Here is a 1,046,206-nt window from a genome sequence, read left to right as displayed (position 1 = left end):
GTAACTGTAACTGCTCCACATCTCAGTATATCCTGTGTAACTGTAACTGCTCCACATATCAGTATATCCCGTGTAACTGTAACTGCTCCACATCTCAGTATATCCTGTGTAACTGTAACTGCTCCACATCTCAGTATATCCTGTGTAACTGTAACTGCTCCACATCTCAGTATATCCCGTGTAACTGTAACTGCTCCACATCTCAGTATATCCTGTGTAACTGTAACTGCTCCGCATCTCAGTATATCCTGTGTAACTGTAACTGCTCCGCATCTCAGTATATCCTGTGTAACTGTAACTGCTCCACATCTCAGTATATCCTGTGTAACTGTAACTGCTCCACATCTCAGTATATCCTGTGTAACTGTAACTGCTCCGCATATCAGTATATCCTGTGTAACTGTAACTGCTCCACATCTCAGTATATCCTGTGTAACTGTAACTGCTCCGCATATCAGTATATCCTGTGTAACTGTAACTGCTCCACATCTCAGTATATCCTGTGTAACTGTAACTGCTCCACATCTCAGTATACCGCATGTAACTGGAACTGCTCCACATCTCAGTATATCCCGTGTAACTGTTACTGCTCCACATATCAGTATATCCTGTGTAACTGTTACTGCTCCACATATCAGTATATCCTGTGTAACTGTAACTGCTCCACATCTCAGTATATCCCGTGTAACTGTAACTGCTCCGCATCTCAGTATATCCTGTGTAACTGTAACTGCTCCACATCTCAGTATATCCTGTGTAACTGTAACTGCTCCACATCTCAGTATATCCTGTGTAACTGTAACTGCTCCACATCTCAGTATATCCTGTGTAACTGGAACTGCTCCACATCTCAGTATACCGCATGTAACTGGAACTGCTCCACATCTCAGTATATCCCGTGTAACTGTTACTGCTCCACATATCAGTATATCCTGTGTAACTGTTACTGCTCCACATATCAGTATATCCTGTGTAACTGTAACTGCTCCACATCTCAGTATATCCTGTGTAACTGTAACTGCGTCACATATCAGTATATCCCGTGTAACTGTAACTGCTCCACATCTCAGTATATCCTGTGTAACTGTAACTGCTCCACATATCAGTATATCCTGTGTAACTGTAACTGCTCCGCATCTCAGTATATCCTGTGTAACTGTAACTGCTCCACATATCAGTATATCCTGTGTAACTGTAACTGCTCCGCATCTCAGTATATCCTGTGTAACTGTAACTGCTCCACATCTCAGTATATCCTGTGTAACTGTAACTGCTCCGCATCTCAGTATATCCTGTGTAACTGTAACTGCTCCACATCTCAGTATATCCTGTGTAACTGTAACTGCTCCGCATCTCAGTATATCCTGTGTAACTGTAACTGCTCCGCATCTCAGTATATCCTGTGTAACTGTAACTGCTCCGCATCTCAGTATATCCTGTGTAACTGTAACTGCTCCACATCTCAGTATATCCTGTGTAACTGTAACTGCTCCACATCTCAGTATATCCTGTGTAACTGTAACTGCTCCGCATCTCAGTATATCCTGTGTAACTGTAACTGCTCCGCATCTCAGTATATCCTGTGTAACTGTAACTGCTCCACATCTCAGTATATCCTGTGTAACTGTAACTGCTCCACATCTCAGTATATCCCGTGTAACTGTAACTGCTCCACATCTCAGTATATCCTGTGTAACTGTAACTGCTCCACATATCAGTATATCCTGTGTAACTGTAACTGCTCCACATCTCAGTATATCCTGTGTAACTGTAACTGCTCCACATATCAGTATATCCTGTGTAACTGTAACTGCTCCACATCTCAGTATATCCTGTGTAACTGTAACTGCTCCACATATCAGTATATCCCGTGTAACTGTAACTGCTCCGCATCTCAGTATATCCTGTGTAACTGTAACTGCTCCGCATATCAGTATATCCTGTGTAACTGTAACTGCTCCACATCTCAGTATATCCTGTGTAACTGTAACTGCTCCGCATCTCAGTATATCCTGTGTAACTGTAACTGCTCCGCATCTCAGTATATCCTGTGTAACTGTAACTGCTCCACATATCAGTATATCCTGTGTAACTGTAACTGCTCCACATCTCAGTATATCCTGTGTAACTGTAACTGCTCCACATCTCAGTATATCCCGTGTAACTGTAACTGCTCCACATCTCAGTATATCCGTGTAACTGTAACTGCTCCACATCTCAGTATATCCTGTGTAACTGTAACTGCTCCACATCTCAGTATATCCTGTGTAACTGTAACTGCTCCACATCTCAGTATATCCTGTGTAACTGTAACTGCTCCACATCTCAGTATATCCCGTGTAACTGTAACTGCTCCGCATCTCAGTATATCCTGTGTAACTGTAACTGCTCCACATCTCAGTATATCCCGTGTAACTGTAACTGCGTCACATATCAGTATATCCCGTGTAACTGTAACTGCTCCACATATCAGTATATCCTGTGTAACTGTAACTGCTCCACATCTCAGTATATCCTGTGTAACTGTAACTGCTCCACATCTCAGTATATCCTGTGTAACTGTAACTGCTCCGCATCTCAGTATATCCTGTGTAACTGTAACTGCTCCACATATCAGTATATCCCGTGTAACTGTAACTGCTCCACATCTCAGTATATCCTGTGTAACTGTAACTGCTCCACATCTCAGTATATCCTGTGTAACTGTAACTGCTCCACATATCAGTATATCCCGTGTAACTGTAACTGCTCCACATCTCAGTATATCCTGTGTAACTGTAACTGCTCCACATCTCAGTATACCGCATGTAACTGTAACTGCTCCACATATCAGTATATCCTGTGTAACTGTAACTGCTCCACATCTCAGTATACCGCATGTAACTGGAACTGCTCCACATCTCAGTATATCCTGTGTAACTGTAACTGCTCCACATCTCAGTATATCCTGTGTAACTGTAACTGCTCCACATATCAGTATATCCTGTGTAACTGTAACTGCTCCGCATCTCAGTATATCCTGTGTAACTGTAACTGCTCCGCATCTCAGTATATCCTGTGTAACTGTAACTGCTCCGCATCTCAGTATATCCTGTGTTACTGTAACTGCTCCACATCTCAGTATATCCTGTGTAACTGGAACTGCTCCACATCTCAGTATATCCTGTGTAACTGTAACTGCGTCACATATCAGTATATCCTGTGTAACTGGAACTGCTCCACATCTCAGTATATCCTGTGTAACTGGAACTGCTCCACATCTCAGTATATCCTGTGTAACTGTAACTGCTCCACATCTCAGTATATCCTGTGTAACTGTAACTGCTCCGCATCTCAGTATATCCTGTGTAACTGTAACTGCTCCGCATCTCAGTATATCCTGTGTAACTGTAACTGCTCCGCATCTCAGTATATCCTGTGTAACTGTAACTGCTCCACATCTCAGTATATCCTGTGTAACTGTAACTGCTCCACATCTCAGTATATCCTGTGTAACTGTAACTGCTCCACATATCAGTATATCCTGTGTAACTGTAACTGCTCCACATCTCAGTATATCCTGTGTAACTGTAACTGCTCCACATCTCAGTATATCCTGTGTAACTGTAACTGCTCCGCATCTCAGTATATCCTGTGTAACTGTTACTGCTCCACATCTCAGTATATCCTGTGTAACTGTAACTGCGTCACATATCAGTATATCCTGTGTAACTGTAACTGCTCCACATCTCAGTATATCCCGTGTAACTGTAACTGCTCCACATCTCAGTATATCCTGTGTAACTGTAACTGCTCCACATCTCAGTATATCCTGTGTAACTGTAACTGCTCCGCATCTCAGTATATCCTGTGTAACTGTTACTGCTCCACATCTCAGTATATCCTGTGTAACTGTAACTGCTCCACATCTCAGTATATCCTGTGTAACTGTAACTGCTCCACATCTCAGTATATCCTGTGTAACTGTAACTGCTCCACATCTCAGTATATCCTGTGTAACTGTAACTGCTCCGCATCTCAGTATATCCTGTGTAACTGTAACTGCTCCACATCTCAGTATATCCTGTGTAACTGTAACTGCTCCACATCTCAGTATATCCTGTGTAACTGTAACTGCTCCACATCTCAGTATATCCTGTGTAACTGTAACTGCTCCACATCTCAGTATATCCTGTGTAACTGTAACTGCTCCACATCTCAGTATATCCTGTGTAACTGTAACTGCTCCACATCTCAGTATATCCTGTGTAACTGTAACTGCTCCACATCTCAGTATATCCTGTGTAACTGTAACTGCTCCGCATCTCAGTATATCCTGTGTAACTGTAACTGCTCCACATCTCAGTATATCCTGTGTAACTGTAACTGCTCCACATCTCAGTATATCCTGTGTAACTGTAACTGCTCCACATCTCAGTATATCCTGTGTAACTGTAACTGCGTCACATATCAGTATATCCTGTGTAACTGTAACTGCTCCACATCTCAGTATATCCTGTGTAACTGTAACTGCTCCACATCTCAGTATATCCTGTGTAACTGTTACTGCTCCACATATCAGTATATCCTGTGTAACTGTAACTGCTCCACATCTCAGTATATCCTGTGTAACTGTAACTGCTCCGCATCTCAGTATATCCTGTGTAACTGTAACTGCTCCACATCTCAGTATATCCTGTGTAACTGTAACTGCTCCACATCTCAGTATATCCTGTGTAACTGTAACTGCTCCACATCTCAGTATATCCTGTGTAACTGTTACTGCTCCACATATCAGTATATCCTGTGTAACTGTAACTGCTCCACATCTCAGTATATCCTGTGTAACTGTAACTGCTCCGCATCTCAGTATATCCTGTGTAACTGTAACTGCTCCACATCTCAGTATATCCTGTGTAACTGTAACTGCTCCACATCTCAGTATATCCTGTGTAACTGTAACTGCTCCGACATCTCAGTATATCCTGTGTAACTGTAACTGCTCCACATCTCAGTATATCCTGTGTAACTGTAACTGCTCCACATCTCAGTATATCCTGTGTAACTGTAACTGCTCCACATCTCAGTATATCCTGTGTAACTGTAACTGCTCCACATCTCAGTATATCCTGTGTAACTGTAACTGCTCCACATATCAGTATATCCTGTGTAACTGTAACTGCTCCACATCTCAGTATATCCTGTGTAACTGTAACTGCTCCACATCTCAGTATATCCTGTGTAACTGTAACTGCTCCACATCTCAGTATATCCTGTGTAACTGTAACTGCTCCACATCTCAGTATATCCTGTGTAACTGTAACTGCTCCACATCTCAGTATATCCTGTGTAACTGTAACTGCTCCACATCTCAGTATATCCTGTGTAACTGTAACTGCTCCACATCTCAGTATATCCTGTGTAACTGTAACTGCTCCGCATCTCAGTATATCCTGTGTAACTGTAACTGCTCCGCATATCAGTATATCCTGTGTAACTGTAACTGCTCCACATCTCAGTATATCCTGTGTAACTGTAACTGCTCCGCATCTCAGTATATCCTGTGTAACTGTAACTGCTCCACATCTCAGTATATCCTGTGTAACTGTTACTGCTCCACATCTCAGTATATCCTGTGTAACTGTAACTGCTCCACATCTCAGTATATCCTGTGTAACTGTAACTGCTCCACATCTCAGTATATCCTGTGTAACTGTAACTGCTCCGCATCTCAGTATATCCTGTGTAACTGTAACTGCTCCACATATCAGTATATCCCGTGTAACTGTAACTGCTCCACATCTCAGTATATCCTGTGTAACTGTAACTGCTCCACATCTCAGTATATCCGTGTAACTGTAACTGCTCCACATCTCAGTATATCCTGTGTAACTGTTACTGCTCCGCATCTCAGTATATCCTGTGTAACTGTAACTGCTCCACATCTCAGTATATCCTGTGTAACTGGAACTGCTCCGCATCTCAGTATATCCTGTGTAACTGTAACTGCTCCACATCTCAGTATATCCTGTGTAACTGTAACTGCTCCACATCTCAGTATATCCTGTGTAACTGTAACTGCTCCACATATCAGTATATCCTGTGTAACTGTAACTGCTCCACATCTCAGTATATCCTGTGTAACTGTTACTGCTCCGCATCTCAGTATACCGCATGTAACTGTAACTGCTCCACATCTCAGTATATCCTGTGTAACTGTAACTGCTCCGCATCTCAGTATATCCTGTGTAACTGTAACTGCTCCACATCTCAGTATATCCTGTGTAACTGTAACTGCTCCACATCTCAGTATATCCTGTGTAACTGTAACTGCTCCGCATCTCAGTATATCCTGTGTAACTGTAACTGCTCCACATATCAGTATATCCCGTGTAACTGTTACTGCTCCACATCTCAGTATATCCTGTGTAACTGTAACTGCTCCACATCTCAGTATATCCCGTGTAACTGTAACTGCTCCGCATCTCAGTATATCCTGTGTAACTGTAACTGCTCCACATCTCAGTATATCCTGTGTAACTGTAACTGCTCCGCATCTCAGTATATCCTGTGTAACTGTTACTGCTCCACATCTCAGTATATCCTGTGTAACTGTAACTGCTCCGCATCTCAGTATATCCTGTGTAACTGTAACTGCTCCACATCTCAGTATATCCTGTGTAACTGGAACTGCTCCACATCTCAGTATATCCCGTGTAACTGTAACTGCTCCGCATCTCAGTATATCCTGTGTAACTGTAACTGCTCCACATCTCAGTATATCCTGTGTAACTGTAACTGCTCCACATCTCAGTATATCCTGTGTAACTGTAACTGCTCCACATCTCAGTATATCCTGTGTAACTGTAACTGCTCCACATCTCAGTATATCCTGTGTAACTGTAACTGCTCCACATCTCAGTATATCCCGTGTAACTGTAACTGCTCCACATCTCAGTATATCCTGTGTAACTGTAACTGCTCCACATCTCAGTATATCCTGTGTAACTGTAACTGCTCCACATCTCAGTATATCCTGTGTAACTGTAACTGCTCCACATCTCAGTATATCCCGTGTAACTGTAACTGCTCCGCATCTCAGTATATCCTGTGTAACTGTAACTGCTCCACATCTCAGTATATCCCGTGTAACTGTTACTGCTCCACATCTCAGTATATCCTGTGTAACTGTAACTGCTCCGCATCTCAGTATATCCTGTGTAACTGTAACTGCTCCACATCTCAGTATATCCCGTGTAACTGTAACTGCTCCGCATCTCAGTATATCCTGTGTAACTGTAACTGCTCCGCATCTCAGTATATCCTGTGTAACTGTTACTGCTCCACATCTCAGTATATCCTGTGTAACTGTAACTGCTCCGCATCTCAGTATATCCTGTGTAACTGTAACTGCTCCACATCTCAGTATATCCCGTGTAACTGTAACTGCTCCGCATCTCAGTATATCCCGTGTAACTGTAACTGCTCCGCATCTCAGTATATCCTGTGTAACTGTAACTGCTCCACATCTCAGTATATCCCGTGTAACTGTAACTGCTCCGCATCTCAGTATATCCTGTGTAACTGTAACTGCTCCACATCTCAGTATATCCTGTGTAACTGTAACTGCTCCACATCTCAGTATATCCCGTGTAACTGTAACTGCTCCACATCTCAGTATATCCCGTGTAACTGTAACTGCTCCACATCTCAGTATATCCTGTGTAACTGTAACTGCGTCACATATCAGTATATCCTGTGTAACTGGAACTGCTCCACATCTCAGTATATCCTGTGTAACTGGAACTGCTCCACATCTCAGTATATCCTGTGTAACTGTAACTGCTCCACATCTCAGTATATCCCGTGTAACTGTAACTGCTCCACATCTCAGTATATCCTGTGTAACTGTAACTGCTCCGCATCTCAGTATATCCTGTGTAACTGTAACTGCTCCACATCTCAGTATATCCTGTGTAACTGTAACTGCTCCACATATCAGTATATCCTGTGTAACTGTAACTGCTCCACATCTCAGTATATCCTGTGTAACTGTTACTGCTCCGCATCTCAGTATATCCTGTGTAACTGTAACTGCTCCACATCTCAGTATATCCTGTGTAACTGGAACTGCTCCGCATCTCAGTATATCCTGTGTAACTGTAACTGCTCCACATCTCAGTATATCCTGTGTAACTGTAACTGCTCCACATCTCAGTATATCCTGTGTAACTGTAACTGCTCCGCATCTCAGTATATCCTGTGTAACTGTAACTGCTCCACATCTCAGTATATCCTGTGTAACTGTAACTGCTCCACATCTCAGTATATCCTGTGTAACTGTAACTGCTCCACATCTCAGTATATCCTGTGTAACTGTAACTGCTCCACATCTCAGTATATCCTGTGTAACTGTAACTGCTCCACATCTCAGTATATCCTGTGTAACTGTAACTGCTCCGCATCTCAGTATATCCTGTGTAACTGTAACTGCTCCACATCTCAGTATATCCTGTGTAACTGTAACTGCTCCACATCTCAGTATATCCTGTGTAACTGTAACTGCTCCACATCTCAGTATATCCTGTGTAACTGTAACTGCTCCACATCTCAGTATATCCCGTGTAACTGGAACTGCTCCACATCTCAGTATATCCCGTGTAACTGTAACTGCTCCACATCTCAGTATATCCTGTGTAACTGTAACTGCTCCACATCTCAGTATATCCTGTGTAACTGGAACTGCTCCGCATCTCAGTATATCCTGTGTAACTGTAACTGCTCCACATCTCAGTATATCCTGTGTAACTGTAACTGCTCCACATCTCAGTATATCCTGTGTAACTGTAACTGCTCCACATCTCAGTATATCCTGTGTAACTGGAACTGCTCCGCATCTCAGTATATCCTGTGTAACTGTAACTGCTCCACATATCAGTATATCCTGTGTAACTGTAACTGCTCCACATCTCAGTATATCCCGTGTAACTGTAACTGCTCCGCATCTCAGTATATCCTGTGTAACTGTAACTGCTCCACATCTCAGTATATCCTGTGTAACTGTAACTGCTCCACATCTCAGTATATCCTGTGTAACTGTTACTGCTCCACATCTCAGTATATCCTGTGTAACTGTTACTGCTCCACATCTCAGTATATCCTGTGTAACTGTAACTGCTCCACATCTCAGTATATCCCGTGTAACTGTTACTGCTCCACATCTCAGTATATCCTGTGTAACTGTAACTGCTCCGCATCTCAGTATATCCTGTGTAACTGTAACTGCTCCGCATATCAGTATATCCTGTGTAACTGTAACTGCTCCACATCTCAGTATATCCTGTGTAACTGTAACTGCTCCGCATATCAGTATATCCTGTGTAACTGTAACTGCTCCGCATCTCAGTATATCCTGTGTAACTGTAACTGCTCCGCATCTCAGTATATCCTGTGTAACTGTAACTGCTCCGCATATCAGTATATCCTGTGTAACTGTAACTGCTCCGCATCTCAGTATATCCTGTGTAACTGTAACTGCTCCACATCTCAGTATATCCTGTGTAACTGTAACTGCTCCACATCTCAGTATATCCTGTGTAACTGTAACTGCTCCACATCTCAGTATATCCTGTGTAACTGTAACTGCTCCACATCTCAGTATATCCTGTGTAACTGTAACTGCTCCACATCTCAGTATATCCTGTGTAACTGTAACTGCTCCGCATCTCAGTATATCCTGTGTAACTGTAACTGCTCCACATATCAGTATATCCTGTGTAACTGTAACTGCTCCACATCTCAGTATATCCCGTGTAACTGTAACTGCTCCACATATCAGTATATCCTGTGTAACTGTAACTGCTCCACATCTCAGTATATCCTGTGTAACTGTAACTGCTCCACATCTCAGTATATCCTGTGTAACTGTAACTGCTCCACATCTCAGTATATCCTGTGTAACTGTAACTGCTCCACATCTCAGTATATCCTGTGTAACTGTAACTGCTCCACATCTCAGTATATCCTGTGTAACTGTAACTGCTCCACATCTCAGTATATCCTGTGTAACTGTAACTGCTCCACATCTCAGTATATCCTGTGTAACTGTAACTGCTCCACATCTCAGTATATCCTGTGTAACTGTAACTGCTCCGCATCTCAGTATATCCTGTGTAACTGTAACTGCTCCACATCTCAGTATATCCCGTGTAACTGTAACTGCTCCGCATCTCAGTATATCCTGTGTAACTGTAACTGCTCCACATCTCAGTATATCCGTGTAACTGTAACTGCTCCACATCTCAGTATACCGCATGTAACTGGAACTGCTCCACATCTCAGTATATCCTGTGTAACTGTAACTGCTCCACATCTCAGTATATCCTGTGTAACTGGAACTGCTCCACATCTCAGTATATCCTGTGTAACTGTAACTGCTCCACATCTCAGTATATCCTGTGTAACTGTAACTGCTCCACATATCAGTATATCCCGTGTAACTGTAACTGCTCCACATCTCAGTATATCCTGTGTAACTGTAACTGCTCCACATCTCAGTATATCCTGTGTAACTGTAACTGCTCCACATCTCAGTATATCCCGTGTAACTGTAACTGCTCCACATCTCAGTATATCCGCATGTAACTGGAACTGCTCCACATCTCAGTATATCCTGTGTAACTGTAACTGCTCCACATCTCAGTATATCCTGTGTAACTGGAACTGCTCCACATCTCAGTATATCCTGTGTAACTGTAACTGCTCCACATCTCAGTATATCCTGTGTAACTGTAACTGCTCCACATATCAGTATATCCCGTGTAACTGTAACTGCTCCACATCTCAGTATATCCTGTGTAACTGTAACTGCTCCACATCTCAGTATATCCTGTGTAACTGTAACTGCTCCACATCTCAGTATATCCCGTGTAACTGTAACTGCTCCACATCTCAGTATATCCTGTGTAACTGGAACTGCTCCACATCTCAGTATATCCTGTGTAACTGTAACTGCTCCACATCTCAGTATATCCTGTGTAACTGTAACTGCTCCACATCTCAGTATATCCTGTGTAACTGTAACTGCTCCACATCTCAGTATATCCTGTGTAACTGTAACTGCTCCACATATCAGTATATCCGTGTAACTGTAACTGCTCCACATCTCAGTATATCCTGTGTAACTGTAACTGCTCCACATCTCAGTATATCCTGTGTAACTGTAACTGCTCCACATCTCAGTATATCCTGTGTAACTGTAACTGCTCCACATCTCAGTATATCCTGTGTAACTGTAACTGCTCCACATCTCAGTATATCCTGTGTAACTGTAACTGCTCCGCATCTCAGTATATCCTGTGTAACTGTAACTGCTCCACATCTCAGTATATCCCGTGTAACTGTTACTGCTCCACATCTCAGTATATCCTGTGTAACTGTAACTGCTCCGCATCTCAGTATATCCTGTGTAACTGTAACTGCTCCACATCTCAGTATATCCCGTGTAACTGTAACTGCTCCGCATCTCAGTATATCCTGTGTAACTGTAACTGCTCCACATCTCAGTATATCCTGTGTAACTGTAACTGCTCCACATCTCAGTATATCCTGTGTAACTGTAACTGCTCCGCATCTCAGTATATCCTGTGTAACTGTAACTGCTCCACATCTCAGTATATCCCGTGTAACTGTAACTGCTCCACATCTCAGTATATCCGTGTAACTGTAACTGCTCCGCATCTCAGTATATCCTGTGTAACTGTAACTGCTCCGCATCTCAGTATATCCTGTGTAACTGTAACTGCTCCACATCTCAGTATATCCTGTGTAACTGGAACTGCTCCACATCTCAGTATATCCTGTGTAACTGTAACTGCTCCACATCTCAGTATATCCTGTGTAACTGTAACTGCTCCACATCTCAGTATATCCTGTGTAACTGTAACTGCTCCTCATCTCAGTATATCCCGTGTAACTGTAACTGCTCCACATCTCAGTATATCCTGTGTAACTGGAACTGCTCCACATCTCAGTATATCCTGTGTAACTGTAACTGCTCCGCATCTCAGTATATCCTGTGTAACTGTAACTGCTCCGCATCTCAGTATATCCTGTGTAACTGGAACTGCTCCACATCTCAGTATATCCTGTGTAACTGTAACTGCTCCGCATCTCAGTATACCGCATGTAACTGTAACTGCTCCACATCTCAGTATATCCTGTGTAACTGTAACTGCTCCGCATCTCAGTATACCGCATGTAACTGTAACTGCTCCGCATCTCAGTATATCCCGTGTAACTGGAACTGCTCCACATATCAGTATATCCTGTGTAACTGTAACTGCTCCACATCTCAGTATATCCTGTGTAACTGTAACTGCTCCACATCTCAGTATATCCTGTGTAACTGGAACTGCTCCACATCTCAGTATATCCCGTGTAACTGGAACTGCTCCACATCTCAGTATATCCTGTGTAACTGTAACTGCTCCGCATCTCAGTATATCCTGTGTAACTGTAACTGCTCCGCATATCAGTATATCCTGTGTAACTGTAACTGCTCCGCATCTCAGTATATCCTGTGTAACTGTAACTGCTCCACATCTCAGTATATCCTGTGTAACTGTAACTGCTCCACATCTCAGTATATCCTGTGTAACTGTAACTGCTCCACATCTCAGTATATCCTGTGTAACTGTAACTGCTCCACATCTCAGTATATCCTGTGTAACTGTAACTGCTCCACATCTCAGTATATCCTGTGTAACTGTAACTGCTCCACATCTCAGTATACCGCATGTAACTGTAACTGCTCCGCATCTCAGTATATCCTGTGTAACTGTAACTGCTCCACATCTCAGTATATCCCGTGTAACTGTAACTGCTCCACATATCAGTATATCCTGTGTAACTGTAACTGCTCCGCATCTCAGTATACCGCATGTAACTGTAACTGCTCCACATATCAGTATATCCTGTGTAACTGTAACTGCTCCGCATCTCAGTATACCGCATGTAACTGGAACTGCTCCACATATCAGTATATCCTGTGTAACTGTAACTGCTCCGCATCTCAGTATATCCCGTGTAACTGTAACTGCTCCACATATCAGTATATCCTGTGTAACTGTAACTGCTCCACATCTCAGTATACCGCATGTAACTGTAACTGCTCCGCATCTCAGTATATCCTGTGTAACTGTAACTGCTCCACATCTCAGTATATCCCTGTGTAACTGTAACTGCTCCACATATCAGTATATCCTGTGTAACTGTAACTGCTCCGCATCTCAGTATACCGCATGTAACTGTAACTGCTCCACATATCAGTATATCCTGTGTAACTGTAACTGCTCCGCATCTCAGTATACCGCATGTAACTGGAACTGCTCCACATATCAGTATATCCTGTGTAACTGTAACTGCTCCGCATCTCAGTATATCCCGTGTAACTGTAACTGCTCCACATATCAGTATATCCTGTGTAACTGTAACTGCTCCGCATCTCAGTATATCCTGTGTAACTGTAACTGCTCCACATCTCAGTATATCCTGTGTAACTGTAACTGCTCCACATCTCAGTATATCCTGTGTAACTGGAACTGCTCCACATCTCAGTATATCCCGTGTAACTGGAACTGCTCCACATCTCAGTATATCCTGTGTAACTGTAACTGCTCCACATCTCAGTATATCCTGTGTAACTGTAACTGCTCCACATCTCAGTATATCCTGTGTAACTGTAACTGCTCCACATCTCAGTATACCGCATGTAACTGTAACTGCTCCGCATCTCAGTATATCCTGTGTAACTGTAACTGCTCCACATATCAGTATATCCTGTGTAACTGTAACTGCTCCGCATCTCAGTATATCCGTGTAACTGTAACTGCTCCACATCTCAGTATATCCTGTGTAACTGTAACTGCTCCACATCTCAGTATATCCTGTGTAACTGTAACTGCTCCGCATCTCAGTATATCCTGTGTAACTGTAACTGCTCCACATATCAGTATATCCTGTGTAACTGTAACTGCTCCGCATCTCAGTATACCGCATGTAACTGTAACTGCTCCACATATCAGTATATCCTGTGTAACTGTAACTGCTCCGCATCTCAGTATACCGCATGTAACTGGAACTGCTCCACATATCAGTATATCCTGTGTAACTGTAACTGCTCCGCATCTCAGTATATCCCGTGTAACTGTAACTGCTCCACATATCAGTATATCCTGTGTAACTGTAACTGCTCCGCATCTCAGTATATCCTGTGTAACTGTAACTGCTCCACATCTCAGTATATCCTGTGTAACTGTAACTGCTCCACATCTCAGTATATCCTGTGTAACTGTAACTGCTCCACATCTCAGTATATCCCGTGTAACTGGAACTGCTCCACATCTCAGTATATCCTGTGTAACTGTAACTGCTCCACATCTCAGTATATCCTGTGTAACTGTAACTGCTCCACATCTCAGTATATCCTGTGTAACTGTAACTGCTCCACATCTCAGTATACCGCATGTAACTGTAACTGCTCCGCATCTCAGTATATCCTGTGTAACTGTAACTGCTCCACATATCAGTATATCCTGTGTAACTGTAACTGCTCCGCATCTCAGTATATCCCGTGTAACTGTAACTGCTCCACATCTCAGTATATCCCGTGTAACTGTAACTGCTCCACATATCAGTATATCCTGTGTAACTGTAACTGCGTCACATATCAGTATATCCTGTGTAACTGTAACTGCTCCGCATCTCAGTATATCCCGTGTAACTGTAACTGCTCCACATATCAGTATATCCTGTGTAACTGTAACTGCTCCGCATCTCAGTATATCCGCTGTAACTGGAACTGCTCCACATATCAGTATATCCTGTGTAACTGTAACTGCTCCACATCTCAGTATATCCTGTGTAACTGTAACTGCTCCACATCTCAGTATATCCTGTGTAACTGTAACTGCTCCACATCTCAGTATATCCCGTGTAACTGTTACTGCTCCACATCTCAGTATATCCTGTGTAACTGTAACTGCTCCGCATCTCAGTATATCCTGTGTAACTGTAACTGCTCCGCATATCAGTATATCCTGTGTAACTGTAACTGCTCCGCATCTCAGTATATCCTGTGTAACTGTAACTGCTCCACATCTCAGTATATCCTGTGTAACTGTAACTGCTCCACATCTCAGTATATCCTGTGTAACTGTAACTGCTCCACATCTCAGTATATCCTGTGTAACTGTAACTGCTCCACATCTCAGTATATCCTGTGTAACTGTAACTGCTCCACATCTCAGTATATCCTGTGTAACTGTAACTGCTCCGCATCTCAGTATATCCCTGTGTAACTGTAACTGCTCCACATCTCAGTATATCCTGTGTAACTGTAACTGCTCCGCATCTCAGTATATCCCGTGTAACTGTAACTGCTCCACATCTCAGTATATCCTGTGTAACTGTAACTGCTCCACATCTCAGTATATCCTGTGTAACTGTAACTGCTCCACATATCAGTATATCCTGTGTAACTGTAACTGCTCCGCATCTCAGTATATCCTGTGTAACTGTAACTGCTCCGCATCTCAGTATATCCTGTGTAACTGTAACTGCTCCACATCTCAGTATATCCTGTGTAACTGTAACTGCTCCTCATCTCAGTATATCCTGTGTAACTGTAACTGCTCCACATCTCAGTATATCCTGTGTAACTGTAACTGCTCCACATCTCAGTATATCCTGTGTAACTGTAACTGCTCCACATCTCAGTATATCCTGTGTAACTGTAACTGCTCCGCATCTCAGTATATCCTGTGTAACTGTAACTGCTCCACATCTCAGTATATCCTGTGTAACTGTAACTGCTCCACATCTCAGTATATCCTGTGTAACTGTAACTGCTCCACATCTCAGTATATCCTGTGTAACTGTAACTGCTCCACATCTCAGTATATCCCTGTGTAACTGTAACTGCTCCACATCTCAGTATATCCTGTGTAACTGTAACTGCTCCACATCTCAGTATATCCTGTGTAACTGTAACTGCTCCACATCTCAGTATATCCTGTGTAACTGTAACTGCTCCACATCTCAGTATATCCCGTGTAACTGTAACTGCTCCACATCTCAGTATATCCTGTGTAACTGTAACTGCTCCACATCTCAGTATATCCTGTGTAACTGTAACTGCTCCACATCTCAGTATATCCTGTGTAACTGTAACTGCTCCACATCTCAGTATATCCTGTGTAACTGTAACTGCTCCACATCTCAGTATATCCTGTGTAACTGTAACTGCTCCGCATCTCAGTATATCCTGTGTAACTGTAACTGCTCCACATCTCAGTATATCCTGTGTAACTGTAACTGCTCCACATCTCAGTATATCCTGTGTAACTGTAACTGCTCCACATATCAGTATATCCTGTGTAACTGTAACTGCTCCACATCTCAGTATATCCTGTGTAACTGTAACTGCTCCACATCTCAGTATATCCTGTGTAACTGTAACTGCTCCGCATCTCAGTATATCCCGTGTAACTGTAACTGCTCCACATATCAGTATATCCTGTGTAACTGTAACTGCTCCGCATCTCAGTATATCCTGTGTAACTGTAACTGCTCCACATCTCAGTATATCCTGTGTAACTGTAACTGCTCCACATCTCAGTATATCCTGTGTAACTGTAACTGCTCCACATCTCAGTATATCCTGTGTAACTGTAACTGCTCCGCATCTCAGTATATCCCGTGTAACTGTAACTGCTCCACATCTCAGTATATCCTGTGTAACTGTAACTGCTCCACATATCAGTATATCCTGTGTAACTGCCACTGCTCCGACACTTCAGTATTTATCCTGTATAACTGTTACTGCTCCGCATCTCAGTATATCCCGTGTAACTGTTACTGCTCCACATCTCAGTATATCCTGTGTAACTGTAACTGCTCCACATCTCAGTATATCCGTGTAACTGTAACTGCTCCACATCTCAGTATATCCCGTGTAACTGTAACTGCTCCGCATCTCAGTATATCCCGTGTAACTGTAACTGCTCCACATCTCAGTATATCCCGTGTAACTGTAACTGCTCCGCATCTCAGTATATCCTGTGTAACTGTAACTGCTCCACATATCAGTATATCCTGTGTAACTGTAACTGCTCCACATCTCAGTATATCCTGTGTAACTGTAACTGCTCCGCATCTCAGTATATCCTGTGTAACTGTAACTGCTCCGCATCTCAGTATATCCCGTGTAACTGTAACTGCTCCACATCTCAGTATATCCTGTGTAACTGTAACTGCTCCACATCTCAGTATATCCTGTGTAACTGTAACTGCTCCGCATCTCAGTATATCCTGTGTAACTGTAACTGCTCCACATCTCAGTATATCCTGTGTAACTGTAACTGCTCCACATCTCAGTATATCCCGTGTAACTGTTACTGCTCCGCATCTCAGTATATCCTGTGTAACTGTAACTGCTCCACATATCAGTATATCCTGTGTAACTGTAACTGCTCCACATCTCAGTATATCCCGTGTAACTGTTACTGCTCCACATCTCAGTATATCCTGTGTAACTGGAACTGCTCCACATCTCAGTATATCCCGTGTAACTGTTACTGCTCCACATCTCAGTATATCCTGTGTAACTGTAACTGCTCCGCATCTCAGTATATCCTGTGTAACTGTAACTGCTCCGCATCTCAGTATATCCCGTGTAACTGTAACTGCTCCACATCTCAGTATATCCTGTGTAACTGTAACTGCTCCACATCTCAGTATATCCTGTGTAACTGTAACTGCTCCACATCTCAGTATATCCCGTGTAACTGTAACTGCTCCACATCTCAGTATATCCTGTGTAACTGTTACTGCTCCACATCTCAGTATATCCTGTGTAACTGTAACTGCTCCACATCTCAGTATATCCTGTGTAACTGTAACTGCTCCACATCTCAGTATATCCTGTGTAACTGTAACTGCTCCACATCTCAGTATATCCTGTGTAACTGTAACTGCGTCACATATCAGTATACCGCATGTAACTGTAACTGCTCCACATCTCAGTATATCCTGTGTAACTGTAACTGCGTCACATATCAGTATACCGCATGTAACTGTAACTGCTCCACATCTCAGTATATCCTGTATAACTGTTACTGCTCCGCATCTCAGTATATCCCGTGTAACTGTTACTGCTCCACATCTCTGTATATCCTGTGTAACTGTAACTGCTCCACATATCAGTATATCCTGTGTAACTGTAACTGCTCCACATCTCAGTATATCCTGTGTAACTGTAACTGCTCCACATCTCAGTATATCCCGTGTAACTGTAACTGCTCCACATCTCAGTATATCCTGTGTAACTGTAACTGCTCCACATCTCAGTATATCCTGTGTAACTGTAACTGCTCCACATCTCAGTATATCCCGTGTAACTGTAACTGCTCCGCATCTCAGTATATCCTGTGTAACTGTAACTGCTCCACATCTCAGTATATCCTGTGTAACTGTAACTGCTCCGCATCTCAGTATATCCTGTGTAACTGTAACTGCTCCGCATCTCAGTATATCCTGTGTAACTGTAACTGCTCCACATCTCAGTATATCCTGTGTAACTGTAACTGCTCCACATCTCAGTATATCCTGTGTAACTGTAACTGCTCCACATCTCAGTATATCCTGTGTAACTGTAACTGCTCCACATCTCAGTATATCCTGTGTAACTGTAACTGCTCCACATCTCAGTATATCCCGTGTAACTGTAACTGCTCCGCATCTCAGTATATCCTGTGTAACTGTAACTGCGTCACATATCAGTATATCCTGTGTAACTGTAACTGCTCCACATCTCAGTATATCCTGTGTAACTGTAACTGCTCCACATCTCAGTATATCCTGTGTAACTGTAACTGCTCCACATCTCAGTATATCCTGTGTAACTGTAACTGCTCCACATCTCAGTATATCCTGTGTAACTGTAACTGCTCCACATATCAGTATATCCTGTGTAACTGTAACTGCTCCGCATCTCAGTATATCCTGTGTAACTGTAACTGCTCCACATATCAGTATATCCCGTGTAACTGTAACTGCTCCGCATCTCAGTATATCCCGTGTAACTGTAACTGCTCCACATCTCAGTATATCCTGTGTAACTGTAACTGCTCCACATCTCAGTATATCCTGTGTAACTGTAACTGCTCCACATCTCAGTATATCCTGTGTAACTGTAACTGCGTCACATATCAGTATATCCTGTGTAACTGTAACTGCGTCACATATCAGTATATCCTGTGTAACTGTAACTGCTCCACATCTCAGTATATCCTGTGTAACTGTAACTGCTCCACATCTCAGTATATCCTGTGTAACTGTAACTGCTCCGCATCTCAGTATATCCTGTGTAACTGTAACTGCTCCACATCTCAGTATATCCTGTGTAACTGTAACTGCTCCACATATCAGTATATCCTGTGTAACTGTAACTGCTCCACATCTCAGTATATCCTGTGTAACTGTAACTGCTCCACATCTCAGTATATCCTGTGTAACTGTAACTGCTCCACATCTCAGTATATCCTGTGTAACTGTAACTGCTCCACATCTCAGTATATCCTGTGTAACTGTAACTGCTCCACATCTCAGTATATCCTGTGTAACTGTAACTGCTCCACATCTCAGTATATCCTGTGTAACTGTAACTGCTCCACATCTCAGTATATCCTGTGTAACTGTAACTGCTCCGCATCTCAGTATACCGCATGTAACTGGAACTGCTCCACATATCAGTATATCCTGTGTAACTGGAACTGCTCCACATCTCAGTATATCCCGTGTAACTGGAACTGCTCCACATCTCAGTATATCCTGTGTAACTGGAACTGCTCCACATCTCAGTATATCCTGTGTAACTGTAACTGCTCCACATCTCAGTATATCCTGTGTAACTGTAACTGCTCCACATCTCAGTATATCCCGTGTAACTGTAACTGCTCCACATCTCAGTATATCCTGTGTAACTGTAACTGCTCCACATCTCAGTATATCCTGTGTAACTGTAACTGCTCCACATCTCAGTATATCCTGTGTAACTGTAACTGCTCCACATCTCAGTATATCCTGTGTAACTGTAACTGCTCCACATCTCAGTATATCCTGTGTAACTGTAACTGCTCCACATCTCAGTATATCCTGTGTAACTGTAACTGCTCCACATCTCAGTATATCCTGTGTAACTGGAACTGCTCCACATCTCAGTATATCCCGTGTAACTGTAACTGCTCCACATCTCAGTATATCCTGTGTAACTGTAACTGCTCCGCATATCAGTATATCCTGTGTAACTGTAACTGCTCCACATCTCAGTATATCCCGTGTAACTGTTACTGCTCCACATCTCAGTATATCCTGTGTAACTGTAACTGCTCCGCATATCAGTATATCCTGTGTAACTGTAACTGCTCCGCATCTCAGTATATCCTGTGTAACTGTAACTGCTCCACATCTCAGTATATCCTGTGTAACTGTAACTGCTCCGCATCTCAGTATATCCTGTGTAACTGTAACTGCTCCACATCTCAGTATATCCTGTGTAACTGTAACTGCTCCGCATCTCAGTATATCCCGTGTAACTGTAACTGCTCCACATATCAGTATATCCTGTGTAACTGGAACTGCTCCACATCTCAGTATATCCTGTGTAACTGTAACTGCTCCACATCTCAGTATATCCTGTGTAACTGTAACTGCTCCGCATCTCAGTATATCCCGTGTAACTGTAACTGCTCCACATATCAGTATATCCTGTGTAACTGGAACTGCTCCACATCTCAGTATATCCTGTGTAACTGTAACTGCTCCACATCTCAGTATATCCTGTGTAACTGTTACTGCTCCACATCTCAGTATATCCTGTGTAACTGTAACTGCTCCACATCTCAGTATATCCTGTGTAACTGTTACTGCTCCACATATCAGTATATCCTGTGTAACTGGAACTGCTCCACATCTCAGTATATCCTGTGTAACTGTAACTGCTCCACATCTCAGTATATCCTGTGTAACTGTTACTGCTCCACATATCAGTATATCCTGTGTAACTGTAACTGCTCCACATCTCAGTATATCCTGTGTAACTGTAACTGCTCCACATCTCAGTATATCCTGTGTAACTGTAACTGCTCCACATCTCAGTATATCCTGTGTAACTGTAACTGCTCCACATCTCAGTATATCCCGTGTAACTGTAACTGCTCCACATCTCAGTATATCCTGTGTAACTGTAACTGCTCCACATCTCAGTATATCCTGTGTAACTGTAACTGCTCCACATCTCAGTATATCCTGTGTAACTGTAACTGCGTCACATCTCAGTATATCCTGTGTAACTGTAACTGCTCCACATCTCAGTATATCTTGTGTAACTGTAACTGCTCCACATCTCAGTATATCCTGTGTAACTGTAACTGCTCCACATCTCAGTATATCCCGTGTAACTGTAACTGCTCCACATCTCAGTATATCCCGTGTAACTGTAACTGCTCCACATCTCAGTATATCCTGTGTAACTGTTACTGCTCCGCATCTCAGTATATCCTGTGTAACTGTAACTGCTCCACATCTCAGTATATCCTGTGTAACTGTAACTGCTCCACATCTCAGTATATCCTGTGTAACTGTAACTGCGTCACATCTCAGTATATCCTGTGTAACTGTAACTGCTCCACATCTCAGTATATCTTGTGTAACTGTAACTGCTCCACATCTCAGTATATCCTGTGTAACTGTAACTGCTCCACATCTCAGTATATCCCGTGTAACTGTAACTGCTCCACATCTCAGTATATCCCGTGTAACTGTAACTGCTCCACATCTCAGTATATCCCGTGTAACTGTAACTGCTCCACATCTCAGTATATCCTGTGTAACTGTAACTGCTCCACATCTCAGTATATCCCGTGTAACTGTAACTGCTCCACATCTCAGTATATCCCGTGTAACTGTAACTGCTCCACATCTCAGTATATCCTGTGTAACTGTAACTGCTCCACATCTCAGTATATCTTGTGTAACTGTAACTGCTCCACATCTCAGTATATCCTGTGTAACTGTAACTGCTCCACATCTCAGTATATCCCGTGTAACTGTAACTGCTCCACATCTCAGTATATCCCGTGTAACTGTAACTGCTCCACATCTCAGTATATCCTGTGTAACTGTTACTGCTCCGCATCTCAGTATATCCTGTGTAACTGTAACTGCTCCACATCTCAGTATATCCTGTGTAACTGTTACTGCTCCACATATCAGTATATCCTGTGTAACTGGAACTGCTCCACATCTCAGTATATCCTGTGTAACTGTAACTGCTCCACATCTCAGTATATCCTGTGTAACTGTTACTGCTCCACATATCAGTATATCCTGTGTAACTGTAACTGCTCCACATCTCAGTATATCCTGTGTAACTGTAACTGCTCCACATCTCAGTATATCCTGTGTAACTGTAACTGCTCCACATCTCAGTATATCCTGTGTAACTGTAACTGCTCCACATCTCAGTATATCCCGTGTAACTGTAACTGCTCCACATCTCAGTATATCCTGTGTAACTGTAACTGCTCCACATCTCAGTATATCCTGTGTAACTGTAACTGCTCCACATCTCAGTATATCCTGTGTAACTGTAACTGCGTCACATCTCAGTATATCCTGTGTAACTGTAACTGCTCCACATCTCAGTATATCTTGTGTAACTGTAACTGCTCCACATCTCAGTATATCCTGTGTAACTGTAACTGCTCCACATCTCAGTATATCCCGTGTAACTGTAACTGCTCCACATCTCAGTATATCCCGTGTAACTGTAACTGCTCCACATCTCAGTATATCCTGTGTAACTGTTACTGCTCCGCATCTCAGTATATCCTGTGTAACTGTAACTGCTCCACATCTCAGTATATCCTGTGTAACTGTAACTGCTCCACATCTCAGTATATCCTGTGTAACTGTAACTGCGTCACATCTCAGTATATCCTGTGTAACTGTAACTGCTCCGCATCTCAGTATATCCCGTGTAACTGTAACTGCTCCACATCTCAGTATATCCCGTGTAACTGTAACTGCTCCACATCTCAGTATATCCCGTGTAACTGTAACTGCTCCACATCTCAGTATATCCCGTGTAACTGTAACTGCTCCACATCTCAGTATATCCTGTGTAACTGTAACTGCTCCACATCTCAGTATATCCCGTGTAACTGTAACTGCTCCACATATCAGTATATCCTGTGTAACTGTAACTGCTCCGCATCTCAGTATATCCTGTGTAACTGTAACTGCTCCACATATCAGTATATCCTGTGTAACTGTAACTGCTCCACATCTCAGTATATCCTGTGTAACTGTAACTGCTCCACATCTCAGTATATCCTGTGTAACTGTAACTGCTCCACATCTCAGTATATCCTGTGTAACTGTAACTGCGTCACATCTCAGTATATCCTGTGTAACTGTAACTGCTCCACATCTCAGTATATCCTGTGTAACTGTAACTGCTCCACATCTCAGTATATCCTGTGTAACTGTAACTGCTCCACATCTCAGTATATCCTGTGTAACTGTAACTGCTCCGCATCTCAGTATATCCTGTGTAACTGTAACTGCTCCACATCTCAGTATATCCTGTGTAACTGTAACTGCTCCACATCTCAGTATATCCTGTGTAACTGTAACTGCTCCACATCTCAGTATATCCCGTGTAACTGTAACTGCTCCACATCTCAGTATATCCTGTGTAACTGTAACTGCTCCGCATCTCAGTATATCCTGTGTAACTGTAACTGCTCCGCATCTCAGTATATCCTGTGTAACTGTAACTGCTCCGCATCTCAGTATATCCTGTGTAACTGTAACTGCTCCACATCTCAGTATATCCTGTGTAACTGTAACTGCTCCACATCTCAGTATATCCTGTGTAACTGTAACTGCTCCGCATCTCAGTATATCCTGTGTAACTGTAACTGCTCCACATCTCAGTATATCCTGTGTAACTGTAACTGCTCCACATCTCAGTATATCCCGTGTAACTGTAACTGCTCCACATCTCAGTATATCCTGTGTAACTGGAACTGCTCCACATCTCAGTATATCCTGTGTAACTGTAACTGCTCCACATATCAGTATATCCTGTGTAACTGTAACTGCTCCACATCTCAGTATATCCTGTGTAACTGTTACTGCTCCGCATCTCAGTATACCGCATGTAACTGTAACTGCTCCACATCTCAGTATATCCTGTGTAACTGTAACTGCGTCACATATCAGTATATCCTGTGTAACTGGAACTGCTCCACATCTCAGTATATCCTGTGTAACTGGAACTGCTCCACATCTCAGTATATCCTGTGTAACTGTAACTGCGTCACATCTCAGTATATCCTGTGTAACTGTAACTGCTCCACATCTCAGTATATCCTGTGTAACTGTAACTGCTCCACATCTCAGCATATCCTGTGTAACTGTAACTGCTCCACATCTCAGTATATCCTGTGTAACTGTAACTGCTCCACATCTCAGTATATCCTGTGTAACTGTAACTGCTCCACATCTCAGTATATCCTGTGTAACTGGAACTGCTCCACATCTCAGTATATCCTGTGTAACTGTAACTGCTCCGCATCTCAGTATATCCTGTGTAACTGTTACTGCTCCGCATCTCAGTATATCCTGTGTAACTGTAACTGCTCCACATCTCAGTATACCGCATGTAACTGGAACTGCTCCACATCTCAGTATATCCTGTGTAACTGTAACTGCTCCACATCTCAGTATACCGCATGTAACTGGAACTGCTCCACATATCAGTATATCCCGTGTAACTGTAACTGCTCCGCATCTCAGTATATCCTGTGTAACTGTAACTGCTCCGCATATCAGTATATCCCGTGTAACTGTAACTGCTCCGCATCTCAGTATATCCTGTGTAACTGTAACTGCTCCACATCTCAGTATATCCTGTGTAACTGTAACTGCTCCACATCTCAGTATATCCTGTGTAACTGTAACTGCTCCACATCTCAGTATATCCTGTGTAACTGTAACTGCTCCACATCTCAGTATATCCTGTGTAACTGTAACTGCTCCACATCTCAGTATATCCTGTGTAACTGTAACTGCTCCACATCTCAGTATATCCTGTGTAACTGTAACTGCTCCACATCTCAGTATATCCTGTGTAACTGTAACTGCTCCACATATCAGTATATCCTGTGTAACTGTAACTGCTCCACATCTCAGTATATCCTGTGTAACTGTAACTGCTCCACATCTCAGTATATCCCGTGTAACTGTAACTGCTCCACATCTCAGTATATCCTGTGTTACTGTAACTGCTCCGCATATCAGTATATCCCGTGTAACTGTAACTGCTCCACATCTCAGTATATCCTGTGTAACTGTAACTGCTCCACATCTCAGTATACCGCATGTAACTGGAACTGCTCCACATCTCAGTATATCCCGTGTAACTGTAACTGCTCCACATCTCAGTATATCCTGTGTAACTGTAACTGCTCCACATCTCAGTATACCGCATGTAACTGGAACTGCTCTGCACCCCAGTATAACCCGTATAACTGGAACTGTTAAATAATTAATCATGCTTATGGCGTTAAAAAATGCTGGTATGCATCTCGCTTAGTGGCTACATAAACATATATACAGTCTCAGCTTCTTATCTGTGAATGCAAGAAAAATGAGTAGGGTACTACATAGAGTTCGTGTGAAATACCGATGGTCAGGATGCTGGTGGTGACATGACCAACAGCGGCATCCTGACACTAAAGATCCTCAGACGGGGTAAGTATTTTATCCCTCCCCCCTCCCCCTAACCCTCTGAGGGTGATGGCTAGGGCTAACCCTCAGGGGGTGGTGGCCAGTGCCTAACCCTCCCGCCGGGCCCTAACCCGATACTTACCTTCGGGATATCAGCAGTCAGTGTTCCGGCATCAGTCTCTTGATTGGTGTCGGGATTCTGGCATCGGTCACATGACTACTGGCATCTCCACCACTGGGATGACGAGCACATCCCACTACACAATACATCTGTGATGCGATACATCCAGTCACTTACTAGGTACATAATTTCAAAAAATTTCAAAATGACTACATAACTCACCTGACCTGACAGCAATCCTCACAAAGATGACCGGTGCAATGATCTGTTCAAAGAACATGGACAGGAATATTTTTCTTCCTATTCTGTATCTGCTTCGCCCCAAAATCAGCTCACATACTGTAGAACTGTTTTGTAACAACAGGGACCATTTTAGGAGAAAGATATACCACTCTTGGGGGTGCAGATACGCTCTGAAATATACAAGCCTTGTGTGGTTGAACACACATGGCCTATGGCATCATATATGGTCGACCTTGAATAAGAATCACAATGATTTGAAAAGTTTCTGTTTGAACAAAAAGCACAATGGACTCTAACGCATGGACTTAATTTTTACTTTATTAGTAATTATAATATATATATATATATATATATATATATATATATATTATAATTAGAGATGAGCGGATTCAGCTCTCAGAGAACGAAACCGTACCAAACTTCACCATTCGAGTCCGGTTCCGAGCCAGGCTCGGGTTTTCCCGCCTGACTCGGAAACTAGAATGAGGCAAAACGCCACCATCCCGCTGTCGGATTCTCGCAGGGTTTGGACTCCATATAAGGAGCCGTGCGTCCCCGCCATTTTCACTCCGGCATTGGAGAGTCTACAGAGAGGATGTGTCTCTATTCTCTGTGTCCGTGGTGCTGTGTTGTGCTGCATCAGTTCAGTGGTGGTGTGTTGTGCTGCATCAGTCACAGTGGTGGTGTCCTTTGCTGCCATATGTACAGTGCTGCAGTATAATAAGTCCCTTACAGTGTTGCTGTGTTTTCCTGCATCAGACCAGTGGTAGTGTCCTGGCCATCAGTCAGTCCAGTGACCATTCACAGTGGTTGTACTGCATCAGACCAGTGGTAGTGTCCTCACAGTGATTCCAGTGACCAGGCAGTCACAGTGGTAAATGCTGCTGCTATATGTCCACTGCTACAGTATAATAATAATAATAATAATAATAACAACAAGTCCCTCACAGTGTTGCTGTGTTGTGCTGCATCAGACCAGTGGTAGTATCCTGGTCATCAGTCATTCCAGTGACCAGGCAGTCACAGTGGTATACGCTGCTGCTATATGCCCACTACTGCCATATAATAATAATAATAATAACAACAAACAGTCCCTTACAGTGTTGCTGTGTTGTGCTGCATCAGACCAGTGGTAGTGTTCTGGCCATCAGCCATCAGTCATTCCTGTGCCGCATATTGTGTTATATAACTCCAGAAAAATAATGGAGAACAAAAATTTGGAGGATAAAATAGGGAAAGATCAAGAACCACTTCCTCCTAGTGCTGAAGCTGCTGCCACTAGCCATGACATAGACAATGAAATGCCATTGTCTGCCAAGGCCAATGCCCAATGTGATAGTAGAGGGCATGTCAAATCCAAAAAGCCAAAGTTCAGTAAAAAGACCCAAAAAAAGAAATTAAATGGTCTGAGGAGAAATGTAAACTTGCCAATATGCCATTAACGACACGGAGTGGCAAGGAACGGCTAAGGCCCTGGCCTATGTTCGTGACTAGTGGTTCAGCTTCACATGACGATGGAAGCCCTCATAACCGAGGCCTTGACACTTATGTTGGTGTTAGACGTGCATCCGGTATCCGCCATTAGTGCAGTGGGATTTAGACAATTGATGGAGGTATTGTGTCCCCGGTACCAAATCCCATCTAGATTCCACTTCACTAGGCAGGCGATAGAGATTTTGGCATTTAATTCCAGTGATTTGGACGTATAATTATTAATTACAGTGATTTTGCCAATTAATCCCAGTGATTTGTACGTATAATTACAGTGATTTTGCCAATTAATTCCAGTGATTTGGACGTATAATTCCAGTGGGAATTGTTTGTGTCACGTGGCTTAGTCATACAGCTACCTCATTGCACCTCTTCTACATCTTTGCATGAGGTGCTGTTTGGGACCTAGTTTTTGAAAAGTGCCATCCTGTCTGACACTGCAGTGCCACTCCTAGATGGGCCAGGTGTTTGTGCCGCACACTTATGTCGCTTGGCTTAGTCATACAGCAGCCTTGATGCACCTATTTTTCTTCTTTGCATCATGTGAGGTTTGGGGACTAGTTTTTGAATAGTGCAATCTTGTCTGCAACTGCAGTGCCACTCCTAGATGGGCCAGGTATTTGTGCCGTACACCTGTGTCACTTAGCTTGGTCATACAGCCACCTCAGTGCAACTTTTAGGCCTAAAAACAATATTGTGAGGTGTTCAGAATAGACTGGAAATAAGTGGAAATGAATGTTATTGAGGTTAATAATAGGATCAAAATGACCCCCAAATTGTGTGATTTTAGCTGTTTCAATTTCCCCCCCAAAATCATCCAGATCCAAAACTAAAACCAAAACATGAAAGTGTGGTTTTGGCAAAACCAAGCCAAAACCAAAACACAAAATTGGAATTAGAACCAAAACACAAAACATGAAAAGTGCCAGCCGCACATCTCTAATTATATAATACATATATTAGAGATTTGCGGCGGGCTCTTTTCGTGTTTTTTGGTTTTGGTTCCATGCTCGTGTTTTGGATCTGGATTGGTTTTGCCAAAACCACCCTTTCGAGTTTCGGTTTTGGATCTTGATGATTTAAAAAAAAAACCCATAAAAACAGCTAAAATCACATAATTTGGGGGTAATTTTGATCCTATTATTAACCTCAATAACATTCATTTCCTCTCATTTCCAGTCTATTCTGAACACCTCACAATATTGTTTTTAGGCCAAAAGGTTCCACCGAGGTGGCTGGATGACTAAGCTAAGCGACACAAGTGTGCGGTACAAACAGCTGGCTTATCTAGGAATGGCACTGCAGTGGCAGACAGGATGGTAGAAATATATTACATATTATCCAAATTTATTTGGATAATAATATAAGTAATGTATATAATCCTTTTATTTGGAGTAAATAATAACCAGCACAGGACACCACCACTGGACTCAGTGTCAGACTGGGACATGAAGGGCCAGTGATAGGGGCCCATACTTAAGGTTGTGGCCAGCCTACAAAGGGGGTGTGGACAGCTTCCATAGAGGCTTGAAATACAGAATAGTCTAAGGCAGTGTAATGCAACATATCTACCATGTATAATACAAGTGCACAGTCTGGAACCTGATCCCTAGAGGAAGGAGTGGGCACTCAGGCAATGGGGCCTACCGGTGGTTTCCCTGGTACCCCTGTGGGCCAGTCTCACCCTGACTGGACATATGACAGCATAAGACACCACCACTGGACTGATGCAGCACAAGACAGCACCACTGGACTGGACTTACACCGCAGTACCCCTGGACTTATACGGCAGTACCCCTGGAGTTGTATGGCAGTGTCAGATAGGATGGCACTTTAAAAACTAGTCCCCAAACAGCACATGATGCAAAGAAGAAAAAGAGGTGCAAGATGGAATGGTCCTTGGGCCCTCCAACCAACCCCTATGTTGTATAAACAGGACATACACACTTTAACAAACCAATCATTTCAGCGACAGGGTCTGCCACACAACCATGGCTGAAATTACTGGTTTGTTTTGGGCCCCCACCAAAAAAGAAGCAATCAATCTCTCCTTGCACAAACTGGCTCTACAGAGGCAATATGACGACCTCATCCTCATCCTCCGATTCCTTGCCCCTTTCAGTGTGTACATCCGCCTCCTCACAGAGTATTAATTCATCCCCACTGGAATCCACCATCACAGGTCCCTGTGTACTTTCTATAGGCAAATGCTGGTAAAGAAAATTAAACAGTTAAGTAATCAATTAATGGGTGGTGGATCTCAGGGAGACAAATGTACGTGCAATTGAAGATATTGGTAAATTATTTACTAAATGCACAGGATAATAATTTGAGAATAAACATATATATGTGTAAAAACACTTGCTGTATCGTAAACAGTGCAAGATGTCGATCTAAACATTCTAACAGTATAATGTCCTGCACATCCTTTTGAGTAGGAGTGTGAGGAGTCCAGACAAGTGGCTGTACAGAATAATTGAAACAAATGTCCTTTTACTTCATTAATGTAGTGGCATTTTGTGTTACCACTTGTAACTTTATCATCTTTAAAGTTGCAGAGTGCGGCGTCCTGCTGCTCTGTGCAGTACAGATTGGATGGGGATTGCTTAAGGTCGTTGGTTGCGGTGTTACCCTGGGGTGAGGACACTGGTGAAAGTTGGGTGGGTTAGAGTGAAGAGGGGCTCCTTATTGTCTCCTGTCCCTGCTGTGTCAGCTCCCAAATGCTTGTCATGGTACAGACATAGCATAGGGGTCTGACCACTAGTGTGGTGGATTTCGTCTTTGGCGGGGACCTGCCGGGTCAGGCTTGTTGAGCTGGTCAATGCGGGTTCTCTTGCTGGGAACGGAGGGTGCCCTGCTTCCTCCCCCCCTCGACAACATACACACTGTTCCACCGGCTTACCTTCTTTCCTTCTCCTCGTCCGTCTCCACTGCTGCTGTTCACTTCCGGGTAGGGTGTGTCACGTGACCGCTGCTGAGTCCGTGTTGCCAGCGCTTCGTTCTTGCTAACTGCTAGTGTTACTTTATCGTTGTTTTGTGTTTCCAATGCGTTTTGACCCTCGTGGGGTCTTCTTCCAGGGAATCTGTGTAGTAGTTTCAGTATTCCGTAGTTTACTTTATAGGGAAAGCTCCTTGGTGATTGGTTTCCTATTATACAATTTCATTGGTCAGGGAACCTTGGTCCTTCCTTATGTAAAACTGATAGGTTTGATTGATGGCTTGTGTCAAATAGGGAAACTAAGGTTGTTTAGCTGTGTTTCGTATTGATGGTTAATTGTAAATAATGTCTTGTTAATGTGTATATATAATTATATATAAGAAATCGGGTACTGTGTAAGGGAACAATATGGTGATCCATTATTAATTTAAATGTGCATAGGGTGAATAGCTGAAATTGGCTTTCTTTACAAATAGGGATGCTGAATGTCAAAGTGAAAAACTTATTGTCTATATTGATGGATGAGATGAACGTGTGATTCGTTCAACTAATTAACTCGTTACTTGCATAACTTGATGGTATCAATTGGAATAAGCAGGTCCATCTCGATAAGTCTTAGTGGGTAAATCTACTCTCAAGTGATAATGTCTTAGTTTTATTTGTTGCAGATGATCGCTTTAACTTCATTATCTAGGTTTAGCCCATATGGGGCTAGGGTCTTCAGTTCATACATCCATCTTAGTTCAAGCGTATTTATTTGACGTGTAAAGTTACCTCCCCTCCAATTGGCCTTTACCTCCTGTATGCCGATAAACTGCAATTATTTTGGATCACTATTGTGCTTATCTTTAAAATGTGCTGATAGTTTCTTATGTGCTGATCCTCATAACCTCTTTTGATGTTCCTAATATGCTCACTGATGCGTGTTTTTAGTGGTCGCGTTGTTCGGCCAACATATTGGTTGTGACATGCACATTCTAAAAGTTATATCACCTCCTTGCTGTTGCATGTGATTCTGTCTTTCATGTATTATTGTTTGTCTGTAGTGTTGGATTGAAATTGAGTTTTGGGTTTGGTGCTTCGTGAACTGGAGTTGGTGCAGGCTGAGCATGAGCCGCAATAATAGGAGCCTGTCTTGGGACTGGTATTGCCAATGGTGGTTTGTTTCAATGTTTTTGGTGGGATATGATTGTTTCATTTTGTTAGCATCAAGGCTGGTCACCTTTGGGTGCAGCAGCTCGCTAAAGCATTAGCACTCAGTGCGCTGTGTGTTAGCATATATATATATATATATATATATATATATAAATGCTGGTAAAGGTCTTCACGGAGGAATTTAGAATTCATTTTGATGAACATCATCTTCTCCACATTTTGTGGAAGTAACCTTCTACACCGATCACTGACAAGGTTACCTTCTCCACTAAACACTCTTTCAGAGTACACACTGGAGGGGGGACAACTTAGGTAAAATAAAGCCAATTTGTGCAAGGGCATCCAAATTGCCTCTTTTTCCTGCCAGTATACATGCGGACTGTCTGACATGTCTACTTGGATGCTGTCACTCATGTAATCCTCCACCATTCTTTCAATGGCGGCAGAATCATATGCAGTGACCGTAGACATGTCCGTAATCGTTGGCAGGTCCTTCAGTCTGGAGCAGATGACAGCACTCACTCCTGACTGCCCTGCATCACTACCAGTGGGTGGGCTAGGAAATCTTATCCTTCTCCTTGTAGCCCCAGTTGCGGGAGAAAATGAAGGAGGAGCTGTTGACTGGTCACGTTCCGCTTGAGTTGACAATGTTCTCACCAGCAGGTCTTTGAACCTCTGCAGACTTGTATCTATCGGAAAGAGAGATACAATGTAGGCTTTAAACCTAGGATTGAGCACGGTGGACAAAATGTAGTGCTCTGATTTCAAGAGATTGACCACCTTGAATCCTGGCAAAGCGAATGAAAGGCTCCATCCAAAAGTCCCACATACTTTGCGGAATCGCTCCATCTTAGCTCCTCCTTCAATTTCTCCAGCTGCTTCTGCAAAAGCCTGATGAGGGGAATGACCTGACTCAAGCTGGCAGTGTCTGATCTAACTTTATGTGTGGCAAGTTCGAAGGGTTGGAGAACCTTGTACAAGACGGAAATCATTCTCCACTGCGCTTGAGTCAGGTGCATTTCACCTCCTTTGCCTATATCGTAGGTGGATGTATAGGCTTGTATGGCCTTTTGCTGCTCCTCCATCCTCTGAAGCATATAGAGTGTTGAATTCCACCTCATTACCACCTTTTGCTTCAGGTGATGGCAGGTCAGTTTCAGGAGTGTTTGCTGGCGCTCCAGTCTTCGGCACGTGGTGGCTGAATGTTGAAAGTGGCCTGCAATTTTTTGGGCCACCAACAGCATCTCCTGCACGCCCCTGTCATTTTTTAAAATATTCTGCACCACGAAATTCAATATATGTGCAAAACATGGAACATGCTGGAATTTGCCCAGATGTAATGCACGCACAATATTGGTGGCATTGTCCGATATCACAAATCCCCAGGAGAGTCCAACTGGGGTAAGCCATTGTGCGATTATGTCCCTCAGTTATCGTAAGAGGTTGTCAGCTGTGTGCCTCTTATGGAAAGCGGTGATACATAGTGTAACCTGCCTAGGAAGGAGTTGGCATTTGTGAGATGCTGCTACTGTTGCCTCTGATGTTGCTACTGTGGGAGGCAATACATCTACCCAGTGGGCTGTCACAGTCATAAGTTTGCCCTGTTCCACTTGTCCACATGTCCATGGTTAAGTGGACAGTGGGTACAACTGCATTTTTTAGGAAACTGAGGACACTTTTTCTGATGTCTCTGTACATTCTCGGTATCGCCTGCCTAGTGAAGGCGAACACAGATGGGATTTGGTACCGGGGGACACTACCTCCATCAATTCTCTAAGTCCCACTGAACTAATGGCGGATACGCACGTCTGACGCCAACATAGCTGTCAAGGCCTCAGTTATCTGCTTTTCAACAGGATGACTGCTGTCATATTTCATCTTCCTCACAAAGGACTGTTGGACAGTCAATTGCTTAGTAGAAGTAGTACAAGTGGTCTTCCGACTTCCCCTCTGGGATGACGATCGACTCCCAGCAGCAACAACAGCAGCAGTAGGCGTACCACTCAAGGATCCTCCAGAGGAATCCCGGTTAGGAGAGGACCCCTCAATCTTGCCAGTAACATGGCCTGCAGGAGTACTGACGTTCCTGACTGAAGAGGAAGTTGACATTGAGGGAGTTGGTGGTGTGGCTTGCCGGAGCTTGGGTACAAGAAGATGAAGGGATTTAGGTGTCAGTGGACTGCTTACGCTCTTAACTTGACACTGACTTCTGATGAATGCGCAGCAGGTGACGTATAAGGGAGGATGTTCCTAGGTGGTTTACATCCCTACCCCTACTTTTCTCTGACGTCCTAGTGGATGCTGGGGACTCCGTAAGGACCATGGGGAATAGCGGCTCCGCAGGAGACTGGGCACAGCAAAGAAAGATTTAGGACTACCTCGTGTGCACTGGCTCCTCCCACTATGACCCTCCTCCAGACCTCAGTTAGAATCCTGTGCCCGGCTGAGCTGGATGCACACTAGGGGCTCTCCTGAGCTCCTAGAGAGAAAGTATATTTTAGGTTTTTTATTTTACAGTGAGATCTGCTGGCAACAGACTCACTGCAGCGAGGGACTAAGGGGAGAAGAAGCGAACCTACCTAACTGGTGGTAGCTTGGGCTTCTTAGGCTACTGGACACCATTAGCTGCAGAGGGATCGACCGCATGGAACCGGCCATTGATGTTCGGTCCCAGAGCCGCGCCGCCGGCCCCCTTACAGAGCCAGAAGCAAGAAGAGTCCGGAAAATCGGCGGCAGAAGACATCAGTCTTCACCAAGGTAGCACACAGCACTGCAGCTGTGCGCCATTGCTCCTCATACACACTTCACACTCCGGTCACTGAGGGTGCAGGGCGCTGGGGGGGGGGGGGGCGCCCTGAGCAGCAATAAAAACACCTTGGCTGGCAAATATATCACAATATATAGCCCCAGAGGCTATATATGTGATAAATACCCCTGCCAGAATCCATAAAAAAGCGGGAGAAAAGTCAGCCAAAAAAGGGGCGGAGCTATCTCCCTCAGCACACTGGCGCCATTTCTCCCTCACAGCTCCGCTGGAAGGAAGCTCCCTGGCTCTCCCCTGCAGTCTACACTACAGAAAAGGGTAAAAAAGAGAGGGGGGGCACTAAATTTAGGCGCAATATACATATAGCAGCTATAAGGGGATATAATTTAGTTAATCCCTGATTTATATAGCGCTCTGGTGTGTGCTGGCATACTCTCTCTCTGTCTCCCCAAAGGGCTTTGTGGGGTCCTGTATTCTGTCAGAGCATTCCCTGTGTGTGTGCGGTGTGTCGGTACGGCTGTGTCAACATATGTGGAGGAGGAGCAGGTGCCTATAAATGTGTTGTCACCCCCTGCGGGGCAGACACCGGAGTGGATGGACTTGTGGAAGGAATTACGCGAAAGTGTCGACTCCTTACATAAAAAATTTGACGACATGCCAAATGCGGGGCAGCCGGCTTCTCAGCCCGTGCCTGCCCAGACGTCTCAAAAGTCATCAGGGGCTCTAAAACGCCCGCTACCTCAGATGGCAGACACAGATGTCGACACGGATACTGATACCAGTGTCGACGACGAAGAGACTAATGTAATGTCCAATAGGGCCACTCGTTATATGATTGAGGCAATGAAAAATGTTTTACACATTTCTGAGGTGACCCCAGGTACCACAAAAAAGGGTATTATGTTTGGTGAGAAAAAACTACCAGTAGTTTTTCCCCCTTCTGAAGAATTGAATGAAGTGTGTGAACTAGCGTGGGCTTCCCCCGATAAAAAATTGGTAATTTCAAAAAAAAATTACTAATGGCGTTAGAGATGAGCGGGTTCGGTTTCTTTGAATCCGAACCCGCACGAACTCCACTTTTTTTTTCACGGGTCCGAGCGACTCGGATCTTCCCGCCTTGCTCGGTTAACCCGAGCGCGCCCGAACGTCATCATGACGCTGTCGGATTCTCGCGAGGCTCGGATTCTATATAAGGAGCCGCGCGTCGCCGCCATTTTCACACGTGCATTGAGATTGATAGGGAGAGGACGTGGCTGGCGTCCTCTCCATTTAGATTAGATTTAGAAGAGAGAGAGAGAGAGAGATTGCTGTGATACTGTAGATTAGAAGAGAGTGCAGACAGAGTTTAGTGACTGACGACCACAGTGACCAGTGACCACCAGAGACAGTGCAGTTGTTTGTTTTATTTAATATATCCGTTCTCTGCCTGAAAAAAACGATACACAGTCACACAGTGACTCAGTCTGTGTGCACTGCTCAGCCCAGTGTGCTGCACATCAATGTATTGTATATAAAGCTTATAATTGTGGGGGAGACTGGGGAGCACTGCAGGTTGTTATAGCAGGAGCCAGGAGTACATGATAAATAATATTATATTAAAATTAAACAGTGCACACTTTTGCTGCAGGAGTGCCACTGCCAGTGTGACTAGTGGTGACCAGTGCCTGACCACCAGTATATTAGTAGTATTGTATACTATCTCTTTATCAACCAGTCTATATTAGCAGCAGACACAGTACAGTGCGGTAGTTCACGGCTGTGGCTACCTCTGTGTCGGCACTCGGCAGGCAGTCCGTCCATCCATAATTGTATTATAATATATACCACCTAACCGTGGTTTTTTTTTCATTCTTTATACCGTCGTCATACTAGTTGTTACGAGTATACTACTATCTCTTTATCAACCAGTGTACAGTGCGGTAGTTCACGGCTGTGGCTACCTCTGTGTCGGCACTCGGCAGGCAGTCCGTCCAACCATAATTGTATTATATACCACCTAACCGTGGTTTTTTTTTCATTCTTTATACCGTCGTCATACTAGTTGTTACGAGTATACTACTATCTCTTTATCAACCAGTGTACAGTGCGGTAGTTCACGGCTGTGGCTACCTCTGTGTCGGCACTCGGCAGGCAGTCCGTCCATCCATAATTGTATTATAATATATACCACCTAACCGTGGTTTTTTTTTCATTCTTTATACCGTCGTCATACTAGTTGTTACGAGTATACTACTATCTCTTTATCAACCAGTGTACAGTGCGGTAGTTCACGGCTGTGGCTACCTCTGTGTCGGCACTCGGCAGGCAGTCCGTCCAACCATAATTGTATTATAATATATACCACCTAACCGTGTTTTTTTTTTCATTCTTTATACCGTCGTCATACTAGTTGTTACGAGTATACTACTATCTCTTTATCAACCAGTGTACAGTGCGGTAGTTCACGGCTGTGGCTACCTCTGTGTCGGCACTCGGCAGGCAGTCCGTCCAACCATAATTGTATTATATACCACCTAACCGTGGTTTTTTTTTCATTCTTTATACCGTCGTCATACTAGTTGTTACGAGTATACTACTATCTCTTTATCAACCAGTGTACAGTGCGGTAGTTCACGGCTGTGGCTACCTCTGTGTCGGCACTCGGCAGGCAGTCCATCCATAATTGTATTATAATATATACCACCTAACCGTGGTTTTTTTTTCATTCTTTATACCGTCGTCATACTAGTTGTTACGAGTATACTACTATCTCTTTATCAACCAGTGTACAGTGCGGTAGTTCACGGCTGTGGCTACCTCTGTGTCGGCACTCGGCAGGCAGTCCGTCCAACCATAATTGTATTATAATATATACCACCTAACCGTGGTTTTTTTTTCATTCTTTATACCGTTGTCATACTAGTTGTTACGAGTATACTACTATCTCTTTATCAACCAGTGTACAGTGCGGTAGTTCACGGCTGTGGCTACCTCTGTGTCGGCACTCGGCAGGCAGTCCGTCCAACCATAATTGTATTATATACCACCTAACCGTGGTTTTTTTTTCATTCTTTATACCGTCGTCATACTAGTTGTTACGAGTATACTACTATCTCTTTATCAACCAGTGTACAGTGCGGTAGTTCACGGCTGTGGCTACCTCTGTGTCGGCACTCGGCAGGCAGTCCGTCCAACCATAATTGTATTATAATATATACCACCTAACCGTGGTTTTTTTTTCATTCTTTATACCGTCGTCATACTAGTTGTTACGAGTATACTACTATCTCTTTATCAACCAGTGTACAGTGCGGTAGTTCACGGCTGTGGCTACCTCTGTGTCGGCACTCGGCAGGCAGTCCGTCCATCCATAATTGTATTATAATATATACCACCTAACCGTGGTTTTTTTTTCATTCTTTATACCGTCGTCATACTAGTTGTTACGAGTATACTACTATCTCTTTATCAACCAGTGTACAGTGCGGTAGTTCACGGCTGTGGCTACCTCTGTGTCGGCACTCGGCAGGCAGTCCGTCCATCCATAATTGTATTATATACCACCTAACCGTGGTTTTTTTATACCACCTAACCGTGGCAGTCCGTCCATAATTGTATACTAGTATCCAATCCATCCATCTCCATTGTTTACCTGAGGTGCCTTTTAGTTCTGCCTATAAAATATGGAGAACAAAAAAGTTGAGGTTCCAAAATTAGGGAAAGATCAAGATCCACTTCCACCTCGTGCTGAAGCTGCTGCCACTAGTCATGGCCGAGACGATGAAATGCCAGCAATGTCGTCTGCCAAGGCCGATGCCCAATGTCATAGTACAGAGCATGTCAAATCCAAAACACCAAATATCAGAAAAAAAAGGACTCCAAAACCTAAAATAAAATTGTCGGAGGAGAAGCGTAAACTTGCCAATATGCCATTTACCACACGGAGTGGCAAGGAACGGCTGAGGCCCTGGCCTATGTTCATGGCTAGTGGTTCAGCTTCACATGAGGATGGAAGCACTCAGCCTCTCGCTAGAAAACTGAAAAGACTCAAGCTGGCAAAAGCACCGCAAAGAACTGTGCGTTCTTTGAAATCCCAAATCCACAAGGAGAGTCCAATTGTGTCGGTTGCGATGCCTGACCTTCCCAACACTGGACGTGAAGAGCATGCGCCTTCCACCATTTGCACGCCCCCTGCAAGTGCTGGAAGGAGCACCCGCAGTCCAGTTCCTGATAGTCAGATTGAAGATGTCAGTGTTGAAGTACACCAGGATGAGGAGGATATGGGTGTTGCTGGCGCTGGGGAGGAAATTGACCAGGAGGATTCTGATGGTGATGTGGTTTGTTTAAGTCAGGCACCCGGGGAGACACCTGTTGTCCGTGGGAGGAATATGGCCGTTGACATGCCAGGTGAAAATACCAAAAAAATCAGCTCTTCGGTGTGGAGGTATTTCACCAGAAATGCGGACAACAGGTGTCAAGCCGTGTGTTCCCTTTGTCAAGCTGTAATAAGTAGGGGTAAGGACGTTAACCACCTCGGAACATCCTCCCTTATACGTCACCTGCAGCACATTCATAATAAGTCAGTGACAAGTTCAAAAACTTTGGGTGACAGCGGAAGCAGTCCACTGACCAGTAAATCCCTTCCTCTTGTAACCAAGCTCACGCAAACCACCCCACCAACTCCCTCAGTGTCAATTTCCTCCTTCCCCAGGAATGCCAATAGTCCTGCAGGCCATGTCACTGGCAAGTCTGACGAGTCCTCTCCTGCCTGGGATTCCTCCGATGCATCCTTGCGTGTAACGCCTACTGCTGCTGGCGCTGCTGTTGTTGCCGCTGGGAGTCGATGGTCATCCCAGAGGGGAAGTCGTAAGCCCACTTGTACTACTTCCAGTAAGCAATTGACTGTTCAACAGTCCTTTGCGAGGAAGATGAAATATCACAGCAGTCATCCTACTGCAAAGCGGATAACTGAGGCCTTGGCATCCTGGGTGGTGAGAAACGTGGTTCCGGTATCCATCATTACTGCAGAGCCAACTAGAGACTTGTTGGAGGTACTGTGTCCCCGGTACCAAATACCATCTAGGTTCCATTTCTCTAGGCAGGCGATACCGAAAATGTACACAGACCTCAGAAAAAGAGTCACCAGTGTCCTAAAAAATGCAGCTGTACCCAATGTCCACTTAACCACGGACATGTGGACAAGTGGAGCAGGGCAGGGTCAGGACTATATGACTGTGACAGCCCACTGGGTAGATGTATGGACTCCCGCCGCAAGAACAGCAGCGGCGGCACCAGTAGCAGCATCTCGCAAACGCCAACTCTTTCCTAGGCAGGCTACGCTTTGTATCACCGCTTTCCAGAATACGCACACAGCTGAAAACCTCTTACGGCAACTGAGGAAGATCATCGCGGAATGGCTTACCCCAATTGGACTCTCCTGTGGATTTGTGGCATCGGACAACGCCAGCAATATTGTGTGTGCATTAAATCTGGGCCAATTCCAGCACGTCCCATGTTTTGCACATACCTTGAACTTGGTGGTGCAGAATTTTTTAAAAAACGACAGGGGCGTGCAAGAGATGCTGTCGGTGGCCAGAAGAATTGCGGGACACTTTCGGCGTACAGGCACCACGTACAGAAAACTGGAGCACCACCAAAAACTACTGAACCTGCCCTGCCATCATCTGAAGCAAGAAGTGGTAACGAGGTGGAATTCAACCCTCTATATGCTTCAGAGGTTGGAGGAGCAGCAAAAGGCCATTCAAGCCTATACAATTGAGCACGATATAGTAGGTGGAATGCACCTGTCTCAAGTGCAGTGGAGAATGATTTCAACGTTGTGCAAGGTTCTGATGCCCTTTGAACTTGCCACACGTGAAGTCAGTTCAGACACTGCCAGCCTGAGTCAGGTCATTCCCCTCATCAGGCTTTTGCAGAAGAAGCTGGAGGCATTGAAGGAGGAGCTAACACGGAGCGATTCCGCTAGGCATGTGGGACTTGTGGATGCAGCCCTTAATTCGCTTAACAAGGATTCACGGGTGGTCAATCTGTTGAAATCAGAGCACTACATTTTGGCCACCGTGCTCGATCCTAGATTTAAAGCCTACCTTGGATCTCTCTTTCCGGCAGACACAGGTCTGCTGGGGTTGAAAGACCTGCTGGTGACAAAATTGTCAAGTCAAGCGGAACGCGACCTGTCAACATCTCCTCCTTCACATTCTCCCGCAACTGGGGGTGCGAGGAAAAGGCTCAGAATTCCGAGCCCACCCGCTGGCGGTGATGCAGGGCAGTCTGGAGCGACTGCTGATGCTGACATCTGGTCCGGACTGAAGGACCTGACAACGATTACGGACATGTCGTCTACTGTCACTGCATATGATTCTCTCAACATTGATAGAATGGTGGAGGATTATATGAGTGACCGCATCCAAGTAGGCACGTCACACAGTCCGTACTTATACTGGCAGGAAAAAGAGGCAATTTGGAGGCCCTTGCACAAACTGGCTTTATTCTACCTAAGTTGCCCTCCCACAAGTGTGTACTCCGAAAGAGTGTTTAGTGCCGCCGCTCACCTTGTCAGCAATCGGCGTACGAGGTTACATCCAGAAAATGTGGAGAAGATGATGTTCATTAAAATGAATTATAATCAATTCCTCCGCGGAGACATTGACCAGCAGCAATTGCCTCCACAAAGTACACAGGGAGCTGAGATGGTGGATTCCAGTGGGGACGAATTGATAATCTGTGAGGAGGGGGATGTACACGGTGATATATCGGAGGGTGAAGATGAGGTGGACATCTTGCCTCTGTAGAGCCAGTTTGTGCAAGGAGAGATTAATTGCTTCTTTTTTGGGGGGGGTCCAAACCAACCCGTCATATCAGTCACAGTCGTGTGGCAGACCCTGTCACTGAAATGATGGGTTGGTTAAAGTGTGCATGTCCTGTTTTGTTTATACAACATAAGGGTGGGTGGGAGGGCCCAAGGATAATTCCATCTTGCACCTCTTTTTTCTTTTCTTTTTCTTTGCATCATGTGCTGATTGGGGAGGGTTTTTTGGAAGGGACATCCTGCGTGACACTGCAGTGCCACTCCTAGATGGGCCCGGTGTTTGTGTCGGCCACTAGGGTCGCTAATCTTACTCACACAGCTACCTCATTGCGCCTCTTTTTTTCTTTGCGTCATGTGCTGTTTGGGGAGGGTTTTTTGGAAGGGACATCCTGCGTGACACTGCAGTGCCACTCCTAGATGTGCCCGGTGTTTGTGTCGGCCACTAGGGTCGCTAATCTTACTCACACAGCTACCTCATTGCGCCTCTTTTTTTCTTTGCGTCATGTGCTGTTTGGGGAGGGTTTTTTGGAAGGGACATCCTGCGTGACACTGCAGTGCCACTCCTAGATGTGCCCGGTGTTTGTGTCGGCCACTAGGGTCGCTAATCTTACTCACACAGTCAGCTACCTCATTGCGCCTCTTTTTTTCTTTGCGTCATGTGCTGTTTGGGGAGGGTTTTTTGGAAGGGCCATCCTGCGTGACACTGCAGTGCCACTCCTAGATGGGCCCGGTGTTTGTGTCGGCCACTAGGGTCGCTAATCTTACTCACACAGCTACCTCATTGCGCCTCTTTTTTTCTTTGCGTCATGTGCTGTTTGGGGAGGGTTTTTTGGAAGGGACATCCTGCGTGACACTGCAGTGCCACTCCTAGATGGGCCCGGTGTTTGTGTCGGCCACTAGGGTCGCTTATCTTACTCACACAGCGACCTCGGTGCAAATTTTAGGACTAAAAATAATATTGTGAGGTGTGAGGTATTCAGAATAGACTGAAAATGAGTGTAAATTATGGTTTTTGAGGTTAATAATACTTTGGGATCAAAATGACCCCCAAATTCTATGATTTAAGCTGTTTTTTAGTTTTTTTGGAAAAAAACACCCGAATCCAAAACACACCCGAATCCGACAAAAATAATTCGGTGAGGTTTTGCCAAAACGCGTTCGAACCCAAAACACGGCCGCGGAACCGAACCCAAAACCAAAACACAAAACCCGAAAAATTTCAGGCGCTCATCTCTAAATGGCGTACCCTTTCCAGCCAGAGGATAGGTCACGTTGGGAAACACCCCCTAGGGTGGATAAAGCACTTACGCGCTTATCAAAAAAGGTGGCACTACCGTCCCAGGATACGGCCGCCCTAAAGGAACCTGCTGACAGAAAGCAGGAGGCTCTCCAGAAAGCTATATATACACACACTGGTATTATACTGAGACCAGCTATTGCCTCAGCATGGATGTGCAGTGCTGCAGCTGCATGGTCAGACTCCCTGTCAGAAAACATTGACACCCTAGACAGGGACACTATATTGCTAAACGTAGAGCATATTAAAGACGCTGTCTTTTACATAAGAGATGCACAGAGGGATATTTGCCGGCTGGCATCAAAAATAAGTGCACTGTCCATTTGTGCCAGGAGAGGGTTATGGACCCGGCAGTGGACAGGTGATGCAGATTCTAAAAGGCACATGGAAGTTTTGCCTTATAAGGGTGAGGAGTTGTTCGGGGATGGTCTTTCAGACTTAGTGTCCACAGCAACAGCTGGGAAGTCAGCATTTTTGCCACATGTCCCCTCACAACCAAAGAGAGCACCGTATTATCAGGTGCAGTCCTTTCGCCCCCAAAAGAGCAGACGGGGTAGAGGCGCGTCCTTTCTGCCCAGAGGCAGAGGTAGGGGAAAAAAGCTGCAGCATACAGCCACTTCCCAGGAACAAAAGTCCTCCCCCGCTTCTTCTGCTAAGTGGGGCTCAGCAGGCGGAGCCAGGTACGGTGGGGGGCCATCTCAAAAACTTCAGCAATCAGTGGGCTCGCTCACAGGTAGATCCCTGGATCCTTCAAGTGGTATCTCAGGGGTACAGGCTGGAATTCGAGACATCCCCCCCCCCCGCCGTTTCCTCAAATCTGCCTTACCAACGACTCATACAGAAAGGGAGGCTGTGTTAGAGGCAATTCACAAGCTGTATTCCCAGCAGGTGATAGTCAAGGTGCCCCTACTTCAACAAGGACGGGGTTACTATTCCACAATGTTTGTGGTACCAAAACCGGACGGTTCAGTGAGACCCATTTTAAATTTGAAATCCTTGAACACATATTTAAGAAAATTCAAGTTCAAGATGGAATCGCTCAGGGCAGTTATTGCAATCCTGGAAGAGGGAGATTACATGGTATCTCTGGACATCAAGGATGCTTACCTGCATGTCCCCATTTACCATCCTCACCAGGAGTACCTCAGATTTGTGGTACAGGATGGTCATTACCAATTCTAGACGTTGCCGTTCGGCCTGTCCACGGCACTGAGGGTATTTACCAAGGTAATGGCCGAAATGATGATACTCCTTCGGAAAAAAGGAGTTTTATTTATCCCATACTTGGACGATCTCCTGATAAGGGCGAGGTCCAGAGAGCAGTTGTTGGTCGGCGTAGCATTATCTTAGGAGGTGCTACACCAGCACGGTTGGATTCTGAATATTCCAAAGTCTCAGCTGGTTCCGGCGACACGTCTACTGTTCCTGGGCATGATTCTGGACACAGTCCAGAAAAAAGTGTTTCTCTCAGAGGAGAAAGCCAAGGAGCTATCATCTCTAGTGAGAGGCCTCCTGAAACCAAAACAGGTGTCGGTGCATCATTGCACGCGAGTCCTGGGAAAGATGGTAGCTTCCTACGAAGCGATTCCATTCGGCAGGTTCCATGCCAGAACCTTTCAGTGGGACCTGTTGGACCAATGGTCCGGATCGCATCTTCAAATGCATCGGTTGATAACCCTGTCTCCAAGGATCAGGGTGTCTCTGCTGTGGTGGCTGCAGAGTGCGCATCTCAGAGAGGGCCGCAGATTCGGCATACAGGACTGGGTCCTGGTGACCACGGATGCCAGCCTTCGGGGTTGGAGTGCAGTCACACGGGGAAGAAACTTCCAAGGACTTTGGTCAAGTCAGGAGACTTCCCTACACATAAAGACCCTCAGGCGATAGCTGTGGACGCTCTAGTGACACCGTGGGTGTACCGGTCGGTTTATGTGTTCCCTCCTCTTCCTCTCATACCCAAGGTACTGAGGATAATAAAGAAAAGAGGAGTAAGAACTATTCTCATTGTTCCAGATTGGCCAAGAAGGTCTTGGTACCCGGAACTTCAAGAATTAATCTCAGAGGACCCATGGCCTCTGCCGCTCAGACAGGACCTGCTGCTGCAGGGGCCCTGTCTGTTCCAAGACTTACCGCGGCTGCGTTTAACGGCATGGCGGTTGAACACCGGATCCTAAAAGAAAAGGGTATTCCGGAGGAAGTCATTCCTACGCTTATTAAAGCTAGAAAAGATGTAACCGTACAACATTATCACCGCATATGGCGAAAATATGTTGCGTGGTGTGAGGCCAGGAAGGCCCCAACGGAGGAATTCCAGCTAGGTCGATTTCTGCACTTCCTACAGTCAGGGGTGACTATGGGCCTAAAACTGGGTTCCATTAAGGTCCAGATTTCGGCTCTGTCGATTTTCTTCCAAAAAGAACTGGCTTCACTGCCTGAAGTTCAGACATTTGTCAAGGGAGTGCTGCATATTCAGCCTCCTTTTGTGCCTCCAGTGGCACCGTGGGACCTCAACGTGGTGTTGGGTTTCCTAAAGTCACATTGGTTTGAGCCACTCAAAACCGTGGATTTAAAATATCTCACGTGGAAAGTGGTCATGCTTTTGGCCTTGGCTTCGGCAAGGCATGTGTCAGAATTGGCGGCTTTGTCATGTAAAAGCCCCTATTTGATTTTCCATATGGATAGGGCAGAATTGAGGACTCGTCCCCAGTTTCTTCCTAAGGTGGTATCAGCTTTTCACTTGAACCAACCTATCGTGGTGCCTGCGGCTACTAGGGACTTGGAGGACTCCAAGTTACTGGACGTAGTCAGGGCCTTGAAAATTTATGTTTCCAGGACGGCTGGAGTCAGGAAGACTGACTCGCTATTTATCCTGTATGCACCAAACAAGATGGGTGCTCCTGCTTCAAAGCAGACTATTGCTCGCTGGATTTGTAGCACAATTCAGCTTGCGCATTCGGTGGCTGGCCTGCCGCAGCCTAAATCTGTAAAAGCCCATTCCACGAGGAAAGTGGGCTCTTCTTGGGCGGCTGCCCAAGGGGTCTCGGCTTTACAACTTTGCCGAGCTGATACTTGGTCAGGGGCAAACACGTTTGCAAAATTCTACAAATTTGATACCCTGGCTGAGGAGGACCTTGAGTTCTCTCATTCGGTGCTGCAGAGTCATCCGCACTCTTCCGCCCGTTTGGGAGCTTTGGTATAATCCCCATGGTCCTTACGGAGTCCCCAGCATCCACTAGGACGTCAGAGAAAATAAGATTTTACTCACCGGTAAATCTATTTCTCGTAGTCCGTAGTGGATGCTGGGCGCCCGTCCCAAGTGCGGACTGTCTGCAATACTTGTATATAGTTATTGTTAACTACAAGGGTTATTGTTGAGCCATCCTTTGAGAGGCTCTGTTGTGTTCATACTGTTAACTGGGTATATTATCACGAGTTATACGGTGTGATTGGTGTGGCTGGTATGAGTCTTACCCGGGATTCAAAATCCTTCCTTATTGTGTCAGCTCTTCCGGGCACAGTATCCTTACTGAGTTCTGGAGGAGGGTCATAGTGGGAGGCCAGTGCACACCAGGTAGTCCTAAATCTTTCTTAGCTGTGCCCAGTCTCCTGCGGAGCCGCTATTCCCCATGGTCCTTACGGAGTCCCCAGCATCCACTACGGACTACGAGAAATAGATTTACCGGTGAGTAAAATCTTATTATTACAGATTGACAGATGCAACACACGGCTTGACACCTGTTGTCCAGATTTGTGGAGAAATAATTCCACACCGAAGAGGTGGCTTTTTTGGTATTTTGCCCACGAATCACAATGGGCTTATTCATCCCACAGACAACAGGTATCTCCCCCGGTGTCTGATTTAAACAAACCACATCACCATCAGAATCCTCATCCTCAACTTCCTCCTCAGCACCAGCAACACCCATATCCTCATCCTGGTGTACTTCAACAGTGACATCTTCAATTTAAATATCAGAAACTGGACTGTGGGTGCTCCTTACAGCACTTGCAGAGGGCGTGCAAATGGTGGAAGGAGCCACCTCTTCCCATCCAGTGTTGGGAAGGTCAGGCATTGCAACCGCCGACACACTTGGACTCTCCTTGGCGATTTGTGATACCATCTTAGAACGCACAGTTCTTTGCTGTGCTTTTGCCAGCTTAACTCTTATACTATTTTCTAGCAGGAGAATGAAGGCTTCCATCGTCATGTGAAGCTGAATCACTAGTCATGAACATAGGCCAGGACCTTAGCCCTTACTTGCCACTCTGTCGTAAATGGCATATTGGTAAATTTACGTTTCTCCTCAGACCATTTCAGTTTATTTTTTGGGGTCTTTTAACTGAACTTTGGCTGCATGGAGTAAATAATATACAGCACAGAACAGTACCACTGAATTTATATGGTAGCACCACTGGACAGGACTTATACAGCAGGACCACTAGAATTATATGGCTGAATCACTGGGCATATATGGCAGTATCACTGGACTGGATTTATACTCACGTACCACTGGATATATACAGATGGTGGGGAGACAGAGTGGTGTGGATGGGTGGACAGAGCCGTGTGGATGAGGGGGACAGAGCCGCACAGATGGAGAGGGGTGAGAGTAGTACATATGGAAAGAAACAGTGGCACGGATGAGGGGGAAGAGGAGCATGGATGAGGAAAAGACAGTCCCAACATCGGAGGGGTTAAGTATTTTTACCTACCCATGGGGGAGTGGCAGCTAGGTCTAATCTTTGGGGGTGGAAGCTAGGGCTAGCCCCCAGGCCATAACCCTAACAGTGACCCCAATACTTGCCTTCGGGATGTCAGCTACATGAATGGGGTAAGAGTGGTGTGGATAGGTGGAAGATTAAACAGCATGTATGGGAAGGGAGACAGAGTGGTGTGGATGGGGGTCAACGATGCAGATGGGTTGAAAACACTGGCACGGATGAGCAGAAAACTGGTGCAGATGGGAGAGAACACAGTGTGGTATGTATGGGAGGAAGCAGAGTGACATTGAAGAGGGATTCACCGAGCAGCGCAAAGAGAAGGAAACGGTGGTATGGACAAGGCACAGATGGGGAAAGACAGATGGTGCAGATAAGTGAATACAGACTAGCACAGATGGGAGAACACAGCAGTAGGGATTGGGGAAGACAGAGCAGCATGGAGGCATATAGGGAAAGTAAGTGTATATGCATAGACCGTAGATGGGGTATTATAGTTTTAGCAATTAACCAAGATGTTTGAGGCAGCTAAATGTGTATACTAAATATGATGGATGTATGGAGTGAGAAGGATGTTGGAACAAGGTGGGATTATTGTGGTGACCGAATGGGATGGTTGTGGGCACGGAGTGGTATGGGTGCACCACATAACTGCTCAGACATTCATTTGCATAGACTGCATGGGGTTTATTTACTTAGATTTGTGTTTCTGCCGAATCAGTGGGAGTTTGATCTCGAATTTTATCGGACGTATTTTTCTACAACTTTTTGAAATAATTTTCTGGAATTTACTAAGTTGCCGAGTTTTAGTTTTTCGTATTTTCCGATGTCGATGTTATTCGTATTGTCGGGCAGTGTTTTATGGGAGTGATTGGTAAAACACTGCCGGACATAACACAGTGAAGCCCAGCCGGATCAGTGAGATCCATGCATGGCTTCATTGTGTACAGTATGAAAAGAGTTTAAACAGTTAAAAGTGTTAAAAAAATGCATGGGGTCCCCCCTCCTAAGCATAACCAGCCTCAGGCTCTTTGAGATGGCCCTGTTTGTTTAAAGACTGGGGAGAAATTACCTGGGGTCCCCCTGTATTTAGACAACCAGCACAGGGCTCTTGGGCCGGCCCTGGTTCCAAAAATACGGGGGACAGAAAAAATAGGGGTCCCCCATATTTTTAAAACCAGCACCGGGCTCCACTAGCCGAGAAGATACTGCCACAGTCGGGGGACACTTTTATACTGGTCCCTGCAGCCGTGGCATTACCCCCCAACTAGTCACCTCTGGCCAGGGTACCCTGGAGGAGTGGGGACCACTTAAATCAAACATCTCCCCCTCCAGGCACCCAAGGGCCAGGGGTGAAGCCAGAGGCCCCCCCCCCCATCTCTGGGTGGTGGATGGGGGGCTGATAGCCTTTTTGTGTGTAAAAAAAGAATATTGTCTTTTGTTGTAGAACTATAAGTCCCAGCAAGCCTCCCCTGCTTGCTGGTACTTGGAAAACCACAAGTACCAGCATGCGGGAAAATATCGGGCCCTGCTTGTACCTGTAGTTCTACAACAAAAGAAATACCCAAATAAAAATAATACACACACACACCGTGATATTACAAATTTATTAAAACACACTTACACACTCATACATACTTACCTACATCCCACGCCGACCAATCACATCCCCTTCTCCATGTAGAATACAAATGTTTACCAGTAAATCCAAAATTCCAATATACTCACCTATTATCCAGTGATGATCAGTCCTCTTTGATCCAGAAGTAATCCACGGCCTTGTCAAAAAAACAAACCGAAAGCCCGATCCACGCCACTAAAGGGGTTCCATGTTTACACATGGAACCCTTTTCCCCGAATGCCGGAACCACCCATGACTCCTGTCACTGGAGATTCCAGCAGCCAATCAGGGAGTGACAAATCATGGCCCTCTCCTGATTGGCTGTGCGCTACTAGCCTTTCAATCAGGAGTAGCGCACCGGCTAGAAAGGGAGAGTGCGCTCCTCCATTCTGGCCTATGATGGGAACTTTGCGGTCTGCGGTTAACCGTGAAGTTAATTGGGGTCATCCACAAGAGTGACCGCAATTAACCCCGCGGTTAACAACAGACCACAAAGTTCCTATCATAGGCCAGAATAGAGGAGCGCACTCCCCCATTCTAGCCAGTGCGCTACTCCTGATTGACAGGCTAGTAGCACACAGCCAATAAATACGTGTACCCCAGTCAATTTTCTCCCGGTATTTAAACAGCCAGGGCCAGCTCAAAAAGCCTGAGGCTGGTTATACTTAGGAGGGGTTACCACGCGCAATTTATTTTTTATTTTTAACTATTTCAGACCCCTTTCCACAGATAAGCATGCATGGATCTCACTGATCCGTGCATGACTATCTGAACACGCCAGCAAAAAGCAGGTCTATTTGAAAGCTCCTTTTTTTTTTTTAAACAAATTCTATGCTTTCACGGCAGTGTTTGGCTATTGTCGGCGGTGATTGAAAATACGAATTCTTAGTAAATGACTGAGTTGTATAAAAAAACAGCCGTGTTTGATCGATGGTCTATTGATTCGTATTTGTGAAAAACAATACGAATAGACCCAACACTGCCAAGATTTGTGTTTAGTAAATTCCCGTGATCACACTTAGAAGAAAAATCCAAACTCGAATAAAATCGGGCCCTTAGTAAATATACCCCCATGTGTGATTCCAATGAGTACACAAATCTGTGAATTAGCAGCTCCACCATTGTGTGAGTGACAGCAAGCTCACTCTGTGGGGTTTATTTTCTAAGATTCGTTTGTTCAGAATTGGTGGCAGTTTTTAATCAAATTTTATCGGTCGTATTTTTCTGCAACATTTTTTTTATTCATTTTCGGTAATTTACTAAGATGTCAAGTTTAAGTTTTTCGTATTTTTTGATGTTTATGTTATTCGTGTTTTTTACCCACAATTTTTCGGCCGGATTTGTGTTTTTCGGCTGAAGATGTTTTTTTTTTCACGGATTCGTCGTTTTCATTCGCGGCAGTGTTTTAGTATTTTGCAGCCGCGTTGCCACTTGTACTTTTGTTTGTATCACTCGAATGTGAATGGTTGTGTTTCAGATGTAGGAGTGTCTGTACGGCACCATATAAATACGCCCCAAACTGTCCAAACCTCATGAGTTTAGTTATGCTGCTTTCACGTTGCAAAACCTGCTTTTGAAACGGTTCTTTAAACGGTTCTTAAAACGGGTCATCGCATGTTGTAACCAGTATATTACCATTTCATTACCGTTTTGGTACCTTTCACACTGAACCCGTTTCACTCATACAAAACAGTGGTTATCATTTTAAATGTTTATTTCCTGCTTCTGCCTGGTGAGATCACACATGGAGACAGCCTATCACCTTCTGGGGCTTGCAAATACCGTTTCAGATCCTTTCACACTGCACAATTAAACGGGTCTGAAACAGGTAGGACCCTGCTTTTTTACCGTTTCAAAATACCGGTATTTTGTAAACGGTAAATTGAAGGTGACCCTTTCACATCGCAGCACGAACCGTTTAGGAAGCCAGTAAAAACGGCAAATTATCGGGTACAAGCTGCGGTGTGAAAGGGGTATTAGTGGAGAGATGAGAGGTTGTTCTCTGGAGTTGGTGAGTTTGTTTGTGGATTTGGTGAGGTTTTGCGAGTTCTGAGTGCTGTATTGTGTTTGAAAGTAGTCTTGTCATTTTTGTTGTGTAGTTTATTTGGAGTTTGTCTTATTTTTTGTCCTTGTCATTATTTTTTAAAGTCTATTGGTAGTGTTTGTGTGTGTGTGTGTGTGTGTGTGTGTGTGTGTGTGTGGCGTGTAGTGGTAGTGGAGAAGTGTGTTATTTGTGTTTTTTTTCTCAGTGTTAATTGTTGTTTGTCTTTAGTATGTCAGACTCAGAGGTGAGTGAGGTGGAGGGGGTGAGTGAGGTGAAGGGAGTGAGTGGTAGGGGGTGAGTGAGGTGGAGTGAGTGAGGTGGAGAAGATTAGTGATAGGGAGGAGGTTAGTAAGGTGGAGGAGGTGGGTGAGGTTGCTGCTGCAACCTCTATTGACAGTGACAGTGATGCAGCTCCGCAGCCATGCACCACTACTAAGACTGGCCGCAATGCAAAATTTAGTTATGCAGAGAATGTAGCTTTTGTGCATGAGCTGATGAAATATCATAGTCAGCTGTTTGAGCGTAAGTCAGCAAAGGTCACATCACGCAAGAAAAGTGTTTTGTGGGGTAAAGTGGTTGCGGCTGCCAACAGTGAGGGTGTGGTCAAGCGGACAGAGGACACAACCCGCAAAATTTTTTATGATATAAAGCAGCGTCTGAAGGTGAAAATGGCCAAGGAGGCGAAGTCTGCTCGACAAACATGTGGTGGACATTCCTTTATCGCCAAATATCTGGAGTACGAGGAGCCCATGAGGAGCCGAATTCCTACTGAAGTTGTCGAGGCTACCTATGTCCGGGATTCGGATCCGTCCAGGCAGGATGGTGTATTCTTATTTTAAATATATTGTGCCATTTCAAAGTGCGTTTGTAACTTTTAAAAGCATAACATATTGTATTTACTGTGTTTGTGTAAGTGTCTTTATGCATTTCTGTTTAGTAGTAGTGTATTTTTTTTTTTGTTCACACAGATTGGAGTTTGCATATTTAATTTGTGTGTTTAAAATCATAATCACATTACTGCAGGTGCTTGTTTATGTTGATTAGCTATGTTTTTATACTGTATACTTTTTTGTGTGCCTCATGAGGCACAGCCACTTACTCTTTGCATTGTAACTTTGTGGGCAAATGTAAAATGTATGTATAGCATTAAAAAATAGATTGCAGTGTTTATTTGTGAAATGAGTGTTCGTGTTGTTTTTATGTTTTTCATTGTTTAGTGGTGATGTTCACTTTGTTTGGCATGTGTTAAAAGAAGGGATGAGCGGGTACGGTTCTCTGAGAACCGTACCGTACCGGACTTCACCATTCGAGTCCGGATCCGAGTCAGGCTCGGGTTGTCCCGCCTGACTCGGAAACCAGAACGAGGCAAAACGTCATCATTCCGCTGTCATATTCTTGCGGTGTTTGGATTCCATATAAGGAGCCGCACGTCCCCACCATTTTAACTCCAGCATTGGAGAGTGTAGAGAGAGGACGTGTCTCCATTCTCTCAGTATCTGTGTCTTGTGCTGTATTTGTCCAGTCACAGTGGTTGTGTCCTCTTGCTGCCATATGTCTATTGCTGCTGTGTTGTGCTGCATCAGTTCAGTGGTGGTGTATTGTGCTGCATCAGTCCAGTGGTAGTGTCCTGTGCATCAGCCATCAGTCATTCCAGTAATCAGGCAGTCAGTGTTTGTGTCCTCTTGCTGCCATATGTCCATTACATTGCTGCTGTGTTGTGCTGCATCAGTTCAGTGGTGGTGTATTGTGCTGCATCAGTCCAGTGGTAGTGTCCTGTGCATCAGCCATCAGTCATTCCAATGACCAGGCAGTCACAGTGGTATACGCTGCTGCTATATTTCCACTGCTACAGTATAATAATAATATTATTAAGTCCCTTACAGTGTTGCTGTATTGTCCTGCATCAGTCCAGTGGTAGTGTCCTGTGCACCAGCCATCAGCCATTCCAGTGACCAGGCAGTCACAGTGTTATATGCTGCTGCTATATGTCCACTGCTTCAGAATATTAATAATAATAATAATAATAATAATAATAATAATAACAACAACAATAACAAGTCCCTTACAGTGTTGCTGTGTTGTCCTGCATCAGACCAGTGGTAGTGTCCTGTGCACCAGCCATCAGTCATTCCAGTGACCAGGCAGTCACAGTGTTATATGCTGCTGCTATATGTCCACTGCTACAGAATAATAATAATAATAATAATAATAATAATAATAACAACAATAACAAGTCCCTTACAGTGTTGCTGTGTTGTCCTGCATCAGACCAGTGGTAGTGTCCTGTGCATCAGACATCAGCCATTCCAGTGACCAGGCAGTCACAGTGTTATACGCTGCTGCTATATGTCCACTGTTACAGTATAATAATAATAATAATAATAATAATAATAATAATAATAAGTCCCTTACAGTGTTGCTGTGTTGTCCAGCATCAGACCAGTGGTAGTGTCCTGTGCATCAGCTATCAGTCATTCCAGTGACCAGGCAGTCACAGTGTTATAAAAGGTTTGTTCCTGGAAAGACCCAGGGAACCAAGAAGTAAACCTCTTTGTGGCGGCACTCTTAGTTTGGTAATATAAGTATTCTCTTCTAAAACTTAACTTTTATTAAATTAAAAATAAAAGATGTGTACACTATTATTTATTTATTCCCCTATAGGAATTATATCTAAAATTAAACTAAAGAACCTATGGCAGATGTATATGATACCACATGGGAGTTCTTTGTCCTATTAATTTAAGTCTCTATATAGAGACCTACTTAAGGGTGAAAATATGTGAAAAAATAGTAAAGGGGTGGACTTAGAACAATTTTATGACCACTAAACGGCACTTCGAAAATTAATATACGGAGAGGTCAGCATGCAGTATATATCCAGGAAAGAAAAATATCGATGTGTACTATTTCCCACTTTGTACAATAGGGGAATAAGATAATTTCACCATAAATTATAAGGCAATTAACATTCCTAAAATTAAGGAGAGTCAGATTCTCTGTGTGTTTTTTAGTCAGCCACGCTGAAATATCTCTCACCACACAGTGTCTAGAGATCTTATAAAGAAATGAGACATTCAGCACATATTGTTGCAGGCAAGTACTTTCAGCAAGTGCATTAAGAAATTGATTGACGCCACCTGTAAATAAGACATGTTCCTAAAAGATAATAAAACATCTGATATAGATTGTAATAATTTGATCCTTTAGAGAAGTAGATATGCTGTTGTGGTGATTTCAGCCTCCTCTGAAAAAAACACACACATCTTAGGGAGGACTGTACTGAATTGTCTTTCGTAGTTTGAAATTACTATAGAAAATAAAATATTCCACAATAATTGTAGCAATTGACTACTCCCACAGTCATTGTTAATATGCTCTTATGGTGATTTCAGCCTCCTCTGGAAAAAACACAAACATCTTAGGGAGGACAAAACTGAGAAGACTATAGTAATTTAAAGCTCCTGTAAAAGAAGAAACATTCCTCAATAATTGTAGCGATTTGCTATTTCCACAGTAATAGTGGCAAGTAGCTGCTCGCAGCCTCCTATAAATATAAGCATGAACAAGTGGGTTTCCTTTTGTACCGAATGGTATTTCACAAGTCACCTGTAAAAGAATATCCTCACATGTGGTGCTAATATTAACGATGTTGGAGTAATATTCTTGCAGTAATATTCTTATTATATTAGGTGTTTTGTAACATAATAGAGAGGTATATAGAAACCCACACCGTATGTCTGGATAACCTCTGCTGCCTTCCCATGTGTGTGCAGGCACACAGTGAATGGGAGGTGAGAGGGTTAACCAGACGGTGACAGGCAGAAGGAAGAGGAGAGTGTTTCTACTGTCGTCCACTACAGCACCCTGGAGCCCTGTTGACAGTGGTCATTGCAGGGCTGCAGGTCCCGCCACGCTACGATGAGAGAACACTGAAATACCTAGTGGGGGAAGAAGATCCCCATGTGGAGTAACTGCTGCCGGCATCTCCGTCAGTGCCGATGGTCCGGTCCGATCTGTGTGTCTCACGGGATTCCAGAAATTACGTCAAGTGACGTTTCTAACAGACTGGACGTACGTTTCACCCTCAGAAGGGGCTTGTTCACCGTTTGCCTGTCTGGTGTTCCCTAACGTGGAAATATAAACGTCTGTGAACCAATCAATTAGGATTTAGATAGTGAGTGATGGTTATAATAACCAATAAAAAGAATTAAACGGAGTGAAATTTAAATTGGGATCCCCATGGTATAATCCTTATATTTTTAAATAGAGTGGGTGTATAAGAATGAAATTGACTTTTAACCTTATAGGTAAATAAGAGATTTTTTTGAAAAATTGCTCGTGTAAGTGATAAGGTGATTAATAATATACATATGTATACATACATTGGAGCACACAGATGCATATAGTATTGATGACAAGTCTCTTGACCAATAAAATTAAAATTAAAATCAATATTAATTTGATGGTCAGATTTCTAGTAGGATGAACATGGAAAATTACTTACAATAATCCTTGCGGTTTAAAGGGAAAAATGCATGTCTAAATACTAAAATAAGTATGCTGTGAAAGTTATGTGTTCCAAAAAATTGTATACATTATCTGTATATTATAGGAACAGGTAGATGTCTATGGAGGAGTCAGAAAGATTAGGTTTGGAGGTGCTATATAATAGTATATAGTAGATGATGGAAAGGAGAGAATAACTGAGAACGGGGGTGATATCAGGCTGTGAGAGGCACTATAATTGATGTTTTCATTGGGTTCAATATCCCCTATGGGACTCAATCTAAAAATCCAGTGGCTTTTCCTCCTTAATAGCTCTTTCTGCAAATCTCCCCCTCTTATTCCTAGGTTGATTTTTTCAAGTCCAAAGACTCGTAGGCCATCCAAAGAGTTCTGATGCACGGTGTGGAAATGCCTTGCCACTGTTATCAGTGGTTTGAATTTACTGCTGTCCATTTCAGCATTCCTTATTGTTCCGATATGCTCCAGGATACGTTGCTTAAGCATCCTGGAGGTCATTCCAACATAATAAATACCACATGTACACGTAATACAGTAAATTACATTTTTGGCCCTGCAGTTAAAAAACATCTGTAATGGAATGCTCTGTTCCGTATTTGTCCTGTATGGTAATCTGTTGTTGGATATGTTTACAAATTTTGCAGGTACCACACAGAAAGCTACCTCTCTGCTTTGTTTACTGAGGTTCTCTCAGTTTCTTTCCTTGCACACCTCTACTTCTGCCTTGCTCATATATCAGGCCTATTTTTCATTTTCCCCTTTGATTTTGGTTCTGAGTCTTTAAATTTGCCTGTCTGTCCACTCAAGTAATTTCTCTATAATTATGTCAAGTTTTAGTCTGAGAAATGAACTGATTAATAAACGGAGAATGGAAGATTTGGATGGTATCTTCTTGGACTCTACTATATCCTCAGCATCATCCACAGGTTGGAATGAAGATATGCATAAGTTGAAACTTTTGAGACAAAGACAAACAAGGGTCAACTGGGACCTGATAAGCCTTGAGAACTAACTAAAACAAAAAATAGTCCCACGCTACTAAGAATTTGAAATGGGATTGGGAAGCATGCTTATAGGCCCTACACACTGGCCGATTTTTTGAAAGATATGAACGATCTCGTTCATAAATTAACGAGAACTCGTTCATATCTTTCAGCGTGGAGGCTCCAGCGATGAACGATGCGCGGCCCCGCGCTCGTTCATCGCTGGTCCCCCGTCGGCTGTGCATGCAGGCCAATATGGACGATCTCGTCCATATTTGCCTGCAGTTCTATGGAGCTGCGTGACGGGGGGAGTGAAGAAACTTCACTCCCCCGTCACTGCCCCCCCCCGCCGGGTCGCTCGTCGGCCGTATCCGCCGTCGGGCAGCTCGGCGGCGGGTCGGCCAGTGTGTAGGGCCCTTTACTTAAATGTTCAAATGATCTAATACTGATATTAATCAAACACAATAATTTGATCATAGAAGAAGTGGGTAAAGAAATTGATAATATTGGCAAGAAATTGGAGATATTTAAAAACGAGTCTTCTTAGAATAAGAACAAATAATTACAAACTGAAAAAAGTCCAAATTCCTACGTGACAAACAGGACTTTTCGCTGGGCAAACTCTTCAAGTGGAATAGACCACTAAGGAGGGAAAGGCCACAAAATCAACAGGGGTATCCCTCATCATCAGAGATTGACTCATCAGGTACTGACGAGGACCTAGGGGAGAGTCATTCTCACTATAGAGACGAAACTGATAGCTACCAAACGCAACCTTCCTTTTTTAGAAAATCGGAGACCAAAAAGAGGACGCCCCAGAGGAAGCCGAGGAGGGGTGGCAAGAAGAGGAAGAGGGGAGCGAAGATGGGATTCCCCACCACCATCCCACTATCCGATACAAAATCAGAGGAATTACTAGATGGTCAAACAAGCCTAACAATTATTAATCTATCAGAACACATTTTAACGGACGATCACAGAAATGTACTCTCTAAAGGCCTCACATTTGCACCCACGAAGAAGTTTGATTGTTTCCAATGGGAGAAGGATCTAAATCTCTTTGGGAGAAAACTGTTTCTCAATAAGTTCTTTGCTAATAGAAAAACACTGAATCCTCTAATTGTACAAGAACAACAAGAAGTGCACACAAGTCAATTGCAGAGCCCTGAAGCTGATTATACAGCCCAACAAGAATTAATATCAGAGGAGGATCAGAGAGCAATAATTATGCTGGAAGAACTCCAGGATAACCCGGGGGCTGAAGACGATACAAGGACTAACAGACCAATGTGCAAAAAGAGAAGCAATTTTTATCCACAGGACAATATTTGTCCTGAGGTGAAGGTTTTCACACGACTGGTATCTCAAGACCTTGATAAACTTCAATAAAGACACAGAGGACCCATCTACCATAACCTGAATTATAGGGAGAGGAGAGCTATCGGTGATATTGAGTCATGGGAAGATGCTGTAGTCAAGCCATCCGACAAGGGTGTCAACATCATGATTTGGTGTAAGGAACTGTACGTAAAAGAGGCCATGAGGCAACTAAATGAAACAGAATGCTATAAAAAAAGGATGTTTAATCCCACAGAGAACTTTCTGACCTTGTATACTAGGCTAATTGAGAAAGCGTTTAGGGAGGGCTCTATTTCCAAAACTGAACTGGAATATTTAAGGGTAACAAACCCTAAGGTACGACTTTCTATCTTTTACCTAAAACGCATAAAAATCTTACCCATCCACCCGGCAGGCCAAGTGTCTCTGGAATAGGAGGCCTTTTGGAGCAGGCCAGTATTTTTACTAATAATAATAAGTCCCTTACAGTGTTGCTGTGCTGTCTTGCATCAGACCAGTGGTAGTGTCCTGTGCATCAGCCATCAGTCATTCCAGTGACCAGGCAGTTACAGTGTTATACGTTGATGCTATATGTCCACTGCTACAGTACAACAATAATAATAATAACAACAAGTCCCTTACAGTGTTGCTGTGCTGTCTTGCATCAGACCAGTGGTAGTGTCCTGTGCATCAACCATCAGTCATTCCAGTGACCAGGCAGTCAGTGTTATACGTTGCTGCTATATGTCCACTTCTACAGTACAATAATAATAATAACAACAAGTCCCTTACAGTGTTGCTGTGTTTTCCTGCATCAGACCAGTAGTAGTGTCCTGTGCATCAGCCATCAGTCATTCCAGTGACCAGGCAGTCAGTGTTATACGTTGCTGCTATATGTCCACTGCTACTGTACAACAACAACAACAACAACGTCCCTTACAGTGTTGATGTGTTGTTCTGCATCAGACCAGTGGTAGTGTCCTGTGCATCAGCCATCAGTCATTCCAGTGACCAGGCAGTCAGTGTTATATGCTGCTGCTATATGTCCACTGCTACAGAATGGCTGAGGCCCTGGCCTATGTTCGTGACTAGTGGTTCATCTTCACATGGCGATGGAAGCCCTCATCCTCCCGCTAGAAAAATTAAAAAAGGTAAGCTGGAAAAAGCACAGAAAAGAACTGAGCATTCTGAGATGGTATCACAAATCCCCAAGGAGAGTCCAAGTGTGTCGGCGGTTGCGATGCCTGACCTTCCCAACACTGGACAGGAAGAGGTGGCTCCTTCCACCATTTTCACGCTCCCTGCAAGTGCTAGAAGGAGCACCCACAGTCCAGTTTCTGATATTGAAATTGAAGATGTCACTGTTGAAGTACACCAGGATTGTCACGCTTGGCTGAGATTTGCCCAAGGAAGTATTTGCCTGCTGATGAAGAAGACGAGGAGGCTGGATATAGTTTCTTCTCATGGGACACAAGACAGATGGAGAACGTAGGCAGGGCTAGGAGGCAAGTATTCGTAGCTGAACAAAACAGAAGACAAGGGTCTGCGAGCTAGTAGGTGGTGGCTTGAAATGACTAGGCTGAAAGGCACGGCCTTGTGAACTGTGGCTTGAGAGTTGAGGCTGAGAGGCACGGCCTTGTGAACTGTGGCTTGAGAGTCGAGACTGAAAGGCACGGGGACCGTCCGTGCCCAGGGGCCCTTACTGGGTGGGGTTTCCCGGGAGCGCTTCCACAGGCAGCAGTAGGTTAGAAACGACAGGGCTGCGGCAGTAACTAAGTGACGGCAAAAGCAGAGCCAGGGAGTAACCAGGACATGGCAAGAATCCTGGGAGCACAGAGCTATAGCACCTACAACTGGGTTGTAACTTGAAGCACTGGCGCCCCTGTCATAAACCAGCCCCCTTTTATAAGGAGAGATCTCCCTGGATTGGCTGGATACACAGGAAGCCTGCACCATTGCTCCAGAATTGGTCTCCAACATGGCGGTTCCCTGTAAAGCAGACCTTTCTGCTGGCACCCAGACACTCCCCTTTCCTTGGTCTCCTAGCAACCGTCCTGAGAGAGATCCTGCTGCAGCGGCATCCCACCTCCATGAGCGGACCCCCCACCACCGCCTACCTGCCGCAGCAGCCCTCCTCCGCTGCCCACAAGCCACCCGCACAGCAGACCTCGCGGCCCCGGCGTGCCGGTAAGACCCCGGACGCTGACCGTACCCCCCCATTTGAGGGTGGACTCCGGACACCTATATGGTTTGGATGGAAACTTGGCATGAAAAGCCTGAAGTAGTCTTGGAGCATGGACATCTTCTGCTCCCACCCAAGACCTCTCCTCGGGTCCATATCCCTTCCAATCAATAAGGTATTGTAGGCGGGCGTACCGTCTGCGGGAGTCGAGGATCTTATGAATCTCAAATTCGTCTCCTTGTGCCGACTGGATCTTGGGAGACTTAGGCAGTGTAGCTCTGAATCGATTTTAGCACCAACGGTTTTAAAAGAGAAATGTGAAACGCATTAGAGACTCTCAGATGCGGAAGTAACTTCACCTTGTAAGCCACTGGATTTAATACTTTCTTGATTGGATATGGCCCAATAAACCTGGGAGCAAACTTCTTAGTAGGTGCCTTCAGCTCAGGTTACGTGTGGAAACCCACACTCGATCTCCCACTGTTAGGTTCAGCTTTTCACTTTAAATCTGCATAGGTCTTATACCTCTTGGATGTTTAAAGCAAAGCCTTGTGAACTTGTTTCCAAGTTTTGGTGAATTGTCGAAGTACTAAATCTGCGGCAGGAACCTCAAGCGTAGGTAGAAATTGAAAGTCAGGAACTCTTGGATGATAACCGTAGTTTATGTAGAATGGAGAAGATTTTGTAGCAGAATGGTAGAGATTGTTATAGGCATATTCCACAAATGGGAGATAGTCCATCCAGTCGTCCTGAGAAGAAGACATAAATAAACGTAGGAAAGTCTCCAAGTCCTGGTTCACTCTCTCTGTCTGGCCATCTATTTGGGGATGATACCCTGAGAAGTTCAGCTTCACACCAAGGGCAGAACATAGGGACCTCCAAAACTTGGCCACAGACTGAGGACCCCTATCTGATACAATGTCCTGCGGTAGACCATGAAGTCGGAAGATCTCTGCTATAAACAACTTTGCCAACTGGGACGCTGATGGGAGACCAGACAGAGGAACAAAGTGTGTCATCTTAGAGAATCGATCAACTATGACCCACATGGTATTTCGTCCACCAGAAACAGGTAAATCGGTAATAAAATCCATAGAGATATGTGTCCATGGTCTCTGCGGCACAGGTAATGGGTGGAGTAAACCGGATGGAGGACCTTTAGGACTTTTATGTTGGGCACACTTCGGACAAGCAGCTACGAATTCTTGAACATCAGTCCTGAGATGAGGCCACCAGTAGGAATGCTGAATGAACTTTAACGTTTTATGACCACCTGCATGGCCCATAAAGGAGGGGGAGTGAGCCCATGTAAGAAGTCTCTTGCGAAGATACGGGGTGACTAATATTCTTTCGGGAGGAGGAAGTGGAGACATACGAGTTGCTGAGAAAGAGGTGGATTCCAAGATAAACTGTTCCTTTGAATGATCAGTGGGTTCTTCAGAACTTAGGGAACGATATAGTGCGTCTGCTTTTCTATTGAGGGAACCTGGTCGGTAACTGAGTTTAAACTTGAAATGGGTAAAGAAGAGAGCCCATCTTGCTTGGCGTGGGTTCAGACATCGAGCTGATTGTAAATATAGGAGATTCTTGTGATCTGTGGTTACTGAGATTGGATGCTGAGCTCCCTCCAGCAGATACCTCCACTCCTCGAAGGCTAACTTAATTGCCAGTAATTCTTGTTCTCCAATAGCGTAATTCTGTTCAGCGGGAGAGAATATTCGCGAGAAGAACGCACAGGGATGGACTTTCTTGTCTTCGAAGAGCTGGGACAAAACTGCTCCCACTCCTACAGTGGAGGCATCAACCTCAACCAGGAATGGACGACTGAGATCGGGTTGTCGAAGGACAGGAGCGGTCATGAAGGCCTTCTTTAAAGATGAAAAGGCCTCTAAAGCCTTCGGAGCCCACTTGGCAGGATCTGCTCCTTTTCTAGTTAATGCGGTAATGGGAGCTATGACGGACGAGTAGTTCTTAATGAATCTCCGATAGAAATTGGCGAATCCCAGAAAACGTTGAACCCCCTTAAGGGTAGCAGGAAGCGAGCAATACTGGATCGCCTGGACTTTAGCGGGATCCATCTGTAACTTCTGCCCCGATGGAGAGGGGTGAGAGTAGTACATATGGAAAGAAACAGTGGCACGGATGAGGGGGAAGAGGAGCATGGATGAGGAAAAGACAGTCCCAACATCGGAGAGGTTAAGTATTTTTACCTACCCATGGGGGAGTGGCAGCTAGGTCTAATCTTTGGGGGTGGAAGCTAGGGCTAGCCCCCAGGCCATAACCCTAACAGTGACCCCAATACTTGCCTTCGGGATGTCAGCTACATGAATGGGGTAAGAGTGGTGTGGATAGGTGGAAGATTAAACAGCATGTATGGGAAGGGAGACAGAGTGGTGTGGATGGGGGTCAACGATGCAGATGGGTTGAAAACACTGGCACGGATGAGCAGAAAACTGGTGCAGATGGGAGAGAACACAGTGTGGTATGTATGGGAGGAAGCAGAGTGACATTGAAGAGGGATTCACCGAGCAGCGCAAAGAGAAGGAAACGGTGGTATGGACAAGGCACAGATGGGGAAAGACAGATGGTGCAGATAAGTGAATACAGACTAGCACAGATGGGAGAACACAGCAGTAGGGATTGGGGAAGACAGAGCAGCATGGAGGCATATAGGGAAAGTAAGTGTATATGCATAGACCGTAGATGGGGTATTATAGTTTTAGCAATTAACCAAGATGTTTGAGGCAGCTAAATGTGTATACTAAATATGATGGATGTATGGAGTGAGAAGGATGTTGGAACAAGGTGGGATTATTGTGGTGACCGAATGGGATGGTTGTGGGCACGGAGTGGTATGGGTGCACCACATAACTGCTCAGACATTCATTTGCATAGACTGCATGGGGTTTATTTACTTAGATTTGTGTTTCTGCCGAATCAGTGGGAGTTTGATCTCGAATTTTATCGGACGTATTTTTCTACAACTTTTTGAAATAATTTTCAGGAATTTACTAAGTTGCCGAGTTTTAGTTTTTCGTATTTTCCGATGTCGATGTTATTCGTATTGTCGGGCAGTGTTTTATGGGAGTGATTGGTAAAACACTGCCGGACATAACACAGTGAAGCCCAGCCGGATTAGTGAGATCCATGCATGGCTTCATTGTGTACAGTATGAAAAGAGTTTAAACAGTTAAAAGTGTTAAAAAAATGCATGGGGTCCCCCCTCCTAAGCATAACCAGCCTCAGGCTCTTTGAGATGGCCCTGTTTGTTTAAAGACTGGGGAGAAATTACCTGGGGTCCCCCTGTATTTAGACAACCAGCACAGGGCTCTTGGGCCGGCCCTGGTTCCAAAAATACGGGGGACAGAAAAAATAGGGGTCCCCCATATTTTTAAAACCAGCACCGGGCTCCACTAGCCGAGAAGATACTGCCACAGTCGGGGGACACTTTTATACTGGTCCCTGCAGCCGTGGCATTACCCCCCAACTAGTCACCTCTGGCCAGGGTACCCTGGAGGAGTGGGGACCACTTAAATCAAACATCTCCCCCTCCAGGCACCCAAGGGCCAGGGGTGAAGCCAGAGGCTCCCCCCCCCATCTCTGGGTGGTGGATGGGGGGCTGATAGCCTTTTTGTGTGTAAAAAAAGAATATTGTCTTTTGTTGTAGAACTATAAGTCCCAGCAAGCCTCCCCTGCTTGCTGGTACTTGGAAAACCACAAGTACCAGCATGCGGGAAAATATCGGGCCCTGCTTGTACCTGTAGTTCTACAACAAAAGAAATACCCAAATAAAAATAATACACACACACACCGTGATATTACAAATTTATTAAAACACACTTACACACTCATACATACTTACCTACATCCCACGCCGACCAATCACATCCCCTTCTCCATGTAGAATACAAATGTTTACCAGTAAATCCAAAATTCCAATATACTCACCTATTATCCAGTGATGATCAGTCCTCTTTGATCCAGAAGTAATCCACGGCCTTGTCAAAAAAACAAACCGAAAGCCCGATCCACGCCACTAAAGGGGTTCCATGTTTACACATGGAACCCTTTTCCCCGAATGCCGGAACCACCCATGACTCCTGTCACTGGAGATTCCAGCAGCCAATCAGGGAGTGACAAATCATGGCCCTCTCCTGATTGGCTGTGCGCTACTAGCCTTTCAATCAGGAGTAGCGCACCGGCTAGAAAGGGAGAGTGCGCTCCTCCATTCTGGCCTATGATGGGAACTTTGCGGTCTGCGGTTAACCGTGAAGTTAATTGGGGTCATCCACAAGAGTGACCGCAATTAACCCCGCGGTTAACAACAGACCACAAAGTTCCTATCATAGGCCAGAATAGAGGAGCGCACTCCCCCATTCTAGCCAGTGCGCTACTCCTGATTGACAGGCTAGTAGCACACAGCCAATAAATACGTGTACCCCAGTCAATTTTCTCCCGGTATTTAAACAGCCAGGGCCAGCTCAAAAAGCCTGAGGCTGGTTATACTTAGGAGGGGTTACCACGCGCAATTTATTTTTTATTTTTAACTATTTCAGACCCCTTTCCACAGATAAGCATGCATGGATCTCACTGATCCGTGCATGACTATCTGAACACGCCAGCAAAAAGCAGGTCTATTTGAAAGCTCCTTTTTTTTTTTAAACAAATTCTATGCTTTCACGGCAGTGTTTGGCTATTGTCGGCGGTGATTGAAAATACGAATTCTTAGTAAATGACTGAGTTGTATAAAAAAACAGCCGTGTTTGATCGATGGTCTATTGATTCGTATTTGTGAAAAACAATACGAATAGACCCAACACTGCCAAGATTTGTGTTTAGTAAATTCCCGTGATCACACTTAGAAGAAAAATCCAAACTCGAATAAAATCGGGCCCTTAGTAAATATACCCCCATGTGTGATTCCAATGAGTACACAAATCTGTGAATTAGCAGCTCCACCATTGTGTGAGTGACAGCAAGCTCACTCTGTGGGGTTTATTTTCTAAGATTCGTTTGTTCAGAATTGGTGGCAGTTTTTAATCAAATTTTATCGGTCGTATTTTTCTGCAACATTTTTTTTATTCATTTTCGGTAATTTACTAAGATGTCAAGTTTAAGTTTTTCGTATTTTTTGATGTTTATGTTATTCGTGTTTTTTACCCACAATTTTTCGGCCGGATTTGTGTTTTTCGGCTGAAGATGTTTTTTTTTTCACGGATTCGTCGTTTTCATTCGCGGCAGTGTTTTAGTATTTTGCAGCCGCGTTGCCACTTGTACTTTTGTTTGTATCACTCGAATGTGAATGGTTGTGTTTCAGATGTAGGAGTGTCTGTACGGCACCATATAAATACGCCCCAAACTGTCCAAACCTCATGAGTTTAGTTATGCTGCTTTCACGTTGCAAAACCTGCTTTTGAAACGGTTCTTTAAACGGTTCTTAAAACGGGTCATCGCATGTTGTAACCAGTATATTACCATTTCATTACCGTTTTGGTACCTTTCACACTGAACCCGTTTCACTCATACAAAACAGTGGTTATCATTTTAAATGTTTATTTCCTGCTTCTGCCTGGTGAGATCACACATGGAGACAGCCTATCACCTTCTGGGGCTTGCAAATACCGTTTCAGATCCTTTCACACTGCACAATTAAACGGGTCTGAAACAGGTAGGACCCTGCTTTTTTACCGTTTCAAAATACCGGTATTTTGTAAACGGTAAATTGAAGGTGACCCTTTCACATCGCAGCACGAACCGTTTAGGAAGCCAGTAAAAACGGCAAATTATCGGGTACAAGCTGCGGTGTGAAAGGGGTATTAGTGGAGAGATGAGAGGTTGTTCTCTGGAGTTGGTGAGTTTGTTTGTGGATTTGGTGAGGTTTTGCGAGTTCTGAGTGCTGTATTGTGTTTGAAAGTAGTCTTGTCATTTTTGTTGTGTAGTTTATTTGGAGTTTGTCTTATTTTTTGTCCTTGTCATTATTTTTTAAAGTCTATTGGTAGTGTTTGTGTGTGTGTGTGTGTGTGTGTGTGTGTGTGTGTGTGTGTGTGTGTGTGTGTGTGTGGCGTGTAGTGGTAGTGGAGAAGTGTGTTAATTGTGTTTTTTTTCTCAGTGTTAATTGTTGTTTGTCTTTAGTATGTCAGACTCAGAGGTGAGTGAGGTGGAGGGGGTGAGTGAGGTGAAGGGAGTGAGTGGTAGGGGGTGAGTGAGGTGGAGTGAGTGAGGTGGAGAAGATTAGTGATAGGGAGGAGGTTAGTAAGGTGGAGGAGGTGGGTGAGGTTGCTGCTGCAACCTCTATTGACAGTGACAGTGATGCAGCTCCGCAGCCATGCACCACTACTAAGACTGGCCGCAATGCAAAATTTAGTTATGCAGAGAATGTAGCTTTTGTGCATGAGCTGATGAAATATCATAGTCAGCTGTTTGAGCGTAAGTCAGCAAAGGTCACATCACGCAAGAAAAGTGTTTTGTGGGGTAAAGTGGTTGCGGCTGCCAACAGTGAGGGTGTGGTCAAGCGGACAGAGGACACAACCCGCAAAATTTTTTATGATATAAAGCAGCGTCTGAAGGTGAAAATGGCCAAGGAGGCGAAGTCTGCTCGACAAACATGTGGTGGACATTCCTTTATCGCCAAATATCTGGAGTACAAGGAGCCCATGAGGAGCCGAATTCCTACTGAAGTTGTCGAGGCTACCTATGTCCGGGATTCGGATCCGTCCAGGCAGGATGGTGTATTCTTATTTTAAATATATTGTGCCATTTCAAAGTGCGTTTGTAACTTTTAAAAGCATAACATATTGTATTTACTGTGTTTGTGTAAGTGTCTTTATGCATTTCTGTTTAGTAGTAGTGTATTTTTTTTTTTGTTCACACAGATTGGAGTTTGCATATTTAATTTGTGTGTTTAAAATCATAATCACATTACTGCAGGTGCTTGTTTATGTTGATTAGCTATGTTTTTATACTGTATACTTTTTTGTGTGCCTCATGAGGCACAGCCACTTACTCTTTGCATTGTAACTTTGTGGGCAAATGTAAAATGTATGTATAGCATTAAAAAATAGATTGCAGTGTTTATTTGTGAAATGAGTGTTCGTGTTGTTTTTATGTTTTTTATTGTTTAGTGGTGATGTTCACTTTGTTTGGCATGTGTTAAAAGAAGGGATGAGCGGGTACGGTTCTCTGAGAACCGTACCGTACCGGACTTCACCATTCGAGTCCGGATCCGAGTCAGGCTCGGGTTGTCCCGCCTGACTCGGAAACCAGAACGAGGCAAAACGTCATCATTCCGCTGTCATATTCTTGCGGTGTTTGGATTCCATATAAGGAGCCGCACGTCCCCACCATTTTAACTCCAGCATTGGAGAGTGTAGAGAGAGGACGTGTCTCCATTCTCTCAGTATCTGTGTCTTGTGCTGTATTTGTCCAGTCACAGTGGTTGTGTCCTCTTGCTGCCATATGTCTATTGCTGCTGTGTTGTGCTGCATCAGTTCAGTGGTGGTGTATTGTGCTGCATCAGTCCAGTGGTAGTGTCCTGTGCATCAGCCATCAGTCATTCCAGTAATCAGGCAGTCAGTGTTTGTGTCCTCTTGCTGCCATATGTCCATTACATTGCTGCTGTGTTGTGCTGCATCAGTTCAGTGGTGGTGTATTGTGCTGCATCAGTCCAGTGGTAGTGTCCTGTGCATCAGCCATCAGTCATTCCAGTGACCAGGCAGTCACAGTGGTATACGCTGCTGCTATATTTCCACTGCTACAGTATAATAATAATATTATTAAGTCCCTTACAGTGTTGCTGTATTGTCCTGCATCAGTCCAGTGGTAGTGTCCTGTGCACCAGCCATCAGCCATTCCAGTGACCAGGCAGTCACAGTGTTATATGCTGCTGCTATATGTCCACTGCTTCAGAATATTAATAATAATAATAATAATAATAATAATAATAACAACAATAACAAGTCCCTTACAGTGTTGCTGTGTTGTCCTGCATCAGACCAGTGGTAGTGTCCTGTGCACCAGCCATCAGTCATTCCAGTGACCAGGCAGTCACAGTGTTATATGCTGCTGCTATATGTCCACTGCTACAGAATATTAATAATAATAATAATAATAATAATAATAATAATAATAACAACAATAACAAGTCCCTTACAGTGTTGCTGTGTTGTCCTGCATCAGACCAGTGGTAGTGTCCTGTGCATCAGACATCAGCCATTCCAGTGACCAGGCAGTCACAGTGTTATACGCTGCTGCTATATGTCCACTGTTACAGTATAATAATAATAATAATAATAATAATAATAAGTCCCTTACAGTGTTGCTGTGTTGTCCAGCATCAGACCAGTGGTAGTGTCCTGTGCATCAGCTATCAGTCATTCCAGTGACCAGGCAGTCACAGTGTTATAAAAGGTTTGTTCCTGGAAAGACCCAGGGAACCAAGAAGTAAACCTCTTTGTGGCGGCACTCTTAGTTTGGTAATATAAGTATTCTCTTCTAAAACTTAACTTTTATTAAATTAAAAATAAAAGATGTGTACACTATTATTTATTTATTCCCCTATAGGAATTATATCTAAAATTAAACTAAAGAACCTATGGCAGATGTATATGATACCACATGGGAGTTCTTTGTCCTATTAATTTAAGTCTCTTTATAGAGACCTACTTAAGGGTGAAAATATGTGAAAAAATAGTAAAGGGGTGGACTTAGAACAATTTTATGACCACTAAACGGCACTTCGAAAATTAATATACGGAGAGGTCAGCATGCAGTATATATCCAGGAAAGAAAAATATCGATGTGTACTATTTCCCACTTTGTACAATAGGGGAATAAGATAATTTCACCATAAATTATAAGGCAATTAACATTCCTAAAATTAAGGAGAGTCAGATTCTCTGTGTGTTTTTTAGTCAGCCACGCTGAAATATCTCTCACCACACAGTGTCTAGAGATCTTATAAAGAAATGAGACATTCAGCACATATTGTTGCAGGCAAGTACTTTCAGCAAGTGCATTAAGAAATTGATTGACGCCACCTGTAAATAAGACATGTTCCTAAAAGATAATAAAACATCTGATATAGATTGTAATAATTTGATCCTTTAGAGAAGTAGATATGCTGTTGTGGTGATTTCAGCCTCCTCTGAAAAAAACACACACATCTTAGAGAGGACTGTACTGAATTGTCTTTCGTAGTTTGAAATTACTATAGAAAATAAAATATTCCACAATAATTGTAGCAATTGACTACTCCCACAGTCATTGTTAATATGCTCTTATGGTGATTTCAGCCTCCTCTGGAAAAAACACAAACATCTTAGGGAGGACAAAACTGAGAAGACTATAGTAATTTAAAGCTCCTGTAAAAGAAGAAACATTCCTCAATAATTGTAGCGATTTGCTATTTCCACAGTAATAGTGGCAAGTAGCTGCTCGCAGCCTCCTATAAATATAAGCATGAACAAGTGGGTTTCCTTTTGTACCGAATGGTATTTCACAAGTCACCTGTAAAAGAATATCCTCACATGTGGTGCTAATATTAACGATGTTGGAGTAATATTCTTGCAGTAATATTCTTATTATATTAGGTGTTTTGTAACATAATAGAGAGGTATATAGAAACCCACACCGTATGTCTGGATAACCTCTGCTGCCTTCCCATGTGTGTGCAGGCACACAGTGAATGGGAGGTGAGAGGGTTAACCAGACGGTGACAGACAGAAGGAAGAGGAGAGTGTTTCTACTGTCGTCCACTACAGCACCCTGGAGCCCTGTTGACAGTGGTCATTGCAGGGCTGCAGGTCCCGCCACGCTACGATGAGAGAACACTGAAATACCTAGTGGGGGAAGAAGATCCCCATGTGGAGTAACTGCTGCCGGCATCTCCGTCAGTGCCGATGGTCCGGTCCGATCTGTGTGTCTCACGGGATTCCAGAAATTACGTCAAGTGACGTTTCTAACAGACTGGACGTACGTTTCACCCTCAGAAGGGGCTTGTTCACCGTTTGCCTGTCTGGTGTTTCCTAACGTGGAAATATAAACGTCTGTGAACCAATCAATTAGGATTTAGATAGTGAGTGATGGTTATAATAACCAATAAAAAGAATTAAACGGAGTGAAATTTAAATTGGGTTCCCCATGGTATAATCCTTATATTTTTAAATAGAGTGGGTGTATAAGAATGAAATTGACTTTTAACCTTATAGGTAAATAAGAGATTTTTTTGAAAAATTGCTCGTGTAAGTGATAAGGTGATTAATAATATACATATGTATACATACATTGGAGCACACAGATGCATATAGTATTGATGACAAGTCTCTTGACCAATAAAATTAAAATCAATATTAATTTGATGGTCAGATTTCTAGTAGGATGAACATGGAAAATTACTTACAATAATCCTTGCGGTTTAAAGGGAAAAATGCATGTCTAAATACTAAAATAAGTATGCTGTGAAAGTTATGTGTTCCAAAAAATTGTATACATTATCTGTATATTATAGGAACAGGTAGATGTCTATGGAGGAGTCAGAAAGATTAGGTTTGGAGGTGCTATATAATAGTATATAGTAGATGATGGAAAGGAGAGAATAACTGAGAACGGGGGTGATATCAGGCTGTGAGAGGCACTATAATTGATGTTTTCATTGGGTTCAATATCCCCTATGGGACTCAATCTAAAAATCCAGTGGCTTTTCCTCCTTAATAGCTCTTTCTGCAAATCTCCCCCTCTTATTCCTAGGTTGATTTTTTCAAGTCCAAAGACTCGTAGGCCATCCAAAGAGTTCTGATGCACGGTGTGGAAATGCCTTGCCACTGTTATCAGTGGTTTGAATTTACTGCTGTCCATTTCAGCATTCCTTATTGTTCCGATAAGCTCCAGGATACGTTGCTTAAGCATCCTGGAGGTCATTCCAACATAATAAATACCACATGTACACGTAATACAGTAAATTACATTTTTGGCCCTGCAGTTAAAAAACATCTGTAATGGAATGCTCTGTTCCGTATTTGTCCTGTATGGTAATCTGTTGTTGGATATGTTTACAAATTTTGCAGGTACCACACAGAAAGCTACCTCTCTGCTTTGTTTACTGAGGTTCTCTCAGTTTCTTTCCTTGCACACCTCTACTTCTGCCTTGCTCATATATCAGGCCTATTTTTCATTTTCCCCTTTGATTTTGGTTCTGAGTCTTTAAATTTGCCTGTCTGTCCACTCAAGTAATTTCTCTATAATTATGTCAAGTTTTAGTCTGAGAAATGAACTGATTAATAAACGGAGAATGGAAGATTTGGATGGTATCTTCTTGGACTCTACTATATCCTCAGCATCATCCACAGGTTGGAATGAAGATATGCATAAGTTGAAACTTTTGAGACAAAGACAAACAAGGGTCAACTGGGACCTGATAAGCCTTGAGAACTAACTAAAACAAAAAATAGTCCCACGCTACTAAGAATTTGAAATGGGATTGGGAAGCATGCTTATAGGCCCTACACACTGGCCGATTTTTTGAAAGATATGAACGATCTCGTTCATAAATTAACGAGAACTCGTTCATATCTTTCAGCGTGGAGGCTCCAGCGATGAACGATGCGCGGCCCCGCGCTCGTTCATCGCTGGTCCCCCGTCGGCTGTGCATGCAGGCCAATATGGACGATCTCGTCCATATTTGCCTGCAGTTCTATGGAGCCGCGTGACGGGGGGAGTGAAGAAACTTCACTCCCCCGTCACTGCCCCCCCCCCCGCCGGGTCGCTCGTCGGCCGTATCCGCCGTCGGGCAGCTCGGCGGCGGGTCGGCCAGTGTGTAGGGCCCTTTACTTAAATGTTCAAATGATCTAATACTGATATTAATCAAACACAATAATTTGATCATAGAAGAAGTGGGTAAAGAAATTGATAATATTGGCAAGAAATTGGAGATATTTAAAAACGAGATCTCCTTTCAAACTAGATTTGAACAAGACAAGAAAGTCTTCTTAGAATAAGAACAAATAATTACAAACTGAAAAAAGTCCAAATTCCTACGTGACAAACAGGACTTTTCGCTGGGCAAACTCTTCAAGTGGAATAGACCACTAAGGAGGGAAAGGCCACAAAATCAACAGGGGTATCCCTCATCATCAGAGATTGACTCATCAGGTACTGACGAGGACCTAGGGGAGAGTCATTCTCACTATAGAGACGAAACTGATAGCTACCAAACGCAACCTTCCTTTTTTAGAAAATCGGAGACCAAAAAGAGGACGCCCCAGAGGAAGCCGAGGAGGGGTGGCAAGAAGAGGAAGAGGGGAGCGAAGATGGGATTCCCCACCACCATCCCACTATCCGATACAAAATCAGAGGAATTACTAGATGGTCAAACAAGCCTAACAATTATTAATCTATCAGAACACATTTTAACGGACGATCACAGAAATGTACTCTCTAAAGGCCTCACATTTGCACCCACGAAGAAGTTTGATTGTTTCCAATGGGAGAAGGATCTAAATCTCTTTGGGAGAAAACTGTTTCTCAATAAGTTCTTTGCTAATAGAAAAACACTGAATCCTCTAATTGTACAAGAACAACAAGAAGTGCACACAAGTCAATTGCAGAGCCCTGAAGCTGATTATACAGCCCAACAAGAATTAATATCAGAGGAGGATCAGAGAGCAATAATTATGCTGGAAGAACTCCAGGATAACCCGGGGGCTGAAGACGATACAAGGACTAACAGACCAATGTGCAAAAAGAGAAGCAATTTTTATCCACAGGACAATATTTGTCCTGAGGTGAAGGTTTTCACACGACTGGTATCTCAAGACCTTGATAAACTTCAATAAAGACACAGAGGACCCATCTACCATAACCTGAATTATAGGGAGAGGAGAGCTATCGGTGATATTGAGTCATGGGAAGATGCTGTAGTCAAGCCATCCGACAAGGGTGTCAACATCATGATTTGGTGTAAGGAACTGTACGTAAAAGAGGCCATGAGGCAACTAAATGAAACAGAATGCTATAAAAAAAGGATGTTTAATCCCACAGAGAACTTTCTGACCTTGTATACTAGGCTAATTGAGAAAGCGTTTAGGGAGGGCTCTATTTCCAAAACTGAACTGGAATATTTAAGGGTAACAAACCCTAAGGTACGACTTTCTATCTTTTACCTAAAACGCATAAAAATCTTACCCATCCACCCGGCAGGCCAAGTGTCTCTGGAATAGGAGGCCTTTTGGAGCAGGCCAGTATTTTTACTAATAATAATAAGTCCCTTACAGTGTTGCTGTGCTGTCTTGCATCAGACCAGTGGTAGTGTCCTGTGCATCAGCCATCAGTCATTCCAGTGACCAGGCAGTTACAGTGTTATACGTTGATGCTATATGTCCACTGCTACAGTACAACAATAATAATAATAACAACAAGTCCCTTACAGTGTTGCTGTGCTGTCTTGCATCAGACCAGTGGTAGTGTCCTGTGCATCAACCATCAGTCATTCCAGTGACCAGGCAGTCAGTGTTATACGTTGCTGCTATATGTCCACTTCTACAGTACAATAATAATAATAACAACAAGTCCCTTACAGTGTTGCTGTGTTTTCCTGCATCAGACCAGTAGTAGTGTCCTGTGCATCAGCCATCAGTCATTCCAGTGACCAGGCAGTCAGTGTTATACGTTGCTGCTATATGTCCACTGCTACTGTACAACAACAACAACAACAACGTCCCTTACAGTGTTGATGTGTTGTTCTGCATCAGACCAGTGGTAGTGTCCTGTGCATCAGCCATCAGTCATTCCAGTGACCAGGCAGTCAGTGTTATATGCTGCTGCTATATGTCCACTGCTACAGAATGGCTGAGGCCCTGGCCTATGTTCGTGACTAGTGGTTCATCTTCACATGGCGATGGAAGCCCTCATCCTCCCGCTAGAAAAATTAAAAAAGTTAAGCTGGAAAAAGCACAGAAAAGAACTGAGCATTCTGAGATGGTATCACAAATCCCCAAGGAGAGTCCAAGTGTGTCGGCGGTTGCGATGCCTGACCTTCCCAACACTGGACAGGAAGAGGTGGCTCCTTCCACCATTTTCACGCTCCCTGCAAGTGCTAGAAGGAGCACCCACAGTCCAGTTTCTGATATTGAAATTGAAGATGTCACTGTTGAAGTACACCAGGATTGTCACGCTTGGCTGAGATTTGCCCAAGGAAGTATTTGCCTGCTGATGAAGAAGACGAGGAGGCTGGATATAGTTTCTTCTCATGGGACACAAGACAGATGGAGAACGTAGGCAGGGCTAGGAGGCAAGTATTCGTAGCTGAACAAAACAGAAGACAAGGGTCTGCGAGCTAGTAGGTGGTGGCTTGAAATGACTAGGCTGAAAGGCACGGCCTTGTGAACTGTGGCTTGAGAGTTGAGGCTGAGAGGCACGGCCTTGTGAACTGTGGCTTGAGAGTCGAGACTGAAAGGCACGGGGACCGTCCGTGCCCAGGGGCCCTTACTGGGTGGGGTTTCCCGGGAGCGCTTCCACAGGCAGCAGTAGGTTAGAAACGACAGGGCTGCGGCAGTAACTAAGTGACGGCAAAAGCAGAGCCAGGGAGTAACCAGGACATGGCAAGAATCCTGGGAGCACAGAGCTATAGCACCTACAACTGGGTTGTAACTTGAAGCACTGGCGCCCCTGTCATAAACCAGCCCCCTTTTATAAGGAGAGATCTCCCTGGATTGGCTGGATACACAGGAAGCCTGCACCATTGCTCCAGAATTGGTCTCCAACATGGCGGTTCCCTGTAAAGCAGACCTTTCTGCTGGCACCCAGACACTCCCCTTTCCTTGGTCTCCTAGCAACCGTCCTGAGAGAGATCCTGCTGCAGCGGCATCCCACCTCCATGAGCGGACCCCCCACCACCGCCTACCTGCCGCAGCAGCCCTCCTCCGCTGCCCACAAGCCACCCGCACAGCAGACCTCGCGGCCCCGGCGTGCCGGTAAGACCCCGGACGCTGACCGTACCCCCCCATTTGAGGGTGGACTCCGGACACCTATATGGTTTGGATGGAAACTTGGCATGAAAAGCCTGAAGTAGTCTTGGAGCATGGACATCTTCTGCTCCCACCCAAGACCTCTCCTCGGGTCCATATCCCTTCCAATCAATAAGGTATTGTAGGCGGGCGTACCGTCTGCGGGAGTCGAGGATCTTATGAATCTCAAATTCGTCTCCTTGTGCCGACTGGATCTTGGGAGACTTAGGCAGTGTAGCTCTGAATCGATTTTAGCACCAACGGTTTTAAAAGAGAAATGTGAAACGCATTAGAGACTCTCAGATGCGGAAGTAACTTCACCTTGTAAGCCACTGGATTTAATACTTTCTTGATTGGATATGGCCCAATAAACCTGGGAGCAAACTTCTTAGTAGGTGCCTTCAGCTCAGGTTACGTGTGGAAACCCACACTCGATCTCCCACTGTTAGGTTCAGCTTTTCACTTTAAATCTGCATAGGTCTTATACCTCTTGGATGTTTAAAGCAAAGCCTTGTGAACTTGTTTCCAAGTTTTGGTGAATTGTCGAAGTACTAAATCTGCGGCAGGAACCTCAAGCGTAGGTAGAAATTGAAAGTCAGGAACTCTTGGATGATAACCGTAGTTTATGTAGAATGGAGAAGATTTTGTAGCAGAATGGTAGAGATTGTTATAGGCATATTCCACAAATGGGAGATAGTCCATCCAGTCGTCCTGAGAAGAAGACATAAATAAACGTAGGAAAGTCTCCAAGTCCTGGTTCACTCTCTCTGTCTGGCCATCTATTTGGGGATGATACCCTGAGAAGTTCAGCTTCACACCAAGGGCAGAACATAGGGACCTCCAAAACTTGGCCACAGACTGAGGACCCCTATCTGATACAATGTCCTGCGGTAGACCATGAAGTCGGAAGATCTCTGCTATAAACAACTTTGCCAACTGGGACGCTGATGGGAGACCAGACAGAGGAACAAAGTGTGTCATCTTAGAGAATCGATCAACTATGACCCACATGGTATTTCGTCCACCAGAAACAGGTAAATCGGTAATAAAATCCATAGAGATATGTGTCCATGGTCTCTGCGGCACAGGTAATGGGTGGAGTAAACCGGATGGAGGACCTTTAGGACTTTTATGTTGGGCACACTTCGGACAAGCAGCTACGAATTCTTGAACATCAGTCCTGAGATGAGGCCACCAGTAGGAATGCTGAATGAACTTTAACGTTTTATGACCACCTGCATGGCCCATAAAGGAGGGGGAGTGAGCCCATGTAAGAAGTCTCTTGCGAAGATACGGGGTGACTAATATTCTTTCGGGAGGAGGAAGTGGAGACATACGAGTTGCTGAGAAAGAGGTGGATTCCAAGATAAACTGTTCCTTTGAATGATCAGTGGGTTCTTCAGAACTTAGGGAACGATATAGTGCGTCTGCTTTTCTATTGAGGGAACCTGGTCGGTAACTGAGTTTAAACTTGAAATGGGTAAAGAAGAGAGCCCATCTTGCTTGGCGTGGGTTCAGACATCGAGCTGATTGTAAATATAGGAGATTCTTGTGATCTGTGGTTACTGAGATTGGATGCTGAGCTCCCTCCAGCAGATACCTCCACTCCTCGAAGGCTAACTTAATTGCCAGTAATTCTTGTTCTCCAATAGCGTAATTCTGTTCAGCGGGAGAGAATATTCGCGAGAAGAACGCACAGGGATGGACTTTCTTGTCTTCGAAGAGCTGGGACAAAACTGCTCCCACTCCTACAGTGGAGGCATCAACCTCAACCAGGAATGGACGACTGAGATCGGGTTGTCGAAGGACAGGAGCGGTCATGAAGGCCTTCTTTAAAGATGAAAAGGCCTCTAAAGCCTTCGGAGCCCACTTGGCAGGATCTGCTCCTTTTCTAGTTAATGCGGTAATGGGAGCTATGACGGACGAGTAGTTCTTAATGAATCTCCGATAGAAATTGGCGAATCCCAGAAAACGTTGAACCCCCTTAAGGGTAGCAGGAAGCGAGCAATACTGGATCGCCTGGACTTTAGCGGGATCCATCTGTAACTTCTGCCCCGAGAGGATGTAACCGAGGAATGGAATCGTGGATACTTCGAAGGTACACTTCTCTAATTTGCAGAATAAATGATTCCTTCTTAAACAGGTTAGAACCTCTTTAACTTGTTCTCGATGGGTCTTCAGATCCCTAGAAAAGATGAGAATGTCATCCAAATATACCACCAAGCAGTCGTAGAGGATGTCTCTGAAAATTTTGTTGACAAATTCCTGAAAGACAGCTGGGGCATTACACAGGCCGAAGGGCATTACCAGGTATTCGTAATGCCCATCGCGGGTATTAAACGCTGTCTTCCATTCGTCTCCTGGGCGAATACGTATTAGATTATAGGCCCCCCGTAAGTCCAATTTGGAGAATACATTAGCGCCTTTAACTCGGTCGAATAGTTCTGGAATCAGAGGCAACGGATATCTGTTCTTAATTGTTATCTCGTTGAGACCTCTATAGACAATACAATTCCGCAGACCCCCGTCCTTCTTCTTGACAAAAAAAAACCCTGCCCTGGCCGGAGAGGTGGAAGACCGGATCAAACCTTTATCCAAATTCTCCCGGATATACTCCGACATTTCCTGTGTCTCAGGGAGTGAGAGAGGGTAAGTTCGACCCGGGGGGGATTTTTGCCTGGTCCCAGATCAATGGGACAGTCCCAAATTCGATGCGGAGGTAAAGGCCTGGTATTCCACAGGAAGGCTGGAGGGACTGGAAGAACAGAGGGATCTTAATGTGAGCAAGCAATTCTGGAAGCAGCTTTTCCCCCAAGAGAGAACATCCATGGTTTGCCAATCTATGTGAGGATTGTGTCTAATTAACCACGGGAATCCTAGGATCAGTTCGTGAGAGGCTTTAGGAATTACAAGGAAAGAGATGTTTTCCGAATGAAGAACTCTGACCTTCATCTTGAGAAGAATAGTACGAAAGGATATAATCCCCTAAGGAATATGACTTCCATCCACCGCAGTGATAGAAATAGTACGATCCAAATGAACCGTTTGAATTCCAGATCGTTTAACCAGAGCTGAGGTAATGAAGCTTTCGGCGGCTCCGGAATCGAGTAAAGCATGGATGAGATGGGAGGAAGAATGGAGCTCCAGGTGAGTTAACAAAACAGACTTTCTTGGCAAGTAATTCTGGGAATTCTCCTAACTTGACCTCTCCGGCACAAGCTAGGAGCGGGCGTTTCCCGGACGTTGACTGCAGGATTTAACAAAATGATCAGATGCACCGCAATACATGCATAAGTTCCCTTGTCGCTGTCTCTGACATTCTTCGTTGGAGAGAGGGGAGCGATTGATCTGCATGGGTTCTTCGGAAGTTGGGGATGGCGGTCTCGGCAGCAGAATGACTCGAGGCTTGGGACGATCTGACCGCAATCTCTCCAGACAGCGTTCTCTGTATCTCAGGTCTAATTTATTACACAAGGAAATTAGCTTATCCAACTTGTCTGGTACATCCTGAGTTGCTAGGTCGTCTTTGATCTTTTCGGAGAGACCATTCCAGAAAGCTGCAATGAGACCTTCATCATTCCAGTTCAGTTCTGAGGAGAGAGTACGGAACTGGATTACGTATTGACTGACCGTACGCGTGCCCTGACGCAGGCGCAGGATCTCCAATGAGGCGGCAGAGGTCCTGCCTGGCTCATCGAAGATTCTTCGAAAGGTGGCCACGAACTCCGAATAGTTTGAGAGGATGAGATCCGTTCTCTCCCACAATGGTGAAGCCCATTCCAACGCTTGCCCAGAAAGCAGAGAAATTTATGTAGGCTATCTTGGTTCATGCTGATGGAAAGTTGGTGGACTGTAGCTCGAACTGAATTTTGCACTGGTTAGGAAACCCGCGGCATTGTTTTGGATTCCCATCGAACTTACTGGGTGATGGCAAATGCAACCGTGGAAGTGGTACTGGCACAGGAGGAAGTGGAACCAGAGGCGCTATGGTGGGAGCGGCCGTAGATACTTGGCGTGCCGTCATGGCAACACAGAGATAATCGAGGCGTGCAGACATATTGAGATTGTGTGGCCTCCTGCTTACTCAAGCGTGACCAAATATCCGCGGTGGAATCACCTCCTGAGGCTTAATCACCCATCGGATCCATAGGGCAGGTGCTTACTGTCACGCTTGGCTGGGTTTGAGGATCCAGCAACTGAGATTTGCCCAAGGAAGTAATTGCCTGCGGATGAAGAAGACGAGGAGGCTGGATATAGTTCCTTCTCATGGGAGACGAGACAGATGGAGAACGTAGGCAGGGCTAGGAGGCAAGTATTCATAGCTGAACAAAACAGAAGACAAGGGTCTGCGGGGTAGTAGGTGGTGGCTTGAAATGACGAGGCTGAAAGGCACAGCCTTGTGTACTGTGACTTGAGAGATGAGGCTGAAAGGCACGGCCTTGTGAACTGTGGCTTGAGAGACGAGGCTGAAAGGCACGGCCTTGTGAACTGTGGCTTGAGAGACGAGGCTGAAAGGCACAGCCTTGTGAACTGTGGCTTGAGAGTCGAGGCTGAAAGGCACGGCCTTGTGAACTGTGGCTTGAGAGATGAGGCTGAAAGGCACGGGGACCATCCGTGCCCAGAGGCCCTTACTGGGTCGGGGTTCCCGGGAGCGCTTCCACAGGCGGCAGTAGGCTAGAAACGGTAGGGCTGCGGCAGCAACTAAGTGATGGCAAAAGCGGAGCCAGGGAGTAACCAGGACACGGCAAGAATCCTGGGAGCTCAGAGCTATAGCACCTACAACTGGGTTGTAACTTGAAGCACTGGCGCCCCCGTCATAAACCAGCCCCCTTTTATAAGGAGAGATCTCCCTGGATTGGCTGGATACACAGGAAGCCTGCACCATTGCTCCAGAATTGGTCTCCAACATGGCGGCTCCCTGTAAAGCAGACCTTTCTGCTGGCACCCAGACACTCCCCTGTCCTTGGTCTCCTAGCAACCGCCCTGAGAGAGATCCTGCTGCAGCGGCATCCCGCCGCCACGAGCAGATCCCCCACAGCAGGGAGACCCGCCGCAGCAGCCCTCCGCCGCCACTGCCCACAAGCCGCCCGCACAGCATACCTCGCGGCCCCGACGTACCGGTAAGACCCCGGACGTTGACAAGGATGAGGATATGGGTGTTTCTGGCGCTGAGGAGGAAGTTGAGGATGAGGATTCTGATGGTGATGTGGTTTGTTTAAATCAGGCAATGGGGGAGACACCTGTTGTCCATGTTGCTGTGTTGTCCTGCATCAGACCAGTGGCAGTGTCCTGTGCATCAGCCATCAGCCATTCCAGTGACCAGGCAGTCACAGTGTTATATGCTGCTGCTATATGTCCACTGTTACAGTACAATAATAATAATAATAATAATAATAACAACAATAACAAGTCCCTTACGGTGTTGCTGTGTTGTCCTGCATCAGACCAGTGGTAGTGTCCTGTGCATCAGCCATCAGTCATTCCAGTGACCGGGCAGTCACAGTGTTATACGCTGCTGCTATATGTTCACTGCTACAGTACAATAATAATAATAACAAGTCCCTTACAGAGTTGCTGTGTTGTCCTGCATCAGACCAGTAGTAGTGTCCTGTGTATCAGCCATCAGTCATTCCAGTGACCAGGCAGTCACAGTTTTATACGTTGCTGCTATATGTCCACTGCTACTGTATAATAATAATAATAATAATAATAACAACAAAAACAACAACAAGTCCCTTACAGTGTTGCTGTATTGTCCTGCTTCAGACCAGTGGCAGTGTCCTGTGCATCAGCCAAGAGTCATTCCAGTGACCAGGCAGTTACAGTGTTATATGCTGCTGCTATATGTCCACTGCTACAGTATAATAATAATAATTATTATTATAATAACAAGTCCCTTACAGTGTTGCTGTGTTGTCCTGCATAATATGGGTGTTTCTGGCGCTGAGGAGGAAGTTGAGGATGAGGATTCTGATGGTGATATGGTTTGTTTAAGTCAGGCAACGGGGGAGACACCTGTTGTCCGTGTTGCTGTGTTGTCCTGCATCAGTCCAGTGGCAGTGTCCTGTGCATCAGCCATCAGCCATTCCAGTGACCAGGCAGTCACAGTGTTATATGCTGCTGCTATATGTCCACTGCTACAGTATAATAATAATAATGATGTTGTTGTTGTTGATGATAATACTACTACTAATAATAAGTCCCTTACGGTGTTGCTGTGTTGTCCTGCATCAGACCAGTGGTAGTGTCCTGTGCATCAGCCATCAGTCATTCCAGTGACCGGGCAGTCACAGTGTTATACGCTGCTGCTATATGTTCACTGCTACAGTACAATAATAATAATAACAAGTCCCTTACAGTGTTGCTGTGTTGTCCTGCATCAGACCAGTAGTAGTGTCCTGTGCATCAGCCATCAGTCATTCCAGTTACCAAGCAGTCACAGTGTTATATGCTGCCATATGTACAGTGCTGCAGTATAAAAAGTCCCTTACAGTGTTGCTGTGTTGTCTTGCATCAGACCAATGGTAGTGTCCTGGGCATCAGTCAGTCCAGTGACCATTCACAGTGGTTGTGTCCTCTGCTGCCATATGTCCAGTGCTGCTGTATAATAAGTTCCTTACAGTGTTGCTGTGTTGTCCAGCATCAGACCAGTGGTAGTGTCCTGTGCATCAGCCATCAGTTATTCCTGTGCCACATATTGTGTTATGTAACGCCAGAAAAATAATGGAGAACAAAAATTTGGAGGATAAAATAGGGAAAGAACAAGAACCAGTTCCTCCTAGTGCTGAAGCTGCTGCCTCTAGCCATGACATAGACGATGAAATGCCATCAACGTCGTTTGCCAAGGCAGATTACCAATGTGATAGTAGAGGGCATGTAAAATCCAAAAAGCCAAAGTTCAGTAAAGACCCCCAAAAAAGAAATTTAAATAATCTGAGGAGAAACTTAAATTTGCCAATATGCCATTTACGAAACGGAGTGCCAAGGAATGGCTGAGGCCCTGGCCTATGTTCATGACTAGTGGTTCAGCTTCACATGGTGATGGAAGCCCTCATCCTCCCGCTAGAAAAATTAAAAGAGTTAAGCTGGAAAAAGCACAGAAAAGAACTGAGCGTTCTGAGATGGTATCACAAATCCCCAAGGAGAGTCCAAGTGTGTCGGAGGTTGCGATGCCTGACCTTCCCAACACTGGACGGGAAGAGGTGGCTCCTTCCACCATTTTCACGCTCCCTGCAAGTGCTGGAAGGAGCACCCACAGTCCAGTTTCTGATATTGAAATTGAAGATGTCACTGTTGAAGTACACCAGATGAGGATATGGGTGTTTCTGGCGCTGAGGAGGAAGTTGAGGATGAGGATTCTGATGGTGATGTGGTTTGTTTAAATCAGGCACCAGGGAAGACACCTGTTGTCCGTGGGATGAAGAAGCCAATTGTGATGCCTGGGCAAAATAACAAAAAAGCCACCTCTTCGGAGTATAATTAGTTCTCCACAAATCCGGGCATCAGGTGTCAAGCCACCTGTTGCCTCTGTCAATATGTAAAAAGTAGGGGTGAGGATGTTAACCACCTAGGAACATCCTCCCTTATACATCATCTGCAGCGCATTCATCATAAGTCAGTGTCAAATTGTGAAACTTTGGTTAAGAGCGTAAGCAGTCCACTGACACCTAAATCCCTTCTTCCTCTTGTACTCAAGCTCCTGCAAGCCACACCCCCAACTCCCTCAACGTCAACTTCCTACTCAGTCAGGAACGTCAGCAGTCCTGCAGGCCATGTCACTGTGAAGACTGAGGAGTCCTCTCCTAACCGGGATTCCTCCGGAGGATCCTTGAGTGGTATACCTGCTGTTGTTGCCACTGCTGTTGTTGCTGCTAGGAATCGATCGTCATCTCATAGGGGAAGATGGAAGGCCACTTGTATAACTTCAACTAAGCAATTGACTGTCCAACAGTCCTTTGTGAGTAAGATGTAATATGACAGCAGTCATCCTGTTGCACAGTGGATAACTGAAGCCTTGAAACTTATGTTGGTGTTAGACATGCATCCAGTATCTGCCATTAGTGCAGTGGGATTTAGACAATTGATGGAGGTATTGTTTCCCTGGTACCAAATCCCATCTAGGTTCCACTTCACTAGGCAGGCAATACCGAAAATGTACAAAGACGTCAGAAAAAGAGTTACCAGTGTCCTTCAAAATGAGGTTGTATCAAGTGTCCACTTAACCACGGACATGTGGACAAGTGGAACAGGGCAGACTAAGGACTATATGACTATGACAGCCCACTGGGTAGATGTATGGTCTCACGCAGCAGTGGCAACAGTAGCAGCATCTCGCAAACGCCAGCTCGTTCCTAGGCAGGCTACGCTATGTTTCACAGCTTTCCGTAAGAGGTACACAGCTGACAACCTCTTACGGAAACTGAGGGACATCATCGCAGAATGGCTTACCCCAATTAGACTCTCCTGGGGATTTTTGATATCTGACAATGCCACCAATATTGTGTGTGCATTACATCTGGGCAAATTCCAGCATGTCCCATGTTTTGCACATACAATTAATTTGGTGGTGCAGAATTTTATGAAAAATGACAGGGGTGTACAAGAGATGCTGTCGGTGGACCGAAAAATCGTGGGCCACTTTCGACATTCTGCCACTGCGTGCCGAAGACTGGAGTGCCAGCAAACACTCCTGAACCTGCCCTGCCACCAACTGAAGCAAGAGGTGGTAACAAGGTGGAATTCAACACTCTATATGCTTTAGAGGATGGAGGAGCAGCAAAAGGCCATTAAAGTCTATACATCCACCTATGATATAGGCAAAGGAGGGGGAATGCACCTAACTCAAGCACAGCAGAGAATGATTTCTGTCTTGTGCAAGGTTCTCCAACCCTTCGAACTTGCCACACATGAAGTCAGTTCAGACACTGCCAGCTTGAGTCAGGTCATTCCCCTCATCAGGCTTTTGCAGAAGCAGCTGGAGAAATTAAAGGAGGAGCTAAGACGGAGCGATTCCACTAAGTATGTGGAACTTATGGTTGGAGTTCTTCATTCGCTTTGCCAGGATTCAAGGTTGGTCAATCTCTTGAAATCAGAGCACTAGATTTTGTCCACCGTGCTCGATCCTAGGTTTAAAGCCTACGTTGTATCTCTCTTTCCGGCAGACACAAGTCTGCAGAGGTGCAAAGACCTGCTGGTGAGTAAATTGTCAACTCAAGCGGAATGTGACCCGTCAACAGCTCCTCCTTCAATTTCTCCCACCACTGGGGCTGCAAGGAAAAGAATAAGATTTCATGGCCCGCCCACTGTAGGTGATGCAGGGCAGTCAGGAGCAAAATCTGACACCTGGTCCGGATTCAAGGACCTGCCAATGATTACTGAGATGTCTACTTTCACTGTATATGATTCTGTCACAATTGACAGAATGGTTGGAATTATATGAGTGATATATACTAGCAGGAAAAAGAGGCAATTTGGATGCCCTTGCACAAGCTGGCTTTATTTGACCTATATTGCCCCCCTCCAGTGTGTACTCCGAAAGAGTGTTTAGTGCAGCCGGTAACCTTGTCAGTGATCAGCGTAGGAGGTTACTTCCACAAAATGTGGAGAAGATGATGTTCATCAAAATGAATTATAAATTCCTCCGGGAAGACCTTGACCAGCAATTGCCACCAGAAAGTACAGAGGGACCTGTGATGGTGGATTCCAGTGGGGACGGATTAATACTCTGTGAGGATGAGTAGGATGTACACAGTGAAAGGGGTGAGGAATCGGAGGATGAGGATGAGGTCGACATCTTGCTTCTGTAGAGCCAGTTTATGCAAGGAGAGATTGATTGCTTCTTTTTTAGGTGGGGGCCCAAACAAACCAGTCATTTCAGCCACAGTCGTGTGGCAGACCCTGTCGCTGAAATTACTGGTTTGTTAAAGTGTGCATGTCCTGTTTATACAACATAAGGGTGGGTTGGAGGGCCCAAGGACAATTTCATCTTGCACCTTTATTCTTCTTATCATCTTGTGCTGTTTGGGGACTATTTTTTTAAAGTGCCATTGTTTGTGTTGCTTGGCTTAGTCATACAGCTACCTCATTGCACCTCTACGACATCTTTGCATGATGTGCTGTTTGGGGCCTAGTTTTTGAAAAGTGCCATCCTGTCTGACACTGCCGTATGAGTCCAAGGGTACTGCTGTATTAGTCCTGGGGTACTGCCGTATAAGTCCACCAATTGCAGAATTTTTTAAAAATGATAGAGGTGTGCTGGAGATGCTGTCAGTGGACCAAACAATTGCAGCCCACTGTCGACATTCAGCCACTGCGTGACACTACTAGATGGGCCGGGTGGTTGTGTTGCTTAGCTTAGTCATACAGCAACCTCGGTGCACCTTTTTTTCTTTTTTGCATCATGTGCTGTTTGGGGCCTTTTTTTATATCTGCCCTCCTGTCTGCCACTGCAGTGCCACTCTTAGATGGGCCAATTGTTTGTCACTTGGCTTAGTCATACAGCTACCTCATTGCACCTCTTCTACATCTTTGCATGAGGTGCTGTTTGGGGCCTAGTTTTTGAAAAGTGCCACCCTGTCTGACACTGCAGTGCCACTCCTGGATGGGCCAGGTGTTTGTGCCGCACACTTGTGTCGCTTGGCTTAGTCTTACAGCAGCCTTGGTGCACCTCTTTATCTTCTTTGCATCATGTGCTGTTTGGGGCCTTTTTTATATCTGCCCTCCTGTCTGACACTGCAGTGCCACTCCTAGATGGGCCAGGTGTTTGTGCCGCACACTTGTGTCGTTTAGCTTAGTCATACAGCCAACTCGGTGCAACCTTTTGGCCTAAAAACAATATTGTGAGGTGTTCAGAATAGACTGGAAATGAGTGGAAATTAATGTTATTTAGGTTAATAATACCGTAGGATCAAAAGTACCCCGAAATTCTGTGATTGTAGCTTTTTTTTTTTTTTTTTAAATCATCCAGATCCAAAACCAAAAATCGAAAGGGTGGTTTTGGCAAAACCAAGCCAAAACCAAAAGACAAAAGTGGAATTAGAACCAAAACACGAAAAGTGCCCGCCGCACATCTCTAGTCAAAAGTACTCTTTTTGGATTAAGGACATTGTGTTCTACATTTAGTGATACATTTTTAGAATACATATTTTACAATAATTTTTCTGGGATGGTGTAATACTGTTTGTGGACTTAAACCCATCATACTGTTTGACTTCTGCCTACATTCATTCTTTTACACTCCACATTCTTTAAAAACATAATTTTCATTTGTAGTGTTGTGTGCTGATGTACTGTATGTGTTTTTTGTGTGATACCATTAGACTGGCTGGAAATGTGAACTAAGCACATGGCTCAATTATGTTTCTTTTTTTTTTGGTTTGGTGCCCACAATATACACTTTTACAAATGGTGCTGCGTTTTTTATCATAAAAATGTGGATATACAAAAGAAATAAAAAAAAAAGATAATGAGTTATAAATTTACATTACACAGTATTATAAAAACAAACACACTTGTCATATCTTCACAGTGTCCAATAAAACAACAGGCCGGCCTGCCACCATTCAGTCACAAGATGAGGATGATGGTGAAGCAGGTAAGTTACAATTTATGTACATATTATGAGTGCAAATGATTTGGCGCAACATTAATTTTATTTTTATGTATAGGACCATCCACACAATGGCTCAATCCCAGAAGGAGGCGTCCAGAGAATTCAGGCAGGCAAAGACATATGGTCCACAAGAGACACAGGCCGGATATGAACACCAGACAGCACGAGTCACCACCTCAACGACGCATATCAAATGTGTCCTCAAGGCCACCATTCCATATTGGAGAGTCCACCGACGCGGGAACCACAATCCCCCCCTGGTGAGTACAAAAAAACAAACATTAGGACACATATGGGAAGATACAGATTCTCTGATCACTCGGGTAAACAGTTGAGTAAACTGGCAAATGCCCTTTATTGTAAATATACACACACAGTACACAATAACATTAACAATTACAAGCCAGAATGGTATCTTACTTACTAAGTCCCCACAATAGTATGTGATTACAGACGCCTGCTTACTCCTGCTATTACATGCTGGCCGTGGTTCTGTGTCTCCTGGTCTGGGATACCAGCTCACATGATGCCCTTTGCCATGGATTCTCGCCATTGATGGCACAATAATTAGAGATGAGCGGGTTCGGTTTCTTTGAATCCGAACCCGCACGAACTTCACTTTTTTTTTCACGGGTCCGAGCGACTCGGATCTTCCCGCCTTGCTCGGTTAACCCGAGCGCGCCCGAACGTCATCATGACGCTGTCGGATTCTCGCGAGACTCGGATTCTATATAAGGAGCCGCGCGTCGCCGCCATTTTCACACGTGCATTGAGATTGATAGGGAGAGGACGTGGCTGGCGTCCTCTCCATTAGAATAGATTAGAAGAGAGAGAGAGAGAGAGAGAGAGATTGTGCAGACAGAGTTTACCACAGTGACCAGTGCAGTTGTTGTTAAGTTAACTTTTATTTAATATATCCGTTCTCTGCTATATCCGTTCTCTGCCTGAAAAAAACGATACACAGCAGCAGCCAGTCACACAGTGTGACTCAGTCTGTGTGCACTCAGCTCAGCCCAGTGTGCTGCACATCAATGTATAAAAGGCAAAGCTTATAATAATTGTGGGGGAGACTGGGGAGCACTGCAGGTTGTTATAGCAGGAGCCCCCAGGAGTACATAATATTATATTAATTTAAAATTAAACAGTGCACACTTTTGCTGCAGGAGTGCCACTGCCAGTGTGACTAGTGGTGACCAGTGCCTGACCACCAGTATAGTAGTATATTGTTGTATACTATCTCTTTATCAACCAGTCTATATTAGCAGCAGACACAGTACAGTGCGGTAGTTCACGGCTGTGGCTACCTCTGTGTCGGCAGTCGGCACTCGGCAGGCAGTCCGTCCATCCATAATTGTATAATTATATACCACCTAACCGTGGTATTTTTTTTTCTTTCTTTATACCGTCGTCATAGTCATACTAGTTGTTACGAGTATACTACTATCTCTTTATCAACCAGTGTACAGTGCGGTAGTTCACGGCTGTGGCTACCTCTGTGTCGGCAGTCGGCAGGCAGTCCGTCCATCCATAATTGTATTATTATAATATATACCACCTAACCGTGGTTTTTTTTTCATTCTTTATACCGTCATAGTGTCATACTAGTTGTTACGAGTATACTACTATCTCTTTATCAACCAGTGTACAGTGCGGTAGTTCACGGCTGTGGCTACCTCTGTGTCGGCAGTCGGCAGGCAGTCCGTCCATCCATAATTGTATTATAATATATACCACCTAACCGTGGTTTTTTTTTCATTCTTTATACCGTCATAGTGTCATACTAGTTGTTACGAGTATACTACTATCTCTTTATCAACCAGTGTACAGTGCGGTAGTTCACGGCTGTGGCTACCTCTGTGTCGGCAGTCGGCAGGCAGTCCGTCCATCCATAATTGTATTATAATATATACCACCTAACCGTGGTTTTTTTTTCATTCTTTATACCGTCATAGTCAGTCATACTAGTTGTTACGAGTATACTACTATCTCTTTATCAACCAGTGTACAGTGCGGTAGTTCACGGCTGTGGCTACCTCTGTGTCGGCACTCGGCAGGCAGTCCGTCCATCCATAATTGTATTATAATATATACCACCTAACCGTGGTTTTTTTTTCATTCTTTATACCGTCATAGTGTCATACTAGTTGTTACGAGTATACTACTATCTCTTTATCAACCAGTGTACAGTGCGGTAGTTCACGGCTGTGGCTACCTCTGTGTCGGCAGTCGGCAGGCAGTCCGTCCATCCATAATTGTATTATAATATATACCACCTAACCGTGGTTTTTTTTTCATTCTTTATACCGTCATAGTGTCATACTAGTTGTTACGAGTATACTACTATCTCTTTATCAACCAGTGTACAGTGCGGTAGTTCACGGCTGTGGCTACCTCTGTGTCGGCAGTCGGCAGGCAGTCCGTCCATCCATAATTGTATTATAATATATACCACCTAACCGTGGTTTTTTTTTCATTCTTTATACCGTCATAGTCAGTCATACTAGTTGTTACGAGTATACTACTATCTCTTTATCAACCAGTGTACAGTGCGGTAGTTCACGGCTGTGGCTACCTCTGTGTCGGAACTCGGCAGGCAGTCCGTCCATCCATAATTGTATTACAATATATACCACCTAACCGTGGTTTTTTTTTCATTCTTTATACCGTCATAGTCAGTCATACTAGTTGTTACGAGTATACTACTATCTCTTTATCAACCAGTGTACAGTGCGGTAGTTCACGGCTGTGGCTACCTCTGTGTCGGCAGTCGGCAGGCAGTCCGTCCATCCATAATTGTATTACAATATATACCACCTAACCGTGGTTTTTTTTTCATTCTTTATACCGTCATAGTCAGTCATACTAGTTGTTACGAGTATACTACTATCTCTTTATCAACCAGTGTACAGTGCGGTAGTTCACGGCTGTGGCTACCTCTGTGTCGGAACTCGGCAGGCAGTCCGTCCATCCATAATTGTATTACAATATATACCACCTAACCGTGGTTTTTTTTTCATTCTTTATACCGTCATAGTCAGTCATACTAGTTGTTACGAGTATACTACTATCTCTTTATCAACCAGTGTACAGTGCGGTAGTTCACGGCTGTGGCTACCTCTGTGTCGGCACTCGGCAGGCAGTCCGTCCATCCATAATTGTATTACAATATATACCACCTAACCGTGTTTTTTTTATACCACCTAACCGTGGCAGTCCGTCCATAATTGTATACTAGTATCCAATCCATCCATCTCCATTGTTTACCTGAGGTGCCTTTTAGTTCTGCCTATAAAATATGGAGAACAAAAAAGTTGAGGTTCCAAAATTAGGGAAAGATCAAGATCCACTTCCACCTCGTGCTGAAGCTGCTGCCACTAGTCATGGCCGAGACGATGAAATGCCAGCAACGTCGTCTGCCAAGGCCGATGCCCAATGTCATAGTACAGAGCATGTCAAATCCAAAACACCAAATATCAGAAAAAAAAGGACTCCAAAACCTAAAATAAAATTGTCGGAGGAGAAGCGTAAACTTGCCAATATGCCATTTACCACACGGAGTGGCAAGGAACGGCTGAGGCCCTGGCCTATGTTCATGGCTAGTGGTTCAGCTTCACATGAGGATGGAAGCACTCAGCCTCTCGCTAGAAAACTGAAAAGACTCAAGCTGGCAAAAGCACCGCAAAGAACTGTGCGTTCTTTGAAATCCCAAATCCACAAGGAGAGTCCAATTGTGTCGTTTGCGATGCCTGACCTTCCCAACACTGGACGTGAAGAGCATGCGCCTTCCACTATTTGCATGCCCCCTGCAAGTGCTGGAAGGAGCACCCGCAGTCCAGTTCCTGATAGTCAGATTGAAGATGTCAGTGTTGAAGTACACCAGGATGAGGAGGATATGGGTGTTGCTGGCGCTGGGGAGGAAATTGACCAGAAGGATTCTGATGGTGAGGTGGTTTGTTTAAGTCAGGCACCCGGGGAGACACCTGTTGTCCGTGGGAGGAATATGGCCGTTGACATGCCAGGTGAAAATACCAAAAAAATCAGCTCTTCGGTGTGGAGGTATTTCACCAGAAATGCGGACAACAGGTGTCAAGCCGTGTGTTCCCTTTGTCAAGCTGTAATAAGTAGGGGTAAGGACGTTAACCACCTCGGAACATCCTCCCTTATACGTCACCTGCAGCGCATTCATAATAAGTCAGTGACAAGTTCAAAAACTTTGGGTGACAGCGGAAGCAGTCCACTGACCAGTAAATCCCTTCCTCTTGTAACCAAGCTCACGCAAACCACCCCACCAACTCCCTCAGTGTCAATTTCCTCCTTCCCCAGGAATGCCAATAGTCCTGCAGGCCATGTCACTGGCAAGTCTGACGAGTCCTCTCCTGCCTGGGATTCCTCTGATGCATCCTTGCGTGTAACGCCTACTGCTGCTGGCGCTGCTGTTGTTGCCGCTGGGAGTCGATGGTCATCCCAGAGGGGAAGTCGTAAGCCCACTTGTACTACTTCCAGTAAGCAATTGACTGTTCAACAGTCCTTTGCGAGGAAGATGAAATATCACAGCAGTCATCCTACTGCAAAGCGGATAACTGAGTCCTTGACAACTATGTTGGTGTTAGACGTGCGTCCGGTATCCGCCGTTAGTTCACAGGGAACTAGACAATTTATTGAGGCAGTGTGCCCCCGTTACCAAATACCATCTAGGTTCCACTTCTCTAGGCAGGCGATACCGAGAATGTACACGGACGTCAGAAAAAGACTCACCAGTGTCCTAAAAAATGCAGTTGTACCCAATGTCCACTTAACCACGGACATGTGGACAAGTGGAGCAGGGCAGGGTCAGGACTATATGACTGTGACAGCCCACTGGGTAGATGTATGGACTCCCGCCGCAAGAACAGCAGCGGCGGCACCAGTAGCAGCATCTCGCAAACGCCAACTCTTTCCTAGGCAGGCTACGCTTTGTATCACCGCTTTCCAGAATACGCACACAGCTGAAAACCTCTTACGGCAACTGAGGAAGATCATCGCGGAATGGCTTACCCCAATTGGACTCTCCTGTGGATTTGTGGCATCGGACAACGCCAGCAATATTGTGTGTGCATTAAATATGGGCAAATTCCAGCACGTCCCATGTTTTGCACATACCTTGAATTTGGTGGTGCAGAATTTTTAAAAAACGACAGGGGCGTGCAAGAGATGCTGTCGGTGGCCAGAAAAATTGCGGGACACTTTCGGCGTACAGGCACCACGTACAGAAGACTGGAGCACCACCAAAAACTACTGAACCTGCCCTGCCATCATCTGAAGCAAGAAGTGGTAACGAGGTGGAATTCAACCCTCTATATGCTTCAGAGGTTGGAGGAGCAGCAAAAGGCCATTCAAGCCTATACAATTGAGCACGATATAGGAGATGGAATGCACCTGTCTCAAGTGCAGTGGAGAATGATTTCAACGTTGTGCAAGGTTCTGATGCCCTTTGAACTTGCCACACGTGAAGTCAGTTCAGACACTGCCAGCCTGAGTCAGGTCATTCCCCTCATCAGGCTTTTGCAGAAGAAGCTGGAGGCATTGAAGAAGGAGCTAACACGGAGCGATTCCGCTAGGCATGTGGGACTTGTGGATGCAGCCCTTAATTCGCTTAACAAGGATTCACGGGTGGTCAATCTGTTGAAATCAGAGCACTACATTTTGGCCACCGTGCTCGATCCTAGATTTAAAGCCTACCTTGGATCTCTCTTTCCGGCAGACACAGGTCTGCTGGGGTTGAAAGACCTGCTGGTGACAAAATTGTCAAGTCAAGCGGAACGCGACCTGTCAACATCTCCTCCTTCACATTCTCCCGCAACTGGGGGTGCGAGGAAAAGGCTCAGAATTCCGAGCCCACCCGCTGGCGGTGATGCAGGGCAGTCTGGAGCGACTGCTGATGCTGACATCTGGTCCGGACTGAAGGACCTGACAACGATTACGGACATGTCGTCTACTGTCACTGCATATGATTCTCTCAACATTGATAGAATGGTGGAGGATTATATGAGTGACCGCATCCAAGAAGGCACGTCACACAGTCCGTACTTATACTGGCAGGAAAAAGAGGCAATTTGGAGGCCCTTGCACAAACTGGCTTTATTCTACCTAAGTTGCCCTCCCACAAGTGTGTACTCCGAAAGAGTGTTTAGTGCCGCCGCTCACCTTGTCAGCAATCGGCGTACGAGGTTACATCCAGAAAATGTGGAGAAGATGATGTTCATTAAAATGAATTATAATCAATTCCTCCGCGGAGACATTGACCAGCAGCAATTGCCTCCACAAAGTACACAGGGAGCTGAGATGGTGGATTCCAGTGGGGACGAATTGATAATCTGTGAGGAGGGGGATGTACACGGTGATATATCGGAGGGTGAAGATGAGGTGGACATCTTGCCTCTGTAGAGCCAGTTTGTGCAAGGAGAGATTAATTGCTTCTTTTTTGGGGGGGGTCCAAACCAACCCGTCATATCAGTCACAGTCGTGTGGCAGACCCTGTCACTGAAATGATGGGTTGGTTAAAGTGTGCATGTCCTGTTTTGTTTATACAACATAAGGGTGGGTGGGAGGGCCCAAGGATAATTCCATCTTGCACCTCTTTTTTCTTTTCTTTTTCTTTGCATCATGTGCTGATTGGGGAGGGTTTTTTGGAAGGGACATCCTGTGTGACACTGCAGTGCCACTCCTAGATGGGCCCGGTGTTTGTGTCGGCCACTAGGGTCGCTAATCTTACTCACACAGCTACCTCATTGCGCCTCTTTTTTTCTTTGCGTCATGTGCTGTTTGGGGAGGGTTTTTTGGAAGGGACATCCTGCGTGACACTGCAGTGCCACTCCTAGATGTGCCCGGTGTTTGTGTCGGCCACTAGGGTCGCTAATCTTACTCACACAGTCAGCTACCTCATTGCGCCTCTTTTTTTCTTTGCGTCATGTGCTGTTTGGGGAGGGTTTTTTGGAAGGGCCATCCTGCGTGACACTGCAGTGCCACTCCTAGATGGGCCCGGTGTTTGTGTCGGCCACTAGGGTCGCTAATCTTACTCACACAGCTACCTCATTGCGCCTCTTTTTTTCTTTGCGTCATGTGCTGTTTGGGGAGGGTTTTTTGGAAGGGACATCCTGCGTGACACTGCAGTGCCACTCCTAGATGGGCCCGGTGTTTGTGTCGGCCACTAGGGTCGCTTATCTTACTCACACAGCGACCTCGGTGCAAATTTTAGGACTAAAAATAATATTGTGAGGTGTGAGGTATTCAGAATAGACTGAAAATGAGTGTAAATTATGGTTTTTGAGGTTAATAATACTTTGGGATCAAAATGACCCCCAAATTCTATGATTTAAGCTGTTTTTTAGTGTTTTTGGAAAAAAACACCCGAATCCAAAACACACCCGAATCCGACAAAAATAATTCGGTGAGGTTTTGCCAAAACGCGTTCGAACCCAAAACACGGCCGCGGAACCGAACCCAAAACCAAAACACAAAACCCGAAAAATTTCAGGCGCTCATCTCTAACAATAATGCCTAGTCAGTGTCTGCACTTCAGAGGTACATCCACTCTATCTGACCTTCTGTGCAGATCTCTCTCACACCAGTAGAGGTCACTCCTCTTGTTATGCCCTCCCCTGTCTATTCATCACACAAACTGGTCAATCAAGAGGTCACAGAAGAGTGAAGACGAGGTGTCTGGGCTCCTGTACACAATGGGGTGTATAGGATCAGATTACCTGCAGGCTCATACATAACCTGTTTACTACTTAACCTACTCATCCTAATCACATCTGATTGTACAGCTAGGGGATTTACATTACAATGATTTTTTTACCATGATAAATAACACTCTGGCATAGACTTATTCCTGTTAATAATTATACACATTGAACACAGTATAACCAAATAAAATACAAGTTCCAAATATAACAGATGAAATATAACTGTACAATATAATAATAACACAATACAATATTGCCTAGCGTATAACTAAATACATATTGGCAATTAGTCGAGTCCGTGGGTAGGACCAGGGCTAGGAAAGTAACTACGTGGCATCTACCACTGTGCGACATGATGCACTGTGTCATCACAACATGCTTACATAGGGCACTTTAGAAATAATTAGCCTGGTTGGAGAGCACACAATAACCTACAGCACGTACGGCTGAACCCCAACAACAAAATGCCTAACAGATGTTATGGACTTACAGCTCAAAACTAAATATATGTGGGTACACTTCAGCCATAGAGTAGCATACTAAGATGAAGATGCTGCAACAAAAGCAGAAGTGCAAACTTCACAAGGATTACATCATAAAAATAATGGTGTGTGGTGATGTGTTTAGATGTAGTGTGGAGATCTTTCATACCCATCAGATTTTTAGTGTAAACAATCCTAGTTTTACACACATTAAAACAAGACATAAACAGTGTTTGCAAAGTATGTTATGTATTTGTGAGGCGGATTCTGATTAATATTACATTCTAAAACAACACATCTAATATAGTCGAAAGGCATGGCCTTAATGTAAATGGAGTATTTATGTTGTTGTCAACAACACCATTTGGAATCAGCATGATAATGTCTTGCCACCAAAAATAAAAACAAACAAAAATAATATGTCTACAGAAACTAAAATGTTGTTCCATTACAGGCCATACAGATGATGCCAACGTTCCCCCGGACCTCCAGTATGACACACAAATGGAGGAAAGCTTTGTGTTACATCTCCAGCCAATCAACCAATCAATACCTACAACACCACCTGTGAGTATGCCTCCAACAGAAACAACACCTGCACCACAAATCAGTCCACCATCACCACAAGTGACAACACAGGATCAGGGGGCAGATGTATTAACCTGGGAGAAGGCATAAAGAAGTGATAAACCAGTGCAAGGTGATAAAGGCACCAGCCAATCAGATGCTAACTGTAAATTTACATGTTGGAGCTGATTGGCTGGTGCCTTTATCACCTTGCACATATCACTGGTTTATCACTTCCTTATGCATTCTCCAGGTTAATACATCTGCCCCCAGGTTTTTTGGAATACTTGGTCAACCCAGCAGTCCAATAACCTGGATTGTCTGCGTAGTCAGATGCAATTTCTAGCTAGTCTTCCACATCATCTTCCCCGAATCAGTAGAAATAGTTGGCTAAATGTGCAAGTCACTCAAATTGCCAACACAATGGAATTAATGCGTGCCGACAACACACATATGATGAACACATTCCAGAGAGTAATGAATGAACAACACAGACAGCACCAAAACTACCTCAACATTTTGGAAAGCAACCAAATGTTAATACAAAGTATATGCAGAATTATGGAAACTCACACTGCAGCTACCAAGAGAACTCAATGCTACTCTGAGTAACCTGAGCAAAAATCTCAATTCCCAACAAGCCTTACAACCAAGCACCAGCTCAGGATCTACAACTCCTATGATTTCTCCAGTTACCTCCCCACCAAGGCGATCCAGCCGTACATGGACAAACGTCACTCGGAAAGGCACATCAGCCTCCAAAGTGCCACCCAAAAAATAAGCTTCAGGTGTTGGTGTTCATTCTGCTTAGGATGAAAAAAACTGCATCAGTTTAAGTGTATAAAGTACACTGAAATTTACAAATTTACATAATTAATCTCACCCACAATGTGATTTTTTTCAAAGACATAATCACTCTCAGTATTACATGACTATTATTACACTTCTTTCAAATAATACTCAGAATCATTATTCCTTGGTCAGTATCCATATTCTTTACAATAATACTCAGAATCATTATTCCTTGGTCAGTATCCATATTCTTTACAATAACAGTCAGAATCAGTCTTCCTTGGTCAGTATCCATATTCTTTACATTTACAATCAGAATCAGTATGCCTTGGTCAGTATCCATATTCTTTACATTTACAATCAGAATCATTCATACCTGAGCATTATGGGGGTCATTCCGAGTTGATCGCTAGCTGAATTTGTTCGCAGTGCAGCGATCAGGCTAAAAATCGGCAGTTCTGCGCATGCGTATGCTGCACAATGTGCACGCGTGACATACGGGCACAACAAACGATGTCGTTTTGCACAGGGGCTAGTGATGCATTTCAGTCGCACTGCTTGCCGCAGAGTGATTGACATGAAGTGGGCGTTTCTGGGTGGCAACTGACCGTTTTCAGGGAGTGTGTGGAAAAACGCAGGTGTGCCAGGAAAAATGCAGGCGTGGCTGGGCGAGCGCTGGGCGGGTTTGTGACGTCAAATCCGGAACTGAATAGTCTGAAGTGATCGCAAGCGCTGAGTAGGTTTTGAGCTACTCTGAAACTACACAAACATCTTTTGTAGCCGCTCTGCGATACAACCGTTCGCACTTCTGCTAAGCTAAAATACACTCCCAGTGGGCAGCGGCATAGCATTTGCACAACTGCTAAAAACTGCTAGTGAGCGATCAACTCGGAATGACCCTCAATGTCCTGTAATTTGCTTAAAAAAACACACACTGGGGGTCATTCTGAGTTGATCGCTAGCTGAATTTGTTTGTAGCGCAGCGATCAGGCTAAAAATCGTCCTTTCTGCGCACGCGGCACAATGCACACAAGCGACGTACGGGCACAACGAACAAGGTAGTTTTGCACAGGGTCTAGCGATGCATTTCAGTCGCACTGCTTGCCGCAGAGTGATTGACATGAAGTGGGTGTTTCTGGGTGGCAACTGACCGTTTTCAGGAAGTGTGTTGAAAAACGCAGGCATGCCAGAAAAAATGCAGGCGTGGCTGGGCGAACGCTGGGCGGGTTTGTGACATCAAATCCGGAACTGAATAGTCTGAAGTGATCTCGCGTGCTGCTTCTATTAGTTTTAAATCTAGATAATGTCTATTGTGTATTATTTTTGATTGCTGTATTTTATAATATTTTTTATGATAATTGAGATTCAGTAGTATATATATATTATATATTTTAAACGGCTGAATGAAATTGGTCACAAGGAGATAATTGTGTGCATACACACCTAAAACACACCTGCCTCCGATAATGAAAAGAAGCTCTGGATTGGAGGATATCTAGTTTAAATAGAGGTGCTAAAGAAGGGTGATTATCTTCTGATGAAACCGTTAGATTTGTACAACGGAGAAACGCGTTAAGAGTACTCTGCTTTAGTACTCTGAGACAAACCCTTGGATTGTGGGACTACACACAACGCCTTCAGCTTGCCGCATTAAGTCCAGTGACATCCACCCACCGTGTCCGCCTAACAACCACCGTGGAAGCAAGACACACAGCCCCAGCAAGGTACTATCTAGCGGCACGCCGCTGCAGCTGGGAGCTGAGTTCCGCTCCAGAGATCATACACAGGTGGCCTGTGCTACAGCCAAGAGGAGACGGACGGCTGTAACGGGGATAGCGCAACAGCACGGCGCTGCAGCTGGGAGCCGGCTTTTTGGTCTGTGTCATCTTTACCATGAGAAAGGGTTAACAACGCTCCCAGCAGGAGTTTAGTATGGTGGGCTACAAAGTATTCTGGAAACAGAGGAGGTGAGACACAGTTCTTGAATCCACAACAGTTACAAATGTATTATATGCAAATATATGTGACAACGAATCTGAGCATATACTGATACCTGTCTGCATGATTGAATGGTATGAGATTCGGAATTAATCCTACTGCTGCAGGACTCATTACGTTTCTTTGAATAAATATATAAAAATTATCCATCTAAGTGAGTGGCTCTGGATGATGCGGGACAGACAGCTATTATAGCTATTTAAGCTGCCACAAAAATGATTTTGGAATCCAAACTATTACCAAAGTGTAACTACAAGCTGATACAGTAATGTGGACTTTCTAGGTGTGGAAAATTAATAATATTGTTACATCACAATAGAGGGTATTGTTCTCATGGTATTTTTAAAGTATTAATATGTATGTGTTGATTAGCCATTTTTTGTCTTTTTTAAAATATAATTAAATTAATTAAAACTGCATGCGCTCTCTTTCTATATATTTATTGATCGACATGAAGTGGGTGTTTCTGGGTGGCAACTGACCGTTTTCAGGGAGTGTGCGGAAAAACGCAGGCGTGCCAGAAAAAATGCAGGCGTGGCTGGGTGAACGCTGGGCGGGTTTGTGACGTCAAATCCGGAACTGAATAGTCTGAAGTGATCGCAAGCGCTGAGTAAGTTTTGAGCTACTCTGAAACTTCACAAACATTTTTTGTAGCCGCTCTGCGATACAACCGTTTGCACTTCTGCTAAGCTAAAATACACTCCCAGTGGGCGGTGGCATATCATTTACACGGCTGCTAAAAACTGCTAGCGAACTATTAACTCGGAATGACCCCCACTGGACATGTATTTGTATTATGACAATGTCATGACTCATTCTGGAAAATATGCCTTTATTGCAATTTCACACTTTAGTTTTTGTGATTACGCCATGTTTTAACACAATTACAATGGCATGTATCCACATTATGAAGATGTTAATTGTAAACATTATGTGTTTGAACTAAAACATTACGCAGTTTCATAGAAAAACAAACAAAAAAATGTCTTAGTTAATTGCTTGTATTTGTACTCTGTGGTTTGGCCACACAATCAAGTGGCCTTAAACAAGGAAAACAGACCAATACATTTTTTTGCAACAAAACACATGCTTGTCTACCTGAAAAACCCATGAGCACCACACATAATATTACGTTCACACATATACAACAAATAACTTACACATGCATCAATTGTATGTCAGTAATGAAAATTCTGCTTGATTAAATCAGAACTACTCCCTGTGTGGATAAAGTTTTGATTATGTCTCTTGTGTGGAAATTGTAAATATATTTTACATATTTTATACTGTTCTTTAATATTACTGATTCTGACTAAAATTAGTGCCCTCAGAAATTGTGTTCCATATATATATATATACTAGGTGCTTCATCGAGCCCTACGGGCGCTCTTCACACCATCGCAAGGGGCTACACCCCCTTAACCCTTGCATGCCTTTCTGGGGTTCAATATTTGTATTATATGGAGTATTACCTGCATTCCTTTGTTAGCGGTTAAATATTGCACAATGCAGGGCATGATGTACAGAATGTAGCGGGTGCGGGGAGGACTGCGGATGGGGGAGGGTGTCTGTAGATGCTGCGGGTGGAGGGGGCGGAAGCCGGGGGGGCCCCGGATGGGAAGGGTTGGGAGGTGCTGCGGATGGGGGAGGGGCAGAGGAGTGGGAGCTGCAGATGGGGGAGGGGTCCGGAGGCACTGCAGGTGGTGGAGGGGCAGGGGTGCCACGGGTGGGAGAGGGGCAGGTGCGGGCATGTTGCGGATGGGTGAAGGGTTCCAGAGGCGCTGTGGGATGGGTGGTGCGGCGGATGGGGCAGGGGGTCTCGAGTCGCTCCAGGTGGTGGAGGGGCAGGTGTGGGGGTGCCGTGGGTGGGTGAGGGGGGGTACACCATGGATTGAGAAGGGTGTCTGCAGATGCTGCGGGTGAAGGGAGGGCAGGTGTGGGGGAAGACATATATGGGGGTGGATGGTGGAGGGGGCCTGGAGGTGCGGTGGGTGGTGGAGGGGCGGGGGAGTGGGAACCGCGGGTGGTGTAGGGGGTCTGGAGGCACAGCGTGTAGGGGAGGGGAAGGTACGGAGATGTGGTGCATTGGGGAGGGGTCTGAAGGCGCTGCGGGTACTGTACCTGCCAAAAAGGTAGTTGGAGGGTATGCAGTAACAGGGCCAGGATAGGGGTGGCAGGGACAGAACAGGGGTGACAGGGTCAAGGGGTGACGGGGCCAGGACAGGGGTGACGGGGCAAGGACAGGGGCGACGGGGCCAGGACAGGGGCGACGGGGCCAGGACAGGGGCGACTGGGCCAGGACAGGGGCGACTGGGCCAGGACAGGGGCGACTGGGCCAGGACAGGGGCGACGAGCCAGGACAGAAATTATAGGGACAGGATAGGGGTGACATGGCCAGGGTAGGGGCGGCAGGACCAGGACAGGGGTGAAAGGGCCAGGATACAGGTGAAAGGGCCAGGATAAGGGTGACAGGGCAAGGCCAGGGGTAACAGGGCCAGGCCAGGGGTGACAGGGGTGACAGGGCAAGGCCAGGGTTGACAGGGACATGACAGAACAGGGCACGGGAGAGATTGGTATTAAGGACAGAACAGTGGTGACAGACAGATGTGTCTTACCGGAGTCACTGCTGCTGGCTGCTGCTGTTCCACTCCAACCTGTTGGGATCTGCTGCTGGTGTGGAGACTTGGCATGGCTGACTCTCTCAGGCTGGAGTCCTGCTTCCTCTGCCCGTCCGCATCCCTCCCCTCCTCCTCAGTCACACACCGCAGACCTCGCAGCTGCCGGGCACTGTGGAAAGGGGAGACTGGGAGTGATTGGTTAGCTCGCAGGAGACGCTGTGGTTGGAGGGATGAGGGGGTCGGAGCCTGCAAACAGCGCGGACTTCTGCAGCGCTATCTGCCAGCTAAAGTGTGTGAAGGAGCTGGGCGCACCTCACTGCGGGCGGCAGCGCTGCAGCTAGCGGTGGGGTTGCCGGGACTGGAGATAAGAGCCAGTACGGAACCTGCACAGCGGCTGGTGCCCCACAAAACTGCAGCTAAGAAGTGTGGAGTGTGACAGAAAGAGACGCTCCTCCGCGCCAGAGAGCCCCTGCTGAGTTTGCTGATGTGGGGGGTCAAGGACACAGTGAGCCGGTGCCCGTCTGTCTGTATGGCATACCCCCTCACACACTTCCAAACCTCCCCACTGTCCTGATTTTCGCGGGACAGTCCCATTTTTTTGGGTCTGTCCCGCTGTCCTACCCGTGGGCCGCAGTGTCCCCTGGTGGGGGGGGGGGGGCAGTTGGGAAGCTCCTGAACTCGCTGTTCTGCTTAGCAGAGCAGCGGCGAATAGATGCGCACAGCGTCTATTTAGTCGAGACAGGAGGAGAGGGGGCATCAGGGGGTACGGATTAAGGGGGGGTTCCGGCAGCAGAGCCGGATTAAGTGGGGGGGGGCAGGGGGTACGTACCGTGGGCCCCACAGTTTTAGGGGCCTCCCCAGCTGGAGTAGCTCTGTCCCAGCTATGTAGCTCCCCCGCCCTGCCAGCAACAGCAGCAGCATTGTGCTACAGTCAGCACGCTCTTCTGCGTGTTGGCAGGTCTGTGGTGGTGCAGGGAGGCAGCAGGGAAGCCTCCATGCTTTCTTCTGCCTGTGCGGGTGTGTAGGGGGGAGCGACAACCCCCTCTGGATTTACCCCTAGCTGAGGGGCCAAAATCCCATAAAAAAATATATCAGGAATTTGCATAAGGGGGTGTGGCCACGTGGGCACGATTAGGCCACACCCCCAAACCCTCAGCAGGCACAGCAATGAGATAGAACCCCCCGTGTTTCAAGTGCCCTGGGTCCCTCGGACTCATAATCCGCCCCTGGGGGCATGCAAGCAGCTCAAAGAGCACTGGGCATGCCCCATCACTGACGAAAACGGGTGCCCTCCCTTGAAGCCAAGCCCCCTTCTCGTTGGCCATGCCCCATTTAGCCACCTGTGTGTCCCTTCTTCTGCCTGAAGAAAACTGGGAGGTATGCACCTCTGCCTGTGCCATGCCCATACCATCTGCTTCTGCTCCTAGGATTTGCCCAGATCTGTGACTCATTTGACTAACTCCGCCCAGTGTTGTGACTCCGCCCAGCGTTAGCAAATGAGTCACAAAGTCACAGATCTGGGCTATTGTATAGGATATATATATATATATATATATGTCAGCGTCCGGAGTCTTACTGGTACGCTGGGGCCACGGGGCTGGCTTCCTTGGCGATGTGCGGGCAGCGGCGGAGGTGGGCTGCTGCACCGGATCCATGGGCAGCAGTAGCGGCGGTGAGGGGGTCCACTCGTGGCGGCGGGACGCCGCTACAGCGGGTCGCTCTTGCTGAGCCATTGCTAGGAGACCAGGGGCAGTGAGCATTGTGGCTTTGCAAAAAGGTCTGCATTACTGGGCGCCGCCATGTTGGAGAACAAGTTTTAAGCATAGTTCCTGTTTCCTGTTTCTTCCAGCCAATCCAGGGGAAGCTCACCCTATAAAAGGGGGCTGGTTTAGGACAGGGATGCCAGTGCTTCAAGTTACAACCCTGTTGTAGGTGCTTTAGCCTGTGCTCCCAGGATTCCTGCTGTATTCTGGTTCCTCCTGATCCTGTTTGGTCGGTTCTCTGTTGCTGCTGCAGCCTTGCCGTCTCTAGCCTGTTACTGCCTGTGGAAGCGCTCCTGGAAAACCCAGTCCAGTAAGACTCTTTGGCACAGTCGGCCCCGGGTCCGCTGCCTTGTCTTTCAAGCCACACTCCACAGATCTCCTTCACCAGTCACGCCTTTGTACCACCGACCACAGCCTGCAGATTATTATCTTCAGCCTTGTTTAACAAACCACAAGCCACAGTCCTTGTCTCCAGCCACGTCTTCAACCACCATCTACAGTTCCACAGTTCATCATCTACAGTCTCGTATTTTGAATCACAGTCCACAGTTCTTCGCCCCATGCCACGTCTTTAACCATCGTGCTCCAGCCTCGGTCCTCAACTGCAGATATCTGGTCTCGCTTAAATAAGCAGGAGGCCACACAATCTCAAATCGTGCAATTCATGCAGAGTATGTCTGAACGTCTCGATTCTCTCTGTGTTGCCATGATGGCCCCTCAAGTATCTAGAGCTGCTCCCACATTAGCACCTCCGGTCCAGCTTCCTCCTGTACCAGTACCACTTCCACGGTTGCATTTGCCACCTCCCAATAAATTCGATGGGAATCCAAAACAATGCCACGGGTTTCTTAACCAGTGCGAAATCCAGTTCGAACTACAGTCGGCCAATTTCCCATCAGCACGAACCAAAGTAGCCTATATAATTTCTTTACTCACCGGGCAAGCGTTGGAATGGGCTTCACCATTGTGGAAGAGGATGGATCCCATCTTATCTAACTATCCAGAATTCGTGGCCACCTTTCGAAGAATCTTTGACGATACGGGCAGGACTTCTGCCGCCTCATTGGAAATCCTGCGCCTGCGTCAGGGCATGCGTACGGTCAGTCAGTACATGATCCATTTTCGTACCCTTTCCTCAGAACTGAACTGGAACGAGGAGGCTCTCATTGCAGCTTTCTGGAGCGGTCTCTCCGAAAAGATCAAAGATGACCTCGCAACTCAGGAAGTACCTAATAAGTTGGATAAACTAATTTCTTTATGCAATAAGTTAGACCTAAGGTACAGAAAACGCTGTATGGAGAGGTTGCGGTCAGATCGCCCTAAGCCTAGAGTTGTTCTTCCACCAACACCATCTTCACCAACTGTGGAAGAACCCATGCAGATTAATCGCTCCCGCCTCTCCAATGAAGAACGTCAGAGAAGGCGACAAGGGAACCTCTGCCTGTATTGTGGTGCATCTGATCACTTTGTTAAAACTTGCAATCTACGTCCGGGAAATGCCCGCTCCTAGTTTGTGCTGGAGAGGTCAAGCTAGGAGAATTCTCAGAATTACATACCAAGAAAGAGTCTGTCCTGTTAACCCAATTGGAGCTCCCTTCTTCTTCTCATCCCTGTACTATTCGACTCCGGAGCCGCCGAAAGTTTCATTACATCAGCTCTGGTCAAACGATCTGGAATACAAATGGTTCCTTTGGATCGTACCATTTCTGTTACCGCAGTGGATGGAAGTTATATCCCTGAGGGGATTATATCCTTTCGTACTATTCCTCTCAAGATGAAGGTCGGAGTTCTCCATTCAGAAAAAATCTCTTTCCTTGTAATTCCAAAAGCCTCTCATGAACTAATCCTAGGGTTTCCATGGTTAATCAGACACAACCCCCACATAGATTGGCAAACTATGGATGTTCTCTCTTGGGGACAAGACTGCTTCCAGAACTGTTTACCTTCAGTTAGAACTCTCTGTTCTTCCTGCCCCTCCAGCTTTCCTGTGGAGTACCAAGCTTTTCAAGATGTTTTCAGTAAGCATGGGGCGGACACCTTGCCTCCGCATCGTACTTGGGATTGTCCCATTGAGCTAGTACCCGGTAAGACTCCTCCCTGAGGACAAATTTACCCTCTCTCACTTCCCGAGACACAGGCCATATCGGAGTATATCCGGGAGAACTTGGAGAAAGGGTTCATCAGGTCTTCTACATCTCCGGCCGGAGCAGGATATTTCTTCGTCAAAAAGAAGTATGGGGGGTTGCGACCCTGTATTGACTATAGAGGTCTCAATGACATAACAGTTAAGAACAGATATCCGTTACCTCTGATTCCAGAACTGTTCGACTGTGTTAAAGGAGCTACTGTATTTACTAAGTTGGACTTACGGGGGGCCTACAATCTTATACGTATACGCCCAGGGGACGAATGGAAGACGGCATTTAATACCCCCGACGGCCATTACGAATACCTGGTAATGCCTTTTGGCCTATGTAACGCCCCAGCCATCTTTCAAGAGTTCGTTAACAAAATCATCAGAGATCTCCTCTACGACTGCTTGGTAGTGTATCTGGATGACATCCTAATTTTTTCTAGGGATCTGAAGACCCATCAGGAACAAGTCAAAGAAGTGTTAACTCGTTTACGAAGGAAACAGTTATTCTGTAAGTTAGAGAAGTGCACCTTTGAGGTACCCACGATTCCATTCCTCGGTTACATTCTCTCAGGGCAGAGGTTACAGATGGACCCCGCTAAAGTCCAGGCGATTCAGGATTGGGCGCTTCCAGCTACCCTTAAAGGAATTCAATGTTTCCTGGGGTTTGCTAACTTCTACCAAAGATTCATTCAAAATTATTCTTCTATCATAGCTCCTATAACCGCATTAACTAGGTAGGGAGCCGATCCTGCCAAGTGGTCTCCTGAGGCTTTGGAAGCTTTTTCATCTTTGAAGGAGGCCTTCACGACTGCTCCAGTTCTTCGACAACCTGATCTCAGCCGTCCGTTCTTGGTGGAGGATAATGCCTCTACTGTGGGAGTGGGAGCAGTATTATCCCAGCTTTTCAAGGACAAGAAGGTCCATCCTTGTGCGTTCTTCTCGCAAAGATTCTCCCCCACTAAACAGAATTACACTATTGGGGAACAGGAAATACTGGCAATTAAGTTGGCCTTTGAGGAGTGGAGGTATTTGTTGGAGGGAGCTCAGCATCCAATTTCGGTGACCATTGATCACAAGAACCTCCTGTATCTACAGTCAGCCCGATGTCTGAATCCATGGCAAACAAGATGGGCACTCTTCTTTACCCGTTTTAATTTTAAACTCAGTTACCGTCCAGTTTCCCTCAACAAAAAGGCAGATGCATTATCTCGCTCCCTAAGTTCAGAAGAACCCTCTGACCGTTCAAAAGAGCAATTTATCCTGGAATCCACCTCTTTTTCTGCAACTAATACCTCTCCACTTCCTCCTCCAGGAAAGATCTTCACTGCACAAAATCTTCGCAAAAAACTTCTTACATGGGCTCACTCCTCCTCCTTCATGGGCCATGCGGGCGGTCATAAGACACTAAAATTCATTTAGCGCTCCTACTGCTGGCCTCATCTCAGGACTGACGTTCAGGAATTCGTAGCTGCCTGTCCAAAATGTGCCCAGCATAAAAGTCCCAAGGGTCCACCAGCTGGGTTACTCCATCCTTTGCCGGTACCACTAAGACCATGGACGCATATTTCTATGGACTTTATTACAGATTTACCTACATCTGGTGGGCAGAACACCATATGGGTCATAGCTGACCGATTTTCTAAAATGGCACACTTTGTTCCTCTGGCTAATCTTCCATCTGTATCCCAGTTGGCAAAATTGTTTATAGCAGAGATCTTTTGACTCTATGGTCTACCACAGGAAATCGTGTCTGATAGAGGTCCTCAATTTGTGGCCAAGTTTTGGAGATCCCTATGTTCTGCTCTTGGCGTGAAATTAAACTTCTCCTCAGGATATCATCCCCAAATGGATGGTCAAATAGAGAGAGTGAACCAGGATCTGGAGACTTTTCTGCGTTTATTCATGTCCTCCTCACAGGACGACTGGCTGGACTTCCTCCCGTTCGCAGAATTTGCCCATAACAATCTTTATCACTCTGCTACAAAATCTTCTCCATTCTTCATTCATTGTGGTTACCATCCAAGAGTTCCTGACTTCCAACTTCTGCCTACGCTCGAGGTTCCTGACGCAGAGTCAACACTTCGACAATTTACTGAAGCCTGGAAACAAGTTCACAAGACTTTGCTCAAGACATCCAAGAGATATAAGACCTATGCAGATCTGAAATGAAAAGCCGTACCAAGCCTCAAGGTAGGAGATCGGGTTTGGGTTTCCACACGAAACCTAAGATTAAAGGTTCCTACAAAAAAGTATGCTCCCAGATTTATTGGGCCTTACCCAATTGAAAAAGTGTTGAATCCTGTGGCTTACAAAGTGAAATTACCTCCGCAGTTGAGAATTCCTAATGCATTTCATATTTCTCTCTTAAAACCATTGGTACTTAATCGGTTCAGAGCTGCTGTGCCTAAATCACCGAAGATCCAATCAGCACATGGAGATGAATTCGAGATTCACAAGATCCTTGCAGACGTTATGGTCGCATCCAGTACCTTGTTGATTGGAAGGGGTATGGGCCAGAGGAGAGATCTTGGGTAGATCAGAGGATGTCCATGCTCCAAGACTTCTTCGGACATTTCATGTCAAGTTTCTAACTAAACCACATAGGTGTCCGGAGTCCACCCGCAAAGGGTGTGGGGGGGGGGGGGGTACTGTCAGCGTCCGGAGTCTTACCGGTACGCTGGGGCCACGGGGCTGGCTTCCTTGGCGATGTGCGGGCAGCGTTGGAGGTGGGCTGCTGCGCCGGATCCGTGGGCAGTAGTAGCGGCGGTGAGGGGGTCCGCTCGTGGCGGTGGGACGCCGCTACAGCGGGTCGCTCTTGCTGAGCCGTTACTAGGAGACCAGGGGCAGTGAGCATTGTGGCTTTGCAAAAAGGTCTGCATTACTGGGCGCCGCCATGTTGGAGACCAAGTTTTAAGCATAGTTCCTGTTTCCTGTTTCTTCCAGCCAATCCAGGGGAAGCTCTCCCTATAAAAGGGGTCTGGTTTAGGACAGGGATGCCAGTGCTTCAAGTTACAACCCTGTTGTAGGTGCTTTAGCCTGTGCTCCCAGGATTCCTGCTGTATTCTGGTTCCTCCTGATCCTGTTTGGTCGGTTCTCTGTTGCTGCTGCAGCCCTGCTGTCTCTAGCCTGTTACTGCCTGTGGAAGCGCTCCTGGAAAACCCAGTCCAGTAAGACTCTTTGGGCACAGTCGGCCCCGGGTCCGCTGCCTCGTCTTTCAAGCCACACTCCACAGATCTCCTTCACCAGTCACGCCTTTGTACCACCGACCACAGCCTGCAGATTATTATCTTCAGCCATGTTTAACAAACCACAGTCCACAGTCCTTGTCTCCAGCCACGTCTTCAACCACCATCCACAGTTCCACAGTTCATCATCTACAGTCTCGTCTTTCGAAACACAGTCCATAGTTCTTCGCCTCCTGCCACGTCTTTAACCATCGTGCTCCAGCCTCGGCCCTCTACCTCAGCCCTGTACATAATAAATACTTTCCATTGACTCTCAAACCTCGCATATATTCTTCATTACTCCGTGTCCCATGCGAAGGAACTATGGTGGTCATTCCGAGTTGTTCGCTCGTTATTTTTTTTTTGCAACGGAGCAATTAGTCGCTAATGCGCATGCGCAATGTCCGCAGTGCGACTGCGCCAAGTAAATTTGCTATGCAGTTAGGTATTTTACTCACGGCATTACGAGGTTTTTTCTTCATTCTGGTGATCGTAATGTGATTGACAGGAATGGGTGAATCTGGGCGGAAACTGGCCGTTTTATGGGAGTGTTTGAAAAAACGCTACCGTTTCTGGGAAAAACGGGGGAGTGGCTGGAGAAATGGAGGAGTGTCTGGGCGAACGCTGGGTGTGTTTGTGACGTCAAACCAGGAACGACAAGCACTGAACTGATCGCACTGGCAGAGTAAGTCTCGAGCTTCTCAAAAACTGCACAGAGAAGTCTTTGCACAATATTGCGAATCATTCGGACGCAATTTTGATAAGCTAAGATTCACTCCCAGTAGGCGGCGGCTTAGCGTGTGCAAAGCTGCTAAAAGCAGCTTGCGAGCGAACAACTCAGAATGAGGGCCTTTATCCAGCCCCCTCATCTGGTTCATTCACAGCCTGCTACCTCCTCGGGCAAATCTCAGCTGCCGGATCCTCAAACCTTGATAGACGTGACAATATATATATGTATATATATATATATATATATATATATATATATATATAGTGATATATATATATATATATATATATATAGAGAGAGAGAGAGAGAGAGAGATAGAGAGATGCTGCAAGGTCCACACTCACTGTTTCCAAGTCACTCTTGGTGGTGCTCCATAAAGGCTATCAAGCCAAACAATATAGAGAAATGGGTATAGGCACTCACCACAAATAAATTATTTTAGGCTTTTTATTGTCACTCACAAATGCTTCATCATGCAGAAAATATCTTGCAGAGTTGTCGCTGTCCATGTTTCGGTCCCTGTTGGACCTTTGTCAAGACCATCAAAACACGTTTATGCAGTCATCCTGAAGCCGATATCACCAGGAGCTGTACCACATTGCCTTATATACCATCAGATGCCCAATAGACCACACCCACAGGAAATCCCTGTTAATTCAGTTAGATCCATAATAACACCATATCATTATACCAATTTGTTCTCATCAAGACCAGGAAACATGCTAACATAACCAGGTACCTAACCGCTACCTAAATAGATAATAATGTGCGTTGTAAAAATAAGATTTTACTCACCGGTAAATCTATTTCTCGTAGTCCGTAGTGGATGCTGGGGACTCCGTAAGGACCATGGGGAATAGCGGCTCCGCAGGAGACTGGGCACAACTAAAGAAAGCTTTAGGACTACCTGGTGTGCACTGGCTCCTCCCTCTATGACCCTCCTCCAGACCTCAGTTAGAATACTGTGCCTGGAAGAGCTGACACAATAAGGAAGGATTTGGAATCCCGGGTAAAACTCATACCAGCCACACCAATCACACCGTATAACTCGTGATACTATACCCAGTTAACAGTATGAAAAATAACTGAGCCTCTCCACAGATGGCTCAACAATAACCCTTTAGTTATACAATAACTATATACAAGTATTGCAGACAATCCGCACTTGGGATGGGCGCCCAGCATCCACTACGGACTACGAGAAATAGATTTACCGGTGAGTAAAATCTTATTTTCTCTGACGTCCTAAGTGGATGCTGGGGACTCCGTAAGGACCATGGGGATTATACCAAAGCTCCCAAACGGGCGGGAGAGTGCGGATGACTCTGCAGCACCGAATGAGCAAACTCTAGGTCCTCCTCAGCCAGGGTATCAAACTTGTAGAATTTAGCAAATGTGTTTGACCCCGACCAAGTAGCTGCTCAGCAAAGTTGTAACACCGAGACCCCTTGGGCAGCCGCCCAAGAAGAGCCCACCTTCCTCGTGGAATGGGCTTTCACTGATCTAGGATACGGCAGTCCAGCCGCAGAATGTGCAAACTGAATCGTACTACAGATCCAGCGAGCAATAGTCTGCTTTGAAGCAGGAGCACCCAGCTTGTTGGGTGCATACAGGATAAATAGCGAGTCCGTTTTCCTGACACTAGCTGTCCTGGATACATACATTTTCAGGGCCCTGACTACGTCCAGCAACTTGGAATCCTCCAAGTCTTTAGTAGCCGCAGGCACCACAATAGGTTGGTTCAAATGAAAAGCTGATACCACCTTAGGAAGAAACTGGGGACGAGTCCTCAATTCCGCCCTATCCATATGGAAAATCAGATAAGGGCTTTTACATGACAAAGCCGCCAATTCTGACACATGCCTGGCCGAAGCCAAGGCCAACAGCATGACCACTTTCCACGTGAGATATTTTAATTCCACAGTTTTAAGTGGCTCAAACCAATGCGACTTTAGGAAATCCAACACCACGTTGAGATCCCAAGGTGCCACTGGAGGCACAAAAGGGAGCTGAATATGCAGCACTCCCTTAACAAATGTCTGAAGTTCAGGTAGTAAAACCAGTTCTTTCTGGAAGAAAATCGATAGAGCCGAAATCTGGACCTTAATGGAACCCAATTTTAGGCCCATAGTCACCCCTGACTGTAGGAAGTGCAGAAAACGGCCCAGCTGAAATGCCTCCGTTGGGGCCTTCCTGGCCTCACACCACGCAACATATTTTCGCCATATGCGGTGATAATGGTTTGCGGTCACTTCTTTCCTAGCTTTAATCAGCGTAGGGATGACTTCCTCCGGAATGCCTTTTTCCTTCAGGATCCGGCGTTCAACCGCCATGCCGTCAAACGCAGCCGCGGTAAGTCTTGGAACAGACAGGGCCCCTGCTGCAGCAGGTCCTGTCTGAGCGGCAGAGGCCATGGGTCCTCTGAGATCATTTCTTGAAGTTCCGGGTACCAAGCTCTTCTTGGCCAATCCGGAACAATGAGTATAGTTCTTACTCCTCTTCTTCTTATTATCCTCAGTACCTTGGGTATGAGAGGAAGAGGAGGTAACACATAAACCGACTGGTACACCCACGGTGTCACTAGAGCGTCCACAGCTATTGCCTGAGGGTCTCTCGACCTGGCGCAATATCTTTCTAGCTTTTTGTTGAGGCGGGACGCCATCATGTCCACCTGTGGCTGTTCCCAACGGTTTACAATCAGCTGGAAAACTTCTGGATGAAGTCCCCACTCTCCCGGGTGGAGGTCGTGCCTGCTGAGGAAGTCTGCTTCCCAGTTGTCCACTCCCGGAATGAACACTGCTGACAGTGCTAACACGTGATTTTCCGCCCATCGGAGAATCCTTGTGGTTTCTGCCATTGCCATCCTGCTTCTTGTGCCGTCCTGTCGGTTTACATGGGCGACCGCCGTGATGTTGTCTGACTGGATCAGTACCGGCTGGTTCTGAAGCAGGGGTCTTGCTTGACTTAGGGCATTGTAAATGGCCCTCAATTCCAGAATATTTATGTGTAAGGAAGTCTCCTGGCTTGACCATAGCCCTTGGAAGTTTCTTCCCTGTGTGACTGCCCCCCAACCTCGAAGGCTGGCATCCGTGGTCACCAGGATCCAGTCCTGTAAGCCGAATCTGCGGCCCTCTTGAAGATGAGCACTCTGCAGCCACCGCAGCAGAGACACCCTGGTCCTTGGAGACAGGGTTATCAGCCGGTGCATCTGAAGATGCGATCCGGACCACTTGTCCAACAGATCCCACTGAAAAGTCCTCGCATGGAACCTGCCGAATGGAATTGCTTCGTAGGAAGCTACCATCTTTCCCAGGACTCGCGTGCAGTGATGCACCGACACCTGTTTTGGTTTCAGGAGGCCTCTGACTAGAGACGACAGCTCCTTGACTTTCTCCTCCGGGAGAAACACTTTTTTCTGTTCTGTGTCCAGAACCATCCCCAGGAACAGTAGACGTGTCGTAGGAACCAGCTGTGACTTTGGAATATTCAGAATCCAACCGTGCTGTTGTAGCACCTCCCGAGATAGTGCTACCCCGACCAACAACTGTTCCCTGGACCTCGCCTTTATCAGGAGATCGTCCAAGTACGGGATAATTAAAACTCCCTTTTTTCGAAGGAGTATCATCATTTCGGCCATTACCTTGGTAAATACCCTCGGTGCCGTGGACAGACCAAACGGCAACGTCTGGAATTGGTAATGACAATCCTGTACCACGAGTCTGAGGTACTCCTGGTGAGGAGGGTAAATGGGGACATGCAGGTAAGCATTCTTGATGTCCAGTGATACCATGTAATCCCCCTCGTCCAGGCTTGAAATAACCGCCCTGAGCGATTCCATCTTGAACTCGAACCTTTTTATATAAGTGTTCAAGGATTTCAAATTTAAAATGGGTCTCACCGAACCGTCCGGTTTCGGTACCACAAACATTGTGGAATAGTAACCCCGTCCTTGTTGAAGGAGGGGTACCTTGACTATCACCTGCTGAGAATACAGCTTGTGAATTGCCTCTAGCACTGCCTCCCTGTCTGAGGGAGTTGTTGGCAAGGCAGATTTGAGGAAACGGCGAGGGGGAGACGTCTCGAATTCCAGCTTGTACCCCTGAGATACCACTTGAAGAATCCAGGGATCCACCCGTGAGCGAGCCCACCGATTGCTGAAGTTCTTGAGACAGGCCCCCACCGTACCTGGCTCCGCCTGTGGAGCCCCAGCGTCATGCGGTGGACTTAGAGGAAGCGGGGGAGGACTTTTGTTCCTGGGAACTGGCTGAATGTTGCAGCTCTTTCCCTCTACCTCTGCCTCTAGGCAGAAAGGACGCGCCTCTAACCCGCTTTCCTTTTTGAGGCCGAAAGGACTGTACCTGATAATACGGTGCTTTCTTTGGCTGTGATGGAACATGGGGTAGAAATGTTGACTTCCCAGCTGTTGCTGTGGAAACTAGGTCAGAGAGACCATCCCCAAATAACTCCTCACCTTTGTAAGGCAAAACTTCCATGTGCCTTTTAGAATTTGCATCCCCTGTCCACTGCCGAGTCCATAACCCTCTCCTGGCAGAAATGGACATTGCACTTATTTTAGATGCCAGCCGGCAAATATCCCTCTGTGCATCTCTCATGTATAAGACTGCGTCTTTAATATGCTCTATGGTTAGCAATATAGTGTCCCTGTCTAGGGTATCAATATTTTCCGACAGGGAATCTGACCACGCAGCTGCAGCACTGCACATCCATGCTGAAGCAATAGCTGGTCTCAGTATAATACCTGAGTGTGTATATACAGACTTCAGGATAGCCTCCTGCTTCCTATCAGCAGGCTCCTTTAGGGCGGCCGTGTCCGGAGACGGTAGTGCCACCTTCTTTGACAGACGTGTGAGCGCTTTATCCACCCTAGGGGATGTTTCCCAACGTGACCTATCCTCCGGCGGGAAAGGATACGCCATTAGTAACCTTTTAGAGATTACCAGTTTCTTATCGGGGGAAGCCCACGCTTCTTCACACTCTTCATTCAATTCCTCAGATGGGGGAAAAACCACTGGTAGTTTTTTCTCCCCAAACATAATACCTTTTTTGTGGTTCCTGGCGTAATATCAGAAATGTGCAACACATTTTTCATTGCCGTAATCATGTAACGTGTGGCCCTATTGGAATGTACACTAGTCTCATCGTCGTCGACACTGGAGTCAGTATCCGTGTCGACATCTGTGTCTGCCATCTGAGGTAGCGGGCGTTTTAGAGCCCCTGATGGCTTTTGAGACATCTGCAGGCACGAGCTGAGAAGCCGGCTGTCCCACATCTGCTATGTCGTCAAACCTTTTATGTAAGGAGTTGACACTTTCACGTAATTCCTTCCACAAGTCCATCCATTCAGGTGTCGGCCCCGCAGGGGGTGACATCACATTTACCGGCACCTGCTCCGCCTCCACATAAGCCTCCTCATCAAACATGTCGACGCAGCCGTACCGACACACCGCACACACACAGGGAATGCTCTGACTGAGGACAGGACCCCACAAAGCCCTTTGGGGAGACAGAGAGAGAGTATGCCAGCACACACCAGAGCGCTATATAATGTAGGGATTCACACTATACATACAGTGATTTTTCCCTTATAGCTGCTATTAATATACAGATATTGCGCCTAAATTTAGTGCCCCCCCCTCTCTTTTTTACCCTATGAAGTCTGGAAACTGCAGGGGAGAGCCTTGGGAGCGTCCTTCCAGCGGAGCTGTGAGAGGAAATGGCGCCAGTGTGCTGAGGGAGATAGCCCCGCCCCTTTTTCAGCGGGCTTCTCCAACTTTTTTATGGAATATATGGCAGGGGATTTTACACATATATAGTCTTAATGACTATGTTATGTGTTGTTTTGCCAGTAAGGTACTCTTATTGCAGCCCCAGGGCGCCCCCCCCCCCCAGCGCCCTGCACCCATCAGTGACCGGAGTGTGTGGTGTGCATGGGGAGCAATGGCGCACAGCTGCAGTGCTGTGCGCTACCTTAATGAAGACCGAAGTCTTCTGCCGCCGATTTTCAGGAACATCTTCTTGCTTCTGGCTCTGCAAGGGGGATGGCGGCGATGCTCCGGGACCGGACGACCGAGGCTGGGCCTGTGTTCGATCCCTCTGGAGCTAATGGTGTCCAGTAGCCTAAGAAGCCCAAGCGAGCTGCAAGCAGGTAGGTCCGCTTCTCTCCCCTAAGTCCCTCGTAGCAGTGAGTCTGTTGCCAGCAGATCTCACTGAAAATAAAAAACCTAAATATAACTTTCTTTCTAAGAGCTCAGGAGAGCCCCTAGTGTGCATCCAGATCGGCCGGGCACAAAATTCTAACTGAGGTCTGGAGGAGGGTCATAGAGGGAGGAGCCAGTGCACACCAGGTAGTCCTAAAGCTTTCTTTAGTTGTGCCCAGTCTCCTGCGGAGCCGCTATTCCCCATGGTCCTTACGGAGTCCCCAGCATCCACTTAGGACGTCAGAGAAACCATTTAAACTGGTGCTAAGCGCTAACTAGCACCGGACCGGAAGTGTGATGCATTCTACAACCAGTGGAACGCATGCCAGAAGTCAATAACAGGAACCGGAAGGGACATTATTCCACTTCCTTCGTGGTCAGGTGCTCAGTACGTGGAACGCAAGATCCAGCCTACGTTCCACAGCGGTGGAATCAATTTAAATGGAGTGCAGGAAATATGTAGCCTGCAATCCACTGTATTTAAATTTGTTAAAAAAATATACAAATTGCATAAGATTAATTCTAAATAGAGTAGAGTACCCAATAATTAAATACCAATATATGGTCCCCACGGGCATTAGAGGCACACAGGCAATATGGTACATTTACACCAACATAGAAAAACAATATAAACATACATATCAAATACTTAAAAAATTTATAAATTAATAATACATAAAACCGCATCAGAAAATCTGGTGCGGCAAAGTATCAAAATTTATTATAATCAGGCAAAATCAACCTGCTACCAAAATACCTCTGGTCCTCATCCCTAGCAGTCCTATCGCAAAAAAATATTATACGGGTTATATTCATTGAGGCCACGCGGCACTACCGTATCAAGTTTGTAAATCCATTTGGCCTCACGTTGTCTGAGCATCTTTTCCCGGTCGCCTCCACGAATAGGTTTAGGTATATGATCAATGATCATGCATCGCAAGCTTAAAATGGCATGTCCCTCCATGGCAAAATGCTTCGCCACCGGTTTATCTGATGTTTTTGTAGCAAGTGCAGCTCTTATCGATGTATGATGATTCGCCATACGGTCATGAAAATTCCGGGTAGTCATACCAACATAATAGTAACCGCATGGACAAATAATAAAATAAATTACATGGTCCATTCTGCAATGTAACCTATGTCTGATTTTAATCCTTACACCACTATGTGGATGTGTAAAGCTGTCCCCAGCCATCAAGTACCTGCAGGTGGTACAATCAGGGCACCTGTTCTTGGCATCCATCCAGGATTCAGAGAACTTGGAAGGCTATAGGGTCGGTCTCATCAGAAGTTGTCTGAGATTCTTACCCTGACGGTAAGCACACATAGGGGGGCCCTGATCCAGTTTCTTAAAGACTGGGTCAGTTGCAATTATGGGCCAATTCTTTCGCACTATCTGCTGAGAACGTATAGAGAGATAGAGTAATACGCGTTCGCCGTAACCAATTTTTTCCTGTTAAATGCAATCAAGTCTTGTTGGTACGTGTTCACTTGATCTGAAATTTTCTCAATCCATTTATCCGAGGTGTCAACGTGGGTAAATGGATAGAAGAAAACCCAGCCAATTCCTCTCTGACTTGTTTCAACTTGGACCCCACCTCCTCGATCACCAGGAGAATGAGGTCCAAGGAACATTTATTAAGTACTCCACACCATTTGGTGCAGAACCCTAAGTTGTTCCGGCCTATGGTGGGAATGTTACTGATTCAAAAACCCCTGGGTATTCTTTTATTCCTAAAATAGTCAGACAGGAATTGGCCGTGAAGTGTAAGATCAACCTCATGTTTCCTTAATCTAAATATTTTATGGAATAGGTCTAAAGAGGTTTCAGCAGGTAATTTAGAAATTCCGTATGGTCAAAGAGGACCTTCTCTGCATAGTCATCGGTCATAGAAATACATGTATTATGAACAAGTTGAAAGGCTGCATCATCCATAAATTGATTTGGATCAATAGACATAATGATAACACAATAATCATAAATAACAAAACTAAATTAGACATACAAAAGACCAACACAGACGCGGATTCCAACACAGTTGGGCTTCAGAGACCAGAGGAAAAAAACAAATATAAAAACATCTGGATAAATTTGCAAAATATGCTAACTTCTTCCAGTTGGTAAAATACCAATGATCAGAGCTATAAGATGCTTCAATTTATATGTTAAACACAATCCAATGCTGATTAATAGGACGGGTGCTGGACTAAAGAACTGTTCCCAATAATGAGAGCCTTTCCATAACATACGCTGCAATGTCCACACTCACTGTTTCCAAGTCACTCTTGGTGGTGCTCCATAAAGGCAATCAAGCCAAACAATATAGAGAAATGCGTATAGGCCCTCACCACAAATAAATTATTTTAGGCTTTTTATTGTCATTCACAAATGCTTCATCATGCAGAAAATATCTTGCAGAGTTGTCGCTGTCAACATTTCGGTCCCTGTTGGACCTTTGTCAAGACCATCAAAACACGCTTATGCAGTCATCCTGAAGCCCATATCACCAGGAGCTGTACCACATTGCCTTATATACCATCAGACGCCCAATAGACCACACCCACAGGAAATCCCTGTTAATTCAGTTAGATCCATAATAACACCATATCATTATACCAATTTGTTCTTATCAAGACCAGGAAACATGTTAACATAACCAGGTACCTAACCGCTACCTAAATAGATAATAATGTGCATTGTAAAACCATTTAAACTGGTCCTAAGCGCTAACTAGCACCGGAACGGAAGTGTGATGCGTTCCACAGCCGGTGGAACGCACGCCAGAAGTCAATAACAGGAAATGGAAGTGATGTTATTCTACTTCCTTCACGGTCAGGTGCTCAGTACGTGGAACGCAAGCTCCAGCCTGCGTTCCACAGCGGCGGAATCCATTTAAATGGAGATTAGGAAATATGTAGCCTGCAATCCACTGTATTTAAATCTGTTCAAAAAAATATACAAATTGCATAAGATCAATTCTAAATAGAGTAGAGTACCCAATAATTAAATACTAATATATGGTCCCCACGGGCATTAGAGGCACACAGGCAATATGGTAGATTTACACCAACATAGAAAAACAATATAAACATACATATAAAATATTTAAAAAATTAATAAATTAATAATACATAAAACCGCATCAGAAAATCTGGTGCGGCAAGTATCAAAATTTATTATAATCAGGCAAAATCAGCCTGCTACCAAAATACCTCTGGTCCTCATCCCTAGCAGTCCTATCGCAAAAAAATATTATACGGGTTACATTCAATGAGGCCACGCGGCACTACTGTGAAGGGGATTGCCACCTTCCCCTCCACGGAGCGACGGGCGGCGGAGCGACGGGCGGCGACGCGGCGGGCGGTTTCCAGTCTGGAGGGGCTTGCATCCGAAAGGATTCAAGCCCCTCCAATCCCAGCGGCGCATTTCAAACGGCGCGCCAAGCGCGAGCCAATCAGGGCTCGCGCCTTGGCCGCCAATCAGAGCTCGCCGCGGCGAGCCAATCGGGGCTCGCCGCGTCATAGCTCCGCCCGCTCCCGGCGCCATATAAGAGGCGCTGCGGAGCGGGACCACGCAGTCGGACGGCAGCAGAAGAGGAGGAAGAGCTCCAGCGGAGGAAGACGGCGGCCGAGCAGCGGAAGAAGACGTCGGCGGAGCAGAAGACATCGGCAGTGCGGAGGAAGACGTCGGCAGTGCGGAGGAAGACGTCGGCGGAGCCAAGCAGGAAGACAGAAGACGGCGACCGGCGACGGAAGTCCGGCGGAGAGTGCGGCAGCGTGTGGAGAGCAAAAGAGCTAACGAAGCTCCCCGCTGCAGCCTCTCCCTCCGCGACAGGTAGGCGGCCTTGGGCCACCTCCACCTATCTTTAACCCTCCCTAGAGCACCAGGGACAGGCACTAGGCCTGCGGGCAGAGTCAGGCCCTGTCGGCCTGTGCGCACGTTAGGCAGGCCTCCGGCCTGTGCCCTCACTCAGGCCTCCGGCCTGTGCCCTCACTCCAGGCCCCCGGCCTGTGCCCTCACTCCAGGCCCCCGGCCTGAGCCCTCACTCCAGGCCTCCGGCCTGCGCCCTCACTCCAGGCCTCCGGCCTGCGCCCTCACTCCAGGCCTCCGGCCTGCGCCCTCACTCCAGGCCTCCGGCCTGCGCCCTCACTCCAGGCCTCCGGCCTGCGCCCTCACTCCAGGCCTCCGGCCTGCGCCCTCACTCCAGGCCTCCGGCCTGCGCCCTCACTCCAGGCCTCCGGCCTGCGCCCTCACTCAGGCCTCCGGCCTGCGCCCTCACCCCAGGCCTCCGGCCTGCGCCCTCACCCCAGGCCCCGGCCCGCACCCCTCCGGCTGGAAGTGGGCTGTGTAGTAGCTCCTGAGGGATCCACGGCTGGTGTTTGAAGTCGACCGGCCCCACGCGGTGTATAGTCCAGGGTATTGGAAGTGTGGAGTAACGTTCCCGTCCCACACGTCGCCATCCCCCGGCCGCCAGAAGTGGGCCACCGTCTGCGCCAGACCCCCGTCCCTCAGTGTGGGCCGGTGCCCAACACCTGGAAGGTAGGACTGGTAAGTCGGGGTATGCTGTTGGGCCGGGGAATTATTCCACTGACTTGCCGGGTAGTGAACGTGATAAATTAGTCCGATCTCTGTCAGATTGGGGTAGAACCAGTAGCCTCCAGTTGTTTTAGTTTGTTTGTTTAGGCAGGCGTAGTTGGCTGTAGCGTTGTTTGCCGTAGTGTAGCCTGCAAGTAGGGAGGCTGTTCTTGTCCCAACAGGAGCGGAGAATCGCGACAATCAAGGTGACCTGCAAGTTGGAAGTGAGTATCACCCCGTGCCCGTCTGTCTGTCATCCCTTTCCCCGGATACCGGTCGAGAGGGTCGGCTCGCGGACGCGAGGGCCCTCCCCTCTCAACACACAACGTGCGAGAGCGCGAGTGTGTGAGAACTGGGTAGCTGAGGCCTAAGGGCCAGTGATGACCTTCCGCCCAGCCGGTGAAGGTCGCGGCTACCCCTGACGCGCCCCGTACTCTAGACGAAGGTCGGGTGCACGTCCCAACCGGCATATCCTTTTCTTTGCAGACCCCCGTCATCCGCGGTGAGGTGGTGTCCGCCCTGGAGAGTGGTCTCGAGAGTGAAGTCTCCTACGCGTCTGGATATCGTCTGGCGGCATTGCACAGGTGGGTGGAGTGACGACACCTGCACAGCAGCAGGCGGTACATCCTTGTTAGCCGCTCACATTTGGCGTAGTCGGCAGGATGGACGAAGATCAGTCACTACCCACAGCCGGGAAGCCATGGGCAGAGGTGCCGAAACTACCCTCGCGGAGAAGCTCAACTTCCAGCACCACTGACGTGGTGCCGAGGGGAACGGACGACGAGCGACGAAGGTCATCGCGTCGACTTAACGTCGGACCAGCCCTCGCCCACCTACCCCGTTACGACGGTCGCAATATGACCCTAGAGGACTGGTAGACCCGACTAGAGGCGACGTTCCTCATTTATCGGGTGCCCGTTGACCTACAGGTGCCCCTCGCCCTGAATTCCCTGGAAGGCGAGGCTCGTCGGACGATTCTTTTGCGGCCCGACGATGAACGCGATGAGCTGGAGGAGAACTATAATATCCTGGGGGATATTTATGGGGACACCTCCTCGGCGGGGACCCTCCGGCAGCATCTGTTTGGCCGGTTCCAGAGGGAGGATGAGTCCATCCCCCAGTATGCAAACGCGCTCCAGGAGATGATGGGAGAAGTACGTCGGAAGGACCCCAATGGGTTTGGGGCGCTCACCAACACCAGCCAGATATTGCGGGATCAGTTCGCCATGGGACTCCGGAACGTGCCCCTGAGGCTGGTGATGCTGGATAAGATATCCCAGGATGACACCCTGACCTTCCATCAGGTGGAGATCGATGCCGTAGCCAGGGACCGTAATGCCAATTACGGACCACACGCCGTTTTTCCCCAGTGGGTGCAGCCGATCTCCGCGCCCGTGGCTAGCAGGGAGACCAATCCCTTAGAGACCTATGTGCAAGACCTGAAAGAGGCCTTCCTCCGGGTGACCAAGGAAATGAGGGAAGAGGTCTCCCAGCTGAGGGAGGAGGTGTACCGGCGTGACCAGCGGGGCACGGAGTCCCGTGAGCGGGACACCAGGCGGCCCCGTGGACGAGGCACGGAACCGGACGGCCGTCCGGGAGAGGGCCGAGGCCCTCGTTGTTACCGATGCCATCGGTATGGGCATATTGCGCGGACCTGTACCGAAGCAATCCCGGAGGCGCAGTTAAACTGACCTCCCTCGCGGTAACGGGACCACCCGTGGGGGGGAGCGATGAGGAGAGATCAGCCATTAACGAACAGGCTGAATTGGTAGGAGAGTGTCCCGTGGTAGTCTGTCGCCTCGGTGGGAAAGATCAGTCCTGCTTGTTGGATACCGGCTCTCAAGTATCCACCATTTCCGAGGCCTGTTTCCTTGAACATTACGCCCATCTTAAAAGTGAGGTGTCCGAGAGCTTCATTACCCTCACGGCGGCTAATAACCTACCCATTCCCGTGGTGGGGGTGGTGTGGATGGAGATGGTAGTTTGTGGCCGAGAGCTGGGTAGGATGGGGCTGCTGGTAGTCAGCAGCCCGGGGCTGAGCCATGGCCCAGTGATCCTCGGGATGAATGTACTCCGACATCTCGACCAGCTCTTGTTCCAGGAAAATGGGCCACAATATTGGAAGAATCTGGGAGTCCGGCGCCCCGTCCAGCAGGCACTCCAACAAGTGGGACGACGGGGGACCAGGGCCCTAGGGGCAATCGATGAGCACCTGGGTCTTTTGAAGGTCGGTCACCACCAGCGCCTGGAGTTGCCACCTCGCCAAGAAGTCCTGATCCCTCTGGAAGTACGGACTCATCAGAGCCTAAATGGCATGGAGGTGATGGTAGAGCCCACTGATGTGCTGAGGGTAGGGTCTGGAGTGATGGTGGCACGGACCGTGTTGGTGGTGACCGGGGGAAAGGTCTCCGTCCGCTTTTGCAATCTCACCGACCAGCTTTGCCGAGTCCCGGCTGGGACAGTCATCGCTCAGGTGGTGGCGATTCACGAGGATAGCATTCAGGGTATGCGAAAACTCTCCCTACAGCCAGAGGCTTCCGAGGCATGGGCATTATCTGTTCAAGTGGAGGAACAGGAGGGGCCCGGCCCCGAGTGGAACGGCACCATGATCCGTACGCAGATGGACGTGTCGCTGGAAGAGTGCGCGGCCGGGGACGTAGCCAAGCTGGACCAGATGCTCTGGAACCGTCAGAAGGTGTTCTCCCAGCATGAGGAAGATTTCGGGTATACGGAGGACCTGCAGCATGAGATCCGCACCGGAGACGCCCCCCCGGTTCGGGAGCGGTATTGGCCGATACCGCCCCGGTTGTACCAGGAAGTAAAGAGCATGTTGCGTCAGATGCTGGACAACCATGTGATCCAGGAGAGCAAAAGTCCCTGGGCTGCACCCATTGTCTTAGTCCGGAAGAAGGACGGGACTATCCGGTTCTGTGTGGACTACCGGAAGCTGAACAGTTGCACCGTCCGGGACGCTTACCCTCTCCCTAGGATCGAGGAGTCCCTAGCTGCACTGGGCAATGCAAAATTTTTTTCGACTCTGGACCTGGCCAGTGGGTACTGGCAAGTGCCGGTGGCCCCCCAGGATAGGGAGAAGACCGCATTCGTTACTCCCATGGGGTTGTTCGAATTTTGCCGCATGCCGTTTGGGTTAAACAATGCGCCCGCCACATTCCAGCGGATGATGGAGAGGTGCTTGGGAGACTTGAACTTTGAAGCTTTGCTGATTTACTTGGACGACATCATCGTGTTCGCCGCGACCTTGGAGGAACACTTTGCTCGACTCGACCTGGTTCTTCAGCGGTTGGAAGCATACGGCCTGAAGCTCAAGCCCCGGAAGTGCCACCTGTTGAAATCCAGCTTGGAGTACCTCGGGCATGTGGTGTCACGTGATGGGGTGTACCCAACCCCCAGCAAAGTGGCGGCCGTCCAGGAATGGAAGGTGCCCACCACCGTCACGGAATTGCGGGCATTTCTGGGTTTGGTGGGGTACTACCGGCGCTTCATCAAGGATTTCGCCCGGATTGCGGAACCCCTACATGCCTTGCTTCGAGGGATTGCGACCACTAAGAAAGCTGCCCTGGAGACTTGGGGAGAAGCGCAGAACCTGGCCTTTGACCAACTGAAAGGAAGTCTCACGGAAGCTCCGGTGTTGGGATACGCAGACTTTGAGAAGCCCTTCGTCCTATACACGGATGGGAGTCTGCAGGGGTTGGGCGCGGTCTTGGCTCAGGTCCAGGATGGGCAGGAGCGGGTGATTGCTTACGGCAGTCGTAGCCTGCGAGAGACCGAAAGGAACCCAGACAACTACAGTTCCTTCAAGTTGGAACTGCTGGCAGTGGTGTGGGCCGTGACCGAGAAATTTGCGGAGTACTTGACCGCCGCTCACGTGGATATTTTCACGGATAACAACCCCTTGGCGTACCTGGAGACCGCCAAGTTGGGTGCCTTGGAGCAACGGTGGGTGGCCAGGTTGGCCAAGTTCTCCTACAGGATCCGCTATCGACCGGGGAAGAGTAATAACAACGCAGATGCCCTGTCTCGCTTTCCGGTGGAAACCCCCGAACCTGGTGGGGAAGAAGAGGACTGCGGCGAAGAAATGCCGGATCTCACTCGTGTGCGGCAGCCCACGGCCGGAGAGTTGTACCGACAAAACGCCCAGACTGCCTTACTTAGGTACACGGAGATGGACTGGGCACAGGAACAGCAGGCCGATGAGGGTTTGGACCTCGTTCGACAGTGGGTACAGAGGGGTCATATGCCATCCCACCGAGAGCAGGATGGACTGACCGGGTTCTGTAGGAAGGTGGTGCGTCGTTGGGACCAATTGCGGGTCTGCGCTGGTACCCTACGGAGACACTGCTACTTGGAACAGGAAATGCGTACTGTTGAGCAGGTGGTCGTGCCAGAAGCCCGGGTGCAGTCGCTGGTGGAAGAGGCGCACGAGCAGGGGGCCCATTTGGGACCCTATAAAACATACCATTGGTTGAGACGCCAATATTTCGCCCCCCGGCTGCAGGCAGTCGTGGACCAGGTGTGTCGTGAGTGCAGGCGGTGTGCGGTAGTTAAGCCGCCGGAACAGCACGTGCCCATCCAGACGATCCGGACCAGTCGGCCGCTGGAGATGCTGATGATCGACTACGTGTTGATCGGGGAATCTGTAAGTGGGCACCAGTATGCCTTGGTAATGACTGACCACTTTACTAAATTCACGGTAGTGGTTCCCACCCGAAACCAGACCGCGGAGTCGGCAACACGAGCGATCGTCGAACATTTCATTCGGCAGTACGGTTGTCCTGAGCGGATCCATTCGGATCAAGGTGCCTGTTTCCAGGGGCAGCTGATGGAGCGCCTCTGCCAGCTTTATGGCGTTCAAAAGTCCCGCACAACACCTTACCATCCGCAGGGGAATGGCGCCTGCGAGAGATTCAACCGGACTCTGCTGCAGATGCTCCGCGTGTTGGAGCGTGCCGAGAAGCAGCGGTGGCCCGAACGTGTTCAGGAGCTGGTCTGGACTTACAACAACAGAGTTCATCACACCACGGGATTTTCCCCTTTTTTCTTGTTGTTCGGCTGACCCGGACGGGAGGCACACGACTTACAACTGTCCGGGACTGAGGAGGTAACGCCCCTCGCCCCTGCCGAATGGGTCGAGGACCATCGTTTACGTCTGAAGGCGGCACACGAGTTGGCTGGGAGGCTGATCGCAGACCACCAGCATCCACCTGTGAGGTCCCACGAGCCTGGATCGTTGGCCGTGGGCCAGCGAGTGTTGGTGCGAGAGGTTCGCCCAGGGGGGAAATTGTCTGAACGGTGGGAAGTTACCCCATATCTTGTTCGCCGTCGCTTGGACCCAGGTGGACCCGTGTATCAAGTGGAGTCTACCGACGGGACGGGACGCCTGCGCACGTTACATCGGAGTAAACTGCGACCTTGTCCGTTCCCGGATCCGGTGAGGGGGGCTGAGTCCCCTGTAGCAGAGGACGGGTTGGGGGCCCCTATCGGGGAAGCTCTGACCCCTCTGTCAGACGAGGAGTGGTGGTTGCCGGTTGAGGAGAATCAGCCGGAGGAGACATCAGAACCTCAACCCCCAGCCGAAGTAGTGGCCTCCCCCCTGCCAAGACGCTCTCTGCGTTCAAATAGGGGCGTCCCGGGCCCTCGCTACGCGGATCCGAACTTTGTATGGTCGGATTCTTGCTTTGTGGGGACCACAAAGGACAAAGGGGGGGGAAATGTGAAGGGGATTGCCACCTTCCCCTCCACGGAGCGACGGGCGGCGGAGCGACGGGCGGCGACGCGGCGGGCGGTTTCCAGTCTGGAGGGGCTTGCATCCGAAAGGATTCAAGCCCCTCCAATCCCAGCGGCGCATTTAAAACGGTGCGCCAAGCGCGAACCAATCAGGGCTCGCGCCTTGGCCGCCAATCAGAGCTCGCCGCGGCGAGCCAATCGGGGCTCGCCGCGTCATAGCTCCGCCCGCTCCCGGCGCCATATAAGAGGCGCTGCGGAGCGGGACCACGCAGTCGGACGGCGGACGGCAGCAGAAGAGGAGGAAGAGCTCCAGCGGAGGAAGACGGCGGCCGAGCAGCGGAAGAAGACGTCGGCGGAGCAGAAGACATCGGCAGTGCGGAGGAAGACGTCGGCAGTGCGGAGGAAGACGTCGGCGGAGCCAAGCAGGAAGACAGAAGACGGCGACCGGCGACGGAAGTCCGGCGGAGAGTGCTGCAGCGTGTGGAGAGCAAAAGAGCTAACGAAGCTCCCCGCTGCAGCCTCTCCCTCCGCGACAGGTAGGCGGCCTTGGGCCACCTCCACCTATCTTTAACCCTCCCTAGAGCACCAGGGACAGGCACTAGGCCTGCGGGCAGAGTCAGGCCCTGTCGGCCTGTGCGCACGTTAGGCAGGCCTCCGGCCTGTGCCCTCACTCAGGCCTCCGGCCTGTGCCCTCACTCAGGCCTCCGGCCTGTGCCCTCACTCAGGCCTCCGGCCTGTGCCCTCACTCCAGGCCCCTGGCCTGCGCCCTCACTCCAGGCCCCCAGCCTGCGCCCTCACTCCAGGCCCCCGGCCTGCGCCCTCACTCCAGGCCTCTGGCCTGCGCCCTCACTCCAGGCCTCCGGCCTGCGCCCTCACTCCAGGCCTCCGGCCTGCGCCCTCACTCCAGGCCTCCGGCCTGCGCCCTCACTCCAGGCCTCCGGCCTGCGCCCTCACTCCAGGCCTCCAGCCTGCGCCCTCACCCCAGGCCTCCAGCCTGCGCCCTCACCCCAGGCCTCCGGCCTGCGCCCTCACCCCAGGCCCCGGCCCGCACCCCTCCGGCTGGAAGTGGGCTGTGTAGTAGCTCCTGAGGGATCCACGGCTGGTGTTTGAAGTCGACCGGCCCCACGCGGTGTATAGTCCAGGGTATTGGAAGTGTGGAGTAACGTTCCCGTCCCACACGTCGCCATCCCCCGGCCGCCGGAAGTGGGCCACCGTCTGCGCCAGACCCCCGTCCCTCAGTGTGGGCCGGTGCCCAACACCTGGAAGGTAGGACTGGTAAGTCGGGGTATGCTGTTGGGCCGGGGAATTATTCCACTGACTTGCCGGGTAGTGAACGTGATAAATTAGTACGATCTCTGTCAGATTGGGGTAGAACCAGTAGCCTCCAGTTGTTTTAGTTTGTTTGTTTAGGCAGGCGTAGTTGGCTGTAGCGTTGTTTGCCGTAGTGTAGCCTGCAAGTAGGGAGGCTGTTCTTGTCCCAACAGGAGCGGAGAATCGCGACAATCAAGGTGACCTGCAAGTTGGAAGTGAGTATCACCCCGTGCCCGTCTGTCTGTCATCCCTTTCCCCGGATACCGGTCGAGAGGGTCGGCTCGCGGACGCGAGGGCCCTCCCCTCTCAACACACAACGTGCGAGAGCGCGAGTGTGTGAGAACTGGGTAGCTGAGGCCTAAGGGCCAGTGATGACCTTCCGCCCAGCCGGTGAAGGTCGCGGCTACCCCTGACGCGCCCCGTACTCTAGACGAAGGTCGGGTGCACGTCCCAACCGGCATATCCTTTTCTTTGCAGACCCCCGTCATCCGCGGTGAGGTGGTGTCCGCCCTGGAGAGTGGTCTCGAGAGTGAAGTCTCCTACGCGTCTGGATATCGTCTGGCGGCGTTGCACAGGTGGGTGGAGTGACGACACCTGCACAGCAGCAGGCGGTACATCCTTGTTAGCCGCTCACATTACCGTATCAAGTTTGTAAATCCATTTGGCCTCCCGTTGTCTGAGCATCTTTTCCCGGTCGCCTCCATGAATAGGTTTAGGTATATGATCAATGATCATGCATCGCAAGCTTAAAATGGCATGTCCCTCCATGGCAAAATGCTTCGCCATCGGTTTATCTGATGTTTTTGTAGCAAGTGCAGCTCTAATCGATGTATGATGATTCGCCATACGGTCACGAAAATTCTGGGTAGTCATACCAACATAATAGTAACCGCATAGACAAATAATAAAATAAATTACATGATCCATTCTGCAATGTAACCTATGTCTGATTTGAATCCTTACACCACTATGTGGATGTGTAAAGCTGTCCCCAGCCATCAAGTACCTGCAGGTGGTACAATCAGGGCACCTGTAGCACCACGTCCTTGTTCTTGGCATCCAGTATTCAGGGAACTTGGAAGGCTGTATGGTTGGTCTCATCAGAAGTTGTCTGAGATTCTTACCCTGACGGTAAGCACACATAGGGGGGCCCTGATCCAGTTTCTTAAAGATTGGGTCAGTTGCAATTATGGGCCAATTCTTTAGCACTACCTGCTGAGAACGTATGAAGGACACATCATAGGTTGTTGAAAAGATCATGCTATTTAGGTAGCGTTTAGGTACCTGGTTATGTTAGCATGTTTCCTCGTGTTGATAAGAACAAATTGGTATAATGATATGGTGTTATTATGGATCTAAGTGAATTAACAGGGATTTCCTGTGGGTGTGGTCTATTGGGCGTCTGATGGTATATATGGCAATGTGGTACAGCTCCTGGTGATATCGGCTTCAGGATGACTGCATAAACTTGTTTTGATGGTCTTGACAAAGGTCCTACAGGGACCGAAACGTTGACAGCGACTACTCTGCAAGATATTTTCTGCATGATGAAGCATTTGTGAGTGACAATAAAAAGCCTAAAATAATTTATTTGTGGTGAGTGCCTATGCCCATTTCTCTATATTGTTTGGCTTGATAAGTCTTTATGGAGCACCGCCAAGAGTGACTTGGAAATAGTGAGTGTGGACATTGCAGCGTATGTTATGGTGTTAGGATCTCCTGCTCTGTGCTGCCACGTCGCCATGGCAACCGGGAGGCTATTGTTAGTGAAGTAACCTGAGCGCAGCTGATACTCAGGTCCGGGTTTTTACTGTGTAGTGGTTACAGGCTCTGTGCACGGCAGGGAATCCGGCGCTGGTTTTGTGCTCATAGTCTGTGAGGTCTGAGTGGGGCGTGGACAGCACCTGCTATATAAACCATCCTCTCAGGCTAGGCAAATGCTGCTGAATCTTTGTTTGTTAGTCAGTTCCAGAGAGTTAGCTAGTACTGTGTGACTTTGTATTTACTTGTTGCTTACTGCAAATAGGCCTTGGGATTCGGTACTTCATTCTGCCAATCCGGACCTAGCAGTGAGACTGGAGTCAGTTGTTTAACCTGCTGGATTTCTTTTGCTATTCTGTGAACCCAGCAGGTTTGCGGCTGTACTCTCAGACCTGCTTGCTTAATCCTCCCTCACTGTGCAGGGAGTCCAGGTGTCAGCTTAGTGGCAGTAAGCTGAACCTGTGCCTTGCAAGTGGGGGTTAGGATTGTGGATACTCTCCTTGTGTCTATATTTCTATCTCTGACCAAGGAGTTTATTCCCACACTCGTTGGTAACCCTTTGGGGGTTTTTCTGTTGCTCTTAGCAACATCATTTTGGGTGCTCCACATGTTAAATCACTACATCTCGCCTCATTGTCCGCTCTATTCCATCTGAGCATTCCTGACACTAGGGAGACACCCAGTTCCTGAGCCTTTGGTCTTCTCCGTTCACTTTGTGTTTATTAGTTATTCCATCACCTCCTGTGTATGTTATGTTATATTGTCTGTGAGATCGTTTGCTTCGCATCCCTCTCTGTTCATACACCGCTATACTCCTGTTAGCACTGGTGTGCGTAACATATTCAGCAGCCATACTCCTATTGAAATTTTGTGGGAATATGGAGCATACCCCATGCAGGTGGTCGATCAGGTGCAGGTCCTGACTCGACAATTTAATGAGATGTCCATTAAAATGAACACCCCGCAGGCCGCTAGCGGAGCTCCCGCAGCAGCAGCGGCAAGTTCAGGGGTTAAGGAGCCGAAAGTAAATCTCCCGGATCGTTTTTCTGGAGATCGCTCGCAGTTCTTTTGTTTCAAGGAGAGCTGTAAGCTATATTTCAGGCTTAGGCCCCAGTCTTCTGGGTCGGAGATTCAGCGGGTGGGCATGGTGATTTCCTTGCTACAAGGAGACCCACAGGTCTGGGCATATGGGTTGCAGCCTGACTGTCCGTCGCTTAAAAGTGTTGATGCTTTTTTTATGGCACTGGGCATTTTGTATGATGACCCTGACAAGATGGCTTCAGCCGAGGCTCAGATTACGGTCCTTAGGCAAGGGCGACGACCAGCTGAGGTTTATAGTACGGAGTTTTGGAGGTTGGCTAATGATACCCAGTGGAATGACCCAGCCCTGAGAAACCAGTACCGAATGGGCCTTTCTGACCAGATAAAGGACCAACTGGTACAATATTCCTTGCCTGATAGCTTAGATCAGCTCATGCAGTTATCCATCCGGGTGGATAGACGGCTGAGAGAGCGTAGGCTTGAAAGGGAGACCGCAGTTTCCTTTTTTCCCAAGGGAACCTCAGACTCTGAGGAATATTCCGAGGAGCCTATGCAGATTGGGGCTACCCACCTCTCCTCGCGTGAGAAGACGCGGAGGAGACAGCAGGGTTTGTGTTTGTACTGTGGGAATAAAGGTCATGTTGTAGTATCATGCCCAGAAAAGCCGGAAAACTTCAGGGCCTGAGGGTGATGGGAAATATCCTGTCAGGCCAGAAGTCAGAATTTCCCAAAAATACTTTTCTCATTCCGGTGACTTTGGAGATCCTCGGTCAAACTGTCAAGACTGAGGCCTTTATTGACAGTGGGGCCGATGGGGTTTTCATGGACCGTCAATTCGCCCTGGAACACTCTGTTCCCTCAGTACCTTTGGCATCAGAGATTGAGATCTGTGGGTTAAACGGGGAACCATTGCCCCAGGGTAAAATTACCTCCTGCACCAGCCAAATTCCTTTGTTTATTGGAGCCACACACTCTGAAAAATTGTCTTTCTTTGTGACTGTCTGTTCTTTTGCCCCATTGGTTTTGGGGTTACCCTGGTTAAGGGCCCATAACCCTCAATTTGACTGGGTCTCTGGGGAGATTCTTAGTTGGGGTAGTGATTGTTTCAGGAGTTGCTTGAGCCTTCCAGTCAGGCTCTCGCAGCTAAGTTTGCCAGGATTGCCAGGATGTTATGCAGATTTTGCGGATGTGTTCTCCAAAAAAGTTACGGAGGTACTACCTCCCCATCGCCCCTATGACTGTGCCATTGATTTGTTGCCGGATGCTAAGCTTCCCAAGAGCAGGTTGTACTCCCTGTCACGTCCTGAGACTCAGGCTATGGCAGAGTACATTCAGGAGAACTTGGCTACGGGATTTATCAGACCCTCACAGTCCCCAGTTGGGTCGGGGTTCTTCTTCTTGGGTAAAAAGAACGGCTCGTTGCGAGCCTGCATCGACTTCAGGGAATTGAACCGTATCACGATTAAAAACTCGTACCCACTGCCTCTCATTTCGGTTTTGTTTGACCAGCTTCGTACTGCCACCATTTTTTTCTAAGATTGACCTACGCGGTGCTTACAATCTAATCCGAATAAGAGAGGGGGACGAATGGAAGACTGCCTTTAATACCCACTCAGGGCATTATGAATATTTGGTGATGCCTTTTGGGCTCTCTAATGCCCCGGCAGTCTTCCAGGAATTCATGAACGATGTGCTCAGGGAATATTTGGATAGATTCTTAGTTGTTTATCTAGATGACATCCTAATCTTCTCCCATTCCCTGGAGGAACATCGGAAGCATGTACGCTTAGTCCTCCAGAAACTCAGAGACCACCAGCTTGGGGCGAAGCTGGAGAAGTGCGAATTTGAAGTCCAGCAAATTGCATTTCTAGGGTATATTATCTCCTCAGAAGGTTTCCAAATGGAGGGTTCTAAGGTACAGGCAGTCCTGGATTGGGTGCAGCCCACTAGTTTGAAGGCGCTTCAGCGTTTTTTTGGGCTTTGCAAATTTTTATAGACGGTTTATCGCTGGATTTTCGTCTATAGTGGCCCCCTTGGTGGCACTCACTAAGAAAGGGGCAGATGTTGCTCACTGGTCTTGTGAGGCCAAAGCGGCCTTTGCCCGTCTCAAAAGGGCATTTGTCTCGGCCAAGGTGCTGCGACACCCAGATCCAGAGCGTCCTTTTGTGATAGAAGTGAATGCCTCTGAGATAGGTATTGGGGCAGTGCTCTCTCAGATGGGGGTGTCTGATAATCGCCTTCATCCCTGTGCTTACTTTTCCCGTAAATTTTCGTCTGCCGAGATGAATTATGATGTGGGTAACCGGGAATTGTTGGCTATAAAGGATGCACTCGGGGAGTGGAGACACTGGCTTGAGGGGGCTAAGTTTGTGGTCTCAATTCTCACCGACCAAAAGAATCTGGCATATTTAAAGTCAGCGAAGGGGCTCAATGCCAGGCAGGCACGATGGGCATTACCCAGGACCTCTTGTCATTAGTCCTTGGAGCACAGGAGCAGGCTCCTCCAGACCTTCCGGTAGGTCTCTTGTTTGTGCCTCCTAGGTTAAGACAGCGAGTGTTCCTGGAATTCCATGGCAAGAGGTCGGCAGGGTATCCGGGTATTGCCAGAACTCGGGAGTTGCTGTCTAGGGCGGTGTGGTGGCCCTCGGTGGCTAGGGATGTGGATCAGTGGGTTCGGGCATGTGACGTTTGTGCCCGAAATAAAACTCCTAGAGGGGTTCCTGTCGGCCCATTACATCCACTCTCTATTCCATCTAAGCTATGGACCCACATTTCCATAGATTTTGTGGTGGACTTGCCCAAATCCTCGGGGATGACAGCCATTTGGGTTGTCTTTGACAGGTTTTCGAAGATGGCGCATTTCGTTCCACTGGTTGGGTTGCCATCGGCCAGATGCCTGTCTGAGTTATTTATGCAGCATGTTGTGCGCCTCCACGGGTTGCCACTTGATGTGGTCTGTGACCGTGGATCCCAGTTTGTGGCCAAATTCTGGAGGGCATTTTGTTCTGATCTCCAGATTTCTGTGAGCTTGTCGTCAGGCTACCATCCACAGTCTAATGGGCATACTGAGAGGGTGAACCAGTCCTTGGAGCAGTTCCTCAGGAGTTATGTCTCCAAGTGTCATACTGACTGGGTTGCTCATCTGTCCATGGCGGAGTTAGCTAGTACTGTGTGACTTTGTATTTACTTGTTGCTTACTGCAAATAGGCCTTGGGATTCGGTACTTCATTCTGCCAATCCGAACCTAGCAGTAAGACTGGAGTCAGTTGTTTAACCTGCTGGGGTTCTTTTTCTATTCTGTGAACCCAGCAGGTTTGCGGCTGTACTCTCAGACCTGCTTGCTTAATCCTCCCTCACTGTGCAGGGCGTCCAGGTGTCAGCTTAGTGGCAGTAAGCTGAACCTGTGCCCTGCAAGTGGGGGTTAGGATTGTGGATACTCTCCTGGTGTCTATATTTCTATCTCTGACCAAGGAGTTTATTCCCACACCCGTTAGTAACCCTTTGGGGTTTTTTCTGTTGCTCTTAGCAACATCATTTCGGGTGCTCCACTTGTTAAATCACTACATCTCGCCTCATTGTCCGCTCTATTCCATCTGAGCATTCCTGACACTAGGGAGACACCCAGTTCCTGAGCCTTTGGGCTTCTCCATTCACTTTGTGTTTATTAGTTATTCCATCACCTCCTGTGTATGTTATGTTATACTGTCTGTGAGTTCGTTTGCTTCGCATCCCTCTCTGTTCATACACCAGTATACTCCTGTTAGCACTGGTGTGCGTAACATATGGAAATGCTCTTATTATTGGGAACAGTTCTTTAATCCAGCACCCGTCCTATTAATCAGCGTTGATTGTGTTTAACATATGAATTGAAGCATCTTATAGCTCTGATCATTGGTATTTTACCAACTGGAAGAAGTTAGCATATTTTGCAAATTTATCCAGATGTTTTTATATTTGTTTTTTTTCCCTCTGGTCTTTGAAACCCAACTGTATTTGAATCTGCGTCTGTGTTGGTCTTTTGTATGTCTAATTTAGTTTTGTTATTTATGATTATTGTGTTATCATTATGCCTATTGATCCAAATCAATTTATGGATGATGCAGCCTTTCAACTTGTGCATAATACATGTATTTCTATGACTGATGACAATGCAGAGAAGGTCCTCTTTGACCATACGGAATTTCTATGTTACCTGCTGAAACCTCTTTAGACCTATTCCGTAAAATACTCAGATTAAGGAAACATGAGGTTGATCTTACACTTCACGGCCAATTCCTGTCTGACTATTTTAGGAATAAAAGAATACCCAGGGGTTTTCGAAACAGTAACATTCCCACCATAGGCCGGAACAGCTTAGGGTTCTGCACCAAATGGTGTGGAGTACTTAATAAATATTCCTTGGACCTCATTCTCCTGGTGATTAAAGAGGTGGGGTCCGAGTTGAAACAAGTCAGAGAGGAATTGGCTGGGTTTTCTTCTATCCATTTACCCACGTTGACTAGTGACACCTCGGATAAATGGATTGAGAAAATTTCAGATCAAGTGAACACGTACCAACAAGACTTGATTGCATTTAAAAGAAAAAAATTGGTTACGGCGAACGCGGATTATTCTATCAATCAGGTCTATCGTTGGTTAAGAGGTGATATGAGGGGTATATACCCCCGGAGGTATCCAACGTACAATAGAACACGGTTTACCACTCCCCTTGATCGCTCATCCTCACAGTCCAACAACCTTCTGGTTCTTCTTTTTTAGGGAGGGTCACCAGGAATTCTGTCAACCCAAACAGAAACCAAGGGCGAGGTACCCCTCGAGGAGGGGCGGATTCAAAAGGCAGGGGGCGAACAAAGAAAAAGCGTTAACGGCAGTGATTAATTTATCAAGTGTTCAACTTGCTCAGTCTGAAATGGAGTTACTAGCATTAGGACTTTCTTTTGTGCCCACGGTCAGAAACAATAGATTCGGTTGGACGGTGGATCAATACAACTTTGGTAGAAAACTGCGACTGAGGGAATTTTTCTCTAGTCGCAGGGAAGAGCTGGTGACCAGCTCCGTATTATCTAGCCCTAGTAGTTTTGATCCTCCGTCCTCGAATCATAGCATTAAGACTTTTCTTAGGATTACACAGTCACAATTTGAATCCCATGATGACAAGCCACGGTATGATAATCTATCTTCTGCACAAAGGGTTGCCCTTAGGTCTTTGACTGAGAATGAACATATTGTTATACGTCAAGCAGACAAAGGAGGCGCTGTACAAAAAAGGAATAATAGAGGTGGATGGTTACGCTGTAAGGATTTGTGCAGGCCCGGGGGTAGTCTGGGAGTTCCCTACAGACTCCAAACGGTAAAAATGCACTGAAAATGGTAAAGTGACTCCTCCCACTTTGGCGCTAATCCAATGCTACACTTCTTGCAGGAACTTCTATTTTCTCAATAAAATGTAATGTACCGGCTTGATGTGAATAAAATATGAATTTAATACTACACAATGATTAAAAGTGAGACAAAAACAGAACCCAACATGGAAAACAGAGTCCTACCAAGATGATAATCGGAGCCGCAGGTGTTACGAATGAATGGTATTTCCCGGGAACAATACTCTGCATGTGGCTCAGTCAGGCGTGTTCCCCAGTGGTCCCTTTCACAGTCAAGGATGTCCAGAAGCACAGGAAAGTACTAGAAAGCAGGTGCCGATGCGTTTCGGGACATCAAATTCCCTTTTTCAAGGCAGCCGGATTTAGGTGTATGGATGGGAAGGGGGAGACAGGGGACACTATCAGCGCTTAGTGTGAGGACGGAAGGGGGAGAAAGGGTCACCACCGGAGCTCTGTGTTGGGATGGAAGCGAGGGAGAGATGGGGAGGTTCACTGGAGCTCAGTGTGGGAATGGGAGGGAGAGGGGACAGGGTTCACCATCAGAGCTCAATGTTGGGATAGGTGGGGAGACAGGGATCACCATTAAAGCTCAGTGTGGGGATGGGAAGGAGGGGGGACAGTGGTCACCACTGGAGCTCAGTGTGCAGATGAGAGGGAGCTGGGACAGGGATCATCACCGGAGCTCAGTGTGGGGATGGGAGGGGGGACAGAGATTATCACCGGAGCTCAGTGTGGGAATGAGAGGGAGGGGGGAGAGTGGTCACCATCAGGGCTCAGTGTGGGGATGGGTTGGGGGAGACAGGGGTCGTCAACACAGCTTAGTGGGGGTGGAAGGGAGGGGGGTGAGGGGTCACCAACAGAGCTCAGTGTGGGGTCGGGAGGGAGGGGTGACAAAAGTTATCACCAGAGCCCAGTGTGGGGATGGGAGGGAGGGGGGACAGGGGTTGCCACCGTAGCTCAGTGTGGGGATGTGAGGGAGGAGACGTGTCACCACTGGAGCTCAGTGTGGGGATGAGAGGGTTGGGGGACAGGGGTCGGCACAAGAGCTCAGTGTGTGGATGGAAGGGAGGGGAGACAGGGTTCACCATCACAACTCAGTGAAGGGTGGGAGGTAGGGGGAAACAGGGGAGGCCACCAGAGCTCAGGGTGGGGATGGGAGGGTGGGATTGCAGGGGTAACCATCAGAGCTCAATGTGGGGATGAAAGGGAGGGGGGACAGAGGGAACCATCAGAGCTCAATGTGGGGATGGGAGGGAGAAGAGACCGGGGTCACAATCAGAGCTCAGTGTGGGCATGGGAGGGAGGGGGGACAGTGGTATCCATCGTAGCTCAGTGTGGGGATGGGAGGAAAAGGAGACAGGGGTCGCCCCTGGAGCTCAATGTTGGGATAGAAGGGAGGGGGAGACAGGGTACACTATCAGCACTTAGTGTGAGGATGGGAAAGGGGAGACAGGGTCACCACCGGAGCTCAGTGTTGGGATGGAAGGGAGGGGGAGACAGGGGAGGTTCATTGGAGCTCAGTGTGGGAATGGAAGGGAGAGGGGACAGGGTTCACAATCAGAGCTCAATGTTGGGATAGGAGGGGAGACAGGCATTACCATTAGAGCTCAGTGTGGGTATGGGAGGGAGGGAGGGGGGACAGGGGTCACCACTGGAGCTCAGTGTGCGGATGGGAGGGAGGGGGGACAGGGATCATCACTGGAGCTCCATGTGGGTATAGGAGGGTGGGGTGATCAGGGATCATCACCGGAGCCCAGTGTGGGTATGAGAGGGAGGGGGGACAGGGGTCACCATCAGAGCTCAGTGTGCAGATGGGAGGGAGGGGGGACAGGGATCATCACCGGAGCTCAGTGTGGGGATGGGAGGGAGGGGGGACAGGGATCATCACCAGAGCTCAGTGTGGGGATGAGAGGGAGGGGGGAGAGGGGTCACCATCATAGCTGAGTGTGGGGGTAAGAGGGAAGGGGAACAGAGGACACCACTGGATCTCAGTCTGGGGATAGAAGGGAGGGGGGACAGGGGTCACCACAAGAGCTCATTGTTGGGATGGAAGGGAGGGGAGACAGGGTTCACCATCAGAACTCAGTGTGGGGATGACAGGGAGGGGGGGCAGGGGTCACCCCCGGAGCTCAGCGTGGAGATGGGAGGGAGAGGAGACAGGGGTTGCCACCGTAGCTCAGTGTGGGGATGTGAGGGAGGAGACGTGTCACCACTGGAGCTCAGTGTGGGGATGAGAGGGTTGGGGGACAGGGGTCGGCACAAGAGCTCAGTGTGTGGATGGAAGGGAGGGGAGACAGGGTTCACCATCACAACTCAGTGAAGGGTGGGAGGGAGGGAGGGGGAGACAGGGGAGGCCATCAGAGCTCAGGGTGGGGATGGGAGGGTGGGATTGCAGGGGTAACCATCAGAGCTCAATGTGGGGATGAAAGGGAGGGGGGACAGAGGGAACCATCAGAGCTCAATGTGGGGATGGGAGGGAGAAGAGACCGGGGTCACAATCAAAGCTCAGTATGGGGATGGGAGGGAGGGGGGACAGTGGTCTCCATCAGAGCTCAGTGTGGGGATGGGAGGAAAAGGAGACAGGGGTCGCCCCTGGAGCTTAGTGTTGGGATGGAAGGGAGGGGGAGACAGGGTACACTATCAGCGCTTAGTGTGAGGATGGGAAAGCGGAGACAGGGTCACCACTGGTGCTCAGTGTTGGGATGGAAGGGAGGGGGAGACAGGGGAGGTTCACTGGAGATCAGTGTGGGATTGGAAGGGAGAGGGGACAGGGTTCACCATCAGAGCTCAATGTTGGGATAGGAGGGGACACAGGGGTCACCATTAGAGCTCAGTGTGGGTATGGGAGGGAGGGGGTACAGGGGTCAGCATCAGAGCTCAATGTGCAGATGGGAGGGAGGGGGGACAGGGATCATCACCGGAGCTCAGTGTGGGGATGGGAGGGAGGGGGGACAGGGTTCATCACCAGAGCTCAGTGTGGAGATGACAGGGAGGGGGGGCAGGGGTCTCCCCCAGAGCTCAGTGTGGAGATGGGAGGGAGAGGAGACAGGGGTTGCCACTGGAGCTCAGTGTGGGGATGAGAGGGTTGGGGGACAGGCGTCAGCACAAGAGCTCAGTGTGTGGATGGAAGGGAGGGGAGACAGGGTTCACCATCAGAACTCAGTGAAGGGTGGGAGGGAGGGGGAGACAAGGGAGGCCACTAGAGCTCAGGGTGGGGATGGGAGGGTGGGATTGCAGGGGTAACCATCAGAGCTCAATGTGTGGATGAAAGGGAGGGGGGACAGAGGGAACCATCAGAGCTCAATGTGGGGATGGGAGAAAGAAGAGACCGGGGTCACAATCAGAGCTCAGTGTGGGGATGGGAGGGAGGGGGGACAGTGGTCTCTATCGTAGCTCAGTGTGGGGATGGGAGGAAAAGGAGACAGGGGTCGCCCCTAGAGCTCAGTGTTGGGATGAAAGGGAGGGGGAGACAGGGTACACTATCAGCGCTTAGTGTGAGGATGGGAAAGGGGAGACAGGGTCACCACCGGAGCTCAGTGTTGGGATGGAAGGGAGGGGGAGACAGGGGAGGTTCATTGGAGCTCAGTGTGGGAATGGAAGGGAGATGGGACAGGGTTCACAATCAGAGCTCAATGTTGGGATAGTAGGGGAGACAGGGGTCACCATTAGAGCTCAGTGTGGGTATGGGAGGGAGGGGGGACAGGGGTCACCATCAGAGCTCAGTGTGCAGATGGGAGGGAGGGGGGACAGGGATCATCACCAGAGCTCAGTGTGGGGATGAGAGGGAGGGGGGAGAGTGGTCACCGTCAGAGCTCAGTGTGGGGATGGGAGGGATGGGGGACAGGGGTTACCACTGGAGCTCAGTGTGCGGATGGGAGGGAGGGGGGACAGGAATCATCACCAGAGCTCCATTTGGGTATAGGAGGGTGGGGTGATCAGGGATCATCACCGGAGCTCAGTGTGGGTATGAGAGGGAGGGGGGACAGGGGTCACCATCATAGCTGAGTGTGGGGATAAGAGGGAAGGGGAACAGGGGACACCACTGGATCTCAGTGTGGGGATAGAAGGGAGGGGGGACAGGGGTCACCACAAGAGCTTATTGTTGGGATGGAAGGGAGGGGAGACAGGGTTCACCATCAGAACTCAGTGTGGGGATGACAGGGAGGCGGGGCAGGGGTCACCCCCGGAGCTCAGAGTGGAGATGGGAGGGAGAGGAGACAGGGGTTGCCACCATAGCTCAGTGTGGGGATGTGAGGGAGGAGACGTGTCACCACTGGAGCTCAGTGTGGGGATGAGAGGGCTGGGGGACAGGGGTCGGCACAAGAGCTCAGTGTGTGGATGGAAGGGAGGGGAGACAGGGTTCACCATCAGAACTCAGTGAAGGGTGGGAGGGAGGGGGAGACAGGGGAGGCCACCAGAGCTCAGGGTGGGGATGGGAGGGTGGGATTGCAGGGGTAACCATCAGAGCTCAATGTGGGGATGAAAGGGAGGGGGGACAGAGGGAACCATCAGAGCTCAATGTGGGGATGGGAGGGAGAAGAGACCGGGGTCACAATCAGAGCTCAGTGTGGGGATGGGAGGGAGGGGGGACAGTGGTCTCCATCAGAGCTCAGTGTGGGGATGGGAGGAAAAGGAGACAGGGGTCACCCCTGGAGCTCAGTGTTGGGATGGAAGGGAGGGGGAGACAGGGTACACTGTCAGCGCTTAGTGAGAGGATGGGAAGGGGGAGACAGGGTCACCACCGGAGCTCAGTGTGGGGATGGAAGGGAGGGGGAGACAGCGGAGGTTCACTGGAGCTCAGTGTGGGATTGGAAGGGAGAGGGGACAGGGTTCACCATCAGAGCTCAATGTTGGGATAGGAGGGGAGACAGGGGTCCCCATTAGAGCTCAGTGTGGGTATGGGAGGGAGGGGGTACAGGGGTCACCATCAGAGCTCAATGTGCAGATGGGAGGGAGGGGGGACAGGGATCATGACCGGAGCTCAGTGTGGGGATGGGAGGGAGGGGGGACAGGGATCATCACCAGAGCTCAGTGTGGGGATGACAGGGAGGGGGGGCAGGGGTCTCCTCCAGTGCTCAGTGTGGAGATGGGAGGGAGAGGAGACAGGTGTTGCCACCGTAGCTCAGTGTGGGGATGTGAGGGAGGAGACGTGTCACCACTGGAGCTCAGTGTGGGGATGAGAGGGTTGGGGGACAGGGGTCGGCACAAGAGCTCAGTGTGTGGATGGAAGGGAGGGGAGACAGGGTTCACCATCAGAACTCAGTGAAGGGTGGGAGGAAGGGAAGGGGAGACAGGGGAGGCTCAGGGTGGGGATGGGAGGGTGGGATTGCAGGGGTAACCATCAGAGCTCAATGTGGGGATGAAAGGGAGGGGGGACAGAGGGAACCATCAGAGCTCAATGTGGGGATGGGAGGGAGAAGAGACCGGGGTCACAATTAGAGCTCAGTGTGGGGATGGGAGGGAGGGGGGACAGTGGTCTCCATCGTAGCTCAGTGTGGGGATGGGAGGAAAAGGAGACAGGGGTCGCCCCTGGAGCTCAGTGTTGGGATGGAAGGGAGGGGGAGACAGGGTACACTATCAGTGCTTAGTGTGAGGATTGGCAAGGGGAGACAGAGTCACCACCGGAGCTCAGTGTTGTGATGGAAGGGAGGGGGAGACAGGGGAGGTTCATTGGAGCTCAGTGTGGGAATGGAAGGGAGAGGGGACAGGGTTCACAATCAGAGCTCAATGTTGGGATAGGAGGGGAGACAGGCGTTACCATTAGAGCTCAGTGTGGGTATGGGAGGGAGGGGGTACAGGGGTCACCATCAGAGCTCAGTGTGCAGATGGGAGGGAGGGGGGACAGGGATCATCACCGGAGCTCAGTGTGGGGATGGGAGGGAGGGGGGACAGGGATCATCACCAGAGCTCAGTGTGGGGATGAGAGGGAAGGGGGAGAGTGGTCACCATCAGAGCTCAGTGTGGGGATGAGAGGGAAGGGGGAGAGTGGTCACCATCAGAGCTCAGTGTGGGGATGAGAGGGAGGGGGGAGAGTGGTCACCATCAGAGCTCAGTGTGGGGATGGGAGGGATGGGGGACAGGGGTCACCACTGGAGCTCAGTGTGCGGATGGGAGGAAGGGGGGACAGGGATCATCACCGGAGCTCCATGTGGGTATAGGAGGGTGGGGTGATCAGGGATCATCACCGGAGCCCAGTGTGGGTATAAGAAGGAGGGGGGACAGGGGTCACCATCATAGCTGAGTGTGGGGGTAAGAGGGAAGGGGAACAGGGGACACCACTGGATCTCAGTCTGGGGATAGAAGGGAGGGGGGACAGGGGTCACCACAAGAGCTCATTGTTGGGATGGAAGGGAGGGGAGACAGGGTTCACCATCAGAACTCAGTGTGGGGATGACAGGGAGGGGGGGCAGGGGTCACCCCCGGAGCTCAGCGTGGAGATGGGAGGGAGAGGAGACAGGGGTTGCCACCGTAGCTCAGTGTGGGGATGTGAGGGAGGAGACATGTCACCACTGGAGCTCAGTGTGGGGATGAGAGGGTTCATTCCGGTGACTTTGGAGATCCTCGGTCAAACTGTCAAGACTGAGGCCTTTATTGACAGTGGGGCCGATGGGGTTTTCATGGACCGTCAATTCGCCCTGGAACACTCTGTTCCCTCAGTACCTTTGGCATCAGAGATTGAGATCTGTGGGTTAAACGGGGAACCATTGCCCCAGGGTAAAATTACCTCCTGCACCAGTCAAATTCCTTTGTTTATTGGAGCCACACTCTCTGAAAAATTGTCTTTCTTTGTGACTGTCTGTTCTTTTGCCCCATTGGTTTTGGGGTTACCCTGGTTAAGGGCCCATAACCCTCAATTTGACTGGGTCTCTGGGAAGATTCTTAGTTGGGGTAGTGATTGTTTCAGGAGTTGCTTGAGCCTTCCAGTCAGGCTCTCGCAGCTAAGTTTGCCAGGATTGCCAGGATGTTATGCAGATTTTGCGGATGTGTTCTCCAAAAAAGTTACGGAGGTACTACCTCCCCATCGCCCCTATGACTGTGCCATTGATTTGTTGCTGGATGCTAAGCTTCCCAAGAGCAGGTTGTACTCCCTGTCACGTCCTGAGACTCAGGCTATGGCAGAGTACATTCAGGAGAACTTGGCTAAGGGATTTATCAGACCCTCACAGTCCCCAGTTGGGTCGGGGTTCTTCTTCTTGGGTAAAAAGAACGGCTCGTTGCGAGCCTGCATCGACTTCAGGGAATTGAACCGTATCACGATTAAAAACTCGTACCCACTGCCTCTCATTTCGGTTTTGTTTGACCAGCTTCGTACTGCCACCATTTTTTTCTAAGATTGACCTACGCGGTGCTTACAATCTAATCCGAATAAGAGAGGGGGATGAATGGAAGACTGCCTTTAATACCCACTCAGGGCATTATGAATATTTGGTGATGCCTTTTGGGCTCTCTAATGCCCCGGCAGTCTTCCAGGAATTCATGAACGATGTGCTCAGGGAATATTTGGATAGATTCTTAGTTGTTTATCTAGATGACATCCTAATCTTCTCCCATTCCCTGGAGGAACATCGGAAGCATGTACGCTTAGTCCTCCAGAAACTCAGAGACCACCAGCTTGGGGCGAAGCTGGAGAAGTGCGAATTTGAAGTCCAGCAAATTGCATTTCTAGGTTATATTATCTCCTCAGAAGGTTTCCAAATGGAGGGTTCTAAGGTACAGGCAGTCCTGGATTGGGTGCAGCCCACTAGTTTAAAGGCGCTTCAGCGTTTTTTTGGGCTTTGCAAATTTTTATAGACGGTTTATCGCTGGATTTTCGTCTATAGTGGCCCCCTTGGTGGCACTCACTAAGAAAGGGGCGGATGTTGCTCACTGGTCTTGTGAGGCCAAAGCGGCCTTTGCCCGTCTCAAAAGGGCATTTGTCTCGGCCAAGGTGCTGCGACACCCAGATCCAGAGCGTCCTTTTGTGATAGAAGTGGATGCCTCTGAGATAGGTATTGGGGCAGTGCTCTCTCAGATGGGGGTGTCTGATAATCGCCTTCATCCCTGTGCTTACTTTTCCCGTAAATTTTCGTCTGCCGAGATGAATTATGATGTGGGTAACCGGGAATTGTTGGCTATAAAGGATGCACTCGGGGAGTGGAGACACTGGCTTGAGGGGGCTAAGTTTGTGGTCTCAATTCTCACCGACCATAAGAATCTGGCATATTTAAAGTCAGCGAAGCGGCTCAATGCCAGGCAGGCACGATGGGCATTACCCAGGACCTCTTGTCATTAGTCCTTGGAGCACAGGAGCAGGCTCCTCCAGACCTTCCGGTAGGTCTCTTGTTTGTGCCTCCTAGGTTAAGACAGCGAGTGTTCCTAAAATTCCATGCCAAGAGGTCGGCAGGGCATCCGGGTATTGCCAGAACTCGGGAGTTGCTGTCTAGGGCGGTGTGGTGGCCCTCGGTGGCTAGGGATGTGGATCAGTGGGTTCGGGCATGTGACGTTTGTGCCCGAAATAAAACTCCTAGAGGGGTTCCTGTCGGCCCATTACATCCACTCTCTATTCCATCTAAGCTATGGACCCACATTTCCATAGATTTTGTGGTGGACTTGCCCAAATCCTCGGGGATGACAGCCATTTGGTTTGTCGTTGACAGGTTTTCGAAGATGGCGCATTTAGTTCCACTGGTTGGGTTGCCATCGGCCAGATGCCTGTCTGAGTTATTTATGCAGCATGTTGTGCGCCTCCACGGGTTGCCACTTGATGTGGTCTGTGACCGTGGATCCCAGTTTGTGGCCAAATTCTGGAGGGCATTTTGTTCTGATCTCCAGATTTCTGTGAGCTTGTCGTCAGGCTACCATCCACAGTCTAATGGGCATACTGAGAGGGTGAACCAGTCCTTGGAGCAGTTCCTCAGGAGTTATGTCTCCAAGTGTCATACTGACTGGGTTGCTCATCTGTCCATGGCGGAGTTTGCCTATAACAACGCGGCTCACTCTGCTACAGGGATCTCTCCCTTCCTTTGTGTGTATGGGCATCATCCTAAGGCCAATTCTTTTGACCCCCTGGATTCCACGCCTGGTGGTTCCTCTGTGGTTTCGGCCCTTAGGGGTATTTGGAGGAAAGTGAAGAAAGCCCTTGTGTCTGTGTCATTAGTGACCAAAAGGGTTTTTGATGAGCGGAGAAGACCCTGCAGCTTCAAATTAGGAGACTTCGTCTGGTTGTCCACCAAGAATTTGAAGTTGAGACAGCCATCTCATAAGTTAGGCCCCCGGTTCATCGGCCCTTATAAGATCACCAGGGTTATCAATCCGGTGGCATTTCAGTTAGATCTGCCCCGTTCATTGGGTATCAATAAAACATTTCATTGTTCCCTTTTAAAACTGGCGGTTGGTAATCCTTCTTCCAGTGGAAGACCTTCTCCTCTTCTGATACGGGGTCAGAGGGAGTTTGTGGTTGAAAGGGTTCTTGACTCCAAGATGGTTCGGGGTCGGCTGTCATTTTTGGTGCACTGGAAGGGGTATGGCCCGGAGGAGCGGTCGTGGGTGCGCAGTTGTGATCTTCATGCCCCCAGACTGATACGCTCTTTCTTCTCGCAGTTCCCCGATAAACCCGGTGGAAGGGGTTCTTTGACCCCTCGTCAGAGGGGGGGTACTGTTAGGATCTCCTGCTCTGTGCTGCCACGTCGCCATGGCAACCGGGAGGCAAGTGTTAGCGAAGTAACCTGAGCGCAGCTGATACTCCGGTCCGGGTTTTTACTGTGTAGTGGTTACAGGGAATCAGGCGCTGGTTTTGTGCTCAGTCTGTGAGGTCTGAGTGGGGCGTGGACAGCACCTGCTATATAAACCATCCTCTCAGGCTAGGCAAATGCTGCTGAATCTTTGTTTGTTAGTCAGTTCCAGAGAGTTAGCTAGTACTGTGTGACTTTGTATTTACTTGTTGCTTACTGCAAATAGGCCTTGGGATTCGGTACTTCATTCTGCCAATCCGGACCTAGCAGTAAGACTGGAGTCAGTTGTTTAACCTGCTGGGGTTCTTTTTCTATTCTGTGAACCCAGCAGGTTTGCGGCTGTACTCTCAGACCTGCTTGCTTAATCCTCCCTCACTGTGCAGGGCGTCCAGGTGTCAGCTTAGTGGCAGTAAGCTGAACCTGTGCCCTGCAAGTGGGGGTTAGGATTGTGGATACTCTCCTGGTGTCTATATTTCTATCTCTGACCAAGGAGTTTATTCCCACACCCGTTAGTAACCCTTTAGGGTTTTTTCTGTTGCTCTTAGCAACATCATTTCGGGTGCTCCACTTGTTAAATCACTACATCTCGCCTCATTGTCCGCTCTATTCCATCTGAGCATTCCTGACACTAGGGAGACACCCAGTTCCTGAGCCTTTGGGCTTCTCCATTCACTTTGTGTTTATTAGTTATTCCATCACCTCCTGTGTATGTTATGTTATACTGTCTGTGAGTTCGTTTGCTTCGCATCCCTCTCTGTTCATACACCAGTATACTCCTGTTAGCACTGGTGTGCGTAACATATGGAAATGCTCTTATTATTGGGAACAGTTCTTTAATCCAGCACCCGTCCTATTAATCAGCGTTGATTGTGTTTAACATATGAATTGAAGCATCTTATAGCTCTGATCATTGGTATTTTACCAACTGGAAGAAGTTAGCATATTTTGCAAATTTATCCAGATGTTTTTATATTTGTTTTTTTCCCCTCTGGTCTTTGAAACCCAACTGTATTTGAATCTGCGTCTGTGTTGGTCTTTTGTATGTCTAATTTAGTTTTGTTATTTATGATTATTGTGTTATCATTATGCCTATTGATCCAAATCAATTTATGAATGATGCAGCCTTTCAACTTGTGCATAATACATGTATTTCTATGACTGATGACAATGCAGAGAAGGTCCTCTTTGACCATACGGAATTTCTATGTTACCTGCTGAAACCTCTTTAGACCTATTCCATAAAATACTCAGATTAAGGAAACATGAGGTTGATTTTACACTTCACGGCCAATTCCTGTCTGACTATTTTAGGAATAAAAGAATACCCAGGGGTTTTCGAAACAGTAACATTCCCACCATAGGCCGGAACAGCTTAGGGTTCTGCACCAAATGGTGTGGAGTACTTAATAAATATTCCTTGGACCTCATTCTCCTGGTGATCAAAGAGGTGGGGTCCGAGTTGAAACAAGTCAGAGAGGAATTGGCTGGGTTTTCTTCTATCCATTTACCCACGTTGACTAGTGACACCTCGGATAAATGGATTGAGAAAATTTCAGATCAAGTGAACACGTACCAACAAGACTTGATTGCATTTAAAAGAAAAAAATTGGTTACGGCGAACGCGGATTATTCTATCAGTCAGGTCTATTGTTGGTTAAGAGGTGATACGAGGAGTATATACCCCCGGAGGTATCCAACGTACAATAGAACACGGTTTACCACTCCCCTTGATCGCTCATCCTCACAGTCCAACAACCTTCTGGTTCTTCTTTTTTAGGGAGGGTCACCAGGAATTCTGTCAACCCAAACAGAAACCAAGGGCGAGATACCCCTCGAGGAGGGGCGGATTCAAAAGGCAGGGGGCAAACAAAGAAAAAGCGTTAACGGCAGTGATTAATTTATCAAGTGTTTAACTTGCTCAGTCTGAAATGGAGTTACTAGCATTAGGACTTTCTTTTGTGCCCACGGTCAGACACAATAGATTCGGTTGGACGGTGGATCAATACAACTTTGGTAGAAAACTGCGACTGAGGGAATTTTTCTCTAGTCGCAGGGAAAAGCTGGTGACCAGCTCCGTATTATCTAGCCCTAGTAGTTTTGATCCTCCGTCCTCGAATCATAGCATTAAGACTTTTCTTAGGATTACACAGTCACAATTTGAATCCCATGATGACAAGCCACGGTATGATAATCTATCTTCTGCACAAAGGGTTGCCCTTAGGTCTTTGACTGAGAATGAACATATTGTTATACGTCAAGCAGACAAAGGAGGCGCTGTACAAAAAAGGAATAATAGAGGTGGATGGTTACGCTGTAAGGATTTGTGCAGGCCCGGGGGTAGTCTGGGAGTTCCCTACAAACTCCAAACGGTAAAAATGCACTGAAAATGGTAAAGTGACTCCTCCCACTTTGGCGCTAATCCAATGCTACACTTCTTGCAGGAACTTCTATTTTCTCAATAAAATGTAATGTACCGGCTTGATGTGAATAAAATATGAATTTAATACTACACAATGATTAAAAGTGAGACAAAAACAGAACCCAACATGGAAAACAGAGTCCTACCAAGATGATAATCGGAGCCGCAGGTGTTACGAATGAAAGGTATTTCCCGGGAACAATACCCTGCATGTGGCTCAGTCAGGCGTGTTCCCCAGTGGTCCCTTTCACGGTCAAGGATGTCCAGAAGCACAGGAAAGTACTAGAAAGCAGGTGCCGATGCGTTTCGGGACATCAAATTCCCTTTTTCAAGGCAGCCGGATTTAGGTGTATGGATGGGAAGGGGGAGACAGGGGACACTATCAGCGCTTAGTGTGAGGACGGAAGGGGGAGAAAGGGTCACCACCGGAGCTCAGTGTTGGGATGGAAGCGAGGGAGAGATGGGGAGGTTCACTGGAGCTCAGTGTGGGAATGGGAGGGAGAGGGGACAGGGTTCACCATCAGAGCTCAATGTTGGGATAGGTGGGGAGACAGGGATCACCATTAAAGCTCAGTGTGGGGATGGGAAGGAGGGGGGACAGTGGTCACCACTGGAGCTCAGTGTGCAGATGAGAGGGAGCTGGGACAGGGATCATCACCGGAGCTCAGTGTGGGGATGGGAGGGGGGACAGAGATTATTACCGGAGCTCAGTGTGGGGATGGGAGGGGGGACAGAGATTATTACCGGAGCTCAGTGTGGGAATGAGAGGGAGGGGGGAGAGTGGTCACCATCAGGGCTCAGTGTGGGGATGGGTTGGGGGAGACAGAGGTCGTCAACACAGCTTAGTGGGGGTGGAAGGGAGGGGGGTGAGGGGTCACCAACAGAGTTCAGTGTGGGGTCGGGAGGGAGGGGTGACAAAAGTTATCACCAGAGCCCAGTGCGGGGATGGGAGGGAGGGGGGACAGGGGTTGCCACCATAGCTCAGTGTGGGGATGTGAGGGAGGAGACGTGTCACCACTGGAGCTCAGTGTGGGGATGAGAGGGTTGGGGGACAGGGGTCGGCACAAGAGCTCAGTGTGTGGATGGAAGGGAGGGGAGACAGGGTTCACCATCACAACTCAGTGAAGGGTGGGAGGGAGGGGGAGACAGGGGAGGCCACCAGAGCTCAGGGTGGGGATGGGAGGGTGGGATTGCAGGGGTAACCATCAGAGCTCAATGTGGGGATGAAAGGGAGGGGGGACAGAGGGAACCATCAGAGCTCAATGTGGGGATGGGAGGGAGAAGAGACCGGGGTCACAATCAGAGCTCAGTGTGGGGATGGGAGGGAGGGGGGACAGTGGTCTCCATCGTAGCTCAGTGTGGGGATGGGAGGAAAAGGAGACAGGGGTCGCCCCTGGAGCTCAGTGTTGGGATGGAAGGGAGGGGGAGACAGGGTACACTATCAGTGCTTAGTGTGAGGATTGGCAAGGGGAGACAGAGTCACCACCGGAGCTCAGTGTTGGGATGGAAGGGAGGGGGAGACAGGGGAGGTTCATTGGAGCTCAGTGTGGGAATGGAAGGGAGAGGGGACAGGGTTCACAATCAGAGCTCAATGTTGGGATAGGAGGGGAGACAGGCGTTACCATTAGAGCTCAGTGTGGGTATGGGAGGGAGGGGGGACAGGGGTCACCATCAGAGCTCAGTTTGCAGATGGGAGGGAGGGGGGACAGGGATCATCACCGGAGCTCAGTGTGGGGATGGGAGGGAGGGGGGACAGGGATCATCACCAGAGCTCAGTGTGGGGATGAGAGGGAGGGGGGAGAGTGGTCACCATCAGAGCTCAGTGTGGGGATGGGAGGGATGGGGTACAGGGGTCACCACTGGAGCTCAGTGTGCGGATGGGAGGGAGGGGGGACAGGGATCATCACTGGAGCTCCATGTGGGTATAGGAGGGTGGGGTGATCAGGGATCATCACCGGAGCCCAGTGTGGGTATGAGAGGGAGGGGGGACACCATCAGAGCTCAGCGTGCAGATGGGAGGGAGGGGGGACAGGGATCATCACCGGAGCTCAGTGTGGGGATGGGAGGGAGGGGGGACAGGGATCATCACCAGAGCTCAGTGTGGGGATGAGAGGGAGGGGGGAGAGGGGTCACCATCATAGCTGAGTGTGGGGGTAAGAGGGAAGGGGAACAGAGGACACCACTGGATCTCAGTCTGGGGATAGAAGGGAGGGGGGACAGGGGTCACCACAAGAGCTCATTGTTGGGATGGAAGGGAGGGGAGACAGGGTTCACCATCAGAACTCAGTGTGGGGATGACAGGGAGGGGGGGCAGGGGTCACCCCCGGAGCTCAGCGTAGAGATGGGAGGGAGAGGAGACAGGGGTTGCCACCGTAGCTCAGTGTGGGGATGTGAGGGAGGAGACGTGTCACCACTGGAGCTCAGTGTGGGGATGAGAGGGTTGGGGGACAGGGGTCGGCACAAGAGCTCAGTGTGTGGATGGAAGGGAGGGGAGACAGGGTTCACCATCGCAACTCAGTGAAGGGTGGGAGGGAGGGAGGGAGGGGGAGACAGGGGAGGCCATCAGAGCTCAGTGTGGGGATGGGAGGGTGGGATTGCAGGGGTAACCATCAGAGCTCAATGTGGGGATGAAAGGGAGGGGGGACAGAGGGAACCATCAGAGCTCAATGTGGGGATGGGAGGGAGAAGAGACCGGGGTCACAATCAAAGCTCAGTATGGGGATGGGAGGGAGGGGGGACAGTGGTCTCCATCAGAGCTCAGTGTGGGGATGGGAGGAAAAGGAGACAGGGGTGGCCCCTGGAGCTCAGTGTTGGGATGGAAGGGAGGGGGAGACAGGGTACACTATCAGCGCTTAGTGTGAGGATGGGAAAGGGGAGACAGGGTCACCACTGGAGCTCAGTGTTGGGATGGAAGGGAGGGGGAGACAGGGGAGGTTCACTGGAGATCAGTGTGGGATTGGAAGGGAGAGGGGACAGGGTTCACCATCAGAGCTCAATGTTGGGATAGGAGGGGACACAGGGGTCACCATTAGAGCTCAGTGTGGGTATGGGAGGGAGGGGGTACAGGGGTCAGCATCAGAGCTCAATGTGCAGATGGGAGGGAGGGGGGACAGGGATCATCACCGGAGCTCAGTGTGGGGATGGGAGGGAGGGGGGACAGGGATCATCACCAGAGCTCAGTGTGGAGATGACAGGGAGGGGGGGCAGGGGTCTCCCCCAGAGCTCAGTGTGGAGATAGGAGGGAGAGGAGACAGGGGTTGCCACTGGAGCTCAGTGTGGGGATGAGAGGGTTGGGGGACAGGCGTCGGCACAAGAGCTCAGTGTGTGGATGGAAGGAAGGGGAGACAGGGTTCACCATCAGAACTCAGTGAAGGGTGGGAGGGAGGGGGAGACAAGGGAGGCCACTAAAGCTCAGGGTGGGGATGGGAGGGTGGGATTGCAGGGGTAACCATCAGAGCTCAATGTGGGGATGAAAGGGAGGGGGGACAGAGGGAACCATCAGAGCTCAATGTGGGGATGGGAGGGAGAAGAGACCGGGGTCACAATCAGAGCTCAGTGTGGGGATGGGAGGGAGGGGGGACAGTGGTCTCCATCGTAGCTCAGTGTGGGGATGGGAGGAAAAGGAGACAGGGGTCGCCTCTAGAGCTCAGTGTTGGGATGAAAGGGAGGGGGAGACAGGGTACACTATCGGCGCTTAGTGTGAGGATGGGAAAGGGGAGACAGGGTCACCACCGGAGCTCAGTGTTGGGATGGAAGGGAGGGGGAGACAGGGGAGGTTCATTGGAGCTCAGTGTGGGAATGGAAGGGAGAGGGGACAGGGTTCACAATCAGAGCTCAATGTTGGGATAGTAGGTGAGACAGGGGTCACCATTAGAGCTCAGTGTGGGTATGGGAGGGAGGGGGGACAGGGGTCACCATCAGAGCTCAGTGTGCAGATGGGAGGGAGGGGGGACAGGGATCATCACCGGAGCTCAGTGTGGGGATGGGAGGGAGGGGGGACAGGGATCATCACCAGAGCTCAGTGTGGGGATGAGAGGGAGGGGGGAGAGTGGTCACCGTCAGAGCTCAGTGTGGGGATGGGGGACAGGGGTCACCACTGGAGCTCAGTGTGCGGATGGGAGGGAGGGGGGACAGGGATCATCACCAGAGCTCCATGTGGGTATAGGAGGGTGGGGTGATCAGGGATCATCACCGGAGCCCAGTGTGGGTATGAGAGGGAGGGGGGACAGGGGTCACCATCATAGCTGAGTGTGGGGATAAGAGGGAAGGGGAACAGGAGACACCACTGGATCTCAGTGTGGGGATAGAAGGGAGGGGGGACAGGGGTCACCACAAGAGCTTATTGTTGGGATGGAAGGGAGGGGAGACAGGGTTCACCATCAGAACTCAGTGTGGGGATGACAGGGAGGGGGGGCAGGGGTCACCCCCGGAGCTCAGAGTGGAGATGGGAGGGAGAGGAGACAGGGGTTGCCACCATAGCTCAGTGTGGGGATGTGAGGGAGGAGACGTGTCACCACTGGAGCTCAGTGTGGGGATGAGAGGGTTCGGGGACAGGGGTCGGCACAAGAGCTCAGTGTGTGGATGGAAGGGAGGGGAGACAGGGTTCACCATCAGAACTCAGTGAAGGGTGGGAGGGAGGGGGAGACAGGGGAGGCCACCAGAGCTCAGGGTGGGGATGGGAGGGTGGGATTGCAGGGGTAACCATCAGAGCTCAATGTGGGGATGAAAGGGAGGGGGGACAGAGGGAACCATCAGAGCTCAATGTGGGGATGGGAGGGAGAAGAGACCGGGGTCACAATCAGAGCTCAGTGTGGGGATGGGAGGGAGGGGGGACAGTGGTCTCCATCAGAGCTCAGTGTGGGGATGGGAGGAAAAGGAGACAGGGGTCACCCCTGGAGCTCAGTGTTGGGATGGAAGGGAGGGGGAGACAGGGTACACTGTCAGCGCTTAGTGAGAGGATGGAAAGGGGGAGACAGGGTCACCACCGGAGCTCAGTGTGGGGATTGAAGGGAGGGGAGACAGCGGAGGTTCACTGGAGCTCAGTGTGGGATTGGAAGGGAGAGGGGACAGGGTTCACCATCAGAGCTCAATGTTGGGATAGGAGGGGAGACAGGGGTCACCATTAGAGCTCAGTGTGGGTATGGGAGGGAGGGGGTACAGGGGTCACCATCAGAGCTCAATGTGCAGATGGGAGGGAGGGATCATCACCGGAGCTCAGTGTGGAGATGGGAGGGAGGGATCATCACCGGAGCTCAGTGTGGGGATGGGAGGGAGGGGGGACAGGGATCATCACCAGAGCTCAGTGTGGGGATGACAGGGAGGGGGGGCAGGGGTCTCCTCCAGTGCTCAGTGTGGAGATGGGAGGGAGAGGAGACAGGTGTTGCCACCGTAGCTCAGTGTGGGGATGTGAGGGAGGCGACGTGTCACCACTGGAGCTCAGTGTGGGGATGAGAGGGTTGGGGGACAGGGGTCGGCACAAGAGCTCAGTGTGTGGATGGAAGGGAGGGGAGACAGGGTTCACCATCAGAACTCAGTGAAGGGAGGGAGGAAGGGAAGGGGAGACAGGGGAGGCCACCAGAGCTCAGGGTGGGGATGGGAGGGTGGGATTGCAGGGGTAACCATCAGAGCTCAATGTGGGGATGAAAGGGAGGGGGGACAGAGGGAACCATCAGAGCTCAATGTGGGGATGGGAGGGAGAAGAGACCGGGGTCACAATCAGAGCTCAGTGTGGGGATGGGAGGGAGGGGGGACAGTGGTCTCCATCAGAGCTCAGTGTGGGGATGGGAGGAAAAGGAGACAGGGGTCACCCCTGGAGCTCAGTGTTGGGATGGAAGGGAGGGGGAGACAGGGTACACTGTCAGCGCTTAGTGAGAGGATGGAAAGGGGGAGACAGGGTCACCACCGGAGCTCAGTGTGGGGATTGAAGGGAGGGGAGACAGCGGAGGTTCACTGGAGCTCAGTGTGGGATTGGAAGGGAGAGGGGACAGGGTTCACCATCAGAGCTCAATGTTGGTATAGGAGGGGAGACAGGGGTCACCATTAGAGCTCAGTGTGGGTATGGGAGGGAGGGGGTACAGGGGTCACCATCAGAGCTCAATGTGCAGATGGGAGGGAGGGATCATCACCGGAGCTCAGTGTGGAGATGGGAGGGAGGGATCATCACCGGAGCTCAGTGTGGGGATGGGAGGGAGGGGGGACAGGGATCATCACCAGAGCTCAGTGTGGGGATGACAGGGAGGGGGGGCAGGGGTCTCCTCCAGTGCTCAGTGTGGAGATGGGAGGGAGAGGAGACAGGTGTTGCCACCGTAGCTCAGTGTGGGGATGTGAGGGAGGCGACGTGTCACCACTGGAGCTCAGTGTGGGGATGAGAGGGTTGGGGGACAGGGGTCGGCACAAGAGCTCAGTGTGTGGATGGAAGGGAGGGGAGACAGGGTTCACCATCAGAACTCAGTGAAGGGAGGGAGGAAGGGAAGGGGAGACAGGGGAGGCCACCAGAGCTCAGGGTGGGGATGGGAGGGTGGGATTGCAGGGGTAACCATCAGAGCTCAATGTGGGGATGAAAGGGAGGGGGGACAGAGGGAACCATCAGAGCTCAATGTGGGGATGGGAGGGAGAAGAGACCGGGGTCACAATCAGAGCTCAGTGTGGGGATGGGAGGGAGGGGGGACAGTGGTCTCCATCGTAGCTCAGTGTGGGGATGGGAGGAAAAGGAGACAGGGGTCGCCCCTGGAGCTCAGTGTTGGGATGGAAGGGAGGGGGAGACAGGGTACACTGTCAGTGCTTAGTGTGAGGATTGGCAAGGGGAGACAGAGTCACCACCGGAGCTCAGTGTTGGGATGGAAGGGAGGGGGAGACAGGGGAGGTTCATTGGAGCTCAGTGTGGGAATGGAAGGGAGAGGGGACAGGGTTCACAATCAGAGCTCAATGTTGGGATAGGAGGGGAGACAGGCGTTACCATTAGAGCTCAGTGTGGGTATGGGAGGGAGGGGGTACAGGGGTCACCATCAGAGCTCAGTGTGCAGATGGGAGGGAGGGGGGACAGGGATCATCACCGGAGCTCAGTGTGGGGATGGGAGGGAGGGGGGACAGGGATCATCACCAGAGCTCAGTGTGGGGATGAGAGGGAAGGGGGAGAGTGGTCACCATCAGAGCTCAGTGTGGGGATGAGAGGGAGGGGGGAGAGTGGTCACCATCAGAGCTCAGTGTGGGGATGGGAGGGATGGGGGACAGGGGTCACCACTGAAGCTCAGTGTGCGGATGGGAGGGAGGGGGGACAGGGATCATCACCGGAGCTCCATGTGGGTATAGGAGGGTGGGGTGATCAGGGATCATCACCGGAGCCAAGTGTGGGTATGAGAAGGAGGGGGGACAGGGGTCACCATCATAGCTGAGTGTGGGGGTAAGAGGGAAGGGGAACAGGGGACACCACTGGATCTCAGTCTGGGGATAGAAGGGAGGGGGGACAGGGGTCACCACAAGAGCTCATTGTTGGGATGGAAGGGAGGGGAGACAGGGTTCACCATCAGAACTCAGTGTGGGGATGACAGGGAGAGGGGGCAGGGGTCACCCCCGGAGCTCAGCGTGGAGATGGGAGGGAGAGGAGACAGGGGTTGCCACCGTAGCTCAGTGTGGGGATGTGAGGGAGGAGACATGTCACCACTGGAGCTCAGTGTGGGGATGAGAGGGTTGGGGGACAGGGGTCGGCACAAGAGCTCAGTGTGTGGATGGAAGGGAGGGGAGACAGGGTTCACCATCAGAACTCAGTGAAGGGTGGGAGGGAGGGGGAGACAAGGGAGGCCACCAGAGCTCAGGGTGGGGTTGGGAGGGTGGGATTGCAGGGGTAACCATCAGAGCTCAATGTGGGGATGAAAGGGAGGGGGGGACAGAGGGAACCATTAGAGCTCAATGTGGGGATGGGAGGGAGAAGAGACCGGGGTCACAATCAGAGCTCAGTGTGGGGATGGGAGGGAGGGGGGACAGTGGTCTCCATCGTAGCTCAGTGTGGGGATGGGAGGAAAAGGAGACAGGGGTCGCCCCTAGAGCTCAGTGTTGGGATGAAAGGGAGGGGGAGACAGGGTACACTATCAGAGCTCAGTGTGCAGATGGGAGGGAGGGGGGACAGGGATCATCACCGGAGCTCAGTGTGGGGATGGGAGGGAGGGGGGACAGGGATCATCACCAGAGCTCAGTGTGGGGATGAGAGGGAAGGGGGAGAGTGGTCACCATCAGAGCTCAGTGTGGGGATGAGAGGGAGGGGGGAGAGTGGTCACCATCAGAGCTCAGTGTGGGGATGGGAGGGATGGGGGACAGGGGTCACCACTGGAGCTCAGTGTGCGGATGGGAGGGAGGGGGGACAGGGATCATCACCGGAGCTCCGTGTGGGTATAGGAGGGTGGGGTGATCAGGGATCATCACCGGAGCCCAGTGTGGGTATGAGAGGGAGGGGGGACAGGGGTCACCATCATAGCTGAGTGTGGGGGTAAGAGGGAAGGGGAACAGGGGACACCACTGGATCTCAGTCTGGGGATAGAAGGGAGGGGGGACAGGGGTCCCCACAAGAGCTCATTGTTGGGATGGAAGGGAGGGGAGACAGGGTTCACCATCAGAACTCAGTGAAGGGTGGGAGACAGGGGAGGCCACCAGAGCTCAGGGTGGGGATGGGAGGGTGGGATTGCAGGGGTAACCATCAGAGCTCAATGTGGGGATGAAAGGGGGGGGACAGAGGGAACCATCAGAGCTCAATGTGGGGATGGGAGGGAGAAGAGACCGGGGTCACAATCAGAGCTCAGTGTGGGGATGGGAGGAAGGGGGGGACAGTGGTCTCCATCAGAGCTCAGTGTGGGGATGGGAGGAAAAGGAGACAGGGGTCACCCCTGGAGCTCAGTGTTGGGATGGAAGGGAGGGGGAGACAGGGTACACTGTCAGTGCTTAGTGTGAAGATGGGAAGGGGGAGACAGGGTCACCACCAGAGCTCAGTGTTGGGATGGAAGGGAGGGGGAGACAGCGGAGCTTCACTGGAGCTCAGTGTGGGATTGGAAGGGAGAGGGGACAGGGTTCACCATCAGAGCTCACTGTTGGGATAGGAGGGGAGACAGGGGTCACCATTAGAGCTCAGTGTGGGTATGTTAGGGAGGGGGTACAGGGGTCACCATCAGAGCTCAATGTGCAGATGGGAGGGAGGGGGGACAGGGATCATCACCGGAGCTCAGTGTGGGGATGGGAGGGAGTGGGGACAGGGATCATCACCAGAGCTCAGTGTGGGGATGACAGGGAGGGGGGGCAGGGGTCTCCCCCAGAGCTCAGTGTGGAGATAGGAGGGAGAGGAGACAGGTGTTGCCACCGTAGCTCAGTGTGGGGATGTGAGGGAGGAGATGTGTCACCACTGGAGCTCAGTGTGGGGATGAGAGGGTTGGGGGACAGGGGTCGGCACAAGAGCTCACTGTGTGGATGGAAGGGAGGGGAGACAGGGTTCACCATCAGAACTCAGTGAGGGGTGGGAGGGAGGGGGAGACAGGGGAGGCCACCAGAGCTCAGGGTGGGGATGGGAGGGTGGGGGTCAGAGGGAACCATCAGAGCTCAATGTGGGGATGGGAGGGAGAAGAGACCGGGGTCACAATCAGAGCTCAGTGTGGGGATGGGAGGGAGGGGGGACAGTGGTCTCCATCAGAGCTCAGTGTGGGGATGGGAGGAAAAGGAGACAGGGGTCGCCCCTGGAGCTCAGTGTTGGGATGATAGGGAGGGGGAGACAGGGTACACTATCAGCGCTTAGTGTGAGGATGGGAAAGGGGAGACAGGGTCACCACCGGAACTCAGTGTTGGGATGGAAGGGATGGGGAGACAGGGGAGGTTCACTGGAGCTCAGGGCGGGAATGGGAGGGAGAGGGGACAGGGTTCACCATCAGAGCTCAATGTTGGGATAGGAGGGGAGACAGGGGTCACCATTAGAGCTCAGTGTGGGTATGGGAGGGCGGGGGGACAGGGATCACCATCAGAGCTCAGTGTGCAGATGGGAGGGAGGGGGGATAGGTATTATGACCGGAGCTCAGTGTGGGGATGGGATGGAGGGGGGGACAGGGGTCACCACCAGAGCTCAGTGTGGGGTCGGGAGGGAGGGGTGACAAAAGTTATCACCAGAGCCCAGTGTGGGGATGGGAGGGAGTGGGGACAGGTGTCACCACCGGAGCTCAGTGTGGTGATGGGAAGGGGGAGACCGGGAACACCATCAGAGCTTAGTGTGGGGCTGGGATGGGGGAGACAGGGGTTGCCACCGGAGCCCAGTGTGGGTATGAGAGGGAGGGGGTACAGGGGTCACCATCATAGCTGAGTGTGGGGATAAGAGGGAAGGGGAACAGGGGACACCACTGGATCTCAGTGTGGGGATAGAAGGGAGGGGGGACAGGGGTCACCACAAGAGCTTATTGTTGGGATGGAAGGGAGGGGAGACAGGGTTCACCATCAGAACTCAGTGTGGGGATGACAGGGAGGGGGGGCAGGGGTCACCCCCGGAGCTCAGAGTGGAGATGGGAGGGAGAGGAGACAGGGGTTGCCACCATAGCTCAGTGTGGGGATGTGAGGGAGGAGACGTGTCACCGCTGGAGCTCAGTGTGGGGATGAGAGGGCTGGGGGACAGGGGTCGGCACAAGAGCTCAGTGTGTGGATGGAAGGGAGGGGAGACAGGGTTCACCATCCAAACTCAGTGAGGGGTGGGAGGGAGGGGGAGACAGAGGAGGCCACCGGAGCTCAGGGTGGGGATGGGATTACAGGGGTAACCATCAGAGCTCAATATGGGGATGGGAGGGAGAAGAGACCGGGGTCAAAATCAGAGCTCAGTGTGGGAATGGGAGGGAGGGGGGACAGTGGTCTCCATCAGAGCTCAGTGTGGGGATGGGAGGAATAGGAGACAGGGGTCGCCCCTGGAGCTCAGTGTTGGTATGGAAGGGAGGGGGAGACAGGGTACACTATCAGCGCTTAGTGTGAGGATGGGAAAGGGGAGACAGGGTCACCACCGGAGCTCAGTGTTGGGATGGAAGGGAGGGGGAGACGGGAGGTTCACTGGAGCTCAGTGTGGGAATGGGAGGGAGGGGGGACAGGGGTCACCATCAGAGCTCAGTGTGGGGATGAGAGGGAGGGGGGAGAGTGGTCACAATCAGAGCTCAGTGTGGGGATGGGAGGGAGGGGAAACAGGGGTCACCATTGGAGCTCAGTATGAGCATGGGAGGGAGGGTGGACAGGGGTAGCCCCCGGAGGTCAGTGTGGGGATGGGAAGGAGGTGGGACAGGGGTCGCCACCGGAGCTCAGTGTGGAGATGGGAGACGTGTGGCCACCAGAGCTCAATGTGAGGATGGGAGTGAGTGTAGACATGGGTCACCATCAAAGTTCAGGGTGGGGGGATAGGGGAGGCCACCAGAGCTCAGTGTGGGGATGGGATGGTGAGATTACAGGAGTCACCATCAGAGCTCAATGTGGGGATGGGAGGGTGGGTGGGGGGACAGTGGTCACCATCAGAGCTCAATGTGGGGATGTAAGGGAGAGAGGACAGGGGTCACCATCAGAGCTCAGTGTGAGGATGGGATGGAGGGGAGACAGAGGTCTCCATCAGAGCTCAGTGTGGGGATGGAAGGGAAGGAGACAGGGGTCATGCCTGGAGCTCAGTGTGAGTATTGGAGGAATGGGGGACAGGTGTCACCACTGGAACTCAGTGTGGGGATTGGAGGGGGGAGACATGTCACCACCGGAGTGCAGTGTGGGGTTGGGAGGAAGGGAGAACAGGGGTCACCATTGGAGCTCAGTATGAGCATGGGAGGGAGGGTGGACAGGGGTAGCCCCCGGAGGTCAGTGTGGGGATGGGAAGGAGGTGGGACAGGGGTCGCCACCGGAGGTCAGTGTAGGGATGGGAGGGGGGAGACGTGTGGCCACCAGAGCTCAATGTGAGGATGGGAGTGAGTGTAGACAGGGGTCACCATCAAAGTTCAGAGTGGGGATTGGAGGGTGGGGGGATAGGGGAGGCCACCAGAGCTCAGTGTGGGGATGGGAGGGTGGGATTACAGGAGTCACCATCAGAGCTAAATGTGGGGATGGGAGGGTGGGTAGGGGGACAGTTGTCACCATCAGAGCTCAATGTGGGGATGTAAGGGAGAGAGGACAGGGGTCACCATCAGAGCTCAGTGTGGGGATGGGATGGAGGGGAGACAGAGGTCTCCATCAGAGCTCAGTGTGGGGATGGAAGGGAAAGGAGACAGGGATCACGCCTGGAGCTCAGTGTGAGTATTGGAGGAATGGGGGACAGGTGTCACCACTGGAGCTCAGTGTGGGGATTGGAGGGGGAGACATGTCACCACCGGAGTGCAGTGTGGGGTTGGGAGGGATGTGGGACTGGGGTCGCCACCGGATCGCAGTGTGGGGGTGGGAGTGAGCGGAGACAGGATTCGCCACCGGAGCTCAGTGTGGGTATGTGAGAGGGAAATATGGTTAACCACTTGAGCTCAGTGTGGGGATGGGATGGGATGGGGCGAGACAGGGGTCGCCATCACAGCTTAGTAGGAATGGGAGAGGGGACAGTGGTCACCACCAGAGCTCAGTGTAGGGTCGGGAGGGAGGGGTGACAATAGTTATCACCAAAGCCCAGTGTGGGGATGGGAGGGAGGGGGGACAGGTGTCACCACCGGAGCTCAGTTTGGGGATGGGAAGGGGGAGACAGGGAACACCATCATAGCTTAGTGTGGGGTTGGGATTGGGGAGACAGGGGTTGCCACCGAAGCTCAGTGTGGGTATGGGAGGGAGCGGAGACAGGGGTCACCATCATAGCTGAGTGTGGGGATTAGAGGGAAGGGGAACAGGGGACACCACTGGATCTCAGTGTGGGGATAGAAGGGAGGAGGGACAGGGGTCACCACAAGAGCTCAGTGTGGGGATGGAAGGGAGGTGAGACAGGGTTCACCATCAGAACTCAGTGTGGGAATGAGAGGGAGGGGGCCAGGGGTCACCCCCGGAGCTCAGTGTGGAGATGGAAGGGAGAGGAGACAGGAGTTGCCTCCAGAGCTCAGTGTGGGGATGTGAAGGAGGAGATGTGTCACCACTGGACCTCAGTGTGGGAATGAGAGGATTGGGGGACATGGGTCAGCACTGGAGCTCAGTGTTGGGATGGGAGGGGGGAAACAGGAGTCATCACTAGAGCTCAGTGTTGGGATGGGAGGGGAGACATGGGTCGCCACCATAGCTCAGTGTGGGGATGAGAGGGGGGAGGTGCTGTGGTCAACACCGGAGCTCAGTGTGGAGAAGAAAAAGAGAGGGGGCAAGGTTAATCTCCAGGGCTCATGTGGGAATGGGTGGTGGGAGACAGGGGACACCATCAGGCTTAGTGTGTGGATGGGAAGGGGGAGACAGGGTCGCCACCGGAGCTCAGTTTTGGGATGGAAGGGAGGGGGAGACATTGGAGCTCAGTGTGGGAATTGGAGGGAGCGGGTACAGGGTTCAACATCAGAGCTCAATGATGTGACAGGAGGGGAGACAGTGGTCACCATTAAAGCTGTGTGTGGGGATAAGAGGGAAGGGGAACAGGGGTCACCACAAGACCTCAGTGTGTGGATGGAAGGGAGGGGAGACAGGGTTCACCATCAGAACTCAGTGTGGGGATGAGAGGGAGGGGGGACAGGGGTCACCCACGGAGCTCAGTGTGGGGATGGGAGGGAGAGGAGACAGGAGTTGCCACCAGAGCTCAGTGTGGGGATGGGATGGGTGGAGACAAGGGTCGCCATCACAGCTCCGTGGGGATGGGATGGAGGGGAGACAGCTCAGAGCTCAGTGTGGGGATGGGATGGGGGGAGACAAGGGTCGCCATCACAGCTCCGTGTGGATGGGATGGAGGGGGGAGAGGGATCACCACCAGAGCTCAGTGTGGGATCAGGAGGGAGGGCTGACAAAAGTTATCACCAGAGCCCAGTGTGGGGATGGGAGGGAGAGGGACAGGTGTGACCACCGGAGCTCAGTTTGGGGATGGGAAGGGGGAGACAGGGAACTCCATCAAAGCTTAGTGTGGGGTTGTGAGTGAAGAGACAGGGGTTGCCACCGGAGCTCAGTGTGGGTATGGGAGGGAGGACAGGGGTCACCATCATAGCTGAGTGTGGGGATAAGAGGGAAGGGGAACAGGGGACACCACTGGATCTCAGTGTGGGGATGACAGGGAGGGGGGGCAGGGGGTCACCACCGGAGCTCAGTGTGGAGAAGAAAAAGAGGGGGGACAGGGATCATCTCCAGAGCTCAGTGTGGGGATGGGAGGTGGGAGACAGGGGACACCATCAGTCTTAGTGTGAGGATGGGAAGGGGGAGACAGGGTTGCCACCGACGCTCATTGTTGGGATGGAAGGGAGTGGGAGACACTGGAGCTCAATGTGGGAATTGGAGGGAGGGGGCACAGGGTTCACCATCAGAGCTCAGTGATGGGATAGGAGGGGAGACAGGGGTCACCATTAGAGCTGTGTGTGGGGATAAGAGGTAAGGGGAACAGTGGACACCACTGGATCTCAGTGTGGGGATAGAAGGGAGGGGGGACAGGGGTCTCCCCCGGAGCTCAGTGTGGAGATGGGAGGGAGAGGAGACAGGAGTTGCCACCGGAGCTCAGTGTGGGGATGTGAGGGAGGAGACGTGTCACCACTGGAGCTCAGTGTGGGGATGAGAGGGTTGGGGGACAGTGGTCGGTACTGAAGCTCAGTGTGTGGATGGGAGGGAGAGGGGACAGGGTTCACCATCAGAACTCAGTGAGGTGGTAGAAGGGCAAATTGTATACTAATTACCACGACATTTCATCCATGTGTGCACACATTTAAAATAGGAATCCAAATTGGAAATGGGACTTGTGAGTATAGAGAGTTCTATTAAGCTGTCTTAAAGTTGTCCAGTAGATTTAATTAATCTACTGGCCATTAATTAAAGCAGTGGCCATATATATTGGATAAAAGTAAATTTATGCTACGATCGATCAAGTTACCAGTGGACATGTTTTATTAAGTGGAATTAAAAATCCATATTAATTGTGAGCCTCAATGAAACTTAAAATGATGTTGATCATGTGTTGATGTAATGTATTTTATTCATACCTCCCACCATGGCCCTCTCCAGGAGGGACACAATGCTCTGTTCCTGAACTTTTCTCTTAATTTATGATTGCTATCACCTGTTCTGAAACACCTTTCTTATCCATTAACCTGTTCAACACAGGTGCCAGCAATCTTAAATTAAGAGAAAAGTCCAGAAGCAGAGCATTGTGTCCCTCCTGGAGAGGGACATGTTGGGAGGTATGTTTTATTGTATGCTGCAGCATTATATTTTTATGAATAAAATAATTATTATATAAATTTAGAGTATTTAAATTTTGATATTGAGTTGTCTCTTTTGATTGGTATAGGCAGCGCTTCCTTTTTTTACAGGGAGTATTTCCCTGTAATTACTTGTTGTTGTTTTTTTGTTCATCATAAGGAATGCAGTTATCCTTATAATTGGGAGCAGCAGCCTGTACCTTCATTGAACCACTATTTTCTCGGTAGACACTAGCGCCTGATTGCATATCCATGTGCCTATGCACTAATAATTAGTGGAGAGGCACCTGTGTATGCAACATTGTGTTTTTTTGTGATTATGCCACACTTTCTTAAAGCCTAAAAATTTGGCTCTTTTGGAAGTACTATTGAATACAGTAATTTTAACTTAATAGTGAATAGCAAATGCATTATTGAAGTGTTTAAAATGAGCCAACCTCCCAACATGACCCTCTCCAGGAGGGACAGAATGCTTTGCTCCTGGGCTTCCCTCTTAATTTATGATTGCCATCACCTGTGCTGAAACACCTTTCTTATCAATTAACCTGTTCAACACAGGTGATGGTAATAACAAATTTACAGAAAAGTCCAGAAGAAGAGCATTGTGTCCCTCCTGGAGAGGGTCATGTTGGGAGGTATGAAATGAGACACATTCTTAAATATATTACATTAACAGAGGAATACGGTATATCTGTAGCAAACTTAAAAAGACGTCTAACCAAAGTTTAGAGTAACAGTGCGGGTTCCTGTTTGGTTTGTGCATACTTGCCTACCTGACCCTCTCCATGCGGGAGAAAATGCTCTGTTCCTAGTCTTTCCTGGTAATGTATGATTGCCGGTGAGCTAGTTTCTTCCTCACGGAGAGGGGCAGGTAGTCAAGTATGGGTTTGTGTCTTATGTTAACAATACATTTATCAATCAAAAAGTATGAAATTGAGTAATAACAGTTAAACATCGGTTATTAGTATTTATTGGGGCAGATGTATTAAGCCTGGAGAAGTGATAAAGCAGGAATAAGTGGAAGGTGATAACGCACAATCAGCTCCTAACTGTTAATTTACATATTGGAGCTGATTGGTTGGTGCGTTAACTTCTCCAGGCTTAATACATCTGCCCCATTATTTAATACATCTGCCCCATTATTTTAGCACTTGCTAGGTACAGTATAAGTTGACTATACCTAAACCTTGCACTTGTCCTCATTCCTGCCACCCCCAGGTGCAAACACAAGATTTCTATATATGGGTTTCCAAATGCATGATTTTGCAGTGAATGTTGCCAGCCCACAGAATGGATGTAATTAACACTTAAGCTATAGGGCCTAATCAGGGCCGGTGCTAGGGTGTTCGGCGCCCCCTGCAAACTATAAATTTGCACCCTTCCATACTTTACAAAGGGACAGCTCACATAATACCCCATGTAGTAGTGACACTTACATACGTAATGCCCTCTGTACCAGTGACACACACGTAACACCCCCGTACCAATGACGCTTACACACGTAACATCCCCTGTACCAGAGACACTTACACACATAACGCCCCCTGTACCAGTGCCACTTACACACATAACACCCCCTGTACCAGTGCCGCTTAGACACGTAACACCCCCAATACCAGTGCCGCTTACACACGTAACGCCTCCTGTACCAGTGCTGCTTAAACACGTAATGCCCTTTGTACCAGTGACACACACGTAACGCCCCCTGTAGCAGTGACAATTAAACATGTAAAGCCCCCTGTAGCAGTGCTGCTTACACACCTAACGCCCCCTGTACCAGTGATGATTAAACACATAACGCCCCCTGTACCAGTGCCGCTTACACACATAACGCCCCCTGTACCAGTGACGATTAAACATGTAACGCTCCCTGTAGAAGTGACGATTAAACATGCAACGCCCCCTGTACCAGTGCCGCTTACACACGTAATGCCCCCTGTAGGAGTGATGATTAAACATGTAACACACCGTGTACCAGTGACAATTAAACACGTAACTCACTGTGTACCAGTGCCGCTTACACACGTAACGCCCCCTATAGCAATGACGATTAAACACGTAACGGCCCCTCTAGCAGTGACAATTCAACATTAACGTCCCCTGTACCAATGCCGCTTACACAGATTATGCCTCAATCACACATACACACACAGATACACATACAGATACACACACCACATACACATATATATATATACATACTGTACATTACACACATACGTACACAGTCACACATATATACAGTATATACAGTATAAACAGATACTGTATACACATACACACACTCACTCTCTTTCCAAACAATTACCAAAGGAAGTCTGGCTGGCCGGAGTTGTAGCAGCTCATCCTCCTGCTGCAGCCTTGTCCCGTCTAGTTCCGCCTCGTATTCCCATCTAGCTCCACCCCCTTTGGATCCCGCTCAGCTACTGAACTGTCACAAAGGGGAGGGGAGGGGGAGAGGAGGCTTTGTGCTGCCGGCACCGAGGGGGAGAGGATGCATTGTGCTGCCGGCTCAGCCGCATATCATAAAGTGGCACAGCAGCAGCTCAGCACAGGGATGCAGAGCAGGGAGAGCGTCTATACAGTCTGGCACCTACCTTCAGTGCATCCCTTTGCTAAGCAGCTAGTTCCGGGCCTGGTCCTAATATGGACCTGATCATTGCAGCAAATTTGTTAGCAAATAGACAAAACCATGGCCCTCATTCCGAGTTGTTTGCTCGCTAGCTGCTTTCAGCAGCAGTGCACACGCTAAGACTCCACCCTCAGGGAGTGTATCTTAGTTTAGCAGAATAACGAAAGATTAGCAAAACTGCTACTAAATAATTCCCTGCAGTTTCTGAGTAGCTCTAGATCTACTCCAAGACTGCGATCACCCCAGTTCCTGGTTTGAAGTCACAAACACGCCCTGCGTTCGGCCAGCCACTCCTGCGTTTTTAAAGCTAATATTGTCTAGGATATATAAACAATAAAGAGAGCGCTTGAATAATACAATAACAATTTATTATCAGATAAATCACTTAAAATGCATTATTGCTGATCATAAAAAAATGAATGAAACCACACTAATGGAGACCACTGAACTAATCAATTGTTGTGTTCCCAAATCAATAAGGGAAAGGAGGAAACAGTTCTCAATTGAGCTGAGGAATGAAAATGTTCAATGTCCCACCGACTAGGTGATAGATGGTTACAAGAACAATAGAACCATAGCAGGTCCACTTGATCCTCTTAAAAATGTTGCACCATTTGTTGAGATAATGTACGGAATTCAGCTGATTCCTCCCATAGCACATGGGTAGGCTACAACCCCCCACCGCGATCTGACAGTGTAGTAGCTCACCGCTGCAGATGTAAGAAGAGGTCCGCTTCCAGAGCTCCTGGGCAGTGCGGTGTTCACCGGTGCGGCAGACAGGTGCGGAAGACGTCCCAGCAAGGGAGAGGGGAACCACACACCACGGCTGGAAATAGCGACTGGAAATAGCGATCAATGTACTGGATCAGCGCTGCGGCTGTAAAGTGCAGTAGTCAGGGCTCACAGTGATGCAGTTATCCTTAACGCGTTTCTCCGACTTAGGGCAAGACGGTTTCATCAGAAGGTAGTTTTGAAGCTCAAATGTTTCACTATTTAAGGTGATTGGTAGCCAATCAGCATTTACCTCACCATAATTACAATTAGTATAGCAGGTGTTTATCAGGTGTATATAATCATTGCGGTTTCAAACATGCTGTCTTTTCATATACACAAGAAAATCAGAACTGGTTCATTTAAAAAAAACATATAGCAGACTTATCAAAGTCTAAATAAACATATAAAATATTTAATAAAATATAACACAATAATATTCCTTAATGTAATATGGCATCACGGAGAGATCTATAATTCATAGAAAACAAAACATAAATGAGTGTAAAATATACCATCCAGCCAGAGGAAGAACTCTGGGAGGCAACGGAGTCATCTGCCGCCGGGCTCCTGCTCTGAAGAGGGGCACCTCTCCTCCCATTCTGTGACACCATTGAATTAAGTTAATTGATAGCTGTCGCTGTCTTTTCAGTGGCCGACTTCCTCACTGGTCCCTGCACACTACAGATCACACCCTGTTGTATTATACTGTAGATACATATTTTACAAGTATCACACCCAGGATTAGAAACCACAACCTATTACACTGGAAGCAGACACCTTACTGATGAAGCTGTTTGCTCCTGTATAGGAAATAATAAGATTTTACTTACCGATAAATCTATTTCTCGTAGTCCGTAGTGGATGCTGGGGACTCCGTCAGGACCATGGGGAATAGCGGCTCCGCAGGAGACAGGGCACAAAAGTAAAAGCTTTAGGATCAGGTGGTGTGCACTGGCTCCTCCCCCTATGACCCTCCTCCAAGCCTCAGTTAGGATACTGTGCCCGGACGAGCGTACACAATAAGGAAGGATTTTGAATCCCGGGTAAGACTCATACCAGCCACACCAATCACACTGTACAACCTGTGATCTGAACCCAGTTAACAGCATGATAACAGCGGAGCCTCTGAAAAGATGGCTCACAACAATAATAACCCGATTTTTGTAACAATAACTATGTACAAGTATTGCAGACAATCCGCACTTGGGATGGGCGCCCAGCATCCACTACGGACTACGAGAAATAGATTTATCGGTAAGTAAAATCTTATTTTCTCTGACGTCCTAGTGGATGCTGGGGACTCCGTCAGGACCATGGGGATTATACCAAAGCTCCCAAACGGGCGGGAGAGTGCGGATGACTCTGCAGCACCGAATGAGAGAACTCCAGGTCCTCTTTAGCCAGGGTATCAAATTTGTAGAATTTTACAAACGTGTTCTCCCCCGACCACGTAGCTGCTCGGCAGAGTTGTAATGCCGAGACCCCTCGGGCAGCCGCCCAGGATGAGCCCACCTTCCTTGTGGAATGGGCCTTGACAGATTTAGGCTGTGGCAGGCCTGCCACAGAATGTGCAAGTTGAAATGTGCTACAAATCCAACGAGCAATCGTCTGCTTAGAAGCAAGAGCACCCAGTTTGTTGGGTGCATACAGGATAACAGCGAGTCAGTTTTCCTGACTCCAGCCGTCCTGGAAACCTATATTTTCAGGGCCCTGACAACATCTAGCAACTTGGAGTCCTCCAAGTCCCTAGTAGCCGCAGGTACCACAATAAGCTGGTTCAGGTGAAACGCTGACACCACCTTAGGAAGAAACTGGGGACGAGTCCGCAGCTCTGCCCTGTCCGAATGGACAATCAGATATGGCTTTTGTGAGACAAAGCCGCCAATTCTGACACTCGCCTGGCCGAGGCCAGGGCCAACAGCATGGTCACTTTTCATGTGAGATATTTCAAATCCACAGATTTGAGCGGTTTAAAATGTGATTTGAGGAATCCCAGAACTACGTTGAGATCCCACAGTGCCACTGGAGGCACAAAAAGGGGGTTGTATATGCAATACTCCCTTGACAAACTTCTGGACTTCAGGAACTGAAGCCAATTCTTTCTAGAAGAAAATTGACAGGGCCGAAATTTGAACCTTAATGGACCCCAATTTGAGGCCCATAGACACTCCTGTTTGCAGGAAATGCAGGAATCGACCGAGTTGAAATTTCTTCGTGGGGCCTTCCTGGCCTCACACCACGCAACATATTTTCGCCACATGTGGTGATAATGTTTTGCGGTCACCTCCTTCCTGGCTTTGACCAGGGTAGGAATGACCTCTTCCGGAATGCCTTTTTCCCTTAGGATCTGGCGTTCCACCGCCATGCCGTCAAACGCAGCCGCGGTAAGTCTTGGAACAGACCTGGTACTTGCTGAAGCAAGTCCCTTCTTAGCGGCAGAGGCCATGAGTCCTCTGTGAGCATTTCTTGAAGTTCCGGGTGCCACGTTCTTCTTGGCCAATCCGGAGCCACGAGTATAGTTCTTACTCCTCTACGTCTTATAATTCTCAGTACCTTGGTTATGAGAAGCAGAGGAGGGAACACATACACCGACTGGTACACCTACGGTGTTACCAGAACGTCCACAGATATTGCTTGAGGGTCTCTTGACCTGGCGCAATACCTGTCCAGTTTTTTGTTCAGGCGGGACGCCATCATGTCCTCCTTTGGTCTTTCCCAACGGTTCACAATCATGTGGAATACTTCCCGATGAAGTCCCCACTCTCCCGGGTGGAGGTCGTGCCTGCTGAGGAAGTCTGCTTCCCAGTTGCCCACTCCCGGAATGAACACTGCTGACAGTGCTATCACATGATTTTTCGCCCAGCGAAGAATCCTTGCAGTTTCTGCCATTGCCCTCCTGCTCCTTGTGCCGCCCTGTCTGTTTACGTGGGCGACTGCCGTGATGTTGTCCCACTGGATCAATACCGGCTGACCTTGAAGCAGAGGTCTTGCTAAGCTTAGAACATTGTATATTTATGTGGAGAGAAGTCTCCAGACTTGATCACACTCCCTGGAAATTTTTTCCCTGTGTGACTGCTCCCCAGCCTCTAAGGCTGGCATCCGTGGTCACCAGGACCCAGTCCTGAATGCCGAATCTGCGGCCCTTTAGTAGATGAGCACTCTGCAGCCACCGCAGAAGAAACACCCTTGTCCTTGGAGACAGGGTTATCCGCTGATGCATCTGAAGATGCGATCCGGACCATTTTTCCAGCAGATCCCACTGAAAAGTTCTTGCGTGAAATCTACCGAATGGAATCGCTTCGTAAGAAGCCACCATTTTTCCCAGGACCCTTGTGCAATGATGCACTGACACTTTTCCTGGTTTTAGGAGGTTCCTGACTAGCTCGGATAACTCCCTGGCTTTCTTCTCCGGGAGAAACACCTTTTTCTGGACTGTGTCCAGAATCATCCCTAGGAACAGCAGACGTGTCGTCGGAAACAGCTGCGGTTTTGGAATATTTAGAATCCACCCGTGCTGTCGTAGAACTACTTGAGATAGTGCTACTCCGACCTCCAACTGTTCTCTGGACCTTGCCCCTATCAGGAGATCGTCCATTTTCTTTGAAGAAGAATCATCATTTCGGCCATTACCTTGGTAAGGACCCGGGGTGCCGTGGACAATCCAACCGGCAGCGTCTGAAACTGATAGTGACAGTTCTGTACCACGAACCTGAGGTACCCTTGGTGAGAAGGGCAAATTGGGACATGGAGGTAAGCATCCCTGATGTCCCGGGACACCATATAGTCCCCTTCTTCCTGGTTCGCTATCACTGCTCTGAGTGACTCCATCTTGATTTGAACCTTTGTATGTAAGTGTTCAACTATTTCAGATTTAGAATAGGTCTCACCGAGCCGTCTGGCTTCAGTACCACAATATAGTGTGGAATAATACCCCTTTCCTTGTTGTAGGAGGGGTACTTTGATTATCACCTGCTGGGAATACAGCTTGTGAATTGTTTCCACTACTGCCTCCCTGTCGGAGGGAGACGTTGGTAAAGCAGACTTCAGGAACCTGCGAGGGGGAGACGTCTCGAATTTCCAATCTGTACCCCTGGGATACTACTTGTAGGATCCAGGGGTCCACTTGCGAGTGAGCCCACTGCGTGCTGAAACTCTTGAGACGACCCCCCCCACCGCACCTGAGTCCGCTTGTACGGCCCCAGCGTCATGCTGAGGACTTGGCAGAAGCGGTGGAGGGCTTCTGTTTCTGGGAATGGGCTGCCTGCTGCAGTCTTCTTCCCTTTCCTCTATCCCATGGCAGATATGACTGGCCTTTTGCCCGCTTGCCCTTATGGGGACGAAAGGACTGAGGCTGAAAAGACGTTGTCTTTTTCTCCTTTATACGGCAATACTTCCATGTGCCGTTTGGAATCTGCATCACCTGACCACTGTCGTGTCCATAAACAACTTCTGGCAGATATGGACATCGCACTTACTCTTGATGCCAGAGTGCAAATATCCCTCTGTGCATCTCGCATATATAGAAATGCATCCTTTAAATGCTCTATAGTCAATAAAATACTGTCCCTGTCAAGGGTATCAATATTTTCAGTCAGGGAATCCGACCAAGCCACCCCAGCGCTGCACATCCAGGCTGAGGCGATCGCTGGTCGCAGTATAACACCAGTATGTGTGTATATACTTTTTAGGATATTTTTCAGCCTCCTATCAGCTGGCTCCTTGAGGGCGGCCCTATCTGGAGACGGTACCGCCACTTGTTTTGATAAGCGTGTGAGCGCCTTATCCACCCTAAGGGGTGTTTCCCAACGCGCCCTAACTTCTGGCGGGAAAGGGTATACCGCCAATAATTTTCTATCGGGGGAAACCCACGCATCATCACACACTTCATTTAATTTATCTGATTCAGGAAAAACTACAGGTAGTTTTTTCACACTCCACATAATAGCCTTTTTTGTGGTACTTGTAGTATCAGAAATATGTAACACCTCCTTCATTGCCCTTAACAAGTAACGTGTGGCCCTAAAGGAAAATACATTTGTTTCTTCACCGTCGACACTGGAGTCAGTGTCCGTGTCTGTGTCTGTGTCGACCGACTGAGGTAAAAGGACGTTTTAACGCCCCTGACGGTGTTTGAGACGCCTGGACAGGTACTAATTGGTTTGCCGGCCGTCTCATGTCGTCAACCGACCTTGCAGCGTGTTGACATTATCACGTAATTCCTTAAATAAGCCATCCATTCCGGTGTCGACTCCCTAGAGAGTGACATCACCATTACAGGCAATTGCTCCGCCTCCTCACCAACATCGTCCTCATACATGTCGACACACACGTACCGACACACAGCACACACACAGGGAATGCTCTGATAGAGGACAGGACCCCACTAGCCCTTTGGGGAGACAGAGGGAGAGTTTGCCAGCACACACCAAAAACGCTATAATTATACAGGGACAACCTTTATATAAGTGTTTTTCCCTTATAGCATTTTAATATATATAGTCATATCGCCAAATAAGTGCCCCCCCTCTCTGTTTTAACCCTGTTTCTGTAGTGCAGTGCAGGGGAGAGCCTGGGAGCCTTCCCACCAGCATTTCTGTGAGGGAAAATGGCGCTGTGTGCTGAGGAGAATAGGCCCCGCCCCCTTTTCGGCGGGCTTCTTCTCCCGTTTTTCTGAGACCTGGCAGGGGTTAAATACATCCATATAGCCCCCAGGGGCTATATGTGATGTATTTTTAGCCAGAATAAGGTACTATCATTGCTGCCCAGGGCGCCCCCCCCAGCGCCCTGCACCCTCAGTGACCGCTGCTATGAAGTGTGCTGACAACAATGGCGCACAGCTGCAGTGCTGTGCGCTACCTTATGAAGACTGAAAAGTCTTCTGCCGCCGGTTTCTGGACCTCTTCACTTTTCGGCATCTGCAAGGGGGTCGGCGGCGCGGCTCCGGGACGAACCCCAGGGTGAGACCTGTGTTCCGACTCCCTCTGGAGCTAATGGTGTCCAGTAGCCTAAGAAGCCAATCCATCCTGCACGCAGGTGAGTTCACTTCTCTCCCCTAAGTCCCTCGATGCAGTGAGCCTGTTGCCAGCAGGACTCACTGAAAATAAAAAACCTAACAAAACTTTTACTCTAAGCAGCTCTTTAGGAGAGCCACCTAGATTGCACCCTTCTCGACCGGGCACAAAAATCTAACTGAGGCTTGGAGGAGGGTCATAGGGGGAGGAGCCAGTGCACACCACCTGATCCTAAAGCTTTTACTTTTGTGCCCTGTCTCCTGCGGAGCCGCTATTCCCCATGGTCCTGACGGAGTCCCCAGCATCCACTAGGACGTCAGAGAAATGAGGATTTTGAAGTTACTTCTCTGACAATTACACATAACTTTATATAGGCCCTCATTCCAAGTTGTTCACTCGCAAGCTGCTTTTAGCAGGATTGCACACGCTAAGCCGCCGCCTACTCGGAGTGAATCTTAGCTTAGCAGAATTGCGAACGAAAGATTCTCAAAATTGCGAATAGAAATTTCTTAGCAGTTTATAAGTAGCTTGACACTTACTCTGCCACTGCGATCAGTTCAGTCAGTTCCGTTCCTGGTTTGACGTCACAAAAACACCCAGCGTTCACCCAGACACTCCCCCGTTTCTCCAGCCACTCACGCGTTTTTCCCAAAAACGGCAGCGTTTTTTCACACACACCCATAAAACGGTCAGTTTCCGCCCAGAAACACCCACTTCCTGTCAATCACACTCCGATCACCAGAACTAAGAAAAAACTTGTAATGCTGTGAATAAAATACCAAACTTCTTAGCAAATTTACTTGACGCAGCCGCAGTGCGAACATTGCACATGCGCAGTTAGCGGAAAATCGCACCAATGCGAAGAAAAATAACGAGCGAACAACTCGGAATGAGGGCCATAGTTAGAATTCTCATGCTTCATCTACAGGAGCAAATAGCTCCATCAGAAAAAGTGTCTGCTGTCAGTGTAACAGGTCATGGGTTCTAATCCTGGGTATGACTGCTAAGAAATGTGAGATTTAAAATAAAAGACAATTAAATGTATAAATACAGTATAAACATCTTTTTTCACAACACTCCACACACACACACACGCACGCACGCACGCACGCACACATATATATATATATATATATATATATATATATATATCAGACGTTAGGTCCACACTCACGTTTATCGGATTTCTTGCTGGGGTGCCTTCCAAAGCTGGCGATCTTTAAACAGAGTCACCAGCAAATTGCATAGACGTAGAGAAATGGAAGCACTCACCAGTCTCACCAGTCTTCATTATAGCAGTGATTTATTGAAATTCATGCTCTGTCTGACATGAATTTCAATAAATCACTGCTATAATGAAGACTGGTGAGTGCTTCCATTTCTCTACGTCTATATATATATATTTATATATATTTATCTTAATATAGGAAATAGGGGGGCACTAATATTTATCTTGCCTCCGGGCGACTGTGACGAACTTAAGCCACTGCATCCAGCATATTAGCTTTAACATTGATCCGTGAGGCTCACCACGCCAATTCCTAGGACGGAAAACAGTGGAGATCCGGGTTCGAGTCCCACTCAACAACCAATTATTTTACCGTAAATTAATAATAAAAATATTAAATTCAAGACGTATATAATACGTACAAATATCAAATAATATAAATAAAAGAGGAGTTGAAAACCAAAAATACTAATCCAAATTGTAAATAAATAACAATAAGTGGTAAGCATAATGTAAATAATAAGGAAGAGAGTGGCCAAGGGAGGATAGCTTGTTTTAATAATCACCCCAATGTAGTTGATTTATATTAACACATACAGTCATTGAGGCCTCTATTTTCCACTGAATTATTTTTAGAGCACCTTAATTCTAATAATTTTGGTTTACGCTTCAATAGCACGACACATAAATCATGCATTCATTTTTTAGATATTGATATTTCTATTTGTAATCAGCAAGTGGTCACCTCAACATATCGTAAAGAAGTTGATACTAATAATTTTCTGAATTACGGAAGATGCCACTTTCGTCCGTGGCTTAATAATATTCCGAAAAGTCAATAGAATCCGACGCAATTGTTTGCACATTGAACAATTTGAGATACAATCATCTGAACTAACAACAGTGTTAAATGTAGAATTCAATAGAGATACTGGGTCAAGAAAGATGGCAAAATTGAAGGGGTGCTACAAATGTAATAAAAGCAAATGTACTACATGTGAATATATTATGGATAAAGTCACTAAGGTGTATTCATCGACATTTCGGACCTATTTTGATCTATATAGTGTGATTGATTGTCGTACTAGTTATGTTGTTTATGTCATTAGTTGTATGTGTGGTGTACAATACGTGGGGCGTACCACGCGTATGCTACACATACGATTTCTAGAACATAAAAACAACATACACAGGGGTACAAGTCAACATAGTCTTGTGAGGCATGTGTTACAAGAACATGATGGGGATAGTAAATGTATCAAATTACAAGGTATAGGACAGATTAAGCCCACTATCAGAGGAGGGGATAGATTTAATTTATTATGTAAACGGGAGGCATTCTGGATTTACACTTTGGGTACTCTATTTCCCAGAGGCCTCAATGACTGTATAGAGATGAATAATATCTAGAATATATAGGCAGGATTATCTACCAATTTCCTCCTTTGATCTCTACTTTTATGAGCTGTTCGATGGACATTTGGATAGATGGTGCTTTGAATATTCTTGTTGAGACATATTATCCTGGTTATGTTTAGTAATATCAGGTTACTAACCCACTCTAATATGTAGCCTTATTTATTTTATTTTATCTTAGTCTGGATACAATTGGATTCGGTAGAACGCTTATGATCCATGTCTAGGCACCTCATTAACCCATTTAGGTTATACATATATAATATAACTGTTCATCATTATATTTTCTATTCTATATGGGAAGTATTTATGGTACCCTCCGCAAATGTGTTAATATAAATCAACTACATTGAGGTGATTATTAAGAAGCAAGCAAGCTATCCACCCTTGGCCAACCGCTTCCTTATTATTTACATCATGCTTACCACTTATTGTTATTTATTTACAATTTGGATTAGTATTTTTGGCTTCCAACTCCTCTTTTATTTATATTATTTGATATTTGTACGTATTATGGGGGTAATTCTGAGTTGATCGCAGCAGGATTTTTGTTAGCAGTTGGGCAAAACCATGTGCACTGCAGGGGAGGCAGATATAACATGTTGTTATGCACACCAGTGCCTGCAGGAATGTACTGGTGTCTAAACGGAGAGGGATGCAAAACAAATGAACTCACAGACAGACTGGGGAATATGACATTACGTACACAGAAGGTGATAGGGTAACAAAATAAACACAAAGTGAACAGAGAAGCCCAGAGGCTAAGAAACTGGGTGTCTCCCTAGTGATAAAGCTAAATATTTATCTTATTTAAAACCCTTTAAGAGGCCTAAGAACACTGTACGCTATTGACGTATGGAGTACCGTAAGGGTACGCACGTTGCGTAACAATCGCTTAGCCGTGGTCGAGACGCTCAAGCGTCACGTTCGCTCACGGCCAAGAGATCACAGGCAGGCACGCTATTGGCTGCTGACTAACGTAATGGTTCGCTATAGCGTAGCGGACGCTCGGGACCACGAGGAGATCACCAGCGGCGCAGACGCTCACAATGTTAAACCTTTATATCTAAACCATAAACAATGTAATATGCAGTAAAACCTTAGTGTAGAGATAGGGTGTAGATGCAACACAGTGTAACCTTATTAACTTAAAAGCTGTTCGAGCGTCACCGACGCTCTGAGAATACTTAACACTATAATGAGCACACAACTACCGGGCTTAGGGTCTAACGCATTATGAATATGTTATACTTGCAAAAAGAATAATACAGTACAAGTCATACACTACAATATAACATAGACTAACTAACCAGGTAACTACACAGGAAATACAATACAATACTATTACGTTTAAGAGAGTACGAGAGAAAGAGGAGAAGAGAGAGAGAGAGATATGGCCCACAATAACAACAAAGACAATATGGTTGCGGAGAAAAACTTACGCACAAAGGGGAACAATCGCATGCGCCTCTGGACATCCAGCTCCCGATTATCTGCAATGAGAACCGTTGAAGAGTGAGCTGGATGTGATCGGCTTGTCTATTTATGCCCCACACACAATACAACTCAATGGTCCCTACAATCTCATTGTTCATTGGACACAGGAATTCCTCCTTGCATTATAACAAAAGGTCATAGGTTGATTCATACAGGTGGGCTGTGACAATTTCCAACTGCTCAGGTGGGTGGGAAACTGGGTTTCCCGCCGCATGGATAAGTAAGTGCAAATAATAGTAAATGGACATAAACTTCTTATGTCCATAACTATTCGCACGAGCGATTAATCCGTTTCAAACCAACACCGGAATATTGCTAATTAAATATTCTTCCGATGGATACTAAACACCACTGTATTACTCCTGTCTGACCCTTCGTATCAAACAAAGAGGGATTTCTCTGTCCATGAACATCCTACATTAACCAAACTTTCAGATTCTATCAAAGGGACCATAATCTACAAAATACATTATATGGTGAAAATATGTAACGAAAGAGTCGCCCGCTAGACGCATACAATCTCTACCGTAAATGCGCATACCGTGCACCTGCGGGTGCCCGCAACAGCGAGTATGCGCACGCACGGGAGAGCGCACGCACGCGCAGCAGGGACACATGCGAGGTGCAAATATGGCAGTGTGCATCGTGATATTTTTCTGACTTTGACAGTCCACCCTTTGGCAGTCAACAATAACTGCCACTTCCTAAAACATTTCAAAAAGAGAAAAATATATGTCAAGTGTAAATACATTTCCATGGTTGGGTAGGGGAGGAGAGGAGAAGGTAGGAAAAGGGTATGTCCTAGTGAGATAGCAGAAGCATGTATGTATGAATCCGTGTTTGGGGGATCATGTATCATCGTGCCGTACGTGTTTTAAATCAAGCTTCGAGGTATTGCGAAGTATACATTTGAATTCCTTCTTATCCCGTGGTACGGGTCTGTGGATGGGCTGTCAAACTTTACCGAGCTCTTTTCGGCTGTGGTTGTAACAAAATGGGGAGCACATTTTAGTTGATGATACATGAATGGGGGAATATGTGATTGCTGATATCTGTGCTGGTATTCTCTATCGACTATGTGTGTAATTACCTGAAGGTTGTAGAGATGAAGAAAAGACATAATTACGGTAAATGCAGTGGTGTTCTATGTCAGGTTAATGAACATTTGTCGGTTGAAGTCTTGTTCGGTGTCTGTTGAATGCCGTCTTCTTTGTGCTTTTGCCAAAAGGCGTGTGGGCAAAAAGCTTTGTCAATGTCCATAGACTTACAAAAGTGTTGGGCTAGCGTAATTTTAAAATTTCTAGGGAAACTGGGGGTCTATGGCATAGTTCATCAAATATCTGTGTATAAGGTTGTCAAAACTTCTTCTTTAATCCATCAGTTGTCTGTATACAGGATCATCAAATTCCTCGTCAAAAGTGGGTCTTTTTACCTTGGAAAAAACAGAAAAACAGGTGAAAGAAACGGACCGTCGAAATCGAATTTTCATCACATCATTGTTTCTACAGTTGGGTCATAAATCAAATCCATTGGAATTACAATTTCCTCACTCCTTAAACTCATCACCCTGGTACTTCGTTTGCACTTCGTTAAAGCCTGACCGCATCTAAATATCAAGCCAATCGTTATGACAACACCTAAGATACATAGGAGAAACTTCCCTACATCCATTATGACTCCTTGAGCCCATTCTCCTAAACCAGAGAACCAATTTCGCGGGTTCAACCATGACACCCAACTAGTCAGCTCATTACTCACAGCAGCAAGGGTGAGATTGTGTCTCCTGCGAAATTCCCACTTCAATTGGAGAATATCGTCCATCTTTTGGTCTATGACCTCGACCGGGTCCTCGGTACTATTCGTTATATATGTGCAGCATTTCACGCCGTACTGCGTTGCCAGTGTGACACAATATCCACCTGTCACTGCCGTGAGATAATTGAGAATCATTCTATGCTGAACCAGTTCTGTTTTATAAGCTTGAAGTTCTCTTCCAGTATACCTAAACGTGTCATCATACATTTCAGTGATATTGTCTAACAAATTTGCGAGCGCAGATATGTATTTATAATTCAACACTCCTCTGGCGGTGCGAGTGATGTCTAACGCGATTAGAAACTGAATCCCGGTGGATTCATGGATCATGTCAGAGGCCGGATGCTCTGTTCTTTCTATCAGGTGCCGTTTAACTACGTGCTCGTAATGAGTATGAGTATAAGGAGCTTGGGCAACACGGTGAATATCTTTCATTTTGGCATGTGATACAGTCATTACTTCAGGCAGTACTTTTCCAATATAACACAATCCTTCAGAGTTTGGGGCAAGCCACTTATACGCCTTCCTCCCGCATATGAAATATGCATCATCGGGGAGAACATATGGGACGGAGTAGGACATAACCATATTACACATCTTCCATGTGAAATCTCCTAACCCTAATTCTCCCATCTGTCTAGTACACGTATCAGCTTGTACGATATGTGCACAGTATCCTGGTGATGCCTCTCCAACTCTCGTAATCCTACTTCCTAGGGTATACCTATATCGGAAAGATTTTCCTCTACTGGCTATGTGGCGTATAAGTTCTGTATCTGTCGGCATTCTATCTGCTCTATATGAAAAGGTCATGGTTTGGTTACTCTATGACACTTCCCAATTTCCCGGCTTTCGGGGATTGGAAATGTTAAAACATATTAGGGATCTGTCCACATGATATTGGTGGAGCTTCAAACTAGGAGGACTGGAGATATTAAACCTCCTGTCCACCGGCCTCCCACCACTTAGCTCAAGTACCTCCCCTATCGTTAAAGGAAATGGTACTAGTCCTGATTTGCTATGACCTTGAGGTACTTGAGAGCATACCCAACAATCTGTCTGATTTAACACACTACCCACTAAGGAGTGATAGTCACTCAAGGGGTGCCGGTCCATGTGGATATTAAAACTGGATTGGCATTTCTTGATGCACCCATCCTCAACCACATTGTCACAGAGCCTACAGATACAGTTTTCTTCAGCTAACAATCCTTCACAATTCCTTCTATGGTCAATGCTATCGGATCGTTTTCTGATACTCGCCTTTGCTTGTTGATTATGTTGTTCTTGGGAAACTACGCCTCCATCTCTGTCATCAGAACCCATTCCAGAACCTCTCTCGACCTCCATGGTACTCTCGCCGGAACAGACTGCTCTGGTCAACATCATGGTCAACCGGAAAATCCGGATCACAGTCTCTTGAGGCAAGTCCATCTTAGGAGGAAACGAAGAAGAATGAGAAGGGGGAAAAAATAATTTGAGGGAGAGGGGATGGGAAGTGGAGAAAAACAATAAAAGGGAAACGGGGGATCGACAACTGCTTTTGATCTTGTGATTTTCAATGCTCAGGTGCCGCCTCAGTCCTCCTGGAACAGACACTCCAGTGATACAACTTCCTCTACCGTCTGTTCCTTATCACGGGACCTCTCTGGATCAGCAACCTTCTTACAATGGGACGAATGAACCCAAGTCTCTCTCTCGGCAACTTTCAATGCTGTAGTGCTAGTCAATAAGACTTGGTATGGTCCTTCCCATCTGTCAATAAGGCAACCTGAGCGTAGAAAATTCCGTATCATTACATAATCCCCAGGTTCAATGTCATGACAATTACTATCTGGCAAATCAGGAATCACTAACTTCAGATTGTCATTCTGATTCCTTAGCTGTTTACTCATGTTAACCAGGTACTTTACAGTCACTTCATTGTTACACTTCAAATCATCCTGAGGGTTAATCATAACATGCGGTTGTCGACCAAACAAGATTTCAAAGGGAGACAGATTAAGAGGGGACCTGGGAGTGGTTCTGATGCTGTACAGTACAATGGGTAGAGCTTCTGGCCATGTCAATCCTGTCTCTGCCATAACTTTGCTCAGTTTATTTTTAATAGTGCTGTTCACTCTTTCCACCTTCGCACTCGCCTGTGGACGGTATGGAGTGTGCAGCTTGCTATCAATTCCCATCAACTTACACATTCCTTGAAAGACATCACCTGTAAAATGAGTACCCCTATCATTTTCAATTATTCTAGGGATACCATATCTACATACAAATTCCTGCACAATTTTCTTAGCAGTAAACATAGCGGTATTTGTGGCCGCATGAAATGCTTCGACCCAATTTGAGAACACATCTATACAAACAAGTACATATTTCAAATTTCGACAAGGGGGTAATTGAATAAAGTCAATCTGTATTACCTGAAAAGGACCGCCTGTAGGTGGGATATGAGATGGTTCTGTTGGTATTGCCTTTCCGATATTCTTTCTCAAGCATGTAAGGCATGACATTGCTCTCTTACTTGCATGAGATGAAAATCCTGGGGCGCACCAATATGCTCTTACCAACTTGCACATTCCTTCCTTGCCCAGATGAGTCAGCCCGTGAGCTGCCTCAGCTAAACATGGAAGATATGCTCTGGGGGCCACCGGTTTACCTTGTCCATCTGTCCAGAGTCCTGAGGACTCCTGGCCATATCCCTTTGCCTTCCAGACTGCCTTTTCCTGTGTGGAACACAAATTTTGCATCTCACACAGCTTCTGTGTGTTGATGGTATTAAATACCATCAGTTGTGTGGTGTCTGTCTGTCTGGGGGTACCAGCTGCTAACTTAGCTGCTTCGTCTGCTCGGCTGTTACCAAGTGATACTGGGTCCTGGCTATATGTGTGTGCTTTACACTTGATAACAGCCACTCTGTCGGGTTCCTGTATCGCTGTTAGAAGCCTTTTGATGTGAGCTGCATGCGCTACCGGTGTACCAGCTGCCGTCATGAAATTTCTGAGGTGCCATAGGGCTCCGAAATCATGGACTACCCCGAATGCGTATCTAGAGTCGGTGTAGATATTGGCTGATTTGCCCTTAGCCAATTCACATGCTCTGGTTAGGGCGACCAGTTCAGCAACCTGGGCTGAGTGAGGTGGGCCTAGCGGTACTGCTTCTATGGTGCCTTGGTCATCTACGACTGCGTATCCAGTACACAAGTCTCCCGAGTCTGACTGTCTGTGACAACTACCGTCCGTGTAGAAAGTTAGATCTACATCTTCCAGTGGGTTGTCACTGATGTCAGGCCTTGCGGTAAAATTTTGGGTCAAATATTCCATACAATCATGTGTGTCCTCCTTTGTATTAAATTCTCCTTCCCCACCACTCTCATCCTCCACCCTTTGTGCCTGTCCAGGCACACCTGGGAGATATGTTGCAGGATTTAATGCACTGCATCTCCTTATGGTGATGTTTACGGGGGCCATTAGTGCCAATTCCCATCTTGTAAACCGCGCTGATGATACGTGCCTGGTTTGGGCAGAATTTAGCAAGGCTGACACTGCATGTGGCGTATGAATTGTGAGGTTGTGACCTAACACTACATCTTCGCTTTTCATTACTAGCAATGCTATCGCAGCAACGCTTCGCAAGCATGTGGGGAGGGATCGCGCTACCGTATCTAGCTGAGCGCTGTAGTATGCTACTGGCCTGCTGGCATCACCGTGCTTTTGGGTTAAGACGCCTGCCGCGCAACCAGCACTTTCTGTTCCGTACAGCTCAAAGGGTTTCCCATAGTCTGGCATACCTAATGCTGGCGCCTGCGTTAGGCACTGTTTAAGTCTCTTAAATGCCATTTCGGACTCGTCTGTATGCGAAATCCGATCAGGCTTGTTTGAGGAGACCATCTCCTGCAAAGGTAACGCCAGAATGGAAAACCCTGGGATCCAGTTACGGCAATACCCACACATTCCTAAAAATGTTCTGATCTGTTGCTGGGTTTGTGGCAGAGTCATGTCTCTAATTGCTTGAATTCTATCAGCGGTCAGGTGTCTCAGTCCTTGTGTTAGACAGTGTCCCAAGTATTTTACTTTAGTTTGGCATAATTGTAACTTGTCTTTGGAAACCTTGTGTCCTGTGTCTGAAAGATGAAACAGGAGCTGTTTCGTATCCTTCAGGGATGCTTCCAATGAATCAGAACACAGTAGTAGATCATCCACGTACTGTATCAATACTGATCCACTCCCTGGTTGGAAAGACTGTAGACAATCATGCAAAGCCTGGGAAAATATACTTGGACTGTCTATGAAACCTTGTGGTAATCGAGTCCATGTGTATTGGACTCCTCTGTATGTGAATGCAAACAAATATTGGCTGTCAGGGTGCAGAGGTACCGAAAAGAAAGCAGAGCAGAGGTCAATAACAGTGAAAAATTTTGCAGTGGGAGGGATTTGCATAAGGATGACAGCTGGATTTGGCACTACGGGGAACTGACTCTCAACTATTTTGTTAATCCCCCTTAGATCCTGCACTAGCCGGTAACCCCTCCCCCCACTCTTTTTCACAGGGAAGATGGGACTATTGGCAGTGCTGGACGTTCTTACCAGAATGCCCTGTTGTAGCAAGCGCTCTATTACTGGGTAAACTCCTAACTCCACCTCTGGCTTCAGAGGGTACTGTGGGATTTTTGGAGCTATCCTACCATCTTTTACTTGTACAACTACCGGAGCTACGTTTGCCATTAATCCAGTGTCCTGTCCATCTTTAGTCCAAAGTGACTCTGGTATCTGGGATGTCATTTCTTCTACTTGGGATGGAGTCCTATTTGTCATAATGGTATGTGACATTAATTTTGATGGGGAGTCTAACATGTCTCGCACTTCCTGAGCGTGATTCTCAGGTATGTCCAAGAATACACCTTCAGGAGTACAATAAATGACGCACCCCATTTTACACAATAAGTCTCTTCCCAGGAGATTAGTCGGTGCCGATGCAGCCAGCAAAAAGGAATGCTTGGTATGTAAAGGCCCTACTGTAATCTCGGCTGGTTTGCTAACAGGGTAGTACTGGACTACTCCCGTTACTCCCATGGCTGGAATTGTCTTACCAGTGGTTCTCATGCCCACTGTCGAATTTATCACTGATTTGGCCGCCCCCGTATCTACAAGGAAGTTTAATGATTTACCAGCTACATTAATTGCAATTTCGGGTTCACTCCCAAGACTTGCAATCAATTTTACTGGCTGCAGATTACAGGTATGGCCACACCCCTATTGGGTATGGTGACCTCCCTGAATCCCGCTGGCAGCAACTACTTGTGAAGGGGTTAAATGGGAACTACCAGAGGCTTGCCAGTCTCTGTTCGGGGGGTATCTTTTTGTTTCCCCTGCATGTGGCTCATAACTCCGTTTCTGCGGACCCTGCTCCCAATGTCGTATGTCGTGTCGTTGTCTAGGGGGTTGATATGAGTTTTGTGAATGTTTCACTCTACAGTCTCGTGCCATGTGTCCCTGTCTATGACAAGAAAAACAAGTTACCACATTTGACTTACCCACAGGGTTTGGTGATTTATACAAAGACTGCCTTGTGGTCAGGGCCTGTATACTTACGGCCATTAATTTATCACCTTGTTGTTCCCTGTGTCTGGTGATATTCCGGTCGTGGTCAATAGCAGCCTCTCTCAAAGTAGCCACCGACAGACCCCGCCAACATGGTTGCGTGGTCTGTACCCTGGTCTTTAATGTCTCTTTTAAACCATCCATCAGTACAGATACTGCTACTTCTCGATGGTTTATGTTTGTTTTAATGTCCTCTATACCTGTGTATTTTGCCATTTCTAATAATGCCCTGTGAAAATATTCTGCAGCAGTTTCTGACTCTTTTTGTTTAATGGAGAAAATCTTGTTCCATTTAACTACCGCTGGAAAATACTCTTTTAATTGTAAACTTATTCTTTTTACATTATCTTTGTTGTACACATCTGTAAGAGGTACATCCTGATCCAATCCACAGTCAGCTAAAAATTGAGCTGCGTCGACATTGGAGGGTAAACATGCCCTCAGCAATACCTGCCAGTCTTTGTTATTGGGCTCTAAAGTGTTCCCTAGGTCTCTGATGTATTTCTGGCTAGCAACTAGATCTTTCCTAGGATCAGGGAATTCAGACACTATGGTTCTTAATTCCATTCGGGAAAATGGGCTGTACATGGCAATGTTCCTAACAGGAGTGATTCCTGTTGTGTCAGTTTTCCCATTTGGAACTGCTATTACCCTCACAGGATTAAGTCTACTAACATCATTCTGTGTAGGTTCTACAGCCTGTGGTGAAATGGTTTCAGCATAGTGTATGGTGCCGTACTTACCCGTAGATACGACCTCACCTGTCCCTCCGCTAGGGGCCTTTGTTACTAATCTCGGGGGTGGAGCTGTGCCTACTGTTGTCTCTGCTATGGTGGCTGCTAGAGTGAGCGCTGATATTGTTGCCGATTCGTCCTCTTGATCACACTCCTGGGGAAAGTTCAAAACAGGGTACAACTTGCACGGGTTAATACTTGCATTGGTTAATTGGTTAACATTATCTTTAACATTTACACAGTTGCTAAGTGTTTGTTTGTCACACCTTAGTGCGTCATTCTCCGCAACCAATTTCTCTCCTGATATGTATGGTGGCGGCGGGGCCGTGGCTACCAGTTTCCTGATAGGATTAGATCCCGCCGCCAGAGCCAATCCTCTCTGTATTTCACCCTCCTGTTGCCATAACTGCAAATAATCATAATGTTGGATTCGTCTCTTTGTTGATTTAATGAGACATATCCTCCTCTTTAAATTCATTAACACTTCTGGGCTGAAGCTACCTACTCTTGGGAATTTCTCCCCGTCATGCATTGTCATTCTTTCCCATTCATCACATAAAACCTCTGTGTGTGAACCATATTTTTCACACATTACGTACCTTGCCGACCCGACTGGTCGGTTCACAGAATCACCCCGAACCGAGGTTGATCGCCCCCTTCCTGAACAATTGGCCCCCATAACTTGCAGGTGTTGCTTTCACCACCTCTGACCTTAAATCAGGGTCTTCAGCGAACCCTTACAAAAACTAGAGATGAGCGCCTGAAATTTTTCGGGTTTTGTGTTTTGGTTTTGGGTTCGGTTCCGCGGCCGTGTTTTGGGTTCGAACGCGTTTTGGCAAAACCTCACCGAATTTTTTTTGTCGGATTCGGGTGTGTTTTGGATTCGGGTGTTTTTTTCAAAAAACACTAAAAAACAGCTTAAATCATAGAATTTGGGGGTCATTTTGATCCCAAAGTATTATTAACCTCAAAAACCATAATTTACACTCATTTTCAGTCTATTCTGAATACCTCACACCTCACAATATTATTTTTAGTCCTAAAATTTGCACCGAGGTCGCTGTGTGAGTAAGATAAGCGACCCTAGTGGCCGACACAAACACCTGGCCCATCTAGGAGTGGCACTGCAGTGTCACGCAGGATGTCCCTTCCAAAAAACCCTCCCCAAACAGCACATGACGCAAAGAAAAAAAGAGGCGCAATGAGGTAGCTGTGTGAGTAAGATTAGCGACCCTAGTGGCCGACACAAACACCGGGCCCATCTAGGAGTGGCACTGCAGTGTCACGCAGGATGTCCCTTCCAAAAAACCCTCCCCAAACAGCACATGACGCAAAGAAAAAAAGAGGCGCAATGAGGTAGCTGTGTGAGTAAGATTAGCGACCCTAGTGGCCGACACAAACACCGGGCCCATCTAGGAGTGGCACTGCAGTGTCACGCAGGATGTCCCTTCCAAAAAACCCTCCCCAAACAGCACATGACGCAAAGAAAAAAAGAGGCGCAATGAGGTAGCTGTGTGAGTAAGATTAGCGACCCTAGTGGCCGACACAAACACCGGGCCCATCTAGGAGTGGCACTGCAGTGTCACGCAGGATGTCCCTTCCAAAAAACCCTCCCCAAACAGCACATGACGCAAAGAAAAAAAGAGGCGCAATGAGGTAGCTGTGTGAGTAAGATTAGCGACCCTAGTGGCCGACACAAACACCGGGCCCATCTAGGAGTGGCACTGCAGTGTCACGCAGGATGTCCCTTCCAAAAAACCCTCCCCAAACAGCACATGACGCAAAGAAAAAAAGAGGCGCAATGAGGTAGCTGTGTGAGTAAGATTAGCGACCCTAGTGGCCGACACAAACACCGGGCCCATCTAGGAGTGGCACTGCAGTGTCACGCAGGATGTCCCTTCCAAAAAACCCTCCCCAAACAGCACATGACGCAAAGAAAAAAAGAGGCGCAATGAGGTAGCTGACTGTGTGAGTAAGATTAGCGACCCTAGTGGCCGACACAAACACCGGGCCCATCTAGGAGTGGCACTGCAGTGTCACGCAGGATGTCCCTTCCAAAAAACCCTCCCCAATCAGCACATGATGCAAAGAAAAAGAAAAGAAAAAAGAGGTGCAAGATGGAATTGTCCTTGGGCCCTCCCACCCACCCTTATGTTGTATAAACAAAACAGGACATGCACACTTTAACCAACCCATCATTTCAGTGACAGGGTCTGCCACACGACTGTGACTGATATGACGGGTTGGTTTGGACCCCCCCCAAAAAAGAAGCAATTAATCTCTCCTTGCACAAACTGGCTCTACAGAGGCAAGATGTCCACCTCATCTTCACCCTCCGATATATCACCGTGTACATCCCCCTCCTCACAGATTATCAATTCGTCCCCACTGGAATCCACCATCTCAGCTCCCTGTGTACTTTGTGGAGGCAATTGCTGCTGGTCAATGTCTCCGCGGAGGAATTGATTATAATTCATTTTAATGAACATCATCTTCTCCACATTTTCTGGATGTAACCTCGTACGCCGATTGCTGACAAGGTGAGCGGCGGCACTAAACACTCTTTCGGAGTACACACTTGTGGGAGGGCAACTTAGGTAGAATAAAGCCAGTTTGTGCAAGGGCCTCCAAATTGCCTCTTTTTCCTGCCAGTATAAGTACGGACTGTGTGACGTGCCTACTTGGATGCGGTCACTCATATAATCCTCCACCATTCTATCAATGTTGAGAGAATCATATGCAGTGACAGTAGACGACATGTCCGTAATCGTTGTCAGGTCCTTCAGTCCGGACCAGATGTCAGCATCAGCAGTCGCTCCAGACTGCCCTGCATCACCGCCAGCGGGTGGGCTCGGAATTCTGAGCCTTTTCCTCGCACCCCCAGTTGCGGGAGAATGTGAAGGAGGAGATGTTGACAGGTCGCGTTCCGCTTGACTTGACAATTTTGTCACCAGCAGGTCTTTCAACCCCAGCAGACCTGTGTCTGCCGGAAAGAGAGATCCAAGGTAGGCTTTAAATCTAGGATCGAGCACGGTGGCCAAAATGTAGTGCTCTGATTTCAACAGATTGACCACCCGTGAATCCTTGTTAAGCGAATTAAGGGCTGCATCCACAAGTCCCACATGCCTAGCGGAATCGCTCCCTTTTAGCTCCTTCTTCAATGCCTCCAGCTTCTTCTGCAAAAGCCTGATGAGGGGAATGACCTGACTCAGGCTGGCAGTGTCTGAACTGACTTCACGTGTGGCAAGTTCAAAGGGCATCAGAACCTTGCACAACGTTGAAATCATTCTCCACTGCACTTGAGACAGGTGCATTCCACCTACTATATCGTGCTCAATTGTATAGGCTTGAATGGCCTTTTGCTGCTCCTCCAACCTCTGAAGCATATAGAGGGTTGAATTCCACCTCGTTACCACTTCTTGCTTCAGATGATGGCAGGGCAGGTTCAGTAGTTTTTGGTGGTGCTCCAGTCTTCTGTACGTGGTGCCTGTACGCCGAAAGTGTCCCGCAATTTTTCTGGCCACCGACAGCATCTCTTGCACGCCCCTGTCGTTTTTTAAAAAATTCTGCACCACCAAATTCAAGGTATGTGCAAAACATGGGACGTGCTGGAATTTGCCCATATTTAATGCACACACAATATTGCTGGCGTTGTCCGATGCCACAAATCCACAGGAGAGTCCAATTGGGGTAAGCCATTCCGCGATGATCTTCCTCAGTTGCCGTAAGAGGTTTTCAGCTGTGTGCGTATTCTGGAAAGCGGTGATACAAAGCGTAGCCTGCCTAGGAAAGAGTTGGCGTTTGCGAGATGCTGCTACTGGTGCCGCCGCTGCTGTTCTTGCGGCGGGAGTCCATACATCTACCCAGTGGGCTGTCACAGTCATATAGTCCTGACCCTGCCCTGCTCCACTTGTCCACATGTCCGTGGTTAAGTGGACATTGGGTACAACTGCATTTTTTAGGACACTGGTGAGTCTTTTTCTGACGTCCGTGTACATTCTCGGTATCGCCTGCCTAGAGAAGTGGAACCTAGATGGTATTTGGTAACGGGGGCACACTGCCTCAATAAATTGTCTAGTTCCCTGTGAACTAACGGCGGATACCGGACGCACGTCTAACACCAACATAGTTGTCAAGGACTCAGTTATCCGCTTTGCAGTAGGATGACTGCTGTGATATTTCATCTTCCTCGCAAAGGACTGTTGAACAGTCAATTGCTTACTGGAAGTAGTACAAGTGGGCTTACGACTTCCCCTCTGGGATGACCATCGACTCCCAGCGGCAACAACAGCAGCGCCAGCAGCAGTAGGCGTTACACGCAAGGATGCATCGGAGGAATCCCAGGCAGGAGAGGACTCGTCAGAATTGCCAGTGACATGGCCTGCAGGACTATTGGCATTCCTGGGGAAGGAGGAAATTGACACTGAGGGAGTTGGTGGGGTGGTTTGCGTGAGCTTGGTTACAAGAGGAAGGGATTTACTGGTCAGTGGACTGCTTCCGCTGTCACCCAAAGTTTTTGAACTTGTCACTGACTTATTATGAATGCGCTGCAGGTGACGTATAAGGGAGGATGTTCCGAGGTGGTTAACGTCCTTACCCCTACTTATTACAGCTTGACAAAGGGAACACACGGCTTGACACCTGTTGTCCGCATTTCTGGTGAAATACCTCCACACCGAAGAGCTGATTTTTTTGGTATTTTCACCTGGCATGTCAACGGCCATATTCCTCCCACGGACAACAGGTGTCTCCCCGGGTGCCTGACTTAAACAAACCACCTCACCATCAGAATCCTCCTGGTCAATTTCCTCCCCAGCGCCAGCAACACCCATATCCTCCTCATCCTGGTGTACTTCAACACTGACATCTTCAATCTGACTATCAGGAACTGGACTGCGGGTGCTCCTTCCAGCACTTGCAGGGGGCGTGCAAATGGTGGAAGGCGCATGCTCTTCACGTCCAGTGTTGGGAAGGTTAGGCATCGCAATTGGACTCTCCTTGTGGATTTGGGATTTCAAAGAACGCACAGTTCTTTGTGGTGCTTTTGCCAGCTTGAGTCTTTTCAGTTTTCTAGCGAGAGGCTGAGTGCTTCCATCCTCATGTGAAGCTGAACCACTAGCCATGAACATAGGCCAGGGCCTCAGCCGTTCCTTGCCACTCCGTGTGGTAAATGGCATATTGGCAAGTTTACGCTTCTCCTCCGACAATTTTATTTTAGGTTTTGGAGTCCTTTTTTTACTGATATTTGGTGTTTTGGTTTTGACATGCTCTGTACTATGCCATTGGGCATCGGCCTTGGCAGACGACGTTGCTGGCATTTCATCGTCTCGGCCATGACTAGTGGCAGCAGCTTCAGCACGAGGTGGAAGTGGATCTTGATCTTTCCCTAATTTTGGAACCTCAACATTTTTGTTCTCCATATTTTAATAGGCACAACTAAAAGGCACCTCAGGTAAACAATGGAGATGGATGGATTGGATACTAGTATACAATTATGGACGGGCTGCCGAGTGCCGACACAGAGGTAGCCACAGCCGTGAACTACCGCACTGTACTGTGTCTGCTGCTAATATATAGACTGGTTGATAAAGAGATAGTATACTCGTAACTAGTATGTATGTATAAAGAAAGAAAAAAAAACCACGGTTAGGTGGTATATACAATTATGGACGGGCTGCCGAGTGCCGACACAGAGGTAGCCACAGCCGTGAACTACCGCACTGTACTGTGTCTGCTGCTAATATATAGACTGGTTGATAAAGAGATAGTATACTCGTAACTAGTATGTATGTATAAAGAAAGAAAAAAAAACCACGGTTAGGTGGTATATACAATTATGGACGGGCTGCCGAGTGCCGACACAGAGGTAGCCACAGCCGTGAACTACCGCACTGTACTGTGTCTGCTGCTAATATATAGACTGGTTGATAAAGAGATAGTATACTCGTAACTAGTATGTATGTATAAAGAAAGAAAAAAAAACCACGGTTAGGTGGTATATACAATTATGGACGGGCTGCCGAGTGCCGACACAGAGGTAGCCACAGCCGTGAACTACCGCACTGTACTGTGTCTGCTGCTAATATATAGACTGGTTGATAAAGAGATAGTATACTCGTAACTAGTATGTATGTATAAAGAAAGAAAAAAAAACCACGGTTAGGTGGTATATACAATTATGGACGGGCTGCCGAGTGCCGACACAGAGGTAGCCACAGCCGTGAACTACCGCACTGTACTGTGTCTGCTGCTAATATAGACTGGTTGATAAAGAGATAGTATACTCGTAACTAGTATGTATGTATAAAGAAAGAAAAAAAAACCACGGTTAGGTGGTATATACAATTATGGACGGGCTGCCGAGTGCCGACACAGAGGTAGCCACAGCCGTGAACTACCGCACTGTACTGTGTCTGCTGCTAATATAGACTGGTTGATAAAGAGATAGTATACTACTAATATTATATATACTGGTGGTCAGGTCACTGGTCACTAGTCACACTGGCAGTGGCACTCCTGCAGCAAAAGTGTGCACTGTTTTAATATAATATTATGTACTCCTGGCTCCTGCTATAACCTATAACTGGCACTGCAGTAGTGCTCCCCAGTCTCCCCCACAATTATAAGCTGTGTGAGCTGAGCAGTCAGAAAGATATATAATATATATAGATGATGCAGCACACTGGCCTGAGCCTGAGCAGTGCACACAGATATGGTATGTGACTGACTGAGTCACTGTGTGTATCGCTTTTTTCAGGCAGAGAACGGATATATTAAATAAACTGCACTGTGTGTCTGGTGGTCACTCACTATATAATATATTATGTACTCCTGGCTCCTGCTATAACCTATAACTGGCACTGCAGTAGTGCTCCCCAGTCTCCCCCACAATTATAAGCTGTGTGAGCTGAGCAGTCAGACAGATAATCAGATATATATAATATTATATATAGATAATAGATGATGCAGCACACTGGCCTGAGCCTGAGCAGTGCACACAGATATGGTATGTGACTGAGTCACTGTGTGCTGTGTATCGCTTTTTTCAGGCAGAGAACGGATTATAAATAAAACTGGTGGTCACTATCAGCAAAACTCTGCACTGTACTGAGTACTCCTAATGCTCCCCAAAATTAGTAAATCAAGTGTCTCTCTAATCTATTCTAAACGGAGAGGACGCCAGCCACGTCCTCTCCCTATCAATCTCAATGCACGTGTGAAAATGGCGGCGACGCGCGGCTCCTTATATAGAATCCGAGTCTCGCGATAGAATCCGAGCCTCGCGAGAATCCGATAGCGTCATGATGACGTTCGGGCGCGCTCGGGTTAACCGAGCAAGGCGGGAAGATCCGAGTCGCTCGGACCCGTGAAAAAAAACATGAAGTTCGTGCGGGTTCGGATTCAGAGAAACCGAACCCGCTCATCTCTAACAAAAACCAAAATGTTCACGATAGGCTGACGGTGGCGGTTTACCGAGTACCCCACTCACTCGCCCACGCCGACCAATACGACCTACACACTGCCTTAGCGCTGGCGTACTCGACCCAGGGCCCCTAGGAACCTCTATTTACTGGAACATGTGAGTGTGTTCCGCAGAGCATTGACCCTTTCCAGTAACTATTGGTTGTTGGACAATTCCTGAGTGACCAGCGAACTTCCCTTCAGAAAATAAAAAATTACACAAATCACGTCAGAATGTACAAGTAGTGTTTATGACCGGGTTCGTACACAAATGGTACTGGTCAGATTAACTAATGCACACAATTACGTGCGGTACAATCGTTCAGCACATAAGCAACTAATCTTATGTGCTGAGCGACCAGTGGAATCGAAAATTTCGGCTGCGAATTCCTTCAGCCAGAGCTTTATTGGCCTATATGGGTTTTGCACCAACCCCCTGGGTTGTGCCCTTTTCTCTTATTTATAGCGGACTTCTTTGTCTGCTGTACCTGGACCTCCTGGTCTTGTTATGGACCTCCTGGTCTGTGCTACAGTATGACCTCCTGGTCTACTACACTCTACTGCTCAAATTTTATATTTAACAAGGGATGCCTCCCTAGCCACCATGTACGACACTTACATGCATGTACCTCTGCGAGAACTCGACTTCTTGTGGTTCAACCTTGAAAATTGTATAAACTTATATATACAAAACACTCACTCATCACATGTACACTTTTGTTTCTATTTCTATTTCTGCGCAGAAATTTTTCTTTAGACCAGATGTGTTGTAAATTTGGAGAAGGATCTGTTAATTTAAATTTCGGATATTAAAATAGATTTGCGCTATTTATCGCGTTTTGCGCTATTTATCGCCTGTTGCGCTATTTATCGCCTGTTGCGCTATTTATCGCCTGTTGAAAATCAACACTATCGTGTGACTTGAGTTACGTGGGCGTACCCAGACGCTCCGTTGCGTAATATACGCTGCGTGCGTCGGCCTTTGAGTTGCGTACGCGAGTCTCACCCTTTGTTAGAGACACGTGTACGCAAAGCAAATATCCACCGTAACACAATGTACACGTTTATCAATGTAGATGATCCTCGATCATCTACTGAACCCCACACCAATCTCTCCTTGTACCTTTAGGCAGAGCTGCGTGTGTGCTTTTCACTTTATCCCTTAATGCATTACTTTTACACTTTAACTATGAAATAGCGACAAATCTCTCTTAGCACGTTTATCAATTATAAAATGGCAAACAGGAGAGTGATATGAAAATACATGAATGAAAAGAAATGCAGATATGTGCGTGCGTGCGTACGCAAGACAAAAATAAACAGTTTTAAAAGACACTAGCGTGTTGTTCTTACCTCCGGTTCCGGATTCCTTCAGCACCCTAACAAAGCAGAATTCCTTTATGTATTTACAACCCTTTATGAAGTCTAAGAACACTGTACGCTGTTTACTTAAGAAGTACCGTAAGGGTACGCTGGTTGCGTAACGATCGCTCAGCCGTAGGCGAGACGCTCAAGCGTCACGTTCGCTCACGGCCCAGAGATCACAGGACAGAATGATTCGCTATGGCGTAGCGGTTCGCTCGAGACCACGAGGAGATCACCAGCGGCGCAGACGCTCACAACGCTATACCTTTATGTCTAAACCTTATACCAATGAAATACACAGAATACCTTAATGTGAATACAGGGTGTAAGTGCAACCTTGTGTAACCTGACTAACTACAAAGCTGCTTGAGCGTTACCGACGCTCAAGTGAACACTTAACACTATAGGAAATACACAGATGCTGGTTTAGGGTCCAAAGCCTATTAACTGTATTATGTCTAATATACTTGTAAAAAGAGAATAACAGTACAAATGATACACTACAATATAACAGAGACTTCCTAACCAAAATACAATACTATCTAATACAATACAATACTAGTCTAGGGGAGATGTGAGAGAAAAGAGAAAGGAGAGAGAGAGAGAGAGAGAGAGAGAAATTGGCTCACAGTAAGACAATGATTACGGAGAGAAACTTACGCACAAGGGGAAACGATCGCAAGCGCCTCTGGACATCCAGCTTCCTGATTATCAGCAATGAGAACCATTTGAAGAGAAGTGAAGCTGGATGTCACAGACCCGTCTTTTATGCTACTCACACAATGCAATCTAATGGTCCCTACAGTCTCACTGTCCATTGGACGCAGGAACTCGGCTTCGCATTATAACAAAGGTCATAGGTTGATTCATACAGGTAAACTGTATCAGTGGTCTTGGTTATGCAAAACAATGGGTGATAACTAACACATTCCTGTCTTCTGGAGAGCTATTGTTTGGCGAATACAAAACAGAATCCTGTCTGGGTTCTGTTCTATATTCATGATGTCCACTTTCAGTTGAGACAATGACGTCTCAGCCCTTATTTTCCTGTATACAAATCCAGCCCCATTTGTAAACACAGGTGTTGGCCTTCTTCATTGAGTCTCAAAGCTCAGTGTAATTAAAGGCTATTGCACTCCGTCTGCGGGAAAGATACTGATTTGGAGTACAATTGATCTTCAATTACTATTCCTGTGTTTACCTTATGCATGTGTAGATATGAGGCCCTCTTAACATGCAAACTATTGTTTGGGGGATCTCTGAGGTCAAAGAGCCATTTGAGACCCACTGATGCCTGTCTCCAACTGTTCAGATGCATGACTAAGTAAGAACAAATAAAATGGACATAACTTCTTATGTCCATAACTATTCGCACGAGCGATTAATACGCTCCAAACCAACACCGGAATATCGCTAATTAAATACTCTTCCGATGGGTACCAAACACTGCTGTATGATTCCTGTTAGACCCTTTGTACAATACAAAGAGGGATTCCTCTGCTCAGGGACATTCTATATTAACCAAACTTTCAGAATCTATCAAAGGGACCATGATCTACAAACTACATTAATTGTGAAAATATGTAACGAATGAGTCGCACGCTACGACTACATAAACTCTACCGTAAATACGCATACCGTGCGCCCGCGGGTGCACGCTATTGCGGGTATGCGTCTTCACGGGAGAGCGTACGCATGCGCAGCGCGGACCAGTGTGCGGTGCAAATATGGCAACGTGCATAGAGACATTTTTCTGACTTTGACAACCCTTTACTAAGCGAAGCAGACGCTTATCCCGTCAGCACTGTGAAGAATATGATCTCCCGCCCTTTGCTGATGGATAATGTCTGCTGAAATTACCTAGCAGAGATATGTGAAGGACAGGACGAGCCGCCAATTGATAAAGCTAAATATTTATCTTATTTAAAACCCTTTAAGAGGCCTAAGAACACTGTACGCTATTGACGTATGGAGTACCGTAAGGGTACGCACGTTGCGTAACAATCGCTTAGCCGTGGTCGAGACGCTCAAGCGTCACGTTCGCTCACGGCCAAGAGATCACAGGCAGGCACGCTATTGGCTGCTGACTAACGTAATGGTTCACTATAGCGTAGCGGACGCTCGGGACCACGAGGAGATCACCAGCGGCGCAGACGCTCACAATGTTAAACCTTTATATCTAAACCATAAACAATGTAATATGCAGTAAAACCTTAGTGTAGAGATAGGGTGTAGATGCAACACAGTGTAACCTTATTAACTTAAAAGCTGTTCGAGCGTCACAGACGCTCTGAGAATACTTAACACTATAATGAGCACACAACTACCGGGCTTAGGGTCTAACGCCTTATGAATATGTTATACTTGCAAAAAGAATAATACAGTACAAGTCATACACTACAATATAACATAGACTAACTAACCAGGTAACTACACAGGAAATACAATACAATACTATTACGTTTAAGAGAGTACGAGAGAAAGAGGAGAAGAGAGAGAGATATGGCCCACAATAACAACAAAGACAATATGGTTGCAGAGAAAAACTTACGCACAAAGGGGAACGATCGCATGCGCCTCTGGACATCCAGCTCCCGATTATCAGCAATGAGAACCGTTGAAGAGTGAGCTGGATGTGATCGGCTTGTCTATTTATGCCCCACACACAATACAACTCAATGGTCCCTACAATCTCATTGTTCATTGGACACAGGAATTCCTCCTCGCATTATAACAAAAGGTCATAGATTGATTCATACAGGTGGGCTGTGACAATTTCCAACTGCTCAGGTGGGTGGGAAACTGGGTTTCCCGCCGCATGGATAAGTAAGTGCAAATAATAGTAAATGGACATAAACTTCTTATGTCCATAACTATTCGCACGAGCGATTAATCCGTTTCAAACCAACACCGGAATATTGCTAATTAAATATTCTTCCGATGGATACTAAACACCACTGTATTACTCCTGTCTGACCCTTCGTATCAAACAAAGAGGGATTTCTCTGTCCATGAACATCCTACATTAACCAAACTTTCAGATTCTATCAAAGGGACCATAATCTACAAAATACATTATATGGTGAAAATATGTAACGAAAGAGTCGCCCGCTAGACGCATACAATCTCTACCGTAAATGCGCATACCGTGCGCCTGCGGGTGCCCGCAACAGCGAGTATGCGCACGCACGGGAGAGCGCACGCACGCGCAGCAGGGACACATGCGAGGTGCAAATATGGCAGTGTGCATCGTGATATTTTTCTGACTTTGACACTAGTATTAGGAATGCTCAGATGGAAAGAAGCGAGATGTTGTGATTTAATACGTAGAGAACCCGAAATGCTGTTGCTAAGGGCAACAGCAAAACCCTAAAGGGTTACCAACGGGTGTGGCAGTAAACTCCTTGGTCAGAGATGGAATAATAGACACAAGGAGAGTCTCCACAATCCTAGTCCTCACTTGCAGTGCACTGGTTCAGCTTACTGCCACTAAACTGACACCAAAACACCTTGCACAGTGAGAAAGGATTTTGGCAGGCAAGTCTGAGAATACAGCCGCAAACCTGCTAAGTTCACAGAGTAGCAAAAGAACCCCAGCAGGTTAAACGACTGACTCCAGTCTTACTGCTAGGTCTGGATTGGCAGAGTGTAGTACCAAATCCCAAGGCCTATTTGCAGTAAGCAACAAACAAATACAAAGTTACACAGTACTAGCTAACTTTCAGGAACTGACTAACCAACAAAGATTCAGCAGCATCTGCTTAACCTGAGAAGAGGGTTTATATAGCAGGTGCTGTCCACGCCCCACTCAGACCTCACAGACTGTGAGCACAAAAACCAGCACCGGATCCCCTGCCGTGCACAAAGCCTGTAACCACTGCACAGCAAAAGACCCGAACCGGAGTATCAGCTGCGCTCAGGTTACTCCACTAGCACTTGTCTCCCGGTTGCCATGACGACGTGGCAGCACAGGGCAGGAGACCCTAACAGTACCCCCCCTCTGACGAGGGGTCAAAGAACCCCTACCACCGGGTTTATCGGGGAACTGCGAGAAGAAAGAGCGTATCAGTCTGGGGGCATGAAGATCACAACTGCGCACCCACGACCGCTCCTCCGGGCCATACCCCTTCCAGTGCACCAAAAATGACAGCCGACCCCCGAACCACCTTGGAGTCAAGAATCCTTTCAACAACAAACTCCCTCTGGCCACGTATCAGAAGAGGAGAAGGTCTTCCACTGGAAGAAGGATTACTAATCGCCCGTTTTAAAAGGGAACAATGAAATGTTTTATTGATACCCAAAGAACGGGGCAGATCTAACTGAAATGCCACCGGATTGATAACCCTAGTGATCTTATAAGGGCCGATGAACCAGGGGCCTAACTTATGAGATGGCTGTCTCAACTTCAAATTCTTGGTAGACAACCAGACGAAGTCTCCTAATTTGAAGCTGCAGGGTCTTTTCCGCTTATCAAAAACCCTTTTGGTCACTAATGACACAGACACAAGGGCTTTCTTCACTTTCCTCCAAATACCCCTAAGGACCGAAACCACCGAGGAACCACCTGGCGTGGAGTCCAGGGGGTCAAAAGAATTGGCCTTAGGATGATGCCCATACACACAAAGGAAGGTAGAGATCCCTGTAGCAGAGTGAGCCGCGTTGTTATAGGCAAACTCCGCCATGGACAGATGAGCAACCCAGTCAGTCTGACACTTGGAGACATAACACCTGAGGAACTGCTCCAAGGACGGGTTCACCCTTTCAGTCTGCCCATTAGACTGCGGATGGTAGCCTGACGACAAGCTGACAGAAATCTGGAGATCCGAACAAAATGCCCTCCAGAATTTGGCCACAAACTGGGATCCGCGGTCAGAGACCACATCAAGTGGCAACCTGTGGAGGCGCACAACATGCAGCATAATTAATTCAGACAGGCGTCTGGCCGATGGCAGCCCAACCAGTGGAACAAAGTGCGCCATCTTCGAAAACCTGTCAACGACAACCCAGATGGCTGTCATCCCCGAGGATTTGGGCAAGTCCACCACAAAATCCATTGAAATGTGGGTCCATGGCTTAGATGGAATAGAGAGTGGATGTAATGGGCCAACAGGAACCCCTCTAGGAGTCTTATTTCGGGCACAGATGTCACATGCCCGAACCCACTGATCCACATCCTTAGCCACCGGGGGCCACCACACCGCCCTAGATAGCAACTCCCGAGTTCTGGCAATACCCGGGTGACCTGCCGACTTCTTGGCATGGAATTCCAGGAACACTCGCTGTCTTAACCTAGGAGGCACAAACAAAAGACCTACCGGAAGGTCTGGAGGAGCCTGCTCCTGTGCTCTAAGGACTAATGACAAGAGGTCCTGGGTAATGCCCACTTTAATACATGATGGGGACACAATGGGCAATGGCTCCTCGGTGGTCTCCTGGATTGGAGCAAAACTCGCAAGAGCGCATCAGCCTTGATGTTTTTTGACCCAGGGCGATATGTTATCAAAAAATTAAAGCGAGCAAAAAACAAAGCCCATCGTGCCTGCCTGGCATTGAGACGCTTCGCTGACTCTAAATATGCCAAATTCTTATGGTGCGTGATAATTGAGACCACAAACGTAGCCCCCTCAAGCCAGTGTCTCCACTCCTCGAGTGCATCCTTAATAGCCAACAATTCCCGGTTACCCACGTCATAAATCATCTCGGCAAGCGAAAATTTACGGGAAAAGTAAGCACAGGGATGAAGGCGATTATCAGACACTCCCATCTGAGAGAGCACTGCCCCAATACCCATCTCAGAGGCATCCACCTCCACCACAAAAGGACGCTCTGGATCTGGGTGTCGCAGCACCTTGGCCGAGACAAATGCCCTTTTGAAACGGGCAAAAGCCGCTTTTGCCTCACAAGACCAGTGAGCAACATCCGCCCCTTTCTTAGTGAGTGCCACCAAGGGCGCCACTATAGACGAAAATCCAGCGATAAATCGTCTATAAAAATTCGCAAAGCCCAGGAAACGCTGAAGCGCCTTCAAACTAGTGGGTTGCACCCAATCCAGGACTGCCTGTACCTTGGAACCCTCCATTTGGAAACCTTCTGGGGAGATAATATATCCTAGAAATGCGTTTTGCTGAACTTCAAATTCGCACTTCTCCAGCTTCGCCCCAAGCCGGTGGTCTCTGAGTTTCTGGAGGACTAAGCGTACATGCTTCCGATGTTCCTCCAGGGAATGGGAGAAGATTAGGATGTCATCTAAGTATACAACTAAGAATCTATCCAAATATTCCCTGAGCACATCGTTCATGAAATCCTGGAAGACTGCCGGGGCATTACAGAGCCCAAAAGGCATCACCAAATATTCATAATGCCCTGAGTGGGTATTAAAGGCAGTCCTCCATTCATCCCCCTCTCTTATTCGGATTAGATTGTACGCACCGCGTAGGTCAATCTTAGAAAAAATGGTGGCAGTACGAAGCTGGTCAAACAAGACCGAAATGAGAGGCAGTGGGTATGAGTTTTTAATCGTGATACGGTTCAATTCTCTGAAGTCGATGCAGAGTCGCAACGAACCGTCCTTTTTACCCACGAAGAAGAACCCCGACCCAACTGGAGACTGTGAAGGTCTGATAAATCCCTTAGCCAAGTTCTCCTGAATGTACTCTGCCATAGCCTGAGTCTCAGGACGTGACAGGGAGTACAACCTGCTCTTGGGAAGCTTAGCATTCGGCAACAAATCAATGGCACAGTCATAGGGGCGATGGGGAGGTAGTACCTCTGCAACTTTTTTGGAGAACACGTCCGCAAAATCTGCATAACATCCTGGCAATCCTGGCAAACTTAGCTGCGAAAGCATGACTGGAAGGCTCAAGCAACTCCTGAAACAATCAGTACCCCAACTAAGAATCTCCCCAGAGACCCAGTCAAATTGAGGATTGTGGGCCCTTAACCAGGGTAACCCCAACACCAATGGGGCAAAAGTACAGACAGTCACATAAAAGGACAATTTTTCAGAGTGTGTGGCTCCAATAAACAAAGAAATCTGGCTAGTGCAAGAGGTAATTTTACCCTGGGATAATGGTTCCCCGTTTAACCCACAAATCTCAATTTCCGATGCCAAGGGTACTAAGGGAACAGAGTGTTTCAGGGCGAATTGGCGGTCCATAAAAACCCCGTCGGCCCCACTGTCCACAAAGGCCTCAGTCTTGACAGTTTGACCGAGGATCTTCAAGGTCACCGGAATGATAAAAGTCTTTTTGGGAAATTCTGACTTCTGGCCTGACAGGATATTTCCCATCACCCTCAGGCTCTGAAGTTTTCCGGCTTTTCTGGGCATGATACTGCCACATGACCTTTATTCCCACAGTACAAACACAACCCCTGCTGTCTCCTCCGCGTCCTCTCACGCGAGGAGAGGCGGGTAGCCCCAATCTGCATAGGCTCCTCGGAAAATTCCTCAGAGTCTGAGGTTCCCTTGGGAAAGAAGGAAACCTCGGTCTCCCTCTCAATTCTACGCTCTCTCAGCCGTCTATCCACCCGGATGGATAACTGCATGAGCTGATCCAAGCTATCAGACAAGGGATATTGTACCAGTTGGTCTTTTATCTGGTTAGAAAGACCTCTTCGGTACTGGTGTCTCAGGGCTGGGTCATTCCATTGGGTATCATGGGCCAACCTCCGAAACTCCGTACAGTAAACCTCAACTGGCCTTCTTCCTTGCTTAAGGATCGAAATCTGAGCCTCGGCTGAGGCCGTCTTGTCAGGGTCATCATACAACATGCCCAGTGCCGTAAAAAAAGCATCAACACTTTTAAGCGACGGACAGTCAGGCTGCAACCCATATGCCCAGACCTGTGGGTCTCCTTGTAGCAAGGAAATCACTATGCCCACCCGCTGAATCTCCGACCCAGAAGACTGAGGCCTAAGCTGGAAATATAGCTTGCAGCTCTCCTTGAAACAAAAGAACTGCGAGCGATCTCCAGAAAAACGATCCGGGAGATTTACTTTCGGCTCCTTAACCCCTGAAGGTGCTGCTGCTGCGGGAGCTCCGCCAGCGGCCTGGGAGGTGTGCATTTTAATGGACAATTCATTAAATTGTCGAGTCAGGACCTGCACCTGATCCACCACCTGTTGCAAAGTATTTTGAGGGGTATGCTCCATATTCCCACAAAATTTCAACAGGAGTATTGGGCTGCTGAATATGTTATGCACACCAGTGCCAGCAGGAATGTACTGGTGTCTGAACAGAGAAGGATGCAAAACAAATGAACTCACAGACAGACTGGGGAATATGACATTACGTACACAGAAGGTGATAGGGTAACAAAATAAACACAAAGTGAACAGAGAAGCCCAGAGGCTAAGAAACTGGGTGTCTCCCTAGTATTAGGAATGCTCAGATGGAAAGAAGCGAGATGTTGTGATTTAATACGTAGAGAACCCGAAATGCTGTTGCTAAGTGCAACAGCAAAACCCTAAAGGGTTACCAACGGGTGTGGCAGTAAACTCCTTGGTCAGAGATGGAATAATAGACACAAGGAGAGTCTCCACAATCCTAGTCCTCACTTGCAGTGCACTGGTTCAGCTTACTGCCACTAAACTGACACCTGAACACCTTGCACAGTGAGAAAGGATTTTGTCAGGCAAGTCTGAGAATACAGCCGCAAACTGCTAAGTTCACAGAGTAGCAAAAGAACCCCAGCAGGTTAAATGACTGACTCCAGTCTTACTGCTAGGTCTGGATTGGCAGAGTGTAGTACCAAATCCCAAGGCCTATTTGCAGTAAGCAACAAACAAATACAAAGTTACACAGTACTAGCTAACTTTCAGGAACTGACTAACCAACAAAGATTCAGCAGCATCTGCTTAACCTGAGAAGAGGGTTTATATAGCAGGTGCTGTCCACGCCCCACTCAGACCTCACAGACTGTGAGCACAAAAACCAGCACCGGATCCCCTGCCGTGCACAAACCCTGTAACCACTGCACAGCAAAAGACCCGAACCGGAGTATCAGCTGCGCTCAGGTTACTCCGCTAGCACTTGTCTCCCGGTTGCCATGATGACGTGGCAGCACAGGGCAGGAGACCCTAACACATGTGCAGAGAGAGTTAAATTTGGGTGTGGTGTGTTCAATATGCAATCTAAATTGCAGTGTAAAAATAAAGCAGCCAGTATTTACCCTGCACAGAAACAAAATAACCCACCCAAATCTAACTCTCTCTGCACGTTATATCTGCCTCCCCTGCAGCGCACATGGTTTTGCCCAACTGTTCTCAAAAATCCTGCTGCGATCAACTTGGAATTAGCCCCTATATACGTTGTGAATTCCATCCTAGGAATTAGTGTGGTGAGCCACGGATCAATGTTACAGCTAATATGCTGGATGGTATATTTTACACTCATTTATGTTTTGTTTTCTATGAATTATAGATCTCTCCGTGATGCCATATTACATTGAGGAATATTATTGTGTTATATTCTATTAAATATTTTATATGTGTATTTAGACTTTGATAAGTCTGCTATGTTTTTTAAATTAACCAGTTCTGATTTTCTTGTGTATGTGGAAAGACAGCATGTTTGAAACCGCAATGATTATATACACATGATACACACCTGCTATACTAATTGTAATTATGGTGAGGTAAATGCTGATTGGCTTCCAATAACCTTAAATAGTGCAACATTTGAGCTTCAAAACTACCTTCTGATGAAACCGAGTTGCCCTATGTCGTAGAAACACGTTAAGGATAAGGGATGTTATCCGCATCACTGTGAGCCCTGACTACTGCACTTTACAGCTGCAGCGCTGATCCAGTACATTGATCGCTATTTCCAGCCGTGGTGTGTGGTTCCCCCCCTCTCCCTTGCTGGGACGTCTTCTGCATCTGACCGCCGCACCGGTGAACACCGCACTGCCAGGAGCTCTGGAAGCGGACCTCTTCTTACATCGGCAGCGGTGAGCTACTACATTGTCGGATTGCGGTGGGGGGTTGTAGCCTACCCACGTGCTGTGTGAGGAATCAGCTGAATTCCGTACATTATCTCAACAAATGTTGCAACTTTTTTAAGAGGATCAAGTGGACCAGCTATGGTTCTATTGTTCTTGTAACCATCTATCACCTATTCGGTGGGACATTGAACATTTTCATTCCTCAGCTCAATTGAGAACTGTTTCCTCCTTTCCCTTATTTATTTGGGAAAACAATTATTTACAATTGATTAGTTCAGTGGTCTCCATTAGTGCGGTTTCATTCATTTTTTTATGATCAGCAATATTGCATTTTAAGTGATTTATCTGATAATAAATTGTTATTGTATTATTCAAGCGCTCTCTTTATTGGCTGGATAAGATGTTGTTAATAAAATATAAAAATTAGAAAATGATACCCAGAGGACTCAGATTGTTCAAGTCATGCTCCTTTAAAGATGATGAGGAACTAATAAATGGAATGGTTTGTTGGATGATTGCTCATTTGCTTTAATAGATTTATTGATTTCACATCGAGAGGATAAAATAGTATCTACTTCTGTGGAAGTAAGATTCAGAAATTACTTAAACCATTTGATGTTAGGTAAGACTATAGAGATCTGGACTACACAGTTAATTGTAGGATTGAAGAATATGAACAGTCACTAATTGCCATCAAAAATAAAAAATTTCAGTGGGATCAATTTGATTATAAACGAGGTCAGGTTAGAACCTATAATAGATTACAGAGAACCAACCGTTTTACATCTGGAGAGCATTCCAACAGGTCGAGGTCGGGGAATAGATATCAGGAATCTAGAAGACATATATCTTCTACTAGGAGTCCTAGGGGTCCTGAAACTAATAGGAATATTGAAAGAACCATCCCAAATTTTATCAGGCAGTCAGAAATATAACCAATAAGAAGGTATTGGGGGGCTCGTCTTCATCCAATCAGGATAGAAATATATCTCCCACTAATCATCAAGGTGTCAGGCCTAAGATACAACAAAATATCAAACGAACAAATACTGATACTTTTTTAGATCAGGATCTATATCCTATTTGGAAGAACAAGGACAGATACAGAGTGCTACAACAGGATACACCAAAAAGAAAGGAATTAGAGTTAGAGAAAACAGAGGAGGCCGAAGGAAACGCATCCAAGAATGCAAGAAATGCCTAAGACAGAAAGGTCTATTTAATTTGTCATCCCGGATACTCACTGAGAGTGAGATGGCTATAATAGCGAAAGGCATAAAATTTGCCCCATCACAGAGCCCTGATTTATTTGGGCTCTTTATTGAATTAAACAGATTCACCAGGGACTTGTGTAGGAAACAGTATTTCACTCAGAAAAATCTCAAAAAACGACATGAGTCGGGTGTTCCTATTGTCTTGGACTCCACTGATTCAGTGGGTCTCAATACATTATTGGAATTAGAGGAAGAAAGTGGGTTTATGGGCCAATCAATATCTAAAATTTATGATATTAATAGATTTCAAAAGAAGGATACCATGTTTAAAAATAGATCAGAATTCTATCCTACGCAATACATGAGTGGTAATATAGAAGCATTCTATAATCTTACATTGAACGATTTCCAAGCCTTATGTGCTGTATCGAAATCTAAAAATCATAAAAGGGATAATTTACATCCTAGAGAGAGATCCACCCTTAACAGTCTTATGAGAGACAAAAATATTATTATTATAAAGGCAGCTGATAAGGGGGGTGGGACCATAGTACAGGATCGGGTTGACTCTTTGAGGGAAGCATATAGACAATTAACTAATACTTTATACAATACACAGTTAAAAACAGATCCCACTAAGGTTTCCCAGTTAGAATGTAAATCTCTCTTGGATTTGGCGGTTAAAGCTGGTACAATATCTAAAACTGAATATGCTTTATTTAATAAATATCCCATTATCCCCACGTATTATCACCTTCCTAAGATACACAAGTCCCTCCAAGCACCCCCTGGCCGTCCTATTATTTCTGGTATAGGGTCCCTCACTTCTAATTTGTCATCATTTGTTGATTTTTTTTTCTACAGCCGCACATTACTGCACTTAAATCACATATTAGAGACACCACACTTTTTTGAATTTAATTAAAAATGTGGAGTGGAAAAATAACTATATGCTCATGACGTGTGATGTGGAATCTCTTTATAGCAACATACCCCATGATCAAGGGACATTGGCTATTAAATTTATTTAGAACAAGATGAGTCCATTGATGATTCACTCCACATTTTTATCATCGATGTTATTAAATTTATTTTATCTCACAATTATTTCACGTTTGATGATCATTTTTATTTACAGGTCCTAGGTGTGGCGATGGGTGCCAGGTTCGCCCTGAGTTTTGCCAATCTGTACATGGGCCGCCTTGAGGAATCCTTCATTTAGGGTGGCCCGTTCGGGGCGAACCTGGTCCTTTATGCTCGCTACATCGATGACCTGTTCTTCATTTGGGAGGGGGGTCTATTTTCCACTGAATTATTTTTAGAGCACCTTAATTCTAATAATTTTGGTTTACACTTCACTAGCACGACACATAAATCAAGCATTAATTTTTTAGATATTGATATTTCTATTTGTAATCAGCAAGTGGTCACCTCAACATGTCGTAAAGAAGTTGATACTAATAATTTTCTGAATTACGGAAGTTGCCACTTTCATCCGTGGCTTAATAATATTCCGAAAAGTCAATATTATAGAATCCGACGCAATTGTTCGCACATTGAACAATTTGAGATACAAGCATCTGAACTAACTACATTGTTTAAAGATCAAGGCTACCCTGTGAAAATTATTGAGGAAGCATTAGTGGAAGCACGACATAAAGACAGGGACTCCCTATTAGTTCGTAGAGACACAAAGGATTCTTCCTTTAATATACACCAACCTAGGTTTGTTACCAAATTTAACACATGTTCTCGAGAACTTAAAAATATTATTCAAAAAAACTATCCAATTTTAAAAACGGATAGGGTTCTGTCCACTGTATTAGATGATAAACCCTGTGTCATCTTTTAAAAAAGCGTCAAATTTACAAACTTTTTTAGCACCCAGTCACTTTTCTTCAACAGAGTTAAAATGTAGAATTCAATAGAGATACTGGGTCAAGAAAGATGGCAAAATTGAAGGGGTGCTACAAATGTAATAAAAACAAATGTACTACATGTGAATATATTATGGGTAAAGTCACTAAGGTGTATTCATCGACATTTCAGACCTATTTTGATCTATGTAGTGTGATTGATTGTCGTACTAGTTATGTTGTTTATGTCATTAGTTGTATGTGTGGTGTACAATACGTGTGGCGGACCATGCATATGCTACACATACGATTTCTAGAACATAAAAACAACATACACAGTGGTACAAGTCAACATAGTCTTGTGAGGCATGTGTTACAAGAACATGATGGGGATATTAAATGTATCAAATTACAAGGTATAGAACAGATTAAGCCCACTATCAGAGGAGGGGATAGATTTAATTTATTATGTAAATGGGAGGCATTCTGGATTTACACTTTGGGTACTCTATTTCCCAGAGGCCTCAATGACTGTATAGAGATGAATAATATCTGGAATATATAGGCAGGATTATTTACCAATTTCTCAGTTGATCTCTACTTTTCTGAGCTGTTCGATGGACATTTGGACAGATGATGCTTTGAATATTCTTGTTGAGACATATTATCCTGGTTATGTTTAGTAATATCAGGTTACTAACCCACTCTAATATGTAGCCTTATTTATTTTATTTTATCTTATTCTGGATACAATTGGATTCGGTAGAACGCTTATGATCCATGTCTAGGCACCTCATTAACCCATTTAGGTTATAAATATATAATATAACTGTTCATCGTTATATTTTCTAATCTTTTTGAGAAGTATTTATGGTACCCTCTACAAATGTGTTAATATAAATCAACTACATTGGGGTTATTATTAAGAAGCAAGCTATTCTCCCTTGGCCAACCTCTTCTTTATTATTTACATCATGCTTACCACTTATTGCTATTTATTTACAATTTGGATTAGTATTTTGGGTTTTCAACTCCTCTTTTATTTATATTATTTGATATTTGTACGTATTATGGGGGTAATTCTGAGTTGATCGCAGCAGGATTTTTGTTAGCAGTTGGGCAAAACCATGTGCACTGCAGGGGAGGCAGATAAAACATGTGCAGAGAGAGTTAGATTTGGGTGTGGTGTGTTAAATCTGCAATCTAAATTGCAGTGTAAAAATAAAGCAGCCAGTGTTTACCCTGCACAGAAACAAAATAACCCACCCAAATCTAACTCTCTCTGCACATGTTATGTCTGCCTCCCCTGCAGTGCACATGGTTTTGCCCAACTGTTAACAAAAATCCTGCTGCGATCAACTTAGACTTACCCCCTATATACGTCGTGAATTTAATATTTTTATTATTCATTTATGGTAAAATAATTGGTTGTTGAGTGGGAATCGAACCCGGGTCTCCACAATTTTCCATCCTAGGCATTAGTGTGGTGAGCCACACGGATCAATGTTACAGTTAATATGCTGGATGGTATATTTTACACTCATTTATGTTTTGTTTTCTATGAATTATAGATCTCTCCGTGATGCCATATTACATTGAGGAATATTATTGTGTTATATTTTATTAAATATTTTATATGTTTATTTAGACTTTGATAAGTCTGCTATGTTTTTTAAATGAACCAGTTCTGATTTTCTTGTGTATGTAAAAAGACAGCATGTTTGAAACCGCAATGATTATATACACCTGATAAACACCTGCTATATTAATTGTAATTATGGTGAGGTAAATGCTGATTGGCTACCAATCACCTTAAATAGTGCAACATTTGAGCTTCAAAACTACCTTCTGATGAAACAGACTTGCCCTATGTCGTAGAAACGCGTTAAGGATAAGGGACGTTAACCGCATCACTGTGAGCCCTGACTACTGCACTTTACAGCCGCAGCGCTGATCCAGTACATTGATCGCTATTTCCAGCCGTGGTGTGTGGTTCCCCCCCTCTACCTTGCTGGGACGTCTTCTGCATCTGACCGCCGCACTGGTGAACACCGCACTGCCCAGGAGCTCTGGAAGCAGACCTCTTCTTACATCTGCAGCGGTGAGCTACTACACTGTCGGATTTCGGTGGGGGGTTGTAGCCTATCCACGTGGTGTGGGAGGAATCAGCTGAATTTTGTACATTATCTCAACAAATGTTGCAACTTTTTTAAGAGGATCAAGTGGACCTGTTATGATTCTATTGTTCTTGTAACCATCTATCACCTATTCGGTGGGACAGTGAACATTTTCATTCCTCAGCTCAATTGAGAACCGTTTCCTCCTTTCCCTTATTGATTTGGGAACACAATTATTTACAATTGATTAGTTCAGTGGTCTCCATTAGTGCGGTTTCATTCATTTTTTTATGATCAGCAATATTGCATTTTAAGTGATTTATCTGATAATAAATTGTTATTGTATTATTCAAGCGCTCTCTTTATTGGCTGGATAAGATGTTGTTAATAAAATATAAAAATTAGAAAATGATACCCAGAGGGCTCAGATTGTTCAAGTCATGCTCCTTTAAAGATGATGAGGAACTAACTAATAAATGGAATGGTTTGTTGGATGATTGCTCATTTGCTTTAATAGATTTATTGATTTCACATCGAGAGGATAAAATAGTATCTACTTCTGTGGAAGTAAGATTCAGAAATTACTTAAACCATTTGATGTTAGGTAAGACTATAGAGATCTGGACTACACAGTTAATTGTAGGATTGAAGAATATGAACAGTCACTGCCATCAAAAATAAAAAATTTCAGCGGGATCAATTTGATTATAAACGAGGTCAGGTTAGAACCTATAATAGATTACAGAGACCCAACCGTTTTACATCTGGAGAGCATTCCAACAGGTCGAGGTCGGGGAATAGATATCAGGAATCTAGAAGACATATATCTTCTACTAGGAGTCCTAGGGGTCCTGAAACTAATAGGAATATTGAAAGAAACCATCCCAAATTTTATTAGGCAGTCAGAAATATAACCAATAAGAAGGTATTGGGGGGGCTCGTCTTCATACAATCAGGATAGAAATATATCTCCCACTAATCATCAAGGTGCCAGGCCTAAGATACAGCAAAATATCAAACGAACAAACACTGATACTTTTTTAGATCAGGATCTATATCCTATTTGGAAGAACAAGGACAGATACAGAGTGTTACAACAGGATACACCAAAAAGAAAGGAATTAGAGTTAGAGAAAAGAGAGGTGGCCGAAGGAAACGCATCCCAGAATGCAAGAAACGCCTAAGACAGAAAGGTCTATTTAATTTGTCATCCCGGATACTCACGGAGAGTGAGTAGGCTATAATAGCGAAAGGCCTAAAATTTGCCCCATCACAGAGCCCTGATTTATTTGGGCTCTTTATTGAATTAAACAGATTCACCAGGGACTTGTGTAGGAAACAGTATTTCACTCAGAAAAATCTCAAAAAACGACATGAGTCGGGTGTTCCTATTGTCTTGGACTCCACTGATTCAGTGGGTCTCAATACATTATTGGAATTAGAGGAAGAAAGTGGGTTTATGGGCCAATCAATATCTAAAATGTATGATATTAATAGATCTCAAAAGAAGGATACCATGTTTAAAAATAGATCAGAATTCTATCCTACGCAATACATGAGTGGTAATATAGAAGCGTTCTATAATCTTACATTGAACGATTTCCAAGCCTTATGTGCTGTATCGAAATCTAAAAATCATAAAAGGGATAATTTACATCCTAGAGAGAGATCCGCCCTTAACAGTCTTATGAGAGACAAAAATATTATTATTATAAAGGCAGCTGATAAGGGGGGTGGGACCATAGTACAGGATCGGGTTGACTCTTTGAGGGAAGCATATAGACAATTAACCAATACTTTATTCTATACACAGTTAAAAACAGATCCCACTAAGGTTTCCCAGTTAGAATGTAAATCTCTCTTGGAGTTGGCGGTTAAAGCTGGTACAATATCTAAAACTGAATATGCTTTATTTAATAAATATCCCATTATCCCCACGTATTATCACCTTCCTAAGATACACAAGTCACTCCAAGCACCCCCTGGCCGTCCTATTATTTCAGGTATAGGGTCCCTCACTTCTAATTTGTCATCGTTTGTTGATTTTTTTTCTACAGCCGCACGTTACTGCACTTAAATCACATATTAGAGACACCACACTTTTTTGAATTTAATTAAAAATGTGGAGTGGAAAAAGAACTATAGGCTCATGACGTGTGATGTGGAATCTCTTTATAGCAACATACCCCATGATCAAGGGATATTGGCTATTAAATTTATTTAGAACAAGATGAGTCCATTGATGATTCACTCCACATTTTTATCATTGATGTTATTCAATTTATTTTATCTCACAATTATTTCACGTTTGATGATCATTTTTATTTACAGGTCCTAGGTGTGGCGATGGGTGCCAGGTTCGCCCCGAGTTTTGCCAATCTGTACATGTGCCGCCTTGAGGAATCCTTCATTTAGGGTGGCCCGTTCGGGGCGAACCTGGTCCTTTATGCTCGCTACATCGATGACCTGTTCTTCATTTGGGAGGGGGGTCTATTTTCCACTGAATTATTTTTAGAGCACCTTAATTCTAATAATTTTGGTTTACACTTCACTAGCACGACACATAAATCAAGCATTAATTTTTTAGATATTGATATTTCTATTTGTAATCAGCAAGTGGTCACCTCAACATGTCGTAAAGAAGTTGATACTAATAATTTTCTGAATTACGGACGTTGCCACTTTCGTCCGTGGCTTAATAATATTCCGAAAAGTCAATATTATAGAATCCGACGCAATTGTTCGCACATTGAACAATTTGAGATACAAGCATCTGAACTAACTACATCGTTTAAAGATCAAGGCTACCCTGTGAAACTTATTGAGGAAGCAATAGTGGAAGCACGACATAAAGATAGGGACTCCCTATTAGTTCGTAGAGACACAAAGGACTCTTCCTTTAATATACACCTACCTAGGTTTGTTACCAAATTTAACACATGTTCTCGAGAACTTAAAAATATTATTCAAAAAAACTATCCAATTTTAAAAACGGATAGGGTTCTGTCCACTGTATTAGATGATGAACCCTGTGTCATCTTTTAAAAAAGCGTCAAATTTACAAACTTTTTTAGCACCCGTCACTTTTCTTCAACAGAGTTAAAATGTAGAATTCAATAGAGATACTGGGTCAAGAAAGATGGCAAAATTGAAGGGGTGCTACAAATGTAATAAAAACAAATGTACTACATGTGAATATATTATGGGTAAAGTCACTAAGGTGTATTCATAAACATTTCAGACCTATTTTGACCTATGTAGTGTGATTGATTGTCGTACTAGTTATGTTGTTTATGTCATTAGTTGTATGTGTGGTGTACAATATGTGTGGTGTACAATACGTACGGCGGACCACGCGTATGCTACACATACGATTTCTAGAACATAAAAACAACATACACAGTGGTACAAGTCAACATAGTCTTGTGAGGCATGTGTTACAAGAACATGATGAGGATAGTAAATGTATCAAATTACAAGGTATAGAACAGATTAAGCCCACTATCAGAGGAGGGGATAGATTTAATTTATGTAAACGGGAGACATTCTGGATTTACACTTTGGGTACTCTATTTCCCAGAGGCCTCAATGACTGTATAGAGATGAATAATATCTGGAATATATAGGCAGGATTATTTACCAATTTCTCCATTGATCTCTACTTTTCTGAGCTGTTCAATGGACATTTGGACAGATGATGCTTTGAATATTCCTGTTGAGACATATTATCCTGGTTATGTTTAGTAATATCAGGTTACTAACCCACTCTAATATGTAGCCTTATTTATTTTATTTTATCTTATTCTGGATACAATTGGATTCGGTAGAACGCTTATGATCCATGTCTAGGCACCTCATTAACCCATTTAGGTTATAAATATATAATATAACTGTTTATCATTATATTTTCTAATCTATTTGGGAAGTATTTATGTACCCTCCACAAATGTGTTAATATAAATCAACTACATTGGGGTTATTATTAAGAAGAAAGCAAGCTATCCTCCCTTGGCCACCCTCTTTTTTATTATTTACATCATGCTTACCACTTATTGCTATTTATTTACAATTTGGATTAGTATTTTGGGTTTTCAACTCCTCTTTTATTTATATTATTTGATATTTGTATTATGGGGGTAATTCTGAGTTGATCGCAGCAGGATTTTTGTTAGCAGTTGGGCAAAACCATGTGCACTGCAGGGGAGGCAGATAAAACATGTGCAGAGAGATTTAGATTTGGGTGTGGTGTGTTCAATCTGCAATCTAAATTGCAGTGTAAAAATAAAGCAGCCAGTATTTACCCTGCACAGAAACAAAATAACCCACCCAAATCTAACTCTCTCTGCACATGTTATGTCTGCCTCCCCTGCAGTGCACATGGTTTTGCCCAACTGTTAACAAAAATCCTGCTGCGATCAACTTAGACTTACCCCCTATATACGTTGTGAATTTAATATTTTTATTATTCATTTATGGTAAAATAATTGGTTGTTGAGTGGGAATTGAACCCGGGTCTCCACAGTTTTCCATCCTAGGCATTAGTGTGGTGAGCCACACGGATCAATGTTACAGTTAATATGCTGGATGGTATATTTTACACTCATTTATGTTTTGTTTTCTATGAATTATAGATCTCTCCGTGATGCCATATTACATTGAGGAATATTATTGTGTTATATTCTATTAAATATTTTATATGTTTATTTAGATTTTGATAAGTCTGCTATGTTTTTTAAATGAACCAGTTCTGATTTTCTTGTGTATGTAAAAAGACAGCATGTTTGAAACCGCAATGATTATATACACCTGATAAACACCTGCTATACTAATTGTAATTATGGTGAGGTAAATGCTGATTGGCTACCAATCACCTTAAATAGTGCAACATTTGAGCTTCAAAACTACCTTCTGATGAAACAGACTTGCCCTATGTCGTAGAAACGCGTTAAGGATAAGGGACGTTAACCGCATCACTGTGAGCCCTGACTACTGCACTTTACAGCCGCAGCGCTGATCCAGTACATTGATCGCTATTTCCAGCCGTGGTGTGTGGTTCCCCCCGTCTACCTTGCTGGGACGTCTTCTGCATCTGACCGCCGCACCGGTGAACACCGCACTGCCCAGGAGCTCTGGAAGCAGACCTCTTCTTACATCTGCAGCGGTGAGCTACTACACTGTCGGATTGCGGTGGGGGGTTGTAGCCTATCCACGTGCTGTGGGAGGAATCAGCTGAATTTTGTACATTATCTCAACAAATGTTGCAACTTTTTTAAGAGGATCAAGTGGACCTGTGATGATTCTATTGTTCTTGTAACCATCTATCACCTATTCGGTGGGACAGTGAACATTTTCATTCCTCAGCTCAATTGAGAACCGTTTCCTCCTTTCCCTTATTGATTTGGGAACCCAATTATTTACAATTGATTAGTTCAGTGGTCTCCATTAGTGCGGTTTCATTCATTTTTTTATGATCAGCAATATTGCATTTTAAGTGATTTATCTGATAATAAATTGTTATTGTATTATTCAAGCGCTCTCTTTATTGGCTGAATAAGATGTTGTTAATAAAATATAAAAATTAGAAAATGATACCCAGAGGGCTCAGATTGTTCAAGTCATGCTCCTTTAAAGATGATGAGGAACTAACTAATAAATGGAATGGTTTGTTGGATGATTGCTCATTTGCTTTAATAGATTTATTGATTTCACATCGAGAGGATAAAATAGTATCCACTTCTGTGGAAGTGAGTAAGATTCAGAAATTACTTAAACCATTCGATGTTAGGTCAGACTATAGAGATCTGGACTACACAGTTAATTGTAGGATTGAAGAATATGAACAGTCACTAATTGCCATCAAAAATAAAAAATTTCAGCGGGATCAATATGATTATAAATGAGGTCAGGTTAGAACCTATAATAGATTACAGAGACTTAACCATTTTACATCTGGAGAGCATTCCAACAAGGTCGAGGTCGGGGAATAGATATCAGGAATCTAGAAGACATATACCTTTTACTAGGAGTCCTAGGGGTCCTGAAACTAATAGGAATATTGAAAGAAACCATCCCAAATTTTATCAGGCAGTCAGAAATATAACCAATAAGAAGGTATTGGGGGGGCTCGTCTTCATCCAATCAGGATAGAAATATATCTCCCACTAATCATCAAGGTGTCAGGCCTAAGATACAACAAAATATCAAACGAACAAATACTGATACTTTTTTAGATCAGGATCTATATCCTATTTGGAAGAACAAGGACAGATACAGAGTGCTACAACAGGATACACCAAAAAGAAAGGAATTAGAGTTAGAGAAAACAGAGGAGGCCGAAGGAAACGCATCCAAGAATGCAAGAAATGCCTAAGACAGAAAGGTCTATTTAATTTGTCATCCCGGATACTCACTGAGAGTGAGAAGGCTATAATAGCGAAAGGCATAAAATTTGCCCCATCACAGAGCCCTGATTTATTTGGGCTCTTTATTGAATTAAACAGATTCACCAGGGACTTGTGTAGGAAACAGTATTTCACTCAGAAAAATCTCAAAAAACGACATGAGTCGGGTGTTCCTATTGTCTTGGACTCCACTGATTCAGTGGGTCTCAATACATTATTGGAATTAGAGGAAGAAAGTGGGTTTATGGGCCAATCAATATCTAAAATTTATGATATTAATAGATTTCAAAAGAAGGATACCATGTTTAAAAATAGATCAGAATTCTATCCTACGCAATACATGAGTGGTAATATAGAAGCATTCTATAATCTTACATTGAACGATTTCCAAGCCTTATGTGCTGTATCGAAATCTAAAAATCATAAAAGGGATAATTTACATCCTAGAGAGAGATCCACCCTTAACAGTCTTATGAGAGACAAAAATATTATTATTATAAAGGCAGCTGATAAGGGGGGTGGGACCATAGTACAGGATCGGGTTGACTCTTTGAGGGAAGCATATAGACAATTAACTAATACTTTATACAATACACAGTTAAAAACAGATCCCACTAAGGTTTCCCAGTTAGAATGTAAATCTCTCTTGGATTTGGCGGTTAAAGCTGGTACAATATCTAAAACTGAATATGCTTTATTTAATAAATATCCCATTATCCCCACGTATTATCACCTTCCTAAGATACACAAGTCCCTCCAAGCACCCCCTGGCCGTCCTATTATTTCTGGTATAGGGTCCCTCACTTCTAATTTGTCATCATTTGTTGATTTTTTTTTCTACAGCCGCACATTACTGCACTTAAATCACATATTAGAGACACCACACTTTTTTGAATTTAATTAAAAATGTGGAGTGGAAAAAGAACTATATGCTCATGACGTGTGATGTGGAATCTCTTTATAGCAACATACCCCATGATCAAGGGACATTGGCTATTAAATTTATTTAGAACAAGATGAGTCCATTGATGATTCACTCCACATTTTTATCATCGATGTTATTAAATTTATTTTATCTCACAATTATTTCACGTTTGATGATCATTTTTATTTACAGGTCCTCGGTGTGGCGATGGGTGCCAGGTTCGCCCCGAGTTTTGCCAATCTGTACATGGGCCGCCTTGAGGAATCCTTCATTTAGGGTGGCCCGTTCGGGGCGAACCTGGTCCTTTATGCTCGCTACATCGATGACCTGTTCTTCATTTGGGAGGGGGGTCTATTTTCCACTGAATTATTTTTAGAGCACCTTAATTCTAATAATTTTGGTTTACACTTCACTAGCACGACACATAAATCAAGCATTAATTTTTTAGATATTGATATTTCTATTTGTAATCAGCAAGTGGTCACCTCAACATGTCGTAAAGAAGTTGATACTAATAATTTTCTGAATTACGGAAGTTGCCACTTTCATCCGTGGCTTAATAATATTCCGAAAAGTCAATATTATAGAATCCGACGCAATTGTTCGCACATTGAACAATTTGAGATACAAGCATCTGAACTAACTACATTGTTTAAAGATCAAGGCTACCCTGTGAAAATTATTGAGGAAGCATTAGTGGAAGCACGACATAAAGACAGTTCGTAGAGACACAAAGGATTCTTCCTTTAATATACACCAACCTAGGTTTGTTACCAAATTTAACACATGTTCTCGAGAACTTAAAAATATTATTCAAAAAAACTATCCAATTTTAAAAACGGATAGGGTTCTGTCCACTGTATTAGATGATAAACCCTGTGTCATCTTTTAAAAAAGCGTCAAATTTACAAACTTTTTTAGCACCCAGTCACTTTTCTTCAACAAAGTTAAAATGTAGAATTCAATAGAGATACTGGGTCAAGAAAGATGGCAAAATTGAAGGGGTGCTACAAATGTAATAAAAACAAATGTACTACATGTGAATATATTATGGGTAAAGTCACTAAGGTGTATTCATCGACATTTCAGACCTATTTTGATCTATGTAGTGTGATTGATTGTCGTACTAGTTATGTTGTTTATGTCATTAGTTGTATGTGTGGTGTACAATACGTGGGGCGGACCATGCATATGCTACACATACGATTTCTAGAACATAAAAACAACATACACAGTGGTACAAGTCAACATAGTCTTGTGAGGCATGTGTTACAAGAACATGATGGGGATATTAAATGTATCAAATTACAAGGTATAGAACAGATTAAGCCCACTATCAGAGGAGGGGATAGATTTAATTTATTATGTAAATGGGAGGCATTCTGGATTTACACTTTGGGTACTCTATTTCCCAGAGGCCTCAATGACTGTATAGAGATGAATAATATCTGGAATATATAGGCAGGATTATTTACCAATTTCTCAGTTGATCTCTACTTTTCTGAGCTGTTCGATGGACATTTGGACAGATGATGCTTTGAATATTCTTGTTGAGACATATTATCCTGGTTATGTTTAGTAATATCAGGTTACTAACCCACTCTAATATGTAGCCTTATTTATTTTATTTTATCTTATTCTGGATACAATTGGATTCGGTAGAACGCTTATGATCCATGTCTAGGCACCTCATTAACCCATTTAGGTTATAAATATATAATATAACTGTTCATCGTTATATTTTCTAATCTTTTTGAGAAGTATTTATGGTACCCTCTACAAATGTGTTAATATAAATCAACTACATTGGGGTTATTATTAAGAAGCAAGCTATTCTCCCTTGGCCAACCTCTTCTTTATTATTTACATCATGCTTACCACTTATTGCTATTTATTTACAATTTGGATTAGTATTTTGGGTTTTCAACTCCTCTTTTATTTATATTATTTGATATTTGTACGTATTATGGGGGTAATTCTGAGTTGATCGCAGCAGGATTTTTGTTAGCAGTTGGGCAAAACCATGTGCACTGCAGGGGAGGCAGATAAAACATGTGCAGAGAGAGTTAGATTTGGGTGTGGTGTGTTAAATCTGCAATCTAAATTGCAGTGTAAAAATAAAGCAGCCAGTATTTACCCTGCACAGAAACAAAATAACCCACCCAAATCTAACTCTCTCTGCACATGTTATGTCTGCCTCCCCTGCAGTGCACATGGTTTTGCCCAACTGTTAACAAAAATCCTGCTGCGATCAACTTAGACTTACCCCCTATATACGTCGTGAATTTAATATTTTTATTATTCATTTATGGTAAAATAATTGGTTGTTGAGTGGGAATCGAACCCGGGTCTCCACAGTTTTCCATCCTAGGCATTAGTGTGGTGAGCCACACGGATCAATGTTACAGTTAATATGCTGGATGGTATATTTTACACTCATTTATGTTTTGTTTTCTATGAATTATAGATCTCTCTGTGATGCCATATTACATTGAGGAATATTATTGTGTTATATTTTATTAAATATTTTATATGTTTATTTAGACTTTGATAAGTCTGCTATGTTTTTTAAATGAACCAGTTCTGATTTTCTTGTGTATGTAAAAAGACAGCATGTTTGAAACCGCAATGATTATATACACCTGATAAACACCTGCTATATTAATTGTAATTATGGTGAGGTAAATGCTGATTGGCTACCAATCACCTTAAATAGTGCAACATTTGAGCTTCAAAACTACCTTCTGATGAAACAGACTTGCCCTATGTCGTAGAAACGCGTTAAGGATAAGGGACGTTAACCGCATCACTGTGAGCCCTGACTACTGCACTTTACAGCCGCAGCGCTGATCCAGTACATTGATCGCTATTTCCAGCCGTGGTGTGTGGTTCCCCCCGTCTACCTTGCTGGGACGTCTTCTGCATCTGACCGCTGCACTGGTGAACACCGCACTGCCCAGGAGCTCTGGAAGCAGACCTCTTCTTACATCTGCAGCGGTGAGCTACTACACTGTCGGATTTCGGTGGGGGGTTGTAGCCTATCCACGTGGTGTGGGAGGAATCAGCTGAATTTTGTACATTATCTCAACAAATGTTGCAACTTTTTTAAGAGGATCAAGTGGACCTGTTATGATTCTATTGTTCTTGTAACCATCTATCACCTATTCGGTGGGACAGTGAACATTTTCATTCCTCAGCTCAATTGAGAACCGTTTCCTCCTTTCCCTTATTGATTTGGGAACACAATTATTTACAATTGATTAGTTCAGTGGTCTCCATTAGTGCGGTTTCATTCATTTTTTTATGATCAGCAATATTGCATTTTAAGTGATTTATCTGATAATAAATTGTTATTGTATTATTCAAGCGCTCTCTTTATTGGCTGGATAAGATGTTGTTAATAAAATATAAAAATTAGAAAATGATACCCAGAGGGCTCAGATTGTTCAAGTCATGCTCCTTTAAAGATGATGAGGAACTAACTAATAAATGGAATGGTTTGTTGGATGATTGCTCATTTGCTTTAATAGATTTATTGATTTCACATCGAGAGGATAAAATAGTATCCACTTCTGTGGAAGTGAGTAAGATTCAGAAATTACTTAAACCATTTGATGTTAGGTCAGACTATAGAGATCTGGACTACACAGTTAATTGTAGGATTGAAGAATATGAACAGTCACTAATTGCCATCAAAAATAAAAAATTTCAGCGGGATCAATATGATTATAAATGAGGTCAGGTTAGAACCTATAATAGATTACAGAGACCCAACCATTTTACATCTGGAGAGCATTCCAACAAGGTCGAGGTCGGGGAATAGATATCAGGAATCTAGAAGACATATACCTTCTACTAGGAGTCCTAGGGGTCCTGAAACTAATAGGAATATTGAAAGAAACCATCCCAAATTTTATCAGGCAGTCAGAAATATAACCAATAAGAAGGTATTGGGGGGGCTCGTCTTCATCCAATCAGGATAGAAATATATCTCCCACTAATCATCAAGGTGCCAGGCCTAAGATACAGCAAAATATCAAACGAACAAATACTGATACTTTTTTAGATCAGGATCTATATCCTATTTGGAAGAACAAGGACAGATACAGAGTGTTACAACAGGATACACCAAAAAGAAAGGAATTAGAGTTAGAGAAAAGAGAGGTGGCCGAAGGAAACGCATCCCAGAATGCAAGAAACGCCTAAGACAGAAAGGTCTATTTAATTTGTCATCCCGGATACTCACGGAGAGTGAGTAGGCTATAATAGCGAAAGGCCTAAAATTTGCCCCATCACAGAGCCCTGATTTATTTGGGCTCTTTATTGAATTAAACAGATTCACCAGGGACTTGTGTAGGAAACAGTATTTCACTCAGAAAAATCTCAAAAAACGACATGAGTCGGGTGTTCCTATTGTCTTGGACTCCACTGATTCAGTGGGTCTCAATACATTATTGGAATTAGAGGAAGAAAGTGGGTTTATGGGCCAATCAATATCTAAAATTTATGATATTAATAGATCTCAAAAGAAAGATACCATGTTTAAAAATAGATCAGAATTCTATCCTACGCAATACATGAGTGGTAATATAGAAGCGTTCTATAATCTTATATTGAACGATTTCCAAGCCTTATGTGCTGTATCGAAATCTAAAAATCATAAAAGGGATAATTTACATCCTAGAGAGAGATCCGCCCTTAACAGTCTTATGAGAGACAAAAATATTATTATTATAAAGGCAGCTGATAAGGGGGGTGGGACCATAGTACAGGATCGGGTTGACTCTTTGAGGGAAGCATATAGACAATTAACCAATACTTTATTCTATACACAGTTAAAAACAGATCCCACTAAGGTTTCCCAGTTAGAATGTAAATCTCTCTTGGAGTTGGCGGTTAAAGCTGGTACAATATCTAAAACTGAATATGCTTTATTTAATAAATATCCCATTATCCCCACGTATTATCACCTTCCTAAGATACACAAGTCACTCCAAGCACCCCCTGGCCGTCCTATTATTTCAGGTATAGGGTCCCTCACTTCTAATTTGTCATCGTTTGTTGATTTTTTTTCTACAGCCGCACGTTACTGCACTTAAATCACATATTAGAGACACCACACTTTTTTGAATTTAATTAAAAATGTGGAGTGGAAAAAGAACTATAGGCTCACGACGTGTGATGTGGAATCTCTTTATAGCAACATACCCCATGATCAAGGGATATTGGCTATTAAATTTATTTAGAACAAGATGAGTCCATTGATGATTCACTCCACATTTTTATCATTGATGTTATTCAATTTATTTTATCTCACAATTATTTCACGTTTGATGATCATTTTTATTTACAGGTCCTAGGTGTGGCGATGGGTGCCAGGTTCGCCCCGAGCTTTGCCAATCTGTACATGTGCCGTCTTGAGGAATCCTTCATTTAGGGTGGCCCGTTCGGGGCGAACCTGGTCCTTTATGCTCGCTACATCGATGACCTGTTCTTCATTTGGGAGGGGGGTCTATTTTCCACTGAATTATTTTTAGAGCACCTTAATTCTAATAATTTTGGTTTACACTTCACTAGCACGACACATAAATCAAGCATTAATTTTTTAGATATTGATATTTCTATTTGTAATCAGCAAGTGGTCACCTCAACATGTCGTAAAGAAGTTGATACTAATAATTTTCTGAATTACGGACGTTGCCACTTTCGTCCGTGGCTTAATAATATTCCGAAAAGTCAATATTATAGAATCCGACGCAATTGTTCGCACATTGAACAATTTGAGATACAAGCATCTGAACTAACTACATCGTTTAAAGATCAAGGCTACCCTGTGAAAATTATTGAGGAAGCAATAGTGGAAGCACGACATAAAGACAGGGACTCCCTATTAGTTCGTAGAGACACAAAGGACTCTTCCTTTAATATACACCTACCTAGGTTTGTTACCAAATTTAACACATGTTCTCGAGAACTTAAAAATATTATTCAAAAAAACTATCCAATTTTAAAAACGGATAGGGTTCTGTCCACTGTATTAGATGATGAACCCTGTGTCATCTTTTAAAAAAGCGTCAAATTTACAAACTTTTTTAGCACCCGGTCACTTTTCTTCAACAGAGTTAAAATGTAGAATTCAATAGAGATACTGGGTCAAGAAAGATGGCAAAATTGAAGGGGTGCTACAAATGTAATAAAAACAAATGTACTACATGTGAATATATTATGGGTAAAGTCACTAAGGTGTATTCATAAACATTTCAGACCTATTTTGATCTATGTAGTGTGATTGATTGTCGTACTAGTTATGTTGTTTATGTCATTAGTTGTATGTGTGGTGTACAATATGTGTGGTGTAAAATACGTACGGCGGACCACGCGTATGCTACACATACGATTTCTAGAACATAAAAACAACATACACAGTGGTACAAGTCAACATAGTCTTGTGAGGCATGTGTTACAAGAACATGATGAGGATAGTAAATGTATCAAATTACAAGGTATAGAACAGATTAAGCCCACTATCAGAGGAGGGGATAGATTTAATTTATGTAAACGGGAGACATTCTGGATTTACACTTTGGGTACTCTATTTCCCAGAGGCCTCAATGACTGTATAGAGATGAATAATATCTGGAATATATAGGCAGGATTATTTACCAATTTCTCCATTGATCTCTACTTTTCTGAGCTGTTCAATGGACATTTGGACAGATGATGCTTTGAATATTCCTGTTGAGACATATTATCCTGGTTATGTTTAGTAATATCAGGTTACTAACCCACTCTAATATGTAGCCTTATTTATTTTATTTGATCTTATTCTGGATACAATTGGATTCGGTAGAACGCTTATGATCCATGTCTAGGCACCTCATTAACCCATTTAGGTTATAAATATATAATATAACTGTTTATCATTATATTTTCTAATCTATTTGGGAAGTATTTATGTACCCTCCACAAATGTGTTAATATAAATCAACTACATTGGGGTTATTATTAAGAAGAAAGCAAGCTATCCTCCCTTGGCCACCCTCTTTTTTATTATTTACGTCATGCTTACCACTTATTGCTATTTATTTACAATTTGGATTAGTATTTTGGGTTTTCAACTCCTCTTTTATTTATATTATTTGATATTTGTATTATGGGGGTAATTCTGAGTTGATCGCAGCAGGATTTTTGTTAGCAGTTGGGCAAAACCATGTGCACTGCAGGGGAGGCAGATAAAACATGTGCAGAGAGATTTAGATTTGGGTGTGGTGTGTTCAATCTGCAATCTAAATTGCAGTGTAAAAATAAAGCAGCCAGTATTTACCCTGCACAGAAACAAAATAACCCACCCAAATCTAACTCTCTCTGCACATGTTATGTCTGCCTCCCCTGCAGTGCACATGGTTTTGCCCAACTGTTAACAAAAATCCTGCTGCGATCAACTTGGACTTACCCCCTATATACGTTGTGAATTTAATATTTTTATTATTCATTTATGGTAAAATAATTGGTTGTTGAGTGGGAATTGAACCCAGGTCTCCACAGTTTTCCATCCTAGGCATTAGTGTGGTGAGCCACACGGATCAATGTTACAGTTAATATGCTGGATGGTATATTTTACACTCATTTATGTTTTGTTTTCTATGAATTATAGATCTCTCCGTGATGCCATATTACATTGAGGAATATTATTGTGTTATATTCTATTAAATATTTTATATGTTTATTTAGATTTTGATAAGTCTGCTATGTTTTTTAAATGAACCAGTTCTGATTTTCTTGTGTATGTAAAAAGACAGCATGTTTGAAACCGCAATGATTATATACACCTGATAAACACCTGCTATACTAATTGTAATTATGGTGAGGTAAATGCTGATTGGCTACCAATCACCTTAAATAGTGCAACATTTGAGCTTCAAAACTACCTTCTGATGAAACAGACTTGCCCTATGTCGTAGAAACGCGTTAAGGATAAGGGACGTTAACCGCATCACTGTGAGCCCTGACTACTGCACTTTACAGCCGCAGCGCTGATCCAGTACATTGATCGCTATTTCCAGCCGTGGTGTGTGGTTCCCCCCCTCTACCTTGCTGGGACGTCTTCTGCATCTGACCGCCGCACCGGTGAACACCGCACTGCCCAGGAGCTCTGGAAGCAGACCTCTTCTTACATCTGCAGCGGTGAGCTACTACACTGTCGGATTGCGGTGGGGGGTTGTAGCCTATCCACGTGCTGTGGGAGGAATCAGCTGAATTTTGTACATTATCTCAACAAATGTTGCAACTTTTTTAAGAGGATCAAGTGGACCTGTTATGATTCTATTGTTCTTGTAACCATCTATCACCTATTCGGTGGGACAGTGAACATTTTCATTCCTCAGCTCAATTGAGAACCGTTTCCTCCTTTCCCTTATTGATTTGGGAACACAATTATTTACAATTGATTAGTTCAGTGGTCTCCATTAGTGCGGTTTCATAAATTTTTTTATGATCAGCAATATTGCATTTTAAGTGATTTATCTGATAATAAATTGTTATTGTATTATTCAAGCGCTCTCTTTATTGGCTGAATAAGATGTTGTTAATAAAATATAAAAATTAGAAAATGATACCCAGAGGGCTCAGATTGTTCAAGGCATGCTCCTTTAAAGATGATGAGGAACTAACTAATAAATGGAATGGTTTGTTGGATGATTGCTCATTTGCTTTAATAGATTTATTGATTTCACATCGAGAGGATAAAATAGTATCCACTTCTGTGGAAGTGAGTAAGATTCAGAAATTACTTAAACCATTCGATGTTAGGTCAGACTATAGAGATCTGGACTACACAGTTAATTGTAGGATTGAAGAATATGAACAGTCACTAATTGCCATCAAAAATAAAAAATTTCAGCGGGATCAATATGATTATAAATGAGGTCAGGTTAGAACCTATAATAGATTACAGAGACCCAACCATTTTACATCTGGAGAGCATTCCAACAAGGTCGAGGTCGGGGAATAGATATCAGGAATCTAGAAGACATATACCTTCTACTAGGAGTCCTAGGGGTCCTGAAACTAATAGGAATATTGAAAGAAACCATCCCAAATTTTATCAGGCAGTCAGAAATATAACCAATAAGAAGGTATTGGGGGGGCTCGTCTTCATCCAATCAGGATAGAAATATATCTCCCACTAATCATCAAGGTGCCAGGCCTAAGATACAGCAAAATATCAAACGAACAAATACTGATACTTTTTTAGATCAGGATCTATATCCTATTTGGAAGAACAAGGACAGATACAGAGTGTTACAACAGGATACACCAAAAAGAAAGGAATTAGAGTTAGAGAAAAGAGAGGTGGCCGAAGGAAACGCATCCAAGAATGCAAGAAACGCCTAAGACAGAAAGGTCTATTTAATTTGTCATCCGGATACTCACGGAGAGTGAGTAGGCTATAATAGCGAAAGGCCTAAAATTAGCCCCATCACAGAGCCCTGATTTATTTGGGCTCTTTATTGAATTAAACAGATTCACCAGGGACTTGTGTAGGAAACAGTATTTCACTCAGAAAAATCTCAAAAAACGACATGAGTCGGGTGTTCCTATTGTCTTGGACTCCACTGATTCAGTGGGTCTCAATACATTATTGGAATTAGAGGAAGAAAGTGGGTTTATGGGCCAATCAATATCAAAAATTTATGATATTAATAGATCTCAAAAGAAGGATACCATGTTTAAAAATAGATCAGAATTCTATCCTACGCAATACATGAGTGGTAATATAGAAGCGTTCTATAATCTTACATTGAACGATTTCCAAGCCTTATGTGCTGTATCGAAATCTAAAAATCATAAAAGGGATAATTTACATCCTAGAGAGAGATCCGCCCTTAACAGTCTTATGAGAGACAAAAATATTATTATTATAAAGGCAGCTGATAAGGGGGGTGGGACCATAGTACAGGATCGGGTTGACTCTTTGAGGGAAGCATATAGACAATTAACCAATACTTTATTCTATACACAGTTAAAAACAGATCCCACTAAGGTTTCCCAGTTAGAATGTAAATCTCTCTTGGATTTGGCGGTTAAAGCTGGTACAATATCTAAAACTGAATATGCTTTATTTAATAAATATCCCATTATCCCCACGTATTATCACCTTCCTAAGATACACAAGTCACTCCAAGCACCCCCTGGCCGTCCTATTAATTCTGGTATAGGGTCCCTCACTTCTAATTTGTCATCGTTTGTTGATTTTTTTTCTACAGCCGCACGTTACTGCACTTAAATCACATATTAGAGACACCACACTTTTTTGAATTTAATTAAAAATGTGGAGTGGAAAAAGAACTATAGGCTCATGACGTGTGATGTGGAATCTCTTTATAGCAACATACCCCATAATCAAGGGATATTGGCTATTAAATTTATTTAGAACAAGATGAGTCCATTGATGATTCACTCCACATTTTTATCATTGATGTTATTCAATTTATTTTATCTCACAATTATTTCACGTTTGATGATCATTTTTATTTACAGGTCCTAGGTGTGGCGATGGGTGCCAGGTTCGCCCCGAGCTTTGCCAATCTGTACATGTGCCGCCTTGAGGAATCCTTCATTTAGGGTGGCCCGTTCGGGGCGAACCTGGTCCTTTATGCTCGCTACATCGATGACCTGTTCTTCATTTGGGAGGGGGGTCTATTTTCCACTGAATTATTTTTAGAGCACCTTAATTCTAATAATTTTGGTTTACACTTCACTAGCACGACACATAAATCAAGCATTAATTTTTTAGATATTGATATTTCTATTTGTAATCAGCAAGTGGTCACCTCAACATGTCGTAAAGAAGTTGATACTAATAATTTTCTGAATTACGGACGTTGCCACTTTCGTCCGTGGCTTAATAATATTCCGAAAAGTCAATATTATAGAATCCGACGCAATTGTTCGCACATTGAACAATTTGAGATACAAGCATCTGAACTAACTACATCGTTTAAAGATCAAGGCTACCCTGTGAAAATTATTGAGGAAGCAATAGTGGAAGCACGACATAAAGACAGGGACTCCCTATTAGTTCGTAGAGACACAAAGGACTCTTCCTTTAATATACACCTACCTAGGTTTGTTACCAAATTTAACACATGTTCTCGAGAACTTAAAAATATTATTCAAAAAAACTATCCAATTTTAAAAACGGATAGGGTTCTGTCCACTGTATTAGATGATGAACCCTGTGTCATCTTTTAAAAAAGCGTCAAATTTACAAACTTTTTTAGCACCCGGTCACTTTTCTTCAACAGAGTTAAAATGTAGAATTCAATAGAGATACTGGGTCAAGAAAGATGGCAAAATTGAAGGGGTGCTACAAATGTAATAAAAACAAATGTACTACATGTGAATATATTATGGGTAAAGTCACTAAGGTGTATTCATCAACATTTCAGACCTATTTTGATCTATGTAGTGTGATTGATTGTCGTACTAGTTATGTTGTTTATGTCATTAGTTGTATGTGTGGTGTACAATACGTGCGGCGGACCACGCGTATGCTACACATACGATTTCTAGAACATAAAAACAACATACACAGTGGTACAAGTCAACATAGTCTTGTGAGGCATGTGTTACAAGAACATGATGAGGATAGTAAATGTATCAAATTACAAGGTATAGAACAGATTAAGCCCACTATCAGAGGAGGGGATAGATTTAATTTATTATGTAAACGGGAGGCATTCTGGATTTACACTTTGGGTACTCTATTTCCCAGAGGCCTCAATGACTGTATAGAGATGAATAATATCTGGAATATATAGGCAGGATTATTTACCAATTTCTCCATTGATCTCTACTTTTCTGAGCTGTTCAATGGACATTTGGACAGATGATGCTTTGAATATTCCTGTTGAGACATATTATCCTGGTTATGTTTAGTAATATCAGGTTACTAACCCACTCTAATATGTAGCCTTATTTATTTTATTTTATCTTATTCTGGATACAATTGGATTCGGTAGAACGCTTATGATCCATGTCTAGGCACCTCATTAACCCATTTAGGTTATAAATATATAATATAACTGTTTATCATTATATTTTCTAATCTATTTGGGAAGTATTTATGTACCCTCCACAAATGTGTTAATATAAATCAACTACATTGGGGTTATTATTAAGAAGAAAGCAAGCTATCCTCCCTTGGCCACCCTCTTTTTTATTATTTACATCATGCTTACCACTTATTGCTATTTATTTACAATTTGGATTAGTATTTTGGGTTTTCAACTCCTCTTTTATTTATATTATTTGATATTTGTATTATGGGGGTAATTCTGAGTTGATCGCAGCAGGATTTTTGTTAGCAGTTGGGCAAAACCATGTGCACTGCAGGGGAGGCAGATAAAACATGTGCAGAGAGATTTAGATTTGGGTGTGGTGTGTTCAATCTGCAATCTAAATTGCAGTGTAAAAATAAAGCAGCCAGTATTTACCCTGCACAGAAACAAAATAACCCACCCAAATCTAACTCTCTCTGCACATGTTATGTCTGCCTCCCCTGCAGTGCACATGGTTTTGCCCAACTGTTAACAAAAATCCTGCTGCGATCAACTTGGACTTACCCCCTATATACGTTGTGAATTTAATATTTTTATTATTCATTTATGGTAAAATAATTGGTTGTTGAGTGGGAATTGAACCCAGGTCTCCACAGTTTTCCATCCTAGGCATTAGTGTGGTGAGCCACACGGATCAATGTTACAGTTAATATGCTGGATGGTATATTTTACACTCATTTATGTTTTGTTTTCTATGAATTATAGATCTCTCCGTGATGCCATATTACATTGAGGAATATTATTGTGTTATATTCTATTAAATATTTTATATGTTTATTTAGATTTTGATAAGTCTGCTATGTTTTTTAAATGAACCAGTTCTGATTTTCTTGTGTATGTAAAAAGACAGCATGTTTGAAACCGCAATGATTATATACACCTGATAAACACCTGCTATACTAATTGTAATTATGGTGAGGTAAATGCTGATTGGCTACCAATCACCTTAAATAGTGCAACATTTGAGCTTCAAAACTACCTTCTGATGAAACAGACTTGCCCTATGTCGTAGAAACGCGTTAAGGATAAGGGACGTTAACCGCATCACTGTGAGCCCTGACTACTGCACTTTACAGCCGCAGCGCTGATCCAGTACATTGATCGCTATTTCCAGCCGTGGTGTGTGGTTCCCCCCCTCTACCTTGCTGGGACGTCTTCTGCATCTGACCGCCGCACCGGTGAACACCGCACTGCCCAGGAGCTCTGGAAGCAGACCTCTTCTTACATCTGCAGCGGTGAGCTACTACACTGTCGGATTGCGGTGGGGGGTTGTAGCCTATCCACGTGCTGTGGGAGGAATCAGCTGAATTTTGTACATTATCTCAACAAATGTTGCAACTTTTTTAAGAGGATCAAGTGGACCTGTTATGATTCTATTGTTCTTGTAACCATCTATCACCTATTCGGTGGGACAGTGAACATTTTCATTCCTCAGCTCAATTGAGAACCGTTTCCTCCTTTCCCTTATTGATTTGGGAACACAATTATTTACAATTGATTAGTTCAGTGGTCTCCATTAGTGCGGTTTCATAAATTTTTTTATGATCAGCAATATTGCATTTTAAGTGATTTATCTGATAATAAATTGTTATTGTATTATTCAAGCGCTCTCTTTATTGGCTGAATAAGATGTTGTTAATAAAATATAAAAATTAGAAAATGATACCCAGAGGGCTCAGATTGTTCAAGTCATGCTCCTTTAAAGATGATGAGGAACTAACTAATAAATGGAATGGTTTGTTGGATGATTGCTCATTTGCTTTAATAGATTTATTTATTTCACATCGAGAGGATAAAATAGTATCCACTTCTGTGGAAGTGAGTAAGATTCAGAAATTACTTAAACCATTCGATGTTAGGTCAGACTATAGAGATCTGGACTACACAGTTAATTGTAGGATTGAAGAATATGAACAGTCACTAATTGCCATCAAAAATAAAAAATTTCAGCGGGATCAATATGATTATAAATGAGGTCAGGTTAGAACCTATAATAGATTACAGAGACCCAACCATTTTACATCTGGAGAGCATTCCAACAAGGTCGAGGTCGGGGAATAGATATCAGGAATCTAGAAGACATATACCTTCTACTAGGAGTCCTAGGGGTCCTGAAACTAATAGGAATATTGAAAGAAACCATCCCAAATTTTATCAGGCAGTCAGAAATATAACCAATAAGAAGGTATTGGGGGGGCTCGTCTTCATCCAATCAGGATAGAAATATATCTCCCACTAATCATCAAGGTGCCAGGCCTAAGATACAGCAAAATATCAAACGAACAAATACTGATACTTTTTTAGATCAGGATCTATATCCTATTTGGAAGAACAAGGACAGATACAGAGTGTTACAACAGGATACACCAAAAAGAAAGGAATTAGAGTTAGAGAAAAGAGAGGTGGCCGAAGGAAACGCATCCAAGAATGCAAGAAACGCCTAAGACAGAAAGGTCTATTTAATTTGTCATCCGGATACTCACGGAGAGTGAGTAGGCTATAATAGCGAAAGGCCTAAAATTAGCCCCATCACAGAGCCCTGATTTATTTGGGCTCTTTATTGAATTAAACAGATTCACCAGGGACTTGTGTAGGAAACAGTATTTCACTCAGAAAAATCTCAAAAAACGACATGAGTCGGGTGTTCCTATTGTCTTGGACTCCACTGATTCAGTGGGTCTCAATACATTATTGGAATTAGAGGAAGAAAGTGGGTTTATGGGCCAATCAATATCAAAAATTTATGATATTAATAGATCTCAAAAGAAGGATACCATGTTTAAAAATAGATCAGAATTCTATCCTACGCAATACATGAGTGGTAATATAGAAGCGTTCTATAATCTTACATTGAACGATTTCCAAGCCTTATGTGCTGTATCGAAATCTAAAAATCATAAAAGGGATAATTTACATCCTAGAGAGAGATCCGCCCTTAACAGTCTTATGAGAGACAAAAATATTATTATTATAAAGGCAGCTGATAAGGGGGGTGGGACCATAGTACAGGATCGGGTTGACTCTTTGAGGGAAGCATATAGACAATTAACCAATACTTTATTCTATACACAGTTAAAAACAGATCCCACTAAGGTTTCCCAGTTAGAATGTAAATCTCTCTTGGATTTGGCGGTTAAAGCTGGTACAATATCTAAAACTGAATATGCTTTATTTAATAAATATCCCATTATCCCCACGTATTATCACCTTCCTAAGATACACAAGTCACTCCAAGCACCCCCTGGCCGTCCTATTAATTCTGGTATAGGGTCCCTCACTTCTAATTTGTCATCGTTTGTTGATTTTTTTTCTACAGCCGCACGTTACTGCACTTAAATCACATATTAGAGACACCACACTTTTTTGAATTTAATTAAAAATGTGGAGTGGAAAAAGAACTATAGGCTCATGACGTGTGATGTGGAATCTCTTTATAGCAACATACCCCATAATCAAGGGATATTGGCTATTAAATTTATTTAGAACAAGATGAGTCCATTGATGATTCACTCCACATTTTTATCATTGATGTTATTCAATTTATTTTATCTCACAATTATTTCACGTTTGATGATCATTTTTATTTACAGGTCCTAGGTGTGGCGATGGGTGCCAGGTTCGCCCCGAGCTTTGCCAATCTGTACATGTGCCGCCTTGAGGAATCCTTCATTTAGGGTGGCCCGTTCGGGGCGAACCTGGTCCTTTATGCTCGCTACATCGATGACCTGTTCTTCATTTGGGAGGGGGGTCTATTTTCCACTGAATTATTTTTAGAGCACCTTAATTCTAATAATTTTGGTTTACACTTCACTAGCACGACACATAAATCAAGCATTAATTTTTTAGATATTGATATTTCTATTTGTAATCAGCAAGTGGTCACCTCAACATGTCGTAAAGAAGTTGATACTAATAATTTTCTGAATTACGGACGTTGCCACTTTCGTCCGTGGCTTAATAATATTCCGAAAAGTCAATATTATAGAATCCGACGCAATTGTTCGCACATTGAACAATTTGAGATACAAGCATCTGAACTAACTACATCGTTTAAAGATCAAGGCTACCCTGTGAAAATTATTGAGGAAGCAATAGTGGAAGCACGACATAAAGACAGGGACTCCCTATTAGTTCGTAGAGACACAAAGGACTCTTCCTTTAATATACACCTACCTAGGTTTGTTACCAAATTTAACACATGTTCTCGAGAACTTAAAAATATTATTCAAAAAAACTATCCAATTTTAAAAACGGATAGGGTTCTGTCCACTGTATTAGATGATGAACCCTGTGTCATCTTTTAAAAAAGCGTCAAATTTACAAACTTTTTTAGCACCCGGTCACTTTTCTTCAACAGAGTTAAAATGTAGAATTCAATAGAGATACTGGGTCAAGAAAGATGGCAAAATTGAAGGGGTGCTACAAATGTAATAAAAACAAATGTACTACATGTGAATATATTATGGGTAAAGTCACTAAGGTGTATTCATCAACATTTCAGACCTATTTTGATCTATGTAGTGTGATTGATTGTCGTACTAGTTATGTTGTTTATGTCATTAGTTGTATGTGTGGTGTACAATACGTGCGGCGGACCACGCGTATGCTACACATACGATTTCTAGAACATAAAAACAACATACACAGTGGTACAAGTCAACATAGTCTTGTGAGGCATGTGTTACAAGAACATGATGAGGATAGTAAATGTATCAAATTACAAGGTATAGAACAGATTAAGCCCACTATCAGAGGAGGGGATAGATTTAATTTATTATGTAAACGGGAGGCATTCTGGATTTACACTTTGGGTACTCTATTTCCCAGAGGCCTCAATGACTGTATAGAGATGAATAATATCTGGAATATATAGGCAGGATTATTTACCAATTTCTCCATTGATCTCTACTTTTCTGAGCTGTTCAATGGACATTTGGACAGATGATGCTTTGAATATTCCTGTTGAGACATATTATCCTGGTTATGTTTAGTAATATCAGGTTACTAACCCACTCTAATATGTAGCCTTATTTATTTTATTTTATCTTATTCTGGATACAATTGGATTCGGTAGAACGCTTATGATCCATGTCTAGGCACCTCATTAACCCATTTAGGTTATAAATATATAATATAACTGTTTATCATTATATTTTCTAATCTATTTGGGAAGTATTTATGTACCCTCCACAAATGTGTTAATATAAATCAACTACATTGGGGTTATTATTAAGAAGAAAGCAAGCTATCCTCCCTTGGCCACCCTCTTTTTTTATTATTTACATCATGCTTACCACTTATTGCTATTTATTTACAATTTGGATTAGTATTTTGGGTTTTCAACTCCTCTTTTATTTATATTATTTGATATTTGTATTATGGGGGTAATTCTGAGTTGATCGCAGCAGGATTTTTGTTAGCAGTTGGGCAAAACCATGTGCACTGCAGGGGAGGCAGATAAAACATGTGCAGAGAGATTTAGATTTGGGTGTGGTGTGTTCAATCTGCAATCTAAATTGCAGTGTAAAAATAAAGCAGCCAGTATTTACCCTGCACAGAAACAAAATAACCCACCCAAATCTAACTCTCTCTGCACATGTTATGTCTGCCTCCCCTGCAGTGCACATGGTTTTGCCCAACTGTTAACAAAAATCCTGCTGCGATCAACTTGGACTTACCCCCTATATACGTCGTGAATTTAATATTTTTATTATTCATTTATGGTAAAATAATTGGTTGTTGAGTGGGAATCGAACCCGGGTCTCCACAGTTTTCCATCCTAGGCATTAGTGTGGTGAGCCACACGGATCAATGTTACAGTTAATATGCTGGACGGTATATTTTACACTCATTTATGTTTTGTTTTCTATGAATTATAGATCTCTCCGTGATGCCATATTACATTGAGGAATATTATTGTGTTATATTCTATTAAATATTTTATATGTTTATTTAGATTTTGATAAGTCTGCTATGTTTTTTAAATGAACCAGTTCTGATTTTCTTGTGTATGTAAAAAGACAGCATGTTTGAAACCGCAATGATTATATACACATGATACACACCTGCTATACTAATTGTAATTATGGTGAGGTAAATGCTGATTGGCTACCAATCACCTTAAATAGTGCAACATTTGAGCTTCAAAACTACCTTCTGATGAAACAGACTTGCCCTATGTCGTAGAAACGCGTTAAGGATAAGGGACGTTAACCGCATCACTGTGAGCCCTGACTACTGCACTTTACAGCCGCAGCGCTGATCCAGTACATTGATCGCTATTTCCAGCTGTGGTGTGTGGTTCCCCCCCTCTACCTTGCTGGGACGTCTTCTGCATCTGACCACCGCACCGGTGAACACCGCACTGCCCAGGAGCTCTGGAAGCAGACCTCTTCTTACATCTGCAGCGGTGAGCTACTACACTGTCGGATTGCGGTGGGGGGTTGTAGCCTATCCACGTGGTGTGGGAGGAATCAGCTGAATTTTGTACATTATCTCAACAAATGTTGCAACTTTTTTAAGAGGATCAAGTGGACCTGTTATGATTCTATTGTTCTTGTAACCATCTATCACCTATTCGGTGGGACAGTGAACATTTTCATTCCTCAGCTCAATTGAGAACCGTTTCCTCCTTTCCCTTATTGATTTGGGAACACAATTATTTACAATTGATTAGTTCAGTGGTCTCCATTAGTGCGGTTTCATTCATTTTTTTATGATCAGCAATATTGCATTTTAAGTGATTTATCTGATAATAAATTGTTATTGTATTATTCAAGCGCTCTCTTTATTGGCTGAATAAGATGTTGTTAATAAAATATAAAAATTAGAAAATGATACCCAGAGGGCTCAGATTGTTCAAGTCATGCTCCTTTAAAGATGATGAGGAACTAACTAATAAATGGAATGGTTTGTTGGATGATTGCTCATTTGCTTTAATAGATTTATTGATTTCACATCGAGAGGATAAAATAGTATCCACTTCTGTGGAAGTGAGTAAGATTCAGAAATTACTTAAACCATTCGATGTTAGGTCAGACTATAGAGATCTGGACTACACAGTTAATTGTAGGATTGAAGAATATGAACAGTCACTAATTGCCATCAAAAATAAAACATTTCAGCGGGATCAATTTGATTATAAACGAGGTCAGGTTAGAACCTATAATAGATTACAGAGACCCAACCGTTTTACATCTGGAGAGCATTCCAACAGGTCGAGGTCGGGGAATAGATATCAGGAATCTAGAAGACATATATCTTCTACTAGGGGTCCTGAAACTAATAGGAATATTGAAAGAAACCATCCGAAATTGTATCAGGCAGTCAGAAATATAACCAATAAGAAGGTATTGGGGGGCTCGTCTTCATCCAATCAGGATAGAAATATATCTCCCACTAATCATCAAGGTGCCAGGCCTAAGATACAACAAAATATCAAATTAACAAATACTGATACTTTTTTAGATCAGGATCTATATCCTATTTGGAAGAACAAGGACAGATACAGAGTGCTACAACAGGATACACCAAAAAGAAAGGAATTAGAGTTAGAGAAAACAGAGGAGGCCGAAGGAAACGCATCCAAGAATGCAAGAAACGCCTAAGACAGAAAGGTCTATTTAATTTGTCATCCTGGATACTCACTGAGAGTGAGAAGGCTATAATAGCGAAAGGCCTAAAATTTGCCCCATCACAGAGCCCTGATTTATTTGGGCTCTTTATTGAATTAAACAGATTCACCAGGGACTTGTGTAGGAAACAGTATTTCACTCAGAAAAATCTCAAAAAACGACATGAGTCGGGTGTTCCTATTGTCTTGGACTCCACTGATTCAGTGGGTCTCAATACATTATTGGAATTAGAGGAAGAAAGTGGGTTTATGGGCCAATCAATATCTAAAATTTATGATATTAATAGATCTCAAAAGAAGGATACCATGTTTAAAAATTGATCAGAATTCTATCCTACGCAATACATGAGTGGTAATATAGAAGCATTCTATAATCTTACATTGAACGATTTCCAAGCCTTATGTGCTGTATCGAAATCTAAAAATCATAAAAGGGATAATTTACATCCTAGAGAGAAATCCACCCTTAACAGTCTTATGAGAGACAAAAATATTATTATAAAGGCAGCTGATAAGGGGGCTGGGACCATAGTACAGGATCGGGTTGACTCTTTGAAGGAAGCATATAGACAATTAACCAATACTTTATTCTATACACAGTTAAAAACATATCCCACTAAGTGTTAGGCGCCGTGGTCCGCGTAGTCCTTGCGGCCCGGCACCTAGCAAGTAGGGACGCCGAGCTTGCTAGCCACCGGGTCCCTAGCAACGCTGGGACGCCGTGCGCGCTGAGCCGCCAGCTCCCTAGCAACGCTGGGACGCCGTGCGCGCTGAGCCGCCTGGACCCTAGCAACTGGGACGCCACGGGCGGACCGCGCTCCCCGTTGCAGGGTCAATCTAGTTAACCCCACACACACTTGTCTTCTGGTCGTGCAGCAAGGCAGCTGCACGGCATTTATGCTAATCGGGCTCTTAACATCTGATTGGAGGACTCCCTACTAAATACCTTCTCAGTGCTTCACACAGACGCCGGTAATAGCTTCCTGCATGCTGCTAGGTTTGCTGAACGTCTGTTCTAGTCCTGCTGTGTCCTGTCATTCCTGTCCTCAGAGTTCCTGAATCTTGGACTTGTCATCTCATCCCAAGGAGTCTACTGGTCCTCAATTGCCCGCAACAGTCGCCAGAGGATCTCGTGTGGTTTTCGTCAATTGCGGCTCTGCCGCGTGCTGTGGCCTAGACCGCTTTATTTTGTATTCTGTTTCGGAGCATTTGCGGAGGTTTCCGCTTCCACAAGTCCTCTCCGGAACTCGGCGGTGCCGGGTAGGAGAGTGGACAAGTGGTTATTTTGGTTGTCCTTTTTCCTGGCGGTGTTCCGCACATATTCTAGTTTTACGTTAGTTTGTAGCCCCTGGCTTTGTTGTTTAGATAGAGGTCCCCTTGTTATCACCCTGTCTCGGATTTCTCTTTGTCTCCCATTAAGACATGAGGGGGCATCGGAGTTGGGCAGACGTAATCCGCCCTTCAAACGCGGCTGCCATGGGCTCAAGCAACCATAGTCTCGCAAGAGATTTCTGACAGCACGGGTGAGACAACGGAGTTAGGGCGCCAGGGGCTATTCCCGTTCCCGCTCCCTTTCCCAGCATTACATTCCAGAGCTCAGGTCCTTGCTATAAGATCTCCCCAGACCAGAGTGCTGGAATCATAACATTATTACCGGCCATACCAAAACTTAAAATTAAACGGGGTTTAATTTTTTTCTCATTCGGTTTTTGTGAGAGTTTATCGGCCTCATGAATCCGACAGGTTTAGGGCCAAATCCCGGTCAGCTCTTGGTCAACCAGATTCAGGAACTTGCTCAGATGGTTCAGGATCTTTCTCTTCGGGTGAGATTGCAGGAAGATCTTTTGCGAGCCTCCCCGAAGGTAGTCCCTGAACCAAAGATGCATTTACCCAACCGTTTTTCCGGTGACAGAAAATATTTTTTTAATTTTAAAGAAGCCTGTAAGCTTTATTTTCGTTTAAGACCTACATCCTCTGGTACTGAATCTCAGCGGGTTGGGATTATTATTTCTATACTCCAGGGGGATCCTCAGACCTGGGCATTTGGTTTAAAAGCTCAGGATCCTGCGTTGTTATCTGTAGACGCCTTTTTTAAGTTATTAGGGCTCTTGTATGATGACCCAGATAGAGAGGCATCCGCTGAGAGTCATCTGCGCGCTCTCAAACAAGGTAGAAATCCAGCGGAGGTTTATTGTACAGAGTTTCGCCGTTGGTCGAACGACTGTGGCTGGAATGACCCGGCCCTGCGCAGTCAGTTTCGCCTCGGTTTATCTGAATTTATTAAAGACAGTCTCCTCCAGTACCCCGCTCCTGAGACTCTCGATAAACTCATGGAGCTTGCTATAAAGATAGATTGTCGTCTCCGAGAGCGGAGGGCTGAAAGAGGAACAAATGTAAGGTCTAGTCCTTGTGTTTATACCTTCCCAGAGGACGTCGAGGAGCCCATGCAGATGGGTCTCTCCTGGCTGTCTCCTGAGGAAAGAACCAGAAGACAAAAATCCGGTCTTTGCCTGTACTGTGGGGATAAGGGACATTTTGCTCGTAACTGCCCTAACAAGTTGGGAAACGCTTTGACCAGGTGAATTGTGAGGGGGTTCAGTTAGGTCTGCAGCTTATCTCCTCAAACAACTCTCTATTAGTCCCTGTTAAGGTTTCCTTTGGCAGCCTCAGTTCTTTGGTGTCGGCTTTTGTCGACAGTGGAGCTGCAGGAAACTTTATGGATTTAACTTGGGCTAAGGCCTTAGTGATTCCACATTTACCATTAGATAGATGTATCACCATGCACGGCTTAGATGGGGGTCCACTTTCAAATGGGGTAATTACTCACCGTACACCTCCAGTAGTACTTACAGTAGGAGCCTTACATTCTGAAGATATTGAATTCTACCTTACACATTGCCCGGCAGTTCCTGTTGTTTTGGGTCACCCTTGGCTTGCCTTTCATAATCCCACCATTGATTGGCGGTCCGGGGAGATTTCCCAATGGGGTACTTTTTGTGCTAAAGAATGTATTTCGTATCCAGTCAGAGTTGCAGCAGTTGTCTCAGAGCTCATTCCTGTGGATTACCAGGAGTTTGCCGATGTCTTCTTCAAAGGCAATGCGAACATTCTGCCTCCCCATCGGCCCTATGATTGTGCAATTGAGCTAGTTCCAGGTGCCACTTTGCCTAAGGGGAGATTAATGCCTTGTCCGGGCCAGAAACCACGGCCATGAATAATTATATTCAGGAAAGCCTAAAGAAGGGATTTATTAGACCATCAAAATCTCCTTTAAGTGCTGGTTTTTTCTTTGTGGAGAAAAAAAGATGGCTCACTTAGACCATGCATCGATTTTAGGGCTCTGAATAAGATCTCTGTTAAAAATACCTATCCTTTGCCGTTAATTTCTGTGCTTTTTGATCAGTTACGTTCCTCCGTGATTTTTTTCTAAAATTGACCTTAGGGGAGCTTACAACCTCATCCGAATTAAATCTGGGGATGAGTGGAAGACGGCTTTCAGCACTCAGTCGGGTCACTATGAATACCTGGTGATGCCGTTCGGCCTGTCAAATGCTCCGGCAGTTTTTCAAGACCTCATTAACGATGTTCTCTGTGACTTCCTAGGGAAATTTGTGGTCGTTTATTTAGACGACATCTTGATTTATTCTGAATCGATGGAACAACATGTTACCAAGGTGCGTCTGGTTCTTCAAAAGTTACGTGAGAATCATTTATATGCCAAGCTGGAGAAGTGTGATTTTCACATCACAGAAGTATCTTTTTTAGGGTACATAATTTCTCCCCAGGGATTTTCCATGGAACCGAAGAAGCTCCAGGCCATCCTTAATTGGGCGCAACCCACTAATTTAAAAGCGATTCAGCACTTTTTAGGGTTTGCGAATTATTATAGGCGGTTCATTCATTCTTTTTCTGACCTGGTTGCTCCCATAGTAGCTCTGACTAAAAAGGGAGCGGATCCTTCCAATTGGTCGCATGAAGCTGAGTTGTCCTTCCGGGCCTTGAAACAAGCCTTTGTCTCGGCTCCTGTCCTCAGACATCCTAATCCGGAATTGCCCTTTATTGTGGAGGTTGATGCCTCAGAGGTTGGAGTGGGGGCTGTCCTTTCTCAGGAAGATCCGGAGTCTCTGGAGTTACATCCTTGTGCCTTTATGTCCAGGAAATTCTCCTCCGCTGAATCCAACTATGACGTTGGTAATCGGGAGTTACTGGCAGTAAAATGGGCTTTCGAGGAATGGAGGCATTGGCTGGAGGGAGCTAGACATACTATTTCGGTTTTAACTGACCATAAGAACTTGCAATATATTGAATCAGCTAAACGGCTTAATGCTCGGCAGGCACGTTGGGCATTATTTTTTACTCGTTTCAGGTTCATAATCACTTTCAGGCCTGGTTCCAAGAATACGAAAGCTGATGCCCTGTCACGTAGCTTTCTTCCGGTTCACAATAGTAATCCTGTTGTTACCCCCATAGTTCCATCTTCGGTCATCCGGGCAGGCCTCACACAGGATTTATTTACCCAGTTAAACCAGCTTCAACACCAAGCTCCTAGACTTACTCCTGCTGGTCGTCTTTATGTCCCTGAATTTTTGAGAGCCACTGTTTTAACTGAGTTTCATGACAACAAAGTCTCAGGGCATCCGGGTATCACTAAGACCTTGGAGTTAGTCTCTCGCTCAGTGTGGTGGCCTAGTCTTTCTAAAGATGTTAAGGAATTTGTCCATTCCTGTCAGGTTTGTGCACAGCATAAGGTTCCTCGTTTGTTGCCTATCGGGCAACTCATGCCTTTAACTGTTCCTCTCAGGCCATGGTCTCATATTTCCATGGATTTCGTGGTTGACCTTCCCCTTTCAGCCGGGTTCCGAGTCATTTGGGTGGTAGTGGACCGTTTTAGTAAAATGGCTAATTTTATTGCTCTTCCCCGATTGCCTTCTGCTCAAGGGTTGGCAGTTTTGTTCCTCCGCCATGTGTTCAGGCTTCATGGTTTGCCCACTGATATTGTTTCTGATCGGGGTCCACAATTCATCGCACAATTCTGGAAACGTTTTTGTGCCTCATTGAAGATGAAACTGTCTTTAACATCTGGTTACCACCCACAGTCTAACGGGCAAACCGAATGAGTCAACCAGTCTTTAAAACAATATTTACATTTGTATTCAGCCAAACTCCAGAATGATTGGTCCGAGTTTCTCCCTTTGGCTTAATTTGCTTATAATAACTCTTGTCATTCCTCCACCAAAGAGTCTCCATTCTTTTCAGTTTTTGGTTTTCACCCCAGAGCCAATTCTTTTTTTCATCATTCTCCAGTCTCCTCGCATCTCCCATCGCATTAACCTCCCATCTCAGAGCAATTTGGAGAAAAGTGCACCTTGCTCTCAGAAAAGCGGCCTTCCGAGAGAAGAAATTTTCTGACAGGCTCCGACGTCCTTGCACTTTTAAGATGGGAGATAAGGTGTGGTTATCAACTCGCAACATCAAGCTTCGACAATCCTCAGCCAGACTGGGACCCAAATTTATTGGACCATTTCTTATTATTAAGAAGGTCAACCCAGTTGCCTTTCGGCTACGTTTACCAAGATCTCTCAGAATTGGAAATACTTTTCACTGTTCCCTGTTGAAACAATATGTTTCTTCCAGTAGATTTCCTCGGAGGATCTCTCAGGGTAGATCTCCAGTGGATGTGCAGGGACAACAGGAGTTCTTGGTAGAGAAAGTTCTTGATTCTAGAATGTCCCGGGGTTGGCTTTATTTTTTGGTTCACTGGAAAGGCTATGGTCCGGAGGAAAGGTCTTGGGTCCTGGATAAGGATCTTCATGCCCCTAAACTCAAGAGAGCATTTTTTCTGGACTTTCCTCAGAAACCTGGCTTTAGGGGTTCGTTGACCCCTCCTCAAGGGGGGGTACTGTTAGGCGCCGTGGAACGCGATGTCCTCGCTGCCCGGTGCCTAGCAACTAGGGACGCCGAGCGTGCTAGCCGCCGGGTCCCTAGCAACGCTGGGACGCCATGCGCGCTGAGCCGCCGGCTCCCTAGCAACGCTGGGATGCCAGGCGCGCTGAGCCGCCTGGACCCTAGCAACTGGGACGCCACGGGCGGACCGCGCTCCCCGTTGCAGGGTCAATCTAGTTAACCACACACACACTTGTCTTCTGGTCGTGCAGCAAGGCAGCTGCACGGCATTTATGTTAATCAGGCTCTGAACATCTGATTGGAGGACTCCCTGCTAAATACCTTCTCAGTGCTTCACACAGACGCCGGTAATAGCTTCCTGCATGCTGCTAGGTTTGCTGAACCTCTGTTCTAGTCTTGCTGTGTTCGGTCATTCCTGTCCTCAGAGTTCCTGAATCTTGGACTTATCATCTCATCCCAAGGAGTCTTCTGGTCCTCAATTGCCCGCAACAGTCGCCAGAGGATCTCGTGTGGTTTTCGTGAGTTGCGGCTCTGCCGCGTGCTGTGGCCTAGCCCGATTTATTTTGTATTCTGTTTTGGAGCATTTGCGGAGGTTTCCGCTTCCACAAGTCCTCTCCGGAACTCGGCGGTGCCGAGTAGGAGAGTGGACAAGTGGTTATTTTGGTTGTCCTTTTTCCTGGCAGTGTTCCGCACATATTCTAGTTTTACGTTAGTTTGTAGCCCCTGGCATTGTTGTTTAGATAGAGGGCCCCTTGTTATCACCCTGTCTCGAATTTCTCTTTGTCTCCCATTAAGACATGAGGGGGCATCGGAGTTGGGCAGACGTAATCCGCCCTTCAAACGCGGCTGCCATGGGCTCAAGCAACCATAGTCTCGCAAGAGATTTATGACAGCACGGGTGAGACAACGGAGTTAGGGCGCCAGGGGCTATTCCCGTTCCCGCTCCCTTTCCCAGCATTACATTCCAGAGCTCAGGTCCTTGCTATAAGATCTCCCCAGACCAGAGTGCTGGAATCATAACACTAAGGTTTTCCAGTTAGAATGTAAATCTCTCTTGGATTTGGCGGTTAAAGCTGGTACAATATCTAAAACTGAATATGCTTTATTTAATAAATATCCCATTATCCCCACGTATTATCACCTTCCTAAGATACACAAGTCCCTCCAAGCACCCCCTGGCCGTCCTATTATTTCTGGTATAGGGTCCCTCACTTCTAATTTGTCATCGTTTGTTGATTTTTTTTCTACAGCCGCACGTTACTGCACTTAAATCACATATTAGAGACACCACACTTTTTTTAATTTAATTAAAAATGTGGAGTGGAAAAAGAACTATAGGCTCATGACGTGTGATGTGGACTCTCTTTATAGCAACATACCCCATAATCAAGGGATATTGGCTATTAAATTTATTTAGAACAAGATGAGTCCATTGATGATTCACTCCACATTTTTATCATCGATGTTATTCAATTTATTTTATCTCACAATTATTTCACGTTTGATGATCATTTTTATTTACAGGTCCTCAGTGTGGCGATGGGTGCCAGGTTCGCCTCGAGTTTTGCCAATCTGTACATGGGCCGTCTTGAGGAATCCTTCATTTAGGGTGGCCCGTTCGGGGTGAACCTGGTCCTTTATGCTCGCTACATCGATGACCTGTTCTTCATTTGGGAGGGGGGTCTATTTTCCACTGAATTATTTTTAGAGCACCTTAATTCTAATAATTTTGGTTTACACTTCACTAGCACGACACATAAATCAAGCATTAATTTTTTAGATATTGATATTTCCATTTGTAATCAGCAAGTGGTCACCTCAACATGTCGTAAAGAAGTTGATACTAATAATTTTCTGAATTACGGAAGTTGCCACTTTCGTCCGTGGCTTAATAATATTCCGAAAAGTCAATATTATAGAATCCGACGCAATTGTTCGCACATTGTACAATTTGAGATACAAGCATCTGAACTAACTACATCGTTTAAAGATCAAGGCTACCCTGTGAAAATTATTGAGGAAGCATTAGTGGAAGCATGACATAAAGACAGGGACTCCCTATTAGTTCGTAGAGACACAAAGGACTCTTCCTTTAATATACACCTACCTAGGTTTGTTACCAAATTTAACACATGTTCTCGAGAACTTAAAAATATTATTCAAAAAAACTGTCCAATTTTAAAAACGGATAGGGTTCTGTCTACTGTATTAGATGATGATCCCTGTGTCATCTTTTAAAAAAGCGTCAAATTTACAAACTTTTTTAGCACCCAGTCACTTTTCTTCAACAGAGTTAAAATGTAGAATTCAATAGAGATACTGGGTCAAGAAAGATGGCAAAATTGAAGGGGTGCTACAAATGTAATAAAAACAAATGTACTACATGTGAATATATTATGGGTAAAGTCACTAAGGTGTATTCATCGACATTTCAGACCTATTTTGATCTATGTAGTGTGATTGATTGTCATACTAGTTATGTTGTTTATGTCATTAGTTGTATGTGAGGTGTACAATACGTGCGGCGGACCACGCGTATGCTACACATACGATTTCTAGAACATAAAAACAACATACACAGTGGTACAAGTCAACATAGTCTTGTGAGGCATGTGTTACAAGAACATGATGGGGATAGTAAATGTATCAAATTACAAGGTATAGAACAGATTAAGCCCACTATCAGAGGAGGGGATAGATTTAATTTTTTTTTTTTTAAACACATTTTATTGGATGGATCATGAAATAAGTACAATGATAACATAACAGAACACCCGAACATCTTGGGTGCTTAAAGAACAGATATAATTACAGTAAATTGTTACAACAACAAAGTAGATCCTTTTTTGTTTTTGTGTTTTCCCATGTTTAGAGATTCAAGTCTAAGCATAAGAGGTGGGAAACTCTCGGCAACGGAGTGGCCTTCCGTCAGAGAGAGTCAGCAGAGGAAATGAGAGGAAGAGAGTGCTCAGAAAGTGAGCAGAAGGGAACAGGAAAGCATAGGAGGCTGGGCACCTCCGATTGTAGAGAAGAGAAGGAGGAGTAGAGAGAGGGTTGTAGGGTGGGGGGCAGCCTTCGGGGGCAGGAGCTGAATAGGGCCCAGGCATGCCGTGTCAGGTTATAAATGGAGAGGTAGCCTGTTGTAGGTTTAGCCAAGGGGACCATACTTTATCAAATCGCTTCGAAGTGTTACGAATGACAGCGGTCATGTATTCCATTTTGTGGACATACCATATCCGAGAAATTATCACCGGCATTGGGGAGGGGGTCGGGTTCTTCCAGTCTGTGGCGATTTGGCATGTCATTGCCGTAACTATATGTCGGAATAGTTTGTTTTGATGTCTATTGAGGGTGGGAAGAGTCATGGGGAGCAAAAAGTATTGGGGGTCGGGGGGGATGGAGGTGTCAAATTGGCGCGAGAGCAGGGTAATGAGTTTACCCCATATTTTGTAAATTTTGGGGCAAGCCCACCATATGTGTAAGAACGAACCAACATCCGTACAGCCCCTCCAACATCCATCTGGAGTGTCGGGGAACATAGTATGCAGACGGAAGGGACATAGTACCATCGGTAGAGTAATTTATAGATATTTTCTTTAATTCTCACACATATGGAGCTGGCAGCCGCATTGTCCCATATGTCTACCCAGTCCTCATTGTCTATAGTAACTCCCAGTTCCTTTTCCCATGCTGATTCGTGAGGGGCCCGGAATGTTGTGGGGAGGTCGTCCAGGAGGGCGTAGATATCTGATATGAGGCCTTTAGTGTTGGTGCGTTTTCAGCTAATGTATTCGAAAGGGGATAGATGTCTGTGGAGAAGGGTAGTGGTAATGGTGGAGTGGAAATGTCTAATTTGCAGATAGCGAAAGAAGTCCGATGAGGGGATTACTGTTCCTTCACGGATATCTGCGAATTGTGGGAAAGTAGCTGTGGAGGTGATATCATTGATATATAGTATACCACTCGAGCGCCAAGATGTATGCGTGGCTCTATTCATACCTGGCGGAAAGGCTGGGTTGTGAAATAACGGAATTAGCGGGGACGGGTATGGGGCCAGGCTGAACCGTCTATTTGTCAGGTCCCAAATCGCTAGGGAGCGACTTACTACAGGGTGCGATAGGGCCGCGCGGGGACGCCGGTTCCGGTGGAGCCACAATAGGGAGGATAGCGTGGCTAAGCCCGTCTCCTCCGCCTCTATCCCCACCCAGACCTTCCGTGTCCCGCCCTCGTTGCACCATTGTGCACATTGAGCGAGTTGCGCGCCATAAAAGTATTTCTTAAAGTCCGGGATACCCAGGCCGCCGCCTCTGGAGGGGCGTTGGAGCAGTTTAAGTCTGACTCGGGGACGTTTATGATTCCAAATAAAAAGGGAGGATTGGCGTTGTAGGGTCTTGAAGACGTAGGTAGGGACGTAAATCGGGAGGGTCTAAAATAAGTACAGGAGTCGGGGGAGCACGCTCATCTTGACGGAGTTAATTCTGCCTATCCATGATATGAAATAACTGGACCAGTCCACCAGGTCCTCCTTAATTGTCTGTAATAAACGGGGATGATTTGCTTGGAAAAGTTGGTGGTGATGGTGGGTCAGGTACACACCAAGGTATTTAATTTTCTTGGCGTGCCAGTTGCAGGGGAGGGTAGTTTGAAGGCCTTGTTTAAGAGCTGCCGGGATATGAAAGTTGAGGACCTCTGTTTTGTTCACATTTATTTTATAGCCAGAGAGCTGTGAGTATGAGTTAATCTCAGATAGAAGAGCGGGGAGAGATTGGGCTGGGTCAGTGAGGGAAATCAGGACGTCGTCGGCATATAACGCTATCTTGTGTTCGGAAAGGCCTGTGGATATTCCATGGATAGCACTGTTATTACGGATCCTTGCTGCTAGGGGCTCCATGACTAGCGCAAAGATTAAAGGGGAGAGGGGGCATCCCTGCCTGGTACCATTGGTGATTCCAAAACTGGAGGAGGAGACACCGTTAACCATAACCTGGGCCGACGGGGAGCGGTAGAGTGCTTTGATTCCCTCTAGAAAGTTTCCGGAGAATCCCATTTTGTCAAGGACTGCAAAGGCAAAAGACCACGATATGCGGTCGAAGGCCTTCTCCGCGTCGAGCGCCAAAATGAGAGAGGGAAGTTTCCGTTTTTGGATTGAGTATATTAGATCTATTGCCCTTCTGGTATTGTCAGACGCCTGGCGTCCAGGGATGAAGCCGACCCGGTCCGGGTGGACCAGGCCGGGCATCAAGGGACCCAGACGATTAGCTAGTATTTTCGCGTATATCTTCAAGTCAACATTCAGTAATGAGATTGGTCTGTAGTTTAAGCAGCTAGTCGGGTCTTTGTCAGGCTTTGGGATTACCACTATGTCGGCCCGGGTCGTCTCCGGTAGAAAGGAGGCTCCCTCGAGGATACCGTTAAATAGGGAGGCTAGGTGTGGTGCCAGTTCCTTCGCGAAGAGTTTATAATATTGGGCTGTGAAACCGTCTGGCCCCGGAGCAGCCGACGAGCGCATAGATCGTATGGCGGCTATTGTCTCCTCCTCCGAGATTCGGCTATTAAGGGCTTCCAGTTGATTGTCAGATAGGGTTGGGAGGGGGGTATCAGATAGGTATGAGTGCACTCCCCCAGATCCGTCAGGAGACAGCAGGGGCTGGTCAGGTAGGTTATAAAGGGAGCTATAAAACAGGCGAAAATCTTCAGCCATCAGTTCAGGGTCGTATGTATAGGTTCCCCTTTGTGACGAGGAAAAAAAAAAAAAAAGGGGGGGGGTGAAGAAAAGGGAGGGGGGGAGGGGAAATACCACAGGGGTGCAAACAGTCATAACTTGATTATAACATCATTAACCGAGGATAGTTACGATACTGGTATTTGAGCTGAGGTCGAATTCTCCACTGCTCTCACTCATTCCGAGTTGTGGAGGCGTTGCATCGACAGTTCGTGCCCTATACACATCGGGGGGTTTCTCCAGGTCAGGGAGGATCCTTGTCCACACTGCGCTGTCGGGTCACCCGTGTCCAGTCAGGAAGAGGGGGCTGAGGGTGTGGCGGTTTAGATGATGAGGCCGCCATGTCATCTTCAGCTGATGCTGGGAGGAGATCTAGTTTTGCCAGCAATTCCTGTCCTTGGGTTAGGGTCTTGACTGAGTGAACAGAGTTATTAACCGATACGTGTAAGTGGAAGGGGAATCCCCATCTGTATCTGATCTGGTGTTGTCGCAGGATCCGGGTGACCGGCTGGAGGTCTCGCCGTTTTTGGATAGTGGAGGGTGCCAAGTCCTGAAAGATCTGCAGTTGCATGCCTTTAAACAGGATCTCCGATGAATCTCGAAAGGAGGACAAAATTTTCTCCTTCGAGCGGAAGTAATGGAAACGGACAATAACATCCCTGGGTGGTTGGGCGGGAGATGGTTTTGCCCGGAGTGCTCTATGTGCCCTATCGCAGAGGCATTCTTCGACCGTAAGGTCCGGTACCAAGTGTGTGAAGAATTCTCTCAAGAATGTTGGTAGCGATGTGCCGAGGACCGATTCTGGAACGCCGCGTATGCGCAGATTATTTCTACGCGAGCGATTTTCTTGGTCCTCTTGCCGCTCCTTGAGGGTCTCCATTTCCTCGTGCAGTCTAGCGAGTTCACTGTCAATGCGGTGTTGGGAGCGGCAGAGATCGTCTGTCTTTGTTTCCAATGCGTCCGTCCGGTTACCGAGATCTGTAAGGTCCGATTTAAATTCAGCTATAGCGTTCGAGAGTTCCTGCTTGAACGCGGACTGCACTCCCTCCAGTAGGCTCGACATGACCGCCTGTATCTGGGGATCGATACCCGCTTCCGACAAACACGGAGAGGGGGGGGGGAGCTTGCGGTCATGATGGGGTTCTGTGAGCCCTTAGTCTTTGAGCCAAAAAAGTTAGTCGGAGCTTGCGTTGCTTTTTTGTTTTTGGACATAGTGGTATGTATCAAAAAAGGAGGGTAGGGGTGGGGGTAAAAAAGAAAAGGGAAAGAAAAATTATTGATGGGAGGACACAGGCCAAAGTCCGTTTAATGAGTAGGCAATCCGGTCTGGTCCGATCCTCCAACCGCGTTGTTGGGGGTAGGGTGCCAGAGAGTTATATATGGAGTCTGACCATTTAGCTATGGCACATGTAATATATTATTATTTTGCGTTAAATCATCTTGCGAGTCATCTTAAGGATAGGTCTGAGATGCATGGATCCGGGAGTCATAACGCTGAGACCGTGTCTCTTCCAGGCGCCAACTCCGCTATCGGGGCAGGTCGCAGTCCAACCCCCTACTCAGTGGCCCGGGCACTCATGGTTGGTATTAAAGCACTTCCATAGCCGTCGCCAGTGCCGGCGGTGGTGTAAACAGAATCTGGACTCCTGCAGAGGTGAGGAGTGTGTGGTATAGTGCGGCTTTTCTTTACCCTGTCTGGGTGCCAGAAAGTAAAATGGCGACTCTGGGCTCCTGTCGTGGGCTTCTATGGAGCAGGGGTGCAAATAAGAAATAGGTGCTGTGGCGACAGCAGGTACTCACAATGTTCCAGGATGGCTGGGTGCTGAAGGCAATGCAGCCTTTTTTGGCTGTGTTGTAGAGACTTCTAGGGCTGCAGGTGTGCACAGCCTTTTCCAGTTAAAGCTCCAGGATTTCAATATGGCCGCCACAGCATTTACAAAGCTGCTTCTCTCCTCTCTTTCACCCCCTGTGGGGCTGCCTATGGCACAGAGGTTCCTTGGGGATGCTGTGGGGCGTCCAGCCACGCATACAGGGAGGATCCGGGGTCTCAGGGAGCCGTTCGCGGCCGCGCTCGGCTCCCGGAGCTCACGGCCGGGTCGTCCCCGAACTCGAGGCCCCGGCTGTAGGGCGCGTGATAGGCCGTGGCGGCCGGAGGTAGCAGGGGGGCCTCAGACCCGTTTCAGCAGCCGCACAGTGCCGGCCGGAGGGATCCACCGAGGGGGTAAGGCCACCGTAGGCCGTTACCAACGGTCCGGGAGGGGGGAGATGAGTGTCCCGCGGACGGCTCCGGAGCCCGGCCCCGCGACGTGCCAAAATCGAGGCCCCGGCTTCACGGGAGGGGGAAGGCCGCAATCCGCAAGGGCAGCCAAGGCCGCCCTCCGACTCTGCAGCACGTTTCCCCTGGCCAGGTTGATGTAAACAGAGGCAATGGGGTAAGTGCAGGGGACACCAGAGGACCACAAGGGGTATTTTTAGGGTTTATATCGGCCAGTTAGCAGGAGCCCATGGGAAATGCTTCCTCTCCCATTGCCAGCCAGGCCACGCCCCTAGATTTAATTTATTATGTAAACGGGAGGCATTCTGGATTTACACTTTGGGTACTCTATTTCCCAGAGGCGTCAATGACTGTATAGAGATGAATAATATCTAGAATATATAGGCAGGATTATTTACCAGTTTCCTCCTTTGATCTCTACTTTTCTGAGCTGTTCAATGGACATTTGGACAGATGATGCTTTGAATATTCCTGTTGAGACATATTATCCTGGTTATGTTTAGTAATATCAGGTTACTAACCCACTCTAATATGTAGCCTTATTTATTTTATTTTATCTTAGTCTGGATACAATTGGATTCGGTAGAACGCTTATGATCCATGTCTAGGCACCTCATTAACCCATTTAGGTTATACATATATAATATAACTGTTCATCATTATATTTTCTATTCTATATGGGAAGTATTTATGGTACCCTCCACAAATGTGGTAATATAAATCAACTACATTGGGGTGATTATTAAGAAGCAAGCAAGCTATCCACCCTTGGCCACCCTCTTCCTTATTATTTACATCATGCTTACCACTTATTGTTATTTATTTACAATTTGTATTAGTATTTTTGGTTTTCAACTCCTCTTTTATTTATATTATTTGATATTTGTACGTATTATATACGCCGTGAATTTAATATTTTTATTATTAATTTATGGTAAAATAATTGGTTGTGGAGTAGGACTCGAACCTGGGTCTCCACTGTTTTCTGTCCTAGGCATTAGTGTGGTGAGCCACACGGATCAGTGTTACAGCTAATATGCTAGATGGTATATTTTACACTCATTTATGTTTTGTTTTCTATGAATTATAGATCTCTCCGTGATGCCATATTAAATTGAGGAATATTATTGTGTTATATTCTATTAAATATTTTATATGTTTATTTAGACTTTGATAAGTCTGCTATGTTTTTTAAATGAACCAGTTCTGATTTTCTTGTGTATGTGAAAAGACAGCATGTTTGAAACCGCAGGAAAGGAGAAGAGAAAAGAATGTCTCTTTTGCTGGCGCACAAATGATGATTTAAAAATTAACTTTTAATAAGTTTGTTAAAATTGTCTAAACACGAAATAAAGTACCATAAGTTTGTATAATGTAATTACCATATATAATAAATGGGAATACATTTATTAATATCAAGGTTCGCTACCTGTGTCGTGTCTTTATTGATCCAAATTAACTATATCAATTAGTCTGATACTGAATTGCTGGACACTATGTAATATTAATTGAATGTATATTAGTAATTCACTTGACAAATGTCAAAACCTGGCAATAGTTCTACATATCATACACTTGCTGCACTCTTTCCACAATATTTTCCCTTTATTCCAGATCAAATAGTATAATCCCCAACAATAATTATTCCTGTTATAGTATAGTACAGTATGGTTGCTGGGGACGTCTTTAATGAGAAGAAAGGGACCATCTAATGTGTCTCCTTATGGGTAAAGTACTTGCAAGCTAAGTGCTATGAATAGCATCAGCATGTAGATAAATGCTGAGTGTTAGGTGAATAATGCAGATGAATAGGGATATCTAATAATTCACCCACTATTCTATAGTTTTTACACATGTACAAATATCTTCATAATTAATGCAAATTGTGTTATTCATGTATTCCCACTAAAACAATTATATATGCATCTAAGCATGTCCCCATATGTTTTTCAAAGAGACGGGACACTGAAAATCACCCTTATATTTGCTATAGAAAATGCTTTGAGTGGGAAAAGATATGGTTTTCCACAAAGACTGCATTTACTAATAACATGTAGCTACTGATTTATAGTGACTCCTTTAATTATGAGTCAGTTAATATAATATTCCACAGTAGTTGTTATTGTAATAGAATATAATATAGCTGCTAGGGAGAGTTTTTCATAAACAGGAGGAAAGCACCATGTATGTCTGCTTGTACAATATTTGTGAGCAATATTGTTATTAAGTTGCTCTATAGTGCAGCCTGTGAATGCATTTATTCTGCTGGGAGAATCACCTTAAATAAGTGGAAACATATTATGCAACAGTAACTACATTTATTACCATGGATACCATGTAACTATTGTATCACACTAATGTGTGTAATCCTTGTAGTTCAGTGGCTATATGGTGATTATGTTATTCCTATCACTAATTGATACACATGAGAGCACATAAAATTAAAGAAGTATGCAATTCTGATCTCTCATTAATTTTGAAAGAGGTCTAATACAGATTGTATATTATGATTCACATTTACGTTTGCTATAAATAGCACTTAAATGAAGGAGGAGATAGCTCTCCACACTAACTGGCAGCAGTGGCTTCCTTAGCTGCAGGTCAGTTAATATGATCTCCCACAGCAGCTGTCTCTCATATGTAATAAGCTGCTCATGCACATCAATGGTAATGCTGCAGTACCCTAGTTCCCTATTCCTTCTCTGCAGTAACAAACTATGCCATTAAATATTTATGTTACAATTCTAAATACATTCTTTTTATGACCAGGTAGCGGCCATGACGCCGCCGACACGTGTTTTGTGCTATTAAGACTTTTTCAGGGCTGACCCGATTGTTTACCCTGGTTACCCTATATTGGCAACCAGTGTCCAATCGGCTATTCGCTAATGGATCATGTGATCCTCCTGGCCAATCGCGCGTCTCCCATATTAAGTATAGGAGACGCGCCGACGTCTTCCTGCCCACAGTTCCCTCACACTGACGTCACGTACATCACGTGACTTTCTCGGCCAATGACGATCCTCCCATGTTAAACATAGGAGGATCGTCACATGGTCCCTTGCGGCCAATAGTCTGACCCGCATGTTAAAGATAGGGAAAACGATGTCCCACTTGTAAATATGCTTGTATTAAGTAATGACTAGGTACATTGTTTACATGGCTCAATAGAGGAGGGAATTGATGGCAAAAGTTATCTTTTAATCATTGCTACATTGAATATGAATATATTTCTTTTACAAGATACTTGGCAGCTGATAAAATCTTTTCTGTACTAAATAGATAGTAATCCATTACCCTGTACATATGTATATTCATCTACTACTTATATTATGACAAATTAATTCTTGGATATATTCCTCTGCTAATCATATGGTGACAGAACATTCGAATCAGACCAAAAAGGTAAGTATACATGTGGTTAATATTTTGATACACCATTGCCAATCTCTCAGATTCTATTCATTAGTGTCAAAAAAATATTAATAAAAAATAAATAAATAAATAAATGCAATTCGTAATAAGTACAAATAATGATAGATAACATTAAATTGTAGGGATATGCTTAATTGACAGAGTGTGTGAGTTTATAGGCTTAATAGTGGGACTGTGACTGAGTGATGGGATGTATCATCCCTGAATTAAAATTTCTGTGTATACAAATAAATACACAGATATGTGTACAGTGTAGCATAATATTAATGCGAACTGCCTAGTTGTGCATATATCTACAAAATTCAAAAAGGTGTGTGAAGAGGTGACTTGAATAAATATAAAATGTGCCAAACGTGAAGGCATTAATATTATATGAGGAGAATTAATTTCCCCAAGTTGAATAGATATAAAAGATATAATAAAGAAAAAAGAAGAGAAAAATTTGAAATAACGTGAACTGGGTGATTGCCATAATCAGTGGCATATACCCTATTAACTGATTGGATTGGCAATAATTAGTTAATAAATCTATATGAAGAATATATATACTGTATGGATTGTCAATTCATAATGCTTAATCAATTTGCAGTCCATCCAGCTAGCAGTCATAAGCTGTCTAGTGGTCCCAAAGTTCTTAAGCCCTAGTATTTCAATTCATAGCAGATAGATTTATCCGAGTAATCTAAAGTAGGTATAGTCAGTGAGGATAGAGGTCAGGGCATATCAGTATATCAATTATCCATCCACATAGTACAAATTTTTGTGGTTAATTTGAATATTAATCAGTCGGAAATCATTGATAGCAGATAGATTAACCCAAGTAAACCAAAGTAGATATAATTAATAAGGATAAAGATCAGGGTATGTCAATATATCGGTTATCTATCTACATAGTACAGATTTTTGTGATTAATTTGAATATTAATCAGCCGGAAATCATTGACAATGATTAAAGAAACGGGGCATAACTATTCTGCTCATTCAGTCCATTTGGAAACTGAGAGTCCATCAAAAAGATCATTTTTGTCTCGAACTTCAAAAGTTCCTTATCCACATCACATCCTCTTATACCTGGTTTAATTTGTTTCATACCAAATGCAGTTAGCCCTTTAGGGTTGCCACCGTGATGGTACAGGAAGTGACTGGCCACTGGGGATAGTGTTCGAAATCTGAGTTTATCTTGTCCAGCATTCCTTATGCTTCCTACATGTTCAAGGAGCCTAGTTTTAAATGGTCGTACGGTCTTGCCAAAATACATTTTATTGCATGGACAAGTGAGTTGATAGACTATCCCTATTGACTTACAGTCAATGTATCCATCAATGGTCCATTTTCTTCCAAATGTGTCCATGTAGTGCTCTGTAGGTGTCATGAACTGGCAAGCCCTACATTGTCTGCACTGATAAGATCCTTTTCTGAAATGAAGGAGTGGCTTGGAAGATGGTAAATGGCTTTGTACCAAAATGTCCTTTAGGTTTCGTGCTCTTCGCCAGCTCATCTGTACTTTGGATGGAAGAATCTCTCTGAGATCTGCATCAGTTTGTAAGACAGGCCAATGTCTTTGTAGAATAGATTTAATCTCCCAACTTTTGTTGTTAAATGTACCAATAAATCTTCTTTCAAAACTTTCTTCTTCGGAATCAACAGGGAATCTCTTGAGTAATTTTGTGCTTGTTGTTTTGCTGTCCGAATGATTTTATTACTGTAACCCCTTTGTTTAAGGCGGTTACAGAGCTGTTGTTCTCTCTCTTGATATATAATGGTATCTGAACAGTTCCTTTTTGTTCTTAGCATCTCACCCTTAGGGATCCCCTTGATAGTGGATGGAAAATGAGAACTTTGAGCATGTAATATGCTATTAGTAGCTGTCTTTTTCCGGTAAGTATCAGTTGTAATTTGTCCTGATTCGTCAATTTGAATAGTCAGATCCAGAAAGTTCACACTCTGCTGGCTAGATTCACCTGTCAGCTTAAGGTTGGAATCATTGGTATTGAGGATACCGATAAATTCTTCCAGAGTACTTTGATCACTTTCCCACAACAGCAGGATATTGTCAAAGTCAGAAAAATATCACGCTGCACATTGCCATATATGCACCTCATGCGTGTGCCCGCTGCACGTGCATGATCCCTCCCGTGCGTGCGTATACTCGCAGTCGCGTGCACTCGCAGGCGCACGGTATGCGCATTTACGGTAGAGTTTGTGTGCGTCTAGCGTGCGACTCGATCGTTACATATTTTAGTCATATAATGTATTTTGTAGATTATAGTCCCTTTGATAGAATCTGAAAGTTTAGTTAATGTAGTATGTTCAGAGACAAAGAGATCCCTCTTTGTTTGATACGAAGGGTCAGACAGGGGTTACACAGTGGTGTTTAGTATCCATCGGAAGAGTATATAATTAGCAATATTCCGGTGTTGGTTAGAAACGGATTAATCGCTCGTGCGTATAGTTATGACTATAAGAAGTTTATGGACATTTACTATATTTGCAGTTTATTACCCATGCGGCGGGAAACCCGAGTTTCCCTCCCACCTGAGCAGTTTGAAATAGTCACAGCCCACCTGTATGAACCAACCTATGACCTTTTGTTATAATGCGGAGACGGATTCCTGTGTCCAATGAACAATAAGAATGTAGGGACCATTGTACTGTACTGTGTGTAGTGTATATAAAGACAAGCCGACCTGGGCCAGCTCCACTCTACTCTTCTCAACGGTTCTCATCACTGATAATCGGGAGCTGGATATCCAGGAAGGTGCATGCGATTGTTTCCCCTTGTGCGTAAGTTCTCTGCAACCATTTTACCTCCTATTAATGTTGTAAGCCATTCTCTCTCTCTTTCCCCTTAAATGTAATTGTGCCACTATTGTATTTTAACGTGTAATAATTCTGTTAGGTGTTTATGTTAGTTTGGTAGTGTATAAATTGTACTGTGTATTCTTTTGCAATTGAACGTTCAATCTCTCCCTTAAAAGGTGTTAGAACCTTAGACCGGTATTTGAGTGTTTATTATATTGCTAAGTGTTCTCAGAGCGTCACAGACGCTCATACAGCTTTTAAACTAACAAGGTTACACTGCGTTACATTTACACCTTATCACTGCACAAAGGTTTACAGTATAAGTACATTACTTTTGGTATAGTTATTAAGGTTTAATTCTGTGAGCGTCAGCGCCGCTTGTGATCTCCTCGTGGTCTCGAGCGTCCGCTATGCTGGTAGCGTATCATTACGGTAGTCGGCAGCCTATAGCGTGCTTGCCTCTATGCATTAAGCCGTGAGCGAACGTGCCGCTCGTGCGTCTCTACCACGGCTAAGCGTTTGCTACGCTAAGTGCGTACCCTTACGGTATATCATACGCTAATTGCGTACTGTGTTCATTAACCTTTTAGAGTGTTTTAAAATAGGATAAATCAGTAGGCTTTATCAATTGGGGGCTCGGCCGCTCTTCACATATCTGCACTAGGTAACTTTAACAGACATTATCGGTCAGCAAAGGGTGGGAAGGTGGTATCCCTCGCAGTGCTGACCAGATAAGCGTCTGCTTCGCTTAGTAAGGAGTGCTGAGGGAATCCGGAACCGGAAGGTAGGAACAGTACATTATTGTTTTTTTTTTTTTTTTAAACTGTTTAGTTTCTGTTTTGCGTACGTACGCATAAGCACACACACCTGTATTTCTTGCTTAGTAGTATTTGCCCGTATCTCAATCTCCTGATTGCCACATACTAGTGATAAAGTGCTGAGAGATTTGTTGTTATTAATAGTTAAAAGATAAAAAGTAATATTTAAGGGAATAATTGTAAAAGGCACGCACACAGTCTTGCCTAGAAATACAAGGGAGATTTGGGTGGTGTTCAGTGAATGATTACAGTTAAAGATCATTTACATTGATAAACGTGTAGTTGTGTTACTGTGGACGTACTTGGTTTGTGTACACGTGTCCTTACAAGGGTGGGGCATACACGAAGCAAGGGTCGACGCACGGAGCGTATATTACGCAACAGAGCGTACGGATACGCCCACATAATACAAACCGCACGATAGTATTGTTTTTAGTAGGCGATAAGGAAGTAACGCGATAATAACGCAAATCTATCTCAAATCCAAAAGTTAAAGTTAAAAGAAAAACCTTCTCTGTTGTAATTCTTCTGGGTTAGGCTAATACCGAATGAAAGGAATTCTGTACAGAAAATAAGATTTTACTCACCGGTAAATCTATTTCTCGTAGTCCGTAGTGGATGCTGGGGACTCCAGAAGGACCATGGGGAATAGCGGCTCTGCAGGAGACTGGGCACATCTAAGAAAGCTTTAGGACTACCTGGTGTGCACTGGCTCCTCCCCCTATGACCCTCCTCCAGACCTCAGTTAGGATACTGTGCCTGGAAGAGCTGACACAATAGGAAAGGATTTTGAATCCCGGGTAAGACTCATACCAGCCACACCAATCACACCGTATAACTCGTGATATTATACCCGGTTAACAGTATGAACATAACAGAGCCTCTCAACGGATGGCTCAACAATAACCCTTTTAGTTAACAATAACTATATACAAGTAATGCAGACAGTCCGCACTTGGGACGGGCGACCAGCATCCACTACGGACTACGAGAAATAGATTTACCGGTGAGTAAAATCTTATTTTCTCTGACGTCCTAGTGGATGCTGGGGACTCCGTAAGGACCATGGGGATTATACCAAAGCTCCCAAACGGGCGGGAGAGTGCGGATGACTCTGCAGCACCGAATGAGAGAACTCAAGGTCCTCCTCAGCCAGGGTATCAAATTTGTAGAATTTAGCAAACGTGTTTTCCCCTGACCAAGTAGCAGCTCGGCAAAGTTGTAAAGCCGAGACCCCTTGGGCAGCCGCCCAAGAGGAGCCCACCTTCCTTGTGGAATAGGCTTTTACAGATTTAGGCTGCGGTAATCCCACTGCAGAATGCGCCAGCTGAATTGTGCTACAAATCCAGCGAGCAATAGTCTGCTTTGAAGCAGGAGCACCCAACTTGTTGGGTGCATACAGGATAAATAGCGAGTCAGTTTTCCTGACTCCAGCTGTCCTGGAAACATAAATTTTCAGGGCCCTGACTACGTCCAGTAACTTGGAATCTTCCAAGTCCCTAGTAGCCGCAGGCACTACAATAGGTTGGTTCAAGTGAAAAGCTGACACCACCTTAGGGAGAAACTGAGGACGGGTCCTCAATTCTGCCCTATCCATATGGAAAATCAAATAAGGGCTTTTACATGACAAAGCCGCCAACTCTGATACACGCCTGGCCGAAGCCAAGGCCAATAACATGACCACTTTCCACGTGAGATATTTTAGATCCACGGTTTTCAGTGGTTCAAACCAATGTGATTTTAGGAAACTCAACACCACGTTGAGATCCCAGGGTGCCACTGGAGGCACAAAGGGGGGCTGAATATGCAGCACTCCTTTTACAAATGTCTGAACTTCAGGTAGTGAAGCTAGTTCCTTCTGGAAGAAAATCGACAGAGCCGAGATCTGTACCTTAATGGAGCCTAATTTTAGGCCCATAGTCACTCCTGCCTGTAGGAAGTGTAGAAATCGACCCAGTTGAAATTCCTCTGTTGGGGCCTTACTGGCCTCACACCAAGCCACATATTTTCGCCATATGCGGTGATAATGTTTAACAGTTACATCCTTCCTGGCTTTAATCAGCGTAGGGATTACTTCTTCCGGAATGCCCTTTTCCTTTAGGATCCGGCGTTCTACCGCCATGCCGTCAAACGCAGCCGCGGTAAGTCTTGGAACAGACAGGGCCCCTGCTGCAGCAGGTCCTGTCTGAGCGGCAGAGGCCATGGGTCCTCTGAGATTAACTCTTGAAGTTCCGGGTACCAAGACCTTCTTGGCCAATCCGGAACAACGAGTATCGTTCTTACTTCTCTTTTCCTTATTATCCTCAGCACCTTGGGTATGAGAGGAAGAGGAGGGAACACATAAACTGACCGGTATACCCACGTTGTCACTAGAGCGTCTACCGCTATCGCCTGAGGGTCCCTTGACCTGGCGCAATATTTTTCTAGTTTTTTGTTGAGGCGGGACGCCATCATGTCCACCTGTGGTCTTTCCCAATGGTTTACCAGCATTTGGAAGACTTCTGGATGAAGTCCCCACTCTCCCGGGTGGAGGTCGTGCCTGCTGAGGAAGTCTGCTTCCCAGTTGTCCACTCCCGGAATGAACACTGCTGTCAGTGCTAACACGTGATTTTCCGCCCATCGGAGAATCCTTGTGGCTTCTGCCATCGCCGCCCTGCTTCTTGTGCTGCCCTGTCGGTTTACATGGGCGACCGCCGTGATGTTGTCTGACTGGATCAGAACCGGTTGGTTTTGAAGCATGGCCTTTGCCTGACTCAGGGCATTGTAAATGGCCCTAAATTCCAGAACATTTATATGTAGGGAAGTCTCGTGACTTGTCCAAAGTCCTTGGAAGTTTCTTCCCAATGTGACTGCCCCCCAGCCTCGAAGGCTGGCATCCATGGTCACCAGGACCCAGTCCTGTATGCCGAATCTGCGGCCCTCCACGAGATGAGCACTCTGCAGTCACCACAAGAGAGACACCCTGGTCCTTGGAGACAGGGTTATCAGCCGATGCATTTGAAGATGCGATCCGGACCATTTGTCCAAGAGTTCCCACTGAAAAATTCTGGCATGGAACCTGCCGAATGGGATCGCTTCGTAGGAAGCTACCATCTTTCCCAGAACTCGTGTGCAGTGATGTACCGACACCTGTCTTGGTTTTAGGAGGCCTCTGACCAGAGATGACAGCTCCTTGGCTTTTTCCTCTGGGAGAAACACTTTTTTCTGGACTGTGTCCAGAATCTGTCCCAGGAACAGTAGGCGTGTCGCAGGAACCAGCTGTGACTTTGGAATATTCAGAACCCAACCATGCTGGTGTAGCACCTCCTGAGATAGCCCACTAATAACTGCTCTCTGGATCTCGCTTTTATCAGGAGATCGTCCAAGTATGGGATAATTGAAACTCCCTTTTTCCAAAAGGAGTATCATCATTTCGGCCATTACCTTGGTAAATACCCTCGGTGCCGTGGACAGGCCGAACGGCAACGTCTGGAATTGGTAATGGCAATCCTGTACCACAAATCTGAGGTACTCCTGGTGAAGATTGTAAATGGGGACATGTAGGTAAGCATCCTTGATGTCCAAAGATACCATGTAATCCCCCTCTTCCAGGCTTGCAATCACCGCCCTGAGCGATTCCATCTTGAACCTGAATTTTTTTAGATATGTGTTCAAGGATTTTAAATTTAAAATGGGTCTCACCGAACCATCCGGTTTCGGTACCACAAACATTGTGGAGTAGTAACCCCGTCCTTGTTGAAGTAGGGGCACTTTTACTATCACCTGCTGGGAATACAGCTTGTGAATCGCCTCTAACACCGCCTCCCTGTCTGCGGGAGTCATTGGTAAGGCAGATTTGAGGAAACGGCGGGGGGGGGGGTAATGTCTCGAATTCCAGCTTGTACCCCTGAGATACCACTCGAAGGATCCAGGGGTCCACCAGTGAGCGAGCCCACTGATTGCTGAAATATTTGAGACGGGCCCCCACCGTACCTGTCACCGCCTGTTGAGCCCCAGCGTCATGCGGTAGACTTAGCTGATGAAGCGGGGGAGGACTTTTGTTCCTGGGAACTGGCTGAATGCTGCAGCTTTTTCCCTCTACCTCTGCCTCTGGGCAGAAAGGACGCGCCTCTACCTCGCCTGTTCTTTTGGGGACGAAAGGACTGCACCTGATAATACGGTGCTTTCTTTGGTTGTGAGGGGACATGTGGTAAGAAGGCTGACTTCCCAGCCGTTGCTGTGGACACTAGGTCCGAAAGACCATCCCCAAACAACTCCTCACCCTTGTAAGGCAAAACTTCCATGTGCCTTTTAGAATCTGCATCTCCTGTCCACTGCCGGGTCCATAACCCTCTTCTGGCAGAAATGGACAGCGCACTGATTTGAGATGCCAGCCGGCAAATATCCCTCTGTGCATCTCTTATGTAAAAGACCGCGTCTTTAATATGCTCTATGTTAAGCAATATAGTGTCCCTGTTTAGGGTGTCAATGTTTTCTGACAGGGATTCCGACCACGCCACTGCAGCACTGCACATCCAGGCTGAAGCAATAGCTGGTCTCAGTATAACACCAGTGTGTGTATATATAGCCTTCAGGAGAGCCTCCTGCTTTCTATCCGCAGGCTCCTTTAGGGCGGCCGTATCCGGAGACGGTAGTGCCACCTTTTTTGACAAACGTGTGAGCGCTTTATCCACCCTAGGTGGTGTTTCCCAACGTGACCTATCCTCTGGTGGGAAAGGGTACGCCATTAGTAATCTTTTTGGAATCACCAATTTTCTATCGGGGGAAGCCCATGCTACCTCACACACATCATTTAATTCTTCAGAAGGGGGAAAAACTACTGGAAGTTTTTTCTCCCCAAACATAATACCCTTTTTTGTGGTACCTGGGGTTACATCAGAAATGTGTAAAACATTTTTCATAGCCTCAATCATATAACGAGTGGCCCTAGTGGACATTACATTTGCGTCATCGTCGTCGACACTGGTATCAGTATTCGTGTCGACATCTGTGTCTGCCATCTGAGGGAACGGGCGCTTTAAAGCCCCTGATGGCCCTTGAGACGCCTGGGCAAGCACGAGCTGAGAAGCCGTCTGTCCCACATTTGGCATGTCGTCAAATTTCTTATGTAAGGAGTCGACTCTTTCGCGTAATTCCTTCCACAAGTCCATCCACTCAGGTGTCTGCCCCGCAGGGGGTGACAACACATTTATAGGCACCTTCTCCTCCTCCACATCAGCCTCCTCATCAAACATGTCGACTCAGTCGTACCGACACACCGCACACACACAGGGAATGCTCTGATAGAAGACAGGACCCCACGAAGCCCTTTGGGGAGACAGAGGGAGAGTATGCTAGCACACACCAGAGCGCTATATAATACAGGGATTAACTAAATTATATCCCCTTATAGCTGCTATACACTTATATTGCGCCTAAATTTAGTGCCCCCCCCCCTCTCTTTTTTACCCTTTCTGTAGTGTAGTCTGCAGGGGAGAGCCAGGGAGCTTCCTTCCAGCGGAGCTGTGAGGGAAAAATGGCGCCAGTGTGCTGAGGGAGATAGCTCCGCCCCCTTTTCGGCAGACTTTTCTCCCGCTATTTTGTGTATTCTGGCAGGGATAATTATGACATATATAGCCTCTGGGGCTATATATTGTGATATTTTTGCCAGCCAAGGTGTATTTATTGCTGCTCAGGGCGCCCCCCCCCTAGAGCCCTGCACCCTCAGTGACCGCAGTGTGAAGTGTGTAATGAGTAGCAATGGCGCACAGCTGCAGTGCTGTGCGCTACCTTGGAGAAGACTGATGTCTTCAGCCGCCGATTTTCCGGACTCTTCTTGCTTCTGGCTCTGTAAGGGGGCCGGCGGCGCGGCTCCGGGACCGAACATCAATGGACGGTTCCATGCGGTCGATCCCTCTGGAGCTAATGGTGTCCAGTACCCTAAGAAGCCCAAGCTAGCTGCAAGCAGGTAGGTTCGCTTCTTCTCCCCTTAGTCCCTCGGTGCAGTGAGCCTGTTGCCAGCAGGTCTCACTGTAAAATAAAAAACCTAAAATATACTTTCTTTTCTAGGAGCTCAGGAGAGCCCCTAGTGTGCATCCAGCTCGAGCCAGGCACAGGATTCTAACTGAGGTCTGGAGGAGGGTCATAGGGGGAGGAGCCAGTGCACACCAGGTAGTCCTAAAGCTTTCTTAGATGTGCCCAGTCTCCTGCGGAGCCGCTATTCCCCATGGTCCTTACGGAGTCCCCAGCATCCACTAGGACGTCAATGAAATAAGAGTGTTCGAATGTAAGAGTGTGTATATATAAGATTTCTCTCTTTTTACGGGTGTGGGAACCATAGGCAATTAGAAAGAGGTACACCAGCGAGAGGGATAGCGCGGGGTGGCTTGGGAGGCGTCCCTTGTTAGTCTCGACATATTATGAGCAGTAGAGTCTGCTGTACATAACAGACCAGGAGGTCAAGGACCAGGAGGTTCAGGTACAGCAGACTAGAAGTAGAGAGCACAACCGAAGAGGGTTGGTGCGAGACCCATATAGGCCAACAAAGCTCATTGCTGAAGGAATTCGCAGCCGAAATTTTCGATTCCGCTGATCGTTCCGCACATAAGATTAGTTGCTTGTGTGCAGATACGATTGTACCGCATGTGATTGTGTGCATTGGCGTGTCTTGAATATTCATAAGAACGCTACTTGCACATTGTTAACGTGATTTGTGTAATTTTTTTATTTTAAGGGAAGTAGCCTGATCACTCAGGGACATTCCAACGACTGATACTTGCTGGGGAGGATAGCATACTTTCACACGCCCGAGCAAGTAGACGTTCATAGGTGCCCTAGGTTGGGTACGGAACCTCTGGGAACTTTGGTCGCCGTATTGGCCAGCGTGGGCGGGAGTTAAGTGGGCGGACCTCGGTGCAAAACCCCCACCGCAGCCTTACCCCGAGCATCTTGGTTTTTGTAAGGGTTGCCGAAGACCCTGATTTGAAGTCAGAGGTAGTGAAAGCAGCACCTGCAAAGATGGGGGCCAGTTGTTCAGGTAAGGGGCGATCAACCGAGGTTCAGGTTGATTTGGTAAACCGACCAATCGGGTCGGCAAGGTATATCATGTGTGAGAAATATGGTCATCACACAGAAATGTTGTGCAATGAATGGGAAAGGATGACTGTGCATGACGGGGAGAAGTTTCCCCGGGTAGGTACTTTTAACCCAGAAGTATTACAGAATTTAAAGAGAAGAGTTTGCCTGATTAAATCTTCAAAAAGGTGTATTAGACATTATGACTATTTAACATTGTGGCAACAGGAAGGTGAAATACAAAGGGGGTTGGCGCAAGCCGCTGGATCTAACCCTATCAGGAAACTGATAGCCACTGCACCCCCACCACCATACATACCTGGAGAGAAATTGGTTGCAGAGAATGGCACACAAGGTTATGATAAATGTATAGAAGTTAAAGATAATGTAACCAAAGTAATTAATGCTAAGAATAATCCGTGCAAGTTGTACCCTGTTTTGAACTTTCCCCAGGATTGTGACCAAGAGGATGAGCCCACAACAATCTCAGCACTCTCCCTAGCAGCCACCATAGCAGAAACAACCGTGGGCACGACCCAACCCGTAAGATTAGTATCAAAGGCCCCTAGCGGAGGGACAGGTGAGGTTGTATCGACTGGTAAGTACGGCACCATACACTATGCTGAAACCATTTCACCACATGTTGTAGAATCTACTCAGAATGATGTTATTGGCCTTAATCCCGTTAGGGTAATAGCAGTGCCAAATGGGAAAACTGAAGCCTCAGGAGCAACTCCTGTCAGGAACATCGCCATGCACTGCCCCTTTTCCCGAGCAGAATTAAGATCAATGATGTCTGAATTCCCTGATCCTAGGAAAGACTTAGTTGCATGTCAAAAGTATATTAGAGAGCTTGGAAATTCTGCAGAGCCAAATAACAAAGATTGGAAGACAGTTTTGAGGGCATGTTTACCCCCCAATGTTGATTTGTTAAAGTTTATCGCTGATTGCAAGTTAGATGAGGAAGTACCACTAACAGACGAGTATAATCAGGATAATGTAAAGAGAATCAACTTACAGTTAGGAGTATATTTTCCTGCAGTAGTAAAGTGGAATAAAATCTTTACAATAAAACAAAAAGAAGGTGAATCCACACCAGAGTATTTTCACCGGGCTCTGCAGGTTATGGCTAGGTACACTGGTATAGATGACATTAAAACTAATGTACACCACAGGGAAGTAGCTGTCTCTGTATTAATGGACGGTTTAAAAGAGGTTTTAAGGAATAGAATACAAACCACTAGGCCTGATTGGAGAGGTATGTCGGTGGATGCATTGGGAGAGGCTGCTGCTGGGCATGATCGGAATATCATCAGACACAGGGAGTCACAGAGTGATAAGCTAATGGCTGTGAGCATACAGGCCCTTACTACCAGGCCACCTCAGCCCAGAACTGTGACCCCTGTGGGTAAGTCAAGAGGTATAAAATGTTATTGTTGCCACAGAGAGGGACACATGGCACGTGATTGTAAAGCAAAACAAATACAAAATTCATATCAACCCCCTAGACAACGACCTGATTCGAGACATTGGGTTCAAGGACCGCAGAGGCGGAGCTATGATCCACATGCAGGGGAAACAAAAAGGTACCCCCCAAGAAGAGACTGGCAAATCTCTGATAGTTCCCATCTACCCCCACCACAAGTAATTGCTGCCAGCGCGATTCAGGGAGGTCACCATACCCAATAGGGGTGTGGCCACACCTGTAATCTGCAGCCAGTGAAATTAATTGCGAGTCTTGGAAGTGAACCTGAGGTCACAATTGATGTAGCTGGTAAACCATTAAATTTCCTTGTAGATACGGGGGCGGCCAAATCAGTGATAAATTCGACAGTGGGCATGAGAACCACTGGTAAGACAATTCCAGCCATGGGAGTAACGGGAGTAGTACAGCACTACCCTGTTAGCAAACCAGCAGAGATTACAATAGGGCCTTTGCATACCAAGCACTCCTTTTTGCTGGCTGCATTGGCACCGACTAATCTCCTGGGAAGAGATTTATTGTGTAAAATGGGGTGCGTCATATATTGTACTCCTGAAGGTGTATTCCTAGACATACCTGAGAACCACGCTCAGGAAGTACAAGATATGCTAGACTCCCCATCAAAATTAATGTCACATACTGTTATGATAAATAGGAGTCCATCCCAGGTAGAAGAAATGACATCCCAAATACCAGAGTCACTTTGGACTAAAGATGGACAAGACACTGGATTAATGGCAAACGTAGCTCCAATAGTTGTGCAAGTAAAAGATGGTAGGATAGCTCCAAAAATCCCACAATACCCTCTGAGGCCAGAGGTGGAGTTAGGAGTGTACCCCGTAATAGAGCGCTTGCTACAACAGGGCATTCTGGTAAGAACATCCAGCACTGCCAATAGTACCATCTTCCCTGTTAAAAAGAGTGGGGGGAGGGGTTACAGGCTAGTGCAGGATCTAAGGGGGATTAACAAAATAGTTGAGAGTCAGTTCCCCGTAGTGCCAAATCCAGCTGTCATCCTTATGCAAATCCCTCCCACTGCGAAATTTTTCACTGTAATTGACCTCTGCTCCGCTTCTTCTCGGTACCTCTGCACCCTGACAGCCAATATTTGTTTGCGTTCACATACAGAGGAGTTCAATACACCTGGACTCGCTTACCACAAGGTTTCATTGACAGTCCAAGTATTTTCTCACAAGCCTTACATGATTGTTTACAGTCTTTTCAACCTGAGAGTGGATCAATATTAATACAGTATGTAGACGATCTACTTCTGTGTTCTGATTCACTCGAATCATCCCTGAGAGATACGAAACAACTCCTGTTTCATCTCTCAGAAACCGGACACAAGGTTTCAAAAGATAAGTTGCAATTATGCCAGACTAAGGTAAAATATTTGGGACACTGTCTGACACAAGGACTGAGACACCTGACCGCTGATAGAATTCAAGCAATTCGAGACATGACTCTGCCACAAACCCAGCAACAGATCAGAACGTTTTTAGGAATGTGTGGGTATTGCCGTAACTGGATCCCAGGTTTTTCCATACTAGCATTACCTTTGCAGGAGATGGTCTCATCAAACAAACCTGATCGGATTTCGCATACAGACGAATCTGAGATGGCATTTGAGAGACTTAAACAGTGCCTAACGCAGGCGCCAGCATTAGGTATGCCAGACTATGGGAAACCCTTTGAGCTGTACGGAACAGAAAGTGCTGGTTGCGCGGCAGGCGTCCTAACCCAAAAGCACGGTGATGCCAGCAGGCCGGTAGCATACTACAGCGCTCAGCTAGATACGGTAGCGCGATCCCTCCCCACATGCTTGCGAAGTGTTGCTGCGATAGCATTGCTAGTAACAAAAAGCGAAGATGTAGTGCTAGGACACAACCTTACAATCCATACACCGCATGCAGTGTCAGCCTTGCTAAATTCGGCTCAAACCAGACACGTCTCATCAGCGCGGTTTACAAGATGGGAATTGGCATTGATGGCCCCCGTAAACATCACCATAAAGAGATGCAGCGCATTAAATCCTGCAACGTATCTCCCAGGTGTGCCTGGACAGGCACAAAGGGTGGAGGATGAGAGTGATGGTGAAGGAGGATTTAGTAAGGACAATGACACACATGATTGCATGGAATATTTGACCCCAAATTTCACGGCAAGGCCTGACATCAGTGACAACCCACTGGAAGATGTAGATTTTACTTTCTACACTGACGGTAGTTGTCACAGACAGACGGACTCGGGAGACTTGTGTACTGGATACGCAGTTGTAGATGACCAAGGCACCATAGAAGCAGAACTGCTAGGCCCACCTCACTTAGCCCAGGTTGCTGAACTGGTTGCCCTAACCAGAGCATGTGAATTGGCTAAGGGAAAGTCAGCCAATATCTATACCGATTCTAGATACGCCTTCGGGGTAGTCCATGATTTCGGAGCCCTATGGCGCCTCAGAAATTTCATGACGGCAGCTGGTACACCGGTAGCGCATACAGCTCACATCAAAAGGCTTCTAACAGCGATACAGGAACCCGACAGAGTGGCTGTCATCAAGTGTAAAGCACACACATATAGCCAAGACCCGGTATCACTTGGTAACAGCCGACCAGACGAAGCTGCTAAGTTAGCAGCTGGTACCCCCAGACAGACAGACATCACACAACTGATGGTATTCAATACTGTCAACACACAGAAATTGTGTGAAATGCAAAATTTGTGTTCCCCACAAGAAAAGGCTGTTTGGAGATCAAAAGGATATGGCCAGGAGTCCTCAGGACTCTGGACAGATGGACATGGTAAACCAGTGGCACCAAGAGCATAACTTCCAAGTCTAGCGGAAGCAGCACACGGGCTGACTCATCTGGGCAAAGAAGGGATGTGTAAGCTAGTAAGAGCTTATTGGTGCGCCCCAGGATTTTCCTCCCATGCGGGTAAGAGAGCAATGACATGTCTTACCTGCTTGAGGAAGAATATCGGAAAGGCAATACCAACAGAACCATCTCATATCCCTCCAACAGATGGCCCTTTCCAGGTAATACAAATTGATTTCATACAATTACCCCCTTGTCGAAATTTGAAGTATGTACTAGTTTGTATAGATGTGTTTTCAAATTGGGTCGAAGCATTTCCTGCGGCCACAAATACCGCTATGTTTACTGCTAAGAAAATTGTGCAGGAATTTGTGTGTAGATACGGTATCCCTAGAATAATTGAAAGTGATAGGGGTACCCATTTTACAGGTGATGTCTTTCAAGGAATGTGTAAGTTGATGGGAATTAATAGTAAGCTGCACACTCCGTACCGCCCCCAGGCGAGTGCGAAGGTAGAAAGAGTGAACAGCACTATTAAAAATAAATTGAGCAAAGTTATGGCAGAAACAGGATTGACATGGCCAGAAGCTTTACCCATTGTACTATACAGCATCAGAACCACTCCCAGGTCCCCTCTTAATCTGTCCCCTTTTGAAATTCTGTTCGGTCGACAACCGCATGTTATGATTAAACCTCAGGATGATTTGAAGTGTAACAATGAAGTGACTGTAAAATACCTGGTCAAGATGAGTAAACAGCTAAGGAATCAGAATGATAATTTGAAGTTGGTGATTCCTGATCTGCCAGATAGTAATTGTCATAACATTGAACCTGGGGATTATGTAATGATACGGAATTTTCTACGCTCAGGTTGCCTTATTGACAGATGGGAAGGACCATACCAAGTCTTATTGATTAGCACGACAGCATTGAAGGTTGCCGAGATAGAGACTTGGGTTCATTCGTCCCATTGTAAGAAGGTTGCTGATCCGGATTTTCCTGTTGACCATGATGTTGACCAGAGCAGTCTGTTCCGGCGAGAGTACCATGGAGGTCGAGAGAGGTTCTGGAATGGGTTCTGATGACAGAGATGGAGGTGTAGATTTCCAAGAACAACATAATTACCAAGCAAAGGCGAGTATCAGAAAACGATCTGGTAGCATTGACCATAGAAGGAATTGTGAAGGATTGTTAGCTGAAGAAAATTGCATCTGTAGGCATTGTGATAACTTAGTTGAGGATGGGTGCATCAAGAAATGTCAGTCCAGTTTTTACATTAACATGGACCGGCATCCATTGGGTGACTATCACTCATTAGTGGGTAAGGTGTTAAACCAAACAGACTGTTGGGTATGCTCTCAAGTACCTCAAGGTCACAGCAAGTCAGGACTAGTACCATTTCCTTTAACGATAGGGGAGGTACTTGAGTTAAGTGGTGGAAGGCCGGTGGACAAGAGGTTTAATATCTCTAGTCCTCCTAGTTTGAAGCTCCACCAATACCATGTGGATAGGTCCTTAGTGTGCTTTAACATTTTCAATCCCCGAAAGCCGGGAAATTGGGAAGTGTCATGGAGTAATCAGACCATGACTTCTCACATAGAGCCGACAGATTGCCCATAGACACAGAACTTATACGCCAGATAGCCGACCATGGAAGATTCTTTCGGTATAGGTACACTGTAGGAAGTAGGACCATGCGAGTTGGAGAAGTATCACCAGGATACTGTGCACATGTCGTACAAACAGATACGTGTACTAAACAGATGGGAGAATTAGGGTTAGGAGATTTCATATGGAAAATTTGTAATATGGTTATGTCACACTCCGTCCCATATGTTCTCCCCGATGATGCATATTTCATATGCGGGAGGAAGGCGTATAAGTGGCTTGCCCCAAACTCGGAAGGGTTATGTTATATTGGAAAAGTACTGCCTGAGGTAATGACTGTATCCCACACTAAAATGAAAGATATTCACCGTGGTGCCCAAGCTCCTTATACTCACACTCATTACGAGCACATCGTTAAATGGCACCTGATAGAAAGAACAGAGCATCCGGCCTCTGACCTGATCCATGAATCCACCGGGATTCAAGTCCTACTCGCGTTAGATATCACTCGTACCGCCAGAGGAGTGATGAATTATAGATATATATCTGCGCTTGCAAATTTATTAGACAATATCACTGAAATGTATGATGACACATTCAGGTATACTGGGAGAGAGTTACAAGCCTACAAAACAGAACTGGTTCAGCATAGGATGATTCTCAATTATCTCACGGCTGTGACAGGCGGGTATTGTGTTACCCTAGCGACTCAGTATGGAATAAAGTGCTGCACGTATATTACAAACAGCACTGAGGACCCGGTCGAGGTCATAGACCAAAAGATGGATGACATTTTGCAATTAAAGTGGGAGTTCCGAAGGAAACACAATCTCACCCTTACTGCTGTGGGTAATGAGCTGACCGGTTGGGTGTCATGGTTGAACCCACGAAATTGGTTCTCTGGTTTAGGAGAATGGGCTCAAGGAATTATAATGGATGTAGGTAAATTTCTTTTGTGTATTCTGGGTGTCATCATATTGGTCGGTCTGATATTTAGATGCGTTCGGGTTTTAACAAAGTGTAAACGTAGCGCCCGAGTAATGAGTTTAAGAAGTGAAGATACTGTAATAACAACGACTGATTTGATTTATGACCCAACCATTGAGACAATGTTGTGATGAAAATGTGATTCCACGGTCCGTTTCTTTCACCCGTTTCTCTATCGTCCTAGTGGATGCTGGGGTTCCTGAAAGGACCATGGGGAATAGCGGCTCCGCAGGAGACAGGGCACAAAAGTTAAGCTTTAGGATCAGGTGGTGTGCACTGGCTCCTCCCCCTATGACCCTCCTCCAAGCCTCAGTTAGGTTTTTGTGCCCGGCCGAGAAGGGTGCAATCTAGGTGGCTCTCCTAAAGAGCTGCTTAGAAAAGTTTAGTTTTAGGTTTTTTATTTTACAGTGAGTCCTGCTGGCAACAGGATCACTGCATCGAGGGACTTAGGGGAGAAGAAGTGAACTCACCTGCGTGCAGGATGGATTGGCTTCTTAGGCTACTGGACATTAGCTCCAGAGGGACGATCACAGGTACAGCCTGGATGGGTCACCGGAGCCGCGCCGCCGGCCCCCTTGCAGATGCCGAAAAGAGAAGAGGTCCAGAAATCGGCGGCAGAAGACTCTTCAGTCTTCTTAAGGTAGCGCACAGCACTGCAGCTGTGCGCCATTGCTCTCAGCACACTTCACACGGCAGTCACTGAGGGTGCAGGGCGCTGGGGGGGGGGGCGCCCTGGGCAGCAATGGAAACCTGTTATTTGGCAAAAAATACCTCACATATAGCCTCCGGGGGCTATATGGAGATATTTAACCCCTGCCAGAATCCGTTGAAGAGCGGGAGACGAGCCCGCCGAAAAGGGGGCGGGGCCTATCTCCTCAGCACACAGCGCCATTTTCCCTCACAGAAAGGCTGGAGGGAAGGCTCCCAGGCTCTCCCCTGCACTGCACTACAGAAACAGGGTTAAAACAGAGAGGGGGGGCACTAATTTGGCGATAGACATATATATAAAGATGCTATAAGGGAAAACACTTATATAAGGTTGTCCCTATATAATTATAGCGTTTTTGGTGTGTGCTGGCAAACTCTCCCTCTGTCTCTCCAAAGGGCTAGTGGGTCCTGTCCTCTATCAGAGCATTCCCTGTGTGTGTGCTGTGTGTCGGTACGTGTGTGTCGACATGTATGAGGACGATGTTGGTGAGGAGGCGGAGCAATTGCCTGTAATGGTGATGTCACTCTCTAGGGAGTCGACACCGGAATGGATGGCTTATTTAGGGAATTACGTGATAATGTCAACACGCTGCAAGGTCGGTTGACGACATGAGACGGCCGACAAACAATTAGTACCGGTCCAGACGTCTCAAAAACACCGTCAGGGGTTTAAAACGCCCGTTTACCTTAGTCGGTCGACACAGACACAGACACGGACACTGAATCCAGTGTCGACGGTGAATAAACAAACGTATTCCTCATTAGGGCCACACGTTAAGGGCAATGAAGGAGGTGTTACATATTTCTGATACTACAAGTACCACAAAGATGGGTATTATGTGGGAGTGAAAAAACTACCGTAGTTTTTCCTGAGTCAGATAAAATAAAATGAAGTGTGTGATGAGGCGTGGGTTTACCCCGATAGCAAATATTGGCGTTATACCTTTTCCCGCCAGAAGTTAGGGCGCGTTGGGAAACACCCCTTAGGGTGGATAAGGCGCTCACACGCTTATCATGTGGCGTTACCGTCTCCAGATACGGCCGCCCTCAAGGAGCCAGCTGATATGAAGCTGGAGTAATATCCTAAAAAGTATATACACACATACGGTGGTTATACTGCGACCAGCGATCGCCTCAGCCTGGAAATGCAGTGCTGGGTTGGCTTGGTCGGATTCCCTGACTGAAAATATTTTAGTGATATAGAGCATTTAATAGGATGCAGTCTATATATATATATATATATATGCGAGATGCACAGAGGGATATTTGCACTCTGGCATCAAGATAAGTGCGTTGTCCATATCTGCCAGAAGATGTTATGGACACGACAGTGGTCAGGTGATGCAGATCCCATACGGCACATGAAAGTATGGTCGTATAAAGGAGAGTAGGTACTTGGGGTAGGTCCATCGGACCTGGGGGCCACGGCAACAGCTGGGAAATCCAACCTTTTTACCCCAAGTCACATCTCAGCAGAAAAAGACACTGTCTTTTCAGCCTCAATCCTTCCGTTCCCATAAGGGCATGCGGGCAAAAGGCCAGTCATATCTGCCCAGACATAGAGGAAAGGGAAGTAGACTGCAGAAGGCAGCCCCTTTCCAGGAACAGAAGCCCTCCACCGAGTCTGCCAAGTCCTCAGCAGGACGCTGGGGCCGTGCAAGCTGACTCAGGTGAGGTGGGGGGTCGTCTCAAGAGTCTCAGCGTGCAGTGGGATCACTCGCAAGTTGACCCCTAGATCGTACAAAGTATTATCCCAGGGGTACAGTTTGGAGATTCGAGACATCTTTTCCTCGCAGGTTCCTGAAGTCTGCTTTACCAAAGGCTCCCTCTGACAGGGAGGCAGTATTGGGAAAAAAATTCACAAGCTGTATTTCCAGCAGGTGATAATCAAAGTACCCCTCCTACAATCAAGGAAAAGGGTATTAGTCTTCCACACTATATTGTGGTACTGAAGCCAGACGGCTTGGTGAGACATATTCTAAATCTGAAATTTTTGAACACTTACATACAAAGGTTCAAATCAAGATGGAGTCACTCAGAACAGTGATAGCGAACCGGAAAAAAGGGGACTATATGGTGTCCCTGGACATCAAGGATTACCTCCATGTCCAAATTTGCCCTTCTCAACAAGGGTACCTATGGTTCGTGGTACAGAACTGTCAATATCAGTTTCTGACGCTGCCGTTGAATTATCCACGGCACCCCGGGCCTTTACCAAGGTAATGGCCGAAAAGATGATTCTCTTCAAAGAAAAGGGCATCTTAATTATCCCTTACTTGGACGATATCCTGAAAAGGGAAAGGTCCAGAGAACAGTTGGAGGTCGGAATAGCACTATCTAAAGTAGTTCTATGACAGCACGAGTGGATTCTAAATATTCCAAAAATCGCAGCGTTTTTCCGACGATACGTCTGCTGTTCCTAGGAATGATTCTGGGCATAGTCCAGAAAAAGGTGTTTCTCCTGGAGGAGAAAGCCAGGGAGCTATCCGAACTAGTCAGAAACCTCCTAAAACCAGGCCAAGTATCAGTGCATCAATGCACAGGAGTCCTGGGAAAAATGGTGGCTTCTTACGAAGCAATTCCATTCGGCAGATCTCACGCAAAAAATTTTCAGGGGGATTTGCTGGACGAATGGTCCAGATCGCATCTTCAGATGCATCAGCAGATAATCCTGTCTCCAAGGACAAGGGTGTCTCTTCTGTGGGGGCTGCAGAGTGCTCATCTTCTAGAGGACAGCACATTCAGCATTCAGGACTGTGTTCTGGTGACCACGGATGCCAGCCTGAGAGGCTGGGAAGCAGTCACACAGGGAAGAAATTTCCAAGGAATGTGGTCAAGTCTGGAGACTTTTCTCCACATGAATATACTGGAGCTAAGAGCAATTTCCAATGCTCTGAGCCTAGGAAGACCTCTGCTTCAAAGTCAGTCGGTGCTGATCTGGTCGGACATCATCATGGCAGTCGCCCACGTAAACAGACGGGGCGGCGCAAGAAGCAGGAGGGCAATGACAGCAAGAACTTTTCGCTGAGCAAAAAATCATGTGATAACACTGTCAGCAGTGTTCATTCCGGGAGTGGAAAACTGAATTTCCTCAGCAGGAATGAATTCCACTCGGAAAAGTGGGAACTTCATCTGGAAGTTTCCACATGATTGTAAACCGTGGGAAAGACCAAAGGTGGTCATAAGATGGCGTCCCACCTGAAGCGCCAGGTCAAGAGACCCTCAGGCAATAGCTGGGTCGCTCTGGTAACACCGTGGGTGTACCAGTCGGGTATGTGTTCCCTCCTCTGCCTCTCATACCCAGGGTATTGAGAATTATAGGAAGGAGAGGAGTAAGAATTATACTCGTGGCTCCGGTTTGGCCAAGAAGGACTTGGTAACCGGAACTTCAAGAGATAAGAAGGGTCTTGATTCAGCAAGAATCATGTCTGTTCCAAGACTTACCGCAGCTGCGTTGACGCAGGGGCGGGTGAACGCCGGATCCTAAGGGAAAAAGGCATTCCGGAAGAGGTCATCCCTACCCTGGTCAGAGCCAGGAAGGAGGTGACCGCACAACATTATCACAGTTTAGGTGAAAATATGTTCCATGGTGTGAGGCCAGGAAGGCTCCACGGAAGAATTTCAACTAGGTTAATTCCTATATTTCCTGCAAACAGGAGTGTCTATGGGCCTCAAATTGGGGTCCATTAAGGTTCAAATTTCGGCCTGTCGATTTTCTTCCAGAAAGAATTGGCTTCAGTTCCTGAAGTCCAGAAGTTTGTCAAGGGAGTACTGCATATACAACCCCTTTTGATGTCTCCAGTGGCACTGGGGGATCTCAACGTAGTTTTGGGGATTCCAAAAATCACATTGGTTTAAACCACTCAAATCTGTGGATTTGATATATCTCACATGGAAAGTGAACATGCGGTTGGTCCTGGCCTCGGCCAGGCGAGTGTCAAAATTGGCGGCTTTGTCTCACAAAGCCATATCTGATTGTCCATTCGGACAGGGCAGAGCTGCGGACTCGTCCCCAGTTTCTCCCTAAGGTGGTATCAGCGTTTCACCTGAACCAGCTTATTGTGGTACCTGCGGCTACTAGGGACTTGGAGGACTCCAAGTTGCTAGATGTTGTCATGGCCCTGAAAATATAGTTTTCCAGGTCGGCTGGAGTCAGGAAATCTGACTTGCTGTTTTATCCTGTATGCACCCAACAAGCTGGGTGCCCCTGCTTCTAAGCAGACTATTGCTCGTTGGATTTGTTGTACAATTCAGCTTGCACATTCTGTGGCAGGCTTGCCACAGCCAAAAATATGTAAATGCCCATTCCACAAGGAAGGTGGGCTCATCTTGGGCGGCTGCCCGAGGGGTCTCAGCTTTACAACTTTGCCGAGCGGCTACGTGGTCGGGGGAGAACACGTTTGTAAAATCCTACAAATTTGATACCCTGGCTAAGGAGGACCTGGAGTTCTCTCATTCGGTGCTGCAGAGTCATCCGCACTCTCCCGCCCGTTTGGGAGCTTTGGTATAATCCCCATGGTCCTTTCAGGAACCCCAGCATCCACTAGGACGATAGAGAAAATAAGAATTTACTTACCGATAATTCTATTTCTCGGAGTCCGTAGTGGATGCTGGGCGCCCATCCCAAGTGCGGATTATCTGCAATACTTGTACATAGTTATTGTTAACTAAATCGGGTTATTGTTGTAGTGAGCCATCTTTCAGAGGCTCCTCTGTTCTCATACTGTTAACTGGGTTCAGATCACAGGTTGTACAGTGTGATTGGTGTGGCTGGTATGAGTCTTACCCGGGATTCAAAATCCTTCCTTATTATGTACGCTCGTCCGGGCACAGTATCCTAACTGAGGCTTGGAGGAGGGTCATAGGGGGAGGAGCCAGTGCACACCACCTGATCCTAAAGCTTAACTTTTGTGCCCTGTCTCCTGCGGAGCCGCTATTCCCCATGGTCCTTTCAGGAACCCCAGCATCCACTACGGACTCCGAGAAATAGAATTATCGGTAAGTAAATTCTTATTTTCTCCTTTGTTTTCCTCCAAGGTACCCGCTTGGAAGAAGAATTTGAGGACCACATTTATACAAAGATTTTCTTTTATGGACTATGTTGCCAGCCCCAATATCCCTAGTGACTTTAATGAAAACGCTAGCCCAGAACTTTAGTGATTTAAAATTTTATGGACATTGGAATGGCTTTTTGCTCGCATTTTGGCAAAAGCCCAAAGAGACTACAGTCAACATGTACATCAAGACAAGACACCAGACAAGACTTCAATCAACAAATGTATATTAAACTCACATAGTTTATGACTGCATTTACCATAATTGCTTCTTATCTTCATCTCTACAACCTTCAGGTAATGACACACATAGTCGATAGGGAATACAGGCACAGATATCAGCACTCACATATTCCCCCATTCATGTATCATCAACTAAAATGTGCTCCCCCATTTTGTTGCAACCAAAAGCCGAAAAGAGCTCGGTAAAGTTTGACAGCCCATCCACAGACCCTTAATACGGGATAAGAAGGAATTCAAATGTATACTTCGCAATACCTCGAAGCTTGATTTAAAACACGTACGGCACGATGATACATGACCCCCCAAACATGGATTCATACACACATGCTTCTGCTATCTCACTAGGTCATACCCTTTTCCCACCTTCTTCTCTCCTCCCCTACCCAATCATAGAAATGTATTTACATATGACATATATTTTTCTCTTTTTGAACTGTTTTAGGAAGTGGCAGTTATTGGTGACTGCCAAAGGGTGGACTGTCAAAGTCAGAAAAATATCACGCTGCACATTGCCATATATGCACCTCATGCGTGTGCCCGCTGCACGTGCATGAGCCCTCCCGTGCGTGCGTATACTCGCAGTCGCGTGCAGTCGCAGGCGCACGGTAAGCGGATTTACGGTAGAGTTTGTGTGCGTCTAGCGTGCGACTCGATCGTTACATATTTTAGTCATATAATGTATTTTGTAGATTATGGTCCCTTTGATAGAATCTGAAAGTTTAGTTAATGTAGTATGTTCAGAGACAAAGAGATCCCTCTTTGTTTGATACGAAGGGTCAGACAGGGGTTACACAGTGGTGTTTAGTATCCATCGGAAGAGTATATAATTTGCAATATTCCGGTGTTGGTTAGAAACGGATTAATCGCTCGTGTGTATAGTTATGACTATAAGAAGTTTATGGACATTTACTATATTTGCAGTTTATTACCCATGCAGCGGGAAACCTGAGTTTCCCTTCCACCTGAGCAGTTTGAAATAGTCACAGCCCACCTGTATGAACCAACCTATGCCCTTTTGTTATAATGCGGAGACGGATTCCTGTGTCCAATGAACAATAAGAATGTAGGGACCATTGTACTGTACTGTGTGTAGTGTATATAAAGACAAGCCGACCTGGGCCAGCTCCACTCTACTCTTCTCAACGGTTCTCATCACTGATAATCGGGAGCTGGATATCCAGGAAGGCGCATGCGATTGTTTCCCCTTGTGCGTAAGTTCTCTGCAACCATTTTACCTCCTATTAATGTTGTAAGCCATTCTCTCTCTCTTTCCCCTTAAATGTAATTGTGCCACTATTGTATTTTAACGTGTAATAATTCTGTTAGGTGTTTATGTTAATTTGGTAGTGTATAAATTGTACTGTGTATTCTTTTGCAATTGAACGTTCATTCTCTCCCTTAAAAGGTGTTAGAACCTTAGACCGGTATTTGAGTGTTTATTATATTGCTAAGTGTTCTCAGAGCGTCACAGACGCTCATACAGCTTTTAAACTAACAAGGTTACACTGCGTTACATTTACACCTTATCACTGCACAAAGGTTTACAGTATAAGTACATTAGTTATGGTATAGTTATTAAGGTTTCATTCTGTGAGCGTCAGCGCCGCTTGTGATCTCCTCGTGGTCTCAAGCGTCCGCTACGCTGGTAGCGTATCATTACGGTATTCGGCAGCCTATAGCGTGCTTGCCTCTACGCATTAAGCTGTGAGCGAACGTGCCGCTCGTGCGTCTCTACCACGGCTAAGCGTTTGCTACGCTAAGTGCGTACCCTTACGGTATATCATACGCTAATTGCGTACTGTGTTCATTAACCTTTTAGAGTGTTTTAAAATAGGATAAATCAGTAGGCTTTATCAATATCATATATATATCTGAAATAGATGAAGATATGTTCAGTATATTTCTCAAGATGTTCGCTGAACACCACCTCTTTCTCCCACCTCCCCAGGTAGAGGTTAGCGTATGACGGGGCACAAGCTGTACCCATCGCTGTGCCCCTAACCTGGAGAAAGAACTTGCCGTCACATGTAAAGTAATTTTTGGTCAGAATGAAATTCAATAATTTCAAAAGAAAAGCGTTGAATTCTTCATGTTTCCCCATTTCTAGGAAAAATCTCACTGCTTCAAGACCTTTCTGGTGGTCAATACTAGTGTAAAGGCTTTCCACGTCATACGTGGCTAGCCATGTCCCTGGTTTGACACTAAGTCCCTGGATCTTGGTAAGGACATCCATCGTGTCCCTTGTATATGAGGACAACGCTAGTACATGATGGCGAAGAAATTGATCAACGTAGATACTTGCTTTCTCAGACAAGCTACCTACTCCAGACACAATAGGCCTACCAGGCGGTACCTTATCATTTTTGTGTATTTTCGGGAGTAGGTATAACGTTGGAATAATTGGCTTGTCTGTTTTCAAGAAGTCAAAATCTTTTTTAAGGATAATGCCCTCCTCAAGAGCTTGATGTATAATTCTATTGTAAATTTCCAGGAAATCTAACGTTGGGTTAAACGTCAATTGCCGATAACATAATTTATCCTTCAGTTGTTTGTTGATTTCCTCTATATACATTTTTCTTGGCCAAAGGACAACATTGCCCCCCTTGTCAGATGGTTTAATAATCGTGTCATCCCAATGTGAAATTTGTTGAAGCGCCAGTCTTTCTCCTTTAGTTAAGTTATCTTTAAAAAGACCCGATTGTACCTGGTTGGAAAACAGGTTATCTAGATCTTTTGATACTAAATCCAAAAATACTTTAACTGTTGGACAGGTTTGAAAATCTGGATAGAAGGTTGATTTGTTTTTCATTTTTGTGGCATCAAATGGATGCAAATTTTGTTCAACTCCTTCATTTTCTTGTTCAAGTTCTTCCAATAATATCTGATTTCGTATCCTCTGTTGTGTGCAGAAAAATTTCTTTAAAAGGAGTTTTCTCGAGAATAAATGAAGGTCTTTTTCACACTCGAACCTGTCAGGTTTTTGTGTCGGGGAAAAAGAGAGGCCTTTAGATAATAATGAAATTTGCTCAGGAGTGAGGGTTTTATCGGTCAAATTGATAATCCTCAAGTTGTCATCCGTCATTTCTTGTATTTCCTTGGTTCCCGTGGTTCTTCTCGCCATCCACGCTCGTCTCTTTTCCTCCTTTCTCCCCTTCACCCTCCTGATCTTATGTGGTCGAGTCCCATTCCGTCCCTGACCTCCCTGGGAGTTTTGCCCCAAAAATTCCTCCGGTCATTATAGGACGTATGCTGGGGACCTTCTCCTTCTGAGGATTCCATGTCCGAGGTGGTATAATTCATCGTATTCTGACCTCTATTATAAGGTAAACGTGTTTTCCATCGATATACATTATTTTGTGCAAAATCAGTTTTATCTCTATGGAATTTCCTACGTTTTCTCTGTATAATGCTGTCTTCAAACTCCTCAACTTCTTTTTTGAATTTATTATATGTTGTCTGAAATTTTTCCATGGATTCAAATCTTTTTAGTCTGTCACCTAATACATTTATTTCCTGCGCATATTGATTGAGTAGAATTTCGTCATGACGAATCAGGATTTTAATAAGTTCTCTTGAACATTGAGTTAAAGTTTTTTCCCATTCATTCTTTAATTCACATTCGCTAGTTCATATGTTGGGAAAATTTTTGGCCTTAAGCCTCTCGGTGTTATGTTATGGCTTATATAGTTGTCAAAGGTTGTTTTATTCCACCATGTCTTACTCTGGCGCATGAGAGTTTGTTTTAACACATATAAATCTTCCAGCCAATCCTTTTTAGAAAGGTCCCCTGGTTCTGTATCGGTGCCAAACATAAGGTCTAAGCCATTTTTGAGCTTATCACGTCTCTCATCTAAATCTTTGGTCAGATTAAAGGAAGTCATATTAGGACTAAGTAACAATCGGGATATAGAAAAATTCTATTTATACACTTGATAAAAGTAAGTATAAAGTAAAGCTGTGCTAGAAACCGAATGGTTGAGTGTCCAACCAACTAATTTGAAATATGCAGGGAATGGGGGGAAGGGGATGTGTTCTGCACCAGCTATTAAATTCTAAATATTTGTAAGAAGAGGCCCCAATAAATGTCCATCAGTTATATTAAATATTAGTTGTAGGACGTTCGGGGGTGCTACCAGAGACAAGTAATGTTATGCAGGAAAGGAGAAGAGAAAAGAATGTCTCTTTTGCTGGCGCACAAATGATGATTTAAAAATTAACTTTTAATAAGTTTGTTAAAATTGTCTAAACACGAAATAAAGTACCATAAGTTTGTATAATGTAATTACCATATATAATAAATGGGAATAAATTTATTAATATCAAGGTTCGCTACCTGTGTCGTGTCTTTATTGATCCAAATTAACTATATCAATTAGTCTGATACTGAATTGCTGGACACTATGTAATATTAATTGAATGTATATTAGTAATTCACTTGACAAATGTCAAAACCTGGCAATAGTTCTACATATCATACACTTGCTGCACTCTTTCCACAATATTTTCCCTTTATTCCAGATCAAATAGTATAATCCCCCACAATAATTATTCCTGTTATAGTATAGTACAGTATGGTTGCTGGGGACGTCTTTAATGAGAAGAAAGGGACCATCTAATGTGTCTCCTTATGGGTAAAGTACTTGCAAGCTAAGTGCTATGAATAGCATCAGCATGTAGATAAATGCTGAGTGTTAGGTGAATAATGCAGATGAATAGGGATATCTAATAATTCACCCACTATTCTATAGTTTTTACACATGTACATATATCTTCATAATTAATGCAAATTGTGTTATTCATGTATTCCCACTAAAACAATTATATATGCATCTAAGCATGTCCCCATATGTTTTTCAAAGAGACGGGACACTGAAAATCACCCTTATATTTGCTATAGAAAATGCTTTGAGTGGGAAAAGATATGGTTTTCCACAAAGACTGCATTTACTAATAACATGTAGCTACTGATTTATAGTGACTCCTTTAATTATGAGTCAGTTAATATAATATTCCACAGTAGTTGTTATTGTAATAGAATATAATATAGCTGCTAGGGAGAGTTTTTCATAAACAGGAGGAAAGCACCATGTATGTCTGCTTGTACAATATTTGTGAGCAATATTGTTATTAAGTTGCTCTATAGTGCAGCCTGTGAATGCATTTATTCTGCTGGGAGAATCACCTTAAATAAGTGAAAACATATTATGCAACAGTAACTACATTTATTACCATGGATACCATGTAACTATTGTATCACACTAATGTGTGTAATCCTTGTAGTTCAGTGGCTATATGGTAATTATGTTATTCCTATCACTAATTGATACACATGAGAGCGCATAAAATTAAAGAAGTATGCAATTCTGATCTCTCATTAATTTTGAAAGAGGTCTAATACAGATTGTATATTATGATTCACATTTACGTTTGCTATAAATAGCACTTAAATGGAGGAGGAGATAGCTCTCCACACTAACTGGCAGCAGTGGCTTCCTTAGCTGCAGGTCAGTTAATATGATCTCCCACAGCAGCTGTCTCTCATATGTAATAAGCTGCTCATGCACATCAATGGTAATGCTGCAGTACCCTAGTTCCCTATTCCTTCTCTGCAGTAACAAACTATGCCATTAAATATTTATGTTACAATTCTAAATACATTCTTTTTATGACCAGGTAGCGGCCATGACGCCGCCGACACGTGTTTCGTGCTATTAAGACTTGAAAGCCAAAAATACTAATCCAAATTGTAAATAAATAACAATAAGTGGTAAGCATGATGTAAATAATAAGGAAGAGGTTGGCCAAGGGTGGATAGCTTGCTTGCTTCTTAATAATCACCCCAATGTAGTTGATTTATATTAACACATTTGCGGAGGGTACCATAAATACTTCCCATATAGATTAGAAAATATAATGCTGAACAGTTATATTATATATGTATAACCTAAATGGGTTAATGAGGTGCCTAGACATGGATCATAAGCGTTCTACCGAATCCATTTGTATCCAGACTAAGATAAAATAAAATAAATAAGGCTACATATTAGAGTGGGTTAGTAACCTGATATTACTAAACATAACCAGGATAATATGTCTCAACAAGAATATTCAAAGCACCATCTGTCCAAATGTCCATCGAACAGCTCATAAAAGTAGAGATCAAAGGAGGAAATTGGTAGATAATCCTGCCTATATATTCTAGATATTATTCATCTCTATACAGTCATTGAGGCCTCTGGGAAATAGAGTACCCAAAGTGTAAATCCAGAATGCCTCCCGTTTACATAATAAATTAAATCTATCCCCTCCTCTGATAGTGGGCTTTCCTATACCTTGTAATTTGATACATTTACTATCCCCATCATGTTCTTGTATCACATGTTGACTTGTACCCCTGTGTATGTTGTTTTTATGTTCTAGAAATCATATGTGTAGCATACGCGTGGTACGCCCCACGTATTGTACACCACACATACAACTAATGACATAAACAACATAACTAGTACGACAATCAATCACACTATATAGATCAAAATAGGTCCGAAATGTCGATGAATACACCTTAGTGACTTAATCCATAATATATTCACATGTAGTACATTTGCTTTTATTACATTTGTAGCACCCCTTCAATTTTGCCATCTTTCTTGACCCAGTATCTCTATTGAATTCTACATTTAACACTGTAGTTAGTTCAGATGATTGTATCTCAAATTGTTCAATGTGCGAACAATTGCGTCGGATTCTATTGACTTTTCGGAATATTATTAAGCCACGGATGAAAGTGGCATCTTCCGTAATTCAGAAAATTATTAGTATCAACTTCTTTACGATATGTTGAGGTGACCACTTGCTGATTACAAATAGAAATATCAATATCTAAAAAATGAATGCATGATTTATGTGTCGTGCTATTGAAGCGTAAACCAAAATTATTAGAATTAAGGTGCTCTAAAAATAATTCAGTGGAAAATAGAGGCCTCAATGACTGTATGTGTTAATATAAATCAACTACATTGGGGTGATTATTAAGAAGCAAACAAGCTATCCTCCCTTGGCCACTCTCTTCCTTATTATTTACATTATGCTTACCACTTATTGTTATTTATTTACAATTTGGATTAGTATTTTTGGTTTTCAACTCCTCTTTTATTTATATTATTTGATATTTGTACGTATTATATACGTCTTGAATTTAATATTTTTATTATTAATTTACGGTAAAATAATTGGTTGTTGAGTGGGACTCGAACCCGGGTCTCCACTGTTTTCCGTCCTAGGAATTGGTGTGGTGAGCCTCACGGATCAATGTTACAGCTAATATGCTGGATGCAGTGGCTTAAGTTCGTCACAGTCGCCCGGAGGCAAGATAAATATTAGTGCCCCCCTATTTCCTATATTAAGATAAATATATATATATATATATATATATATATGTGTGTGTGTGTGTGTGTGCGTGCGTGCGTGCGTGCGTGTGTGTGCGTGTGGAGTGTTCTGAAAAAAGATGTTTATACTGTATTTATACATTTAATTGTCTTTTATTTTAAATCTCACATTTCTTAGCAGTCATACCCAGGATTAGAACCCATGACCTGTTACACTGACAGCAGACACTTTTTCTGATGGAGCTATTTACTCCTGTAGATGAAGCATGAGAATTCTAACTATGGCCCTCATTCCGAGTTGTTCGCTCGTTATTTTTCTTCGCATCGGTGCGATTTTCCGCTAACTGCGCATGTGCAATGTTCGCACTGCGGCTGCGTCAAGTAAATTTGCTAAGAAGTTTGGTATTTTATTCACGGCATTACAAGGTTTTTTCTTCGTTCTGGTGATCGGAGTGTGATTGACAGGAAGTGGGTGTTTCTGGGCGGAAACTGACCGTTTTATTGGTGTGTGTGAAAAAACGTTGCCGTTTTTGGGAAAAACGCGGGAGTGGCTGGAGAAACGGGGGAGTGTCTGGGTGAACGCTGGGTGTTTTTGTGACGTCAAACCAGGAACGGAACTGACTGAACTGATCGCAGTGGCAGAGTAAGTGTCAAGCTACTTAGAAACTGCTAAGAAATTTCTATTCGCAATTTTGAGAATCTTTCGTTCGCAATTCTGCTAAGCTAAGATTCACTCCGAGTAGGCGGCGGCTTAGCGTGTGCAATGCTGCTAAAAGCAGCTTGCGAGTGAACAACTTGGAATGAGGGCCTATATGAAGTTATGTGTAATTGTCAGAGAAGTAACTTCAAAATCCTCGTATTTCCTATACAGGAGCAAACAGCTTCATCAGTAAGGTGTCTGCTTCCAGTGTAATAGGTTGTGGTTTCTAATCCTGGGTGTGATACTTGTAAAATATGTATCTACAGTATAATAAAACAGGGTGTGATCTGTAGTGTGCACGGACCAGTGAGGAAGTCGGCCACTGAAAAGACAGCGACAGCTATCAATTAACTTAATTCAATGGTGTCACAGAATGGGAGGAGAGGTGCCCCTCTTCAGAGCAGGAGCCCGGCGGCAGATGACTCCGTTGCCTCCCAGAGTTCTGCCTCTGGCTGGATGGTATATTTTACACTCATTTATGTTTTGTTTTCTATGAATTATAGATCTCTGTTATGATTCCAGTACTCCTGACCGGAGGAGATCTCATGGCAATGGTCAGAGTACTGGAAGGGAATGCTGGTTATGGGAGCGGAAATAGAAAATAGCCCCTGGCGCCCTAACTCCGTTGTCTCGCCCGTGCTGTCAGAAATCCCCTGCGAGACTATGGTTGCTTGAGCCCATGGCAGCCGCATTTGAAGGGCGGATTAAGTCTGCCCAACTCCGATGCCCCCTCAGGTCTTAATGGGAGACAAAGGGAAATCCGAGACAGGGTGATAACAAGGGGCCCTCTGACTAAACAACCAGGCCAGGGGCTACAAGCTAACTGACAAAACCTAAAGTATGTGCGGAAACCCGCCAGGGAAAAGGACAACCAAAATCCACTTGTCCAATACTCCTACCCGGCACCGCCGGATACCAGAGTGGACCTGTGGAAGCGGAACCCTCCGCAAAATGCACCAAAACATAAATAATAAATAATAAAGCGGACAAGCCGCAACACACGGCAAGGCCGTGACTCACGAACACCACTGGATGTTATAAGGTGATTAGTCAGGACTCCAGGAATTAGATGACAAACTTCCGAGTTCAGAGCTTCCAATACTGGAATGACCGGATACAGCAAGACTGGAACAGACTCTCAGCAAACAAAGACAGCATGCAGGAAGCTATTACCGGCGTCTGTGAGAAGCCCTGGGAGTGTATTTAACAAGGAGTCCTCCAATCAGCTGCCAAAAGGCTGATTAGAATAAATGCCGTGCAGCTGCCTTGCTGCCCGGCCAGAGAGCAGGAGAAAACATTAACCCTTAAAGCCTAGCAACGGGGAACACGGTCCGCCAGTGGCGTCCCCGTTGCTAGGGTCCGTGCGGCTCAGCGCGCCCGGCGTCCAGCGTTGCCAGGGAGCCGGCGGCTGTTCGCGTACGGCGTCCCTGGTTGCTAGGCGCCGGGCCGCACCGACGAGCGGACCCCGGCGCCTAACAGTACCCCCCCCTTGAGGAGGGGTCAAGGAACCCCTAAAGCCAGGCTTCCAAGGAAACTCCCGAAAAAATGCCCTCTTGAGCCTTGGGGCATGAAGATCCTTATCCAGGACCCAGGACCTTTCCTCTGGACCATAACCTCTCCAGTGAACCAGAAAATAGAGCCGGCCCCTGGACAACTTGGAATCGAGAACCTTCTCCACCAGGAACTCCTGTTGCCCCTGTACATCCACTGGAGATCTTCCCTGAGAGATCTTCCGAGGAAATTTATTGGAAGAAATGTATGGCTTCAACAGGGAGCAATGAAACGTATTACCAATCCGAAGAGATTTTGGTAAACGTAACCGGAAAGCAACTGGGTTAACTTTTTTAATGATATCAAATGGTCCAATAAATTTGGGTCCCAACCTAGCTGAAGATTGTCGAAGTCTAATGTTACGAGTCGACAACCATACCCTATCTCCCACCTTAAAACTGCAAGGACGTCGGAGCCGGTCAGAAAATGTTTTCTCTCGAAAGGCCGCTTTTCTGAGAGCAAGGTGCACTTTTTTCCAAATGGCTCTGAGATGGGAGGTTAAGGTTAGCGAGGAAACTGAGGAATGTTGAAAAAAAAATTAGCTCTGGGGTGAAAACCAAAAACTGAAAAGAATGGAGACACGTTGGTGGAGGAATGACAAGAATTATTGTAAGCAAACTCCGCCAATGGAAGAAACTCGGACCAATCATTCTGGAGTTTAGCTGAATACAAACGCAAATACTGTTTCAATGATTGGTTAACTTGCTCGGTTTGCCCGTTGGACTGTGGGTGGTAACCAGATGTTAATGATAATCTCATCTTTAATGAAGCACAGAAACACTTCCAGAATTGTGCAATGAATTGTGGACCCCGATCAGAAACAATATCAGTGGGCAACCCATGAAGTCTGAAAACATGGCGGAGAAACAACAGTGCCAATCCTTGGGCAGATGGCAGTCGGGGAAGGGCAATGAAATGAGCCATCTTGCTAAAACGGTCTACTACCACCCAAATGACTGCACCCAGCTGAAAGGGGAAGGTCCACCACAAAATCCATGGAAATATGAGACCATGGCCTGAGAGGGACATTTAAGGGCATGAGTTACCCGATAGGCAAGGAACGGGGAACCTTATGCTGTGCACAAACCTGACATGAAGAAACAAACTCCTTAACGTCTTTAGAAAGACCAGGCCACCATACTGAGCGGGAGACTAACTCCAATGTCTTAGAGATCCCCGGATGCCCGGAAACTTTGTTATCATGGAACTCAGTCAAAACAGTTGCTCTCAAGAACTCAGGGACGTAAAGACGACCAGCAGGAGTATTTCCAGGAGCTTGGTGTTGAAGCTGTTTTAACTGGGTAAATAAATCTTGTGTGAGGCCTGCCCAAATGACTGAAGATGGAAGTATGGGAGTAACAGGACTGTTATCATGAACCGGAAGAAAACTGCGTGACAGAGCATCTGCCTTGGTATTCTTGGAACCTGGCCTGAAAGTTATAATAAATTTGAAACGAGTAAAGAACAAAGCCCAACGAGCCTGCCGGGCATTCAGCCGCTTAGCTGATTCGATGTATTGCAGATTCTTATGGTCAGTCAATACTGAAATGGTATGTGTTGCTCCCTCAAGCCAATGTCTCCACTCCTCGAAAGCCCATTTAATAGCCAGTAACTCCCGGTTACCAACATCGTAGTTGGATTCAGCGGATGAGAATTTCCTGGACATAAAGGCACAAGGATGTAGTTCCAGAGTGTCCGGATCCTTCTGAGATAGGATAGCCCCCACTCCAACCTCCGAGGCATCAACCTCAACAATGAAGGGCAATTCTGGGTTGGGATGTCTGAGGACTGGAGCTGAGACAAAAGCTTGTTTCAAGGCCTGAAAGGATAACTCGGCTTCATGTGACCAGTTGGTAGGATCCGCTCCCTTCTTAGTCAGTGCAACAATGGGAGCAACCAGGTCGGAAAAAGAATGAATAAATCTTCTATAATAATTCGCAAACCCTAAAAAGCGCTGAATTGCTTTTAAGTTGGTGGGTTGCGCCCAGCTAAGGATGGCTTGGAGCTTCTTAGGTTCCATGCAGAATCCCCGAGGGGAAATAATGTACCCTAAAAAGTAGAGATGAGCGCCTGAAATTTTTCGGGTTTTGTGTTTTGGTTTTGGGTTCGGTTCCGCGGCCGTGTTTTGGGTTCGAACGCGTTTTGGCAAAACCTCACCGAATTATTTTTGTCGGATTCGGGTGTGTTTTGGATTCGGGTGTTTTTTTCAAAAAACCCTAAAAAACAGCTTAAATCATAGAATTTGGGGGTAATTTTGATCCCAAAGTATTATTAACCTCAAAAAACATAATTTACACTCATTTTCAGCCTATTCTGAACACATCACACCTCACAATATTATTTTTAGTCCTAAAATTTGCACCGAGGTCGCTGTGTGAGTAAGATAAGCGACCCTAGTGGCCGACACAAACACCGGGCCCATCTAGGAGTGGCACTGCAGTGTCACGCAGGATGTCCCTTCCAAAAAACCCTCCCCAAACAGCACATGACGCAAAGAAAAAAAGAGGCTTTTTACTGATATTTGGTGTTTTGGATTTGACATGCTCTGTACTATGACATTGGGCATCGGCCTTGGCAGACGACGTTGCTGGCATTTCATCGTCTCGGCCATGACTAGTGGCAGCAGCTTCAGCACGAGGTGGAAGTGGATCTTGATCTTTCCCTAATTTTGGAACCTCAACTTTTTTGTTCTCCATATTTTATAGGCAGAACTAAAAGGCACCTCAGGTAAACAATGGAGATGGATGGATTGGATACTAGTATTGGATACCTGCCGACTGCCGACACAGAGGTAGCCACAGCCGTGAACTACCGCACTGTACACTGGTTGATAAAGAGATAGTAGTATACTCGTAACAACTAGTATGACACTATGACGACGGTATAAAGAATGAAAAAAAAACCACGGTTAGGTGGTATATATTATAATAATAATACAATTATGGATGGACGGACTGCCTGCCGACTGCCGACACAGAGGTAGCCACAGCCGTGAACTACCGCACTGTACACTGGTTGATAAAGAGATAGTAGTATACTCGTAACAACTAGTATGACACTATGACGACGGTATAAAGAATGAAAAAAAAACCACGGTTAGGTGGTATATATTATAATAATAATACAATTATGGATGGACGGACTGCCTGCCGACTGCCGACACAGAGGTAGCCACAGCCGTGAACTACCGCACTGTACACTGGTTGATAAAGAGATAGTAGTATACTCGTAACAACTAGTATGACACTATGACGACGGTATAAAGAATGAAAAAAAAACCACGGTTAGGTGGTATATATTATAATAATAATACAATTATGGATGGACGGACTGCCTGCCGACTGCCGACACAGAGGTAGCCACAGCCGTGAACTACCGCACTGTACACTGGTTGATAAAGAGATAGTAGTATACTCGTAACAACTAGTATGACACTATGACGGTATAAAGAATGAAAAAAAAACCACGGTTAGGTGGTATATATTATAATAATAATACAATTATGGATGGACGGACTGCCTGCCGACTGCCGACACAGAGGTAGCCACAGCCGTGAACTACCGCACTGTACACTGGTTGATAAAGAGATAGTAGTATACTCGTAACAACTAGTATGACACTATGACGGTATAAAGAATGAAAAAAAAACCACGGTTAGGTGGTATATATTATAATAATAATACAATTATGGATGGACGGACTGCCTGCCGACTGCCGACACAGAGGTAGCCACAGCCGTGAACTACCGCACTGTACACTGGTTGATAAAGAGATAGTAGTATACTCGTAACAACTAGTATGACACTATGACGGTATAAAGAATGAAAAAAAAACCACGGTTAGGTGGTATATATTATAATAATAATACAATTATGGATGGACGGACTGCCTGCCGACTGCCGACACAGAGGTAGCCACAGCCGTGAACTACCGCACTGTACACTGGTTGATAAAGAGATAGTAGTATACTCGTAACAACTAGTATGACACTATGACGACGGTATAAAGAAAGAAAAAAAAATACCACGGTTAGGTGGTATATATTGTAATACAATTATGGATGGACGGACTGCCTGCCGAGTTCCGACTGCCGACACAGAGGTAGCCACAGCCGTGAACTACCGCACTGTACTGTGTCTGCTGCTAATATAGACTGGTTGATAAAGAGATAGTATACAATACATACAACAATATACTACTATACTGGTGGTCAGGCACTGGTCACCACTAGTCACACTGGCAGTGGCACTCCTGCAGCAAAAGTGTGCACTGTTTAATTTTAAATTAATATAATATTATGTACTCCTGGGGGCTCCTGCTATAACAACCTGCAGTGCTCCCCAGTCTCCCCCACAATTATTATAAGCTTTGCCTTTTATACATTGATGTGCAGCACACTGGGCTGAGCTGAGTGCACACAGACTGAGTCACACTGTGTGACTGGCTGCTGCTGTGTATCGTTTTTTTTCAGGCAGAGAACGGATATAGCAGAGAACGGATATATTAAAATAAATAAAAGTTAACTAACAACAACTGCACTGGTCACTGTGGTAAACTCTGTCTGACTCTGCACAATCTCTCTCTCTCTTCTAATCTAATTTCTAATGGAGAGGACGCCAGCCACGTCCTCTCCCTATCAATCTCAATGCACGTGTGAAAATGGCGGCGACGCGCGGCTCCTTATATAGAATCCGAGTCTCGCGAGAATCCGACAGCGTCATGATGACGTTCGGGCGCGCTCGGGTTAACCGAGCAAGGCGGGAGGATCCGAGTCTGCTCGGACCCGTGAAAAAAACATGAAGTTCGTGCGGGTTCGGTTTCAGAGAAACCGAACCCGCTCATCTCTACTAAAAAGGATACCTTCGTGACATGAAACTCGCACTTCTCCAGCTTGGCATATAGATGATTTTCACGTAATTTTTGAAGAACCTGACGCACCTGGGTAACATGTTGTTCAATTGATTCAGAATAGATCAGGATGTCGTCTAAGTAAACGACCACGAATCTTCCTAGAAAATCACGGAGCACATCGTTAATGAGATCCTGGAATACTGCCGGAGCGTTAGACAAGCCGAACGGCATCACCAGATACTCGTAGTGACCCGACTGAGTACTGAAAGCCGTCTTCCACTCATCTCCCGACTTGATTCGGATGAGGTTATACGCTCCCCTCAGGTCAATTTTAGAAAAAATCACAGCCGAACGCAGCTGATCAAAGAGGACAGAAATCAGCGGCAGAGGGTAAGTATTTTTAACTGAGATCTTATTCAGGGCTCTAAAGTCAATGCAAGGTCTGAGTGATCCGTCTTTTTTCTCCACAAAGAAGAAGCCTGCACTTAAAGGGGATTTAGATGGCCTGATAAATCCTTTCCCTAGGCTCTCCTTAACATACTCATTCATGGCCGCAGTTTCTGGCCCGGATAATGCATATAACCTTCCCTTTGGCAATGTGGCACCAGGAATTAGCTCAATAGCACAATCATAAGGCCGATGGGGAGGCAGAATGTCTGCATTGCCCTTGGAAAACACATCAACAAAGTCCTGGTATTCCACGGGAATGAGTTCGGGAATGGCAGCAGCTATTCTGACGGGAAACGTAATACATTCCTTATTACAGATGGTACCCCATTGTGAAATCTCCCCCGACTGCCAATCAATGGTGGGATTATGAAAGGCCAGCCAAGGGTGACCCAGAACCACTGGAACTGCTGGGCAATGGGTAAGGAAAAACTCGATCTTTTCGGAATGAAGAGCTCCTACCGTAAGTAGTACAGGGGGTGTACAGAGGGAAATAACCCCATTGGACAAGGGACTCCCATCTAAACCATGCATGGTGATACACCTACCCAAGGCTAACTGAGGAATACCTAAGGCCTTGGCCCACGTTAAATCCATAAAGTTCCCTGCAGCTCCACTGTCAACAAAAGCCGACACCGAGGAACAGAGGCTGCCAAAGGAAACATTAGCTGGGACTAAAAGGGAGTTCTTCGAGGAGATAAGCTGCAGACCAAAGTGAACCCCCTCACAATTCACTTGGTCGAGGCGTTTTCCTGACTTGATCGGACAATTACGGGCAAAATGTCCCTTACCCCCACAGTACAAACAAAGACCAGAGTTTTGCCTTCTGGCTCTTTCTTCTGGAGACAGCCGGGAGAGACCCATCTGCATGGGCTTCTCTACGTCCTCAGGAATGGAAAATACACATGGAGTAGACCTGACAGGTGCTCCTTTTTCAGCCCTCCGCTCTCTGAGACGACGATCAATCTTAATAGAAAGCTCCATGAGTTTATCGAGAGTCTCAGGAGCGGGATACTGAAGGAGACTGTCTTTTATAGACTCTGATAAGCCGAGGCGAAACTGACTGCGCAGGGCTGGGTCATTCCAGCCACAGTCGTTCGACCAACGGCGAAACTCTGTACAAAAAACTTCTGCAGGATTTCTACCCTGTCTGAGAGTGCGTAACTGACTCTCAGCGGATGCCTCTCTATCAGGGTCATCATACAAAAGCCCTAAAGACCCAAAAAAGGCGTCTACTGATGACAACGCCGGATCCTCTACTTTTAAACCGAATGCCCAGGTCTGAGGATCTCGCTGGAGCAAATAAATAATAATTCCGACCCGCTGAGATTCAGTACCTGAGGAGATCGGTCTTAAACGAAAATAAAGTTTACAGGATTCTTTAAAATTAAAAAACTCCTTCCTATCACCAGAAAAACGGTCAGGCAAGTGCATTTTTGGTTCAGGGACTACCCTCGGGGAAGTTCGTAAAAGATCTTCCTGCGACTTCACCCGAAGGGAAAGATCCTGAAACATCTGAGTAAGTTCTTGAATCTGGCTGACTAGGAGCTGACCAGGATTTGGCCCTAAACCTGTGGGATTCATGAGGCCGATAACTCTTACAAAACTGAATAAGGAAAAAATTAAACCCAGTTTAATTTTAGGTTTTGGTATGGCCGGTAATAATGTTATGATTCCAGTACTCCTGACCGGAGGAGATCTCATGGCAATGGTCAGAGTACTGGAAGGGAATGCTGGTTATGGGAGCGGGAATAGAAAATAGCCCCTGGCGCCCTAACTCCGTTGTCTCGCCCGTGCTGTCAGAAATCCCCTGCGAGACTATGGTTGCTTGAGCCCATGGCAGCCGCGTTTGAAGGGCGGATTAAGTCTGCCCAACTCCGATGCCCCCTCAGGTCTTAATGGGAGACAAAGGGAAATCCGAGACAGGGTGATAACAAGGGGCCCTCTGACTAAACAACCAGGCCAGGGGCTACAAGCTAACTGACAAAACCTAAAGTATGTGCGGAAACCCGCCAGGGAAAAGGACAACCAAAATCCACTTGTCCAATACTCCTACCCGGCACCGCCGGATACCAGAGTGGACCTGTGGAAGCGGAACCCTCCGCAAAATGCACCAAAACATAAATAATAAATAATAAAGCGGACAAGCCGCAACACACGGCAAGGCCGTGACTCACGAACACCACTGGATGTTATAAGGTGATTAGTCAGGACTCCAGGAATTAGATGACAAACTTCCGAGTTCAGAGCTTCCAATACTGGAATGACCGGATACAGCAAGACTGGAACAGACTCTCAGCAAACAAAGACAGCATGCAGGAAGCTATTACCGGCGTCTGTGAGAAGCCCTGGGAGTGTATTTAACAAGGAGTCCTCCAATCAGCTGCCAAAAGGCTGATTAGAATAAATGCCGTGCAGCTGCCTTGCTGCCCGGCCAGAGAGCAGGAGAAAACATTAACCCTTAAAGCCTAGCAACGGGGAACACGGTCCGCCAGTGGCGTCCCCGTTGCTAGGGTCCGTGCGGCTCAGCGCGCCCGGCGTCTAGCGTTGCCAGGGAGCCGGCGGCTGTTCGCGTACGGCGTCCCTGGTTGCTAGGCGCCGGGCCGCACCGACGAGCGGACCCCGGCGCCTAACAATCTCTCCGTGATGCCATATTACATTGAGGAATATTATTGTGTTATATTTTATTAAATATTTTATATGTTTATTTAGACTTTGATAAGTCTGCTATATGTTTTTTTAAATGAACCAGTTCTGATTTTCTTGTGTATATGAAAAGACAGCATGTTTGAAACCGCAATGATTATATACACCTGATACACACCTGCTATACTAATTGTAATTATGGTGAGGTAAATGCTGATTGGCTACCAATCACCTTAAATAGTGCAACATTTGAGCTTCAAAACTACCTTCTGATGAAACAGACTTGCCCTATGTCGGAGAAATGCGTTAAGGATAAGGGACGTTAACCGCATCACTGTGAGCCCTGACTACTGCACTTTACAGCCGCAGCGCTGATCCAGTACATTGATCGCTATTTCCAGCCGTGGTGTGTGGTTCCCCCCCTCTACCTTGCTGGGACGTCTTCTGCATCTGACCACCGCACCGGTGAACACCGCACTGCCCAGGAGCTCTGGAAGCAGACCTCTTCTTACATCTGCAGCGGTGAGCTACTACACTGTCGGATTGTGGTGGGGGGTTGTAGCCTATCCACGTGCTGTGGGAGGAATCAGCTGAATTCCGTACATTATCTCAACAAATGTTGCAACTTTTTTAAGAGGATGTTCTTGTAACCATCTATCACCTATTCGGTGGGACATTGAACATTTTCATTCCTCAGCTCAATTGAGAACTGTTTCCTCCTTTCCCTTATAGATTTGGGAACACAATTAATTACAATTGATTAGTTCAGTGGTCTCCATTAGTGCGGTTTCATTCATTTTTTTATGATCAGCAATATTGCATTTTAAGTGATTTATCTGATAATAAATTGTTATTGTATTATTCAAGCGCTCTCTTTATTGTTTATATATCCTAGACAATATTCGCTTTGTTTTATTAGGTGTTCAGAGCACCTTTTTGAGAGCAGCTACTGTAGATTTATAGGTGTGTGTATATTTATATAATATTACTGCACATTTGGGAGCGCCTGATCTATTCTTCTTTATTGAGGATTTTTTTTTTACTCCTGCGTTTTTACCTGGCACGCCTGCGTTTTTTAGCACACTCCCGGAAAATGCTCAGTTTCCGCCCAGAAACACTCAGTTCCTGTCAATCACAATACGAATACTTCAGCATTGAAAACACGTTGTTCGAGCATGTGTAAAAATACAAAGTTTTGTGTAAAAGTACTTAGCGCATGCGCAGAAATGGCAGTTTTTAGCCTGATTGCAATTCTGCTAAAAACGACAACGAGCGAACAACTAGGAATGACCTCCATATGCCATGCAGGGGGGGAAGATGTAACATGTGCAGAGAGAGTTAGATTTGGGTGGGGGTGTGTTCAAACTGAAATCTAAATTGTAGTGTAAAATTAAAGCATCCAGTATTTACCCTGCACAGAAACAATATAACCCACCCAAATTTAACTCTCTCTGCAGATGTTATATCCCCCCCCCTGCAGTGCACATGGGTGGTCATTCCGAGTTGATCACTAGCTGCATTCGTTCTCTGTGCAGCGATGAGGCTAAAAAATGCACACACTTGACGTACTATTACAACGAACGATGTAGTGTCACACAGTGTCTAGCGATGCTTTTCAGTCGCACTGGCTGCTGCAGAGTGATTGACATGAAGCGGGAATTTCCGGGTGTCAAATGACCATTTTCAGGGAGTGCTCGGAAAAACGCAGGCGTGCCAGGAAAAATGCAGGCGTGGATAGGCGATGCAGGGCGTGTTTGTGATGTCAAAACAGGAACTGAACAGTCTGAAGTGATCGCAAGCGCTGAGTAGGTTTTGAGCTACTCTGAAACTGCACAAAAAAACTTTGTAGACGCTCTGCAACCCATTCGTTCGCACTTCTGCTAAGCTAAAATACACTCCCAGTTGGCGGAGGCATAGCGTTTGCACGGCTGCTAAAAACAGCTAGCGAGCAATAAACTCGGAATGACCCCCATGGTTTTGCCCATTTGCTAACAAATTTGCTGCTGCGATCAGGTCTGAAATATGCCCATAGTTTTCCTCATACACAGTGTTTGTAATACTTCAGACATAAGCCCTCATTCCGAGTTGTTCGCTCGCTAGCTGTTTTTAGCAGCATTGCACACGCTAGGCCGCTGCCCTCTGGGAGTGTATCTTAGCTTAGCAGAATAGTGAACGAAAGATTAGCAGAACTGCTACTAAATAATTTGTTGCCGTTTCTGAGTAGCTCCAGACCTACTCCTACACTGCGCTCACCTCAGTCCGTTTAGTTCCTGGTTTGACGTCACAAACACGTCCTTCGTTCGGCCAGCCACTCCCCCTTTTCTCCAGCCACTCCTGCGTTTTTACCTGGCACGCCTGCGTTTTTTAGCACACTCCCGGAAAACACTCAGTTACCACCCAGAAACACCCACTTCCTGTCAATCACACTACGATCACTCGAGCATTGAAAATACGTTGCTCGAGCTTGTGTAAATCTACTAAGTTTTGTGTAAAAATACTTAGTGCATGCGCAATGCGTACCATGCACATTTTTGCCCTAATCGCTCCATTGCGAAAATCGGCAACGAGTGAACAACTCGGAATGACCACCATAATGTATGCAGGGCCAGTGATCACGGTAGGCAATTTAGATGCTGATGTAAGGACAGTCCATCTGAGCTGAATGTATTTTTCAGGATGCGGGCAGTATTGCACAATTCAAGTTCCCCACTCTGTGGATCATTGGAGCCAGTCTGAGAGCCCTGGATATACACCAGTGGCCAAAATTGTGGAAACCTTCTGGAAAATGTTAATTCCTGAAGTTTAATAGCTTACAGCACTAATATATTTTACTATTATTCCAAAAAGCATTCATCGTTACAAATGCAATTTAATTTAGAACCTAATACAAAATAATACAATTAACGTTTTACATTTTGAAAACAGTTATACATTAACTGTGGGAAAGTAAATTTTTTGGGCCTAATTCAGACCTGCAAAATCTTTCTCTAATGGGCAAGACCATGGGAGTCATTCAGACCTGGTCACATGCAGGCAGTTTTTTACACTGCTGCGACCAAGTAATCGACGCCTACAGTGAAGGGAGTAATCGCTGTGCAGGGGTGCGATCGGCTGTGCAGTGAGCTGCACACCTGCACAGCCCAGGACTTACTCAGCTGCTGCAACGATCTGGGCCGATGCTGACGTCAGGAATCCTCCTCCCGAATGGCTGGGCAAACCTGCGTTTTTCCGGACGCTTCCTGAAAATGATGGGTTGCCGCCCACAAACGCCTGCTTCCTGTCTATCTTCCTGCGATCGCCGGTGCGATCGCTTTCTTTGTTAGTTCTGTCGCTGAGTGGCGATCCCCGTCGCCGGCGACTGACACACCTGCGCATTGCGGCGCATGCGTTGTTCAGACCCGATCGCACGGCTGCAAAAATAGGCAGCGTGTGATCGGGTCTGAATGACCCCCCCATGTGCAGTGCAGGTGGGGCAGATATAACATGTGCAGAGAGAGTTAGATTTGAGTGGGTTATATTGTCCCCGTGCAGGGTAAATACTGGCTGCTTTATTTTTACACTGCAATTTAGATTTCAGTTTGAACAAACCTCACCCAAATCTAACTCCCACCTGCACTGCACATGGGTGGTGCAGGTTCGCTCGCTAGCAGTTTTTAGCAGCCGTGCAAACACTATGCCGCCTCTCACTGGGAGTGTATTTTAGCTTAGCAGAAGTGCGAACGAAAGGATCGCAGAGCGGCAGCAAAAATTTTATCTACTTATTTATTATCTATTATTTATTTTAAAAGGCACTGTTGTATGTTCTTTGTTGTTGTTGTTAATTGTAAAGAAGTTATAGGAGAAGAAGGTTTATGTTCCTTAGACAAGGGAAAGAAAAGGAAAAAAGGTTAGTGGATTTGAGGAACCATAACCATAAAATGTAGACTTATGGTGCGCTAAAAGCTGCCCATAGATTACCCAGTGAGAAAAGGTGTCACCTTACACCACAAACAATATAGAAATATATAATATCACCGAGTTGTCTTCAGGCGCTTGATTACAATTTTTGAGGATGCTCCTGAATAATCCGTTCAACATCAATTCTTGCCCTCAACCAAAGAAATAAGGTACAAAATAGTGTAATACTGTTAACTTTTGAATAAATAGATCTGTGTATATGATAAACTCCGTACCAGATGATGGTGTCTAAATAATAGACAATATGCGTAGTGGAAGAGAGAGGGTAAGAATTTCATCCAGTAATCCCCAATATTTCATCCGCACATCACTCCATTAGAGAGATTTTCATAAATAAGGGAAAAAAGCAAATATAGTGTAATACTGCTTCAATACGATTAAAAAGGCCAAAAGAAATGGCTGGACTCTCACCATAGGATAGAAATCACAAGGCAGATAGAAAATCAAAAACCAGGCGTCCCCAGCACCTCGCAAGTCCTCCCATGGGTCCTTTCCAGACTTCCAGTGACCACCAGCCAACGCGTTTCAATACTTCAAAGTATCTTTTTCAAGGCATGTATAGTTCCCTTCCTAGAGGATATCTTATTTATACCCCCATACTGATGACATCATTTCCTACAAGAAAAGACCTATTTCCAGACATGGATTCACCTGTCCTCTAAACATCCTATGCCTAACAATGTTGCACATCCAATCCCCTTAATCTGTCCGGATATTTGTGTATTCCTTCCCTGGCGCCAAATGTTCTAGCATCCCAGAATCCGATTTTCAAGTTCCCGGTTCTCTGTAATACGTCACATCCGCCGGGTGACCCGCACACGTGTCCTTCCGCTTTTTCCGGAAATGACGTTCTTCCGTATACGTCACTTCCGGCCACGGCGGATTTTGCGTTCCACCGTTAGTTCCGGACTTTCCTTTCCATTGTGCAGCTTTATATATGGCAGGACGTCCTTTAATGCCAGGGTGTTTATTTATCAGGGGAATGATGGCTTTCCTCAAGGGACATGTTCAACATATAAATAGGAGGATAAATACACAATTAGACACATAATATTAAAATAGTTAAAAAGTTATTAAAAGTTATTATAAACTAAAAAAAAAAATGTATCTATAAAATCCATTTCAATTCAAAATCTTTATTAATGCCATTAGGGGCTAAAGTGCTGTAATTATATATTATGGTCATCTCACTTCTGGCTAGTTTGACCGCAATGTCTCCCCCTCTAGCATCAGAAAGGACCTTTTTTAATACATAAAAATTCTTAATGTGTTTGATATCACAGTCATGGGTTTCTTTGAAATGTTTCGAAAGTGCATGAGTGTCTAAACCTTTTCTAATGTTTCTTAAATGTTCCCCCAATCTCACTTTAAAAGCCCGACCCGTCCTACCTATGTAAAATTTCCCACATGAACACTCAATGGCATATATGACGTTAAAAGAATGACATGTTAAAAAATGATTGATTTTAAACTTCTTCTTGTTAATCCCAACCTCAACCACTTTTTTGCCAAAGGTATTAGGTATTTGTTTGCATCCCACACAACTCCCACACCTAAAAAAACCTTTGGTTAACACATTGCCCTGTTTTGGGGAGGGTGGGCATAGGCTCTTTACTAATTTGTTCTTTAGACTGGGGGCTCTTTTAAAAATGCAATTTGGATTTTCCGGTAATTCCTCCCCTATAACCGGATCTTTTTTGAGTATTTTCCAGTGTTTTTTTATAACCCTTTTTACCTGACGGTGTTGAGAGCTATAACTGGTAATGAAGGACCACTTAAAAGCATCATTATTCTTATAATTTTTTCCTCTTTCTACTTTTTTTAAAAGACCCTCCCTATCTAAGGTATCCACTTTTTCAAGGGATTCTGAAATGTCCTGATCTTTATACCCACTATCTCTAAAATTAAGAGACATTTCATTTGCTTGGGACAAGAACACATCTCTATCCGTACAATTTCTTTTTAGTCTCTTAAATTGACTAATCGGTATAGTGTCCAGCCACCTTTTATGGTGGCAACTTTCCATATCAATATATGTGCTGGAGTCCGTGGGTTTCACAAAATTCTTAGTCTTTATTACTCCTTGTTCTATATAAATACTCAAATCTAAAAAATTAACCAGAGATTGGCTTTTTTCAAAAGTTAATACAATATTGGAATCATTATTATTTAAATACGTGCAAAAATTATCCAATTCTTCCATGCTACCACCCCATATAAAAATGATATCATCTATGTATCTCCGCCATGCCACCAGGTTCGCCCCGAATGGGTTATTGTTCCAGACTTTATCATCTTCCCATGCACCCATAAAAATATTAGCATAGCTCGGGGCGAACCTGGTGCCCATGGCGGTCCCTCGTTTTTGGATAAAAAAGTCCCCTTTAAAAGTGAAATAGTTATTATATAGAATAAATTCTATACCCTCTAATAAAAATGCCTGTAGCCCAGGATCTAGGACTGAAAGTGCCAGTGCTCTTTTAGCAGCCTCAATGCCTTGACTGTGATCAATAATAGTGTACAGCGAACTGACGTCCGCTGTCACCATGATGTAATCCTCTTTCCACGTGGTGGTCTCCAAAAATTGGAGGGTTTCTAATGTATCTCTCAAGTGTGATCGATTTTTTGTGACTAGGGGCTGTAGATGAAAATCAATGAACTGGGATAGATTGGCAGACAATGACTCCACCCCCGAGACAATTGGTCTTCCTGGGGGCTTCTCAGGGTTTTTGTGCACCTTAGGGAGGATGTACATCGTGGGAATTTTTGGAACCTCTAAACAAATGAAATCAGACTCCTTGTCTGTTAGTGTACCTTTCTTCTTATAGGACTCCACAGTATTTTTAAGGCTTAGAGTCATTTTCTTAGTTGAATCTCCTCTAGCCTTTCTGTAAGTGTCCTTATCCTCCAACAATGAATGTACTATTGCTTCATAATCGGGTTTATCAAACAAGACAATCCCTCCCCCCTTATCTGCTGGCTTAATTATTAAGTCTTCTTTAGCTGTTAAATTTCTCAAAGCTCTCTTTTCCTTAAAGGTAAGGTTATTCTTAATATTCCCTGTCTCTAATTTTTGTAGGTCTTCCAGGACCAGGGCGCCAAATAATTCTATAAAACATCCTTTTAGATGTGAAGGGAAGAATGTAGATTTGGGTCTAAAGGGGGTGGTGTCTAATTGATCTTGGACTGTTTGTTCCCCTGTCTTTAGGCTGAAGAATTTTTTCAAGGTAAGTTTCCTGAGGAATCTTTGTACGTCCACAAAGATATCAAATTGGTTAATCTTTGTGGAAGGACAGAACCTGAGTCCTTTCTCTAACAGTGACCTTTCTTCCTCCAATAGTACATGTGAACTTAAATTGAAGATTTTGGTACCTTTTTTCTCACTATTAGGTTTTGGATTCATTTGTTTACGTTTTTTTATAGGGTTTCCTCTTTTTTCTTTGTTTGCATCTCGCACCCCCTCTTTTCCCTCTTTTTCTATATTTTATCTCCACCTCAGGTTTCTCCCACCTCTTTCTAAAAAAGGTGTATGTGATTGCTCCCTATCTAATTCAGCATATCTATTTGAGGCCCTAATCGGGGTTCTTGGTCTATATCTTGAATAATTGACCCTCCCCTCAAATTCCAATCGTCTATGGTGATCCCAATCCCTGGTAGAATGCACAAAGTCCCTGGAATGACCTTGACCCCTCGAATCCTTCTCTGGTTTATTCTTGGAGTCAAAATTATTCCATCGTGAACGTCTATGTACAGTATTCCAAATCTCTGGTCTATCTTTTCCCTGTGCTCCCCCATCTCTCTCACTATGAGATTTAAAATTTTTGACTGGAGTCAAGATGGACTCCCCACCTTTCTCTACCAATAATTTGTCCCTTCGGAATTTCTTAATTTTTCGTTCCATAATGACCCGTTCTGCTCTCTCTATTCTATTACTGATGATTTATTCTCGCTCCTTGAAATCTGGTAAGCTATTAAAGGGTTGTAAAGTAACCTTGGATTCATTTATTTCTAAATCCAAGGTTGATAGTTCCTTACGTCTTTCCTCAATAATTAGGGACATTAATTCCAATGAACAATTGGATAAAATTGCTTCCCAACGTTTATTGAAGGAATCTGTAACTGTCAGGAAGCTAACTTTCTTACTAATCTGTAAACCCTTAGGTATTATCTTAGATGCTAAATATCTCTCCAAGGTGGCCACCTCCGACCAAATTCGATTTTCCTTTAGTAAATTCTTTTCTAGTTTGGACATTGATTCTTCCAAACGAATGTCTTGTGTGTTAACATCCTCAGAAGAACTATTAAACAGGGAATCTAACCTTTTGAGTCTATCTTCCCTTGATTTAAACATTATCTTTGTCAGCTGCAACCAATGTGTCTCCAATAGGTGAAAAAACGAGGACTGTAACCATAAAATGTGGACGTATGGTGCGCTAAAAGCTGCCCATAGATTACCCAGTGAGAAAAGGTGTCACCTTACACCACAAACAAATATATTTAAATATATAATATCACCGAGTTGTCTTCAGGCGCTTGATTACAATTTTTGAGGATGCTCCTGAATAATCCGTTCAACATCAATTCTTGCCCTCAACCAAAGAAATAAGGTACAAAATAGTGTAATACTGTTAACTTTTGAATAAATAGATCTGTGTATATGATAAACTCCGTACCAGATGATGGTGTCTAAATAATAGACAATATGCGTAGTGGAAGAGAGAGGGTAAGAATTTCATCCAGTAATCCCCAATATTTGATCCGCACATCACTCCATTAGAGAGATTTTCATAAATAAGGGAAAAAAGCAAATATAGTGTAATACTGCTTCAATACGATTAAAAAGGCCAAAAGAAATGGCTGGACTCTCACCATAGGATAGAAATCACAAGGCAGATAGAAAATCAAAAACCAGGCATCCCCAGCACCTCGCAAGTCCTCCTATGGGTCCTTTCCAGACTTCCAGTGACCACCAGCCAACGCGTTTCAATACTTCAAAGTATCTTTTTCAAGGCATGTATAGTTCCCTTCCTAGAGGATATCTTATTTATACCCCCATAATGATGACATCATTTCCTACAAGAAAAGACCTATTTCCAGACATGGATTCACCTGTCCTCTAAACATCCTATGCCTAACAATGTTGCACATCCAATCCCCTTAATCTGTCCGGATATTTGTGTATTCCTTCCCTGGCGCCAAATGTTCTAGCATCCCAGAATCCGATTTTCAAGTTCCCGGTTCTCTGTAATACGTCACATCCGCCGGGTGACCCGCACACGTGTCCTTCCGTTTTTTCCGGAAATGACGTTCTTCCGTATACGTCACTTCCGGCCACGGCGGATTTTGCGTTCCACCGCTAGTTCCGGACTTTCCTTTCCATTGTGCAGCTTTATATATGGCAGGACGTCCTTTAATGCCAGGGTGTTTATTTATCAGGGGAATGATGGCTTTCCTTAAGGGACATGTTCAACATATAAATAGGAGGATAAATACACAATTAGACACATAATATTAAAATAGTTAAAAAGTTATTAAAAGTTATTATAAACTAAAAAAAAAATAAAAAAATTTTATCTATAAAAACCATTTCAATTCAAAATCTTTATTAATGCCATTAGGGGCTAAAGTGCTGTAATTATATATTATGGTCATCTCACTTCTGGCTAGTTTGACCGCAATGTCTCCCCCTCTAGCATCAGAAAGGACCTTTTTTAATACATAAAAATTCTTAATGTGTTTGATATCACAGTCATGGGTTTCTTTGAAATGTTTCGAAAGTGCATGAGTGTCTAAACCTTTTCTAATGTTTCTTAAATGTTCCCCCAATCTCACTTTAAAAGCCCGACCCGTCCTACCTATGTAAAATTTCCCACATGAACACTCAATGGCATATATGACGTTAAAAGAATGACATGTTAAAAAATGATTGATTTTAAACTTCTTCTTGTTAATCCCAACCTCAACCACTTTTTTGCCAAAGGTATTAGGTATTTGTTTGCATCCCACACAACTCCCACACCTAAAAAAACCTTTGGTTAACACATTGCCCTGTTTTGGGGAGGGTGGGCATAGGCTCTTTACTAATTTGTTCTTTAGACTGGGGGCTCTTTTAAAAATGCAGTTTTTAGCAGCCGTGCAAACACTATGCCGCCTCTCACTGGGAATGTATTTTAGCTTAGCAGAAGTGCGAACGAAAGGATCGCAGAGCGGCAGCAAAAATTTTATCTACTTATTTATTATCTATTATTTATTTTAAAAGGCACTGTTGTATGTTCTTTGTTGTTGTTGTTAATTGTAAAGAAGTTATAGGAGAAGAAGGTTTATGTTCCTTAGACAAGGGAAAGAAAAGGAAAAAAGGTTAGTGGATTTGAGGAACCGCCTTTTGGAACGCATATACAGGAAGTTTTTTCGGCTGTGGAACGCATCGGAACACAGAAATAAAAACTCCCAGGAAATGACACAATGACTGAATGCACAGGGGAGGAAGAAACAAGTCTGTGAGTTAAGTGAGGTCCCTATAAAAAGACGAACAGGTACGGGTCGACTCATCTGCCAATCCTGACGAAGCCTGACTAAGGTGAAACGCGTAGAGCGCAGAGTACATCGATCCCATACAACGCCGCTTAGCGCTAAGAGCGGCGTGTAAGGGCATCCGCCGGCGGACTCCGTATCAGATCCATCTCTGGGATACTGTCAGCACGGACATCATATACTTGAATTGCTGTGGAGAGGCCCTATAAGGTATTGACAGTCGCTACTGTTAAGACTTATGGAATTATCCTTGCGGTCCTAATTGACCTATGACTGTGCACAATTATCAGTCCTTTTGTTCTGGAATCATCAGATATGGGACATTCTTCTAGATAGAAATCCTTGAAGATCACCAGATGTGGAATTCCCAATAAATACTGGGATCAATTTAATATAGGAGAGGAAATAAGTCGCTACAAAGTGCTTTTCTCCCTTTTTCTTTTTGTGGTAGCTACTATATAGAGTGTGTATATCCACTAGAACTGTATCCTGTGGTATCCTGACCACTACTACACACAATATATGTTGCTTGTAGTTTGTCTTTGTCCATGTTTACCGGTAATAGGTTGTTCACATATAGTCTATTTTTAATGCATGATATATGCCAGTACTTTATTTTTATTAAATAAAAAAATTATTGGATAATTAAAGTCTTTTTAGTTTCTATTATCCTTTTTTTGCGCTGGGGACACTCTGTTTTTTATTCCTTGAATTTATATTAGTGGAGTTAGGTAGTGGCTCCACTCCTTTCAGCAGCATTTCTGGATTTACTTGCCTTTCTTTTAGCGCAGTGTCACCACCCTCTTTTTGTTTGTATATTGACCTTTTACTACCTTGACACAGCAGCTTAAGTAAAGACAAGTTATACTAAGGGAAATTGTTTTTGTGTATATATATTTAGTCCTCCTTCTTGTTTGTTCAAAATGACCACTAGAAGAGAAGAGAGGTCAAAACATCTAGAAATTTTTGCCACAAAAGGCAAAAAAATTATTAACGATACTCCCGTATTGGAAGAGACCTTCTGTGAACTATATCTCTCACTTGAGAAATTAGAACTAACTGAGATTAAACAATGGTGGGAAAGTATGACCCTGATAAAATATTTAGAACATAATATGATTCCTAGGGGTCTACGTATAATTAAGAAACCAACCTTTCACTCTGACGATGAGGGTTTTGTAGACAAATGGAACAAAACCTTGGATGAGTGCTCTTATTATTATTATTATTATTAACAGTTTCTTATATAGCGCAGCATATTCCGTAACTTATAAGCTTATGAAGCTCATCATAGAAGATAGGAAGATTTCCTTACAGAAAGTTGAAGCAGAGAGTAGTATTATTAGAAAACGTTTAGAGCCCCTGAAAAACTTAGATGATTTTATCAAGTTAGAGACTCTCACAGAAGACAAATTGAAAAGATTAGAAATGGAGATCATTGATCAAAAGAGAAGGAAGTTCATGCGGGACACAGAAGATTATAGGAGAGACTATAGGAATTGGAAACAAGTGAGAATGCCAAATTACAATACCCATTGGAGAGAAGAACGACATTCAATGAGGGAAGAACACTGTAATAGCCTTACTACACACGCTCATAGGGAGCAGAATTTTAAACCATACAATAGTGGTGATAGAAACTATGGACCACCCTATGGGATTTCCAAGGGGTTTAGTAGAGACCGCCTTAGATCAGGTACATCAAGACAGTATCAGGAAAGGGAAAAAAACAACCATCATATAAGAAGAACGATGATTAACCAACACTGGAAGATGGGAGAAGAAAGAGACCACCACCGACAGGGAGATAGATATCCACCAAATAGAGGGGTAGAGGACCGAAATTACCCGTCTAATAGAGATCTCATCAACAGTTTCAATAAAGGAAGGAAAGATGGAGAGGAAGAATTGAACATCTCCACTAAAGGTCTCATTAGTCGAATTAGTGACAAATTATCTACATTAGTTCAAAAAAATACCCAAAGACAGGTATCAGATTCGGGAGAGAGTGATGAAGAAGAGGCCGATAGATATATGGATGCTTTTTTAGAATTGGCAAACAATGGAAGCCAGCTTTTGGATCAAGGGGCAATACCCAAGAAGAAACAGAACAGCAAGAAGGAGAAGGGAAAAAGGAAAAGAGGAACATACAGTTCAGATACAAGCGAGGAAAACGTGGGGGTCTCAAGGTCCAACAACAAAAACAAAAAAAGGAAAGAACAAAAAGGACAGAACAAAAGAGCATCCTCAACCTGAGTAGCTACACACTCAGTAGGATGGAGGCCAAAGTCCTAGATAAGGGACTTAAATATGCACCTTCCAATACATTAGATAAATTCAGTACCTTTATTGATTTGCATAAATTTATTAGAAAACTGACTCTAAAAAAGTTTTTTAGTAACAATACACAGGTGATGTCAAATGAGAAGGTTCCACAAATAGATCCATTTGTACATACATCACTTCGACCAAAATCGACGTTTTTTCCACAGCACTGTAAGAACGCACAGATCAAAACGTTCCAGAAACTGGTGGAAACCGATATTGAAAGTATTGAAGTCAAGATACCTATGAGAAGAAATAATTTTACTAAGAAGGAAAAGTTGGCACTTGATACATTGAGAAATAATGATGCAATCGTTATTAAACCAGCGGATAAGGGGGGGGGATCGTTATACAAGATAGAGATAAATACGACCAAGAGGCTATTAGACAACTCACGGATGATACAATGTACCAACTCCTCAAGAAAGATCCTACCATCAAGTACATGGAAGAACTAAACACACTTCTCAAGAAAGGTCGTAATATGGGTGTTTTAAATAAACAGGAGTTTGAATTTTTAGATGTAAAAAACCCGAATAAACCCATTTTCTATCACCTCCCAAAGGTCCATAAGGATAGTAATAACCCCCCAGGATACCCAATTGTAGCGGGGGTGGGGTCCCTTACGGCCAATTTGTCCGGTTATGTAGATAAGTTTCTACAACCAATAGTAGTTAAACAAAAAGGTTACATAAAGGACACAACGCAAGTTTTGAATATACTGCAGGAGCTACATTGGAAAAAGGGATTCTTTTTGGTAACCTGTGACATAAAGGCTCTCTACACCTGTATCCAACATGATATTGGATGTCAATACGTTAAAAATAGAATTATGGAAGAAGGTACTCTCAAACAAGAACAAATAGATTTCATTATGGAATCAATCTTGTTTATCCTTAATCACAATTTTTTCCACTTTAATGGTTCATTCTATACTCAACGTACCGGAACAGCGATGGGTACGAAATTCGCACCCTCGTACGCAAATCTCTTTTTAGCTGAATGGGAAACACGGAATATATGGTCAAATGAGAAGTATAAAGATAAATTGCATCTTTGGTCTAGATATATAGACGATATCATTATTGATTGGAAAGGAACAAAAAGTGATTTGGAGGATTTCATACGAGAAATCAATGATAATGAAGTGAATTTAGAATTCACCAGTACAATCAGTGAAGAGTCGATACATTTCCTTGACCTCACCATTTATGTGGAAAATGACAAACTGGAAACGAAAACATATACAAAACCCACAGACAGTAATAGCTATTTAAACGCAAACAGTAATCATCACAGAATGTGGATTAAGAACATTCCGGGAGGCCAAATGAGGCGTATTAGACGTAATTGTTCAAAAAATGTAGTTTTTGACGTACAAGCAGATGATCTTATTCAGAAATTTGAAGATAAACAGAATGACAAACAACAGCTACTAGAAATAAAGGAAGCTAGTAGACATTTAGATCGATCTGAACTTCTTAAATATAAACAAAAAACTTCCAATTCTATGAAAGATGTTCTATTCATCACTACGTTCTCAGCCCAGAACAATAGGATAGAGGAGAGCATTCGAAAACATTGGCACATTTTACGATCTGTTGGAAGCCCTGAAAGAACTACTCCCAGTAAGACCACATATAGTTTACAGGCGAGCACCCACGTTGAAATCAACATTGGTGAAAAGTCACCATAACCCCAAATTGAGACCTACTGAGGGGGGGAAGAAGGGTTTCTCCAGGTGTGGTGTATTTACGGCTTGCAAAAAAACTAGAATGAATTCTACTAGAATTATTGAAACTGTTCGATCTTTTGCAAACGGTACAGACTACAAGATTAGAGACCGAATAAGTTGTAACAGTACAGGGACTGTGTATTTATTATATTGTCCCTGTGGACTTCAATATATAGGTCAAACCAAGCGGAAACTACATATTAGAGTGCAGGAACACCTATGTAACATTAAGAATGGAAAAAGGGATCATAGTGTCCCTGTACATTTCAAAGAGAAACATCAAAGTAACCAGCATATGTTACAATTTGTGGGACTAAAAAAGATCACTGTGCCTTGTCGAGGGGGGAAGTTAGAGGAACAGCTAATTAAAGAAGAGACTAAATTGATCTATCATATGGGCACTCTCACCCCTAAGGGACTAAATGTAGATTTTGATCTTACACCCTTTCTACGTTAGGATGAGGTGAATCATTATCATTACTTTTATTAGTGATTATTTTAATTAGTGGATGTATAGAATATAAAATAGGGGATTTTGATGTTTATGGACCCCTACATTTTTTCCGTGAATATTTATTGTCCACTAGTAAGTTTTTAGGTATATTTATCATCTATTTTTTAGGTATATTATCATCTATTTATTTATCATGTATTATCGATTTATTATCTACTTATTTATTATCTATTATTTATTTTAAAAGGCACTGTTGTATGTTCTTTGTTGTTGTTGTTAATTGTAAAGAAGTTATAGGAGAAGAAGGTTTATGTTCCTTAGACAAGGGAAAGAAAAGGAAAAAAGGTTAGTGGATTTGAGGAACCGCCTTTTGGAACGCATATACAGGAAGTTTTTTCGGCTGTGGAACGCATCGGAACACAGAAATAAAAACTCCCAGGAAATGACACAATGACTGAATGCACAGGGGAGGAAGAAACAAGTCCGTGAGTTAAGTGAGGTCCCTATAAAGAGACGAACGGGTACGGGTCGATTCATCTGCCAATCCTGACGATGCCTGACTAAGGTGAAACGCGTAGAACGCAGAGTACATTGATCCCATACAACGCCGCTTAGCGCTAAGAGCGGCGTGTAAGGGCATCCGCCGGAGGACTCCTTATCAGATCCATCTCTGGGATACCTTCAGCACGGACATCATATACTTGAATTGCTGTGGAGAGGCCCTATAAGGTATTGACAGTCGCTACTGTTAAGACTTATGGAATTATCCTTGCGGTCCTAATTGACCTATGACTGTGCACAATTATCAGTCCTTTTTTTCTGGAATCATCAGATATGGGACATTCTTCTAGATAGAAATCCTTGAAGATCACCAGATGTGGAATTCCCAATAAATACAGGGATCAATTTAATATAGGAGAGGAAATAAGTGCTTTTCTCCCTTTTTCTTTTTGTGGTAGCTACTATATAGAGTGTGTATATCCACTAGAACTGTATCCTGTGGTATCCTGACCACTACTACACACAATATATGTTGCTTGTAGTTTGTCTTTGTCCATGTTTACCGGTAATAGGTTGTTCACATATAGTCTATTTTTAATGCATGATATATGCCAGTACTTTATTTTTATTAAATAAAAAATTATTGGATAATTAAAGTCTTTTTAGTTTCTATTATCCTTTTTTTGCGCTGGGGACACTCTGTTTTTTATTCCTTGAATTTATATTAGTGGAGTTAGGTAGTGGCTCCACTCCTTTCAGCATCATTTCTGGATTTACTTGCCTTTCTTTTAGCGCAGTGTCACCACCCTCTTTTTGTTTGTATATTGACCTTTTACTACCTTGACACAGCAGCTTAAGTAAAGACAAGTTATACTAAGGGAAATTGTTTTTGTGTATATATATTTAGTCCTCCTTCTTGTTTGTTCAAAATGACCACTAGAAGAGAAGAGAGGTCAAAACATCTAGAAATTTTTGCCACAAAAGGCAAAAAAATTATTAACGATACTCCCGTATTGGAAGAGACCTTCTGTGAACTATATCTCTCACTTGAGAAATTAGAACTGAGATTAAACAATGGTGGGAAAGTATGACCCTGATAAAATATTTAGAACATAATATGATTCCTAGGGGTCTACGTATAATTAAGAAACCAATCTTTCACTCTGACGATGAGGGTTTTGTAGACAAATGGAACAAAACCTTGGATGAGTGCTCTTATAAGCTTATGAAGCTCATCATAGAAGATAGGAAGATTTCCTTACAGAAAGTTGAAGCAGAGAGTAGTATTATTAGAAAACGTTTAGAGCTCCTGAAAAACTTAGATGATTTTATCAAGTTAGAGACTCTCACAGAAGACAAATTGAAAAGATTAGAAATGGAGATCATTGATCAAAAGAGAAGGAAGTTCATGCGGGACACAGAAGATTATAGGAGAGACTATAGGAATTGAAAACAAGTGAGAATGCCAAATTACAATATCCATTGGAGAGAAGAACGACATTCAATGAGGGAAGAACACTGTAATAGCCTTACTACACACACTCAGAGGGAGCAGAATTTTAAACCATACAAAAGTGGTGATAGAAACTATGGACCACCCTATGGGAATTCCAAGGGGTTTAGTAGAGACCGCCTTAGATCAGGTACATCAAGACAGCATCAGGAAAGGGAAAAAAACAACCATCATATAAGAAGAACGATGATTAACCAACACTGGAAGATGGGAGAAGAAAGAGACCACCACCGACAGGGAGATAGATATCCACCAAATAGAGGGGTAGAGGACCGAAATTACCCATCTAATAGAGATCTCATCAACAGTTTCAATAAAGGAAGGAAAGATGGAGAGGAAGAATTGAACATTTCCACTAAGGGTCTCATTAGTCGAATTAGTGACAAATTATCTACATTAGTTCAAAAAAATACCCAAAGACAGGTATCAGATTCGGGAGCGAGTGATGAAGAAGAGGCCGATAGATATATGGATGCTTTTTTAGAATTGGCAAACAATGGAAGCCAGCTTTTGGATCAAGGGGCAATACCCAAGAAGAAACAGAACAGCAAGAAGGAGAAGGGAAAAAGGAAAAGAGGAACATACAGTTCAGATGCAAGCGAGGAAAACGTGGGGGTCTCAAGGTCCAACAACAAAAACAAAAAAAGGAAAGAACAAAAAGGACAGAACAAAAGAGCATCCTCAACCTGAGTAGCTACACACTCAGTAGGATGGAGGCCAAAGTCCTAGATAAGGGACTTAAATATGCACCTTCCAATACATTAGATAAATTCAGTACCTTTATTGATTTGCATAAATTTATTAGAAAACTGACTCTAAAAAAGTTTTTTAGTAACAATACACAGGTGATGTCAAATGAGAAGGTTCCACAAATAGATCCATTTGTACATACATCACTTCGACCAAAATCGACGTTTTTTCCACAGCACTGTAAGAACGCACAGATCAAAACGTTCCAGAAACTGGTGGAAACCGATATTGAAAGTATTGAAGTCAAGATACCTATGAGAATAAACAATTTTACTAAGAAGGAAAAGTTGGCACTTGATACATTGAGAAATAATGATGCAATCGTTATTAAACCAGCGGATAAGGGGGGGGGGAATCGTTATACAAGATAGAGATAAATACAACCAAGAGGCTATTAGACAACTCACGGATGATACAACGTACCAACTCCTCAAGAAAGATCCTACTATCAAGTACATGGAAGAACTAAACACACTTCTCAAGAAAGATCGTAATATGGGTGTTTTAAATAAACAGGAGTTTGAATTTTTAGATGTAAAAAACCCGAATAAACCCATTTTCTATCACCTCCCAAAGGTCCATAAGGATAGTAATAACCCCCCAGGACGCCCAATTGTAGCGGGGGTGGGATCCCTTACAGCCAATTTGTCCGGTTATGTAGATAAGTTTCTACAACCAATAGTAGTTAAACAAAAAGGTTACATAAAGGACACAACGCAAGTTTTGAATATACTGCAGGAGCTACATTGGAAAAAGGGATTCTTTTTGGTAACCTGTGACATAAAGGCTCTCTACACCTGTATCCAACATGATATTGGATGTCAATACGTTAAAAATAGAATTATGGAAGAAGGTACTCTCAAACAAGAACAAATAGATTTCATTATGGAATCAATCTTGTTTATCCTTAATCACATTTTTTTCTACTTTAATGGTTCATTCTATACTCAACGTACCGGAACAGCGATGGGTACGAAATTTGCACCCTCGTACGCAAATCTCTTTTTAGCTGAATGGGAAACACGGAATATATGGTCAAATGAGAAGTATAAAGATAAATTGCATCTTTGGTCTAGATATATAGACGATATCATTATTGTTTGGAAAGGAACAAAAAGTGATTTGGAGGATTTCATACGAGAAATCAATGATAATGAAGTGAATTTAGAATTCACCAGTACAATCAGTGAAGAGTCGATACATTTCCTTGACTTCACCATTTATGTGGAAAATGACAAACTGGAAACGAAAACATATACAAAACCCACAGACAGTAATAGCTATTAAAACGCAAACAGTAATCATCACAGAATGTGGATTAAGAACATTCCGGGAGGCCAAATGAGGCGTATTAGACGTAATTGTTCAAAAAAATGTAGTTTTTGACGTACAAGCAGATGATCTTATTCAGAAATTTGAAGATAAACAGTATGACAAACAACAGCTACTAGAAATAAAGGAAGCTACTAGACATTTAGATCGATCTGAACTTCTTAAATATAAACAAAAAACTTCCAATTCTATGAAAGATGTTCTATTCATCACTACGTTCTCAGCCCAGAACAATAGGATAGAGGAGAGCATTCGAAAACATTGGCACATTTTACGATCTGTTGGAAGCCCTGAAAGAACTACTCCCAGTAAGACCACATATAGTTTACAGGCGAGCACCCACGTTGAAATCAACATTGGTGAAAAGTCACCATAACCCCAAATTGAGACCTACTGAGGGGGGAAAGAAGGGTTTTTCCAGGTGTGGTGTATTTACGGCTTGCAAAAAAACTAGAATGAATTCTACTAGAATTATTGAAACTGTTCGATCTTTTGCAAACGGTACAGACTACAAGATTAGAGACCGAATAAGTTGTAACAGTACAGGGACTGTGTATTTATTATATTGTCCCTGTGGACTTCAATATATAGGTCAAACCAAGCGGAAACTACATATTAGAGTGCAGGAACACCTATGTAACATTAAGAATGGAAAAAGGGATCATAGTGTCCCTGTACATTTCAAAGAGAAACATCAAAGTAACCAGCATATGTTACAATTTGTGGGACTAAAAAAGATCACTGTGCCTTGGCGAGGGGGGAAGTTAGAGGAACAGCTAATTAAAGAAGAGACTAAATTGATCTATCATATGGGCACTCTCACCCCTAAGGGACTAAATGTAGATTTTGATCTTACACCCTTTCTACGTTAGGATGAGGTGAATCATTATCATTACTTTTATTAGTGATTATTTTAATTAGTGGATGTATAGAATATAAAATAGGGGATTTTGATGTTTATGGACCCCTACATTTTTTCCGTGAATATTTATTGTCCACTAGTAAGCTTTTAGGTATATTTATCATCTATTTTTTAGGTATATTTATCATCTATTTATTTATCATGTATTATCGATTTATTATCTACTTATTTATTATCTATTATTTATTTTAAAAGGCACTGTTGTATGTTCTTTGTTGTTGTTGTTAATTGTAAAGAAGTTATAGGAGAAGAAGGTTTATGTTCCTTAGACAAGGGAAAGAAAAGGAAAAAAGGTTAGTGGATTTGAGGAACCGCCTTTTGGAACGCATATACAGGAAGTTTTTTCGGCTGTGGAACGCATCGGAACACAGAAATAAAAACTCCCAGGAAATGACACAATGACTGAATGCACAGGGGAGGAAGAAACAAGTCCGTGAGTTAAGTGAGGTCCCTATAAAGAGACGAACGGGTACGGGTCGATTCATCTGCCAATCCTGACGATGCCTGACTAAGGTGAAACGCGTAGAACGCAGAGTACATTGATCCCATACAACGCCGCTTAGCGCTAAGAGCGGCGTGTAAGGGCATCCGCCGGAGGACTCCTTATCAGATCCATCTCTGGGATACCTTCAGCACGGACATCATATACTTGAATTGCTGTGGAGAGGCCCTATAAGGTATTGACAGTCGCTACTGTTAAGACTTATGGAATTATCCTTGCGGTCCTAATTGACCTATGACTGTGCACAATTATCAGTCCTTTTTTTCTGGAATCATCAGATATGGGACATTCTTCTAGATAGAAATCCTTGAAGATCACCAGATGTGGAATTCCCAATAAATACTGGGATCAATTTAATATAGGAGAGGAAATAAGTGCTTTTCTCCCTTTTTCTTTTTGTGGTAGCTACTATATAGAGTGTGTATATCCACTAGAACTGTATCCTGTGGTATCCTGACCACTACTACACACAATATATGTTGCTTGTAGTTTGTCTTTGTCCATGTTTACCGGTAATAGGTTGTTCACATATAGTCTATTTTTAATGCATGATATATGCCAGTACTTTATTTTTATTAAATAAAAAATTATTGGATAATTAAAGTCTTTTTAGTTTCTATTATCCTTTTTTTGCGCTGGGGACACTCTGTTTTTTATTCCTTGAATTTATATTAGTGGAGTTAGGTAGTGGCTCCACTCCTTTCAGCATCATTTCTGGATTTACTTGCCTTTCTTTTAGCGCAGTGTCACCACCCTCTTTTTGTTTGTATATTGACCTTTTACTACCTTGACACAGCAGCTTAAGTAAAGACAAGTTATACTAAGGGAAATTGTTTTTGTGTATATATATTTAGTCCTCCTTCTTGTTTGTTCAAAATGACCACTAGAAGAGAAGAGAGGTCAAAACATCTAGAAATTTTTGCCACAAAAGGCAAAAAAATTATTAACAATACTCCCGTATTGGAAGAGACCTTCTGTGAACTATATCTCTCACTTGAGAAATTAGAACTAACTGAGATTAAACAATGGTGGGAAAGTATGACCCTGATAAAATATTTAGAACATAATATGATTCCTAGGGGTCTACGTATAATTAAGAAACCAACCTTTCACTCTGACGATGAGGGTTTTGTAGACAAATGGAACAAAACCTTGGATGAGTGCTCTTATAAGCTTATGAAGCTCATCATAGAAGATAGGAAGATTTCCTTACAGAAAGTTGAAGCAGAGAGTAGTATTATTAGAAAACGTTTAGAGCCCCTGAAAAACTTAGATGATTTTATCAAGTTAGAGACTCTCACAGAAGACAAATTGAAAAGATTAGAAATGGAGATCATTGATCAAAAGAGAAGGAAGTTCATGCGGGACACAGAAGATTATAGGAGAGACTATAGGAATTGGAAACAAGTGAGAATGCCAAATTACAAAACCCATTGGAGAGAAGAACGACATTCAATGAGGGAAGAACACTGTAATAGCCTTACTACACACGCTCAGAGGGAGCAGAATTTTAAACCATACAATAGTGGTGATAGAAACTATGGACCACCCTATGGGAATTCCAAGGGGTTTAGTAGAGACCGCCTTAGATCAGGTACATCAAGACAGCATCAGGAAAGGGAAAAAAACAATCATCATATAAGAAGAACGATGATTAACCAACACTGGAAGATGGGAGAAGAAAGAGACCACCACCGACAGGGAGATAGATATCCACCAAATAGAGGGGTAGAGGACCGAAATTACCCGTCTAATAGAGATCTCATCAACAGTTTCAATAAAGGAAGGAAAGATGGAGAGGAAGAATTGAACATCTACACTAAGGGTCTCATTAGTCGAATTAGTGACAAATTATCTACATTAGTTCAAAAAAATACCCAAAGACAGGTATCAGATTCGGGAGCGAGTGATGAAGAAGAGGCCGATAGATATATGGATGCTTTTTTAGAATTGGCAAACAATGGAAGCCAGCTTTTGGTTCAAGGGGCAATACCCAAGAAGAAACAGAACAGCAAGAAGGAGAAGGGAAAAAGGAAAAGAGGAACATACAGTTCAGATACAAGCGAGGAAAACGTGGGGGTCTCAAGGTCCAACAACAAAAACAAAAAAAGGAAAGAACAAAAAGGACAGAACAAAAGAGCATCCTCAACCTGAGTAGCTACACACTCAGTAGGATGGAGGCCAAAGTCCTAGATAAGGGACTTAAATATGCACCTTCCAATACATTAGATAAATTCAGTACCTTTATTGATTTGCATAAATTTATTAGAAAACTGACTCTAAAAAAGTTTTTTAGTAACAATACACAGGTGATGTCAAATGAGAAGGTTCCACAAATAGATCCATTTGTACATACATCACTTCGACCAAAATCGACGTTTTTTCCACAGCACTGTAAGAACGCACAGATCAAAACGTTCCAGAAACTGGTGGAAACCGATATTGAAAGTATTGAAGTCAAGATACCTATGAGAATAAATAAACTTTACTAAGAAGGAAAAGTTGGCACTTGATACATTGAGAAATAATGATGCAATCGTTATTAAACCAGCGGATAAGGGGGGGGGGGATCGTTATACAAGATAGAGATAAATACGACCAAGAGGCTATTAGACAACTCACGGATGATACAACGTACCAACTCCTCAAGAAAGATCCTACCATCAAGTACATGGAAGAACTAAACACACTTCTCAAGTAAGGTCATAATATGGGTGTTTTAAATAAACAGGAGTTTGAATTTTTAGATGTAAAAAACCCGAATAAACCCATTTTCTATCACCTCCCAAAGGTCCATAAGGATAGTAATAACCCCCCAGGACGCCCAATTGTAGCGGGGGTGGGATCCCTTACGGCCAATTTGTCCGGTTATGTAGATAAGTTTCTACAACCAATAGTAGTTAAACAAAAAGGTTACATAAAGGACACAACGCAAGTTTTTAATATACTGCAGGAGCTACATTGGAAAAAGGGATTCTTTTTGGTAACCTGTGACATAAAGGCTCTCTACACCTGTATCCAACATGATATTGGATGTCAATACGTTAAAAATAGAATTATGGAAGAAGGTACTCTCAAACAAGAACAAATAGATTTCATTATGGAATCAATCTTGTTTATCCTTAATCACAATTTTTTCTACTTTAATGGTTCATTCTATACTCAACGTACCGGAACAGCGATGGGTACGAAATTTGCACCCTCGTACGCAAATCTCTTTTTAGCTGAATGGGAAACACGGAATATATGGTCAAATGAGAAGTATAAAGATAAATTGCATCTTTGGTCTAGATATATAGACGATATCATTATTGTTTGGAAAGGAACAAAAAGTGATTTGGAGGATTTCATACGAGAAATCAATGATAATGAAGTGAATTTAGAATTCACCAGTACAATCAGTGAAGAGTCGATACATTTCCTTGACTTCACCATTTATGTGGAAAATGACAAACTGGAAACGAAAACATATACAAAACCCACAGACAGTAATAGCTATTTAAACGCAAACAGTAATCATCACAGAATGTGGATTAAGAACATTTCGGGAGGCCAAAGGAGGCGTATTAGACGTAATTGTTCAAAAAAATGTAGTTTTTGACGTACAAGCAGATGATCTTATTCAGAAATTTGAAGATAAACAGTATGACAAACAACAGCTACTAGAAATAAAGGAAGCTACTAGACATTTAGATCGATCTGAACTTCTTAAATATAAACAAAAAACTTCCAATTCTATGAAAGATGTTCTATTCATCACTACGTTCTCAGCCCAGAACAATAGGATAGAGGAGAGCATTCGAAAACATTGGCACATTTTACGATCTGATGAAGTCCTGAAAGAACTACTCCCAGTAAGACCACATATAGTTTACAGGCGAGCACCCACGTTGAAATCAACATTGGTGAAAAGTCACCATAACCCCAAATTGAGACCTACTGAGGGGGGAAAGAAGGGTTTCCCCAGGTGTGGTGTATTTACGGCTTGCAAAAAAACTAGAATGAATTCTACTAGAATTATTGAAACTGTTTGATCTTTTGCAAACGGTACAGACTACAAGATTAGAGACCGAATAAGTTGTAACAGTACAGGGACTGTGTATTTATTATATTGTCCCTGTGGACTTCAATATATAGGTCAAACCAAGCGGAAACTACATATTAGAGTGCAGGAACACCTATGTAACATTAAGAATGGAAAAAGGGATCATAGTTTCCCTGTACATTTCAAAGAGAAACATCAAAGTAACCAGCATATGTTACAATTTGTGGGACTAAAAAAGATCACTGTGCCTTGGCGAGGGGGGAAGTTAGAGGAACAGCTAATTAAAGAAGAGACTAAATTGATCTATCATATGGGCACTCTCACCCCTAAGGGACTAAATGTAGATTTTGATCTTACACCCTTTCTACGTTAGGATGAGGTGAATCATTATCATTACTTTTATTAGTGATTATTTTAATTAGTGGATGTATAGAATATAAAATAGGGGATTTTGATGTTTATGGACCCCTACATTTTTTCCGTGAATATTTATTGTCCACTAGTAAGCTTTTAGGTATATTTATCATCTATTTTTTAGGTATATTTATCATCTATTTATTTATCATGTATTATCGAATTATTATCTACTTATTTATTATCTATTATTTATTTTAAAAGGCACTGTTGTATGTTCTTTGTTGTTGTTGTTAATTGTAAAGAAGTTATAGGAGAAGAAGGTTTATGTTCCTTAGACAAGGGAAAGAAAAGGAAAAAAGGTTAGTGGATTTGAGGAACCGCCTTTTGGAACGCATATACAGGAAGTTTTTTTCGGCTGTGGAACGCATCGGAACACAGAAATAAAAACTCCCAGGAAATGACACAATGACTGAATGCACAGGGGAGGAAGAAACAAGTCCGTGAGTTAAGTGAGGTCCCTATAAAGAGACGAACGGGTACGGGTCGATTCATCTGCCAATCCTGACGATGCCTGACTAAGGTGAAACGCGTAGAGCGCAGAGTACATCGATCCCATACAACGCCGCTTAACGCTAAGAGCGGCGTGTAAGGGCATCCGCCGGAGGACTCCTTATCAGATCCATCTCTGGGATACCTTCAGCACGGACATCATATACTTGAATTGCTGTGGAGAGGCCCTATAAGGTATTGACAGTCGCTACTGTTAAGACTTATGGAATTATCCTTGCGGTCCTAATTGACCTATGACTGTGCACAATTATCAGTCCTTTTTTTCTGGAATCATCAGATATGGGACATTCTTCTAGATAGAAATCCTTGAAGATCACCAGATGTGGAGTTCCCAATAAATACTGGGATCAATTTAATATAGGAGAGGAAATAAGTCGCTACAAAGTGCTTTTCTCCCTTTTTCTTTTTGTGGTAGCTACTATATAGAGTGTGTATATCCACTAGAACTGTATCCTGTGGTATCCTGACCACTACTACACACAATATATGTTGCTTGTAGTTTGTCTTTGTCCATGTTTACCGGTAATAGGTTGTTCACATATAGTCTATTTTTAATGCATGATATATGCCAGTACTTTATTTTTATTAAATAAAACAATTATTGGATAATTAAAGTCTTTTTAGTTTCTATTATCCTTTTTTTGCGCTGGGGACACTCTGTTTTTTATTCCTTGAATTTATATTAGTGGAGTTAGGTAGTGGCTCCACTCGTTTCAGCAGCATTTCTGGATATACTTGCCTTTCTTTTAGCGCAGTGTCACCACCCTCTTTTTGTTTGTACAGCGAACGAAAGGATCGCAGAGCGGCAGCGTAAAATTTTTGTGCAGTTTTAGAGTAGCTCAATGCCTACATTGAGTAGACCCTACATCGTTCGTTGTAACAGTACGTCGCGCGTGCGCATTGTGCCACATACGCATGAGCAGAAGTGCCGTTTTTTTAGCATCATCGCTGCACAGCGAACAAATACAGCTAGCGATCAACTTGGAATGACCACCATGGTGTTGCCCATTAGAGAAAAACTTTGCTGTTGCGATCAGGTCTGAATTAGACCCTTAGTTTTGAACAATGTGGGTTATACAGAGCAGTTAGAAAACAAAAATAAATTAGCAATTGGGCAAAATCATGTTGCACTACAGGTGGGGCAGATATAACATGTGCAGAGCAGAGGCAGAACTCTGGGAGGCAATGGAGTCATCTGCCGCCGAGCTCCTGCTCTGAAGGGGGACACCTCTCCGCCCATTCTGTGACACCAATGAATTAAGTTAATTGATAGCTGCCGCTGTCTTTTCAGTGGCCAACTTCCTCACTGGTCCCGGCATCTTACAAATCACACCCTCTTTATTATACTGAATATACACATTTTACAAGTGTCATACCCAGGATTAGAAACCACAACCTATTACACTGGAAACAGACACCTTACTGATAAAGCGGTTTGCTCCTGTATAGGAAATGTGAGAATTTTAACTATATGAAGTTACTTCTCTTACAATTACACGTAACTTCACATAGTTAGAATTCTCATGCTTCCTCTACAGGAGCAAATAGCTCCATCAGTAAAGTGTCTGCTGTTAGTGTAACAAGTCATGGGTTCTAATCCTGGTTATGACCGCTAAGGAGTGTGTGTTTTAAAATAAAACAATTAAATGTATAAATATAGTACAGGTTGAGTATCCCTTATCCAAAATGCTTGGGACCAGAGGTATTTTGGATATGGGATTTTTCCATATTTTGGAATAATTGCATACCATAATGAGATATCATGGCGATGGTACCTATATCTAAGCACAGAATGCATTTATGTTACATATACACCTTATACACACAGCCTGAAGGTAATTTTAGCCAATATTTTTTATAACTTTGTGCATTAAACAAAGTGTGTGTACATTCACACAATTTATTTATGTTTCATATACACTTTATACACACAGCCTGAAGGTCATTTAATACAATATTTTTAATAACTTTGTGTATTAAACAAAGTTGTGTACATTGAGCCATCAGAAAACAAAAGTTTCACTATCTCACTCTCGCTCGAAAAAGTCCGTATTTCGGAATATTCCGTATTTCGGAATATTTGGATATGGGATACTCAACCTGTATATACATTTTTTTACACACACACACATGGACGCACGCACGCACACACACGCACGCACGCACACACACACACACACACACACACATATTTATCTTGATATAGGAAATAGGGGGGCACCAATATTTATCTTGACTCTGGGCAACTGGGACGAACTTACGCCACTGGTGCAGAGAGAGATTGATTTGAGTGGGGTCTGTTCAAACTGAAATTTAAATTGCAGTATTAAGCATAGGCAAATGCAGGGGGGGTTTCCGGTTGCAAGGAAACCCCCATCCTCTTGGCAAGTGGCTAAAATTATGACAATATCAATGGTATATAATTTGATTACTAGAACTGCTAACATATTATGCAGTTTAATGGACTGAGCACAGCTGCTGCATATGCCCAGTGTGGCAACTTCTTCTACCAAGTTTTCTGTGTGTTTGGATCTGAGAATCAGTGTACTGGACCAGATAGTAGCTACCAGGAATAAGAGACAGGAGCCTTATCATGAGGTGGGAGAATGTGTGCTTAGGGGGTGCAGTACTGGTTCTATTAGGTTTATGTATTTATTTCCTATGGTATGCTTAACCTTTTCCTGACCACTTATCTTATTTATATGTACTCTGTAATTGGGCATTTCGGAACCCTTGTGGTGCCATATAAATAAAGTATAATAATAATAATAATAATAATAATATGATTTAAATATGTTCGATACAGCCAATACTATAGACAATGTATAGTATTTAATATTAATACTGTATTTAACACAGTATGCAGTACATAAAAAGACCATTGTTTACATAAATGTCCAGGGTCATTACTGGATTTTTCTACCACTCCCCCAGACTCCCGCTCTTGCTCCAATGTTCTGCAGAGTGGGAGATTGTGGATTGCATTTGGAAACCCCCCTCTAGAAATTCTGCGTTTGCCACTGTAAGCAGCCAACATTTGCCATGCACAAAAACAATATAACCCACCCAAATCTAAGGTGGTAAAACATACCCAACCCCTCCAAACATCTGTTTTCAGTGTATAAAAGCAGCTTTGATGCTTCAGTCAAATTAAAAATGCACCATTTTTCATCAGGCAACTATATAATGATTAAACAAGTAGCAAAATTTGTAGATAGATTCCTGCACAGTATTATTTGTCTTACATTTACAATACTGTAGATATTATATTACATTGATAATTAACATTGAAATTTTCAATGCTAATCCGAGTGTTTATGTCACTGCAATTCTGTTATTTGAAAACTATATAAAAGTGCATTGTTTGATGAGCTGGGTCTGAATAATACAACGTTAGAACTTTTCTTTTTATCTGGTATGCTTTCAGCAAGACAGTCACCATACATTGTATGAGAAAGGCAGAGAGAAATAGCATTGCCATATTAAATTGATGCATTATTTTCAATAAGTAAGAAAACTGTTACATTATTCTTTTTACAGCGTGATATCATTTGACTGTCCATGTACTGGTCTTGAAGCTTCAATAGAGTTTACATTATAAATAAAACATTGTAAAAAGTTACAAAAATTTAAAAAGAGACATAAAGCTGACCAATTATTCCCTCCATATTAGTTAATTTGGGCTGACTGGATGGATCAATTATTTAAATATTGGATGGTAACCTCATTTCACAGGAGGATAGTGATAATCTTCTGACTGCACAATGATAGAATTGATATTGAGACAACTGACCAATATTGCTGCACTTGTTACACAATTATTTTTTATTTATTACCAGTTATTTATATAGCGCACACATATTCCACAGCGCTTTACAGAGAATATTTGGCCATTGACATCAGTCCCTGCCCCAGTGGAGCTTACAATCTATATTCCCTAGAACATTTATATGCACACACATTCATACTAGAGTTATTTTTTTCAGAAGCAAATTAACATACCAGTATATTTTTGGATTGTGGGATGAAACCAGAGTACCCAGAGGAAACCCACGCAAGTATGGGGAGAACATACAAACTCCACACAGTTAGGGCCATGGTGGGAATCAAACCCATGACGTTAGTGCTGCAAGGCAGTAATGCTAACCATTACACCATCCGTACTGTGTAATGGGCCATCTTAAGTATTTAAAGAACAAACTACTTGCATTGTAACTTGATGATTCATGCTAAATGAGACACATTGGCCTTCATTGATAGTTTTCTTCAAATTATGTATGAGAAAATATAATGCATAATAAGACAAATATTTTGCAGTACCTGTGCAGGATACCTTGAAAAAGAATCAAGACGATCCTACTATCTAATTTATCAATAAAGCACAATATTCAGTATATAACTGTTACGTATCAACTAAACATGGCTGTCATTTGTATAAGTTCCTTTGTTATACATACAGTCTTTTCTAGCTCTGTCCAAACGTATTGACCTGCCTATATAATTAGTCTATATTTATTAAAGTCAGTGGTCAGAACTAATGTCATTTATTGGTTAACCATTGCGGCTGTATAATTAAGTGCTATGCTTCTACGGACTTGCAAGGAGGTTGTCTTCATCCTTTAAATCATTACTTGCTCTTCGTTATCCAATTCAAATGTTGCACTAGGTGTTGGAAGCTCATCTATTATTCTGAGAGCACATTCTCTTGTCTGACCAAAACATGAAGCTATTACATCTACTGCTAGACTGGTTGTTGCTTTCACTTCATTGGAGGTAGCTCCAAGAATTGGGTTAACTTCTACCATATCAAGAGCTGACAACATCCCTGAAAGACAGCAAGAAATATATTTTATAATAAAATACTATATCTTCAAAATGTATCTTCAAAATTTAGATCACAGTAGCTTCTAGATAAACATTCTTCGAATTGTAAGAAAATATTTTGTTTTCAAAAATAGAAATGTAAAACATATTTGCTATCTGAATTTTTTGTATCCTAAATAAACAAAACATTAGGAAAACAGTTTAATACAGTATGCTAAAGATAATGAACTGCACTATGTTGCTCATTTTAATGCAAAAACATATTTGTTTACTCCAAAAATCTGGTATACTGTATGTTGCTCTGTGCTTGCTGCCATTTTATGGGAAATCACATACAAAATAGTCTGTATTACTAAGCTGTTCTGTTAACACCAATCATACAAATGATCCTAATTGTTTGGCACTTCCAGATAAACTTGGAAGCATTCCCATGAAATGCATGTCACATGTTTCTTTGGAATCACTACTAAAGTATTTTACTTATTTTGAATTTAAATAAATGGAAAAATAAATTATCATTGATGGATCAATTTATAGCAATATGTCCAGTGTTTATTCTTGAATGATGATCATGGAAGCTGGAGGAGATCCTTATCTCACCCTGGTTGATAATTTTATTGATGCTTTTAGTCTAAGCATTGTTGAAGTTACTGAGACACGTATATTTTAACCACACCTATGGAGCGAATTGACTATTGACTGGTCTATGTTCCTATTCTACACATCTAAATGGAATCTCAACTATTATTTGTAGAACGTATTCCATTAGTCCTTACTATTTCATCATTGTTGAACTTTAATTCATTTCCCCACATCAAGTGGGATGCACTATTATAATCGTGTAATATTTCCATACCTGACATGAAAAATAAAAGTCCATATACGGTCTACGCTTTCTACCCCTAAAGGAGAAATGAGTAGGGTCTACTTGGTATGCAGTACCCATAAAAGCCAGCATAATTTCATCCATCTAATAAGGCTAATAATTTATACTCCTAAAGATACCATATTAGCAGAGCCGGATTAAGGGAAGGGGGGGGGGCTGGGGGTACGTACACCAGGCCCTCATTTCTAAAAGGGCCCCCGCCATCCGCCACAGATCGGATCTTTCTTACTTATCCGATCTGCAGATCCGCCATCCCGCAGCACTGACAGGCAAACTAGCAGCTGCCAGCCGCCGATGCTGCATAGCAGACACAAGTACAGGGCAGCTGAGCGATGGCTCCGCTGTCCAATAGTGTGTGAAGTAGCAGCCTGCGGATCAGTCATTGGCTGAGCATGCAGGCTGCACAGTGCAGGGAAAAAGGAAGACGTCCTTGGCAGTGTGAAGGCAGAGGCTCTCGCTCACCTGTGCCTCTATTACAGCAGCCTGAGCAAGTAAGGCTGGCTGTACTGTTTTATTCATTTCTGCTGGGTGACTTTAGTAAACAGTAGATGTAGTTTGGCAAATTAACTGCAGCACTCCAGTTTTTCATAAACGTTTTTTAGTGAAAAAATTACATTACATCTAAGTCATGTGGCTGGCATTTAGGAGTCACTATGGCCCCTTTCTCAAAGCTGAAAAAATATGTACTCACAGAGCAAGTAACAAAAAATGTACCTAAATAGGTGAGGGCCATTGCCAGCAGCAGCGGCCATTACCACGCATGTGATGTACATTTTCATCTGTCCGTGTAATTTATATTATGTTGGAAAAACCATTAGGACGGCTTGTGAGCGTATGGCATTACACAGTTCTTCACTCAGTAAAGCTATCTCCAGTGGAACCACCGATCAACCGGTAGCTCGTCACTTCTTAAGGTCTGCACATGCACTATCATCATTAAAACATATGCTGATTGACCATATTCCACCATCATAGCGTGGAGGAGACCACAATGGGAAACTGTTGCGTTGTGAGATTAAATGGATACACTACTTAAACACTGGTCATCCAGTGGGTCTCAATGAACGGCAAAATTGGAATGCCTTCCTATAAGTGACTGCTGGGTCGTTTATGGACTGGAAAATAACTGCATTGTCCTAAGCTCCCTTATTACTAGGCACTGTTGAGGCTAGTAGTTATTTGTTAAAATTACATTGGCTGTAGTTTCGCATGTATGTCATGCCTCTAGGCTATGAGGCACTGTTAGGGCACAGTACATATATATAGAGATTGAGTATCATGTTTATATTGATATCATACTTTAGTAAATATGTCAGTGCTATCTATCAGTCTGTCTCATATTGCATTGTGCTGTTCCCTTGCCTGCAGAGGGGGCGGGGCCAGGGAGACTGTTCAGCGACCTGTGTGCAGTAACCTGGCAACAAATGATGCGTTGCCATGGAGAAACCAGCAACTGTGGGCTAACATAATCGGAAGTGACGCCCATGACCGGAAGTCACGGAAGACGCAATCGGGACCCGGCTCCCACTGCTGGTAATGGTCCTCACCTATTTAGGTAAGTTTTTTGTTACTTGTTTTGTGGATATACAGTATCTTTTGTCAGCTTTGAGAAAGGGGCCTTAGTGGCTCCGAAATGTCAGCCACATGACTTAGATGTAATGTCATTTTCTCACTAAAAAACGTTAATGAAAAATTGGAGTGCCGTAGTTCTTTTTGCCAATATATATATATATATATATATATATATATACACACATACAGTATATTTGTGTGGCTAGGGTGTGATGCGCCGGTGATGCCAGGGAGGCCGGAAGTACCCGGAGACTCTGTTTGTCGTTCAGAGACAGGAGGAGAACGGAGCGGAGAGTGACGGAGATGGCAGATATCCTGCTGTAGTGTGAATAGTGGAGGACAAAGACCCTTTGTGAATTGCTGTCTTACCCCAATCTTCTGGTATGCATATGGGCCCTCATTCCGAGTTGTTCGCTCGGTAATTTTCTTCGCATCGCAGCGATTTTCCGCTAATTGCGCATGCGCAATGTTCGCACTGCGACTGCGCCAAGTACATTTGCTAAGAAGTTTGGTATTTTACTCACGGCATTACGAGATTTTTTCTTCGTTCTTGTGATCCTAGTGTGATTGACAGGAAGTGGGTGTTTCTGGGCGGAAACTGTCCGTTTTATGGGAGTGTGTGAAAAAACGCTACCGTTTCTGGGAAAAACGCGGGAGTGACTGGAGAAACGGGGGAGTGTCTGGGCGAACGCTGGGTGTGTTTGTGACATCAAACCAGGAACGAAACTGACTGAACTGATCGCAGTGGCAGAGTAAGTCTCGAGCTACTCAGAAACTGCTAAGAACTGTCTATTCGCAAATCTGCTAATCTTTCATTCGCAAATCTTCTATGCTAAGATTCACTCCCAGTAGGCGGCGGCTTAGCGTGTGCAAAGCTGCTAAAAGCAGCTTGCGAGCGAACAACTCGGAATGACCACCATTACCTTTAGAGGTGAATAATACCTTTATAACTGACACAACAATACTGCACCATAAGAGGTGTCTTTTATGTTTACTGTCTATAGACCCCTTATGTTGGGAACAACAGATTGAAGACTGAAGCAACAATATCTGATGTGCATAATAAAAAATTCCTCATCCGGTACGCAGATATATATATGTAGCAGCCGGCACTCACTCCAACCAAGCATATATACCCAGGTGCCTCCTGTATTGGTCTCTCAACCGTATGTGTATATATATATATATATATATATATATAGCTATATATATATATATATAGCGTACTTGGACCAACACTCTCCCCAATGACTAATTAGCCTGATTTTTAGGTTTATATATATATATATAGATATATGGTTGTGCAAGATCTATCTGATTATATTGATGAGATTTACAGACAATTGGCTGATCCCGCCACCTATGAAAACTCTCACAAGACCCTACTGTCAACTGCTAGAAAGAACTAGATGGTATCCTCACAAAGGCGAGCAAGGAGGGATTGTTGTCCACCAAATTATATGAGGCTGTGATACAAAAACATCCAGTGGCACCAATTTTATTTACAGTGCCGAAAATACATAAGGATCTTGTGAAGTCCCCAGGTAGGCCCATTATTTCATCCAGAAAATCCCTCTATCGGCCTATCTCCCAGCTGCTCGACACCATCTTACAACCACTGGTGGTAAAGCAGCCAACATTTATCAAGGACACCACCAGTTTTTTGTCACGACTCTTCACTGTGAAAGACATCCCACCAGGCACCATCCTGTGTGTACTGGATGTATGTAATTTATATTTGAGTATCCAACACCAACAGGGATTGGAAGCCATGAGGGAATTCTAATTCTTAGTACAAGAAAAAAATGGAGTCGATGGACCAAGAACTGTTCCTGAGGTTGTTGGAATTAAATTATAATGGAATTATTTCTTATTTAACGGCCAGTTTTATCAGCAGCAATCAGTCTGCGCCATGGGCAGCAACATAGCGCATTCATACGCCAATATATTTATGTACACAGTGGAGAAATCTTTGTTTTTTATTAATGCCACAATTTCCCAGCACATAATGATATACGCTAGGTACATAGACAACCTGTTCGTCCTTTGGACGGGTGGACAGGACTTGTTTCTGCGTATAATGGGAGTGTCACGATCCGGGTATCTGGACGCCATTACTTACTATTCAGATGTCTTCTGGGACTGTCTGAGCGTTCCAGGGCCGGATCTCACCTGTGTTCCTGATGTCCACACGTTAAATCTCCCTCCTGTCACTTTAAAGCGCTGTCACCGCTGCTTCATGTTGAATGTCAGAATGGCGTCTCCGGCCCTCTGCGGCCTCCGCCGCTGTTCCTGTGTTTCCAGCATACCGACTCTTCAGTGTGACGCCTCACGCCTGCCGCGGCTCCCGCTGTCATCCAAGTGGTTCCAGTATGCAAATTGCCAGTGTGGCGTCTCCTGCCCTCCGCGGCCTCCGCCGCCATTACTGCTAAATCTCCACAGGGTTTTTCAAACTAACTTTCCCTCCAGGTGCTAGCATGGGCGCAGCCATGTTGGTTCAATCACATGCCTCAGTTTCCACCAATCCACTGCCTCTGGAATCTGCATAATTGCCCAGCCAATGCCTGCCTTGCTGCAGGTATAAGTATCCTGTGCCTGGGCCAGGAAATCGTCAGTGCTTTGGTTGTCAAACCTTGTTTCCAGTCTCTCTCTCCTGTGGTTGTTTTTCCAGGTTTCCAGCTCCCGTCTCTAGCCTCCACTTAGAGAACCGCACCAGCTTACCATCCTGCGGTGCAGCCTGACTCTGCAGTCCTCTGTGACTACTCCAGTTTCCTATTACAGAATCATCTGCTTCCAGCAGTAGCTTCCAGCAGTGATCAGCATTTCTTAAAGTGCCGGTGCTGCCCAGCAGATTTCCTCAAACCACCGGTACCAGTATTTCTTCGCTCTCAAGCTTCATACTACCATTTGGCTGGTTCCATCCAGCATCCACTCCGTGTTAACACCTGACTGGTTCCAACCAGTATCCACAGCAGCTAATCCAACTACAACGTACCAGCTTACTGCTAACATCAGCTGGCGTGTTCCTTGGCTATTCTCACTACTACGTCCGGGCCTGGTAAGGACTTTCCATCTCAAGGACATTAAGAACTGTACCTATTGCTACCAGAGCCCTGTGGCCATTGCCAACCCGTAGTATCCAGGAACTGTGTTTTACGTTATTGCTTATTGCATTATTCTTTTACCACTGCTGTGATACATGGAGTCATCTTAATAAATCATTATTGACTTTTACTCTGGTTGTCTTGGTCACGCCTTCGGGCGACTTTCTTACGTGTTCCTTACATGTCCAGGGGTCTGATTCAACCTCCCAGGTTCCACTACATCTCAGCCCCTACAACTGAGGCTTCCTCCTGTCAGCTCAGGCCCTCAGTTGTGACAGTAAGCACTGACCAAATGAATCCAGCCGGAGACCAGGATCAAGCGGCCAGGCCGATGCAAGAACTAGCAGCCAGACTCAAACATCAGGAGGCTGCACAAGGCCACATCATCCGCTGTCTCCAGGATCTCTCTACTCGGCTGGATGGGATCCAAACGACCCTCCGTGGATCTGGCGCGTCCGGTGCATCCACCACGGTGACACCAGTTGTAACTCCACCCACCTTACCCACTTCAGCTCCACGTCTTCATCTTCCAACGCCAGCAAAATTTGATGGATCTCCAAGATTCTGCAGGGGATTTCCCAACCAATGTGAAATTCACTTTGAGCTACAACCCGGCAGTTTTCCCAGTGACCGTACTAAAATTGCCTATATTATTTCCCTCCTCAGTGGCTCAGCCCTCGATTGGGCATCACCTTTATGGGAGAAGTCCGACACCCTGCTGTCCTCCTATACTGACTTTGTAACAACATTCAGGCGCATCTTCGACGAGCCAGGCCGAATAACTTCAGCTTCTTCTGAGATTCTCCGTTTTCGCGAAGGAACGCGTACTGTGGGACAGTACCTAATACAGTTCAAGATCCTGGCGTCCGAACTGGCATGGAACGACGAAGCCCTGTATGCTGCATTCTGGCATGGCTTATCAGAACGCATCAAGGATGAATTAGCTACCAGAGACTTGCCCTCTAAGTTTGATGAGCTAATATCTCTATGCACTAAAGTTGATATACGGTTCAGAGAAAGAGCAACTGAGCGGGGAAGGTCATCTATTCCAAAGTCTTCTGCTCCTCCTCCTCGTCAACCGTCTCCATCCAAAGATGAGCCCATGCAAATTGGTCATTCCCGTCTATCTCCTGCTGAGCGTCGAAGACGTCTTTCCAAGTCCCTTTGTCTTTACTGTGCAGCTCCGTCTCATGCAATCAATGCCTGTCCCAAACGTCCGGGAAACTTCAAATCCTAGCTCGCCAAGGAGAGGGCCGGCTAGGAGTAATGATCTCCTCTCTATCTCCTCATGATTGTAATCTCCCAGTCTCGCTTCAAATTGCTCAACGTTATAGGAACGTCATTGCCCTCCTAGATTCCGGAGCAGCTGGGAATTTCATAACTGAAGCATATGTTAAACGGTGGTCCCTACCCACCGAGAGACTTTCCTCGTCCATTTCCTTGACTGCCGTGGATGGCAGTAAGATTTTTGACACAGTTATTTCTCTAAGGACTCTACCAGTTCGTCTGAGAGTAGGAGTTCTTCATTCAGAATTTATTTCTTTTTTAGTGATTCCAAGAGCCACACATCCAGTGGTTTTGGGCCTTCCATGGCTTTGTCTCCACAATCCATCGATTGACTGGACGACTACGCAAATATTAGCATGGGGTTCCTCCTGTGCTGAGACCTGTTTGTCCAAAGTGCTTCCTGTTTGTTCTTCCTCCCCCAGGTCGTCTGATGTTCCACCTCCTCCATATCAAGACTACACGGACGTGTTCAGTAAGGCTTCTGCTGATATCCTTCCTCCTCATAGAGAATGGGACTGTCCAATTGATCTCATCCCAGGGAAGGTTCCACCTCGAGGCCGAACTTATCCGTTGTCCTTACCAGAGACACATTCCATGGAGGAGTACATCAAAGAGAACCTGGCAAAGGGTTTTATTCGACCTTCTTCTTCCCCAGCTGGCGCAGGTTTCTTTTTCGTTAAGAAGAAAGACGGTGGCCTGCGGCCGTGCATCGACTACAGAGGTTTGAACGACATTACCGTCAAGAACCGATATCCTTTACCCTTGATTACAGAGCTCTTCGATAGAGTTAGCGGAGCAACCATCTTTACAAAGTTGGATTTGAGGGGTGCCTACAATATCATCCGGATCCGAGAGGGTGACGAGTGGAAGACCGCCTTTAACACCCGTGATGGACATTATGAGTACCTCGTTATGCCCTTTGGATTGAGCAACGCTCCAGCTGTCTTCCAGCATTTCGTGAATGAGATCTTCAGAGACATCTTATACCGCTATGTCGTGGTTTATCTAGATATCCTTATCTTTGCCAATAATCTAGAGGAACATCGTTTCTGGGTAAAGGAGGTTCTGTCCCGTCTCTGTGTCAATCATCTCTATTGCAAATTAGAGAAATGTGTTTTTGAAGTCAAATCCATTCCGTTTCTAGGTTACATTGTGTCCGGTTCCGGACTAGAGATGGATCCTGAGAAACTAAAAGCAATCCAGAATTGGCCGATACCCTTAACCCTCAAAGGGGACCAGAGGTTTTTAGGATTCGCCAATTACTACAGAAAATTTATACGAGACTTTTCCACCATTGTGGCGCCTATCACTGCGTTGACCAAGAAGGGTGCTAATCCGTCTAAGTGGTCTGAAGAAGCTACTCAAGCCTTTCATCTATTAAAGCAACGGTTCATCTCTGCACCGGTTCTGAAACAGCCCGACATTGACTCTCCTTTCATCCTTGAGGTGGATGCCTCCTCCGTTGGAGTAGGAGCGGTGTTATCCCAGAGGGCTAAAGATGGTCATCTACATCCTTGCAGTTTCTTCTCCCGGAAGCTCTCCCCAGTTGAGCGCAACTATGCCATTGGCGATCAGGAGTTGCTAGCCATCAAGCTCGCTCTAGAGGAGTGGAGATATCTGTTGGAGGGAGCTTCTCATTCAATCACTATACTTACCGACCACAAGAATCTTTTATATCTGAAAGGCGCACAATGTCTTAACCCTCGTCAGGCCAGATGGGCACTTTTCTTTTCCAGGTTCGACTTTAAACTCCAGTTCTGTCCGGGCTCTCAGAATCGCAAGGCCGATGCCCTTTCCCGCTCTTGGGAGCAAGAAAATGAGTCGGAGTCTTCAGACAAGCATCCTATTATTAATCCGTTGGTATTCTCCACGGTAGGGATGGACTCTGCGCCCCCACCAGGGAAAAGTTTTGTGAAGCCGGTGTTAAGGAAGAAGCTCATGCATTGGGCCCATGCTTCCCGTTTTGCCGGACATACAGGCATTCAGAAAACCCTTGAGTTTATCTCTAGGCCTTATAGGTGGCCAACTCTGAAGAAGGACGTCATGGAGTTTATTGCATCTTGCCCAAAGTGTGCCCAACACAAAGTATCTCGCCAGTCGCCTGCGGGGCAACTGGTTCCATTATCTGTTCCCCGTCGACCATGGACCCATTTGTCGATGGACTTTGTTACCGACCTACCTATGTGCAACAAGTTTAATACCATCTGGGTGGTAGTTGACCGGTTCACCAAGATGGCACATTTCATTCCTCTCACCGGTCTTCCGTCAGCTTCCAAGTTGGCTCAAGTATTTGTTCAAGAAATCTTCCGACTCCACGGTCTTCCTGAAGAGATCATCTCTGATAGAGGAGTACAATTTGTAGCCAAATTCTGGCGAAGTTTGTGTCAAGCCCTCCAAGTCAAATTAAAGTTTTCTACAGCTTACCATCCTCAGACCAATGGTCAAACTAAGAGGGTGAATCAGGACTTGGAGGCCTTCCTCCGCATCTATGTGTCTTCCTCTCAAGATGACTGGGTTCAACTCCTTCCCTGGGCCGAGTTCAGCCATAACAACCAATATCATTCCTCATCTTCTTCAACACCATTCTTCATCAACTATGGATTCCACCCTAAGGTTCCAGAATTCCAGCCGCTTCCAGGAACTTCTGTACCAGCAGTGGATATCACCTTACGCCAGTTTTCAAATAATTGGAAAAATGTGCGAGCGGCTCTGCTTAAAGCATCGTTCAGATACAAGAAGTTTGCAGATAAGAAGCGACGGGCAGTCCCTGCTCTCAAGGTGGGTGATTGTGTGTGGTTGTCTACGAAGAATTTAAGGTTAAGAGTTCCCAGCATGAAGTTTGCACCTCGTTACATCGGTCCATTTCAAATTGAACAAGTCATCAATCCTGTTGCTTACAGACTCCAGTTACCCCCATTCTTGAAAATTCCCAGGACATTCCATATTTCCCTTCTGAAACCGCTGATTCTGAATCGGTTTCACTCTGCACTACCTCCGGCTCCTATAGTCCAGACTCAACGGGGAGTTGAGTATGAAGTTGCCAAGATTCTGGATTCACGTTTCCGCTACGGTCAGTTGCAATATCTTATTGACTGGAAGGGTTATGGTCCTGAAGAGCGCTCTTGGACCAATGCTTCAGACGTCCATGCTCCTGCCTTGGTCCAGAATTTCCACTCCAAATTTCCTCAGAAGCCGAAAAAGTGTCCTGGGGCCACTCCTAAAGGGGGGGGGGGGTGCTGTCACGATCTGGGTATCTGGACGCCATTACTTACCATTCAGATGTCTTCTGGGACTGTCTCAGCGTTCCAGGGCCTGATCTCACCTGTGTTCCTGATGTCCACACGTTACATCTCCCTCCTGTCACTTTAAAGCGCTGTCACCGGTCTTTTGAAGGATTGAGCAGCCGTCCATAAGTCTACTTGTGGAATCCGTGTGTATTCGTCGACAGTTTCAAGAAAGATTTATTATCATATACTTTATTGGAGGTGTAGGGAAGCAGCACCCTGACCATTCTCGTTTTCCATATATATATATATATATATATATATATATATGTAGCAGCCGGCACTCACTCCAACCAAGCATATATACCCAGGTGCCTCCTGTATTGGTCTCTCAACCATATGTATGTATAAAAAAACTGTCCGTTTTATGGGAGTGTGTGAAAAAACGCTACAGTTTCTGGGAAAAACGCGGGAGTGACTGGAGAAACGGGGGAGTGTCTGGGCGAACGCTGGGTGTGTTTGTGACATCAAACCAGGAATGAAACTGACTGAACTGATCGCAGTGGCAGAGTAAGTCTCGAGCTACTCAGAAACTGCTAAGAACTGTCTATTCGCAAATCTGCTAATCTTTCATTCGCAAATCTTCTATGCTAAGATTCACTCCCAGTAGGCGGCGGCTTAGCGTGTGCAAAGCTGCTAAAAGCAGCTTGCGAGCGAACAACTCGGAATGACCACCATTACCTTTAGAGGTGAATAATACCTTTATAACTGACACAACAATACTGCACCATAAGAGGTGTCTTTTATGTTTACTGTCTATAGACCCCTTATGTTGGGAACAACAGATTGAAGACTGAAGCAACAATATCTGATGTGCATAATAAAAAATTCCTCATCCGGTACGCAGATATATATATGTAGCAGCCGGCACTCACTCCAACCAAGCATATATACCCAGGTGCCTCCTGTATTGGTCTCTCAACCGTATGTATATATATATATATATATATATATATATATATATATAGCTATATATATATATAGCATACTTGGACAAACACTCTCCCCAATGACTAATTAGCCTGATTTCTAGGTATATATATATATATATATATATAGTTGTGCAAGATCTATCTGATTGTATTGATGAGATTTACAGACAATTGGCTGATCCCGCCACCTGTGAAAAACTCTCACAAGACCCTACTTTCAACTGCTAGAAAGAACTAGATGGTATCCTCACAAAGGCGAGCAAGGAGGGATTGTTGTCCACCAAATTATATGAGGCTGTGATACAAAAACATCCAGTGGCACCAATTTTATTTACAGTGCCGAAAATACATAAGGATCTTGTGAAGTCCCCAGGTAGGCCCATTATTTCATCCAGAAAATCCCTCTATCGGCCTATCTCCCAGCTGCTCGACACCATCTTACAACCACTGGTGGTAAAGCAGCCAACATTTATCAAGGACACCACCAGTTTTTTGTCACGACTCTTCACTGTGAAAGACATCCCACCAGGCACCATCCTGTGTGTACTGGATGTATGTAATTTATATTTGAGTATCCAACACCAACAGGGATTGGAAGCCATGAGGGAATTCTAATTCTTAGTACAAGAAAAAAATGGAGTCGATGGACCAAGAACTGTTCCTGAGGTTGTTGGAATTAAATTATAATGGAATTATTTCTTATTTAACGGCCAGTTTTATCAGCAGCAATCAGTCTGCGCCATGGGCAGCAACATAGCGCATTCATACGCCAATATATTTATGTACACAGTGGAGAAATCTTTGTTTTTTATTAATGCCACAATTTCCCAGCACATAATGATATACGCTAGGTACATAGACAACCTGTTCGTCCTTTGGACGGGTGGACAGGACTTGTTTCTGCGTATAATGGGAGTGTCACGATCCGGGTATCTGGACGCCATTACTTACCATTCAGATGTCTTCTGGGACTGTCTCAGCGTTCCAGGGCCGGATCTCACCTGTGTTCCTGATGTCCACACGTTACATCTCCCTCCTGTCACTTTAAAGCGCTGTCACCGCTGCTTCATGTTGAATGTCAGAATGGCGTCTCCGGCCCTCTGCGGCCTCCGCCGCTGTTCCTGTGTTTCCAGCATACCGACTCTTCAGTGTGACGCCTCACGCCTGCCGCGGCTCCCGCTGTCATCCATGTGGTTCCAGTATGCAAATTGCCAGTGTGGCATCTCCTGCCCTCCGCGGCCTCTGCCGCCATTACTGCTGAATCTCCACTTGGTTTTTAAAACTAACTTTCCCTCCAGGTGCTAGCATGGGCGCAGTCATGTTGGTTCAATCACATGCCTCAGTTTCCACCAATCCACTGCCTCTGGAATCTGCATAGTTGCCCAGCCAATGCCTGCCTTGCTGCAGGTATAAGTATCCTGTGCCTGGGCCAGGAAATCGTCAGTGCTTTGGTTGTCAAACCTTGTTTCCAGTCTCTCTCTCCTGTGGTTGTTTTTCCAGGTTTCCAGCTCCTGTCTCCAGCCTCCACTTAGAGACCCGCACCAGCTTACCATCCTGCGGTGCAGCCTGACTCTGCAGTCCTCCGTGACTACTCCAGTTTCCTATTACAGAATCATCTGCTTCCAGCAGTAGCTTCCAGCAGTGATCAGCATTTCTTAAAGTGCCGGTGCTTCCCAGCAGATTTCCTCAAACCACCGGTACCAGTATTTCTTCGCTCTCAAGCTTCATACTACCTTTTGGCTGGTTCCATCCAGCATCCACTCCGTGTTAACACCTGACTGGTTCCAACCAGTATCCACAGCAGCTAATCCAACTACAACGTACCAGCTTACTGCTAACATCAGCTGGCGTGTTCCTTGGCTATTCTCACTACTACGTCCGGGCCTGGTAAGGACTTTCCATCTCAAGTACATTAAGAACTGTACCTATTGCTACCAGAGCCCTGTGGCCATTGCCAACCCGTAGTATCCAGGAACTGTGTTTTACGTAATTGCTTATTGCATTATTCTTTTACCACTGCTGTCATACATGGAGTCATCTTAATAAATCATTATTGACTTTTACTCTGGTTGTCTTGGTCACGCCTTCGGGCGACTTTCTTTCGTGTTCCTTACTTGTCCAGGGGTCTGATTCAACCTCCCAGGTTCCACTACATCTCAGCCCCTACAACTGAGGCTTCCTCCTGTCAGCTCAGGCCCTCAGTTGTGACAGGGAGATATTAACAAATAAGGATCCCCTATCAAATTTACGCTCCAATGTTATCCAAGTACAAACTACTTGGATGTCACTATTTCTTTAAACAACAACAAATTGACGACCAGTCCATATTCTAAAACAACAGACAGAAATACCTTGTTAAAGGCAGATAGCCACCGTCCAAGATCGCTTATCAAGGGACTTCCAAAGTCACAAATGATAAGGGTGGCAAGAATCAATAGTGACAAAACCCAGTTAGGTAAGGAATTGGACAAAATAACATCGAGGTTCGTTGCACGAGGATACAAATTATCCACATTAAAGGAACAACAAAAACAAGTTGAAACAATAGAGAGGGTACAACTTTTGGAACCTAAAAAGAGAGAGGACAAAAACATCAATCCCTGGAAATGCAGGTTTAGCACTTCAAGCCCCTTTGTACAAAGAGCGACCAGAGCCCTGTGACCCATAGTGGCCACGGATTAAAGTTTACTATGCTTCGATAAAAAAAAAGACCAATGACTTGTTTCACTCGAGCGAGAAACATCAGAGACACAATAGTGCATGCTGGTATTATCAATTTTACAATCTCAGAGCAACCCCAGGATGCTACAAATGCCTGGGGTGCCCGACATGCAAAAATATGATAGCAGGATCTACATTCAAACGTTCTCAAACAGATCGCATTTACCACATCAGACATGTGTTGACATGCACATCCACATTTATCATTTATTTGATCATATGCCCATGTGGACTCCAATATGTGGGAAAGACAACTAGGTCTCCGAGAGAACGCATAGCTATACACTGATCAGCGACCAAATCAGCTTTGGAGGGCAAGACCTCGGATCAACCAGTGGCAAAATATTTCAGGGAAAAGGGTCACAGCCTCATGTCTCTCAAACATCTCGTCATAGACCACATACCAGCTACACTTAGAGAAGGCGATATTGCTAGCCAATTATTAAAGTTGGGAGCTCGCTGGATCTTTATCTTAAATACAATCCAACCCCATGAATTTAATGAAAGGATTTCATGGAACGTTCTGTACTGCTTGCTTAAAACAGGAATTACTTAAAGCAGGACTTGTAGAGATCCAAACATCATATGCTGGACGTATCATCGCTTTAAGTCTATTCAGAATTCTTGCTGACCTATTTATTTGATATAATAATTTTTGCATGTCTTAAGTCTCTCCCTGTGTGAGCTTCTCCTGACTTGCTTATGTGATTTTGTTTCTTACTTCTTATTCTTCTAAATTTTCCAAGCCTTTCCTAAGCTCTTTCTTATTGATTTGAGCAATACACATAGATTATTGTCAACTCTGAACTATCACATTAATACACACATCCAAGTCATTGCATTAATCAAATTTCTTCATTGTTTGAGAGGTTGTGTAAACAAGCTATCAGACATTCTTATCATTTTATTTTCATTAAAGTACATAGTAACCATTTGAGGCACATTCTTCAGTAATAAACACAGATTCATTCCACACCACATTTTGCATTACTCACACACATCTCCACATTTTTACCTCCACAAATAGTTCAGGCACAAGTAGTTTTGTTTTTATTTCACTTTGGTTTTATTATTGCAGTTTCACCACTATTATTAAAGGCACTTAATAAACATACTGATTGACATTAATCAAAACACCCATATTACATTCACATACAGTTTCCATCTTCCGCTCACATACACACACTATAGTCTGGGCTCTTGTAGAATTCTTCATGCATTTTCATTTTTTTTTCAGCACGGACCCCGCACGCTTCCGTCTGGCGTGGAGCGTTGCCATGTCAACCGGCGCACCAGAGGGAGTGACGTCACCCGCTGAGGACTCAGGGAGCGTTTGTGGAAGTCCCACGGAATGGACATTGCAAGGAAAATGCTTATCCACTGGCAGGCTTCTCACCCTTATAGGTAAGCATTTCTCATTTGATTCTTGTTCACATCACGCCTTGACAGAGTAGCTTTGGGCTCCGAAACGTTGGAAACCATTGTGATGATTTAAAATACACTTTTTAAGCACTGAAAGACCCGTGAGTGCTGCCGGTTTTTCTACTGCAGTATATGTATCCTCGAAACGTAGATCTAATAAAGGACTTTTCTTGATATTTTGATACAAGACTGGTGAGTACTGCTTATCTGCCTACATTACAATAGCTTTTTTTAAGCTTAAGAGGGCACCTCACCAAGAAAATATTATACCCCTTGGGGAGTGCCGGACAATTGGATTGGATATTTGGGGCAGATGCCATTTGATATACCTTATTGGCAACTACCCTGTCATGGCACCCGTGGATCATTATATTGGTTTATTTGAACTCACATTTCACGTGGTTTTTTTTGAGGCACAGGACTGTAATTATGAATTTTAAAGTTGGTTAAAATGACTTATGTTGCAATGGCTACTCCAGCTAATGAAAAGGATCAGGTGCCGGACTTTTCATTTATGGATGCATGTGAAACCTTCAGCTTCTCAGATATCGAAGCAGAATCCATCCTGTTTAAGCAACATTTGGATGATGGCAGATAATCATGGCAGAGCTTATATATGAGCAATGGCTCAAAATAAAGCAACATGAATGTGACTATTTATATCATGGCATCACCTTGTCAGATTATTATAAATCCAAACAACTTTCCAGAGGCTTCAGAATCAAATACCCATCATTAGCAGATACAACACATCATTCTGCCGCAGGTGGATCGCAGTACTGAATAAGTGCTCTATGGATTTGCTACTTTTAGTAATCAAGGAAGCAACTAGAGAATTGAAAGTGACAAAACAAAAGTTGGTGGAATTTGAGGCTATCAATAAAAGTATATTAACATCAGATACATATAATACCTGGCTGGAACGATTAAATACGCAAATGACTCAATATAAACAGGATTTTATAGCCTTCAAAAAAGAAAAACTTCATAAAGTACAGCTCGATTATGAACAGCGCAGAGTCTATGCGTGGGTGTCCAATACTAATTCTAATTTTCAGCAATCAAGATCATATAGACAACGCAGACAAAGAATGCGATTCAGAGACACGGATGAGTGAAGCTGAGGTACCGTCAACTACCCCTACTGATAGTACTTACCCTTTAGGGGTTCAAATCAGATCAGCATTGCGCCCCAAAACAGCAAGAGGACGAGACGGATGCGGCAGAACCAGAGAATTTACAAACAAAAGGCCGCCACATCGATAAGCAATCTGGTATTTAATCTGTCTGATACACCCTTGACAGTTGATGAAAATATAGTACTATCTAAGGGATTTACCTTTGTACCCACTACCCATTTGGATGCATTTGATTGGAAAGTGAGCATGTACAAATTGAATAGGACATTGCGTTTAAAGGATCATTTCAGCAAAGAGCCTCCAAAGCCAGTTCTGGACACAAGTGAAACAATACCTTCACAAGTTAAAAAAATTATGCCTAGATCAAAATTCGATCCCACAACGCAAAAAAATCCTTTCATACAAACATTTACTCGACTTTTTGGAGGCATAGGGGAGGAAAGTTATGAATTTACCCAGCCAGGCTAACAATCTCACTAAAGATGAAATGACAGCACTCAAATCATTGTCTGATCGATCTGATATAATCATCCGACTGCCGATAAAGTCGGCGCGGTAGTAGTACAAACTCTAGTAGATTATAGAGTTGAATGTGATCAACAGTTTCTTGATGTGATGACATATGAATTATTACCTAATGATCCTACAAAACGATTCAAAATAGAATTGGATTCATATCTAGCACAAGCTACAATTAGTGGTGTTATATCTGGTGAATTGTGTAGTGCCTTAATATTAGAATTTCCCATGGTACCGCTATTTTATTTAGTTCCCAAAATCCACAAAAATTCACAATCACCCCCGAGTCGCCCCATTATCTCGGGTAGGGGATCGTTATATCAAACTATTTCCATTTATTTAGATTCATTCTTAAATCCTTGTGTCAAACAAATTCCATCCTATTTACAAGACACTACTACGTCTTTTTAAATAAATTACAGGATTTGGGTACAGTATCAGAATCTGTGACTCTGTGCAGTGTGGATGTGACAAGCCTCTACTCCTGCAACCCACATGATACAGTTATGGAGGCAGTCAGATCTTTAATTACTGACAACCCATTTTATGGTGGTCCACCAATAGAATTATTTGTTACATTGTTACGGTTGGTATTAACACATAACTATTTCCTGCACAAAGGATGGTTTTACCTTCAGAAGGCGGGGTGTGTGATGGGGTCCTCAGTGGCCCCATCGTATGCAAATGCCTTTATGTATGCTCTAGAAAAACAGTTGTTTTTGGTGGAAGGGGTATTGAACCCCAACATTAGCCTGTATGTACGGTATATAGATGACCTGTTATTGGTTTGGACGGGCTCTATACCACATACTAAAACATCTGTTAGATAACCATAACAAGTCAAATAGTGCTGCTAAGGTAACTTATTAGATAAATGCAGATACCTGTCAATTTTTAGATGTGAACATTTCTGTGGTGGACCGCAAATTGGATACATCTTTATTTGCCAAATGTTCAGACAGAAATACTGTACTAAGAAATGATAGCTTCCACCCACTTGCATTACGAAATAGTTTACTACATTCCCAGATGCTACGGGCTAGATGTATCACATCGTATCCAACTGCAGTGAGTCCTACCTTAAATACAGAGCTGGGCCCTAACCAATATGATGCCGTAGGCAAGATTTTGGCTGGTGCCCCCTAGCACCACCGCTGGTTCCGCCTCTGACCTTGCACCTCTTTCCCAGCACCATCACCCCTCACCCATAGCAGTCCTTATTTTGGTGTTTGTACCCCCTATATTTTAAATAGAAACAGTTCCCACATTTGGTGCTCAGCCCAAAAAGAGGAGTGCTTTTGCTGGCAAGGGGCATGGTGTCACGAACCTCGGGCAGCGGCGACCGCGCTTGTCCCTGCGGGTGGCCTGGTCTGCCCGGCGCCTCTCTTCCCCTGTCAGTCTCCGGCTTCAGCGGCGGGTCGGCGCTGCTCTCCGGCGGCTTCCCGGAAGCAAGGGCGCCGCCATCACAAGCAAGGGCAAGGAGGCGGAGCAGGTCTGACGTCACCTGCCTGCTCCGCCAATCAGGCTAGGGCGGGGAATTTAAAATCAGATACCAGGCAGAGATCCGATGCCTGAGTATCTTCGTTTCTCCTGTGGAAGCTATGATCCAGAGCTCCCTCGTCCCTGCAAGCATCCTGTGCTTCCAAGCATCCTGTCCCTGCAAGCATCCTGTGCTTCCAAGCATCCTGTCCCTGCAAGCATCCTGTGCTTCCAAGCATCCTGTCCCTGCAAGCATCCTGTGCTTCCAAGCATCCTGTCCCTGCAAGCATCCTGTGCTTCCAAGCATCCTGTGCCTACAAGCAACCTGTGCTTCCAAGCATCCTGTGCCTACAAGCAACCTGTGCTTCCAAGCATCCTGTGCCTACAAGCACCTCCGTGCCTCCAGTTACCTCCGTGTCTCCAAGCACCTCGTGCCTCCAAGCACCTCCGTGCCTCCAAGCACCTCCGTGCCTCCAAGCACCTCGTGCCTCCAAGCACCTCGTGCCTCCAAGCACCTCCGCGCCTCAAGCACCTCCGTGCCTCCAGTTACCTCCGTGCCTCCAGTTACCTCCGTGCCTCCAGTTACCTCCGTGCCTCCAAGCACCTCCGTGCCTCCAAGCACCTCGTGCCTCCAAGCACCCCGTGCCTCCAAGCACCTCCGCGCCTCAAAGCACCTCCGTGCCTCCAGTTACCTCCGTGTCTCCAAGCACCTCGTGCCTCCAAGCACCTCGTCCCTCCAAACACCTCGGTGTCTCCAAACACCTCCGTGCCTCCAAGCACCTCCGTGCCTCCAAACACCTCCGTGCCTCCAAGGGTCTCCCAGCACTCCCTGTACTCCCAGTACCTCAGTGCCTTCAATACCACAGTGTCTCCAATATCTCAGTACCCCAGCCTTCATTATTTCTACAAGTCTTGTCTTACAGGAGACCTACAAGAATTCCTCTGGGCCTCCCGCCTGCCGTCTTAGTTCTGCATGAGGAAGACCTACATCCGGCCATCTCTACTACGACCCAGTGGCGGTTCCTCTTCCCGGTCATCGGAAGAAGCCCCGAGTCCACAACACTCCCAAACCAGGTCAGTGATAGTATACTCAGGCCTCATGGACTCGGGGGATCGGAACACGGACTCTAGTGCCATCCAGAACCTGGCTTCTCGAGTGCAAAGTCAGGAAGCAGCACAAGGTCAGGTGATGCAGTACCTCCAGCAGTTGTCCGGGCGTCTGGATCAGATTCAGGCGTCTCTGGCCTCAGTAATTCCGGCTCCTGTTCCAGCAGTCGCACCAGTTGCCGTTGCCAGCAATGTTCAACCATCGGCCGGTGTCACTCCACGCCTTCAGTTGCCTACTCCGTCCCGCTATAATGGGAATCCCAAAAATTGTCGTGGTTTCTTGAACCAGTGCGAGGTACATTTCGAGCTACTTGCACACAACTTTCCTACAGACCGGTCCAAGGTAGCATATATTATTTCTCTGTTGGAAGGTTCTGCTTTGGATTGGGTGTCTCCATTATGGGAACGATCTGATCCCATGGTTTCCAACTACACCAACTTCATCTCGTCCTTTCGAAGGATTTTCGACGAGCCCGGCAGAATGACCACTGCTTCTTCCGATTTGCTCCGTGTTCGGCAGGGCGCCCGTTCCGTGGGCCAGTACGTGGTTCATTTCCAGACCATTGCTTCCGAACTACGCTGGAATAATGATGCCCTGAGAGCTGCCTTCTGGAACGGTCTTTCCGACCGGCTGAAAGACGAGCTGGTTACTAGAGATCTGCCGGATCCATTAGAAGATTTGATTTCCCTTTGCGTCAAGGTGGATCTTCGGATGCAGGAGCGTGGAAGAGAACGTAACCGTTCGGATCGTTCCAGGTTCCGGAATCCTACTCCTAGGCCGGTGGCCTCACCTAGCTCAGATGAGCCCATGCAAATTAACCGCTCCCGACTGTCTCCGGAAGAACGACAGCGTCGTCGTGAGGGTAAACTCTGCCTTTACTGTGGAGCCGCAGATCATTTTCTTAAATCTTGTAAAGTCCGTCCGGGAAACGGGCAGACCTAGCTTGTTCCGGAGGAGTCAAGCTGGGAGTTACGACAAAAGCTTCTCCAACTTCGGACTGCTTGCTTCCAGTAACTCTAGTCTCCAATTCAGTCTCCAGGTCTTGTGAAGCCCTATTGGATTCCGGAGCTGCAGGGAACTTCGTTTCTTCCTTCTGTGCCCAAAGTTTGGGTTTAAAGTTACGGCCTATCGAGCGGCCAATTTCACTGACGGCTATCAACGGGACTAGAATTTCCAAAGGTCTCATAATGTGGCGCACGGGGCCAGTTAAGCTGCGGGTCGGGGCTCTACATCAGGAAGATTTGGAACTCTTGGTAATCCCAGAAATGCCCCATGATCTGGTTCTTGGAATGCCTTGGCTGAAAAGTCATAACCCCCACATCGATTGGAAGTCGTCACAAATTCTGTCCTGGAGTTCCTTTTGTCACACTAATTGTCTTACTCCTGTTTGTCCGCTCCGTGTTACCTCCAAAACGGATGAAGAGCACATTCCGGAGGCATATCAAGGGTACAAGGACGTATTTTCGGAACAAGCTGCTGACCTGTTACCACCTCACAGGCCTTGGGACTGCCCTATTGACCTTGTCCCAGGGAAGACGCCACCTCGTGGTCGCACATATCCTCTGTCTCTTCCCGAGACTCAAGCCATGTCGGAGTATATTAAGTCCAATATGCTCAAGGGATTCATTCGCCCCTCTTCCTCCCCTGCTGGTGCAGGCTTCTTTTTCGTGAAGAAAAAGGACGGGGGGTTGAGACCATGCATCGACTACCGCGGCCTAAACGACATTACTATTAAGAATAAATACCCCTTGCCACTAATCACAGAGTTATTTGATAGGGTTCGTGGTGCCCGCATTTTTTCAAAACTCGACTTGAGAGGAGCTTATAATCTTATACGCATCCGAGAGGGGGATGAATGGAAGACTGCCTTTAATACCCGAGATGGGCATTACGAATACTTGGTGATGCCGTTTGGTCTTAGTAATGCTCCCGCGGTTTTCCAGGGATTCGTCAACGAAATCTTTCGTGATATGCTGTATCAGAGCGTTGTGGTATATCTGGACGACATACTGATTTTTTCCAAGAATCTTGTCGAACACAGGACTCAAGTCAAAGAGGTGCTACACCGTTTACAAGAGAATCATCTCTACGCCAAGCTTTCCAAATGTACCTTTGAAGTAACATCTATTCCGTTCCTCGGTTATGTCATCTCGGGGACGGAGCTTCGCATGGATCCGGAAAAGTTGTCGGCCATTCGTGATTGGACTCAGCCTCTTTCCCTGAAAGCAATACAAAGGTTCCTGGGCTTTGCGAACTACTACAGGAAATTCATTAAAGGTTTCTCCACCATTGTTGCACCCATTACTGCCCTGACGAGAAAGGGTTCTAATCCTAGTTTGTGGCCTCCGGAAGCCATTGTAGCTTTTTCTCGCTTAAAGTTAGCTTTCACGACGGCTCCAGTTCTCCAACAACCAAATTTCGAGGAACCCTTCTTCTTAGAAGTTGATGCATCTTCAGTCGGGGTGGGGGCTGTCCTCTCCCAGCATTCCTCTGATAAGAAATTACATCCGTGTGGCTTCCACTCTCGTAAATTCTCTCCAGCCGAACGAAATTACTCTATTGGAGACCAGGAACTCTTGGCAATCAAATCTGCCTTGGAAGAATGGAGATATCTTCTAGAAGGGGCTAAACATGTGTTTACCATCTACACGGATCACAAGAATTTACTGTACATCAAATCCGCACAATGTTTGAATCCTCGCCAGGCGAGATGGGCACTTTTCTTTTCCCGATTCTCGTTCATTATCAAGTACCGTGCCGGGACTCTCAATATTAAAGCAGATGCGCTTTCCCGTTCACAGGTTCCCACAGACGAGGATGAACCTCCGGAGCGGGGTTTAATTCTGAATCCAGTTTCTGTCTCTGCTGCTTTAACTACTCCAGCTCCTCCTCCTGGAAGAATGTCCGTACCAGCTAGATTCCGCCCAGGAATACTACGGTGGGTCCATAACTCCAAGTTTTCCGGTCATCCCGGCGCTCAGAAGATGTACAAGTTTCTGCAAAGGTCTTACTGGTGGAACACCATGAGGAAGGATGTACAAGATTGCGTTAATTCATGTCCCCAATGTACACAACATAAATCTCCTCGTCTGCCTCCTGCAGGGTTACTTCGTCCTCTGCCTATCCCTGTGAGACCCTGGACTCACATTTCCATGGACTTCATCACTGACTTGCCCTGTTCCAAGGGTTGCAACACCGTTTGGGTTATCGTTGACCGTTTTTCGAAGATGGCACACTTTGTGCCCTTGACTGGTCTTCCGACAGCACCGAAACTGGCTCTATTGTTTATCCGAGAACATTTTCGTTTGCATGGGTTGCCACAAGAGATTGTTTCTGACCGTGGAGTACAGTTCACCGCCAGGTTTTGGAAAGCCCTTTGTTCAACTCTACACATTAAACTTAAGTTTTCGTCGGCTTATCATCCCCAAACAAATGGACAAACGGAACGAGTCAATCAAGATCTAGAGACTTTTCTTCGGTTGTATCTCTCTCCTTCACAGGACAACTGGGTGGAGTTGTTGCCTTGGGCGGAGTTTGCCCATAACCATTTGTTTCATTCTTCCACTGGGGAATCACCATTTTTCGTCAACTACGGGTTCCATCCCCGTGTTCCGGAATTTCCAAGCCTTCCGATAATAGAGGTTCCTGCTGTAGCGTCCACTCTACGACACTTTGGACAAATTTGGAGAAAGGTTCATGCTAATCTTAAGCAGGTTTCTGTTCGGTACAAGTTCTTTGCAGATAAGAAACGGCAAGCCGCACCTCAATATAAAGTTGGGGACAGGGTATGGCTGTCCACACGGAATCTCCGGTTGAAGGTGCCCACCATGAAATTCGCTCCAAGGTTCATCGGTCCTTACCCTGTGCTACAAGTCTTAAATCCTGTGGTCTGTAAACTGGGTTTGCCTGCCCATCTTCGCATACCTAACGCCTTCCATGTTTCTCTACTCCGTCCCCTCATACTGAATCGATTCCACTCAGCACTCCCAAGGCCAACGTCCGTAGTGGCAGAAGCTGGAGCGGAGTTTGAAATCAAAGCTATTCTGGACTCTCGTTATCTTCATAAAAAATTACAGTACTTGGTGGACTGGAAGGGTTATGGACCTGAGGAGAGAAGTTGGATTGGGGCTACTGAAGTAACGGCTCCTCGTCTGATTCGGATCTTCCACTCCAGACATCCGACTAAGCCCGGGAAGTGTCCAGGGGCCACTCCTGGAGGAGGGGGTACTGTCACGAACCTCGGGCAGCGGCGACCGCGCTTGTCCCTGCGGGTGGCCTGGTCTGCCCGGCGCCTCTCTTCCCCTGTCAGTCTCCGGCTTCAGCGGCGGGTCGGCGCTGCTCTCCGGCGGCTTCCCGGAAGCAAGGGCGCCGCCATCACAAGCAAGGGCAAGGAGGCGGAGCAGGTCTGACGTCACCTGCCTGCTCCGCCAATCAGGCTAGGGCGGGGAATTTAAAATCAGATACCAGGCAGAGATCCGATGCCTGAGTATCTTCGTTTCTCCTGTGGAAGCTATGATCCAGAGCTCCCTCGTCCCTGCAAGCATCCTGTGCTTCCAAGCATCCTGTCCCTGCAAGCATCCTGTGCTTCCAAGCATCCTGTCCCTGCAAGCATCCTGTGCTTCCAAGCATCCTGTCCCTGCAAGCATCCTGTGCTTCCAAGCATCCTGTCCCTGCAAGCATCCTGTGCTTCCAAGCATCCTGTGCCTACAAGCAACCTGTGCTTCCAAGCATCCTGTGCCTACAAGCAACCTGTGCTTCCAAGCATCCTGTGCCTACAAGCACCTCCGTGCCTCCAGTTACCTCCGTGTCTCCAAGCACCTCGTGCCTCCAAGCACCTCCGTGCCTCCAAGCACCTCCGTGCCTCCAAGCACCTCGTGCCTCCAAGCACCTCGTGCCTCCAAGCACCTCCGCGCCTCAAGCACCTCCGTGCCTCCAGTTACCTCCGTGCCTCCAGTTACCTCCGTGCCTCCAGTTACCTCCGTGCCTCCAAGCACCTCCGTGCCTCCAAGCACCTCGTGCCTCCAAGCACCCCGTGCCTCCAAGCACCTCCGCGCCTCAAAGCACCTCCGTGCCTCCAGTTACCTCCGTGTCTCCAAGCACCTCGTGCCTCCAAGCACCTCGTCCCTCCAAACACCTCGGTGTCTCCAAACACCTCCGTGCCTCCAAGCACCTCCGTGCCTCCAAACACCTCCGTGCCTCCAAGGGTCTCCCAGCACTCCCTGTACTCCCAGTACCTCAGTGCCTTCAATACCACAGTGTCTCCAATATCTCAGTACCCCAGCCTTCATTATTTCTACAAGTCTTGTCTTACAGGAGACCTACAAGAATTCCTCTGGGCCTCCCGCCTGCCGTCTTAGTTCTGCATGAGGAAGACCTACATCCGGCCATCTCTACTACGACCCAGTGGCGGTTCCTCTTCCCGGTCATCGGAAGAAGCCCCGAGTCCACAACACTCCCAAACCAGGTCAGTGATACATGGCCACACAATAGTAACCCCAATTCCAATTACGCTACATAGTACTGCAACTTTATTCACATTTGATCATGCGATAGTGTCCATAATTCATATTACATCCCAAAGTAGTATCACTTTACCTTATAAACGTTACTCCCCACAGTAGAGCCCCTTATTCACATTACATCACACTGAATTGCTCCTTATTCACATTACACCACACCCTATTGCTCTTTATTCACATTAGACGACACAGTAGTGCCCTTTCTATATGCAACGCCACATAGTAGAGCACCTTATACACATAATGCGACAGAGTAATGCCCCTTACACATGAGACACATTATTAAACATAATGCGCATTACACATTATGACAACCTTTATTAATGCCTTTTTATACATAATGTCCCTTACACATATGCCGCACATTATTAATGCCCTTATACATATCATGACACACATAGTGCCCCCTACACATTTACTGCACATTATTAATGCCCTTATACACATAGTGACACACATAGTGCCCCTTACACATATGTTGCACATTATTAATGCATTTTTACATGACACACATAATGCTCCTTACACATATTCTGAACACTACTGCACAACCAACCCACTCACATGCACAGAGCACTCACACTGCCACTAACACTGTGACCTCTGTCTCTGCTTGGATACAGATGTGTCCTCATAAATCTTGCCTCAATGCTAACATCGGGCACTTTTTGTAATGAAAATGCACCTTATTTGCATTGCTATGTGGTTAGGATGCACAAGCAGCTTCTCCTGATTAAAATGATATGCAGCATGCCAATATACTGTATGAGACTGTGGCTGTATCTGCATATGAAATGCGTCAGACAGAATATAGGCATGTCGCATATCATTTTAATCAGCAGAAGCTGCTGATGCCCCTAGGCATATCAAATGCCCTAGGCAATTGCCTAGTTTGCCTATGCCTATGGCCGGTTCTGCTTAAATACTACTGTTGAAAAATTTGTGGAGCAGGGGTACAATAAAAAAACATTAGAACAGACCAGAAATAAAGTAATGGGTATTCCTCTGGAAAACACGTTAAAATATTCTGACCATAAAAAAAAAAGAATAGGGCTTCAGATGCTATAACGTGGGTTTACTAGTAAATAAGCAATAAGTTCAGCATTAGCTAAAAAAGCAAAAAAAAATGGTGGCTCATGGTAAATAGTGATGGAGACCTACCACTTCTACAAAATACTAAGTTGTTACCTAGTTATTCCAAGAGGAGGAATTTAAAGGATCGGTTAGATAAACTAGATATAACAGGTTTAGATAAGAGGAAAGCTCAACATTTTAGGAGTAGAAAAAATGGGTGCTATAAATGCCTGGGGTGCGTAACTTGCAGAGCACTTCTGGCTGGTAGCACCTTTGGACACCCCCATACAGGTAAAAGGTTTTCCATCAGGCGTGCAGTGACATGCAGCACAATGTTTGTCGTATATATGCTCACATTCTCATGTGGGTTAACATATATTGAAGAGCGAGTGCAAATAGTGCAAGCGAGAGCAAACTTCTAGGCTGTTAGGACTGCATGGGCTTTGCACAATGAGTAGTTTATCAAACACTTAATAGGCTTGGGGGGGTTGGATTTAATAATAGTGGGAGTGTTAGGGAGGAGCTAGTGGACATTTTAAGGAAACAGGAGCTTCATTCTGTCTCTTTTTCTCAGTATTTTTCCAGAGAAGGTTGTGCCTGTGAGTATCCACTGTGATCTTACTTATTCTTCACTTATCTCTTCTTTTACAATTCTTTGCATTCTTGACTGTATTCTTTTCTTATTCTTCTCTATCCTCTATCATACCTTTGCTTTCTTTGCTATTCCCTATTCTTCCTTTTCTGTCCTCCCCTTTTCTTTCCCCTGCTGAAATGGGCTGCTCGCCCACGCAGAAGGGCGCTCCCCCCTGCTCGCTTCCGAAGTGCTGCAGCGGCTTCAGCGGAGCCTCCCGCTCGGCGCAGCCGTCAGTCCCACAGCCCTCCTGTATTACCTGCTGCCGCTTCTGTGCTCGCTGGTGCTTCCCCCGGCGGTCTCACAGCTACTTCCGCCAGGCGACCAGTGACATGATCGAGTGGGCTCCGGCGGGTACCAGCTGCCGCCAGCGCTGCTCCCACATTGGCCTTGGTCCCCGCCGCCACACATGGTGCGCGGGTTGGGCCGGTGGTGGGAGCGCGTGGGGGATCTCATCGGTGTTTGACCCCTGGAGATACTGCTGTGTCAGCCTCCAGGGGTCTGGCCACACATGTTGAAGGGACCACAAGGGGGAGGCAGGGGCTATCCCCTGCAGGGTTTCAGCGGCGTTTGACCCCTGGAGATGCTGCTGTGTCAGCCTCCAGGGGTCTGGCCGCACATGTTAGAGAAGCCACAATTAAGGCAGGGTCTGTCCCCTGGAGGGCGTGATGTGCCAGCCTCCAGGGTTTCAGTCCCTACTAATGATACTGCAGATGGGTCTTCTCAGGGTAGTCGGGCACCTGCGGGGGCAATGGCAGGTGTGCCCTTCTTGTCACACGACACCCAGGCCCAGGCTAGGCGTGTCGGGAGGTGTGGTGCTGTTGTGCCCAGTCGAGAGGTGTCCCCGGCGTTTAGCGTGGCTCAGTTCCCTGTGGCAGGCTCTCGGGCGCCGGCGGCCATTCCGGTTCGCCATGCTTGGGGTACCCCCGTGAACCCCCTGGATGATATTGGCCTGCCTAGGGCGGTCACTAGGCATAGTACAATACGCTCGGCTCAAGGTCCTGCACATCCAGATGGTGGTGCAGGGCCTTTGGCCGGTGGTGCACCTTCGGCGAGTAGCGTTGAGCTCCCTGTTACACTAAAGGCAGGACCCGGGCCTGTTACTGGGGACACGGCGGCTGTTACCGCACTACTGGTCTCCGTGATAGGGGATTTGACGACTCTATTGACTGCACAGGCATCTGTGAGTGGATCTGCGGGACAATTCAGTCAAGTGCGGTCTTCACTGACCCCACTTGTCACTCAACTAATGTCATTATGCGCCGCTCCCGCTTCTGCTGCGGGACAGCAACCGCAGGTTGCCGATGGGTCCGGTGCGCCGGCATCTGCTCATAACCAATTGCCAGGCATTTCGCTGGCACCTTCTTTTCCCTCTCGTGTTTCAGATCCGGTGGACATGGCGGAGAGTGATTCCGGCGACAGCGACCAGTCTTCCGCATCGGCTGCAGCGAGACGGGACTCGCAAGCCTCCTCGTCAGGTGAGACTGATGGTGATTGCGCAGTAGGGAAGCTGGGTGATGTGGCCGAGGCTGCAAGTGTCAAACGGCATGCAGAGCTTTCCAAAGGTAAACACCAGAGGCATGTGCATTCCTGCAAGCGTAGTAAGCGTTTGCGACACCATAAGCACGGGAGCAGTAGCAGCAGTCCGGAAGAGGGCAGCCCCAGCGACGTCGTGCGTTGCCCATACACCAAGGTTTTGCGGGGTCTCCGCCCATGGATACGGAATCGTATCAATAGTGGGTCTTACATGGATGTCTTTGCATTAACATCCAAGACCCGCAAGGCTTTGGTGGCAGCCAAGAAGAAAAATGAGATAGGTGAGGATCAGCCAAGAAGAAGAGTGAGATAGGGGAGGATGCCTATAGGTCCTATGTTAACTGGCTGAAGGCCTTCTCAGCCTGTTACCTGGAGACTCACCCGGAAGAAGCCTTGAACATCGTGCGCTATCTGCACATGATTCATGGTCTCTTCCTAACAGGCCTCTCGCATGGCTTCGGTATGACACGGAGTTCAGGCGCAAACAACACGGGCTGCGCATCATGGCCTTCGGCGTGAAGGACGCTGAGGTGTGGCTTGAGGTTACAGAGAGCTCCCTCAAGCTTCCGGAAGCCTCTCCGGCCGAGCCTGTTAGGCCATACGATAGGGGTTCCTTTCGGGCCAACACAGGAAGTAAGTCGAACGCCAATTGCGGATCCGGGTCCAAATGTCATTTTCAACACTGCTGCCTGTGCTGCTAAGGAATGTCCCAAGCCTGCCGGTGAGGGATCGGGTGGCAGATCCTCTGGCATTACTAGCGCTAAGCAAAGCCCCCTCCCCCATCAGGCTGGATGCCATGCGCAAATGGCTCAATTGGTACCCACTCCGCCCTCAGGCCCAACTTTTGCTGGAAGGTTTCACCGAGGAATTTCACCTTTCCATTAGCGGCGAGGTCCCTTACTCAGCTCCTCTGAACTTGTGCTTGGCCAGAGATCTTCCCCACATTCTGAAAGAGAAAGTGGCCAGGGAGGTGCAGCTGGGGTGCATGGCCAGCCCCTTTGCTACACCCCCTCTGCCGAATTTGGTATTATCCCCGGTCGGAGTGGTCCCTAAGAAAACTCCTGGCAAATTTAGGCTAATCCAGCACCTGTCTTACCCACATGGCGCATTTGATGACGCTTTCAAATTAGTCAGAGTGGCGGGCCCCCATGCATTATTGGGTAAAGTTGATGTGGAACCTGCATTTCATCTTTTGCCATTGCATCCTGATTAATTTCGTTTCATGGGCTTTTGGCTGGATGACGGCTTTTACATCGACAAATGCCTACCCATGGGTTGCTCGTTCTCCTGTGCTTTTTTCAAAGCTTTTAGTGCATTTCTCCATTGGTGCGTGTGCGCTGGGACGGGCAAACCGGGAGTCGCCCACTACCTGGATGATTTCCTGTGCGTAGGGCCTTCCAACTCAGACAGGTATGCACGGCTGCTATTCTCCTTGGAAGCACTCTTTTCTGAGTTCGGGGTACCGATCACTCCAGACAAATGTGAGGGTCCCTGCACTCACCTCTCGTATCTATGCATTGAAATGGATAATGAGGGGGTCTGTTGCCAACGCTCTTTCTAGGCAGCAGTGGGGTAGGTTTTGCGCTTTGGCTCCTGCTGCAGCACTTACAGGTGACGTTTGCCCTTCTCATTGCTGGCAGGTTATATTGCAGGGATAACTGCTTTGGCTAGCCGGTCAGTCGCTCCAGCCACACTGGTGAAATATCGGGAGGCGTTCTATCGGTGGGAGTCATTTATTGCACACAGGCAGTACAAAGCTGGTTGATGGTTGTCTTACCGTCCGTTTGCGGTTCTCAGTATGAGGTGTTGCTTTTCCGGCTCGCCTTTGCGATGGCTTTTCACGGAGCCTTTCGGATCGGTGAGTTGATGGCGCCCTCCAGGTCAGCGGTTCCCCCTTTCCTTAAGTCACAAGTGTTGCTTGCGGATGCTTTACTCTACAAATTGTGGCGTTCTTAAACGGATCAGTTGGGGCGTGGGCATTGGATTACCTTGCCTGCCTGCCCAAACACCAGCGTCTGTCCTGTAACCTTAGCACACGCGTCTGGCGAGTCTCGGTCACGTAGTAATGGAGCGTGGCTCTTCCACCTCGATGGGTCTCCTTTGGTGGTATTCCAATTCCGGTGGGTACTTAAGCAATGCATCCTTGCGTTGGGATTGTCTCCATCACTGTATGGCACACATTCCTTTCGCCGCTTCATTGGGTTTTTTCTGAGACTGAGATTAAATCGCTTGGTCGATGGAAATCCAATGCCTACCAACGCTATGTCTGGTAATCCACTTTTTTCCTGTTTCAGGCCTGCCTTTTTTCTGGTTTGGCTCAATCTTTTGTTTTCTTTTCAGTTCGCTCGGTGGGCAATGGGAGGGCGGGCCAACGGGTCAGTGTTAGGAAGCCTTCGCTCTGGCCGCTATGTTTTTATGGAGGTGCTCTGCGGGAGTGCCTCGGCTCTGACTTGTTTCCCCGTTTTACATCGACTGGACTCGACCTGTAGCCTTTTTTGGCCACTCATCACCGTTTGAACGGTGGGGGTCCCGTTGGATTTTGCCCTGCTTTTCTCCTGAGAACCCGGGGAGTGCTATTGGCTCGCGCCCTGTGGAAGGTTTTGCGGGTTATCACTTCGGGACAGGTCGTTCCCCTCCCCTGGCCCGTCCTTCCCGATCATTGCCGGTTAGGAATGCATTTTTTGAATTCTTGATAGCTTAGTTTGAGTTAGTTAGCGCTTAGTCTGTTGTGTTGTAGTGATGAGTTAAGAGTATGGTGGTGGCACCGGCTCCTGTCAGGCCGGTGTGTGCCGGGAAAGAATGGCAGTTACAGTGGCTATTGCGCCGCTCTTTTTGGAGGTGCGCTCTTTGCCCAATACATTGTATACTCTGGCCCTCCTTATCCGGTGTCATTGGGCTTGGCTGTCTGGCCGGCCCTATTATGGTGTATTGGGGAGAGAGTTGGAGACTCATCATTTATTGGCATAGCCAATGAGATAAATAAAGTCATGTCGTGGACATGCATAGCGGCAATAAGTCATAATGTCACTGTTGATATGGCCATTCTTTCTTATTGCCACCATACTTAGTTTAAATATAATTAAATAAATAACGGTTGACCAATTTTAATGGCATTTCAGTGGTCTGTGTTGTTATTTCTAGATAAGTTAAGTTAGTTCATATTTATTGGTAAGGTTATTGTGTAATGATGTCATGCAGTCCAACATGGGCCAATAGAAAGTTTATGAAGAGTGAGTGCAAATAGCACAAGCGAGCGTAAACTTCAAGGCTGTTTGGACTGCATGGGCTCTGCACAATGAGTAGGTTATCAAACAGTTAATATGCTTGGGGGGTTGGATTTAATTAGCATAGTGGTTGTGTTAGGGAGGAGCTAGCGGACATTTTGAGGAGACAGGAGCTTCATGGTCTCTTTCTCAGGATTTTCAGCGGCCATTCAAAGAGCGCATCACGCAGCACAGAACTGCTATTAAGCATGCACTGGAATCTGGCCACAGTGACCAACCAGTAGCCAGACACTGTGTTCAGATCAAACATAGTATTGCTAGCATCAGAGCCATGATCATTGATCATGTTCCCTTTAAAATAAGGAGAGGCAATCGAGCAAAGCTATTGCTGCAAAAATAATTTAAGTAGATCCATACTTTGGACACTATTTCCCCTAGAGAATTAAATGAGATGTTGGGTCTACAATGTTTTTTATAATTTGTATTTTTTCATAATCTGTATACTTTTATGAATTGCATGTTTGTAAATTGTATTTTTAGAATGATGTTTTTTGTTTATTAATATGCACTCTAAATGTACCAGTACCTGAGTCCATTACATAGCTGAAGATGTATACGGATATGTTGTGATAATAACTCCGTATTATTATCTATAGCTGATTTGAAAGTGCTGATCGTGCCTCTATGTATTTGTATATTATTGTTGTTTAGTAACGGGAATGATGCTGCTCACGCTGGGGGTGCTAACCAATGACATCACGGGTCCTGCGACACTGGACACAGACGTGAGTTCCGTGAGGCATGCTGGCTGCGTCCTCCAGGTGAGTAAGCAGCGACCCCTAATTAGAGTGTTCAGGTGTAGGTATAAATGTTGTTTATGTGCACTTTGTACTCACTATGCTGTCCATGATAATGGGGTATTGTCCTCGAAATGTAGGATCTAATAAAGCACTTTTATTGATATTTTGATACAAGGCTGGTGAGTTCCGCTTTTCTGCCTACATTACAATAGCTTTTTTTTAAGCTTAAGATGGCACCTCAGCAAGAAAATATTATATCCCTTGAGGAATGCCGTACATACATATATATTAGAGATGAGCGGGTTCGGATCCCTGAGATCCGAACCCTGCTGTACCTCCCGACCTGAGCCGGATCCGAGTCAGGCTCAGGTTTTCCCACCTGACTCGGAAACCAGAATGAAGCAAAAGTCATCATCCCGCTGTCGGATTCTCACGGGATTTGGATTCCATATAAGGAGACGCGTGTCCCCGCCATGTTCACTCCGGCATTGGAGATTGTAGAGAGAGGACGTGTCTCCGTTCTCTCAGTGTCCTCAGTGTCTGTGTCTTGTGCTGCATTTGTCCAGTCACAGTGTCCTCTTGCTGCCATATGTCCAGTGCTGCTGTATAAGACCAGTCCAGTGGTGCAGTGTTGTGCTGCATCACTTCAGTGGTGGTGTATTGTACTGCATCAGTCCAGTGGTAGTGCCCTGTGCATCAGCCATCAGTCATTAAAGTGACCAGGCAGTCACAGTGGTATACTCTGCTGCCATATGTCCAGAGCTGCTGTATAATAATAAGTCCCTTACAGTGTTGCTGTGTTGTCCTGCATCAGGCCTGTGGTAGTGTCCTGTGCATCAGCTATTAGTAATTCCAGTGACCAGGCAGTCACAGTGGTATACTCTGCTACCATATGTCCAGTGCTGCTGTATAATAAGTCCCTTACAGTGTTGCAGTGTTGTCCTGCATCAGACCAGTGGTAGTGTCCTGTGCATCAGCCATCAGTCATTCCAGTGACCAGGCAGCCACAGTGGTATACTCTGCTGCCATATGTCCATTGCTGCTGTATAATAATATCAAGTCCCTTACAGTGTTGCTGTGTTGTCCTGCATCAGACCAGTGGTAGTGTCCTGTGCATCAGCCATCAGTCATTCCAGTGACCAGGTAGTCACAGTGGTATACTCTGCTGCCATATGTCCAGTGCTGCGGTATAATAATAAGTCCCTTAGAGTGTTGATGTGTTGTCCTGCATCAGACCAGTGGTAGTGTCCTGTGCATCAGCCATCATAGTAACATAGTATTTGAGTTTGAATAGAGGCAAATTGCCCATCGTGTTCAACCTGTTTTAAGTTGTGATGATTCTACATACTTGCTAAATAATGTTTTATGACTAGTTAGCTACTATAACTCATGTTACCCCCGGATTAACCACATTGATATTTTAAGTATTATAACCTTGGATAGCTTTTTCATTCAGAAATGTATCCATTCCTTTTTTAAATCCAATTACAGAGTCCGCCATTACCATCTTCCCTGGCAGGGAATTCCACATCCTGATTGCCCTAACAGTGAAGAACCCTTTCCTCCATTGCGTTCGGAACTTTCTCTCCTCCAGTCGCAGCGAGTGCCCACGTGTCCTAAACTGTGTTCTTTTAATAAATAATTCCTCTGATAACTCTTTGTGATGTCCCTTTACATATTTGAAGATATTAATATCTCCTCTTAGGCGCCTCTTTTCTAGTGTATACATATTCAGCCTAGTAAGTCTTTCCTTATAGTCCAGTCCTTCTAGGCCTTTAATCAATTTAGTAGCTCGCCTTTGAACACTTTCGAGTTAACTAATGTCTTTTTTATACAATGGTGCCCAAAACTGAACACAATATTCCAGGTGCGGACGAACCAATGCCTTATACAGCGGCATGATTACACCCGAGTCCCTTGTCTCAATTCCCCTTTTTATGCACGCTAGCACCTTACTTGCCTTCTTTACTGCGTTTTGACATTGTGTACGGTTATTAAGCCTATTATCAATTAATACCCCAAAATCTTTTTCCAACTCTGTTTCCCCTAGGCGTTCCCCATTTAATATGTAGGATGCAAGTTTGTTTTTAGTCCCAAAATGCATAACCTTGCATTTGTCTGTATTGAACCTCATTTTCCATTTAGACGCCCAGAGTTCAAGTTTAGATAGATCATTCTGCAAGGACTCCACATCCAATTCTGAATTAATTACCTTACACAGTTTAGTATCATCTGCAAAGATGGACACTGTGCTTTCCAGGCCTATTTCTAGGTCATTGATAAATATGTTGAACAGTAGTGGTCCGAGTACGGGCCCTTGTGGTATTCCGCTGACTACTGGGGACCAGGTTGAGGACTTCCCATTGACCACTACTCGCTGTACCCTGCTATCCAACCAGCTGCTTATCCATGTGCAAATAGTTTTTCCTAGGCCAATCTCCTTTAATTTTATCATCAGTCTCCTGAGAGGAACTGTATCGAAGGCTTTTGCAAAATCTAGGAAGACCACATCCACTGCTTTTCCTTGATCAAGATTATTGCTCACTTCCTCGTAGAAGCTAATTAAGTTAGTCTGACATGACCTGTCCCTCACAAACCCATGCTGGTTCTTGCTAATAATCCTAGCGGACTTTAGACACTCCTGTATGACGTCTCTTAGAATTCCTTCCAATATTTTCCCCACTATAGATGTTAAACTAACTGGTCTGTAGCTTCCCGGAAAATTTTTTAAACCCTTTTTAAATAATGGCACTACCTCAGCTATACGCCAATCCTTCGGTACCATGCTTGATCTAATTGAACTATTGAAAATCAAGTATAGGGGTCGTGCTAGATGTGAACTAAGCTCCGTAAGAACCCTCGGGTGAAGTCCATCAGGACCAGGTGATTTATTAATCTTAATTTTGCTTAGTCTCTCCCGGACTACTTCTTCGCTTAAGTATCGAACCATGAATCATTACTGTCACAATTGTTATGCTCTACTCCCACCATCAGTTCTTCACTGGTGAATACTGATGAAAAGAATTTGTTCAGTATTTCCGTTTTTATTTCGTCATCATTTATCAATTCTCCTAATTCATCTTTTAATGGACCTATATTCTCCTTTTTTAACCTTTTTCCATTTATGTATTTAAAAAACTTTTTAGGATTGGTTTTACTCTCTAAAGCGATTTGCTTTTCATTTTCCATTTTAGCTGCTCTTATTGTTTATTTGCATTTCTTATTACACTGCTTGTAATACTTGAAAGACTCCTAATTTCCATTGGATTTAAAAGCTTTGAAAGCCCGCTTTTTTATCCATTTCTGCCTTAACCATCTTATTAAGCCACATGGATTTGAGTTTAATACTCCTGCATTTACTGCCCATGGGAATAAAGTTATGAATATTGCTATCCAGCAACCCTTTTAAAACATCCCATATTTCCGAAAAGTTCTTGTTATTAAACAGAATTAGAACAGGTAATGGTAATCTGCGCACTGAGGTGCTAGGAGTCAGTTGGGTCGGGTGTGCAGCAGGTTCAGGGGTTGTCCAATCCCTATTCATGCAATATAAAGAACTGATACACAATGCAAAAACAAAATGTAAGAAGTTGAACTGCGCTCTACCCCATATGTTTAAAGTGTCCACTTGTCTGAATCGTAGCTACCTGTGTTGTTTCTTAAATTAAGATAAATAATAATGCCAGTGGGTGAAAAAAAGTATAACTATAAGGTGTTTTATTAATTGCATAGGGTAAGGTGTTTCCAAGAAAAGCCCAAATGCCGTCCTTCTCTTAAGTGCAAGTCCAGTAATCTCTTTCTATTGAAAGTGTCCTTTTTGGTGCACAGAGGAATGACTTTAAAATTTCCTTATACTAGTGAAAATTTAAATTGAATAAATAGTCTTTGATCCTAAGTCAGGAAAAGAGACCGGCGTCCCTTGTCTCTGTTGTGGTCTAGTGGATATAGGTCCTTACCATTGCGCCCGTGTTCATGAGGAGTCCGGGTGCGGGTCTGCGCCGGGATTCTGGAGGGGCTCTGGACTGGTCAGCTGATGGCGGTCAGCACTAGCTCACTCAGTTTGTCCTTGTACAGACTCACCGTGAGCCAGCTACCTTCCTCGTGCCGATCTTATGTCCGTGGAGAGGATGCGCCGCTGTGGAACCTGTCCGGGAATCCACAGCGAGGCACACCAATACACTTCTCGAGCCGCCCCTGAAGTCTCCCTCCTCGCCGCCCGTCCGCCTGCACTCACTTACCAGTCTTGCTATGCTGCTGCTGCTGCTGCTGCAAGCTCGTCGTCGGTGCTCTGGGGTTCCTCTTGTATCCACTGACCGCTTTGATGTAGTTGTTTCCCTTCGTGTCCTCCAACGCGTTTCATCCGGGTCTGACCTTCCTCTGGGAGTTTGCAATTTAGCATGGATGAAAATATTGAGGTCTAGAAACTCGACTTTCTTTTGACTGTATGCAGTGAATAGAAGATTGCGGTTGTTCTGGTTGAGATGCGTGGCGAAATCAATCAGGGATTCTTTGTTTCCCTGCCAGATGAAAAAAACATCTATGTACCTGGCCCAAAGGATGAGGTTCGCGTCGAGACTACGATCAGACCAGATGACATCATCCTCCCATTTACTCATGAAGAGATTCGCGTAGCTCGGCGCAAACCTCGTCCCCATTGCTGTGCCAGTTACTTGGAGATCATGTTTATTGTCAAACCACACATAGTTATGCGTCAGTATGTACACAATGCCCTTGAGGATGAAGTCACGTTGTTGAAATGTCATCTCAGGATCCTGTTCTAAAAAGTGCCGTGTGCTGTCCAAACCCTGTGTATGGTCAATAATAGAATATAGTGACTTTACATCACTGGTAGCTAGCCAGTAATTGTCATTCCATGCAATGGGTTTGAGTCTTATGAGAATATCTGCGGTGTCTCTTAGGTAGGCCTTTTGTTGTCTGATGTACGGCGGTAAAAAGGTGTCAATATATTGGGATATGTTGGAGGTGATGGGGCCTATACCGGAAATTATAGGTCTACCTGGTGGTTTGGTAGAATCTTTGTGCATTTTTGGTAGATAGAAAAGACTGGTATGATGGGATGTTTGATATTTAGATATGCATATTCCTGAGTTGTGAGTATCCCTGTTTCTTGTCCTACTTTTAGTAGCTGTTGTAATTGCTGCTGGAAGGTGTTGGTGGGGTCTCCTTTTAGTTCCTGATACGTGTTCTTGTCTTGTAAAATGTTATTCGCCTCTTCTAGGTAGTCATCCTTATTGAGGATGACTATCCCCCCCCCCCCTTTATCGGCTGGTTTGATTATGATACTTGTGTTTTTACCAATGCTTTCCTCTCTTTAACTGTCATGTTCTGCGATTTTCCCTTACTATGTGTGGTTTCCAGTTTCATGATATCTTTCTCTATGATTCTGGTAAAGGTGGCTATATGGTTGCCCATCATGTAGCTGGGGTAAAACTGTGATAGAGGTTTTAGATCAGTGTGTACAAATGGATCATTGTCTGGTGGTTTATACTGCGGTAGTGGTGTTTTGTGAAAGTATTTTTTCAGAGTGAGTTTGCGTGTAAATTTCTGTATGTCCATATATGTATCGAATTTGTTCAATGATGTGGTTGGGGCAAATTTCAAGCCTTTGTCTAATGCACTGATTTGATGTTCATCCAAAGTATGACTACTCAGGTTGAATATCCCTTTCCCTTTTTTCTCTCTGTCTTTCACTGAATGTGCCTTGCTTTTTTGTCCTCCCCTACATCCTCGTCTGATTCTGAAAGCTTTCTCTTTAATTGTTGACTTGGTGTTCTGACAGACCCCTCCTGAAAGGCCAGGTCTGTCTTCTGACCTAAAAAAGTGTCTCCACATGTTTGTGTTGTGTTAGTGACATTAGATGTTACGTCACCGCTGTTGTTGTGTCCTGCCTGATCAATATGTTGTATTGATTCAACTGTTGTCTCATTAATGAGTGCTAGTTCTGTGTCCAGCCACCCTTGTTCCAAGGATTGTCTGGCTAAGCTGAGTGTGAAATCTTCCTCTAGGTTATAGACGGAAAAGGAGGTGTCGCAATCAGTACCGTTACGTGAATCAATAGATGTGTCAAATGTACTTGGTGTAGTTTTGTTCCAACTTGTAGGCAATTTTTGAGAGTGAAGTCTTGTCATGTATTGTTGGTAAGTGAGTTTCAATCTTTTGTAGACCGGTGTTCTTACTGGGATGGTTGTACTGGGTTTGTTTCATGTAGTCGCTTTCTTCTGTTTGTTCACAGGTGGTACTGATGGGATGATAGTCTTTTTCAATTTAGTGTTTTTCTGTATGCCACATTTGTTTCTGAGTATCTTGTTTTTCTTGTATAATTTTGTCCTCTCCTTGTTTCACCCTCTTAAGTGTGAGTTCAGTCAATGTGCGGAACTCCTTCTCCTGTTCGTATGGTTGAAGTTCTGTGTTCAATTGCTCTATGGTGGCCCCTAGTCTCACTAATTCCTCTGTGTGTGTATCTATCAGTAGTTGCATCAGCTCATGTGAACACTCGTTAATTATATTGTCCCATTTACTCTGGAATGCTTTGTCTGGATTGTGTAAAGCTGCTGTTTTTTTTAATCTTAAGGCCTTTGGGTATGATTCTATGGTCCTGATAGTATTTAAGGGTCTGTGTGTCCCACCATAATTTGTTCTCTTTCGTAATGCACTTCTCTAATACTGTCAATTTATTGAAGAAATTGACAGTATTTGGGACATAGGGTGTGGTGTCATTGAACTGTGAGAACAGTTGTTGTGCCCTAATTTCCCTGTCTTTCTGATTGTAGTCGATACCCATGCGTGCATGTGTCACCACTTGCAGCAGATTAATGGACAAATTGCATAATTAGAACAGGTAATGGTAATCTGCGCACTGAGGTATTAGGTGTCAGTTGGGTCGGGGTGTGCAGCAGGTTCAGGGGTTGTCCAGTCCCTATTCATGCAATATAAAGAACTGATACACAATGCAAAAACAAAATGTAAGAAGTTGAACTGCGCTCTACCCCTGATGTTTAAAGTCTCCACTTGTCTGAATCAGAGCTACCTGTGTTGTTTCTTAAATTAAGTTAAATAATAATGCCAGTGGGTGAAAAAAAGTATAACTATAAGGTGTTTTATTTTTCAGCTAGTATTATTGTAAAACTATTCTGCTGTTTAATATATATTTACTACTTCACCAATCACTAAGGCAACAGTATCTATATCAAGCCATCAATTATTCAGACTCAAAAGGAATTATTTAGTCTACAACGTGTCATCAGGGAAAATGTGGATATTAAACATCGCATAAATATGGTTACAACAGGAATAACATTTATCCCACTTCTAGGGGACAGACAAAGCAGATCGTCTAGTTAATTGATAATGTAACAGCACGATTACGCTAACAGCAAAAGCCTGATGAGGGGAATGACCTGACTCCGGCTGGCAGTGTCTGAACTGACTTCACGTGTGGCAAGTTCAAAGTGTTGCAGAACCTTGCACAACGTTGAAATCATTCTCCACTGCGCTTGAGTCAGGTGCATTCCCCCTCCTTTGCCTATATCGTTGGCAGATGTATAGGCTTGACTGGCCTTTTGCTGCTCCTCCATCCTCTGAAGCATATAGAGGGTTAGATTCCACCTCGCTACCACCTCTTACTTCAGATGATGGCAGGGCAGGTTCAGGAGTGTTTGGTGGTGCTCCAGTCTTCGGCACGCGGTGGCTGAATGCCGAAAGTGTCCAGCAATTCTTCGGGCCACCGACAGCACCTCTTGCACGACCCCTGTTGTTTTTTAAGTAATTCTGCACCACCAAATTCAATGTATTGCAAACATGGGACGTGCTGGAATTTGCCCAGATGTAATGCACGCACAATATTGCTGGCGTTGTCCGATGTCACAAATCTCCAGGAGAGTCCAATTGGGGTAAGCCATTCTGCGATAATGTTTCTCAGTTTCCGTAAGAGGTTGTCAGCTGTGTGCCTCTTATGAAAAGCGGTGATACAAAGCGTAGCCTGCCTAGGAATGAGGTATTTGCGGTATGCTGCTACTGGTGCCGTCGCTGATGTTCTTGCTGCGGGAGGCAATACATCTACCCAGTGGGCTGTCAGTCATATAGTCCTGAGTCTGCCCTGCTCCACTTGTGCACATGTGCGTGGTTAAGTGGACATTGGGTACAACTGCATTTTTTAGGACACTGGTGACTCTTTTTCTGACGTCTGTGTACATTTTCGGTATCGCCTGCCTAGAGAAATGGAACCTAGATGGTATTTGGTACCGGGGACACAGTACCTCAATCAAGTCTCTAGTTTCCTCTGAATTAACGGTGGATACCGGAACCACGTTTCTCACCACCCAGGCTGACAAGACGTGAGTTATCCGCTTTGCAGCAGGATGACTACTGTGATATTTCATCTTCCTCGCAAAGGACTGTTGGACAGTCAATTGCTTACTGGAAGTAGTACAAGTGGTCTTCCGACTTCCCCTCTGGGATGCCGATCGACTCCCAGCAGCAACAACAGCAGCGCCAGCAGCAGTAGGCGTTACACTCAAGGATGCATCAGAGGAATCCCAGGCAGGAGAGGACTCGTCAGACTTGCCAGTGACATGGCCTGCAGGACTATTGGCTTTCCTGTGTAAGGTGGAAATTGACAGAGGGAGTTGGTGGTGTGGTTTGCAGGAGCTTGGTTACAAGAGGAAGGGATTTAGTGGTCAGTGGACTGCTTCCACTGTCATCCAAAGTTTTTGAACTTGTCACTGACTTATGATGAATGCGCTGCAGGTGACGTATAAGGGAGGATGTTCCGAGGTGGTTAACGTCCTTACCCCTACTTATTACAGCTTGACAAAGGCAACACACGGCTTGACACCTGTTGTCCGCATTTGTGTTGAAATAATTCCACACCGAAGAGGTGATTTCTTTTGTATTTTGACCAGGCATGTCAATGGCCATATTCGTCCCACGGACAACAGGTGTCTCCCCGGGTGCCTGACTTAAACAAACCACCTCACCATCAGAATCCTCCTTGTCGATTTCCTCCCCAGCGCCAGCAACACCCATATCCTCATCCTGGTGTACTTCAACAGTGACATCTTCAATTTGACTATCAGGAACTGGACTGTGGGTGCTCCTTCCAGTACTTGCAGGGTGCGTGCAAATGGGTGGAAGGTGCAAGCTCTTCCGGTCCAGTGTTGGGAAGGTCAGGCATCGCAACCGACACAATTGGACTCTCCTTGGGGATTTGTGATTTAGAAGAACGCACAGATCTTTGCTGTGCTTTTTCCAGCTTAAGTCTTTTCATTTTTCTAGCGAGAGGATGAGTGCTTCCATCCTCATGTGAATCTGAACAACTAGCCATGAACATAGGCCAGGGCCTCAGCCGTTCCTTGCCACTCCGTGTCGTAAATCGCATATTGGCAAGTTTACGCTTCTCATCAGACGCTTTCAATTTAGATTTTTGGGTCATTTTACTGAACTTTTGTTTTTTGGATTTTACATGCTCTCTACTATGACATTGGGCATCGGCCTTGGCAGACGACGTTGATGGCATTTCATCGTCTCGGCCATGACTAGTGGCAGCAGCTTCAGCACGAGGTGGAAGTGGATCTTGATCTTTCCCTATTTTAACCTCCACATTTTTGTTCTCCATTTTTTAATGTGTGGAATTATATGCCAGTATCAATAGCAATGGCCTACTACTATATATACTGCGCACAACTGAAATGCACCACAGGTATGGATGGATAGCATACTTGACGACACAGAGGTAGGTAGAGCAGTGGCCTTCCGTACCGTACTGCTATATATACTGGTGGTCACTGTCAGCAAAACTCTGCACTGTACTCCTCCTATATAATATACTGGTGGTCTCCAGTGCCCACAATAAAGCAGTGTGAGCACAGATATATGCAGCACACTGAGCACAGATATGGAGTGTTTTTCAGGCAGACAACATATACTGGTGGTCACTGGTCAGCAAAACGCTGCACTGTACTCCTTCTATATAATATACTGGTGGTCCCCAGTGCCCACAATTAAGCAGTGTGAGCACAGATATATGCAGCACACTGAGCACAGATATGGAGTGTTTTTCAGGCAGACAACGTATACTGGTGGTCACTGGTCAGCAAAACTCTGCACTGTACTCCTTCTATATAATACAGCTGCTACCCCAGTCCTCACAATTAAGCAGTGTGAGCACAGATATATGCAGCACACTGAGCACAGATATGGAGTGTTTTTCAGGCAGACCACGTATACTGGTCACTGGTCAGCAAAACTCTGCACTATACTCCTCCTATATAATATACTGGTGGTCCCCAGTGCCCACAATTAAGCAGTGTGAGCATAGATATATGCAGCACACTGAGCACAGATATGGAGTGTTTTTCAGGCAGACAACGTATACTGGTGGTCACTGGTCAGCAAAACTCTGAACTGTACTCCTCCTATATAATATACTGGTGGTCCCCAGTGCCCACAATTAAGCAGTGTGAGCACAGATATATGCAGCACACTGAGCACAGATATGGAGTGTTTTTCAGGCAGACAACGTATACTGGTGGTCACTGGTCAGCAAAACTCTGCACTGTACTCCTCCTATATAATATACTGGTGGTCCCCAGTGCCCACAATTAAGCAGTGTGAGCACAGATATATGCAGCACACTGAGCACAGATATGGAGTGTTTTTCAGGCAGACAACGTATACTGGTGGTCACTGGTCAGCAAAACTCTGCACTGTACTCCTCCTATATAATATACAGGTGGTCCCCAGTGCCCACAAATAAGCAGTGTGAGCACAGATATATGCAGCACACTGAGCACAGATATGGAGTGTTTTTCAGGCAGACAACGTATACTGGTGGTCACTGGTCAGCAAAACTCTGCACTGTACTCCTCCTATATAATATACTGGTGGTCCCCAGTGCCCACAATTAAGCAGTGTGAGCACAGATATATGCAGCACACTGAGCACAGATATGGAGTGTTTTTCAGGCAGACAACGTATACTGGTGGTCACTGGTCAGCAAAACTCTGCACTGTACTCCTCCTATATAATATACTGGTGGTCCCCAGTGCCCACAATTAAGCAGTGTGAGCACAGATATATGCAGCACACTGAGCACAGATATGGAGTGTTTTTCAGGCAGACAACGTATACTGGTGGTCACTGGTCAGCAAAACTCTGCACTGTACTCCTCCTTAACTGCACTACACAGCACTATCACCTTTTACATTGATTCAGCATCCAGACATTACCCTCCGCGATGTCACCCACTCTATCTGTTACATTAGTCATCCCGGGGGTTCTGTGTTGCGGAGTCAGGGCCTCTGGGGATCTGGGCGCGGCTGTGGCGGGGAGGCACTTCTGTGACATCACGCTCAGATGAGGCTCCTTGGCTCAGAGAGTATGCAGCACAGGGAGGGCTATGAAAGTCTTCCGCTGCGCCGCTTTCATACACATCCATGCCGGTGGCCACAGCAGCTTTTGTTCCACCTGCGCCGTGGCTAGGGAATGGGGATTGTTAATGTCAGAGGGGGCAGGCAGACTGGCAGCAGGACTTAGGATGCTGCAGTAAAAGGATTTATTTCCCCCTATCTACAGCGCAGAAACTTGCTGCAGATGCAGTGACATATCCTCCAACTGTAACTTTTTGGCAGGTACAGTACCTTTTTTATGGTCTGTACCAATTTGTGGCTCACCAAACTTCCATTGAAAGTATAGGAAAGGGCTTTTTTGAATTTGTACCGATTTTTATGTGTAAATTGTTGGAAGGTATGTTGCTGCAGATTCAGTGGGCCTATTTTGGGGTGTGGGCTTGGAGCTTCAGCTCCATCAGCGCCATCGTTAATCCTGCTCTGGGAACACAAAGCAGCCAAAAGGCAGAGCCTCCCATTGGATGTTTACTTTATGTGAGGGCGGTTCTCGCCCAATCAGCTGTGGACTGGGTGTGATAGACCTGCCGCTAACCCAATGAGAGCTCCTTGCCGTGCCAAGGCGTTATACACACAGTCACAGAGTCACAGATCTGGGCTATTATATAGGAGATATAAAATATATATATATATATATATATATTTGGAAAAGCATGTACAGGTGCACTGGTGACTCTATGATAAGTAGTCCACAGACCAATAGTCCGGGCTTGGAGCACAGGTAAGTTTAATTACCGCAGCACGTTTCTCCTATAATCACTCCGAACTCCAGGAGATAAGTTTTCTAGAAATAAAAGTAAGGAGAAGGTGCGCTCATAGTGCAAATCAATACTTTAATGGATAAAACACCAATATGTACCATCCAGGACAGGTAATTCAAAGACTCGTACCCTGATTACCCACACTGTGGGCTGATTACCACATGATATAAAAGTGTTTCCACAAGGCTGTAGCTGTGATCGCCTACCGCAGTCCGGGACAAAGCACCGTATCCGGCCGTGAATAAGCCAGGACCCGTCAAGCCACCGTGCCGAGGAATCGAGCAGATCATCCAGTACACTTGCAGAAGAGAGACGTCTTACAGACCACGCCCCAACGCGTTTCGTATATCACTTCGTCAGGAGGCTCCTGACGAATTGATATACGAAACATCAGTATATTATATAGGAGAAGTACAGTGCAGAGTTTTGCTGACCAGTGACCACCAGTATACGTTGTCTGCCTGAAAAACACTCCATATCTGTGCTTTTATTTCTAGGAATATATATATATATATATATATATATATATATATATAATTCTTTCCTTGTCTTTTGCTGGATACTTTGTGCCATCGATACGGCTTTAACAATACTCTACATTAGTATTCTGATTTTCACTCTGCATTTCATGGACTCTCATTGGTGATTCAGTAAATACATCTTCATTCCTGTGGTAGTTTTTCAAATGACAGGGTCTCTCTACTGCCTAACACCAGAAGCAGATCCATCTTGTTTATCTTCATCCTTCTATACTACCTAGTCACCTACCTACCCTCTCCCAATTATCTTTTTTCGTGAACTCATAAACGATTCAGGAAAGGCATTAGTACAATCTACTACCAAACCACACTGAATTTGCCCAATCTCGTCTGATGTTGGAAGCTGTTAAGTGTAGGGCTGGGCCAGTACTTGGAGGGAGACCCCCTGGGAATACCCGGTGTAGTATGTTTTGGGTCAACAGAAAATTTCAGTCTAACATTGAAAGCAGATTCACCACTTTTTAACCTTTCTTCTTTAACATCCTGTTCAAATTTTCATGAGCACTTACCATCATTATCTAGGATACCAACTCAGAATTGGATTAGCTCAGAGGCTGGAGATTAATTTGTTAATACAGTAAAAATTAAGAAGTTAACCCTTATTATTGTTTCATTTTTTTGTGGGTATAAATTGAGTAAACTAATTGATCAATATATAGGGCCAAATGTAATAGAGTGAGAGTTTCAAAAAGTGAGAGATTTGGTAAGGTTTTGCAGTTTTCTTTAAAATGGCAATCATTTACACAGCAAGATCAACCTGGTTTTGCAGTGTAAATGATTGCCACTTAAAAAAACCCTGAAAAACCTTACCAAATCTCTCACTTTCTGAAACTCGCTCTATTATATTTGGCCCATGATCCTGTTGAATATAAACAGAACTGTTTATATTCTTGACCACAAGACTGAGCTGCTGTCCAGTCCATAGTAGGACCAAACACATGTTCTTGCTGCAAATTATCCACTATTGGATCGAATTGTGATATACAAGAGTAGGATAAAAAATAAGAACAAAAATAAGTTCTCGTCACTTGTGTGACGCATGATAGGAACAATTTTTTAATCAATTAAACCCCTTTGTTTCTTTTTCTAGCATATAATTGTTGAACATCTTTCAGGGGACTTGTATTTTTAAGTTCAAATAAACGTTATATTTTAATTCCCTCTATCGTATCAATTTTTCCTCAACGAAGGCGCCAGAAAAGGGTTTTTTCTTTCTCCTTATTTGCACATATACTCCCAAGGTTAAAGATGTGACTGCTGTACCCATTCTCATTGTTATTTCTTGGATTACTGCTACCTTTTTGTTGCAAATATATTTTTTAACTATTGTATTTTTATGGATAATAAATTAGAAAATTCTCTATATTCTGATCTTCTAATTGAATGTTTTACTAGATGGACAATTATTCAATTACATAATTCTATGTACGTTATGGTGATTTAGTAATGATTAGAGGCATACCTATTAGCGCCCTCTAAATATTTTTCTGTATATACTGCTTTATATATATATATATATATATATATATATATATATAAAAAATAAGATTTTACTTACCGGTAAAGCTATTTCTCGTAGTCCGTAGAGGATGCTGGGACTCCGCAAGGACCATGGGGAATAGACGGGCTCCGCAGGAGATAGGGCACTTTAAGAAAGCTTTGGACTCTGGGTGTGCACTGGCTCCTCCCTCTATGCCCCTCCTCCAGACCTCAGTTAGGGAAACTGTGCCCAGAGGAGATGGACAGTACGAGGAAGGATTTTTGTAAATCTAAGGGCGAGATCCATACCAGCCACACCAATCACACCGTATAACTTGTGATACACTACCCAGTCAACAGTATGAACAACAACATAGCCTCGGTTCAACCGATAAACTATAACATAACCCTTATGTAAGCAACAACTATATACAACTCTTGAAGAAGAAGTCTGCACTTGGGACGGGCGCCCAGCATCCTCTACGGACTACGAGAAATAGACTTACCGGTAAGTAAAATCTTATTTTATCATGTCCTTGAGGATTCTGGGACTCCACAAGGACCATGGGGATTATACCAAAGCTCCCAAATGGGCGGGAGAGTGCGGATGACTCTTCAGCACCGATTGAGCAAACAGGAGGTCCTCCTCAGCTAGGGTATCAAACTTATAGAACTTTGCAAAGGTGTTAGACCCCGACCAAGTAGCTGCTCGGAACAACTGTAATGCCGAGACCCCTCGGGCAGCCGCCCAAGAAGAGCCCACTTTCCTAGTGGAATGGACCTTAACTGATTTAGGCAATGGCAAACCTGCCGTAGAATGCGCCTGTTGAATCGTATTACAGATCCAGCGAGCAATAGTCTGCTTTGAAGCAGGAGCGCCAACCTTGTTGGGTGCATACAGAACAAACAGAGCTTCAGTCTTCCTGATTCTAGCCTTACTGGTCACATAAATCTTCAAAGCCCTGACCACATCCAGGGACTCTGAATCCTCCAAGTCCCGTGTAGCCACAGGCATGACAATAGGTTGGTTCACATGAAAAGATGAGACCACTTTTGGCAGAAAGTGAGGACGAGTCCTCAACTCTGCCCTATCCACGTGAAAAACCAAGTATGGGCTTTTATGTGATAAAGCCGCCAATTCTGAAACACGTCTTGCCGAAGTCAATGCCAACAACATGATCACTTTCCACGTGAGGTATTTCAACTCCACAGTTTTGAGTGGTTCAAACCAAGGTGACTTGAGGAAACGTAACACCACGTTAAGATCCCAAGGCGCCACCACACAAAGGGAGGCTGAATATGCAGCACACCCTTCACAAAAGTCTGTACTTCAGGAAGAGAGGCTAATTCTCTTTGAAAGAAAATGGATAAGGCCGAAATTTGGACCTTTATGGACCCTAATTTTAGGCCCAGTGAAGTAGACGGCCCAAATGGAACTCCTCCGTAGGAATAGCTCTGGCCTCACACCAAGAAACATATTTTCGCCATATACGGTGATAATGTTTTAACTTCACGTCTTTCCTAGCCTTGATCAGGGTAGGAATGACCTCCTCTGGAATCCCTTTTTCCGCTAGGATCCGGCGTTCAACCGCCATGCAGTCAAACGCAGCCGCGGTAAGTCTTGGAACAGACAGGGCACCTGCCGCAGCAGGTCCTGCCTTAGAGGAAGATGCCACGGATCTTCTGTGAGCAACTCTTGCAGCTTCGGATACCAAGTCCTCCGTGGCCAATCTGGAACAATGAGGATTGTTCTGACCCTGCTTATTCTTATTATTCTCAACACTTTGGGTATGAGAGGAAGAGGAGGAAACACATAGACCGATCTGAACACCCAAGGTGTCACCAGAGCGTCTACCGCTACCGCCTGAGGGTCCCTTGACCTGGCGCAATACCGCTTTAGCTTTTTGTTGAGACAGGATGCCATCATGTCTATTTGAGGCAGTCCCCACCGACCCGTGATCTGTGCGAAGACTTCTTGATGAAGTCCCCACTCTCCCGGATGCAAGTCGTGCCTGCTGAGGAAGTCCGTCTCCCAGTTGTCCACCCCCGGGATGAACACTGCTGATAGCGCGCTTACATGGCCTTCCGCCCAGCGTAGAATCCTGGTCACTTCTGCCATGGCCACTCTGCTCCTTGTTCCGCCTTGGCAGTTTATATGTGCCACTGCCATGACATTGTCTGACTGAATCAGAACCGGTTTTTCCCGAAGCAATTCCTCCGCTTGACGCAGGGCGTTGTATATGGCCCTCAACTCCAGGACGTTGATGTGGAGACAAGTCTCTAGATTTGACCAGAGACCTTGGAAATTTCTTCCCAGTGTGACTGCTCCCCAGCCTCGGAGGCTTGCGTCCGTGGTCACCAGGACCCAGTCCTGAATGCCGAACCTGCGACCCTCTAGTAGGTGAGCACTGTGCAGCCACCACAGGAGAGATACCCTGGTCCTGGGAGACAGGGTGATCCTTCGATGCATTTGTAAATGGGACCCGGACCACTTGTCCAAGAGGTCCCATTGAAAAGTCCTCGCATGGAACCTGCCGAAAGGGATGGCCTCGTATGAAGCCACCATCTTCCCCAGAACCCGCGTGCAATGATGCACTGAAACCTGTTTTGGTTTTAATAGGTTCCTGACCAGGGCTATGAGCTCCTGAACCTTTTCGACCGGAAGAAAAACCTTTTTCTGGTCTGTGTCTAGAATCAGGCCCAAAAAAGTTAGACGTGTTGTAGGGACTAGCTGGGACTTCGGTATATTGAGAATCCAGCCATGTAACTGCAACGTCTTCATGGACAGAGACATGCTGTCCAGCAACTTCTCCCGAGATCTCGCCTTTATGAGGAGATCGTCCAAGTATGGGATAATTGTGACCCCCTGCCTGCGCAGGAGCACCATCATTTCCGCCATTACCTTGGTGAAAATTCTCGGGGCCGTGGAAAGCCCAAACGGCAACGTCTGAAAGTGGTAGTGACAGTCCTGCACTGCAAATCTCAGGAACGCCTGATGAGGGGGGAATACCGGAACATGAAGGTAAGAATCCTTTATGTCCAGGGACACCATCCAATCCCCCCCCTCCAGGCTGGCGATGACCGCCCTGAGTGATTCCATTTTGAACTTGATCCTCATCAAGTACAGGTTAAGGGATTTTAGGTTTAAAATGGGTCTGACCGAACCGTCCGGTTTCGGGACCATAAACAGGTTTGAGTAATATCCCTCTCCTTGCTGGAGATGAGGAACTGTGACAATCACCTGTTGAATATACAATTTTTGCATTGCTGCCAACACTAGCTCCCTCTCTGACAGGGAAGACGGCAGAACCGACTTGAAAAACTGGTGAGGAGGCAAGTCTTCGAATTCCAGCCTGTTTCCTTGAGAAACAATCTCTAATGCCCAGGGATCCACCTGCGAGTGAACCCAGACGTGGCTGAAAAACCGAAGATGAGCCCCCACTAGATCTGCCTGCCCACGGGAAGCCCCAGCGTCATGCGGTGGACTTTGCAGACGCAGGGGAGGACTTCTGCTCTTGGGAACTAGCTGTGTGCAGCTTCTTTCCCCTGCCTTTCCCTCTGGCAACAAAAGACGATCCCCATGCCTTTTTGTTTTTATTGGAACGAAAGGACTGCATTTGATAATGAGATGCCTTTTTTGTATGCTGCGGGGGGACGTAAGGTAAGAAATTCGACTTACCAGCCGTAGCAGTAGAGACAAGGTCCGAGAGGCCGTCTCCAAACAACTCCAACCCTTTGTAAGGCAAGGACTCCATATGCCGCTTTGAATCGGCGTCCCCCATCCACTGTCGGGTCCACAAGAGCCGCCTAGCAGAAATAGACATAGCATTTATTCTGGAGCTTAATAAACAAATGTCTCTCTGAGCATCTCTCATGTACAAGGCAGCATCTCTGATATGCTCTATGGTCATTTGAATGGCATCCCTATCTAAGGTGTCAATCTCCATAGATAAGGAATCTGCCCATGCCACAACCGCACTACAAACCCAGGCCGACGCCATAGCCGGTCTAACAATAGTACCTGAATGAGTGTAAATGTGCTTCATGGTAATTTCCTGCCTGCGATCAGCAGGATCCTTGAGGGAAGCCGTATCTTGAGAAGGCAGTGCCACCTTTTTGGACAAGCGTGTCAGCGCCTTGTCCACTATTGGTGAAGATTCCCAGCGTATCCTATCCGTTTGTGGAAAAGGATACACCATAAGAATCCTTTTGGGAACTTGTGGTCTCCTATCCGGAGATTCCCAAGCCTTTTCGCACAATTCACTCAGTTCAAATGAGGACGGAAAGGTACATGTGTACCCTTGTGTCAGGGACAGGGGGTTCCTCAGTAATATGCAAAACCTCTTTAATGGCAATAATCATGTACCGAAATACCTTTTGCCACCCTCGGCTGTAATTTTGCATCTTCATAGTCGACACTAGAGTCAGTATCCGTGTCGGTATCTGTGTGATCGATCTGGGATATGGGGCGCTTCTGAGACCCCGAAGGGCCTGGCGCCACAGGGACAGGCATGGACTGGCTACCTGACTGATCCCTAGCTTCAGCCTTGTCTAACCTTTTATGCAATAGATTGACATTTGCATTCAATACATTCAGCATATCCACCCATTCCGGTGTCTGTGTTGCCGACGGCAACATGACATTTAAGCACTCCCCCTCCACATTAAGCGAGCCTTCCTCGTCAAACATGTCGACACACGTGTACCGACACACTTCACACACACAGTGAACCTCTTTTCTGAAGACGGTATCCCCTTCAAGGCCCTTTGGAGAGACAGAGAGAGAGTATGCCAGCACACACCCCAGCGCAATGACCCTGGAGACCAACACAAAATGTTTTTCCCCCCAGCCGCGCTGTATAATATGTCATCCGCCAATTATGTGCACCTCCCTCTCTTTTAAACACCCCTTCACCGTGTGTAAGCAGGAGAGAGTCCGGGGAGCTTCCTCTCAGCGGTGCTGTGGAGAGAAAATGGCGCTGGTGAGTGCTGAGGGAGAACGCCCTCCCCCTCGGCGGCGGGCTTCAGTCCTGCTCAAACTTACTAAAATATGGTGGGGGCTCTTTTATATACATGTACAGTGCCCACCAGTACATGTATATTGTCTTTTGCCATAATAGAGGTGTTATATTGCTGCCCAGGGCCCCCCCCCCCTGCGCCCCGCACCCTTACAGTGACCGGAGTATGTGAGGTGTATGGGAGCAATGACGCACAGCTGCAGTGCTGTGCGTTACTTCAGTGAAGCTGAAGGCTTCTGCCGCCTGACGTCTTCTGACTTCGGTTCTTCTGGCTCTGTGAGGAGAACGGCGGCGCGGCTCTGAGGGTGGACGCCCAGGAAGAACCTGTGTTCACCCCCTCTGGAGCTAATGGTGTCCAGTAGCCGAGGAAGCAGAGCCTATCTTAGACAAGAAGGTCTGCCCCTCTCTCCTCAGTCCCTCGATGCAGGGAGCCTGTTGCCAGCAGTGCTCCCTGTTAAAAAGTAGAAAAAAACCCAAACAAAAATGCTTCTAGGCAGAGAACTCAGGAGAGCTCTCTGCAGTGCACCCATCCTGATCTGGGCACAGTGTAAAACTGAGGTCTGGAAGAGGGGCATAGAGGGAGGAGCCAGTGCACACCCAGAGTCCAAAGCTTTCTTAAAGTGCCCTATCTCCTGCGGAGCCCGTCTATTCCCCATGGTCCTTACGGAGTCCCAGCATCCTCAAGGACGTTAGAGAAATATATTTATTGTACATATGAGGCCAGAGCAGGTAGACTAAAGCTTCCCTTCATGTCCATTAGAATGCATCTCATATGAGTCATATTTTCCCACCATCAGTTGTAAGATGGTGGGTCTGGAGGAAACATAGTAAGATATTAAGGTGCATAGTGTGATAAGATTTCTGCATCTAAAGGGCACATCAACAGGTGTACGGTGATAATGGAATGTCATGGAAAATACTTTGGTGCACTGGTTGTGGTGGTTGTGTTTGGCCGGCCAGATCGCTGCTCATCTTCAACATCCATCCTGTCATTATCAAAAGCAGTGCAACAACCCTACACCTGTTTCTGGCAGGATAATGCACTGTGTTTTCAGTCATAAGTGGTCCAGCATTGGTTCGAGGAGCATTCTGGAGAGTTCCCCATGAATGGTATGGCCACCACATTTGTATGACATGAACCCAATTAAGCATTTACAGGATGTGGAGAGTTCCATTTGCACCCAAGATCATGCACCTACAAGTATCAGGGATCTGTGGGAGCTATCCAGTCAGCATGGGTCAAAATCTATACCATGTCAAGTTGCTGCACTGTTCTGGGCAAGGCAATGAAACTAAGGGGGTCATTCAGACCCGATCGCACGCTAGCTTTTTTTTGCAATGGTGCGATCTGGTCTGAATTGCGCATGCATATGCTCTGCAATGTGTAGGCGCGTCGGCCACCGGTGACGGGGATCGCCGGACAGTGACGGATTTAACAAAGAAAGCGATCGCACTAGTGATCGCAAGAAGATTGTCAGGAAGAGGCCATTTGTGGGTGTCAACTGACCGTCTCTAGGGAGTGTCTGAAAAAATGCAGGCGTGCCCAGCCATTTGGAGGGAGGATTCCTGACGTCAGCTCCCGGCCAGATTATCACAGCGGCTGAGAAAGTCCTGAGCTGTGCAGAGACTGCACAAACTTTTGTTTGTGCAGCTCTCTGCACAAGCGATCGCACCCCTGAACAGCGATTTCCCCCTTCCCCAGTAGGCGGCAATTAACCGCCTGCATGCAATCAGGTCTGAAACACCCCCTAGGTACATAGTCTTTGACCTTTGTCACTTCAGTGTGTGTATGTGTATATATATATATATATATATATATATATATACACACACACACACACACAGCTGGAGCCATGTTCACTGAGCGTGGCTGCATTGCAAGTGGGGGCACGCTGCATGTCTAGGTGCGCCAAGCAGACAGAGACGCTCCCATTCACTTTGAATGGAGCACATGCACTTATACAATGTATCCGCGTCCCATTAGTTTCCGGCGGTGTGCCTCGCCAGGCGCACCTAGTTGCAGACGGAGCCACAATTAGCGTGGCTCCATATATGTGTATATGGGTAGTGGTACCCCCTTATCCTAGGGTAGATGGGCAACTCCATGCACACCCCCAAAACCCATATCCGGCTTTTACTAAAAATCAAAACTCTTATCAAGTCTGTTTAGCAAAGCATACATTTCCTGGGGGGTTTAAAATACTTAAACCAGAAACCTAGGACAAACATATCTCCTGTTTATCACTTTGCCAGTGTTTCTATCACATTTCCCCTCCCCTTTGTTACAACCTATGGGGCAGAACAACTGCAGTCCCCAAACAAAATACATGAGACAAAGTGTCAGTTGTTTTTCTGGCCTATGCTCTACTGAAAATTAGATTTTAGTTTTACAATGCCATGAACCACCTTGTTGTTCTCCCATTGCTTATTTTGTTCTAAGACATCCATTTCAATGGAGCATGATCGGTGATCAACCTCAATATTCTACCAAGTAGTAGTACCTGAGAGTTTCTAATCCCACTTTATTGCCAATGCTTCTTTCTCAACAGTGGAATAGTTTCTCTCCTGAACATTTAACTTTCTGCTTAAGTAAATAATAGTATGTTCTTCACCCTGTTTGTTCTGGGACAGGACCACAACTACCCTGCATCTGATGCATCAGTTTGCACCACAAATTCCCTTTGAAAGTCAGGCATCATTAGAACTGGTTGGGTACACTTTGCTACCTTCAACTTCTGAAAATACTTTTCTGCTTCAGGACTCCATTTAACCATCACTTTCTGTTTGCCCTTGGTAAGGTATGGCAGTGGTACTGCAATAGTGGCAAAATTGGGTATAAAGCCTTTATAATACCCTGTGAATCCTAAAAATGCTCTCGCTTGTATTTAGGGCTCATGGCCAATTTTGTATTGCCTAAATATTAATAAGTTGAGGCTTTATCAAATCTCTGCCAGTGGTGTATCCAAGATGCTTTACCTCTTCCATCCCTAGACAACATGTTTTGGGGGTTGGCTGTCAGTCCTACCTTACAGATGGTGTCCAACACAGCTTGTACTCTGGGTAAGTAAGACTGCCAATCAGGACTATAAATGATTACATCATCCAGATAAGCAGCAGCACACTGTTTATGGGGTCTTAGAATTCTATCCACCATCCTCTGAAAGGTAGCAGGCGCCCCATGTAGCCCAAATGGCAACATCTTGTATTGGAAGAACCCCTCTGTTGCAGAAACAGCTGTCTTTTATTTGGCATTCTCGGTTAATGGCACTTGCCAATACCCTTTGGTTAAGTCTAGAGAGGTAAAGTACATTGCTGTTCCTAATTTTTCAATAAGTTCATCCACCCAAGAAATTGGGTAGGCATTGAACTTTGACATTTTAGTCAACTCGTGGATATCATTGCAGAAGTGCAACTTCCCATCTGGCTTTGGAATAAGCACAATGGGACTTGACCACTCACTATATGCCTCTTCAATTACCTCCAACTCCAACATTTCTTCAGACACTGCTTCCCGTTGGGCTTCTGGTATTCTATAGAACTTTAGGTTAACTTTGAACCCGGGTTAGTGATTATGTCATGTTTAATGACTGATGTTTTACCTCGTATGTCTGAGAACAAAACTTTTGAGAAATTCTTTAGCCTCATGCTGTTGAACATTTAAAAGGGTTTTAGTTGTTGTTAATTCAGGTACCAGAGGCAATGGGTTTACTGAAGGGACTGGGATGGCTGACATAGCCGTTCTATCCTTCGAAGGCTTTATAAGAGGTAAATGGTAAATCTGTTTTGGCTTTCTTTTGACAGGCTGGGGCACATTATAATGAACCTCCCTCACTTTTTCTAGGATTTCAAAGGGTCCTTGCAACTTAGTCAAAAATGTACTTTCCACTGTGGGAACCAAAACAAGCTGTCTGTCTCCAGGAACAAAGGTGCATAACTGGGCATTGCGATTGTACACCTACTGATGTGCCTGTTCCAAGTGCTCTCTCACTATTGGAACCACTGCAATAATCCTCTCCTGCATCTGAGACACATTCTCAATAACAGTTTTATATGGACTGGATTGCCCCTCTCATGTCTATTTGGAAATGTACAGTAATCCCCTTGGGTGTCTCACGTATAACAAATCAAAAGGTGAAAACCCTGAGGAGGATTGGGGAACCTCTCATTGCCAGGAATAAATAAGTTAATAAATGAACCCAATCTCTTCCATCTTTATTCACTACGGTCTTTAACATGCGTTTTAAAGTTTTGTTAAATCTCTCCACTAACCCATCAGTCTAGAGATAATACACGGAGGTTCTTAACTGGGTCATTTTAAATAGGCGGCATCATTCTTTCATAATTTTTTACATAAATGTGGTACCGTGATCAGTCAGGATTTCTTTAGGTATTCCCAATCTGCTATAGACATGTACAAGTTCTCTATATAACAAACAAATGTGAAACATCCCAAGGTGCAAATATATGGGATTGTGCTACTTCCTGCACAAAGGCCAACCCAATCCTTTAAAATGACAAATATATATGCAACTACAATTTTAGCGCTCAATCCTGTTCCAATTAAATCCATAGGATTTTTCATACGATGATAAAAATCCTTAATACTTAGTCCATCAATTATAAACATCTTTAGTGCTTAGTGCATCAATCAATTCTGTACTCAGGAGGCTCTTCAAATGTCCAAATTATGTAGAATACCTCAGAAAAAATAAAACATACAAAAACATAGTGTAGTATATTTGTATTCAGGGACACACCCCTCAAAGTGAGGGAAATAAATATTCAGGTGAAGCCAGATAGATATCCCATCTTGATGACTGTGTTGTCCAGGTTGGCAAAGTCAGGGCCGTAACTTGGTGTGGGCCGATGGTGCCTTGCCCACAACGCAAATGCACTGAGGGCACACCATCTGGCATCACACCCGCATGGCTGCAATCTCCATAGTAACATAGTAAGTGAGATTGAATAGAGGCAAAATGCCCATCGTTTTCAACCTGTATTACATAGTTACATAGTTGTTGAGGTTGAAAAAAGACAACATGTCCATCGAGTTCAACCTATTGTAATTACATTATTTTTTTTTATTTTTTTTTCTTTAAATATTAATTAAATGCTGTATCCCTGGATATTTTTTTCAGCTAGAAATTTATCCAATCCACTTTTAAACTTATTGATTGTGTCCACCATTACTACCGTCTCTGGAAGAGAATTCCAAATCCTTACTGCTCTTACTGTGAAGAATCCTTTTCTCCGTTGGGTATGGAATTTTTTCTCCTCTAACCTCAGTGGGTGTCCGCGTGTCCTATGTAGTGTTTTTTGGTAAACAAATCGTTTGATAGATCCTTGTATTAAGTTGTGTTGATTATAATGTACCTGCTGAAGTAATGTTTTAACAACTACAGTATAATCATGTTACACACAGATTAACAATGTCAATATTTCAAATGTTATAACCTTGGATATAATTTTCAATCAGAAATGTATCCAATAATTTTTTTAATGGATTTACAGAGTCCGCCATTACTACCTTCCCTGGCAGTGACTTCCAAATCCTTATTGCCCTAACAGTGAAGAACCCTTTCCTCCGTCGCGTACGGAAATTACCCCTCCAGCCTCAGCGAGTGCCCACGTGTCCTAAACAGTGTTCTTTTAATAAATAATTCCTCTGATAACTCTTTGTAATGCCCCTTTACATATTTGAAGATATTAATAATGTCTCCTCTTAGACGCCTCTTTTCCAGTGTATACATATTCAACCTAGTAAGCCTTTCCTTGTAATCCAGTCCCTCTAGCCCTTTAATCAATTTAGTAGCTCGTCTTTGAACCCTTTTGAGTTCACCAATATCTTTTTTATACAGTGGTGCCCAAAACTGAACACAATATTCCAGGTGTGGACGTACCAAATGATTTACATATCCTCATCCCTTGTCTCAAGTCCCCATTTTAGGCATGCTAGCACCATACTTGCCTTTTTTACTGCGCTTTGACATTGTGTATGGTTATTAAGCATATTATCAATGAGTACTCCCAAATCTTTTTCCAATACTGTTACCCCTAGACTTTCCCGATTTAATATGTAGGATGCAACAAAGAGGAGATTACTCTGCGCTCTGAAACACCTTAGAAAAATAAATGAGTGTGGTCTGTCATGGAGAGTAATTGACTAAGTGGGACTCAATGTAAATAAAAATACATTATTTTATCCACAGTATTTATAAACAATACAGGTAACATGCAATAAGACATACAGTTAGTAACAATTTAGTAACTGTGACGACATGTGATGACACAGCTGGCGCGTCGTGTCGCTCAGTGGTAAAAAACACGTGGTTACTTTCCTAGCCCTGGTCCTACACATGGACTTCACCAATTGCCAATATGTTATTAGTTATATGTTAGGCAATATTGTATTATATTGTATGATATTATTGTTACAAGGGTACAGTTATGTTTTCAATGTATATATATGAATGTATTGGTTATTCTGCTATAGTTTGTAAAATAATGTTTCCCCTATGTGACTGATCAGATAACCTGTGTATTTGCTCTGTCTGGGAAGATACAGCCAGTCTCAGATGTCAGGCCATACACCCCCCTCATTCTTCCCCACACAATGGATTCCAGGCCACACAATCAGATTAAGTAAAGTTAATTTAGTTAACATCTATTGTGGCCTAGGGGACATGCCTGGGCATATGAAAGTAGGTGTGCTCTGAAACTGTTCTGGGGGTGTCGCCTTATTGTAGGAAAGAAAAAGGTTTTGATAATAGCAAACAGGGGAGGTGAGAGAGATCTGGGAGAGAAGGTCAGAGAGTGGCAGGAGACTGACTAAGAAGTAATGTTCTGTCAGGAGTTCCAGGAGGGATTGTCGTGTAGAATTGGATCACAGAAGTGTGCTGAGCTGTTTATAACCCATTCTGTTCAATAAACCACTGTTGGTGTTTCATCTACCACCATGACTGAGTGATTTGGAACCCGGTATCCTCACATTTGGTGGCAAGCAGAGGGATCACTCAGGTTACAAGCATGGATGCAAGATATTACAGCAGATTGGAGGCAGCAGCACAATATTACAAAGACATCAAGAAGGGAGTCCTGCAAGGACTGTGTCATGGAAACAAAATTGTAATCAATACAGTGGATACCAAGGAATCCCTAATTGGAAAACTGGCTCAATTGGACGTTGAGCACCCTTGTGATAAGGAGGAAGAAGAGGATATGGTCCAGGCCTCAGCGGAGGAGACCAGTAATGGAACCAGGGCAGTGAAGCTTGTGGTTGGAAGTTTGTCAGCATATCGGCAGGCTGGGAAGCCGGATCTTTTATTTATAGTTACCAAAATGCAGTACATTTGGGAGTACTGGAATGAAGCTCAGTGGGAAATCAGATCAGCAGGTGGAGAGTATCCAGCATACAGGACAAGTTGTGTCATCTGGGGAATGCGTTCATGCACTGCAGAAGTGAAGCAGCCACATGGAATCTGCTGGGGGAGCCAGAGTTTGAGGAATTCAGGGAGGAAGTGATCGCCACAGTGGCCCAAATGACACAAAGGATACAATATACAGAGATGGAAGGGCAAGTGCAGAGTAAACTGCCTTCCCGGACAGAGCCAGAGGAAGTGGCATTGGATCGGGGGCCCCTGGATAACCCAGCATGGTGAGACCAGTGTTACAAGGTGGATGCGGAAAGGCACCACCTGCAACAGCTTCTCCCATACCCAAGGGAAGAAGTTGCCCAGTGGTCTATACGGAAGGAAGCACACGAAGTGAAGACAGCAGTGAGCACAATCCAGGCACCCCAGGAGGAACTGCACTACAACTTCCCTTTTGCTGAGATGGAGGATGAGGACTTAGTGAGAGAGTGTCAAGAACTGTCTGCCCAGTATGTTACACTGGAAAAGAACGACCTTGACCAGGTGGATGCAAGGAAGCACTGTCTGCAACCCGTTCTCTTCTCCCTGGGGGAATGTCACAGTGAAACACTCAGTGACCGGCCTGAGCTGTGTTACAACTGGCCATTTGCAGGCTTGGAGGATATAGAAACCATCCCAGAGTGCCAGCGAGACATTGAGGAAGAAGTTGTCACTATCACCCGACCACCACTTCAGCAACAGAGCCTCCAAGGGAATCCTTCAGGTGAGCACAAACCAGTCCTGGCTATTGAGCCATTTACAGTGTTGTGTTTGGGGGAGGCTACTGAAAATTAGAAGGAAGTGGGGTCTGTCATCCAAACACCCCAGGAGAAGATGCACTATACCTTCCTATTGGCAGAGGTGGAAGAGGAGATCTCTGCGAGGGCAGCAGTAGGTGGTAATGTCCCAACTATAAGCATGGCTTGTGCAGACAGTATCTCACTTCAGGCTGATCAGCATATTCAGCTGAGGGAGGCCTATTGTGAAGCTATGTTCATGGCTGCCCCAGTTATTTTATCAGAAAAGGATGTTCAGGAAGGGCCCAGTGTATCCCCAGCTTTTGTATCTCTCCCAGAAGATTCTGGAGGTCTGTTCCCATTCAGTGAGCTTGATGGTAAGGAGCTGCAGTCTGAATGCCAGAATCTTCCCTGTGACTCAGAGAAAATCCAGGTATCAGACCTGGTGAAAATAGCATCAGCTCAGGAACTGGAAGGGAACATGTTGCTCTACTCTAGGGCACCTGAATGTGTTTTGGACTGGCATTGTGTGCAAGGTGAAATGACTGACTCTAACCAGGACAATGGTGGTCAGCCAGGACATGTAGCAGTGAATGGAGAAGGTAATGCCACTGTCCCTGTGAACCTACATCCATGTTCCAGTACAACGATGGTCGAGTTGGTGGGTACACACAAGGAAGCTGAGCAGATTGTACTCCAGGCCAAAGCATACAAGACTCAGAGTAGGATCCCACAAGTTACCCAGCCAGCCAGGCTGGAGGAAGCATTTACCCAGGATAGCACAGAAGAAACTTCTGGCATGAAGGAATCCCCATTGTGCCCTGACAATTACCATATCCGTGGTTCATGTTTGGGGGAGGGAAGCCACTGTCCTGATGCACCAGAGGTGATGGAAGTTGGGTTCTCAGGGAATACATTGTTGGGGAGGGAGAGTGAGGGCCCCAGAGATCAGATTTTGTTTCTGGAGGAAAATTGTGACTATCTGAAATGTGAGGTTACCCAGTTGGGTGTAGGGGAATTATTAAGTCTCCAGGTGCAGTTATTGGACTTACTGAATTATACTGTTGCACATGCTGTTACCCCAACCCAGCGGCTGTCTACAAAGGGGACTTTGATTAATGTATTTGGATGGGACACCGGGGGAAATACAAGAACTATGGACTGCTGATCACGTTTCCACTGGACCCTGGTAAGACTGTATTGATTTATGTACTGTGGGCCACGCACCCACCAGACCGGGGAAAAAAATTCCCACACAAGCCTCATGACAATTACCACAGACTTTGGACCTGGGACGCTGGTGGGCTCCATACAAACTGTAAAATGCTATTCACAAAAACCACCAGACCCACAAGAGAAACCAGCCAGTCATTGTTATGATGGGGCACAGACTGTCTGATGTAGAAGAGCATCATTGCGCTCAGCAAGCTTAAGCTACTTAGGACACAGGGCGAGAAAGTAGGGGAAGGTAATGTGACGACATGTGATGACACAGCTGGCGCGTCGTGTCGCTCAGTGGTAAAAGACACGTGGTTACTTTCCTAGCCCTGGTCCTACACATGGACTTCACCAATTGCCAATATGTTATTAGTTATATGTTAGGCAATATTGTATTATATTGTATGATATTATTGTTACAAGGGTACAGTTATGTTTTCAATGTATATATATGAATGTATTGGTTATTCTGCTATAGTTTGTAAAATAATGTTTCCCCCATGTGACTGATCAGATAACCTGTGTATTTGCTCTGTCTGGGAAGATACAGCCAGTCTCAGGTGTCAGGCCATACACACCCCTCATTCTTCCCCACACAATGGATTCCAGGCCACACAATCAGATTAAGTAAAGTTAATTTAGTTAACATCTATTGTGGCCTAGGGGACATGCCTGGGCATGTGAAAGTAGGTTTGCTCTGAAACTGTTCTGGGGGTGTCGCCTTATTGTAGGAAAGACAAAGGTTTTGATAATAGCAAACAGGGGAGGTGAGAGAGATCTGGGAGAGAAGGTCAGAGAGTGGCAGGAGACTGACTAAGAAGTAATGTTCTGTCAGGAGTTCCAGGAGGGATTGTTATGTAGAATTGGATCACAGAAGTGTGCTGAACTGTTTATAACCCATTCTGTTCATTAAACCACTGTTGGTGTTTCATCTACCACCATGACTGAGTGATTTGGAAACCGGTATCCTCACAGTAACTTATGAACATTTGAAATTCATTTTGCAGATGCAAAAAAGCTGTTTAAGTTTGCAACTAAAGCTGATTAGTAATGTTTCCAACAGAAAATATTAGTATGCAAATAATTGCGAAACTGATGTAAAAATTGGTTAAAAAAGGAGCTCTCTCAGAAGGCACATATAGTTAATACACTGGCGTCCCAGTGTGTTGTGAGATCAATGTCCCGCAAATGAGTACACAGTACCAAAAATGCAATGAAGGGGCAAGCAGTAAATGTATAATTACCCACGTGCTGGTTCCTGATTTAGATACAGGGTCCTGTTTGCGGTAGCGCACGTGGAGAAGATGAAATGCTGTAATTGCTGCCTCTGTAGCACTGAGTGTAACAGTCCCGCAGGGAGACTCTGTGTCTCCGATCGTTGGTGCCCACTGGCCGCTGATAAACCGTATAAACCTAGCAACCGGAGACTTCCTCAATACGAATCACTCCCTTCTACTGACTCCAGAATTTATACTTGAGTAATGAATTGAATCTGCTCTGGTGTGTCAATTGCTTAATTAGTAACTTTGTAATCATAGGTATACTATTTCAACCAGAGAAAACACAGTAAAAAACATATATTGCTTTTCTATAAAACATATAATACATTCGAGACGCACTAAGTCAATAATGTAAATGTACAAATATGTGAGTTTCATGAAAATGACAATACTAAACTAATTTAGTTTAATAAGGCAAGAGGAAAATGAACGGAGTTTCGAATAACCCCCTCTTAGTCCTACTTAATATTAGGCACAAAAAGTAAATATATAATGCATAATGACTGTAGAATAAAAACTATGGTGTATACAGGTTGAGTATCCCATATCCAAATATTCCGAAATACGGAATATTCCAAACTACGGAATTTTTTGAGTGAGTGTGAGATAGTGAAATCTTTGTTTTCTGATGGCTCAATGTACACAAACTTTATTTAATACACAAAGTTATTAAAAATATCATATTAAATGACCTTCAGGCTGTGTGTATAAGGTGTATATGAAACATAAATGAATTGTGTGTATGTAGTTGTACACATACTTTGTTTAATGTACAGTTATTAAAAAAATTGGCTAAAATTACCTTCAGGCTGTGTGTGTATATAAGGTATATATGAAACATAAATGCATTCTGTGCTTTGACTTGGGTCCCATTGCCAGGATCTCATTATGGTATGCAATTATTCCAAAATACGGAAAAATCCCATATCCAAAATTCTTCTGGTCCCAAGCATCTCAATAGAAATGGATATAGATATAGACATAAGAGTAAAAATAAAATTAGAAAAATGTATATAAAGAAACCAAAAAGTGACAATAACATGATTATTATAGCTGTTGCAATGTGAAACAGCCTGGAATGAACACGTAAAAGGCAAACAATTAGTGTTGGATTATGGAAAGTATTATATAATCTGTAAAAGTACAATATACATACGTATAAGTAGACATGTTTATACAAAATTGTGCACATGTGTATATATATTTTGCATAAATGAATACCTAAAAAGATGTTTATGACTAAAAATTAATAACTAAAAATTATAATAGATGCATAAATGAAAAATAAAAAGTAAACGCATTAATCTAGGCAGGTGTAGTCTAAAGCTTCATTTAGACCTTTTGGATGTAGAGTGTCTAGCTTGAAAATCCATGAGGATTCTCCTATACACAGTTTTCGAAATCTGTCCCCTCCTCTTTTTGTGCTTGAGAACTGTTCAATGCCCGTAACAGTTAAAGATGACGTGTCACCATTATGTGACCTGGAAAAATGACGGGAGACACTATGAGTTTGAAGTTTTTTTATGATGTTAAGTCTACGTTCTCTGAATCTTGACTTTAGAGACCTAGTGGTTCTCCCAATATATTGAAGAGAGCATGAACATTGTAACAGATAGACATAATATTCTGAGTCACAGTTAATAAACTGTTTAATTTGAAATATATTTCCATTTGTCGTAGAGGTATCCGATGTAGTTCTATTTTTCATGTGTTTACATGTAGACCTGTTTATTACATCTAAAGTAGGCATTCCCTAACGGTTTCTTTGGTAGCTAATTTGGGTTGACAGCCGGCTCAACTGATTTGAGATAGCTGGGAGCTATCATTTCTTTTAGATTTTTGTTTCTTCTAAAGATGATTGAAGGTTTTTCTGCTAAGCATTTGTTCAAAATAGGATCTTGCTTAATTAATTCATAATTAGTTTGAACAATCCTTTTAATGGCCTTGGATTTCTTGTCGAATTTAGAAATAAATTTAACAGTCCTCCATAGGTGCACCACCTTCAGGGGTCCTCTTATTAATGATCTTGCAACCTGGATGTTCGGTAGTGTTTATTCTACCCGAATAGTTGTCTAACAGAGAGTCAGCATACAGCCGCGATTCTTTTAATAGACGATATGGATATCCTCTTTCGTGGAACTGTTTCAGCAAGTCATTAACTTGTGATAAAAATGTTGAATCTATTGAGCAATTCCGTCTCAATCGTATTATTTGGTTTCTGTGAACTAATCCTAGTACCCCCTTTTTATCAGAACTAAAAAACAAATTATTGAAGGCTAAATGTGACAACGTGAAATCAGATGACTAATATTACTTTTTGTTACCCTCACACCCAATCACTCCAATTTTTTATCACTTACCTAAAATTCATAAAGATCAGTCACATCCACCAGGAAGACCTATTATTTCGGGAGTGGAATCACTTTTAAATTCTCCATGTAGGATGCAAGTTTGTTTTTAGTCCCGAAATGCATAACCTTGCATTTTTCTATATCGAACCTCATTCTCCATTTAGACGCCCAGGTTTCAAGTTTAGATTAGTCATTTTGCAGAGACTGCAAATCTATTTCCGAATTCATTACCCTACAGAGTTTAGTATCATCTGCAAAGATTGACACTGTGCTTTCCAGGTCTATTTCTAGGCCATTGATAAATATGTTGAACAGTAGTGGCCCGAGTACGGACACTTGTGGTATTCCGCTGACTACTGGGGTCCAGCTTGAGGACTTCCCGTTGACCACTACTCGCTGTACCCTGTTATCCAGCCAGCTCCTTTAATTTGATGATCAGTCTCCTGTGAGGCACTGTATCGAAGGCTTTTGCAAAATCTAAGTAGACCACATCCATTGCTTTTCCCTGGTCGAGATTATTGCTCACTTCCTCATATAAGCTAATTAAGTTAGTTTGACATTATCTGTCCCTCACAAACCCATGCTGGTTTTTGCTAATAATCATAGCGGTCTGTAGATACTCATGTATGCTATCCCTTAGAATTCCTTACAATATTTTCCCCACTACAGACGTCAAACTAACTGGTCTGTAGTTACCCAGAAGATTTTTGGATCCCTTTTTAAATAATGGCACTACCTCAGCTATACGCCAATCCTTCAGTACCATGCCTGATCTAATTGAACTATTGAAAATCAAGTACAGGGGTCTTTATAGTTCTGACCTAAGCTCCATAAGAACCCTCGGGTGAAGTTCATCAGGACCAGGTGATTTATTAATCTTAATTTTGCTTAGTCTCTCCCGGACTACTTCTTCCCTTAAACAAGTATCTAACCACAAATCATTACTGTCACTATAGTTATGCACTCCTCCCACCATCAGTTCTTCTCTGGTGAAAACTGATGAAAAACATTTGTTTAGTATTTCCACTTTTATTTCATCATCATTTATCAATACTCCAAATTCATCTTTTATTGGACTATGTTCTCCTTTTTTAACCTTTTACTGTTTAAGTATTTAAAAAACTTTTTAGGATTGGTTTTACTCTCTATAGTGATTTGCTTTTTATTTTCCATTTTAGCTGCTCTTTTTGCTTTTTTGCAATTTTTATTGCATTTCTTGTAATACTTGAATGACATTTCTTGTAATACTTTTTATTGCATTTCTTGTAATACTTGAATGACTCCTCCTTTCCATTAGATTTAAATGCTTTGAAAGCATTTATTGACCTTCTTGTTAAGCCACATCAGTTTGAGTTTAGTACTCCTGCATTTACTGCCCATGTGAATAAATTTGCGAATATTGCTATCTAGCAACCCTTTTAAAGCATCCCACATTTCCAAAGTGTTCTTGGAATGAAACAAAACTTCCCACTCAATGTCTTTAAGTGTACATCTCAGCATACTGAAATTAGCCTTCCTAAAGTTAAATGTTTTGGTTAAACCCTTATAGCTATGTTTCCTGAAACTGATGTTGAATGTGATCTCCCCAACTTTAGTGTTCGATATAATGTCCACATTATTAGTAATTACTAGATTTAGAGTACTTTTACCCCTAGTTGGATCCTAGACTAATTGAGACTAGTGATCCTTTAACATATTTAAGAACCTGTTGCCCCTCGCTTTAACACAAGAATCGTTACTCCAATTTATATCAGGATAATTAAAATCCCCAATCACTATGATGTCCCCCAATCCCACAGCCCTTTCGATTTGCTGCAAGAGTTGTTCTTCCATATGAATGCTAACATCTGGCTGTTTGTAGCACGTGCCTATGACTAGTTTTTTTGCATCAACACTTGAGATTTCTACCCACAGTGACTCCACATTATCGCCAGTCCCCTCATAAACAACCTCCTTTAAGTATGGTTTAAGAGATGGTTTAACATAAAGACCTACACCTCCTCCTCTTTTGCTTGCCCTGTCCCTTCTGAAAAGAAAATACCCCTCCAAGTTTGCAACCCAGTCGTGACAGTCGTCCCATCATGTTTCCGTAATACCTATAATGTCATACTCAGCCTTTGATGCTAACAATTCCAATTCCCCCATTTTACCTGCTAGACTTCTTGAGTTTGCAAGCATACATTTTTAGTTTAGTGGGTCCCTTGTCCGTTTGTTTTTTTAAAGCAGTGGCAGCGCACACACAGTACACACATAGCAGTGGCAGCAATAGTGATCTCCCGCTGCCCGCTCCGCTGTATGCAGCTCGGCGCCACTCAGCCCGGCACCGCTTCCTGACTCCCGGCCTCCTCCCGCACTTTCTCATCACTTCCGCTTCGTCAGCATCTCCTCGTCCTCGTCAGCCTCAGCATCTCCTCCTCCTCTCAGCCTTAGTGTCTCCACCATCCAGACCTAGAGTGCTTGTATGTGTGACTATAGCCCAAGAGTCCAGACTCTGTACTGCACACACTCACTGCCACTGATAGAACCACCTGTGTCCCGCTGACAGCACCGCCTGTGACTCGTCACCCACCGCTGCCTGTGACCCGCTGATGGCGTTGCCTGTGTCCCGCTGACGGCGCCGCTTGTGACCCATCACCCACCATCGCCTATGTCCCTCTGACAATGCCGTCTCTCTCCGTTCACCCAGAGTCATCTGAATGCCAGCTCGCCCCCATTCCCTGCAATTCTGGAGGACATGATGATATCAGACATCTCTTCCTGCTTACACAGAGACTCCCACACTGCCCTGCGCCCTGCCCTCTCACTGCATAGTTGAGGGAGATCTATTCTTGTGATAGTTGAGGGAGAAGATCTATTCTTGTGCTGCAGGGCCGTAACTAGGTGTGTGTTGATGGTGCCTTGCCCACAGTGCAAATGCACTGAAGGTGCACCCTCTGGTAGCACCCTCCCATATGGCTGTTCTCACCACTCAGTCACTAGTGAAAGTCCCGCTGCTGGTCTCCGCCTCTGCAAGGGAGAGAAACAAGTGGGAGCTGTGCCGTAGCCGCCATGTAGCAGCACACACCTTCCCCCATCCCACCGCCGCTGTCCTCGAGTCATGCTGTGTCTGTAAGGGACTGGGAGCTCTGCAACAGTCATCCTCCCACTTCATCCGTGAGACTCTCTGGTGCTGCCAGTTGTCTCCTGCTGCTACTGTACAGGCCTGTGGAGCATTGTCGCAGCTGGCAGGTCCCGGAACCAAGTAGAGGCTGTTAGATCCCTGGATGCTGTATTGCGGACCCCCCGCATGCTCCATCCGTGAGACCCACTGGTGCTGCCGGCTGTCTCCTGCTGCTATTGTACAGGCCTGTGGAGCGTCGCCCCAGCTGGCAGGTCCTGGACCTGAGGAGAGGCTGTTATATCCCTGGATGCTGAATCATGCCCCCCCAAGGTCAGACACACAGACAGACAGACACACACACACACACACACACACACACACACACACACATACTTACTTGACTCTGCTGATGTAATGTGAACAAAGGGGACTCTGCATGCTTAATGTGTAAAAAGGGGACTCTGTTACTGTAATGTGTAAAAAAGGGGGACTCTATAGCCATAATGTGTAAAATAGGCAGACTCTGCCTGCCTAATGTGTAAAAAAGGGGGACTCTCCTGATGTAAAGTGTACAAAAAGGTGGACTCTGCTGCCTAATGTGTAAAAAGGAGATTCTGCTACTGTAATGTGTAAAACAGGGGACTCTGCCTGCCTACTGTGTAAAAAAGGGGGACTCTGCTGCCGTAATGTGTGAAAAAGGAGGACGCTGCTGCCGTAATGTGTGAAAAGGGGGACTCTGCTGCCGTAATGTGTAAAAGGGACCTTTGCCTAACATAATGTGTAAAAGGGAGCTCTGGCAATGCCCTTCTCCCTGAAACCACATCCCTATATTTTGGCATGCGCATTGACCCTGTTATGTATATGGGGGAACCCCTGATGCTGTTTCTTGCACACAGCGCTAAAATGTCTAGTTACGGCACTGGGCGCAGTTACGGCCGCCATACTTACGCCAACCTGGAAAATGCGACCGTCAAGCCCATTTTGGCAAAAGGGAGCACTAAAATGGAGCAAAGAAACCGCTATGTGATTTGACCTACATTTTATTGTGTGAGTATGGTACATTCATACTATAGGACGGTATGCATGAAGGTGACTTGCTGTTTTATTCCTATTTACGTAGTGACGATGTAAAGATGAGATGAGTTATATACACCTGGCTTTTGTGTGAGTTCCGGTATGCTATAACTCTACTTTACATCTATATTAAGTATAGATAGGATATCTATCTGGCTTCACCTGAATTTTTCTTGCCTGCACTTTGAGGGGTGTGTCCCTGAATACAAATATACTTCACTATGGGGGTCATTCTCAGTTGATACCTCACTGCCGATTTTCGCAGCGCAGCGATCAGGTAAAAAAAATGTCTAAACTGTGCATGCGTATGCACCGCAATGCACACGCGCATCGTACGGATACAAAGAGCATTGTTGCTGTGCAATGGTGCTAGCGAAGAAACCATTCGCACAGGCGATCACAAGGAGATTGACAGGAAAAGGGCATTTATGGGTGTCAACTGACCGTTTTCTGGGAGTGGTAGGAAAAATGCAGGAGTGACCAGGCGTTTGCAGGGCGGGTATCTGATTGCATATGTATATGTACAAGTTCTCTAGCAATGGTCTTTGTTGCCGAATTGCACAGTGTTATTGCTTCTATATTGATTGCCCCAAGCGGATTTTATTAGAGGACCAACCAAATCCATAGTTATTCTTTCAAACGGAACCTCAATAATGGGTAATGGGACAAGCAGACTTTTAAACTGTGGACTTGGAGCATTGTACTGACATTCAGGACATAATGCACAATGGCCCTCATTCCGAGTTGTTCGCTCGCTAGCGGCTTTTAGCAGCATTGCACACGCTAAGCCGCCGCCTACTGGGAGTGTATCTTAGCATAGCAGAATTGCGAATGAAAGCTTTGCTAATTTTCTCGTAACGATTACCCCGCGGTTTCTGAGTAGCTCCAGACTTACTCAGCCATTGCGACCAGCTCAGTCCTTTTCGTTCCTGGTTTGACGTCACAAACACACCCACAAACTTTGCCCGCTTTCAAAGAGGGACACGTGCACTCCCGAAAAGGGGGTGCAGCCTATGAAAAGGGGGCGTGGCTTCACGGAGGCCCTGTGATCCCGAGCCATGCCCCCGTTTTCGTCACTGAGGGCAGGGCCGGCGCTACCATTAGGCAGCTTTAGGCAGCTGCCTATGAGCGCCGGCCACTAGAGGGCGGCATCCCCCTCCTGAATTAGTTTAAACTAAAAATCATGTTGCGCAGGGCTGGCTAGCGGCGGCCTCAGTGCGGGTCTAGCCAGCCGCAGCCATCACTATCAGTCACCCCCGGCCAGGGTGAACTGTGGCTGCCGCGCCCACTCTGCTGACAGACCCCGGCAACAAGCAGGAGCAGCAGCGCAATGCTGCTGTGTCCTAAATCCGGGCAGGCAGCAGCATCGTCCTCTCCCTCCAACTCCTGCAGCCGTAGGCAGGGAGGTTCGATTGCTGCCCCCAGCCTTCCATGCTCCCTCACCTGACGCCGTTTGCCACAAGCTGCATGCCGCCCTCCTGCTTCTGGGTTGGCTCCCTTGTATTTGCCTGACCGCGGCCGGCTCCACCTCCTGGAACCGCACATATATGACAGTCCCAGCCACAGTCAGCAAAAAATGTATGTGAAATCATGTTTTGTCATCTTACTCTAATACTACATAAGGGTTAAAAGGTATAATTTATCTGGAGGGGGGGGGGGGGGGGGGGGGGGTCGGTACAACGGATGTTAGGGGTGGGGATGATTAACTGAAAACATATAAGGGGGTCCACAAACTTATCTTATGCTATAAATTGAATTTTTATATTTATATATATATATATATATATATATATATGTATATATATATATATATATATGTATATATATTTATATATATATACATGTGTATATATATATATATACATGTATATATATATATATGTATGTGTGTATATATATATATATACAGGGCGTGGTTAGCTGCTGTGGATGATGTGACGTCACCCGCCGGGTCCAGGGAGGGGGGGGGGGGAGAGACGAAGCATAACGGTGACAGTGTCTATGTTCTCTAAACCTAAATGTATGTGGATATTATTCCGTTTTTCTATAAAGTGATTACTTTTAACTTACTAGTGCGCTCTCCTGATTCTTCCTAGTATGTATATATATATATAGCATCCATATGCGGCGAAACTCAGAATAAAACAGACCAGGCAGGTTTAGTTACCAACCTTTCAATGCTCAATGGGTTGTATTTTCGTCAGGGTGCAGAACGTTCTGCACCCTGACGAAAATGTAACCTATTGAGCATTGAGACATTGGTAACTAAACCTGCCTGGTCTGTTTTATTCTGAGTACCGCCGCATATGGAAACTACATTATGCTACACACATTGATGCAGCTCGGATTGGAGGGCACCGGCTATTGACTGCTTTAACTAACTGTTTATGCTTTGAGGGGTGCTGCTTTACAAATATATATATATATATACATATATACACATACACTGTATGTATACATTTACTTTTTTTTACATTTTGTATAAACAGGAAAGGGGATGCAGGACACAAAATCAATAAGTATATATATACACGAAGGGGTGTAACTAGCATTTACAACTGTAATTAAAGAAAGAAACATAATAGACACTCACTTTCCATGAAATGGATATACTGTATTATAAAAAGGTTGGATATATATAATATATTTGCATTTTTGCTCCAGTACAGTCACACATTTGTGTTTTATGTGCCAACTGTTTATAGGTGGTGCACTGAACAGTGCACACAACCATGTGAGAGACAATGACACCATTATTTTGAATCTGGAGCCATCTGCGAGCCGGACCGGCAGCCAATCATAATATGGCATAATGTGTAAGGGGCATTACTATAGTGTGGCATAATGTTATAAGGGGCATTCCTGTGTGTGTCATAATCTGTAAGTGGCACTACTGTGTGGCAAAATGTATAAGGGGCATTACTGTGTGGCATAATGTATAGCGGGCATTACTGTGTGGAATAATGTATAGGGGGCATTACTTTATGGCATATTGTGTTATAAGGGGCACTATTACTGTGTGGCATAATGTGTATAAGGAGTACTACCGTGTGGCAGGATGTGAATTGACTCTACTGTGTGGTTTAACGGAAATGGGTTCTAATGTGATGTAACGTGAATAGGAGGCACTACTGTGTGACGCGACATCAATAAGAGGCACTACTGTAAAAGTAACGTGAATAAGGAGGAGGGGGGGTTGGGTTCAGTTTTGCCTAGGGTGCCGAGAAACCTTGCACCGGCCCTGACTGAGGGGTCATGCCCAGCGCTCTGTGAGCCGCTGGCATGCCCCCTCTCCCCCTGTCTGCACTGAATAGACGCTGTGCGCATGCGCACAGTGTCTATTCACTGCTGCTCTGCTAAGCAGGGCAGTGACAGACAGAGCCTCCCAACTGTCCCCCCAAAAAACGGGACTGTCCCGCAAAAATCGGGACAGTTGGGAGGTATGCTCTAGCTTTTACTAGAGTAGGATCATTCAACTGCTCTAAAGCAAAAATCTCTTTTCTGACATCAATATCAGGCAAACAATCAACTGGTTCAACAACATTTTCTATTTCAGTAAGAGGTACATCATACTGTACACCACTGCTGTTCTCATCATTCTCTGGCTCGCCAATCACATTTCAGACTCAGAAGACACTCCTACTGCCAGTTTATCAGTAACATTCTCAGATGGGTATAGGTTATTTACTTCTGTAACAAATCTGCTTTCCCACAGCTTTCAGAAGTGGACAAAGTCTCTCCACAATATCGCCTAATACATCAAGCCAGGAACCAAACCCTCATAGACTACAACAGAGCCACACTGTGTTTCTATGTTCACCTCTGCAGTAACATTATATCGAGTATCCCCATGTGTGTAAGTCACACCAACAGATTTCCCCTTACGGTTTATGGGGTTTTCCAATTCAGTTTTCATAAGAGTAACCAGGCTACTAGAGTTTAACAAAGCCTCTACCTGGTTGCCTTCTATAGTGACTAAACCCATTTGGTTATTTGACTCAGCCTGTCGGTCTGTAGTGCAGGCTAGCTGAGTAAAGACAGACACTCTGCAATTGACATAAGCAATTATACTGAATAGGGTCAGAGGTATGTAAACAATTAGCAGCAATATGGCCCCGACCACCACAACAAAAACATTGTATCATATTATAATGTCTTTTATGAAGTAGGAACCTTTCTGGAACTGCAGGCTAACTTTCAGGTTCAAAGCCCATGGTCGTAGATTCTTTCCACTGCCCAGCACCCTTCTGCCCTGGAACTGTCTTACCAGTGATCAATACTGGACCCTGGAGGTCAGGCACACACAGCCCAGGAAGAATGCTGAAGACCTGGCACAGTAATTAATATAGTGCAGGGGTCTCATCTCCTATTAGCTTTATATTCCCTCCATAACTGCTTGAATCTTTGTCCAAGTCTCCACCTGTCTTTGACTCTGCTCCCTACCCTCCACTCCACATTCTGCCTCACAGCTCCATGAGGTGTAAGGCACTCCCCATTAGTGCCTTTGTCCACCTCCCCTCCACTTACTGTATGTGCCTAGCTGCATCCCATTCCATACTCCATGTGTACCTCTGTCCCTCCTCCACTTCTCATGTGTGCCTCTGATCTCCACCCCTCCCTGTGAGTGCCTCTGAATCCTTTCCACCTCATGAGAGCCACCTCCCCCCCACTCTACATTAGTGGTGCATCCTGTCTCCCCTCCTCATGATTACTTCTGAATTCCTCCCCTCCATATTTTTGCTTCTGCATCTTTCCCTCACCATGAGTGTCTATGCCTCCCAGTCCACACCCCATGTTATTATTGCCCCACCTTTACTTCACATGAGTGTTATTGCCCCTTTCTACTTCCCATATGTGCCTCTGCACCCTTCTACCCCCTATGTGTGCCTTTGATGATTTTTGAATATGCAAATTAGTGGGTGAGATCCCAGTAATTCCCTTTGACACTATGGGGTGTATTCAATAATTGTCGGAAGCTGCTGTCTTGTCGGATAGACAGCAGCTTCCGACAGGTTTAGGTCAGAAGGGGTTCCGACCTATTCAATGCCGGCAGCTTTTTTCCAACAAGTCGTGAATTCCCATCTTGTCGGAAACCACGTGGATTGTCGGTATCCACGTTGGCTGTTGGAAGCGAGGCCAAACCCGACAGGTTTTAGCCCCATTTCCGACAATGTAAATCCGTCTTTAAAGAAAGTTGGATTGCCATTGTCGGGAACGGGCCAAACCTGTCGGCTCTGAATACTGACCTGTCGGATCATCAGACAGGTATTGAATATACCCCTATGTGTGGCTGATTAATTTTCATTATGTTTTATACATAGGTCCTAATTCAAGGTTGAACACAAATGAAGACGTATTTGCAGTTTCCCATAATCGATACACTGCACATGCAAAATTTGCATGGCACGTATCCACCGCTATATTTGCATACAGAATAAAGTAAAAATCGTCACTGCTAAATTATTCAGCAGACTTGCACCAAAACAACCACTCAACTAGACAATGTTAAAAAGGTGTGGTGTAACAGGGGCGTGTAGTGGGAGTATGTACCTGGGTTCAGAGCAGTGCATACCCATATTTGCAGATAGACAAGATTAAAGTACAGAAAAAGTCAATGCAGATTCTGGGCAGGTATAGAGCTACGCACACTGGGGGTAATTCTGAGTTGATCGCAGCAGCAAGTTTGTTAGCAATTGGGCAAAACCATGTGCACTGCGGGGGGGGGGGGCAGATGTAACATGTGCAGAGAGAGTTAGATTTGGTTGGGTTATTTTGTTTCTGTCCAGGGTAAATACTGGCTGCTTTATTTTTACACTGCAATTTAGATTTCAGTTTGAATACACCCCACCCAAATCTAACTCTCTCTGCACGTGTTATATCAGCCACTCCTGCAGTGCACATGGTTTTACCCAACTGCTAACAAAGTTGCTGCTGCGATCAACTCAGAATTAGGCCCACTGTGCATGTCACTATAATGGCGGCGGTAACATTGATGATTGATGCGATGGCTGCAAAATTAGCGAATAATCCACACAGTTGATGTTATTTAGTAAAATCACACACAGCTTGTGTGCTGCCTCACTATTTTAGCTGCAAGTTTTTTACCCTTATCTATTCTGAATTTCAGTTTTTTTCCTTTGTTTAGCTTATGTTGGTAAGTGCATCATTCAAACTGTTCATGGTTTACAATTAAGGACATTAGTAACATATGCACATTACCCTATATGCCTAATTCAAGGTTGATGGCAAAATAACATTTTTCTCTAATGGGCAAAATCATGTGCACTGCAGGTGGGGCAGATGAAACATGTGCAGAGAGAGTTAGATTTGGGTGGGGTGTGTTCAAACTGAAATCTAAATTGCAGTGTAAAAATAAAGCAGCCAGTATTTACTCTGCACAGAAACAAAATAACCCACCCAAATTTAACTCTCTCTGCACATGTTACATCTGCCCCACTTGCAGTGCACATGGTTATGCCCATTAGAGGAATTATTATTTTGCAATCAACCTTGAATTAGGCTGTTTCAGATCCTCATGTGTTTTTTTTTAGAGGATAAAGTGAGTCAGTCTCTCTGAAAATGCAATGCCAATCTGATTCCACAGATATAGATATAAAAGATTTCTCCGGTATATTACCCAGCAAGTTGTGAAAAGATAGATCAGCTGAAGATGGGAGTGTCCATTTAATCCTGTTGGCTGAGAACTGCTTGTAAACTGCAGATGCATTGATGGTCTCCTTCACACTTCTGATGGTGGTCGATTTCTCAGGTTTAAGCTGGTCCGGTTTTTAAATCAGTCTGTAATAGTGGTCCAATGTTACGTGATGTCCAAATATAAAAGCTCAAGGCATTTCTGTGTAGCATAACCTACACCTTCGTCAGGAGCAGATCATTGTGTGTAGCTCCAGGCTGCCATCTTTATAACTCCTTGATTGTATGAGGCAGCACAGGTGAGTAAACATATGTTCTTTCAAACGCAGTCTAAAACAATTACTAATTCAGTCCAACAGAAGACAGTCATTACACAAGTGAATCACAAAGAATGAGAACACAAAATATTAAGTAAATAAATAACAAAAAGGAATCAATTAATAGTAAATGTGCAGGTGAGAGGCGTGTCACATGATTGAGTCAGTCTGTCAAAGGGAATCTAACTTGATAGGTATGTCTATCATATAGTGTATAAATCAGGCTAAATCATTAATCAATAGCTCATATTTAAGATATAAATAAATAAAATCGTTGCTACAGTAAGACCAATTACAAAAATATATATATTCAGTTTATATGATAAAGAAAATGGTTCTACCTTCTGTTCGGGTGAATTCAGACAGAAGGTCACATGATCGGGACAGATACGTGACACAACTGTCTGTCAAAGTAGTTACGGAGTCACGTGATCGCATCAGCCAATCACAACTTAATGTCATTGCCTAGTTACAGAGGCGGCTGTATACATGATTATGTGCTCAGTTCAGCCTATTGTGACTAGCTATAGTTGCCGGGAAACGGGGAAGCCGAGAGGAGATCATATAATTTGATATAAGGAAGGTTCCATACGCCAATAAAAAATATTTACATATTGGGAGATTCAGAGTTACTAGTATATCTGTTATTAACACACATAGACTGAAGCATTACCTAAATAAATAGATAACTATACACATGTTGAACGGGATAGTCCTAACTTTTGAGTGGTACAGGAGGGATCATATATTTCGATGTTCATATACAGACGATCTGAAAATAAATACTTTAAGTAAAGGTCATAAAGCATATAGCTATTGAACATCCTGCAGTCTTAAAGGAAATTAGAGTAAAACGGTAGCTGGTTTTCTTGCTCCTCATTGATGATCTCGAGGAAACACATAAGACATATAATTGAGTAGACTATATATAAAAACAAGAGTATATTCATATGTGCAATGGAAAATACATACACTGCACACAACAATGAACAATCAAAAGATGAATGGAGATGCATGTTAACAATTGGAGGTGCACAACATCTGAGGCATAGAATAAAGAAAAATGGTGTATAGTACTTATAAAATTATGCTGACATAGGGGATTGGTGACGAGGTACCAATCTCCCCAATTTATGTGAACAGCATCATATAACAGAATTGAGTTCTACTGGTTCATTTAGGCCCTCCAGATGTAGAGAACTAAGTCTGAACATCCAGAAGACCTCACGTTTACAAAGATTTCTGAACCTATCTCCTCCTCTGCTTGTGGGGAGGACATGTTCTAAACAAACGATCCTAAGGCTGGAAGGGTCATTATTATGGTGACTACAGAAATAATTGGGGATACTTTGATTGGTAACCTTATTAATAATATTACGGTGTTGTTCCATGAAACGCATCTTCAGTGGCCGTGTGGTGCGTCCTACATAACGCAGACCGCAACCACATGTTAGTAAGTGAATAATATATGTCGAGTCACAGTTTATAAAGTTGGAAATATCGTGAGTATCTCTATCCGTATTGACCATAATACTTGTGGTTCTTCTTGGAATATGTGTGCACACAGTGCATCTTATTTTCCCACATCTGAAAAAACCCTTGTGGTCTGTTAGGTAACCATGAAGCAGTCTCGAATATCTCTATGACTAGGAGCCAATATGGTTTTGAGTGACCTATTCTTCTTGTAAATAATTTTAGGCTTTGATGGTAATAGTTCCTTGAGGATGTTATTCTGTTTAAGGATATTATAATTCCTATTGATAACATCTCTTATTTGGTGATGTTCTCTATTATATTTACATATGAATGCCACATCTGTGTCAGTTTCTAAATTGTTTCTAGTATTGGTCTTCATCTTGAAAGTCAATAAATCTTGTCTATTCATATTAATTACTTTGGAGAGAGCTTTATCCAATATATGACTTGGATACCCTCTACTGATGAATGAGTCTATCGTTGTTTTTGCCTGTTCCAAAAAAACATCATCCAGAGAGCAATTTCTTTGAAGTTGCATAAGTTGCCCTCTGGGAATGTTGGTCTTACAAAGCCTACTGTGAGCTATTTTATAGTGAAGATATGATTCCTAGAACCCCTGACTTCAAGGGACACATCCAGAAAATCAGTGCATTCAGAATTATAGTGATGAGTGAAGGACAAATTAAATAAATTGTGATTGAGAGAATCAACAAAATTTTGTGCAGAGAGAGAATCCCCTTCGCAAATAATAAATAGATCATCTATGTAACATCCATAGAAGACCAGGGACGCACCCAACCCAGCACCCCACACATGTTGGTCCTCAAACTCCCCCCATGTTTAGGTTAGCATAGCTGGGTGTGAACCTAGTCCCCATGACCATTCCCATGACTTGTAAATAATATGTGTTAGAAAAAAGAAAATAATTGTGAGACAGTATGAAGGATACAGAAGAAACAAAAAAATCCTGTTGTTCCTGACTCAGATTCCCATCTCTAGACAATTTGGTGGATAAATGACCCACACCTAATGAGTGGGGAATATTGGTATAGAGGGATTTAACTTCCATAATTAGGAAGGCATATGTGTCCTTCCAAGTAATGTTATTCATTTGTTGGAGGAAATGTGTGGTGTCTCGGAGATGGGATCTGAGTCGATTAACAAGAGGTTGGAGAAAAGAATCAACATAAAAAGAAAGATTAGAGGTAAGAGAATTAATACCAAAAACAAAATTATAGGGCGCCTGGGGGGTGATGTGAGGGACTTTTGGATCTTGGGCAAATGATAATAAGTAGCTGTGACAGGAAAAGGGATATAAAGAAAATGCCATGTTTCTCTGGATATGACCCCATCTGTCAGCGCTGAATCCAGATTTTTCATCTCGCATAAAAAGGAAGAGGTGGGATCACGATCCAGGATTCGGTAGAATGTCTGATCACTTAGTTGATTGAGGGCTTCTTGAATATAATCTTTCCTATCCTGGACCACCAAACCTCCTCCTTTGTCTGCCTCTTTAATAATGATAGGAGTATCCTGCGTTAGATGTTTGAGCGCCCTTTTCTCCCCTCTAGATAAGTTGCAGTTTTGTTTTTGTTTTGATGAATCCTGTTTGCATATTCTTTTAAAATCATCTAGGGTGATCTTATAGAAGGTTTCTATGTTACTACTTTTTTGCTGAAAAGGGGTAGAATTCAGATTTAGATCTCATGATATTGGTGTTCAAAAGGTCTTTATGGACATCAAAGATGTTTATTAATGAAGGCTGGAGAGCTGTATTATTCTCCTCCCACAATTCCTCCAAGATTGCAATATATGGATCATTAGTTACATCTAATAGAATTGGTATGGAGTCATCCTCCTGTTTCTTGAGGTTTTTATTTGCAAAATATCAATTGCGGCATAATGTGCGCACAAACCTATTCAAGTCTCCAAAAAGCTCAAATAGATTGGGGTTACTTGTTGGAGAATATTTTAATCCTTTACTTAGGAAGGAAAATTGATCAGGACTTAATTCTTTTGAAGAGATATTAAATACATTTGTCGGTTTCAATGATTGAGTCTTATCTAATTTCTTTTTAGGTTTTTTAAATAAATATGAATAGAGAAGATTTTTTGGCTTTCAAGACTAATACCAATACTAGAAAGAATTTATATACCGACATAGATGTGGCATTCATATGTAAGTATATTAGAGGACATCACCAAATAATAGATGTTATCAATAGGAATTATAATATCATCCTCAAAGATCTATTACCATCAAAGCCTAAAATAATTTACAAGAAGAATAGGTCACTCATAACCATATTGGCTCCTAGTCACTTGAAAGTAAATAAAACCAAGTCACCAGACATAGAGATATCCGAGACTGCTTCATGGTTACCTAGCAGACCACAAGGTTTTTCAGATGTGGGAAAACAAGATGCACTTTGTGCACACATATTTCAAGAAGAACCACAAGTATTATGGTCAATACGGATGAGGATACTCACGGTATTTCCAACTTTATAAACTGTGATTCGACATAAATGATTTACTTACTAACATGTGGTTGCAGTCTGCGCTATGTAGGATGCACCACACGGCCACTGAAGAGGCATTTTTATGGAACATCACCGTAATATTATTAATAAGGTCACCAATCATAGTATCCCCAATACTGCAGGAACATTAGCACTTTCCCGCCCGTAATGGGAGCTTTGGTATATCCCCATGGTACTAAAATGGACCCCAGCATCCTCTAGGACGTAAGAGAAAATAGGATTTTAATTACCTGCCGGTAAATCCTTTTCTCGTAGTCCGTAGAGGATGCTGGGCGCCCGCCCAGTGCTCATTTTTCCTGCTGATTACGTATATCTTTTTGCACATTGTTTCATGTGTTCAGTTGTTAACAGCTGTTGCATTATGCATGCTGGTTGGCATGACTTATGTTAAAGGCCATTTTAGCCGACATGTTGTTTATGGATGGTGTGAGCTGGTGTGAATCTCGCCACAAGTTTAATAGTAATTCCTCTCTCGAGAATTTCCGTCTCCTCGGGCACAGTTCCTATACTACGGTCTGGAGGAGGGGCATAGAGGGAGGAGCCAGTTCACACTTGAAAAGTCTTAAAGTGCTGAAGGCTCCTGCGGAACCGTCTATACCCCATGGTACTAAAATGGACCCCAGCATCCTCTACGGACTACGAGAAAAGGATTTACCGGCAGGTAATTAAAATCCTATTATTTATTTAATGCTTCAGTCTATGTGTATTAATAACAGATATACTGGTAACTTTGAATCTCCCAATATCTAATTATTATTTATTGGAGTATGGAACCTTCCCTATATCAAATTATATGATCTCCTCTCGGCGTCCCCGTTTCCCGGCAACTATAACTAGTCACAATAGGCTGAACTGAGCACATGATCATGTATACAGCCGCCTCTGCAGCTAGGCAATGATATTAAGTTGTGATTGGCTGACGCGATCACGTGACTCCGTAACTACTTTGACAGACAGTTACGTCACGTATCTTTCCCGATCATGTGACCTTCTATCTGAATTCACTCGAGCAGAAGGTAGAACCATTTTCTTTCTCAAATAAACTGAATATATATATTTTTATAATTGATCTTAGCAATGATTTTATTTATTTATATCTTAAATATGAGCTATTGATTAATGATTTAGCCTGATTTACACACTGTATGATAGATATATCTATTAAGTTAGATTCCTTATGACAGACTGACTCAATCATGTGACACGCCTCTCACCTGCACATTTACTATTAATTGATTCCTTTTTGTTATTTATTTACTTAATATTTTGTGTTCTCATTCTTTGTGATTCACTTGTGTAATGACTGCCTTCTGGTGGACTGAATTAGTAATTGTTTTAGACGGCATTTGAAAGAACATATGTTTACTCACCTGTGCTGCCTCATACAATCAAGGAGTTATAAAGATGGCAGCCTGGAGCTACACACAATAATCTGCACCTGACGAAGGTGTAGGTTATGCTACACAGAAACGCGTTGAGCTTTTATATTTGGACATCACGTAACATTGGACCACTATTACAGACTGATTTAAAAACCAGACCAGCTTAAACCTGAGAAATCGTCCACCATCAGAAGTGTAAAAAAGACCATCAATCCACCTGCACTTTACAAGCAGTTCTATATATATATATATATATATATATACTTGCAATTCAGTCGGCACTCTATGGATTAAGAAGTCACAACTAGCCTCCGTGCAGCGTTAGACATGTCAGATGCAGTACTCCAAGAAGAAAACGGCACTGGACGCAATGTATAAGAAAATAAGGTGTATTGCAAAAAACGACAGCTGTTTCAGGGCAGCAGCCCTTTCCTCAAGTAGACAGCAACACCACCAACAAATGGACAAGACACACATACAACACTTACCCCACCTAAATACCCGCTGCAGTGCTCCCCACCGCCGTCTCTCCCCGCGTCCTGGCTTCCGGAAGTGAAGCCGCCGGGTCACTTCCGGTCAGCGCGTCACTGGTTACCATGGCGAGCCGATGTTTGCGGCTCACCTCGTCCCTGCTGCGCTTCACAGGGTGCCGGCTCAGCTTCCTCCATGGCCAGGAAGCTTGTGATCGGAGGGGGGAGGCAGGTAATCTAATGCACATACAGTTGAACATAATAAACAACAAAAAACAAATAATGTACATAGAAAACAAGCAATTGTATACAAACAGATCATTAATACAGGAACATTAAAGTCCCTGCTGTGTAACCCAGGAGAATACCCAAGAATGGAAACCAGACTCCTAATAAAAGGGTTCAATAGTGATAGGCAATAAGCCTTAAACCATTGAAACTATATAAATAAATATAGAAGCTGCATGGGTTCTCCATCCCCAATACTTTTATGGAAACGCATATTCAATAATGGGCACGTAATGCCTAACCAAGTGTGTTCCAATTAATCTTGTCGTTCAGGCCCCGAGGCCAAAACGTATCTAATTTTAAAATCCAACGAGTCTCCTTCTCCAGTAGGATCCTAGCTCTGTCCCCTCCCCTCATGGATAATGGAACATGTTCAATACCAAAGTATTTTAAGGAACTAAGAGGGTGGCCTGCGTTTTTAAAATGCCGGGCCACCGGCTGGTCAACAGGTTTACCCTCCAGAGTCAATTTAATGGCAGAACGGTGTGCCGCCATGCGTTCGCTAAATTTACGTGTGGTTTGCCCAATGTAGAATAAACCACATGGGCAAACAATAGCATACACCACAAATGGGGTGCTGCAGGTAATTACCTGTCTGATAGAGAATTTAACACTCCTATGTGGATGCTGAAAATCTTTACAAGGCACCATATAACTACACGTTGTGCACTTAGGGCAACGGTAGCAACCCGGAGCTTTTTTTTGAATATTAATAACCGGTGAGCTACCCATCCCAGTGATGTCTGTTTTTACAATTCTATCACGCAAATTAGCGCCACGCCTGAATGCAGCAATGGGTTTAATATTTTTAAATGATGGTAATTCTGGATCCGATGCCACTATAGGCCACAGGGCTTTTGAAGCCCTGCGGATGATTGGACTAGCCGTTGAGAAGTCAGTGGCCCAAGGGAGGATATTACTGGGATCTTTTTTTATTGGATGTAACAACTGCTCCCTAGACATCTGCAGCACCTGTTGTTTTTGAGACTGCAATACTGAATTGTCATAACCCCTCTGTAAAAATTTAAGGATCATATTGTCTAGAAGGGCCGGGATCTTTTCACTATCACTTGTGATGCGAGCTACCCGCATCATCTGGGACAGGGACACTCCCTTTTTCAACGGCTTGGGATGATGACTGGAGGCCATCAACAATGTGTTCCTGTCGGTGGGTTTGGAGAAGATTTCAGTAGAAATACCACCCTCCTTGAGTACAATTTTCACGTCAAGAAAGTTAGCTTCCCTCTCTTCGCAGACATACGTGAATTTAATAGGGGAAGGGAGAGCATTAATTTCTGACATCAATCCCAGGAAGGCTTCTTTCCCACCCCCCCATAACAGGAAAACATCATCGATATACCTGGTATAAAGGATGATATTCTCAGCTACTGCTGGATTGGTAAAAAACATCTTATGTTCTTGAGCAAACATGTAGATATTAGCATACGAGGGTGCTACCGATGAACCCATCGCGCACCCTCGTAGCTGCAAGTAGAACTCACCATCAAACAAGAAGTAATTTCTGCTTAAGGTGAGCTCTAACAGGGTCAAGAACAAGCTGTGGTTAAATACAGATGGAGACAGGTTATCCTCCAGGAAATCCCGCATCGCACACATCCCCTCCTGATGTGGGATGGATGTATATAGGCTGCAAACATCCAGGCAACACATCAAGGTGCCAGGTGGTACCGTAGCAAGCTCCTGCAATTTCAAAATAAAAGAATTAGTGTCCTTGAGAAATGTTCCTTGTTCCAATAATAGCGGCTGTAAAATACTATCCAATAGTCGGGACACTGGTTGGAATAAAGAGTCTCTGGCGGAGATGATCGGTCTCCCGGGCGGTTTCGTTTGGTGTTTATGAAGCTTCGGGATAGTATACAGTATGGGGCTCTTTGGGAACTGGACACATAACACCTTATGTACTTTATCGGGCAATAAGCCCTGTGTCTTTGCTTCTTCCAATATAGTGAACAGTTCTTGTTGGTATTCTAACGTTGGATTCTTAGAGAGCTTACGGTATACCTCCTGATCAGCTAATTGGCTCAGAGCTTCCTCCCTATAATACTCCAGATCCATGATAACTATGGCCCCGCCCTTATCGGCGGGCCGGATCACAATGTCCTTATAGGACTGTAGATTTTTTAAAGCTTCTCGCTCACTGACGGACATGTTCAATTTGATTTTTGCAGGAGCAGCCACAAATCTGCTGACCGATTCTTCCATGAGCCTGCTGAAGGTTCTAATGGAGGGATTAGAGGAAACTGGATCGAACTTGGATCTGGAGACTTGTTGCAAAAACTTGTCAAATACAGAAGGTGCGACGGTTTGTTGGGGAGAATTCTGAAAAAATTCTTTAAGCCTAAGCTTTCTGGTGAATTGATGTAGGTCTCGCGACCAATTGAATGGATCATGCGCATTGGTCGGTACAAAGCTAAGTCCACGACTTAGGACCTGTGTTTCAGTGGACGTGATGGTTCTGCGGGACAAATTGAATATTAAGTGTAGTTCTTGTTCTGGGCGGCTTTTCTGACCCCTTTTGTTCTGGCCACCCCTGCGGGTGGGAGTGCGTCGGACCTGCCAGAGCCTTCTTTCGTGGCTTGTCCTAAAGGGACACTGCCAGAGGCTTCCTCAGATTCTGAAAAGGCAAAATCACTGTCGCTGCTGGATTTAGCACTCCTGGGGCCTTGTTTCGTCCTCTGCCACGGTCTACGTCTCTGTGTAAATCGCGGTTTGTCCGAACCATCCACGCCCGCTAGCCACCTGTAGACTTTGTTGTCATCATAATCCTGGTCTACCGTCATCTTTTTATTACGCTTAAACTTGAGTAAATCCCGCCTGTATTGGTCACACTGGGTCTCCAGTTTGTGAACCCAATCTTGGGATTTATCAGATTCCAGCACCTTCATATTCTCCCTTTCAAAGGTCGCAATTTTCTGCCGTGTGAGCTGTAATTCCCTATTTGCCTCCTCGATCACCAAGACCATAAGATCGAAGGCACATTTATTGAGGATTCCGATCCACTTTCTGACAAATTCCGGGTTGTGACGCCCAATAGTCGGCACATTGCGGATACGGAATCCTCTGGGTATTTTATGCTCTCTGTAGTATTCGGTGAGGGATATGCCATGTAACAAGAAGTCTATTTCCCTGCGTTTAAATTTCATAAGCTGGAACAGACAATCTTCAGCTTTCATTGCTGTGTCCATAACAGGTAAAATTTCTTTGGACAAGATGTTATCAATCTGTTCCTGGGTAAAACTAAATGTCTCACCAGGGGTCATATTACCCATGATATTACACCCTGGGACGTCCTGGGTCACACTTGCATTTTGCTCCATAATTCTGTGTACAAGCAAACACTTCCGTGCAGTACAGTGTAATAGTGAGTGTCCAAATGGGATTTAAACGAACATCACAAAGTGGTAGGTGCCTTACAACTGGTGCCTGAGGTGGCACAACAAATACTTGCAATTCAGTCGGCACTCTATGGATTAAGAAGTCACAACTAGCCTCCGTGCAGCGTTAGACATGTCAGATGCAGTACTCCAAGAAGAAAACGGCACTGGACGCAATGTATAAGAAAATAAGGTGTATTGCAAAAAACGACAGCTGTTTCAGGGCAGCAGCCCTTTCCTCAAGTAGACAGCAACACCACCAACAAATGGACAAGACACACATACAACACTTACCCCACCTAAATACCCGCTGCAGTGCTCCCCACCGCCGTCTCTCCCCGCGTCCTGGCTTCCGGAAGTGAAGCCGCCGGGTCACTTCCGGTCAGCGCGTCACTGGTTACCATGGCGAGCCGATGTTTGCGGCTCACCTCGTCCCTGCTGCGCTTCACAGGGTGCCGGCTCAGCTTCCTCCATGGCCAGGAAGCTTGTGATCGGAGGGGGGAGGCAGGTAATCTAATGCACATACAGTTGAACATAATAAACAACAAAAAACAAATAATGTACATAGAAAACAAGCAATTGTATACAAACAGATCATTAATACAGGAACATTAAAGTCCCTGCTGTGTAACCCAGGAGAATACCCAAGAATGGAAACCAGACTCCTAATAAAAGGGTTCAATAGTGATAGGCAATAAGCTATAGTTTCAATGGTTTAAGGCTTATTGCCTATCACTATTGAACCCTTTTATTAGGAGTCTGGTTTCCATTCTTGGGTATTCTCCTGGGTTACACAGCAGGGACTTTAATGTTCCTGCATTAATGATCTGTTTGTATACAATTGCTTGTTTTCTATGTACATTATTTGTTTTTTGTTGTTTATTATGTTCAACTGTATGTGCATTAGATTACCTGCCTCCCCCCTCCGATCACAAGCTTCCTGGCCATGGAGGAAGCTGAGCCGGCACCCTGTGAAGCGCAGCAGGGACGAGGTGAGCCGCAAACATCGGCTCGCCATGGTAACCAGTGACGCGCTGACCGGAAGTGACCCGGCGGCTTCACTTCCGGAAGCCAGGACGCGGGGAGAGACGGCGGTGGGGAGCACTGCAGCGGGTATTTAGGTGGGGTAAGTGTTGTATGTGTGTCTTGTCCATTTGTTGGTGGTGTTGCTGTCTACTTGAGGAAAGGGCTGCTGCCCTGAAACAGCTGTCGTTTTTTGCAATACACCTTATTTTCTTATACATTGCGTCCAGTGCCGTTTTCTTCTTGGAGTACTGCATCTGACATGTCTAACGCTGCACGGAGGCTAGTTGTGACTTCTTAATCCATAGAGTGCCGACTGAATTGCAAGTATTTGTTGTGCCACCTCAGGCACCAGTTGTAAGGCACCTACCACTTTGTGATGTTCGTTTAAATCCCATTTGGACACTCACTATTACACTGTACTGCACGGAAGTGTTTGCTTGTACACAGAATTATGGAGCAAAATGCAAGTGTGACCCAGGACGTCCCAGGGTGTAATATCATGGGTAATATGACCCCTGGTGAGACATTTAGTTTTACCCAGGAACAGATTGATAACATCTTGTCCAAAGAAATTTTACCTGTTATGGACACAGCAATGAAAGCTGAAGATTGTCTGTTCCAGCTTATGAAATTTAAACGCAGGGAAATAGACTTCTTGTTACATGGCATATCCCTCACCGAATACTACAGAGAGCATAAAATACCCAGAGGATTCCGTATCCGCAATGTGCCGACTATTGGGCGTCACAACCCGGAATTTGTCAGAAAGTGGATCGGAATCCTCAATAAATGTGCCTTCGATCTTATGGTCTTGGTGATCGAGGAGGCAAATAGGGAATTACAGCTCACACGGCAGAAAATTGCGACCTTTGAAAGGGAGAATATGAAGGTGCTGGAATCTGATAAATCCCAAGATTGGGTTCACAAACTGGAGACCCAGTGTGACCAATACAGGCGGGATTTACTCAAGTTTAAGCGTAATAAAAAGATGACGGTAGACCAGGATTATGATGACAACAAAGTCTACAGGTGGCTAGCGGGCGTGGATGGTTCGGACAAACCGCGATTTACACAGAGACGTAGACCGTGGCAGAGGACGAAACAAGGCCCCAGGAGTGCTAAATCCAGCAGCGACAGTGATTTTGCCTTTTCAGAATCTGAGGAAGCCTCTGGCAGTGTCCCTTTAGGACAAGCCACGAAAGAAGGCTCTGGCAGGTCCGACGCACTCCCACCCGCAGGGGTGGCCAGAACAAAAGGGGTCAGAAAAGCCGCCCAGAACAAGAACTACACTTAATATTCAATTTGTCCCGCAGAACCATCACGTCCACTGAAACACAGGTCCTAAGTCGTGGACTTAGCTTTGTACCGACCAATGCGCATGATCCATTCAATTGGTCGCGAGACCTACATCAATTCACCAGAAAGCTTAGGCTTAAAGAATTTTTTCAGAATTCTCCCCAACAAACCGTCGCACCTTCTGTATTTGACAAGTTTTTGCAACAAGTCTCCAGATCCAAGTTCGATCCAGTTTCCTCTAATCCCTCCATTAGAACCTTCAGCAGGCTCATGGAAGAATCGGTCAGCAGATTTGTGGCTGCTCCTGCAAAAATCAAATTGAACATGTCCGTCAGTGAGCGAGAAGCTTTAAAAAATCTACAGTCCTATAAGGACATTGTGATCCGGCCCGCCGATAAGGGCGGGGCCATAGTTATCATGGATCTGGAGTATTATAGGGAGGAAGCTCTGAGCCAATTAGCTGATCAGGAGGTATACCGTAAGCTCTCTAAGAATCCAACGTTAGAATACCAACAAGAACTGTTCACTATATTGGAAGAAGCAAAGACACAGGGCTTATTGCCCGATAAAGTACATAAGGTGTTATGTGTCCAGTTCCCAAAGAGCCCCATACTGTATACTATCCCGAAGCTTCATAAACACCAAACGAAACCGCCCGGGAGACCGATCATCTCCGCCAGAGACTCTTTATTCCAACCAGTGTCCCGACTATTGGATAGTATTTTACAGCCGCTATTATTGGAACAAGGAACATTTCTCAAGGACACTAATTCTTTTATTTTGAAATTGTAGGTGCTTGCTACGGTACCACCTGGCACCTTGATGTGTTGCCTGGATGTTTGCAGCCTATATACATCCATCCCACATCAGGAGGGGATGTGTGCGATGCGGGATTTCCTGGAGGATAACCTGTCTCCATCTGTACAAGAAAATAAGGGATCCCTTCTGCGCTCATCCAACAACAATAAACAGTACTGCAATAAATGATAGGTTCCCAATGGATAAGTCTATGACTAATTTATAGTCTCTTTTAGTTCTTATGCAAAGTGGTAGTGCTGGATGTAGGGAGACTCAATGCATACCGTAATCACAAGGAGTCGTGGTATGTCCCGCGTGTAGAGGTTTCTTAAGTCGCTTGGTTCTTCTTTACCTTCTCCGAGGTGGAAAGTTCTTATCCTCGTAGTTGGAGAGAAGAAAAAATTGGAAAGAAGAGCAACTGATGGTGTAGTATGTTCGTGCAAGCAGGAGATCACTGGATATAGATAGGTGGTGGGATACGGGGATATCTTCAACGTGACTCTAAGGGTAGTGGTCCGTAATTTTCATCCTTTCTGTACGTGCTGATATAGAAATGGAGGTGGTGGGAGTGACTGGTGATTTAACGCGTACCTTACTCACGTTAAATCAGGGTTGATCTTCCATGTAAAGGTATCTTTGTTTCTTCGTCGTTCGTCCTTCCTGTAATTGTCCTTCCTTCGTCACAGGGATGGTACTGGATCGAAGTTGTTTTCTCGGTGAAAAAGCAGGAGAGAACAGATAATGGTGTAGTATGTACGTAACGGCACGTAATTAAGTGACTGTTTAAAGCAATAAATGGCTTTTGTGCTGGGTTGATGTTCAGGTGCGTACCACAGTCACATCCATACGGGGAAGGAGAAAGCGCATCAAGGTATCTTTTCCCTTGGACTGGAATTGTATCATTCAGTCATTCACACCCGGACTGGATACAGGATAGATGAGAAATGGGCGTACCCGACTCACACTCAAAGGTGTTGAGGTCTGCACATAAGGGTATCTTTAGGATGGTCCTATACGTCGTGGCTCTCCAATTCTCACGTGGATGGCGGTGTATAGGGAGGAGGAGAGTGGAGTGTCAATAAATAATGAATGAGGTATTGACACGTCAAGAAAGATTTATTGAACACAAACAAAAAATGGAAAAAATGGCAACAAACCAGTGGTCAATGCAGAAAAGGTGCCGGCGGGGATGGGTGAAAGATGTTAAAAAAAGGGGTCCGGATTAACCTCACCTTAGCTGGTACCGTCCTGATTGATCACTGGTAGTACTGGCCCTCACACCAACGCGTTTCGACTTGGAAGTCTTTTTCAAGGTGTGTATTGAGGGCACTGGTACAGATATTTATACCCCCTGACAGGAAGTCATGTGATGGGGGTGGGGTTACATCATTGTGCAATGGTATACATAAAGCCAAGTAAAACATACATAAGTAAAACTTAACAAGTGGACATTGCCATAGTAAGGTGACATAGTTAAAACTTAATTGAAATACATCGTTTAAAAGGTTTAAAAAGTTACTTCCTGTCGCGTGGAACGCATATAATACCGGAAGTGACGTCGATGCGTTCCACGCCGGACGGAGGGAATGATTAAAAACATATGATTTAGACGTGGAGTGCTCCCCAAGGATTGAACCCTGATGCGGGCATAGTATAGTTAAACGTAGTGCTGCATTTAGCCGAGAGCGCAAGCAAGCGTAACGGTGACATGCTCGCGCTCCCGGAAGTAGGGTGTGGGCTGTCATACTGTGGAACGCATAGGCAGGAAGTGACATGCCTGCGTTCCACCGGCCCCGAGATCGCGATCCTTCCTGTAGGTGGAGCGCAATGAGGTATTATGCGTTCCACTGAGCGTAGCAAGTCTGTGCAGCATGTGGTGGGTGGGTGGAGCGCAAAGAACGGGTTATGCGTTCCACTGGAAACAACAGGTATCTGCAGCATATATTAAGACAAGGGACCAAAATGAAATATAGTGAGTAAATGGCAAAATACAGGAATAGAAGAATAAAAAGGAAGGTCAGGATTGTGTACACAAAACCGACAAAAATAAAAAGTAGTAAAAATAAAAATAAAAACATGAATAAATATCTGATGAGACCGTTAAGAAATACAAATGACCCTGATTAATATGTGGGTAATATCCGAGGTAAAAAAAGGGGGGGGGGGATTCGAGAAAAGTCCTCAGAAATTTATGAGGGATTAGGATGGGTTAGCTGTTTTTACAGAAACCATTTGGTCTCAAATTCTAGATTAAGACCTTTAGGTTTTAAAGTACCCAAATTAAATATAGTCCTCATCTCGGTCCGAGCGAGTCTTTCCTCAAGGTCGCCTTTTCTCCAATTCCCTTGTACTGCTTGGATGCCGCAGAATAAGGCTAATTCCGATGTTTTGCAGTCATGTTCTTCCTTAAAATGTGCTGAGATCCCATGTGTTATCAGTCCTTTCTTAATATTCCTTAGGTGTTCACCCATTCTTTCTTTGAGTTTTCTCGTGGTTCTCCCCACATACTGTTTGTTGCATTTGCATTGTACAAGATATACAACATTTTTGCTGTCGCACGTTATAAATTCACCAATAGTATACTTCTTTTGGTTGCTTGTGGACATATAACTGGTTATGACTGATGTGCTGCTTTTGCAATTACGGCACATTTGGCAGGTCCCACAGCGATAAAAGCCCTTATTTTTGATGGTCAAAGTTCTTTTTGGGACTTCCAATGCACTTTTGACTAAGTGTTTCCGTAGGTTATCCGCTTTTCGGTAAATGAATCGTGGTTTCTCTGGTATATACTGTCTGAGCACGGGGTCCTGTTGGAGTAATCCCCAATTCTTTCTCACAATATGCTCGAATCCTTTATACTGGCTGTTAAATTTCGTCATGAAGGTAACTTTGTCGCCCTCAGCTCCTTTTCCGCCTTTCTCAGAATTCACTGTAGGTCCTATCATCAATTCTCTGTCCGTTTGTAGGTATTTTTCATAGGGTTCGTCCAATGTTTTGGTCTGATAACCCTTTTTATGAAATTGCTTTTTCATCAGTGTCCCTTGCTCATGATAGTCTCTTAACTTCGAGCAGTTCTTCCTTATTCTGTGGAACTGGCTGCCTGGTACTGAAGATAGCCAGTTGGGATGGTGGTTGCTACTAGAGGGGATGAACGAGTTACAATCAGTCGGCTTAGAGTATGTTTTAGTTTGTATGGTGTCGTCTTCGATAAATATAGACAAATCCAAAAAGTTCACATTGGTGGTGCTCTTCTGAAAGGAGAGTGTGATGTTCCTGTCGTTTGAGTTGAGGTAATTGCAGAAGGCATCCAACGAGGTGACGTCACCCCTCCAGATGAAGAGGATGTCATCTATATAGCGCTTCCATAGCACTAGGTTCACCCCATACTCAGGGTTACCATGGACAGATTTTTCCTCCCAATGGGCCATAAATAAATTCGCGTAACTAGGGGCGAACCTAGTGCCCATGGCTGTCCCATGTAATTGAAGATAAAAGGAACTGTCAAACCAGAAAAAGTTGTTGGTTAAGATAAATTCAATACTTTCCAACACGAAAGATGCTGTGTCACATGGGATGGTTCCTTTTTCCAAAAAGTAAGTGGTGGCTTCTAAGCCGTGATGATGGCTAATGGAAGTATATAGTGACGTGACGTCAGCCGTCACAAGGGTAAATTCAGATGACCAATTGATGTGTTGAAGTTCCTGTAGAACAGCAGTGGAGTCCCTTAAATAAGAGGTGGTGTTCTGTGCCAATGGTTGGAGGATATAATCTATGTATTGGGATAAATTAGCTGTAATTGATTCTGTGCCGGCTACTATTGGTCGTCCTGGCGGATGTAAGTTGTCTTTGTGAATCTTAGGGAGAGTATAAATGACTGGTATGGACGGATGAGAGATGGTGATGAAATCACGTTCCTTCTCTGTAATCACTTTCTTACGTTCATATTTGGTAAGAAGATCTGTTAATCTTTTGGATATCCCTTCCGACGGATTTGCTCTAAGTTTTTTGTAGGTCCTTTCATCATTCAGCTGTCTTACTATCTCTCCCTTGTAGTCCTCTAGGTTCTGGACCACCACAGATCCCCCTTTGTCGGCTGGCTTAATCACAATGGTGGTGTTATCCTGGAGACCTTTCAGGGCGTCCCTTTCTGCTTTAGTCAAGTTGGACTTGGCGGTGTTCTTAAAAGTGGTGTTTTCTAGCTCCTCTTTAACAATTCTCTCGAAGCTTTCTATAAAACAACCCTTCTTAAATGTGGGGAAGAAAATTGACTTAGGTTTGAAGACAGAAGGGGTCGAATCGCTTATGGTCGTGTTGTTTGGTTGATCATGAAAGAATTTCTTTAAGGTCAACTTCCTGATGAATCTTTGTAGATCAATATAGGCGCCAAATTTATCAAGTTTGCTAGATGGTGCATATTTCAGTCCCTTTTTGAGGACACTTTCTTCATCCCTAGTAAGGACATGATTGCTAAGATTATAGATTCTAGTGAATGCAATTTCTTCCTCGGGATTGTGTACTCCGTCATTCGTGATGGAGCTGTTGGGGATGGTAGATGTGTGATTTCTTTTCTTATTATGGTGATAGGATGTCCGATGCTTCTTAGATGAAGCCAGTCCTCGCTTTCCTCTTCTTATGGGTTTCTTTTTTTGAAATGGCTTCTGATGGACCGGCCTTGTCCTAAAAAAACCTCATCGTTATCTTCATGCCCTTTAAGCGGATGGAACCTTCCAGATGTTCTGATGGTAGATTCGGGAGTGGTATGCCTTCTTGTGTATCCTGAATCTGATCTATTTTTTCTTCTTTCTCTGTCATCAAAGGTCCGTCTTGGTCGCCATCTTGGATTCGGTCTGTACCTAGTGAAAGGTTCGTCACGTGGGTTGCTTCTCCTGCTTCTGAACTGTCCTGGTTGCTCCCTGAATGATGGGGTCCTTGGTCTTGATGTCCACTGTTCTCTTTAAGAGTTCCTAAGTGGGCTCCTTCTGTATCTGTTGTCATTCCGATTGTGTCTCCACTCTGGAATTTCCCGATCTCCATTTTCTGCGAATCTTACTCTATTGTTGGTTTCTTTATGTCTGAAGAAATTTTTTCCTTTTTTAGTCTGCTGGTGTTGTACCCCATCCTTAAAATCATTAATGTCTCTTATATACTTCTTTTTCTTCTTTTCCATGAGTTCTTTTTCATTAATAGTGATCTTCTCGACAATTTCTTGTTCCATGTCCTTAAAGTCCGACAAATCCACGAATGGTTCTACGGTGACTCGAAGTGTTTCAATCTCTGTTTCGAGCTCTTTCAATTCTTTAGTCCTTTCCCGGACAATGAGTCTCATGAGGGACATGGAGCATGAATCGATAATCCGAATCCATTCATCTTCAAATGCTGATGATTTATTGGTGAAGGTAGGTAGTTTATCAATTCTTAGTCCTCTGGGTATGATTTCTTCGGATAAATACCTCTCCAATGCTATGACTTCCCACCAGATTTTACCTTCCTTCAACAGTGCCCGTTCTAGTTTTGACATAATATTCTCCAAGTCTTCATCAGCTAATTCTACAGAATCATGTTGTGCTTTAAATAGGTTCTCATATTTGTCCTTTCTCACATTTCTATGGGAAAACATGATTAATGAATGAGGCAGCTGTGGTCTTTCTACACAGAGTGAGTGGACTAATCTAAAAATGGGGGAGGTAGAGGACTGCTGCGCCTCAGAGAGCTGCAGTAGGGATACCAACAGATGATCACTCAATCACCCTGGAACACAATGCACAAGAAAATAAGGGATCCCTTCTGCGCTCATCCAACAACAATAAACAGTACTGCAATAAATGATAGGTTCCCAATGGATAAGTCTATGACTAATTTATAGTCTCTTTTAGTTCTTATGCAAAGTGGTAGTGCTGGATGTAGGGAGACTCAATGCATACCGTACTCACAAGGAGTCGTGGTATGTCCCGCGTGTAGAGGTTTCTTAAGTCGCTTGGTTCTTCTTTACCTTCTCCGAGGTGGAAAGTTCTTATCCTCGTAGTTGGAGAGAAGAAAAAATTGGAAAGAAGAGCAACTGATGGTGTAGTATGTTCGTGCAAGCAGGAGATCACTGGATATAGATAGGTGGTGGGATACGGGGATATCTTCAACGTGACTCTAAGGGTAGTGGTCCGTAATTTTCATCCTTTCTGTACGTGCTGATATAGAAATGGAGGTGGTGGGAGTGACTGGTGATTTAACGCGTACCTTACTCACGTTAAATCAGGGTTGATCTTCCATGTAAAGGTATCTTTGTTTCTTCGTCGTTCGTCCTTCCTGTAATTGTCCTTCCTTCGTCACAGGGATGGTACTGGATCGAAGTTGTTTTCTCGGTGAAAAAGCAGGAGAGAACAGATAATGGTGTAGTATGTACGTAACGGCACGTAATTAAGTGACTGTTTAAAGCAATAAATGGCTTTTGTGCTGGGTTGATGTTCAGGTGCGTACCACACTCACATCCATACGGGGAAGGAGAAAGCGCATCAAGGTATCTTTTCCCTTGGACTGGAATTGTATCATTCAGTCATTCACACCCGGACTGGATACAGGATAGATGAGAAATGGGCGTACCCGACTCACACTCAAAGGTGTTGAGGTCTGCACATAAGGGTATCTTTAGGATGGTCCTATACGTCGTGGCTCTCCAATTCTCACGTGGATGGCGGTGTATAGGGAGGAGGAGAGTGGAGTGTCAATAAATAATGAAATGTGAGAAAGGACAAATATGAGAACCTATTTAAAGCACAACATGATTCTGTAGAATTAGCTGATGAAGACTTGGAGAATATTATGTCAAAACTAGAACGGGCACTGTTGAAGGAAGGTAAAATCTGGTGGGAAGTCATAGCATTGGAGAGGTATTTATCCGAAGAAATCATACCCAGAGGACTAAGAATTGATAAACTACCTACCTTCACCAATAAATCATCAGCATTTGAAGATGAATGGATTCGGATTATCGATTCATGCTCCATGTCCCTCATGAGACTCATTGTCCGGGAAAGGACTAAAGAATTGAAAGAGCTCGAAACAGAGATTGAAACACTTCGAGTCACCGTAGAACCATTCGTGGATTTGTCGGACTTTAAGGACATGGAACAAGAAATTGTCGAGAAGATCACTATTAATGAAAAAGAACTCATGGAAAAGAAGAAAAAGAAGTATATAAGAGACATTAATGATTTTAAGGATGGGGTACAACACCAGCAGACTAAAAAAGGAAAAAATTTCTTCAGACATAAAGAAACCAACAATAGAGTAAGATTCGCAGAAAATGGAGATCGGGAAATTCCAGAGTGGAGACACAATCGGAATGACAACAGATACAGAAGGAGCCCACTTAGGAACTCTTATAGAGAACAGTGGACATCAAGACCAAGGACCCCATCATTCAGGGAGCAACCAGGACAGTTCAGAAGCAGGAGAAGCAACCCACGTGACGAACCTTTCACTAGGTACAGACCGAATCCAAGATGGCGACCAAGACGGACCTTTGATGACAGAGAAAGAAGAAGAAATAGATCAGATTCAGGATACACAAGAAGGCATACCACTCCCGAATCTACCATCAGAACATCTGGAAGGTTCCATCCGCTTAAAGGGCATGAAGATAACGATGAGGTTTTTTTAGGACAAGGCCGGTCCATCAGAAGCCATTTCAAAAAAAGAAACCCATAAGAAGAGGAAAGCGAGGACTGGCTTCATCTAAGAAGCATCGGACATCCTATCACCATAATAAGAAAAGAAATCACACATCTACCATCCCCAACAGCTCCATCACGAATGACGGAGTACACAATCCCGAGGAAGAAATTGCATTCACTAGAATCTATAATCTTAGCAATCATGTCCTTACTAGGGATGAAGAAAGTGTCCTCAAAAAGGGACTGAAATATGCACCATCTAGCAAACTTGATAAATTTGGCGCCTATATTGATCTACAAAGATTCATCAGGAAGTTGACCTTAAAGAAATTCTTTCATGATCAACCAAACAACACGACCATAAGCGATTCGACCCCTTCTGTCTTCAAACCTAAGTCAATTTTCTTCCCCACATTTAAGAAGGGTTGTTTTATAGAAAGCTTCGAGAGAATTGTTAAAGAGGAGCTAGAAAACACCACTTTTAAGAACACCGCCAAGTCCAACTTGACTAAAGCAGAAAGGGACGCCCTGAAAGGTCTCCAGGATAACACCACCATTGTGATTAAGCCAGCCGACAAAGGGGGATCTGTGGTGGTCCAGAACCTAGAGGACTACAAGGGAGAGATAGTAAGACAGCTGAATGATGAAAGGACCTACAAAAAACTTAGAGCAAATCCGTCGGAAGGGATATCCAAAAGATTAACAGATCTTCTTACCAAATATGAACGTAAGAAAGTGATTACAGAGAAGGAACGTGATTTCATCACCATCTCTCATCCGTCCATACCAGTCATTTATACTCTCCCTAAGATTCACAAAGACAACTTACATCCGCCAGGACGACCAATAGTAGCCGGCACAGAATCAATTACAGCTAATTTATCCCAATACATAGATTATATCCTCCAACCATTGGCACAGAACACCACCTCTTATTTAAGGGACTCCACTGCTGTTCTACAGGAACTTCAACACATCAATTGGTCATCTGAATTTACCCTTGTGACGGCTGACGTCACGTCACTATATACTTCCATTAGCCATCATCACGGCTTAGAAGCCACCACTTACTTTTTGGAAAAAGGAACCATCCCATGTGACACAGCATCTTTCGTGTTGGAAAGTATTGAATTTATCTTAACCAACAACTTTTTCTGGTTTGACAGTTCCTTTTATCTTCAATTACATGGGACAGCCATGGGCACTAGGTTCGCCCCTAGTTACGCGAATTTATTTATGGCCCATTGGGAGGAAAAATCTGTCCATGGTAACCCTGAGTATGGGGCGAACCTAGTGCTATGGAAGCGCTATATAGATGACATCCTCTTCATCTGGAGGGGTGACGTCACCTCGTTGGATGCCTTCTGCAATTACCTCAACTCAAACGACAGGAACATCACACTCTCCTTTCAGAAGAGCACCACCAATGTGAACTTTTTGGATTTGTCTATATTTATCGAAGACGACACCATACAAACTAAAACATACTCTAAGCCGACTGATTGTAACTCGTTCATCCCCTCTAGTAGCAACCACCATCCCAACTGGCTATCTTCAGTACCAGGCAGCCAGTTCCACAGAATAAGGAAGAACTGCTCGAAGTTAAGAGACTATCATGAGCAAGGGACACTGATGAAAAAGCAATTTCATAAAAAGGGTTATCAGACCAAAACATTGGACGAACCCTATGAAAAATACCTACAAACGGACAGAGAATTGATGATAGGACCTACAGTGAATTCTGAGAAAGGCGGAAAAGGAGCTGAGGGCGACAAAGTTACCTTCATTACGAAATTTAACAGCCAGTATAAAGGATTCGAGCATATTGTGAGAAAGAATTGGGGATTACTCCAACAGGACCCCGTGCTCAGACAGTATATACCAGATTAACCACGATTCATTTACCGAAAAGCGGATAACCTACGGAAACACTTAGTCAAAAGTGCATTGGAAGTCCCAAAAAGAACTTTGACCATCAAAAATAAGGGCTTTTATCGCTGTGGGACCTGCCAAATGTGCCGTAATTGCAAAAGCAGCACATCAGTCATAACCAGTTATATGTCCACAAGCAACCAAAAGAAGTATACTATTGGTGAATTTATAACGTGCGACAGCAAAAATGTTGTATATCTTGTACAATGCAAATGCAACAAACAGTATGTGGGGAGAACCACGAGAAAACTCAAAGAAAGAATGGGTGAACACCTAAGGAATATTAAGAAAGGACTGATAACACATGGGATCTCAGCACATTTTAAGGAAGAACATGACTGCAAAACATCGGAATTAGCCTTATTCTGCGGCATCCAAGCAGTACAAGGGAATTGGAGAAAAGGCGACCTTGAGGAAAGACTCGCTCGGACCGAGATGAGGACTATATTTAATTTGGGTACTTTAAAACCTAAAGGTCTTAATCTAGAATTTGAGACCAAATGGTTTCTGTAAAAACAGCTAACCCATCCTAATCCCTCATAAATTTCTGAGGACTTTTCTCGAATCCCCCCCCCCTTTTTTTACCTCGGATATTACCCACATATTAATCAGGGTCATTTGTATTTCTTAACGGTCTCATCAGATATTTATTCATGTTTTTATTTTTATTTTTACTACTTTTTATTTTTGTCGGTTTTGTGTACACAATCCTGACCTTCCTTTTTATTCTTCTATTCCTGTATTTTGCCATTTACTCACTATATTTCATTTTGGTCCCTTGTCTTAATATATGCTGCAGATACCTGTTGTTTCCAGTGGAACGCATAACCCGTTCTTTGCGCTCCACCCACCCACCACATGCTGCACAGACTTGCTACGCTCAGTGGAACGCATAATACCTCATTGCGCTCCACCTACAGGAAGGATCGCGATCTCGGGGCCGGTGGAACGCAGGCATGTCACTTCCTGCCTATGCGTTCCACAGTATGACAGCCCACACCCTACTTCCGGGAGCGCGAGCATGTCACCGTTACGCTTGCTTGCGCTCTCGGCTAAATGCAGCACTACGTTTAACTATACTATGCCTGCATCAGGGTTCAATCCTTGGGGAGCACTCCACGTCTAAATCATATGTTTTTAATCATTCCCTCCGTCCGGCGTGGAACGCATCGACGTCACTTCCGGTATTATATGCGTTCCACGCGACAGGAAGTAACTTTTTAAACCTTTTAAACGATGTATTTCAATTAAGTTTTAACTATGTCACCTTACTATGGCAATGTCCACTTGTTAAGTTTTACTTATGTATGTTTTACTTGGCTTTATGTATACCATTGCACAATGATGTAACCCCACCCCCATCACATGACTTCCTGTCAGGGGGTATAAATATCTGTACCAGTGCCCTCAATACACACCTTGAAAAAGACTTCCAAGTCGAAACGCGTTGGTGTGAGGGCCAGTACTACCAGTGATCAATCAGGACGGTACCAGCTAAGGTGAGGTTAATCCGGACCCCTTTTTTTAACATCTTTCACCCATCCCCGCCGGCACCTTTTCTGCATTGACCACTGGTTTGTTGCCATTTTTTCCATTTTTTGTTTGTGTTCAATAAATCTTTCTTGACGTGTCAATACCTCATTCATTATTTATTGACACTCCACTCTCCTCCTCCCTATACACCGCCATCCACGTGAGAATTGGAGAGCCACGACGTATAGGACCATCCTAAAGATACTCTTATGTGCAGACCTCAACACCTTTGAGTGTGAGTCGGGTACGCCCATTTCTCATCTATCCTGTATCCAGTCCGGGTGTGAATGACTGAATGATACAATTCCAGTCCAAGGGAAAAGATACCTTGATGCGCTTTCTCCTTCCCCGTATGGATGTGAGTGTGGTACGCACCTGAACATCAACCCAGCACAAAAGCCATTTATTGCTTTAAACAGTCACTTAATTACGTGCCGTTACGTACATACTACACCATTATCTGTTCTCTCCTGCTTTTTCACCGAGAAAACAACTTCGATCCAGTACCATCCCTGTGACGAAGGAAGGACAATTACAGGAAGGACGAACGACGAAGAAACAAAGATACCTTTACATGGAAGATCAACCCTGATTTAACGTGAGTAAGGTACGCGTTAAATCACCAGTCACTCCCACCACCTCCATTTCTATATCAGCACGTACAGAAAGGATGAAAATTACGGACCACTACCCTTAGAGTCACGTTGAAGATATCCCCGTATCCCACCACCTATCTATATCCAGTGATCTCCTGCTTGCACGAACATACTACACCATCAGTTGCTCTTCTTTCCAATTTTTTCTTCTCTCCAACTACGAGGATAAGAACTTTCCACCTCGGAGAAGGTAAAGAAGAACCAAGCGACTTAAGAAACCTCTACACGCGGGACATACCACGACTCCTTGTGAGTACGGTATGCATTGAGTCTCCCTACATCCAGCACTACCACTTTGCATAAGAACTAAAAGAGACTATAAATTAGTCATAGACTTATCCATTGGGAACCTATCATTTATTGCAGTACTGTTTATTGTTGTTGGATGAGCGCAGAAGGGATCCCTTATTTTCTTGTGCATTGTGTTCCAGGGTGATTGAGTGATCATCTGTTGGTATCCCTACTGCAGCTCTCTGAGGCGCAGCAGTCCTCTACCTCCCCCATTTTTAGATTAGTCCACTCACTCTGTGTAGAAAGACCACAGCTGCCTCATTCATTAATCATGTTTTCCCATAGAAATGTGAGAAAGGACAAATATGAGAACCTATTTAAAGCACAACATGATTCTGTAGAATTAGCTGATGAAGACTTGGAGAATATTATGTCAAAACTAGAACGGGCACTGTTGAAGGAAGGTAAAATCTGGTGGGAAGTCATAGCATTGGAGAGGTATTTATCCGAAGAAATCATACCCAGAGGACTAAGAATTGATAAACTACCTACCTTCACCAATAAATCATCAGCATTTGAAGATGAATGGATTCGGATTATCGATTCATGCTCCATGTCCCTCATGAGACTCATTGTCCGGGAAAGGACTAAAGAATTGAAAGAGCTCGAAACAGAGATTGAAACACTTCGAGTCACCGTAGAACCATTCGTGGATTTGTCGGACTTTAAGGACATGGAACAAGAAATTGTCGAGAAGATCACTATTAATGAAAAAGAACTCATGGAAAAGAAGAAAAAGAAGTATATAAGAGACATTAATGATTTTAAGGATGGGGTACAACACCAGCAGACTAAAAAAGGAAAAAATTTCTTCAGACATAAAGAAACCAACAATAGAGTAAGATTCGCAGAAAATGGAGATCGGGAAATTCCAGAGTGGAGACACAATCGGAATGACAACAGATACAGAAGGAGCCCACTTAGGAACTCTTATAGAGAACAGTGGACATCAAGACCAAGGACCCCATCATTCAGGGAGCAACCAGGACAGTTCAGAAGCAGGAGAAGCAACCCACGTGACGAACCTTTCACTAGGTACAGACCGAATCCAAGATGGCGACCAAGACGGACCTTTGATGACAGAGAAAGAAGAAGAAATAGATCAGATTCAGGATACACAAGAAGGCATACCACTCCCGAATCTACCATCAGAACATCTGGAAGGTTCCATCCGCTTAAAGGGCATGAAGATAACGATGAGGTTTTTTTAGGACAAGGCCGGTCCATCAGAAGCCATTTCAAAAAAAGAAACCCATAAGAAGAGGAAAGCGAGGACTGGCTTCATCTAAGAAGCATCGGACATCCTATCACCATAATAAGAAAAGAAATCACACATCTACCATCCCCAACAGCTCCATCACGAATGACGGAGTACACAATCCCGAGGAAGAAATTGCATTCACTAGAATCTATAATCTTAGCAATCATGTCCTTACTAGGGATGAAGAAAGTGTCCTCAAAAAGGGACTGAAATATGCACCATCTAGCAAACTTGATAAATTTGGCGCCTATATTGATCTACAAAGATTCATCAGGAAGTTGACCTTAAAGAAATTCTTTCATGATCAACCAAACAACACGACCATAAGCGATTCGACCCCTTCTGTCTTCAAACCTAAGTCAATTTTCTTCCCCACATTTAAGAAGGGTTGTTTTATAGAAAGCTTCGAGAGAATTGTTAAAGAGGAGCTAGAAAACACCACTTTTAAGAACACCGCCAAGTCCAACTTGACTAAAGCAGAAAGGGACGCCCTGAAAGGTCTCCAGGATAACACCACCATTGTGATTAAGCCAGCCGACAAAGGGGGATCTGTGGTGGTCCAGAACCTAGAGGACTACAAGGGAGAGATAGTAAGACAGCTGAATGATGAAAGGACCTACAAAAAACTTAGAGCAAATCCGTCGGAAGGGATATCCAAAAGATTAACAGATCTTCTTACCAAATATGAACGTAAGAAAGTGATTACAGAGAAGGAACGTGATTTCATCACCATCTCTCATCCGTCCATACCAGTCATTTATACTCTCCCTAAGATTCACAAAGACAACTTACATCCGCCAGGACGACCAATAGTAGCCGGCACAGAATCAATTACAGCTAATTTATCCCAATACATAGATTATATCCTCCAACCATTGGCACAGAACACCACCTCTTATTTAAGGGACTCCACTGCTGTTCTACAGGAACTTCAACACATCAATTGGTCATCTGAATTTACCCTTGTGACGGCTGACGTCACGTCACTATATACTTCCATTAGCCATCATCACGGCTTAGAAGCCACCACTTACTTTTTGGAAAAAGGAACCATCCCATGTGACACAGCATCTTTCGTGTTGGAAAGTATTGAATTTATCTTAACCAACAACTTTTTCTGGTTTGACAGTTCCTTTTATCTTCAATTACATGGGACAGCCATGGGCACTAGGTTCGCCCCTAGTTACGCGAATTTATTTATGGCCCATTGGGAGGAAAAATCTGTCCATGGTAACCCTGAGTATGGGGCGAACCTAGTGCTATGGAAGCGCTATATAGATGACATCCTCTTCATCTGGAGGGGTGACGTCACCTCGTTGGATGCCTTCTGCAATTACCTCAACTCAAACGACAGGAACATCACACTCTCCTTTCAGAAGAGCACCACCAATGTGAACTTTTTGGATTTGTCTATATTTATCGAAGACGACACCATACAAACTAAAACATACTCTAAGCCGACTGATTGTAACTCGTTCATCCCCTCTAGTAGCAACCACCATCCCAACTGGCTATCTTCAGTACCAGGCAGCCAGTTCCACAGAATAAGGAAGAACTGCTCGAAGTTAAGAGACTATCATGAGCAAGGGACACTGATGAAAAAGCAATTTCATAAAAAGGGTTATCAGACCAAAACATTGGACGAACCCTATGAAAAATACCTACAAACGGACAGAGAATTGATGATAGGACCTACAGTGAATTCTGAGAAAGGCGGAAAAGGAGCTGAGGGCGACAAAGTTACCTTCATTACGAAATTTAACAGCCAGTATAAAGGATTCGAGCATATTGTGAGAAAGAATTGGGGATTACTCCAACAGGACCCCGTGCTCAGACAGTATATACCAGAGAAACCACGATTCATTTACCGAAAAGCGGATAACCTACGGAAACACTTAGTCAAAAGTGCATTGGAAGTCCCAAAAAGAACTTTGACCATCAAAAATAAGGGCTTTTATCGCTGTGGGACCTGCCAAATGTGCCGTAATTGCAAAAGCAGCACATCAGTCATAACCAGTTATATGTCCACAAGCAACCAAAAGAAGTATACTATTGGTGAATTTATAACGTGCGACAGCAAAAATGTTGTATATCTTGTACAATGCAAATGCAACAAACAGTATGTGGGGAGAACCACGAGAAAACTCAAAGAAAGAATGGGTGAACACCTAAGGAATATTAAGAAAGGACTGATAACACATGGGATCTCAGCACATTTTAAGGAAGAACATGACTGCAAAACATCGGAATTAGCCTTATTCTGCGGCATCCAAGCAGTACAAGGGAATTGGAGAAAAGGCGACCTTGAGGAAAGACTCGCTCGGACCGAGATGAGGACTATATTTAATTTGGGTACTTTAAAACCTAAAGGTCTTAATCTAGAATTTGAGACCAAATGGTTTCTGTAAAAACAGCTAACCCATCCTAATCCCTCATAAATTTCTGAGGACTTTTCTCGAATCCCCCCCCCCCCCTTTTTTTACCTCGGATATTACCCACATATTAATCAGGGTCATTTGTATTTCTTAACGGTCTCATCAGATATTTATTCATGTTTTTATTTTTATTTTTACTACTTTTTATTTTTGTCGGTTTTGTGTACACAATCCTGACCTTCCTTTTTATTCTTCTATTCCTGTATTTTGCCATTTACTCACTATATTTCATTTTGGTCCCTTGTCTTAATATATGCTGCAGATACCTGTTGTTTCCAGTGGAACGCATAACCCGTTCTTTGCGCTCCACCCACCCACCACATGCTGCACAGACTTGCTACGCTCAGTGGAACGCATAATACCTCATTGCGCTCCACCTACAGGAAGGATCGCGATCTCGGGGCCGGTGGAACGCAGGCATGTCACTTCCTGCCTATGCGTTCCACAGTACGACGGCCCAAACCCTACTTCCGGGAGCGCGAGCATGTCACCGTTACGCTTGCTTGCGCTCTCGGCTAAATGCAGCACTACGTTTAACTATACTATGCCCGCATCAGGGTTCAATCCTTGGGGAGCACTCCACGTCTAAATCATATGTTTTTAATCATTCCCTCCGTCCGGCGTGGAACGCATCGACGTCACTTCCGGTATTATATGCGTTCCACGCGACAGGAAGTAACTTTTTAAACCTTTTAAACGATGTATTTCAATTAAGTTTTAACTATGTCACCTTACTATGGCAAGGTCCACTTGTTAAGTTTTACTTATGTATGTTTTACTTGGCTTTATGTATACCATTGCACAATGATGTAACCCCACCCCCATCACATGACTTCCTGTCAGGGGGTATAAATATCTGTACCAGTGCCCTCAATACACACCTTGAAAAAGACTTCCAAGTCGAAACGCGTTGGTGTGAGGGCCAGTACTACCAGTGATCAATCAGGACGGTACCAGCTAAGGTGAGGTTAATCCGGACCCCTTTTTTTAACATCTTTCACCCATCCCCGCCGGCACCTTTTCTGCATTGACCACTGGTTTGTTGCCATTTTTTCCATTTTTTGTTTGTGTTCAATAAATCTTTCTTGATGTGTCAATACCTCATTCATTATTTATTGACACTCCACTCTCCTCCTCCCTATACACCGCCATCCACGTGAGAATTGGAGAGCCACGACGTATAGGACCATCCTAAAGATACTCTTATGTGCAGACCTCAACACCTTTGAGTGTGAGTCGGGTACGCCCATTTCTCATCTATCCTGTATCCAGTCCGGGTGTGAATGACTGAATGATACAATTCCAGTCCAAGGGAAAAGATACCTTGATGCGCTTTCTCCTTCCCCGTATGGATGTGAGTGTGGTACGCACCTGAACATCAACCCAGCACAAAAGCCATTTATTGCTTTAAACAGTCACTTAATTACGTGCCGTTACGTACATACTACACCATTATCTGTTCTCTCCTGCTTTTTCACCGAGAAAACAACTTCGATCCAGTACCATCCCTGTGACGAAGGAAGGACAATTACAGGAAGGACGAACGACGAAGAAACAAAGATACCTTTACATGGAAGATCAACCCTGATTTAACGTGAGTAAGGTACGCGTTAAATCACCAGTCACTCCCACCACCTCCATTTCTATATCAGCACGTACAGAAAGGATGAAAATTACGGACCACTACCCTTAGAGTCACGTTGAAGATATCCCCGTATCCCACCACCTATCTATATCCAGTGATCTCCTGCTTGCACGAACATACTACACCATCAGTTGCTCTTCTTTCCAATTTTTTCTTCTCTCCAACTACGAGGATAAGAACTTTCCACCTCGGAGAAGGTAAAGAAGAACCAAGCGACTTAAGAAACCTCTACACGCGGGACATACCACGACTCCTTGTGAGTACGGTATGCATTGAGTCTCCCTACATCCAGCACTACCACTTTGCATAAGAACTAAAAGAGACTATAAATTAGTCATAGACTTATCCATTGGGAACCTATCATTTATTGCAGTACTGTTTATTGTTGTTGGATGAGCGCAGAAGGGATCCCTTATTTTCTTGTGCATTGTGTTCCAGGGTGATTGAGTGATCATCTGTTGGTATCCCTACTGCAGCTCTCTGAGGCGCAGCAGTCCTCTACCTCCCCCATTTTTAGATTAGTCCACTCACTCTGTGTAGAAAGACCACAGCTGCCTCATTCATTAATCATGTTTTCCCATAGAAATGTGAGAAAGGACAAATATGAGAACCTATTTAAAGCACAACATGATTCTGTAGAATTAGCTGATGAAGACTTGGAGAATATTATGTCAAAACTAGAACGGGCACTGTTGAAGGAAGGTAAAATCTGGTGGGAAGTCATAGCATTGGAGAGGTATTTATCCGAAGAAATCATACCCAGAGGACTAAGAATTGATAAACTACCTACCTTCACCAATAAATCATCAGCATTTGAAGATGAATGGATTCGGATTATCGATTCATGCTCCATGTCCCTCATGAGACTCATTGTCCGGGAAAGGACTAAAGAATTGAAAGAGCTCGAAACAGAGATTGAAACACTTCGAGTCACCGTAGAACCATTCGTGGATTTGTCGGACTTTAAGGACATGGAACAAGAAATTGTCGAGAAGATCACTATTAATGAAAAAGAACTCATGGAAAAGAAGAAAAAGAAGTATATAAGAGACATTAATGATTTTAAGGATGGGGTACAACACCAGCAGACTAAAAAAGGAAAAAATTTCTTCAGACATAAAGAAACCAACAATAGAGTAAGATTCGCAGAAAATGGAGATCGGGAAATTCCAGAGTGGAGACACAATCGGAATGACAACAGATACAGAAGGAGCCCACTTAGGAACTCTTATAGAGAACAGTGGACATCAAGACCAAGGACCCCATCATTCAGGGAGCAACCAGGACAGTTCAGAAGCAGGAGAAGCAACCCACGTGACGAACCTTTCACTAGGTACAGACCGAATCCAAGATGGCGACCAAGACGGACCTTTGATGACAGAGAAAGAAGAAGAAATAGATCAGATTCAGGATACACAAGAAGGCATACCACTCCCGAATCTACCATCAGAACATCTGGAAGGTTCCATCCGCTTAAAGGGCATGAAGATAACGATGAGGTTTTTTTAGGACAAGGCCGGTCCATCAGAAGCCATTTCAAAAAAAGAAACCCATAAGAAGAGGAAAGCGAGGACTGGCTTCATCTAAGAAGCATCGGACATCCTATCACCATAATAAGAAAAGAAATCACACATCTACCATCCCCAACAGCTCCATCACGAATGACGGAGTACACAATCCCGAGGAAGAAATTGCATTCACTAGAATCTATAATCTTAGCAATCATGTCCTTACTAGGGATGAAGAAAGTGTCCTCAAAAAGGGACTGAAATATGCACCATCTAGCAAACTTGATAAATTTGGCGCCTATATTGATCTACAAAGATTCATCAGGAAGTTGACCTTAAAGAAATTCTTTCATGATCAACCAAACAACACGACCATAAGCGATTCGACCCCTTCTGTCTTCAAACCTAAGTCAATTTTCTTCCCCACATTTAAGAAGGGTTGTTTTATAGAAAGCTTCGAGAGAATTGTTAAAGAGGAGCTAGAAAACACCACTTTTAAGAACACCGCCAAGTCCAACTTGACTAAAGCAGAAAGGGACGCCCTGAAAGGTCTCCAGGATAACACCACCATTGTGATTAAGCCAGCCGACAAAGGGGGATCTGTGGTGGTCCAGAACCTAGAGGACTACAAGGGAGAGATAGTAAGACAGCTGAATGATGAAAGGACCTACAAAAAACTTAGAGCAAATCCGTCGGAAGGGATATCCAAAAGATTAACAGATCTTCTTACCAAATATGAACGTAAGAAAGTGATTACAGAGAAGGAACGTGATTTCATCACCATCTCTCATCCGTCCATACCAGTCATTTATACTCTCCCTAAGATTCACAAAGACAACTTACATCCGCCAGGACGACCAATAGTAGCCGGCACAGAATCAATTACAGCTAATTTATCCCAATACATAGATTATATCCTCCAACCATTGGCACAGAACACCACCTCTTATTTAAGGGACTCCACTGCTGTTCTACAGGAACTTCAACACATCAATTGGTCATCTGAATTTACCCTTGTGACGGCTGACGTCACGTCACTATATACTTCCATTAGCCATCATCACGGCTTAGAAGCCACCACTTACTTTTTGGAAAAAGGAACCATCCCATGTGACACAGCATCTTTCGTGTTGGAAAGTATTGAATTTATCTTAACCAACAACTTTTTCTGGTTTGACAGTTCCTTTTATCTTCAATTACATGGGACAGCCATGGGCACTAGGTTCGCCCCTAGTTACGCGAATTTATTTATGGCCCATTGGGAGGAAAAATCTGTCCATGGTAACCCTGAGTATGGGGCGAACCTAGTGCTATGGAAGCGCTATATAGATGACATCCTCTTCATCTGGAGGGGTGACGTCACCTCGTTGGATGCCTTCTGCAATTACCTCAACTCAAACGACAGGAACATCACACTCTCCTTTCAGAAGAGCACCACCAATGTGAACTTTTTGGATTTGTCTATATTTATCGAAGACGACACCATACAAACTAAAACATACTCTAAGCCGACTGATTGTAACTCGTTCATCCCCTCTAGTAGCAACCACCATCCCAACTGGCTATCTTCAGTACCAGGCAGCCAGTTCCACAGAATAAGGAAGAACTGCTCGAAGTTAAGAGACTATCATGAGCAAGGGACACTGATGAAAAAGCAATTTCATAAAAAGGGTTATCAGACCAAAACATTGGACGAACCCTATGAAAAATACCTACAAACGGACAGAGAATTGATGATAGGACCTACAGTGAATTCTGAGAAAGGCGGAAAAGGAGCTGAGGGCGACAAAGTTACCTTCATTACGAAATTTAACAGCCAGTATAAAGGATTCGAGCATATTGTGAGAAAGAATTGGGGATTACTCCAACAGGACCCCGTGCTCAGACAGTATATACCAGAGAAACCACGATTCATTTACCGAAAAGCGGATAACCTACGGAAACACTTAGTCAAAAGTGCATTGGAAGTCCCAAAAAGAACTTTGACCATCAAAAATAAGGGCTTTTATCGCTGTGGGACCTGCCAAATGTGCCGTAATTGCAAAAGCAGCACATCAGTCATAACCAGTTATATGTCCACAAGCAACCAAAAGAAGTATACTATTGGTGAATTTATAACGTGCGACAGCAAAAATGTTGTATATCTTGTACAATGCAAATGCAACAAACAGTATGTGGGGAGAACCACGAGAAAACTCAAAGAAAGAATGGGTGAACACCTAAGGAATATTAAGAAAGGACTGATAACACATGGGATCTCAGCACATTTTAAGGAAGAACATGACTGCAAAACATCGGAATTAGCCTTATTCTGCGGCATCCAAGCAGTACAAGGGAATTGGAGAAAAGGCGACCTTGAGGAAAGACTCGCTCGGACCGAGATGAGGACTATATTTAATTTGGGTACTTTAAAACCTAAAGGTCTTAATCTAGAATTTGAGACCAAATGGTTTCTGTAAAAACAGCTAACCCATCCTAATCCCTCATAAATTTCTGAGGACTTTTCTCGAATCCCCCCCCCCCCCTTTTTTTACCTCGGATATTACCCACATATTAATCAGGGTCATTTGTATTTCTTAACGGTCTCATCAGATATTTATTCATGTTTTTATTTTTATTTTTACTACTTTTTATTTTTGTCGGTTTTGTGTACACAATCCTGACCTTCCTTTTTATTCTTCTATTCCTGTATTTTGCCATTTACTCACTATATTTCATTTTGGTCCCTTGTCTTAATATATGCTGCAGATACCTGTTGTTTCCAGTGGAACGCATAACCCGTTCTTTGCGCTCCACCCACCCACCACATGCTGCACAGACTTGCTACGCTCAGTGGAACGCATAATACCTCATTGCGCTCCACCTACAGGAAGGATCGCGATCTCGGGGCCGGTGGAACGCAGGCATGTCACTTCCTGCCTATGCGTTCCACAGTACGACGGCCCAAACCCTACTTCCGGGAGCGCGAGCATGTCACCGTTACGCTTGCTTGCGCTCTCGGCTAAATGCAGCACTACGTTTAACTATACTATGCCCGCATCAGGGTTCAATCCTTGGGGAGCACTCCACGTCTAAATCATATGTTTTTAATCATTCCCTCCGTCCGGCGTGGAACGCATCGACGTCACTTCCGGTATTATATGCGTTCCACGCGACAGGAAGTAACTTTTTAAACCTTTTAAACGATGTATTTCAATTAAGTTTTAACTATGTCACCTTACTATGGCAAGGTCCACTTGTTAAGTTTTACTTATGTATGTTTTACTTGGCTTTATGTATACCATTGCACAATGATGTAACCCCACCCCCATCACATGACTTCCTGTCAGGGGGTATAAATATCTGTACCAGTGCCCTCAATACACACCTTGAAAAAGACTTCCAAGTCGAAACGCGTTGGTGTGAGGGCCAGTACTACCAGTAATCAATCAGGACGGTACCAGCTAAGGTGAGGTTAATCCGGACCCCTTTTTTTAACATCTTTCACCCATCCCCGCCGGCACCTTTTCTGCATTGACCACTGGTTTGTTGCCATTTTTTGTTTGTGTTCAATAAATCTTTCTTGACGTGTCAATACCTCATTCATTATTTATTGACACTCCACTCTCCTCCTCCCTATACACCGCCATCCACGTGAGAATTGGAGAGCCACGACGTATAGGACCATCCTAAAGATACCCTTATGTGCAGACCTCAACACCTTTGAGTGTGAGTCGGGTACGCCCATTTCTCATCTATCCTGTATCCAGTCCGGGTGTGAATGACTGAATGATACAATTCCAGTCCAAGGGAAAAGATACCTTGATGCGCTTTCTCCTTCCCCGTATGGATGTGAGTGTGGTACGCACCTGAACATCAACCCAGCACAAAAGCCATTTATTGCTTTAAACAGTCACTTAATTACGTGCCGTTACGTACATACTACACCATTATCTGTTCTCTCCTGCTTTTTCACCGAGAAAACAACTTCGATCCAGTACCATCCCTGTGACGAAGGAAGGACAATTACAGGAAGGACGAACGACGAAGAAACAAAGATACCTTTACATGGAAGATCAACCCTGATTTAACGTGAGTAAGGTACGCGTTAAATCACCAGTCACTCCCACCACCTCCATTTCTATATCAGCACGTACAGAAAGGATGAAAATTACGGACCACTACCCTTAGAGTCACGTTGAAGATATCCCCGTATCCCACCACCTATCTATATCCAGTGATCTCCTGCTTGCACGAACATACTACACCATCAGTTGCTCTTCTTTCCAATTTTTTCTTCTCTCCAACTACGAGGATAAGAACTTTCCACCTCGGAGAAGGTAAAGAAGAACCAAGCGACTTAAGAAACCTCTACACGCGGGACATACCACGACTCCTTGTGAGTACGGTATGCATTGAGTCTCCCTACATCCAGCACTACCACTTTGCATAAGAACTAAAAGAGACTATAAATTAGTCATAGACTTATCCATTGGGAACCTATCATTTATTGCAGTACTGTTTATTGTTGTTGGATGAGCGCAGAAGGGATCCCTTATTTTCTTGTGCATTGTGTTCCAGGGTGATTGAGTGATCATCTGTTGGTATCCCTACTGCAGCTCTCTGAGGCGCAGCAGTCCTCTACCTCCCCCATTTTTAGATTAGTCCACTCACTCTGTGTAGAAAGACCACAGCTGCCTCATTCATTAATCATGTTTTCCCATAGAAATGTGAGAAAGGACAAATATGAGAACCTATTTAAAGCACAACATGATTCTGTAGAATTAGCTGATGAAGACTTGGAGAATATTATGTCAAAACTAGAACGGGCACTGTTGAAGGAAGGTAAAATCTGGTGGGAAGTCATAGCATTGGAGAGGTATTTATCCGAAGAAATCATACCCAGAGGACTAAGAATTGATAAACTACCTACCTTCACCAATAAATCATCAGCATTTGAAGATGAATGGATTCGGATTATCGATTCATGCTCCATGTCCCTCATGAGACTCATTGTCCGGGAAAGGACTAAAGAATTGAAAGAGCTCGAAACAGAGATTGAAACACTTCGAGTCACCGTAGAACCATTCGTGGATTTGTCGTACTTTAAGGACATGGAACAAGAAATTGTCGAGAAGATCACTATTAATGAAAAAGAACTCATGGAAAAGAAGAAAAAGAAGTATATAAGAGACATTAATGATTTTAAGGATGGGGTACAACACCAGCAGACTAAAAAAGGAAAAAATTTCTTCAGACATAAAGAAACCAACAATAGAGTAAGATTCGCAGAAAATGGAGATCGGGAAATTCCAGAGTGGAGACACAATCGGAATGACAACAGATACAGAAGGAGCCCACTTAGGAACTCTTATAGAGAACAGTGGACATCAAGACCAAGGACCCCATCATTCAGGGAGCAACCAGGACAGTTCAGAAGCAGGAGAAGCAACCCACGTGACGAACCTTTCACTAGGTACAGACCGAATCCAAGATGGCGACCAAGACGGACCTTTGATGACAGAGAAAGAAGAAGAAATAGATCAGATTCAGGATACACAAGAAGGCATACCACTCCCGAATCTACCATCAGAACATCTGGAAGGTTCCATCCGCTTAAAGGGCATGAAGATAACGATGAGGTTTTTTTAGGACAAGGCCGGTCCATCAGAAGCCATTTCAAAAAAAGAAACCCATAAGAAGAGGAAAGCGAGGACTGGCTTCATCTAAGAAGCATCGGACATCCTATCACCATAATAAGAAAAGAAATCACACATCTACCATCCCCAACAGCTCCATCACGAATGACGGAGTACACAATCCCGAGGAAGAAATTGCATTCACTAGAATCTATAATCTTAGCAATCATGTCCTTACTAGGGATGAAGAAAGTGTCCTCAAAAAGGGACTGAAATATGCACCATCTAGCAAACTTGATAAATTTGGCGCCTATATTGATCTACAAAGATTCATCAGGAAGTTGACCTTAAAGAAATTCTTTCATGATCAACCAAACAACACGACCATAAGCGATTCGACCCCTTCTGTCTTCAAACCTAAGTCAATTTTCTTCCCCACATTTAAGAAGGGTTGTTTTATAGAAAGCTTCGAGAGAATTGTTAAAGAGGAGCTAGAAAACACCACTTTTAAGAACACCGCCAAGTCCAACTTGACTAAAGCAGAAAGGGACGCCCTGAAAGGTCTCCAGGATAACACCACCATTGTGATTAAGCCAGCCGACAAAGGGGGATCTGTGGTGGTCCAGAACCTAGAGGACTACAAGGGAGAGATAGTAAGACAGCTGAATGATGAAAGGACCTACAAAAAACTTAGAGCAAATCCGTCGGAAGGGATAGCCAAAAGATTAACAGATCTTCTTACCAAATATGAACGTAAGAAAGTGATTACAGAGAAGGAACGTGATTTCATCACCATCTCTCATCCGTCCATACCAGTCATTTATACTCTCCCTAAGATTCACAAAGACAACTTACATCCGCCAGGACGACCAATAGTAGCCGGCACAGAATCAATTACAGCTAATTTATCCCAATACATAGATTATATCCTCCAACCATTGGCACAGAACACCACCTCTTATTTAAGGGACTCCACTGCTGTTCTACAGGAACTTCAACACATCAATTGGTCATCTGAATTTACCCTTGTGACGGCTGACGTCACGTCACTATATACTTCCATTAGCCATCATCACGGCTTAGAAGCCACCACTTACTTTTTGGAAAAAGGAACCATCCCATGTGACACAGCATCTTTCGTGTTGGAAAGTATTGAATTTATCTTAACCAACAACTTTTTCTGGTTTGACAGTTCCTTTTATCTTCAATTACATGGGACAGCCATGGGCACTAGGTTCGCCCCTAGTTACGCGAATTTATTTATGGCCCATTGGGAGGAAAAATCTGTCCATGGTAACCCTGAGTATGGGGCGAACCTAGTGCTATGGAAGCGCTATATAGATGACATCCTCTTCATCTGGAGGGGTGACGTCACCTCGTTGGATGCCTTCTGCAATTACCTCAACTCAAACGACAGGAACATCACACTCTCCTTTCAGAAGAGCACCACCAATGTGAACTTTTTGGATTTGTCTATATTTATCGAAGACGACACCATACAAACTAAAACATACTCTAAGCCGACTGATTGTAACTCGTTCATCCCCTCTAGTAGCAACCACCATCCCAACTGGCTATCTTCAGTACCAGGCAGCCAGTTCCACAGAATAAGGAAGAACTGCTCGAAGTTAAGAGACTATCATGAGCAAGGGACACTGATGAAAAAGCAATTTCATAAAAAGGGTTATCAGACCAAAACATTGGACGAACCCTATGAAAAATACCTACAAACGGACAGAGAATTGATGATAGGACCTACAGTGAATTCTGAGAAAGGCGGAAAAGGAGCTGAGGGCGACAAAGTTACCTTCATTACGAAATTTAACAGCCAGTATAAAGGATTCGAGCATATTGTGAGAAAGAATTGGGGATTACTCCAACAGGACCCCGTGCTCAGACAGTATATACCAGAGAAACCACGATTCATTTACCGAAAAGCGGATAACCTACGGAAACACTTAGTCAAAAGTGCATTGGAAGTCCCAAAAAGAACTTTGACCATCAAAAATAAGGGCTTTTATCGCTGTGGGACCTGCCAAATGTGCCGTAATTGCAAAAGCAGCACATCAGTCATAACCAGTTATATGTCCACAAGCAACCAAAAGAAGTATACTATTGGTGAATTTATAACGTGCGACAGCAAAAATGTTGTATATCTTGTACAATGCAAATGCAACAAACAGTATGTGGGGAGAACCACGAGAAAACTCAAAGAAAGAATGGGTGAACACCTAAGGAATATTAAGAAAGGACTGATAACACATGGGATCTCAGCACATTTTAAGGAAGAACATGACTGCAAAACATCGGAATTAGCCTTATTCTGCGGCATCCAAGCAGTACAAGGGAATTGGAGAAAAGGCGACCTTGAGGAAAGACTCGCTCGGACCGAGATGAGGACTATATTTAATTTGGGTACTTTAAAACCTAAAGGTCTTAATCTAGAATTTGAGACCAAATGGTTTCTGTAAAAACAGCTAACCCATCCTAATCCCTCATAAATTTCTGAGGACTTTTCTCGAATCCCCCCCCCCCTTTTTTTACCTCGGATATTACCCACATATTAATCAGGGTCATTTGTATTTCTTAACGGTCTCATCAGATATTTATTCATGTTTTTATTTTTATTTTTACTACTTTTTATTTTTGTCGGTTTTGTGTACACAATCCTGACCTTCCTTTTTATTCTTCTATTCCTGTATTTTGCCATTTACTCACTATATTTCATTTTGGTCCCTTGTCTTAATATATGCTGCAGATACCTGTTGTTTCCAGTGGAACGCATAACCCGTTCTTTGCGCTCCACCCACCCACCACATGCTGCACAGACTTGCTACGCTCAGTGGAACGCATAATACCTCATTGCGCTCCACCTACAGGAAGGATCGCGATCTCGGGGCCGGTGGAACGCAGGCATGTCACTTCCTGCCTATGCGTTCCACAGTACGACGGCCCAAACCCTACTTCCGGGAGCGCGAGCATGTCACCGTTACGCTTGCTTGCGCTCTCGGCTAAATGCAGCACTACGTTTAACTATACTATGCCCGCATCAGGGTTCAATCCTTGGGGAGCACTCCACGTCTAAATCATATGTTTTTAATCATTCCCTCCGTCCGGCGTGGAACGCATCGACGTCACTTCCGGTATTATATGCGTTCCACGCGACAGGAAGTAACTTTTTAAACCTTTTAAACGATGTATTTCAATTAAGTTTTAACTATGTCACCTTACTATGGCAAGGTCCACTTGTTAAGTTTTACTTATGTATGTTTTACTTGGCTTTATGTATACCATTGCACAATGATGTAACCCCACCCCCATCACATGACTTCCTGTCAGGGGGTATAAATATCTGTACCAGTGCCCTCAATACACACCTTGAAAAAGACTTCCAAGTCGAAACGCGTTGGTGTGAGGGCCAGTACTACCAGTAATCAATCAGGACGGTACCAGCTAAGGTGAGGTTAATCCGGACCCCTTTTTTTAACATCTTTCACCCATCCCCGCCGGCACCTTTTCTGCATTGACCACTGGTTTGTTGCCATTTTTTGTTTGTGTTCAATAAATCTTTCTTGACGTGTCAATACCTCATTCATTATTTATTGACACTCCACTCTCCTCCTCCCTATACACCGCCATCCACGTGAGAATTGGAGAGCCACGACGTATAGGACCATCCTAAAGATACCCTTATGTGCAGACCTCAACACCTTTGAGTGTGAGTCGGGTACGCCCATTTCTCATCTATCCTGTATCCAGTCCGGGTGTGAATGACTGAATGATACAATTCCAGTCCAAGGGAAAAGATACCTTGATGCGCTTTCTCCTTCCCCGTATGGATGTGAGTGTGGTACGCACCTGAACATCAACCCAGCACAAAAGCCATTTATTGCTTTAAACAGTCACTTAATTACGTGCCGTTACGTACATACTACACCATTATCTGTTCTCTCCTGCTTTTTCACCGAGAAAACAACTTCGATCCAGTACCATCCCTGTGACGAAGGAAGGACAATTACAGGAAGGACGAACGACGAAGAAACAAAGATACCTTTACATGGAAGATCAACCCTGATTTAACGTGAGTAAGGTACGCGTTAAATCACCAGTCACTCCCACCACCTCCATCTCTATATCAGCACGTACAGAAAGGATGAAAATTACGGACCACTACCCTTAGAGTCACGTTGAAGATATCCCCGTATCCCACCACCTATCTATATCCAGTGATCTCCTGCTTGCACGAACATACTACACCATCAGTTGCTCTTCTTTCCAATTTTTTCTTCTCTCCAACTACGAGGATAAGAACTTTCCACCTCGGAGAAGGTAAAGAAGAACCAAGCGACTTAAGAAACCTCTACACGCGGGACATACCACGACTCCTTGTGAGTACGGTATGCATTGAGTCTCCCTACATCCAGCACTACCACTTTGCATAAGAACTAAAAGAGACTATAAATTAGTCATAGACTTATCCATTGGGAACCTATCATTTATTGCAGTACTGTTTATTGTTGTTGGATGAGCGCAGAAGGGATCCCTTATTTTCTTGTGCATTGTGTTCCAGGGTGATTGAGTGATCATCTGTTGGTATCCCTACTGCAGCTCTCTGAGGCGCAGCAGTCCTCTACCTCCCCCATTTTTAGACTGTCTCCATCTGTATTTAACCACAGCTTGTTCTTGACCCTGTTAGAGCTCACCTTAAGCAGAAATTACTTCTTGTTTGATGGTGAGTTCTACTTGCAGCTACGAGGGTGCGCGATGGGTTCATCGGTAGCACCCTCGTATGCTAATATCTACATGTTTGCTCAAGAACATAAGATGTTTTTTACCAATCCAGCAGTAGCTGAGAATATCATCCTTTATACCAGGTATATCGATGATGTTTTCCTGTTATGGGGGGGTGGGAAAGAAGCCTTCCTGGGATTGATGTCAGAAATTAATGCTCTCCCTTCCCCTATTAAATTCACGTATGTCTGCGAAGAGAGGGAAGCTAACTTTCTTGACGTGAAAATTGTACTCAAGGAGGGTGGTATTTCTACTGAAATCTTCTCCAAACCCACCGACAGGAACACATTGTTGATGGCCTCCAGTCATCATCCCAAGTCGTTGAAAAAGGGAGTGTCCCTGTCCCAGATGATGCGGGTAGCTCGCATCACAAGTGATAGTGAAAAGATCCCGGCCCTTCTAGACAATATGATCCTTAAATTTTTACAGAGGGGTTATGACAATTCAGTATTGCAGTCTCAAAAACAACAGGTGCTGCAGATGTCTAGGGAGCAGTTGTTACATCCAATAAAAAAAGATCCCAGTAATATCCTCCCTTGGGCCACTGACTTCTCAACGGCTAGTCCAATCATCCGCAGGGCTTCAAAAGCCCTGTGGCCTATAGTGGCATCGGATCCAGAATTACCATCATTTAAAAATATTAAACCCATTGCTGCATTCAGGCGTGGCGCTAATTTGCGTGATAGAATTGTAAAAACAGACATCACTGGGATGGGTAGCTCACCGGTTATTAATATTCAAAAAAAAGCTCCGGGTTGCTACCGTTGCCCTAAGTGCACAACGTGTAGTTATATGGTGCCTTGTAAAGATTTTCAGCATCCACATAGGAGTGTTAAATTCTCTGTCAGACAGGTAATTACCTGCAGCACCCCATTTGTGGTGTATGCTATTGTTTGCCCATGTGGTTTATTCTACATTGGGAAAACCACACGTAAATTTAGCGAACGCATGGCGGCACACCGTTCTGCCATTAAATTGACTCTGGAGGGTAAACCTGTTGACCAGCCGGTGGCCCGGCATTTTAAAAACGCAGGCCACCCTCTTAGTTCCTTAAAATACTTTGGTATTGAACATGTTCCATTATCCATGAGGGGAGGGGACAGAGCTAGGATCCTACTGGAGAAGGAGACTCGTTGGATTTTAAAATTAGATACGTTTTGGCCTCGGGGCCTGAACGACAAGATTAATTGGAACACACTTGGTTAGGCATTACGTGCCCATTATTGAATATGCGTTTCCATAAAAGTATTGGGGAGGGAGAACCCATGCAGCTTCTATATTTATTTATATAGTTTCAATGGTTTAAGGCTTATTGCCTATCACTATTGAACCCTTTTATTAGGAGTCTGGTTTCCATTCTTGGGTATTCTCCTGGGTTACACAGCAGGGACTTTAATGTTCCTGTATTAATGATCTGTTTGTATACAATTGCTTGTTTTCTATGTACATTATTTGTTTTTTGTTGTTTATTATGTTCAACTGTATGTGCATTAGATTACCTGCCTCCCCCCTCCGATCACAAGCTTCCTGGCCATGGAGGAAGCTGAGCCGGCACCCTGTGAAGCGCAGCAGGGACGAGGTGAGCCGCAAACATTGGCTCGCCATGGTAACCAGTGACGCGCTGACCGGAAGTGACCCGGCGGCTTCACTTCCGGAAGCCAGGACGCGGGGAGAGACGGCGGTGGGGAGCACTGCAGCGGGTATTTAGGTGGGGTAAGTGTTGTATGTGTGTCTTGTCCATTTGTTGGTGGTGTTGCTGTCTACTTGAGGAAAGGGCTGCTGCCCTGAAACAGCTGTCGTTTTTTGCAATACACCTTATTTTCTTATACATTGCGTCCAGTGCCGTTTTCTTCTTGGAGTACTATATATATATATATATATATACATATATATAATTAATTTGTATCAGTCCTTTTAGTACAGGCTCTGACTTTCACTGTATTCAGCTTGTATCAAATGTGTCAGGGATTGTCATGGCTTGAGCTCGAAGTCTACATTGAGGCCCTTTGGGTGTAGAGTGCCCAGGTTGTAAATCAATCTTGCCTCTTCTTTTAGAAGGGAATCTTCTAGGAGGGCTCCCTTCTAAGGCCATGTTATTTTGTTCATACCCACAAATTGTAGTAGGGTATAATCACTTTCATGGTATTTTTTAAAATATGAAAACTTTTGAAATGATGAAATCGGGCTACAGCGATCTAGGGGCAAAATAAGAACTGAGGGCGGAAGTGATATTCAGACTACAAAAGAATAAATTACAGTACAGTGGACTATCAATAATCTCCAGCATCCTGACGAAGCCGCAAGGAGGAACACGTCAATTGGCAAGAACATCGATCACCGCAAATTACGATCCACACTCACTGCAGGGCAGCCGAGAAAATAGGCACCAGTGAAAAGAACGTGAAGTCGTGAGTTACGGTGCTACAGTCTGCTTGCAGACGCCCACAGCTGCAATCACCATCCAGAGGAAGAACCCACTGATACCCCCGGAACAGTGGCAGAACTTCCAGAGTCAATGGAGTCAGTTGCTGCCGGATATCAGCCTTTAAGGGGCACCTCCTCCATTGCTCCGATGTCAGGGATATATTACCTGCAGCATGAGGACTGCAGCATAAGCTCCACAGTACCTGTACTGTACTGCTGTCTGTACAGAAGGAGGAAGCAGGGGGTGGGTTGCTTGTGGAGCCTGAAGCTCATTGAGGTCCGTGTCTCCATACATGGGCCATGGTGTAGGCGGAGTGGCACTCGCTGCTCCTGCCATGCCCACTTTCTGCTGTGTGCTTCATCTGATCTTCCCTGAGGCGGAAGTAAGATCAGCGGCACAGTAAGGAATCTGAGGGAATACCAGTGCTTAGGGGAGCAGTAGATCTGTGTGTTTGAGGGAGGGGAGGAGGGAACTGTTTGTCTAGAGTTGTGTCTGGGGATCTGTGTGAGGGGATCTGAGGGAGGGTGGTACACTGTATATTTGAGGGGATGGGAACTGAGGGAGGGAGAAGAGCTGTGTGTCTGTGAGTGAATGTGAAGTGTGGTGTCTGTGTGAGGAAGCCAGCTATTTGGGGGGTAGGGGAGGGGGTATCTGTGTGAGAAAGGGGAGCTGAGTGTGGGGGAAGAGATGTGTGTGGGGGATATGTGTGAGGAAGGTGGGTGAGCTGTGGGGGGATCTGTGTAAGGGTGGCACTCTGTGTGTGTGTGTGTGTGTGTGTGTGTGTGTGTGTGTGTGTGTGTGTGTGTGTGTTTGTTTGATGGGAGGGTAATTGAATAACAGAGGAGAGCTTTGTTTGTGAGGGGAAAGGGGTCTGTGACAGTAATGGATAGCCATGTGGGGGAAGGGGTCTGTGCAAGGGGGAGAGCTGTGTGTGGGAAGAGGTCTGAGTGAAGGACAGCCATGTGGGGATGGGTGGGCTCGGGTCTGTGTGAGGGGGGATCTCTGAGTCAGGGTGCTGCGCAATATGTGTTTGAGGGGAACTGAGTGAGTGGGGAAAGCTGTGTGTGTAGGGGTCTGTGTGAGAAAGGGATAGCTATGTGAGGGGGATAGCTATGTGTGTGTGTGTGTGTGTGGTGGGTCTGTATGAGGAGGGGAGAGCTATATTAGGGGAGGTCTGTATGAGGATGGGAATCTGAGTTAGGGGTGAGAGCTTTATGTATTTGTATTTATATATACATTAAAATGGTTCCATGAGGCAGTACATTGATTTGGGCCCTGTGGGAGGGGGGGGGGGGCACCAAACTCTAAATAGTCTCCAGGCGACTGGGATGAACTTGCGCAACTGCCCCGTCCGTGATACAAAATATCGGATGGCGGGGGAAACAAAGAGGCAATCTTTTTAATGGAATCCAAGATCTTTTTTTGCCTACAGTTAATATATGCTATAGACAATACAATCAACAAGAGAGGGAGAGAGTAAAACGCCAGCAAGACGTATCAATCCCTGACAAATTTGATACAAGTTGAATACAGTGAAAGTCAGAGCATGTAATACAAATTAACTACCATGCAGAAAACTGTTACATGTGTGTATGCCTGTTACTTCTGATACATTGTATACCGGTATTAGTTTAGCTATATACAGTGTGTATATATATATATATATATATATATATATATATATATATATATATATACATACATCAATCTATCTATCTATCTGTCTATCTACAAGCAATCCAAGAGGGGGCACTCTCCAGAAGGAAATTTTCATATTAATTAAAGCATAATCAGCTTATACATGTAGTTTCACTCTCAAACGTTTTCTGTCCGAACAGGAGCTTCATCAGGAGGCACTTAATTTCATCTTGAAACAAACAGAGACCAGGTCTCCCAGCAACCTTGCTGCTGGACTGCTGGGAGACCTGATCTCTTGTTTGTTTCAAGATGAAATTAAGTGCCACCTGATGAAGGTCCTGTTCAGACTGAAAACATTTGACAGTGAAACTACATGTATAAGCTGAGTATGTTTTAATAAATGTTAAATTTTCCTTTTTTGAAAAGTCTGGAGAGTGCCCCCTCTTGGATTGTTTCTAGATTTTAATACCTTTGGTATTGAGTGGATACCCCAGCTGATGGATGTTCTTTGATGATGTGAGTGCGACCGTTCTGGACATATCTCTATCTATCTATCTATCTATCTATCTATCAGATTAAATGTGCTGGCAACATATAGTTCTAGCACTATGATCATCAGAGTCACCGTTTGTGATACATATTTTTACTGTGGTGGTGTCCAGGATCTTTCCTGAGTTTGAAACCATTAGAGGGTGCATTAAGGTGAATAATTGGCTAACAGACCTGCTTCACCACACTTAGTGGCCACATTGATGGGCGCTGATGTGCTGTGGGAGCTCACTGAGCATGACACCATTGGTTTTGAACAAAGCCAGAACTGTCATGGAGGGTTGTATCTGAGTTAGGTTGCTATGTTTTTAAATGTGTGAAGTAATATGTTTATGTGTAAATTTTTATAGAATCAATGTCACTTACACTTTATTTGCTGTATGAACAGTCATGATGCACATACAGCCTTACGTTTGTTGTTGGTTACAAATGTGCTGTGCACAGCGCTCGATACACGCTACACTTGTATGTTTTGTTTCTGTTTGCAGCGTTGCCATGGACACGCTACCGGATCCCGCAGTACTGTTTCCGCACTCTGGAGTAAGGGCGGTGGTGGTGAGACGGGCGGCAGGGCCACGGACAGCGCGTGCTGTGGGGGGAGTTGCTTTGGGGGTAAGTTGTGTGCTCTCTATATGTACTTCATATTTTGCACTTGCACTTTAGTCCTGAAGACGGGGAGACTGTCCCCGAAACGTTGACCTGTGATTTACAATACACGTTTTTGTTGATTCACTGTCTCTGAGTGCCGCCTCGTTTTGTTGGTCATATGGGGAGCTGGTCTGCTGTGAAGGGCACCAGAGCAAGCAAGGTCCCTGGCTGGATCACTTGAGTGCCGGAACGTGACTGTGTGTGTGTGTGTGTGTGTGTGTGTGTGTGTGTATGTATATATATATATATATATATATATATATATTAGTGATGAGCGGGTTCGGATCCTTGGGATCCGAACCCGCCGGAACTTCACCTTTTTTTGCACGGGTCCGAGCAACTCGCATCCTCCCGCCTTGCTCGGTTAACCCGAGCGCGCCCGAACATCATCATCCCGCGGTCAGATTCTCGCGAGATTCGTATTCTATATAAGGAGCCGCGCGTCGCCGCCATTTTTCACTCGTGCATTGGAGATGATCGTGAGAGGACGTGGCTGGCGTCCTCTCAGTTTCTATGTTCTGTGGGCTGCAAATATCTGTGCTCAGTGTGCTGCAAATATCTGTGCTCAGTGTGCTGCAAGTGCAAATATCTACGTTCTCTGCCTGAAAAACGCTCCATATCTGTGCTCAGTGTGCTGCAAATATCTGTGCTCAGTGTGCTGATTGCTTTATTGTGGGGACTGGGGACCAGCAGTATTATATAGTAGGAGGACAATGCAGACTTTTGCTGACCAGTGACCACCAGTATTATACGTTCTCTGCCTGAAAAATACTCCATATCTGCTGCATTGTACTATATAGTAGGAGGACAGTGCAGAATTTATCTGACCACCAGTATAACTATACATATATAGCAGGACGGTACAGTAGTCCATTGCTCTACCTCTGTGTCGTCAAGTATACTATCCATCCATACCTGTGGTGCATTTCAGTTTTGCACAGTTTGCTGACCACCAGTATATAATATATAGCAGTACGGTACAGTAGGCCACTGCTCTACCTACCTCTGTGTCGTCAAGTATACTATCCATCCATAGCTGTGGTGCATTTCAGTTTTGCACAGTTTGCTTACCACCAGTATATAATATATAGCAGTACAGTACAGTAGGCCACTGCTCTACCTACCTCTGTGTCGTCAAGTATACTATCCATCCATACCTGTGGTGCATTTCAGTTTTGCACAGTTTGCTGACCACCAGTATATAATATATAGCAGGACGGTACAGAAGGCCACTGCTCTACCTACCTCTGTGTCGTCAAGTATACTATCCATCCATACCTGTGGTGCATTTCAGTTTTGCACAGTTTGCTGACCACCAGTATATAATATATAGCAGTACAGTACAGTAGGCCACTGCTCTACCTACCTCTGTGTCGTCAAGTATACTATCCATCCATACCTGTGGTGCATTCCAGTTTTGCACAGTTTGCTGACCACCAGTATATAATATATAGCAGTACGGTACAGTAGGCCACTGCTCTACCTACCTCTGTGTCGTCAAGTATACTATCCATCCATACCTGTGGTGCATTTCAGTTTTGCACAGTTTGCTGACCACCAGTATATAATATATAGCAGTACAGTACAGTAGGCCACTGCTCTACCTACCTCTGTGTCATCAAGTATACTATCCATCCATACCTGTGGTGCATTTCAGTTTTGCACAGTTTGCTGACCACCAGTATATAATATATAGCAGTACAGTACAGTAGGCCACTGCTCTACCTACCTCTGTGCAGTCAAGTATACTATCCATCCATACCTGTGGTGCATTTCAGTTTTGCACAGTTTGCTGACCACCAGTATATAATACATAGCAGTACAGTACAGTAGGCCACTGCTCTACCTACCTCTGTGTCGTCAAGTATACTATCCATCCATACCTGTGGTGCATTTCAGTTGTGCGCAGTATATATAGTAGTAGGCCATTGCTATTGATATATTACTAGCATATAATTCCACACATTAAAAAATGGAGAAAAAAAAATATTGAGGGTAAAATAGGGAAAGATCAAGATCCAATTCCCCATCGTGCTGAAGCTGCTGCCACTAGTCATGGCCGAGACGATGAAATGCCATCAACGTCGTCTGCCAAGGCCGATGCCCAATGTCATAGTAGAAAGCATGTAAAATCCAAAAAATAAAGCTCAGTAAAATGACCCAAAAATCTAAATCAAAATCGTCTGAGGAGAAGCGTAAACTTGCCAATGTGCCATTTACGACACAGAGTGGCAAGGAACGGCTGAGGCCCTGGCCTATGTTCAAGGGTAGTGGTTCAGCTTCACCTGAGGATGGAAGCAGTCATCCTCCTGATAGAAAACTTAAAAGAGTTAAGATGGCAAAAGTACAGCAAAGAACTGTGCGTTCTTCTAAATCACAAATCCCCAAGGAGAGTGCAATTGTGTCGGTTGCGATGCCTGACCTTCCCAACACTGGACGGGAAGAGGTTGCGCCTACCACCATTTGCACGTCCCCTGCAATTGCTGGAAGGAGCACCCGCAGTCCAGTTCCTGATAGTCAAATTGAAGATGTCACTGTTGAAGTACACCAGGATGAGGATATGGGTGTTGCTGGCGCTGAGGAGGAAATCGACAAGGAGGATTCTGATGGTGATGCGGTTTGTTTAAGTCAGGCACCCGGGGAGACACCTGTTGTCCGTGGGATGAATATGGCCATTGACATGCCTGGTCAAATTACAAAAGAAATCACCTCTTCGGTGTGGAATTATTTGAACAGAAATGCGGACAACAGGTGTCAAGTAGTGTGTTGCCTTTGTCAAATTGTAATAAGTAGGGGTAAGGACGTTAACCACCTCGGAACATCCTCCCTTATACGTCACCTGCAGCGCATTCATCATAAGTCAGTGACAAGTTCAAAAACTTTGGATGAGAGCGGAAGCAGTCCACTCACCACTAATCCCATCCTCTTGTAACCAAGCTCCTGCAAACCACACCACCAACTCCCTCAGTGTCAATTTCCACCTTACACAGGAAAGCCAATAGTCCTGCAGGCCATGTCACTGGCAAGTCTGACGAGTCCTCTCCTGCCTGGGATTCCTCCGATGCATCCTTGAGTGTTACGCTTACTGCTGCTGGCGCTGCTGGGAGTCGATCGTCATCCCAGAGGGGAAGACAGAAGACCACTTGTACTACTTCCAGTAAGCAATTGACTGTCCAACAGTCCTTTGGAAGATGAAATATCACAGCAGTCATCCTGCTGCAAAGCGGATAACTCAGGCCTTGGCAGCCAGGGCGGTGTTAACGGGTTTCCGGTATCCACCGTTAATTCACAGGAAACTAGAGATTTGCTTGAGGTACTGTGTCCCTGGTACCAAATACCATCTAGGTTCCATTTCTCTAGGCAGGCGATACCGAGAATGTACACAAACCTCAGAAAAAGAGTCACCAGTGTCCAAAAAAAATGCAGTTGTACCCAATGTCCACTTAACCACGGACATGTGGACAAGTGGAGCAGGGCAGACTAAGGACTGTATGACTGTGACAGCCCACTGGGTAGATGTATTGCCTCCCGCAGCAAGAACAGCAGCGGCGGCACCAGTAGCAGCATCTCGCAAACGCCAACTCATTCCTAGGCAGGCTACGCTTTGTATCACCGCTTTCCAGGAGAGGCACACAGCCGACAACCTCTTACGGAAACTGAGGAACATCATCGCAGAATGGCTTACCACAATTGGACTCTCCTGGGGATTTGTGACATCGGACAACGCCACCAATATTGTGCGTGCATTACATGTGGGCAAATTTCACCACGTCCCATGTTTTGCACATACATTGAATTTTGTGGTGCAGAATTATTTAAAAAACGACAGGGGCGTGCAAGAGATGCTGTCGGTGGCCCAAAGAATTGCGGGCCACTTTCGGCATTCAGCCACCGCATGCCGAAGACTGGAGCACCAGCAAACACTCCTGAACCTGCCCCGCCATCATCTGAAGCAAGAGGTTGTAACGAGATGGAATTCAACCCTCTATATGCTTCAGAGGATGGAGGAACAGCAAAAGGCCATTCAAGCCTATACAGCTACCTACGATATAGGCAAAGGAGGGGGAATGCACCTGACTCAAGCGCAGTGGAGAATGATTTCAACATTGAGCAAGGTTCTGCAACCCTTTGAACTTGCCAAACGTAAAGTCAGTTCAGACACTGCCAGCCTGAGTCAGGTCATTACCCTCATCAGGCTTTTGCAGAAGAAGCTGGAGAGATTGAAGGAGGAGCTAAAACAGAGCGATTCCGCTAGGCATGTGAGCTTGTGGATGGAGCCCTTAATTCACTTAACCAGCATTCACGGGTGGTCAATCTGTTGAAATCAGAGCACTACATTTTGGCCACCGTGCTCGATCCTAGATTTAAAACCTACGTTGGATCTCTCTTTCCGGCAGACACAAGTCTGCAGAGGTTCAAAGACCAGCTGGTGAGAAAATTGCCAAGTCAAGCGGAACGTGACCTGTCAACAGCTCCTCCTTCACATTCTCCCGCAATTGGGGCTGCGAGGAAAAGGCTAAGAATTCCGAGCCCACCCGCTGGCGGTGATGCAGGGCAGTCTGGAGCGAGTGCTGACATTTGATTCGGACTGAAGGACCTGCCAACGATTACTGACATGTCGTCTACTGTCACTGCATATGATTCTGTCACCATTGAAAGAATGGTGGAGGATCATATGAGTGACCGCATCCAAGTAGGCACGTCAGACAGTCCGTACGTATACTGGCAGGGAAAAGAGGCAACTTGGAGGCCCTTGCACAAACTGGCTTTATTTTACCTAAATTGCCCCCCCTCCAGTGTGTACTCCGAAAGAGTGTTTAGTGCAGCCGGTCACCTTGTCAGCAATCGGCGTACGAGGTTACTTCCAGAAAATGTGGAGAAGATGATGTTCATAAAAATGAATTATAATCAATTCCTCCATGGAGACATTCACCCGCAATTGCCTCCAGAAAGTACACAGGGACCTGAGATGGTGGATTCCAGTGGGGACGAATTAATAATCTGTGAGGAGGGGGATGTACACAGTGAAAGGGGTGAGGAATCGGACGATGAGGAGGAGGTAGACATCTTGCCTCTGTAGAGCCAGTTTGTGCAAGGAGATATTGATTGCTTCTTTTTTGGTGGGGGCCCAAACCAACCAGTCATTTCAGTCACAGTCATGTGGCAGACCCTGTCACTGAAATGATGGGTTTGTTAAAGTGTGCAACATAAGGGTGGGTGGGAGGGCCCAAGTGTGCAACATAAGGGTGGGTGGGAGGGCCCAAGGACAATTCCACCTTGCACCTCTTTTTTTCTTTAATTTATCTTTGCATCATGTGCTGCTTGGGGACAATTTTTTAAATCTGCCATCCTGTCTGACACTGCAGTGCCACTCCTAGATGGGCCAGTTGTTTGTGTCGGCCACTTGGGTCGCTTAGCTTAACCATCCAGCGACCTTGGTGCACCTCTTTTTTTCTTTGCATCATGTGCTGTTTGGGGACTATTTTTTAAATCTGCCATCCTGTCTGACACTGCAGTGCCACTCCTAGATGGGCCAGGTGTTTGTGTTGGCCACTTGGGTCGCTTAGCTTAGCCACACAGCTACCTCATTGCACCTCTTTTTTTCTTTGCATCATGTGCTGTTTGGGGACTATTTTTTAAATCTGCCATCCTGTCTGACACTGCAGTGACACTCCTAGATGGGCCAGGTGTTTGTGTCGGCCACTTGGGTCGCTTAGCTTAGTCACACAGCGACCTTGGTGCACCTCTTTTTTTCTTTGCATCATGTGCTGTTTGGGGACTATTTTTTGAAGTGCCATCCTGTCTGGCACCTGGTTTGTGTCGGCCACTTACGTCGCTTAGCTTAGTCATTCAGCGACCTCGGTGCAAATTTTAGGACTAAAAATAATATTGTGAAGTGTGAGGTGTTCAGAATAGACTGGAAATGAGTGGAAATTATGGTTATTGAGGTTAATAATACTATGGGATCAAAATGACCCCCAAATTCTATGATTTAAGCTGTTTTTGAGGTTTTTTGTTAAAAAACACCCAAATCCAAAACACACGCGAATCCGACAAAAAGATTTCAGGGAGGTTTTGCCAAAACGCGTCCGAATCCAAAACACGGCCGCGGAACCGAATCCAAAACCAAAACACAAAACCCGAAAAATGTCCGGTGCACATCACTAATATATATATATATATATATACATCTATATATATATATATATATATATATACATCTATCTATCTATCTATCTATCTATCTAGAAGCTATCCAAGAGGGGGCACTCTCCAGACTTTTCAAATAAGGAAATTTTCACATCTATTAAAACATACTCCAGCTTATACATGTAGTTTCACTCTCTCAAACGTTTTCGGTCTGAACAGGACCTTCATCAGGAGGCACTTAATTTCATCTTGAAACAAACAGAGACCAGGGGGTAAATTTACTAAGATGGGAGTTCTATTTAAGATGGGATGTTGCCCATAGCAACCAATCAGATTCCAGGTATTATCTTCTGGAAGGTGCTAGATAAATGAGAAGTAGCATCTGATTGGTTGCTATGGGCAACATCCCATCTTAAATAGAACTCCCATCTTAGTAAATTTACCCCCAGGTCTCCCAGCAACCTTGCTGCTGGACTGCTGGGAGACCTGATCTCTGTTTGTTTCAAGTTGAAATTAAGTGCCTCCTGATGAAGGTCCTGTTCGGACCGAAAACGTTTGAGAGTGAAACTACATGTATAAGCTGAGTATGTTTTAATAAATGTGAAGTCTGGAGAGTGCCCCCTCTTGGATTGTTTCAAGATTTTAATACCTTTGGTATTGAGTGGACACCACAGCTGAAGGATGTTCTTTGATTATGTGAGTGCGAGCTTTCTGGACATATCTATCTATCTATCTCTATGTACAGTATCTATCTATCTATCTATCTATCTATCAAAGAATTCACTTTTTTATGACAAACCAAATTATATTTATATAGAAAATAAAAATAGTTTTGTAATAATTGGTAAATCCGCACCGTTTGTTCATATATATTCATATTCATAATTTGTTTATTTATATTCATATTATATTCACACAAAAATGCAATGTGTGTACTATGTATAATACATATTGAAAATTAATCAGCAACATCATAGTGTCAAAGGGAAGCGCTGGGATCTCATCCACTAATTTGCATATACATCTATAGAGCACGGAGTAACCCTTTTCTTCCCCGGCTCCCAGTAGCCTGACTACACAACATTTTAATTACAGAAACAAGCACAGCCTAGAAAACCTCTTTTTGCAGATGATTTTTTTTTAAAGGATGTTGTGACAGAATACACTGTCCAAGGTCCATTCTGACTATGTTGTAAGTAGCTATTTTTCCTAAACAGGGCCAGGTGTGATGTGTTATGCTGGGCAGTCACTAGACACCAATAGCAGGAAGCTGGGAGCAGTTGGAGCCCTCTGAGGTCACATACTGTATGCCTATAAAAGGATAAAACAGGGAGTGACTGGCTATCTTCCCTCATCACCAAGGGATTAATTGTGTCAAGATCCCATTGTTCTCCCCTAGGACTGAGTCAGACACTGGGGCATGCGAACAGCAGGGGGGATCTCCTCATGACTCATCTCTTTTACAGACCTTCATGGAGCTCTTCCAATCAGGAGGGACTTTTGGTGGTGGAAATTGGAATGTTGTTTAAAAAGGGAAGGCAAGAGATCACCACCAGGGTGTGTGTGAGTTTGGCTTCTAAAAGCTACTAGTCCTGGAGTCTCAGCCCCTGCTAGTGTGCTGAGGATTTTGCCTGGGAGCATTGTGGTTACTGGATTACCCACTTTTCTCTGGATTTGCAGACTTGTTGGCTCTGCTGTATGAACACTGCTTGAAACTCCTGTGATCCGCCACAATTATACTATATCCGGACAAGAGCATGTGGGAAAGTGCTGGGAAGTCTGACGGTAAACTGCTGTTTATTGGGACCTGTTGTTCTGGGGTTAATTTCAACCGTGTTTATCTTATAGTTGATTTAGAGAGCTTGTACTAAGTAAATACCTAATAAATATATTGTTATTTACCTAATTATATATCTTTATCTGTCTCCTGTCTGCGTGACCTGACCCAGAAGTCCTGGAGTATACTCTGAGTTTATGCTCTAATACTCCTGGTCTTCACAGATGTCAAAAATCATCTGTTAGTAAATGTGTGATTTAGACCCTGAAACACAAAATTTATCAAAAATCAACCAAAATCAACCAAGCATCAATCGAAAATCAGGGATGCCCCTTCTCATTATGGAATGCAAATATTCCAAAATACAGAAAAAAACTAAATTCAAAATACTTCTGGCCCCAAGCATTTCAGATATGGGTGACTCAACTTGTAGGGTTGGGTAAGTGTGACCAGAGGTCAGGAGATGCCGGGATCCCGGTATGGAGATAGCCGGCGAGGGGTGAGAGCGCAAGAAGCCCCTTATGGCCTGGCTGTGCTCACCACGCTGGTGAGCAGGTTCTATTCCCACTCTATGGGTGACGTGGACACCCACAAGTGGGAATAGTCAGTGCTAGTCGGCATGCCGACTGTCGGAATTCTAACAGGGCGGGATGTAGGGGGAGGTATTGTGACCGGCGGTCTCCTGATCGCTGGTCACATAACTACATCCCTGACCTGTATTTATTTTCTTATGTACCAGAACCAAGATGTGATTTTCATTTACTGGTTAATATAACATGCAGAAAACTTCAATAAAATGACAATCTAAAAAACGCTGTTTCTGTTCTTCTGTATTAAAAGAATATGAATCAATGCTACTCACCTGTGTTATGTATTTCCTCTGTAATATACATTCCTTCCCTGTAGGTTAACCCTCCAATGACTGGAGTTCCTGTAGCTGGTGCCAGTACTGGATCAAAAGCATCAATGTCAAAGCTTAGATGAATGGCCCTCTGCCGCCTATTATGAATGTAAGAAGAATTCAACAAATGAATAAGTACATGCTTGTTGTGACTTTAATGCTCTTAAAGCACCTTTATAAAGTTGAATTTATAGTGATAGTTACTGCTCAGATTTAGCCAAAATAGTATTTGTAATAGTAGTACTTAGTAAAACTAAGGCCCTCATTCCGAGTTGATCGCTCGTTATTTTTCATCGCATCGCAGTGAAATTTCGCTTAGTGCGCATGCGCAATAGTCGCACTGCGACTGCGCCAAGTAACTTTGCTATGAAGATAGGATTTTTACTCACGGCTTTTCTTCGCTCCGGCGATCGTAGTGTGATTGACAGGAAATGGGTGTTACTGGGCGGAAACACGGCGTTTTAGGGGCGTGTGGATGAAAACGCTACCGTTTCCGGAAAAAACGCAGGAGTGGCCGGAGAAACGGGGGAGTGTCTGAGCGAACGCTGGGTGTGTTGGTGACGTCAATCCAGGAACGACAAGCACTGAACTGATCGCACAGGCAGAGTAAGTGTGGAGCTACTCTAAAACTGCTAAGTAGTTTTTGATCGCAATAATGCGAATACATCGGTCGCAATTTTAGGATGCTAAGATACACTCCCAGTAGGCGTAGGCTTAGCGTGTGTAACTCTGCTAAATTCGCCTTGCGACCGATCAACTCGGAATGAGGGCCTAAATTTGCTGTATATGTAGTAAATCTCTATTTTTATTAGTATTATATTAGTATTATATTAGGGTGATACATCAACAGCATTTAGTTCTGATAGAAAAGGAGAAGCAACAACTTTCAACTTTCTTTTACATTTTTTTTACTAGACTGGGATTTTTTAAATTGACAAATCTCATCATATTTGTGCTTGTTATCCGGTCAAAATTCTGGCAGTCGAAATAAATATAGACGCTGGGATCCTGAATAGGGTCACCTGCCCGGCGAACAAAAAAATGTGCCGGACTGTGTAGAGGTAAGCTGTGGGGGAAGGGGAAGGGGGGTTTAGGCTGTGGCCTGGGGGGGGGGGGGGGGGGTTAGGTTTAGTTTCTGGGGAGAGGTTTCAGGTTAGGCACCCCTCCCGGGGAGGTTAGGGTTAGGCTGTTTTGGTGGGGGTTAGGTTTAGGCTGCGGGAAGAGAGGGTTAGGTTCAGGCGCCACCACGGAGGGTTAGGATTAGGCTGCGGGTGGGGCGGTTAGGTTTAGGCTGCGGGATGGGGGATTAGGTTCAGGCGCCACCACAGAGGGTTAAGATTAGGTCAGTAACGTATATAGAAATTTTTCTCCCCAAGCCAAAAAATTCTTTGCCTCCTCCCCATAATTGGCACTAGTAAAGTGATGAATCTGTGTGCACTGCAAAAATGGGTGTGGCTTTGTTGAAATTGGTGTGGCTTTGCATAGAGGGGCGTGGCATTGCAGGAAAAGACTACATTATACCTAGAGATGAGCGGGTTTGGTTCGTCGAGCTCCGAACCCCCCCGAACTTCACCTATTTTACACGGGTCCGAGGCAGCCTGGAATCTTCCCGCCTTCCTTGGTTAACACGAACGAGGCCGAACATCATCATCCCGCTGTCGGATTGTCGCGAGATTCGTATTCCATATAAAGAGCCGCGTGTCGCCGCCATTTTCACTGGTGCATTGGAGATTGAACAGTGTGCTGCAAATATCTACGTTCTCTGCCTGAAAAGCTCCATATCTGTGCTCAGTGTGCTGCAAATATCTACGTTCTCTGCTGAAAAGCTCCATATCTGTGTTCAGTGTGCTGCATTGTGGGGACCACCAGTATATAATTATAGTAGTACAGTACAGTAGGCCATTGCTGTATTTTGCAGCTCCATGTCAGACTCAGTTCTAGACAGTATCCTGATCATCAGTGCTCAATATCTGCTGCATTGTTGTGTGACCAGTATATACTATATATATTATATATGGTAGTACAGTGCAGCATTTTGGTGACCATTAGTATAGTAGTACAGTACAGTAGCCCATTTCTGTATCTTGCAGCTCCGTATCACTTCAAGTATCCATATCTGTGCTGCATTGTTGTGAGCAGTATATATAGTAGTACAGTGCAGCATTTTGGTGACCAACAGTATATAGTTGTACAGTACGTTATTCCATTGCTGTATCTTGCAGCTCTGTGTCACTGCAAGTATCCATATCTGTGCTGCATTGTTGTGAGCAGTATATATATAGTAGTACAGTGCAGCATTTTGGTGACCAACAGTATATAGTTGAACAGTACAGTAGTCCATTGCCGTATCTTGCAGCTCCGTATCACTTCAAGTATCCATATCTGTGCTGCATTGTTGTGGGCAGTATATATAGTAGTACAGTGCAGAATTTTGGTGACCAACAGTATATAGTTGTACAGTACAGTACAGTAGTCCATTGCTGTATCTTGCAGCTCCGTATCACTGCAAGTATCCATATCTGTGCTGCATTGTTGTGAGCAGTATATATAGTAGTACAGTGCAGCATTTTGGTGACCAACAGTAAATAGTTGTACAGTACAGTAGTCCATTGCTGTATCTTGCAGCTCCGTGTCACTGCAAGTATCAAAATCTGTGCTGCATTGTTGTGGGCAGTATATATAGTAGTACAGTGCAGCATTTTGGTGACCAACAGTATATAGTTGTACAGTACAGTAGTCCATTGCTGTATCTTGCAGCTCTGTGTCACTGCAAGCATCCATATCAGTACTGCATTGTTGTGAGCAGTATACATAGTAGTACAGTGCAGCATTTTGGTGACCAGCAGTATATAGTTGTATAGTACAGTAGTCCATTGCTGTATCTTGCAGCTCTGTGTCACTTCAAGTATCCATATCTGTGCTGCATTGTTGTGAGCAGTATATATAGTAGTACAGTGAAGCATTTTGGTGACCAACAGTATATAGTTGTACAGTACAGTAGTCCATTGCTGTATCTTGCAGCTCCGTGTCACTGCAAGTATCCATATCTGTGCTGCATTGTTGTGAGCAGTATATATAGTAGTACAGTGCAGCATTTGGTGACCAACAGTATATAGTTGTCCAGTACAGTAGGCCATTGCTATTGATATAATAATGTTACAGGCATATAATTCCACACATTAAAAAATGGAGAACAAAAATGTGGAGGGTAAAATAGGGAAAGATCAAGATCCACTTCAACCTAGTGCTGAAATGCCATCAACGTCGTCTGCCAAGGCAGATGCCCAATGTCATAGTAGAAAGCATGTAAAATCCAAAAAACTAAAGTTTAGTAAAATTACCCAAAAATCTAAATTAAAAGCGTCTGAGGAGAAGCGTAAACCTTGCCAATATGCCATTTACGACACGGAGTGGCAAGGAACGGCTGAGGCCCTGGCCTATGTTCATGGCTAGTGGTTCAGCTTCACATGAGGATGGAAGCACTCATCCTTCCAGTAGAAAAATGAAAAAAGTTAAGCTGGCAAAAGCACAGCAAAGAACTGTGCGTTCTTCTAAATCACAAATCCCCAAGGAGAGTCTAATTGTGTCAGCGGTTGCGATGCCTGACCTTTCCAACACTGGACGGGAAGAGGTGGCTCCTTCCACCATTTGCACGCCCCCTGCAAGTGCTGGAAGGAGCACCCACAGTCCAGTTCCTGATAATCAAATTGAAGATGTCACTGTTGAAGTACACCAGGATCAGGATATGGGTGTTGCTGGCGCTGAGGAGGAAATTGACAAGGAGGATTCTGATGGTGATGTGGTTTGTTTAAGTCAGGCACGCGTGGAGACACCTGTTGTCCGTGGGATGAATATGGGCATTGACATGCCTGGTCAAATTACAAAAAAAATCACCTCTTCGGTGTGGAATTATTTAAACAGAAATGTGGACAACAGGTGTCAAGTAGTGTGTTGCCTTTGTCAAGTTGTAATAAGTAGGGGTAAGGACATTAACCTACTCGGAACATCCTCCCTTACCTGGAGCGCATTCATCAGAAGTCATTGACAAGTTCAAAAACTTTGGGTGACAGCAGAAGCAGTCCACTGACAACTAAATCCCTTCTTCCTCTTGTATCCAAGCTCCTGCAAACCATACCACCAACTCCCTCAGTGTCAATTTCCTCCTTAGACAGGAACGCCAATAGTCCTGCAGGCCATGTCACTGGCAAGTCTGACGAGTCCACTCCTAACTGGGATTCCTCCAATGGATCCTTGAGTGTAACGCCTACTGATGCTGGCGCTGCTGTTGTTGCTGCTGGGAGTCGATCGTCATCCCAGAGGGGAAGTCGGAAGACCACTTGTACTACTTCCAGTAAGCAATTGACTGTCCAACAGTCCATTGCAAGGAAGATGAAATATAACAGCAGTCATCCTGTTGCAAAGCGGATAACTCAGGCCTTGGCAGCTGTGTTGGTGTTAGATGTGTGTCCGGTATTCACCGTTAATTCACAGGGACTTAGAGAATTTCTTGAGGTAGTGTGTCCCCGGTACCAAATGCCATCTAGGTTCCACTTCTCTAGGCAGGCGATACAGAGAATGTACACAGACGTCAGAAAAAGAGTCACCAGTGTCCTAAAAAATGCATTTGTACCCAATGTCCACTTAACCACGGACATGTGGACAAGTGGATCAAGGCAGACTCAGGACTATATGACTGACAGCCCACTGAATAGATGTATTGCCCCCCGCAGCAACAACAGCAGCAGTGGCACCAGTAGCAGTATCTCGCAAACGCCAACTCGTTCCTAGGTAGGCTACGCTTTGTATCACCTGTTACGGAAACTGAGGAACATCATCGCAGATTGGCTTACCCCAATTGGACTCTCCTGGGGATTTGGGACATCGGACAACGCCACCAATATTGTGCGTGCGTTACTTTTGGACAAATTCCAGCACGTCCCATGTTTTGCAAATACAATTAATTTGTTTGTGCAGAATTTTTTATAAAATGACAGGGGCGTGCAAGAGATGCTGTCGGTGGCCCGAAGAATTGCGGGCCACTTTCGGCATTCAGCCACCGTGTGCCGAAGACTGGAGCACCAGCAAACACTCCTGAACCTGCCCCTCCATCAGCTGAAGCAAGAGGTTGTAACGAGGTGTAATTCAACCCTCTATATGCTTCAGAGGATGGAGGAGCAGCAAAAGGCCATTCAAGTCTATACATCTGCCTACGATATAGGCATAGAAGGGGGAATGCACCTAAATCAAGCGCAGTGGAGAATGATTTCAACGTTGTGCAAGGTTCTGTAACCCTTTGAACTTGCCAAACGTGAAGTCAGTTCAGACACTGCCAGCCTGAGTCAGGTCATTCCCCTCATCAAGCTTTTGCAGAAGCAGCTGGAGAGATTGAAGGAGGAGCTAAAACAGAGCGATTCCGCTAGGCATGTGGGACTTGTGGATGGAGCCCTTCATTTGCTTAACCTGGATTCACGGGTGGTCAATCTGTTGAAACCAGAGCACTACATTTTGGCCACCGTGCTCGATCCTAGGTTTAAAGCCTACGTTGTATCTGTTTTTTTGGCAGACACAAGTCTGCAGAGGTTCAAAGACCTGCTGGTGAGAAAATTGTCAAGTCAAGCGGAACGTGACCTGTCAACAGCTCCTCCTTCACATTCTCCCGCAACTGGGGCTGCAAGGAAAAGGATATGAATTCCGAGCCCACCCGCTGGCGGTGATGCAGGGCAGTCTGGAGCGAGTGCTGACCTCTTGGCCGGACTGAAGGACCTGCCAACGATTACTGACATGTCGTCTACTGTCACTGCATATGATTCTGTCACCATTGAAAGAATGGTGGAGGATCATATGAGTGACCGCATCCAAGTAGGCACGTCAGACAGTCCGTACGTATACTGGCAGGAAAAAGAGGCAATTTAGAGGCCCTTGCACAGAATGTCTTTATTTTACCTAAATTGCCCCCCCTCCAGTGTGTACTCCGAAAGAGTGTTTAGTGCAGCCGGTCACCTTGTCAGCGATCGGCATACGAGGTTACTTCGACAAAATGTGAAGAAGATGATGTTCATCAAAATGAATTATAATCAATTCCTCTGTGGAGACATTCACTAGCAATTGCCTCCAGAAAGTACACAGGGACCTGTGATGGTGGATTCCAGTGGGGACGAAATAATAATCTGTGAGGAGGGGGATGTACACAGTGAAAGGGGTGAGGAATCGGAGGATGATGATGAGGTCAACATCTTGCCTCTGTAGAGCAAGTGTGAGCAAGGAGAGATTGCTTCTTTTTTTGGTGGGGGCCCAAACCAACCAGTCATTTCAACCATAGTCATGTGGCAGACCCTGTGGCTGAAATGAATGGTTTGTTAAAGTGTGCATGTCCTGTCTATACAACATAAGGGTGGGTGGGAGGGCCCAAGGACAATTCCATCTTGCACCTCTTTTTTTTTCTTTTTCTTTGCATCATGTGATGTTTGGGGCCAATTTTTTTGTCTGACACTACAGTGCCACTCCTAGATGGGCCAGGTGTTTGTGCCGCCCACTTGTGTCATTTAGCTTAGTCATCCAGCTACCTCATTGCGCCCTTTTTTTTTGCATTGTGTTCTTTGGGGCCTAGTTTTTAAAACTGCCATCCTGTCTGACACTGCAGTGCCACTCCTAGATGGGCCAGGTGTTTGTGCCGGCCACTTGGGTCGCTTAGCTTAGTCATCCATCGACCTTGGTGCAAATTTTAGGACTAAAAATAATATTGTGAGGTGTTCAGAATAGACTGGAAATGGAGGAAAATTATGGTTATTGAGGTTAATAATACTATAGGATCAAAATTACCCGCAAATTCTATGATTTAAGCTGTTTTTGAGTGTTTTTTGAAAAAAAACACCCAAATCCAAAACACACCCGAATCCGACAACATTTTTTAAGGGAGGTTTTGCCAAAACGCGTCCGAATCCAAAACACGGCCGCGGAACCGAATCCAAAACCAATACACAAAACTCGAAAAATTTCCGGTGCACATCTCTACTTATATAGTTTTGCAACATGCATGCACAGACGTTGGCCACCACAGAAGGAAAAATAATCCTGAATCATGCCTCTTACATTATTTGTCATTTTTCCTCCTTATAGTAATGCCCAGTATACATTATGCCACATATTGCAATGGCCCTTAGACATTATGCCACACACAATAATGCACATGACATAATATGCACACACCATAATGCCCTCGACACATTATGCCACACACCGTAATGCTTGTGACACATTATGACTGGAATCGCAATGCCCGTTATACATTATGCTACACACTGCAATGCCCCTGATACATTATAGCACATACAATGTCTGTGACACATTATGACACACACCGCAATGTCTGTGATACATTATGCCACACACTGCAATGTCCGTGATACATTATGCCACACACTGCAATGCCCCTGATACATTATAGCACATACAATGCCTGTGACACATTATGACACACACTAGTACAGTAAATAAACAATCTTGCTGTTTACGCCTATGCACCAGTTTAATTTATTTAACTGACAATAATGTCAAGCAATTGTTGGCCTACAATTGATTTAGCCAGCTAAAACAGGCAATTTATCTCTTAAGCAAAAATATCTGTTTTTGACTCCAGAAAAATGTCTTCTGCTTCCAATAGCAGTCGTAATGAAATGCCTTATGGTAACCCCATTGCTTGACATTATTGCAGAGGGTGCTTTAACCAATATAGGCAACATTCCTTAAAACAAAAAATGACATGCAGCTCTAAGGACCAATAAGAACGGCACCTCCAGGAGGGATTATTAACCGGTCTAATAATTGTGTTAAGATATATTGGTCATTACCCAATATAATTGAGAATATATTTTCACCTAGGCACTGTGAACTTTAACCTCCAGGCACCATAATAAATTAAACTGGTGCATAGGCGTAAACAACAAGATTGTTTATTTACTGTACTATTTTTAAACTAAGTCACATTTATTTTATGTAATAATATTGTAATAAAAGTTAAGTTTTAACGTAGATCATTTTTCATATAAGAGTGCCCCAACACAGAGTCTTTCTTTTTTTCTTTTTCTTTTAATATTCAACTTACTGACTCTGGGTGCACCACCGGCAGAGGGATCTCATTTAGTGTGAATTATTGTTATTGCCGGTACACAGACCAAACCCCGGCAGTGGTATAGTCTGTTATACTTACCTGTTGCGGAACAAAAGCATTTGGTGTACAAATCTAACTCCTATTTCTCCAACGTCCTAGTGGATGCTGGGGACTCCGTAAGGACCATGGGGAATAGACGGGGCTCCGCTGGAGACAGGGCACTTTAAGAAAGAATTAGGAATACTGGTGTGCACTGGCTTCTCCCTCTATGTCCCTCCTCCAGACCTCAGTTTGAATCTGTGCCCGGACGAGCTGGGTGCACCTTAGTGAGCTCTCCTGAGCTTGCTAAATAGAAAGTATTTTGTTAGGATTTTTTATTTTCAGAGAGTTCTGCTGGCAACAGACTCTCTGCTACATGGGACTGAGGGGAGAGAAGCAGCCCTACTAACTGCGGATAGGTCATGCTTCTTAGGCTACTGGACACCATTAGCTCCAGAGGGATCTAACACAGGAACGCACCCTTGGTCGTCCGATCCCGGAGCCGCGCCGCCGTCCCCCTCGCAAAGCCAGAAGCCGGCGTGAGAAGCAAGAAGACGTCAAAAGTGGCGGCAGAAGACTCCAGTCTTCATATGAGGTAGCGCACAGCACTGCAGCTGTGCGCCATTGCTCCCACATTAAACCCACACACTCCGGTCACTGTAGGGCGCAGGGGGGGCGCCCTGGGCAGCAATTGAAAACCTCTTGGCAAAAAGCAGCATATATACAGTTGGGCACTGTATATATGCATGAGCCCCCGCCATTATTTTACACAAAATCGCGGAACAGAAGCCTGCCGCTGAGGGGGCGGGGCTTCTTCCTCAGCACTCACCAGCGCCATTTTCTCTCCACAGCTCCGCTAAGAGGAAGCTCTCCCCTGCAGATTCACAGTAGAAAGAGGGTAAAAAGAGAGGGGGGGGCACATAAATTTAGCGCAAAATCAGTATATACAGCAGCTACTGGGTAAACACTAAGTTACTGTGTAATTCCTGGGTCATATAGCGCTGGGGTGTGTTCTGGCATACTCTCTCTCTGTCTCTCCAAAAGGCCTTGTGGGGGTTCTGTCCTCAAATAGAGCATCCCCTGTGTGTGTGGTGTGTCGATACGCTTGTGTCGACATGTTTGACGAGGAAGGCTATGTGGAAGTAGAGCAGGTACAAATGAATGTGGGATCGCCGCCGACGGCGCCAACACCCGATTAGATGGATATGTGGAAGGTTTTAAATGATAATGTTACTTCCTTGCATAAAAGGTTGGATAAAGCTGAAGCCTTGGGACAGTCAGGGTCTCAACCCATGCCTGATCCTACAGCGCAGAGGCCGTCAGGGTCTCAGAAGCGCCCACTATCCCAAATTGTTGACACAGATATCGACACGGATTCTGACTCCAGTGTCGATGGCGATGATGCAAAGTTGCAGCCTAAAATGGCTAAAGCCATCCGCTACATGATTATAGCAATGAAGGATGTATTGCACATCTCAGAGGAAAACCCAGTCCCTGACAAGAGGGTTTATATGTTTGGGGAAAAAAGGCAGGTGGTGACCTTTCCCCCTTCACATGGGTTAAATGAGTAATGTGAAAAAGCTTGGGAATCTCCAGATAGAAAAATGCAGATTTCCAAACGGTTGCTTATGGCGTATCCTTTCCCGCCAGCGGACAGGTTACGCTGGGAATCCTACCCTAGGGTAGACAAAGCTTTGACACGCTTATCTAAGAAGGCAGCCCTGCCGTCACAGGATACGGCCACCCTAAAAGATCCTGCGGATAGAAAGCAGGAAGATATCCTGAAGTCCATTTATACACATTCTGGTACCATACTAAGGCCGGTAATTGCGTCGGCCTGGATGTGTAGTGTTGTAGCAGCATGGACAGATACTGTATCTGAGGAACTTGATACCTTGGACAAGGATACTATATTACTGACCCTGGAGCATATAAAAGACGCTGTCCTATATATGAGAGATGCCCAGAGAGACATTAGCCTACTGGGCTCTAGAATAAATGCAATGTCGATTTTTGCCAGAAGGGTCCTGTGGACTCGGCAATGGACAGGTGATGCCGACTCAAAAAGGCACATGGAGGTTTTACCTTATAAGGGTGAGGAATTGTTTGGGGACGGTCTCTCGGACCTAGTTTCCACAGCTACGGCTGGGAAGTCAAATTTTTTGCCATATATCCCCTCACAGCCTAAGAAAGCACCATATTACCAAATGCAGTCCTTTCGTTCACAAAGAGGCAAGAAAGTCCGAGGTGCGTCCTTTCTTGCCAGAGGCAGGCGTAGAGGAAAGAAGCTGCACAATACAGATAGTTCCCAGGAACAGAAGTCCTCCCCGGCTTCCACTAAATCCACCGCATGACGCTGGGGCTCCACAGGTGGAGCCAGGATCGGTGGGGGCGCGTCTCCGAAATTTCAGCCACCAGTGGGTTCGCTCACGGGTGGATCCCTGGGCTTTACAGATTGTGTATCAGGGATACAAGCTGGAATTCGAAGTGATGCCCCCTCACCGTTACCTCAAATCGGCCCTGCCAGCTTCCCCCGTAGAGAGGGAAATAGTGTTAGCGGCAATTCACAAATTATATCTCCAGCAGGTGGTGGTAAGGGTTCCCCTCCTTCAACAGGGAAGGGGTTACTATTCCACAATGTTTGTGGTTCCGAAACCGGACGGTTCGGTCAGACCCATATTGAATTTAAAATTCCTGAACATTTACCTGAAAAGGTTCAAGTTCAAGATGGAATCGCTCAGAGCGGTCATTGCAAGACTGGAAGAGGGGGATTTTATGGTGTCTCTGGACATAAAGGATGCTTACCTGCATGTGCCCATTTATCCACCTCATCAGGAGTACCTCAGATTTGTGGTACAGGACTGTCATTACCAATTCCAGACGTTGCCGTTTGGTCTGTCCACGGCACCGAGAATATTTACCAAGGTAATGGCAGAAATGATGGTGCTTCTGCGAAAGCAAGGAGTCACAATTATCCCATACTTGGACGATCTCCTCATAAAGGCGAGGTCCAGAGAGCAGTTGCTGATCAGCGTAGCACACTCTCGGGAAGTGTTGCAACAACACGGCTGGATTCTGAATATTCCAAAGTCGCAGCTGATTCCTACGACGCATCTGCCCTTCCTGGGCATGATTCTGGACACAGACCAGAAGAAGGTTTTTCTCCCGGCGGAGAAGGCTCAGGAGCTCGTGACTCTGGTCAGAGACCTCTTAAAACCAAAACAGGTGTCGGTGCATCAATGCACGCGAGTCCTGGGAAAGATGGTGGCGTCATACGAAGCCATTCCCTTCGGCAGGTTCCATGCGAGGACCTTTCAGTGGGATCTGTTGGACAAGTGGTCCGGATCGCATCTTCAGATGCAGCGGCTGATCACCCTATCCCCCAGGGCCAGGGTGTCTCTTCTGTGGTGGCTGCAGAGTGCTCATCTCCTTGAGGGCCCCAGGTTCGGCATACAGGACTGGGTCCTGGTGACCACGGATGCAAGCCTCCGAGGGTGGGGGGCAGTCACACAGGGAAGAAATTTCCAGGGTCTGTGGTCAAGTCAGGAGACTTGTCTGCACATCAATATCCTGGAACTAAGGGCCATATACAACGCCCTAAGTCAAGCGGAGCCTCTGCTTCGCAACCAACCGGTGCTGATTCAGTCAGACAACATCACCGCAGTGGCTCATGTAAACCGCCAAGGCAGAAGGAGCAGGGTGGCGATGGCGGAAGCCACCAGAATTCTTCGCTGGGCGGAGAATCACGTAAAAGCACTGTCAGCAGTGTTCATTCTGGGAGTGGACAACTGGGAAGCAGACTTCCTCAGAAGGCACGACCTCCACCCGGGAGAGTGGGGACTTCATCAAGAAGTCTTCACACAGATTACAAGTCGTTGGGAACTGCCACAGGTGGACATGATGGCATCCCGCCTCAACAAAAAGCTACAAATGTATTGCGCCAGGTCAAGAGACCCTCAGGCGATAGCTGTGGACGCACTAGTGACACCGTGGGTGTTCCAGTCGTATGTGTTTCCTCCTCTTCCTCTCATACCCAAGGTGCTGAGAATCGTAAGAGAAAGAGGAGTGAGAACAATACTCATTGTTCCGGATTGACCAAGAAGAACTTGGTATCCGGAACTGCAAGAAATTCTCACAGAGGACCCATGGCCTCTGCCTCTCAGACAGGATCTGTTGCAACAGGGGCCTTGTCTGTTCCAAGACTTACAGCGGCTGCGTTTGACGGCATGGCGGTTGAACGCCGGATCCTAGCAGAAAAAGGTATTCCGGATGAGGTTATTCCTACGCTAATAAAGACTAGGAAGGACGTTACGGCTAAACATTATCACCGTATATGGCGAAAATATGTTGCTTGGTGTGAGGCCAGGAATGCCCCTACAGAGGAATTCCAGCTGGGCCGTTTCCTTCACTTCCTACAGTCGGGAGTGACTTTGGGCTTAAAATTGGGGTCCATTAAGGTCCAGATTTCAACCCTATCCATTTTCTTTCAAAAGGAACTGGCTTCTCTACCTGAAGTTCAGACGTTTGTAAAGGGAGTGCTGCATATTCAGCCCCCTTTTGTGCCACCAGTGGCACCTTGGGATCTTAACGTGGTGTTGAGTTTCCTGAAATCACACTGGTTTGAGCCACTTAAAACCGTGGAGTTAAAATATCTCACGTGGAAGGTGGTCATGCTATTGGCCTTAGCTTCGGCTAGGCGTGTGTCAGAATTGGCGGCTTTGTCACATAAAAGCCCCTATCTGGTTTTCCATATGGACAGGGCAGAATTATGGACTCGTCCGCAATTTCTGCCAAAAGTGGTGTCATCTTTTCATTTGAACCAACCTATTGTGGTGCCTGCGGCTACTCGTGACTTGGAGGATGCCAAGTTACTAGATGTAGTCAGGGCTTTGAAGGTTTATCTAGCCAGAACAGCTGGAGTCAGGAAAAATTAGTCGCTGTTTATCCTGTATGCATCCAACAAGCTGGGTGCTCCTGCTTCAAAGCAAACTATTGCTCGCTGGATCTGTAACACGATTCAGCAGGCTCATTCTGCGGCTGGATTGCCGCCTCCAAAATCAGTAAAAGCCCATTCCACAAGGAAGGTGGGCTCTTCTTGGGCGGCTGCCCGAGGGGTCTCGGCATTACAGCTTTGCCGAGCAGCTACTTGGTCGGGTTCAAACACTTTTGCAAAGTTCTACAAGTTTGATACCCTGGCTGAGGAGGACCTTGTGTTTGCTCATTCGGTGCTGCAGAGTCATCCGCACTCTCCCGCCCGTTTGGGAGCTTTGGTATAATCCCCATGGTCCTTACGGAGTCCCCAGCATCCACTAGGACGTTAGAGAAAATAAGATTTTACTTACCGGTAAATCTATTTCTCGTAGTCCGTAGTGGATGTTGGGCACCCGTCCCAAGTGCGGACTTCTTCTGCAATACTTGTATATAGTTATTGCTTAAATAAGGGTTATGTTATGGTTGCATCAGGGTTATCTGATGCTCTGTTGTTGTTCATACTGTTAACTGGGTAAGTTTATCACGAGTTATACGGTGTGATTGGTGTGGCTGGTATGAGTCTTACCCTGGATTCCAAAATCCTTTCCTTGTACTGTCAGCTCTTCCGGGTACAGTTTCCTTAACTGAGGTCTGGAGGAGGGACATAGAGGGAGGAGCCAGTGCACACCAGTATTCCTAATTCTTTCTTAAAGTGCCCTGTCTCCTGCGGAGCCCCGTCTATTCCCCATGGTCCTTACGGAGTCCCCAGCATCCACTACGGACTACGAGAAATAGATTTACCGGTAAGTAAAATCTTATTATAATTGCCCAGATCTGTCACTCTGTGACTGTGTGGCTAACGCTGGGCAGAGTCTCAACGCTGGGCGGAGTCAGACTCATAGAGTCACAGATCTGCCCAAATATATAGGAGATTGACCCCAGTATGTGACCAGTATAGCCAGGTGCTGTGTATCAGTGTCCCCAGTGTGTGACCAGTATACTCGGGTGCTGTCTATTAGTAGTGTCCCCAGTGTGAGTGCATTACAGGTACAGCAACCAGCTTCACTGACCCTGGGAGTACAGCTCATAAACCGACATGCTGATCCATACGGCGGGTTACTGGCTCTGTGCACTCTCCATGGACTAATCTCCCTCCTGAGCTGCCACTGACGACCTTTAGCTCCTGGTCCCAGCAACAGAGTAGCTCCAGTGCCCGCCAGCGGATACTCCACTCCTCACTCCACCTCACGTCGCTCCCTGCTCAGGTATATGGAAGGGGGGAGGAGGAGGCGTAGGGAAGAGTGTGACAGTAGCAGCAGCAGCACTCATACTGTGTGTACCACACACTTAATACTGTATACAGTGTGGCACACACTGCTACTGTACCACATACACAGTACGGCTAGCACATACTACACACTGTATAGCACACACTCCTGTAATTAACAGACACACACATTAGTATATTAGTATATACAGTGCACCAGCCGCACACACACTGCTCCTGTATGATATAGTACAGACTGCCACATACTACACACTCACTGTATAACACTCCTCCAGTGTACCACACACTCACTACTATGTATAGTGTATCAGCCGCACACACTCCTCCTGTATACACAGTGCTATATACACACACACTGCACCATATACACACAATGTACCAGCACACACACTCCTGTACACACACTGCACCACTTACCATATACACACACCGTGTACTAGCCGCACATACACTCCTCCTGTACACACACTGCACTACTTACTACCATATACATACAGTCTACTAGCCATACACACACTCCTCATGTACACACATTGCACCACTTACTGACATATACACAGTCTACTAGCCGCACACACACTCCTCCTGTTCACACACTGCACCACTTACTACCATATACACACAGTGCTGACACTGCCGGCACTGAGGATACCCCTGCGCTGAGGACACTTCAGGCACTCCCACACTGCCAACACTGCCACACCCCTGAACTCCTGCACTGGGGACACCTCCAGCACTCCTGCATTATCGACACTGCCAGCACCCCTGCACTGATGACTCTGCCAGCACTCCTGCACTGAGGACACCTCCGGTACTCCCGCATTGCCAACACTGCCGGCACCCTTGCACTGAGGACACTTCCAGCACTCCCATACTACTGAAACTGCTGGCACCTCTGAACTCCTGCACCGAGGACACTTCCAACACTCCCGCATTGCCGACACTGCCGGCACTCCCAGAACTGAGGATACTTCCGGCACTCCCACATTGCCGACATTACCGGCACCCCTGCACTGAGGACACTTCCGGCACTTCCACACTGCTGACACTGCTGGCACCCCTGAACTCCTGCACTGAGGACACTTCCAGCACTCCCGCCTTGCCGGCACCCCTGCACTAAGGACACTTCCAGCACTCCCACACTGCCAACACTGCCACACCCCTGAACTCCTGCACTAAGGACACCTACAGCACTCCCGCACTGCCAGCACCCCTGCACTGAGGACACTTCCGGCACTCCCACACTGCAGACACTGCCACACCCCCTGAACCCCTGCACTGAGGACACCTCCAGCACTCCCACATTGCCGACACTGCCGCACCCCTGCACTGAGGACTCTGCCAGCACTCCTGCACAGAGGACACGTCCAGTACTCCCGCATTGCCAACACTGCTGGCACCCCTGCACTGAGGACACTGCCAGCACTCCCACGCTGCAGACACTGCCAGCACCATGCACTGGTTACACTGCCTTCACTCCAACACTGCCGACACTGCAGGCACCCCTGCAATAAGGACACTTGCGGCACTCCCACACTGCCAGCACCCCTGAACTCCTGCACTGAGGACATCTCCAACACTCCCGCATTGCCAACACTGTTGGCACACCTGCAGTGAGGACTCTGCTAGCATTCCTGCACTGAGGACAACTCCAGCATTCCCGCATTGCCGACACTGCCGGCACCCCTGTACTGAGGACACTGCCGGCACTCCTGCACTGAGGACACCTCCAGCACTCCCGCAATTGCTGAACTGCAGGCATTCCTGCAGTGCTGACACTGCTGGCACCACCACACTGAAAATACAGCTGACAACCCCGCACTGAGGACCCTCTGTAACAGTAAGTGCACTATTGGTGTATCTAACCTGCACTGTATCTGACCTGCACTGTAACCCATGCTGTATCTGACCAACACTGTATCCGACCCACATTGTATTTGACCTGCACTGAAACTAGAGATGTGCACTGGACATTTTTCGGGTTTTGTATTTTGGTTTTGGATTCGGACGCGTTTTGGCAAAACCTCCCTTAAAAATTTTTGTCGGATTCGGGTGTGTTTTGGATTCGGGTGTTTTTTTTTAAAAACAGCTTAAATCATAGAATTTGGGGGTAATTTTGATCCCATAGTATTATTAACCTCAATAACCATAATTTCCACTCTTTTCCAGTCTATTCTGAACACCTCACAATATTATTTTTAGTCCTAAAATTTGAGCCGAGGTTGCTGGATGACTAAGCTAAGCGACCCAAGTGGCCGGCACAAACACCTGGCCCATCTAGGAGTGGCACTGCAGTGTCAGACAGGATGGCACTTCAAAAAATTGGCACCAAACATCACATGATGCAAAGATAAATAAAAAAAAAGAGGTGCAAGATGGAATAGTCCTTGGGCCCTCCCACCCACCCTTATGTTGTATAAACAGGACATGCACACTTTAACAAACCCATCATTTCAGCCACAGGGTCTGCCACACGACTGTGGCTGAAATGACTGGCTGGTTTGGGCCCCCACCAAAAAAGAAGCAATCAATCTCTCCTAGCACAAACTGGCTCTAGAGAGGCAAGATGTCCACCTCCTCCTCATCGTCCGATTCCTCACCCCTTTCACGGTGTACATCCCCCTCCTCACTGAGTATTAATTTGTCCCCTCTGGAATCCACCATCACAGGTCCCTGTGTACTTTCTGGAGGCAATTGCTGGTAAATGTCTCCACGGAGGAATTGATTATAATTCATTTTGTTGAACATCATCTTCTTCACATTTTGTCGAAGTAACCTCGTACGCCGATCGCTGACAAGGTGACCGGCTGCACTAAACACTCTTTCGGAGAACACACTGGAGGGGGGGCAACTTAGGTAAAATAAAGCCAGTTTGTGCAAGGGCCTCCAAATTGCCTCTTTTTCCTGCCAGTATACGTACAGACTGTCTGACATGCCTACTTGGATGCTGTCACTCATATAATCCTCCACCATTCTTTCATTAGTGACAGAATCATATGCAGTGTCAGTAGACGACATGTCAGTAATCGTTGGCAGGTCCTTCAGTCCAGACGAGATGCCAGCTATCGCTCCTGACTGCCCTGCATCACCGCCAGCGGGTCGTTTTGGAAATTTTATCCTTTTCCTTGCAACTCCAGTGGCGGGAGAAAATGAAGGAGGAGCTGTTGGTAGGTCACATTCCGCTTGGCTTGACAATTATCTCACCAGCAGGTCTTTGAACATCTGCAGACTTGTGTCTGCCGGAAAAAGAGATACAACGTAGGCTTTAAACCTAGGATCAAGCACGGTGGCCAAAATGTAGTGCTCTGATTTCAACAGATTGACCACTCATGAATCCTGGTTATGTGATTGAAGGGCTCCATCCACAAGTCCCACATGCCTAGCGGAATCACTCCGTTTTAGCTCCTCCTTCAATCTCTCCAGCTGCTTCTGCAAAAGCCTGATGATGGGAATGACCTGACTCAGGCTGGCAGTGTCTGAACTGACTTCACGTGTGGCAAGTTCAAAGGGTTGCAGAACCTTGCACAATGTTGAAATCATTCTCCTCTGCGCTTGAGTCAGGTGCATTCCCCTCCTTTGCCTATATCGTAGGCAGATGTATAGGCTTGAATGGCCTTTTGCTGCTCCTCCATCCTCTGAAGCATATAGAGGGTTGAATTCCACCTCGTTACCACTTCTTGCTTCAGCTGATGGCAGGGCATGTTCCAGAGTGTTTGCTTGTGCTCCAGTCTTCGGCATGCGGTGGCTGAATGCCGAAAGTGGCCGGCAATTCTTCGGGCCACCGACAGCATCTCTTGCACGCCCCTGTCGTTTTTTTAAAATTCTGCACCACCAAATTAATTGTATGTGCAAAACATGGGACGTGCTGGAATTTGCCCACATGTAATGCACGCACAATATTGGTGGCATTGTCCGATGTCACAAATCCCCAGGAGAGTCCAATTGGGGTAAGCCAATCTGCGATGATGTTCCTCAGTTTCCGTAAGAGGTTGTCAGCTGTGTGCCTCTTCTGGAAAGCGGTGATACAAAGCGTAGCCTGGCTAGGAACGAGTTGGCGTTTGCGAGATGCTGCTACTAGTGCCGCCGCTGCTGTTGTTTCTGCAGGAGGCAATACATCTACCCAGTGGGCTGTCACAGTCATATAGTCCTGAGTCTGCCCTGCTCCACTTGTCCACATGTCCATGGTTAAGTGGACATTGGGTACAAATGCATTTTTTAGGACACTGGTGACTCTTTTTCTGATGTCTGTGTACATTCTCTGTATCGCCTGCCTAGAGAAGTGGAACCTAGATGGTATATGGTACCGGGGACACACTACCTCAAGCAATTCTCTAAGTCCCTGTGAACTAACGGCAGATACCGGACGCACATCTAACATTAACATAGTTGTCAAGGCGTGGGTTATCCGCTTTGTTACAGGATGACTGCTGTGATATTTTATCTTCCTTGCAAAGGACTGTTGGACAGTCAATTGCTTACTGGAAGTAGTACAAGTGGTCTTCCGACTTCCCCTCTGGGATGACGATCAACTCCCAGCAGCAAAAACAGCAGCGCCAGCATCAGTAGGCGTTACACTCAAGGATCCATCGGAGGAATCCCAGTTAGGAAAGGGCTCGTCAGACTTGTCAGTGACATGGCCTGCAGGACTATTGGCGTTCCTGTCTAAGGAGGAAATTGACACTGAGGGAGTTGGTGGTGTGGTTTGCAGGAGCTTGGGTACAAGAGGAAGAAGGGATTTAGTTGTCACGGTCAGTGGACTGCTTCCGCAGTCACCCAAAGTTTTTGAACTTGTCAATGACTTTTGATGAATCCGCTCCAGGTGACGTATAAGGGAGGATGTTCCTAGGTGGTTAACGTCCTTACCCCTACTTATTACAGCTTGACAAAGCAACACACGGCTTAACACCAGTTGTCCGCATTTCTGTTGAAATAATTCCACACCGAAGAGGTGATTTTTTTGGGTATTTTGACCAGGCATGCCAATGGCCTTATTCATCCCACAGATAACAGGTGTCTCCCCGGGTGCCTGACTTAAACAAACCACCTTTCCATCAGAATCCTCCTGGTCAATTTTCTCCTCAGCGTCAGCAACACCCATATCCTCATCCTGGTGTACTTCAACAGTGACATCTTCAATTTGAATATCAGGAACTGGACTGTGGGTGCTCCTTCCAGCACTTGCAGGGGGCGTGCAAATGGCAGAAGGAGCCACCTCTTCCCGTCCAGTGTTGGGAAGGTCAGGCATCGCAACCGACACAATTGGACTCTCCTTGGGGATTTGTGATTTAGAAGAATGCACAGTTCTTTGCTGTGCTTTTGCCAGCTTAACTCTTAATTTTTCTAGTGGAAGGATGAGTGCTTCCATCCTCATGTGAAGCTGAACCACTAGTCATGAGGAACATAGGAGAGGGCCTTACCCGTTCCTTGCCACTCCATGTCATAAATGGCATATTGGCAAGTTTACGCTTCTCCTCAGATGCTTTTAATTTAGATTTTTGGGTCATTTTACTGAGCGTTATTTTTTTGGATTTTACATGCTCTCTACTATGACATTGGGCATCTGCCTTGGCAGACGACGTTGATGGCATTTCATCGTTTCTGCCATGACTAGTGGCAGCAGCTTCAGCACTAGGTGGAAGTGGTTCTTGATCTTTCCCTATTTTACCCTCCACATTTTTGTTCTCCATTTTTTAATGTGTGGAATTATATGCCAGTAATATATCCAGAATTAGACGGCAGTAATGTCTGGAATTAGATACCACTAGATAGATACCAGATACAACTGTGACTGGAATGATGATGACCTATGCACAGTGACAGGACACTACCACTGCACCCTTCAGCAGCAAGATACAGCACAAGACACTAGACTTTTAGTCACCACAATGCAGCACTGATAATAATGAGCACAGATACACTGTGCACTGTTCAGGATAATAGAACTGAGTGACACTGGGCAGCGAGAACAGAACTGGAATACTGTACTGTACTACCATATACTGGTCAGTGGTCACCACAATGCAGCAATGATAATATAATGAGCACAGATACTCAGCACTATTCAGGATAATAGAACTGACACTGGGCAGCAAAATACAGCACTGGACTACTGTACTGTACTACCATATACTGGTCAGTGGTCACCACAATGCAGCAATGATAATATAATGAGCACAGATACACTGTGCACTGTTCAGGATAATAGAACTGAGTGACACTGGGCAGCGAGAACAGCACTGGACTACTGTACTGTACTACCATATACTGGTCAATGGTCAACAGAATGCAGCAATGATAATAATGAACACAGATACAATGTGCACTGTTCAGGATAATAGAACTGAGTGACACTGGGCAGCTAGAACAGCACTGGACTACTGTACTGTACTACCATATACTGGTCAGTGGTCAACAGAATGCAGCAATGATAATAATGAACACAGATACACTGTGCACTGTTCAGAATAATAGAACTGAGTGACACTGGGCAGCGAGAACAGCACTGGACTACTGTACTATACTACCATATACTGGTCAGCGGTCACCACAATGCAGCAATGATAATATAATGAGCACATATACTGAGCACTATTCAGGATAATAGAACTCACACTGGGCAGCAAAATACAGCACTGGACTATTGTACTGTACTCCCATATACTGGTCAGTGGTCACCACAATGCAGCAATGATAATATAATGAGCACAGATACTGAGCACTATTCAGGATAATAGAACTGATACTGGGCAGCAAAATACAGCACTGAACTACTCTACTGTAATACCATATACTGGTCAGTGGTCATCACAATGCAGCAATGATAATATAATGAGCACAGATACTCAGCACTATTCAGGATAATAGAACTGACACTGGGCAGCAAAATACAGCACTGGACTACTATACTGTAATACCATATACTGGTCTCCCTCCACAATGCAGCACTGATACTGAGTACAGATATTGAGCTGAGATTTGCTGATATTGGACTATTCGGGCAGAGAACGTAGCCACGTCCTCTCTCTATCTCGACAATGCACAAGTGAAAATGGCTGCGACGCGCGGCTCTTTATATGGAATCCAAATCTCGCGAGAATCCGACAGCGGGATGATGATGTTTTCCCCCGTTCAGGTTTTGCATGTAAGGCGGGAAGAACCGAGGCTGCCTCAGACCCGTGTAAACCATGTGAAGTTCGGGGGGGGGGGGTTCGGATATCGACGAACCGAACCCGCTCATATCTAACTGAAACCCATGCTGTATCCAACCTGCACTGTAACCCATGCTGTATCTAAACACTGTATCTGACCCACATTGTATTTGACCTACACTGAAACCCGTGCTGTATCCGACCTACACTGCACCCGACCCGCACTGTATTCAACCTGCACTGTATCCAACCAACACTGTATTCAACCTGCGCTGTATCCAACCCACACTGTATTCAACCTGCGCTGTATCCAACCCACACGGAGTCTGACCTGCGCTGTATCCAACTCACACTGTATTTGATCCGCACTGTAACCTGCCCTTTATCCGGCCCATGCTGTATCTGACCCTCAATATATACAACTCACAATGTATGCGACCCATACTGTATCTGACCTGCACTTTATCTTGCACTGTATCCGCCGCGCACCGTGTCTGACCTTGCACTGTAGCCAACCCTCACTGTATGCAACACACACTGTATCCAACCTGCGCTGTAGCCTACACTGTATCCAACCCAAACACTGTATCCAAGCCACACTCTGACTTGCACTGTATCCGACCTGTACTGTATCTTGCACTGTATCCGACATTGCGCTGTAGCCAACACGCACTATATCCAACCCGCACTGTATCCGACTAGCATTGTGTGTGATCTGCACTATATACAATCTGCAATGAATTCCATCTACACTGTATCCGACCTGCCTTGTATCCACCTGCACTGTATCTGACCCACACTGTAACCTGCATTGTAGCCGACCTGCTTTGTATTCAACCTGAACTGTAACCTGCACTGTGTCTGACCCGCACTGTATCCGACCAGCACTGTAACCTGGTCAATATTTAACTGTGTGTCCCAAAGAATGCCGCACTGTCCTACGCAGGTACAGAATGCTGTTTTTTGTGATTAGGGAGAATTTGGGGAGCTGCTCGACAAAATGGCTGATTGGGGCTTTACATGGGCACAGGGTGCCAGTCATCAGTGACCCAGGCCCCCCAGAAGGGAGTTACAGACTGGTCACTGAGAATAGGCATGTGGTGGGGGCATGTGCACTTGTGTAGGGGGCATCAATGTCCACTTTTGCTATTTTACACGTTTTTTTTTTTTTTCTGTTTGGTAACTACTTCAGAGCAATGATATTGTACACACGATTCTGACGAAATTTCTATGTTGGATTGTTTTCTATTGGTTTGATTGGTTATTGCTAATACAGTACTAATTTGTAAAACATTTTTAAACAGAAATAACTGCCGTGTGTTTGTGCTGCTGCTGTGTTGCTTAGTTTAGCCAGCCAGGCTTTGGCCTATGTTGGTGAATAATATTGTGAGGTGCGAGGTGGTGAAAATTTACTGGAAATGAGTGGAGATTAATGTTATTAAGGTTAATAATACTGTAGGATCAAAATTACTCCCAAATTCTGTGATTTTAGCTGTTCTTATGTTTTTTTCAAAAATCCTCCAGATCCAAAACCAAAACACGAAAGAGTGGTTTTGGCAAAACCAACCCAAAACCAAAACAGGAGCGGGGAATTAGAACCAAAACACAAAACACGAAAAGTGCCCGCCGCACATCTCTAGATTTTAGCTGTTTTTATGTTTTTTTCAAAAATCATCCAGATTCAAAACCAAAACACTAAGAGGTATATGCAATTGCCGGCGAATCGCGGCAGTTTTTCGCCCGTTTTTTAATTCGACACAATTCGACCGTCGAATTTCGGCAAGTGGGTGCCGAAACTCAACATATTCAATAAAAAACGGATTCGACAGTCCCGCTGTCGAAAAACGGCCGATTTGACGGATTTTGATCCGATTTTTAAAAACGGTTAAAAAAAAGAAAAAAATTTGCGTGGGGTCCCCCCTCCAAAGCATAACCAGCCTCGGGCTCTTCGAGCCAGTCCTGGTTCTAAAAATCCGGGGGAAAAACTGACAGGGGATCCCCCGTATTTTTAAAACCAGCACCGGGCTCTGCGCCTGGTGCTGGTGCAAAAAATACGGGGGACAAAAAGAGTAGGGGTCCCCTGTATTTTTTACACCAGCATCGGGCTCCACTAGCTGGACAGATAATGCCACAGCCGGGGGTCACTTTTATACAGCGCCCTGCAGCCGTGGCATTAAATATTAAACTAGTCAATCCTGGCTGGGGTACCCTGGGGGAGTGGGGACCCCTTCAATCAAGGGGTCCCCACCCAGCCACCCAAGGGCCTGGGGTGAAGCCCGAGGCTGTCCCCCCATCCAAGGGCTGCTGATGGGGGGCTGATAGCCTTGAGAAAATTGAAAGAATATTGTTTTTTCCAGTAGTACTACAAGTCCCAGCAAGCCTCCCCCGCAAGCTGGTACTTGGAGAACCACAAGTACCAGCATGCGGGAGAAAAACGGGCCCGCTGGTACCTGTAGTTCTACTGGAAAAAAAATACCCAAATAAAAACAGGACATGCACACCGTGAGAGTAAAACTTTATTTCACACATGTCGACACACACACATACTTACCTATGTTCACACGCCGACCTCTGTAAACTTGTCCAAGTAGAATCCACGTGTACCTGTGAATAAAATTATACTCACCTGATCCAGTGTCCAGATTATAATCCACGTACTTGGCAAAAAAAAAAACAACGAACACCCGCACCAGGCGGACTGAAAGGGGTCCCATGTTTACACATGGGACCCCTTTCCACGAATACAGAGACCTCCCGTGACTCCTGTCACAGAAAGGTCCCTTCAGCCAATCAGGAAGCGCCACTTCGTGGCACTCACCTGACTGGCTCTGTGCATCTAAGCTCAGACGCGCATTGCACAGCTCCCTCCATTACTTTCAATGGTGGGAACTTTGCGGTCAGCGGTGAGGTCACCCGCGGTCAGGCGCTGACCGCGGGTAACCCCACCGCTGACCGCAAAGTTCCCTCCATTGAAACTAATGGAGGGAGCTGTGCGATGCGCTGTCTGAGCTCAGACGCGCATACAGCCAATCAGGAGAGTGCCACAAAGTGGCGCTTCTTGATTGGCTGAAGAGACCTTTCTGTGACAGGAGTCACGGGGGGTTCTCTGTATTTGGGGAAAGGGGTCCCATGTGTAAACATGGGACCCCTTTCAGTCCGCCTGGTCCGGGTGTTCGTTGTTTTTTTTTGCCAAGTACGTGGATTATAATTTGGACACTGGATCAGGTGAGTAAAATTTTATTCACAGGTACACGTGGATTCTACTTGGACAAGTGGACAGAGGTCGCCGTGTGAACATAGGTAAGTATGTGTGTGTGTCGACATGTGTGAAATAAAGTTTTACTCTCACGGTGTGCGTGTCCTGTTTTTATTTGGGTATTTTTTTTCAGTAGAACTACAGGTACCAGCGGGCCTGTTTTTCTCCCGCATGCTGGTACTTGTGGTTCTCCAAGTACCAGCTTGCGGGGGAGGCTTGCTGGGACTTGTAGTACTACTGGAAAAAACAATATTCTTTCAATTTTCTCAAGGCTACCAGCTCCCCATCCGCAGCCCTTGGATGGGGGGGACAGCCTCGGGCTTCACCCCTGGCCTTGGGTGGCTGGGGGGACGACCCCTTGATTGAAGGGGTCCCCACTCCCCCAGGGTACCCCGGCCAGGGGTGACTAGTTGGATATTTAATGCCACGGCCGCACAGCGCTGTATAAAAGTGACCCCCGGCTGTGGCATTATCTGTCCAGCTAGTGGAGCCCGATGCTGGTGTAAAAAAAATGGGGGACCCCTACGCTTTTTGTCCCCCTTACTTTTTGCACCAGCACCAGGCGCAGAGCCCGGTGCTGGTTTTAAAAATACGGGGTATCCCCTGTCAGTTTTCCCCCCAGATTTTTAGAACCAGGACCGGCTCGAAGAGCCCGAGGCTGGTTATGCTTAGGAGGGGGGACCCCACGCAATTTTTTTTCTGATTTTTACCATTCCATTTAAAAAAAAAATATATATATATATTTTAAAAAATATATAAATAATACTTGTGCCTCCAAAATAGACAAACCAAGTACCTAATCCCTTCTAATACAAATAGATATGCTATTACCAATAAAAAAAAAAACACCAAAAAAAACATGTTTTTAAAATTTTTTATTAGATTCCGCCACCAAAGTGTGGCGGATTGAAAATGACGAATTTACTGTCTAAAAGCACTGTTGTCGAATTTCCAAACTTCAATTGAATATACTTTTGTCGAATTGCCGCATTTGTACCATTGCAGAAATGTCGAATTTGACAAATGTCGAATTTCAAAAAGTCGAATTTGGAAAGTCCGTTTTTTTGACGAAAAGTACTGAATTGCATTGTCGAATTTTTTTTTGGGGCGAAAATGTCCCGTTTTTCGACATTTTCGGGAATTCGACCGCAATTGCATATACCCCATTAGGGTGGTTTTGGCAAAACCAAGCCAAAACCAAAACATGAAAGTGGTATTAGAACTAGAGATGAGCGCCTGAAATTTTTCGGGTTTTGTGTTTTGGTTTTGGGTTCGGTTCCGCGGCCGTGTTTTGGGTTCGACCGCGTTTTGGCAAAACCTCACCGAATTTTTTTTGTCGGATTCGGGTGTGTTTTGGATTCGGGTGTTTTTTTCAAAAAACCCTAAAAAACAGCTTAAATCATAGAATTTGGGGGTCATTTTGATCCCATATTATTATTAACCTCAAAAACCATAATTTCCACTCATTTTCAGTCTATTCTGAATACCTCACACCTCACAATATTATTTTTAGTCCTAAAATTTGCACCGAGGTCGCTGGATGACTAAGCTAAGCGACCCTAGTGGCCGACACAAACACCTGGCCCATCTAGGAGTGGCACTGCAGTGTCACGCAGGATGTCCCTTCCAAAAAACCCTCCCCAAACAGCACATGACGCAAAGAAAAAAAGAGGCGCAATGAGGTAGCTGACTGTGTGAGTAAGATAAGCGACCCTAGTGGCCGACACAAACACCGGGCCCATTTAGGAGTGGCACTGCAGTGTCACGCAGGATGTCCCTTCCAAAAAACCCTCCCCAATCAGCACATGACGCAAAGAAAAAAAGAGGCGCAATGAGGTAGCTGTGTGAGTAAGATTAGCGACCCTAGTGGCCGACACAAACACCGGGCCCATTTAGGAGTGGCACTGCAGTGTCACGCAGGATGTCCCTTCCAAAAAACCCTCCCCAATCAGCACATGACGCAAAGAAAAAAAGAGGCGCAATGAGGTAGCTGTGTGAGTAAGATTAGCGACCCTAGTGGCCGACACAAACACCGGGCCCATTTAGGAGTGGCACTGCAGTGTCACGCAGGATGTCCCTTCCAAAAAACCCTCCCCAATCAGCACATGACGCAAAGAAAAAAAGAGGCGCAATGAGGTAGCTGTGTGAGTAAGATTAGCCACCCTAGTGGCCGACACAAACACCTGGCCCATCTAGGAGTGGCACTGCAGTGTCACGCAGGATGGCCCTTCCAAAAAATACTCCCCAAACAGCACATGACGCAAAGAAAAAAAGAGGCGCAAGCTCTTCCCGTCCAGTGTTGGGAAGGTCAGGCATCGCAACCGACACAATTGGACTCTCCTTTGGGATTTGTGATTTCGAAGAACGCACAGTTCTTTGCTGTGCTTTTGCCGCAAGTCTTGTCTTTTTTCTAGCGAGAGGATGAGTGCTTCCATCCTCATGTGAAGCTGAACCACTAGCCATGAACATAGGCCAGGGCCTCAGCCGTTCCTTGCCACTCCGTGTGGTAAATGGCATATTGGCAAGTTTACGCTTCTCCTCCGACAATTTTATTTTAGGTTTTGGAGTCCTTTTTTTACTGATATTTGGTGTTTTGGATTTGACATGCTCTGTACTATGACATTGGGCATCGGCCTTGGTAGACGACGTTGCTGGCATTTCATCGTCTCGGCCATGACTAGTGGCAGCAGCTTCAGCACGAGGTGGAAGTGGATCTTGATCTTTCCCTAATTTTGGAACCTCAACATTTTTGTTCTCCATATTTTAATAGGCACAACTAAAAGGCACCTCAGGTAAACAATGGAGATGGATGGATACTAGTATACAATTATGGACGGACTGCCGAGTGCCGACACAGAGGTAGCCACAGCCGTGAACTACCGTACTGTACTGTGTCTGCTGCTAATATAGACTGGTTGATAAAGAGATGTCGTAGTATGTATGTATAAAGAAGAAAGAAAAAAAAACCACGGTTAGGTGGTATACAATTATGGACGGACTGCCGAGTGCCGACACAGAGGTAGCCACAGCCGTGAACTACCGTACTGTACTGTGTCTGCTGCTAATATAGACTGGTTGATAAAGAGATGTCGTAGTATGTATGTATAAAGAAGAAAGAAAAAAAAACCACGGTTAGGTGGTATACAATTATGGACGGACTGCCGAGTGCCGACACAGAGGTAGCCACAGCCGTGAACTACAGTACTGTACTGTGTCTGCTGCTAATATAGACTGGTTGATAAAGAGATGTCGTAGTATGTATGTATAAAGAAGAAAGAAAAAAAAACCACGGTTAGGTGGTATACAATTATGGACGGACTGCCGAGTGCCGACACAGAGGTAGCCACAGCCGTGAACTACCGTACTGTACTGTGTCTGCTGCTAATATAGACTGGTTGATAAAGAGATGTCGTAGTATGTACGTATAAAGAAGAAAGAAAAAAAAAACCACGGTTAGGTGGTATACAATTATGGACGGACTGCCGAGTGCCGACACAGAGGTAGCTACAGCCGTGAACTACCGTACTGTGTCTGCTGCGACTGGATGATAAATAATGATATAAAAAATATATATATATCACTACTGCAGCCGGACAGGTATATATATTATATAATGACGGACCTGCTGGACACTGTCTGTCAGCAGAATGAGTTTTTTATAGAATAAAAAAAAAAACACCACACAAGTGAAGTCACACGACGAGTGTTTAACTTTTTCAGGCAATCACAATATAGTATACTACTAACTATACTGGTGGTCAGTGTGGTCAGGTCACTGGTCAGTCACACTGGCAGTGGCACTCCTGCAGCAAAAGTGTGCACTGTTTAATTTTAATATAATATGTACTCCTGGCTCCTGCTATAACCTATAACTGGCACTGCAGTGCTCCCCAGTCTCCCCCACAATTATAAGCTGTGTGAGCTGAGCACAGTCAGATATATAATATATACATAGATGATGCAGCACACTGGGCTGAGCAGTGCACACAGATATGGTATGTGACTGTCTTGTACTCCTGGCTCCTGCTATAACCTATAACTGGCACTGCAGTGCTCCCCAGTCTCCCCCACAATTATAAGCTGTGTGAGCTGAGCACAGTCAGATATATAATATATACATAGATGATGCAGCACACTGGGCTGAGCAGTGCACACAGATATGGTATGTGACTGAGTCACTGTGTGTATCGTTTTTTTCAGGCAGAGAACGGATATATTAAATAAAACTGCACTGTCTGGTGGTCACTGTGGTCAGTCACTAGTAAACTCTGCACTCTCTTCTACAGTACTCCTAAGCTCCAGTAAATCAGGTCAATCTCTCTCTCTCTCTCTCTCCTAATCTAAATCACTGTACTCCCTAACAGCTGCTCCCCGTCCCCAATCCTCCCCACAATTATAACTAAGTCACTCAGTCTTTACTCTTTTCTACTATAACGGAGAGGACGCCAGCCACGTCCTCTCCCTATCAATCTCAATGCACGTGTGAAAATGGCGGCGACGCGCGGCTCCTTATATAGAATCCGAGTCTCGCGATAGAATCCGAGCCTCGCGAGAATCCGACAGCGTCATGATGACGTTCGGGCGCGCTCGGGTTAACCGAGCAAGGCGGGAAGATCCGAGTCGCTCGGACCCGTGAAAAAAAACATGAAGTTCGTGCGGGTTCGGATTCAGAGAAACCGAACCCGCTCATCTCTAATTAGAACCAAAACCAAAACACAAAACGTGCCAGCCTCACATCTTTACTTTTTACACATTACGGCAGACAAGATAGATAGATAGATAGATAGATAGATAGATAGATAGATAGATAAACAGACAGACCGAAAGAACAGATGATACTTACTGTCTCCGCTGGCTCAGGAAGTCAGGTTCCTCTGTGCAGCTTCTGGCGTATCCCAGGCAGGGGAGAAGGAGGAGGAGGGAGGGGGACTCGGAAGCCACAGCAGCATTATGTAATTGGTGGAGGCACTGCTGCAGCTGGCCTTCTCCTTCCACATAGGCTGGCCGGCGCCGCTGTGATGAGGGAGCGCATCCCAGCATTCACAGCGGCGGTGGGCAGCCTATGTGGAAGGAGAGGGACAGCTGCAGCGGCGCCTCCACCAATTACATAGCGCTGCTGCGGCTCCCAAGTCCCCCTCCCTCCTCCTCCTTTCGCCGTGACTGCATACCTATGTTCTCCTCCTCACCCCTTCAGCGGCCCGCGGCACACAGTGGCATGTAATGAGTCAGTTTGATAACATGCCGCTGGCTTTGGGCCACTTCACAGCGGCGGGCCCCAGTGCAAGGCACATACAGGGGAGACATACAGGGGAGACATACTGTAGATACATTGCTCATACAGAGACAATTTCAAGTCTGTGAAATACCATCCATGGTCATATACCTTCCTTTGAGGCCTGGATGTTTTATTTGGAGAGTCTCCTGTCCAAAGGAACGTAATTCTATACATTTTTTTATTATTCTTTTTGAGCACCTAGATGAGTCTTTTCACATTTTTATGATACATGTTGTGGTTAGGTGTGTAAGGTGAACATTCAATAGTGGACTTGTGCTAGTTACCCATTTGCGCAGTGTCTGGACACCAGTGCCGTAACTAGGCATTTTAGAGCTGTGTGCAAGAAACGACATTGGCGCCCCCCCCCCCATGTAAGATAGGGGCAGTGCGCGCCGCGGGAGCTCGAAAAATATATAGGGCGTGGCTTCATGGGGAAGGGGCGTGGCAACAAAATAATAGCAATTCGTACTACGGTGCACAGTAGTCTCCATTATTCAAATTACGCTGCACAGTAGCGCCACTACACCAGGTAGAGCCCCTTTTATACATTACAGCAGACAGCGTCCCCCTTTTTACACATTACAGCAGACAGTCCCCCTTTTTACACATTACGGCAGACAGCGTCCCCTTTTTACACATTACGGCAGACAGTCCCCCTTTTTACACATTACGGCAGACAGTCCCCCTTTTTACACATTACGGCAGACAGCGTCCCCTTTTTACACATTACGGCAGACAGCGTCCCCTTTTTTACACATTACGGCAGACACCGTCCCCTTTTTTACACATTACGGCAGACAGCGCCCCCCTTTTTTACACATTACGGCAGACAGCGTCCCCTTTTTACACATTACAGCAGACAGCGTCCCCGTTTTTACACATTATGGCAGACGGTGTCCCCCTTTATACACATTGCAGCAGCCAACGTCCCCCTTTTTACACATTACGGCAGCCAGTCCCCCTTTTTACACATTACAGCAGCCAGTCCCCCTTTTTACACATTGCGGCAGCCAGACCCCCTTTTTACATATTACGGCAGACGGTGTCCCCCTTTTTACACATTGCGGCAGCCAGTCCCCCTTTTTACACATTATGGCAGCCAGTCCCCCTTTTTACACATTGCGGCAGCCAGTACCCCTTTTTACACATTACGGCAGCCAGTCTCCCTTTTTACACATTACGGCAGCCAGTCCCCCTTTTTACACATTGCGGCAGCCAGGCCCCCTTTTTACACATTACGGCAGACGGTGTCCCCCTGAGAGAGAGAGAGAGAGAGAGAGAGAAAGAAAGAGAGAGAGAGAAAGATACTTACCATCTCCCCGCTGACAGGCTTCTCGTGCTGGCAGCTCCCTCGGTGCAGGCATCGGACAAGGAGGAGGAGGGAGGGGGACTGGAGCCGCAGCAGTGCTATTTCATTGTTAGTAAGCGCCGCTGCAGCTGTCCCCTCTCCTTCCGTATTGGCTGCCCGACGCTGCTGTGGATGCTGGGATGAAGGAACCACATCCCAGCATCCACAGCAGCGCTGGGCAGCCAATACGGAAGGAGTGGAGACAGCTGCAGCGGTGCTTACTACCAATGAAATAGCGCTGCTGCGGCTCCTGTCCCCCTCCCTCCTCCTTCTCCGCGGCCCGGCACTGCTCTCTTCTCCCTCCACAGCGTGGCGGCGCACACAGCAGAGGTGGCATGTAATGAGTCAATTTGACTCATTACATGCCGCTGGCCGTGCGCCCTCAGGGCAACTGCGCTGTGTGCCAGGCCCACTTGGCCCACATGTAGTTACGGCACTGCTGGACACTATATTGTGGTATATACCTCTCCATGCTCCCTTCTGTATGTTCATCACATGTGTATACCCTATTGTAACACTCTCTGTCTGGATGTTCATCAGAATACTCCTCACCTGCCTCCTCACCTGACAATGCATGTGCAGATTTGGGTTTGCGATGTATCTCGCAGTGCCCTAAAAAGCTACAGCATGATTGACATGCCGCTGATGTTTGCGGGAGGCTATGGGCATTGGGGGTTATTCCGACCCGATCGCTACAGTTTATTGCAGCGCAGCGATCGGGTCGGAACTGTGCATGTGCCGCAGTGTGCTGGTACATGCCAGATGGCCGAAGGCCATCGTTGCCTAGCGTTAGCCTCTGAGGCAGAGGCGGTCGCTGGGCGGGAGGGGGCTGAACGGTGGCGTTCAGCCGCTGTTTAGGGGGCGCAGTCCGGCCTACGCAGGCGTGGCCGGACCATTGGGGGGGCGGGCCACGGCGGCTGCGTGACATCACATGCAGCCGCTGCGACTTGGGGCAGCAAAGAGGTTTTCCCGGCCAGCCGCAGGAGCTCTGCTGGCCGGGAGTAACTCCTGAGATGCAAAAGCATCGCTGCTGTGCGATGCTTTTGCACTTCTGTGTGTGTGTGTGGGAGGGGGGCGGCACTGACATGCGGGGCGGACTAGTCCTGTGCTGGGCATCCCCCTGCATGTCTGAGTGCCTGATCGTAGCTGTGCTAAATTTAGCACATCTACGATCAACTCGGAATGACCCCCATAGTTTCAGAAAATGGTTGCTGGGGTACAAATGTGACTTTCAATGAGAATGGCTTGTTTTACATTTTATTTTAGTTGAGATTTAAAATTAATTAATTCTGGAATTCTTACCAATGATCAAACCAAAATTCTCTGCCATGTCAAAAATTGTTCTTATTCAATTGCAAGTACAAAAAACATTGACTACAGAAGTAACTATTTAAAATATTGTTTAAAAAAGGAGAGTTATGGTAGACTTACCATTGTTAACTCTCTTTCTGCGAGGTAAACTCGGTTCCACAGGAACACATTGGGGTGTAGAGTGGATCTTGATCCAGAAGCACCAACAGGCTAAAGCTTTAGGCTGTCCCAGGATGCACTGGGGCCTCCTCTGTAACCCTGCCTCCAGTCACTGTGAGCTCAGTTTCGTTAACCAGTCCAATATAGGAGAAGGTAAGAGAGAAGGCAGATGTTAGTCACATAGAACCACATTCTCACGACAGGAGAAGGGACCAGCGGCTAATGCCATATAAACCCATAGAAGCTAGGTGTGTCAGGGTGGGCGCCCTGTGGAACCAAGTGTACCTCACAGAAAGAGAGTTAACAATGGTAAGTCTACCATAACTTTCCTTTTCTGCAGCAAGGTACACTGTGGGTACGTCCTAAAGCAGTTCATCAAGGGAGGGGAGGCGCCTTAGCGGGTATGACAAGTTCAACTGGTGTCCAAAGGAAGCATCCTAAGAGGCAGAAGTATCAAAGGCATAGAACCTAATGAACATGTTCACTGAGGACCATGTAGGAGGGGAGGCGCCTTAGCGGGTATGACAACTGGTGTCCAAAGGAAGCATCCTAAGAGGCAGAAGTATCAAAGGCATAGAACCTAATGAACATGTTCACTGAGGACCATGTAGCCGCTTTGCACAATTGTTTTGCGGATGCGCCACGGCTGGCCGTCCAAGAAGGTCCAATAGACCAAGTAGAATATGCTTTAATAGCAGCAGGAGCTGGGAGTCCAGCCAGCGCATAAGCTTGCGCAATCACCATTCTAATCCATCTGGCCAAGGTTTGCTTATTCACAGGCCAGCCACGTTTGTGGAAATCAGACAGCACAAAAAGGGTATGACCTAGTGATGGAGACAGTCCTCTCCACAAACAGATGGGTCCTCCGTTATCTTGGCTCTTTCTCCGCCTAGACGGAGGTTTAGTCACGCCTAGGCGATAGCTTAGGTTGCTGAGTTTAATCACGGACAGGTGCGTTGAGGCACGACTAGATACTCAGCATGCAATACACATCTCCACCACTGGGTGGCTAATGCTCCACTAATCCAGTACTTTAGTTTGAAAAGCGGCAGATTGATCTACAGTACAAGCTCTGGCAAATGGTCAGTCATGACTGTAATGTTAATATATAGTCCTGTACTGCATACTGTACACACAGATAGTGACCAATGGTCAGACAAAGAGAGAGTAAAAAAAGAAAGTTTATATAGATGCAAACGAACATGTTAAAACACTTGTGTATGCACAGTTGCACACGCAACTAATGTGTGAAAGGAATAATGTAGCTCATTGACTTTAAAGTATGTACAGTGCACTAAATACCGTGTTTTGAAATATGAGTGTCCGAGTCCCCTAACAGCATAAATGAACACCAATGGAAAAGAATCGCTGCTTGCAGTACTTTTACACCTGTGTATCTTTCATGCAGCAATGTAGGCTAGCGGTGAAGGCTCCCACCTCCCACGCTGAGGGTCCCAAAGTGCCAATCTATGTATTTTTGTAACCCATTGTAATACATTCAATGGAAGGGGGCACACAGGTTTCACATAAATCAGGGTACATCTGCATGAATGTCTGATTCCATTATCTAAAATACACAGCGGTAATGAGCACTCGTAGGCATACCAATAAATATAAATGAGTGTATCCTGATGCAAATAACTGTTCAAGCAACACAGTACTGTAGATCATCGGAGATACAGAATTTGTGTTCTTACAGTTTTGTTATGAGAAGGGATCACTGCTACTGTACCATTTACCATTTATCAACGTGACTGCAGTTCTCTATGTGATTTTCATATACAGTATACTGTAGTATTGTGTTGCACATTTATTGTAACCTGACCTTCCTTCCTGTCTATTGTATGAACTGTGTAGGCTGCAAGTGGAGAAGGGGGATGGGGTAGGGGGAGGCAGTAGACAGGGCCGGTGCAAGGTTTTTCGGCACCCTAGGCAAAATTTTATGACTCCCCCCCCCACACACACACGCACACACACTTACCAGTCCCTCAGGTGATAGTATGGACGTGGGTTCTTATAAGTTCTGGACCCACCCACATAACCTTCCATGCCTTCCTATCTAATTACATACTCTCTGCACAAAATAAATTGTGAAAAAGGGTCGCACTAAAGAGCCATCATAAACAACAATGCCAGTGGTTCTATAAAAATAACAATTTATTATATACAATTTATGCTCCTAAAATCCCACTTTAAAGATGCACAATGCTAAATTTGGCAAGCAACGCTTAATAGATACATGAAAAGTAACAATAGGACTAAATTGTAGCAATCAGAAGATATTGGCTCAGTTTATGTTACTATGTTACAGTTCATTTATGAGTGTGTGTATTAAAGACTGCTATAGTCCCAGAATAAATAAATAGTTCAAATTGATGCCAGGTGTAAAAAGATCGGTTCGAGACTGGGGACCAGCAAACATAAGATCGTATTATCAATGAGTGGAAGTCCCGCCTGGACGACTTAATATGTTAATATTAATATGCAGGTAGAATTGTTTGATAACGCCCTTACTCACTCTATCCCGATGTTGGGGACCTATTCCAATGTGAGAGGACATAGTCGCTAACCGGGCGTCCCTGGGTGCAGCGGATTAATGAGGACGACGGCTCATCGTGTGGCTACTCCTGCCTGTCACCAGCGAGCACTAGGGATCCCTCTGAAGTTCTCCCGCTCACATACGGCCCTGATGATCCCATTGGTAGCCACATGAGCCGTCGTCCTCATTAAGCCGCTGCACCCGGAGACGCCTGGATAGTGACTATGGGGTCTATTCATGTATAAAATGAAAACAGAATTGCTACTTATCACTATACATCGCATCGCTTCGATGCAATGTATAGCTGTAATAAGTAGCAATTCATGTATACTCACCCTTCCGATGATGCGCTGCGGTGTCTGGGCCTCCTGAGGTGAGGTCATCTCCAGCGGTCCCTCCCTGCGATGCGCAGAGTCCAGTGGCAGGTCCCTTTGCGCATGCGCAGCTTGGTGACCTCCCGGCAGGCCGCAGTAGTTGTTGGGAGGTCGGGGGCGGAGCCAGCGCGAGGTGCCGAGCAGAGAGCAGGGAAGCATTGAGCTTCCCTGCCGTCTCCGCACCACAGTTCAGGTTACGCCGTCCTGAACTCCATGGAGAAGCGGAAAGCAGAGCTTTCCGCACCTTCATGAATTGCACTCATCATACAAAGGTATGGTGATGCAATTCAGGCACAGAGCAGGGGTACCGTTGGAGGAGTCAGAGACTTCTCCACGGTAACCCACTCTGTGAATTGCAGTAAGCAGAGAAAAGCCCTGTTTAACGCAAAACAGGGCTTTTCACTGAAACATGAATAGACCCCATCTCCTCTCATCTTGGAATAGGTCCCCAACGTCACAGTTTAACTTGACTGTGACAGCGATCAGTTTTCTCAGCAGGGGTGGGGTGTGTTCCTGAAGGATAGAGGGAGATAAAATGCAGGGGCAATCGCTAAAGCTTAAGTATGCAGCTGGTCACTTTGCTCAGCGTGGTGGTGGTCATTAAGGGTAGGAGAGAGGGAGAGAATATGTGGCATACAATTGCAGGGGGGAGAGGCTGAATATAAGAGGAGAATACTATAGTGGTGTGGGAAATGCTGAAGGCTTTCGTGTGTTTGGGGGGAGGGGAGGGGGGCTCGGGGAGGATTGCAGAGGGAGGAGTGCTATTTGTAACTAAAGCCAGCTTACTTTAACTGCGGTAGAGCTGACACACTGACTCACACTGTCAGTGCCGGCTATTAACTGATGGGCGGCCGTGGCATCCCTGCTCACAAGGAAGACAAGGAGCACAGCTAATAATAAAAGAAGCATTCATCTGCAGCATGTGGCGCCGCCCTCCAGTGGATGACGCCCATAGGCAACTGCCTAAAGCTGATAATGGTGGCACCGGCCCTGGCGGTGGAAAATATCGTATTTTGAAATATGAGCGTCCAAGTCCCCTAACGGCATAAACGAACACCAATGGGAAGGAATCACTGCTTGCATTAATTTTACACATTAACTTGTATATCTTCCATGCAGTGACACTGAGAGTCCCGGGATTCGATTTCCAAAGAGCCAATCTATTATTTTTTTTCCCCCTGACATTCACTTTTTTTCTTCTTCTGTGAAATCCATTTTAATACATTCAATGGAAGGGTGCACACAAGTTTCACATAAATCGGGGTGCATCTGCATGAACGACTCATTGCGCTATCTAAAATACTCGTCGGTAATGAGCACCCGTAGGTGTAGGAATACCAATAAATATAAATGAGTGTATCCTGATGCAATTAACTGCTCAAGCAACACAGTACTGTAGATCATTGGCGATAGAGAATCTGTGTTGTACTTTATGAGAAGGGATCACTGCCACTGTACCACCTGCACATCTATCAAAGCGACTGCAGTTCTCTTTCTGATTTTCATAACAGTACAGTATTGTGTTGCACATTTATTGTAACATGACTTCCCTCCCTGTGTACTGTATGAACTGTGTAGGCTCCCAGGGAGGAAGAGGGAAGTGGGATGGGGGTAGGGGGAGGTGGTGGCTTATTACTGTGTTGTGCTTTATGAGCGTCCAAGTCCCTTAACGGCATAAAGGGGAGGGGGAAGGTGGGGATTAACTAGCGGAGTTCAAAAACGCTGTCAAAAATATTAATTGTCTGTCGAGACCCACCCAAAAAAAAACAATAAATCAATAAATAAAAATAATGTGTACATACACAAACAAACGTGTTAAAGCAATGGTCCATTGATGTTCGGTTTATGTGAGCTATTAAATTCAATTCAATTCAATTAAAATGGGCTTAAAGCTTAATATCTCCGGTTCTGAGGGTCCAATCTGCTCAGAATTGGATTGGCATGGAAGGGGCGACGATTAGCTACTGGAAAATACCAACCCCAAGTTTTTGTGACCCACACAAGGCTCATGGCAAGTGTCGGAACCCATCGTGGGTCTGAATTAACGGGCCTATTATAGACTATGGGAAAACGGGTCCACTTTGTGTCCTGATATCTCTGGTTATGGGTATCCCAGAGACTTGGGACTGGTACCATACAAAGTAGGAGACTCTTTGCTTTTGGGGCAGGCAAACCACCAGTTTATGTGACACCTCAAAGGGAAACGGCAAGCAACCATGTGTCGGGTCCCCTCCAGTTGTCTGCCCAGCTTGGACGGGATGCAGGGTTTTTGGCTAGATAGAAAATACTGTACAGAGGTGCTAAGCACTGTGGTTTGGCATCCAGGAATTTAGGGTGTAGCTTTTATCTCTCCCCATTAAACTTAGAAAGATAACACTTGTCGAATTACGTTACAAGCTGATCGTGCTATTTAGTACTCAAATAGAAAATACTGTACAGAGATACTAAGGACGGTGATCTGGCATCCAGGAACTTAGGGAGGAGCTTTTATCTCTCCCCATTATACTTAGACAGATAACACTTGTTGCTGTACGTTACAAGCTGTTCATGCTATTCAGTACTCAAATGCAAAATACTGTACAGAGATTCTAAGCATGGTTATTTGGCATCCAAGTACGAAGTCCCTGAAAGCCCAGTAGTGACTAGTGTAGGGTACTTCATCGCTGGCTCAGGGCGCCCCTGCTGACACTGCACTGATGTACCGCTGAGCCTCCGGAGCGCAGTTAGTACTGCTCTCCTACCCTGTTGCCGCCATCTTCACACCAGCTTCCCACTTGTCGGGGCACCAGTGTCTCACTCGCCACCTGAATCTTCTGGCTCTGTTAGGGGGTGGCGGCATGCTGCGGAAGTGAGCGGTCGCCTGCGGCGGCTAACGATCATCACCCTCAGGAGCTCAGTGTCCTGTCAGCGGAGATAGTGGTCATTAACCTCTCAGGGTTGGACACTACTTCCCCCCTAAGTCCCACGAAGCAGGGAGGCTGTTGCCAGCAGCCTCCCTGTGCCTAACTCTAATAAAACAATAAAACTAGAAAAACTCCTATGGATCTCCCCTAGCTGTGACCGGCTCTTCCGGGCACATTTTCTAAACTGAGTCTGGTAGGAGGGGCATAGAGGGAGGAGCCAGCCCTCACTCTCAAACTCTTAAAGTGCCAATGGCTCCTAGTGGACCCGTCTATACCCCATGGTACTAATGTGGACCCCAGCATCCTCTAGGACGTAAGAGAAATACTGTACAGAGATTCTAAGCATGGTGATTTGGCATCCAGGAACTTAGGGAGGAGCTTTTATCTCGCTCCATTATACTTAGAAAGATAAGACTTGTCGTTGTACGTTCCAAGCTGTTCGTGCTATTCAGTACTCAAATGCAAAATACTGTACAGAGATGCTAAGCACAGTAATTTAGCATCCAGGAACTTAGGGTGGAGCTTTTATCTTTCCCCATTATACTTAGAAAGATAACACTTGTTGCTGTACGTTACAAGCTGTTCATGCTATTCAGTACCCAAATGCAAAAATCGGATTTTAATTACCTACCGGTAAATTATTTTCTCGTAGTTCGTAGATGATGCTGGGGTCCACATTAGTACCATGGGGTATAGACGGGTCCACTAGGAGCCATTGGCACTTTAAGAGTTTGAGAGTGTGGGCTGGCTCTTCCCTCTATGCCCCTCCTACCAGACTCAGTCTAGAAACTGTGCCCGAGGAGACGGACAACTTCGAGAGAAGGATTTTACACAGATAGTGGCGAGATTCACACCAGCTCACACATACAAGGCAAACCAAGCTAACCAGCTTAAAAACTCGGCAACGGCTGAACAAGATTACTTAACCAAGTAATAAAACAGTACTTAACCAAGAACTAAGCAGTACTGAACTAAGTAACCACTGCAGGATCACGAAGCGCTGGGCGGGCGCATAGCATCCTCTATGGCAGGCTTTTTCAACCAGTGTGCCGTGGCACACTAGTGTGCCGCGACCACTTGGAAAGTGTGCCGCGGAGCCAGAGCAGCTTCCTGCACCTACAGAGGGAACTGTTGGCCCGGGCTCTTCTTAGAGGATTAGTCGTGCTCCGGCCGTGACCTACAGTATGCCTTAAATACGCGGCGGTGTGATATCATAGGTCACGGCTGCCGCATCTCACCACACAGCCAGCCCACCCGCCTACATACACATCTTCCAGTTCCTGCCTGCATCCACAGCTTTCCTTGCCCACCCACATCCACACCAGCCCGACCGCCCGCTGCTCAGTATTTGCAGCACTCCACTATGAACAAACCCCGCCACTGAGGGACAGGAAGGTGGACAGCTTACCGGTAGGGGCTAATATTTGTTATTTTATTTCTCCTGTGGGGAACAATAGGATTTATGTGGGGAGAATAAGGATTTATGGAGGGAATAATGTGAATACTTCTTGTGGGGAGCAATAGGATTTATGTGGGGAGAAATGTGATTGATTTACGTGTGGAGCAATAGGATTTATGTATTGAGCAACATGATTTATGTGGGGGCAATGTGATTGTTTTTTCTGTGTAGGCCAATGTATTTTTTTTTTTATACTGTGAGGGCCAATGTGTGTGTTTTGTTTTTTTTCTGTGGGGAACTTATGGTGTGCCTTGATAATTTTCAAATATTGTTCGGTGTGCCGTGAGTAAAAAAAGGTTGAAAATCACTGCTCTATGGACTACAATAAAAGGATTTACCGGTAGGTAATTATAATCCTATTTTCTCTTACGTCCTAGAGGATGCTGGGGTCCACATTAGTACCATGGGGATGTACCAAAGCTCCCAGAATGGGAGGGAGAGCGTGGAGGCTCATGCAGAACTGATTGACCAAACTTCAGGTCCTCAGAGGCCAAAGTATCGAACTTGTAAAACTTAGCAAACATGTTCGACTGAGACCAAGTAGCCGCTCAGCAAAGCTGCAAAGCCGAGACACCCCGGGCAGCTGCCCAGAAAGAACCGACCTTACGAGTAGAGTGGGCCTTAACAGATGTTGGACACGACAATCCTGCTGTAGAATACGCATGCTGGATAGTGAACCTGATCCAGTGAGAGATTGTCTGCTTAGAAGCAGGACACCCATGTCTTTTTGGATCATACAGGACAAACAGAGAGTCCGATTTTATGTGACGAGCAGTCCTCTTCACATAGGCCTTCAAAGCCCTCACAACATCCAAGGACTTTGCTGCAATTGAGGAGTCAGTAGCTACAGGCACAATAGGTTGGTTGATATGGAAAGCCGATGCAACCTTAGGCAGGAACTGTGGACGAGTCCTAAGTTCCACCCTATCTTGATATGAAAAGCCGACACAAACTTTGGAAGGAACTGCTGACGCATCCTGAGCTCAGCTCTATCTTCACGGAAGAATAAGTAGGGGCATTTACAGGACAAAGCCCCCAATTCCGACACCCGTCGAGCAGAAGCTAAGGCCAAAAAAGTGACAGCCTTCCACGTGAGAAACTTGACCTCAGTCACCTGTAGAGGCTCAAACCAATCCGACTGCAGGAAATGCAACACCACGTTAAGATCCCAGGATGCTGCTGGCGCCACAAAGGGAGGTTGAACCCCTTTCAGAAAAGTCTGAACCTCAGGGAGGGTAGCCAATTGTTTCTGGAAGAAAATGGATAAAGCCGAAATCTGGACCTTAATGGATCCCAACAGCAGGCCCATATCCACACCTGTTTGCAGGAAGAGGAGAAACCATTCAAAGTTGAAACTCCACCGTAGGGAACTTCTTGGATTCACACCAAGACACATATTTTTTTCCAAATACGATGATACTGTTTAGACGTTACTCGTTTCCTAGCCTGTATCAGGGTAGGAATAACCTTGCTCGGAATACCCTTCCGGGCTAAGATCTGGCGTTCAAACTCCATGCCGTCAAATGTAGCCGTGGTAAGTCTTGATAGGCGAACGGCCCCTGTTGCAGAATATCCTCGCGAAGAGGAAGGGGCCTTGTATCCTCCATCAGTAAATCCAGAAGATCCGCATACCAAGCTCGCCTTGGCCAGTCCGGAGCAATCTGAATTGCGTGAACCCTTGTTCTCTTTATAAGTTTTAGAATTCTTGGAATAAGTGGAAGTTGAGAGAACACATACACTGATCTCAACACCCACGGAGTTACTAGGGATTCCACAGCCACTGCTTGTGAGTCTCTCAACCTGGAACAGTACCTCTGAAGTTTATTGTTGAGACGTGAGGCCATCATGTCTATTTGAGGCACGCCCCAGCAACTGGTCACATCTGTGAACACCTCCAGCTAGAGGCCCCATTCTCCTGGACGGAGATCGTGCCTGCTGAGGAAGTCCGCTTCCCAACTGTCCACTCCTGGAAGGAATATTGCTGACTGCGTACTTTTCTGCCCAGAGAAGGATTCTTGTTACCTCTGACATAGCAGCTCTGCTCTTTGTCCCTCCCTATCGGTTTATATAGGACACCGTCGTTACATTGTCCGACTGTACTTGAATGGCCTGATGTCGCAGAAGGTGTGCCGCTTGAAGGAGACCATTGTATACGGCTCATAGTTCCAGAATGTTTATTGGAAGAATGGATTCCAGACTTGACCACCTTTCCTTGGAAGGTTTCCCCCTAAGTGACTGCGCCTCAACCCCTGAGGCTTGCATCAGTGGTTAGTAGGATCCAGTCCTGAATCCCGAACCTGCGGCCCTCCAGAAGGTGAGGCATTTGCAGCCACCAGAGGAGTGAAATCCTTTCTTTCGATGACAGACGTATCCTCTGGTGCATGTGTAGGTGAGATCCTGACCACTTGTCTAGGAGATCCAGTTTAAAGGACCATGCATTAAATATTCCGTACTGAAGAGCCTAGTAGGCTGCAACCATCTTCCCCACAAGGCGAATGCACTGGTGAACCGATACCCGGGCTGGCTTCAGGACATCCCAGACCATTGTTTGTATATCACCAACGCTTTCTCCACCGGTAGAAATACCCTCTGCACTTCCGTGTCGAGGATCATTCCAAGGAAAGACAATCTCCTTATTGGTTCCAATTGTGACTTTGGAAGGTTCAGGATCCAACCATGTTCCCTGAGTAGATGAGTCGTGAGAGCAATGGACTGCAACAACTTCTCCCTGGATGATGCCTTTATCAGCAGATCATCCAGATATGGAATTATCTTCACTCCCTGTCTGCAGAAGAGAACCATCATCTCTGCCATCACCTTGGTGAACACCCTCGGTGCCATGGAGAGACCAAATGGCAGTGCCTGGAACTGATAGTGACTGTCTAACAGTGTAAATCTGAGATAAGCCTGATGTGGTGACCAAATTGGAATGTGGAGGTACGCATCCTTGATGTCCAAAGACACCAGAAACTCTCCCTCCTCCAGCCCTGAGATCACTGCTCTCAGAGATTCCATTTTGAATTTGAACTCCCTCAGGTAAGGGTTTAACGATTTCAAGTTCAAAATTGGTCTGACCGAACCATCCGGTTTCGGTACCATGAACAGGTTTGAATAGTAACCCTGGTTTTGCATATAAGGCGGAACTAGGATAATGACCTGTGACTTTTCCAATTTTTGGATGGCTTCCTATAGGATAGCCCTGTCTGTCAGCAATGCTAGCAAGCCTGATTTGAAGAATCGGTGAGGCGGAAGATCTTGAAACTCCAGTCTGTACCCCTGGGACACAATATCTTGTACCCAGGGATCCAGGCCGAACGACACCCAGACGTGGCTGAAACGTCTGAGTCTTGCACCCACCAATCTGTCTTCCAGGCTGTGCAGCCCGTCATGCTGAGGATTTTGTGGTACCAGACACAGGCTTCTGCTCCTGGGAGCCTGCAGGTGCAGGTTTTCTGGATTTTGCACGCCCACCTCTAAAAAGGTGGTAGGGGGCTTGGACTTGTTTTAGCGGTCCGAAAGGACTGCGATGCAGATGAAGAAAAGGGTTTCTTTGTAGAAGGTGTAGTTGAGGGAAGAAAGGGTGACTTACCCATGGCTGCGTTGGAGATCCACGCATCCGCTTCCCCAAGTAGAGCCTGACCTGTGTAGGGTAGGTTCTCCACACTTCTCCTGGATACCGCGTCTGCAGACCATTGGCATAGCCAGTGTCCCCTGCGAGCAGAGACCGACATGGAAGAAATCCGTGCATTCAGCGTACCTAGGATTCGACCATGAACCCCACAGAATCCTGTATGTTACATAAAAGCAGTTCAATGTTACTTCTATCCATTGTATCGAAGTCCTCTAGTATCCACTTTACTATAATATAGAAATCCATGCACAGGCAATAGTAGGCCTTAATGCCACCTCTGAAGCAGTGTATATGGATTTGAGTGTAGTGTCAATTTTACGATCAGCCGGTTCTTTTAACGCGGTAGATCGAGGGACAGGTAAAACCACCTTTTTTGACAGTCTGGAAACAGATGTGTCAACTATGGGTGGGTTTTCCCATTTTTTTCTATCCTCCTCAGGGAAGGGAAAAGCAACCAGAACCTTTTTGGGGATCTAGAATTTTTTCTCTGGGGTTTCCCACGATTTTTCAAATAAAGCGTTTAATTATTTTGACGCAAGGAAGGTTAGCGAGGCTTTCTTACTGTCTGTGAAGAAAGCCTCCTCAACCTGCTCAGGTGGTGTGTCAGCAATGTTTAACACATCTCTCATGGCCTCAATCATGAGCTGCACCCCTTTTGCCAGAGATGTGGCCCCCTCAGCACATCCCCATCACGGTCTGCCGTGTCAGAGTCGGTATCCGTGTCATCTTGCATAATCTGGGCAAGTGCACGTTTCTGTGGGTATATGTAAGAGGATTTAGAAGAAATAGGAGCAGAACCTGACCAAACAGCCATATAACTCTTTAAAACCTGAGTTTAAGTCTCAGTATGAGCTACCCTAGCAGATATCTGAGTGATCATTCCCTTAATAGACGTCAGCCATTCTGGCTCATTAACAGGGATCTGGGACAAGACATTACAATCTTGGGTACATGGAATGGATTCCTCAGGAGAAGAAATGTCCTCCACAGCATAAGACACAGAATCCTTGGACATGGCTATGTGAAAAAACATACACCCACACAGACAGAAAAATGTCAGACACAGTTTCCCCACCAAGTACCTTCAGAGAAACACAGCGCTTGGAGCCAGCACACCCACAGTGCTTCACTTAGGTAATTATAACAGAAATACCTGGCGCTGACTGTGTACATAATCGACTACACAGTAATATACACAGCCTTCCCCCTTTCTACAACCCCCTGGAACCAAACATGGTAGCTGGAGCCGTGTGGAGGGACAGCACTTCCCTGTCAGCGTCTCTGTCACTGGAACTGCATGGAGGAAAATGGCGTGAACGCCGCTGGGTCAGCTCTGAGGAGAGGCTCCGCACCCTTGCTGATGGCGCGTCTCCCCGCACTTTTGAATTTTATACTGGCCGGAGGCTTTGTAGCAATCAGCATTACTGAAGTCCCTGAAAGCCCAGTAGTGACTAGTGTATGGGTATTTCGTCGCTGGCTCAGGGCGCCCCTCCTGACGCTGCACTGATATACCGCTGAGCCTCTGGAGCGCAGTTAGTACTGCACTCCTACCCTGTTGCCGCCATCTTCACACCAGCTCCCCACTCGCCACCTGAATCTTCTGGCTCTGTTAGGGGGTGGCGGCATGCTGCGGGAGTGAGCGGTCGCCTGGGGCAGCTAACGATCATCACCCTCAGAAGCTCAGTGTCCTGTCAGCGGAGATAGTGGCCATTAACCTCTCAGGGTTGGACACTACTCCCCCCCTAAGTCGCACGAAGCAGGGAGGCTGTTGCCAGCAGCCTCCCTGTGCCTAACTCTAATAAAACAATAAAACTAGAAAAACTCCTAGCTGTGACCGGCTCTTCCGGGCACATTTTCTAAACTTAGTCTGGTAGGAGGGGCATAGAGGGAGGAGCCAGCACTCACTCTCAAACTCTTAAAGTGCCAATGGCTCCTAGTGGACCCGTCTATACCCCATGGTACTAATGTGGACCCCAGCATCCTATAGGACGTAAGAGAAATACCGTACAGAGATTCTAAGCACGATGATTTGGCATCCAGGAACTTAGGAAGGAGCTTTTATCTCGCTCCATTATACTTAGAAAGATAACACTTGTCGTTGTGCGTTCCAAGCTGTTCGTGCTATTCAGTACTCAAATGCAAAATACTGTACAGAGATTCTAAGCATGGTGATTTGGCATCCAGGTACGTAGGGAGGAGCATTTATCTCTCCCCATTATACTTAGAAAGATAACACTTGTCGCTGTACGTTACAAGCTGTTTGTGCTATTTAATACTCAAATACAAAATACTCTACAGAGATGCTAAGCACAGTGATTTGTCATCCAGGAACTTAGGGAGGAGCTTTTATCTCTCCCCATTATACTTAATACTACAGGGTTTGGATGCTCACATATCCCTAATATCAATAGAGCATACTGTACCTGTAACACGTTTGTTTGCATCTGTATATGCTGTACTATTTGCGTCTGTACTGTATATACTGTTATATACTGTATGACATACTGTAGCATAATGTAGCTTAATGAGACGTACCAGTTCTTACGCTGTAGTTCAGTATTGCAATTTAATGGAGACCACATGCATGTGCATTGGTGAAGCGACATCTGGTGGATGATCGCAGGTATTACACTCAAAGGTAACGCCAAACGCTCTGTGCGCCTCCCTTAGACTAGGCGCGCCTCCTTGCACCCCGGCACGCTGCGTATGCCCGATCGTAACTGACGCCTCAGTCAACCAAGATAACGGAGGACCCATCTGTATATACAGACAGCCCTTGCCACATCCAAAGACTCCTCTTTAGGGGACAAGTCAGAAGAGATAAAGGCTGGGACCACAATCTCTTGGTTAAGGTGAAAAGATGGCACCACTTTAGGTAAATAACCTGGGTGAGTTCTCAGAACTGCCCAGTCATGATGAAATATTAGAAAGGGTGGACAACAGGACAAAGCGGCATAAGTCCGACACCCTTCTAGCAGAGACAATAGCCAGTAGAAACAGGACCTTGGCTGTGAGCCACCTAAGAGGTTCAAATGGAGACTCTTGCAGGGCATTCAGGACAACAGACAGATCCCATGGAACCACCGGAGGCACATAGCGGGTCATTCCGAGTTGATCGCTCACTAGCTATGTTTAGCAGCCGTGCAAACGCATTGTCGCCGCCCACCGGGGAGTGTATTTTTGCTTTGCAGAAGTGCAAACGCTTGTGCAGCAAAGCGCCTGCAAAATCATTTTGTGCAACACAAGACCAGCCCTGTAGTTACTCTTCGTGTGCGTTGATTCTAACGACGGAGGGATGGCTTTTGACGTCACACACTCTCCCAGCGTTCGCCCAGCCACGCCTGCATTTTTCCCGACATGCCTGCGTCTTTCTATGCACTCCCTGAAAACGGTCGGTTGACACCCAGAAACGCCCACTTCATGTCAATCTTCATGCAAAACCACGAAGCTCTTGTACCCGTATGTCGCGCGTGCGCATTGCGGTGCACACGCATGCGCAGATTAGCCATTTTTTTCACTGATCGCTGCACTGCGATCAACTCAGAATGACCCCCATAGGGAGGCTGAATCCGTAATGCACCCTGAGTGAATGCATGAATGTCAGGTAAAGATGCAATCTTTCTATAAAACCATACAGACAAGGCAAATATGTGAATCCGTAATGCACCCTAAGTGAATGTATGAACATCAGGTAAAGAAGCAATCTTTCTCTGAACCACACCGACAAGGCAGATATGTGAACCTTTAGGTAGGCCAGACGAAGGCCTAAGTCCAGGCCTTGTTGTAGGAAAGCCAGGATTCTGGATGTTTTGAATCCGTACGCATCATAGTTCTTATCAGCACACCAGGTGAAGTAAGAATTCCAGACCCTGTAATAGATCCAGGCAGATGCCGGTTTGCGGGCTTTCAACATAATTTGGATGACTACCTCAGAGAGTCCTTTGGCCCTCAGGAGTTAAGCTTCAAGAGCCACGCCACCAAAGTCAGTCTGGCCAGGTCTGGATAGAGACAAGGGCCCTGTACGAGGAGGACTGCTCCTTGAGGAAGTAGAAGAGGACGCTCTGTCGACAGACCCTGCAGGTCTGAGAACCAATGCCACCTGGGCCACACTGGAGCGACCAGTAGTAGTATTCCTCCTTCTTGCTTGGACTTCTGCAGGACCATGGGCAGGAGTGACACTGGAGGGAACATGTAAGGCAGCCGAAAGTTTCATGGAATGGCTATTGCATCCACAAACGCTGCTTGAGGATCCCTGGTCCTTGATCCGAAGACCGGAACTTTGTGATTGTGTTGAGACGTCATCAGGTCTAAATCTGGTAGGCCCTACATGTCCACTAGGAGTTGAAAGACTTCCGGATGAAGACTCCACTCTCCAGTATGTACGTCCTGATGACTGTAGAAGTCCGCTTCCCAGTTTAGGACACCGAGAACTGCCGATATTTCTGGCAGATGGTGTGTCACCTATTGAGGGATTTTTGACACTTCCAACATTGCCATGCTGCTTCAAGTGCCGCCTTGATGGTTGATGTATGCCACTGCGGTGCCATTGTCTGATTGAACAAGCCTGTTCTGTACCAGAGGAAGGACCACAGTTAATGCACTGAACACCGCCCACAGCTCCAGAATGTTTATCAGGAGGAGAGACTCCTCCTTGGTCCAATGACCCTGGAAAGAGTGTTGCTCCAACACCGCACCCCATCCCCGCAGACTGGCATCCGTTGTCAGCACGACCCAGTCGAGGATCCAGAAGGGACGGACCCTGCTCAATTCCTTGTCCTGTAGCCACCAGGTCAGCGATTGGCGAACTGCCGGAGTCAAAGTAATCATGTGAGATCTGATCCAATGAGGTAGGCCATCCCACTTGGAAAGAATTAACCTCTGCAGAAGGCGGGAATGAAATTGGGCGTACTCCATCATGTCAAATGCCGACACCATCAGGCCAAGTACTTGCATCCTGAGTGTATCGACACTCTGGGGCGACAAAGGAAGCATCTTATCCTGTCCTGAAGCTTCAGGACTTTCTCCGGAGACAGGAACACATGTTGACTCTGTGTGTCCAGGAGTGCCCCCAGATGCACCATGCTGTGAGCTGGGACCAGTGGGGATTTCTTCGTGGGAGTTTGCCAGGATCAGCAAGTTTTCCAGATATGGCAGGATCCTGACTCCCTGGTGACAGAGATGTGCCGTCATTACGGCCATGAGCTTGGTATAGATCCAAGGAGCCGTAGCCAGTCCAAATTGCAGAGGCTGGAACTGATAGTGTAGGTTTCCAATAGCAAACTGCAGATACTGCTCATGTGACTTGGCAATAGGTAAATGCAGGTAAGAATACAAGGGAGGGGTCCTGGGGTGCACACCGGTAATGAGAGGTGCGGCCCTGCGGAGACCTTTCAGTAGTACTGCATACAAAGACAAAGGTTGCAGGTGCATAATTCAAACACTACCAATTTATTAATAATAATCATTGCAATAAATTGCATTTTGAGTGAGGTTTTTTGCATAGTTATGGCAATGCAGGTAAGCATCCTGAATATCCAGGGATAATATTTAGTCTCCGGGTTCCATCACCAGCACAATTGAAAGCAGCGTCTCCATATGGAACTTGGACACTCTCACAAACTTGTTTACTGATTTGAGGTTGAGTATAGACCGTCAAAAGACCCATTGGGATTTGGGACTAGAAACAGGGTCGTTTAGTAACCACTGACCCTTTGGGACAGAGGTACCGGCACTACCACTCCTGTACCCAGGAGAGAACTCACAACCTGCTGCAGAGTTTGCAGAGACTGCATACCCGTGAGAGACAACTTCTCGCACCCATGCGTATGAAGTGGTCTTCAACCAGACCTGGGTGAACTGTAGAAGTTGGCCTCCCAGCCTGGGGTCCCCCAGGGAAAGGGCCACCCCATCATGCGGCAGGCTTGTCTTGTTTAGAAGCAGGCTGATGGGCCGCCCAGTACTGTTTTGTCTTGGGCTTAGTGGTTTTGGAAGCACGAGATTGTATCGGGTATGCCGGACCTTCTGCTTTCCCTTGAGGTCGGAAGGAATGAAAAGTGATACAGTTTGCCTTCTGTGCAGAATGATTAGTATTTGGGAGAAAGGCAGTCTTGGCAGCCGCCAGTTCAGACACAATTTTATTTAGGTCTTCCCCAAACAAGATGTCTCCCTTAAAATAAGAATTTACTTACCGATAATTCTATTTCTCGTAGTCCGTAGTGGATGCTGGGGACTCCGTCAGGACCATGGGGAATAGCGGGCTCCGCAGGAGACAGGGCACATCTAAAAAAGCTTTTAGGTCACATGGTGTGTACTGGCTCCTCCCCCTATGACCCTCCTCCAAGCCTCAGTTAGGTACTGTGCCCGGACGAGCGTACACAATAAGGAAGGATCTTGAATCCCGGGTAAGACTCATACCAGCCACACCAATCACACCGTACCACTTGTGATCTGAACCCAGTTAACAGTATGATAACAAAACGAAGTAGCCTCTGAAAAGATGGCTCACAACAAGAATAACCCGATTTTTGTAACAATAACTATGTACAAGCATTGCAGACAATCCGCACTTGGGATGGGCGCCCAGCATCCACTACGGACTACGAGAAATAGAATTATCGGTAAGTAAATTCTTATTTTCTCTAACGTCCTAGTGGATGCTGGGGACTCCGTCAGGACCATGGGGATTATACCAAAGCTCCCAAACGGGCGGGAGAGTGCGGATGACTCTGCAGCACCGAATGAGAGAACTCCAGGTCCTCCTTAGCCAGAGTATCAAATTTGTAAAATTTTACAAACGTGTTCTCCCCTGACCACGTAGCTGCTCGGCAAAGTTGTAATGCCGAGACCCCTCGGGCAGCCACCCAAGATGCGCCCACTTTCCTAGTGGAGTGGGCCTTTACAGATTTAGGCTGTGGCACGCCTGCCACAGAATGTGCAAGTTGGATTGTGCTACAGATCCAACGTGCAATCGTCTGTTTAGACGCAGGAGCACCCATCTTGTTGGGTGCATACAATATAAACAGCAAGTCAGACTTTCTGACTCCAGCCGTCCTAAACTATACATATATATATATATATTTTTAGGGTCCTGACAACGTCTATTAACCTGGAGTCCTCCAAGTCCCTAGAAGCCGCAGGCACCATAATAGGTTGTTTCAGGTGAAAAACCTGACACCCCCTTAGGAAGAAAACTGGAGACGAGTCCCAGTTCTGCCCTGTCCGAATGGAAAATTAAATATGGGCTTTTGTAAGACAAAGCCGCCCATTCTGACAATCGCCTGGCCGAGGCCAGGACCAACAGCATGGTCACTGTCCATGTGAGATATTGGTCAACAGCATGTTCACTTTCCATGTGATATATTTCAAATCCACAGATTTGAGCGGTTCAAACCAATATGATTTTAAGGAATCCCAACACTATGTTGAGATCCCACGGTGCCACTAGAGGCACAAAAAGGGGTGTATATGCAATACTCCCTTGACAATCTGGACTTCAGGAACTGAAGTCAATTCTTTTCGGAAGAAATTCTACAGGGCCGAAACTTAAAACCTTAAAGAACCCCAATTTTAGGCTCAAAACACTCCTGTTTTCAGGAAGTGTAGAATTCGACCTAGTTGAATTTTCTTCGTGGGGCCTTCCTGGCCTCACCCACGCAACATATTTTCACCACATGTGGTGATGACGTTGTGCGGTCACCTCCTTCCTGGCTTTGACCAGAGTAGGTATGACCTCTTATGGAATGCCTTTTTCCTTCAGGATCCGGCATTCAACCGCCATGCCGTCAAACGCAGCCGCGGTAAGTCTTGGAATAGACATGGTACCTGCTGAAGCAAGTCCCTTCTTAGCTCCCCAGGCCCTTAGTCCTCTGTGAGCATCTCTTGAAGTTCCGGGTACCAAGTCCCTCTTGGCCAATCCGGAGTCACGAGTATAGTTCATACTCCTCTATGTCTTATAATTCTCAATACCTTGGTTATGAGAAGCAGAGGAGGGAACACATACACCGACTGTTACACCCACGGTGTTACCAGGACATCCACAGCTATCGCCTGAAGGTCTCATGACCTGGCGCAATACCTGTCCCGTTTTTTGTTCGGGCGGGACGCCATCATTTCCACCTTTGGTCTTTGCCAATGGCTCACAATCATGCGGAAAAACTTCCCTATGAAGTTCCCACTCTCCCAGGTGGAGGTCATGCCTGCTGAGGAAGTCTGCTTCCCAGTCGTCCACTCCCGGAGAGAACACTGCTGACAGTGCTATCACATGATTTTCCGCCTAGCGAAAAATCCTTGCAGTTTTTTCACTGCCCTCCAGCTTCTTGTGTCGCCCTTTCTGTTTACGTGGGCGACTGCCGTGATGTTATCCCACTGGATCAATACCGGCTGACCTTGAAGCAGAGGTCTTGCTAAGTTTAGAGCCTTATAATTTTGCTCTTAGCTCCATCTATGTGGAGAGAATTCTCCAGACTTGATCACACTTTCCTGGAAATTTTTTCCCTGTGTGACTGCTCCCCAGCCTCTCAGGCTGGCCTCCGTGGTCACCAGCATCCAATCCTGAATGCTGAATCTGTGGCCCTCTAGAAGATGAGCACTCTGTAATCACCACAGGAGAGACACCCTTGTCCTTGGATATAGGGTTATCCGCTGATGCATCTGAAGATGCGATCCGGACCATTTGTCCAGCAGATCCCACTGAAGAGTTCTTGCGTGAAATCTGCCGAATGGAATTGCTTCGTAATAAGCCACCATTTTTACCAGGACTCTTGTGCAATGATGCACTGACACTTTTCCTGGTTTTAGGAGGATCCCGATTAGCTCGGATAACTCCCTGGCTTTCTCCTCTGGGAGAAACACCTTTTTCTGGACTGTGTCCAGAATCATCCCTAGGAACAGTAGACGTGTCCTCGGAAAAGCTACGATTTTGGAATATTTAGAATCCACTCGTGCTGTCGTAGAACTATTAAAGATAGTGCTACTCCGACCTCCAACTGTTCTCTGGACCTTGCCCTTATCAGGAAAGCGTCCAAGTTTCTTTTAAGAAGAATCATCATTTCGGCCATTACCTTGGTAAAGACCCGGGGCGCCGTGGACAATCCAAACGGCAGCGTCTGAACTGATAGTGACAGTTCTGTACCACGAACCTGAAGTACCCTTGGTGAGAAGGGCAAATTTGGACATGTAGGTAAATGTCCCTGATATCCAGTGACACCATCTCGTCCCCTTCTTCCTGGTTCGCTATCACTGCTCTGAGTGACTCCATCTTGATTTGAACGCTTGTATGTAAGTGTTCAAATATTTCAGATCTCACCGAGCCGTTTGGCTTCAGTACCACAATATAGTGTGGAATAATACCCCCTCCCTTGTTGTAGGAGGGGTACTTTGATTATCACCTGCTGGGAATACAGCCTGTGAATTGTTTCCAATACTGCCTCCCTGTCGGAGGTAGACGTTGGTAAAACAGACTTCCGGAACTTGTGAGGAGGAGACGTCTCGAATTTCCAATGTACACCTGGGATACTACATGTAGGATCCAGGAGTCCCCTTGCGAGTGAGCCCACTGCGTGCTGAAACTCTTGAGATGACCCCCTACCGCACCTGAGTCCGCTTGTACTGCCCCAGCGTCATGCTGCGGACTTGGCAGAAGCTGTGAAGGGCTTCTGTTCCTGGGAATGGGCTGCTTGCTGCAGTCTTCTTCCCGTTCCTCTACCCCTGGGCAGATATGACTGGCCTTTGCCCGCCTGCCCGTATGGGGACCAAAGGACTGAGACTGAAAAGACTGTGTCCTTTTCTGCTGAGATGTGACTCGGGGAACAAAAGGTGGATTTTTCAGCTGTTGCCATGGCCACCAGGTCCGATGGACCGCCCCTTTATACGGCAATACTTCCATGTGCCGTCTGGAATCTGCCTCACCTGACCACTGTCGTGTCTTCGTCTGGCAGATATGGACATCACATTTACTCTTGATGCCAGAATGCAAATATCCCTCTGCGCATCACGCATATATAGAAATGCATCCTTAAAATGCTCTATAGACAATAAAATCTTGTCCCTGTCAAGGGTATCAAAATTTTCAGTCAGGAAATCCGACCAAGCCCCCTCAGCGCTGCACATCCAGTCTGAGGCGATTGCTGGTCGTAGTATAACACCAGTATGTGTGTATATACTTCTTAGGCTATTTTTCAGCTTCCTATCAGCTGGCTCCTTGAGGGCGGCCGTATCTGGAGACGGTAACGCCACTCGTTTTTATAAGCGTGTGAGCGCCTTATCCACCCTAAGGTGTGTTTCCCAACTCGCCCTTACTTCTGGCGGGAAAGGGTATACCGCCCATAACTTTCTATCGGAGGAACCCCACGTATCATCACACACTTCATTTAATTTATCTGATTCAGGCAAAACTACAAGTAGTTTATTCACACCCTACAAAATACCCTTATTTGTGGTACTTGTAGTATCAGAAATATGTAACACCTCCTTCATGCCCTTAACATGTAACGTGTGGCCCTAAAGGAAAATACGTTTGTTTCTTCACCGTCGACACTGGAGTCAGTGTCCGTGAGGTAAATGGGCGTTTTTACAAGCCCCTGACGGTGTCTGAGACGCCTGGACAGGTACTAATTTGTTTGCCGGTCGTCTCATGTCGTCAACCGGCTCGCAGCGTGTTGACATGATCACGTAATTCCACAAGTAAGCCATCCATTCCGGTGTCGACTCCCTAGAGAGTGACATCACCATTACAGGCAATTTGCTCCGCCTCCTCACCAACATTTTCCTCATATATGTCGACACACACGTACCGACATACAGCACACACACAGGGAATGCTCTGATAGAGGACAGGACCCACTAGCCCTTTAGGGAGACAGAGGGAGAGTTTGCCAGCACACACCAAAATGCTATAATTATACAGGGACAACCTTTATAAAAGTGTTCCTCCCTTATAGCATTTAATATATATTTATATCGCCAAATCAGTGCCCCCCCTCTCTGTTTTAACCCTGTTTCTGTAGTGCAGTGCAGGGGAGAGCATGGGAGCCTTCCCCTCAGCCTTTCTGTGAGGGAAAATGGCGCTGTGTGCTGAGGAGAATAAGCTCCGCCCCCTTTTCGGCGGGCTTTTTCTCCCGGTTTTTAAGAACTGGCCTGGGTTAAAATACATACATATAGCCTTAATGGCTATATGTGATGTATTTATTTTGCCAATAAGGTACTTATATTGCTGCCCAGGGCGCCCCCAGCAGCGCCCTGCACCCTCCGTGACTAGGTCAGTGAGCCGTGTGACAACAATGGCGCACAGCTGCAGTGCTGTGCGCTACCTTCATGAAGACTGTGAAGTCTTCTGCCGCCTGTTTCCGGACCTCCGTTCTGCCGTCTTCTTCAGCGTCTGTAAGGGGGATCGGCGGCGCGGCTCCGGGACGAACCCCAGGCTGACCTGTGTTCCGACTCCCTCTGGAGCTCAGTGTCCAGTAGCCTAAGATCCCAATCCATCCTGCACGCAGGTGAGTTGGAGATCTCTCCCCTAAGTCCCTCGTTGCAGTGATCCTGTTGCCAGCAGGAATCACTGAATGAAACCTAAAAAAAAACTTTTCTAAACAGCTCTTTAAGAGAGCCACCTAGATTGCACCCTTCTCGGACGGGCACAAAAACCTAACTGAGGCTTGGAGGAGGGTCATAGGGGGAGGAGCCAGTACACACCATGTGACCTAAAAGCTTTTTTAGATGTGCCCTGTCTCCTGCGGAGCCCGCTATTCCCCATGGTCCTGACGGAGTCCCCAGCATCCACTAGGACGTTAGAGAAAAGGGAGTACCTCTAAGGTCTTTTTGGCGTCCAGGTCCACCTTCGAGTACCTCAATTACAGAATACGGGGAGCCAGGACTGACATAGTTGACGCCTTGGCCGCCAGCACACCCGCCTCAGAGGACACCTCTTGAATATAATAAAAGGCGGTGGTGATGTGAGACAGGTATTGTCTGATATATCCTCGGGCAGCTCTTCGTCTAATGCCTGAACCCATGCTTCAATACCTTTAGCAGCTCAGGAGGCAGCAATAGTGGGTCTATGTACAGCACCTGTCAGGGAGTAAATAGATTTCAGGTATCCCTCCACCAACTTATCTGTCGGTTCTTTCAGTAAAGTGACAGTGGTGACAGGCAGAGTGGATGGCATGAGAATCCACCGGCGGTGAATTTTCCCACTTGTTACGTAACTCTGCAGGGAGAGGCTAGCCCGCTAAGGCACATTTAGAGAGAGGGAATTTCTTCCCTGGATTAGACCAGGGTTCCTGCTTGATGTCCACCAAATGGTCAGAATGGGGTAACAGATTTTTAGCCACCTTCTGCTGTTTAAACATATCAGTTTTCTTGGTGACAGTAGTGGGTTCCTTATCATCAGTGATTTGTAGGATTTGCTTAATAGCAACCGCCAGAGCAGGGACGTCAATGCATTTTATAATCCTAGTCAGAAACGCCTGATTCAGTGTACCCACTCCTCTTCAGATGAAACATCTGAGAGATTTGTGGATTGTGAGGAGGAAGCAGCCCGCTTAGATGACCCAGCGACACGGGAATGACCTGGGGTAGATTTTTGTCTGACAAAGGAATGATTCAACTGCTGCAACTGGTTAGACAAGTTTTCCGCCAAAGGAGGATTATCCCTAGGGACTATTTGAGGCTGTAATGATACAGGTGGTCTTATAGGGGGCGTTAGGTGTTCCACAAGAGTACCCAGTAGGCTTGAGAACACAGCCCACGGTGGCTCCTGTTGGGATACAGAAGCTGCGGACTGACTAGAGGGTGCATAGACCATCATACACAGCTTCCCTCTCTGGTAAATCTTTGGTGCATGCTCTGCATGATGCAGGAGCGTTCACATACTTGCTGCCCTTTCTGTTAGACATTGCACAAAAATGCAACACAGAGCGGTTTAGTACGATGAAGCCAGACAGAGTATAATACCTGCAAATAAATCCGATAGTTTGTGACTGAGTACCCAGTACACAACACCTGCGAATAAATCCGGTATTATGTGACTGAGTACACAGTAGAATACACTTAATAGGTAAATACTGTGACGCACTATACAAATGACCCTGACGCACCTTGTCCCTTAGGGTACAGAATATAGTGATAGATCTCTGGGAAACACTGAAAGTGAAACCTCACAGCAGATACAGGCACACACAGTCACATTGGCAATGCAGATAATTATTATTATTATTATGACAATAAAACTGCACTGAACTAATATATGTACATATATATATATATATATATATATATATATAAAACACAACGCGGTCCTAGACCAGAGGTATATACAGTATATAAGAATACTTGTTTAAAATATTCTGTATTTGGTACAGTTTTTCTTAACTAATGCTGTCTGTATAGAGACGTAGAATACTCAAGTGTTTGTAAAGTCATAGCGCTGTAAACAGGGGCTTTACAAGGGAGACCTTGCCCTGCAGTCCCAGTGACCATCCTCAACTATACATGTAAGATGGTTCCCAGCGTCTCAGTCAGGGAGTGAGGGAGAGTGTGAGGAAGCTACAGGGCAGGAAAATCTGCAGTAGATGTCGACCTGGGCCGAGGAGGGGCTACAGGTCAAGCACCGACTCCCCTACGCTGGTCTTCCATCCCAGGTACTAGCGAGCCTTATAAAATGGGGCGTTAGTACACCCGACCTGTGCTCTATTCCCCTGGTGGTCTAGAGGGGTCCCTGCTTGGTGACCGTGTACACGCCAGCATCGTGGTCAATCTCCGTAGACCGTGACAGGAACGCAGTTTAATGGCGGGTCCCCCTGGGAGACCCTCTTACCTCCTCCCCGCAGCAGCCACACAAACCACGAGAGCATCTGCGACCATGTGCATAAAGCCGGAGCGTCTCCGCCGCAAGTACCCGGGAACAACCCGTGGGAGTATGCAACGCCGCTTGGGAGGTGATGGAGATGCAGCGCTGAATGTCACTCTGACATGTAACAACGTCTTCTTAAAAGCTTTCTTCAGGGCTGCCCAGCACAGCCCCCCTGTTAGGTGACCTGCTGCTACAGGCACCAACTCGAAACTGAGCTCACAGTGCCTGGAGGCTGGGTTAAAGAGGAGGCCCCAATGCATCCTGGGCCCGCCTAAAGCTTTAGCCTGTTGGTGCATCTGGATCAAGACCCACTCTACACCCCGATGTTTCCCTGTGGAACACAGTGTACCCTGCTGCAGAAATAATTCGTTTTTGCTGAATAACAGCTGTTAGTCTTTTTGTGCAAGTCGGATCGTTTTTGGGACATCAAGCAGCCGCTTCAAAGCAATAGATGACGGTGGAGCGCCTGTTTACGCAACCTAGCTGAGTACGGCGATGTGACTGCAATTGAATTGCAATCACTTCGTTGGGCGGCACTAAACATGCTGTGGCTTTGCCCTGTTCTGGTCGGCCCCCAATATGCATTTGCAAGCAGTTGCAGTTTTGCAAATTTAGCAAAACTGCAACTGATACTGAATTAGGCCATTAGCACGTGTTGGGTATGGGACGCTGACGGGCGGGATCCTGCCGGGCAACATACCGACGCCGTAATTATGGCCACTTAAATGCTGGCAGGGGTGAACACAATGAAGCCCCTTGCAGGCTTGCTGTGCTCGCCATGCTGTGAGCTCGGTGGCTCGCTGCGGTCACCACAGGTTCTATTACCACTCTATGGGCGTCGTGGACACCCACGAGTGGGAATAGCCCCTGTTAACCCGGGATTCCATCTGGTGGCATTGTCAGTGGTCGGGATTCCAGCATCGGTAACTTGACCGCTGGGATCCCGACTGCCGGCAATGTAACTACTGTACATCCAGTTAGCATATATGTATACTGCGAGTGAGCAGGCTGATCATATAGGAGGGGACATGGAGGAGGCTGTACGGAGGCGTGGAGGAGGTGGTACAGGGCGTGGTGACGTGATTGCATCATAGTAGTCCCGCCCCCCGCATTACAATGCCCACATTACCGCCATTGGAAAGCGGGCTAAAATGACACGATTTAACACGAATCGCGTCACCGCCCCGCCCCCTTCTTTGTTATGGATGCCGCTGTGACCGTGTTATGTGGCGAGCGGTGGAGTGCGGCGGAGGTTAGCACAATGCGGGAGACTTGCCCACTTCCCCGGGTTGACGGGAGTGCCACCCAATTTTTGGGAGCCTCCCGGAATTTAGGCAAGCATGCTACAGTACAATGCAAAATACAGTATCATACTGCACTGCTAGCCAAATAACAATAGCACACCACAATGCCAGCCATATTACAGTGTCACCCTTACACAATATCTCATCTGACGACTAGAGATGTGCACCGGAAATTTTTCGGGTTTTGTGTTTTGGTTTTGGATTCGGTTCCGCGGCCGTGTTTTGGATTCGGATGCGTTTTGGCAAAACCTCCCTGAAAATTTTTTGGCGGATTTTTTGTCGGATTCAGGTGTGTTTTGGATCCGGTGTTTAAAAAAAAAAAAAAAAACCTCAAAAACAGCTTAAATCATAGAATTTGGGGGTCATTTTGATCCCATAGTATTATTAACCTCAATAACCATAATTTCCACTAATTTACAGTCTATTCTGAACACCTCACAATGTTATTTTTAGTCCTAAAATTTGCACCGAGGTCGCTGGATGACTAAGCTAAGCGACCCAAGTGGCCGGCACAAACACCTGGTCCATCTAGGAGTGGCATTGCAGTGGCAGACAGGATGGCACTTAAAAAAAATTGGCCCCAAACATCACATGATGCAAAAATAAATTAAAGAAAAAAGAGGTGCAAGATGGAATTGCCCTTGGGCCCTCCCACCCACCCTTATGTTGTATAAACAGGACATGCACACTTTAACAAACCCATCATTTCAGCGACAGGGTCTGCCACACGACTGTGGCTGAAATGACTGGTTGGTTTGGGCCCCACCAAAAAAGAAGCAATCACTCTCTCCTTGCACAAACTGGCTCTACAGAGGCAAGATATCCACCTCCTCCTCATCATCATCCGATTCCTCACCCCTTTCACGGTGTACATCCCGCTCCTCACAGATTATTATTACACACTGGAGGATGGGGGGGGGGGCAACTTAGGTAAAATAAAGCCAGTTTGTGCAAGGGCCTCCAAATTGCCTCTTTTTCCTGCCAGTATACGTACGGACTGTCTGACGTGCCTACTTGGATGCGGTCACTCATATAATCCTCCATCGTTCTTTCAATGGTGACAGAATCATATGCAGTGACAGTAGACGACATGTCAGTAATCGTTGGTAGGTCCTTCAGTCCGGACCAGATGTCAGCACTCGCTCCAGACTGCCCTGCATCACCGCCAGCGGGTGGGCTTGGAATTCTTAGCCTTTAATTCGCAGCCCCAGTTGTGGGAGAATGTGAAGGAGGAGCTGTTGACGGGTCACATTCCTCTTGACTTGACAATTTTCTCACCAGCAGGTCTTTGAACCTCTGCAGACTTGTGTCTGCCGGAAAGAGAGATACAAAGTAGGTTTTAAATCAACTTTTGCCAGAGCACTTGCCAAAATGTAGTGCTCTGATTTCAACAGATTGACCAACCGTGAATCCTGGTTAAGCGAATTAATTGCTCCATCCACGAGTCCCACATGCCTAGCGGAATAGCTCAGTTTTAGCTCCTCCTTTAATCTCTCCAGCTTCTTCTGCAAAAGCCTGATGAGGGGAATGACCTGACTCAGGCTGGCAGTGTCTGAACTGATTTCACGTGTGGCAAATTCAAAGGGTTGCAGAACCTTGCTCAATGTTGAAATCATTCTCCACTGCGCTTGAGTCAGGTGCATTCCCCCTCCTTTGCCTATATCGTAGGTAGCTGTATAGGCTTGAATAGCCTTTTGCTGCTCCTACTTCCTCTGAAGCATATAGAGGGTTGAATTCCACCTCGTTACAACCTCTTGCTTCAGATGATGGCGGGGCAGGTTCAGGAGTGTTTGCTGGTGCTCCAGTCTTCGGCATGCGGTGGCTGAATGCCGAAAGTGGCCCGCAATTCTTCGGGCCACTGACAGCATCTCTTGCACGCCCCTGACGTTTTTTTTTAAATTCTGCACCACCAAATTCAATGTATGTGCAAAACATGGGACGTGCTGGAATTTGCCCACATGTAATGCACGCCCAATATTGGAGGCGTTGTCCGATGTCACAAATCCCCAGGAGAGTCCAATTGGGGTAAGCCATTCTGCGACGATGTTCCTCAGTTTCCGTGAGAGGTTGTCAGCTGTGTGCCTCTTATGGAAAGCGGTGATACAAAGCGTAGCCTGCCTAGGAACGAGTTGGTGTTTGCGAGATGCTGCTACTGGTGCCGCCACTGCTGTTCTTTCTGCGGGAGGCAATACATCTACCCAGTGGGCTGTCACAGTCATATAGTCCTGAGTCTGACCTGCTCCACTTGTCCACATGTCCGTGGTTAAGTGGACATTGGGTACAACTGCATTTTTTAGGACACTGGTGACTCTTTCTCTGATGTCTGTGTACATTCTTGGTATCGCCTGCCTAGAGAAATGGAACCTAGATGGTATTTGGTACCGGGGACACAGTGCCTCAAGCAATTCTCTAGTTCCCTGTGAATTAACGATGGATACCGGACACACGTTTAACACCACCGAAGCTGCCAAGACGTGAGTTATCCGCTTTGCAGCAGGATGACTGCTGTGATATTTCATCTTCCTCGCAAAGGACTGTTGGACAGTCAATTGCTTACTGTAAGTAGTACAAGTGGGCTTCCGACTTCCCCTCTGGGATGACGATCGACTCCCAGCAGCAAAAACAGCAGCACCAGCAGCAGTAGGCATTACACTCAAGGATGCATCCGAGGAATCCCAGGCAGGAGAGGACTCGTCAGACTTGCCAGTGACATGGCCTGCAGAACGATTGGCTTTCCTGTCTAAGGAGGAAATTGACACTGAGGGAGTTGGTGGTGTGGTTTGAAGGAGCTTGAATACAAGAGGAAGGGATTTAGTTGTCAGTGGACTGCTTCCGCTGTCACCCAAAGTTTTTGAACTTGTCAATGACTTCTGATGAATGCGTTCCAGGTGACGTATAAGGGAGGATGTTCCTAGGTGGTTAACGTCCTTACCCCTACTTATTACAGCTTGACAAAGGCAACACACGGTTTGACACCTGTTGTCCGCATTTCTGTTAAAATAATTCCACACCGAAGAGGTGTTTTTTTTTTGTAATTTGACCAGGCATGTCAATGGCCATATTCATCCTACGGGCAACAGGTGTCTCCCCGGGTGCCTGACTTAAACAAACCACCTCACCATCAGAATCCTCCTTGTCAATTTCCTCTTCAGCGCCAGCAACACCCATATCCTCATCCTGGTGTACTTCAACAGTGACATCTTCAATTTGACTAAAAGGAACTGGACTGCTGGTGCTCCTTCCAGCACTTGCAGGGGGCGTGCAAATGGTGGAAGGTGCCACCTTTTCCCGTCCAGTGTTGGTAAGGTCAGGCATCGCAACCGACACAATTGGACTCTCCTTGGGGATTTGTGATTTAGAAGAACGCACAGTTCTTTGCAGTGCTTTTGCCAGCTTAAGTCTTTTTATTTTTTTAGTGGCGGGATGAGTGCTTCCATCCTCATGTGAAGCTGATCCACTAGTCATGAGGAACATAGGAGAGGGCATATTGGCAGGAGAGGGCACCGTGTCATAAATGGCATATTGGCAAGTTTACGCTTCTCCTCATACGATTTTAATTTTGATTTTTGGGTCATTTTACTGAACTTTAGTTTTTTGGATTTTGCAAGCTCTCTACTATGACATTGGGCATCAGCCTTGGCAGACGACGTTGATAGCATTTCATCGTCTCGGCCATGACTAGTGGCAGCAGCTTCAGCACGAGGTGAAAGTGGATCTTGATCTTTCCCTATTTTACCATCCACATTTTTGTTCTCCATCTTTTAATGTGTGGAATTATATGCCAGTAATATATCAATAGCAATGGCCTACTGTACTGTACTGCTATATATATATATACTTGTGGTCAGCAAAATTCTGCACTGTCCTCCTACTATATACTGCGCACAACTACAATGCAGCACAGATATGGATAGTATACTTGACGACACAGAGGTAGAGCAATGGACTACTGTACCGTACTGCTATATATATATACTGGTGATCAGCAAAATTCTGCACTGTCCTCCTACTATATACTGCGCACAAATACAATGCAGCACAGATATGGATAGTATACTTGACGACACAGAGGTAGAGCAATGGACTACTGTACCTTACTGCTATATATATATACTGGTGGTCAGCAAAATTCTGCACTGTCCTCCTACTATATACTGCGCACAACTACAATGCAGCACAGATATGGATAGTATACTTGACGACACAGAGGTAGAGCAATGGACTACTGTACCATACTGCTATTATATATATATATATATATATATATATATATAGGAGCGGTAAAACAAACAGCGGCACTCTGGGTCTTAAGCATTAAAAGTGTATTGAAATCACTTCATAGATCTATGAAGTGATTTCAATACACTTTTAATGCTTAAGACCCCGAGTGCCGCTGTTTGTTTTACCGCTCCTGTCTTACTTATTGATATCAGAGGGCACCAGGGCATGTTAATTTACCAATAGTGGGAGTGCCGGTCCATGCTAGAACTCTCTCTCTCTCTCTCTCTCTCTCTCTCTCTCTCTCTATATATATATATATATATATATATATACTGGTGGTCAGCAAAATTCTGCACTGTCCTCCTACTATATACTGCGCACAACTACAATGCAGCACAGATAAGGATAGGATTCTTGATGACACAGAGGTAGAGCAATGGACTACTGTACCGTACTGCTATATATATATATATATATATATATACCACTTTGCAACCCGGCACTCAAAGGGACAGCGACACCTCTGGATAACTAGCTGGGGTGCCCTCCATGAGACGATGAATCCCAATATAACCAAAAGAAAGAGGCGGCACTCCCAGCGTTTTTCAATAGTGCAAAAAGTTTATAGTCACGAACGACGTTTCGGGGGATCTCACCCCGTCATCAGGATAACAGTGCAATATACATGAACACACATTTATACTTACATGCTGCCCGTGTCTTTCCTGACGCCGGCTGCAGCCCACGGACGCCCGCACCGACTTCCGGATCCAGGGCCCTGACGTCACCGGAACCCGCGAGGTCACGTGAGCCCACACCAGGCAGTCTGGAGGAAACGAACAGCAGGAGTTTACATGTTACCATAGTGACAAAAACAAAACCAGTGAGCATAAGATGTGAGGTAACAAGCCCCACAATGAAACAGTGTAAAACAACAATCAATTAGGATAAAATTACATAGTGATAACAAACTACATGATGAAGCACAAACTGTGAGCTGTAAAAACAATAAATCTTAAAACTGAATAATAATAGATCCGGAACATACCATAACTGTATGCGTTGTGCGACTATATTCATAACCCATTAAAGAGTAATATCACATGATTAACTACTTGTAATGTGTGCTGACTACTAAGTTATAACAACAATGGGGTACATGAATAAAATGTCAGGCGAGCTGGATAAAAATGATCTTGTGCAAATAAGCAGAAATGCAGAATAAAATCTACACTTAGTTAAAAGGCAATGGACATTATTACGATGGTTAAACTTATTTAAATGAACGCAGACAAACTTAACGATTCATTCAGTCCCCTGGGGTTCACGGTCTCAAGGGTATAAATCCACCAGGCCTCTAATTGTAATAGCTTCTTTCCCCTGTCGCCTCCTCGCAGAGACTTGGGTACCTGTGCAATCATTCTATATCTTAATGCCGCCAGACTGTGTCTAGCCTGCGCGAAGTGCCTGGCCACAGCTTGATCGCTGGTGCCAGACACCAATGCTGCCCTGATGGCAGTTCTGTGTTGGGCAATCCTCTCCTTGAATTGCCTTTCTGTCTTGCCCACGTAGTGCAATCCACACGGGCAAGACAGAAGATACACCACAAACTTCGAGGTACAGGATAAGGCTGGCTTGATAAAGAATACCTTCCCAGAGAATGGGTGATTAAACTTATCACCTACAATCAGTGCACTGCACGTCGTGCACCCTGTGCATCTAAAACACCCTCCTTTCCTAGATAAGAAATGCTGCTGTTTAGGTGGCCCCATCCCCGTTATGTCTGTGCGGACCACACGATCTTTGATGTTGGGACCTCTGGTAAAACTAGGTAGGAGCCGTGAATTATGCAGTGATGGTAATTCAGGCTCCGAGTTAATGATGGGCCAGAGCTGTTTGGCCCTTTTGCAGGTATATTTACTTTTGCTGGTATACCGATTGACCCAAGGGACTGATGACTTGGCTTCTGTGCTTGGTTCTTTTTGTTTCAATAATGTAGGGCGATCCAATGACAGAGCCCTCATTTTGGCCTGTTTAAGCAATTTCTGTGGATATCCTCGTTCAAGGAATTTAGAGGCCATTTTGTCAATTTGAACCTCTCTATCCTTAACATCACTGGAAATCCGACAGGCTCTAATAAATTGGGAAAAAGGTAAACTGTCAATGGTCGCAACAGGATGAAAACTATTGTGTTGTAGGAGGGTGTTGCGGTCTGTGGGTTTTACAAACAGACTGGTACGTAGACGTCCCTCGACAATACTAATGTCTACATCAAGAAAATGTACCCTCTCAGTACTGGGTGCACGACGTGCAGTGCACTGATTGTAGGTGATAAGTTTAATCACCCATTCTCTGGGAAGGTATTCTTTATCAAGCCAGCCTTATCCTGTACCTCGAAGTTTGTGGTGTATCTTCTGTCTTGCCCGTGTGGATTGCACTACGTGGGCAAGACAGAAAGGCAATTCAAGGAGAGGATTGCCCAACACAGAACTGCCATCAGGGCAGCATTGGTGTCTGGCACCAGCGATCAAGCTGTGGCCAGGCACTTCGCGCAGGCTAGACACAGTCTGGCGGCATTAAGATATAGAATGATTGCACAGGTACCCAAGTCTCTGCGAGGAGGCGACAGGGGAAAGAAGCTATTACAATTAGAGGCCTGGTGGATTTATACCCTTGAGACCGTGAACCCCAGGGGACTGAATGAATCGTTAAGTTTGTCTGCGTTCATTTAAATAAGTTTAACCATCGTAATAATGTCCATTGCCTTTTAACTAAGTGTAGATTTTATTCTGCATTTCTGCTTATTTGCACAAGATCATTTTTATCCAGCTCGCCTGACATTTTATTCATGTACCCCATTGTTGTTATAACTTAGTAGTCAGCACACATTACAAGTAGTTAATCATGTGATATTACTCTTTAATGGGTTATGAATATAGTCGCACAACGCATACAGTTATGGTATGTTCCGGATCTATTATTATTCAGTTTTAAGATTTATTGTTTTTACAGCTCACAGTTTGTGCTTCATCATGTAGTTTGTTATCACTATGTAATTTTATCCTAATTGATTGTTGTTTTACACTGTTTCATTGTGGGGCTTGTTACCTCACATCTTATGCTCACTGGTTTTGTTTTTGTCACTATGGTAACATGTAAACTCCTGCTGTTCGTTTCCTCCAGACTGCCTGGTGTGGGCTCACGTGACCTCGCGGGTTCCGGTGACGTCAGGGCCCTGGATCCGGAAGTCGGTGCGGGCGTCCGTGGGCTGCAGCCGGCGTCAGGAAAGACACGGGCAGCATGTAAGTATAAATGTGTGTTCATGTATATTGCACTGTTATCCTGATGACGGGGTGAGATCCCCCGAAACGTCGTTCGTGACTATAAACTTTTTGCACTATTGAAAAACGCTGGGAGTGCCGCCTCTTTCTTTTGGTTATATATATATATATATATATATATATATATATATATACTGGTGGTCAGCAAAATTCTGCACTGTCCTCCTACAATGCAGCACAGATATGGAGCGTTTTCAGGCAGAGAACGTAGATATTTGCCGCACACTAAGCACAGACATTTGTAGCACACTGAGCACAGATATTTGCAGCACACTGAGCACAGATATTTGCAGCACACTGAACACAGAAACTGAGAGAACGCAGCCACGTCCTCTCGCTATCATCTCCAAAGCACGAGTGAAAATGGCGGCGATGCGCGGCTCCTTATATAGAATACGCATCTCGCGAGAATACGACAGCGGATGATGACTTCCGGGCGCGCTCGGGTTTACCGAGCAAGGCGAGAAGATCCGAGGCTGCCTCGGAACCGTGTAAAATAGGTGAAGTTCGGGGGGGTTCAGATCTCGAGGAACCGAACCCGCTCATCTCTACTGACGACACAGCCTGCACCTTATTGTATGTCACACAATGTTAAAAAAACACACAGTAACCTTCTTAGCCCTGGTTCTATCCATGGATTCAACTAATCAGGGGTGGATTGGCATGGAAAATCAGCCCAGGAAATTTTTGGGAGCAACTCTACTGGGGGTGGAGTCTGTGTTGAGGGGAGGTGGATAGTATTTGTGCCAGTGTGAGGGGGGGGGGGGGGGGGTGTATTAGTGTTCATTATAGCACCCTGCACCCAATCAGTGAGGAGGACATATTTTATTTCTTAAGGACAGCATTTTATACGTTATGTATCGCTACAGCCCTTTAGTAATACAATATGCCCTCCTCACTGATTAGGTGTAGGGTGCTAGAATGAACATTAGGTAGGATGGGCAGTACATTCCTGGAGCCAGGGGAGGGGAGTGGGAGGGTGAGTTGTGTATGTCACTGGGCTGGTGGGGTACTGTATGTCTAGGGTGTGTGTGTGTGTGTGTGTGTGTGTGTGTGTGTGGGGGGGGGGGGGGGGGGGTAAGAGATGTCCTGGTTACCAGGGGGTAGGGTGAGTTATGGGTATGTTTCAGAGGTGGAGGTGGTGGTTAGGGTGGGTGCTGTACTGTGAGGATATTGGGTAGTCTAGTGCCTCTCCCCCCCAGAATCAGTGCCAGGAGCAAGAGCTCCACACACGCCACCACCTCTTTAGGCAGGCTAGTAATAATAGCAGTGAGGAGCAGGGGGCAGGATGGGAGTAGTAGTGCAGAGCAGTGGGCAGGGTGGTAGTAGTAGTGGGAAGCAAGAGGCAGAATGGGAGTAGTAGTGGGAAGCAACCTTGGAAAAGTAGTCATCAGGAAGGATGGGTGTAGTAGTAGGAGGGGTAGAGTGATATGTAGGAGGGACAGAGAGAGAGAGAGACAAGGGAGAGTGGGACTGAAAGGGGAGGGGTAAGTGATACAGAGGAATAAAATCTGCTGTAGCTACATTAGATAATAAAATAATATCCATTTTCAGTGTGTGTCACAGGGTCACAACACCTGCCAGCTTGCTCCCTGCACAGCGTGCATGGCCTTCATTGAGTAGGAGCGGGTCCCACAGCATGCTTCCACCACAGTGTAGTGGGGGGAGGTGCCTCTAGTGAGGAAGGTAAAGGCTGTGCGGTTGTGGCCATGCAGGCTGTGCCGCACCACTGCTGCTGTATAGCCCAGTTAACTGAGATCTCCAGTCCTCACATCCACTTCTGTTGTGGCCTCTGCCTTCCAAGATCCGTTCCCTAAGTAGAACACAGTACAGGAACGTGCGGTGAGCTAAATGGCTGAGGAGGCACTGGCTATTACCAGAGCCAGATTTATACACAATATATGAGCCAAAGCATACATCTGGTCATTATACACAGGTGCAGCAGTATAAACTCTTGGAAATTTGGTGAGTTTTGATCAGAGATTGGTGGAAAAGAAAGACTTTTTACTCCACAGTTTTGGCTATAAAAATTATTAGAATAATGCAAAGAAGATATGTCAAACAAATTCTTTGTATTTTTCATATACTTTATACAGTCAAAACTCTGGCACAAATGTTAGTATGACAGGAAAGGCTCTGCCTCATCTGCCTCACCGCACCACATGTCACTGCCACAGTCTGTGACAGCAGGTCCTGGTGCTGTCCCTGTCTGACAGTGGGCTGCGGTGCTGTCCCTGTCTGACAGTGGGCTGCGGTGCTGTCACTGTCTGACAGCGGGCTTCAGTTAGTAATGAGAGAGGGGTCTGGGGCAGTAGCAGTTTGGCCTAACAGGAAGTACACCGGAATCCCACTTAGCCATTCTGCCCCTACAATTAATTGACAATATGTTGTTATTTATATGCTGGGCAATATTGTTTTAGATTGTGTAATTATTATTATATAGTACATTTTATCTTTTATATGTGGAATATGTAGTTTATTTGGTTAATCAGGGATAAATTTAGTAAGGTGGGAGTTTTTTTTAGAACTGGTGATGTTGCTCATAGCAACCAATCAGATTCTACTGTAGATGCATGAGAATTTGAAATCGGCTTTTCAGAAAAAGTTTAAAATGTGATTTCATTGATTTTAAACATGATATTCCATTTACATAGAATTTAGCTTCAAGCATTCCATAAAATAAGTCCATCTCAACCACAATCATTCATTGACAGCAATACCTTCCCAATAGCTGATCAAACGTTTTTTCCATGACTTTCTGTATTCCAAAGCAATCAATCTGTCTCATTGAATGGTATGTGATATCATATTTCTTCAGAATAAACCTGAAATTATACATTTAAAACATACTCAGAACATGTTATTCCAGGCAGATGAAGAATTAATAATCATATATTAAAAAAACCCTGCTGTCTTAATAAATCTGTGTGATTTACAATGAAACAAGCTTAAAATATGATTTTGGTACCTACCGGTAAATCCTTTTCTCGTAGTCTGTAGAGGATGCTGGGGTCCACATTAGTACCATGGGGTATAGACGGGTCCACCAGGAGCCATTGGCACTTTAAGAGTTTGAGAGTGTGGGCTGGCTCCTCCCTCTATGCCCCACCTACCAGACTCAGTGTAGAAACTGTGCCCGAGGAGACAACATACTTCGAGAGAAGGACTTAACAAAGATAGTGGTGAGATTCATACTAGCTCACACATACAAGTCACGTCAAGAAAACTAGCTTGAACAACTCAGCAACAGCTGAACATTACTTGCCAAGTAACAATGCAGTACTCAACTAAACGAAGTTGTACTGAAACAAATAACAATTGCAGGAAAACGAAGCGCTGGGCGGGCGCCCAGCATCCTTTCCGTACTACGAGAAATTTTCCTATTTTCTCTTACATCCTAGAGGATGCTTGGGTCCGCATTAGTACCATGGGGATGTACCAAAGCTCCCAGAACGGGAGGGAGAGCACGGAGGCTCCTGCAGAACTGATTGACTGAACTTCAAATCATCAGAGGCCAAAGTATCGAACTTGCAATACTTTGCAAACGTGTTCGACCCAGACCAAGTTGCAGCTCGGCAAAGTTGCACTGCCGAGACCCCCCGGGCAGCAGCCCAGGAAGATCCCACCTTATGAGTAGAGTGGGCCTTAACAGATTTTGGACACGGCAGTCCTGCCATAGAATAAGCGTGCTGGGATAGTGAACCTAATCCAGCGAGAAATAGTCTGCTTAGAAGCAGGACACCCAATTTTCTTGGGATCATAGAGGACAAACAGAGAGTCCGACTTCCTGTGACGAGAAGTTCTCTTCAGAGCCCTCACGACATCCAAGGACTTTGAAGTAATTGAGGAGTCAGTAGCCACTGGCACCACAATAGGTTGGTTGATATGAAATGCCGACACAACCTTCGGAAGAAACTGCTGACGAGTCCTCTATCTTCGTGGAAGATCAAGTAAGGGCTTTTACAGGATCAAGTAAGGGCTTTTACAGGATAAAGCCCCAAGCTCGGACACACGTCTAGCAGAAGCTAAGGCCAACAAAGTGACCGCCTTCCATGTAAGAAATTTGAGCTCCACCTCCTGTAGAGGCTCAAACAAATCCGACTGGAGGAACTGCAACACCACGTTAAGGTCCCATGGCGCCGTAGGCAGTACAAAGTGAGGTTGGATATGCAGAACTCCCTTCAAAAAGGTCTGAACCTCAGGGAGGGCAGCCAATTGCTTCTGAAAGAAAATGGATAGAGCTGAAATCTGGACCTTCACAGATCCCAACCTCAGACCCATATCCACTCCTGCTTGCAGGAAGAGGAGGAAATGTCCCAGTTGAAAGTCCACCGCAGAAAACTTCTTGGACTCACACCAAGAAATATATTTCTTCCAAATACAATGGTAATGTTTTGACATTATCCCTTTCCTAGCCTGTATGAGGGTAGGAATCACCTTCTTCAGAATGCCCTTCCGACCAAGAATCAGGCGCTCAACTTCCATGCCGTCCAACGTAGCCGCGGTAAGGCTACCTTGATAGGCGAACAGCCCCGCTGCAGCAGGTCCTCCCGAAGAGGACGAGGCCTCAGCTCTTCTAGCAGTAGATTCAGAAGGTCCGCATACCAAGCCCTTCTTGGCCAGTCCGGGGCAATGAGGATCGCTTGAACCCTTGTTCTCCTTATGAGCTTTAGGATTCTTGAGATGAGTGTGAGTGGAGGAAACATGTACACTGACTGGAACACCCACGGAGACACCAGGGCATCCACTGCCACTGCCTGTGGGTCCCTCAACCTGGAACAATAACGCCAAAGCTTCTTGTTGAGACGAGAAGCCATCATGTCTATTTGGGGCAATCCCCAAAGATCTGTTATTTCCTTGAAAACTTCCGGATTGAGTCCTCACTCTCCTGGATGGAGATCGTGTCTGCTGAGGAATTCTGCTTCCCAGTTGTCTACTCCCGGAATGAAGATGGCTGACAGCGCCAACGCGTGCTTTTCTGTTCAGAGGAGTATTCTTGTCACCTCTCACTCTTCGTTCTGCCCTGTCGGTTTATGGCTTACACTGTTGTTACGTTGTCCGACTGCACTTGAATGGCCCGATTTCTAAGAAACGGGGCCACCTGAAGAAGACCGTTTTAGACGGCTCTTAGTTCCAGGATGTTGATGGGCAGGCCGGCTACCAGGCTTGCCCACCGTCTTTGGAAGGTTACTCCCTGACTGACTGCTCCCCAGCCCCGGAGGCTCGCATCCGTTGTTAGCAGGACCCAGTCCTGAATCCCGCATCTGCGCCCTTCTAGGAGGTGAGGCAATTGGAGCCACCAGAGGAGAGAAATCCTTGCCCTTGGCGACAGACGAATTCTCTGATGCATGTGGAGGTGAGATCCCGACCACTTATCCAGGTGATCCAGTTGGAAGGGCCGAGCATGGAACCTCCCATACTGGAGTGCCTCGTAGGAGGTTACCATCTTTCCCAAAAGGCAAATGCATTGATGAACCAACACCCAGGGTGGCTTCAAGACATCCCGGACCACGGATTGGATCACCAACACCTTGTCCCGCGGAAGAAACACCCGTTGTACTTCCGTATCCAGGATCATTCCCAGAAATGACAATCTCTTGGTTGGTTCCAAATGTGACTTTGGAAAATTCAGAATCCTCCCGTGACTCTGGAGCAGTTGCGTTTTGAGAACAATGGACTACAGCAGCTTCTCCTTGGACGATGCCTTTATTAGGAGATCGTCCAGATAAGGGATGATGTTCACACCCTGCTTGTGGAGTAGTATCATCAGTGCTTAAAGTGGTCCTACAGAGGTGGTGGAACTCACCCCCCACCCCACAACGCCCATGTACAAAGGTATTGCGTGCGTCGTAGTCGCGCGCCGCAAAAAAATGGCCGTGGTCTCAAAAAGAAAGGGGCGTGGTCACAGAATAGTAATAATGCCCACAGTAGTAGCACCCCGTAATACAGATAATGCCCACCGCAGTAGCGCTTCTTATACAATGCCCACAGTGGTAGTGCCCCTTATATAGACCCCATAGTAGTGGTGCCCCTTAGGCAATGCCCGCAATAATAGTGCCCCATATGTCCCCAGGAGTGATGCCCCTTATGAAGTGCCCCCTTTACAATGCCCTCACTAGAAGGGCCCCCAGTAGTAAATCCCTTAATGGTAATGCCCCTGTGTAGTATTGCCCCAAGTAGTAATGTTGCCTGTACTAATGCCCCCAGTCATTTAGCCCCCTGTAGTTTAGCCCTAGAAGTTATGCCCCCAGTAGTAATGCCCTTGCAGTTATGACCCCAGTTGTTTACCCCCCCCCCCTTTAGTTTAGTCTCCCAGTGCTAATGCCCCAGTAGTTGGCCTACTTGTAGTTTAGCCGCCAGCAAAAATGCCCACCTGTAGTTTGCCCCCTTGTAGTTTAGCCCCTGCAGTTATGCCCTGCTTGTAGTTTAGCCCCCAGTAGTAAGGCCGCAGTAGTTTAGCCCCTGTAGTTATGCCCAAGTAGTAATGCCCCTGTAGTTACGCTCCCAGTAGTAATGCCCCTGTAGATATGCCCCCAGTAGTAATGCCCTCCTGTAGTTATGCCCCCAGTAGTAATGCCCTCCTGTAGTTATGCCCCCAGTGGTAATGCCCTCCTGTAGTTTACCCCCTGTAGTAATGCCCTTTGTAGTTTGCCCCCAGTAGCTTGCCCCCTTGTAGCTTGCCCCCAGTAGTTTGCCCCTTGTAGTTGGCCCCCAGTAATAATGTCCCCCAGTAGATGCCCCCCAGTAGTAATGCCCTCCTGTAGTTATGCCCCCAGTAGTAATGCCCTCCTGTAGTTTGCCCCCTGTAGTAATGCCCTCTTGTAGTTTGCCCCCAGCAGTTAGCCCCTTTGTAGTTTGCCCCCTTGTAGCTTGCCCCCAGTCTCAGCGGGCGCCCTGCATCTCCCTGCAGCGCTGCACACAGTGGGTTAGGTGAGAAGGAGGAGGCGGAACTGCGTTCCGTCTCCAAGTGGAACTGACGGAACGCAGTTCCGCCCTGTTCTGGCTCACTTTAACCCCTGAGTATCATCATTTCCGCCATCACCTTGGTAAACAGCCTTGGTGCTGTGGAGAGGCCGAATGGCAGGGCCTGGAACTGAAAATGACAGTCTAGGAGTGCAAAGCGGAGATAAGCCTGATGCGGCAGCCAGATCGGAATGTAAAGGTACGCATCCTTGATATCCAGTGATACCAGGAATTCCCCCTCTTCCAGACCTGATATCACCGCCCTGAGAGACTACATCTTGAACTTGAACTCCTTTAGAAAGGGGTTCAATGATTTAAGGTTCAGAATGGGTCTGACCGAACCATCCGGTTTCGGTACCACGAAAATGTTCGAATAGTAACCTTTGGTCAGCATGTGAGGTGGCACCGGCACAATGACATGTGCCTCCACCAGCTTTTGGACAGCGTCTTGAAGCACTGTGCTGTCCTCCAACAGAGTTGGTAAGCCCGACTTAAAAAAACGATGAGGAGAGAGTCTTTGAAATTCAAGCCTGTTTTCCTGAGACAAAATATCCACTACCCAGGGATTCGGGCCGGACGATACCCAAACATGGAAAAACTGTCTGAGTCTCGCGCCCACAGGCCCCACCCCCAGGCCGTGCTGTCCACCGTCATGCGGAGGACTTTGGGGTACCTGAAGCAGGCTTCTGGTCCTGGGAACCTGCAGCGGCAGGTTTCTTGACTTAACCTTACCTCCACTAAAGAAGGTATTGGATGATCTGGCCTTTCTAGGCTTGTTAGGCCAAAAGGACTGCTGCACAGCTGATGAGAAGGATTTCTTCGGAGCAGGTGCTGCTAAGGGAAGAAACGGAGACTTACCCGCTGTAGCGGTGGATATCCACGCGTCTAGAGCTTCCCCAAAGAGAGCCTGACCTGTATAGGGTAGCAACTCCACACTTCTTCTGGATTCCGCGTCGGCCGACCACTGGTGGAGTCACAGTCCCCGACGAGCTGAAACAGACATGGAAGAAATTCCCGAAGCCATGGAACCCAGGTTTTTCATGGATTTTACCATAAAACCTGCAGAATCATGAATGTTGCGTAAATACAATGCAACGTCATCTCTATCCATTATATCCCAGTCCTAAATTAAGGTAGCCGACCACTTCACTATTGCCTTTGCAATCCATGCACTAGCAATAGTGGGATGTAATATGGCCCCTGAAGCAGTGTACATTGATATAAGCGTGTTATCAATTTTCCTATCTGCCATCTCCTTTAAGGCGGTAGATCCCAGAACAGGTAAAACCACCTTTTTTGAGTCTGGATACAGACGCATCAACAATCGGCAGGTTTTCCCACCTTTTCCTATCCTCCTCAGGGAAAGGAAAAGCCACCAGAATCCTCTTAGGGATCTGAAACTTCTTTTCAGGGTTTACCCATGCTTTTTAAAATATAGCATTCAGCTCCTTTGATGCAGGGAAGGTTAGCGAGGCATTTTTATTTTCAGTGAAAAAGCCTCCTCAACCTGCTCAGGTGTGGTATCATTAACATTTAACACATCCCTGATAGCCTCTATCAATAATTGCACCCCCCTTGCAAGAGATGCGGACCCCCGCAACCCATCTCCATCACCATCTGTAGTGTCAGAATCGGTATCCGTGTCGTCTTGTGTGACATGCACAAGGGCACGTTTGTGGGGGTATATAGCGGAGGGTCCTGAGGTGCCAGACACAGGCCATACTGTCATAGAGCTCTGTAATACGTGGGTTGCAGATTCATTACTAGCAACCCTGTCAGAAATCTGAGAAATCCAAGTTTTGATAGAGGAAAACCACTCTGGTTCCCTTGCTTGTATCTGTGCTAAACCAGTGCTAACCTGATTACAAAGAATGGGATCATCCTGAGAGGATAAATCCTCTGCAGCATATGGCACAGTGTCCCTGGACATATCTAAAGGTGACCACCAAACACTCCACACACACACAGGTGGGGAAAGACAGAGTTTCCCCCCCAAGAATGGGAAGAGAGAGACAGAGATTGGAGCCAACCCACACACAGCACTTTGTAGCAAGGAGAAACCCCTTATCAGCGCTGACTGTGCTCCTTAATAGGACACACAGTCTAATTACAGCCTCCCCTCCCTTCTACAATTCCCTGGTACCGTGTACAGTAAGCTGGAGTTGCTGTGGAGGGACCTGAATCTTCCTCTCAGCGCTTGCAGGCAGGAAAATGGCGCTGGAACGCTGCTGGGTCCGCTCTGAGGAGAAGCTCCGCCCCCTTAATGGCGCTGTCTTCTTGCTCTTCAGATGATTATACTGGCCTGAGGAAAGTTGCTGATGGAGATCCCTGGACCCCGACAGGCTTGCTGACCAGTGTGGGGGGTAAGGGCTGGCCCAGGGCGCCCCTCACAGCGCCGCACTATGTGCCTCTGGTACCATCCCAGGAGCACGGTTAATACCGCGCTCCCTCCCCATTGCCCCCATCTTCACACCGGCCCCCCGCTTGCTAGTGGGGTCGGTGACTAACTCACCACTCTCTTCAGCTCTGTAAGGGGTCGGCGCCATGCTGCTGGGGCGAGCGGTTCCCCTGTGGCGGAGACCGATCAGACCCCTCTGGAGCTCAGTGTCCAGTCAGCGGAGTCAGTGGCTCAAACACAGCAGGGTGGACTGCTCCCCCCCTTAGTCCCTCGCCAAAAGCCTCCTGTAAAAAATAAACTCTAAAATAAAACTTTACTAGAAAAGCTCAGGAGAGCTCCCCTAGCTGTGACCGGCTCCTCCAGGCACATTTCTAAACTGAGTCTGGTAGGAGGGGCATAGAGGGAGGAGCCAGCCCACACTCTCAAACTCTTAAAGTGCCAATGGCTCCTGGTGGACCTGTCTATACCCCATGGTACTAATGTGGACCCCAGCATCCTCTAGGACGTAAGAGAAAACAAAGGGATACATTTACTATGAATCATGTTTGGTGTAAGTTTAAACACAACTGACATCACTGGAGCATAGGCCTAATTCAGACCTGATCGCAGCAGCAAATTTGTTCTATAATGGGCAAAACCATGTGCTTAATTCAGATCTGATCGTAGATGTGCTAAATTTTGCACATCTACGATCATTTACTCAGACATGCAGGGGAACATGTGCAGGGTAAATACTGGATGCAGGCCCGGCGCTACCCGCTCAGCAAAGGGATGCAGTGCAGGTAGGCACCAGGAAGGAGAGGTGCTCTGCCTGCCCTGCATCCCTGCTGCTGCGCCGCCTCTCCCAGCTGCTGCTGCTGCTGGCAGCTGTACCTGTCACACTGTGACAGGCAGCGGCGCCGGCAGCCTTCAGCTTCCTCTCCCCCTCCCTGACTGTGTGACAGCACACTGTGGAGGAAGCAGGGCCGCCATCAAGGGGGTGCCCTGTGTACAGTTGTCCCGGGCCCGGCCACTCTGACAGAGTGGAGGGCCCGGGCTGCTCAAACAGCCAGCCGTGGCTATTCCCGGTGGCGGCCGCTGCCAGAGAAACTGAACGCGTCTGCTACCAGTTAACAGCCCTCATATCCCAGGTGCCCGCGGCCATTGAGACTGTCTGTGGCCACCGCCGCTCCCCTTCTGCTAATGCTATTATTGCTTGATTGCGGGCTGCTCCCCTCCGCCGCCCGCCGCGCCACCCCCCCCACTCCGCTCCCCCCCCCCCCCCCCTCCGCCGCTGGCTGCAGTGATCAGGCAGCGTTAACTGACTACTTCCGTGATGTCTCCTCCCCGGGTCTGCCTCCAGCTCTGTCTCCTCTACAAGAACAAGCAGGCACACAGCTGCAGGACTGAAGATAGGTCAGCCGTTGTGCCTATCATTAGGTGGGCTGGACTATTCAAATGAATGCTGACAGGGCTCGGAGCCCTGTGGAGGCGTCAGCTCAGCATGAAATTGGAGCGGAGCCGGCCACGCACACTGACACTGGTGAGTTGCAGCAGTGACAGCAATGTGTTGAGGCTGTTACACTACAATGTGTTAGGAGGCTGTAAATACTAGAGATGAGCGCCTGAAATTTTTCGGGTTTTGTGTTTTGGTTTTGGGTTCGGTTCCGCGGCCGTGTTTTGGGTTCGAACGCGTTTTGGCAAAACCTCACCGAATTTTTTTTGTCGGATTCGGGTGTGTTTTGGATTCGGGTGTTTTTTTTCCAAAAACACTAAAAAACAGCTTAAATCATAGAATTTGGGGGTCATTTTGATCCCAAAGTATTATTAACCTCAAAAACCATAATTTACACTCATTTTCAGTCTATTCTGAATACCTCACACCTCACAATATTATTTTTAGTCCTAAAATTTGCACCGAGGTCGCTGTGTGAGTAAGATAAGCGACCCTAGTGGCCGACACAAACACCGGGCCCATCTAGGAGTGGCACTGCAGTGTCATGCAGGATGGCCCTTCCAAAAAACCCTCCCCAAACAGCACATGACGCAAAGAAAAAAAGAGGCTTTTTACTGATATTTGGTGTTTTGGATTTGACATGCTCTGTACTATGACATTGGGCATCGGCCTTGGCAGACGACGTTGCTGGCATTTCATCGTCTCGGCTATGACTAGTGGCAGCAGCTTCAGCACGAGGTGGAAGTGGATCTTGATCTTTCCCTAATTTTGGAACCTCAACATTTTTGTTCTCCATATTTTAATAGGCACAACTAAAAGGCACCTCAGGTAAACAATGGAGATGGATGGATTGGATACTAGTATACAATTATGGACGGGCTGCCGAGTGCCGACACAGAGGTAGCCACAGCCGTGAACTACCGCACTGTACTGTGTCTGCTGCTAATATAGACTGGTTGATAAAGAGATAGTATACTCGTAACTAGTATGTATGTATAAAGAAAGAAAAAAAAACCACGGTTAGGTGGTATATACAATTATGGACGGGCTGCCGAGTGCCGACACAGAGGTAGCCACAGCCGTGAACTACCGCACTGTACTGTGTCTGCTGCTAATATATAGACTGGTTGATAAAGAGATAGTATACTCGTAACTAGTATGTATGTATAAAGAAAGAAAAAAAAACCACGGTTAGGTGGTATATACAATTATGGACGGGCTGCCGAGTGCCGACACAGAGGTAGCCACAGCCGTGAACTACCGCACTGTACTGTGTCTGCTGCTAATATATAGACTGGTTGATAAAGAGATAGTATACTCGTAACTAGTATGTATGTATAAAGAAAGAAAAAAAAACCACGGTTAGGTGGTATATACAATTATGGACGGGCTGCCGAGTGCCGACACAGAGGTAGCCACAGCCATGAACTACCGCACTGTACTGTGTCTGCTGCTAATATATAGACTGGTTGATAAAGAGATAGTATACTCGTAACTAGTATGTATGTATAAAGAAAGAAAAAAAAACCACGGTTAGGTGGTATATACAATTATGGACGGGCTGCCGAGTGCCGACACAGAGGTAGCCACAGCCGTGAACTACCGCACTGTACTGTGTCTGCTGCTAATATAGACTGGTTGATAAAGAGATAGTATACTCGTAACTAGTATGTATGTATAAAGAATGAAAAAAAAACCACGGTTAGGTGGTATATACAATTATGGACGGGCTGCCGAGTGCCGACACAGAGGTAGCCACAGCCGTGAACTACCGCACTGTACTGTGTCTGCTGCTAATATATAGACTGGTTGATAAAGAGATAGTATACTCGTAACTAGTATGTATGTATAAAGAAAGAAAAAAAAACCACGGTTAGGTGGTATATACAATTATGGACGGGCTGCCGAGTGCCGACACAGAGGTAGCCACAGCCGTGAACTACCGCACTGTACTGTGTCTGCTGCTAATATATAGACTGGTTGATAAAGAGATAGTATACTCGTAACTAGTATGTATGTATAAAGAAAGAAAAAAAAACCACGGTTAGGTGGTATATACAATTATGGACGGGCTGCCGAGTGCCGACACAGAGGTAGCCACAGCCATGAACTACCGCACTGTACTGTGTCTGCTGCTAATATATAGACTGGTTGATAAAGAGATAGTATACTCGTAACTAGTATGTATGTATAAAGAAAGAAAAAAAAACCACGGTTAGGTGGTATATACAATTATGGACGGGCTGCCGAGTGCCGACACAGAGGTAGCCACAGCCGTGAACTACCGCACTGTACTGTGTCTGCTGCTAATATAGACTGGTTGATAAAGAGATAGTATACTCGTAACTAGTATGTATGTATAAAGAATGAAAAAAAAACCACGGTTAGGTGGTATATACAATTATGGACGGGCTGCCGAGTGCCGACACAGAGGTAGCCACAGCCGTGAACTACCGCACTGTACTGTGTCTGCTGCTAATATATAGACTGGTTGATAAAGAGATAGTATACTCGTAACTAGTATGTATGTATAAAGAAAGAAAAAAAAACCACGGTTAGGTGGTATATACAATTATGGACGGGCTGCCGAGTGCCGACACAGAGGTAGCCACAGCCGTGAACTACCGCACTGTACTGTGTCTGCTGCTAATATATAGACTGGTTGATAAAGAGATAGTATACTCGTAACTAGTATGTATGTATAAAGAAAGAAAAAAAAACCACGGTTAGGTGGTATATACAATTATGGACGGGCTGCCGAGTGCCGACACAGAGGTAGCCACAGCCGTGAACTACCGCACTGTACTGTGTCTGCTGCTAATATAGACTGGTTGATAAAGAGATAGTATACTACTAATATTATATACTGGTGGTCAGGTCACTGGTCACTAGTCACACTGGCAGTGGCACTCCTGCAGCAAAAGTGTGCACTGTTTAATTTTAATAGAATATTATGTACTCCTGGCTCCTGCTATAACCTATAACTGGCACTGCAGTAGTGCTCCCCAGTCTCCCCCACAATTATAAGCTGTGTGAGCTGAGCAGTCAGACAGATATATAATATATATAGATGATGCAGCACACTGGCCTGAGCCTGAGCAGTGCACACAGATATGGTATGTGACTGACTGAGTCACTGTGTGTATCGCTTTTTTCAGGCAGAGAACGGATATATTAAATAAACTGCACTGTGTGTCTGGTGGTCACTCACTATATAATATATTATGTACTCCTGGCTCCTGCTATAACCTATAACTGGCACTGCAGTAGTGCTCCCCAGTCTCCCCCACAATTATAAGCTGTGTGAGCTGAGCAGTCAGACAGATATATATAATATTATATATAGATAATAGATGATGCAGCACACTGGCCTGAGCCTGAGCAGTGCACACAGATATGGTATGTGACTGAGTCACTGTGTGCTGTGTATCGCTTTTTTCAGGCAGAGAACGGATTATATTATGTACTCCTGGCTCCTGCTATAACCTATAACTGGCACTGCAGTAGTGCTCCCCAGTCTCCCCCACAATTATAAGCTGTGTGAGCTGAGCAGTCAGACAGATATATATAATATTATATATAGATAATAGATGATGCAGCACACTGGCCTGAGCCTGAGCAGTGCACACAGATATGGTATGTGACTGAGTCACTGTGTGCTGTGTATCGCTTTTTTCAGGCAGAGAACGGATTATAAATAAAAGTGGTGGTCACTGGTCACTATCAGCAAAACTCTGCACTGTACACTACTGAGTACTCCTAATGCTCCCCAAAATTAGTAAATCAAGTGTCTCTCTAATCTATTCTAATTCTAAACGGAGAGGACGCCAGCCACGTCCTCTCCCTATCAATCTCAATGCACGTGTGAAAATGGCGGCGACGCGCGGCTCCTTATATAGAATCCGAGTCTCGCGATAGAATCCGAGCCTCGCGAGAATCCGACAGCGTCATGATGACGTTCGGGCGCGCTCGGGTTAACCGAGCAAGGCGGGAAGATCCGAGTCGCTCGGACCCGTGAAAAAAAACATGAAGTTCTGGCGGGTTCGGATTCAGAGAAACCGAACCCGCTCATCTCTAGTAAATACGTGACACACGCTGGTACTTGGCTGACAGGAACTTTGGTGTGACTGTGTTAGCTCCGTAGTACTCTGAGTCTGTGCGCTGACCCCATAATACAGCTCCGTTTTATGGGCTGTGACCCTGGGCTGATAACCCTGTGTTCTGGCTGCAGAAAGCCTGTAGCCAGAGCCAACTGATGTGCTGTATACAGTATCTTCCCTGTCACACCCAGACGGCAGCGTGTATGCGCTCTGGTGCAGAACTAACCCCTCACTGGCTGTCAGAACATGCTGAAGCTGTATATACATATATTTCACACATACATGTATGTTGCACAGTCACACATACATACTGCACACATGCCCACTGCACTTCTGCCACTGCACACATACATACTGCACACATGTCCACTGCACTCATACATACTGCACACATGTCTACTGCACACATACATACTGCACACATGCACACTGCATACATACATACATACATACTGCACACATCCCCACTGCACACATACATACTGCCCAGATACATACTGCACACATCCCCACTGCACACATACATACTGCACACATACATACTGCACACATGCCCACTGCGCACATACATACTGCACACTACATACTGTATGTGTGTAGTGGGCATACTGCACACACACTGCACACATGCCCACTACTACACATATGCCCACAACATTTACGCCTACTGCACACATGCCCATTGTACACATACATAATACTGCACACATGCCCACTACACACATACATTTTTTATTTAAATTGCTTCATTGTATTTTATTTTTATATTACTCATTTCCTTTTATGCTCTTACTGCAAAGCAGTGTAAATTAGAGTTATTTTGGGGAATGTGTATGTCTGTCATTCAGGCCAGGATGTGCTGCGCTCAGTAAGGCAGGGATGCGCCGTTGTCAGTGAGGCGGGGATACGCCGCTGTCAGTGAGGCGGGGATGCGCCGCTGTCAGTGAGGTGGAGATGCGCCGCTGTCAGTGAGGCGGAGAGGTGCCGCTGTCAGTGAGGCAGTGATGTGCCGCTGTCAGTGAGTCAGTGATGCGCTGTTGTCAGTGAGGCGGGGATGCGCTGCTGTTAGTGAGGCGCAGATGTACTGCTGTCAGTGAGGCTGGGATGTGCTGCTGTCAGTGAGGCTGGGATGTGCTGCTGTCAGTGAGGCAGGGATGTGCTGCTGTCAGTGAGGCAGGGATGCACTGCTGTCAGTGAGGTGGATATGTGCTGCTGTCAGTGAGGTGGAGATGTGCTGCTGTCAGTGAGGCTGGGATGTGCTGCTATCAGTGAGGCAGGTAGGTGCTGCTGTACTGCACTAAAGTTGTATTTGTTTACAGATGGTACTGTGACAGGAATTAGTTAAGGTGTACGGTTATGCTGGAATCTGCGGTCGCTAGGGAAAAATGCACAGTCTTGCTTCTGAGAAGAGAGCATCCTGCCCCTCCCCTAGACCCCGCACCTCAACAGACTCCACTCCCATTAAGGATGCTACCAGAAATTTCCTGGGCTGGTTTTCAAACCCAATACGCCCCTGGTCATGATATCACGCCACGTCAGTGAAGAGGAGCCGCAAAGAGTTAGGGCCAGAAGGCCAGGAGCAGACAGCGTGGGAGAGCGCAGAGAGGACTCTCAGGACGGATTTGGAAAGGTAAGTGTGTTTGTGTGTTTGTGACTAGTCTCTGAGAAGGGGGCCCCGGGCTGGCTCAGTTACACCCCACACAGAAATAAGAAGAATTTAATACAACATTGGGGTGCTCGGAATCCACATGAAAGGTAAACAGATTTAAGTCTGGCAATTGAAATGAGCAATATTTACATTCGTAACCACCTTCTACAGTTTTATTTTGATTGTCTGAATCGTTATTTTCTAGTGCATTGCCATCTTCACTTGATGGGCTCTCAGGCCCGGCGTTCTCCGGTGCGGAGTTCTCTGTGGGTGCTAGGAGTGGGGGGGCTTCCTCAACATCAGAGTTCAATTCTGCATCAGGGTCAGACTCTCTTGCAAGCACCATGCAAGCAGTTTTTGTTTTCCGTTTACTTGCCATATTATTCTAAAAAATCCTCATGAAATTAGGCAAAAACAAAAAAGGCAGCGCAGCGATTGGCAGTCAGTAATGTCCTCTTTGTAGTTCCAAAATGTTTTTTGTATCTTCAGTCTCTTGAGCAATTGATACAGAGCTTCTAGCGTAGTCCTATCCAGTTAGGTTCATGATGGATATCTGATCTCGCCGTGTGCTCAGCTCTCCTCAGCGGTGGCCACCGCCTCCTCCTGCATGGAGGCCATTTTACACACAGTAGCAGCTAATCAAAATAAAACTGTAGAAGGTTGTTACAAATGTAAATATTGCTCATTTCAAACAATAGACTTAAATCTGTTTATCTTCCATGTGGATTCGTAGCAACCCAATGTTGTATTAAATTCTACTTATATATGTGTGGAGTGTAACTTTCTCACTAAACGCTATGATTTCCCGAACGAGCACAACATGAAATATCATCCTGGAGAAGACAACTTTAAGTTAACGATGGTTAAACGCAACAACCAGTCGATTTTCGTACACACTGTTAATGATCTGACTTTTGATGGGAGCTTTGTCCAAGCAGAGAATCAGGAACAGTCCGAGTCAAACTCCTCTGGGATTTTTTGTAAAAGTGTGTGTGTGTGGGGTGTGTGTGTTTGTGTGTGGGTGGGGGGGGGGGGGGCTGCCTATTTTGTCAGCCCTGGGCCCCACAATTTCTGGTGGCAGCCCTGGGAGGAAGACCCGAAAAGGGCCAGACTTCATTTTGGTAAGAAGATGTAAAGAGAATGAGTGAGAAAGTGTATGTGTGTGTTTGTGTGTGTGTGTGTGTGTGTGTGTGTGTGTGTATCTGTGTGTGTGTGTGTGTGTGTGTGTGTGTCTATGTGTGTATCTGTGTGTGTTTGTATGTATGTATGTATGTATGTGTGTGTGTGTGTGTGTATCTATGTGTGTATATATGTGTGTATCTATGTGTGTGTGTATGTGTGTGTGTATGTATGTGTGTGTATGTGTGTGTATATGTGTGGGCAAAATGTGTGTAAGTGGCACCACTACAGGGGGGATTTGTGTAAGCGGCACTACTACAAGGGGGATTTTGTGTAAGCAGCACCACTACAGGGGGCATTTGTGTAAGCAGCACTACTACAGGGGGGATTTGTGTAAGTGGCACTACTACAGGGGGATTTGTGTAAGCAGCACTGCTATAGGGGGGATTTGTGTAAGCGGCACTACTACAGGGGGGATTTGTGTAAGTGGAACTACTACAGGGGGGGATTTGTGTAAGCGGCACAACTACAGGGGGGATTTGTGTAAGCGGCACTACTACAGGGAGGATTTGTGAAAGCGGCACTACTACAGGGGGGAATTGTGTAAGCAACACTACTACAGGGGGATTTGTGTAAGCGGCATTACTACAGCTGGGATTTTGCGTAAGCGGCACTACTACAAGGGGGATTTTGTGTAAGCAGCACCACTACAGGGGGCATTTGTGTAAGCAGCACTACTACAGGGGGGATTTGTGTAAGTGGCACTACTACAGGGGGATTTGTGTAAGCAGCACTGCTACAGGGGGGATTTGTGTAAGCGGCACTACTACAGGGGGGATTTGTGTAAGTGCCACTACTACAGGGGGGATTTGTGTAAGCGGCACTACTACAGGGGGGATTTGTGTAAGTGGAACTACTAAAGGGGGGATTTGTGTAAGCGGCACAACTACAGGGGGGATTTGTGTAAGCGGCACTACTACAGGGAGGATTTGTGAAAGCGGCACTACTACAGGGGGGAATTGTGTAAGCAACACTACTACAGGAGGATTTGTGTAAGCGGCATTACTACAGCGGGGATTTTGTGTAAGCAGCACTACTACAGGGTGGATTTTGTGTGTAAGAAGCACTACTACGTGTGGTGTTATGTGAATAAATACACGTTATGGTAAGAACTTACCGGTGATAATGTAATTTCTCCTATGTCCACAGGTATCCACAGGATAACATTGGGCTATGCCGGAGCGACAGCGGAAATGGCACCAAATAGTCACAAGCTTTCTGGTCTCCCAGGATGCATCGGGCCCGTCCATATAATCCCGCCCACTGACTCAGTCAAATCAGTTGTTTTCACAGCATTTAGGCAGGAGCATCATGTAGAACCCTATTCAGGCGACAAGAACACATATGCACACCCTTCCATACAAGAGGGAAGAGGTTTAGTGATTATAAAGATCCTCAAATCAGGTGCGTCAGGGTGGGATCCCTGTGGATACCTGTGGACATAGGAGAATTTCCGTTATCAACGGTAAATTCTTACCATAACGTATATTTCTCCGGCTGGGTCCACAGGATAACATAGGGATTCCCAAAGCCATTTTTAGTGGTGGGGATGCTCCTGATTAGACAGGAGAACATTTCGCCTGAATTCTGCATCATGAGAGCCAAAAGTATCCAAGGCGTAATGTCTAATGAATGTGTTAATGGAAGACCATGTGGCTGCCTTACAAATCTGTTCTGCTGAAGCACCATGTTGTGCTGCCCATGAAGGACCTACCTTAAGTGTAGAGTGCTTAGCCGGAGCAGGGAGATCAGCACGAGAATATGCTTCTGAAATTATCCTAGCCATCTTGCTAGCGTCTGTTTACTAGCAGGCCATCCTCTTTTGTGAAATCCGTAGAGAATGAAGAGAGAATCTGTCTTTCTGATGGCACTAGTACGATCTACGTAAATTCTTAATGCACGGACTACGTCCAGCGATGCTTCTCCCGCAAAATGTCCCGATACCTGAAAAGCCGGTACTACAATTTCTAAGTTCAAGTGAAACTTTGAGACCACCTTCGGAAGATAACCAGATCTAGTTCTGAGAACTGCTTTATCTGGATAAAAGATCAGAAAAGGAGACTTACATGACAGCGCTTCTAAATCTCACACTCTTCTAGCTGACGCCATCGTCAGTAGAAAGAGAACTTTAGCCGTCAACCATTTAAGATCTGCTCTCTTAAGTGGTTCAAACGGAGCCCCCTGAAGGATTTTAAGAACTAGATTTAAATCCCAGGGTACTGCAGGAGGAATAAACGGTGGTTGAATGTGCAAAATTCTCTGAAAAAAAGTACGCGCATCCTGTAGGTTAGCAATCTTTTTCTGAAACCATACAGTTAATGCTGATACTTGAACTCTCAAGGAAGCCACTTTTAAACCCTTATCCATTCCTGCTTAGAGAAAATCCAAAATCATGGATACTCTAAAAGATTTTGGATCCATACCTCTTTCGCTACACCAATGAATATAGGCCTGCCATATTCGAAGATAAATATGAGCTGAAGAAGGCCTTCTTGCTCTAAGCATGGTTTGGTTAAGACGCTGTTAAGAAAGATCACTCAAAGCATAGTGAGTCTATAAAAAGAAAATAATAAAGCTTAGGGCTGCCTTAACAGCAGCCCTGTGACCATGGTCCGGCTCCTGCCGCACCAAACAAAAAACTGATTTGACTGAGTTGGTGGGCGGGATTATATGGACGAGCCCGATGCAACCTGGGAGGCCAGAAAGCTCGTGACTATTTGGTGCCATTTCTGCTGTCGCTCCGGCATATACCAATGTTATCCTGTGGATAACCTGTGGACCCAGCCGGAGAAAATTGTGCTACCGTGGCGTAATTTGAAATGGGGGTACTATTGTGTGGCCACGCCCCTTCTGTCTAAGACCACACTCCTTTTTCAGTGTGAACTAAAGGTGCAAACTGTCCCTTTGTAAAGTATGTGAGGGCGCAAATTTATAGTTTGCAGGGGGCCGCCGAACACACTAGCCACGGCCCTGACTGGATCCTTTATTTTTACACTGCAATTATAGATTTCAGTTTGAACACACCCCACCCAAATCTAACTCTCTCTGCACCTTCTATCTGCATCCCGCCCCCCCCCCCCCCCCCCCCCCCCGCAGTGCACATGGTTTTGCCCATTAGAGAACAAATTTGCTGCTGTGATCAGGTCTGAATTAAGCCCCATGTGAAATTGTGTTTAATCGTCTTTAATAGTGTGCTAGTTCAGTCATGTTTGTGCCTGAGTTTTACAATACTGCCTGTGAGCAGTGTGTTTGGAAAAGCATGCACAGCTCAGTGAGATCTGTGCAGTGCTTATCTTTGTGTAAAAGTAAATAGTTAAAAATCATATTAAAAAACAACAACTTACCTTTGTTAAAACTCTTTCTGCAAGGTACACTGGGCTCCACAAGGATAGACATAGGGGTATAGAGTAGGATCTTGATCCGAGGCGCCAAAAGGTTCAAAAGCTTTGACTGTTCCCAAGATGCATAGCGCCGCCTCCTCTATAACCCCACCTCCCTGCACAGGAGCTCAGTTTTTAGTTAACCAGCCCAATGCAGTAGCAGGAAAAGAGACAACAACAGTTAGTAGCGACATACACCACACTCTCACGACAGAAGAAGTGTCAACGGCTAATGCCATACCAACCCAAAGTAGCTAAGTGCGTCAGGGTGGGCGCCTTGTGGAGCCCAGTGTACCTCGCAGAAAGAGTTTTAACAAAGGTAAGTTCTTACCATAAAACACGTTTTCTGCTGCGGAGTACACTGGGCTCCACAAGGATAGACATAGGGGATGTCCTAAAGCAGTTCCTTATGGGAGGGGACGCACTGTAGCGGGCACAAGAACCCGGCGTCCAAAGGAAGCATCCTGGGAAGCGGCAGTATCGAAGGCATAGAACCTTATAAATGTGTTCACTGAGGACCACGTAGCCGCCTTGCACAATTGTTCAAGGGTCGCACCACGTTGGGCCACCCAAGAAGGTCCAACAGACCGAGTAGAATGGGCCTTAATGTGATCAGGAGCAGAGAGACCAGCCTTCACATAAGCATGTGCAATCACCATTCTAATCCATCTGGCCAGAGTTTGCTTGTGAGCAGGCCAGCCACGTTTGTGAAACCCAAACACAACAAAGAGAGAATCATATTTCCTAATAGATGCAGTTCTCTTCACATAGATACAGAGAGCCCATACCACATCCAAAGACCGCTCTTTGGGAGACGGATCAGGAGAGACAAAGGCCGGGACCACAATCTCCTGATTAAGGTGGAACGAAGAAACCACCTTAGGCAAATAACCGGGACGAGTCCTAAGAACCGCCCGGTCACGGTGAAATATCAGATATGGGGAACTACAAGACATGGCACCCAAATCTGACACTCTTCTAGCTGAGGCAATAGCCAGCAGAAATACCACCTTAAGGGAAAGCCACTTAAGATCAGCTGAACCAAGAGGTTCAAACGGAGACTCTTGTAACGCCTCCAAATCCACCGACAAGTCCCAAGGAGCCATAGGCAGGACATAGGGAGGTTGGATACGCAACACACCCTGAGTAAAGGTATGCACATCAGGTAAGGTCGCAATCTTTCTCTGAAACTACACCGACAAGGCAGATATTTGAACCTTGAGGGAGGCCAGACACAGGCCTAAGTCCAGGCCCTGCTGAAGATAAGCCAACAACTTGGCTGTACTAAACTTGGAAGCGTCATAATTGTTAGATGCGCACCAAACAAAGTAAGAATGCCAGACCCTATGGTAAATCCGAGCAGAAGCCGGTTTCCGGGACCGCAACATAGTTTGAATGACCACCTCAGAAAACCCTTTAGCCCTCAAGACGGAAGCTTCAAGAGCCACGCCGTCAAAGACAGCCGGGCTAGGTCCTGGTAGACACAGGGGCCCTGAATGGAAGTAGGATTGGACACTCTGACGACAGGCCCTGCAGGTCTGAGAACCAGTGCCGTCTGGGCCACGCTGGAGCTATTCCTCTTTCTTGCTTGAACTTCCGAATTACCCTGGGCAGGAGTGACACTGCAGTAAACTCGTACGAAACCGAAACCTCCACGGCACCGCCAGCGCATCCACAAATGCTGCTTGAGGATCCTTTGTCATTGCTCCGAAGACTGGAACCTTGTGATTGTGTCGAGACGCCATCAGATCTACGTCTGGAAGGCCCCACTTTTACACTAGTCCGTGAGACTTCCTTCATTGCCAAACGGCTTCGAGTGCTACCTTGATGATTTATGTAAGCCACTGTGGTGGCGTTGTCTGACTGTACTTGAACAGGACGGTTTTGAATTAAATGCTGGGCCAGGATCAACGAATTGAAGACCGCCCGCAATTCCAGAATGTTGATCGAGAGGAGAGACTCCTCCTTGGTCCACCGACCCTGAAGGGAGTGTTGCTACAGCACCGCGCCCCAACCCCCTAGACTGGCATCTGTCAACAGGACCCAGTCAGATATCCAGAAGGGACGGCCCCTGCACAATCGTTGGTCCTGGAGCCACCAGTGCAGCAACAGACGGACCTCCGGAGTTAATGAGATCATGTGAGACCTGATCCGGTGAGGCAGGTCGTCGCACTTGGCTAGAATCAGCCTCTGGAGGGGTCGAGAATGGAATTGAGCATACTCCACCATGTCGAATGCTGACACCATGAGGCCCAGCAACTGCATCGCCGAATGTATCAACACTTGCGGACGAGAAAGGAAGCAACGAATCCTGTCCTGAAGCTTCAGGACTTTCTCCTGAGACAAGAACAACCTCTGGTTGTGAGTGTCCAATAGCGCTCCCAGGTGCACCATGCTCTGAGCAGGGACCAGGGAGGATTTCTTCCAGTTGATGAGCCACCCGTGGGCTTGCAGAAACCGGACAGTCATATCCAGATGACGCAGGAAAAGTTCTGGGGAATTTGCCAGGATCAACAAGTTGTCCAGATACAGCAGGATCCTGACCCCTTGACGGCGGAGTACCACCGTCATCACCGCCATAACTTTGGTGAAGACTCGCGGAGCCGTAGTTAAACCAAAAGGTAACGCCCAAAACTGGTAATGGAGGTTGCCAATTGCAAACCTCAGGTATTGCTGATGTGACACTGCTATAGGAATATGCAGGTAAGCATCTTGTATGTCCAGGGAGACCATATAATCCCCAGGTTCCAAGGCCAGAACTATAGAGCGAAGGGTTTCCATACGGAACTTGGAAACTTTCACAAACCTGTTCAATGCATTGAGATTGAGAATGGGCCGAGAGGACCCATTCGGTTTCGGGACTAGAAACAGCGGAGAATAGTACCCCCGGCCCCTCTGAGCAAGAGGCTCCTGTACTACCACTCCTGTATCCAGGAGGGTCTGTACCACCGAGTGTAGAGTTTTTGCCTTTGTCTGGTCCAAAGGGACGTCTGTCTGCCAAAATCGATGAGGGGAACGGTTTTTGAAGGCTATGGCGTAACCTCGAGTGACGACTTCCCGTACCCAGGCATCTGAAGTGGTCTTCAACCATTCCTGGGTATACCCTAGAAGCCGGCCCCCGACCCGCCCCGTCATGCGGCAGGCTTATCTGTCTTGGAAGCTGGCTGACGGGCAGCCCAGGCTCTTTTGGGCTTCGGCTTACCAGGTTTGGAAGTGCGGGCCTGCTTGTGGTAAGCCTGACCTTTTGCTTTACCTGAAGGACGCAAGGGGCGAAAGGAAGTACCTTTAGCCTTCGACACAGAAGGAGCGGTACTTGGCAGACAGCCAGTTTTGGCAGTAGCCAAGTCATCCATTATCTTATTTAAGTTCTCCCCATACAGAATATCTCCCATGAAAGGGAGTACCTCCAGGGTTTTTCTAGAGTCCAGATCCACAGACCAGGATCTCAGCCACAATATCCTGCGAGCCAGGACTGACGTAGTAGAGGCCTTGGCTGCTAGAATACCATCAGAAGCCGCCTCTTTAATATAGTGAGAAGCTGTGACAATATATGACAAGCATTGTCTAGCATGGTCAGAAGAGATTTCAGCTTCCAACTCTAGGGCCCATGCTTCAATAGCCTCTGAAGCCCAAGTTGCTGCAATAGTGGGCCTTTGTGCAGTGAGGGTGTAAATCGCTTTCAGACAACCCTCCACACGTTTATCCGTAGGCTCTTTTAGAGATGTGACGGTAGTGACAGGTAGAGCTGAGGAAACCACCATCCTAGCCACATGCGAGTCTACTGGAGGAGGCGTTTCCCAATTTTTAGACAGCTCTGGCGCGAGGGGATAGTGAGCCAGCATCTTCTTTTGAGGCACAAACTTCTTCCCTGGGTTTTCCCAGGATTCCTGACGTATATCCACTAGGTGGTCAGAATGAGGTAAAACTTGTTTAACCACCTTCTGACGCTTGAACCTATCTGGTTTCTAAGGAGGGACGGATGGCTCGGGATCATCCGTAATCTGTAGAATTAACTTAATAGCCTCCAAAAGATGAGGAACATCCACATGTGAACTACCCTCCCCATCAGCAGTATCTGTGTCAAAATCTGTGGGGTCAGTGTAAGCGCCATCTTCATCAGACGAGGTGTCAGTGACAGCAGTGGATTGTGAGGAGGTAAAAGCTTGCTTAGAGGACCCCATGGTCTTAGGCGAGCGAGGGTCAGACTTTTTAGTAGTCAGGGACTGGTTCAATTTCTTCAATTGAGCAGATAAGTTATCTGCCCACGGCGGGTTAGCCACGGGGACCACATACGGTTGAACCGGCATAGGAGGTCTCACAGGGGGTGTTAGTTTAGTAACTAGCATATTCAGAAGTGTGGAGAAAGTAGCCCACGGTGGGTCATTATGGACCCCCGTTGCCACAGTCCCACTGGGGGCAAGGAGCCCCCAGAACCAGAGCCCGCAGCTGCTATAGTCTCCTCATAGGGATCTGTGGCGTTAGCAACACCGGTAGTGTGTTCAGCCCCAGATCCGTTACCTTCAGAAGCAGACATGATATAACTTGCAGTATCAGGTAACACAGTACAATTGTCAGCAGCACAATACCTCTTGCCCAAACCCCTGCGCAGTGTAGTCAGCACAAGCAGGGATACAGGAGAGATATGGTGACTAAAATCACAGAGAAAAATACAAATTAGAGTATATCTTGTGAATATCCTATATTATTATAAAACCTGACGCACAAAGCCCCCTCAGGTTATAGAATATAGGGATAGCAAGTTGAGTGAGAGACACGAAATGGAAATCACCCAGCAAGCTAATGCACACACATATAGTCACAGTTATACAATGCAGAGGTTATTACCAACTATAATACTGCACTGGACCAGCTTTTATATATATATATATATATATATATATATATATATATATATAGCTCTGTAATCAATAGATATAACACTGCACAGTAAGAACTGGATGTATATCACAGGGTACTTGTACCAGAGAACCCTGACTAAATGCACTCTTTCTTAACTATCACTGTCTAAATGACATGTAGAATACTTAAGTGTCTACTAAAGTTACAGCGCTGACAACCAGGCGGCTTTACAAAGGAGGATTTGCCCAAGCAGTCCCGGAACAGTGTAGCTGAGAGAAATGGCGCCCAAACACTGACAGGGAGTGAGGGAGAGACAGATATGCAGCTCCAATGTGGGAACATTTACTGGAAATGGCACCCTGGGGCTGGGGGAGGGGCTTCAGGTCTAAGCCTTATCCCCTCTGCTGGCAAAACCACCTGGTACTGCGGGCTACACATAAAAAGGTTTTAAGAGAAAACCTGACCTGCACCCATGCCCTGGTAATCTAATGGGATCGCCTGTACTGCCACAGTGTCCACCGCCAGCGTGCGCGGCCCGCCTCCCACCGGCCGCACCGGATCGCGATGCAGCACGGGTCCCGCGAGCGGGACCCACTCACCACCTCCCGAAGCGCGTCCACGCAATCCCGGAGATCCCCAGTCGTGTGTGCCTGACCAGAAGAAAACCGGAGCCTCCTGCTGTAGTTACCCGGCAACTAGGGCGCGGGAGTGTACAGCGCCGCTGGGGAGAGATGGAGCTGCAGCGGTGAATGTCTCCAGACATGTACACACTGCTGCAGCCCTTGAAGTCTACACTTTTCTTCTAAAAAAAGCTCTTCTTAGGGCAGCCTGGAGCAGCCCCTCTGTTATGTGCCTGCTATCTGCGGCACCAACTACAAAACTGAGCTCCTGTGCAGGGAGGCAGGGTTATAGAGGAGGCGGCGCTATGCATCTTGGGAACAGTCAAAGCTTTTGAGCCTGTTGGTGCCTCGGATCAAGATCCTACTCTACACTCCTATGTCTATCCTTGTGGAGCCCAGTGTACCCCGTAGCAGAAATGAATGGTGTCCCCCTGGCCCAAAAGCATAATTAGCCCCATGCTCTTTGAGCCAGCCCTGTTTAGAAAATACAGGGAACAAAACGTGTAGGGGTCCCCCATATTTAATGAATCAGCACTGGGCTGTTGGAGCTGTCCCTGGTTCTAAAAATGCAGGGGGGGGGGCAGAATAATTAGTGTGTGTGGGGGGGGGGGGGGGGTGAAGGGGGGGTAATGCTGTACCACAGCCAGGCGACACACTTCATGGAGTTGCCCAGCCAAAGCATTATTCCCCCCTTACTAGTCATCCCAGGCCAGAGATTCCTGGGGAAGTAGGTGTTTTCCCTCTCCAGTGTACACCAGACCTGGTCTGAAACCCGGGCCTTTCTCCCACACCCCTTTCTGGTGGGTGCGAGTTTGATATTATGGAATTGTTAAATACAGTAATATTGTCTTTTGCAGAAGAACTATACTGTAGGTCCCAGCAAGCCTCTCCTCATGCTAGTATTTGGAGACCACAAGTACCAGTATGCAGGGCATTAAGGACCCACTGGTACCCATAGTTCCCTTGTATAAAATAAATAAATAAATAAATTAACTCCTGATCCAGACAGAAATAGTCACGCTATATGTCAAGTGTACTTACAGCACAGCTTCCACAAGTGATGGAACACACATGAGCTGTGTCATTTGTATCGCTAACAGCCAAGGTGCAGCCGCTACCATGGTAACAGGCTGTTGATTGGCTGTGAGTGGCCAGTTTGAAAGCCAAACAGTGCCCTGACTGTTGATTAGCTGACAGGCCACTCACAGCCAATCAGTGGCCTGTTGCCATGGTAGCGGCCACTAGGGAGGCCAATCCCGGGATCGGCGGGATCCTGTGATTTGGGCCCTAAAACACCGGGATTGTAATCCCGGGATTGCGCCTTCCAATCCCGTTATTTTCGGGATTATACTGTGCATGCACATTTCTCTGACGTCCTAAGTGGATGCTGGGGACTCCGTCAGGACCATGGGGGATTAGCGGCTCCGCAGGAGACAGGGCACAAAACTAAAGCTTTAGGATCAGGTGGTGTGTACTGGCTCCTCCCCCTATGACCCTCCTCCAAGCCTCAGTTAGGTTTTTGTGCCCGTCCGAGCAGGGTGCAATCTAGGTGGCTCTCTTAAGGAGCTGCTTAGAAAAAGTTTTTAGGTTTCTTATTTTCAGTGAGTCCTGCTGGCAACAGGCTCACTGCATCGAGGGACTTAGGGGAGAGAAGTTCAACTCACCTGCGTGCAGGATGGATTGGCTTCTTAGGCTACTGGACACCATTAGCTCCAGAGGGAGTCGGAACACAGGTCTCACCCTGGGGTTCGTCCCGGAGCCGCGCCGCCGACCCCCCTTGCAGATGCTGAAGATTGAAGGTCCAGAAACCGGCGGCAGAAGGCTTTTCAGTCTTCATGAAGGTAGCGCACAGCACTGCAGCTGTGCGCCATTGTTGTCACACACTTCACACCAACGGTCACGGAGGGTGCAGGGCGTTGCTGGGGGCGCCCTGGGCAGCAATGTATAATACCTTATTCTGGCTAAAAATACATCACATATAGCCCCTGGAGGCTATATGGATGTATTTAACCCCTGCCAGGTCTCAGAAAAACGGGAGAAGAAGCCCGCCGAAAAGGGGGCGGGGCCTATTCTCCTCAGCACACAGCGCCATTTTCCCTCACAGAAAGGCTGGTGGGAAGGCTCCCAGGCTCTCCCCTGCACTGCACTACAGAAACAGGGTTAAAACAGAGAGGGGGGGCACTTATTTGGCGATATGTATATATATTGTCAAAGTCAGAAAAATATCCCTATACACGCTGCCATATTTGCACCTCACGCTGGTCCGCGCTGCGCATGCGTGCGCTTTCCCGTGATAGCGCATACCCGCTGATGCGTGCACCCGCTCGCATCGGTATGCGTATTTACGGTAAAGAGTATGTAGTCGTAGCGTGCGACCCAATCGTTACATATTTCCACAATTAACATAGTTTATAGATCATGGTCCCTTTGATAGATTCTGAAAGTTTGGTTAATATAGAATGTCCCTGAACGGAGGAATCCCTCTTTGTATTGTAGGAAGGGTCTAACAGGAGTCATACAGTAGTGTTTGGTACCCATCGGAAGAGTATTTAAATAGCAATATTCCGGTGTTGGTTTGGAGCGTATTAATCGCTCGTGCGAATAGTTATGGACATAAGAAGTTTATGTCCATTACTATTATTTACTCTTACTCAGGTATGCGGTGGGAAACCTAGTTTCCCACCCACCTGAGCTGTTTGAAATCGTCACAGCCCACCTGTATGAATCACCCTATGAACTTTTGTTATAATGCGAAGCCGAATTCCTGCGTCCAATGGACAATGAGGTTGTAGGGACCATTAGATTGCATTGTGTGAGTAGCATAAAAGACGGGCCTGTGGCATCCAGCCTTCACTTCTCATCAAACGGTTCTCATTGCTGATAATCGGGAAGCTGGATGTCCAGAGGCGCATGCGATCGTTTCCCCTTGTGCGTAAGTTTCTCTCCGTAATCATATTGTCTTACTGTGAGCCATTTCTCTCATCTCTACCTCTCTCTCTCTCTCTCTCTACTCTTTCTCTCGTATTTTCCCTTGATTAGATTGTATTGTATTGTATTTATAGTGTAGTTATTTGGTTAGGAAGTCTCTGTTATATTGTAGTGTATCATTTGTACTGTGATTCCTTTTTACAAGTATATTAGTTATAATACATTTAATAGGCTTTGGACCCTAAACAAGTATCTGTGTATTTTCTCATAGTGTTAAGTGTTCACAGAGCGTCGGTGACGCTCAAGCAGCTTTGTAGTTAATCAGGTTACACCAGGTTGCACTTACACACTGTCTCTACATAAAGGTATACTGTGTATCTAATAGTTAAAGGTATAGATATCAAGGTATAGCGTTGTGAGCGTCGGCGCCGCTGGTGATCTCCTCGTGGTCTCGAGCGTCCGCTACGCCATAGCGAATCATTACGTTTGTCTGTAGCCAATAGTGTGCCAGTCTGTGATCTCTGGGCCGTGAGCGAACGCGACGCTTGAGCGTCTCGCCTACGGCTGAGCGATCGTTACGCAAGTAGCGTACCCTTACGGTACTTCTTACGTAGTCAGCGTACAGTGTTCTAAGACCTCATAAAGGGTTATTTATACGATAAAGGAATACAGCTTTATCAATATATATTAAAATGCTATAAGGGAAAAACACTTATATAAAGGTTGTCCCTGTATAATATAGCGTTTTTGGTGTGTGCTGGCAAACTCTCCCTCTGTCTCCCCAAAGGGCTAGTGGGGTCCTGTCCTCTATCAGAGCATTCCCTGTGTGTGTGCTGTGTGTCGGTACTTGTGTGTCGACATGTATGAGGACGATGTTGGTGAGGAGGCGGAGCAATTGCCGGTAATGGTGATGTCACTCTCTAGGGAGTCGACACCGGAATGGATGGCTTATTTAAGGAATTACGTGATAATGTCAACACGCTGCAAGGTCGGTTGACGACATGAGACGGCCGGCAAACCAATTAGTACCTGTCCAGGCGTCTAAAACACCGTCAGGGGCGTTAAAACGTCCTTTTACCTCAGTCGGTCGACACAGACACGGACACTGACTCCAGTGTCGACGGTGAAGAAACAAACGTATTTTCCTTTAGGGCCACACGTTACTTGTTAAGGGCAATGAAGGAGATGTTACATATTTCTGATACTACAAGTACCACAAAAAAGGGTATTATGTGGAGTGTGAAAAAACTACATGTGGTTTTTCCTGAATCAGATAAATTAAATGAAGTGTGTGATGATGCGTGGGTTTCCCCCGATAGAAAATTATTGGCGGTATACCCTTTACCACCAGAAGTTATGGCGCGTTGGGAAACACACCTTAGGGTGGATAAGGCGCTCACACGCTTATAAAAACAAGTGGCGTTACCGTCTCCAGATACGGACGCCCTCAAGGAGCCAACTGATAGGAGGTTGGAAAATATCCTAAAAAGTATATACACACATACTGGTGTTATACTGCGACCAGCGATCGCCTCAGCCTGGATGGGCAGCGCTGGGGTGGCTTGGTCGGATTCCCTGACTGGAAATATTGATACCCTTGACAGGGACAGTATTTTATTGACTATAGAGCATTTAAAAGATGCATTTCTATATATGCGAAACTCTGGCATCAAGAGTAAGTGCGATGTCCATATCTGCCAGACGATGTTTATGGACACGACAGTGGTCAGGTGATGCAGATTCCAAACGGCACATGGAAGTATTGCCGTATAAAGGGGAGGAGTTATTTGGGGTCGGTCCATCGGACCTGGTGGCCACGGCAACAGCTAGAAAATCCACCTTTTTTACCCCAAGTCACATCTCAGCAGAAAAAGACATAGTCTTTTCAGCCTCAGTCCTTTCGTCCCCATAATATCTGCCCAGGGATAGAGGTAAGGGAAGAAGACTGCAGCAGGCAGCCCATTCCCAGGAACAGAAGCCTTCCACCGCTTCTGCCAAGTCCTCAGCATGACGCTGGGGCCGTACAAACAGGTGCGGTGGGGGGTCGTCTCAAGAGTTTCAGCACGCAGTGGGCTCACTCGCAAGTGGACCCCTGGATCCTACAAGTAGTATCCCAGGGGTACAGATTGGAAATTCGAGACGTCTCCCCCTCGCAGGTTCCTGAAGTTTGCTTTACCAACGTCTACCTCCGACAGGGAGGCAGTATTGGAAACAATTCACAAGCTGTATTCCCAGCAGGTGATAATCAAAGTACCCCTCCTACTACAAGTAAAGGGGTATTATTCCACACTATATTGTGGTACTGAAGCCAGACGGCTCGGTGAGACCTATTCTAAATGGAGTCACTCAGAGCAGTGATAGCGAACCAGGAAGAAGGGGACTATATGGTGTCCCTGGACATCAAGGATGCTTACCTCCATGTCCAAATTTGCCCTTCTCACAAAGGGTACCTCAGGTTCGTGGTACAAAACTGTCACTATCAGTTTCAGACGCTGCCGTTTGGATTGTCCACGGCACCCCGGGTCTTTACCAAGGTAATGGCCGAAATGATGATTCTTCTTCAAAGAAAGGGCGTCTTAATTATCCCTTACTTGGACGATCTCCTGATAAGGGCAAGGTCCAGAGAACAGTTGGAGGTCTGAGTAGCACTATCTCAAGTAGTTCTACGACAGCACGGGTGGATTCTAAATATTCCAAAATCGCAGCTGTCTCCGACGACACGTCTGCTGTCCCTAGGGATGATTCTGGACACAGTCCAGAAAAAGGTGTTTCTCCCGGAGGAGAAAGCCAGGGAGTTATCCGAGCTAGTCAGGAACCTCCAAAAACCAGGAAAAGTGTCAGTGCATCATTGCACAAGGGTCCTGGGAAAAATGGTGGCTTCTTACGAAGCGATTCCATTCGGCAGATTTCACGCAAGAACTTTTCAGTGGGATCTGCTGGACAAATGGTCCGGATCGCATCTTCAGATGCATCAGCGGATAACCCTGTCTCCAAGGACAAGGGTGTCTCTTCTGTGGTGGCTGCAGAGTGCTCATCTACTAAAGTGCCACAGTTATGCATTCAGGACTGGGTCCTGGTGACCACGGATTCCAGCTTGAAAGGCTGGGGAGCAGTCACACAGGGAAAAAATTTCCAGGGAGTGTGATCAAGTCTGGGGACTTCTCTCCGCATAAATATACTGGAGCTAAGAGCAATTTACAATGCTCTAAGCTTAGCAAGACCTCTGCTTCAAGGTCAGCCGGTATTGATCCAGTGGGACAACATCACGGCAGTCGCCCACGTAAACAGACAGGGCGGCACAAGAATCAGGAGGACAATGGCAGAAACTGCAAGGATTCTTCGCTGGGCGGAAAATCATGTGATAGCACTGTCAGCAGTTTTCATTCCGGGAGTGGACAACTGGGAAGCAGACTTCCTCAGCACGACCTCCACCCGGGAGAGTGGGGACTTCATCGAGAAGTTGTTTCCACATGATTGTGCACCGTTGGGAAAGACCAAAGGTGGACATGATGGCGTCCCGCCTGAACAAAAAACTGGACAGGTATTGCGCCAGGTCAAGAGACCCTCAGGAAATAGCTGTGGACGTTCTGGTAACACCATGGGTGTACCAGTCGGTGTATGTGTTCCCTCCTCTGCTTCTCATACCAAAGGTACTGAGAATTATAAGACGTAGAGGAGTAAGAACTATACTCGTGGCTCCGGATGGGCCAAGAAGGACTTGGTACCCGGAACTTCATGAGATGCTCACAGAGGACTCAGGGCCTCTGCCGATAAGAAGGGACTTGCTTCAGCAAGTACCATGTCTGTTCCAAGACTTACCGCGGGTGCGTTTGAAGGCATGGCGGTTGAACGCCGGATCCTAAGGGAAAAAAGGCATTCCGGAAGAGGTCATTCCTACCCTGGTCAAAGCCAGGAAGGAGGTGACCGCACAACATTATCACCACATGTGGCGAAAATATGTTGCGTGGTGTGAGGCCAGGAAGGCCCCACGAAGAAATTTCAACTCGGTCGATTCCTGCATTTCCTGCAAACAGGAGTGTCTATGGGCCTCAAATTGGGGTCCATTAAGGTTCAAATTTCGGCCCTGTCGATTTTCTTCCAGAAAGAATTGGCTTCAGTTCCTGAAGTCCAGAAATTTGACAAGGGAGTACTGCATATACAAGCCCCTTTTGTGCCTCCAGTGGCACTGTGGGATCTCAACGTAGTCCTGGGATTCCTCAAATCACGTTGGTTTAAACCGCTCAAATCTGTGGATTTGAAATATCTCACATGGAAAGTGACCATGATGTTGGCCCTGGCCTCGGCCAGGCGAGTGTCAGAATTGGCGGCTTTGTCTCACAAAAGCCCATATCTGATTGTCCATTCGGACAGGGCAGAGCTGCGGACTCGTACCCAGTTTCTCCCTAAGGTGGTGTCAGCGTTTCATCTGAACCAGCTTATTGTGGTACCTGCGGCTACTAGAGACTTGGAGGACTCCAAGTTGCTAGATGTTGTCATGGCCCTGAAAATATAGATTTCCAGGACGGCTGGAGTCAGGAAAACTGACTTGCTGTTATCCTGTATGCACCCAAAAAACTGGGTGCTCTTGCTTCTAAGCAGACGATTGCTAGTTGAATGTGTAGTACAATTCAGCTTGCACATTCTGTGGCAGGACTGCCACAGCCAAAATATATAAATGCCCATTCCACAAGGAAGGTGGGCTCATCTTGGGCGACTGCCCGAGGGGTCTCGGCTTTACAACTTTGCCGAGCTGCTACTTGGTCAGGGGCACACCCTGGCTGAGGAGGACCTGGAGTTCTCTCACTCGGTGCTGCAGAGTCATCCGCACTCTCCCGCCCGTTTGGGAGCTTTGGTATAATCCCCATGGTCCTGACGGAGTCCCCAGTATCCACTTAGGACGTCAGAGAAAATAAGATTTTACTTACCGATAAATCTATTTCTCGTAGTCCGTAGTGGATGCTGGGCGCCCATCCCAAGTGCGGATTGTCTGCAATACTTGTACATAGTTATTGTTACAAAAAAATCGGGTTGTTATTGTTGTGAGCCGTCTGTTCAGAGGCTCCTACGTTTGTCATACTGTTAACTGGGTTTAGATCACAAGTTATACGGTGTGATTGGTGTGGCTGGTATGAGTCTTACCCGGGATTCAATATCCTTCCTTATTGTGTACGCTCGTCCGGGCACAGTATCCTAACTGAGGCTTGGAGGAGGGTCATAGGGGGAGGAGCCAGTACACACCACCTGATCCTAAAGCTTTAGTTTTGTGCCCTGTCTCCTGCGGAGCCGCTAATCCCCCATGGTCCTGACGGAGTCCCCAGCATCCACTACGGACTACGAGAAATAGATTTATCGGTAAGTAAAATCTTATTTTCATTCAGCCCGCTGTGTTGGGCTGTGTGCAGGGCGCCGCGTGCGGCGTGACGTCACAGGTCACGCAGCGTAGACCCCCCGACCCGCCCCTTCAGCCCCGCCCGCCAGCCATTTTAAGTGGAGACTGGAGTGCGGGAGAGCAGGGGACGAGGAGGGCTGCCTGCAGCGCGGACGGTGCTGCTGGCGCACAGACCCCCCTCAGACAGCTGCAGGCGGCAGGACCCTCACCCCCACACACTAGTATGGCGGCCGCGGCACACAGTAAGTAGAAGTTGGGGGACGGGGGTGGAGGAGATCGGCTGGCTGCTTTCTGTCAGTGACACTGACGTAGCTTGGTGTGTGGTGGTGGGTGAAGCGCCCTGGCTGCCTTCACTCACAGCAGTCTCACACTCACTTTTTTTTGTAGCCTGAAGGGAGAAGGAAGGAGCCCTGTCAAGGGAGTAGTAGGGAGCTCTGTCCTGCTGCCAGAGTCCTCCAGAGTCCAGTCCACTGCCCAGGCAAGGCCCAGGGCCCATCCCCCAGTGAAGCAGCGCCCATTTTAAGTGGAGCCTAGAGGAGAGGAGAGGACCAGGAGACACCTGCCCAGAGGGCCCCAACAAACCCACCAATCCCACTCCTGTGGTGACAGCACACAGTAAGTAGCTGCAGTGGGGAATGGGGATGAGAGCTGCCTGTGCCTGTCTGTCACAGCCTGGGTGACTTCTTGCAGCTGCATAACTAGTAGTCACTCAGTAGAGTCAGACAGATATTTTATTCTGGCTTGGGGGAGGGGGCAGCATGTTTCTAATATTAATTTCTGGTGAATTGATGCTGTGCCATGAAGGTGATTATGTATATGTGTTGTTGTTGTTGTTGTGTGTAAATGTATATATCCTTTTTTTTCCTGTAGGCCTGTACTGGGCCATGAATGTTATATATTTTTTTTTATATACCTGTGCTGTAGTGTGGTGTTGGGGCGCGGGCCATGCCTCCGCTGAACCCTATAACACCAAAAGAATAAAATATCATTCATGGCCCAGCACAGGCCCATAGGAATAATATATATTTTTTATTTTTCAGACTGTGGGCCTGTGCTGCTGGGCCATGATAAATGTTATTTTATTCCAGTTGTTGTGTTATTTATGGTCTTGATTGGGCTGGGGCGGGGGACGTCAAAGACTTTTATTTCTTGCATGGTGTTTGTACTTTGTAGTGTGTGTGTGTGTGTGTGTTTATATACATTTTTTTTTCTTCTGCTTTTTAAAATTGTTTATTTATGCTAATAATATTGATAAGATTGGATAGGGAAGAGACTCGGCAGTCGGCGGCACATGCAGTACATCGCGAACGCAAGAAGTTTATGTAGAGTTTTTTTGTTTTTGTTTTTTGTTTAACTAATGCAAATCCAAAATACTTTATTTCAAGTCTTTGTTTTATTTGACCTCATTTTTTTTGTTTGTCACTCAGGAATCAGGATTTGGAACTTTGGATAGTTTTTAGACAATGGATTGCTAAGTACCGGTCTATAACGATCCGTCACCCGGCTTATTGAACGAAGCAGACTCTACCCTGATCTGACACCGCCCCCTGGCCCCTTGGTTCACCAGTCCACCACCACCACCACCTCCTCCTCCTCCTCCTCCTACTGGACTGGACCCTGGCCTGGACGACCTATTAGCCTGACCATCGTTTTCAATGACTGCCTCAAATTCAAAACTACCAGTAGTAGAGTATGTTGTTTATAAGTCTGAAGGAGTGTGGAATTATTTTTTACGTGAGAAAGCCACAGGTAAAGCAGCTCAGTGCAAAGATTGTGGAAAAGTTCTGAAATGTGGTGGCGGCTCTACCAAAGGCCTGCATGTGCACCTCAAGACAATGCACAAAATTTATATACAACAAAAACGGTCAAATGTTGCTACATTGAGCACTCATGCAACAGAGTCAGACTCTGCACTGACTACTGGAACAAAGAAAAAAAGCCCTGATGCTGCAGTTGGGCCTATATTGAAATTTCTTGTAAAAAATATAGAAAATTCACTACAGGCTACTCTTTCCAGAATGGTTGCGTGTGACGGACTGCCATTCCGTATCTTCATTACGTCACCTGATGTTAGAAAAGGTCTTGAGATGCAGGGATTTACACCGCTCCCCAAATCAAAAGAAACAATAAAACAACTTGTCATGGAACATGGAGAGATGACGAGCAAGTCATCTTCCAAAGCTAAAGGCAGATGGAAAACGCTTCAGTCTAACTTTTGATGAGTGGAGATCTACTCGCAACAGACAGTACATGAATATTAATGTTCACGTTGGGCAAGCTCAGTTCTGGAGCCTTGGTATGGTTCGAGTCTTAGGATCAATGCCTGCTGAAAAATGTGTGGACCTTCTTGAAATGAAACTCTCTGTATTTAGACTTTCGCTCTAAGATGATATTGTTGCTATTTGTACTGATGGTGCCAGTGTAATGAAAAAAGTGGGCCAGCTCATATCTGCCAAACAGCAGCTGTGCTATGCTCATGGAATCCATTTAGCTGTTATGGATGTATTGTACAAGTGCCCTGAAAGTCCTTCGGCTTCAATAACCAACATCCAATCTGATGATTCAGATGATGAGGATGAGGAGGATGAATTTAAAGTCACGGACATCAATGTTGACGACATCGCAGAACTCTCAGAAGATTACCAGACCCTGGTCAAGAGGATTAGGATGGTCATTAAAATCTTCAGACGGTCACCAACAAGAAACGATGATGTACTGCAGAAGTACGTAAGAGCTGAAATTGGGAATGAGCTGAACCTAATACTTGACTGCAAGACACGGTGGAATAGCCTTTTTGAAATGTTAAGTAGAGTTATACGTTTGAGGAGCTGTATCCTGAAAGCGATGATTGATGTTAAGTCTCAAATTCACATAACAGATGCTGATTTTGAGAGTGTGCAGGAAATTGTGTCAGCGTTGCAGCCAGTCAAACTCGTTGTAGAAGCTCTGTGTCGTCGAGATATCAACCTCATCACAGCTGATGCTGCAGTTAAATTTGCTCTTCAACAGCTGGAAAAAGTGTTCCGGATTGGCGAAGAACCTTGCAGTTGCTGTTCGTGCCAGGATAAGTGAACGTAGAAATGAATTTGCAGGGATTCTGCAATATTTAAATAATCCACGGGCCACAAATGACAGCACATTCACTGTTGCAAAATCGGCAGAAGTCAAAAGAGCTGTTGTAGCATTGTTGCTACGTCTCCATTCTTTCAATACGTCTACGTCTGGAGGTGGTGGTGGTGGTGTCGTGTCAACTGAATGTAATCAAGTTACTGAATCTTGCAGTTTAATTAATGAGATTGAGAACAACCATTCTGAAGATGAACATTCCTGTGAAGTTGAAATAAGTCTACAAGAACAACTGGAACTGGCAATGAAAGGTTCTTTGAAACAACCTTCTTTCCGACAGAGTCAGTCTGATGAGGAGAAGGATTTGACTAAAGCCATCAAGACTGAGATGGTATTGTTTGAAAGCAATGGAAAGCGTGGGTTATGTCTTCAAAAGGCTTATGAATTTCTGATGACCATTCCGGCTACATCTGTTGAGGCAGAACGTGCTTTTTCAGCAGCTGGCATAATTTGCACCAAAGTACTCACACGCCTGGGAGATGAAACTATTGACACACTCTGTTTCCTACGATCATATTATAAGGACTTGCGCAGTAAATAAGCATATGTTTGTTTTCATGTAAGATTTATAGTCGGTGGTCCTGCTCAAGTCCATTCTTGTATTTTTTTTGCTCTTTAATAATTACAGTCTTTAATAGACATTATTAATAATACTGTTTTTTGTGCTGCTGATACAGTAATGGGCCCAAGGGGGGTGTTTGCCAGTTGGTCATAGTCAGGCTCAGGTCAGGGTCCAGTCTTTTTTTCTCTTTCATTGTTCTTAAAGTCTTTAATAAATATAATACTGTATTTTGTGCTGCTAATACAGTGATGGGCCCAAGGGGGGTGTTTGCCAGTTGGTCATAGTCAGGCTCAGGTCAGGGTCCAGTCTTTTTTCTCTTTCATTGTTCTTAAAGTCTTTAATAAATATTATTAATACTGTATTTTGTGCTGCTTATACAGTGATGGGCCCAGGGGGGTGTTTGCCAGATGGTCATTGTCAGACTCAGGTCAGGGTTCAGTCTTTTTTCTCTTTCATTGTTCTTAAAGTCTTTAATAAATATAATACTGTATTTTGTGCTGCTAATATAGTGATGGGCCCAAGGAGGGTGTTTGCCAGTTGGTCATGGTCAGATTCAGGTCAGGGTCCAGTCTTTTTTCTCTTTCATTGTTCTTAAAGTCTTTAATAATTATTATTAATACTGTATTTTGTGCTGCTTATAATACAGTGATGGGCCCAAGGGGGGTGTTTGCCAGTTGGTCATTGTCAGACTCAGGTCAGGGTCCAGTCTTTTTTCTCTTTCATTGTTCTTAAAGTCTTTAATAAATATTATTAATACTGTATTTTGTGCTGCTGATACAGTGAAGGGCCCAAGGGGGTGTTTGCCAGCTGAAAAATGTGTGGCGTGGACTCGGAGCTTCTTGAAATGACTCTCTGTATTTGGACTTTCGCTCCAAGATGATGATGTTGCTATTTGTACTGATGGTGCCAGTGTAATGAAAAAATTGGTCCGGTTCATATTGGCCAAACAGCAGCTGTGCGAATGATGCTCATGGAATCCATTTAGCTGTTATGGATATATTGAACAAGCGCATTGTATTTTTTCTCTTTAATTGTTCTCAAATTCTTTAATAAAGATTAATACTGTATTTTGTGCTGCTGATGCAGTAATTGGGCCAAGGAGGCTGTTTTCCAGATGGTCATAGTTAGTCAGAATCAGGTCAGAGTAAAGGGTCCAGTCTTGTCTTTTTTTCTCTTTCATTGTTCTGAAAGTCTTTAATAAATATTATTAATACTGTATTTTGTGCTGCTTATAATACAGTGATGGGCCCAAGGGGGGTGTTTGCCACTTGGTCATTGTCAGACTCAGGTCAGGGTCCAGTCTTTTTTCTCTTTCATTGTTCTTAAAAGTCTTTAATAAATATAATACTGTATTTTGTGCTGCTAATACAGTGATGGGCCCAAGGGGGTTGTTTGCCAGTTGGTCATTGTCAGACTCAGGTCAGGGTCCAGTCATTTTTCTCTTTCATTGTTCTTAAAGTCTTTAATAAATATAATACTGTATTTTGTGCTGCTAATACAGTGATGGGCCCAATGGGGGTGTTTGCCAGTTGGTCATTGTCAGACTCAGGTCAGGGTCCAGTCTTTTTTCTCTTTCATTGTTCTTAAAGTCTTTAATAAATATAATACTGTATTTTGTGCTACTGATACAGTGATGGGCCCAAGGGGGGTGTTTGCCAGTTGGTCATAGTCAGGCTCAGGTCAGGGTCCAGTCTTTTTTCTCTTTCATTGTTCTTAAAGTCTTTAATAAATATTATTAATACTGTATTTTGTGCTGCTGCTGATACAGATCAGGGACCATTCACCATTCTGTATACTTGATATACTAGAATAACTTCAATTTAACTTTGAATGTTTTAATACTTGTTGTATTTTGAAAATGTTAATAAAAGCAAGTCATTTTCAGACCTTTATTTGTACTAGTCATTCATTTTTATTTTTGAAAAAGTACAGAATAAATATTAATTTCACTGACCAACTCAATCCCGGGGATCCCGGGAATCCCGGGATTGAGCATTTTTCAATCCCGAATCCCGGGATTGAAAAAATGGCCCGGTATTGGCCTCCCTAGCGGCCACTGATTGGCTCTAGGCCAAACAAGTGACAGAACTCATGTGGGTTATGCCACTTGCGGGAGCCATGCTGTATGCACAGCATGTATATATAATGCAGCTACTGTATGTCTGGCTGGTTTTGGGAGATTCATTTTTTTTATTTTTTTATCCATGGGATGCCTACAGGACAAGAGGACTGACAGGTGCCCTTGGTAAGTTGAAAAAATAAATAAATATATATATATATATATATATATGTTTTATTTATGCAGCGGGATTCTACTTGACAAAGGGACCAACTAATGCCAGGGACAAGGTGATGTGTAAGTGTATGTATTAAACTTTTACTTTTTATGGTGTGTGACTACTGTCTTCATTTTAATATTTCATTTACGTGAGAAATTTAGGTACCAGTGGGCCATTAATGCCCTGCATACTGGTAGTTGTGGGGAAGGCTTGCTGGGACCTGTAGTCCTCCTGAAAAATACAATGTTACTTTATTTCTCTAATGTCCTAGTGGATACTGGGGTGACATTAGTACCATGGGGTATAGACCGGGTCCACTGGAGCCTGGCACTTTAAGAAAACATTAGTGTGTGCTGACTCCTCCCCTCTATGCCCCTCCTAGCAGACTCAGTTTAGAAAAAAGGGCTCAAGGAGCTGGGTGCATTCCTCTGGTGCTCCAGACAGTTTTCTTCAAAATTGTATTTAGTTTGTTATTTTCAGGCAGCACTGGTTGACAACCAGTATGCCTACGTCGTAGGACTTAGGGGGGGGGACCGAACCAACCTTCCTAAGGTTAATGGTTCGTATCCCCGCTGACAGGACACTAAGCTCCCGAGGCACTGTTTCACATACCCCTGGGTGTGCGCACATGCCAGCAGCTTGCCACTACCCCTAACAGATGCTGAAGTAGATGCGGAGTGGTAAATGCTTGGCTGCATTGGGAGAGGAATGAGCAGTAGAAAGAAAGAAGTAATAATGCCACTGCATAGGTCATTGGTACGGCTTCATCAGCGGTTGACCGAAAGTAACCTCACCACTGACCGCAAAGTTCTCACCATTGGATACAATGGAGCGCATAGGCGCTACATTGTATCTCTGCCGTGTGGAGCCTGAAAGACACTACAGGAGCACACAGCCAATCAGGAGAGTGCCACGACGTGGCGCTCCCTGATTGGCTGAAGGGACCCTCTTTGACAGGAGTCAGGGGGGGGTCCTGGCAGTCAGGGAAAGGGGTCCCATGTGTAAACATGGGATTCCTTTCAGTGCGTGGTCGGGTTTCCGTTTTATTTTTTTGCCAAGTATGTGGATTATACAAAGGAAAGAAGATACCCTGGATTATGTGAGTATAATTTTTTAACAGGTACCCCAAGGATTCTACTGGGACAAGAGGACCGTGCTTCGTGGGTACATATGTAAGTATGTATGTATGGTGGTGTGCATGTATGTAATAAACTTATACTTTCACGGTGTGTGTGTCCTGTTTTTTGGGGGGTATTTTTTTAGTAGTAGTAATACAGGTACCAGCGGGCCCGGTTTTCCACCGCATGCTGGTACTTGTGGTTCTCCAAGTACCAGCTTGCGGGGGAGGCTTGCTGGGACTTGTAGTACTGCTACAAAAAACAATATTCTTATTTTTACACTTGGCTATCAGCCCCCCATCCGCCGCCCTTGGATGGGGGGACAGCCTCGGGCTTCACCCCTGGCCCTTGGGTGGCTGGAGGTGGGGGTCACCTTGATTTAAGGGGTCCCCACTCCTCCAGGGTACCCCGGCCGGGGGTGACTATTTTGGTATGTAATGCCAGGCTTGCTGGGACTTGTAGTACTGCTACTAAAAACAATATTCTCATTTGTTCAAAAGGCTATCAGCCCCCCATCCGCCGCCCTTGGATGGGGGGGACAGCCTCGGGCTTCACCCCAGGCCCTTGGGTGGCTGGAGGGGGGGACCACTGGATTTAAAGGGTTCCCACTCCTCCAGGGTACCCTGGCCAGGGGTGACTAGTTGGGTATGTAATGCCAGGGCCGCAGGGACCAATATAAAAGTGTCCCCCGGCTGTGGCATTATGTACCTGACTAGTGGAGCACGGTGCTGGTTTCAAAAATACGGGGGACCCCTACGCTTTTTGTCCCCCGTATTTTTGGAACCAGGACCAGGCGCAGAGCCCGGTGCTGGTTTATGAAATATGGGGGAACCCCGGTCATTTTTTTCCCCATATTTTGTGAACCAGGACCGGCTCAAAGAGCCCGACGCTGGTTTTGTTTAGGAGGGGGGACCCCACGCATTTTTTTTAGGATTTTTAACAATGTTCTTTTTTTTTTACGAAAGGTGCACAATGAAGCCCTGCACGGATCTCACAGATCCGGCCGAGATTCATTGTATTAATGTTGGCAGTGTTTTACAATTCACTCCCGTAAAACACTGGCAAAAAATACGAATGACATCGACATCGGAAAACTCGAAAATGCAGAATACGACAGCTTAGTAAATTAGTCGTAATAAATTCAAAAAGTTGCAATTTTACACTTTCGATGTCATACATGTTTGAACTCATTCGGAAAAATACAAAATTTTGTAAATTTACCCCCAGGAGAGAAACATTCTCCAAATGAAGAGAAGCAATAGGACACGAGGACATGCACTGAGACTGGAGGGGGGGAGGTTCAGGGGAAATTTGCGGAAAAATTACTTCACAGAAAGGGTAGTGTACAAGTGGAATAGCCTCCCATCAGAGGTGGTAGAGGCTAATACAATAGAGCAATTTAAACATGCATGGGGTAGACATAAGGATATCCTTACAAAGAAATAAGGTTAGAGATAAAAATAATGTAAAAAAAAAAGGGGCAGACTAGATGGGCCATGTGGTTCTTATCTGCCGACAAATTCTATGTTTCTAAGTGATCACACCGAGGTCCCGGTTAGCGGGTCCCTGGTGACAAGATGCGGCATTAGGGCGCAGCGGTCACCAGGCTGCGAGCTACGCTGCCTGCTACGGATCCTAGACTGGCACAGATACAAGGGGGATTCTAAACTTCGTTTTACACAAACATGATATGTTTTCAAGCCAGTATAATATGTGAGGGACCGCACACCATTGAAGGGGCGGAACTTCCCGGAGAGCAGGACCAGAGGCTGAAGGTGCCATTTCCTGCTGCTGCTGACCAAAAGATGCATGTTAAAGCTGCTCCTCCACAGACCCCGCTGAACTGCCATTTGTACTGGTACCAGGGAGATTTGTAGAGAGGGGGGAGCATATTCAGCGCTGCTGACACTGCTGTCAGAGCCGGCCATAGGCATAGGTAAACTAGGGCATTTGGTATGCCATGGGGCACAAGCAGCTGTTTAAAATTTTCATTAAAAAAAGGCACCCAACGTTAGGAGAGCTGCCAGCTGACTTACGCCAGCAGTGTCGGACTGGGGCATGTAGGGCCCACCGGGGGAATACAGTGGTAGGGACCCATGTTTAGGGGTGTTGCCAGTCTCTAGAGGGGGTGTGCCCAGCCACCACATTAGTTTGCCTAACCATTTTGCAAGTGTTGGTCCCCTAGATAAATATATACAGAAAATACTGTAGTGAATGCATGATAATGTACTAGATTAGTAACAGCACAGTCTGGAACCTGCTGCCTAGAGGAGGGGATGGGAACCCAGGCAGTATGGCCCACCGGTGGTTTCCCCTGTACCCCTGTGGGCCATTCCAACCCTGTACGCCAGGCACCTCCTGCTGCATGTTGCATTGAGGCAAGATGTATGAGGACACATCTGTATCCAAGCAGAGGCAGGGGTCACAGTGTAAGCAGACTTGTGAGTGCTGTGTACAGGTGGGTTGGTTGTGCAATAGTGTTTGGCTTATGTGTAAGGGGCATTATGTGTGTCATGTGTATAAATGCATTAATAATGTACGGCAAATGTATAAGGAGGACTATGTGTGTTATTAAGTGTACAAGGGCACTAATAATGTGTGGCATATGTGTAAAGCACATTATGTGTGTCATTATGTGTATAAGGGCATTAATAATGTGTGGCATATGTGTAAAGGACATTATGTGTATAAGGGCATTAATAATGTGTGGCATATGTGTAAAGGACATTATGTGTATAAGGGCATTAATAATGTGTGGCATATGTGTAAAGGACATTATGTGTATAAGGGCATTAATAAAGATTGGCATATTGTGTGAGGCGCATTATGTTTATAAGAACATTAATAATGTGTGTCATGTGTGTAAGGGGCATTACTGTGTGGTATTATGTGTATAAAAGCATTACTAATGTGTGGCATTATGTGTATAAGATGCTGTACTGTGTGGCGTTTTGTATAGAAAGGGCACTACTGTGTGATCTAATGTGAATAAAGAACAATATGGTGCGGTTTAATGTGAATAAGGGCACTACTGTGAGGAGTATCGTATATAAGGTAAAGTGGTACTACTGTGTGTTATAACGTGAATTAGGGACATTATCGCATGATAAAATGTGAATAAAGTTGCAGTACTATATGGTGTAATTTGAATTGGTGGTACAATTGTGGGCCATGCCCCTTCCCAGCAAGAGCACACCCCTTTTTGGGCTGTGCGCCGAATGTGCACCCTGTTCCTATTTAAAATATTGGCGGTAGGAGCACCAAAATGAGGACTGCTATGGGTGAGGGGTAAGGGGTGATGGTGCTGAGAAAGGGGTGCAGGGTCAAAGGCGGTACTAGCGGCAGTGCTAGGGTGCCCCAGGCAAAATCTTGCCAAGGGCATCATATTTGTAAGGGCCAGTATATATGAAATAAATACCCAGCGGAGCGCTGCTTTGGCTGAGGTATTGTCTGCTGGTCCCAATCCTCTCTGTGTCACTCCATTCGGGCTGTCTGGGGTTATTGTGCTGTCTCACTATGGGGGTAATTACAAGTTGATGGCAGCAGGAATTTTGTTAGCAGTTGGACAAAACCATGTGCACTGCAGGGGAGGCAGATTTAACATGTGCAGAGAGAGTTAGATTTGGGTGTGGTGTGTTTAATCTGCAATCTAATTTGCAGTGTAAAAATAAAGCAGCCAGTATTTAGCCTGCACAGAAACAAAATGACCCACCCAAAACTAACTCTTTCTGCAAATGTTATATCTGCCTCCCCTGCAGTGCACATGGTTTTGCCCAACAGCTAACAAAATTCCTGCTGCGATCAACTTGGAATTACCCCCAATCTGTGTTGTTACTGCACTGTGTTTTTTCTCATAACTCTGTGTTTTTTCTGCAACAAGAATGTCTGGGAAAAAGACTGTGTGTCCCTCATGTAACACTAAGTTTAATCCTTCCCCAGGGAGATCCCTCCTGTGTGCCCAGTGTTTTCTGCCCTCACAGGGTAGTAGTATGCAGGAACCTCAGTGGTTAGAATCATTCAAATACATGTTTGATAATATTAATACAGAATTAGCCATAGCCAGACAAAAGACAGACCCTTAAACTGGCTGTAGATGATTTCTTGATTAAGGCTGCTGACCACAGACAAGCTCCTCAGACCCCTTTGTTGGTCTCTCATAAACGCACACTCCCACAGGTACTCCAGATAATGAATTACCAGACCTGGATGAGGGAGAGATAGACATGGAGTATGACAATTCTCTGTCCCCGGGTGTTGAGGCCCTGATTTATTCTATTAGAGAAGTCCTCAACATACCGGATAAGGAGACAAAACCGGAAGAGGAATTGTTTTTTATTGTGAAACCAAAATCCTCTGTCACCTTTCCTATATCTAAGAAATTGAACTTCCTGTCTAAGGAGGCATGGGTCAATCCCAACAAGAAATTCAAAACAGCTCGACAGTTACTAAATTCCTTTCCTTTTCCTCCTGAGGATAGGAAAATATGGGAAAAAACCCCCATCAGTGTCCAGGCTGTCACGTAAACTTGTACTGCCTGTACCTGGGGCTATCTCTCTCAAGGACCCAGCTGACCGCAAGATTGAGACTACGCTCAAATCAATTTATACTGCAGTGGGTGTAGCTCAAAGGCCCACGATAGTGTGCGGCTGGATTTCTACTGCCATGGTAAAATGGTCTGACAATATAATAAGGGAGTTTGACTCACTACCTCAGGAGGAGATTATTACACTGCTGCATCCTATCCATGATGCTGCAAATTTTTTGAGTGAGGCTGTTGAAGAATTATGGGGCAGATTTATAAAGCCTGGTGAAGTGATAAAGTGGAAGATGATAACGCACCAGTCAATCAGCTCCTAACTTCCATGTTACAGGCTGGGTTTGAAAAATGACAGTTAGGTGCTGACTGGCTGGTGCGATATTACCTTCCACTTTATCACTTCACCAGGCCTAATAAATCTGCCCCTATGTCTCATCAATGGCCGTACCACAGCTATGGCAGTCTTGGCTTGCAGGGCTCTATGGCTGCGACAATGGTCAGCGGACAGTGGCGGATCCAGGGGGGGGGTACGCGGTCCCGTGCGCCCCCTGTCATGTCTGGAACTTAAAACAAAAAAACAAAACAATCCCTTGAAAAAAGAAGCGGCGGCGCAGACAGTGCGGTTCACTGGCGCCCGCCGCGATGAAGGGTCTAGTGGCGACGGCAGCAGTACTAATGAGTCAGACTGACTCATTACAGTATGCTGCAGCCGCGGCCAGTGTGTTAGTAGCTGGGAGCCAGTGGGAGGCGAGCAGAGCGGACTGGCGATTCCACCATTGAGAGGAGAGAGGCACAGGAGGACGCATCCTTGTCTGGCATATCCAAAACACCCGACATCTTTTAGCCACTGATCATAAAGGCTAAGTCACCATCATGTCAGTGCCGCGGTGGACAGATTTCTGCTGGCTGGAGCTGCCACATGTCTGGCTGTTTTGAACGGGAGCATCAAGAGAGACTGACTGTTGAAGCTGCTTGTGGCTCAGACGGAAGCTTCCCACCAGCGCTAATACATTCAGCCGCACAGATAGAAGCCGCCAGCCGATTCCAGGATACCGTACACAAACTCCTCGTACCTGTAAATAGGTCCCTCACTATAAGCATAAGGGACAGAGTGAGTAAGTTACCTGTGACCGTTTGATTCTGATACACACAGATATTTGGATACTGGTGACTTTTGACTTTTGAATACAATTAGCCAGGTGCATTTAAGCTCAGAGGAATATAGTCTTTATTGAACTCTTGGATCAACTTCTGTCAGTCTGGACATTTTTATAATTAAGCACACATAATGTATGTATGTAACTGTATTAATGTGTGTGTATATATAGCCAGTTGGTGCTTCCCTCCCCTCTGTAGAATAACCCCCCCCCCCTACTATTGGCCTTCCATATGGAGGAGACTCGTCTCACTGCTGCCCTACCCTCCATATCCCCCCTTCCCTCCTCCTACTGCCCTTGTTGTGAGGCCACGCACACCTTCATGGGACCGCATCCCGAAGGTGTGCACAAGGTGCCCCCCCTGTCATTTTTTCCTGGATCCGCCCCTGTCAGCGGATGCTGATTCCAAGAAAGGTGTGGAGAATCTACCTTTTACAGGGGATGCCTTGTTTGGGGAAGAACTGAACAAGTGGATTTCTAAGGCGAGGGCAGGTAAGTCTACTTATCTGCCGTCTGCTGCACCTCCTGCTCAACGTCCCTAACCTGGGCCCTCTTTGCAGTCCTTTTGTGTGGCCAGATTCAGAGGCAGAGCCAGAGGTGCCTCAAATGCTGCTAGAGGAAATCATTGTAAGTCCTGTAAACCAGCGGCTGCTGGATCTCTGGACCAGGCCTCCGGATCCTAATCAACAAAGCCTGCCACGTGACGGTTGGTCCCAGCAGCAGGGCGACATTCAGGTAGGTGCTCGCCTTCAGCACTTCGCCCATTTGTGGGCACTCTCTGGTCGGGATCCTTGGGTGAGGTACCTCATATCCCAAGGATACTGGTTGGAATTTCAAGCACTACCTCCTCTCTGATTTTTCAAGTCAAGCTTACCAACTTCAGCCATAGCAAGAGTTACCTTGCAAGACACCATTCAAAAATGGCTACATACGGGGGTTGTTGTCTCAGTGCCTCCTCCGTTACACAACAGGGTTTTTTTTACTCCAGTCCATTTGTTGTACCAAAACCGGACAGTTTGGTACGACCCATCTTGAACCTAAAAAATCTGAACCCATATTAATGCGTGTTCAAATTCAAGATGGAGTATCTGACGGTGGTGGTCTCGTGTCTGGAGAAACGGGAGTTCCTAGTATCCCTGCATGTAAAGGATGCTTACCTACACATTCCCATATGGCCTCCTCACCAGTCTTACCTCCGGTTTACTATACTGGACCACAACTTCCAGTTTCAGGCCTTACACTTTGGTCTCTCCACAGCTCCAAGGGTATTCACAAAAGTCATGGCGGAGATGATGTTGCAGTTACGCAGGATGGGGTCAAAATAGTCCCCTACTTGGATGATCTCCTAATAAAGGTGGTGTCAAGGGAACGTCTACTACACAGCATTGAATTGATGGCTCGCCTGCTTACGGATCTTGGGTGGATCCTAAATTTCTGGAACCATCACAATGAATTCAGTGCCTGGGAATGATACTGGACACGGTGTCTCAGAAGGTATTCCTTCCAAAGGACATGGCCTTGACTATCCAGGCTATGGTCCAGACGGTGCTCAAGCCCCGCAAAATATCAATTAATCTTTGCATTCACTTACTGGTGCAAGATGATGGTCTCCTACGAGGGGATCCAGTACGGCAGGTTTCGTGCCCATCCATTCAAGCTGTATCTGTTGGACAAGTGGTCAAGGTTTCATCTGCACATGCACCAGAGTGTAACTCTGTCGCCAAAAGCACGGATTTCCCTACTATGGTGGCTATAAGTCTCTCACCTTGTGGAGGTCCGGAGTTTCAGTACCCAGTCATTGATGCCAGCCTCCGAAGTTGGGGTGCTGTGACCCAGGGGGCCCAGTTCCAGGGGAGGTGGTCGAGTCAGGAATCTGCAATATATATATAAATTTACTAGACCTCAGGGCAATTTACAATGCTCTTCTGCAGGCCTCCTATCTTCTACAGAATCAAGTCATCCATATACATTTGGACAATGCCATACATAAACTGACAAGGAGGAACAAGAAGCAGGGCTGCAATGCGAGAGATGTCAAGGATACTCCTCTGGGTGAAGGCCAACGCAAGGGCCATCTCATCCATATTCATTCCAGGCATGGACAGTTGGGAAGTGGACTTCCTCAGCAGGCACGACCTCCATCCGGGGTAGTGGGGCCTTCACCCTCAGGTCTTTCAACAACTGGTTCACAGGTGGGGCTGTCTGCAGATAGACCTGATGGCTTCTCGTCTCAACAAGAAGCTCCATTGTTACTGTTCCAGAATGAGGGATCCGCAGGCTGCAGCAGTAGACGCTCTGACGGCGCCATGGACTTACCAGTTTGTATACCTGTTTCCTCCAATCCCTCTCATTGTAAGAGTTCTAAAAAGACTCAAAAGGGAAAGTGTTCAGGCAATTCTAATTGCTCCGGATTGGCCATTGGTATGCACACCTCCTGACCATGTCTCTGGAAGAACCCTGGCCTCTGCCGCTTCTCACAGACCTTCTTCAACAAGGACCATTCGTCTATCCAGACTTAAAGCGGCTATGTTTGACAGTTTGGAAGTTGAAAGGGAGATTCTAGCCAGAAAATGTCTCCCCTCCAAGGTTATTTCCACTATGGTCCAGGCCTGGAAAGTGGACATGTCAAAACATTACCACTGTATATGGAAGAAATAATAAGATTTTAAACCTACCGGTAAATCTTTTTCTCCTAGTCGGTAGAGGATGCTGGGGACTCCGTAAGGACCATGGGGTATAGACGGGCTCCGCAGGAGACATGGGCACTATAAAGAACTTTTAGTATGGGTGTGCACTGGCTCCTCCCTCTATGCCCCTCCTCCAAACCTCAGTTAGAGAAACTGTGCCCAGTGGAGATGGACAATATGAGGAAAGGATTTTGTTAATCTAAGGGCAAGATTCATACCAGCCCACACCAACCACACCATATAACCTGGAAAATACGCAACCAGTTCACAGTATGAACAAAAACAGTATCCGTCAAAGACCGATCTCAACTGTAACATAACCCTTATGTAAGCAACAACTATATACAAGTCTTGCAGATTTAGTCCGCACTGGGACGGGCGCCCAGCATCCTCTACGAACTAGGAGAAAAAGATTTACCGGTAGGTTTAAAATCTTATTTTCTCTTACATCCTAAAGGATGCTGGGGACTCCGTAAGGACCATGGGGTTTATACCAAAGCTCCAAACCGGGTGGGAGAGTGCGGAGGACTCTGCAGCACCGATTGAGCAAATGCGAGGTCCTCATCAGCCAGGGTATCAAACTTGTAGAATTTGCAAAAGTGTTTGAACCCCGACCAAGTAGCCGCTCGGCAAAGCTGTAATGCCGAGACGCCTCGGGCAGCCGCCCAAGAAGAGCCCACCTTCCTAGTGGAATGGGCCTTTACCGAATTTGGTAACGGCAATCCAGCCATAGAATGAGCCTGCTGAATCGTGTTACAGATCCAGCGAGCAATAGTCTGCTTAGAAGCAGGAGCGCCAACCTTGTTGGCTGCATACAGGATAAACAGAGCCTCTGTTTTCCTAACCCTAGCCGTTCTGGCTACATAAATTTTTAAGGCCCTGACTACATCCAGGGACTTGGAGTCCTCCAAGTCGCCCGTAGCCACAGGCACCACAATAGGTTGGTTCATTTGAAATGAAGAAACCACAGATGCCAAGGCCAATGCCAATAACATGACCACCTTCCAAGTGAGAAATTTAAATTCAACCGTTTGAAGAGGTTCAAACCAGTGAGATTTCAGGAAACTTAATACCACATTAAGGTCCCATGGTGCCACTGGGGGAACAAAAGGAGGCTGGATGTGCAGCACTCCCTTCACAAAAGTCTGGACTTCTGGGAGAGAAGCCAATTCCTTCTGAAAGAATATAGATAGGGCCGAAATCTGTACCTTAATGGAGCCTAACTTCAGGCCCATATCCACTCCTGCCTGTAGAAAGTGGAGAAAACGGCCCACATGAAAATCTTCCGTAGGAGAATTCTTGGCTTCACACCAAGATACATACTTCCTCCAGATACGGTGATAATGTTTCGCCGTCACCTCCTTCCTAGCCTTTATCAGAGTAGGGATGACTTCTTCCGGAATACCTTTTCAAGCTAGGATTCGGCGTTCAACCGCCATGCCGTCAAACGTAACCGCGGTAAGTCTTGGAACACGCAGGGCCCCTGCTGCAACAGGTCCTCCCTGAGAGGAAGAGGCCACGGAACTTCTGTGAGCATTTCCTGAAGATCTGAATACCAGGCCCTTCGAGGCCAATATGGAACAATGAGTATTGTCTGCACTCTTTTTCTTCTTATGATTATCAAAATTTTTTAGATGAGAGGAAGAGGAGGGAACACACAGACCGACTGAAACACCCACGGTGTCACCAGGGCGTCTACCGCTACTGCCTGAGGGTCCCTTGACCTGGCACAATACCTCCGAAGCTTCTTGTTGAGGCATGACGCCATCATGTCTATTTGAGGAAGTCCCCAATTGTCACAACTGAGGGCTGGTGCTGACCAGGGGGAAGCCTCAGTTGTAGGGGCTGAGGTATATGTGTACCTGGGAGGCAGTACAGGGTTCTTGGACATGCAGGGAACCTTTAGAACAAATGCCCGAAGGCGTGACCACGACAACAAGGAAAAGTTCAAAGGTTTTATTAAACACAGTTCAGAGGAATACTGATGACTTGGTACTGGTAATAGGAAACACAGTTCAGATAAATACTTGGGATCGATGACGGAACACCGATGGTGACTTGGAATCGATGACGGAACACCGATGGTTACTTTGGAATCGTTGGTAAGCTTTGAGTGAAGCTGGGGTTCGCAGATAGAAATGCACTATTGTACTTAGAAGCACAGGTGAAGCATGAAGTGATGCTGGGGATCGCTGGAGAAGAAGCTGGAGAATGGCTGCTGGGAAGCCGGAGTTCAGACACAGGTGAATCAGGGTAGACTGTAGAGGGTTAATCACTGGAGTGTCGGGTTACACTGCAGAGTATAATCACCAGGGAGTCAGGCTGTACTGCAGAGAAAGTCCATGGGAGAACTGCACACTGGAATCACTGAAGACAATTGAAGCACTGACAATCTTTCCAGCCCAGGAACAAGATATTTAAACCAGCTGGGAAACAGGGATTGGCTGGCTGATAAAGCAGAGTCTAGAGTGCAGCTGCTGGATAATTAGGTAGAAACCAGAGTGCAGCTGATAGGCTGAAAAGCAACATGTGATGAAAGCAAACATGGCTGCGCCCATGTTTGCTTTTGGAGGGAAAGATTGTTTGTAACTTGCATGTGAGCTTTAACCATGAAGCTGCCAGAATCACAGTAAAGAGATTAGAGACAATGAGATGCTGCGTGCTGCATGCAGACAGTGCAGATGGAATCCAGGCTTTGAACACTGGGACAGTCTCAGGAGGCATTTGGAAGGTAAATACTGATAAGGAATTACCTGGATCGTGACACCAATGACTTGTTATCTCTGCAAAAACTTCTTGATGAAGTCCCCACTCTCCTGGATGGAGATCGTGTTTGCTGAGGAAGTCTGCTTCCCAGTTGTCCACTCCTGGGATGAAGACCGTTGACAGAACGCTTATGTGATTTTCCGCCCAGCGCAGAATCCTGGTGGCTTCCGCCATTGCCGCTCTGCTCCTTGTCCCGCCTTGGCGGTTTACATGAGCCATGGCTGTGACGTTGCCTGATTGAATCAGCACCGGTAGGTCGCGAAGAAGATTCTCCGCTTGTCGTAGGCCGTTGTATATGGCCCTCAATTCCAGCACGTTGATGTGTAGACAAGCCTCCTGGCTTGACCATAGTCCCTGAAAATGTCTTCTTTGTGTGACTGCTCCCCATCCTCGGAGGCTCGCGTCCGTGGTCACCAGAATACAGTCTTGAATGCCGAACCTGTCACCCTCTAGAAAGTGAGCACTTTGCAGCCACCACAGGAGAGACACCCTGGCCTTGGGGGACAGGCTTATCTTTTGATGTATTTGCAGATGGGACCCTGACCACTTGTCCAGAAGGTCCCACTGAAAAGTCCTCGCATGGAACCTGCCGAAGGGGATGGCCTCGTATGCTGATACCATTTTCCCCAGAACTCGTGTGCATTGATGAACCGACACTCTTTTTGGTTTTAGCAGGTCTCTGACCATGTTCTGGAGGTCCTGGGCTTTTTCCATTGGGAGAAAAACCCTCTTGTGTTCCGTGTCCAGAATCATTCCTAGGAATGATAGTAGAGTCATTGGAATCAATTGTGACTTTGGCAGATTGAGAATCCAACTGTGCTGTTGTAGCACTCTCAGGGAGAGCGACATGCTCTTTAGTAATTGCTCTCTCGATCTCGCTTTTATCAGGAGATCGTCCAAGTATGGGATAATTGTGACTCCCTGCCTGCGCAGGAGCACCATCATCTCCGCCATCACCTTGGTGAAAATCCTTGGTGCCGTGGAAAGCCCAAACGGCAACTTCTGAAACTGGTAATGACAGTCCTGTACAGCGAATCTCAGATGCTCCTGATGAGGAGGATATATGGGGACATGAAGGTATGCATCCTTTACGTCCAGTGACACCATAAAATCCCCCCCTTCCAGACTGGATATCACAGCCCGGAGTGATTCCATCTTGAATTTGAACTTTTTCAAGTACAGGTTTAGGGATTTTAGATTTAAAATGGGTCTGACCGAACCATCCGGCTTTGGGACCACGAACAGGGTTGAATAGTACCCTTTCCCCTGTTGGGCCAGGGGAACCTTGATAATCACTTGCTGTTGACACAGCTTTTGAATTGCAGCTAACACTACTTCCCTCACCGGGGGAGAAGCTGGCAATGCCGACTTGAAAAATCAGCGAGGGGGCACCTCTTCGAATTCCAGTTTGTAGCCTTGGGAAACAATTTCCATCGCCCAAGGATCCACGTCTGACAGAACCCAGACCTGGCTGAAGAGTCAAAGACGTGCCCCCACCGGTGCGGACTCCTTCAGTGGAGTCCCAGCGTCATCCGGTGGATTTAGTAGAAGCCGGGGAGGACTTCTGCTCCTGGGAACTAGCCGTAGCAGGCGTTCTTTTTCCTCTACCGTTACCTATGGCAAGGAAGGAAGAGCCCCTACCTCTTCTGGACTTATGCGACCGAAAGGACTGCATCTGATATTGTGGAGTTTTCTTTTGCTGTGGGGGAACATAAGGCAAAAAAGTAGATTTACCCGCAGTAGCTGTGGAAACAAGGTCCTCGAGACCTTCCCCAAATAAAACCTCACCCTTGTAAGGTAAAACTTCCATATGCTTCTTTGAGTCTGCATCACCCGTCCATTGGCGGGTCCACAGAGCCCGCCTAGCTAAGACCGCCATGGCATTGGCCCTTGAACCTAGCAGTCCGACGTCTCTTTGAGCATCTCTCATATATAAGACTGCGTCCTTTATGTGACCCAAGGTCAACAAAATGGTATCCCTATCTAGGGTATCAATATCAGCTGACAAGGTATCTGTCCAAGCTGCTACCGCGCTAAAGACCCAAGCCGATGCTATAGCCGGTCTGAGTAAAGCACCAGTATGTGTATAAATTGATTTCAAAGTTGTTTCCTGTCTGCGATCAGCAGGATCTTTGAGACCTGCCGTGTAAGGGGACGGTAGCGCCACCTTCTTGGATAAGCGCGTCAACGCCTTGTCTACCCTGGGCGAGGATTCCCACCGTACCCTGTCCTGCGCAGGGAAAGGATACGCCATAAGAATTCTCTTCGGAATCTGCAGTTTTTTGTCTGGAGTTTCCCAAGCTTTTTCAAACACAGCGTTCAGCTCATAAGATGGTGGAAATGTTACCTCAGGTTTCTTTTCCTTAAACATGTGTACCCTCGTGTCAGGGACAGAGGGGTCATCAGTGATATACTCTAATACCGGAAACCCAGAAACGATTTCACAAAGAAAAAAAGTTCCTTTGTGGAGCACTCTTTTATGTGTATAATTGGTAAATGATTTTAATAAAACATAACTTTTATTCACTCTTATTCATAAAAGCTTTCTAGACATAATCATACAATACAAATATAATGAAAAAATATATATACGCTCACCAAAATAATATTGGTAGTGGTGGTATTTTAAAGCATCAAATGGTAAAATCCCTATAACACATCAATACACCGATAATTTAACTAAGATTCTAGAGCTTTGAATGCTGTTTCATAATCATCTCCAGCTGATGATACCCTTGAAAATAATCCTGGTGATTTCTCATATATTTCCTTCATATGCTAACTGTTAGTAACTTGCATGAAATTCTGGACATTAAACCGTAGGTACTGCTTTGGAGCATGCTATCATGATTTTGATGTTTAACATGCACCCTACCCAGAAGGTCTACGTTACTGCTTTATAACACTTGTTGTGATAGCATAACCAATTGTCCTCTCTCTGTGCCCTCTCCCTTATTGACTGTCAGGTGCAAATTGTAATGAACACACTTGGGATAGAAAGGAACAGCGTGAAGGTATGCCACCCCTTCTGCTGCCGCCGTCTTCTGTGAGCGGACGGGGGTGAGAGCGGGACCGGCAAACGCTGTTCACGATGGAGAGATGCAGTGATACGCCCTGGCTCCTCCGTTTGCGGTGTTAGATGGTCCTGGTTACACTGGGCATTGCAGGAGCCAAATTCGCCACCGGGAGGAGGGCAGACACCGAAGATAGATAGAACAGATACATAAATCACGTATTTGTTGCTAGACTACTTGATAGGTCTAATATTGGTTATGTCAAATGATTACATTCCTGACCGACCACACTGAAAGTATCTAAAATGTATCCCAGACGTGATATTATATTACTAGGTATCAATATAAATGAATTAACTGTTGTACCTTTGATAAATTAGGAAAATGTATAACACTGTATCCCTAGCATGATTATAATCAAATGTTTAACACATAGATTGAAACTTAGGGACAGCGTGAAAATCTGCAGCCCTTTCTGCTGCCTCCGTCTTCAATGAGCGGAAGGAGGTGAGAGCGGAGCTTGCAGGCACGCTGGCCGGAGAGAAAGATATAGTGTACAACCCTGCTCCCGTATGCGGTGTTAGGTGGCCCTGGTTACTGACTGCATTGCAAGGACCAAAATGCGCCGCCGGGAGAGGAGAAGACACCTGAAAGGACAGGGTACCTGACTCTTTTGGCTGGAGGGTGTAGATGTGTGCAGGCTGTTCCCCCTGCAGCGGGGAATCAGCAAACGGCCAGAACGCGTTTCACCACGGAGGGCTTAATCACCTGTGAGCCTGACCTGAGTCAGGAAATGTGTCAGTATTTAAAGAAGGTAGAACCAATCCTGAAACGGGGACTGATTGCCCAGTAATTGATTGCCTAACTGGCTGAGAGTTTAAACCCGATAATGCGAGCGGAAAAATTCTAGTTGGGACATTGCCCAAATAGACATAAATAAAGAAAAGAAATAAATACATAAATAAAACCACCTGATAATCAGTGGTGCTGTAATAGATAATTTTCCATCATATAGATATTTGTTACAGTATACACTCAATTAAATATACATTAATTATACATTAAAAAGGAAGTAAGAGTTTCAAGTTTATAAAATCATGATGTCAGGATACTTGATTAGATTGTCCATCCGGTGGTAATAATCTATTAACCACTGGGGTGGATATATGAATTCGTACACTTATGATTTATATGCTCAGAAGGAAAAAAGAAAAAAGAAAAGAAAGGGGGCGGGGAGGGGGAGGAAAGAAAGAATGTTTCTCTCTGTATTAGTGTGGGTGAGTTTTGAGTGGTTTGATAGAGATGGGGGAGGGGGGGGGGGAAGGGGGAAAAATATTATATGAATATTTGTAAAGTGAATTAAGAGTGAATTTAAAATGAGGAGGGACCGGAAGATTGGGGGAAGGGAAAGTGACATTGGGAAGTGGCCCCATGTAGTGAACAAAATACTATTTTTAAACCGAAAGTGCCTACCAACTAATATGTGTAAATGTGAACCTATAAAAGGTGATATGCAAAACATCTTTTATTGCAATAATCATATAATGAATACTTTTGGCCACCCTTGGATGTAACCTAGCCTCATCGTAGTCAACACTGGAGTCAGAATCCGTGTCGGTATCAGTGTCTGCTATTTGGGATAGGGGACGCTTTTGAGACCCTGAAGGGCCCTGTTCTCTGGACTCTGCTTTGTCCAATCTCTGATGTAACAAGGTCACATTCGCATTTAAAACATTCCACATGTCCAACCAATCCGGTGTCGGCGTTGCCGACTGAGACCCCCCAATCATCTGCTCCACCTCCTCTCTAGAAGAGCCTTCCATTTCAGACATGCCGACACGCGTACCGACACCACCACACACACAGGAATTGTATATATTAATATGGAGACAATTCCCCCAATAAGGCCCTTTGGAGAGGCAGAGAGAGAGAGAGTATGCCAGCACACACCCAGCGCCAATAACCCTGGAAACCAAATTCCCAGACAAGTAGCGCTTTTATATATTTATATAGATAAATCTATACACTCACTGCGCCTTACAAGTGCCCCCCCCCCTCCCTCTTTTTGACCCTCTGTCACCGTGTTCAGCAGGGGAGAGTCCGGGAAGCCAGCTTCTGCAGTGTGCTGTGGAGAAAATGGCGCTGGTTAGAGCTGTGAGATCAAGCCCCACCCCCTCAGCGGCGGGCTTCGGTCCCGCTCAATTTTCATTATACTGGCTAGGGTTAACATATATACTGCCACTGTAGCCTATATTCGTATTTGCGCCAGTCCTAGAGGTTTATTGCTGCCCAGGGCGCCCCCCCTGCACCCTGCACCCATCAGTGCCTCTGTGTGTGTGTAGTGTGGGAGCAATGGCACGCAGCGTTACCGCTGTGCGTTACCTCATAGAAGATCTGAAGTCTTCTGCCGCCTTTGAAGTCTTCTTTCTTCTTATACTCACCCGGCTTCTATCTTCCGGCTCTGTGAGGAGGACGGCGGCGCGGTTCCGGGACGAACGGCGAGGGTGAGACCTGCGTTGCGACTCCCTCTGGAACTAATGGTGTCCAGTAGCCTAAGAAGCAGAGCCTATCATTTAAGTAGGTCTGCTTCTCTCTCCATCCCACGATGCAGGGAGCCTGCTGCCAGCAGTGCTCCCTGAAAATAAAAAAACTAACAAAATTCTTTATTCAGAGAAACTCAGTAGAGCTCCCCTGTAGTGCACCCACTCTCCTCTGGGCACAGAATCTAACTGAGGTCTGGAGGAGAGGCATAGAGGGAGGAGCCAGTGCACACCCATACTAAAAGTTCTTTATAGTGCCCATGTCTCCTGCGTAGCCCGTCTACACCCCATGGTCCTTACGGAGTCCCCAGCATCCTCTAGGACGTAAGAGAAATGTTTCCTGGTGTGGGGGTAGAAATTATTCTCCTGCAGAGTTTTGACTTGGTCGTTTTCTACTTTTCCTGCAAGCTGGCGTAGATATGGGCCTATGGTTAGGCTCTATTAAAGTCCAGATTTTGGCTCCCTCCGTCTTCTTTCCGAAACAACTTGCAGTATTACTGAAAGTGCAGACTATCCTGAAGGGTGTTCTTTACAGTCAAACACCCTTTGCACCTTAACCACCATCTCAATGTGAACTTGACTTTTCTCCAGTCGGACTGGTTTGAACCGTTGCAAAGGTTGAAATTGAAATATCTAACTTGTAAGACTGTCATGTCGCTGGCGTTAGCCTCTGCAAGATGTTTTTCGGAATTGGGGACATTATCCTGTAAGAGCCCGTATTTGATATTTCATGAGGATAGGGCAGAGTTCAGGACTCGCCCGCAGTTTTTGCCGAAAGTAGTGTTGGCTTTCCACATAAATCAACATTAGTGGTTCCAGTGATAAATGACACATCAATTGCTCCAAAGTCCTTTGACGTGGTGAGGGCTTTGAAAACTTACGTCAAGAGGACTGCTCATCACTGAAAATCTGACTCGCTTTTTGTCCTTTATGACGCTAACAAAATTGGTCGTCCTGCTTCTAAGAAGTCCATTGCTCGTTGGCTCAGGTTGACCATTCAACAAGCCTATTCTTCGGCAGCACTGCCGCTGCCGAGTTCTATCCAGTCCCACTCCACAAGGTCGGTGGGTTCTTCCTAAGCGGCTGCCCGGGGCGTCTCGACCTTACAGCTGTTCCTTGCAGCTACTTGGTCTGGTTTGATCACATTTGTAAAGTTTTACAGGTTCGACATCTTGGCCAGAGATTACCTTCAGTTTGGTCCGGCGGTTTTGCAGTGGTCTTAGCACTCTCCCACCCATGCTGGGAGATTTGGGACTTCCCCGTGGTACCAATGTCACCCCAGTACCCACTAGGATGTTAAAGAAAATAGGAATTTAATACCTACCGGTAATTCCTTTTCTCGTAGTCTGTAGTGGATACTGGGCTTACGTGGTAGTAAGTGTTCTTGGTTGGGTCTGCTGTTGCTGTCCCTGTTCCATGTTTGGTTAGTGTTGCTATCCTTTGTTGTAGTTAGCATTGCTATTCTCTGTTCTGGTTAGCGCTGCTATCCTTTCTTACTGTTGTGTGTTGGAAAGTTACCTCACCGCTATATATGTCTACATCTTTCTCTCAGGGTATGTCCGTCTCCTCAGGCACAGTTTTCCTAGACTGAGTCTGCAGGAGGGGCATAGAGGGGAGGAACCAGCAACACACTAATGTTTTTTTAAAGTGCCAGGCTCCAGTGGACCTGATCTATACTCCAGGGTACTAATGTCACCCCAGTATCCACTATGGACTATGAGAAAAGGAATTACCGGTAGGTATTACATGCCTATTTTTAACAAGTCAACACTATCAACCTTCCACCCACTTGTAAGGGGTATGGGGGACAGCCCCAGGCTTCAGACCAGGCTTGAGGTACCCTAGAGAGGGAGGATCCCGTTATTGGTGTGGTCATCACTTCCCAAGGATTTTCCGGCCTGGGCTGACTACTTAGAGGGGAATAATGCTTTGGCTGGGCGGTACCCCATAATACTGCTTTTAGATCGCAATGCCGGGTTCCACCCGAGAATTGGAAATGGGTCTTTCCCGGGTGGGACCCGGCATTGGACTCTACACACCGCAATCCTGACATGGCAATATGCCGGGTCGGGTTGCCATCTGGTGGCGGGGACCGCTGCGGCATCGGGGGAGGAGGCGGCAATGCTAGATGACATCATCTCCATGCCACCTCTGAGTATACTGCAAACGGGTACTGGGTTGCATCGATTCTGGTAACCCATTCACACTGCGTCTGACCCGGTAATTACACGGGAATAACCTTTCTTATAACCCGGCTTGAATTACCGGGTCCCCTTTACACCGCACAGTGATCTGTGTTGACCTGGCAATAAACTGGGTCGAAACCGGGTTATTTGTGCGTTGTGAAAGAGGATTTGGTGTGTCCTCAGGCTTTGACATTACCCCCCTGCTAGTGAAGCCCAGGGCTTCATCAGACTGCATCAGACTTCTCAGACTGCATCAGATGGCCAGACAAGTATTTGCTTTTTTATTGCTATTGTTATGTTTTTGCAATTCTATACATTAATTATAAATGACAACTACAGTATAAGGCAAAGTAAGGGACTGCGCCCTCCCCCATATTTGTAATGGCAAAGGCTAAAAAAGGCGCATGGCCACACAATAGTACCCCCAATTCAAATTACACCACACAGTAGTGCCCCTTACTCACATTACACTGCACTACATTCCTCTAAGTGTGAAGAAATTATGTATTTTGGAAGGTGAATAGTCAGACGGTATCTATAGCCATTGGGTTGTGTCTATGTTACCTTCATGCTCAGGACCTGGAAGTGACAAAACGAGAGGGCAGGAAAGAACTTCCGCCCTTACAGCACCTAAATGTTTTCTTTGTTCTCCATTCATTTGGGGTAATTTTTTTTCTCTATGCAGCATTGGACCCTCACGGGCTCGCTTCGCTCGCCACGCTTCGGGCTCGGTGTCTTGCTTCGCTCGCCACACTTTACTATTCCAAATAGTTTGTGACATGGACCCAGGGGGTTATGGGAAAGGTCCTCTCCATGATGGTACACTAGACGCTACCATAGCCATTGTAGTAGTTTGTGGCACATGCATAGTCACTGCAGGGGCTATGTAGCCTCCAGTTACGGAATGAGCAAGAAGTCGGTAATGAATAGGTTGATATTCCTAGAATTTAGTATTATTAAGAGCAACAACTCGCAGCCATAATGTCAACTGATTAGGGCTGAAGCTGAGCAGCTCAGGGCCGGCACGAGCAAAAAAACTTTGGTAAGTGAATATATATTTTTGCGGCCTTTAGTGAAATATATTAGGGCATGGCTTCATATGGATGGGGTGTGACCACATAATATTACCGGACCAATATAGTCATGGTATAGAGGGCAGAGTGTGATTCCTGATTAGTAAAAAAAAAAAAAAAGAACACTGAGCAACATCCCCAAACAGGTAATTTCAACTTTAAACTTGTCATTTATGTTGTACGGTCTAGACATGGCTACTAATAACAAATGCACAGACAAAATTCTTAAAGCTATTTGTGCAAATGCTAGGAGCTTAGGAGACAAAATTCTAGAGCTAATTGCGATGATGACAAGGGATAACCTGGATTTTGTGGCAATTACAGAGTCATGGTGCAATGAGAATCATGACTGGGACATAACTATACCAGGATACAATTTATTTAGAAAGGATAGAATAGGAAGAATAGGAGGAGGGGTTGCAATGTATGTGAAAAAAAAGCATAAATGCTACTTTAATACAAAAAATTGAAGACAAAACTGAGGCCCTTTGGGTCACCATAGAAACCAGGGAGAAGGACATTATTCGCATTGGGGTGATCTATAGACCAACAGGCCAGGGGCAGGATTTGGACAGGAACCTTTTGTTGGACATCACTAAAATGGCTTTAAAGGGACAAGTCATGATCATGGGAGACTTTAATTTACCTGATGTAAATTGGGAGGGGTCTTTTGCAAGTTCAGCTACAAGGGGCACATTTCTACATTCCTTACAGGGAGCATCTCTCAAGCAATTGGTGAGGAAGCCCACTCGCAAAGACTCAATATTAGATTTAATTCTCACAAATGGTGATAGGATATCTGACATATATGTGAGTGAGCACCTGGGATCCAGTAATCATCAAGCAGTATGGTTTAGTACAGTGGTTTCCAAACTTTTTTGAATCACGGCGCCCTAGAATATCAGAATTTTTTTCACGGCACCCCTAGGCCAAAAATTTCTTATTGAGAAATTTAGAAAGAAATATTACATTAAGTAGATTGCGTTTATATGTCATCCTTAGGGCCAGTTGTGTGGGACAAGATTTGCTTCTGTTTGGCCACATACTTTATGACTGGCAGCCACCAGCACTGGTTTTGCCTATTATATTGACCATGAATAATTTTAATTGGTCCTGGACCACCAACCCAGGGCACCCCTGCATGTGTCCCGAGGCACCCCAGGGAGCCACGGCACACAGTTTGGGAACCTCTGGTTTAGTATAAAGACAGGATCCAACTCTTGTCACACAAAAACAAAGGTGTTGGATTTTAGAAATGCTGACTTTGAAAAAAATGAGGAGATGTTTAAGTGATTCTTTGGTGGACTGGAGGAACTTGGAAGGAGTGCAGGAGAGGTGGGAAAAACTGAAAAGTGCAATACTGAGTGCAACTGACCTTTGTATCAAAAGGGTTAGGAAATGCACCAGGAAAAGGAAGCCAGTGTGGTTCACAAAAGAAGTATCAATTAGTGTGAAAGCAAAAAAGATGGCTTTTAGGAAACACAAACAGACTCAAAATAATAACGACAAAGAGGTGTATCTTGACAGACGGAAAGATGCTAAGAAAGTGATTAGACGTGCAAAGGCAGAAGCTGAGGAGAAAATGGCCCAGTCAGTAGATAAAGGGGGCAAAACTTTTTTTAAGTATATAAGTGAAAGTAGAAAATCAAATGGAGGAATAATAAGACTTCAGACAGAGAGTGAGCATTTGGTGGAGGGAGACAAGGCAATAGCAGATCACCTAAATAATTATTTTTGCTCAGTATTTACTACAGAAGAAGGGATGGGGCCACAGTTAAGTTGCAAGGACATTCATAAAAAAAAGGAAGATGAAAGTACATTAACAGAGGAGAAGGTCCTAACAGAACTTTCAAAATTAAAAGTGGATAAATCAGTGGGACCAGATGGGATACACCCAGGGACGGATTAACAATGGGGCGGATGGAGCTGCAGCTCTAGGCCCCCCATTGAAAATAGGCCCACAGTATCCCCTGCAGTGCTACCTACTAGTGCTGACAGGAAAAGTTTTTCCTGCCACCACTAGCCCAGCTCACTCCCCTTCCTGACCCCAGCCAGCCAACAAAAGTCCCTCCTCCTATGTCCAGGAGATGGGCCAGCCGCACCATCTCCTGGACCTGTGTGAAGCTCCGCCTCCCGCACCCATCGGATGTTCCACCTCCCGCACCCGTCAGAAGCTCCGCCTTCCGCACCTGTCAGATGCTTCGCCTCCCGCACCCGTCAGTCAGTCTCCGACCAGCACCCGTCAGAAGCCCTGCCTCCCGGACCCTTCCAAACAAAGCCCCACCTCCCGCACCCGTCGGAAGCTCTGCATCCCGCTCCCGTCAGAAGCTCCGCCTCCCGCACCCGTCAGACAGTCAGTTTCCAGCACCCGTCAGAACTAAGTCCTGCCTCCCGGACCCTTCCAAACAAAGCCCCGCCTCCCGCACCCATCAGAAGCTCCGCCTCCCGCACCCGTCAGACAGTCAGTCTCCAGCACCCGTCAGAAAGCCCTGCCTCCCGGACCCTTCTAAACAAAGCCCCGCCTCCCGCACCCGTTAGAAGTTTTGCAGCTCCGCAGGCACAATGTCAGTGTCAGAAGTTCAGAACTTTTGAAGCTAGATCAGCAGTAGGTGAGTAGAGTCCAGTGGGGATGTCTGGGGGGGGTGAGTAATTGACTGTTTAGGACAGAGGTCTACTACTTGGTTTACAGGAATTTCACAATACGGCAGTTATAACAGGGGTCACAGCTCTTCCTGTAAACATGCTCCACCCCCTGACACAATTTTTGCTCCTACCCTGTCATCTGCCCCCTTTCCACCATTATCTATGCCTCCCTCTCCACCTGTATCTCTACCCCCTATCCACCTGCGTCTCTGCCCCCTCTCCACCTGTATGTCTACTCCCTCTCCATCTGCGTCTCTGCCCTCTCTCCACCTGTATGTCTACCCCCCCTCCAACTGCGTCTCTGCCCCCTCTCCACCTGTATGTCTACCCCCTCTCCACCTGCGTCGCATCCCCCTCTCCACCTGTATGTCTACCCCCTCTCCACCTGCGTCTCTGCCGCCTCTCCCCCTGTATGTCTACCCTCTCTCCACCTGCATCTCTGCCCCCTCTCCACCTGTGTCTCTGCCTCCTCTCCACCTGCGTCTCTGCCCTCTCTCCACCTGTATGTCTGCCCCCCCTCCACCTGCGTCTCTGCCCCCTCTCCACCTGTATGTCTGCCCCCTCTCCACCTGCGTCTCTGCCCCCTCTCCACCTGTATGTCTACCCCCCTCTCCACCTGCGTCTCTGCCATTCTCTCCACCTGCGTCTCTGCCTTCCTCTCCACCTGTATGTCTGCTCCCTCTCCACCTGCATCTCTGCCCCCTCTCCACCTGCGTCTCTGCCTCTTCTCCACCTGCGTCTCTGCCTCCTCTCCACCTGCGTCTCTGCCCCCTCTCCACCTACTTCTCTGCCCCCTCTCCACCTGTATCTCTACCCGCATCTCCACCTGTATCTCTACCCCCCTCTTCACCTGTGTCTCTGCCTTCCTCCACATCTGCATCTCTGCCATCCTCTCCACCTGCGTCTCTGCCTTCCTCTCCACCTGCGTCTCTGCCTTCCTCTCCACCTGCGTCTCTGCTCACTCTCCACCTGTATGTCTACCCCCTCTCCACCTGTATGTCTACCCCCACTCCACCTGTATGTCTACCCCCTCTCCACCTGCGTCACTGCCTTCCTCTCCACCTGCGTCATTCTGCTCCCTCTCCATCTGCGTCTCTGCCTTCCTCTCCACCTGCGTCTCTGCTCACTCTCCACCTGCATCTCTGCCTTCCTCTCTACCTGCGTCTCTGCCTTCCTCTCCACCTGTATGTCTACCCCCTCTCCACCTGCATCTCTGCCCCCTCTCCACCTGTATGTCTACCTCCTCTCCACCTGTATGTCTACCCCCTCTCCACCTGCGTCTCTTCCTCCTCTCCACCTGCGTCTCTGCCTTCTCTCTACCTGTGTCTCTGCCCCCTCTCCACCTGTATCTCTACCCCCCTCTCCACCTGCGTCTCTGCCTTCCTCCACGTCTGTGTCTCTGCCTCCCTCTCCACCTGCGTCTCTGCCTTCCTCTCCACCTGCGTACAAATAATAAATAAGCAGGTGCGCGACCAACAGCAGCAGGTAAGAGGAAGGTCAATTCCTCAAAAACTAAACAGTAGAAAAAAATGTATACCAGCGCTGGCTGAACAAAATAATAATATATTAAAATAAAGTAATAAGGATGGTTTGCTCTATGTAAAAAGGTAACAATTTATTAACATATCACATGTAAACAAATCTAAAAGGAAGGAATTCCTGTTGCCACAAGGTGGCGATAAAACTTAATAATGTCTTATCTGGATAAAGTTTCATGGATTTCACATTCTCCTGTATTGAAATTGTCCTGTATTGAAATTGTCCATTCCTAAAGGCTAGGACACCCTCCCCTTGTGCATTCACTGTAATAGGTAAATAATTACCAGATCCCCACGTTGGTAAGCATCAGCGTTGGAACAAGTCCATTTGTAGCTGTAGGGGTAGATTAGACCGGTTTGATGAATAAGTCCAGTGATGGGAGAGAAGTCCAAAATGTGCCGAAGGATGACAAAGGCTTTGCGGGCCGGTTTGGAGAGTGAAGTCCACATAAGTGGAGTAAGCTTATCCTAGCCTTTATGAATGGACAATTTCAATACAGGAGAATGTGAAATCCATGAAACTTTATCCAGATAAGACATTATTAAGTTTTATCGCCACCTTGTGGCAACAGGAATTCCTTCCTTTTAGATTTGTTTACATGTGATTAGTGATGAGCGGGTTCGGTTCCTCGGAATCCGAACCCCCCAGAACTTCAGCCTTTTTACACGGGTCCGAGGCAGACTCGGATCTTCCCGCCTTGCTCGGCTAACCCGAGCGCGCCCGAACGTCATCATCCCGCTGTCGGATTCTCGCGAGGCTCGGATTCTATCGCGAGACTCGGATTCTACATAAGGAGCCGCGCGTCGCCGCCATTTTCACACGTGCATTGAGATTCATAGGGAGAGGACGTGGCTGGCGTCCTCTCCATTTAGATTAGAAGAGAGAGAGTGAGACACTTGATTTACTAGAGCTTAGGAGTACTCAGAGAGTGCAGAGTTTACTAGTGACTGACCAGTGACCACCAGTGCAGTTTTATTATATTATTATTTAATATAATCCGTTCTCTGCCTGAAAAAAAACGATACACAGTGACACAGTAACAGTATACCATATCTGTGCTCAGCCTCAGTGTGCTGCATCATCTATGTATATCTGACTGTGCTGAGTGCTCAGTGCTCACACAGCTTAATTGTGGGGGAGACTGGGGAGCAGTAGCAGGAGTACATATATTTAACAGTGCACACTTTTGCTGCCAGAGTGCCACTGCCAGTGTGACTGACCAGTGACCACCAGTATATTGTGATTGTCTGCCTGAAAAAGTTAAACACTCGTCGTGTGGTGTTTTTATTCTATAAACGCATTCTGCTGACAGTGTCCAGCAGGTCCGTCATTAATTATATAATATATACCTGTCCGGCTGCAGTAGTGATATATATATATATATTTTTTTTTATATCATTATCATCCAGTCTATATTAGCAGCAGACGCAGTACGGTAGTCCACGGCTGTAGCTACCTCTGTGTCGGCAGTCGCTCGTCCATCCATAATTGCATACCACCTACCTGTGGTGTTTTTTTTTTTTCTATCTTCTTGATACTAGTAGCTTACTTTAGGAGTCTGCAGTGCTGACAGTGTCCAGCAGGTCCGTCATTATAATATATACCTGTCCGGCTGCAGTAGTGATATATATATATTTTTTATATCATTATCATCCAGTCTATATTAGCAGCAGACGCAGTACGGTAGTCCACGGCTGTAGCTACCTCTGTGTCGGCAGTCGCTCGTCCATCCATAATTGTATACCACCTACCTGTGGTGTTTTTTTTTTCTTCTATCTTCTTGATACTACTAGTAGCTTACTTTAGGAGTCTGCAGTGCTGCTGACAGTGTCCAGCAGGTCCGTCATTATATAATATATACCTGTCCGGCTGCAGTAGTGATATATATATATTTTTTATATCATTATCATCCAGTCTATATTAGCAGCAGACGCAGTACGGTAGTCCACGGCTGTAGCTACCTCTGTGTCGGCAGTCGCTCGTCCATCCATAATTGTATACCACCTACCTGTGGTGGGTTTTTTTTTTTCTATCTTCTTGATACTACTAGTAGCTTACTTTAGGAGTCTGCAGTGCTGCTGACAGTGTCCAGCAGGTCCGTCATTATATAATATATACCTGTCCGGCTGCAGTAGTGATATATATATATTTTTTATATCATTATCATCCAGTCTATATTAGCAGCAGACGCAGTACGGTAGTCCACGGCTGTAGCTACCTCTGTGTCGGCAGTCGCTCGTCCATCCATAATTGTATACCACCTACCTGTGGTGTTTTTTTTTTTCTATCTTCTTGATACTACTAGTAGCTTACTTTAGGAGTCTGCAGTGCTGCTGACAGTGTCCAGCAGGTCCGTCATTAAATAATATATACCTGTCCGGCTGCAGTAGTGATATATATATATTTTTTATATCATTATCATCCAGTCTATATTAGCAGCAGACGCAGTACGGTAGTCCACGGCTGTAGCTACCTCTGTGTCGGCAGTCGCTCGTCCATCCATAATTGTATACCACCTACCTGTGGTGTGTTTTTTTTTTTCTATCTTCTTGATACTACTAGTAGCTTACTTTAGGAGTCTGCAGTGCTGCTGACAGTGTCCAGCAGGTCCGTCATTATATAATATATACCTGTCCGGCTGCAGTAGTGATATATATATATATTTTATATCATTATCATCCAGTCTATATTAGCAGCAGACGCAGTACGGTAGTCCACGGCTGTAGCTACCTCTGTGTCGGCAGTCGCTCGTCCATCCATAATTGTATACCACCTACCTGTGGTGTTTTTTTTTTTTTCTATCTTCTTGATACTACTAGTAGCTTACTTTAGGAGTCTGCAGTGCTGCTGACAGTGTCCAGCAGGTCCGTCATTATATAATATATACCTGTCCGGCTGCAGTAGTGATATATATATATTTTTTATATCATTATCATCCAGTCTATATTAGCAGCAGACGCAGTACGGTAGTCCACGGCTGTAGCTACCTCTGTGTCGGCAGTCGCTCGTCCATCCATAATTGTATACCACCTACCTGTGGTGTTTTTTTTTCTTTCTATCTTCTTGATACTACTAGTAGCTTACTTTAGGAGTCTGCAGTGCTGCTGACAGTGTCCAGCAGGTCCGTCATTATATAATATATACCTGTCCGGCTGCAGTAGTGATATATATATATATATTTTTTATATCATTATCATCCAGTCTATATTAGCAGCAGACGCAGTAAGGTAGTCCACGGCTGTAGCTACCTCTGTGTCGGCAGTCGCTCGTCCATCCATAAGTATACTAGTATCCATCCATCTCCATTGTTTACCTGAGGTGCCTTTTAGTTGTGCCTATTAAAATATGGAGAACAAAAATGTTGAGGTTCCAAAAATAGGGAAAGATCAAGATCGACTTCCACCTCGTGCTGAAGCTGCTGCCACTAGTCATGGCCGAGACGATGAAATTCCATCAACGTCGTCTACCAAGGCCGATGCCCAATGTCATAGTACAGAGCATGTAAAATCCAAAACACAAAATATCAGTAAAAAAAGGACTCAAAAATCTAAAATAAAATCGTCGGAGGAGAAGCGTAAACTTGCCAATATGCCATTTACCACACGGAGTGGCAAGGAATGGCTGAGGCCCTGGCCTATGTTCATGGCTAGTGGTTCAGCTTCACATGAGGATGGAAGCACTCAGCCTCTCGCTAGAAAAATGAAAAGACTTAAGCTGGCAAAAGCACAGCAAAGAACTGTGCGTTCTTCGAAATCACAAATCCACAAGGAGAGTCCAATTGTGTCGGTTGCGATGCCTGACCTTCCCAACACTGGACGTGAAGAGCATGCGCCTTCCACCATTTGCACGCCCCCTGCAAGTGCTGGAAGGAGCACCCGCAGTCCAGTTCCTGATAGTCAGATTGAAGATGTCAGTGTTGAAGTACACCAGGATGAGGAGGATATGGGTGTTGCTGGCGCTGGGGAGGAAATTGACAAGGAGGATTCTGATGGTGAGGTGGTTTGTTTAAGTCAGGCACCCGGGGAGACACCTGTTGTCCGTGGGAGGAATATGGCCATTGACATGCCTGGTGAAAATACCAAAAAAATCAGCTCTTCGGTGTGGAAGTATTTCAACAGAAATGCGGACAACATTTGTCAAGCCGTGTGTTGCCTTTGTCAAGCTGTAATAAGTAGGGGTAAGGACGTTAACCACCTCGGAACATCCTCCCTTATACATCACCTGCAGCGCATTCATCATAAGTCAGTGACAAGTTCAAAAACTTTGGGCGACAGCGGAAGCAGTCCACTGACCAGTAAATCCCTTCCTCTTGTAACCAAGCTCACGCAAACCACCCCACCAACTCCCTCAGTGTCAATTTCCTCCTTCCCCAGGAATGCCAATAGTCCTGCAGGCCATGTCACTGGCAATTCTGAGGAGTCCTCTCCTGCCTGGGATTCCTCCGATGCATCCTTGCGTGTAACGCCTACTGCTGCTGGCGCTGCTGTTGTTGCTGCTGGGAGTCGATGGTCATCCCAGAGGGGAAGTCGTACTCGTAAGACCACTTTTACTACTTCCAACAAGCAATTGACTGTCCAACAGTCCTTTGCGAGGAAGATGAAATATCACAGCAGTCATCCTGCTGCAAAGCGGATAACTGAGGCCTTGGCATCCTGGGCAGTGAGAAACGTGGTTCCGGTATCCATCATTACTGCAGAGGCAACTAGAGACTTGTTGGAGGTACTGTGTCCCCGGTACCAAATACCATCTAGGTTCCATTTCTCTAGGCAGGCGATACCGAAAATGTATACAGACCTCAGAAAAAGACCCACCAGTGTCCTAAAAAATGCAGTTGTACCCAATGTCCACTTAACCACGGACATGTGGACAAGTGGAGCAGGGCAGGCTCAGGACTATATGACTGTGACAGCCCACTGGGTAGATGTATGGACTCCCGCCGCAAGAACAGCAGCGGCGGCACCAGTAGCAGCATCTCGCAAACGCCAACTCTTTCCTAGGCAGGCTACGCTTTGTATCACCGCTTTCCAGAATACGCACACAGCTAAAAACCTCTTACGGCAACTGAGGAAGATCATCGCAGAATGGCTTACCCCAATTGGACTCTCCTGTGAATTTGTGGCATCGGACAACGCCAGCAATATTGTGTGTGCATTAAATCTGGGCAAATTCCAGCACGTCCCATGTTTTGCACATACCTTGAATTTGGTGGTGCAGAATTATTTAAAAAACGAGAGGGGCGTGCAAGAGATGCTGTCGGTGGCCAGAAGAATTGCAGGACACTTTCGGCGTACAGGCACCACGTACAGAAGACTGGAGCACCACCAAAAACGCCTGAACCTGCCCTGCCATCATCTGAAGCAAGAAGTGGTAACGAGGTAGAATTCAACCCTCTACATGCTTCAGAGGTTGGAGGAGCAGCAAAAGGCCATTCAAGCCTATACAACTGAGCACGATATAGGAGGTGGAATGCACCTGTCTCAAGCGCAGTGGAGAATGATTTCAACGTTGTGCAAGGTTCTGCAACCTTTTGAACTTGCCACACGTGAAGTCAGTTCAGACACTGCCAGCCTGAGTCAGGTCATTCCCCTCATCAGGCTTTTGCAGAAGAAGCTGGAGACATTGAAGGAGGAGCTAACACAGAGCGATTCCGCTAGGAATGTGGGACTTGTGGATGGAGCCCTTAATTCGCTTAACAAGGATTCACGGGTGGTCAAGCTGTTGAAATCAGAGCACTACATTTTGGCCACCGTGCTCGATCCTAGATTTAAAACCTACCTTGGATCTCTCTTTCCGGCAGACACAAGTCTGCTGGGGTTCAAAGAACTGCTGGTGACAAAATTGTCAAGTCAAGCGGAACGCGACCTGTCAACATCTCCTCCTTCACATTCTCCCGCAACTGGGGGTGCGAGGAAAAGGCTCAGAATTCCGAGCCCACCCGCTGGCGGTGATGCAGGGCAGTCTGGAGTGACTGCTGATGCTGACATCTGGTCCGGACTGAAGGACCTGACAACGATTACGGACATGTCGTCTACTGTCACTGCATATGATTCTCTCCCCATTGAAAGAATGGTGGAGGATTATATGAGTGACCGCATCCAAGTAGGCACGTCAGACAGTCCGTACTTATACTGGCAGGAAAAAGAGGCAATTTGGAGGCCCTTGCACAAACTGGCTTTATTCTACCTAAGTTGCCCTCCCACAAGTGTGTACTCCGAAAGAGTGTTTAGTGCCGCCGCTCACCTTGTCAGCAATCGGCGTGCGAGGTTACATCCAGAAAATGTGGAGAAGATGATGTTCATTAAAATGAATTATAATCAATTCCTCCGTGGAGACATTGACCAGCAGCAATTGCCTCCACAAAGTACACAGGGAGCTGAGATGGTGGATTCCAGTGGGGACGAATTGATAATCTGTGAGGAGGGGGATGTACACGGTGATATATCGGAGGATGATGATGAGGTGGACATCTTGCCTCTGTAGAGCCAGTTTGTGCAAGGAGAGATTAATTGCTTCTTTTTGGTGGGGGTCCAAACCAACCCGTCATTTCAGTCACAGTCGTGTGGCAGACCCTGTCACTGAAATGATGGGTTGGTTAAAGTGTGCATGTCCTGTTTATACAACATAAGGGTGGGTGGGAGGGCCCAAGGACAATTCCATCTTGCACCTCTTTTTTCTTTCATTTTTCTTTGCGTCATGTGCTGTTTGGGGGGTGTTTTTTGGAAGGGCCATCCTGCGTGACACTGCAGTGCCACTCCTAGATGGGCCAGGTGTTTGTGTCGGCCACTAGGGTCGCTTAGCTTACTCACACAGCTACCTCATTGCGCCTCTTTTTTTCTTTGCGTCATGTGCTGTTTGGGGAGTGTTTTTTGGAAGGGTCATCCTGCGTGACACTGCAGTGCCACTCCTAGATGGGCCAGGTGTTTGTGTCGGCCACTAGGGTCGCTTAGCTTACTCACACAGCTACCTCATTGCGCCTCTTTTTTTCTTTGCATCATGTGCTGTTTGGGGGGTGTTTTTTGGAAGGGCCATCCTGCGTGACACTGCAGTGCCACTCCTAGATGGGCCAGGTGTTTGTGTCGGCCACTAGGGTCGCTTATCTTAGTCACACAGCTACCTCATTGCGCCTCTTTTTTTTTCTTCTTTGCGTCATGTGCTGTTTGGGGAGTGTTTTTTGGAAAGGCCATCCTGCGTGACACTGCAGTGCCACTCCTAGATGGGCCAGGTGTTTGTGTCGGCCACTAGGGTCGCTTAGCTTACTCACACAGCTACCTCATTGCGCCTCTTTTTTTCTTTGCGTCATGTGCTGTTTGGGGAGTGTTTTTTGGAAGGGCCATCCTGCGTGACACTGCAGTGCCACTCCTAGATGGGCCAGGTGTTTGTGTCGGCCACTAGGGTCGCTTAGCTTACTCACACAGCTACCTCATTGCGCCTCTTTTTTTCTTTGCGTCATGTGCTGTTTGGGGGGTGTTTTTTGAAAGGGCCATCCTGCGTGACACTGCAGTGCCACTCCTAGATGGGCCAGGTGTTTGTGTCGGCCACTAGGGTCGCTTATCTTAGTCACACAGCTACCTCATTGCGCCTCTTTTTTTTCTTCTTTGCGTCATGTGCTGCTGTTTGGGGAGTGTTTTTTGGAAGGGCCATCCTGCGTGACACTGCAGTGCCACTCCTAGATGGGCCAGGTGTTTGTGTCGGCCACTAGGGTCGCTTAGCTTACTCACACAGCTACCTCATTGCGCCTCTTTTTTTCTTTGCGTCATGTGCTGTTTGGGGAGTGTTTTTTGGAAGGGCCATCCTGCGTGACACTGCAGTGCCACTCCTAGATGGGCCAGGTGTTTGTGTCGGCCACTTGGGTCGCTTAGCTTAGCCATACAGCGACCTCGGTGCAAATTTTAGGACTAAAAATAATATTGTGAGGTATGAGGTGTTCAGAATAGACTGAAAATGAGTGGAAATTATGGTTATTGAGGTTAATAATACTTTGGGATCAAAATGACCCCCAAATTCTATGATTTAAGCTGTTTTTTAGGGTTTTTTGAAAAAAACACCCGAATCCAAAACACACCCGAATCCGACAAAAAAAATTCGGTGAGGTTTTGCCAAAACGCGTTCGAACCCAAAACACGGCCGCGGAACCGAACCCAAAACCAAAACACAAAACCCGAAAAATTTCCGGTGCTCATCACTACATGTGATATGTTAATAAATTGTTACCTTTTTACATAGAGCAAACCATCCTTATTACTTTATTTTAATATATTATTATTTTGTTCAGCCAGCGCTGGTATACATTTCTTTCTCTCCATTGCGTCTCTGCTCACTCTCCACCTGCATCTCTGCCTTCCTCTCTACCTGCGTCTCTGCCTTCCTCTCCACCTGTATGTCTATCCCCTCTTCACCTGCGTCTCTGCCCCCTCTCCACCTGCATCTCTACCCCTTTTCCACCTGCGTCTCTCTGCTCACTCTCCACCTGCGTCTCTGCCTTCCTCTCCACCTGCGTCTCTGCCTTCCTCTCCACCTGCGTCTCTGCTCACTCTCCACCTGCGTATCTGCCTTCCTATCCACCTGTATATCTACCCTCTCTCCACCTGCGTCTCTTCCTCCTCTCCACCTGCGTCTCTGCCTCCTCTCCACCTGTATCTCTACCCCCCTCTCCACTTGCGTCTCTGCCTTCCTCCACATCTGCGTCTCTGCCATCCTCTCCACCTACGTCTCTGCCTTCCTCTCCACCTGCGTCTCTGCCCCCTCTCCACCTGCATCTCTACTCCCTTTCCACCTGCGTCTCTCTGCTCCCTCTCCACCTGCGTCTCTGCCTTCCTCTCCACCTGCGTCTCTGCCTTCCTCCACATCTGCTTCTCTGCCATCCTCTCCACCTGCATCACTGCCTTCCTCTCCACCTGCGTCTCTGCCCCCTCCCCGCCTGTATCTCAATCTTCCTCTCCACCTGTGTGCCTGTCTTCGGCCCATCTACTCTACCTCCCTCCACACCAGTGGTACTACTCCCTTCACCACCTGTACATCCGCCCGTCTCACTTGCGATGTATTCAGTCATCTCAGTGCGATTTTGGTCGAATTTATCACATTCCAATCACATCTCAGTTGTGGATTGTGATACATTTGCCCCATAGTGCAATGGGGTGTGTAACACATGTCCAGTGGCCGGGATGCCGGGTCGTGGTGGGCGAGTACATCAAGCCCCTTGCGGGATCAGTGGTGAGCTGTGCTCGCCACAGGTTCTATTCCCAATCTATGCGTGTCGTTGACACCCATGAGTGGGACATGCCAACCGTCGGGATAGTGAGGGGACGGGATGTAGGAGCAGGTATTGTGAACGGCGGTCTCCTGACCGCTGGTCACATAACTACAACCCGTGCAGAGATGTAGTAACATTTTTTGATGAGGTTGAAAAAAGACAAAAAGTCCATTGAGTTCAACCTGTATTCTAAAATTTTTCTGCTAGGAATTTATCTAATCAATTTTTAAACTTATTAATTGAGTCCACCATTACTACCTCCTCTGGCAGAGAATTCCAAATTATTACTGCGGTTACTGTGAAGAACCCTTTTCTCTGTTGAGTATGGAATTTTTTTTCTTCTAACCTCAGGGGATGTCCTTGTGTCCTATGTAATGTTTTTTTGATAAACAAATCGTTTGTTAAATCCTTGTATTGTCCCTTAATGTATTTATAAATATTAATAATGTCCCCTCTGAATTGCATCTTTTCCAGTGTAAACGTATCTAACCTTGTTAGTCTTTCCTCATAATCCAGTGCCTCTAACCCCTTAACCAGCTTGGTGGCTCGCCTCTGAGCTCTTTCCAGTTCCAAGATATCCTTTTTATAGTAAGGTGCCCAGAACTGTACACAATATTCCAGGTGTGGCCGCACCAATAATTTATACAGTGGCAGGATTACACTCTCATCCCTTGTCTCGATTCCCTGGTTTTTGCATGCTAACACCTTATTTGCTTTTGTTGCTGCATTGACATTGCGTACTGCTACTAAGAGGTAAATTTACTTAGATGGGAGTTCTATTTAAGATGGGATGTTGCCCATAGCAACCAATCAGATTCCAGGTATTATATTCTAGAAGGGGCTCGATAAATAAGAATATGATTGGTTGCTATGGGCAACATCCCATCTTAAATAGAACTCCCATTTTAGTAAATTTACCCCAAAGTCTATTATCGATGAGCACCCCCAAATCTTTTTCAACTACTGTTATTCCTACATTTTCCTAATATAATTTATAGGCTGGCCTATTGTTCTTAAGGGGACATTTACTAAGCAGTGATAAGAGCAGAGAAGTGGGCCAGCTGAGAAGTTGCCCCATCAACCAATCAGCAGCTCTGTATCATTTTATAGTATGCAAATTATAGATGTTACTTCAGTGCTGATTGGTTGCCACGGGCAACTTCTCCACTGGCTCACTTCTCCGCTCTTATCACTGCTTAGTAAATGTCCCCCTGAGTCCCAAAGTGCATAACATTACGTTTTTCTATATTGTGATATAGTGAAGAGATGTAGTGTGAGGAGGAAGTGCAATGATGTAGTATGCCACCACACACCCCTGCCTTTACAGGGAGAATTTCTGTGGTGCTAATCACACCTATTGCGCGACGCACAATAGGCCCTTCATAGATTTCAGCTCCAGGCCCATGTGGACCTTAATCTGGCACTGGATACACCCAAGGATACTCAAAGAGCTAAAAGATGTGCTGGTTACACCTTTAACAGAATTATTTAACCAGTCACTAAATACAGGTGCTATTCAGGAGGACTGGAAAAGAGCAAATGTAGTTCTACTGCACAAAAGTAGAAGCAAGGAAGAAGCAAGTAACTACAGACCAGTACGCCTTACATCAGTAGTAGGGAAAGTAATGGAAAAACTATTAAAAGAAAGAGTTGTGGAATATCTTAAATCAAACAATTTACAGGATCCAAAACAACATGGATTTACTGGTGGGAGATCATGCCAAACAAATCTCATTGACTTTTTTGACTCTGTGATGAAATCAATAGATCAAGGGGGAGCTGTAGATGTAGCATATCTAGACTTTAGTAAGGCATTTGACACTGTCCCACTTTGCAGACTGCTAAATAAACTTGAAAGCGTGGGGGTGGATTATAAAACAGTTAAATGGATAAGAACCTGGTTGCAGGATAGGAAACAGACAGTTGTAGTTAATGGAGTGCAATCTATGGAGGGAAATGTTACCAGTGGAGTACCCCAGGGATCTGTACTTGGTCCAGTTCTCTTTAATATCTTTGTTGGTGACATTGCACATGGTATTGAAGGGAAGATATGCCTTTTTGCAGATGATACAAAGATATGCAACAGGGTAGACACACCGGGAGGGGTAAAACAAATGATTGATGACCTAGGTAGGCTTGAGAAATGGTCAAGAATGTGGCAACTACAGTTTAATGCTAAAAAATGCAAAATCATGCACTTGGGTATTAAAAACCCAAAGGCTAAATATAGTATCAAGGGTACTATAATGGAAACTACAGAGGAGGAAAGGGATTTAGCAGTCACTATTTCAAGTGACTTGAAGGCAGGAAAGCAATGCAACAAAGCAATGAGAAAGGCAAGTCAGATGCTTGGTTGCATATGGAGAGGACTCAGTAGCAGGAAAAGAAAAGTAATAATGCCACTGTATAGGTCATTGGTGCGGCCTCATCTGGAATACTGTGTCCAGTTCTGGAGACCATATCTCCAGAAGAATATAAATACATTAGAGAGTGTACAAAGAAGGGTAACTAAAATGGTGCATGGCCTACATCACAAAACTTACCTGGAAAGGCTAAAAGATCTTAACATGTATAGTTTGGAGGAGAGAAGGGAAAGGGGGGACATGATAGAAACTTTCAAATATATCAAGGGTCTTAAAGTTCAGGAGGGAAACATTCTTCAAAGGAAAAGAAGTATTAGAACTCGAGGACATACACTGAGACTGGAGGGGCAGAGGTTCAGAGGAAATTTAAGGAAAAATTACTTCACAGAAAGGGAAGTGGATAAGTGGAATAGCCTCCCATCAGAGGTGGTAGAGGCTAAGACTGTAGAGCAATTTAAACATGCTTGGGATAGGCATACGAATATCCTTACAAAGAATTAAGGTTCAAAAAGGGTTGAGATTGCCTAAAGGATAAAAAAAAGGGGCAGACTAGATGGGCCATGTGGTTCTTATCTGCCATCAAATTCTATGTTTCTATGTTAATGCACACGGAGGGAGGCGGCAACGGCGGGCAGTGAGATGGGACTTGTATATAATTTACTTTTTATGGCACTGTGCAGCAGGCAACCCCCTCCTCTCAGCCAGCAGCTGCCTAATCACCATCAGCAGGCACATGGCACAGAAAATACACAGCAGGCACTCACCTCAGACTGGGAGCAGAAGCAAAGTGCCCCGCAGAGCTCCTATGTTCTTTCCAGCTGTGTGACCCTCCTCCCTAGCTCTGTCCACTCCAGCTCTCTTTGTCACAGGTACATACTTGCAGGCTAGGTGATAGAAGTGTGCGGTCATCCGCGCATTACAGTGCTGACTGCGGTGCTTATTGCGAACATGGATGTTGGGCAGGGACTGTTCTGGCCAGTAGGTCACCGATCCTCATGGACTCTGCCTGCAGGGGTATCCTGCCGCCTCTCCCCACAGAACCCGCCCAGCACGACTCACTCTCTTCCCTGCATCTGCACTCATTCTCCCCCTGCACCTACATGCTCTCCCCAACACCTGTACTCTCATCCTGCACCTACACTCTCTCCCCTGCACTCTCTTCCCTGTACCTACACTCTCTCCCATGCCCCTGCACTCTAACCTTGCACCTACACTTTCTCCCCTGCACTCTCTCCCTTGCACCTACAGTCTTTTTCTTGCGCCTACACTCTCTCCCTTGCACTATCTCCGGGCCAACAGTTGGCATGCTGACTAATAGGGACTATTCTCACTCATGGGTGTCTACGATACCCATATAGTGGAACCCTGCGGCAAGCGCAGTGAGCCACTGGGCCCACTGTGTGGTGAGTGCAGCGAGCTCACAAGGGGCTTTGTTGCGCTCATATTATGCTGCCGGGATCCTGACGTCGGTATGGTGACCGGCGGGATCCCAGCCGGTGGTCACCCATAACCAACCCCTCTCTCCCTTGTACCTACACTGTCTGCCCTGCACCTATAGTCTCTCCCCTGCGCCTGCATTCTCTCCCCTGCACCTAGTATCTCCCCTGCGTCTACACTCCCTTCCCTGCACGTACACTCCCTCCCCTGCGCCTACACTCTCTCCTCTCCCCTGCGCCTACACTCTCTCCCCTGCACCTACACTCTCTCCCCTGCACTCTCTCCCCTGCACCTACACTCTCTCCCCTGCACTCTCTTCCCTGCACCTACACTCTCTCCCCTGCACCTACACTCTCTCCCCTGCACTCTCTCCCCTGCACCTACACTCTCTCCACTGCGCCTGCACTCCCCTTCACCTCATCAGACCTGGCGCTCTATGCAGCAGGGTTCTATGGCTAATGGTAGAACCAGCCTTTGATACTGTATTGCTCTGTGAAAGCAGGGACATAGACATGGCTAATAAAGAATAAGAATATGTAATTGCATAGGAGCAGGTAATACAGAAAGGGACTTGCCTGGGCTGTGCAATGGTCAGTGTATAAACTGTGTAAACCAGGTGTCACAGGCTTGGAACTCCCACTCCACCCATCATTATTATCCCCCCTCTCCAATTCTCTCCAACCTCCACTTGATGCATTTACCATCACCAGCAACAACCTCCTGATTCTGTCCTGACAGAGCACACTGCACCCGCCACCCGTGACCAGATCATGCCCCGGCCAGAACGAGAACAGTTTTTCTGTAACCCCTTCCCTGCAAGGCAGCACAGACTGTGTGCTCGCCTCCAGACTAGTAATAAAGCAGCACAGCATTCACTACACACCCCCTGCTGCTCTCACCATCCATCACTCGTGCCTGTGCTGACATGCTGGCTGTGAGAGGAGGGAAGGAGGGGTAACAGCTGCCAGACGATTAACCCTGCCACTATCCTATTATATTTTTACCACCACCGCTGTACTCACAAGTAACAGGCTCACAGCGGGTCACTCACTCACTGTCCGCAGCACAGCTGCCTTGAACATCCCGCGGCTGCTGACGAATACAGGACACGCCTACTCTGAGTTACAACCAATAGGGATGCAGCTGTGCCAGGCAAGGTGGTTTGTGGGAGTTGCAGTTGGTTTAGTTTCTTCACTTAGTGCCACCACGGATGGCACCGCTGGGTGGCGCCCCTCCTCTGCCAGCACCCCACGCGAGTGCCATCCTGGCCAAAGCGTAGATACGCCCCTGTATATATATATATATATCTACAGTATATGCTCGAATAGTTGCATGATACACCAGAATCATACAATAGTTCAAAAACTTTCCTCTATTATTTGTGGGAAGGCAGACCCACCATCTCAGATGTATGCTACATATGTGATATTTTAGCCTAAAGGTGAACTTCTTTAAACATTTTTCAATGTGTAAAATTCCTACCATATAAATTTGGTGGAGACATACTGTACACATCCAATTGCTCTTTCTTCTAATGACATATGCATTTATTAATTTATGTACATACTGTATAAGGTAATAAAGAAACCAGAAAACATACAAATTGTGTATACAGTATAACTAGAAAATTATTTTTAAACTCACTGTTCAGCTGGATCAAGGTCTCGCAACCCAATGTATACAATATCAGATGTAGAAATACATGGTTTTATCCAAGAAAAACCAGGAATCAAAGGCACCTTCAAAACAAAATGACTTGGTTGGAATGTTCATATAGACTCCCATATAGATAGTTAAAGTAAATTATGATAATGAAAAGGATAAATCACGCTTTTTGCCTATTGCAGATAGGCTATAGGACAAATTGCACATGTAAAAAAACTGATACAGACAAGATTACAACATATACACATAAGAGGGAGAACACAGCAGAGCCAGGAGACTTATGAGGGGATGGGAAGTGTTAGGCTTCAGTTTTAAGTAGAGATGAGCGGATTCGGTTTTACTCGGTTTTACTCGGTTCTCAAAATCGAATCTTATTGGCTCACGGATGTCACGTGTTTTGGATAGCCAATAAGATTCGGTTTTGAGAACCGAGTAAAACCGAGTAAAACCGAATCCGCTCATCTCTAGTTTTAAGGGCACATTTTAAGCCTGGCAAGCTGACAGTCTACCGTAATTCAATGTGAGATATTCCAGAGGTTGGAAGCAGCAAGGGAGGAACCTTAATGGCAAGAGTGGAAAGAGGTGATTAGGGATAAAGTAACAAATAGTACAGGGATGTTGGTGGGAGGCTGTGTGTGCGTAAATGTGGAGGGAAATGGATTAAATATAACCACATTAGGGTGCTCTGTCCGTCCATTTAAGGGCTCTGCCCAAGTATAAAAAAATAAAAGCTACAAATATAATTTAAAAAAACATATACTTTTTTTGTGCTGTACACCGGTGTACCATACTATTATTTTTCATATACAAGTACTGTGACACTGCCGGTCAAACCGCAGTGTAATATTCACAAAAGTATTGTGATGCTGCAGGTCAGACCACAGTGTAATTATATTTATACAAGTATTATGACACTGCAAGTCACACCCTACTGTCATCCAAGTATTGTGACACTGTAGGTGGTACAGCAGTGTAATATTTGTACATGTATTGTGACACTGTAGGTGGTACCGCAGTGTAATATTCATACACTTATTTTGATACTGTAGTTGGTAACCCAATTTCACCCAAGTATTGTGACACTGTAGGTGGTACAACAGTGTAATATTAAAACATGTATTGTGACACTGTAGGTGGTACCCCATTTTCATCCAAGTATTGTGACACTGTAGGTAGTACAGCAGTGTAATATTCGTAGATGTATTGTGACACTGTAGGTGGTACCGCAGTGTAATATTCATGCACTTATTTTGATACTGTAGGTGGTACCCCAATTTCATCCAAGTATTGAGACACTGTAGGTGGTACAACAGTGTAATATTAAAACATGTATTGTGACACTGTACCAATTTCATCCAAGTATTGTGACAATATAGGTGATACCACAGTGTGATATTTATACATGTATTGTGACACTGTAGGTGGTACCCCAATTTCATCCAAGTATTGCGACACTGTACGTGGTACTGCAGTGTAATATTCATACATGTATTGTGACACTGTAGGTGGTACCCCAATTTCATCCAAGTATTGTGACACTGTAGGTGGTACAGCAGTGTAATATTTGAACATGTATTGTGACACTGTAGGTGGTACCGCAGTGTAATATTCATACACTTATTTTGATGCTGTAGTTGGTAACCCAATTTCACCCAAGTATTGTGACACTGTAGGTGGTACAACAGTGTAATATTAAAACATGTATTGTGACACTGTAGGTGGTACCCCAATTTCATCCAAGTATTGTGACACTAGGTGATACCACAGTGTAATATTCATACATGTATTGTGACACTGTAGGTGGTACCCCAATTTCATCCAAGCATTGTGACACTGTACGTGGTACTGCAGTGTAATATCCATACACTTATTTTGACACTGTATGAGGTACCTTAGTGTAATATATTTATACAAGTATTGTGATGCAGCTGTACACCAGTGTACTATACTATTATTTTTTCATTTCCAATACGCAATATCATCCAAGTATTGTGACACTGTAGGTAATACTGCAGTGTAATATACATACATGTATTGTGACACTGTAGGTGGTGCCCCAATTTCATCCAAGTATTGTGACACTGTACATGGTACTGCAGTGTAATATTCATACATGTATTGTGACACTGTAGGTGGTACCCCAATTTAATCTAGGTATTGTGACACTGTAGGTCATACTGCAGTGTAATATTAATACACATATTGTGACACTGTACGACATACTGTAGTGCAGTCACATAAGCAGTGTGACTCTGTAGCTCTGTAGTGAACAAAGTTTAAAAAAATTTTTTTACTACAAACTCTGGTGTGTGCTGTACCCACTTCATTCATGTTTTTTGATATGGAGGACAATTAATTGAGAGAAGTGCAGGGACCAGATACTAGTGTTGCAGCTGCTGCCACCTTTCAAGACGGTACAAGTCTGTCAATGCCGAAGGGCATAGTTGGCTTAAGTTAGGGCATGTAAAACCATAGAAGCAATATAATTTTACACTGGTAAAGAAAAAAAATCAAAAGGAAAGTTAGCTGCAAAGAAACATAAAATTGGCAATATGCCATTCACCACACAAAGTGGCAAGGAAAGGCTACCCACAAGAGTGAGCTCAATTAACTTTGCGGTTAACCGCAGACCTCAAAGTTCCCATCATTGGTTACAATGGAGCCGCGCTAAGCTACATTGTAACCAGTGTGCTCCTCTGATTGACAGTGCAGGCGCGCACAGCCAATCAGGAGAGTGCCATGACGTGGTGCTCCCTGATTCGCTGGTGGGACCTTCATTGACAGTAGACACGGGGGGTCCCCCCAGTCGGGGAAAGGGGTTCCATGTGCAAACATGGGACCCCTTTCAGTGCGTGGACCGGGTTCTTCTGGGTTTTTTTCAACAAGTACGTAGATTACAAACTTAAAGAAGAGGACAGATCTACACAGGATTGTTTGTAAGTATATTTTTTTTATAGGTACCCTGTGGATTCTACTGGAGAAGAGGACCGAGGGGCTCCATGTCAACATAGGTAAGTATGTGTGTGTGTATAAGTGTGCATGTATGTAAATTAAAGTTGTACTGTCATGGTGTGTGTCTTGTGTTTTTTTGGGGGTATTTTTTTTGTACTAGAACTACAGGTACCAGCGGGCCTGTTATTTTCCCGCATGCTGGTACTTGTGGCTCTTCAAGTACCAGCTTGCGGGGGAGGCTTGCTGGGACTTGTAGTTCTTCTACAAAAAACAATATTCTTTATTTTTACACTATGGCTATCAGCCCCCCATCCACCGCCCACAGATGGGGGGACAGCCTCGGGTTTCACCCCTGGGTGGCTGGAGGGGGGTGATTCCTTTATTTAAGGGGTCCCCACTCCTCCAGGGTACCTCGGCCAGGGGTGACTAGTTGGGTGGGTAATGCCACAGCCGCAGGGACCAGTATAAAAGTGTCCCCCGGCTGTGGCATTATCTCTCTGGCTAGTGGAGCCCGGTGCTGGTTTAAAAAATATGGGGGACCCCTATGTGTTTTGTCCCCCGTATTTTTTTAAGCAGGACCGGACGCAGAGCCTGGTGCTGGTTGTTTAAATATGGGGGAACCTTACACAATTTTTTCCCTGTATTTTTACAACAAGGACCAGCTCAAAGAGCCCGAGGCTGGTTATGCATAGAAGGGGGGACCCGGTGCAATTTTTTTGTAACATTTTTAACCTAAACAGACCCATTCCCACAGATAACCATGCACAGGTCTCACTGATCCATGCATGATTATCCAAACACGCCAGGAAAAAGCAGGTCTATTTTTTTGCTGCTTTTTTTAACGAATCGCAAAAAAATACACCCGCAATTGACCATTCAGAGACAAACACCCAAATACGAATGAACAGTAAATACCCGTATTGTATGAACAAACAGCCATGTTTGACCGATGGTCTATTCATTCGTATTTCTGATCTCTGCCATGAAAACCATTACGAATAGCCCCAACACTGCCGAGATTTGTGCTTAGTAAATTCCCGTGTTGCCACTTAGAAAAAATAAATAAAAATTCGGACAAAATCAAAACTTTAGTAAATAAACCCCTAGATTTGGTTGACATTATGGTAGTGGGACCCCAAGCTGTGTGTCTTCCTGCTATAGGGGATGATCCTGTGTTGGACGGATGTCAATGTATGGACACAAATTGTATGTTTTAGCATATAGAGCACTGCAAAGGAGCAAATTAACGCATCTTCAAATATCTCTGTTGTATTACTAGTTAGATGGAATTTGGCCAGATCTGTCATTATATGAAATAGAGATGGAAACTGGGTGGCGACAATGCAATTGCACAGAATTGTTCTATCTTGTGGGAGTGCCATGAGCATGTAGCTTGAGTTCCGTGTTATTGTGAATCATGCGTACAGAAAATGGAAGCCTGATTCTGATGGATCTTTTGCATCTACAATAGCATGGGGTTGGTGCAAGTTCCGATATTAATATTGGTTGGGGTAAAAAACAGTGGGCAGCCAAGCTTTCTACTTGCAGCAGGACTGAAACTCGCATTTGCTGTACAGAATCTTGCATAATCATAAGGTAGGAAGTCAGGGTTCCCCAACTCCCTGCAAATACAGCCACTTTGAATCCAACTCAGAATCAGCCCATAGTGTCAAAAGCCTTGGCTGGTTCAGACTAGTGATGGATAGTGAATAGGAGATCCACACCATTTATTTTACTACAAGCCTAAACTTTAAGAACTAGGGCTGGTTATAATTTTCTTTAAAAAATGTTTTTGCAATTTCTTTCTAAAAACATGCCTATCTGAGGCAGGCCATTTATTTGGGTGGGTTTGGTTATGGTTTTTAAAACCCTGGGTTTCTACAGATGTGTCCTCAAACATCTTTGCTTCAGTAAGACCAAACAGCACCTGTTGGCACGCCGGGTCCCGTGAGACTCTGCTAGCATCGGGCATCTGTTTTTGCATCTTTTTGCCAAAAAATGCATCTTAGACACAATGTGATGCAGCTAGGATGCACCAGGAGATGCAACACTTGTGCAACTGCGTCTCTGAATCTGTATATGAACTTCTCCGATGGAGTGGCTGAGGGTTTTTTCCATAAAAAATTCTGTTGTGATTCATACTGTATACAGACTCAGTCGCACAAGTGTTGCATATCAAATTATTTAGCACATTCTTCCGGTGCGTCAAAGATGACTCAGTGGAGTTGCATGGAACCTGTCAGTTCACTCATCACAGGTGTCTACCACTGAGGTTAGGTGTATGAAGACACATCTGCATACTTGTAATGTTTCAAATATCTGTGGTGAGCCAATGTTCTATCATATTCTAATTATAAGCCTGTCTTCTGTGCGGTTTAATGACTGTTTGGGCTTTAGTACATAAGCTGGTTGCAAAACAGCCAGAAAACTATAAAAAAAACTGCTGACAAGCCAAACCTGCCACTTATGCCCCTTTCAGACATAAGACCCAGGAAATACAGGGGTACGACTTCGGTCTATCACCTGGGAATTTAATGAGTCTGCATCTGAGACCCCCATTCACACTACACCTAAAAAAAAATGGGAAATTCAGATGTGTTCACACTGAACTCGGATCTAGCCTGGAATTTGTTGTGTATTTAAAGGGGATACTTTAATGTATACGATCCAGCCTTTCATACCTGTTAATGGCAAATTTGTAGTTTTATTGTCTATTTAAATACATATTGTTTTACAGTTACTTACAGCACTACTACAGGTCATTATTTTCTTTTTTTCTCTCACTGAGGTGCTCTCACTCACATTCCCCCTCCCACACCTAGCTATCAGCCAGTATTACCATTTTGTTTCAAATCTGCCCTTCTCGTGTGTGAACTTCATGTAAGTATACAGCATTTGCACAGTCTGCTGTGTAATAGTCCTTTGTTAATAATAATGCATAAAAATAGCTGGTAGCATATCTATAATGTGTGCAGTGCACTTGGGCCCCATGTCTAAGGGGGCCCATACCACACACCTTGAACCCAGTCCCCCACCAGTGGCAGCAGCGGCCATTTCCTCAGAATTTTGCGCATGTGCAGTAAGGAAATCTCTGGAAAAATGGGCACAACTCCATTTACACTGAAATTTGCACATGCACAATAGAGTCTAAGCACACCCGTCTAGTGCTCAGACTTTATTGCGCTGCCGGGCGCTGGCTTCAGAGGAAGGGGGCCCGGATGGAGGAAGTTGCACACAAGCCTCCTCCTTTGTTAATACACCCCTGGTGATGTTATAGCCATTAGCTGAACAGCCAATCAGACACTTTTCTTCCAACCCGGGTGTAAAAACTTAGGTTGGATGCGTTCAGACTGGATGCAACTTGGGTCGCTCCCGGGATAAACCCTGTGCAGAGCCGGGACTTCGACCTGGGTTATTTCTATTCACACATAGCAAAAACCTGGGTCAATTCATGGATAAAACCCAGGGTTTTGCTGTGTGTGTGATACCCCTTTCTCGCATACATCTAAAACCTGGGTTTTTGCACGTAAACACACATCAACCTGGGTTTTTGGTATGTGTGAAAAGAAATGTGCCCCAGGTCCCCAACACTGCTCTCTACCAGGGTCAGTCTTAGACCTGGGAATTTGTTTGGTTGATAGACCCCAGTATTTCCTGGGATATACTGTATGTGTGAAAGGGGGATGAACTGTGTGTGTGTAAGGTGGACCCTTCATGCATTAGTCCAAGACTAGACACATCGGTAGATGTTGTAACGTAAGCACCCCTAAAACATCTCCATAAAAGCTCAGGGGTGTGAATAGTAAAGAGAGAAAAGGCAATGTTAGAATACAATGTCATATACTGTATGTTAAAATACATTTGGCAATGTTAGAATACATTTTTTATTTAATATCCTTTTAACCACTGTGCATACAATAGTAAACAAGATGTTACCAATTGAAACACCTCATAGCAAAATGGCCCATGTCAATAAGGGGTATGTACAGTATCAAGTTTTAAAAGTACTGACAAGGTACATTTTTATATCAGCTGATATACTGTAACTGAAAAGCTCAAAGAAAAGTGAGAAGTGGTTGAGACAAATGGGAACACTGGAACATTACAATTTGCCCATATTTTTGTTGTGGTATTGAAACATACTTGCCTACTCTCCCGGAATGGCCGGGAGGCTCCCAAAATTCGGGTGGCGCTCCCGGCCCCTTGGAAGAGTGGACAAGTCTCCCGGCCTAGCGCCACCTGCCCGGATCCCCTAGCAACCTCCCCACGCTGCGTCATCCTGGCCCTGTCCACTGCCTAGCAAAGCAGGTAATATCCGCATTGCATGCGATCATGTGGCCATACCCCCAAAGCCCGCCCCCTCTACATTGTATGCCATCCTCACCACGCCCCCTCTGCTGAATCACACACCCCGACACAAAATAACCACACCCCTCCAATGCATGTAACTGGTTTTGGGGTGGGGTTGATTATTGATCATTAATGGTATGGTTGGTCGACCATCAGACTGGCGCTCAATTGTTAAAATTTGTCATAACAGAATATGTTTCACCTGTATATTAAAAGGGAATAGTTACTGTAGTTTAAAGCAAGTGAATGTATCTATTAAAGGCATTTTGATCCTATTATTTTACGCTGTGCCTTATATGTGTATAGTAGTCATAAATTCATAAATGGTGGTTGCTGGAAAAAACACAGAAATAAAGTATCCTAGTAGATCCAATGATTCTTTTAATGGATCATGTAGCAAAGTACAATAGGCATTCCAAATAAAGCAGATTTTACAAGCAAATGCAAAGCATTTTCACACATTTATGAGCAGTTCCAGTTAATCAAGGATGTGTACCTTTAATCAGGGATGTGTTCCTTTCCTTTCTACGAAAATGTTATTAAAGTTGCTATCAGTGGGGGTAATTCTGAGTTGATCGCAGCAGCACGTTTGTTAGCAGTTAGGCAAAACCATCGGGGTAATTCCAAGTTGATCGCAGCAGGACATTTTTTTGCAGTTGGGCAAAACCATGTGCACTGCAGGGGAGGCAGATATAACATGTGCACAGAGAGATAGATTTGGGTGTGGTGAGTTCAATCTGCAATCTAAATTGCAGTGTAAAAAAAAAGCAGCCAGTATTTACCCTGCACAGAAACAAAATAACCCACCCAAATCTAACTCTCTCTGCAAATGTTATATCTGCCTCCCCTGCAGTGCACATGGTTTTGCCCAACTGCTAAAAAAAACATCCTGCTGCGATCAACTTGGAATTACCCCCCATGTGCACTGCAGGGGGGCGCAGATATAACATTTGCAGAGAGAGTTAGATTTGGGTGGGTCATTTTGTTTCTGTGCAGGGTAAATACTGGCTGCTTTATTTTTACACTGCAAATTGGATTGCAGATTGAACCCAAATCTAACTCTCTCTGCACATGTTAAATCTGCCTCCCCTGCAGTGCACATGGGGGGTAATTCCAAGTTGATCGCAGCAGGACATTTTTTAGCAGTTGGGAAAAACCATGTGCACTGCAGGGGAGGCAGATTTAACATGTGCAGAGAGAGTTAGATTTGGGTGTGGTGTGTTCAATCTGCAATCTAATTTGCAGTGTAACAATAAAGCAGCCAGTATTTACCCTGCACAGAAACATTATAACCCACCCAAATCTAACTCTCTCTGCAAATGTTATATTTGCCCCCCCTGCAGTGCACATGGTTTTGCCCAATTGCTAAAAAATTTCCTGCTGCGATCAACTTGGAATTACCCCCATGGTTTTGCCTAACTGCTAACAAACTTGCTGCTGCGATCAACTCAGAATTAGGCCCAGTGCTCAGCATTCAGTGTAGTCTCATTGTTTTGTTTCATAAACCCCTTGTTCTTCTAAACCCCTCCCGTCACATTCATGTGTGATAATTTTCTAAAAATGCAATAGCTCATGGATAGGCCCAATGTCTAAAATTTGACTGAGAACAGGTAAAAAAGTACTATAGAAAACTCCCTAATTTGCTCATAGTTTGGAACACAACTGCACAAAACTATGGCTAGCACATTTTTTTTAATTATTATTATTTTATTTATTGGAAATTGAGCAACAAAAAGACAAGAAAACAAAATAATACAACAATCATCAAAAATGGATAAATAAAAACACACACACATATCCTTCATCCACTAGGGGACACTGGAGTGCTCTTTACAGTGGGGGATATGAAAGGTTGCAACCGAGAGCTGGCACTTTACATTTCTAGAAGTGTGACTAGCTCCTCCCCTTCTATGTCCCCCCTCCAAGTCTTTTCAATCTCAATGTGCCCGAGTGAGCTGGTCCCTATCTGGGCTTCTTCTCAGGGCTTAATCATTTTTAATATTAGATTCGCAAAGCGTTTGAGGATAGACAGGCAGCATCTGCCCCTGCCTATCTGCCACAATGTAGCTGCCGGGGGTACCCTATCACAGCTGTGTGTGGCTTGAACCAGGGTCCCCGGCTGCAGAGACCACTGTCTCTGGGGAAAACCGGATGCAACTGCGTGCAGCGTGCGTCGGGGTCCCCCATCAGCCATACCACCACCGGCCAGCATGGCAGGTTGTAAGTATAACCCTGACCCCTGGTAAGCTGGTGGCCAGGAAACTTTACTAAAGGGTGGTTTAGGAATATGCAGCACGACAGTCCACTGGTGCTTTTTATAATTGTTTAAAAAAAAGGCTCCATAGGGGGGAACAGAGATTATCTCTGGAGTCTCCTCCTTGCTCTCAGCAGCCTCGGCGCTCCCTGCAGGAGGAGCTACATGCAGGCAGCCATCTTAGAGAGCAAACACACATGTGCTGTCCCTGCTATCTCCCTCAAAATTACTGCTGCTGCGCTGATGAGACAGAGCTGAAACTGTGACACTACCAACCCTAAGCATTTGTGAGTAATACAGTGGGGTTAGTAACATAGTAACATAGTATCTTAGGTTGAAAAAAGACAATTGTCCATCGAGTTCAACCTATTTGTGGTCTCCTATGCATGATGATTTGACTAAAATTTCTGACTGATGCTGATGTCAGCCGTTGCATTTAATCCCTATTTATAGTAACTATAATGCATGACTATGCACCATACCCCTGGATATCCTTATCCATTAGGAATTTATCTAACCCATTCTTAAAGGTGTTGACAGATTCCGCCATTACAACTCCCTCAGGCAGGGAATTCCAAACACGTATTGTCCTTACCGTAAAAAAGCCTTTACGCCGTATTGTGCGGAATCTCCTCTCCTCTAACCTGAGCGAGTGTCCACGAGTCCTCTGTGTTGATCTAACCAAAAACTAGAGATGAGCGGGTTCGGTTTCTCTGAAACCGAACCCGCACGAACTTCATGTTTTTTTTACGGGTCCGAGCAGACTCGGATCCTCCCGCCTTGCTCGGTTAACCCGAGCGCGCCCGAACGTCATCATGACGCTGTCGGATTCTCGCGAGACTCGGATTCTATATAAGGAGCCGCGCGTCGCCGCCATTTTCACACGTGCATTGAGATTGATAGGGAGAGGACGTGGCTGGCGTCCTCTCCATTAGAAATTAGATTAGAAGAGAGAGAGAGATTGTGCAGAGTCAGACAGAGTTTACCACAGTGACCAGTGCAGTTGTTGTTAGTTAACTTTTATTTATTTTAATATAATATATCCGTTCTCTGCTATATCCGTTCTCTGCCTGAAAAAAAACGATACACAGCAGCAGCCAGTCACACAGTGTGACTCAGTCTGTGTGCACTCAGCTCAGCCCAGTGTGCTGCACATCAATGTATAAAAGGCAAAGCTTATAATAATTGTGGGGGAGACTGGGGAGCACTGCAGGTTGTTATAGCAGGAGCCCCCAGGAGTACATAATATTATATTAATTTAAAATTAAACAGTGCACACTTTTGCTGCAGGAGTGCCACTGCCAGTGTGACTAGTGGTGACCAGTGCCTGACCACCAGTATAGTAGTATATTGTTGTATGTATTGTATACTATCTCTTTATCAACCAGTCTATATTAGCAGCAGACACAGTACAGTGCGGTAGTTCACGGCTGTGGCTACCTCTGTGTCGGCAGTCGGAACTCGGCAGGCAGTCCGTCCATCCATAATTGTATTACAATATATACCACCTAACCGTGGTATTTTTTTTTCTTTCTTTATACCGTCGTCATAGTGTCATACTAGTTGTTACGAGTATACTACTATCTCTTTATCAACCAGTGTACAGTGCGGTAGTTCACGGCTGTGGCTACCTCTGTGTCGGCAGTCGGCAGGCAGTCCGTCCATCCATAATTGTATTATTATTATAATATATACCACCTAACCGTGGTTTTTTTTTCATTCTTTATACCGTCATAGTGTCATACTAGTTGTTACGAGTATACTACTATCTCTTTATCAACCAGTGTACAGTGCGGTAGTTCACGGCTGTGGCTACCTCTGTGTCGGCAGTCGGCAGGCAGTCCGTCCATCCATAATTGTATTATTATTATAATATATACCACCTAACCGTGGTTTTTTTTTCATTCTTTATACCGTCGTCATAGTGTCATACTAGTTGTTACGAGTATACTACTATCTCTTTATCAACCAGTGTACAGTGCGGTAGTTCACGGCTGTGGCTACCTCTGTGTCGGCAGTCGGCAGGCAGTCCGTCCATCCATAATTGTATTATTATTATAATATATACCACCTAACCGTGGTTTTTTTTTCATTCTTTATACCGTCGTCATAGTGTCATACTAGTTGTTACGAGTATACTACTATCTCTTTATCAACCAGTGTACAGTGCGGTAGTTCACGGCTGTGGCTACCTCTGTGTCGGCAGTCGGCAGGCAGTCCGTCCATCCATAATTGTATTATTATTATAATATATACCACCTAACTGTGGTATTTTTTTTTCTTTCTTTATACCGTCGTCATAGTGTCATACTAGTTGTTACGAGTATACTACTATCTCTTTATCAACCAGTGTACAGTGCGGTAGTTCACGGCTGTGGCTACCTCTGTGTCGGCAGTCGGCAGGCAGTCCGTCCATCCATAATTGTATTATTATTATAATATATACCACCTAACTGTGGTATTTTTTTTTCTTTCTTTATACCGTCGTCATAGTGTCATACTAGTTGTTACGAGTATACTACTATCTCTTTATCAACCAGTGTACAGTGCGGTAGTTCACGGCTGTGGCTACCTCTGTGTCGGCAGTCGGCAGGCAGTCCGTCCATCCATAATTGTATTATTATTATAATATATACCACCTAACCGTGGTTTTTTTTTCATTCTTTATACCGTCGTCATAGTGTCATACTAGTTGTTACGAGTATACTACTATCTCTTTATCAACCAGTGTACAGTGCGGTAGTTCACGGCTGTGGCTACCTCTGTGTCGGCAGTCGGCAGGCAGTCCGTCCATCCATAATTGTATTATTATTATAATATATACCACCTAACCGTGGTTTTTTTTTCATTCTTTATACCGTCATAGTGTCATACTAGTTGTTACGAGTATACTACTATCTCTTTATCAACCAGTGTACAGTGCGGTAGTTCACGGCTGTGGCTACCTCTGTGTCGGCAGTCGGCAGGCAGTCCGTCTATCCATAATTGTATTATTATTATAATATATACCACCTAACCGTGGTTTTTTTTTCATTCTTTATACCGTCGTCATAGTGTCATACTAGTTGTTACGAGTATACTACTATCTCTTTATCAACCAGTGTACAGTGCGGTAGTTCACGGCTGTGGCTACCTCTGTGTCGGCACTCGGCAGGCAGTCCGTCCATCCATAATTGTATTATTATTATAATATATACCACCTAACCGTGGTTTTTTTTTCATTCTTTATACCGTCGTCATAGTGTCATACTAGTTGTTACGAGTATACTACTATCTCTTTATCAACCAGTGTACAGTGCGGTAGTTCACGGCTGTGGCTACCTCTGTGTCGGCAGTCGGCAGGCAGTCCGTCCATCCATAATTGTATTATTATTATAATATATACCACCTAACTGTGGTATTTTTTTTCTTTCTTTATACCGTCGTCATAGTGTCATACTAGTTGTTACGAGTATACTACTATCTCTTTATCAACCAGTGTACAGTGCGGTAGTTCACGGCTGTGGCTACCTCTGTGTCGGCAGTCGGCAGGCAGTCCGTCCATCCATAATTGTATTATTATTATAATATATACCACCTAACCGTGGTTTTTTTATACCACCTAACCGTGGCAGTCCGTCCATAATTGTATACTAGTATCCAATCCATCCATCTCCATTGTTTACCTGAGGTGCCTTTTAGTTCTGCCTATAAAATATGGAGAACAAAAAAGTTGAGGTTCCAAAATTAGGGAAAGATCAAGATCCACTTCCACCTCGTGCTGAAGCTGCTGCCACTAGTCATGGCCGAGACGATGAAATGCCAGCAACGTCGTCTGCCAAGGCCGATGCCCAATGTCATAGTACAGAGCATGTCAAATCCAAAACACCAAATATCAGAAAAAAAAGGACTCCAAAACCTAAAATAAAATTGTCGGAGGAGAAGCGTAAACTTGCCAATATGCCATTTACCACACGGAGTGGCAAGGAACGGCTGAGGCCCTGGCCTATGTTCATGGCTAGTGGTTCAGCTTCACATGAGGATGGAAGCACTCAGCCTCTCGCTAGAAAACTGAAAAGACTCAAGCTGGCAAAAGCACCGCAAAGAACTGTGCGTTCTTTGAAATCCCAAATCCACAAGGAGAGTCCAATTGTGTCGTTTGCGATGCCTGACCTTCCCAACACTGGACGTGAAGAGCATGCGCCTTCCACTATTTGCATGCCCCCTGCAAGTGCTGGAAGGAGCACCCGCAGTCCAGTTCCTGATAGTCAGATTGAAGATGTCAGTGTTGAAGTACACCAGGATGAGGAGGATATGGGTGTTGCTGGCGCTGGGGAGGAAATTGACCAGGAGGATTCTGATGGTGAGGTGGTTTGTTTAAGTCAGGCACCCGGGGAGACACCTGTTGTCCGTGGGAGGAATATGGCCGTTGACATGCCAGGTGAAAATACCAAAAAAATCAGCTCTTCGGTGTGGAGGTATTTCACCAGAAATGCGGACAACAGGTGTCAAGCCGTGTGTTCCCTTTGTCAAGCTGTAATAAGTAGGGGTAAGGACGTTAACCACCTCGGAACATCCTCCCTTATACGTCACCTGCAGCGCATTCATAATAAGTCAGTGACAAGTTCAAAAACTTTGGGTGACAGCGGAAGCAGTCCACTGACCAGTAAATCCCTTCCTCTTGTAACCAAGCTCACGCAAACCACCCCACCAACTCCCTCAGTGTCAATTTCCTCCTTCCCCAGGAATGCCAATAGTCCTGCAGGCCATGTCACTGGCAAGTCTGACGAGTCCTCTCCTGCCTGTGATTCCTCCGATGCATCCTTGCGTGTAACGCCTACTGCTGCTGGCGCTGCTGTTGTTGCCGCTGGGAGTCGATGGTCATCCCAGAGGGGAAGTCGTAAGCCCACTTGTACTACTTCCAGTAAGCAATTGACTGTTCAACAGTCCTTTGCGAGGAAGATGAAATATCACAGCAGTCATCCTACTGCAAAGCGGATAACTGAGTCCTTGACAACTATGTTGGTGTTAGACGTGCGTCCGGTATCCGCCGTTAGTTCACAGGGAACTAGACAATTTATTGAGGCAGTGTGCCCCCGTTACCAAATACCATCTAGGTTCCACTTCTCTAGGCAGGCGATACCGAGAATGTACACGGACGTCAGAAAAAGACTCACCAGTGTCCTAAAAAATGCAGTTGTACCCAATGTCCACTTAACCACGGACATGTGGACAAGTGGAGCAGGGCAGGGTCAGGACTATATGACTGTGACAGCCCACTGGGTAGATGTATGGACTCCCGCCGCAAGAACAGCAGCGGCGGCACCAGTAGCAGCATCTCGCAAACGCCAACTCTTTCCTAGGCAGGCTACGCTTTGTATCACCGCTTTCCAGAATACGCACACAGCTGAAAACCTCTTACGGCAACTGAGGAAGATCATCGCGGAATGGCTTACCCCAATTGGACTCTCCTGTGGATTTGTGGCATCGGACAACGCCAGCAATATTGTGTGTGCATTAAATATGGGCAAATTCCAGCACGTCCCATGTTTTGCACATACCTTGAATTTGGTGGTGCAGAATTTTTTAAAAAACGACAGGGGCGTGCAAGAGATGCTGTCGGTGGCCAGAAAAATTGCGGGACACTTTCGGCGTACAGGCACCACGTACAGAAGACTGGAGCACCACCAAAAACTACTGAACCTGCCCTGCCATCATCTGAAGCAAGAAGTGGTAACGAGGTGGAATTCAACCCTCTATATGCTTCAGAGGTTGGAGGAGCAGCAAAAGGCCATTCAAGCCTATACAATTGAGCACGATATAGGAGATGGAATGCACCTGTCTCAAGTGCAGTGGAGAATGATTTCAACGTTGTGCAAGGTTCTGATGCCCTTTGAACTTGCCACACGTGAAGTCAGTTCAGACACTGCCAGCCTGAGTCAGGTCATTCCCCTCATCAGGCTTTTGCAGAAGAAGCTGGAGGCATTGAAGAAGGAGCTAACACGGAGCGATTCCGCTAGGCATGTGGGACTTGTGGATGCAGCCCTTAATTCGCTTAACAAGGATTCACGGGTGGTCAATCTGTTGAAATCAGAGCACTACATTTTGGCCACCGTGCTCGATCCTAGATTTAAAGCCTACCTTGGATCTCTCTTTCCGGCAGACACAGGTCTGCTGGGGTTGAAAGACCTGCTGGTGACAAAATTGTCAAGTCAAGCGGAACGCGACCTGTCAACATCTCCTCCTTCACATTCTCCCGCAACTGGGGGTGCGAGGAAAAGGCTCAGAATTCCGAGCCCACCCGCTGGCGGTGATGCAGGGCAGTCTGGAGCGACTGCTGATGCTGACATCTGGTCCGGACTGAAGGACCTGACAACGATTACGGACATGTCGTCTACTGTCACTGCATATGATTCTCTCAACATTGATAGAATGGTGGAGGATTATATGAGTGACCGCATCCAAGTAGGCACGTCACACAGTCCGTACTTATACTGGCAGGAAAAAGAGGCAATTTGGAGGCCCTTGCACAAACTGGCTTTATTCTACCTAAGTTGCCCTCCCACAAGTGTGTACTCCGAAAGAGTGTTTAGTGCCGCCGCTCACCTTGTCAGCAATCGGCGTACGAGGTTACATCCAGAAAATGTGGAGAAGATGATGTTCATTAAAATGAATTATAATCAATTCCTCCGCGGAGACATTGACCAGCAGCAATTGCCTCCACAAAGTACACAGGGAGCTGAGATGGTGGATTCCAGTGGGGACGAATTGATAATCTGTGAGGAGGGGGATGTACACGGTGATATATCGGAGGGTGAAGATGAGGTGGACATCTTGCCTCTGTAGAGCCAGTTTGTGCAAGGAGAGATTAATTGCTTCTTTTTTGGGGGGGGTCCAAACCAACCCGTCATATCAGTCACAGTCGTGTGGCAGACCCTGTCACTGAAATGATGGGTTGGTTAAAGTGTGCATGTCCTGTTTTGTTTATACAACATAAGGGTGGGTGGGAGGGCCCAAGGATAATTCCATCTTGCACCTCTTTTTTCTTTTCTTTTTCTTTGCATCATGTGCTGATTGGGGAGGGTTTTTTGGAAGGGACATCCTGCGTGACACTGCAGTGCCACTCCTAGATGGGCCCGGTGTTTGTGTCGGCCACTAGGGTCGCTTATCTTTCTCACACAGTCAGCTACCTCATTGCGCCTCTTTTTTTCTTTGCGTCATGTGCTGTTTGGGGAGGGTTTTTTGGAAGGGACATCCTGCGTGACACTGCAGTGCCACTCCTAGATGGGCCCGGTGTTTGTGTCGGCCACTAGGGTCGCTTATCTTACTCACACAGCGACCTCGGTGCAAATTTTAGGACTAAAAATAATATTGTGAGGTGTGATGTGTTCAGAATAGGCTGAAAATGAGTGTAAATTATGTTTTTTGAGGTTAATAATACTTTGGGATCAAAATTACCCCCAAATTCTATGATTTAAGCTGTTTTTTAGGGTTTTTTGAAAAAAACACCCGAATCCAAAACACACCCGAATCCGACAAAAAAAATTCGGTGAGGTTTTGCCAAAACGCGGTCGAACCCAAAACACGGCCGCGGAACCGAACCCAAAACCAAAACACAAAACCCGAAAAATTTCAGGCGCTCATCTCTACCAAAAACAGGTCCCGCGCAAGCTCTGTGTATTGTCCCCTTATATATTTGTAGATGTTGATCATATCCCCTCATGTTAGGTTGGTAGGAGGGGATCGACATAGACACCATATAAGTGTACTGCGTCCCCTCGCATGGCGTGCTGCGCTCGCCATGCTTCGAATACGGTGCCTCGCTGCGCTCGGCACACTATTATATTCCCCCTCTGGGTCCACTGGGATGGTAAAGTATGAACAAGTCGGTTTCAATGGAAAACTCATGTCGGCATTTTGATCTGTCGGCATTTTACATGTCGGTATTTTGACATTGTCTGTATTTTTAAATGTCGGTATTTTGTCCATGTCGGGATTTTGACCTTGTCGTGATTTTGACCGTCGGTCAATTGTCGTCTGGATTTCGACTGGTAGGAGACCTTTTGCTGCACAGGTAACCAGTGGCGTAACTAGAAATTTTTCTCCCCAAGCCAAAACATTCTCTGGCGCCCCCCCCCCCTCCCCCCCCCCCCCATAATTGCCACTAGTAAAGTGATGAATTTGCAGCAAAAAGGGGGCGTTACCTTGCTGGGTGGGTGTGGCTTTGCATAAAGGGGTGTGGCATTGCAGGAAAAGTCTACCTTATACCCCAGTTTTGGAAACTGCACGCCCAGACGTTGGCCACTATAGGAAAAAATATAATCCTGATTCATGCCCCTTACATTATTTGTCATTTTTCCTCCTAATAGTAATGCCCAGTATACATTATGCGATATACTGCAATGGCCCTTAGACATTATGCCACACACAATAATGCCCATGACACATTATGACACACACTGCAATGTCCGTGATGCATTATGCCACACACTGCAATATCCGTGATACATTGTCACACACTGCAATGACCCTGAGACATTATACCACATACCACAATGCCCGTGATATACTGTAGTATGCCACACACCGTAATGCCTGTGATACATTATGACACACACCGCAATGTCCGTGATACATTATGCCACACACCGCAATTCCCATTATACATTAAGCCCTACAGTAAGGCTTCTAATTACTTTTAAATTACCTGCTCGTTGCCAGGGGTTTCATGCTCTTGGTTCCATGCACGGTGCCAGGGGTTTTCATGCTCAGGGTGTCATGCTCGTTGCCAGGGGTTTCATGCGGTAGGTGTTATGCTTGCTGCCAGAGGTATCATGTGCTGGGTTTCAAGCTTGTTGCCAGGGGGTAATATTCGTTTCCAGGGGTTTCATGCACTGGGTGTCATGCTCGTTGCTAGGGGGTAATGCTTGTTGCCAGGGATTTCATGAACTGGGTGTTGTGCGTGTAACCAGGGGGTAATGCTAGATGCGAGGGCTGTGCTCCCAGTGCCCAATAAGCCCCCCCCCCCAGTGCCAGCTACACACATACCCCCAGTGCCAAATATGCCCCCACCAGTGCCATCTACACATATACCCCCAGTGCCAAATATGCCCTCAGAGTGCTAGGTACACATACTCCCCCAGTGCCAAATATGCCCCCCCCCCCCCCAGTGCCAGATACACATATACCCCCAGTGCCAAATATGACCCCCAGTGCCAGGTACACATATACCACCAGTGCCAAATATACCCCCCCTCCCATCAGTGCCAGGTACACACCCTCCCCGGGCTCCCCAGGCTCCCCTGCTGCTAAGAGTTTTGGGAAGGAGCCGGAGGGCGCAGAGCTTGCCTCTCCTGTGTATCCATCACGTGTCTCCAGCGGCGTGTCTGTCAAATGAAGTGCCCGTTCGTGAGCCAATCATTTAACAGACATGCCGCTGCCACCGGAGACCCAGGAGGGACAAACAGGAGAGGCGCGTGCTGTGCCCTCCGTCTCCTTCCCAAAACAGCAGCAATTAGTGGCGGCGCCCCCGCAGCCCTGCACCTCAAAGCCACCGCAGTGGCTGCAGGGGCAGTAGTTACGCCACTGCAGGTAACTTACTTTCACTGTTTAAGTTACTGATAAACATGTGCCTAGCACTGTAGCTTTGCTGTAGAGCAGCGATTCCCAACCGGTGGTATGCGCAGGACTGCACAGGGGTACTCCAAGTCAATGCCAGTAATGGCGGCTGTTTTCGCACAGCGGGTGATCAGGTCTGAATTGCGCAATGCGCAGGTGCGATGGTTTGCAGCGCTGGGGAGCGTGGTCAGCGACGGGATGGTGCAAAAAATCCGATCGCACCAGCGAATGCAAGGAGATTGACAGTAAGAGGGCATTTGTGGGTGGCAATGGACCGTTTCTAGGGAGTGTCCGGAAAAACGCAGGAGAGACCCGGCATTTTGTGTGAGGATTCCTCACGTCAACTCCGGCCCCAATTATCGCAGCGGGTAAGTTAAGGGCTGTGCAGAGACTGCACAAACTCCTGTTTGTGCTGCTCTCCAGCACAAGAGTTCACACACCTACACACCTTCACACCCCCTGTAGGCGGTGACTGCCTGATCGCAGGGATGCAAAAACGCACCCTAGAGATCAGGTCTGAATTACCCTCTTAGTGCGGTCCATAGTAAAATTAGTGGAAGAGCTTTCTAAATCCATGGTTTCGTCCCAGATGCCTTCCCTGGTAACCCCACCCCAGGTCTCCAAAAGGAGACCTTTGCACTCAGTATAACAGTCTGTGAGGAAGAAGACATTCCCCCCTAGAGGAGGGTGAGTTTGCTCATGACTCAGGAAAGGAACAGGTTTCAGAGGAGTTACACAGGGAATAGAGGAGTTTATTGCTGCAGTGGTTCTAGTGTTAAAGGTTAAAGGCCCTGCACACCCCTCTTTGGCATTAAACAAAAAGTGGTAGCCTCATTTCCAGTTTCTGTGGAACTGGATTAATACCTGAATGCAGCCTGGGAACACCCAGATAAAACATTTCAGATGTTCCATAGGTTTTTATCATCCTACCCTTTTACTGCAGATAATAGAAAATTATCTGAGACTCCTCCCTCAGTGTTTCGTATGTCAAAAAGTTCCTGGGACCACCTCTTTAATGGAATCGTCAGATAGAAAATTAGAAACTACCCTTAAATCTAGTCTGCGGTGGGTGTTTTACACTGCCCTGTGCAGGTAGGGTGTTGGGTCAACAAAACTATTGGCGCCTGGGCAGAACAACGGTCCACAGGTTTGCGTGGAGTTCTCTCTGCAGAGGAAATGATGCCTCTACCTGAGCACATCTGTGAATCTGCCGCCTATCTGGGGGGAGCATCCAAGGATGTCTGCACTCTCAGCGGTAGGATTTCTGCCTTGGCAATATCTGCCAGAAGAGCTCTTTGGCTACATCAGTGACAAGCGGATAGGAATCCAAAAGGATGGTACAGGCATTGCCCTTTACGGGACAGATCTTGTTCGGTCCAGAGCTGGAAACGTGGTTTTACCAGGCTACTGGAGGTAAGTCCACTTATCTCCCTTAAGCTGCTCCAGCTTCCCTGAGGTTGTACACGGGACCTTCCTTTCAGTCCTTTTGTGCACCTTCTAAGTTCAGAGGCCATTCCAGGGGAGGAGCTGGAGCTCACCGGGGTACCAGAGATTGTGGCAGAGGAGCAGCGCTCTCCACCCACCAGGATAGTAAGTCCACCAACAAGACCAGTGCATGACGGGCATCTCTCTCACCTGGGGACCTCAGGGTGGGAGCTCATCTACGAGATTACAGGGATGTGAGTACAGAATCCTGTCCAGATGCCTGGGTTTGGGACCTCGTCACCTAGGGGTACAAGATAGATTTCCAAATCCAACCACCTCACTGGTACTTTACCACAGGTTTGCCAGCTTTAGATGACAGGTGTGTCGTACTGCAAGAAGCTATTGACAAACTCCTAGCAGCATGTGTCCCAGTCCCCATAGATCAGCAGAAAAATGGCTTTTACTCAAGCTTATTCCTTGTGCCGAAGCCAGACGTATTGGCCAGATCAATTCTGAATTTGAAGGATCTCAATCCTTTCTTGAGAGTACTCAAGATCAAGATGGAGTCCCCTCAGTTGGTTAAAGCGGCACTAGAACAAAATGAGTTTATGGTGTCCTTAGCCATCAAGGACACTTACCTACACATTCCCATTTGGCCTCCGCACCAGGCATTATTCAGAGTCACTATTTGGGACTCTCACTTCCAATTCCAGGCTTTGCCGTTAGGCCTGTCCTCAGCCCCCAGGGTGTTCACGAAGGTCATGGCCATCACGATGGCTTTACTTTGGATACAAGGGGTTACGATTGTCCCTTATCTGGTTGATCTTCTCCTGAAGGTTTATTCCAGGGGCCAGCTGTTTCAGAACATCGAAGTGACTCACAGGATCCTCATTCAACATGGGTGGATCTTAAACTTCCAAAAGTCTCATCTGTGACCAATGCAGAGGCTGCAATTCCTGGAGATAATTATCGACAGTCCTGCGTATTTCTCCCTCCGGAAAAAGTTTCATCCATACAGGAGATGATGAGGTTGGTTCTACACCATCGTCGAGTATCTGTACACCTATGTATACGTGTTCTCTGAGAGATGGCGGCAGCCTTTAAAGCCATTCCTTATGGCCATTTCCATTCAAGGTCTCTTCAGCTGTGTCTGCTAAGTCAGTGGTCCAGATCACATCTGTTTCTCCATCAAAGGGTGACTTTATCACCAATGGCTTGAATCTCGCTTCTCTGGTGGCTGAATTCAACACAGCTGTTGGAAGTCAAGAGGTTTGAAATTTGGGAGTGGACTCTCCTCACCACAGACTCAAGTCTTTGACAATGGGGGCGGTGACCATGGAAAACCAGTTTCAGGGGCGATGGACACCCCAAGAATCTACCCTGCTCATAAACATCCTCAAATTAAGGGCAGTATTTTACACTCTGCAACAGGCAGATCATCTGCTTTCAGGGCAGGCCATCAGAGTGCAGTTGGACAATGCTACGGTGGTGGCGTAATCAACCAACAGGGCGGCACTTGCAGCCAAGCAGCTATGAAAGAGGTAAGCCACATTCTGCTCTGGGAGATTTTCATTCCTGGCGTCAGGTGGCACACCGCCATTTTTTAAATCTGAACAGCTGCGTGTGATGTCACGCAGATACCCCAAAAATGCTCCAGGTACTACAGATAATGCACAATCTTTATTTTGACAGGGATGGGAACTGCTCTTACATTAACTTCCCCATTGTTATTTTGGAAATGTTGTTTCTCAACAACATGAACAGAGGTTATGGCTGGAGACAGCACAATGAAGACAAAATTTCTCCTTAAGTCTGCGTTCACTGCGTTCACATTCTTCTTCAGAGAGACGAGATCTGCCCAACTCCATAGGTTCATCACATGGAGTAAAAACTAATCTGACTGGAGGAAGATAATGAGTTTTAAGATTCTCAGAGCCTTTCTTCTCAAACAGTCTTTCTCTTAAGCGAAGAACCAGTGGGCACAAAGTGAAATAAATTAATCTAAACTGGCATGTAGTTCACAAGAGGCCAGTTCAACTTTTATTTGCTCAATAAACCCTGCCAGATTACTGCTACAAGAGCATCATTGCTTCATGAAAGATCAGAGTCCTAAACTGTACAACATATTGTCCAATGGTCTGGTGTCCCTGTCAAAGATGTAAGATGTCAGCAGCTACTGATGTAGATCTTCTGGGCTCATAAAACACTGCGTAATGCAGACAGGAACTCATCAATATTAACCAGGACTGTGTCTGATTTCTCCCAGAGTGGTTATGCCCATGTCAGGGCTTGTCCTAAAAGATGACAAATAATGTAGGCAGTTTTTGTACAGTGTGGAATGAAGTTGGCAGTCAATAATTTGAACTGGATACAGCATTGGTATATAACCCTCTACTGATTTTTGGATCTCTGTTGTATCTTGCTGGAGTTGGTAAGATTAGACAAGATGGTGTAGATGGGTGGGGAATGCTGGTTCCAGTGGCTTCAATAGAAACTGGAACATATGGCCAGGCCAGAGTGGGCTAGAGAGCCTTCATATAAGCAGTCAGCTCCTGTAGACATATCAAAACTTGTTCTTAATTTGTTATTTGTCTCCCAATCTGTTCAGCTAGGTTTTGGACTGGGTTCACTCTGGGAGTTTGATACCCTACCGGATCCATTTGGTTAGAGCAAACTTTCACAGAATGAGGATATTGTGATCTGTCTCAGGACACTTGGGCTCTGCAACTTTGCAATGCTGAATGACAACCATGCAAATAATCAATACCAAGATATGGACTAGGTTCCCAAAAGGTGTTGGGTAGGCTGCTTGAAAAACTCAGAGTGGCATAGTACTGAACCTGAACTCTGTCTCCTAATACCAATACTGAGGGAGGAATAGGAATTGCAGTCAGTAGCTAAGAGCTATATCATCCTGGGACCTAAACCTATTACACCAGCAGGATACAGAAATGAAATTAGAGACTCAGGGTAGCTAAGAGGCACACAGCTCAGTGATACCCAGCACCACATTTGGGGGAGTCTAAGAACTGGAGACCCCTTCGACCCTTGAATCAGTATCAGAGATGCAGGAACAGCCCTTAGCAAAGATTTGTAGCAGGGTAGTCACGCTAAGCTCTAGCCTGTGGACAAACCAGAGACAGCACAGCAGAGAAATAACAGTACCACATACAATACCCACAGTAGCAGGAATCCTTAATAGATGGTATGCAGGTTCAGCACGGGACTGAACAAAACTCTCTCACACTAGCAATTACACACTCTACTCCTTACAAGTCACCACAAACATCAAAAGACAAAATGGCCCAGCTGGGACTTATATAAGGGCTGTGAGGTACAACACAGGTGGCATTTGGGTGCCAATGGGTGACTTTCTTTAAAACTGTGCAATTCACATTATGAAACTCTCATTCCATTTGGTGAGATTCTTGCATGATTCCCGTGTGAATTCTCATGAGATATCGCATGTGATCCAGAAATCTCACACTTTATTACACTGCGCGAGTTGTGGGACAAATTCACACCTAAACATTGTGCAAGTAGGTGAGAGTTTGATCCCACAAATAAGCTCACTCCCCATTACATATAGCCTACATGGTGGCACAGGCTTGGACTGGCCCACAGACATACAGAGGAAACACCCGGTGGGCCCTACTACCTGGAGGACCTCCCCCTCATCTAAGGATCAGGTTTCAGCCTGTGCACTTGAATTATACATTATACATATGTTAACTTATTCTGCACAGGTGTATATTCTATAATGTATTGCTGTTATATATCTGGTACATTATCATGCATACACTAGCAGTATATACTATTTATACTGAAATGCAGGAACCCAGCTAATTAAAACACTTGAGTATGTGTACAAATTGTACACTGGAAGGCAAGGCTTCCTTCCTCTGGTATTGGCACTCCTCTTATTCACCCTCAGGTGTTTAATTAGCTGGGTTCCTGCATTTCAGATCACACATTGATAAGGCCCTATTTAGAGGTAAGTCCTGAATAAATTTATAGAATGTGATAGTATTAGGAATTGTTAGAGACCCATGTGAAGTCACCTGGCCGCGGTACATTGGACCGCATATTTGCGGAAATGTGTACTAAGAACTTCAATTATACTCCATGTTAATTGTGAGGGTTTATTTAAATTATTTTTACTATCAGTGTTCTTAGTGCTAAGAGTGTGCATCTGCATCTCTCTTCCTCCAGCATAGATGTGGAATAGCAGAGTGTGGAGCCCAGTCCAGTTATTCAGCTTGATCAAGTCCAAGCAACAGCAAGCATGATTGCAGACACCTGTCAGCTTGCTGTTAAAATGGGTTGGGTATGCGAGACTGGCAGGGTGCAATGAAGACCCTTGCAGGCTCGCTGCACTCGCCATGCTGCGGGCTTGGTGGCTTACTGCATGAGCCACAGGTTCTATTCCCACTCCATGGATGTCGTGGACACCGACAAGTGGGAATACTGTAGCCCTCGGCCCCTATCAGCATTCTGTATGTTAGAATCCCAGCGTTGGTATGCTGACCGACTGGATCCCGACCGCCAATCTCGTAACTACATCCTGTGTAAATGGTTTCAGACACAAGAGATAGTGCTCCTGACAGTGAACTAGTTGCTCAGGTGACAGGCCAGGGGGGTGGCTAGTGTTAGGGGCCCTGGATCAATGGTGTCTGGATAATTAACACTCTGTATGCTGTAAACTATTTTGTGACTTGCTGGTAACTGCTAATGTTCAATTGTGAATGGCCTACCTGTGGAAAATCTGTGGAAAATAAAAGTGCATTGTGAAACTTTTACCCGGAGTATGTGATCCTTGTTATATTTCTCGGCCAAACAGAGACCCTTTTGCAGGACATTGTCCTGGATCTATCCACAGCGGCTGCAAAACATGTTGCAGGACATTACCCTCTGTACCGTGACTTGTTGAGACTGAGCTGCATAGACAGGATGCAGTCAAAATGCCGGCTGTCGGGATCTCGGCGTTCAGGATTCTGACGCCAAAATTAATTTAGCCAACAATGCCGCCAGCCAGGAGAGTGGGAATAGACACCCATACAGTGGGAATAGATCCTGTGACTGCTAAGTTTGTTTACAAAGCTGAATCATTGTGTAAAAAGGAGGTTTGGAAGACTTTTGCTGAGATGGTTGCTGGCCAGCAAACATAGATCCAGTTGCTGCATGAGAAGTTGGTGGAGATAAGGAAAGGTGGAGAGGAGCGAGAGGTGCTGCAGAAACTGACACTGTCAGATGATATGGAAACATTTTTGTGCATCTTTGAATGCACTTCGACCAGGCTAAAATGGTCAGAGGAGCAGTGGTCCAAAAGGTTAGATCCCTGTCTCACAGGGAGGCCCTGCCAGAAGCAGACTCCTATCCACACTTGAAAAAATCTATCCTCTCCAGGGTTGGGGTGACAGGGGCAGCAAAGCTCAAAGGTTCCATGACTAGCAACTAAGCCTCTGAGACTTCAAGGGTCTAACTGGCATAACTAGCCAGATTAAGTAGAGCTTGGTTACAGCCTGACAAAAACACCCCACCAAACATAGTAGAGGTTGTTGTATTAGACTATGCAATGCAGGTATTCGATCCTAACAGTGGGCTCTTCAGGCTGACCCCCAAGCATTTCAGGCATTAGCAGTTGTGGATAAATGGTATCTGACCCTTGGGAAAATTAATAAAACAAAAAAAAGGTCAATACCAGTACCTAAGCACAGGTCTGTGGAAAAACTGGTCATTTACGCCGGGACTGCCCGGACCGTGAACAATGGACTGTACTGCAGGTAAAACAGCTCACCTTGTTGTTGACATGTTTGCAGAGAATATTTCCCCAGCAGAAACCACTCCATTACGGGTAACAACCCAGATAGAAAGCCGGGAGTTCTGGATTTCGGTGGACACAGGTAGTGAACTATTATTGCCGCTAATATGGTTCCAAACTGGGCTGGCCAAGTTTTACCCTCAGTCAAGTTGCACAAATGCAGATGTTGTTAAAAGGACGACCCCTTAAGATAGTAGCTGTGGTAGCTCCTAGGTTTCCCTATGTTCTGATTTTGGGACGTGATTTTCTGCTATTACAAGAAGTGATCACTTGGCACAACAGGTAAAAAGACCCATTGGGTAAGGTGTTTAAGGTAACAGGAACCACGATGAGCCAGAGTGCTGTAATGGTAAAACCCTCCTTGACTGGTGAACAGCAAGAAGAGAGTGGTTCAGAGACTAACTGATTATCTATCTGTAAAAATATTTCCTTACAGGACTTTGCTTGTGACCAACAGAATGAGGAAAACCTTATAAGTGCATTTGAGAATGTGGTGATGATAAATGGTAAAATAAAAACTGTCTTGCCACCTGTGTGTCACGCTCGGCGTAAGTTGCGGATCCGACAACCGAGTTCTGGCTGAAGGGACAGCTACCTGTGAGGAGAGTAAACAAGGTGGCTGACTGTAAAGCCTCCTCATGGGGTGGAAGCCAAACTAAGTGTTAACGTTGGACGGAGGGCATAAAGAAAAGGAGGACTTCGTAGGAAGATAACTGTAGTTTTAATGAATAATCAGGCTGTACACGAATATTGGAGCAATTGAAGAAACTGGAAGAATTAGAGTCTATGGTTAAATGACTTGAAGAGTGAAGCTGAAGAACTCCGGTACAGAAGAACTGAAGACTGTGTTTAATGATTAAAAGACGAGGCTGAAGAACTTGGACTTTGAAGAAATGAGGACTGTGGTTTGTGATTGAAAGATGAGGCTGAAGAACTTGGACTTTAAAGAAATTAAGACTGTGGTTTGTGATTGAAAGACAAGGTTAAAGAACTTGGACATTGAAGAAATGAAGACGTCTGTGGGAACCGCCGTTAGCACCTGGAGCTCCTCTACGACCTGGGACCCTGTGAGAGCTTCCACGAGTTGCAATGGCCTTAGACAGCAGGACTGCAGAAGCGTTTAGGTAACCGATGGATGAGAGCAACCAGGACCAGGGAGCCAGAAGTAACCTGGGAGCACAGAGCTGGAGACCCTTTCACAAGGAGGTAACATGAAGCACTGACACTCTCCCTCTGAGCCAGCCCCCTTTTGTAAGGGGAGAACACACAGGATTGGCTGAACACAGATTGGGAACTTCATTGGTAATACTCTGGTCTCCAACATGGCTGCACTGAGCATTCAATGAATAAATGAGAAGATGTAGAATAGAAATAGTGGTGATACTGCTGTTGGCGTGTTCTTCTTACACAGAGAGGAAACAGATTCCTACTCTACAACACCAGGTATTCACAGGCAGTCTCCTTTCCTGGTACTAACCCGGCCCAACGCTGTTTAGCTTCCAAGATCGGACGAGATCGGGCGATGGCAGCGTGGTATGATAGTAGAGGATATTATGATCAGTACGTCAATGAGAGTGTACTTATATAGGAAATTATTAAGTAGGAAATAATAGGAAGAATAGAAAGGAGAAGGGAAATAAAAAAGTGAGCAAAAATAGGTGGATCTGCTTTCCACGTTAGGCACGGTTCAACAGTACCCACGTTCGTGGTTCTGTGCTCCGTGGATCGTGGATGAGAGTCCACGAGACAGATGAAGGAGTGAATTAATCTAGATTAGTATTCTAGGTTGTTAGGATTGTGACCCAAAATTAGAAATGGATTAAATTAATGACAGAGTATCGCTGTAGATAAGGCTTATCTAAAAAAATGATCACCACAGTAAACAGATAAATTGAACAGCCTGCCCACACATGCTGTCGCTAGGATCTTCCTAGGGAATATCAGTTATCACAAAGTATGGTGCTAGGCGGCTGCAATAATATCATCGCAGAACAAAATATAAATAATAAATGAACAAAGGCATGTATGTTACATGCACAATGAATCTTCTAGACAAAGAATACAGTGGTAATGTTTACATGCCATAAAAATCCACGATCAATGCAGCTCAAATGCAAAAAATGAAACAGTATGACACAAATTCATAATCCTGAATAAGAAGAAAAAAGCAGCTTATCTGTGATTTGGAATGAACCTGACGGACGATATCTGTCAGGTACCACAAAGAAATAAATAAATAAACATACAAGTAATAATGTAGGAGATAGTAGTGTGCTGGCCTCTGTTGGAGACTGGAATTATAGCCCGTATCAGAGGACAAGCCTCACATAGAAAAGAAAATAATATGCTCTAATAGGCACTTAATACAGATGCACTAGTTGTGTGCCTGAGTGTGATCTTGCTGTCTGTGTGTCCACAGAGCAGTAAGGGCTTACGACACTCCAATCAGAGGGCAGAAGAACGGATCAGTGCATGGTCAGGTGCAGAGAACTGGTGCCGTGTAGTCACTCCATGTGCAGACCCCTGTGTGGAAGACGCGTTTCACCCATTAGGGCTTGTTCACTTCCGGGTTCGGATGTGTAGACAGGGGGACGGATTTTTAAAAGCAGTTTGCTTGGTGCGTCAGACCAATAGACACAGAGCGAATGCGGCGGGCGGCGGCGCTGCGTCAGCGGTCACGCCCGCCGTCGCTCCGGGGGAGGTTCGGGGATATTGCGCATGTCAGCCTGTAGCTGGCGAGGCCTGAGACGCCATGTTGAGAAAGGGATTGGGTTAATGAAGATGTGGGCATGTTTAAGGACCTCGCGTGAGGCCCTGAACGCCATTGTAACTGGGGGATGAGGTAGTCCCGGATATATTGAAGTGTGGGCAGGCAGAGATACCCAAAAAAGTATCTCCTATATATTAGCCCTGTGACTCTGTGCCTGCATTTCTAACGCTGGGTGGAGTCACAGACCTGGGCGGACTTAGCAGCTCCTGGCCTGTCCCAGTGTCGGCACACCACTAGCAGAAGGGAGCACCAGCCAGAGATTCCACCCACCATTCCCAGTGCACAGATGCCCCACACTGCCAGGTAAGCATGGCCACCTAGCCAGGCGCACCCGACACCACCCTTCCCCTCATCTGCACACACCTTCCCCACCATACCGGGACATACAGCCGCAACCGAGGCCACCGCTAACCCTTCCTACCATCCATCAGACGCATCCGGACGCACACTCACTGCAAAATGCCGTCCACACACCGCCCGCACAGAGCGCTCCCCCCCTCCCCACTACCGCAGCACAAACTATCTCCCTCACTACAACGCCAGCTCCCTCTGTACTTCTACACGCCCATCACCCGCAACTGTCTGGCTGCGGCCGACAGGCCCGCACACGCCGCTTCCCCCCTCCCCACTACCGCTGCACACACTCTCTCAAGCAGCCGGGCGACACTGTACCGCCAGTCTTCCTCACTACAACGCCCGCTCCCCCTGCACTTCCACACACCCTTCACCCGCAACTGTCTGAGTGCGGCCGACAGGGCTCTCGCCACTCCCGCATCCCCCAGCACAAATTTTAAGCAACACCCTCCCCTCCCACCACCATCCACCCGCACCCCCACCCAGCCACCAACTACTAAGCCACACAATAAGATCTGTGGCTTACGAGGCAGCAGCAGCGCCCCCCCCCCCCACCTTGGGAGGAGATCTGTGGCTTACGAGGCAGCAGCAGCGCCCCCCTCCCCCTTCCACCTTGGGAGGATGGCTGATATTGGGGGGAGGGAGAGAGCGGGATGGCTGATATTTTGGGGGAAGGGGGATGGCTTATATTATGGGGGGGATGACTGATATTGGGAGAGGGGGATGGCTGATATTGTGTGGGGGGTGGTGCCCATGTATTATTGTGTGCCTGTTTGTTTGTTGCCTGGGTGGGGGTGTGGGTGGATACTGCTGCGAGGGGAGCCATTTCTTTTTACAGCTGCCGCTGGGGCCAGGTCTTCCAACAGCCCTGTCACCCGCAACTACACATACCTGCCACCTGTCCCCATTTTCGCAGCACAGTCCCCTTATTTTGGGTCTGTCCCACCCGCGGACACCAGTGTCCCGCGTTGGGGGGGCCCTTGGGAGCGACCTGTCAATCACTGCTCTGCCTAACGCAGCAGCGTTGAATCGACGCTGTGCGCAAGTGCACAGCTTCTATTAAATGGAGACAGAGCAGAGGGGGCATATCAGCAGCTCACAGAGCGCTCCACATGCCCCCTCAGTGACGAAAAACGTGGGCCGGGATCAGCAATCTCTGCATCAACACAAAGCCACACCACTTTTGAATACCCCACGCCCCCTTTCAACCACGGCCGCACGTGCTGCACACGCACATAACTAAAGTGTCCCTCTTCACTGCAGTGCAATGTTGGGAGGTGTGCCACAATTACATGCACAAATCACACACACACCCAACACACTTTCTTACAGACACACTCACACCCACCCACACCCCTCTCCTTCACACCCCACACACCGTAAGGCCACCCCACACCCACCATAACCCCATACCTGCCACTCACACACCACAAATACAACACCCATGCAGCTTCTCCCCATCCAAAAAATTAACCTAATGGCCACACCTTCCATGCACACACCCCTACCCCCCAAGAAAAACAAACGCACCACCCTCCACCCATCCATCACATATCAACACACTCCACCCATGCACACCTCCAACTCCATCCACCTAACACCCACAACCACAACTCCATCACACATTGAACGTCCTGTCACCACCCCCATCCCTCACCCCTACACCAATACATATAGAGGCGCCCACCCGCACCATATTCCGCAGGCACCATACATCACTACCCAAAACTTTTTCTTCACCCACACACACAACCACTTACCTCTCCAAAATAACACTCCAGCACCCACATTCCCATCCACACCCTCTACAATCCTGCACAACACCACTCTACCCCTATTACACACCCACCTCCCTCACTAAACAGCCCATGGATTCTGTCAAACCATCCCCACAGCAATTAGCCCACAACTGGACCCTTCTCACAAACAAGCACCCACATGCCAATTCCTACCCCCCCCCCCACACACACACATCCCAACCTCCCATCCACACACCACAATACCCTACACAAAGCACCCTATGCAGAACACCCACAGCCATGCCACCTTCCAACAAACTCACACTACAACACACATATACAACTCCACCAACTACTACACCTACTAACCCCTCAACCACCTCTCACCCCTAGCCCAACTCATACACTGCCCAGACTACATACAACGTCCAACCACACTCAGCCCAGCCCCCCCACACCCCATTTTCTATACAGCACGCACAATCTATGTACCCCTTCCACAATAAACTAAACAACATACATTGTTCCTTCACCTTCATCCACAATCCAGCATGCAATAAATACAACACCTACTACCTACAAACTGTGACCCTCAACAGGGATTATGTCTACCCATCACAACCAATGACAACCAATGACAACACTACCCGTATACCCTACACATGGGCTACACACACACTTAAAACCACACTACACAACATCAACTTAACACGCCCTACCACCACTCCAACAACCACACAGCTATCTTCACCCTGCACAAACCCTACCACAACCCACCACACTCTGAAACTCACAACTACTATGCCCCTACCCCTCATGCACCCACCTTTACACTAGTACAGCACCTATGCACCCCCTTGCCCATGCCCAACAACCCCATGTCAAACCAACCATAGACACACACACACACACACACACACACACACACACACAACCTCCCTTCAGACTCCCACATTGACATTCTCCACACAGGACAACCACCACCACTGACTACCGCTACATATACCTTTTTACACTACACCTCTACAATCACTACCCCATCCACATGTCCCATTCTATAACCACAAAGACAAACACACGCACACCCTTCACCACCATCCCTCACCACAAGCAGTCACAACCTGCATCTCAGTCCCACAGCCACACGTTAACACAACTCCACCTCACTCAACCACACACACACAACAATGCCCCTACCTTTACAACATCCACAGCATGTCATTTACAGCCATATTCTGTACATCCTCCCCTGCAGACACTCTTCACCCACTCACAAGACCCTGCACCCCATTCACCATCACATTCCCTTTTGTCATACTACAACCACCCACGAACAAACCTCCTATTCCACCAATACAAACTATACATCTACTATTCTACACCTTCACTTTTCAGTAGAGATTACAGGGGGTATAGCCCCTTACGACGGTGTGAAGAGCGCCCGTAGGGCGCGATGAATCACCTAGTTAATAATAACAATGAAAAAAACGGGTACCTTGCATATTAGAAAAAAGGATATAAATCACTCTGAGACTCACAGGATATGGAGATATTGATAAGTATAAAACAAGGACTGTGTTAAAATGATGAGACTGAAATGAGTGACTGTGAAAAGAACCTGTTAGGGAAAATGGGAAAAGAGATAAATGTGAAAGTAAATAGGGAATATCCCAAATGGGATAAATGACAGATAAATGGAAAGCATGAAGGGCGTGCGGAAAAATGATGGAATTGGGAGAGATAATTAATGTGATTGCAATATGTGCAAGATGAAGGTGAAATGAAATTAAGGTGAAAGTAATAAAAATACAATTGAAGATGACATACAAGTAGATATAAAAATTAAGAATAACAAAGAATATGTGCTAGGTAGATAAGAATGGACGGTGGAAATTAATTGTTGGCTGGTAATATGGGTTAGCAGTGATGTCGGGTTAACAGGGATTAATTATTAAAGTTGGTGCCGGTTATCTGAAAAGGAGGAATTGGCATGGGACATCTTATTTATAAATGGGCAAGGGGCTGAAAGTGAATGGGGAGGTCTGGTGACTGATAGCATAGTAACTATGGGGGTATAAGGGGGTGTAGGTGTGGGTACGTGGAATGGAATGAGGTGTTGAGAGGAGGGAATTGTGAGGGAGGGTGATGTGATATAGATGGAAAATAACTTGGATTACATTGTTAGGCATACCTGGGTTAAAACACTATAGGATGCAGGGAGACAAATGAATTGAGGGGTGAGGTGAGAGGTGAGGCGAGAGTATGATTTAAGAAAAAAAAAGGGGGGGGTTTAATAAGTTAGGGAGAAGAAGTGCACAGTTTGAGGACAATTGAATATAAAAAGTGCATGGTATGAACAAAAATGTGTTAAGAGTGATCAGAAGGTGATTGAGTGAGTTGGGAAAATGAGAGAGGAGGTGACTGAATGAGATGAATGGTGTATAGTATTAGATGGATGGTTTTTTGGGGGTGGATATGACAAAATGGCTGCGCACTAGTTGGTCTTTTATATTCTTGGATCGGCGCCAACTCATCTGTAATGGAGAGTCCAAGAACGGGGATAAATTTGGATCCAGCTGTAAGATAGGAAGGTGTTTGGTTATAAAAAATGTTTACATTCTCCATTCAGGGCAGAAAGTCCCTATAAATCTTAGGGTGTCATCTGGCTTGGTATCCTCTTTCTTCTTCCCAAAAATTAAGCTCTCCCTCTTGACTGCTGTAGTGTCCGAGTATGCTCGTTTGAGTGAGCGTTTGCTATAACCTCTGGCTAGGAGGCGATGGGTAAGTTCTCCGCTCTTGATTTTAAAGACTTGATCCTCTGAGCAGTTACATCTCAGCCTGAGGTACTCCCCTTTGGGGATATTTTCAATGGTTGGAGGAAAATGTGAGCTGGTTTGAAAAAGGAGACTATTGGTTGCAGTCTCCTTGCGATATAATTATGTTTCCAGGAAGCCTGTATCGGATTTGTAAATATTGAGATCAAGAAAGGGGACCGTCTCTGAGCTGATGGTATGGGTCAATGTGATATTGAGATCATTGGAGTTGAGCAGTTTGATAAAGTCCATAAGGAGACCTCTTTCTCCGTTCCAAATAATGAATATGTTGTCAATATATCTTAGCCACAATGTCACCTGTGTAGTGTATTTCTCATTGATATTATTGAAAACATAGAGGTGCTCCCACCACCCCAAAAAAAGGTTTGCATAAGTGGGTGCGCAAGCAGCACCCATTGCAGTTCCTCTTACTTGCAGAAAAAATTGATCTTGGAAAACAAAATAGTTTTTAGAGAGAACAAAGTGAAGTAATTTTAGAAGAAAATCTGAAAAGTCCTTTTCTCCTCCTTGGTCCAGATAGTATTTGACTGCTGTGAGACCATGATGGTGATTAATACTTGTGTAAAGTGGCTCCACATCTAGAGTCACTAGGATAAAATCATTCTCAAAGTGTATATCATTGATTTTACGTAATAAATCAGATGTGTCCTGCAAGTAGGAGGGTAAATCAAGAACAAATTTGCATAAGTGTAGGTCCAGAAATAGACTGGGTTGCTCCAGAAGCCCACCATTACCTGACATTATTGGTCTGCCAGGTGGCTGATGGGCATTTTTATGGATCTTGGGCAAAAGATAAAAAGTTGGTGTTTTTGGATTCTGGACAGTAAGATATTGTAATTCTTGTTTTGTGATAGTACCTTGGGTTAGCAGCCTCTTGTAATAAGATGTTGTAGGCATTCAGAAATCTGGGGGTGGGATCACTGAGAAGTTTCTTGTAACATGAAAGATTGTATAATTGTCGATGTGCTTCAGTGATGTACATTTCATGGGGCCAGAGTACAATATTACCACCTTTGTCGGATGGTTTTATGATTATATCATGCCAGGTTCCCATTTCTTGCAGGGCTTTTCTTTCATTGAATTTGAGATTTTTAGAAGACTGGTGAAGGCCATTTCTAGTTTGAACATAGATATCATCAAATTCTTTAGACACCCGGTTCAAAAAGACCCTGACCTCTGGACTGGTGTTGTCAGGAGGAAAAAAGGAAGATTTGGGTTTGCATTTCGGTTTGTGGGTGATTGTTCCATCCATATTGGATTCCATTTGAAGTTCTTCTAATTCCTGAATGGCATGGAGATCATCTGTGGTCAGTTCTGAGCTGCACGAACTCTCCGCCTGTCTGTGTTGTTGCCTGGCAAATAATTTTTTGAGAAGAAGCTTCCTCCAAAAGAGCCTCAGATCCTTTTCCCAGGAAAATCTGTTAAAGGATCTGGATGATGAAAAGGAAAGTCCCTTTGCAAGTACTTCCATATGATCAGTGAAGAGAGACCTGTCAGATAAATTGATAACCTGTAGTTTGGAAGGATTATTACGGTCTACCGCACCGTCTTCCTCTGCCGAGCTGGATATCGGGCGGTCCTTTGTGTGTCCCAATCTGGATTGCGTCTGTCGTTTCTTCTTTCCACCTCTCTTGGTTTTCCTTGATTTCTGATACGGCCTCTTGGCCTCGAGCCTTGACCTAAAAAACGTGGGGAAAAGTCTTCAACTTCTGACTGGTTGTATGGGGTATTTTCAAAAGTTTCACTGGCCGAATCTCTACTGTTGGATGACTCAAATTCCGAGAGGGTTGGGTCTTCCCTCTGTTTTCTATTCCTGTTGGGGAGTATGGGATTCCTCCTAAAGATGTAACGTCGTGCGAAGTCACGTTTATCCCTTATGAATTTGTTTAATTTACGATCCACTATTGCTTGTTCATAGTGAACAATTTATTTTTTGTGTTTCTCAAACGCTGTCTGAAAGGATAGATCCCTTTCCCAAGTCTCTAATTTTTGCCAAATTCATCTATTTCTTTATCGACCTGATCTAAAAGTAAAGTGTCATGTTTCACCAGGAGATGTAGTAACTCATGAGAGCACCTGAGAAGTGCTGCCTCCCATTCGGTCTTCAAGTTTTCAGTTGCAAGTGGAAATTAAGGAAATACTTTGGGTCTCAGACCCCGAGGTACAATCTTGTGTTTAATGTAATTTTCTAACGTCGTAACATCCCAAGATAGGCGTGTCCTCCTCTGTAGGCTTTTTTGTAATCTAGAGAAGGTGGTCCCCCAATCTGCATTGGAAGAGGATTGTTCGTAGGTCTCAGAAAAGGGATCCCCAAAATTCTCCAAGTTTTGGCATTTCAATAGCTCCGTCTTAAGAGAGAATGTCGTCATATCAAATGACGAGTTGCACTTGGGTAATGTTTGGGTAGGAGATAACCTGAAATCTGCAAAGAAACTGCTAAAAGGATCTATGGGTAGGAAAAGAAAATAGAGTAGGTAGATGCAAAGAGCGAGTGGGGACCGAGCCAAGCAATCAGAGACTGTCTTTACAACAGTAAGGTTACTTATGGCAGAACTTAGGGCGATCGAGCACAGGTCACAGAATACAATAATGTCTATAAACGAAAAAACCAAAATCGGACAATTGATTACCCTTAGTAACGGGATCGAGAAAATATCTATGATTTTCTCCTATGTATGCTTTCCTCGTTGGTGGTGCGCCCAGAGCCAGAAGGTACATAGACTAACAATGGGAGAAAAAGAAGGCTCTTGTGTGGGCGCACTCTGTACAGGAAAAGAGTTCCTATAATGTATTTGATCTGCATTGATCGTGGATTTGTATGGCATGTAAACATTATCACTGTATTCTTTGTCTAGAAGATTCATTGTGCATGTAACATACTGTACATGCCTTTGTTCATTTATTATTTATATTTTGTTCTGCGATGATATTATTGCCGCCGCCTAGCACCATACTTTGTGATAACTGATATTCCCTAGGAAGATCCTAGCAACAGCATTTGTGGGCAGGCTGTTCAATTAATTTGTTTACTGTGGTGATCATTTTGTTAGATAAGCCTTATCTACAGCTATACTCTGTGTCATTAATTTAATCCATTTCTAATTTTGGGTCACAACCCTAACAACCTAGAATACTAATCCAGATTAATTCACTCCTTCATCTGTCTTGTGGACTCTCATCCACGATCCACGGAGCACAGAACCACGAACGTGGGTTCTGTTGAACCATGCCTAATGTGGAAAGCAGATCCACCTATTTTTGCTCACTCTTTTATTTCCCTTCTCCTTTCTATTCTTCCTATCATTTCCTACTTAATCATTTCCTATATAGGTGCACTCTCATTGGCGTACTGATCATACTATCCTCTACTATCATACCATGCTGCCATCGCCCGATCTCGTCCGATCTTGGAAGCTAAACAGCGTTGGGCCAGGTTAGTACCAGGAAAGGAGACTGCCTGTGAATACCTGGTGTTGTAGATTAGGAATCTGTTTCCTCTCTGTGTGAGAAGAACACGCCAACAGCAGTATCACCACTATTTCTATTCTACATCTTCTCATTTTTTTCAGTGAATACTCAGTGCAGTCCAATATTTTTTCCACTCACAATTGTGGCATTATTCAGGTGCTAAAGTCTGGTGACCATTGATTAGCAACATATCCACTTAACATAAGTGATCATAGTCGGATATTTTCATAATAATGCTTTGACCACTCCTCGGTCCGATTAATACAGAAATCTGCACTGGTCAGGGGAAATGATGGTATGACAATTCCGTGTCCACAACCTTTCCAATCGATCTTTGGAACAAAGAGACCAGAACATTTTAACATTTTTTAATTCTTTATTCTTTCATGGATCATTTAGATGGATAAATCATGTGTATATCATTACCAATAAAAGTTATGTATTAAACATTCCTTGATATACATTATAGGAACTCTTTTCCTGTACAGAGTGCGCCCACACAAGAGCCTTCTTGTTCTCCCATTGTTAGTCTAAGCACACAGCTTTAGCCAGCTTCTGTCTCTGACACACCATACTGTGTCACTACTAGAGGACCTTACCGCAGCGATCCCCGCCGCAGCGCCCGGCTCTCCAGACCCCCGGCCCTTGGCAGCCGCACATCCGTCCAGAAGGACCCACCGCCAGCAGCTCCCTGATACCACAGCCGCGCCAACCAGTGGGATGGTAACCTGCGGGAGCACCCACCGGAGGTAAGGCTCCGGAGCCTGACACTGTGGGCAAACCATATTATATGTTGAAAATTATTTACTATACCGGATTGCTTATTTACAGGAGAACAAGGTTGAACAGTTGCTAGTTCTCAGAAAACACGAGCAGCTGGTTCTGAGGGCAGCTCATATGCAGTTGTGGGGTGGACATTTGGTAAAGGAGAAAAGTATTCAACAACTTTAATTAAGCTTCTTTTGGCCAAGCATTCATTCCACAGTGAAAAAGTATTGCCAGGAATGCCAGTGCGCCAGAAAACATCACCCTGACAAGAGTTTAGAGCACCTCTGGTACCCTTACCTGTTATTTCTGTGCCTTTCGAGCAAACTGGTAAGGATCTAGTGGGTCAAGTGGCAAAATCTGCTCATGGGCATAAGTGTATTTTAGGGTCAGCTGACTACACTACCAGGTTTCCTGAGGTTTTACCACTGCAAAATATTAAGTCTAGCACTATCATCCGGGAACTGGTAATGTATACACATTTGAGAATTCCAAATGAGGTCTTGACAGACGCCCATACACCTAAAGATTTGTTGTCGATCTGGCTGGTTGGAATGCAAATCTGGTAATGTATGGGAGCAAATGACAATTGACCATTTGCTCCCAAACACTGAAAAACAGACGAAAATGATTAATCAGAAAAATTGGTTAAATCCATTTGATTTAACCAATTTGTCTGAAAGACCGTTTTGGTCAGTTTTCTGGCATTTCGGAGCAAATGGTCATTGTCATTTGTTCCCATCCATTACCAGATTTTCATTCCAACCAGCCAGATCAGACAATAAATCTTTAGGTGTATGGGCAGCTTAAGTTAATGAAAGATCTGTAGAATCTGTTGGAGATAGAGAGAATTAACACCTCAGTGTATCATCTGCAAACAGACGGATTAGAGGACGTTTACCCAAACACTTAAGCACATGTTAAGGTGAGTGTTATCCCAGGATAAGAGAGATTGGGACCAGCTCTTGCCTTATGTAATGTTTGAAATTCGAGAGGTACCCCAGTTATCTACAGGGTTTAGTCCCTTTGAGCTACTTTATGGTAGACAGCCTAGAGGAATCCTACAGTAGATCTCTTAAAGGAAGGGTGGGAACAACAACAACAACCCCAAAAGCCTAACGTAGTTCAATTTGTGTCTCAACTGTATTGCTGCTTAAGACAAATTTAGCCACTTGTAAAGGAACATGTGATCTTAGCTCAGCAATGTCAAAAGCGTAATTATTATAGATACAGTGGTGAATCACTTCTTCAAGCCAGCGGTAAGAGGTACAAATTTACCATGTTCATTTATTAAAACCTGCTATCCATGGAAGGAAAGTACCAGCCAACCTTCTCTATTTGTACTAAAAACTCCAGATTGTCAGGTACCTTTTGAAGCCTCATTAAGAGTCAGCCAAAAGCAGGAAGTAATAGACCTGATAACATGGAATCTGGAATATTTTTCAGCTTTCCCTGGGAAAACCCAGATAATATTATTATACCACCTGGGGTGGTGATAAAACAAAAGCCTTATTGTATTCCCGAAACTAAATGGTGTCACGATCATGATTGTAGTTCTCATATTGGGTGACGTACCCCTGCCATCTGTCCTGGATCCTGTGTCTTTTCTGCTCACTGGGATAAACAGCTTGCCATTTCCATGAGTTTCCTGAGTCATGAGTTCTCTGCCTGGAAGGTAAGAGTTAACGAGCTCCACCTGTGGTGATTAATCTTCTGTGTGAGTCTGAATTCAGCAATCTGAAGTTTACGCCTAAATGCCAGCATCCTCTGTTTGTTTGCAGAAGTTCAGGCTGCAGTGTTCTTTCGGCCTGCAAGGTCTCACTCCACATCACAGCCTAGTCTAGAGTACTCACATGACAGTGACTGTTCCTGACCCAGAGCTGTCCAATCCTGTGCCAGCCTGAGACTCTCTGAATCATCCGACACTGCTCACCAATCACCAAGGACCAGGAAGTATAAGTCAGGAGACTGGAGTTGGAAACTCTGCCAGTTCCTCGTGTCACACACAGCTCTGTGTGAGCTTAGAAGCTGAGCTCCCTAAAGGTAACACTTGTACTTCGGTTCCTGTATAACTCTGCTCTTTGCTACCCATTCTGGATTACAGTTGTGTTACCATTGATATCCAGTATTTCTACAGTTTCATCTTAAAGTCACAGTCACAGTATTGTACAGTTTCATCTTAAAGTCACAGTTGCAGTATTCCAGTCTCATCTTTAAAGCCACAGCTGCAGTTTTCTACTGTCTCATCTAAAAAGTCACAGCCGCAGTGTTCTTCAGCCTCGTCTTAAAGTCACAGCCATAGTCATCATTCTACTTTCAGTTGCGTTTCCAGTTATATCTGGTACCAGCCCGGATTACAGTTGCGTCCCAGTCTCACCGGTAACCAGCCTGGTTCTCAGTCTCACCAGTAACCAGTCCGTCTTACTATCTCGCCAGTAACCTCGAATACATAAGCACCTACTCCTGTGACACTATATCCAGTTCAATCTCACCTATACATTCATCAACCTACTATCAAAGTACCTGGTGATCCAGTGGTCAGGATACGGCTTCCTCTGCTGACGCCCGAGTTCGATCCCCGGTCAGGGATTGCATCTTCTTCTCACTGATTCCTACAGACCAGCCTAATATTCACATAGTCATCCAGTCGCCCGCACAGACATCACTAACACCGGGTTCACAAAAACCACAGTCATGACAAATGGGCAGCGGTTAAATGAGAATTAGAGGAGATGCTATGACTAGGGGTTATAAAAGAGTCAATCACTGAGTGGCACAACCTGATGGTGCTGGTACTCAAGCCTTTGGGAGCGCTAAGATTCTGCAATGACTTTAAGAAACTGAATTAGATCTTTCAGTTTGATACCTACCCTTTGCATCACATTGACAAACCGGTAGAGAACCTTGCAAAAAGCTTATACTTACCACTCCTGACTTGACAAAAGGCTACTGGCAGTTACCTGATGCTGCCAAAGCAAAAACAGCCTGCTCTACCCTGAAAGGACTGTTCCAATATACAGTGCTGCCCTTTTGGTTTACATGGAGCCCCTGCAATCTTTCAGAGAGCTACAGTATGAACAAATTGCTTTGGCCTCATCGGGAGTATGCAGCAGCTTACCTTGATGACCTTGTCATCTTTAGCTCGGATTGGAATGCTCACCTTCCTAAGGTAGAAGCAGCTTTACAATCTTTGCGGGCACATGGGTTTACGGCTAACCCCGAAAAGTGTGCTATAGGAACAGTAGAGGTAAAGTACTTGGGGTATGTAGGAAAGAGGCAAATTAAACCCCAACACTGTAAGTTCCAAGCAGTGGTACAATGGCCTAAACTGTAACAGAAGACTCATCTCAGGATGTTTATAGGTCTAGTGGGTTATTATCACAGGTTTACATCTGATTTTGCAACCAGCAGCCCCACTGACTGTTTACATAAAAACTTGCCTGATAAGATAATCTGGTCTTGACAAACTGAAGCGGCCTGGTAAGACTTAAGGCAGACTTTGTGAACCAAAACCTGTTTTGCAGGCACCAGACTTTAGGAAACATTTTTGCCTTCTGATGTCTCTGGAACAGGGTTGGGTACAGTCTTGTACAGAGTGGTAGATGGTGAAGAAAAGCCCATCTTATATTTAAGCCAGGGAGCACAAGTACTCCATGGTAGAACAAGAGTGCTTGGCAATTAAATGGGTACTACTTGTAATGGAGAGAGTTACAGATAGTTACAGATCATGCACCCCTACAGTGGATGCACATGAAAAAAGAGGTGAATGCTTGTGTGACCCACTGTTTTTTGGTTCTACAGCTATTCATATTTGAAGTGCAACATTGCCCTGGGAAGCTCAACCTCAATGTAAATTGCCTCTCTAGGAAATGTTGAACTCCCAATCCTCCAGTCAACCCTATGGTGAAGCTAGGAGAAGGGGAAGAGGATAAAGAGGAGAGAATCTGGAAGGAGGTGGAGAAGAGGTGTCTTCCCAGATGCATATTGGAGATAAAGGTACAGTACAAAGTTGTTGCCTGAAGAATTGACAGCTTCATCAAGTTGGTTGAAGCTTCGGGGGCAGGAGTGTCACAGGGACAGTATAAACATTCCTGATATGGATGAGGAATTGCAGGGTGTGGAATCCAGTCCAGGTATTCAGTTTGATCAAGTCTGAGCAACAGCAAGCATGATTGCAGATACCTGTCAGATTGCTGTTAAAATGGCTTCAGACACAAGAGACAGTCATCCTGATGGTGAACTACTTACCCAGCTGAAAGGCCAGGGGTTGTCTACTGCTAAAGGTCCTGGATCAATGGTTTCTGGAGAATTTACACTTTATATGCTAAGAAATACTAATACTAATGTCAGGCGCTATTAATATTGGTTACATTTGAACAGTTGCGGATGGGTGTCTATATCTGTAATCACACCCACTCCACACAAAAATCTAAACTTGCTCTCGCAACTCATGCAATCTAGATAGCCGCAAGCAGGGTATAATGGCCTGTGGATATGGCCAACACAATCTCACCTGATTGAAACCAGGTGTACCAAAAACAAACTGAATAACCCCTTGCGCTATTTAATTAGAGGCAACATGACATGAATACACTCAGTAGAATAATTATAAGATAATTTTAATATCTATAAAATCAATCATGTATAGGTTACTTAGACATAATCATAAAAAATTGAGTTAATTAGTATGCGCATACAAGTAAAAAAGCTGAATGCTAAACCTACTAATTGAGCATAAGAGGTGGATCATATAGCTACTAGTGACCACATAGGGCTAATTCAATAATCATAAGTTGACAATGTTCTTATTTTTGTTCTCAGAATAGGACAGTCCCATTAGATGTGCTCATAGATATTTCATGATTAAATATCATGTGGTGTGATAAAAATAAATATGGAGCCTTAGTTTAGGTATATACCAATAAATGATTTTAACTAATTGCTCATATATATGAATAGTTCTTTACATGTGGAAAAGCTATCCAGAATACATGGAGGAAATTTGTATATCACCCGGGGCTTGGTGCACAGCAAGCACCTGTAGAAGAAAGCTCCAGTCTTCCACAGTCCGTAAGTGGCGTCCTCCGTCTCCCACTGTGTCTGGCTCTCGTGCACACACCTTTGATCGCTTAGAGAGAGAGAGGTTGGTCCGGCTCCCGGAGCTCTGCGCACCGCAGGCGCTGATCAGTTGATTTTGCTCCCGTCTTCAAGCCGCCGCATATAGCGTCCTCCCGTCTCCCGCTTGTCAATCTCGAGCAGCGCTGCACATCAATGTGGACCTATAAGCAATGTCCACTGGGTGACATAGGGCACCTTCCCTGACGCGTTTCGCTTCTAATTGAAGCTTCCTCATAGAGTAAAAACTCTATGAGGAAGCTTCAATTAGAAGCGAAACGCGTCAGAGAAGGTGCCCTATATGCAGCGCTGCTCGAGATTGACAAGCGGGAGACGGGAGGACGCTATATGCGGCGGCTTGAAGACGGGAGCAAAATCAACTGATCAGCACAGTGGGAGACGGAGGACGCCACTTACGGACTGTGGAAGACGGGAGCTTTCTTCTACAGGTGCTTGCTGTGCACCAAGCCCCGGGTGATATACAAATTTCCTCCATGTATTCTGGATAGCTTTTCCACATGTAAAGAACTATTCATATATATGAGCAATTGGTTAAACTCATTTATTGGTATATACCTAAACAAAGGCTCCATATTTATTTTATCACACCACATGATATTTAATCATTAAATTTCTATGAGCACATCTAATGGGACTGTCCTATTCTGAGAACAAAAATAAGGACATTGTCAACTTATGATTATTGAATTAGCCCTATGTGGTCACTAGTAGCTATATGATCCACCTCTTATGCTCAATTAGTAGGTCTAGCATTCAGCTTTTTTACTTGTATGCGCATACTAATTAACTCAATTTTTTATGATTATGTCTATGTAACCTATACATGATTGATTTTATAGATATTAAAATTATCTTATAATTATTCTACTGAGTGTATTCATGTCATGTTGCCTCTAATTAAATAGCGCAAGGGGTTATTCAGTTTGTATATGCTAAGAAATGCTGTGAACTATTAAGTACCCTGTGACTTGCTGTTAATTGCTACTGTTATATTGTGATTTGCCTACTTGTGGTAAATAAACCTTCAGTGCGGGACTTTTACCTGGTGTATGTGGTCATTGTCACTATATATATATATATATATATATATATATATATATATTGTCTGGCATCCGTTCCAAAAATGACAGACATCCAAATACCAAAAAGACAATATACATTTTTTTTAGCAGAATTTAGATTTTAAATCCAGAACAAAGTTGAAAATGCCATTAAAGTATTAAAAAGGAAAAATCTAAACAAATGATGTCTCTCTGTAGTAGCTTCTTAAGAAAGAACATAAATTATTCGCTGAGGGGACCTAAAAGAACGATCCACAGATAGATATATACATTTCCTAGCTCATTGTGGTTCATCAAATAAATGAGAAGTCCCATTAACAGAAACTTTAAGTTTCATGGGAGACAGCAAAGTAAATTGACACCATTTCTAGAAAATAATTTAGCAGATTTCAAAATGTTATTGTCCTCCAACCATAGATGTGTCACATTTGCTGTAGTTATGCAACACTGATTCCTTATCCCAATCTGTGATCACTTTCAATCAGGGCCGTTTCTAGACAATTTGGCTCCCAGTGCGAGATTTCAAAATGCGCCCCCCCCCCCCCCATTGCTATAAAAAAAATTGCGTGCCCCCCCCCATATAGCCAGAACAAAAGCATGCGCGCGCTCCCGACAAGGCTGTGTGGCCTGATTAAAATGGGCGTGGTCTCATTACAGTGGGCGTGGCCTCGTCTGATATCACACCCACCACAGGGGGAAAAAATAAAAATAAAAAAGTCCCCTTTTTACACATTACACCAGGCAAGTGTCCCCATATTACACAGCGCGGCAGGCAGGTGTCCCCATTTACAAAGTGCGGCAGGCAGGTGTCCCCATTTTACAAAGTGCGGCAGGCAGGTGTCCCCATTTTACACAGTACGGTAGGCAGGTGTCCCCATTTAACAAAGTGCGGCAGGCAGGTGTCCCCATTTTACACAGTACGCAGGCAGATATCTCCATTTTACACAGTACGCAGGCAGGTGTCCCCATTTTACACAGTACGCAGGCAGGTGTCCCCATTTTACACAGTACGCAGGCAGGTGCCCCCATTTTACACAGTGCGGCAGGTATCCCCATTTTACACAGTGCGGTAGGTGTCCCCATTTTACACAGTGCGGCAGGTATCCCCATTTTACACAGTGCGGCAGGTGTCCCCATTTTACACAGTGCGGCAGGTGTCCCCATTTTACACAGTGCGGCAGGTATCCCCATTTTACACAGTGCGGCAGGTGTCAAGTGGGAGGAGAGAGAGAGAGAGAGAGAGAGAGAGAGAGAGAATACTTACAACTTGCCGCTCTTCGGGTCCCGCGCGCCGGCCGCCTCCTCCGTCGATGGTTATCTCCAGTCCTCTCCTCCCTCTCTCTCCCCCCCGAGCGCTCCTGCTCGGGGGGCGGGGCTTCGCGGAATGACGCGTTTGCGTCGTGACGTCACGACGCAAACGTGTCATTCCGCGAAGCCCCGCCCCCCGAGCAGGAGCGCTCGGGGGGGAGAGAGAGGGAGGAGAGGAGTAGTCACAAAGTGCCGCGGCGGGCGCCCCGTGCGGTTGCACGGCTCGCCCGCCGCTAGAAACGGCACTGCTTTCAATTATTATAGAGGAAGTGACATTAGTGATACTAAGGGCCTGAGTCAAGTTTCCTTGGAGATACTCCAGCATAGCCAAATCCCTTACATATTCTGGCATCTCAATAAAGCATAAGTTTCTACGTTGACTGCTGTTTTATAATTCATCAACAATATTAAATAAAAACTTAATAATAGTTTCTTGATCAATGTACAGGCCCTGAATAGCCACTATGGTATCTTCAATATCACTTGTTCTTTGTTCTAAAGCAACAAATCTCTTAGTATTAGACTCTAAGTGAGACACTACTGATGATAAAGTGGTATGAAAATCTTTAAACTGTTGCTCCATAATAGGTTTAAGTCATACTTGCCTACTCTCCCGGAATGGCCGGGAGGCTCCCGAAAATCGGGTGACCCTCCCGGCCCCCCGGAAGAGCAGGCAAGTCTCCCGGAATCAGGGGACCCCCTGCCCGTCCGCCCACTTAGTGTGTAAAGTGGGCGGTCCGGGCAGTTGATGACGCGGTTCTTGCTGAATCGCGTCATCATAGCCACGCCCCCTGCAGTGTGATGCCGGGGATCGCGGCATTACAGAGCGGGGGGCGTGGCTTAAAAGATGTCCCGCCGAAACTTCGCAGCCCCTGCTCCACCCAGTCCCGCATCCGGACCACCTCCTCCCCACGTCACAGCCCTCCCCTGCCCCCTTGCTGAGCCGTCCTGGCTGCTCTCTCCCGTAGAGAGCAGCCAGAATGTCGGCAAGTATGGTTTAAGTACTAACAGCATCTCCTGGGCTGAAACAGTCGCTAAAGAGCTATAATGGAGCTAGAGGGAAGAGGATTGTGAGACATAACTAAAGAGGCAAGGGAGGGAGGAATCAGTACTTCCTGGGGAATTAGAAATTGTGGTTGCTCTGAAATACTGACACTTAGGCCCAAAGGGTTTGTTTTTACCAATTTTCCTAGAAGGGCATTTTCATGAAATCTATGCATAGCCCAGTTGAGTAATGAAAGTAAATTAAATTGATGCAGAGTGTAGAAAGACCATACAGAAAAAAATGTTACATTATAATAATGTTAATAAAGATCAGAATCTCTGGAAGCTATAAAATGGGATGCCCCAGAATAGCTATGATATTTATTGCAGGAAGATAAGAAAAACAGAGCTATGGATGGCCTGCATTAATACCTTAATAATATTAGAGACATCTGCTGCATACAAAGCTTGAATAGGTAGCAAAATGTAAATGAGATAACTGTCCAGAGTCCAAGAACAAAAGTGAACCACTAAGTTAGACAGGCACTGTCACCTCAGTGCACAACAACAATGCACTGTTTTTTTTGTGCAACTTCACATGTGAAAACCATTTTTTTTGTCTAAGTTCCATCAAAAGCCACACCAAAATTGCTCAAACATTACAATCTCAATGCACCACTTCCCAAAAAATAATAATGTGAAAACCATTTTAATTATGACTGACCCAATCAGAATGCTAATAAAAGCCCACCAATTCACTTGCAGCACTCACTTTCAGCTGTTAACCATGGCTGTTTGGCTATGTTCTAGCCAGGAGCCAGGTACTGATTTAATGTGACCTGCACCAGCTGACTGAAAGGTCCCAGGAGCAAGAAGCAGAACAAGGGAACCAGCAGGTAGGGGTGCTGCAGAGCCTACATAGGCCTCTGTTCTTCTGTGGGCAGTTAAACCTCAATGCACTCTCAGATGATGTGATTATACAGATGTTCTGCCTCAATCTCAACAACTTAATACACCTGTATGATCTTGTCAAAGCTCATCTTGAGCCAAACACTGCACAGTCAAGAGCCTTATCAGGCCTACAGAAACTGCTGGCTGTTCTGCACTTCATGGCTACTGGGAGCTTTCAGTCAGTCACGGGGAGGGTGGTAAGGATTTACCAAGCCACTTTCTCAGGCTATCTGGTCCTTGATGTAACCAAGACCCTCCCCAGCACCTATATCTGCTTTCCTAGCCAGTAGTCACAGTGGCATTATGTCAGGTTAGCTTTTTATAGGAACGAACGTATGCCAAATGTCCTGGGTGCTATAGACTGCACTCACATTAAGCTGAGACTAACTAGGGCAAGAGGACATGTGTTGTTACATCGCCGCCACACCTATTTCACCAGTGTGCTAAGTTTAAGGCAGGACTAATGTGAGAGGGATGGTCGATTGGAAAGAACCCATTACTCTGGTTATTTACTCACTACACACCTGCAAATGTTGTCATACAAATCTATTTTTTAGTTAAACATTATAAGGGACTCAGGGCATGGATGTTTCTCCAGACTCCATTGTCGCTTCCTGATAGTCCTGAAGAGCACAAGTATAATGATGCACATACAGTACAGATGGAGCCAGCGTTATCTTTGCTGGCTGAGGCGCAGGTGTTCACTCCTGGCGTAACTAAGCAATCTGTCTGCCTATTCACGCTGGGAGTGCCCGGAGATGCTTCACATTGTAAGTGTGTCTGTATGGGCGCGCACACCCACCCGGACGGGGGAGCTCCCCATTCTACATCAAGGCGCATGTGCCTGTCCAGACGGAGATGCTCACAGTGACTAGGTGTGAAAGAACATACATTTGGTCTATTTATATCTATGTTCCGTTGTTTTGATAGATCTGGAGGGACGATGTTGTAAAGTATTGATAAGATCTGTGACGCTGGGAGTGCACTACTATTATGCAACGCGCAGACAGCAGGTGGGGCTACTGGTTTCAACTGTGAGCACAGAGAGTGGAAGGCAGGTTAGGACTTCAGTGATAGCCAACTACTTCACAGTAAGTACAGTATATTACACATTACTATTTATGATTTCACTAAAAAGGTGTTTTTACCAAACTCTACATATTACCATTCTGCACAATGAACCCATTATAGAAACAGCATACCCTCCAACATGACCCGCCCCACTAGGTACAAAATGCTCTGTTTCTGGACTTCCCTCTTAATTTATTTTTGCCATCACCTGTGAAGAAACAGCTTTCTTATCATTTAACTAGTTCAACACAGGTGATGGAAATCATAAATTAAGAGGGAAGTCCAGAAACAGAGCATTTTGTACCTAGTGGGGCGGGTCATGTTGGAGGGTCTGAAACCGTTCACTGATTTGTGTGTTCCCTTCACTTTAAATGAATGTGTCACCTCACCTGTTGTTAACTACTTATCTTAGCAAAATCAACACAGATGATGGTCCCAACAAATCAAGTTTGTAGCTCAGGTGCATAGCATTTATGCCCTCCTGAAATGTGTGCTACTGACAGTTCTGAAAGAGTGCATAGCATTATACATGACATTTTAACATGAAGTACTGTATGTGACTGTATTTGGCTCATACACGTTCACTAGTATGTTAATGGATTTTCTCATTTGTCCCACTGTCACCACAAAAAAAAAACACTTTACACTTCTTTTAAGGGTATCGGTATACGTGACTGGAGGGCAGGACACCAGCAGTCAAAATACCAATGCTGGCATCCTGATGGGCATAAACTTGAAAGGGGCAAGGTAAGTATTCTAACCCTTACCCCCTAACCCTCACCTCCGCCTTATTGCATATACCTAACCCCCCGTTTTCACAGCCTAGCTCTAACCCTTCCCCCTTAGTGCCTAAACCTAACACCACCAGGGGTGCCTAACACCCCTCCCTGCAACCTAATCCCCGGAGCCTAACCCCATCTGGGTGGTGCCTCAACCTAAGCCCCCCCCCCCCCCCCACTAGAGCTAAACCCTAACCTTCCCAGCTATACTTACCTTCGGGATTCTGGCTGTCGGGATTCCACATCAGGATATTGACCCTGTCAGGATTCCTGCGTTGGTGTTCTGACAGGTGTTGGGATTCCGGCGTCAGGATCTTGAACGTTTTCCCACTTAAGGTATATTATGTTTCCTATTAACTAATTGCATTTGAACAGGTTTTACACTGATAAATAATAAATAAAAATACAGCTTATTTCTGGTTTTAATTTTAACACACCAGCATAACATTTTTGTCCTTTCACATTAAAGTGGTGTTACAGTTTGGAAAATAAGGCGGAAACAGGGCTCAAACAAAACTCACATTAACTGTAACCATAAAAATAATGAACAGGTGATAAAAGCATGTAACAATGTTTTTTTGCAGCATACAAATATACAAGAAATACAAAATCAATTAAAAATATTTTTATTGCGTGCTTTACAAAAATGTTTTAAATGCATAATAATCAGCATAATATTAAGACCAAAGCTTTATAATCAGCATAATATTAACAATACTTTTTTCAGTATCACAAAATGAACAATAGGGTTGTTTTTTAAGAGTTTATAAAAGAAAATAACATTAAGTGCTTTGGTTTTACCATATAAATTAATGTGACTTAAATAAATTTGTGCAAACCAAAGAACCAAAAAATGACTGTTTTGCGCTAAAATACTAAATGGTGCATATATGAATGAAAACTCTTGACTCTTTGAGGAAGCACCCAGGTGCAAAACTAGTTAGAGGGAAAATTTGCTGATTCTACAAATTCCTACAACTGATGGTGATCTGGTCCATAAGCTGGGAACCAAGGACGGCCAAACGTGACTCCTTAAATCAGAAACCGCTGGCTGGGTCTTCTGCAATGAGGATGCGGCCAACCAGCTGACGGGGAGAGTCAGATCTGCACAGCCGTCCATATACAAGCGGCACCAGCTTCCCGTGCTCTGTTGAGCGGACATAGACAGGTGAGAGACAGCACCACACACCGCTGAGTGCAGCGCAAGATCCCGCAAAGCAGCCAGTTGGGCTGCAGTGGTAAGCTGCCATACATGGCACATATGCAGCAATCACATTACGGGACAAGTGCTCTCAGGATCGTTTGCACATAACGTGGGACACCATACATAGTGCCACTGCTTGTATATACAAGGGACTGCACCTTAAAACTGAAAAGCATACGAGTGTGCAAAAGTTTTCATACCATTTTAAGAAACTTATATATTATGGAATAATAAGCTGTGTGCATACAGCATACATAGGTGTGCGCAGGGGGGGTTCCTGGTGCGCACAGGCACTCCCTAATGTCTGGCACCCGGATCTCACATGCCTGATGCAGCAATCACCGAGCAGGCAGATTACTGTCCCCTCTGTGCTGCACCCTGTCAGGACTGCATTACTGACCGGACGCCTGGGTCAATCAAGGGTGCCACTGCCACTGGCTTTCAAACTCCCGGCTCCACCTCCATGTACAAAAACAGTGTGATGTAATGAGATTACGTCATGCTGCTCGCACGCCCACCCGTCACACGCTCACCTCTTTCCTTCTATGCTATGCCAACGCCAGCCACTGAAGAGGAGCAACATGCAGCTTCCTCTTAGGAAGACAAGTTCAATACTGGCAGGCGGTCGGCAGCAACAGTGACACGTCATTCGTTTGTCCAGCAGCGGCAATACTAGTCTGGAACTGTCAGTGAGTGACTGACTTGTAAGTAAGCTGCTGCAGCTTGCAGGGGAAAGAGAGGGGGAGCCAGACCAGGCTGAGGAGGAGCAGTGTAATTGCAGCGATTGCCATCAGGGGTGTTTGTTTGGTGCACATCACAACATCTGACAATGAATCTTTTTTATTAGGATTGGTACAAGGGTGGATATTTTATATGCGTTGACCATCAATAGATGGTGCTAGACACGCCCGAAAGGCGGTGCTAGACACACCCCTCCGACGGTGCACCCCCTAATAAAATGTGCTGCGCACGCCAGTGACAGCATATGAGTGGTAACCACAATTTGGGACAGCAATTTTAAACACAGTTGTTTCTACATGCAAACGTTTTCATACCATTTTAAGAAACATATATATCATGGCACAATAAGCTGTGTGCATACAGCATATGAGTGGTAACCACAATTTGGGACAGCATCTTTAAACACAGTTGTTTCTACAACATCTATATGGATAACATTTTAAAGTTAAATTGCACTTTTTTATGAAAGATGTATACTTAAGATTGGATACTATCTAGAGTGTTCATAAGTATTCATATTACATGTGGTAATATATATCAGGTGTTTTCCATTGTTATAGCAATTAGGAAAAGTATTTGATGACTTGTACACATGAATTCTATATAGTAAAAGCAGAACGTTACCCAATCTTTTTATATATATATTTTTTATTGAATAAATAAATCAGATGGTTATATATTATACCGGAGTTTTCATTCATATATGCACCATTTAGTATTTTAGCGCAAAACAGTCACTTTTTGGTTCTTTGGTTTGCTTTAATTTCTGAGGTGGAGATCTGTGGCTCTTCATCATCACTAATTAAAATAGCTGTGTGCACACAGACACAGCTGGACTGGTTTTTTGCAGCTCATAGTATAAAAACGAATTGAATTTATACAATTTAAAAACATACAGCGCCTGAATTGTGATTTTTGGAGTTCTGTTAAATAAATTTGTAAACAAAACCAATTAACTGTGTATTATATTATATTATATATTATTAACTTAGATCTACTATTTCTATGTGTTTTTTTTCTAGGGGAGGCTGAAGAGCCTCAAGGACCACCTTTCGTGTGGGCCCCGTGCCTGGCTGGTGTTGGTGCAGGTGAGAGGTTGGAACCACTACTGGTAGTACGTGAGGCATCAGGGAGGTGACTAACAATTTGCTGACATGCAACAATGAGCGTTATATCTGTAATACATTTTTTTGAAAGTTGGTTTGTGCCTCTAAAATTCTGTACATGATCCCAAAATTATTTAACACATTTTTGTTGAAAATACAGATATTATCATTCAGAAGTAGTTATATTTTACTTAAAAGCAGGAAATTGGCATTCATTTATGAAAGATTGCTGTTACATTTGAGCAAATTGCATGATATCTGCATCAGATGTTTACTTTGTGTATCAAATAGAACCAAATGCCAGCCATGGAATGTCGCTGAGGGTGTCAGGAAGGAGAGGGCAGCATTAGTAGCTGTTTGTGTTGTAGGCCTCTGTAAGTTCTGGCTGGGAGGGCATGGAGTTTGGGCCTGTGGTGTTGTGGTGTGATGGCATACAAAGTAAATATGTCTTTCTGCAGCAGGGTACATGGGGTCCACAGGGAACATCGGGGATGTAGCTGGTGAATCAGGAATCCGGGTACTGAACAGTTAAAGCTTTCAGCATATCCCAAGATGCACGGCTTCCCTCCTCTATAACCCCCCAGGCAGGGCTAGCAGTGCTGTAAGTCAGAGTGACTTCAGAGCTGCAGCTCAATTAACTTCCAACCAGCGCTGAAACTCTCACTTGCTGAAGCCTCTCAAATGGGTACTTGAGGCAGGGGATGCTCGCTGTTATTAGCACACGCTGTGGTGGCGAAAAAAGGACTGCGTGGCCGTTACTGGGGAGGCAGGTAAGAGGGTACCCTCTGCGGGACCCATGGCTAAATCGTGGTCCACATGATCTGGGGAGATGGACCCCACTATCTCTTTCCTCACAGAGACTGGGCGGCCATCTTACAGCAAGGCAGCAAGCAGGTCGCTGGGATTGCTATGTCTCCCTGTAAAAATGCCAGAACAGGCCAGGATTTTACATCACTTAAATATCTTACCTGCCTTATAATCATGGGTAGTCATAGGCGTTTCTATCATGGGTGCAATGTATATGGTGTACACCTGCCCCTGGGTTCAGGGAGGCAACACAGCATACACTGCACCCATATTTTAGTATTCACCTCTCCGGAGTTCAGCGCTGTTGCGCAAAAAATCACGTCCAAAACTACCGCCGTGCATGCGCAGTATGAATTTTGTCACACTGCCGGAGCCTACAGCACTGTGGAGAGGAAGGGGCCCACCCGGAATTTGCACACGGGCCCCCTCCTCTCTTAAAACACCCCTGGGCTTAGTAGTTAATACTGTAAGTGTTCATTGCAGTTATATTGTATAATTTTCTGTATTGTGTGTGACAGTGTGTGCTGATTCTGCTGTCTGGTTTCACTTTCAGTGTATCTCAGATAACTATCACTGCTATTCTATAGCCTGGGCTAAGGTGCTGTTTGGGTTAGAGCTCACAGAATATATTTATATCAATATCTTTATATCTGTTTTCAGTCACATACTGCTCTGTACTGAATCTCCTGTGTTACTATCATGCAGAGTTTCATCAACAGGTTTATCTGAGGAGGATATGATAAATGATGGTCTCTGTGCTAATTGTTACACACCTCATAGCCAGTCTGCTGCATCTGCCCCCGTGCAGGAGCCTCCATGGGCAGCCTTTTCAACACTGTTCGGTACTTTGGTGGAACACCTGTGACACTACCTCCAAATATGGCATCTATTGTAAATCCACCTTCAATGGAAACTTTGTCTAATCAACTACAACAACTGAATCAGTCCCTGACTAGACATAAGGCTCCAGCAGGACACAGACGTGTCTCTGGTCACTACAAGCAGGCTACCTCATCCTCCCAATCCACTGTTCTCTATAATGTTTCATCTGAAGCGTAGGGGGAGCATACATCTCTTTCTGACACATACTCCTGTGTTGCTGAGGAAGAAGCCCCTACTTTAGTAGATGTCCCTGCTCCTGTAGATGCTATAAAGCAGATTCTACAGCTCACCGCGAGGAGGAACCCACTACGGTGGCTAAGAAAACGGATATGTTTAAAAAGTAGAAATTAATTAAGACTGAATTACCTCATTCTTATCATTTACTGGACATTAGGCCGAAGCCCTGACCCACTCTGGGTAAAAAGTTCCCATTGTTTAAACGGGCTCTAGCTCGTTATCCTCTGCTGGTAGATATCTGCAAAAAATGGGAAAATCCACCTCCGGTGGATTCTCATGTCACCCGCCTCATGGTGTCATCCAATCTGCCTGTTACCACTGTCACCTCCCTGAGGAAAGCAACGGATAAACGTATTGAAAGTTGCCTGAATCTATTTATTCCCTCACAGGGGCTATACATAGACCCACTATGGCTGCTTCTTGGGCCACAAAAGCTATAGAAATATGGGTACAGGCGCTTGAGGAAGTGCTGCCTATGGAGGTTTCTGATGAAGGCAGACTGTATCTGACTCACATTAAAACTGCTACTTATTATATTCAGGAGCATCATCTAAGACTGGAGTGTTGGCCGCCAAGGCGTCTGCTATGTCCATTCTGGGACACTGTATTATGTGGTTAAAACATTGGAAGGTGGACCTACAGTAGATTCCAAGAAAACCTTGTAAATTCTTCCCTTCTTCCATTCTTTTTGGGGAAGAAATGAATAAAATTATGACTTCCTTGGCAGCAGCCAAGACAGCCTTTCTACACACAACTAACCCTTCTCAGAAGGCTAAATGTACCTCCTTTCGCCCACACGGAAAGGCTAGGGGACAATAATTCCTTAGACAATCTCGCCCTTCCAAATCTTCTAAGCCCAAGGCCAAACAATCCTGGGCAACCTGTCAGCCTGCCACAAAAACAAACAAGCCTGCAGCCTGATGGGACAGGTATCCCTCTGGTGGACCCCAGGGTGGGAGGCCAACTTCTGCACTTCGCTCGGGTTTGACACACAACCACTTCAGACACTTGGGGCTAGAAGTTGGCAGAGGCTACTACTCAACCCTGTTTCTGGTTCCAAAGACCTCAAATCCTTAAACAAGTTTGTGAGAGTCTCCAAATTTAGAATGGAAACTTTGCACTCCATAGTTCTGGCCATGGAACCTGGGGACTACATAATTTACCCGGATATACAGGATACGTATCTGCATATTCCTATTGCCACTTTGCATCAGCAGTTCCTTAGGTTTGCTATTGGCAACCTACATTACCAATTCCAGGCTCTGATGTTTGGACTGGCTACAGCCCTTCGCATCTTTACCAAGGTCATAGTCGTTATGATGGCTCATCTCCGTCGCCAGGGTATACGGATTCTTCTGTACTTAGACGACTTGCTGATTCTGGCGAGCTCATGGGAGGTTCTCCTGAGTCGTCTTCAACTGATGGTGGCCTTCCTGCAGGCCCACGGTTGGCTGATAAATTGGAAAAAGTCCTCCCTAGTTCCATCTCAAAGCATGGTACACCTGGGGGCACTCCTAGATACTCACGGTCAAAGACTGTATCAATTGCCAGACAAAGTTCTGAAAATATAGAACAGGATACGTCACTTCCTTCATCGTCCCCAGGTGTCGATACACTCGACAATGCAAATTCTTGGCCTGATGGTGCTGTCTTTCGACATGGTTGAGTATGCTCAGTTTCATTCCTGTCCTCTGAATTGTTTGATCCTTTCCAAGTGGAAAGGCCTGCCTCATTGGATCAGATCTCAAATGATCTCCTTGACTCCGGAGGTTCATCTGGCGCTGATCTGGTGGATCCAGGACCAGCGACTGAGCATGGGCTGTCCTTTCTGGATCCCCGACTGTGGGTCCTTCAAACAAAGGATGCCAGTCTCCGCAGCTGGGGAGCGGTCACAGAGCAGCACTCTTTTCAGGGACATTGGACCAGGGAAGCATCTCACCTTCCAATCAATGTTTTGGAGTAGAGAGCAGTGTTCAATGCATTGACCCTGGCTCGACCTCTTCTACAGAACAGACCAGTTCAAGTCCAGTCGAACAATGCCACAACAGTGACTTATATCAACCCTCAAGGCGGCACTCGCAGCCGCATGGTGATAATAGAAGTGTCCAAGATTCTGCGTTGGGACGAATGTTATCTATCGGCTATATCGGCGGTATTCATCCCGGGTGTACTCAACTGGGAATCAGACTTCCTCAGTCATCAGGATGTTCATACCAGAGAGTGGGCTCTTTATCCCGAGGTCTTTCAACTCCTGGTAGACAGATGGGGTCTTCCAGACATGGATCTCATGGCCTCTTGACACAATCACAAGGTTCAGGTCTTCAGATCTAAAACCAGGGATCCTCAGGCAGCATTAGTGGATGCATTGGCGGTCCTGTGGTCCTTTCGCCTGCCTTACATCTTCCCTCCAGTGTCGCTTCTGCCTTGGGTCCTTCAGAAGTTCAAACAAGAAGTAGGAAAACTAATTTTAGTTGCTCCAGCATGGCCCAGACATCACTGGTTCTCAGATCTCCAGGGCCTCTCTGCAGAGTGACCCCTTCTACTTCCTCAACGACGGGACCTTCTACATTAGGGCTCATGTCTTCATCCGGACCTTGCCCGGCTGCCTTTGATGGCGTGGCTCCTAAGGACCAAAGGATTTTCCGAGGCTATCATTCAGACTATGCTGAAGGCCCGCAAACCAGCCTCTGCCTGTATCTACTATAGAGTGTGGCACACTTACTTCACTAGGTGCACTGCTAAGAATTTGATGCCAAAGTTCTGGACTTCCAGAATTCTGCCATTTCTTCAAAGAGGTTTAGACTTAGGTCTTCGTCTTGCCTCTCTCAAGGTACACATTTCTGCCTTGTCTGTCTGGTTCCAACGCAAGATTGCCTCCATTCCTGATGTACACATATTTCAGCAGGGCATTTTTCTCATTCAACCTACCTATGTCCCTAAGGTGGCTCCATGGGATCTGTCTGCTGTGTTGGAGGCTCTTCAAGAAGCCCTATTCTAACCTCTTGACTCTGTGGACCTTAAATAGCTGACGGCCAAGGTTCTTTTTATACTGGCTATTGTCTCTGCAAGGAGGCTTTCGGACTTAGGTGCATTGTAGTGTTGTCCCCCCTTTTTGATTTTCCACCGTGACAGGGTGGTTCTCCGAACTAGACATGGTTACCTTCCTAAGGTGATTTCCTCTTTTCACCTTTACCAAGAGATTGCTGTCCTGGCCTTTTTGTCTTCAGACTTGTTGGTTAAAAAAGAATGTTCTTTCGATGTGGTTAGGGCTCTACATATCTACGTGGACTGTACTGCCTCTGTTAGATGCTCTGATGCCCTTTTTGGATTTCACAAGCGTGGCTGGCCTGCTAAAAAGCAGATGCTGGCCAGATGGATTAGAATGGTGATTGCACATGATTACGCTCAAGCTGACCTTCCAGTTCCGGCTTTGATTTCTCTCCATTCTACTCGGCCTGTAGGACCTTCTTTGGTGGCACGATGTGGGGCATCCACCGAACAATTGTGCAAAGTGGCTATGTGGCCTTTGGTACACACATTTCCTAGGTTTTATGCCTTTGATACATTTGCCTCCCAGGATGCTTCCTTTTCATGCTGGATTCTCTTATCTGCTCAGGCGCGTCGCCACTCTTGAAATACTGCTTTGGGTCATTCCCGATGTTCCCTGTGGAACCCTATGTACCCTGCTGCAGAAAAGAAGATTTATGGTAGACTTACCTTTGATGACTCTCTTTCTGCAAAGTACATAGGGTCCACAGGGCGTCGAACCTAACGCACCTGGCCTCTCTGGGTTTGTACAGCATTGGCCTCTGGTTCCCTTCTCCTGTCATGAGAATGTGTCTAACATCTTTCTTCTCTCCTTTCTGCTTCCTGAAATGAGTGTGTTAACAAAACTGATGGCCTGTGCCTGGGGGCGGGGTTAAAGAGGAGGGAAGCCGTGCATCTTGTGATATGCTGAAAGCTTTACCTGTTTGGTTCCCAGATTCCTGATCCACCACCTACAACCCCCGATGTTCCCTGTGGACCCTATGTACTTTGCAAAAAGAGAGTTATAAAATGTAAGTCTACCATAACTCTGCTTTTTTCTTGTGTTTCCACAGGTTCCAATCTTGGTGAGCAAGGCACATCATTCTGTGGATCTAAACAGTTTGTAGGTCAGTATGAGTGAAAGGAGGATGTACACTTGTACACACAGCACAATGAGCAATTGTGGTAACTGGGTCAAAAAATACAAAGAAGGCCACCCCCAAGACCCCAACAGTTTACCACTCCAAAGTGCATAGCTTTTTTTTTTTTTTTTTTTAACAAATGGAAAGGATGAAGTATGATGGAGTATTCAGCATTTAAAACAACAAAATTCTGGAGTTTATCATAACAAACATATAGCTTAAAACACACATTTTTCAAGAATACTTTTTTTCCAACATTATTTGCAGATTTTTGGCCTAAACTTCTCTACTCTGGAAGTTTTAAAATTGTTCTATCATTTCAGACATGTCACCAGAAGTTTGTGTACTCAAAGGTGCTTAAAATCAAATTTGACTGAAGGTCAACATGTTAAGACTTTTCATTCTTTTGTGTAGATAGATACTCACCAAATGGCTTCGCACATGAAGGTGCGTGTTGGCCTTCCAGGTGCAGATCCTTCTTACTCTGAAATGATGATGCCTACAGTGGAGGCTGGTATCTGGAAAATGTGCCTTAAAGAAATGAAGCATGTTAATAGTAAAAGAAAATGTTGTTTTGGGAGACTTACCACAACACAATCCAGTACATATGTAGCCACGCTCACCGTGGCTTTGCCTAGGAGTAGGTGTGCCTCATTTGCCATGATGCGCATGCCCGGTGTGCTCATTCATCTTAATTGAACCCATGGCCATTCACTTTACATTGGAGTGGCAATAGTAGCCTGGCATGGCCTATCGCGGCTGCGCCTAGCTGCGGTGGGAGTGCACGTGGACGTTTCCCAGCCATAGTGAGCGTGGCTACATCTGTACTTACCAGGCTGATCGTGCAGCTGCTTTGGGGTGGGCTGCATGCTTACTTCTTCCCTTTCCAACTTCTCCCTGTGATGTGTTATAGAGTTGGGTGGGATGGGGGGGTGGATTAGAAAAAAAAATTGTATCGTTTTTAAAAATGTGTTATGTTGTTAAAGTTTGTTTCTAACAAGCCAAACAATAAAACTTTTGAAAACATCAATGACAGGTGAACAACGTACCATATAATGGGCTAGCCATTACCACAGTAGACATGTAACTTAGGGGGTAATTCAAAGTTGATCGTAGATGTGCTAAATTTAGCACATCTACGATCATTTACTCTGACATGTGGGGGGACGCCCAGCATGGGGCTAGTCCACCCCGCATGTCAGGCCCTACACCCCCCCTTTACAAGAACAACAGCGGCGATGCTTTTGTACTTGACAAGTAGCTCCCTACCTGCGCAGCTCCTGCGCAGCGCACTGGCAGGGAGCTACTTGTCACATACCGGGTCACAGCGACTCCAGCACGGTCCAGGCACACCTACGTTGCCCAGAGTGCACCCTCGAAACAGGGCGGCCGAACGCCGCCGGCCCATCCCTTCCTGCCCAGCTAACGCCTCTGCCTGTCAATCAGACAGAGGCGATCGCTGGGCTGAGATGCCGATAGCATCTCTAGAATGCACATGCGCACTGCAGCACATGCGCAGTTCAGACCTGATTGCCCGCTGTGCGAAAACGCACAGCAGAGATCAGGTCTGAATTAGCCCCTTAGCTATGTATAGGCAGTATGTTCATTATTTTGCAGATGTCACAGAGTTGTAATGCATTTATTGATGGGTAAAACACAAAAAAGGGCCTTTAATGCTGACAGTAATAAAGGTAAAGTTTGATTTTTAAAACAAAACAAATCCAAGATGTCCTCATAAAAAGGTTGCATGGACACATACATATGCTATCATCACTTATTGACATGAACAGCCCAACATAAAGCACAGTTTATACTTTGTAAAGTACAATGCAGATCTGGCATAAAGTACACAGTTGTTTAAAAATTACAAAAACAGCCACACTGATCACATTAAACTAACATGAGAAAGGGTATCAGACTAATACTCACCCTGTTTGGAGGGGCATCTATGTCGTTGACATGGAGCACCTCAACCAACTTTGGGGGAATTATCACATGCAGTGGCTCTTCATACTCAGCCATTCCTGCTAGAAGGGGGGGGGGGGGGGGGGGGTTGTGCCAATCTGCCTATTCAGGCAGGACTCAGTTGCCTTCTATTTCTTGACCTGGCTTTTTATGTCATTAAAACATATCTTGGCCAGGTCCACAGTGGGCCCAAGCACTTCAACTCATTCAAAATTTTGCTCCGCAAAGCAGCCTTCCTGCGGCTACTGGTCCTGGAGTAGCGGCCAAGCAGACTGTCATAATGCAGCATAACTCCCTTAAAACTTAAAATAACACAGGACAAAAATAAACCACACTTTTAAACTGACCAAGACAACAGAAAATTACAACAATTGCAGAAAACAATAGCCAATTTTCTTCTCTAACCTCTGTACAACCACCATAATTACCACTCTACCACAAATGCCACCAATGCTGTTGTTCCCAGCGATTTGGGGGTGTTTTTATAACAACATGGTGATGTCACTGTAGCATGGGCAATTTTTGTGTTTAAGAATCTTGCTGCATTTTGGTGACTTGTTATGCGAATTAAGGTGCGAATTGTGGATCTATTTGATGTGCGACTTGAAGAATGATTTGCTTTGTGTTCACATACAGTACGACTTCTGAGTCATCCTACTTCAAATAATAAGGCATTCAAATGCGACTTCAAAAGCAAATACCCATGTGAAAACGACAAATTTGACCCATATCGCACTTGCCACAATGCGACTAAATACACCATTGAAAGAAAAAGATTCAAGTAAAAACGCTTGTTAGTAAATGTGCCATATTTGTTCCAGCAATTAAGGGCAATAAGGTGTGATTATGGGTAATTTGTAATCTCCCCCCAAAACATTTCTTACTAATTTTCCACCAAGTGTTTAACCAGTTGGTTGTTTATTCATAAGTAATGTGAAGTGTAGAGGCATACTCACGGTTGCTTATACAGGATCCCACGCATGGAGCGGAGCACATAGGTCATAAGCTGGTGAATGTATCAGGCAGGGTGCGCTGATTTAAATCACACAGTTTTTTTTAAATCATTGATTTAAATCACATGATTAAAAAAAAATCAAGGTGTTTAATGTATTGTTAAAATTAACTTTGAAAATTTACATTTTTGACAGTCATGTTTCAATAATTCAGTATATATTACCATTACTAGTCTACATCTAGGTTTTTACTGGTAATTGGCATAGGCATACTGTGCAATATGGACCATAGTCCTTTGACCTTTGGTTAGCTGCTCTACTAATAAAAGGTCTGTATATATAGCTATTGCTTGCTGACCTAATTTAATTATGACCCATGTGATACAAAGAGGCACAGGCAACAAAGGGGGTAATTCTGAGTTGATCGCAGCAGGAAATTTGCTAGCAGTTGGGCAAAACCATGTGCACTGCAGGGGAGGCAGATATAACATGTGCAGAGAGAGTTAGATTTGGGTGGGTTATTTTGTTTCTGTGCAGGCTAAATACTGGCTGCTTTATTTTTACACTGCAATTTAGATTGCAGATTGAACACACCCCACCCAAATCTAATTCTCTCTGCACATGTTAAATCTGCCTCCCCTGCAGTGCACATGGTTTTGCCCAGCTGCTAACAAAGTTCCTGCTGCGATCAACTTAGAATTACCCCCAAAGTTAACAAAGTTATCAACAATGGGCTGAATAGAAATGCAGAACAATTAAAGCCCATCTAAATAGCCATTGACAAGGTTCAAAAAGATAGCTGCGCCATTTCCATAGAATTAGAGGGTAATTTGAAGCAATTAAGGACCCTGTTCAGGTTGGATTGCAGATTCTGCTAAAAAGCTGAATCTGAATTGTTTCTATGTGTGCTGGGAACTGCCCAGTGCAGGGCAAGGCTGCCCAGCGTCTGCGAAGGTAGATACACCGTGGCCATTATTTTAATCAGAGCGGCTGCATGTGACATCACAAAGCTGCCCTGAAAATGATCTGGCCACGTCTGCATTGGCTGAACCACTCCCCCGCAATGTTGAAGCGCCACCCCCCTTCCTGACAGCTACTGTGAGCACACTATGAATGTGAATGCATGCGCTGTGCAGGCACAGCATACGCACAGTGTACCGACAATGACTCGATTGCAGTTTCAGGACCAAGCTGAATGAGGGCCAAAATCTGGACAAAACCATGCATTAATTATATTTTTTTGACAGCTATAATCAAGTATTGGGACCTGCACATTATCTTGCTTACCTGATGGACCCACGCTACAGTGGTTGTTGTTTAACTACTTAACTGACAATTTTTTCCACGAAAAACCGCTCTTAATAAGTGAATTAGGTGAAGAATATGGATTTAACCCTATCCAAAATAGCTTTTGCCCCCAAACATCGAAATATCGATCAGGAACATTGCAACCATCAGAACATAGAAAACATCGCATCCATTGAGGCTTTCATTTTGAAAGCCGGGACAGCCTCCAGATACACGGGGGGCCTTGGGAGGGTTAATTTACACTCACCAGCAGCTGCTATTGTCTGCTGGAGAAAGGGGTCCTGCCGTGATGACCGATCACGCCTATGGTGTGACCATACCAGGCAAGTGTTTAACTGCAGAAGAAAAGTTAGAAGCTCTTAAGTTTGCCAAAGAAAAGAAAATCAACATTCAAATGCCCTTCTACCAACACCAGTCAAGTTCCAAGGAAAAACAACCACATTTAATGACCTCTTGTTTGACCATGATGTTGTGTCAACAGTGGCACTAATAGATTGGTGGAAATTGCACATTGGTTCAGAAGCTGTAGCTGGTAACGAAAATATAATTGTAACAGTAGAGCAATTGCTAACAGCTGCAGCATCATTAGCTTCAGTAGAAAAAATATTTTCAACATTTGGTTTGGTGCAGTCAAAACTGAGAAACCGCTTGGGTACTGACAAAGCTGCAAAACTTGTAACATAATTGCTGTTTCTTTCCTTTTGCAGTTTGTGATTTGTGTGTAGTTTGCTGTGCCATGCCATGATTCATGATGACACTGTCAAGTCATTTAAATTAAATATATTAAAGTTACAGTATTTTAAAAGAACTCTGTATTATTGATTTTACTTGGGTTTTTTGTTTACTTGATCAATTAATTTTTTTTTTTTTAAATATATAAGAAACAGATTTAAATAAAAAAAAGGGAGATTTATGGTAGACTTACCATAGTTTAATCTCTTTCTGCGAGGTACATTGGATTCCACAGGGAATACATTGGGGTGTAGAGTTGGATCTTGATACGAGGCACCAACAGGCTAAAGCTTTGACTGTTCCCAGGATGCACTGCACAGCCTCCTCTATAACCCCGCCTCCAGGCAGGTTTGCTTATTCGCAGGCCAGACACATTTGTGAAAACCAAGAAGTACAAACAGGGTATCTGACCTCCTGATAGAGGCAGTCCTCTCAAAGTAGATACGGAGAGCCCGTACCACATCCAAAGACCGTTATTTGGAAGACAAACCATAAGAGATAAAAGCTGGAACCACAATCTCTTGGTTAAGATGGAAAGAAGATAACACTTTAGATAAATAACCGGGGCGAGTTCGAAGAACTGCTCGGTCACGGTGAAAAATCAAAAAAGGTGGACGACAGGACAAAGCGCCTAAGTCCGACACCTTCCTAGCAGAGGCAATAGCCAGCAGAAGCATGACCTTAAGCGTAAGGCATTTAAGGTCCACAGACTCAAGAGGTTCAAATGGAGACTCTTGTAGGGCATTTAAGACAACAGACAGATCCCATGGAGCCACAGGAGGGACATAGGGAGGCTGAATCCGTAAAACACCCTGAGTGAAAGTATGAACCTCAGGAATAGATGCGATTTTCCTCTGAAACCACACTGACAAGGCAGATATATGAACCTTGAGGGAGGCAAGACGAAGACCTAAATCTAGGCCTTATTGCAGAAAAGCAAAAAGCCTGGAAGTTCTGAACGAATAGGCATCATATATCTTAGAAGCACACCAGGTGAAGTAAGAGTTCCAGACCCTGTAAGAAATCCATGCAGAAGCCGGTTTGCAGGCCTTCAACATAGTTTGAATAACCACCTCGGAGAATCCTTTGGCCCTCAGGAGTGAAGCTTGAAGAGCACACTGTCAAAGATAGGCTGGCCAGGTCCGGATAGACAAAAGGGCTCTGAACGAGGAGGTATGGGCGTTGAAGCAGTAGAAGAGGATGCTCTATCAATAGACCCTGCAGGTCTGAGAACCAATGCTGTCTGGGCCATGCTGGAGCGACTAGAAGTAGTATACCTCTTTCTTGCTTGATCTTCCATAGTACCTTGGGCAGGAGTGACACTGGAGGGAACACGTGTGGCAGCCGAAAGTTCCATGGAATTGCCAGTGCATCAGTGAACACTGCTTAAGGATCCCTTGTTCTTGATCCGAAGACTGCAACCTTGTGATTGTGTCGAAACGCCATCAGGTCCACATCTGGTAGGCCCCACTTGCCCACTAGGAGTTGAAATACTTCCGGATGAAGACTCCACTCTCTGGCGTGACCGTCCTGACGACTGAGGAAATCCGCTTCCCATTTGAGAACTCCAGGAATGAACACTGACGATATTGCTGGCAGATGGCGTTCCGCCCAACGGAGGATTTTTGATACTTCAATCATTGCCATGTGGCTTCGAGTGCCGCCTTGATGATTTATGTACGCCACCATGGTGGCATTGTCTGATTGTACTTGAACAGGCTTGTTCTGTACCAGAGGCAGGGCAAGCGTCAACACATTGAACACTGCTCGTAATTCCAGAATGTTTATCGGGAGGAGAGATTCCTTCCTGGTCCACCGATCCTGGAGAGAGTGTTGCTCCTACACTGCACCCCAACCTCGCAGACTGGTGTCCGTTGTCAGGAGGACCCAGTTGGAGATCCAGAAGGGACCGTTTCTGCTCAACTGTTGGTCCTGTAGCCACCAGCTCAGTGTCAGATGAACCTCCGGAGTAAAGGAGATCATTTGAGACCTGATCTGATGAGGCAGGCCATCCCACTTGGAAAGGATTAACCTCTGCAGAGGGTGGGAATGAAATTGAGCATACTCTACCATGTTGAAAGCTGACACCATAAGGCCTAGTACTAGCATCGCCGAGTGTATCGACACTCTTGGGTGAGAGGGGAAGTATCTGGTCCTGTACTGAAGCTTCAGGACTTTCTCTGAAGACAGGAACAATCTCTGGCTGTGTGTGTTCAGCAGTGCCCCCAGGTGCGCGATGCTCCGAGCAGGGACCAGCAAGTACTTTTTCAGTTGATGAGCCACCTGTGGGCCTGTAGGAATTGGACCGTCAGTCCCAGATGACTGAGCACATCTTGGGAGTTCGCCAGGATCAGCAAGTCGTCCAGATATGGTAGTATCCAGATTCCCTGACGACGGAGAAGGGCCATCATCATGGCCATGACCTTGATGAAGATCCAAAGGGCAGTGGCCAGTCCAAATGGCAGAGCCTGGAATTGATAATGTAAGGTGCAAATAGCAAACCGCAGATATTGCTGATACGATATGGCAATAGGTATATGCAGGTAAGCATCCTGTTTGTCCAGGGATACCATATAGTCTTCGGGTTCCATGGCCAGCACAATAGAGCGCAGAGTTTCCATACGGAATTTGGACACTCTCACAAATTTGTTCAATGATTTGAGGTTGTGTATAGTCCGGAAGGACCCATTTGGTTTCGGGGATAGAAACAGGGTAGAATAGTATCCCCTGCATCTCTGGGACAGAGGTACCGGCACTACCACTCCTGTGTCCAGGAGGGATTGCACAACCAAGTGAAGAGCTTGCGCTTTCAACGGATCTGAAGTGATAACCGTCGAAAAGAACTGGCGAGGGGGACGTCTCTTGAAAGAGATTGTGTACACGTGAGAGGCACCCAGGCGTTCAAAGTGGTCTTTAACCAGGCCTGGGTGAACTGCAGAAGTCGGCCTTCCACCCTGGTTTCCCCCAGGGGTGGCCCGCCCCGTCATGCAGCAAGCTTGTCTTGTTTGGAAGCAGGCTGACGGGCAGCCCAGGATTGTTGAGGTTTGGGCTTAGTGGATTTGGAAGTATGAGCCTGTCTCAGGTACGCATGATCCTTTGATTTTCCTGGGAGTCGAAAGGAACGAAAAGTAGTACTCTTTGCCTTCGGTGCAGAAGGATTAGTACTTAGGAGAAACGCAGTCTTAGCAGTTGCAATTCAGTCACAATCTCATTCAGATCCTCTCCCAAAAGGATGTCTCCCTTAAAAGGGAGCACCTTCAAGGTCTTTTTGGAGTCTAGGTCCACCTTTCAGTACCTTAACCATAGAATTCGGCAAGCTAGTATAGACATAGTCGACACCTTGGCTGTCATTACATCTGCTTCAGAGGCCACCTCCTGAATATAGTGGGAGGCTGTGGTAATATGAGACAGATATTGTCTGGCAGTGTCAGAAATATCCTGTGGCAGCTCATCCTGAATTGGCTGAACCCATGCTTCAATTCCTTTTGCAACCCAGGAGGCTGCTATAGTGGGTCTATGTACAGCACCGGTAAGAGAGTAAATAGACTTCAGGCATCCCTCCACATGCTTATCCGTCGGTTCCTTCAGTGAGGTGACAGTGGTGACAGGCAGAGTAGATAACAACACAAGACGGGCAACATGAGAGTCCACCGGTGGTGCAGTTTCCCACTTGTTACTCAACTCTGCAGGGATAGGATAATGAGCTAGCATTATTTTAGACAGAGAAAATTTATTTCCTGGAGACGACCAGGATTCCTGACTTATGTCAATTATATGGTCAGAATGTGGTAAGACTACTTTAGTAACCTTCTGACATTTGAACTTATCAGGTTTCTTGGACGCAGTAGTGGGATCGATCTCATCACCAATTTGGAGAATCAGCTTAATAGCTTCCACTAGGTCAGGAACATCAACCTGGGTTGTAGAGTCTTCATCAGAAGCGACTGTATCAGTGTCTGACGGATCAGTATATTCCCCATCCTCATCAGAAGAATTATCTGAAATATTAGTGGATTGTGAGGATGGCCAGCTTAGATGACCCCTTAACCCCAGAGGGGCGTGGGGTAGACTTTTGTCTAACCAAAGATTGATTTAATTGTTGTAACTGAGTAGACAGAGTGTCCGCCCAGGGCGGATTAACTACAGGGACAATTTGTGGCTGCAATGGCACAGGAGGTCCCACAGGGGGCATAAGACGTGTCACAAGCGTATTCAGCATACTTGAGAACGCTGCCCAAGGTGGTTCCTGATTGGCCACAGGTGCTGCGGGCTGACTGGGAGATGTATGGCACCCAGTGCCTGAACCATCATCTAAAACTTCCCCCTCAGGTAAATCCGTGGTGTCAGCAGAGCATTCGTGGATTTCCCGCCCTGTGTGGTAGACGGGTCTGGGACTCAGGGTCGACAGCAAAAAGGTCGACACACCTTAGGTCGACGCCAATTGGTTGACACACCTTAGGTCGACATGGACAAAGGTCGACATGGACAAAAGGTCGACAGGAACAAGGTCGACGTGGGAAAATGTCGACATGAGGTTTTTTTGTCGTTTTCTTCGTAGCGTGACCGGGAACCCCAATTAGTGCACCGCTTCGCTCGCCATGCTTCGGGCATGGTGCCTTTGCTCCGCTACCGCTTCGCTCGGCACATATTACCGTTCCAATCGTAGTCCACGTGGATCGTTAAGTATGAAAAGGTTCCAAAAAAGAAAAAGTCGTGAAAAACTCATGTCGACCTTTTTACCATGTCGACCTAAGGTGTGTCGACCAATTGGCGTTGACCTAAGGTGTGTCGACCTTTTTGCTGTCGACCTGGAGTCCGGATACCGTGGCAGACATTATAGGGAATGTAGCCTTAGAGCATAACAGTACAATATAGCCAGACAAACACAATACCTGCGAATAACCCCCTGATTTATGCGACAGTAAATACAGGTCACATACAGAGAATGAAAGCGGTATGAGGTGACTGAAATACACAGTAAAAAATACAAAACAGTATATACTGTGTAGCACTATATATATATATGAGACTCTGATGCACCTAGCCCCCCAGGGTACAGAATATAGTGATAGCAAGAAGTGTGATAAACGAGAAATAAATCCACACAGCAGCTACAGGCACGCTCAGTCACAGGTACAATGCAGAAGTTATTACAGATAAACAATAAAACTGCAATGGACTAGTAAAACTACATATAGATATGCATGTATGTATATAGATATCAGGGCCGGATTAAGCCTTCAGGGGGCCTGGGGTACTTTAGATAGGGGGGCCCTCTTATCAGAACTACCCCCCTGGTTATGTCCATTATGTGTGTGCCTGCTCCTCCCACTACAGCAATTCGCTGTACCCACATCCAGAGCCAGATTTAGACCATCAGTGTAGGTCCCCCCTCCCTCAACTGCATGCAGTTTCACACACACATACTGCCCCCATAGCTGCACACATACATACTGCCCCCATAGCTGCACACACACTGCCTTACTGACATGGACACCTCTTACTGACAGATACCACTTACTGACATGTCACAGACACATCTTACTGATACAAACACTGACACACATACACTTAATGACACAGACACCGCTTACTGACACAAACACACTTACTCACAGACACCCTTACTGACACAGGCAACACTTACTGACAGACACCCTTACTGACACAGACAAACACACCTTACTTACACACAACTTACTGGCATATGCATACTGAGAGCCACCCCTTAGTGATACAGATACAAGTTACTGATACAAACATTTACTGACACCCCTTACTGACACAAACACTTACTGAAACACACACTTATTGACACAGAGTCCACTTACTGACAGATATCCCCTACTGACACTATTTACTGACACATTATCATACATATTTACAGGCACACCTTACTGACACAGAGAAAACTTACTAACACAGATACCCCTTACTGACACACACAACACACTTATTCACACAGATACGACTGACTGACTGACTGACAGTCTGACATAGACACCACTTATTGACTGATACCTCTTACTGACACACAAACCTACTGACATGCACACACTAACACAAACACACTTACTGACACAAATACACACACTGACCCAAACACACTTACTGACATACACACTTCATGGCATACATTCACACAGAAGATGACATAGCCTTCATGATATGTCCCCCCCCCCAGCCCACTGCTGCACAGTGCACACTGAAACACATGCTACTGGTATCACTGTGCGGGATTGTCACTCGCCTTTTCAAAATCCAGATTTCTTTACTTGTTTGACCTTTGCCACTTTTTATCAGCTGCAGTCAGAGGTCTGTTCATTCTCTGCTTCAATCCGCTTGGTCTGTCTCCCTTCAGAGAGACGCTGGGAGGAGGTGTGGTCTGCTACTGGCTGCTACTGCTGTACACTGTACAGTAGCTGCGTAACCCTCCGTGCTGCCACTCAGCGATGCAGCGTGACTTCAGTGTGCAAGACAGCAGGGGGCGGTTGTGTCAGAGGCAGAACAGCTCTAGCTGGGGCAGTGGCAAACGCAGGATTTTCGTTGGGGGGTTTCCGTACATGTATGTACTGTATGCTTATATATATATATATATATATATATATATAGTTACATACATATACAGATGCAGCAGTGCCCGGCACTCTCAGCAATATTCACAATGGCCCATGAGGATTTAATAGCAGACATAGTGGAGGTGGCACTCAACGGACATCATAAGGCAAACAAAAATCACTGTACCAACCAGATGTACAGCACTAACGTTTCGGAACATTAAGCCTTCATCAGTGAACTCTGATGAAGGAATAAAGTTCTGATACGTTAGTATTTGCCTTATGAAGTCCGTTGAGTGCCGCCCCCACTATATGATAGATAGATTTTATTTTTTTTCCCCCTGGTAAAAAAAGGCAGGGGCAATCAGATTTTATTTAAAAAAAAAACTATATACAAGGTCACGGTATACCAATGTGTCGATGCTACGGGCATCTGACTTTTTTTAACCGGATTACAATTAAATACAGAAGCACCTGAGTGTCAGACCACTGTACACACACACACACACACACACACACACACACACACACACACACACATACATACATACATTATCATACTTAAACAAACACACGCAGCACACACAGCATACATACAGACATACACAGAGTATACTTGCACACACAGTAAACATACATACAGGAAGTATACATGCATACACACACACACACACACACACTATACTGTACATGCACACACACACACTATACATGCACACAGCATGATACATACACATAGTACACATGCACACAGCATACATACATACTTATATTACATGCACATAGCATATATACATACTTATATTACATGCACACAGCATATATACACACACACTGTGATGACACACACCATTAAGAGGAAGCATGCTACTCACCACACAAACTGCTGCAGTATATGGGACAGCATGCCACATGGCCTACTGGCCCTTTCTTCACCTGGCTGCTTGCAGAGTCAGTGGAGACTGAGAGACAGCAGCAGCCGCTGCCTGCTCTCACCCGAACGGCTCTGTTTCAAAGAAGACTCAGGAGAACGTGCTGTTCGTGTACTGCCTGTGAGGAGCTCCTCGTTATCGCTGCAGCTCCCCCTGCAGGCAGCCAGCCGCCTTGACAGTGTAGGGAGCTGGAGCAGCCGTGTATTGTATACACGCAACGGAAAAAAAAAAACATCTTTCAGCAGCGCTGATGATCGTCGGTCAGGGGGGCCCCCTAAGATTAGAGGGCCTGGGGTACTGACCCCCTGTGACCCCCCCTTAATCCGGCTCTGATAGATATAACAAATGCACAGTAGATACTGGATGTATATCACAGAATACTTGTACTAAATATTCAGATAGCAGTACACTTGTTCTTAACTAACACTGTCTAAAATGACATGTAGAATACTTAAGTACCTGTAAATGCACAGCGCTGATGAGTCAGGTGCTTTACAGAGGAGACAGTGCCCTGCAGTTCCGGAGATCAGCTCAGCTATGTAAAGATGGCGCCAAAATCTCTGTCAGGGAGTGAGGGAGAGTGAAATGCAGCTCCAGGGCGGGAACACCAGCAGTAGATGGCGCCAGAAGCTGGGGGAGGGGCTACAGGTCAGCGCCTTATTCCTTATGCTGGTCCTCACCACTGGGTACTGTGGAGCCTATGTAAAACGTATTTTAGTAAATCCGACCTGTGCTTCCTGACCTGGTGGATATAGTGGGGTCCCTGTGCAGTACAGTGTCCACGCCAGAGGCGCTGTCCGTCTCCTGGGACCGTGACCGGACCGCGATTTACCAGCAGGTTCCACCTGGGGGACCCTCTTACCTCCTCCCTGATGTGCAGCCACACGATACAGGAGAGCATCAGCGATGGTGTGCCTGAACACCATCCGTTGCATGTACCCGGGAACCCGGCCATGGGAATATGCAGCGCGGCTGGGGAGGTGATGAAGCCACAGCACACAATGTCAGAATGACATAAACAGTGCTGCGGCCCTTGAAGTCTTCCTAAAAAGCTCTTTTCAGGGCGCCTAGAGCAGCCCCACCTGTTTGTGACCTGCTCTGCAGGCACCAACTTACACACTGAGCTCCAGTGCCTGGAAGCCGGGTTGTAGAGGAGGCGGTGCAGTGCATCCTGGGAAAAGTCAAAGCTTTAGCCTGTTGGTTCCTCGGATTAAGATCCAACTCTACACCCCAATGTATTCCCTGTGGAATCAAAGTGTACCCCGCTGCAGAAAAATCTGATTTTACTGATTTCTTTTTCAAAAATAATTTTTTCATATCTTGGTATCTTGGTATCATGGGGGTCATTCCGAGTTGATCGCTAGCTGAAAATGTTCGCTGCGCAGCGATGAAGCGAATAAACGGCACTACTGCGCAGGCGGCGCAATGCACACGCGCGACATACTTTCACAACGGCCGATGCAGTTTTGCACAAGGTCTAGCGAAGCTTTTCAGTCGCACTGGTGGCCGCAGAGTGATTGACATGAAGTGGGCGTTTCTGGGTGTCAACTGACCGTTTTCAGGGAGTGTTCGAAAAAACGCAGGCGTGCCAGGAAAAACGCAGGTGTGGCTGGGAGAACGCAGGGCGTGTTTGTGACGTCAAATCCGGAAATGAACAGTGAAGTGATCGCAAGCTAGGAGTAGGTCTGGAGCTAATCTAAAACTGCACAATTTTTTTTTGTAGTCGCTCTGCTATCCTTTCGTTCGCACTTCTGCTAAGCCAAGATACACTCCCAGAGGGCTGCGGCTTAGCGTTTGTACGACTGCTAAAAACTGCTAGCGAGCGATCAAATCGGAATGCCCCCACCCCACCCCCCCACCCCCACCCTCCATGGTAGCAGTGCAGGATACAGCATGAGCATAGGTCTCCTGGAGCTAAATGGAAGTTGTTCACTGTGGCGCTCTAACACAGTGACAAGATGGCACTGCACATGCAGAGATATATTATCAGTGGCCAGGGTCAGACTGGCCCATTGGGGTACAGGGGAAACCACCAGTGGGCCCCACTGCTTGAGGGCCCACACCTTCCTCTTGTTAGGCGCGGTGGTGCGCCCGCTCTCTGACAGAGCAGCGGTCACAGCCGCCTCTCTTCCTGTTTGTTTCTGCACGGCGCCTAGCAACGCCGGGGCGGCAGGCGCGCGCTTGCCGCCGGCTCCCTGGCAACGCTAGGACGCTGTGAGTTCAGGGCCGCCGGGTCCTTAGCAATGGGGACACCACAGGCGGACCGCGTTCCCCGTTGCACTAATTAAAGCATTCACCTGTTTTCCCCTGCTCGTGCAGCAAGGCAGCTGCACAACATTTGTTTATTAGGCTCTGTGTTCCTATTGGAGGGTTCCCTGTTATATGCCTCCTCAGTGCCTCACACTAACGCCGGTGATAGCTTCCTGCATGCTGTTTATGTTTGGTGAACGTCTGTTCCTGGTTTGCCGTATCCGGTCCGTCCTGCTCCCTGAGTCCTTGTATCTAGGAGTTCTTTAGCCTGTCCCGGGAATCCTTCTGGTCCTCGTGAACCTGTGGCTGTCGGTTGGGATTCCCGCCTGGTTTCGTGAGTGGCGGCCTTGCCGCGTGTTGCGGCCTAGCCTGCTTTAGTATTGTTTTTTTGTACTGGAGCATTTGCGGAGGTTTCCGCTTCCATTGTCCTCCCCGGAACTCGGCGGTCCCGTGTAGGGGAGTGGACAAGTGGAATCTTTTGGTTATTCATTTCCTTGGCGGCAAGCCGCGCATACATTTAGTTTTAGGCTAGTCAGTAGCCCCTGGCCTTGTTGTTTCTTGTTGTTTCAGTTAGAGGGCCCCTTGTTATTACCCTGTCTCAGTTCACACTTTGTCTCTCCTTAAGACCTGAGGGGGCATCGGAGTTGGGCAGACTTAATCCGCCCTTCAAACGCGGCTGCCATGGGCCCAAGAAACCATAGTCCTGCAAGAGTGAATTGACAACACGGGTAAAACAACGGAGGTAGGGTGCCAGGGGCTATTCCCATTCCGTTTCCCTTTCTCAGCATTACGTCCTGCTGCTCTGGACTACTGTATAAGATCTCCCCTGTCCTGAGCATCAGGGTCGTAACATTATCACCGGCCCAAAAAAAAAAAGAAGAAAAAAGGAGGTTTAATTTTTTGTATTGGTGGGTCTAGAAATTCGTCCTCATGAATCCGGCAGGGTTAGGTCCAAATCCCAGTCAGCTTTTGGCCAACCAGAATCAGGAATTAACTCAGATGGTTCAGGACCTTTCTCTTCGGGTGAGATCGCAGGAAGATCTTTTGCGAGCCTCCCCGAGTGTGGTTCCTGAACCAAAGATGCATTTACCTGACCGTTTTTTGGGTAGTCGAAAGGATTTTTTTAATTTTAAGGAAGCTTGTAAGCTTTATTTTCGTTTAAAGCCTCGATCTTCCGGTACGGAGTCCCAGCGGGTCGGGATTGTGATATCCTTACTCCAAGGTGATCCAAAGACCTGGGCTTTTGGGCTAAAATCAGATGATGCTGCCTTGCTATCAGTAGACGCCTTTTTAAAATCCTTAGGCCTTTTGTATGATGACCCTGATAGAGAAGCATCAGCTGAGAGCCATCTGCGTGCACTAAAGCAAGGGAAAGGTCCAGCAGAAGCATATTGTACCGAGTTTCGCCGTTGGTCGAACGACTGTGGCTGGAATGACCCGGCCCTGCGCAGTCAGTTTCGCCTCGGTTTGTCTGAAATTATTAAAGACAGTCTCCTTCAGTACCCCGCTCCTGAGACTCTAGACATACTCATGGAGCTTGCCATTAAAATTGATCGTCGTCTCCGAGAGCGGAGGGCTGAAAGAGGAACAACTTTTAGGCCTAGTCCATGTGTATATACTTTTCCTGAGGACGTTGAGGAGCCCATGCAGATGGGTTTCTCCCGGCTGTCCCCAGAGGAAAGAACCAGAAGGTTAAAATCTGGTCTCTGTTTGAATTGTGGTGGCAAGGGACATATCGCACGTAGTTGCCCGAATAAGTCGGAAAACGCTTTGACCAAGTGAATTGTGAGGGGGTTCACTTGGGTCTGCAGTTAATCTCCTCTAAAGATTCTTTATTAGTTCCTGTAAAGATTTCCTTTGGTAGCCTCAGTTCGTCGGTGTCGGTCTTCGTCGACAGTGGAGCTGCAGGAAATTTCATGGATTTAGGTTGGGCTAAGACTTTAGGCGTACCTCAGGTACCTTTGGATAAACGTATTACCATGCACGGCTTGGATGGTGGTCCACTTTCCAATGGGGTTATTACTCACCGCACACCTCCAGTACTACTGACCATGGGGGCCCTACATTCAGAAAAAATAGAATTTTACCTTACTCATTGTCCGGCAGTTCCAGTAGTTTTGGGCCACCCCTGGCTAGCCCTTCAAAACCCCACCATAGATTGGCGGTCTGGGGAGATTTCCCAGTGGGGTCCCTTTTGTTGTAAGGAGTGTATTTCCCATCCAGTCCGGGTTGTGGCTGTTACCCCAGAATCTATTCCTTTGGAATATCACAATTTTGCCGATGTTTTCTCCAAGGGTAACGCGGACGTTCTGCCTCCCCATCGGTCCTATGATTGTGCTATTGATTTAATTCCAGATGCCACTTTACCTAAGGGGAGATTATATGCCCTGTCTGGGCCGGAAACCACGGCTATGGATAATTACATTCAGGAGAGCCTGAAAAAAGGTTTCATTAGGCTCTCGAAGTCTCCATTGAGTGCAGGGTTCTTTTTTGTTGAGAAAAAAGATGGGTCGCTCAGACCATGTATTGACTTTCGGGCTCTGAATAAAATTTCTGTTAAGAACACCTACCCCTTGCCATTGATTTCAGTACTCTTTGATCAGTTACGCTCTGCCGTCATCTTCTCTAAGATCGATCTTAGAGGAGCTTACAATCTCATCCGAATAAGATCTGGGGATGAGTGGAAGACGGCTTTCAGCACACAGTCGGATCATTATGAATACCTGGTGATGCCATTTGGGCTGTCTAATGCACCTGCGGTGTTTCAAGACCTCATTAATGATGTGCTTCGTGACTTTCTTGGGAAGTTCGTAGTCGTTTATTTAGACGACATTTTGATCTACTCCGAGTCTTTGGAACAACATGTTTCCCATGTGCGTCTGGTTCTTCAAAAGCTACGGGAGAATCATTTATATGCTAAACTTGAGAAATGTGATTTCCACATCACGGAAGTGTCTTTCTTGGGGTATATTATTTCTCCCCAGGGGTTTTATATGGAACCGAAAAAAACTCCAGGCCATCCTTAATTGGGCGCAACCCACGAATTTAAAAGCAATTCAGCGCTTTTTAAGGTTTGCAAATTATTATAGGCGTTTTATTCATGCCTTTTCTGATTTGGTCGCTCCAATTGTAGCATTGACTAAAAAAGGAGTGGACCCTTCCAATTGGTCGCCTGAAGCTGAGTCTGCCTTTCTTGCCTTGAAGCAGGCCTTTGTCTCGGCTCCTGTTCTCAGGCACCCTAACCCGGAGCTCCCCTTTATAGTCGAGGTAGATGCCTCAGAGGTTGGAGTGGGGGCTATCCTTTCTCAGGAAGATCCGGAGTCTCAGGAGTTACACTCTTGTGCCTTCATGTCCAGGAAATTATCCTCCGCAGAATCCAACTATGATGTTGGTAATCGAGAATTGCTGGCAGTTAAATGGGCTTTCGAGGAGTGGAGGCATTGGCTGGAGGGTGCTAGGCATACCATTACAGTGTTTACTGACCATAAGAACCTGCAGTATATTGAGTCAGCTAAACGGCTTAATGCTCGGCAGGCACGTTGGGCATTGTTTTTTACTCGTTTCAGGTTTATTATCACTTTCAGGCCCGGTTCCAAGAATACGAAAGCTGACGCCCTGTCACGTTGTTTTCTTCCAGTTCACAATAACCATCCTGCTACCACCCCCATAGTTCCATCATCTATCATCCGGGCAGGCCTCACACAGGATTTATTTACACAGCTTGTCCAGCAACAGCAGGCTCCCAAAGTTACTCCTGCTGATCGTCTTTTCGTCCCTGAATTTCTGAGAGGCTCTGTTCTAGCTGAGTTTCATGACAACAAAGTGTCTGGTCATCCAGGTATCACTAAGACCTTGGAACTAGTATCTCGTTCGGTGTGGTGGCCTAGTCTCTCTAAAGATGTTAAGGAATTTGTCCGTTCCTGTCAGGTTTGTGCTCAGTTCAAGGTTGCTCGAGCGTTGCCATTCGGGCAACTCATGCCTCTAGCCATTCCTCTCAGGCCATGGTCACATATATCCATGGATTTCGTGGTGGACCTTCCTCTTTCAGCGGGCCTTCGAGTCATTTGGGTGGTGGTAGACCGTTTTAGTAAAATGGCTCATTTCATTGCTCTCCCCCGGTTACCCTCTGCTCAAGGGTTAGCAGTTTTGTTCCTCCGCCATGTGTTCAGGCTCCATGGTTTACCCACGGATATTGTCTCTGATCGGGGTCCGCAATTCATCGCACGATTCTGGAAACGTTTTTGTGCCTCATTAAATATGAAACTTTCTTTAACATCTGGATATCATCCCCAGTCTAACGGACAAACTGAACGTGTAAATCAGTCATTAAAACAGTACTTACGGTTATATTCGGCCAAACTTCAGAATGATTGGTCTGAATTTCTTCCGTTGGCCGAGTTTGCTTATAATAACTCTTGTCATTCCTCCACCAAGGAGTCCCCATTCTTTTCAGTGTTGGGCTTCCATCCTAGAGCGAATTCTTTTTACCCTCATGTTCCAGTCTCTTCGTTGACCTTAACTTCCCGTCTTAGAATTATTTGGAAAAAAGTTCACCTTGCCCTCAAGAAGGCTGCCTTCCGAGAAAATATTTTTTCTGACAGGTTCCGGCGCCCATGCACTTTTAAGGTGGGAGATAAGGTGTGGTTGTCAACCCGCAACATCAGGCTCCGACAGCCCTCGGCTAGATTAGGACCCAAATTTATTGGACCGTTCCTTATCATTAAAAAGGTCAATCCAGTTGCTTTTTGATTACGTTTACCGAGATCACTAAAAATTGGCAATACTTTTCACTGTTCCCTTCTGAAACAGTATTTTTCTTCCAGGAGATTTCTTCGGAGGACTTCCCGGGGTAGACTTCCGGTGGATGTGCAGGGGCAACAAGAGTACTTGGTGGAGAAGGTTTTAGATTCTAAGATGTCTCGGGGCCAACTTTATTTTTTGGTCCACTGGAAAGGCTATGGCCCTGAAGAAAGGTCTTGGGTGTTGGATAAAGATTTACATGCTCCTAGACTTTAGAGGGTATTTTTTCAGGAGTTTCCTCAGAAACCCGGCTCTAGGGGTTCTGTAACCCCTCCTCAAGGGGGGGGGTACTGTTAGGCGCGGCGGTGCGCCCGCTCTCTGACAGAGCAGCGGTCACGGCCACCGCGCCTCTCTTCCTGTGTGTTTATGCACGGCGCCTAGCAACGCTGGGACGCCGGGCGCGCGCTTGCCGCCGGCTCCCTGGCAACGCTAGGACGCCGTGCGTTCAGGGCCGCCGGGTTCTTAGCAACGGGGACGCCACAGGCGGACCGCGTTCCCCGTTGCACTAATTAAAGCATTCACCTGTTTTCCCCTGCTCGTGCAGCAAGGCAGCTGCACAACATTTGTTTATTAGGCTCTGTGTTCCTATTGGAGGGTTCCCTGTTATATGCCTCCTCAGTGCCTCACACTAACGCCGGTGATAGCTTCCTGCATGCTGTTTATGTTTGGTGAACGTCTGTTCCTGGTTTGCCGTATCCGGTCCGTCCTGCTCCCTGAGTCCTTGTATCTAGGAGTTCTTTAGCCTGTCCCGGGAATCCTTCTGGTCCTCGTGAACCTGTGGCTGTCGGTTGGGGTTCCCGCCCGGTTTCGTGAGTGGCGGCCTTGGCGCGTGTTGCGGCCTAGCCCGCTTAAGTATTGTTTTTTTGTACTGGAGCATTTGCGGAGGTTTCCGCTTCCATTGTCCTCCCCGGAACTCGGCGGTGCCGTGTAGGGGAGTGGACAAGTGGAATCTTTTGGTTGTTCTTTTCCTTGGCGGCAAGCCGCGCATACATTTAGTTTTAGGCTAGTCAGTAGCCCCTGGCCTTGTTGTTTCAGTTAGAGGGCCCCTTGTTATTACCCTGTCTCAGTTCACACTTTGTCTCTCCTTAAGACCTGAGGGGGCATCGGAGTTGGGCAGACTTAATCCGCCCTTCAAACGCGGCTGCCATGGGCCCAAGAAACCATAGTCCTGCAAGAGTGAATTGACAACACGGGTAAAACAACGGAGGTAGGGTGCCAGGGGCTATTCCCATTCCGTTTCCCTTTCTCAGCATTACGTCCTGCTGCTCTGGACTACTGTATAAGATCTCCCCTGTCCTGAGCATCAGGGTCGTAACACCTCTAGGTATCAGGTTCCAGACGGGTGGTCTTCAGTATGCCGGCTGTCGTGATCCCGGCGCACATTATACCGGTGCCGGTTCCCGACAACCGGCATACCGACACTTATTCTCCCTCGTTGGGGGTCCACGACCCCCCTGGAGGGAGAATAAAATAGCGTGGTGCGCTACTGTGTCCGCAGCGTGGCGAGCGCAGCGAGCCCGAAAGGGGCTCATTTGCGCTCGCCACACTGTCGGTATGCCGGCAGTCGGGCTCCCGGCGCCGGTATGCTGGTCGCCGGGAGCCCGACCGCCGGCATACCATACTACACCCGTTCCAGACTGTGCACTTGTACGATACATGGTAGATATGTTTAATTACACTGCACAAGACAATTGTGTATTTCAATCCTCTGTGGAGGCTGGCCACACTCCTTTTGTAGGCTGACCACACCCCAAAGTATGGGCCCATATCACTGCATTCCCACGGTGGGTCGTCCATGCTCCAGTCCAACCACTGTCAGTGGCCATCTTGGTTAGGGATTTGAAGCATACCAAACATAGGTAGTCATTCCGAGTTGTTCACTCGCTAGCAGTTTTTAGCAGTGTACGAACGCTATGCTGCCTCCCACTGGAAGTGTATGTTAGTTTAGCAGAAGAGCAAACTAAAGGATCACAGAGCGGCAGCAAAGTTTTTTTGTGCAGTTTTAGAGTAGCTCAATACCTACTCAGAGCTTGTGATGACTTCAGACTGTTCAGTTCCTGTTTTGACGTCACAAACACGCCCTGTGTTCGCCCAGCCACGCCTGCATTTTTCCTGGTACACCTGCGTTTTTTCGAACACTCCCTAAAAATGGTCAGTTGACACCCAGAAACGTCCATTTCATGTCAATCAGTCTGCGGCCAGCAGTGTGACTGAAAAGCTTCGCTAGACCCTTTGTGAAACTACATCGATCGTTGTAATAGTACGTAGCGCGCGCGCATTGCGCCGCATACGCATGCGCAGAAGTGACATTTTTTTTGCCTCATCGCTGCACAGCGAACGATTGCAGCTAGCGATCAACTCGGAATGACCACCATAGAGTATGCACAGTAGGAATCTCTAATTTCAACACTGATAGACACCAGACACCCAGGGAAAAGTTACTAAGAATAATTTTTGGGAGAGTTTACAAATTACCCATAATAAGGGCCGGCGCTACCCACTCAGCAAAGGTATTAAAAGCAGGTAGGCGCCGGCCAGGAGAGGCGCACTCACCAGTAGGCCATCGTTGCTGCCGGCTGCCGCAGCCTGCGCCTGTCATACTGTTTGACAGGCAGCGGCGCTGGCAGCAGGCTCAGGGAAGCGCACCAGCAGCTCAGTGGCGGCAGCGCACTATATAGACCTGAGAGCTGCCTGAGAAGACTACCGCTGCATCCCAGATGCGGCTCCGAATAGCAGCAGCATCACGGAGCTGCTGCCAGTACAGTATACCTGCAGTCAGTCAGCAAGTTGTGGTCCTTATCAGAAGAGCCGGGGGAGCTAGTGGCTGCTGTTACTACTGGTCAGTAGTGACAGAGACAGGAACAGGAAATGGAGGCTGCAGACAGAGATTGGGAGTGGATGAGGAGCTGAGCTGCTGACTCGGAGGAACAAGTGAGGAGAGCGGGTAACTACCAGGGGAGGGGGTAGGCTGCACATTATGGAGAAGGGTGGAATGGGGGAGTCTAGACAAATTGATGCACACACAGACTAGGAGGGGAGGGGGTACACCAATACATGAACAGACTAGGAGGGGAGGGGGGTCTACCAATACATATACAGACTAGGAGGGGAGGGGGGACAACCTAATGAACACACAGACTATGAGGGTGGTTCATCAATACATATACAGACTATGAGGGGGTGGGGGTCCACCAATACATATACAAACTAGGAGGGGAGGGGGGACAACCTAATGCACACACAGACTAGGAGTGGGGGGGTCCACCAATACATATACAGACTAGGAGAAGAGGGGGAGACACTAAAGCACACACAGACTAGAAGGGGGGCACACTAATACATATACAGGTTGAGTATCCCTTATCCAAAATGCTTGGGACCAGAGGTATTTTGGATATCGGATTTTTCCGTATTTTGGAATAATTGCATACCATAATGAGATATCATAGTGATGGAACCTAAATCTAAGCACAGAATGCATTTATGTTTCATATACATCTTATACACACAGACTGGAGGTCATTTTAGCCAATATTTTTTATTACTTTGTACATTAAACAAAGTGTGTCTACATTCACACAATTCATTTATGTTTCACATACACCTTATACACACAGCCTGAAGGTCATTTAATACAATATTTTTAATAACTTTGTGTATTAAACAAAGTTTGTGTACATTGAGTCCTCAAAAAACAAAGGTTTCACTATCTCACTCTCACTCAAAAAAGTCCGTATTTCGGAATATTCCGTATTTCGGAATATTTGGATATGGGATACTCAACCTGTACAAACTAGGAAGAGAGGGGGGGCATACTCATGCATATACAGACTAGGAAAGAATGGGGGGGTACACTAATGCATATACTGACTGGGAGAAAGCACAATGATGCACATGCAGACTAAGCATGACAGAACTGTGTAAGTATTTGGAGACGGAGAGTGGGACCTGCTGCAGTCAGGGTTGAGGCAAGTGAGAGCGGTTGTTTGTGTGTAATGGGCCCACACTAGCATCTCCCTTTCCTCATCCAGCCAGCACCCTCTTCCAGTGTCCTGTGTGCTGTATCCAGCCTGTTACCTTACCACAGAGGGTCTCAAACTCGGTCCTCGGGAGCCCACACAGTGCATGTTTTGCAGGTAACCCAGCAGGTGCACAGGTGTATTAGTTACTCACTGACACATTTTAAAAGGTCCACAGGTGGAGCTAATTATTTCACTTGCGATTCTGTGAGGAGACCTGCAAAACATGCACTGTGTGGGCCCCGAGGACCGAGTTTGAGAACCTCTGCCTTACCATCATTAGTACCGGTCATGGGCCAGCTCTGCCTGCCATGCTTTCCCATTACCCCATCCACCATTCATTGCCTCAGCAGTGATTGGGGTGTAGGTGAGACTCATTATGTGTAAGGGGCACTACTGGGGGAATCATGTGTAAGGGTCACGACAGGGCATCATGAGTAAGGGGCATTACTATGGGCATTGTGTGTAGGCGGCACTACTCTGGGCATGGTGTGTGCATTACTGTGGCATGTGTAAGCGGCTGTGGGCATCATGTGTAAGAGGCACTACTGTGGGCATTTTACATAGCTAGCACTACTCTGGGCACTGTGTATAAGTGGCATTACTGTGGGCATTATGTGTAACCTGCACTAATTTGGTATTATGTTTAAGCGGTATAACTTGGCTTTACATGTAAGTGGCATTACTGTTGGCATTTTGTATAAGGGGCACTCTTCTATGGGTGTCATGATCCAGGTTATTTCACGTAGAAATAGGCCTGTTAAAATTAATGTATATGATATCAATATTCTGATCGATGTATCAAAGTACCAGTATGTGATAACTGTCTTTGCATGTCAAATGGTAGAAGCTTGTTGGATCTGCTGGCATTTCATTGTAGCCACAGAACACAGAGACACACTGGCTGTTTAGGTGTGAAATTCCTCGTGACCAGAACTAGTTTAATTACCCCAGAATTAGAGCTAGGGCCAGAAAGGTGTTAAGCCCTTCCTAACATAGAAACATAGAATTTGATGGCAGATAAGAACCACTTGGCCCATCTAGTCTGCCCTCTTTTTTTTTAACCATATTTTTAGCTCAATCCTTATTTGATCCTTATTTCTTTGTAAGGATATCCTTATGTCTATCCCATGCATGTTTAAATTACTCTACTGTCTTAGCCTCTACCACCTCTGATGGGAGGCTATTCCACTTGTCCATTACCCTTTCTGTGAAGTCATTTTTCCGCAAATTTCCCCTGAACCTCCACCCCTCCAGTCTCAGTGCATGTCCTCGTGTCCTATTGCTTCTCTTCATTTGGAGAATGTTTCCCTCTCCTGGACTTTGTTAAAACCCTTCATATATTTGAACGTTTCTATCATGTCCCCCCTTTCCCTTCTCTGCTCCAAACTATACATATTGAGATTTTTTTAGTCTTTCTGGGTATGTATTGTGATTTAGGCCATGCACCATTTTAGTTGCCTTTCTCTGTACAATCTCTGTTAATATCCTTTTGAAGATATGGCCTCAAGAACTGAACACAGTATTCTAGATGAGGCCGTACCAATGACCTGTACAGTGGCATTACTTCTTTCTTTCTGCTGCGGATTCCTCTCCCAATGCAGCCAAGCATCTGACTAGCATTCCTCATTGCTTTGTTACATTGCTTACCTGCCTTTAAGTCACCTAAAATAGTGACTCCTAGATCCCTTTACTCCTCAGTAGTTTCCAGTATAGTGCCATTAATACTATATTTAGCCATTGGATTTTTGAGACCCAAGTGCATTATTTTGAATTTTTTGGCATCAAACTGTAATTGCCACACTCTTGATCATTCCTCTAGTCTACCTACAGTAGATCCTCAATCATTTGTTTTACCCCACCTGTTGTGTCTATCCTGTTGCATACCTTTGTGTAATCTGCAAAAAGGCATACTTTCCCTTTACAACAGCCAAGTAGGTAACAGTTATGCAAGTGGTGCGGGTGCACGTAAAGTCATACAGATTGGTATACCGTAGGGACACAAGTTAGTTACATGTACGTCTAGTCAGTCAATGTTCAGGAGTTCAGCAGGTGGACCACTTTGGGAAAGAAACTTTTGAAGCTTCTGGTGGACCTGGCAGGAATGGCCCTGTGACGCCTGCCTGAAGGAAGCAAGTTAAACATGCTGTGGCCGGGGTGTAGCTGGTCCTTTACTATCTTCGTTGCCTGCTTTTTAGCTCTGGACAGGTACAGGTCCTGGACTGAGGGAAGGTCGGCCCCGATGATCTTCCCCGCTTTCACCACCTGTGTCCTATCTGTCAGGAAGTCTACTATCCAGGAACAGGTAGCTTCTGGGACCCCTAGGCAAAATAATTTGGAGTGGAGGATGCTGGGGACGATTGTATTGAAGGCCGAGCTAAAATCGACAAACAGGACTCTTGCGTAGGTACCGGGAATGTCTAGGTGCTGTGGAATGTAATGCAGGCCCAGGTTGACTGCATACTCGACACACCAATTCGATCGATAGGCGAACTGTCCAGTTGGGGGCCAGTCACAGTTTTCAGGTGATTCAAAACCAGACGCTCAAACGTTTTCATGACAACAGACGTCAGTGCTATCAACCTGTAGTCATTCAGATTCGTGATAGAGGGTTTCTGGGGGACCGGGACGATAGTAGACCTTCTTAGGCAGGAAGGGACTTTCTGTAGCTCCAGTGATTTATTGAAGATCTTGGTGAATATGGGGGTGAGCTGACCTTTCCTGGGTTTGGACCTTTTGAACAATGCCTCCACCTCTTCTTGGGTGACTTGCAGTGCCTGGAGTTGGCCGTCGGTGTTCAGGGCATCGTAGAGGCGATTGTTTGGGTCGCAGGGGACTTCTTTTGCGAACCTGCAATAAAAGTGGTTCAGCTCGTCTGCTAGGTCTTGGTGCATTGGGGTGGACTTTGATTTCTTTTGTAGTTGGTTATGGATTGCATTCCTTTCCATACAGATACAGGGTCATTGGTGGAGAGATCGTTTCTCAGCTTGTCTGAGAACTGCTTTCTTGCTAGCCTGATTTCTGTAGTCAGAGAGTTCCTAGTTCGGTTGTATAGTGCTCTGTCACCGCTGCTATAGGTCTCCTCTTTGGCCCGACGAAGTTGCTTGAGCTGGGCGTTGAACCAGGGCTTGTTGTTGTTGTAAATGCGGTATGTCTTGGTTGGTACACACATGTCCTCACAGTAGCTGATGTAGGATGTGACAGTGTCTGTCAGGTCGTTCAGGTCGGTTGCCGAGACTTCGAAGACCCCCCCATTCCGTGCAGTCAAAGCAGGCCTGGAGCTTCATCTTAGCCTTGTTGGTCCATTTCTTAACAGTCTTGATGACAGGTTTAACCGCTCTCAGCTTCTGTGTATAGGTAGGGAGTAGGTGGACGAGGCAGTGGTCAGATAGGTCGAGTGCAGCACGCGGGATAGACCGGAAGGCAGACTTGAGGGTAGTGTAGCAGTGATCAAGTGTGCACCCTAGTGGGACATGTGACTTGTTGTTTGTACTTAGGTAGCTCCTTGCTCAGGTTAGTTCTGTTGAAGTCGCCAAGCACTATAAGCAGAGAGTCTGGGTGTTTTTGTTCTATGTCGGATATGCATACGGCCACGTGGTGCAGGGCTTCATTCGTGCAGGCGAGGGGGTGGGGGTGTACACTCCCACAAGGACAATTGAGGCAAATTCCTGGGGGGAATAGAAGGGGTTACAGTTGATACTTAGCAACTCCAGGTGAGGGCTACATGATTTGCCTAGGATCGTGACATTGGTGCACCATCCGTCATTGATGTAGAAGCAGATGCCACCACCCTTCGTTTTTCCTGAGAGAACCTTGGAGCGATCGGCCCTGAAGAGACTGAAGCCCAGCAGAGACATTGGGTTGTCCGCAATATGGTCGTCCAGCCACGTCTCTGTAAAGCAGAGGATGGACGACCCTGTAATGCCTGACCCTGCGCTGCCCAGAAGGAGGGACAGTTCGTCAAACTTGTTAGCCAGTGAGCGCACATTAGAAAGCAGGATCGCTGTAAGTGCAGATCGGTGCTCTTGCCGCCACCACCTCACTAGGGCGCCTGCGCGACAGCCTCTTCTCTGAGGCCAGGTCCTTCTACTAGGGCCAACATGAGAGCCTCCATCATTCTCTTTCCGGGGCCGCCGATCCACCTGCCAGTCGCCGCCCGGGCTGCAGGGGGGGAAGGGGGGGGGGCACGTCCGCTCGATCACCCACTTTGGCGTCCATGAAGTCTGCATCCCTGCCACACAGGGCAACGAGGGCTGCAAGGGCCGCTGATCCACCCACTGACAGGCCCGAACGTGGGGTAAGCACCGTGGGAGTGCACCAAGTTAGGAGGGCTTCCCTGCTGTATTTGGTCACCGGTGGGGTAGACAAGGGCAGGGGAAAACAAGGGAAAACATGTATTTTGACTGAGCTGCGTAGCTCCGAGGCAGCCATCTGCGGAGCCATTTTAGATTGTAATCTAATCTAATCTTAGATTGTAATCTACACTTACAAGAACTGTAAACTGATTTTGTGTACTGTTTATGGGTTACAAATATGTAAATACACTGTCATATCACTGAAAGCGTATGAGGCAAATACAGTCACATACTTGGGGGTCTATTTACTAAGCCTTGGATGGAGTTTAAGTGGACGTGATAAAGTACCATCCAATCAGTTCCTTACTGTCATGACACAGGCTGGGTTTGAAAAATGACAGTAAGCAGCTGGGGGTATATTTACTAAGCTCCCGATTTTGAACGATTTGGTGTTTTTTCTTTAAAGTGTCATCTCGGGAATTTACTAAACCAAAATCTCAGCAGTGATGAGGGCATTCGTATTTTTTTGAAAGTCACAGAAAAAAAATATGACTGAATACACCATCGGTCAAATGTGCCTGTTATTTTATACAACTCGGTAATTTACTAAAAATTGTAATTCACAAACACTGCAGGCAATAGCCAAACACTGCCGTGAAAAAATACAAATTGTATAAAAAAGCAGTTTTAAAACAGACCTGCTTTTTTTTACCGTGTTCTGATAGGCATGCACGGATCCGTGAGATCCGTGCATGTTTATCAGTGGGAAGGGATGTGAAAGGGTTAAAAATCAGAAAAAAAGATTGCGTGGGGTCCCCCCTCCTAAGCATAACCAGCCTCGGGCTCTTTGAGCCGGTCCTGGTTGAAAAAATATGGGGGGAAAATTGACAGGGGTTCCCCCATATTTTAACAACCAGCACCGGGCTCTGCGCCTGGTCCTGGTGCAAAAAATACGGGGGACAAAATGCGTAGGGGTCCCCCGTATTTTTTGAACCAGCACCGGGCTCCACTAGTCAGAGAGATAATGCCACAGCCGGGGGACACTTTTATATAGGTCCCTGCGGCCCTGGCATTAAATCACCAACTAGTCACCCCTGGCCGGGGTACCCTGGAGGAGTGCGGACCCCTTAAATCAAGGGGTCCCCCGTCCAGCCACCCAAGGGCCAGGGGTGAAACCCGAGGCTGTCCCCCCCATCCAAGGGCGGCAGATGGGGGGCTGATTGCCAAGTGTAAAAAATAAGAATTTACTCACCGGTAATTATATTTCTCGTAGTCCGTAGTGGATGCTGGGAACTCCGTAAGGACCATGGGGTATAGACGGGCTCCGCAGGAGACTGGGCACTCTAAAAGAGAGATTAGGTACTATCTGGTGTGCACTGGCTCCTCCCTCTATGCCCCTCCTCCAGACCTCAGTTAGGGAAACTGTGCCCGGAAGAGCTGACACAACAAGGAAAGGATTTGGAATCCAGGGTAAGACTCATACCAGCCACACCAATCACACTGTACAACTTGTGATAACCATACCCAGTTAACAGTATGAACAACAACTGAGCCTCATTTAACGGATGGCTCATAACAATAACCCTTTAGTTAAGCAATAACTATATACATGTATTGCAGAGAGTCCGCACTTGGGACGGGCGCCCAGCATCCACTACGGACTACGAGAAATAGAATTACCGGTGAGTAAATTCTTATTTTCTCTGACGTCCTAGTGGATGCTGGGAACTCCGTAAGGACCATGGGGATTATACCAAAGCTCCCAAACGGGCGGGAGAGTGCGGATGACTCTGCAGCACCGCAAGAGCAAACTCAAGGTCCTCCTCAGCCAGGGTTTCAAACTTGTAGAACTTAGCAAACGTGTTTGACCCCGACCAAGTAGCAGCTCGGCAAAGCTGTAAAGCCGAGACCCCTCGGGCAGCCACCCAAGAAAAGCCCACCTTCCTTGTGGAATGGGCTTTCACTGATTTTTGATGCGGCAATCCAGCCGCAGAGTGAACCAGCTGAATCGTGCTATAGATCCAGCGAACAATAGTCTGCTTCGAAGCAGGAGCTCCAACCTTGTTGGCTGCATACAGAATAAACAGCGAGTCAGACTTTCTGACTCCCGCCGTTCTGGAAACATAAATTTTCAAAGCCCGGACTACGTCCAGCAACTTGGAATCCTCCAAGTCCCTAGTAGCCGCAAGCACCACAATAGGCTGGTTCAATGAAACAATGATACCACCCTAGGAAGAAATTGGGGACGAGTCCTCAATTCTGCCCTGTCCATATGGAAGATCAGATAAGGGTTTTTACATGACAAAACCGCCAATTCTGACACACGCCTAGCCGAAGCTAAGGCCAATAGCATGACCACTTTCCACATGAGATATTTTAGCTCCACGGTCTTAAGTGGCTCAAACCAGTGGGATTTCAGGAAATCCAACACAACGTTAAGATCCCAAGGTGCCACCGGTGGCACAAAAGGAGGCTGAATATGCAGCACCCCCGGAACAACGTCTGAACTTCAGGCAGTGAAGCCAGTTCTTTTTGAGAGAAAATGTATAGGGCTGAAATCTTGACCTTTATGGATCCTAATTTTAGGCCCATACTCACTCCTGACTGTAGGAAGTGCAGGAATCGACCCCGCTGGAATTCCTCTGTAGGGCCTTCCCGGCCTCACACCAAGCAACCTATTTTCGCCATATAAAGTGAAAAAGTCTTGCTGTCACGTCTTTCCTAGCCTTTATCAGCGTAGGAATAACTGCATTCAGAATGCCCTTTTCCGCTAGGATCCGGCGTTCAACCGCCATGCCGTCAAATGCAGCCGCGGTAAGTCTTGGAACAGACAGGGCCCCTGTTGCAACATGTCCTGTCTGAGAGGCAGAAGCAATGGGTCCTCTGAGAGCATTTCTTGCAGCTCCGGGTACTGAGTCCTTCTTGGCCAATTCGAAGCAAAGAATATTGATCTCACTCCTCCTTTTATTACAATTCTCAGCCCTTGGGTATGAGAGGAAGAGGAGGGAATACATAGGCCGACTGTAACACCCACTGTGTTACTAGTGCGACCACAGCTATCACCTGAGGGTCCCTTGACCCGGCGTAAAACCTTTTTTAGCTTTTTATTGAGGTGGGACGCCATCTAGTCCACCTGAGGCAGTTCCCATCAATTTGCAAACTGCGTGAAGACTTCCTGATGAAGTCCCCACTTTCCCGGGTGGAGGTCGTGCCTGCTGAGGAAGTCTGCTTCCCAGATGTCCACTCCCAGAATGAACACTGCTGACAGTGCGCTTACTTGATTCTCCGCCCAGCGAAGAATTCTGGTGGCTTCTACCCTCGCCACCCTGCTCCTTGTGCCGCCTTGGCGGTTTACATGAACCCCTGCGGTCTGACTGGATCAGAACCGGTAGGTCGCGAAGCAGGATCTCCGCTTGACTTAGGGCGTTGTATATGACCCTTAGTTCCAGGATATTGATGTAAAGGCAAGTCTGTTGACTTGACCACAGACCTTGAAAATTTCTTCCCTGTGTAACTGCCCCCCACCCTCGAAGGCTTGCATCCGTGGTCACCAGGATCCAGTCCTGAATGCCGAATCTGCGGCCCTCGAGAAGGTGAGCACTTTTCAGCCACCACAGGAGAGACACCCTGGCCCTGGGGGATAGGGTGATTAACCGATGCATCTGAAGAGGTGATCCGGACCACTTGTCCAGTAAGTCCCATTGGAAGGTCCTCGCATGGAACCTGCCTAAGGGGATGGCCTCGTATGATGCCACCATCCTTCCCAGGACTCGAGTGCAGTGATGCACTGACACCTGTTTTGGTTTTAATAGATTCCTGACCAGTGTCATGAGCTCCTGAGCTCTCTCTATCGGGAGATAAACCCTTTTCTGGTCTGTGTCTAGGATCGTGCCTAGGAGAGGCAGATGAGCTGTAGGAACCAACTGCGACTTTGGAATATATAGAATCCAGCCGTGTTGCCACTACACTTCCAGAGACAGTGATACGCTGTTCAGCAACTGCTCTCTTGATCTCGCTTTTATGAGGAGATCGTCCAAGTACGTGATAATAGTGATACCTTGCTTCCGCAGGAGCACAATCATATCCGCCATTACCTTGGTGAATATTCTCTGGGCCGTGGAGAGACCAAACGGCAACATCTGAAATTGGTAATGACAATCCCGTACCGCAATTCTGAGGTACGCCTAATGAGGTGGATAAATGGGGACATGAAGGTATGCATCCCTTATGTCCCGATTCACGATAAAGTCTCCCCCTTTTTAGGCTTGCACTGCCCGCTCTTAGCGATTCCATCTTGAACTTGAACCTTCTCAGGTATATGTTCAGGGATTTTTAATTCAATATGGGTCTGACCGAACCGTCTGGTTTCGGGATTACAACATGGTCGAATAATAACACCCTCTTGTTGAAGGAGGGGACCCTTGACCACCACCTGTTAAAGATACAATTTGTGAATTGCAGTTAACACTGGCTCCCTCTCTTGGGGGGAAGCCCGCAGGGCCGTCGGTGAGGGGGCATCTTCTCACAATCCAGCTTGTATCCCTGAAACACAATATCTATTGCCCAGGGATCTAACAGGGAGTTAACCCACTTGTGGCTGAACTTACGAAAGCGTGTCCCCACCGGGCCTAGCTCCGCCTGTGGAGCCCCAGCGACATTGGTGGATTTTTGTAAGGGCCGGGGAGGACTTCTGTTCCTGGGAACTAGCTGTGTTGTTCCCGGCTCTGACAAGAAAGGACGCACCTCAGACTTTCTTGTTTCTTTATTCGAAAGGCTGCATTTAATAATGTTGTGCTTTCTTAGGCTGTGCAGGAATATAAGGCAACTAGCAGAATTACCAGCTATAGCTGTGGAGACCAGGCCCGAGAACCCTTCTCCACACAATCCTCAGCCTTCCATATGCCTCTTAAGTCGGCATCATCTGTCCAATGCATATTCTACAGGACACGTCAAGCAGAGATCGACATAGCTTTGACTCTAGGACCCAGTATACTCATGTCTCTTTGGGCATGCTTTATAACTATATATCTATCACTTAAGACAGCATCTTTAATATATTTATATCTATATGCATACTAGAGTCTCAATCTCTGCTGATAAGGTACCTGTCCACGCTGCCACAGCGCTATAAACCCATGCCGACACAATCGCCGGTCTGGGTAGAATACTATAATGTGCACGCTATCTGCAGGATCCCTGAGAATAGCAAGTGCTACCGTCTGTGCAAACAGGACACCCTAGGGGAAGATTCTCAACATATCCTGGCCCTAGTGGGGAAAGGATACAGCCTGAGAATTCTCTTGTGGGAAGCTGCCGTCTCTTGTCTGGAGATTCCCGCTCTCTTTCCTCATGAGAGGAGGGAAATTTACCTCAGCATTCTTCCCCTTAAACATGTGTACCCTTGTGTCAGGGACAAATGAGTCATTAGTGATATGCAAATCATCTTTTATTTCAATAATCATATATTGAATACCTTCTAGCCATCTTGGCTGTAACTTTGCATTATCGTAGTCGACAGTGGAGTTAAACTCCATGTCGATACCAGTGTTTGTTATTTTGGATAGTGAGCATTGAGAGACTCTGAAAGTCTCTGTGACATAGGGACAGACATGGGTAGATTTCCTGTCTGTTCCCTAACCTTTTGTGCAATAAATTCACCTTAGCACTTACACATATCCAAACAGGTGTCGGCGTCGTCGACGGAGACACCCTCTCACACACATATCCACTCTATCACCTCCTTAGAGGAGCCTTTTACCTCAGACATGTCGACACACGCATACCGACACACCACACACACAGGGGATGCTCTATTTGAGGACAGTTCCCCCACAAGGCCCTTTGGAGAGACAGAGAGAGAGTATGCCAGCACACACCCCAGCGCTATATAACCCAGGGATTACACTACAACTCAGTGTTTACCCAGTAGCTGCTGTATATACAATTTTTGCGCCTAAATTTATGTGCCCCCCCCCTCTTTTTTCACCCTTTGTGTACCAGGATACTGCAGGGGAGAGCCTGGGGAGCTTCCTTCCAGCGGAGCTGTGAAGAGAAAATGGCGCTGGTGTGCTGAGGAAGAAGGCCCCGCCCCCTCAGCGGCGGGCTTCTGTCCTGTTTCTGACTAAAAATGGCGGGGGTTTTACACATATACAGTCACAGACTGTATTATGTGTATTTTTATGCCAAAGGTATTTTTATTGCTGCCGGAGTGTGTGGTGTGCTGTGGGAGCAATGGCGCACAGCTGCGGTGCTGTGCGCTACCTTAATGAAGACAGGAGTCTTCTGCCGCCGATTTCATTGCTTCTCTTCTGTCTTCTGGCTCTGCAAGGGGGACGGCGGCGCGGCTCCGGGAACGGACGATCGAGGTCAGGCCCTGTGTTCGAACCCTCTGGAGCTAATGGTGTCCAGTAGCCTAAGAAGCACAAGCTAGCTGCAAGCAGGTAGGTTTGCTTCTCTCCCCTCAGTCCCACATAGCAGTGAGTCTGTTGCCAGCAGATCTCACTGAAAATAAAAAACCTAACAAATACTTTCTTTCTAGCAAGCTCAGGAGAGCCCACTAGGAGCACCCAGCTCTGGCCGGGCACAGATTCTAACTGAGGTCTGGAGGAGGGGCATAGAGGGAGGAGCCAGTGCACACCAGATAGTACCTCTTTTAGAGTGCCCGGTCTCCTGCGGAGCCCGTCTATACCCCATGGTCCTTACGGAGTTCCCAGCATCCACTAGGACGTCAGAGAAATAAGAATATTGTTTTTTGTAGCAGTACTACAAGTCCTAGCAAGCCTCCCCTGCAAGCTGGTACTTGGAGAACCACAAGTACCAGCATGCAGTGGAAAAACGGGCCCCCTGGTACCTGTAGTACTACTACAAAAAAAAATACCCAACAAAAATCAGAACACACACACACCGTGACAGTAAAACTTTATGACATACATGCGCAGTGTTTTACTATTCACTCCCGTAAAACACTGGCCGAAAATACGAATGACATCAACATCGGAAAACTCGAAAATGCAAAATACGACAGCATAGTAAATGAGGCGTAAAAAATTCAAAAAGTAGCAATTTCACACATTCGATGTCATTCGTGTTTGAACTTTAACCTCATTCAGAAAAATACGATTTATAGTAAATATACCCCCTGGTTGGCTAGTACTTTAACTCCGTCCACTTTATCAACACCCAGAGCTTAGTAAATAGACCCCTTAATCTCTAGATGACATGGGTAATATTAAACACTCTTTCAGAACTGGCTGCAGCACACATTTTTCAAAGGGACTATGGGGGTAATTCAGACCTGGTCGCTCCTCTGCAAATTTGCAGAGATTTGCGATCAGATAGCCGCCACCCAGACAGAGTGAAAACCCACCCCGTGCAAGTCTGCATATGCCTTGTGAAAATCCCTGTGAAAATCCGTGTGAATGCCGGACAGCTGCAAATCCGTTCGCAACTCACTCCACATCTAATGATTTTTCCAGTCTGTGCGCATCCCAGAACCGGGTTCACTATGGTATGCCGGCAGACGGGCTCCCGGCGACCAGCATACCGGCGCCAGGAGCCCGACCGCGGGCTTACCGACAGTGTGGCGAGCGCAAATGAGCCCCTTGCGGGCTCGCTGCGCTCGCCATGCTATGGGCACGGTGGCGCGCACGCTATTTTATTCTCCCTCCAGGGTGGTCGTGGAACCCTACGAGGGAGAATAAGTGTCGGTATGCTGGCTGTCGGGATCCCGGCGCCGGTATACTGTGCGCCGGGATCCCGTCAGTCGGCATACTGAAGACCACCCACCAGAACCTACTCCTACAATGCGTCATAATCAGACTGATCGGGGCTGGAGCTGACATCACACACCCTCCCTGAAAACGCTTTGCAACACCTGTGTTTTTCCATGACACTCACAGAAAATGGCCAGTTACCACCACCAAACTCCGGCTTCCTATCAATCAACTTGCGTACGCCTAGAAATAAAAAATGTTACTGTCGTTTTTCGCAGTTTGCCTCGCGCATGCACAGTCGATTGATAATTGTCTGCCTTGCGAATTCGCACAACAGCGATCAGGTCTGAATCGGGCCCTATATGAAGGGCATCACCTGTGTTGATCTTCCTAGGATACATATTTTATCACAGGTTCAGGAAAACATGCATTTAGAGTGAAGGCAACACACACATATATGAACACTTTCTTGGTACATTGGGGGTCATTCTGAGTTGATCGCTCGCTAGTAGTTTTTAGCAACCGTGCAAACGCATAGTCGCCGCCCACGGGGGAGTGTGTTTTCGCTTTGCAGGAGTGTGAACGCACGTGCAGCAAAGCGCCTGCAAACACATTTTGTGCAAAACAAGACCAGCCCTGTAGTTACTTATCCTGTGCGATGATTGCTGTGACGAGTGACATGGTAATGACGTCAGATACCCGCCCAGCAAATTCCCGGCCACGCCTGCGTTTTTCCAAACACTCCCAGAAAACGGCCTCTTCCTGTCAATCTCCTTGCGTTCAGCTGTGCGATTGGAATCGTCGCTAGAACCAGTGCAAAACCACAAAGAGCTTTGTACCCGTACGACGCACGTGCGCATTGCGGTGCATACGCATGCACAGATTAGCCGTTTTTTTCACTGATTGCTACGCAGCGAACAACGGCAGCTAGCGATCAACTCGGAATGACCCCCACTGTGCAGAGTAATTTGACCAATTTTAGAATATACAGATGTGTCCACTTACATCTTTGCTTTTTTACCAATTTGGCTTACATTTTTGGGGGGCAAAAGATAGCAATGTTGTGTAATATACTTACTGTAAAGTAGTTGGCTATCACCAAAGCCATAACCTGCCTCCCACTGTCTGTGCTTACAGAGTCGCCAGATGAAATCAGTAGCCCTGACCAGGATTGGCCTGGCCCACAGTGGTGCAGGGGAAAACCTTGGTGGGCCCCCACTTCCTCCTCTATAGATCAGGTTCCAGACTGTGCACTTGAATTATACATTATACATGTATATTTTCTACAGCGCATTGCTTTTATTAATCTGGCACGGAATGTAGATACAGTATGTGACCAGCAGTCAGGAGACCGCCGGCAGCAACACCTCTCCCTACATCCCGCCACCTGAGTGTCCTGCGGCATGCCGACTAGCAGGGACTATTCCCACTTGTGGATGTCCACGACACCCATAGAGTGGGAATAGAACCTGTGGCAACCACGTCAGCGTGGCGAGTGCAGCGAGCGGGCTTGTTGTGCTCGCACACAACCCCCCGCCATTTACTCCCAGGATACCGGTGGAGATATGCTGACCGGTCACGCATACCCAACCCATCTGGTACATTATCATGCATGCACTAGCATTATTTACAATAGATTTATCAAGGGGCCTAGACCATGCACTCTCTAATGGTTAGCCAGGCTTCTGTTGGGACTGGCTACAGGCCCTCTGGAGACTGGCCACACCCTTAAGTACGGGCCGCTACCACTGCATTCCCCCGGTGGGCCCTTTATGCTCCAGTCCGACACTGGCCCTGACTGCTGTCTGCACACTGCATAATCAGACAGAGATGGCTAAATCACAGGTTATGAAACAGGCAGCAGCTCATTATGTCACAGAACTTATCAATACTATATAACATAGTCCCTCCAGAAATATAAAGACAATGAAACCTAGACTTTAATAGCTCAAATGTACATTCTATCACAGATTGAGTTCAATTACATGTATGTGCATCATTATACTTGCGCTCTGCAGGACTATCGCAAAGCATCAATAGAGTCAGAAGCCAGAACATCCATATCCTGATATCCCTGTAATTCAAAATAATACATTTATTTTAAGGTTAACATGCCAGGTGTGTAGTGTGAATGTAACCAGAAGAATGTGTACTTACCAATCAGCCATCCCTCTGACAATTGTCCTGTCTGAAACTTAGCACACTGGGTTGACTGACTGAGGATGAAGGAATCATGGCATGAGACAGGATAGCCGACCACAATGCTTATGATTCTTTGGTTTGCATCACAAACCACCTGCACATTTGTGGAATAGGTGTGGTGATGATTAAGGAACACATGCTCTCACCCAAGGTGGTCTCAGCTGGCATACCTGAAAAAGCTAACCTGACATCTTGCCACTGTGACTCCTGGTTAGGGAAGCAGATATAGGTGCTGGAGAGGGTCTTGAGTGCAGCAAGCAGTTGGTCGAGGAAGCATGAGAAAGTGGCTTGAGACATTCCTACCACCCTTCCTGTCACTGAAATTTCCCAGTAGCAAAGAAGTGCAGAACAGCCAGCAGTTTGTAAAGGTCTAAGACACGTGACCATCTCAAGATTAGTTTTGACAAGGTCATACAGGTACAATAAGTTGGTATGATTGAGGCAGACCATCTGCATGACATCATCAGAGAGTGCTCTGAGGTTCAATCACCCATAGAAGAACCTAGGTCTACATCGGCTCTGCGGCACCCCTACCTGTGGGTTCCTCTGTTCTTTTTCTTGGTCCTGGGCCCTTTCAGCCTAGGCTACACCAAAGCCTGCCTCTGCCATGGTTGAGAGCAGGAAGTGAGTGCTGCAGGAAACTTGGTGGAATTTTATTAGCATTCTGATTGGTCTAATCTTAATTATAATGGTTTTCACATGTTGCTTTATAGAAGTGGTGCATTGAGATGCGATTTTTGTGTCATTTTGATGAGATTTTGTATGGGTCTTAGGCAAACAAAGTTTTCACATCAACATGCTCAATAAAAACAGTGAACAGTGAATTGATTTTGTGCATTAAGTTGCAATTCTGATGTAAATTTGTGCGATTTTGTAAAGACTATTTGCCATGTTTCGGAGTGCGAGTTGCATTTAACATATGACTTCCATGCAAATTGATCCTTCGGAAATTCACAATTAGCACAATTGCAGCTTTTTTTTTTTTTTTATAAAAAGGCAACTTGCCCAAAATCGACCTTTAGTAAATGTACTCCCTGAAGTTTGAAAAGCAGTAGTCAAAAAAGATTTGGGTTTGAGTAGTGGTAACCCCAGAGAGTCTAATGTCCGAAATGTACAGTACAAGTAACCAGAGTTCTGAGGTCTAAATTGTTGTTAGATAGCAGAGATCTGGGGGTATATTTACTAAGATGGGAGTTCTATTTAAGATGGGATGTTGCCCATAGCAACCAATCAGATTCCACGTATTAGCTTCTAGAAGGTGTTAGATAAATGAGAAGTAGAAGCTGATTGGTTGCTATGGGCAACATCCCATCTTCAATAGAACTCCCATCTTAGTAAATTTACCCCCTGGTCTGAAAAGAAGTCTCCAGAAAAAGTGACGTCTGAAACATGGTAGTCTCTATAGATTTGGGGTCTGTATTAGGGAAGCCACCAGAGATATTGTGACTAAATTGTGTTAGATTTAAGAGTTCTGTGCACTGCATGCTGTGGTAGCAGGGCAGAAACTAGAGCTGTGTGAGGGGGCAGGACTAAATTTGAAATGGGGGAAGATAATAAAGATTTTAAGTCACCACTGTTAGTGATAGGGCCTTGAACATGAAGTACAGTAGCTTGAAAATAAAGGAAGCAGGCAGATCTATTCTGCTCTCATTTACAGATGTGATTTCATACACCTATTATATATACGCCACATATTGAGGGATGCACGGTGCAACCCATGAACACAGTGTGTGGCTTCATGGGGAAGGGGCGTGGCCACATAATAGTACCAATTCACATTACACCATATAGTAGTGTCCGTTAGTCACATTACACCGCACAGTAGTACCAAAGTCCATGGCTTGCTAAATGGGGCTATTTGGCGTGATTTGAGGAAGGATGTATGTGGACCCATGTATACATGATACAATACTACAGACTGCAGCAACTGAATAAAAATACAAATGATTATACAATATTTTCACTTGACAAGAATCAAATTGACACTGTAACCTGTGATCAAGACAAAAAGTAATAAATAACAATGCAGCAGCTGTACCTTGTCCTGTAGTTCCCTCAGGAGAAATGACACAGGCTGGCCATGGAGATTGCCTGATGAAGTTGTCAGTGGTGTGTTAATATCTGCATGAGCATCCACCCAAACTACACACAAATCTGAACAATGTTGGGCATGACCACTAATAGAACCAAGAGCCAAACTAAAAGACAAATAGGAAGACAGGATAAAATATATTTGAAGTCAAAGATAGCTGTAGATAACACTGGTATATAAAAATTTTGTCACAGGGCACCTCAGATGGTATTATACTGTAGGTGCATTATCTACGTTGAATTCATAAATGGTCTCATAATCTTTCTATCACATTACAGACTCTTTAAAAATATACATTATGATATTTTGCCCATTTATAGAATGTTTAGAGAATTTTGTTCTTCAGTAAAAAAAAATTTTTGTAACTACTTGCCTGGTGTGGATGCATCAGATGCAACCACACTATACTGGGCTTTCCCTAACATGGTCGCAACATATGTGAGCAGTCCACTGGGCGGCTGCTGGAAGATCATCTTCCAACAGCTGCCTATATCAGAAGTACCTCCCAGTCCTCCTGGACCTAAGGCAATGCCCCCAGCGTATCCCAACCACTGCGGGTCACAGTGATCAGGAAGCCCTGCTCGCACTGCCACCCCGTGGCTCCTGAGCAGCCTTGACTTAAACGATAACACTGCAGCTTCTTTATTCCTGTGTTCTGATCATGGTGACTGAGCAGCCTTGACTGCAAAAGCAATAGCGCAGCCGAGGCTCCTGGTAGCTGTGTCTGGCTGCTGAGCAGGTCCGGACTAAGGACTGTGTGGGCCCCTAGGAAACAATTTTGTGGGGGCCCCTTTCAAATACTATAATTAATTTAAAAATAAATAAATAAAAAAAGTTATATATATATATATATATATATATATATATATATATATCCTTTGAATGGGCGGCACTCAGAGACTTGAAAACAGTATGATATTAGTGATTACTCATTTCTTTTTTATCTTACAACATCCGGGTGAGGAATTCATTATTCTTTGATGCAATTTTAATAGTACAGCACCGTTTGTATTATGCACACAGTGATGCATTTATCTGACCAGTTCACGATTTTAATTTTTTTAATTTTTTTATTTGGTTAATGATGCACGTTAGGCTGATTTCTTATACAGAGCCATTTATGCATAACTGCTGATTTGTTTGTTCTTTTGCACATTTACAACACGCTGTTGTTGTCTCAACAGTGTGTTCCCATGACGACCGGGCCGGGCGTGTGACGCCACTTCCGGTGCGACGGGAGTCCCGCGACCGGAAGTGCCTTGGTGGGACGGCGGCCGGGAGCGTGGGGCGCACACTGGAGGGCACAGGAGAGGCACAGGTTTGATGTTTTGTTTACTTGATTGATTTGTCTATAAAATGCACTATGTTTGCTGTGTTATATTGTCTGAGGAAGGGGAACTATACCCCGAAACGTTACTAATAAATTGGCCCAGTGGGGTCTTTTTTTGCACTTTAAACTCTGTTTTCAAGTCTCTGAGTGCCGCCCATTCAAAGAATATATACACAGATGCTGCTCTGCAGGGAAGGCACCGGAGCACGGCGAACGTAAGCCCGGAGTGCCAGGGACCCTATATATGTGGATATATATATATATACACACACACACACACACACACACACACACACACACACACACAGCCAGATTAAGGGGGGAAGCAAGGCATACTGTACCCCGGGCCCCCCTTTGTCAGGGGCCCCCGATCCAGAGCATACTAATATCCCTAGCTTTTCCTCTTATACAGCAGCAGTACCAGACAGCCAGAATGTGAGCAGGACAGTATGCAGTGCAGGCAGAGACACAGGCATATCAGATTTCATGAACTATCGATGGAGCTTCCCAACCAATTGTTTTTCAATTAGGTGGAGCTATAAAAAGTATCCAGGATTTATTAAACTATTAGTTTAAATCTAATATGCACCATTGGGCTAAATTTAATATACTCAATCCATACCTCCCAGCATGACCCATTCCAGGAGGGCAAAATGCTCTCTACCTGGACTTCCTTCTTAAGATATGATTGCCATCAACTGTGTTGAAACGGGTGGTATTTATGTGACCGGCGGTCAGGAGACCGACAGTCACATGACCTCCTCCAGTATCCCGACCCCTCACTATCCCATGGTCGGCATGCCGACCAACAGGAACTATTTAAACTCGTGGGTGTCCACGACACCCATAGAGTGGGAATAGAACCCGTGGTGACCCCAGGTCGCCACTGAGCCCGCAAGGGGCTTGCTGCACTCGCCCCTCCCCGGCGTCGGTATGCTGCCGGGATCCCGGCGTCGGTAAGCTGACTGGCGGTCTCCTGACCGCTGGTCAGCCATACTACACCTGTTGCAACACCTTTCTTATCAATTAAATAGTTCAACACAGGTGACTACAATCATATATTAAGAGGGAAGTCCATGTAAAGAGCGTTTTGTCCCTCCTGGAATGGGTGATGTTAGGTGGTATGCACAATCTTATATACAGCCCCCTTTCCCCTTCCACCGGGGCCCCTCTGTATAAAGTGCCCCGGGCACCCCCCAAGGCTTAATCCGGCCATGTATATACATAGTAAAAGGAAGGAGGGAGCCCATGGTGTAGATACATTTTATTTCAAAAATTGAAAGACATTCAGGTGGAACATCCGGGTACATCAAATTAGACTTGTACCAAGTTTCTCACCACTGTGGACTGGTTACCACACGATGTGTACAAAAGCTCCATGGCAAACTGGAACACCACTCCTGCACTGGGACATACACCGTGTCGCTGGCTCAACAACCAAGCAGCGGCTCATCTGGACACCTCACGCAGGTGGATCGTGAAGACCAGATCCGGGCAGAGAAACCACGTCAGACAGGCCACGAGCCGACACGTTTCGTATATCACTTCGTCAGAGGGCTGGCCTGTTCTGACATGAATGCAGATTATATAGCAATACAATCACACCCAAGGGAAATCTCACCTTTATCTTAAGGGGACCCAACTTTTAAAATGCTGAGAGTAATACAACAAAGCACTTATTAACAAAGCCGCAATTAAAAAGAATATAAGTTATAATCACTACGGTTAGGCAAATTATATCCATCTTGTTGAGTTTCAAATTCAGTAGTATAATATAATTAGAAAGAAAATTATATATAGAGAGAGAGAGAGAGAGAGAGAGAGAGAGAGAGAGTGCTCACGCTAGGCTGTTTTACCAGGGTGCCGCGCCCTGCCCTTTCTGCGGCAGCCTGCTAAACAGCCTGCCTGCTTCCTGCTCTCCCAGTGTATAGATGCCATGCACATCCGCACAGCATCTATTCACACTACGGGAAAGCACTTGGGGGAAGCCCAGCACCTCCGTAGGTGCTAGGCATGCCCCCTTTAGTGATGCCACCAGCCGCCCACGCCCCCTTTAGTGATGCCGCCAGCCACCCACGCCCCCTTTAGTGACGCCCCCTTTAGTGACGCCGCTAGCCCACGCCCCCTTTAGTAATGCTGCTGCCCGCAATTTGCCCCGATTTCAGAAGCGTGCACAAGTGCCCCCACAGACCGGCACCCTGCCCTCAAAAATTCCTAGGGGGAACACTATATATATATATATATATATATATATATATCTCCCAAAGCAAGTGCACTCACTACTTTTTCAGTTCCAAAATATACAGTTATTTTATTCAATTCAATCTGCAGGTACAGTTGTATCAATTCATCCTCTTCATAAACATGTCCATATAGGAGTCAATACACCACTTCAGGTTTATCCGTTATATCAATCCTCCTTTATCATTCCATTAGAGATACACAAATACTCTCAATATCTCCAAGTATTAATATCAATGGTATGGCTCCATTTGTTTATGGTTTTTACATGTTATGAATTCTTATGGTACATCATGTCATTTTCTATGTCTGTCGACTTCGGCCGCTTTTCGTGGCGTTTAAGACCCACATCTAAAACATACCAAAAAACAAAAAAACAAATACACACTATTACAAACTTGTATGAGTGTGTTTACACCAGCGAAATCATTACATCCAGCAACTACCTGATCAGCCGAACTCCCCGGCGTGCGTTCAACCGTCCTGCGCATGTCTGTGCTCACAGTGGGAGTACGGGCATTAAGTCCCTTCAATCCGGTCACATGGTACGCTTCAGCCACTCCCACTATTTGGCCGCGTCCACCGAGTATTGCGTCATTAATAGTAGTGATGTGCACCGGACATTTTTCGGGTTTTGTGTCTTGGTTTTGGGTTCGGTTCCGCCGCAGTGTTTTGGGTTCGAACGCGTTTTGCCAAAACCTCACCGAATTTTTTTTGTCGGATTCGGGTGTGTTTTGGATTCGGGTGTTTTTTTCAAAAAACCCTAAAAAACAGCTTAAATCATTGAATTTGGGGGTCATTTTGATCCCATAGTATTATTAACCTCAATAACCATAATTTACACTCATTTTCAGTCTATTCTGAACACCTCACACCTCACAATATTATTTTTAGTCCTAAAATGTGCACCGAGGTCGCTGGATGGCTAAGCTAAGCGACCCTAGTGGCCGACACAAACACCTGGCCCATCTAGGAGTGGCACTGCAGTGTCAGGCAGGATGGCCCTTCCAAAAAATACTCCCCAAACAGCACATGACGCAAAGAAGAAAAAAAAGAGGCGCAATGAGGTAGCTGTGTGAGTAAGCTAAGCGACCCTAGTGGCCGACACAAACACCTGGCCCATCTAGAAGTGGCACTGCAGTGTCAGGCAGGATGGCCCTTCCAAAAAATACTCCCCAAACAGCACATGACGCAAAGAAGAAAAAAAAGAGGCGCAATGAGGTAGCTGTGTGTGTAAGCTAAGCGACCCTAGTGGCCGACACAAACACCTGGCCCATCTAGGAGTGGCACTGCAGTGTCACGCAGGATGGCCCTTCCAAAAAATACTCCCCAAACAGCACATGACGCAAAGAAAAATTAAAGAAAAAAGAGGTGCAAGATGGAATTGTCCTTGGGCCCTCCCACCCACCCTTATGTTGTATAAACAGGACATGCACACTTTAACCAACCCATCATTTCAGCGACAGGGTCTGCCACACGACTGTGACTGAAATGACTGGTTGGTTTGGGCCCCCACCAAAAAAGAAGCAATCAATCTCTCCTTGCATAAACTGGCTCTACAGAGGCAAGATGTCCACCTCATCATCATCGTCCGATTCATCACCCCTTTCACTGTGTACATCCCCCTCCTCACAGATTATTAATTCGTCCCCACTGGAATCCACCATCTCAGATCCCCGTGTACTTTCTGAAGGCAGGAGGAATTGATTATAATTCATTTTAATGAACATCATCTTCTCCACATTTTCTGGAAGTAACCTCGTACGCCGATTGCTGACAAGGTGAGCGGCGGCACTAAACACTCTTTCGGAGTACACACTGGAGGGAGGGCAACTTAGGTAGAATAAAGCCAGTTTGTGCAAGGGCCTCCAAATTGCCTCTTTTCCCTGCCAGTATACGTACGGACTGTCTGACGTGCCTACTTGGATGCGGTCACTCATATAATCCTCCACCATTCTTTCAATGGTGAGAGAATCATATGCAGTGACAGTAGACGACATGTCAGTAATCGTTGGCAGGTCCTTCAGTCCGGACCAGATGTCAGCATCAGCAGTCGCTCCAGACTGCCCTGCATCACCGCCAGCGGGTGGGCTCGGAATTCGTAGCCTTTTCCTCGCACCCCCAGTTGCGGGAGAATGTGAAGGAGGAGATGTTGACAGGTCGCGTTCCGCTTGACTTGACAATTTTCTCACCAGCAGTTCTTTGAACCCCTGCAGACTTGTGTCTGCCGGAAAGAGAGATCCAATGTAGGTTTTAAATCTAGGATCGAGCACGGTGGCCAAAATGTAGTGCTCTGATTTCAACAGATTGACCACACGTGAATCCTGGTTAAGCGAATGAAGGGCTCCATCCACAAGTCCCACATGCCTAGCGGAATCGCTCTGTTTTAGCTCCTCCTTCAATGCCTCCAGCTTCTTCTGCAAAAGCCTGATGAGGGGAATGACCTGACTCAGGCTGGCAGTGTCTGAACTGACTTCACGTGTGGCAAGTTCAAAGGGCAGCAGAACCTTGCACAACGTTGAAATCATTCTCCACTGCGCTTGAGACAGGTGCATTCCACCTCCTTTGCCTATATCGTGGCCAGATGTATAGGCTTGAATGGCCTTTTGCTGCTCCTCCATCCTCTGAAGCATATAAAGGGTTGAATTCCACCTCGTTACCACCTCTTGCTTCAGATGATGGCAGGGCAGGTTCAGGTTTTTTTGGTGGTGCTCCAGTCTTCTGTACGCGGTGCCTGAACGCCGAAAGTGGCCCGCAATTCGTCTGGCCACCAACAGCATCTCTTGCACGCCCCTGTAGTTTTTTAAATAATTCTGCACCACCAAATTCAAGGTATGTGCAAAACATGGGACGTGCTGGAATTTGCCCAGATGTAATGCACGCACAATATTGCTGGCGTTGTCCGATGCCACAAATCCCCAGGAGAGTCCAATTGGGGTAAGCCATTCTGCGATGATCTTCCTCAGTTGCCGTAAGAGGTTTTCAGCTGTGTGCGTATTCTGGAAAGCGGTGATACAAAGCGTAGCCTGCCTAGGAACGAGTTGGCGTTTGCGAGATGCTGCTACTGGTGCCGCCGCTGCTGTTCTTGCAGCGGGAGGCAATACATCTACCCAGTGGGCTGTCACAGTCATGTAGTCCTGAGTCTGCCCTGCTCCACTTGTCCACATGTCCGTGGTTAAGTGGACATTGGGTACAACTGCATTTTTTAGGACACTGGTGAGTCTTTTTCTGACGTCCGTGTACATTCTCGGTATCGCCTGCCTAGAGAAGCGGAACCTAGATGGTATTTGGTAACGGGGGCACACTACCTCAAGAAATTGTCTAGTTCCCTGTGAACTAACGGCGGATACCGGACGCACGTCTAACACCAACATAGTTGTCAAGGCCTCAGTTATCCGCTTTGCAACAGGATGACTGCTGTGATATTTCATCTTCCTCGCAAAGGACTGTTGGACAGTCTATTGCTTACTGGAAGTAGTACAAGTGGTCTTCCGACTTCCCCTGTGGGATGACGATCGACTCCCAGCAGCAACAACAGCAGCGCCAGCAGCAGTAGGCATTACACTCAAGGATGCATCGGAGGAATCCCAGGCAGGAGAGGACTCGTCAGACTTGCCAGTGACATGGCCTGCAGGACTATTGGCTTTCCTGGGTAAGGAGGAAATTGACACTGAGGGAGTTGGTGGTGTGGTTTGCGCGAGCTTGGTTACAAGAGGAAGGTATTTACTGGTTAGTGGACTGCTTCCGCTGTCGCCCAAAGTTTTTGAACTTGTCACTGACTTATTATGAATGCGCTGCAGGTGACGTATAAGGGAGGATGTTCCGAGGTGGTTAACGTCCTTACCCCTACATATTACAGCTTGACAAAGGCAACACACGGCTTGACACTTGTTGTCCGCATTTCTGTTGAAATACTTCCACACTGAAGAGCTGATTTTTTGGTATTTTCACCAGGCATGTCAATGGCCATATTCCTCCCACGGACAACAGGTGTCTCCCCGGGTGCCTGACTTAAACAAACCACCTCACCATCAGAATCCTCCTTGTCAATTTCCTCCCCAGCGCCAGCAACACCCATATCCTCATCCTGGTGTACTTCAACACTGACATCTTCAATTTCACTATCAGGAACTGGACTGCGGGTGCTCCTTTCAACACTTGCAGGGGGTGTGCAAATGGTGGAAGGCGCAAGCTCTTCCCGTCCAGTGTTGGGAAGGTCAGGCATCGCAACCGACACAATTGGACTCTCCTTTGGTATTTGGGATTTCGAAGAACGCACAGTTCTTTGCTGTGCTTTTGCCGCAAGTCTTTTCTTTTTTCTAGCGAGAGGATGAGTGCTTCCATCCTCATGTGAAGCTAAACCACTAGCCATGAACATAGGCCAGGGCCTCAGCCGTTCCTTGCCACTCCGTGTCATAAATGGCATATTGGCAAGTTTACGCTTCTCCTCAGACGCTTTTAATTTTGATTTTTTGGTAATTTTTTTACTGATCTTTTGTGTTTTGGATTTTACATGCTCTGTACTATGACACTGGGCATCGGCCTTGGCAGACGACGTTTATGGCATTTCATCGTCTTGGCCATGACTAGTGGCAGCAGCTTCAGCACGAGGTGGAAGTGGATCTTGATCTTTCCCTATTTTTTTAACCTCCACAGTTTTGTTCTCCATATTTTGCGCACAACTAAAAGCCACCACAGGTATACAATGTAGATGGATGGATAGTATACTATTATTACTTATACTTCTGGACGACGAGTGACGACACAGAGGTAGGTACAGCCGTGGCCTACCGTACTGCTGCTTATATATATATAATATACTGTATAACGGACCTGGTGGACACTGTCAGCAGACTGCTAAACTAGTATGAAGAAAGAAAAAAAAAACACCACAGGTATACAATGTAGATGGATGGATAGTATAGTATTACTTATACTTATGGACGACGAGTGACGACACAGAGGTAGGTACAGCCGTGGCCTACCGTACTGCTGCTTATATATATATAAAATATACTGTATAACGACCTGGTGGACACTGTCAGCAGACTGCTAAACTAGTATGAAGAAAGAAAAAAAAACAACACAGGTATACAATGTAGATGGATGGATAGTATAGTATTACTTATACTTATGGACGACGAGTGCACTGACGACACAGAGGTAGGTACAGCCGTGGCCTACCCTACTGCTGCTTATATATATATATATAATATACTGTATAACGGACCTGGTGGACACTGTCAGCAGACTGCTAAACTAGTATGAAGAAAGAAAAAAAAAACACCACAGGTATACAATGTAGATGGATGGATAGTATAGTATTACTTATACTTATGGACGACGAGTGCACTGACGACACAGAGGTAGGTACAGCCGTGGCCTACCGTACTGCTGCTTATATATATATAATATACTGTATAACGGACCTGGTGGACACTGTCAGCAGACTGCTAAACTAGTATGAAGAAAGAAAAAAAAACACCACAGGTATACAATGTAGATGGATGGATAGTATAGTATTACTTATACTTATGGACGACGAGTGACGACACAGAGGTAGGTACAGCCGTGGCCTACCGTACTGCTGCTTATATATATATAATATACTATATAACGGACCTGGTGGACACTGTCAGCAGACTGCTAAACTAGTATGAAGAAAGAAAAAAAAAACACCACAGGTATACAATGTAGATGGATGGATAGTATAGTATTACTTATACTTATGGACGACGAGTGCACTGACGACACAGAGGTAGGTACAGCCGTGGCCTACCGTACTGCTGCTTATATATATATAATATACTGTATAACGGACCTGGTGGACACTGTCAGCAGACTGTTAAACTAGTATGAAGAAAGAAAAAAAAAACACCACAGGTATACAATGTAGATAGATGGATAGTATAGTATTACTTATACTTATGGACGACGAGTGCACTGACGACACAGAGGTAGGTACAGCCGTGGCCTACCGTACTGCTGCTTATATATATATAATATACTGTATAACGGACCTGGTGGACACTGTCAGCAGACTGCTAAACTAGTATGAAGAAAGAAAAAAAAAAACACCACAGGTATACAATGTAGATGGATGGATAGTATAGTATTACTTATACTTATGGACGACGAGTGCACTGACGACACAGAGGTAGGTACAGCCGTGGCCTACCGTACTGCTGCTTATATATATATATATAATATACTGTATAACGGACCTGGTGGAAACTGTCAGCAGACTGCTAAACAAACTAGCATGAAGAAAGAAAAAAAAAACACCACAGTGTTTTTCAGGCAGACAAACGTATACTGGACTGGTGGTCACTGTCAGCAAAACTGTGCACTGTACTCCTGCTATAACTGCTCCCCAGTCCCCACAATTAGGCAGTGTGAGCAGAGCAGTGCACTCAGCACAGATATATCATGCAGCAGTGCAGCACACTGAGTGAGCACAGCCACAGATATGGTGAAGCGTTTTTTTCAGGCAGAGAAACCATGGATTAAAATCAAAAGAGAAACCATGGAGTATAATCAAAACCCTGCACTGTACTCCCTAACAGCTGCTCCCCGTCCCCAATCCTCCCCACAATTATAACAATGTCACTCTTAGACTTAGCCTTTTCTATTACGGAGAGGACGCCAGCCACGTCCTCTCCCTATCAATCTCAATGCACGTGTGAAAATGGCGGCGACGCGCGGCTCCTTATATAGAATCCGAGTCTCGTGAGAATTCGACAGCGGGATGATGACGTTCGGGCGCGCTCGGGTTAACCGAGCAAGGCGAGAGGATCCGAGTCGCTCGGACCCGTGTAAAAAAAAAGGTGAAGTTCGGGCGGGTTCGGATTCCGAGGAACCGAACCCGCTCATCACTAATTAATAGACGCCTTATGCGGGTCACATGCGTTCCACTTCGTTCTCCCTTTATACTAACTTCAACTTATAGCATACAATGCGGTATGATATCATTCCTGCTGTCTCTATCTGTTTAACTTCGCTGGTGGTCACACATCCATACAATTACAAGCTACAATACACACCAACATTTAGGTTAAAAACTCTTCAAGTAACTACAGTATTCCCTAATCTCCTATTCTTTTTTTATTTAAAAAAAGCTGATTCTAACATCATTGAATGGTGTACATCCTAGCAACCTCTATCACAGTAATATTCCCTTACTCTATTTTTATTTTTATTTACTCCATGGCCCTCATCCTTAACATCCGAGAAAGCATTTAAAATTAATATTTTCATTCATCCCCCTTGGGGCTATTGTATCTAGATCATATATCCATCTAGCTTTTCTCCTTAATAATTTCTGATCCCTATTGCCACCTCGTTCTAATGGTGGCTCGTGATCTATTAACATACACCGTAGAGATGCTACTGTATGTGATTTCTGTAAGAAATGTCGGGCCACTGGTTTATCACTTTTACCCTCACTGATTGCTTCCCTGATAGATCTCCTATGATTGGCCATTCTTTCTCTGAAATTCCTTGTGGTCTTCCCCACATAGACTAAACTACATGGACAAATTAATATGTAAATCACATATTTAGAAGTACAGGTGAGGCGGTATTTGATTTCAATTTGGGCTCCTGTATGGGAAAATGGGCTCCTGTGGATGGGAAAATGTCTTACCCGACATCATGCCGCTGCACGTTGTACATCCTGTGCAACGGTAGCAGCCAAAATAATTTTTATTTTTATAATTTCCTGGAATAGGGCCTCTGTCCCTCTCCATAGAATTAGGACATCATCTATAAAGCGGAAATAATGCAGAATGCTGGGACCGTATTTGGGATATATACTGTATATAAACAGTTTGATACAAAAGCCACCTCCTTTAGTAAGTCAGTGAAAAAACACTGGCCTATAGTAGAATCAGACAAGAATCTTAAGAGAACATTGGGAAAACCTTTGGTAGCCTTTAAGAGAGGTCCCAATTTTAAACAGCTACTGATGAAACCAACAAAAAATTTTGACAAAAAAATCACGAGAACTTGGTTGAATAAAAATTATTTTGGCTGCTACCATTGCACAGGATGTACCACGTGCAGCGGCATGATGTCGGGTAAGACATTTTCCCATCCACATACAGGAGCCCAAATTGAAATCAAATACCGCCTCACCTGTACTTCTAAATATGTGATTTACATATTAATTTGTCCATGTAGTTTAGTCTATGTGGGGAAGACCACAAGGAATTTCAGAGAAAGAATGGCCAATCATAGGAGATCTATCAGGGAAGCAATCAGTGAGGGTAAAAGTGATAAACCAGTGGCCCGACATTTCTTACAGAAATCACATACAGTAGCATCTCTACGGTGTACGTTAATAGATCACGAGCCACCATTAGAACGAGGTGGCAATAGGGATCAGAAATTATTAAGGAGAGAAGCTAGATGGATATATGATCTAGATACAATAGCCCCAAGGGGGATGAATGAAAATATTAATTTTAAATGCTTTCTTGGATGTTAAGGATGAGGGCCATGGAGTAAATAAAAATAAAAATAGAGTAAGGGAATATTACTGTGATAGAGGTTGCTAGGATGTACACCATTCAATGATGTTAGAATCAGCTTTTTTTTATCAATACTGTGATAGAGGTTGCTAGGATGTACACCATTCAATGATGTTAGAATCAGCTTTTTTTAAATAAAAAAAAAAATAGGAGATTAGGGAATAGTTACTTGTAAACATCCTAGTGACATTTGGTGGACCCCTTCATTCTAAGTAAAGCATTCGTTACCTCTAATACCAAGAAATAAAGACACGGAGACTTGAATTTGGCAGAAAAATTGCTAGCTATTTATTTGACCCTAACCATAGCAAACCTGTAAATGAAAACTTTGTTAAGATGCCGATTCAGCCGGCATATGGTGGCAGAAAAAAGAACGGCTCTATTAAACTGACGCTAACCTTAAAATGCAAAAATCAAAACCATCCTAATTTGACTACAACTATCAAAACGGTAATAGGTGCTAGCTCAACCCCCACAGTGACTACCCACCCTGAAGGGTGCCCATTCCGCTGCCTCCCGGTCGGGTGATCGAGCGGCCATTAAGTCGATGGAGGTGAGTGCACCTAAACCACATCAAACTGTAAATCACTACAGCTTACCATACAACTACAAACTGCCGTTCTTTTCCGCCAATAAATAGCCAACGATAAAACCAGCCAACAATTCAATGCCAAGGCACTCCGTGCCCGAACCTCTACCAACAGGGGGAAGGGCGGGAAGGCAATTTCACCAACAAGAGAGAAACAAAATGGCCTATCCTTCCCTATATATACTAACCCTCCCCTTTTTCCAAGGGCTGTACTTTCCTTCCAGCTAGGTCCACCCCTCACAAGATGTTTAACTCATTCCTTTCCTATGCTGTCAATTCTCTCTCCTAAACATCCTAGTGACATTTGGTGGACCCCTTCATTCTAAGTAAAGCATTCGTTACCTCTAATACCAAGAAATAAAGACACGGAGACTTGAATTTGGCAGAAAAATTGCTAGCTATTTATTTGACCCTAACCATAGCAAACCTGTAAATGAAAACTTTGTTAAGATGCCGATTCAGCCGGCATATGGTGGCAGAAAAAAGAACGGCTCTATTAAACTGACGCTAACCTTAAAATGCAAAAATCAAAACCATCCTAATTTGACTACAACTATCAAAACGGTAATAGGTGCTAGCTCAACCCCCACAGTGACTACCCACCATGACGGGTGCCCATTCCGCTGCCTCCCGGTCGGGTGGTCGAGCGGCCAATAAGTCGATGGAGGTGAGTGCACCTAAACCACATCAAACTGTAAATCACTACAGCTTACCATACAACTACAAACTGCCGTTCTTTTCCGCCAACAGCGAAAGACTCCTCCCCAGAGTCTTCGCACCGCCACCATAACCTCACCCTAACTCCTGCACACTAGGAACAGATCCTCCAGGAAAAACATCATCCCCTCAGTGGATAGATGCACACCATCAGGCCGAAAAAGGTGACTGTCTCGGAACCGAATCCTAGGGTGGCGAACTACCTTGCCTCCGTGGGACAGCACCCACTTCGCCACCGCCCCATTCACCTTCTTTCTGGCCTCATCAATCAGGCGACCGTCCGCCACACCTTGCCAACTCAAACCTTGGCACCTTCAAGGAGAACACCAATACACAATTGGTCCATGCTGCGGCCACACTTGCCAGATCCTGTATCATGGCCCACCGCATCTCCAAAGATGTCCTCTTCCCCAGGTCGTTGCCACCTAAATGGACAACCAACACCCTAGGGTCTCCATACTTGCTGGCCTGACTGACTAGTCTACTCCTCAAATCTCTCCACATCATCCCTCTCCAACCAAGCCAACAAACTCCTTGAGCCCTAGGAAACATCTGAGCCCCCTCCGAGGCCAAAAACTTGGCGGCCCAATACACATAAGAGTGGCCAACCACCCAAATATACAAGTCTTCTTCAAACCAACCTGAAGAGGAGGAAAAGGGGGTAAAATTGGTTACTAATTAACTATACCATTGCTTATTAAATGCATTAACCTGAAGGATCTGCCAAAAAGAAAAATTGAGTTTTAGTTAATGCAGAAGTCACGGCCTAGCCGATCTGCACAAGCTTCTAGCCAATTTGAAGGAGAACATAAACACACAATGGGAAAAATCAAATTAAAATAAGAAAATAAACGGGGGGAGGGAGGAGGGGGGGGTATAAAATGGGAAAAACATGTAAGAACTCAGCTGGAGGTGAAAGCGTAAAAACCTGCTGAGGGACTTTGATTAGAACTGATCAGCCGAATTGTGGATTAGAATTCAGTCCGTCAAGTCAGGCAAAAAATCGCAAAAGAACTCCAGACCCCCGCTGCCGGCTCATGCCAGCAGCGGCAAGTGGCTAATCCCTGAGTAGGATAAAACGGGAAGACAAACAAACGCACAACACAAGAACGTACTGAACTGTAACAACATGAATATAACAACTATAATTAAACAAAAAACCACGCGCAAGCCAACATCTCATGCAACGGGGCGAATATATCGTCTGTAACTTGACGACTTCCATCGCCCCACCGCCTGGATTTCAGCCATAGAAAATCCCGCCGACGCAGCTGACGTCGCAGCCCCTATGCGGAAGGAATGCGTCCCGAAAGCAGCGGGTGGAAGGCCCAAGCTCGCCAGACAGCGACCCAGCATCCAACGAAATTGATATTTCGTCACCGGCAGCCCGTCATAATGCAGCAGCCATGACCCCCGACTGCCTCATATTGCACTGCCAACCTTACTGGGCAAATGCTCTCCTCAAGTGCCGGAACCAAGGTGACCCATCGACCTCTCCCCACTTGGTCCGTCTTAGAGCGACGCAATCTGCATAGCAAGGACCTCTCACCCACCACCACGTCCCCGACAAGCATGCGCGAATCTGCTCGCTTAGAAGGCGCTACCAATTCCGAAACCCTAAAGGCAACGTGGTAAGCCATTGAGAACACCAAACTGAACAGCAGCAACTCAAACATGGACGACGCTATACCGCCAACCGTCCTGATGACATCCGGAAGCAAGGCCGCATCAATTGGCCGCCTCCTATCAGGCGGCGCCACGCGCGCCCATCCCTTCATCGCCTTAAGCAGAATCCCGCTCTTTGTCACGTCCGGAACGCCTTTGATTTTGCTAAAGAACTAAATACCAGCCAAGTACCGGGATACCACTGCTCTGGACCTACCCCCAACAAACAGCTGCCAAATAAAAGAAAGCATCATCCGATGCCCGCTCTTACCTCTCTGACTTCGTCCTCGAACAAACTCCTCCCACTCGCTCCAGGCTTGTCCATAAGCCTTGAGCGTATTCAGAGCAACTGACCGCATCGCTAGACCCTCCAGTCCGGCCCGATCACCTGCCAGACATAATCGGGACATTGAAAACCGTACTCGTCGGCCTCGGGTGCCAACAACCAAAACCTTTCCCACTGACCGCGTGACAATGCGTCGGCAATCCCGTTCTCCAGCCCAGGCACATGCTGCGCGCGGAACCAGACGTTCTTACGCAAGCATGTCAACAGCAACTGCCCAAGCACCCTCAGGACAACCAGCGACTTCGCCCTTTGGTTATTTATCGCATGCACCACGCCCAGATTGTCACATCTAAACAAGATGCTGCGATGCGCCAGGCGATCGCCCCAAACTTCCAGCGCCACCATAATGTGGAAAAGTTTGAGGAGCAAAAGGTCCTTAGTTAAACCTTCGCGATGCCATTCCGCCGGCCACGAGGCAGCGCACCAAGATCCCTCCAGATAGCAACCGAATCCAGAGGAACCCGCTGCGTCGGTGACAGTTGCAGCCTAGCGCTGTCGACCGTTGGGGCCTGCCAAATACACACCCCGTTGAAGTCCTCCAGGAACGAGGCCCATACGGCCAAATCCCTCTTAATCTCGGAGGACAAGCGCACGAAATGGTGTGATCTGGCACACCCCGTAGTCGCCCTTTCCAGTTTCCGGCAGAAAACCCTGCCCATCGGTATTACCCTACAAGCAAAGTTCAACATGCCCAGCAAGGACTGCGCCTGCCGCAGTGTAACTTTACGCGACCCCTCGAACCGGCAGATAGCGTCGCGGAGCTGCGCCACCTTGTCCCGAGGCAGTTGACACGATCCCGCCACCGTGTCGATCTCAATCCCCAAAAATGACAAACAGGAGACCGGTCCCTCTGTTTTATCCTCGGCCACGGGAACGCCGAAGTGAAAAAACAGAGCTCGGATGCTGAACAGCAAGTCGCCGCACCGCGGTGAATTTGCCGGACCCACACACAGGAAGTCATCGAGGTAATGGGCGACCCCATGACCCCCTGACGAAGACTCCACGCACCAATGTAGGAATGTGCTAAATCGTTCGAAAAACGAGCAGGAAACGGAACATCCCATCGGCAAGCACTTGTCGATGAAATACTCCGCTCCAATCCGAAAACCCATAAAGCGGAATGAGTCCGGATGTAACGGCAACAACCTAAATGCGGACTCAACATCAATCTTAGCCATGAAGGCCCCAGTCCCATAACCACGGACCAGCTCCAAGGCCTCGTCGAACGACTGATACATCACCGTGCAATGAGCCGGCGGTATCGCGTCATTAACTGACGCCCCCGACGGGTAAGAAAGATGCTGAATGAGCCTAAAAGCGCCTGGAGTCTTCTTGGGAACCACCCCCACTGGGGAGATGACCAAGTCATCTACCGGGGGCGAGAGAAACGGTCCCTCCGTCCTACCCAACCTGACCTCCTTATCCACTTTCTCCCGGAGCACCGACGGCAATGCCCGGGCAGACTGGAGGTTCCGTTGGGCCCGAACCGACACCTCGCTCGCAACAGGCAAGCGAAAACCAAACTGAAAACCGTGGAACAAAAACTGAGCGTCCGCCTTATTTGGATACCAGTCCAACCACTTGTCCATTGTATCCAAATGAATTGGCGTTGGTGCCCTGCGGAGCGCTCCCGCTCGCGCCAGGTCTTGGGTAACTTTGCTTACCCCGCGCGCTCTGGCGACTGCCTTTAAAACAGGTAGAGGCTGGGTGGGAGCCAGCACATTGCAAGCACCAATGTCGAAACTGACACTGCTTGCCGAAGGAACAGGACGCATTGTTAAATGCGAAGCACTTCCCTTTTATGGGGCCTGATCCCCCCACTGACGGCCAACCTACCTGTCTTGCCCGATCCGCCGTCCGCGCAGGTCCCTTGGGCGGACGACCCTGCGCGGTGCCCGAACGCCCCCGGATTCCGGGGCTCCCTAGCAGGTTGAGAAGCCCGGGTGACCTGGAGCCAGACTTCCACGTCCTTGCACCCAAAGTCAATCACCTGCAAGCAGTCCCGCTTTTCCCGGAATTTCTCGTCATACATCCGCTATTCGATGCCTGACGATGTGCGCTGCATATCGTGAATTAAATGCAGGTATCTAATGACGTTCATATGTTCGTCAGGCCTATCTTCTAGGTAACACGCCGCGAAGACGCAAAAAACGGCCAGCCAGTTGTCGAAGGTACGGAAAGCTTCAGCTCCGATGCCTTTCTTAGCTGTCGCTGCCTTATACTCCTGCTTCGCGTCCTTAGTCAGCACGAACAGATCCACGTAAACGCCTCTGCAGATCTTCCTACGGCAGCAATCCCGAAACCCCCTCAACACTGCCGTATAATCACAGTGGACTACTCCCGGCAAATCATGGCGCTTCTTGGCCCTGCAAGCGTCCTCGCTAAGCCGCTTGCGTCTCTTCCGCCTCTCCTGCTGCCCTGCCGCCCTCTTAGCGTACTTCGTTGCACGCTTTTTTTTTTTTTGCCCTAGTCGTGCCACTGATGTCGGACGCTATCGACGACAGGGATGAAGAAGAGGAGGAACTGAGAGAACTGGAGCGCGCGCTGGAGCCCGACGCCGAATGCTCAACCTCACCTGATGCTGTCGACTGTTCGGACTGGGAGTCCTCCAGTGTGGAAACTTCGAAATACTCCCATCGCTCACGTCCACCTCAACCTCTCCGCGATCACCTGAAAAAGAAGACAAAGCACGGGACCCGGAAACCACTCCCGGGGCCTGCCTAGCACTCCGGGGCAAAGACATCCCCACCTCGCGTCCGCGCTCCATCCGTACTGGACGGTGTCCCAAATGCGCGGCCCCCAGGTCACGGAAAGCGTGCGCTATTCGCTGAGCCGCTGACCCCGGCTGCCTACCGGACGCCCTCGCTTCTGCGCGCGCGCCCGGGGATGCGGCTGCGGCCAATGGGCCCAATACCGCCACCACCGTCGACAGAGCCGACGCCAACTCTCTGGAAGTCTCCTGACTTCCCCAAAAGTCGCGGCCGGCACCAGGGGGAGCCCCACGCAGATCCCGGCGCACCTCTCCTGGCACGTCGGCCGGCAGGCGCCGATAAGGGATCCAACGGCCAATGCCCCGCCTAGCCTGCTGGTGATCCGCTGGCCCCCTTGACCACAATTGGCGTGGCCGCCCGCCAATCATCTATCCTATCCTGTGCCTGCTGGCCCTCACTATCGCTTCTGTGCCTGCCACCGCCCCCCCTGCGCGTGCCCTCCCCCCGCAGGCCGGAGCTCTCTCTGTCTGCAGGGAAGGCACCTCTGTGGGGCTCAATGCTGCCGCGCCCTATCCTGGGACGAACCCCCCCGCGCGCGCCGCTCCCCGCCGGCTGTAAGGGAGGCAGCAGGGGAGACGTTGAAACTGGCTAGTGATGGGTAGTTCATGAATGATTAGTTCAAAATCAACTAATCTTCAAAGTGAACTAGTTTATTCAGTTCACAGCTTTGGCAAAGATTAGTTGATCAGGAAGGAGGAGTCAGACACAGACACAGACAGAATAGAGCCAGCAGCTGCATTAGGCTTCTCACTGTCTCACTCACTTCACTGGATTTTCACTTCCTGAAACTGATGCTGTAAAATGAAAGGTAAAAGTACAACACAGTCCAGCAATACAGATCTAATAAAAAAAAATAGTATATGCACTGCCTAGCCCAAGTCTATGTGTGTCTGTGAGTGAGCATGTGTGTCATGCTGCTCACCTTTCTGTGATATAATCACTGTCCTATTAGTCCAGATGTCCAAACACTTGCTGCTGCTTCTGGTACTACTTACTTCTGTGCATACTGCTGTGCAAAATCTTCTGCTGGGTGTTGTGAAACTCCTCCCTACATGCTGATGCAGCAGCACTGGTGTTATTCAGCTCTCACTCAGCAATCTGAGTGAAAAGCCATGCCAGCTAACATGTAAAGCAGGGAGAGCTCACAAAATCAGATTCTGTAAAAACACTACCACAAATGGGGAGCTCTGCTATGCAGCACTCACCCAATACCAGGCAATTTCACCAACAAGAGAGAAACAAAATGGCCTATCCTTCCCTATATATACTAACCCTCCCCTTTTCCCAAGGGCTGTACTTTCCTTCCAGCTAGGTCCACCCCTCACAAGATGTTTAACTCATTCCTTTCCTATACTGTCAATTCTCTCTCCAAGAGTTTTTAACCTAAATGTTGGTGTGTATTGTAGCTTGTAATTGTATGGATGTGTGACCACCAGCGAAGTTAAACAGATAGAGACGGCAGGAATGATATCATACCGCATTGTATGCTATAAGTTGAAGTTAATATAAAGGGAGAACGAAGTGGAACGCATGTGACCCGCATAAGGCGTCTATTGATGACGCAAAATGCGGTGGACGCGGCCAAATAGTGGGAGTGGCTGAAGCGTACCATGTGACCGGATTGACGGGACTTAATGCCCGTACTCCCGCTGTGAGCACAGACATGCGCAGGACGGTGGAACGCACGCCGGGGAGTTCGGCTGATCAGGTAGTTGCTGGATGTAATGATTTCGCTGGTGTAAACACACATTCATACAAGTTTGTAATAGTGTGTATTTGTTTTTTTGTTTTCTGGTATGTTTTAGATGTGGGTCTTAAACGGCACGAAAAGCGGCCGAAGTCGACAGACATAGAAAATGACAAACTGGAACAGAAAAAGTAGTGAGTGCACTTGCTTTGGGAGATATTGGAGGTCTGGGGGAGAAGCTGGCAAGGCCGATTTGAAAAATTGGTGTGGAGGCACATCTTCGAACTCCAGTTTGTAGCCTTGGGATACAATTTCGACCACCCAAAGATCCAAATCCAACTGAACCCAGACTTGGCTGAAGAGTCGAATGGTGCGGACTCCCGCAGCGGAGCCCCAGCGTCATGCGGTGGATTTTGTAGAGGCCTGGGAGGATTTTTGTTCCTGTGAACTAGCTGTAGCTGGTGTTCTTTTCCCTCTACCTCTACCTCTGGCGAGGAAGGAAGAGCCCCGACCCTTTCTAAATTTATGCGACCGAAAGGACTGCATCTGGTATTGAGGTGTTTTCTTTTGCTGTGGGGGAACATAAGGCAAAAAAGAAGATTTACCCGCGGTAGCTGTGGAAACCAGGTCCGCGAGGCCCTCCCCAAATAAAACTTCACCTTTGTAAGGCAAAGCCTCCATATGTCTCTTTGAATCAGCATCACCTGTCCATTGACGAGTTCACAGGGACCTTCTAGCAGAAACTGCATTGGCTCTTGGACCCAACAGCCCAATATCTCTTGCAGCCTCTCTCATATATAACGCTGCGTCCTTAATGTGACCCAACAACAAAATACTATCTTTATCTAGGGTGTCAATGTCAGATGACAAGTTATCTGCCCACGCTGCAATTGCGCTACCCACCCATGCCGACGCTACTGCCGGTCAGAGCAGGGCACCCATAGTTGCATAAATTGATTTTAAGGTAGATTCCTGTCTGCGATCCGCAGGATCCTTTAGGGCCGCCGTGTTCGGGGACGGTAGTGCAACCTTTTTGGACAAGCGTGTCAAGGCCTTGTCCACCGTGGGCGAGGATTCCCACCGCAACCTGTCCTGTGAGGGGAAAGGATATGCCATAATAATTCTCTTGGGAACCTGCAGTCTCTTGTCTGGAGTTTCCCAAGCCTTTTCAAATAAAGCGTTCAGCTCATGAGATGGGGGAAACGTTACCTAAGGTTTCTTTTCCTTAAACATGCAGACCCTCGTGTCAGGGACAGAGGGGTCCTCTGTGATATGCAAAACATCTTTTATTGCAATAATCATATATTGAATACTCTTGGCCACTCTTGGGTGCAAACTTGCATCATCATAGTCGACACTGGAGTCGGAATCCGTGTCGGTATCAGTGTTTGCTATCTGGGAAAAGAGAAGTTTATGGGACCCTGAAGGGTCTTGTGACACAGTCAAAGCCATGGATTGACTCTCTGCTTTGTCCTTGGACTCTGCTTTGTCCAATCTCTTATGTAATAAAGTCACATTAGCATTTAAAACATTCCACATGTCCAACCAATCAGGTGTCGGCTGTGCCGACGGAGACACCACCACCATCTGCTCTGGATCCTCCCTAGACGAGCCTTCCACTTCAGACATGTCGGCACACACGTACTGACACCCCCACACACACTGGGATATCTGAATATGGGGACAGACCAACAATAAGGCCCTTTGGAGAGACAGAGAGAGAGTATGCCAGCACACACCCAGCGCCACTAGATACTGAAACAAAGTCCCAGCCTTTAGAGCGCTTTATATACACAATTTAGCACCAAATAAATGTGCCCCCCTCGTTTTTGCCCCCTGTTACTTGTTCAGCAGGGGAGAGTCCGGGAGCAGCTTCTCTGCAGCTTGCTGTGGAGAAAGTGGCGCTGGTTAGTGCTGGAGGATCAAGCTCCGCCCTCTCGACGGCAGGCTTCGGTCCCGCTCTTTTTCTTTATACTGGCCGGGGATTTATTATTTACTGCCTCTGCAGTATCTATATAACTGTGCCAGGCTTATTTGAGGTAAAAAATTGCTGCCCAGAGCGCCCCCCCCGCCCTGCGCACTTGCTGTGCCTGTGTGTGTTGTGGGAGCAATGGCGCGCAGCGCGACCGCTGCGCGGTACCTCATGAAGATCTGAAGTCTTCTGCCGCCTTTGAAGTCTTCTTGCTTCCTATACTTACCCGGCTTCTATCTTCCGGCTCTGTGAGGAGGACGGCGGCGCGGCTCTGGGACGAACAGCAAGGACGACTCCTGTGTTCCGACCCACTGGAGCTAATGGTGTCCAGTAGCCTAATAAGCAGAGCCCATCAGTCCAGGAAAGTGGGTCTGCTTCTCTCCCCTCAGTCCCACGAAGCAGGGAGCCTGTTGCCAACAATGCTCCCTGAAAATAAAAAACCTAACAAAAGTCTTTTCAGAGAAACTCAGTAGAGCTCCCCTGCAGTGCATCCAGTCTCCTCTGGGCACAGGATCTAACTGAGGTCTGGAGGAGTGGCATAGAGGGAGGAGCCAGTTCACACCCATCTAAAGTCTTAGAGTGCCCATGTCTCCTGCGGAGCCCATCTATACCCCATGGTCCTTACGGAGTCCCCAGCATCCTTTAGGACGTAAGAGAAATATATATAAAGGTGAAAGGGGTACATTTTGTTACTTCTGACGACGGTTGGATAAACCGAAACGTTAAGGCACAAGATGGAGTGATCTCTTTTCTTGTTTATCAAAAGTCTGTGAGTGCCGCCTATCTTTCTCTTCTACATTGCCACTGCGCTGTGGAGGGCACCAGGCAAGCTGATCTACTTTGCATTGGGGAGTGCCGAATACCCGCTTTCTATGTAACAAAGCTCGTTCGCAGTACAAGAAGAAGAAACCGGATTCCAGCACACTCTGTTACCACAGGGAGAACATCTTTCGCTGTCGGACATTGATGTTGAGAGAATTCTCTTTAAAGAAAAATTATCATCTACCACTGTCACTGATTCCTCAAAACAGCTATACCTTCATCTGGTAAACTCAAGAACCGTGAAACTGATTTTTACTTACATGGAGTTTGTCTTTCGGACTATTACCGTGACAAAATGCTTCCAAGGAGATTTCCGCATCCGCAACACCCCCACCATCGGGAGATACAACCCTGAATTCTGCCGCAAGTGGGCCACTGTGCTTAATAAAGCGTCTTTTGACCTTAGTTTATTGGTAGTAGAGGAGGCCACGAGGGAATTGGAGCTGGTCCGGTCAAAAATTAGGACGTTGGAGACTACCATTTTGCCTGTACTCACATCTGACACGAGCAGTGATTGGATGATGAAATTGACACAGCAGGTCGAGAAATATAAGACAGATCTCATCAAGTTTAAAACTAAGAAATTTGCCACGGTCACTAAGGACTATGCGGAAAATAAAGTTTATTTTTGGGCTAATAATACAGCTGCTAAACAAAATTCCTATCGACCCAGGACTTACATGAAGGGACGTCGCTTCCCATTAGAAGGAGACACCTCCAGCGGCGCCTCTAACAGCGATTCGGATCAAGCTTCGACACGCCCGCGCCCCCTGATACAGCATGCCCCTTTAGGGGTTAAGACAAGGGCTCAGCGAGAAAGTCCCATTGAACAAGAACCCGACGTAGCAAACAATGCCAAAGGGAGGGGAGGAAAAAGTGCAAAACTCAAGAAACAATTTATAATTTATCATCCGGGTCACTGACTGACGCTGAGAAGAGTGTTCTGTCAAAGGGTCTGAATTTCGTGCCTACTAACTCCCATATAGTGTTTGATAGCAAGGGGGACTTATGTAGATTCAATAGACAGCTTCACTTGATGGAGTTCTTTAATCATAAACCTGAAGTTATTTTGAAGACAACAGATTGTCCCTTTAGACCTAAATCTGCTTTTGAGCCTTATTCCACTAATCCTGATACAAGAGTTTTTACTAAAACTTTATATAACTGTATTGAAAATTGTGAAAATAAAGGTAAAACATGTGTTCTTAATGTTACTAAAGCAGAACATTTGGCTTTGAAGAATTTATCGACCTATCCTTATATCACGGTGCACCCTGCCGGTAAGGGGGGCGGTATAGTGATTCAGGATTTGGTCGATTATAAAATTGAGGCTCATCAAAAATTGGATGACACCTCTGTATATGTAAGGTTTGCTACTGACTCTACATGTGAATATGCATGTGAGTTGATTCAATTACTTGGAGGGGCTGAAGAAAGTGGATTTTTAAATCCATTATGTCAGCACTATTGGTCACGGCAACCTGTGTGCCAGTTTTTTACACTATCCCCAAGCTGCATAAAGACCCCATCCGGCCACCGGGACAACCTATAATTGCAGCTAGGGATTCACAATATTCCAACGTCTCCAAATATATTGATCATCACTTCCAGACACTCCCAATAAACGGTCAGTTACAACTCACAAACGGCTTCACCTTGGGAACGTCCGTGTCAATTACATTTTCCCATAATCCTGTCGCTGACCGGCGATGTCTTTTGTTGTTGTCCAATGTGCGTGCGCATTGTGGTAAATACGCATGCGCAGTTATGACCTGATCGTCCGCTGTGTGAAAATGCACAGCAGTGATCAGGTCTGAATCAGGCCCACTGTATCTGACCTTGCACTGTATCCAACCCACACTGTATGCAACCTGTACTGTATCAAACTCATGCCTGTGTTGGCCGGACCGCACCCCCTAAATGGCGGCTTAACGCCGCCGTCCAGCTCCCTCCCACTCAGCAACTGCGTCTGCCTGTCAATCAGGCTGTCTGGCATGCGCTGATGTACTGCAGTACCGGTGCATACGCAGTACTGACCCAATCGCACAGCTGCGATAAACTGTCAGGATGTCCCCCTGTATCGAAACCACACTGTAAATTGCACTGTATCTGGCAAACACTGTATCCAACCTGCACTCTAACCTACACTGTGTCCAACCCGCACTGCAACCTGCACTGTATCTGATCCGAACTGTATCCCGCACTGTATCCCACCTGCACTGTATATCGCACTGTGGGCCTAATTCAGACCTGATCGCTGCTGTGCGTTTTTGAGGTGCCGCAGTGCGCCAGCGCATTCCAGACAGACAACGGCCATCTCAGCCTTGCGATCACCTCTGCCTGATTGACAGGCAGAGGCGGTCGCTGGGCGGAGGGGACGGACAGGAGCTGCGCAGGTAGAGAGCTACTCGTCAAGTACAAAGGCATTGCTGCCATGCAATGATTTTGTACTTGGGGGGGGCAGACATGCGGGGCGGACTAGCCCTGTGCTGGGCATCCCCCCGCATGTCTGAGTAACTGATCGTATGGCTTCGATCAGGTCTGAATTAGGCCCTGTATCCAATCTTGCACTGTAGCCAGCAGACACTGTATCCGATCAGTGCTGTAACCTGCAGAATATCCAACTCACAATCTGACCTGCACTGTATCTGACCTGCTCTATATCCATCCCGCACTATAAACTGCACTGTATCTCACCCACACTGTATCCAACCCATACTGTAACCCACACTGCATCCAACCTTCCCTGTACCCACCTGCATTGTATCTGACCCACACTGTAACATGCATTGTATCTGTCCTGCAATGTATCCGACCCGCTCTGTATCCAACCTGCACTGTTACTCGCACTGTGTCAAACACGCACTGTGGGGGTCATTCCGAGTTGATCGCTCGCTAGCAATTTTTAGCAGCCGTGCAAACGCATTGCCGCCGCCCACTGGCGAGTGTATTTTCGCTTTGCAGAAGTGCGAACGCTTGTGCAGCAGAGCGCCTGCAAAGTCTTTTTGTGCAAAACAAAACCAGTCCTGTAGTTACTCTTCGGGTGCGTTGATTCTAACGATGGAGGGACGGCTTTTGACGTCACACACCCGTCTAGGAAACGCCCAGCCACGCCTGCGTTTTCCCCGACACGCCTGCGTTTTTCTAAGCACTCCCTAAAAACGGTCGGTTGCCGCCCAGAAATGCCCACTTCATGTCAATCTTCCTGCGTTGTGCCGTGCGACTGAAAGCTTCGCTAGAACCTGCGCAAAACCACAAAGGACTTTGTACCCGTACGTCGCGCGTATGCATTGCGGTGCATATGCATGCGCAGAAATGCAAACTTTTAGCCTGATCGCTGCGCTGCGAACAACGGCAGCTAGCGATCAACTCGGAATGACCCCCTGTATCCGACCAGCACTGTAACCTGGTCAATATTTAAGTGTGTTTCCCAAAGTAGTCCACATTGTAATACGCAGGTAAAGAATGCTGTTTTTTTTGTGACTGGAGAGATTTTGGGGAGCTGCTCGACAAACAGACTGATTGATCGGAGCTTTGCATGGGCATAGAGTGCCAGTCATCAGTGACCCAGGGACCCCAGGAGGGAGGTACAGATTGGTATCCGTTTGGATGGTCAACCATGATAAGGTCGACAGTCATTAGGTCGACATTGACGTGGTCGGCAATGACAAATCAACACACGAAAAGGTCAACATGTCTTTTTTTTTAAATTAGATTTTTAACTTTTTCATACTTTACCATCCACATGGACTATGAGTGGGAACCTGTGCCGAGCGCAGTGAGGCACCTTGCCCGCATATAAGGGGATGCAGTACACTAATTGGGGTTACTGGTCATGATACGGAAAAAATGACACCAATAAGAGTTAAAAAATAAATGTCAACATTTTCATGTGTCGACCATTAGTCCACGTCGACCATGTCTATGTCGACCTATAGTGGTCGACCTAATAAATGTGAACCTTAACTTGGTCGACCATTCATACAGATTGGGCACTGAGAATAGGCATGTGCTGGGGGCATGTGCACTTGTGTAGGGGGCATCAGTGTCTGTGTTGCTATTTTACTCATGGGGCCTAATTCAGAATTGATCGCTCGCTAGGTTTTTTTGCAGTCCTGCGTTCGCATCATGGCCGCCCATAGGGGAGTGTATTTTTGCTTTGCAAGTGTGCGATTGCATGTGTAGCAGAGCTTTACAAAGAGATCTTGTGCAGTCTCTGAGTAGCCCAGGACTTAGTCAGCCACTGCGAACTCTTCAGCCTGTCCGGGATCAGAATTGACGTCAGGAACCCTCCCTGCAAACGCATGGACACGCCTTCGTGTTTCCAACCACTCCCAGAAAATGGTCAGTTACAACCCACAAATGGCTTCTTCCTGTCAATCTCCTTGCGATCGCCCGTGCGAATGGATTCTTCGCACAAACCCATCGCTGAGCGACAATACGCTTTGTACCTGTGCGACGCAACTGCACATTGCGGTGCATACACATGCGCTATTCTGACTTAGTCGCAGCGCTGCAAAAAACGCTAGCAAACAATCAGGTCTGAATTACCCACATGGTTTCCTATTTTTTTTCTTTGCTGTTTATTAACTACTACTACTTTTAGAGCAATGATATTGTACACGATTCTCAGTAAATTTCTGTTTTGGATTGTTTTTTATTGATAGTACTTGTGATTGGTTATTGCTAATATATTTCAAATTTGTAAAACATTTTTAAACTGGAATTACTGCCTTGTGTTTGCGCTATGCTGCATAGTTCAGCCATCCCAGCATGTTGGTGATCATTGGGGATAATTTAAACCTGGGGGTATATTTACAAAGCTCCCGGTTAAGTGGGGCCAACCACAAGAGTGACCCCACTTAACCTTGCGGTCTATCACAGACCGCAAACTTCCCACCATTGGATATAATGGAGCGCCTATGCGCTACATTGTATCTCTACAGTGCTCAGTCTGACTGACAGCTCAGGCGTGCACAGCCAATCAGGAGAGTGCCATGACGTGGCGCTCCCTGATTGGCTGAAGGGACCCTCTTTGACAGCAGTCATGGAGGGGTCCCGCCAGTCGGGGAAAGGGGATCCATGTGTGGTCCGGGTAATCCGTTTTTTTATTTTGCCAAGTCCCTGGGTTACAAATTTAAAGAAGAGGACCGATCGACACAGGATTTTTTGTGAGTATAATTTTTAGTTACAGGTACCCCTGGATTCTACTGGAGAAGAGGACCGACTCTTCGTGTCAACATAGGTAAGTATGTATGAATGTAAGTATGCATGTATGTAATAAAGTTGTACTATCAAGGTGTGTGTGTTTTGTTTTTATTTGGGTATTTTTTGTAGTAGAACTACAGGAACCAGCGGGCCCTCTTTTCCCCTGCATGCTGGTACTTGTGGTTCTCCAAGTACCAGCTTGCAGTGAAGGCATTCTGGGACTTGTAGTACTGCTACACAAAACAATATTCGTATTTTTACACAAAAGGCTATCAGCCCCCCATCCGCCGCCCTTGGATTTGGGTGGGGACAGCCTCGGGCTTCACTCCTGGCCATTGGGTGGCTGGAGGGGGTGATCCCTTGATTTAAGGGGTCCCCACTCCTCCAGGGTACCCTGGCCAGGGGTGACTAGTTGGTGATTTAATGCCAGGGCCGCAGGGACCAATATAAAAGTGTCCCCCGGCTGTGGCATTATCTCTCTGACTAGTGGAGCCCGGTGCTGGTGTTAAAAATACGGGGGACCCCTACGTCTTTTGTCCCCCGTATTATTTGCACCAGGACCAGGCGCAGAGCCCGGTGCCAATTGTTAAAATATAGGGGAACCCCAGTCAATTTTTTCATCGTATTTTTACAACCAGGACCGGCTCAAAGAACCCGAGGCTGGTTATGCTTAGGAGTGGGCACCCCACGCAATTTTTTTTGATGATTTTTAACACTTTAAACACTTTTTTTAAGGTACACAATGAAGCCCTGCACGGATCTCACAGATCCGGCCGGGATTCATTGTGTTAAGTCCGGCAGTGTTTTACTAATCACTCCCGTAAAACACTGGCCGAAATTCCGAATGACATCGGGGTGTAGTATGGTATACCGGCGGCCGGGCTCCCGGCGACCAGCATATCGGCACCGGGAGCCCAACCGCCGGCAAACCGACACTGTGGCGAGTGCAAAGGAGCCCCTTGCGGGCTCGCTGCGCTCGCCACGCAGTGGGCACGGTGGCGCGCTACACGCGCCACGCTATTTTATTCTCCCTCCAGGGGGGTCGTGGACCCCCACGAGGGAGAATAGATGTAGGTATGCCGGGTGTCGGGATTCCGGCGCCGGTATACTGTGCGCCGGGATCCCGACATTCGGCATACTGAAGACCACCCTGACATCGACATCGGAAAACACGACAATGCAGAATACGACAGCATAGTAAATGAGGTGTAAAAAAAACTAAAAGTTGCACATTCACACATTCGATGTCATTCGTGTTTAATCTCCCTCCAAATCCCGACAATTATGAATCTTAGTAAATATACCCCCTGATCGCTTGCTAGCTGTTTTTTGCAGTCCTGCGTTCACATAGTCGCCGCCCACCGGGGAGTGTGCGATCGTATGTGCACCCGCTGCGGTACAAAAAAAGCTTTGTGCAGTTTCTGAGTTGCCCAGGACTTACTCAGCCGCAGAGATCACTTCAGCCTGTCCGGGGCCGGAATTGACGTCAGACAACCCGCCCTGCAGATACTTGGACACGCCTGCATTTTTCCAACCACTCCCTGAAAACAGTTGCCACCCACAAATGCCTTCTTTCTGTCAATCTCCTTGCGATCGGCTGTGCGAATGGATTCTTCGTAAAACCCATTGCACAGCAACAATCCGCTTTGTACCCGTGCGACGAGCTTGCGCATTGCGGTGCATGTGCATGCGCAGTTCTGACGTGATCTCAGTGCTGCAAAAAATGCTAGCGAGCGATCAGGTCTGAATTACCCCCAATATTGTAAGCTGTGAGGTGGTCAAAATTGACTGGAAATTAATGGAAATTTATGATATTGAGGTTAATAATACTGTAGGAACAAAACCACCCCTAAATTCTGTGTTTTCAGCTGTTTTTATGATTTGTGTAAAAAAATACAGATCCAAACCCAAAACACCCAAGAGTCATTTTGGCAAAACCAAATATAGATCCAAAACACTAAGGACATACAGATCCAAAGCCAAAACCCAAGGATTGGGCCGGCGCACTTCCATACTCATGATGTTATGGTTTCACAAAATGCAGCAAAGGCCTTTGACTCTATGGAATGGGAGTATTTATGGGCAGTCCTGATTAAGTTTGGTTTTGGTCTACGCTTTATTACCTGGGTGCATCTCCTGTATTCTTCCACAGCGGCTTGAGAGTTGGTGAATGGTTATATTTCCTCTTCTTTCAAGCTTGGGTGTGGCACATGCCAGGGGTGTCCTTTATCCCCGGCACTGTTTGCCCAAGATACTGAACCCCTGGCAGGTCGCTTTCCCTTGGATCTGGCCACTCAAGGCTTACAGGCATGTTCTGTAATAGATACAAAAGCGCTCTATGCAGACGATATGCTGTTGTTTTTGGCAGATGATGGTCTGTCTCTAAAACATTTGATGAGGTCATTGAGGATTTCTTGCTCCCCTTTCCTTCCTTTCCATGAACTCTTCATTGCACTCTCTCCTCTCTGTATTTGGGTATTTCTATGTTGTCTAAACCAGCTGATTTTGTGGAATTTAATGTGATGCCCATTAACCTAGCTTTTCAACAAAAGATACGTCTAGAAGAAACTTCCACTTATGGTCATGGGTCATATTAATTTATTCAAAATGGTTATTCAGACTAAATATATTTATGTCTTACAGCATTATTCTGTTAATATTCCTAAAACAAAAAAAACATACAGTATTGACTCTGGGGGTCATTCCAAGTTTATCGCTAGCTGAAAATGTTCGCTGCGCAGCGAAGAAGCAAAAAAACAGCACCTCTGCGCATGCGTATGCGGCACAATGCGCACGCGCAATGTACTTTCACAACGACCGATGCAGTTTTACACAAGGTCTAGCGAAGCTTTTCTGTTGCACTGCTGGCCGCAGAGTGATTCACAGGAAGAGGGCGTTTCTTGGCGTCGACTGACCGTTTTCAGGGAGTGTTTGAAAAAACACAGGCGTGCCAGGAAAAACGCAGGCATGGCTGGGCGAACGCAGGGCGTGTTTGTGACGGCAAAACAGGAACTGAACAGTCTGAAGTGATCGCAAGCGCTGAGTAGGTCTGGAGCTACTCTGAAGCTGCACAATTTTTTTTGTAGCCGCTGTGCGATCCTTTCGTTCGCACTTCTGCTAAGCTAAAATACACTCCCAGAGGGTGGCAGCTTAGCGTTTGCATGGCTGCTAAAAACTGCTAGCAAGCGATCAACTCGGAATGACCCCCTCTATCCTATCTTCTTTTGTTTGGGGAGATCAAAAGACTTGGATTGCTCTCTGTACATTATGCATATCAAAATATATGGGGGTCTGGCTCCTTCTAGCTTGAAACTTTATTATATGGCCTCACAACTGTCGTATCTGGTGACCTGGTTGACAGTTGGTATGATACAACCTTAGCAGGATTGCTTGGTGGGCAGATGGTGTCAACTTTAGCTCTTTTACAGGTCTTACTCTTTGCAAACTCACTGGTGAGATCTCTCCCTTTGCTCCAGCAGGCACAGTAGGTCTGGCGTATTGCAAGGGGTTATTTTGGGTAACAGGTATGGATCCTAAGATTCCACTCTAGTTTAATGGCAGTCTTTCCAAGCTGGGCATGCTGGGCTTTGAGACTTTTTGGATATTTCATGGGGTAACAACACTTAATCATTCATACCATAATAGTGTTCTCCACTCTTTTGATCATCTACACTTGGAGTTTGGCTTTTCTTTTACAGTCTTCTATAAATATCTCCTACTCCATCATGCCCTGCATGCTGTGTTTGGACCTGACCCTATTTTGAAAACTCCTCCCCCTCTTAAGCTTGCACTGCTGCAGTTACCCCCCTCCCCCAGAAGACAGTATCCTACCTTTATAGTTGTCGGGACTGAAGATCTGGTTTGACGAGGTTCCAGTAGCAGTAGAGGCTGACAATACAGGATGATCAAAATGAGGATGGCGGATAAAGCTCCTTCAAATGAGATAGATAGAACTGCAGGATGACTAGGATTTAACCATCTACGATGGATTGCTGATTTGCAGAGCGGAACCAGCTTTGCAGGCTTGCCGGGTTGTGGAGCAGTACTAGCTGCTTAGGGTTTGCTGGGCCCGAGCAGAAGCCTGGAGTAACAAGAATACCGGACAACGGGAACTGAGCGGACCGGCAAAGGACCCCAATTCCCCATGGCAATGGCGAACTACAGGAGGATTCAAGGGCTGCTCCTATCCAACAAATGTATTAGTGGAGGTTATAGAGCACCAGAGGCTGTGGTAGAGCTTTAGCTCACGACTGGGATTAGGATCACATAATACTGGGAGCTTTGGAAACAAGCTGCCTTCTAGGGAAGGGACTTGTTGCACAGGCAGACCTTGGTCTGGTCAGTACCCTTATAAAGATGCAGGTGACAACTGATGGCTGGAATGCTCTAGACCCTACAGCTCATTGGTGCTTCAGCGGTGACAAGTGGTTTCAAACGTGGTGGTGCCCATTATCTGGGACAGGCTGGAGCGCCAGCCAGTGGGACACTAACCCCCAGTCACAGCAGTGTCTCAGCCAGCCCTCCAAGCCACCTGCCAGAACCACAGCTGCACGGGTAGCAGCCGGACCCCCTGCCGGTGAGTACCCACTGACAAAAGTAACCTTACTTCTTTCATTTGCCAGATGCCCACTGCTACCTAAGAACCAAATGGGAATTGGATATGGGTCCCTTACAGGATAAGCAATGGACTCAGTCATTGAGTTTATATGGTACACTTTTCAGAAGGGTCATTACTGTTTTCAGCAGGTTTATTACTTTATCTTGCTATGGTCATACCGTAACATTTTGATATTGATTCTCCAACCAACTGCCCTAAATGTTGTGCACTTGACTGTGATTTTTGGCACTTATTATTGGATTACCCTAGGGTTAAATACTTTTGGTGTGGTCAGACATTTTTTTTTACTAGTCCAGAACTACCATCACCAGAAGCAAAACTGTATTTGCATTGATGTTGAAGAATTGTTAATGTTATTATTTAAAGATACTGTATGTCTTGGGCCTATCTACTCTGGCTAAAGTGATTATTGACCAACTCCTGGTATGCTCTGGACTCTCCAGATATACATAAATTGCGAACATTGGTAATTGTGGTAAATTACACAATTGACCATGAATGATATGTCTATACTACCCATAAGGTCCTTTCTAAATTTCCAAAGCTATTGGAAAGATGGTCTCTTTCTCTGTTGGGTCTTCAAAGACTTCCCGGGAACTCAATTACAATTTTTATTTTCGCAATAGGTTTCCCTCTTGTATGCCTCTGTCCTTTTTTCCTTCCCTTATTAGTTTTTCTTTGCCTCCATGTGCCTGGTAGATGCATGCTCCTTCTGTGATAGAAAATTGTAGAAATACCCTCACTTAAGTGTGGGATACCACGCGCTTAATACGTATTAGTTCTCCAAGCAGCTGAACAAAAATAGGATAGTCAATCCAAACAGAACAATATGTATATAACAGTACACAGCGCTAGAAAAATATATATGTTAATATTTATAAGCAGACAGGTGTGAATGATATATAAAAAAGTTTTATTTTGACATTAAATACTCATTAAAAATATTCAATATGAAATCTGTATCTCGAACATTAAAAAATGAAGCATATTAATATAAACCAGTCTCTGGTATATTTGGACATATATGGACAAATGGCAGTGTTATCCAGTGGTCATTTTTAACACTCCTTCTGTGATACTTGACTGGGCTATTAAATGCATCTGTGATCATATATTATATGTAAACTGCTACTTTGTTTTATGATGGTAACATTTCTATGCATCTTGTTCTGTTCTGAATGCTTAATCTGTTTAACAAAATAAAAAACTTTCAATAAATAATTACTGTACATAATTTTAAAAAGACTAAATTTTGTCAAAAAAAGATGTCTGGTGTTAGCAAAGGTGCACGGGACCTTGCAGCTCACTCATGCCAGGTCTCTCACTGAATGGTGTATTAAGGCTAGGTGTGTGAGGATACACTTGTACATGTCCCACTTCATTTAACCCATTAGAGAGCTTTTTTTTTTGAAAATTTCACCTGAAAAAAGTAGAGTTATGGTAGACTTTCCATTGTTAACGCTCTTTCTGCGAAGTACATTGGATTCCACAGGGAAACATCAGGGTGTAGAGCGGGATCTTGATCCAGAGGCACCATCAGGCAAAGCTTTGACTGTCCTAGGATGCATTGGGGCCTTCTCTATAACCCCGCCTCCAGGCACTGAGAGCTCAGTTTCGTTAATCAGTCCAATGCAGGAGCAGGTAAAAGAGAAGGCAGATGTTAGTCACATAGATCCTCATTCTCATGACAGGAGAGGGTACCAGCGTGTAATGCCATAAAACCCAAACAAGCTAGGTGCGTCAGGGTGGGCGCCCTGTGGAACCCAATGTACTTCGCAGAAATAGAGTTAACAATGGTAAGTCTACCATAACTCTCCTTTTCTGCGGCAAAGTATATTGGTTTCCACAGGGAAATATTGGGGATGTCCTAAAGCAGTTTCTCAAGAGAGGGGACACGACTTAGCGGGTAAGAGAACCCGGCGTCCAAGGGAAGCATCCTGGGAGAGCAAGTATCAAAGGCATAGAACCTAATGAACATGTTCACTGAGGACCACATAGCCGCCTTGCACAAATGTTCTGGGGACGCATCACGGCGGCCTGACCAAGAAGGTCCAACAGACTGAGTAGAATGGGCTTAACTGCAGCAGGAGCTGGGAGTCCAACCTTCGCATAGCCTTGTGTAATCACCATTCTAATCCATCTGGCCAAGGTTTGCTTATTCACAGGCCAACCACGTTTGTGAAAACCAAACAGTACAAAAAGGGCATCTAACCTCCTGATAGAGGCAGCCCTCTCCACATAGATACGGAGAGACCTAACCACATCCAAAGAACATTGTTTGGGAGACAAATCCGCAGAGACAAAGGCCGGAACCACAATCTCTTGGTAAAGGTGAAAAGATGACACCACCTTAGGCAAATAACCCGGGCGAGTTCGTAGAACTGCCCAGTCCCAGTGTAATATGAGAAAGTGTGGATGACAGGACAAAGCACCTAAGTCCGACACCCGTCTTGCAGAGGCAATAGCCAGCAAAAACAAGACCTTGGCTGTGAGCCATTTAAGGTCCACCGATTCAAGAGCTTTAAATGGAGACTCTTAATAATAATAATCATTTTATTTATATAGCGCTCTTTCTCCAATAGGACTCAAGGCGCTTAATAGATACATAGCATAATATAGTACAGAAAAGCTTTTTATAAAATATAGAAGCATGTAGATACTAAAAGGGACATAATGGAAATGCTTGAGTAAACAGGAAAGTCTTGAGTCTACTTTTGAAGGATTCGATAGTTGGGGCCTCTCGCACTGTGCGGTGAAGTGAATCGGAGCCGCATGACTAAAAGCTCGACCCCCAGATGAATTACGGGAGATTCTAGGTACTGTTAAAAGTCCTTTATCTACAGATCGCAGTAATCGAGTGGGGCAGTATGGGATCAGAAGCTGCTTCAGGTACCCTGGGCCCTGGTCATGTAGTGCTTTGAAACTCAATAAGCCAATCTTGAAGATTATTCGTCATTTTACAGGCTGCCAGTAAAGAAAGTAGAGTATGGGTGTTATGTGGCTAGAACGGGGCTGGTCAGTTAACAGCCTGGCAGCTGTGTTTTGCACAAACTGTAAGTGGTGCAATTCTTTTGCTGGGAGACCAAGGTAGAGGGCATTACAGTAGTCTAATTGATATGATACAAATGCATGGATAACTTTTGGCAGATCATCTGAGGGAATTAAGGGGGTCATTCCGAGTTGATCACTAGATAAAAATGTTTGCAGTGCAGCGATTAAGTGAAAAAACGGCACTTCTGCGCATGCGTATGCGGCGCAATGCGCACGTGCGACGTACTTTCACAACAGCCGATGTAGTTTTACACAAGGTCTAGCGAAGCTTTTCAGTTGCAATGGCCGCCGCAGAGCGGTTGACATGAAGTGGGCGTTTCTGGGTGCCAACTGACCATTTTCAGGGAGTGTTCAGAAATAGGCAGGCTTGCCAGGAAAAACGCAGGCATGGCTGGGCGAATGCAGGGCATGTTTGTGACGTCAAAACAGGAACTGAACAGTCTGAAGTGATCGCAAGCGCTGAGTAGGTCTGGAGCTATTCTAAAACTGTACAATTTTTTTTGGTAGCCGCTCTGCGATCCTTTTATTCGTACTTCTGCTAAGCTAAAATACATTCCCAGAGGGCGGCGGCTTAGCGTTTGCACGACTGTTAAAAACTGGTAGCGAGCGATCAAGTCGGAATGACCCCCTAAGTGCTTGATTCTGGCTATGTTCCTCAGGTGACAGAATGAGGATTTGATTGTGCATAGTATCTGATGTTTAAGTGTCAAGCCACCATCCAGGACAATGCCAAGATTCCACACACAATCAGTGGTTTGTAATTCTGAATCCCTGAGTGTAAGTCCAGTTGGTTGGCTATGCTGCAGTCTTGTCCTTTGATTTTGCAGGGTATTCAGCACAACAGACAAATACCATGGAGCCACAGGAGGGACATAGAGAGGCTGAATCCGAATAACGCCCTGAATGAACGTATGAACATCAGGTATAGAGGCAATTTTTCTCTGAAACCAAACCGACAAGGCAGATATATGAACCTTGAGGGAGGCCAGACGAAGACCTAAGTCCAGGCCTCTTTGCAGAAAAGCCAGTATTCTGGAAGTTCTGAATCTATGGACATCGTAATTCTTCTCAGCACACCAGGTGAAGTAAGAATTCCAAACCGTGTAATAAATCCGGCCAGAGGCCGGTTTGCGGGCTTTCAATAACGTTTGAATAACCGTCTCTGTAAATCCTTTGGCTCTCAGGAATGATGCTTCAAGAGTCACGCCGTCAAAGCCAATCTGGCCAGATCTGGCTAGAGACAAGGTCCCTGTATGAGGAGGTCTGGTTGTTGAGGAAGTAGAAGAGGATGCCCTGTTGATAGACCCTGCAGGTCTGAAATCCAATGCCTTCTGGGCCATGCTGGAGTGTCTAGAAGCAGCATTTCTTCTTCTTGTTTGAACTTCCGTAGAACCCTGGGCAGGAGTGACACTGGAGGAAACACGTAAGGCAGACGAAAGTTCCATGGTACCGCCAGTGCGTCCACAAACACTGCTTGAGGATCCCTGGCCTGAGATATGAAGACCGGAACCTTGTGATTGTGTCGAGACGCCATGAGGTCTATGTCTGGTAGACCCCATCTGTCCACTACTAGTTCTGGGTGAAGACTCCACTCTGCAGCGTGTACGTCCTGGTGACTGAGGTAGTCTGCTTCCCAGTTCAGGACACCCGGAATGAACACTGCCAATATACTTTGCAAATGGTGTTCTGCCCAACAAAGGATTTTTGGGCAGAACGCCAAAATTGTGAGGATTGTGAGGAGGAAGCAGACCGCTTAAAGGACCCAGAGACATGGGAGTGACTGGAGTAGATTTCTGTCTAACCAAAGACTGGTTTAACTGCTGCAGTTGGCGAGACAAAGTTTCCGCCCAAGGCGGATTTACCATAGGGATAATTTGTAATGGCACTAGGTCCCATAGGGAAGGCTAAACGGTCCACCAAAGTCCCCAGGAGGGTAGTGAACATAACCCAGGGTGGCTCCATTGTAGTCACAGGCACTGCAGGCTGACTGGGAGGCATATGACATTTAGTACACAGACCATCACACAATACTTCCCCCTCAGGTAAACCTCTGGAGCATACCTTGCAAATTACAGGATCCTCCAGAGCTTTACTGCCCTTATTGTTAGACACTGTAATAAAGCAACAATCATTCTAATAGTACGATGAAGCCAGACAAAGTACGCAAACTGCGGACAAAGGGGGTAATTCTGAGTTGATCGCAGAAGCAAGTTTGTTAGCAATTGTGCAAAACCATGGCCCTCATTCCGAGTTGATCGCTCGCAAGGCGAATTTAGCAGAGTTGCTCAGGCTAAGCCTACGCCTACTGGGAGTGTATCTTAGCTTCTTAAAATTGCGACCGATGTATTCGCAATATTGCGATTACAAACTACTTAGCAGTTTCAGAGTAGGTTCAGACTTACTCGGCATCTGCGATCAGTTCAGTGCTTGTCGTTCCTGGTTTGACGTCATAAACACACCCAGCGTTCGCCCAGACACTCCCCCGTTTCTCCGGCCACTCCTGCGTTTTTTCCGGAAACGGTAGCGTTTTTATCCACACGCCCCGAAAACGCTGTGTTTCCGCCCAGTAACACCCATTTCCTGTCAATCACACTACGATCGCCGGAGCGAGGAAAAAGCCGTGAGTAAAAATACTATCTTCATTGTAAAATGACTTGGCGCAGTCGCAGTGCGATTATTGCGCATGCGTACTAAGCGGAATTTCACTGCGATGCGATGAAAATTACCGAGCGAACGACTCGGAATGAGGGCCCATGTGCACTGCAGGGGGAGCAGATATAACATTTGCAGAGAGAGTTAGATTTGGGTAGGGTTATTTTGTTTCTGTGCAGGGTAAATACTGTCTGCTTTATATTTACACTAGAGATGAGCGCCTGAAATTTTTCGGATTTTGTGTTTTGGTTTTGGGTTCGGTTCCGCGGCCGTGTTTTGGGTTCGACCGCGTTTTGGCAAAACCTCACCGAATTTTTTTTGTCGGATTCGGGTGTGTTTTGGATTCGGGTGTTTTTTTCAAAAAACCCTAAAAAACAGCTTAAATCATAGAATTTGGGGGTCATTTTGATCCCATATTATTATTAACCTCAAAAACCATAATTTCCACTCATTTTCAGTCTATTCTGAATACCTCACACCTCACAATATTATTTTTAGTCCTAAAATTTGCACCGAGGTCGCTGGATGACTAAGCTAAGCGACCCTAGTGGCCGACACAAACACCTGGCCCATCTAGGAGTGGCACTGCAGTGTCACGCAGGATGTCCCTTCCAAAAAACCCTCCCCAAACAGCACATGACGCAAAGAAAAAAAGAGGCGCAATGAGGTAGCTGACTGTGTGAGTAAGATAAGCGACCCTAGTGGCCGACACAAACACCGGGCCCATTTAGGAGTGGCACTGCAGTGTCACGCAGGATGTCCCTTCCAAAAAACCCTCCCCAATCAGCACATGACGCAAAGAAAAAAAGAGGCGCAATGAGGTAGCTGTGTGAGTAAGATTAGCGACCCTAGTGGCCGACACAAACACCGGGCCCATTTAGGAGTGGCACTGCAGTGTCATGCAGGATGTCCCTTCCAAAAAACCCTCCCCAATCAGCACATGACGCAAAGAAAAAAAGAGGCGCAATGAGGTAGCTGTGTGAGTAAGATTAGCGACCCTAGTGGCCGACACAAACACCGGGCCCATTTAGGAGTGGCACTGCAGTGTCACGCAGGATGTCCCTTCCAAAAAACCCTCCCCAATCAGCACATATAGACATATAGCTAATATAGACTGGTTGATAAAGAGATGTCGTAGTATGTATGTATAAAGAAGAAAGAAAAAAAAACCACGGTTAGGTGGTATACAATTATGGACGGACTGCCGAGTGCCGACACAGAGGTAGCCACAGCCGTGAACTACCGTACTGTACTGTGTCTGCTGCTAATATAGACTGGTTGATAAAGAGATGTCGTAGTATGTACGTATAAAGAAGAAAGAAAAAAAAACCACGGTTAGGTGGTATACAATTATGGACGGACTGCCGAGTGCCGACACAGAGGTAGCCACAGCCGTGAACTACCGTACTGTACTGTGTCTGCTGCTAATATAGACTGGTTGATAAAGAGATGTCGTAGTATGTATGTATAAAGAAGAAAGAAAAAAAAACCACGGTTAGGTGGTATACAATTATGGACGGACTGCCGAGTGCCGACACAGAGGTAGCCACAGCCGTGAACTACCGTACTGTACTGTGTCTGCTGCTAATATAGACTGGTTGATAAAGAGATGTCGTAGTATGTACGTATAAAGAAGAAAGAAAAAAAAACCACGGTTAGGTGGTATACAATTATGGACCGACTGCCGAGTGCCGACACAGAGGTAGCCACAGCCGTGAACTACCGTACTGTACTGTGTCTGCTGCTAATATAGACTGGTTGATAAAGAGATGTCGTAGTATGTACGTATAAAGAAGAAAGAAAAAAAAACCACGGTTAGGTGGTATACAATTATGGACGGACTGCCGAGTGCTGACACAGAGGTAGCCACAGCCGTGAACTACCGTACTGTACTGTGTCTGCTGCTAATATAGACTGGTTGATAAAGAGATGTCGTAGTATGTATGTATAAAGAAGAAAGAAAAAAAAACCACGGTTTGGTGGTATACAATTATGGACGGACTGCCGAGTGCCGACACAGAGGTAGCTACAGCCGTGAACTACCGTACTGTGTCTGCTGCGACTGGATGATATATAATGATATAAAAAATATATATATATCACTACTGCAGCCGGACAGGTATATATATTATATAATGACGGACCTGCTGGACACTGTCTGTCAGCAGAATGAGTTTTTTATAGAATAAAAAAAAAAAACACCACACAAGTGAAGTCACACGACGAGTGTTTAACTTTTTCAGGCAATCACAATATAGTATACTACTAACTATACTGGTGGTCAGTGTGGTCAGGTCACTGGTCAGTCACACTGGCAGTGGCACTCCTGCAGCAAAAGTGTGCACTGTTTAATTAATTTTAATATAATATGTACTCCTGGCTCCTGCTATAACCTATAACTGGCACTGCAGTGCTCCCCAGTCTCCCCCACAATTATAAGCTGTGTGAGCTGAGCACAGTCAGATATATAATATATACATAGATGATGCAGCACACTGGGCTGAGCAGTGCACACAGATATGGTATGTGACTGTCTTGTACTCCTGGCTCCTGCTATAACCTATAACTGGCACTGCAGTGCTCCCCAGTCTCCCCCACAATTATAAGCTGTGTGAGCTGAGCACAGTCAGATATATAATATATACATAGATGATGCAGCACACTGGGCTGAGCAGTGCACACAGATATGGTATGTGACTGAGTCACTGTGTGTATCGTTTTTTTCAGGCAGAGAACGGATATATTAAATAAAACTGCACTGTCTGGTGGTCACTGTGGTCAGTCACTAGTAAACTCTGCACTCTCTTCTACAGTACTCCTAAGCTCCAGTAAATCAGGTCAATCTCTCTCTCTCTCTCCTAATCTAAATCACTGTACTCCCTAACAGCTGCTCCCCGTCCCCAATCCTCCCCACAATTATAACTAAGTCACTCAGTCTTTACTCTTTTCTACTATAACGGAGAGGACGCCAGCCACGTCCTCTCCCTATCAATCTCAATGCACGTGTGAAAATGGCGGCGACGCGCGGCTCCTTATATAGAATCCGAGTCTCGCGAGAATCCGACAGCGTCATGATGACGTTCGGGCGCGCTCGGGTTAACCGAGCAAGGCGGGAAGATCCGAGTCGCTCGGACCCGTGAAAAAAAACATGAAGTTCGTGCGGGTTCGGATTCAGAGAAACCGAACCCGCTCATCTCTAATTTACACTGCAATTTAGATTTCAGTTTAAATACACCCCACCCAAATCTAACTCTCTCTGCACGTTATATCTGCCCCCCCTGCAGTGCACATGGTTTTGCCCAATTGCTAAAAAAATTCCTGCTGCGATCAACTTGGAATTACCCCCAAAGTACATAACCTGCATAAAAGTACACAAACTCGTGAACTAAATCCCTGCTGTACATGACTGTAACACTGTACAAGGGTGGTCATTCCGAGTTGTTCGCTCGTTGCTATTTTTAGCAGAATTGCTAATAGGCTAAAATCCGGCAGTTCTGCGCACACGCGCTAAGCAATTTTACACAAAACTATGCTATTTTACTCACGGGCGAACAAAGCTTTTCAGTCGCTCTGTTGATCGGAGAATGATTGACAGGAAGCGGGTATTTCTGGGTGGTAACTGAGCGTTTTCCGGGAGTGTGCTAAAAAACGCAGGCGTGCCAGCAGAAAACGCAGGAGTGGCTGGAGAAACGGGGAAGTGGCTGGTCGGACGCTGGGCGTGTTTGTGATGTTAAACCAGGAACTTAACGGACTGAGGTGATCGCAATCTAGGAGTAGGTCTGGAGCTACTCAGAAACTGCAAGGAAATACTTAATAGCAGAATTGCAAATCTTTCGTTAGCAATTCTGCTATGCTAAGATACACTCCCAGAGGGCGGCGGCTTTGCGTTTGCATTGCTGCTAAAAGTAGCTAGCGAGCGAACAACTCGGAATGACCACCAATATCCATATAATGATAAGTACTGTGTACACTACAGTATACCAGAGGACTCTGTTGCACCTAGGGAGTAATTCAGACCAGGTCAGAACTGCGCATGTGTATGCACCCCAATGCGCAGGCACGTCACACGGGTACAAAGCGGCTCTTTGCTGTGCAATAGGTGTTACGAAGAATCCATTCGCACAGCCGATCGTAAGAAGATAGACAGATAGAAGGCGTTTCTGGGTGGTGGTTGGAAAAACGCAGGCGTGTCCAAGCATTTGCAGGGCGGGTGTCTGACGTCAATTCCGGGCCCGGACAGGCTGAAGTGGCTGATTAAGTTCTGTGCAACTCAGAAACTGCACAAATATTTTTTGTACCGCCCGGCTGCAGATGCGATCGCACACTTGCACTGCTAAAATACACTCCCCCTGTAGGCGGCGACTATCTGATTGCAGCGCTGCAAAAAATTGCTAGCGAGCGATCATGTCTGAATTAGGTCCCTAGTCACTTCGGTTGCAGAATATAGTAATAGATACTTTAAGATGGGATACACATGAGAGTGAAACCATACAACAGACACAGGCACACGCAGTCACAGGCAATGCAGAGATTATTATTAAGCACAATAAAACTGCACAGGACTAGTTATTTATATATATATATATATATATATATATATATGTGTATAAGTATAAAACAGCGCGGTCCTGGACCGGAGGTATTTATCAGAATACTTGTACAATATATTCTCTAATAGGTACACTCTTTCCTAACTAATGCAGTCTGAATGAAGACATGTAGAATACTCAAGTGTCTGTAAAGTCACAGCGCTCTTTACAGGCAGCTTTACAGAGGAGACCTTTCCCTGCAATCCCAGAGACCAGCAGCAGCTATACTCAGAAGATGGTCCCCAATATCTCTGCCAGGAAGTGAGGGCAAGTGTGAGGCAGCTCCAGGGCAGGAAATCTGCAAGAAGACTGCACCCTGGGTCGGGGGAGGGGATACAGGTCAAGCGCCGGCTCCCCTATGCTGGGCCTCACCGCCGCTGCTACGGAGTCTTATCAGTAGGGGCGTTAGTGCACACGACCTGTACTCCTATGTCCTGGCGGGGTAAAGTGGGGTCCCTTCTCAGTGACAGTGTTCATGCCAGCATTGCAGTCCATCTCCCTAGACTGCGATCAGGGGTGCAATTTAGTGGAGGGTCCCGCTGGGGGGACCCTCTTACCTCCTCCCTTTGTAGCAGCCGCGTGAACTAGGAGTGTCTGCCACTGCATGCCTAAGCCATAGCGTCTCCACAGCAAGTACCCGGGAACTGAGTGGTGGGAGCATGCGATGCCGCTTGGAAGGTGACGGAGACGCAGCACTGAATGTCACCCTGACATACTGTATCAATTCTGCGGCCCTTGAAGTCTTCTTAGTGTTTTTCAGGGCTGACCAGTGCAGCCCGCCTGTTAGGTGGCCTGCTGCTGCAGGCACCACTCGAAACTGAGCCCTCAGTGCCTGGAGGCGGGGTTATAGAGGAGGCTCCAATGCATCCTCTACACCCCGATGTTCCTTTTGGAAACCAATGTACCCTGCTGCAGAAATGATCAGAGGCATAACTAAGGGGGGCACGTGCCCTGGGTGTCGTGGCAGGCCCAGCAGAAAGGGGCGCCGCCGGCTAGGGCATCGTAACTGCTCCTCCCACCAGCCTCCTTCAATGTGCTGCAGTGCCCTCCCACCCGCACTGCGCTGCCGAGCTAGACCCACAGCGTGTGGGGGTTGCAGCTCCTCTCAGGCTGTTGTTGCGGTCACGACTATGTCATGTGCTGCTTCGGCCGGGGCTCAACTCCCGCTGTGGCTATATTGTGCAGCACTGCTGCTGCTGGCCAGGGGCTCTGTCCCTGTGCTGTGTATGCTGCTGCTGCTTTGGGACAGACTCTCCTCCTCCAGTGTCCCCTGTAGCCGTTTAATGGAGGCCACACCCTGGATGAGACCTGGGCTCGGTGCTGGGGAGATGTGTGCACTCTGTACTCTTAATAGCGGTGAATCAGGGCAAAGTTTGACTGGGGGGAATGATGGTGCCCATGTGCTGTTCGTCTATGCAGGGGGAGGGGGGGATGGGGATTTGATGTTGCTGTCTATGGGGAGGGGGAGAATGTTGGTACTGTGTATGTCTATAGAGGAGAGGTGGGTTGCTAGGGGGAAAAGATGGTGCTACTCTGTCTAAGGAAGGGGGGAATGTTGGTGCTGTGTCTGTCTTTCTATGGAGGGATGACGGGGGAAGGGGGTAGCTGAGGGGAATGTCTGTGCTGTGTCTGTCTATGGAGGGAAGGGGAGATTGCTGGGGTGCATGCTGTGCCCATGCTGTCTGTCAGCGCGGGACCTCGCACACAGTGCTCAACTACTTATGGTTCCTTGCTCTTGCCTCCCAGATGGTAAGGGGGTGAGGAATAGGAGAGGTGCCACTGTGTTATGATTACAAGGGGGGAAGTGACACAAAAGAAGGGGTTAGAAGTGTGCGTGGGATACACACACACGCAGAGTGCGATGGCGTGCAGTCGGAGGTGATGGTGTGCTGAGTGACGTCAAAGAGGGAGATGATGGTGTGCTGAGTAATGACGCAGGGAGAGATGATGGTGTGCTGAGTGACGACGCAGGGTGGGAGATGATGTGCTGAGAGACAACGCGTGGGGGAAGGTGATGGTGTGCTTTGAGGCGTCGCAGGAGGAGGTGATGGTGTGGCTGAGAGATGATGCAGGGGGATGTGATGGTGTGACTGAGAGATGACACGAGTGGGAGATAATAGTGTGCCACGGGGCAGGATGTGAGTCCGCTGTTGTATGATGCTGACCTTGGTAATATTCCTACACAAACAGGCATCCTCTGGACGATGTGATCTCCTACATGAATAGTGAAGATGCCATTTGCCTTAGAGGATACATTTCTGCAGAGGTTCCGTATTGTGCGTGTTGAATTGAAAAGAATGTTTCCAGTGTGACGTGAAACAGGTTGCGTGTCAGGTTGGCACGTCCCATTTTCAGTGACCACGTCCCTTATGGTATGTGACCACGCCCGTTTTTCCACACAGAGGGCCAGATGCATCATAGCTTGGAAAGCGATAAAATGGAGAGTGAAAAAGTACCAACCAATCAGCTCCTAACTACCATTTTTCAAACACAGCCTGTGACATGACAGTTAGATCCAGACTGGCTGGTGCTTTTTCTTTCTCCATTTTATCACTCTCCAAGCAATGATGCATCTAGCCCACAGTTTCTTTATAGGCATTTTTGTTTTTTTCAGGGGGGGGTGGAGGGGTAGGGCGCCATTCCTAATCTTGCCCTGGGCTCCCAAAACCCTAGTTATGCCTCTGGAAATGATATGTCTTTCTTGGCAAAATTGTACTATTTAAACCCTCCAAGTGCATGATCATTCATTGGAAGGATTGAACCAGAGGTCCTGCAATGTATCCCAACATTTCTACCTTAAAATAAAGATTTTCCCTAACGTTTTACTTTCTCAGAGAGCTGTGCACAAAAAAATACCCCAAAAAAAAACCAAAAAAAAAAAAACAGTGAATTTGCTGCGAAAATGCAATGTAAATTTGGAATTGAATTTCAAAGGCTCGCCAGATCCAACTCACTGCTAACTGAATTTACCCCTTAGAAGATTTTTTTGATTTGACACACAGAATTTTGAGTTGTGTATCTTACAGCTCAAAATTGAGTACACACTTTCATCTGTCATTTTGTGTCTATAATTTTATAACTACAGTATATCCAAGTCACTAAGGCCCACAGGTAGAAAAAACTAAATACAGGTAATGTATTTGAAACAACCATGTTTTCTTGCAAATTATTTTATAAAACAATGCACAACTGATTGCACAATATTTTCAATTTATTTGAGAACTATTATATAAACTGCAATATTATACAGTCTAACCTTCAGAATTCCAAAATGGGGGCACATGAACATGGCTGTGGCATGCTAGGGATTTGACAGTTCATAGTGCATGTGACCAGGTCTCCCAGTGGGCATGGCCATGCCCCCAGGAGCTTGCTTAACTCATATTGATATAAAAGCCTGTATATATTTGGATATAAAAGCCTGTATATGTTTACGAAACTGATTTTCAAATACTACTGGCTTTTCATTGAGTATTAATGCCATTTAAAATTTTGCACCAGTTTTGAAAAGCTACTGTTTAGTAAATATATTGGAAGATATATCAGCTTGGAGAGAGATAATGTACTGTACACATCACTCAATCAGCTCCTATTTGGAGCTGGTAGTTTATCTCTCTCTACTTTATCACTCTCCAAGGATTAATACATCTGCCCCACAGCCCTGCACAATGGCAGAAGCTGGTTGAATGGTACTTTCTCTCTCTCCAAGATTTTATAAAATCTCCCCATAGTCCACTCTTTGTTTCTCCCAAGTGCACCTTCCATGTGTTAAAATGAATGGGATTATGTATGTTTTTGCTCAAAATGCATTCTTTCATTTTATTCTGCATGTCTTATGCCAATTTCTTCTGCATGCCATGCGATTTGATTGAAGTTGCATCCCATCATTTTTCATTTTTATTCTGCCCCTTATAAAGGTGAAACTCAGAAAATTAGAATATCGTACAAAAGTTAAACTTAAGACCCATTTCTTTACCAAACCTAGCCAAATCTCAACATAACCCTCTGTTCCACGCTCTCTATGTACCCCATCTGTGTCATCCCTGTCTGTCTACCCCTCCCCTTAGAATGTAAGCTCTCACGAGTAGGGCCCTCTTCCCTCATGTGCTTATCCTTTTCTTACTTTAATAATCCTCAACTGCCCAGATCTCACAGTTTTTTGACCACCTGGAACTTATCTCTATGTTTACTGGTGTAGTTATGCTTAGTTGCCCTGTACTTGTCCTATATTGTCTTCAACTGTAAGTCACTGTTTTCCTATTTTTTATGTGCATTTGTACTCTGTAATTGGGCGCTGCGGAACCCTTGTGGCGCCATATAAATAAAGGATAATAATAATAATAATAATAATAATATTTCAGTAATTCAACTTAAAAGGTGAAACAAATATATATTACATGCACAGGGAGATATTTCAATCCTTTATTTGTAATCATTTTTAAATGATTGTGGCTAGGGAGGCCAATCCTGGGCCATTTTTCAAACCCGGGTATCGGGATTGAAAAATGATCAATCCCGGGATCCCCGTGATTGGCTTTTCCCTGTGTGACCAACCCCCTCGCCCCACCCCGAAATACATAACTCCCCATACACCGAGGCAGGCGGGTGGTACACTGCAGCAGCTCTCTCCCAGCAGGCACCCAGTGACCTCTCACTGCAAATCACGTTGCGTGGGGGAGCCGGGAGCAGGAAGCCAGGCAGCGTCTGAGCGTCCTGAGGACTCTCAATGCTGATCCCTCAATCCCCGGGATTGGAGCTTACAATCCCGGGATTGAATCCCGGCCGTTTTTGGGCATAAATCCCGGGATCCCACCGATCCTGATCCCAGGATTGGCCTCCTAATTGTGGTTTACAGCTTTAGAAAACCCCAAATTAAAAATCTCAGAAAATTAGAATATTGTGAAAGGGTTCAATATTGTAGGCTCAAGGTGTCACACTCTAATCAGCTAATTCATCCAAACCACCTGCAAAGAGTTCGTAAGCCTTTAAATGGTCTCTCAGTCTGGTTCAGTACAAATCACAATCATGGGGAAGACTGCTGACCTGACAGTTGTGCAGAAAGATATCATTTACACCCTCCACCAGGAGGGAAAGCCTCAAAAGGAAATTGCAAAAGAAGTTGGATGTTCTCAAAGTGCTGTATCAAAGCACATTGATGGAAAGTGGAGGGGAAAAGTGTGGAAGAAAAAGGTACACAAGCAGCAGGGATGACCGTAGCCTGGAGAGAATTGTCAGGAAAAGGTCATTCAAAAGTGTGGAGGAGCTTCACAAGGAGTGGTCTGAGGCTAGAGTTAGTGCATCAAAAGCCAGCACACACAGGGGTATATTTACTAAGCTCCCGATTTTGACCGAGATGGTGTTTTTTCTTCAAAGTGTCATCTCGGGAATTTACTAAACTCAAATCACGGCAGTGATGAGGGCATTCGTATTTTTGTTGAAGTCCAAGAAAAAAATTACGAATGAATACACCATCGATCAAATACGCCTGTTATTTGCTAGAAGTCGGTAATTTACTAAAATTTGTATTTCACAAACAATGCCGGCAATAGCCAAACACTGCCGTGAATAAATACAAATCGTAAAAAAAAAACAGTTTTCAAATAGACCTGCTTTTTTTTACCGTGTTCCGATAGGCATGCATGGATTCGGTTGACCGAAAGTAACCTCACCGCTGACCGCAAAGTTCCCACCATTGGATACAATGGAGCGTATAGGCGCAACATTGTATCTCTGCCGTGTGCAGCCTCACTGACACTACAGGAGCGCACAGCCAATCAGGAGAGTGCCACGACGTGGCACTCCCTGATTGGCTGAAGGGACCCTCTTTGACAGGAGTCGGGAAAAAAGGGGTCCCATGTGTAAACATGGGACCCCTTTCAGTGCGTGGTCGGGTTTCGGGATTGTTTTTTTGCCAAACACGTGGATTATACAAAGAACAGAAGATACACTGGATTATGTGAGTATAATTTTTTCAACAGGTACCCCGAGGATTCTACATGGAGAAGAGGACCGAGCCTCGTGTGAACATAGATAAGTATGTATGGAGGTGTGCATGTATGTAATAAACTTTTACTGTCACGGTGTGTGTCTCCTGTTTTTTGTTGGGTATTTTTTTAGTAGTAGTACTACAGGTACCAGCGGGCCTGGTTTTCCACCGCATGCTGGTACTTGTGGTTCTCCAAGTACCAGCTTGCGGGGGAGGCTTGCTGGGACTTGTAGTACTGCTACAAAAAACAATATTCTGATTTTTTTTACACTTGGGTATCAGCCCCCCATCCGCCGCACTTGGATAGGGGGGGGGGGGGCAGCCTCGGGCTTCACCCTGGCCCTTGGGTGGCTGGGGGGAACCCTTAATTTAAGGGGTTCCCACTCCTCCAGGGTACCCCGGCCAGGGGTGACTAGTTGGGTATGTAATGCCAGGGCCGCCAAGACCACAATAAAAGTGTCCCCCGGCTCTGGCATTATGTACCTGGCTAGTGGAGCCCGGTGCTGGTTCAAAAAATATGGGGGACCCCTACGCTTTTTGTCCCCCATATGTTTTGCACCAGGACCAGGCGCAGAGCCCGGTGCTGGTTGATTACATATGGGGGAACCCCAGTCATTTTTTCCCTCATATTTTTTCAACCAGGACCGGCTCAAAGAGCCCGAGGCTGGTTTTGCTTAGGAGGGGGACCCCACACATTTTTTTTTCTACTTTAAACTATTTTTACTTTTTTTAAAGATGCACAATGAAACCCTGAACGGATCTCACAGATCCGGCCGAGTTTCATAGTTTTAATGTCGGCAGTGTTTTACTATTCACTCCCGTAAAACACTGCCAAAAAATACGAATGACATCGACATCGGAAAACACGAAAATGTGAAATACGACAGCTTAGTAAATGAGTCGTAATAACTTCAAAAAGTTGCAAAATTATGCATTCAATGTCATTCGTGTTTGGACTTTAATCTCATTCTGAAAAATACGAATTTTAGTAAATATACCCCACAGACGGATCCTGGACATAGGCTTTTATATGTCGGATTCCTCTTGTCAAGCCGCTCTTGATCAACAAACAATGTCAGTAGCGTCCTACCTGGGCTAAAGAAAAAAAGAACTGGTCTGTTGCTCAGTGGTCTAAAGTCCTCTTTTCTGATGAGAGCAAATTTTGCATCTCATTTGGAAACCAAGGTTCCAGAGTATGGAGGAAGAATGGAGAGGCACACAATCTAAGATGCTTGAAGTCCAGTGTGAAGTTTCCACAGTCTGTGTTGATTTGGGGAGCCATGTCATCTGCTGGTGTTGGTCCACTGTGCTTTATTAAGTACAGAGTCAACGCAGCCGTCTACCAGGACATTTTAGAGCACTTCATGCTTCCTTCAGCAGACAAGCTTTATGGAGATGCTGACTTTATTTTCCAGCAGGACTTGGCACCTGCCCACACTGCCAAAAGTACCAAAACCTGGTTCAATGACCGTAGGATTACTGTGCTGGAATGGCCACCAAACTCGCCTGACCTGAACCCTATAGAGAATCTATGGGGCATTGCCAAGAGAAAGAAGAGAGACATGAGACCGAACAATTAAGATTAAGAAGAGCTGAAGGCTGCTATTGAAGCACCCTGGTCTTCCATAACACCTCAGCAGTGCCACGGGCTGAAAGAATCCATGCCACGCCGCATTGAGGCAGTAATTCATGCAAAAGGGGCCCAAACCAAGTACTGAGTACATATGCATGATTATACTTTTCAGAGCGCCGACATTTCTGTATTTAAAATCCTTTTTTAAAATATTTTATGTAATATTCTAATTTTCTGAGAGTTTGGATTTGTGGTTTTCTTAAACTGTAAGCCACAATCATCAAAATTATAACAAATAAAGGCTTGAAATATCTCACTTTCCATGTAATGAGTCTATATAATATATTAGTTTCACCTTTTAAGTTGAATTACTGAAATAAATGAACTTTTTCTGAGTTTCACGTGTAGTTGTTATTTTTGTCATTTGTTTTAAAATACTTTACAGTACCTTTCACTATCAATGTGATGTAACTGTACTGTTCTAATCTTTGATTTGTACTTATGCTATTGTTACCTGTTGTACAGTACATTGCAATTATGCAGTAAAATGCTGTTATGTTTTTATGATTACCCTTTGTATGGCACTGCAACACTTACAAATAAAAATAACGTTACATCAGAAGTCTAAAAATCTCTGTGGAACACATACATTTTATGAGCACAAAAGACATAACAATTTAGGGGTCTATTCGTGAAGCAGTTAAAAAAGCGGAGAAGTGAGCTAATGGAGAAGTTGCCCATGGTAACCAATCAGCGTTGAGGTAACATTTATAAATGACATTCTATAAAATTATACGTAGCAGCTGATTGGTTGCCATGGACAACTTCTCCACTCGCTCACTTCTCCAAGCTTTTCACTGCTTCATGAATAGACCACTTAGTTGTTTGTTTGTTTTTTAACAAAGAATGATAGGATATTGGGGATACCACTTACATGGTTACATAGTCAGTGAGGTTGAAAAGAGGCAAAATGCCCATTGGGTTCAACCTGTATTCTGTGTTAATCTGTTCATGTTATAATGCGTAAACTGGAGTAATGGTTTAGTACCAATTGACAGCTATGAATCTTACCACTTCCAGATAATTTAATGTAAATATGTTAAATGCTGTAGCCATGGATACATTTTCCAGTTAGAAATTTATCCAATCCGTTTTTAAATGCATTTACAGAGTCTGCCATTATTACCTTTAATTGCCCTTACCGTGAAGAACCCTTTCCTACGTTGTGTATGGAATTTCCTCTCCTCTAGCCTCAGCGAGGGCCCATGCATCCTTTGCAGAGTTCTTTTAATAAACAATTCCGCTGCTAGCTCTTTGTAATGACCCTTTACATATCTGAAGATATTAATAAAGGCCCTCATTCCGAGTTGATCGCTCGCTAGCTGCTTTTAGCAGCAGTGCAAATGCTAAGCCGTCACCCTCTGGGAGTGTATCTTAGCTTAGCAGAAGTGTGAACGAAAGGTTAGCAGAATAGTGTTGAAATTTATTTGAGCAGTTTCAGAGTAGCTGCAAACCTACTCCTTCCTTGCGATCACTTCAGACTGTTTGGTTCCTGGTATGACGTCACAAACACGCCCTGCGTTTGGTCAGCCACTCCCCCGTTTCCCCAGGCACGCCTTCGTTTTTACCTGACATGCCTGCGTTTTTAGCACACTCCCGGAAAACGGCCAGTTACCACCCAGAAACACCCACTTCCTGTCAATCATTCAACGATCAACAGTGCGACTGAAAAGCGTCGCAAGACTTTGTGTGAAACTGCATAGTTTTGAGTGGAAGTACGTCGCACGTGCGCACTGCGTCCCATACGCATGCGCAGAAATTCTGAATTTTAGCCTGATCGCTAGGCTGCGAACAACGGCAGCTAGCGATCAACTCGGAATGACCCCCAATGTCTCCTCTTAGTCGTCTGTTTTCTAGTGTATACATATTTAACCTAGCAAGCCTTTCCTCGTACTCCAGTGTTTCTAACCCTTTAATCAATTTAGTAGTTCTTCTTTGAACTCTTTCTAGCTTCCCAATATCTTTTTTATAATACGGTGCCCAGAACTGAACACAATATTCCAGGTGCGGACGTATCAATGATTTGTACAGCGGCAGGATTACATCCTCGTCCCTTGTCTCAATGCCCCGTTTAATGCACGCAAGCACTTTACTTGCCTTCTTTGCTGCAATTTGACATTGTGTACTGTTATTAAGCCTATTATCTATGAGCACCCCCAACACTTTTTCCACCATAGTTACCCCTATATTTTCCCCATCTAGATTGTAGGATGCAAGTGTGTTTTTTGTCCCAAAATGCATAACTTTGCATTTTTCTATATTGAACCTCATTGTCCATTTAGACGCCCAGGTTTGAAGTTTAAACAAGTAATTCTGTAGAGACTGCACATTGCCTTCTGAATTAATTACCTTACACAGGTTAGCATCATCTGCAAAGATTTACTGTCCTTTCCAGACCTATTCCTAGATCATTGATAAATATAGTAAACAGCAGTGGGCCAAGAACCGGACCCTTGTGGTATTCCGCTGTCTACTTGTGCCCAGCTGAAGAGCATCCCATTGACCACTACTCGTTGTACTCTGTTATCCAGTCAATTACTTATCCATCTACAAATAGTATATCCTAGGCCAAGTTCCCTTAATTTGTTGTTCAGTCACCTATGAGGCACTGTTGCAAAATCTAAATGCACCACGTCCACTGCTTTTCCCTGATCAAGATTCTTGCTCACTTCCTCGTAGAAGCTAATTAAGTTGGTTTGACATGATCTGTCCCTTGCAAACCCATGCTGACTTTTGCTAATAAACTTAGTAGCCTGTAGGTGTTCCTCTATGCTATCCCTCAAAATGCCTTCCAATAGTTTACCCACTATAGAGGTTAAACTAAATGGTCTATAGTTTTCAGGATTACTTTTTGTTCCCTTTTTAAATAAAGGCACTACCTCAGCTATGCGCCAATCCTTTGGTACCATGCCTGATCTACAGTAATTGAACTATGGAAAATCAAATATAGGGGTTTTGCTAGCTGTGACCTAAGCTCCGTAATAACCCTCGGATGAAAACCGTATGGGCCTGCTGATTTATTAATCTTTACCTTGCTTAGGCTCTCCAGGACTACTTCGTCACTAAAACAAGCATCAAGCCATGACTCATTTCCTTCCCTGTCGCTATACACTACTGTCACCGGCTCATCCTCCCTGGTGAATACTGAGGAAAAAAAGTTGTTTAATATTTTTAATTTGTCGTCATTTTTATCAAAGATCCCAATTCAACTTTTAATGGGCCTACATTTTCATTCTTTAACCTTTTACTGTTTATATATTTATAAAACTTTTTAGGATTGGTTTTACTCTCTATAGCGATTTGCTTTTTGTTTACAATTTTAGCTGCTCTTATTACATTTTTGCGTCTTTTATTGCATTCCTTGTAATACCGGAATGAATCCTCCTCTCTATTAGATTTAAATGTTTTGAAAGCACGCCTCTTATTAGCCACTGCTTACTTGACCTCCATATTAAGCCACATTGGTTTGTGAGTAGGACTCCTGCGTTTACTGCTCATGCGAATAAATTTGTGAATATTGTTTTCAAGCAGCCATTTTAAAGCATCCCACATTTCCGATGTGTCCTTTCCTTGAAACAAAACTTCCCAGTCAATGTCATTTAGTGCCCGTCTCAGCATATTGAAGTTAGCTTTTCTAAAGTTAAATGTTTTGTTTGCTCCCTTATAGCTATGTTTCTTGAAACTGATGTTGAATGTGATCATATAGTGATCACTGTTTCCCAAGGTCTCCCCAACTTTAGACTTTGATATAATGTCCACATTATTGGTAATAACTAGCTCCAGAATAGTTTTACCTCTAGTTGGGTCCTCGACTAATTGAGTCAAGTATTGATCCTTTAATGTATTTAAGAACCTGCTGCTCCTAGTTTTACACATGAATCGTTACTCCAATTTATATAAGGATAGTTAAAATCACCTAACACTAGGATGTCCCCCATTCCCGCAGTTCTTTCAATTTGCTGTAAAAGTTGTTCCTCGTCATAAACGCTAATATCTGGTTGCTTGTAGCATGTGCCAATGACTAGTTTCTTTGCTTCAATGCCTCCACTTGTGATCTCAACCCATAGCGACTCCACATTATCTCCAGCCCCCTCGTAAATACCATCTAATAAGATTGGTTTTAGAGATGGTTTAACAAAGAGACATACCCCTCCTCCCCTTTTGGTAACCCTGCCCCTCCTGAAAAGAGAATATCCCTCCAAATTCGTGAGAGTCGTCCCACCATGTTTCCGTAATACCTATAATTGGGGGTGGAGACCGAGACTGTGATACAAGCCATTCCAATTTCCCCATTTTACCCAATAGACTTCTTGCATTTGCAAGCATACAATTTAGTTTAGCTGTCTGTTTGTTTTATTGCTAACTTATCTATATTTTCTATTGACTTTCTAGAATTAACCTTACCGACTGTTATTCTCCTCCCTCCCTTTCCCCCCATCATACATAATACAGCCTCTCTCACTAATATCCCTATTCGACCTATTAAGACTTATTAAGCCCCCGCCCCTGATGTTAGTATCCTCCCTTATGCTATAGGCGTCATTTTCTATATACCGTATGTCACGATCCGGGTATCTGGACGCCATTTCTTACCCATCAGATGTCTCCTAAGGCTGGCTCAGCGCTCCAGGACCGGATCCCATCTGTTATCCTAACGTTCACATTCCTGCATCCTCTCCTGTCTCTCTGAGACGCTGTCACAGTAACGCCTTATTACATCTGGCATGGCGTCTCCCGCGGCCTCCGCCGCCGTCCCTGAGCTTCTGCATGCAGAGTGTCAGAGTGGCGATTACGTCAGCCGCGGCCTCCGCTGTGTCCGCGTGGTTGGATGTGCACTTGTCAGCCTGGCGTCTCCTGTCTCCAGTGGCCGGCGCCGCCATTACTGTTTTCATTACCACATGGATTACAAACCAAACTTCCCTCCAAGTGTCTGCATGGGCGCAGCCATCTTGGATTCTGTCAGCTGATCATTTCCTCCAATCTGTTATCAGTATTGTTAATCTGCATAATTGCCTAGCCAATCCCTTCCTTGCTGCAGGTATAAATACACTGTGCCTGAGCAAGGAAGGGGTCAGTGCTTTGGTTGTCAAACCTAGTTCCTGTTTGTCTCTCTCCTGTGATTGTCTTCCAGGTTCCAGCTCCTGTCTCAAGACTTCCACCATAGAGACCCGCACCAGCATTCCACCTGCGGTGTAGCCTGACTCTCCAATCCATTGTGGATTCATCTGTTTCCAGCTACAACATTACCTGCTTCCAGCTCAGCTTCCAGCAGAGTACAGCTTCCCTTAAAGGGCCGGTGTCCTTTCTACACTTTACCACTCTCCACCGGTATTATTATTTCTCCGCTCTCAAGTTCTACATTTCAGTTCATATTTCATCGCTCCCAAGTTCATTTATTATTTAACTGGTTCCAGCCAGTATCCACTCCGTGCTAACAACAGTCTGGTTCCAGCCAGTATCCACAGCAGCTGTTTTATCTTCAGCAACCCAGCTTTTCCTGGAACACCAGCTGGCACAATCCTGGGTCATCTCCATTGCTACAGTCGGGCCTGGTAAGGACTTTCCATCTAGAAGATCATAAGAACTATCTCACACTACCAGTGCCCTGTGGCTCCTGCCATCCTGTAGTACCCAGGAACTGTATTTATTCTTTGCTGACTTTTACGTTTTCTTTTACTGCTGCTGTGTTGCGGAGTTGTCATAATAAACATCATTGACTTTTATCCAAGTTGTCGTGGTCACGCCTTCGGGCAGTTATTATTCATGTTACTTACATGTCCAGGGGTCTGATACAACCTCCCAGGTTCCGGTACATCTCAGCCCCTACAACTGAGGCTGCCTCCCGTCAGCTCAGGCCCTCAGTTGTGACAGTAAGCACTGACCTAATGAATCCAGCCGGAGACCAGGATCAAGCGGCCAGGCCGATGCAAGAACTGGCAGCCCGACTAGAACATCAGGAGGCTGCACAGGGCCACATCATCCGCTGTCTCCAGGATCTCTCTACTCGGCTGGATGGGATTCAGACAACTCTCCGTGGATCAGGCGCGTCTGGTGCGTCAACCACAGTGACTCCAGCTATAACCCCACCCACCTTACCCATTTCTGCTCCACGTCTTCATCTTCCAACGCCAGCAAAATTTGACGGATCTCCAAGATTCTGCAGGGGATTTCTCAACCAGTGTGAGATTCAGTTTGAGCTACAACCTGGCAATTTTCCCAGTGACCGTACAAAAATTGCCTACATTATTTCTCTTCTCAGTTGCTCAGCCCTTGATTGGGCATCACCGTTATGGGAGAGGTCCGACACCCTGCTATCTTCCTACACTGCCTTCGTGTCAACATTCAGGCGCATCTTCGACGAGCCAGGCCGGGTAACCTCAGCTTCATCCGAGATTCTCCGTTTACGCCAGGGGTCACGTACTGTAGGACAATATCTGATACAGTTCCAGATCCTGGCATCCGAACTGGCATGGAACGACGAGGCCCTGTATGCTGCATTCTGGCATGGCTTATCTGAGCGTATTAAAGATGAGTTAGCTACCAGAGACTTACCTTCTAAGTTAGATGAGCTAATCTCACTCTGCACGAAAGTTGATTTACGTTTCAGAGAGAGAGCAACTGAGCGTGGAAGATCATCTGCTCCAAAATCTTCTGCTCCTCCTCCTCGTCAACTGTCACCATCTAAAGATGAGCCCATGCAACTTGGCCGTTCCCGTTTAACTCCTGCTGAGCGCCGAAGACGTCTCTCTGAGTCTCTTTGCCTTTACTGTGCAGCTCCGTCTCACACCATCAATGCCTGTCCCGAACGTCCGGGAAAACTCCAAACCCTAGCTCGCCCAGGAGAGGGCCGGCTAGGAATAATGATCTCCTCTCCATCTCCTCATGATTGTAATCTCCCAGTGTCGCTCCAAATTGCTCAACGTTATCGGAACGTCATTGCCCTCCTTGATTCCGGAGCAGCTGGGAACTTTATTACCGAAGCCTATGTTAAACGGTGGTCCCTACCCACCGAGAGACTTCCTTCGTCCATCTCCTTAACTGCCGTGGATGGCAGTAAAATTTTTGATACAGTTATTGCTCTAAGGACTCTACCAGTTCGTCTGAGAGTGGGAGTTCTTCATTCCGAACTTATTTCACTTTTAGTGATTCCAAGAGCCACACATCCTGTGGTCCGGGGCCTTCCATGGCTCCGTCTTCACAATCCTACAATTGATTGGACGACTACGCAAATCCTGGCATGGGGTTCCTCCTGTGCTGAGACATGTTTGTTTAAAGTATTGCCTGTCTGTTCTTCCTCCCCCAGGTCGTCTGATGTTCCACCTCCTCCATATCAAGATTTCACGGATGTGTTCAGTAAAGCTTCTGCTGATATCCTTCCTCCTCATAGAGAATGGGACTGTCCGATTGATCTCGTTCCAGGGAAGGTTCCACCTCGAGGCCGAACTTATCCGTTGTCTCTGCCTGAGACGCATTCTATGGAGGAATATATTAAAGAGAACCTAGCAAAGGGGTTCATTCGACCTTCTTCTTCTCCAGCCGGCGCAGGCTTCTTTTTTGTAAAAAAGAAAGATGGTGGTCTGCGGCCGTGCATCGACTACAGAGGTTTGAACGACATTACCATCAAGAACCGTTATCCTTTACCCCTGATTACTGAGCTCTTTGACAGAGTTAGCGGAGCTACCATCTTTACAAAGCTGGACTTGCGAGGTGCATACAATCTCATCCGGATCCGTGAGGGTGACGAGTGGAAGACCGCCTTTAACACCCGTGACGGACATTATGAGTACCTCGTCATGCCCTTCGGATTGAGCAATGCTCCAGCTGTCTTCCAGCATTTTGTCAATGAGATCTTCAGAGACATTCTATACCGTCATGTCGTGGTCTATCTAGACGATATCCTCATTTTTGCCAACGATTTAGAGGAACATCGTTTTTGGGTTAAAGAGGTTCTGTCCCGTCTCCGTGTCAATCATCTCTATTGCAAATTAGAAAAATGCGTCTTTGAAGTCAAGTCCATTCCGTTTCTAGGGTACATTGTGTCCGGTTCCGGACTAGAGATGGATCCTGAGAAACTACAAGCAATCCAAAATTGGCCGGTACCCTTAACCCTCAAAGGGGTCCAGAGGTTCTTAGGGTTCGCCAACTATTACCGAAAGTTTATACGAGACTTTTCCACCATTGTGGCGCCTATTACTGCTTTCACTAAGAAGGGTGCTAACCCGTCCAAGTGGTCTGAAGAAGCCATGCAAGCATTTCATCTTTTAAAACAAAGGTTCATCTCTGCGCCTGTTCTGAAACAGCCTGACATCGACTCTCCTTTCATCTTAGAGGTGGATGCCTCCTCCGTTGGAGTAGGAGCGGTGTTATCTCAGAGGGCTAAAGATGGCCATTTACACCCTTGCAGTTTCTTCTCCCGGAAGTTCTCCCCAGCTGAGCGCAACTATGCCATTGGCGACCAGGAGTTGCTAGCCATCAAGCTCGCTCTAGAAGAGTGGAGGTATCTGTTGGAGGGAGCTCCTCATTCAATCACCATACTTACAGACCACAAGAACCTTTTATACCTGAAGGGCGCACAATGTCTCAACCCTCGTCAGGCCAGATGGGCACTTTTCTTTTCCAGGTTCGACTTTAAACTCCAGTTCTGTCCGGGCTCTCAGAATCGCAAGGCCGATGCCCTTTCCCGCTCATGGGAGCAAGAAAATGAGTCAGAGTCTTCAGACAAGCATCCTATTATAAATCCGTTGGCATTCTCCACGGTAGGGATGGACTCTACGCCCCCATCAGGGAAAAGTTTTGTGAAGCCAATGCTAAGGAAGAAGCTCATGCATTGGGCCCATGCTTCCCGTTTTGCCGGACATACAGGTATCCAAAAAACCCTGGAGTTTATCTCTAGGTCCTATTGGTGGCCAACTCTGAAAAAGGACGTCTTGGAGTTTATTGCATCTTGCCCAAAGTGTGCCCAACATAAAGTATCCCGCCAGTCGCCTGCGGGGCAACTGGTTCCACTATCCGTTCCCCGTCGACCATGGACCCACTTGTCGATGGATTTCATTACAGACTTACCCATGTGCAACAAGTTCAATACCATCTGGGTGGTAGTTGACCGGTTCACCAAGATGGCACACTTCATTCCTCTCACCGGTCTTCCGTCAGCTTCCAAGTTGGCTCAAGTATTCATACAAGAGATCTTCCGACTCCACGGTCTTCCTGAAGAAATTATCTCAGATCGAGGAGTTCAATTCACAGCCAAATTCTGGCGAAGTTTATGTCAAGTCCTCCAAGTCAAGCTAAAGTTTTCCACGGCTTACCATCCTCAGACCAATGGTCAAACCGAGAGGGTGAATCAGGACTTGGAGGCCTTCCTCCGCATCTATGTGTCCTCCTCTCAAGATGACTGGGTTCAATTACTTCCCTGGGCCGAGTTCTGTCATAACAACCAGTATCATTCTTCATCTGCTTCAACACCATTCTTCACTAACTTTGGATTCCACCCTAAAGTCCCAGAGTTCCAACCGCTTCCAGCAACTTCTGTTCCCGCAGTGGATATCACCTTGCATCAGTTTGCCAATATCTGGAAGAGCGTACGATCAGCTCTGCTCAAGGCATCGTTCAGGTACAAGAAGTTTGCGGATAAGAAGCGTCGAGCAGTTCCTGCTCTCAAGGTGGGTGATCGGGTATGGTTATCCACGAAGAATTTGAGGTTAAGAGTTCCCAGTATGAAGTTTGCACCTCGCTATATCGGTCCTTTCAAGATTGAACAAGTCATCAATCCTGTTGCTTACAGACTCCAGTTGCCTCCCTTCTTAAAAATACCCAGGACATTCCATGTTTCCCTGTTGAAACCGCTGATCTTGAATCGGTTTCATTCCTCACTTCCTCCAACTCCGAAAGTCCAAACTCAACGAGGCGTTGAGTATGAAGTGGCCAAGATCCTGGACTCACGTCACCGTTACGGTCAACTACAATATCTTATTGACTGGAAGGGTTACGGCCCTGAGGAACGTTCATGGACCAATGCTTCTGATGTCCATGCTCCTGCCTTGGTCCGGAGATTCCATTCCAAGTTTCCTCAAAAGCCAAAGAAGTGTCCTGGGGCCACTCCTAAAGGGGGGGGTGCTGTCACGATCCGGGTATCTGGACGCCATTTCTTACCCATCAGATGTCTCCTAAGGCTGGCTCAGCGCTCCAGGACCGGATCCCATCTGTTATCCTAATGTTCACATTCCTGCATCCTCTCCTGTCTCTCTGAGACGCTGTCACAGTAACGCCTTATTACATCTGGCATGGCGTCTCCCGCGGCCTCCGCCGCCGTCCCTGAGCTTCTGCATGCAGAGTGTCAGAGTGGCGATTACGTCAGCCGCGGCCTCCGCTGTGTCCGCGTGGTTGGATGTGCACTTGTCAGCCTGGCGTCTCCTGTCTCCAGTGGCCGGCGCCGCCATTACTGTTTTCATTACCACATGGATTACAAACCAAACTTCCCTCCAAGTGTCTGCATGGGCGCAGCCATCTTGGATTCTGTCAGCTGATCATTTCCTCCAATCTGTTATCAGTATTGTTAATCTGCATAATTGCCTAGCCAATCCCTTCCTTGCTGCAGGTATAAATACACTGTGCCTGAGCAAGGAAGGGGTCAGTGCTTTGGTTGTCAAACCTAGTTCCTGTTTGTCTCTCTCCTGTGATTGTCTTCCAGGTTCCAGCTCCTGTCTCAAGACTTCCACCATAGAGACCCGCACCAGCATTCCACCTGCGGTGTAGCCTGACTCTACAATCCATTGTGGATTCATCTGTTTCCAGCTACAACATTACCTGCTTCCAGCTCAGCTTCCAGCAGAGTACAGCTTCCCTTAAAGGGCCGGTGTCCTTTCTACACTTTACCACTCTCCACCGGTATTATTATTTCTCCGCTCTCAAGTTCTACATTTCAGTTCATATTTCATCGCTCCCAAGTTCATTTATTATTTAACTGGTTCCAGCCAGTATCCACTCCGTGCTAACAACAGTCTGGTTCCAGCCAGTATCCACAGCAGCTGTTTTATCTTCAGCAACCCAGCTTTTCCTGGAACACCAGCTGGCACAATCCTGGGTCATCTCCATTGCTACAGTCGGGCCTGGTAAGGACTTTCCATCTAGAAGATCATAAGAACTATCTCACACTACCAGTGCCCTGTGGCTCCTGCCATCCTGTAGTACCCAGGAACTGTATTTATTCTTTGCTGACTTTTACGTTTTCTTTTACTGCTGCTGTGTTGCGGAGTTGTCATAATAAACATCATTGACTTTTATCCAAGTTGTCGTGGTCACGCCTTCGGGCAGTTATTATTCATGTTACTTACATGTCCAGGGGTCTGATACAACCTCCCAGGTTCCGGTACATCTCAGCCCCTACAACTGAGGCTGCCTCCCGTCAGCTCAGGCCCTCAGTTGTGACACCGTATTGTTGAGCCACAATCGTCTTTAGGTAATAAATTGGGACTATATTGGGCAATACTTGTGTCTGTATTTCCGGTGTCAATACCCATGCAAATGCCCTTGTCCTTGCCGGCTGATCTTTCACTCCCCCCTTCTCCATCCCCAATTTGTTCACTACCCCATCCTTACTGTTCTCGCTGATTGACCCGCTGTTTCTAGCTAAACCCTCCCCCCCCCCCCAGGCTCCTAGTTTAGAAGCTCCTCCAACCTTCTAACCATCCTGCCCCCCAGCACTGCAGCCCCCTCCTCGTTCAGGTGCAATCCATCACAACAAAAAATATGGCGACTGACTGATAGGTCCGCCCAGTGTTCCAAGAACACAAACCCCTCCTTCCTACACCAGTCTCTAAGCCACACATTTACCTCCCTAATCTCCCTCTGTCTCCCTGGGCTAGCATGTGGCACTGGTAATATTTCGGAGAATATTACCCTAGATGTCCTTGCCTTAAGTTTCTTGCCTAATTCCATAGAGTCTTTCTTAAGGACATCTCACCTACCTCTAACTTTGTCATTGGTGCCAACATGCACCTAGACCGCCGGGTCTTTACTAGCCCCTCATAACAATCTATCTACCCGGTCTGCGATGTTCCATACCAAAGCGCCCGGGAGACAACAGACTGTACGGCGATCACGGTCCTCGTAGTAGATTGCCCTGTCTGTCCTCCTGATAATAGAATCCCCTACCACCACAATCTGACTAGATACTTCACTAACTATTTTCCCATCTGTACCGTAGGGACCGCTCCTCTGGTTGCTAGAGGGAACAGCCACCTCTGGTTCTGTCATTTCCTCACTGCCATCCTCAGAATCTTCGCCCAAATTTATTGGGGTTGGGGGAGATCGGAGATGTCCTTTCTCCCCCTCCCCCTCTTCTTTTTCCTTCTAACCGTGACCCAGCTGGCTACCTGATCATCCTCGTCTACCAGTGATCCTCCCCTGCAAGTCCTCCACCGTTCTATCTAACCTTTGCTCGAGATTGTGAATATCCCTCAGTCGCATAACGGTCTGCTCCAGATCAGTTACCTGGGCTTCCAGGGCAGCCGTTCGCTCACATCTCGCACAGATGTATTCACACTCAGACTGTTGTTCCAGGTGCGCATACATCATGCACGACATGCACTAAGTGAGAATCTCACTTAGTGCTAACTCCCTATTACCTTCAGAAAATCAAAAAAGAGCAGGACAATCTATATATGGAGACAAATATATAAAGGACAATAAATAAGGTACAAACACAAAAAGTATAAATTAAGTACAATTAAAATACAATTAAAATACAGTAATGGACACAGGGAATGAAGTACAAAAAAAACAATAGGATTTTAATACCTACCGGTAAATCCTTTTCTCTTAGTCCGTAGAGGATGCTGGGGACTCCAAAAGGACCATGGGGGGGGGTATAGACGGGATCTGCAGGAGACATGGGCACACTATAAGTCTTTGAATGGGTGTGAACTGGCTCCTCCCTCTATGCCCCTCCTTCAGACTCAGTTAGAAAACTGTGCCCAGGACATTGAGGAAAGAATTTGTTTAAACACGGTGAGTGTCATACCAGCTCACACCTCGAACATGCCGCAGAACGTGGCATTCAATAGAACACCAGCTGACGGCATGAAAAAACATACAGCAATATGCTGACCGAAAATGTAACACAACCTGTGTGTAAACACGACCAATAATCACATACCGCATGCCACGGCATGAAAACCAGCAGCAACAGACTTAACTGAAAAGAAACACCACCTGAGTGTAACCACCAATAGCTGCAGATACAGTACGCACTGGGACGTGCACCCAGCATCCTCTACAGACTAAGAGAAAAGGATTTACCGGTAGGTATTAAAATCCTATTTTCTCATACGTCCTAGAGGATGCTGGGCACTCCAAAAGGACCATGGGGTCTATACCAAAGCTCCAGACCGGGCGGGAGAGTGCGTATGACTCTGCAGCACCGATTGAGCAAACATGAGGTCCGCATCCAAAAGTGTTTGAACCCGACCAAGTAGTTGCTCGGCAAAGTTGAACCGCCGAGACCCCTGGGCATCCGCCCATAAAAGAGCCCACCTTCCTGGTAGAATGGGTCTTCACCGACCTCGGTAACGGCAATCCAGCCGTAGAATGAGCATTCCGAATCTTATCACAGATCCAGCGTGCAACAGTCTGCTTAGAAGCAGGAGCCCCAATTATTGTTGAGAGCATACAGGACAAACAGAGCCTCTGTTTCCCCAATCTAAGCCATTCCGGCGACATAAATATTCAAAGCTCCGACCACATCGATAGACGTCGAATCAGCCAAGGCTTCAGTAGCCACAGGCATCACAATAGGTTGGTTCCTGTGAAATGCAGAAACCACTTTTGGCAGAAATTGTTGCAGAGTTCTCAACTCCGCTTTATCCACATGGAAGATCAAATAAGGGCCCTTGTGAGACAAAGCCGCTGATTCCGACACCCGCCTTGGGGACGCCAAGGCCAATAACATGACCACTTTCCAAGTGAGAAATTTTAACTTAACCTTTCGTAAAGGTTCCAACCAGTGTGACATAAGACACTGCAACACCACATTAAGGTCCCATGGTGCCACTGGGGGCACAAACGGAGGTTGGATGTGCAGCACTCCTTACACGAAAGTCCGAACTTCTGGAAGGGTGGCCAATTCTTTTCTGAAAGAAAATTGATAAGGCCCAAATCTGCACTTTAATGGAGCCTAACGTTAGGCCTGCATCCACACCTGCTTGCCAAAAAATGGAGAAAACGACCCAGCTGAAATTCTTCCGTAGGAGCCTTCTTGGATTCCCACCAAGACACATACTTCCTCCAAATACGGTGGTAAAGCTTCGCCGTTACTCCTTTCCTAGCCTGAAGCAATGTGGGAATGATTTCACCGGAAATACCCTTTCGGGCTAGGATATGGCGTTCAACCGCCATGTCGTCAAACGCAGCCGCGGTAAGACTTGATACACGCCCAGTCCTTGCTGTAACATGTCCTCTCGTAGAAGAAGAGGCCAGGGATCTTCTATGAGTAAGTCTTGGAGATCTGGATACCAAGCCCTCCTTGGCTAGACCGGAACAATGAGGATCGCCTGAACCTTTGTTCTTCTTATGGTTATGACCTTCGGGAAGAGTAAAAGTGGAGGGAACACATAGACCGACAGAAACCCCTTGGTGTCACGAGGGCGTCCATTGCTATTGCTTGAGTGTCCCTTGACCTGGAACAATATTCCTGAAGTTTCTTGTTGAGGCGAGACGCCATCATGTCTAATTGAGGAATTCCCCAAAGACTTGCCACTTCTGTGAAAACTACTTGATGAAGACCCCACTCTCCTGGATGGAGATCGTGTCTGCTGAGGAAATCTATTTCTCCGTTATCTACACTCGAAACGAAGACCTCTAAAAGAGGGTTTACATGCCTTTCCGCTCAGTGGAAACTTTTGCGGCTTCTACCAATTCCGCTTTGCTCCTCGTTCCGCCCTAGCGGCATACTTACGCCACAGCTGTTAAGTCGTCCAACAGAATTAAGACGGGCAGATCGAAGAAGATGTTCCGTTGTAATTAGCTCTTAAGTTAAGAATGCTTATTGCAGACAAGCTTCCCGGCTTGACCTTTTCCCCTGGAAAGACTGCTCCCCAGCCTCGGACACTTGTATCCATGGACACCAGGATTTAATCCTGGATCCCGAACCTTCTTTCCTTTAGAAGGTGAGAACTGCACAACCACCACAGGAGAGATATCCTGGTCCTGGAAACTAGGATTATTTTCCGGTGCATGTGCAGGTGAGACCCGGACCACATGTCCAACTGGTCCCGCAAAAACCACTCTGGCATTTTACCTGCTCACCGAATGGCCTCATAGGCCGCAACCATCTTCTTCATCAACGGAACGTATTACTGGGTTTACACTGCTGCAAATCTGATCCGACCCTGGATCATCAGATCTCTTTTCCACAGGAAAAAACAACTCTTAACAGTTCAGAATCTAATCTTATTCCCAACACCGACATCTGCGTCGTTGGGATCAACAGCGATTCCCTGTGTTGAAGAACTGTCAGAGAGAAACAACGATTTGTACCACTTGTTTCCTGACCTCGCCGTAGTCAGGAGAGCGTCCCAGTACAGAACAATGGGGGTAATTCTGAGTTGATCGCAGCAGGATTTTTGTTAGCAGTTGGGCAAAACCATGTCCACTGCAGGGGAGGCATAGAGAGTTAGATTTGGGTGGGTTATTTTGTTTCTGTGCAGGGTAAATACTGGCTGCTTTATTTTTACACTGCAATTTAGATTGCAGATTGAACACACCACACCCAAATCTAACTCTGTCTGCACATGTTATATCTGCCTCCCCTGCAATGCACATGGGTGGTCATTCCGAGTTGTTCGCTCTGTAAATTTCTTCACATCGCAGCGATTTTCCGCTTAGTGCGCATGCGCAATGTCCGCACTGCGACTGCGCCAAGTAAATTTGCTTTGCAGTTAGGAATTTTACTCACGTTTTTTTCTTCGTTCTGGTGATCGTAATGTGATTGACAGGAAGTGGGTGTTTCTGGGCGGAAACTGGTCGTTTTATGGGCGTGTGGGAAAAAACGCTACCGTTTCTGGGAAAAACGCGGGAGTGGCTGGAGAAACGGAGGAGTGTCTGGACGAACGCTGGGTGTGTTTGTGACGTCAAACCAGGAACAACAAGCACTGAACTGATCGCACTGGCAGAGTAAGTCCCGAGCTACTCAGAAACTGCACAGAGATGTCTTTTCGCAATATTGCAAATCTTTCGTTCGCAATTTTAAGAAGCTAAGATTCACTCCCAGTAGGCGGCGGCTTAGCGTGTGTAAAGCTCCTAAAAGCAGCTTGCGAGCAAACAACTCGGAATGAGGGACATGGTTTTGCCCAACTGCTAACTAAAATCCTGCTGCGATCAACTCAGAATTACCCTCAATAATGGCTCTTACTATTGAAGGAAAACCATCATACTGTCATCACTCCGGTGAAATGACAATGACAATCCTGAATAGCAAACCCAGGCAAGCTTAGTGCGTATGAAAATGCATTTAAACCCTCTTTCTTCTTTTACAGGCTGGAGATCCCTGCCCTGAGAGATTCCAACTTGTAGTTCAACTTCTTAAGAAGAAATCTTTTTGGGATTGTTCTGACCGAGCTGTCTGGTCTCAGAAGCACGAAAAAGCCTGAATAACAGCTTATTTCCTTTTTTTTGTGATCGGGACAGCAGGACAATGTCCTGATCGATGAACCAACCCTTGTATGGCGTTGCATACTACCTCCCCGTCCAGAGGCGAATCGGTAAGATCTATTTTAAAAATCAGTGAGGGGAATCATCTGGAAACTCGAGTATGTCCCCCTTTGGACTTTATTCTTAACTCACTGTGTCAAGTCCATTCCAGGACTGACTGAGGAGTATTAGACGAGTTCTCACCGGTGTGGGCTCCAGCAAGATAGCCCCAGCGATCTGCGGTGGATGTGGTAGAAACAGAGGACGATATCTGCTTCTGCGAACTTGAAAAGGCTGCAGACCTCTTACCTTTTCACCTTCCTCTACCTGCAAAGAAGGGGAAAACAAAACGGTATCCAACAGGTCAAAATGACTGAATTCCACAAAAAATGCATCACCAATCGTTGTGAGGGAATATAGCTCAGGACGGTAGACTTACCAGTGGTATCTGCTGAGATCAACTTAACCAAGCCATCCCCAAACCAGATTATCCCTTCATAGGAAAGATATACTCCAGTATTTCTCTGAGTCAGTGCATACCTTTCGTAGTCGCACGGCAGCATACTGCAATGTTCTAGATAAGACCCAACTGAAGGAATATTCCATCTCTCCTTAGGGTAATTATATCGGATAACAAGGTAACCGACTATTTCTGAAAACAAATACTCCCCCATGGGTATATAATGCAAATATAATCAAAACATATAATTAAAAATAAGATTTTACTTACCAGTAAATCTATTTCTCGTAGTCCGTAGTGGATGCTGGGGACTCCGTAAGGACCATGGGGATAGACGGGCTCTGCAGGAGACATGGGCACGTTAAGAAAGAATTTAGGTTCTGGTGTGCACTGGCTCCTCCCTCTATGCCCCTCCTCCAGACCCCAGCTAGAGAAACTGTGCCCAGAAGAGCTGACAGTACAAGGAAAGGATTTTGGAAATCCAGGGCAAGATTCATACCAACCACACCAATCACACCGTATAACATGTGATAACAACCAGTTAACAGTATGACAAATAACAGAGCATCAGGTCAAACCCTGATGCAACCATAACTTAACCCTTATTGAAGCAATAACTATATACAAGTATTGCAGAAGAAGTCCGCACTTGGGAAGGGCGCCCAGCATCCACTACGGACTACGAGAAATAGATTTACCGGTAAGTAAAATCTTCTTTTCTCTAACGTCCTAGTGGATGCTGGGGACTCCGTAAGGACCATGGGGATTATACCAAAGCTCCCAAACGGGCGGGAGAGTGCGGATGACTCTGCAGCACCGATTGAGCAAACACAAGGTCCTCCTCAGCCAGGGTATCAAACTTGTAGAACTTTGCAAAAGTGTTTGAACCTGACCAAGTAGCCGCTCGGCAAAGCTGTAATACCGAGACCCCTCGGGCAGCCGCCCAAGAAGAGCCCACCTTCCTAGTGGAATGGGCCTTAACTGATTTTGGCAGCGGCAATCCAGCCGCAGAATGAGCCTGCTGAATCGTGTTACAGATCCAGCGAGCAATAGTTTGCTTTGAAGCAGGAGCACCAAGCTTGTTTGAAGCATACATGATAAACAAAGACTCTGTTTTCCTGACACTAGCCGTTCTGGCTACATAAACCTTCAAAGCCCTGACCACATCAAGTAACTCGGAATCCTCCAAGTCAGTAGTAGCCACAGGCACCACAATAGGTTGGTTTATATGAAAGGATGAAACCACTTTCGGCAGAAATTGTGGACGGGCCCGCAATTCTGCTCTATCCGCATGGAAAACCAGATAGGGGCTTTTATGTGACAAAGCCGCCAACTCTGACACACGCCTAGCCAAAGCCAAGGCTAATAGCATGACCCCCTTCCACGTGAGATATTTCAACTCCACCATTTTTAGTGGTTCAAACCAGTGGGATTTCAGGAAACTCAACACCACGTTAAGATCCCAAGGTGCCACTGGAGGCACAAAAGGAGGCTGGATATGCAGCACTCCCTTTACAAACGTCTGAACTTTAGGTAGAGAAGCCAACTCTTTTTGAAAGAAAATGGATAGGGCCGAAATCTGGACCTTAATGGAACCCAATTTTAGGCCCAAACTCACACCGGACTGTAGGAAGTGAAGGAAACGGCCCAGCTGGAATTCCTCCGTAGGAGCATTCCTGGCCTCACACCAAGCAACATATTTTCGCCATATACAGTGATAATGTTGAGCTGTCACGTCCTTCCTAGCCTTTATCAGCGTAGGAATGACCTCATCCGGAATGCCTTTCTCTGCTAGGATCCGGCGTTCAACCGCCATGCCATCAAACGCAGCCGCGATAAGTCTTGGAACAGACAGGGCCCCTGTTGCAACAAGTCCTGTCTTAGAGGAAGAGGCCACGGGTCCTCTGTGAGCATTTCTTGCAGATCTGGATACCACGTCCTTCGTGGCCAATCTGGAACAATGAGTATTGTTCTCACTCCTCTTTTTCTTATTATCCTCAGCACCTTGGGTATGAGAGGAAGAGGAGGAAATACATAGACCGACTGGAACACCCACGGTGTCACCAGGGCGTCTACAGCTATCGCCTGAGGGTCTCTTGACCTGGCGCAATACCTCTGTAGCTTTTTGTTGAGGCGGGATGCCATCATGTCCACCTGTGGCAGTTCCCACCAACTTGTAATCTGTGCGAAGACTTCCTGATGAAGTACCCACTCTCCCGGGTGTAGGTCGTGTCTGCTGAGGAAGTCTGCTTCCCAGTTGTCCACTCCCGGGATGAACACTGCTGACAGTGCGCTTACGTGATTCTCCACCCAGCGAAGAATTCTGGTGGCTTCCGCCATCGCCACTCTGCTCCTTGTGCCGCCTTGGCGGTTTACATGAGCCACTGCGGTGATGTTGTCTGACTGAATCAGAACCGGTTGGTCGTGAAGCAGGGTCTCGCTTGACGTAGGGCGTTTTATATAGCCCTTAGTTCCAGGATGTTGATGTGAAGTCTCTTGACTTGACCACAGACCTTGGAAATTTCTTCCCTGTGTGACTGCCCCCCAACCTCAGAGGCTTGCGTCCGTGGTCACCAGGACTCAGTCCTGAATGCCGAATCTGCGGCCCTCGAGAAGGTGAGCGCTCTGTAGCCACCACAGGAGTGACACCCTGGCCCTGGGGTGATAGGGTGATTAACCGATGCATCTGAAGATGTGATCCGGACCACTTGTCCAGTAAGTCCCATTGAACCTGCCGAAGGGAATGGCCTCGTATGATGCCACCATCTTTCCCAGGACACGAGTGCAGTGATGCACTGACACCTGTTTTGGTTTTAATAGGTTCCTGACCAGTGCAATGAGTTCCTGAGCTTTCTCCATCGGGAGATAAACCCTTTTCTAGTCTGTGTCTAGAATCATGCCCAGGAAAGCAGACGAGTCATAGGAACCAACGGCGACTTTGGAATATTTAGAATCCAGCCGTGTTGCCATAACACTTCCAGAGAAAGTGCTACGCTGATCAGCGACTGCTCTCTTGATCTCGCTTTTATGAGGAGATCGTCCAAGTATGGGATAATTGTGACTCCTTGCTTCCGCAGGAGTACCATCATTTCCGCCATTACCTTGGTAAATATTCTCGGTGCCGTGGAGAGACCAAACGGCAACGTCTGAAATTGGTAATGACAATCCTGTACCACAAATCTGAGGTACGCCTGATGAGGTGGATAAATGGGGACATGAAGGTATGCATCCTTTATGTCCAGAGACACCATAAAATCCCCCCTTCCAGGCCTGCGATGACCGCTCTCAGCGATTCCATCTTGAACTTGAACCTTTTCAGGTATATGTTCAGGGATTTTAAATTCAATATGGGTCTGACCGAACCGTCCAGTATCGGGACTACAAACATGGTCGAATAATAACCCCTTCCTTGTTGAAGGAGGGGAACCTTGACCACCACCTGTTGAAGATACAATTTGTGAATTGCAGTTAACACTATTTCCCTCTCGTCGGGGGAAGCTGGCAGGGACGATTTGAGGTATCGGTGAGGGGGCATCTTCTCGAATTCCAGCTTGTATCCCTGAAACACAATCTCTATTGCCCAGGGATCCAACTGGGAGTGAACCCACTTGTGGCTGAAATTTCGAAGACGTGCCCCCACCGGGCCTAGCTCCGCTTGTGGAGCCCCAGTGTCATGCGGTGGATTCTGTAGAGGCCGGGGAGGACTTCTGTTCCTGGGACTAGCTGTGTTGTGCAGCTTCTTTCCTCTGCCCCTGCCTCTGGCAAGAAAGGATGCACCTCGGACTTTCTTGTTTTTCTTTGATCGAAAGGACTGCATTTGATAATACGGTGCTCTCTTAGGCTGTGAGGAAACATATGGCAAAAAATTTGACTTTCCAGCAGTAGCTGTGGAGACCAGGTCCGAGAGACCCTCCCCAAACAATTCCTCACCCTTGTAAGGTAAAACCTCCATATGCCTTTTTGAGTCGGAATCACCTGTCCATTGCCGAGTCCACAGGACCCTTCTGGCATAAATTTACATAGCATTTATTCTAGAACCCAGTAGACTAATGTCTCTTTGAGCATCTCTCATATAGTGGACAGCGTTTTTAATATGCCCCAAGGTCAACAATATAGTATCCTTGTCTAAGGTATCAATTTCCTCAGACACGGTATCCGTCCATGCTGCTACAGCACTACACACCCAGGCCGACGCGATCGCCGGCCTCAGTAAGGTACCTGAATGTGTATAAATGGACTTCAGGGTAACCTCCTGTTTGCGATCCGCATAATCTTTGAGGGTAGCCATATCCTGTGACGGCAGGGCTACCTTCTTGGATAAGCGTGTTAAAGCTTTGTCCACCTTAGGGGAGGATTCCCAGCGTAACCTGTCCGTTGGCGGGAAAGGATACGCCATAAGAATCTGTTTGGAAATCTGCAGTTTTTTATCTGGAGATTCCCAAGCCTTTTCACATAACTCATTAAGCTCGTGTGAGGGGGAAAAGGTTACCTCCGGCTTCTTTTCCCCGTACATATTTACCCTCTTGTCAGGGACTGGGATTTCCTCTGTGATGTGCAACACATCCTTAATTGCTATAATCATATAACGGATGGATTTAGCCAATTTTGGCTGTAACTTTGCATCATCGTAATCGACACTGGAGTCAGAATCCATGTCGGTATCTGTGTCAACAATTTGGGATAGTGGGTGCTTCTGAGACCCTAACGGCCTCTGCGACATAGGATCAGGCACGTGTTGGGACCCTGACTGTCCTGAGGCTTCAGCTTTTTCTAACCTTTTATGCAAGGAATTAACATTATCATTTAAAACCTTCCACATATCCATCCAATCAGGTGTCGGCGCCGTCGGCGGAGACACCACATTCACTTGCCCCCGCTCTGCTTCCACATAGCCTTCCTCATCCGACATGTCGACACAAGCGTACTGACACACCACACACACAGGGAATGCCCTTTTTGAAGACAGTTCCCCCACAAGGCCCTTAGGAGAGACAGAGAGAGAGTATGCCAGCACACACCCTAGCGCTATCAACCCAGGAATAACACAGTAACGTAATGTTAACCCAGTAGCTGCTATTTATATATTGTTTTTTGCGCCTAATTATGTGCCCCCCCCTCTCTTTTTACCCTCTTCTACCGTGTAATCTGCAGGGGAGAGCCTGGGGAGCTTCCTCTCAGCGGAGCTGTGGAGAAAAAAATGGCGCTGGTGAGTGCTGAGGAAGAAGCTCCGCCCCCTCGGCGGCGGGCTTCTGTCCCGCTTAAATATGCAATTTTTGGCGGGGGCTCATGCATATATACAGTGCCCAACTGTATATATGTTTAACTTTTTCCAAAAGAGGTCCCAAATGCTTCCCAGAGCGCCCCCCCCCCCACCCCTGCGCCCTGCACCCTTACAGTGACCTGAGTATGTGAGGTGTGTGGGAGCAATGGCGCACAGCTGCAGTGCTGTGCGTTACCTCAGTGAAGAACGGAGTCTTCTGCCGCCTCTGAAGTCTTCTTTGCTTCTCATACTCACCCGGCTTCTGTCTTCCGGCTCTGCGAGGGGGACGGCGGCGCGGCTCTGGGATCGGACGGCGAGGGTGAGATCCTGCGTACGATCCCTCTGGAGCTAATGGTGTCCAGTAGCCTAAGAAGCAGGACCTAGCTTCAGAGAGTAGGGCTGCTCAGTCCCACGATGCAGGTAGTCTGTTGCCAGCAGAGCTCCCTGAAAATAAAAAACCTAACAAAATACTTTCTCTCACCAAACTCAGAAGAGCTCACTGAAAAGCACCCAGCTCGTCTGGGCACAGTATCAAACTGGAGGAGGGGCATAGAGGGAGGAGCCAGTGCACACCAGAACCTAAATTCTTTCTTAAAGTGCCCATGTCTCCTGCGGAGCCCGTCTATCCCCATGGTCCTTACGGAGTCCCCAGCATCCACTAGGACGTTAGAGAAATATCACTTAGCTTCCTGTATATGATCCTTTGTGACAACCCCTGGTCTGCACGGGGCCCTGACGTTCACTTTATTCTATCCACGGCGGGGAAAAAAACACTCGTACTCCTCGAGAAGAATTAAGACCATCTTGTCACGGCTGACCTAGAGCTTTATCAACAGAGCGACCAGCACATGAAAAGGAATAACTTTACTTCATTATTCATTAGAAATCGTAATATGAATATACATATTTAAATACACATATACACACATATTCTATATATACATCATACGTATATGTATTTTGTCAGGAACAGCAGGGTCCCTAGTGACATTAATGTGTTCTGAATGTGTATGAACATGTACTGAATGGCATTGTTGCGGATCTAACCAGGAAACATTATATCACTCCCCCACAAATACTACCACGTCTGTGCTAAAGCTACAGCTCAATGTATTCGTACCATATATATATATATATATATATACACACACATATACAGGTGTCATGTAAAGGCTTTTTTACGGTAAGGACAAGACGTGTTTGGAATTCCCTGCCCGAGGGAGTTGTAATGGCAGAATCTGTCAACACCTTTAAGAATGGGTTAGATAAATTCCTAATGAATAAGGATATCCAGGGGTATGGTGCATAGTCATGCATTATAGTTACTATAAATAGGGATAAAATGCAACGGCTGACAGCAGCATCAGTCAGAAATTTTAGTCAAATCATCATGCATAGGAGACCACAAATATGTTGAACTCGAAGGACAATTGTCTTTTTTCAACCTCAGATACTATGTTACTATATATATATATATATATATACATATATATATATATATATATATATATATATATGCAGCATGCAGGCGGCACTCACGGCGTGAAAGAACGACAGGCAACGGTCTGGGATATCAACGTTTCAATGTCTTATTGACATTTTCGTCAGGATAAGACATTGAAACGTTAATATCCCAGACCGTAGTCTGTCGTTCTTTCATGCCGTGAGTCCCGCCTGCATGCTGCATCTATTGTTGGTCACAGCACACGCTGACACCATTGGAAGGCACCGGCTATACAGACTTCTATACCGTTACTGAGGACTCAGTGAGTGCCGTGCAACATTTCCTGTTTTATATATATATATATATATATTATAAGGGCACGGTCGTGCCCTTATATTAAGGCTGAATCGAACAAACGGAATTCTCCCATAGGGAACTTCTGAGATGGGGGCATGGTGTTTGAGGGGCTACACCTCAAAACTGATTGGACGTACCGAGCTGAAATTTGGCATGGACGTGTAGAATCGTCACCCGCTGGTGCATGCCAAATTTCAGGGCAAAATAATAAAAAATGAGGAATTGAGAGTAAGCTAAAGTTCCAACTGTCAGTTTTTTTCTGCCACTCCCTCTGTGGCTTTTTGACATGGTTTTCCTATAGAGTGAATGAGGATTTTTTTGGGAAGGCATAACTCAGGATAGAGGACAAATTAAGACTTGGGGTTTGTTTTATTAGATAGAGTATGTCCCAGTGTAGTGCCTTTTGGGGTTGTGGTTTTTGAAAAAGTTATAGTTTTTTTTTAATTAAGTAAAATATGCCCCATTTTAAAGATAGGGCTTTTCAATTTGTTGCGCCTGCGCAGTGGCCGCCAGCAGGGGGTGAACATAGATGAGCTTGTCAAGTTGTGCACGAGGAGAGCGCGGGAAGCAGTGTCTCGTGCATGACGAGGACAGCTGCAGGCGGCGGGAGGACGAGAAGGAGGGAGCGTCTACAAGACCCGGAGGAGATCGCGGGACGTGATCGACGGAGGGAGCCTTACTGGGGAAGGAGAACGACGGAGCAGAAGCCGGGTCCCCTTCAGGAGTGTCAGCGGGAGGAGAAAGCCGCAGCTCGGAGGAAGCCGGCAGGATGTATGCCATCCTTTCTTATTTTTCTTATACTTCTCCCGCCCGCCCTGTTGTGTCCGGCCGCCCTGCTGTGTCCGCCCGGCCGCCCTGCTGTGTCCGCCCGGCCGCCCTGCTGTGTCCGTCCCCCGCCTGCCCGCCCTGCTGTGTCCGTCCTCCGATGCTGTGCCCGCCCGGCCGCCCGCCCTGCTGTGTCCGCCCGGCCGCCCTGCTGTGTCCGCCCGGCCGGCCTGCTGTGTCCGTCCTCCGCCCATCCCCCCCCCGCCCTCCCTGCTGTCTACGCCCATCCCCCCCCCGCCCTCCCTGCTGTCTACGCCCATCCCCCCCCCCGCCCTCCCTGCTGTCTACGCCCATCCCCCCCCAGCCCTCCCTGCTGTCTACGCCCTCCCTGCTGTCTACGCCCATCCCCCCCGCCCTCCCTGCTGTCTACGCCCCCCCCCCCGCCCTCCCTGCTGTCTACGCCCACCCCCCCCGCCCTCCCTGCTGTCTACGCCCATCCCCCCCGCCCTCCCTGCTGTCTACGCCCATCCCCCCCCGCCCTCCCTGCTGTCTACGCCCTCCCTGCTGTCTACGCCCATCCCCCCCCGCCCTCCCTGCTGTCTACGCCCATCCCCCCCGCCCTCCCTGCTGTCTACGCCCATCCCCCCCCCGCCCTCCCTGCTGTCTACGCCCATCCCCCCCGCCCTCCCTGCTGTCTACGCCCATCCCCCCCCGCCCTCCCTGCTGTCTACGCCCATCCCCCCCCCCGCCCTCCCTGCTGTCTACGCCCATCCCCCCCGCCCTCCCTGCTGTCTACGCCCATCCCCCCCCGCCCTCCCTGCTGTCTACGCCCATCCCCCCCGCCCTCCCTGCTGTCTACGCCCATCCCCCCCCGCCCTCCCTGCTGTGTACGCCCACCCCCCCGCCCTCCCTGCTGTGTCCGCCCACCCCCCCCCCCGCCCTCCCTGCTGTGTCCGCCCATCCCCCCCCGCCCTCCCTGCTGTGTCCGCCCATCCCCCCCCGCCCTCCCTGCTGTGTCCGCCCATCCCCCCCGCCCTCCCTGCTGTGTACGCCCACCCCCCCCGCCCTCCCTGCTGTGTCCGCCCATCCCCCCCCCCCGCCCTCCCTGCTGTGTCCGCCCATCCCCCCCCGCCCTCCCTGCTGTGTCCGCCCATCCCCCCCCGCCCTCCCTGCTGTGTCCGCCCATCCCCCCCGCCCTCCCTGCTGTGTACGCCCATCCCCCCGCCCTCCCTGCTGTGTACGCCCATCCCCCCCCGCCCTCCCTGCTGTGTACGTCCACCCCCCCCCCCCGCCCTCCCTGCTGTGTCCGCCCATCCCCCCCCGCCCTCCCTGCTGTGTACGCCCATCCCCCCCGCCCTCCCTGCTGTGTACGACCACCCCCCCCCGCCCTCCCTGCTGTGTCCGCCCATCCCCCCCCCCGCCCTCCCTGCTGTGTCCGCCCATCCCCCCCGCCCTCCCTGCTGTGTCCGCCCATCCCCCCCCGCCCTCCCTGCTGTGTCCGCCCATCCCCCCCCCGCCCTCCCTGCTGTGTACGCCCATCCCCCCCGCCCTCCCTGCTGTGTACGCCCATCCCCCCCCGCCCTCCCTGCTGTGTACGTCCACCCCCCCCCCGCCCTCCCTGCTGTGTCCGTCCATCCCCCCCCGCCCTCCCTGCTGTGTCCGTCCATCCCCCCCCGCCCTCCCTGCTGTGTCCGTCCATCCCCCCCCGCCCTCCCTGCTGTGTCCGTCCACCCCCCCCCCCCGCCCTCCCTGCTGTGTCCGTCCATCCCCCCCGCCCTCCCTGCTGTGTCCGTCCATCCCCCCCGCCCTCCCTGCTGTGTCCGTCCATATCCCTGCTGTGTCCGTCCATCCCCCCCCCGCCCTCCCTGCTGTGTCCGTCCACCCCCCCGCCCTCCCTGCTGTGTCCGTCCATCCCCCCCGCCCTCCCTGCTGTGTCCGTCCATCCCCCCCGCCCTCCCTGCTGTGTCCGTCCATATCCCTGCTGTGTCCGTCCATATCCCTGCTGTGTCCGTCCACCCCCCCCGCCCTCCCTGCTGTGTCCGTCCATCCCCCCCGCCTTCCCTGCTGTGTCCGACCATCCCCCCCGCCCTCCCTGCTGTGTCCGTCCATCCCCCCCCGCCCTCCCTGCTGTGTCCGTCCATCCCCCCCGCCCTCCCTGCTGTGTCCGTCCATCCCCCCCCCCGCCCTCCCTGCTGTGTCCGTCCATCCCCCCCCGCCCTCCCTGCTGTTTCCGTCCATCCCCCCCCGCCCTCCCTGCTGTGTCCGTCCATCCCCCCCGCCCTCCCTGCTGTGTCCGTCCATCCCCCCCCGCCCTCCCTGCTGTGTCCGTCCATCCCCCCCCGCCCTCCCTGCTGTGTCCGTCCATCCCCCCCCGCCCTCCCTGCTGTGTCCGTCCATCCCCCCCCCCGCCCTCCCTGCTGTGTCCGTCCATCCCCCCCCCGCCCTCCCTGCTGTGTCGTCCATCCCCCCCGCCCTCCCTGCTGTGTCTGTCCATCCCCCCCCCGCTCTCCCTGCTGTGTCCGTCCATCCTCCCCCGCCCTCCCTGCTGTGTCCGTCCATCCTCCCCCGCCCTCCCTGCTGTGTCCGTCCATCCCCCCCCGCCCTCCCTGATGTGTCCGTCCATCCCCCCCGCCCTCCCTGCTGTGTCAGTCCATCCCCCCCCGCCCTCCCTGCTGTGTCCGCCCATCCCCCCCCCCCCCGCCCTCCCTGCTGTGTCCGTCCATCCCCCCCGCCCTCCCTGCTGTGTCCGTCCATCCCCCCCTGCCCTCCCTGCTGTGTCCGTCCATCCCCCCCGCCCTCCCTGCTGTGTCCGTCCATCCCCCCCCGGCCTCCCATCCCCCCCGCCCTCCCTGCTGTGTCCGCCCGCCCGGCCGCCCTGCTGTGCCCGCCCGGCCGCCCTGCTGTGTCCGCCCGGCCGCCCTGCTGTGTCCGCCCGGCCGCCCTGCTGTGTCCGTCCCCCGCCTGCCCGCCCGCCCTGCTGTGTCCGTCCTCCGATGCTGTGCCCGCCCTGCTGTGCCCGGCCGCCCGCCCGCCCGCCCTGCTGTGTCCGCCCGCCCGCCCTGCTGTGTCCGCACGGCCTGCTGTGTCCGTCCTGCCGTGTCCGTCCTCCGCCCATCCCCCCCCGCCCTCCCTGCTGTCTACGCCCATCCCCCCCGCCCTCCCTGCTGTCTACGCCCATCCCCCCCCCGCCCTCCCTGCTGTCTACGCCCATCCCCCCCCGCCCTCCCTGCTGTCTACGCCCTCCCTGCTGTCTACGCCCTCCCTGCTGTCTACGCCCATCCCCCCCGCCCTCCCTGCTGTCTACGCCCATCCCCCCCGCCCTCCCTGCTGTCTACGCCCATCCCCCCCGCCCTCCCTGCTGTCTACGCCCATCCCCCCCGCCCTCCCTGCTGTCTACGCCCATCCCCCCCCGCCCTCCCTGCTGTCTACGCCCTCCCTGCTGTCTACGCCCATCCCCCCCCGCCCTCCCTGCTGTCTACGCCCATCCCCCCCCCGCCCTCCCTGCTGTCTACGCCCATCCCCCCCCGCCCTCCCTGCTGTCTACGCCCATCCCCCCCGCCCTCCCTGCTGTCTACGCCCATCCCCCCCCGCCCTCCCTGCTGTCTACGCCCATCCCCCCGCCCTCCCTGCTGTCTACGCCCATCCCCCCCGCCCTCCCTGCTGTCTACGCCCATCCCCCCCGCCCTCCCTGCTGTCTACGCCCATCCCCCCCGCCCTCCCTGCTGTCTACGCCCATCCCCCCCGCCCTCCCTGCTGTCTACGCCCATCCCCCCCGCCCTCCCTGCTGTGTCCGCCCATCCCCCCCCCCGCCCTCCCTGCTGTGTCCGCCCATCCCCCCCCCCGCCCTCCCTGCTGTGTCCGCCCATCCCCCCCCGCCCTCCCTGCTGTGTCCGCCCATCCCCCCCGCCCTCCCTGCTGTGTCCGCCCATCCCCCCCGCCCTCCCTGCTGTGTACGCCCATCCCCCCCGCCCTCCCTGCTGTGTACGCCCATCCCCCCCCGCCCTCCCTGCTGTGTACGTCCACCCCCCCCCGCCCTCCCTGCTGTGTCCGTCCACCCCCCCCCCCCGCCCTCCCTGCTGTGTCCGTCCATCCCCCCCGCCCTCCCTGCTGTGTCCGTCCATCCCCCCCCGCCCTCCCTGCTGTGTCCGTCCACCCCCCCCTGCCCTCCCTGCTGTGTCCGTCCATCCCCCCCGCCCTCCCTGCTGTGTCCGTCCATCCCCCCGCCCTCCCTGCTGTGTCCGTCCATATCCCTGCTGTGTCTGTCCATCCCCCCCCCCCGCCCTCCCTGCTGTGTCCGTCCATCCCCCCCCGCCCTCCCTGCTGTGTCCGTCCACCCCCCCCCGCCCTCCCTGCTGTGTCCGTCCATCCCCCCCCGCCCTCCCTGCTGTGTACGCCCATCCCCCCCGCCCTCCCTGCTGTGTACGCCCATCCCCCCCGCCCTCCCTGCTGTGTCCGTCCACCCCCCCCCCCCGCCCTCCCTGCTGTGTCCGTCCATCCCCCCCGCCCTCCCTGCTGTGTCCGTCCATCCCCCCCGCCCTCCCTGCTGTGTCCGTCCATATCCCTGCTGTGTCCGTCCATATCCCTGCTGTGTCCGTCCACCCCCCCCGCCCTCCCTGCTGCGTCCGTCCATCCCCCCCCGCCTTCCCTGCTGTGTCCGTCCATCCCCCCCGCCCTCCCTGCTGTGTCCGTCCATCCCCCCCGCCCTCCCTGCTGTGTCCGTCCATCCCCCCCCCGCCCTCCCTGCTGTGTCCGTCCATCCCCCCCCGCCCTCCCTGCTGTTTCCGTCCATCCCCCCCCGCCCTCCCTGCTGTGTCCGTCCATCCCCCCCGCCCTCCCTGCTGTGTCCGTCCATCCCCCCCGCCCTCCCTGCTGTGTCCGTCCATCCCCCCCGCCCTCCCTGCTGTGTCCGTCCTTCCCCCCCCCGCCCTCCCTGCTGTGTCGTCCATCCCCCCCGCCCTCCCTGCTGTGTCTGTCCATCCCCCCCCGCTCTCCCTGCTGTGTCCGTCCATCCTCCCCCGCCCTCCCTGCTGTGTCCGTCCATCCCCCCCGCCCTCCCTGATGTGTCCGTCCATCCCCCCCGCCCTCCCTGATGTGTCCGTCCATACCCCCCGCCCTCCCTGCTGTGTCCGTCCATCCCCCCCCGCCCTCCCTGCTGTGTCCGCCCATCCCCCCCCCGCCCTCCCTGCTGTGTCCGTCCATCCCCCCCTGCCCTCCCTGCTGTGTCCGTCCATCCCCCCCTGCCCTCCCTGCTGTGTCCGTCCATCCCCCCCGCCCTCCCTGCTGTGTCCGTCCATCCCCCCCCGGCCTCCCATCCCCCCCGCCCTCCCTGCTGTGTCCGTCCATCCCCCCCCCCGCCCTCCCTGCTGTGTCCGTCCATCCCCCCCCGCCCTCCCTGCTGTGTCCGTCCATCCCCCCCCGCCGCCCTCCCTGCTGTGTCCGTCCATCCCCCCCGCCCTCCCTGCTGTGTCCGTCCATCCCTCCCCGCCGTCCCCAGACGCAGCACCTGACACTCACACGGACCTGACACACACGCACACATTCACACGCAGCGCCTGACACACACAGTCGCGCAGCGCCTGACACACACAGACGCGCAGCGCCTGACACACACAGACGCGCAGCGCCTGACACACACAGACGCGCAGCGCCTGACACACACACAGACGCGCAGCGCCTGACACACACAGACGCGCAGCGCCTGACACACACAGACGCGCAGCGCCTGACACACACAGACGCGCAGCGCCTGACACATACAGATGCGCAGCGCCTGACACACACACACACGCAGCACCTGACACACACACACACGCAGCACCTGACACACACACGCAGCACCTGACACACACACGCAGCACCTGACACACACACTCACGCACCTGACACATGCACTCACACGCAGCACCTGACATACTCACACGCAGCACCTGACACACACACACACACACATGCAGCACCTGACACACGCAGACATGCAGCACCTGACACACGCAGCACCTGACACACGCACACACGCAGCACCTGACACACGCAGCACCTGACACACGCAGACACGCAGCACCTGACACACGCAGGCATGCAGCACCTGACACACGCAGCACCTGACACACGCAGACACGCAGCACCTGACACACGCAGACACGCAGCACTTGACATGCAGCACCTGACACACACACACGCAGCACCTGACACACACACACACACACACACAGCACCTGACATTCAGACATGCAGCGCCTGACACATACACACACGCAGACATGCAGCGCCTGACATGCAGCACCTGACAGACACACCCACACCCACACACACAGACATGCAGCACCTGACACACACACACACAAATATGCAGCACTTGACACACCCACACACATACAGACATGCAGCACCTGACACACACACACAGGCAGCACCTGACACACACACACAGACGCAGCACATGACACTCACACGGACCTGACATACGCACACACTCACACGCAGCACCTGACACACACACACAGACGTGCAGCGCCTGACACACACAGGCACGCAGCACCTGACACACACACACACACACAGACGCGCAGCACCTGACAGACGCGCAGCGCCTGACACACACACACAGACGCGCAGCGCCTGACACACACACACAGACGCGCAGCGCCTGACACACACACACAGACGCGCAGCGCCTGACACACACAGACCCGCAGCGCCTGACAGACACAGACACGCAGCGCCTGACACACGCAGCGCCTGACAGACACGCGCACTCACACGCAGCGCCTGACAGACACGCGCACACGCACTCACATGCAGCACCTGACAGACATGCGCACACGCACTCACACGCAGCGCCTGACACACACGCGCACTCACACGCAGCGCCTGACACACACGCGCACTCACAGGCAGCGCCTGACACGCACACACACTCACACGCAGCGCCTAACACACTCACACGCAGCGCCTGACACGCACATACTAGTGATGAGTGGGTTCGGTTCGTCGGAATCCGGACCCCCCGAACTTCACCCCTTTTACACGAGGCAGGTTCGAACCTTCCCGCCTTGCTCGGCTAACCCAAGCGCGCCCGAACGTCATCATCCCGCTGTCGGATTCTCACGAGATTCGGATGTCTGCATTCATGGAAAGGGGTCCCATGTGTAAACATGGGACCCCTTTCAGTCCGTCTGGTCCGGGTGTTCGGTTTGTTGTTTTGCCAAGTACGTGGATTTAATCTGGAACCTGGATCAGGTGAGTATAATTATCTTTTATTTTCAGGTACCCGTGGATTCTACTTGGAGAAGAGGACCGACTGCTTCGTGTCAACATAGGTAAGTATGTGTGTGTCGGCAGGTGTGAAATAAAGTTATACTTTCACGGTGTCTGTGTCCTGTTTTTATTTGGGTATTTTTTTTCCAGTAGAACTACAGGTACCAGCGGGCCCGTTTTTCTCCCGCATGCTGGTACTTGTGGTTCTCAAAGTACCAGCTTGCGGGGGAGGCTTGCTGGGACTTGTAGTACTACTGGAAAAAACAATATTCTTTCAATTTTCTCAAGGCTATCAGCCTCCCATCCGCAGCCCTTGGATGGGGGGGACAGCCTCGGGCTTCACCCTTGGCCCTTGGGTGGCTGGGGGGGGGGGACCCCTTGATTGAAGGGGTCCCCACTCCCCCAGGGTACCCCGGCCAGGGGTGACTAGTTGGATATTTAATGCCACGGCCGCAGGGCACTGTATAAAAGTGACCCCCGGCTGTGGCATTATCTGTCCAGCTAGTGGAGCCCGATGCTGGTGTAAAAAATACGGGGGTCCCCTACTCTTTTTGTCCCCCGTATTTTTTGCACCAGCACCAGGCGCAGAGCCCGGTGCTGGTTTTAAAAATACGGGGGATCCCCTGTCCGTTTTTCCCCCGGATTTTTAGAACCAGGACCGGCTCGAAGAGCCCGAGGCTGGTTATGCTTTGGAGGGGGGACCCCACGCAATTTTTTTTTCCGGGTTTTTTACATTCCATTTAAAAAATAATAATAATCTTTTAAAAAATATATAAATAATACTTGTGCCTCCAAAAAAGAGAAACCAAGTACCTAATCCCTTCTAATATAGATATGCTATTACCAAAAAAACAACAACTTTTATTTATTAGATTCCGCCTGCAAAGTGTGACGGATTGAAAATGACGAATTTACTGTTTAAAAGCACTGTTGTCGAATTTACAAACTTCAATTGAATATACTTTTGTCGAATTGCTGCATTTGTACCATTGCAGAAAAGTCGAATTTGTCAAATGACGAATTTTAAAAAGTCGAATTTTGAAAGCCTGTAAGAATAGGCCCCGCCCCCTTCTTCACATCAGCCGTCCCCTTCTACCCCTGTACCTTGCTCTCTCCTGTCTGTGTTCTCTCCCGTCTGTAGGACTAGGCCCCGCCCCCTTCTTACCCTCCAGTGACTGCTCTCTCCTGACAAGTGGACCAGGCCTGCCCCCTACACGCTGCTGGTGTCTTCATTGTTACTTGGTCTGGAGCTCCGTTGGGGAGAGAACTCACGTGAGCTCATTAAGAATGAGGAACTGGGATGTGCACCTGACACACACGCACACACGCAGCACCTGACACACACGCACACACGCAGCACCTGACACACACGCAGCACCTGACACACACGCAGACACGCAGCACCTGACACACACACACACACACACACGCAGCACCTGACACACACACACGCAGCACCTGACACACACACACACACGCAGCACCTGACACGCAGCACCTGACACACACACACACACACACACACACGCAGCGCCTGACACACACATGCAGCACCTGACAGACACGCACACACAAAGACACGCAGCACCTGACACACACACGCAGCATTTGACACACACACGCAGACACGCAGCACCTGACACACAGACATGCAGCGCCTGACACACGCAGACATGCAGCACCTGGCACACACATGCAGCACCTGAAAGACACACACACACGCACACACACACACAGACATGCAGCACCTGACACACCCACACACACAGACATGCAGCACCTGACACACCCACACACATACAGACATGCAGCACCTGACACACACACAGGCAGCACCTGACACATATATACATGTGGCATTTAACGCACGCACAGCACCTGACACACAATCATATACACACGCAGCACCTGCTACTCACACATATATACACATGCAGCACCTGCCACTCCCACATACATGAACAGCACCTAACACACACATATATACATGCAGCACCTGACACACACATACACGCGCAGCACCTGACAGTCGCACACATGCAGATGCGACACCTGACACAAACACATACACTCTCAACACCTGACACCCACGTGGCAGCTGACGCATACAAATGAAGCCCCTGAGATACACACATATACACGTGCAGCACCTGAGACACACACACACACACACACACACATGTATGTACACGCGCGGCTCCAGGCACACACATACGTACGTACACGCGCGGCACCTGACACACACACACACACACACACGTACATACACGTGTGGCACCTGACACACACACACGTATGCACACGCGTGGCTCCTGACACACATACACACATGTACGTACACGCGCGGCTCCTGACACACACACATACACATATATGTACGTACACGCGCGGTTCCTGACACCCACACACATGTACATGCGCGGCTCCTGGCACACACACACGTACACGTGCGGCACCTGACACATACACGCGTGTACGTACACACATGCACAGCACCTGACATACACATGTAGGTACGCGCCACCTGACACACACACACGTACACGCACGACACCTGACACACGTACGTACACGCACGGCACCTGACACACACGTACGTGCACGCACGGCACCTGACGCACACGTACATACTAGTGATGAGTGGGTTCGGTTCGTCGGAATCCGAACCCCCCGAACTTCACCCATTTTACACGGGTCCGAGGCAGGTTCGAACCTTCCCGCCTCGCTCGGCTAACCCGAGCGCGCCCGAACGTTGTCATCCCGCTGTCGGATTCTCGCGAGATTCGGATGTCTGCATTCGTGGACATGGGACCCCTTTCAGTCCGTCTGGTCCGTGTGTTCGGTTTGTTTTGCCAAGTACGTGGATTTAATCTGGAACCTGGATCAGGTGAGTATAATTATCTTTTTTCTCTATCGTCCTAGTGGATGCTGGGGTTCCTGAAAGGACCATGGGGAATAGCGGCTCCGCAGGAGACAGGGCACAAAAAGTAAAGCTTTCCGATCAGGTGGTGTGCACTGGCTCCTCCCCCTATGACCCTCCTCCAAGCCTCAGTTAGATTTTTGTGCCCGGCCGAGAAGGGTGCAATCTAGGTGGCTCTCCTAAAGAGCTGCTTAGAGAAAGTTTAGCTTAGGTTTTTTATTTTACAGTGAGTCCTGCTGGCAACAGGATCACTGCAACGAGGGACTTAGGGGAGAAGAAGTGAACTCACCTGCGTGCAGGATGGATTGGCTTCTTGGCTACTGGACATCAGCTCCAGAGGGACGATCACAGGTACAGCCTGGATGGTCACCGGAGCCTCGCCGCCGGCCCCCTTGCAGATGCTGAAACATGAAGAGGTCCAGAATCGGCGGCAGAAGACTCCTCAGTCTTCTAAAGGTAGCGCACAGCACTGCAGCTGTGCGCCATTTTCCTCTCAGCACACTTCACACGGCAGTCACTGAGGGTGCAGGGCGCTGGGAGGGGAGCGCCCTGGGAGGCAAATGAAAACCTATTTGGCTAAAAAATACCTCACATATAGCCTCCGGGGGCTATATGGAGATATTTAACCCCTGCCAGAATACACTAAAGAGCGGGAGACGAGCCCGCCGGAAAAGGGGCGGGGCCTATCTCCTCAGCACACAGCGCCATTTTCCTTACACAGCTCCGCTGGTCAGGACGGCTCCCAGGTCTCTCCCCTGCACTGCACTACAGAAACAGGGTAAAACAAGAGAGGGGGGGCAAAATAGTGGCAAAAATTATATTATAAAAGCAGCTATACAGGGAGCACTTATTATAAGGCTATCCCTGTCATATATAGCGCTTTTGGTGTGTGCTGGCAAACTCTCCCTCTGTCTCCCCAAAGGGCTAGTGGGGTCCTGTCTTCGTTAAGAGCATTCCCTGTGTGTCTGCTGTGTGTCGGTACGTGTGTGTCGACATGTATGAGGACGATATTGGTGTGGAGGCGGAGCAATTGCCAAATATGGGGATGTCACCTCCTAGGGGGTCGACACCAGAATGGATGCCTTTATTTATGGAATTACGGGATAGTGTCAACACGCTAAAGCAGTCGTTTGACGACATGAGACGGCCGGACAATCAGTTAGTGCCTGTCCAGGCGCCTCAAACACCGTCAGGGGCTGTAAAACGCCCTTTGCCTCAGTCGGTCGACACAGACCCAGACACAGGCACTGATTCCAGTGGCGACGGTGACGAATCAACCGTATTTTCCAGTAGGGCCACACGTTATATGATTTTGGCAATGAAGGAGGCGTTACATTTAGCTGATACTACAGGTACCACTAAACAGGGTATTATGTGGGGTGTGAAAAAACTACCTATAGTTTTTTCCTAAATCAGAAGAACTAAATGATGTATGTGATGAAGCGTGGGTTGCCCCCGATAAAAAGATGCTAATTTCAAAGAAGTTATTGGCTTTATACCCTTTCCCGCCAGAGGTTAGGGCGCGCTGGGAAACACCTCCTAGGGTGGACAAGGCGTTCACACGCTTATCTAAACAAGTGGCGTTACCCTCTCCTGAGACGGCCGCACTTAAAGATCCAGCAGATAGGAGGATGGAAAATATCCAAAAAAGTATATACACACATACAGGTGTTATACTACGACCAGCTATAGCGACAGCCTGGATGTGCAGTGCTGGAGTAGCTTGGTCAGAGTCCCTGATTGAAAATATTGATACCCTGGATAGGGACAATGTTTTACTGTCTTTAGAGCAAATAAAGGATGCATTTCTTTATATGCGTGATGCACAGAGGGATATCTGCACACTGGCATCACGGGTAAGTGCTATGTCCATTTCGGCCAGAAGAAGTTTATGGACGCGACAGTGGTCAGGCGATGCGGACTCAAAACGGCATATGGAAGTTTTGCCGTATAAAGGGGAGGAGTTATTTGGAGTCGGTCTATCAGATTTGGTGGCCACGGCTACAGCCGGGAAATCCACCTTTTTACCTCAAGCTACTCCCCAACAGAAAAAGACACCGACTTTTCAACCGCAGCCCTTTCGTTCCTTTAAAAACAAGAGAGCAAAGGGATATTCATATCTGCCACGAGGCAGAGGAAGGGGGAAGAGACACCAACAGGCAGCTCCTTCCCAGGAACAGAAGCCCTCCCCCGCTTCTACAAAAGCCTCAGCATGACGCTGGGGCTTCTCAAGCGGACTCGGGGGCGGTGGGCGGTCGTCTCAAGAATTTCAGCGCGCAGTGGGCTCACTCGCAGGTAGATCCCTGGATCCTGCAGATAATATCTCAGGGGTACAGGTTGGAACTAGAGACAGATCCGCCTCGCTGTTTCCTGAAGTCTGCTTTACCAACGTCCCCCTCCGAAAGGGAGACGGTTTTGGAAGCCATTCACAAGCTGTACTCTCAGCAGGTGATAGTCAAGGTACCTCTTCTACAACAGGGAAAGGGGTATTATTCCACTCTATTTGTGGTACCGAAGCCGGACGGCTCGGTAAGACCTATTCTAAATCTGAAGTCCTTGAACCTGTACATAAAGAAGTTCAAGTTCAAAATGGAGTCACTCAGAGCAGTGATAGCGAACCTGGAAGAAGGGGACTTTATGGTGTCCTTGGACATCAAGGATGCGTACCTCCACGTTCCAATTTACCCCTCACACCAGGGGTACCTCAGGTTCGTTGTACAAAACTGTCACTATCAGTTTCAGACGCTGCCGTTCGGATTGTCCACGGCACCTCGGGTCTTTACAAAGGTAATGGCCGAGATGATGATTCTTCTTCGAAGAAAAGGCGTATTAATTATCCCATACTTGGACGATCTCCTAATAAGGGCAAGATCCAGAGAACAGCTAGAGATGGGATTAGCACTGTCTCAAGAAGTGCTAAAACAGCACGGCTGGATTCTGAATATTCCAAAATCCCAGTTAATGCCGACAACTCGTCTGCTGTTCCTAGGGATGATTCTGGACACGGTTCAGAAAAAGGTTTTTCTCCCGGAGGAAAAAGCCAAGGAGTTATCCGAGCTTGTCAGGAACCTCCTAAAACCAGGAAAGGTGTCTGTACATCAATGCACAAGAGTCCTGGGAAAAATGGTGGCTTCTTACGAAGCAATTCCATTCGGCAGATTCCATGCACGAATTTTTCAGAGGGATCTGTTGGACAAATGGTCAGGGTCGCATCTTCAGATGCACCAGCGGATAACCCTGTCTCCAAGGACAAGGGTATCTCTTCTGTGGTAGTTGCAGAGTGCTCATCTATTGGAGGGCCGCAGATTCGGCATACAGGATTGGATCCTGGTGACCACGGACGCCAGCCTGAGAGGCTGGGGAGCAGTCACACAAGGAAGAAACTTCCAGGGAGTGTGGACGAGCCTGGAAACGTCTCTTCACATAAACATTCTGTAACTAAGAGCAATCTACAATGCTCTAAGCCAGGCAGAACCTCTGCTTCAAGGAAAACCGGTGTTGATCCAGTCGGACAACATCACGGCAGTCGCCCATGTAAACAGACAGGGCGGCACAAGAAGCAGGAGTGCAATGGCAGAAGCTGCACGGATTCTTCGCTGGGCAGAGAATCATGTGATAGCACTGTCAGCAGTGTTCATCCCGGGAGTGGACAACTGGGAAGCAGACTTCCTCAGCAGACACGACCTTCACCCGGGAGAGTGGGGACTTCATCCAGAAGTCTTCCACATGCTGGTAACCCGTTGGGAAAGACCAATGGTGGACATGATGGCGTCTCGCCTCAACAAAAAACTGGACAGGTATTGCGCCAGGTCAAGAGATCCGCAGGCAATAGCTGTGGACGCGCTGGTAACGCCTTGGGTGTACCAGTCGGTGTATGTGTTTCCTCCTCTGCCTCTCATACCAAAAGTATTGAGAATTATACGGCAAAGAGGCGTAAGAACGATACTAGTGGTTCCGGATTGGCCAAGAAGGACTTGGTACCCGGAACTTCAAGAGATGATCACGGAAGATCCGTGGCCTCTACCTCTAAGGAGGGACTTGCTTCAGCAGGGTCCCTGTCTGTTTCAAGACTTACCGCGGCTGCGTTTGACGGCATGGCGGTTGAACGCCGGATCCTAAAGGAAAAAGGCATGCCGGAAGAAGTCATTCCTACTTTGATTAAAGCAAGGAAGGAAGTAACCGTGCAACACTATCACCGCATTTGGCGAAGATATGTTGCGTGGTGCGAGGATCGGAGTGCTCCGACGGAGGAATTTCAACTGGGTCGATTCCTACATTTCCTGCAATCAGGATTGTCTATGGGTCTCAAATTGGGATCTATTAAGGTTCAAATTTCGGCCCTGTCGATTTTCTTTCAAAAAGAATTGGCTTCAGTTCCTGAAGTCCAGACTTTTGTTAAGGGAGTGCTGCATATACAGCCTCCTGTGGTGCCTCCAGTGGCACCGTGGGATCTCAATGTGGTTTTGGAATTTCTAAAATCTCATTGGTTTGAACCACTAAAAAAGGTGGATTTAAAATATCTCACATGGAAAGTGACCATGTTACTAGCCCTGGCTTCGGCCAGGAGAGTGTCAGAACTGGCAGCTTTATCTTACAAAAGCCCATATCTGATTTTCCATTCGGACAGGGCAGAACTGCGGACTCGTCCGCATTTTCTCCTTAAGGTGGTGTCAGCATTTCATCTGAACCAGCCTATTGTAGTGCCTGCGGCTACAAGTGACTTGGAGGACTCCAAGTTACTGGACGTTGTCAGAGCATTAAAAATATATATTGCAAGGACAGCTGGAGTCAGAAAATCTGACTCGTTGTTTATATTGTATGCACCCAACAAGATGGGTGCTCCTGCGTCTAAGCAGACGATTGCTCGTTGGATCTGTAGCACAATCCAACTTGCACATTCTGTGGCAGGCCTGCCACAGCCTAAATCTGTTAAGGCCCACTCCACAAGGAAGGTGGGCTCATCTTGGGCGGCTGCCCGAGGGGTCTCGGCATTACAACTTTGCCGAGCAGCTACGTGGTCAGGGGAGAACACATTTGTAAAATTTTACAAATTTGATACTCTGGCTAAGGAGGACCTGGAGTTCTCTCATTCGGTGCTGCAGAGTCATCCGCACTCTCCCGCCCGTTTGGGAGCTTTGGTATAATCCCCATGGTCCTTTCAGGAACCCCAGCATCCACTAGGACGATAGAGAAAATAAGAATTTACTTACCGATAATTCTATTTCTCGGAGTCCGTAGTGGATGCTGGGCGCCCATCCCAAGTGCGGATTATCTGCAATAATTGTACATAGTTATTGTTAACTAATTCGGGTTATTGTTTAGGAAGCCATCTTTCAGAGGCTCCTCTGTTATCATACTGTTAACTGGGTTTTGATCACAAGTTGTACGGTGTGATTGGTGTGGCTGGTATGAGTCTTACCCGGGATTCAAAATTCCTCCCTTATTGTGTACGCTCGTCCGGGCACAGTACCTAACTGAGGCTTGGAGGAGGGTCATAGGGGGAGGAGCCAGTGCACACCACCTGATCGGAAAGCTTTACTTTTTGTGCCCTGTCTCCTGCGGAGCCGCTATTCCCCATGGTCCTTTCAGGAACCCCAGCATCCACTACGGACTCCGAGAAATAGAATTATCGGTAAGTAAATTCTTATTATTTTCAGTTACCCGTGGATTCTACTTGGAGAAGAGGACCGACTGCTTCGTGTCAACATAGGTAAGTATGTGTGTGTCGGCAGGTGTGAAATAAAGTTATACTTTCACGGTGTCTGTGTCCTGTTTTTATTTGGGTATTTTTTTCCCAGTAGAACTACAGGTACCAGCGGGCCCGTTTTTCTCCAGCATGCTGGTACTTGTGGTTCTCAAAGTACCAGCTTGCGGGGGAGGCTTGCTGGGACTTGTAGTACTACTGGAAAAAACAATATTCTTTCAATTTTCTCAAGGCTATCAGCCTCCCATCCGCAGCCCTTTTATGGGGGGGACAGCCTCGGGCTTCTCCCCTGGCCCTTGGGTGGCTGGGGGGGGGGACCCCTTGATTGAAGGGGTCCCCACTCCCCCAGGGTACCCCGGCCAGGGGTGACTAGTTGGATATTTAATGCCACGGCCGCAGGGCACTGTATAAAAGTGACCCCCGGCTGTGGCATTATCTGTCCAGCTAGTGGAGCCCGATGCTGGTGTAAAAAATAAGGAGGACCCCTACTCTTTTTGTCCCCCGTATTTTTTGCACCAGGCGCAGAGCCTGGTGCTGGTTTTAAAAATACGTGGGATCCCCTGTCCGTTTTCCCCCCGGATTTTTAGAACCAGGACCGGCTCGAAGAGCCCGAGGCTGGTTATGCTTTAAGGGGGGACTCCACGCAATTTTTTTTACGGGTTTTTCACATTCCATTTAAAAAATAATAATAATCTTTTAAAAAATATATAAATAATACTTGTGCCTCCAAAAAAGACAAACCAAGTACCTAATCCCTTCTAATATAAATAGATATGATATTACCAAAAAAGAAAACTGCAAAAAAAACATGTTTTTACATTTTTTTATTAGATTCCGCCAGCAAAGTGTGGCGGATTGAAAATGACGAATTTACTGTTTAAAAGCACTGTTGTCAAATTTACAAACTTCAATTGAATATACTTTTGTCGAATTGCCGCATTTGTACCATTGCAGAAAAGTCGAATTTGTCAAATGTCGAATTTTTTAAAAAATCGAATTTTGAAAGCCTGTAAGAATAGGCCCCGCCCCCTTCTTCACATCAGCCGTCCCCTTCTACCCCTGTACCTTGCTCTCTCCTGTCTGTGTTCTCTCCCGTCTGTAGGACTAGGCCCCGCCCCCTTCTTACCCTCCAGTGACTGCTCTCTCCTGACAAGTGGACCAGGCATGCCCCTACACGCTGCTGGTGTCTTCATTGTTACTTGGTCTGGAGCTCCGTTGGGAAGAGAACTCACGTGAGCTCATTAAGAATGAGGAACTGGGATGCTTTAATTTTATTGTGAGTAGTGTAGTGTGGTGATGTAGTATGTTGTATGGGGGGTATAGTGTAATTATGAAGTGCAGCATATGGGAGGGCTATAGCATAGTGATGTAGTGTGGCATATGGGGGGTGGTAGCGCATAGGCGTGCGTACAGGGGGTGCCTGGTGCGCACAGGCACTCCCTAATGTCCAGCACCGCTGCACGCCACGCTTGCTGTAGCACAGTGATCACTGAGTGTGTGATCGGTGGAGCCTAGCCTGCAGCTCATTTCCGTACCTCCCACCACCGATGCGCCCGCCCCCCCTCTGCCTGCTGCTAATACTATGCTGAGTGCATTAGTTGGCGGCCTCACTGGGGGGACTGGCGTCACCTTGCAATGTGACTTGGTGATGTCCGCCCATGCTCTCCTCCCGCCCACCTGTGCTTTCCTCCCGCTGCGGTCTCTCAGTCCTAGTGTGCCGCGGCCGCCACACCACTGGGGACTGGGAGCCGCCGGCAGACACATTCTGCTGAGACTTACTTGTCAGTGCGGGTTCCGGACGGCAGGCGGCGGGTGGGAGGGCAGACGGGGAGCAGGTGTCACAAGGAGTGTGTGGGTAACTAATTCACAATACTTCCGCTCAACGTGGCACTGCTGGTCCTTCATCTCCCATGTCTCTTCACCAGGTGGCGGGCGGCCCGGAAATTAAGTGATGTGTTGTGCAGCAGTCAGTGTGAAGTGACTGTGAGTAACACTGGTGGTGCTGATGATGCTGCTGCAGAATCGGGAAGCAATTAATTCATAAATATAATGTACTCTATCAATGTATCATACATACATAAACATGGACATACGTGTATTTGTGTATACATGTATATACATGAGTGTGTGTTTGTGTGTGTATATATATATATATATATATATATATATATATATATGACTTGGGGTTTGTTTTATTAGATAGAGCATGTCCCAGTGAAGTGCCTTTTGGGGTTGTGGTTTTTCAGAAAGTTACAGGTTTTTTTTAATTAAGAGAAATATGCCCCATTAGAGATCGGGCATTTCAATTTGTTGCGCCTGCACAGTGGCCGCCAGCAGGGGGTGTATTAGAGTGCCTTCACTTGAGAGCCGCAATATGGCCGCCTTCTCCCCGGTTATTCTGTAAATAGGAAAATAACCTCACAGGTTCACATAGGGCAGAGTTGCCACCACTAGTGCAGGGCTGTAACGTACAGTACTAAGGAAAAGCCATATACTAAAGCGGCACGGTGACCTCACCCCTCTCAGAGATACCAGGGCGCAGCACACTGTACGGGGTACACTTGGTACACACACCTGTTAGCTCAGGGCAGAACTATAGGACCCTCCTGTAATGCTGTGCTGGAGGCGTGTAGTGATCAGGGCACTGGGAGACTGGCTGGCTGGTCTCCGTCTCTGCTGCCTATAGAACTTCCACCTCTGTTATATATCAGGGCTGCTCTCCTGTGTGTTCTCTTCCTCTCCTACTTCACACTGGAACTAGCCGCCCAGAGAACGAGAGGGCAGCGGCTGACATCAGAGAGGGTGCAGCAATCTGTGTGGGCAGAGCCCCTCACAGCAAGGTGTCTTTTTGCTGTGCCCCATGTAATCACTGTGATCCATACAGACTCTCACCCTGGTAAGCTCTCTATTTATTATTTATTTTTGTACACTGCAGCATGCTCGAGGGAAGGGAGCAGGCACCCCCCCACCCCCACCCCACCGCCACTACTCCTCCGCCAGCATCACTGCCGAGCCGGTCAGTGTTCCGGTGGCAATGAGCAGTAGGCAGCCACCAGCAACAACAGCCAGGAAGCTGTTACTCCCGGCAGCAGTAGCGTCAAGCTGCAATTCAGCCAGCGGCACGATGATCCGGGAGACAGTGGCAGCACAGGGAAGCAGTATCCCCTCCAATCGCAGCACCAACCTGGAGACTGAGGCAGCAACCCACCCCCAGCAGCAGCACCACCCTGATGATAGGTAAGATGCATTTTGGTGTCACAAGAAGGTGGCCGGAGTAGTGGCTGGCTGTGGTCACACCCCGGGCAAAAGTGATAGTGATTTCAGTGTTCCCTTGCGCGGGGATTGGATGTGTAGATGTATGGAGGCTATGTTTGTATAGATGTGAGCGGCAGTGTGCGGATGTATGAGAGCGGCAATGTACGGCTGTATGAGTGCGATGGTGTGCGGCTGTAAGAGTGCGATGGTGTGCGGCTGTAAGAGTGCAATGGTGTGCGGCTGTAAGAGTGCAATGGTGTGCGGCTGTAAGAGTGCAATGGTGTGCGGCTGTAAGAGTGCAATGGTGTGCGGCTGTAAGAGTGCGGCAGTGTGCGGCTGTAAGAGTGCGGCAGTGTGCGGATGTATGAGAGCGGGGTTGTACGGATGTATGAGAGCGGCAGTGTATGGATGTATGAGAGCAGCAGTGTACAGTTGTGTGAGAGCGGAAGTGTATGGATGGCAGCATCATGGGGAGGGATGTCAGAATGCTGTTATAGGGTTCCTAATACAAAATGGAATCCGTATAGTGGGCGGGGCTGCACCATGGCACCACGTTGGGCTTGATGGGCAGGTAGTGCGGCAAGCACACCCAAATTGGCGTCTGACGTCGCCCGCAGTCCACACTGTTGTGAGAAGTCAGAGTTAATTTTGACTGTGTAGTGTACTCACAGAGGACCTACCGCCCGTCCCCTCCTCGCATCTGAGCAGCAGGTCAGTCTCTTATTTTCTTTTTAATCAGGAGAGGCCGAGTGAACTCTGAGCAGGGGGGCAGAGCTACATGGGACCCAGAGGGGCTGCTGTGCTGTCAGAGAGGAAGAGAGAGATGAAGCTACTGCAGATCCCCAGCTGATTGTGAGGTGCCGGGTTGAAGGGTGATGTGATCACCCTTCTCCCTCGCTGCAGCTGGGGACCGCATCTAGGCTTCCTCCATCGAGTGCATGCGGCGCAGCAGTGGGCGGCGTGTAATGGGTTTGTCTGACTCATTATACTGCTGCCTGTTGTGGACACCTCCGTCCGTACGGACTGGTGTACATGCCCAGCACAGAGGTGACAGTGTTGGTAGAAGTGCTGCCCAGCTCTGACCCTGCAGGCCTCCCTGATCTGGCTGCGGCCGCTGCTGCTGTGGCCTGAAACCCCTGCCGGTCCCCTCCATAGACTTCCGCCTGGCCAGCGCTGAGGTACTAGGGGTAGCCCAGCTGCGGGAAGGGTATGTCTCTGGCTTTCTCTCCGGCAGGGGAAGGTGACAGCGGCGGAGGAAGTGCTGCCCACCTCAGACACTACAGGCCTCCCCGATCCAGCTGCGGCCACAGCTGATGCTGCCAGAACCCCCTGCTGGTCTCCTTTGTTGACTGCCGCATGGCCAGTGCTGAAGTACTGGGGGTAAGCCAGCTACGGGAAGAGTGTCTCTGCCTCTGGCTCTCTCTCTCTGGCAGGGGAAGGAAGGGCTGATTCTCTGGCACAACAGGGAGGGCTGGGCTGCAGGAACACAGCACTGGAAGAAACAGGAGGCCGAACTCATGACCAAAAAGTGAGCAGTGCAGTGATCAGCCCCCTAGTCTTTCCCTCTCTCTGGGTGCAGAGCTGTATTCTACAGAGAGAGCTGGGATGGGAAGAAGGGGAACGGCACTTGACATACACATACACGCGCAACCTGACACACACATACACGTGCGGCACCTGACACACACACACACACGTAGCATCAGACACAATAAAATAAACATGCAGCACCTGACCCACACATACACGCGCAACACCTGACACACACACATATACACGTGCGGCACCTGACACACACACGTAGCATCAGACACAATTAAATAAACATGCAGCACCTGACACATGCATATACACGCAGCACCTGACACATACATATACACGCACACCATCAGACACACATACACATGCAGCACCTTACTCACACACACATAGACACGTGTAGTACCTGACGCACACACATGTACACGCGCAGCACCTGACGCACACTCATGTACACACGCAGCACCTGACGCACACTCATGTACACGCGCAGCACCTAATGCACACTCATGTACACACGCAGCACCCGACGCACACTCATGTACACGCGCAGCACCTAATGCACACTCATGTACACGCGCAGCACCTGATGCACACATGTACACGCGCAGCACCTGACACAGACATACGTATTCATGCACAGCACCAGACCTACCCTTGTACTCACGCGGAGCACCTGATACTCACACACATATACACCCGCAACACCTGACACACATACACGTGCGGCAGCTGACGCATACACACGCACCATCAGACACACTCGTATATACACGCAGCACCTGACACACATACACACACACACAGGAGCTGATACACAGGCAGCACCTGACACACACACACACATATACACGCGCAGCACCTGACACCACGCACTCACACGTACAAGCAATGCATTTCACGCCTACCTCCAGCCTCAGTCACAGGCTGCTGCCGCCTACCCCCCTCCCTGCATCAGCTGCAAAGGCAGCAAAATATTTTGACTAAAGGCCCATACACATTAAACGATGTCGCTCTGTGAGCGACATCATCTAATGTTTCCCCCGGCCGGCCGGCGGCCAACTGTACACGCTGAGCGATATGACCGCTCATATCGCTCAGTGACGTCACGCCCCCGCCAGCCCTGCATGAAGGTCGTGGACGACAGTCCACATCCTTCATGCATGACCTACCGACAGCGACGATTGTTGCCGACCCGCGGGGCCGCGCATCGTTCGTCGCTGGCGGCATACACACTTAACGATAAAACGAGCGACATCGCTCAAGGAGGGGGAAAATGAGCGACGTTGCTCATTAAATCGTTAAGTGTGTATGGACCTTAAACAATTCGGTTTGGTTAATAAAATAATTTTGCACAGAACAGTGATGTTATACGAACATTTTCATTAAACATTTAAAAAATCAAATGTTTATTCTTACAGTGAAATTTTACATTTCTGAATAAAAAGAATAAATTTAAAAAAAGCGATGAAATTCCATAGACAAAAAACCTTACGGTTTCACATGTCCCATTAAGGCTTCTTAGACATGATCGAAATTTCAGAAACCTGTTGTAACTCTTCCACTCAAACTCCAAAAAGCAATGAAATTCCGATCATTAAGGCTGACGCCTTAATGGACGTGTTCCTTGCGCAATACAGATATGGTATGCCATCACAGCCTGTGGGTAAGTGCAGATTCAGCACTCTCACAGAGTGAGATTGCTGTCACTCACACAATGGTGGAGCTGCTAATTCACAGATTTGTGTGCTCATTGGAATACACACATGCAGTCTATGCAACTGAAGGTCTGAGCGGAAGACAAAGCTGCTCAGATGAGGTAAGAGTGTTGTTGATTGGAGGGAGGAGAGCGGTGTGGATGGGGGAACAGAAGTGTGTGGATAGAGTTGAACACTAAGCAGCACTGATGGGGGGGACAAAGAAACACAGGGGGTAATTCAGACCGCAGCAGCAGCAATCGCAGTCTGAATTAGTTTGTGAGGTGCGCACGTGCAATGGCCGCACTGCGCGTGCGTACCCCAGGAGCCCAGTGAGATGCTATCAGCATCTCACTGGCTGCGATCACCCTGCCTGATTGATAGGCAGAGGTGGTTGCGGGGAAGGAGGGGGGCGTGCAAACAGCGTTAGCATGCCATTGGCAGGGCATGGTCTGCACAACGGAGGAGTTTCCAGACCACTGGGGGGTGGGCTGTAGCGGTTATCCCCCTGCCAAGAGCACATGATCCACGAAATTTACCTTCAGGATGTCAGCTACATGAATGGGGTAAGAGTGGTGTGGATAGGGGGTAGATTAAGCAGCAAGTATGGGAAGGGAGACAGAGCGGTGCAGATGGGTTGAAAACACTGGCATGGATGGGTAGAAAACTGGTGCAGATGGGAGAGAAAATAGTGTGCCATGTACTGAAGGAGGCAGAGTGACGTTGAAGAAGGAAACACTGAGCAGCACAGAGAGAAGGGAACGGTGGTACAGACAAGGCACAGGTGGGGAAAGACAGATGGTGCAGATAAGTTAGTACAGACTAGCACAGATGGGAGAACACAGCAGTAGGGATTGGGGAAGACAGGGCAGCATGGGGGTGTATAGGGGAAGTAAGTGTAGATGCATAGACCGTAGATAGGGTATTATAGTTTTAGCAATTAACCAAGATGTTTGAGGGAGCTAAATGTGTATACTATGTGAGATGGATGTATGGAGTCAGAAGGATGTTGTAACAAGGTGGGATGGTTGTGGTGACCGAATGGGATGGTTGTGGGCACTGTGTGGGATGGGAGCACCACAAAACTGCTCAGACCTTCAGTTGCATAGACTGCATGTGTGTATTCCAATGAGCACACAAATCTGTGAATTAGCAGCTCCACCATTGTGTGAGTGACAGCAATCTCACTCTGTGAGAGTGCTGAATCTGCACTTACCCACAGGCTGTGATGGCATACCATATCTGTATTGCGCAAGGAACACGTCCATTAAGGCGTCAGCCTTAATGATCGGAATTTCATTGCTTTTTGGAGTTTGAGTGGAAGAGTTACAAAAGGTTTCTGAAATTTCGATCATGTCTAAGAAGCCTTAATGGGACATGTGAAACCGTAAGGTTTTTTGTCTATGGAATATATATATATACAGGTATCATGTTAATTTACACCCAGTACAGGTTGAGTATCCCTTATCCAAAATGCTTGGGACCAGAGGTATTTTGGATATGGGATTTTTCTGTATTTTGGAATAATTGCATACCATAATGAGATATCACAGTAATGGGACCTAAATCTAAGCACAGAACGCATTTTCTCTATCGTCCTAGTGGATGCTGGGGTTCCTGAAAGGACCATGGGGAATAGCGGCTCCGCAGGAGACAGGGCACAAAAGTAAAGCTTTCCGATCAGGTGGTGTGCACTGGCTCCTCCCCCTATGACCCTCCTCCAAGCCAGTTAGATTTTTGTGCCCGGCCGAGAAGGGTGCAATCTAGGTGGCTCTCCTAAAGAGCTGCTTAGAAAAGTTTAGCTTAGGTTTTTTATTTTACAGTGAGTCCTGCTGGCAACAGGATCACTGCAACGAGGGACTTAGGGGAGAAGAAGTGAACTCACCTGCGTGCAGGATGGATTGGCTTCTTGGCTACTGGACATCAGCTCCAGAGGGACGATCACAGGTACAGCCTGGATGGTCACCGGAGCCTTGCCGCCGGCCCCCTTGCAGATGCTGAAGTAAGAAGAGGTCCAGAATCGGCGGCAGAAGACTCCTCAGTCTTCTAAAGGTAGCGCACAGCACTGCAGCTGTGCGCCATTTTCCTCTCAGCACACTTCACACGGCAGTCACTGAGGGTGCAGGGCGCTGGGAGGGGGGCGCCCTGGGAGGCAAATGAATACCTATTTTGGCTAAAAATACCTCACATATAGCCTCCGGAGGCTATATGGAGATATTTAACCCCTGCCAGAATCCGTTAAGAGCGGGAGACGAGGCCGCCGAAAAAGGGGCGGGGCCTATCTCCTCAGCACACAGTGCCATTTTCCCTCACAGAAAGGCTGGAGGGAAGGCTCCCAGGCTCTCCCCTGCACTGCACTACAGAAACAGGGTTAAAACAGAGAGGGGGGGCACTAAATTGGCGTTAGAAATATATAAAAAAGATGCTATAAGGGAAAACACTTATATAAGGTTGTCCCTATATAATTATAGCGTTTTTGGTGTGTGCTGGTAAACTCTCCCTCTGTCTCTCCAAAGGGCTAGTGGGTCCTGTCCTCTATCAGAGCATTCCCTGTGTGTGTGCTGTGTGTCGGTACGTGTGTGTCGACATGTATGAGGACGATGTTAGTGAGGAGGCGGAGCAATTGCCTGTAATGGTGATGTCACTCTCTAGGGAGTCGACACCGGAATGGATGGCTTATTTAGGGAATTACGTGATAATGTCAACACGCTGCAAGGTCGGTTGACGACATGAGACGGCCGACAAACAATTAGTACCGGTCCAGACGTCTCAAAAACACCGTCAGGGGTTTTAAAACGCCCGTTTACTTTAGTCGGTCGACACAGACACAGACAGGGACACTGAATCCAGTGTCGACGGTGAATAAACAAACGTATTCCTTATTAGGGCCACACGTTAAAGGCAATGAAGGAGGTGTTACATATTTCTGATACTACAAGTACCACAAAAGAGGGTATTATGTGGGATGTGAAAAAACTACCGTAGTTTTTCCTGAATCAGATAAATTAAATAAAGTGTGTGATGATGCGTGGGTTCCCCCCGATAGAAAATTATGGGCGGTATACCCTTTCCCGCCAGAAGTTAGGGCGCGTTGGGAAACACCCCTTAGGGTGGATAAGGCGCTCACACGCTTATCAAAACAAGTGGCGGTACCGTCTATAGATAGGGCCGTCCTCAAGGACCAGCTGACAGGAGGCTGGAAAATACCATAAAAAGTATATACACACATACTGGTGTTATACTGCGACCAGCGATCGCCTCAGCCTGGATGTGCAGAGCTGGGGTGGCTTGGTCGGATTCCCTGACTAAAAATATTGATACCCTTGACAGGGACAGTATTTTATTGACTATAGAGCATTTAAAGGATGCATTTCTATATATGCGAGATGCACAGAGGGATATTTGCACTCTGGCATCAAGAGTAAATGCGATGTCCATATCTGCCAGAAGATGTTATGGACACGACAGTGGTCAGGTGATGCAGATTCCAAACGGCACAAAGGTGTATTGCCGTATAAAGGAATAGGAGTTATTTGGGGTCGGTCCATCGGACCTGGTGGCCACGGCAACTGCTGGAAAATCCGCCGTTTTTACCCTAAGTCACATCTCTGCAGAAAAAGACACCGTCTTTTCAGCCTCAGTCCTTTCGTCCCTATAAGATCATATCTGCCCAGGGATAGAGGAAAGGGAAGAAGACTGCAGCAGGCAGCCCATTCCCAGGAACAGAAGCGTTCCACCGCTTCTGACAAGTTCTCAGCATGGCGCTGAGACCGTACAGGACCCCTGGATCCTACAAGTAGTATCCCAGGGGTACAGATTGGAATGTTGAGACGTTTCCCCTTCGCAGGCTCCTGAAGTCTGCTTTACCAAGGTCTCCCTCCGACAAGGAGGCAGTATGGGAAAAAATTCACAAGCTGTATTCCCAGCAGGTGATAATTAAATTACCCCTCCTACTACAAGAAAAGGGGTATTATTCCACACTATATTGTGGTACTGAAGCCAGAAGGCTAGGTGAGACTTATTCTAAAAAAATTTTTTTTGAACACTTACAAAGGTTCAAATCAAGATGGAGTCACTCAGAGCAGTGATAACGAACCAGGAAGAAGGGGACTATATAGTGTCCCGGGACATCAGGGATGCTTACCTCTATGTCCCAAATTTGCCCTTCTCACTAAGGGTACCTCAGGTTCGTGGTGCAGAACTGTCACTATCAGTTTCAGACGCTGCCGTTTGGATTGTCCACGGCACCCCGGGTCTTTACCAAGGTAATGGCCGAAATGATGATTCTTCTTCGAAGAAAAGGCGTCTTAATTATCCCTTACTTGGACGATCTCCTGATAAGGGCATAGTCCAGGGAACAGTTGGAGGTCGGAGTAGCACTATCTCGGATACTGCTACAACAGCACGGGTGGATTCTAAATATTCCAAAATCGCAGCTGATCCCGACGACACGTCTGCTGTGCCTAGGGATGATTCTGGACACAGTCCAGAAAAAGGTGTTTCTCCCGGAAGAGAAAGCCAGGGAGTTATCCGAGCTAGTCAGGAACCTCCTAAAAACAGTGCATCATTGCACAAGGGTCCTGGTAAAAATGGTGGCTTCCTACGAAGCAATTCCATTCGGCAGATTTCACGCAAGAACTTTTCAGTGGGATCTGCTGGACAAATGGTCCGGATCGCATCTTCAGATGCATCAGCGGATAACCCTATATCCAAGGACAAGGGTGTCTCTCCTGTGGTGGTTATAGAGTGCTCATCTTCTAGAGGGCCGCAAATTCGGCATTCAGGATTGGATGCTGGTGACCACGGAGCCCAGCCCGAGAGGCTGGGGAGCAGTCACACAAGGAAAAAATTTCCAGGGAGTGTGATCAAGTCTGGAGACTTTTCTCCACATAAATATACTGGAGCTAAGGGTAAATTTATAATGCTCTAAGCTTAGCAAGACCTCTGCTTCAAGGTCAGCCGGTATTGATCCAGTGGGAAAAACATCACGGCAGTCGCCCACGTAAACAGACAGGGCGACACAAGAAGCAGGAGGGCAATGGCAAAAACTGCAAGGACTTTTCGCTGGGCGGAAAATCATGTGATAGCACTGTCAGCAGTGTTTCATCCCGGGAATGGAAACTGGGAAGCAGACTTCCTCAGCAGGCACGACCTCCACCCGGGAGAGTGGAAACTTCATCGGGAAGTTTTTTCCACATGATTGTAAACCGTTGGGAAATACCAAAGGTGGACATGATGGCGTCCCGTCTGAACAAAAAACGGGACAGGTATTGCGCCAGGTTAAGAGACCCTCAGGCAATAGCTGTGGACGTTCTGGTAACACCGTGGGTGTACCAGTCGGTGTATGTGTTCCCTCCTCTGCTTCTCATACCTAAGGTGCTGAGAATTATAAGACGTAGAGGAGTAAGAACTATACTCATGGCTCCGGATTGGCCAAGAAGGACTTGGTACCCGGAACTTCAAGAGATGCTTACAGAGGTCTTATGGCCTCTGCCGCTAAGAAGGGACTTGCTTCAGCAAGTACCATGTCTGTTCCAAGACTTACCGCAGCTGCGTTTGTCGGCATGGCGGTGGAAAGCCGGATCCTAAGGGAAAAAGGCATTCCGGAAGAGGTCATTCCTACCCTGGTCAAAGCCAGAAAGGAGGTGACCGCACAACATTATCACCACATGTGGCGAAAATATGTTGCGTGGTGTGAGGCCAGGAAGGCCCCACAAAGAAATTTCAACTCGGTCGTTTCCTGCATTTCCTGCAAACAGGAGTGTCTATGGGCCTCAAATTGGGGTCCATTAAGGTTCAAATTTCGGCCCTGTCGATTTTCTTCCAGAAAGAATTGGCTTCAGTTCCTGAAGTCCAGAAGTTTGTCAAGGGAGTATTGCATATACAACCCCCTTTTGTGCCTCCAGTGGCACTGTGGGATCTCAACGTAGTTCTGGGATTCCTCAAATCACATTGGTTTAAAACCAGTCAAATCTGTGGATTTGAAGCATCTCACATGAAAAATGACCATGCTCTTGGCCCTGGCCTGGACCAGGCGAGTGTCAAATTGGTGGTTTTTTCTCAAAAAAAGCCCATATCTGTTTGTCCATTCGGACAGGGCAGAGCTGCGGACTCGTCCCCAGTTCTCTCCCTAAGGTGGTGTCAGTGTTTCACCTGAACCAGCTTATTGTGGTGCCTTGCACCTACTAGGGACTTGGAGGACTCCAAGTTGCTAGATGTTGTCAGGGCCCTGAAAATATGTTCCAGGACGGCTGGAGTCAGGAAAACTGACTTGCTGTTATCCTGTATGCACCCAACAAACTGGGTGCTCTTGCTTCTAAGCAGACTATTGCTAGTTGGATGTGTAATACAATTCAGCTTGCACATTCTGTGGCAGGCCTGCCACAGCCAAAATATGTAAATGCCCATTCCACAAGGAAGGTGGGCTCATCTTGGGCGGCTGCCCGAGGGGTCTCGGCTTTACAACTTTGCCGAGCAGCTACTTGGTCAGGGGCAAACACGTTTGCTAAATTCTACAAATTTGATACCCTGGCTAAGGAGGACCTGGAGTTCTCTCATTCGGTGCTGCAGAGTCATCCGCACTCTCCCGCCCGTTTGGGAGCTTTGGTATAATCCCCATGGTCCTTTCAGGAACCCCAGCATCCACTAGGACGATAGAGAAAATAAGAATTTACTTACCGATAATTCTATTTCTCGGAGTCCGTAGTGGATGCTGGGCGCCCATCCCAAGTGCGGATTATCTGCAATACTTGTACATAGTTACAAAAATCGGGTTATTATTGTTGTGAGCCATCTTTTCAGAGGCTCCGCTGTTATCATACTGTTAACTGGGTTTAGATCACAAGTTGTACGGTGTGATTGGTGTGGCTGGTATGAGTCTTACCCGGGATTCAAAATTCCTCCCTTATTGTGTACGCTCGTCCGGGCACAGTACCTAACTGGCTTGGAGGAGGGTCATAGGGGGAGGAGCCAGTGCACACCACCTGATCGGAAAGCTTTACTTTTGTGCCCTGTCTCCTGCGGAGCCGCTATTCCCCATGGTCCTTTCAGGAACCCCAGCATCCACTACGGACTCCGAGAAATAGAATTATCGGTAAGTAAATTCTTATTTATGTTTCATATACACCTTATACACACAGCCTGAAGGTCATTGTATACAATATTTTTAATAACTTTGTGTATTAAACAAAGTTTGTGTACACTGAGCCATCAAAAAACAAAGGTTTCACTATCTCACTCTCACTCAGAAAAGTCCGTATTTTGGAATATTCCGTATTTCGGAATATTTGGATATGGGATACTCAACCTGTAATACAGTTGGTGCCGACAGGGTCACCCACATACGACTGTGTCTTCCCATATAGTGCTTACTTTAGAAAAGTTTACAACCTCATCTACTGAATCAAGTACCCTCAGGAGTCGGCAACGCCGACAGAGGGATCCCATAGCTGTTTGTGGCAGAGCACTCACACATGTCGACACACGTGTCTTAAATCGCTATAATGGGTAGATTCCTGACAGGGAAAACACAGAAACTCATTTATACATATATAGTGCTTTTTATATGAGCCCATGGTGCCCCAAGCAACTGTGCCCCCCTACGTTTACACTGTTAGATTTTTCACAGTGTTTTGGCGGGCCAGCGTCTCTGTGAGGAGAAAAATGGCGCTGTATAGAGTTGTAAGGGCTAAGCCACGCCCCCTGCTCGGCGCGCTTCAGCCCCGCTATTTTTCACAGTTTTTTACTAGCGGGCGTCTGTATACAGTGGCTATGCACTGTATACTACTTTGCCAGGATATTATATGAGTTAAAATTGCTGCCCAGAGCGCCCCCCATGTGCCCTGCACCCGTGTAGTGCCGCTTGTGTGTGGGAGCAATGGCGCGCAGCCGCTGCGCGGTACCTCAGAGACTCTGAAGTCTTCTGCCGTCACTGAAGTCTTCTGTTCTTCTCATACTCACCCGGCTTCTTTTTTCTGGCTCTGTGAGGGGGGTGACGGCGCGGCTCCGGGAATGAGCAGCTAGGCGAACCAAGTGATCAGACCCTCTGGAGCTAATGGTGTCCAGTAGCCTAAGAAGCAGAGCCCTTGAACTCAGAAGAAGTAGGTCTGACTTCTCTCCCGTCACTCCCACGCTGCAGGGAGCCTGTAGCCAGCAGGTCTCCCTGAAAATAATAAACCTAACAAAGTATTTTCAGAGAAACTCAGGAGAGCTCCCCTAGTGTGTGTCCAGTCTCTCTGGGCACAGAGTCTAACTGGGGTCTGGAGGAGGGGCATAGAGGGAGGAGCCAGTTCACACCCATTCAAAGTCTTATAGTGTGCCCATGTCTCCTGCGGATCCCGTCTATACCCCCCATGGTCCTTTGAGTCCCCAGCATCCTCTAGGACGTATGAGAAATAAAAATACAGTAATGTAAAAGGAGACAACCGATTAAGGAAAAGTTGATACTTATCTGCTCCTCCGATATGTGCTCAGATGCTGTGGTACAGTGCAGGCAGGCAGTGGGTCAAGCTGCTACTGCTGCTGCTGCAGCTGCCTGGATCAGCTTCCCTCCCCTCTGTTTCTCACCCCTCCGCCCTCCAGGCTGCTGGCTCCCACCGGCTGCTGGCTTCCCCCTGGCTGCTGGCTCCCCCCCAGCTCCCGGCACAGATCGCGGATCTTGCACCTTGCAGCTGGTGTGACTGCTCCGTCCCTGTGTGTGTGCATGCTCCATCACTTCCGGTTCTGGTTCAGCGTCTCCTCTCCGTCTCCGCCTCTCTCCACTAGGAAAGTACTTTAAAAATCTCGGCGTATACCGATGACCTATTATTGTAAATCAAGAACCTGCTTTCTGGTATAGCCAAATTACTTGATATATTTTGGGATTTTCATGTGGTCTCGGGATTTCTAACAGATTATACTAAAACAGAGGCTCTAGCCCTTCATCCTGCTGCTACCAGATGGTGGAATAATGATTTTCCTTTCCAATGGGCCATGACCACTCTGAAATACCTAGGCCTTAACATCATCTCTTCATCCTTCAGCACTTTACTCGCCCAATTTCCCTGCTGTAATACAACGTATGCTCCTAGACTTTGCAAAATGGAAACACCTTCCCCTCTCTTATCTTGGTAGATTTCAATTATTAAAATTATATCTTTCACCAGGATTTTATATTTGTTTTAGATGCTCATCTTGCTTCCCTTAGACTCTGATTGTAAAGTTCTGACTAGAGCCATCAGCAAATTCATTTGGGCTGGAAAAATCCCAGAATCTCTTTATTCAAATTAAATCGACCCCTAATTTGGGAGAAGTTAACCATCTGTGCTTACGATCTTATGCTATATCAGCAGTTTACAGATAAGAAAATAATTGGATAAAGGGCACAAATGGATTTATTGATACAACCTTGCTCTAACGTCCTAGCGGATGCTGGGGACTCCGTAAGGTCCATGGGGATAGACGGGCTCCGCAGGAGACAAGGGCACTTTAAGAAATAATTTAGTTCCTGGTGTGCACTGGCTCCTCCCTCTATGCCCCTCCTCCAGACCTCAGTTTGATACTGTGCCCAGACGAGCTGGGTGCTTTTCAGTGAGCTCTCCTGAGTTTACTGATAGAAAGTATTTTGTTAGGTTTTTTATTTTCAGGGAGCTCTGCTGGCAACAGACTCCCTGCATCGAGGGACTGAGGAGAGAGTAGCAGCCCTACTCTCTGAAGCTAGGTCCTGCTTCTTAGGCTACTGGACACCATTAGCTCCAGAGGGATTGGTACGCAGGATCTCACCCTCACCGTCCATCCCAGAGCCGCGCCGCCGTCCCCCTCGCAGAGCCGGAAGATAGAAGCCGGGTGAGTATGAGAAGAAAAGAAGACTTCAGAGGCGGCAGAAGACTTCATGATCTTCACTGAGGTAACGCACAGCACTGCAGCTGTGCGCCATTGCTCCCACACACCTCACATACTCCGGTCACTGTAAGGGTGCAGGGCGCAGGGGGCCGCCCTGGGCAGCAATATAAACCTCTTATTTGGCAAAAGGAGCATATATACAGCTGGACACTGTATATATGCATGAGCCCACGCCAATTTTACACTTTTAGCGGGACAGAAGCCCGCCAGCGAGGGGGCGGGGCTTCTCCCTCAGCATTCACCAGCACCATGTTTTTCTCCACAGCACCGCTGAGAGGAAGCTCCCCGGACTCTCCCTTGCTTATACAACGGTAGAAGAGACGGTTTTAAAGAAGAGGGGGGGCACATAATTCAGCGCAGATAATAACAGCGCTACTGGGTAAACTTTAAATTGCTGTGTTTTTTCCTGGGTCATATAGCACTGGGGTGTGTGCTGGCATACTCTCTCTCTGTCTCTCCAAAGGGCCTTGTGGGGGAATTATCTCCAGATGAGCATTCCCTGAGTGTGTGGTGTGTCGACATGTCTGAGGTAAAAGGCTCTCCTAAGGAGCAGATGGAGCAAATGTGAGTGGTGTCTCCGTCGACAACGCCGACACCTGATTGGATATGTGAAATAAAGTGCTGAGGTAAATTTATTGCACAAAAGATTAGAGAACAGACAGTGAATCTACACAGGTCTGTCCCTATGTGGCAGAGACCTTCAGAGTCTCACAATGCTCACTATCCAAAATAATAGACACTGATATCGACACGGAGTCTGACTCCAGTGTCGACTACGATAATGCTAACTTACAGCCAAAACTGGCAGAAAAGTATTAAATATATGATTATTGTAATAAAAGATGTTTTGCATATCACTGATGAATCATCTGTCCCTGACACGAGGGTACACATGTTTAAGGGGAAGAAAGCTGAGGTAAATTTCCCTCCTCTCATGAAGAAAAAAAGCGGGAATCTCCAGACAAGAAGCTGCAGCTTCCCAAAAAGGAATTCTTAGGGAGTATCCTTTCCCTACTAGGGCCAGGATACGATGGGAATCTTCCCCTAGGGTGGACAAAGCTTTGTCACGTTTACCCAAAAGGTAGCGCTGACTTAACAGCTATCCTCAGGGATCCTGCAGATAGCTTGCAGTAAAAGTACTTTGAAGTCCATTTACACACATTCTGGTACACTACTCAGACCGGCGATTATGTCGGCATGAGTTTATAGCGCTGTAGCAGCGTGGACAGATACCTTATCAGCGGAGATTGAAACCCTAGATAAGGATACCATGGTATTGACCCTAGTATATATAAAAAAAATATATATATATATATATATATATATATATAAAAGATGCTGTCTTATATATATATATAAAACATGCCCAAAGAGACATTAGTCTACTGGGTTCTAGAGTCAACGCTATGTCGATTTCTGCTAGATGTGTCCTGTGGAACATGCAATGGACAGGTGATGCAGACTAAAAGAGGCATATGGAAGGTTTACCTTACAAGGCTGAGGAATTGTGTGGAGAAGGGCTCTCGGACCTGGTCTCCACAGCTCTAGCTGGTAATGCTGATCTTTTGCCTTATATTCCCTCACAGCCTAAGAAAGCACGACATTATCAAATGCAGTCCTTTCGGTCGCAGAATAACAAGAAAGTACGAGGAGCGTCCTTTCTTACCAGAGGTAAGGGTACAGGGCACAGCTAGTTCCCAGGAACAGAAGTCCTCCCCGGCCTCTACTACATCCAATGCATAACGCTGGAGCTCCGCTAAGGGAGTCCGCCCCAGTGGGAGCACGTCTTCGACTCTTCAGCCACATCTGAGTTCACTCAAAGGTGGTTCCAGGGGCAATAAAAAATTGTTTCTCAGGGTTACAAGCTGGAATTCGAAAGGTGCCTCCTCGCCAGTTTTTCCTTATCGGACCTACCGGCTTCTCCCCCAGGAAGGGAGATAATATTAAATACAATTCACACATTGTATCTCCAACAGGTGGTGCTCAAGGTTCCCCTCCTGCAACAAGGAAGGCGATATGACTCAACGTTGGCTGTAGTCCCCGAAACCATACGGTTCGGTCAGACCTATTTTTAAAATTAAAATCTCTGAATTGATGGTGTATCTAAACATAAAGGCTGCATAACTTCATGTTCCCATTTATCCACCCCATCAGGCAGAGCCGGCCCTAACCAATATGATGCCCTAGGCAAGATTTTGGCTGGTGCCCCCTAGCACCACCGCTAGTTCTGCAGGACATGCCTGGCATGAGTCAGCTTGCAGCTCTGCTAACGTTGGGGCACCTTTTGTTTATGAAAATGCGTCTTATTTGCATTACTATGTGGCTAGGATGCACAAGCAGCTTTTGCTGATTAAAATGATATGCAGCATGCCTATATACTGTGTGTGACTGTGGCTGTATCTGCATACGAAATACTACATTACAGTGATTTCCACAGAATATAGGCATGCCGCATATCATTTTAATCAGCAGAAGCTGCTGGTGCCCTTAAGCATACCAAATGCCATAGGCATTTGCCTAGTTTGCCTATGCCTAGGGCCGGCTCTGCCATCAGGCGTACCTGACAATTGCGGTACAGGATTGTCATGACCAATTTCAGGGTAACTGGCGGATATAATGGTGCTCCTTCGCAAGCAAGGAGTCACAGTTGTCCCATACTTGGACGATCTAATAAGGGCGAGATCAAAAGAGCAGTTGTTGAACAGCGTGTCACTTTCGCTGAAGGTGTCACAGCAACACGGCTGGATTCTCAATTTCCTGAGGTCAGAGTTGGTTCCTATAACTCTTCTGCCCTTCTTGGGTATGATTCTGGATACAGACCAGATATGGGTTTACCTTCAGATAGAGAAGGCCCAGAAATAATGACTCTAGTCAGGGACCTATTGAAACCAAGATAGGTGTCAGTGCATCACTGCACTCGAGTCCTGGGAAAAACGTTCCCTTCAGAAGGTTCCATGCGAGGACTTTCCAATGGGACCTACTGGACAAGTGGTCCGGGTCACATCTACAGATTCATCAGTTTATCACCCTATCCCCCATGGCCAGGGTATCTCTCCTGTGGTGGCTGCTGAGTGCTCACCTTCTAGAGGGCCGCAGATTCGGCATTCAGGACTAGATCCTGGTGACCACGGACGCGAGCCTCCGAGGCTGGGGAGCAGTCACACAGGGAAGAAATTTCCAAGGTCTTTGGTCAAGTCAAGAGACTTGTCTTCACATCAACATATTGGAACTAAGGGCCATATACAACGCCCTATGTAAAGCGGAGACCTTTCTTCGCGACCAACCGGTTCTGATCCAGTCAGACAACGTCACCGCTGTAGCTCATGTAAACCGCCAAGGCGGTACAAGGAGCAGAGTGGCGATGGCGAAAGCCACCAGAATTCTTCAGAGTTATTGCGCCTGGTCAAGAGACCCTCAGGCAGTAGCGGTAGACGCCCTAGTGACACCGTGGGTGTTCCAGTCAGTCTATGTATTTCCTCCTCTTCCTCTCATACCCAAGGGTTGAGAATAATAAGAAAAAGGAGGAGTGAGAACAATCCTCATTGTTCCAGATTGGCCACGAAGGATCTGGTATCCGGATCTGCAGGAAATGCTTACAGAAAATCCGTGGCCTCTTCCTCTAAGGCAGGACCTGTTGCAACAGGGTCCATGTCTGTTCCAAGACTTACCGCGGCTGCGTTTGACGGCATGGCGGTTTAACGCCGGATCCTAGCGGAAAAAGGCATTCCGGATGAGGTCATTCCTATGCTGATAAAGGCTAGGAAGGACGTGACATCTTAACATTATCACCGTATATGGCAAAAATATGTTTCTTGGTGTGAGGCCAGGAATGCTCCTACGGAAGAATTCCATCTGGGCCGATTCCTTCACTTCCTACAAACTGGAGTGAATTTGGGCCTAAAACTTAGGCTCCAGTAAGGTTCAGATTTCGGCCCTATCCATTTTCTTTCAAAAAGAGTTGGCTTCTCTACCAGAAGTTCAGACGCTTGTAAAAGGAGTGCTGCATATCCAGCCTCCTTTTGTGCCTCCGGTGGAACCTTGGGATCTTAACGTGGTGTTAAGTTTCCTAAAGTCACACGGGTTTGAACCACTTAAAACGGCGGAGTTAAAATATCTCACGTGGAAGGTGGTCATGTTATTAGCCTTGGCTTCGGCTAGACGTGTGTCAGAATTAGCGGCTTTGTCACATAAAAGCCCCTATCTGGTTTTCCATATGGATAGAGCAGAATTGCAGACCCGTTCACAATTTCTGCCGAAAGTGGTATCATCTTTTCATATGAACCAACCTATTGTGGTGCCTGTGGCTACACGTGACTTGGAGGATTCTGAGTTACTTGATGTGGTCAGGGCTTTGAAAATTTACGTGGCAAGAACGGCTAGAGTCAGGAAAACTGAAGAGCTGTTTGTCCTCTATGCATCCAACAAGATTGGTGCCCTGCTTCAAAGCAAACTATTGCTCGCTGGATTTGTAACACGATTCAGCAAGCGCATTCTACGGCTAGATTGCCGTTACCAAAATCGGTCAAGGCCCATTCCACTAGGAAGGTGGGCTCTTCTTGGGCGGCTGCCCGGGGGGTCTCGGCACTACAGCTGTGTCGAGCTGCTTCTTGGTCGGGTTCAAACACTTTTGCAAAATTCTATAGGTTTGATACCCTGGCTGAGGAGGACCTCATGTTTGCTCAATCGGTGCTGCAGAGTCATCCGCACTCTCCCGCTCGTTTGGGAGCTTTGGTATAATCCCCATGGTCCTTACGGAGTCCCCAGCATCCTCTAGGACGTTAGAGAAAATAAGATTTTACTTACCGGTAAATCTATTTCTCGTAGTCCGTAGAGGATGCTGGGCGCCCGTCCCAAGTGCGGACTTCTTCTGCAATACTTGTATATAGTTATTGCTTCAATAAGGGTTACGTTATAGTTGCATCGGTCTTGCACTGATGATATGTTGCTTTCATACTGTTAACTGGGTAGTTATCACAAGTTATATGGTGTGATTGGTGTGGCTGGTATGAATCTTGCCCTTGGATTAACAAAATCCTTTCCTTGTACTGTCCATCTCCTCTGGGCACAGTTTCTCTAACGGAGGTCTGGAAGAGGGGCATAGAGGGAGGAGCCAGTGCACACCAGGAACTAAATTCTTTCTTAAAGTGCCCATGTCTACTGCGGAGCCCGTCTATCCCCATGGACCTTACGGAGTCCCCAGCATCCTCTACGGCAGGGCTGGCCAAACCAGTCCTCGAGATCTACCAACAGTACACATTTTCCAGACTACCTAGCTGGTGCACAGGTGTAGTCATTACTAATTAAGATGGGCTGCATTCATTCCTAACTGACAATTCTACAGATCTCCAGGAGGCCTGGAAAACATGAACTGTTGGTAGATCTCGAGGACCGGTTTGGCCAGCCCTGCTCTACAGACTACGAGAAATAGATTTACCGGTAAGTAACATCTTATTTTAGTGTTGGTATACCACTGATGGGTTTATTACATACAGCCCTTTTGTCTTTACCACCTCATTTAACACAAAATATGTTGCCTCATACCACCTGTTTAGCAAAATCCCAAATGAAGTTTTCTCCTAGCATCTCCTTATTATTTCTGATTGGCCACAATCCTGGATATACTGGTGGCTTATCGTCACAAATTTTCACCAACTGGAGCTTACAAGGGCTTTGCAACTTATATCAATTATTAAACATGTCCACTATGACCATTCTCTCTCATGTTCACCTACAGGACATATGTCCACATCTTCACATTTCATTGTTTGTTTATTTCAAAATACTCAGTTCTGCTATTACTATACTATCCCAACTCCCCGCCCCCCACAAGAAAAATAGTTTGGATGATGTGCTGTCTTGCTGCTCTGATGTAATGTTTTCCACCTCAGTACTTTAGGGTGGTATTCAGTATGCCGGCTGTTGGGATCCCAGCGCTCAGTATACCAAGGCCGGAATCCCGACACCCAGCATACTGACAACTTTTTTCCCTGTTGGGGGTCCACGACACCCTGGAGGGAGAATAAATAGCGTGGCTCAGCCTTTCGTCGCAGATGAACATCACGACCGACAGTAGTAATGTTATATTATACCTTCCTCTAGCTCGTACTGCCTTGCTAAAGGCAAAGATTGTGACCGCTGCCAGGGGCGGATTAAGCCTTCAGGGGGCCTGGGGTACTTTAGATAGGGGGGCCCTCTTATCAGAACTACCCCCCTGGTTATGTCCATTATGTGTGTGCCTGCTCCTCCCACTACAGCAATTCGCTGTACCCACATCCAGAGCCAGATTTAGACCATCAGTGTAGGTCCCCCCTCCCTCAACTGCATGCAGTTTCACACACACACACACACACACACACACACACACACACACACACACACACACACACACACACACTGCCCCTATAGTTGCACACATACATACTGCCCCCATAGCTGCACACACACTGCCTTACTGACATGGACACCTCTTACTGACAGATACCACTTACTGACATGTCACAGACACATCTTACTGATACAAACACTGACACACATACACTTAATGACACAGACACCGCTTACTGACACAAACACACTTACTGACAGACACCCTTACTGACACAGGCAACACTTACTGACAGACACCCTTACTGACACAGGCAAACACACCTTACTTACACACCACTTACTGGCATATGCATACTGAGAGCCACCCCTTAGTGATACAGATACAAGTTACTGATACAAACATTTACTGACACCCCTTACTGACACAAACACTTACTGAAACACACACTTATTGACACAGAGTCCACTTACTGACAGATATCCCCTACTGACACTATTTACTGACACATTATTTATCATACATATTTACAGGCACACCTTACTGACAGAGAAAACTTACTAACACAGATAACCCCTTACTGACACACACAACACACTTATTCACACAGATACGACTGACTGACTGACTGACTGACTGACTGACTGACTGTCATAGACACCACTTATTGACTGATACCTCTTACTGACACACAAACCTACTGACATGCACACACTAACACAAACACACTTACTGACACAAATACACACACTGACCCAAACACACTTACTGACATACACACTTCATGGCATACATTCACACAGAAGATGACATAGCCTTCATGATATGTCCCCCCCCCCCCAGCCCACTGCTGCACAGTGCACACTGAAACACATGCTACTGGTATCACTGTGCGGGATTGTCACTCGCCTTTTCAAAATCCAGATTTCTTTACTTGTTTGACCTTTGCCACTTTTTATCAGCTGCAGTCAGAGGTCTGTTCATTCTCTGCTTCAATCCGCTTGGTCTGTCTCTCTTCAGAGAGACGCTGGGAGGAGGTGTGGTCTGCTACTGGCTGCTACTGCTGTACACTGTACAGTAGCTGCGTAACCCTTCGTGCTGCCACTCAGCGATGCAGCGTGACTTCAGTGTGCAAGACAGCAGGGGGCGGTTGTGTCAGAGGCAGAACAGCTCTAGCTGGGGCAGTGGCAAACGCAGGATTTTCGTTGGGGGGTTTCCGTACATGTATGTACTGTATGCTTTTATATATATTATATATATATATATATATATATATATATATATAAAAGGTTACATACATATACAGATGCAGCAGTGCCCGGCACTCTCAGCAATATTCACAATGGCCCATGAGGATTTAATAGCAGACATAGTGGAGGTGGCACTCAACGGACATCATAAGGCAAACAAAAATCACTGTACCAACCACATGTACAGCACTAACGTTTCGGAACATTAAGCCTTCATCAGTGAACTCTGATGAAGGAATAAAGTTCTGATACGTTAGTATTTGCCTTATGAAGTCCGTTGAGTGCCGCCCCCACTATATGATAGATAGATTTATTTATTTTCCCCCTGGTAAAAAAAGGCAGGGGCAATCAGATTTTTTTTTTTATAAACTATATACAAGGTCACGGTATACCAATGTGTCGAGGCTACGGGCGCCTGACTTTTTTAACCGGATTACAATTAAATACAGAAGCACCAGAGTGTCAGACCACTGTACACACACACACACACACACACACACACACACACACACACACACACACACACACACACACATACATTATCATACTTAAACACACGCAGCACACACAGCATACATACATACATACACAGAGTATACTTGCACACACAGTAAACATACATACAGGAAGTATACATGCATACACACACACACACACACACACACACAGTATACTGTACATGCACACACACACACACACTATACATGCACACAGCATGATACATACACATAGTACACATGCACACAGCATACATACATACTTATATTACATGCACATAGCATATATACATACTTATATTACATGCACACAGCATATATACATATATACACACACTGTGATGACACACACCATTAAGAGGAAGCATGCCACCCATTCAATCACATGCCACATGGCCTACTGGCCCTTTCTTCACCTGGCTGCTTGCAGAGTCAGTGGAGACTGAGAGACAGCAGCAGCCGCTGCCTGCTCTCACCCGGACGGCTCTGTTTCAAAGAAGACTCAGGAGAACGTGCCGTTCGTGTACTGCCTGTGAGGAGCTGCTCGTTATCGCTGCAGCTCCCCCTACAGGCAGCCAGCCGCCTTGACAGTGTAGGGAGCTGGAGCAGCCGTGTATTGTATACACGCAATGAAATAAAAACAACATCTTTCAGCAGCGCTGATGATCGTCGGTCAGGGGGGCCCCCTAAGATTAGAGGGCCTGGGATACTGACCCCCTGTGACCCCCCCTTAATCCGGCTCTGACCGCTGCAAAGAAACTGTCCTTTCTCAGTAGATCTCTGCTGATATCCTGTTGCTTACCCTTCTTCAACCTAGAATATCACATTTTATTCCCCATGGTCCTTACGGAGTCCCAGCATCCTCAAGGACGTTAGAGAAATCACATTTGTTTCGGGATGTAAACATGTGACTGATGGTCAGGACTTTGGGGGGTCATTCAGATGTGATCGCTGCTGTGCGTTTTTGCACAGCGGGCAATCAGGTACTAACAGCGCATGTGTATGCACAGCAATGCGCATGTGCGTCGGCCATCAACAACGGACATCGCTGGTCAGAGACAGGATGGTGTGAAAAATCCAATTGCAAAGGGGTTCCCAAGGTGATTGACCTCCTGTTAACAACCTTGCGAATGCCCATGCAATCGGATTTTTCACACCATCCTGTCTCTGACCAGCGATGCCTGTTGTTGATGGCCGACGCACATGCGCATTGTGATGCATGCACAATAGTACCTGATCGCCCGCTGCGCGAAGCCGTTTGTGGGAGGAAACTGACCGTTTACTGGGAGTGTTCAGGAAAACGCAGGCATTTCCAAGCAGTTTCAGGGAGTGTGTGTGACGTCAGCTCTGGCCCCAATCAGCCTGATATGATTGCACTGGAGGAATAAGTCATGGGCTGCGCACAGACTGTACACACTAGATTTTAGCAGCTCAGCGTACACATAAGATCATACACTTGCACGGTGAATATACACTCCTCCTGAAGGCGGCGACTATCTGATCGCAGGACAACAAAATTAGCAGCCCAGCGATTAGATCTGAATGACCCCCTTTGTTTCATACGGATTGGCTGGAAATATCTCTTAACAAAGACAAAGGTGCATAAAAGTTCTTCTCCATGTGACTTCCCTAAGTTCTCACTCTCTCTTCACAACTTAAAGATACTCTCCGTGCAGCAGTACAACTCACGGTTTGGTACAATGAAGAAACAATCCTCAAGTACCCACTCCACATTTTAAAACTTGATGCTATTGGGCTATATCTATCTGACAATGGGGGTAATTCAGAGTTGATCGCAGCAGCAACTTTGTTAGCAGTTGGGCAAAACCATGTGCACTCCAGGGGGGGGAGAGGGGGGGGGGGGCAGATATACCATCTGTAGAGAGAGTTAGATTTGAGTGGGTTATTTTGTTTCTGTGCAGAGTAAATACTGCCTGCTTTCTTTTTACACTGCAATTTAGATTTCAGTTTGAACACACCCCACCCAAATCTATCTCTCTCTGCACATGTTATATCTGCCCTCCCCCACCCCCCCATGCAGTGTACATGGTTTTGCCCAACTGCTTACAAATTTGCTGCTACGATCAGGTCTGAATTACCCCCATTGTCATTTCCTATTATGCTACTTGTATGCTATTGTGGATTTTCTACGCTTACATCACTATTTGAAATTTTTTATTTCTTTACAGTTAAATTTATTGTGTCATGCTTTTTTTTCTGACCTTCATGTTGTATTCAATTATGCCGACTTAAGGTGTGTACACACGGTGAGATATTGCCTTTTCGATTTTGACTAAATTGTCGAAATCGCAAGGAAAGTTAGTGCAAATCGCAAGGTGTTAGCCACCTTGGGATCCCGATTCGATCATGATGCACACTCCTGCAGGGTTGGTATCGCAAAGCTAGATAGACTGTGCAGGTAAGTCAATTTTGACTATCTAGTACTTAAGTATAGTCAAAATTGGCACTTAGTCAAAATCACTCATAGCCAATATCGCACACACACACAGACAATATTGCATAGTTCATATTGAATAGTCGAAATTGAAGATAGCCAAAATCTCACCGTGTGTGTGCACTTTTACAATAAAATATTTAGAAGAAAAAAAAAAGAATGATATGTTTAACATTTTAAAAATTCTTACCTGTGATCTCCTCCCAGGGTTATACATGTGTGGCCAGCTCCAACCACTCTGTTAACTTCATCAGCCAACACTTGACAAGCAAGCCCAACTGTACGAGGGTATTTAACTGTGTTATTGTACAATTTGTCATCAGGAACTTGAGCAAAGTTCAGATCCCCAACATCGTATATGTCACACCCTGTAAAACAAAAACAATTGAGACCATGAACAACTTAAACATACCAAATGCATTCCAGATGACACTTAGGTACTGGTGAAATTCTGAATTACCACCATAATTATCTGTAATGGCATTGGTATCAACTTAAAAAAAAATTCTTATACTTATATTTTAAGTGGTACTCCCGGTCTCATGGGCACTATGCGAGGGGTCTCCCTATGCGCCGCACATGTCCATGAAATATTTAAGAAGTTTCCTATTATGACATTTTGGCAATTTTGTTCAGATATCTGTTTTTTTGTCAATGGTATTTCATTGCTAAAATAAATATTACTCAAATAAATAACTAGAAGATATTAAGACAGAGGAGTGATCTAAAAAAAACGGAAAAGAAAAAACTGTATCATTGAATAAAATTAATCACTTGGCATCACTGAATAACATCAATAATCACTTAGCAACAACGGGTAGGCACTGATAGTTTAGCACATATTACTGGATATTTGTTATCAATAAAAAATGGGACAGCTTGTGCAATTTAATTAGAAACAATTGCACCAATGTCATAATTTAGTTCTGCAAAGTACTAAGGGCCTGATTCAGACCTGATCACAGCATCAAATGTATTCTCTAATGGGCAAAACCATTTGCAGTGGGGGGGGGGCTTATATAACATGTGCAGAGAGAGTTAGATTTGGGTGGGTTATATTGTTTCTGTGCAGGGTAAGTACTGGCTGCTTAATTTTTACACTGCAATTTAGATTTCAGTTTGAACACACCCAACCCAAATCTAACTCTCTCTGCACATGTTACATCTGCCCACCTGCAGTGCACATGGTTTTGCCCACAACAAATTTGCTGCTGTGATCAGGTCTGAATTAGGCCCTAAGTGAAGTGTGTGAAGGAGTGACAAATAAGATAGAATAGTGTAGGAGGTTGTTAAAAGGTGTCATAAGGTTGAGTTTTACAACTTTTTTTAATGGAGAAAAAATGATAGCCAAAAAATGTGTAAATAGGAAAATACATTTTGAGGTAGATTTCACCTCTTCATTACTGAACATTTTCTAGTGTTGTGCTGAGGTCATTTTTTAACAGTTCCGTTTGCCACATTCCAACATCAATGTCACTGATTTTTTTTTTTTTACTGCAAATGAAAGAGACGATAGTATACAGCTCAAAAAGGAATTGCATGTAATACAAGAATTAGCGTAGCAAGTGCTGTCATTTCAACCGTAGGCTAAGAATACAACAAACAAAATCAATGTATGATAGCGGTAGCCCACTTAACTTAAGGCATTAAAATGTATTATCTTCCAGTATTAATAACAAGAAAAATAGAACATACAAGAAGCAAAAAGGATAGACAGGAAAAAAAGAAAGTGAGAAGAAAGAGAAAAGAGAGGAAAAAGGAGAAAGAGGAAAGAACCGCCGTCACCATCGCAGCCCTAAGATGTCGTAGGGGAGGGGAGTCGCAACAAAGCTTTGTATTCCTGCATTCCTTTGAATTCCAACCAATCTAACCAGACGGCTGTGAATTGAGATGCAGACTGGTCGGAAGAAGACGTCAAGTCTTCCATTGCCATATAGTAATCAATTATTTGGAACCATTTAGCAATGGGAGGCTGTATCTGAGATCTCCAGAAGCACGGAATGGTCGCCCTAGCAGCATACATTAAATGTCGTAGTTGAGAATTTTAAAATTAGGACAGTGGAAGGTCAATCAAGTTAAGTAACCAAAACTCTGGTATAGGGAGTCCCGTGATATGCCTGGTTAGAGAATTAACCTGATGCCAGAATGAAGCCAGAGCCGGGCACCGCCACCAAATATGGCAAGGAGTGCCGCACACCGGCCACACCTCCAGCAGACATCCGAAACACTCGGAAATATGTGGTGGACCCGATCTGGGCATCTATACCATCTCGAGACCACTTAGTATTGTGTCTCGAAAACTTGCAGTGAAGGTGAACTAGCAAATGTGAACTGAAAAATATGAGACCATTGGTCAGAGGTCAACTCCCTACCCAAATCCTCATGCCAAGCCATAACGAATGCCATAGGTCAAGTGGGAGTACTCACAAGGCATTGTCTGTACAATAAAGATACTAGGTGTCGTGGCAGGTTCTCAGAGAGACACAAGGACTCGAAGATCGTCGGCTTCCATCCCACCGCACGAGCTGGTGCTGCAGCAGCATAATGTCGAATTTGCAAGTAAGCCCAAAATTAATTAGATGGTAGACCATAAGACCGCTGCAAGTCTGCGAAGGGATGGAATCCCGACGAACCAATCAGGTGGCTCAACCGAGAAATGCCTGCTTCAGCCCATATGTATCGACACTTGCAGACGAGAAAGGAAGCAACGAATCCTGTCCTGAATCTTCAGGACTTTCTCCTGAGACAAGAACAACCTCTGGTTGTGAGTGTCCAACAACGCTCCCATGTGCACCATGCACTGAGCAGGGACCAGGGAGGATTTCTTCGAGTTGATGAGCCACCCGTGGGCTTGTAGAAACTGGACCATCATATCCAGATGACGCAGGAGAAGATCTGGGGAATTTGCCAGGATTAACAAGTCGTCCAGATACGTCAGTATCCTGACCCCTTGACAGCGGTGTACCACCGTCACCACCGCCATAACTGTAGTGAAGACTCGCGGAGCCGTTGCTAAACCAAAAGGTAACGCCGAAACTGGTAATAAAGGTTACCAATAGCGAACCTCAGGTATTGTTGATGTGACACTGCTATAGGAATATGCAGGTAAGCATCCTGTATGTCCAGGGAGACCATGTAGTCCCCAGGTTCCAAGGCCAGAACTATAGAGCAAAGGGTTTCTATACGGAACTTGGAAACCTTCACAAACCTGTGCAATACCTTGAGGTTGAGAATGGGCCGGGAGGACCCATTCGGTTTCGGGACTAGAAACAGCGGAGAATAGTACCCCCGACCCCTCTGAGCAAGAGGCACCTGTACTACGACTCCTGTATCCAGGAGGGTCTGTACCACTGAGTGTAGAGTGTTTGCCTTTGTCTGGTCCAAAGGGACGTCTGTCTGGGAAAATCGATGAGGGAGTCGGTATTTGAAGGCTATGGCGCAACCTTGAGTGACGTCTTACCGTACCTAGGCATCTGAAGTGGTCTTCAACCATTCCAGGGTATACCCTAGAAGCCGGCCCCCCACCCTGGGATCCCCCAGGGGGAGGCCCGCCCCATCATGTGGCAGGCTTATCAGTCTTGGCAGAAAAATGAAAACTGGCGCTTATGTGTTTCTCCAATATTAATAAATGACTGCGGATCAATTTCATTAAAAATGACATAGAATTTATTACCTATACATCAAACTAAAAATATCAGAAACATGAAAATCAGATGTGATCGTGAAATTAGGGCATGAATGGAGCTAAAAAATATTTGAAGATGGCTGCTTTTAGTGTCCACAAAGGATCCCGGACTGAATGCCGTATGCAAAGTTCCCTGGGGAGAGGAAATAAATACAAACTGGGTCTCTCCAATCGGTGCTGTATAGATGAAATCCCTCAGAGTTCCAATGGCAAAATTCTGATGAAGCTAGGTGATCTAGCCTAGGGAAACGCGTTAAGTGTTGAAGCTGCCACGACTACTACAAGTGTCCCACTTTTAAGACGGATCCAGATATGGACTTTCAAATTTTGCCATTGGAACTCTGAGGGATTTCATCTATACAGCACCGATTGGAGAGACCCAGTTTGTCTAAATGCCACAGCTTGCCTGCTGAAAAAATCACCAAACTTCTGGAAGTCTCCATCAACACGGGTAATACCAGCTGTATTTATTTCCTCTCCCCAGGGAACTTTGCATACGGCATTCAGTCCGGGATCCTTTGTGGACACTAAAAGCAGCCATCTTCAAATATTTTTTAGCTCCATTCATGCCCTAATTTCACGATCACATCTGATTTTCATGTTTCTGATATTTTTAGTTTGATGTATAGGTAATAAATTCTATGTCATTTTTAATGAAATTGATCCGCAGTCATTTATTAATATTGGAGAAACACATAAGCGCCAGTTTTCATTTTTCTGTTTAAACATTTTCAGGGACTGACAATCCCTACTGGCAGCTGTGACAGCGCGTCTAGGCCACTTTCCTTGTTTTGGTTTTATCAGTCTTGGCAGCTGGCTGACGGGCAGCCCAGGCTCTTTTGGGCTTCGGCTTACCAGGTTTGGAAGTGCGGGCCTGCTTGTGGTATGCCTGACCTTTTGCTTTACCTGAAGGACGAAAGGGGCGAAAGTAAGTACCTTTAGCCTTCGACACAGAAGGGGCGGTATTAGGCAGACAGGCAGTTTTGGCAGTAGCAAAGTCAGCCACAATCTTATTTAAGTACTCCCCAAACAAAATATCTCCCTTGAAAGCGAGTACTTCCAGGATTTTTCTAGAGTCCAGATCCACAGACCAGGATCTCAGCCACAATATCCGTCGAGCCAGGACTGATGTAGTAGAGGCCTTGGCTGCTAGGATACCATCATCAGAAGCCGCCTCTTTAATATATCGAGAAGCTGTGACAATATATGACAAGCATTGTCTAGCATGGTCAGAAGAGAGATCAGCTTCTAACTCCAAGGCCCATGCTTCAATGGCCTCTGCAGCCCACGTAGCTGCAATAATGGGCCTTTGTGCAGCACCCGTGAGGGTGTATATCGCTTTCAGACAACCCTCCACACGTTTATCCGTAGGCTCTTTTAGAGACGTGACGGTAGTGACAGGTAGAGCTGAGGAAACCACCATCCTAGCCACATGTGAATCTACTGGAGGAGGCGTTTCCCAATCTTTAAACTGCTCTGGCGCGAGGGGATAGCGAGTCAGCATCTTCTTTTGAGGCACAAGCTTTGTACCCAGGTTTTCCCAGAGTTCCTGACGTATATCCACTAGGTGGTCAGAGTGAGGTAAAACTTGCTTAACCACCTTCTGACGCTTGAATCTATCTGGTTTCTTAGGAGGGACGGATGGCTCGGGATCATCCGTAATCTGCAGAATTAACTTAATAGCCTCCAAAAGATCAGGAACATCCACATGTGAACTACCCTCCCCATCAGCTGTATCTGAGTCAGAACCTGATGGGTCAGTACATGTGCCGTCTTCATCAGACTAGGTGTCAGTGACAGCAGTGGATTGTGAGGAGAGTAAGCACTCGCTTAGAGGAATTTTTGGACTTAGGCGAGAGTTGGTCAGACTGTTTAGTAGTCAAGGACTGGTTCAACTTCTTTAATTGAGCAGATAAATCGTCCGCCCACGGCGGGTTAGCTGTAGGGACCACATACGGTTGTACCGGCATTGGGGGTCCCATAGGGGGAGTTAGTTTATGAACTAGAATATGCAGAAGCGTGGAAAAAGCGGCCTACGGTGGGTCAGTATTTGCCTCCTTTGCCACAGTCCCACTGGGGGGCAAAGAGCCCTCAGACCCAGAGCCCACAGCTGCTATATTCTCCTCATATGGCCCCGTGGCGTCAGCAACACCGGCAGTGTGTTCAGCCCCAGAAGCAGACATGATATAACTTGCAGTATGAGGTTAATACAGTACAATTATCAGCAGCACTATACCTCTGAACCCAAACCCCTGCACAGTGTAGTCAGCACTAGCAGAGATAAAGGAGAGATATGGTGACTAAATCACAGAGAAAAATACGTAATACAGTATATATTTGTGAAAATCCTATATTAGATAACACCTGACGCACCAAGCCCCCTCAGGTTATGGAATATAGGGATAGCAGGTTGAGTGAAAGACACGAAATGGACACCACTCAGCTATCAAATGCACACACAGAAAGTCACAGTTTGTACAATGCAGAGGTTATTACTGACAATAAAACTGCACTGGACTAGCTTACACAGCTATATAACAACAATAGATATAACAGTACACAGTAAGAACTGGATGTATATCACAGGGTAATTGTACTATAAAACCCTGACTAAGTGCACTTTTTCTTAACTATCACTGTCTAAAAAGGCAGGTAGAATACTTAAGTGTCATGTAAAGACACAGCGCTGACAACCAGCCGGCTTTACATAGGAGGATTTGCCCAAGCAGTCCCAGGAACAGTGAGCTGAGGGATAATGGCGCCGCAGACACTGACAGGGAGTGAGGGAAAGACAGATATGCAGCTCCAGGGCGGGAACACTTGCTAGAAATGGCGCCCTGGGGCTGGGGGAGGGGCTTCAGGTCTAAGCCTTATCCCCTCTGCTGGCAAAACCACCGGGTACTGTGGGCGATATAAGAATTGGTTTAGAGAGAGAACCTGACCTGCGCCCATGCCCTGGTGATCTAGTGTGATCGTCTGTACTGCCACAGTGTCCACCGCCAGCGCGCGCGGGCCGCCTCCCACTGACCGCGCCGGATCGCGATAAAGACCGGGTCCCGCAAGCGGGACCCACTTACCACCTCCCGAAGCCCGGCCACACGATCCCGGAGAGCCCGAGCTGTGTGTGACTAACTTGGAAGAAAACTGGAGCCTCCTGCTGTAGGTACCCGGCAACCAGGGCACGGGAGTGTACCGCGCCGCTGGGGGAGAGATGGAGCTGCAGCAGCCCTTGTAGTCTTCTTTTTTCCTCAGAAAAAGCTTTTTCTAGAGCTGCTGTGAGCAGCTCTTCCTGTTACATGCGTGCACTGCAAGCACCAACTACAAACTGAACTCCTGTGCACGGAGGCGGGGTGATATAGGAGGCAGCGCTATGCATCTTGGGAAAAAGGTCAAAGCTTTTGAGCCTGTTGGTGCTTCGGATCAAGATCCAACTCTACACCCCATTGTCCATTCCTTGTGGAGCCCAGTGTACCCCGCAGCAGGAACCACCGTGACATCATCTGCATAGGCCACTACCTTCAAAGGCAGCTATAAGCCCTACTGCACCCCTCCAACTGCACCATTCTCTACCCTTCTGATGAAGGGATCAATCTCGAATAGATACAGGAGGGGGCTCAGGGGGCAACCCTGACGGACTCCAGAGCCCACTTCAAAAGAAGGACCCACCCAACCATTGACAAGCGTGAAGCTTTCGGCCTGACTGTATATTGTTTTTAGCCAATTCACCACCCGAACTGGAAATCCATACCTTTCAAGCAAGGCCCAAAGATACTTATGGTTCACTCGGTCAAAAGCCTTAGACTGATCCAATGCCAGCAAGTACTTTCCCAATTTCTCAGTACGGCATCGCTCTATGGCCTCCCGGATGCCAAGGACAGCACTAAAGGTGCTTCGGCCCTTCACAGTACAGTGCTGAGACGGAGAAAACAGTTGTTCAGAAAACTCTGACAACCTATTAAAAATGATTTTTGCCAAAATCTTCCTGTCCGTATTGAGAAGGGTGATGGGGTGCCAGTTCTCAATATGGGATGGATCCTTACCCTTAGATAATAATATGAGAGCAGATAACCTCATAGAAGGAGAGAGGGTTCCCTCACACAGGCACTCATTAAAAACTACTACAAGGCAAGGAATCAAGAGATCTGCAAAAACTATATAAAATTCAGATGTTAAGCCATCTGGGCCTGGAGATTTCTTTAAATTTAACTGACCAATCACCTTCTTAACTTCCTCTGCTGTCACATCACTACCCAAGGTTTCAACAGAGGCATCTGGATTGCAAAGTCCAGGTGTCTCACTTAGAAATGTTTCCATACTTTCACTGATAAGTGGCTGCTCAGACAAGATGCCTTCCTTATCCTCACAAAGGACACCCTGTCTATCATAAAGACTCCTCACCTCCTTCACCTGTACTGATTTTCAACAGCTCTGGTAGGGATCAGGCGAGTGGTATTTTCCAAAAACCCTCTCCAGAACCAAAGAATCCAGTCGGTTATACGGATATTCCTTCATCTGAGCCTTCACTCTGGAGATTTCCCCACTATCTCCACGCTCAGAGATCAAGAAATCTAATTTCCTTCTCAGACTCTGGTAGATATTCTGTCTTATCAAGTTCTTTTTAGCTACAAGCCTACGGAAGAGCCTCCGAATTCTTTTTTTGACCTCTTCCCACCACTCAGATCTACTCCAACCTGCTTCCAAAAGTGTTTCCTGGGATTCAAAGAATTCCCTAAAAGATTGTCTAACACTTTCTTCCTTTAGGAGCTCAGAGTTCAAGCGCCATAGGCCCCGTCCTTTCTGAGTGCTCTTTGATGCATTTAAAGTGACAAAGAGAAAAGCGTGATCAGAGAACTCTACTAGATTTACCTCTGGAGGCAAAGTTTTTGAGGTTTCCTTAACAAAAAACCTATCTATCCTAGACCTGCGACTACCACTAAAATAGGTGTAACCCATGAGGTCTGGGAAATGGCGAACATGTACATCCACCAGACCTGCCTGTCTAACCATGCTAACTAAAAAATTGGAATCAGGACCCAGGGTTGTCCTTGAACCTCCCCTGTCTTTTGGCCTAATGATGGTGTTAAAGTCACCTCCAAAGACAATCTGCTGGGCCGAAAAAAGGAACGGTTTTATCTCCCTGAAGAGACATTTCCTGTCCCATGATGACTGTGATCCATAGATGTTAATGAGTCTCAGGTCATGTTCCCTCAGGTTGATATCTAAAATCATACACCTACCTGCCTGTAATTCTATAACCTTGTGCACAGTTACCATACCAGTAAAAAGCACTGCCACCCCACCGTACGGCTCAGCCGCAAGAGACCAGTAAGAAGGCCCACGCCTCCACTCTCGCTTCGCCTTGTGTAGGGTGTCCAATTTACAAATTCTGGTCTCTTGCAAAAACAAAAAATCAATCTCAATCGTATTGAAAAAATCATAGGCCATAAAACGAACTCGTTCAGAAACTACGGAAGCCACATTAATAGTGGCGCAACGTATGGGTTGGGGATCCATGTTTCTTTGGTTATAGAGGCAGAACCTTGCTCACTTTTACTTAACACACTTTGAAACCTCCATAGAGGATCCACACTCTTGATATACTACCTCCACAGAGATATTATCACCCTCCTCAATGACTGAAGTCATTCCATCACCATCCTCCCCATCCTGTCTAGAACCATCCTCTAGAGGAGGCTCCGGATCAGGTGGCTTACGGGCAAATCTAATTACCTGGCATTGGTCACCCACTTTACAACTTTCTAATGTATTACTTGGGCCAACCACAGACCCTGAGGATACAACCCGCTCCTCCAAATTTTGGGTTTCTTCCACCACTATGGCCTCTAGGCTTTCCTAGAGTCTGTCCTCCTCTGTATCCCCCTCTTCTCTCAACTTTCTTTTAATCTTTTCTTTACTCTTTTTCCCTGGGACTCCAACTTCAATTAAACTTTTTGTCACTTTTCTTGTTTTTCTTCTGTTGACCCTGGGCACAAAAGAGAGGTCACCACCATTTCTTACAACTTCACCAACCTCCTCCTCATCTGTAGTAAAAGTATCGAACTGATTGCTAAGTACTACTTTTATTTCTTCTCCTTTCCTTTTGTTTTCATTGCCTCATCTTACCTCCTGAAAAGGAACTTCTCTACCCACTGAACCTTCTGTTACCATCACCTCACAGGCCTCCTTCTGACTTTCCACCCTCTGAACCTTTATCTGGTTATCTTTCTCCTGGCCACCTTCCTTCTGCACTTCCTTTCTCCCTTTGGATGGCTCATGTCTCTGATCTTGTTCTTCTCCCAAATTGTAGTTGGCCCATGGACATCGACTATAAGGGTGACATTCTTCCCCACATAAATTGCAGGTAACTTTATTATTACATAGGGTACATTTGATCACACTGCAATCACTACTTAGGTGTCTAAAATCACCGCACCTGAAACAAGTTCTTGGCTGTCCTTGGTAAAAACACTGCACACGATCCCTTCCTATGTATGCAGCGGAAGGAATGTGGAGGAAACCTCTATCAGTGTTTCTTAGTTTCACCATGGCAGCCCATGCACCGCCCCATACTCCCATGGTAAAACCAACGTTAATCAAGTCAGACTGCACATCACAAAACCTAGAAAGCCAATACAGAATATCTTGTGGTGGGATAGATTCGTTTCTGAAAGGATTGTTACCTTCACTTTATCCTGTTTGGTTATTAAGACAGCTTTAAATGAATCATATGGTTTAGAAGACCTGCACGCCGGACACTTCACCCAGAAAGCCTGAAGTCCCTGATAAGAAATTAAAGCTTAGATCAAAATCTGGCGTTTTAACTGGGTGAATGCAGGCATACAGATCTGAGGCATGGAAACCTAAACCGAAAATCATCAGTAAAAAACTTTCTTTAGTTGGTGTCTTGCCTACACCAACCCACTTAAACTGAATCAAGTTCCTTCTCTTCCCTACTTGCCCTGACCCTACTTTCATTTGGGGCATACTCGAACTTGTACTGGGTCTATGTACCATATTGGCATAAGATATAACCCCTGGGATGGGCTGTCTGTTCACATCAGATGCAGCATTTTCTGTACATTTGTTGCACATTTCTACTTTCACCAGAAACAGTCACATTTTCCCTTTTTTCTCTTTCCTTATTTAGCAGTTCAGCAGCCACCTTTGCTCTGCTAGGAGCACCCATCTGACAATACACAATATTAATCACTTCTTGCTGACCTACTGATAATGTACTTTTGTCCAAAGCCGACATTCCCTGCACAGTGTGTTGCTGGGGCAGACCCTCTGCTGTCTCAGTTCCTGCTGCACAGGAGAGAACACACACTTCTCCTCCCCTCCCCCACCTGCTGCAGAACTTGTATTAACCCCTGCAGCACTGGCAGAAGGCCCAGCAACAGTACCTTTATCTTTGTTCTCTGCTTTGGCCTTCAGCAGGAGTTCGGCTTTGATTATTTGCATCTCCAATTGGAAATATGACAATTCGTCCTCTTCACATTTCACAGCTGTTTCTACATTCGGGACAGGTTTATGCAGATTGGCTGTCAGTGCAGCAGGTACAGTATCAGCCACCACTGCCCCTGCAGCACACTGCACACCCTCCACAGCCTGCAGCACAGCCGGATAATGGGGAGACGCGTCCCCAACCCCAAACTCTGCAACAGAATCACCTCTGACCGACTGACAGACCTCAGGCTCCTGGGCTTCCATCACTGCAGCCCCCTCCGGCAGCTGATCACTGGATATAGCAGATGCAGTGCTTTCACTTTCAGCTTTAACTTTGTTCCTCTCCTCCAGCCGCAGTACCACTAGACGTGCTTTAACCCTTTCCAGGGCGGAAGCCAGTGACAGGATCTCTTCTCACCCATTTGTAACACTTGTTTTGCTTCTTCTTTTTCTGGGCTATTCTTTGGTTAAGTCGCTGGGCTTCACGTTGCAGTTCTTTTATACTGTAATGCTGGTATGTCTCCTCTGTCTCCTCATCATCCTCAGTCCGTCCTGGGGATACTGGATAATTTTCCCAAGCATCTACTGGTCGGGACACCCCCGCTTCACTGATTGTCGGGCATGCAGTTTCTGCCATCGCTCTACCTGGAGTTGATTCACTCGAGGGAGCACCCTCATTCAGTTTGGGGTTGTCTGCTTGCAGCTCCGATTGCCTTGGAGCACCATTAGAACAGCTGGTCCCCACTGCCTCTGGTTGGTCACCTGCCAATATTGCCGTGGCTCCAGGGTTAGCTATAGCAGCAAATTCAGTGCACTGATTAATGTCCATACACAGGGAGCTTTCTCCCCCGGGGGATCCATCCCACCCGGGGAAGCCAGCAAGGAAACCCCCTGTAACTGCACCTGCAGCAGCAGCAACTGGAGCTCACCACCAAAGCAACCTGCTCACAGCACACCCAGCTCCTTCTGCAAAGTATCCGCCCCCAGAGAATTACCCCCAGGTGAGACTCAGGCACAGATACAACTGTTCTCTCTTGGTGTAACCCAGGTACATATACTACTGCTCTATCCCAGTGTAACCCAGGCACATACACAACAGCTTGAAGTGGGCTTCGAGGTAGAGATCTTTTTCTTTATATACAATGCTAGATGGCGCCTATAATGGCAGGCCACTCCTCTCTGGTCATATGGCCACACTCCTCCCAGCATATGGCAATGGCCCTTAGTGGGCCCCTGTGATTGCATTTCCCTGGTGGGCCCTTCATGCTCCAATCCGACACTGCCAGTGGCCATGGTCCATTGGACATTCTGCGCCTGCTTCAGGCAGGTGCAGTGACTACTGGACTGGCCAGTGGTGTGCATTACTATAGAGACGGAGCTTCTACTGTAATTGTGTCCACCTCTGTCCACCTCCGTGTGTAGAGTCTGACCAATAAGAAATTGTGCTTGAAAATGTTACATTTATATTGTCTCAGTTTAAATGCTAACCTTTTGTAGGGATACTATTGCAGCCCAGCAAATCCTGACACTTTTTAAACTAGGAAACCCACTTTAAATGATGTTCCCAATTGACACAACATGCAGGACGTCGGAGCTTTAGATTTTATTTTTTTTACTTTTGTCTGCTGTTTAAGTCATTGTTTGCTGACAACTATTAAGGTTTAGGCATTCTTGCCTACCCTCCCGGAATGGCCGGGAGGCTCACAAAAACCCCTGGAAAGGTGGGCAAGTCCCCCGCAGCGCCGCCGCTCCCCCGCAAACCCCCTCGACCGGCCACTTGAAGAGCACAAGTGGGCGGTCCAAGAGACCCGATGACGAGATTTCTGCTAAATCGCTTCATTGTAGCCCTGCCCCCCACTGTTTAGTGCCTGTAATATCGGCTCTGAATAGTGGGGGCGTGGCCACAGTGACGTGACTGCAAGCTCCACACCCCCTGTGCATCCTCAGTTATATTGGCACGCTCTCACCACACCCCCATTTGATGTCACACCTGCCCTCCCGGCCCCCTGCTGCCCCCTCCTGAAGGGGGCAGCCAGAAAGTCGTCAACCCTGGGTTAAGGGATTCTAAGGAAAATCCCTTTTTCAAAATGTATGTGTGAGCCATTATAATGGATTTAGGGCACAATATGTCCTCCCACATATATGCAAATCAACATTTTCATACTAAGGGGACATATAGTTTGAAAGAGGAACTCCCCTTTAATTTTATATCTTTTGCCCCATGTGTACAGGTGAATTTATGGGCATAACAGGAAAACATAGGGAAGAATGCAATTAACTTTCTCCCACAGGCAATTGAGGCAAGTTGCCACTGCAATGTCATGTAAACACCAGCAATGGCATCGGAACACATCTGCCTCATGGCTTGGAATCACACTGGCTGTGCACACTTTTGCTTGTTGGGCTGCAAGCAAAAATCAGCAAGTGCAGTAGTACCATAAGTGTGGTACAGTATATAGTCGCACTTGCTCACCCCTAAATTAATTTCCCCCTTAAAAATGCTTACCTTGCATTCATATACAGAAAATGTGCACAGTAATATTGTTTAGCGAAAATAGGTGATCACCAAACTATAGTTAAGAATGGTTTGACAGAGGGAATGCTCCCATTTCAAATATGGGTATACTATGGTTGCAAGTGCAATTAGGACCAGTGGGGTTAAGGTAAAACGTATATTTTTCTTAAGCTCCTCAATGTGGAGATTAAGTAACTTTTGTTAAAATGCTATGCGATCAAGTTTGCAGATGATTAAATCTGCCCCTACAGTGTGTCTTTTCTGATGAAAGATAATTTATTTAATTTAATTCATTTAAGCCAGGTACACACTGGGTGATGCTGAAATGCCAACGATGAACGAATATATTGTTGAACTACTGTATATAGCAGGGCTGGCCAAACCGGTCCTCGAGATCTACCAACAGTGCATGTTTTCCAGGCCTCCTGGAGATTTGTAGAATTGTCAGTTAGGAATTAATGCAGCACATCATAATTAGTAATGACTACACCTGTGCACCAGCTAGGTAGTCTGGAAAATGTGAACTGTTGGTAGATCTCGAGGACCGGTTTGGCCAGCCCTGGTATATAGCATTCAATGATATAGCGCATACACACAGAACGTTATCAATCAACAATAACGATCAGTGATGTCACCACCGGCATACCCGGACATGCAGCTCAGACTGACATTGACGGGTTGAGCCGCATTTCAGCTCAATATTGGTGATCTCTGAACAACGTGCGCGAGCGAGGATCATTCATCGTTCACCAATACACACTTGACGATAGAAGCCAAAAAATGTACGATAACGACATTTATGTCATTATTGTAGATTTTTTTAGGCTGAAATCGCCCAGTGAAATCGCCCGGCTTTAGAAATCAATTTATAAATATTGGTTGTAGACCTGATACTTATGATTTGTTAATAGTGGCAATAAGAAATGATGTATTGTTCATATGTATTAAAAGACATATGAAAGGACAGGGGCTCTGATAGTAGCTAATGTGATCACTTTACTTCCTGCATTTGGAGCTAGCTGCGTTACCACTTGTGCAAGTGATTCCTACGGATTCCTCTTCCAGTGACTATTGCAATCAATAGTCCATAGGCTAAAATGGCTAATGCCATTTAACATTGGCGTTCGCTACAAAGGACAAGCTCTGAAATGCTTTGCATTACAGAACTTGGTAATTTGGCATTTAAGCAGCCTCCATAGAAACCTATTTTTGATATTTGTTGCAGTCCACCCTAGCTATATTCATGGGATTATTAATATTTGTGGGTACCCTGAAAATATGTACTTTGGGACATATCTTGCAGATAATGGGGCAGATGTATTAACCTGGAGAAGGCATAAGGAAGTGATAAAGAAGTGAGAAGTGCAAAGTGATCAACGCACCAGCCAGTCAGCTCCTAACCGTCAATTTGCATATTGGAGCTGATTGGCTGGTGCATTTATCACCTTGCACTTATCACTGGTCTATCACTTCCTTATGGCTTCTCCAGGTTAATACATCTGCCCCAATGTTTGAAAAATATGTCATTTAGCTCCAAATAGGAAGTTTGGGGTCAGAATTTTCTATTGACGAGTTGGAGGCAATTGTTAAAGATCAAAAATCTGGAAAAGATTGTGGTCCTGATAGATTTTTAGGTGATTATAATAAAACGTAAAAAAATTTTTACATTTATGTTTCTATAAAGCTTAAAAGGCCAACAAGTTCTTACCCCAAACTAAAATTACACTAATTCATAAAATGTGTGTGCCTGTATTGTTGTTTAATAATGAAGCCAAACTTTTTTTCTAAATTAGTAACTAATAGACTGAATAAGGTATTCCGCTTGATCATCCACTATGACCAAGTGAGCTCTGCTCCTGGATGTCAGGCAAGGGACAATACCCAAAGAAAAATAGGATTTTGGTACTTGCCGGTAAATCCTTTTCTCCTAGTCCGTAGAGGATGCTGGGGACTCCAAAAGGACCATGGGGTATAGACGGGATCCGCAGGAGCTTGGGCACACTGAAAAGACTTAAAACTGGGTGTGAACTGGCTCCTCCCTCTATGCCCCTCCTCCAGACCTCAGTTATAGGAACTGTGCCCAGGAGAGACGGACATTTCGAGGAAAGGATTTCTTGTGTAAACTAAGGGCTACAAACATACCAGCCCACACCACAATCATACCGTACAACCGGAGTAACAGTAAACCAGATAACAGTATGAAAAAACAACAGCAACAAGCTGAAACCAGAAATACACAACCCGTGTATAAACCAAGTGAACCAACAAGAAAACACTGCAAGTAACAGTCCGCACTGGGATGGGCGCCCAGCATCCTCTACGGACTAGGAGAAAAGGATTTACCGGTAAGTACCAGAATCCTATTTTCTCTTACGTCCTAGAGGATGCTGGGGACTCCAAAAGGACCATGGGGTTCATATCAAAGCTCCAGACCGGGCGGGAGAGTGCGGACGACTTTGCAGCACCAACTGAGCAAACGCAAGGTCCTCATCAGCCAGGGTATCAAACTTATAGAACTTAGCAAAAGTGTTTGAACCTGACCAGGTGGCCGCTCGGCAAAGCTGTAAAGCCGAGACGCCCCGGGCAGCCGCCCAAGACGAGCCCACTTTCCTGGTAGAATGGGCTTTCACTGACTTCGGCACCGGTAACCCGGCCGAAGAATGAGCCTGCTGAACCGTACTACAAATCCAGCGTGCAATAGTCTGTTTTGAAGCAGGATGACCAATCTTGTTAGAAGCATACAGGACAAACAGCGCCTCAGTTTTTCTGGCAACAGCCGTTCGGGCGACGTAGATCTTCAAAGCCCTCACGACATCCAGAGACTTTGGAACTGCCACAGCATCCGTAGCCACCGGTACCACAATAGGTTGGTTAATGTGACACCACCTTCGGTAAAAATTGTTGACGAGTCCTCAATTCTGCCCTATCTGAATGAAAAATCAAGTACGGGCTCTTATGAGATAAGGCCGCAAACTCTGACACTCGCCTGGCAGACGCCAGCGCCAACAGCATGACTACCTTCCAGGTGAGAAACTTCAACTCAACCTTACGCAAACGCTCAAACCAGGAAGACATGAGAAACTGTAAGACTACATCAAGATCCCATGGGGCCACAGGAGGCACAAACGGAGGATTGATATGCAAAACTCCTTTCACAAACGTCTGAACCTCTAGGAGGACAGCTAATTCCTTTTGAAAGAAAATAGACAATGCCGAAATCTGCACTTTGATGGAGCCCAATTTCATGCCTGCATCTACACCTGCCTGCAAAAAGTGGAGAAAACGCCCCAAATAAAAATTTTCCGCAGGAGCCTTTTTAGTCTCACACCAGGAAACATACTTCTTCCAAATACGGTGATAATGTTTCGCCTTAACCTCCTTCCTAGCCTTAATAAAAGTAGGAATACCCTTACGAGCTAAGATCTGGCGCTCAACTTCCATGCCGTCAAACGCAGCCGCGGTAAGTCTGGAAACACGCATGGACCCTGCAACAACAGGTCCTCTCTTAGAGGAAGCGGCCAAGGATCTTCCACAAGCAATTCCTGAAGATCCGGATAACAGGCCCTTCTTGGCCAATCTGGAACGACGAGAATCGCCTGAACCCTTGCTCGACGAATGATCCTCAGTACCTTTGGAATGAGAAGAAGTGGAGGGAACACATACACCGACTTGAACACCCACGGAGACACCAGGGCGTCCACCGTACTGGCTTGGGGGTCTCTTGACCTGGAACAATACCACGGGAGCTTCTTGTTGAGACGAGACGCCATCATGTCGATCAACGGAATTCCCCAACGCTTCGTCACCTCCGCAAAAACCTCTTGGTGAAGAGCCCACTCTCCCGGATGGAGATCGTGTCTGCTGAGGAAATCCGCTTCCCAGTTGTCCACTCCCGGAAGGAAGACTGCTGCCAGGGCACTCACGTGTTGTTCCACCCAGCGAAGGATTCTTGTGGCCTCCGCCATTGCCGCTCTGCTCCTTGTTCCGCCTTGACGGTTTATATGTGCCACCGCTGTGATGTTGTTTGACTGTACCAGGACAGATCGACCCTGAAGAAGGCTTCTTGCTTGTAGCAGGCCGTTGTAAATGGCTTTTAACTCGAGAACGTTTATGTGGAGACCCGCTTCCTGGAGCGACCATCTCCCCTGGAAGTTTCTGACTTGGGTGACTGCACCCCAGCCCCGGAGACTTGCATCTGTTGTCAGAAGTACCCAGTCCAGGATACCGAACCGGTGTCCCTCTAGGAGGTGAGAACTTTGTAGCCACCACAGGAGAGAAATTCTGGCTCTGGGAGATAGACTTATTTTCCGGTGCATGTGCAGGTGAGACCCGGACCATTTGCTCAGCAAGTCCCACTGAAACACCCGGGCATGAAACTTGCCAAACGGATTGGCTTTGTACGCCGCAACCATCTTCCCCAGAACCCGCGTACATTGATGGATGGACACCGTCTTCGGCCTCAGAAGTTCCCTGACCATCGACTGGAGTTCTAGAGCCTTCTCCTGTGGAAAAAATACTCTCTGTAACTCCGTGTCCAGAATCATGCCCAGAAAAGACAGCCTGGTAGTCGAAATCAACTGAGATTTTGGCAAATTTAGCACGCAACCGTGCTGTCGCAGCACCAACAGCACCAAATCTACAGTCCTTAGCAATCTTTCCTTGGACCTCGCCTTTATCAGGAGATTGTCCAAGTACGGGATAATTGAAACCCCTTGCTTGCGAAGGAGAACCATCATTTCTGCCATGACCTTGGTGAAAACCCTTGGGGCCGTGGAAAGGCCAAACGGCAACGTCTGAAACTGGTAATGAGAATCCTGTATTGCAAACCTGAGGAAGGCCTGATGCGAAGGAAATATCGGGACGTGTAAGTAGGCATCCTTTATGTCTACTGACGCCATACAATCCCTCCCTTCCAGGCTGGAAATCACAGCTCGAAGAGATTCCATCTTGAACTTGAAAACTTTCAAGTATGGATTGAGGGATTTTAGATTTAGAATCGGTCTGACTGAACCGTCCAGTTTCGGCATAACAAATAAGCTCGAGTAGAACCCCTCCCCTCGTTGCGACGGGGGAACGGGAACAATGACCCTCTGCTGACACAATTTTTGTATTGCTGCCAGCACCAGCTCCCTGTCCGGAAGAGATGCTGGTAAGGGCGAAACAAAAAACCGGTGAGGGGGCACCTCCCGAAACTCCAGTTTGTATCCCTGAGATACAATCTCTAGGACCCAAGGATCGAGGCCTGAATGCATCCAGACCTGACTGAAGACTCGGAGACGGCCCCCCACCGGTCTGGACTCCCCCAGGGAAGCCCCAGCGTCATGCGGTAGACTTGGTAGAGGCAAGGGAGGACTTTTGGTCCTGGGCACCGACACGGCAGGCTACTTCCTACCCCTTCCTTTACCTTTTGAAGCGGGGAAGGACGAACCTTTTCCACGCCTGTATTTGTTGGGACGAAAGGACTGCATCTGCTGATGTGGTGCCTTTTTGTGTTGTGTGGGAACATAGGGAAGAAAAGAGGACTTACCCGCCGCCGTGGTAGAGACCAGGTCCGCCAAGCCGTCCCCAAACAAGACACTACCTTTGAAGGGTAAAGCTTCCATCGCTCTCTTGGGGTCGGCATCCGCATTCCATTGATGGATCCACAACGCCCTCCTTGCCGATATTGACATGGCATTGGCTCTTGATCCCAAGAGACAAACATCCCTCACCGCATCCTTCAGGTAATCTGCAGCGTCCTTGATATAACCAAGAGTCAAAAGAACATTATCTTTATCAAGGGTATTCATATCAGCAGCTAAATTCTCAGCCCATTTAGCAATAGCACTACTCACCCACACCGACGCCACTGCAGGCCTGAGCAATGAACCTGTATTACCGAACATGGACTTCAGAGACGTCTCCAGCCTGCGATCCGCCAGATCCTTGAGAGCTGCCGTGTCAGGAGACGGAAGCGCCACCTTCTTAGACAAACGAGATAGAGCTTTGTCAACATTTGGAGACGACTCACATTTTTCCCTGTCATCAGCGAGGAAAGGATACGCCATGTAAATCCTCTTGGGAATCTGCCACCTCTTATCTGGCGACTCCCAAGCTTTTTCGCAAAGAGTATTCATTTCATGAGAGGGGGGAACTTCACTTCAGGTTTTTTCCCTTTGAACAAACAAATCCTTGTTTCCTGCACCGCAGGTTCATCAGAAATGTGTAAAACATCCTTTATAGCCACAATCATGTACTGAATACTCTTCACTAAACGTGGATGCAAAGCAGCCTCAGAAAAATCGACCTCAGAATCAGAGTCTGTGTCGGTATCAGTATCTACCACAGGGTAAACGGACGCTTTTGCGAGCCCGATGGGGTCTGTACCTGAGACAGAGCCTCCTCTATGGACTTTTTCCACACCTGCGTCTGTGACTCAGATTTATCTAACCTCTTTAATAAAGAAGCTACATTCGTATTGATAGTACTTAGAAAAGTGAGTAAATCAGGTGTCGGCTGCGCCGACAGGCCTAAATCCAGACCCACAACCGCTCCTCCAACAACCTCCTCCGGCGAATCACATTCAGCCTCAGACATGCCGACTCGTGTAATCGACACACCAACACCCACTCAGAATGTCTCAGCTAGGGGACAGGCCCACAGTGAAGCCCAGACAGAGGACCCAGAGGGAGTATGCCAGCTCACACCCCAGCGCCCATATATCCCTCTAAGGGAAATATATGACCAGCGCTGCTATAATAATAGTAACAACTGCACCACACTGCGCCCCCCCTCCCCCTGAAATATCTCCCCGTTACTTGTGAGGAGAGATGGAGGTCCCGGCCCAGCGTCTCCTTCAGCCGCGTGGAGGAGAAAAAGATGGCACTGGTGAGCCGCACGCTAAGATCCGCCCCTTCCCGGCGGGCTTCAGCACGCCAGATTTGAAAATGCCGGTGGGGGCTGAGAAACGGTGCAGAGGAACCGAAAAAGCTTTCGCCGGCTTCGCGGACCCCAGTAACCTGCTGCCCAGGGCTCCCCCCCAGCGCCCTGCACCCTGTGAGTGCCGTCAGTGATCGTGTGTGGGAGCATGGAGCGCAGCGTGACCGCTGCGCTGTACCTGGGTACCGAAGTCTTCTGCCGTCCTGAAGTCTTCAGATCTTCTCATACTCACCTGACTTCTTTCTTCTGGCTTCTGTGAGGGGGTGACGGCGTGGCTCCGGGAACAAGCAGCTAGGCGCACCAAGTGATCGAACCCTCTGGAGCTAATGGTGTCCAGTAGCAGAGAAGCAGAGCCCTTAAACTAAGAAGAAGTAGGTCTGCTTCTCTCCCCTCACTCCCACGCTGCAGGGAGCCTGTAGCCAGCAGGTCTCCCTGAAAATAAAAAACCTAACAAAAGTCTTTTCCAGAGAAACTCAGGCGAGCTCCCCTAGTGAGTGTCCAGTCAGTCCTGGGCACAAAGTCTAACTGAGGTCTGGAGGAGGGGCATAGAGGGAGGAGCCAGTTCACACCCAGTTTTAAGTCTTTTCAGTGTGCCCAAGCTCCTGCGAATCCCGTCTATACCCCATGGTCCTTTTGGAGTCCCCAGCATCCTCTAGGACGTAAGAGAAAATAGTCTTAATATATTTAATTAATAAGACCAAGATACCATCTCTTATTCGCAGGTGACGCATTTGATTAGTCTTAAGCCCTCTGCTTTTCTATATCTATACCACCTCTCTTGAAAAACTTACTGCAGCTCTATCTGATTCCAGTATCACCTGTAAGTGGATGATACTTAAATTTGCCTACAGTATACTTTCAATATCTCTCATGTCTAAACTGTACTTTGGTCCTGACATTAAATCTGTATTCAAATCATAGTACATAGGTGGTCATTCCAAGTTGTTCGCTCGGTAAAAATCTTCGCATCGCAGCGATTTTCCGCTTAATGCGCATGCGCAATGTCCGCACTGCGACTGCGCCAAGTAAATTTGCTATGCAGTTAGGAATTTTACTCACGGCTTTTTCATCGTTCTGGCGATCGTAATGTGATTGACAGGAAATGGGTGTTACTGGGCGGAAACAGGCTGTTTTATGGGCGTGTGGGGAAAAACACTACCGTTTCCGGAAAAAACGCAGGAGTGGCCGGAGAAACGGAGGATTGTCTGGCCGAACGCTGGGTGTGTTTGTGACGTCAAACCAGGAACGACAAGCACTGAAATGATCGCAGATGCCGAGTAAGTCTGGAGCTACTCAGAAACTGCTACGAGGTGTGTAATCGCAATATTGCGAATACATCGATCGCAATTTTAAGATGCTAAGATTCACTCCCAGTAGGCGGCGGCTTAGCATGAGCAAATCTGCTAAAATCCGCTTGCGAGCGAACAACTCGGAATGACCCCCCTAAATCTAGAAACATACCCAGACACACCCATATAACATACAAGTCACCGCAAACACTTTAATTCAGTCGCTCCTTATCTCCCACGACAACTAGTACAATAGTCTCCTTACTGCTCTTCCCCTATATACACTTTCGCCTTTGCAATCTATATTGAATACAGAGACTAGATTGGTCTTCCTTGCTGCTCTGCTCTGTCATTCCCTCCTTTTATTGTCTGTATTGTACCAAATTCAATATACTTCTACTTACACATAAGGTTATCAACCAAAATACACCACATACATTTCTTCAGTTATCTCATTTAGATTCATGGCTTCAGCCTCCTACTATGTGCAACAGCTGCATGAGTATGACATTTATTTATTTTTTAATAAAGGATTACCCCCTTCAGTGTCCATCTCTTTATTTTTATATTTTCTTTACAGGCCAAATACAGGAGCCAGCGGGACCTTAATGTCCAGACATGCCGACACTTCTTGTTCCACAAGTGCTGACATGCTGAGGCAGTCTTGATGGTAACTGTAGCCACCTATAAAGAACAATTTTATTTCTACTATGTACACATTACATTGCTCCCCATGCTTTCAGTCTAAGCCTGGGAGTTTCTCAGGAGGACGGACCCCTTTTTTTGGCAAGGGGCAACTCTGTTAGGAATTCCAGACCTGGTCTGATCAGATTGGGGCTAGTTACCAGTATGGCTGGGGCCCCCACCCTCCTATAGAGTCAGCCCCCCGGCTGATTTAGCCTGATGCTGATTATAAGAAAATAGTGGGAACCTCACACTTTCCATACCAGCCCAGGTTGAGAGAGTCAGAGCTGGTTTTGATTCTGGGAAAGGAAGGATGGGGGGGGGGGGGGGGGTACACAAATTTTTTAAAATGTCTTTATTTGCTCTTTTACATAACAAAGCTTGCACAGGTCACAGTGATCTACTGTATGTAGTGCTTCCCAAACACACCTGCCACAGACAGGTCTACTTTTTGGGCTTGTTTTCTATAGTATTTTCGTTGGGTTTTTGTACGTACCATCAGTAAATCTGAGGATCCTATTCTTGTCTATGTTAAAAGTAAGAGTTATGGTAAAACTTACCTATGTTAACGCTATTTCTTCGAGGTCTATAGGATCCACAGGCTTAACCTTGGGGTATGCTTGGTGGAGACCAGGACAAGCAGCGAACAGCAAAACTTTTCAAGCTCCCAGGATGCACTGGACCCCTCTGTCCTCATACCCCACCCACAGCTCAGACTCTTCAGTTTTAGTTAACAAGTCCAAAGAAGGAGCTGGAGAGGAGAGAAGGAAGAATGATAAACACAGAAAACGCACTCTCACAGTCAGGAGATGGAAACTGGTGACCAACAAGAGTAACCCATTGAAGCTAGGTGCATCAGGGAGGGCACCCTGTAGATCCTATGGACTTAGAACAAAAAGTTAACAAATGTACGTTGTACCGTAACTCTTATTTTCTTCTTCAGGCCCGTCCCGTCGGGCTGAGGGTTTATCCTCGGGCTTGGCAGTTGGGCGTCTAGCCGCCCAAGCCTGTTTGGGTTTGGGCTTAGAAGCCTTTGTAGGATGCAACAGTCTAGGGAAGGTCTGACATCTGTCCTTGCCTTAAGGGCGAAAGGACCGAAAAGGATGAAGTCCGAGGCCACGTAGAGGAGGCTGAGGGTAGGCAACCTGTTTTACAAGTTGTCAGGTTATTGACAATCTTGTCCAGTGCTGGTCCAAAAGGAAATCTGCCAGTGCCTTCTTAGCGTCAGAGTTTGCCTTCCAGGAATGAAGCCAAACAATGTGTCGGGTTACTATAGATGCAGCCGAAGCCTTAGAGTAAAGAAGGGCTGTATCCAGAGCAGCCTCGCCAATGTAATAGGTGACATCCCTGATGTTGGCAATTAATAACAGTTGTTCCTTTGTCGCTTCAGAAGGGAAACTGTTTTCAAGGGCATCATCCCATTTTTCAATAGCTTTAGCCACCCAGGCCGTAGCTGTGGCAATGGCACCTGTAAGTGAATATAAATCGGATCGGTACTGCGCATATGTAGCACAGCTACGATCAACTCGGAATGACCCCCTCTGTACGTGGTCAGAAAACCTGTCCAACCAGGGAGGAGGGACAGGTGCGGCTGGCATGGGCTGATAAACAGGCTGCAAAATTGCTGGGGTAGACCCATATGGGGAGTCACAGACAGGCCTGTAATATGATCAGCAATTTTAGCGACCATGTGAGAAAATTAGGCTCAAGAGGCGCACTAGGGAGATCCAACCCAGGATTTCTGGAGACCTTTCAGAATTCTTGTAATGGCTGCTCAGCGTCTCTGTGTGGAAGGAGGGTGAAGTAGGAACAGCCCAGGGTGGGAAGACCTCAGTGGAATGGCGCCTTGGGCTGGAGGAGGGGCCACTGAGGAAGTGTTACCTCCCCCTGCTGACATCCACCACCAGTTCCATGGCCTTAAGTAAGTGCCCCCAGCACCAGTAATATATGTGCCCTGGTGATCTAGTGAAGCCCAAGGCTCACCATGGTCAGAGACCACATCAGCAACCTCCAATCCATCTCCCATGACCGGAGATATGGACTGCAGCGATTGCTGGTCCCGCAAGTGGAAGCCCACATTATCTGTCCCCCAAAGTCCGGTTGTAGTCCGGGGTACCCATGTGTGCCCCTGCTTGTGGAAGGCTGCAGGGTCCCGCTGAAATCGACAAGCCGTGTCCCGGTGGAGGTGATGGAGCAGCAAAGGACTGCCTAGAGCTGCTTGCTCAGTGAAAAAAAGAGAAAACTCCCCAAAAATGTTAAAAAGAAAATAAGAATTTACTCACCGGTAATTCTATTTCTCGTAGTCCGTAGTGGATGCTGGGAACTCCGTAAGGACCATGGGGAATAGCGGGCTCCGAAGGAGGCTGGGCACTCTAGAAAGATCTTAGACTACCTGGTGTGCACTGGCTCCTCCCACTATGACCCTCCTCCAAGCCTCAGTTAGGACACCGTGCCCGGACGAGCGTACACAATAAGGAAGGATTTTGAATCCCGGGTAAGACTCATACCAGCCACACCAATCACACCGTATAACTCGTGATATGAAACCCAGTTAACAGTATGAAACAACCGAGCCTCTCAACAGATGGCTCAACAATAACCCGATTTAGTTAACAATAACTACGTACAAGTATTGCAGATACACCGCACTTGGGACGGGCGCCCAGCATCCACTACGGACTACGAGAAATAGAATTACCGGTGAGTAAATTCTTATTTTCTCGGACGTCCTAGTGGATGCTGGGAACTCCGTAAGGACCATGGGGATTATACCAAAGCTCCCAAACGGGCGGGAGAGTGCGGATGCCTCTGCAACACCGAATGAGAGAACTCCAGGTCCTCCTCAGCCAGGGTATCAAATTTATAGAATTTTGCAAACGTGTTTGCCCCTGACCAAGTAGCAGCTCGGCAAAGCTGTAAAGCCGAGACCCCTCGGGCAGCCGCCCAAGATGAGCCCACCTTCCTCGTGGAATGGGCATTGACAGATTTTGGCTGTGGCAGGCCTGCCACAGAATGTGCAAGCTGAATTGTACTACAAATCCAACGAGCAATAGTCTGCTTAGAAGCAGGAGCACCCAGCTTGTTGGGTGCATATAGGATAAACAGCGAGTCAGATTTTCTGACTCCAGCCGTCCTGGAAACATATATTTTCAGGGCCCTGACCACGTCTAACAACTTGGAGTCCTCCAAATCCTTAGTAGCCGCAGGCACCACAATAGGCTGGTTCAGGTGAAACGCTGACACCACCTTAGGGAGAAACTGGGGACGAGTCCTCAATTCTGCCTTATCCATATGGAAAATCAGATAAGGACTTTTACAGGACAAAGCCGCCAATTTTGATACTCGCCTGGCCGAAGCCAAGGCCAATAACATGACCACCTTCCACGTGAGATATTTCAGATCCACGGTTTTTAGTGGTACAAACCAATGTGATTTTAAGAAACTCAACACCACGTTGAGATCCCAAGGTGCCACAGGGGGCACAAACGGGGGCTGAATATGCAGCACTCCCTTTACAAAAGTCTGAACTTCAGGTACTGAAGCTAGTTCTTTTTGAAAGAAAATCGACAGAGCCGAGATCTGTACCTTAATGGAGCCCAGTTTTAGGCCCATATTCACTCCTGCTTGCAGGAAATGCAGAAATCGACCTAGTTGAAATTCCTCTGTTGGGGCCTTTTCGGCCTCACACCATGCAACATACTTCCGTCATATGCGGTGATAATGATTTGCTGTAACCTCTTTCCTAGCTTTAATAAGCGTAGGAATGACTTCCTCCGGAATTCCCTTTTCCTTCAGGATCCGGCGTTCAACCGCCATGCCGTCAAACGCAGCCTCGGTAAGTTTTGGAACAGACAGGGCCCCTGCTGCCGCAGGTCCTGTCTGAGCGGCAGAGGCCATGGGTCCTCTGATATAATTTTTTGAAGTTCTGGGTACCAAGCTCTTCTTGGCCAATCCGGAACCACGAGTATCGTTCGAACTCCTCGCCTTCTTATTATTATTCTCAATACCTTTGGTATGAGGGGCAGAGGAGGGAACACATAAAACGACTGGTACACCCACGGTGTTACCAGAGCGTCAACAACTATCGCCTGAGGGTCCCTTGACCTGGCGCAATATCTTTTATAGCTTTTTGTTGAGGCGGGACGCCATCATGTCCACCTGTGGCCTTTCCCAAAGGTGTACAATCCTTTGGAAGACTTCTGGATGAAGTCCCCACTCTCCCGGGTGGAGGTCGTGTCTGCTGAGAAGATCAGCTTCCCAGTTGTCCACTCCGGGAATGAACACTGTTGACAGTGCTAACACATGATTTTCCGTCCATCGGAGAATCCTTGTGGCTTTTGCCATCGCCATCCTGCTTCATGTGTCGCCCTGTCGGTTTACATGGGCGACCGCCGTGATGTTGTCTGATTGGATCAGTACCGGCTGGTTTTGAAGCAGAGGCCTTGCCTGTGTAGAGAAGTCACCTGACTTGACCAAAGTCCTTGGAATTTTCTTCCCTGTGTGACTGCCCCCAGCCTCAAAGGCTGGCCTCCATGGTCACTAGGACCTAGTCCAGTATGTCGAACCTGCGGCCCTCCTTAAGATGGGCACTCTGCAGCCACCATTTTAGAGATACCCTGGTCCTTGGAGACAGGGTTATCAGCCGATGCATTTGAAGATGCGATCCGGACCACTTGTCCAACAGGTCCCACTGAAAAGTTCTTGCATGGAACCTGCCGAATGGGATTGCTTCGTAGGAAGCTACCCTTTTTCCCAGGATTCGCGTGCAATGATGCACCGATATCTGTTTTGGCTTCAGGAGGTCTCTGACTAGAGATGACAGCTCCTTGGCTTTCTCCTCCCGGAGAAACACTTATTTCTGGTCTGTGTCCAGAACCATCCCCAGGAACAGTAGACGTGTCATAGGAACCAGCTGTGACTTTGGACTGTTTAGAATCCAACTCTGCTGTTGTAGCACTTTCCAAAATAGTGCTACCCCGACTAGCAACTGCTCCTTGGACCTCGCCCTTATAAGGAGATTGTCCAAGTACGGGATAATTAAAAACTCCCTTTTTTCGAAGGAGTATCATCATTTCGGCCATTACCCCGGTAAACACCCTCGGTGCCTTGTACAGTCCTGTCTGGACTTGGTAATGGTAATCCTGTACCACAAATCTGAGGTACTTCTGGCGAGGATGGTAAATGGGGACATGCAGGTAAGCATCCTTGATGTCCTGGGATACCATGTAATCCCCCTCGTCCAGGCTTGCAATAACCGCCCCGAGCGATTCCATCTTGAACTTGAATTTTTTTATGTATGTGTTCAAGGATTTTAATATAAATGGGTCACACCGAACCATGCGGTTTCGGTACCCCAACCCGTGTAGAATAGTAACCCCGTCCTTGTTGAAGTAGGGGCACTTGAGTATTACCTGTTGGGAATACTGCTTATTAATTGCCTTTAGTACAGCCTCCCTGCCTGAGGGAGTTGTCGGCAAGCCATAATCTAGGAAACGGCTGGGGGGAGATATCTCGAATTCCAGCTTGTACCCCTGACATACTTCTTGAAAGAAACAGGGATCCACCTGTGAGCGAGCCCACTTATCGCTGAATTTTTTTTTAGACGGCCCCCCACCGTACCTGGCTACACCTGTGGAGCCCCCGCGTCATGCTGTGGGCTCAGAGGAAGCGAGAGAAGAATTTTGAATCTGGGAGCAGGCTGACTGGTGCAGCTTTTTCCCTCTTCCCTTGTCTCTGTACAGAAGGGAAACGCCTTTGATCCGCTTGCTTTTCTGAAGCCGAAAGGACTGTACCTGATACAGTGCTTTCTTAGTCTGTGAGGAAACCTGAGGTAAAAATATTTCTTCCCAGCTGTGGCTGTGGATACGAGGTCCCAGAGACCATCCCCAAATAATTCCTCACCCTTATAAGGCAGAATCTTTTTAAAGTCAGCATCACCTGTCCCGTGACAGGTCTCTAATACCCTCCTGACAGAATGGACATTACATTCATTTTGGATGCCAGCCGGCAAAATATCCCTCTGTGCATCCCTCATATATAAGACGACGTCTTTAATATGTTCTCATGTTTGACAGGGTCACCGACCACGCTGCGGCAGCACGATCTGCAGGTCTCCGTCTAGTACCTGAGTGTGTAAATACAGACTTCAGGATATCCTCCTGTCTTTTATCAACAGGTACCTTCAAAGTGGCCGTTCCTAAAACGGCAGTGCCACCTTTTTTGACAACCGTGTGAGCGCCTTATCCACCCTAGGGTATATCTCCCAGCGTAACTTATCCTCTGGCGGGAAAGGGTACGCCATCAGTAACTTTTTAGAAATTACCAGTTTCTAAACGGGGGAACCCACGCTTTTCACACACTTCATTTATTCATCTGATGGGAGAACAAAACACTGCCTGCTTTTTCTCCCCAAACCTAAAAACCCATTTTTAGAGGTGCTTGGGTTAATGTCAGAAATGTGTAACACATTTTTTATTGCCGGGATCAAGTCACGGATGTTCCTAGTGGATTGTGTATATGTCTCAACCTTGTCAACACTGGAGTCAGACTCCGTGTCGACATCTGTGTCTGCCATCTGAGAGAGCGGGCGTTTTTGAGCCCCTGATGGCCTTTGAGACGCCTGGGCAGGCGCGGGCTGAGAAGCCGGCTGTCCCACAGCTGTTACGTCATCCACCCTTTTATGTAAGGAGTTGACACTGTCGGTTAATACCTTTCACCTATCCATCCACTCTGGTGTCGGCCCCACAGGGGGCTACATCACATATATCGGCCTCTGCTCCGTCACCATATAAGCCTCCTCATTCAACATGTCGACACAGCCGTACCGACACACCGCAGACACACAGGGAATGCTCTAAACGAGGACAGGACCCACAAAAGCCCTTTGGGGGGACAGAGTGAGAGTATGCCAGCACACACCAGAGCGCTATATAATGCAGGGACTAACTGAGTTATGTCCCCTATAGCTGCTTTTTTTATATATGTATACTGCGCCTAAATTAAATGCCCCCCCCCCTCTCTTTTTTAACCCTTTTCTGTGTTGTAAACTGCAGGGGAGAGCTAGGGAGCTTCCCTCCATCGGAGCTGTGAGGGAAAATGGCGCCAGTGTGCTTGAGGGAGATAGCTCCGCCCCTTTTCCGCAGCCTATTCTCCCGCTTTTTTATGGAATCTGGCAGGGGTATTTACCTCATATATAGCCCCTGGGGCTATATATTGAGGTATTTTTGCCAGCCAAGGTGTTTTTATTGCTGCCTCAGGGCGCCCCCCCCCCCCCCAGCGCCCTGCACCCTCAGTGACCGGAGTGTGAAGTGTGTGAGAGGAGCAATGGCGCACAGCTGCAGTGCTGTGCGCTACCTTGGTGAAGACTGAGTCTTCATGCCGCCGATTTTCCGGACCATCTTCTTGCTTCTGGCTCTGTAAGGGGGACGGCGGCGCGGCTCCGGGACCGAACACCAAGGACTGGGCCTGCGGTCGATCCCTCTGGAGCTAATGGTGTCCAGTAGCCTAAGAAGCCCAATCCGGCTGCAAGCAGGCGAGTTCGCTTCTTCTCCCCTTAGTCCCTCGCTGCAGTGAGCCTGTTGCCAGCAGGTCTCACTGAAAATAAAAAAACCTAAGTCTATTTCTTTCTAAGAGCTCAGGAGAGCCCCTAGTGTGCATCCAACCTCGGCCGGGCACGAAATCTAACTGAGGCTTGGAGGAGGGTCATAGTGGGAGGAGCCAGTGCACACCAGGTAGTCTAAGATCTTTCTAGAGTGCCCAGCCTCCTTCGGAGCCCGCTATTCCCCATGGTCCTTACGGAGTTCCCAGCATCCACTAGGACGTCAGAGAAAAATGCAGCCCCACTGTAATTCGGTGACCAGCTCCTGCTGGCACCAAACAAAAACTGAAGAGCCTGAGCTGTGGGCGGGGTATGAGGGGAGGGGGGTTCAGTGCATCCTGGGAGCTTGAAAAGCTTTGCTGTTCGGTGCCTGTCCTGGATTCCACCAAACATACCCCAAGGTTAACCCTGTGGATACTATGGACACTGAAGAAGAAAAATCGATTGTTGGTCTGATGTTCTAAAGTGGGGTTTTTCCATGGCCGTAACTAGTGATGTGAGAGTGGTGTCATCACTGCCCCATGGCACCTGCATGTGGCTTGCAGGGTGCTTTTAACAGCACTTTGCAGCCAGTAGTGCTACTGCAGATCCCCCCGAATTGTTCAATGAACAGGCACCATGCAGCCTATGGAGCTACACCCAGTGTCCTCAGGAGGGCCGGATTAAGCCTTGGGGGTGCACGGGGCACTTAAGACAGGGGGGCCCCGGTGGAAGGTGGGGGATGTATATTAGATTGTACATACCTTCCAACATGTCCCATTTCAGGAGGGACAAAATGCTCTCTATTTACACTACCCTCTTAATACCGTATGTAATTGATGTCACCTGTGTTGAACTATTTAATTGATAAGATAGGTATTTCAAGTTTCAACACAGGTGATTGCAATCATAAATTAAGAGGGAAGTCCAGGTAGAGAGCATTTTATCCCTGCTGGAATGGGTCATGGTGGGAGGTATAGATTGTGTATATTACATTTATACCAATTAGTGATGAGCACTGGAAATTTTTCGGGTTTTGTGTTTTGGTTTTGTGTTCGGTTCCGCGGCCGTGTTTTGGGTTCGAACGCGTTTTGGCAAAACCTCACCGAATTTTTTTTGTCGGATTCGGGTGTGTTTTGGATTCGGGTGTTTTTTTCAAAAAACCCTAAAAAACAGCTTAAATCATAGAATTTGGGGGTCATTTTGATCCCAAAGTATTATTAACCTCAATAACCATAATTTCCACTCATTTTCAGTCTATTCTGAACACCTCACACCTCACAATATTATTTTTAGTCCTAAAATTTGCACCGAGGCCCCTGGATGACTAAGCTCAGCGACCCAAGTGGCCGACACAAACACCTGGCCCATCTAGGAGTGGCACTGCAGTGTCACGCAGGATGGCCCTTCAAAAAACTACTCCCCAAACAGCACATGACGCAAAGAAAAAAAGAGGTGCAATGAGGTAGCTGTGTGGCTAAGCTAAGCGACCCAAGTGGCCGACACAAACACCTGGCCCATCCAGGAGTGGCACTGCAGTGTCACGCAGGATGGCCCTTCCAAAACCCCCCCCCCAAACAGCACATGACGCAAAGAAAAAAAGAGGCGCAATGAGGTAGCTGTGTGACTAAGCTAAGCGACCCTAGTGGCCGACACAAACACCTGGCCCATCTAGGAGTGGCACTGCAGTGTCACGCAGGATGGCCCTTCAAAAAACTACTCCCCAAACAGCACATGACGCAAAGAAGAAAAAAAAGATGCGCAATGAGGTAGCTGTGTGACTAAGATAAGCGACCCTAGTGGCCGACACAAACACCTGGCCCATCTAGGAGTGGCACTGCAGTGTCACGCAGGATGGCCCTTCAAAAAACTACTCCCCAAACAGCACATGACGCAAAGAAAAAAAGAGGTGCAATGAGGTAGCTGTGTGGCTAAGCTAAGCGACCCAAGTAGCCGACACAAACACCTGGCCCATCCAGGAGTGGCACTGCAGTGTCACGCAGGATGGCCCTTCCAAAAAACACCCCCCAAACAGCACATGACGCAAAGAAAAACAGAGGCGCAATGAGGTAGCTGTGTGACTAAGCTAAGCGACCCAAGTGGCCGACACAAACACCTGGCCCATCTAGGAGTGGCACTGCAGTGTCACGCAGGATGGCCCTTCAAAAAACTACTCCCCAAACAGCACATGACGCAAAGAAGAAAAAAAAGATGCGCAATGAGGTAGCTGTGTGACTAAGATAAGCGACCCTAGTGGCCGACACAAACACCTGGCCCATCTAGGAGTGGCACTGCAGTGTCACGCAGGATGGCCCTTCCAAAAAACACCCCCCAAACAGCACATGACGCAAAGAAAAAAAGAGGCGCAATGAGGTAGCTGTGTGACTAAGATAAGCGACCCAAGTGGCCGACACAAACACCCTGCCCATCTAGGAGTGGCACTGCAGTGTCACGCAGGATGGCCCTTCCAAAAAACACCCCCCAAACAGCACATGACGCAAAGAAAAAAAGAGGCGCAATGAGGTAGCTGTGTGACTAAGATAAGCGACCCAAGTGGCCGACACAAACACCTGGCCCATCTAGGAGTGGCACTGCAGTGTCACGCAGGATGGCCCTTCCAAAAACTACTCCCCAAACAGCACATGACGCAAACAAGAAAAAAAAGAGGCGCAATGAGGTAGCTGTGTGAGTAAGCTAAGCGACCCTAGTGGCCGACACAAACACCTGGCCCATCTAGGAGTGGCACTGCAGTGTCACGCAGGATGGCCCTTCCAAAAAACACCCCCCAAACAGCACATGACGCAAAGAAAAAAAGAGGCGCAATGAGGTAGCTGTGTGACTAAGATAAGCGACCCAAGTGGCCGACACAAACACCTGGCCCATCTAGGAGTGGCACTGCAGTGTCACGCAGGACGGCCCTTCCAAAAAACACCCCCCAAACAGCACATGACGCAAAGAAAAAAAGAGGCGCAATGAGGTAGCTGTGTGACTAAGCTGAGCGACCCTAGTGGCCGACACAAACACCTGACCCATCTAGGAGTGGCACTGCAGTGTTACGCAGGATGGCCCTTCAAAAAACTACTCCCCAAACAGCACATGACGCAAAGAAGAAAAAAAAGATGCGCAATGAGGTAGCTGTGTGACTAAGATAAGCGAGAATAGTGGCCGACACAAACACCTGGCCCATCTAGGAGTGGCACTGCAGTGTCACGCAGGATGGCCCTTCCAAAAAACACCCCCCAAACAGCACATGACGCAAAGAAAAAAAGAGGCGCAATGAGGTAGCTGTGTGACTAAGATAAGCGACCCAAGTGGCCGACACAAACACCTGGCCCATCTAGGAGTGGCACTGCAGTGTCACGCAGGATGGCCCTTCCAAAAAACACCCCCCAAACAGCACATGACGCAAAGAAAAAAAGAGGCGCAATGAGGTAGCTGTGTGACTAAGATAAGCGACCCAAGTGGCCGACACAAACACCTGGCCCATCTAGGAGTGGCACTGCAGTGTCACGCAGGATGGCCCTTCCAAAAACTACTCCCCAAACAGCACATGACGCAAAGAAGAAAAAAAGAGGCGCAATGAGGTAGCTGTGTGAGTAAGCTAAGCGACCCTAGTGGCCGACACAAACACCTGGCCCATCTAGGAGTGGCACTGCAGTGTCACGCAGGATGGCCCTTCCAAAAAACACCCCCCAAACAGCACATGACGCAAAGAAAAAAAGAGGCGCAATGAGGTAGCTGTGTGACTAAGATAAGCGACCCAAGTGGCCGACACAAACACCTGGCCCATCTAGGAGTGGCACTGCAGTGTCACGCAGGATGGCTCTTCCAAAAAACACCCCCCAAACAGCACATGACGCAAAGAAAAAAAGAGGCGCAATGAGGTAGCTGTGTGACTAAGATAAGCGACCCAAGTGGCCGACACAAACACCTGGCCCATCTAGGAGTGGCACTGCAGTGTCACGCAGGATGGCCCTTCCAAAAACTACTCCCCAAACAGCACATGACGCAAAGAAGAAGAAAAAGAGGCGCAATGAGGTAGCTGTGTGAGTAAGCTAAGCGACCCTAGTGGCCGACACAAACACCTGGCCCATCTAGGAGTGGCACTGCAGTGTCACGCAGGATGGCCCTTCCAAAAAACACCCCCCAAACAGCACATGACGCAAAGAAAAAAAGAGGCGCAATGAGGTAGCTGTGTGACTAAGATAAGCGACCCAAGTGGCCGACACAAACACCTGGCCCATCTAGGAGTGGCACTGCAGTGTCACGCAGGATGGCCCTTCCAAAAAACACCCCCCAAACAGCACATGACGCAAAGAAAAAAAGAGGCGCAATGAGGTAGCTGTGTGACTAAGATAAGCGACCCAAGTGGCCGACACAAACACCTGGCCCATCTAGGAGTGGCACTGCAGTGTCACGCAGGATGGCCCTTCCAAAAACTACTCCCCAAACAGCACATGACGCAAAGAAGAAAAAAAAGAGGCGCAATGAGGTAGCTGTGTGAGTAAGCTAAGTGACCCTAGTGGCCGACACAAACACCTGGCCCATCTAGGTGTGGCACTGCAGTGTCACGCAGGATGGCCCTTCCAAAAAACACCCCCCAAACAACACATGACGCAAAGAAAAAAAGAGGCGCAATGAGGTAGCTGTGTGACTAAGATAAGCGACCCAAGTGGCCGACACAAACACCTGGCCCATCTAGGAGTGGCACTGCAGTGTCACGCAGGATGGCCCTTCCAAAAAACTACTCCCCAAACAGCACATGACGCTAAGAAAAATTAAAGAAAAAAGAGGTGCAAGATGGAATTGTCCTTGGGCCCTCCCACCCACCCTTATGTTGTATAAACAGGACATGCACACTTTAACCAACCCATCATTTCAGTGACAGGGTCTGCCACACGACTGTGACTGAAATGACGGGTTGGTTTGGACCCCCACCAAAAAAGAAGCAATTAATCTCTCCTTGCACAAACTGGCTCTACAGAGGCAAGATGTCCACCTCATCATCATCCTCCGATATATCACCGTGTACATCCCCCTCCTCACAGATTATCAATTCGTCCCCACTGGAATCCACCATCTCAGCTCCCTGTGTACTTTGTGGAGGCAATTGCTGCTGGTGAATGTCTCCACGGAGGAATTGATTATAATTCATTTTAATGAACATCATCTTCTCCACATTTTCTGGATGTAACCTCGTACGCCGATTGCTGACAAGGTGAGCGGCGGCACTAAACACTCTTTCGGAGTACACACTTGTGGGAGGGCAACTTAGGTAGAATAAAGCCAGTTTGTGCAAGGGCCTCCAAATTGCCTCTTTTTCCTGCCAGTATAAGTACGGACTGTCTGACGTGCCTACTTGGATGCGGTCACTCATATAATCGTCCACCATTCTTTCAATGGGGAGAGAATCATATGCAGTGACAGTAGACGACATGTCCGTAATCGTTGACAGGTCCTTCAGTCCGGACCAGATGTCAGCATCAGCAGTCGCTCCAGACTGCCCTGCATCACCGCCAGCGGGTGGGCTCGGAATTCTGAGCCTTTTCCTCGCACCCCCAGTTGCGGGAGAATGTGAAGGAGGAGATGTTGACAGGTCGCGTTCCGCTTGACTTGACAATTTTGTCACCAGCAGTTCTTTGAACCCCAGCAGACTTGTGTCTGCCGGAAAGAGAGATCCAAGGTAGGTTTTAAATCTAGGATCGAGCACGGTGGCCAAAATGTAGTGCTCTGATTTCAACAGATTGACCACCCGTGAATCCTTGTTAAGCGAATTAAGGGCTCCATCCACAAGTCCCACATGCCTAGCGGAATCGCTCTGTGTTAGCTCCTCCTTCAATGTCTCCAGCTTCTTCTGCAAAAGCCTGATGAGGGGAATGACCTGACTCAGGCTGGCAGTGTCTGAACTGACTTCACGTGTGGCAAGTTCAAAAGGTTGCAGAACCTTGCACAACGTTGAAATCATTCTACACTGCGCTTGAGACAGGTGCATTCCACCTCCTATATCGTGCTCAGTTGTATAGGCTTGAATGGCCTTTTGCTGCTCCTCCAACCTCTGAAGCATATAGAGGGTTGAATTCCACCTCGTTACCACTTCTTGCTTCAGATGATGGCAGGGCAGGTTCAGGCATTTTTGGTGGTGCTCCAGTCTTCTGTACGTGGTGCCTGTACGCCGAAAGTGTCCCGCAATTCTTCTGGCCACCGACAGCATCTCTTGCACGCCCCTCTCGTTTTTTAAATAATTCTGCACCACCAAATTCAAGGTATGTGCAAAACATGGGACGTGCTGGAATTTGCCCAGATTTAATGCACACACAATATTGCTGGCGTTGTCCGATGCCACAAATCCACAGGAGAGTCCAATTGGGGTAAGCCATTCCGCGATGATCTTCCTCAGTTGCCGTAAGAGGTTTTCAGCTGTGTGCGTATTCTGGAAAGCGGTGATACAAAGCGTAGCCTGCCTAGGAAAGAGTTGGCGTTTGCGAGATGCTGCTACTGGTGCCGCCGCTGCTGTTCTTGCGGCGGGAGTCCATACATCTACCCAGTGGGCTGTCACAGTCATATAGTCCTGAGCCTGCCCTGCTCCACTTGTCCACATGTCCGTGGTTAAGTGGACATTGGGTACAACTGCATTTTTTAGGACACTGGTGAGTCTTTTTCTGAGGTCTGTGTACATTTTCGGTATCGCCTGCCTAGAGAAATGGAACCTAGATGGTATTTGGTACCGGGGACACAGTACCTCCAACAAGTCTCTAGTTGGCTCTGCAGTAATGATGGATACTGGAACCACGTTTCTCACCGCCCAGGATGCTAAGGCCTCAGTTATCCGCTTTGCAGCAGGATGACTGCTGTGATATTTCATCTTCCTCGCAAAGGACTGTTGGACAGTCAATTGCTTGGTGGAAGTAGTAAAAGTGGTCTTACGACTTCCCCTCTGGGATGACCATCGACTCCCAGCAGCAACAACAGCAGCGCCAGCAGCAGTAGGCAAGGATGCATCGGAGGAATCCCAGGCAGGAGAGGACTCGTCAGAATTGCCAGTGACATGGCCTGCAGGACTATTGGCATTCCTGGGGAAGGAGGGAGTTGGTGGGGTGGTTTGCGTGAGCTTGGTTACAAGAGGAAGGGATTTACTGGTCAGTGGACTGCTTCCGCTGTCGCCCAAAGTTTTTGAACTTGTCACTGACTTATGATGAATGCGCTGCAGGTGACGTATAAGGGAGGATGTTCCGAGGTGGTTAACGTCCTTACCCCTACTTATTACAGCTTGACAAAGGCAACACACGGCTTGACAAATGTTGTCCGCATTTCTGTTGAAATACTTCCACACCGAAGAGCTGATTTTTTTGGTATTTTCACCAGGCATGTCAATGGCCCTATTCCTCCCACGGACAACAGGTGTCTCCCCGGGTGCCTGACTTAAACAAACCACCTCACCATCAGAATCCTCCTGGTCAATTTCCTCCCCAGCGCCAGCAACACCCATATCCTCCTCATCCTGGTGTACTTCAACACTGACATCTTCAATCTGACTATCAGGAACTGGACTGCGGGTGCTCCTTCCAGCACTTGCAGGGGGCGTGCAAATGGTGGAAGGCGCATGCTCTTCACGTCCAGTGTTGGGAAGGTCAGGCATCGCAAACGACACAATTGGACTCTCCTTGTGGATTTGTGATTTCGAAGAACGCACAGTTCTTTGCTGTGCTTTTGCCAGCTTGAGTCTTTTCATTTTTCTAGCAAGAGGCTGAGTGCTTCCATCCTCATGTGAAGCTGAACCACTAGCCATGAACATAGGCCAGGGCCTCAGCCGTTCCTTGCCACTCCGTGTGGTAAATGGCATATTGGCAAGTTTACGCTTCTCCTCCGACAATTTTATTTTAGATTTTTGAGTCCTTTTTTTACTGATATTTGGTGTTTTGGATTTTACATGCTCTGTACTATGACATTGGGCATCGGCCTTGGTAGACGACGTTGATGGCATTTCATCGTCTCGGCCATGACTAGTGGCAGCAGCTTCAGCACGAGGTGGAAGTCGATCTTGATCTTTCCCTATTTTTGGAACCTCAACATTTTTGTTCTCCATATTTTAATAGGCACAACTAAAAGGCACCTCAGGTAAACAATGGAGATGGATGGATACTAGTATACTTATGGATGGACGAGCGACTGCCGACACAGAGGTAGCTACAGCCATGGACTACCGTACTGTGTCTGCTGCTAATATAGACTGGATGATAATGATATAAAAAATATATATATATCACTACTGCAGCCGGACAGGTATATATTATATAATGACGGACCTGCTGGACACTGTCAGCACTGCAGACTCCTAAAGTAAGCTACTAGTATCAAGAAGATAGAAAAAAAAACCACAACAGGTAGGTGGTATACAATTATGGATGGACGAGCGACTGCCGACACAGAGGTAGCTACAGCCGTGGACTACCGTACTGCGTCTGCTGCTAATATAGACTGGATGATAATGATATAAAAAATATATATATATCACTACTGCAGCCGGACAGGTATATATTATATAATGACGGACCTGCTGGACACTGTCAGCACTGCAGACTCCTAAAGTAAGCTACTAGTATCAAGAAGATAGAAAAAAAAAAACACAACAGGTAGGTGGTATACAATTATGGATGGACGAGCGACTGCCGACACAGAGGTAGCTACAGCCGTGGACTACCGTACTGCGTCTGCTGCTAATATAGACTGGATGATAATGATATAAAATATATATATATATCACTACTGCAGCCGGACAGGTATATATTATATAATGACGGACCTGCTGGACACTGTCAGCACTGCAGACTCCTAAAGTAAGCTACTAGTATCAAGAAGATAGAAAAAAAAAACACCACAGGTAGGTGGTATACAATTATGGATGGACGAGCGACTGCCGACACAGAGGTAGCTACAGCCGTGGACTACCGTACTGCGTCTGCTGCTAATATAGACTGGATGATAATGATATAAAAAATATATATATATCACTACTGCAGCCGGACAGGTATATATTATATAATGACGGACCTGCTGGACACTGTCAGCAGAATGCGTTTATAGAATAAACACACCACACGATGAGTGTTTAACTTTTTCAGGCAGACAATCACAATATACTGGTGGTCAGTGGTCACTGGTCAGTCACACTGGCAGTGGCACTCTGGCAGCAAAAGTGTGCACTGTTAATGTACTCCTGCTATAACTGCTCCCCAGTCTCCCCCACAATTCAGCTGTGTGAGCAGTGAGCACTCAGCACAGTCAGATATACATAGATGATGCAGCACACTGAGGCTGAGCACAGATATGGTATACTGTGTCACTGTGTATCGTTTTTTTTCAGGCAGAGAACGGATTATATTAAATAATAATAAAACTGCACTGGTGGTCACTGGTCAGTCACTAGTAAACTCTGCACTCTCTGAGTACTCCTAAGCTCCAGTAAATCAAGTGTCTCACTCTCACTATCTATTTCTATTCTAAACGGAGAGGACGCCAGCCACGTCCTCTCCCTATCAATCTCAATGCACGTGTGAAAATGGCGGCGACGCGCGGCTCCTTATATAGAATCCGAGTCTCGCGATAGAATCCGAGCCTCGCGAGAATCCGACAGCGGGATGATGACGTTCGGGCGCGCTCGGGTTAACCGAGCAAGGCGGGAAGATCCGAGTCTGCCTCGGACCCGTGTAAAAATGCTGAAGTTCGGGGGGGTTCGGATTCCGAGGAACCGAACCCGCTCATCACTAATACCAATGATGTATATTAGTTTTAAACTAATAGTTTAATAATGCCTGAGTACTGTTTATAGTTCCACCTAATTGAAAGACAACTATTTTATAAACTTTTCTTTTAGTGGAACAAAGACAACTTAACCTTAAAATACATATAGAAAAATAAAAAGAGATTTATGGTAAGAACTTACCGTTGTTAAATTTCTTTCTGCGAGGCACACTGGGCTCCACAAGGATTAAGATCAGGGGTGTAGAGTAGGATCTTGATCCGAGGCACCAACAGGCTCACAGATTTTGACTGTTCCCAAGATGCACAGCGCCGCCTCCTCAATAACCCCGCCTCCGTGCACAGGAGCTCAGTTTCGTTAACCAGCCCAATGAAGTAGCAGGCACCAGAGACGACAATCGCTCGTAGCCAATTACACCACACACTCACCACAGGAGAGGGCAGCAGCGGCTATGCCAATACCAATCCAAAGAAGCTCAGTACGTCAGGGTGGGCACCTTGTGGAGCCCAGTGTACCTCGCAGAAAGAGATTTAACAACGGTAAGTTCTTACCATAAATCTCGTTTTCTGCTGTGGGATACACTGGGCTCCACAAGGATTAACATCGGGGATGTCCTAAAGCAGTTCCTTATGGGAGGGGATGCACTGTAGCGGGCACAAGAACCCGGCATCCAAAGGAAGCATCCTGGGAAGCGGCGGTGTCGAAGGCAGAGAACCTTATAAACGTGTTCCCTGAGGACCACGTCGCCGCCTTGCACAATTGTTCAAGGGTCGCACCATGGTGTGCCGCCCAGGAAGGACCAACCCACCGAGTAGAATGGGCTTTAATGGTAATAGGAGCCTGTACATAAGCATGTGCAATCACCATTCTAATCCATCTGGCCAAAGTCTGCTTAGAAGCAGGCCAGCTACGTTTGTGAAAACCAAACAATACAAAAAGAGAATCAGATTTCCTAATAGAGGAAGTTCTCTTCACATAGATACGTAGAGCCCGTACCACATCCAAAGACCTCTCTTTTGAAGACAACTCAGGAGAATTAAAGGCCGGAACCACAATGTCCTGGTTAAGGTGGAAGGAAGACACCACCTTAGGTAAATAACCTGTCCGCGTTCTAAGAACCGCCCGGTCACAGTGAAAAATCAAATAGGGAGACTTACAGGATAAGGCACCCATGGGGGTAATTCCAAGTTGATCGCAGCAGGAATTTTGTTAGCAGTTGGGCAAAACCATGTGCACTGCAGGGGAGGCAGATTTTACATGTGCAGAGAGAGTTAGATTTGGGTGTGGTGTGTTCAATCTGCAATCTAATTTGCAGTGTAAAAATAAAGCAGCCAGTATTTACCCTGCACAGAAATAAAATAACCCACCCAAATCTAACTCTTTCTGCACATGTTTTATCTGCCTACCCTGCAGTGCACATGGGCCCTCATTCCGAGTTGTTCGCTCGCAAGCTGCTTTTAGCAGCTTTGCACACGCTAAGCCGCCGCCTACTGGGAGTGAATCTTAGCATAGTAAAATTGCGAACGAAAGATTCTCAAAATTGCGATTACACACCTCTTAGCAGTTTCAGAGTAGCTCCAGACTTACTCGGCATCTGCGATCAGTTCAGTGCTTGTCGTTCCTGGTTTGACGTCACAAACACACCCAGCGTTCGCCCAGACACTCCTCCGTTTCTCCAGCCACTACCGCGTTTTTCCCAGAAACGGTAGCGTTTTTTCGCACACACCCATAAAACGGCCTGTTTCCGCCCAGAAACACCCACTTCCTGTCAATCACATTACGATCGCCAGAACGAAGAAAAAACCGTGAGTAAAATACCTAACTGCAGAGCAAATTTACTTGGCGCAGTCGCAGTGCGAACATTGCGCATGCGCACTAAGTGGAAAATCGCTGCGATGCGAAGAAATTTACCGAGCGAACAACTCGGAATGAGGGCCATGGTTTTGCCCAACTGCTAACAAAATTCCTGCTGCGATCAACTTGGAATTACCCCCCAAGTCCGGTAGCCTTCTAGCTGAAGCAATCGCCAGCGAGAAAAGGACCATAAGGGAAAGCCACTTAAGGTCAGCAGAGGCAAGAGGCTCAAACGGAGACCCTTTCAAGGCCTCCAAAACCACCGACAAGTCCCAAGGGGCCACAGGTGGCACAAAAGGAGGCTGAATCCGCAACACACCCTGAGTGAATGTATGGACATCAGGTAGGGTAGCAATTTTTCTCTGAAACCAATCCGACAAGGAAGAAATGTGAACCTTGAGGGAGTTCAGACGAAGGCCTAAGTCCAGGCCCTGTTGTAGGAAGGCCAATAGTTTGGCCATACTAAACTTGAAAACGCCATGATTGTGAGACGCACACCAAGTAAAGTAAGCATTCCAGACCCTATGGTAGATCCGAGCAGAAGCCGGCTTATGGGCCTTCAACATAGTTTGAACGACCGCCTCAGAAAAACCCTTGGCCCTCAGGATGGAAGCTTCAAGAGCCATGCCGTCAAAGCTAGATGGGCCCTGAACGAGGAGGTCTGGTCGTTGTGGAAGAAGAAGGGGACGATCTCACGAGAGACCCAGTAGACCGGAGAACCAGTGCCGTCTGGGCCACGCTGGAGTGACCAGAAGCAGGTTTCCTCCTTCTTGCTTGAACTTCCGTATTACTCTGGGCAGGAGTGACATCGGAGGGAACACATACGGTAGCTGAAAGTTCCATGGAATTGCCAGAACGTCCACGAACACAGCTTGAGGATCCCTTGTTGTTGCTCCAAAGACCAGAACCTTGTGATTGTGTTGAGACGCCATCAGATCCACATCTGGAAGGCCCCACGTGTCCACGAGAAGTTGAAACACCTCCGGATGGAGGCTCCACTCTCCTGCGTGTATGTCCTGACGACTGAAATAGTCCGCTTCCCAGTTCAGGATGGCCGGAATGAACACTGCGGATATGGCCCCACTAAAGAATCCGTGATACTTCCCTCATTGCCATGTAGCTTCGAGTGCCACCCTGATGATTGATGTACGCCACCGTGGTGGCGTCGTCCGATTGTACTTGAATAGGTCTGATCTGTATCAAATGCTGGGCCATTGTCAACGCATTGAACACTGCCCAAAGTTCCAGAATATTTATCGGGAGTAGAGACTCCTCGGTCCACCGACTCTGAAGGGAGTGTTGTTCCAACACCGCGCCTCAACCTCTCAGACTGGCATCCGTCGTCAGCAGGACCCAGTTGGATATCCAGAAGGGACGGCCCCTGCTCAATCGATGGTCCTGAAGCCACCAGCTCAGTGACAGGCGGACCTCCGGAGACAAGGAGATCATGTGAGATCTGATCCGGTGAGGCAGGCTGTCCCACTTGGTCAGAATTAACTTCTGCAGAGGGCGAGAATGGAATTGAGCATACTCCACCATGTCGAAAGCCGACACCATGAGAACTAGCACTTGCATTGCTGAATTAATCGACATTTGCGGATGAGAAAGGAAGCATCGACCCGTCCTGAAGTTTCAGGAACTTCTCCCGAGACAAGAACAACCGCTGGTTGTGAGTGTCCAATTACGCTCCCAGGTGTACCATGCACCGAGCAGGGACCAGGGAGGATTTCTTCCAGTTGACAAGCCACCCATGGGCTGTCCTGACCTGGACAGTCAGATCTAGATGACACAGGAGAATTTCTGGGGAATTTACCAGGATCAACAAATCGTCTAGGTACGGTAGGATCCTGACCCCTTGACGGCGGAGTGTAGCCGTCATGACTGACAATACTTTGGTGAAAACTCGGGGAGCCATTGTCAAACTAAAGGGTAACGCCCAAAATTGGTAATAAAGGTTGCTCACCGCAAACTTCAGGTACTGCTGATGAGATACCGCAATAGGAATATGTAGGTAGGCATCCTTTATGTCCATGAAGACCATATAGTCCCCAGGCTCCATGACCAGAAGAATAGAGCACAGCGTTTCCATACGAAACTTGAAGATCCGCATATGCTTGTTCAAGGACTTCAGATTGAGAATGAACCACGAGGACCCGTTCGGTTTCGGGACTAGAAACAGCGGTGAATAGTACCCCTTGTATCTCTGAGCCAGAGGCACCTGTACTACCACTCCTGTGGTCAGGAGGGAATGTACCACCGAGTGCAACGTGTTTGCTTTTGCCGAATCCAGAGGGACATCTGTCAGGCAAAATCGCTGTGGGGGACGATTCTTGAAGAATGTGGCGTAACCTTGAGCGACAACTTTCCTCACCCAGGTATCTGAAGTGGTCTTCAACCATTCCTGGGCAAAACCTAGAAGTTGGCCCCTCACCCTGGGATCCCCCAGAGGAAGTCCCGCCCCGTCATGCGGCAGGCTTGTCAGTTTTGGAAGCTGGCTGACGGGCGGCCCAGGCACACTTCGGTCTTGGCTTGGCAGGTCTGGAAACACGAGCTTGCTTTGGGTATACCTGACCGTTTGCTTTTCCTGGAGGACGAAAGGGCCGAGGGAAAGTACTTTCAGCCTTCTGTGCTGAAGGAGCTGTACTAGGTAGGCAAGCTGTTTTAGCAGTAGCCAGATCAGCCAGAATCTTATTGAGGTCTTCTCCAAAGAGAATGTCTCGCTTGAAAGGAAGCACCTCCAGGATTTTATTGGAATCCATAACCACCGACCAGGACCTCAACCAAAGGATACGTCTGGCCAAGACGGACGTAGTAGCAGCCTTGGCCGTGAGCACCCCGGCATCGGAGGCCGCCTCCTTAAGGTACAGAGAAGCCGTGGCAATATACGAGAGACATTGTCGAGCATGCTCAGATGCGTAGGAAGGCAGTTCCGCCTCAAGCTCCTGAGCCCACGCCTCAACAGCTTCAGCAGCCCAAGTTGCTGCAATGGTTGCCCCATGCACAGCCCCCGTTAGGGTATAAATAATTTTTAAACAGCCCGCCACACATCTATCCATTGGTTCCTTCAGAGAGGTGACGGTAGTTACTGGCAGTGCAGACGAAACAACCATACACGCCACATGAGAATCTACAGGCGCAGGAGTTTCCCAATTCTTACATATCTCTGCAGAGAGAGGATAACGAGCCAACAGTCTCTTATTCGGTGTTTATTTTGTCCCCGGATTCCTAACGTATGTCAGCCAGGTGTTCAGAATGAGGTAAAACTTGTTTAACCACCTTCTTACGTTTAAACCTATCCGGTTTCTTAGAGACAGTCTCAGGCTCAGTATCATTAGACACCTGAAGAATGAGCCTGGTTGCCTCAATCAAATCCGGGACATCCACCAATGACTTCCCTTCCCCATCAGAAACATCTGTGTCAGTGTCTGTGGGATCAGTATATGCGCCGTCCTCCTCAGAGGACGTGTCTGGAATAGCAGTGGATTGGGAGAAGGTAATGGCCCATTTAGAAGACGACTTAGTCTTAGGCGGTCAAGAGTGACACTTAGATTTAGTCATAGACCGGTTCAAATGCTGTAACTAAGTGGAAAGTTGATCCGCCCATGGCAGATTAATAGCAGGGACCATAAACTGCTGCAGTGGCACAGGTGGTCCCACAGGGGGCGTCAATTTAGTTACAAACGTGTTTAACAACGAGGAAAATGTAGCCCAAGGTGGGTCCTGTGATGCCCCAGGTGCTACCGACCCACTGGGGGGTAAGGAACCCCCTGAACCTGAACTCTCAGTTGCCATGTTATCCTCCGTTACGTCCGCGGCTTCACTACCACGCAGTGTGGGAGAAGCCCCAGCGTCGTTGCCACGTGTAGCAGACATAACTATGTGCACAATATTGGGCAACCTGGTACAAATTGTACCAGCAATATACCTAGCAAGAACACCTTGTGAAGTGTGACTATGACAGCACAAACCGGGAGTTCAAGAGATATATAGGGTGACCATAAATCACAAGTAAAAATACACAACAGGTATATCCTGTGATACAATCCTATATTATATAGAAGAAAACCTGATACACTTACCCCCTCAGGTATAGCAACATAGGAGTAGCACACTGAGTGAAACACCCTTTAATAAGGCAACCATGCAGCAGCTACATGCACACACAGATATATAGTCACAAGCGTACCATGCAGAAATTATGTACCATAAACTGCACTGGACTAGAAATACAAAGTAATACTCAGTATGGCTATATGTGTTAACAATAGATATAACAATGCACTGTAACTACTGGATATATATCACAGGCTGTTTGTACCACACAACCCTAAATGTATGCACTCTTTCTTAACTAACACTGTCCCAGTGACAGGTAGAATACTTAAGTGTCCTGTAGGAAGCACAGCACTGGCAATCAGGCGGTTCCACAGAGGAGGATTTGCCCCATCAGTCCCAGGAACAGCAAGGCTCTATCTGTGATGGCTGCTGGCCAGGAATGAGGGAAAAGAGGACAGCTCCAGGGCGGGAACATTTGTAGAAATTGCGCCCTGGGGCTGGGGGGGGGGGGGGGGGGGCTACAGGTTCGACCTGCTCCTCCTGCTGGCATCCCCACCGGGCACAGCGGGCAGTAAAAATGGGGTCTATGTACAATAAAAGTCCTCCTGACCTGTGCCCATGAAGTGTCCCTGGTGGATAGTGGAGCAGCTGCCCAATAATCAGTGTCCACGCCAGCATGTGTGCGGCCCTCCTCCTACGGCCGCGCTGGATCGCGGTAAACTGCGGGTACAGAAGTCCCTTACCTCCCCCGTACCTGCGGCCCCACGATCAAGGAGGACGTCGGCTTGTGTGTGACTCACGTTTTGAAGGAACCGGCGCCTCCGCTGCAGTTACCCGGCAACCAGGGCACGGGCGTATACAGCGCCGCTGGGGGTGACGGAGCTGCAAGCAGGAAAGTCTATGAGACTTTTCCTGCTGCAGCCTTTGTAGTCTGACAAAAGAATCTTCTTTTTCTTTCAAATAAAGCAATGAATAGGCTGCCTAATGCAGCCCTCCTGTATAGTGCCTGCTTACTGCATGGCACCAACTTACAAACTGAGCTGCTGTGCACGAAGGCGGGGTTATAGAGGAGGCGGCGCTGTGCATCTTGGGTACAGCCAAAAGCTTTGAGCCTGTTGGTGCCTCAGATCAAGATCCTACTCTACACCCCCGATGTTAATCCTTGTGTAGCCCAGTCTACCCCGCAGCAGAAAATAGGATTTTAGTACCTACCGGTAAATCCTTTTCTCTTAGTCCGTAGAGGATGCTGGGGACTCCGTAAGGACCATGGGGTATAGACGGAATCCGCAGGAGACATGGGCACACTATAAGACTTTGAATGGGTGTGAACTGGCTTCTCCCTCTATGCCCCTCCTCCAGACCTCAGTTAGAAAACTAACTGCCCAGGGAGACGGACATTTCGAGGAAAGAATTTATTGTTTAAACACGGTTAGTGTCGTACCAGCTCACACCTCGAACATACCGCAGAACGTGGCATTCAATAGAATACCAGCCAACGGCATGAAAACATCCCCAGCCACATGCTGAGAGAATATGTAACACAACCTGTGTGTCAACACCACCAATGATAGGACACCGCATGCCATGGCATGAACAACGTCAGCAACAGCCTGACAGAAAAGAAGCACCACAAGAGAGTAACCATAACCAATAACTGCAGACACAGTACGCACTGGGACGGGTGCCCAGCATCCTCTACGGACTAAGAGAAACGATTTACCGGTAGGTATTAAAATCCTATTTTCTCATACGTCCTAGAGGATGCTGGGGACTCAGTAAGGACCATGGGGTTTATATCAAAGCTCCAGACCGGGCAGGAGAGTGCGGACGACTCTGCAGCACCAATTGAGCAAACACGAGGTCCCCATCAGCCAGGGTATCAAACTTGTAGAGCTTAGCAAAAGTGTTTGAACCCGACCAAGTAGCCGCTCGGCAAAGTTGAACCGCCGAGACTCCTCGGGCATCCGCCAAAGAAGAGCCAACCTTCCTAGTAGAATGGGTCTCCACCAACTTCGGTAACGGCAATCCAGCCGTAGAATGAGCACGCCGAATCGTATCACAGATCCAGAGAGTAACAGACGGCATAGACGCAGGCACCCCAAACATGCTGGGAGCATACCGGACAAACAGAACCTCTGTTTCCCCAATCTGAGCCAAATTTGCGACCTAAATATTCAAAGCCCTGACTACATTGAGAGACTTTGAATCAGCCAATGGTAAGTAACCACAGGTATCAAAATAGGCTGGTTTCAGCAAACACAGATCCCACTTCTGGCAGAACTATTATCCGAGTTCTCAATTTCGCTCTATCCACATGGAAGAACAAACTGGGGCTCTTGTGAGCCAAAGCCGCTACTTCCGTACCCGCCTTGTGGACGCCAAGGTCAATAACATGACCATTTTCCAAGAGAGAAATTTTCAACACAACCTTTCATAAAGGTTCCAATCAGTGTGACACAAGAAATCGCAACACCACATCAAGGTCCCATGGTGCCAATGGGGCACAAATGGAGGTTGGACGTGCAGTACTCCTTTCACGAAAGTCTGAACTTCCGGAAAGGTGGCCAATTCTTTTTTTTTTTTTAAAGAAATTTTATAAGGCCAAAACTGCACTGAAATGGAGCCTAACTTTAGGCCTGCATCCACACCTGCTTGACAAAAAAGGAGAACGACCCAGCTGAAAGTCCTCCGTAGGAGCGTTCTCGGATTCACACCAAGACACATATTTACGCCAAATACGGTGGCAAGACTTTGCCGTTACTTCTTTTCTAGCCTGAAGAAGTGCGGAAACAACTTCAGTGGGAATACCCTTTCAGGCTAGGATATGGCGCTCAACCGCCACGCCGTCAAACGCAGCCGCGGAAAGTCCCGATACTCGCCCGGATCTTGCTGTAACAGTTCCTCACATACAGGAAGAGGTCAGGGAACTTTTATGAGTAAATTTTGAAGAACTGGATACCAAGCCCTCCTTGGCTAGACCGGAATAATGAGGATTGCCTGAACCTCTGTTCTTCTTACGTTCATCACCTTCAGAAAGAGTGAAAGTGGAGGGGACACATAGACCGACTGAAACCACCCAAGGTGTCACGAGGGCGTCCAGTGCTATAGCCTGAGTGTCCCTTGATCTGGAACAATCTCCCTGAGGTCTCTCGTTGAGGCGAGACGCCAACATGTCCAATTGAGGCACTCCTCAAAGACTTGTCACTTCTGTGTAAACTTCTTGATGACGACTGTATTTCTCCCAGATGGAGATCGCGTCTGCAGAGGAAATCTATTTCTCCGTCATCTACATCCGGAACGAAGAGTGCTAATATAGCGTTTACCTGTCTTTCCGCCCAGCGGACAACTTTTGTGGCTTCTGCCATTGCCGCTTTGTTCCTTGTTCCGCCCTAGCGGCTTACTTACGCCACTGCTGTCAAGCCGTCCGACAGAATTAACACGGGCAGATCACGAAGAATATGTTAGTTGAAAATAGCTCTTAATTCAAGAAAACTTATTGCAGACAAGCTTCCCAGCTTGACCTTTTCTTCTGGAAATACTTCCCTTGGAAAGACTGCTCCCCAGCCCGGGGAACTGCATGCATGGACACCAGGATCTAATCCTGGATCCCGAACCTTCGTCCCTCTAGGAGGTAAGACTGTGCAGACACCACAGGAGCGATATCCTGCCATAAGGATTATATTCCGGTGCATGTGCAGGTGAGACCCAGACCACATTTCCAACTGGTCCAGTGAGAACCACTCTGGCATTTCACCTGCTCACCAAAACGGCCTCTAAGGCCGCACCCATCTGCTTCATCAATTAAACATATTGATGGATTGTCACTGCAAATCTGATCCGACTCAGGATCCTCAGACCTCTTTCCACAGGAAAACACAGAACCTCAACCGTTCAGTATCCACTCTGATACCCACTCCGACATCCGCGTCGTTGGGAACAACAGCCATTCCCTGTGTTGAAGAACAGACAGAGAGAAACAACGATTTGGGCCACTTGTTTCTCGACCTCGCCATAATCAGGAGAGCGTCTCAGTACAGAATAACAAATGGCTCTTACTTATTGAAAGAAAACCATCATACTGCCAACACTCCGGTGAAATGGCAAAGACAATCCTGGATATCAACCCAGGTAGGCTGAATGCTGCGAAAAAACTCATGTAAACCCTTTTTCTACCCTTACGTGTAGGAGCTCCCTGGCCTGAGAGATTCCATTCTGTAGTTCAACTTCGTAAGTAGAAATCTTTGTTTTTTGTTTTGTTTTGTTTTTAACAGGGACAGCACGACAAAGTCCTGAACCTGACGCAACTCTGGTATGGCGTCGCGTACTACCTCCCATTCCAGAGTGGAATCGGTAAGATCTATTTGAAAAATCAGTGAGGGGAATCATCTGTAAACTCCAGTATGTCCCCCTTTGGATTCTATTATTAACTCCCAGGTCCAAGTCCATTCCCGGACTGACGGAAGAGTGTTAGACGAGTTCTCACCGGTGTGGGCTCCAGCCAGATAGACCCAGCGACATGCGGTGGATGTGGCAGAAACAGAGGACGATATCTGCTTCTGCAAACTTGAAAAGGCTGCAGATCTCTTACCTTTTCACCTTCCACTATCTGCACAGATAGGGAAAGAAAGAACGGTATCGAACCAGTTAAAATTACTGCATCCCACAAAAGAATGCGTCACCAACCGTTGATCTAACTCATGAAGGTAGACTTACCAGTGGTATTCGCCGAGAGTGACTTAACAGAGGCATCCCCAAACAGCGGTACACCATCACAGGGAAAAAGTCCAGTATCTCTCGGAGTCAGCCTCAGCATTCCCCAGGCCACACCTACTGCATACGCACGACAGTCTGCCTCAATGTTATAGAGAAGAACCAACATAAGAGACATCCCCTCTCTCTTTAGTGTAAAACTATCGGATGCCTTTCCAAATACAAACACTCCCCCATGCGCATGAAATGCAATTAACTTCAAAGCATAGAAATAAAATATCACTTAGCTTCCTGTATACGATCCTTTGTGACAGGGCCCCGTGCCGACCAGGAGTTGACTTTCACAGTATTCTATCCGCGGCGGGAAAAGAATAAACACTCGGACTCCTCGTGAGGATCTGAGACCAAGTCGTCACGGCCGACCTAGAGCTTTATCAACAGAGCGACCAGCACATGAGAAGGAATACTTTTACTTCAGCATTCATTAGAAATCGTAATATGAATATATATATTGTAATACACATATACACACATATCCAATATATATATAGATATATATCATACATATAAGCAGATTGTCCGGAACAGTCGGGTCTCTAGTGACATTAATGTGTTCTGAATGTGTATGACCATGTACTGAATGCCCCAGTTGTGGATCTAACCAGGAAACCTTATGGTCGACAGAAAACCCAGTATTCGTCGACAGCAGGGAGTAGTAATCAGGCAAAAAACATTCTTGCAACCCCGAGGGGTCCGAGGGGAAGTATACATATATAATTTTTAATATCACTTCCACACAAATACCACCATGTCTGTGCTCGAGCTACAGGTCCATGGAACCGTACCATACATATATATATATAAATATATAAATGTATAAGTTAGTTACAGCATGTTAATTTACACCCAGTAATAACAGTTGGTGCCGACAGGATCACCCACATACTACTGTGTCTCCCATACAGTGTTTACTTTTGAAAAGCATACAACTACCGACCTGCGGACACTGCATCTACTGAATCAAGTATCAACAGGCGTCGGCGATGCCGACAGAGATTCCCATAGCTGTTTGCGACAGAGAACTCAGGCATGTCAACACATGAGGACTAAAATAAGATTTTACTTACCGATAAATCTATTTCTCGGAGTCCGTAGTGGATGCTGGGGTTCCTGAAAGGACCATGGGGAATAGCGGCTCCGCAGGAGACAGGGCACAAAAAGTAAAGCTTTTTCAGATCAGGTGGTGTGCACTGGCTCCTCCCCCTATGACCCTCCTCCAGACTCCAGTTAGGTACTGTGCCCGGACGAGCGTACACAATAAGGGAGGATTTTGAATCCCGGGTAAGACTCATACCAGCCACACCAATCACACCGTACAACCTGTGATCTAAACCCAGTTAACAGTATGATAACAGCGGAGCCTCTGAAAGATGGCTTCCTTCAACAATAACCCGAATTAGTTAACAATAACTATGTACAATTTATGCAGATAATCCGCACTTGGGATGGGCGCCCAGCATCCACTACGGACTCCGAGAAATAGATTTATCGGTAAGTAAAATCTTATTTTCTCTATCGTCCTAGTGGATGCTGGGGTTCCTGAAAGGACCATGGGGATTATACCAAAGCTCCCAAACGGGCGGGAGAGTGCGGATGACTCTGCAGCACCGAATGAGAGAACTCCAGGTCCTCCTTAGCCAGAGTATCAAATTTGTAAAATTTTACAAACGTGTTCTCCCCTGACCACGTAGCTGCTCGGCAAAGTTGTAATGCCGAGACCCCTCGGGCAGCCGCCCAAGATGAGCCCACCTTCCTTGTGGAGTGGGCCTTTACAGATTTAGGCTGTGGCAGGCCTGCCACAGAATGTGCAAGTTGGATTGTGCTACAGATCCAACGAGCAATCGTCTGCTTAGACGCAGGAGCACCCATCTTGTTGGGTGCATACAATATAAACAACGAGTCAGATTTTCTGACTCCAGCTGTCCTTGCAATATATATTTTTAATGCTCTGACAACGTCCAGTAACTTGGAGTCCTCCAAGTCACTTGTAGCCGCAGGCACTACAATAGGCTGGTTCAGATGAAATGCTGACACCACCTTAGGGAGAAAATGCGGACGAGTCCGCAGTTCTGCCCTGTCCGAATGGAAAATCAGATATGGGCTTTTGTAAGATAAAGCTGCCAATTCTGATACTCTCCTGGCAGAAGCCAGGGCTAGAAGCATGGTCACTTTCCAAGTGAGATATTTCAAATCCACCTTATTTAGTGGTTCAAACCAATGAGATTTTAGAAAGTCCAAAACCACATTGAGATCCCACGGTGCCACTGGAGGCACCACAGGAGGCTGTATATGCAGCACTCCCTTAACAAAGGTCTGGACTTCAGGGACTGAAGCCAATTCTTTTTGAAAGAAAATCGACAGGGCCGAAATTTGAACCTTAATAGATCCCAATTTGAGACCCATAGACAATCCTGATTGCAGGAAATGTAGGAATCGACCCAGTTGAAATTCCTCCGTCGGAGCACTCCGATCTTCGCACCACGCAACATATTTTCGCCAAATTCGGTGATAATGTTGCACGGTTACTTCCTTCCTTGCTTTAATCAAAGTAGGAATGACTTCTTCCGGCATGCCTTTTTCCTTTAGGATCCGGCGTTCAACCGCCATGCCGTCAAACGCAGCCGCGGTAAGTCTTGAAACAGACAGGGACCCTGCTGAAGCAAGTCCCTCCTTAGAGGTAGAGGCCACGGATCTTCCGTGATCATCTCTTGAAGTTCCGGGTACCAAGTCCTTCTTGGCCAATCCGGAACCACTAGTATCGTTCTTACGCCTCTTTGCCGTATAATTCTCAATACTTTTGGTATGAGAGGCAGAGGAGGAAACACATACACCGACTGGTACACCCAAGGCGTTACCAGCGCGTCCACAGCTATTGCCTGCGGATCTCTTGACCTGGCGCAATACCTGTCCAGTTTTTTGTTGAGGCGAGACGCCATCATGTCCACCATTGGTCTTTCCCAACGGGTTACCAGCATGTGGAAGACTTCTGGATGAAGTCCCCACTCTCCCGGGTGAAGATCGTGTCTGCTGAGGAAGTCTGCTTCCCAGTTGTCCACTCCCGGGATGAACACTGCTGACAGTGCTATCACATGATTCTCTGCCCAGCGAAGAATCCTTGCAGCTTCTGCCATTGCACTCCTGCTTCTTGTGCCGCCCTGTCTGTTCACATGGGCGACTGCCGTGATGTTGTCCGACTGGATCAACACCGGTTTTCCCTGAAGCAGAGGTTCTGCCTGGCTTAGAGCATTGTATATTGCTCTTAGTTCCAGAATGTTTATGTGAAGAGACGTTTCCAGGCTCGTCCATACTCCCTGGAAGTTTCTTCCTTGTGTGACTGCTCCCCAGCCTCTCAGGCTGGCGTCCGTGGTCACCAGGATCCAATCCTGTATGCCGAATCTGCGGCCCTCCAATAGATGAGGACTCTGCAACCACCACAGAAGAGACACCCTTGTCCTTGGAGACAGGGTTATCCGTAGGTGCATCTGAAGATGCGACCCTGACCATTTGTCCAACAGATCCCTTTGGAAAATTCTTGCGTGGAATCTGCCGAATGGAATTGCTTCGTAAGAAGCCACCATTTTTCCCAGGACTCTTGTGCATTGATGTACAGACACCTTTCCTGGTTTTAGGAGGTTCCTGACAAGCTCGGATAACTCCTTGGCTTTTTCCTCCGGGAGAAAAACCTTTTTCTGAACCGTGTCCAGAATCATCCCTAGGAACAGCAGACGAGTTGTCGGCATTAACTGGGATTTTGGAATATTCAGAATCCACCCGTGCTGTTTTAGCACTTCTTGAGACAGTGCTAATCCCATCTCTAGCTGTTCTCTGGACCTCGCCCTTATTAGGAGATCGTCCAAGTATGGGATAATTAATATGCCTTTTCTTCGAAGAAGAATCATCATCTCGGCCATTACCTTTGTAAAGATCCGAGGTGCCGTGGACAATCCGAACGGCAGCGTCTGAAACTGATAGTGACAGTTTTGTACAACGAACCTGAGGTACCCCTGGTGTGAGGGGTAAATTGGAACGTGGAGATACGCATCCTTGATGTCCAAGGATACCATAAAGTCCCCCTCTTCCAGGTTCGCTATCACTGCTCAGAGTGACTCCATCTTGAACTTGAACTTCTTTATGTACAGGTTCAAGGACTTCAGATTTAGAATAGGCCTTACCGAGCCATCCGGCTTCGGTACCACAAAAAGAGTGGAATAATACCCCTTCCCTTGTTGTAGAAGAGGTACCTTGACTATCACCTGCTGAGAGTACAGCTTGTGAATGGCTTCCAAAACCGTCTCCCTTTCGGAGGGGGACGTTGGTAAAGCAGACTTCAGGAAACGGCGAGGTGGATCTGTCTCTAATTCCAACCTGTACCCTTGAGATATTATCTGCAGGATCCAGGGATCTACCTGCGAGTGAGCCCACTGCGCGCTGTAATTTTTGAGACGACCGCCCACCGTCCCCGAGTCCGCTTGAGAAGCCCCAGCGTCATGCTGAGGCTTTTGTAGAAGCCGGGGAGGGCTTCTGTTCCTGGGAAGGAGCTGCGTGTTGCTGTCTCTTCCCTCGACCTCTGCCTCGTGGCAGATATGAATAGCCCTTTGCTCTCTTATTTTTAAAGGAACGAAAGGGCTGCGGTTGAAAAGTCGGTGCCTTTTTCTGTTGGGGAGTGACTTGAGGTAGAAAGGTGGATTTCCCGGCTGTAGCCGTGGCCACCAAATCTGATAGACCGACTCCAAATAACTCCTCCCCTTTATACGGCAAAACTTCCATATGCCGTTTTGAATCCGCATCGCCTGTCCACTGTCGCGTCCACAAAGCTCTTCTGGCCGAAATGGACATAGCACTTACCCGTGATGCCAGTGTGCAGATATCCCTCTGTGCATCACGCATATAAAGAAATGCATCCTTTATTTGTTCTAACGACAGTAAAATATTGTCCCTGTCCAGGGTATCAATATTTTCAATCAGGGACTCTGACCAAACTACCCCAGCACTGCCCATCCAGGCAGTCGCTACAGCTGGTCGTAGTATAACACCTGCATGTGTGTATATACTTTTTTGGATATTTTCCATCCTCCTATCTGATGGATCTTTAAGTGCGGCCGTCTCAGGAGAGGGTAACGCCACTTGTTTAGATAAGCGTGTTAGCGCCTTGTCCACCCTAGGAGGTGTTTCCCAGCGCTCCCTAACCTCTGGCGGGAAAGGGTATAATGCCAATAATTTCTTTGAAATTATCAGCTTTTTATCAGGGGCAACCCACGCTTCATTACACACGTCATTTAATTCTTCTGATTCAGGAAAAACTATAGGTAGTTTTTTCATACCCCACATAATACCCTGTTTAGTGGTACCTGTAGTATCAGCTAAATGTAACGCCTCCTTCATTGCCAAAATCATATAACGTGTGGCCCTACTGGAAAATACGGTTGAATCGTCACCGTCACCACTGGAGTCAGTGCCTGCGTCTGGGTCTGTGTCGACCGACTGAGGCAAAGGGCGTTTCACAGCCCCTGACGGTGTTTGAGTCGCCTGGACAGGCACTAATTGATTGTCCGGCCGCCTCATGTCGTCAAACGACTGCTTTAGCGTGTTGACACTATCCCGTAGTTCCATAAATAAAGGCATCCATTCTGGTGTCGACTCCCTAGGGGGTGACATCCTCATATTTGGCAATTGCTCCGCCTCCACACCAATATCGTCCTCATACATGTCGACACACACGTACCGACACACAGCAGACACACAGGGAATGCTCCTAACGAAGACAGGACCCACTAGCCCTTTGGGGAGACAGAGGGAGAGTTTGCCAGCACACACCAAAAGCGCTATATATATATCAGGGATAGCCTTATAATAAGTGCTCCCTTATAGCTGCTTTGTTATATCAAAATATCGCCATAAATTTGCCCCCCCCTCTCTGTTTTACCCTGTTTCTGTAGTGCAGTGCAGGGGAGAGACTTGGGAGCCGTCCTGACCAGCGGAGCTGTGAGAGGAAATGGCGCCGTGTGCTGAGGAGATAGGCCCCGCCCCTTTTCTGGCGGGCTCGTCTCCCGCTATTTAGAAAAATCAGGCAGGGGTTAAATATCTCCATATAGCCTCTAGGGGCTATATGTGAGGTATTTTTAGCCTTTATAGGTATTCATTTGCCTCCCAGGGCGCCCCCCTCCCAGCGCCCTGCACCCTCAGTGACTGCCGTGTGAAGTGTGCTGAGAGGAAAATGGCGCACAGCTGCAGTGCTGTGCGCTACCTTTAGAAGACTGCAGGAGTCTTCAGCCGCCGATTCTGGACCTCTTCTGACTTCAGCATCTGCAAGGGGGCCGGCGGCGCGGCTCCGGTGACCATCCAGGCTGTACCTGTGATCGTCCCTCTGGAGCTTGATGTCCAGTAGCCAAGAAGCCAATCCATCCTGCACGCAGGTGAGTTGACTCCTTCTCCCCTCAGTCCCTCGCTGCAGTGATCCTGTTGCCAGCAGGAATCACTGTAAAATAAAAAACCTAGCTAAACTTTTTCTAAGCAGCTCTTTAGGAGAGCCACCTAGATTGCACCCTTCTCGGCCGGGCACAAAAATCTAACTGGAGTCTGGAGGAGGGTCATAGGGGGAGGAGCCAGTGCACACCACCTGATCTGAAAAAGCTTTACTTTTTGTGCCCTGTCTCCTGCGGAGCCGCTATTCCCCATGGTCCTTTCAGGAACCCCAGCATCCACTAGGACGATAGAGAAAAAGCTATAGTGGGTATTTCTGACAGGGAACACACAGACATATATGCACAACTCAATGATTACATGCCTATTATCTAAGATAGTGCCATATTTCCTTCTATATTACACTAAAACACTGTGCCCCCCTTCGTTTGCACTGTACACATTGCCTTGGCGGGGACCATGGAGAAAATGGCGCTGAATCATGTTGTGAGGGCTAAGCCCCACCCCTTCTCAGCACGCTTCAGCCCCGCTATTAATTTAGCGTTTAATACTGGCAGGGGTCCGTATACAGTGCCTATGCATTGTATACATGTTTAGCCAGGCTCAATGGAGGTATATATTGCTGCCCAGGGCGCCCCCCCCCCCTGTGCCCTGCACCCTTGTAGAGCCACTGGTGTGTGGGAGCAATGGCGCGCAGCGCGACCGCTGAGCGGTACCTCTGAGACTCGGAAGTCTTCTGCCGTCACTGAAGTCTTCTGTTCTTCTAATACTCACCCGGCTTCTTTCTTCTGGCTTCTGTGAGGGGGGTGACGGCGCGGCTCCGGGAACAAATAGCTAGGCGCACCAAGTGATCGAACCCTCTGGAGTTAATGGTGTCCAGTAGCCTAAGAAGCAGAGCCCTTAACTCAGAAGAAGTAGGTCTGACTTCTCTCCCTCAGTCCCACAAAGCAGAGAGCCTATAGCCAGCAGGTCTCTATGAAAATAAAAAAAACCAACATAAAGTCTTTTAGAGAAACTCAGTAGAGCTCCCCTAGTGTGTGTCCAGTCTCTCCTGGGCACAGAATCTAACTGAGGTCTGGAGGAGGGGCATAGAGGGAGGAGCCAGTTCACACCCATTCAAAGTCTTATAGTGTGCCCATGTCTCCTGCGGATCCTGTCTATACCCCATGGTCCTTACGGAGTCCCCAGCATCCTCTAGGACGTATGAGAAAATTATTTATCTTGTCACATGCAAGAATAGCAGCAGCCTCTGTGCTACTTACACACTAGGACAGGACTCTGGAGGACTCTCTGTGTCTGTTTTTATCGCTAGACCCAAATGGTTTCGTTGCATAAAGTTTACATCGAACTCAAACACCCAGGCAGGGAGGAGGAGAAGCTGGGATCCCTGTGTCACTTACAGCTCTCTCCACCCTCCTATCTCTCCTCTGGTCAGAAAGCTCCGTTGGTAGCTCAAGCTCATGAAACATGATATTCCTGTGTCTCTGCCGCCACTGCATACTATGCTGCTCGCATTCTGGCTCTGTCATTAAGAGGGAAAGCTTTGGCCGGGGGGGCCCCTGACAAACGGGGGCCCAGTGTACAGTATGCCCCGCATCCCCCCTTTAATCTAGATATGGTCCTCAGGATTGGTATTCAATTCTTTCAGGATACAAATAAAGTAAATTGTGTCAGAGGCACTACGTATTCATGTTCCCAGAATGAGAAACTATCTTGTCTCAGAACTTCAATTGTAATTAAAAAACGAAATATAAAATACCTAGGCATATTCTTAATAGAGATGAGCGGGTTCGGTTCCTCGGAATCCGAACCCGCCCGAACTTCATTTTTTTTTACACGGGGCCGAGCGACTCGGATCTTCCCGCCTTGCTCGGTTAACCCGAGCGCGCCCGAACGTCATCATCCCGCTGTCGGATTCTCGCGAGGCTCGGATTCTATCGCGAGACTCGGATTCTATATAAGGAGCCGCGCGTTGCCGCCATTTTCACACGTGCATTGAGATTCATAGGGAGAGGACGTGGCTGGCGTCCTCTCCGTTTTAGAGAAGAGAGTGAGACTAGAGTAGAGAGAGACACAGTAGTAATTTTGGGGAGCATTAGGAGTAGTACTACTACTTGCTGAAGTGATAGATAGATAGTGTGACTGTATAATGTATATCTGACTTGTGGGGGAGACACTGACAGTGGGGAGCAGTTAGAGTCTGAGAGCAGGACTCAGGAGTACATATAACGTACAGTGCACACTTTTGCTGCCAGAGTGCCACACTGCCATTGTGACCACACTGACCACCAGTATAATATATATTGTGATTGTCTGCTTAGGAGTACTACTTGCAAGTTGCTGATAGTGTGACCAGTGACCTGACCACCAGTTTAATAATCACCACCAGTTTAATATATATATATATATATATATAATTGTATATAATATATATATACTATTGTATACCACCTACCCGTGTTTTTTTCTTTTCTTTCTTCTTTATACATACTACTATAGTAGCTTACTGTAGCAGTCTGCGGTGCTGCTGAGCTGACAGTGTCCAGCAGGTCCGTCATCAGTCATTACATAATAAATATATATACCTGTCGGGCTGCAGTACTAGTGATATTATATATATGTATATATTGATTTCATCTCATTATCATCCAGTCTATATTAGCAGCAGACACAGTACGGTAGTCCACGGCTGTAGCTACCTCTGTGTCGGCAGTCGCTCGTCCATCCATAATTGTATACCACCTACCCGTGGTTTTTTTTTTTTCTTTCTTCTTTATACATACTACTATAGTAGCTTACTGTAGCAGTCTGCGGTGCTGCTGAGCTGACAGTGTCCAGCAGGTCCGTCATCAGTCATTACATAATAAATATATCTACCTGTCCGGCTGCAGTACTAGTGTGATATTATATATATATATATTGATTTCATCTCATTATCATCCAGTCTATATTAGCAGCAGACACAGTACGGTAGTCCACGGCTGTAGCTACCTCTGTGTCGGCAGTCGCTCGTCCATCCATAATTGTATACCACCTACCCGTGGTTTTTTTTTTTCTTTCTTCTTTATACATACTACTATAGTAGCTTACTGTAGCAGTCTGCGGTGCTGCTGAGCTGACAGTGTCCAGCAGGTCCGTCATCAGTCATTACATAATAAATATATATACCTGTCCGGCTGCAGTACTAGTGATATTATATATATATATATATTGATTTCATCTCATTATCATCCAGTCTATATTAGCAGCAGACACAGTACGGTAGTCCACGGCTGTAGCTACCTCTGTGTCGGCAGTCGCTCGTCCATCCATAATTGTATACCACCTACCCGTGTTTTTTTTTTTTTCTTTCTTCTTTATACATACTACTATAGAAGCTTACTGTAGCAGTCTGCGGTGCTGCTGAGCTGACAGTGTCCAGCAGGTCCGTCATCAGTCATTACATAATAAATATATCTACCTGTCCGGCTGCAGTACTAGTGTGATATTATATATATATATATATTGATTTCATCTCATTATCATCCAGTCTATATTAGCAGCAGACACAGTACGGTAGTCCACGGCTGTAGCAACCTCTGTGTCGGCAGTCGCTCGTCCATCCATAATTGTATACCACCTACCCGTGGTTTTTTTTTTTTTCTTTCTTCTTTATACATACTACTATAGTAGCTTACTGTAGCAGTCTGCGGTGCTGCTGAGCTGACAGTGTCCAGCAGGTCCGTCATCAGTCATTACATAATAAATATATCTACCTGTCCGGCTGCAGTACTAGTGTGATATTATATATATATATATTGATTTCATCTCATTATCATCCAGTCTATATTAGCAGCAGACACAGTACGGTAGTCCACGGCTGTAGCTACCTCTGTGTCGGCAGTCGCTCGTCCATCCATAATTGTATACCACCTACCCGTGGTTTTTTTTTTTCTTTCTTCTTTATACATACTACTATAGTAGCTTACTGTAGCAGTCTGCGGTGCTGCTGAGCTGACAGTGTCCAGCAGGTCCGTCATCAGTCATTACATAATAAATATATCTACCTGTCCGGCTGCAGTACTAGTGTGATATTATATATATATATATTGATTTCATCTCATTATCATCCAGTCTATATTAGCAGCAGACACAGTACGGTAGTCCACGGCTGTAGCTACCTCTGTGTCGGCAGTCGCTCGTCCATCCATAATTGTATACCACCTACCCGTGGTTTTTTTTTATCTTTCTTCTTTATACATACTACTATAGTAGCTTACTGTAGCAGTCTGCGGTGCTGCTGAGCTGACAGTGTCCAGCAGGTCCGTCATCAGTCATTACATAATAAATATATCTACCTGTCCGGCTGCAGTACTAGTGTGATATTATATATATATATATTGATTTCATCTCATTATCATCCAGTCTATATTAGCAGCAGACACAGTACGGTAGTCCACAGCTGTAGCTACCTCTGTGTCGGCAGTCGCTCGTCCATCCATAATTGTATACCACCTACCCGTGGTTTTTTTTTTTCTTTCTTCTTTATACATACTACTATAGTAGCTTACTGTAGCAGTCTGCGGTGCTGCTGAGCTGACAGTGTCCAGCAGGTCCGTCATCAGTCATTACATAATTAATATATCTGCCTGTCCGGCTGCAGTACTAGTGTGATATTATATATATATATATATATATATTGATTTCATCTCATTATCATCCAGTCTATATTAGCAGCAGACACAGTACGGTAGTCCACGGCTGTAGCTACCTCTGTGTCGGCAGTCGCTCGTCCATCCATAATTGTATACCACCTACCCGTGGTTTATTTTTTATCTTTCTTCTTTATACATACTACTATAGTAGCTTACTGTAGCAGTCTGCGGTGCTGCTGAGCTGACAGTGTCCAGCAGGTCCGTCATCAGTCATTACATAATAAATATATCTACCTGTCCGGCTGCAGTACTAGTGTGATATTATATATATATATATTGATTTCATCTCATTATCATCCAGTCTATATTAGCAGCAGACACAGTACGGTAGTCCACGGCTGTAGCTACCTCTGTGTCGGCAGTCGCTCGTCCATCCATAATTGTATACCACCTACCCGTGGTTTTTTTTTATCTTTCTTCTTTATACATACTACTATAGTAGCTTACTGTAGCAGTCTGCGGTGCTGCTGAGCTGACAGTGTCCAGCAGGTCCGTCATCAGTCATTACATAATAAATATATCTACCTGTCCGGCTGCAGTACTAGTGTGATATTATATATATATATATTGATTTCATCTCATTATCATCCAGTCTATATTAGCAGCAGACACAGTACGGTAGTCCACGGTTGTAGCTACCTCTGTGTCGGCAGTCGCTCGTCCATCCATAAGTATACTAGTATCCATCCATCTCCATTGTTTACCTGAGGTGCCTTTTAGTTGTGCCTATTAAAATATGGAGAACAAAAATGTTGAGGTTCCAAAATTAGGGAAAGATCAAGATCCACTTCCACCTCGTGCTGAAGCTGCTGCCACTAGTCATGGCCGAGACGATGAAATGCCAGCAACGTCGTCTGCCAAGGCCGATGCCCAATGTCATAGTACAGAGCATGTAAAATCCAAAACACCAAATATCAGTAAAAAAAGGACTCCAAAATCTAAAATAAAATTGTCGGAGGAGAAGCGTAAACTTGCCAATATGCCATTTACCACACGGAGTGGCAAGGAACGGCTGAGGCCCTGGCCTATGTTCATGGCTAGTGGTTCAGCTTCACATGAGGATGGAAGCACTCAGCCTCTCGCTAGAAAAATGAAAAGACTCAAGCTGGCAAAAGCACCGCAAAGAACTGTGCATTCTTCGAAATCCCAAATCCACAAGGAGAGTCCAATTGTGTCGGTTGCGATGCCTGACCTTCCCAACACTGGACGTGAAGAGCATGCGCCTTCCACCATTTGCACGCCCCCTGCAAGTGCTGGAAGGAGCACCCGCAGTCCAGTTCCTGATAGTCAGATTGAAGATGTCAGTGTTGAAGTACACCAGGATGAGGAGGATATGGGTGTTGCTGGCGCTGGGGAGGAAATTGACAAGGAGGATTCTGATGGTGAGGTGGTTTGTTTAAGTCAGGCACCCGGGGAGACACCTGTTGTCCGTGGGAGGAATATGGCCGTTGACATGCCTGGTGAAAATACCAAAAAAATCAGCTCTTCGGTGTGGAAGTATTTCAACAGAAATGCGGTCAACATTTGTCAAGCCGTGTGTTGCCTTTGTCAAGCTGTAATAAGTAGGGGTAAGGACGTTAACCACCTCGGAACATCCTCCCTTATACGTCACCTGCAGCGCATTCATAATAAGTCAGTGACAAGTTCAAAAACTTTGGGCGACAGCGGAAGCAGTCCACTGACCAGTAAATCCCTTCCTCTTGTAACCAAGCTCACGCAAACCACCCCACCAACTCCCTCAGTGTCAATTTCCTCCTTCCCCAGGAATGCCAAAAGTCCTGCAGGCCATGTCACTGGCAATTCTGACGATTCCTCTCCTGCCTGGGATTCCTCCGATGCATCCTTGCGTGTAACGCCTACTGCTGCTGTTGTTGCTGCTGGGAGTCGATGGTCATCCCAGAGGGGAAATCGTAAGACCACTTTTACTACTTCCACCAAGCAATTGACTGTCCAACAGTCCTTTGCGAGGAAGATGAAATATCACAGCAGTCATCCTGCTGCAAAGCGGATAACTGAGGCCTTGGCATCCTGGGTGGTGAGAAACGTGGTTCCGGTATCCATCATTACTGCAGAGCCAACTAGAGACTTGTTGGAGGTACTGTGTCCCCGGTACCAAATACCATCTAGGTTCCATTTCTCTTGGCAGGCGATACCGAAAATGTACACAGACCTCAGAAAAAGAGTCACCAGTGTCCTAAAAAATGCAGCTGTACCCAATGTCCACTTAACCACGGACATGTGGACAAGTGGAGCAGGGCAGGGTCAGGACTATATGACTGTGACAGCCCACTGGGTAGATGTATGGACTCCCGCCGCAAGAACAGCAGCGGCGGCACCAGTAGCAGCATCTCGCAAACGCCAACTCTTTCCTAGGCAGGCTACGCTTTGTATCACCGGTTTCCAGAATACGCACACAGCTGAAAACCTCTTACGGCAACTGAGGAAGATCATCGCGGAATGGCTTACCCCAATTGGACTCTCCTGTGGATTTGTGGCATCGGACAACGCCAGCAATATTGTGTGTGCATTAAATATGGGCAAATTCCAGCACGTCCCATGTTTTGCACATACCTTGAATTTGGTGGTGCAGAATTTTTTAAAAAACGACAGGGGCGTGCAAGAGATGCTGTCGGTGGCCAGAAGAATTGCGGGACACTTTCAGCGTACAGGCACCACGTACAGAAGACTGGAGCAACACCAAAAACGCCTGAACCTGCCCTGCCATCATCTGAAGCAAGAAGTGGTAACGAGGTGGAATTCAACCCTATATATGCTTCAGAGGTTGGAGGAGCAGCAAAAGGCCATTCAAGCCTATACAATTCAGCACGATATAGGAGGTGGAATGCACCTGTCTCAAGCGCAGTGGAGAATGATTTCAACGTTGTGCAAGGTTCTGCTGCCCTTTGAACTTGCCACACGTGAAGTCAGTTCAGACACTGCCAGCCTGAGTCAGGTCATTCCCCTCATCAGGCTTTTGCAGAAGAAGCTGGAGACATTGAAGGAGGAGCTAACACGGAGCGATTCCGCTAGGCATGTGGGACTTGTGGATGGAGCCCTTAATTCGCTTAACAAGGATTCACGGGTGGTCAATCTGTTGAAATCAGAGCACTACATTTTGGCCACCGTGCTCGATCCTAGATTTAAAACCTACCTTGGATCTCTCTTTCCGGCAGACACAAGTCTGCTGGGGTTCAAAGACCTGCTGGTGAGAAAATTGTCAAGTCAAGCGGAACGCGACCTGTCAACATCTCCTCCTTCACATTCTCCCGCAACTGGGGGTGCGAGGAAAAGGCTCAGAATTCCGAGCCCACCCGCTGGCGGTGATGCAGGGCAGTCTGGAGCGACTGCTGATGCTGACATCTGGTCCAGACTGAAGGACCTGCCAACGATTACGGACATGTCGTCTACTGTCACTGCATATGATTCTCTCCCCATTGAAAGAATGGTGGAGGATTATATGAGTGACCGCATCCAAGTAGGCACATCACACAGTCCGTACTTATAATGGCAGGAAAAAGAGGCAATTTGGAGGCCCTTGCACAAACTGGCTTTATTCTACCTAAGTTGCCCTCCCACAAGTGTGTACTCCGAAAGAGTGTTTAGTGCCGCCGCTCACCTTGTCAGCAATCGGCGTACGAGGTTACTTCCAGAAAATGTGGAGAAGATGATGTTCATTAAAATGAATTATAATCAATTCCTCCGTGGAGACATTGACCAGCAGCAATTGCCTCCACAAAGTACACAGGGAGCTGAGATGGTGGATTCCAGTGGGGACGAATTGATAATCTGTGAGGAGGGGGATGTACACGGTGATATATCGGAGGATGATGATGAGGTGGACATCTTGCCTCTGTAGAGCCAGTTTGTGCAAGGAGAGATTAATTGCTTCTTTTTTGGTGGGGGTCCAAACCAACCCGTCATTTCAGTCACAGTCGTGTGGCAGACCCTGTCACTGAAATGATGGGTTGGTTAAAGTGTGCATGTCCTGTTTATACAACATAAGGGTGGGTGGGAGGGCCCAAGGACAATTCCATCTTGCACCTCTTTTTTCTTTAATTTTTCTTTGCGTCATGTGCTGTTTGGGGAGTGTTTTTTGGAAGGGCCATCCTGCGTGACACTGCAGTGCCACTCCTAGATGGGCCCGGTGTTTGTGTCGGCCACTAGGGTCGCTTATCTTACTCACACAGCTACCTCATTGCGCCTCTTTTTTTCTTTGCGTCATGTGCTGTTTGGGGAGTGTTTTTTGGAAGGGCCATCCTGCGTGACACTGCAGTGCCACTCCTAGATGGGCCCGGTGTTTGTGTCGGCCACTAGGGTCGCTTATCTTACTCACACAGCTACCTCATTGCGCCTCTTTTTTTCTTTGCGTCATATGCTGTTTGGGGAGTGTTTTTTGGAAGGGCCATCCTGCGTGACACTGCAGTGCCACTCCTAGATGGGCCCGGTGTTTGTGTCGGCCACTAGGGTCGCTTATCTTACTCACACAGCTACCTCATTGCGCCTCTTTTTTTCTTTGCGTCATGTGCTGTTTGGGGAGTGTTTTTTGGAAGGGCCATCCTGCGTGACACTGCAGTGCCACTCCTAGATGGGCCAGGTGTTTGTGTCGGCCACTAGGGTCGCTTAGCTTACTCACACAGCTACCTCATTGCGCCTCTTTTTTTCTTTGCGTCATGTGCTGTTTGGGGAGTGTTTTTTGGAAGGGCCATCCTGCGTGACACTGCAGTGCCACTCCTAGATGGGCCCGGTGTTTGTGTCGGCCACTAGGGTCGCTTATCTTACTCACACAGCTACCTCATTGCGCCTCTTTTTTTCTTTGCGTCATGTGCTGTTTGGGGAGTGTTTTTTGGAAGGGCCATCCTGCGTGACACTGCAGTGCCACTCCTAGATGGGCCAGGTGTTTGTGTCGGCCACTAGGGTCGCTTATCTTACTCACACAGCTACCTCATTGCGCCTCTTTTTTTCTTTGCGTCATGTGCTGTTTGGGGAGTGTTTTTTGGAAGGGCCATCCTGCGTGACACTGCAGTGCCACTCCTAGATGGGCCCGGTGTTTGTGTCGGCCACTAGGGTCGCTTATCTTACTCACACAGCTACCTCATTGCGCCTCTTTTTTTCTTTGCGTCATGTGCTGTTTGGGGAGTGTTTTTTGGAAGGGCCATCCTGCGTGACACTGCAGTGCCACTCCTAGATGTGCCCGGTGTTTGTGTCGGCCACTAGGGTCGCTTATCTTACTCACACAGCTACCTCATTGCGCCTCTTTTTTTCTTTGCGTCATGTGCTGTTTGGGGAGTGTTTTTTGGAAGGGCCATCCTGCGTGACACTGCAGTGCCACTCCTAGATGGGCCCGGTGTTTGTGTCGGCCACTAGGGTCGCTTATCTTACTCACACAGCTACCTCATTGCGCCTCTTTTTTTCTTTGCGTCATGTGCTGTTTGGGGAGTGTTTTTTGGAAGGGCCATCCTGCGTGACACTGCAGTGCCACTCCTAGATGGGCCAGGTGTTTGTGTCGGCCACTAGGGTCGCTTATCTTACTCACACAGCTACCTCATTGCGCCTCTTTTTTTCTTTGCGTCATGTGCTGTTTGGGGAGTGTTTTTTGGAAGGGCCATCCTGCGTGACACTGCAGTGCCACTCCTAGATGGGCCCGGTGTTTGTGTCGGCCACTAGGGTCGCTTATCTTACTCACACAGCTACCTCATTGCGCCTCTTTTTTTCTTTGCGTCATGTGCTGTTTGGGGAGTGTTTTTTGGAAGGGCCATCCTGCGTGACACTGCAGTGCCACTCCTAGATGGGCCCGGTGTTTGTGTCGGCCACTAGGGTCGCTTATCTTACTCACACAGCTACCTCATTGCGCCTCTTTTTTTCTTTGCGTCATGTGCTGTTTGGGGAGTGTTTTTTGGAAGGGCCATCCTGCGTGACACTGCAGTGCCACTCCTAGATGGGCCCGGTGTTTGTGTCGGCCACTAGGGTCGTTTATCTTACTCACACAGCTACCTCATTGCGCCTCTTTTTTTCTTTGCGTCATGTGCTGTTTGGGGAGTGTTTTTTGGAAGGGCCATCCTGCGTGACACTGCAGTGCCACTCCTAGATGGGCCAGGTGTTTGTGTCGGCCACTAGGGTCGCTTATCTTACTCACACAGCTACCTCATTGCGCCTCTTTTTTTCTTTGCGTCATGTGCTGTTTGGGGAGTGTTTTTTGGAAGGGCCATCCTGCGTGACACTGCAGTGCCACTCCTAGATGGGCCCGGTGTTTGTGTCGGCCACTAGGGTCGCTTATCTTACTCACACAGCTACCTCATTGCGCCTCTTTTTTTCTTTGCGTCATGTGCTGTTTGGGGAGTGTTTTTTGGAAGGGCCATCCTGCGTGACACTGCAGTGCCACTCCTAGATGGGCCAGGTGTTTGTGTCGGCCACTAGGGTCGCTTAGCTTACTCACACAGCTACCTCATTGCGCCTCTTTTTTTCTTTGCGTCATGTGCTGTTTGGGGAGTGTTTTTTGGAAGGGCCATCCTGCGTGACACTGCAGTGCCACTCCTAGATGGGCCCGGTGTTTGTGTCGGCCACTAGGGTCGCTTATCTTACTCACACAGCTACCTCATTGCGCCTCTTTTTTTCTTTGCGTCATGTGCTGTTTGGGGAGTGTTTTCTGGAAGGGCCATCCTGCGTGACACTGCAGTGCCACTCCTAGATGGGCCAGGTGTTTGTGTCGGCCACTAGGGTCGCTTATCTTACTCACACAGCTACCTCATTGCGCCTCTTTTTTTCTTTGCGTCATGTGCTGTTTGGGGAGTGTTTTTTGGAAGGGCCATCCTGCGTGACACTGCAGTGCCACTCCTAGATGGGCCCGGTGTTTGTGTCGGCCACTAGGGTCGCTTATCTTACTCACACAGCTACCTCATTGCGCCTCTTTTTTTCTTTGCGTCATGTGCTGTTTGGGGAGTGTTTTTTGGAAGGGCCATCCTGCGTGACACTGCAGTGCCACTCCTAGATGGGCCCGGTGTTTGTGTCGGCCACTAGGGTCGCTTATCTTACTCACACAGCTACCTCATTGCGCCTCTTTTTTTCTTTGCGTCATGTGCTGTTTGGGGAGTGTTTTTTGGAAGGGCCATCCTGCGTGACACTGCAGTGCCACTCCTAGATGGGCCCGGTGTTTGTGTCGGCCACTAGGGTCGCTTATCTTACTCACACAGCTACCTCATTGCGCCTCTTTTTTTCTTTGCGTCATGTGCTGTTTGGGGAGTGTTTTTTGGAAGGGCCATCCTGCGTGACACTGCAGTGCCACTCCTAGATGGGCCAGGTGTTTGTGTCGGCCACTAGGGTCGCTTATCTTACTCACACAGCTACCTCATTGCGCCTCTTTTTTTCTTTGCGTCATGTGCTGTTTGGGGAGTGTTTTTTGGAAGGGCCATCCTGCGTGACACTGCAGTGCCACTCCTAGATGGGCCCGGTGTTTGTGTCGGCCACTAGGGTCGCTTATCTTACTCACACAGCTACCTCATTGCGCCTCTTTTTTTCTTTGCGTCATGTGCTGTTTGGGGAGTGTTTTTTGGAAGGGCCATCCTGCGTGACACTGCAGTGCCACTCCTAGATGGGCCCGGTGTTTGTGTCGGCCACTAGGGTCGCTTAGCTTAGTCATCCAGCGACCTCGGTGCAAATTTTAGGACTAAAAATAATATTGTGAGGTGTGAGGTATTCAGAATAGACTGAAAATGAGTGGAAATTATGGTTTTTGAGGTTAATAATACTTTGGGATCAAAATGACCCCCAAATTCTATGATTTAAGCTGTTTTTTAGTGTTTTTTTGAAAAAAACACCCGAATCCAAAACACACCCGAATCCGACAAAAAAAATTCGGTGAGGTTTTGCCAAAACGCGGTCGAACCCAAAACACAGCCGCGGAACCGAACCCAAAACCAAAACACAAAACCCGAAAAATTTCAAGTGCACATCTCTAATGTGGTCTGCAAAATTAGGATACTTGTCCTTTCTGCAAAAATTAAAAGGGATCTACAGGCATGGAGTTAAATGTGATTTCTTGGTTTGAAAGCATGGCTTCCATACAAATTAATATCTTACCAAAAGTTCTTTACCTTATTCAGATGATGCCAGTGCAGGTTGTGGGGGGCAGGTTCGGCAGCACCTGTCCCTGCAAAAGTAGCAGCTTTTCGGAAGTGATAATTTTATAAGGGATAAGTGTGAATTGAAATAGCATTTTCTCAATTCACAATTCTTTTATGTTGAATATGACCCCTAGACTTAAATTCCAGTGCTGTATACAGTATTTTATCGACAATTTTTTTCGAGGTATCCAATTAGACCCCCGGTTTTTGTGCCCGATAAATGTACCATTATCTCATGACATAAGATCTGTCAAAAAAAGTTACGGACAGACCTATGTATTTTCCCGGTCGTGATTGCGGAAATTATTTTTTTACGGGGATTTGGTTTTGCCTGCCTGAGCGCCGGCATCAGGGCTAATTGGATAGTCCCATCAGCAGTAATTAGCCACTGTAAATTAACGAGGCTAATTGGATACTGGCCTACATAGGTACATAGGAGCCCTTAAAATGGAGGGGGAAATCTAGCAGATACTAAAATATTGTATTACATTACCTGTTTAAGCCAAGCATTAACCACTGGAACTAAAGCATGGAACACAACCACAGCAAGCTGGGCTTTATGTAACACGGCCTCAGTGCTGAAAGTAGGGTGGTACAGATTACCATTAAGAAATTTGGTGGTGGTACACAGTACCACCAGCCCACCGCTGGGGCATAATTTATAAGGGGCATAGCTGTGTGTGGTATAATATGTAAGGCATTACGGTGTGGGGCATAATGTGTAATGGGCATTACGGTGTGTGGCATAATGTGTAACGGACATTATGTTGTGTGACATAATGTGTAATAAGAATTACCGTGCGTGGCATAATGTGTAATAAGTATTACGGTGTGTGGCATAATGTGTAATGGGTATTACTGTGTTTGGCTTAATGTGGCCATGCCACTATTGTCATTTAGCCACTCTCCTAATTTTGTGTGACCACGCCCCCTGACGACACATGACCACCCACATTTTTTTCTATCAGTACCATTAAGAAAATAATTTCTACTTGCACCACTGCACGCTTCATCCCATGCATCCATGCTATCCGCTGCATTCTCTGCCTGTTATGCACAATGGATCTGCTCCTCCTGCTCAGAATCCCCAGGAGTGATATTGAAGTCAGTGAATGGTGACATCACTCATGAAATCGCACTCCAGAATGCTGTGCGAAAGACACTATGGGGGGGTCAGAGTGGTTGATTTTTCTGCCTGACATCTATCCCCACCATGTATCTTTTTAACCATAGTCTTCTCTATTTATCTGTCTCTTTCGTGTCTCCGATACAGTACCTCAAGATTACCAATAGGCCTCTTATATAGCTACTACTTTTCAGATTCTGTTTTCTTGATGCAGTGCAGCATGGTTAAATAACTGAGAAAACAAGGGGGGTGATTCCGAGTTGTTCGCTCGCTAGCAGATTTTAGCAGCATTGCACACGCTAGGCCACCGCCCTCTGGGAGTGTATCTTCGCTTAGAAGAATTGCGAACGAAAGATTAGCAGAATTGCGAATAGAAAATTCTTAGCAGTTTCTGAGTAGCTCAAGACTTACTCCTACACTGCGATCAGCTCAGCCCATTTCGTTCCTGGTTTGACGTCACAAACATGCCCTGCGTTCGGACAGCCACTCCCCCGTTTCTCCAGACACTGACGCTTTTTTTCCTGGCACGCCTGCGTTTTTCCGCACACTACCTAAAAACGGTCAGTTTCCGCCCAGAAACACCCACTTCCTGTCAATCACACTCCGATCACTTCAACGATGAAAATTATTAGTTCTGCCGTGAGTAAATCTACTAAGTTTTGGCTAAAATACTTAGCGCATGCGCACCATGCGCATGCGCATTTTCGCATTAATCGCTCCGTTGCGAAAATCGGCAACGAGCGAACAACTCGGAATGACCTCCAATGTGTAAAGGCTCAGATAATGCAAAGAAAAATAAAATTAAATTGCATTAGAACTTAACATTACTGGCACAATTATTTTTTCAGAGTTGGATAATGAGTAGACTATTACAGAAATATGTCAGCCAGCACTGAATAACTTCTAAAAACGTTTCTAATATCTAAGAAAGTTAAGATACAGTAGTAATACTGTGTAGATTTATATACAACACAAATACATACTACAGTATAGAGAGGGACATTAAAGAAAAACAGTTTATTTGAGAGAGGATGTGCTTCCCATAGGAATTATGCTTCTGTTTAGTAAACTGTACCGGAAAAAATTCATTGAAATTCATCGGTTGTTCTAGTCAACATAATCCCCGATGCACTGTGCAAGACTTTATAAAACGACATCCAAATTAACTTTAACAAAATCAGTTTCTTACCTATGCCGGACAATCTTTCAATGAGGCCAGCTTTTCTAATTGCAGCTGGTCCATGTTCTACACCACACCATTTCTGAAATGAAATACAATTTCTACATCAGTGACAAGCATGTATATGTCTATTATTAATAATAATTTCTAAATAATAAGATGTACATGATTGCGGACAATGGTCCTGATCCTGATTTGAAGGTAAATTAAAAAAAAGCCAGTAACTTGTATGTGGAACACACCACGTTGCAGTGCAAGAGAAACAAACACATTTATATTTTTTATGCAGGGTAACTAATTCAGACCTGATCAGTGCTGTGCGTTTTCGTACAGCAGCCGATCAGGTCTGAACTGCGCATTCAGCGACGCCGCAGTGTGCCGGCGAATGCCAGACAGCCAACGGCCATCTCAGCCCTGCGATCACCTCTGCCTGGCTGACAGGCAGAGGCATTCGCTGGGCGGAAGGGGGCCGGCCGGCTGAATTGGCCACCGTTTAAGGAGCTGCGGTAGCTGCGTGACATCACTAGCAGCCGCAGCGTCTCTCACAGTGACAAGTAGCTCCCTGCCAGCACGCAGGAGCTGCACTGGTAGGGAGCTACTCTTCAAGTACAAAAGCATCGCCGGGAGCACTGGACTGATACGGCAGTACCACTGGAATTATACATCAGTATCACTAGACTTATACGGCAGTACCACTGGAATTATACGGCAGTATCACTGGACTTTTACCGCAGTATCACTGGAATTATATGGCAGTACCACTAGACATATACGGCAGTATCACTGGATTTATACGACAGCACCGCTGGACTTATATGGCACGTTATCTCCATCCAAGGCTTAGTAAATAGACCCCTCAGTAAGGTAGTCTTAGTGGGGTGCAGTGGGGAGCAAATCTTATTTTTTTGAATGGATTCTGCAGGTGTTCTGAAGCTTTTTTTTAGAAACTATTTAATTAAATCTGAGGCGTTGTTTAAACAGGCAATTGTTACATATGCATAACCTCCAATAAGTGGTCTTCCGATTTCCCCTCTGGAATGACGATCGACTCCCAGCAGCAACAACAGCAGCAGCAGCAGTAGGAGGAAGTGGTTCTTGATCTTTCCCTACTTTATCCTCCAAATTTTTGTTCTCAATTATTTTTCTGGAGTTATATAACAAAATGCAGCACAGGAGAGCGTACCTCTACACCACACAGGGCAACCACTGTAAAAATTATTTGGATTAAATATTAATAACCCTTTTATTTGGAGTAAATAATATACAGCACAGGACAGCACCACTGAACTTATATGGCAGCACCACTGGACTGGAACTATATGGCAGTACCACTGGACATACAGTATAAGGCAGTATCACTGGATTTATATGGCAGTACCGCTGGACTTATACAGCAGTATCACTGGAACTATATGGCAGTACCACTGGGCATATACGGCAGTATCACTGAACTGGATTTATATGCCAGTACCACTGGACATATACGGCAGTATCACTGGAATTATATGGCAGTACCACTGGACATATACGGCAGTATCACTGGATTTTGTACGGCAGTACCACTGGACATATACGGCAGTACCGCTGGACTTATACAGCAGCACAAGGACATCACCACTGGACTGATGCAGGACAACACAGCACCACTGCAATGGACTGGACTTATACAGCAGCACTGGACATATGGCAGCAGAGGACACCACCACTGTGACTGGACTGATGCAGCACAAGACACCACCACTGGACAGATGCAGCACAACACAGCATCACTGGACTGGACTTATAGTCTTATACAGCAGCACTGGACATATGGCAGCAGAGGACACCACCACTGTGACTGGACTGATGCAGCACAAGAAACTACCACTGTACTAATGCAGCACAACACAGCACCACTGGACATATGGCAGCAAAAAGGTTCTGGTATGAATGGTCGACAATGTTAAGGTTGACATTGATCAGGTTGACCACTATTGGTCGACATAGACATGGTCGAGATGGGCTAATAGTCGACACATGCAAATGCCCGACACGGGACATGTCAACACATGAAAAGGTCGATATGGTTTTTTTTACTGTTTTTATTGTCATTTTTTTCTGTAACATGGCCAGGAACCCCACTTAGTGTACAGCGTCCCCTTGCATGGCTCGGCACAGGTTACCGTTCACAATCGTAGTCCACGTGGATGGCAAAGTATGAAAAAGTAAAAAATCGAATATGTTTTTTTAAATAGCCATGTCGACCTTTTCATGCATCGACCTGCCCTGTGTCAACCATTTTCATGTGTCGACCATATGTCCATGTCGACTATGTCAATTGTTAACCAATAGTGGTCGACCTAATGACTGTCAACCTTAATATGGTCGATTATCCAAACGGATACCAAGCAGAAATGAGTCACAGAACCTGATAGATTGAAAACGATATTTATAGTAAGAACTTACCGTTGTTAAATCTCTTTCTGTGAGGTACACAGGGCTCCACAAGGATTAACATCGGGGGTGTAGAGTAGGATCTTGATCCGAGGCACTAACAGGCTCAAAGCTTTGACCTTCTTCCCAAGATGCATAGCGCCGCCTCCTATATCACCCCGCCTCCGTGCACAGGAGCTCAGTTTCGTTAACCAGTCCAATGCAACAGCAGGTACCAGAGACCACAAACATCGGTAGCCACATAGACCACACACTCACCACAGGGGAGGGTGTCAGCGGCTAATGCCATACCAACCCAAAGAAGCTAAGTGCGTCAGGGTGGGCGCCTTGTTGGAGCCCTGTGTACCTCGCAGAAAGAGATTTAACAACGGTAAGTTCTTACCATAAATCTCGTTTTCTGCTGTGGGGTACACTGGGCTCCACAAGGATTAATATCGGGGATGTCCTAAAGCAGTTCCTCATGGGAGGGGACGCACTGTAGCGGGCACAAGAACCCGGCATCCAAAGGAAGCATCCTGGGAGGCGGAAGTATCGAAGGCATAGAACCTTATGAACGTGTTCACTGAGGACCACGTAGCCGCCTTGCACAATTGATCAAGGGTCGCACCACAGCAGGCCGCCCAAGAAGGTCCTACAGACCAAGTAAAATGGGCTTTAATGGTAGCAGCCTGTACATAAGCATGTGCAATCACCATTCTAATCCATCTGGCCAAGGTCTACTAGTTAGCAGGCCAGCCACGTTTGTGAAAAACAAACAGTACAAAAAGAGAATCAGATTTCCTAATGGAGGAGGTTCTCTTCACATAGATACGGAGAGCCCGTACCACATCTAAAGACCGCTCTTTAGATGACAACTCAGGAGAACTAAAGGCTGGAACCACAATATCCTGGTTAAGGAAGAAGACTCCACCTTAGGCAAATATCCAGGGCATGTTCTAAGAACTGCCCAGTCACAGTGAAAAATCAGATAGGGGGACTTACAGGAAAAGGCACCCAAAACCGAGGCCATTCTAGCTGAAGCGAGCCAGCAAAAATAAAACATTAAGGGAAAGCAACTTAAGGTCCGCAGATGCAAGAGGCTCAAACGGAGACTCTTGCAACCCTTCCAGAACCACCGACAGATCCCAAAGGGGCCACAGGTGGTACATAAGGAAACACAAAATTGGGCGCTAGTGTTTAAATCGGATGTTAGCCGCACGTTCCTGGGGCTTGGTTTCTCTGCCACTACTTTAATAGAACAAGAAATAAAAAACAAACTGGAACTGCGCTTAACATCCAATTATAGACATTTATTCACTATCACAATCATTAAAAATATTTATACAATCACCGGCCGGATTTCATATATTGCACAAACAATAAATATACTAATAAGGACCTTCAATGCCTCTATAACACATAATTAGCATACATAAATCCCTTTAAAAACGAAAATTAAGAACTCAGTGCACACATAGTCGTTTCACTGACTATAAAACTGCTCATAGGTGACTCCTATAACTTTGCAGGCGTCCCTGCAATGTATAATATTTTGTCTGATGTCCGCAAAATATATTTTTATAGCAGCAAAGGGATAATAAAATATTCTTATAATGCCCCTATGTCTGTGGGGTTTAACTGAATACCAGTCATTGATTAATAATATTCTCATACACACTGAGGAAGCCGCCGACGGCATATCGAGGTGGTGAAACGCGTATGTGGAGGAGTGGATAAATGAGTTTATAGCCGGCCGGCTAAGTTATTTACAAAGCGACTGATAGGCATACCCTGTATGACGGCTCAGTAACCAACTAACCAACTCGACACCCGGACATCCGGACCCCAGTGCTAAGGGGGAATAGGGAGTGCGCTCCCGGACCAGAGTATTATTGTAGCCATACTTTCATTCAGAGACAGCCTCGATACACTAGTGCTAAAGGGAAGGACATTTACAAGCTAGCCATAACCGTATCATTAACATCGCTTTGCTGACTTACGGTTTATGGGACAGTTATTAATCAATGACTGGTATTCAGTTTAACCCCACAGACATAGGGGCAGTATAAGAATATTTTATTATCCCTTTGCTGCTATAAAAATATATTTTGCGGATATCAGACAAAATATTATACATTGCAGGGACGCCTGCAAAGTTATAGGAGTCACCTATGAGCAGTTTTATAGTCAGTGAAACGTCTATGTGTGCACTGAGTTCTTAATTTTCATTTTTAAAGGGATGTATGTAGGCTAATTATGTGTTATAGAGGCATTGAAGGTCCTTATTAGTATATTTATTGTTTGTGCAATATATGAAATCCGGCCAGTGATTGTATAAATATTTTTAATGATTGTGATAGTGAATAAATGCCTATAATTGGATGTTAAGCGCAGTTCCAGTTTGTTTTTTATTTCTGGTACATAAGGAGGCTGAATCCGCAACATGCTCTGAGTGAATGTATGAACATCAGGTAGGGCAGCAAGCTTTCTCTGAAACCAAACCGACAAGGCAGAAATGCGAACATCGAGGGAGGTCAGACGAAGGCCTAAGTCGAGGCCCTGTTGTAGGAAGGCCAACAAAACTTGAAAACCTCATGATTATGAGACGCACACCAAGTAAAGTAAGCATTCCAGACTCTATGGTAAATCCGAGCAGAAACCGACTTACGGGCCTTCAACATAGTTTGAAAGACTGCCTCAGACAAACCCTTAGCCCTCAAGACAGAAGCTTAAAGAGCCATGCCGTCAAAGCCAGACGGGACAAGTCCTGGTAGCTGGAGCTACCAGAAGTAGGTTTCCTCCTTCTTGCCTGAACTTCCGTATTACTCTGGGCAGGAGTTGCACCAGAGGGAACACGTACAGCAGCTGAAAGTTCCATGGAATTGCCATGGCGTCCACGAACGCTGCTTGAAGATCCCTTGGCCAATTGGTGAACAAGCCGACGTGGTGAAACGTACGTTCAGTCCGAGGATTGGAGCCAATGATCACGGCACCTCACTGCAGGGGACAGCCGTGCATGAAATATGGACGGTTTGATAACATGTCCCGTACCTTTTTTCTGTCTGGAACACCCAGCTGTAATTTATAGACAATTAATGAAGTAACATCAGTTGTGGTTACAGGATATATGTCTTTGAATGAAGCAGCCCTAATCTGGGGTTTATTGGAATTAATTAATACCAGTTGCGGTCATAGGATATATATCTCTGATATAAGCTGCCCCAGTTTGGGGTTTATAATGCATGCCGCCCGATCTTGGTGTATTATATACATATACTTGACAGCTTTAATTTGAGCATCATTATCCAAAACGCTGCCTTATTCCATCATTTATATCGATTTTAAGCAGCTCCAGTGGAAGTTTCAGCACACACGCTGTATTACTAATCTCTTTTCTTAGCGTTCACCTGTCTCCTGCTGGCGAATTTGGGTCCTGCAATGCCAGTGGTAACGGGACCCACCTAACACCAGATACAGGGTGACAAGGTGACGCTGAATCTACCTTTCCATCAGCCCGGCAATCATCCTTACTCTCCCGTTATCCGCTCTATGAAGATATTGGGCAGCAGATGAGGGAAATTGCACTACGGACTGTACTATCTCCTATGGACACTTTGATGCTACACAGATTTGTGATGTCATCACAGATGCACCCTACACATGGTTGAAACTAATTGATCAATTACCACAGTAATAGTTTACTATACAGTGACAAAATTGACTGAGTTCACTGCTGGTTATTTTACTATTACACTCACCACAGGGGTACCCCAGAACACTATATTAATTTATGATTTGCTGTTACATATTATTGATGAAATTGCTAACACGCTTTTCAGAAAAATTAGATTGCAGTCTGAGTGTTCAGTGCAATACTTCCTGTTGAAATTTCTGGTTCAGAACGTTCTCCCTTGCCCTTCGGGCTATGTTTGGTGGAGACACTGTTTATTTTGTCAACAATGTTTTACAGACATGTCCTAAGAGGTTAAAGAAAGGTATTATTTCTGTGTAAATTCTCTATCCAAGGCTTTTCTTTGCGTCCACTTTATCATGCTTTGTGGATATAACATGTGCTAATGAATTGATTAAGAGCGCAACAAAGGACTTCCGGTTCCGGGTTGATGGCGTGAGGCAGCAGTCCCCGGAGCTCCGCCACGATCCGCCAACAAACACCTTCTAAAGGCCTCTGACGGCCTCTATTTGCCCAGCTCGGCACCCCCCTCGCACCCGCAACCCTGATGGACCGCTTTGTGACTCCTGTAGCCGCGTCCGGTGTGCAGCCGCAGCGCCAGTAAAAACGCCGCGCGGCGGGGACAATGACTCCCGTGGTCGGCCCTGACCCTGTCTCCCCAGCACCAAAGAAGGTGGCAGCTGTGGTGGTGCCTCTGTCGGACCGCGCTGCTGACGCGCCGGTATCTTATGCCGATGTGGTGGACGCCATCCGGTTAACCATGACCCCCCTCCTCACTCAGGCTGTGGCTGATATCACACAGCAACTGCAGCAGCTGCAAAATAGAGTGTCTCGCACTGAAAATCAATTGGGAGCTGCCATGCATAATGTGGATGAATTACAGCAGGCTGTGAAATCTCTGACTTCTGACAACTACCACATATGGAATAAGCAGATCGAGGAGAAATAATATCAGGCTTGTGGGCCTACTTGAATCTGTAAAAGGCCCAGCACTTGCCCACTTTGTCCGGACCACGCTTCCCACCCTCCTAGGAATTGAACAGGACTGTCGGGATCTGGTGATTGAGAGAGTGCATCGTGTGGGCCCGGCCCCCACCCCGAATAAGCCTCGCCCGAGGGTCACGCTATTCCGATGTCTGAACTTCCTACATAAGTCTGCTTTCTGGTCGGCATCACGACGTATCAAGGATCTGCAATGGGAGGGCCACAGGCTTTTTATTTTCCAAGACTACTCTGTGGAATTGACGAGGGCCCGGAAAGCATTTTCACCCATTTGCTCCCAACTCGTAGCAGAGGGCCGCAAGTTTGGCTTGCTCTATCCAGCCCGTTTACGCATTTATGATGGATCCTCCTATAAGGATTTCCTTTCCCCAGCAGACGCTCATGCCTTCCTAAGCAAACTTTCTCGACCCCCGGATACTGATATCAGCGATTCACCAGCTACCGCATCTACCTGAAGGTTACCTTCCTCTGTCATACTTGTGCGACACTGTTTTTCGTTACTCAGGTGTCTCACATACCAATGTTATGTTTGGTTCTGATGCGTTATGCCTCCGCCACAAGTTCACGCTGCACCTCCATATTTCATATTTTACTGTTTGTTTGTTTGTTTGTTATTATATTTTTTCTTTCTGATGTTGATATATTCTGTTGCAATGTGCGGCTTCCTAGTCGCATCTACTGATATCCCTGATGCATTATTTTGCAGATACGGCCTAGAGTATTAGGGTCCCTAGTTCTCTCATTACTGCAGAGCACCAGCTCAATTATTACCTGTTTATCCTTTTTTGCTCTAGCATAACCTAAAGCCACCTTCATTCCCTACTTATCATATTTTTCATGCATGACTTCTGTAAGTGCAGGGCAAAATCACTATTTCCCCACTCCTAACTGGAGATGGCAGGATGGGCGGAGCTCCTCCCTCATGCTCCACTACTGATTGTTATGTTAATGTGGTTTATTTCTCTCTTTCTGCACATTTCTTTTATGGGAAGTCCTGAGTCTTACTGGTGGGTAGAATTGCCCATATCACTGATCCTTTGGACTCGTCATTTAGGACTAACATGTTGTATATTTTGTTTGTCTCCCCCCCCCTTCTCTCCCCCTCTTTCCTCGCAACCCCCCTCCCCCCCTCCGCAACATTAGCTCATATCTGCCTGAATTATTCAGATGTTGACAGCTGTGACAATATTTTGACCCTCTTCCTCATGCCATGCCTACCTAGACGCTTGGCTCTTGGAATGTAGGCGGGTTCAATTCACCAGCGAAACGAAGAAAGATACTCATTTATCTGAACAAACAAAACGTTGACTTAGCTTTTCTACAAGAATCCCATCTAGTTCCCGAGGAAGTAGCAAAATTAAACACCTTAGGTTGGTTTGTTCTAGGTTTTAGCTCTTATAACTCAAAAGCTAGAGGTGTAATCATCCTAATCAAAAAACATATTCCCTATGAAGAATTAATTACCCGCTCTGATGACTCCGGTAGAACAGTGCTGCTGACCCTCAAGATTTACGGACAACCCCTGACACTTTGTAATGTATATGCACCATCTACCTATACCAAAAAATTTCTCCAATCTCTTATTGCCTTACTGACCCCACACCTTTCCTCCTCTATCATACTGTGCGGAGACTTTAATCTGGTGACGTCTCTACTGTTAGATAGATCTTCCTCTCCTCCTAAAGGCCTGACCCTCCCAAAACTAGACATGCCTTCACTTGCAGATAGACTCTCATTAGTGGATGTTTGGAGGGCTCTCCATCCCACTGACAGAGAGTATACCTGCCTATCCTCAGCCCATCAAACCCTATCCCGAATTGATTATATATTCACGTCTCACACCCTTTTTCCCTCCATAGTGGTTGCTTTCATAGCCCCAATATCCCTCTCTGACCATGCCCTTGTAACGGCTTCGATCCAAATCTTGGAGTTGCAGGATTCTCCCAGACTCTGGAAATTCCCTTCCTACCTGTCCAAATCATTGAAATTTCGGAATAGACTAGAAGCTGCCTGGGAAACATATGCCTCTGATAATGCATTACATGCAGATTCTGATCCCATGCTCTTTTGGTTGACAGCCAAATCTGTAATACGGGGGGAGATAATGTCATATGTAGCTGGTCTACGCAGACAACACACTGAACATTATTTGAAGTTCCAGTCCGCTCTGACCTCAGCCTTTCAGCAGTTCAAATCCACGCCAAATGACACCACTAAACATAATTATCTCTTGACAAAAACACACTTTGACGAATTCCTGTTGACACTCGGAGATAAATATATGTTCAATGTAAGCTTTCGGTTCCATAAATTTGGAAATAAGGCGGGTAAACTACTTTCCAACCTCTTGTGTGGCTCTCACCCTCCCCTGACTACACGTCCCCTGAAGACAAAATCGGGCAAAATGACTACCACTAATGCGGAGATCTCTGCAGTCATGAGCTCCTTTTATACTGATCTCTACTCCCCCACAGTTCCCCGCCCATCCCCCCCCAGACCTGACTACAGATTCTGCGTCTCCCAATAATTGGGAGTCCCTGCCGGTACCTGAATTGCCAATCACTAACATCCCCGATTACTTTGGAGGAGATCCGCCAGACTATTGGTCACTTCAAACGTGACAAAGCCCCAGGTCCCGATGGCTTCTTTGCTGATTTTTACAAACTGCTTTTGCCAAAACTAGAGTCCCCATTATTGCATGCGCTTAATTCTATGCTTACATCTCAAACGCTCCTGTCACACTTCAACTCACCCATCCTTAAAGTTTTACCCAAGCCGGGCAGAGACCTCACCCTCCCAGGGTCCTATCGCCCCGTTTCCTTACTAAATCTTGACTATAAATTGCTGACCAAGATCTGGCTGATCGATTAAAATTACTCCTTCCCCACATCATCCATCCAGATCAAACGGGCTTTATATGTGGCAGACATTCGGAAATCAATGTCAGACGCGTGTTAGCAGCGATTCAGGCATCCTCCGCCATCTCTGACCCCGCTTATAACCTCTCCCTCGACGCGGAAAAGGCGTTTGATCTGGTTCAATGGCCCCATTTATACCACTCCCTAGCACGATTTGGCTTCCCGATGGTTTTCATAGACTGGATTAGACTCCTTTATAACAATCCCCAAACCCAGGTTTCATGCAATGGAGTTTTGTCTCCACCCTTCCCAATAGGTAGAGGTACACGGCAGGGATGCCCATTGTCCCCCTTATTGTTTGATATAGCTCTGGAGCCTCTGGCGATAGCCTTGCGAGCGTCCAGGAATTTCCAGGGGATTCGGATTGGGGATGTGGAACTGAAGGTAGCACTGTTTGCAGACGATATGCTTCTTTTTATTTCAGAACCTGACGTCTCCATCCCAGAGATTCTCCAACTCATCTCATCCTTTGGGAAAACCTCAGGCTACCTTATCAATATATCTAAGTCGGAATTATTACCCTTGGGGACCCCTCATACACCCACCACCCAACCTGTCCCTACCACGACGCTGCCGTTTAAAACTGTCCTAGACAAGATCACATATTTGGGAATACAAATCCCATCTGACTTATCCACCTTATATGACGCCAACTTCACACCCATGCTACATAAGCTTACCACTACCCTCGACTCTTGGAAACTTTTGCCCCTCTCACTCTTAGGGCGAGTGGCAGTTTTACAAAGTGTGTTTTTTCCACGCCTATATTATCTAATGCAGATGTTGCCTATACGCCTTTCCACGAAAGATCTGGCTTACATCCGCAAAATCCTTAAATTTCTCTGGAAAGGCAAGAGGCCCTTCATAGCCTTTAAAAAATTGACTGCCCCCCGTACCGCGGGAGGTGTAGACCTGCCTGACTTCCTTTCATACTCCCTATCTGCCCTTTTTCGTTGGGCTGCTGATTGGCTGACGGAAGGACACGCTTATACAGACCCTGCCTTAGATGAGGCCATGTTTTCTCCCTTTTCTTCCAGCGCACTCCTACACTCCACCCCGAAATCTATCCCTCCTCACATCCTTGGCTCTCCACTATTCCATAATATATACTATGCATGGATCAAAATAAATAAGCTGTTCCACAGGAACCATATGTCCACACGACGAGTTCCTCTCTGGGGCAATCCTGCATTCCCTCCATCTCTCACAAACTCTACCTTTAATCTCTAGAGGACTAAAGGACTATCATGCTCCTCCAAAGTATATGACCTGGGAGGACATTTTATCCTATTCTCTTTCCTCCAGGATAAATATGGCATCCCACAATCGCACTTTTACATGTACTTACAGATTCGACATTATCTTACCTCCATACATTATTCCAGGGTACACACTTCACCCCCCTCTGGCCCCCCAGACCCACTACAATCAGTGATCACCCTGTGTGAACGTGTACCCTTTCGCACTAGGATGCTGTACAATCTTCTCACTGACATAAACACACCCCATAGATGGTCTATGTTACTGTCCCAATGGCAAAAAAGACATTCCCTCCCTAACTGACTCTGCAACTCTAAGCACTTTTTATTGCTCGACTATGAAAACCCTGTCCTCTGCTTATCTACAAGAAGTCCATCTACGAACCCTACAAAGGGCTTATGTCCCCCAAACTCATCATGCCAGATACAACCCCCTCATTTCGGGGGCATGCCCCAAATGTGGGTACCACTCAGCAACTTTCTATCACAATTTCTGGGAATGTGGTCACATTAGGAAATTCTGGGGTAAGGTGGTCACCTGTTTTAACTCCCTGCTTCACACCCGAGTTGCACCTGACCCTTTAGCTTGTCTATGTGCGAATTTCTCTCAATGGGACTTGGGCACTCAGGGACAAAAGCACATACCATGGCTGACCATACTAACCACAGTGTCAAAAAAGGTCATTCTCACCCACTGGGTCTCCAGATCTAAACCCTCACTCTCGGAAGTACACAGGAAGATGTTCCAGATACTATATTTTGATCGTAGGTCCGCATTGGTGCATATAGAAACAGATGTTGTTAAATTCTATGCTAAATGGGAAACGTATATTGACTCACTCCCTCGTTCCACGCAAGCCCACATATCCACGGTCTTTGAATCAACTGAATGGTTCCTACTCCGACAAATCTCATTACAGTCTCCACCGTCATAGCTGACCATCTGATCTTATACTCCCTCCACCCTCACCTCCCTTTTTTCCTACCCCTCATGTGTGATACCCCCACCTACAGGATTCGTTTAGTTAAATCTGACTGAGATATCAGGTCTACTGTCAATTGGAATTGTACTGGCAGACTTGCTGATGGCAACCAGAGAAGACCTCATTTTAGGAGTCTCACAATGTGATTGGTCATCTGCCTCTGCTTTTTTTTTTCCTAGACCAAATACTTGATCTGATTGCCTCTACACTGTATACAATTTTACAATGGCATTGCTTGTTATTATTGCTCCTGACACTTTTTCAGATTGTATGACACCTGCCTTTCATATCTGATATCTGATATACCATTTACACCTGATGACTTCTCATTTTGTTGTATTGTAAAATTTCAATAAAACAGATTTATATAAAAAAAAGAGCGCAACAAGGGAGCAATCAGACCACAGCAGGAGCGTTGAATTGATGCACATTTTCCTGCACATATTTTGCTGTGCATTTGTATGCAGGAGGGGTATGATCGAGCATGACAGAGACAATTAATGTTGGCCTAGATCGGGGGCATAATTAGAGACATCCAAATAACAGCTAACACAAGAACTTATCAGAAAGTATCTATTTGTACCAATTGACATGAAACAAGGGCATATGTACTTGTTTAAATCAGCAGGGTTTGTTTAATTATGCATGAAGGCTGAGCAGAACAGTATGTGTTGTCATAAGAATTGTAAAATCTGGATATTTGTAGCAGAATTAAATTTGAAACATGTATTTACAAGCTTGTTAAGGAATGATACAAGAGGATTCTTGATGGGCATATCAGTTAAGAATGTAACACCATTTCCAATACAGGCTTTATGTTACAATTGTACTGAGTAGAAAGCGCAGCTGGAATTTGACTATAACGGCTAAGGGCATGGAATGAAGTGCTAACAATCTAAATGGTTTATTGATAATTATATCAACTATTTACTATTGGCTATGATCAGATATCGAAATTTAGGAATGACACCTTTTTGTTATTAATTGTTTAATTTGAGAACAATTTTTTGACAATAAGCAATTAACTGTTTGCTATCACTTTAATTAGTTAAAATAAGCTTATTGATATATTCACCATGTAGAGTATGAATTATTGCTCTAATTTAAGATACAGATATTTATAATTTACAGGGGGTGCAACAGAATTTATGCATGCACACATAGGTTTTGCCACTTAAAGTACCCCATCTATTTTATGAAAGAATAAATAAAGGTTACGTTTTAATTATAACAATCATACAATATTCATATAAACATATTAATTTTTGTTAAAAAGAGTGCTCCAAAAAGCAATCTACTTTTCTTGTTGTTTCTTTTCAACAAATATTTTGCTATGATGTTTGGTTTATTGATTGCAGGAGCATCTCAAACTTTTTGAAGTAAATCCCAGTGGAGAAATATAACTATTAGCTGGTTCCGAACTTGATACAGTGTTAACATTTTAATTTAAGAATACTTATGTCCGGTGCGGGATACAAACTCGATACTACATTCCTTACCTAGGTATCTGAAGTGGTCTCCAACCATTCCCGGGCAAAACCTAGAAGTCGTTCCCCCACCCTGGGATCCCCCAGAGGGAGGCTCGCCCCATCATGCGACGGGCTTGTCAGTTTTGGAAGCAGGCTGACGGGCAGCCTAGGCCCGCTTCGGTCTGGGCTTGGCAAGTTTGGAAGCACAAGTTTGCCTCAAACAACCCTCCACACGTCTATCCGTCGGTTCCTTCAGAGAGATGACAGTAGTTACTGGCAGAGTTGAGGAAACTACCACGCGTGCCACATGAGAATCTACAGGCGGAGTAGTTTCCCAATTTTTACTTAGCTCCACAGAGAGAGGATAGCGAGCCAACATCTTTTATGTGGTGTGAATTTCGTTCCCAGATATTCCCAAGAGTCCTGACGTATGTCAGCCAGGTGTTGAGAATGAGGTAAAACTTGTTTAACCACCTTCTTGCGTTTAAATCTGTCCGGATTTTTAGAGCCAGCCGCAGAATCAGGTTCATCAGAGACCTGAAGAGAGAGCCTGATGTTGAGATTTGATCCGCCCACGGCGGAATGACTGTAGGGACCATAACCTGCTGCAGTGACATATGAGGTCCAATAGGGGGCGAAAGTTTAGTTACTAGCGTATTCAACAACGTGGAGAAGGTAGCCCAAGGTGGGTCAAATGTTGCCCCCGGTGCTACAGATCCACTGGGGGGTAAGGAACCCCCTGAACCTGAACTCTCTGCTGCCATGTTATCCTCAAAAGTGGCTGCAGCATCACCACCACGCAATGTGGGAGAAGCCCCAGTTCTGTTGCCTCATGTAGCTGACATAATGATAAGCACAATATCAGGCAACCTAGTACAATCTTAGCAGCAATATACCTTAGCAAAAATCCCCAGTGTAGTGTGACTTTCCTTTCAGCACAAACCGGGAACCAAGAGCTATATGATGACTATAAATCACAAAGAAAAATACACAGTAAGTATATCTTGTTAAATACCTATATCAGTTCATAAACCTGACGCACTTAGCCCCCTCAGGTTATAGAATATAGGAGTAGCACGCTGAATGAAATACCCGAGATGGCAGCCACGCAGCAGCTACAGGCACACACACACATATATAGTCACAAGCGTACAATGCAGAAATTATACTAAACCATAAAACTTCACTGGACTAGAAATACAAAGTAATACTCAGTATAGATATATATGTAAATAGTAGATATACTGTAACAAAACACAGTAGATACTGGATATATATCACAGGGTGGTTGTACCACAAAACCCTGAATGTATGCACTCTTTCTTAACTAACACTGTCCCTTGGCAGATAGAATACTTAAGTGTCCTGTAAAATGCACAGCGCTGGCGAGCAGGCGGCTTTACAGAGGAGGATTTGCCCCAGCAGTCCCAGGAACAGTGCAGCTCAGTGTGATGGCGACTGACAGGGAGTGAGGGAGAGACATGCAGCCCCAGGGCGGGAACATTTACCCAAATGGTGCCCTGGGGCTGTGGGAGGGGCTACAGGTTAGGCCTTATCCCCCTGCTGGCTTCCCCACTGGGCACTGCGGGCTGCATTAAAACGGGGTCTTTTTAGAGAAAAAAAACCCTACCTGTGCCCTGTGTCCCGGAGGCTAGTGGAGTGGCTGCCTTTACAGTGTACATGCAAGTGCGCGCAGCCCGCCTCCCACGACCGCGCCAGATCGCAATTACAGCGGGCCAAAGAGACCCCTTACCTCCCTTGTACCTGCGGCCACACGATCCCGGAGATCAGCAGCAAGTGTGTGTGACTGACCAGAAGAACACCGGAGCCTCCGCTGTAGTTACCCGGCAACCAGGGCGCGGGAGTATACAGCGCCGCTGGGGGAGTGATGGAGCTGCAGCAAAGGATGTCTGACTGACATTTATAAAAGCTGCAGCCCTTAAAGTCTTCAAATGTCTTCTTTCTTCTGAAATTTAGCTTATAAAATGGGCTGCAGGAGCAGCCCTCCTGTCGATTGCCTGCTTACTGCATGGCACCAACTTACAAACTGAGCTCCTGTGCACGGAGGCGGGGTGATATAGGAGGCGGTGCTATGCATCTTGGGAAGAAGGTCAAAGCTTTGAGCCTGTTGGTGCCTTGGATCAAGATCCTACTTGTCAAAGTCGGAAAAATATCATGCTACACGTTGCCATATATTCACCTTATGCGCTTGCCCGCTGCACATGCACTTTCTCTGGCGTGCGTGCACATATTTGCAGTTGCGTGACGGCGCCTCTACGGGCGTGCGCTCGAGCGCATGGTATGTGCATTTACGGTAGAGTTCGTGTGCGTCTAGCGGGCGACTCAATCGTTAAATAATAGTAATGTTCCCCTTAATGATAACTGTAAGTTTGTTTAACGTGACTTGTTCACGGACTTGGGAATCCCTCTTTACGTGGTACAAAGGGTCTGATTAAGGTTGAACAGTGGTGTCTGGTACCTAACCGAAGAGTATTTTAACAGCAACAATCCGGTGTTGGTTAGGTAAAGATTAATCGCTCCTGCATATAGTTATGCCCATTAGTAGTTTCTGGACATTACTCATATTTGCAGTTCATTATCCATGCGGCGGGAATCCGGCGATTCCCTCCCACCTGAGCAGTTTGTAATAGCCACAGCCCACCTGTTCAAATCCACCTATGACCTTTTGTTATGATGCGAGGAGACATTCCTGTGTCCAATGAACAATGAAATTATAGGTCCCTTTGTAGTGTACTGTATGCAGTGTATATAAGATCAGCCAGCCTGGGCAGCTCACTCTCTGACTCTCCACAAACGGTTTTCATCTTGACTAACTTGGAGCTGGTACCAGGAGCTGCGCAGCAATCATTTCCCAATGTGTGTAAGTAATTCTCTGTAACCAACTTGTTCCCTGTTTGTATTGGCCATACTCTCTCTCTCTCCGTTATAGTATAAGATTGTGACACTATTGTATATTTCTGTCTAGATATTCTGTTAGAATTATATGTTAGCTTGTAGTGTATGACTTGTAAACTGTTTCCCCTTTTCGATATAACTAAAAGCTTGTTAGTAAAGGTGTTGGAACCTTAGCAAGGTATCGTGTGTTTATTACATTGCAGAGGGTAATAGGAGCGTCTCAATCGCCCAAGCAGCTTTAATATTAACAAGGTTAAGCAGCATTACATCGCTACAGTATTTCAGTACAAGGTTTACAGTATAAGAGTATCCTTTCTGTGTGTTGCATTCAAGGTTTACTGAGTGTCATCTCGTGAGCGTCTGCGCCGCTCGTGTTCTCCTCGTGGACTCGAGCGTCCGCTACACTGGTAGCGTAGCATTACGGTAGTCAGCCACCTATAACGTGCTCGACACCACGCATTAAGCTGTGAGCGAGCGTGTCACATGTGCGTCTCGATCACGGCTGAGCGTAGGCTACGCTAAGTGCGTACCCTTGCGGTACCCCATACATCAATTGCGTACTGAGTCTCTTACCTGTATATAGTGAAGGTTATAAGGTAATCCAATCGGCATTATCAATTGAGGGTTCGTCCGTCCTCCACATATCCGCACTAGGGAAAACAAACGTTATCTGCCAGCAAGGGCGGGAAGGCAGTAATGCTGGCTAGATAAGCGTCTGTTTCGCTACGTTGTAGGAGTGCTGGTGGAATCCGGAACCAGAGGTAAGAACAATACGTTATTATCTTTTAAAACTGTTTATTTCTGTTTTGTGTACACACACGCACACATCTACATTGTTGTATCTCACTCCCTTGTTGCCATTAGAATTGATTATTAGACACGGGCTGAGGAAATCTGGTGCTATTTAGTTGAGATTAAATAGGATAATTTTAAGGGAATAATTGTAAAGGACACACACACAGCATAGCAAATACTGTGTGGTGTACGGTAAGCGATTACAGTTGAACATTGTTTACATTGATAGAAGCGTGTTGATTGTGTCGCTGTGGGCATATCTGAACTTTGTGCATATGTGTCTCGGACAACGTGCGAAATCACGTACGTGACGCAAAGGCATACGCACGTGGCGTGTTTACGCAATGGAGTGTACGGATGCGCCCACCGAGACTCAAATCACACAATAACCTTGTTTAGTGTGGGCGGTATAGTATAGCCACCTGATAATAGCACAGGTTTGTTCAGTTTTTTTCCAAAAAGTATTAGTTAAAAGGAAACCTTTTTCTATTGCAAGACCCAGGGATTGGACCCCTGCCTGTATGAAAATAATTTCTGTACAGAAAGATCAGTGTGTATATGAGTGAGTAGGAGTGTGGAAATTAAAGTAATATTTTTTGTGAACCCACAAATCGGGATCCCGTCGGAGACCACATCAGGTGAGTGGACACTTGGTGGCGTGGGACTGGCTTGCCCGCGTTAACATTATATAAGGTAAAAGGAGCAAGTAGTATCCGCAGACAAAAGGACTGCGAAGGTTTAAGCGCAGCCCGAGGGGTTTTGCGTAGCACCCATATAGTCAAGTTGAGCTCCAGGTGAAGGTTTCGCAGCCTAAACAACCGATTCCATTGGTCGTAAAGCGTATAAATATTAAGTTATTTATGCGCAGTGCGACTGGACCGCACGTCATTGTGTGCATTAGTTTGTTACCTTGATACCCATTAAAATTTTACTGTGGGGTCATAAACGCTATTTGTACATTCTAACGTGATTTGTGTAGGTTTTTGTTATTTTAAGGGAGTTTCACTGTTGACTCAGGAAATCTCCAACAACCAATACTTACTGGGGAGGGTAGATCCCACACGCCCCAGTAAATAGAGGTTACAAATAGATCCTACGAATTGGGTACGTCCAGTAGTGAGAACATCACTGGAACTTGTATTGGCCAATTGGGGCGCAGAGTGAGTGAAGGCACTAGTTGAACTTTCACCGTCGCCTTACCGCGGGCAATTTGGTCTGTTTGTAAGAATTAGCTAAGACAGCAATATCTGCAAACGATGGGGGCCAGTTGTTCAAAGAAGGGACGTCCAACAAGGGTTCACGTTGGTAGTTGCTGGCCCAAAGGGTCCGCATGGTATATAATGTGTGAAAAATCACACACACAGGTATTATGCAAAGAATGGGAACGAATAACAGAGGATGATGGGGAGCAGTCTCCCCGGGTTGGCAGTCTGAACCCCGAGGTATTGCAGAACCTACGAAAAAGGATAGGTCTAATAAAATCTGCCAAGCAGAGGATTAGACAAAATGATTGTTTACAGTTATGGCAACGAGAAAGTGAAATACAAGGAGAATTAGCTTATACAGCTGACTCTCACTTTGGTAAGAAAAATATGGCAACGGGAGAGAAGGTGGTTACAGAGAATGGCACACCGGTGTATGATAAAAATGCACTTAGCAACTGTATTATAGATGATAAGAGTAATTGTAACAAATGTAACAATGATAAAAGTAAAACTGTTAAATATACAACTGTTAACCCGTGCAAGTTGCACTCCATGTTAAACTTCCCTCAGGATTACCAGCAAGAAAGTGAGCCCAGCACGATATCGGCACCTTTTCCAGCAGCCATCCTACAAGACATCCAGGTGGACGCGACCAAATCGGTAAAGGCAGTAATCAAACCCCCTAACGGAGGGTCAGGTGAGGTCGTGTCCACAGGTACGTACGGTGTTATATATCACGCACAAACAAATGTTCCTCATATTGAAGAACCAACACAAGGTGATGTAGTTGAATTTAATCCTGTCAGGGTGATCACAGTCCCCAATTGGAAGACTGACGCTCAGGGAATCATTCCCGTCAAGGACAGTGCAATGCGCCGTCCCTGGTCCCGGACAGAATTGAGGTCAATTATGTCTGAATTTCCTGATCCTAGGAAAGATCTAGTTGCATGTCAAAGGTTCATTAAAGAACTAGGAAACTCCACAGAACCCACCAACAAAGATTGGCGGACAGTGCTGAGGGCATGTTTGCCCTCCAGTGTTGACCCTGCGAAATTTATTGCTGATTGTAAATTAGACACGGAAGTACCTCAAACGGAGGAACACAATCAGGAATGTATTAAGCAGATCAACCGACAGTTAGGAGTATATTTCCCAGCCATTGTCGAGTGGAACAAAATCTTCTCCATAAGACAAAACGAAGGGGAAAGTACTTCTGATTATTTCCATCGGGCATTGCAGGACATGACTAGGTATACAGGTATAGAAAACATCGAAACAAGTGCACCGCACAGAGAAGTAGCAGTATTTGTGTTAATGGATGGTTTAAAGGAAGTGTTGAGAGCAAGGGTACAGACCACCAACCCAAACTGGAGGAATAACTCGGTGACTGCATTAAGGAAGTCCGCTGTTGGACATGAGCAAAACATCAGCAAGCACAGGGAAACACAGAGAAGTAAGAAGCCCCAGATCCCTGTGGGTAAGTCAAAGGTGATAAGGTGTTATAATTGCCAGAAGGAAGGTCATTTTGCAGAGATTGTGGATCAAGAAGTAGACAAAAATCATATAAACCCCCTAGACAAAGATATGAGCAAAGTTATGACACACCAAATTGTAATCAGGGATCATATAGGAAGAAGTTTGGGCCGCACCTGTAATATGCAGTCAGGAAAGTTGATCTTAAGGACTGATAGTAAGCCTGAGGTTACAGTTAATGAAATGGGAGGTCAGTTCCTTGCAGGCACAAGAACGGCCGGGTAAACGTTGTAATTTATCTGTAAATGTTCTTTTTCCCCATCTCTGACGTTCATCGGCAGAACTCAAACATCACGTAGCTATTTGGTCCTTGCAGAAGTCTACCTAACCCCAGTGTGACCTACCGACATCGGTGTGTCCTGGCCAGACGCAAAACGGTGGGGTGTGGAAATACTGGTAGGGAGGGGATTTCGCAGGGACACAAGTGGATGTGTTGGTGTGACAGCCTGATGGTGAACGGAAGATCTGACAATGTTTTTTTGTTTGTTGCTTAATGCAAAATATATGAATTGTTCTCTCTCTCTCGTTTGTTTTTCTCTCTTCTCTTCTTTCTCATGTTTTAAAGATGGTATGTCACACATCAGTTAGACAAACGGTAATGCAAGATTTTTTGCTCCTTACAGAAAGATCGCAGATTTGGAAGGAATATTGTATCACCGGAATGTTCGTTTGGAAGACTGAGAGACAGCACCTTTGAGATGACAGCAGAGCAAGAAGAACAACAAGACTAGAGGACATAAGACATCGTAACATTTTTCTTTCCCCTCAAAGTATTTTTTTTTGTATCCCCATTACAAATTTCTCTTTCTCCTCCTGTAAGATGGACTCGCCCCAAGAGACTGCAGTCCGTGTTTTCCTGTTGACCATGATGTTGACCAGAGCAGTCTGTTTCAGTGAGAGTACCAGTGAGGTCGAGAAAGGATCCAGAATGGGTTTCTGATGACTGAGACGAAGGCGTAAATTTCCAATAGCAACACAATCACCAAGCAAAGGCGAGTACCAGAAAACAATCTAGCAGCCATGTTATTTGTAGACGTTGTGAAGGATTGTTAGCTAAAGAGAACTGCATATTGTGACAATATAGTTGAGGATGGGTGCATCAAGAAATGTCAATCCAGTTTTAATGTCCACATGGACCGGCATCCATTGAGTGACTATCACTCCCTAGTGGGTAAAGTGTTAAACCAGACAGACTGTTGGGTATGCTCTCAAGTACCTCAAGGTCATAGCAAATCAGGACTAGTACCATTCCCTTTAACTGTAGGAGAGGTACTTGAGCTAAGTGGTGGGAGGCCGGTGGACAAGAGGTTTAATATCTCTAGTCCTCCTAGTTTGAAGCTCCACCAATATCATGTGGATAGGTCCTTGGTGTGCTTTAACATTTCCAATCCCCGAAAACCGGGAAATTGGGAAGTGTCATGGAGTAATCAAACCATGACCTTTTCATACAGAGCCGACAGAATGCCCATAGACACAGAACTTATACGCCAGATAGCCACCCATGGAAGATTTTTCCGGTATAGATACACTCTAGGAAGTAGGACCATGCGAGTTGGAGAAGTATCACCAGGATACTGTGCACATATCATGCAAACAGATACGTGTACTAAACAGATGGGAGAGTTAGGGTTAGGAGATTTCACATGGAAAATTTGTAACATGATAATGTCATACTCCGTCCCATATGTTCTCCCCGATGATGCATATTTCATATGCGGGAGGAAGGCGTATAAGTGGCTTGCCCCAAACTCAGAGGGATTGTGTTATATTGGAAAAGTACTGCCTGAAGTAATGACTGTAACCCATAACAAAATGAAAGATATTCACCGCAGTGCCCAAGCTCCTTATACTCACACTCATTACGAGCACATCGTTAAAAGGCACCTGATAGAGAGGACAGAGCACTCGGCCTCTGATCTGATCCATGAATCCACCGGGATTCAATTCCTACTCGCGTTAGATATCACTCGTACCGCCAGAGGAGTGATAAATTATAAATATATATCTGCGCTTGCAAATTTATTAGACAATATCACCGAAATGTATGACGACACATTCAGGTACACTGGGAAAGAGTTACAAGCCTACAAAACAGAACTGGTTCAGCATAGGATGATTCTCAATTACCTCACAGCTGTGACAGGCGGGTATTGTGTTACCCTAGCGACTCAATATGGAATAAAGTGCTGCACGTACATTACAAGAAAAAATAGGTAAAGGCGCACAGATAAATAGAAAAACCGACTGCTGTTTTGATACAAATTATAAATTTATTGCTAATTAGATGTAACATCTTAAAATACACACAATAAAACAAAATTGGTATATTTACCATAAGACCAACAAGTAATAAGTATTAATCCTGCATGATGTTAAGAATCCACACAGGCTAATGATTAATTAGTGAATTACTCCTTCAAAAAAATCACTTGACCACATGCACCTAATCTAAAAGGTGGTAATTCTCCTCCAACAGATAGAGCCAAATTCCATGCACATATGTATAGAGTTGAAATGATTTTTAGTCCCAAGCAAAGACTGTTAGTTGTGCAAAGATTAGAGCATAAAGAGAGTTTAGTTGCATGCACCTATGTAATTGAAGAATAGCAGGATAGTTCTCCTTCAGCTAAATTAGTTTGATTTCATGCGCACATGTAAACATTGGCTCAAATTACATTACAAACAGCACGGAGGACCCAGCCGAGGTCATAGACCAAAAGATGGATGACATTTTACAATTAAAATGGGAGTTTAGAAGGAAACACAATCTCACACTCGCTGCTGTGGGTAATGAGCTGACCAGTTGGGTGTCATGGTTGAACCCACGAAATTGGTTCTCGGGCTTAGGAGAATGGGCCCAAGGTATTATTGTGGATGTAGGGAAATTTCTTTTGTGTATTCTAGGAGTCGTCATATTGGTCGGACTGATATTTAGATGCATTCGGGCTTTAACGAAGTGTAAAGGTAGTACTAGAGTGATGAGCCTGAGGAGCGAGGACACTGTACTAACAACAACTAATTTGATTTATGACCCAACGATAGAGACAATGTTGTGATGAAAATGTGATTCCACGGTCCGTTTCTTTCACCCGTTTCTCCTTTGTTTTCCTCCAAGGTACAAAGACATCCGCTTGGAAGAAGAATTTGACAACCTCTTTTATACAGACCATTGATGAACTATGCTACAAGCCCCATTTTCCCTAGTGACTTTAAATTTTACGATAGCCCCAAATATTTTAGTGACTGTAACTTTCTGGACAATGGAAAAACTTTTGCCGCCATTTATAGCAAAAGCATCAGGAGACTACAGTCAACATGTACATCGAGACAAGACACAAGACAAGACCTCAATCGGCAAATGTATATTAAACTCACATAGTTTATGACTGCATTTACCATAATTGCTTCTTATCTTCATTTCTACAACCTTCAGGTAATGACACACATAGTCAATAGGGAATATAGGCACAGATATCAGCACTCACATATCCCCCCATTGATGTATCATCAACTAAAATGTGCTCCCCCATTTTGTTACAACCAAAAGCCAAAAAGAGCTCGGTAAAGTTTGACAGCCCATCCACAGACCCTTGATACGGGATAAGAAGGAATTCAAATGTATACTTCGCAATACCTCGAAGCTTGATTTAAAACACGTACGGCACGATGATACATGACCCCTCAAACATGGATTCATACACACATGCTTCTACTATCTCACTAGGTCATACCCTTTTCCCACCTTCCTCTCTTCTCCCTTACCCAATCATAGAAATGTATTTACATATGACATATATTTTTCTCTTTTTGAACTGTTTTAGGAAGTGGCAGTTATTGGTGACTGCCAAAGGGTGGACTGTCAAAGTCGGAAAAATATCATGCTACACGTTGCCATATATTCACCTTATGCGCTTGCCCGCTGCACATGCACTTTCTCTGGCGTGCGTGCACATATTCGCAGTTGCGTGACGGCGCCTCTACGGGTGTGCGCTCGAGCGCATGGTATGTGCATTTACGGTAGAGTTCGTGTGCGTCTAGCGAGCGACTCAATCGTTAAATAATAAAACCAAATGGTATGTTTTATAGGTAATGTTCCCCTTAATGATAACTGTAAGTTTGTTTAACGTGACTTGTTCACGGACTTGGGAATCCCTCTTTATGTGGTACAAAGGGTCTGATTAAGGTTGAACAGTGGTGTCTGGTACCTAACCGAAGAGTATTTTAACAGCAACAATCCGGTGTTGGTTAGGTAAAGATTAATCACTCCTGCATATAGTTATGCCCATTAGTAGTTTCTGGACATTACTCATATTTGCAGTTCATTATCCATGCGGCGGGAATCCGGCGATTCCCTCCCACCTGAGCAGTTTGTAATAGTCACAGCCCACCTGTTCAAATCCACCTATGACCTTTTGTTATGATGCGACGAGACATTCCTGTGTCCAATGAACAATGAGATTATAGGTCCCTTTGTAGTGTACTGTATGCAGTGTATATAAGATCAGCCAGCCTGGGCAGCTCACTCTCTGACTCTCCACAAACGGTTTTCATCTTGACTAACTTGGAGCTGGTACCAGGAGCTGCGCAGCGATCATTTCCCAGTGTGTGTAAGTAATTCTCTGTAACCAACTTGTTCCCTGTTTGTATTGGCCATACTCTCTCTCTCTCCGTTATAGTATAAGATTGTGACACTATTGTATATTTCTGTCTAGATATTCTGTTAGAATTATATGTTAGCTTGTAGTGTATGACTTGTAAACTGTTTCCCCTTTTCGATATAACTAAAAGCTTGTTAGTAAAGGTGTTGGAACCTTAGCAAGGTATCGTGTGTTTATTACATTGCAGAGGGTAATAGGAGCGTCTCAATCGCCCAAGCAGCTTTAATATTAACAAGGTTAAGCAGCATTACATCGCTACAGTATTTCAGTACAAGGTTTACAGTATAAGAGTATCCTTTCTGTGTGTTGCATTCAAGGTTTACTGAGTGTCATCCCATGAGCGTCTGCGCCGCTCGTGTTCTCCTCGTGGACTCGAGCGTCCGCTACGCTGGTAGCGTAGCATTACGGTAGTCAGCCGCCTATAACGTGCTCGACACCACGCATTAAGCTGTGAGCGAGCGTGTCGCATGTGCGTCTCGATCACGGCTGAGCGTAGGCTACGCTAAGTGCGTACCCTTACGGTACCCCATACGTCAAGTGCGTACTGAGTCTCTTACCTGTATATAGTGAAGGTTATAAGGTAATCCAATCGGCATTATCATACTCTACACCCCCGATGTGTTAATCCTTGTGGACCCCAGTGTACCCCGCAGCAGAAATAGGCATAGGGTGCCAATTATTAAGTCTGTTTGCACTAGAGATGTGCGGTGGGCACTTTTCGTGTTTTGTGTTTTGGTTCTGGTTCCATGCTCATGTTTTGGATCTGGATTGGTTTTGGCAAAATCACCCTTCTGAGTTTTGGTTTTGGATCTGGATGATTTTTAAAAAAACATAAAAACAGCTAAAATCACAGAATTTGGGGTTAATTTTGATCCTACAGTATTATTAACCTCAATAACATTAATTTCCACTCATTTCCAGTCTATTCTGAATACCTCACAATATTGTTTTTAGGCCAAAAGGTTGCACCGAGGTGGCTGTATGACTAAGCTAATGGACAAAAGTATGTGACACAAACACCTGGCCCATCTAGGAATGGCACTGCAGTTGCAGACAGGATGGCACTTAAAAAAACTAAGCCCCAAACAGCACATGATGCAAAGAAGTAAAAGAGGTGCTATGAGGTAGCTGTATGACTAAGTTAAGCTACACAAGTGTGCGGCACAAACACCTGGCCCATCTAGGAGTGACACTGCAGTTGCAGACAGGATGGCACTTAAAAAACCTAGGCCCCACACAGCACAACAAGCAAAGAAGTAAAAGAGGTGCAATGAGGTAACTGTATGACTAAGCTAAGCGACACTAGTGTGCAGAAAAAACATTTGGCCCATCTAGGAGTGGCACTGCAGTCCCACTGCACTAATGGCGGATACCGGGCTCGCGACTAACACCAGAATAGTTGTTATGGCCTCGCAGAAAGAAATTTAACAATGGTAAGTTCTTACCATAAATCTCGTTTTCTGCTGTGGGGTACACTGGGCTCCACAATGATTAATATCGGGGATGTCCTAAAGCAGTTCCTTATGGGAAGGGGTGCACTGTAGCGGGCACAAGAACCCAGCGTCCAAAGGAAGCATCCTGGGAGGCGAAAGTATCGAAGGCATAGAACCTTATGAACATGTTCATTGAGGACCACGTAGCCGCCTTGCACAATTGATCTAGGGCCGCCCTAGAAGGTCCTACAGACCGAGTAAAATGGGCTTTAATGATAGCAAGAGCTGGAAGGCCAGCCTGTACATAAGCATGTGCAATCACCATTCTAATCCATCTGGCCAAGGTCTACTAGTTAGCAGGCCAGCCACGTTTGTGAAAACCAAACAGTACAAAAAGAGAATCAGATTTCCTAATGGAGGAGGTTCTCTTTACATAGATACGGAGAGCCCGTACCACATCCAAAGACCGCTCTTTAGATGACAACTCAGGAGAACTAAAGGCCGGAACCACAATATCATGGTTAAGGTGAAAGGAAGACACCACCTTAGGCAAATATCCAGGGCGCGTTCTAAGAACTGTCCGGTTACAGTGAAAAATCAGATAGGGGGACTTACAGGAAAAGGCACCCAAGTCCGAGGCCATTCTAGCTGAAGCGATAGCCAGCAAAAATAAAACCTTAAGGGAAATCCACTTAAGGTCCGCAGATGCAAGAGGCTCAAACGAAGACCTTTGCAACGCCTCCAGAACCACGACAGATCCCAAGGGGCCACAGGTGGTACATAAGGAGGCTGAATCAGCAACACGTCCTGAGTGAATGTATGAACATCAGGTAGGGCAGCAAGCTTTCTCTGAAACCAAACCGACAAGGCAGAAATGTGAACCTTGAGGGAGGTCAGACGAAAGCCTAAATCCAGGCCCTGTTGTAGGAAGGCCAACAGTTTGGCCATACTAAACTTGAAAATGTCATGATTATGAGATGCACACCAAGTAATGTAAGCATTCCAGACTCTATGGTAAATCCAAGCAGAAACCGACTTACGGGCCTTCAACATAGTTTGAAAGACCGCCTCAGACAAACCCTTGGCCCTCAAGACAGAAGCTTAAAGAGCCATGCCGTCAGAGCCAGACGGGAGAAGTCCTGGTAGCTGGAGCTACCAGAAGTAGGTTTCCTCCTTCTTGCTTGAACTTCCGTATTACTCTGGGCAGGAGTTGCACCAGAGGGAACACGTACAGCAAGCCGAAAGTTCCATGGAATTGCCAGAGCGTCCACGAACGCCGCTTGAAGATCCCTTGACCTTGCTTCGAAGACCGGAACCTTGTGATTGTGTCGAGACGCCATCAGGTCCACATCTGGAAGGCCTCACTTGTCCACGAGAAGTTGAAACACTTCTGGATGGAGGCTCCATTCTCCGGCGTGTATATCCTGATGACTGAGCAAGTCCGCTTCCCAGTTCAGGACCCCCGGAATGAACACTGCGGATATGGCCGGCAGATGGCGTTCTGCCCACTGAAGAATCTTTGATACTTCCCTCATTGCCATGCGGCTTTGAGTGCCACCCTGATGATTGATGTACGCCACCGTGGTGGCGTCGTCCGACTGTACTTGAACAGGTCTGTTCTGTATCAAATGCTGGGCCATTGTCAATGCATTGAACACTGCCCAAAGTTCCAGAATATTTATCGGGAGTGGAGACTCCTCCTCGGTCCACCGACCCTGAAGGGAGTGTTGGTCCAACACCACGCCTCAACCTCTCATACAGGCATCCGTCGTCAGCAGGAGACAGTTGGTTATCCAGAAGGGACAGCCCCTGCTCAATCGATGGTCCTGAAGCCACCAGCTCAGTGACAGGCGGACTTCTGGAGACAAGGAGATCATGTGAGATCTGATCCGGTGAGGCAGGCCATCCTACTTGGTCAGAATTAACTACTGCAGAGGGCGAGAATGGAATTGAGCATACTCCACCATGTTGAAAACCAACACCATGAGACCTAGCACTTGCATTGCCAAATGAATTGACACTTGCGGACGAGACAGGAAGCATTGAATCCTGTCCTGAAGTTTCAGGACCTTATCCTGAGACAAGAACAACCGCTGGTTGTGAGTGTCCAATAACGCTTCCAGGTGTACCATGCTCTGAACAGGAACCAGGGATGATTTCTTCCAGTTGACAAGTTACCCGTGGGCTGTCCTGACCTGGACAGTCAGATCTAGATGACACAGGAGAATTTCTGGGGAAATTACCAGGATCAACAAATCGTCTAGGTACGGTAGGATCGTGACCCCTTGATGGCGGAGTGTAGCCGTCATGACCGTCAATACTTTGGTGAAAACTCAGGAAGCCGTTGTCAAACCAAAGGGTAACGCCTGAAATTAGTAATGAAGGTTGCCCACCGCAAAACTCAGGTACTGCTGATGAGATACTGCAATAGGAATATGCAGGTAGGCATCCTGTATGTCCAGGGAGACCATATAGTCCCCAGGCTCCAAGGCCAGAACAATACAGTGTAGAGTTTCCTTACAAAACTAGGAGACCCTCACATACTTCTTCAAGGACTTGAGATTGAGAATGGGCCGCAAGGACCCTTTCAGTTCCGGGAATAATATAGAAATATATACAATGGGCGCTAAGTTTGTTATACTATTAGTTGCAATAATTGGTTGCAGCTCACACAAGGAGGATCTGGAAGTCCTCCTTAATAAAGGGACACTGTACCTAAACAAATAAATTCAGACGTGTGAGCGCACATGTATTGAATAAATGGTTAATTAGGCTGCTGGTTTGATAAGTAAAAAAAATTATTTTTATTTAAAAAAACAGACTAAATATACATTTCATAATAAAAACCATCATAATGGAAATCGCAGAATGAGTTTTATATATATATCTCCCCGCTGTAGCCAATTGGACTTTATATAATTAGTATTAAGCATGCATGCCTATAAATTTAGCTGGTTAGTTAGAACAAGTCATGGTTCTCAAATACAGTCTTGGTCGTTTATGACTGTTTAATCCCTCCAGGGGAATTTTAGTAATGATGTTAATATTTTGTTGATTAAACAAGAACCAAAAGTTGTCCTTTAATATATATTAATTGATAGCACAGTCCATTTAGTGGAACAACTTTCCTCAGCTGTATATTACCAGTTTGTGCTGGTTATAAATGTGATGCTGATCGATTTTATGATCAAGTGGTCCCCCGTCGTGACACTCTTATGGGCAATGCTTACCCTCCACTCTGCGGCGGTTTTCGTGTCTACGGCTGGGCTAAATCATCACAGAAAATGAGGGCTGTGTCCGGCTATGCGGTGACACGCTCCAAGCGTGGATTGTGGCAGGGAGCGCTCGGCCGCGCGTCGCGGCTTCCGGGTTGAGCGGAGCTTCCGGTTTACGATGTGCTCCACCTGCGTTCCACTTGACGTCGTTTAGATCACCTGACGCGTTTCTCCGCCTTTTGTGGGTGGCGGTTTCTTCAGAGGTGTAGAGATCTCAATGCACAGTCTCTATTTATCCCCCTAAGGGATGTTTCTCATTGGTCACAAAATTAATGGTCATTACCCATGACGTCTGTATCATCCTACTCAGAGATACCCTGATTAAACCAGCTGTTTCCAATCATTTATATTACTTTTATACATAGATCATATAAAGAATGCAAATATATTTTCCTTTTTTAAAAACAAATATAATATAAATATAAATATAGATATAATCCCTCATGACCACAATGAGGTGTTGTAGTAGGCAAGGAACATTTACTCACATATGTGTGTACTTAATTAAGACTCAGATAGCTGAAAGCCGTTTTTAAAAAAAACTCTAATTAGTATTCAAAAAAAAAAAAATGATGATATTAAGACCCAATTAATTAATGGAATATATGTCTTTTTGGGCCAATTTGGTCCCTAATATGACCCCATATATAAAGAAAGAGAAAATATATATTGTAAACATTTATGTAGAAACACACAGATATAGTAAAAAGATAGTAATTAAAATATATGGATATTTCTAATATAGAGATCTATTAAGAGGATAGTTATCTATATATATATATATATATATATATATATATATATGAATATCGTATTATAGATACGTATTCGACACTAGGTCTATTCATAAACTATATGGTTTACAGTAACTTATTAGCTTATATAGAGGGGGAGGGAATATTATCTTATTTTATTATTACATTATTAACAACCATCCTTTGTAATTGTTTCCAGGAATTGGCATTATCCATAACAGTTAGTCCGTTTGATGTGTTAAATCGACATGTTACAACCAGTACTTAAATTGAAAATTATAGAGACTGCATTATAGATAAACAATCATGCTAGAAGGTTTATTAGCCCAATAATTACGATTACAGAATTCTAGAGAATAATTCTCATATAAGGAATCTTATCCAGAGGGATCATTTATCTCTTCCTATTAAATATTATTGAGTTCTATGTTTTCATTTAAACCCTGGGGTTCCAGAGTTTTCAAACGGAAGATCCAATAGGCTTCTCTTCTACATAAAGTATTGAATCTGTCACCTCCCCTTTTTGTTAGCCCAACCTGTTCAAGAGCTTTTAGACGTATGTTAGAAATCTTTCCATGTTCACACTGATTTGTATGTCTGGATACGCTGTGTGTATTACTTTTGTTTATAATATTTCTTCTATGTTCAAGAAACCGCACCTTCAGTTTTCTGATGGTGCGTCCTACATATTGATACCCACAGCCACACTCGACAAGGTAGACTACATAGGTAGATTCACAATTCAAGAAACCCTCTATCTCAAAAGATTCTCCCGTCACACTTGATTTAAATGTCTTACTGCACGAATTTACATTCGAGCAAGTAAGACACTTGGTTCTAGCGCACCTGAAGAAACCCTTGGGTTTCTCATACAATTTATCCAAAGGGTTAGTGATTGGTAATTCTGGCACCTTACTACTTCTCTGTGTTTTTTTCTTTCTATCAGGGTTAAACATACTTGGAGCTAATTTTACCTGTAATGTCTCCGCTTTTTTGTATACAGTTCTAATATTTTTACCTATTACAGGCTCTAACAGAGGATCTATCATTAGAAGTGGAGTATTTTTCCTTATTATTTGTTTGATCTTAGTGGCATGTGTATTATATTGTGTTACAAAAATGCATTTTTCTTTACAAGTACCTCCCTTATGTATTTTTTGTTGTTGTCGCTTTTTAGGGAATTTTTTAGTCAAGAGACTATCTCTCTCTTGTTTCTCTATGTCCTTTAGTGCCTTTTGGAGGATATGGTCTGGGTAACCTTGTTGTTCAAAGGAGGAATGTACTACCATTACCTGTTCTTGATATCTATGTTCTCTTGAGCAATTTCTTTTTACTCTTAGAAATTGGCTCTTTGGGATGTTATCTCGCCAGGCCTTAAGATGACCGCTACTGTATTTTAGAAAATTATTTGTATCGACCGATTTAAAATAGGTCTCTGTATGGATGTTCTCACCATTGGACAGTAAAGCAATATCCAGGAATGTGATAGAATGGGGGTCACAAATGTGAGTGAATTTTAAACCATAAGTGTTAGTGTTCAATTGTGATATAAATGATGTTGCAGAATTAAGATCCCCATCCCAAATGAAAAATAAATCATCTATATATCTGCCATAGAGGACCAGGCTCCCCCCGAGGTCCGCCCCCCAAATGAGTTCCTCCTCGAGGGCCCCCATATATAGGTTGGCATAACTCGGGGCGAACCTGGTCCCCATGGCAGTCCCCCGTGACTGTAAATAATATTTGTGATTGAACGTGAAATAATTGTGCTCCAATATAAATTTTATGGATGTCACCACCAGGGCCTTTAAATTGTCATCAACCGATTCATCTTTTTCCAGGATATCGGTTATGACTTGTAGTCCTTTCTCATGTGGTATATTAGAGTAGAGAGATTCTACATCACTTGTTAGGAAATGGTATGTATTTTTCCACCTGATTGTTTTCACCATATTTAGGAATTGCGTGGTGTCCTTGATGTATGATTTTAATTGTACTACATATCCCTGGAGGTGAGCATCCACAAAGTGCGACAAATTAGACGTGATGGACCCTATACCAGAAATAATTGGGCGCCCCGGGGGTGAAGTGAGTGACTTGTGTAATTTGGGTAAATGATAATAAACCGGAATGATGGGATGGGGTGTAAACAAAAATTGCCAAGTGTCCCTGGATATTGCTCCCCTGTCCAACGCCTCATCCGACATGGCCTTTAGCTCACCTTGAAATTTCTCCGTGGGATTGGAGGACAAAACCTTATAAAGGAGAATGTTGTTCAATTGTCTGTTAGCCTCCTTAATGTAGTCTACTGTATCCTGCAGTACTATCCCACCCCCTTTATCTGCCATTTTTATGGTGAGATTTTCATCAGCCATTAAGATTTTTAAGGCTTTCCGTTCATCATGGGATAAGTTATCTTTTAGGGGTTCTTTTTCTGCGCTCTCACATAATTTCCTAAAGTCCTCCATGGTTACATTATAGAAACCTTCTATGGAAGGACCCCTAAACTGTAGAGGGTAAAAATCTGATTTCTTTTTAAAGACTCTATCGTTTTCTTGAACTTTATCAATATTAAATAACTGAACGGTCCTATTAGTTGTACTCTCCAATCTTAATTCCTCCAGAATATTCAATGCATACTTGTCCTCCTCATCCAAAAGTATAGGTATTAGATCCTCGCTATTAGGTAACTTTTTTAATCTTTTACTTGCAAAATAACGTTTACGGCATAAATTCCTCGTGAACCTATTAAGGTCAACGAACAATCCAAATAAATTGGGTTTTTTTGCAGGAGCATATTTCAATCCTTTACCAAGTAACTGTTTTTCTGCCATTGTTAGTTCTCTGGAAGACAAGTTAAAAATTCCCCTATTATTTATACTTTTCTTTGACTTTTTTCTTTTTTGTTGTAATCGTCCTCCCCTACATCCTCTAAGTCTCTTTCCCTTCCTCTTTTCATATGGTTGGTATTCAATCTGTTGGTATGGTTGTGTTTTGTTGGGCTTATCTCTAAAAAATGATTTTGTTCATCATCTTTACATTTAGACTTAACCCCTCTTCTTTCAAGGGTTTCTGGTGAGTAATCTACCCTACTTTGTTTGTCATACTTATAATTATCCCACTGATGTAATTGTTTTTTAGGTTTGGCCCCTCCCTTTTCAATAGTTTCTGGTGAAAAGTCCTCCCTATGTAAACACTCATACCTATTTTGATGTACATAACCTCTTAGGTCTTTCTGAGGAGTATTGGGCTGAGGGAATCTTTTGCCAGTTGTAATCCATCTATTTTGCTTACTTCTAGATCTATTTCATGTGTTACTATTCCATCTCTTATTAGAACGTTCTCTGTAGGGTTGTCTATTTTGAGATCTTGAATAATCCCCTCTTTTTCTATTATAAGTCCTCACTGAGTCTGTCTCATAATCTCCTCTATCTCTCTCAAGTTTTTGATCTTTTGACTGTATGACTGTTTTTTCATACGCCTCTATCTTACTATTCACCCGCTGGTCTCTTTCCCTATATTCAGCGGTATTTTCAAAAGGTTTCAAGAGTTCCTGGATTTTCTCTATTTCCAGTTGTATATTTTTTACCTTGGTGGTTCTATATTCAACCAAAAGCTCCATAAGATTGAAGGAGCATTTATCCAGTATATTATTCCAATTATCCAGGAACTCTTTATCATCCTTAAAGGAGGCCGATTTGAAAATACGGAGACCCCTGGGGATAAATTTATTCTTAATATATTTCTGAAGGGTCAATTGGTCCCACCAGTGTCTAGTCTCAGCCATACAAAGAGTTTCCAATTTGTTAAATAGTTTGTGTATATCACTAGTTTCATTGACACTTGCGGACGAGACAGGAAGCATTGAATCCTGTCCTGAAGTTTCAGGACCTTATCCTGAGACAAGAACAACCGCTGGTTGTGAGTGTCCAATAACGCTTCCAGGTGTACCATGCTCTGAACAGGAACCAGGGATGATTTCTTCCAGTTGACAAGTTACCCGTGGGCTGTCCTGACCTGGACAGTCAGATCTAGATGACACAGGAGAATTTCTGGGGAAATTACCAGGATCAACAAATCGTCTAGGTACGGTAGGATCGTGACCCCTTGATGGCGGAGTGTAGCCGTCATGACCGTCAATACTTTGGTGAAAACTCAGGAAGCCGTTGTCAAACCAAAGGGTAACGCTCGAAATTAGTAATGAAGGTTGCCCATCGCAAAACTCAGGTACTGCTGATGAGATACTGCAATAGGAATATGCAGGTAGGCATCCTGTATGTCCAGGGAGACCATATAGTCCCCAGGCTCCAAGGCCAGAACAATACAGTGTAGAGTTTCCTTACAAAACTAGGAGACCCTCACATACTTCTTCAAGGACTTGAGATTGAGAATGGGCCGCAAGGACCCTTTCAGTTCCGGGAATAGAAACAGCGGTGAATAGAACTCTTTACATCGCTGAGCCAGAGGCACCCGTACTACCACTCTCGTGGTCAGGAGGGAATGTACCACGGAATGAAGATTATTTGCCTTCATCGGGTCCAAAGGGACATCTGTCAGGCAAAATCGATGAGAGTGACAGTTCTTGAAGGGTATGGCGTAACCTCAAGTGACGACTTCCCTTACCTAGGTATCTGAAGTGGTCTCCAACCATTCGCGGGCAAAACCTAGAAGTCGGCCGCCCACCCTGGGATCCCCCAGAGGGAGGCTTGCCCCATCATGCAACGGGCTTGTCAGTTTTGGATGCAGGCTGACGGGCAGCCTAGGCCCGCTTCGGTCTGGGCTTGGCAGGTTTGGAAGCACAAGTGTGCCTCAGGTAAGCCTGAGCTTTTGCTTTACCTGGAGGATGAAAGGGCAGAGGGAAAGTACTTTAAGCCTTCTGTGCAGAAGGAGCCATACTAGGTAGGCCACAATCTTATTTAGGTCTTCGCCAAAAAGAATGCCTCCTTTAAAAGGAAACACCTCCAGGGTTTTCTTAGAATCCATATCCACCGACCAGGATCTCAACCAAAGGATACGTCAAGCCAAGATGATCGCAGTGGCAGCCTTGGCCGCCAGCACCCCAGCATCGGAAGCTGCCTCCTTAAGGTACAGAGAAGCCGTGACAATATATGAGAGACATTGTCGAGCATGCTCAGAAGTGTTGGAAGGTAGCTCCGCCTCCAGCTCCTGAGCCTATGCCTCAACAGCTTCAGCAGCCCAGTTTGCTGCAATGGTTGGTCTATGCACAGCCCCCGTTAGGGTGTAAATCGCTTTCAAACAACCCTCCAAATGTCTATCCGTCAGTTCCTTCAGAGAGATGACGGTAGTTACTGGCAGAGCAGAGGAAACTACCATGCGTTCAACATGAGAATCTACAGGCGGAGGACTTTCCCAATTTTTACTTAGCTCCGCAGAGAGAGGATAGCGAGCCAACAGTCTCTTATGCGGTGTGAATTTGGTTCCCAGATATTCCCAAGAGTCCTGACGTATATCAGCCAGGTGTTGAGAATGAGGTAAAACTTGTTTAACCACCTTCTTGCATTTAAATCTGTCCGGATTTTTAGAGCCAGCCGCAGGATCAGGTTCATCAGAGACCTGAAGAATGAGCCTGATAGCCTCAATCAAATCAGGGACATCCACCAGTGACTTCCCTTCCCCATCAGAAGCATCAGAGTCACTGCCTGTGGGATCAGTATATGCACCATCCTCCTAAGAGGATGTGTCCGGGACAGCGGTGGATTGTGAGGATGTAGTGGCCTGTTTTGAAGACGTCTTAGTCTTAGGTTGGCGAGAGTGAGACTTATATTTAGTCAGCAATAGGTTCAAGTGCTGTAACTGTGTTGAGATTTGATCCGCCCACGGCGGAATGACTGTAGGGACCATAACCTGCTGCAGTGACATAGGAGGTCCCATAGGGGGCGAAAGTTTAGTTACTAGCATATTAAACAACGTGGAGAAGGTAGCCCAAGGTGGGTCAGAAGTTGCCCCTGGTGCTACAAATCCACTGGGGGGTAAGGAACCTCCTGAACCTGAACTCTCTGCTGCCATGTTATCCTCAAAAGTGGCTGCTGCATCACCACCACGCAATGTGGGAGAAGCCCCAGTTCCGTTGCCTCATGTAGCTGACATAATGATAAGCACAATATCAGGCAACCTAGTACAATCTTAGCAGCAATATACCTTAGCAAAAATCCCCAGTGTAGTGTGACTTTCCTGTCAGCACAAACCGGGAACCAAGAGCTATATGGTGACTATAAATCACAAAGAAAAATACACAGTAAGTATATCTTGTTAAATACCTATATCAGTTCATAAACCTGACGCACTTAGCCCCCTCAGGTTATAGAATATAGGAGTAGCACGCTGAATGAAATACCCGAGATGGCAGCCACGCAGCAGCTACAGGCACACACACACATATATAGTCACAAGCGTACAATGCAGAAATTATACTAAACCATAAAACTGCACTGGACCAGAAATACAAAGTAATACTCAGTATAGCTATATATGTAAATAGTAGATATAACAAAACACAGTAGATACTGGATGTATATCACAGGGTGTTTGTACCACACAACCCTGAATGTATGGACTCTTTCTTAACTAACACTGTCCCTTGACAGGTAGAATACTGAAGTGTCCTGTAAAATGCACAGCGCTGGCGAGCAGGCGGTTTTACAGAGGAGGATTTGCCCCAGCAGTCCCAGGAACACTGCAACTCCGTGTGATGGCGGCTGACAGTGAGTGAAGGAGAGACATGCAGCTCAATGGGGAACAATTACCCAAATGGTACCCTGGGGCTGGGGGAGGGGCTACAGGTAAGGCCTTATCCCCCTGCTGGCTTCCCCACCGGGCACTGCGGGCTGCATTAAAACGGGGTATTTTTAGAGAAAAAAACCCCTACCTGTGCCCTGTGTCCCGGAGGCTAGTGGAGTGGCTGTCCTTTACAGTGTCCACGCCAACGTGCGCGGCCCACCTCCCACGACCGCACCAGAGCGCAATTATAGCGGGCCAAAGAGACCCCTTACCTTCCTTGTACCTGCGGCCACGCGATCCCGGAGATCAGCAGCAAGTGTGTGTGACTGACCAGAAGAACACCGGAGCCTCCGCTGCAGTTACCCGGCAACCAGGGCGCGGGAGTATACAGCGCCGCTGGGGGAGTGATGGAGCTGCAGCAAAGGATGTCTGACTGACATTTATAAAAGCTGCAGCCCTTGAAGTCTTCAAATGTCTTCTTTCTTCTGAAATGTAGCTTATAAAATGGGCTGCAGGAGCAACCCTCCTGTTGGGATGCGGTCAAGATGCCGCCGGACGGAATCCCGGCGGTCGAAATCCCGACGCCGGAATCCCGACCGCCACAATCCCGACATATTCTCCCTCCGTGGGTGTCCACGACACCCATAGAGGGAGAATATAATAGTGTGCCGAGCGTGGCGAGCGAAGCGAGCCCGCAAGGGGCTGCGTTCCGCTCACCACCCCTGTCGGGATTGTGTGGTCGGGATTCCGGCGTCGGTATTTCGACCGCCAGGATTCCGACCGGCGGCATTTAGTACTGATCCCCTCCTGTTGATTGCCTGCTTACTGCATGGCACCAACTTACAAACTGAGCTCCTGTGCACGGAGGCGGGGTGATATAGGAGGCGGTGCTATGCATCTTGGGAAGAAGGTCAAAGCTTTGAGCCTGTTGGTGCCTTGGATCAAGATCCTACTCTACACCCCCGATGTGTTAATCCTTGTGGAGCCCAGTGTACCCCGCAGCAGAAATAGGCATAGGGTGCCAATTATTAAGTCTGTTTCTAGAGATGTGCAGTGGGCACTTTTCGTGTTTTGTGTTTTGGTTTTGGTTCTGGTTCCATGCTCATGTTTTGGATCTGGATTTGTTTTGCCAAAATCACCCTTCCGAGTTTTGGTTTTGGATCTGGATGATTTTTGAAAAAACATAAAAACAGCTAAAATCACAGAATTTGGGGTTAATTTTGATCCTACAGTATTATTAACCTCAATAACATTCATTTCCACTCATTTCCAGTCTATTCTGAATACCTCACAATATTGTTTTTAGGCAAAAAGGTTGCACCGAGGTGGCTGTATGACTAAGCTAAGGGACACAAGTGTGTGACACAAACACCTGGCCCATCTAGGAATTGCACTGCAGTTGCAGACAGGATGGCACTTAAAAAAACTAAGCCCCAAACAGCACATGATGCAAAGAAATAAAAGAGGTGCAATGAGGTAGCTGTATGACTAAGTTAAGCTACACAAGTGTGCTGCACAAACACCTGGCCCATCTAGGAGTGACACTGCAGTTGCAGACAGGATGGCACTTAAAAAACCTAGGCCCCACACAGCACAACATGCAAAGAAGTAAAAGAGGTGCAATGAGGTAACTGTATGACTAAGCTAAGCGACACAAGTGTGCGGAAAAAACACCTGGCCAATCTAGCAGTGGCACTGCAGTCCCACTGCACTAATGGCGGATACCGGACTCACGTCTAACACCAGCATAGTTGTTATGGCCTCAGTAATCCGCTTTGCAACATGGTGACTGCTGACATATTTCATCTTCCTCACAAAGGACTGTTGGACAGTCAATTGCTTAGTTGAAGTAGTACAAGCTTAACGTGGCTAAACCCGACACTAATAGGCAGGATAATGGGTATCAATTGAATATCGCCCCAGCAATCTCCCATCACTTTAGATGGGAGATCAGGCGGCGATATCAATTGAATTCCCCCTATAAGATTGTCTATGCAATTTTCTGGTTGGTGTGAAAATATGGAAATGTATGGGAGCAAATGACAATCAAGCAATTACTCCCAAGAGCTGGAACATGGGCAAAAATAGATAACTTGGTTACATCAAATGGATTTAACCAGTTTGTCTTTATGTCCATTTTTGTCTTTTTTTCCAGTGTTTGGGTGCAAATGGTCAATTGTTAGTTGCTCCCATACATTACCAGATTTTTGTTCCAACCAGAAAGATTGGCCAGATAATCTTGAGGTGCATACACACGGAGAGATTTTGACTATGAGAGATTTTGACTGAGTGATTTCCCTTGAACTGGCTGTAGGAGATTTTGACTAACTTTACCAGAGATTTTGACTAACTTTTCCAGCGATTTTAGCTATGGGCGAGCAAGGGGATGCTTTATCTTTTCCAGCGACACAGACAAAATTGACTAGCCTGCACAGTCTATTTTTAGCAGCGATAGTGACCTGGCGGGGACGTGCGTTGCTATCGCTGGCTGTGTACACATGGAGAGATATGCACTAACTTTCTGAGCGATTTTGACTATATAGTCAAAATCGCTCAGTTATAACGCTCCGTGTGAATCCATCTTAAGAAGCTTTAGGAACACCCTCCCCCTCCCCTCTCCCTTGGACTCCAGTCCTCCTGTCCCCCCCCCCACACACACACATTCCCCCCTCTTCATCTACCTACTATATCATCCTGTTTTTTTCTTGATATTTTCCATATCTTTCAGTTTCTTACATTGAATCCTCAGTGACCATGTATCTAGTTTAAAAGTGATTGTACGGTATGGCCGGTATTCAATTGATATATTGCGCCCGATCTCCAATCTGAAGTGACGGGAGATTGCGGGGTGATATTCAATTGATCTATTTTATTGCCCCTATCGTGCCCATAGCAGTCAGGTTTAGCCGCATAAAGCAGCTGAATTCGACTAAATTAATGGGCACGATTGTGAAAAGTCCCGTTTGGGTGCCCAAACAGGTCACTTTTCATGCATTTCAGCTCACGAGCGTGCCCGTCTGCAGAAACAAATGAATAGCTGCCGGCAGGTGCGAAAGAACTGAATACAGTCCTATGTTTGAAAGGTTTCATCACCTGCATGAAGCAATTCGTTTTTCTGTAAAAGTAGGCTTACCATGAGGCTTACCATCCTGTTCCTTTAAACCGGTACAATAATGATTTACACAGGTTCTGTGGATGGCAACATGTTGATGGTACAGATGTAGTCATGCTCATCGTCGCTACATCTAGGTGCGAATGCGCCCTGTTTGCTGCGACCGTGTGCACGTCTAGATGTGCATGCGTCTTAGATGCGCATACTGTATGCCCCATTCAAAGTGAACGGGGCAGCAAAAGATGCAGCTTGGCACGTGCGTGCCTAGCCACATTGAGAGTGCACGTCCTGGCAAGAAATAGCCACGATAAGCATGGCTACATCTATATAAAGGCTTACCATATTATCAATTTAAACCAGGACACTAATGCATTAGACAGGTTCTGTGGCTGCCTGACTTCAAGCCTGCATTTCACCTGGTTTTAATTAGCCAGAGGACATGTGTAATCTATGAGCGTCCTGGTTTAAAGGGATAGTATGGTAAGCCTAATGGTATAGGATGAATCCTCTGCAAGCTCAGAGATAGGGGTCCTCATTCCGAGTTGTTCGCTCGCTAGCTGCTTTTAGCAGCCGTGCAAACGCTAAGCCTCCGCCCTCTGGGAGTGTATCTTAGCTTAGCAGAGGAGTGAACAAAAGAATCACAGCGCTGCTACAAAAAAGATTGTGCAGTTTCTGAGCAGCTCGAGACCTACTCCTAGCTTGCGATCACTACAGACTGTTTAGTTCCTGTTTTGACATCACGAACATGCTCTGCGTTCGGCCAGCCACACCTGAGTTTCCCCAGACACGCCTGCGTTTGAATCTGACACGCCTGCGTTTTTCCACACACTCCCCGAAAACGGTCAGTTACCTCCCAGAAACACCCACTTCCTGTCAATCACTCTGTGGCCAGCAGTGCGATTGAAAAGCGTCGCTAGACCTTGTGTGAAACTGCATTGGCTGTTGTGAAAGTACGTTGCGCGTGCGCATTGCGCAGCATACGTATGCGCAGAAGTGCCATTTTTTTGCCTGAAAGCTGCGCAGCGACCGAAAACAGTTGGCGAACAACTCGGAATGACCACCTGGGAGCAAATATGCATTTTCCACCTCTTATTTATTCAGTGTACTCCTAAATCATTCTCAGGTAGGAATTCCATGATCCTCACAAAACCTCCCATTTTATTTAACAATGCAAACATCTTAGCCTATACCAGAGTTTCCCAAACGCGGTCCTCAAGGCACCCAACGGCAGGGCCGTAACTACGTGTGTGCCAAGTGGGCTTGGCACACAGCGCAGTTGCCCTGGGCGCGCAACGGCCAGCGGCATGTAATGAGTCAAATTGACTCATTACATGCCGCCTCTATGTGCGCCGTGCGCGGCTTGAGGGAGAAGAGACCAGAGCCGGGTTCAAGGAGGAGGAGGGAGGGGGAGCAGGGAGCCGCAGCAGCGCTATTTGATTGGTAGTAAGCGCTGCTGCAGCATCCCCCTCTCCTTCTGTATTGGCTGCCCGGCGCTGCTATGGATGCTGGGATGCGGTTTCTTCATCGCAATGTGTAAAAAGGGGGACGCTGTCTGCTGTAATGTATAAAAGGGGCTCTACCTGGTGTAGTGGCGCTACTGTGCAGCGTAATTTGAATAATGTAGACTTCTGTGCACCGTAGTATGAATTACTGTTATTTTGTGGTCACGCCCCTTCCCCGTGAAGCCACGCCCCTATAAATTTTTCGGGCGCCTACGGCGCGCACTGCCCCTATCTTACATGGGGGGGGAGGGGCACTGTCATTTCTTGCACACAGCGCTAAAATGGCTAGTTTCGGCACTGCCCAACGGTCCTACTTTTAAATGTATCCATGCTTGGCCACAGCTGACTTAATTAGCACCTTTGTCAATTTAATTTAACCATCTGTGCTGAGCCATGGATATACCTAAAACCTGGACTGTTGGGGTGCCTTGAGGACCGTGTTTGGGAACCGCTCTCCTATACACTAACCCAGGCATTCCCAACCACGGTCCTCAAGGCACACTAACAGTGCATGTTTTAGTAATATCCAGGCTTCAGCACAGGTGACTTAATTAGTAGCTATTTTGATTTAACCATCTGTGCTGCAGCCTGGATATCACTAAAACCTGCACTGTTGGTGTGCCTTGAGGACTGTGGTTGGGAATGCCTGCACTAATCTTTGAATACAAATAATTGTGCAATGGCAGGCATGTGATAGCACAAAACTGCATTTGCACTGCATGTTTGTAACTCAGGGATCTATTTAGCCAGGCATTCCCAACCACGGTCCTCAAGGCACACCAACAGTGCAGGTTTTAGTGATATCCAGGCTTCAGCACAGATGGTTAAATCAAAATAACTGAGGTACAAATTAAGTCACCTGTGTTCAAGCCTGGATATCACTAAAACCAGGACTGTTAGTGTGCCTTGAGGACCGAGGCTGGGAAATACTGTACTAAGCATTGGATGGAGGTAAAGTGGACGAAGATAAGGCATACTTGCCTACCTGACCCTCTCCATGAGGGAGAAAATGCTCTGTTCCTGGACTTTCCTGGTAATGTATGATTGCCATCACCTGTGGTGAAATACCTTTATTATCAACTAACTAGCTCACCACAGGTGATGGCAATCACACATTACCAGGAAAGTCCAGGAACAGAGCATTTTCTCCCTCATGGAGAGGGTCAGGTAGGCAAGTATGAGATAAGGTTCCAGCCACTCAGCTCCTAACTGTCATTTTTCAAACCCAGCTTGTAATAGCAGTTAGGTGCTGATTGGCTGGTACTTTATCTCCGTCCATTTTATCTCCATCCAAGGCTTAGTAAAGTAAATAGACCCTCAGTAAGATAGTCTTAGTGGGGTGCAGTGGGGAGCAAATCTTATTTTTTTGAAGGGATTCAGCAGCTTTTTTTTTTTAGAAACTAATTAAATCTGAGGCATTGTTTAAACAGGTAATTGTTACATTTGCATAACCTTCAATAAGTGGTCTTCCAACTTCCCCTCTGGGATGACGATCGACTCCCAGCAGCAACAACAACAGTTGCAGCAGCAGCAGTAGGAGGAACTGGTTCTTGATCTTTCCCTATTTCATCCTCCAAATTTTTGTTCTCCATTATTTTTCTGGAGTTATATAACAAAATGCAGGAGAGCGTACCTCTACACCACACAGGGCAAACCCTGTAAAAATTATTTGGATTAAATATTAATAGCCCCTTTATTTGGAGTAAATAATATACAGCACAGGACAGCACCACTAAACTTATATGGCAGCACCACTGGACTGGACTTATATGGCAGTACCACTGGAATTATACGGCAGCATCACTGGACTTATACAGCAGTACCACTGGAATTATACAGCAGTATCACTGGATTTATACAGCAGTATTGTTAGGATCTCCTGTTCTGTGCTGCCACGTCGCCATGGCAACCGGGAGGCAAGTGTTAGCGAAGTAACCTGAGCGCAGCTGATACTCCGGTCCGGGTTTTTACAGTGTAGTGATTACAGGTTCTGTGCACGGCAGGGAATCCGGCGCTGGTTTGGTGCTCACAATCTGTGAGGTCTGAGTGGGGCGTGGACAGCACCTGCTATATAAACCATCCTCTCAGGCTAGGCAAATGCTGCTGAATCTTTGTTTGTCAGTTCCAGAGAGTTAGCTAGTACTGTGTGACTTTGTATTTACTTGTTGCTTACTGCGAATAGGCCTTGGGATTCGGTACTTCATTCTGCCAATCCGGACCTAGCAGTAAGACTGGAGTCAGTTGTTTAACCTGCTGGGGTTCTTTTGCTATTCTGTGAACCCAGCAGGTTTGCGGCTGTACTCTCAGACCTGCTTGCTTAATCCTCCCTCACTGTGCAGGGCGTCCAGGTGTCAGTTTAGTGGCAGTAAGCTGAACCTGTGCCCTGCAAGTGGGGGTTAGGATTGTGGATACTCTCCTTGTGTCTATATTTCTATCTCTGACCAAGGAGTTTATTCCCACACCCGTTGGTAACCCTTTGGGGTTTTTTCTGTTGCTCTTAGCAACGTCATTTTGGGTGCTCCACATGTTAAATCACTACATCTCGCTTCATTGTCCGCTCTATTCCATCTGAGCATTCCTGACACTAGGGAGACACCCAATTCCTGAGCCTTTGGGCTTCTCCGTTCACTTTGTGTTTATTAGTTATTCCATCACCTCCTGTGTATGTTGTGTTATACTGTCTGTGAGTTCGTTTGCTTCGCATCCCTCTCTGTTCATACACCGGTATACTCCTGTTAGCACTGGTGTGCGTAACAAGTATCACTGGAATTATACGGCAGTATCACTGGATTTATACGGCAGTACCGCTGGACATATACGGCAGTATCACTGGACATATATGGCAGTATCACTGGATTTATACAGCAGTACCGCTGGACATATACGGCAGTATCATTGGACTGGATTTATATGCCTGTACCACTGGACATATACGGAAGTATCACTGGATTTATACGGCAATACCACAGGACATATATGGCAGTATCACTGGACATATATGGCAGTACCACTGGACTTATACAGCAGTACTGGATATATGGCAGCAGAGGACACCACCACTGTGACTGGAATGATGCAGCATAAGACACTACATTGGACTGATGCAGCACAAGACAACATCACTGGACAGATGCAGCACAACACAGCACCACTGGACTGGACTTATACAGCAGCACTGGACATATGGCAGCAGAGGACACCACCACTGTGACTGGACTGATGCAGCATAAGACACTACATTGGACTGAGCAGCACAAGACAGCACTGGAATCACCACCCAACTTTTCCTCCCACACAGACACTGAGGACGGCGACACGTCCTCTTGCTACACTCTCCAATGCCAGAGTGAAAATGGTGGCGATGTGCGGCTCCTTATATGGAATCCAAAACCCGCGACAGCGGGATGATGACGTTTTGCCTCGTTATGGTTTCCGAGTCAAGCAGGAAAACCTGAGCCGGGCTCTGGTAGTGAAGTCCAGTAGAGTTCGGTTCTCAGGGAACCTAACCCGCTCATCTCTAGTTTGTACTAAGACTTTTAAAAACAGTCTTTAATGTTTAATAGGTGGCTCATATGTAGTTTAAAAGTCCCATATTTCTAGATTTGCAGTGTATGTGCTTTAGGGATTTATCTACCCAATGAACACAATCTCAGTATGAGGAAGCGTCACAGAACGTCCCCGATAAGGGTTAGCATTTGTAACTACTGGCACTAGCCTTCACCTGTCTGTGGACTTTGATAAGGGTGTGGATCATAAGGACGAGAGTAACTAGGTCGACAGTCATTAGGTCAACCACTATTGGTCGACAGTGACTAGGTCGATACCTGAAATATAACAACACAGTTAGGTCAATGTGGACAAGTTCCAATATTTTTTTGGTGTTGTTTTCTTTTCGTTAAGTGACCGGGAAGCCCAATTAGTGCACCGTGTCCCCTCGCATGGTGAGCGAAGCGAGCCATGCGATGAGCAAGGTGCCTCGCTCCACTTCTGCTGCGCTCGGCTCAGGATAATGTTCCGACTCATAGTCCATGTAGATCGTAAAGTATTAAAAAGTAAAGAAATGAAAAAAAGGTGAAAAACTCATGTTTACTTTTGCCATGTCGACCTAGTGACCATGTTGACATAATGCATGTCGACCAATAGTGGTCGAATTAATAAGTGTCGACCTAAGTGCTGTTGACCTAAAGACCGGATACCTTTGATAAGTAGGTCAAAATCTCAAATGTTGATAAAACATCCCCTTCTCATAGGATTGACCTCTAAGAATGCCAAATTGATTTCTCACAAATATTTAAAATGCCCGCTCTAATATATATTGCAGACGCCAGGCGCATCTTATTACCATATACGATAAAAGTGCGCTGTACATCGCAAAACACTGTATCCCATAAGAGAAAACAATACACCCACACATTATCTGAGTTCCAAAGCTCATTGATGTATATATTTGTTATTAAAAAGGATATGGATTCAATATATATTACAAAGTACAGTATACCTATAGTTACATGGTTACACTCACACAGTAAGCAGTTAGAACATACAATTACATACAGTTATATGCCATTACATACAGTTTCAGTTACATGCCAGCGATACAATTACCATTCCCTCCAATGCAGCTTATGTTCCCTCTCTCTGTAAATAAATACAGGAACTGAACTGCCAGCAACTCCTCCATCATCCTCTGAGACCAAAAAGCAAGTCACTGACCTCCTGTGTGGTCAGCTTATGTGTTATCTAGTTTCTGGGGGAGGGATTCACAATGAGTCACCAGTTCCTTTGTATGTGCTGAACAGGCTCAGCCCTGGGGACGTCCAAAGGGCTAGCCTGAGTTTCCTGTTTGGAATATCTATTGTTCTAATAAAAGTGATTTTAGCTTTTATACATTCAATCATAATTATCCGCTGCAATGTCCCACAACTTAATAACAAGTATCAAATTTATCTACACACCAATCTGCTTGTTTTAATAGTAAACATGGCAGGTCTATCTGGTTCCATTCAAATAATACACATACATGACACCACTCCATCATATACAATTCTAAATCATCATGATGTCTGGCGCTTGATATTATTATAATTATGTACTGTATGAAATAAGTGTCGAATCCATCTCTGTGGCATGTCCGTGTAAATGTGCGTTACCATATATTGCTGTGCTCGCTGCGCATATTTGCAAGTATAGCGACTTATATGTGTGTAGTTTGTATGTTCTCTTTATGTAATTTTTTTTTACTTCGATGGTCCACCCTTTGGCAGCAAACAATAACTGCCATCAATTATTAACATAAGAAAAAATAAGATTTTACTCACCGGTAAATCTATTTCTCGTAGTCCGTAGTGGATGCTGGGGACTCCGTAAGGACCATGTGGAATAGATGGGCTCCGCAGGAGACTGGGCACTCTAAAGAAAGATTAGGTACTATCTGGTGTGCACTGGCTCCTCCCTCTATGCCCCTCCTCCAGACCTCAGTTAAGGAAACTGTGCCCGGAACAGCTGACATTACAAGGAAAGGATTTGGAACCCAGGGTAAGACTCATACCAGTCACACCAATCACACCGTACAACTTGTGATAAACTTACCCAGTTAACAGTATGAACATAAACTGAGCCTCACTGAACGGATGGCTCATAAAAAAAACACCTTTATTACGCAATAACTATATACACGTATTGCAGAAAGTCCGCACTTGGGACGGGCGCCCAGCATCCACTACGGACTACGAGAAATAGATTTACCGGTGAGTAAAATCTTATTTTCTCTAACGTCCTAGTGGATGCTGGGGACTCAGTAAGGACCATGGGGATTATACCAAAGCTCCCAAACGGGCGGGAGAGTGCGGATGACTCTGCAGCACCGAATGAGCAAACTCTAGGTCCTCCTTAGCCAGGGTATCAAACTTGTAGAACTTAGCAAAGTGTTTGAACCCGACCAAGTAGCTGCTCGGCAAAGTTGTAATGCCGAGACCCCTCGGGCAGCCGCCCAAGAAGAACCCACCTTCCTTGTGGAATGGGCTTTTACTGATTTTGGATGCGGCAATCCTGCCGCAGAATGAGCCTGCTGAATCGTGTTACAGCTCCAGCGAGCAATAGATTGCTTTGAAGCAGGTGCACCCAGCTGGAACAGACAGGGCCCCTGCTGCAACAGGTCCTGTCTGAGAGACAGAGGCCATGGGTCCTCTGTGAGCATTTCTTGCAGTTCCGGGTACCAAGTTCTTCTTGGCCAATCCGGAACAATGAGTATAGTTCTTACTCCTTTTCTCCTTACGATCCTCAGCACCTTGGGTATGAGAGGTAGAGGTGGAAACACATAGACTGACTGGAACACCCACGGCGTTACCAGAGCATCCACAGCTATTGCCTGAGGGTCCCTTGACCTGGTGCAATACCTTTTTAGCTTTTTGTTTAGACGGGACGCCATCATGTCCACTTGTGGCATTTCCCAACGACTTACAATCTGCGAGAAGACTTCTTGATGAAGTCCCCATTCTCCCGGGTGTAGGTCGTGTCTGCTGAGGAAGTCTGCTTCCCAGTTGTCCACTCCCGGAATGAACACTGCTGACAGTGCTTGCATGTGATTCTCCGCCCAACGAAGAATACTGGTGGCTTCCGCCATTGCCACCCTGCTTCTTGTGCCGCCCTGGCGGTTTACATGGGCAACCGCAGTGATGTTGTCTGACTGGATCAGCACTGGTTTGTCTCGGAGCAGAGGCTCCGCTTGACTCAGGGCATTGTAAATTGCCCTCAATTCCAGGATATTGATGTGCAGACAAGTCTCCTGACTTGACCACAGTCCTTGGAAGTTTCTTCCCTGAGTGACTGTCCCCCACCCTCGGAGGCTTGCATCCGTGGTCACCAGGACCCAGTCCTGTATGCCGAACCTGCAACCCTCGAGTAGGTGAGCACTCTGCAGTCACCACAGAAGAGACACCCTGGCCCTGGGGGACAGGGTGATCAGCCGATATATCTGAAGAGGCGATCCGGACCACTTGTCCAGCAGATCCCACTGAAAGATCCTGGCATGGAACCTGCCGAAAGGAATGGCTTCGTATGACGCCACCATCTTTCCCAGGACTCGCGTGCAGTGATGCACCGATACCTGTTTTGGTTTTAGGAGACCTCTGACCAGAGTCACGAGCTCCTGCGCCTTCTCCTCCGGGAGAAACACCTTTTTCTGGTCTGTGTCCAGAATCATGCCCAGGAAGGGCAGACGTGTCGTAGGAATCAGCTGCGACTTTGGAATATTCAGGATCCAGCCGTGCTGTCTTAACATGTCCTGAGAGAGTGCTACATTGATCAGCAACTGCTCCCTGGACCTCGTCTTTATGAGGAGATCGTCCAAGTATGGGATAATTGTAACTCCTTGCTTCCGAAGGAGTACCATCATCTCCGCCATCACCTTGGTAAATATTATTGGTGCCGTGGACAGGCCAAACGGCAACCTCTGGAATTGGTAATGACAGTCCTGTACCACAAACCTGAGGTACTCCTGATGAGGTGGATAAATGGGGACATGCAAGTAAGCATCCTTGATGTCCAGCGACACCATGAAATCCCCCTCTTCCAGGCTGGCAATGACCGCTCTGAGCGATTCCATTTTGAATTTGAATTTTTTTATGTAAATGTTCAGGGACTTTAAATTCAAAATGGGCCTGACCGAACCGTCCAGTTTCGGGACCACAAACATGGTGGAATAGTAGCCCCTTCCCTGCTGAAGTAGGGGAACCCTTACCACCACCTGCTGGAGATATTGTTTGTGAATTGCCGCCAGCACTACTTCCCTCTTCATGGGGGAGGCCGGCAAGGCAGATTTCAGGAAACGTTGAGGGGGCGTCTCTTCGAATTCCAGCTTGTATCCCTGAGACACAATTTGTATCGCCCAAGGATCCACCCGTGAACATACCCACTGGTGGCTGAAATTCTTGAGACGCGCCCCCACCGCTCCTGGCTCCGCCTGCGGAGCCCCAATGTCATGCGGTAGACTTAGAGGAGGCCGGGGAGGACTTCTGCTCCTGGGAACTGGCTGCATGATGCAGCTTTTTTCCTTTTCCCTTACCTCTGGCAAGGAAAGATGCCCCCCTGACCTTTTTGTTCTTTTGGGGACGAAAGGACTGCATTTGATAATACGGTGCTTTCTTAGGTTGTGAGGAAACATACGGCACAAATTTTGACTTCCCATCTGTCGCTGTGGAAACCAGGTCCGAGAGACCGTCCCCAAACAATTCCTCACCCTTATATGGTAAAACTTCCATATGTATTTTAGAATCAGCACCCCCTGTCCATTGCCGAGTCCATAAGACCCTTCTGGCAGAAATGGACATTGGCCCTCATTCCGAGTTGTTTGCTCGCAAGCTGCTTTTAGCAGCTTTGCACACGCTAAGCCTACTGGGAGTGAATCTTAGCATAGAAAAATTGCGAACGAAAGATTAGCAAAATTGCGAATAGACACTTCTCAGCAGTTTCTGAGTAGCTCCACACTTACTCGGCATCTGCGATCAGTTCAGTGCTTGTCGTTCCTGGTTTGACGTCACAAACACACCCAGCGTTCGCCCAGACACTCCCCCGTTTCTCCAGACACTCCCGCGTTTTTCCCAGGAACAGCAGCGTTTTTTCGCACACACCCATAAAATGACCAGTTTCCGCCCAGAAACACCCACTTTCTGTCAATCACATTACGATCACTAGAACGAAGAAAAATCCTCATAATGCCGTGAGTAAAATACCTAACTGCATAGCAAATTTACTTGGCGCAGTCGCACTGCGGACATTGCGCATGCGCTTTAGCGACTAATCGCTCCGTTGCGAAAGAAAAATAACGAGCGAACAACTCGGAATGACCACCATTGCGCTTACTCTAGAGCTCAGTGAGCAAATGTCCCTCTGGGCATCACGCATATATAGGACAGCGTCTTTAATATGTCCCAAGGTCAGCAAAATAGTATCCCTGTCTAGGGTATCTGTCCACGCTGCTACTGCGCTGCACATCCAAGCCGAAGAGATGGCTGGCCTCAGGAGAGTACCAGAATGTGTATACACAGCCTTGAGGATTGCTTCCTGCTTTCTACCTGCAGGGATCCTTTAGGGCGGCCGTATCCCGAGACGGTAGGGCCACCTTCTTTGATAAGCGCGTTAACGCCTTGTCTACCCTGGGAGGGGATTCCCAGCGTAACCTATCCGTTGGCGGGAAAGGATACGCCATGAGCAACCTTTTGGGAATTATTACCTTCCTTTCAGGGGATTCCTAGGCTTTTTCACATAATTCATTTAATTCATGTGAAGGGGGGAAAGTAACTTCTTGTTTTTTCTCCCCAAACATATGAATCCTCTTGTCAGGGACAGGGATTTCCTCAGCAATGTGTAATACATCTTTCATTGCTATAATCATGTATCGGATGGCTTTAATCATTTTAGGCTGCAATTTAGCCTCATCATCGTTGACACTGGAGTCAGACTCCGTGTCGACATCTGTGTCGACTAACTGGGATAGTGGACGCTTATGAGACCCCGACGGCCTCTGCACTGTGGGATCAGGCACTGGGTGAGACCCTGACTGTCCCAAGGCTTCAGCTTTGTCCAACCTTTTAAGTAAGGAGTTTACATTTTCATTTAACACCTTCCACATATCCATCCAATCCGGTGTCGGCACCGACGACGTCGACACCACATCCATATTCACTTGCTCCGCCTCCACATACCCGTCCTCATCAAACATGTCGACACTGACGTACCGACACACCGCACACACACAGGGAATGCTCTGACTGAGGACAGGACCCCACTAAGGCTTTTGGGGAGACAGAGAAGGAGTATGCCAGCACACACCACAGCGCTATATAACCCAGGGATTTACACTATAATATGTGTTTACCCAGTAGCTGCTGATTTATACCATTTTGCGCCTAAATTTATGTGCCCCCCCTTCTTGTACCTGGATACTGCAGGGGAGAGCCTGGGGAGCTGCTTCCAGCGGAGCTGTGAAGGAACAATGGAGCTGGTGTGCTGAGGAAGAAGGCCCCGCCCCCTCAGCAGCGGGCTTCTGTCCCGCTTCTCCTGTATGAAAATGGTGGGGGGTTTTGCATATATACAGTCTGGGACTGTATATATGCATATTTATGCCAAAAGGTACTTATTGCTGCCCAGGGCGCCCCCCCCCCCCTGCACCCTACAGTGACCGGGGTTTGTAAGTGTGCTGTGGGAGCAATGGCGCACAGCTGCGGTGCTGTGCGCTACCTTAATAAAGACAGGAGTCTTCATGCCACCGTATTCGAAGTCTTCTTGTCTCCGGACTTCAGTTCTTCTGGCTCTGTGAGGGGGACGGCAGCGCAGCTCCGGGAACGGACGATCGAGGACTGGTGCCTGTGTTCGATCCCCCTGGAGCTAATGGAGTCCAGTAGCCTAGAAGCGCAACCTAGCTGCAAGCAGGCAGGTTTGCTTCTCTCCCCTCAGTCCCTCGTAGCAGTGAGTCTGTTGCCAGCAGAGCTCACTAAAAATAAAAAACCTAACAAATACTTTCTTTTCTAGCAGGCTCAGGAGAGCCCACTAGGTGCATCCATTTCTGGCCGGGCACAGATTCTAACTGAGGTCTGGAGGAGGGGCATAGAGGGAGTAGCCAGTGCACACCAGATAGTACCTAATCTTTCTTTAGAGTGCCCAGTCTCCTGCGGAGCCCGTCTATTCCCCATGGTCCTTACGGAGACCCCAGCATCCACTAGGACGTTAGAGAAAAATATTTCATACCATAATCGGTGACCTAGACACAAGTATGTATGGATTTCGCAAATCAGACACTTGACTATATTTGGGGAAGACAGGGAGGACGAGACATCCTCTATATGCACTCGGCGGTCACGGGACCACTGGTTGGGTGTGGGACAACATTCAACCTATAGAGTATGCTGGGATAGTGCTTTGGCCTATAATGTCTGATTTGCAACTAACATTTCACACATACATGTACCTACGTCTTTCTACACTGATGTTTGGATTCGATTGAGGTTCTGCTGGGTATGTGAAGAAGACACAAACAAATCGTGACAGTGACATATAAAATTTTCATGATCTACATATTCCTATCATTTTCTGAACATTGTTTCCATTTCTGGAATGTATGCTAGGTCTGTTTAATAATTGAACAAGGGTTATAAGTAGTGTCCTACCTAAATAACATAAACCTTCGGAGTTCGGGGAGAGCCACTCATAAACCTTTCTTCCACATATATTAATGAGCTCTTTATCTGCAGTGTGTGAATAGCCATTGTCTGATTGTTCCTGATTACCTCTGTACTCCATAACTACTAGACCTTTGATTTTTCTCTGATTTTAACTGATCAGCTAATCCTGGGATCCTATAAGGAAATCACTCCTTCCTACAGAACCAGTTCCAGTCTCACACTCGACTCCTCATAAAAAAAAAACCTCGCAAAAATAGAATATCCTGAAAGAAAATGTTTGTCAGTGGGAAAGAGAGAAAAGAGAAATAGAACAAAACAACTCTTGTTCATAACAAATCAATTACAATGACTGGTCTTTCTGCAGTCCTTTAGTACGCTTAGGTAGTGTTCAACAGTGCTACCTCTCAGTCTTCACGGAACAGAGTCTCTGGTGATACTTTTGCGATCTCTTTGCCTTGCTCTTTGAAAACACAGTTCACTTTGCTCTCCACCTTGCTCTTTGAACACACAGTTTACTTGGAACACAAAGTTCACTTAAAACACACAGTTACCAAACTGCACAAACTCGATGAATGTGAGCAATAAACTACTTTGTCACGAGTTCTCTCCGGGTCAGCGACCTTCTTGCAGTGGGACGAGTGGACAAAAAGTCTCACTTTCTGCGACCTTTAGTGCTGTCAACAAATCTTGGTATGGTCCTTCCCACCTGTCTATTAGGCAACCTGAGCGTAAGAACAATCACACAGTCTCTTGGTTCACAATCAAGACAGTTAGCATTTGGCATACCAGCAATCAACAGTTTCAAGTTCTTTTGTCAAGTTCTCAAATGCTGGCTCATCTCAATAAGGTACTGTACTGTCACCTCATTGGTGTATTTCTGATCATTGTGCGGATCAATCATGACATGAGGTTGTCTTCCAAAAACAACCCAAAAAAAAACAAATACCAAAACTAAAACAACAAATTTCGAAGAGGGTGATTCGTTGAGTGAAGATCTGGGAGTGGTTCTGAAGCAACATAATACTAGTGGCAGTATCTATGATCACAATAGTACAATTTCAGGCTTTGCTCCTACTTCTAGGGGTACCATTATCTACACATAAATTTTCTGCGCAATTTTTCTTTGCGGTAAACACAGCAGCATCCGTGGCGGCAGGAAATGCCTCTACCCAGTTTGAGAAAACATCAGTGCACACCAATACATAACAATAATTCCTAAACGGTGTTAACTGTACGAAGTCGATTTGTATTTCCTGAAAAGATCCGTCTGCAAGAGGGATATGGGATGGCTCTGTTGGTATTGCTTTAGCAATATTGTTCCTCAAGCAAGTAAGACAGGTCATTGCTCTCTTACCTGCATGAGAATAGAATCCTGGCACACACCAGTAAGCTCTCATCAGCCTGCACATACCCTCTTTGCCTAGATGAGTCAGACCATGTGCCACCACAGCTAGACTTGGAAGGTATGCTCTGGGGGCTACTGGCTTACCGTGTCCACCTGCCCACAGTCCTGAGGACTCCTGGCCATACCCCTTTGTCCTCCAGACTGCCTCTTCCTGCAGTGAACACAAATTTTTGTATCTTAATTTAACTATCGTGTGTTTGCAATGTAGAGTACCATGAGCATAACTCAAAAAAAAAAAGAAAAAAGAAACATCTCTAGAGGAGAGAAAGAAGAAAATGAAAAAGAAAATGTCAGGTTTGCCATTCACCAACAGACATATCAGTGTCTATACAAAATTTCCCTTCACCAGTATTCCCATTCTCCACCCTTTGTGCATGACAAGGCACACTGCAGTAACACTGGTGTCATCGTGCTGTTGAGATATACTGGGTTTGGGCAGAACTCTGAAGGACCTAGACATGTGGAGTTTGAACTGTACTTGGGTCCATGTATTGTACCACCCTGTGTGAATGCAAAAGATGAAGAGGAAAACTGTAGAGAAACAGAATAGAGGTTGGTGACAGATGAGTTTGTAGAGGTGAAGAAGATTTTATAAAAATTTGACAACTGGATTGGGCACTACGGGAAGTGATTCTCTACTTGGTCTACTCCCCTTAAAAAAATTCTGTGTGTCTTATCTCTACTGGTACTATCCCAGCCATCAACCCAGTGTCCTGTCCATCCTAAGTTCATAGGAAAACCGGTATCTGTGAGTTAATTTTCTCTACCTGTGATGGACATGCATCTAGAACAGTAGAATGCGACATTAGTCTTCAAGTTTTGTCAAAGGGTAATGTTGCATTTATTTTGTTCTTCCCATTAGCCGAATCTGTGTTTTCAATATGGCTAATGATTCCTTACTATATGTCCCTTGGTCCCGTCTATGTGTTTAATAATGTGGCTTGTGTTTTCTGTCTAGGGGATCTATATTGACTATGTGTCCTACTACTCCTACAATCTCTGGCAAAATGCCCTTCCTTCCTACAAGTGTAACATATTTTTGACCATTTGGGATCTGGGGTTTGGACTGATGGGTCTTTCCTGTATGTGCCAGTATACTTACCATCCTCAACCTCTCCACCTGTTGTTCTCTGCACCTAGCACTATTCTGGTGATGTTCAGTAGCACACTATCTAAGATTAGCTACTGTGACCCCTTTCCAATTTTGCAAAGAAGTTTGCACCCTGACACTCGATGCCTTATTGAACCCGTCCATTTGCACAGAGACAGCCACCTCCCATTTGCCAAATTAGTGTTTACCAGTGGTCTTATCCAGATGGAGAGTTTTCTATTACTGCAAGAGACAAAAACAAAAAAAAAATTAACAAGCTTCTAGGTCATGCGAAGTATTTTATTCAATCCTTCTCATCCCGTACTAAGGGTCTGTACATGGTCCAACAAACATTTCCAAGCTCATCTTTACTAGGGGCATTACTAGGAATGCATACTTCTTATATGGTAACTGAAAGAAATACCCTGGGGTTACCTTGTCACTGTCCGCTTTCCCACTGGCAAATACTAATGTGCGGACAGGTTTTTTCTCCATTTCTGACGTTACTTTCTTGATTTTTTTGTTTGTTTTATTTTTGGGTTTTACTATATATGTACACAAATGATACCATACTTACCTGTTCCACTGGTCTACATATGGCGGTGTACTTGCATTCTCTTTTTTTCTTCCTACTTATTTATTGTTGCTACAAGTTCAAACAGTTCTTATATTTCCATTCTTGTCTTATATGACTTTGGTTAAACATACCACCTGCAATACCTTAGGATCAAACTCACCAACTGTCAAACTCACTTGCTGTCACAGGTTTAAACAATTTGTATGTCTGACCCTTTGTTTTCGGGATTTTATCAGACATATTCTTATCCTTAAGTTCTGCAATACCTCTGATTCAAAGCTGTCCACCCTAGGGAATGGTACCCTATCTTTGTCAGTCATACATACCCATTCATTGCAAAAAGCCTCCGTGTGTGATCCATATTGTTCCCACCTAATAAACCTTGCTGACTCTCTTGGTCGCACCTCTTCAGCCTGAACTCTAGCTACCAAACGCCCACTGCTTGTGCAATTGGATCCCATCACGGACTTTTTGCCAATAAACGCAATCCCCAATGCACACCGCAGATAGACGATGAAAGACACCTATCGCTTTCACTCGCTCCACCTCCGCTAAATACCACGACTCACTCCAATAATGAACACCGCGTACCCAGTGAGGCCCCATCTAGTTTCTATTTACTGGAAGTGTTGGGAGTGACTTACCCTTTCCAGTAAATATCTGCCGTTGGAGATTTTCTTGAGAGAGACCAGCAAAAACTTCCTATACACTTATACACAAATCACGCTTGCGTATGCTCTTTACAGCGCTAATGATACCACGATTTTACGCAAAAGCTCGTAAAGGGGTATCCAGTTGCGCTATATATATCACACCCACAAATGCACGGTCCAATCGCACAGCATATAGGTACTTGTTACCTATCTGCAGTACAACCACGGGTCGATGTACAAACTGTGACCCTCAGCCCGGAGCGTAACAAAAAACCTTTTTACTTCAATACTACACAATGCACAATTCCCTATTACGCTCCTCTGCAAATCTCCTCACGATTTGCGTAATTTAATCTATATTAACGTGAGTCAGCCGCCTCACGCCACCAAGCCTCCTCCTACTTGGTGTACCACGGGACCCGATTTCCGGAGTTCAAATCTACTCTCTCCTACATTCGCTCACTCAAGTACACTTTGTCTTTTCTGTACAGAAAATTTTGATTCATTCAGATAGGCAGCTTTACACCGGAGGCAATACAGTATTTTAAAACTAAATTTAGAGTAACCTGCTTTTGAAATCTGATAGTTATGTGCTATTGTATTAAATGTCTACTATCCCACCTTTGAACTGAACGACACTACTGTATAATTTGTACTCAGCGCCCGCATTCGCACGCACTTTGCGTAAACATGCGACCGTGCGTGTCCGTTACGCTGCGTGCGCACTCCTTTACTTTGTCCGAGACACATGTACAAAACCCTGCGTCCGCAATAAATCACACAGCTCTATAAATGTGAACAATACATAGTAACATAGTAACATAGTATCTGAGGTTGAAAAAAGACAATTGTCCATCGAGTTCAACCTATTTGTGGTGTCCTATGCATGATGATTTGACTAAAATTTCTGACTGATGCTGCTGTCAGCCATTGCATTTTATCCCTATTTATAGTAACTATAATGCATGACTATGCACCATACCCCTGGATATCCTTATCCAATAGGAATTTATCTAACCCATTCTTAAAGGTGTTGACAGATTCCGCCATTATAACTCCCTCGGGCAGGGAATTCCAAACACGTATTGTCCTTACCGTGAAAAAGCCTTTACGCCGTATTGTGCGGAATCTCCTCTCCTCTAACCTGAGCGAGTGTCCACGAGTCCTCTGTGTTGATCTAACCAAAAACAGGTCCCGCGCAAGCTCTGTGTATTGTCCCCTTATATATTTGTAGATGTTGATCATATCCCCTCTTAGTCTCCGCTTTTCCAATGTAAACATGCCTAGTCTTTCAAGCCTTTCCTTGTATTGCATCGTCTCCATGCCCTTAATTAGTTTGGTCGCCCTCCTCTGTACCTTTTCAAGCTCCAGGATATCCTTTTTGTAGTACGGTGCCCAGAATTGTACACAGTATTCAAGGTGTGGCCTCACTAGTGATTTATATAACAGGAGTATAATACTCTCGTCCCTAGCATCAATACCCCGTTTTATGCATGCTAATATCTTATTAGCCTTCTTTGCTGCAGTCCTACTTTGGGTACTACTGCTTAGCTTGCTATCTATGAGGACACCTAAGTCCTTTTCCAGTACAGAATCCCCTAATTTTACCCCATTTAGTAGGTAGGTGTAATTTTTGTTCTTGTTACCACAGTGCATTACCTTACACTTGTCTGTGTTGAAGCGCATTCTCCATTTGGCTGCCCATGCTTCTAATTTAACTAAGTCGTTCTGAAGAGACTCGGCATCCTCCTCTGTATTTATAGCCTTACACAATTTGGTATCATCTGCAAAAATTGACACCATGCTCTCTAGACCTTCTGTTAGGTCGTTAATGAAAATATTGAACAATAGCGGTCCTAATACTGAGCCTTGCGGCACACCACTTAGCACTTCAGTCCAAGTTGAAAAAGATCCATTAACCACAACGCGCTGCTTCCTATTATCTAACCAGTTTTTGACCCAAGTGCATATTGTGCTTCCTAGCCCTAACAATACTAATTACTATTGCCCACTAGACACAACTTGTTCTGTATAAACTTTTATGCAGAACTGCGTTTATGTCTTTACGCTTACTTCCTTAAAATACTGTTATTTCAAATTTACATATAAATTTACCTATATAGTAACAAATGTATCCTATTTCAAACAGATCTATAATGACTCTAGCAATAATCAATAATTTAAATGATATTATTCAGATTGGATAGCTATCTTGCAGAACATACACTGATATAAATATACACATAATTATAATATTATATATATGTACCATTCACTGTTCTCCTATGAGACTCATTTACCCATTCAGTGCTTCTAATTTGCATATCAACAGAGGTTCATATGCCTGTTCAAGAGGGTAGTGGGACAGGTTAATTAACATTTCAATGGCTATCCTAAACTAGCAAGCAGAGTTAACTGAATCATAGAGGTAAAAGATTTTTTTTTTTTTTATATATATCTGTGTGTAATTCTTATACTAAGTATTCATCTATTAACTCTCACTAGGCCCAGCTGAAACTATTTGTAATTGACTATGGCATGGGTTAAATAAATGCATTGGTAACTCATAAATGGTGTTTGATGTGACGAAGGAGAGCTGATTATTCTGAGCAGTGAAAATCAGCCATTTAGAAAAATGACCTTCCTAAAATTGCCGCTGCTCCTCCCCCTTCCACATCCATGAGGGTTACACAAAATGGTGGACAGGCCATGTGGTTAGTCCAAAATGGAGGACAGACCATGCGGCTTCCTTTGTCACAAAGAAATCACACACCATACAAGCACCAGAAGTTATTTTAGGCCTGAGTTAAAAATAAAATCTATATCAAGGCTATGCAGCAACTTTTAAATATATTTTTAACCCTACTTAACAGATAAGCAATCCAATCTGAATCAAACACAATATGACTTATTTGAACTTTGTTTTGCAACAATAAAAATACATTTTAGCATCTTAAATATTATGAGAAACGCATTGTCCCTTGAAATTTCATATCAGCGTCTAACTAATAACACAACAATACACACAGATATGATGATTTTCTCAGCTTTTATGATGCGTCCATCACAAGCTGATCGACCACAGCGTCGCGTTTATAATGTACAGAGCATCATTAAGAACGTGATATCCCGGATGAGCACCCATCTAAGAATGCCAAATTGATTTCTCACAAATATTTAAAATGCCCGCTCTAATATATATTGCAGACGCCAGGCGCATCTTATTACCATATACGATAAAAGTGCGCTGTACATCGCAAAACACTGTATCCCATAAGAGAAAACAATACACCCACACATTATCTGAGTTCCAAAGCTCATTGATGTATATATTTGTTATTAAAAAGGATATGGATTCAATATATATTACAAAGTACAGTATACCTATAGTTACATGGTTACACTCACACAGTAAGCAGTTAGAACATACAATTACATACAGTTATATGCCATTACATACAGTTTCAGTTACATGCCAGTGATACGATTACCATTCCCTCCAATGCAGCTTATGTCTCCCTCTCTCTGTAAATAAATACAGGAACTGAACTGCCAGCAACTCCTCCATCATCCTCTGAGACCAAAAAGCAAGTCACTGACCTCATGTGTGGTCAGCTTATGTGTTATCTAGTTTCTGGGGGAGGGATTCACGATAAGTCACCAGTTCTTTTGTATGTGCTGAACAGGCTCAGCCCTGGGGACGTCCAAAGGGCTGGCCTGAGTTTCCTGTTTGGAATATCTATTGTTCTAATAAAAGTGATTTTAGCTTTTATACATTCAATCATAATTATCCGCTGCAATGTCCCACAACTTAATAACAAGTATCAAATTTATCTACACACCAATCTGCTTGTTTTAATAGTAAACATGGCAGGTCTATCTGATTCCGTTAAAATAATACACATACATGATACCACTCCATCATATACAATTCTAAATCATCATGCTGTCTGGAGCTTGATATTATTATAATTATGTACTGTATGAAATAAGTGTCGAAACCAACTCTGTGGCATGTCCGTGTAAATGCGCGTTACCATATATTGCTGTGCACGCTGCGCGTATTTGCAAGTATAGCAACTTTTATGTGTGTAGTTTGTATGTTCTCTTTATGTAATTTTTTTTTTACTTCGACACCTTTTTATGCCATTCATAAAGATACACCTTACCTTGGGGGTAATTCAGACCTGATTGCTCGGTAATGTTTTTTGTAGTGCTGCGATCAGGTCAGAACTGCGCATGTGTATGCACCGCAATGCGCAGGCGCATCGCATGGGTACAAAGCGGATTGCCGCTCAGCGATGGGTTTGTGCAAAGAATCCATTCGCACGGGCGATTGCAAGGAGATTGACACGAAGAAGCCGTTTGTGGGTGGTAACTGACTGTTTTCTGGGAGTGGTTGGAAAAACTAAGGCGTGTCCATGCGTTTGCAGGGAGGGTTCCTGACGTCAATTCCGGTCCCAGACAGGCTGAAGTGTTCGCATCAGCTGAGTAAGTCCTGGGCTGTGCAGAGACTGCACAGTATCTGTTTGTACAGCTCTGCTACACATGCGTTCGCACACTTGCAAAGCAAAAATACACTCCGCTATGGGCAGCGACTATCTGGTCGCAGCAGTGAAAAAAAAACCCTAGCGAGCGATCAGGTCTGAATTACCTCCCTTGTCCGGCTCTATGCTTCAGTGCTAGAGTTCTCCAGATATCATTGCGTACAATTGTATATGGTTAATTATATTTGCCTTATATACAAAAGAACCAAAATGGGTTGGGTATGGGATGCCGGAGGCTAAGTTCCCAGCGATCTGCATACCGACACAGGATCCCGGCCGCTAGAATGTCGACAGTGGGGACAGTGAAACAAAGTCCCTTGCGGGCTCGCTGTGCTCGCCATTCCCACTCTATTGGTGTCCTGGACACCCATGAGTGGGAATAGGCCCTCTTAGCCCGGATTCTGGCAGGCAGCATTGTCAGTGGTTGGGAATCACGGCACCTGGATCCTGACCGCCGGGATCCCGACTGCTGGCAATGTAACTACATCCCACCAAAACACCACTATTCTTGATTTTAGTAAGGATATTTACTAAAACATTTACCACATAAGTGAATTATTAAAGGTTAATAATAGGATTTTAATACCTACCGGTAAATCCTTTTCTCTTAGTCCAAAGAGGATGCTGGGGTCACCATTAGAACCATGCGGTATAGACGGGATCCGCAGGAGACATGGGCACTTTAAGAATTTGAATGGGCGTGAACTGGCTCCTCCCTCTATGCTCCTCCTCCAGACTCCAGTTATAGGAACTGTGCCCAGGGAGATGGACATTTTGAGGAAAGGATTTATTGTTAAACTAAGGTGATATTCATACCAGCTCACACCTCAAGCATGCCGCACAACGTGGCATTCAACAGAACACAGGCCAACGACATGAACAATATCAGCAACAGGCTGACAGTAAACGTAACACAACATATGTGTAACCATAACTATTAATTGCAGATACATTACGCACTGGGACGGGCGCCCAGCATCCGCTACAGACTAAGAGAAAAGGATTTACCGGTATGTATTAAAATCCTATTTTCTCATATGTCCTAGAGGATGCTGGGGTCACCATTAGAACTATGGGGTTGTACCAAAGCTCTAGAATGGCAGGAGAGTGCGAATGACTCTGCAGCACCGATTGACTGAACTTAAGGTCTTCATCGGCCAAGGTGTCAAGCTTGTAGAACTTTTCAAAAAAGTATGACCCCGACCAAGTAGCTGCTCGGCAAAGTTGCAATGCCAAGACCCCCGGGTAGCCGCCCAGGATGAGCCCAGCTTACTAGTGGAATGGGCCTTCACTGATTCCGGTAACGGCAATCCAGCCGTGGAATGGGCCTGCTGAATCGCGTTACAGATCCAGCGCGCAATGGTCTGCTTGGAAGCAGGACACCCAACCTTGTTGGGAGCATACAGGACAAACAGAGCCTCTGTTTTCCTAATCTGAGCAGTTCTGGCGACATAAATCTTCAAAGCTCTGACCACATCCAGAGATTTTGATTCAACGAAGGCATCAGTAGCCACAGGTACCACAATAGGTTGGTTTATGTGGAAAGAGGAAACCACCTTCGGTAAAAATTGCTGAAGTGTTTTCAATTCAGCTCTATCTTCATGGAAGATCAAATTAGGTCTCTTGTGAGACAAGGCCACTAACTCAGACACGCACCTTGCAGATGCCAAGGCTGACAGGATGACCACTTTCCAAGTGAGGAATTTCAACTCCACCTTCCGCAAAGGTTCAAACCAATGTGATTGAAGGAACTGCAACACCACATTAAGGTCCCAAGGTGCCACCAGAGGCACAAATGGAGGTTGGATGTGCAACACTTTTTTCACGAAAGTCTGAACTTCTGGAAGGGAGGCCAATTGTTTCTGTAAGAAAACCGGTAAGGCTGAAATCTGTACCTTAATTAAGCCTAATTTTAGACCCGCATCCACACCTGCTTGTAAAAAATGGAGAAATCGCCCCAGGCGAAACTCTTCCGTAGGAACCCCTTTGGCTTCACACCAAAAGATATATTTTCTACAAATATGGTGGTAATGTTTAGCGGTTACCCCTTTTCTGGCCTGAATAAGTGTGGGAATGACTTCACTGGGAATCCCCTCACGGGTTAGGATTCTGTGTTCAACCGCCATGCCGTCAAACGCAGCCGCGGTAAGTCCTGATACACGTACGGCCCCTGTCATAACAGGTCCTTGCGCAGAGGAAGGGGCCAGGGATCTCCTTCAGTAATTCCTGAAGATCTGGATACCAAGCCCACCAGTCTGGAACAATGACGATCGCCCGGATCTTTGTTCTTCTTATGATTTTTAGAACTTTCGAATTAGAGGAAGTGGAGGGAATACATACACCGACTGAAACACCCACGGTGTCACCAGTGTATCCACTGCTATTGCTTGAGGGTCCCTTGACCTGGAACAATATCTCTGAAGCTTCTTGTTAAGACGAGATGCCATCATGTCTATTTGAGGAACTCCCCAACGACTTGTTATCTCTGCGAAGACTTCTTGGTGGAGGCCCCACTCTCCTGGATGGAGATCATGTCTGCTGATGAAGTCTGCTTGTCAGTTGTCCACTCCTAGAATGAATATCGCTGACAGAGCGCTTGTATGTTTTTCCGCCCAGCGTAAAATCCTTGTGGCTTCTGCCATTGCCGCTCTGCTTTTCGTTCTGCCCTGACGGCTTATGTACGCTGTTACATTGTCCGATTGGATCAGTACCGGCAGATCTCGAAGAAGATGTTCCGCTTGTAGGAGGCCGTTGTAAATGGCCCTTAACTCCAGATTATTTATGTGGAGACAAGTTTCCTGACTTGACCATCTTCCTTGGAAGCTTTCTCCCAGTGTGACTGCCACCCAGCCTTGGAGGCTTGAATCCTTGGTCACCAGGATCCATTCCTGTATCCCAAACCTGCGCCCATCTAGGAGGTGAGAGCTGTGCAGCCACCACAGGAGCGATATCCTGGCCTTGGACGACAGGATTATTCTCTGGTGCATGTGTAGATGGGACCCGGACCACTTGTCCAACAGGTCCCACTGAAACACTCTGGCATGGAACCTGCCAAACTGAATGGCCTCGTAGACCGCAACCATCTTCCCCAGCAACCGAATGCATTGATGGATTGACACTCTCGCTGGTTTCAGAATTTTTTGACCAGACTCTGAAGTTCCTGCGCCTTTTCCACAGGAAGAAAAACTCTCTGTAGTTCTGTGTCCAATATCATTCCCAAAAATGACAACCACGTCATCGGAATCAACTGTGATTTTGGCAAGTTTAGGAGCCAACCATGTTGCTGAAGAACAGTCATGGAGAGTGCAACGTTTTGGACCAACTGGTCCCTTGATCTCGTTTTTATCAGGAGATCGTCCAAGTATAGGATAATGGTAACTCCTTGTTTGCGAAGGAGAACCATCATCTCCGCCATCACTTTGGTGAAAATCCTCGGAGCCGTGGAAAGACCAAACGGCAATGTTTGAAATTGGTAATGACAATCCTGCATTGCAAATCTCAGGTAAGCCTGATGCAGAGGATAAATGGGAACATGTAAGTAGGCATCTTTTATGTCCACTACCTCCAGACTGGAGATCACTGCTCGGAGTGACTCCATCTTGAATTTGAATCTTTTTAGGTAGAAATTCAGTGATTTCAGGTTTAGGATTGGTCTAACCGAGCCATTTAGCTTCGGGACCACAAACAGGCTCAAATAAAACCTTTCTCCCTGTTGTGACTGGGGAACCTTGATGATAACCTGATTTAAACACAATTTTTGTATTACGTCGCAAACTACCTCCGTGTCGGGAAGAGAAACTGGTAAGGCCGATTTGAAAAACCGGCGAGGGGGGGGCGTCTTGAAACTCCATAAGGCCGATTTGAAAAACCGGCGAGGGGGGGGGGGGGGCGTCTTGAAACTCCAGCTTGTACTATTTGTAATATCCAAGGGTCTAGGTTCGAACGAACCCAAAACTGACTGAAGAGTTTCAGACGGGCCCCCACCGGGGCGGACTCCCGCATAGGAGTACCAACGTCATCCTTGGAGCCTGACAAGGCTGGAGATCTTTTACCTCTTCTCTTCCTCTAGTAGCAAGGAAGGAAGAACCCCGGCCCTTTCTGAATTTATTTGGCCGAAAGGACTGCATCTGATAATGGTGCGTTTTCTTTTGTTGTGGAGGAACACAAGGTAAAAAGGATGACTTACCCACGGTAGCCGTAGACACCAAATCATCAAGGCCGTCTCCAAATAAGGCCTTACCTTTATATGGTAAAGCTTCCATACTTTTCTTGGAGTCAGCATCAGCATTCCATTGATGAATCCACAACGAATGCCTTGCTGAGACAGTCATGACATTGGCCTTTGATCCCAAAAGGCCAATATCCCTTGCAGCTTCCTTTAGATATGCTGCGGCGTCCCTGATATGACCTAGAGTCAAGAGAACGCTATCCCTATCTAGGGTATCTATATCAGATGACAAGCTATATGCCCATTTTTCGATTGCACTATTCACCCACACAGATGCAGTGGCTGGCCTGAGCAGCGTACCTGTGGTGACATAAATGGATTTCAATGTATTTTCCTGCCTACGATCCGCAGGATCCTTAAGGGCTGCCGTGTCAGGGGACAGAAGAGCCACCTTTTTGGACAGGCGAGATAGAGCCTTGTCCACAATGGGGGGTGACTCCCACTTTTCCCTATCCCCAGAAGGAAACGGGTATGCCACCGAAATCCTTTTGGGAATCTGAAACTTTTTGTCAGGGCTTTCCCAAACCTTATCAAATAGAGCGTTCAGTTCATGAGAGGGAGGAAACGTTATCTCAGACTTCTTTCTCTTAAACAGACAGACCCTTTTGTCAGGAACAGCAGGGACCTCCAAGATATGTAATACGTCTTTTATCCGCACAATCATGTACCGAATGCTCTTTGCCAATTTTGGATCTAATCTGGCATCTGTGTCTGCCAACTGAGCAAACAATCTTTTTTGTGACCCCGAAGGGTTCTGGACTCCATGTCTGGTTCTGAGACTCAGACATATCTAATCTCTTATTAATAAGAGCCACATTTGCATTCAACACATTTACCCAATCAGGAGTCGGCGGTGCCGACAGAGTTACTCCCACAGCCGTTTGTGTCCCTAATACAGTCTCCTCCTGGGAAGAGCACTCTGCCTCAGACATGCCGACACACGTGTATTCACCACTTACAACACACTGGGCATATAAGGGACAGACTCACCTAAAGTCTGATAGAGAGACACAGAGGGAGTTTGCCAGCCCACAACCCAGCGCTTCACCAACAGTTCTGACCAAACTAAACAATGCCTCAGACCTGCAGCGCTTTTATAAAACCGATATATTGCACCAAATTTACTGTGCCCCCCCCCCCGTTGTTCACCCCGATACCAATGCAGCAGTGTGAGGAAGGACCAGCGTCTCTGCAGCCTGTTGTAGAGCAAATGGCGCTGTTGTGAGCTGTGAGGGCTAAGCTCCGCCCCCGTAATGGCGCGCTTCAGTCCCGCTATTTTTAAATAAATATTTATACTGGCGGGGGTTAGGACAGTGCCCGTGGACTATGTCCCCTATAGCCAGTTTCCATTGAGGTTTATATGCTGCCCAGGGCGCTCCCCCCCCCCCCCCCCCGCACGACCTGCACCCTGTAGTGCCGCTGTGTAGTGGGAGCATGGAGCGCAGTGTGCGATCGCTGTGCGATACCTCAGAAGCCGTCACTGAAGTCTTCTTTGCTTCTTCTAATCACCTGTCTTCTGACTTCTGGCTCTGCAAGGGGGGTGACGGCTGGCTCTGGGAACAAGCATCTAGGCGTACCTGGCGATCAGACCCTCAGGAGCTAATGGTGTCCTGTAGCCAAGAAGCAGATCCTTTTAACTCAGTAGACGTAGGTCTGACTTCTCTCCCCTAAGTCCCACGAAGCAAGGAGACTGTTGCCAGCAGTCTCCCTGAAAATAAAAAACCTTACAAAAGTCTTCTCCCGAGAAACTCTGTAGAGCTCCTCAGTGTGCATCCAGTCTGGCTCGGCACACTTCTATAACTGGAGTCTGGAGGAGGGGCATAGAGGGAGGAGCAAGTTCACGCCCATTCAAAGTCTTAAAGTGCCCATGTCTCCTGCGGATCCCGTCTATACCCCATGGTTCTAATGGTGACCCCAGCATCCTCTAGGACATATGAGAAATTCAGTTACAACAAGCACTGTAAGGTTATACAACCAGGGTCGGACTGGACCACAGGGGTACCAGGGAAACCACCGGTAGGCCCCACTGCCTGAGGGACCACTCCTTCCTCTAGGGATAAGGTTCCAGACTGTATTATACATGGTAGATATGTTGCATTACACTGCACTAAACTATTGTGTATTTCAAGCCTCTGTGGAGGCTGGCCTCACCCCCTTTGTAAGCTGGTCACACCCCTAAGTATGGGCCCCTATAACTGCATTACCCCGGTGGGCACTTCATGCCCCAGTCCGACACTGTATACAACTATGACATTATGTAGTGTCATGTGAGGATAAACATAACACACCACGTCATTCAACAAAATGCTGAGTGCTATACCAGGTGGATGCAAAGTTGATGAGAGTAAAATTTTGTCAACAACAAGACCTAAAACGAGATTTCTGGTAAGAACTTATCGTTGTTAAATTTCTTTCTGCAAGGTACACTCGGCTCCACAAGGATTCACATCGGGTTGTAGAGTAGGATCTGGATCCGAGGCACCAACAGGCTCAAAGCTTTTGACTGTTCCCAAGATGCTCACTGCCGCCTCCTCTATAACCCCGCCTCCATGCACAGGGAGCTCAGTTTCGTTAACCAGCCCAATGCAGTAGCAGGTACCAGAGACGACAACCGCTCATAGCCAAGTACACCACACACTCACCACAGGAGAGGGTGTCAGTGGCTATGCCAACACCAACCCAAAGAAGCTAAGTGTGTCAGGGTGGGCGCCTTGTGGAGCCCAGTGTACCTTGCAGAAAGAGATTTAACAACAGTAAGTTCTTACCATAAATCTAGTTTTCTGCTGCGGGGTACACTGGGCTCCACAAGGATTCACATCAGGGATGTCCTAAAGCAGTTCCTTATGGGAGGGGACGCACTGTAGCGGGCACAAGAACCCGGCGTCCAAAGAAAGCATCCTGGGAAGCGGCGGTATCGAAGGCATAGAACCTTATAAACGTGTTTCCAGAGGACCACATAGCCATCTAGCACAACTGTTCAAGGGTCGCACCACGGTGGGCTGCCCAAGAAGGTCCAACCGACCCAGTAGAATGGGCTTTAATGGTAGCAGGAGCGGGACGACCAGCCTGTACATAAGCATGTGCAATCACCATTCTATTCCATCTGGCCAGAGTCTGCTTGGAAGCAGGCCAGCCACGTTTGTGGAAACCAAACAAAACAAACAGAGAATCAGATTTCCAAACGGAGGAAGTTCTCTTCACATAGATACGGGGAGCCCGTACCACATCCAAAGATCTGTCTTTGGGAGACAACTCATGAGAATTAAAGGCTGGAATCACAATCTCCTGCTTAAGGTGGAAAGAAGACACCACCTTAGGCAAATAACCCGGCCGTGTTCTAAGAACCGCCCGGTCACGGTGAAAAATCAAATAGGGAGACTTACAGGATAAGGCACCCAAGTCAGAGACCCTTCTAGCTGAAGCAATAGCCAGCAAGAATAGGACCTTAAGGGAAAGCCACTTAAGGTCAGCAGAGGCAAGAGGCTCAAAAGGAGACACTTGCAAGGCCTCCAAAACCACAGACAAGTCTCAAGGGGCCACAGGTGGCACATAAAGAGGCTGAATCCGCACCCTGAGTGAACGTATGGACATCAGGTAAGGTGGAAATCTTTCTCTGAAACCAAACCGACAAGGCAGAGATGTGAACCTGTGGTAGAAAAGCCAATAGTTTGGCCTACTAAACTTGAATACGTCATGATTATGAGATGCACACCAAGTAAAGTAAGCATTCCAGACCCTATGGTAGATCCGAGCAGAAGCCGGCTTACGGGCCTTCAACATAGTTTGAACGACCACCTCAGAAAAACCACTGGCCCTCAGGACAGAAGCCTCAAGGGCCATGCAGTCAAAGCCAGACGGGCCAAGTCCTGGTAAACACAAGGGCCCTGAAAAAGAAGGTCTGGTCGTTGTGGAAGTAGAAGAGGACGATCCCACGAGAGACCCAGTAGATCGGAGAACCAGTGCCGTCTGGGCCACGCTGGAGCGACCAGAAGTAGGTTTCCTCCTTCTTGCTTGAACTTCCGTATTACTCTGGGCAGGAGAGACACTGGAGGGAACACGTACGATAGCTGAAAATTCCATGGAATTGCCAGAGCGTCCACGAACGCAGCTTGAGGATCCCTTGTTCTTGCTCCAAAGACCGAAACCTTGTGATTGTGTCGAGATGCCATCAGATCCACATCTGGAAGGCCCCACGTGTCCACGAGAAGTTGAAACACCTCCGGATGGAGGCTCCACTCTCCTGCATGTACGTCCTGACGACTGAGATAATCCGCTTCCCAGTTCAGGACTCCTGGAATGAACACTGCGGATATGGCCGGCAGGTGGCATTCTGCCCACTGAGGAACTGAAGAATCCGTGATACTTCCCTCATTGCCATGCGACTTCGAGTGCCGCCTTGATGATTGATGTACGCCACCATGGTGGCGTTGTCCGACTGCACTTGAACAGGCCTGTTCTGTATTAGATGCTGGGCCATTGTCAACCCATTGAACACTGCCCGCAGTTCCAGAATATTTATCGGGAGTAGAGACTCCTCCTTGGTCCACCGACCTTGAAGAAAGTGGTGTTCCAACACCGCACCCCAACCTCTCAGGCTGGCATCCGTCGTCAGAAGGACCCAGTTGGATATCCAGAAGGGATGGCCCCTGCTCAATTGTTGGTTCTGCAGCCACCAGCTCAGTGACAGGCGTACCTCCGGAGACAAAGAGATCATGTGAGATCTGATCCGGTGAGGCAGGCCATTCCAATTGGCCAGAATTAACTTCTGCAGAGGGCAAGAGTGGAACTGAGCATACTCCACCATGTCGAAAGCCGACACCATGAAACTTAGCACTTGCATCGCCGAATGTATTGACACTCGCGGACGAGATAGGAAGCATCGAATCCTGTCCTGAAGCTTCAGGACTTTCTCCTGAGACAGGGACAACCATTGGTTGTGGGTGTCCAATAACGCTCCCAGGTGTAACATGCTCCGAGCAGGCACCAGGGAGGATTTCTTCCAGTTGATCAGCCACCCGTGGGCTTTCATGCACTGGACCGTCAGATTGAGATGACACAGGAGAAGTTCTTGGGAGTTTGCCAGGATCAACAAATCGTCAAAGTACGGTAGGATCCTGACCCCTTGACGGCGGAGTGTAGCCGCCATGACCGCCATTACTTTGGTGAAAACTCGTGATGCCATTGTCAAACCAAAGGGTAACGCCCGAAATTGGCAATGAAGGTTTCCCATCGCAAACCGCAGGTACCGTTCATGAGATACCACAATAGGAATATGCAGGTAGGCATCATGTATGTCCAGGGAGACCATATAGTCCCCAGGCTCCATAGCCAGAACAATAGAGCGCAGAGTTTTCATACGAAACTTGGAGATCCGCACATGCTTGTTCAAGGACTTCAGATTGAGAATGGGCCGCGAGGACCCGTTCGGTTTCGGGACTAGAAACAGCGGTGAATAGTACCCCTTGCCTCTCTGAGCCAGAGGCACCTGTACTACCACTCCTGTGGTCAGGAGGGAATGTACCACCGAGTGCAACGTGTTTGCTTTTGCCGAATCCAGAAGCACATCTGTCAGGCAAAATCGCTGCAGGGGACGATTCTTGAAGGGTATGGCGTAACCTCGAGCGATGACTTCCCTCTCCCAGGTATCTGAAGTGGTCTTCAACCATTCCTGGGCAAAACCTAGAAGTCGGTCCCTAGAGGCGGGCTTGTCCATTTTGGAAGCTGGCTGATGGGCGGCCCAGGCACGCTTCGGTCTGAGCTTGACAGGTCTGGAAGCACGAGCTTGCATTGGGTACGCCTGACCAGTTGCTTTACCTGGAGGGCGAAAGGGCCGAGGGAAAGTACTTTTAGCCTTCTGCATTGAAGGAGCCATACTAGGTAGGCAAGCTGTTTTAGCAGTAGCCAGATCAGCCACAATCTTATTGAGGTCTTCCCCAATGAGAATGTCTCCCTTGAAAGGAAGCACCTCCAGGGTTTTCTTTGAATCAATATCCACCGACCAGGATCTCAACTAAAGGATACGTCTGGCCAAGACGGACGTAATAGCAGCCTTGGCCGTGAGCACCCCGGCATCGGAGGCCGCCTCCTTAAGGTGTAGAGAAGCCGTGGCAATATACGAGAGACATTGTCGAGCATGCTTGGATGCATTGGAAGGCAGCTCCGCCTCAAGTTCCTGAGCCCATGCCTCAACAGCTTCAGCGCCCCAAGTCACTGCAATTGTTGGCCCATGCACAGCCCCTGTTAGGGTATAAATCACTTTTAAACAGCCCTCCACACGTCGATCCGTCGGTTCCTTCAGAGAGGTGACGGAAGTTACTGGCAGAGCAGAGGAAACAACCATACGCGCCACATGAGAACCTACAGGCGGAGGGGTTTCCCAATTTTTACATACCTCCGGAGAGAGAGGATAGCGAGCCAACAGTCTCTTATTCTGTGTAAATGTAGTCCCCGGATTTTCCCAGGATTCCTGACGTATGTCAGCCAGGTGATCAGAATGGGGTAAAACTTGTTTAACCACCTTCTTACATTTAAACCTACCCGGTTTCATGGAGACAGACTCAGGCTCAGGATCATCAGCCACCTGAAGAATGAGTCTGATTGCCTCAATCAAATCCGGGACATCCACTAATGATTTTTCTTCCCCATCAGAAACATCTGTGTCAGTGTCTGTGGGATCTGTATATGCACCTTCCTCGTCAGAAGATGTGTCTGGAATAGCAGTGGATTGGGAGGAGGTAATGGCCCGTTTAGAAGACGACTTAGTCTTAGGCGGGCGAGAGTGACCCTTAGATTTAGTCATAGATCAGGTCAAATGCTGTAACTGAGTGGAAAGCTGATCCGCCCATGGCCGGTTTACAGCAGGGACCATAAACTGTTGCAGTGGCACAGGTGGTCCCACAGAGGGCATTAATTTAGTCACAAGCGTGTTTAATAGTGTGGAAAATGTAGCCCAAGGTGGGTCTTGTGATGCCCCAGGTGCTACCGACCCACTGGGGGGCAAAGAACCCCCTGAACTCTCAGCTGCCAAGTTATCCTCCATGACGTCTGTGGCCTCACTACCACGCAGTGTGTGAGAAGCCGCAGCGTTGTTGCCACGTGTAGCAGACATAACTATGGGGGTAATTCTGAGTTGATCGCAGCAGGAACTTTGTTAGCAGCTGGGCAAAACCATGTGAACTGCGGGGGAGGCAGATATAACATGTGCAGAGAGAGTTAGATTTGGGTGTGGTGAGTTCAATCTGCAATCTAAATTGCAGTGTAAAAATAAAGCAGTCAGTATTTACTCTGCACAGAAACAAAATAACCCACCCAAATCTAACTCTCTCTGCAAATGTTATATCTGTCCCCCTGCAGTGCACATGGTTTTGCCCAACTGCTAAAAAATTTCCTGCTGCGATCAGCTTGGAATTACCCCCTATGTGCACAATGGCCCTCATTCCGAGTTGATCGCTCGCTAGCTGCTTTTAGCAGTAGTGCAAACGCTAAGCCGCCGCCCTCAGGGAGTGTATCTTAGCTTAGCAGAAGTGCGACCGAAAGGTTAGCAGAATAGTGCTGATTTTTTTTCAAGCAGTTTCAGAGTAGCTGCAGACCTACTCCTTCCTTGCGATCACTTCAGACTGTTTGGTTTCTGGTTTGACGTCACAAACATGCCCTGCGTTCGACCAGCCACTCCCCCGTTTCCCCAGGCGCGCCTGCGTTTTTACCTGACACGCCTGCGTTTTTTAGCACACTCCTGGAAAACGGCCAGTTACCACCCAGAAACACCCACTTCCTGTCAATCACTCTACGATCAGCAGAGCGACTAAAAAGCATTGTTTTCCCTTGTGTGAAACTGCATAGTTTTGTGTGAAAGTACGTCGCGCGTGCGCACTGCGGCCCGTACGCATGCGCAGAAATGCGATTTTTAACCTGATCGCTGCGCACAACGGCAGCTAGCGATCAACTCGGAATGACCCCCAATATCGGGCAAGCAGGTACAAAGTGTATCAGCACTATACCTATCAAGAACTCTCAGTAAAGCGTGCCTTATGATTTCACAGACCGGGAGTTCAAGAGATATACTGTAGATTAAATGGAGACTATAATTCACAAGGAAAAATACACTGTCTGTATACCTTGTGATACAAACTTATATTAAACAGAAAGAAAAACCTGAAACACTTGGCCCCCTCAGGTATAGCAATATAGGAATAGCCCACTGAGTGAAATACCCTGTAATAAGGCAACCACGCAGCAGCTACATGCACACACACGTAAATAGTCACAAACATACCATGCAGAAATGATGGCCCTCATTCCGAGTTGTTCGCTCACAAGCTGCTTTTAACAGCATTGCACACGCTAAGCCGCCGCCCTCTGGGAGTGTATCTTAGCATAGCAGAATTGCGAACGAAAGATTCGCAAAATTGCGAGTACACATTTCTTAGCAGTTTCTGAGTAGCTCGAGACTTACTCTGCCATTGCGATCAGTTCAGTCGGTTTCGTTCCTGGTTTGACGTCACAAACACACCCAGCGTTCACCCAGACACTCCCCCGTTTCTCCAGCCACTCCCGCGTTTTTCCCAGAAACTGTAGCGTTTTTTCCCACACACCCATAAAACGGCCAGTTTCCGCCCAGAAACACCCACTTCCTGTCAATCACATTACGATCACCAGAACAAAGAAAAAACCTCGTAATGCCGTGAGTAAAATACCAAACTTCATAGCAAATTTACTTGGCGCAGTCGCACTGCGGACATTGCGCATGCGCTGTAAGCGGAAAATCGCATTATAGCGAAAATCGGCAACGAGCGAACAACTCGGAATGACCACCTATGTACCATAAACTGCACTGGACTAGATATACAAAGTAATACTCAGTATGGCTATATGTATTAACAATAGATATAACAATGCACAGTAAACAATGGATGTATATCACAAGGGTGTTTGTACCACACAACCCTGAATGTATGCACTCTTTCTTAACTAACACTGTCCCAGATAAGGTAGAATACTTAAGTGTCCTGTAAGAATGTAAGCTCTCACGAGCAGGGCCCTCTTCCCTCATGTGCTTACCCTTTTCTTACTTTAATAATCTTCAACTGCACCAAATCCTGCAGTCTTCTGCCACCTGATACTTATTCCAGTGTCATCTGCTGATGTAGCTATGTTTATTTACCCTGTACTTGTCCTATATTGTCGTCAACTGTAAGTTGCTGTTTTCCTGTTTGATTATTTGTTTATGTACTCTGTAATTGGGCGCTGCGGAACCCTTGTGGCGCCATATACATAAAGGATAATAATAATAATAATAATAAGAAGAAGAAGCACAGCACTAGCAATCAGGCGGTTCTACAGAGGAGGATTTGACCCAGCAGTCGTAGAAACAGCTCAGCTCAATCTGTGATGGCCGCTGGTCAGGAATGAGGGAGAGATATGCAGCTCCAGGGCGGGAACATTGCAGAAATGGCGCCCTGGGGCTAGGGGGAGGGGCCTCAGATCCGGCCTGCTCCCCCTGCTGGCATCCCCACCGGGTGCTGCGGGCAGTAAAAAGCGGGGTTAATATAGTAGAAATACCCCCAGACCTGTGCTCCTTAACTGGCACTTGTGGCTAGTGGAGTGGCTGCCCAGTAATCAGTGTCCACTCCAGAGTGCGCGCGGCCCACCTCCTACGGTCGTGCTGGATCGATGTAAAGTGCGGGCACAGAAACCCCTTACCACCCCCTTGTCAGCGGCCTCGCGATTCAGGAGGTCGGTGTGTGTGTGACTGACCTTTAGAAGAAAACCGGAACCTCCGCTGCAGTGACCCGGCAACCAGGGCGCGGCAGTATACAACGCCGCTGGGGGTGACGGAGCTGCATGCAGGGAAGTCTTCTGACTAACTTGCTGCAGCTCTGTTAGAAGTCTGACAAAAGTCTTCTGTCACTTTTCTTCAAAGAAGCTCTGAATAGGCTGCCTGAGGCAGCCCCCCTGTAAAGTGCCTGCTTACTGCATTGGCACAAACTACAAACTAAGCTCCCTGTGCATGGCGGCGGGGTTATAGAGGAGGCGGCGCTGAGCATCTTGGGAACAGTCAAAAGCTTTGAGCCTGTTGGTGCCTCGGATCAAGATACTACTCTACACCCCGATGTGAATCCTTGTGGAGCCCAGTGTACCCCGCAGCAGAAATAACAAATAACATTAAGGATTACGACAATCCACCATACAGTCACCATTTCCAACATGGCTCATTGCACAATAAACTGCTTTCATTTGATAAAAGGTGCATTTTAACATTAATGCAACTGAAAAGTACTTAGAAACAGGTTGGAAGTACATATTGTGGGGGTAATTCCAAGTTGATCGCAGCAGGAATTTGGTTAGCAGTTGGGCAAAACCATGTGCACTGCAGGGGAGGCAGATATAACATGTGCAGAGAGAGTTAGATTTGGGTGTGGTGTGTTTAATCTGCAATCTAAATTGCAGTGTAAATATAAAGCAGCCAGCATTTACCCTGCACAGAAACAAAATAACCCACCCAAATCTAACTCTCTCTGCACATGTTATATCTGCCTCTCCTGCAGTGCACATGGGTGGTCATTCCGAGTTGTTCGCTCAGTAAATTTTTTCGCATCGCAGCGAATTTCCGCTTAGTGCGCATGCGCAATGTCCGCACTGCGACTGCGCCAAGTAAATTTGCTATGCAGTTAGGTATTTTACTCACAGTTTTTTCTTTGTTCTGGTGATCGTAATGTGATTGACAGGAAGTGGGTGTTTCTGTGCGGAAACAGGCCGTTTTATGGGCGTGTGGGAAAAAACGCTACCGTTTCTGGGAAAAACGCGGGAGTGGCTGAAGAAACGGAGGAGTGTCTGGGCGAACGCTGGGTGTGTTTGTGACGTCAAACCAGGAACGACAAGCACTGAACTGATCGCAGATGCAGAGTAAGTCTCGAGCTACTCAGAAACTGCACAGAGATGTCTTTTCGCAATATTGCGAATCTTTCGTTCGCAATTTTAAGAAGCTAAGATTCACTCCCAGTAGGCGGCGGCTTAGCGTGTGCAATGCTGCCAAAAGCAGCTTGCGAGCGAACAACTCGGAATGAGGGCCATGGTTTTGCCCAATTGCTAACAAAGATCCTGCTGCGATCAACTCAGAATTACCCCCTTTGTTCCTTCTGCATCTCATTCGTATTTAATTTTCATTGAATTTGATACTCATCGCTATCCATTTTTGTGTTGTGTACAATCTAACGTTCTCACTGACTGCAAGGAGATTTAACCCTGTTAATATTTTAATATGATTGTTTTATTTATTTTTTTATTTGCTACAGGTTAGTTATAGCTCTTAAAGCTGGGTATGCTGCCAACAGGATCCGGCATCATACTTGCCTACTTTTGAAAAGTAGTTTCAGGGAGATTGTAGATGTTAGCAGAATGTGTGGCACGCCATTGAGTGGGTGTGTCATGTTCCACCCAAGGGGCGTGTCTAGCTCCACCTATGGGAGTATCTATTTCAACATTGGGTATGTAAGTATTCATTTGAAGAGCCACTGGCTTGGAGTCCAATTGATTGGTGTGTTATGATCTAGTCCAGGGGTTGCCAAACAGTCACAGAGCCAGAAAAGATCTGTAGTTAAGGGAAAGAGCCACTGTCATGCACGCGCCATAGGCGAGCGCGGGGGGAAATGGGCCTAGTTGTCACAAAGCCACACCCAATTTTTGTGCGTGCACCTTTCGGTATGACGTTTGTAGAAGTATGACCTTGTGTCATAACCCCGTTTTTAGTCATGTTGTACAGTGCCACATGCATATAATGCCGCAGTACAGTGCCACATACATATAAAAACACCAGAACATGGGTACCTCCACAGTGCCAAATACATATTTGCCCTCACAGTGCCAGATACACATGTAACCACAGTGCCAGATACACATGTAACCACAGTGCCAGATACATATATGCCCCATAGTGCCAGATACACATGCCCCCACAGTGCCAGATATGCCCCCAGAGTGCCAGATATGCCCCCAGTGCCAGATAAATATATGCCTCCAATGCCAGATACAGAAATGCCCTCAGTGCCAGATATACATGTCTCCACAGTGCCAGATACGCCCCCAGTGCCAGATACACATGCCCCACAGAGCCAGATATGCCCCCAGTGCCAGATACATATATGCCTCCAATGCCAGATACAGAAATGCCCCCAGTGCCAGATACACATGTCTCCACAGTGCCAGATATGCCCTCAGTGCCAGATACACATGCCCCCACAGTGCCAGATATGCCCCCAGTACCAGATACAGAAATGCCTCCAGTGCCAGAAACACATGTCCTCACCGTGCCCCCCCTTTCCCTGCTGCTTTCCGTGCTGCTGCTGTCCTGTGTGTGAGGGGAGGTGAGTGCAACGTGCGCCTCTCCTGCTCCTCAGTCTCCGGCAATAGTGCGGGTGCCTATCTTCAATTAGGCGCCGATCCGTGAGCCAATCAAAGCTCGCAGTCTGGCAGCCAATCAGGAGCCTTGGCTGCAGGTCCGCGAGCTCTGATTGGCTCACGGGCTGGCGCCGAATTGAAGGTAGACACTGAGGGGCAGGAGAGGCGCACACTGCGCTCTCCTGCCCTCACAGCAGCAGCGCGATGAGTAGCAGAGGGAGGGAGGAAGCGGTGGGCAGGACTCGGGAGGCGAACGAGAGCCGTGGGTTGGCCACGGCTGATCTTGTACGTTAGTGATATATAGGTAGGATGTATGTTTGGTCAAATAAGGCGATATAATAAGATTTTACTCACCGGTAAATCTATTTCTCGTAGTCCGTAGTGGATGCTGGGAACTCCAAAAGGACCATGGGGAATAGCGGCTCCGCAGGAGACTGGGCACAACTAAAGAAAGCTTTTAGGTCACCTGGTGTGCACTGGCTCCTCCACTATGACCCTCCTCCAAGCCTCAGTTAGGACACTGTGCCCGGACGAGCTGACATAATAAGGAAGGATTTTGAATCCCGGGTAAGACTCTTACCAGCCACACCAATCACACCGTATAACTCGTGATACTATACCCAGTTTAACAGTATGAAAACAACTGAGCCTCTCAACAGATGGCTCAACAATAACCCTTTAGTTAACAATAACTATGTACAAGTATTGCAGACAATCCGCACTTGGGACGGGCGCCCAGCATCCACTACGGACTACGAGAAATAGATTTACCGGTGAGTAAAATCTTATTTTCTCTGACGTCCTAGTGGATGCTGGGAACTCCGAAAGGACCATGGGGATTATACCAAAGCTCCCAAACGGGCGGGAGAGTGCGGATGACTCTGCAGCACCGAATGAGAGAACTCAAGGTCCTCCTCAGCCAGGGTATCAAATTTGTAGAATTTTGCAAACGTGTTTGCCCCTGACCAAGTAGCAGCTCGGCAAAGTTGTAAAGCCGAGACCCCTCGGGCAGCCGCCCAAGATGAGCCCACCTTCCTTGTGGAATGGGCTTTTACTGATTTAGGATGCGGCAGTCCAGCCGCAGAATGCGCCAGCTGAATTGTGCTACAAATCCAGCGAGCAATAGTCTGCTTAGAAGCAGGAGCACCCAGCTTGTTGGGTGCAAACAGGATAAATAGCGAGTCAGTTTTCCTGACTCTAGCCGTCCTGGAAACATAAATTTTCAAGGCCCTGACTACGTCCAGTAACTTGGAATCCTCCAAGTCCCTAGTAGCCGCAGGCACCACAATAGGTTGGTTCAAGTGAAAAGCTGATACCACCTTAAGGAGAAACTGGGGACGAGTCCTCAATTCCGCCCTATCCATATGGAAAATCAGATAAGGGCTTTTACATTACAAAGCTGCCAATTCTGACACACGCCTGGCTGAAGCCAAGGCCAATAACATGACCACTTTCCACGTGAGATATTTTAGATCCACGGTTTTAAGTGGCTCAAACCAATGTGATTTTAAGAAACTCAACACCACGTTGAGATCCCAAGGTGCCACTGGAGGCACAAACGGGGGCTGAATATGCAGCACTCCTTTCACAAACGTCTGAACTTCAGGTAGTGAAGCTAGTTCTTTCTGGAAGAAAATCGACAGAGCCGAGATCTGTACCTTAATGGAGCCTAATTTCAGGCCCATAGTCACTCCTGCTTGTAGGAAATGCAGAAATCGACCTAGTTGAAATTCCTCTGTTGGGGCCTTTTTGGCCTCACACCAAGCAACATATTTCCGCCATATGCGGTGATAATGCTTTACAGTTACATCTTTCCTGGCTTTAATCAGCGTAGGAATGACTTCCTCCGCAATGCCCTTTTCCTTCAGGATCCGGCGTTCAACCGCCATGCCGTCAAACGCAGCCGCGGTAAGTCTTGGAACAGACAGGGCCCCTGCTGCAGCAGGTCCTGTCTGAGAGGCAGAGGCCATGGGTCCTCTGAGATCATCTCTTGAAGTTCCGGATACCACGCTCGTCTTGGCCAATCCGGAACCACGAGTATTGTTCTTACTCCTCGTTTTCTTATTATTCTCAGAACCCTTGGTATGAGAGGCAGAGGAGGGAACACATAAACTGACTGGTACACCCACGGTGTCACTAGAGCGTCCACAGCTATCGCCTGAGGGTCCCTTGACCTGGCGCAATATCTCTCTAGTTTTTTGTTTAGGCGGGACGCCATCATGTCCACCTGTGGTTGTTCCCATCGATTTACAATCAGCGTGAAGACTTCTGGATGAAGTCCCCACTCTCCCGGGTGGAGGTCGTGCCTGCTGAGAAAGTCTGCTTCCCAGTTGTCCACTCCCGGAATGAACACTGCTGACAGTGCTAGTACGTGATTTTCCGCCCATCGGAGAATCCTTGTGGCTTCTGCCATTGCCATCCTGCTTCTTGTGCCGCCCTGTCGATTTACATGGGCGACTGCCGTGATGTTGTCTGACTGGATCAGTACCGGCTGGTGTAGAAGCAGCGATTTTGCCTGACTTAGGGCATTGTAAATGGCCCTTAGTTCCAGAATATTTATGTGTAGGGAAGTCTCCTGACTCGACCATAGTCCTTGGAAGTTTCTTCCCTGTGTGACTGCCCCCCAGCCTCGAAGGCTGGCATCCGTGGTCACCAGGACCCAGTCCTGTATGCCGAATCTGCGGCCCTCTAGAAGATGAGCACTCTGCAGCCACCACAGCAGAGACACCCTGGTTCTTGGAGACAGGGTTATTAGGCGATGCATCTGAAGATGCGATCCGGACCATTGGTAGAACAGGTCCCACTGAAAGATTCTGGCATGGAACCTGCCGAAAGGAATTGCTTCGTAAGAAGCCACCATCTTTCCCAGGACCCGCGTGCAGTGATGCACCGATACCTGTTTCGGTTTCAGGAGGTCTCTGACTAGAGATGACAGCTCCTTGGCTTTCTCCTCCGGGAGAAACACTTTTTTCTGGACTGTATCCAGAATCATACCCAGGAACAGTAGACGTGTCGTCGGAACCAGCTGTGATTTTGGAATATTCAGAATCCAACCGTGCTGGTGTAGCACCTCCTGAGATAGTGCTACTCCCACCAACAACTGCTCCTTGGACCTCGCCTTTATTAGGAGATCGTCCAAGTACGGGATAATTAAAACTTCCTTTCTTCGAAGGAGTATCATCATTTCCGCCATTACCTTGGTAAACACCCTCGGTGCCGTGGAGAGTCCAAACGGCAGCGTCTGGAATTGGTAATGGCAATCCTGTACCACAAATCTGAGGTACTCCTGGTGAGGATAGTAAATGGGGACATGCAGGTAAGCATCCTTGATGTCCAGGGATACCATGTAATCCCCCTCGTCCAGGCTTGCAATAACCGCCCTGAGCGATTCCATCTTGAACTTGAATTTTTTTATGTATGTGTTCAAGGATTTCAAATTTAAAATGGGTCTCACCGAACCGTCCGGTTTCGGTACCACAAACAGTGTGGAATAGTAACCCCGTCCTTGTTGAAGTAGGGGCACCTTGACTATCACCTGCTGGGAATACAGCTTGTGAATTGCCTCTAGCACAGCCTTCCTGCCTGAGGGAGTTGTCGGCAAGGCAGATTTTAGGAACCGGTGGGGTGGAGACGCCTCAAATTCCAGTTTGTACCCTTGAGATACTATTTGCAGGATCCAGGGATCCACCTGTGAGCGAGCCCACTGATCGCTGAAATTTTTGAGGCGGCCCCCCACCGTACCTGGCTCCGCCTGTGGAGCCCCACCGTCATGCGGTGGACTTGGAAGAAGCGGGGGAGGACTTTCGCTCCTGGGAACCTGCTGTTTGTTGCAGCCTTTTTCCCCTACCTCTGCCTCTGGACAGAAAGGACCCGCCTTTTCCACGCCTGTTTTTCTGAGTCCGAAAGGACTGTACCTGATAAAAAAGGCGCCTTTTTAGGCTGTGAGGGAACATGGGGTAAAAATGCTTACTTCCCAGCAGTTGCTGTGGAAACTAGGTCCGAGAGACCATCCCCGAATAACTCCTCACCCTTATAAGGCAAAACTTCCATGTGCCTTTTTGAATCTGCATCCCCTGTCCACTGGCGAGTCCATAAGCCTCTCCTAGCAGAAATGGACAATGCACTTATTTTAGATGCCAGCCGGCAGATCTCCCTCTGTGCATCTCTCATGTATAAGACTGAGTCTTTTATATGCTCTATGGTTAGCAGAATAGTGTCCCTGTCTAGGGTGTCAATATTGTCTGACAGGGAATCTGACCACGCAGCGGCAGCACTGCACATCCATGCTGACGCAATAGCTGGTCTAAGTATAATGCCTGAGTGTGTATATACAGACTTCAGGATCGCCTCCTGCTTTCTATCAGCAGGTTCCTTGAGGGCGGCCGTATCCGGAGACGGTAGTGCCACCTTTTTAGACAAACGTGTGAGCGCTTTATCCACCCTAGGGGGTGTCTCCCAACGTGACCTATCCTCTGGCGGGAAAGGGAACGCCATTAGTAACTTCTTAGAGATTACTAATCTTTTATCAGGGAAAGCCCACGCTTCTTCACACACTTCATTTAATTCTTCTGATGGGGGAAAAAATAAGATTTTACTCACCGGTAAATCTATTTCTCGTAGTCCGTAGTGGATGCTGGGGACTCTGTAAGGACCATGGGGAATAGACGGGCTCCGCAGGAGACTGGGCACTCTATAAGAAAGATTTGGTACTATCTGGTGTGCACTGGCTCCTCCCTCTATGCCCCTCCTCCAGACCTCAGTTAGGATACTGTGCCCGGAAGAGCTGACACAATAAGGAAGGATTTTTGAATCCCGGGTAAGACTCATACCAGCCACACCAATCACACCGTATAACTCGTGATACTATACCCAGTTAACAGTATGAAATATAACAGAGCATCTCAACAGATGGCTCAACAATAACCCTTTAGTTAGGCAATAACTATATACAAGTATTGCAGACAATCCGCAGTTGGGATGGGCGCCCAGCATCCACTACGGACTACGAGAAATAGATTTACCGGTGAGTAAAATCTTATTTTCTCTAACGTCCTAGTGGATGCTGGGGACTCCGTAAGGACCATGGGGATTATACCAAAGCTCCCAAACGGGCGGGAGAGTGCGGATGACTCTGCAGCACCGAATGAGAGAACTCCAGGTCCTCCTCAGCCAGGGTATCAAATTTGTAGAATTTTGCAAACGTGTTTGCCCCTGACCAAGTAGCAGCTCGGCAAAGTTGTAAAGCCGAGACCCCTCGGGCAGCCGCCCAAGATGAGCCCACCTTCCGTGTGGAATGGGCTTTTACAGATTTAGGCTGCGGTAAGCCTACCGCAGAATGCGCCAGCTGAATAGTGCTACAAATCCAGCGCGCAATAGACTGCTTAGAAGCAGGAGCACCTATCTTGTTGGGTGCATACAGGACAAAAAGCGAGTCAGTCTTTCTGACTCCAGCCGTCCTGGAAACATAAAGTTTCAAGGCCCTGACTACATCCAGTAACTTGGAATCCTCCAAGTCTCCAGTAGCCGTAGGCACCACAATAGGTTGGTTCAAGTGAAAAGCAGATACCACCTTAGGGAGAAACTGGGGACGAGTCCTCAATTCTGCCCTATCCATATGAAAAATCAGATAAGGGCTTTTACAAGACAAAGCCGCCAATTCTGACACACGCCTGGCCGAAGCCAAGGCCAATAACATGACCACTTTCCACGTGAGATATTTCAGATCCACAGTTTTAAGTGGTTCAAACCAATGTGATTTTAGGAAACTCAACACCACATTGAGATCCCAAGGTGCCACGGGAGGCACAAAGGGGGGCTGAATATGAAGCACTCCCTTTACAAAAGTCTGAACTTCAGGCAGTGAAGCCAGTTCTTTCTGGAAGAAAATCGACAGGGCCGAAATCTGGACTTTAATGGAACCCAATTTTAGGCCCATAGTCACTCCCGACTGTAGGAAGTGTAGAAAGCGACCCAGCTGAAATTCCTCTGTTGGGGCCTTCCTGGCCTCACACCACGCAACATATTTTCGCCAAATACGGTGATAATGGTTCGCGGTTACTTCTTTCCTGGCTTTTATTAGCGTAGGAATGACTTCCTCCGGAATGCCCTTTTCCTTTAGGATCCGGAATTCAACCGCCATGCCGTCAAACGCAGCCGCGGTAAGTCTTGGAACAGACAGGGCCCCTGCTGCAGCAGATCCTGTCTGAGCGGTAGAGGCCATGGGTCCTCTGATATCATTTCTTGAAGTTCCGGGTACCAAGCCCTTCTTGGCCAATCCGGAACCACGAGTATCGTTCTTACTCCTCACCTTCGTATTATTCTCAGTACCTTTGGTATGAGAGGCAGAGGAGGGAACACATAAACCGACTGGTACACCCACGGTGTCACTAGAGCGTCCACAGCTATCGCCTGAGGGTCCCTTGACCTGGCGCAATATCTCTTTAGCTTTTTGTTGAGGCGGGACGCCATCATGTCCACCTGTGGCCTTTCCCAACGGTTTACCAACAGTAGGAAGACTTCTGGATGAAGTCCCCACTCTCCCGGGTGTAGGTCGTGTCTGCTGAGGAAGTCTGCTTCCCAGTTGTCCACTCCCGGAATGAACACTGCTGACAGTGCTAGTACGTGATTTTCCGCCCATCGGAGAATCCTTGTGGCTTCCGCCATTGCCATCCTGCTTCTTGTGCCGCCCTGTCGGTTCACATGGGCGACTGCCGTGATGTTGTCTGACTGGATCAATACCGGCTGGTTTTGAAGCAGGGGTCTTGCCTGACTTAGGGCATTGTAAATGGCCCTTAGTTCCAGAATATTTATGTGTAGGGAAGTCTCCTGACTTGACCATAGTCCTTGGAAGTTTCTTCCCTGTGTGACTGCTCCCCAGCCTCGAAGGCTGGCATCCGTGGTTACCAGGACCAAGTCCTGTATGCCGGATCTGCGGCCCTCTAGAAGATGAGCACTCTGCAGCCACCACAGTAGAGACACCCTGGTCCTTGGAGACAGGGTTATCATTTGATGCATCTGAAGATGCGATCCCGACCACTTGTCCAAGAGGTCCCACTGGAAGGTCCTCGCATGGAACCTGCCGAATGGAATTGCTTCGTATGAAGCCACCATTTTTCCCAGTACTCGTGTGCAGCGATGCACCGATACCCGTTTTGGTTTTAGGAGGTCTCTGACTAGAGATGACAGCTCCTTGGCTTTCTCCTGTGGGAGAAACACTTTTTTCAGTTCTGTGTCCAAAATGTCAAAGTCAGAAAAATATCACGCTACACATTGCCATATTTGCACCTCATGCGTGTCCCCGCTGCGAGTGCATGGGCTCTCCCGTGCGTGCGCATACTCGCTGTTGCGTGCACCCGCAGGCGCACGGTGTGCGCATTTACGGTAAAGTTTATGTGCGTCTAGCGGGCGACTCGTTCGTAACATATTTTAACTATATACTGTATTTTGTAGATTATGGTCCCTTTGATAGAATCTGAAAGTTTAGTTAATGTAGCATGTTCATGGACAAAGAGATCCCTCTTTGTTTGACACGAAGGGTCAGACAAGGGTTATACAGTGGTGTTTAGTATCCATCGGAAGAGTATTTAATTAGCAATATTCCGGTGTTGGTTTGAAGCAGATTAATCGCTCGTGCGAATAGTTATGGACATAAGAAGTTTATGGACATTTGCTATTATTTGCACTTTATTATCCATGCGGCGGGAAACCCAGTTTCCCACCCACCTGAGCAGTTGGAAATAGTCACAGCCCACCTGTATGAATCAACCTATGACCTTTTGTTATAATGCGAAGACGAATTCCTGTGTCCAATGAACAATAAGAATATAGGGACCATTGTACTGTATTATGTGTAGGGTATAAAAGGACAAGCCACTCTGAGCCAGCTCTCTATTCTCTTCAACGGTTCTCATTGCTGATAATCGGGAGCTGGATATCCAGAGGCGCATGCGATTGTTTCCCCTGAGCGTAAGTTTCTCCGCAACCATATTGCCTTTATTGTTATTGTGAGCCATATCTCTCTCTCTCTCTCTTCTCCTCTTTCTCTCTCTTTCTCTTAAGTATTATTGTACTACTATTGTATTTTATGTGTAGTTTTCTGGTTAGGTGGTCAATGTTATTTTGGTAGTGTATGACTTGTATTGTATTATTCTTTTGCAAATAGAACGTTCATATAAGGTGTTAGAACCTAATACCGGTATCTGTGTATTTCTTATATTTCTAAGTATTCTCAGAGCGTCGGAGACGCTCATACAGTTAATAAGGTTATACTGTGTTACATTTACACCCTATCACTGCACCAAGGTTTATTGCATAAATACATTGTTTATGGTATAGTTATAAAGGTTTAACATCGTGAGTATCAGCGCCGCTTGTGATCTCCTCGTGGTCCCAAGCGTCCGCTACGCTAGTAGCATATCATTACGTTAGTCGGCAGCCTATAGCGTGCCTGCCTGTGATCTCTTGGCCGTGAGCGAACGTGACTCTCGAGCGTCTCAACTACGGCTAAGCGATTGTTACGCAACGTGCGTACCCTTACGGTATACCATACGCCAATAGCGTACTGTGTTCTTTCACCTTTTAGAGGGTTTTAAGTAAGATAAATATTAGGCTTTATCAATTGGCGGCTCGTCCGTCCTTCACATATCTGCACTAGGTAATTTCAGCAGACATTATCCATCAGCAAAGGGCGGGAGGTCATATTCCTCGTCGTGCTGACCGGATAAGCGTCTGCTTCGCTTAGTAAAGGGTGGTGAAGGAATCCGGAACCGGAAGTAAGAACAATACGCTAGTGTCTTTTAAAACTGTTTATTTCTGTCTTGCGTACGCACGCACGCATATATCTGCATTTCTTTTCATTCGTGTATTTTCATATCACTCTCCTGTTTGCCATTTCACAATTGATAACGTACTAAGAAAGATTTGTTGCTATTAGTAGTTAAAGAGTAAAAGTAATACATTTAAGGGGTAATTTGTAAAGCACGCACACAGCTTTACCTAAAGATACAAGGAGAGATCTGTGTGGTGCTCGGTAGATGATCAAGGATCACCTACATTGATAAACGTGTTAATTGTGTTACGGTGGATATCTGCCTTGCGTACACGTGTCTCTAACAAAAGGCTGAGACTCGCGTACGCAACCCAAAGGCCGACGCATGCAGCGTATATTACGCAACGGAGTGTCCGGGTACGCCCACGTAACAAATCACACGATAATGTTATTTTAAACAGGCGAAAAGGTGGCAATGCGATAAATAGCGTAAGTCAATTTTAGTGTCCGAAATTTAAACTAATAGATCCTTCTCTAAATTTACGACTCATCTGGTCTAAAGGAAAGAAATTTCTGCGCAGAAATAGAAACAAAAGTAAAGTGCACATGTGGTGAGTGAGTGTTTGCATATATATGTTTTTACAATTTTTGGGTTGAACCACAAGAAGTCGAGTTCTCGTGACGTACATACATGTAAGTGACGTGCATGGTGGCTAGGGAGGCATCCCTTGTTAAACATAAATTTGAGCATTAGAGTATAGCAGACCAGGAGGTCTACTGTAGCACAGACCAGGAGGTCCGGAACAGACCAGGAGGTCTAGGTACAGCAGACCAAGAAGTCCGCTATAGAGAAAAGAGCACAACCCAGGGGGTTGGTGCAGAACCCATATAGGCCATTAAAGCTCTGGCTGAAGGAATTCGCAGCCGCAATTTTCGATTCCACTGATCGCTCCGCACATAAGATTAGTTGCTTATGTGCCGAACGATTGTACCGCACGTAATTGTGTGCATTAGTTAGTAATCTGACCCAGTGCCATTTGCGTACGAAAGGGGTCATAAACGCTATTTGTACATTTTAACGTGATTTGTGTAATTTTTTTTATTTTAAGGGAGGTTCGCTGGTCACTCAGGAACTATCCAGCAACCAATAGTTACTGTAAAGAGTAAGTGCTCTTCGGATCACCCTCGCATGTTCCAGTAAATAGCGGTTCAGGTCGCAGGGGCCCTGGGTCGAGTACGCCAGCATTAAGGCAGTGTGTGGGCGTATTGGTCGGCGTGGGCGAGTGAGTGGGGTACTCGGTAAACCGCCACCGTCGGCCTATCTTGAACATCTTGGTTTTTGTAAGGGTTCGCTGAAGACCCTGATTGAAGGTCAAAGGTAGTGAAAGCAACACCTGCAAGTTATGGGGGCCAGTTGTTCAGGTAGGGGGCGATCAACCTCGGTTCGGGTTGATTCAGTAAACCGACCAATCGGGTCGGCAAGGTATGTAATGTGTGAAAAATACGGTTCTCACACAGAGGTTTTATGTGATGAATGGGAAAGAATGACTGTACATGACGGGGAGAAGTTCCCAAGAGTAGGCAGCTTTAGCCCAGATGTGTTACTAAATCTAAGGAGAAGGATATGTCTCATTAAATCAACAAAGAGACGGATCAAACATTATGATTATTTACAGTTATGGCAACAGGAGGGTGAAATACAGAGAGGATTGGCTCAGGCGGCAAGATCCAACCCTATCGGGAAACTGATAGCTATGGCTCCACCGCCACCTTACATAACAGGAGAGAAGTTGGTTGCGGAGAATGACGCACTAAGGTGTAATAAACAGGCACTTAGTAACTGTATAAATGTTAAGGATAATATGAATAAGATGAGTAATGCAAGTATTAACCCGTGCAAGTTGTACCCTGTTTTAAACTTTCCCCAGGAGTGTGATCAAGAGGACGAATCGGCAACAATATCGGCGCTCTCTCTAGCAGCCACCATATCAGAAACAGCAGTAGGCACGTCCCAACCCCCGAGATTAGTATCAAAAGCCCCTAGCGGAGGGACAGGTGAGGTCGTATCAACGGGTAAGTACGGCACCATACACTATGCTGAAACCATTTCACCACAGGCTGTAGAATCTATTCAGAATGATGTAAGTAGACTTAATCCCGTTAGGGTAATAGCAGTGCCAAATGGGAAAACGGACACTTCAGGAGTCACTCCTGTCAGAAACATCGCCATGCACTGTCCATTTTCCCGAATGGAATTAAGAACAATAGTGTCTGAATTCCCTGATCCTAGGAAGGATCTAGTTGCTAGCCAGAAATACATTAGAGATCTAGGGAATACTGTAGAGCCCAATAACAAAGACTGGCAGATATTGCTGAGGGCATGTTTACCCTCCAATGTCGACTCAGCACAATTTTTAGCTGACTGTAAATTAGATGAGGATGTACCCCTTACGGATGTGTACAACCAAGACAATGTAAAGAGAATAAATTTACAGTTAAAAGAGTATTTTCCAGCTGTAGTTAAATGGAACAAGATTTTCTCCATAAAACAAAAAGAGGCAGAAACAGCTGCAGAGTATTTTCATAGGGCACTACTAGAAATGGCTAAATACACAGGCATTGAAGACATTAAGACAAATGTAAATCATAGAGAAGTAGCAGTATCTGTGCTAATGGATGGTTTAAAAGAAGCATTAAAGACAAGAGTACAGACCACGCAACCATGTTGGCGAGGTCTGTCGGTGGCTACTTTGAGAGAGGCCGCTGTTGATCATGATCGCAATATCACCAGACACAGAGAGTCACAAAGTGATAAGTTAATGGCAGTAAGTATACAGGCCCTGACCACAAGGCAACCTTTGTATAAATCTCCAAACCCTGTGGGTAAGTCAAATGTGTTAACTTGTTATTCCTGTCATAGAGAGGGACATTTTGCACGAGACTGTAGAGTGAAAAACACACAAAAATCATATCAACCCCCTAGACAACGACATGACACACGAAATTGGGATCAGGGACCGCAGAGACGGAGTCATGAGCCACATGCAGGGGAAACAAAAAGGTATCCCCCAAAAAGAGACTGGCAAGTCTCTGGTAGTTCCCATTTACCCCCTTCTCAAGTAGTTGCTGCCAGCGCGATTCAGGGAGGTCACCATACCCAATAGGGGTGTGGCCATACCTGTAATCTGCAGCCAGTGAAATTGATTGCAAGCCTTGGAAGTGAACCCGAGGTCACAATTGATGTAGCTGGTAAATCATTAAACTTCCTTGTAGATACGGGGGCGGCCAAATCAGTGATAAATTCGACAGTGGGCATGAGAACCACTGGTAAGACAATTCCAGCCATGGGAGTAACGGGAGTAGTCCAGCACTACCCTGTTAGCAAACCAGCAGAGATTACAATAGGGCCTTTGCATACCAAGCATTCCTTTTTGCTGGCGGCATCGGCACCGACTAATCTCCTGGGAAGAGATTTATTGTGTAAAATCGGGTGTGTCATTTACTGCACTCCTGAAGGTGTATTCTTAGACATACCTGAGAATAACGCTCAGGAAGTGCGAGACATGTTAGACTCCCCATCAAAATTAATGACACATACTGTTATGATAAATAGGAATCCATCCCAGGTAGAAGAAATGACATCCCAAATACCAGAGTCACTGTGGACTAAAGATGGACAAGACACTGGATTAATGGCAAACGTAGCTCCAGTAGTTGTGCAAGTAAAAGATGGTAGGATAGCTCCAAAAATCCCACAATACCCTCTGAAGCCAGAGGTGGAGTTAGGAGTTTACCCAGTAATAGAGCGCTTGCTACAACAGGGCATTCTGGTAAGAACGTCCAGCACGGCCAATAGTCCCATCTTCCCTGTGAAAAAGAGTGGGGGGAGGAGTTACAGGCTAGTGCAGGATCTAAGGGGGATTAACAAAATAGTTGAGAGTCAGTTCCCCGTAGTGCCAAATCCAGCTGTCATCCTTATGCAGATCCCTCCCACTGCGAAATTTTTCACTGTTATTGACCTCTGCTCCGCCTTCTTTTCGGTACCCCTGCATCCTGACAGCCAATATTTGTTTGCATTTACATACAGAGGAGTCCAATACACATGGACTCGATTACCGCAAGGTTTCATAGACAGTCCAAGTATATTTTCACAGGCTTTGCATGATTGTTTACAGTCTTTCCAACCAGAGAGTGGATCAATATTGATACAGTATGTGGACGATTTACTACTGTGTTCAGATTCACTGGAAGCGTCCCTGAAGGATACGAAACAGCTCCTGTTTCATCTTTCAGACACAGGACACAAGGTTTCCAAAGACAAACTACAATTATGCCAGCCTAAAGTAAAATATCTGGGACACTGTCTAACACAAGGACTGAGACACCTGACCGCTGATAGAATTCAAGCAATTAGAGACATGACCCTGCCACAGACCCAGCAACAGATCAGAACGTTTTTAGGAATGTGTGGGTATTGCCGTAACTGGATCCCAGGGTTTTCCATTCTGGCATTACCTTTGCAAGAGATGGTCTCATCAAACAAACCTGATCGGATTTCGCATACAGATGAATCCGAGATGGCATTTGAGAGACTCAAACAGTGCCTAACGTAGGCACCAGCATTAGGTATGCCAGACTATGGGAAACCCTTTGAGCTATACGGAACAGAAAGTGCTGGTTGCGCGGCAGGCGTCCTAACCCAATAGCACGGTGATGCCAGCAGGCCGGTAGCATACTACAGCGCTCAGCTAGACACGGTAGCGCGATCCCTCCCCACATGCTTGCGAAGTGTCGCTGCGATAGCATTGCTAGTTACAAAAAGCGAAGATGTAGTGCTAGGACACAACCTCACAATTCATACACCACATGCAGTGTCAGCTTTGTTGAATTCTGCCCAAACCCGGCACGTCTCATCAGCGCGGTTTACAAGATGGGAATTGGCATTAATGGCCCCCGTAAACATCACCATAAGGAGATGCAGTGCATTAAATCCTGCAACATATCTCCCAGGTGTGCCTGGACAGGCACAAAGGGTGGAGGATGAGAGTGGTGGGGAAGGAGGATTTAATACAAGGGATGACACACATGATTGTATGGAATATTTGACCCAAAATTTCACGGCAAGGCCTGACATCAGTGACAACCCACTGGAAGATGTAGATTTTACTTTCTACACTGACGGTAGTTGTCACAGACAGTCGGACTCGGGAGACTTGTGTACTGGATACGCAGTCGTAGACGACCAAGGTACCATAGAAGCAGAACCGCTAGGCCCACCTCACTCAGCCCAGGTTGCTGAACTGGTTGCCCTAACCAGAGCATGTGAATTGGCTAAGGGAAAGTCAGCCAATATCTACACCGATTCTGGATACGCCTTCGGGGTAGTCCATGATTTCGGAGCCCTATGGCGCCTCAGAAATTTCATGACGGCAGCTGGTACACCGATAGCGCATGCAGCTCACATCAAAAGGCTTCTAACAGCGATACAGGAACCCTACAGAGTGGCTGTTATCAAGTGTAAAGCATATACATATAGCCAAGACCCAGTATCACTTGGTAACAGCCGAGCAGACGAAGCTGCTAAGTTAGCAGCCGGTACCCCCAGACAGACAGACATCACACAATTGATGGTATTTAATACCATCAACACACAGAAGTTGTGTGAGATGCAAAATGTGTGTTCCACACAGGAAAAGGCAGTCTGGAAGGCAAAATGATATGGCCAGGAGTCCTCAGGACTCTGGACAGATGGACAGGGTAAACCAGTGGCACCCAGAGCATACCTTCCATGTTTAGCTGAAGCAGCACATGGGCTGACTCATCTGGGCAAGGAGGGAATGTGCAAGTTGGTAAGAGCATATTGGTGCGCCCCAGGATTCTCATCCCATGCAGGTAAGAGAGCAATGTCATGCCTTACCTGCTTGAGGAAGAACATCGGAAAGGCAATACCAACAGAACCATCTCATATCCCACCTACAGGCGGCCCTTTTCAGGTAATACAGATTGATTTTATACAATTACCCCCTTGTCGAAATTTGAAATATGTACTTGTTTGTATAGATGTGTTTTCAAATTGGGTCGAAGCATTTCCTGCGGCCACAAATACCGCTATGTTTACTGCTAAGAAAATTGTGCAGGAATTTGTGTGTAGATACGGTATCCCTAGAATAATTGAAAGTGATAGGGGTACCCATTTTACAGGTGATGTCTTTCAAGGAATGTGTAAGTTGATGGGAATTGATAGTAAACTGCACACTCCATACCGCCCCCAGGCGAGTGCGAAGGTGGAAAGAGTGAATAGCACTATTAAAAATAAATTGAGCAAAGTTATGGCAGAAACAGGATTAACATGGCCAGAAGCTTTACCCATTGTACTATACAGCATCAGAACCACTCCCAGGTCCCCTCTAAATCTGTCCCCCTTTGAAATCTTGTTTGGTCGACAACCGCATGTTATGATTAACCCTCAGGATGATTTGAAGTGTAACAATGAAGTGACTGTAAAATACCTGGTTAACATGAGTAAACAGCTAAGGAATCAGAATGACAATCTGAAGTTAGTGATTCCTGATTTGCCAGATAGTAATTGTCATGACATTGAACCTGGGGATTATGTAATGATACGGAATTTTCTACGCTCAGGTTGCCTTATTGACAGATGGGAAGGACCATACCAAGTCTTATTGATTAGCACGACAGCGTTGAAGGTTGCCGAGAGAGAGACTTGGGTTCATTCGTCCCATTGTAAGAAGGTTGCTGATCCAGAGAGGTCCCGTGATAAAGAACAGACGGTAGAGGAAGTTGTATCACTGGAGTGTCTGTTTCAGGAGAACTGAGACGGCACCTGAGCATTGAAAATAATAAGATCGGAGGCAGTTGTCGATCCCCTGTTCCCTTTTATTGTTTTTCTCCACTTCCCATCCCATCTCCCTCAAATGTTTCTTTCCCCCTTCTCATTCTTCTCCATTTCCTCCTATAAGATGGACTTGCCCCAAGAGACTGTGATCCGGATTTGTCTGTTGACCATGATGTTGACCAGAGCAGTCTGTTCCGGCGAGAGTACCATGGAGGTCGAGAGAGGTTCTGGAATGTGTTCTGATGACAGAGATGGAGGCGTAGTTTTCCAAGAACAACATAATCAACAAGCAAAGGCGAGTATCAGAAAACGATCCGATAGCATTGACCATAGAAGGAATTGTGAAGGATTGTTAGCTGAAGAAAACTGTATCTGTAGGCAATGTGATAACGTAGTTGAGGATGGGTGCATCAAGAAATGTCAGTCCAGTTTTAATATCCACATGGACCAGCATCCATTGAGTGACTATCACTCCTTAGTGGGTAAAGTGTTAAATCAGACAGATTGTTGGGTATGCTCTCAAGTACCTCAAGGCCATAGCAAATCAGGATTAGTGCCCTTCCCGTTAACCATAGGGGAGGTACTTGAGCTAAGTGGTGGGAGACCGGTGGACAGGAGGTTTAATATCTCCAGTCCTCCTAGTTTGAAGCTCCACCAATATCATGTGGATAGATCCCTAGTATGTTTTAACATTTCCAATCCCCGAAAGCCGGGAAATTGGGAAGTGTCATGGAATAACCAAACCATGACCTTTTCATATGGAGCCGATAGAATGCCAACAGATACAGACCTTATACGCCACATAGCTGGTAGTGGAAAATATTTCCGATATAGGTATACCCTAGGAAGTAGGTCCATGAGAGTTGGAGAGGTATCACCAGGATACTGTGCACATATCATACAAACTGATACGTGTAGTAAACAGATGGGAGAATTAGGGTTAGGAAATTTCATATGGAAAATGTGTAATATGGTTATGTCCTACTCCGTCCCATATGTTCTCCCCGATGATGCATATTTCATATGCGGGAGGAAGGCGTATAAGTGGCTTGCCCCAAACTCAGAAGGGTTATGTTATATTGGAAAAGTACTGCCTGAAGTAATGACTGTATCACATACTAAAATGAAGGATATTCACCGCAGTGCCCAAGCTCCTTATACTCACACTCATTACGAGCACATCGTTAAACGGCACCTGATAGAGAGAACAGAGCATCCGGCCTCTGACCTGATCAGTGAATCCACCGGGATTCAATTCCTAATCGCGTTAGATATCACTCGCACCGCCAGAGGAGTGATAAATTATAAATATATATCTGCGCTTGCAAATTTATTAGACAATATCACTGAAATGTATGATGACACATTCAGGTATACTGGAAGGGAGCTCCAAGCTTATAAAACAGAACTGGTTCAGCATAGGATGATTCTCAATTATCTCACAGCAGTGACAGGCGGATATTGTGTCACACTAGCAACGCAGTACGGCGTAAAATGCTGCACTTATATTACGAATAGCACCGAGGACCCGGTCGAGGTCATAGACCAAAAGATGGACGACATTCTCCAATTAAAGTGGGAATTCCGCAGGAGACACAATCTCACCCTTGCTGCTGTGGGTAATGAGCTGACCAGTTGGGTGTCATGGTTGAACCCGCGAAATTGGTTCTCTGGTTTAGGAGAATGGGCTCAAGGAGTCATAATGGATGTAGGGAAGTTTCTTCTATGTATCCTGGGTGTTGTCATATCGATCGGCTTGATATTTAGATGCGTTCAGGCTTTAACGAAGTATAAACGGAGTACTAAAGTGATGAGTCTAAGGAGTGAGGACATTATAATTCCAATGGATGTGATTTATGACCCAACGATAAAGACACTATTGTGATGAAAATGCGATTCTACGGTCCGTTTCTTTCACCCGTTTCTCCTTTGTTTTTCTCCAAGGTAAAAAGACCCACTTGGAAGAGGAATTTGATGACCTTGTATACAGACAACAGATGGACTAAAGAAGAAGTTTGACAACCTTGTACACAGACAAACAGATGGACTATGCCATAGACCCCCAGTTTCCCTAGAAATTTTAAATTTACGCTAGCCCAACTTTTTTTGTAAGTCTATGGACATTGACAAGGCTTTTTGCATACCGTTAATAGCAAAAGCCCAAAGAAGACTTCAGACAAGACTTCAGACAAGACTTCAGACAAGACTTAAACCAACAAATGCATATTAACCTCACATAGAATACCACTGCATTTACCATAATTGTTTCTTATCTTCATCTCTACAACCTTCAGGTAATGACACACATAATCGATAGGGAATACAGGCACAGATATCAGCACTCACATATTCCCCCATTCATGTATCATCAACTAAAATGTGCTCCCCCATTTTGTTGCAACCAAAAGCCGAAGAGAGCTCGGTAAAGTTTGACAGCCCATCCACAGACCCGTACCACGGGATAAGAAGGAATTCAAATGTATACTTCGCAATACCTCGAAGCTTGATTTAAGACACGTACGGCACGATGATACATGACCCCCCAAACATGGATTCATACACACATGCTTCTGCTATCTCACTAGGTCATACCCTTTTCTCACCTTCTCCTCTCCTCCCCTACCCAACCATAGAAATATTAACACATGACATATATTTTTCTCGTTTTTGAAATGTTTTAGAAAGTGGCAGTTATTGGTGACTGCCAAAGGGTGGACTGTCAAAGTCAGAAAAATATCACGCTACACATTGCCATATTTGCACCTCATGCGTGTCCCCGCTGCGAGTGCATGGGCTCTCCCGTGCGTGCGCATACTCGCTGTTGCGTGCACCCGCAGGCGCACGGTGTGCGCATTTACGGTAAAGTTTATGTGCGTCTAGCGGGCGACTCGTTCGTAACATATTTTAACTATATATTGTATTTTGTAGATTATGGTCCCTTTGATAGAATCTGAAAGTTTAGTTAATGTAGCATGTTCATGGACAAAGAGATCCCTCTTTGTTTGACATGAAGGGTCAGACAAGGGTTATACAGTGGTGTTTAGTATCCATCGGAAGAGTATTTAATTAGCAATATTCCGGTGTTGGTTTGAAGCAGATTAATCGCTCGTGCGAATAGTTATGGACATAAGAAGTTTATGGACATTTGCTATTATTTGCACTTTATTATCCATGCGGCGGGAAACCCAGTTTCCCACCCACCTGAGCAGTTGGAAATAGTCACAGCCCACCTGTATGAATCAACCTATGACCTTTTGTTATAATGCGAAGACGAATTCCTGTGTCCAATGAACAATAAGAATATAGGGACCATTGTACTGTATTATGTGTAGGGTATAAAAGGACAAGCCACTCTGAGCCAGCTCTCTATTCTCTTCAACGGTTCTCATTGCTGATAATCGGGAGCTGGATATCCAGAGGCGCATGCGATTGTTTCCCCTGAGCGTAAGTTTCTCCGCAACCATATTGCCTTTATTGTTATTGTGAGCCATATCTCTCTCTCTCTTCTCCTCTTTCTCTCTCTTTCTCTTAAGTATTATTGTACTACTATTGTATTTTATGTGTAGTTTTCTGGTTAGGTGGTCAATGTTATTTTGGTAGTGTATGACTTGTATTGTATTATTCTTTTGCAAATAGAACGTTCATATAAGGTGTTAGAACCTAATACCGGTATCTGTGTATTTCTTATATTTCTAAGTATTCTCAGAGCGTCGGAGACGCTCATACAGTTAATAAGGTTATACTGTGTTACATTTACACCCTATCACTGCACCAAGGTTTATTGCATAAATACATTGTTTATGGTATAGTTATAAAGGTTTAACATCGTGAGCATCAGCGCCGCTTGTGATCTCCTCGTGGTCCCAAGCGTCCGCTACGCTAGTAGCATATCATTACGTTAGTCGGCAGCCTATAGCGTGCCTGCCTGTGATCTCTTGGCCGTGAGCGAACGTGACTCTCGGCTAAGCGATTGTTACGCAACGTGCGTACCCTTACGGTATACCATACGCCAATAGCGTACTGTGTTCTTTCACCTTTTAGAGGGTTTTAAGTAAGATAAATATTAGGCTTTATCAAAAATCATCCCCAGGAACAGTAAGCGAGTGGAAGGAACCAGTTGTGACTTTGGAATGTTTAGAATCCAGCCATGCTGTTGTAGCACTTCCCGAGATAGTGCTACTCCGACCAGTAACTGCTCCCTGGACCTCGCCTTTATAAGGAGATCGTCCAAGTACGGGATAATTAAAACTCCCTTTTTTCGAAGGAGTATCATCATTTCTGCCATTACCTTGGTAAACACCCTCGGTGCCGTGGACAGTCCAAACGGTAGTGTCTGGAATTGGTAATGGCAATCCTGTACCACAAATCTGAGGTACTCCTGGTGAGGAAGGTAAATAGGGACATGCAGGTAAGCATCCTTGATGTCCAGGGATACCATGTAATCCCCCTTGTCCAGGCTTGCAATAACCGCCCTGAGCGATTCCATCTTGAACTTGAATTTTGTTATGTAAGTGTTCAAGGATTTCAAATTTAAAATGGGTCTCACCGAACCGTCTGGTTTCGGTACCACAAACAGTGTGGAATAGTAGCCCCGGCCTTGTTGAAGTAGGGGTACCTTGACTATCACCTGCTGAGAATACAGCTTGTGAATGGCCTCTAGCACAGCCTCCCTGCCCGATGGAGTCGTCGGTAAGGCTGATTTGAGGAAAACGGCGGGGGGGAGGCGCCTCGAATTCCAGCTTGTACCCCTGAGATACTACTTGAAGGATCCAGGGATCCACCCGTGAGCGAGCCCACTGATCGCTGAAATTCTTGAGGCGGCCCCCCACCGTACCTGGCTCCGCCTGTGGAGCCCCACCGTCATGCAGCGGATTTGGAAGAAGCGGGGGAGGACTTTTGGTCCTGGGAACCTGCTGTGTGTTTCAGCTTTTTCCCCCTTCCTCTGCCTCTAGAAAGAAAGGACCCGCCTTTTCCCCGCCTGTTTTTCTGGGGTCGAAAGGACTGTACTTGGTAATACGGTGCTTTCTTAGGCTGTGAGGGGACATGGGGCAAAAATGCAGACTTCCCAGCCGTTGCTGTGGAAACAAGGTCTGAGAGACCGTCCCCGAATAACTCCTCACCCTTATAAGGCAAAACTTCCATGTGCCTTTTAGAATCTGCATCTCCTGTCCACTGCCGAGTCCATAAGCCTCTTCTAGCAGAAATGGACAAAGCACTTATTCTAGATGCCAGCCGGCAGATCTCCCTCTGTGCATCTCTCATGTATAAGACCGAGTCTTTTATATGCTCTATGGTTAATAGCAATATAGTGTCTCTGTCTAGGGTGTCAATATTTTCCGACAGGGAATCTGACCAAGCAGCAGCAGCACTGCACATCCAGGCTGAAGCAATAGCTGCTCTCAGTATAACACCAGTGTGTGTGTAAATAGATTTTAGGATAGCCTCCTGCTTTCTATCAGCAGGTTCCTTTAGGGCGGCCGTATCCGGAGACGGTAGTGCCACCTTTTTAGACAAACGTGTGAGCGCTTTATCCACCCTAGGGGGAGTTTCCCAACGTGACCTATCCTCTGGTGAGAAAGGGAACGCCATTAGTAATTTTTTTGAAATCACCAATTTTTTATCGGGGAAAGCCCACGCTTCTTCACACACCTCATTCAACTCCTCAGATGGGGGAAAAACTATAGGTAGTTTTTTCTCCCCAAACATAATACCCTTTTTTGAGGTACCTGGGTTTATATCAGTAAGGTGCAATACCTCTTTCATTGCCTCAATCATGCCACAAATGGCCCTAGTGGACATTAAATTTGACTCATCGTCATCGACACTTGCATCAGTATCCGTGTCGACATCTGTGTCTGCCATCTGAGGTAGTGGTCGTTTCAGGGCCCCTGACGGCCTTTGAATCGTCTGGGCAGGCACGAGCTGAGAAGCCGGCTGTCCCGCATTTGGCATGTCGTCAAATTTTTTATGTAAGGAGTCGACACTTGCACCTAATTCCTTCCATAAATCCATCCACTCAGGTGTCTGCCCCGCAGGGGGTGACATCACAATAATAGGCATCTGCTCCGCCTCCACATAAGTCTCCTCATCAAACATGTCGACACAGCCGTACCGACACACCGCACACACACACAGGGAATGCTCTTACAAGGAGGCAGGACCCCACAAAAGCCCTTTGGGGAGACAGAGAGAAAGTATGCCAGCACACACCAGAGCGCTATAATAATACAGGGACTAACTGAATTATGACCCTTTATAGCTGCTTATTATCTTAAACTGCGCCCAAATTTAGTGCCCCCCTCTCTTTTTTACCCTTTCCGTAGTGTAGACTGCAGGGGAGAGTCAGGGAGCTTCCATCCAGCGGAACTGTGAGGGAATAATGGCGCCAGTGTGCTGAGGGAGAAGGCTCCGCCCCCTTTTCGGCGGCCTTTCTCCCGCTTTTTCTGTAATTACCACATATATAGCCTCTGGGGCTATATATTGTGGTTATTTTGCCAGCCAAGGTGATATTATTGCTGCTCAGGGCGCCCCCCCCCAGCACCCTGCACCCTCAGTGACCGGAGTGTGAAGTGTGTATGAGGAGCAATGGCGCACAGCTGCAGTGCTGTGCACTACCTTGGTGAAGACTGATGTCTTCTGCCGCCGATTTTCCGGACCATCTTCATGCTTCTGGCTCTGTAAGGGGGACGGCGGCGCGGCTCCGGGAACGAACACCAAGGACGGGTCCTGCGGTCGATCCCTCTGGAGCTAATGGTGTCCAGTAGCCTAAGAAGCCCAAGCTAGCTGCAAGCAGGTAGGTTCGCTTCTTCTCCCCTTAGTCCCTCGATGCAGTGAGCCTGTTGCCAGCAGGTCTCACTGTAAAATAAAAAACTTAATTTAAACTTTCTTTCTAGAAGCTCAGGAGAGCTCCTAGTGTGCAACCAGCTCGGGCCGGGCACAGAAATCTAACTGAGGTCTGGAGGAGGGGCATAGAGGGAGGAGCCAGTGCACACCAGATAGTACCAAATCTTTCTTATAGAGTGCCCAGTCTCCTGCGGAGCCCGTCTATTCCCCATGGTCCTTACGGAGTCCCCAGCATCCACTAGGACGTTAGAGAAACTACGGGTAGTTTTTTCTCCCCAAACATAATACCCTTTTTAGTGGTACCTGGGTTTATATCAGAAATTTGTAACACCTCTTTCATTGCTTCAATCATGCAACGAATGGCCTTAGTGGACATTAGACTAGACTCATCGTCGTCGACACTGGTGTCAGTATCCGTGTCGACATCCGTGTCTGCCATCTGAGGTAGCGGGCGTTTTAGAGCCCCCGATGGCCTTTGAGACGCCTGGACAGGCACGAGCTGAGAAGCCGGCTGTCCCGCATTTGGCATGTTGTCAAATTTTTTGTGTAAGGAGTCGACACGTGCACGCAATTCCTTCCATAAGTCCATCCACTCAGGTGTCTGCCCCGCAGGGGGTGACATCCCTTCTATAGGCATCTGCTCCGCCTCCACATCATTATCCTCATCAAACATGTCGACACAGCCGTACCGACACACCGCACACACACAGGGAATGCTCTAACAGAGGACAGGAGGACCCACCAAAGCCCTTTGGGGAGACAGATTGAGAGTATGCCAGCACACACCAGAGTGCTATATAATGCAGGGACTAACTGAATTATGTCCCCTATAGCTGCTGTTATATATACTGCGCCTAAATTTAGTGCCCCCCTCTCTTTTTTACCCTTTTCTGTAGTGTAGACTGCAGGGGAGAGCCAGGGAGCTTCCTTCCAGCGGAGCTGTGAGGGACAAATGGCGCCAGTGTGCTGAAGGAGATAGCTCCGCCCCTTTTTCGCAGCCTATTCTCCCGCTTTTTTATGGATTCTAGCAGGGGTAATTATCACACATATAGCCTCTAGGGCTATATATTGTGGTATTTTTGCCAGCCAAGGTGTTTTTATTGCTGCTCAGGGCGCCCCCCCCTAGCGCCCTGCACCCTCAGTGACCGGAGTGTGAAGTGTGTATGAGGAGCAATGGCGCACAGCTGCAGTGCTGTGCGCTACCTTGGTGAAGACTGATGTCTTCTGCCGCCGATTTTCCGGACCTCTTCTTGCTTCTGGCTCTGTAAGGGGGACGGCGGCGCGGCTCCGGGACCGAACACCAAGGCCAGTTCCATGCGGTCGATCCCTCTGGAGCTAATGGTGTCCAGTAGCCTAAGAAGCCCAAGCTAGCTGCAAGCAGGTAGGTTCGCTTCTTCTCCCCTTAGTCCCTCGCTGCAGTGAGCCTGTTGCCAGCAGGTCTCACTGTAAAATAAAAAACCTAATTATATACTTTCTTTTTAGAAGCTCAGGAGAGCCCCTAGTGTGCATCCAACCTCGGCCGGGCACAAAATCTAACTGAGGGTTGGAGGAGGGTCATAGTGGGAGGAGCCAGTGCACACCAGGTGACCTAAAAGCTTTCTTTAGTTGTGCCCAGTCTCCTGCGGAGCCGCTATTCCCCATGGTCCTTTCGGAGTTCCCAGCATCCACTAGGACGTCAGAGAAATGGTGTTTTGTCCCAGATTTGGTCTATGCTTTGCACATAAGTTGTTTTTTTTTATTATGGATGATCTGTATGTTTATAATGTTTAACTATGATAATATGGATTGTAAGCTTTATTGTGCATATCTCATGCTGTTATTTTTGTGTTTTTTTATTGTTGTATTATTGTATGTGTCACGTTGGTGTTATTGTTTATACAGTTGCCATGGGCACCGCCGTCTCTTCCGGGTTGGTAAGAGCAGTGACCGACGCGGAAGCAGGGCGAGTACCGCTGGCAGCGGTGGCGGGGATCTATAAAATTGGAAAGTGTGTCACTTCTTATTTTGTGAGGCTTGATAAAAGTGCTATGAGGCACAGAAAATAAATGTTGCCAAAGAAGCAGTGTTCGTGTTGTTCTTTATATGATCGGAGTGCTGCCTATGGAACTTACATATAAATATATGAAAAACCCTCTTCCAAGCAGCCACTGCTGCCCAGCGCACAGAACCCTGCGGTGGCCAACATTTACATAAAATAACATCCACTTCATGACATCACCCGGGAGGCCTCGCACCCGGCATTCCCAGCTTGCGGAAAATGCGAACTGCGCATGCGTGAGTACAGAATGTCAGGGGCGGGGACTGCACGAGCGACGTCATGATGTGGGCAGGCCCGCCCACCAGCATTCCGGCATACTCGCGCATGCGCAGTACATATTTTCGCTGAGCTGTACCTAAAAACCGGGAGGACCCAGTGGTTTTTACGGGGCAGCGGGAGGGTCACTCGAAAAACGGGAGCCTCCCGCTCAATGACAAGTAGTAAGTAAAAGTGAAATCAGACTTCTGTATAAGAGAGAGTTGAAAGAAAAAAAGGCCTCATTGCCACAGTTCAATGATCACTCTTTCCTTCAGAGCCATCACGCAGCTCCATGATGCTGTTTAAATTAATTAATTACATTTTAATTGTAATATGCTACCTTGGGGGTGAAGGAGAGACCACCACTGCTCCTGCCTGTGCTGCTACCTGCTGCAGCCTGCTAGTGACATGAGATTACTTTTTTTCCTCGGTGTTACCCACCCCAGAGAACCCCGCGGTGGCCGGTATTTTAATAGCATGACGTCTACGTCATGAAGTGACTCAGGCAGGCCCCACCCCCAGCACTCAGGACTCGCAGAAAATGCAACCTGCGCATGCGTGAGTCCGGAATGACGGGGGCGGGGCCTTCACCGCGACGTCATGAAGTGGATGTCCCTTTTATTTAAATGCCGGTCTCTGTTCCCCCACCTTCCCGGCCGCTGTGGCTCATTTAAATAATATGCTGCCCATATCATGACATCCTCCGTGCAAGCCACACCCCCAGCATTCAGGACTCGCTGAAAATGCAATCTGCGCATGTGCGAGTCCTGAATGTTGGGGGTGTGGCCTGCACGGACGATGTCATTATATGGGCGGTATGCTATTTAAATGAGCGACAGTGGCCGGGAATGTGGGGAACAAAGGCCGGCATTGTGGAGCCACACGATATGCTGTATTCTGTAGCATGTAACTGCTAGTGACATCCCCCATCGGCCCTGCTGCAGGCCTGACGGGGTATGTCGCTAGTGACTTCCGGGAGCGTGCATATCATGAGTACACACTAGACAATGTACCCAATATGTCACTCTGATCTGCGGATCGGGCAACATATCATCTAGTGTGGAGCCAGCCTTACAGCCATACAGACAGCTGAAGTGTGTGCAAAATTTTGACTGAATCATTGTCTTCTGGTTGAAATGGGTTATACTGGAAGCTTTGTGTTGTAACTTATCACTTTGAGCGTATAATACACTAGGCAGTTTTAAACATAAGGGGGGGGGGGGGCACATGAAGGGAGATACTGTACGCTGTATGGGGGGGCACATGAGGGAAGACACATTGGGGGTGGCACATGAAGAAAGACAGGCTGGATGGGGGGCACATGAAGGAAGATACACTATATGAGGCGGCACATGAGGGAAGAAATGCTGTGGTGTGGCTCATGAAGGAAGACAGGCTGGATGGGGGGCACATGAAGGAAAATACACTGTATGGGGGGGCACATGAGGGAAGACACATTGGGGGGTGGCACATGAAGAAAGACAAGCTGGATGGGGGGGCACATGAAGGAAGATACACTGTATGAGGGGGTACATTAGGCCATGCTCAAGAGATATACGCATGAGGGATAACCTGTGTCAAGGGGGAGAGATGTGTGAGGGATAAGTGGTGTCTTGGGAAGACCTGTGTCAGGTGGTGAGCTGTGTCAGGGGGATAGCTGTGTGAGGGATAAGTAGTGTTAGGGGGTGAGCTGTGATAAAGCTAAATATTTATCTTATATAAAACCCTTTATGAGGTCTAAGAACACTGTACGCTATTCACGTATGGAGTACCGTAAGGGTACGCTCGTTGCGTAGCAATCGCTTAGCCGTAGTCGAGACGCTCAAGCGTCACGTTCGCTCACGGCCAAGAGATCACAGGCAGGCACGCTATTGGCTGCCGTCTAACGTAATGATTCGCTATAGCGTAGCGGACGCTCGGGACCACGAGGAGATCACCAGCGGCGCTGACGCTCACAATGTTAAACCTTTATATCTAAACCATAAACAGTATATTATGCAGTAAAACCTTAGTGTAGAAATAGGGTGTAGATGCAACCTAGTGTAACCTTATTAACTCAAATGCTGTTCGAGCGTCACCGACGCTCTGAGAATACTAAACACTATAAGAAATACACAGATACCTGGGCTTAGGGTCCAACGCCTAATATATATATATTATGAATGATATACTTGCAAAAGAATTAACACAATACAAGTCATACACTACAATATAACATAGACTACCTAACCAGATAACTACACAGGAAATACAATACAATACAATTATGTTTTAAGGGAAAATAAGAGAGAAAGAGGAGAAGAGAGAGAGAGAGAAATGGCCCAAAATAACAGTAAGAACAATATGGTTGCGGAGAAACACTTACGCACAAGGGGAAACGATCGCATGCGCCTCTGGACATCCAGCTCCCGATTTTCAGCAATGATAACCATTGAAGAGTGAGCTGGATGTGATCGGCTTGTCTATTTATGCCCCACACACAATACAATTCAATGGTCCCTACAATCTCATTGTTCATTGGACACAGGAATTCCTCCTCGCACTATAACAAAAGGTCACAGGTTGATTCATACAGGTGGGCTGTGACGATTTCCAACAGCTCAGGTGGGAGGGAAACTGGGTTTCCCGCCGCATGGCTAAGTGTGAGCAAATAATAGTAAATGGACATAAACTTCTTATGTCCATAACTATTCGCACGAGCGATTAATCCGCTCCAAACCAACACCGGAATATTGCTAATTAAATACTCTTCCGATGGGTACTAAACACCACTGTATGACTCCTGTTAGACCCTTCGTACAATACAAAGAGGGATCCCCTTGTCCAGGAACATGCTATATTAACTAAACTTTCAGAATCTATCAAAGGGACCATGATCTACAAAATACATTATATAGTTAAAATATGTAACGATTGAGTCGCACGCTACGATCACATAAACTCTACCGTAAATACGCATACCGTGCGCCTGCGGGTGCCCGCGACTGTGAGTATGCGCACGCACGGGAGAGCGTACGCATGCGCAGCGCGGACGTGTATGAGGTGCAAATATGGCAGTGTGTATAGAGATATTTTTCTGACTTTGACAGTCCACCCTTTGGCAGTCAACAATAACTGCCACCTTCTAAAACATTTCAAAAAGAGAAAAATATATGTCAGGGGTTAATACATTTCCATGGTTGGGTAAGGGAGGAGAGTGGAGAAGGTGTGAAGAGGGTATGACCTAGTGAGATAGTAGAAGCATGTGTGTATGAATCCATGTTTGGGGGGGTCATGTATCATCGTGCCGTACGTGTTGTACATCAAGCTTCGAGGCATCGCGAAGTATACATTTGAATTCCTTCTTATCCCGTGGTACGGGTCTGTGGATGGGCTGTCAAACTTTACCGAGCTCTTTTCGGCTTTTGGTTGTAACAAAATGGGGAGCACATTTTAGTTGATGATACATGAATGGGGGAATATGTGATTGCTGATATCTGTGCCTGTATTCCCTATACTATGTGTGTAATTACCTGAAGGTTGTAGAGATGAAGAAAAGACATAATTACGGTAAATGCAGTGGTATTCTATGTCAGGTAAATGAACATTTGTCGGTTGAAGTCTTGTTCGGTGTCTGTTGAATGCAGTCTTCTTTGTGCTTTTGCCCATAAGGTGCGAGCAAAAGCTTTGTCAATGTCCATAGATTTACAAAAGTGTTGGGCTAGCGTAATTTTTAAATTTCTAGGGAAACTGGGGATCTATGGCAAAGTTCATCAAAAATCTGTGTATCAGGTTGTCAAAACTTCTTCTTTAATCCATCTGTTGTCTGTATATCGGCTCATCAAATTCCTCGTCCAAGTGGGTCTTTTTACCTTGGAGGAAACGGAAAAACAGGTGAAAGAAACGGACCGTAGAAATCGCATTTTCATCACATCATTGTTTCTACATTTGGGTCATAAATCAAATCCATTGGAATTATAGTTTCCTCACTCCTTAAACTCATCACCCTGGTACTTCGTTTACACTTCGTTAAAGCCTGACCGCATCTAAATATCAAGCCAATCGTTATGATAACACCTAAGATACATAGGAGAAACTTCCCAACATCCATTATGACTCCTTGAGCCCAGTCTCCTAAACCAGAGAACCAATTTCGCGGGTTCAACCATGACACCCAACCAGTCAGCTCATTACCTACAGCAGCAAGAGTGAGATTGTGTCTCCTGCGAAATTCCCACTTCAGTTGGAGAATATCGTCCATCTTTTGGTCTATGACCTCGACCGGGTCCTCGGTGCTATTCGTAATATATGTGCAACATTTCACGCCGTATTGTGTTGCCAGTGTGACACAATATCCGCCTGTCACTGCTGTGAGGTAATTAAGAACCATTCTATGCTGTACCAGTTCTGTTTTATAAGCTTGAAGTTCTCTTCCAGTATACCTAAACGTGTCATCATACATTTCAGTGATATTATCTAACAAATTTGCAAGCGCAGATATGTATTTATAATTCAACACTCCTCTGGCGGTGCGAGTGATGTCTAACGCGATTAGAAACTGAATCCCGGTGGATTCATGGATCATGTCAGAGGCCGGATGCTCTGTTCTTTCTATCAGGTGCCGTTTAACTACGTGCTCGTAATGGGTGTGAGTATAAGGAGTTTGGGCAACACGGTGTATGTCTTTCATTTTGTCATGTGATACAGTCATTACTTCAGGCAGTACTTTTCCAATATAACACAATCCTTCAGAGTTTGGGGCAAGCCACTTATACGCCTTTCTCCCGCATATGAAATATGCATCATCGGGGAGAACATATGGGACGGAGTAGGACATAACCATATTACACACCTTCCATGTGAAATCTCCTAACCCTAATTCTTCCATCTGCTTAGTACATGTATCAGGTTGTACGATATGTGCACAGTATCCTGGTGATACCTCTCCAACTCTCGTAATCCTATTTCCTAAGGTATACCTATATCGGAAAGATTTTCCTCTACTGGCTATGTGGCGTATAAGCTCTGTATCTGTAGGCATTCTATCTGCTCTATGCGAAAAGGTCATGGTTTGGTTACTCCATGACACTTCCCAATTTCCTGGCTTTCGGGGATTGGAGATGTTAAAACATAATAGGGACCTATCCACATGGTATTGGTGGAGCTTCAAACTAGGAGGGCTGGAGATATTAAACCTCCTGTCCACCGGTCTCCCACCACTTAACTCAAGTACCTCCCCTAACGTTAAAGGAAATGGTACTAGCCCTGATTTGCTATGACCTTGAGGTACTTGAGAGCATACCCAACAATCTGTTTTATTTAACACACTACCCACTAAGGAGTGATAGTCACTCAATGGATGCCGGTCCATATGGATATTAAAACTGGATTGGCATTTCTTGATGCACCCGTCCTCCACTACGTTGTCACAGAGCCTACCGATACAGTTTTCTTCAGCTAACAATCCTTCACAATTCCTTCTATTGTCAATGCTATCGGATCGTTTTCTGATACTCGCCTTTACTTGTTGGTTAAGTTGTTCTTGGAAAACTACGCCTCCATCTTTATCATCAGAACCCATTCCAGAACCTCTCTCGACCTCCATGGTACTCTCGCCGGAACAGACTGCTCTGGTCAACCTCATGGTCAACAGGAAAATCCGGATCACAGTCTCTTGGGGCAAGTCCATCTTGTAGGAGGAAACGGAGAAGAATGAGAAGGGGGAAAAAATAATTTGAGGGAGAGGGGATGGGAAGTTGGAGAAAAACAATAAAAGGGAACAGGGGATCGACAACTGCTTTTGGTCTTGTGATTTTCAATGCTCAGGTGCCGCCTCAATCCTCCTGGAACAGACACTCCAGTGATACAACCTCTACCGTCTGTTCCTTATCACGGGACCTCTCTGGATCAGCAACCTTCTTACAGTGGGACGAATGAACCCAAGTCTCTCTCTCAGCAACCTTCAATGCTGTAGTGCTAGTCAATAAGACCTGGTATGGTCCTTCCCATCTGTCAATAAGGCAACCTGAGCGTAGAAAATTCCGTATCATTACATAATCCCCAGGTTCAATGTCATGACAATTACTATCTGGTAAATCAGGAATCACCAACTTCAGATTATCATTTTGATTCCTTAACTGTTTACTCATGTTAATCAAGTATTTTACAGTCACTTCATTGTTACACTTCAAATCATCCTGAGGGTTAATCATAACATGCGGTTGTCGACCAAACAAGATTTCAAAGGGAGACAGATTAAGAGGGGACCTGGGAGTGGTTCTGATGCTGTACAGTACAATGGGTAAAGCTTCTGGCCATGTCAATCCTGTCTCTGCCATCACTTTACTCAGTTTATTTTTAATAGTGCTGTTCACTCTTTCCACTTTTGCACTCGCCTGTGGACGGTATGGAGTGTGCAGCTTGCTATCAATTCCCATCAATTTACACATTCCTTGAAAGACATCACCTGTAAAATGGGTACCCCTATCACTTTCGATAATTCTAGGGATACCATATCTACATACAAATTCCTGCACAATTTTCTTAGCAGTAAACATAGCGGTATTTGTGGCCGCCGGAAATGCTTCGACCCAATTTGAGAAAACATCTATACAAACAAGTACATATTTCAAATTTCGACAAGGGGGTAATTGTATAAAGTCAATCTGTATTACCTGGAAAGGGCCGCCGGCAGGTGGGATATGAGATGGTTCTGTAGGTATTGCCTTTCCGATGTTCTTTCTCAAACAGGTAAGGCATGACATTGCTCTTTTACTCGCATGAGATGAAAATCCTGGGGCACACCAATATGCTCTTACCAACTTGCACATCCCTTCCTTGCCCAGATGAGTCAGCCCGTGAGCTGCCTCAGCTAAACATGGAAGGTATGCTCTGGGGGCCACTGGTTTACCGTGTCCATCCGTCCAGAGTCCTGAGGACTCCTGGCCATATCCTTTTGCCTTCCAGACTGCCTTTTCCTGTGTGGAACACAAATTTTGCATCTCACACAACTTCTGTGTGTTGATGGTATTAAATACCATCAGTTGTGTGGTGTCTGTCTGTCTGGGGGTACCAGCTGCTAACTTAGCAGCTTCGTCTGCTCGGCTGTTACCAAGTGATACTGGGTCCTGGCTATATGTGTGTGCTTTACATTTTAAAAACAGCCACTCTGTCGGGTTCCTGTATCGCTGTTAGAAGCCTTTTGATGTGAGCTGCGTGCGCTATCGGTGTACCAGCTGCCGTCATGAAATTTCTGAGGCGCCATAGGGCTCCGAAATCATGGACTACCCCGAATGCGTATCTAGAGTCGGTGTAGATATTGGCTGACTTACCCTTAGCCAATTCACATGCTCTGGTTAGGGCGACCAGTTCAGCAACCTGGGCTGAGTGAGGTGGGCCTAGCGGTTCCGCTTCTATGGTGCCTTGGTCATCTACGACTGCGTATCCAGTACACAAGTCTCCCGAGTCTGACTGTCTATGACAACTACCGTCCGTGTAGAACGTAAGTTCTACATCTTCCAGTGGGTTGTCACTGATGTCAGGCCTTGCGGTAAAATTTTGGATCAAATATTCCATACAATCATGTGTGTCTTCCTTTGTATTAAATCCTCCTTCCCCACCACTCTCATCCTCCACCCTTTGTGCCTGTCCAGGCACACCTGGGAGATATGTTGCAGGATTTAATGCACTGCATCTCCTTATGGTGATGTTTACGGGGGCCATTAGTGCCAATTCCCATCTTGTAAACCGCGCTGATGAGACGTGCCTGGTTTGGGCAGAATTTAACAAGGCTGACACTGCATGTGGTGTATGAATTGTGAGGTTGTGACCTAGCACGACATCTTCGCTTTTCGTTACTAGCAATGCTATCGCAGCAACGCTTCGCAAGCATGTGGGGAGGGATCGCGCTACCGTGTCTAGCTGAGCGCTGTAATATGCTACTGGCCTGCTGGCATCACCGTGCTTTTGGGTTAGTACGCCTGCCGCGCAACCAGCACTTTCTGTTCCGTATAGCTCAAAGGGTTTCCCATAGTCTGGCATACCTAATGCTGGTGCCTGCGTTAGGCACTGTTTAAGTCTCTCAAATGCCGTCTCAGACTCGTCTGTATGCGAAATCCGATCAGGTTTGTTTGAGGAGACCATCTCCTGCAAGGGTAACGCTAGAATGGAAAACCCTGGGATCCAATTACGGCAATACCCACACATTCCTAAAAATGTTCTGATCTGTTGCTGGGTTTGTGGCAGAGTCATGTCTCTAATAGCTTGAATTCTATCAGCGGTCAGGTGTCTCAGTCCTTGTGTTAGACAGTGTCCCAAATATTTTACCTTAGTTTGGCATAATTGCAACTTGTCTTTGGAAACCTTGTGTCCTGTGTCTGAAAGATGAAACAGGAGCTGTTTCGTATCCTTCAGGGATGCTTCCAATGAATCAGAACACAGTAGTAGATCATCCACGTACTGTATTAATACTGATCCACTCTCTGGTTGGAAAGACTGTAAACAATCATGCAAAGCCTGAGAAAATATACTTGGACTATCTATGAATCCTTGTGGTAATCGAGTCCATGTGTATTGGACTCCTCTGTATGTAAATGCGAACAAATATTGGCTGTCAGGGTGCAGAGGTACCGAAAAGAAAGCGGAGCAGAGGTCAATAACAGTGAAAAATTTCGCAGTGGGAGGGATTTGCATTAGGATGACAGCTGGATTTGGCACTACGGGGAACTGACTCTCAACTATTTTGTTAATCCCCCTTAGATCCTGCACTAGCCGGTAACCCCTCCCCCCACTCTTTTTCACAGGGAAGATGGGACTATTGGCAGTGCTGGACGTTCTTACCAGAATGCCCTGTTGTAGCAAGCGCTCTATTACTGGGTAAACTCCTAACTCCACCTCTGGCTTCAGAGGGTACTGTGGGATTTTTGGAGCTATCCTACCATCTTTTACTTGTACAACTACCGGAGCTACGTTTGCCATTAATCCAGTGTCCTGTCCATCTTTAGTCCAAAGTGACTCTGGTATCTGAGATGTCATTTCTTCTACTTGGGAGGGAGTCCTATTTGTCATAATGGTATGTGACATTAATTTTGATGGGGAGTCTAACATGTCTCGCACTTCCTGAGCGTGATTCTCAGGTATGTCCAAGAATACACCTTCAGGAGTACAATAAATGACGCACCCCATTTTACACAGTAAGTCTCTTCCCAGGAGATTGATCGGTGCCGATGCAGCCAGCAAAAAGGAATGCTTGGTATGTAAAGGCCCTATTGTAATCTCGGCTGGCTTGCTAACAGGGTAATGCTGGACTACTCCTGTTACTCCCATGGCTGGAATTGTCCTACCAGTGGTTCTCATGCCCACTGTCGAATTTATCACTGATTTGGCCGCCCCCGTATCTACAAGAAAGTTTAATGATTTACCAGCTACATTAATTGCAACTTCGGGTTCACTTCCAAGGCTTGCAATCAATTTTACTGGCTGCAGATTACAGGTATGGCCACACCCCTATTGGGTATGGTGACCTCCCTGAATCCCGCTGGCAGCAACTACTTGTGAGGGAGTTAGCTGGGAACTAACAGAGGCGTGCCAGTCTCTGTTCGGGGGGTATCTTTTTGTTTCCCCTGTATGTGGCTCATAACTCCGTCTCTGTGGACCCTGATCCCAATGTCGTGTGTCGTGTCGTTGTCTAGGGGGTTGATAAGATTTTTGTACATTTCTCGATCTACAGTCTCGTGCAAAGTGTCCTTGTTTGTGACAAAAATAACATGTTACCACATTTGACTTACCCACAGGGTTTGGTGATATTAACACAGGCTGTTTTGTGGTCAGGGCCTGTATACTTACCGACATTAACTTATCACCTTGTGACTCCCTGTGTCTGGTGATATTCCGGTCGTGATCAATAGCAGCCTCTCTCAAAGTAGCCACAGACAGACCTCGCCAACATGGTTGTGTGGTCTGTACCCTAGTCTTTAATGACTCTTTTAAACCATCCATCAGTACCGATACTGCTACTTCTCGATGGTTTATGTTTGTTTTAATGTCCTCTATGCCTGTGTATTTTGCCATCTCTGATAATGCTCTGTGAAAATACTCTGCAGCTGTTTCTGACTCCTTTTGTTTAATGGAGAATATCTTGTTCCATTTAACTACCGCTGGGAAATACTCCTTTAACTGTAAACTTATTCTTTTTACATTATCTTTGTTGTACACATCTGTAAGAGGTACATCCTGATCTAATCCACAGTCAGCTAAAAATTGAGTTGCGTCGACATTGGAGGGTAAACAAGCTCTTAGCAGTACTTGCCAATCTTTATTATTGGGCTCTAAAGTGTTTCCTAGGTCTCTGATGTATTTTTGGCTAGCAACTAAATCTTTTCTAGGGTCAGGGAATTCAGACACTATGGTCCTTAATTCCATTCGGGTAAACGGGCTATACATGGCGATGTTCCTAACAGGAGTGACTCCTGAAGTGTCCGTTTTCCCATTTGGCACTACTATTACCTTAACAGGATTAATTCTAACAACATCATTCTGTGTAGATTCTGCAGTTTGTGGTGAAATAGTTTCAGCATAGTGTATGGTGCCGTACTTACCCGTTGACACGACCTCACCTGTCCCTCCGCTAGGGGGCTTTGTTACTAATCTTATGGGTTGGGCCGTGCCTACTGTTGTTTCTGATATGGTGGCTGCTAGAGAGAGCGCTGATATTGTTGCCGATTCGTCCTCTTGATCACACTCCTGGGGAAAGTTCAAAACAGGGTACAACTTGCACGGGTTAATACTTGCATTGGTTAATTGGTTAACATTATCTTTAACATTTACACAGTTGCTAAGTGTTTGTTTGTTACACCTTAGTGCGTCATTCTCCGCAACCAATTTCTCTCCTGATATGTATGGTGGCGGTGGGGCCGTGGCTATCAGTTTCCTGATCGAGCCAGATCCCGCCGCCTGAGCCAATCCTCTCTGTATGTCACCCTCCTGTTGCCACAACTGCAAATAATCATAATGCTTGATTCGTCTCTTTGCTGATTTAATGAGACATATCCTTCTCCTTAAATTCGTTAACACTTCTGTGCTGAAGCTACCTACTCTTGGGAATTTCTCCCCGTCATGTACTGTCATTCTCTCCCATTCATCACATAAAGCTTCTGTGTGACTTCCGTACTTTTCACACATTACGTACCTTGCCGACCCGACTGGTCGGTTTATAGAATCAACCCGAACCGAGGTTGATCGCCCCCTTCCTGAACAACTGGCCCCCATAATTTGCAGGTGTTACGGAACCTTACAAAAAACCAAGATATTCACGATAGGTTGACGGTGAAGTTTACCGAGCACCTCACTCACTCGCCCACGCCGACCAATACGACCTGATCACACTGATATAGTGCTGGCGTACTCGACCCAGGGCCCCTATTAACCTTTGTTTACTGGAACATGTGAGTGTGATCCGCAGAGCATTAACCCTTTTCAGTAAAGGTGTGGTTGTCAGATAGTTCCTGAGTGACCAGCGAACTTCCCTTTTTGAAAAAAGAAAAAATTACACAAATCACGTTAGAATGTACAAATAGCGTTTATGACCTTCGTACACAAATAGTACCGGTCAGGTTTACTAATGCACACAATTACGTGCGGTACAATCGTTCAGCACATAAGCAACTAATCTTATGTACGGAGCGACCAGCGGAATCGAAAATTGCGGCTGCGAATTCCTTTAGCAAGAGCTTGTATGGCCTATATGGGTGTTGCACCAACCCTTTTTTTTGGTGTTGTGCCTGTGGACTCTATAGCGGACTTCCTTGTCTGCTGTACCTAGACCTCCTGGTCTGTTATGACCTCCTGGTCTGCTACAGTATGACCTCCTGGTCTGCTATACTCTAATGCTCAAATTTTATGTTTAACCAAGGATGCCTCCCTAGCCACCGTGCATTTCACTTACACGTATGTACCTCACGAGAACTCGATGATTTCTTTTGGTTCAATCCTCAAAATTGTAAAAACAAACACTCACTCACCACATATACACTTTTGTTTCTATTTCTATTTCTGCGCAGAAATTTCTCTTTAGACCAGATGTGTTACAAATTAGGAGAAGGATCTATTAATTTAAATTTCGAATTTAAAATAGATTTGCGCTACTTATCGCCTATTGCGCTATTTATCGCTTGTTGCGCTATTTATCGCCTGTTGCGTTACTTAAAAATCAACACTATCGTGTGACTTGAGTTACGTGGGCGTACCCAGACGCTCCGTTGCGTAATTTACGCTGCGTGCGTCGGCCCTTTGCGTACGCGAGTCTCTCCCTTTGTTAGAGACACGTGTACACCAGTCTTTGTCCACCGTAACACAACTAACACGTTTATCAATGTAGATGATCCTCGATCATCTACCGCACACCACACCAATCTCTCCTTTTACCTTTAGGTAGAGCTGTGTGTATTTCTATACCTTAACTGTATTACCTTTACTTTTTAACTATGAAATAGCGGCAAATCTCTCTTAGTACGTTTATCAATTATACAATGGCAAACAGGAGAGTGATATATGAAAATACACGAATGAAAAGAAATGCAGATATGCGTGCGTGTGTACGCAAGACAGAAATAAACAGTTTTAAAAAGACACTATCGTTTTGTTCTTACCTCCGGTCCCGGATTCCTTCAGCACCCTTTACTAAGTGAAGCAGACGCTTATCCAAACAGCACTACGAGGAATATGACCTCCCGCCCTTTGCTGCTGGATAATGTCTGCTGAAATTACCTAGTGCAGATATGTGAAGGACGGGCGAGCCGCCAATTGATAAAGCTAAATATTTATCTTATATAAAACCCTTTATGAGGTCTAAGAACACTGTACGCTATTCACGTATGGAGTACCGTAAGGGTACGCTCGTTGCGTAGCAATCGCTTAGCCGTAGTCGAGATGCTCAAGCGTCACGTTCGCTCACGGCCAAGAGATCACAGGCAGGCACGCTATTGGCTGCCGTCTAACATAATGATTCGCTATAGCGTAGCGGACGCTCGGGACCACGAGGAGATCACCAGCGGCGCTGACGCTCACAATGTTAAACCTTTATATCTAAACCATAAACAGTATATTATGCAGTAAAACCTTAGTGTAGAAATAGGGTGTAGATGCAACCTAGTGTAACCTTATTAACTCAAATGCTGTTCGAGCGTCACCGACGCTCTGAGAATACTAAACACTATAAGAAATACACAGATACCTGGGCTTAGGGTCCAACGCCTAATATATATATATTATGAATGATATACTTGCAAAAGAATTAACACAATACAAGTCATACACTACAATATAACATAGACTACCTAACCAGATAACTACACAGGAAATACAATACAATACAATTATGTTTTAAGGGAAAATAAGAGAGAAAGAGGAGAAGAGAGAGAGAGAGAAATGGCCCACAATAACAGTAAGAACAATATGGTTGCGGAGAAACACTTACGCACAAGGGGAAACGATCGCATGCGCCTCTGGACATCCAGCTCCCGATTTTCAGCAATGATAACCGTTGAAGAGTGAGCTGGATGTGATCGGCTTGTCTATTTATGCCCCACACACAATACAATTCAATGGTCCCTACAATCTCATTGTTCATTGGACACAGGAATTCCTCCTCGCACTATAACAAAAGGTCATAGGTTGATTCATACAGGTGGGCTGTGACGATTTCCAACAGCTCAGGTGGGAGGGAAACTGGGTTTCCCGCCGCATGGCTAAGTAAGAGCAAATAATAGTAAATGGACATAAACTTCTTATGTCCATAACTATTCGCACGAGCGATTAATCCGCTCCAAACCAACACCGGAATATTGCTAATTAAATACTCTTCCGATGGGTACTAAACACCACTGTATGACTCCTGTTAGACCCTTTGTACAATACAAAGAGGGATCCCCCTGTCCAGGAACATGCTATATTAACTAAACTTTCAGAATCTATCAAAGGGACCATGATCTACAAAATACATTATATAGTTAAAATATGTAACGATTAAGTCGCACGCTACGATCACATAAACTCTACCGTAAATACGCATACCGTGCGCCTGCGGGTGCCCGCGACTGTGAGTATGCGCACGCACGGGAGAGCGTACGCATGCGCAGCGCGGACGTGTATGAGGTGCAAATATGGCAGTGTGTATAGAGATATTTTTCTGACTTTGACAGCTGTGTCGGGGAAGAGCTATGTCAGACGAGGGCTATGTAAATGATAAACTGTGTCAGAGGGAGAGCTGTGTGAGGGATAACCTGTGTGAGGGATAAGCTATGTGAGGGGGAGAGCTGTGTGAAGTATAAGCTGTGTCAGGGGGAGAGCTGTGTGAGGGATAAGTGGTGTCAGGGGGAAGAGCTGCCTGAGGGATACGATGTGTTAAATGGAAGAGCTGTGTGAGGGATAAGTGGTGTCAGGATGTGAGCTGAGCTGTGTGAGGAATAAGCAGTGTCGTGGGAGACTTGTGTGAGGTATAACCTGTGTGAAGGATAATAAATTATGTGAGGGGGAAGAGCTGCGTGAGGTATAACCTGTGTGAGGGTTAAGCTATGTGAAATATGATAACCTGCCTGAGTTCTCAGGAAACGCTTAAAGATTTGGGGCGGGATGTACTAATGTACATCGCCGCCCATCGCCGCCCTGCGCCACGATGCTGATCGCATATGTACTAACATATGCAATCAACATTACGGAGGACAGCTCTTCCGATAAGAGCTGTCCTCTGCGATGCGCAGCGGCAGCCTGACTTCCGGGATTCGGCCCCAGGAGTCAGTCTGCGCATGCGCGGGGTGACGGGACAGCCGCAGGGCATGCTGGGAGGGATCCGATCGGATCCCTCACACAGCGCCGCGAAGAGAAGCCCATAGGCTTTTATGGACTATCGCCAGCTAAAGCTGGCGTACCCCGCCGCGGCGCTGACCTGCCGGCCGGGGGTTAGTACATCAGGAAAATGCGGTAAACAGGGAGTTTACCGCATTTTCCGCTTAGTACATCCGGCTCTTGGAGACTAGAGAAAAGTCTTGTGCATGGGAGGGCACTGCACAGAGTGGGTGCTGCATGAAAACAGTCCTGTAACCAGGGCCGGTGCGAGGGTATTCGGTGCCCCCCTGCAAACCATAAATTTGCACCCTTCCATACCTTTCAAGACTTACAGAGAGGTGTTGTCTCACAAGGAGCGTGGCCACACAACTTCAATTTCAAATTATGCCACATAGTAGCACAATCTAATTCACATTACACCGCACGTAGTAGTGCCGCTTATACACATACTTCCCACAGTAGTAGTGGCACTCATACACATAACACCCACAGTAGTGCCACTTATAAACATAATGCCGACAGTAGTAGTGCCCCTTATACATAATGCCCACAGTAGTGCCATTTATACACACAATGCTCATAGTAGTAGTGCCCCTTATACACATAATTCCCACAGTAGCACCGCTTATACACACGTCAACAGCAGTAATGCTGCTTATACACACAATGCCCCCAGTAGTAGTGCCGCTTATACATAATTCCCTTTAGAATGTAACCTTTCACAACAGGGCCCTCGTCCCTCATGTGCTTTTACATCTCTTATTTAACCTATCTTCTTTTCAATACTCCCTTTGACGGCACCACATCCCTCGGTTTTCTGCCGCCCTAATACTTATTTCAGTGCTGTTTACTGATGCAGCTATATTTATATACCCTGTACTTGTCCTATATTGTCTTGAATTGTAAGTCACTGTTTTCATGTTTTGCTTATTTGTTTACTCTGTAATTGGGCGCTGCGGATCCCATGTGGCGCCATATAAATAAAGGATAATAATAATAGTAGTGCCTTTATATATAATGCCCACTGAAAGTGCCATTTATGCCCTTAATGCCCACAGTAGGAGTGATGCTTATACATAATGCCCACAGTAATAGTGCCACTTATTCACATAATGTCCCTAGTAGTAGTGCCGCTTATACACATAATATCCCTAGTAGTAGTGCCAGCTAAACATAATGCTCACAGTAGTAGTGCCTAGTGTGGCAAATATCGGGATCGGTGGGATCCCGGGATTTAGGCCATATCCTGGGATTGGAAGCTCCAATCCTGGTATTGGAAGCTCCAATTCTGGGGATTGCGGGATCAAGTGGCCATTTAATGACTGGCAGCATTGAGTGTTCCTGAGGATGTTCAACGCTGCCCGGCTCCCTCCTCTCCCCACGCGGCATGATTTCCACCTGCCCGCCTCGCAAGTTTGGTGAGTTATACGGGCAGTGCGGGTAGGAAGAGGCGAGGTGGGGTGTGGGGGATGGGCGGACACACATTAAAAAAAGCCAATCCTGGGTATCACGGGATTAACCATTTTTCAATCCCGATGCCCGGGATTGAAAAAAATGGCCCGGGATTGGCCACCCTAGTAGAGCCCATTACACACATAATGCCCACAGCCGCTTATACATAAAGCCCATAGTAGTAGCCAATAGCAGTAGCCCCTCATACATAATTCCACAGAAGTGCCACTTATACACATAATGCCCCCACACACATATCTATATATATATCTATATATATATATATATATAAATGTAGCAATCAGCGGCACTCACGGCTCCCAAAGAGGGAAATGAAGACTCTCAGTCGTTGTGCGGTCAACGTTTCAATGTTATTAAATGTTACATTTACTAACATTGAAACGTTGACCGCACAACGACTGAGAGTCTTCATTTCCCTCTTTGGGAGCCGTGAGTGCCGCTGATTGCTACATTTGTTTATGGACACCCCATTTGGGGTCGTTACACGGAGGGCACCGTCGTACTAATCTTACCATATTTCTGAATGGAGTGCTGCTGATTCCCACATATATATATATATATATATATATACACACACACACACACACACACACACACACACTTTCTTTTTCACTCATTCTTTCCCTCCACTTACCTAACAAAGTCTGGCTGACTGGATCTGTAGCAGCCCATTCTCTCCCTCTAACACACAGCAACCCAGGTCCTGTGTTGTCCCACTCCATTTGTGCCATGTAGCTTTACTCCCTCATTCCTGTGAAGCTCTGCCTCCTTTCAGGTCCTTAACAGGAGGGTGGGAGGACACTTCAAGCTGCCTGCGCTGGTGCCTGTCATACAGTGTGACAGGTGCAACAGTCGGCATTAGCAGGAGACATCAGCAGGGTTGTGGAGCAGGAAGAGCGCCTCTCCAGACTGGTGCCTAACTGCTTTGCATCCCTTTGCTGAGCGGGTAGCGGCGGACCTGCCTATAACCATTACTAGGAGTAGGTTATGCATGTATAAGAAATATGCAGACCTTGCGCATAATGAAAGGGCAAGCTGAAAGATATTGTAAGATAAGAGAAGAGAGGTATGTTGGTGTACAGTAGTTTTGTTTATCGAAGTTTTTTTTATATGGAAATCGATAACATACAGGCAGCCAATGGAGAAACTGACGGAGCTGAGCAGCAGATTAATGTTTTTCAAGAAGGGGAGGGGCTAGGGGTGTGGTATCCACCAGGGTGGGTAAAAAGGGGAGGAGCTAGTGACATGGCACCTACAGGGATGGAAGGTGAGTTCCACAACCTCTGTAGGACCACTTTAAGCTCTGCATTGCGTAATGTCAGGTTTATAATGGGTTGTTGCTAAATCCTAGTGGACTAAAAGACTTCATTGCCTTTAGTAACCAGGTGGTGAACAAAGCGAGCCCAGGAGGGTACATTTGGACTCCCATGCTCGAGCCTCGCTCCTGCCTGTGTTGTTGCGTGTCACCTGTTTGTAACATCATGGGTGCTTTAGCCTGGTAGAATTTAGACTTAACCGTTTATAATGTGCATGAATCATATGGAAATATTTTTCATTATTGGCCTTAAATGTCTGTTAATATGTGGTATGATAACGTTTACTGTTAGAATTCTTATGTAAACTGTACAGTGGCTACAAGTAATGACATGTACTTTGTGAAAGGTAGACATGTAAACGACATTTGTAAAGCCTTACCAGATACATGTAATGGTGCCCATACACTTATGAGATTATTAGTACTAGCCTTCGATTTCGACCACATCTGTGAGAGATTGTATGCACATTTTAGTACCTTGAGACGCGATGCGCGGGCACGCTGGTCGAATTTCGCGTCTCAAGAGATTATGTGCTGCACTTAATATTTCTTGCATTGCAGTGCGATCGCATGTGGTTTTAAGCCCACATGAGATATATCGCACTGCGATGTGCCATGGGCACTGGCCGGAAGAGGCCTGAGGCCGCCCCCACGCGGCGGTGACGTGCCCAACACGTGATTACCATGCGATCTATCACATGATCGCATGGTAATCACTTTGGCAGTTCAGGTGCGATTTCATTGCACCTGAAGTGCCGGTGCGATGCCCCACGATGTTGCGCCGTGGGGCATCGCACAAGTGTATGGTGGTCAGCAATAGTGAGCACAATACCATATTAACATATACACATACGATGCTTTTAACTGCTCAGATGATCGCATGTGGTAGCGTCTAGTTAGACACAACCGATCGCATGTTCTGCTTACCTGACCCTTGGAGAAAGGAGCTCCAATAACAGCTATCGAGTGCGTGCATTTCTTCTGCAGGTTAACGACGCGAACCTTTTCCTTTAAAAGCTTTATAAAGCGAATTGGCAATGACATCTTTAATAGGGTCGCTACAGCTTATTCTCGATGGCGGGTGATGAACAATGATCTGTCCTCTTTGTTACCGGAGTGACCCAATTTATTCTGTTTACAGCAGCATCGCGGATTTGACTACTTGACTTTGGAAGAACATCCTATCTTGGGACGTAACGGTGACCGACAGAGAGCCGGCCAATGAGAATGGCGGCTTTCGGAGGTGTGTGAGATAGTGCTTAGCTCATGCCCCATTACCGCAATATCGCTGACTGGGGTCAGCAAGTGTATTTTGGCAGAAAGAAGTACAGTCTGTGGTGCTGCATTAGCTAATAAGCAGAACCTACAGTAACCTTGCTTTTTATGTTTCCTAAACATCATTGATTTGCTCAACGTGTGCTAACTTTAGACAATCATAGCCTAGAGCACATTCTTTAGCTAAATAGAATAATCTGATTATGGATGATCATTGTTTCAACTTGTTACTGAAGTGGAAACGTTGCAAAAACACAATACTGAACGGCAATAAATTAACCTGTGTATAATAAGGTCAGCATGCCCTACCTATCTATCATCTATCTAATCTATCTATCTATCTATCTATCTATCTATCTATCTATCTATCTATCTATCTATCTATCTATCTATCATAGATAGATAGATAGATAGATAGATAGATAGATAGATAGATAGATAGATAGATAGATACTGCTGTATTCTTATTCCTTGAGTAAAGACAGCAGCAGCACACGTAAACAACATGATTCTGCATTTCAGGTCAGCATCCATAAATAGTAACGCTATTTAAAGACTGTGTTTAGTCATGGCTGTCCATTTTGTAGTAAGTACATAGAGATAATTATTTATGATCAGTCATAGTTTTTGCTATTCTCAATTTATAGTCACCACTATTTGCATCAATAATGGGTTAAATAACAAAGTAATATATTAATAAATTAGTCTAATGACAACACCTACCAAAAGAGACTGGCAAAGAGTGTACAGTATAGTGATATCACTATCTCTCTGTACGGGATGCAGTCATGTGACCAGTGCACGGGATCCCAGCGGTCACCATGCTGACGCCGGGATCCCAAGCAATCAACTTGCCGCCAGACAGAATGCCGACCCTCAGGGACTATTCCCATTTATGGGTGTCCACAACACCCAAAGAATGGGAATAGAACCTGTGGCGAGCGCTGCAAGCCACCGAGCCTGCAAGGGGCTTTGTTGTGCGAGCCCCCCCATTCTGCTGCCAGGATCCCAGGGTCAGTATGCTGATTGCCGGGTTCCCTGGCGTTGGTCTCTCAGCCCCAACCCCTCTGTACTTATGTGTTCTGTCCCAATTCACTACGCTTGTGTGGCCATCAGGCTACTCATGCAGAAAACGGTTAAATCTGTTAAACATGTGGAAACAGTAGTTTCTGCATATTTTTCACATATTCAGGGTAACAGAACCATTCACCATTTCTTCAATGCAGGAGTTATCATGGCTATCTCCTGCAGGCACTACAGAACAGATTTTGCACACCATCACCAGGACTATTCATCATTAGGCTCCAAAACTGAAAGTCTTTCAGCTTGATAGTGAGCAATAATGCCGACTACAGATGGCGTAGCCTATTGGCAGGAGATCCGGATTGTGGAGAAGGATACATTCAGATTCTTCTGCCTCTTCCAGACCTTGCAACAAGCATGTAACTAAGCCGTACAGTGTAAACTTCTTACTGATTAGCAGCAAAAGCGTTGAATTGATGTTTCGATTGTGGGACAACGGCTATTCGGAACAGTTATCCCGGCCCCCAGAGCATTGTTAAAATTCCTCTGGTCAATACTGTATGTTCAGATCCATAATTTTTGTGGCTTCTTTGTGATAGGGGTCCACAAACCTCTCTGATGTTTCATCTAAAGAGGAGGGGAATAACATGCAGAGTGCATACCAGGCAGCACCGTATCAAACGCGTTGGGTATGGGTGACCGTCGGTAAGAATACTGACGCCGGGATCCTGGCTGGCAGGGGGGCGAGCGCAACAAAGCTATGCTTAAAACCTGGACTGTTAGTGTGCCTTTAGGACATGATCCTAGAGACTTGGGCGTCTATTCATGTAGCATGGAAAAGCCCTGTTTTGCGTTAAACAGGGCTTTTCTCTGCCTACTGCAATTCACAGAGCGGGTTACCGTGGAGAAGTCTCTGACTTCTCCAGCGGTACCCCCGCTCTGTGCCTGAATCGCATCACCATACCTTTGTATGGTGAAAGCTCTGCTTTCCGCTTCTCCATAGAGTTCAGGTTCGCCATCTCAGGACGGCGTAACCTGAACTGTAGTGCGGAGCAGTGGCGTGCGGTGAGGTCAGTGGCTGGTGAGGCATTGCAGCGATAATGTCCACCGAATCCCGCCAATGACCCCTACTGCCACTGAGACAATGCCCGCTACTGCCCCTGAGCCAATGGCTTACAAACTCGCCCACCATCAACTGCCCCGGCCCTCCACCACTAATTCGCATCTCGGTCTGATGTCGCCTCCACCGCCAATTTCCGCAGCCTGCCTGCTCATCAACCTTGTGACGAGCAGGCCGCTAATATATTGTAAATTTTTATAGAAAAAAAATAGTGTTTGGTACTGGGAAGGGAGTGGAAGGAGGACATAAATGCAATTTTGTTGTCCAGGGCTTCCATTAACTTAATAGCACTGTGGGTGTGGCGCCATTAAGTTAATGTAAGTTATAGACAACAAAATAGCCAGCAGTGGGTGACAGGAAGAGGGTGACGCCAGAGAGAGGGTGACAGCTGTGCGTGACAGGGAGAGTATGACAGGAAGAGCATGATACCAAGGAGAGGGTGACAGGAAGAGCGTGATGCCAGAGAGAGGGTGACAGCAGTGGATGATGCCGGGGAGGGAGAGGGTGATGGGGAGGGTGATACCATGGAGAGGGTGACAGGGAGTGACGCCAGGGAGAGGGTGACAGGAAGAGTATGACATCAGGGAGAGGGTGGCAGGAAGAGCATGACAGGAAGAGTGTGACGCCAGGGAGAGGGTGACAGCGGTGGGTGATGCCAGGGAAAGGGTGACAGGGAGAGGGTGACGCTAAGGAGAGGGCAACATTAGTGAGTGACAGGGAGAGGGTGATTCCAGGGAAAGGTTAACAACAGTAGCAGTGGGTGAGCGTGTAAAAGAGAGAAGGAAAGGGTGATGGGAACAGTCAGTGAATGACAATTATATTGCTATTTACTTACATGGACCTGGGCCTAGAACTGCAGCCTGGCTCCTCCTTTGGTGTTAACTCTGGGGATCGCCAGTGACGAGCAGCTTGAAAAGGAATCCGTCAACGGAGAAAGAGTGAGAGAAGAGTGGACGAGCGGGTGATCGTGGCCCCTCTCTCCCCCACCCCGCCCCTCTGCCCAGAGTGCACTCAGTCACAGCAGCAGCTAGTGATTGTAATTACTAGTGGTGCGAGACTGGTGGGTGCAAGGAACGGGACTGGGGGCTCTCAGGCTGCACCGCATGCAGGGAACTTTCTCTGTATACATTTCCCTGTCCGGCGCTGCTCCCTTCTACCTGCCACTATGCCAGGCAGGTCCGGTGTAAAGTTTCTCAACATCCTAGGCAAAACTTTGCCTAGTTCGCCCCCCCACCCCACCCCCCGTCACAATACCCTCTTCCCACTCGGGAAAGGGGAGATGGGTGAGTCATGAGTCACAGTGTGTGAGGGTTGGATATACGGCATCAGGAGAAGCAGGAGAGAGAGTGACGGAGTGAGAGAGAGAGAGACAAAAAGGGTTTCAGGGAGAGAGAGAGATAGAGGAGTGGAATGGGAGAGATAGAGAGAGGAGAATGAGTTAGAGAGACAGACTGTATCAGGGAGAAAGAGAGAAGAGTGAGATAGTGAAAGAGGGTGTCAAGGAGGGAGAGAGAGAGAGGGGAGGGATGGAGAGTGAAAGAGAGAGAGAGGGGAGAGAAGGAAGAGGGAAAGGGAGATAGAGACGGAGAGGGGAAGAGAATATCGAGGGAGAGAGAGAGAAATAGATGAGAGAGAGCGACAAAGGAGATAGACGAGGGAGAGACAGAAGGAGAGAGACAGGCGGAGAGAGACAAGGGAGAAGGAGAGAGAGAGAGAAGAGGGAGAGGAAGACAGGGAGTGACAGACGGAGAGAGAGACAGACAGGGAGAGAGAAGCAAGGAAGAGGGAGACAGGGACATGGAGAAAGATGTGGAAGAGAGAGAGACGAGTGAGAGACAGGCGGAGGGAGAGAGATGGAGAGAGATGCAGAGACAGGGAGAGCGAGAGAGACAGGGACACATAAACAGGGAAAGGGAGAGACAGGGAGACAGAGAGAGACAAGGGAAAGAGAGAGACATGGAGAGAAACAGGGAGAGCGAGATGAGCGAGAGAGAGAGACAGACAGACAGAGACAGACAGAGAGAGAGAGAGATGGGGAGAGAGAGAAGCGAAGGAGAGGGAGAGAGACAGAGACACAGACAGGGAAAGGGAGGGAGAGAGAGAGAGGGGGAGAGAGACAGGGACACAGACATGGAAATGGAGAGAAAGAGAGAGAGAGGGGGAGAGACAGAGAGAAAGAAATAGAGAGACAGAGACGGAGAGAGAGATGTGGGAGAGAGACAGGGAGAGGGAGAGACAAATGAGAGAGAAGTGAAGGAGATACGGGAGGGAGACAGGGAGAATGAAAGAGATGCAGAGAGAGGGAGACAGGGACACTAGGAGAGAGACAGGGAGAGAGAGACATGAGAGAGAAACAGGGAGAGACAGCTGGAGAGAGAGACAAGTGAGGGAGATACGGGAGAGAGACAGGGAGATGGGAGACAGGGAGTGTGAGAGAGACGCAGGGAGAGGGAGCCAGGGACACAGGGAGAGAGGGAGAGTGAGTCAGGCAGAGAGACAGAGTGAGAGAGAGGGACAGAGGGAGAGAGACGGAGAGAGAGACGTTGGAAAGAAACAGGGAGAGACAGATGGGGAGAGAGAAGTGAGGGAGACATGGAAGAGAGACAGGGAGAGGGACACAGGGAGAGTGAGAGAGACGCAGAGAGAGGGAGACAGAAACACAGGGGGAAGACAGAGACGAGGGAGAGAGAGACATGGAGAAAGAGAGAGAAAGAGGAAACAGCACAGGGTGACGTACACTGAAACTTTTGCTGCTCTGGGACGCTGGGTGATGCTGTGGTTTCACTCCTAGAGTTTCTCGGCAGAGAGGAGACTCCCGTTGCCCCCTGCACAATAGCCGCAAACTTTCTCCACACTTACCCTCCTTGCCCGTGGTGCTCGCTGTGAGATGCGGTGCGGCACTTCTTCTGGCCTTGCTGTACCCCTCTCTCAGTCAGGGCGGCTGGTCGTGGGGGCGGCTCCTCCCTGTGTCCCCGGTCTCCGCTCTGCTCCTTCCGCTATTGTTCCCAGCGTATTCCGCAGTACTCTCCGCTCTCAGGCAGCCCCTGAATGGCAGTGAGAGTGAGTCCTTTTATGTGTCCCTGCTCGAGAGGGGGTCTTTTAGTGACCCCTTTTCCCTATTGAGTCTCTAGGTCACAGAGGGGGAGCGCCCCATTGATGCTGATTGGCGCTCGGCCTCTGCTCGTGGATCTTCTATTGAAGCAAGAAGGGCAGAGATGGGAGACTGTGGAGGAGCCGGGTGCCCCCTACAGGGTTGGAGCCCGGCGGCAACAGACTCCGTTGCCTTCGGGAGTTCCGCCCCTGATGGGGAGAGATAGAGGAAGAGAGAGAGAGGGGTGAAATAGAGGGGAGAGAGAGAGAGAAAGGGGAGAACGAGGGGAGAGATAGAGAGGGAGGAGGAATGGGGGAGAGATAGGAGAGATGGAGAGAGAGAGAGAGGGAGGAGGGATGGGGGGATACACACTACCTGTCCCAGGCTTGCTAGGCTTCAGCTCAGGTCTCTCATTGGGGGCGGGCACTTCACTGCATTAGGCTCCGCCCCCCTCCCACCCGCGAATCACGGCAATGCATTCCTCTGCTGCCAGGTGCCGGCTAGGTAGACTTGAGTGGTCCCACCTGCTCAGGGGCTCTTCACGCGCCTCCTGTTGGTGCCCCTGATGCCCGGGATCCATCAGCGGGATCATCATGCAGGGGGTTCCCGGTGCGAGACAGTGGCTGTTCAGTCTGCCCTCAGAAGTGAACAGGAGCAAAGGAACGGCAGGTACTGGGGAGTGGGGACGGGGGGAGCAGGGACGGTCACAGCCACATATACTGTCATTAATGTTCACATAATAAACAAAAAACACCGCCCCGAATCCACCACTGCCCAATCACCTCCTCCACAGTGACAGGGGCATGCTTTCATATGGGCTGAAAGCACGCCCCTGTCAAAGAGGCACTTATACTAGTGCCGCTTTCAGGGCTTTTTGTCAATGGGATTTTACTCCCCGCTGCTTGGCCCCACCCCCCGCTTCCAGCCATTTTACATTGTCATCGGGAGGCACCGAGAGCGGTGCCTTCGAAACACTTAACATGGATTTTTGCAGAGCTGAAAATGATTAAAATAATAAAAATATACTTATAACACAAAATCTGTGTCATAAGTTTCTTTTTTTGTATTATTTTAATCATTAATGGCAGGGGACCAGTGAGGAAGTCAGCCACTGAAAAGACAGTGGCAGCTATCAATTAACCTAATTCAATGGTGTCACAGAATGGGAGGAGAGGTGCCCCCCTTCAGAGCAGGAGCCCGGCGGCAGATGACTCCGTTGCTTCCCAGAGTTCTGCCTCTGATGCCGAACCCTAGTGAACCCTATCCTTGAAATGAATGGGGAACATACTTGTGCTGTACTGTACTTGTACTGTTCAGCATTACTTCTTTTCTCTTGCGTTATAAGCGGCTATTGCATAAAACTGCCCTCAACTGCTCAAGTGGAATCATTACTTTACATAATTATACTGCAACTACGATAGTTGGGCATCTGAGTCCATATCCAATTAAATGACAGTTCTCTGCATTACTACATGCTATACATCCTCACATATAAAATAATAATCCCACAACATTAATGATCAAAGTGGGGCATACATATACTAAGTACGATTGCACAATGGAACAGGACCGACAACAGAAGTCTTAGGGCTCAGTACACCGATATCTCTGGAACCCCTGCAACCCCCCTTGACTTAGCAGAGAGGTGTTTTAAAAAAAATAGAATATATATATATATATATATATATATATACACACTGCTCAAAAAAATAAAGGGAACCCTTAAACAACACAATGTAACTCCAAGTCAATCACACTTCTGTGAAATCAAACTGTCCACAAGCAACACTGATTGACAATCAATTTCACATGCTGTTGTGCAAATGGAATAGACAACAGGTGGGAATTATAGGCAAAAAGCAAGACACCCCCAATAAAGGAGTTGTTCTGCAGGTGGTGACCACAGACCACTTCTCAGCTCCTATGCTTTCTGGCTGATGTTTTGGTCACTTTTGAAAGCTGGCAGTGCTTTCACTCTGGAGGTAGCATGAGACGGAGTCTACAACCCACACAAGTGGCTCAGGTAGTGCAGCTCATCCAGAATGGCACATCAATGCGAGTTGTGGCAAGAAGGTTTGCTGTGTCTGTCAGCGTAGTGTCCAGAGCATGGAGGCTCTACCAGGAGACAGGCCAGTAATCAGGAGGAGGCCATAGGAGGGCAACAAACCAGCAGCAGGACCGCTACCTCCGCCTTTGTGCAAGGAGGAACAGGAGGAGCACTGCCAGAGCCCTGCAAAATGACCTCCAGCAAGCCACAAATGTGCATGTGTCTACTCAAATGATCAGAAACAGACTCCATGAGGGTGGTATGAGGGCCCAACGTCCACAGGTGGGGGTTGGTCTTACAGCCCAACACCGTGCAGGACGTTTGGCATTTGCTGGAGAACACCAAGATTGGTGCTCTTCACAGATGAAAGGTTCTCACTGAGCACATGTGACAGACGTGACAGAGTCTGGAGACACCAATGAGAACGTTTTGCTGCCTGCGACACCCTCCGGCATGACCGGTTTGTCAGTGGGTCAGTAATGTTGTGGGGTGGCTGTTCTTTGGGGGGCCTCACAGCCCTCCATGTGCTCGCCAGAGGTAGCCTGACTGCCATTAGGTACCAAGATGAGATCCTCAGACCTGTTGTGAGACCATATGCTGGTGTGGTTGGCCCTGGGTTCCTCCTAATGCAAGACAATGCTAGACCTCATGTGGCTGGAGTGTGTCAGCAGTTCCTGCAAGATGAAGGCATTAATGCTATGGACTGGCCCGCCCGTTCCCCTGACCTGAATCCAATTGAGCACATCTGATACATCATGTCTCGCTCCATCCACCACAGACTGTCCAGGAGTTGGCGGATGCTTAAGTCCAGGTCTGGGAGGAGATCCCTCAGGAGATAATCCTCCACCTCATCAGGAGCATGCCCAGGCGTTGTAGGGAGGTCATACAGGCACGTGGAGGCCACACACACTACTGAGCCTCATTTTGACTTGTTTTAAGGACATTACACCAAAGTTGGATCAGCCTGTAGTGTGTTTTTCCACTTTAATTTCGAGTGTGACTCCAAATCCAGACCCCCATGGGTTAATAAATTTGATTTCCATTGATAATTTTTGTGTGATTTTGTTGTCAGCACATTCAACTATGTAAAGAACGAAGTATTTAATAAGAATATTTCATTAATTTAGATCTAGGATGTGTTATTTTAGTGTTCCCTTTTTTTTTTTGAGCAGTGTATGTATATATATATATATATATATATAATATTAAATGTATATAACAGGTTTGGATGACGTGTGACCACCTTCATACATCACGGCACTGTAGCTCAAATGACAAAACAGTTTACTGCTGCTTCAATGTTTTGAGGTCATCACCTCACCATAACTTTTAGGGATCATGGTTAGTTTAGGGGTCTGGGTTAGGGTCAGGGCCAGCAACAGAAATCTTTGGGCTCAGTACACTGATATCTCTGTGGCCCCCTCAACCCCTCTTAACTTGGCAGAGTGGGGCTTTAAAAAAAAATCTATCTATCTATAATTATATACTGCATATCTATATATATATTTTTTTTTTCTATCTATATATGTATATATATTTATATATCTTGTATATATATATATATATATATATATATATACTATATACATACAGTGGTCGAAGTGGGCCGGTATGCGGCGGTATGGTATACAACCACTTCTCCACAGACGCAGAAGTTTTTTAATTTTTTTATTGCAGCATTATACAGGGGACCTGCGTCCCCTACAGGACTCTGCAGCAGACAGCGCTGGGGCAGTGTGTCTGTCCCCAGTACCGGTGGACCGGCAGGACGTGGCGGCGGACAGCGCTGGGATCATGTGTCTGATCCCAGCGCTGATGAGGCTGCAGCAGCGGAGGCATTTAAAGATCGGCGCCATCTTTGAGCCAATCGCGCCTCACGGATCGGCAGCCAATCATAGGCGGCTGCAGTGAGCCAATCAGCACTTTCCGCGTCATAGGCCCCGCCCCCGACCATCTGACAACAGATGCCGCTGGGACGAGGAGAGGAGAGGAGGACACGCAGAAGAGCGGCAAAGAGGTCCGGTGGCCGCGGAAGAGGCCAGAAGACGCGCTCCAGGAGGAAGAAATGTTGGCGCTACTGGCCAGGACAGGCCAGCGGCAGAAGACAGAAGAGGCGGTGCCGCTGGCCAGGATGGGCCAGCGGCAGAAGACAGAAGCTGAGGACCGGAGAGGCCACCCCTGGAAAGCAAAAGAGCTAACAAAGCTCCCCCCTGGTGCCTCTTCCACCAGGACAGGTAGGCCCTCGGTGAGGGCACCTGTCACCCCACCCCCCTCCCTAGACCATCAGGGTTCGGGCACTAGGCCCATGGGCACAATCAGGCTATAGGCCTGTGGCCTATTAACCTCACATTAATTCAGGCATTAAGCCTGTCCCCATGTAGAGGGCATAAGGCCCTAGTTCAGAGTGGCCCTTTAGGTAAATAAGGTGACCCTGGGCATTAGGCCCAGGTCACCCAACTGGCCCCATGTTAGGTGAGTGCTAGGCCTGTGGGTGAAGTCAGGCCTCTTGCCTGTGCGCAGTTACGGGGCACCAGGCCCAGTTAATAAGTTCCCCCTCAGGTGATTAAGGGTGATCTGGGCCCAAGGCCCAAGTCACTCCAACCTCTCCCTGGGGCAATGTGCCTATAATCAATAGGGGATAGATAGGGGTCTCACTCTCCCTGTCACTGCTGTCACTCTCTCTGCCACTGTCCCTGTGTCCCTGCTGTCACTCTCCCTCTCCCATAATTGTGGATCATACCGTGTGTCATAATGTGAATTGTGGATCATACCGTGTGCTATAAGGTGAATTTCAGCTCTTTCAGTGTACTATAATGTGAAATTTGGCTTCTTCAGTGTGCTATAATATGAATTTCGACTCATTCAGTGTGCTATAATGTGAATTTTGGCTTAGTCAGTGTGCTATAATGTGAATGTCGGCTCGTACCATGTGCTATATTCTGAATTTCGGCTCATACTGTGTGCTATATTGTGAATTTTGGCTCGTACCATGTGCTATATTGTGAATTTCGGCTCGTACCGTGTGCTGTAATGTGAATTTCGGCTCTTATAGTGTGCTATAATGTAAATTTCGGCTCGTACCGTGTGCTGTAATGTGAATGTCAGCTCGTACTGTGTGCTATATTGTGAATATAGCACATGGTACGAGCCGAAATTCACATTATAGCACACAGTATGAGACGAAAATGTGAATTTCGACTCATACCGTGTGCTATAATGTGAATTTCAGCTCGTACCGTGTGCTGTATTGTGAATTTCGGCTCGTACCGTGTGCTTTAAGGTGAAAGAATCACCAGTACTAAATAGTATAAGGGGTTCCACTACACTGACCATGCCCGCTTTGAGTGGACACGCCCCTTTTGAGTAGACACCCCCCCTTTTCTGGAGCGCGTACTGCATATTTACATCCTTAACTTTTGCATACCCCCACTTCAAAATTTCCACTTCGACCACTGTGTATATATATTAGTGATGTGCACCGGAAATTTTTCGGGTTTTGGTTTTGGATTCGGATCCGCGGCCATGTTTTGGATTCAGATGCGTTTTGGCAAAACCTCCCTGAAAATGTTTTGTCGGATTCGGGTGTGTTTTGGATGTGGGTGGTTTTTTTTTTCTTCAAAAAAAACCCTCAAAAACAGCTTAAATCATAGAATTTGTGGGTCATTTTGATCCCTTAGTATTATTAACATCAAAAACCATAATTTCCATTCATTTCCAGTCTATTCTGAACACCTCACAATATTATTTTTAGTCCTAAAATTTGCACCGAGGTCGCTGGATGACTAAGCTAAGCGACCCAAGTGGCTGACACAAACACCTGGCCCATCTAGGAGTGGCACTGCAGTGTCAGACAGGATGGCACTTCAAAAAACAGTCCCCAAACAGCACATGATGCAAAGAAAAAAAGAGGTGCACAAAGGTCGCTGGATGGCTAAGTTAAGCGACCCAAGTGGCCGACACAAACACTTGGCCCATCTAGGAGTGGCACTGCAGTGTCAGACAAGATGGCACTTCAAAAAATAGTCCCCAAACAGCACATGATGCAAAGAAAAAAAGAGGTGCACCAAGGTCGCTGGATGGCTAAGCTAAGTGACCCAAGTGGCCGACACAAATACCTGGCCCATCTAGTAGTGGCACTGCAGTTTTAGACAGGATGGCACTTCAAAAAATAGTCCCCAAACATCACATGATGCAAAGATAAATGAAAGAGAAAAGAGGTGCAAGATGGAATTGTCCTTGGGCCCTCCCACCCACCCATATGTTGTATAAACAGGACATGCACACTTTAACAAACCATTCATTTCAGCCACAGGGTCTGCCACATGACTATGGTTGAAATGACTGGTTGGTTTGGGCCCCTACCAAAAAAGAAGCAATCTCTCATTGCACAAACTGGCTCTACAGAGGCAAGATGTCCACCTCCTCCTCATCCTCTGATTCCTCACCCCTTTCACTGTGTACATCCCCCTCCTCACAGATTATTAATTCGTCCCCACTAGAATCCACCATCTCAGGTCCCTGTGTACTTTCTGGAGGCAATTGCTGGTGAATGTCTCCATGGAGGAATTGATTATAATTCATTTTGATGAACATCATCTTCTCCACATTTTCTGGAAGTAACCTCGTACGTCGATTGCTGACAAGGTGAGCGGCTGCACTAAACACTATTTCGGAGTACACACTAGAGGGGGGGAGGGCAACTTAGGTAAAATAAAGCCAGTTTGTGCAAGGGCCTCCAAATTGGCTCTTTTTCCTGCCAGTATACGTACGGACTGTCTGACGTGCCTACTTGGATGTGGTCACTCATATAATCCTCCACCATTCTTTCAATGGTGACAGAATCATATGCAGTGACAGTAGACGACATGTCAGTAATTGTTGGCAGGTCCTTCAGTCCAGACCAGATGTCAGCACTCGCTCCAGACTGCCCTGCATCACCGCCAGCGGGTGGGCTCGGAATTCTTAGCCTTTTCCTCGCAACCCCAGTTGCGGGAGAATGTGGAGGAGGAGCTGTTGACGGGTCACGTTCCGCTTGACTTGACAAGTGTCTCACCAGCAGGTCTTTGCACCTCTGCACACTTGTGTCTGCCGGAAAGAGAGATGCAATGTAGGCTTTAAACCTAGGATCGAACACGGTGGCCAAAATGTAGTGCTCTGATTTCAACAGATTGACCACCCGTTAATCCTGGTTAAGCGAATGAAGGGCTCCAACCACAAGTCCCACATGCCTAGCGGAATCGCTCCGTTTTAGCTCCTCCTTCAATCTCTCCAGCTTCTTCTGCAAAAGCCTGATAAGGGGAATGACCTGACTCAGGCTGGCAGTGTCTGAACTGACTTCACGTGTGGCAAATTCAAAGGGTTGCAGAACCTTGCACAACGTTAAAATCATTCTCCAATGCACTTGAGTCAGGTGCATTCCCCCTCCTTTGCCTATATCGTAGACAGATGTATAGGCTTGAATGGCCTTTTGCTGCTCCTCCATCCTCTGAAGCATATAGAGGGTTGAATTCCACCTCATTACCACCTCTTGCTTCAGATGATGGCAGGGCAGGTTCAGGAGTGTTTGCTGGTGCTCCAGTCTTCGGCACGCGGTGGCTGAATGCCGAAAGTGGCCCGCTATTCTTCGGGCCACCGACAGCATCACTTGCACGCCCCTGTCATTTTTTTTTTAAATTCTGCGCCACCAAATTCAATGCATGTGCAAAACATGGGACGTGCTGCAATTTGCCCAGATGTAATGCACGCACAATATTGGTGGAGTTGTCCAATGTCACAAATCCCCAGAATAGTCCAATTGGGGTAAGCCATTCTGCGATGATGTTACTCAGTTTCCATAAGAGGTTGTCAGCTGTGTGCCTCTTATGGAAAGTGGTGATACAAAGCGTAGCCTGCCTACGACCTGTTGGCATTTGCGATATGCTGCTACTGGTGCCGCCGCTGCTGTTCTTGCTGCAGGAAGCAATGCATCTACCCAGTGGGCTGTCACAGTCATATAGTCCTGAATCTGCCCTGCTCCACTTGTCCACATGTCCGTGGTTAAATGGACATTGGGTACAACTGCATTTTTTAGGACACTGGTGACTCTTTTTCTGAGGTCTGTGTACATTCTCGGTATCGCCTGCCTAGAGAAATGGAATCTAGATGGTATTTGGCACCAGGGACACAGTACCTCAATCAATTGTCTAATTCCCTGTGAATTAATGGTGGATACCGGACACACGTTTAACACCACAGCAGCTGCCAAGGCCTGAGTTATCCACTCTGCAGCAGGATGACTGCTGTGATATTTCATCTTCCTCGCAAAGGACTGTTGGAAAGTCAATTGCTTACTGAAAATAGTAAAAGTGGTCTTCCGACTTCCCCTCTGGGATGACGATCGACTCCCAGCAGCAAGAACAGCAGCGCCAGTAGCAGTAGGCGTTACACTCAAGGATGCATCGGAGGAATCCCAGGCAGGAGAGAACTCGTCAGACTTGTCAGTGACATGTTCTGCAGGACTATTGGCTTTCCTGTCTAAGGAGGAAATTGACACTGAGGGAGTTGGTGGTGTGGTTTGCAGGAGCTTGGTTACAAGAGGAAGGGATTTAGTGGTTAGTGGACTGCTTCCACTGTCATCCAAAGTTTTTGAACTTGTAACTGACTTATGATGAATGCGCTGCAGGTGACGTATAAGGGAGGATGTTCCGAGGTGGTTAACGTCCTTACCCCTACTTATTACAGCTTGACAAAGGCAACACACGGCTTGACACCTGTTGTCCGCATTTGTGTTGAAATAATTCCGAAAGAACCGAAGAGCTGATTTTTTTTGTATTTTAACCAGGCATGTCAATGGCCATATTCGTCCCATGGACAACAGGTGTCTCCACGGGTGCCTGACTTAAACAAACCACCTCACCATGAGAATCCTCCTTGTCAATTTCCTCCTCAGCGCCAGCAACACCCATATCCTCATCCTGGTGTACTTCAACAGTGACATCTTCAATTTGACTATCAGGAACTGGACTGCGGGTGCTCCTTCCAGCACTTGCAGGGGGCGTGCAAATGGTGGAAGGCGCAAGCTCTTCCCGTCCAGTGTTGGGAAGGTCAGGCATCGCATCAGACACAATTGGACTCTCCTTGGCGATTTGTGATTTAGAAAAACGCACAGTTCTTTGCTGTGCTTTTGCCAGCTTAAGTCTTTTCATTTTTCTAGCGAGAGGATGAGTGCTTCCATCCTCATGTGAAGCTGAACCACTAGCCATGAACATAGGCCAGGGCCTCAGCCGTTCCTTGCCACTCCGTGTCGTAAATGGCATATTGGCAAGTTTATGCTTCTCATCAGACGCTTTTAATTTAGATTTTTGGGTCATTTTACTGAACTTTTGTTTTTTGGATTTTACATGCTCTCTACTATGACATTGGGCGTCGGCCTTGGAAGACGACGTTGATGGCATTTCATCGTCTCGGCCATGACTAGTGGTAGCAGCTTCAGCACGAGGTGGAAGTGGATCTTGATCTTTCCCTATTTTAACCTCCACATTTTTTTTCTCCATTTTTTTATTTTTGAAATTATTTGCCAGTAATATATCAATAGCAATGGACTACTGTACCGTACTGCTATATATATATATATACTGGTGGTCAGCAAAATTCTGCACTGTCCTCCTACTATATACTGTGCACAAGTACAATGCAGCACAGGTATGAATGGATAGTATACTTGACGACACAGAGGTAGAGCAATGGACTACTGTATCGTTCTGCTATATATATACTGGTGGTAAGCAAAATACTGCACTATCCTTCTACTGTATACTGCGCACAACTACAATGCAGCACAGGTGTGGATGGATAGTATACTTGACGATACTGAAGTAGAGCAATGGACTACTGTACCGTACTGCTATATATATACTGGTGTTCTGCAAAATTCTGCACTGTCCTCCTACTATATACTGCGCACAACTAAAATGCAGCACATGTATGGATGGATAGTATACTTGACGACACAGAGGTAGAGCAATGGACTACTGTACCATACTGCTATATATAAATACTGGTGGTCAGCAAAATTCTGCACTGTACTCCTACTACTGTATAATGCGCACAACTACAATGCAGCACAGGTATGGATGGATAGTATACTTGATGACACAGAGGTAGAGCAATGGACTACTGTACCATACTGCTATATATATACTGGTGGTACGCAAAATTCTGTACTGTCCTCCTACTATATACTGTGCACAACTAAAATGCAGCACAGGTATGGATGGATAGTATACTTGACTTACACAGAGGTAGAGCAATGGACTACTCTACTGTACTGCTATATATATATTGGTGGTCAGCAAAATTCTGCACTGTCCTACTACTATATACTGCGCACAACTACAATGCAGCACAGGTATGGATGGATAGTATACCTGATGACACAGAGATAGAGCAATGGACAACTGTACCGTACTGCTATATATATACTGGTGGTCAGCAAAATTCTGCACTGTCCTCCTACTGTATACTGCGCACATCTAAAATGCAGCACAGGTATGGATGGATAGTATACTTGATGACACAGAGGTAGAGCAATGGACTACTGTACCATACTGCTATATATATACTGGTGGTCAGCAAAATTCTGCACTGTCCTCCTTCTATATACTGCGCACAACTAAAATGCAGCACAGGTATGGATGGATAATATACTTGACGACACAGAGGTAGAGCAATGGACTACTGTACCGTACTGCTATATATATATATCTATATACTTGTTGTCAGCAAAATTCTGCACTGTCCTCCTACTATATACTGCGCAGAACATCAATGCAGCACAGGTATGGATGGATAGTATACTTGACGACACAGAGGTAGAGCAATGGACTACTGTGCCGTACTGCTATATATATACACTGGTAGTCAGCAAAATTCTGCACTGTCCTCCTACTATATAGTGCGCACAACTACAATGCAGCACAGGTGTGGATGGATAGTATACTTGACGATACTGAAGTAGAGCAATGGACTACTGTACCGTACTGCTATATATGTACTGGTGGTCTTCAAAATTCTGCACTGTCCTCCTACTATATACTGCGCACAACTAAAATGCAGCACATGTATGGATGGATAGTATACGTGACGACAGAGAGGTAGAGCAATGGACTACTGCACCATACTGCTATATATATATATATATACTGGTGGTCAGCAAAATTCTGCACTGTACTCCTACTACTGTATATACTGCGCACAACTACAATGCAGCACAGGTATGGATGGATAGTATACTTGATGACACCGAGGTAGAGCAATGGACTACTGTTTCATACTTCTATATATATACTGGTGGTCATCAGAATTCTGCACTGTCCTCCTACTATATACTGCGCACAACAACAATGCAGCACAGGTATGGATGGATAGTATACTTGACGACACAGAGGTAGAGCAATGGACTACTGTACCATACTGCTATATATATATATACTGGTGGTAAGCAAAATTCTGTACTGTCCTCCTACTACATACTGTGCACAACTGAAATGCAGCACAGGTATGGATGGATAGTATACTTGACTTACACAGAGATAGAGCAATGGACAACTGTACCGTACTGCTATATATATACTGGTGGTCAGCAAAATTCTGCACTGTCCTCCTACTATATACTGCGCACAACTAAAATGCAGCACATGTATGGATGGATAGTATACTTGATGACACAGAGGTAGAGCAATGAACTACTGTACCATACTGCTATATATATACTGGTGGTCAGCAAAATTCTGCACTGTCCTCCTTCTATATACTGCGCACAACTAAAATGCAGCACAGGAATGGATGGATAGTATACTTGATGACACAGAGGTAGAGCAATGGACTACTGTACCGTACTGCTATATATATATCTATATACTTGTGGTCAGCAAAATTCTGCACTGTCCTCCTACTATATACTGCGCAGAACTTCAATGCAGCACAGGTATGGATGGATAGTATTCTTGATGACACAGAGGTAGAGCAATGGACTACTGTACCGTACTGCTATATATATACTGGTATTCAGCAAATTTCTGTACTGTCCTCCTACTATATACTGCACACAACTAAAATACAGCACAGGTATGGATGGATAGTATACTTGACGACACAGAGGTAGAGCAATGGACTACTGTACCGTACTGCTATATATATACTGGTGGTCAGCTAAATTCTGCACTGTCCTCCTACTATATACTGCACACAACTACAGTGCAGCACAGGTATGGATGGATAGTGTACCTGACGACACAGAGATAGAGAAATGGACTACTGTACCGTACTGCTATATATATATATATATATATACTGGTGGTCAGCAAAATTCTGCACTGTCCTCCTACTATTTACTACGCACAATTAAATGCAGCATAGGTATGGATGGATAGTATACTTGACGACACAGAGGTAGAGCAATGGACTACTGTTCCGTACTGCTATATATATACTGGTGGTCAGCAAAATTCTGCACTGTCCTCCTACTATATACTGCGCACAAGTACAATGCAGCACAGGTATGGATGGATAGTATACTTGACGACACAGAGGTAGAGCAATGGACTACTGTGTCATTCTTCTATATATATACTGGTGGTAAGCAAAATACTGCACTGTCCTCCTACTGTATACTGCACACAACTAAAATGCAGCACAGGTATGGATAGATAGTATACTTGACAACACAGATGTAGAGCAATGGACTACTGTACTGTACTCCTATATATATACTGGTGGTCAGCAAAATTTTGCACTGTCCTCCTACTATATACTGCGCACAACTACAATGCAGCACAGGTATGGATGGATAGTATACTTGACGACACAGAGGTAGAGCAATGAGCTACTGTACCGTACTGCTATATATATACTGGTGGTCAGCAAAATTCTGTACTATCCTACTATATACTGCGCACAACTAAAATGCAACACAGGTATTGATGGATAGTATACTTGACGACACAGAGGTAGAGCAATGGTCTTCTGTACCGTACTGCTATATATATACTGGTGGTCAGCAAAATTCTGCAATGTCCTCCTACTATATACTGCGCACAACTACAATGCAGCACAGGTATGGATGGATAGTATACCTGATGACACAGAGGTAGAGCAATGGACTACTGTACCGTACTGCTATATATATATACTGGTGGTCAGCAAAATTCTGCACTGTCCTACTATATACTGCGCACAATTAAATGCAGCACAGTTATGGATGGATAGTATACTTGACAACACAGAGGTAGAGCAATGGACTACTGTTCCGTACTGCTATATATATACTGGTGGTCAGCAAATTCTGCACTGTCCTCCTACTATATACTGTGCACAAGTACAATGCAGCACAGGTATGGATGGATAGTATACTTGACGACACAGAGGTAGAGCAATGGACTACTGTATCATTCTTGTATATATATACTGGTGATCATCAGAATCCTGCACTGTCCTCCTACTATATACTGCGCACAACAACAATGCAGCACAGGTATGGATGGATAGTATACTGTTATGCACACCAGTGCCTGCAGAAATGTACTGGTGTCTGAACTGTTATGCACACCAGTGCCTGCAGGAATGTACTGGTGTCTGAACGGATAGGGATGCAAAACAAATGAACTCACAGACAGACTGGGGAATATGACATTACGTACACAGAAGGTGATAGGGTAACAAAATAAACACAAAGTGAACAGAGAAGCCCAGAGGCTAAGAAACTGGGTGTCTCCCTAGTATTAGTAATGCTCAGATGGAAAAAGCAAGATGTTGTGTTTTAATACGTAGAGAACCCGAAATGCTGTTGCTAAGGGCAACAGCAAAACCCTAAAGGGTTACCAACGGGTGTGGCAGTAAACTCCTTGGTCAGAGATGGAATGATAGACACAAGGAGAGTCTCCACAATCCTAATCCTCACTTGCAGTGCACAGGTTCATCTTACTGCCACTAAACTGACACCTGAACACCTTGCACAGTGAGACAGGATTTAGGCAAGCAAATCTGAGAATACAGCCGCAAACTTGCTAAGTTCACAGAGTAGCAAAAGAACCCCAGCAAGTTAAACGACTGACTCCAGTCTTACTGCTAGGTCTGGATTGGCAGAGTGTAGTACCAAATCCCCAGGCCTATTTGCAGTAAGCAACAACAAATACAAAGCTACACAGTACTGGCTAACTTTCAGGAACTGACTAACCAACAAAGATTCAGCAGCATCTGCTTAACCTGAGAAGAGGCCTTATATAGCAGGTGCTGTCCACGCCCCACTCAGACCTCACAGACTGTGAGCACAAAAACCAGCACCGGATCCCCTGCCGTGCACAGAGCCTGTAACCACTGCACAGCTAAAGACCCGAACCGGAGTATCAGCTGCGCTCAGGTTACTCTGCTAGCACTTGTCTCCCGGTTGCCTTGACGACGTGGCAGCACAGGACAGGAGACCCTAACATAAACTTGACGACACAGAGGTAGAGCAATGGACTATTGTACCGTACTGCTATATATATATCTATATACTTGTGGTCAGCAAAATTCTGCACTGTCCTCCTACTATATACTGCGCAGAACTTCAATGCAGCACAGGTATGGATGGATAGTATTCTTGATGACACAGAGGTAGAGCAATGGACTACTGTACCGTACTTCTATATATATACTGGTATTCAGCAAAATTCTGCACTGTCCTCCTACTATATACTGCGCACAACTAAAATGCAGCACAGGTATGGATGGATAGTATACTTGATGACACAGAGGTAGTGCAATGGACTACTGTACCGTACTGCTATATATATATATATATATATACTGGTGGTCAGCAAAATTCTGCACTGTCCTCCTACAATATACTGCACACAACTACAATGCAGGGTAGGTATGGATGTATAGTATACTTGACACAGAGGTAGAGCAATGGACTACTGTACCGTACTGCTATATATATACTGGTGGTCAGCAAAATTCTGCACTGTCCTCCTACTATATACTGCGCACAACTAAAATGCAGCACATATATGGATGGATAGTATACTTGATGACACAGAGGTAGAGCAATGGACTACTGTACCATACTGCTATATATATACTGGTGGTCAGCAAAATTCTGCACTGTCCTCCTATATACTGCGCACAACTAAAATGCAGCACAGGAATGGATGGATAGTATACTTGACGACACAGAGGTAGAGCAATGGACTACTGTACCGTACTGCTATATATATATCTATATACTTGTGGTCAGCAAAATTCTGCACTGTCCTCCTACTATATACTGCGCAGAACTTCAATGCAGCACAGGTATGGATGGATAGTATTCTTGATGACACAGATGTAGAGCAATAGGCTACTGTACCGTACTGCTATATATATACTGGTGGTCAGCAAAATTCTGTACTATCCTACTATATACTGCGCACAACTAAAATGCAACACAGGTATGGATGGATAGTATACTTGACGACACAGAGGTAGAGCAATGGTCTACTGTACCGTACTGCTATATATATACTGGTGGTCAGCAAAATTCTGCACTGTCCTCCTACTATATACTGCGCACAACTACAATGCAGCACAGGTATGGATGGATAGTATACCTGACGACACAGAGGTAGAGCAATGGACTACTGTACCATACTGCTATATATATATATACTGGTGGTCAGCAAAATTCTGCACTGTCCTCCTATATACTGCGCACAATTAAATGCAGCACAGTTATGGATGGATAGTATACTTGACGACACAGAGGTAAAGCAATGGACTACTGTTCCGTACTGCTATATATATACTGGTGGTCAGCAAAATTATGCACTGTCCTCCTACTATATACTGCGCACAAGTACAATGCAGCACAGGTATGGATGTATAGTATACTTGACGACACAGAGGTAGATCAATGGACTACTGTATAATTCTTGAGTATATATACTGGTGGTCATCAGAATTCTGCACTGTCCTCCTACTATATACTGCGCACAACAACAATGCAGCACAGGTATGGATGGATAGTATTCTTGACGACACAGAGGTAGAGCAATGGACTACTGTACCGTACTGCTATATATATATCTATATACTTGTGGTCAGCAAAATTCTGCACTGTCCTACTACTATATACTGCGCAGAACTTCAATGCAGCACAGGTATGGATGGATAGTATTCTTGATGACACAGAGGTAGAGCAATGGACTACTGTACCGTACTGCTATATATATACTGGTATTCAGCAAAATTCTGCACTGTCCTCCTACTATATACTGTGCACAACTAAAAAGCAGCACAGGTATGAATGGATAGTATACTTGATGACACAGAGGTAGAGCAATGGACTTCTGTACCGTACTGCTATGTATATATACTGGTGGTCAGCAAAATTCTGCACTGTCCTCCTACTATATACTGCACACAACTACAATGCAGGACAGGTATGGATGTATAGTATACTTGACACAGAGGTAGAGCAATGGACTACTGTACCGTACTGCTATATATATACTGGTGGTCAGCAAAATTCTGCACTGTCCTCCTACTATATACTGCGCACAACTAAAATGCAGCACATGTATGGATGGATAGTATACTTGATGACACAGAGGTAGAGCAATGGACTACTGTACCATACTGCTATATATATACTGGTGGTCAGCAAAATTCTGCACTGTCCTCCTTCTATATACTGCGCACAACTAAAATGCAGCACAGGAATGGATGGATAGTATACTTGACGACACAGAGGTAGAGCAATGGACTACTGTACTGTACTGCTATATATATATCTATATACTTGTGGTCAGCAAAATTTTGCACTGTCCTCCTACTATATACTGTGCAGAACTTCAATGCAGCACAGGTATGGATGGATAGTATTCTTGATGACACAGAGGTAGAGCAATGGACTACTGTAGCGTACTGCTATATATATATACTGGTATTCAGCAAATTTCTGTACTGTCCTCCTACTATATACTGCACACAACTAAAATACAGCACAGGTATGGATGGATAGTATACTTGACGATACAGAGGTAGAGCAATGGACTACTGTATCATTCTGCTATATATATACTGGTGGTAAGCAAAATACTGCACTGTCCTCCTACTGTATACTGCATACAACTAAAATGCAGCACAGGTATGGATAGATAGTATACTTGACGACACAGAGGTAGAGCAATGGACTACTGTACCGTACTGCTATATATATACTGGTGGTCAGCAAAATTCTGTACTATCCTACTATATAATGCGCACAACTAAAATGTAACACAGATATGGATGGATAGTATACTTGACGACACAGAGGTAGAGCAATGGTCTGCTGTACCGTACTGCTATATATATACTGGTGGTCAGCAAAATTCTGCACTGTCTTCCTACTATATACTGCGCACAACTACAATGCAGCACAGGAATGGATGGATAGTATACTTGACGACACAGAGGTAGAGCAATGGACTACTGTACTGTACTGCTATATATATATCTATATACTTGTGGTCAGCAAAATTCTGCACTGTCCTCCTACTATATACTGTGCAGAACTTCAATGCAGCACAGGTATGGATGGATAGTATTCTTGATGACACAGAGGTAGAGCAATGGACTACTGTACCGTACTGCTATATATATACTGGTATTCAGCAAATTTCTGTACTGTCCTCCTACTATATACTGCACACAACTAAAATACAGCACAGGTATGGATGGATAGTATACTTGACGATACAGAGGTAGAGCAATGGACTACTGTACCGTACTGCTATATATATACTGGTGGTCAGCAAAATTCTGCACTGTCCTCCTACTATATACTGCACACAACTACAGTGCAGCACAGTTATGGATGGATAGTGCACCTGACGACACAGAGATAGAGAAATGGACTACTGTACCGTACTGCTATATATATATACTGGTGGTCAGCAAAATTCTGCACTGTCCTCCTACTATATACTGCGCACAAGTACAATGCAGCACAGGTATGGATGGATAGTATACTTGACGACACAGAGGTAGAGCAATGGACTACTGTATCATTCTGCTATATATATACTGGTGGTAAGCAAAATATTGCACTGTCCTCCTACTATATACTGCACACAACTAAAATGCAGCACAGGTATGGATAGATAGTATACTTGACGACACAGATGTAGAGCAATGGACTACTGTACTGTACTGCTATATATATACTGGTGGTCAGCAAAATTCTGCACTGTCCTCCTACTATATACTGCGCACAACTTCAATGCAGCACAGGTATGGATGGATAGTATACTTGACGACACAGAGGTAGAGCAATGGGCTACTGTACCGTACTGCTATATATATATATATATATATATACTGGTGGTCAGCAAAATTCTGCACTGTCCTCCTACTATATACTGCGCACAAGTACAATGCAGCACATGTATGGATGGATAGTATACTTGACGACACAGAGGTAGAGCAATGGACTACTGTATCATTCTGCTATATATATACTGGTGGTAAGCAAAATACTGCACTGTCCTCCTACTGTATACTGCATACAACTAAAATGCAGCACAGGTATGGATAGATAGTATACTTGACGACACAGAGGTAGAGCAATGGACTACTGTACCGTACTGCTATATATATACTGGTGGTCAGCAAAATTCTGTACTATCCTACTATATAATGCGCACAACTAAAATGTAACACAGATATGGATGGATAGTATACTTGACGACACAGAGGTAGAGCAATGGTCTGCTGTACCGTACTGCTATATATATACTGGTGGTCAGCAAAATTCTGCACTGTCTTCCTACTATATACTGCGCACAACTACAATGCAGCACAGGTATGGATGGATAGTATACCTGACGACACAGAGGTAGAGCAATGGACTACTGTACTGTACTGCTATATGTATATACTGGTGGTCAGCAAAATTCTGCACTGTCCTCCTATATACTGCGCACAATTAAATGCAGCACAGTTATGGATAGATAGTATACTTGACGACACAGAGTTAAAGCAATAGACTACTGTTCCGTACTGCTATATATATACTGGTGGTCAGCAAAATTATGCACTGTCCTCCTACTATATACTGCGCACAAGTACAATGCAGTACAGGTATGGATGTATAGTATACTTGACGACACAGAGGTAGATCAATGGACTACTGTATCATTCTTGAGTATATATACTGGTGGTCATCAGAATTCTGCACTGTCCTCCTACTATATACTGCGCACAACAGCAATGCAGCACAGGTATGGATGGATAGTATACTTGACGACACAGAGGTAGAGCAATGGACTACTGTACCGTACTGCTATATATATATATATCTATATACTTGTGGTCAGCAAAATTCTGCACTGTCCTCCTACTATATACTGCGCAGAACTTCAATGCAGCACAGGTATGGATGGATAGTATTCTTGATGACACAGAGGTAGAGCAATGGACTACTGTACCGTACTGCTATATATATATACTGGTATTCAGCAAAATTCTGCACTGTCCTCCTACTGTATACTGCGCACAACTAAAAAGCAGCACAGGTATGGATGGATAGTATACTTGATGACACAGAGGTAGAGCAATGGACTACTGTACCGTACTGCTATATATATATACTGGTGGTCAGCAAAATTCTGCACTGTCCTCCTACTATATACTGCACACAACTACAATGGAGGGCAGGTATGGATGTATAGTATACTTGACACAGAGGTAGAGCAATGGACTACTGTACCGTACTGCTATATATATATACTGGTATTCAGCAAAATTCTGCACTGTCCTCCTACTATATACTGCGCACAACTAAAAAGCAGCACAGGTATGGATGGATAGTGTACCTGACGACACAGAGATAGAGAAATGGACTACTGTACCGTACTGCTATATATATATACTGGTGGTCAGCAAAATTCTGCACTGTCCTCCTACTATTTACTGCGCACAATTAAATGCAGCACAGGTATGGATGGATAGTATACTTGACGACAGAGAGGTAGAGCAATGGACTACTGTTCCGTACTGCTATATATATACTGGTGGTCAGCAAAATACTGCACTGTCCTCCTACTATATACTGCGCACAAGTACAATGCAGCACAGGTATGGATGGATAGTATACTTGATGACACAGAGGTAGAGCAATGGACTACTGTATCATTCTGCTATATATATACTGGTGGTAAGCAAAATACTGCACTGTCCTCCTACTGTATACTGCACACAACTAAAATGCAGCACAGGTATGGATAGATAGTATACTTGACAACACAGATGTAGTGCAATGGACTACTGTACCGTACTGCTATATATATACTGGTGGTCAGCAAAATTCTGTACTATCCTACTATATACTGCGCACAACTAAAATGCAACACAGGTATGGATAGATAGTATACTTGACGACACAGATGTAGAGCAGTGGACTACTGTACCGTACTGCTATGTATATACTGGTGGTCAGCAAAATTCTGCACTGTCTTCCTACTATATACTGCGCACAACTACAATGCAGCACAGGTATGGATGGATAGTATACTTGACGACACAGAGGTAGAGCAATGGACTACTGTATCATTCTTGTATATATATACTGGTGGTCATCAGAATTCTGCACTGTCCTCCTACTATATACTGCACACAACAACAATGCAGCACAGGTATGGATGGATAGTGTACCTGACGACACAGAGATAGAGACATGGACTACTGTACCGTACTGCTATATATATATACTGGTGGTCAGCAAAATTCTGCACTGTCCTCCTACTATATACTGCGCACAATTAAATGCAGCACAGGTATGGATGGATAGTATTCTTGATGACACAGAGGTAGAGCAATGGACTACTGTACCGTACTGCTATATATATATACTGGTATTCAGCAAAATTCTGCACTGTCCTCCTACTATATACTGCGCACAAGTACAATGCAGCACAGGTATGGATGGATAGTATACTTGACGACAGAGGTAGAGCAATGGACTACTGTATCATTCTGCTATATATATATACTGGTGGTAAGCAAAATACTGCACTGTCCTCCTACTGTATACTGCATACAACTAAAATGCAGCACAGGTATGGATGGATAGTATACTTGACACAGAGGTAGAGCAATGGACTACTGTACCGTACTGCTATATATATACTGGTGGTCAGCAAAATTCTACACTGTCCTCCTACTATATACTGCGCAAAACTAAAATGCAGCACAGGTATGGATGGATAGTATACTTGACTACACAGAGGTAGAGCAATGGACTACTGTACCGTACTGCTATATGTATACTGTTGGTCAGCAAATTTCTGTACTGTCCTCCTACTATATACTGCGCACAACTAAAATACAGCACAGGTATGGATGGATAGTATACTTGACGACACAGAGGTAGAGCAATGGACTACTGTACCGTACTGCTATATATATACTGGTGGTCAGCAAAATTCTGCACTGTCCTCCTACTATATACTGCGCACAACTACAGTGCAGCACAGGTATGGATGAATAGTGTACCTGACGACACAGAGATAGAGAAATGGACTACTGTACCGTACTGCTATATATATATCTATATACTTATGGTCAGCAAAATTCTGCACTGTCCTCCTACTATATACTGCGCAGAACTTCAATGCAGCACAGGTATGGATGGATAGTATTCTTGATGAAACAGAGGTAGAGCAATGGACTACTGTACCGTACTGCTATATATATACTGGTATTCAGCAAAATTTTGCACTGTCCTCCTACTATATACTGCACACAACTACAATGCAGGGCAGGTATGGATGTATAGTATACTTGACACAGAGGTAGAGCAATGGACTACTGTACCGTACTGCTATATATATACTGGTGGTCAGCAAAATTCTGCACTGTCCTCCTACTATATAATGCGCACAACTAAAATGCGGCACATGTATGGATGGATAGTATACTTGATGACACAGAGGTAGAGCAATGGACTTCTGTACCATACTGCTATATATATACTGGTGGTCAGCAAAATCCTGCACTGTCCTCCTTCTATATACTGCGCACAACTAAAATGCAGAACAGGAAAGGATGGATAGTATACTTGACGACACAGAGGTAGAGCAATGGACTACTGTACCGTACTGCTATATATATATCTATATACTTGTGGTCAGCAAAATTCTGCACTGTCCTCCTACTATATACTGCGCAGAACTTCAATGCAGCACAGGTATGGATGGATAGTATTCTTGATGACACAGAGGTAGAGCAATGGACTACTGTACCGTACTGCTATATATATACTGGTATTCAGCAAATTTCTGTACTGTCCTCCTACTATATACTGCACACAACTAAAATACAGCACAGGTATGGATGGATAGTATACTTGACGATACAGAGGTAGAGCAATGGACTACTGTACCGTACTGCTATATATATATACTGGTATTCAGCAAAATTCTGCACTGTCCTCCTACTATATACTGCGCACAACTAAAATGCAGCACAAGTATGGATGGATAGTATACTTGACGAGACAGAGGTAGAGCAAAGGACTACTGTATCATTCTGCTATATATATATACTGGTGGTCAGCAAAATTCTGCACTGTCCTCCTACTATATACTGCGCACAACTAAAATGCAGCACAGGTATGGATGGATAGTATACTTGACGACACAGAGGTAGAGCAATGGACTACTGTATCATTCTGCTATATATATACTGGTGGTAAGCAAAATATTGCACTGTCCTCCTACTATATACTGCACACAACTAAAATGCAGCACAGGTATGGATAGATAGTATACTTGACGACACAGATGTAGAGCAATGGACTACTGTACTGTACTGCTATATATATACTGGTGGTCAGCAAAATTCTGCACTGTCCTCCTACTATATACTGCGCACAACTTCAATGCAGCACAGGTATGGATGGATAGTATACTTGACGACACAGAGGTAGAGCAATGGGCTACTGTACCGTACTGCTATATATATATATATATATATACTGGTGGTCAGCAAAATTCTGCACTGTCCTCCTACTATATACTGCGCACAAGTACAATGCAGCACATGTATGGATGGATAGTATACTTGACGACACAGAGGTAGAGCAATGGACTACTGTATCATTCTGCTATATATATACTGGTGGTAAGCAAAATACTGCACTGTCCTCCTACTGTATACTGCATACAACTAAAATGCAGCACAGGTATGGATAGATAGTATACTTGACGACACAGAGGTAGAGCAATGGACTACTGTACCGTACTGCTATGTATATACTGGTGGTCAGCAAAATTCTGTACTATCCTACTATATAATGCGCACAACTAAAATGCAACACAGATATGGATGGATAGTATACTTGACGACACAGAGGTAGAGCAATGGTCTGCTGTACCGTACTGCTATATATATACTGGTGGTCAGCAAAATTCTGCACTGTCTTCCTACTATATACTGCGCACAACTACAATGCAGCACAGGTATGGATGGATAGTATACCTGACGACACAGAGGTAGAGCAATGGACTACTGTACTGTACTGCTATATGTATATACTGGTGGTCAGCAAAATTCTGCACTGTCCTCCTATATACTGCGCACAATTAAATGCAGCACAGTTATGGATAGATAGTATACTTGACGACACAGAGTTAAAGCAATGGACTACTGTTCCGTACTGCTATATATATACTGGTGGTCAGCAAAATTATGCACTGTCCTCCTACTATATACTGCGCACAAGTACAATGCAGTACAGGTATGGATGTATAGTTTACTTGACGACACAGAGGTAGATCAATGGACTACTGTATCATTCTTGAGTATATATACTGGTGGTCATCAGAATTCTGCACTGTCCTCCTACTATATACTGCGCACAACAACAATGCAGCACAGGTATGGATGGATAGTATACTTGACGACACAGAGGTAGAGCAATGGACTACTGTACCGTACTGCTATATATATATCTATATACTTGTGGTCAGCAAAATTCTGCACTGTCCTACTACTATATACTGCGCAGAACTTCAATGCAGCACAGGTATGGATGGATAGTATTCTTGATGACACAGAGGTAGAGCAATGGACTACTGTACCGTACTGCTATATATATATACTGGTGGTCAGCAAAATTCTGCACTGTCCTCCTACTATATACTGCGCACAACTAAAAAGCAGCACAGGTATGGATGGATAGTGTACCTGACGACACAGAGATAGAGAAATGGACTACTGTACCGTACTGCTATATATATATACTGGTGGTCAGCAAAATTCTGCACTGTCCTCCTACTATTTACTGCGCACAATTAAATGCAGCACAGGTATGGATGGATAGTATACTTGACGACAGAGAGGTAGAGCAATGGACTACTGTTCCGTACTGCTATATATATACTGGTGGTCAGCAAATTACTGCACTGTCCTCCTACTATATACTGCGCACAAGTACAATGCAGCACAGGTATGGATGGATAGTATACTTGACGACACAGAGGTAGAGCAATGGACTACTGTATCATTCTGCTATATATATACTGGTGGTAAGCAAAATACTGCACTGTCCTCCTACTGTATACTGCACACAACTAAAATGCAGCACAGGTATGGATAGATAGTATACTTGACGACACAGATGTAGTGCAATGGACTACTGTACCGTACTGCTATATATATACTGGTGGTCAGCAAAATTCTGTACTATCCTACTATATACTGCGCACAACTAAAATGCAACACAGGTATGGATGGATAGTATACTTGACGACACAGAGGTAGAGCAATGGTCTTCTGTACCGTACTGCTATATATATACTGGTGGTCAGCAAAATTCTGCACTGTCTTCCTACTATATACTGCGCACAACTACAATGCAGCACAGGTATGGATGGATAGTATACTTGACGACAGAGAGGTAGAGCAATGGACTACTGTTCCGTACTGCTATATATATACTGGTGGTCAGCAAAATACTGCACTGTCCTCCTACTATATACTGCGCACAAGTACAATGCAGCACAGGTATGGATGGATAGTATACTTGACGACACAGAGGTAGAGCAATGGGCTACTGTACCGTACTGCTATATATATATATATATATATATATATATATATATATACTGGTGGTCAGCAAAATTCTGCACTGTCCTCCTACTATATACTGCGCACAAGTACAATGCAGCACCGGTATGGATGGATAGTATACTTGACGACACAGAGGTAGATCAATGGACTACTGTATCATTCTGCTATATATATACTGGTGGTAAGCAAAATACTGCACTGTCCTCCTACTGTATACTGCATACAACTAAAATGCAGCACAGGTATGGATAGATAGTATACTTGACGATACAGATGTAGAGCAATGGACTACTGTACCGTACTGCTATATATATACTGGTGGTCAGCAAAATTCTGCACTGTCTTCCTACTATATACTGCGCACAACTACAATGCAGCACAGGTATGGATGGATAGTATACTTGACGACACAGAGGTAGAGCAATGGACTACTGTATCATTCTTGTATATATATACTGGTGGTCATCAGAATTCTGCACTGTCCTCCTACTATATACTGCACACAACAACAATGCAGCACAGGTATGGATGGATAGTGTACCTGACGACACAGAGATAGAGACATGGACTACTGTACCGTACTGCTATATATATATACTGGTGGTCAGCAAAATTCTGCACTGTCCTCCTACTATATACTGCGCACAATTAAATGCAGCACAGGTATGGATGGATAGTATTCTTGATGACACAGAGGTAGAGCAATGGACTACTGTACCGTACTGCTATATATATATACTGGTATTCAGCAAAATTCTGCACTGTCCTCCTACTATATACTGTGCACAAGTACAATGCAGCACAGGTATGGATGGATAGTATACTTGACGACAGAGGTAGAGCAATGGACTACTGTATCATTCTGCTATATATATACTGGTGGTAAGCAAAATACTGCACTGTCCTTCTACTGTATACTGCATACAACTAAAATGCAGCACAGGTATGGATGGATAGTATACTTGACGACACAGAGGTAGAGCAATGGACTACTGTACCGTACTGCTATATATATACTGGTGGTCAGCAAAATTCTGCACTGTCTTCCTACTATATACTGCGCACAACTACAATGCAGCACAGGTATGGATGGATAGTATACCTGACGACACAGAGATAGAGAAATGGACTACTGTACCATACTGCTATATGTATATACTGGTGGTCAGCAAAATTCTGCACTGTCCTCCTATATACTGCGCACAATTAAATGCAGAATAGTTATGGATGGATAGTATACTTGACGACACAGAGGTAGAGCAATGGACTACTGTTCCGTACTGCTATATATATACTGGTGGTCAGCAAAATTCTGCACTGTCCTCCTACTATATACTGCGCACAACTACAATGCAGCACAGGTATGGATGAATAGTGTACCTGACGACACAGAGATAGAGAAATGGACTACTGTACCGTACTGCTATATATATATCTATATACTTGTGGTCAGCAAAATTCTGCACTGTCCTACTACTATATACTGCGCAGAACTTCAATGCAGCACAGGTATGGATGGATAGTATTCTTGATGAAACAGAGGTAGAGCAATGGACTACTGTACCGTACTGCTATATATATACTGGTATTCAGCAAAATTTTGCACTGTCCTCCTACTATATACTGCACACAACTACAATGCAGGGCAGGTATGGATGTATAGTATACTTGACACAGAGGTAGAGCAATGGACTACTGTACCGTACTGCTATATATATACTGGTGGTCAGCAAAATTCTGCACTGTCCTCCTACTATATAATGCGCACAACTAAAATGCGGCACATGTATGGATGGATAGTATACTTGATGACACAGAGGTAGAGCAATGGACTTCTGTACCATACTGCTATATATATACTGGTGGTCAGCAAAATCCTGCACTGTCCTCCTTCTATATACTGCGCACAACTAAAATGCAGAACAGGAATGGATGGATAGTATACTTGACGTCACAGAGGTAGAGCAATGGACTACTGTACCGTACTGCTATATATATATCTATATACTTGTGGTCAGCAAAATTCTGCACTGTCCTCCTACTATATACTGCGCAGAACTTCAATGCAGCACAGGTATGGATGGATAGTATTCTTGATGACACAGAGGTAGAGCAATGGACTACTGTACCGTACTGCTCTATATATACTGGTATTCAGCAAATTTCTGTACTGTCCTCCTACTATATACTGCACACAACTAAAATACAGCACAGGTATGGATGGATAGTATACTTGACGATACAGAGGTAGAGCAATGGACTACTGTATCATTCTGCTATATATATACTGGTGGTAAGCAAAATACTGCACTGTCCTCCTACTGTATACTGCATACAACTAAAATGCAGCACAGGTATGGATGGATAGTATACTTGACACAGAGGTAGAGCAATGGACTACTGTACCGTACTGCTATATATATATATATATATATATACTGGTGGTCAGCAAAATTCTACACTGTCCTCCTACTATATACTGCGCAAAACTAAAATGCAGCACAGGTATGGATGGATAGTATACTTGACTACACAGAGGTAGAGCAATGGACTACTGTACCGTACTGCTATATGTATACTGTTGGTCAGCAAATTTCTGTACTGTCCTCCTACTATATACTGCGCACAACTAAAATACAGCACAGGTATGGATGGATAGTATACTTGATGACACAGAGGTAGAGCAATGGACTACTGTACCGTACTGCTATATATATACTGGTGGTCAGTAAAATTCTGCACTGTCCTTCTACTATATACTGCGCACAACTACAGTGCAGCACAGGTATGGATGAATAGTGTACCGGACGACACAGAGATAGAGAAATGGACTACTGTACCGTACTGC

At 46.0% G+C, this 1,046,206-nt stretch overlaps 1 protein-coding gene and 2 pseudogenes across 5 annotated transcripts; 1 reads left to right on the top strand and 2 right to left on the bottom strand.

Annotated features, from left to right (window-relative positions):
• Positions 1-86,689: 86,689 nt before the first annotated feature.
• On the bottom strand, positions 86,690-1,012,890 carry ARG2 (arginase 2). Of its 5 annotated transcripts, XR_010190474.1 has the most exons (10): positions 1,012,618-1,012,890; positions 891,607-891,679; positions 819,701-819,878; positions 701,299-701,458; positions 661,962-662,066; positions 602,750-602,844; positions 524,649-524,753; positions 455,373-455,509; positions 386,625-386,758; positions 323,668-323,722 (listed from the first exon to the last, which is right to left on the bottom strand). XR_010190474.1 is itself a non-coding variant. In XM_063947808.1 (9 exons), exons 1-9 carry the CDS (start codon positions 1,012,732-1,012,734, stop codon positions 86,870-86,872), a joined length of 1,026 nt encoding a protein of 341 aa, XP_063803878.1. In that variant the 5' UTR covers positions 1,012,735-1,012,890; the 3' UTR covers positions 86,690-86,869. The 5 variants fall into 5 exon arrangements, 4 of the variants coding, with proteins under 4 accessions (XP_063803878.1, XP_063803875.1, XP_063803877.1 ...); XM_063947808.1 differs by lacking the exons at positions 323,668-323,722; positions 386,625-386,758 and adding an exon at positions 86,690-86,925; XM_063947805.1 differs by lacking the exon at positions 386,625-386,758 and having other exon boundaries at positions 322,700-323,722; positions 1,012,618-1,012,887.
• On the bottom strand, positions 630,598-630,716 carry LOC134981687 (5S ribosomal RNA; annotated as a pseudogene).
• Positions 640,230-640,348, top strand: LOC134981871 (5S ribosomal RNA; annotated as a pseudogene).
• Positions 1,012,891-1,046,206: the final 33,316 nt, after the last annotated feature.

Source organism: Pseudophryne corroboree, chromosome 12 (assembly GCF_028390025.1).
Source record: "Pseudophryne corroboree isolate aPseCor3 chromosome 12, aPseCor3.hap2, whole genome shotgun sequence".
In the NCBI taxonomy this organism is placed as follows: Eukaryota; Metazoa; Chordata; class Amphibia; order Anura; family Myobatrachidae; genus Pseudophryne; species Pseudophryne corroboree.
The sequence above is the reverse complement of the archived record's forward strand: the minus strand, read 5'-3'. Positions and strand labels throughout refer to the sequence as shown.

Bases quoted from the DNA above. Each gene is read 5' to 3' on its own strand.
- ARG2 (XM_063947805.1), bottom strand. From the start codon at position 1,012,734: ATGTCATTGCCAATTCGCTTTATAAAGCTTTTAAAGGAAAAGGTTCGC. The intron at 819,879-891,606 runs GTAAGAAACTGA...TTTGTTTTACAG, and splicing joins TGAAAGATTGTCCGGCATAG to GGTGTGACATATACGATGTT. The intron at 323,723-455,372 runs GTGAGTAGCATT...GCTGTCTTTCAG, and splicing joins AGAGGAAATACATAACACAG to GGATGTTGTCAGCTCTTGAT.